The 887,893-nt window shown below is 41.7% G+C and overlaps 257 protein-coding genes and 1 non-coding gene across 258 annotated transcripts; 114 read left to right on the top strand and 144 right to left on the bottom strand.

Moving 5' to 3' along the window:
* BCR41DRAFT_349918 (hypothetical protein) lies at positions 1-2,247 on the bottom strand. The gene is made up of 9 exons (XM_022023566.1): positions 1,895-2,247; positions 1,753-1,821; positions 1,534-1,635; positions 1,417-1,460; positions 904-1,208; positions 435-812; positions 257-353; positions 126-212; positions 1-99 (listed from the first exon to the last, which is right to left on the bottom strand). Exons 1-9 carry the CDS (start codon positions 2,022-2,024, stop codon positions 73-75), a joined length of 1,239 nt encoding a protein of 412 aa, XP_021882966.1. The 5' UTR covers positions 2,025-2,247; the 3' UTR covers positions 1-72.
* Positions 2,248-6,144: 3,897 nt separating this feature from the next.
* Positions 6,145-7,106, bottom strand: BCR41DRAFT_19606 (hypothetical protein). Its single transcript, XM_022019848.1, has 3 exons — positions 7,061-7,106; positions 6,342-6,968; positions 6,145-6,169 (listed from the first exon to the last, which is right to left on the bottom strand). The coding sequence occupies exon 2, from the start codon at positions 6,847-6,849 to the stop codon at positions 6,391-6,393; it is 459 nt and encodes a 152-aa protein (XP_021882967.1). The 5' UTR covers positions 6,850-6,968; positions 7,061-7,106; the 3' UTR covers positions 6,145-6,169; positions 6,342-6,390.
* Positions 7,107-9,203: 2,097 nt separating this feature from the next.
* On the top strand, positions 9,204-9,552 carry BCR41DRAFT_349923 (hypothetical protein). Its single transcript, XM_022023567.1, has one exon. It carries the CDS (start codon positions 9,254-9,256, stop codon positions 9,458-9,460), a length of 207 nt encoding a protein of 68 aa, XP_021882968.1. The 5' UTR covers positions 9,204-9,253; the 3' UTR covers positions 9,461-9,552.
* Positions 9,553-17,108: 7,556 nt separating this feature from the next.
* Positions 17,109-17,975, bottom strand: BCR41DRAFT_420671 (hypothetical protein; the record flags this gene model as incomplete). The annotated part of the gene is made up of 2 exons (XM_022029924.1): positions 17,922-17,975; positions 17,109-17,812 (listed from the first exon to the last, which is right to left on the bottom strand). The coding sequence occupies exon 2, from the start codon at positions 17,799-17,801 to the stop codon at positions 17,109-17,111; it is 693 nt and encodes a 230-aa protein (XP_021882969.1). The 5' UTR covers positions 17,802-17,812; positions 17,922-17,975.
* An 807-nt stretch (positions 17,976-18,782) lies between these two features.
* BCR41DRAFT_394499 (Six-hairpin glycosidase-like protein) lies at positions 18,783-21,610 on the bottom strand (the record flags this gene model as incomplete). Its single annotated transcript, XM_022028649.1, has 6 exons — positions 18,783-19,298; positions 19,453-20,424; positions 20,571-20,768; positions 20,864-20,917; positions 21,012-21,087; positions 21,384-21,610. The coding sequence occupies 6 exons, from the start codon at positions 21,608-21,610 to the stop codon at positions 18,783-18,785; spliced, it is 2,043 nt and encodes a 680-aa protein (XP_021882970.1).
* A 2,071-nt stretch (positions 21,611-23,681) lies between these two features.
* BCR41DRAFT_19742 (hypothetical protein) lies at positions 23,682-26,344 on the top strand. Its single transcript, XM_022019858.1, has 4 exons — positions 23,682-24,554; positions 24,695-24,846; positions 24,943-24,992; positions 25,114-26,344. Exons 1-4 carry the CDS (start codon positions 24,062-24,064, stop codon positions 25,994-25,996), a joined length of 1,578 nt encoding a protein of 525 aa, XP_021882971.1. The 5' UTR covers positions 23,682-24,061; the 3' UTR covers positions 25,997-26,344.
* A 2,044-nt stretch (positions 26,345-28,388) lies between these two features.
* On the top strand, positions 28,389-31,424 carry BCR41DRAFT_349934 (hypothetical protein). Its single transcript, XM_022023568.1, has 3 exons — positions 28,389-28,945; positions 29,297-29,350; positions 29,443-31,424. The coding sequence occupies exons 1-3, from the start codon at positions 28,555-28,557 to the stop codon at positions 31,398-31,400; spliced, it is 2,403 nt and encodes an 800-aa protein (XP_021882972.1). The 5' UTR covers positions 28,389-28,554; the 3' UTR covers positions 31,401-31,424.
* Positions 31,425-33,151: 1,727 nt separating this feature from the next.
* Positions 33,152-34,141, top strand: BCR41DRAFT_377228 (nucleotide-diphospho-sugar transferase; the record flags this gene model as incomplete). The annotated part of the gene is made up of 3 exons (XM_022027091.1): positions 33,152-33,352; positions 33,499-33,669; positions 33,785-34,141. 3 exons carry the CDS (start codon positions 33,152-33,154, stop codon positions 34,139-34,141), a joined length of 729 nt encoding a protein of 242 aa, XP_021882973.1.
* A 205-nt stretch (positions 34,142-34,346) lies between these two features.
* BCR41DRAFT_349939 (pyruvate dehydrogenase E1 component subunit beta mitochondrial precursor) lies at positions 34,347-36,942 on the bottom strand. Its single transcript, XM_022023569.1, has 4 exons — positions 36,659-36,942; positions 35,889-35,996; positions 35,201-35,560; positions 34,347-35,082 (listed from the first exon to the last, which is right to left on the bottom strand). Exons 1-4 carry the CDS (start codon positions 36,788-36,790, stop codon positions 34,552-34,554), a joined length of 1,131 nt encoding a protein of 376 aa, XP_021882974.1. The 5' UTR covers positions 36,791-36,942; the 3' UTR covers positions 34,347-34,551.
* Positions 36,943-37,884: 942 nt separating this feature from the next.
* On the bottom strand, positions 37,885-39,403 carry BCR41DRAFT_349941 (30S ribosomal protein S8e). The gene is made up of 4 exons (XM_022023570.1): positions 39,346-39,403; positions 38,995-39,062; positions 38,740-38,859; positions 37,885-38,594 (listed from the first exon to the last, which is right to left on the bottom strand). The coding sequence occupies exons 1-4, from the start codon at positions 39,346-39,348 to the stop codon at positions 38,003-38,005; spliced, it is 783 nt and encodes a 260-aa protein (XP_021882975.1). The 5' UTR covers positions 39,349-39,403; the 3' UTR covers positions 37,885-38,002.
* A 161-nt stretch (positions 39,404-39,564) lies between these two features.
* BCR41DRAFT_349942 (1-pyrroline-5-carboxylate dehydrogenase) lies at positions 39,565-42,563 on the top strand. The gene is made up of 4 exons (XM_022023571.1): positions 39,565-39,686; positions 39,806-39,913; positions 40,025-40,227; positions 41,194-42,563. The coding sequence occupies exons 1-4, from the start codon at positions 39,624-39,626 to the stop codon at positions 42,467-42,469; spliced, it is 1,650 nt and encodes a 549-aa protein (XP_021882976.1). The 5' UTR covers positions 39,565-39,623; the 3' UTR covers positions 42,470-42,563.
* A 984-nt stretch (positions 42,564-43,547) lies between these two features.
* Positions 43,548-45,151, bottom strand: BCR41DRAFT_420680 (hypothetical protein; the record flags this gene model as incomplete). Its single annotated transcript, XM_022029925.1, has 1 exon — positions 43,548-45,151. Exon 1 carries the CDS (start codon positions 44,949-44,951, stop codon positions 43,548-43,550), a length of 1,404 nt encoding a protein of 467 aa, XP_021882977.1. The 5' UTR covers positions 44,952-45,151.
* Positions 45,152-54,390: 9,239 nt separating this feature from the next.
* Positions 54,391-55,151, top strand: BCR41DRAFT_349947 (mitochondrial ribosomal protein subunit L20-domain-containing protein). The gene has a single exon (XM_022023572.1). It carries the CDS (start codon positions 54,508-54,510, stop codon positions 55,072-55,074), a length of 567 nt encoding a protein of 188 aa, XP_021882978.1. The 5' UTR covers positions 54,391-54,507; the 3' UTR covers positions 55,075-55,151.
* A 116-nt stretch (positions 55,152-55,267) lies between these two features.
* Positions 55,268-55,953, bottom strand: BCR41DRAFT_420682 (Dpy-30 motif-domain-containing protein). Its single transcript, XM_022029926.1, has 3 exons — positions 55,789-55,953; positions 55,531-55,703; positions 55,268-55,435 (listed from the first exon to the last, which is right to left on the bottom strand). Exons 1-3 carry the CDS (start codon positions 55,900-55,902, stop codon positions 55,357-55,359), a joined length of 366 nt encoding a protein of 121 aa, XP_021882979.1. The 5' UTR covers positions 55,903-55,953; the 3' UTR covers positions 55,268-55,356.
* Positions 55,954-56,222: 269 nt separating this feature from the next.
* On the top strand, positions 56,223-59,650 carry BCR41DRAFT_302912 (nuclear condensing complex subunit; the record flags this gene model as incomplete). Its single annotated transcript, XM_022020691.1, has 11 exons — positions 56,223-56,589; positions 56,664-56,838; positions 56,938-57,123; positions 57,244-57,438; positions 57,544-57,725; positions 57,815-58,090; positions 58,201-58,356; positions 58,511-58,698; positions 58,800-59,015; positions 59,112-59,288; positions 59,396-59,650. The coding sequence occupies 11 exons, from the start codon at positions 56,223-56,225 to the stop codon at positions 59,648-59,650; spliced, it is 2,373 nt and encodes a 790-aa protein (XP_021882980.1).
* A 1,228-nt stretch (positions 59,651-60,878) lies between these two features.
* BCR41DRAFT_420684 (hypothetical protein) lies at positions 60,879-64,179 on the bottom strand. Its single transcript, XM_022029927.1, has 7 exons — positions 63,920-64,179; positions 63,736-63,787; positions 63,337-63,565; positions 63,122-63,180; positions 62,689-62,992; positions 61,235-62,575; positions 60,879-61,111 (listed from the first exon to the last, which is right to left on the bottom strand). Exons 1-7 carry the CDS (start codon positions 64,008-64,010, stop codon positions 61,022-61,024), a joined length of 2,166 nt encoding a protein of 721 aa, XP_021882981.1. The 5' UTR covers positions 64,011-64,179; the 3' UTR covers positions 60,879-61,021.
* A 228-nt stretch (positions 64,180-64,407) lies between these two features.
* Positions 64,408-65,298, top strand: BCR41DRAFT_394513 (hypothetical protein; the record flags this gene model as incomplete). The annotated part of the gene is made up of 3 exons (XM_022028650.1): positions 64,408-64,748; positions 64,806-64,953; positions 65,053-65,298. The coding sequence occupies 3 exons, from the start codon at positions 64,408-64,410 to the stop codon at positions 65,296-65,298; spliced, it is 735 nt and encodes a 244-aa protein (XP_021882982.1).
* A 204-nt stretch (positions 65,299-65,502) lies between these two features.
* BCR41DRAFT_334310 (Bestrophin, RFP-TM, chloride channel-domain-containing protein) lies at positions 65,503-67,417 on the bottom strand (the record flags this gene model as incomplete). The annotated part of the gene is made up of 4 exons (XM_022021923.1): positions 66,963-67,417; positions 66,791-66,851; positions 66,356-66,623; positions 65,503-66,229 (listed from the first exon to the last, which is right to left on the bottom strand). The coding sequence occupies exons 1-4, from the start codon at positions 67,134-67,136 to the stop codon at positions 65,503-65,505; spliced, it is 1,230 nt and encodes a 409-aa protein (XP_021882983.1). The 5' UTR covers positions 67,137-67,417.
* A 1,160-nt stretch (positions 67,418-68,577) lies between these two features.
* Positions 68,578-69,616, bottom strand: BCR41DRAFT_385190 (hypothetical protein). The gene is made up of 3 exons (XM_022027648.1): positions 69,543-69,616; positions 69,233-69,412; positions 68,578-69,138 (listed from the first exon to the last, which is right to left on the bottom strand). Exons 1-3 carry the CDS (start codon positions 69,605-69,607, stop codon positions 68,961-68,963), a joined length of 423 nt encoding a protein of 140 aa, XP_021882984.1. The 5' UTR covers positions 69,608-69,616; the 3' UTR covers positions 68,578-68,960.
* A 150-nt stretch (positions 69,617-69,766) lies between these two features.
* Positions 69,767-73,518, top strand: BCR41DRAFT_349956 (hypothetical protein). The gene is made up of 4 exons (XM_022023573.1): positions 69,767-70,695; positions 70,835-70,943; positions 71,049-72,139; positions 72,228-73,518. Exons 1-4 carry the CDS (start codon positions 69,788-69,790, stop codon positions 73,336-73,338), a joined length of 3,219 nt encoding a protein of 1,072 aa, XP_021882985.1. The 5' UTR covers positions 69,767-69,787; the 3' UTR covers positions 73,339-73,518.
* Positions 73,519-73,558: 40 nt separating this feature from the next.
* Positions 73,559-78,116, bottom strand: BCR41DRAFT_385192 (hypothetical protein). The gene is made up of 2 exons (XM_022027649.1): positions 76,896-78,116; positions 73,559-76,764 (listed from the first exon to the last, which is right to left on the bottom strand). Exons 1-2 carry the CDS (start codon positions 77,883-77,885, stop codon positions 73,642-73,644), a joined length of 4,113 nt encoding a protein of 1,370 aa, XP_021882986.1. The 5' UTR covers positions 77,886-78,116; the 3' UTR covers positions 73,559-73,641.
* Positions 78,117-81,239: 3,123 nt separating this feature from the next.
* BCR41DRAFT_385194 (hypothetical protein) lies at positions 81,240-83,416 on the bottom strand (the record flags this gene model as incomplete). Its single annotated transcript, XM_022027650.1, has 2 exons — positions 81,240-82,293; positions 82,371-83,416. 2 exons carry the CDS (start codon positions 83,414-83,416, stop codon positions 81,240-81,242), a joined length of 2,100 nt encoding a protein of 699 aa, XP_021882987.1.
* A 228-nt stretch (positions 83,417-83,644) lies between these two features.
* Positions 83,645-86,979, bottom strand: BCR41DRAFT_394518 (hypothetical protein; the record flags this gene model as incomplete). Its single annotated transcript, XM_022028651.1, has 3 exons — positions 83,645-85,020; positions 85,142-85,641; positions 85,763-86,979. The coding sequence occupies 3 exons, from the start codon at positions 86,977-86,979 to the stop codon at positions 83,645-83,647; spliced, it is 3,093 nt and encodes a 1,030-aa protein (XP_021882988.1).
* Positions 86,980-88,113: 1,134 nt separating this feature from the next.
* On the top strand, positions 88,114-89,826 carry BCR41DRAFT_334315 (PALP-domain-containing protein). The gene is made up of 4 exons (XM_022021924.1): positions 88,114-88,485; positions 88,587-89,073; positions 89,175-89,607; positions 89,709-89,826. Exons 1-4 carry the CDS (start codon positions 88,168-88,170, stop codon positions 89,779-89,781), a joined length of 1,311 nt encoding a protein of 436 aa, XP_021882989.1. The 5' UTR covers positions 88,114-88,167; the 3' UTR covers positions 89,782-89,826.
* On the bottom strand, positions 89,747-91,390 carry BCR41DRAFT_320381 (hypothetical protein). The gene is made up of 3 exons (XM_022021391.1): positions 91,000-91,390; positions 90,107-90,736; positions 89,747-89,984 (listed from the first exon to the last, which is right to left on the bottom strand). Exons 1-3 carry the CDS (start codon positions 91,321-91,323, stop codon positions 89,889-89,891), a joined length of 1,050 nt encoding a protein of 349 aa, XP_021882990.1. The 5' UTR covers positions 91,324-91,390; the 3' UTR covers positions 89,747-89,888.
* A 144-nt stretch (positions 91,391-91,534) lies between these two features.
* Positions 91,535-95,723, top strand: BCR41DRAFT_349964 (BRO1-like domain-domain-containing protein). Its single transcript, XM_022023574.1, has 5 exons — positions 91,535-91,909; positions 92,100-92,532; positions 92,661-93,455; positions 93,553-93,945; positions 94,025-95,723. The coding sequence occupies exons 1-5, from the start codon at positions 91,635-91,637 to the stop codon at positions 95,714-95,716; spliced, it is 3,588 nt and encodes a 1,195-aa protein (XP_021882991.1). The 5' UTR covers positions 91,535-91,634; the 3' UTR covers positions 95,717-95,723.
* A 532-nt stretch (positions 95,724-96,255) lies between these two features.
* Positions 96,256-98,232, top strand: BCR41DRAFT_349965 (geranyltranstransferase). The gene is made up of 7 exons (XM_022023575.1): positions 96,256-96,567; positions 96,693-96,717; positions 96,842-96,957; positions 97,068-97,148; positions 97,250-97,534; positions 97,627-97,839; positions 97,940-98,232. The coding sequence occupies exons 1-7, from the start codon at positions 96,451-96,453 to the stop codon at positions 98,141-98,143; spliced, it is 1,041 nt and encodes a 346-aa protein (XP_021882992.1). The 5' UTR covers positions 96,256-96,450; the 3' UTR covers positions 98,144-98,232.
* Positions 98,233-98,293: 61 nt separating this feature from the next.
* BCR41DRAFT_420693 (hypothetical protein) lies at positions 98,294-101,687 on the bottom strand (the record flags this gene model as incomplete). The annotated part of the gene is made up of 3 exons (XM_022029928.1): positions 101,631-101,687; positions 101,347-101,490; positions 98,294-101,207 (listed from the first exon to the last, which is right to left on the bottom strand). The coding sequence occupies exons 1-3, from the start codon at positions 101,657-101,659 to the stop codon at positions 98,294-98,296; spliced, it is 3,087 nt and encodes a 1,028-aa protein (XP_021882993.1). The 5' UTR covers positions 101,660-101,687.
* A 172-nt stretch (positions 101,688-101,859) lies between these two features.
* Positions 101,860-104,005, bottom strand: BCR41DRAFT_403657 (hypothetical protein; the record flags this gene model as incomplete). Its single annotated transcript, XM_022029354.1, has 2 exons — positions 101,860-103,041; positions 103,169-104,005. 2 exons carry the CDS (start codon positions 104,003-104,005, stop codon positions 101,860-101,862), a joined length of 2,019 nt encoding a protein of 672 aa, XP_021882994.1.
* Positions 104,006-104,335: 330 nt separating this feature from the next.
* On the bottom strand, positions 104,336-105,441 carry BCR41DRAFT_403660 (hypothetical protein; the record flags this gene model as incomplete). Its single annotated transcript, XM_022029355.1, has 3 exons — positions 104,336-104,548; positions 104,720-104,790; positions 105,028-105,441. 3 exons carry the CDS (start codon positions 105,439-105,441, stop codon positions 104,413-104,415), a joined length of 621 nt encoding a protein of 206 aa, XP_021882995.1. The 3' UTR covers positions 104,336-104,412.
* A 546-nt stretch (positions 105,442-105,987) lies between these two features.
* On the bottom strand, positions 105,988-108,009 carry BCR41DRAFT_349968 (hypothetical protein). The gene has a single exon (XM_022023576.1). The coding sequence runs from the start codon at positions 107,994-107,996 to the stop codon at positions 106,080-106,082; it is 1,917 nt and encodes a 638-aa protein (XP_021882996.1). The 5' UTR covers positions 107,997-108,009; the 3' UTR covers positions 105,988-106,079.
* A 1,166-nt stretch (positions 108,010-109,175) lies between these two features.
* On the bottom strand, positions 109,176-110,431 carry BCR41DRAFT_369260 (Rap1-interacting factor 1 N terminal-domain-containing protein; the record flags this gene model as incomplete). The annotated part of the gene is made up of 6 exons (XM_022026440.1): positions 109,176-109,355; positions 109,451-109,541; positions 109,660-109,743; positions 109,875-109,939; positions 110,104-110,201; positions 110,305-110,431. 6 exons carry the CDS (start codon positions 110,429-110,431, stop codon positions 109,176-109,178), a joined length of 645 nt encoding a protein of 214 aa, XP_021882997.1.
* A 6,991-nt stretch (positions 110,432-117,422) lies between these two features.
* BCR41DRAFT_349970 (hypothetical protein) lies at positions 117,423-118,445 on the bottom strand. The gene has a single exon (XM_022023577.1). It carries the CDS (start codon positions 118,304-118,306, stop codon positions 117,434-117,436), a length of 873 nt encoding a protein of 290 aa, XP_021882998.1. The 5' UTR covers positions 118,307-118,445; the 3' UTR covers positions 117,423-117,433.
* Positions 118,446-118,669: 224 nt separating this feature from the next.
* Positions 118,670-120,536, bottom strand: BCR41DRAFT_320393 (Peroxin-3; the record flags this gene model as incomplete). The annotated part of the gene is made up of 4 exons (XM_022021392.1): positions 118,670-119,133; positions 119,233-119,340; positions 119,422-120,252; positions 120,379-120,536. 4 exons carry the CDS (start codon positions 120,534-120,536, stop codon positions 118,671-118,673), a joined length of 1,560 nt encoding a protein of 519 aa, XP_021882999.1.
* A 377-nt stretch (positions 120,537-120,913) lies between these two features.
* On the top strand, positions 120,914-122,122 carry BCR41DRAFT_349972 (OsmC/Ohr family). Its single transcript, XM_022023578.1, has 3 exons — positions 120,914-121,145; positions 121,480-121,553; positions 121,754-122,122. The coding sequence occupies exons 1-3, from the start codon at positions 121,015-121,017 to the stop codon at positions 122,050-122,052; spliced, it is 504 nt and encodes a 167-aa protein (XP_021883000.1). The 5' UTR covers positions 120,914-121,014; the 3' UTR covers positions 122,053-122,122.
* Positions 122,123-122,550: 428 nt separating this feature from the next.
* On the top strand, positions 122,551-123,975 carry BCR41DRAFT_320397 (ribosomal protein S5 domain 2-type protein). Its single transcript, XM_022021393.1, has 3 exons — positions 122,551-122,886; positions 123,008-123,256; positions 123,383-123,975. The coding sequence occupies exons 1-3, from the start codon at positions 122,601-122,603 to the stop codon at positions 123,718-123,720; spliced, it is 873 nt and encodes a 290-aa protein (XP_021883001.1). The 5' UTR covers positions 122,551-122,600; the 3' UTR covers positions 123,721-123,975.
* Positions 123,596-125,440, bottom strand: BCR41DRAFT_334334 (DNA-directed RNA polymerase). The gene is made up of 4 exons (XM_022021925.1): positions 125,293-125,440; positions 125,056-125,127; positions 124,114-124,891; positions 123,596-123,984 (listed from the first exon to the last, which is right to left on the bottom strand). Exons 1-4 carry the CDS (start codon positions 125,374-125,376, stop codon positions 123,863-123,865), a joined length of 1,056 nt encoding a protein of 351 aa, XP_021883002.1. The 5' UTR covers positions 125,377-125,440; the 3' UTR covers positions 123,596-123,862.
* Positions 125,441-125,608: 168 nt separating this feature from the next.
* Positions 125,609-128,486, bottom strand: BCR41DRAFT_349977 (SPX domain-domain-containing protein). The gene is made up of 5 exons (XM_022023579.1): positions 128,033-128,486; positions 126,976-127,861; positions 126,396-126,860; positions 126,114-126,256; positions 125,609-126,029 (listed from the first exon to the last, which is right to left on the bottom strand). The coding sequence occupies exons 1-5, from the start codon at positions 128,238-128,240 to the stop codon at positions 125,734-125,736; spliced, it is 1,998 nt and encodes a 665-aa protein (XP_021883003.1). The 5' UTR covers positions 128,241-128,486; the 3' UTR covers positions 125,609-125,733.
* Positions 128,487-129,765: 1,279 nt separating this feature from the next.
* Positions 129,766-133,618, bottom strand: BCR41DRAFT_320405 (adaptin N terminal region-domain-containing protein). Its single transcript, XM_022021394.1, has 6 exons — positions 133,270-133,618; positions 132,901-133,103; positions 132,561-132,719; positions 132,002-132,435; positions 130,572-131,895; positions 129,766-130,445 (listed from the first exon to the last, which is right to left on the bottom strand). The coding sequence occupies exons 1-6, from the start codon at positions 133,298-133,300 to the stop codon at positions 129,798-129,800; spliced, it is 2,799 nt and encodes a 932-aa protein (XP_021883004.1). The 5' UTR covers positions 133,301-133,618; the 3' UTR covers positions 129,766-129,797.
* Positions 133,619-134,225: 607 nt separating this feature from the next.
* On the top strand, positions 134,226-135,136 carry BCR41DRAFT_349981 (hypothetical protein). Its single transcript, XM_022023580.1, has 5 exons — positions 134,226-134,440; positions 134,547-134,671; positions 134,787-134,814; positions 134,911-134,930; positions 135,049-135,136. Exons 1-5 carry the CDS (start codon positions 134,422-134,424, stop codon positions 135,112-135,114), a joined length of 258 nt encoding a protein of 85 aa, XP_021883005.1. The 5' UTR covers positions 134,226-134,421; the 3' UTR covers positions 135,115-135,136.
* An 86-nt stretch (positions 135,137-135,222) lies between these two features.
* On the bottom strand, positions 135,223-136,219 carry BCR41DRAFT_369268 (Oligomerization domain-domain-containing protein; the record flags this gene model as incomplete). The annotated part of the gene is made up of 2 exons (XM_022026441.1): positions 135,223-135,543; positions 135,686-136,219. 2 exons carry the CDS (start codon positions 136,217-136,219, stop codon positions 135,223-135,225), a joined length of 855 nt encoding a protein of 284 aa, XP_021883006.1.
* Positions 136,220-137,161: 942 nt separating this feature from the next.
* On the bottom strand, positions 137,162-138,176 carry BCR41DRAFT_334343 (thioredoxin-like protein). Its single transcript, XM_022021926.1, has 3 exons — positions 137,775-138,176; positions 137,636-137,654; positions 137,162-137,528 (listed from the first exon to the last, which is right to left on the bottom strand). The coding sequence occupies exons 1-3, from the start codon at positions 137,988-137,990 to the stop codon at positions 137,275-137,277; spliced, it is 489 nt and encodes a 162-aa protein (XP_021883007.1). The 5' UTR covers positions 137,991-138,176; the 3' UTR covers positions 137,162-137,274.
* Positions 138,177-139,990: 1,814 nt separating this feature from the next.
* BCR41DRAFT_369270 (hypothetical protein) lies at positions 139,991-140,473 on the bottom strand (the record flags this gene model as incomplete). The annotated part of the gene is made up of 1 exon (XM_022026442.1): positions 139,991-140,473. The coding sequence occupies one exon, from the start codon at positions 140,471-140,473 to the stop codon at positions 139,991-139,993; it is 483 nt and encodes a 160-aa protein (XP_021883008.1).
* A 1,755-nt stretch (positions 140,474-142,228) lies between these two features.
* On the top strand, positions 142,229-144,046 carry BCR41DRAFT_394537 (hypothetical protein; the record flags this gene model as incomplete). The annotated part of the gene is made up of 6 exons (XM_022028652.1): positions 142,229-142,307; positions 142,383-142,462; positions 142,540-142,682; positions 142,767-143,180; positions 143,268-143,715; positions 143,801-144,046. 6 exons carry the CDS (start codon positions 142,229-142,231, stop codon positions 144,044-144,046), a joined length of 1,410 nt encoding a protein of 469 aa, XP_021883009.1.
* A 283-nt stretch (positions 144,047-144,329) lies between these two features.
* On the bottom strand, positions 144,330-146,041 carry BCR41DRAFT_385211 (hypothetical protein; the record flags this gene model as incomplete). Its single annotated transcript, XM_022027651.1, has 3 exons — positions 144,330-144,724; positions 144,982-145,707; positions 145,939-146,041. The coding sequence occupies 3 exons, from the start codon at positions 146,039-146,041 to the stop codon at positions 144,330-144,332; spliced, it is 1,224 nt and encodes a 407-aa protein (XP_021883010.1).
* A 781-nt stretch (positions 146,042-146,822) lies between these two features.
* On the bottom strand, positions 146,823-147,702 carry BCR41DRAFT_20296 (hypothetical protein). Its single transcript, XM_022019899.1, has one exon. It carries the CDS (start codon positions 147,475-147,477, stop codon positions 147,004-147,006), a length of 474 nt encoding a protein of 157 aa, XP_021883011.1. The 5' UTR covers positions 147,478-147,702; the 3' UTR covers positions 146,823-147,003.
* A 1,565-nt stretch (positions 147,703-149,267) lies between these two features.
* BCR41DRAFT_420706 (pyridoxal phosphate-dependent transferase) lies at positions 149,268-150,771 on the bottom strand. The gene is made up of 2 exons (XM_022029929.1): positions 150,577-150,771; positions 149,268-150,485 (listed from the first exon to the last, which is right to left on the bottom strand). The coding sequence occupies exons 1-2, from the start codon at positions 150,752-150,754 to the stop codon at positions 149,374-149,376; spliced, it is 1,290 nt and encodes a 429-aa protein (XP_021883012.1). The 5' UTR covers positions 150,755-150,771; the 3' UTR covers positions 149,268-149,373.
* A 372-nt stretch (positions 150,772-151,143) lies between these two features.
* On the top strand, positions 151,144-154,186 carry BCR41DRAFT_349992 (hypothetical protein). Its single transcript, XM_022023581.1, has 4 exons — positions 151,144-151,886; positions 152,394-152,600; positions 152,988-153,120; positions 153,229-154,186. The coding sequence occupies exons 1-4, from the start codon at positions 151,515-151,517 to the stop codon at positions 153,960-153,962; spliced, it is 1,446 nt and encodes a 481-aa protein (XP_021883013.1). The 5' UTR covers positions 151,144-151,514; the 3' UTR covers positions 153,963-154,186.
* Positions 154,187-154,619: 433 nt separating this feature from the next.
* Positions 154,620-155,552, bottom strand: BCR41DRAFT_303210 (HotDog domain-containing protein; the record flags this gene model as incomplete). The annotated part of the gene is made up of 3 exons (XM_022020702.1): positions 154,620-154,904; positions 154,995-155,013; positions 155,149-155,552. The coding sequence occupies 3 exons, from the start codon at positions 155,550-155,552 to the stop codon at positions 154,620-154,622; spliced, it is 708 nt and encodes a 235-aa protein (XP_021883014.1).
* Positions 155,553-156,619: 1,067 nt separating this feature from the next.
* BCR41DRAFT_369276 (phosphatase 2C-like domain-containing protein) lies at positions 156,620-158,456 on the bottom strand (the record flags this gene model as incomplete). Its single annotated transcript, XM_022026443.1, has 6 exons — positions 156,620-156,769; positions 156,872-156,996; positions 157,142-157,298; positions 157,429-157,599; positions 158,071-158,187; positions 158,316-158,456. The coding sequence occupies 6 exons, from the start codon at positions 158,454-158,456 to the stop codon at positions 156,620-156,622; spliced, it is 861 nt and encodes a 286-aa protein (XP_021883015.1).
* An 869-nt stretch (positions 158,457-159,325) lies between these two features.
* On the top strand, positions 159,326-164,184 carry BCR41DRAFT_334356 (hypothetical protein). The gene is made up of 6 exons (XM_022021927.1): positions 159,326-159,485; positions 159,605-160,272; positions 160,388-161,126; positions 161,238-162,023; positions 162,155-163,159; positions 163,248-164,184. The coding sequence occupies exons 2-6, from the start codon at positions 159,677-159,679 to the stop codon at positions 164,004-164,006; spliced, it is 3,885 nt and encodes a 1,294-aa protein (XP_021883016.1). The 5' UTR covers positions 159,326-159,485; positions 159,605-159,676; the 3' UTR covers positions 164,007-164,184.
* A 609-nt stretch (positions 164,185-164,793) lies between these two features.
* BCR41DRAFT_302925 (kinase-like domain-containing protein) lies at positions 164,794-165,941 on the top strand (the record flags this gene model as incomplete). Its single annotated transcript, XM_022020692.1, has 3 exons — positions 164,794-165,126; positions 165,252-165,651; positions 165,772-165,941. Coding segments are annotated over 3 exons (903 nt in total), but the record flags the coding sequence as incomplete, so codon positions are not given.
* A 3,186-nt stretch (positions 165,942-169,127) lies between these two features.
* On the bottom strand, positions 169,128-171,150 carry BCR41DRAFT_349998 (hypothetical protein). The gene is made up of 5 exons (XM_022023582.1): positions 170,998-171,150; positions 170,536-170,586; positions 170,332-170,427; positions 169,458-170,175; positions 169,128-169,353 (listed from the first exon to the last, which is right to left on the bottom strand). Exons 1-5 carry the CDS (start codon positions 171,094-171,096, stop codon positions 169,172-169,174), a joined length of 1,146 nt encoding a protein of 381 aa, XP_021883018.1. The 5' UTR covers positions 171,097-171,150; the 3' UTR covers positions 169,128-169,171.
* Positions 171,151-176,313: 5,163 nt separating this feature from the next.
* Positions 176,314-177,351, top strand: BCR41DRAFT_369281 (hypothetical protein; the record flags this gene model as incomplete). The annotated part of the gene is made up of 1 exon (XM_022026444.1): positions 176,314-177,351. The coding sequence occupies one exon, from the start codon at positions 176,314-176,316 to the stop codon at positions 177,349-177,351; it is 1,038 nt and encodes a 345-aa protein (XP_021883019.1).
* Positions 177,352-180,388: 3,037 nt separating this feature from the next.
* Positions 180,389-183,646, top strand: BCR41DRAFT_403691 (hypothetical protein; the record flags this gene model as incomplete). The annotated part of the gene is made up of 2 exons (XM_022029356.1): positions 180,389-180,697; positions 181,970-183,646. The coding sequence occupies exons 1-2, from the start codon at positions 180,572-180,574 to the stop codon at positions 183,644-183,646; spliced, it is 1,803 nt and encodes a 600-aa protein (XP_021883020.1). The 5' UTR covers positions 180,389-180,571.
* A 927-nt stretch (positions 183,647-184,573) lies between these two features.
* BCR41DRAFT_349999 (Sodium/hydrogen exchanger family-domain-containing protein) lies at positions 184,574-187,584 on the bottom strand. The gene is made up of 5 exons (XM_022023583.1): positions 187,110-187,584; positions 186,748-186,958; positions 186,340-186,546; positions 185,791-186,226; positions 184,574-185,702 (listed from the first exon to the last, which is right to left on the bottom strand). The coding sequence occupies exons 1-5, from the start codon at positions 187,285-187,287 to the stop codon at positions 184,662-184,664; spliced, it is 2,073 nt and encodes a 690-aa protein (XP_021883021.1). The 5' UTR covers positions 187,288-187,584; the 3' UTR covers positions 184,574-184,661.
* A 159-nt stretch (positions 187,585-187,743) lies between these two features.
* On the bottom strand, positions 187,744-191,931 carry BCR41DRAFT_350002 (hypothetical protein). The gene is made up of 4 exons (XM_022023584.1): positions 191,406-191,931; positions 190,299-190,470; positions 188,815-190,116; positions 187,744-188,657 (listed from the first exon to the last, which is right to left on the bottom strand). Exons 1-4 carry the CDS (start codon positions 191,841-191,843, stop codon positions 187,789-187,791), a joined length of 2,781 nt encoding a protein of 926 aa, XP_021883022.1. The 5' UTR covers positions 191,844-191,931; the 3' UTR covers positions 187,744-187,788.
* A 248-nt stretch (positions 191,932-192,179) lies between these two features.
* On the top strand, positions 192,180-193,321 carry BCR41DRAFT_320437 (histone-fold-containing protein). Its single transcript, XM_022021395.1, has 5 exons — positions 192,180-192,374; positions 192,497-192,586; positions 192,761-192,855; positions 192,986-193,060; positions 193,166-193,321. The coding sequence occupies exons 1-5, from the start codon at positions 192,326-192,328 to the stop codon at positions 193,283-193,285; spliced, it is 429 nt and encodes a 142-aa protein (XP_021883023.1). The 5' UTR covers positions 192,180-192,325; the 3' UTR covers positions 193,286-193,321.
* Positions 193,322-194,354: 1,033 nt separating this feature from the next.
* On the bottom strand, positions 194,355-196,235 carry BCR41DRAFT_20579 (hypothetical protein). Its single transcript, XM_022019920.1, has 5 exons — positions 196,211-196,235; positions 195,502-195,991; positions 194,783-195,409; positions 194,601-194,699; positions 194,355-194,530 (listed from the first exon to the last, which is right to left on the bottom strand). Exons 2-4 carry the CDS (start codon positions 195,777-195,779, stop codon positions 194,609-194,611), a joined length of 996 nt encoding a protein of 331 aa, XP_021883024.1. The 5' UTR covers positions 195,780-195,991; positions 196,211-196,235; the 3' UTR covers positions 194,355-194,530; positions 194,601-194,608.
* On the bottom strand, positions 195,868-196,898 carry BCR41DRAFT_302960 (hypothetical protein; the record flags this gene model as incomplete). Its single annotated transcript, XM_022020694.1, has 2 exons — positions 195,868-195,991; positions 196,525-196,898. Coding segments are annotated over 2 exons (498 nt in total), but the record flags the coding sequence as incomplete, so codon positions are not given.
* A 1,338-nt stretch (positions 196,899-198,236) lies between these two features.
* BCR41DRAFT_20607 (hypothetical protein) lies at positions 198,237-199,463 on the bottom strand. Its single transcript, XM_022019922.1, has 2 exons — positions 199,112-199,463; positions 198,237-198,478 (listed from the first exon to the last, which is right to left on the bottom strand). Exons 1-2 carry the CDS (start codon positions 199,292-199,294, stop codon positions 198,359-198,361), a joined length of 303 nt encoding a protein of 100 aa, XP_021883026.1. The 5' UTR covers positions 199,295-199,463; the 3' UTR covers positions 198,237-198,358.
* Positions 199,464-203,213: 3,750 nt separating this feature from the next.
* Positions 203,214-203,670, top strand: BCR41DRAFT_350006 (hypothetical protein). Its single transcript, XM_022023585.1, has one exon. The coding sequence runs from the start codon at positions 203,414-203,416 to the stop codon at positions 203,615-203,617; it is 204 nt and encodes a 67-aa protein (XP_021883027.1). The 5' UTR covers positions 203,214-203,413; the 3' UTR covers positions 203,618-203,670.
* Positions 203,671-204,725: 1,055 nt separating this feature from the next.
* On the bottom strand, positions 204,726-205,139 carry BCR41DRAFT_20671 (hypothetical protein). Its single transcript, XM_022019929.1, has one exon. It carries the CDS (start codon positions 205,032-205,034, stop codon positions 204,774-204,776), a length of 261 nt encoding a protein of 86 aa, XP_021883028.1. The 5' UTR covers positions 205,035-205,139; the 3' UTR covers positions 204,726-204,773.
* Positions 205,140-207,638: 2,499 nt separating this feature from the next.
* BCR41DRAFT_20701 (hypothetical protein) lies at positions 207,639-210,823 on the bottom strand. Its single transcript, XM_022019932.1, has 4 exons — positions 209,659-210,823; positions 208,931-209,553; positions 208,562-208,846; positions 207,639-208,427 (listed from the first exon to the last, which is right to left on the bottom strand). The coding sequence occupies exons 1-4, from the start codon at positions 210,499-210,501 to the stop codon at positions 207,752-207,754; spliced, it is 2,427 nt and encodes an 808-aa protein (XP_021883029.1). The 5' UTR covers positions 210,502-210,823; the 3' UTR covers positions 207,639-207,751.
* A 1,109-nt stretch (positions 210,824-211,932) lies between these two features.
* Positions 211,933-214,978, bottom strand: BCR41DRAFT_420718 (hypothetical protein). Its single transcript, XM_022029930.1, has 2 exons — positions 213,635-214,978; positions 211,933-213,488 (listed from the first exon to the last, which is right to left on the bottom strand). The coding sequence occupies exons 1-2, from the start codon at positions 214,874-214,876 to the stop codon at positions 212,043-212,045; spliced, it is 2,688 nt and encodes an 895-aa protein (XP_021883030.1). The 5' UTR covers positions 214,877-214,978; the 3' UTR covers positions 211,933-212,042.
* A 1,751-nt stretch (positions 214,979-216,729) lies between these two features.
* BCR41DRAFT_350010 (hypothetical protein) lies at positions 216,730-217,520 on the top strand. Its single transcript, XM_022023586.1, has 2 exons — positions 216,730-216,801; positions 216,949-217,520. Exon 2 carries the CDS (start codon positions 217,249-217,251, stop codon positions 217,480-217,482), a length of 234 nt encoding a protein of 77 aa, XP_021883031.1. The 5' UTR covers positions 216,730-216,801; positions 216,949-217,248; the 3' UTR covers positions 217,483-217,520.
* Positions 217,521-219,591: 2,071 nt separating this feature from the next.
* BCR41DRAFT_420719 (hypothetical protein) lies at positions 219,592-220,463 on the bottom strand (the record flags this gene model as incomplete). Its single annotated transcript, XM_022029931.1, has 3 exons — positions 219,592-219,748; positions 219,851-219,933; positions 220,093-220,463. 3 exons carry the CDS (start codon positions 220,461-220,463, stop codon positions 219,597-219,599), a joined length of 606 nt encoding a protein of 201 aa, XP_021883032.1. The 3' UTR covers positions 219,592-219,596.
* Positions 220,464-220,537: 74 nt separating this feature from the next.
* On the top strand, positions 220,538-221,584 carry BCR41DRAFT_394554 (hypothetical protein; the record flags this gene model as incomplete). Its single annotated transcript, XM_022028653.1, has 3 exons — positions 220,538-220,812; positions 220,894-221,140; positions 221,399-221,584. The coding sequence occupies 3 exons, from the start codon at positions 220,538-220,540 to the stop codon at positions 221,582-221,584; spliced, it is 708 nt and encodes a 235-aa protein (XP_021883033.1).
* Positions 221,585-222,717: 1,133 nt separating this feature from the next.
* On the bottom strand, positions 222,718-224,248 carry BCR41DRAFT_334376 (HotDog domain-containing protein). The gene is made up of 3 exons (XM_022021928.1): positions 223,353-224,248; positions 223,205-223,224; positions 222,718-223,091 (listed from the first exon to the last, which is right to left on the bottom strand). The coding sequence occupies exons 1-3, from the start codon at positions 224,098-224,100 to the stop codon at positions 222,837-222,839; spliced, it is 1,023 nt and encodes a 340-aa protein (XP_021883034.1). The 5' UTR covers positions 224,101-224,248; the 3' UTR covers positions 222,718-222,836.
* A 111-nt stretch (positions 224,249-224,359) lies between these two features.
* BCR41DRAFT_385226 (elongation factor TS-domain-containing protein) lies at positions 224,360-225,794 on the top strand. Its single transcript, XM_022027652.1, has 2 exons — positions 224,360-224,806; positions 224,932-225,794. Exons 1-2 carry the CDS (start codon positions 224,453-224,455, stop codon positions 225,727-225,729), a joined length of 1,152 nt encoding a protein of 383 aa, XP_021883035.1. The 5' UTR covers positions 224,360-224,452; the 3' UTR covers positions 225,730-225,794.
* Positions 225,795-225,968: 174 nt separating this feature from the next.
* BCR41DRAFT_303117 (hypothetical protein) lies at positions 225,969-227,957 on the bottom strand (the record flags this gene model as incomplete). Its single annotated transcript, XM_022020699.1, has 4 exons — positions 225,969-227,213; positions 227,309-227,503; positions 227,619-227,695; positions 227,786-227,957. 4 exons carry the CDS (start codon positions 227,955-227,957, stop codon positions 225,969-225,971), a joined length of 1,689 nt encoding a protein of 562 aa, XP_021883036.1.
* A 669-nt stretch (positions 227,958-228,626) lies between these two features.
* BCR41DRAFT_385228 (hypothetical protein) lies at positions 228,627-229,724 on the top strand. Its single transcript, XM_022027653.1, has 5 exons — positions 228,627-228,771; positions 228,891-228,987; positions 229,078-229,146; positions 229,262-229,414; positions 229,554-229,724. The coding sequence occupies exons 1-5, from the start codon at positions 228,733-228,735 to the stop codon at positions 229,625-229,627; spliced, it is 432 nt and encodes a 143-aa protein (XP_021883037.1). The 5' UTR covers positions 228,627-228,732; the 3' UTR covers positions 229,628-229,724.
* An 18-nt stretch (positions 229,725-229,742) lies between these two features.
* Positions 229,743-230,799, top strand: BCR41DRAFT_20844 (sister chromatid cohesion protein Dcc1). Its single transcript, XM_022019941.1, has 3 exons — positions 229,743-229,961; positions 230,056-230,380; positions 230,510-230,799. The coding sequence occupies exons 1-3, from the start codon at positions 229,813-229,815 to the stop codon at positions 230,615-230,617; spliced, it is 582 nt and encodes a 193-aa protein (XP_021883038.1). The 5' UTR covers positions 229,743-229,812; the 3' UTR covers positions 230,618-230,799.
* A 926-nt stretch (positions 230,800-231,725) lies between these two features.
* Positions 231,726-236,979, bottom strand: BCR41DRAFT_420725 (hypothetical protein). The gene is made up of 4 exons (XM_022029932.1): positions 236,157-236,979; positions 235,066-236,010; positions 233,643-234,971; positions 231,726-233,547 (listed from the first exon to the last, which is right to left on the bottom strand). Exons 1-4 carry the CDS (start codon positions 236,649-236,651, stop codon positions 231,745-231,747), a joined length of 4,572 nt encoding a protein of 1,523 aa, XP_021883039.1. The 5' UTR covers positions 236,652-236,979; the 3' UTR covers positions 231,726-231,744.
* A 1,409-nt stretch (positions 236,980-238,388) lies between these two features.
* Positions 238,389-240,503, top strand: BCR41DRAFT_350021 (hypothetical protein). Its single transcript, XM_022023587.1, has one exon. It carries the CDS (start codon positions 238,565-238,567, stop codon positions 240,446-240,448), a length of 1,884 nt encoding a protein of 627 aa, XP_021883040.1. The 5' UTR covers positions 238,389-238,564; the 3' UTR covers positions 240,449-240,503.
* An 8-nt stretch (positions 240,504-240,511) lies between these two features.
* BCR41DRAFT_320449 (hypothetical protein) lies at positions 240,512-241,955 on the bottom strand. The gene is made up of 3 exons (XM_022021396.1): positions 241,676-241,955; positions 241,241-241,562; positions 240,512-241,122 (listed from the first exon to the last, which is right to left on the bottom strand). Exons 1-3 carry the CDS (start codon positions 241,842-241,844, stop codon positions 240,579-240,581), a joined length of 1,035 nt encoding a protein of 344 aa, XP_021883041.1. The 5' UTR covers positions 241,845-241,955; the 3' UTR covers positions 240,512-240,578.
* Positions 241,956-244,296: 2,341 nt separating this feature from the next.
* BCR41DRAFT_282659 (hypothetical protein) lies at positions 244,297-245,268 on the bottom strand (the record flags this gene model as incomplete). Its single annotated transcript, XM_022020247.1, has 1 exon — positions 244,297-245,268. A coding segment is annotated over one exon (972 nt), but the record flags the coding sequence as incomplete, so codon positions are not given.
* A 1,803-nt stretch (positions 245,269-247,071) lies between these two features.
* BCR41DRAFT_385232 (hypothetical protein) lies at positions 247,072-247,957 on the bottom strand (the record flags this gene model as incomplete). The annotated part of the gene is made up of 3 exons (XM_022027654.1): positions 247,072-247,179; positions 247,247-247,814; positions 247,896-247,957. The coding sequence occupies 3 exons, from the start codon at positions 247,955-247,957 to the stop codon at positions 247,072-247,074; spliced, it is 738 nt and encodes a 245-aa protein (XP_021883043.1).
* Positions 247,958-251,124: 3,167 nt separating this feature from the next.
* On the top strand, positions 251,125-252,372 carry BCR41DRAFT_20981 (hypothetical protein). The gene is made up of 3 exons (XM_022019951.1): positions 251,125-251,278; positions 251,368-252,045; positions 252,143-252,372. Exons 2-3 carry the CDS (start codon positions 251,398-251,400, stop codon positions 252,194-252,196), a joined length of 702 nt encoding a protein of 233 aa, XP_021883044.1. The 5' UTR covers positions 251,125-251,278; positions 251,368-251,397; the 3' UTR covers positions 252,197-252,372.
* Positions 252,373-259,865: 7,493 nt separating this feature from the next.
* BCR41DRAFT_385233 (hypothetical protein) lies at positions 259,866-261,302 on the bottom strand. The gene is made up of 3 exons (XM_022027655.1): positions 261,023-261,302; positions 260,595-260,916; positions 259,866-260,476 (listed from the first exon to the last, which is right to left on the bottom strand). The coding sequence occupies exons 1-3, from the start codon at positions 261,189-261,191 to the stop codon at positions 259,933-259,935; spliced, it is 1,035 nt and encodes a 344-aa protein (XP_021883045.1). The 5' UTR covers positions 261,192-261,302; the 3' UTR covers positions 259,866-259,932.
* A 516-nt stretch (positions 261,303-261,818) lies between these two features.
* BCR41DRAFT_334398 (mitochondrial ribosomal death-associated protein 3-domain-containing protein) lies at positions 261,819-264,245 on the bottom strand. The gene is made up of 8 exons (XM_022021929.1): positions 264,007-264,245; positions 263,786-263,862; positions 263,597-263,674; positions 263,395-263,496; positions 263,081-263,285; positions 262,712-262,988; positions 262,210-262,580; positions 261,819-262,055 (listed from the first exon to the last, which is right to left on the bottom strand). Exons 1-8 carry the CDS (start codon positions 264,152-264,154, stop codon positions 261,967-261,969), a joined length of 1,347 nt encoding a protein of 448 aa, XP_021883046.1. The 5' UTR covers positions 264,155-264,245; the 3' UTR covers positions 261,819-261,966.
* Positions 264,246-264,435: 190 nt separating this feature from the next.
* On the top strand, positions 264,436-266,222 carry BCR41DRAFT_350042 (hypothetical protein). The gene is made up of 4 exons (XM_022023588.1): positions 264,436-264,526; positions 264,944-264,995; positions 265,137-265,165; positions 265,456-266,222. Exons 1-4 carry the CDS (start codon positions 264,493-264,495, stop codon positions 266,067-266,069), a joined length of 729 nt encoding a protein of 242 aa, XP_021883047.1. The 5' UTR covers positions 264,436-264,492; the 3' UTR covers positions 266,070-266,222.
* BCR41DRAFT_334403 (hypothetical protein) lies at positions 266,185-269,321 on the bottom strand. Its single transcript, XM_022021930.1, has 7 exons — positions 269,168-269,321; positions 268,396-269,076; positions 267,463-268,296; positions 267,109-267,363; positions 266,927-267,022; positions 266,486-266,812; positions 266,185-266,407 (listed from the first exon to the last, which is right to left on the bottom strand). Exons 1-7 carry the CDS (start codon positions 269,294-269,296, stop codon positions 266,291-266,293), a joined length of 2,439 nt encoding a protein of 812 aa, XP_021883048.1. The 5' UTR covers positions 269,297-269,321; the 3' UTR covers positions 266,185-266,290.
* On the top strand, positions 268,951-271,400 carry BCR41DRAFT_420733 (adenosine deaminase/editase; the record flags this gene model as incomplete). Its single annotated transcript, XM_022029933.1, has 6 exons — positions 268,951-269,076; positions 269,168-269,674; positions 269,779-269,877; positions 269,984-270,147; positions 270,251-270,907; positions 271,033-271,400. Exons 2-6 carry the CDS (start codon positions 269,445-269,447, stop codon positions 271,398-271,400), a joined length of 1,518 nt encoding a protein of 505 aa, XP_021883049.1. The 5' UTR covers positions 268,951-269,076; positions 269,168-269,444.
* Positions 271,401-271,528: 128 nt separating this feature from the next.
* Positions 271,529-274,900, bottom strand: BCR41DRAFT_320468 (Dynamin central region-domain-containing protein; the record flags this gene model as incomplete). The annotated part of the gene is made up of 7 exons (XM_022021397.1): positions 274,138-274,900; positions 273,985-273,994; positions 273,752-273,821; positions 273,266-273,608; positions 273,044-273,169; positions 272,589-272,948; positions 271,529-272,473 (listed from the first exon to the last, which is right to left on the bottom strand). Exons 1-7 carry the CDS (start codon positions 274,597-274,599, stop codon positions 271,529-271,531), a joined length of 2,316 nt encoding a protein of 771 aa, XP_021883050.1. The 5' UTR covers positions 274,600-274,900.
* Positions 274,901-275,279: 379 nt separating this feature from the next.
* BCR41DRAFT_394570 (hypothetical protein) lies at positions 275,280-276,733 on the top strand (the record flags this gene model as incomplete). Its single annotated transcript, XM_022028654.1, has 3 exons — positions 275,280-275,610; positions 275,708-275,847; positions 275,903-276,733. 3 exons carry the CDS (start codon positions 275,280-275,282, stop codon positions 276,731-276,733), a joined length of 1,302 nt encoding a protein of 433 aa, XP_021883051.1.
* Positions 276,734-280,148: 3,415 nt separating this feature from the next.
* On the bottom strand, positions 280,149-282,514 carry BCR41DRAFT_385239 (Sas10 C-terminal domain-domain-containing protein). Its single transcript, XM_022027656.1, has 4 exons — positions 282,352-282,514; positions 282,042-282,251; positions 280,540-281,950; positions 280,149-280,424 (listed from the first exon to the last, which is right to left on the bottom strand). The coding sequence occupies exons 1-4, from the start codon at positions 282,470-282,472 to the stop codon at positions 280,169-280,171; spliced, it is 1,998 nt and encodes a 665-aa protein (XP_021883052.1). The 5' UTR covers positions 282,473-282,514; the 3' UTR covers positions 280,149-280,168.
* Positions 282,515-282,565: 51 nt separating this feature from the next.
* On the bottom strand, positions 282,566-283,335 carry BCR41DRAFT_420736 (hypothetical protein). The gene is made up of 3 exons (XM_022029934.1): positions 283,027-283,335; positions 282,840-282,942; positions 282,566-282,750 (listed from the first exon to the last, which is right to left on the bottom strand). Exons 1-3 carry the CDS (start codon positions 283,286-283,288, stop codon positions 282,639-282,641), a joined length of 477 nt encoding a protein of 158 aa, XP_021883053.1. The 5' UTR covers positions 283,289-283,335; the 3' UTR covers positions 282,566-282,638.
* A 68-nt stretch (positions 283,336-283,403) lies between these two features.
* On the top strand, positions 283,404-285,773 carry BCR41DRAFT_350052 (putative glutamyl-tRNA synthetase). Its single transcript, XM_022023589.1, has 8 exons — positions 283,404-283,752; positions 283,837-283,947; positions 284,047-284,265; positions 284,375-284,545; positions 284,643-284,792; positions 284,886-284,990; positions 285,071-285,559; positions 285,658-285,773. The coding sequence occupies exons 1-8, from the start codon at positions 283,432-283,434 to the stop codon at positions 285,748-285,750; spliced, it is 1,659 nt and encodes a 552-aa protein (XP_021883054.1). The 5' UTR covers positions 283,404-283,431; the 3' UTR covers positions 285,751-285,773.
* Positions 285,774-286,248: 475 nt separating this feature from the next.
* BCR41DRAFT_350054 (WD40-repeat-containing domain protein) lies at positions 286,249-288,283 on the top strand. The gene is made up of 5 exons (XM_022023590.1): positions 286,249-286,460; positions 286,573-286,890; positions 287,003-287,286; positions 287,384-287,530; positions 287,652-288,283. The coding sequence occupies exons 1-5, from the start codon at positions 286,307-286,309 to the stop codon at positions 288,039-288,041; spliced, it is 1,293 nt and encodes a 430-aa protein (XP_021883055.1). The 5' UTR covers positions 286,249-286,306; the 3' UTR covers positions 288,042-288,283.
* Positions 288,263-290,228, top strand: BCR41DRAFT_394575 (aspartic peptidase domain-containing protein; the record flags this gene model as incomplete). Its single annotated transcript, XM_022028655.1, has 8 exons — positions 288,263-288,285; positions 288,420-288,628; positions 288,750-289,143; positions 289,237-289,274; positions 289,365-289,517; positions 289,606-289,850; positions 289,932-289,973; positions 290,085-290,228. The coding sequence occupies 8 exons, from the start codon at positions 288,263-288,265 to the stop codon at positions 290,226-290,228; spliced, it is 1,248 nt and encodes a 415-aa protein (XP_021883056.1).
* BCR41DRAFT_350057 (anaphase-promoting complex, subunit 10/DOC domain-containing protein) lies at positions 290,090-291,457 on the bottom strand. Its single transcript, XM_022023591.1, has 4 exons — positions 291,227-291,457; positions 290,911-291,135; positions 290,725-290,829; positions 290,090-290,648 (listed from the first exon to the last, which is right to left on the bottom strand). The coding sequence occupies exons 1-4, from the start codon at positions 291,355-291,357 to the stop codon at positions 290,576-290,578; spliced, it is 534 nt and encodes a 177-aa protein (XP_021883057.1). The 5' UTR covers positions 291,358-291,457; the 3' UTR covers positions 290,090-290,575.
* A 372-nt stretch (positions 291,458-291,829) lies between these two features.
* Positions 291,830-293,157, top strand: BCR41DRAFT_350059 (ribosomal protein L10-domain-containing protein). Its single transcript, XM_022023592.1, has 2 exons — positions 291,830-292,641; positions 292,897-293,157. Exons 1-2 carry the CDS (start codon positions 291,859-291,861, stop codon positions 293,038-293,040), a joined length of 927 nt encoding a protein of 308 aa, XP_021883058.1. The 5' UTR covers positions 291,830-291,858; the 3' UTR covers positions 293,041-293,157.
* A 46-nt stretch (positions 293,158-293,203) lies between these two features.
* On the bottom strand, positions 293,204-295,310 carry BCR41DRAFT_350060 (hypothetical protein). Its single transcript, XM_022023593.1, has one exon. The coding sequence runs from the start codon at positions 295,187-295,189 to the stop codon at positions 293,297-293,299; it is 1,893 nt and encodes a 630-aa protein (XP_021883059.1). The 5' UTR covers positions 295,190-295,310; the 3' UTR covers positions 293,204-293,296.
* Positions 295,311-299,812: 4,502 nt separating this feature from the next.
* BCR41DRAFT_350062 (transcription factor subunit Med10 of mediator complex-domain-containing protein) lies at positions 299,813-300,845 on the top strand. The gene is made up of 4 exons (XM_022023594.1): positions 299,813-300,047; positions 300,138-300,218; positions 300,326-300,428; positions 300,540-300,845. The coding sequence occupies exons 1-4, from the start codon at positions 299,833-299,835 to the stop codon at positions 300,750-300,752; spliced, it is 612 nt and encodes a 203-aa protein (XP_021883060.1). The 5' UTR covers positions 299,813-299,832; the 3' UTR covers positions 300,753-300,845.
* On the bottom strand, positions 300,786-302,765 carry BCR41DRAFT_385246 (hypothetical protein; the record flags this gene model as incomplete). The annotated part of the gene is made up of 2 exons (XM_022027657.1): positions 300,786-300,803; positions 301,269-302,765. The coding sequence occupies 2 exons, from the start codon at positions 302,763-302,765 to the stop codon at positions 300,786-300,788; spliced, it is 1,515 nt and encodes a 504-aa protein (XP_021883061.1).
* A 248-nt stretch (positions 302,766-303,013) lies between these two features.
* Positions 303,014-303,988, bottom strand: BCR41DRAFT_350063 (protein translocase SEC61 complex gamma subunit). Its single transcript, XM_022023595.1, has 3 exons — positions 303,790-303,988; positions 303,305-303,407; positions 303,014-303,160 (listed from the first exon to the last, which is right to left on the bottom strand). Exons 1-3 carry the CDS (start codon positions 303,887-303,889, stop codon positions 303,148-303,150), a joined length of 216 nt encoding a protein of 71 aa, XP_021883062.1. The 5' UTR covers positions 303,890-303,988; the 3' UTR covers positions 303,014-303,147.
* A 198-nt stretch (positions 303,989-304,186) lies between these two features.
* BCR41DRAFT_350064 (mitochondrial import inner membrane translocase subunit tim10) lies at positions 304,187-304,916 on the top strand. The gene is made up of 2 exons (XM_022023596.1): positions 304,187-304,335; positions 304,695-304,916. Exons 1-2 carry the CDS (start codon positions 304,235-304,237, stop codon positions 304,861-304,863), a joined length of 270 nt encoding a protein of 89 aa, XP_021883063.1. The 5' UTR covers positions 304,187-304,234; the 3' UTR covers positions 304,864-304,916.
* Positions 304,917-304,931: 15 nt separating this feature from the next.
* BCR41DRAFT_350066 (hypothetical protein) lies at positions 304,932-306,105 on the bottom strand. Its single transcript, XM_022023597.1, has 2 exons — positions 305,618-306,105; positions 304,932-305,403 (listed from the first exon to the last, which is right to left on the bottom strand). Exons 1-2 carry the CDS (start codon positions 305,940-305,942, stop codon positions 304,967-304,969), a joined length of 762 nt encoding a protein of 253 aa, XP_021883064.1. The 5' UTR covers positions 305,943-306,105; the 3' UTR covers positions 304,932-304,966.
* Positions 306,106-306,365: 260 nt separating this feature from the next.
* Positions 306,366-307,733, bottom strand: BCR41DRAFT_334428 (S-adenosyl-L-methionine-dependent methyltransferase). Its single transcript, XM_022021931.1, has 4 exons — positions 307,578-307,733; positions 307,264-307,483; positions 306,853-307,158; positions 306,366-306,742 (listed from the first exon to the last, which is right to left on the bottom strand). The coding sequence occupies exons 1-4, from the start codon at positions 307,727-307,729 to the stop codon at positions 306,446-306,448; spliced, it is 975 nt and encodes a 324-aa protein (XP_021883065.1). The 5' UTR covers positions 307,730-307,733; the 3' UTR covers positions 306,366-306,445.
* A 13-nt stretch (positions 307,734-307,746) lies between these two features.
* Positions 307,747-308,818, top strand: BCR41DRAFT_320493 (hypothetical protein). The gene is made up of 3 exons (XM_022021398.1): positions 307,747-307,992; positions 308,183-308,404; positions 308,491-308,818. The coding sequence occupies exons 1-3, from the start codon at positions 307,839-307,841 to the stop codon at positions 308,763-308,765; spliced, it is 651 nt and encodes a 216-aa protein (XP_021883066.1). The 5' UTR covers positions 307,747-307,838; the 3' UTR covers positions 308,766-308,818.
* Positions 308,819-309,333: 515 nt separating this feature from the next.
* On the bottom strand, positions 309,334-311,598 carry BCR41DRAFT_334433 (hypothetical protein). Its single transcript, XM_022021932.1, has 3 exons — positions 311,440-311,598; positions 310,132-311,193; positions 309,334-310,003 (listed from the first exon to the last, which is right to left on the bottom strand). Exons 1-3 carry the CDS (start codon positions 311,566-311,568, stop codon positions 309,536-309,538), a joined length of 1,659 nt encoding a protein of 552 aa, XP_021883067.1. The 5' UTR covers positions 311,569-311,598; the 3' UTR covers positions 309,334-309,535.
* A 1,567-nt stretch (positions 311,599-313,165) lies between these two features.
* On the top strand, positions 313,166-314,606 carry BCR41DRAFT_350076 (SPX domain-domain-containing protein). Its single transcript, XM_022023598.1, has 3 exons — positions 313,166-313,935; positions 314,031-314,138; positions 314,258-314,606. The coding sequence occupies exons 1-3, from the start codon at positions 313,233-313,235 to the stop codon at positions 314,374-314,376; spliced, it is 930 nt and encodes a 309-aa protein (XP_021883068.1). The 5' UTR covers positions 313,166-313,232; the 3' UTR covers positions 314,377-314,606.
* Positions 314,607-315,612: 1,006 nt separating this feature from the next.
* Positions 315,613-316,629, top strand: BCR41DRAFT_303122 (EXS family-domain-containing protein; the record flags this gene model as incomplete). Its single annotated transcript, XM_022020700.1, has 3 exons — positions 315,613-315,832; positions 315,924-316,404; positions 316,494-316,629. Coding segments are annotated over 3 exons (837 nt in total), but the record flags the coding sequence as incomplete, so codon positions are not given.
* A 981-nt stretch (positions 316,630-317,610) lies between these two features.
* On the bottom strand, positions 317,611-319,519 carry BCR41DRAFT_350080 (hypothetical protein). Its single transcript, XM_022023599.1, has 3 exons — positions 319,004-319,519; positions 318,811-318,905; positions 317,611-318,645 (listed from the first exon to the last, which is right to left on the bottom strand). Exons 1-3 carry the CDS (start codon positions 319,065-319,067, stop codon positions 317,701-317,703), a joined length of 1,104 nt encoding a protein of 367 aa, XP_021883070.1. The 5' UTR covers positions 319,068-319,519; the 3' UTR covers positions 317,611-317,700.
* Positions 319,520-320,764: 1,245 nt separating this feature from the next.
* On the bottom strand, positions 320,765-323,038 carry BCR41DRAFT_380497 (WD40-repeat-containing domain protein). Its single transcript, XM_022027266.1, has 6 exons — positions 322,843-323,038; positions 322,483-322,664; positions 322,259-322,378; positions 321,966-322,133; positions 321,706-321,859; positions 320,765-321,620 (listed from the first exon to the last, which is right to left on the bottom strand). The coding sequence occupies exons 1-6, from the start codon at positions 323,009-323,011 to the stop codon at positions 320,782-320,784; spliced, it is 1,632 nt and encodes a 543-aa protein (XP_021883071.1). The 5' UTR covers positions 323,012-323,038; the 3' UTR covers positions 320,765-320,781.
* A 634-nt stretch (positions 323,039-323,672) lies between these two features.
* Positions 323,673-326,456, top strand: BCR41DRAFT_350082 (hypothetical protein). The gene is made up of 5 exons (XM_022023600.1): positions 323,673-324,106; positions 324,249-324,706; positions 324,867-325,537; positions 325,633-326,099; positions 326,195-326,456. Exons 1-5 carry the CDS (start codon positions 323,826-323,828, stop codon positions 326,388-326,390), a joined length of 2,073 nt encoding a protein of 690 aa, XP_021883072.1. The 5' UTR covers positions 323,673-323,825; the 3' UTR covers positions 326,391-326,456.
* BCR41DRAFT_420752 (hypothetical protein) lies at positions 326,448-328,649 on the bottom strand (the record flags this gene model as incomplete). The annotated part of the gene is made up of 5 exons (XM_022029935.1): positions 328,543-328,649; positions 327,322-328,390; positions 327,022-327,235; positions 326,754-326,901; positions 326,448-326,656 (listed from the first exon to the last, which is right to left on the bottom strand). Exons 1-5 carry the CDS (start codon positions 328,565-328,567, stop codon positions 326,448-326,450), a joined length of 1,665 nt encoding a protein of 554 aa, XP_021883073.1. The 5' UTR covers positions 328,568-328,649.
* A 139-nt stretch (positions 328,650-328,788) lies between these two features.
* On the top strand, positions 328,789-330,085 carry BCR41DRAFT_380501 (S-adenosyl-L-methionine-dependent methyltransferase; the record flags this gene model as incomplete). The annotated part of the gene is made up of 7 exons (XM_022027267.1): positions 328,789-328,855; positions 328,968-329,052; positions 329,148-329,206; positions 329,301-329,368; positions 329,462-329,659; positions 329,761-329,862; positions 329,979-330,085. 7 exons carry the CDS (start codon positions 328,789-328,791, stop codon positions 330,045-330,047), a joined length of 648 nt encoding a protein of 215 aa, XP_021883074.1. The 3' UTR covers positions 330,048-330,085.
* A 173-nt stretch (positions 330,086-330,258) lies between these two features.
* Positions 330,259-333,130, top strand: BCR41DRAFT_350084 (hypothetical protein). The gene is made up of 8 exons (XM_022023601.1): positions 330,259-330,306; positions 330,456-330,572; positions 330,682-331,266; positions 331,363-331,649; positions 331,759-331,875; positions 331,964-332,263; positions 332,375-332,651; positions 332,735-333,130. Exons 1-8 carry the CDS (start codon positions 330,303-330,305, stop codon positions 332,968-332,970), a joined length of 1,923 nt encoding a protein of 640 aa, XP_021883075.1. The 5' UTR covers positions 330,259-330,302; the 3' UTR covers positions 332,971-333,130.
* Positions 333,131-334,993: 1,863 nt separating this feature from the next.
* On the top strand, positions 334,994-337,360 carry BCR41DRAFT_394592 (hypothetical protein; the record flags this gene model as incomplete). The annotated part of the gene is made up of 4 exons (XM_022028656.1): positions 334,994-335,128; positions 335,946-336,118; positions 336,981-337,076; positions 337,204-337,360. 4 exons carry the CDS (start codon positions 334,994-334,996, stop codon positions 337,358-337,360), a joined length of 561 nt encoding a protein of 186 aa, XP_021883076.1.
* Positions 337,361-337,867: 507 nt separating this feature from the next.
* Positions 337,868-339,850, top strand: BCR41DRAFT_394593 (hypothetical protein; the record flags this gene model as incomplete). The annotated part of the gene is made up of 5 exons (XM_022028657.1): positions 337,868-338,068; positions 338,445-338,926; positions 339,039-339,287; positions 339,430-339,529; positions 339,614-339,850. 5 exons carry the CDS (start codon positions 337,868-337,870, stop codon positions 339,848-339,850), a joined length of 1,269 nt encoding a protein of 422 aa, XP_021883077.1.
* Positions 339,851-340,531: 681 nt separating this feature from the next.
* On the top strand, positions 340,532-345,662 carry BCR41DRAFT_420754 (hypothetical protein). Its single transcript, XM_022029936.1, has 10 exons — positions 340,532-341,213; positions 341,377-341,760; positions 341,971-342,475; positions 342,604-342,794; positions 342,949-343,357; positions 343,455-344,216; positions 344,315-344,449; positions 344,547-344,753; positions 344,840-345,126; positions 345,229-345,662. The coding sequence occupies exons 1-10, from the start codon at positions 340,953-340,955 to the stop codon at positions 345,607-345,609; spliced, it is 3,522 nt and encodes a 1,173-aa protein (XP_021883078.1). The 5' UTR covers positions 340,532-340,952; the 3' UTR covers positions 345,610-345,662.
* A 110-nt stretch (positions 345,663-345,772) lies between these two features.
* Positions 345,773-347,736, top strand: BCR41DRAFT_420755 (TMEM164 family-domain-containing protein). The gene is made up of 5 exons (XM_022029937.1): positions 345,773-346,003; positions 346,251-346,349; positions 346,504-346,758; positions 347,057-347,313; positions 347,481-347,736. Exons 1-5 carry the CDS (start codon positions 345,915-345,917, stop codon positions 347,654-347,656), a joined length of 876 nt encoding a protein of 291 aa, XP_021883079.1. The 5' UTR covers positions 345,773-345,914; the 3' UTR covers positions 347,657-347,736.
* Positions 347,737-347,760: 24 nt separating this feature from the next.
* Positions 347,761-352,780, bottom strand: BCR41DRAFT_350089 (hypothetical protein). The gene is made up of 2 exons (XM_022023602.1): positions 351,381-352,780; positions 347,761-351,195 (listed from the first exon to the last, which is right to left on the bottom strand). The coding sequence occupies exons 1-2, from the start codon at positions 352,292-352,294 to the stop codon at positions 347,925-347,927; spliced, it is 4,185 nt and encodes a 1,394-aa protein (XP_021883080.1). The 5' UTR covers positions 352,295-352,780; the 3' UTR covers positions 347,761-347,924.
* Positions 352,781-354,856: 2,076 nt separating this feature from the next.
* On the bottom strand, positions 354,857-356,761 carry BCR41DRAFT_369324 (hypothetical protein; the record flags this gene model as incomplete). The annotated part of the gene is made up of 1 exon (XM_022026445.1): positions 354,857-356,761. The coding sequence occupies one exon, from the start codon at positions 356,759-356,761 to the stop codon at positions 354,857-354,859; it is 1,905 nt and encodes a 634-aa protein (XP_021883081.1).
* A 613-nt stretch (positions 356,762-357,374) lies between these two features.
* BCR41DRAFT_21711 (hypothetical protein) lies at positions 357,375-358,800 on the bottom strand. The gene has a single exon (XM_022019987.1). The coding sequence runs from the start codon at positions 358,584-358,586 to the stop codon at positions 357,447-357,449; it is 1,140 nt and encodes a 379-aa protein (XP_021883082.1). The 5' UTR covers positions 358,587-358,800; the 3' UTR covers positions 357,375-357,446.
* Positions 358,801-359,657: 857 nt separating this feature from the next.
* Positions 359,658-360,650, top strand: BCR41DRAFT_420758 (hypothetical protein; the record flags this gene model as incomplete). The annotated part of the gene is made up of 2 exons (XM_022029938.1): positions 359,658-359,664; positions 360,018-360,650. The coding sequence occupies 2 exons, from the start codon at positions 359,658-359,660 to the stop codon at positions 360,578-360,580; spliced, it is 570 nt and encodes a 189-aa protein (XP_021883083.1). The 3' UTR covers positions 360,581-360,650.
* Positions 360,651-362,932: 2,282 nt separating this feature from the next.
* On the top strand, positions 362,933-363,871 carry BCR41DRAFT_350098 (hypothetical protein; the record flags this gene model as incomplete). Its single annotated transcript, XM_022023603.1, has 1 exon — positions 362,933-363,871. One exon carries the CDS (start codon positions 362,936-362,938, stop codon positions 363,863-363,865), a length of 930 nt encoding a protein of 309 aa, XP_021883084.1. The 3' UTR covers positions 363,866-363,871.
* Positions 363,872-364,035: 164 nt separating this feature from the next.
* On the bottom strand, positions 364,036-364,776 carry BCR41DRAFT_303229 (hypothetical protein; the record flags this gene model as incomplete). The annotated part of the gene is made up of 2 exons (XM_022020704.1): positions 364,036-364,502; positions 364,593-364,776. 2 exons carry the CDS (start codon positions 364,774-364,776, stop codon positions 364,036-364,038), a joined length of 651 nt encoding a protein of 216 aa, XP_021883085.1.
* Positions 364,615-365,385, bottom strand: BCR41DRAFT_350099 (hypothetical protein). The gene is given in 3 exon segments (XM_022023604.1): positions 364,615-364,963; positions 364,982-365,033; positions 365,129-365,385. 2 exon segments carry the CDS (start codon positions 365,368-365,370, stop codon positions 364,982-364,984), a joined length of 294 nt encoding a protein of 97 aa, XP_021883086.1. The 5' UTR covers positions 365,371-365,385; the 3' UTR covers positions 364,615-364,963.
* A 3,228-nt stretch (positions 365,386-368,613) lies between these two features.
* BCR41DRAFT_350102 (glutamine synthetase type III N terminal-domain-containing protein) lies at positions 368,614-371,590 on the top strand. Its single transcript, XM_022023605.1, has 2 exons — positions 368,614-369,172; positions 369,601-371,590. Exons 1-2 carry the CDS (start codon positions 368,795-368,797, stop codon positions 371,500-371,502), a joined length of 2,280 nt encoding a protein of 759 aa, XP_021883087.1. The 5' UTR covers positions 368,614-368,794; the 3' UTR covers positions 371,503-371,590.
* An 842-nt stretch (positions 371,591-372,432) lies between these two features.
* BCR41DRAFT_289241 (hypothetical protein) lies at positions 372,433-372,684 on the bottom strand (the record flags this gene model as incomplete). The annotated part of the gene is made up of 1 exon (XM_022020325.1): positions 372,433-372,684. A coding segment is annotated over one exon (252 nt), but the record flags the coding sequence as incomplete, so codon positions are not given.
* A 2,077-nt stretch (positions 372,685-374,761) lies between these two features.
* BCR41DRAFT_21784 (hypothetical protein) lies at positions 374,762-378,111 on the bottom strand. The gene is made up of 5 exons (XM_022019989.1): positions 377,781-378,111; positions 376,955-377,187; positions 376,087-376,513; positions 375,740-375,948; positions 374,762-375,638 (listed from the first exon to the last, which is right to left on the bottom strand). Exons 1-5 carry the CDS (start codon positions 377,877-377,879, stop codon positions 374,879-374,881), a joined length of 1,728 nt encoding a protein of 575 aa, XP_021883089.1. The 5' UTR covers positions 377,880-378,111; the 3' UTR covers positions 374,762-374,878.
* Positions 378,112-380,774: 2,663 nt separating this feature from the next.
* BCR41DRAFT_369331 (hypothetical protein) lies at positions 380,775-382,169 on the top strand (the record flags this gene model as incomplete). The annotated part of the gene is made up of 3 exons (XM_022026446.1): positions 380,775-381,579; positions 381,717-381,846; positions 381,956-382,169. 3 exons carry the CDS (start codon positions 380,775-380,777, stop codon positions 382,167-382,169), a joined length of 1,149 nt encoding a protein of 382 aa, XP_021883090.1.
* Positions 382,170-382,267: 98 nt separating this feature from the next.
* BCR41DRAFT_21824 (hypothetical protein) lies at positions 382,268-384,266 on the top strand. Its single transcript, XM_022019993.1, has one exon. The coding sequence runs from the start codon at positions 382,306-382,308 to the stop codon at positions 384,229-384,231; it is 1,926 nt and encodes a 641-aa protein (XP_021883091.1). The 5' UTR covers positions 382,268-382,305; the 3' UTR covers positions 384,232-384,266.
* A 114-nt stretch (positions 384,267-384,380) lies between these two features.
* On the bottom strand, positions 384,381-386,850 carry BCR41DRAFT_21838 (hypothetical protein). Its single transcript, XM_022019994.1, has 2 exons — positions 386,765-386,850; positions 384,381-386,650 (listed from the first exon to the last, which is right to left on the bottom strand). The coding sequence occupies exon 2, from the start codon at positions 386,553-386,555 to the stop codon at positions 384,477-384,479; it is 2,079 nt and encodes a 692-aa protein (XP_021883092.1). The 5' UTR covers positions 386,556-386,650; positions 386,765-386,850; the 3' UTR covers positions 384,381-384,476.
* Positions 386,851-388,272: 1,422 nt separating this feature from the next.
* Positions 388,273-393,064, top strand: BCR41DRAFT_21858 (armadillo-type protein). Its single transcript, XM_022019995.1, has 10 exons — positions 388,273-388,547; positions 388,674-388,761; positions 388,843-389,406; positions 389,527-389,648; positions 389,739-390,935; positions 391,022-391,085; positions 391,177-391,243; positions 391,373-391,556; positions 391,644-392,105; positions 392,190-393,064. The coding sequence occupies exons 1-10, from the start codon at positions 388,494-388,496 to the stop codon at positions 392,778-392,780; spliced, it is 3,393 nt and encodes a 1,130-aa protein (XP_021883093.1). The 5' UTR covers positions 388,273-388,493; the 3' UTR covers positions 392,781-393,064.
* On the bottom strand, positions 393,052-394,490 carry BCR41DRAFT_350106 (electron transfer flavo protein, beta-subunit). Its single transcript, XM_022023606.1, has 3 exons — positions 393,956-394,490; positions 393,490-393,608; positions 393,052-393,387 (listed from the first exon to the last, which is right to left on the bottom strand). The coding sequence occupies exons 1-3, from the start codon at positions 394,385-394,387 to the stop codon at positions 393,174-393,176; spliced, it is 765 nt and encodes a 254-aa protein (XP_021883094.1). The 5' UTR covers positions 394,388-394,490; the 3' UTR covers positions 393,052-393,173.
* Positions 394,491-394,598: 108 nt separating this feature from the next.
* Positions 394,599-403,518, bottom strand: BCR41DRAFT_420766 (Ion transport protein-domain-containing protein). The gene is made up of 19 exons (XM_022029939.1): positions 402,091-403,518; positions 401,876-402,016; positions 401,302-401,782; positions 401,038-401,197; positions 400,592-400,945; positions 399,967-400,490; positions 399,662-399,835; positions 399,430-399,547; positions 399,182-399,320; positions 398,937-399,066; positions 398,570-398,838; positions 397,169-398,481; positions 397,007-397,083; positions 396,831-396,917; positions 396,640-396,737; positions 395,482-396,534; positions 394,974-395,384; positions 394,779-394,891; positions 394,599-394,680 (listed from the first exon to the last, which is right to left on the bottom strand). Exons 1-19 carry the CDS (start codon positions 403,410-403,412, stop codon positions 394,613-394,615), a joined length of 7,032 nt encoding a protein of 2,343 aa, XP_021883095.1. The 5' UTR covers positions 403,413-403,518; the 3' UTR covers positions 394,599-394,612.
* Positions 403,519-403,662: 144 nt separating this feature from the next.
* BCR41DRAFT_385269 (glycoside hydrolase superfamily) lies at positions 403,663-407,717 on the top strand. The gene is made up of 3 exons (XM_022027658.1): positions 403,663-404,471; positions 405,189-405,288; positions 405,384-407,717. Exons 1-3 carry the CDS (start codon positions 403,954-403,956, stop codon positions 407,631-407,633), a joined length of 2,868 nt encoding a protein of 955 aa, XP_021883096.1. The 5' UTR covers positions 403,663-403,953; the 3' UTR covers positions 407,634-407,717.
* A 29-nt stretch (positions 407,718-407,746) lies between these two features.
* On the bottom strand, positions 407,747-409,102 carry BCR41DRAFT_22011 (ETC complex I subunit conserved region-domain-containing protein). The gene is made up of 4 exons (XM_022020006.1): positions 408,867-409,102; positions 408,405-408,534; positions 408,206-408,279; positions 407,747-408,086 (listed from the first exon to the last, which is right to left on the bottom strand). Exons 1-4 carry the CDS (start codon positions 409,054-409,056, stop codon positions 407,977-407,979), a joined length of 504 nt encoding a protein of 167 aa, XP_021883097.1. The 5' UTR covers positions 409,057-409,102; the 3' UTR covers positions 407,747-407,976.
* A 150-nt stretch (positions 409,103-409,252) lies between these two features.
* Positions 409,253-413,088, top strand: BCR41DRAFT_320533 (RNA12 protein-domain-containing protein). The gene is made up of 8 exons (XM_022021399.1): positions 409,253-409,697; positions 409,854-410,038; positions 410,188-410,924; positions 411,050-411,292; positions 411,443-411,904; positions 412,012-412,203; positions 412,307-412,552; positions 412,692-413,088. The coding sequence occupies exons 1-8, from the start codon at positions 409,413-409,415 to the stop codon at positions 413,039-413,041; spliced, it is 2,700 nt and encodes an 899-aa protein (XP_021883098.1). The 5' UTR covers positions 409,253-409,412; the 3' UTR covers positions 413,042-413,088.
* A 1,256-nt stretch (positions 413,089-414,344) lies between these two features.
* Positions 414,345-417,951, bottom strand: BCR41DRAFT_420770 (hypothetical protein). The gene is made up of 5 exons (XM_022029940.1): positions 417,779-417,951; positions 416,820-417,602; positions 416,489-416,717; positions 416,149-416,382; positions 414,345-416,041 (listed from the first exon to the last, which is right to left on the bottom strand). The coding sequence occupies exons 2-5, from the start codon at positions 417,495-417,497 to the stop codon at positions 414,639-414,641; spliced, it is 2,544 nt and encodes an 847-aa protein (XP_021883099.1). The 5' UTR covers positions 417,498-417,602; positions 417,779-417,951; the 3' UTR covers positions 414,345-414,638.
* Positions 417,952-418,075: 124 nt separating this feature from the next.
* BCR41DRAFT_350113 (Mur ligase) lies at positions 418,076-420,727 on the bottom strand. Its single transcript, XM_022023607.1, has 7 exons — positions 420,348-420,727; positions 420,113-420,232; positions 419,905-420,025; positions 419,690-419,814; positions 419,147-419,458; positions 418,701-419,044; positions 418,076-418,582 (listed from the first exon to the last, which is right to left on the bottom strand). Exons 1-7 carry the CDS (start codon positions 420,705-420,707, stop codon positions 418,141-418,143), a joined length of 1,824 nt encoding a protein of 607 aa, XP_021883100.1. The 5' UTR covers positions 420,708-420,727; the 3' UTR covers positions 418,076-418,140.
* A 601-nt stretch (positions 420,728-421,328) lies between these two features.
* Positions 421,329-425,559, bottom strand: BCR41DRAFT_334476 (hypothetical protein). Its single transcript, XM_022021933.1, has 7 exons — positions 425,207-425,559; positions 425,022-425,107; positions 424,468-424,923; positions 424,099-424,376; positions 423,766-423,971; positions 421,904-423,663; positions 421,329-421,807 (listed from the first exon to the last, which is right to left on the bottom strand). Exons 1-7 carry the CDS (start codon positions 425,445-425,447, stop codon positions 421,388-421,390), a joined length of 3,447 nt encoding a protein of 1,148 aa, XP_021883101.1. The 5' UTR covers positions 425,448-425,559; the 3' UTR covers positions 421,329-421,387.
* Positions 425,560-425,784: 225 nt separating this feature from the next.
* Positions 425,785-432,514, bottom strand: BCR41DRAFT_394613 (chitin synthase-domain-containing protein; the record flags this gene model as incomplete). The annotated part of the gene is made up of 3 exons (XM_022028658.1): positions 425,785-430,035; positions 430,161-431,562; positions 432,150-432,514. The coding sequence occupies 3 exons, from the start codon at positions 432,512-432,514 to the stop codon at positions 425,785-425,787; spliced, it is 6,018 nt and encodes a 2,005-aa protein (XP_021883102.1).
* Positions 432,515-443,154: 10,640 nt separating this feature from the next.
* On the top strand, positions 443,155-447,057 carry BCR41DRAFT_420773 (hypothetical protein). Its single transcript, XM_022029941.1, has 3 exons — positions 443,155-443,974; positions 444,817-444,922; positions 445,128-447,057. Exons 1-3 carry the CDS (start codon positions 443,381-443,383, stop codon positions 447,005-447,007), a joined length of 2,580 nt encoding a protein of 859 aa, XP_021883103.1. The 5' UTR covers positions 443,155-443,380; the 3' UTR covers positions 447,008-447,057.
* A 95-nt stretch (positions 447,058-447,152) lies between these two features.
* On the bottom strand, positions 447,153-449,629 carry BCR41DRAFT_403806 (hypothetical protein; the record flags this gene model as incomplete). Its single annotated transcript, XM_022029357.1, has 1 exon — positions 447,153-449,629. Exon 1 carries the CDS (start codon positions 449,487-449,489, stop codon positions 447,153-447,155), a length of 2,337 nt encoding a protein of 778 aa, XP_021883104.1. The 5' UTR covers positions 449,490-449,629.
* A 2,098-nt stretch (positions 449,630-451,727) lies between these two features.
* On the top strand, positions 451,728-453,652 carry BCR41DRAFT_302897 (hypothetical protein; the record flags this gene model as incomplete). The annotated part of the gene is made up of 2 exons (XM_022020690.1): positions 451,728-452,214; positions 452,340-453,652. 2 exons carry the CDS (start codon positions 451,728-451,730, stop codon positions 453,650-453,652), a joined length of 1,800 nt encoding a protein of 599 aa, XP_021883105.1.
* A 403-nt stretch (positions 453,653-454,055) lies between these two features.
* On the top strand, positions 454,056-455,124 carry BCR41DRAFT_420776 (Tim17/Tim22/Tim23/Pmp24 family-domain-containing protein). The gene is made up of 3 exons (XM_022029942.1): positions 454,056-454,325; positions 454,573-454,778; positions 454,943-455,124. The coding sequence occupies exons 1-3, from the start codon at positions 454,190-454,192 to the stop codon at positions 455,099-455,101; spliced, it is 501 nt and encodes a 166-aa protein (XP_021883106.1). The 5' UTR covers positions 454,056-454,189; the 3' UTR covers positions 455,102-455,124.
* Positions 455,125-455,465: 341 nt separating this feature from the next.
* On the bottom strand, positions 455,466-457,789 carry BCR41DRAFT_350127 (aldehyde dehydrogenase). The gene is made up of 7 exons (XM_022023608.1): positions 457,648-457,789; positions 457,443-457,512; positions 457,128-457,335; positions 456,965-456,999; positions 455,965-456,756; positions 455,786-455,845; positions 455,466-455,686 (listed from the first exon to the last, which is right to left on the bottom strand). The coding sequence occupies exons 1-7, from the start codon at positions 457,690-457,692 to the stop codon at positions 455,565-455,567; spliced, it is 1,332 nt and encodes a 443-aa protein (XP_021883107.1). The 5' UTR covers positions 457,693-457,789; the 3' UTR covers positions 455,466-455,564.
* A 2,320-nt stretch (positions 457,790-460,109) lies between these two features.
* Positions 460,110-462,081, top strand: BCR41DRAFT_394621 (beta-lactamase/transpeptidase-like protein; the record flags this gene model as incomplete). The annotated part of the gene is made up of 4 exons (XM_022028659.1): positions 460,110-460,280; positions 460,440-460,622; positions 460,748-461,339; positions 461,480-462,081. 4 exons carry the CDS (start codon positions 460,110-460,112, stop codon positions 462,079-462,081), a joined length of 1,548 nt encoding a protein of 515 aa, XP_021883108.1.
* A 1,175-nt stretch (positions 462,082-463,256) lies between these two features.
* On the top strand, positions 463,257-468,839 carry BCR41DRAFT_350131 (hypothetical protein). Its single transcript, XM_022023609.1, has 6 exons — positions 463,257-463,498; positions 464,330-464,494; positions 464,732-465,495; positions 465,790-466,070; positions 466,196-466,474; positions 466,878-468,839. Exons 1-6 carry the CDS (start codon positions 463,357-463,359, stop codon positions 468,631-468,633), a joined length of 3,387 nt encoding a protein of 1,128 aa, XP_021883109.1. The 5' UTR covers positions 463,257-463,356; the 3' UTR covers positions 468,634-468,839.
* Positions 468,840-469,247: 408 nt separating this feature from the next.
* Positions 469,248-470,759, bottom strand: BCR41DRAFT_22330 (acyl-CoA N-acyltransferase). The gene is made up of 4 exons (XM_022020020.1): positions 470,282-470,759; positions 469,933-469,994; positions 469,467-469,689; positions 469,248-469,414 (listed from the first exon to the last, which is right to left on the bottom strand). Exons 1-4 carry the CDS (start codon positions 470,579-470,581, stop codon positions 469,349-469,351), a joined length of 651 nt encoding a protein of 216 aa, XP_021883110.1. The 5' UTR covers positions 470,582-470,759; the 3' UTR covers positions 469,248-469,348.
* Positions 470,760-473,299: 2,540 nt separating this feature from the next.
* BCR41DRAFT_22357 (hypothetical protein) lies at positions 473,300-474,229 on the top strand. The gene is made up of 3 exons (XM_022020023.1): positions 473,300-473,356; positions 473,559-473,757; positions 473,903-474,229. The coding sequence occupies exons 2-3, from the start codon at positions 473,654-473,656 to the stop codon at positions 474,141-474,143; spliced, it is 345 nt and encodes a 114-aa protein (XP_021883111.1). The 5' UTR covers positions 473,300-473,356; positions 473,559-473,653; the 3' UTR covers positions 474,144-474,229.
* Positions 474,230-474,420: 191 nt separating this feature from the next.
* On the top strand, positions 474,421-476,056 carry BCR41DRAFT_22479 (PRP38 family-domain-containing protein). Its single transcript, XM_022020032.1, has 5 exons — positions 474,421-474,534; positions 474,795-474,909; positions 475,042-475,173; positions 475,295-475,453; positions 475,581-476,056. Exons 2-5 carry the CDS (start codon positions 474,839-474,841, stop codon positions 475,846-475,848), a joined length of 630 nt encoding a protein of 209 aa, XP_021883112.1. The 5' UTR covers positions 474,421-474,534; positions 474,795-474,838; the 3' UTR covers positions 475,849-476,056.
* Positions 476,057-476,449: 393 nt separating this feature from the next.
* BCR41DRAFT_369352 (putative DNA polymerase epsilon catalytic subunit A) lies at positions 476,450-484,497 on the top strand (the record flags this gene model as incomplete). The annotated part of the gene is made up of 10 exons (XM_022026447.1): positions 476,450-476,563; positions 476,719-476,844; positions 477,043-477,138; positions 477,307-477,595; positions 477,743-477,936; positions 478,063-478,173; positions 478,293-478,427; positions 478,570-478,932; positions 479,068-479,340; positions 479,524-484,497. 10 exons carry the CDS (start codon positions 476,450-476,452, stop codon positions 484,495-484,497), a joined length of 6,675 nt encoding a protein of 2,224 aa, XP_021883113.1.
* Positions 484,498-488,493: 3,996 nt separating this feature from the next.
* BCR41DRAFT_403816 (Vps16, C-terminal region-domain-containing protein) lies at positions 488,494-492,382 on the bottom strand (the record flags this gene model as incomplete). Its single annotated transcript, XM_022029358.1, has 13 exons — positions 488,494-488,614; positions 488,822-489,102; positions 489,221-489,504; positions 489,612-489,720; positions 489,836-490,103; positions 490,217-490,344; positions 490,442-490,567; positions 490,653-490,729; positions 490,830-490,924; positions 491,021-491,095; positions 491,173-491,336; positions 491,433-491,626; positions 492,247-492,382. 13 exons carry the CDS (start codon positions 492,380-492,382, stop codon positions 488,494-488,496), a joined length of 2,058 nt encoding a protein of 685 aa, XP_021883114.1.
* Positions 492,383-495,874: 3,492 nt separating this feature from the next.
* On the top strand, positions 495,875-501,395 carry BCR41DRAFT_350142 (Non-repetitive/WGA-negative nucleoporin C-terminal-domain-containing protein). Its single transcript, XM_022023610.1, has 13 exons — positions 495,875-496,134; positions 496,247-496,343; positions 496,446-496,516; positions 496,633-497,030; positions 497,165-497,635; positions 497,734-498,026; positions 498,135-498,220; positions 498,357-498,903; positions 499,015-499,147; positions 499,237-499,578; positions 499,694-500,359; positions 500,442-500,562; positions 500,643-501,395. Exons 1-13 carry the CDS (start codon positions 495,912-495,914, stop codon positions 501,317-501,319), a joined length of 4,125 nt encoding a protein of 1,374 aa, XP_021883115.1. The 5' UTR covers positions 495,875-495,911; the 3' UTR covers positions 501,320-501,395.
* A 2,144-nt stretch (positions 501,396-503,539) lies between these two features.
* On the top strand, positions 503,540-504,687 carry BCR41DRAFT_420787 (hypothetical protein). Its single transcript, XM_022029943.1, has 3 exons — positions 503,540-503,843; positions 503,962-504,162; positions 504,294-504,687. The coding sequence occupies exons 1-3, from the start codon at positions 503,598-503,600 to the stop codon at positions 504,567-504,569; spliced, it is 723 nt and encodes a 240-aa protein (XP_021883116.1). The 5' UTR covers positions 503,540-503,597; the 3' UTR covers positions 504,570-504,687.
* Positions 504,668-507,928, bottom strand: BCR41DRAFT_350147 (endoplasmic reticulum Oxidoreductin 1-domain-containing protein). The gene is made up of 8 exons (XM_022023611.1): positions 507,370-507,928; positions 507,145-507,261; positions 506,941-507,024; positions 506,790-506,855; positions 506,199-506,681; positions 505,925-506,092; positions 505,582-505,823; positions 504,668-505,455 (listed from the first exon to the last, which is right to left on the bottom strand). The coding sequence occupies exons 1-8, from the start codon at positions 507,796-507,798 to the stop codon at positions 504,780-504,782; spliced, it is 2,265 nt and encodes a 754-aa protein (XP_021883117.1). The 5' UTR covers positions 507,799-507,928; the 3' UTR covers positions 504,668-504,779.
* A 732-nt stretch (positions 507,929-508,660) lies between these two features.
* Positions 508,661-510,712, bottom strand: BCR41DRAFT_350150 (beta-lactamase/transpeptidase-like protein). Its single transcript, XM_022023612.1, has 4 exons — positions 510,351-510,712; positions 510,072-510,254; positions 509,389-509,980; positions 508,661-509,287 (listed from the first exon to the last, which is right to left on the bottom strand). Exons 1-4 carry the CDS (start codon positions 510,630-510,632, stop codon positions 508,740-508,742), a joined length of 1,605 nt encoding a protein of 534 aa, XP_021883118.1. The 5' UTR covers positions 510,633-510,712; the 3' UTR covers positions 508,661-508,739.
* Positions 510,713-513,215: 2,503 nt separating this feature from the next.
* On the bottom strand, positions 513,216-515,145 carry BCR41DRAFT_394633 (beta-lactamase/transpeptidase-like protein; the record flags this gene model as incomplete). Its single annotated transcript, XM_022028660.1, has 4 exons — positions 513,216-513,781; positions 513,865-514,456; positions 514,570-514,752; positions 514,882-515,145. 4 exons carry the CDS (start codon positions 515,143-515,145, stop codon positions 513,216-513,218), a joined length of 1,605 nt encoding a protein of 534 aa, XP_021883119.1.
* Positions 515,146-519,552: 4,407 nt separating this feature from the next.
* BCR41DRAFT_385290 (hypothetical protein) lies at positions 519,553-521,316 on the top strand (the record flags this gene model as incomplete). The annotated part of the gene is made up of 1 exon (XM_022027659.1): positions 519,553-521,316. One exon carries the CDS (start codon positions 519,553-519,555, stop codon positions 521,314-521,316), a length of 1,764 nt encoding a protein of 587 aa, XP_021883120.1.
* A 381-nt stretch (positions 521,317-521,697) lies between these two features.
* On the top strand, positions 521,698-522,217 carry BCR41DRAFT_350154 (hypothetical protein). The gene has a single exon (XM_022023613.1). It carries the CDS (start codon positions 521,718-521,720, stop codon positions 522,210-522,212), a length of 495 nt encoding a protein of 164 aa, XP_021883121.1. The 5' UTR covers positions 521,698-521,717; the 3' UTR covers positions 522,213-522,217.
* A 321-nt stretch (positions 522,218-522,538) lies between these two features.
* On the bottom strand, positions 522,539-523,002 carry BCR41DRAFT_350155 (hypothetical protein). The gene has a single exon (XM_022023614.1). The coding sequence runs from the start codon at positions 522,932-522,934 to the stop codon at positions 522,692-522,694; it is 243 nt and encodes an 80-aa protein (XP_021883122.1). The 5' UTR covers positions 522,935-523,002; the 3' UTR covers positions 522,539-522,691.
* Positions 523,003-524,181: 1,179 nt separating this feature from the next.
* Positions 524,182-526,055, top strand: BCR41DRAFT_350158 (Alpha/Beta hydrolase protein). The gene is made up of 7 exons (XM_022023615.1): positions 524,182-524,420; positions 524,532-524,572; positions 524,672-524,823; positions 524,926-525,110; positions 525,201-525,330; positions 525,434-525,596; positions 525,723-526,055. The coding sequence occupies exons 1-7, from the start codon at positions 524,272-524,274 to the stop codon at positions 525,977-525,979; spliced, it is 1,077 nt and encodes a 358-aa protein (XP_021883123.1). The 5' UTR covers positions 524,182-524,271; the 3' UTR covers positions 525,980-526,055.
* A 127-nt stretch (positions 526,056-526,182) lies between these two features.
* On the top strand, positions 526,183-528,178 carry BCR41DRAFT_350160 (Alpha/Beta hydrolase protein). The gene is made up of 8 exons (XM_022023616.1): positions 526,183-526,430; positions 526,527-526,567; positions 526,677-526,828; positions 526,921-527,042; positions 527,159-527,221; positions 527,332-527,461; positions 527,561-527,726; positions 527,823-528,178. The coding sequence occupies exons 1-8, from the start codon at positions 526,240-526,242 to the stop codon at positions 528,080-528,082; spliced, it is 1,125 nt and encodes a 374-aa protein (XP_021883124.1). The 5' UTR covers positions 526,183-526,239; the 3' UTR covers positions 528,083-528,178.
* Positions 528,179-528,575: 397 nt separating this feature from the next.
* Positions 528,576-529,321, bottom strand: BCR41DRAFT_284358 (hypothetical protein; the record flags this gene model as incomplete). The annotated part of the gene is made up of 2 exons (XM_022020259.1): positions 528,576-529,178; positions 529,280-529,321. Coding segments are annotated over 2 exons (645 nt in total), but the record flags the coding sequence as incomplete, so codon positions are not given.
* A 5,668-nt stretch (positions 529,322-534,989) lies between these two features.
* Positions 534,990-535,995, bottom strand: BCR41DRAFT_350162 (ribosomal protein S8e/ribosomal biogenesis NSA2). The gene is made up of 2 exons (XM_022023617.1): positions 535,744-535,995; positions 534,990-535,274 (listed from the first exon to the last, which is right to left on the bottom strand). Exons 1-2 carry the CDS (start codon positions 535,963-535,965, stop codon positions 535,053-535,055), a joined length of 444 nt encoding a protein of 147 aa, XP_021883126.1. The 5' UTR covers positions 535,966-535,995; the 3' UTR covers positions 534,990-535,052.
* A 1,345-nt stretch (positions 535,996-537,340) lies between these two features.
* Positions 537,341-538,203, top strand: BCR41DRAFT_334507 (hypothetical protein). Its single transcript, XM_022021934.1, has 3 exons — positions 537,341-537,689; positions 537,826-537,964; positions 538,103-538,203. Exons 1-3 carry the CDS (start codon positions 537,556-537,558, stop codon positions 538,196-538,198), a joined length of 369 nt encoding a protein of 122 aa, XP_021883127.1. The 5' UTR covers positions 537,341-537,555; the 3' UTR covers positions 538,199-538,203.
* A 106-nt stretch (positions 538,204-538,309) lies between these two features.
* Positions 538,310-540,218, bottom strand: BCR41DRAFT_350166 (choline/ethanolamine kinase). The gene is made up of 4 exons (XM_022023618.1): positions 539,906-540,218; positions 539,723-539,820; positions 539,140-539,371; positions 538,310-539,031 (listed from the first exon to the last, which is right to left on the bottom strand). The coding sequence occupies exons 1-4, from the start codon at positions 540,117-540,119 to the stop codon at positions 538,424-538,426; spliced, it is 1,152 nt and encodes a 383-aa protein (XP_021883128.1). The 5' UTR covers positions 540,120-540,218; the 3' UTR covers positions 538,310-538,423.
* A 785-nt stretch (positions 540,219-541,003) lies between these two features.
* Positions 541,004-543,568, bottom strand: BCR41DRAFT_22837 (hypothetical protein). The gene is made up of 2 exons (XM_022020054.1): positions 541,305-543,568; positions 541,004-541,219 (listed from the first exon to the last, which is right to left on the bottom strand). Exons 1-2 carry the CDS (start codon positions 543,516-543,518, stop codon positions 541,100-541,102), a joined length of 2,334 nt encoding a protein of 777 aa, XP_021883129.1. The 5' UTR covers positions 543,519-543,568; the 3' UTR covers positions 541,004-541,099.
* Positions 543,569-544,301: 733 nt separating this feature from the next.
* Positions 544,302-545,387, bottom strand: BCR41DRAFT_369365 (putative actin-binding protein cofilin; the record flags this gene model as incomplete). The annotated part of the gene is made up of 3 exons (XM_022026448.1): positions 544,302-544,455; positions 544,689-544,942; positions 545,385-545,387. 3 exons carry the CDS (start codon positions 545,385-545,387, stop codon positions 544,302-544,304), a joined length of 411 nt encoding a protein of 136 aa, XP_021883130.1.
* A 1,927-nt stretch (positions 545,388-547,314) lies between these two features.
* On the bottom strand, positions 547,315-547,850 carry BCR41DRAFT_279715 (hypothetical protein; the record flags this gene model as incomplete). The annotated part of the gene is made up of 2 exons (XM_022020219.1): positions 547,315-547,411; positions 547,702-547,850. Coding segments are annotated over 2 exons (246 nt in total), but the record flags the coding sequence as incomplete, so codon positions are not given.
* Positions 547,851-548,250: 400 nt separating this feature from the next.
* Positions 548,251-549,636, bottom strand: BCR41DRAFT_22902 (hypothetical protein). Its single transcript, XM_022020057.1, has 3 exons — positions 549,102-549,636; positions 548,895-548,994; positions 548,251-548,775 (listed from the first exon to the last, which is right to left on the bottom strand). Exons 1-3 carry the CDS (start codon positions 549,313-549,315, stop codon positions 548,469-548,471), a joined length of 621 nt encoding a protein of 206 aa, XP_021883132.1. The 5' UTR covers positions 549,316-549,636; the 3' UTR covers positions 548,251-548,468.
* Positions 549,637-550,915: 1,279 nt separating this feature from the next.
* BCR41DRAFT_350174 (hypothetical protein) lies at positions 550,916-552,291 on the bottom strand. Its single transcript, XM_022023619.1, has 5 exons — positions 552,255-552,291; positions 552,066-552,170; positions 551,428-551,903; positions 551,215-551,327; positions 550,916-551,086 (listed from the first exon to the last, which is right to left on the bottom strand). The coding sequence occupies exons 1-5, from the start codon at positions 552,269-552,271 to the stop codon at positions 550,943-550,945; spliced, it is 855 nt and encodes a 284-aa protein (XP_021883133.1). The 5' UTR covers positions 552,272-552,291; the 3' UTR covers positions 550,916-550,942.
* Positions 552,292-552,404: 113 nt separating this feature from the next.
* BCR41DRAFT_369368 (secretory pathway protein Sec39-domain-containing protein) lies at positions 552,405-558,281 on the bottom strand (the record flags this gene model as incomplete). The annotated part of the gene is made up of 4 exons (XM_022026449.1): positions 552,405-553,566; positions 553,651-553,810; positions 553,914-557,132; positions 557,231-558,281. 4 exons carry the CDS (start codon positions 558,279-558,281, stop codon positions 552,405-552,407), a joined length of 5,592 nt encoding a protein of 1,863 aa, XP_021883134.1.
* Positions 558,282-559,024: 743 nt separating this feature from the next.
* On the top strand, positions 559,025-568,299 carry BCR41DRAFT_320585 (armadillo-type protein). Its single transcript, XM_022021400.1, has 9 exons — positions 559,025-559,395; positions 559,544-559,742; positions 559,842-560,055; positions 560,155-560,379; positions 560,476-560,587; positions 560,677-561,198; positions 561,301-566,887; positions 567,005-567,333; positions 567,455-568,299. Exons 1-9 carry the CDS (start codon positions 559,242-559,244, stop codon positions 568,207-568,209), a joined length of 8,097 nt encoding a protein of 2,698 aa, XP_021883135.1. The 5' UTR covers positions 559,025-559,241; the 3' UTR covers positions 568,210-568,299.
* Positions 568,300-570,380: 2,081 nt separating this feature from the next.
* Positions 570,381-570,827, top strand: BCR41DRAFT_286531 (protein FAM72; the record flags this gene model as incomplete). Its single annotated transcript, XM_022020283.1, has 2 exons — positions 570,381-570,523; positions 570,641-570,827. Coding segments are annotated over 2 exons (330 nt in total), but the record flags the coding sequence as incomplete, so codon positions are not given.
* Positions 570,828-571,592: 765 nt separating this feature from the next.
* BCR41DRAFT_420799 (hypothetical protein) lies at positions 571,593-573,740 on the bottom strand. The gene is made up of 4 exons (XM_022029944.1): positions 573,387-573,740; positions 572,894-573,273; positions 572,356-572,682; positions 571,593-572,240 (listed from the first exon to the last, which is right to left on the bottom strand). The coding sequence occupies exons 1-4, from the start codon at positions 573,591-573,593 to the stop codon at positions 571,763-571,765; spliced, it is 1,392 nt and encodes a 463-aa protein (XP_021883137.1). The 5' UTR covers positions 573,594-573,740; the 3' UTR covers positions 571,593-571,762.
* Positions 573,741-573,818: 78 nt separating this feature from the next.
* Positions 573,819-574,447, bottom strand: BCR41DRAFT_350178 (hypothetical protein). The gene is made up of 2 exons (XM_022023620.1): positions 574,115-574,447; positions 573,819-574,016 (listed from the first exon to the last, which is right to left on the bottom strand). Exons 1-2 carry the CDS (start codon positions 574,413-574,415, stop codon positions 573,859-573,861), a joined length of 459 nt encoding a protein of 152 aa, XP_021883138.1. The 5' UTR covers positions 574,416-574,447; the 3' UTR covers positions 573,819-573,858.
* Positions 574,448-574,754: 307 nt separating this feature from the next.
* Positions 574,755-576,066, bottom strand: BCR41DRAFT_350180 (hypothetical protein). Its single transcript, XM_022023621.1, has one exon. It carries the CDS (start codon positions 575,883-575,885, stop codon positions 574,791-574,793), a length of 1,095 nt encoding a protein of 364 aa, XP_021883139.1. The 5' UTR covers positions 575,886-576,066; the 3' UTR covers positions 574,755-574,790.
* Positions 576,067-584,519: 8,453 nt separating this feature from the next.
* BCR41DRAFT_350182 (DNA mismatch repair protein MSH2) lies at positions 584,520-590,465 on the bottom strand. Its single transcript, XM_022023622.1, has 14 exons — positions 590,123-590,465; positions 589,918-590,009; positions 589,747-589,831; positions 589,484-589,632; positions 588,689-589,385; positions 588,199-588,576; positions 587,952-588,097; positions 587,633-587,868; positions 587,208-587,365; positions 587,046-587,110; positions 586,730-586,897; positions 586,275-586,366; positions 585,712-586,129; positions 584,520-585,009 (listed from the first exon to the last, which is right to left on the bottom strand). Exons 1-14 carry the CDS (start codon positions 590,163-590,165, stop codon positions 584,974-584,976), a joined length of 2,763 nt encoding a protein of 920 aa, XP_021883140.1. The 5' UTR covers positions 590,166-590,465; the 3' UTR covers positions 584,520-584,973.
* Positions 590,173-591,375, top strand: BCR41DRAFT_23148 (hypothetical protein). The gene is made up of 3 exons (XM_022020067.1): positions 590,173-590,472; positions 590,603-590,807; positions 590,940-591,375. Exons 1-3 carry the CDS (start codon positions 590,329-590,331, stop codon positions 591,089-591,091), a joined length of 501 nt encoding a protein of 166 aa, XP_021883141.1. The 5' UTR covers positions 590,173-590,328; the 3' UTR covers positions 591,092-591,375.
* Positions 591,376-593,403: 2,028 nt separating this feature from the next.
* BCR41DRAFT_23229 (hypothetical protein) lies at positions 593,404-596,140 on the top strand. The gene is made up of 3 exons (XM_022020075.1): positions 593,404-593,460; positions 593,567-593,634; positions 593,753-596,140. The coding sequence occupies exons 1-3, from the start codon at positions 593,438-593,440 to the stop codon at positions 595,984-595,986; spliced, it is 2,325 nt and encodes a 774-aa protein (XP_021883142.1). The 5' UTR covers positions 593,404-593,437; the 3' UTR covers positions 595,987-596,140.
* On the bottom strand, positions 596,021-597,440 carry BCR41DRAFT_350187 (triose-phosphate transporter family-domain-containing protein). The gene is made up of 3 exons (XM_022023623.1): positions 597,093-597,440; positions 596,319-596,988; positions 596,021-596,222 (listed from the first exon to the last, which is right to left on the bottom strand). The coding sequence occupies exons 1-3, from the start codon at positions 597,344-597,346 to the stop codon at positions 596,142-596,144; spliced, it is 1,005 nt and encodes a 334-aa protein (XP_021883143.1). The 5' UTR covers positions 597,347-597,440; the 3' UTR covers positions 596,021-596,141.
* BCR41DRAFT_23073 (hypothetical protein) lies at positions 597,397-601,079 on the bottom strand. Its single transcript, XM_022020065.1, has 4 exons — positions 599,351-601,079; positions 599,083-599,262; positions 598,766-598,974; positions 597,397-598,684 (listed from the first exon to the last, which is right to left on the bottom strand). Exons 1-4 carry the CDS (start codon positions 600,955-600,957, stop codon positions 597,441-597,443), a joined length of 3,240 nt encoding a protein of 1,079 aa, XP_021883144.1. The 5' UTR covers positions 600,958-601,079; the 3' UTR covers positions 597,397-597,440.
* A 1,345-nt stretch (positions 601,080-602,424) lies between these two features.
* On the bottom strand, positions 602,425-612,149 carry BCR41DRAFT_350193 (hypothetical protein). Its single transcript, XM_022023624.1, has 10 exons — positions 612,098-612,149; positions 611,463-611,993; positions 611,240-611,371; positions 609,680-611,149; positions 606,335-609,578; positions 605,095-606,206; positions 604,814-604,992; positions 604,178-604,717; positions 603,427-604,025; positions 602,425-603,333 (listed from the first exon to the last, which is right to left on the bottom strand). The coding sequence occupies exons 2-10, from the start codon at positions 611,862-611,864 to the stop codon at positions 602,456-602,458; spliced, it is 8,556 nt and encodes a 2,851-aa protein (XP_021883145.1). The 5' UTR covers positions 611,865-611,993; positions 612,098-612,149; the 3' UTR covers positions 602,425-602,455.
* Positions 612,150-612,266: 117 nt separating this feature from the next.
* On the bottom strand, positions 612,267-613,166 carry BCR41DRAFT_369378 (hypothetical protein; the record flags this gene model as incomplete). Its single annotated transcript, XM_022026450.1, has 4 exons — positions 612,267-612,427; positions 612,508-612,739; positions 612,853-612,952; positions 613,081-613,166. 4 exons carry the CDS (start codon positions 613,164-613,166, stop codon positions 612,267-612,269), a joined length of 579 nt encoding a protein of 192 aa, XP_021883146.1.
* A 1,550-nt stretch (positions 613,167-614,716) lies between these two features.
* Positions 614,717-615,691, top strand: BCR41DRAFT_350196 (proteasome complex subunit Rpn13 ubiquitin receptor-domain-containing protein). The gene is made up of 3 exons (XM_022023625.1): positions 614,717-614,926; positions 615,020-615,095; positions 615,259-615,691. Exons 1-3 carry the CDS (start codon positions 614,832-614,834, stop codon positions 615,484-615,486), a joined length of 399 nt encoding a protein of 132 aa, XP_021883147.1. The 5' UTR covers positions 614,717-614,831; the 3' UTR covers positions 615,487-615,691.
* Positions 615,692-615,720: 29 nt separating this feature from the next.
* Positions 615,721-618,256, bottom strand: BCR41DRAFT_350199 (hypothetical protein; the record flags this gene model as incomplete). The annotated part of the gene is made up of 5 exons (XM_022023626.1): positions 617,503-618,256; positions 617,198-617,407; positions 616,918-617,100; positions 615,986-616,803; positions 615,721-615,855 (listed from the first exon to the last, which is right to left on the bottom strand). Exons 1-5 carry the CDS (start codon positions 618,181-618,183, stop codon positions 615,723-615,725), a joined length of 2,025 nt encoding a protein of 674 aa, XP_021883148.1. The 5' UTR covers positions 618,184-618,256.
* A 312-nt stretch (positions 618,257-618,568) lies between these two features.
* BCR41DRAFT_394656 (hypothetical protein) lies at positions 618,569-620,476 on the top strand (the record flags this gene model as incomplete). Its single annotated transcript, XM_022028661.1, has 5 exons — positions 618,569-619,043; positions 619,151-619,230; positions 619,309-619,764; positions 620,000-620,086; positions 620,246-620,476. The coding sequence occupies 5 exons, from the start codon at positions 618,569-618,571 to the stop codon at positions 620,474-620,476; spliced, it is 1,329 nt and encodes a 442-aa protein (XP_021883149.1).
* Positions 620,477-621,731: 1,255 nt separating this feature from the next.
* Positions 621,732-623,842, top strand: BCR41DRAFT_350202 (hypothetical protein). The gene is made up of 3 exons (XM_022023627.1): positions 621,732-622,563; positions 622,655-622,804; positions 622,963-623,842. Exons 1-3 carry the CDS (start codon positions 621,897-621,899, stop codon positions 623,763-623,765), a joined length of 1,620 nt encoding a protein of 539 aa, XP_021883150.1. The 5' UTR covers positions 621,732-621,896; the 3' UTR covers positions 623,766-623,842.
* A 101-nt stretch (positions 623,843-623,943) lies between these two features.
* On the top strand, positions 623,944-626,307 carry BCR41DRAFT_420811 (hypothetical protein; the record flags this gene model as incomplete). Its single annotated transcript, XM_022029945.1, has 2 exons — positions 623,944-624,456; positions 624,560-626,307. The coding sequence occupies 2 exons, from the start codon at positions 623,944-623,946 to the stop codon at positions 626,126-626,128; spliced, it is 2,082 nt and encodes a 693-aa protein (XP_021883151.1). The 3' UTR covers positions 626,129-626,307.
* Positions 626,308-629,824: 3,517 nt separating this feature from the next.
* On the top strand, positions 629,825-631,389 carry BCR41DRAFT_23555 (hypothetical protein). The gene is made up of 2 exons (XM_022020101.1): positions 629,825-630,821; positions 630,976-631,389. Exons 1-2 carry the CDS (start codon positions 630,029-630,031, stop codon positions 631,221-631,223), a joined length of 1,041 nt encoding a protein of 346 aa, XP_021883152.1. The 5' UTR covers positions 629,825-630,028; the 3' UTR covers positions 631,224-631,389.
* Positions 631,390-631,555: 166 nt separating this feature from the next.
* On the top strand, positions 631,556-634,627 carry BCR41DRAFT_369382 (hypothetical protein; the record flags this gene model as incomplete). Its single annotated transcript, XM_022026451.1, has 2 exons — positions 631,556-634,111; positions 634,199-634,627. 2 exons carry the CDS (start codon positions 631,556-631,558, stop codon positions 634,625-634,627), a joined length of 2,985 nt encoding a protein of 994 aa, XP_021883153.1.
* Positions 634,628-634,819: 192 nt separating this feature from the next.
* BCR41DRAFT_350206 (hypothetical protein) lies at positions 634,820-637,736 on the top strand. Its single transcript, XM_022023628.1, has one exon. The coding sequence runs from the start codon at positions 634,850-634,852 to the stop codon at positions 637,727-637,729; it is 2,880 nt and encodes a 959-aa protein (XP_021883154.1). The 5' UTR covers positions 634,820-634,849; the 3' UTR covers positions 637,730-637,736.
* Positions 637,737-637,898: 162 nt separating this feature from the next.
* Positions 637,899-639,756, top strand: BCR41DRAFT_420814 (hypothetical protein). Its single transcript, XM_022029946.1, has 2 exons — positions 637,899-638,254; positions 638,359-639,756. Exons 1-2 carry the CDS (start codon positions 637,927-637,929, stop codon positions 639,711-639,713), a joined length of 1,683 nt encoding a protein of 560 aa, XP_021883155.1. The 5' UTR covers positions 637,899-637,926; the 3' UTR covers positions 639,714-639,756.
* A 2,907-nt stretch (positions 639,757-642,663) lies between these two features.
* BCR41DRAFT_297614 (peptidase S8/S53 domain-containing protein) lies at positions 642,664-643,284 on the bottom strand (the record flags this gene model as incomplete). Its single annotated transcript, XM_022020459.1, has 3 exons — positions 642,664-642,734; positions 642,828-643,076; positions 643,191-643,284. Coding segments are annotated over 3 exons (414 nt in total), but the record flags the coding sequence as incomplete, so codon positions are not given.
* Positions 643,285-644,522: 1,238 nt separating this feature from the next.
* BCR41DRAFT_420816 (hypothetical protein) lies at positions 644,523-648,605 on the bottom strand. Its single transcript, XM_022029947.1, has 7 exons — positions 647,382-648,605; positions 647,014-647,275; positions 646,808-646,901; positions 646,059-646,714; positions 645,875-645,957; positions 645,635-645,784; positions 644,523-645,543 (listed from the first exon to the last, which is right to left on the bottom strand). Exons 1-7 carry the CDS (start codon positions 648,397-648,399, stop codon positions 644,654-644,656), a joined length of 3,153 nt encoding a protein of 1,050 aa, XP_021883157.1. The 5' UTR covers positions 648,400-648,605; the 3' UTR covers positions 644,523-644,653.
* Positions 648,606-650,266: 1,661 nt separating this feature from the next.
* BCR41DRAFT_350210 (eukaryotic translation initiation factor 4E member 3-like protein) lies at positions 650,267-652,211 on the top strand. The gene is made up of 6 exons (XM_022023629.1): positions 650,267-650,457; positions 650,638-650,819; positions 650,970-651,042; positions 651,183-651,405; positions 651,898-652,053; positions 652,154-652,211. The coding sequence occupies exons 2-6, from the start codon at positions 650,644-650,646 to the stop codon at positions 652,183-652,185; spliced, it is 660 nt and encodes a 219-aa protein (XP_021883158.1). The 5' UTR covers positions 650,267-650,457; positions 650,638-650,643; the 3' UTR covers positions 652,186-652,211.
* Positions 652,212-652,364: 153 nt separating this feature from the next.
* On the bottom strand, positions 652,365-655,167 carry BCR41DRAFT_350213 (hypothetical protein). Its single transcript, XM_022023630.1, has 9 exons — positions 655,035-655,167; positions 654,900-654,936; positions 654,740-654,800; positions 654,315-654,645; positions 654,134-654,227; positions 653,919-654,041; positions 653,359-653,795; positions 652,998-653,274; positions 652,365-652,883 (listed from the first exon to the last, which is right to left on the bottom strand). The coding sequence occupies exons 1-9, from the start codon at positions 655,138-655,140 to the stop codon at positions 652,391-652,393; spliced, it is 1,959 nt and encodes a 652-aa protein (XP_021883159.1). The 5' UTR covers positions 655,141-655,167; the 3' UTR covers positions 652,365-652,390.
* Positions 655,168-658,618: 3,451 nt separating this feature from the next.
* Positions 658,619-666,238, top strand: BCR41DRAFT_23750 (hypothetical protein). Its single transcript, XM_022020110.1, has 3 exons — positions 658,619-659,725; positions 659,853-660,989; positions 661,095-666,238. The coding sequence occupies exons 1-3, from the start codon at positions 658,732-658,734 to the stop codon at positions 666,071-666,073; spliced, it is 7,110 nt and encodes a 2,369-aa protein (XP_021883160.1). The 5' UTR covers positions 658,619-658,731; the 3' UTR covers positions 666,074-666,238.
* Positions 666,239-666,250: 12 nt separating this feature from the next.
* Positions 666,251-668,968, bottom strand: BCR41DRAFT_420820 (WD40-repeat-containing domain protein; the record flags this gene model as incomplete). Its single annotated transcript, XM_022029948.1, has 6 exons — positions 666,251-666,422; positions 666,522-667,350; positions 667,455-667,524; positions 667,639-667,761; positions 667,867-668,457; positions 668,593-668,968. 6 exons carry the CDS (start codon positions 668,966-668,968, stop codon positions 666,291-666,293), a joined length of 2,121 nt encoding a protein of 706 aa, XP_021883161.1. The 3' UTR covers positions 666,251-666,290.
* Positions 668,969-668,984: 16 nt separating this feature from the next.
* Positions 668,985-670,530, bottom strand: BCR41DRAFT_350219 (hypothetical protein). The gene is made up of 2 exons (XM_022023631.1): positions 669,657-670,530; positions 668,985-669,488 (listed from the first exon to the last, which is right to left on the bottom strand). The coding sequence occupies exons 1-2, from the start codon at positions 670,029-670,031 to the stop codon at positions 669,150-669,152; spliced, it is 714 nt and encodes a 237-aa protein (XP_021883162.1). The 5' UTR covers positions 670,032-670,530; the 3' UTR covers positions 668,985-669,149.
* A 262-nt stretch (positions 670,531-670,792) lies between these two features.
* Positions 670,793-672,756, bottom strand: BCR41DRAFT_23754 (hypothetical protein). The gene is made up of 4 exons (XM_022020112.1): positions 672,246-672,756; positions 671,911-672,142; positions 670,998-671,807; positions 670,793-670,891 (listed from the first exon to the last, which is right to left on the bottom strand). The coding sequence occupies exons 1-3, from the start codon at positions 672,562-672,564 to the stop codon at positions 671,183-671,185; spliced, it is 1,176 nt and encodes a 391-aa protein (XP_021883163.1). The 5' UTR covers positions 672,565-672,756; the 3' UTR covers positions 670,793-670,891; positions 670,998-671,182.
* A 649-nt stretch (positions 672,757-673,405) lies between these two features.
* On the top strand, positions 673,406-674,514 carry BCR41DRAFT_369391 (hypothetical protein; the record flags this gene model as incomplete). Its single annotated transcript, XM_022026452.1, has 3 exons — positions 673,406-673,704; positions 673,870-673,984; positions 674,059-674,514. The coding sequence occupies 3 exons, from the start codon at positions 673,406-673,408 to the stop codon at positions 674,512-674,514; spliced, it is 870 nt and encodes a 289-aa protein (XP_021883164.1).
* A 3,589-nt stretch (positions 674,515-678,103) lies between these two features.
* On the bottom strand, positions 678,104-678,883 carry BCR41DRAFT_302989 (hypothetical protein; the record flags this gene model as incomplete). Its single annotated transcript, XM_022020695.1, has 1 exon — positions 678,104-678,883. A coding segment is annotated over one exon (780 nt), but the record flags the coding sequence as incomplete, so codon positions are not given.
* Positions 678,884-678,901: 18 nt separating this feature from the next.
* BCR41DRAFT_302947 (hypothetical protein) lies at positions 678,902-682,540 on the bottom strand (the record flags this gene model as incomplete). Its single annotated transcript, XM_022020693.1, has 5 exons — positions 678,902-679,686; positions 679,800-681,312; positions 681,436-682,083; positions 682,246-682,316; positions 682,480-682,540. Coding segments are annotated over 5 exons (3,078 nt in total), but the record flags the coding sequence as incomplete, so codon positions are not given.
* Positions 682,541-682,564: 24 nt separating this feature from the next.
* On the bottom strand, positions 682,565-682,868 carry BCR41DRAFT_297702 (hypothetical protein; the record flags this gene model as incomplete). Its single annotated transcript, XM_022020461.1, has 2 exons — positions 682,565-682,678; positions 682,794-682,868. Coding segments are annotated over 2 exons (189 nt in total), but the record flags the coding sequence as incomplete, so codon positions are not given.
* Positions 682,869-684,592: 1,724 nt separating this feature from the next.
* BCR41DRAFT_350227 (hypothetical protein) lies at positions 684,593-685,645 on the bottom strand. Its single transcript, XM_022023632.1, has 2 exons — positions 685,102-685,645; positions 684,593-684,958 (listed from the first exon to the last, which is right to left on the bottom strand). The coding sequence occupies exons 1-2, from the start codon at positions 685,610-685,612 to the stop codon at positions 684,861-684,863; spliced, it is 609 nt and encodes a 202-aa protein (XP_021883168.1). The 5' UTR covers positions 685,613-685,645; the 3' UTR covers positions 684,593-684,860.
* Positions 685,646-688,239: 2,594 nt separating this feature from the next.
* BCR41DRAFT_420825 (hypothetical protein) lies at positions 688,240-689,315 on the top strand. The gene is made up of 2 exons (XM_022029949.1): positions 688,240-688,783; positions 688,927-689,315. Exons 1-2 carry the CDS (start codon positions 688,273-688,275, stop codon positions 689,022-689,024), a joined length of 609 nt encoding a protein of 202 aa, XP_021883169.1. The 5' UTR covers positions 688,240-688,272; the 3' UTR covers positions 689,025-689,315.
* A 1,701-nt stretch (positions 689,316-691,016) lies between these two features.
* On the top strand, positions 691,017-691,320 carry BCR41DRAFT_297703 (hypothetical protein; the record flags this gene model as incomplete). The annotated part of the gene is made up of 2 exons (XM_022020462.1): positions 691,017-691,091; positions 691,207-691,320. Coding segments are annotated over 2 exons (189 nt in total), but the record flags the coding sequence as incomplete, so codon positions are not given.
* A 24-nt stretch (positions 691,321-691,344) lies between these two features.
* BCR41DRAFT_303014 (hypothetical protein) lies at positions 691,345-694,982 on the top strand (the record flags this gene model as incomplete). Its single annotated transcript, XM_022020696.1, has 5 exons — positions 691,345-691,405; positions 691,569-691,639; positions 691,803-692,450; positions 692,572-694,084; positions 694,198-694,982. Coding segments are annotated over 5 exons (3,078 nt in total), but the record flags the coding sequence as incomplete, so codon positions are not given.
* Positions 694,983-695,000: 18 nt separating this feature from the next.
* BCR41DRAFT_303222 (hypothetical protein) lies at positions 695,001-695,780 on the top strand (the record flags this gene model as incomplete). The annotated part of the gene is made up of 1 exon (XM_022020703.1): positions 695,001-695,780. A coding segment is annotated over one exon (780 nt), but the record flags the coding sequence as incomplete, so codon positions are not given.
* A 2,279-nt stretch (positions 695,781-698,059) lies between these two features.
* Positions 698,060-701,129, top strand: BCR41DRAFT_350236 (hypothetical protein). The gene is made up of 6 exons (XM_022023633.1): positions 698,060-698,721; positions 698,838-698,962; positions 699,065-699,428; positions 699,547-699,746; positions 699,941-700,195; positions 700,296-701,129. Exons 1-6 carry the CDS (start codon positions 698,097-698,099, stop codon positions 701,097-701,099), a joined length of 2,373 nt encoding a protein of 790 aa, XP_021883173.1. The 5' UTR covers positions 698,060-698,096; the 3' UTR covers positions 701,100-701,129.
* Positions 701,130-701,289: 160 nt separating this feature from the next.
* On the bottom strand, positions 701,290-702,393 carry BCR41DRAFT_334552 (transcription initiation factor IID, 31kD subunit-domain-containing protein). Its single transcript, XM_022021935.1, has 5 exons — positions 702,318-702,393; positions 702,131-702,211; positions 701,897-702,033; positions 701,695-701,820; positions 701,290-701,596 (listed from the first exon to the last, which is right to left on the bottom strand). Exons 1-5 carry the CDS (start codon positions 702,349-702,351, stop codon positions 701,327-701,329), a joined length of 648 nt encoding a protein of 215 aa, XP_021883174.1. The 5' UTR covers positions 702,352-702,393; the 3' UTR covers positions 701,290-701,326.
* A 346-nt stretch (positions 702,394-702,739) lies between these two features.
* Positions 702,740-704,260, bottom strand: BCR41DRAFT_350238 (hypothetical protein; the record flags this gene model as incomplete). The annotated part of the gene is made up of 3 exons (XM_022023634.1): positions 703,318-704,260; positions 703,136-703,274; positions 702,740-703,051 (listed from the first exon to the last, which is right to left on the bottom strand). Exons 1-3 carry the CDS (start codon positions 704,232-704,234, stop codon positions 702,740-702,742), a joined length of 1,368 nt encoding a protein of 455 aa, XP_021883175.1. The 5' UTR covers positions 704,235-704,260.
* Positions 704,261-708,153: 3,893 nt separating this feature from the next.
* BCR41DRAFT_350241 (hypothetical protein) lies at positions 708,154-711,029 on the bottom strand. Its single transcript, XM_022023635.1, has 8 exons — positions 710,707-711,029; positions 710,444-710,574; positions 710,262-710,351; positions 709,988-710,138; positions 709,604-709,885; positions 709,200-709,511; positions 708,554-709,103; positions 708,154-708,453 (listed from the first exon to the last, which is right to left on the bottom strand). The coding sequence occupies exons 1-8, from the start codon at positions 710,974-710,976 to the stop codon at positions 708,230-708,232; spliced, it is 2,010 nt and encodes a 669-aa protein (XP_021883176.1). The 5' UTR covers positions 710,977-711,029; the 3' UTR covers positions 708,154-708,229.
* A 7,712-nt stretch (positions 711,030-718,741) lies between these two features.
* Positions 718,742-719,444, top strand: BCR41DRAFT_303016 (NADH dehydrogenase 1 alpha subcomplex assembly factor 3; the record flags this gene model as incomplete). Its single annotated transcript, XM_022020697.1, has 3 exons — positions 718,742-719,027; positions 719,126-719,226; positions 719,334-719,444. 3 exons carry the CDS (start codon positions 718,742-718,744, stop codon positions 719,442-719,444), a joined length of 498 nt encoding a protein of 165 aa, XP_021883177.1.
* A 275-nt stretch (positions 719,445-719,719) lies between these two features.
* Positions 719,720-721,437, bottom strand: BCR41DRAFT_303061 (dihydrouridine synthase-domain-containing protein; the record flags this gene model as incomplete). The annotated part of the gene is made up of 2 exons (XM_022020698.1): positions 719,720-721,009; positions 721,108-721,437. The coding sequence occupies 2 exons, from the start codon at positions 721,435-721,437 to the stop codon at positions 719,720-719,722; spliced, it is 1,620 nt and encodes a 539-aa protein (XP_021883178.1).
* Positions 721,438-722,720: 1,283 nt separating this feature from the next.
* On the top strand, positions 722,721-723,979 carry BCR41DRAFT_377293 (glycosyl-transferase for dystroglycan-domain-containing protein; the record flags this gene model as incomplete). Its single annotated transcript, XM_022027092.1, has 3 exons — positions 722,721-723,060; positions 723,170-723,543; positions 723,698-723,979. 3 exons carry the CDS (start codon positions 722,721-722,723, stop codon positions 723,977-723,979), a joined length of 996 nt encoding a protein of 331 aa, XP_021883179.1.
* A 204-nt stretch (positions 723,980-724,183) lies between these two features.
* Positions 724,184-726,038, top strand: BCR41DRAFT_350246 (hTAFII28-like protein conserved region-domain-containing protein). The gene is made up of 4 exons (XM_022023636.1): positions 724,184-725,090; positions 725,187-725,274; positions 725,436-725,532; positions 725,828-726,038. Exons 1-4 carry the CDS (start codon positions 724,309-724,311, stop codon positions 725,977-725,979), a joined length of 1,119 nt encoding a protein of 372 aa, XP_021883180.1. The 5' UTR covers positions 724,184-724,308; the 3' UTR covers positions 725,980-726,038.
* Positions 726,039-727,708: 1,670 nt separating this feature from the next.
* Positions 727,709-731,797, bottom strand: BCR41DRAFT_369403 (E2F/DP family winged-helix DNA-binding domain-domain-containing protein; the record flags this gene model as incomplete). The annotated part of the gene is made up of 6 exons (XM_022026454.1): positions 727,709-728,110; positions 728,251-728,368; positions 728,513-728,710; positions 729,530-729,728; positions 730,306-730,429; positions 731,711-731,797. The coding sequence occupies 6 exons, from the start codon at positions 731,795-731,797 to the stop codon at positions 727,709-727,711; spliced, it is 1,128 nt and encodes a 375-aa protein (XP_021883181.1).
* Positions 731,798-735,737: 3,940 nt separating this feature from the next.
* Positions 735,738-737,664, top strand: BCR41DRAFT_385332 (hypothetical protein). The gene is made up of 4 exons (XM_022027660.1): positions 735,738-736,007; positions 736,119-736,257; positions 736,382-736,833; positions 736,930-737,664. Exons 1-4 carry the CDS (start codon positions 735,827-735,829, stop codon positions 737,370-737,372), a joined length of 1,215 nt encoding a protein of 404 aa, XP_021883182.1. The 5' UTR covers positions 735,738-735,826; the 3' UTR covers positions 737,373-737,664.
* Positions 737,652-738,245, top strand: BCR41DRAFT_350252 (hypothetical protein). The gene has a single exon (XM_022023637.1). It carries the CDS (start codon positions 737,737-737,739, stop codon positions 737,947-737,949), a length of 213 nt encoding a protein of 70 aa, XP_021883183.1. The 5' UTR covers positions 737,652-737,736; the 3' UTR covers positions 737,950-738,245.
* Positions 738,246-739,178: 933 nt separating this feature from the next.
* Positions 739,179-740,620, top strand: BCR41DRAFT_350253 (hypothetical protein). The gene has a single exon (XM_022023638.1). It carries the CDS (start codon positions 739,554-739,556, stop codon positions 740,577-740,579), a length of 1,026 nt encoding a protein of 341 aa, XP_021883184.1. The 5' UTR covers positions 739,179-739,553; the 3' UTR covers positions 740,580-740,620.
* A 2,750-nt stretch (positions 740,621-743,370) lies between these two features.
* BCR41DRAFT_350266 (hypothetical protein) lies at positions 743,371-745,615 on the top strand. Its single transcript, XM_022023639.1, has 5 exons — positions 743,371-743,664; positions 743,831-743,879; positions 743,968-743,991; positions 744,195-744,559; positions 744,758-745,615. The coding sequence occupies exons 1-5, from the start codon at positions 743,587-743,589 to the stop codon at positions 745,490-745,492; spliced, it is 1,251 nt and encodes a 416-aa protein (XP_021883185.1). The 5' UTR covers positions 743,371-743,586; the 3' UTR covers positions 745,493-745,615.
* A 629-nt stretch (positions 745,616-746,244) lies between these two features.
* On the top strand, positions 746,245-747,796 carry BCR41DRAFT_350267 (hypothetical protein). The gene has a single exon (XM_022023640.1). The coding sequence runs from the start codon at positions 746,391-746,393 to the stop codon at positions 747,678-747,680; it is 1,290 nt and encodes a 429-aa protein (XP_021883186.1). The 5' UTR covers positions 746,245-746,390; the 3' UTR covers positions 747,681-747,796.
* A 194-nt stretch (positions 747,797-747,990) lies between these two features.
* BCR41DRAFT_394688 (hypothetical protein) lies at positions 747,991-750,990 on the bottom strand (the record flags this gene model as incomplete). Its single annotated transcript, XM_022028662.1, has 2 exons — positions 747,991-750,471; positions 750,598-750,990. The coding sequence occupies 2 exons, from the start codon at positions 750,988-750,990 to the stop codon at positions 747,991-747,993; spliced, it is 2,874 nt and encodes a 957-aa protein (XP_021883187.1).
* A 1,477-nt stretch (positions 750,991-752,467) lies between these two features.
* Positions 752,468-755,431, top strand: BCR41DRAFT_350268 (major facilitator superfamily domain-containing protein). The gene is made up of 5 exons (XM_022023641.1): positions 752,468-752,893; positions 753,045-753,084; positions 753,334-753,376; positions 753,872-754,920; positions 755,032-755,431. Exons 1-5 carry the CDS (start codon positions 752,732-752,734, stop codon positions 755,298-755,300), a joined length of 1,563 nt encoding a protein of 520 aa, XP_021883188.1. The 5' UTR covers positions 752,468-752,731; the 3' UTR covers positions 755,301-755,431.
* A 22-nt stretch (positions 755,432-755,453) lies between these two features.
* BCR41DRAFT_350269 (Vps53-like protein) lies at positions 755,454-760,359 on the bottom strand. The gene is made up of 14 exons (XM_022023642.1): positions 759,886-760,359; positions 759,632-759,783; positions 759,322-759,472; positions 759,106-759,176; positions 758,763-758,977; positions 758,344-758,559; positions 758,073-758,193; positions 757,868-757,974; positions 757,484-757,714; positions 757,299-757,389; positions 757,091-757,173; positions 756,733-756,957; positions 756,378-756,533; positions 755,454-756,303 (listed from the first exon to the last, which is right to left on the bottom strand). Exons 1-14 carry the CDS (start codon positions 760,109-760,111, stop codon positions 755,508-755,510), a joined length of 2,841 nt encoding a protein of 946 aa, XP_021883189.1. The 5' UTR covers positions 760,112-760,359; the 3' UTR covers positions 755,454-755,507.
* Positions 760,360-760,505: 146 nt separating this feature from the next.
* Positions 760,506-761,807, top strand: BCR41DRAFT_334568 (translocation protein Sec62-domain-containing protein). Its single transcript, XM_022021936.1, has 2 exons — positions 760,506-760,807; positions 760,980-761,807. Exons 1-2 carry the CDS (start codon positions 760,678-760,680, stop codon positions 761,648-761,650), a joined length of 801 nt encoding a protein of 266 aa, XP_021883190.1. The 5' UTR covers positions 760,506-760,677; the 3' UTR covers positions 761,651-761,807.
* A 1,819-nt stretch (positions 761,808-763,626) lies between these two features.
* On the top strand, positions 763,627-764,392 carry BCR41DRAFT_350271 (hypothetical protein; the record flags this gene model as incomplete). Its single annotated transcript, XM_022023643.1, has 2 exons — positions 763,627-764,102; positions 764,356-764,392. 2 exons carry the CDS (start codon positions 763,627-763,629, stop codon positions 764,387-764,389), a joined length of 510 nt encoding a protein of 169 aa, XP_021883191.1.
* Positions 764,393-765,694: 1,302 nt separating this feature from the next.
* BCR41DRAFT_278409 (hypothetical protein) lies at positions 765,695-765,919 on the top strand (the record flags this gene model as incomplete). Its single annotated transcript, XM_022020203.1, has 1 exon — positions 765,695-765,919. A coding segment is annotated over one exon (225 nt), but the record flags the coding sequence as incomplete, so codon positions are not given.
* A 3,391-nt stretch (positions 765,920-769,310) lies between these two features.
* BCR41DRAFT_320635 (beta-lactamase/transpeptidase-like protein) lies at positions 769,311-771,377 on the top strand. The gene is made up of 4 exons (XM_022021401.1): positions 769,311-769,624; positions 769,753-769,935; positions 770,081-770,666; positions 770,783-771,377. The coding sequence occupies exons 1-4, from the start codon at positions 769,358-769,360 to the stop codon at positions 771,325-771,327; spliced, it is 1,581 nt and encodes a 526-aa protein (XP_021883193.1). The 5' UTR covers positions 769,311-769,357; the 3' UTR covers positions 771,328-771,377.
* Positions 771,378-775,050: 3,673 nt separating this feature from the next.
* On the top strand, positions 775,051-777,745 carry BCR41DRAFT_350274 (hypothetical protein). The gene has a single exon (XM_022023644.1). The coding sequence runs from the start codon at positions 775,422-775,424 to the stop codon at positions 777,534-777,536; it is 2,115 nt and encodes a 704-aa protein (XP_021883194.1). The 5' UTR covers positions 775,051-775,421; the 3' UTR covers positions 777,537-777,745.
* Positions 777,746-781,269: 3,524 nt separating this feature from the next.
* BCR41DRAFT_394695 (TLC domain-domain-containing protein) lies at positions 781,270-783,898 on the bottom strand (the record flags this gene model as incomplete). Its single annotated transcript, XM_022028663.1, has 4 exons — positions 781,270-781,599; positions 781,730-782,035; positions 782,940-783,247; positions 783,475-783,898. The coding sequence occupies 4 exons, from the start codon at positions 783,896-783,898 to the stop codon at positions 781,270-781,272; spliced, it is 1,368 nt and encodes a 455-aa protein (XP_021883195.1).
* An 898-nt stretch (positions 783,899-784,796) lies between these two features.
* BCR41DRAFT_334574 (GPI mannosyltransferase 1-like protein) lies at positions 784,797-786,798 on the bottom strand. The gene is made up of 3 exons (XM_022021937.1): positions 785,820-786,798; positions 785,357-785,615; positions 784,797-785,226 (listed from the first exon to the last, which is right to left on the bottom strand). The coding sequence occupies exons 1-3, from the start codon at positions 786,644-786,646 to the stop codon at positions 784,927-784,929; spliced, it is 1,386 nt and encodes a 461-aa protein (XP_021883196.1). The 5' UTR covers positions 786,647-786,798; the 3' UTR covers positions 784,797-784,926.
* Positions 786,799-787,871: 1,073 nt separating this feature from the next.
* On the bottom strand, positions 787,872-789,873 carry BCR41DRAFT_377296 (pyridoxal phosphate-dependent transferase; the record flags this gene model as incomplete). Its single annotated transcript, XM_022027093.1, has 3 exons — positions 787,872-788,513; positions 788,697-789,380; positions 789,739-789,873. The coding sequence occupies 3 exons, from the start codon at positions 789,871-789,873 to the stop codon at positions 787,872-787,874; spliced, it is 1,461 nt and encodes a 486-aa protein (XP_021883197.1).
* A 1,247-nt stretch (positions 789,874-791,120) lies between these two features.
* On the bottom strand, positions 791,121-792,473 carry BCR41DRAFT_420848 (hypothetical protein; the record flags this gene model as incomplete). The annotated part of the gene is made up of 5 exons (XM_022029950.1): positions 791,121-791,456; positions 791,566-791,644; positions 791,774-791,849; positions 791,971-792,177; positions 792,345-792,473. 5 exons carry the CDS (start codon positions 792,471-792,473, stop codon positions 791,237-791,239), a joined length of 711 nt encoding a protein of 236 aa, XP_021883198.1. The 3' UTR covers positions 791,121-791,236.
* Positions 792,474-793,263: 790 nt separating this feature from the next.
* Positions 793,264-794,945, bottom strand: BCR41DRAFT_420849 (hypothetical protein). Its single transcript, XM_022029951.1, has 5 exons — positions 794,648-794,945; positions 794,137-794,343; positions 793,893-793,968; positions 793,650-793,728; positions 793,264-793,492 (listed from the first exon to the last, which is right to left on the bottom strand). The coding sequence occupies exons 1-5, from the start codon at positions 794,774-794,776 to the stop codon at positions 793,273-793,275; spliced, it is 711 nt and encodes a 236-aa protein (XP_021883199.1). The 5' UTR covers positions 794,777-794,945; the 3' UTR covers positions 793,264-793,272.
* Positions 794,946-796,288: 1,343 nt separating this feature from the next.
* BCR41DRAFT_334579 (S-formylglutathione hydrolase) lies at positions 796,289-798,277 on the top strand. The gene is made up of 8 exons (XM_022021938.1): positions 796,289-796,633; positions 796,751-796,868; positions 796,979-797,026; positions 797,147-797,256; positions 797,391-797,426; positions 797,529-797,579; positions 797,705-797,884; positions 798,045-798,277. The coding sequence occupies exons 1-8, from the start codon at positions 796,493-796,495 to the stop codon at positions 798,231-798,233; spliced, it is 873 nt and encodes a 290-aa protein (XP_021883200.1). The 5' UTR covers positions 796,289-796,492; the 3' UTR covers positions 798,234-798,277.
* Positions 798,278-798,326: 49 nt separating this feature from the next.
* On the bottom strand, positions 798,327-802,478 carry BCR41DRAFT_350282 (Piwi domain-domain-containing protein). Its single transcript, XM_022023645.1, has 8 exons — positions 802,140-802,478; positions 801,278-801,581; positions 801,067-801,165; positions 800,456-800,929; positions 800,100-800,323; positions 799,566-799,944; positions 798,726-799,460; positions 798,327-798,600 (listed from the first exon to the last, which is right to left on the bottom strand). The coding sequence occupies exons 1-8, from the start codon at positions 802,434-802,436 to the stop codon at positions 798,584-798,586; spliced, it is 2,529 nt and encodes an 842-aa protein (XP_021883201.1). The 5' UTR covers positions 802,437-802,478; the 3' UTR covers positions 798,327-798,583.
* Positions 802,479-803,903: 1,425 nt separating this feature from the next.
* BCR41DRAFT_369420 (hypothetical protein) lies at positions 803,904-805,028 on the bottom strand (the record flags this gene model as incomplete). Its single annotated transcript, XM_022026455.1, has 1 exon — positions 803,904-805,028. One exon carries the CDS (start codon positions 805,026-805,028, stop codon positions 803,904-803,906), a length of 1,125 nt encoding a protein of 374 aa, XP_021883202.1.
* A 3,422-nt stretch (positions 805,029-808,450) lies between these two features.
* On the top strand, positions 808,451-809,051 carry BCR41DRAFT_394703 (late exocytosis, associated with Golgi transport-domain-containing protein; the record flags this gene model as incomplete). Its single annotated transcript, XM_022028664.1, has 2 exons — positions 808,451-808,632; positions 808,916-809,051. 2 exons carry the CDS (start codon positions 808,451-808,453, stop codon positions 809,049-809,051), a joined length of 318 nt encoding a protein of 105 aa, XP_021883203.1.
* Positions 809,052-812,710, top strand: BCR41DRAFT_420854 (hypothetical protein; the record flags this gene model as incomplete). The annotated part of the gene is made up of 3 exons (XM_022029952.1): positions 809,052-809,580; positions 809,785-809,989; positions 810,193-812,710. The coding sequence occupies exons 1-3, from the start codon at positions 809,421-809,423 to the stop codon at positions 812,708-812,710; spliced, it is 2,883 nt and encodes a 960-aa protein (XP_021883204.1). The 5' UTR covers positions 809,052-809,420.
* An 82-nt stretch (positions 812,711-812,792) lies between these two features.
* Positions 812,793-815,865, bottom strand: BCR41DRAFT_24677 (hypothetical protein). Its single transcript, XM_022020162.1, has 2 exons — positions 815,864-815,865; positions 812,793-815,688 (listed from the first exon to the last, which is right to left on the bottom strand). The coding sequence occupies exon 2, from the start codon at positions 815,471-815,473 to the stop codon at positions 813,281-813,283; it is 2,193 nt and encodes a 730-aa protein (XP_021883205.1). The 5' UTR covers positions 815,474-815,688; positions 815,864-815,865; the 3' UTR covers positions 812,793-813,280.
* Positions 815,866-817,100: 1,235 nt separating this feature from the next.
* BCR41DRAFT_420856 (hypothetical protein) lies at positions 817,101-818,743 on the bottom strand. Its single transcript, XM_022029953.1, has 4 exons — positions 818,392-818,743; positions 817,736-818,195; positions 817,411-817,563; positions 817,101-817,267 (listed from the first exon to the last, which is right to left on the bottom strand). The coding sequence occupies exons 1-4, from the start codon at positions 818,589-818,591 to the stop codon at positions 817,232-817,234; spliced, it is 849 nt and encodes a 282-aa protein (XP_021883206.1). The 5' UTR covers positions 818,592-818,743; the 3' UTR covers positions 817,101-817,231.
* Positions 818,744-823,464: 4,721 nt separating this feature from the next.
* BCR41DRAFT_369424 (hypothetical protein) lies at positions 823,465-825,381 on the bottom strand (the record flags this gene model as incomplete). Its single annotated transcript, XM_022026456.1, has 1 exon — positions 823,465-825,381. The coding sequence occupies one exon, from the start codon at positions 825,379-825,381 to the stop codon at positions 823,465-823,467; it is 1,917 nt and encodes a 638-aa protein (XP_021883207.1).
* Positions 825,382-828,309: 2,928 nt separating this feature from the next.
* On the top strand, positions 828,310-830,185 carry BCR41DRAFT_420858 (hypothetical protein; the record flags this gene model as incomplete). The annotated part of the gene is made up of 4 exons (XM_022029954.1): positions 828,310-828,427; positions 828,644-828,786; positions 829,024-829,842; positions 829,976-830,185. The coding sequence occupies 4 exons, from the start codon at positions 828,310-828,312 to the stop codon at positions 830,183-830,185; spliced, it is 1,290 nt and encodes a 429-aa protein (XP_021883208.1).
* Positions 830,186-830,581: 396 nt separating this feature from the next.
* BCR41DRAFT_350291 (hypothetical protein) lies at positions 830,582-831,209 on the top strand. Its single transcript, XM_022023646.1, has one exon. It carries the CDS (start codon positions 830,645-830,647, stop codon positions 831,182-831,184), a length of 540 nt encoding a protein of 179 aa, XP_021883209.1. The 5' UTR covers positions 830,582-830,644; the 3' UTR covers positions 831,185-831,209.
* Positions 831,210-831,805: 596 nt separating this feature from the next.
* BCR41DRAFT_334588 (RNase P subunit p30-domain-containing protein) lies at positions 831,806-833,668 on the bottom strand. Its single transcript, XM_022021939.1, has 7 exons — positions 833,384-833,668; positions 833,222-833,280; positions 832,985-833,083; positions 832,658-832,871; positions 832,372-832,504; positions 832,125-832,204; positions 831,806-832,002 (listed from the first exon to the last, which is right to left on the bottom strand). The coding sequence occupies exons 1-7, from the start codon at positions 833,484-833,486 to the stop codon at positions 831,848-831,850; spliced, it is 843 nt and encodes a 280-aa protein (XP_021883210.1). The 5' UTR covers positions 833,487-833,668; the 3' UTR covers positions 831,806-831,847.
* Positions 833,669-833,857: 189 nt separating this feature from the next.
* BCR41DRAFT_320656 (tubulin folding cofactor D C terminal-domain-containing protein) lies at positions 833,858-839,476 on the top strand. The gene is made up of 13 exons (XM_022021402.1): positions 833,858-834,412; positions 834,562-834,760; positions 834,865-835,046; positions 835,145-835,248; positions 835,385-835,859; positions 836,006-836,491; positions 836,582-836,682; positions 836,785-836,938; positions 837,071-837,202; positions 837,311-837,815; positions 837,924-838,546; positions 838,744-839,261; positions 839,353-839,476. Exons 1-13 carry the CDS (start codon positions 834,191-834,193, stop codon positions 839,444-839,446), a joined length of 3,795 nt encoding a protein of 1,264 aa, XP_021883211.1. The 5' UTR covers positions 833,858-834,190; the 3' UTR covers positions 839,447-839,476.
* Positions 839,477-839,829: 353 nt separating this feature from the next.
* Positions 839,830-843,771, bottom strand: BCR41DRAFT_420862 (hypothetical protein; the record flags this gene model as incomplete). Its single annotated transcript, XM_022029955.1, has 3 exons — positions 843,604-843,771; positions 841,835-843,408; positions 839,830-841,599 (listed from the first exon to the last, which is right to left on the bottom strand). Exons 1-3 carry the CDS (start codon positions 843,668-843,670, stop codon positions 839,830-839,832), a joined length of 3,411 nt encoding a protein of 1,136 aa, XP_021883212.1. The 5' UTR covers positions 843,671-843,771.
* A 3,123-nt stretch (positions 843,772-846,894) lies between these two features.
* On the top strand, positions 846,895-847,780 carry BCR41DRAFT_350298 (Sucrase/ferredoxin-like-domain-containing protein). Its single transcript, XM_022023647.1, has one exon. It carries the CDS (start codon positions 847,083-847,085, stop codon positions 847,770-847,772), a length of 690 nt encoding a protein of 229 aa, XP_021883213.1. The 5' UTR covers positions 846,895-847,082; the 3' UTR covers positions 847,773-847,780.
* Positions 847,781-847,990: 210 nt separating this feature from the next.
* BCR41DRAFT_334595 (GAMM1 protein) lies at positions 847,991-849,492 on the bottom strand (the record flags this gene model as incomplete). The annotated part of the gene is made up of 4 exons (XM_022021940.1): positions 849,391-849,492; positions 849,158-849,245; positions 848,829-849,000; positions 847,991-848,687 (listed from the first exon to the last, which is right to left on the bottom strand). Exons 1-4 carry the CDS (start codon positions 849,478-849,480, stop codon positions 847,991-847,993), a joined length of 1,047 nt encoding a protein of 348 aa, XP_021883214.1. The 5' UTR covers positions 849,481-849,492.
* Positions 849,493-852,348: 2,856 nt separating this feature from the next.
* BCR41DRAFT_303204 (P-loop containing nucleoside triphosphate hydrolase protein) lies at positions 852,349-854,966 on the bottom strand (the record flags this gene model as incomplete). The annotated part of the gene is made up of 5 exons (XM_022020701.1): positions 852,349-853,272; positions 853,369-853,431; positions 853,533-854,130; positions 854,241-854,469; positions 854,585-854,966. Coding segments are annotated over 5 exons (2,196 nt in total), but the record flags the coding sequence as incomplete, so codon positions are not given.
* A 4,684-nt stretch (positions 854,967-859,650) lies between these two features.
* On the bottom strand, positions 859,651-862,664 carry BCR41DRAFT_420865 (VTC domain-domain-containing protein). The gene is made up of 5 exons (XM_022029956.1): positions 862,241-862,664; positions 861,935-862,147; positions 861,170-861,842; positions 860,005-861,066; positions 859,651-859,895 (listed from the first exon to the last, which is right to left on the bottom strand). Exons 1-5 carry the CDS (start codon positions 862,409-862,411, stop codon positions 859,801-859,803), a joined length of 2,214 nt encoding a protein of 737 aa, XP_021883216.1. The 5' UTR covers positions 862,412-862,664; the 3' UTR covers positions 859,651-859,800.
* Positions 862,665-867,878: 5,214 nt separating this feature from the next.
* BCR41DRAFT_t49 lies at positions 867,879-867,959 on the bottom strand. The gene has a single exon. It is a non-coding gene; the product is annotated as a tRNA-Ser (tRNA).
* An 886-nt stretch (positions 867,960-868,845) lies between these two features.
* BCR41DRAFT_25001 (arsenite-resistance protein 2-domain-containing protein) lies at positions 868,846-872,317 on the bottom strand. The gene is made up of 9 exons (XM_022020175.1): positions 872,064-872,317; positions 871,703-871,880; positions 870,974-871,577; positions 870,425-870,862; positions 870,124-870,274; positions 869,928-870,027; positions 869,668-869,821; positions 869,142-869,542; positions 868,846-869,027 (listed from the first exon to the last, which is right to left on the bottom strand). The coding sequence occupies exons 1-9, from the start codon at positions 872,215-872,217 to the stop codon at positions 868,937-868,939; spliced, it is 2,271 nt and encodes a 756-aa protein (XP_021883217.1). The 5' UTR covers positions 872,218-872,317; the 3' UTR covers positions 868,846-868,936.
* A 1,336-nt stretch (positions 872,318-873,653) lies between these two features.
* Positions 873,654-874,387, bottom strand: BCR41DRAFT_25050 (hypothetical protein). Its single transcript, XM_022020178.1, has 2 exons — positions 874,233-874,387; positions 873,654-874,142 (listed from the first exon to the last, which is right to left on the bottom strand). Exon 2 carries the CDS (start codon positions 874,097-874,099, stop codon positions 873,659-873,661), a length of 441 nt encoding a protein of 146 aa, XP_021883218.1. The 5' UTR covers positions 874,100-874,142; positions 874,233-874,387; the 3' UTR covers positions 873,654-873,658.
* A 604-nt stretch (positions 874,388-874,991) lies between these two features.
* Positions 874,992-877,445, bottom strand: BCR41DRAFT_334605 (mRNA capping enzyme, catalytic domain-domain-containing protein). The gene is made up of 10 exons (XM_022021941.1): positions 877,251-877,445; positions 877,118-877,125; positions 876,883-876,937; positions 876,667-876,751; positions 876,317-876,529; positions 876,053-876,135; positions 875,808-875,948; positions 875,520-875,699; positions 875,273-875,444; positions 874,992-875,138 (listed from the first exon to the last, which is right to left on the bottom strand). The coding sequence occupies exons 1-10, from the start codon at positions 877,358-877,360 to the stop codon at positions 875,055-875,057; spliced, it is 1,131 nt and encodes a 376-aa protein (XP_021883219.1). The 5' UTR covers positions 877,361-877,445; the 3' UTR covers positions 874,992-875,054.
* Positions 877,446-878,535: 1,090 nt separating this feature from the next.
* Positions 878,536-881,279, bottom strand: BCR41DRAFT_385363 (Prenylcysteine lyase-domain-containing protein; the record flags this gene model as incomplete). The annotated part of the gene is made up of 5 exons (XM_022027661.1): positions 878,536-878,716; positions 878,841-879,353; positions 879,486-879,950; positions 880,038-880,429; positions 881,147-881,279. 5 exons carry the CDS (start codon positions 881,277-881,279, stop codon positions 878,615-878,617), a joined length of 1,605 nt encoding a protein of 534 aa, XP_021883220.1. The 3' UTR covers positions 878,536-878,614.
* A 452-nt stretch (positions 881,280-881,731) lies between these two features.
* On the bottom strand, positions 881,732-883,319 carry BCR41DRAFT_350316 (hypothetical protein). Its single transcript, XM_022023648.1, has 2 exons — positions 882,849-883,319; positions 881,732-882,683 (listed from the first exon to the last, which is right to left on the bottom strand). The coding sequence occupies exons 1-2, from the start codon at positions 882,940-882,942 to the stop codon at positions 881,995-881,997; spliced, it is 783 nt and encodes a 260-aa protein (XP_021883221.1). The 5' UTR covers positions 882,943-883,319; the 3' UTR covers positions 881,732-881,994.
* Positions 883,320-884,724: 1,405 nt separating this feature from the next.
* Positions 884,725-886,292, top strand: BCR41DRAFT_369438 (hypothetical protein; the record flags this gene model as incomplete). The annotated part of the gene is made up of 6 exons (XM_022026457.1): positions 884,725-884,750; positions 884,964-885,015; positions 885,358-885,572; positions 885,675-885,783; positions 885,950-886,184; positions 886,267-886,292. 6 exons carry the CDS (start codon positions 884,725-884,727, stop codon positions 886,290-886,292), a joined length of 663 nt encoding a protein of 220 aa, XP_021883222.1.
* Between the last annotated feature and the right edge of the window lie 1,601 nt (positions 886,293-887,893).

Consider the following 887,893-nt stretch of genomic DNA (forward strand, 5'->3'; position numbering starts at 1 on the left):
CCCTTAGATCCCCCTAGAACACTACCTTGACTTTTGCACCTACAGACAGAAGAGCCGATATTAGCAATGAAATCAACATAAAGGTACATGAGCACCATCCTACCTTTAAGAAAGAATCCTATGACTGACACAGGACCACTGGGCTCCAGAACGATCATAGTATCAAGAGAGAGCTTCAGTTCCTGTCCCAGCTTGGTAAGGTCGTCCCATATCTGTGACAAGCCTTATTAGCAGCGGTCTTGCCCTCCATATGAACCAAGGAACATGAATGGTCGCGAAGTTGGGTCACAAGAGAAAAGTCTGGGAAGAGGAGGCGCGAATCTTGCCCTCTTGTTTCATCCAGCACAGTTGTCCTTTTAAAATATAAGGAAGAGAGCATTAGGGACTTCTTGAACAAAAGATATTCACAACACAAGGCCTAGAACATTACATACCACTTGCTGCTCGTATGCTTGATCGACCCAAATGTCACATTCAAGCAGGGGTCGATGAGGTATCGAATAAAAGTTGCCTCATTCTCAAGGCCAGAAAATGTCCAGAGCTGTTGCGACGAGATCAGCTGTAGCAGGACCTGGTGGAGAAGAGGGAAAGAGGGAGGGTTGCTTTTCAAAAGCTTTGAATACTCGTCGAAGTTGTTACTTGCTGCCAGTGCTGCCCACTTGTGGCACTCAATGATTATGGTAGACTTGAAGTTATTGATCTTTTTCTTGCCCTCACAGTCCCACATGGACTCCCAAACATGGTCTTGGACTTCTCCCTGCAAGCCCCAAATCTGGTTCTCCGACTCCAGAAGGAAGATAAAGTTGATAACGCTATCAGACAACGCGATCAGTAAGCTTTAGTACAAGATAGAAGAGGAAAGGCGCTGTAAGGCAAAGAATGAAATAATAAAATAAAACGTACAGCATCTCATGGGGCCGCGAGATCCCATAGTTCTCTCGCACTATGCGATCTCGGAATGTCATTAGGTCCTTGCTGATGTCGACACCATTGTACGTCCATGAAGTTTCGAGTATGGAGTCCTCTCGGCCACTCCCTCCAAGAAAGTGGTAGACATACATATCCGACTCTGAGGACGTCTCCGATCCATGGTATGAGTAGAGTGAGCCAGAGGTTGTTGTTGTGGTGGAGACTGTAGAACCGAAGCTAACCCTGCGCCGCTTGCTTAATTCTGCTTCTATCACATCCTCAGATTGTTTTTTGGCATTCTAGCAAGATTGTTAAGAAGCAGTTAGTTTGTGTCCATTATATGGCTTCGCAGACTTCATAAGCACAGTTGGTTCATAAAATAAACAGTCAACCGGTTGACTTATATGATAAAACATGGTATTACACTTCAGGTTGAAAAATGTATTAACATATTCAATGCGCATTTACTACCTTAGTCATCGGGGCAGCTTTCGACGCAATCATTACCTTGTCGAGCTTGGTAGGAGCGGTCGTGGTTCTCGCTGCCGTATCTAATTGACAATTACTATAATTAAAGACCATACTATACTTATTTGCATATAAATATATTTCGCATCATTTTACCTGAAGAAGGAATTTGCTCATCGATCTGCGGACTTGAACCATCTACCTCTGTGTACGTATCGGAATGTCCCACGTATTTATTTTCCTTCAATCCAGTTTCTGCTGTTATTACAGAATATGGGCAAAACCGTCAGTTATAATAATTAATAATGACAATAATTAATAATAACAATATTAATACAAACAGTAATACTTCAGCCAATCCATAAAGGCACTCACCATAGCTCCGTTGTGACTTTGACAGTTTGTTGCTGTTTCTAAAGATTTCCTGTGGACGCTTGCGGCTAACTATTGTCATAAGGAGTTAACAAAAAGAAGAAAAAAATCATATGAAAAAATAGGCACAGTTCCAAAAGCATACCTTGCTCCTCGTCTTGCGCATCCAGTTCATCCCATTTGTTTCTATTAATGGAACCGCTTGCGAATGCCTCCGAACCCTTTACTAACACAGCTGCTGTTCTGATTTGTGAATCTCTTGAACTGCGATCCATCCAGAATTGAGCAGCCTTGTTAATTTTCCATGATCGAAAGCATTACGAAGCTTTTCTAGTTCCTCCTCCGTAAAACCACCTATACCCAGTAAACGGGAGTAACGCTGGTGTTCTTCGTGAGATTTATGAGCGCCTGATCTGAATGTTTTGAAGTATATTTCGGGAGATATCTTGTCTTCATTGCGGATCCATTGTAGTTCCTCTTTAGAAAAGTTCATGTGGGCTTTAGGCATATTGAAAGTACCTAATAATTTTTGCAAAAAATTGATAGTGAATGCAGAGATATTGTGATAAAGTCAGCTTAAAAGAAGACAAGGTAACTAACCAGTTGGGTTCAAGGAACAAGAGAAGTGTGGTCAAGGATGGAGGAAGCAAATTATAGTAAAGATATGATGTGCAATAAAGCCAGACTAGAGGAAGACTAGGTAACTAACCAGGTAGTGTGCAAGGGATCAATAGAAGTATGTGGGCAAGGGATCAAGAGAAGTATGTGGGCAAGGGTGAAGGAAGCAAGTATAGTAAAGATAAGGTGTTTATTGCTACTTGATATGAGATGGTACTTCTAGACTAATGTATATGTCTTGGTTGAGGTGGCAGAGTCTTCCTCGTTTGATGATTGATTACTAGTTGGAGCCTTGGCTTCGGATAGGGTACTCTCCTCTTGTTTGTCTTCCGGAATATCATTGGTCAATTTGGAGTCATGCGGATGAGTCATCTGGTCTTGCTGCGGATTGCGCAGCATCGGTTTGCTTACATTAGCTATTAGATCGCATCAAGATTATCATTAGTTCTTGCCGTAATGACATCATCTTAATCCCAACCTCCCTTGTCCATGTGAGTGACCATTGTTTACACGACTTACACATATTAAATCAGTGGAAAATCTACAAAACGTGCCCTCAGAGATTATCTATCACTGACAGGTATCCTAGTGTTGAACATTAATCAATATGAATAGTAATCAAACGGATTGGATTGTTTCCACAACAAAAGAATTTAAAAGCAATAAGACCAGCGAGCACACAAGAGCCAAGTGCTTTGAGCAGCTTCCTCAAATACACTAATGGCTGGAGTGGTTTTGACATGATCCCACCATGATAAACATCAAGATGAGACGAGGTGCTGTAGTGATAACGAGCGCACAGGAGCCAAGAGTTTGATTTCTACTTCAGAACTACCTCAATTACACTAATTGAGTAGACCAAGGTGGAAACGCGTCAAAAGGCCAAGGTGGTTTAGACATGATGCCCTAATGATAAAACATCAAGAAGGCACGAGGTGTTATCACTAAACAAGACAGCGAGCGCACAACAGCCAAGCGATTAGCTTCAACTTTGAGCAGCTACCTCAATTACACTAATTGAGTAGGCTAAGGAGGAAATGTATCAAATAGCTGGAGTGGTTTCGACATGATGCCTCAACGATAAAACATCGAAGTGGCACGAGGTGCTGCCTTGCAAGAATGAAAACAAAATAATAAGTAAAATAACAAATAAAAAAAAAAATAAAAAAAAACAACCGTGTACTTGTACGATAGTGTGACGATTAAGCGTAGAAGGTGATGAGAGTGCTGAAACAGGTCTAACAATTTGGTTATAGAATCAAGTGAGTTATTTCCAAGGCGTTATAACGTCAAGTAATTTCATTTGAAAGTGCAAAGATGATAAGGATGTTGAGCGAGGAGGTGGCAGTAAAGTAGAACGAACAAGGCGCGCGAGAGAGTAAATACCCAGCAGTGCTCCTATTCGAACTGAAATTTGTCAATTGATATTTATTTTTTTAATCTGAAACATCATAATTGACAAAATTTCAGTTGAAATAGGAGCACTGATACCCAGATGGGTGTGTGATTGAGAAATGGTGTGCGAAGGGTGAGAAAAAATAAATAGACGTAGAGGAAAAGGAAAAAAATAAATTAGTGCGCAAAGAAAACGAGAAGAATTGTGAGGGTGAAAAAAGAAGGAATGCAAAGAGAGCAGTGAATGTAAAAGGCACGTAATGAGGGAGAAAGATAAACGTGTACAGAGTGAGGTAAAAAAAAAAAAAAGTGAGAGAGTGGTGTGCAGAGAGAGCGTAAAAGAGAAGCGGAGTGGCAATGGAAGAAATTTAACGCGAAATCAAGTCTTCAGCCAATAATCAATCAATTAAAGAAGCGAATTAAGATTAATTACCTCAAATAAAGGTGCAGTTGTGTTGCAGGAGAAAAATGTGTAAACAAAGATTGCGAGGGTTAATCAAGTAAAAGAGGGGAAAATGGGACGAAAGAAAGGATGATTAGACACTTTGAGGAAACGAAGAATTCTTTTAAATGTGCGACTTTAAGGGGAATAATGAAAGTGATTCTTATACGTCATTCTTTTTTTTTTTTTTTTTTTTTTTTTCCGTCTTCACGTGTTCGTCAAAAAAAAAATAACACAAATCGTTTGTTCTTGCTCAACTCTCAGATATAAATCAATAACGATATTCCTGATAGAGCGCTGGAAAGCAGATGTCTTTGGGATGGTCGGTAGAAGAGCTTATTGTCTTTCGTTTAAGATAGGTCCTAAGGGGGTCCGTTCAGGATTCATGGAGTAGCACTTGTACAAAGTATTGGAAGTATAAAAAAACCAAAATTATGCCATTTTTGACACACCCAATAGATTATAGCACCCGAACCGTGAGAGGCAGTTCTTGAGTAAATGGCCGTAGAGTATCGAAAATTCACTATTTTCCACCACCTGCCCGCTTTTCCTTTAAAAAAAATTTTTTTTTCTGAAAATGTAACTGGTAGCGATTCTATGGCCGTTGGATTCGTAATTGAAAAATACAAATAACCTGAGGGTTTTGTGAGTTTTGAGTGTCTCTGTGTCGTGCTCTCGTTTTTACCAAGTATTGCAAAACTAATTATGAAATGGTTGCCTAGATTAGTCATATACTCTGTCTTGGTGCACTTATTACTTTACTACGGAAACTGACCTTCGTCAGAAAACGTGAAACCATGGATATCTACATGTCTTTTCGCACACGAATAGGAACCCTCAAAAAATATTTATTATCATGTGAATTATATATAGGAATTAAGTGATTTTAAGTTCAAAGGCGGATGTTTATTTCCTCTGGTTGCAGATCAGCAGCATTCTTCTCTCGATTTAAAATAACCTGATCCAATAACATTTGGGAGAAGAATGTCATTGAGCGATACTTGTGTGACATATTTGCCTATTTAATTAACGTTCAGGCGAATGTATGATCCAGAGGTGTAGATCACTTGGGTGATGGGAGCAATATCGTTGCCATTTTCCAGAAATGACTTTGCGAACGCGCCCATCTGAAAGTATCCCAAGCGCGTTTAGAGATGTTGCTTGCCTGTGAAGGACCTGTTACTTCACCGAAAAAAGCCTCATATCCTCGAAGCTTAATGATGACATCAGGACGGTCAGCTTTGATCCGCCGACGTTTCTGAAGCTTCGATTCAGCGTTAGGACTAAATGAATACAAAATTAAAAGGTTACGTTATATTAGCATGTCATTCTATAAACCAACAGAAGATTGGGACACATGATTTTCAAACGAACAAATGAATATTATTATTAATGGAACCACTTGCAAATGGTTCTGAACCATTCACTAACGCAGTTGAGCCTTATTAATCTTCCATGTTTCGAAAGTACAGCGAAGCTTTCGTAGCTCCTCCTCCGTAAAGCCACCTATATCCAGTAAACGGGAGCAACGTTAGTGTTCTTCGTCTTCATTGCGGATCCAATGTAGTTCATTTGAAAAGTTCAACTGAGATTTAGGCATGTTGAAAGTAATCAAGCAATTAAAGAAGCGAATCAAGAATAATTACCTCGAATGAACGTTAAAGGTGCAGTTGAGGTGGAGGAGAAAATGAGAAAGATGTGAAAACAAATGCGGGAGGAAATCAATCACGATTTAGTTCCTCTATCAGAGTACATTGACTTTATTGATTCACAATTCTACTTTCATTTGGGTTGTCCGTCTGGCTTGCCTTCTTCCTGCATCTCCAGAGCTCATCTTGCAGATCAACCGCCAAAACATGTTGCTTGATATTTTTTAATTCGATTGTCTTGTCGGCGTAGGATCCACACGATCTGCTCCAGTTCTGTAAGTTTGTTTCTTGAACTCCTCGACCATGTCTTGCGGGACTACAAAAATAAATGCAATCTCGTCAGAGGAGCTAATCCACTTTTTATCTTGCAGAGTTTTCAGAAGCTTCTTGAAGTTTTCACTTTTGATGCCATGTTTCTTGTTCGTCGTAATCTGGAGTAGATACATATTTCGGAGCTATTGACATATCCACACAAGAAAAGGTCTTACTCTTTGGCAGCCACAATGATCCTTCCATATCGTCCTTCACATATTCATCCTAAGTATGAAAGAATTTGGTTTTCGGGCCTTCTCCGACTTCAATAGTTATCTCAGTGCCATCATCAATGCTCTTGGCCTTAAAGCTACGACCGCCCAGCCGCAGTATACGCTGCACATAGTTTTGGAACATTACTCCTTTGCCTAGTGGATTACCATCGACGAGCATTCTCAACACCTTGGCACGGGTACTCTCGTCCGATAAAGTATACACCTTTTGCATTACATCATTAGAAGCCTGTCGTAATTCGAATCCTTTATGATCGTTTGTTGGATAACAGTGGAAAATCTGGCTGCTAAACTCCAATGAATCCCGGCCCTGCGTATACTGTATTATTATATTTGATACATCATCCCGGAGGTTGGATAAAGCAAGCTCAACGCGTTCTAATGCTTCCGACTCGGCATCTCCTATTTTCCCATTATTCTCGGTTCCCATGGAGCCATGTGGTACTTCCATATCACCCTCTTCATGATTTCTTGGTACCCATTCGCGCTAGAAAGTAAAGCTCTTGGTGATACCGAGAAGATAGTCCTGGCTTGCGTGAGCTCTGGTGATGGTGCACTGTCGACTGGGAACTAAGTGTTGGGTAGTTGCAGGAAGGGCATGAAATCCTCTATGTCCCCATATCGAACAACATATCGTCCACCGAAAGCATAGCACTTTGAACTTTCCTTTTTCTGGATGATGGTAATAGGCGGATCTTCCTCATTGCTAACGGCAAGCAGCCGGATGGCGAAGTATACGAGAAAGGATGATTTCCCTATACCGGCTGTCCCTGTGACAACAATTTTGGTTGCAGGCTCTCTATCATCTCCATTTATATAAAAATCCTTGACGATCGTGTCGTAGAGTTTTTTGAAAGCTGACCTTACGTACAGATCATTCATGTTGATCACAGGAAGCTTTGTCCCCAAAGGGCTGGATATCACGTCGATTTCTTGAAATGATCCGTTTTGGAGGGAAGTGGTCGTTTGGGGTATTGAATAGTATGGCGCCAATATTTTTAATTATTGAAACCAGTTCTTTACTCATAAGGCTCCGCAGGCGTGGAACACCGTTTATTAAAGCCTTTTGGGCAAGTCCTGCTGCACTAATCGTCTCCAGTAGGCTCATGTTTTCTAGCTTGGTCTTTTTGAGGGAACTCCTATCACTCTCGTCATTCTCTAGCTGATCTCGATCCCTTTCGAAACTGTTTGTTAAAATATAAACAAATAGAATAGTTTCAGAAGGTAGTTTTGAAGCCTTAAATCGAAAACATCAGTCGACCACGAACAAGAACTAAAGACATACCTCGCTTCGGTACTTCAACAATAATGTAAATGAGACTATCTGCTACTCCGCCAGTATGGAGTTTTTCACATACGTTGTCAAGGACCTTGATTGATTGACCCTTTGGACAACTTGCGTATTCCCTCCCTTGTTGCACCACCAGAGATGAGTTTAAGATACTCCACTAGGAAAATAGTCGCTGGTGATTCCTGAGCAAAAAAGTATCGGTGATTCTCCTCATTGATGCCTCCAAGTCCTCTAATTAATTAAATTGAATTCTTAATATAGCGCATACTGCGAAAGAATGAAGAGTAATTCGATGGACATCACTTACGAGATGGAGATGACGTTCGGCTGATTGGAGGAGAAGACGAATGTACTATTATACTTGGTTGATTATACTTGTTGGGGCGACTAATTGGAAAAAAAAAAAAAAAAAAAAAAAAAAGTAATTAGACGCGTCATCATAATCATCAGTGTAATTGAACAAATAAGAACAGCGCTTACCTGCAGATGGACGCTGAACAATGACATGGATGGCTTTCTTTGCTGGTGTGGTGCCAAAGACCTCAGAGATCTCGCTAGTTGGGTCTTCCAGCTCCTCAAGTTTCTTTCTCTCATCAGCAGTTAGATTGTTGAGTGTAATTAGTCTTTTTGGCGCAGAAGAGATCGAAACATGATGGAGAACTAAGTCACTTGCGCGGATGTCGTCAAGCAAAAGGTGATTGTTTTTCTTTAATCGCGTCCTTGAGATCGCCAATAGTATCGTCGAAAGCCAAGCTCAAAGGAAATGCAGTGGGATCCCCATCGAAATACAAAAGAGTTTAATTTTTTGGGTTGTCATTTTGGTATAATTGCGCGCAAAAAAAAAAAAAAAAAAAAAAAAAAAGAAAAATAATGGACACTAAAGATTAAGAAGAGTGTGCTCACTAAAAATAAATTACGTACACAGTGTGGTGCAAAATTTAAGCTTCTTGCCTTGTTTTTTATTCCTGCCGCAGCATAAAAATTAATTAATCATCCATCATCATAAAATTATATACCGTTTAATTGCCTTCCCACTCCGCTTCCTTTTTTTACCACCAGCAAACTTTTTTTTGTTCGCACACTGTCCCTGCACAGCTGGTTTTTTTTTTTTTTACCTCATTTATTTTCTCATTCATTTCGTGCTTTTTATTTTCACCACTCACTTTGCATCCATTCTCTTGGACTTATCATAACTCTGTTTATTTCATTTTAATTTTATTTTTTTTTAGTTATCTCACCACTTACTTTGTAATTGCCCCCACTACGTTGCTTGGGAGCCTGGTTTATAATAATCCTCTCGTTCACTCTGCTCCTCCTGAGGTAAGTGATTGGTATTCTTGAGCATATTCATCAGCAATGAAGTGAAATGGTTTGAGAATCTCTATCCCATGTTACAGACTTAGCAGTGTGATGGACATTGTTGACATTTAATTGATGTCAAAGTCCTATCCCTGTACTCCTCGACTGCCCGAATGGCGGAGGAGATGTCGACCAGGTGCACTGACTGCCCGAATGGCGGGTGCATCAAGGTATAGTATCAAGTCTCGAGGTTCTGACTGCCCGAATGGCGGGAATCGTTTGCGCCTCAACTCATTTCCTTCAGCTGCTGGTGTTTATGCTTTTTCTGTTTGCTTGGGTATCGTTGATGACTTTTGACGAAAACGAATGCACGAATGCTATGGACCCTATTTATTTTATTATTATTATTTTTTCCTTCGCTCACAGATTCCTAATATCTTGGGTTATGTATCAATGCTTGAAGGCGAAATGAAGTCTATTCATCTATCATATTTGACACGATTCTTGCGTACATGTTACTCTCCTTCCCAAAAGCGCCCCATTTGAACCAATTATACTTTAGTTAAAGGTAATCAGTTAGAGCTTAATTCGTTTTACGCGACTATGCATCTTTTTTTTTTTTTTTTTTTTTTTTCTAAAGTCACTGTCTTTTTATTTATTTTATAAACTCACATTCTTTTTACTTTGTACACTTTTATTTTCTTTTTTTTCACCCCACTACCCATCTTTCAGCAAACATCATTACCCTTTCATTCTTTTTTTTTTATTTGTCCTCACTCTGTACACTCTCTTTTATTTTGATACTCTCTCATTTTCTGCATTCCTTTTTTTCATTCTCATCTCTCCCGTCAGCGCTTTATACTCTTTCTTCTATTATTGATCGTATCCACCCGCATTCACATCCCTTGGTTGTCCTGGATAACCTTCTATTTACTTCCTCTTACCATTCAGAGTGCATTTATCCCAACCAGGTAAGTTAATATTGTGAACATTCCCAGAAACACGACCCATTTCTTTGTCTGTGCTTGTAAGCTATACATCAATAACGCTTAGTGAAAACGCCTCCTCGAAAAGCTCTGGATTTTGTACTTTGTCGAAATAATCTTGTGTATTAGCACTCATTGTATTAAGCACGCAGCTCATGGCCACCCTACGCAAGATAAATTAATTTCAAGTTAGAACGAAAGCGCAAGCTGAGTTTCGTTATGCAGATTAGCATACACATACTGTGCATCTTTCAGTAGAGTGACATCATGAGAGAATCGACCGCATGCTCAAAGAGGTGGACGTGCGAAGGGCTCATGTTGGGCAAGGGCGACGGGAAAGTAACGTTGCTTTCGCCGTTGATCTACTTGTAAACAATCAGAATAAATAAATATTACTATGTATGATGCATTCAATAAATAATAAATGACCAAACCAAACGAACTTACAAGTTTGGTCAGCGATAGTACCAATGAATGCCAGGGCTCTTCTGTGATACAGGCCTCTCTCGCTCTCTTCCGTGTACTCTGGGCAGAGACTGATTCCGTTACAGGCGAAGAACTCGAAATCTCCTCAGGAACTATTTAAGCGTTGGGTAATTACGGCCTCTATTAATATCAATTAAAAGTATAGAGCATTCCCACACTTGCAGCTAGGGTAGTACCTGACTCTTGAGTGCTAGCCTTTGTCGTCTCAGGTTCATCTATCGTGCCTAAGAGATTTCCTTACGTCAGCATTGATGAAGTCGACCTTGCCGAAGAAACAAGACGTCCAAAGAACAACACCTACCTCCTCTCGCTATGTCTCAGATGAAACAATGTGTAGTGTTAGAAACAATTTCAACGAGGCCAGGTTGGACAGAGGACAATATCATCAATAAAAATACCTTGTGAAACCTCTACATTGGTGAAGAAGGCGCGTGTTAATTTTTTATCAGATCTACAGAATACAAGAGTCATTGCGATAAGTACACTTACTTTCCGTATGTTGTTGGATTGACGTTCGTATCATCGAAACTGCTGCGTTTGAGCGGTCTAAGGTCCCCAAGACACAAATGTCATCGTATTCCTTTCGGCAGCTTTCCATATCGAGTTGGTACAAAGATGCTGCCCGATCGCCACGCAGGCGCTCCCGACCGACGTAGCTTACAAAGCATGCGTAAAGCTTGTCGAAGTCGGAGTGGTCGTGCCGGTCAGTGATGGCAAATAGCCTAAACGATTTCATTCTAAGAGTTTTGTCTCAAATAGAACATTAATAAATGTCAGTCAGCTGGCATACAGACAAATACTTGAAAAATAAAATGAATAAAGAAATATGAAGGCTCCCCTCCCCGCCGGCATCTATGAGGCATCAGATGAACGACATTGAGCATAACCAGTTGCGGAGGACTACTGGACAGTGGCTGAATGGCGACAATGGCTGAAAGAGCTCATCCGTATGAACGCACAGTTAAGAAATCACGTCCCACCCTCATAGACACGCTAGAAGCAGTAATCGTGAACATGACAAAAGGCTCCCCTCCTCGCCGGCATCAATGAGGCATCAGATGAACGACATTGAGCATAACCAGTTGCGGAGGACTACTGGACAGTGGCTGAATGGCGACAATGGCTGAGAGAGCTCATCCGTATGAACGCGTAGACAAGAAATCTCCACGTCCCACCCTCATAGACACGCTAGGAGCAACTGTGAAACGCAATAAAAGTCCTGCCATATGACCTTGATGACCAAGTAAATGAGATGCAAGTAAAGCAATAAATGCAAGTAAACAGTAAAGCAACAGATGCAATTAACGGAGTCCCCTTAGATACTCAAGTTAGCCAAATATGCGACACCTTAAACAAAAAATAAAAGTTATTTCCATACAAGTCATGTGGGTCATGTGAGGCAAAATATATATGGAAATTCACTCTAACCTGTCTCTAAGTCCATAATCGTATGGGAAAACCAGTTCTCATATATAAAAATCATTCAAATGAACCTCAACCCAAACTGAACTTTGGATAATGTCAAAAGACACTAATATAAAGCGATCTAGGGTAGTAATTGAAGTTTCTGAAGAAATTGAGTATCCGTAGTGACATAAAAACCGACTTTGGAAACCAAGTGTAGCTTGGTAGACACTTGTTTAAAAAAAATGTTTCGTTGAAATTAGTAAAAAAAGCAGAGCTCCATGATAAAACCTTCAAACTTCACCATATTTTCAGGTTAAAAGGACATGTTAATGCTGAATCCAACAGTGGTATTTTTACAGCGACTTAGTTTACAAAAATAACCATCCTTACTGTTTAAAGATGGATGAGAGACTATAAATTCCAGAAATTACTCTATTTAGAGAATTCAATGGCCATTTTCTTGACAACCGCATTGCTAGTTCCTTGTAGTGCATATACATGGCTTATAGATATAGCTTTTGGTACCAGAATCTATATTTTGCAATGTGTATCGCCATTAATGACAGAGTAATATTACTTTTGAACGAAAGAAGATGTACGTAATCTTGATTATTTTCAATGTACAAGTTCTTTGAATAGAGGTATCTTACTGAAGACTTAACCGAATCTTACCAACTTTTTTTTAAATCGTACCAATGGATCTTACCTACAAAATATATGGTTTTCAGTTTTTGTAGATACTCTATATCAACAGAGAATGGATTTCTTTTTTCATCGTTCTGTATAAAAAAAAAAAAGAAATCCTGATTTCTGATTGGCTACTTCAATTGTGCTCTCTTTGATTGAATTGGGTTGAATAGTTTTTTGATCAAATATACACATGTAAATATTTTTTTTTTTATTGGCGCTGCCGTTTTTGGTTCCCAGATGTATTTATCGTTCTTTGAAAAGAACAAAACCGTTCAACTATATCACTTAATTCCCTTGCTGCGTCGGAACTTCTCACAATGCTATCTGAATCATGGAGACTCTTTTTGAGTATCTCCGAAGATTCAGTAACCACATCAGCAATCCTCTCCGCCTCAGCAACCTCCTCTGCTTCAGCATCCTCTACCTCCAACAGAGTATCACTCATGCTGGGGTTAACATCCCCTTCCAGGCCATCTTGAAAACTCTGGATCATAGCATGTCTATCAGGGGCCCTCTCAAGGACATCATGTATGATGTGGAATGGTGGGTCTGGGTTATCCTTATGAACTTGATGCAAAAGATACATATGTCTGCAGGGGCGCTGAGAATACATAAAGTACTGACAGTTACATCTTGAGATAGTTTCATTCGTGCCAAGCACGAAATAATATCCGCCAGATACGGAGAACGAGCGCACACAGTAAACGGTTCGGTCTACCACTTGCTGCTCGTGAACAATGCGCTGTGGAAGGTCTTCTAGACCATCTAGAAATTTTCTTTGGTGAAAGTCATCTCTCTCGCCTTTTAAATGTCACCCATAGGGTCGCACAGTCTGCATTGGCATCATTTGGTAAAACTCATCCACATCATGAGTTAAGATATAAACCAATCTATCTCCCCTGCAGTTTGTATAACCTCGTAAGAAGTGCGACTTAAGGTGGTTATGCCAGGACTCGACGTAATTGTTAGTATCCATCCCGGCATAAAACTTTCCCATACGATAACATTTCATCCACCTTCTCCTTCGGTCTTTACTGAAGTAGCGTTCTCTAAAATAATTCCAGACTTTACCCTCATTATGATCCTGCCATTTCAACTCGAATTCTGAAATAAGAGTCTCAGCTTGCGTATGGTTTGGATTAAACAAAATTCTACGGAGCTCTCCCATCGCTTCCTCCCTCAACTCCTTAGCAGCCTTGTCTTGCGTTGCACGGATATCATTTCGAAGCTTGGTGCTCCAAGCTTTCATAACATGCCATAGACATAAATGAACTGTGACTGAGTCTCCAAACGCCAATCGGATTGCTTTGTATTCTGCTCGAGCATCATCAGTGGTGATGTATTCAGGAGAGCCAATGGTTTCTCTGATATGTTTCAAGCATTTTGCCAACGGTACATGGCTATGATCGTTCGTAAGCAAGAAGGCAACTGGGATAGCACTCAGACTTTGTGGGTTCCGCACAATTATGGTGTAAAGCTCGTGTTTAGAGCGATTTGTTCCATGCGTTGAATATAGCCCAATGTGTTTAAAATTGGATCCATAAACTGATTTCTGGAACGGCGACATAAACCCATATGCAAACCTTGCATGATTCACCCCGTCTATTACGATGTGGTAGTCGAGCATGAATACAGTGAAGCCCTTGTCCTTTAGTTTGTCCATCCAGAGCCTCTTCGAGACTAAGTCATTCTTTTCAAGCTGACTCTGCCCACTTGAATATTTATAATAAATATTGTACACATCTTCATACTTCAGGACATGGTCACGCTGCAAAGACCCTCTTTGGTGTCGCGAGAATGCCTGGCTGCCAGACAGGTTTATCCTTGTCAGAATCTTTCTTGTACAGAGACCTAAACGGACAAGGTTCGAATTCGCGATTTTGTTTCTTCTGTCACTCTGAGATGTTGAAAGTTCTCGAGACTAGCAAGAGTATGCCCAGTGTGCTTGTAGTAATATATCACACGCAGCTGGTTCCTTTCACCTCTACTTGCGAACTCTTCTATATTGGGTTTTACATCATGAACAATTAGCCTGGCTTTACAGCCTACTTTCTTGGTCGGTTTATAAACATTGCGAGTTTCCTTGGCTGGCCTCTCAAGTAGTTGATCTTGGTCAGCAATATTTTTTTTGCGTGGGGCGCCTGCACAGTGGCAGAAATAAAGTTGAAATGAACGCAGTTTGCCTTTGCTATCATTATCGTTGGTGATTTCAGAGTCTTCATTGTCTTCATTTCTACCATTTATCTCAGAGTTGCCTTTATTCCAAATAAAAAAGTAATCGCTGCCATCTCGGTCCTTCCACAGTTCAAAGTCTCTTTTGTCCACATAGAATACGCGCGGCAAATAATCGTAATCCTGTTTCTTAATCCTGAGGCCATCAACAATATCCCTAATCTTAGTCTCTGGGACCATCAACTCAATTCAAGAGTATTCTTGTAGCTGCGTAGACACAATTGTGGAAGCCAGACTGATTGCATGAACCTCCTTATCTTGACTCAACCTCGATATATGTAGTACCAATATCTTCCTGTTATTCTCCTAGATTCTGATCGGCCATAGTCAACATGGTGAGTCGATTGTATACTGCCTATGAAGAGAGAGCAAGAAAGAGATAAAGACTCAGACAGCCTCGGCTTGAGTGCAGCAGAAAATCCTCCCATATGATCCATTTTCATATATGATGGAGTGAAGCTTGCTATTTAATAAATTCATTTTGACCAGAGGTTGATTAGAGGCAAATTTATTGATCTCTCTGATCTTCATTAATGAAAATGTATTTCACGAGCCTGAACACCTTTTATTCTCAGAGCAAGAGTGTAGAGTCTATAAAAAAAAAAGTATTTAAGAGGCCAGTGATTCCGATTCCTTGTTATCATGCAAGCAGTTAAAGATGTCAATACGGGGCCAAGGTCGATTATTAGACTGTCTGATTTAATACGGTAACGCATGGAGAGGCAGTTAGAGCCATATGTTAAAAACAACTCTTTCTCTTACAGCTTCGCTGACTCCTTCTCATCTTTCTTCGCCTTTCATATTTCAGCCTTCGCCCTTTACCAAGGTATAGATTTGTCTTCTGTATCCAGACCAACAGTGTACAAGGGAGAAAGCATTCACTATTTTACATGGGGAATATGTGGGCCTTATCAAACAATCGCCAGATTCAGCTGTTGTGGATTGGATGCACAGGCGTGGAGTATAAAGATAAATGGGTAGGATAAAGAAGTGCTATTTTTTATTATTTTTACTTGAGGAAGCGAGTGCCTCGTTGCCCTAATAAACATAAACTAGAAACGAAAAGGAGATTGCGAGCGCCTCGTTGCTCCAGTAGACATAAGCTTGAAGTGAAAGGAGATTAATTGGAAAAGATCAATGGAGAGAGCGAGATTTATACGATTAATGAATGAATTAGGTGAAAGTAAGGATTAATTAGTGGGCAGAGATGAAAGAACAAGCGACAAGCAAATGCTTGTCACACAACAAGTAAACCTTCCTGTTGCAACAAGATTGGGCTTTATTTGAGACCGGTTCGTCGGGGAAAACAAAAATGTCGTGTTTCTTTCGACAAGCATGAGGCTCTGGTGTCAAGTACATGTCCTCGGCATGTAACTCGGCAACATTGCAACTATGACAAGACATTACACAAAAATCACGGGGCCTTGAATAAATGCGTTTTATGCCCGTCCAAAAACGATCAGACCTCAATGATAGGTTCCTTCAAACGTCGTCCATGGCCCCCATGATATAACCAGGCTTCAATGATGGGTTTCTTCAACCATTGGCACACATGCATGATTAAATTGATTGGACACTTAAAGATGTAGATAGTTCTGTGCCATGAGTGTTAAGAAACATGGCTATTAAGAAATTGAGACATGGTCTGTGCCATGAGGAATGCTTGAATTTCATACGCGTTCCTTTTTTTTTTTTTTTTTTTGGTAGTAGCATTGATGATAAATGATAAAATTGGTGGGCTTCTTCTAAATTATTCAAGAGCCCGATCCGTCTATGCTTTCAAAAGAATAAAAAAAAGAAAGAAAGAAACACAAGCCGGTGGCGCAAAGGTCAACGTCTTTGTACTTCTTTGGGCTTAATCACTTAATTTATCCCTTGAACCGTAAAGCGGGGAGTATTTGCCCAATTAACTTTCATCAACTCATGGACAAATCGAATCTAGTTCTCCGTGCTTCCCGCCAACAGAAAACAACTGTCTATTGCGTGCCAAGGAAGAAAAAAATTAGTAAAAATCAATCGGCTAAAAAATCAGCATATATCAAGCAGTATAATCACAATGTATCATGTCTACCATTCATTTGACTTCACTTCTTTGCACAGTAGTATAAATGGGTGAATTTCTACATGATTTTCCACAAAAAATATCAATAAAAAAAAATAAAAAAAAAATAAAAAAAAAAGAATCTGGGAGACGCCAGCTAATAACCGGTGTTTGTCCCCAGCCTGAGAGGTTTTTTATAAGAGCTAGCAAAGTTTATTCCATTATTTTTGTTGCGATCACTGCTTTTTTTTTTTTTTTTTTTTTTTTTTATACAATATCTAAATCTTGGGTGAATTCAAAAGCTCTGTCGCACCCTGGACATTGATGATCGGAAGCTCCTCGCTTAGTTTCTGTGCATTTTGAATCAAGAAAGGGGCCAATAGCTCGAGCTCGCCGATCTCAAATTTGGCTGACTGTTTCGGGATGTACACCACACCATGACCCTGGTTGTCTTCAAAGATGTCCAAAGTCACTTGAGCATGTTGGATGTAGACCTTGTCGGTGTTGTTGCGCAGAATAAGGAGCGACAAGATCCACTGCCCATTCTTTACGGCTGGGTCTGGGATATAACCCGGGACAAGATCGCGAAGGCTGCGGGCAATTAGCGGTGCGTCGGTCCATCCCTCACCGCTCTGGAGGAACTCGCGAATGGCCTGCTCAAACTGGAAGAGGGAACCATCAAGAGGCAAGGCTTTTGTTTCCTTAAAGTTGGTCTCCTGAAAGGCAGAGTAGGCGATAGCATCCTTAATGAATTCATCGTAGGCAGGAATGATGAGGGAACTTTGATGCTGCTGGTGGCGGCGCGGAGAAAAGCCAGTTTTCTTGGCAAAGTGGGCCAAGATCGAAGAGAGCGCGGTGATATGGTTGGTTGGATTCTTGAACACATCTACTGGCTGAGCATGGGAGTCAGAATTGTCATCTCCAATAAAGATGGCGCCAGATATAAGGGTAGAGGTGGTGTTATTGGTCATCTTGTTCGTAGCTATTGTATAGTTCGTTCGGACGAGAATAGTCGCGTTAATTGTGTTGATCTGAGGCAAGGATGATCTGATTAGTTTACTTGTTCTATTTTGCAAAGATATATAAATTACCTGGGTAAAAACGTGAAAAGATTTTTGATGAGGGGAAGGGGCTAAAAGGAGGCGTTTGGATGTGTAGAGCAAATGAAAGAAATGCCAGGGTTTATATATGCAGGAATCTTCTGAGGGCGAATGCTGTGTTACCAGGTAAAAGCACGCGTAATGGATTCTTTAAAGACATTAATAAGCGAAGACATTAGTAAGCGAAGAGTATCAATAGCGCAATTAACACAGGAGAAGGTACACAAGTCGAACCAAGCTACAATGGACAGCAGAATTGATTGCGAAATGCACAATTTTTGGTATACTCCCTCGTCTTTTCATTGAGGCTGTTGAATGAGATTTTTTTCTTGAGTTGTGTCCTTAAAGAATGAGGACGCTTAAAGATTACTAAAAAAAAAGTCACTGAAACTTAGTTTGTAATATGGTTGCTGGGATGGTTCGAAGAATTATTCCAAGGAAAAGCCCAATTCGTAATCTTATCGTGTTTATCTAGAGATCGATTGCTTCTTCGAGACCATTCCTAGATGCTATCTTGACCGCTATAGTCGCGTACAAGCTTTTCCATTAACAGCAACTAAAACATCCTTGTTCATCACTAGGAAATACTTGACCACTTGCAAATACCCTTTTTTCAGTGTCCAATTTGCGTGATCTGATAAGTAGAGAGCGGGCGTAAACTATTAAAGTAGTATGTTTTCTGAATGAAGATAAGCTCCATCCATTTGCAAAATGCATGTCTAAAGTGACTTGAGTTTGCTGTCTTTTTACTTTCCCTTCCTTTTTTTACTACATGTGGAAATAAATTATGCAAAGAACTATAGTTTGTTCCTAATCTAAGTAATAATAATAATAATAATAGCAATAGCGTTTTTACGAGCGATGCACGTTTTCAAGGAGCACAGGCTCGCCTCTAGCAGGCAGTGGAGGTGGTGGGACAGGCCGATGCTGTTGCTGCTGTTGCTGTTGTTGCTGTTCTTGTTGATTGCTACGTATGGGTGGAGGTGGAGGAACAGCTAAAGAACGGACAGCTTGATCTTGATTGTTGTCATTTGTATTACTAGTGTTAGCGTTACTATTATTATTCCTGTTCACGGTTGGTTTCATCGGGTGTGCAGTTGAATAGTCGTTGGCCTTCTTTTCTTTCTTTGCATTTGCCCAGGCACGAATCTGGTCTCGTTTGCGGTAGCAAACGAAGGCTCCAATTGCAATTACAACAAAGATACATGCAACGATGATCAAAATAATTTGCCAGACCTCCATTCCATTCAAGATTGGAGGAAGGTCTGGTCTACCTGCAGGAATGACCACATATGGCGGTGCAACTTCCGATGTCATGACTTGATATGCCATCAAGCCATTGAAAGGTGCATTATAATCCAAAGCAACCTGCCACGATAAGGAGAAGAAGACAAAGAGGAGAAAAAAGGAAAAAAAAAAAAATCAACAGTTAGAGCCAGTCTATCCTCACTTAGCCCTTCCTTGGGAGCACATAAAACGCTTGCCAAAAAAAAAAAAAAAAAAAAAAAAAAATTGCACGCACCTCGCTTTGCTGCCAGTCACTACGAATATCCGAAAAGCGATCGTTCTTGTCAGGACCACCAACGAGCGCTCCATAGATGGTATACATCATCTTTTCGGGACTGGAATCAATATTGTCTACATCTGTGCCTCCAGACGCGGGTGCGGAGTGGGGGTTAGCAGGGGAATTTGGGTGGACACCCACAACGTATGGGGTCTTTAAAGGGTTATCGCCCAACAGATATTCAACTTGTCCAAGTGCAAAGGATCGGTAGCTATCGATTCTCTCCTGAACGCTTGGATCAATACTCTGGCCTCCCGCAGCAGCAGTCAGCTGACTCGCAAAAATTTGTAGTATAAAGGCTGCATTTGCTGCCACCACTGCCGAATCGTCTCCAGAATCGCCTGTACAATAATACAATCCACCTTTGGTCATTAAACATGGCTTGCTCGCCTTCGTTGTAAAGGAGGCATATTTTTCAGCCATTTGTTGCCATTTTGCACTATTGTCGCCTGTGCCTGCAGTTGCTCCAGCCATCAGAACGTAAACAAATCCTGCTTTGTCATCCCAACTCACGGCTGATATCTTGATATTAGATATATTGAGCCGATCAATATATTGACTAGCCTTTTGAGCATACACAGACTGTCTGGTCAACTTGTACATCCAAGCAGCACCCCAAGCCAAGTCATCCAGGAACGAGCTTGATTTATAACAGCATGCAACAGCTGGAACTGCTGCTTGATATAGTTGCTGTGGTGTGGCTGTTTCCGCAAGTCGGAAGAGTGAATCCGCATGGGTCTGTAATGTGTTGGAGTAGGCTGTGTCATTGAATTTATCCCTATACAACATAGCGCAAGATGCAAATGCTGCTGCTGCATCTGCTGTCACATCGGTTCCTGGATGGGTATTGTTGACTTGGAATGATGGGCGTGGACGAGGAATGTTGGTGTCTGGTCCCCAATAGTTGTTATCAATTTGATCCAAACCAATCTAATATATACCATAAATTCAACAACCAAAGAAAACAGGAAAAAAAGAGAAAAAAGGAATTCAGTACATCAAAGAAGATCAGATAACATAAAATTCCCTCGCATAATAAAAGAGAAGTCATTTAGCAATGGGGCAGTTTATATTACCTGTACAAAGAGCGTGTTGTTATTGGGATGCGCTTTAATTAACCAATCCATGCCCCAGCGTACCATTTGATCAAGATAACGCGTTTGATTAGCCAATTCGTAGCCTTTCCAAAATTCTAGCGCTCCCCAGCAGGTCTCTGTCATGGCGAAGGTAAGAGGAAATGTAAACTTGAGATAGTCTCCAGCATCAAAGTAACCCTAGATATGAGAGAGAATAATTGGCTTATTGGTGTTATTCCTCCCTTGCAATAAGTCTTTGAAAGGATATTATTGACATTGACAAGCTTTTTTACCCCTGACAAGTCCAGGCCAACATCTTTGCCATCGTCCAGAACAGAATCCTTGCGCTATTTTTTTTTTTTTTTTTTTACATAGGAAATGTTAGTAAAATTTTTTAAAAAAAAGGGGGGCGAGGGTAGTATTGAGTACTAGGTTTCATACCCATGTTACGCGTTGATCTGGAGGTAATTTGCCCGATCTCTGGGCTTCGTAGAACCGCAAGGAATAATCGAGCAATCTAATGCGTTAGAATGTGGACAAAGCCAAACGATTTCAGTTTTACATTTTCACAAGGTTGTACAGTGATTGTACAGTCAAAAAAAAATTGTGTCTCTAGTCTCCCTCTCTTCCGGTGCTTTGGTTTGTCCGACAATAGCGTGCAATTAAATCCATGATAATGGCTTATACATTTATTCCACTCCTCCACTTTCCCCTTTTTTCGTGTGTCTGTGGTTGTGGTGTTAGAACACGGACAAAGAATATTACGAAAGGACGGAATGTTCCATTGGCTAACGAAAATTGGCTGTTTCTTACTTGACATATTCAGAGTCTGGAAAAGATGGACTTGTCCGATTGTCTCTGGGTGTATCAGGATAGACTGGGTTATGAGGCAATGGTTGTGAGGAAGGGACTTGTGTGGGTACTACAGCGGCAGTTGATGTTGTACTAGGAGTTGAAGAAGGAACCTGTGCGAGTACACCTGCTGCCAAAAAGACAACTAATCCTCCAATAGCCCATGACGATGACCTTGATGACTTCATGCAAAATAAAATAAATGCAATGCAAATGACAGATGACGAATGAGAAAGGAGGTTTTTTGCGATCAGGACACACAAGCAGTGCTATTGCTCTCCCTTTTTGTAGAGAATTCAGGTAGGTCTAGTGATATCAATGCTGAAAGAAAGAGAATTGAGGAATTGAGAGAGCAATTAAGAAAGGGCAGAAAGAGTAATAGGATGTGAGGATGTGAGAGCGAGTCAAGTCAGATATTTGTTAAAAGAGGCAGAGTGAGCAAACAAAACGATAAAAAGTAAAAAACATCGGTTATTGAGGCGAAAGGATGGAGTAAACTAAAAAGTTACTTCTGAACATCCATCCTTGGATAGAATAATGAGGATGTAAACTAAAGAGCTGCTGAGAAAGAGAAAGAGAAGGAGAAATGACGAACAAAATAGCAGCGATTATTTATTTTTGCAAACACTTTAAAGCCAAGCGAAAAGGCAGCTGTAATGATAAGATAATAAAGAATGAATCATGAAGAGGCAATTGACAAGAAAACATTAATTGACAATCCACTTCCCTTGTTCTCTGCAAAATATGCAAAGAAAGATGTCTAATGCCAGAAATAACTATTTTGTAAATTTTGTCACACCCACATTTTTTTAAAAAAAAACTCCTCCATCCCATCTAACCTTCGTACTCGTTCAAGTTGTCGGAACAAACTATCATCCATTCGCTTAGTCGCTTCGTTTCCTTACTCGAAAAAACAATTATCCGCAGAAGAACATTTTTCATTATTTCAATAAACTAAACTTTGTTTCTGATACAGGGTCCGTCAGATATTTTATTTCAACGATGTGAAATAGTTGCTCCGTCAGTTGTTAACCGTACAAAGCCCATTGAATAAAATATTTTGCCTAATTGATTACAAGGCAGCAAGATGGGATGGAATGAAAGCTTTTTAATTTAGCCACTGGATGGGAGAGTAATGATATGTCCCTCTGAGAATACGCAGATCATTTCTTCCGCTTATTCATATTAGCGCGCTAATTTTTGTATGGTAAACATGTTTCAGGCACATGGGCTTTTGTATTCCAAATTTGTAAAAAACGATGTCATCAGCTCATAAGAAAAAATACACCTCCGAGCGTAGCCAAATAGCTCCGTCCCCATAACGCTTTATTCTTGCAAAATGTTGGAAAGCAAACATTCGGACATGTCATCAGAATCTTCAATGCTGATATCGCATCTCTAAAGAAAAACAAATCTGCTACTCACCTCAGATACTATCATATCAAAAGAATGAGAGGGGGAGATGTTCTTCTCTTCGATGAGTAGAGGAGATGCTAAAACATATATTTATAAAAGGGAGATGTGTACATCCAGCCAGCTTCATTTCTTTTAACAATAATAAAAAAAAAAGTGGAAAAGAAGTTAGGATATTTTGCCAGGAAAGAGAGGATAGATGTTTATAGAGTTGGCACGTTGTGATAGACCTCCGTAATCTGACTATGCTACACAGTGTCTGGGATGTAAAATGGAGAGAAAAAAAAGGGGTGTTGGTCCATGCGACGTTGGAACATGAACAAGAATGTAGAATATTTAAGGATAACGTGACATGAATGGAGTTTATGTGAAGGTACAGGTCTAGTCTACATGGCTAATTATATGTCTAGAGCCGTTGCAGGCACAAATGCAAAGTCGACCACATGCTGCACAAAGTCGTTTTCTTACTTCTAATCCACACTAAAATAAGGTTATTTGCCATCAATTTAAGATTGTGTGCCTGTGTGTCACATAATTTAAACGATTGGCCCACAATTCTCTTCTGGGCTGTTGATGCCAACTCTCCCCATGTCCCCTACAGAGCATGTCCAAAGTGCGACTTGCTCTCAATCACCAGCATATTAACTGGTATCCATCGCTTATGTCGAATGTTAATGTCAATCCCCTTCCAAGCCTGCTGAAAATAAAAGAGCAGGCAAGGATGAAGTTGATGCAGTAGGTGCTTACAGCCTGTGCAGAGAAGAACAGAGTACTCGACTCTTAGTAAACTCTTCTTTCTCTCCTCTAACCCCTCAAACCACGGGTTCTTTTTTTTTTTTTTTTTTTTTTTTTTGTTTGTTTGCTCATTCACACACTCATTGCATTCACCTTCTAGGTTGAAAGCAATTCCATCCTTTCATTTCACTTTCTTCACCTTTCCGTTCCCTTTCACGGCCATACTCCCTCCTGGGTATAATGCCATCCTCTTGAATCAGTTCTAGTTCCTCACATCCTCAACTATAGCTTTTCATATTACTTTCAAAGTCATCCATTTTTACTCATCCTACAGGAATATTGCCCACAACGTTCTCCTCATATCCAACACCTTGAATAACCACAACTTCGACAAAATAAACTATCAACCCTCGCTGTATTCTTCTCTTTTTTATTCTTCCTATCTCAATTTCGCCTTTTCTTTCTTTCTTTTTTTCTTTTTAAACCAAGTCATGGGTGCTCATTGGAAGCGTGAAAAGGTACAGGACCACAAGTTCGACTTTATCAATGTGGAGGACTTTGTGGACAACTCGTGCTGGCGTCAGTTCCAATACATGCTCGTTTTTGCGGCCATCATGCGAGGTATCCTCGTGTACTGTTCTGATATCTTTACAGCCGCAAACTTGCTCACAAACTCGAACCCAAACTCTTTTTTCGGCAAAGATGGAGAGCTTGGGTTGATTGAGGGCTTTACATTACCCTACGATGCGTACAAGTATCTGTTCACAGCCTGCATTGTGCTGTCTTTCTTGTTGCTGGCACTAGAGATCCGGAGAGCTCGGGCAATTATTTATTCACGGGATATCTCCTATGCTTTCACGTCTCAGATTGCGAGCCGATATTACACAGTTCGCTCGTACCCACATTATTGTCTCTTTGCACAGATTAATAATTCGAAAAAGACTGTAGACGAAGTTGCTTTCTTTTGCTTCTTCACCTTCCGAAGTAAGACTCTTCTGTATTTGTATTTGCATTTGCGTTCGTTATCTCGCTAATAAAGAAAAAAAAAAAAAAAAAAAAAAAAAGTTCTCCGAAGAAACCTTTGGTACTAACCCACGTATTTCACATAAACGGTTTGTCTTTAGACTGGAAACGTCTTATTTTGGCAGATGCGCCACGTCAGCTGATCAACGCGTCTATTCTGTATCAAATCTTTCAAAACCATGCAAAATCTTTTGAAGATTTCTTCGACTGGAGCCACATGGGTAAAAATGACGATGCAACCACTTTCAAAAAGATATCCGTTGGTGCTATGATCTTCACGGTCACCATGTTTGCTATATCGCTGATCAAGCTTATCGCAGCTATTGTCCTCTACATCCCGCTTGTGAACCATATCCGCGGCAACCTCAAAGAATTTTGTTGCCATAAGATCGATAAACGGTAGGGTAATATCAACAATAACATTTTTTTGTAAAGGATGCTTTGATTGTTTCATGTTAGATTAGATACATAATACTTCTACTTATCTGTCTATTTTATTATATATATTTTTATGAAAAAGCATTGACGAATTGATTCAGAAGAATACAAAAAACAGAGCCATGAATGCTCAGACGAAGAACGGAAAGAACAGCAAGGATATTGCCATGGACAATCTGCAGCAGCCAACTCTTCCTCAACTAGATCTACTGGAACCTCCTCCACCACCTTCTGCAACAACACCCAAGAACGTATATACTATGCCACGTAGTGGCACCATTAACTATAGTAGTAGCAATAGTCCCCATCAGCAACAGCGGCATCAAGAGTATGGATATAACGCTCAGTATGATAATGGCTATAGTAACATCAACGTGAGTCCACAGCAGCCGGGATATACCGCCAACTACACATCTGAGGACTATTTCCAGGCCAAGCCCCCTACCAGAGCCACGACCTTTGACCCGTACGCAGAGTCTGCATTCACAAGTGAAGCTTTTTATGATGCATACAGTAACAAGCAGGATGAACAAAAACTACAGCAAAAGTCTGGCCGTGACAATTACAACAGCAAGGGCAACAGTAATATTAATGGTTATTCACGAATAAGGCATCATGATGACTATAATATGCATCATCGAGCTGCATCACCACCATCTCAACACGGCTCAGACCTGGATAGCAGCCATAACAGTAATAGCGGGCATATCTATGTTAATAATGGTAATGGCAACTACCATGGAAACAATGGCTACAACAGTAACAGCAATAATGGCTACAACAGTAACAGCAATAATGGCTACAATGGCAGTCGTCAACAAGCTTATGGAAGTGATTATTATACAGCAAATGGCCAGAATGCGTCCAATACCATGTATTCGTCTCAAATGTCGCCACAATCTCCTCAACGTCCCCGGCGACAAGACACGGCGCTTTCACGTAACCGAAGCAATGGAGGATACTAACCAGTCTAAAGCAGCTTGCTGCGTGTTCTTTTCTACTCGAGATTATATTTACTTTCTATCTTAATATGACTACTTATAGCACTAATAATGAACATACAATTGCTACAATCTGTACTTTATACTGTTGTGCTCTGTGGGCTGCCATGATTGACCAGCTCAAAGATGGAATCAATGAAAGAAAAGGGGGATGTGTTCTTGACTAAAAAAAAAACGTGGCTATCTCTGACTGGGCGCCCATACACATACATGTATCTCCAATTTGAAAAACCTTTACAAATACCAAATATTTGTTCAAGACTCTTTTTTTTCCCTCTTTAATGAGTATGGATAATTTACCAGGCTTCCTTGATGGCTACAGATGTATGAAATGCGTAAAATGCATTGTCAGTCAGATCACAGTTGGATCCTCCATGGGATATGCTTATTGGCTAGAAAGGCGACTGTTCGATGCTTGTTGGTTTTCCAAACCCCCTTTGATTTAACCGTATTTAGCGGAATTAGTCAGCATCCCCTGAGTAGCTGCCATCCAGAGGGATTACTTAGAATCGACAGGATTCACTATGTTGTTCAAAACAATACAACTTTACTGAAAGTCTGCTAATCCTCAAACCGTAAGGCAAATAAAGCCTCTGAACGCTTTAATAGGATTGTGAGGTGCTTTTGGGGCGCAGAAAAGACAGTATTGTCTCTTTTGAGCAACAGGATTTGTTCCTTGGGGGCAGACTTTTTGAAGCCACGCTTGTTGCTTGTAAAAACACAAATGGTTCCCGTTTTCCGCATACTTTCAGCCCTTCCACAATCCAAGGGCTGTGATGTAGCCATTAAATGTTACATGTTTGTCGAAGCATTGACATATCCCTTGCAAAAGCTCTGGTGTTGCTAAGAGTATTGTTTAAGGGACGTAGAGTAGTCAATAACATGTGGTAGTGTTCAGGTGTTTATACAGTATCATATGGAGTCCGAACAGTCGCCATATTCGGATGAATTGCAATTAAAGTGAATATTTGGCACTTACATGAATAGGTAAGATGAAAATAAAGTGAACACATGGAATAATATAGAGGAGTTGTAATAAAGCGCTTTATATCTAATAGCTTGCAAAGAGTATATCTGTATGAGCGCTGTTTCTGAGGAATATGTACGCCTTGTTGAGGCTCAGTGGAGGTTCATGCAAGAGGAATGACCAGCTATAAAGAAAGCCAAGTTTCATCGCACAGAGATGAAAGAGATATCTGACGTAACACACGTCAAGTCAATGGTGCTTGACCGTCTAGGATTCATCCCTAATGCCGATGGCCATTATGAAGTCGAAGCTACCTTGAGTCATGAAACTTCTGAGGGGGGAGAGACACTGTACACAGTTAAGTGGAAAGGATATGACGATGAGCACAACTCGCAACTTAGGTACGAAGACTTTGACTCCAAAGCAATGATCAATAAGTACTATAAAAAGCTTAATCAGCAAAACCCTCATATGATTGCCAAAATGGCTAAGAGGAAGCAACCCGCAACAGTTGTAGAGTCAAGGGTTCAGAAAAGACATAAGAACAGAAAGTAGAAGCAAAAACGAATGTAGCTTCACTGAGGTTTTTGTACGCATATCTTAACAAGCATGAACGTTTTCCTCACTATCAAATCAAACTTAAGGTTTATCCTTTTTTATGGTCGCATCTAAAAAGAAATGCAGACGCTGAAGGTTTTATTTATTTTCCTTCAAAGAATTGATTTATTTATTTAATCAAACAAGAAGGTTTTTAGACTTTTCCTTCGATACTAATTATCCTAATAGGAAGGTTTTATATATTTTCCTTCCAAGCTTTATAAGCACTCGCTCTTACCTGGACGCTCGTCTGGGGGAGTTATGTTGCGATTAGCAGTCATTTATATGGGTTTTTACTATAGCTAAGATTTTTACCCAGGATCATAATAAACACATCTTTCTTTCGTTCTCGTTACTTATTATGATCCTGGCATATTTCACCAAGAAAGCACTGATACAAAAAATTATTATTCGCGTTTGAACACTTACAATATCAGTAACAGCTTCTTGTTCTTGAAATGAGGGAGTATTAGACATGTTCATAGTGGGATGAATGTAAGGTGAAGAATGGGTGTGCATACTTTCGATTGTGTGGTGAAAACAAGAGTGTTTGATGTTTATAATTCGTCACATCAAGAAAAAATATTTTCTCACACACAGCACAGCCCAACTTTGAACAAATTTATCAATTGTCGCTCTTTCTTTAACTTGCTTCACTTCCTCTTCCTTTATCCTTTCACTTTTTTCTTATTTCCCTCCGGTTTTGCTCCCGTCAAGTTTGCTCTCCTTCCTTTTTCATTTTGTCCAAGCCTTCATTCATTGCCATTTTTTTTTCCTTTTTTTTTTTTTTTTTTTTTTTTTTCTTTTCCTCCCTCATCTTCATCTCCACAGCTTACATTGTCACAATTTTGAATCATCCTGCTACTGACTTAACATACTTAACATTTTTATCAAACTTTTCCTGTTTTCTGTCCTCCGTCCATTTACGCCCTTGTTTTTAAACAGTTTTGAAATCGCAATGGGAAGCGGAACAACAACACCAAATGGTCCATCTAGACGTGGTTCGATTGAAAGAGAAAGAAAGAATGAGAAAATGCCAACCAAACTGAGGATTTATTGCATTGTTGAGGGAGAAGCAACATCTTTTCCTGTCAGGATTTTCCCCGATTGTTCAGTTGGTGAACTCAAGCAAGCCATCAAGGCAGCGAAGAAGCCAGAACTCGATCATGTTGCCGCAGACAAGCTCACGCTTTGGAGAGCAGTCAACCCCAAGAGAGACAGGGACGATAAAGTAGATTTTGATGGCACCGTTGACAAGACAGAGCTCGATGACGAGATGGCACTTCTTTCTGAGCTGGACGAGCTGACCAGCCGAAGGACATATGTTATTGTCAAGCCGCCGCCGCCAGGTATGTATTTAGCTCTTGATGGACTGATGGCTGTTGATATTTTTAATCGACGAAGCTTATTGTCATTCATGACGTCATTGATTTGACTTGATGTAGTTCAAAACAGCTCTTTATGTTTGAGATGTATCATGGCTAAACTATCTAACCAGGGGCGGCTTTGGATTTCTTTATAAAAAGAATTTGAAAAGTCGCCCCATGGTTCGTGCGTATACTCTGACTCTCACTGTCCTCTCGCGAGTCTTTTTACTTGAGCTTATTTCGGCTCCCCACCGCCCTATCGCATACAAGTACTTTTATCAAGGCCTCCTATCTAACTATCCTCTTGTTGTTTTTTGCGTGGATTTTAAACAGCCCCAAGAAGTCCAAAAAGGAACCTAGAAGACACAGAAGACGGAGGTTTAGAAGGTGAGTTCATCCCACTCATAGTTTTGATGATTCTTGAGAAAGTTTGTTTATTTCATACTCACGTCAGTCTCGCTATTCCTATATGCTCAAAGAGCACCTTGCAAAGCGCTGTCGTTCCTTGAAGCGATATATTGCAGCCGATGGCAAACCCGTAGTTTTACCCCTCCATATACTGGATTTGATCGAAAATAACAAGTACGCACCAGAACCCCGCGCCGAGTTCCAATCGCTTTTGACGGTGAAGGCTGGAGATCGAATTACTTCAATGGATCTTGGTCAGAGCCCAAAATTCTTTGCGAGAGGCTATCAAGGTCGCGAGTTTTTTGTGACCGAACAGATGATGGACCAATGGAATAGATTCGAAAATGACAGTGTGGCGTCTGTCAAGAAATGTTTATCGGGTCCAATGGGCGTCGGCAAATCATACATTTCATGGTTCCTTGCGGCCAAGGCATACGCACATGGTTGGCCAGTGCTTTATATTGCCGATGCTAGTAAACTTAACAACTGTGACACTAAAACTGCCGCAGCAAAGCTAATCTGTCAACTCTTCTTATCCATCAACAAAGATATTTTGACAGCCTCAGAGCTCAAGGAAATGGTCGCAGATGAAACATCGGAGTATCCTTATGGGAATAGCGCCAGCTGTATCTTGAGTACCCTACTCCAGTTAAAAAGTCAAAAAACATTATTTGTCGTGGATGAGCATGGTGCGCTATTTCCAGAAGAAGGTAAGTCTGCGCCCGCAAGGTTCCCAGTTTTATGGCCTCTAAAGACTTTCAACTGTTGGAACAATTCAAATAACGCGAGAGCAGTGTTCGCCAGCACGGCGAATTTTGAGAGGTGTATTCTCACAGACGCACCGGAATATGTTGAGTATGTTGGTCCAATGTCGCCTGATATTTTCAATAAGCTACTGGATGTGATCATAAATAAGGTCCACCCAACAGCCCGCCAACATTTGAATGAGCTACGATGTGAGATTCAAAGAGCCACCGGATGTGTGCCACGGGAGCTTAATAATTTTTTTGACAAAGACCGTGGAGATATTGAGCTCACAGCTAATGGGATCAAGCAACGACTAAAGGGTTATGAGAAGGATCGCAAAAATCAATTCTTCGAGACCTTGAAGAGCTATTACGGCAAAGTTGAACCGATATTCAAAACAGATGTCCGTCGAGCTCTAGCCGATGTGTTTCTGCAAAACAAGGATCATGCAGGAGCAACACTTGGTTGGAGATTCTACGATATTGGAATAATATATCAGTATAAGAACGCGGAAAGGGATTTGATTTTGCAGCAGCCAATTACACCAGCATCTGAGGCGGCACTTTTGGACCTATACAGGCTATGCCCACTCCCCAACGACTACATAAACGCCATAAGGAAGGGTACCTTGAGTCCTGACCAATTTTCCGATGCTATCTTCCAGAAGCTTATCAAGGAAAAAAACATAAAGTTCAACACGACAAATCTCGCTGGGAAGGAGGGACACGTTTTAGAGCTGAGAGTCGATGGCTTTGAACATCTTCAAGATCCACCCAAAAGATTTGAGGACGAGGGCAAGAATATCTTGATAAATGGAGGCGAACTACCTCGATTCGATTTTATACTTGGCTACACTTTTATTCAGGTTTCGATCAGTGATTTTCAAAAACACAACGAGGGCTCTGCAAACATTGATTTGGCATTTACAGATCGGAGATATTCTGAAGGCAGAAATCAAATCGAGTATTTCCTAGACTACACATACGGCGGAACTCACAGAGCAGTAATGGAAACAACAAAGCTGACCAAAAAGACCCAAGGTAAGAATGCTGGCGAAGAAAAATCAGAAACCAGGTATAAAAGAGACTTCAAAGTAACGAGAGATGGTGTGCTGTGTCCGGACTTTAAGATTTTGTATATTCGCAGGAAAAATGACCTTGATGACAAAGGCAACGAAGTACATAGACCGCCCAATGACATCGGTAAAGTCCAGGAGTATCCCCAGATAAGACATGTTTGTTGGGACGAAGTTAAAAAGAGCTTGTTCGGTGATTTACTTTAATTCCAATAAAATTTTTTAGACAAATCCTTTTTAAAAAGATGTCATATTGCAGGCATATTTTGTATATATTGATGGAGTTACCTGATCCTTAGGATGATTGCAAATAGCCAAAGGCCTTCAGCACTCATACCTTGGAGAGCCCGACCGCATATTACATTTGCGATAATTATTTCTCTGCCCAGGTTCATGTACATACTTGAGGAAGCAATGTTCGAGTACCGGGAGGAATCTCTCATATTACTCTGTGATGCACTATGCAGTAGGTTGAGACTCCACTCAATAGAAATTGTATTCACAAAGAGACCATCAACAACCTTATTGCCACTGTTGATCCACTCAAGTCCCCAGTCATTACCTTGTTTCGCCTTTATTTTATTGTTCTTCAAGATGAAGGGCCACACTTCTTGGTGGAATGTTTAGGCGGGGGCGACTTTGGATTTCTTCTTTATAAAAAAGAATTTGAAAAGTCGCCCCCATGGTCCGTGCGCGCCGTACAGATCCTCGCTCACTTGTTAAGGCGACTGTTCGATGCTTGTTGGTTTTCCAAATCTGCTTTGATTTCACCATAATTTAGCGGAATTGATTAGCATCCCCTGAATAGCTGCCATCCAAAGGGACTAACTTCGAATGGACAGGATTTACTGTGTTGTTCCAAACAATAAAACTTGACTGAAAGTCTACTAATCCTCAAACTATGAGGCAAATAATGCCTCTGAACGCTTCAATAGGATTATGGCGAGCTTTTGGGGTGCTTCCACAATCCAAGGACTGTGATGTAGCCATTAAATGTTACATGTTTGTCGAAGCATTGACATATCCCTTGCAAAAGCTCTGGTGTTGCTAAGAGTATTGTTTAAGGGACGTAGAGTAGCCAATGATATGTGGCAGTGTTCAGGTGTATCAAATGGAGTCCGAACAGTGGCCAAACAAACAATTAGATTTATTTTTTTGAGCCCTGTGTCCTTGCCTTGATTCTTTCTTTTCTCTGCACCGATCCTCCTTCCATTCTTTGTCTGCTTTCCCTCTTCCTCTTCACTCGTCCTCTCCTTCTCCCTCTTCTTTCTTCAGCCCTCCTGCTCGTTTTTGCTTACTGTGGAATCCTTGAGCGATAGGATTGCTATCAGACTCAAGCCTCTTTCATCTACACATTGGCTTTCTTTGGTTTTTGTCCAGCTAACCATGTCATGGATGTTCATCTTGTCAAGTGTCGCTATAGGCGGCATTCTTTTTGTAAGTTTCGATGAATGCATGAAACAACGACTTGCTAGAATGGCAAACTATGCGAATGCAAGGACGTATGGATGTTGGAAGTACATGCTAGTTTTTTTTTTTTTTTTTTTTTTTTTTTCATCTGTTGTTTTGTTTTCATCTGTTTTTTTTGTCAGAATAAAAGACTTATTATTTTTTTTATTCAATTGGAATCGCAATAGGCTTTCTCGATACTTTATTTGATGAGCCCTAACCCACGTACTGCAACCGAATCTGAAAAGTGCTATCAAGACTACGATCATCTCTCTGCATTAATGAAAGAAGAAGAAGATTATCAACGGAAAGTCAAAGAAAGATCAGCAGCATCAGCGTCAATATCAACAACTGTCAAGAAGTCAAAAATGAAAATTGCTGGAGGTGCTACACGGTCTGAAAAGTACAGGACCTCATTGCCTCGATTGACACGTACGGACGAAGGAACTGCGACAAAAACCCTTTCACTCGTCGTACCTGCCTACAATGAAACAGAACGTTTACCCATCATGATGAAAGAAACTCTCCATTTCTTGAACGCGCGAGCTCAAAAGGATCTCTCGTTTACATTTGAAATCTTAATTGTCGATGATGGATCTCAGGATCAGACCGTAAAAGCTGCACTTGAAATAGCGCAACAGGAACAGAATAAGGACATTCGGGTGTTGAGTTTTGAGAAGAACCGAGGCAAAGGAGGGGCTGTCATTCAGGTAAACGGAGAGAATCCATACTCTTTTATTTAGGCTCCTCTGTACTTTTTTTTTTTTTTTTTTTTTGACAGTGATCCGATTGGAAAAGTAATAAGCATTTAGGATAGCTAGGATCCTCTAATGACCACTATTTTTTCATATTGTAGGGTATGCAATACACACGTGGAGAATACATTTTGATGGTAGATGCAGATGGCGCAACTCGATTTTCAGACTTGGAGAAGCTGGAAGCTAAATTGAAGGAAGTCGAGCGTAATGGACTCGGTATCGCTGTGGGATCCAGAGCCCATTTGGTCCAAACAGACGCTGTTGTTAAGGTATATCTCTCTCCTCCCTTTTGTCCTTAATGAATCACTATTGTCATATTATTGAGCCGTCCAGCCAATCTTTGAGAGGGTATTAAGCATCCTTCATCCTTTTTAACATTATTAGCGTTCGTTTATCCGCAACTTTTTGATGCACTCATTTCACAAAGTCGTTTATGTGCTCGGTATTCGTGGAATTGATGACACACAGTGTGGATTCAAATTGTTTACACGCAAGGCAGCGAACGCGATTTTTCGAAACATGCACGTGGAGGGTTGGATCTTTGATATTGAAGTTTTAATGATTGCGCAATACCTTCGAATTCCAATCGTGGAGGTCCCCGTTGCTTGGCAGGAAATTGATGGATCCAAGGTCTCACTCATGCGCGACTCTATTCAGATGGCAGTGGATCTCTTGATTATCCGGATGAGCTACATTCTAGGCGTCTGGGCTGTGAAACCCCTGTCCCCCACCAAAGATTAGAGGTCTATACCCACATCAGTACCAACAGCAGAATCCAATTGAGATTGAAATATAAGAGGCTGTGTCAGGAACATGGCTCTATTCATTCTTCCATAGTACATTTTCAGCCACAAGAGCAAAACGACATGTCAGTGGATCATTTGAGAGTGAAGCTGTCGGTCAAAATAGCCCGGCAAGTTCAAAAAAAAAAAAAAAAAAAAAAAAGTGCAATACAAAATTAAACAAATATGAATAACTAAAGTTGTTGGTTAATGATGAATCTATGGAGAAGTTTTAATGAGAACAAGGAAAAAAAATGTCAAGGTGAAAAGAAAAATGGGCAACCCCTATACTGCCACGGCTATTATATAACACCAACTACTACTCAATAATGCTGCTTCTTGATGCTTTGCTATGAATCATCTTTTGATTCAAGCGCCGATCTTTTTGCTAAGTTGACGCTTGACAACACGAGCAATGACATCAGTGTCAGGGAATGCAAAGGCCTCCAAGTTCTGGGCGTATGGGGTTGGAACATCTGCACCGGTGACGCGAACAACAGGAGCATCCAAGTGGTCAAAAGCTTCGCTTTCCATGATCTGAGCACAGATTTCTGATCCAACACCATATTGAGGCCAACCGCCCTCGACAGTAACCAGACGGTTGGTCTTCTTGACTGACTTGATAATGGTGTCAATGTCAAGTGGGCGAATGGAACGTAAATTGATCACTTCAGCCTTGCAGACGCCTTCCTTCTCCAAGGCATGAGCTGCCTCAAGTGCGAATCCAACTGCACGAGAGTGTGCAACAATAGTAATGTCGGATCCCTCCTTCTCAATCTTGGCCTTGCCAATCTCTAACACAAAGTCATTGGACAAAGCAGCCTCGGACATGGGGAATGATACACCATACATGAGTTCGTTTTCCAAGACTACAACGGGGTTAGGGTCACGAATAGCAGCCTACAAGTTAAGAGTAAGATTTATCATTTAGTATATATTTAAAAAATGAAAAAAAAAAAAAAAAAAGAAAAAAAAAAAAAAAAAGAGAAAAAGTTCATCTGATTGAAGATATATTCACCTTCAACAAACCCTTGGCATCCTCCGAGTTCCAGGGCGAGACGACCTTGAGACCAGGGACAGATCCGTACCAGGCAGCAAAGCACTGTGAATGCTGAGCAGCAACGCCAGCAGCAGCACCGTTGGGGCCACGGAAGGTGATAGGACAAGTAACATTACCAGCAGACATGTAATGGGTCTTGGCAGCAGAGTTGACAATCTGATCAATAGCCTGCATAGCAAAGTTCCAAGTCATGAATTCGCAAACGGGTTTCAATCCAGCAAATGCAGATCCGACAGCGAGACCACAGAATCCGGACTCTGTGATAGGGGTGTCAACGACACGCTTAGGCCCAAACTTGTCCAACAGACCTTTTGAGACCTAACAAGCGGAACAGTCATTGGCATGGTTAAAGAAGGTTATTTAGGAAACATGAATCGAAGGAGTTAAAATTGATGATCTGCGTTTGTACAGCTGACTGTTGCACAACTTTGAAATCTTTTGGGGTATTTTTTTTTTTTGCCCGCACTTTTTGCAGGATTCCATTTGGACGTTTGTTTAATTCACTGTTCAGTTATAATCCAGCTCATTCCGCCGAGAATAATAATAATAATAATAATAAAAAGTTGTATCTCTCCTTCATTTGCAAAATTATCATTTCACCGCTTTCTTTATAAATTGACTTTTTTTTTTTTTTTTTTTTTTTTACCTTGTATGCTCCGTTGTATTGACCGACTTCCTCTCCCATCAGGTAGACCCTCTCATCCGCAATCATCTCTTCTTCCAAAGCAGAGTTCAGAGCATCACGGACAGTCATCTATGAACCAGATACATATAATAACAATGACAAAAGAATAAAGGGTTAGCTTATTTTCAATCATCTTTAGATCTTTAAATACTAGATATTGATGATATATATTTTTTTATCATGAACCAATGATCATTCTATCCAAGTGGTTGTCAGTCATTGACTCCAGTTCCAAACGCGCCCTTTTTTTTTTTTTTTTTTTTTTTTTTGTAAATAAATAAAAATAATAATAAAAGGCAAAAGCGAAGATGGTTCATATTCTATTGCAGGGTTGACGTGTTAATTGCGTTTTTTGAGTTGGAGTAGCACACAGAAAGGGACTATATAAAACCTGATAAGTAAGCTAAGTCGGGTTTGCTATGCTGTATCCTTGACGTCAAGTTGAATAATGAAAAAATTTACTTTTTTTTTTTTTTTTTTTTTTTTTTTTGTATTATCGTCCAGAGTCCAACTATTTCCTCACGCTCAATCTCTCTAGCTATCTCTCTCCTTTTCCACGTCTTTTCTCAATGGTGTGTGTTGTTTGTATTCGAGTTGATACGTGTGAAGTTCATGTGTAGTATGAATCCAGCCTTGATCCATGCCATGTGATGTATGCCTTTTCATATATAGAAATATATATATATATGAAGGATAAAAAGAAGAAAGGAGAAAGGTCCCTATAATTGTACCTCTACACCACCCTTGGAGTTGTAGGAACGCTTTGCGAGGAGAGCATTGGCAACAACTGGGTTGGAGCGGAGTAATGCCTGACGGACAGTGGGGATGGAGACCACAGCAGCTTTCTTGAGCATAGAGGACATGATTGGTTGAATGTATGAATGGAATGAAAGAAGGAATGAAAGAAGGAGAAAGAGTGGAGAGGAGTATGAAAGGAAGACTGTGCTGAATGTGGGTGATGCGTGAGAAAGGAAGGAAGGGAAAAACAAAAAAAAGAATTTGATTGAGGTTCTACACAAGTAAGCTGATAAGGAATCCTTGTCGGTCTTCTGTCTCACCTTTTTTTTTTGTGTTCCCATGTCAATGGAAAAAGGCATACTTAAGCCCTCGGGTATCTTCGCTATCAAAGCTTTCCTTTTTCTACTCGGGTGCATTAGGAAACCATCCAATGTTACCATCCCATCGGTGAGAAAGACAACGGAGGATCAATAGAATATATTGTTCGGGTTCATAACGTTGCACGGAAACCATAAAAAAAAAGGATCTCCTCTTCCATTCTCATCCTTCTTCTCTTTCTCCTCCGTTATTCTTCTTGCTGATCTTTAAACATTAAAGCTAATTCTTCATGTTTACTCCATATTTCCATCATCCTCCATTCTGTGCATCCTCTACATCGACTATTTGTAGGAGTATAATATGAAAAATGATTATAAAAAAGGGTTTATCAGCTTTTGTTATTTGCTTGCTCCACATGGACAATGCGAAGCGGAAAACCTTTTTTTTTTTTTTTTTTTTTTTTTTTTTACGTTAAACCATAATCACAGACTGCCCGCCATTTTTTATTTCTTTTTTAATGAGCACAACACGTTATTAATAAAGCACGATTGGCTGTTGTATCTATTGAAAATAACCTCCACGATAACACCCGTATTCCCAATGGGAGATTTGTTTGGACATGAACCGTTATATGTCTGTACAATAACTTTTTCTCCTTTTGCTCCGCATGCAAAGAAAAAAAAAAAAAAAAAAAACGCGTCGACTAGAATGTATGAATCTTTTACTAGGCTTTCCTTAAATTGTAGTACAACTTGTCCAAAACCACCTGAGCATCTCCACATATACTACATAGCTTTAATTGCACCTTTATAATGAATTTATAAGCGCCATCACTGCACAGTCATTAAAATCAATTTGACAAACCTTCGACTTTTTATCTTTTTTTATTTATTTATTTTTTCCTTTTTTTTCTAATTTTAATACGTGATATAAAAAATAAGTGTACAATACAATGAGGCAGGATGAAATGAAGGATGGAGACAAGCTATGCTAAATCGTCTTTTATCCCCTTCTGTTGTTTAGACTAGGAGAAGTGCGTTCACACAGCCATCCAACTCTGGGTTATTGGTGATCTGAGCATATTTACCCCAGACAACCTTGCCTCCTGTTGTGACCAACCCTAATTCTGATACGTTGACTTCAATGACTGTACCCTTAGTCAGAACGCCCAACTGAGTGTATAGAGGGCTCTGAGGGTTCTTCTTGACACCAATGATAGGCAAGCAGAATGTCGCCTTGAGTTCTGGGTGAGTGACATGAGCCTTCTTATAACGAAGAGCTGAAGGACGGATGAAGCGTTCATACTTTGGAGGTTTACGAGTAAAGCCATCACCAACAAAGGTAGCCTTTGTGACCATTCGCTTCCATGACTTGCCCTTGGTCTTTCCAGAACGAAGAACCTTGAACATCTCATCCTCAGCAATACCACGGACCTTTGGCAAAGGTACATTCCATTTACCAGCCTTCTCCTTACGCTTTTGCTTGATCATATTGCTTAGTACCTTGGCACGTTGCTGACCTTCACGATCCAACAGATAACCAGGAACAGCTCCTTCAGGAACAGCTTCTGTATCCTTCTGCTTGGCATTCTTTTCTTCGTGCTGCTTAATACTATTTTTTTTTTTTTAGTTTGTTGAAAAATGGAATAGTCAGCATTGTTATTATTGTTATTTTCTTTCCTGACGCTCCTGACAATTACCGCAGTAATATATTGCCGAGAACATTTTTACAAATATTTTTGCTTGTTTGTACGTACGTCTTCTTCATCTGAATCTTTTCTGAATGCCTCTTCTTGTTATACATCTTGGCTCTTAGACCTGTAACCTTTTGTGCAAACTGAGAGTTCTTGTGGGCCTCACGAGCCTCTCTTTTACGCCTATATTATAGAAAAATAAGCAAATAAATAACTGTATATATTAGTATATGTAACGTTCAGACATTTTATGTGTTGCAAAAAAAAAAAAAAAAAAAAAAAAGTAAAAGTATACAAAATATAAAATAAGAGTCTTACTTGCGCTCAGCATAATCAAGCCTGCGACCATGTCGCTTAATCGACTCTTCGATATATTCGTTCTGAGGCTATTGATGTTAAAACCGAGATGGAAAAAAAAAACAATGAGGACAGGAATTAGTCCTTTAGCCTTTCTTTCCGAGACTTTAACGATGAGATATCCGTTGCTGATGTTCTTGTCATCAACTTGACCAGTAAAGTTGATAACAGAGATACAGAGATATCCTTCAATATGCATGGACGATCTCAGGAAATAAAGGTCGAATGAAAATGCTTTCTAATGTAATGCATGTAGTCTTCTTTTTCTTCATTTTTCTTAGCATTATAAAATCGGGAATCCATATGCTTTACCATAGTTGACTGATGTGTGGTGAGGAGACGAAAGGAGGAATGAAGACTTGATGCAAGCTCTCTTACAAATGCCCTAACAAGGAAAAAAAAAAAAAAAAAAGAGTAAGTGGCTTCTTGAGCAAAACACCTGTCATGTGATATGAGCGCACGTGCCAGTACTAATTAGTAAATTATTAAAAAATATACATATAAATACTTCCTACTTGACGACGTTCTTTTTTTTTTTCTTCTCGTTCTTTAACTCTTCAACTTCACATTTATACCAATAATAATCGATCATGTCCGTCCCTACTGCCAACTTGGCCACTTTCAAGATCCCCGCTGTCACCAATGAGCCCATGGTAAATGGAATGGAATGAACTATATGAATAGCTTTTTTTAAAAAAATTATGTGTGCAACCGCAAATTGTTACTCTCCCACGCTAATTCCTTCCATCACATTATTTCTTTCCCATATTAGAAAACCTACTCTTCTGGCTCTGCTGAGCGCGCTGGTCTTGAAGCTGCATTGAAGGAACTCCGTGGTCAGGTTCCCCTTGACATTCCTTGCATTGTCAATGGAGAAGAGGTATGGAATATTCATGAGAACTACACGAATTGAAATTGACGAAGAGTTTGAACTTTCTTGTAATGGTTGGTTGTTTTGTCCTTCCCCCTTTTTTTTTCCTTTATAAAATAGGTCCGCACCGGAATCATTGAAAAGCAGGTCATGCCCCATGAGCACAAGACCATCGTCTGCAACTATCACAACGCTGACGAGGTCCTTGTTACCAAGGCTATCGATGGTGCTTTGGCTGCCAAGCAGGACTGGGAGAACACTCCCTTTAATGATCGCGCTGCCATCTTCTTGAAGGCGGCTGATCTTATTTCTACCAAGTATAGGTAATCTTCAACCTCTTTTTTTATTTAAAACATTTTTTTATTCTGTTTTTACGGCGTCTATTGTCAGATAGACATTCCACAAATGTTTTTTAAAAGAGGAAAACAGGGGGTCAATGGTAGGGGGTGATAGGAGTGAATGATTTGATGGTGAATTCTTCATAGCATTTAGTGCGCTTTGTCAGCATGGTATGGGTCATCACTTTCACAATTTTGTGTTCTGATTACTGAGCCCTTTGCGTGTGGGAAAAAAAAAAAAGTCTCTTGCCCTAAACTTTGCACTAATGATCAGGAACACAAAAAAAAAAAGGTGGCCCCAAGAGAATTGCCCTTTTGTCTTTGGCTTCAAAACATTTATTTCCTTTGGATTTCTTGTTTTAGTCCAACCCCTCCACCACACCATTTTCTCGAAGACATAAAAAAAGAATGCAACTTTTACTGGTAGTCATCGATTCCTATTTGAAGAGACAATAGATAGAGATGGATCTCTCTCGTTCTTTTCGTTTTTTGCTTCATAATGACAGTGAATGATGAGCTGAAGAGCTGTCACTGAGTTCTCATCAGATCACCTTGGAGCTATTCGGTCGGCCGCCCAAAAATCGTTCAATGAAGCTCAGTAGTGCCTTTTTTTATGTGTATGTGTTTCGTTGGGTTCCTTTTTCTCTTTGAACACATTTTGGCCGTTTATGCCAATGACGCCACTTTGAAATTCCGATTTTCATATCCCGTCGTCTATAGCCTATGACCCATACCCCGACCCCAAACATCGACTACTATTACTATCTTTGTCTTTCTGGCTTTTGTCCACAGCCTTTTAGCTACTAGTGACCTATACTCTTACTTTTACTCACTTTTCTGTGATAACACTATTTGCTATAAGATATACTTCACTATACTTATATTTTTCCTAACTTTAATTTCCTTTTTTGTGTTTCGCTCACGTGTGCGTGTGATGAATAAATAATATAGATACAAGATCATGGCTGCCACCATGTTGGGTCAGGGTAAGAACGCTTGGCAGGCAGAGATTGACTCTGCTGCCGAGACATGCGACTTCTTGCGCTTTGGTGTAAAGTATGCTGAGGAGCTCTATACTGTCCAGCCTCCCCAGAACTCCAATGGTACCTGGAACCGCACAGAGTACCGTCCTTTGGAGGGCTTCGTCTTCGCTGTTTCGCCCTTCAACTTCACTGCTATCGGTGCCAACTTGGTGGGTGCCCCCGTCTTGATGGGCAACGTCTGCGTCTGGAAGCCTGCCCCTGCTGCTACCTACGCTTCATACATTGTCTACCAGATCATGCGTGAGGCAGGTCTTCCCGCTGGTGTCATCCAGTTCATCCCCGGTCCCGCTCCCGAAGTCGTCGGCCAGGTCTTGAAGCACCCCGACTTTGCTGCTTTGCACTTCACCGGTTCCACTCATGTCTTCCGCAAGCTCTGGAAGGACATTGGCAACAATATTGAGAACTACAAATCCTACCCCCGTATCGTTGGTGAGACTGGAGGTAAGAACTTCCACATGGTCCACAAGACAGGCAACGTCAAGTCGGTTGTTCACAACACCATCCGCTCTGCCTTTGAGTACCAGGGCCAGAAGTGCTCTGCATGCTCCCGTGCCTACTTCCCTGACAACCTCTGGCCCGAGATCAAGGCTGGTCTTATTGAGGCTCACAAGCGCCTTCAGGTGGGCAGTGTTGAGGACTTTAAGAACTTTATGGGCCCTGTCATCAACCAGCAGTCGTTCGACAAGATCAAGGGTTACATCGATTGGGCTAAGAGTGATGCCGAGTCTGAGATCATTGCCGGCGGTTCCTACGATGACTCTGTTGGCTACTTTGTCCAGCCCACTATCATTGTTACTACCAACCCCAAGTCTCGCACCATGATGGAGGAGATCTTTGGACCTATTGTTACGATCTATGTGTATAAGGCTGATGAGTACGAGAGCACTTTGGACTTGGTTGCTAATTCTTCTGCCTATGCTTTGACTGGAGCTTTGTTCTCTCAGGATCGCTATGCTACCATCTTGGGAGCCAACAAGCTCCGCCATGCTGCTGGTAACTTTTACATCAATGACAAGTGCACAGGAGCTGTTGTTGGTCAGCAACCTTTCGGAGGTGGACGTGCTTCAGGCACGAACGATAAGGCAGGATCTGCCTCTATCTTGTCCCGCTTTGTCTCCCCACGCTCCATCAAGGAGTCCTTTGTGGACTTGGACGACTTTGTCTATCCTTCCAACTTGGCTTAAAGGAATTCAATTATTATTATTTTTTTTTGTAAAAAAAACATTTTGCATGTAACAAATTACACTCCCACTCACCCATTCAATAGTTTAAAGTTTTTTTTTTTTTTTTTTTTTTTTTTCTTTTGATAATAAAATCAAACCATCAAGAAAAAGGCTTTGACCCATTGTTTACGTTGCTTGATAAAATCAAAAACAAGGTACATGTACATGTACATTTAGTCTAAGCTGTGTTACTGGAGATGCTTTGTGCACTTTGTGCGTACAAAAGAGCTGTGCGTGTGTCTGTGTCTGTGTCCATGTTTTGGATGTGTCAGATCACACAATCAAGCTCTGTCTTTTTTTTTTTTTTGTTTTAGCTTCGTACTACCTAAAAAAAAAAGATGATGTTAAAAGAACACATGGGTGGATGCTGTGTCAATGTTTGGTGGAAAAAGGTAGAAAAAAAAAGACAAAAAAGGTACTGTATATCGATAAATATATACATTCGTCCATTGTCAAACTATTATGAAACGTATATAACTTGCTTATTGTTTCAAATGTTCTACATACCATAAAGGAGCTTTTTTATTTTATTGTTTTTCTTTGTCCGTTTTGTTTGAGATAGTTTCTCCAAGTATTTTTCAAGATTGATTTTTCAAAGCAAAGCAAAAAAAAAAAAAAAAAAAAAAAGAAGAGACTGAGCTTATTTTCGACTTTTTATTTATTACTATTATATAGATGTATTATTAATATGTAGTATGGCTATTATTATTACTATTAGTATTTCTAATTAAAGGTATGGTATTATGGCTATTATTGGTAAGAAGCTATACTATGGAAAGAATAGAGAAAAGCAAAGCAAAAGCAAAAAGAAAGAAAGAAAGAAAGAAAAGGGCAAGCAAAATATGTACAACATATTAAGAGAGCAAAGAAAAGGAGGGCGAAAAAAAAAAAAAAAAAAAAAAAGAGAGAGAGAGACAGAGAGGAAGTAGAAAAGTGGAGCAATATACACCAATAATTAAAAAAGAGGCTATGATACAAAAAGAACGATGTAAAAGCAAGATAAAACGAAGATAAAGTTTTTTTTTTTTTTTTTTTTTTTTTAGACTGCCTGGCTGAGCATGCTCAACACCACAGCAGCTTCCTCAACCTTGCGTCGCAGGCGGAACTTGCGAGCCCAAAGACGCTTACTCTTACGAGTACGTTCCTTACGGTCCTTGTCATCCTTCACGCGACCATCGGGCAGAGAATCCCATTTGCACTTGCGAGGATGCATTGTAGGGGACATATTGTGAACATTCTTCAAATGACGTCTCAAATTGCAGTTTTGGTTCTTGCTTGGCTTGAAGGCTCGGCTGCAAACAGGACACAACAACAATTGTGGGTTGGAGGAGGAGGATGTAGACGACGACGAAGGCAATAAACAAGTTGCCAAAGAATTGGAGGAAGAGTTGTTGCTGGTCAAAGAAGACGACAAGGAGGACATGGAGGTCGAAGCAGACGATGAAACACTCGAGTGACCACGATTAGATGATGTCATGTAATGATGTTGTTCCGAAGCAAAAGCAGGAGACGAAGGCTCTGGAGAAAAGACGGAGCGATCTGAGGAGATCGAGGGGGAACGGGACATCGAAGGCGAGTATTCCTCATCCATCATCATCATCATCATCGCTCGACCGGGAGTTGTAGTAGATCGTGGGCTGTTAAAGGGGCTTGAATGAATCGATCGCGTTGTTGAAACTTGAAGAGGCGTCAATGGTGCAGGCGAAAGAGGATGAACTCTAGAATCCATACTGATTGCTGAGGTTGGGGTCGTTGGTGTAGACAGATGGTGATATGAGGTGGGTCGAGAAGTAAAGTAATCAGTTGGAGGTTGTGCTGATCCATTAAAAGAGGATCGGTCTCCGCGAGCATAGTAATGATCCACATGATCATAGGCATGATCTCGAGAGGGAGAAGTAGAAGAATAGATGAAATCTCTGGGAGAAGGCAAGGCCTGATGATGATGATACTGTCTTGAAACCGTAGAAGGATGTGAACCGGTGTTGTATGAGTGAGTGTTGTTGGATTGAGGAGATGACTGATGATGGTAAGGGAGATGATGATGTTGAAGATGGGACGAGTGGGCGGTGTATCCCTTTGGCTGTGGAAGAACCGATGAGAATGGGATCGGTACTTGATGCTTCAATGGCAGAGACATCAGGGACTTGTGGGGACGTTGATGCGAAAATGAAGGGGAACGACTCATGTTGTCGCAAGGCGTGGATGGTCCAGGCGAGCATGACAGGGATCGGTCAGAGGCGGAGCTGTACTGGCTATAGAGAGACGAACTTGATCCACGCGAGGATAGCGAGGGAGTGGAGTAGGACCGGGTTTGGAAGTTCATGTTGGACGAAGACAATCTCGGAGAAGATGAGCTTGTGTGGTATTGATGGGATGTTGTTGAATATTTAGAAGAGATGTGGGAGAAGTTGGTTTGGATAGAAGGAAGATGACTGGTCGACATAAAACCTTTTATATAAAACAAAGACGGGGAAGAGGAGACAAGAGAGAAGGAGAGGCTCGGATGGACGTGTGGATTTTATATACGATAAACAGTAAAGATGAAGAGAAAGGAGAGAGGGAAAAAAGACAAGTTGGTAGACAATAAGAATGGATCGGGGGTCGTTTTTTCTTATTATTATTGTGTAATGTGGAAAGAACAATCAGCTAAAGGGGAAAAAAAAAAAAAAAAAAAAAAAAAGTCTGGCAAAGCGATGGTTTCGAGATAACGCTATAATGATGGATGTGGATTATGGATGGGTCTATTACAGGACAAAGGACAAATAACGAGAAAGCAAAAAGAAAAGAAAAGAAAAGAGTTAGTTGACCTGCTTATTATATTTCGCCCAACCCAAAGGGTAAACATCAGTACACAGCACTTTGTACGCTGTTCCTCCCTTAATCCACTACTCAATGTGCATTCTGAACACAGGGTGTGAATTCAGACAATGCAGACATTGTACACACAATGCAATGCTCAGGTTCAGTTTGTATTACCATAGAGAGCAAGGAAGGGAAAGAGATTCACAAAATGTGTCAGACAGAGAGATGTTGAAGTACCACGGGTATTTGCGAAGGATAAAAAGAATTAGATGTAGTACGATGTGATTGTGCACAGAGCGATTTGTTGCGGAGAATATTGGGGGGGCGTCACGGAGGAAAAAAAGACAAGATGAGAATTAGAGGAGGAATAGGAGCAAGAACGTGAGACGTAGACAGTCGTTCGAATAGGAGTTGAGAGGAGATAAAATGAAGAAAAGATAAAAAGAAAAAAAAAAAAAAAGGAAAGAAAAGGTAAAAAAGCAAAGGAAATCGGGGCGCTTTATAAAGGAGGAAACAGAGTAGAGAAGTACACGAAGAACTATCTTTTTCCTGCTCAGCTGTGTATGTTTTTATTTTATTATATTTAATTATTTATTTATTATCGCCAATTTTATTTGGTCACGATACCTTATATTTTTAATCTAAAAACGATGATTGAATTGTTCTGGTGGCATCTCACTACGTGACGGACTTGCAACAATACTCGTAACAAGCGAGCTAATTGGCTGCCAATACACTCGAAAGTATTCAAAAAATATAAGGTATCGCGACCAAATGAAACGGGCTATATTGTTTTTTTTTTATCTGTCTCAATGTAATATACTTACAGTAGGGCGGGACAGCGACCAAGGAAGGAAAAGAAAGGAAGGAAGGAGGGAGCAGACAGAGCGAGCAAGAAGGAGAAAAGGAGGAGGAAGAAGATGAGAAGTGCACAAACCCTCTAGCAAGGAAGAGAAGAGGAGACGGAGGGATGGCTCGAGAACGATTCAATAGAAGGAACAAGAAATAAGAGAATAGAGGAAAGGAGAAATAAGAAAGTCGATTGAATTGATTTGAATAGATTTGAATTGTAAATGTCAACATTCAATGATAATTGTAAAAAGAAAACAAATAAATAAAAAAAGGTAAAAAGGCAGATTATATTTAGAGTAAAAAAAGAATAAAAACAAACAAATGCAAGCAAAAAAAAAAAAAAAAAAAAAAAAAAAAGAAGGAGCGCGCACGCGTGCAAGAGCAGCAGTAGGGAGAGTCTAGCTAGTCGACCGGCCGAAAAAAAAAAAAAAAAAAAAAAAAGTAGAGAATGAAAAAGATGAGAGTGAGAAAAAAAAAAAAAAAAAAAAAACTAGACGTTGATGAAAAACAATGATGGAGAACAAACACAGGAGAAAAAAAAAAAAAAAAGAAAAGAAAAAGAGATAAAGAAGAAGAGACGAATAAAAAAGAGCTCTTGAAGCAATGAAAGGAAAAGGAAAGCAAAGCAAAGCAAAGGAAAGGAAAGGAAAGGAAAGAAAAATAAAGGAAAGGGAAAGGAAGGAAAGGAAAAGGAAGTAAGGACAGGCAGAAGGAGGTAGATGGGGGTAAAGGATAATGATGGTGATGATGAAGGGAGGAGTGGGGGTAGTGGGGGTTAATGAGAAGGGAATGAAGGATTGGAAGAGTGGGTGGGTAAGGACGAAGGATTAAGGATGTCAGTCAAAAACCCATTGTTCAGACAATAGTGATATTCTTACTGATATACCAATCTTTATATTTTATAAACATAATATTATCGCAATAATATATCCATGTAAAGTAATTGAGAAGAAAAACCCATTGATCCCCAGCTATATCCATCTATGGTCTATGGTCGATTTCATCCGCATTCAAAGCAAAAAAAAGAATTACACTCATTCATTCTATGATTCCTTCATTCACTCTTACTAAACCCGACTCAATTGTTTAAATAAGTGCAATTGTAAATATATATATTTTTATTCAGAAATAAATAACTAAAAGGTTTGTGCATATTCTACTGAACTAAACTCTACTGGACTGGTAGGATGAGCACGGTACACAACAAAAAAAAAAAAAAAAAAAAAAAAAAGTTGCAAGGGACGAACACAAACACGCACGGGTGGTAGGACAAAATGTCTGGGATGTGTGTTTCCTTCCCTGGGTCCATTGGGAGGGAAGCACTACAGGGACAATTCAAAAAAGGTCCAAGTGACAATCCACCGTTGATTTAAATCCTCTTTCGATTTGCTTTAGGTAACCCTGGTTGGAACAAACAATAGAGAGGATTCTGTTCAGTGGAACACACTAACAGATGCACATGTTTATGCCAATACACACAGACCCCATCCCTAAAACTTCTACCTGTATAAAAATCCCATCAATGCACATAAAAGAATCCAGGGATTACGATAAACAATATTATTTATTTTATTGTATTCAACGACCTCATTTTCAAAAGCAGTAAAACAACTCTGATGAGGAACGAACTATACCATTCCGTTGCAGTAGATCCATTGACGATACTTTTCTTTAATTCGACTATAGATCTACCAAAATCTACTCAGTCTGCAATCTATCTCCATTATCTGGACATCTACAGATTGCTTTTGTTCGAGAATGAGGTGATTCTAAATAAAAAATAAAAAAATAAAAAAATAAAAAAAAGTGATGGATTAAAGACTAAGTAACATCAATGTCATCCATCAGATCCACAGATCAGGATCAGGTTGACCTGCAACATGCGAAAACTCATGATGTGATGACTACAGCTGCCGAAAGAGAAAAGACAAAAGTAAAAACAGAGGCAGAGGCAGAGGCAAAGGCAGAGGCAGAGGCGGGGCTATTTTTTTTTAACTTTTTGACGTGCACAAAAATTTCTGTCTCTCGGAGGGATATTTTATAGATGGATTAAGCGGTAAATGATGACAAAAGAGACAGCATACTGAACACAAGCATGTGCACACACGCGCTTACACAAACACTCATTTTTTCCTTCTGAGTGAATGGTCCCACCAAAAAAAAAAAAAAAAAAAAAAAAAAAAAAGATCAAAGACAATACGAACTAATATAACATTGCTTACACATTCCTTCTGGAATGGCTCTCATGGAAAGAACACACAACTCACAGTAATTCACACACGCACGTAATACACATTATCCGAAATGCCAATAGGTCTTACCTCGCCATGACATGGAAAAAATTGACTTGGCATGGTTGTGTGATGGAATGGACGAAAACTCCTCCAATCCACGCCTTTTTTTTTTTTTTTTACGTGTCTTCATTCTTCTAGGACAGATGTTTTAGGGGAAACATAGACTACCACACCACTTCTTGTCCCCCCTCTCCCCCCTTTTTTTTATTCATTTTATTCATTCATCTTAAAGAATACTTCATTTCATGCAGAATAGCATTAACTATGTTGTATCTCTATCAAAAATGAAAACCGCGTCAGGTAAAAACGTAGGAAAGGAAATGGTGGGATAAAATAAAATAAAAATGTGGTAACTCATTGATGATGCTCTACTGAACTGTAATAGATTCGGGTCATGATCCTTTTTTCCCTGGGAGTTGCTTTTGTGGTAGCCCAGAGTCTATATCTCTGAAATATTTCCAACACATGGGAAGAAAAAGAATAAACCTACATCAGCACGCGAAACAATGTTCCCAGCAATCAGGGACAGGACAGTTCATTCCCAGGCGTCAGATTCAAAAAGAAAGAAACAATGGGGAGGGAACGATAAAAGAGGCGAGAAATTCGAATCTCGAGTCCGATAGGGTTACTAGGCACAAGGGATTCGATTTTTTGTTCTTGTTCGAGTCTGGATGTGACGGAATTCAGTTAGGGTGTGAACATCTGTGGAATGCCACGCTATTGGCGTGCCTCGCCTCGTTTAATCCCACAAATACATCCCATTTGGTACTTTCCTCCTAGAATTTTTTTCCCTTTCTTCCTTTCTATCTTTCTTTTCCTTCACACGTTACTGCTGAAAGAATAAAGCGTTATGACTCGTTGGGGAAAAACATCTAAAAATTGCTACATGTACCCAGCTTTCTGCAGAATAGAACCAAGAAAGAAGAATGGGGGGGGGGGGGTTGTACTTTTGGGAAGAATGAACCAAATACATGTACGTCCAGAATAAATGCATTTTTTTTTTTCTGTAGCTGAGCCCTAAACTGAGGTTGATAGAAAAAAAACTATACATATAGGATTCCTTTTGTTTTTGCCAGTTAAAGGCATAATAACAGGGGATCGTCCCTTCACGTTTCAGGAGAACAACAGTGCATTTATAATTTATACTCTGAATGATTGTAGCGACCTTTTTTTTTATTTTTTTTTATTTTTTTATTTTTTTTTAGTATATGTGAATAACCGTAATTGAACAATTATTCGAATGTACCGTTCATGTACCGCAGTCCATGGCCCAGGCTCACTAAGATTCAGGGGCAAGTAGGGAAATAATGGCTGCAAGAAGTAAAGACTGACTGACTGACAGGCTGTACTTGTAGGCTGAGTGCAAAGGCTTGGGTTGCAGCAGTATGGGCGAGGTAAGGATGTGGGGAGGGGGAGGGGGGGAGAAAGTGAAGGAAAGGGAGAGGAGGGGAAGAAGGGATTGGGGGATGAGCAGAGTGACTGAAAGAGAGCAGGGTACCCAAGAAAGAAAGATGGGGGAGAAAGGGGGGAAGGAGCATCCACGGCTGCATTAACAGGACAACAAACGGAGCATTGGCCAGTTCACCTTCTTGGAAAATGACCCGTTGTTTCTCTTTGAGCTCTCAGCAAGAGGTTGGTGATGGTGATTCCTCCTTTCCCTTCTCTACTCTTTTGACACTGTCATGGATATTGGATGATGATGCTCATTACCGTTGTAGGAAGAGCGCTACCACATTGATTTCTACATTTGACGTTGGATCGGCCAAGTGTGCGATCCAAACAGATTCAACACTGAATAAATGAGATTGGACGTAATTCAAGAACATATTGCTTAATATGACTAGCAATATAGCATTATAACACAGTGGTAAATTGCACATTCTTTGTTCAATGCATCGAATAGTATAAATATATTTGGTCCATTCAGACACGTTAATCAAGGTGGATCATGCAAACTACGATGCATACTTCTTTGATGTCCGTTGGCTAGGGTTGATTGCGCATGTCTGTCTGTTGTCTCTCCCTCTCCGCTTTTTTTTTTTTTTTTTTTTTTTTTTTCTGTTGGATCGGTATGTGTAAACTTATATCCCAGACAAGATCCCGCAACAATGCAACGTTGGAGTTTTTTTGTGATGCATGGATGCGTCTCTTCTTTCACTTCTTCCAATCATTTTTTTGCATGGCTTTCTCCTTGAGTTTATGACCCAGTCCAAATTAGTTATACTATCTCTTTCTTTTGGAGAACAAGCACATAATGCTCGCAAAAATAGAATATGTAGAATATGCCGAGAATCTCTCTCGAATAAAAAAAAAGGTTAAAGTGCTGGATAGTGTCCGTTTGTTGAGAGTTCTTCAGCTGCCTAGAAATCGATAGGGTGTCCACGCATTGAACCAGCTTAGCACTTACGACCCGTAACCATTGCTATAGCGTCGCATGCTGCCTTGCCCCTAGTTCCCACCTGTCTTCCCCTTGATTCAAGGCATACTTCGAGCGAGCATTAAAATGATTATTGCATGTATTATAGTTTGCTATCCTCTATTGGAATACTCTTTTTTCATTCGCTTCTTTGATACTTCAATAACCCCCCTCCCTCCCTCCTTTTTTTTTTTTTTTTTTTTTTTTTTTTTGTTATTACCGACCTTTCTGTTTGGTCTGTGGAACAAATCGAACGAACTAGAGTGTTTCAAAATGTATGGGGCCAGCTTGTAGCTGCAAGTCCTATGCTTACCAGAATGGCAGTATTTTCACGTTTGTACCCCATATCTCTGTCTTCTGCATCACTTCTCTCCCCTCTCCTCCCTCCCCTTTTTTTCGTTTTACGTGGAAGCGAACTGTGCATGGATGAAGACATACTCAAAGCAATAGAGTGACAATTGATGCACAGATGTGATCATTGCGTTTGCCTCGGGTACACAAAGACCAATATTCGACCCTGTTTGCCGAACTTTTTTTTTTTACTAACCCTTGTACAGTTAGTGTAGTACAAATGTACATCAGCACATGTTCAAAATGTTAATCGCCGATATATTTTTGTTGTCTGTGTTGTGTTGCGTAGACTAGGAATCACCCGCCGCAAATAAAATAAAATACTCGCTTATGTTAGGTTTACTCCGCTGCAGTCGCAAAAAAAGAATATGCACGAATGCGCGCGCTTTTTATTTTTTTTTCTCTTGATAGTAAGTGGTTGAAGTGGTTACTTTGTAACAGTGGCTGTTAGTGGCGGTGGGATCTTGATTGGTGATTTCTTGCTCTCTCTTTTCGTTACTGCTCTCAGCCAGAGGGGTATGTTTCTACTGCAAGGTATGCAACATCCATCCACCTTATCCTATCATGCAAACAAACAAACAAGCATAGGAAAAAAAAGAAAAAAAAAGAGCAGAGCATTAAAGAAAGACCAAACAAAATGCACTCTTGAGTTGTAAAAAAAAAAAGAGGTATAGTAAAGAGTAAACTGTGAGCTATATCTGTCCAGTGGTCCTTCAGTTGTACTCCAAATCACAGATTATGCTGATTACTTCAAACACGTCAACTGTAACTGTGTAGTACAACAAGGAAAGAAAAAAAGACTAGAATCTTTTTTTTTTTTGGAGTGAATGTTTAACATTTGACGCGACTTATAGTCTGTACTCTATGCGTTGAAGATCCCAAAGGTTATAAAATATTCATCATATTGTATCAACAACTAAACAACAACAACAGCGACATGTTGCATTAGCAGGGTTATAAAAACATGCGGTACACGCAACAAATACTCTAATTGATATCTTCATGTACAAAAAGACTTTAATCCAATTTGCCCTCTTTTTCTTCCTGTACCTCTTCTACCTTTCATCCCTGAAAGCCGAGTGCCTGGTCTCCGAAGCAGAGAAAAAAATAAACAATATAATCTTTCATACATTTAGAATGAACTCCTCTTTACTTTATTTCTTTGTTCCCCTGCTTTGGAAGGCCCCCTTTAAGGCATACAGTGCTTGACATGATAAAACAGCAACGGTTACAGAAATACCAGTTGCACCAATCGGAACGGCAATAGCAATAATAATAGAAATAACAACAATAAATAAATAAAATATATGCCTATGGTGAAAGTTAGCATATATCGTGCCTAGCTTGCAATGTTGGCGTTACCTCTTGCTCTTTTTAATATCCTTCACCCTTCAAAAAAAAAAAAAAAAAAAAAACCTCACTTTCGTCTGCATGGCACGAACCATGCAATTGGGGCAGCTGGGAAACGTAAGGGGAGAGGAGAAGGAAGAAGTGTGGGGGAAAAAACCGTTGCTCAAATTCATTGATAGCTGCATTTGAGCGTCAATACCTACCTGGTTGTATATGTTTTAATGCGAACTCCTTGTTGGATACGTTGCATGCTAATGGTTTATTTTCAAATCGATGTTTGCTCTTTTTTTTTTTTTTTTTTTTTTTTTTACCTCTAGACAGGTGTCACCCTATCTTTCATTCTCTATGCATGCCTAGATGCCTTTGCTTGGTCATATCATTTTGTTACTGTTGTTATATATTATTGTTGGGGGCCACATATAGGCTGCCTAAACAGACTAAAGTGGATTGAACGTTAAAGACAAGGGCAAAGACAAAAAAAAGGGTGCCGAAGGTTGGTCTGGACCCCAATAGCTCTTGACCGTTACTAACAAATAAATAAAATCTGGAATGCCAACGGTTCGTTCTCTATCGTATCCTGATTTAATTAGGTTCGGTATCAAGGGGAGAGACAATACAATAACGGCAAAAAAAAGAATCATTAATATCACGAGTTGAATAAAAAGCTCATTAGCATAAACAAAAGCGACTTGTTAAGCAACCTAGTCCAACTTGTAATAAGAGGTTATTACGTTAAGCGCTTGAGCGTTCATCTTGTCTTGAGCCCTAAGCTCGACTTTAGATGACTTTGATTTTGAACCATTCCCAAAGAGAATCCCCCCTCCTCTCTCTCGTTGTCCTTCTTTTTTCGCCCATTATTGTTTTTGCCTATTGTTTTCAATCAATGAAAATATGAAACTCAGGGATATGCTAATTCCCAATTTGGTAGTTAATCAACGTGGAATCCCCTTTTGTTGTTATTGTTGTCTTTCCTCCTTCAATCGGATGCTTTTCTCTATAGAGTCTAATCCATTAATCCTTTCATGATAGCGCGACCAAGGCTTCTTTTCTGTATTATATTTATGTCAGAAACACTACTTTGAGCTCGAAAGCCCCCTATCAATCTTCCTTCCATATCTGGTGAAGTTGAAAAAACTCTGCATTGAGAGACTCCTTGTATTGAAAGAAACGTGCATAAATAATAGAAGAGTGTCTATACAGGAACATAAGGCTTTAATATCTGAGTTTGGGCAGCTTAGCAGACCCCTCCTTAACTTACGGAATAGATAATAACAGCAATTTCTTCCGCTTGATTACAGAATTCCCTTCCATATAAAACATTTAGTCTCTATTTCACTGTTGGAAATGTCATTAAACAGTAATAGCATTTGACTATAGGGAGACATCCACAAAGTAGCCAGGAAAGGAAAGGTTTTATATATTATCAAATTCGCAGAGGAGATGCGGAATTCTAGACAGTTTGGCCATCTGTTTGAGTAACCTTTATGTAGATACTTCAAGTCTTTATTTGAGTGAGATTCACAGGTCATTGTCAATAGTTCATTTGTAATAAAAAGCACTATTAGGATTAGAGACAGACTACTGGAGACGATGGAATGGGATAACAGGGGAAGACGAATAACACCAGCGGTACTGCTTATTTCTCACTCAGGGAATATGCCTAAGGCTAATCATCAGGCTTTTTGCTGTATTGCAATATATGCTGCGCAATTTTTCAGCCAATCAAAAGATTTGAGCTGAAAATGTACTTCTCAAAGAGTAAGCCACTCTGTAAACAACCCCAATTCTAGTGCGATCATTCCCTGGCTTGACTCAACCATTAACCTACTCTCAGTTTCCGTAATTTCAGGAAAATCTGACAAACCAGCGGGATTAAATCCACAATATCGTGATTTTGCTGTATTTTCCTAGTAGTCGACATAATACATTAAACAATGTTTAAGCCAACAATTACTCAGTCTGTACCAGCTTTGGCTCGTGGATACGGCACAAATGTCACACGCACACTCTTTCCTCGTCACTACCGTCTTCGTCACAAAGTCAATAGTGAGGCCGATGCAACGCCTCTCAAGGACGGTTCATTGTTTATTCGTCGCCCTACAGCCGGACCTACAACTTCGATTCTCTCTTCTACAAATCCTTCTCCTGCTTCGGTCTCCTCAAGGACACCAGGCTCCGCCACATCAACACCTTTGACACATCCAGACTTGCCACCTGCTTTGAATGCTGATAAGGCTGCAGCTCGTCCTGAATTCGCCACATTAACAGAGGAGCAGATTGCAGAGATGCGTGCACTTCGATTGGAGGACCCCACCAAATATACACGATCATACTTGGCAAAAAAATACAATGTCAGTGATCTGTTTGTCAAATGCTATGTTCCTGCATCAAAAGAAGTTCAGGTTGCAAGGATCAAGGCTCAACAGCGCGCGTTTAGGAACAAAGGGTGGAAGGCACAGGAAATCATTATCCAGAGACAGAAGCGCCGTGAGTTGTGGTAGAATAGGTTCAGAAAAAAAAAAAAGGATAGGGTATTGGAATTTTATAGAGATCAATCGGGGATGCATATGGACCAGTGGAATTTGGGTAAACGATTACAATAAAATAAAGGCATCTATATACTGTAGTTTTTTAGGTGTGAGGTGATCAAGTGCGATATATTTATATGTATATATTTATATATTTATTGATCTAGACAATTAGCTGGTCAAAGAAGATGATGTTAATTGCCAATCAGTATTATTTACATGAGATGGACTAGGGCCAAAGAAATGGAGGGATTATTACGGCCCTGGAGAGCGACCAACAGTATCGCTGTGATTCAAGAGATAATGTCCAAGATACTCTAATGGATTTTGTGGCCTACAAAAAAAAAGAGACTGTTAGTGATATTGACATGTAAATTCGATCTGCATTAGTCCTCTTGAAAACCAAACCATGTTTTTCTCCACTTTTACCGTTCTTTTGCGAGTTGTTTCATTCCTTCCAGTAGCACAGGTAGTACTGTTTGATCCAGGTACGACCTAATAGGCATTTCTACTAGTTCAGCCTTTGATAATCCTGCTAAGGGGTTCGAGATCCCAGTTGCGGAGGAAGCAGTAGATCCTTCACGATCTGCGTTTAAGATCTCCTGTTTAAAAAAAGAAAAATTAGGAGTTGAACTTCTTTTTTTTTGAAATAGGATGGATGATGTAAAAAAGACAAATTCACTTTACACCAATGCTTTTGACAGGGCCGCGTTGCGATTCCACCTTAACGCTCCTCTCTCGTTCCTGCAATGCGGGTGAATGTCTAGCATCGTGTACTGGTGTGGATCGATCCGATTCCATGGTTGACGAAGGATGAAGACGATGCAAAAATAAACGCTCGAGAAGTTTAAATTATGTTGAAGAACACGGTTCAGTGTAACAAAGAATAGCTTTTTTTGGAAGTGGCTTTGCCACCAAAATTGAGACTGCACAGATGCACGCGTTTAAACAGGCGTTCCTGACTTTTTTTTTTTTTTTTTTTTTTTTTTTTTCGGTTGGGACATTCAATCAAACTCAAACATTCCATGGCTCGGCAAAGGAAGCAGACTGCCACCGAGGCAAGCAATGATGACAATAATGATGGCAACGACAACAATAATGTCACTTCTACGGCTCATACAATGACAATAACCACTCCCGCAACTTCAAGCTCAAGCACAAACACAAGCGCAACTACAGTAACAACCACACAAAAAAAATCATTAGCCAAATCCAAAAAGGGAAATGCGATCGAGACTCTGCGTACAGTAGTTCCTTCCATCTTCCAAGAGTCACAAAAGACTTCAGCTAACCATCGCAAGAATGCCGTCATGTTGAGAAAGATTCAGGAGCAATGTGCAGAGATCGCTGCAGAAAAAGGGGAGGAAGCTTTCAACAAAGAATTTATTCGAAATCTGAATGTCGTATTGGCTATTAAAAAAAGAGAGCCTGCAGCTGACCGAGTTATTCAATTTGTGTCATCATTCATTCTGTGCACACGGGAGAAGGGTAAGGCGAAAGCTTAGTTTTTTTTTTTTTTTTTTTTTTTAACTATTGCTTACCGTAATTTATATCTCTACTAGACATGGCAGCGGAGGCAGCAAACGAAGATGAAGAAGGAGCAGAAGGAATCTCGTCACGATTTGTTGAGTATCTGATGCATCATTTGTTGAAAGGAGTCAGAGTTAAGGAAAAGCTAGTACGCCTACGATCATGTCAGTTGATTGCATTAAGTATTAACTCGCTAGGCGCTATTGAGTAAGCAGGAACTTTTTTTCTTTCCCCATGGGTTATTTAATCATACCTCTTCTATAAGCTAACCTTTTTTTTTTTTTTTTTTTTTTTTTTTCTCATTAGTGATGATCTTTATACTCAACTGAAGGAGAGTCTCATGGAGCGAATCAGGGACAAGGAAGCTGCTGTTCGCGTCCAGGCAGTATTTGCATTGTCAAAACTTCAGACGGCTGAAGAAGACACTGAAGGTGGCGACGGAGAAAATGTTGTTCAGAAACTTTTAGACTTGATGCAACATGATCCTAGCGCGTACGTTTTTTTTTTTTTTTTTTTTTTTTTTTTTTTTCACAAACAGGCTTTGCATCCACATTTGGTCATAAACCTATTTCGCACTAAGCCCGGCTTTTCCCCTTGCCATTCCTACAATAGTGAGGTTCGTCGGTCAGCACTCTTCAATGTTGAACATACCAGAGCCACACTGCCCTCTATTCTTGAGAGGGCTAGAGACACAGATGCATATAACAGGAGAGGCTTGTTTACGAAACCAATGGATGAACTTTCGGATTTTCGTGTGTTATCGATTGACGATAGGGAGAGATTGCTTCGCTATGGGCTGTCAGACAGGTGGGTATCCTATTGCAGTGATTTGTAATATACAGCATGCCAAATCAAATCTCAAAATTTAAGCTTTGGCCTTTATTTTTCATTTTTCGCTTTCTATTGAGGCAGAGACGAGAATGTTAGGAAAGCCTGCACCAAAATGTTATCCACCAAATGGATTCAACAGGCTGATAATAACCTTATCGAGTTTCTGGAACGTTTGGATGTGATGAGTAGCGAAATCGCTGATGAAGTATTGAAGGCATTTTTTGATTACCGTGCGGATATTCTCGGGAGTCTGGTATTCAATGGTTAGTAACGAAGCGATGAGGCAGGCCCAAATATAGTTGGTTTAATATTCTTTTGAAGTATGAACCAAAAGCTGATATAATTGCTATAGACGTCTTTTGGTTGAATCTGACAGTTGAAAGTGCGTTCTTGGTGAGAGCATTCGCAGAGTTTTGTCGCAGTAAGGATGATGATATCCAGTTTGAAAGAGCAGTGCCAGAGGTCACTCGACATGCATATTACATTCAGCGATATAGCAATCAAATGCAGAAGGCTGATGAAGATAACCGCCCTGAGGCTGAATTCATCGTAACGCAGCTGCTAATGATCGCCAAACTTTTGGACTATGCAGACGAAAATGGACGCCGTAAAATGTTTAATTTGCTTCGTAAGTTTATGAGGAAGAACACAGATATTAAAAAGATAAAAAGGAAAAAAAAAAAATTGTTCACTGATAGTAAGCGTGCTGAAAGCCTTTTTCATCTTCCTCATTTCTAGGTGAGATGTTGATGTTAGATGATATCCCTGATAATCATTTGGATTGCATTTTGGAGACCATGGGGAAAATTTCATTGAATGAAAAGGATTTTACTCGTATTGTCATTGAAATTATCTCTGACATCAGAGCTGGAATTGATGAACAAGAATATCTTCGTAATCCAGAGAAGTCCGACGTAAGTATCGATTATACGAGACATATAGAAATTGGTGATTTGGTGATTCAGTCGATGTTATGTTCTGATCAAGTCCCTTCATTTTTTTTTTTTTTTTTTTTTTTTGTGCCTTTAGGACGATGAAGATTCGCTAGATGAGCAGACAATGGATTTGACAAATACACCACGTAAACGTAAACGCAGCATTGCAGACAAATCTCCGAGGAGAAGACCCTCAATTGGCACTGAAGAAATTGGTCAAAGCGCAAGTGAGATTGATGCGATGTTGATTAGGATTCGTTGTCTGACTATCACTAAATTTATGCTGACTCGGAGTACTGAGGTAACTGAAGCGGTCTTGTGATACTATTTTTTTAATCTCGGGGAGTACAGCAGTTGACTTGTCTCTTTCTCACTGTTTATTTTTATTTTGTATTAACTTAGGCATTGAAAGAAAACTCGTATATGTATGGTCTCTTGAACGAATTGGTCATTCCAGCACTCGGAAGGCAAGAAGAGGTGATGCAGGAGCTTGGTCTTCATTGCCTAGGATTGATTTGCATGTTGGATCAGAATCTTGCTCAAAGTAATATGGAGTTGTTCTTGACATGCATTTTCGCCGAAAACGCAAGCATCCAACTCCAGATTCTTTCGCTCAAGGTAATACCAGACTGTGAAAACTTGATCGTAAGCGTCAAGCTTTTCTTGTTTAAATTTTATTAAACTGCATGATCATAAATGACCAATATTATATAGATTGTATTTGACTTGATCTTGACATTCGGTATGACTGCTATGTCAAGTCAAATCTCTGAAGAAAGGATTATACAAGACTTGGCCAAAAGTCTTGAAGGCCCCGGAGATGAACTACAAGCTGTAGCAGTAGAAGGGATAGCCAAGCTCATGTTGACCAAGCTATTGAAGAACGCTAAGGTATACATTATAGAATTCTATCATGTACCAGTTTTCCTGACAATTCGATCGTCCGTCTAACTTGCTGTAAAACTTCTATCTCCTTTTTCAACATTGCTCTACTGTAGATCTTGAGACAGTTGATCATTCTGTACTTTGATCCCCAAACAACCAACAATAACCACCTGAGACAATGCCTAAACTACTTTTTACAAGTCTATTTCCATTCGTCGCATGACAACCAAGTGACTCTTAGTCAAATCTTCGTTCCTATCATTATTCAGCTTATTCAGATGCGACAGGATAAGGGTGACATGCCATCACCAACCGTGATGGCACAACAAATTCTTGAATGGTGTGAACCACGTCGAGTACTTGGGTAAAGGCATTTTCCTGTCTAATTTCTCCAATAGCTTTGTCGGGTATAGACCTGACAAACATGGTTTACGACGATTGCTAAATTCTACTTGTTGCGCAACATAACTTTTCTTAGAGCGGACAAGGAAAATGAAGGTGCATTTGCTCAAAGTAATATTGATTTTGGTTTACAGGCTGATATAGCCATCGAAGTAGTTAAGGCTATGTTCACAGAACCGGCAGGTAATCCTTTTTTGTATGATCTCGGTAGCCTTGATAGTTTTGACAAGTACGGGCGGCAAGTTACATTTTGGTACTGACGTTTCTTAATTCCATATCTTTGATAACTTATAGCTGTACGGAAGCACCTACCAGTCATCCTGTACAGGTGTCGACTGGATGGCGACGCAGGTGAGATTCGATTGAAAAAACTGACTCTTCTTATAGGCAACCTCAACGCAGTAAGTGACTCGAAATCGTATGCATGTTCAGTTAATCAGTACACGAAAATGGTGAGAAATACTAAAGAGTTAACGTTAACATGATAAATAACTATAGAAACGTCCCATAAATGAGCGGTTAAGCAAGAAGTACCTAGTTTCAGTTGAGAAAAGCATCTTGAAAATGTTTGAAGATGCCCCGGAATCTCTTAATGATGAGGAACTGAACAAGCTTGTCGAGCTGACAGAAGAAATTTCATTTGTGGATAAATACGTACCCCCAGATGGTAAAGCACTATTTACGAATTTCAGCAATTTAGTAATGAGCTATATCTTTTAATTAATCAATGGCTTATTTTTATCTTTCCGATTCTACAATGATATATATTTAGATGCTGACGATGTGGTTCCACCAACACCCTCAGCTTCCAGATCTTCCAGATCGTCTAGATCTCAGAAGTAAGTCATTATCATTTGTTTTATTGATCATAGAAAAAGCATCAACGATAGCAATGTTACATAGTTCTTAGGACCAATTGTAATTTATTGTTTATTAAAATTATAGATCGAGACCCAAAGCCAGGAGAGTATCTGCAGGAAGTGCTAAACTAGCCAAAATATTGAAGGACATTGATGCCATTCTAGAGTCATCCTCGGAATCAGAAGGAGATGAACCTCCTCAAGAAGATTCAGGTTCTGAGGAAGATGTCAGAGAGGAAGAGGAAGATGAGGAGGATGAAGAGTAGCGGTGATTGAAGTAGCAGTTAGTAGCATATTGTTATAATACAGTTTATTTCAATATTTGTATATTATCCAGCTTTATATATGCAGCAGCTTTCCGTTAAGTTGGAGCTGAATGATCCAATTAGAATACAGATCATTGTTGCCTTTTTTTTCTCGTTTTATTATTATTAAGTGAGAAAAGGTGTGTTCGCATTATGGCTCTATACTTCTTCTTTAGTAACGACCTCGCTTGCGATCATCATCACGTTGTGTTGAAGTTGCACTGCGCTTTCTACTTGCTTCGTCCTCACGATCCCATCGCTCCTACACAATGGGTCCAAAAGACATTAAGCAAAAGTGAGTATATATATATTATTATATATATATATATACACATATTTTTCAAACAAGATATGGCCACCTTCAGCGGCGGGAGAAGTTTATTACCTTATCCTTTTCAGCTTGCGACCTGTCTCTACTACTGCTGCCACTACTTCCACCTCCGCCGCGTCTATCATCTCTGTCCGATCGATCAAACCGGTCAGAACGATCTCGATCTGATCGATGGTCACGATCACGATCTCTCTCACTCCTTGAACTACGCTCTCGACTGCTCGATAGTCGACTGCTGCTGCCACGATCACTGCCTCGATCTCGGTCACGGTCACGGTCGCTGGTACCGCGATCCCGATTATAATCACGGCTATGGTCTCGATCACGATGATCGCGGTCACCACGATTACTGTTCTCTCGAGAATCCCTCTGCTCACGGTCATGGCTACTACCTCGCTGCGGGCTTGCACTGCGCCGGTCACTACGCCGATCATCATGATCGTCTCGATCGCCTGATTTCCCTTGTTGATGGCTACCGCCCCCACCTCCACTCATTGGTGACATCTGTCCTCCTAAGGGTGTATTTTGATGAGGATTGTTCATGCCTTGGTTGAATTGAGACCTCCCGCCTTGGAATCCTGGCCCTCCACCTCCAGGCCCACCGAAATTACCAGGGTTTTCCCATTGATTCATATTAGGTCCGCCTGGCCCAACGCGTTGTGGTTGTGGTCTAAAGCCATCCGGTCCCTGCCCCATGCTCGGACTACCTCGTCCACGCCCAGCTCCACCGCCCATCATACCGCCTCGCATATTGAGTCCGCCAGCTCCACGCCCGCCGCCTCTGAAATTACCCTGAGTAAAGTTGCCAGATCCGTCTCCACCACCAAAAAATGGCGACCCTCCCGCTCCTCCTCCTCCTCCTCCTCCTTGCTGGAATTCGTTCTGGAATTGATTAGGACCATCCCCAAATTGCTGATCATCGCCTCCACTAGCTGAGATGCTACCATTCCTCTGAAATGTCGGGCTTCTATCATTGCGTCCTGTATTGTCATGATCGCCCCCGGGACTACCATCCATAGTATTGCCGCGACCACGCCCTGCGCCTCCAGGACCTCCTCCAACTCCCATTCCTCCTATGGGGCCGTTAGGGCCTCCAGGGCCAACCATAAATCTGACACCGGGACCACCACGTCCTGCACCAGGGACTCCGCCATGTTGGTTCATAGGGTTCATCATAGGCATACCATTCATTCCCATTCCTGGTACAGGCATTCCTCGACCCATCATGTTAGGGATTCCGCCCATACCCATACCCATCCCTGGCATGGGTGGCATTCCTGGTAGTGGTAGTGGCATCATTCCAGGTGGAAGCCTTGGCAAGCCGGCCATTCCAGCCATACCCATTGCAAGTTCAGGTGCCAATTCCATTAATGCTTTTGGATCCACATCAATCCCCTAAAAAATATATGCATAAAAATTTGACCCGAATGAGGAACAAAAAAAAAAAAAAAAGAAAAAAAGAAAAGAAAAAGACAGTTCGAGAAGTCTGCAAGTGTTTTTCTTCTTACAGCGAATGGATTGTCGCGCATCATTTTTTGCTTTTGACAATAAGCTCTCCAGGTGCCCTCATTAAATCCATAGTTGAAGTAATCTGTTAAGTCAGCGCCAGGTTTCCTCCACGGCTTGTCTTCAGCACCATCTAAATCCACATCATACAGTTCGACACCGTCAATGGATCCTACAGCATTAATATCCACACCGCCTGGTTTGGTTGCTCCACCTGATACCGCATCACCAGTTCCATTTGCATTGGTTCCTGTGCTCGCTCCTGATTTTGTTGGCACATTCGTCTTGATATTTACAACAGTTTGTCTAAATAGATAATGAGAGTACAAAAAATGAAAAAAATGAAAAAAATGAAAAAAAAAAAAAAAAAAAAAAAAAAAAAAAAATAGAGGAAAGAAAAGAATAAGATTACTATATTAAAAGAATTTAGTTTACTTTGATGGCCCTGTAGTTTCTCTCCTGCTCTCCTCACTATCCATGACAATCTCGATATCCTAGAAAAAAAAAAAAAATAAAATGAAATAAAACACGATCATATAAGAATACAGAAAGTACATGGGGAAGTGGAAAGGAGTTTTGGTAGTATAGATCACGAAAGACGATCGTGCTGGTTAGTAATTTTTTTTAATTTTTTTATAAAAAAGACTTACTGATTCACTATCTTCTTCAGATTCCTCGTCATCATCCTCTTCTTCAGCATCTTCTTCACCATCTCCAGCTTCGCTTTGATCCTCATTATTGCTCGTTTCTGTTCCTGTTCCTGTTCCCCCAGCTCCAGCTTTCTTATTTGTCGAACTACTGCCGTCTGTTTTTGCTGCTTCTTCTTCTGCTGATTGTGTAGCTGAGGTTGTTCCAGACGTGACTCGAACCTCGGTCGAACTAGATGAAGTAAAAAGATTAAGCGCATTCCCAAGGAAGAAAGGAAAAGGTAAATAAAGGTGATTCCAAGGTTCTGCACGCTCTTCTCATTTTCTTTTCCTTTTGTCTTTTTTTTTTTTTTTTTTTTTTTTTTTTAAAAAAAAAAAAAAAAAAAAAAAAGGAAAACATACTTGGATCCCCCGCCTCCTACACCATAAAGGTCGAAAGATTCTGTATCTTGTGCTAATAAGAAGATGGCGTTAAAATCGGTAAGAGCGATCATATTAGTTTCATTTGATAAAAAAAAAGATTATGGAGAGCTTTGTTTCCCACCTCTCTCCTTTTCGCCATGGAAAAAAAACTCATGTGGCTAACCTTCTATTGTTGGAGTAGGTACATTTGTAGGTTCTGATGAGCCGTACAGAAATTCGTCATCGTCCATGTCATCTGGTATGTTGGAACTCATGGTAGTATGTAAGGTATTTATTTTATTTTTTGAAGCAATCCGTTTATGTGTTCCCGTTAATTTAGCAGAGAAAAATGAGGCTATAACCAAAAAAAAAAGAGATTGAAAAGGTCTTTTTCTTTTCCTGAATCCAGATCCTGCTATGGTTGATGTCGTTCAAAACTTAAAGTGTCTAAGTTGAACAATATCCCTTCTCCCTTCTTGTACTGCACTTGACCCAAGGTCGCGAGCATTCATGCGTTTCACATAAGCCACACAGACTTCTGAAGTGGAAGACAATAGTCACATGATCAAAACTAAAGCAGCCCAAAATTCTAGCTAGGACATACGATTGGCTGAGATTGTTCGCCGGATATCGAGCACACATCACGCTGAAAATACTGAGTCACTACATCAAATGCTCCAGGAAAAAGGTTTCCATGAGATGTGCGTGACCAAGAATACATCGGAAGCTGACAAGCACAATATAGTCAAGAATATCAACAGTCGCATGGCTAACCTTGACTACTTTATCAATACTCCTAGTATCTCGGCGGGTATTGATTACAATGTCAGGGATCATGTAAACTATGTTGTAGGATTCTTCAGCACTCATAGTAAAGTCAATGTGGAGACATGTAGACAGATAATGCAGTATGTCAGGCATGTCAAGTCCTACACGTACCTGGCTCACGTCGATAGAGCCACAAATAATCCACCAACTTCAGTCCTAGGTGTCCGCGATTGGATTATCAACTAGTACAGCATTATGAAATGCGAAAAAAGAGGGTTTTTAGGACTTAAATTACATGCCAGCTATGGAGAAGCCCTCACGCTAGTTGAGGATGACTTCTACAATCAACTGTGTATCCGCATACATATCAAGGAGAACTTATCGTTGAATGGCTTTATACAACGGTTCATACAGCAGATGGCGGATGCTGTTACGTACCGAGGCTTGGGGGTAATAAGATGTATGAGACAGAAGAGTTGTTGAAGCTTAAAGTATTAGACTTGTTGTGGGATCGCAAGCGCATCTGGGATAGTCATTTTTCCTTTCAAGAGACTTCCTCCGGATGAACAGCTTCAACTCCTTTGCGCTACTGTTATAGCATTATCTGCTACTTGGCCCGCGGGAGCAGTGCTGCTGGCTCCAACGGAACAGATGTGTCTGTTTAAGGACGTCAAAAGCCACTGTTTTATCTTCATTCACCAGAAAGAACATCCTTCGGCTCGCCACCAGCCTAAATTCCGTCCTCAGGCTGGTGACGGTTCTAAAATTTATATCGTCCCTGGATTTAGGAAATAAAAAAAGAGGCGGCGTATGCGATTTAAAAAAAATGTTGGCTCACGTAAAATATCGAGTTTGGTCTCAGGCCAAAAAAAAAAAAAAAAAAAAAAAAAAAAAAAAGAGTTCAAGTATATATTTATTTTATGTATTTATTATGAGAAAAAAGGAGGAAATGAAATGAAAAGAAATAATAAAGAGAATGCTATTATAACTATGTAGCTGTTAATCGTTCGAAGTATCTGCACCAACACCTATTGCTGCAACGCTACTTATATTTCCGTCACCGTTATCATTATCCTTGCGCTGGGGCTGAGCAGACTTTTGATGCTTGACCCTTGCCTTTTCCTTCTCCTCTTCCTCTTTGGTGTAACGAGGGTTTTCAGACTGCATTAACGAATGAACTTCATCTAGAGATAAAAGGGACAGATCTCTAGCAGAGAGATGCGACTGGACCAATGGGTAATTGTTCTCCGAGAAAATCCACTCTGCAGGCACAGGGGCCCTCGCTGCCACCATTGAATCAACCTCGGCTTGGATCACCTTGCAGAAATCATCCAGTGGCAAATCATTGTAATCATCATTAAACGGATTTTCGATCTCATAACCTATACCCAGAATACCAAGCAAAGTAAAAGCAGCCAACATCGTGGCTGGAATCATGACAGCACCCATGTTAGATACGAGTTGGAAAGGAAGAGCGAGGAGATAGATCCAAGTGGCATGATGCAGGTGAATTGAATAAGCCAAAGGGATGGGTGTACGGAGAATGCGTTCAAATCCTGTTAGGCAGTCCATCATTGAGACAAGAGCATTGTTCATCACGGTCACGGAGGAAGCGTCAATCTTGCCTTTGTTACTGCAGCTCTTAATATAACTTCCAATGTAGTATGACAATTCCACAGGAATATTGGTGGGTGTCAAGAGGTCGAAGGCGAGCGCTTGCTTAGATCTGACTTCTCGACGAGCAAACATTCTACTGATGAATCCTGATGGTTTTTGTTGCTGTTGTTGTCGTACTTGTACCTGTGTAGGGGAAAGATTCTGCAAATCTTCTGTAGGGATATCGATGCGCCACTCCATAGGTTGAGTGGAGGTAGGGATTGAGTATTTAGGAATATGAGAGAGAAGCTTGATCATGTCATCATAATTGTAGCCGTATTCATCACGCAGGTAATGCTTTGTTGCAAATGCAAAAGCTACAAGGAGGTTAATGGCTGATTTCTTTTCAAGCAAGTCGCGGGTTTCGGTTTCTTGTACGCAGACCCAAATAGTACGAGTCAAATTACGGATACAGAGCGTCATTTGAGACCAAAGACGACGACCTTCCCAGTAACGATCGTAGGCTAATTTGGAAAAGGGAAAATAAAAGTAAAATGAAATAAAATTATTGGCATGAGAATGCCCTATTAATGCATGTGATGGTGGCACAAGCATGCTCTAACCGTCTTTTTATTTCGTATGAAGCCACACGAATCACGAATCAATGTCAATTGAGAGTGTTTTTACTTACCAGTGTTGGTTCTGAAGACCAGTAAGAGGGAGACAACCATGCCCATCACTGAAACGAGACTCTAGATTGTGGGGAAGGAGTTCATTTAGGCGCGAAGCATAGTTTCAGTATATCAATTAGTCAAAAAAACAATATTTACCCTTAAGCAGCGATCAAATTCACAATGACTTACAAGTGAGTATGGCATTTTCCAGCTGCTAAACCTGAAGATGAGATAGACAATAGCTGAGAAGAGGCCGATGAGGAGGAGCTGCCGCCAGATGGCAAGGATGACAGTGCCCTTGAGTCGCAACATCAAAGGCCGCCTACTACTCACATGGACGGTAGTACCATACTTGCGAGGCATATTGGCAATATTTTTAAGAATGAGATGTAAGTGTAAGTGGGTAAAATACAGAGAATGAGACACAGAAAAAAAGATGAAAAGTAAATAAGAAGGAAATAGAGCAAAGTAAAGGTAAAAAGACAAATAGAAAGGGTGAAGAAAGAGGGAGCAAATAAAGAGAAGAAGAGAGGGATACGCGAGAAAAAAGTAGTAAAGTAAAAGTAAAGATGGGAGGACAAGTAGAAATAAAGAAGAAAAGAGAGTAGAAGAGAGTGGAGAAAATGACGTTGGCAAATGGTGAGAGGACGATGTGAAGCGCGGTTTGTCCGTTAGCGATGGAGTGGTTTTTAATTTGAAGGCAGCGAATCGCATTGCGCCCAGAATTAAGCTTGAACAAATCGTATTGAAGCCGTTAAAGAAGAGATGAACAGATTGCTGCCTTTCTTCCTTTCGCCCTGTGTATCACCGATTTTAGCTGCATATCAACATGGGAAATACAATGTTGAGTCTCCGCACTGCCCAAGGGATGCGATAGGCAATGATTTACCTTCTAACCGTTTATAGGTTGTGTGCGCGGGAGTTTATTCTACACATAAACATGAACTACTATTTGTCATTGTAGTTGTTGTTTTTGCCACCCTTGTTTCTCGTTCCTGTCTGTTCAATTGCTATGACCGAAGACATTGAGCCCTCCAAGATAAACAAAGTGGTTTAGACTGTAGGCGTATACGAAATCGACATGTTCATCATAAGGCATGAATGGTCTCTCGCAGTTAAACATTACACAAAGTGTTGCTTGAGGACTAAAAATGATCCATGGATATCGATGCCCTCTTACCCAGCATCGCCTCTTTTGTCTCTTGCTCTCATCCCCATTCTCACTCTCAATGTTTAAGTTTCGTTCCTTTCGTTACTCCGGAAAAGTTGAAAGAACACATATGCTTTTTTTTTTTCCCTTTACAGAACCATCAGCCCACCTATTATTCGCCCATATAAACATCGTCGCAAAAAAAACCTGGGACCTTGACCAATGTGGTCCCAGCCCAATCAGGCGAGGAAAGAAGGTACGGATACTTGAACAAAGACAGGAAAGAAGGATGCTTTTCTTTATTCGACCAAAGAGGGAATGAATGAAAACGGAAAAACTCAGCTGTAGAGACTTTACGAAATTTGAAGAGATCGTTGTCGAGTCTTTTTGGCCGAATTGAAAAACTGCGTTGCCGCAGTTTATAAATTGTTATCCTTGACTGCAAAATAAAAGAAAAATGGAGCCATTCCATTCACAAAGCCAATCGACAGGTCAGAGGATCTAATATAATGTGTGCTATGGCCGTGATTTGATGCTTTCGGACTAGCACACAAGCAATAGTTTTTTTTTTTTTTTTTATTTTTTTTTTTTTTTAAATAAATAATAACCGAAGCGCTCTTTATTAAAAAAAAAAAAAAAAAAAAAGTCAATGATAGGAAGCTAAATAGCTCAGCAGGTGACAATGCGTTCTCTTGCAATGCACTAAGCAATCCTTTTTACCGGCCAGGATCCCATTGTAGACGTCCAACTCGAGGATATCTCTCGCGCTTTTCATTGAGCTTTAAGGCAGCAAGCGTGACACGACCTTGACAAATTGTCAAAAACGTTGTCATCTTCAATAAGGATTGAATCTTAATTTGAATCTGAATCTGGTTCTGATGTTGATAATGATATTGAAGTTGGAACCAAAATCCGGATCGATTTTGATGTATGGAGCGATTGGCGGCGGCTGTGAGGGCTATTGAGTGCTTTCCAAAAGACATAGCAACAGAAACAAAAAGAGCTACGATAATAAAGGCAATGGCAATTTTGGTACTTCAATAAGACATGACGCTCTTAGGTCCCGCATATCGCTCAGATGTCTGCATTGCTGAAGCAACTGTCTTGAATCTGCCTCGAATCCTGTCTAGAAGAGCAATGATGTCGTCATCCAGCGTGTTTTGGCGTGGAAATGAGTTGATCAGATCAAGCAGTGAGCCGATTTTCTTCAATGTTCTTGAAAAAAGAAAAATAAGAAATAGATATAATTAGAGCTTTTAAAACTAATAAAATGAAATGAATAAATAAAAAACAACAACGATGAACTTACTTCTCCGAGATGCGTTCAGGATCTAGCAGAGCGAGACTTTTCCACACTTTAGCACATCCAGCATAGTAGCCGATCTCACGAGAAAATTCAAAACCCTTTTCGCAACCCATGACTCTTCCTTCAATAACTCCGTTTCGCACTCCTGCAATTAGCCCGTCCTCGCGACCATACTCCACAAACCTATGGAATTTAAAAGAAGTTCGGAGTATGAGTTAAGAGAGGTAGCAATAAATTGTAAATAAAGGATTTAAACTGATCAGATGTATTTTAGCATCTTATTCCACTGTATTCTCCATATTCATCGACCTACATATTCTCAAGATGAACTAAGTTGTCAAGATCCAACTCCTTGGGTAATTGTTGTTCAGCATCCATTATGTTTTTTTTTTTTTTTTTTTTTTTTTTTAGTAAACGTGCTTATGCAATTCAGAAATGAAAGAAGGAATACAGAGTTGCTGTGTTGTTTGTAAACTGAAAGCAGTCATGAATGTCAAAAAGATGAATGCTTACTCTTTTTTTCTCCTTCCATCGCCCCTTCACTGGGATGAAAGATCAATGGTCGCGTCTCCGCCCGAGTCTGACTCGCACGAGAATATCGCTACTATTTCATGGGAAGCCTTTGAACCAAATAGAACCGAGTTTTCAATAACTGCTACGCCAGTAGATACAGAGAACAGCAGCTCTTCAACACACATACACAAAGACACAAGCATTGGGACGGGAACAGGAACAAATTTCCATGGTTATCTCTATACGCTCGATATCTCACGCATCCAGCGGCTCTTACGACCTATAAAAGCAAAGCTAGCTGCTCTTCACCTCGAAATTAAAAGCTCACCTTCCTTAGGATTGACACCTCCTTTAACACCAAGTAATGTTACCGACTCGACAATAGAATCGAGTTCCACTTATGAAAGCGATTATGACGGCAATTATAGTATTGACGACAATAGCAATAATTATCAATCTTTCCCTCAAAATCATCAAAAAAACCCCCGTCACCCTATGTCCTTCACTCGATCGTCACGCAATTACTATCTTCAACAAAAGCAACGACAGCAACAACAACAACAGGATCGATGCCATCGTTATGTATCATCATCGCCATCCTCACCACCCTTCTTAAGACTCATATTGTTGGGGGATGAAACGAATCCAAAGGGCTCAAAAAGCGATTTACAAGCTAAGATCAATGGACTTGTCAAACGCTTTCAATCATCTTTTCAAAACCAATTTAAGGATGTAGTCGAAAAAGTATGGTGGCAACCATTCTGTGAAAACCATAACCTCCCATTTACGTCGAATGAAAATGTGTTTTCTGAAGTGGGTTATACACCTTGCAGTACCCTGACACTGGGAGCCATCAGTGCATTTTCAATTGGAAGAATTGTAGCCCGAATCCCTGACAGCAATTCAATTCTAGTGGAGAGATATTACAGCGTCATGCCTGCTTATATGCGCAGGTAAGGGGGGAGGGTTTGTCTCAAATACTTATCAGGCTTCGAAATGTTTATTCAGCAATACTACTACTAATAAAACTTGTTTCAACCAAAAGTCGCCAGTATAAATCATTAATTTTCTTCTTATCTTTTGATGATATAGATTTGCATTGCTTGAGCATCTTGTTGAGTTATGCATCACTCAGATACCGATTGGAAATTTGATTTTGCCACTTGTCAATATCTGCGTCAGATATAGGGCAGATTACCAGGTATTGTTCACAGATGTTATGTACTTATTTCATCAACCAGTCGTGTCCATTATTTCCATTTATTATTAAACATATACTCCTTTTTTTTTTTTTTTTTTTTTTCAGGTGTTGCGGTTACTTGAGTGCTTAGTAGCTATCCAAGACAGAACATTTCATCTGGATTTGTACTGGGCATACAAGGTTACATGCAGTATCGATTGTGGAGAGAGCTGGATCAACATTCTATCGGGTATGGTAACGACGGCAATAGCAGTGGCGGGCACCGCGAATAGTGGCGTCAACGTGAAAGCTAAAGCCGAAACTAGATCCAAAACCAAAGCCACAGAAGCTAAAGCCAACAACAACACCAACAATCTTCCTTTTTTTATAACAGATCGTTTTCAAAGCTTTCTCGATCAGATTTTGCCACATCATCGTGCGATCCTTATCCAAACATTGTTTAATGGGCTTATGGATCAAGCGCCGTCATCAGCACAATCATCATCACTACAAAACCATCATATTGTGCGTATCATCACCGACAGGATGAACAGATTATGGGCTCCTTCATTAATTGAAAATTCATTACAGCTCTTAGAAAATGTCACAGCAGGTGGCTCAGCAATGGTAACAACGGCAATGGCGATGACAAAACAACAGAGTGTAATATTGGAAAAGTACCGCGAGGTGATTGAAAATGTTGCAAAGCCTCTAATAATGAGAACCACTGAGGAGAAGGACCAGGTTGATGATAATGACTGTATAAGGAAGCAATGTAGAGGTGCAGGACTTGCTTTAGCTCTTCATTCATTATACCTTGCAGTTGTGGTGCCTTTACCATCATCATCAGCTGCCAATCATAGTAAATGGAAAAACGATGAGGGCAAAAAAGAACAAGAGTGGGTTGATTTGTTGATGGGAAGCCAATTTTGCTATTCCAGTGAACACCATATTCAATCGGAAGACTTTGATGTGGTGATCCAATCCTACAGAAGTCCCTTGAACCTTAATGGATTGGCAGTTGTCTTGGATGCGGCCGGATTACATATGTTTGCCATAAAGTTGATTGAACGAATCTTAAACAGCTATCCCAGCTTGCGCGGATATTCACGAGATGGCTTTTCTGAATATGAATCCAATGTAACGAGTACAGATCTGAAGTTATTTTTGCAAGAAGTGAAAGGAAGACAGGCTCGAAAAGAATTCGAAGATTTGTGGTAAGATGGGGCTACTGCCCTTCACTTTTTTATTATTATCATTACTACAATCCTCCCTCATTAAGTTTTTTAAAACCTTCATCTCTAGGCAATACGACGAATTACTTGGTGACTGGGTTGAGCGTGTTGATCGTGTTAAGCGTGTTGATCGTGATAGCTCTGTCAATGACGATGACGAATCAAGGACTCTCAGCTTTGGAAGTACGAGTGACAGTGATGATAGTAGCAGCAGACCAAGGGTTACAGGAGCAGAAGTAAAAGCGGCGAAATCAAATACAAAAGCAAACTTGAAATCAAAGGTTGAAACGCAACTCCGGCATCAGCCCTACACCTCACGCCAGCCGTTATCGCCCTTAAAAGGAAAGAAGTCCTATCAGAGCCATCGACCACAAAGAAAAAAACATTTCATCATCTCTTCAGAAACAGAGCCAGAGCCAGAATCAAGACCAGAACAAGATTACTGCGCTAAAAGCAATGGTGAAGGTAGCAATGATAGCGATGACGAAAGCGAGTGTTACGTCAATCATGACTACGATATCAGGGATGATGATAGTAATGATATTGACTACCGTAGCAGCCAGGATTGGCATAGCTCATCATCATCATCATCAGACATCAATAAAGCACAGTTTGTGCGATCAACCAAATCCCTATTCAACTCTCGTTCTCGCTTTCAAACTCGTTCCCGTTTATCATCGTTATCAAGACTAGGGCATAGACCAGGGCATAGACCAGGGCATAGACCAGGGCATAGACCAGGGCATAGACCAGGGCATAGATCAGGGTATAGGCTAGAGTCAGAGTTTGGGTCAGGGCCAGAGTCAGAGTCAGAGTCAGAGTCAGAGTCAGAGTCAGAGTCAGAGTCAGAGTCAGAGTCAGGATCAAACTTTAAGTCAAGCTCAAGCTTGGATTCGCAGCATAGTTGCCCCAATATTTCAAAGAAACGTTCACAGATACGATCTATAAAATTTGAGACAGCATGCAAGAGGCGAAGAACTGTAGACGACGGTGATGACGATACGAATGAGCTTACTGTCGCCAGTACCATGAGTACTATCATTTATGATAGTGTGCTTGAGGCCTCCGAATTTGAGGAGGAGGATGGAGAAGTGGAAGGGGAGGACGACTGGATTCAGACTCAAGAAGAAACCGATGAAGAACCTAGTGTGAAGGACAGCTCTCATTACGAGGAGAATTGAGCTAGGAAAGGCGAAGATGAAGATGAAGATGAAGAGGGAGAGGGAGAGGAAGAAGAGCTGGAAGGCATTAAGACGAATAGAAAGAGGGGCTCGTTTCATGTGAACTCACCCCACTCCATGACAAGGACAAAACCAAACGAGCTTGCTTTCTGGATTTGAGCATCTTTCATTGTGAATGACAATCAAGAAGATTAATTGCATTTTTTTTAATGCAGATTTACTTCGCTACTTTTTATCATATTGTACTCATTACTAATATATTAAGTTGTATTTGTATTACAAAATAAAAATAAAAAAAACATCTTAAACATTCGAATCTTCTTCTCCCCATGTACCGACCGTAGCAGCTGTAGCAGCAGCAACAGCGCAAGAGTAGATGTCTGAAGGAGATGTAGTAGAGAGTGTCAGACCAGGCTCAAACTTTTGTAAAAAATCATCACTCTCATTCACTACATGTTGTACATCAGCAGCTACAACCGCCACATTGGCACTGGTTCGATCATATGATACAACATTTCCATCAGGTCCCATGGGTATATAGTGATGATGACCACTAGGCTGTGACGACGAAGTGGGAGAAGAGAGTTCAATCGGTAGCAGGACATCTGAAAACGATGATGAGAGTAAAGTTGATGCTGTAGAATCCAATGGAGGCGTTCCCGGTCGGGAAGAGTTGGCGACAACATTTTCAGAATCGAGTTGTTTATGGTTCCGATATTGGTGCTGATTCTGGAGCCGAAGCTCTTGCTGAATCCACAAGGAATCACTAGCTGGATCAAATTCGAGATCCAGTCCCAACCCTTCAGTAAGCTCTATGGGCGACGATGACAGTATTGGATCTGACGAGAGCAGCGACAAAGGCTGTTGATCTATCACAGTAACAGCTCCTTCATCTTGTTGGCTAACTGATGTTACCGTCGTTGGGGTTGGAAACCAGCCATACAGATTGGCTGTTATTGCATCATTTGTTAGTAGATCCTGTCCAGCAAGATCAGATTCGGGCGTGCCTAGAGCGGGCTGCTGTGTTCCATATACGTCATAGTCGTCTCCAGCCTCAGAATACAGTAGGCGATCAATCTCAGATTCGTCCAATTCCGTCTCGTCTCCTTGATCCGACTGATCGTCATCGTCGTCATCATCTTCCTCCTGTCCAAGCTCATCATCTGCCCCCAATTCACCTCGGCCGATTTCTTCCAGGACATCGGGCTGCTGACTACTACTACCCATAGGAAATACCATTGTTCCAAAATCAAAGTCTGGCTGCGGTGCTGTGTTAACTGAGAAGCCATTACCGCAAATATCCTCCGTTCCCAGATCCGACATCCACTCATCAAAACAACTCAAGAAATCTGTATTCACCTGCGCAGTGTCCAAAACCTCCGATGTGTCTGTCACAGATACAGATGTAGGCACGGGCATGGGCGTGAGTACAGGTGCCTCCACAGGTAATGATGTTATTGCAGGAGAAGAAGATAGTGTTATGGCTGTAGTAGCAAAGTCAGTTGTGCCTGTATTCACAGACAAGTCTGTAGAGCCTTCTTCTGTCAGACTGGGCAGAGTAGAAATGGCGATAGGATCCGTCTCCGGGGGTTTTGAAGGGGTTATTATAGAAGATATGGTGGTTGGAGGCAGCATATCATCCTTGGGGGCCATAGAGGATGGACGTTGCCTCTTAAATGCTTTGATCAAAGACATCTGATCGGCGATAAAGTCCGCATCCCTATTTATGGAGACTAATTGTTGTCGGCCTAATATTGGAGATGATGGAGGCGATAGTTGGTTTTCCTTGTCATCAAAAGCTGCGTGAGCCCGCTTGTTCCTACTGTTGATGTTGTTGCTAGTATTATAAGGAAGTGGTGTGTTTTTGGCCATTGTTAGGGCAGGGGAAACAGCCGTTAAAAAGGAACGCGTCTTGGTAGGTGTGGAAGATCGTGCCGATGCCAAAATGTTTTCAGTACTTGGAGCCTTCTGAACTGGGTTCAAAGGCTTCTTCTTTTTTGGTGTCATAAGCAAAGAAGGTCCTTTAAATGGAGATAAGGTTGAGAGAAGCGAGTTCTTATTTGTGGCGGTGGTAGTCGCTCGTGATGATGCCGAAAGAAGTTCTCGCTTTCGTTGCTGATTTTGCTGCTGCTGTTGTTGTTGTCGTTGCAATTTCTGTCGGGATGGCGAAGCTTCTAGACGGCGTTGTCTATCCTCCTCTTCTATTTGATGTTGTTGTAGTTGAAGCAACAGTTGTTTACGCTTTTGCTGCTGCAATTGCTGCTGTTCTAACTGCCGTTGCCTTCGAAGTAGTTCCTGCTCTTTTAGCCGATTCTGCTGAAGCTTTTTTTGTTGACGTAGACGATGTTCTTCTAATTCTCTTTGCTGCTGTTGCTGCTGTTGCTGTTGTATCAGCTGCCGGAGCTCATCTTTTAATGCAGATTTGAGTTCGCTATTGGTATCAAACGTATTCCTCCGTTGAATCTCCATCTGTCTTGGTCTGGGTGCTGGATTGATAGTTGAGTTCTCGATATATGTAAATTTGTCTACCACCTTTAACGATGATGGTGATGGTGATGGTGATGGTGATGGTGATGGTGATGGTGATGGTGATGGTGATGGTGATGGTGATATGGGCGGTGATGCTCTACTACTAGTAAGTAGAGCCCTAGGAGCTCCAGGTGATAGCGTAGACCTGCGAGATGTAGTTCTAAGGTAACCTAAGTCATTACCTACTAACGAAGTTTTCTGGTGAGATGATCTTTGGGCGTGAACCCTCTGAAAGGCTAACTGTTGCTCCGTTTGCATCTGTTGTAGTTCCTGAAGCTGCTCAAGTTGTTTCTGTTGAAGCTCTTCTAGCTGAAGCCTCTGATGCTCAAGTAGTTCTTCTTGGGTCATGGTCAGTGTAGGAAGATCGGGGTCTAAAGTTGCCTTAGCTGGTACGCGACGCATAGGCGGCCGAGTCAGTGTAGAAAGGCGAATATCAATCTCATCGCCGTCATCTGAACATGTATCATCATCATCAGATAAAAACTTCAATTGACGCCTAACGCGGTTTTTGACGGGGGTTTTCCATGGTATAGGCAGGGAATGAGACCCAATTAAAATTGGTTGGTCCCGATCATCTGTTTTCTTAGAATGTGGCGTTTTTCCTGTTTCAACAGCCTTGCTCGGGGAAATAGGGATTCCAGGGGATGCTGTACGGCTAGAACGACTCGGCGTGACCAATGTTTGATTCGTATTAGCCGTTGTTACTTTCGATGGAGTAGCACAAGGTTTATTGTTTGTCTTAGACAAACTCCGAGATACTTTTGCATTATCAGCTTCAGAACTATCTTCAAGACTTTCTTCGAAAAGCTCTGCAACCATGTGCAGAGGTTGCTCTTCTAAACCTCTGTTAACTTTGTAATGCGCGTAGGCAAGCCGCGATCGCAATACGCGTAGGTGCTGTTGTCCAAAATTTTTAAGATAGTGACGTATACAATAAGGAGGGACTAAAAAGTCAGAACAATCACAGGTAATATAGCAAGACATAACATATTAAGGAAGGCATAATAAAGGCTTCAAGTATTACAAACCTTAATGATAGCTGTCCTGTTCATGACACGTCGAGTGGCCTCCAAGTCCCGCATCTCATTTTCATCTTTGATTTGAGCAGCCAAGAGTGCAGCCTGCTGTCGCAGGATTGTCTTTTTATACTGTCTTTTCGGTGGTGCTCCAGTCGGTATAGTGCCTTCCGCAGATGTGGCGGCTGCTGCTGTCCCTGAAGACGATGTTACTGTAGATGATGAAGCAGATGTGTTGGCAACAGTCATTGTCGGTGTGGGAGTGGGAAAATTCTGTTTGGTTTTAGCCTTGTAAGGCCCCCGCGGCCGTGTAAGCGACGATTCTGGACCCGCAACTGGGGCCTGAAATGGATTGGGCAACTCTTTTAGCCCATTCGCGATATCATTTGAGTCAATATTGGTTGTCTCGTCCCCATCTCTAGTTTGTTGTTGTTTCTGTGGCTTCATAGTGTCTTGAGTATTGGGCTTATCGACTTTATCCAGCTGTTTTGAATGAGCGTGGCTGTCTAATGCTTGTTTCATATCAGTTTGGGGCCGTTGTTCCTTCAGTTGTTGTTGTTGTTGTTGATGCTGCTTTTGATGTTGTCTTTGAAGACATTGTCGTTGCAAGAGTTGTTGTTTTTGGACATGGCTTTCTAGGAGTGCAGTGAAATCGTTGGACGAAGTGAGTGCGCATAAATCCGATTCATCCAAATCACTATCATCGAAGCTGTATTCGTGTTCACTATTGTCTTCATCCTCATCATAGTCAAGCACAAGTTGGTTGTCATCGGGATGAGACGCAGTCACAAAGGGCGAAGGTAGGTGTGAATGTTGATTATGTGCGAGAGTGTCGCGCCTATTTGGCGGTGATGGTTGTTTCATGCGTCGGATAGGTGTCCTTATTCTTGAGGCAGAGGCATGTGCCTTGGCTGCATTAGCAAGAAGCGCATCAAGAGCTAGGAGTGTGCTTGAGTGCTTTGAGCTTGAGTCTGGGCCTGGTCCCGACCCTGACATAGACATGATGATAGAATGACGGTTAGTGAATAAAAAGATGAATATTCAACCTTAATATGGATGTCAATCGATAAATCAGCGTATGTGTGGGAGCAAGATAAAGTGAAATAAAATGTTTGTGATAGAGAATGAGTAACTGAACAAGTAGTTAAATGGTGGAAGGAAAGGAGTGGAAAAAAAAAGGTCGTAACAAAGTGTTGATTGGATCTCGCGTTGAAGGAGTTTTTTTCGTTTTAGTTTTGCCTTCGTGCTGGGAATGAACTTAGAAACGCGAATTAAACAGGGCAGGAGTGGCTTATAATTTTTACTCATCAAGGCTTGCTCTTTCTCTTCCAAGTTCAATTAAAATGTTGGCGCCGAAGGGTGAGGGTATCGTAAATCTGTCTCAAACATTTGGCTCACCTAGAAAAGCTCCGGGATAAAAAGACGTAAACCCACGGAGGCTACAGGCTCAAATGAGACTCCAGGATGAGCAGTATTTTTTTTTCTGGACCAGCTTTTCCTCACTGAGAGGGTAGGAACTTGAGAAAAGACGGCAAATGCAGCGTTACTAAATAGAGAAAGAAAAAGGAATGAAGAAATAATTTGCCTTGAAAGGCTGCCCACTCGAGAAATGCAGCGGGTCATGGCAATTTTCCCGAACTGCCACTGATAGTAATAAAGATCACTTTCTCTGTTGAAAGTAAAAGTAGTGTTCGTCGTGCTATAGTCATGTAGACTTGGCTAAATAACGTAGACTATCGTATTTATCTAATAGTCAATTTCGCCATGTGCTTCCCTCTTTGGCTCGCTTTAGCAACAAAAACACTGATGAACGTTTGCAGGAGCTTTCCTTCGTGCCCAGGAAAGCCCCCGAAAGGATCTGATACATATTTATTCTTTTTAATATTAGCACTATACGCTCTGGTTTATCTACTGCTTGGAGCCCTATAAAGCAAAAAACATCCTCCTGTATGTTGCTTTCCACCATATCCTTCCCGATAGATGTTATATAGATGGGTCTTTAGGCCAGAATCTGGTTCAGATTCATAACTTAAAGGCACACTTTCAGGGGGAGGGGGATTTAGTAATATGTCGGCATATTGGTCATTGTTTACTTTTAAGCTGAATTTTGGTAGTATTCGCCCCTCTATACACGACCATAAAGTTACCTTGACTCGATACTGTGCGCTCTAATAGTTCAGCACCGTGGTCCTCAACGAGCTCTGGGGAGTATGAATGGAATAAGTAGAAGCATAAAACAGATAATGGTCCTAATCGGCTTCATATTGTACATGGTCTAATACTCTAGGCACACGTGCTATACCAGGACTATCCACCCCAGCGGTCAAGACTGGACTTCGTCATCAGGGGGATTTGCCTTAAAAATTTATCGACTTATCACAACAATCAATTGTGAGAGAGAATCGGGGAGCAATCACTACCTGTCAAGGCCTACAGTCCTGGCCACTCGCTTTGAAGGCTCTACTGATGCTATGGAGGATCTTCAATGTTGTCTCCTGATAATAGTGGATCACTATAGCTACTGTCTTTGTTATAGTTCCCCGTCTCACTCTCCCAAGCATATAGGCGCTTTGCTGATTGATAAATAGAGGGATGGCCGTTTATCCTGAGAAAGGCTACGGTCATGATCTGTTATGATATTGTCCTGCTGCTTGACAGCTTTCTCTTGACTTGTAGCAAGTCGAAACTAGTTCATATATTCACAGACTGAAGAATGGGCACTACAACAACATCGAAAAGTGAAAACAATGATCGTTTTACTTACAAATCCGAGAAATCCAAATCCACTACGGCAGCGAGGGGTTTCCTTAGGAGTCCCAGCGAAGCGGGACAACAATGGTTGGAGACCAACTTCCCGAGGCAACATATGCGCAGGGCAGACGTTTTCGGTACTAGCCGCATCACGATCAAAATACACCTCGCATCTACTACAGTGCCTTGACGTTGATGGGACCAATTCTAGGGAGCTGCTGTGGCTGATATGCTAATGAAATACCCATCAATGCCAACAACTTCTTATCCTAGCGATTTGATCTGACGCTGTCACTGCTAGAGTCAAGGACTTGGCCTACAATCAATTGACTAACAAAAAAAGAATGTGGCTCAAATAACAACTTGCCTCTAGCAAATAAAAGACCAGGAAGAAGTAGAAAGTAAAAGATATAGGCACTTGATGTTTTGTTTATCTATAGGCTGGGAAGGCGATGAGCACAGGAGGAGAGAAAAGTGGTGGGAGTTGGTAAATATACAGAGAAGTGGAGGCAAGTGAGTAACTGTGGTGATAAATGTAGCTTTATATGGTCATTACCGATTTTTACTCATTTTTATTACTTCCTTGGCATGCGCTCATATGCATGATGTGTAAAAAAATGTATCAGGTAGGTTGGAACATTGGCATTACTTCCATGCACCATAGCTATGGCCTCGTATTGGCGACAAAAAGTCAATAGTCGGTTGATCCTACGCTTCCTATGCTAGTAGGAAGCACAGAGAACCGGATCTGGCCTGCCTATGGGTTAATGAAAACTAAATGGCAAATTTGCCCGTTTTACGCCCTAAGAGATAGTGTAAGGAGAGCCAGTTTTGCTCACCACAATTATCAGTGGAAATGAACCTGAGCGACATATTGGGCCACTACCAATAGGTCCAATCTTTCAATTAAAACTAACGGAGGCGAGATAGCTGGGATGATGGAGTAGATTATTAATAAATGAGCTCATTAGAGCAGATGCAATCCAAAAATAGTTTCTTCTATCTCAGGGACATATTATACCAATGACCGTCAAAAACTCCACGAATTGGGGACGCTCTCTAGTCGTTGTTGACATATCAAGTCCCCCAAGGAATTTGAGTTGATAAAAGGCCGATGCGTCCTTTATAGTCCTGAAAGACCAGTATGCTACCATCACCTTTTTAAAGTTTCGATTTATAGACCTCCACATTGTCAAGCTGAAGGCTTTTTGTCCCTGCTCGGGTAACTAGACTGCTCAGGCTGACAACAAACTTCATTCATTGCTTTGCCACAAATATTGACTACTCCAGTATGACAGCTGAAGTTAAAATCCAATTAGTATATAGGAAAAGCCTTCTTTTAATTTGTATGCTGATAGTCATCCCACATTGGTCTTCAAACTCATCATAAAGATCTCTTGTGAGACTTGTCTTTCTATAGTTTACGCTGATACGGATTGTTTGCAAATAAAACAAATCATGGTTTAAATAAAGACGAAGGAAAGCGACATAAAAAAAAAAATACAGATCATTTTCCATTGTCATTGCCATTACTATTCCTATAGCTACTGATACCAGTGTTGCTCTATCTAAGAAGGCGTAAACCAAGGCGTAAAAAATGTTTCTCTAGTCAAGCACCTTCAAACGACTAAACTCCTTGCTCTGGATCGCTTTCTCCATCAACTTCACAGGTGACAGCTCCTGTGCCAGATCCACTCCATTCAAAAAAAGCTTCATCAACGCTCCATTAAAGCCTGATACCATCGCCACTCCAGACTGGGATGATGCCACCGGCTTGTTTCCCTTGTTTGACCCACGTAGGTCCCAAAATACAATTTGAGGCAGCATATATCCAGCCTTTTTGAATTGTCGCTTGACCACTTTATAATTTGTAAACATTTCACCGCTGGTACCTGCCCCTTGTACTGCTGTATCAAACTCCATGTCGGAAAAGATAAACAAAGTCTTGACCATATCTTGCTGATCCACCTTGTTTTGGACAGCAATTTGTAAGATGTGATCAAATGCCTTGGCAAGATCAGTTGTGCAACCCCATTGCATACGTCTTAAATCATTCACTTTTGATTTCAACGATCCTTCTTTCACTCTATGAACTTGAGGTGCCTCAGAGAATGTGAGTACTAGTTGATTGAATGGCGGTCGAGTTAGCTCTGTCAAAAGTAGAGATAACGCGATTGCTACCTCTATCGGCTCTCCTGACATAGATCCCGAGACATCACATATTGCCATCGTCGACTCCATAGAACCAGTTTTCGCCAATCGGTCAACATAAGACCTCCACTGCGCCTCTAAAGTCTTCATACCAAGATCTTCATCGGGGTTACCGCAAAAGCTGAAGGCTTCTCTAACCAGCTGGTGAGGCAGCAGCGCTTGCGCTGCAATGGTTGTCTCGCCCTTGGCAAGTGACTCCAAATATATCTCGAATCTCTCCTTGTCGTGTACCTCAAATAGATGTTTGTTATTCTTCATGGCGATGGCTGGGACGCGGTTATAGGCGATCGTATCCCATCGTTGGGACGACATCAAAGTCTCCAGCACGGGCGTCACTTTACGTAGTGGGACATAAAACTGCTGGCGTAGTAGTTCTCGAACTCGATTCACATATGCAATATGGTCCTCCTGAGGTCTCTTGTCCGGGGAGATAATCTGGGCAATAGTGCTGTTTCCTTGTCATGAAGCTGCTTTAGGCTCGGGCACCATTTTGCCGCTAAAGGTATTGTTTTCCCTTGTTCTAACCGTGACTTGTCGCGGACAAGAGCGTTAGCAAATAGCTGTGCAATCCCCAAATGTAAAGCCCTATAGGCCGTATCATCCATAAACTTCGATCTGGCGCGTTCCAATCGATCTTGATCTCGTGCTAGGCGAGCTTTGCGCGCCTGATCTGAAAATGTTCTCTGTCGCTCCTCCTGATTCGCGGCCCTAGCGCCTTTATCAGTGGCAAAGCGATCTGAATCGGGTAAATCAGCCTCAAGTCGGGTTTTCACGAGCTTTTGATGACTACGCGACTCCATTTTCGTTGCGTTCCGGCCATGACCCTTTTTCGGAATCCGTTCTCTTGTAGACAGGTGGTAATTTATGCGGTTCTGGCGAACCTCGAATACCAGCCAGTTCAACATATCTTTCCAGTAGCCATGGTCAGGGATAAATTTCAGGTTATAGAGCATTGTTTTTGGATGTTCGTCCCTCAAGAACTGCATGCAAACATAGAACCCTCGTCGATCTCCCTTGCCATGTACAATAGAACGGAGTTGGAAAATCAGGCGCAGAGTATCGAGCGGGTTGCTTGGCCAGGATTCACGTGCTAGCTTTAGGATTGTCTCAGATTGAATTCCATGTAGAACCTCGAAAAAGAAATCCAGACGAGGATCACCGCTCGATGCAAATGTTGGCGCTCCATTTTCCGTTACAGTCATTGGCAGACAGGCAACGCCTTCTTGTTCTGCAGCATCTTGCAAGAGCATATCAACGAACGGTGAAGACACAGTTTGAGTGGTAGTGGCAGTAGGTTCAGAGGTTGTTATGTTTATAGGACCCGGAGAATCGACTATCGTATCGACCAAACGTTCTGGTAGCAATGCAGTTACGGTCAAAAGTTCGTGATCATATTCAAGTATATCATACTCATCATCACTATGGCCCGAAAGCTTATTTCGCTCGACTATCACGGTATCATCTTCACATGAAGGAAGGATCTGCGTTTGTTTAGTAGATGTGATGGTCCTGGGGGTTGCTAGCTTTGGCAAAGGAACAATAAAAGGCAGCGAATGATCTTGTTGAGGCATCACAGTGAAGCAAATGGGATACGGAATGAATAGAGCAGAAATGAATAGAGCAGAAATGAAAAAGAAGAGAGGAGACAGTGAAAAGTAAAGAAAGCAAAATTATAAAAATAAATAAAAAGTGAAGTATTGAATATTCTCGGGGGCGGAGCTCAAAGAAAAAAATGCAGAAAAAGCTGCGGAACAAAAAACACCAATAGTTTTTTTATTTTTATTTTTTTATTGTGATTATTATTCAATGCGCGTAGATTTAGACGACAAATCCCACAACGATTCAGTCACTATTGGGTCAAAGGTATGAGTCTTCATTCCATTAGTCCGCGAGTGAGGCTGACCTCCGTCTGCACTGCTCCCGTTCAACGGATTGATTAAACTCAGCCATAAGTTACTATCCGAATCAACTCCTTGACTTGCTGAGGCCCAATATGCATCATGCGTATTGCCTTCAATCGAATCACCAAGAGGATTAAGTTGTTTTGGACGCAAAGGGGGAAGAGGTATTTGGGGAAACTGCTGAGAGAGTAACGAGCTTCCTTGCACCGTCTTCTCCATGTTTACATCTAAATCTACATCTGGATCTGGCTCACGTTCAAGGCTCTCCCACAATTCCATGGCCTGTTCAACAGATTCCATAAGCTGAGCATTCTCCTGTCCTAACATTTGAATCTCATTTTCTAGTTGCTGCGCTTGCAAACTTTTTTTCTGAACTTCCTCTTCCAAAGCTGCGATCCTAAGATTAGCTTCACGAGCCTTCTCCTTACTGGCTTCTGCTGCAACTTTCCATACAACTTGTTGTTGTTCTAATCGCTGCAGTCTCAATTGGAGGGGAGCCACCTCATTTTCGTGCAACTGCGTCGTTTTAGATGCCCAATCAGATTGTTCTGTTTCTAGTCGCTTGATCTCAGTTTGAAGGCGCTGACATTCAGTCTTTAAGGGCATAATTTCCGACTTGGTATTGGCTAAAGTTGATTGAACCTGTTGTTCCAATGTTTGGATGGCCTGCATTGTGTCTTCCAGCTTTGGTTGAGTAGAAAGTGTCGATTGGCGTAGTTCTAATAACTCCTCTTGGAGAGCGGACGCATGGGCGTCTGCCTGCTTGATCGACTCTTGTACAAAGGAGAGTTTTTGTCGGCGCTTTTGATCCTGTATCAGAGCCTTGGATTGCCCTCGACCAATGCCCTCTAACTCCTGCCGTAATAGAGACTCACTTTTGTTCTGATCCCGCCTTAACTTTTTAAGAGCAACTTTAGTAGCGTTTGCAGCATCCACTGATGCCTGAATAGATGCCTGAAGTTGTTCGAAAAGTAATTGGTTGGTGTTTTTTTGTTCTCTTGCTGCAGTGCACTCCACGGGCTGATTAGAAGCCGTCTCAGAGTGAGGATCGCCTGGAAGCATTGTCAAAGGATTTTCTATTACTGAGTTTGATAAAGATGCTGCCGCCACATTCGTCGCTCCTGTTGCCTTGGACCGATTCGTCTCCATTCCCTTCTCTGAAGGATCTTGTTGGCTCTTTTGGTTTTTTTTATTTTTCCGGTTTCTAACTTTGGAGGCAGGCTCAGCCGGTTTTTCTTGCTTTACAGAGCTTCTTACCGGCATGGGCATCCCAGCTAAATTTGAGAGATGGATGTAAACAATGTCAGAACATTTCAGAAATTTTATTATGGCAATACTAAAGTCCATCCAAGGCAATTCACCCTTCACGCCACAGTTACGTATTAATGTACTTACGTGGCGCTGCACGGGTACCAACTCTGCTCACAAAGCTAGAGAATTGATGAACTTTCATCTCAATCTCATAGTCTGTCGATGGAGTGAGGCCGTATACCGTAAAGCTTTGCTCGTCCGGAAAGTGATACTGAACTTGGTGCCAAGGAATGTAATTAACGTGTATCACAATCTCTGAAGTTGAAATAATCTTAGGAGTCGATGTCGTCTTGGATTGTCGTGATGAAGATGAACTACTAGCGGGTCCGATTTTAATAGATGAAAGGTCCACAGTTTCAGGCACAACTTCTAAACCCCCTGCTGCGTTTGTCTCCGGTGTTACTGATGATGAAGTATTTACAGATGAGTTCTGCGCCATCGATTGATCCTGAGATGGCGTTTCTGACAGAGCATTGAGGCAAAATGAAACAGTGAAAGGCGTGATTTCTGTTATGCAGAGCTCAAATCGAAGATTGCTGGAAGGATCTACTGAGCGTGTCGAGGACGTACGCTTGGATGACGATCTAATAAATGAAAATATATAAAAATAAATTGTACCAGCACCAATTTACCCTAATTAATGCCATGCAAATTGAAAAGGAGTTGCTTCTGAATTCAAAATCTAAAAATGCTTGCATGGATTACCTCAAAGACACTGGACCTTCTTTTTGTGTACCTACATAGTTGAGATATCGACCTTGGATAGGATCCGGCTCAGTACTATGTAGCATGACATCCACCAACTCCGACATGAGGATATATAAACCAAATCCGACAGTATGCACTGGAATGACTCTGTAAGCCGTGAGATCGATGATAGAAGCTGAAGAGGGATCCTTGCGATAAATGTCAACGAGCCCAAACAAGAACCAAAGCAGACAAGAGACTGAATCACCAAAGACTAAGCCTCGTGTAAGATTGATCACATAAAAGTATACTAGAATGTTGGCAACCGTTGGCAACAAGCCAAGTCGATCCTGATGCAGAAATAATTGGCCAACGAGGAGGTCGAGCATACCCAAGAATGAAGTTAGGCCAAGCCCATGTTTGATCGATGTCTGAAATGCCCTTCGCAATGCTACAATTGACTGAACACAGAATCCGATCCACTCGAGCCGTGTTGGTAGTGAGGTCATTTGGCCATTGATAGCAAACATGACAACGTAGAACGCAACTAAATCAAATAGTTTATGGTGCATGGAAAAGAACACTTTGAGATGATCCTGACACCGATTTGTGAATCCCAACCGGAAAATAGATCCTGTCTGCTCATCTCCTGCTCTTGCTTCATCAACTTTCAGATCTAGTACATCCTCTGTTCCAGACGAGTCTGCCGATTTGGAGGTGGAGGCCAACTGCGCCCTTACAGTTTGAGTCAAGTTGTCCTGGCTCATCGAGCCATTGCTATAGCCACCACCTGAGGAGCGGGAGCTCTCGCTTCCAGTGTCCGTAGAGAGAACAGAGGAGGCCAAGGTGCTGTTCTTAACAATTGCAACCGGCTTTTGTGGATTTGAACCGCCCGTTGGGCTTGATTTCAGCTGAGCAGATAAGGATGCGCTGCTGAGACTCAATGTAGATGGAGTGTCGTGTGAGGGCTTACTAAACGTCGTATCCCTGTTGCACCCAACGCTGGTCTTTCGAGATGTGCTGTTGTTGCAGTGATAGTTGGCAAAAGTCTCAGTATTCTCAGTGTTACTCTTTCTACCGGTGTTGGAGACAAGAAGTGATGAGGATATAGGTAGCGGTTGCTGTAGATGTTGCTGTTGTCCACGCTGTGTTTGTTGTTTTTGTTGTTGACGTAAAGTAGCAGGTTGTTTCTGTTTTGAATGCTGCTTATGTTGCTGCGGCTGCTGAAGAGCCATCGAGGCCAGAAGCAGACCTAAAAATACTATGATACAAAGGAGAGACCCAATGTTCTCCCTCTGTGACGAGTGGATGATGAAGACAATGATTAAAGTTGAGCTGAGTGAGATCAAATGAAGCAAGATCAGGTAGAAATTAAAAAAATAAAAAAAAAATAAAAAAAAGGATTCTGTCTGTTTGATCTATGTCCTTGACTTGATCTGATCTTTGCCTTGGTCTAGTTCTCAGTCACACCTTTTGTTGCTGTTTGCTTGTGTTCCAAAGTGTGATCTCCACAGATGTATTCGAGAGTGTGAATGTTTGGAGTAAAATGTGTAAATCAGCTTAATAAAAAAAAGGAAAAAAAATCAGGCCGCTTTTAGTTCGGTACGGGACAGGACGAGGGAATCGAAAAAGGGAGAACCGTTGGGCGCGGTTTATGGGGACTGGAAAGAGACTTGATCTTCTCAAGTGCTTTGTGGGAGGAGTGACTCCGTTTGCACCGTGCACGAAGAGAGAATGCGCAACCATTTATTTCGACTGACTCGACCGTGTACTGCAGACAAAGCGAGGCAGTGTATCTGACAAAAACTTTATCAATTTCTAAATGGACGATCCTCAGAAACAGATATGCTTACAAGTCTAAAGGATTCAGGATCATTGCCTACTTGCAAATTCTGATACTATGCAACCGCAGAAATAATATATCGTGAACACAACAACAGATATATAGAAAGAGTTTCTCTTTACTTATTTAGCCTTCATTTTCATCACCACCAGTTTTGACACCAAGAATGTCAGTTTTATCGGATTTGATACTTTAATGTCATCGATACCCAAAATCGACGCAACGGTGGCATTTTAAGCCTTCGGACCGATCAATAAATAGTGATAATTGCCATCTCCATGAAGCTCCTCAACCCTTATTGCGTAGTGTATGACTTCCGTCATACTCGTCTAATTCTTTGGAATATTTTCTGGTTCCGAGTGACAAGAAGCATCTCAGAGTAACAGTTTTAATGCCTTATTGATCACACAAGGTGCAATGTAATTAGTAAATGATCCAAGCAAAGCCCCATGTATCATGTTTCTGATGTGTGGAGAATGTACAGCGTCTGTGAGCAGAGCCACAGAGGATGCACTTAGTTCAATGATGTCAATATATATAATATAGCTTTTTATTCTTTTTTCATTGACAACGAATCAGCATGCTAGAATCAATCTCGGACAAGAATAAACACATCGCCATCGGTGCAGCGCTCGGTGTCTTCTTTACACTCTCAACTACTGCCATCGTCCTTGCCACCCAAGGGACGTCGACGAATGCAACTCGTTATTCACATTCGAAGAGTAGCCGGCGGCGGTCCTCCATAGGTGAAAATCTCAATAGGATGATTGCATTGCCCAAGCCTGAAAAGAATACTATGATATGCGACGGCGTAGCAGGATTGATCGGTAATACACCCATGATGCGTATCAAGTCACTCAGCGAAGAGACAGGGTGTGAAATCCTTGCCAAAGCAGAGGTAAAAAGGAAAATATGGGTGAATGAGTACAAAACAGCCTCTTTAACACCCTCCCAGACCAACTTACCTGCAATATATGATGGAATGACCCTGTCTTCTAGTTCTTGAACCCTGGGGGAAGCACCAAGGATCGTGTGGCACTCAGTATGATTAACACCGCTGAACGAGACCACGTTTTAACACCAGGAAACGGCTCCACCATCTTTGAAGGAACAGTTGGCTCCACGGGCATTTCGCTTGCCATGATTGCCAAAGCTCGTGGATACAATGCATGGATCGTCATGCCTGATGATGTTGCACAAGAGAAATCTCAGCTTCTGGAAAAGTTAGGAGCACATGTTGAAAAAGTACGGCCTGTTAGCATTGTGGACAAGAATCAATTTGTTAATTTGGCCAAAAGGCGGGCTCAAGAGTTTGGACAGGATAATCAAAGCCAAGAGGATGCACCGCAAGGAAGCCAGAAAAAGAAGGGTTTCTTTGCAGATCAATTTGAGAACTTGGCAAACTTTGAGGCACATTTTACCACGACGGGGCCAGAAATTTACAAGCAGACACAAGGGAAAATTGATGCAATCGTGATGGGTGCAGGTAAGAGAGAGATGAGTAATACTGATCTGATATACTTGATTCATTACTGATGAAGACTGACTTCGCGGTTACTGACTTTGAATGAAAAACCTTACATGTAGGTACTGGTGGGACCCTCGCAGGTGTTGCGAAATACTTGAAGGCATTGCTTCCCAACCTAAGAACCTACCTTGCAGATCCTCAAGGTTCAGGGCTCTTTAATAAGGTCAAATACAACATTATGTACTCGTCCACCGAAAAGGAAGGCACGAGAAAGCGCCATCAGGTGGATACTGTAGTCGAGGGTGTAGGAATTAATCGCCTGACACGCAATTTTGCTCAATCAGAGGGGTTTATCGACGATGCTGTCCGGGTGACGGATCAAGAGGCGATAGACATGGCTAGGTTTCTAGTCCATCGAGAAGGGCTGTTCATTGGGTCGTCCTCAGCAATCAACTGCGTGGCTGCTGTCCGGATTGCTCGAGAGCTAGGCCCTGGTCACACTATCGTTACACTTCTTTGTGATTCCGGCCAGCGGCATTTGACCAAGTTCTGGTATGAAACCTCACTATTCTTGTGAAAGATATCATGTCATTGTAATTGATGAAAGATTGGTCTTTTAACATTTTAATTTTATGATGATCATCATTTCATAGGAATGACGAATACTTGGCAAAACATGGTCTGGTAGTCAAAGATGTGGTTGATAACCTGGATTTTATTGTGTAGGCTAGAATACATGTGAAAGACAGAGACATAAATATGTATCATCGTCATCTTTTTGATCCTTATAATGTTTACTATATTATATGAATTATGAATAAGATGGGCAACCCTTATTCAACAGTGATATCCTTGACTGGAACCATTTCGAACTGGAACGCCATAAACACCACAGATGAGTCCGCAGTCTTGAGGATATATGTCAATGGCTGAAAAGCAAAAATAAGGAAAGTAAAGGTGAAAAGAAGAGTGCTGGTTAGTGGTTGACCAAAACGATCTGCTTATATCCTTCAAAGCTTACGAAAAAAAAAAAAAAAAAAAAAAAACCTGCCTGTCCATCCCAGTACTTGGTGATATCGACACTAAATCCCGGAACTTTAAGAGTAAAATGAGCAAAGTCCAAGTAAGGATTGAAGAAATCAAATCCATATACATGGTCGGGGCGATATCTGTGTTTGGTCAGATTAACCTCGCGTGCAAAATACGATCTCCTGGCAGAACTGGTCATATTATGAGGAGTTGACTCTGTCAGTTTGCTTCCAGATCTTGTTTCAACTAGTTCCTCTTTATCTTCGCCGCTATTAGCATCTTCCTGCCTTTGCTGCTCCTCTTGCTCCTTTCTCTTTTGTTGTTCTTCCTCTTGCTTCTTAAGATTGTCCTTTTGGAAAAGGATGTTGGTATCCTCTACAATATGCTCGCCTTCTGGCGAAGGCCATGGAGGGAGTTCATTTTCAAGACGCTCTTTGGCCTTGTCTCCTCCACTTTGCTCAACCCTCTGCTGGGCGGCGGGATCAATGTGCCAGCCCGCAACATTGATTGTATTCATCGTAGCGATCAATGGGCTGAACGCCCAGGGTCGCTCGCAATAGATGTCGGCTTTGAGTCCTGGATCGATGAACTGAACGAACTTGAGGGCAATAGATGAGAAAGGTGGAAGTTTCAAGGGCCTTTCAAATTGGTTCTAGATGTCATAATTGGGTGGAGATTATGTTCAGCACAAGAAAATTAGGTCTTGATGGTAATTGTTGATTGTTCATGAGAATATTGCCATGATACTGGTATGACGCCAAGATTATTGAGGCATTTGGGAAGGAAGAGAAATTGATGACCTTCAGTTTTGTCAGAGTATACAGACAACGGGAGCATTACTGCATCACCGCTCATCCCTCCTTGCCTCCCCTGGGAGCTGTGTATAAATACAAAGATTTATGATTGAGGACTTACTCCAAAGACGATTTGATCGCCAGGCCATTCACGCTTGAATCTACCAGAGATCTGGATGGAACTCAAGTTGTTGTCCCCACCTGGCTTAGTGAACCAAGGACTATCAGACATCGTCTTGAGGCCATCTTCGGCTTGTCCATCTGCATAACCATAAGTTTTATCAAGGCCACGGATGCGCACGACAATCTGGCCGATAAACTCGTCCGATTCAATCAGCAAAGGATTTGCGTCGTCGTTGACCGTAATGAGCTTAAGGTCCTTTGGATCTGCGCTTGGTCCAGCAGAGACGCGCAACCTAAATCGAGTAGGTGTATATGGGGACATTTATAGCTTTGTTTTGTAATGTGAAGGGTGCTATGTATTGAAGAAGAGTGGGTTTGACAAAAAAAAAAGGAAAAAAAAGAGGTGAATTAAGAGCGAATAAAAGAAATTAAGAGAATGATATCATTGTTCAGCAACGGTCACAGTCCCGTGCGATTCAATTGTCTACCTGACACTTGGCACTTGGCACTGTGAGAAACTTCAGTGTGTGCTCCATCCTCCTGTGCTCATTTCTCATTGGCATTCAAATCCCTTCCTTTCATCACCTTACCTACCCTCCACTCAAATAAGAATTATCTTCATTTGTCCGTACCATGTCACAGTCTCCTATGATTGCTGTACCTCTGAAGAGGACAGACGAAGTCGACTGGGTGACACCACTCAAGAGATATATCGCCCTCTCCTATCAAGACGATCCCGAAAAATATGCAGAAGAGTGTGGAACTATTCATCGTCTGCGTCAGGATATGCGTGGCGCAGGAAATGATATCACTGGCAGAGATGTGCTCTATCGCTATTTTGGCCAGCTCGAAATCCTTGACCTGCGCTTTCCTGTCGACGAAGCCCATATCAAAATTGGTTTCATGTGGTACGTATTGAATAGCTATGCTTTGTTCCATATTTCCCTTGATACGAAAGAGGAATGAGCATGAATTTGGTGTCATGCAAGTGTCTGCGTTTATGGTCGCGTCTGTTACGTGTTTATGTCTAGTCGCCATAATGTAGGAAAAAAAAGTCTTGGCAGCACTTTTGTCTGATGTGTGTAATTGTATCTCTAGGTACGATGCGTTTACACAGAGACCAACATCGCAGTTTTCACTCGCCTTTGAGAAAGCTAGCACCATATTCAATATTGCATCCGTATTATCTGCTATTGCGGCCTCACAGACAAGGGTCAATGAGCCAGAAGGTGTCAGAAAAGCTTTTCATTTCTTTCAAGCTGCAGCAGGAATTTACACCTACATCAACGAGAACTTTTTACATGCGCCTTCAATTGACTTGAGTCGGGATACAGTCAAGATGCTCGTGTCTCTAATGCTGGCCCAAGCGCAGGAAGTCTCATGGGAGAAAGCATATGCAGAGAAGAAGAAATCTCTCCTTATCTCTAAACTAGCCGCCCAAGTTGCTTGGAGTTACAACGCTACACTCGAGGCTATGGCTGATGGTGTATCCAAGCAGATTTTCGACAAGAACTGGCAAACTCTTTGTCAGGTATTGTATTATGTTCTTCAGGGTCTTGTCGTTAAACTTGTGATACAATACATGCTTACACTTTTATCTAATATATCATATACTTTTTTTATTTTATTTTATTTTTTATTTTTTTTATGTCATTGTAGATCAAGGCCAAGATGTTTACCGCTATCGCTCAGCACTACCGAGCATTGGCAGCAGAGAATGATTCAAAGTGGGGTGAGATGGTTTCGAGGATTCAAATTGCAGAGACAGCTATCAAAGAAGCAGAGAAACAAGCAAAATCATTTACTTCGGGTTTCACCCAAAGCTCCCATCCAACAGTGACGCTTACACAGGAGGCAGTTAGCTCTATTCATGAAATCACAAAATCACACCTTGCAATCATCTCAGAGAAGAAGACATCTGCTGTCCGTGATAACGACATGATCTATCATGAAGCTGTGCCTAGCGAAGGTTCTCTTGGACAACTCGAAAAACTGAACGCAACAAAGCCATTGCCCATCTCGGAACTCTACTCCCAAAGTGAGATGCAGAAAGTGATTGGTCCAGATACTTTTCAGCGTCTTATCCCATTATCTGTCCATGAATCGTCAAGTCTGTACTCTGAGGAAAAGGCTAAGCTGGTCCGAGCGGAGGCTGAAAGATGTGAAACCGCAAACCAAGAATTAGCAAGCGCGCTCGAGTTTATGAATCTTCCTGCAGGCCTTGAAAAGTTCAAAAATCGAGCCAATGATGGTCAGAATGCTACACTTGACGCTCTAGCTGTCCCACCTAACCCTGTGAAGGAGCTCGCTGATTTTATTCAGAATGAGGAATTGGGTGAATCTATTGCAAATTTGATTGCGTCGCTGGACCGCATCAAATCAGGGACGCGAGATGCATTGGAGAATGCCAATCTGTCGCTGGATGAAGAGCGAAGTCAATGCGAAGCTCTGAGGGTACGGAAGTTGTTATCAGGACCATAAGCTTTGTATATTTTCCTAGTGGGCTTTGCTGCTAATCATAGCTCGATTAATTTCTCATAACCTATTGTAGGCTAAATATACCGATCTTTGGACACAACGGCCCTCGGGACCATTGACACAAGTTTTTCGTACCGACTCGAAGGCATTGTTCGAATCACTTGACAAAGCCGCAGTATCCGACCAGAACCTTTACCGATCTTTTGATCAGATTGCTAATAACGTCATGGTACTACGCGAAGGACGTGATGGTGCAGCTCTAGAACAGCTATTTGCTAGAATTGTAGTTGAAGCTAGCAAGAACAGGAAGAGTTTAGTAAAATCGAACAATAGTCTGTTAGACGTGGAGGATAGCGGCGAGAGTGAAGCCATTCTGAAGACTGTTTCCAAAGTTGAGGATGTGATTGCCAAGCTCAAGAAACTGAGGCAGGAACGTATGGATACCCTTGAAGACCTGAAGATAAAGGTATTGTCAATTTCTAGCAACATCGATGCTTGATAAAGGCGTTAGATGGCTTCTGACGCTGTTTGTTTCTCCAAATTAGACTCAACAAGACGATATCTCAAATCTTCTGATTTTGAACAGGAAAAGTTCAGGCATTGAGCCCCAGTTATTTGCTCAGGAGCTGGAGAAGTTTAGACCCCACCAGACAAGAGTGACGGCGACGATTCATCACCAACAAGCCTTGATGCAGGAGCTCACTATGCACTACAAAGACCTCATGAATGGTCAAGAAGCACGTAGCCTTCAGGAAATTTGGGATATCGCAGAGAAGAAGCGACAAAGTTTGGCGGATCAGTTGCTGAAGACTAGAGGGTCATACACAGACGTCAAAGTTGGATATAAGAAGGGCATTCGTTTCTATGAAGATCTAAATGCGCAGGTGCAGGATCTCGTTAAGGCTGTGGATCAATTCTGTCGTGCTAGAAAGGAGGAGCGCGGCATGCTTGAGCAACAAGTGATGACGACCCAATCTGAGCGCGAATCAAAGGCGTTGAAAGATCAATTGTCTAGATTCGAAAGCGTGTCTTCACCATCGACAAACGCGCTGCCAATAGACGCACTTGCAAATTTGAACCTTGGTGGAGCGTCGCGTGCTCAAATGCCGGCCCCAATGGCCCCAATGGCCCCAATGACCCCAATGAATCCACACGTAGCCGCGGCATCCCAATGGACCCCCACAGCAACGGCTCCTGCTCCTGCTTCTGCAGCTTATACGCCTATGAGTGCTCAGCCGACTGCTCCTTCTTTCGCACCACAATCTCAACAATCAACACCTCAACAGGCACATACAATGGTTATTCCCAACACAGGACCTTTTGCCCTGCCCTCGCCTCAAGTGTCTAGTCAGCCACCTCCTCTACAGCAGCCACTACAGCGCCAGTCAAGTTATTCAATTCCGAACCCACCTTCCCAGCAGCAGCAGCAGCGTCCTTATTCCCTTCAACAACAGTTCTCACAGCCACAGTTGCAGTCTCCAATGCAGCAGCCTCTAGTACAGCAGTCTCCAATGCAGCAGCAACAACAGCAGCCATATCAGACTCAGCCATCTATTCCTAGTACTCCTCAATATCAACCACAGTCTCAGTTCCAACAACAACCCCAATACCAGCAGCAGCAGCAACAGCTCCAGTATCAGCAACAACTTCCCGCAAGCAGCTCTGGCTACCAGCAGCAGCAGCCGACTCCTGTTAATTCTGGCTATCGACAGCCTATGATGGCACAAGGTCAATATCAACAACCCATACAGCATCAATATCAGCAACAGCAGCAACCTATTCAGCAGAATATGCAATTGCCGTACCAGTCTACGTCACAACAGTTCCAGCAGCCAATACAGCAACAGCCATTCCAGCAGCAACCATACCTACAACAGCAGCAACAGTCACAGCAATCATTGTATCAGCAGCAACAACCAATCCAACAGCAGTTACAGTCACCCGGACAGTTCCAGCAACCTGGCTATAATGCGTATTCTGGAACATCATCCCCTTCTCAACAGTACCAACAACAGCAACCAATGCAGCCACTGCAGCCGGTTTATCAGCAACAGCAGCCAGTTCAGCCATTACAACCGCAGCAACCACAACAACAACCATTACAGCCGCAACAGCAGTCGTACCATGGAGGATACCAGCAGGGACCTGTCCATCAACAACAGCAGCAGCAGCAGTTTCCACAAGGAGGCTATGCGCCAATCCAACCCACGACATATCAGAATTCACTCCTTGATTAAAGAAAGATAAAATAAAAATAAATAAAAAAAACGTAAAATAAGACGTAATTTTATACGTGTAGGTGACTGACATTGAGTGGTACCATAAAAAGTGATTTGGTGGCTAAATCACCAGGTTGCTAACCCATTCAAGGATATTCAACTTTAAGAGGTTGACACTAAATGAATGGCGACTATCATATTGTTGGTGGGAGATACGACCTTTAATTGGTTTGTGAAGCTGGTCACTTCCAGTTACAGAGGTAGAGAAATCTTGAACGAATATTAATATATATAATTGTACAACACAAAAGACTGAGTGAGAACATTCAGTTCTCAGATGGCTCTGTTGAACAAAAGAAGGAACAAAGAGCCAGAGGTGGCGATTCCCACGTGACCAGAGTAAGTCTTTAAATTGTATGTTGTCTGATCTTTAGTACAGCCAATCAGAATTGCTTATGCAACAGGGCAATTCGAAGGCAGACAATTTGAAAGTCATGGCTGGGGATTTAACACGGAAAAAATAAGATAGCAGCTGAACAGATCAAGCAAGCAAGGAACAAATGGCTGGCGGGGCATGGCCTGATATCATTATCTAAGAGCGAGAAAAACAATCCCCGCACTTTACTGAAATCAAATAGCATAGCGGCTCTTTCTTTTTTTTCTCTTCTTTTTTCTCTTTTCTCATTTACCTTCTCATTTCCTACATTCAACCCCATCTTCATCTCTTTACATCATTACTTTTGCTCAAAAAGATGGTAGCTGACGCTTACAAGGAATTCATGGACGTCTTCCCCGTCCTTGCTGAGGAGCTTCTCACTCACCTGCGCTCGATTGACATTCCTCAGAATGCTATCGAGTGGTTTGAGAAGGTAATGGGAGACTATTCGATTTTTACACTGATCAAGTCTGTTTACAAAGCTTACGGAACAAGCGATTGACAACAATCATTACTGATGCTAACGTCTAAAACTATACGTGTATAATTCAACAATAGTCCATGCGTTACAACGTCCTTGGTGGTAATTGATGATGATATAACATTTTACATTATAGATCGCGTGGGAAAAACTGGGAATCAATTTTTTTGTTTGTCATGGGATTGATCAAGGATACTGAATATTGTTTGTTACTTTCCAAATCCAGGCAAGATGAATCGTGGTTTGACTGTTGCTGAGACCCTCCGTATCCTCAAGCGTGGCGAAACTCTGACCAAGGAGGAAGCCTTCAAGGCTAACCTTTTGGGCTGGTGCATTGAATGGGTAAAAAAAAAATTTATAGATATAATGACAACTATGAAAGTGTTTGGAACAAGGCCATTGAAATAAATAGAAAGAGAAAGCTGACATCGATGTTCCTGTCAATACAATAGCTCCAAGCCTTTTTCTTGGTCTCGGATGATATCATGGACAACTCAAAGACTCGTCGTGGCCAGCCTTGCTGGTACCGTGTTGTAAGTAAACTCTACTTGACATGATAAAAAAAAAAAAAAAAAAAAAAAAGAGACTATATCATTGACCTATCTATTATGACTATGATTTTTCAATTCAACAGGAGAATGTTGGCATGATTGCCATCAACGATGCTTTCATTCTCGAGGCTGCTATCTATTTCTTTCTGAAGAAACACTTCAGGAAGGATGACTATTACATTGATCTGCTAGAGCTGTTCCATGAGACAGCTTTTCAGACCGAGCTAGGTCAGCTCTGTGACTTGATCACAGCTCCTGAAGACAACGTTGACCTCACAAAGTTTTCAATCGAGAAGCATGCCTTCATTGTCAGATACAAGACTGCTTACTACTCTTTCTACCTCCCTGTTGCTCTCGGTATGCACATGGTATGGTTACATTTATTTTTTTCTGAACGTAGTTTCTCTTTGTCTACAGGGTTTCATAACTCTAATCTAATTCTCCATCCTTTTATTTTTAGGCTGGTGTCAAGGATGAGACTGCATATAAGCAAGCTGAGGACATTTTGCTGCCTTTGGGGGAGTACTTCCAGATCCAGGACGATTACCTTGATTGCTACGGCAACCCCGAGACCATCGGTAAGATCGGTACTGATATCGAGGATAACAAGTGCTCATGGTTGATCAACCAGGCTCTTGCCAAGGCTACCTCTGAGCAGCGCAAGATTCTTGATGTAGGTTTTTATTTTCATTTTTTTTATGGTGTCCCCAACATTTCTATACAAGAGTGTCCTTTATTCTGATCTTTTCCTTTACTTTATTTTATATCCACAGGAGAACTATGGTCGACGTGATGAAGCCAATGTTGCTGCTGTCAAAGAAGTGTTCAAGCAGATCGATGTTGAAGGTCTCTTCAAGGCTTATGAAGAAGAGTCCTATAGCCGTATCAACGCTTTGATTGCCAAGGTTGACCATCCCCTTTTGAGCCAAGATGTCTTCACCACCTTCATGAAGCGCATCTACAAGCGCACCAAGTAAAAGAAAAAAAACCCCCCCTCCCGCTTTTTGTACAACTCACTCATTCCTTCATCCAACCGAGTATAGAAATAAAAGTAAAAAAAACACGTATTTAAATTTTCATTTTTATACAATTTGATTAATAAATTTATTAACATGAATATATATTAATCAAGGTTGATGATCATCTTCATCCGAAAGATTGGATAGCTGGATATATCGACTCATAGTCGTCGGAGTATTTGTGTGAGGTGATTGTGGTGGAAGAGGAATCGGAATCGGAACATTGGTCGCACCGGTCGATAATGCACTGTCATCTACTATCATCGATCTCTTCTTCCTCTTCTTGCTTGGAGTATATAATCCAGGATGATTTTGATGAGGTGCTGTTGTATCCTCAGGAGTAGTTATGGTATCAATAGTGGCAGAGTTACGCCTCGACAATGATCTAACATCATGGCTGCCAAGACCTGAAAAGCTTTCAGAGACTCCGCAATTGCCAGAAGGTCTAGGCTGTTCTTGTTTCTGTTGTTGCTGACGGGATATGTCTGACGTATATGACGTGGAACCAAGTGCAGCCGCAGCAGTCCCAAGATCATCGGTAGGCCGACGTTGCTGCGATGGCCATGATTGCGGTGATTGCTGTGATTGCTGTGGTTGCTGTGATTGCTGTGGCTGTTGGTGTTGTCGATGTTTTGCTGGGCTGGCTGGAATGATATTAATGAGTGGTTGGTTTTCCTTGGAGCGCACTTCTGGCACAGGTCGCCTTGGTGAATCACCGTTAAAAGCTATTGTCCTTAACAGACTTGGCGCCGGTGCCGTCATCGTGTGCTCTCCTTCTTCCTCATTCTCGTTTACCTTCCCTTTCCCCTTCTCCTTCTCCTTCTGCGGACCTGTTCTTGAACTAGTAGAGACTGCTGTATTCGCCTCCTCTTTATACCCATGCCCATTTGAACTGCTCGAGGGTGAAGACAATCCATCCAATAAAGATGAATGGCGTCGCAGTTGTCTTTTTGCCGCAGCCTCCTCCGCCTCGCGTGCCGCATTCCTGGCCAGTGTTTCGTCATCATCTTTCTCCCATGCCTCTAATGATGGATTGAATACAAATGTTCCCTCGGCAACGGCGTTCTTACTTTCATCTCGCTTGATGCCCCAGTAATCTTCCTGCTGGCGTTGCTTTAATTGAGTTTGTCGAAGTTTGATTAATGGTTTAACACCGATGTGGCCGTCTTCATCATCCCTTGCATCGCCATCTTCACCACTAGTAAAGGAAGTTTTTGAATTATATGGATCACCGATACTCTTCATTGATGTACTTCGGAATGTGAATTCTGAAGATGGGAAAGTAATTGCTGAAGAGGGAAAAGGTGGTCGCTTGGATGCTTTTGGTCTGACGGATCTCTGGAATCGACCCCAATTCAGTGGTGGAAAGAGAGGATCTGTTTGAGGTTGATCCCGCAGTGGATCGATATCGCTGCTTTGATTAACTATCACACTTTGTGAACGGCTGTTATCTTCATTTTTAGGTTGAGTTCGATGCGTTGATGGTTGAGGTTGTGAAGTGGATGGAATTGTGTCCTTTGGTTGTGGGTATATTCTATCATTATTGAGGTAGCGGTGAGACTCCAGTGCCTCCTCTCCATTATGCCTCTTCAAACTACCCTTAGGTGTGAGCTGATGGTGTGCTTTCCGCTTACGTGACGCATGGGAACTATATGCTGTTGCTGCTTCGGGATGTTCATTATCACTCGTATTCGTCATCTGATGCGAGAGCCCTGTTGTTGGTGGGCGTTGTCGATGTTGATCTGTACGAGCATTTGCACTCAAGATTTCAGATCGTGTGCTTAATGGTGGGGAGACCAAGGATGGATTTCTTTCCTTGAGCCAATCGTGAACATGCTTCATTCTAGATTCAAGACTAACAGACCCTAGTCCTGTATTTCGCTCCATTCTTTCTTGTTTATTCACTGGAAGTGGTGTTGTCATTGAGCTGTGCTTCCATGATTCCCGACTATCATGTTGTCGTGGAGTTAGAGTTGACGAAGGAGCAACAGATGTTGGTCGCTGGCGTGGATCAATGACTTCTCGACGAGCTTTGGCTGGCGTCTTTGGCATAGCAAGCGGCGTCAGACGTTGTGGTTCAGCAGTGTTGGCACCATCTTGATTTCTTTGATACTTTTTTGTTGTTATGGGCTCTTTGTCTTCAAGTTGTTCAATCTCAACAAAGGATCGATGTCGTTTGTTTTGTCTCAATGGACCTTCCTTGTTAGAATGAAGATTAGGGGAATTTAAATATTTTTGGTCAAGAGACCTGCGTCTTGCCCTCTGGTGCCTGGGTATTGACCTTTTCAACAAAGGTTCCGATGCCATGGCTGATAAAGGCCGTTTCCGACTAGATTGCTCATTCCCGAATTGATAAATAGGATCTGTTTGGTTTCTTCTCAAATGAGGAGGCGAACTTTGTTCAATAAATGATGGCAAAACTGTGCTCACTGCTGAGGTAGGAACCCTTGCTTTCCCTGTCACAGATGCACTCCTCATTGATGTTGATGACAATTGCGGGTTTGAGACTTTGAATGGATTTGGCAGTATAGAAGTCGAATGGGCACCAAGGTCTACATCCTTTGACATATGGGGTAATGGTTGTTGCCGTATTCTGCTGTTCATTGCGGCTGGTGTTAGTGGATCAACGTAATCATCAACAAAAGAAGTTATAGACCTTGACCGTCTCCTTTCCAGATCGCGTTTAAATCTGCCAAAATCCAGATTAGCTGCTGTTGAGGAGGCGGCAGATGTTGATGCTTGCGCTTTTGTCTCGTTTGGTCTTACAGTATTATGTCGTTGAGTATACGCCACAGGCGGCGATTGTCCACTACCAAAAGCCGATAAACTGCGGATATCGCCACGATTGGTGAGTGCACTAGTTTTAGAAGGTCCATGTCGAGAATGATGAGGAACAGAGGAGGATTGTGGCTCCTGCCATGTACTATGGGTTTCAACATAATCTGTTGGTTTTGATAGGTAAAAATGTGCTAGTAATAACCATCCTGCAACTATGACCTTGGAACTTTCGTATAAAGGGATCCTACATGAATTGTTAGGACGATAACAGGTTCATGATATTAAAAAAAAAAAAAAAAAAAAAAAAAAGAAGCGCGTCAGATTTGCTCTATAGTAGACACCTGTAAGTTGTACAGTGGCAAGTATGAAAGCGTAATCTTTACTGTTGACTGAGAACTGAATCAGCGATGGGTTCAATCGAGAGCCCTGCTAGAGTCAAGAGCCAGAGGAAGAGATGTCTCCTTGCCTGGCTTCTATCTGAAGGATCGATCACAGCCTTCCATGTCTTGAATGATGAGATGGTGATGCTTTTTTTTTTTTTTTTTTTTTTTTTTTTTCAAGTGAGAATGTATACCAATACAATTCAGTTGCGTCAGTGTTATTTTACTCATCATCATTTATTGCAGAGTAATAAGATTGAGCAACACATCAGTAAGCGTGCAATTACCAAGCGAGACGCAAGGTGTGATATAGCATTCGGTTATTAGAGAATAAAAAGTTTGGTTTCTGGAGTGTCTGTTTCAAAGTTGTTTTTTCTCCCCTCTTAAGAATAAAATCAAAGAAAAAAATTTTCGCGTTTCTCAGAAACAGCATCTGCGCGTGATTATAGGCTGCTGATGATATTGAAAAACATTTTATTTTCATGTTTCACAGGAATGTCACTCTAACTCGCTAGTTCATAAAGTGAATGGGGCTGAAAGATGAGATTCAAAATCTTGGTCGTTCTCCAAGTCTCCAAAATGCTTCAATAACGAAATACGTAAGCGGTAGGTCTGTTCCTTTGGTGCATCCACCACAGTCAAAGTAGATCCTTCAGCCTTCAATATTTGACCATCCCATCCCATCACCTGGAATGCGTTGCCCTCTATTTGGTCATTCCGAGGTATATACCGAGCAACACCATTCTTGAGGATGCCATAGCTCTTGACTTGGTAAGGATCATCTCCTTCCGCCGCTACTAAATCCAGCACCAAGACCTTGCTTGCAGTAATCATACGGAACACTATCTTCATTGCGTTTTGGATTTGAACTGGGCGGGCTAGTGCATTGGGGTCTTTAGCAGTGTCAGCATTGGGCTCAGAATTGATTCTATGACTGATGGATCCTGCGGCTTCAACTTTTGTAGGACCCGATCCTGAATGGCCATGTTTTTTCGTAGTACTCCTGGCCCGAAGTTGGCGTCCTTGAGGATCAAACAGACGGAGCCCAAAGGTGTGATCGAGAACATTGACTGTCTTGTAGTCACCCTGCATGCCCATATAAGGAACATGTATCGAATGCAAGTCGGCACTGCTAGTTTTGGGTTTGAAGCGGACAAATCCAGAATAAACGACATACTTTAAAGGGTCCGTATCAGGGCCTGTGAACTTGAGGTCGACCGTGACGGAAGAACCAGGTGGGACTGTGACAGATTTCTGCGCAATTTTGGCAGAGGCTTCAGCTCGGATGTGCTGTGGCGACTTTTCGACCATCATATTCTTGTCGAAAGGTAAGAGCCCAGCTGCTGGAAGGATCTCTACTTCGTACTCTAGAGGAGACTTCCCATTGTTGCGGATTGTGATTACTTGATTTGAGTTCATGTTAACTGTGTCATTAAGAGAGATAAAGGACGGTGTGACCTCGACCTGACTCTTGAAAACATTCATCATGTTCAGAAGACCGGCCCCTTGCTGGGTGACTGGGGCATAGCCCTTGAATCCTGTCTGCTGCTGTCGCGGCTGGGCACTATTCTGCAAAGCAGCCTTGATGCTTTCAGCTGATCGTTCTGCATCAGGAAGGCCCTCTAAATACAGAGCAACACATCCTACTACATATGGTGTAGCCATTGAAGTGCCCGAAAGTGAAGCAAATGAGCCAAGCTATTTGTATTATACAAAATATTAAACATACTGGAGTTTCTCAATAAACAGGAAATATAACCAAGACCAAAAAAAAAAAAAAAAAAAAAAAAAAAAAAAGCAAAGCTCATTTCGTTCATTTGATTACCTTGATAGGGAACGTAGACCAGATCTGGCCACCAGGCGCTGCAATATCTGGCTTAGAATTTAATTCTGCATCAGGACCCATAGACGAAAAAGGAGACAGGAACCCACCATTGGGACTGTAAACTTTCTTTGGGCCATTACCAGCTGTCAATTTAATACCCTCAACTTCTTTTTTCTGTTCCTTGATCATCTCCAAAAGATATTCACCATCACTCAAAGTGATTGTGCTGACTGGAATCCTAGCTCCTCCTGTATCAGCCGCAAAACCATCAGATGGTACATTGTCCATGATGATCACTGCACTCGCATTGGCTAAAGCTGCGTTTGCAACCTTTTGTTTAAAGACACAATCCCCACGACGGATCAATGCAATTTTTCCTCTTAGGTCCTTCTTGATGGCTGAACATGCATCAGACTTGACCTTTCCGGATGTTCCAGGTGCAATTTGGACTAGCGTTACATTTTTGAAATCTATGTGGACATCTCCAACATACAGGATTGGACGCGATTCACCATCATTTTGTTCACCTTGTCCACCTTTTTTTGTTTTCCCTTCACCTTTTTTAGCAGGAATAAGGCTAACTGTGAAGTAGTTGCTGCTCCGAAACTCGTTTTCAGTAGAGGCAACTGTAATCACAGAGGCAGCAACGCCTGGTGAGGATGATTCAAACAGCCCCATACGACCTTCATTGCCCATCGCTGCAACAATGATAGTACCGTTTCTAGCTAACATGTCTGCTAGTCGAGCCTCACGATCTTGACTCCAGCCACCAGGCCCCCCAAGAGAGAGATTGATGATCTGCATACCGTCTGCAGCGGCACGAAGGAGCGCCTTCATAATCAAGTCATTGCTTGTGCCTCCTTTACAGCTGAAAACCCTGTACACGCCCAACGTAGCTGTAAGCGAAATTGTCGTTAAAGTTATTAAAGTCAGCATCAAGCAGCAATAACTAAGAGAAAAAAATCAATGGGATGAAGACATTTTTACACACATATATATTACCTTGGGGTGCTACTCCAATAAAATCAGTATGATTGGCAGCGATAATACCGGCAACGTGGGTACCGTGACCGTCACAGTCCGTCATAGGGTCATTATCTGGACTCATCCCGTCATCTCCAACAAAGTCTACGCCATAAGCAACCTTACACCCTGGTCCGAAGCATCCTCCTAGCGCTGGATGCTATTACAATAATGATTATTAATTTCTTGAGACAGTTTTTTTTCCGGGTTTTAAACAATGTTCAAATATTAATCAAGATTAGAATATCAGCCAAACGTACATGATAGTCAACACCAGAGTCGATGATTCCAATCTTGATACCCTTTCCAAACAACTTGAGAGAATCATGGACCGCCTTCACTCCCGTTAAATCATGTCTATAATGTAGTAAAAACATGTAAAAACATGTAAAACCAAGCAAACAAAAAAAAATAAAAATAAAAATAAAAAAAGTTTTCGATAGTAAAATTTGTTCAGAAGGGTGTATTTACTAATAAACTCATATATTATTATGAACAGTGACGTCCCTACGTTTTAACCCAACTTACGCTTCATGCTCTTTAACTTTGCCAAATTCACGAATGGGTGACTTGATGTAATCTGGGCGATCATGAATGATCTATATAGGACCACATTAAATATATTTTATTGGAAAAAAAAAAAAAAAAAAAAAAAAAAAAACGTAGAGTTTTTATTTTTCATATTCATTATTTGTAGTAGTAAATCGACGTTAGTGGCAAAGCATTAGAGAAGACACCGTAAAGCGAGCGTTCCAGATTTTGCTTTCCCTAATAAGAAGCAAGAACAAACAATCAAACAAAAACAAACAAACAAACGAGCAAAAAAGAATGCTTACAACTGGCTCCACAAGTTTGATTCCTGGGATTTGATCCAAAATCTCCTTCAAGACGCTCTCATCCCGGACAGATACGGAGACCGCGTTCAGAGCATCCCAAAACTCATACCTTAAAGTAATTCCTGGATGTTGCTTCACCATTTCGGAAAATTGAGAGTGCTGATCGAATCGATCATGAAAATCAATCCAATAAGCATTCTCAATAGCATTTTCGACCGTACCCGAGGATCGGATGACGGGCTCCTGATACTGTGGATGGTGGTGTTTATAACCCCCGATAGTGCTACCTCTATCAGAAATTATTTTGATGTGGTCAAGGACATTTGAGAATCGTTGAGCAGTGGTGAGCGATGGGAGATAGTAAGGAAGTAAGATTGCTGCTGCTATGGAGAGGATATAATTAGAGGGTTTCATCGCGCATGTGGCGACTGAAAGGACAGGATTAAGGAAAAAAAAAAAAAAAAAAAAAAAAAAAAAAGCGATTTCTACGTTATACAAGAGTCAATAGACGGTTAAGAAGGAGAAAGAAGTGAACAAAAACCCCCTGATAGAGTTGTATGGAACAAGCAATATATAGCCATCCCTTCGTGAGGTAGTGGGTAATACAAGAGAAGGACTCAATTCACCAAACAAGCCCGATAAGAGCCCTGTGATCCCATTCGTTGCCGCTGTTTTTTTGACCGACGTATTTCCAACGGTCACTTGTAAAGGACATTTTTATCGGGATGAACACGAACCCTTCGAATTGAAATGATGGTGAGATTGATGCAAGCGTTCCATATTCTAACCTGTGCTCTTTTCTATTTCTTAACTCTTTTTATTTTTTTTTGTTTTTGTTTTACTTCTTAACCATACTATCCAGTAATAACGACATCGAGTATCACTTCTAGCCTAGTGATAATGGAAACTTCAAGGGGTACTATTTATTTAATTTCAGCAATCGTGTTGTGTAAAGCAGGGTCCACCCTTTTTTTATTTTAACTGTAGGCGGTACGTTATTAGGGTCTTTGGAAGATATAAAGCAATATATCGTGATGTTCTTCTTCCTTCCTTTAAAAATCATATTCCGACATTGGTGGAAACATCAAAGGCACCAGTGTCTTCATGAACACCATGCTTGGTTCATCTACGTCAAAGTCCGAATCTACCAGCACTGCACCTATCAACGCTTCCATTGTATCTGTAAACAACTTTGGAAACTTCATATTTCTCGAGTTCAAGTATACATCGCCTTTGGCCCCGATCAGCTCATTAATACGCGTAATCTCAGAGTCAACAATGGTTCTCTTTGAATCTTTGATAAACTTGTAAAGCTCAAGTCGATAGAATAATCTTCCAGCAATGTTACTTGTGATCATTTCATTTATCTTATTGCTGACCCGTCCCTGATCCTCCTCATCCATACATCGCATCCAATATAGGGTCACGAACAAACTCATCGCCGCGTTGCCTAAATACCCAAAGCGATCGAAACTAATTGACGTGGGTGTGAAGACGTTTTGGAGGATTAACTTGTTTTTAAAGGTATAGCCGATGATAGTCTCGATGTCCTTTATATCCTGATCGTCTAAAGTCATCAATGGCGCCGATAGCTTGAGGGAGTGTGGGAAATGGGACATGGAATTTTTCGCAAAGGCTTTGCTTAAATCCTTCCATTGAATGATCTCTGGAAAAACATCATCTCCAATCAAGTCTTTCGCTATCCACAAGGCAAAATCGAGACCCCCTACAAATAAAGCCTCAGCTAAGGTTTGCGCAAAAAAACGCTCTACTCGAATACCCGAGTTCAAGAATGCTAGGCCAGAGATATCTTTGAACCGATCGACTAAAGCCTCAGACCTGAGATAATTCTCTCGTCGCTTAAGCAATAAACTTCTTTTATTGTCAGGCGTAACAACAAAGCCCTCAACTGCCAGCAAGAACCTTAATGTTGATAACCCACAGACATTACGGGCCCGGGGGGAAACCCTGGCAACAACCGTTTGCCTCAATGACATTCCACGGACTAGGTCAAGTTTCATGCACAGAAGTAGTATGGCGTGACAAATTGCCAAGCCCTGCTCTTTGAATATGTCTGATACAACTTTGACAGAATCTGTTTGCAATCGCATATGCATCTCACATGTAAAGGCGGGTACGTCGCGAACGAGCGATTCCTTGACTTTAAAATAAAATGGATTGGGTGGGAGAGAATGTGAATCCATGAATAAGAGGAGGAAGCTTCTTGCTTGTAGAAACAAAAGAAAAGCATTGACCCCGTGGACATCAATTGTAATTGCCAACAGTCTCATGGTTGCTTCGATCTCCTCTGACATTTCAGAGCCATTGTTCATGATGATACTTTTTGCTGCGTCCCTATGATGTTCCAAGCCAGAACCATCTTTGCCTTTGTGAGGCGTCTGTATATCCATTTTTACAGAAGTTGGTTGCAAGTTATCGTCAAGTGCACCGAGTTCGTACAATCGTTTGCAGACTTTAACTGCAAGAAGAAGTTTGCCCAAGGGCTTAGTACGATGTGGGCCTGACCAAAGGCTCTGAAAAGGTGCTCCAGCAGGAAGATGTACCTGTACTATCCATGCGTTGGCTTCGTCGGGGGCCGGGGAAAAGTTGAAATGAGGCTCGGTGACCGTTGACTGTGGAGCTGAAGTAGGAGTGGTTAAAGAAGCAGAAAGTACAGAAGAATTGGCTAGAAATGAGTAGTATCTCTTCAGGACAGCCAATCCGGTATACAATGTCAAGCGAGCACCAGTGCTGGGAACAACGAATGAATCGTCAATATAATCGGCAGTGGTGGGATTAGCAGAGGCATTATTCAAGGAATAGATTGCAGTGTCTGTTTCATTATTCGACGATGAGGAAGTGGAGCCAGTATTGAAAGTTGCCATGCTTGCTTCAGTAATATCAGTAGCGGCATCGACACTTGTGCGTGTCTTCTTGTAATAATCAGCAAAATGTTGATGTTCAATCATTCTTTTCTGCGACATTACTTCAAGGAAGAACAAGCCCAAACAAAACAACTCTCTGCATAATATTATGAACGCACGTGGACTGGAATAATCTTTTATTTGAATAAACATTTGACACAAAATATTTTTACCCATCTAAAAGTGGAGACGGGCGTTAGACCGACGAGCCCATATAAGATGAAGGAAAGCTGTGTAGCTTGGCGATATCCATGCCACTTATAGGTGATAAAGCAATGTTTTTAATTCTTGCGATAGGAAGTCATTGACTGTGGAGCATTAACTAATGCCTTTAGTTGATAGCTCCATAAAGATTGCCAAGGCTTGATGGGAGGGGTCCTCTAATGCTGTCCCGGTGACTGACTTGCTTGTCGCCTGCCAGCATTTGAGAATGAACTCGAACGGTGATAACGTAGTACCATCTCTTGAGTCCTCAAGTTGAGAAAGTACAACCCCATCGCTTGTTTGTGGCGTCGATTCAGACATAGGATGGGTGGCATCATTGGTACCACCATGAATCTTTTCTCGAACTTGGTATCGAGCAGACACAAGCGACTCGACTGAAAAGATGTCAACAATGCAAGTAAGAAAATAATGTACAATGTCTGCTCGAACAATGTATCCAACTGATTCTTTATCAAGATCCAACAGTGCAGTCTTCTCAGGGTCACAATCCGGCCATTCTCCAGGGATGAGTGTTTCCGGATCGCACTGTGACACTTTTTCAGCAAAAATTAACAATGACAGAGCACAGTCTGTTTCAGGAGCCGTTCTCACATCTAGTATAAGCATTGAGGAGATTATTACTCGTTAGGCTACCTTTCTTGTATCCTCTGGTTATTGGAAAGTCAGATGCTGATCAATCCCTATACAAGACCATACCATTCTCTTGTAGAGTACTATAATGGATAGCTTTCACAATGCTCTCCCAAGCTCTCGTACACCGCTGCGTAATTAGAGGTAGTCCTGTCAGTTCAAGTTCCAACCAGTCTTCATTTGCCGCTTTCTGAATCTTGTGTTGTAGCGCAATGGTTCTGTAAACGCATTCTAAACAGTTATCCAGTAACTCTGTACGCACCCAAGATGCTTCTGTGAAGCCCAGGCCCGAAAACGTGATAGTACCAGGTACTATACTTTGACGTTCCTCCACAAGGTCTATTAAAGAGTGGAATACACTGTTAACCATCAACGAAATAGATAGTTCTTTTGGAGCTTGAATATTACAATGGCAAATGTCAACACCATACATTGACCACCAGAATTGGAGATTAATGCCACAATAAGCTTAAGGGCCAGATCACGGATATTCTCAGAGTCATCCTCGATTGCAAGCCTCAATTGAGGAAAGAGGGCTTGATTTGCGTGCTATACGAAGTACAAAGCAAGGAAAGTCCGTTAGAGATTGAATTTTTTTGACCTCAGGTTAATGATACTGAGATTCTCAAAGCATATCACCATACCTTCGGCAGCTTGGAGCCAAGGGCATAAATAAGCGAAACCCAGGAGCTAGCGCACGTTACTCGGACGCGATTGTTTTTTTCGTTCAAAAAGCTGACATGAGGAGGAGTAATAATGGTGGATATTAGTTTTCAAATAAGCTTTTTTTTTTTTTTTTTTTTTTTTTGAAGCAAAGATGTCAAGTGAGTGAAAAAACTGTGAACAAACTTACCAATCTGTGAGTGGGACGAGTATTAATTTAAGGATCTTCTCATCCCTGATATGCCCATCGATAGCAAAGCTATAGATGAGCCGACTACAAAAAGTCCATAGAATACAAGCATAACATTGCATCAGATGCTTCTGAAGTTAATACAACGCTAACTTGGATAAATAAATAAAAAAATAAAAAATAAAAATAAAAAGAATTCATGAGGTTCATCTTACGTCCATGCTTGGAATGCAGCCACCTTAATATTGGTCTTCGTGGGCGATGTTGAGTTGAAACATTTCTATGAGTGATAAATACGTCGAGATCAAAGAATTGTATTTTTTTTAAAAAAAAAAAAAAAAAAAAAAAAAAAAAAAAAAAAGAAAGAAAGAAAGAAATAAAGAAAGAGTCAGTATCATTCAGCAATGCGCCAATGCGGAGCGCCAGCTCTATTGATTAAATTACCTCTGCCATCTTAAGCATGGAGCTAAGCGCGGAGCTTTTTCTTAGATCCTTTCCTAATAATGTGACCAGGGCTCCCCATACAGTGATAGCATAGACCTCTAGGGTTATAGGAGAAGTACCCAAATGTTATTCAAACAAGATTCATTGAAAAAAAAAAAAATAAAAAAAATAAAAAGATAAAAAAAAGGGCCCTAGTCTTACCATTATTATCATTCAGGAACCGTTCTGCCAAAATCTCAAGGAATTCTGTGCCAAAGTCCTTCATGAACGCTTTAGCTGCCTGTATCCGCTTCGCGTATTCTTTTTCAATCAATTTGGGGATTGCCATCGTCAGCAGCCCCAGCGCCTTTGACCGAATGCAAGGAATGACCGATATTACTTTCATTAGCACGGGGAAGAGCCATGCTTGGACTGTCGCTACAATTTTGTACGGATACTGTGCAAACACAGAACATAGGCCCCCCAAGCACTCGCAGGTGATGCTCGGTGATTCAAAGCGGGGATTCAGGTTGCTCAAGAAAGTTTGAATCATTCGTGGGAGGAAAGGAAGCAATAAGCTTGAGGGGGCCCCGGTGGATGCAAGGGTACAGATAGCCAAACAACAGGTTTGCTCCTCGCTCGTCACGTTGATCAGATGTAAGATCTGTGTAAGCAGGGACTCGGTTTCCCCCTGAGTAAACGTGGCAGCGACCAAGTGGTCGGAAAGGAAATAGTCCATGCACCTGAGTGCTGCCTGGACTAGACTTGGAGGATTGCTCAAATCCATATCCCTCATGAAATGCCTTGCGAATGCTCGCATAGAATCTGCGGCTTCGCTTAGGTACAAAGGGATTTTATTATTCTGATTGGAGTCGGCTCGCAACTTCAGGTAAGCTGACGAGCGTACCTGAGCGTCCCCGGACTCCAACGACACAAGGGCTGCCTCCACGCAGATGCCATCCTCCGAATGGTTGCCGCGCGTTGGAGCTGGCGCTTTGAGGACACCTTTCAATTTGTTGGCCTGCGCTGTTCTTGGGCTCGACAGCTGAGGCTCCTGTTTCTCAAGAGAGAATGTGACGCCTCTCTTGGGAGCGGCTTCTTCAGCTGCAACCTGGGCGTCGTAGGCTGGTCCCGTCGCCACCTCTGTGGAGACTACATCAGCCACCGATAGCCGACGGCTCTTGGAAGAGGATGTCTGCTCTGGCATCGTGCTTTCAAGCTTCCTCTTTCTGCTCGTAGATGGGTCCAGCTGTGTGGATGAATCTGAATCCACTGTCGCTCCTTCATTTTCTCCAGTATTATCAGTCGCCGCTAGCCGCCGGCTCTTGGATGCGGAGGCTTGTTCCAACATCGTGCTCTCCGACTTTCTTTTCATACTTGTGGATGTATTCATGGTATTTGGGGTGTATACGTGTTTGAAGGAAAAGAAAAAATGTGTAAAAGTTGCTTAGAGTTTAAAAGGAAAAAGCTTATGAGAAAGGAATTGAGTGAGAGGAAAGAAAAGAGAAGAAAAGTGCGTTACAGAGACTTTGGACGGTATATTTATACCCAAAAGAAGGAAGAGAGTGAAGCCTATGAAGCCACCGAGTACCTTGGTCTTTGTACGTTCAGTAAAGAGTTTATTTCCTAAACAGTGGCAAAAAAAGTCTAAAATCAACACCCGAGTACCTTGATGCTTTTTGAAAGGAAAGGGATGAGGATTACTGATAAGGGAAAACAGCGTAATGCATCATCCATCCATCTGTGACATATTCAAAAAGAAGAAGAATAAATGTTCACCAGCATGAAGCTTGACCAGCTTCTGATGCACAGCAGGAGAGTAAATCAACCAAAGTTTATGTTGTATCTTCAGAATGACACTTTCAAAACCAAAGACCGTCTGTGTACACTTCTTGCTTTTTCTGGCCATTTTGGGACGGTGATATCATCAATAAAAAGAAAAATATATAACAACTTGATACAATTTTATGTATTAAAATATTATAGTATTAAATAGAATATAATATCTGTTTAATCACTAACGCTTTATCTTTACATTTGTTACCCAATCACTCGCTCGATAAGTGATCCCAAGTTCTTTCTCCAAAGTAGAAATGTAAGCAAAAAAAATAAATAAAGGGAACTCTATACATTAGAATAAGTAAGGATTCAAATCAAGAGATGTCGCCCACTGTCACTTGGGCGACTATGATTGGTGAGTTTGACTCCGCAAATGTGAAACAAACATTAACTGATCTTTCAACGCGTCTGCTTTATTTGAAAGCGACAAGACGTGCCATAATCGACATCAACCACGAGCTGCGAACATGTGACGACCCTGATAATAGCCGCGTAAACGCTTTTTTTTTTTTTTTTTTTTTTTTTTCATTTATTTATTTATTGTTGTTATTTCTTAAAATAAAAGGAATAAATCAAATCCTCGATTCAACGAATGAGGGCGGAAATGGACAACATGCTCTGGCACATATTGAGTATACTCAAGTAATCATTAAGCGCTAATTCTATGTCCACATTTTAAGTATTTAATAGTCTTGGCCTCAATATCATTTATGTCTATGATTTTATTAAAGAGAAAATAGAATAACGTTATACGATCAGACACTATTCAGCACTTGTTTAGTCTGGCGAGAATTATCAAGCAGGTTTACTAAAAAAAAAAAAATAATAATGCAGAAAAGAAAAAAAGAACTGCCCAATCAAAATGCCAATCCTGCAAAGGAATCATGCAAAGAAATTATGCGCTTTGCTGGACCTCACTACCCATCGTCGAGACAAGGTCTGCTGACGAAAGTCTACCGCTTGTGGACTTTTGTATATGGGCCTCATTCACTTTTCTCCACTTTAAATCAGATACAGCACATCCCCTCTACTCACCACTCAAGTATATGGAGACTAAAGCTCTTTTTCTTTTTTCTCTTCCCATGAAATTAAAGAATATGATGATATCACTCTTATTCGAGATTTATTGTTGATGTTTTGCCACCAAACTTTATTTTTTCCTATGGGCCAATAGGAGTTTTCAGACATAAATGACTCCGTTAACGCTTTGATCTCGTATCCTCTCCTCCCCTTTAATTATAAATCTCACCAAACAATAATACAAATCAAAAAAAGCCTATCCCTTATCCTGAAAAAATTAGGGTAAAATTTTACATGTAATTAGTACACAAATTTATTTAAGTTACCTTTTTTTTTTTTTTTTTTTTGGTATGATACTCCTCAAAGCAATTCTGTCTTGCTTTCAAGCAAAGAAAGACTTTGCATGTAACGCAGCTCCATTCTGTCCGAGAAGTAGTTTTCTTGCCTTCTTTTAAACTCTTGAGCCTACAATTGGCGCATGTCATCCTGCCTTTATCACCCCCGTTTTCGCTTCCTTCGGCTCTTACTGGGTAATGAAATCCCAGTAGATGTCGGTGGGGATTTGGAGTAGAATTGTTTTTAGTTATATATTTGCTTTTCGACATCTTGATGGTGATTTCAGGGTATTCCTCAGCTTCTAACTTCCTTTTTGAGTGCCTTTGCTTGATGACAACTTGGGGCCTGGAGAGTGATAAAAGTTGGTTTACAAGATTCAGACGAAATTGGCGATGTCCGTCTCTTCTCGTCGACTTGTTATTGGTACACCACAGTATGTATGAATTGATGATACTCGTGTCTAATAGCTACAAGAAGAGCGGCATCCAAGTACGACTGCACCTCATCTGAACAGTGTAGTATTGACGAAGTTGGTCTGCGATATCAACCCCACCCATATATTTGTTGTAATCATCAATGATGCGAGGGATGGGTAGTTCCTTTGTAAATGAATCACCAAAAACTTTTCGTATCTTGGGAGCATTTACTTTGTTTTCTCGCGGCCTTCTTCTGGTCTTGTTTATTAGCCAACTGTCGTCATGAAGGCTATGAATAGTCGTTAACATCGTCACAGGACCATTGTCAACCCAAAGCACAGCCAATACATCCTTTACTATCGCACCTTCTTTCTCATCCCACTCTAGACGTGCTTCTTTGAGATATTTGAGGGAAGCAGGGAAATATGGTGAGTTGAGACGAACGGTTCCACATGCTCCAATGCCGCGGTTCAACATATTCTTGAAAAGGGGGATGGTTGAGAAATAGTTGTCCATGTAAACATTGAATTTCAAGTTAGGAAACTTTGGAAGCTGTTCTACGAGGTACATAACTTTTCGTCCTGTGGTAGAGAGGGGTTCATCATCTTCACGAGATGGCAAAGGATCCCGTAAGAGTTCGACATTGGACTCTACCCGCGACTCAGGTAAAAAAGCGAATGTATAGCCCGCATCGCATAAAGCCAAAATCTTGTACCCTTCTGGAACCGGCTTTGATCTTAGTCGAAATGTTTGCTTGCTCCGGCCGGAGAAACGAATGACCATCTCGTCAACCGATACATCTCGTCGTGGGACATAATAGTGCTTGGAAGCATATTGCACCTGACGAAGGAGAGGCTGAACTTTGTCATAATAGCTAGCCCGAACGTCGTTGGACAAGACATAATGAGGATTTGAAATGTGCAAGTAGCGTTTTATCTGCTGCACTTCATGAAGAGTCATATATTCGGCTATCGGGTGGTTAGGGGCCATATCGTTATCACGGAGGAAAAAGTCTTCAATCCTTGTCGAAGGATAGACACCTCGGTACACCAGGAATGCAATGAAGCGAAGCAAAGAGTTTCTTGTCATTGGAGCCCACTCGCGAGATCCAACTTCTCCTGCTTGATGAAGCACCGCATAGATATTGGTGTTTTTTGCAATCTCGTCCAAGATATCGTCTGTAAAAAACAACTGAAAGAAGGCGGCTTCGTCTTGTTCAACATCCATTGATCGAGGGAGTCGATGGACGTATGCAGAATGGCCCATATTCGACAGTGGTTTGTATATTGGAGGCAAGGGTAGCTTCGCTTGTTTCTCATTACGGACACCTCTAGATCCTCGACTCCTTGGTTTCTCTGCTCTAAAAGAAATTTCGTCTTCATTGAGAGTGTCTTCGACATTATCCTCCTCCATCTTCAAAATATGAAGGACAAGCACCCTCGAAGTCATCGATTTGAGGCTGATAGTCCTCGTCATGAACAAGATGGTGGAGATCCATTATATGCTGACTAATGATAAAAGAAAAAGAATCGAGGGAAATTGACTGTTGAAAACACTTTTCTCCTTTGCAACTACTCCTGTTAAATAGCTATCATAGTGAAGATCATGCTGATTAATGAAAAAGAGGCTTCTAGATGATATTTATTAGAGACTTGCTAAGAAAGATTTCATTCAAGTAATTCATGCGGAGTCTTCTGAGGTTTCAAATGGAATCATCCCGAATGAATGAAGCTTTCGCACAGCCACAGGCCCTCTAAACCTTAATTGTGACATGGGTAGCCGCAATGGAATGAAAATGTCGAAAGGATCATTCACAATGAAATCTAATTTTCAATACATCTTCAGATTCTAGAGATCAAGCTCTTTCAATTTAGCCTAAGAATAGGGAGCTTTAAGTAAAAAAAGACATTTTTTTTTATAAAATTGCAACCAAAAATGGTCGGAATTCAGGATAAGGGATAGGCCCTCCATGTCTCATGTTAGCTGTTCATGTGAGTGACTTTTTTATTTTTTATTTTCTTTTTCGTTCCTTCGTTATTACGCCAATCATAGCAAGAGTTACTCCATTTCTTGACAGGCATCCGAGTCCCTGGGCCCTCTTTAGGAGCAGCCTTTCCTAAGCCCGGCGAACCATGGTGACCAGCGTCAAAACCATAAAAACAAGAAAACCCAAGAAGACCCGAAAAACGAAAAACTAAACAAAACCAAAAACTCAAAAAACCCAATAATAATTATAAAGATAGTAGACAGGTCAATAACCAATACGTTCAGGAGCCTAGCTGCGTATGGTCCTCGAGATTTTCAAGGTAACTAAGATATCCAAGATATCCAAGATACTCGAGATACCTGTTTATTTAGAAAGTTAGATCGCAGAAAAATAAAAATAAAAATAAAAAAGTAAAATACTTTTTTAACATAAAAAAGCACACCTTGAAGCCAGATAAAAACGCATCTTTTCTGAATGTGCTCTCTGTTTACGAGCAACGGTCTAAGTATCTGAATCTTTGCTAAACAGAAATTTTTAAACATTATAAATGCAGGGATGGAGTAAAATTAAAAGATGTAGTGTTTTGTCGGGTAATGTAATCTATCCAAAGAGTCATGCCAGGAGGACCCGACAATATAGAAGTTAATTTCAAGGAGGAAAGTATTCTGGAGGTCGAAGAGCTGCTGTTGAAGAAGCAGAGGAGAAGTGATGATAGAAACGAAAATTGGACTTTTTTCCGTTCGTCGCTTGGTACTGAGCCCCCTTACTTCCTTTGGCACAGCTCCGCGCTCAGTGGGGCTATCGGCTTTTCCATGATCCCTGGAGTAGGATGCTGTGCAAAATCGAACGTGTATTTATGAATCCTGTGTTGCTGGGAGGGGGTTTCCCTTCCAGAATAATTATGCACTTAACTATAAGCAAATGGAACCAGGGACTAGGGGATATTGAGGAAAGGAAGAAAAGTAGAGCATGATCCTGCATTTGAGGAGAGTGTAAAGGGGCGGATGGGCCTGTGAGTAGGACCGAGGATCTTTCCAGACATTCATAGAATTATCGGCGCCAAACAAAGGTGTTAATAATCAAAAATGGATTTTTTATTTTCCCCGGCTAGTGACGCAGATAGCCATGGTGGAAATATAAAATGATGGGAACGTTTATTTAGATATTAAAGACTCTCGATTGTCAATTACCAATCATCGGTTTATGACATTGGTTTCATTAAAGAATAATTGTACTTTGTAGCTCTTGGGAAAAGAAACACTTATTCATATCTGTATGTGTATACGCTTAAAGCTTACAGAGTTGCTTAGCAACAGTAAACAGTTTATGTAATTTTCTGATTGCTTTCTTTATAAAAGTTGTCCTATCTAAATAATTGGCCATTCCTCTTTGATATCTAACAGAGGTTTCACAACTAGGGTTCCTGGCTCCTTTGAAACATTTGTTTCCACACTCACAGGTTTGTCTAGTTGACATCGCCTCTCATCTGAAAGGCGTGAAAGGCCAATATGTTATTGTAACTCATTCATTTATTTATTTTGGGAGATCTCCCCTTGTCTTTATTTGTTGGTACAGGATGTTAGGTGCGTAATAATTGAGATAAAAATTATAATAATTAATATTTACATTCGCGCCATCAAGCATGATGTTTAACCTCTTCGCTGACAGAAGAGTATGGCTATGATTAGACCAGAAGATGAAATGGTCTCGACGTTCCTTTTTTTTTTTTTTTTTTTTTTGTTCGGCATTTTACTCAGATATCTCCATTTTTTGTCATAGACTTTCCCTGCCCTTGACAGGTCATTATTGTGAAGCCATCATGACCTCTAGTGCTGTTGGCGCTTGGAGTTCTCCTATAAGGTTCCAACCGTCTGGAGGCTCTCGCTGCCTTGTTATTCCTCGGTGATTTGCCATTGTCGCCATTACTGCTATTTCTTTTGCTGCTGCTGCCGTTGTTGTCGCTTTCGTAGTACTTGAGGCTACTGAGGCTATACCTATCTTGGGTAGCATTGAGCCGCTCAGTATACTGGTGAAGTGAATCTTTATATGAATGTAACAATAAAAGTCTTGATGTTTCTTCAGAGAACTTCGAATATGGACCATATAGACGAGCGACCTCGGCAAAGGCTTCGAACCGGGCTTTCAGAAATATGCTTTTTTTGCATGAGGCACTGCCTGATAAAGCGATAGGGCATATGACATCTTTAAGGTCCACTGATGGAGTGGGACGAGAAGGTGAAGGACCGGTAATTGACGATCGCAAGGATGAATGTCTCGAAATATAGCTTCTATAGTTATAAGAAGCATATGGACCCGTTGGTAGAGATCGAGTAGTGGTAGCGGTAGCGGTAGGAGCAGGAGCAGGAGCAGGAGCAGGAGCAGGAGCAGGAACAGTAAAAGCAGTGGTAGAAATGCTCAGCTGGGCTAATGACTGTAGCAGATCGTCCTTATGAGATCTAGGACCAGAACGAGTTATTATGTCATTGAGATGAGAACCATTGAGGGGTATCTGCTCTAGGTTCTTGTCTGGGTTTGCAACGAGCACTTGGCCATGTTCTTCTGATAGATCTGGTAGACATATCCGCATCTGCTCTAACTTTTGCAATATCTCTTGTGGTAAGGCCATTTTAAGACCCGAATTGATCTGTAGAATTTTACTGAAAAGGCTCGAAGCGTTGAACCTTATGAACAATGAACTGAGAATGAGAATGTGAACGCGAATGTAAATGCGAATGCGAATGAGGACTAAAAAAAAAGAAAGAAAGGTGTCTTCATCGAAGAGACGCATAATCGCATAATTTTTTTTGTGTATCTGTGCACCGCACCTTGGTGCCTTTGACGGTACAACACGAGATCACAGAGACGCGATTTTGTTTCTCAATTTCTGGCCAATTGTATACCACAAAACTAAAAAAGTTCACACAGGCCAATATGATGTGTTTTATTAACTGTTTGCCTTGGAAAAAAAAAAAAAAAAAAAAAAAAAATTGCTACTGGTTATTGACAAGCTCCTCATTAAACGAAGAATAGATTATGGCTGAGAACGCTTGTAGCTCCTTGACCATCGAGAGACTTTCGACATACTCGTTTGGAACTCCATTGATGATCAGGTGCACTTGTCTCGTCACTACTGAAAGTAAAGATGCCAGAGGTATAGCATCTCCCTGAGTCTCTGGGATAGGTAAAGGAGCATTCCCAGCACCGGCATCGGCGGGCATTGAGAGGAGAGAAGGATTAAATGTCGGCTGTAGCGCAAAGTTGAAACGTGCAAAAATACTCGCTAATGAGGCTTTGAGGACAGTTGTAAAATCCTGACTGTCAATAAAGTCCCTTGTCTCGTCAAGTAAATTGCGAAGTGTAGAGTCAATGATAAGATCAAACAGATCAACACCCCCTGCTTTTAAAGCTTCACGCTCTTCTCTTGCGTTATCTGGCAGTATATATTCACGCATACTAGATGGATGCAAGCATCAGCCAAAAAAGAAAAAAAAATTAGCCTTTGTCGAATATACTTCAATAACAATAAAAACGATAAGGTCCCCATTTCCTTACTTGACAAATGTACGCATGCCGTTCATGTCTACATATTCAAGTCGAGTGCGAATCTCTTCAAACAGATCAGTGAACTCTTTGGCCGTGAAGGTTTTCTTTAGGGAGATACTACCAAATCGCAGTAAATTCTCAAATCAGTATTGGCAGTCAGAAAGATGACAAAAATAGCTTAGAACTTAGGCCACTCACCCTCCAATAACGTCCTCAACAACTTCACGGACCCTCTCACTCCATCGCCGCCAGCCTTCGTGCAATAGCCAATAGCTGAATGTGAGATATTTCTTTTCTGTTTGAAAATCCAAGAGTCCATTGGTTGAAGTCAAGGAGCCCTTGGTAGATGGGGTCTCGACCCTGTACGACTGATCTGTCGTACCAGAGAGCGCCACTACGGAAGATACATAAGTGAATCTACCCAGGAGGTTGAGCTGAACTTGCGTAAGCAATGTTAGGAATGTGACTGAATATAATGCGGTGATTGTACGTGTGAAGCTCATAACTTTAAGTTCATTCCAGAGTTCTCGCTTCGCACGGCGTTCGATAGCGGCGGAATTGTCGTCTTGTTCACGATCCTGGATATTAATTCCTGGCATAGATTCACTGGCTATGGTGTTCTCCTGTGTAAGGCCATCGCCCGCCTCTGATGGTGTCCTGTTGTCGTCAGGAGTGACCCCGCTAGTTGTTGCTATGTTGCGTGCATCAGTCTCCGCCCTTTCAGCGGCATCGTTTTGTTCTTTGTCTTTAACATCTTGGGAGTTTTGATCGGAACCATCGGCTATAAATGGTCCTGGCATTGCTGTTACGGCTCTAGTATCTTCTTCACTATTATTTGGTGGCCTGGGTAGTAAGGGCATATTATTGGAAGTGGATAAGGGCATCGATCGCTGAGATCTGGATTGTTGTAGCCTGGAAGCAATCAATTCTACATTGAGTTCATGCAAAAGCTGATCACCTAAAATCGGAAGGAGGGAAAGCACGGTGAAGACACAGTCCTGTTGATTTTGTTGGAACCGACGCTTCATGCTACGGTAGATATTAGACATAGTTTGAGCAAAAGATCCATATATTTATCAATTACAATTCCTGGTAAAGAGAACATTTGCCCCAAATACAAATCGCCCGATAAAAGAGTTGCAAGAGGAGGCCTACTTTTCATTAGCAGTTCGTTCTGAAGCACTCTTCTCATGGAATTCGATGAGCTTACTCTTGGCATACTTGCCCATGAGATAGATACCACCAGTGATTCCGGCAGTAATCATCAGACTACGGCGGTTTCTGCTTGCGAAGCCCTGAACAGCAGAAATCATTTAGAAGGAATATTTGATGTATGTTACTAGGTTACGAATGGGTGAATGAAGAAAGAATTGAGGATTGAATGTAAGCAAGAATTAAATGAATGGTGGGAACAATGAAAGAAGAGAAGTAGAGAGGAAGGAAAAGAGGGAGAGAGAATAGAAGGAGACAACAAAAGCAACAAAAGGAGACAAAAGAGACAAAGAGCTGTTTCTTTGGCTCGATTGGTTTTGTGGGCAACATACATGTAAATATTTGCTTTTGTTTTTGTGGAATGTCAGCTGCTTTTCATTAAAAGAAAGTTTCTTCATGAGCGCGACCTGCATTCACGCGTCATTAGATTCAATCATTACGTGACAGCGCGTTTTTCATGCTTGCACCAAGCATTTTACCTTCATTCTTTTTCTTCATTCTTCTTACTTTTTTAACCTTCCTCTCTTTTTCTCTCCACTCTATACACACACATAAAAACAAAGAAAAACACCATCAACCATGTCTCTTCTTCGTCTTGCTGCCCGCCCTGCTGCTCGTCTGCGCCTTGTTGCTGCTCCCCTCTCCACTGGTGTGCGCCACCTCTCCTTCAAACCTATCTACGTAGCTGAGTCCACCGTAAAAGGCGCCAGGTAATGTTTTTCAGACAGAAGCTAGTAGGAAAATAGAAGCAATCCCAAATATCATCACCAATGATCGATCACAACAAATCTCATTCCATTGTGGGAGTTACTCTTTCGGATCTCTCTTTTCCCCCATGCAGATGTGTTATTTATTTTTTTCTCACGATAGCATGTATACGTGAGAGTGATGATTGAGGTTCAATGATGTATCTTTCTCTTACAACTATACTGCCTTAACGCCATAGCCGTTTTGCTCTTATCTGACCCAACTCTCATTTCCATCCTCGCTTTCTTGCTCATTCTTCTCTCTTTCTCTTTTTTCCTCCTCTTCCATAAAATATAGAGATGGACGTCTCACGACCAAGACAGGAAACCTGGACTTGAAGTTAGATTTGCCTAAGGAGTTTGGCACCAAAGGTAATAAATATTCTTCAAACTGATGTCTGCATGCCATATTTTGTCCTAGAGAGTGAGGGGAACGCCACTTCTGTCTTTTTTTTTTTTTATTATTTATTTTAATTATTGCTCATTTTCAGCCCCGGCACTTGGATGACATTTTAATGGGACACAAGGAACTAAATTAGAATCTGACATAATAAAAAATTTTACTTCTCTAGGCGGACCAGGCACTAACCCCGAGGAACTTCTCGGAGGCGCTTATGCTGCTTGCTTTGGCGGTGCTCTTGCTGCAGCTGCCAGGGAGCTCAAGATCAAATTGCCCGCCGATACCACGATCACTTCATTTGTCAGCGTCGGACCGAAGCAGCCAAAGGGGTTCCAGCTCGCTGTGGAACTGAGAGTTGCTAACACTGGACTCGAGGGTGAGCAATTCGAGAAGGCGATTGACGTTGCTCACCAGATCTGCCCCTTCAGCCATGCCCTCAAGAACATTGAAGTCAAGACCGTCAAGGCTTAAAGGAATAGAAGACAAAGATAAATAAATAAACAAACAACAGATGTCTTCTGCTGTCAAGGATGAACATAAAGGATTCTTATCTTTATTGATGAGTTGTTGGGTGCGATATTAGATCAATGTAATGTGTAAAAGAAAGAAGTCAGAAGTTCTTGCCCTCATCAGCTTTTTAATTCCTTTGACACGCTTCATCAAGCTTCGTCCGCTCTAGCCTTGTTTTGAATGATGACATGAACAACCTCAGGAAGATGCTCTCATATCATGTCAGTCATGGGTATTACTGAGGTATAAACAGATCGAATAGGAACCTTTTAAAAACATCATATACGACGCTTCACATAAAAAAGACCTCCCATAAATATATATATAAAGTTCGCTCTGATCCCAGTCGGTCGTAAATCCATATCAGTGTGTGAGATGATGTTTTGAAACTCTGATCAAGTGCTGGTGGCTTTTCAAATAAAAAAAAAAAAAAAAAAAAAAACCTCTCACTAACACCTTTCCACACTCAACCTTAATCCTTTCATTCATAATATTAACACATTCAAAGAATGGCATCAACAACTGACAGTTTGGCAGCCTCACCTGCGTTTACATTCTCTGCTTCCACATTTCAGAAATTACATCCAACAGAATATTTTCGTAAATTTATTTCACAAGGTGTCCGCCCCGATGGACGCTTACTCGACAGCTTTCGTCCAACGACGGTTCATTATGGTGTGATCACTACAGCAAATGGTTCGGCCATGGTCCGTATCGGAGGAACAACCGTTGTCTGTGGTATCAAAGCAGAGGTTGCAGAACCCAAACTGGATAGCCCTGACCAAGGTTATCTCGGTAATAGAATTTTTTTCAAACACTGGCCACTTCCTCAATTCTTCTACTGCAAATGATACAAATATTGATCTTTTTTTATTTATTTTTATTTACTTTTATTTTTTTTGTTGGCTTATTTTAGTACCAAATGTCGATCTGTCCCCAATTTGTTCAAGCGCCTTCAGACCAGGATCTCCTAGTGAACAAGCGCAGGTCGTGTCAGAAGCCATACATCGTGTCTTGAAGGAGAGTAAAGTCTTGGATTTAAAAGATCTCTGTATTGAAGAGGCAAAAGCTGTTTGGGCGTTATGGATTGATGTCGTTTGTGTCAGTTATGATGGAAACATATACGATGCTGCCTTGATCTCTGTTATGGCTGCACTTTTAAATGGTATGTTTTTTTTTTTTTTTTTTTTTTTTTTTTTTGTATGACGCTTATTATTAAGTTTATTATTATTATTTTTTTTTTTAATGTACCATTTTAAATGATATACTTTTTTCTTTTTCTAATATGTAGTCCGCATTCGCAAGCCAACATACGATGAAGGCATAGTCAAAGTACCAGGAGGCGAAGCAATTAATGATGAAAATTCCTTCAAATTGAACTTGACAAGGATACCACTCAGCACATCGTTTGTTCTTTTTGACACCGATTTAACATTGTTAGCCGATCCCAATTTTGCAGAAGAGTCAATTACACAGGGTCAAATTTCAGTAACGATTGATGAGCATGGTCGACTTTGTAGAATTTCTAAAGTCGGTGCCGCTTCAACTTCACAATCATTGTTGAAACAATGTATTGAACGGGCGAAAATACGTAGTCATGAACTTAGATCCATCATGAATCAACAATAACTTGTATAACCATTATAAAGATAGGGGGAAAAAAAAGTGTGTGTATATTATAAACATGCGATCGAGAGGGAAAAAACAAAGATAAGAAGTGGGTGATATAGTGGCATTATGTCGGATGATGCTTATGAGGAGAGAAAAAAGATTAATCAGACTGAAGGGTGGCCTGCAGTGCTCGCTTGACCTGAGCACACTTGTCCATGAGCACCTGCACTGCTTGAACTAACAGATCCTGAGGCTCAATTGATCCAACAGATTCGATAGTAACTAAAATAATGGAAAGCAAGATCATAACATATTTTTTTTAATTAAAATAATCCAGCTTATTACAATACCACAAAAAAAAAAAAAAAAAAAAAAAAAAATCAACGTCATGCAGGCTTTTCATCAACTTACAGATAAAGTGATCCCGGACACGAGTCAGCTTGACCTTGTTTTCAAATTCAGGGTAGCGAAGCACTTCTCTTGAAACAGTATCCTTCCTTGGATTGACAACCTTTGCTTTCTTAACACCATTCTCCTCCACAATGTCAACAACACCTTCAGGGAAACACGACTGGAATTTAACAGCGTCTTCTCCTACGATCTCTCCGTTGATCAAAATCTCTGGAAGCAGACGGTAGGTCGCTGTGGCCACAGGAGACCATTTTGCATGATCCTGTCCTATTCCCTTTTCACAGTGCACTTCTACATCGATCTCCTGACCCGGTCGCAGCTTTGCAATAACAATATCATCATAGACAGGTTTAATAGGGCAGTCCTTGAATTTCTCTGCTTGATCTCCTTTGGGATCCCAGATCAGATCTCCAGAATATACAGTTGAATGAATATATTTCTTCAGAGGATCTGTCTCTGTAGCAGATGCGTTGGGATTACGTTTGCAACGAATGTTCAACCGGAGGACAATAGTGTTGATATCTGTTGATGTCTCTTCCTTGGCTTTAAAATCAAACTTTGTAGGATCTGCCAAGATGGGAATCAATCCCAACCGGTGTGCCAGAACCTCATCCACGACAACTGAAGTGTTGTTCATCACAAAGACTTGAGAGATCGCCATGGTTGGGACTTCCGCAATGAGGATACGTCTGAAAGCATTGGCGATCGCTGCATCAATCCCGACCATATCAAACTCGATTTCATTCTTTGAAAGACGGTTGATTTTGACCTTGAAGTTCTGTTGTTGTAATTTTTGTTTTTTGTTTTTTGGTTGGTATCCGTTTAGAGTTGATAGTGCAGACAAAAAGTTCAAACCGACAAAACTTGTTGGGTCAGTGACTCGAAGCAATTAGCTATTAACACATGACCTCTCCCTCTGGTCATGACCACAACTTTCTTTACCTCTTTGAACTTTTCTAAATCAAACGCCAAATCAAGGCCTGGATAATTATGGGGATAATCTGTCGAAGCAGTCTAAAAGTAAGGAAAAGTTTTTTTTAGCAATATTGGTAAGCGTGCTAGTTTGCGTTGTCTTTGCGTCCCGGATATATATATATTTTTTCCTTTATTTGCAAACCGCTGTATATCCAAGCTGCATGCTTTTATTAGTTTATAAAAAAAAGAAAAAAAAAAACATACACTAGTAACACGGTCTCGCTCTACAATGACACGAGAGCGTAGTGTCTCTATATCATTATGCTTGAAGTCTTTCTGTGTGACCATGGTTGAGAATGTAAAGCTCTTTGCTGTAACTGAAGGAAGTAATGTCAAGTTTGAATGAAAAGAGTGTAAGGAATACTTTTTTTTTTTTTTTTTTTTTTTTTTTGTTTACTAAATCTATGAGGCTTAGCACGACTGCTGGCCCAGCATTTACTCTCACGCTGTGATTTGGATTTGGCTCTGTGTGTTGTTCTGGCTTCTGTGATGGCAAGTAGGACGCTTCCCAACAATTTTACTGTGGTATACGTGTTATTATTTATGATAAATGATTAGATATAGTAATTAGGCGGTATTAACATGAAGAGAAGAAGAAAGAAATACAGTGATGTATACTACTATTACATGTACATTGCTAGATTACTACATGATAAGGCATGACTGATCGGAATCCGTCCAATGGCGGCCTGTAATGGCCTCCATCTCCTCCATAGCTTGTTCACGGCCCGATTCCTTGCGCTTCTCTTTGATCTCTTTCGGGAAATATAGCTCCATAAAGCTCATCAGTGAAGTATCCAAATTACTGGCATCCGCATCTAGCACAGTGTTGGGTCCACGACAAATAGGGCAATGAATCATCTTCTTGCGTTGCGCTTTGATCAAGCAACGGACACAGAACACATGTTGGCATCGAAGACGAATAGGCTTCCATGCCACAGCTTATAAAATAAAAAATAAAAAAATTAAAGCCAATAATTAAATCATCTTTAGAGTTTGTAACAAAACAAAACAAAACTACTTACACATGCAGATGGGACAAGAATAGTCATCCGGTTGAGGAATAATCGAAAGAAGCTGGGTCCCGATGGTGTAGGTCAGCGATTTTGAGATGTTATCACTATAGAAAGGTTCATTCTGCAAATGCTTTGGGAAACCAGAACTCGCGCTAGACAGGCCATTACAAAAAGTGATATTTAAAAAAAGGCCCAAATCCAAACCAATTAGATACAATCATTCAAGGGAGAGAGAAGGAAGAAAAAAAAAAAAAAAAGCAACGGGGATAGAACCAACGCAAGAACACTTACGTCAGGTTTGTCCTTTTATCGTGCTTTTTTAGGATCTTGATCATAGCCATCTGATTCAATTCCCTGAATTGCTTCATCATGATCAGCTCCGAGTTTAGCTGAAAAAATGTGTTGAATGCAACTTTACTCTTCGACTTTTTAAACTTGTGCGTTAATTTACTGCGGTTCATCTCCGCTAGGAACCATTGCAGCTGTTTCTGCGCCTTTTCTGATGATCGTGTCGAGCGATCTGCTTCTTGGTCCCCCACAAAGACCTGGGCATCCAGATAAACCTTAAGGATCTCGCGCCATGTATACATATCCTTGTTCTGAGGAGCCGACACGACCGTGAGGATCTTGCTCAAATCCTCAACCTTGGACTCGAACTCGCGCTTATTCGCCTCTTGTAATTTGCTTAGTTGAGAAATCTCTTCTCCCAGTTGATCAAAAAATGCCGTGTCTGCCGTCAACTCAATGACGAGGACCCTAATTATAAAACAATACCGCGGGGTATTTAGAGTCAGTTTGTATTAGAGAGATAATACAGTGCAAAAAATAAAAAATAAAAATAAAAATAAAATAAAAAATAATAAATGAATACCTTGTTCCATCTTCCTCTGTAGTAATGAAAGTGGATGTATCATGCTGTGGCTGCGGCTGATGTTCGCTCAGGGCACCAGGGGTGATGATGGTCTCTATAGGTTCTACCGTCGAGGATATGGATGTGGATGTAGATGTAAGAGAAGATGATGACCTTTGCCTCTGAAGTGAAGGTTCATCAGCAGAGGATTGTGATGATAGTGGTATGGATGATATCACCTCAGGCACAGACGTTGTGATCTCGGGCTGCTGCTCAGTATATTTCGATTGGATCGAAGGTTGCGACGATGGTAATGAGATTTGTAATTCATCTGCTCCTATAAATTGTGGCGTTGTGCCTGGGGTAGGTCTGTGCGTTCCTTTAGTCGACAAAGTTGATGGGTGATTTAGACTGTCGCAAAGGTGTGATGATGAATCATCCCTTGCAGCTGCGCCGTCACTTGCGGCTGTCGTAATTGGTGCGTCTGCATCTGCAGGAAACAAAAGCGGAGAATTCAACTTTGAGGTCGCGTGCCCCGTCGTGTCACAGTCGTCATCACTGACCACAGAGTTATTCTCGAAGCTTTCTGTGGATGAATCATCTAGAAGATCCAAGAGACTGTTTTTGTTATCCATTTTGCTCTGATCTTCTTCAGGTGTTGTATCTGTCTCAGCAGTAGCAGCAACAGACGTCGGTAAAGATACACTGTCCTGGGATAATTGCTCATGCAGGTCGCTCGAAGAAGAAGATGCTGAATTGCTGACAAAGTGTACTTCATGTTCGAGGAGTTTGGAAAGCTGCTCTTCTAATGCAAGAGGTACGGGGCCAAGAGTCTTTGCGTTCTTTGTCCCAGATTCAAGGTCATCAATGACAACCTTGATGCAGGTCTTTAGATGCTGTTTATCGTCTAAAACGAGAATTGCAACGGCGGTTAGATTTTTTAAAAAAGGGACACAATGATTCGGTCAGCCAGGAACAGGGAAATCTGAGTATTAATTATTGAGAGCAATGTCGGCTACAAAAAAAAAAAAAAAAAAAAAAAAAAGGAAAACAAAAGCGAGCAGGGTAATTTCCTCACCATCAAACGAATACTCGAGTCGATGCATGTTGCCAGATAGAGATTGAGTGAGTAACTTTTTAATGATGGGTGAAGGTAGACCTCGGTCGTCGAGTTCCTTTACGATAGCATTGATCTTCTTTTTCAACGACTTGTAATGGATAACGTATGGACGCCAGTCTTCAGGCATAGCCTCAGTGCCAGTCTCGAGTGTCTTGCCAAACTTCATTGTGAATAAGACAGGGTCAAGTCAACTCGATCAAAGGAATGAGATGAAAAAGAAAAGCTAATGACTGAATGGTGGTAAAAAAAAAAGGTTTAAAAGAAGAGAAAGAAGACGAAGAAAGGGGTTGTAATAAAAACTTGACGATCGAGAAAGAAGGATTGATTGTTGTTGGAAAGTGGGACAATCTAATGAATGGAATTAAAAAAAAATAAAAAATAAAAAATAAAGAATAAAGAGCGGAAGAGAAAGAAATTAATGACTGTTCAGGGAACTAAGAAAATGTTGGCCCAAGCTGTTCTATTTTGCAGTGTGGAGATTGGCCTAGCTGTTTTCAGGTTTGGGGCGTTCCGCTGCACTTGAAATAAAAAGCACCCCACGAGACCTGTTGCCCCATTTGGAAAACCCCTGATGACTTGTCTGACCAATAACTGCTCTTCAAAAGAACATTCCCATCTTCGAACATTCGAGCCATGCCATGGAAGCAGGTTTGTAACTGCAACTGAAAGAGATTATAAGACTTTGACTGTTCGCACTCGCCTGAATGACTTTTCCTGCCGCTTTTTTTATTTTATTTTTTATATTTATTTTTATTTTTTTTATTTTCTTTATTTTGGCCTGATCATAAACTAGAGCCGCCTATTGTGCCCAGCCAATGAATCCGCATCTCAAAGGCCATGTCATAATATAAAGATCAAACTATTCTTTATACAATCTGTCCATGTAAACCAATTAAAAGGAGACGGTAAAGATGCAAACCGAAGCAAACGTGAGAAGAGGGATAAGGACAAGTTGCTGTTCAAACACTGCAAATCACTTGTTGAAAGCTTCGTGACCACATTAGACTTTGCAAGTACATCAGCATTGGCAATAAAGAAGTTGACTGTCTATCGAGCCTGAGGACTGATAACGCCCATTTCAACTTGTTGCTCAATGAGCTGAAAATCGCCAGGCTGATCAATCTTAACACACAGAGTACATAGACTTCATTGCTAATCTTATTTTTTCGAATCAAAGTCTGGTTCGAAAAATCTGCCCTCATGTACAGAATAGGCTTTTTTTATATTCAATAGCACTTTGGAATTGATCACGATGGCAATGGCTGTCTATCTGCCCCATTGTTTCTTGCAGCGATGGTGAGAGTGAGTACTAATAACAAATACCCTTAGTGCATAAAGTAAGTAATGTAAGGCAAGCCACCGTGGATATTCGTTATTCCAAAAAAAAAAAAAAAAAAAAAAAAAAAATCATGCATAATGATATCATGATCGCCACACCGGCAATGATTCATTAAGATTTGTCATGCCAAGCAGTGCTTATGGTATATTCAGGGTTGGTTATTGATTGATCACATCAATTCAGGAACAACATTGAGTGAGCTCACAATGATCTTGTCAAAACTGTTTTTTTATTTAAGTTGATATGAATTATGAAAATGTCGGATGGCTGAAAGAAAGAAAAGAAAAAAAAGAGATATAAAGGATTCCTAGAAAATCATCTGCCGCGTTTCTATGCACTCTACCAAAAACAAGCTGCCTATTTTTTTTTTTTTTTATTTTTTTTTTAGGCAATAGCACCAATCAAAATCTGGCTCACTTCTTCATTTGCAGATCGAATTGCCAACTGAAGAGTCACACCTGTTGCAGAATCAAAAGTCATGCGGCAGCGAGCCAATACACGGATACCTCCAATGAAAATACCCGACAGAATCATGGTATGCACGTTCGATCCTTGAATTGTGCCGGAATTTTCAAGTGCCTGCATGCCCAGTAGTGCAATCAAGTCGCGGCAAGCATCCTGCAATCCAGGTGAGGTCGTCAATGCCAAAGTCTCAACAACTTCGTGTTCACTGCCCAACTCCTCCCATGCCTTATTGAAGCTAGGAATATAAGATGGCAAGACAAAGTCGGCAATCGCCAGCGACACCTCCTCAATCTGGTAATCGCCCTCAAAGCCCTTTTCATCAGGTTCTCCTGTCTGTGGGTCGCAGTCCTTGTCAATGAACTTGAGCTCATTCATAAATGTAAGTTCGGGATACTCTTCCAAAACAGTCCTCTCGAATGCGACATAAGCAACACCAGGAACATCATACACCAACTGAGGTGCTGGAATCAGCACACGTTCAACAAGTGAGGATTCATCATTATCGGGTGTCATCAACACATTGACATCTTCCAAAACCCTATCGTTCAAAGTGTTCTTAATGTTGAACTGGAAGTCGTACGGAGGAAAATATAATAAAACAAAAAAAAGATTGTTAGGAAAAAAAAAAAAAAAAAAAAGATATAAAACTTCTGATCAATGTTATAACAACAAGAATGGATGAGGGCGCTGTACCTGGAAGACAACATGATGAGCAAAAACATGCTTAACACAGGTAACGACGTATTCCGTCTCAGACTCGGTCAGCTCGATAGGCTTAGAAGTAGATTTGAACAAAGGTCCATACGAGGCAAACTCAGGTACTTCGGCCAACTTTTGGGCATAGACAGCTTGCTGATCCAGTGAAGGGGTAGTAGACAGAGCTGGACGAGCGCCCGCTCCGTTGGAAACGCCACCGGAGTGAGGGGGAGAGATGTTGCCACCCAAGGTCTGAATAGCACCAGCCTGTTCCTGAGGACCTCTGGATTCCTGCTCCTCCTGACGTGAGACCTTGGGGACAGCGGAGAGATCAAAAGGCGTGTCCGCCAACTCTGGATTGGAAACATAGTTAAGGAGTTGGCGCTCAAGATAGGCAAGAGCATATGTAGAGTCGTCCTTAACATATCCCCTTTCATCATTGCTCTTCATAATATTCAGATACATGGTGACTCTGTCACGAACCTCGTCATCAGCATCATCCAAGCAACGGTTCAACAGAACCTTCACGCTCTGCTTGACAGATTCGTCTTCGACATTCACACCAAATTTGGCCAAGGCGCTGACAGCAGCACCACGAACCACTGCGTTCTCAAGAATGACGCGATTGTAGATATAACGGATATATTTGGTGGGTTGTGGGCATTTAGGACCCTCCACTCCAAGCAAGTGAAGTATCTTGACTGAGAGTTTTGAATACTCACAATCCTCAATGATCTCACACAAGTGAGAGAGCGCTGCCTCCTTGGACTCTGGAATATACTTGACAAAGTTGAAGATAGCCTCAACAACAGCACGCTTGAAGTCGTATCCACCGTCATCGCGAAGAGCGCCACTGAGGAAACTAAGCATAACATGGTGCTTGGCAGGGAACTTGATACAAAGTGAGCCAACAGCCTCAACAACCAATACCTTGGACTCGTCTGTGATTTCTGACATAAATCCACTGATCTGCTTCATCAGACGTTCCACAGATGCCTCATTTCCAGTCTTTAACAAGGTGGTGATCGCAAATGTTGAGATACTCCTGTTTTGGTCCGTGATCATGTTCTCCATGTCAATATTGCAAGGAGCAACTGCTGCGGGCTGCGTCATGGCCAACTTGTTAAGAGCGCGTATGGCAGCAAACTTGATGCTTGGTTTACCCGATGACAAAAAGTTTTGCAACGTGGTGACAGCAGGGAACAGCTCCTTGACAGTAGCATCCTTCATTTCACAAATAGCTTTAGCAGCCTCCAGGTTGACCATTTCGCTCTTATGACGCAGCCATCCCTCCAATAACTCATACACAGCGCGAGTCGAGCTACAAGAAGGGAATAACCAATGGAGAAACAAAAAAATCAATATATACCCATAAGAGTATGATAACTGGTTAAGAGAAAAATTGTATTACAGTCACGATTCCATACCTTGGATCTTCCTCCATGACCTTGCATGCATAACGGACCAGAAGACATTGAGCAAAGGGGGAACGAAGTATGGAGCCACTAAGTCCGCTCTTGGCAGCATAGTTCTGTACTAACTTGGAGACAGCCATGCGATCTTTTTGACGAATGGCATACAACAGACCAAGGGCATGATACTGAACAATGTTTGAATTGGATACAGCAGAATAGGTTTGAGGCACATTTCCAAAGGATGTTACATAGGATGTAGCAGCGGAAACAGCCGATTGAGGTTTGGCGTTGATGGCTTCCTGAGCTTCGTTGGCCCAGCGTTTCACAACCTCTCGAGCAACGCCATATAAATGGTATGAAGACACTAGAGCAGCTGATGAGACCTTTGCGTTCTTGTCCACAATGGCTGCCTTCAAAAAGCGCTCCAATCCCTGCAACATGGAAGCCTAGATCATGAACGATATATACATTAAGGTGAATTATCAGTACCTGAATTGGAAGAATTCTACATGATCCATGATTAGGATAAAAAACAAAGGAGAAAAATGCTGACTGGCGATAAATGACTTACATCTGTGATTTTGCGAAGGACTCTAATGGCATTGGCGCGGTACATGACCTCAGATGTGGGCTGCATGTCCTTCATCAAGCTGCTAGTGACCATAATAACATCCTCAGCGACAATCGACAACTCCTTGATGACCAAATAGACCATTTGACGCAAAGCCGACTAGTATCAAGTTTACGTAAATAGATAATGTTTAAGAATAACAATAAAAGTATGAGATTAAGATATAGCTTGTCACAGGATGTTTTGCAGAAGCAGGGTTTGAACATTCAATACCAATGAAAAACAGTCAGGTCAATGGAGTGAGAAATGTTCTGAACTATCAGCCTTGTCGGATACTTACATCCTTTGATTGGAACAGCTTTGTAACGCTGAAAAACAGCTCTGTGGCTTCAGTTGTGCCAAAAGTCTCTCCCTGTGAGATTAGGTAGAGAATCTTTGTCAAAAGTGCGCGGCATTTGCGAGCATTGATGGGCGACTCATTGAAAACACGCGCCTCCTGCAGCACAGTAGTCTTGTCAAAGTAATGGTGATAGCCTATCCTGCCTGCTCAAGTATTGTTTGGTGATGCATCAAGGCAAGTTGTTGGCGTCGACAACGGATATTTGTGAATAGGAGAATACAATAAGTATCAAAAACTAATAATGATTATAATCATCATCGACATCGACGGATGAAACAAATTTTTCCAGTCAAGATTATTGCCTCTTACCAGAGTCTTCGTCTCTCTTGGAATAACTCATCGTGTAAGAATAATCACTCTAGGATACTAAATGGGGTGATTTAGCGGTACGTGATGTGATTTAGTGAGTTGATCACTAAAGAGAGAGAGAGATGGCGAAAAAAAAAAGGGGAAAATCGAGACGCGTTGTGGGCAAATGGAAGTGGGAGAGAAGATGCAGGGAGAGAGATGCTTTTGCCCAAAGATGATAAGAAATGGAGAAAAGTGAGAAGTGAATAAATGATGTTATTCAAATAGAGACGTGTTTTCTCACTGATGGACTGATGGACGATGGGACTGGATGATGCGATTGCAAACTGACACGTCGCAGAGGAAATTGGCTTACAAGGAGAGATAGAACAAATCATAAATATAAGTGATGTTTATATAAACGAGCGTAGCAGAAATGATATTCAAAAGATGCCCTCCCTTATCTGACATTACTCGCCTCCCCTCACATTTGCTGAAACTTGTATTTGTTCGTGTACGCCACAGACATGTGTCTCCATGTGTGACCAGCCCGCAACCGAGGCATGCACGCGCTTTTTTTTACTTCTCACTGTTCACAACCTCCACACTTTCCCTCTTCCCCTCTTCTTCGTCCTCGTCCTTTTTCTTGTCCGGTTCCTTTCTTCTACTTGACGTCCATCCATCCTTACTCACAAGGACAAAGCTCTCACTTGCACACTCTCTTTTCTTCTTCCTCCTCCCTCACATTTCCACCATGAGTGACTATACAACCATTGACGATGGTCAGTCATGGAGTTCACATGACGGTCAGTCATGGAGTTCGCATGACGTGCTTTTTTTGGGTTCAACTGAACAGGTAGACTATTCAAGTTTATCATCAACCGAACTATTATGACTAAGAAGCAGATCCTTTAGACGAGAAAAGCAAAATAAAGAGGACAAGCGATCAGAGCAGTGATAGCACAGCTTTTTTTTTTTTTTTTTCTTTTTTTCCACTTGAGGAAGATGACTTTTACAAGGCCTGGCATCATACTTTTATGCAATCTGTCTTATTTATAAACAGCTAAGAAAATACCGCCTTTTCCAGCTACTGCTTTGAATCATGATAAGCCTAATCTGAAGATCCTCTTTTTATTTCTTGATCTATTTTGCTACTGGACCATCTAGGAAAGGATGATCGAACAAGGGGCGGGTAAGTGAATCTATTCTGGAGATGATAGGCTGTCCCTTTCAAATGCATAAACCTTTTCTAGATGGTAATGAAATACCTAAACATAATGGATGATCCTTTTTTTTAGGCTTCACGGTCCTGGTTTTTGTATCGCTCACCCTCCTGTTTTCAATCATTAACACACACAAATCAGGAGCACATCTCATGCTTGGCTTTATTATCACAGGATTCGCATTGTGTCTGGGACATTTGGTAAAAAGAAAAGGACAGATGTTATCCGAACTTATTTTAAGCTCTTAAGCTCTCAGTGCCAATGTCCTAATCCACTTATTCTTGTCTGGCTCTACTACACTTTCTAAACATTTAGCTTAGGGCATGGAGAAATGGCGATCTAGGTAAGAAATTTTATTTTTCCTTTTCTACTAAAACAAGCTCCCTCTTTGATCTATGTACTGTTAGCTAACCTTGTTTTATTTTATTTTTGAAAATAGATCCAAAGTTCAAGTACTTTGTAAGGAAACATGGTTCAAAAAAAAAAAAAAAAAAAAAAAAAAGTTTAATGTTCTGTAGATTATCAACTTACCCCTCTTTGATTTTACCTTTTTTTGTAATTGCAATTTTTTTACTAGATCCTTGCTCAGACTGTCCTCCTCACACTGCTGTGTATCATTGCAAACATTTACTTTTGGCAGTAGACTTTTTCAAAAATAAAATGGATGTAATTGGATTTCATTTGTATGGAGAAAAGGCTCCAGAACTATGTAAAAAATAAAAATCTTGTACACTTTTTTCTTTTTTTTTTTTTACCACTTGACAACCTCTGAAAGTGGAATATCTCTCTCGCCACGACGTCCACGCTTGCCATCCTCTCCTTTCGATCGTCCATGATCTTCTTTCCAACTCTTGGTCATCTTTCCTTTGATGTCATCCCATGATAATTCTTCCGCATCCTTAAGTTTTAATGGATTCTTAACTGCAGCCCATAAACCCTCCAGATCTCGCTCTTTTCTGGCCTCTGGCGTCATGAAATGAATAACAACCGACCCTGCATCGATCACCACCCAATCAGATGTATCACGACCCTCCATCACAGGTGGACTACTCTTGGGGGAACTCCTCTTGAGCTAATTTTTTTTTTTTAAAAAAAAAAAAAAAAAAAAAACAGCAGTAATAAAAAGCGACAAGGACAAGTTAATGAACGTTTAAAACTATAAGCGTAGCATCGACAAAAAAAAAAAAAAAAAATAGAAAGAAAAAAAAGCTTACAGCACTGTAAACTTGATCTGCAACATTCCCAAGATGTCTTTCACTCAGTCCTTCACAAACAACCATCCATTCTGTCCAATCACATTTGTCTCTCATATCAATCACTTTAATATTCTTGGCGCGTTCAGATTCCAACATCTTGAGAAGTGCTGAAATAGAGTCTGCAGAATGTTCATGCTGCTGCTGTTGCTGCTGTTGTTGTTTCAAACTATCCATTTCAGTAGGTGATTTTTGAGTATTCTTTAACCATAATGGCACAAAATCAGAAGAGGAAAATCCTTCTGTTGATGGTGTTGCTGTAGTTGTTGAAGCTGTATCAGGATACGACTCATCTACAAACCAAGAAAACTCTTTCTCTGATCGTTCCTTATCCGTGAGCAACACTGATGTGGATGATGAATCTCTGGATTCAAAATCGCGTTCATCATCGGGATGTGATTCCTGATTCAAGCCTTCAATCTCTTCTTCACCGCCTGGATATAATTCTGGGAAATCATTAGGACTAATCCTTTCAACGCCTTCATTTCCAACCATGAGATCATCCACATCTGAGAGAAGGTCCTTTCTCCTATCAAAGCTACTATTGCTGCTGTCGTTACTGTCTTCGCTATCATCTATTCGCGGTGCTCCTATTCCTGATACTGAGGGTCCAGATTTATTGATATTGACATGATCATGATGTATCTCTATTTTACGAAAAAGCCTTGGTGTGGTGCTGTAATAACAATGACTGCCTCTTTGAGAGGCTTTAACATTCAGCTCACTGACGACGACGCGAGAAGTGTAGGTGTTCTGTGGCGATGATTTTGACAAATATTGATTTTGAGAAAGAACTTTGCGGCGGGCAGCAGCAGTGGTTGTCCAGAACTGTCTGCCTGAACGAGATAATGAAGTGCTAAACATTAGTTTTTCTTTGTGAGTATGTTGAGGTAAAAAAAAAAAAAAAAAAAAAAAAAATATCAAAATATCAATCTCATTTCGTGAGAAAAATCATTATTATTAGGTCATTATGAATTACCCAAGCCACTAGTCAACATTATAAAAGAACCACATCGATTGTAAAAAAAAATAAATCAGTTCCTGTCTCCTTTGATGCTGTACTCTGATCCGTCAATGAATCACTGTCGCTCAGCTGGTAGGGATTTTTTTTTGTAAAAAAAAAGATCTCGCTGGACATTGTGAGACAGGTAGATCAGACCACAAAAGCCAGGCTATGAGTCCGACTCAGTTGCAAATCTTTACAATTGAATCGGAATTTAGCAAATTGGTACATTTATATATTTATATATTTTTTACTTTCTAATTCAAACCAAAAAAAAAGAAAAAAGAAAAAAAAAAAATAGTGCTGATGACATCAATCATGATCATTTTACATGTGTACTAATAATATAAATACTCGTATTCGTCAAAGAGAGAGACCTTGATGTAATCACAAGTCTTGGCTGGTGTTGACATTTGCTTAGAGCCAGGTCATCAGCTGAAGAAGAAAAAAGAAGGGACCTGATTTCAATTCGCTTCTGGCGTAATTAACGAAGTTTTTTTTATTTACAGATTGAATATATTTTGTTTTCCATTATCAATTTTTTTTTTTAAGCAGCAAGCAGCTTCTCAATATCCTTGGCAAGTGACTTTGGATCAGTTGTCGAGGCATAACGCTCATAAACAGTTCCGTCCTTAGCAATCAAGAATTTCTCAAAGTTCCATTTGATACGGCTCATCATCAAGCTCTTCTTCTGAGACTTCAAGTAAGTATACACGGGGTCTTCATTATCTCCATTGACATCGACCTTATCCATCAAAGGGAATGATACACCAAAGTTGAGCTGACAGAAACTTTCAATCTCTGTTTGTCACGAAATAAAAGGCAGAAAATAAAAAATGTAAGCATGTTGTGTACACTGAGAAGATAAAAAGAATATCAATCTTGCATATCGTGTGTGTTTTTTTTACCTTCGTTTGTACCGGGTTCCTATAAAGAGACAGTGAATATCAAATAGTACAAATTCAGGACCAAGTTGTTAGTTCATTTATGACAAACTTTATGTTTCTAGGCGCAGGCTTAAAAGGAAGACAATTTTAAAGTCTTTACCTGACCACCGAACTGGTTGCAAGGGAAGCCAATGACGACAAAGCCCTGGTCCTTGTATTTCTTGTAAAGTTCCTCAAGAGCAGCGTACTGTCTAGTGAAACCACACTTGGAGGCAACATTGACGACAAGGACGACCTTGCCTTCAAAATCCTTCATGGAAACCTCTTGATGCTTCTTGTCTTTGGCGGTCAAAGCGAAAAAGTTGGGAACAGACATGCTGAGTTTTGTTTGCTAAAAGTTTTTGCTGTTGTTGTTGTTCTTTTTTTTAGTTGGTCAATTGAATGAATGAGATTGCTAATGAGCAAGGAATGAAGTGTACAGAGAAAAAGAAAGAGGGGAAAAGCCAATACCTTTTATATTTGAGTTAAAGAAGACAATTAATTTTAATTTGCAATAACCAGGTGACAACAAACAAACAAAAAAAAAAAGCAAAGAACGAGAACATTCGCCCATACGCACATAAGCACATAAGCACATGCACGGTCTTGTCCCGTCGGACTCGATCATATTTGTTGTATTTGTATATTTGGAGTTGTGATACGTGTCGTAAATGATCAACGAATAAAAACCTCTCCCTTTTTCCTTTTTCGCAGTATGATCGACGTTCATCAAAGTGTCCGGGCTTTTGGAGGCCGGCGCAGTCACAATTTCGAATTCTGATGAATGAACTCTAAAATGTGGCCTTTGCTTAATAATACCTGTCGCAGCAGCATGGCCACTCCCAGAGATGCGCTCCTTCTCTATGACTGGCTTTGAAATATTGGGATTGAGTTAGGCTTTACGTAGATGCTGCAGGTTTGTTGAAGAATTTTCCCAGAAAGCTGTGTGTTTTGCTCTCTCTTTTTTCATATGTTCTCTATCATCAATCGAAAGGCTACAATTCATCAACATGAAGAAAGATAGAGAGAGTTTCGATCTGTATAAAGACTATAGATGGCCTTTTTTTTAAAAAAAAAAAAAAAAAAAAAAAAAAAAAAGCATGTTTAAACTGGTCAAAAAGACTCCTTAACTATATGAACCAAGGTACTTGATACTTTCTTGCAAAGAAAATCCTATTGATCGATCGTAGGATGCTGATGATGCTTGAATGAACTATCTTGTGATCATAGTCATCGGACTGAATGCCATCACTAAAATCCATAAGGACATTTCAAGTACAGATTTCTATCTGACCATTGAGGAAGGAATTCTTCAAGGTAAATAATCACATGAGTAGCTTTGTGCTTAGCCCAAAATCCACTGTATCCCTTATCCTGAATTGCGACCAAAAATGGTCGCAATTTTTTGAAAAAACTCAGTTAAACAACATTCTACTAATTGCGACCCCCCCATTCTTAAGCTGAATTAAAAGAACTTGATCTCCGGTATTACGGAGGTACATTAAGAAATGCATTTCATTATGATGATTCATTCAGCATGCACATTCTAATACGACGACCAAACTATGAGCTTATTTTTTCATTCATTCATTCGAGAATGAGAATGGTTAATCTATTTTTATTTCAATTGAAACTATGCCTTCATGTCTTTCAGAGGCATTTGGTGTCATACTGAGAGAGAAAAATAATAAAAGTGTCACTTTTCTACGCTTCCATATCGCTAAGCTTTTATGCTATTTCCCTTCAACTTCTATCACGATGGATCTGCAATACATTGTTAATGATGAAGACTATCAACCCCAACTTGACTTTAAAGATTTGGATCAAAAAGAAAGATGGACATCGCCAATTTCGCTCAAATCTTGTAAACCAACTTTTAACGCTATCTAAGTCTCAAGTTGTCATCGAGCAAAGGAACTCAAAGAGAAATGTAGAAACTAATGAGTCTCTGGAGGCTACTTTCAAGATATCAAAAGGCCCATATATTACTAAACACTCTCTTCTAAGCCTCGTCGACATCTACCAGGGTTTCATTTCCCGATAAGAACCAAAGAAAGTGAAGGAAGAGATGTTAAGAGTAGGATGGCATGTGAAAACTACAGGATTAAGGGTATTAAGGAAGGCAAGAAGTCCACCTCACGGTCAGAATGAATATGCGTTACATGCAGGGTTCCTCTTTGCTTGAAAGCAAAGCAGAGTTGCTTTGAGGAATATCACACCAAATAAAAAGAAAAAATAACCCATAATATTTTGCGTACAGTTTTCCCTCACTAACCCGTTGATTTTCGACGGGTTAGTGAGGGAAGGCCTCTATTCATTTTAATTCAATAAATATATTTAAACTTTATTTTTCTTACATTCATTATTCTGATTCAATTCCTTCATTCCTTCATTCATCTGCTGATTCTCTCTCAATAAATGACGATATTCATTAAATAGCTCCAACTGCTTTTGCACAGCGACCCAGCGCTTCATCAGATGAGGGTTATCGATTTCATGTCGAGCATTCATAAACTCTAAATAGTTTTCCATCGATTCCTCTTCATTTATCTCTTGATAATCATGTATAGTTGGACTTGAAGGAGGGGATTCAAGCACATCCTCGATACATTTTTCAGAGTGCGCGGAGTCTTGGGAACTCGAGTCAGAAAGACTGAGATTATAGTCGACATCATCTTCATCGTCTTTCTCTACCTCATCGCCTTCGTAAATGATATCATCTTCCACGTGGGGAATGAAGCGGTGTCTGTACTTTTCGAGAGCCATTATCTTGTGGACAACATCACTAATCAGCTCAGAAGGCCCTTCACAATAGTTCATGATAAGATAGTTAAGCACATTAATGTCCTTTTGTTTGGTGACCTCCTCTTCGTCTCCACCATATTGATTAACAAGCTTGTCTTGAAGTTTGAAGATATGATCTGCTTTTGACTCAATTCCAACAGTGCTCCTATTCGGTTTAAAATTTTGTCAATTGATATTTATTTTTTTAATCTGAAACATCATAATTGACAAAATTTTAAACCGAATAGGAGCACTGATTCCAAGCCAATGCAAATGACTCCTTTGTTCGAAGGTCAAGATGGGAACCTCAGCAAAGCAGTTGCGGATGCAGCCTGGAGTCACTGATTCCCAAGCTCTAGCGATACATGACCAAAATATCGCGTTGGATGGCAAAGCAATAGCTGATTTTTTCTTTGCCCTTACACGCGCCACGGCCTCAAGCATACTACTACTATAAAGGGCTTTGAACGATCTTATAACGCCTGCATCTAGAGGCTGTGTCATTGCCGTCGTGTTCGGAGGAAGCCGAATGACCGTGATGCTCTTGAGCTCAATTGCCTCACAGTCCTTGTGTGCTGGTGCGCTATCAATTAAGAGAGCAATGCGGCGGCCCTGTTCCTGCATGTCATCATCCAGTTGCCTCAACCACTTAATGAACATTGGTTGTCGCATGTAACCTTTACCAGAAAAGTCTGCGTCAATCGTCTTGAAGATGGCCTTGCCTAGACCCACTGGACGGTGCATGGCAAGCACCAAAGGCTTGCGCTTGTCAGACCCCGTCGAATTACTGCAGAATAGAATTGAGACTCTAGCTGACCGAACGATCTTCTTTCCACGAATAGGCCCGGTCTCATGCGTTCTTTTGGACATAGCTGTGAGAAAGAGACCTGTCTCATCACAATTATAGATATCATCAAGCTTGAAATCGGTAAGTTTGGCTTTTATAGCCTCGATGCGATCCTTCACAACCTCCAGGTCCACTGATCTACTTTCGCCATGCCCAATAAAAGATTTAAGGCCATTCCTATTTTTAAAGCGGTGAAGCCATCCTTTCGAAAAATAGCACTGTTTGGGTGCTTGACCTGGAAGAAAAAAGGGCTTCATCTCAGTCCAAATTGCCACTGCTGTCCCTCGTAGACGGTTATCAGTGACATTGAGATCGAGGTCCCTCTCCGCAGCATACCATTCCAGCAGAGCATCCTCTATAGGCTCCATGTTTCGATTAGTTTTGCGCTTCACTGCTTGACTAGCCAGGAGGGGGAGGGAATTCACATCTTGGACATACTCTTCCCTTCGACGATATATCTCTCGTGCCGTGCTGGGACTCATGCCAAAACCTGCTCCAATAGCGGCAATGGAGGCTTTAAACCCTTTTGCTCGTAATCCATCAACAGCCGCAATGAAATCCGCTTTATCGACTAAGGAAAATGATTTTTGTAACCCGTTATGCTTGAGAGATGGTTTCCTTAAGGATTTTCGCTTCAACAGAGGCAAGCACTTGTCAGCAGCAGTTTGCTTTCTGACTAAATCGTTAAGCTTCGATTGTGAAGATTGCTTTTTAGACATTGTCTTGTTATTTACTCAAGTATGTTGATGAATAGTGGATAAAAAGTGGTGAAGAAAGAGAGAAAGAATGACTGCACTCTTACACAAAAAATTTCGTCAAATAAAGTTTAAATATATTTATTGAATTAAAATGAATAGAGGCCTTCCCTCACTAACCCGTCGAAAATCAACGGGTTAGTGAGGGAAAACTGTACACAAATTGATGAAGCGAGGCGGAGATATATTATGACTGCCTTCATGAAATTCAGAAAAAATGAAGACGAGTTTTGGAGGAGTATAGAGAGGAAACGCAAGCAATCCGAAGGTAATTGATTACCTCATATCAGTAGCAATTGCACTTCGCTCTCCTTTTCTTATTTTGTTTTTGTTTTTCTTTTAGAAGCCATTGATGAGTTAGAGGGCCTAGATGACTTAAAAGAGAACCCGTTCCATTCTCTAATAGAGTACATCTATACGAGGGTGAGTTAAGGTCTGAGTAAGAAATTGAGCTTTTTTCATGTGGTGCTAAGACCTAAGACTTCCATCCCATCCTCTAGGTCCGCGGCTTGCCGGCTGATATACCAGTGGTTCCACCTAGAATTTCCAATAACCATGCTGAGATGTTCGAACGTGCTCGACAGATCCTTTTGGACGACAACACCCCTGAAAAAAAATCTTTTTTGCTGAGCAAGGATGTGTTGTAAGTAGGCCCTTCCCGCTTTTATGTAAAAAATATGCAGATAAAGATTAGTATGATAAACCATTCAACTTCCTCAACTACTAGGGTGCTCGCTTCTGGGATCATTGACACGGTCTCGGACGCTAACCATAATCTGTCACTTAACGCAGAAATTCAAAAATACTCACTGCTGCCAAGTTTCAGCGTGGTAGAAGAGTATGTAAAAGAGCTCATGGACGCAATGCATCGTGCTCTTTGCCCAGGTGACGACCGCAATCCTTTAGCTACCCCAGATTTGAGCAAATTAAAAATGTGGATCTGGGGTCAGCTGGCCGCCTTGGACAAGACACCGCAGGATTTCAGAGAAATGACAGAAAATATCCTGCTGGTCGTCAATCACCTTTGTTCCTGTTTGGAGACCGGCGAACTCGCGCCACCAGTCACTGAACATACAGTTGTATCATTGTGGGCATTCGTTTTAAACAGGCTGATGGGCAGGAAATCAATCAGAGTGATCCCGTAAGTCTCATTTATACTTGTTCGCTCACTGCTGATTATGCGGCTGCTGTACCTAACCATCAGTGTTAATATTTTATGTTCAAAAAGAGGAGAGCTTGCGTCCGCAGCAAGCAAAGATGCAAGGATAAACGCCGAGAAGAACTACGGTTCGACCACGAAGTCCGTCGGGGGCCGTAAGGTGGACTTGTCGCTTCGTTTGGCAACAGACTACCATTGGAATATGGAGATTGCGGTCTTCGAACTCAAGACTGAAAATACTTCTAAGAAGATATGTATCCGTCAGCTAAAGAAGTCTATCCGTCTGAACACTGCTGTGTTGTGTTCTCTGCAAAAAAATGGACTTGACACCACTACCAACTTCCCAGTCATAGCGGAAGGTCATGGATTTGTGCTTAACTTCTATACATTGCGCCGTTACGACGATGTACATGGGGCGGGGAAGACTTCGAAGGACTTTGCATGGCTTCCAAGGGACGTGCTGGCGTTGAAGACGTGGCTTTCGTCGAGTTCACTTCATCTGCTACTTGCTTTCGTGGTAAGATCAAAGTGATAAGATATTGACAATTAATGGCATTCGAGTCGACTTTTAGATTTAACCTCTTTTGTTTCAAATATTACAGAGCCATAATGCGAAGTTTGCCGGCAATGTGAGGGATTCACAACTACGGACGGTAACCAAGTCTCCATCCTCTACACTCCCCCCATCAGTGCTCTTCACGCCTTCCAAGTCTAACAGACAGGTGCACGATTCGAAAGCTGTCTCGAATTTTGACTGCGATATTGACTCCGACCTTGACTTATATGATGACTCTGGAGCAGTGGCACAAGACAAAAAGCGGAAAATTCACATTACAATAAGTAGCTGAGATGTAGTCAACATTAAACGATAGATATTGCACAATGGAGTCAGGCGATAGATACGAATTGATAAATATCGCATTTAGTAGTCATCTGTGGGCTTTTACTCTAATTAAAGAATGTGCAAGCAACATGAAGGCATGTGCAATGCCATGCATGCAATCGAATATGAGTTGACGAGCGTCGGGCCAACTGGAAGTCGCCTTCCTCTGGGTTTTATTGAGCTATAGTTAAGTTTAACGCCGTGGATTTCCAGGGCGCCGCTTTGGGATAGCACCAAAGGGAAATCTGTCATAACCATATGGCAACAAAGTCGAGGATGGAGCTGGGGCTAGCATCCGCTGCCTCGTATTTAGTAGCTGTGGTGATGAAAGTGAGGACGAATGTAACAAAGACGAAGGTGGAGCTGGGGCTAGCATCCACTGTCCCGTATTTAGCGGCTGTGGTGACGAAAGTGAGGACGAATGTGGATGCGGGGCCGGCGACAAAGACGAGGATGGAGCTGAAGCTAACACATGCTGCCTCATATTTAGTGGCTGTGGTGATGAAAATGAAGACGGAGGTGGCGGTGGCGGTGCCAGAAACAAAGATGAAGATGAGACTAGAACCGGAGTCGAGAATGAGGTCATGGCCGAATCTGAGGACGGAGCCGGGAACGAGGTTGAAACTGAAGCATTGCTCGATGCCTGCGTTCGATTTGATGATGGTAACGATGAATTTTGTAGCCATGTGGGGTCTCCCAACAAGCGGATGCTAGGTCCTACATTCGGGTATCTTTCATTGAGCTTTTGCTCTTCCTCTATTAGCTGAAGTGATGCCTGCCATAGATTCACTCTTTCATCTTCATGCAATCGTCGACGATGCTTGAAATAGGCTTCGTTGATGCAGTCCTTGTTCTTATTGATTGTGGAATCATAAACAATCTCTATTCTTTCCCCTTCACCATCATGACCAAGAAGCCTTAGCGCCGCTGCAGCATCCATGAGGATATATGGGTCCTGTAAATCAATGCTAGGATCCAGCACTACAGTATCTTCGGCAACCCAATCATCATCAAGGTCCATTTCTCCAGGAGAGGCTAAGCGATCAGTTCTATAAGAGGCATATTCCTTTCCCCGCGTCTTGAGGACTTTCTTTACCGGTGACAGCTTTTGGCCATTATCATCTTCGATATGGTACTCCGAAGAAGCGCTGGGCTCATAGTCGTCATCATCCATGCTCTCATCTTCAGGAGACTGTCCTGTCTCCATGAAGGCGCTCGCCATATTTGTCTCATCCTCAGGAACAAAGAATTCCATGAACTGGCGCTCTTTTAGCATCGAATCAATATGCTTGCAGACCGAGTGAGACCCATCCAATACCTTTAGTAGTGCCAACACTTCTTCATCCGAGGCAAAGGAGCTCTGAGCCGGATTCAGGCCTGGATCTTGCTCGTCACACAAAGAAGCACTCTCTGCATCAAATTCCTCTGTCTCCTCGGAAGCAGCTCTAGTAAGAAAACTACTTCGTAGGCTATCTATGGCAACAGTCACATCAAAGTCCCTAGCCCGGTCCTGTGATTCCCTCAGGGCATCCCTCTGCTCCTTTTGAAATATGTCGACGTGAGCGAAACAATTCCGGATCGACTTTTCTTTCACTTCACTCCAAGCACTCGCAACAATCCCCCATCCTGTAAAGTTATCAATGTAAGCTTTCTTTGCCAACTCTTTGTTTCGGCTCACTCTTAATACATTCTCGCGCTTGAGAAATGTCTGTTTCAAGCATTGCACCTTGTAGTTCCTTTTGAACACAGCTATGATCCCGGCATCAAGAGGCTGTGTCATGCTTGTCGAATTTTTTGGAAGGAACAAAAGGGCCACATTATGAAGTGCAGCACGCACATCGTCACTCATTATGTGACTTGGAGCATGGTCCAGCAACAAAACGACTTGGCAGTTGGGCTTTTCAGTTGCAATCTTCAGCTGGAATCGAAGCAGCCAAACATCAAAGACAGCGGCTCTCATGTAATCCGGCCTTTTGCCAACCCAGGCCACTGTAAGCTTTTCCTGAAGGCTCTTTGGAAGTCGATCAAACTCTTCTTGCCAACTTTCCCAAAGATCTGCCTCAACCTGTTTGTCCAATCCCTGCCAGGGCAAAACTTCAAATTTTGAGCGAAATGTCTCACCAGTTTTGAAGCCTCGCGGTAAACTCTCACCTATAACAGCGCCGAAGAAATAAAGAACAACTATGTTATTAATATTGATTATGTTAATGTGAAAATAATAATAATAATAATAATAATAATAATAATAATAATAATAATAATAATAATAACAATAATAATAATAATAGTAATAATTTCTCACTCAGTGAAAAATATTTAGACAGTAGTTATCAGAAGCTAAGATAAGTGAGAATAAGATGTGGGTCCACACACCACATCCATGGGGTATTTATTCATTTTCTGGTAGAGAGACTCGTACCAAGTAACTACATATCTATCTAGAAGCGACATGGGATCATTCAGGAACCATGTCGGTGTTTTGTCGCGTCTCTAGTGACGCGTTATTATTATATACTTTTCTTAGCGTATTAATTTTAGGAATTCCCCTAGTGTGTTCCTAGTGCGTTTTTAGTATTTTTCTTAATCTTCTAGCTGGGCCGTTATTATCTTGTATATTGAAATATACAACACTCAGCATAAAGGGTTTGCATCGATCAGTCCCTGTTGCATTTGTGCACAAAAGGATTGAAATCCTGGTACTCCGTCCTTTGGTACCAGAGACTTTGCTATAGTCCAGTGTCCAGTTGGACGTGGACTGAAGAAATAACCCAGTCTCATCGCAGTTGTAGACGTCGTCGAGGCTATATCGACTGAGGGTGCTTTGAATCATTTCTAGTTGCGGACGGAGCTCCTCCATGTTGACTGAAGCAGCTTCTCCTTTAAGATTATATCTGCGGAGGTTATAACGCTGCTTGAAACCTTTTAACCAACCGTTCGAGAATTTAGGTTCTTAAAGGTAAGATTGCCCACACGAGCTTCGAGGAGCGCATATATTGCGCCTCCCAACAGCCGAACACCCAGGTTGTCGATGGGTAGAAGAAGGTCACGTCTGATATGCTCAATGGTATGAGAAAGAGCATCTTCAACAGGATAAAATGACCTGGTGTTGCTTTGAAGGCGATATCGCGCGGAAGATTGACCAGCAGGGACATTCAGGAGCTCTTCTCTTTTGGCCAAGATGTGGTTGAGGATTGTCGGCGTGATGTTGTGACAGTCACAGAACACACTCTTTGGAGGCTCAAACATCGATCCTCCTTTAAGTCCAATGTTGTAGTTAATGACATGTCTATCCCAATTTTTTAAAATATCCACTCTTTGTCCGATGGTTAAGCTTCTGTCGTTGCCGAGGGATGGTGAAGGCTGAATCGATCGATATTTATGAGGACCCACGGACATGATGCTGAAATTATGAATTATGTGAAAGGAAAGAGGGCTAGGCAGGTGAAAAGGAAATATGACAACGAACAGGGTTCGTATTGCATATTGCTATATATTTATATCTTTCATGAGCAAATGCATGAATTACCACGAAAGACCACGCCTCTAGGCCCATGGAACCTGATGTAACTGCATGTACTATGAGAGGCCTTCGTTGCGTTGTTACAATGGATTGGCTTTGGGTAACAATTTCACTCCTCCATCGCTCTCACGGCGCCCTATAGCTCTCACAGCGCCATGATTCCCACAGCAACCTATTGCTCTCACGGTGTCTTCACACAATTCGCATAAAAGGCCCTCATTATCGTATTATTGTATAACACTAGAGCGGGCAGAGATCAATAAAAATTTACGGCCTCAATAAAAGAATCCTACATTTTGGTTGCTGAGCTCCTTAGTTCACCGAATAATGGCAAGGGAGGCACCTGGTTCCACCTTAAATCAAGGTTTCTGTGCATTGCTCACGAAGGAATTGGCCCAGATCATTATGGAGTTCAAAGTATATACATACCATTATCACAGTTGGAAAAAAGTAACCGGTTTCTTGTGTGGCATACCATCGGGTACAAGGAAAAGAAAATTAAGGCATGGTTCCGTCTTAGAGTCGTTCAGCCATAAGTCAACGGATGGCTTCGGGCAATGACCTGATTAGGCAGGCCCAAATTTTAATTCGGATAATTTCGCGATAGTCAAAGCCAGCTTTCCTCCCCAACCACGGATGAGCAGCCTAATCCTTACTGAATTCAGCTTTTGTAGGAAGACCTTACATCAAAGGATCAAAAAGCAAGGTCTTTTCTACTTTTTTTTGTTTTTTTTTAAAAAAAAATAAAACAAAAAAAAAGTTTTCCCCACCTCTGGGGTGGATACTGGGTGAGCTCTCCTTTCGAAGTACAGGAAGATTGAAGTGGTCAGTAAGACATCACTTCCACGGCCTAGTGCGTTGCCACTATGACAATATTTTGGCACCATTGCAAAGGCGCCTGAAAAAGTCCACTATGTTTGTCGGTTTAATGATTTTCACCTGTGAATTCTGTGCCACTATCGTATGTTAGTATATATTATTAGCTTAGTAGCATGATGGAGGATATCTCACCTACATTTAAAGACAGAATGAGGTGACCATTCGTTTTGTTTGATTGCATAGCTGGTCTTCCATGGTGTAGTTGATTGTGGGTCAAATGAGGTGGCTAGAATTTCCTTTTTAGACAAATGTGTCAATTGAGAATGTCAAGAGATTCTTCACGTACGTATGTCGATGATGGTGAAAGATAATAGGAAAGTATAAAAATTTTCAATTGAAATGTGCTCTTAGCCAATCATAGTTTTAGATTTATAGAAAAACTTGCCAAATAACCTTTCCCACTTCGATGAAAGGACATGGAAGAGGGGAAATATAAAAAATGCAAGTCATGTCAACCTGGAAGATGAATGAGGAAGTCAAAAAAAAAAAGTGAAGACAGACATGTGCAAGAACTGCACAAATTTTCCCTCTAAGGCCTTTGGGCACATGAGGCTGCCTTGAGCTCGTTTAAAATCAGTGGAAGAGCAAAAGGATTAAGTCTTACACGCTCTGCAGCCATCCGCTTACTGACGCGTAACTATAGTCACGATCGCACTGCTCACCACTGAAAAGGATTCCTGGTGTATTCATGGACTGTGAAGTTTAGAAGGAACAGGAGAAGGTATCACTAGAGGCTGATGTACCTTGTTGTTGTGCCACTCTTCTGAGTGCCTTGCAAGTATGTGTTACCCTTGCCGGTCAAGCGGTTGAACAGAGTTTGTCACATCCCAAACTTGTTGACCGTTGGCGGGCAAATGCATTCTCGTTTATCTGTACAATTTAGTCTACATAAATTAGTCTACATTGTCTGTTCTAGCTCCACTACCATAAACTGATTGTCTGTCAGCCTGTAGGGAATCAGAAGTTCCTGTCCTCTGAGCGTTTGCGGCTAAATCCCGAACCACCTCCAAAAAATCATCCACAGCCTGCTTAGATATTTGCCAATGCAACACCAGTCGAACTTGTGTTTGGGTCTCAGGAGCATCTTTGTTGCCAATGTTGATCCCCTTTCTTGATTCTAATTGCCTACTCAACTCACTCAACCGGATGCCTGATCCAGCAAGGTCTAAGAAAACCATGTTGGTCTCTACAGGGATGAACACTTTAGCACCGCGGCCTTCTCGCTCTAAACCTATTGCTAACTGCTTTGCCAGCGTGTGAGTCTCCTTCATGGTAGGCCACACGTGATCGACACACCAATGAGCCACAGCCGCAAGACCACCGGCCTGCCTCCAACCTCCACCAAGCATCTTTCGGAAGTGGCGTGCCTTATTGATTAGAGCCTGATTACCAACCAATATGCTACCAATGGGTGCACCAAGACCCTTAGAAAAACACAGAGAGACACTGTCAAATTGCATAGTAAGGTCCTTGAGATTACACCCCAATGCTACTGCTGCATTCCATATTCTAGCTCCATCCAGGTGTAAACGGACATTATTTTCTGTTGCGAACTGACGGATGGCCTGGATTTCTTGTAATGGCATGATGGTCCCATCCAATGTGTTTTCTAAAGAGATAAGGCGTGTAGGAGCCATGTGTATGTCTCCGTCATCCTGAATGAATTCACGTTGTAGATCATGGACTGTCAAGTGATGACCGTTGTTGGATAATGCTTGTGCAGGATAAACTGTCAGGTTTGAGAGGGATGCGAGGCCTCCTACTTCATATCGGTAGACGTGTGATCGAGTGTCGCAAAGAATGGATGCAGGGGGCATGAGGAGTGAAGAACGGAATGCCAGTTGGTTGGTCATTGTTCCAGAGACGCAAAAGAGACCCGCTTCATGTCCTGTCAGTTTGGCAACGTATTCTTCCAGAGATCGAATCGAACTATCCACCTCATACACGTCGTCACTACGTGAGGCCTTCTTCATAATCTCAAACATTTCATCTGTTGGCTGGGTTACTTTATTTGAGAAGAGGAAAGATCTTTTGTTAATAGAAGGGAATACTGAGAAAGAAATAAGTTTATTATTGATGATGTTTCCTTTACTTACAAGTATCGCTGCGGAAATCGGCGATGAGCTTCATTCTTGAAGGAGCATGGGTGGAGAAGGCAAGGACTGGAGATACATTTGAAAATACGATAGGTCTAAGACTGGCAATGGTAGATATGGCAGTAGGGGTTCGCCTGCTGACAGCAGTAGCAGCAGTAATGAAGTGAGAAGCGAACATGCGGAATGAGAATTGACATTAAAGAAACAAAAAGTCCAGGCAGAATGAAACAAAAAGAAGACTCTGATGGATCACATGGCCAATATCAAGAAGTTGTTGGTCCAGTGTGTGGTCCTAGTGTCCAACCCCGATTTTCCAGGGTTATATTATATTAATGTATTTTTACCTTGTAGGATATTTCTGTTAATGGTAAAATGCCATGCGACAGGATCGTTTCAAGGACACGTTTTTTAAAATAATCTTTGCACCTTGGAAACTGTAATACCTCCGTACATTTGTGTAAAAAGAAAAGAATTCAGCCTACAAAAGGAATTGCATGTAATCAATCGAGCACCGCCTTTCCTTCTTCACCTTTTTCTTTTTCTTTTTCTTATTCTCTTTCTCTTTCTCTTCCTCTTTGCTCTTTTATTATTATTATTTTTTTTTTTGACCTTTTGTCTTTTCTTCCGACTTTCCTTTGTACCCCTCTTTTCTTGCCTGCTGACCTACACAGACAACACACACACCAATACAACACACTCTCCCTTCTTTCACTCCCTTCCCTTTTTACTTTTTACTTTCCTTATTTTACGCCTTATCTCATCATTACTCATTATCACTCTTTCTCCTTTCTCTCTCTTTGTTTTGTTTTTTTTTTCTTTTATTACAATCAATCCATCTCCCTTTCATTTCTTTGTTCTCTTTCTCTCCTTCCCTTTCTCTCCCCCTCTCTCTCTCTCCTCCTCTTTTTCTCTCTTTTGGACGTGGGATTGTGCGCAGCATGGGAAACAGTAGCACAAAGGAAAAAGTAGACCATATTGACGGAGGTGCATTGATTCCTCACGGTGTCTACTCTGGTCCTCAGGATTATGACTTCCGGATTGTACAACGGCTCATACAACAACGCAAACTCGCACCTTTTTATAAAGGCTTAGAGGACTGGGATGATAGTGAGGATGCCCAAGAGGAAAAGGTGAAAAAGGCCACAATGGGACAACCCTCTCAGAACAACCACAACACCAACACCCATAACAATAACAACAGCAATCATAACAGCTTTGCAACACGAGGTTCTCATGGTTACATGACAGAATCTGAAAGGGACATGAGACGACTATACCAGGGTGCAATCGAATGTCCCATCTGTTTCTTGGTAAGAATACATTGACCCATTGGTCATTGCATTTGTTGTTTCTGAACTTAGTGCATTGTGCATCCTTGTTCTCCTTCTTTCTGGAGAGATCGCGCATTGAGATTGAGAGCACAGTGACCTCAGCATACACATACAAAAAAGAGAGCAATGACACAATAGACGCAAAGACGCAGAAGCATTGTCCCTTGTCCTGTCAGCCATTTTCTCACTCTCCTCCGGGCGTGCTGAGCTTGTTTGCTCTTGTGAGTTGAAACTCCTTGATCAAATATAGAAAAAAAAAGTTAGTCAGGCAGGAAGCCCATGGTCGTGGTGTGTTCACACAACTGACCACACACTCACAGTCTGCCACAATCCACGGACCGTGAGTCTTTGACTATTGACCACAGACTATAGAGCCCCAAACTTGACCGCTGACTATCCACGACTGACCTCCTTTTGCTTTTTTTTTCTTTTTTTTTTTTTTTTTCTTATGATATTAATTGCTTCTCCTTTTCTTAAATATAATAGTATTATCCTCGAAATATCAACCGCACGCGATGTTGCGACAAACCAATGTGCACTGAATGTTTTGTACAACTCAAGCGCCTGGAGAGCGCACCGACTGAATCACCCGCTTGTCCATATTGTGTTGAACCTCATTTTGGCGTCATTTATTCCTCATCCCTCCTTCCTAGTGGCTTCCAATCCTTACCTGCATCCTCGGCTGGAACGACGGTAAATGAGCTTCTTTATTTATCCTATTATATTATATTATACTTTAATTTTTGCGATGTTGCACTTTTTAAAGACCTCTAATGATTGAGTCATTTGATTCTTACCACAACGTCTTTATAATAATTTAATTGGAATAAGTGGTGAGGATCATTTCATTCAATGTCCTTTTACAATGATCAGCCCCGTTTTACTGTAACAGTATCCTTCCCCTGATTTTCCATCCGTGTATTACTATATATGTATTTTTTTTTCTTTTTTTTCTTTTTTTTTTTTTTTACAGCTACGGCTAATATATATTTTTTTTATCTTAAGATGATTCAACATGTCGTTATGTGTATGTTATGTCATTCTTAATTTTTTTTTTTTTTTTTTTTTGTTTTTTTCTAGACTGTTGGCGGTACATCCATGTCAGTTTCTTTGTCTAACAATTCCGTTGAACGAACCGAGTCCCAAAACCCATCCTCACTCCCTGCTCGCCGCCGAAGCACTAGCCATAAGAGTCCAGAGGTCGTGACTGCAGGTAACTTTTTTTTTAAAAAAAAATTTTCATGAACTTTTAGCTTTCATACCATGTCCGGCTAATATGATGTGATCTTTTTTAAAATTGCACTATAAAACTGCTTGGTAGATGAGATTCGTCCCGACTGGAATCGCAGGATATTAGTGGCATCACAACGTCAGCCAGGATCCAGAAGAGCATCAACATCATCCTCGGTCTCCAATGCAACATTTGCATTGGGCCGTCGATTGGCTGGACAAAGAAATGGATCCAACTCGAGGCGATCCAACTCCTCGGCTGCGGCAGCTGATTACAGCGGATATTTGACTGCGATGCGAAATATGGGCGCGGACCTTGAGGAGTTGATGATCATGGAGGCTATGCGACAAAGTTTACAGGATGAGCATGATCGGCAGGCCAGAGAAGCTGCTGCCGCTAGTTCCAGTAATGGATCCACACCTTCGAGCTCACCAAATGGTTCGAACACTACAGATCCTTCCAGGCGGCCACAGGGGCGAGATACTTTGAGATCAGGTTCAAGTCGAAGATCGCAATCAGGAGCTGTTATGACATCCTCTCCATTATCATCACCACCAGCCCCACCTTCAACAATTTCATCATCATCAACAGTAGCCCGTCCGCGGGCATCCAGCTTGACGAGTGGTCCAAGCGACGAGGACCAAGATGCAGAGAGCGAGACAGATAGCGATCAGGATACACCTGGACTACTGCATAACCGTGCGATCCGATTTGCGACAGTGACGCCTATACCAGCCTCGTCTCTGGAAACAGGCGGTGGCATGCCAAAGCACCGTCCGCAAGAAGAATCTGCAACCGCCACCAGTTCTGCTGGGGCTGTTTAGGAATGACATAATGGACGCCTCTGGATGACGTTCTTTTCTTGCTCCCTCCCCTCCTTCCCCTCCTTTCCCTTTTCCCTCTCCTTTTCTCCCTCTCTCTCTTTCCTTTTTTTGTAAGAAAGCATCCTTCATAAAAAAAAAGTGACATGGAGACGGAGTCTTGGAGTTTTTGAATTAAGCTGGGGATAGCAGAGATGGCGTATGTATATACTTTGACTCCATTTTAGAAAATAATAAAAAAAAAAAAAAAAAAAAAAAAAGATAAGCGGATGAACTACAGTCGTAGCACTTGGTATTATTGGAAGAGACTAATAGGGATATCATTGGAAGATGTTTCTGGTGGTGATGTGCCTCATCACTTCAATAGCTCAATCGATTCATGCTGGTTTTTTTTTTTGACACGTTAGATCATTGCTGTCTCCAGCTTCAAACAAAAAAAAACTGTTGCAGTTCGCTAGATTTCTCACGCCTTCCCAAGGCGCTTTAGCAGACATAAAAACGGATGGCGCAATAGACTAATGTATGTAGTATAGACTCTCTAATGAGTATTTAAATGTATTATTATCTATTTATTAATATGATGACGAAGAGTTTTCTGTATATATAGAAATATATAATATATATGAATGTAAATACAAAGGGAGTTTTTTTTACCCTTTCTTACGCTTGAGCATCAGGTGTATTAGGCTTTGGAGAAGCCCTAGCTTGATTAAGCTGCTCTGTAATCTGAGAAAGAGAAGTTTTGGGAGCAATGAACAACGCTGTAGCATCTGTCAACACCGTGCCATCGAGGGTTTTGAGTGAGGCCTTTACAAAAGCTTTGCGACCCTCAAGCGAGGATAATTCTGAATGGGCAATAATAAATTGATCTGCAATACAAGGATGACGGTAATTGATATTCAAATTGGCTGTAACGCCAGTCTTTCCAGGAAGATTAGGGATAGCCTATCAATAACAATTAAAATTTGTTAGACTAGATCTGGTTTTTTTCCTTTTTTTTTTTTTGACAAATCGTACGAGATCGTTGTTTCTTACGTTCATGGCAGTGATTTCACTGTCAAACCCAATAGGAAGGAAGAAAAAAAAAAAAAAAAAAAAGAAAAAAAGAAACGTTTGATGATTGAGTATTTTTTTTTAATGTGATCCAATGCCAATTCAAACTCATATAAATTAATAAAAAGACACTTACTCAAGGATGGTTGCCAAAAGACCACCGTGTGTGATACTGGGGTGTCCGCAAAGATCCCTGCCGACATGGAGAATCGAGATGACCTGTTTCTGATCTAGGGTCCGGAACATGGCGGGGGAGACGCCCAACTTGTTTGCTCCACGAAGAGTGCCTGCAATGAGATGATGCGAACGATATTCGTCTGACACATTCGAATAAGCTGTAATACGCCTCCAGTTCTCTGAATCAATAACATGAGCTCGGACAATTTCAAGCTCTTCAAGTTCCTTTTGGAGTGGATTTTCTTCCTGTGATTCTGTTCCTGATGCAAATCCCGTAGTAGAGGCAGTAGCAGCAGTAGTAGCCTCATGCGCCTTAACAGGAGTATGGTCATAAGCAGAGTCAGGGGCATACGTTGTAGGCATAGCGACGCTTTCTGTGGTAATTGATGAGATTGGCATGGTGCTTTGAATTTAAATGAATGAATGAACTGGGTGAGATGGAGTGGTTGTTGTTTTATGAGCTATAGGGAGAATAGGAGAAAGAAGAAAAAAAATGAAGAGAGGCCTTTTTTTATTTCTTTATATATATAAATATATCATTATGAATGGTGGTTTCTGTCCCAATGATCAATGGCAATGGTGTCTGACCTAATTCTGGCCATTTTTTTTTCTTTTCTTGGGGGAGCAATGTTTTTTGCCCATTTGTCAAAGTTGGCGCGGAGAGGCAAAATAATTTTCCATTCCTTTTCATTAAGTCTTTACTCTCCAACAGCCAAACATATTTCCGTCCGTCCTCCGATCACTCCTCCGTTCAGACCATGTCACCTTCGTAACTCATCCAGCGATCGACTCTTATATTTTCAGGGACAATTACACTTTTTTTTTTTTTTTTTTTTTTTTTTTTGGACAATTGGGCAATTAGGATGACTCCATGTGCCAAAGATTCTTTATCTATCATAAAGACAAACACTTCCCCAACATTCTTCTTCATATAGGCACCGTAAATCTCGGTAAATGGTCTTCTTTTTATAACTTTAACTCTCCAGCCTTTGAGTCGCATACGTACGTATAATTCGTACATTTATCCTCTCTTCACCATGCATAACACATGCAGGTGAGATAATGGGGAAAAAAATGCACTCTGACTTCAAAGTCACTGTTTGTCATTGTTTGTCATACCATGCCCTGCACAGCATTCAGTTATTCGGGCTCTCTCATTCTTCACAATGTCAATTGGTTTGAGCAAGCAAAAGTAGTTATATTTACAACAAGCAATTAACGGTCATGGCTTTATTAAAGTGATACAACCATCATAAACATGCACAAGAACAAGAGGGGTTGACAAAACAAAAAGAGAAAAGGGTGAGTGAGAGAAATAATAATAATAAAAGACAGCAATAGAAATAGAAAAGCCAGTGTATGTACGCATGTATGTATAAATGAACACATGTAACCAAATGAGCCATTATGAGAGATTTTTAATAAAGCACTTAAACATTTAACCTGATCACCATCACACTGATGTTGTCTGTACTGAACTTTTGGAGAGCATGATCCAGCAGTACCCGACTAGCTTTTGTTGGACAAACTACGTCCTTGATCAGTTCAACCGCCTCTTGATCGGTACAGACATCCCAAAGCTAGTATGGTAAATGATGGACTATCAGCTTATTGCAAAGATTTTTTTTAAAAAAAAAAAAAAAGTTTAAAAAATAACATAATATGATCTTTTATAGGCTTACTCCATCGCATGCAAGAATGAGGTATGGGTTATTAGCTCCAATCTCTGTCCTCGTTGTGTAGGGTGCTCCAATAATAAACTCCTTCATCGAGCTGTCGCCCAATGCACGTGTGACAGCCAGCACTCCTATTAAAAATCAATAGTCGCAAGCTTAATTAATCACCAATTGGAAACATCAGAGTAAGATAGTAAGATGCAGTCATAAACCCCAGCAACAAACTTTTTTTTTTTTATTATTTTTTATTTTTATTTTTTTTTCCTTTTGACATACCATTAACACGGTTGTTCATGACAAATCCGCCTACGTCTAAAATCCTCTGCGCCTCTGTATGATCACTACCTTTGTGGTCGTATGAAAGTCGCACTGCTTTATCTTTATGGCACAATACAGCCCTAGCATCACCGACATTTCCTGTGTAAAGCACACGCTAATAAAGCAATGGATTGAGTAGGAATATAGATCTCTGTGAATTTCAAGTACAGAATTGTATTGTAAGCACTATAAAAGTAATTGATTTTTGTTTTGTATAAAATAAAAATAGAGCTTTGATCGATTACCTTATCGCCTTCTTTCCTGATATACGCCATAATGGCGGTGCATCCACTGGAACGTCCTTGCTGAAGAGCTTCTGCGAGCTGTTGATCCACTGTTAAAAACGTCTCGTTGACTAATTCCTGGAAATCAACATCAGGTTGATCTGCCTTTTCTTCTAAAATACGACCAAAGACCTATGTTGTAATTCATTTATTCAAAAAAAAAAAAAAAAAAAAAAAAAAAAAAACACGAGCAAAATTTTTGTTTAATGCAACATTCCTATTGGTAGTCAATAAAACCTGCACAAGTCGGAATAATCAATAGACCAAATTCCAAGGCGATTCAGTTAAACTTCCCCGGGCCATTGAGCAATCCCTAATCTGATCATGTAAGCAGTCCATTCCAAACTGTCTGCTTTTGGCAATATAAAAATCTCCTTGATCAGATCCAAGGACCATTTCCCATCAAAAACACTACTCCAACGCCCGCTCGGTGTTTGTGAAAATCAGGATGAACAAGCGCGTATTTGTTCGCGTACTTTTTTTTTTTTTTTTTTTTTTTTTGGGTTTGTGTATATTTTGCGTATATATTTTTTTCCAAGTACAGAGCTTCTTTTGTGGTGCGTTGGTCATATGGTATTGTGGAAAGTGATTTTGGATTATTACCTCATGGAAGTGCTGGCCACACCAGTCCGCTGCTGCTTTTCCTGCATGTCCATCAAAGATGGCAAAGAAGCCATGTCCGGTTATACCCTCATAGTTGTAAATAAAAGCATGGGTGTCCTAAGTGTGCGGTCGTTTGATATTTGAAAAAATAGATTAATCAACAGTTGCTCTCCAGAGCGTTTGTGTCCAAGACGCTTTTGCCAAAATAAAAAAAATTGACATAGAATGTGCGCAGACATGTGTACCTCCATTGTTCGTCTGCATCGTCTGTTCCTGTCTTCCGCCACACCAACGACAAATTCATACTCTTCTAGGTCTTTGAGCACACATTGCAGGTCAGAAGCATTGTTGCTTGTAGGGGGAGTCTCTGAATCAGCCAAACCCATGGTGGACCCTTCAATGGAGCTTGTATCGTCTGGACTATCACAGTTTTCAATAACAGTACTGGAGATAGCAGTGGCCAACATGGGGTCATGCTTCTCTGAGGTAGAACCCGGTCGCTGTCGAGTGTTTGCTGGCGAGTTTGATGAACCCTGTTGTTGTTGGCTATGATGGTGATGGTGATGGTGATGGTGATTGTGGTTATGGTTGTGGTGATTATGATTATGATGATTGTGAGGTTGCTGGTTTTGACTTGGACCCTGGTCCTGTAGGTCATGTTGGTTTGAACGCGCGTCTGCTCCTACAAGAGCAGCCGTGGTTCTGTCAATTTCATGGCTACGGCGGGTCATGTCAATTTCTTTTATGGATCAATAAAAAAATGAATTATAGACAGTTTTCGTCAAGGTATGGAAGTTAAAAGTGGAATTAAAGAGAGAAAAAAAATAAGTTGTGATGAATGCGTTAAAAATAGTTGTCTAGGGGCCCAGTTCATTCAATGACACGCGCCCACGACCGCCAGAAGCTTTACAAACGCCGTAGAAAGCTATCCTGCCCTCGTAATACGTAATAAATGTCCATTGCTCACCAATCTTTTACTTATGCACTGACACTTAACATCAAACCGATGTTACGATTGTATCGCATCTGCATGACATGCAAGCTTTGTTGCGCATGTGGCATGTGTGGACAGAGACATGCCAATAATGGACTGTGCTGTACGTGTAAACTGTACGTGTATTTCCAAAAATGGCACTTTCAAAACGCCAGTCACCCTGTACCCTGTTTACAGTGGCTTTGCATAGCGTCGAGTCTTGTTAGACAACTTTTTTTTTTTTTTTTTTTTTTTTTTTTTTTTGGTTCCTCACTATTTTCTCCTTGTTCTTCCTTCGCAGCAATCCCTCTCTTACTTTGCTCTGTCGTCCGGCGCTATTTCCTCTCCTCCTCTTTATTCCTGAATTGACAGTCTTGTGCTGGCACTGACTTTACTTTGCCCATTTCACTCATCTCTTCACAGTGTGAGTGTATACCAGGAGGTAAGACTCTTTATGTGTCACTCCTCTATGCCTTTTTTTTTTATCATTGCTATCCTCTCGCATTGGCTACAGAATAGTGCTGACATGACTGCGGTATTCCTTTGAACATCATGCTTCAGTAGGTCCTCTCTTCTCTTCCTAAACGTATATTTATAAGACATAGGAAGTGTACTTGACAGAAGCTGGCAATAATGTTATCAGTTGCATCCACACTCAGAGGCAACAGAATTACCTTGGCTAGCGCACGCACAAGCTCTTTAAGGACTCAGCTCGCTTTACCTAGAATAGCCAGGAATCATTTACGATATAGACTTCACTCCACTGCAGCAGTTGAGGAGAGCTCACAATCTATCACCCATACCACTGTTCCGATCAGCCAAGCTCGTGCAGAGACGAACCAAAATCTTCATTCATACTCTTCAGCATCAGGAAAACTTGAACCTATCCGTATCATTCGCTTGCCAGAAGCTAAATCTCATGAGCCTCGTGAATCCGGCAAGTTTGGAGATAATCAACTATCTGAACAGATGGCTGTTATGTATGCTTGTATAAACACAGGTGACATGGATCGTGCTCGCCGCATTTTCGTGACGCTTCATAAGAACAATCCTGAAGATATGCTAGTCCTTGGAGATATTAGAATGCACAATAGTTTCATGGAGAGTTACATGAACGCTAGTCCTAGTCCCAGAACTAAGGAGGCCTTGAAATGGTTTGAATCACTTTCAAAGTATAAAGTCAAACCCGACTTGACCAGTTTTGCTATTCTCATCAAGGGATTTATCAAGTAAGGGCATGGCTCATCGACAAAAGAAAAAAAAAAAAAGTAAAATCGGAAGGAAGTTAACTTCTACACTTTTCTAATATAATGCTCCTTGACTTAATTTTTCAATCGATTATAGGATGGACAGCATGCACACAGCCAAAGTCATGATGATGGAAATGCAAAAAGCTGGGTTTACCCTTGACGAATTACGACAGTGCCCCGACTTACAAGCAGAGGATGTGGATAGGATTAACAGTGTAGCGGGTATGCTTAAACCCGCTTCAGCACGCCTGAAGCCGTTGACACCTGTATCATCTGTGGCGCCAACTACCCCTAAATCTGAGTTTAAAGAAGCTATTCCTGTTCAAAACTCAAACAATGAAACTGTTATTGGAGTTCGATTCATGAAGGATACTCTAGAAACCCTTAATCTCAAGGAGCTCACTCCCTTTGAGCGCCAGATGAAGTTAGAAGAGCGGTCCTATCAATCGGCCATCGACAGGATGGAATATGAACGAGAGAGCATTCCAGAGCAACTAAACGTTCGTCCCCTTAGGACTTATTTGTGGCAATGGCACCAAGCACTCAAGGCCGGTATCAGAGCGGAAATAAAGCGTGTAGATGCAGTTTTAGAACGGAGGTCACTTTCGGATGATGCCGCTCTAGACAAGGATCGCATGTTATATGGTCCTTTCTTGAAACTTCTCTCACCTGACAAGTTGTCTATCATCACTATCTTGGAGCTTCTACGACTCAACAACTCTGGTGGCATTATTGAGGGTATGAAGTCTGCCCGTGCTCTGATTGGCATTGGCAAAGCCGTTGAATCAGAGTATAATGCTGAGCAGATGGCGAAAAAGTCTAATAAGGCACTGGTAAGTTATAGATCATGGCGGCTTTATCAAAAACTTGTACATTACAATCGTCGGACTTTCTATCTGATTTTTGTTTATTTATTTATTTATTTTTCCTTCCCTCCCCGTTAGTTTGATCAAAAAGTCAGTGTCCATCAACTTTATGGAAGTGGAAAACTTTTTAATATTGCTGTTCGGAAAGCAGAGACAAAGAGATCTTCAACAATGCACCCTACAGATTGGACACCTGTATGGCCGGAAACTATGAGGGCTAAGGTCGGCTCCGTCTTGACGACTCTTTTGATGGACTGTGCTAAAGTTCAGATCCCAAGTTTTGACCCTGAAACAAAACAGAAGATTGTGGAGGAGATCCCTGCCTTCTATCATTCATATCAATACAACAAAGGCCAGCGCATTGGTGTTATCAAGGTTCACAATCATATTTCTGAAATTTTATCCTCTGAACCCATTGGAAGTTTAATTCATCCAAGCATGCTTCCAATGTTGGTTCATCCTCGACCCTGGCTGGCATACAATGACGGTGGATATCTTACTGCTCAGTCTATAATCATGCGTATCCGCCACTGCCCTCAACAATTGGATTACCTTAAGAAGGCACATGAGGAGGGTCTCTTGTTCCGCGTTTACAATGGCTTGGATGTTCTTGGTAAGACTCGCTGGGCAGTCAATAAGAAGGTCCTTAAGACTGTTTTGGAGGCATGGAACTCTGGAAAGGAGTTTGGAAAGATCCCTGCTGCAGCGGCTCAGGTTGAGGATCTGCCCAAACCAGATGATTATGAGACCAATAGCAAAGCCAAAGCTAGGTGGCTTTTCGAAAATCGCAAGATGAAGATGGAAGCTAAGAACCATCACAGTTTGCGATGCGATGTCAACTATAAGATCGAGATTGCCCGTGCTGTAAGTGTTATGTCCCCACCTGATCCTTTTACTTTTTTACTTTTCCTTTTATTATTATTACTATGACATGGATTTGAATCAGAAACTCACTGTTATTACGATCCAATGGACTCCTCTTTGGAAACGTAAAGTTTGCAGATGAACCCATGTTTTTCCCACATAACCTAGACTTCCGTGGACGTGCTTATCCTATTCCTCCTTTATTCAACCACCTGGGAAACGATCTGTGCCGTGGTCTACTTCTCTTTGATGAAGCTAAGCCCTTAGGCCCTAAAGGATTCACTTGGCTAAAAATTCATTTGGCTAACTTGGCAGGTTACGATAAACACTCACTTTCGGCACGTGCAAAGTTTGCCATGGATCACCTTGACGATATTTTCGACAGTGCTGACAATCCAATGGAAGGTCGCCGTTGGTGGCTCAAGGCAGAAGATCCATGGCAGTGTTTGGCTACTTGCATCGAGGTTGCAGAAGCGGTTCGCAGCGGTGATCCAGAGAGCTATATGAGCAGAATCCCTGTACATCAGGATGGTACTTGTAACGGTTTACAGCATTATGCCGCTCTTGGAGGAGATATCGCAGGTGCTCAGCAAGTCAACCTGGTCCCATCTGATGCGCCTCAGGATGTCTATTCGGGTGTAGCTAAAGCTGTGGAGCGTATTCTTGAGCAACATGCTGCAGAGGGTGTTGAGAATGCAAAGATTCTACTTGGCAAGGTGACCCGCAAAATTGTGAAGCAGACCGTCATGACTAACGTATACGGTGTGACCTTTGTGGGTGCCCGTGCGCAGATCGAAAACAGGCTTAAGGAAACTGAAGGAATCCCCAAAGAAAATGTTCATGCACTGAGCACGTACTTGACTCAACAGGTATTTGCATCTATCGGAGAAATGTTTACAGGAGCCCGTGCCATTCAAGATTGGTTGGCGGAAAGTGCTCGTCGCATTGCAAAGAGCGTGCCCAAGGACGTAGTTGATCCAGAGACCGATGAGATCCAAGAAAGTTTAACCGTCAAGGGACGTAAGAAGAAAACATCCAGAAAGGCCATTGCAGACCAACAAATGACAAGCGTCATTTGGACTACACCACTGAACCTTCCCATTGTTCAACCTTATCGCAAACTGGAGCACAAGCAGGTACGCCGATTTTTAGCCATATCATATATTAATCTACATGTGGCATTGTCTGAAACAATTTATTGACAGGGTAGTTTAATTTCCATAGATTCGAACCAACCTGCAACAGTTGACCATTAAGGATCCCTCACAAGCAAGCCCTGTCAATGTTCAGAAGCAGAGGACTGCATTCCCACCTAACTTTATTCACTCTCTGGATGCTACCCATATGCTTATGTCGGCCGCCGGATGTGTTGAGGCAGGATTAACGTTCGCTTCTGTGCATGATTCTTACTGGACTCACGCATGTGATGTTGAAATCATGAACGAGGTTCTGCGCAAGCAGTTTATATTGCTGCATAGCAACAACATCATGAAAAATCTCGAAAATGAGTTTATGGAGCGTTATAAGGACTACTTGTATCCTGTTACATATATAATTGCTGGCCCTGGCGAGCCTGTCGAAGAAGGCATGATTGCTTGGGACGATGAGCGTGTTCACCGCAAAAATGCCAGGATCGAGAGTAGTATTTCTGGTACAGAGTTTGTGCCTGACCTTGAGGCACCTGCAGATGAGCCTATGACTACAAGCTCTGACCGATCTGCAAAGATCAAGGAAAATAACATGTATCATTTTGACGATGATGAGGATGATGAGCACGACTTGTCGGGTGTGGTTATTGAGGAAGACGCAGCAGAGCTAGAGGCAGAGGCTAAGGCAATGGGCAAAGCACTTCGTAAGCGCGGTGGAAAGAAAACAAGCAAGAAGTTATTCCATTCATGGGAGTCCATCTCGTTCCCACCATTGCCAGACCGTGGTGAGTTTGACGTGGCCAAGGTGGCCGACTCGGACTACTTCTTCTCATAGGACAGCTATAGGTCCATGGCAACGCGCTTTAATTGGCTTCCTTATTCTGCCCTGCATTCATTTTAATATTTTCTGTTATCATTATTTCAACATCAGCATTGCTCAATGTTACCATTTCACTATTGTTAATCCACCCTTTATATCATGTATTTTTATCTCACACAAAAATAAAAGTCATTATCTATTTCATGCGTTCGTGCGACCACGCGTCCTGCAAAGCGCGACATCCAAATATGTTAGAGGCCACATGACAGAAGGCTCATACACAGTCACTAGCTTGTCTCTCCACATCTCTTTCCTTTTTCTTTTTATTTTTTTGAGCCCATTCCTTCACTTTCCTCCATGCCCCTGTTCAACGTATAGACCTATGTACACCTGTATACCATAATCAATTGTCCAGGTTTCTGATGAAACAGCCATTAACGGAAACAAAAAAAAAAAAGAAAGAAATTAAGAAGTAAAGACCAAACCATCATACTGATCAAGTCCCAGTGCTCGCCTACATTAATACGCATATACAGATATACACATCAGTAATCGTCTATATAGGCTATTGCCTTTAGTACTGACCATCAATAACTTTGCTATCAACTCTTCATTGGCGGCGCTCCATATAACACACAACCAACTTTGCCACCAAGTAGATTTGTGAGCACGACGTGAACATTGAGCTGTGAGCTAATATCCATATCCTTTCGAGGCACTAAAACCATTATTCGGCCTCACGAAAACACAAAGAGCAATAACGCCAACTCAAATTTAGTCAACCTAACCTTCGGTCCAAATCATGTACAGCCACCAGCCACAGCCACTGAGCAACCTCTCACGATCCCTGCCACCAACACCAAGCCAGCTGCATTCCCCAGATCTGCCGGACGACAATGAGGCTTCCGATGATTATTTTGTAGACTCTGAGGACGTCCCTTTACCCTTCCCTATTCAAACCATTGTTGCAGACCCGCAGACTGGACTGAGTCTGACGCTTATCTCTGCTCTCGGCGCCGGATCCTATGCCGTAGTCTATCTCGCCAGAGAAGTGGCTTCCGGAACCTTGTATGCCCTCAAGTGTCTTGGAAAGGACAAGCTGACAGACGAGGAAGTAGCGATCCAGCGAAATGAGGTAAGTCACCTGAGCTGGCTGCATCCCCGTTGCCTCCAAATCTTCACGCTCTTCACATCAACATAAGGAATGTTATTGTCGCTCTTTTCCCAAAGACCTGCGCATTAATGTTTCCTTCACCATAGGTTGTCATTCATACGTCGCTGCCCAAGCATCGAAATATTATACATTTATTTAATATGTTTGAGACAAAGGATCATTTATTCCTGCTTCTTGAATACTCTTCTGGAATGGACATGTATCAATGGATCAGTATGCGTTCTGATAAGGCAGACCCCATCACTGGAGAGCTCTACTCTCCCAAGGCGCGCTATGGTGTCATCAAAACAGTGTTTGATCAGGTCATGGAGGGTGTGGGATTAGTTCATGCATGTGGTGTAGCCCATCGAGATCTTAAACCAGAAAACTTTTTGATCGAATTTTCCGATGGCCATTATACTGTTAAGCTTACGGACTTTGGTCTCGCCACGACTGACTCGCAGTGTGACGAATTTGAGTGTGGTAGTAAGCCCTATATGAGTTTTGGTAAGATATTGTTGCTATTTACCTCCAGCCCATGCTATTAACCACTAAGATGAGGATCCCGTTGACTCTGTTTCTGTGGCGTGTATTCATTTATTCATTTGTCATTTATTATCATTTTAGAATGTCGCAATGGCTTAGATGCGACATATGATGTACAGATGGCCGATATTTGGTCACTTGGAATTATTCTTATCAATCTATTGTACCATCGATGTCCTTGGTCTGACCCATGTCCACAAGAGTCATATGCATTTTCGGAATTTTTGAAGAGCAGAGTGGACTTTTTGCAAAGACGATTTGAAGATATGCCAGGATCAGTGGCGAGATGGCTTGGATTGCGCGCATTTGCGTTTGTGGGCAATGCGAAATGTAAGAAGGGGCGTACGCGGCCTAGTATCAATGAGTGGAAGGCTTGGATGGTCGATTTTGTGCCGCGGATGTTAGGTCAGATCAGTTTAGATCAAGAAGAAGATTATGACTATGACGATAAGCAAGAATATCGTGAGTACTTGGAGCTGTTTGAGGATGATATATTAGGACAAGAAGTGGAAGGCGATGAAATCCTCGATAACGACAATGAGGATTATGGCTCAGATAACCAGGTTGTTCCTATCGCAATTCAGTCTTCTTCTGTCAAAGAAAAACAGTATTTACATCCTGAAGCTGAGCGAGCTTATGCATCATATCATGCGAAAACACATAATACGTTCACATCCTCATCTGTGCCTAAATTTGATCCCTCGGCTTTTTACCAGCCTGCGCGGCTTCGACAAGAATCATGGTCTGATGCTATTGACATGGAGGGCACTGAGGATGCGGAAATGGACTTTTCCGCACCAATCCTGTTCGAAGAATCAGAGGAAGATGACAATCAGCAGTCAGATGATGAGGACGACGCTTCTGGACTAGCTGTAGCTCTCCCTGACGATTTCATTGATCCTTTGCCAGGCCCTAGTGTAGCGTCCTCTGGACGCCAAACACCATCAACTCCGACTATGACGCATCTGAACTTCAACTCGGAGAAACGGCAACTCCCGGTGCATCTTCGTTCCGACGTGGACTTGCCTGGTCGTCGGTCCCCTCAAGAATCTACAAAAAGAATCGCTGGCCGTGGATCACCAGGCCCGGACTTGAGTGAGCAGATTAATACGTTGGTTTTTATTGAGCCAGATGTCTCAAGAGTCACTCCTGATCCTCATCAAATCACATCTGGAGCGGGGGGACATGCAATCGCTTCATCTCTGCCTTTGGCTAGTCATATTGAAGCAAACCTTGGCTCCAGCTCATCATTGAACAAAGAACAAGCTTATTTGAAGCAGCAAGTACGGACACCAGCCCGCAATTTACAGGACGTTAAAGCTGTGCCTTTTGTATTCCCACCTCTCAAACCCACTACAACGCTGGGAAATCCTCACACTGATAGTGTGAGTGGACTCGCGCCATCATCGCAACTTAAAGATAAATCGCTGTTGTCTCAGACTAAGACCCCGACAAGTAAAAAGGATGTTAATGGACTGGAGTCTATGAGTTTAAAGAAGATAGTCTCCAGCAAAACCAATCCTCAAGTCACTCCTAAACAATCTCAGCTCGGCTTGTGGGCTAATTCTTCTGCAGTGTCTGGTCCTTCACGACTGTCAGAGCCTAACAGTGCAAGTCATGGTCACAATTTCAAATGGCGAGGTCACCGTCGTGGGGGAAGCTGGACATCTATAGATGATGGCTGGGATAGCCGTAGAGATATTAATTCGTACCGTGGCGGAGATGGATCGAAGGCTGGTTCAGGGACATGGCGCGCGCGTCAAGGTGATAGGGAGGATGGACATGGTCTGCCTCCTCGAGCAGAGAACAAATTTCGGCCGAGATACCGCCAAGGGCGCAGATTTCCTCCCCAGTCCAGCTCATCAACACTGCCGCCAGCTCCACCGATGTCCCATTCAGGATATGGTGCACCTCGCTCACGTCATCAGAGTAGACATGGAGCGGTGTTTGATAGTGGTGCGTCAACGAAAGAGAATGATGTTAACAAGTCTACTTTTAAAGAATTGTCATGTAAAGATTCTTTCCATCAGCAAAGACAGCATCAGGAACAGCAACCTCCAAAATACGAGCATAGTCAGCTTCGAATGCATAAGGTGAGCCATTCAACTGGATCAAAGCTTGCTGGACAACGCAATAAGAGTCTGATCGACTTACGTGCTATTGATGTCACGAGCCAACCATGGCGGCAACCGGAGCAAGGCAGCACGCCGCCTATTACACCCACTATGACCAAGGCACGGTCACAGGCCGGTGCAATTGACTCTGATCAGCGTAAAGGATCAACAGGAGCTGTTCATTTAGATTCGCAAGGGAATTTTGGCGGTCCCTCTATGCGCAACCGTTTGGCCAATCGACAGTCTTTAACCGATTTTAAAACATCTAAAGACAGCGTCTATCACCCGCCTCATTGGCATGAGAGAAATAACTCGAGCCCGTCCGCGGGCTCATTGCAAAGACCATCAAGTGGATATGAATCGGATTTCTCAGGATGGCAGAAACAAGATGGGTCAACGACTCTGACCTTTACATCTAAAAACAAGCCAGCATCAAAAGGTCGCCATGGACATCACTCCAGCTCAAGTATGAGCTCATCAGGAGTGGATCGCAAGCATATAGCACCACGACAAGCAGACACAGTCAACAGCTGGAGGGGTGGTAGTTTTGGCAGTGGCGGAGAACCAATACGTGGAACACAGGATCGCCTGCATGGCCTTGGCAAGAAACCGAGCATGGATTTTAATAGCCTCAGCCTAGGTGCCAACGCGTCACAACTCCTGGCTCCTATGTCACCGCAGATGACACTGACCCCACCGACTCCAAAAGTAGTCAGATCGGAATTCCTTACAGAGACGCCAACGTCAACCCCGGCAACGACCACTAAAGAAGCACCGCCTGAACATGGCCAGGTACCTGAGGGATCTGAAACCAAAAAGATTGTCAAGGCAGGCGCAATGGCAGGACTTGGAAACATGTTACGTGGACTTGTGGCCTACAACAAAAACATCAAGGTTGGAGGAGAAGGAGTGGCAACCTCACAGCCACAGAGGACTGATCAGCCTTCACCGTTTTCTGCGGACGAGCAAGGCGCACCAAACACGTAATTTATTGATCTTCATTTACCTCAACACTAATTTATTTGATTTGATTTCGATTTTTATTTTTTGCTTTCTTTTTTTTCTTTTTTATTTTTTCTTTTCTTTTTTTTTCTTTTTTTTTTTTTTCTTTTTCTTTTTCTTTTATTTTTTTCTTTTTTTTATTGCTTCCGTTGATTCCATCTTTTCTGGACCTTGTATAAATAATTCTAGGCTATGTTAATAAAGCAGCAAAGCAACTGTAGGAAGTTCCAAGGATAGCGCATCAAGCTTAAACTATTTAACATATTCTACAGTTAATCATCATTACCAGTGTAAAATGAATATGCTCTAGCGTTTATTTTAGCTCAGGTAAAACATGACAAGGGCAGGTCTAGGTTACTTTCTTTTTATTTGATCTTGGCGCCAACGACAGAGGGCACAGTGCAATCGCCTAGTTCAGTATGTAGGACATGGACGGCGCCTTCATCAGACTTCCAGGCAGCACGAAGCTCGGCTGTGGTATGGAGACCAGGCTGGATAGTCTCCCAAATTTTCTTCTTGGGGTTCATAACCTCATCGGGCTTTTCATCTAATTTTTTTAAAAGTTACAAAATTTAGTAAGAATGATGAGTGAAAAAAAAAAAAAAAAAAAAAAAAAAAAAAAAAGCTATCATGCATTTTGGTGTAAATTACCTTTCCAGTCACCAAAGTAACACTTGTCTCCTGGTTTGGATCCCTTAGGTGGCTCAACTAGCTCGAGCTTGCCAGCATCATCAGTAGCAGCCAAGACCATAGCAAAAGACTTGACGCCTCTCATGGCAGCAGGCTTCAAGTTGCAGACACAGACCAACCAACGATTCTCCATCTCCTCAATAGGAATATGCTTGACCAATCCACTGACGACTGTTCGAGGTTCAGGCTCACCAACATCAATAGACTCAACATACAATGAGTCTGCATCTGGGTGTTTTTCGACCTTCAAAATCCTTCCGACACGGAGATCAACTTGCCATGGCTGTGGGGTGGTAGGTGCAGCAGGTGCAGCAGGAGCGGCGGGGGCCTTGGGAGCCTTTGCCTTCTTTTCCTTCTTTTGAGCGTCACCTGTATTTGTGGTGGTGGTAGTGCCCTCCTCAGAAGCAGCATTAGCTTCCTTTTTGGCCTTCTTCTCCTCCGTCTTGGCCTCCTTCTTGCTAGCCTTCTTGGCCTTCTTCTCGTCTACTGAGGCGCTAGTAGAACCAGCACTAGCTTTTGCAGATGTAGCCTTCTCCTTGGGAGGGATCTGAAGCTCAGGAGCCTCAAGATCGATAATGATAGGTGCTAAGTGGCCCAACTCGCTAGTTTGTTCCTGAATCAAATCGAACCAGCGAGTCAAATGAGGACGCTTCAACTGACCATCCCTGGACATGGCGCTCTGGTTGGGGGTTTTTTTTAGAGAGAGGAAAAAAAAAAAAAAAAAAAAAAAAAAAAAAAAGGAAATGAATGTTTAGTAGACTATTCAGTGCGTTTGTTTTTCTATTTAGAAAAATGAAAACAAAATAAAAAACAAAGTAAAAGCAAGTCGCCGTACGAATTGTTCATGGATCTTGACAAATGTCCAGAGGTCGGCATTGGTAATAGAGTGTCCGACTATATAAGTCCGAGTCTCGAGATGTTCGTTTAAAGCCTGTCAACAAAAAAATAAAATATATCAGTTGCAGTAAGCTTTTTTTGCATAGTCTTAAAATGATGAGTATAATCTAGCAGAGTTAAATCATTCCAAAAAATTGAGTACCTTGGCAAGAGGAGTAAGATCTTTCTCGAAACGTTCGATCCATTCTTTGATCTAGTGAATTGGATGGGACAGAGAGCAAGATAGAAGTAAAATAAATAAATAAATAAGTAGTAAAATAATCAAATATATTATGGTCTTAAATGGATCACATGAGGCCGTTGCTATCCATTTCCAAGTCATCTTATGTTAACCGATCATCTGTTTATGACAAACAGTGGTAAACTTAAGTCTCAACAGTTTGAGCCTTTTCCTGTAACAGTAACAAACCCTTTTTTTTTTTCCCAGTCTGCTTTCTCCTCATGTCTTGTTATCCAGTTGCTAGTGTTCATTTATAAGTTCCAGTGGCGCGTATTCTGGATAAATCTCTGATCGTTCCATGAATAATTAATACAAAAAGAATGTAGAATGAAATGGAAGCTTTGATTTGTTTTTTTTTTTTTTGTTAAGTTTATTTGGCAGTACCTCCTTGCGATCGCTGTCAGTCTTGCCTTCCAAAAGCTCTGCACCCCCAAGGCGACCTTGGCAAGCATTCAAGAAAGAGGTCGTAACGGTATCAGACATGGCGTATAAAAAATAGGCTTGAATGATTTAAAAAAGAATGCATGTCTTGTAGCACTCTCTGTTGTAATATAAAAAAAAAAAAAAAGGCCAGTCGCATACACGGACATGTAATTGATCGTGGCTTGTTCATTATATGATGATCCAAACCTCCTTAAATGAAAGTACGATTTTAGAATATTGAATTAACCTTTTAAGTTGATTTCCAGCCTAGGGGCTACACCTAAAAAACGCGTAATTATTCAGAGACGCGTACATGTACTCAAAAATTTGTACCGGTAAAAAAAAGGACATCAGATTATCATCTTGGAACGTCTTATACAACTTTGTGCCTTTTTCCGAATTAGATTTGCTTAATTGAGCACTTGTTCAAAAATTTGTAAAGTTATACTTGAGCGAGCTGCTTCATAAAATAAATATGTAAGGAAAAAAGGGGGGACTCTAATGAAATGAAACTTGAGGCTTTTCTAGGTATGCAGACGAAAGGAAAGAGTTGGAAGCTCAAGGTCTTTGCAAGGGTTGACAGAGATGAGACAAGAATGACTATAACTAATATTGCTGCCTTTTATGGCAGCGACATTTTGCTACCCTTATATGCTGGGAGTTTTGCTTCTCTCGGGTTGGAAGCAAACAAACTGGATTCGAGTCGAGAGCATGCTCGGCAGAAGCAAAATGCCGTTTCTATAAAAGGCAACACAATTTGGTCGTACACAAGCTTCTATTTATTTTGTCATCTGTGCTACAGCATTAATATATGCACTAAATCCTTTCTCCTACGCAATGATTACACTGTAATCGGAAGAAATGTAGTATAGAGTAGAATGGGCTATGGGATTTGGGAAGAGGACGGCTAATTAATGGGTATGCAATATAAAGTAGATGCCAAAGAAAGGGATATCAACATCAATATTTCAATCAAGCAAGTAAAAAACCAATATCTTCTTCAATTCGTCAACAAGCGCTTATTTGGTCCTATTTTGCCAGCAACAGTGCATGCACTGCAGCACTGAAGCACTGTAGCACCCAAACTTCCCTCTATGTGTTGCGCATGTGTACTTAAATCGGGCTCTAAAAAAAAAAAAAAAAAGATCGCATCTGTAATTGTGGTTTTTATTGTTTTCTTTGCTAAACACCCAAGGGTCTAGTGGGTGCGAGGAGGGGGCATTACAAACTCCTGTATATTTCCCTAACCGACCTGCGGACGAGAAAAGGGAAAGTAAAAAAGGCTTTATGAGAAAACTAGACCCTAGAAAGCACTCAAGCGCACGAGGAGACTAGACTCTTTTTTTTAAAAAAAAGCTAGATCTGTCACCAATGGCTAATTTGAGAAGTCAAGGGAAGTGGGAACAAAACCTTAAAATGTAAACAGAAGTGTCTAGAATAGAACCAAATCAGACATGCGGTTCAGGACTTACTTTTGTCGCTTTCCTTTCAGAGTCTCACTTCCATTCATCCTTGTTTTTGCGAACTATTATAAAAGCATGTCTCGAACTTTTTTTATCTATTTACCTACATGAAGGAAGAAGACGGAAAATATTATTAGAATTGCGCAAATCAGTCATTTGAATGGAACTCAATCTGCGGCCTCATTTGGAAAACAAAATCGCACTTTTATATCTTTTAATGCATAAATTTTATAGAGTAACAATTCAATTGCCTTACAATATCAATTAGAAATGAATGAGATTGTGAAAAACAGTGTGCATGAACCAACATTCAGCAGGACAACAGTAACTAAAAAAAGACAAGAGTAAAGCGATGTTTATTCCTTGGACATGGTCATCATATATTATCGTGTGATTCCACCAAGGATGAATTTTTTGTTGTGAATGGTTAAACACACCTAACCCATTTGTCAGGATCCACCTCGTGTAACTATTTTCATTTTGAATCGTCAATAATGTCTCGACTAAGAGCATTTTTATTTCGAGTAAAGTAAGGAAGCTCTGTCAAAGAGACTTTTTGCCGCTGATGTTAAGCACCACGGGAAATGAAGGATAAGTATATATCTGATGCAAATGTGTTACATGGTTTCATGGAAAGATTGAAGTGAAGACAATTGAGGCGGTCTGAAAAGGTAAACTAATAAACACCCAAGCACACTCCAATGGACCAAATGAGGCGGAGATTTTAGCTTTGCCTTTTTTTTTCTTTTTTTTTTTTTCCTGCATCCACCGACTCTTTCATCAATTTCCTCAATTACCCTTTTCTGTCTTGCTTTTTAGGCTCTTGTCGCTCTGGCCTTGATCTCTATGTATCTGCACGTATTTATGTATTTGCCCCAAACGCCCTGCCCTCTCATTTAGCCCTATTTATCCCTTTACATTGTTTGTTCCATGTAAGTCAAAAATATGGATCATTCACACTTTACAATCAATTTTCTGTTCCCGTTAAGATCTATGCTACGTCTTTCACTAATCCAGTGGCATTATTCTGTCATTATATTATCCTCATTTTTTTCGAGTGTATAACATTGTTTTAACCGCTTACTCATTTATTACAGTCTTCCTACAACCCTATGGCTTTCGGCTCCAAAAGAGAAAATGCTGAAGTAAACAAACCAAAGTCGGGATTGAGCATGCGGCATGAAATTCATCCTGTAATCAATCTTCTTTTTTTAATCCGCGTGCGAGTCCCAAGTCTTGTACGTCATCTGTACATTTTAAACGAGGAGGACAAAAAAAAGGTCGTCTTTTCATCTTTTCTCTCTAGTTCTCATCCATGTTGGCCCACAAGCAGCTGGACTATGTTGCTACAACAAAGTGCCTTGTATCTGAGCTTACTATCAGTTCTATGCTGTTAATGATGTTGTGCTTTGGCCAATGCTGATCATCATTGTCACACCACACCGGACAATTGAGTGACCCTTTTTATTATTATTATAAATATGTATATATATTTATATATTTATTTATCCCACATTTTTCCAGCCACTGCCCTTGCATCTAAAATGAGCGTCTCCTTACTCCATTGCTCTACGCGTTATTTATATATCCTTTTTTATCCATTTGCATGTAAATGGTCTTATTGGATATGGCCCTACATCCTTGGCATTATGTTTGCATGGCAAACAAAAATATATTGTCCAAGTTCATTGGTTGCACGTCAGAATACCCTTCCCCTCACTCTCATTTTTTTTTCTGCCTTGGCTTCTTTAATCCATATACCATCTTACAATATTCTTGTTTGTTGCGTTTGTATTGTTAAAAAAAAAAAAAAAAAAAAAAAAAAAAAAAAAGAACCAAGCAAACAAGTTTTTTTATTCATTAATGAACCTTGCTGCATAACAATGCAAGCAACTAAGTGTATTCTGGGCATCTATACTTTACCAAGTCCGCACTCATAAAATCGAACTTTGTCATCCTTCCATTTATTTTATTCTTTGAAAAGTATTCAAAAACCGACCTTGTGCGACGACCCCTATACTATCTCTGTCTTTTACATCTTGTACACAGAAGACCTTATGGGCTCGCTGATGGCTGTCCCTGGATTTTTCAATTGGCAACAAAGCGCAAACACCTGCCTACAAGTTATTTGTAGGGTACAATGACCACCTGACCTTGCACCATTTTTTCCATCCCCTTGCTTTCCTCTCTTTCTCTTACAAACCCTTTCTGTTTCTCCTGAATCTGCTCGGGGCCGGGGATCTTTGATTCGCAAATGCACCATTACGCTTTTGAGCATCTGTTTAGTCATTTTGTAGATTTTATAGATATAGTTTATTCCTTTTTTAGACTATGTTGGATCGTCCCGCCTAAAACAAAAAAAAAAAAAAAAAAAAAAAAAAACAACAAGAACAGCGACACCTGTAGCACTACACAACTGTTGTTTGTTTTGACTGACAAATTGCCCCTTTTTTCCGTCCAGTCCTCACTTCTATTGCCTTGCTTTCCTTTCTCTTCCATCTTCTCTTCAAAGGGCTCATTGCTCTTGAGCTCGTTTGAACCTCCTTTTAAACGTATCAGAGACTTGGAGGGGGGAGGACTAAGCTTCAGTTCTCCCTTTAAGGCTTAACTGTTCGCTTACAGCAATCAATAAAAAAAAATAAAAAAAAAAAAAAAAAAAAAGCTTATAGTAGCATCCCTTCGATAAACTGCAAATGTACGCAGGCTACCAATTGCTGCTCTTCACTGTCCAATGGCCTTTGCACCATTTTTTGCTTTTTATTGCCATTGGCTATATTCAGCAAAGACATGTCCAATGAACATCTCAGGTCTCGCGACCGCTTAAATGACGGCAATGCATCCTTAGACTCCAAAAAGGCCTACTTCTGTTCGTAAAAATAGTGATAATTATTGATTTTCTAAGCCCATACTCTTGTTTACTCAAGATTGCTTTCCAGCATTTCTATTTACTTATTGCTTCTTGTACTTTAGCCATTAGCTGAACAAGGAATATTAAAGCAAATAATTGCTAAAAGGGGTTTAACGTACCTACTTTTCACTCGATAGGGTTTCCTCAAGAGCTTATTACCATAGCACTTTAGCTTTTAAACTTTAGTATTCGTAAATCTATACTGTATTAAAAAAAAAAAAAAAAAAAAAAAAAAAAGAAAGAAAGAAAGAAATAGCTCGATGTATTTTTAAAGTATTGGACACTACAACATTCCATGGCGCTTTTGCTCCTTAGCAGAACAGTATGGAAAATATCATGTCATTGTCCAACTTTATACTTTTGCTCGCTTATATTTTTTCAGATCTTCTGAATGTTTATGTTCTACTTGTATCACCACACCAGTCTCCCCCTTGCAGACAGAAACAATAAAAAAAAGGCTTTCACTTCCTTCCGCTCCTCTGGATCAACTCTGTAATGCAATAGCTCTTAGATTTTTACCACATTGGTTATTGAGGCCCATTAAAACATTACTTTTTCTACTTTAAATCTTAGGGCGCAATATGCACTTTATCATCAGATAGCATTGAGTGGATTGTGTATGTGGCGAAATTAGAGTTGTATTCTCCTGTTTGTTTGTTGTTGTCAAGTCTCATGTCCTTGATAGCAATCTTATTGGTTTTCTTAATTATCACACTTGTATTCAATCTCACGTCCACCACTGCAAGTGTCTCCATTTTGTCCGCACACGTAAATCAAGCTATTACCATACCCTTGGCACAACAACTGTAGTGTCGACCCTAACTTAGTTTCGCTCTCTCTTTTCTGCATACACACATTTATTCTACCTGTTGATGTCCCCTATAGCCGTTTTGTATTGACTATATCATGTCTTCCAGTGCCGAAGAAAGTCCTTTGCATAATCAAAACAAAATCGTCTCAGCTACTCAGCCTATCTCTTCGACAGCAATGTCTGTAGGAGTCACCGAGGCTTGGGCTGGTTTAGATACAAGCACCCAGCCTCAGCTTAAAGTTGAACCGATGCCACCGTTCAACGGACCCTCCTTGGCTTTGAATCTCTCTCACTCATTATCACCAAACACTCGAGTAGAACCACTCCATCCTCAATCTCCCCCATATCCTCTTCATTCGACTGCCTCTCGTCTTCATTTTCACTCCTCTGTCCTGTCCATGACTCCGACTACTGCCTCTTCCTCACCTTTAGCTTCTTCAAAAATCATGATGCATACCTCGCAGTTACCTCCGATGCCTCCTTCTTTATCTATGTCGCATCCTTCACACCATCTTCATCACCACAATGCCATTGGGGCTAGTCCTCCCGGACTATCACAGCAAAACTCGTTTGAGCTGGCTCATTTGAACGAGCTTATGACGGGTGAGCTGGTAGTCAGCAAGTCTTCTTCAGCCCTTCAATCGAGCGGTTCCAGTAACAGGCTGCCTCCACCCGCTTCTATGCCATCTTTGCCAAATCATACGATGTTTCATGGCCAAGCATCGTCATTCATCTCGATGCAGCAGCAGGTACAATCCCAGCCGCTGTCCTCAACCTCGCACTCTAACCAAGGTGCGTTTCAGTCCAACCAGCCTACTATGATCTCAGCTTACTCTACTCATCAAGGTCAACAGAAACAGCAGCCATATCATTGTGCTTCAGATTCTACTATGAGCCGTGGGCCGTCCTCCTCATCGAGTTGCTCTACTTCTTCAAGCGCAACGCTTCACCAAGGCCCATATCAGTTGAGCACCGTCAGTAGTGGAGGTGATGATGCTTGTAGTAACACACATTGTGGCATCAACCAAAACAATGCTGCAATGACAGTACTTGGCTCAACTTCTGCAGGAACTCGCTTTAATGATGTGGATTTTAACAAGAACTCTGGGGCCCCTACCACTGAAAAAGTATGATCGCACTGATCTCTGACTTTCACACACCTTTGTTTTTTTATATATTTTTTTTATTTTTTATTTTTTTATTTTTTTGGCTTGCTCCCTTACCCCTCACCTTTCCCTCCCCCCCTTTTTTTTTTTTTTTTTTTTTTTTTTTTTTGTCGTGTTATCGTTATTGTTTGTCATTTGTTGTTTGCTGTTTGGTGTTTGGTGTTTGGTGTTTGTTTAGTGTTTGGTGTTTTTTTTTGTTTGGTACAGTGGTCTTCAGCTTATGTCTTCTTTGCACTACATCCCGAATGAAGGAAGCATTGTGTGGCCCGTGGGTTTTTTTTTTTTTTTTTTTTTTTTTCTGAAAATGGGTCTGGGAAAATTCGAAGATGTAGGAACATATGAGCGTCACTATCCAGTGTAAAAAGGACCATGGCATTTCTTTCAAAGAGAATGGCGGGAAAACAAAAAAAAATTCTTTGTAAAGGATATACTAAAAAGAGGGAGGAATAGTAGACACCCAGAGGGTCTAGAAATCGGCCAGTGTCAAGCGCAAGGGTATAAAATTTCATTATTAGAGCCTAATCTATTGTTTATGATCAACAGTGGTTATCGAGAGTGCCGACTAAGAAATCAAGTTTCAATCTCCTTTAATACGATTATTATGATTACGATTATGATTACTATTATTATTATTGATGCTGCTCTTGTGGTTGGAGACCCCTGAACACCCGGCTTCCGTTGTATTCATGCGAGACATCTGATTCGGTCAGCTATTCATTTCCCTTGCGTTTTTGGGTGAGCGTCCCTATTCTTACAGTATAATATCCAAGCACTGGCAAATGAATGACCAGGTGCATGTTTCCTTCCTCTGTGTTTGTTTGGGGAAGGGGAGACGAAAAGGGAAGAGTAAAATAGACAGCGCGGGAAGAAACAATATTCAGCTCTCTCTTTTTTCTTTTTTTGATTAAGATAATGCAATTCAATGGGAGTTTCTGCAACCATGTCCTGTCTCCTGATCATCTGCAGTGTGTGTACTACAATCTGTCTGGGTACACAATAAAAAAAAGGGAAAAAAAAAAAAAGCGCGCCTGGTGGCTGTTACTCTCACCTTGTACTCCCCTCCTATCCCCCTCTTGGTTTTCCTTTATGGTATTCTTCCCGCGGTTTTCCTTTCACATTTGTCTCTTGGTCATTTCTATTTACCCCCATTCCCACTGGCACTTGAAAAGAAAAGAAAAGAAAAGAAAAAGTCAAATCCTGACATTTATCCTGTTATGCATGCTACAACCTCCATTCAATTTCATAACGGCAATTGCACACATCCTTTTCCCGCCCTTGTTCATGATCATGTACGTTTTTTTTTTTTTTTTTTTTTTTTTTTTTATTCTTTCAATGGCCAACTCCTGCTTTGCCTTTACTGAGAAGGAGCAATGTTCTTTTATGAAAATCAAGGATGAATGGATCGATCGAATGGGCTGTAGAGGAGGAGGGAGAGAAAGAGGGAGAGAGAGCTGATTATAAAATAGCTAATGAAGGTTTTTTTAATCGTCGTACATGCCTGCGCGTGAAGAAGTCATGAATGTGACATGTGTCTCTTGTTTTGTTTGTACATCCTTTACTTCATGGTGTCTCTTCGTGCCTTTTTTTTTTTTTTACAATATGCTCTATTATTCGTGCATGTCGATGTTAGTCCATATTCGCATATGAACATACACAGAATGTGGGAGGAAGAGAGAAGGAGGGGTCCTCCTTTCCTTTTCTCTCCTCTCCTCTCTTCCGATTCTCTTTTTTAGTCCTATGGGACCCTGTCTGCTGTCTGATCCTTGTGATTGCATTTTATCCTTTATAATCACCTTTCTTTACTTCATCTGGTCTTGTATGCATGGTCATATATCATTGTGGTGTCCACTGTGCACCTTTTTTTTTGCATATCGAGCTAACATGTTGTTCTTATTCTATTTTGGGGGGAGTTTTTTCTTTTTTGGGAAAATGTAAGGGGAGTCAGGATTGAGCATTAGTGTGTTGGTGGCAAAATGGCATTTTGAATGATCAAAATGACTTTATACACTGTTCGGGCTGTGAATCGTGGTTGTTCATCAAATTTCTTATCTCTGTCCTGTTGACCAATTTAGCTCAGCTTTTTTTTTTTTTTTTTTTTGCTTCGCCTTTGGTTTCCTACCTAAATTTTCTTTTTCTTTCTTTCTTTTTCTTTTTTTAAAAAAAACAACTTCTCATGATGAATCCTTTCCATTCGTCTTCCATTTTACCTTATGTATTCTCCCGCCTTTGTTTCCGATCCACCTATACGCGTGTCCGGTGTTTCCTCGTTTTCTTTCGTTTTGATTATGCGGTCAAATTGTATGTTTGGCGATGGCAATCTTGACCTCTTTTTTTTTTTTTTTTTTTTTTTTTTTTTTCTCGGCCTTTTTTTTTTCGTTAGTGTGTGGTGGTGTGTGTTTTTCCCTTAATGGCCCATTCCCGTGCTTGCGTTGGCAGTGCTGACGAAGTTTTTTTTTTTTTTTTAATCAACCTTGATGACCGTTACACTGGTATTTCAACTTGAGCTTCCAGACTAAGAATAATTTGTCCGTTTACATCCAGTAGCCAACTTCATTTGGGAAAGGAGAATGAGCGCAGGTGTGGATTTAACAGTTTGTAGTTTGTGTTGCGAGTACAAAAGTGTGCGTCTTGTCTTTGATTGTTTACAGTCTCCCAGTCAAAAGAACATTTTGTGCATGTTCTTGTCTGTCCAGCCTTGGTCACACACACGCACGCACGCACACACCCCTCTCTCTTCTCGCGCGCTTTTATCCTTATGCTCTCTTTCTCTCTCTCTCTCTTTTTTTTAAATATATATATATATATATATGTATATAAACATTTTATTTTATATTATATTATTTTATTATCATTTATATTTATATTTTCGATCTTGTTCTACGCGATATTCAATTTGGTCTTCTTTCTCTCTCTTTCCGTCTCTCTCTCTCTCTCTCTCTCTCTCTCTCTCTCTCTCTCTTTCTCTTCCTCTCTCTCGTTTCTTCATTTCAATTCTCCTATCCTCTCTCATTTCTTTTGTCTCCTTTTCTCCCTTTTCTCCCTTTTCTCCCTTTTCTCCCTTTTCTCCCTTTTCTTCCTTTCTCCCTGTCTGTCTAAACACCCTTTCTTCTATTCTTTTTCTCTCTCGTTTCCTTAAGTGTATCTTACTTTTACTTACCCAAGCTTCCACCTAATTAATATCTGTTAGATGGACGACTTTTATGACAAGCTCCTAGGCATGACCTTTAAGCAATCAAGCGACGCCATCAGTAAATGTCGCGACTTGGCCCGGGAGCATGGCTTCACAGTCAAGCAGGAGACAAGTTCGAATAAGGTAATAAAAAATAAAATAATATTAAAAAAAAAAAAAAAAAAAAAAAAAAAAAGGGTTTTCCCAGTTACACACACCAAAGTTCTGTGCATACCATGCACATATTTTGAGAAACAAGAAAAAAGAAACAAAAAAAAAAAAAAAAAAAGATAGAGAGGGCCATGGATTTATGGGATGATGTATGTGTGAGAGATGTAAGGGAGCGTTTTTAAAAAAGATATGAATGTGTTTATGAATGTGAGTGGACATGATTGGGCAAGCTGGGATGGGACGGACAGGATCGCTCACCTTGTTTTGTGATATTTTTATTGTTATTGTTACACTCTTCCACCAGTCCACTGTCCTGGAAGCTCCTCCCTTCCCTCCTTCATCCTCCCCACCTCAATTTTTCCATCCCATTTTTCTTTCAGTCATTCCGCCCCCATCATTTGTCTCAACTCTATCTTCTCTTCTCTCTTTCTTCTCTTCTCTTCTCTTCTCTTCTCTTCTCTTCTCTTCTCTCTTTTGAATTCTACTTTTATTCTACTCTATTTTATTTCATTTTCCCTTCATTATCTCTGTGTTACGAACAGTAATCCACACTTGTGGGCACGTCAATGTTAAGAAGCTCAAATCATGACTGTAACTTAAAAAGGGCGGGATATTTTATCAAAAGTAAGCATTTGAGTTGCATGCATATTTCGCAGCACATTCTGCAAGCATGACAAAAAGGGACCAAAATGATTTCAACCTCAGACCAAGGGGGGAAGGAGTACAAAAAACAAGGGTTGTACTTTTTTTTTTTTTTTTTTTTTTTTTTTTAAACCACATTAAAGTGTTCTGTTGACGACACCTGCCACAAAATAATCTGTGCTCACAATATCAATTCAGTTCTTTCAAGAATCAATGACGATAACTGCTCTCTTTTTTTTTTTTTTTTTTTTTTTTTTTTTTGGGGGGGGGGGGGAGAGGAGAGGAAGGGGGGAAAGAGAGGGCAAATGAATGAAGAATGAAAGGAAAGCTTGCGGCTTGTCAGCTCTTGTGACTTTTACAATATGATGTAACAGCCAATGCTCGTCCAACGGAGAGGATGCATGCATCTCTAAGATCAAAACGAGTGTCCTTTCCTTTTTCTTGTTCTTTGTGTTTACGTTTTTTTCTGTTGGTGTATCATGTATCATGCATTAACGTGCACAAGAGTGTTCCCAAACAGCATTTTATTATTTGTTGTGACCCACTGTCTCACTAACTAACTATACTCATCTAAATTGGCTGATTTTACTTTTCACTTCCTAGAATGTCTACCTGTACTGTTCACGTGAAGGTGTCCCTGATTCCGTCAAAAACAACAAGGAGATTAAACGTAAACGATTGTCTATGAGATGCGACTGCAAGTGGCGCATTACCCTATTCCAGCAAGAGTCAAAGCATTGGGTCTTCCGCAAAGCCATGAACCCAGCTTCTATGACCCATAATCACCCGTTAATCTCACCAGATGATATTCGGCAACCTTGGCCCCAGGCTGTCTTTGACAGAATCGCGTACTACGCCAGGCAAAGAAACTTGACAACCTCGGATACTCGTGAAAGAATCAAGGAGGATTTTCCAGACTTGATCTGGGATGAGCGACGCTTCTATAATCGATTGACTGAGGAGCGTAAGCAGATTAAACTACGGGATTCAGAAAGTCGAGTCTTTTCCACGATGGAGCTAGCTGCCCGTGTCGCCAGTCTAGCCAGCGCAGACCCAACTCTCTCCTACAAAGTCACATCAAGCCTCGAGAATGTCCTAGTTGAGATTTGTGAGCAGCTGCGGATCGATCCCGCTGGTGCAAACTCGCGCGTTCTGGCTTCGCCGCCTCCCTCTGGAGGAGCAGGAGGGCCTTCAATGAATATGACCTCACCTTCAAACACTAGTCCTGCTTTCAGTCCATCTTCATCCTCAAACTCGCCACTTAGTTCTTCTGATTACCTTGTGACTTATCCAGGATGTGTCATATCTGTCAAGAATACTCCGAGCCAGAAAGGACGCCCTTCCTCTGCTTCATCCCCAGTGGTGGATTCCAGCTACGGTTTGGGCCTTGGAATGCCATCAATCAATGATAGGAAGCGCTCTCTCAGTGAAGAATGCTTTACACGGCATGGTATCGGCGGCGCTTCGACAACAGCTCCTTCATTCAGCTCTGCCATGAGTGCTACCCAGATGATGAGCCATCTGGATATGTCCACAACCTCGTCAGGAACTGTAGGACCATTGCAAGGACCCCTTCCTGGCCTAGACTCCTCTGTCATGTCTGGGGGCCCTAGTTTGCTGATGATGCAAGGCAATAATGGTTATCACCCTCACTCGGGCCCTAATCATGCTCATCAGCAGCAATCACATCATCATCAACAACAACAGCTATACCACCCCCATGATACCCAACCACATCATGGCAATCAATCGTTGTCTTCTGGAATGGCCACAGCATTTCGGCCTCATCAACAGTACCATCCATACCAACAACCGCACCATCAGCAAGCGCACCCGGCTGCTATAAGCCAAGAAGATTTGTCTTCGTCAGAGTTGTCACTAGACCTGGATCCTTCAGATTACACTCGTCAAGAACAAGCTCCGACTATAAAGAGAAACCATTCAGTAGATATCAAGCAAGAATTTCAATCATTCTATCAACCCATAATATCTACTCAACAACAGCAGCAGCCACCACTCCCTCCACAGGTCCAAAGACGAACAGGAGGATCTCCAGGGCCAGGAGGGGCCACCAACAGAGCGTATTCACATCCCAACATTCATCCTAATCATTTCTTAGGTGAACCAGAGGACGTGTTTTCAAACCCTGTGACATTCCAACAGGTGGCTACAACGGGTCAATACCACTACACCACTTCGTCTGGAGCCGGTGGTAGTGGTGGTTATCTTCATACGAGCTATCCAGGCACTGGTCAACAGTCCAACAATAATTCAGGGTGAACAAAACATTTTGCGACAGGTTTAGAGTAAGTAAGTGTGCTTGATACAAGTCCTTTATTTGTAGGAAGATGTAATCTGTTTTTAATATTAACCATTATTTTTTTCTTTTGTTTTTTATTCTTTATAGTGAAGGCCCTTTATTTTTTTTTTTATTTTTTTATTTTTTTTAAATGTTGAACAACGAAAATGGTCCGTCTATTTATTCTATTCCTTCAGCGCCATCTCGTTTATTTTTTATTTTTTTGTGGTTTTTGTTTTTTGTTTTGTTTTGGTTTTTGTTTTATTGTTGTTAACAGTGTAGTTGTTTTCTTTTTTTTTTTTCTTTTTTTTTTTTTTTCCTTTCGTCGTCTTTCCTGCTGTAAATATAATAATATAATATAATCCTTATCATTTTTTTTATTGTCAAAATTTTCCTATTTTTTATTTTATTATTATTTTATTTTATTTTATTTTATTTTTTTTTTTTTCGCATTCTTTATTTCTTCTTCCTTTACTTGGGCCTAGTATAACATATATTTGAAGGCATAATAAGCTCACAGACAACAATAAAAATAATTTTAAAAAAAATAAAAATAAAAAGCAAAGATCTCTATCCTCTATTTGAATGTGAATGGTGTTTATAATTTATTGTGCTTTTTTTTATGATTCATGTTAAATGTGGCTGTATAATTGTGGTTCTAAACGTGATTGAAATCGTAAGATTGAAATTTTTGCTGATATCGACATCAGAGATCCATGTTGAGCAAGTTTTTCTTCAAGTCCTTGCTGCATGGTTGGAGTGGTGGAGAAAGTTGTAAATGATAAAAAAAAAAAAAAAAAAAACGGGAAGAAAGAAGGAAAGAAAAAATTGAAGTAGTCATGTATGCATGTATGTAATTTTTTTTTTTTTTTTTTTTAAACAAAACAAAAAAAAAAAAAAAAAGGCATAGCAAGTAAATCAACAGATCCCTAGCATAGAATTGTAAAAAAGAACAAAGATAGGAAAGAGAGAACACAAAGAATCACCTGAAAGCCTTCAAACATCATGAATACCCGAGTTCTGAGATGAATTCATCGCCATTTGCGCTGCTGCTGCTGCACGACGGTCTAATTCACGTCGGACATGGCTCATTCCCAACTCATCCCCAAACGTCATAGATCCAGTCTCGCCTGAAGATTTGCGACTTCCTGGACTAGTATTGCCATATGCTGTCGCTAAATTGCTATTGCTCCCATGACTCGTGAGGTAACTTCCTACTGTCCGTTGCTCACCATTTGCTGACGCATAACGTGGATGTCGCCCTCCAATTGTACTGTTTGTAGCAGTGGTCATACCAGATGTAATACCGTTTCCGGCAACCGTACGGGCAAAGCGCGCTCGGTTTCTTTGTTGTTGAATGGTGGGACCAGAGAATCGACGCCGACTTCTGTTCCATTGCCTGGAGCGTGAAAACATAGGCTTCAGATATCGCTCATCAAACGACAGGAACCAATGTGTATCATCTGGATGATTGGCTGAAGCAACTGGAAGCGGAAGGATTGTATTGTCGCGATATTGATGATGGCCGTTGGATCCTGTGGACGGACTTGATCCTGATGACCCAACATAATCATCATCCGAAGGCCGTGACTGCAAAGACAACTCTGAATTGGAAAATGAAGACTGTAGATAAAGCGCCTGGCTATCTGATCCACGCCCATAGACATCCTCTGTGAGGTATATTTCCCGTTCGCGATCATAATCTTCGTATTCATTGTCGTCACTTTCGCCTTCAGAATCTACACATCCAATCTTGACTCCCAAAATACCAAGCATCCTGGCAGTAGTCCCTCCAAAGACGATCACCGACAATACCACTACCACTAGGATCGTCGTTTTCAGTGCTGCTGCCTCATTCACTCCGTCCAAACTAGCTGCCAACGCAAACGCAACGGCCCCGCGTAGTCCAGCCCAGAAGAGCATGACCTGATGTGGCCTCGATAGTGTATCCGACCTCTTTAAAACATATACTGAGATCATGTTAATGAATGATGAAAGTGGGAAAACAGCCGAGTATCTTGAAAAACAAATAAAGACCTAAGAAGATGTATTAAAGTAAAAAGAGTATAAGAAGCAAGTTCATATTAAGCCTTTAAATAATAACAATAGTAATAATAAAACTTACAAAAGTAAAGAAAATGAAAAACGGCCTGTAGTCCAGATCCATCTCAGTGAACAAAGTTAGTCCCAGGTAAATAAAGATAAAGTTCTCCGAGAGTTGAGCCAAAACCTGAAACAGAGACTTTGTAGTCCTCTTGGATCTCGAAGACATACTCTCGTAGGCGTAGTGCTTTAGTGTGATACCACAGAACAATAATGAGACAATACCGGAGAGGTGAACACTGTTGGAGAAGAAATAGGACGCATAGGCCATCAAGGCGATTAGGCATGATTCCAATCCTGGGTAAAGATGGATATTTGTCCGTTTCAACGCCAGAGCTGCAATCAATCCAATGATAACGCCAATCATCAGGGAAATAGAGAAAACAAAAAAGAATGTTGATACTCCGTGGAGCACATTGCCCAGATGAAAATCCTCTCCTCTGTATTTTTTCAACGTCCTAATGGAATAGGGATAGTTAGAATGGAGGAGGGGAGTTAAATGTAAATTGAGTGTCGTTAACGCTTTTTTTTTTTTTTGTTACAATATTCCAAATTCTCAAATGTTCCTTACTCAAACATCACAATCGAAACGGCATCGTTGAGAATACTTTCTCCAAAAATGACGGAGTATAACTTTGGATCTACTTTGAGCTGGTTAAAAATAGCAAGGATCGTCACTGGATCCGTGGCAGATAAGACAGATCCAAAGATCATCGAGTCCAGGAAACTGAGCTGAAGCGATTCAAGTCCTGTCAATGACAACAAGTATACGAGTACACTAATGGTTTTTTTTTTTTTTTTTTTTTTTTTGAAAATCGAAAAAAAAAAAAAAAAAAAAAATACACGTGGTTAGTTGATGAGACTTTTCAGTGAGTGGGAAATTCAGAACATGGCGCTTGCTTTGCCCCCACCCCCCCTTTTTTTTTCTCTTCTCATTTCTGCTTTTAACAGATGTTTGTGAACAAACTTTTGGTCTTACCCAACTACGAGTGCAGATATGAATGTGCCTACAAACGCAAAAGTCAAAATACTACCAAGGTTTCGGAAGAAGCGAGCTTGCTTCATCTCATATCCTGAATTAAGAATAATTGGCGGTAGTAGTAGGTTGAAAAAGTAGGTATGTTTAAATGTGACCATATCCTGAACCATGCGTCCTGGCGAGACCCGGATGATGAACCCGACAACCATCCCTATTTTACAAGAGAAGTATATATTTTATTTTATTTTTTTCAGTGAGCTTTTCTTTCTCTCATATTTGCCACAATTGGGATGCCATCGTAACACTGAGAAGCCTCCCCCTCTTTTTTTTTTTTTTTTTTTTAACTGAAGAGCTATACTAACCAGTCATGATGGAGATGACAGTCTCATGGATGGCAGTGATCTTGCGAACCTGAAGGTAATACGAAGTCCACATGGCACCGATCAACAACACTGTGAGAATTAGTAATGCCCAGCTCGAATACAATTCCTCCACATCAGCTGGTGGCGGAATGCCCTCAGCAAAGTCAATTTCGCCCATGGAGTTTAAAATTATACAAGTCTGTCAAGTAGATTGCTTCAATAAAAAAAGAAGGTGCTGAAAACGTTAAGGGCAATGGGAAAGAGGAGGTCTCGTGAGGTCGAGAATGCTGATAATACAAAATAAAAAAGTGAAAAAAGGAAAAAGGAAAAAGGAAAAGAAATAAAGAAAAATAGATAGGTAGATAGATAAATAGATAGATAATGGGATGGAATGGGTAGAGAACAAAGAATTGAATGTGAATGAATGAATGGATGAATGTGAGAGAGAGAATGATATAATTTATTTAATAACGACGTATGACAGAGAAAAAGCCTAATGGACTAAAAAAAAAAAAAAAAGAAGGGCGAAGGGGCCAATTTTGCAGTGCAACAGAACAGTAATCATATTTTCTCGTCCCTCTCCCTGTCGCTCAGGGACCAGTTGCACTGCCCAATCACCACGCATATTTCTTATGACTACTACAATTTTTTTATTTCAACATTGAAAAAAAGCCATTGCTCATTCCCAGCGCGACTTCTTATTCCGTCTATTCTCTTCTTCATGCCCATGCTGTTGCTGTTGCTGTTGCTGTTGCTGTTGCTGTTGCTGATTTACCCCAGGGAAAGAAGCATGGAATGATGAATCTTGACTCTGTCCGAGCTCACGCTTCCCAGGTCCTTGCTCTGCTTGGTCTTGCGAGAATCCTCCATGAGGACGATTTGGAAGTGGATGCAATCGTTGTTCAAAAGTAGATGCATGATCATTAAACCCACGGCCTCCACGACCCATACCTCCACCCACATTACCTCCTCCACGACCCCCACGACCCCCACGACTACCCATACCATCAGCTCCTCCACGTCCACGGCCTTCTGTAAATCCATCACCTCCTCCTCGACCTCCACCTCGACCTCCACGACCCACACCAGCACCAGCACCTCCTCCTCCGCCACCCTTTCTTGGTAATGCTTCACGACCATCCGCCGAGACTGCCTCAATATTTGGCTCCAGAATCGTAACACCTCCACGGATTGGCTCATGTGGTCCAAAACCTCCGATGACACTGTTGCTCAACCATCGACGATCTGTATCCGTCAATCGTTCTAATGGAATAAGACTGGCCCCTGAAGTATAATCAAAGCAATCTCGAGGACCAAATCCACAACCCCATCCAACCTTCATCACCTCTCCCTGTACAGTCGTCCGATCTAGCTCAGCCTTGCATCGTTCTGCATGGGCTCGATCCGCCATCTTGATAAACGCGTTAAATTTCGCATGGTTCACCATCAAGGTCGCAATTTTGCCTTTGGCCGCAAAGATCGCCTCTAATTCAGTCTCCGAAATCGTAGGCACAAATGTGCCACCTACCCATAGAGTTCGACTGATAACTATGTTTTTTTTTTTTTTTAAAAAAAAAAAAAAAAAAAAAAAAAGAAAAGAAAAGAAAAGAAAAGAAAAGAGAGGGAAAATATTAGTTTAGAATGAAAGCTATTTTTTGCTCTCTTTTACTTAAGAAAATTGATGATAAAAGCTTTATGGTTATACCTCGAATTTGATCCGGTCCAACAGATGGGTCCTCCTTAACGACTATGGGAGCTCTAGGTGGATTAGATTGGAATCTGTCTGTTGGATGCTGAGAAGGACCACCATTGGTATCAATAAAAGGCTGTGGCCGATTTGGCAGGCCGGGAAAATTATTGGTACCACTAATGTTATTAATGCCAGGACCACCATGGTATGATTGTAGGTGGCTGACGCGATCCATGGGTCCTTGCGTAGATGATGATGATCCATCATCTTGAAGTCGAGGCAGGGGGAACTGACCCGGTAATGGAAAAGGCGGAAAGGGGGGTAAAGGTAAAGATGTCGTCGAACCTAATGGCAAATGACCTGCCTGTAGAAGTGATGCATTCTTGTTGGCATTCAGAAATGCTAGGTGAGCCATAGCGTTGACATCAAACTCTTGTCCATAGTGATTAGGTATATTGGAGGATGGCGCCGCAGACGACGATGATGATAACGATGATGATGACGACGCCGACGCTGGCGCCGACGACGTCGATGGTACATGGCTAGATAAGCCAAAGTGGGGCATCATAATTGGTGGCTGTGCATTTGGCTGTGGCTGTGCATTTTGCTGTGCATTTTGGTATGCCAAACGAGGGTCAATGCGAGGGTCTCGTACACCCGAAGACGTAGTTGTAATAGCAGCACTAACGCTGCTGTTGCTACTCCCTTCGTTGAAGCTGCCACCCTTTTGTTGAACATCAGTATGCATACTATATGCAGATGGAATAGTGCTTGAAACCATAGTATTATTATTTGAGAGAAAGGTGCCATTCTGATTGCTATTCAATAACACCCCCTGAAGTTGCTGTAGAACCGGTGGGAGCTCGTGGGCCGGCGCTTGGAAAATAGGAGTTTGTGCGACTACGGATGAGGTGGCTGTTGTTGCCGCCGTTGTTAAGGAAGGGTATGTTTGATGTGGAACGGCTCCAGCTTCCGGGATCGATGTTGACGTTCCAGATGCAGATGCAGATGCAGCCTTGACTTGCGAAACTGTCGCCAATAAGGTCTGCAAAGCCAGAGCAGATGAAGGGTCAGAGATGCCGGCAAGTAAGGGGTTTTTGGATGAGGGTGGCTGCTCAGTAGTGGGTAGTATCGCGGGCTGTGTATACGCTGCACCATAACTGATCGGCATGGTTGTCGAGGCAGAAGCATCAGTTGCTGTTGTTGCTAAAGGGACATAGGAAGGCGTGGATGGCTCAGATGATGTAGGAGTCTGGGCCAGGGATGCTGCGAGAGATGAGATGAATGATGCAGTCTTTTCTGTCATATCGCTGCCTGCTAAGTTGTCCAAATTGTTTTTAAGTTGACAAAATAAAATAATAATGAGTGAGCATACGAGCAGACCGATCAGAAAGTAATTGATACATGCTAATAACTATGGCACTGTTTATGTTGCCCTTCAAAAGGCAAAAAAAAAAAAAAAGAAAAGAAAAAAGAAAAAAGAAAGAAAGAAAGCTTACCTGATGGTTGGGATTGTGCAGTGTTAACCACTTGCGATGTGGAAGACGAGCCTGTTTGAGCTGCGTTTGATCCATCTAGAAGCGGGAAATACTTCTTTTTGATACTCTCTATCACTGTCGACGTAAATGTTCCTGAGCGCTCCCAGATTTCCACAACACGTTTTACTTTCTCCTACGGATCGAGAAACAAATTAAAATTCCCCCGGGATACATTTTTTTTTTTTTTTTTTTTTTTTTTTTTGAAAATTGGCAAGGGATTTATAAAATGGAAGAAGGAAGGAAATTTGGGGATTAATAAGAAGGAACATTTAGCCAACAGCATAGAGTATGTGCATCATTACAGAATTCATGAATAGATTGATAGTTCATAGCGGCCTTTATTGGTGTCTGCTGCGGCTGCTGATAATTTTTCTTTTCTTTCAACTTTTTTTTTTTTTTTTTTTTTTTTTCTTATTTTCTTTTTATATGAGCCCTTCTTCATTTTTCATGTCCTGATGTGGTATATGTGGTCTTATTTTTTTTTTTTTTTTTTTTTTTTGATCGAATCCTATATTTGCCCATTGTTGAAAAAATGCCTTCAGCTGAAAATATATTGTTAAATGTCGGATATAGCCGCCAATTGGTAAAGAAAAAAGTCATTCTGCAGAGGATGCGAAAATGATCCATCGTCTGTGCCTTCAAACAACATCGCTAACGTATTTTATATTGATGGTGACTGTTTCCTTGGAGCTTATTGTGAAGATCCATTGGAGAGCGATTCAAGCGTCCTGGAATACTTTCGTGTTGACATTTCCTGCTGATCGCACTCTCAATATGGTTTTCACTGTGCTAGGCTTTTTTTTTTTTTTGCCTTTTTTCTTTCCTTTTAAATAGTGATTATATATATTATCCTTGTATCCTCCGAATCAAATCGTTAAACGAGCAAAATCCATGAATACAAGCTCCTGCTTTAGACGGCGTCCTCGCTCCATTTCTCTTCTCCTGAGAAAATCATTGTAGATGAGAGGGGAAAGGAAAGATAGGTCTATATTTTTGGGGGCTAGATAATAATAATAATGATAATAATAATAATAATAATAATAATAATAATAATAATAATAATAATACCTTTTCTTTATCCTCCTGGACTTTGCAAAATTCCGCAAAGAGCGCCTCGATATTTTTCTCAAATCGTGCTACATATTCAGCACCTGTGAAGGATGATCCTGAAGAAGCAGAACCCGAAGATGATGCTTTTGTCTTGATCGATTGTGAGGCTCGACAGATAGAGTCAAGCACATACAAGCCTGTGAGCTTGTACTCGGGCACACACCGAGTAATAAACTTCTCGAGACAGTAAACAACATTTTTGTAGTATCGGGCCGATTTGATAGCCATCTTTGTCAACCGGTCAATCTTTGACGCAGATGGATTTCGTGAATCAAATAGACCATAGAGCTCCTTTTGGAACTCGACCACTTCTGGAGGGTCCTGTTTCCCGCTACTACTATTGCTGCCGTTGCTGCTGCTGCTGCCGTGATGACTTGACGAGTCTTTGTTCGCCATGTTGGTCCAGAAGCACAAAATAAAAAATAAAAAATAAAAAAAAACAATGAAATAGGCTTATTGTCTGTCCTGAGTTTGTTGATGTACGAGATGAACGATAATGTGATGCTACATTTGAAAGCCTTTTTCATTGTTTGGTGGCTTTGCAGTTAATAAAAAAAAAAAAAAAAAAAAAAAAAAAAAACGTGGACAAAGAAGGTACGGTACCGTTATTTAAATAAAGTCGGCTTTGCTCGCAAAGGCCCAACCCTCTCATTACTTCACATTACACTACACATACAGCTCCTAATAGACTGACGGACGGACACAACGAATAGAATAAAAGTCGATAGGAGGAAAAAAATAAAAAAAAAAAAAAGGAGAAAAAGAAAAGAAACAGGGATAGAAAGACAGATAAAGACAGTTTATAAAGACTTGACACTTCCTAAACGCCAACGACCCGCTGATACCAACCAACCAACTTTTCAAAGAATATAATTACAATGAGTGACAATGAGCGAGGAAACGATGATGAATTGTCTTTGCCAAAAGGCATGTCTTTTTTTTTTTTTTTTTTTTTTTTTTTTTTTTGCAATCCCGTTTCATGCATGAAAAAACAAAAAAAAAAAGCATGAACTAAAGCGGTAATTCTTTTTATTTCTTTTTCCTATTAGCAACGGTACAGAAACTCATCAATGAAATGATGCCCGATGACATTGCATGTGCCAAAGATACACGCGATTTGCTGATCGAATGTTGCGTTGGTAAATGGCTCCACTTTCATTCTGTCTATCGGTCAACCAAAAAAAAAAAAAAAAAAAAAAAAAAGCTCAAAGAATGGACTTGAAGCATGAAGGATGAAATGCGACAGGATTCCCATTAACTTCCTCTCTCTCTCCCTCTCTCTTTTTTTTTTTTTTTTGTTTTTGCGCTTTTAGAATTTATCCACTTGCTTGCATCAGAATCTAATGAAATTTGTGAAAAGGAGACAAAAAAGACTATTGCAGCAGAACATGTCATTGCGGCTCTCAAGGTAAAAAAAAAAAAAAAAAAAAAAGTCAAATAGGCAGTTGTTTAATTGATAAACATTAGAGCAATAAACTGACTAGGAGTTTTTTTTTTTTTTTTTTTTTTTTTTTTTTACTTTAATCTGGATCAAATAGGCACTAGGTTTTGATGGATACCTCCCAGAAGTTGAGGTGGTTCTGCAGGATCATAGAACACAGCAAAAATCTAAAGTATTTTTTTTTTTTTTTTTTTTTTTTCAACCAGCAATGTCGGTACAATTCTTAATATCTTTGCTGATATATTGGATCACTTTGATTTCATACTTTCTGCTCTAGGATAAGGATAAGAAATCGGGAAGGCTAGAGAACTCTGGCAAGACGGAAGAGGAACTGTTATTGGAACAGACTAGATTATTTGCAGAGGCAAAATCTAGGCAATTGACACAGCAACATTAGTTTAGAACAATATCAAATAAACGAAATCAAGAACCTTAAGCAAAGTGTCATTGCATTGCATATCATCAGCTTCATGGGTTGACATGGTTATTCATGAATGTTTTATTATTACGAGGTAGGGGGTAATAGATCAAAAGAGATATATATATATATCTTTTTTTGTGCCATTTCGTATACATACACTGGATACATGTGTCTGCATGGATGTAGATGAGCTTGTGGTGCAAAGCGGATGGGTTTAATTAATTATGTACTATTTTTCGTAGTTCAGCCTCATTTCAGGCTATTTTCATTTATCGTGATGTTACAACCGCTGATGACAGTGACCGCTTTGAAACAGGTGGTGGACCAATAGCGGATGTGGGCGAAGTCAATGGCATGTCAAGCGAGTGCCTTTCGCGGCGTGAAGGATCGTAATGAGCATCGGGATGGCGTTGCTGAGGCGATTCATGAGGTCTCTGATGAGGATGAGGTAAAGGAGCTGAGGTAGGACCTTGAGGATAACCATGGCCGGCGACGCGATACGAGTTAGGCCTGCCCGGCTCGTTGCTCCCAAAGTAACCATTATTTAGGTCTTCACGTGGGAGAGGAGACATCACCAACCTTTCTTCATTCCGGAATGGTCGTCCAGACATTCTCTCGGCCTCTTCCCGGCTGTACGGCTCTGGTCGATCAGCCTGATGGGAGTATCGGACATTTCCTCCTTCATAGGGCCTGCCTTCAGAGCCTAAAAAGCGCCGTGGTGGTCCTGGAGACATGGATCGCCTAGATTCACGTGCCATGACCTTAGGATCACTTGGATATCTCGACTGGTGATGAAATCCCTCCCGATCAGCATCATATTCCGTAGTACTCTGTGATCGGACAGGGTAATCACGACCCACATGATCCTTCATCATTGGCGGCTTTCCACTTTCTCTGTAGAAATCTCTCTCCTGATATGGACCAGACTGAGGGTGTCGCTCTGCTCCGACCACACCACTGTATGTATGTGGTCGTTCTGGGCCTGATGACGTGGCCTCTGGAGCAGGAGCTCGACCGATAGGGACTGGTTCACGGGGATGCTGAGGACTGTGAGGAAGTTGCTCGAATCTTGACCGGTGAGCAGCTCCTGCATCAAGCTCATGGAATGATCTTGAGCGTTGCTCGCTCCAACTATGGGCCGGTCCACGCACGCGATCAATGTCAGTCATCGATCGCAGACGATCATGGTCCAATTCTGGTCGACGGAGAGGCTCTATTGATCGCCCCATCGTTGGAGGCCCTCCTGGGACAGATCGAGCGCCATGACCTCCTGCACCAGGCTCTAATGGATAAGGTGAGCTAGGATAGTCTGTAGGTGGACGTTGTGGGATTCGAACAGGGCCTCTGGGCGAAGTTAGTTCCTCCCGTGACAGTGGAGACGAGGGAGGGCCTCCTCTTGGCCACGAGTCCATGGTTGAGGCTCGAGGTGGTGGGATAGGAGGGTGGGGAGCTTGATCTTGCGGATGTGGTGACGGCATAGGTCCTCTGCTAGGAGGTGCTGATGACCAACCCGCATGGCGATGTCTTACTTCTTGATGGCGTTGTTGGTCCCATCCCCATCGATCTGGGCCTGAAGCATTCCATTCTGATGGAGAGGCGCGCCTTGCCTCGGATGGCGATGGTGGGTAATCTGATGGAGGGTGAGTAAAAGTTCGAGCGCGCTCATACTCTGGCGCTTCTGAACGCGTTATAATAGGTCCTGGAGGAGGTTGTCTCGAGTGTGGTGCTCCATGGTAATACTCTGAAGGCGGTGTACTGGGATCTTGACCTGGTCCAGGCCATGACCCACCATTTCGCCCGTGTGAAGGCGGGCCTCTTCTATCCTGACTAGATATGGCACCAGAGGGTGGTGGGACTGAAGGAAGGGGTGCTGACATTGGTGAAGAGGTTACAGGAGCTGAGGGCTGGCCGTGACTGAAGGAAGAATGAGAGAATGAGCGACCATGCTGGGACAAGAAGGCTGGTGTCTCTTTTGTACTTGGTGGCGTCACGGCCCTCCGCTCTAGGGTCCCACTCCGGTGAACGAAGCTCATGGGCGCATTTCCAGATGCATATCTCGACTGTGGGCCGCCACTATCACGACGTACCATTCCTTGCTCCCTTTCGTCCTGTGACTCAAATCCTGATGGATGGATAGGTTCCGGAGCCGAACTAGGCATTTGAGACATTCGCTGGTCCCGCATGGGTTGCGCTGGGGCAGATACGGACGCTGATACAGAAGCTGATGAAGCGGGCATTGTACGCTCTGATTCCGGTTCCTGTTTTGAGTCAGGACGAAGCGTTGGTACTGCTTGGCCCTTGCCATGAGCTTGCCCTTGCCCAGCAGGTGAAGCGGTCGTTGGAGAGATGGGTGATGTGGACAACATATATGGAGGACCAGCCTTGGCCGTTGCATTACCAACTTCACCCGATTGAGATGCAGAAAAATTATTCGATGGCGTCTCCGTTGGTGAATCTTCCATATGATCATCTCCACTTTCTTCACTCTTGTCCTGGTTGGAGCCAGGAACGGGACCAGGATATCCACTGCATCGGTTGTGACCGAAATCGAGACGAAGATGACGCGTTAGTGCGTCTTGCCTTACAAAATTACGGTGACATTCTGGGCAACTGTATGGTTTGATTCTCCAGTGTGTGCGCATATGTCGGTTACAGTCATGTAGTCTCGAGAAAGCTCTTGCACTATTTGACGGTAATTCCGATTATAAAAAAAAAAAAAAAAAAAAAAAAAGGTAAGCTTACAGTGATAGATTTGCATTCAACATTGTCACCACACTTTCTCCCTCTTCTTCCAGTGGAGACCCTTGTCAGCCTACCAACTTTTCCTCTCTCCTCCCTTTTAGGCTCCAGCCATGGATGTTACCCATTTAACTCCACATATGATAGTCTGGTCCATCTTACAAACAAATCAGAAGTCAGACTTTCATAAAAACTAGCCAAAGATGCGCGCAAAGAAGAAAAGGCAAGAGTCCCTGGTCTTTTATGCGAGCTAGAAAATATTGGAAAACGAACCTCCAACAAGCAAAGATGGTTCTACAGGTAGAACATTCTCCGTGCCCAGTAGACTAATATTTTTCTTATGATCTGACCACTTTTTCACTGCTAGTAGAGTATATTCAGCTTGCAGGTCAATTGAATCTTCCTGCCATCTCTCGCCATCTCTCACCATCTCTCGCCCACATTGCATTATTACAGCTCCATAGACATTAACTTACCAATGGGCAAACGAACAAACAAAAGGCCGCTCTTGTGTATGGGTCCGTTGATGGGATTTAAGATTAAAAGGTCGTGTAAAGTACTTGTCGCACTGTGGGCACTTGTGCTTTGCTGGGGTCGTCCGCTTTTTGCTACTGCCGTTATTAACGCTCGCAGTATTTCCAAAGCTACCTCCGTTTTCCCTATTGGCTGCAGCACCATTACTAGCTTCGGCACCATTGGTTGAATTAACACTATGGTTGTTAGGTTGACTATGATGCTCTCCCCCCTGTGTAAGGCTCTGCTCTGAATTTGGAGGACGCGCCTGAAGGGGCCGGTTATTACGGGGGCCGCCTTGTCGAGGTGACTCAGTAGTGGCGTTCCAGGTAGACATACCGGAATATCTCTGATCATCAGCTGAACCATCATGATTATACCCAGATCCATACCCTGCTCCCGGGCGGGGTAAGATATTGGGTAATGATCGGGAGCCATGGGATGGATGTGGGTGTTGCTGTGGATGGTGTGGAGCGCCAAAGGGCTGTTGCTGTTCTGGGTGTGGATAAAAAGAGCGATTATGTCTATCTGATCCGTTGTCGTCAAGCTCATCTTCGTCCATAAGCTCATCAACATTTTCCTCGTCTGTTTCACCAGTCTGTTTGTTTTCCCTCTCATCCATATCATCATCATCTTCTAGCTCATCCTCTTCGTTTTCCTCGCCTCGGAGTCTATTTCTCTGCTGTGAGATTGTATCATTGTCTTTGAATCTTCTCCCTTCGCGCACGCCCTCATGATTATGGGATAGATTTTCTTGCGAGACTTTTGTCCGCATTGGGCCGTGATTCTCGTTGGCACCCATTGGGCCCATAGCAGCAGAGTAAGATCGCTGATGAAACTCGCTTTCTGAGATAGGCCGTTTATTAGGTAGACGTGGGCCTTCGTTTGTAGGGCTGATGGGGAAGGACGATAGTCCGTTGACTGCCTTTGAGTCCAGTGGTGACCGAACTTTAGAGGAATGGGTATCTAGATCGTAATACATGAAAAACAATATATATATAAATAAAAAAAATAAAAAAAAAAATAAAATAAAATAAAAAGACATGTTACTTGATAGCGGCAATCATGGGAAGCATCGTATGATCCCAGGTAGAGATTGAAAACCAGAGCGGGAACACGGAAAAGGAAAGAGGGAGGAAGGGAAAGGGGAAGAGAGGGGAGGAACAAGTAACTAATAACCAAGATGTGTCTCGGACAGGGAATGGATGAAATGTAAGAGGCAAAAGGATACTTGCTTTGCAAGAGGAGGTAAGGATGTCTCTGCATCGGTTTGGGGATATTGGATGAACAATATTATGCCTTACCTAGGCTAGTTGATCCGGGCTGCATACTATAGTGACTCTTGAAATGACGTTGCTGCTGCCTGTCTCGCCTCTGATGTTCTCACTCTTGCTTGAATGCCGTCTGCCTGAGGGTCTCGTTTCAACGTATACAAATGGTGGGGGCGAGCACTGAACCAGTTCGTTTTAAATCCGAGATTGAGACTGATGTGAAGGGGGCGATAACTAAAGATTCCTGTATGGAGAAGAGGAGAAAGAGACCAATGCTGAAGAAGGACGGCAGTAAAAAATGACAGAAAAGAAGGGCCAAGATATGACTTCTCGCACAACAATAGAGATGGATGTAAACAGGCTGGAGGCAGGGACCCTTGATGAAAAGTGCGTCAGTAGAGAGGGAGGCCGATGATGATGGCGACTGTTATCTCTGTAAATAAGCTGCAGGTCAATACAAAGCCGCAAGACAAAGGCGAGAAAAAAAATATTATGGTGATATATTATGGAGATATAAATAAATATATTAAATGTTAGTGCACAAGACGGCTGCGCTAACGTTGTTGGGAGTAAAATAGTTGTTGGTGGTAACGCAGTGCGGTTCCTGTGAGTATGGGAAGCAGGAGGCTAATACCGACGCAAAAGGCTAACGAGAACGTTGGAGGCCGATATGAGAACGAAGGCAAGAGCAACAATGATCGCTTGTGTCGCGTATTAATATTACTAGGATTTTTCAGCTCTGCAAAGCACAATTAAGAAGAAGAAGAAGAAGAAGAAGAAGAAGAAGAAGAAGAAGAAGAAGAAGAAGAAAAAAGAAAAAAAAAGAAAAAGAAAAAAAAAGATGAAAAAGTATGTTTGAGATTAGAGTCAAGTCATTAGGATTTACAAAAGCAAGATGGACAGATTAGATGGACGTGTTCAAGTGTGAGAATGTGTGTGAAGGTTGTGTGCTGTGTGCCTGAAAGGCGCTACGGCTCTGCTGCAGTATGTCTCTGATTCAATATTCACCGCACCCCTATCCCACCAACGTTCTGTGTAGCGTTATTCGCTCAATTTTTTTTTTTTTTTTTTTTTTTTTGCAGTGTTGCTCAGCATATGAGACCTGATTGAAATATTATTAATAATAATAATAATAAAGATGTAGAGGACGTTTGATGGATGATTGTGTGAAGAAGGATGAATTGGATGAGGGTGAGAAATAAAAGAGATGTATGAATGAATGTGAATGATGTGAATGAATACGAGTTTGTGGATGACTAGAAACTAACTTTGCACTTACAAAGTATCTAGTAATTATAATTGAGACAAGGAAAGAAAAAGAGGAGGGAATATGGTGAGGAAGGAAGAAGAGAGGAGGGATGAAGAGGATGAAGAAAGGGAGACAAAGGGAAAGAGGGAAAAGAGACAGAAGCAGAGAAGCAACAGAGCAGAAGCAGAGGGAGAGAAGAGTGAGATGACACATACGACTTGTTCCTACGTTAAGACAGAACGGTGTCCAAGGAAGAGAGTAATGTAAAGGAACAAAGGGAACCAAAACAAGTGTGGTGACTACACAACATGTTCAGGCAGAGGGCAATGGAGGATGGTCAAAGTGAAGCAAACAAGCCAGAGGACGATTTGAATAAACAAAAAAAAAAAAAAAAATACAATAACGATTCAATCCTGATTCAATGCGCCACTTATTCAACCCTTTTGCCAACCAATACAAATATACTATATACATGTAATATATATATTATATATACAGAATATTATAAATGTACAATATTATATTCGTTTCAATAGAGTGCTGTACATATTGAATTCAATTCAACATTTTAACAAAATAAAGAATAAAAAGGAACAACAATAACAAAAAAAAAAAAAGAGCGATGCGTTTCTCTTGAAGGCGATGCGTGACGAGAAGACATGCTTAATTCACACAAACCCACAACACGAGAATGTCATGACAGCATGAGATGAACAATGAAATACTGAAACATTGTCAATGTGAATGAAACCATGGAAAAAAAAAAAAAAAAAAAAAAAAAAGATCGCTGCCCCAACCCTTCATTTCTCAAGTCATTTTTTTTTTTGTTGTTGTTGTTGTTGTTGTTGTTGTTGATGTTGATGCTGATGTTAATGTTGCTGCTATTCTTATTATTCTTATATACTATTGTTGCTGTAGATTAAACTCGTACCCAATAGTAAAATCTTTTTTAGCTGGGTTAGTTGGCTGAATGAAAAACTTAGTTTGGCAGTGATCCTTTTTTTTCTTTTGGTCGCCACAGAAGGTGTTATTGAATGAAGGGGAGAGATTAGAAATAGGAAAAATGAAAGTGTAGCGAAATGTAGGGGGGGGGGGGGGGCGAGAAAGACTGAGCGTTCAAAGAGGAAGAGGAGAAGAAGGAGAAGGTTATGGATTGATAGAAAAAAAGAAAAAAAAAAAAAAAAAAAAAAAAGTTGAGGTAAGGATAGGCCAGGGGGAAGAGGAAGGGTTGTTGAAATGCAGACAGGAGCGTGTTGTATGCGCGTTTGCAACATCAAACATCAAAGCATATAATGTTTGAATACACCAAGAGAAAAAGAATGAGAGAGTAGACTACAGTATAAATATACATACTTTTGTATAAAATAAAAATATTTATGTCAATGTATACCCACAGTCGAAATTGTGCATGCGGGCAGAGTGCATACGAAAAGCATAGAGCGAAGATGTTGGGAGGCGGGAAGAAATGGCGGAGGAAAGAGGAGAAGGAACAGTAGGGATGAAAAAACGAAATAGAGGAACAGACTCCTTTTTTTTTTTTTTTTTTAACTTCAAAAAAAAAAAAAAAGAAGAGAAAAGAAAAAGAAGAGCGAATGAATTCATTCTAAGGAAGAGAGCAAGGATCAATATTAAACAAATGGCTTACTTTGTCTAATCTCTTTGATGCCAACCCAATGCGACATGATAAAAATCCCATGAGCGCGTGCAATCTTATGATGGAATAGAAACAATAGAAAGAACAAATTTGCATGGCATTCCATCTAGCATGACATGCATCCTGTCCAATGGTTTCATTGATAAAGATTTGATGGCCCATGCTACTGCTCCCTGTATATCTTAAATACCTTGACCTACCCTGTGAATCGAGGGATGATGTAGTTCTACTCGTGATGAGAAGGAAAAAGAAAAGGTCTGAATGGGGCTATGGAATAGGGGTTATAGGGATACTCCATAGGCACAGTGCAAAGAAGGGGGGAAAGGAAGGAAAAAAGAAAAAGAAAAGAAATGGAAATGGAAATGGCTGAGTAATGGTACTGAACTGTTGTGCCTCTACAAGAGAAAAAAAAAATAGAATAGCTTACTCCACGTCTCACTCCATTCAGCCAAGCTTTCTAGCCTGCTTTTTTTATCTTCCTTCATCCCGTTCATCAGACGCCAGGATCAATAGAGCTACTTCACTAAACTCACGAGAGCCACAGCACTGGACGAGCTGCGGGTATTTTTTTTTTATGGTATGTTTAGGTTCGAATATGCATGTTTGTATTCATTGCATAGTCCATTCGCACTCGAAGCTGTTGTAACTTTTTTTTTTTTTTTTTTTTTTTTATTTATTTATCCATTTATTTATTTTATTTTATTTTTTACTTTATTTTTTTTCCAGTTGTCTTTTCCGTCGTTCGAGAGCCTTGTTTCGACATTTATCATATAAATAAATATATTATAACTAGCTATTAGGAGAATTCTCTTTTTTATCACAAACACGGCACCTCAACTCTGGGAAGGGTAAGTAAGGGTTGTGCTCATTATTGTTTTTATGAAGAGAGAAAAAAAAAAAAAAAAAAAAAAAAAAGTTTAAACGTAAACGTGAATGTGGTTGAGGAACTACAAAAAAAAGAAAAGAAGAGAAAAGAAACAAAGAGATCCTTTGGAATAACCGAAGGGGAGAGGGGACGTCTTCAATGTTTCTCCGGTTTATAAAGACCATTGGTTGATTGGAGTGCAGATGTCTGTTAGTACTTGTAAGAGTTCGGCAACTCTGGATCAGCTGCACAATAGATTGACAGTGCATACCCCATTCTTTTTTAAATGACATGACATGTATATCTGTTATACTGTATACAAACGGATTGAAAGAAGAAGAGAGAGGAAGGATGATGGAGGAAAAAAAAAAAAAAAAAAAAAAAAAAAAAGAAAAAGAAATGCCATGTGCTATTCTTGGCAGAGTAACAAGCGCGTACCCTGAGTCATTCATCGAACAAAAACCAAAAAAAGGAAAAGGTATAAACAATCTGCAAGGCATACCGCTGTGCTTCCATTGTGATTTATTCTACAGGATAATTTATATTTACTGTTGTTATGGTCTAATGGTCAACCATGAAAAGGGAAAAAGTATATAAAATAAAATATAAAAAGGGGAGATTGGGGGGAACGTAGGGGGTCTTTTTTTTTTTTTTTTTTTTTTTTTCTTTTTAAAAATGTTGTAGCGTACGTAGTGTAGCGTGTAATGTATAATGTGTAGTGAATAGTCTATAGTGTGTAGTGTGAAGTGTGTAGTGTGTAGTGAGGAAAAAAAAAGTGTGAGACAAATCGGGCAAAAGACAGAATTGACAAGGAGTGGCGAGACGCTTGATGTCGTCGCGCAATGGTGTCTGCGCAGATACCTCTTTCTCTCACACTCTGCGTTGTCTGAGCTCTCTTTCTCTTTTCTCTTTTTCTCTCTTTTGTCTGTCCTCCCCCCCTTTTTTTTTTTTTTTTTTTTTTTTTTTTGATTGTTTGATTGTTTGATTGTTTGATTGTTTGATTGTTTGATTACCCTGCCAAAAGGAAATCAATGCTTTAGGAGGGAAAAAGTAGGAAAAGAGAGAGCGAGTTGGTGGCTGTGAGCATGTGTGTACATTTCAATGTAAATGAAAAAAGCATCTAAAGTATTATACATCTGTATATTATAACATGGGTTGTATGCGTGCATGGAAGTGAGCCATCCGATTTGAAATTCCTTCGCATATGATTTGAAGCGTAAGAGAAAAAAATTACAGGTGTCTTCACCTTACAGCCTAACAGACCAATTGATTGAAACGTACATTTATATTAATACACATTCAAATACTCCAATACATTTGTGTATAACATGGACATGTAGTCTGCATAGCCCTCAACAGAAGCAAACATAGCGAAAAAGATGATTCACGATTGAAAAGGAATGTGTACACTGTACATTTACATTTACAATTACAATTACATTCAAACATATACATGTATATATATACATCGATGAGATTATACATACACATGTAGGACAGAAAGGCAAAAAAGGAGTACAATCGTGGTTTATATTCAACACCGATTTCTTTACTTTTCTTTCTTTTTTTTTTTTTTTTTTTTTTTGTTTCTTTCTCCAAGCAACAAGCAATATGCAATAAAGCACGCACACCCGATACACGATACACGAGCAGCAACACAGGGAAAAGGTAAAAAAAATAGAAATAAAAGACCCAGGGCCTGGGCCTTTTTTAACTCATTTTTTTTATTCCACGGTTATTCCTAAATTCTCTTCTCTTGTTGATTGTGTCTGTGTGTGAAAAGTTTTGACTGAACTTTTGATGATAATTAAAAATGTTATTCCTTCCACATTCATATCTAACCCCAAACTATCTGCATGGCGCATGGTGCGTGGTGCATGGTGAAGCATATATACATTATATATATGTTAATAATATTATATATTATATACACACATATAATCTCCTTTTCATGTGCGGATTCCATGGCTCTCCTCCACTATTGCTCATTTTTAATATTTATTTTGCTATACTCTGATGAACACTGCCTGTGCATGCCTGTGCATCCCCACATACACACACACAAATGCGAAATCAATAAAATCAATAAAAAAGTAATAAATAAAAAATGAAACGGTCTATCAGCAGCGCATGCAATCCCCAATCATCACTCTTCACATTTCAATCCCTTCCCCTCAACTCTCCCCTTTCTCTCTCTCTCTCTCTCTCTCTCTCTCTCTCTCCCCCTATTAGTCTTTTTTTGCTATGGTTTACCGAAAAATAAAAAATAAAATATATATAAAAAAAAAAAAAAGCTTGCTGCATGTTGTCGACATGCTCATATTATTCCTTTTGTTTGTCATGTCATCCATCCTCATCCAATGTTACACGAACCAAAGATGAACCTGTGTGCATGGCAACACGACACTAACGAACTAACGAACAATAACAGCAAATAACTTTTCCTTCACACTCAGATGGTCATCTCCTCCTCCTCCCCCTTGCTTTGACCTCGACGGTCTTCTATGCAGAAAAAGATGTTTTTATAAATATTGTTTGGATTTATAAAACCAAGTGTACATTGACATCAATATGCATTTTGATGGAAATGCTCCGTTTACAACAACAAAAAAGATAAAAAGATCGCCGTAAAGGGATGAACAGAAAGAAACAACATCCTTTTGTATATGTATGTATATATGAAAAGAGTTGCATCTGCGTAGTATATTTGTACGATGTGTATATATACTTTTAAGGAACATTAACCGATTCCTCTATCCACTTTTTTCACTTTCCACTTTGTGTATTGTATATACCTAGACAGAGTCAATATTTAGGGCTGATAAGGCTGTCACTAGGGCTAAAAGTAGTCTAAAAAATAAAAAAAAAGAAATGATCATCGCTCATAGCAATGAAAAAAAATAAAAAAAAAAAATAAAAAAGGACCTAAACTTGAATATAGACATGAGCTTCTTTTTTTTAATATTTGATTTCACGTTCAGTTCGGAGTTGATCGAAACAAACAATCGAAATCGAAATCGAAATCGAAATCTTAATTAGAATAATCACACATTTTTGTACATATAAATATATATACATTAGACTATCATTCTCCGACAGACTCTTAAGCTTTTTTTTTTTTTTTTTTTTTTTCCTCCTTTCTTTTCCTTCCTCTCTCTCTCCTTCTTTATTTGCTATGGACCTTTGTCTACACAGGAACCACTAAATAGACTACACTCAATCAAAAGAAAAAAGTACCCGACCCAAACATCCAGCCATAAGAGAACCTTGATTGAAAATTGTTTTTTGTGTGAATCATTGATCTTTTTAGCCCCAGTCCTAGCCCGAGTCCGAGGAAGGAAAAAAAAAAAAAAAAAAAAAAAAAATGTCGCTGTGCTCTGCTGACGAAATTGCTCCCTTAGTCTACTTACCCTTGTACTCAATATATTTGTCATTTAAACGCCTTTTTCACCCATGCTCATGTGTTAATTGATTAGTCTATTAGTTCTATATTTCCACTACAGTATATATTTATATATTAAACAGCAAGAAACAACAACAACGAAAAAAAAAAAAAAAGAAGGGCTGTGTAATGTGTCATCGTTTTACCGGATTAGTTTCCACGTCGCGCGTCTTGGTTAACAAGATAATGGATTGTCAATTGATTTTTTTTTTTTTTTTTTTTTTTTTTTCCCTGTGGCTCTGTATCTTCATCGTTCATAAATATATACTTTAGATTGACAATTAGAACCTAAAACATCCAAATGCATTAATGTGTACATGTATTTACACTGTAATGGAAGCAAACCCACTATGATAATGCTTAATGAGCATGCTTCTAAAGGAGTACAGATTGCTTAGGAATGATGGATTTTTGATGGATCGATAACACTATCACCTGTTTTTTATTTTATTTTATTATCGCTTCGGCACAGATAAACCTGTGTGGGCGTAAAAAAAAAAAAAAAGAAAGAAAAGAATTGGAACAGCGAATTGTCATGGTGCACAAAAAAGAAAATGATGTTTACCGAATGCAAAAAAAAAAAAAAAAAAAAAAGTCTTCCTGCACCTGGTGAAACTGCATATGCTTGACTTTTTTGTCGTTATTAGACTACACAAATATTTCATACATGCATATATATCATAGTGCAGTTGCATAGTTGCAATGTTTTTTTTTTTTTTTTTTTTTCTCTGAGCCATGCGCCTCCTTCGTCTGCGAGGCGCCTCTGCATGATATAAATATAATTTACAATACAAATTCAGAAGATCACTGTCCCAAAGAAAAAGATTTTCGCAAGTGACTGCGTTCACTTTGTTCAATACGTTAAGCTGTGGCTGTGTGTGGATAGAAGAATTTTTCTGGGCTGCGATTGGTCAAATATATACTTTCCATGCCCACAAATAGAAAACACGTTCCTGAAACGCGTGAAAGATGGATTTTCCCTTTTAAGCTTGAGGATACATCACGCATGAGTGAGTAGTAAAGAGGAATATACCGAGGAAAGCAATACTCATAGAGCCCACTTCGCCCTGAAACGCGTCCCATCCCCCTTCAACTTCTCCAACTTTCTCTCCCTACACTATATTTTTTTTTTTTTTTTTTTTTTTTTTTTTTCGAAAGCTCTTCCTCTCTTCCTCACTTTGGACAATGATCTTTACTGACTTCTCTACTCCCCAATCCCTACGGCTAGATGCTCTTTCCTGTTCCTCCTCATTCTTTTTCCATCCTCCTGGGTGGTTTAAATCTATTTAACATCCCGTACAAGCAATTTGGCTAATAAATCTTAATTTTACGCCTCATTGTTTCCAATGCCTCTTTTATTTTTTTTATTTTTATTTTATTTTTTTTCCTCGGAGTTGTCAATTCTTCTTCTTTTCAGTACTAGTTCCCAATGCCTTCAGCACTTTAATTCATTTATATTCATTGAGTAGCTTCTTTACTTGTTTTTTTAAGCTTCCGTATAATGTCTTTGTACTATATATCTATATATATATATATATTATAGTCATCTCCTTCACTTTGACCACCATCATCGTTATGAACACCACATCATCTTCCCTTTGATTATTTGCTTTGATCTCTCCCTTTACCCCTAGCCTAGATAGCTCCCTGTTCAAGCTATATATTAAGGTCTAACAGCCTACACTAAATTCTCCCCGTTATTTTTCTGCCTAAGCTTTATGTTTGTTATGAAACAGCATAACGGCAGAAAAATAAAAAAAAATAAAAAATAACTAAATAAATAAATTAGCGAGTCTAAATAGACTAATCATCTTTCGTGTTGTTTCATTGGTAAACTTAAGGTCCTCTCCTCGCCCCCCTCCCCCCCCCCCCCCCTTCCCTTGTTCTTAACCACAGACTGAAGAGGTCGCTTTACAGAATTTTCCTCCATTACTCCAGTTCACTCTTAACTTCTTTGCAATGTAATGTCTCAGCAGATATCGCGTTAACCCAAAGTAAGAAGCTTATAGCGTAAGCAATAATGGTTCTCTCGAGCTTCTTTTTCTCAGCCCTCCTTTGTATCCGATCCATTAATACTGGAGAATGAACCCGAATACCTTGAGCTTGATTCTGTCTGCCATAACCTCACTTACTCAAATATACTTGTGATCCCCACTGCCTCCTCCTGCAGCTGTGCAGATGACGATGTAAGCACTGATAAAGGTGGTCTGAAGTGATATTGGCGAGGATGGTAGCATTAGGCTGTCTCCCACGCATATGGGAGCTACTGATAATAAAAAAATAAAAAATAAAAATAAAAATAAAAAAAAAAAGTATAACACAAACAGCTCATTGTGGACAGTTCTGTGGCAGTCTCAACTTGCCTCTGGCACCTATCCTCTCCCACATATAGAAACTAGGATAAAGAAGGAGAGATCAATTGAGTTTTTCAGGAAAAATATCCACCATCCAGATCTTTGTACATGTACACTTTTCTTTTTTTAGAGTCAAAAATAAGAAAAAAAATAAAAAAAGGGACATGGGGTGGCATCAACACAATGATGTAAGAATATGAACAAGGCAGCTTTAGCTTCAAAAAGGTATGTAGTCAAGATATGTGTGCATCGGGGACTTGTTTGCCTCTCCCCTGTTGACATTTAAAGCGAAAAAAGCTTATGGATCATGACGCGAAAACGAATGATGGACTTTATTGTGTTTTAAAGAGCAAATTTAGTCGTTCTTTTTCGATGACAATGCAATTGAAGTAACAGACTCCTTGGTCATCTTTACGGGGGTATCTAATAGAGATCTCATAACAGGGCCTGTCTCGGTCATCTGTACGACCTTCTTCTGACCCTGCTCTTGACCGCGTATGTTTGCCTCTAGACTCTCAAGCAGCTCTTTATCCTCAACATCCCATTGGGACTCTTCTACCTCGTCGTTCTGATCACGAATGCTCTGTTTAACTTTCAGTTCTTCTGAAATCAACAGTTGACTGACTGATCTACTGTTACTGCCTCCAGATCCTTTTCGGTCGTCTATCAATTCGTCCTTTTGGACATTATTATCTTGACGCCTAGTTCGTTGTATCAAACTAGGAGAACGTGTTACTCCTGCAGTGTCCGATGTAGATTCACCCTGCTGGCTCTTTTCCATCTTCTTCTTTTCCTTTTCCGCCAAGCGTTCTCGTCGTCTCTGTTCCTTGGCCTGCTGCTGTTCTAGCTGCTGCAATCGACGCTGTTCTTGCTGCTCTGCAGTCAAACCCCCCTCGTTTTCCTCATCAAGAAGATGCAGACGTTGGTGATGATAATAAATATCATCATGGCTTGGCAAGGGAAGTGCGTCTGCAGCCGTTTGTGCTAACCCTGACACCATGTCCAGTGTTCGTTGTCTAGAAGTCTGAAATCTATAAAGTACAAAGTCAAAAAGAAAAAAACTTTGTCAGCACTCAGTCTAGACGAGATGGCTATTAAAGCGTGAATTCTTTTTTTTTTTTTTTTTTTTTTTTTTTTTTTTTGTTAGAGTCCTTGTAGCGCTCACCTGTCAGACTCCGCAACATCTGAGACCACTGTACGAATACCTCCGATCAAAGAGCCAAAGCCCTTGAAAAGAGCTCGGCCAGTGTTAACTATCACCTCCTCTGCTTCTGGTGGAATAAATAGCCCACTAGATTCTCTCCTTGGTCTTCTCATATCCCGTTGTCCCTTGTGGAGCTGCATCTGATTCGAATCTGGATGCCCAGAACTACTGATACTGCTCTGACTCGAGTGACTAGCCTCAAACGACGTTGGACCATCTCCTCCATTGGACTGGGAAGAGGAGCATGTTGAGAGTGAAGACAAAGACGTCCTGTCGCCCTTCCTAGCCGAAGCAGAGTTCAAGCCGCTTCCGTTATGTCCAACAGGTGATATTGGGCTATTGAGACCATTGAGAGAGGAACAGTTGTTGAGATATGTTGGCAAGGGGCTGGCAGGTCGACTTGAACCTGTAGCGTTTTGGCTCTCGCTTTTTCCTGGATTGCTACTAGTACTGCTCCGGCCACTCATCAATCCCCCAGGACTGTTTGTGGAGGGAGAAGGTAGATGATGATGATGCTGTTGTTGTTGGTGGATTACATTGATGTTATGGAGGCTAATACCACCGCTGACGCCGCTGATACTACTAACACTTCCAACAACCGTGCCCCAAATGCCTGCACCTGTGGATGACAACCGATGTGAGACAGACTGGGAGGTACTATGGCCATTCTGATGCTTTTCCCGTCCCTGGATCGATGCTGTCGCTTCGGCCTGCTGACGATTACGCTCCTCAATCATCATCTGGGACCAGCGTTCCTTGAGCTGAGTCAGTTCAGTCATATTTGTTTCCAAATCCTCACGTAGCTGTGCGATTCTAGCTTCCTTTTGGGCAATCACTGAGAGTAAACTTTCGCTAGTCTGCTGTGGAAATTCACTTTCAGTGGGTGAACTGACCATTGCAAGGTTACTGCTGAGTGCCTGAATATTTCTATTCTCAATAAGCGCAATCGAACTCTATCCACCAAACACGCCACAATAAAATAAATATGTATATCAGTTACCATCATGTGAACATACGACATAAGCAACAACAATCACATCTATTCCTTTTAACCTTACCCGACTCAAACGAGCTGATCGGCCTTTTTCCCGCTCCCGTTCACTCCCGTTGAGACCCGTAGTACCTGAACCGAATGAGGAAATCGATGTAGGTGTTCCAGGTGTTTGGTCCTCGCCCGTTTCTGAAAAATCCTCTCCCTGATCTTCTTGATGCTGTTGCTGCTGGAATCGGTTCTGAAAATCTTGAGAAGCGCTTCGACGCGTTAGCATGACATGCTTCCCAGGACGATGGGTTGAAGATGGTGATGGAGGTACAGTAGAGTCACGGTCTTGTTGTTGTTGCTGTTGTTGCTGTTGTTGTTGTTGTTGTTGTTGTTTAGGGTGCTTCCTTGATAGAGACGAATGACGGCTCAAACTGAGGGAAAGAGAAGAATTTCGTCCTAATGAGCCAGGTCCTGCAGTACCTGCGAAAGATGGAGATTCTTCAGCTACATCTTCTGGAAGAGAGGATGCTGATAAATCACGCTGGAGACTGGTAGTACGACGATGAGTCAATCGTTTTGAGGTCGGGTTAGATGCTGGTGAGGTAGGAGTGATGGGCTCCACCGACGAGGCGACTTCATCTGTCCCGTGCATCGAAGGGGTGGAAGACGGTGCGGGGGCGACACGAGTTGGGATAGTGAGAGACCTGAGATGGTGAGTAGTGTAGGAGTGACTGCGCGTACCGATCGTATAAGAAGGACGAGCTGGGAACGTGATGGGGATATTAGCAGAAGGAAGGGTGGCCGGTTGTGGAGAGGAGGGTTCGGACTGTGCTATGGGGAAACAGGATACGGATGCAAGTGTGGATAAGGAGGGGTTGCCGTTGGAGGAGGGGTTAAAGTCCTCTTGGTCCTGCCACATTGGGTTGCTGGATGATGATGCAGAGTATACACTGGTAAGACAAGTAGATTGTGAAACAAAAAAAAAATAGGGTAATGAAAATGGATAAAGAGAAATGTAGTTGATGTGGATGTGGATGTGATGGGAGGGGTATAGATGTTTAGAAGCGTAGATGTGTAGATGTGGAAAATGTGAAGATGCGTAGATGTGTATAGGTAACTAAATTGTGATGTGAAAGAGAGTGTAATGAAAAAAAAAAAAAAAAAAAAAAAAAAAAACGAGTAAAAAAAAGTGGCAATACATGAACACATGCCATGGGGAAAGTATTCGAAAAAAAAAAAAAGTCTAAATGTTTAGGATGTAAACGTGGGCAGGGTGCACTTGCACCATGCAAAAAATTATTTCACCCTTTGCTATTGGCTACATTACATTTTACACCAAAATTTTGTTCCTCGTCCTATCCTCTCTCTTGGTCTTCCTACCTGCATGTGAGGCGACTGTTCGATGCTTGTTGGTTTTCCAAATCTGCTCTGATTTCACCACAATTTAGCGGAATTGATTAGCATCCCCTGAATAGCTGCCGTCCAGAGGGACTACTTCGAATGGACAGGATTTACTGTGTTGTTCAAAACAATAAAACTTGACTGAAAGCCTGCTAATCCTCAAGCTATGAGGCAAATAATGCCTCTGAACGCTTCAATAGGATTGTGGCGAGCTTTTGGGGGTGCAGAAAAGACAGCATTGTCTCTTTTGAGCAATGAAGGATATAGGATTTGTTCCTTGGGGCAAACTTTTTTGAAACCACGCTTGTTGCTAGTAAAAACACAAATGGTTCCCGTTTTCCGCATACTTTCAGCGCTTCCACAATCCAAGGACTGTGATGTAGCCATTAAATGTTACATGTTTGTCGAAGCATCAATACATCCCTTGCAAAAGTTCAGATATATGCTAAGAATATTGTTTAAGGGACGTAGTGTAGTCAATGACATGTGGTAGTGTTCAGGTGTTTATACAGTATCATATGGAGTCCGAACAGTCGCCTGAGTATATATATTATATATATATATATACACATAGATATTATATATTTATGCCATGAAATCGTGTGTAACGCGTGCATACAACCGTTCAAGCTTTGTAATTCAAGAGAGGGCAAAGCCAAGAAGAGCCGTTGCAGAAAAAAAAAAAAAAAAAAAAAAACTCACTGCTCTCTTCTTTTTTATTTCTTTATTTTATTATTATTATTATTATTATTATTTTTTTACGTGGGTCCCACGACTGTAAGGGTTATTTTTTGATGAATACCTCAATTGGAGTAAACATGAAGACACAACCTTGAGCATAGGAAACTGTTACTGTATTAGCACAAGTACAAGTACAAGATACAAGATAATGCTTTAGTTTTATTACGAATAGATAAATAATATGCAAGGAGAAAAAAAAAAAAAAAAAAAGGTTTATGCAGGACATTAAATAATAAAAAGTCATAAAAGACACTGGTTGTACATGGGATTGCAAGACTATTCCCAAAAAAGCAAACGTTAAAGGAAAGATCAAAAAGATTAACGTGGTGCCAAAGGAGGTAAAGTAGGCAAGCCTTCGTGTAAAGAAACTTGTGAATGAGTATGAGCACCATGACTATGGTGAGGATGAGCATGAGAATGAGAATGAGACGTCTGGTTATAGTTATGGCCATGGCTATGGCTATGGCTATGGTTATGGCTGTGGCTGTGGCTGTGGCTGTGGCTGTGGCTTGGATGCGGGTATTGCTTTCCATACAAGTCATGGCCAACTACGGGAGCTGGGAGAGTCATTGGAGTAGGTGGGGGTAAAGAAGTCCCCTGAAATGGGCCGTGATGGGGCGATGTCATGGGACTCGACGGGTTCGTGACAGTACCAATCGATGGAAGTACGATTCCAGACCCCTGTGGATGGTGGTGAGGAGGATACTGTGCATGCTGATGCTGCTGAGAAGCATACTGTTGTTGAGGATGGCTATGTCCAGCAGGAGCAGGATAGGGCGAGGTATAGGGAGAAGTCGTCGCAGAAGGTGTTCCAGAAGAGGGTGCCGAAGAGATGGATGAGTGCGTCGAATGCGCAGAATGCTTCCGGCTCTTGTCGGATCCAGCCCCAGTGGTAGCGACCATTGGCAGCGCAGGCAACTGCGAGCTATAGTTGCCAGCATGGCCGCTACCACCACTACCGGTTTTTTGATCGCGAGCAGCCAAAGTTTCTGATGGCAAAAGCGATCGGTTGCCGCTACTACCAAAAGACGAACTTGATGCTCCTGTCCCAGAGACTGATACCGTTGCCGCTGCTGCTGCCGCGGCGGCGGCGGCGGCAGCGGCAGCAGCAGCAGCAGCAGCAGAAACTGCGGCTGAATGATGATGACTAGCAGGCACTGTAGGAAGAGCACTTGCTAAAGCATTGGAGTTGACAGATGTCTGTGGGTGAGGAGCCATGGGCGCTAGAGGTGGCGAAGAACAGGGACTGGACATTGGTGATGGCCCGACATGAATGTCATTGAAAGACTTTATGCCAGTGAAAGGATGTGGCAGGAGTCTAGGACGAGGACTCGACGAAGGCGAGACTTTTGATGCCTGACTCTTGGGCAAGATAGGATGAAGATGTCCGCTTGTCGACACTGGTCTCTTGGTCGCAGCACTGCTTGATGATGAATGCTGTTCAGGAGGGCTGTTGGAGACAGAGCCAGGAACAGACGATAACGTGACATTTGAGCCAAATTGTGTGTGTGACTGCGTAGATGAACCCATTGGAGCCAAGCTTGGAATGGTTCCTTGACCAGGTCCTGGGATGATGGGTGGGGTGCTTATTCCGCTAGCAGATGTGGCGCTTCCACGTGCAGCCGGCTGTGGATGCTGCGGATTGGTGTGAGAAGGACCAGAATGTGGGCCATTTGGGCCATTACGACGCATCTGCGAACCCTGGTAGAAGAAACGCAGGGCAGCATTCTCTGATCTCAGTGAATGATTCTCAGTATGAAGTGCCTGAATTAACACCATAAACGTTTTTAATATTAATTAATATTAATAAAAAAAAATAAATAAATAAAAAAAAAAAGGTGTCAGCTGGGGGAGAGTTTCTTGGGCGGTGTGACAAGGATGAAAAATGTGTGACAAGTCAAGATACATACCCGAAGATGCTCCAATGCTAATCGAAGGATTGTACCCTTGTTAAGCTTGGCAGTCGAAGAGCAATTGGGCAAGATCTCGGCGATTTGTAAGATAGTCGAGTTGAGTGTATCACGTCGACGACGTTCAACATGGTTATGGTTTTCTCGTCGACGGCGAATCATTTCGAGGGCGGTACGACTATCGAGACTATTCCTGTTGAGGATGTTGAGGCCGTTAATCTTGTATGCAGACTGACGCGTCTTGCCTGTGGATGTCGTTGCTGTACCAGAGCTAGAGGTGTTGACCGATGTCGAGGATTTGCTGCTAGGCGAGCTGTCCTTGGAGACATTCATGTCAGAGGACTGGGCACCGGAACGAGTGAGACAGATGGGTTGAGGACTCGTGGGTCTTGAGGGTAGTAGAGGTCTAAGGGTAGGCCGTGGTTTAATATTAACTAGCGGGGCTTGCACAGCTGTCGCTGTTTTGTTGTTGGATGAAGATGGAGAGGAAGAGGAGGATGGTGAGGATTGGACTTGCGAATGAGACGTGTGCTGTTGATGCTGATAATGCTGTTGAGACGCTTGGGCTTGTTGAGGTTGTGACGAAAGGTAGTGTGGTTGATATCCCAGAGTTGAAATGTGTGAATGGCGAGAAGTGGAAGGAAGAGAGCAAGAAGAAGAAGATGCAGAAGAGGAAGGTGGATCTATCATGTCCTGATCAGGATTGTCCTCCTTTATTGTCACGCCTTCCATGTTGACGTCCTCGCTCTCACTATTACAGGCGCTGTTGTACGCGGTATTGTAGGCAGAATGATAGGTACTCTGATAGCCAGGATGGTCGTCATCATCGTCATCCTCGATTTCGTCATCTTCATCCTCATCATCGTCATCGAGCATCCGTCTATGGCTTCTGTAGTGCTGATGGTCATAAGGAGAGGGTTGGTAATGGCTAGAGTCCATACTGGAGTCCTTTGACTCTGGTTTGACAGAGATGTGAAAACCTCGAGGAAGCAGAGGCTGATGTTGAGACTGGTGTTGCTGGTGATATGCCGGGTCATTTGAGGACTGTTGATAAGAATGCGATTGATCGTATGGAGAATTGTGCAACGACTGTTGCTTCGGTTGGCTATCATATGGGCGTTGCTCGCTCAAGGCCATGGTTACAGACATTTTCAAATTAGATGTTGTTGAGGACTTTGGATTGGGTAAGGTTGACGCCAGGTCTGATGAAGTAGAGTGATATACTACTGTTGAGCTTGGCATTCAAGTAAAATAGGGGTAATCTTCACGCCAAGGAAGTCCAGGCAGTAAGACAATGGGTAAAGCAAACTCAATTGGCAGACAACACGATACCAAAAAAAAAAAAAAAAAGAGAAGCACAAGGGGGTATAAAAAAAAATAAAAAAAAAGGATAGATGAGGAGATTATATTAAACTGGAGTTTTTTTTTGTATTTGGATAATCAGATGCAAAGCAAGAGAAAATGCAAATGATATCCGAGAAGGGAAAAGAAGTCCACTTGTTTGCTTAGTTGATTATTTTTTAGCTGGGTGGATTTGCTTCCCTTTTGAGGAATTGATTGGGAACACAAGGTCGACGCAGGCAAACAAAACAAAGTTGTATTTGAAGTATGGCAGCAAAGTAGACAAGAAGAGGGGGAGAATTTCTTTTTTCCTTTGTTTGCGCGTGGAATGCAGAACTGTAGAAGCAATGTACTGTGGCTATGATATCAATCACCACTTTTTTCTTTTTCTTTTTCTTTTTTTTTTTTTTTTTTTTTTTTTGTTTGTTGTTTTGTTGTTGTTGTTGTTGTTGTTGTTGTTGTTGATGCAAAAGAACAAGAATATACACAAGCACAGGAGGAGATTGAGTAGTTTTAGAGCAATGAGAACAGGGTTAAACAGGTGTTTACTGATAAAATGAATGTGGGGGAAGGAAAGAAGTGTGGGAGAGGGTGAACAAATGTTACAAGTATAAAATGAACTGAGGTCGAATGAAATGAAATGAAACGAAACGAAACGAAATGAAATGAAATAAGATTGGGAATGAGAGAAAGAAGAGGAAGAAAAAGAAGAAGAAGAAGAAGAAAGGGAGGCAAGTCTAGCAGAGAGAAAATATGTGAAAAATAAACAAATAAGAACGACAACGGCAACGGCAATGGCAACGACGACGAATGGGCAATAAAATAATCTTTATTCTAATGTATTCAATATTGACTCTGCTTCGTAATATTTTAATTGAATAGATTCAATGCTGGAATAAAAAATAGAGAAAAAAAAAAAAAAAAAAAAAAAAAGAACGCACAAGCAACTTTTTCTTTCCCCGACACATCTGTAATGTCTCTCCCTCCACTACCCACACTGCATGCAATACTCTTGGGTAATAAAATAGAATGCCACGCTCTGTCTTCTGTTATGTATTCACTCTGCTGAAAAATCTTCTCACTAATAATAAAACCAAATCAAAAAAAAAACGTGCCTTGCCTTGGCTGCCGTTGAAAAGGCTAGAAAAGGGGAAAAAAAAAAAAAAAAAAAAAAAAATCTCAAGGGGCTTGATTGATAGAGTTGAATCAAATCTACACCCAGACTGTCTGATTGAATACAATAAATATAATATTTATACACATATAATATATCTTATTACAACATCTTTTTAAAAAAGAAAATTATGACATGATATGATGCGACTGGTACAAACACCTGGTGTGCCTCAGATTTCACAATGGTCTATCCAGTCTCAAACAAGCAAATCAAGGGTTGTAGTAGGATCCAAAATATAAAAAAAAAGAACCATTCTCACACGTCCAGATACACTAACACATTGTCTCTGTCAGTCACTTCATCTGATAAATGAGTGAGTGAGTGTGCGTTTTTCCTGAACAACTTGACCCGGTTGGCTGAATCTTAAGCCCATGGTCCAAGTGGCTCTGTACCACGACAGCAATTGTTCGCTCCTCATTGGCTGGGACAGAGGAAGTTGAAGTGACCTGGGCCTTTAACTTACTGAGCCGGCTACCAATTCCGCGCTCTCTTTCTCTCTTTTATATATATATAAAAATATATAATTTTATTGTTCCTCTTGCTGTGTCTTTTTATTTTCCGTCATAGACTATCTATCCTTAATGTCTGATCTCTCATATGCAGCAATGAATCCCAAAACAAAACCTTCTATGGGCGCGTCATGTCCAAGGTATGCTTGCGAATGACTGTAATTGTAGATGATAATCAACGTTTGCGAGTAAGCAAATAAGCATGTGCTTTTAGAAACCAAGCACAGTTATCTCCGTAATAGATAAATTAAAGAAAATGGCAATTAGACACTTATTCCCTTAATAAGACCCCTCTCCCACGATTTGTCTTTCAGATGCCGCTATGCAATCACGTCGAATCGGATAATGCGTTTTTACCCTAGTCGGCGTAAAGAAGATTGGAATATAGATCCCCGACCTCAGAGTTCATGTTGAATGGTCAAAAAAAGATTTAAGGAGAGATGGAGGGTCAAAGACTAGTTGAATATCTCAACCGAAGTCCCTTGCTGCCCCATGCAATAAAAGGAGCCGTAAATATGCGTACTACAGCGAGGTAATGAACGATCCAAGGGTACTTGTGTAGTTTTTAGTATATATTTATTCTCACGATGGTGAGACTTCTTCTCTTCTTCGTCTCCTTCTCCTTCTTCTCAACGTTCCTATTGTGCAGCGTCTGCATGATTACTTTTTTCTTTTCTTTTCTTTTCTTTTCTTTTCTTTTCTTTTCTTTTTTTATTTCTCTTTACAAAAGAAGGTTGCCGAACAGACCAGAAGGCAGCGTTACACCATTTTTTTATACATGTAAAGAAAATAAAAAGCACGCAAGGCAGGACATAAAATGAGAAAGTAAAAAAAAAAAATAATGCATGGAAGAAAGAGGAAAAAGAAATAAAATAGAATAAAATAAAATAAATAAATGATCGCATTAGTTGAAGAGCACCGTGCGAAAGTGATCTGCATGGTCTTTCTCTTGAAAAGGTTGATTAGATAACGATTCTAGATCAAGAGTGACCAAACAAACATTAACGTCCTGAGAACTCTTTCTTCACGCCAAGTCTCTTTTTTATTTTATTTTTTATTTTTTTTATGTTTCTTATTAGTTGAATTCTTTGCACTTGAAATGGTTGCATCCTGCTTATAAACCTTCATGCTCCTATTCTTCCACTAGATGTATATATATGTATATTTATATATTTGATCATCTCATTTTACCACGGCTCTTCTTTTTCAGCATATAAATTTATATATTTGTATGATGGCTAAAACTGCGAGCGCTTTTCTAATAGTGGAATATAATGATACATGGGGGTGAGGAGCATAACAAGTCGGCGATATAAATAAAGACTTTTTTCTTTTCATGTATTGGCTAATATTGATCTGGAAACGATTTTCTTTTTCTTTTTATGAACACCGCCTCGTCAAAGACCGCGAGACAATCAGGACATGTTTCCTCAATGCTGTCGTCTCAACCGTGCTGACTTTTTGTTGTTCACCTCCAGCGCATGATCCGTCGTCCCAGCAGGCAGTTGAACACAGAGTTTTTTTTTTTTTTTTTTTTTTTCTTCCCACGAAGAGCAAATAGAAAAAAGATATTTATATATATATATTATATAAATGTATTCAAGTATATTGATTCAAAAAGAGAAAAAAGCCGTTTTATTTGTTTTTACATTGAAAAATAGATGAGGGACTGTCGTCATTCTCCAAAGTAAACTCTCATTCAAACAGAGTTTTGGGCAATCCAATCTGTGCTCTCTTTACTTTCCCACCCTCCCCATCGTGGAAAAAATAAATGATCCCCAAGAAGTCAGTTGGTTCATTAATCAAACTGTTGTCGTGATCATTAAGTTAATCGATCGACTGGAGCAGAGAGAATCTCTTCGTATACGCGCGCAATTGAGAGGACAAAGCACGCTATTAACAACATCAACAGTGACAATAAAGAAACCATTTCATCTCTTTATTGCGCATTTATATTTGTAAAACGGCTAGAGCCTCAATTTTTTTTTTTTTCCCGCTCTTCAGAACATGGTATATACTGAAATATATATTTATACATACAACATTACTATTTTTCGATATCCGCATCATTGGGGGTACTTACCAAAAAAAAAAAAAAAAAAAAAAAAAAAAAGGTAAGCAAGTGCCTGAGCAGATTGTGAGTTTGATGATGAGCCATGTAAAGAGATGTTGAATATCTACTCTACCCATCCCTTACATACACCTTTTGATAAACATTGTACAAATATATTACACATAATGCAACGAAATGGTTGCATAATTGTCCATGTTTATGTGTTCTGTTTGCTTGGATATCGTTGCATCTTTGTTTTCTTGCTGTGAGCATCGCTCGTGCCACTCAACGTTTATTTGGCCACCTTTCCCCTGAAGAATTTTGCTTTAACCAAATTATAAATTACGAATGTGTCACAAGAAAGCAAGCTTTGTCTATCTATTTTGTTCCTCCCTTAACCACACTTTCTGGATACACTTTTTTTTTTTTTTTTTTTTTTATTTTTTTATTTTTTTTTTTTTTTCAATGCACATGCAAATAAATAAAAAGGGTCTCTGTGCTCTGGAGTCTAGGTTCCCTGCACTTGTTGACACTAAATGTGTAAACATTCTTATCTCTCATTTTGGTACAGTGCTACAGGTTTGGTTTATTGACTTTGCATGTACAGAAAGGACCAGTTCAGGCGCTTGAACACTCTTTTTTTTTTTTTTTTTTGCTATGTATGACCTAGACTGATTTTATTCAAGTTTGCGCACTATATCCTGTAACAGTTTGCCTTTCTCGAAGTGGAAGTCGCATTATGCTCGCATCAATCGCAAAGGAGCCCAATTTTCTTCGTACGTCCATCATCTCGTTATTATTCTGTCTAGACAATTCAGTAACAGCTTCCTTTCGCTCTATTCATTTTCTTTCCTTCTCTTTAGCTCTCGCGACCTAAAATTGTCATAGCAAAGATAATGAGAAGAGGCCTTCGAGGGGCTGTCCAAGGTGGTCATTGATATGGATCGTATCTTGGGCCTGCTCGAGCTGGGTACGTGCAGGTGCAGTATTGCCTTTGACATTGAATCCATTGCGGACTCTCTCTGCAAGGAGCCCTTTGTTTTTTCATGATCAGGACATGTGCAAGATAGAAGAACGGCGTTGTCTATATCTACAGTGACGGAGTACTCTTTCCATGGCGTAAAAAATGATTTGACCATCAAAGCAAGCGTTGTTGCGGCATGGGGTTTCACGAAGTGCGACTCTGTATCTGGATGGGTCATACCGAATTGAAGAACCACTAACAAGGGCTCACAAACACTTTGCGAAAAGGTACAACAACCCTTTCTCACACTGATAGATATTAATATGTATATATCTAAGAAACAAAATATAGCTGACATGACATTTCTCTCCTTGATATTGTAGACCCAACCCCCAAAAGACAAAGGTGTTTTACCTGCTGATGCACCAAGTTGCATTGACTGTAAAATCCCGGCCATTGAAAGAAAGCCTCATCCGTATGGGGAAAACTCTGGGGAATTCACGAAGGTTAGCTCCACTACCATCGTTTGAGGATCCCTCCATATGATTGTCCGAGCTCGACCTAATCCTTATTCTCTGGAAAACAGCGCGTCCAAAGCTGAGCTGACTGTCTGAAGAAGAGCCTAGGTTCTTTATCAGCAAGATAGTTACCGACACTGGAGGCTTTAACGCAGAGCAATACCCAAGGCCCAAAGCATTCAAAGCCAAGACTTTTACGATGTCTCTATCAGAAATGAGAGACCATTTTTCGAGCCATTCAGGATGATAGCTTTGAACCAAGTGCATACACGAAGAATGGCTATGCCTTGTGAGGATCGATTCGAACCGATGCCCTCCTTCTTCAATTGCTGGCATTTAAGATGAGCGAGCCCAATGCAGTGAAGTATCAACGATTACCTGAGAACAAACTATCCCCTCGAATCACCTCTTCAGTTGGAATCAGGAACATAATCAAGACCAGTGATGATGTTCACCGGCTTTGGGGATGTCAACTAGAAACTATCAAGCTTTTGGGCCTCGACCTCGGACAAGTATCTGTGGTTGGTGCCAGTGCTTTGTTGCCAAGTCATGGAAGCTTCATTGGTATAGCCGTACGACCCAAGTTCTACAATCTGGCTATCAAGCAAAAGACGGTGTATCAACCCACATTTAATCATCGAAACTGAAGGGAAAGGAGAGAAGCACCAGTCATTGATGGTTCTACAAAAACCATCAGTCATACTGAGAGCAGTCTACTACCTCTCTGTGGCAATGCTGCAAGCATCAAAGAGTACATCGACAAGCTTGTAGGAGCGGAGACACACCTCAGTTCCTTCTATAAGGGAAGAGCCATCAAAAGGCATCGGTGGAACGCGAAGAGGGCCCGAGATGAAGAATACGTTCAGATCGCCAATCGTTTGCTCAACATGGTGGGTGGATCAGTTGGGGTGAAAAGAAAAGAGAGCGACAAGGTTGTGATTGCTGTAGGTCTGGGGAAGTTTCCTTCCAATGCCAGGCTTTCTTCCTATACATGAGTCGTTCCAATTTTACTTCATTCAAACAGTAAGTTTATTTTATTTTATTTTTTATTTTCTTAACGATAATAATACATCCACACTTCTAGGCCAGATCCTCTTGGATACATTGTTGTCGGTGTGAACGAATATTATACTTTTAAGAAGTACCCAAGCTGCGAAGGATTTGTAGGGCAAGTTGACATCCATCTACTCTATTGTTCCAAGCGCAAGACATTTATGCACAGAGCTGTGATGGCTGGCCACAACATAGCCAACGTCGTCCGCGGTCATCTAATTCACCAACAGCAACCCCTCTACCTTCAGCCGATAGACAAGAAAGAATTGAGCACATCCATGGATGAAAGACAGTTGTTCAGTACGCGCCAAACGTCAAGCACCATTCGAGGCTGAAGAGGGATCAAGAAATTGCAAAAAAACCCACTGATAGTTCTTAGATTAATGTAGTCTAGAAAATATGTATGTTCGCGAACACAGCCACGTCTGAGACGTTTGTGTGCTGTACCATCAACACATTCACACATACACATACACGCATTCTCTGGCTTGTTAATTGGCTGTACTTCTACCGTGGCTGTGAGGGTGGGGTAAACAGCCCTCAACTATTCATCCATCTCATCCATACGGGTGCGGACTTTCGGCCACTGTCCAGAAGTCCTCTGATTCTGGAAATACTCACTGTCGCTCATCTGATGCCTTACAGGTGCAGGAAGAGAAAGAAGTCATTTATCTTTATTACTTTTATTCTGTGCTGAATTGCCTATTTTTTTTTTTTTTTTTTTTTTTTTTTTTTCAAAAGACTAACTGAATATTTTTATTGTCCTTGTCATCTGGCTGGCTCCGATTTTTGAATAATTCTCGGCGGCCAAATTCAGCCACTGATTCAATACTCAAATTCCATTCAATGTGGTGCTTTTTCAGGGACCAATTCAATCAATATATTTTTACAATATGTTCATGACCAAATGACGAAGGGAATTTTTTTTTTTTTTTTTTTTTTTTTTTTTGGAAACAAGTATAAAATTACATACTGTATTTTTACGTTTGTTAGCTGGAATGGTGCATAGATCGATATACGAATCAAGTTGAAATAGGTTAAAGAACGGAAGCATTCCCGAGCGGTTTGTTATTCTATTCTGTCTTTTCCCTAGTCCCGCGAAGCATTCTTTCTTTCTTTCTTTCTTTCTTTTTTTCTTTCTATCAATTATATATACATTTGTATCTGCAATAGCAATTAAACTGTTCAGGTGATTTATTTAGCTTCAATTCCTTTTGTGAATCCCGACCATAGTGTATCCCTTGCCCTTGATGTAACAAGAAACGGTATTTCACTCGTTCCTGTCCAGCACATGATTTGTGTGTCGGCTGCAATTTCGCCGATTGGCTGCAAATCAAAAAAAAAAAAAAAAAAAAAAAAAAAAGTTGACCAACAAAGGTTAAAATAAAAAATAAAACAAGCAACTTTTGTCACAAACCTTGCGGTATTTTTTTTTTTTTTTTTTTTTTTTTTTTTTAATCGATGCTATATTGATGATAATGCATTCATTCATGTCTATATCTATGTTTATGTCCATATCCATGGCCAAGTCTATATTAGTTATATCTATATCTATTGTCTATATGAATATCCGTATCCGAAGGAATCTTAAAGCCCCAAAGAATTCTTTACGTATTTGGCAACCATGATGGCTGGGTTCTTAGGTGAGATATAAAGTGCTGTGCATTCAACCAAAGTGTTGCCATGCAGATCATGAATGCTTGCATTCGTATACGCCTTTCGACCCTCTGTCTTTTCAAATTCAGCTGTAACCATCACAAACTGATCTGCCTTGACAGGTTTGCGATAATTGATGTTCAAATTAGCTGTGAAGGCAATGTGTAAAGGAAGATTTGGTAGTGCCTAATTTTTTTTTTAAAAGAGAGGGGACGGTGAAGCAGCCGATTAGTTGTTGAAATTTTTTTTTTTTTTTTTTGATATTTTTCTCTTTTGATGTTATACTCAGATGAACTTACCACCATACCGGTTGCCTCATCTACAAAGAGTAAAAAAAAAACATTGTTAATTTTTTTTTTTTTTTTTTTTTTTTTTTTAGAATCACAAAGTAACGTTCTGATCAGCCGATGGTGATCGATCGGCAAACGACTGTATGAAGCACATTACCGAGAAGTGTGGCCAAAAGTCCGCCGTGGATTATCTGGTCGTGTCCACAAAGACTGCGCCCTAGATGCATGAAGAGTACAATGGCCTTCTTATCCTTTCTCTCGAATTTTAGAGGATGAACACTCAACATGTTCTCTCCACGAAGAGTCCCAGCTGTCAGATGGTGAGGCTTTGTTGCTTTGGTCAAATACCAATACGGCTCTGCCTCCTTCCATTCACCCAATTTAGCCTTTGATTTATATTCCTTCACAAGGTCCAACTCCTCCATTTGTTGTTCCAACAAAACGGATTTCTTGATCTCCTTTGCCTTTTCAGGACTAGGCTTGCCATTCGAAGGGTAGGCTTCGTCCGGCTCCTCTGTACCCAAGATCGTAGGCTGGATCTTGCCGATAGGCAAGCTACTGAATCCACCCACACTGTTGGGTTCATATTTGGCATAAGCAAGAGCGCCTGCAGCTGCCGAGACTGAAATAAGCGATAGCCGGCGAAACCATGCTGACAGGCCTCCCCCTGCCTGATGTGCTCTGGACTTTGGAGTATCAGCTGATGGAGAAGACTGGGCTGGTGATGGTGATGACGGTGATGTCGGAGCAGTGCTGGTACTACTAGTCGAGTATAAACCGTATCTGTTTTTGGCCCAGCTTTGTGGATGCGGGCTGATCCATTCCCGGCTCAATCTGCCGGGGTGTGTTCGCAAGGATTGTGAGAGAACCCTTTGAAGGGCCCCAGTACGTGGTTGAAACATCATTTGTTATGTTGTTGGCTAGTCCAAATGGTTTCCTTTGTTCAGTTGAACTGAAATAGTGACAATTATTGATTGAAAGGAAAATGAGAAGAATAGGAATGAGAAGGAAAAAGAAGGTAAAGAAGGTAAAGAAGGTAAAAAGGTAAAGGTGATCACAGTTAAAAATTTCGGATGCAGCACCCCAGTTTCCGATTGCCTGCAATATGACAGCATGGTAAACAATTGGGTAGGAAGCCACCCTCCGAGCCCTTTCTTGAAGAGTCATGAATATTGTGGGAAAGTGAAGTTGTTTCCTTCTCCTTCCCGCTTTGGAAACAGAGTCGATTCATTCCTACCCTTCATTCACCGTCAAATCATGTTTCGCTCTCTGCTACGCCCATCAGCTGCTGTCTTCAGGACTATTCCTGCCTCACACAGTGTAATCTTACGCCATGCCACAACGACTGCCACACCCACAATCAAACCCAATATTAAGCTCATTGCAGAGATTCGCAAAACAATTGAGGGTGTTTCCATGATGAAGGCCAAGGAAGCTCTCATTCAATCGGACAACAATCTCGAGAAGGCTCTTGAGTGGGTTCGTGAGGATGAGGCCAAGTCAGGTATTAAGAAAGCTGAGAAGCTTAAGGATCGTCAGGCTCTTGAAGGTCTTATTGGTGTTGTTGTGGGCGAAGTCGGAGAGCACGGAAACCGGGGTGCCATTGTGGAGGTACACACATACAAATATATATATATATATATATATATGGATCATTACCAGATATCTTGAATGCCATTCTTTACATCTTGTTAAATATGAATACTCTGTGGCTGTTTTTTTTTTTTTTTTTTTAGGTCAACTGTGAGACCGATTTCGTCTCAAGGAATGATCTTTTCAAAGGACTGGTGAGCCAGATTGCTTCTACTGCTCTTTTTGTCGTTGATGGATCACCTGCTATTGGATCAGGAACGGGTGATCAGAAGGGGCTCATGCAGGAGGTCCCTGTTTCAGACTTGCTGCAGGCACCCATTCTTCCTGATCCAGCAGCAGCAACGACGAATGCTCAAGCACAACAGCAGGAGCTCATTACCGTCCAGGAATCTATTACAAAAATGATTGCAAAGTTGAGCGAAAACATTTCATTACGTCGTTGTGCAGTCGTCAACATCCCTGAAAATCAGCGCGGATTGGTCTTGACTGGAGGTGCAACACATGGAGGCGAAAACCATCCGATCACTGGAAAGCTGGGAGCCATTTCTGTCTTGACATTAGTCTCAAAGCAAGGTGCTTCCAAGAAAGTCGTCCCCTCGATAGCCGTTACTACTTTATCAAGGCAGTTGACACGTCATTTGATTGCTTCTCCATCACTCACCATCTATCAAGAAGACTGCAAGATCCCATTGGAAATCTCCAACGGGGGACATGCTCCTCCTGAAGAGGTCGATGCATGGTTGGATGAGAGAGTCTTGATGCGTCAGCCATTTGTCTTTGGAGGTGGAAAAGTTGAGCAGGTGATTTCAAAGATTGCCAAAGAGGAGGGTCTGAGGATTAAAGTGGTTGATGCTGTGCGATGGGAAAGAGGTGAAGGTATGGTCAAAGCCGAGGCTGCAGACTTTGCAGAAGAAGTTAGACATCAACTTGAGAAAAAGTAGTCATAAAATAGAAGCATTTTCTTGTGCAACAATATAAAATAATTGGATGACAAAGAGTCTGATTTACATCGATATTTTATTAAGTTGAGGAAGGGATAACAATGAAAGTAACTAAAGTAATCTAAACTAAAAGAAGGAACAAAGAAAGAAAGAAAAAAAAAAAAAAAAAAAACTACAAGGATGGAAGAGAGGAGGAAAAGTATAAAGGGAAGCATGAAAGGAAGAAAGGGAAAATATGCTTACGTGTACGCATACTGGGGTCCGCCGCCGCCCTCTGGAACTGTCCAATCGATGTTTTGGCTAGGATCCTTGATATCACATGTCTTGCAGTGAATGCAGTTCTGAGAGTTGATTTGCAATCTCTTCGAGCCTTCAGGACCATTCTCGTTCTCCACAAACTCATATACACCAGCAGGGCAGAAGCGACCCTCGGGTCCATCAAAAATCTTCAAGTTACGCTGGACGGGAATGTCCTTGTCCTTGAGACGTAAATGCACGGGCTGGTTCTCGGCATGGTTTGTGCCAGTTCTGGAGACTGAGGTGAGCAGATCAAATGAGATGACGCCATCAGGCTTGGGGTATTCGATCTTCTTAGAACCCTTGGCTGTTCTCAGACGCTCATGGTCTGGCGTCGTATTGTGGAATGTCCATGGTGTTCTACCTTTGAGGAGGATTGTGTCTATACCAGAGTAGAGCACACCTCCGATATTTCCGAGGGGGCTATGGAAACTAGGTCTACAGTTGCGAATTTCATTCAATTCCTTCCAGATCCAGCTCTCCTTGACCTTCTTCTCAAAGTCCTCCAAGACGATGGGCTTGTCTGGAGAGTAGTCTTTGGAGGTAATAGCAGCGTAAGCAGACTCAGCAGCCAACATTCCGGATTTCATAGCAGTGTGTGTGCCCTTGATCTTAATCAAATTCAGGAATCCAGCTGTGCATCCGATCAAAGCTCCTCCAGGGAAGTAAAGCTTGGGAATTGACTGAAGTCCACCTTCGTTAAGGGCACGAGCAGCATAGGAGAGACATTCTCCTCCCTCAAGGAGATCTTTAACATATGGGTGATGCTTCCAGCGCTGGAACTCCTTGTAAGGGTGAAGATAGGGATTTTCATAGTCCAGGCCAACAACAAGACCCAAGCTGAGCATGTCATCGCCCATGTGATAAATAAAGGAACCACCATAAGTAGAATTGTCAATGGGCCAACCCAATCCGTGGACAACTGTGCCGGGCTTGGATTTGCTGGGATCGATCTTCCAGACCTCTTTTATGCCGATACCATATGTCTGAGGGTCACATTCATCACGCAGGTTGAACTGACGGAAGAGTTTCTTTGTCAAAGAACCGTGGCATCCTTCGGCAAAAAGCGTTACTTTGGCATGGAACTCCATACCGCGCTCAAAGTTATCCTTTGGTTGAAAATTCTTGTCCAATCCGACGTCGTTGGTTGCAACTCCTTTCACGCTTCCATCCTCGTTGTACAAGATCTACAATTGTAAAAGACAAATATTCATATCAGCATCTTGGATTTTTTTTTTGTACAAGCGTGGGAAAAAGTCGAGTCAAGATGTGTCATATTTACCTCGCTAGCAGCAAATCCAGGAAAAACTTCAACGCCAGCCTCCTCGGCTTGCTCACCTAACCACTTCACATAGTTGCTCAGAGATACAATGTAGTTGCCTTTATTATTCATCTGAGGTGGATGGGGCAAAGGGATAGCATAGTTCTTAGTGAAGAGCTTCATATGGTCACTGAGGGCTGGTTGGTTCAAAGGAGCCTGATTTGAAAATACAAATAAATATCGGACAAATGTTAATGATCGCTGTCTCATGCTCTCATGACCTCACAAGAGACACAGAATGATTAAAACTGTATTTTTAAAGTTAACTTACTCCCTTCTCTTTCCAGTCAGGGATCAATTCATCCAGAGCACGAGGTTCAAGAACAGCTCCAGAGACAGTATGGGCTCCTGTAAAAGAAAATAAAGTTGTTGAGTTTCAGGCGAGTTATGAACAGATCATAGAGAACAAACGATAATAGGCATAGCCGGATCTCTTACCAATCTCGCCAGCCTTCTCCAATAGGACCACACGGATTTCTTGACCTCCAGCACTTGCAAGCTGCTTCAGCTTGATGGCAGCACTGAGACCAGCTGGGCCTCCGCCGACGATGACTACATCGGTCTCATCAGCATAACGTTCAGCTTTAGTTGGATCTTCAGAGTCTTCCATAGTTTCCTCGTCGCTCAACCTTGGGAGGGATTGAGAAAAGGCGCGAATGGCAGTGTTGTTTGCGCGAGCATAATTGAAGGGAACCTTGTGCGTGATAGATGCACCTTGACGGCGTCCAATAGCAGAGGAAATAGTGACAAAAGTGCGTTTAGGAGTAGAGCTGGCCCTTGTGCCTGTCACAGCAGAGCGTGCAAAGGCTGAATTTAGGGCGCGAGAGGATCTACCCAGGGTGACAAGGGACGACATGATGAATGATCCTGGTCCTGATCCTGAGATGACAAGCTACTGAATGAGAGAAAGAGAGGAGGAAGAGAGGGGAGGGAATAGAGGTAAGAAAGGAAAAAAAGAGCGTGCGGAGAAAAAAGAAAGGAAAGGCAAGCTTTCTCCGAAGATTTATTTTTTTGACGTTTGTTCCGTGGGACGAAAATAACCACCAGTGATTTCTTATTGCAAATCCTTTCGTTCATTGGAGGACATGTCGCGAAAACACCGAGAAGTAAAGTTCATCGCGCGAGCTGCACCAGGTTGTTGTCAATTAGACCGCATTTAGGTGTTTTATACAGAATAAGTGCACACGTAAAGCTATCGACCATCTCTGGCATGTGATCCATGTTGTCAGCAGAACCTTAATGGTCAATCTCAATCCTGCATACTACGCGTCATTCTAACCTCATTCTTTTTCACACCACGTTCCCACGAACATTTCTTCTCTTTGTCTCTTTTCCATACAAATATTCTCTACACAAATAAGTTCCTTATTATCTTCTTCTTAACCATGTCTGTTACCAGAGTTGTTGAATCGCGTGTCATAGACGTATGAATACTCTCAAAAGAGGACTTACTTTGCTACGTTACAATATGAAGGAAAAAAAAAAAAAAAAAAAGATTTAACAAATGTGAGCAATTTATCTTCTGATTTTGGTATGTCTTTAGGCACCCATCGATATTGTGTGGCCTTTTGTTCGATCAGTCGAACTGAGTTTCTGGAGAGCTGTCAAGAGTGTTGAAGTAAAGGGGTCCGCCAGTGAAGGTATCTTATCACAATCTGGATATCCATTTCTTGTGAAGTTAATCTCTTGTCTAATCTATTTACTTTATTTTGCCTTCAATTAATTACAAGTGGGAAGCACCCGAAAGATCTCTTTTCATGATGGAGCCGTTCAGGAAGTCAAGATTGTCGAATTGTCTGGTAACTTTCAATAACGATTTCAAACAAAAAAAAAAAGAAAAAAAGAAAAAAAAACAGACATGACAAGAAGACAAATTAAAATATTTCTTCTGGTGTAATAATTTTATTGTTGTAGATCTCACTCACTCTGTGAGCTACGACTTCATCGAGGCTGAACCCGCAGTCGACTTTATGTCAGCTTTACATACTATCAGTCTCCGAAAAGTTACAGCAAATAATGCCACGTTCGTGGAGTGGTCTGCCGAATTTTCATCCGATGCACAACTTGGTAAAAGCCATTAAAGTCTCAATGATTTGACTGGCACTTTAATCATAGCATCACTATTCAAGACTGTGCTCACTAACATTCCTTTTTTTTTTTTTTTTTTTTTTTTTTTTTAAAAAAAAAAAAAAAAACAACGATGTAGCGGTGATTGAGGACAGCCGTTACAAGCGCCTGGAGGGTTTAGAAGACCTCGCCAAGGCTGTTGCAAAAAAATGAAATCGTTGTCCTTTTGATAACACAAGCACTATGCGCTTTTTTTTTTGAAATTTCATACGTACTTTTTGAATAAAAGAAAAACGTGCTATCTCATAATATTGGTGGCAAAGTCACTATTCAAACTGTAAACAAACAAGCATTTCTTTCAAAATGTAGTCCTGCTTGAACTTTCTCCCAAGGACGCCATGGCTAATCCATCAACACAACCGCCAAGCAATGCAACGACTACCAATATCATCTTTGGGCGGGATTTTGTACAATCTTCCTACGCCCTGCTAGAGGTCCCAAAGTCACTTGAAAATTATATTGACGAGCATGAAAGCAGGCTCGTAAGGTACCAAGAGCTATAGAACTCGTTGCATTGAAAAAAAAGCATGCCATCGATTCCCAGACCCCAAGAGTCTAAAAAGTGAATGCCTGCTTTATAGTTTCCAAGTGCGAGGCATAGAAAAGGATACAGCTGTGTTATGTACCCCAACACAAACTTTCAGTCTTCAACGAGCCCATACTTCCAATACGTTGATACCCATTGCACCTGTTATCGGCAGGAAACCTGAAAGCCATAATGATATGGATTTGGACGATCCATATCGTACGGACCGCCCCGATATTGAAGAGTCATCGTATGGCAAGCATGCGGTTCTGGATATGATGAATAGCGTCCTCGATTTGATACCCATTCCACCACGGCTGGATCGGCTAGCAGAGCTATTAGGGGAATGTCTCTTTGAAGGATGGGCACATGAACACGAGGTGAAAGTAATTATTACTTCTTGAATAGATCGATGTCAAAGACAAGAAAATAGAAGGTACATAACGCAAGCTCCAAACACACTGCTGACATACATATATACACTCGCTCTTTTACATTTAACATTACAGGGGCGTCTTTACACATGGAGGGAGTTACAATCGACTGTTCAGGCTAGTGATAAAGAAATTTTGCAATGGCTCAAGGATAAGCATGCTAAAGAAATTAATGGTACCTAGTTTTAAAAACTAAGTGATATGATATGTTTGAAGCAAAGACCTAAAGTAGAGTCGCCTCTAAAACTACAGTGATCATCTAAAATGGTTATTCAGGCTATTGGAGACTCTTCAGGCGACGATTCATGTACGACATCTTAACAGAAATCTTGGTATCCTTGAGCATCGAGGGTATGACACCAGATGCAGTCGATGCAAGAATGATTTGCAAGCAATTCGAGGAAAGTGAGACTGCCAAAGAGACTGGTATTGAGGCGTGGATGGTTGAACATTGTCTCGAAAGCTTTTCGGAAAACGAACAAGAGTCTAATTCTGGTATTTTGATGCAGCAGGAGCGGGGACAGAAGAGACATCTGATAAAATTGATATGCTTTTGAACCTCTTCCATAAAGCTACCGAAACTAATGGCCGGGTCACTTTGTTAATTTGTCTTTTAGGGATATATCGACTTTCAGCGGTGAAATTATGCACATTCATGGGAGTTCACCTACTATCCGCGATCGAAAGGGTAAAAAGAAAGGGATATGAAAGAAGCACTGACATGTCAGCCTAGTGTAAGAAAAACTTTGGTGACAATAACTGAACTGGATTTTTTAATATCATTTCGGACACTGGATAGGGTAAACGATGGAGGCTAGACGAGTTTATGACCATGTGGAAGAAAGCAGTACAGGATCTCTTCGAGCCAGATCTTGCTTATCTCGCTGTAAGTAATAATGTAGATTAAATAGCCTAGTATTGCTCTGAAACCTGATGTTTACTTTGTCGAACTTCTCCTGACATAGGGCGAGTGCTTTGTTGAGAACGAGCGTGGCCTTGAAAAAAAACAAACAATTACTTATATTCGATACTTCCCAAAGAGTCGCCTACCGAGCGATCCAGCAGGTCGATTCATGGCGTTATTTGAAATCAAGGAAAAATGGGGAGGTCAAGAGATTCGTCCATTCCTACGGGACCTTGTATTGGATGAGAAGAAGTTAGATGTGCTATTGCTAAAGCATGCGAGAAGTGTGAAGCAGCCTGGTGGAGGCGTTATCTATAGTAGTCGTGTCATTAAGTAATAAACATAAGCTTAGATAAATACATTAAGTCATCGTATTATTATTTGTTTCATGGTATTTGATTCTACATTATTCTTCTTTCATCTCAACAGCCTTTGCAGTCTCATCAACATTCTTTGGCTTAGTATCCATGGGGTCATCTGCCTCGCGTAATTTCTTTTCTTCCTTCTTCTCTTCGTCTCCCTCTTCCTCCTCCTCCTTTTTCTTCTCCTCTCCCTCTACCTCCCCCTCGTCTTTGCCGTCCTGTTTTTGCTTGGACATAAGCAAATCATCCAGCCTTTGCTGTAGGATTTTGACGGCCTTCATACCCTCTAGTGCAGCAAATTTACTTCCATTACGTGCTTTGGCGACTGTGTCTGTCTTCATCCTTTGGATGTAGTACTTCAAATAGTCAGTATTGGTCGTCTCGAGCATCTGTTCTAGAGTCGCATCGGACCCCAGACGTCCATCGACAGCTGATGAGGGAGTAGAAGATGAGGGTTTGACTGAGAGCTCCCCTTTCTCATTGGTTTCTTCCTCAGCCACTATCGCCAGCGATGTAGAGATGTTGGCGTTGCTAGAGACAGATGATGTGAGTTTGTTGACCTTGTATTTAGAGTACTTGTCAGGTACACTACTGCTCCTGCTTATTACGCTCTTCCTTCTTTGCATCGTATAATCCTCCTCGTCGTCATCATCCTCCATGTCATTAATGTTATTAATTTTACTAGGCGCCTGAATATTAGTAGCGACTGGTTTAGCTGGCGCGGTAGATATCGGGGTTGTTGTTGGTTCAACCTGCCCTGGTGCCTCAGTCTTTACTTTCCTAACTGTTGCTACTACAACTTCCTCTTCGCTACTTTCTTCATCATCTTCTAGGATCTCATCAGTATCTTCATCGCTTGAGGCCATTTCCAGTAAGACTTCCTGCCAGCGTGCTTCAAGAGCTTGAGCACGCTTCAGAGCGATGGCTGCAGATCGCTTGTCGCCTTTGTTCATGCGGCTCGTCGCGTATGTCTTCGCCTGCTGAACGTAAAGCCATAATTCTTCTGCACTTTCCAGCTTGAGTAATTGAGGGAGAGGTGTAGAAATGGGAAGTAGCTTGGGTTTGTTGCTTTTAGCCTTGGCTTTAGGCATTGGAGCAATAGGCACATCATTATCTTTCTGCTCCATTTCCATTTCTTCCACTTCGTCCTGTGTGCCCTTAGCTTCCTGCTTTGGCTTCTGAGTTTCCTGTTCAGCCGTTATCTCTACAATTACTGGAGCTTCAGTGGAGAGTTGTGGAGCTGGGGTTGAAGGTTCAGACAAGATGATGGGCATGGAGAGTATTTGTGTATTCAGTGTTAGATCATCGCTTGACTTGACTTGTTCTTCCGACAATAGTGACGACAAGCGCTGATCTTGCTCTAGGTCAGCCATGGAGAATGTACTGGAGACACGGTATAATGACGAAGTCTCCTTGCGTTTAGGATTCCACCAATGCTTTTTGGCCATCTGAGATGATGGCTCAGAGCCTCCTGATTTCGAAGACTGGAACGAAGCTCGCCGATTGATAGAGACGTCATCCAGAAGGATTGTGCTAGTGCTCAATGGGCGGTTCTCTAAGTTAGTGGTATCGAGGTCCAATACAGTGCTAGTGCGTGCCTTGACGGTATCCGAACGTCCGAGGCTGAAGATGCTTGAGCGGTTGGCCTTGGTGGACCCAAGTGGAGCCAAGACATCTTCTTCCAGTGGTTTCACATCCTTCTTGGCTTTTTTGACCTTCTCCTTCTTCAGACCCTTATTTGAGAGAACCCTCTCAAATGATTCTAACTGGCTCACCCATGAATCCCAGTTCTCGAGTGCTGCTTCTTCGTTTTCCTCCAAAGTATAATCCATGACCTCTTCCACGGGCTAGATGAGACCATCGTAGTAGACAGTTAGTATTGAACATTGATAAATTAATAGTAATTTGCCTTACATAACCTAGCAGACAAAGTAGTACTCACCAACACGAAACCGATAATTTCGCGGTCCTCGCTCACCTCCACTCTCTCCATGAGTGGACCTTCAACCTCTTCTTGGTATTCATAAGGGACGTATTCATCGCTATCTCTCTTCGTGTCCTTAGGTCGAACTGCCAAGGCCGCAGCCATTTCGATAGCTTTGCGATCCGTAACAGAAGCTTTTCGTTCAGTGCTATGAGCGCTTTGGTGAGTGTGTTGGCTGTACATGGATTTCGAGTCTTCATTCGTAAGGGTTTTGGTCAAAGCCCCGTTCGCTTGCTGTGACTCAATATCTTTGTTCTTCTTACTCTTAAAGATACTGAAGTGGCGGGACTTGGATCGCTTAAAAGTCTCTGTTTCAACAGACTTGGCTTCCGTAGCAATGGCTTCTTGTGCATCATGTGAAATGCTTTCGTTTGTTTCATCTTCAGTCTCCTTTAATTTTCCATCGGGTTCTTGGGGTGCAGGGCCCATTCCATCTTCACTCGCCCTATCAACAACCTTTGCTTCTACAGAAACATCTGCCTCCTCTATATGCTCAGTAATTGCATCCACTGTATCCGCTTCCGGAAGCTCATGGATGTGAGACTGAGATACCCCTTGCTTCTCCAAAGCATAAAGAGCTGATTGACCGGATGAAGGGGTACTGTCTTCCCTCAGATCGGAAAGGGGAATCACTTTGTCAAGTGAAGCAACGCTGCTCATAGGATGAAGCTTTCCCTTGCTTGGCTCGCGTGGTGACACGTTACCGAACATGGCTTCGTCCATAAGTTTTGCTACATGCTCGAGGCGGTCCTGATCCCTATCCACATTCTTCTCCTTATCTTTTTCTTTGTCCTTTTTCTTTAAGCCATACCATGTACGTTTTGATTTCGTTTTTTCTAGTGTATGACTGGTTTTTTGCGGTGAGGATACAGGCCTTGCCTCAATCTCACCTATATGCTCAGTAAAGGCGCTTCTAAATGGGGCCACAATATTGACATCAGCCGACTGCCGCTCATAGCCCTGACCTTGTTCAATATCCTCTAGCCCTTCTTCTTGCTGCCGCCCTTCTTCTTGCTCCTGTCCCTGCATCGCGTGTTCATGTTCTCCCTCATGCGCTCCTAGCGCCTCTTCTGTAACGCCTTCTTCGTCAAATGATTGTGGTTGCTGTCCTTCCTTTAAGAATGAAGAGCCTGGGATATTTTGATATATATTCTCGCCATCATCATTGTCTTCATTATTGTCATTAGTATCCTCATGATGTTTTGAAGTGTAGGCTTCGGCCTCTGAAGAATGTGAATTGATGCTTTTTTTCACTTTTTCGGTCGAAGAAATAGCTTCTTCAGTATTCTAGTTACATTGACAAAAACAAGGAACCGTCAGAAAGAATGGATTGCGACAAGTCCATGCGCTCATTCTAGCTCGTGAAAGCTCAGTTACTTACCTGATTCTCAGTAGCTTGTGCACGACCTTTTGTGTCTGCAATGTAGTATGGGTCGATATCTTCGTCATTATCATCAAAATATTGACCTTGCTCGTCATACTCATCATCATAATCTTCGTCTGGTGTGTTCGAAACGTACCAGTCCGCATAATTCCGTTGCGAATATGCATCAGTATGGTCTGCAGGGTCGACAAAGTATTGTGGCGATAGCTGCTGTTGGTGAGGAATGGAGAAGACAGGCTCTGTTTGAACAACATTTGGCTGCATTTTGTAATCCTTAGAAGTTTCGTTATTCGAAAACGATTTTGACTTCTTCTTTCCAAAGGGTCTCCACTTGGACGATTTAGTAGTCTGCTCCTGCTGTGATTGATTAGGTTCTGAAGATTGCTTCTTTTCAATCTGTTGTATAGGAGGGTTGCTCATGAAGATGGGCGAAACAACAACTGATGGAGGACTAGATACCTGTAGCGGAGGGGTGAAGGGTACAGTGTATGAATCAACGACTGCAGTAGTATGGCCATTATTAGAAGCGTATCCATTACTACCTTCATTGAAACTGATATGTTGGGAATTGAAGTCACCCCCATTGATATGTCCAAAGTTCGGAGCATGAGAAGCTGAGGACTGGGTTTTCGAACGCTTCTTTCCGAATAGGCGAAAGCCCTTTTCTTTTTCCACAGGATAGCCTCGTTGCTGTATATCGGCCTGTTGTGGTTGTTGAAGGTGGTATTGTTGATGCTGCTGCAGAGCGTGGGGCTGATATGCCTGCGGTTGGTACTGCTGGTATGGATACTGATGGGAGATTGAATAGTGGTGATCGTAGTCGCCCTCATGGTCCTGGTTTGTGGCGCCAGGATGAGATAAGGAAGCGGGGATAGGTGGTCCGTCAACTTTGTTCAATGCAGCCTCTTCCAATTGTCTGACTCTGTCGAGGTAGATTGCTTGCTATTATGCATTAAAAAAAAAGAAGGCGCAGGGGGTGTTAGAAAAATTTCTAGTGCCTGAATTTGCCAAAATGTTTCACTGCGCTGCATCATTTACATGGACGTGCGATTTTTCAAGGTTAATTCTCTCCACAAAAAAAAACTTACAATTGCAAGCATCGATTGCTTCTTCTTCTCACTGGAGCACATGGGAATGACTCGACCGAGATCATTGGCTGCTTGAGCATATAGATTTGCCGCCAATGCTGTCTCCTGTAACTCGTCTAGCTGAACAGCTTGCTGAGCTTTTACGAGAGCTGCATCAAAAATGCTTTTCCAATTGCCATCAGACCAAGTTTCTTGCTCTCGGACTGAGCGTGGGTGACTCAGAGGGCTTGGTCGAGGTGAGGAGAGTGAAGCTCTAGATGGATCATAAGGCAAAGGTCCACCAGGATAGATCAGTTGGCCTGAAGCGGTGACAGTAGGTTGTCCTGACTGTGACGAAAAGGACGAGTGCGACGAGTGACTAGTATTGCTGTAAGTGTGGGCATGGCCGCTAGTGTTGTTGTAGTAATCCTGTTGTGGAGGAGGGGGTGGAGGTCCTGTTGGCGGATTTGCCAGGGTAGCTGACCTCCTGTTCCTAGAGGAAGGCGCTGGTGTCATGAATTCTGTAATCGTTTGTTTACTTTTGTAATCTTTTGCAATGAGATTAGGCTTGGAGATGTCGAAGTAATGAGTGCTGTGGAAGATGAGGAAAATGTAAGTTGAAGAGTGGGGAGAGGAATTGTGAAAGAATGAAAGGAAAAGATTAGTGCGAAGGATAAAGAACGAGGAATGTTGTGTTGTCTTCACAAGTAAGGGCTTGGTTGAGGTGAGGATAGAAAAAGAAAGAATAAACAGCGATGAAGACACCTCAGCTGTTAACGTTGTTGACGGCGATGACGGCGATCATGGTTTGGCAGTGCAGTGGGATGCAGTGGGATGCCAGAAAAGAGGCCAGTGGAGCGGGTTCTCGCTTCACTTGCGTTCGGCTGCAATACACATGAGAAATAGTTGAGCATGGCTCTCTTTTTCTTTTGATAGTGTGTAATGTATTGTGTACAGGCGTTGTTTGTTTATGCTGGCTCTGATGTTTGCTTCCATTGTTTCTATTTCTCTGGCATTTCGATCCCAAGATGTTATTTGTGGAGACAACCTTATTTCACGAAGAAAGGTGCCCAGTCTGGCTCTCGTAAAGGAGGAGGAACTGCTCTTGATTGATAATTCATTCACAGCATACACATGTATTCACAAGTAATAACTCCATTATCGGGCGCTATTCTTTACAGTTTTGGCTCTTTTTTGTCATCCTTTCATGTGTGATTTAGTCTTGTGTAGAAACAGGTTGCAGGGACAAGTAAATAAATATCGATGGGAATTATCTTTACGCAATATCCTAATATGTCCAAAGTAACAGAAACACTGCTACAAAGAAAAGAACATCCTTGCCACTGTTCACAAGCTAAATAAGCATCAAAGAGTCATAGTTTATCCTATGCGTTGATTGTAGACTGGGCTATTCGTGCCCCATATTAACCACATTCATGTCCTTGAACAATAGTAAATATTTTTGTGGCGCTCAAACTGACTTACTGAATACTGAATACTGAATACAAATTTGGCGCCACCTTCGCTCTTGTTCCTGGGTCTGTGCACATGATCAATTGTCCACAAGCAGGCATTTAGCTCTACTTGCTTACTTGTCACTTTATATCTTGTTTTTATTATGTATAAGTTTTTATGACTTCACTAAACTCACATTATATCAATACCTCATTTTATAGCTTTACGAGCAATGTAATCACCCGAACAGCACTGCTTATCCTCCGAGGATTCATTATCGAGTCTGTTTGTACATTTCGTTTGTTGTGTATAAGAGAAATTAATGAATTCATGCACTGACGCACAAACCATGAACATGAATGAAATCTGTAATGTATTCATGTGGAGTCCTTATAGTCCTTGACGTTTTCTGTACTGTAATTGTCTGTTGTGGTGACTCCTGCAATTATCTGTAAATATATAAGCATCGCGTTATGACCCTTTTATTTTTCATATTCTTTTGCTTCCTAATATCTAGATCTGTATTATGATAGATCTTGCCAAATCGACTAGTAGTTGCAAAGATCACAGTCTGGTTCCCATTATCAATCAATATCATATAAAATGAATACCGCTGTCTTTCTGGAGCTATCAACCGATATCCCCACAGGCCTGTGGATCTTGCCAGCATTGCGGCGGTAGGACCATAGCACTGTCTTCTTTATGACTTTAACCGAATGGCTATAATACCGAAATCAATGAAAGGGCTAGACCAGATATAATCTTCTGCGGATCTTCCATCTCTATGCTTAATTGCATCCCTTTTCTCCTATTGAATAGTACAGTGTCACAAAGTCGAAGCCTCACCTCGCCCTTACTCATGTACCGTCAGCAATGAGGCAATGAGAGCTTCTGCGTGAGGTTTTTTTTATTCACCTCATTCCTTCCTTCCCTCCATTGCCCCATTATTTTTCATTCCAATACTTCTTTCGTCCATGGTCTGGCTAATTCATGTTCTTAAAACGCCACAAAGCAACACCTCTTCTTCCAATGCGACTTTAAAACTAGCAGGTGTCACAACCAAACACAAGCATGTACGCCAACGCTCGTTTCGATTACTCGACATTCCTGAAATCCTTGAAATCATCATAGGTCTTCTCAGTTTTGGGGACCGCCGTGTAATGCGACTCGTGTCTAGGCAATGTTATATCGTTAGTCGCCGCTTCCTGACTATCCGGGCTGTGTGGACGGAGGCTCCTGTCCCTGCAAGCCCACATCACGCACATGTTCTCCGATGGCTCTCCAGTTTGGATGCGCTCAGCTATGTCTCAGAGCAGACAGATGATCACGAATCAACGTTCAGCCATAACGCTTGGTTTCACTTACGCAACCATATCCAGTCGGGGCTTGCCTTCAATCTAGAGGAGCTTATTTTGAAAGGACCCATTGATGTGCAAGGCAGGATACTTCCTCTATTACCATTCATGGCCTCCTTAAGGACAATTCGGCTACAAGGAGTTTATTCTGATTCATACACGATTCCAATGTTCCTCAATGAGTGCCCAAGACTCGAGGAATTGACTATTGAGCCAGATTCTAAGCAGTGGACTGCAGGAGTCACGCCTGTAGTGAAATCATGGACGATGCATAGGCCATACAAACTAAGGGTCTTGTCAGTGCAACAAATATCCATGACACAGCACGCTATCAGGAACGTTATTGAGTGTTGCCCTAACCTTCGTAGTATCTCATTGATCGGTGTCTCCTGTACGTCCCCAACCAGCGGCGGTCATTTACTTGAAGAGGGATTAATTGCACACATTGCGCGGTGGTGCCCAGAGCTCCACCATCTGCAAATTTCCACTACTCAAGATCAGCAAGACAGCATTTCACAGCTCGCACAGTTCAGACATATCACCTCGCTCGGAATGCCTGGCAGACTCATCTGTCCTCACTTTTTTACAGTTGTCAGATCGTATCCAAATGCATTGACGGTTTTAACCATTACTGGGAGTTGTGGATTTTCACCCGAAATAACAGAGGGCCTTCACAGCTACCTCTGTAAAGCACTTCATCTAAAGCATCTAGAAGCTCCTGATATCAAATTCAATGAAATGCTTTTGTTTCATACAGATATCAACAACTCAGAGAGCGTATGGGCATGCCGAGATCTTCGTTCACTTAAGATCTCCTTCCAGCCCAATCATGGAGAACAGTACTTTAACATTGTTCAGCGCTCTAGAATGATCTATGGCTATATTTCTCAGGTGTGTCCTCAACTTCGACACCTAGCGATCACACGAGAATGGATTGATTGTTCGCTTGAGGGTGGCCTATGCTTGCTCACTGGACTGGAAAGCCTGATAAGTCTGGAGGTCACTACTACTACTATGAGTGTTTTGCATGCTTGGGATTTCAGTTGGATGGATAATGATCCTACAGTGCTACATAAAATGATTCATAAGATGTCGTCCAATGAATCGAAGTTACTGAAAAGCCTGAGAGCAAAATATGAGTGGTTAGGATATGGAGATTGCCGCTTTGTGGACCCTCAACGACTGGAGCGACTAGGGCTTTTAGTTCCAGCTTTAGCAACAACCAATGTGTTTCAAGGTCCACAAGGATACAAACTGATGGGGCCTTTGAGAAATCGACGCAAGAGGTCCACTAGTTCAGCCAGCTCAGCCAGCTCAGCCAGTAATGACAGCCGATTGTTCAACACTAGCAAGGCTGAGCCTTCAGGTCACCTTGTTCGTTGGCCATTCCTGAAGCGTTTCATCATCAACCTCTCGGTGGATCGACGCGGTCAGGCCTCAGGCATTCAGGCATTAGTTAGGAAATTACGACCTGATATTGAGTGCAAGATTGGAGAACCCTGATGTCAATTATGGATCACCACCAAAATGTAATAAAAGCATACCCCACTCAATTCGGAGTAAAAGCCGCAGGTTATATTACTTTAAAGAAGTGTTGCTGTTCTACTATATTTAAGCTTGTATGATTCTGTTTCTATGCGTCAGCAACTTGAACATTCACCTTTCCAACAAAGGCTCCATTCAAAAAGTCGACATATGTTTCACCAATTTTGTCGACGCCATGTTTGAGGACAGCGTCTTTGTACTTGACTTCACCGTTGGCCACCAGAGGTGTCAGCTCCTCAAGAAACTTTCCAAATCTCTCATAGTGACTAAAGACAAGGTAGCCTTCATAACGGAGTTCCTTAAAGAGGATGTTGATCAGGTTCTTAGGCGCATAAGGCTCAGTATTCTGATGATATGCCAAGGCTCCGACTGCTAGGACACGACCGCGTGGGTTAAGCAAGTCTAATACGATCTCAGTAGTGTCGTCTCCAACAAGATCGTAATAGATATCCAGTCCAGCTTCACCTACTGCCTCCGTTAAGGCTTTACGTTTGTCCTGGGTCTTGTAGTTGAATGCAGCATCAAAGCCGAGCTCATCCTTGAGGAATGTAACCTTTTCATCCGAGCCAGCAGATCCAATTACGCGAAGGCCTTTTCTCTTGGCCAATTGGCCAGCCAACTGTCCCAGAGTTCTGTGGAAAAAAAAAAAAAAAAAAAAAAAAAAAAAAAAACAGCAATAGTTTAGATGCAATGTTTGAGAGGTTGCAAATCTGTTAATTAAAGGCCCATCATTTCCAATTTAGCTTTTACCCTGCGGCACTAGAGATATAAATGGTCTCTCCAGCCTTGAGGTCACCACGCAAGTTGAGTGAATCCCAAACAGTGAAGCCAGGAATACCCAGGACGCCGGTGTAAGCTGAAAGGGGCACCTTGGAGTCAACCGCATTATCCAAGACATTAAGATCGTTAATGTATTCAGGTTCATAAACATGTGTGTATTCTTCCCAGTGAGAAGGAGAATGAACTAAGGCACCGACAGGAAACTTTGGGTTCTTGGAATCAACCACTTTTGCTATCGCAAATCCAACCACCCTTGATTCCTTCTTGTCATTGCTGAAGTCATGACGGATATCTAGTTTCGATAGCCATACAATGCCAATAAAGAAAAATATAGGGCCTTATTCTTTTTTTTTTTTTTTTTTTTTTTTTTTTTTTAATAAAATAAATAAGTATGGCTCTACTTACAAGGATCCAAGGAAAAGATGAGATTCTTAACAAAGACCTCATTGTCTTTAAGGACAGGTGCAGGCTCAGTGACAGTTACAGAGCGAAAATGGCTTTTATTAGGTGTGACTCCTTCAGGGATCTTTGAGATGAGGATACGATCTTGGGTGATTTCTTTGGAGAAAGTCATCTTTCTTTCTTCTTTGATGTTGATGGTGTTGTTGTTGTTGTTGTTGTTGTTGTTTTTTTGGAGAGAGGGAAGGGAGTTTGGCAGTGATAGTGTTGGGTTGTTTTCGGTTCCTTGAGGTAATGTGGTCTCTTGTTAATTGTAGAATGACCTTTTTATACATTTTTTTTTAAAAGAATATTAATAATCATTATGCGGTGAATCTAGAGTCTGTAGCCTCGGCCAACTGAAAGTCGATCGATCGTTTACACATTCACAGCTTATTTCATACGTTGAGATGGATTTGACGCGACGCGTAATTTCACCATGTATAAATCAAGAGTAGTACAAGCTGATTATAAATCAAAGATGAATGCCAAATCTATTTGTTCTATTTCATTCGTCATTATCGAGGTAGCACCAGTGCTCCGATTCAATCTGAAACTTTATCAATTATAATATTTCAGATTAAAAAAATACGAGCCGGAGACCTTGCCTCGTAAAAAAATTTAATGCTTTATTTTATGAGAACAATACAATAGGTTATCTTTATCGTACAAAATAGAATATAAAGTAAAATATAAAATAAAATACAAAGTAAAATACAAATAAAATACAAAAATAAGTGCTACAGCCAAGAGAAGAACATCTGGCAAAATAATGTCAGATAGAATAACAATGGAGATGAGCTGAAAGTCGACGTGAATGACTTGGAGATGAAGAAGCGACAGAATACCTGAAGGCCAAAGATATTGTGACTACAAAGCACGCTTGAAGACAATGTTTCGGGTGTATATCCCAGACTTACCTTCTTAAGATTGTTTGGGTCAGTACTCAGTACACCGTGATAAAGCAACGTAGAGATGGCCATGGCGAAGGCTGGCTTGATTGAAAAATTGGCGTCTGCATAACATAACTGGAGAAGAGCGGTCATCAATCGTTGTAAGCGGTATGCAGAGAATGAAAACACGCTCTCCTTGATATTGCCCATTGATAATCTCAGTCTGAATTATTCTTGTGCCTAACGCGCGCACAATCGTCCCACAGATGACAACCGGAAGTACCTGTCTGAAGACGCTTCCAAATACAAACACCTTACCACCGAGTGGAATATCCTGTCCCATAATACCTCGAAGTAGCCTGTCTACAGCCTCAACCCAATGCTTATGCTGCAAAGGAGCCTCATCCCAGAAGACGACGTCAGCATCACGTATCCTTACCGCAGTATCTTGCCACATACCAAGATTACAGAGAACGTGGAGTGGGCTGTATGGCCGTTATGAAGAATGAGAGAGGCAATCCCTGATGATGCGACAGCAATCACGCTTAGTTTATGTTGGCCAGTGAGACAACCAATGAGTGTGTTGTATAAAAATGATTTGCCTGTTCCTCCTGGGCCATCAATGAAAAAAAAGTCTCTCATGAACCTCACCTTTGGCTGCCTTAATGATGTGTCCGAAGGCTATCCTTTGGTCCAAGTTCAAGTGTACCACGTTATTGAGAGCCTCTTGTTCAAATTCCCATTGCCTCTACGTGTCATCAATCTGATCTTCCTTCTGTAGGGCATTTTCAATTCCTTGAGGCATCTCTGGAAAGTTGGCCAGGCAGAACCCAATCCTTCATTTAGATTGTAAAGTGCCGAACTCTTAGCTTGTTCCTCTGTAATACCCTCCGCAGTAGCAGTTGCCTCTCCCTGGAGCCCTCTGCATGTATGAAGGAAGTTTTCTGACAGATCCCTTGCAAAGCGAGTCCACAAAGCCAGTGTATCAGAGAGACTGCAGTTGATCATCATAATAGCAAACAGGTGTCGCAGTATCCTCGGTGGCTATATATGGATGCTTCTTCTAAGCAACGACCCCATTATTCATCATCCTCGAGAAAGCCGCGAGCAAGAGCAGCTGAGTAGAATGTATCAAAGGCCTGGTTGACTTCAGGCACTGTGCGGAGCTCAGCAAAATCCTTTGATCCTTTGACATGCATAAGCAGCAGCCGAAGACAGTACCGCTCGTGCTCTTTTGGCTGGACAAAATAGATTCTAGAGAGAAAATTCGTGCTATTGGCCCTGGCTTTCTCTTTCCATCTTCTACTGCGCTTGTCCCAGGTGTAGTGGTAAGGTATATCAGGGTACAAATAGTATCCCGGTACCTTTATATTGCTTGCGGTGTCTGCATCGGCCGCATTTGCGACTTCTGCCCTCGAAATTTCTTTCTCAAAGTCACTATTGAGCTTGAACCATGCCATGAACTGCGAGTCTTGGGCACAGGAGATGATCTGCTCGAGGTTAGCATCAGGGCCAGACCACTTGCTGCTGATCCTCTACATTATTGCGAATGGCTTTGCTTTCCGCGTCTTGGCCACCAAAGAGCTCTAAAAAGCGGTGTGGAATACTCTGCAGATGAGGGACTTAGATTTGACCCCTACTGTAGACAACACACTGACTGCAATCTGCTCCTTTTTCTGAGCTGTAGTTACTCACAAGAGTGAAGATGCTGTAAGGCTGCATTAAGTGACTTGGAGTTAATGGACCCCATGCTCGACAGAGGAGGTATGATTGTAGCTTGACAAATTTGCTTCGAATTTGACGGATTTGCTCTACTTTATTTTCGCGCTCGCTGTACCAAACATCCTTGTCACTTGCAATTTCCATTGCTCGATCGATGGATTCCTGATCAAGGTAAATCCTTGTGTTGAAAGAGCTCCTTTCATCTTCTACCAAGAAAGAGAGAGTTTTGCCGCCTACTGATGGTTTCTCTTTTTGGTCAATGCGGATTGATGATGTGACAAGGGCGTTCATTGTGTGAGTTCCGATTACCAACCTCTCACCATCGTTGGAATGCATTGTTGTTGGATACACGTCCACATATCGGTGCTCGTGGCTTCCTGGAGTTGATGTTTTAGTGGCGATCCCTTTTGAGACCTGGAACGGTTCACAATGAACATAGACATGCTTTTTTCGTCCATACACTTCGATGCAATTTACTAAGATGGCATGGGGATTGCTAGTTGTGGTTTTCACTAGTATGCATCCTGCAAGGATTTTTGCACATGCACATCTCCGTGCCGTATTCTCTAAAGCCCAGTCTTCATTCAGAAATTGACTTACTTTCTTGTCCAGCTCGACGTATTTTCTCTGTTCAAGAATTGAAGCGTATGGTGAACTCTGAAATACTTCTGGTGCTGGAGTAGGTTGGCATTTGGAACATTGTACATCGGCAGAAATATTGTCGAATAATGCTGTTTCGGTGGAAATAGAAAAGGGTCCTTTGAAAGAGAGTCGCTCCAGTTTCTTCACATGTGCAAAAAGAATCTCTTCATCCCCTTGATTGTTTTTTGCAACTATGGGAGCTGCCTCTAATAATTCAACAAAGAGCAATGCTTTTTTCTTTTCAGCTTGCGAGCTATGGCTTTGCTCTGATACTTCCAATGCTAGCTCCCTGAAGGAACGTTTTTTTTGGTCGTTTGTTGCTGTAGACGAGTTCTCCCAATGAGAGCTTGGCAGGCGAAGAAGGTGAAGCTGAACTTAGTGGCTTAGTTGAAGGAGCAGTGAGACTCTTGATTCTTGTTCAAGTTGTGGTTGCCTTTGCTCCTCAATGCCTTCCATTGCTGAACCGTTTGGATGATCATGCAAAGGTGCTGGATCAGGACCATGGTTGATGCCTTCTTTTGCTGTAGCATTGGGGTGATCATGCAAAGGTGTCTGATCAGGAGCGTTGTTGATGATTTCCAATTGGATCAGCTTACAGATGTTTTTGGAAATGTGCTCCTTGATTCCTTTCCTCCTTTTAATTGTAAAAAGGACACGAAAATAGCCCATTCAGACGAGACACCTGCAAGCTTTCGTTGACACCAAAAGAATTGGAAAGTGTAACATTAATACTCTCCTTGTGATAGTCGTCATTGTGTCTCTTTAGTTGTATTCTTTTTTTGAAGACCTTTGGGCAAATTTTACAGCTCCAGGAACGTGAAACGGGTTCGAGTTGCTCCATGTTTCTAAAGCGATTACTCCAACGAAATTAAAGAAAGGAGGATTGGGTGAGTGAAACATTACAGCTGCAAAAAAAAAGGGCGGATTGTGGAAATTAAGCTGCACAAAAAGAAAAATAGGGCGGATAGTGGAATTTCGAAAAACAGGATGGTTGAAAAAAAGAGAGCAGGCGGATCCAAAAAAAAAAACGAGGGAGCAGGTTCTGGAACAAATAAAAAACAGAAAAGAGCGGGTTCGAGAAGAAAAAACATTTTTGGTGCTTATCCCCATCCCGACCAAGACAACGCACAATGTCAACTCTTTTGCGTTCCCAGGGAGATTCAAAGCTTCTCTCGGTGGCAAAAAGGCAAGAAGGGCAAGAAAACTTACAGGAAATGAGCCGCAGCAGCACTGGAAAGCAGGGAGGGAAAATAAGATGAAAGAGTGAGAAAAGAATGAGCTGATGAAAGAAGGTGACGAATGTGAATATGAATGTGAATGAGAGTGCGAATGTGAATATGAATGTAAATGAGAGTGCGAATGTGAATGTGTGTAGAAGAAAAGAAAAACGGTGAGAGCAAACTGAAAAAATATGAAATGAAATGGCCCCTGAAAAATGGTCTGTGCGGGACAAATGTATAAATAACCAACAAAATTAAAATAGAAAGCCTAGCGCCCAGCGCATTTGTTGACACCAATAGCGGGAATATAGAACCCGAGACCAGGGAGTCATGTAAATCAGAGTAACTACATCAATCGAAAGCCCTGACTCCTGATTGGTATAGGTTCCAAGGCGTTAGAACCTGGGACCAGGGTATAATTACGTAAAATTAAATTCTAAAATATAAATGTTGGTCTGTGCTTTGGTAAAATACACTATGATACTGGGGCCGATTTTTATATCACTGGAGAGGGGATCCCGAGCTCTCACAGCTTGTCAAATATCATGATGAAGTACCAAGAACTCGGCTTGCAAAAATAAAAAAAAGTGAAAACCTCTCCAAATTAAAAATTATTTTGGCAAAAGGTTCTAGAAAAGTTATTGGTCACCTTTGTGACGACAGTGGTTTGGCTATGCCAGTCAAGCATTCATCGCAACGTTGCCTTTTGATCCTTTTAAATGTTCTCCCCATCATCCATGTAATAGCAGGATTCTAGCGCCCCAGCATTGTATTAATATATACTTAAGGGTAATATATTCTTTATTCGATATATTTGTTCACTTATTTCATTGCAGTGGTTTGTTATATTCAATGTATTATATCAATGTTTTCACTGAATGGAATCTTACTCGGGGCAAATAATATCTTTTTTGATAAAATTCTGGAGGTTGGCAGAGTCATAAACCTCTGGGTTAATTTCTTCAATTTGTTCTTGAAATTGTTGTAACAATGCCTATAATTTCGAGAAGTTGTGTTAGGATTTATGGTTATGAAACAGAAATAAAAACTTTGTTGATTACATTGTATTCATTACTTTCCTTTGAATGCATGAATATTGATATAATGTTGCTTATTCCTGACATATCTGCTGTGGAGCGAGGAAGGAATCCTTCAGCAGCTTTGTAAAGAATGTAAATTCCCAAATCTGGATCCATTGTCATTGTAAAAATCTCGAGCTGGAATCCAAAGACTTGAATTAATATCACCATCGGTCTGGGGACTCCTTTGATTATCTGTGAATTGATCTCATCCTTGGCCATTCTAACTAATTTCCAGAAATCATGAATTTTGATTATTTTACGACGATCCTTCTCTGGAGGCTTGACTTCACCAAAAAGGCCAACAATTTCTGAATTAGAAATGCTTGACAAAGTTGGGCATGGAATCTCGATGAAAAAATCTGATCTAACGCCATGGTCATGTTCTGATTTCGTTGAATTGCCAGAATCATGTTCAATATTATATGATATAGGAAATCTGCTTCTTTGGCCAAAAAGAAGGTCAAGATAACATTGGAGATGGGTCAAGATAAAACCAGTTTCACCATATTCCTCTTCAGGCTTGAATTTTAATGGAAGAATCGTGGTTCTATCCAAATAATGATATAAAGTTAACGTTGATTAAAATGGTAAACTTTACAATACAATTTAGAATAAGTATGCTACTTACAATCGCTCAAGCATGCGCACTGCTTGCTTCCTCTCCAAGCTTCCTCCATAGAGCTCGTGCATATAATCCAGCATCTGCTCATCTGTTAAACGGCTATTCACCTTCGTCTGAACATTAAAACATAGCAACTGTAGGTCGGAATCCGGTTTGGGTGAATATGTTGAACTCAAATTATCCAGGTACTGCATTTGTTGTGTTTGGACCTTACTCAAAGAAGTATTGTCAGTCCACCAAATGCCATTTAAAGACCTAGAATTGTATTGTAAGCTAGTTATCCTTCTAAATATCTTAATTATCCAATTATATTACAATTGTAGCAAAAATACTTACAAAGCTTCTGGAAGCAATGACGATATATCATGATAAGGAACAACACGTTTGCGCGAAGTAATTTGAAATGTTCTAAAGGCAGTTTTCAAACTTGAAGTTGGAGAAGATGGGGATGGATTGGGTATGTCGAGCCATTCATCATCATCATCAGTAAGAAGCTCCTTATAGATTATCCTAAATGAATTCTTTTTTCGTTTTGTTGATCTTGTGGAGTCTGCTGATCTTGTTGAATGTTCTCGAGTAAGTCTGGATATTTTTGATGTAGATGATTGATTTGATTGACTAGATTCTGTGGATTCTATGGTGCGTGCCAAAACTGATGCAATAATTTGCATTTTTTAACATTCATTCCTCATTCTCCTTTTCCTTTCTAATGATCTTCCCTACCATCACCGCTTCTCATTCTCATTTGTCTCACCTTCGTAGACTGTCATCGCTGTTCTCATCAATGACACAATTAGCGAATAATCGCCATTTGTATAGTCATGTCTCATTGCATCAGTTTTGGTAAAAAGTACATGTCAGGTTTGTCCATCCCTTACTTCTTTCTTATTCTTTATTCTTTCTTTATAGCACCATCACCACTGATACACCAAGCGACACTCTACATATCTGCCATATCTTTATCATAACATGAAATCATTATCCAAATCAACTATCCAAAATGCAACTGCTCTACTTCATCAGGGAAAGTCTTCCAGAGAAGTGTCAAAGAGTTTAGGGATATCTGTTACCTCAGCTCAAAGGATTAGGAAAAGAGGCAAAGAAAGTATTCCAGTGCTGAGAGGGGGCCGACCCTGCAAAGTTACTAAGAAAACGAAACAGCTTTTATCAAGATTTTTTGACATGGGTGTATTGGAGACCCTAAAAGATGGCCAACAACTTGTTCAATTGAGGGAAGGAGTGCAGGTTAGTAAATCGAGCATCAGGAGGTTCCTTATGCAGGATGATATGGGGGCATATGTAAAACAGAAGCAGCCTGATCTGACGAAGAAGCAAATCTATGCTCGATATAATTTTGCAAAGGATCACTTGGACTGGACTCTAGAAGACTGGAAGAACGTCATGTTCTCAGATGAGACCATCTTTAGCAGAGTTGGGTCCTGCGGAAGAAAGTACTACTACAAGCATCGATGGGATAAAACTCTACGAGCACATCATATCAAAAAGACAAGGCAAGGCGGTGGAGGCAAAATGATGTTCTGGGGTTGTATAACTTACTACGGACCAGGCGATGGCTGCTGGCTCCAAGAGAAGGTGGATTCGGTAACATACGTCGACGTTCTCAAGGATTATATCTTTAAGTCCAGGGATTACTACTTGATGGATAAGGACAAATTTATATTTCAGCAGGACAATGCTAGGATTCATACCGGAAGAATAGCAATGCCCTATATCCAAAAGTCTAAGATACCTCTCATGGAATGGCCAGCAAACTCTCCTGACATCAACCCAATAGAAAACATATGGGCATACATGAAGGTGCAGTTGGATCATTATCCAGACAAGGCAAAGAATATGGAGGATCTCTGGGAGAGAGTCCAAGACGTATGGACACATATCCCTCCTGAATTCTTACACAAACTATACTGCGGTATGCCGAAGAGGATGAGGGAGTTATATAAGGCTAAAGGAGGGAACATCGTTAGGGGAAAGGAGAAGTAACAGGAATAAATAAAAACAAGAAGTTGTTAATTGCCATAATAGATGCAATGAGATGCTGAAAGCAAATTGCAATTAAATGCTAATTAGGCCACTGATGGCGATGACGATGAGACTCCATGGAGGTGAGACAAATGAGAATGAGAAACGGTGGTGGCAGGGAAGATCATAAAGAGGAAGAAGGAGAATGAGGAATGAATGTTGAAAAATGCAATTTATTGCATCAGTTTTGGCACGCACTATATAACAACAGAGCCCGTTCCAGTTCCAATGACAGTGGAAGCTGAAGTTCCTAAACCAGGTTCTTGAACCAATAATATTACTATTAACTATCACATAATAAATAACTAAAAGGACTAAACACATTATAATTACCTATACCATCAACACCATCATCACCGGCTGTTGCCCAACAAACAACCATCCTTCTTGTCATCACCAGTGCATTGGCGGCATAATCCCTCCATTCTGAGGAATCACAAAACTTAAGCTGAGCCATATATTCATTCCACTCTCTAGCAACTTCACTGGCATTTTGAAGTGCAAAAGAACTACGAAAGATAACGTATTTCTTTGGATCAGTATTTTCAATAATTTCTTGGGAAAGGAAAAATCTCGAACCTTTTGAATTGGGGTGAAAAATTTCAGATAATCGTTTCATCTAAAAAATAAGTTGTAATGGTTAGTAAACTACTCGAAACAATATGATCCATACTATAAGAACCAACAAGCGAAGACAGCATGACGGTATTGCGAGGTAACATCATGATGGTCATAAGCTATTGTACAAGTATTTCAGGCCACCCTGTAGTGCACGCAACGAACTCAACATACAGCATATTTTCCCCTGAAAAGGCCTATACAGCCTCACTTATTCCATGAATAAGCTCTTTACTTGTCAGACGACATGACATGACCTGTCATATTCATAGATAGATGAATAATTACTACCATTACCTTTATTGCTGGATGCCAACCAATTCAAGTCAAGATTGAATGAATTGTAGAAGCAGATAATGGAAGAGGAGTAGAAAGAGTGAGTGTATATGTGTAAAAGTTAGTAATGATAATAGAGAGAGGTGGGAAAGTGGAGCAGAACTAGAAGACAAGAGAGAGAGAGACAGAAAGGAAAAGCCAAAAAAAAATTAACCATATAATGTTGTGTAAGAAATACGATTAAATTTCCTTCCAAATGACCAAATGACGCACCCCTTATTTTTGCCACCATTTCAACTATAAAAACAACAGCGCCTGACTCACGCCCGAATTTCTTATTCCTGGATCTCCCAACTCCTTCCGCTGACAATATACCCGAACGATTCAAATCAAACGTCATACTTCAGGAGTTGGAAAGGACTGAATCACAAGATGTACCAGTCTTTGGGGTGTCTGTAAGTCATAAGCATGATAGGTCGCAGTAGAGATTGGCTTGTTATTTGTTAATATTCTAATATGTGACTTGATTTATGATTGATTGTAGGGGTGTGGCAAGACTCGATCAGTAGTAGAGATGCTCTGTTTACAGTGGGGTTTCTATTTCAACGCATCGGACAAGGACCTTGGCAGTGACGATCTCTCCTACTTGGCAACCTCGATCCTTGTGAAGACGCGCGATGGACTAGGCCGAAAACACAATACGGATTTCGCAAGAAACATGACGCTCTTGCTCTTTCTCTCCCGTCTGATGATCCTCAATTACTGCTTATCGATACCGGGCTGCGAAAGGACATTTTCTAGTTCCAGATGGGCTATCCTTCAAGTATGCCCAACCATGTTCGAGGATGTGTTTATGTCGCTCTTCAAGATCCTCTTCGGGAGACTGCAAGAGCGTACCATTTCCGAGTTATCTCTAACGGCCGTTGTCAGTGAAGAGCTCTTGTCAGTATGGAGTCACCTCGCTTCCCTTAGCTATCCTAATTTTACAAAAAAGTCCAAGCTACGGCTTGTTGTAGACGAGGCACAGATTCTAGACGATCAAGGCTATAGTTTGTTCGAGTCATCATATTTAGAATCGGAGCTTAGACCGCTACTTTCACCTGTTCTACATGGTTTCAGAAGACCGGGAGATCTATTGCGGCACAGGACTGAGCATCAGAACTCTCCATTGGGCACAGTCTTCAGGCGATGGTGTGAAAGAAGAGGAGTCAATGACATTTCCGTAAGTCCTTATTGAATTTTTTTTGAATCTTTGAACTTTCCAACTTTTCTTTTACTACTTTATTTCTAACATAATTAACGTCATCACCCACATGCAGTTATTTAGAATTCCCTGGGTGGGCCAGTCAAACATCAGTTCAGTCATTTATTGATCGCGTAAAAGATCAACTACCGAATGACGAATCGAAAAATGCGGTGGATGCCTTACTCCCAGCAGTCAGCGTGTTATATCAAAGGCTTGGAGGAAGATTTGGACCCATATGCACGTAAGGCTCTGTATTATTTGTTTTACACACCGCACCAATTTGCATCTCATCTTTGTTTCTAACACAGAGCGTAAGGAACACTGTGATGTGGAGCATTTATTCGTGCAAGGAGGCAATGTTCCTCCATGGGGTGAATTTGTGTACTTAAATCATTATTACAACTCTAAGCCAATGTGCTTGAGATGACTAACTTATCCATGTATTTGTTATAGAGCCACCGAAGGAATAATCAGGACAGGCGACCCAAACAAATGGGAGAGCATTATTGATGATACTGAATCAATGTTAACATCATGGAAGGAAAAAGAACGTCGAGGAAATCTCATTAGGGAACTTTTAAGTACGCGCGAATAGTTTTTTTTTTTTTTTTTTTTTCAAAATATATTAACACTTATTCCACAAATTAGGGGTCCAATCAAAGATCGCTAAACACCAAGAACAATTCAAATCATGCTCAAATATGGAGGAGACGCTTGAACTATTCCTCTTCCATTGGTATCTACTTGGAGAGACTGAGTTTATTCTAGAGGATGATGCGCAGCTAGTCGAAGCTGCATTTGGCCGCATAAGGATTCTTGGAAACAAGGCAATAACTACTTTGGATGAGCCTTTCGTGCTACAGTATGTGCCTTTATTAAAATTGTGGTATTTTTAACTTTTTTATTTTATTTTTTAAAAGTACCCTTACTCACTAATATTGAATATCACTCACCTCTAGCGCAGCCAAAAGCTACTTCATGGAAAAAGACCCTTTATTCATTAAAGCCGCGGAGCGAGTAATGATAACATCGACCAACGCCTCAGTACATGGGACAATGTGGGAGACATGTATGCCGCCAGTTTTCATTGAGACATTCAGAACTATGCCTTTGTCTAAATGGCCATTACCAAGTGGCAACAGTATTCCCGAGGAACTCAGAGGAGATGTGACGATTGTAGGATACAATAAACAGGAACAACTTGCAATCACATACCATGACATCTCGACTCATGGCTTTATGGAAGCACATGTTAATGGCAACTCAATGCGAGGAGACAAGAGTATTCCTCCGTTTTATTTCCCATCCCCTCGCGTGTCAGGCCCGGATATCATTTTCATTGTTAGTGTCAACGGAAAGAAGATTCCAATATTTGTCCAGGTATACAACATGTTTTTTTTTTTTTTTTCTTTCTATAAGATATCTCCACCATCATATTCGTTCGCTTAACTTTTTTATTATGATCTTTTGCCCAACTCTAGTTGAAATTATGCGTACGTCTTCCACTTGTTGATGCACTTGCCACTACCAGTGATGAATATATGCAAGAAAAGATAAATAAGGAACACCAAAAGGAAATATTGGAAGAGATAAATCTACTGCAGACGACTTTTAAGCAACGGTGTACTGTAAGCTGTAGAGTAGCCTTGTTGCTACGATCAGCTGAGGTTAAGCACTTTGTTGCACAGATTTGTTCGAAAGAACAACATCTCTTATTTTTTTTATTTTCTGTAGACTCTACTTAAGGGTTGTAGATAATAAAAAGAGGTCTCATAAACAGTAAAAAAAAAAAAAAAGGTAAGACTAGACAGCGATCAAAAGAAATGAAAATTAATAGCAAAAAAGATGGCTATTAAAAAAGATCTAAAGTAAAAATTATGTCACGTCACCTCTGTCTCACATTAATTTACTCGCCAAATACTGGGGCCTGGGGCCTGAAATTTCAATAGCTTTAAGGGAACACCGAGCTCTCACAGCTAGTAAAATTTGAGGTGATACTACATAGTCGATGTTCGTTCTCCCCATCCTTCCATCCATGTGGAGCAGAATTCTAGTACTAAGCGTTTATTTACGCGTGATTTACACGCTTAAAACCAGTGACTCGTACTGATGTACTTTGCATACGTACTGAAGTTTTTTTTCAGTAAATTTTTACTTATTATTTACTGATTTTTTACTTATTATTTACTTAAACAAAAGTAAAAAAAAAGTAAATTTTGAGTAAATTTTGAGTAAAACAAAAGTATATTTTGAGTAAAACAAAAGTAAGTACTTACTGAAATTTACCGAAAATATACTTTTTACTTACTTTTGTTTTACTGATATTTACTTGAAATATACTTTTGTTTTACTGAAATTTACTGAAAATTTACTTTTGTTTTACTCAAAATTTACTTTTGTTTTACTCAAAATTTACTTTTCTTACTTTTCTTTTACTCAAAATTTACTTTTCTTTCAGGGGGGCCTGCCTTGAATTCCCCGTATATGCACGAGCAAACGAAGTCACCTACTGATGGGTCTCCATATATGCATGTGGATAGGCTGTCATGGACACACGTTGTTCAGAACATGAGATCAACTTCTATCAAGTATTCAGCATGCTACCATGATTAAAAGCGACCACCTTCATTTCATGTTGATAGACATGCTTTTCAGGACTTTTTACTTTTTTTTTTTTTTTTTTTTTTTTTTTTTTTTTGCAGACATAGTATATATATGAAATATATCCTGAGGGTCCTTGTTATCAAAATATATATATATACTATGTCTGCAAAAAAAAAAAAAAAAAAAAAAAAAAAAAGTAAAAAGTCCTGAAAAGCATGTCTATCAACATGAAATGAAGGTGGTCGCTTTTAATCATGGTAGCATGCTGAATACTTGATAGAAGTTGATCTCATGTTCTGAACAACGTGTGTCCATGACAGCCTATCCACATGCATATATGGAGACCCATCAGTAGGTGACTTCGTTTGCTCGTGCATATACGGGGAATTCAAGGCAGGCCCCCCTGAAAGAAAAGTAAATTTTGAGTAAAAGAAAAGTAAGAAAAGTAAATTTTGAGTAAAACAAAAGTAAATTTTGAGTAAAACAAAAGTAAATTTTCAGTAAATTTCAGTAAAACAAAAGTATATTTCAAGTAAATATCAGTAAAACAAAAGTAAGTAAAAAGTATATTTTCGGTAAATTTCAGTAAGTACTTACTTTTGTTTTACTCAAAATATACTTTTGTTTTACTCAAAATTTACTCAAAATTTACTTTTTTTTTACTTTTGTTTAAGTAAATAATAAGTAAAAAATCAGTAAATAATAAGTAAAAATTTACTGAAAAAAAACTTCAGTACGTATGCAAAGTACATCAGTACGAGTCACTGCTTAAAACATTACGAGTTTACATTTATATTTAATACGTTCACCATCTAGAGTTTAAGTTTATAAATAAAAGGGGTTTAATTTGAGATTGGTTTGACAAGGAAGACTGGTTGTTTACACGTTTATTAATGGGATAAATTAAATTTCCGCTCTCCATCTTTATATTTTTACGTGTTTTTGTAAATCTTTTATTTTCTGTTTCAACTTTGTTTTTTCCCACCGATCTACAGCAACACTTTTCCAATCATTTCCGCATGGGCCAATATAATATGGTGTTTGCTCATCAAGGCTGTCAATCTCCCATACATGTCCTTCAAAAGGCAAAATGACGATGATGTGGTTGCCTCGTCCACGATCTTCTTCATATTGATAAACATCTCTCTTTCTTTTGGTTCCTTTGTTTTTTTTCTCTTCTTGAGGCTCGAATGTCTTCACCGTGTGTTTGTCAGAAAAGATTGTGTGGTGAAAATAGAAAAGGTCAGGGCTGTTATTGACAGCCAACTTACAACTTTTCTAAAAGAGGAAAAAAAAAGGAAAAAGGACTTTTATATATATATATATTTTTTTATTTTTTTATTTTTTTATTTTTTTTTTTTTATTTTTTTTTCATTTGGAGATCAATTTGTTGCATGAAATTCCATACCTTATTTTTTACCAGAGTTGGAACAATCTTTCCTTGAGTCTTAAGAGGCTGATCCAAAAGGAAGTTCGCCAAGCAATGTGTTGCACAAGATCCGTTGTCATTCTGTAAAAAAGCTTTAGGTCTTTTAACATCAGACCCAGCGTTTTTAGATTTTTTTTTTTTTCATGTGCTCTTCCTCAGAATACAACTTGCTCATGATCTTCCTTATTTGAAAAGAGTTCCAGTAACATACAAGGTACACTTCATGATTGTGAGGTTTGTAGCTTCGAATATGGACGCCGTCAGCCTTGATGGAACAATGGGAAGGCGCCTCCATCATATAAAACCAAATGTTGATTAATTCTGCACGTGGAAAAAAAGTTTGATTAGTTTGGAAAAGACTAACTCTTAATAGAAATGACATATTTTTCAATAACGTTCTTTTTCTCCTTTTTTTACCTTTGTCATAATATCCATCTTTCCAGCCTTCTGTTTGATACTTCTCCACAGCATCGTTCTTTTGATCTGCTATTGATTTGTCCGCCATTCTCTTATCGACTCCTTTGGAAGAAAGCGACAATACGGCGTCTGAAATGTTGCATTTTCGATCATCCAAAGGATTAAGTTTGTGATTACAGACAAGAAATCCTGCTTCTATAACAGAAGCGTAATCGTCCTGGTGTACAAACTGCCCCATTTCCTTGGCAGCCTTGTCAAATCGCCCTTCTTTCATAAAACTTAATATAGACTCCAATTTCGCCATGTTCCATCTTCGCGGTTGCTCTTCGATCTGTTTTGAGCGAATAAAATAAAAATCTTCAGCTTTTTCGCGCATCATTTTTAAAGCGAGATCTTCCTGCTGTTGTAAGAAAGTTTTTGAATTGGGTTGATGTTGTCTCGAGATGATGATGTCGGCCTGTTTAATCAATTTCGGAACATTTGCTGTTGTTTTTTTATTATATTGATCGTGAAAAAAATTGTATAGATTTTCCACAACGAAAATTCTGGTCGGTGCTTGTTTTTTACACGTTCTTCAAGGAACATCATAGCATTGCAATAAGGACACCAGACCATCTGCTCTAAGCGGTGTCTATGGCACCCGATATTGGGGCTCGAGATTAATTCTGGTCGGAACCTCCTTCTAGCTAAGAGACAGTATCCATACTATTATATTGGAAAATAGAATCACGAATTTTTATAAATATTTTATAAAGCTTTCCGACTTTTTATCACTATATTTTTATACTAAATAATAATAAGGGGAAGTCGGACTTACTCTTTATCGGGACATGTGTTTCGGTTATGTCCTGGGCGGTTGAATATACTGCAATGCCGTTGCACAGACCGACAGGTGGCTGTAGCCTAGAGGGCAATGATAATGATGTTAAGCTAAAAATGTAATACGTAGTAAATTATACATTCAATAAAATGTGAACCAAGAGTAGCTTACCTTCGCCTTCGCTCCGTCTTCCGATTTCACCAGGATCCTCAAGGCTAATGCTCCTGCGAGTCGCCACAGGCTGGGCTCGATTTTGCATGGGATCACTAACGATGCCATTGCAAAAGAAACTGATAATTTAGGATTGAAAAAAATGTATTGCTAAGGATTACAAATTGAAACATCAAATATTGGATTGGAGCTCACCCTTCAATGCTTGCACATGTACTCCGGTTGTGTCCTAAGTGGCCACAAATACTACGTACCTTCGCCTTTGGGGTGCTATCAAGATAACGATGCAGAGTTAAAAATGTAATAAAATAAAAATAAAACCTCCCAAAAAAAAAAAAAAAAAAAAAAAGACTTTATATTGCATACCTTTGCATCTGTATGGGAGTAATGTCCTGTTCAGCGCTTTTAACAGTGCAACGGAGGTAATAAAGACGTTTGTTCGGAATCAGCAAACACCAACTACTATAGTGCCAACAAAAAAAAAAAAAAAAAAAAAAAAAAAAATGAAGCGCAAGGAGATTCAACAAACCTTGTATTTTGAGGGCAGGTACATCTATCATGACTGTTGCTGTTGCACGGAATATGGGTGTAGGTCATGTATTTACAATGCTACAATCAAATTTTGATGCTGAGAGCACCGTTGAAAACGAAAGATATTGTAGAAAAATGAAAGAATGCAAGAGACAGCAGAAAATTCCAACATCTAATTTGAGCATTGCTTATTTTTATTGGTCTTGGGCGAAGTCATTTCCTTCAGGCAACTATTAAAAAAAACGACCTATGAAAGCAAACACGGGGTTATGGCCATTTCAGCCTTTAGGTGGATAAAGAAGAGGGTTCTATTGATAGCCAACGCTTGGCTTTTCAGCCTCTACTACTTATATCTGCAATTCCAAAGAGGATAATTCAAGCCCCACAGACCCACATTCCAGCAGCAACTCTGCCGAACAATTGGGGCAATTGGTATAGAACCTATGTTAGTTATAGCGTGATATTTATGCTCTCCACACCTTTTCCGCGGAGGAGACTGTGGTTCAAGGTAAGCTGGTGGAGGGGTTGGAGTGGCGGGTTTAGCAGCAACTTGAAGGTATAAGCTTGGCGTAGCCGAAGGGACCAATGTTTCCTGCAATTGAGAGAGTTCTAAGTAGTAGTCCTCTTGAGTAGGACAAACACAACTGCTCTGAGAAGAGCAACCTGTGTCCATGCAAACAACACAGCCAAGCTTGGCTGCAAGCTCAGCTCTCGTTACCTCTTCTTTACGTCCTCTTTCCTCCTGTTCTTTTTTTCTCCCTTCTCTCTCTTGTTCAAGGAATTCAAGTAGGGCGCACTCGTCAATGGAGCCGTATGTCATGTCATATAGCTTCTCTTCATCCCGCTTGCTGGCCTGGTAACCCCTCTTTACCTCTACAGGTTGTGCTTGGATGATACCTAGCACAGCCCATCGAGATCGTCGTACACCTGATGTGAAGCTGTCCGACGGAGAAACGGCTTCCGAGTGGTTCGAGTCACCATAAATAGAGCGGGGGCACTTGGTAGGCAACTGACTTCTGGGAGATACAGCCGACGACGAACGTGTAAAACGTTTGGCAGACATTTTTTTTTTTTTTTTTTTAGCAGATAAAATAGACGAAAGCAATGAAAACAAAGGTCTGAGTAAAATTAAAGCAAGGATCCAGAATATAGGCGTGTTGAGGAATTAGAACAGTAAAACAAAGTGAACAAGTTTACTTTTTAAATCTACAGTGCAGCGTGGACGCTGATTTAAAGTTTCAAAATAAGAGCTGTGTCACATGAGAAAAATAAATTAAATTAAGGGACAACGAACTCTAGGTAAAAACAGCCAATATCCAATCACTCTATACTGGATACCCATTCTCCAATTAAATGAGATCCTTGCCACCCAGATTCTTGCTACCCGCAGATGAGTGAATGCTCAAGCTGTTGCTTATTTATGTTTGATTATTTATGGTACCCGAAGGCAGTCACCTAATTTCGCAGTCGCCTATTTTTTTATTTTATTTTTTTTTAATATATAGAATATAGATATATCAATTGACATAGTTTCAGATCGAATAGGAGCACTGGGTAGCACCACTACAAAATGCGTGCCATGCATAACAGCACCTCTCAAACACTAGCAAGACTGAGCCTTCAGGTCACCTTGTTCGTTGGCCATCCCTGAAGCGTTTCATCATCAACCTCTCGGTGGATCGACGCGGTCAGGCCTCAGGCATTCAGGCATTAGTTAGGAAATTACGACCTGATATTGAGTGCAAGATTGGAGAACCCTGATGTCAATTATGGATCACCACCAAAATGTAATAAAAGCATACCCCACTCAATTCGGAGTAAAAGCCGCAGGTTATATTACTTTAAAGAAGTGTTGCTGTTCTACTATATTTAAGCTTGTATGATTCTGTTTCTATGCGTCAGCAACTTGAACATTCACCTTTCCAACAAAGGCTCCATTCAAAAAGTCGACATATGTTTCACCAATTTTGTCGACGCCATGTTTGAGGACAGCGTCTTTGTACTTGACTTCACCGTTGGCCACCAGAGGTGTCAGCTCCTCAAGAAACTTTCCAAATCTCTCATAGTGACTAAAGACAAGGTAGCCTTCATAACGGAGTTCCTTAAAGAGGATGTTGATCAGGTTCTTAGGCGCATAAGGCTCAGTATTCTGATGATATGCCAAGGCTCCGACTGCTAGGACACGACCGCGTGGGTTAAGCAAGTCTAATACGATCTCAGTAGTGTCGTCTCCAACAAGATCGTAATAGATATCCAGTCCAGCTTCACCTACTGCCTCCGTTAAGGCTTTACGTTTGTCCTGGGTCTTGTAGTTGAATGCAGCATCAAAGCCGAGCTCATCCTTGAGGAATGTAACCTTTTCATCCGAGCCAGCAGATCCAATTACGCGAAGGCCTTTTCTCTTGGCCAATTGGCCAGCCAACTGTCCCAGAGTTCTGTGGAAAAAAAAAAAAAAAAAAAAAAAAAAAAAAAAACAGCAATAGTTTAGATGCAATGTTTGAGAGGTTGCAAATCTGTTAATTAAAGGCCCATCATTTCCAATTTAGCTTTTACCCTGCGGCACTAGAGATATAAATGGTCTCTCCAGCCTTGAGGTCACCACGCAAGTTGAGTGAATCCCAAACAGTGAAGCCAGGAATACCCAGGACGCCGGTGTAAGCTGAAAGGGGCACCTTGGAGTCAACCGCATTATCCAAGACATTAAGATCGTTAATGTATTCAGGTTCATAAACATGTGTGTATTCTTCCCAGTGAGAAGGAGAATGAACTAAGGCACCGACAGGAAACTTTGGGTTCTTGGAATCAACCACTTTTGCTATCGCAAATCCAACCACCCTTGATTCCTTCTTGTCATTGCTGAAGTCATGACGGATATCTAGTTTCGATAGCCATACAATGCCAATAAAGAAAAATATAGGGCCTTATTCTTTTTTTTTTTTTTTTTTTTTTTTAATAAAATAAATAAGTATGGCTCTACTTACAAGGATCCAAGGAAAAGATGAGATTCTTAACAAAGACCTCATTGTCTTTAAGGACAGGTGCAGGCTCAGTGACAGTTACAGAGCGAAAATGGCTTTTATTAGGTGTGACTCCTTCAGGGATCTTTGAGATGAGGATACGATCTTGGGTGATTTCTTTGGAGAAAGTCATCTTTCTTTCTTCTTTGATGTTGATGGTGTTGTTGTTGTTGTTGTTGTTGTTGTTTTTTTGGAGAGAGGGAAGGGAGTTTGGCAGTGATAGTGTTGGGTTGTTTTCGGTTCCTTGAGGTAATGTGGTCTCTTGTTAATTGTAGAATGACCTTTTTATACATTTTTTTTTAAAAGAATATTAATAATCATTATGCGGTGAATCTAGAGTCTGTAGCCTCGGCCAACTGAAAGTCGATCGATCGTTTACACATTCACAGCTTATTTCATACGTTGAGATGGATTTGACGCGACGCGTAATTTCACCATGTATAAATCAAGAGTAGTACAAGCTGATTATAAATCAAAGATGAATGCCAAATCTATTTGTTCTATTTCATTCGTCATTATCGAGGTAGCACCACTACAAAATGCATCCTAAGGTTTGGGCGCGCCGCATTTTTGTCCATATTGATCCGTGCCATGCATAACAGCACCTCTCAGTTTCTTATCAAATTTACACTTTTCTTAACAGCTTCAACAAAGAAATTGTTTCAATTGGACTACGTACATTTCCTTGAGCTCGTCATAATTAACCCCAATGCGCAAATATCACTTGTTGGTTCAAGAGCTATACATGTAGGCACATCATGTAACGCTGCCAGTTGGATGATAGATTTTAATTCGCCTTGTAATGATCCACACACTCTATCTCTATGATTATACACCCCACACTCTCACACACTTGATATTCTCATACACGCTAATTCGTAATGCTCATTCCAGCATGTTTAGTATCCTTAAATCTCTTTTGCACATGCAGTGAAGAACTTGCGAGGATTGCCACCTGATGTGATAAACTTGTTAAGAAAAAGGGCTTCTGATGGGGCTTTTTTTTTTTTTTTTTTTTTTTTTTTGTCGTTGTTAATATTGTTGCATAAAATGTATAGTTTTGGGATGTCATTAGTATCCAATGTTGCATAATGTATTTCAATGACCCATAATTTCTTCTTCCACATCAGTGCATGTATAGACACGCTTACCATCATAGATAATGTTGCCTTTTTTGTAGTAATTAAAGACGCCTTTGGCTTCTGGTCTTGTATAATTTGGTACTTCAAATCTAGTGAAGCCTTGAGTCCATGGCAAAATGGTCTGGGACAATTTCTTGTAGGGTGAGACCACTTTGACTCCTAAGCTGACATCGAGGGTCTCACTCTTCCTCGGCCAATGTGTTTCACTCGTAGCAGTGACAATGGCTCCATGACTCAGTGAGTTCTTTCCTGAAATATACCGCAAAAACAAATTGGGGAGTTTCAAATGCTCAGGATTGAGCGCTTTGGCATCCTGATTCAGGTATTCTGTAGGGCGAAAGAAGGTGTTGATTTCGTCCACAGCAATCAATGTGGGGACCCTAATGTGGAGAATAAAAGGCATGAGCATCCTCGACTCAATTACGAGGCAAAAATGATTCCGGGACTGATTTGACTGAGGTAGGCATCACGCTTTTTTTTTTTTTATGATGTTCGTTATTTGATTACATACCCCTTTTGAGCCCCCAATTCCTTCAAGAAGAGTTCCATGACATCCTGCGCAGCGAATTGGTTCTTCACAGCGATTTCAAGGAGAGCAGATAACGTAGTTCCTTTTGCAACCTCCTGATGGCCGATCATGGCATTCTCTGAAACAACAATTCCGTTGAGGGTTGATTTGTTAGCGCCGTGGATCTGCCCAGCAACGTTAGATGCGAGCAAAGGCTGAACAAACGATGTTGAGCCCGGCACCTTGTTGTAGGCGAAAGAGCTATTCATCCAAGTACTTGCTGTTCAAATTGAGTCAGAAAATATATGTCAATTATGATAATAAAATTGATTTGGTGGTCCAAACTTATTATCATATCATGTCATATCGTACCTTTAGGGACGTAGATCACAACCCATCCAGCAGAGAGGCAGTGGCTTACAGCTTGTAGCAATACAGCGCTCTTTCCTGATCCAGACTCCCCTGTAAGTACGATCCTGCTTTGCGCTGAAGGCGTCTTCATAGCCTTATCAACCCTCTCAAGCAAATCGACAGTCGACTCACGGACGACCAATGCAGCAGACTTGACCAAAGCGAACTAGATGATGAGAAATATTGAGGATATCCACAATGAGTATAGGTGTCTCATGTCGAAATTATAGCTAGGTATGAGATATTGTATGGTGATGCGCGACCCTGATCTGTACCTGCTCATTCAAGAATGTTGGGAAGGCAGTTTGGCTCAATGCTGGCGTTACGACCGAAGGTATTCCAAGGACTTTTCCAATGTTATCCTTGGTAGCGGTAGACTATAAATCACCAATGTATCAAAAAAAGAGAGGATTTCTGTTACTCCTAGTAAAAGACCCGAAAACTACATCTCCCGATACAGCTGCTGAAGGCGCTTACAGGAAGGAATTCCTCAACTTTGACAGGGATTGCAGCTTTATAATATTTCTCATTCAAGCGACCGGCTCCTGTTGCGCCCTAAACAAGTTAACAACCATCATATCAAAGCAAGACACCAAGTGTGATCGAGAGTTAAATTAGCTGTGTATCTCAATGTTGTATCCCGAGTCCCATTAAGCTAGGTTGTACCTCATTGCTGTCATCGTCTACTACTCCCTTCTTGCGAAAGGAGTTGGAATGTCCTTTGGCACGGGTAGGAGCTGCACCTATATTGATTGATTGGTGATCAGGAATCGCAAGGGTATAAGAGAGGAAGGATGCGGTATTAATATGTCAAGGCTTGTCCTCAGTACTGATCAGCCACCTCGATGAACTACCAGGAACTAGGATAGGTAGTTGATAAAAGCTACCTTTCTTGGCCTTTACAGCGGCCGAGACGACGGCGGAAGCCGTGACATAGTTGGCGTACTGAACAGGCACAGTAGCTTTGATACGTGCTGCAAGAGTCTGCTGTGTCCTAGGCAGCAGAGAAGTCGAAGTGAGCAGTCGGTGTGCCATGAATGCGAGCGTGCCAAGTACTGAGGCCGATGGAGGTTTTCCGAGTGCTATGGAAGTGTAACAAAGCGAGGAGAAGGAACACTCGTTGTTGTTACCAGGAATAAGGTCTGAGCAGGACTCATGTTTACAGTGACTGTCTTTACTGAAGAACGGATGCATGTAAAATGGATTTAGTGTTAATACTTGCGATTGGAACGAAATCAATGGCGTAGGTTTGTTTGGAGAAGGCTACGGGTCGTGCCGTGGTGTGGCCCTGAATACCACTAGCACAGTGGGGTCAGATTCACATCTCTTTTTCCTCTCCTCATCACTCCACTCATCAGCACTCATCTCTCACCATGGCCCTCCGTCTTTTGACCAAGAGCTCCTCGGGTAATTCATTGCCTCCATTCAATCGCTATCGCCTCCGATCCTTCACCCCCTCTTCATATACGCGTTATCCATTTTTTCACCAGTTAAATCTGTTGTTGAAAAAAAAAAAAAAAAAAAAAAAAAAACGGATTAAATCTGTCCTTGTAGGACCCCAATACTGTCCATTAAAATTGATAATTAGACGATTTCATTCAACAGGCAGACTGTTTGACCTCTTACGCCCACTCTTCTAACAATTGTCAAACATGCACACGTTAATACAATACTCTCACCCTCTGATTTCGCATTTTTCGCCCCTGATCAGGAATCTGCAATCTCCTTCCTCGTCATTCATTTCTTGACTCAGCATTACCTTTAATTTATTGCTTCCATTCCAACTAATATGAGAGCATGTTCCTTTTTTACCATCGCCTTTAGTCGCCGCCGTGCGCCCCATGCTCGCTGCCCAGCGCTCCAGCGCCTCTGCTGCGTATGTATCTTTTTTTTTTTTTTTTTTTGTCTTTTTGTTTTTTGTTTTATATATTTATTTATATCATTTTGCCAACAGATGGTTTGTTCGATCGTGATATATTCTAACATTAATGTCTTTTATTGTATTCTATCGATGCAGCATCCGTCACATGACTACCTCGACTGAAGGTTCGTTACATTGATCTTTTTCTTTTTTCAAATGGACTATTTTTTTTGTGTCGTCACATAGAAACGCTTGGATGTGTACAAAAATCACAATTCATATTTGGACAGTTGCAGCAGATACCAAACAGGACAAAAAAAAAGGAATTGAAGTTGCACAGTACACAGCACAGCTCAATTGGACGCTCGGACCATGCCATTGCTGCCCAGAAAAAGGAAATAGAATGGATAAGTAGTCCTTTCATCTCACATGTCAAAATGGCTTCTTCTATTGTTCAATTTTTTTCCTCCTTCAGAGAAGCAAGTTTCCCCTGAGAACAAGGCTCAGAGCATCATCGACTCGCTTCCCGGCAACTCATTGCTTTCCAAGACCGCCTACGTCACCGCCCTTACTGGTGCTGCCACCTACTTGATTTCCAAGGAGATTTACGTCTTCAACGAGGAATCCTTGGTCCTTTTGGCTTTCGCTGCCACTTTCGGTGGAATTGTGAAGTCTGCTCGTGAGCCCTTCAATGAGTGGGCTGATGGCCACATCAACAAGATCCGCTCTGTTCTTCAGAAGGCCCGTGTTGACCACAAGGCTGCTGTTGAGGAGCGCATCGATCAGGTTGGCCAGATGAAGGACGTTGTTGATGTCACCAAGGCTCTGTATGCTCTCTCCAAGGAGACTGCCAAGCTCGAGGCTGAGGCCTTTGAGCTCAAGCAGAAGACTGCTTTGACTTCTGAGATCAAGTCTGTCCTTGACTCTTGGGTCCGTTATGAGACCTCGGTCCGTGAGCGTGAGCAGAGCAAGCTTGTTGCTTACATGATCGAGAAGATCAAGGCTGATCTTCAGGATCCCAAATTGCAGTCCAAGATCTTGGAAGAGTCTATCAGTCAGGTTGAGAAGATTGCTTCCTCCAAGGCTTAATTAAATACAAAGTTTTGATTTCTTTTCCTTTTACATTTTTCGTGCGTAGTGAAAAAAGAAAGATAAAGAAAAAGAAGGGTGTCCTCTCTTTTTTGTTTTTAATTGTTACGCGCCACTCTTCCCTCCTCCCTTCTCTATCAAATACAGAGCTCCTCTCATTTTATTTTCTTAAAATCATTAAAATTTTGAAAGTGATTACCAAAAAAAAAAGAAAAAATTTTCTATGGTTGGCCTGGCGTTTCTATCACTTCTCCTTCTTCAGTACCGCTAGCTAAGGCAGCCTCTGTCAACGTTGCGGCTTCTACCAAAGGCTCTTGCTCATCAACAGTTTTTTGTTTCTATTGAAGGCGAATTAATCAGTTGGTAAACTTCAGCGTAATAGTTGTAAAAAAAAAAAAAAAAAAAAAATTGAATACCTTGGCTTTGCGATCGGAGTCTTCAGAGGTTTCAGCTTCTCTCACATTAGCGTTGTCTCTATCATTTTTTCCATTGGGTTGTGAATCTTTAGCTGATTCGGATGATGGAGGATGCTCCCGTGTGTTGGTGATGCTCCGTCGGTGATGATCTCCATTTGAGTGGTGATGATGTCCAGTGCTGCTACTGCTGTTACCGTAGTGATGTCTACTGTTGCTCGGTGCAGAACGCTTGCGATCTGACATCGACCGTTTGCCATAATAGTCGGCATCATCTTCCAAAATTGACCCATCTTCATCATCACTATCATAATTCTTAGAAATTCGTTCCTGCAAAACAGTAAAATGACAATAATAACCATTATGACAGAGCACATTAGGGGCCAAATCGTGACAATGCCAGCAGACGTGACTAATGCCTCAATAAACCTCATGCTATCATACCTTGAGTCGTTCTATATATCGATCAAAGACTTCTTTCCTCTTCTCGTCTGTTTCAAGAGCAGCATACTCGGCTGTAGATTCAGCTCTTGCTCTAACCTTGATTGATCGTTAAATGATATAGTTGCATTATTATCACTGCAATAGATACGTGAGCCTGGAAGGAACAATTCTTATAAACTTACGTCATCCCAGGATGATTCGACAGTGACAGCTGGATTCAATGACCTCAGCATTGATCTAAATGACTCTGCCTTCTTGCGCGCCAGTTTTTCTTGACGTCGCTTTTCTTCTTTGGCATGGTGGAGAACTTTGCCTAAAAGTTGCTCGAAAATCAAACGGAGGTCATCTGTTGTTAAATGGCTGACTTTCGCCTGTTTCGAGATTAAATTTTGGAACTCTTCGAATTTCGACTCTGGTAGAATCTCGTAGTTAATATTCTATCGGTGATCAATCAGTTAACTGGAGAGTTAATGACTAATTTTAGAGTACACACTTCCAGTTCATTTGCGTAAAAATATTTCTCTGTGACAACTAACCCTTAATAAGTCTTGGACCATCTTGCGATCTTGGTATAGCTTCTCATCCAGGTCCTCGACTAGATCCCAGAAAAGCTCCATGGGTGTAGAGCCAGGCTGTCCAAGAATATCCTGGTATCGAGGGTCATCTTTGATCAGCGGATGGATCTGCATCCAATAGGTCTTTGCATTCAACTGGCCCTTGCTTTTTAATTCATTCAGGAGATCTTTGAATGCCTCTCGCCTCTTTCTCTCAGCACGCTTTCGAAGTGTGCGTTCCCGAGCACGGTTTTGGTCGTACTTTTCCTCCAAGTGTTTGATATGGTCTTCATAGACCGTCAATCGATTCACTTTGCTTAGACTTTGTATCAGATCTGATTCTTTGAACTCTTTATTTTCCTGCAGCAGATCCTTGGCCTCTGCCCAACGAGTTGTCAAGGTGATCTCGTCCATTGATTGTAAAATTGACAAAAGTGCCGCCATACCGGCTTTCCGTTTCCGCCTTGACTCTTCTTTCTCTTGGCGGATCAATTCGCTGACATAACCGTCAAAGATTCGATAGCGCTGGCGATCGTCTGTGATAGCTTTGAAGGCTGGTTCATCTGCAAGAAGTCTGGAAACAGTAGTGTATCGACTAGCATGTGTTATCTTCTCATTACTCTTAAGTAGGTCCAAAAAGTCCTGCTTCTGCTTTTGTTGGCGGGCTTTGTCTTCTTGCTTTTCTTGAATGCGTCGTTCGTCTACATACTCTTGGAATGCGGCCTTGCGCTCTGCAGTGGTTTTAAGCGCACGATACATTGGGTTTGTTACAACAGCACGCATGGTCTGCTCCCAAGTCCATGTTGACGTGACACCCTAGTGTGAAACATATAGTAGTTGACAGATATTGTTAATACCCTATTATGTATGTAACTGTCTGATACACACTGAATGATTATCATGACAGTCACTCACTGTTTCCTTAAGCATATTTTTGAACGCTTCCTCGGCTTCTTCTTTAGTCGCAAACTCTGGTGTTTCATTAACACTCCTTTCACGTCCCCGATTATTGCTGCTATCGGTTGGAACAAATGATTGTTGAAAGCGAGGCCTAGGTCCGTGCTGATGATGGAATTGTGGCCGTTGTGATGGATTCTGGGTAGGTATGAAAGGTGGGCCATTGCTTCTCATAGGATCCTGTCCAAGCATGGGAAGAGGCGCCCCTTGATGAAGTGGTGGTTGTTGATGTTGTATTTGCTGTAGTGGTTGTGGCTGTGATTGCGTTTGTAGGTGGATTTGCTGCTGCTGCTGCTGCTGAGGTGGGTTAAGTGGAGCTGAAGGTTGCTGTGTTCCTGGGATGATTGTTTGGTGTCTTAGAGGTGAGGGAATTGAAACTACGGACGCGGACGTGGGTGTCAATGGCTTCACATGTGTTTGATGCGGTGGTGTAGCAGCTAAAGGGGTAGTAGTCACTACCGCTGTTACTGCAGGCGCTTTTGCCCCTTCCCTAGTCTTTGTTTCTTCTGCAAGTTCGTCCAGCAGCACCTTATACTCCTCTGGCATGGTCCATACGGTCTCTTTGGAGGTTGCATTATGGTAGTATTTCTTCCCTTCAGGTGTCGTGTACTCCTTCCAAGGACTTTTTTCAAGTGCCAGCTAGTGTTCAAGTATAATAATGAGGTTACCAGATTAAGAGTTTTATTGAGGAACCCACCGTCTCAAAACCAGTTTAGTTCAGACGGCTTACCTCTTTTGGTGTTTTTAGTTCATCAGGCTTCTGCCAAACTGTCTGTCTAGTCGTCTGGTGATAGTAGTACTTTCGTCCGTCCTGATGCGTGTACTCCACCCATAGACTCTTTGATGGTGAATCAGCCATGGCGTCTTTGGCGTTATGTTGAGTTGGTGCCTTTTCAAGAACAGTGGGAGTTGCTTGATCTCGTTTATTCTGTGAGGTGGCTTGTTACCAAAGCCAAAAAGCCTTGACCTTGTTAAGATGCACGACTTTGGACTGGAGAAAGAATTCAATGCCTCGGATCACATCTCAGGAGCTAGTCTCAGGAATCGTGCAGGAATGCCACACTCAGTTCAGTAAACTTCCTAAGCATGGGAAGCCAGCCAAGAAGACCAATGGTCAGACAGAATGGACTATTCTTGCAGGAATTGTCATGGCAATTCCTGTAAACGACACTGAACAGAGTGCTGATAAAAAGGGCGAGGGAGATGAACTATGGGACATAGCATGTATATCACTTGCGTAAGTATTGAAGCATCGTTACTATTATTTCGGTTACCTATCGAGTTTTCATCAAGATGTAGGGCGGGACACTGTTTGACGCAATGTCGTCTTCAACATATTAGAACAGGAAGCAAATGTTTACCTCAAAGCAAACTGAGTCCTCGTGGGGATGTCGTAAACGACTGCCACGCAGAAGTCCTTGCTCGCAGAGGATTTAACAGGTGTGTGAATCGAGGCACCACGTACCGCTTAGTAGCACCAATCACTATTGTTACTAGGAAATCTTACTTTATTATATCTTTTGATCGCTATTTTCAAATCCGACAGATGGTGTCTGGCGCAAATGCAATCGTGCATTGGCAATCCCGACAATCCCAAGAATATATTTCGCTATATAGGAGAGCAAAGTACAGGGCAGGGCGAGAAGTGGCCATTCTTCGAGCTTGTAAGCTCGCGTACTCAGTTCCATCTGTATGTCAGCCAGTCACCTTGTATGTACGACTTATAATAATAGCCCTTTAGATCTTCCGCTCAATCCAAGATGTCGAATGAATTGAGCCTAATATTAGCCATTGGTTATGGTTTATACACTAGGTGGCGATGCCACAACAGCCAGCCTTGCTTTGACTCAAACAGCAGAATCTAAACAAGCTTTCATGAATGGCCAAAAGCTACAGACTAACATGGGAACACGAATATTCGCACCAGCTCTTGAAATCGGAGTCGTGGGATCTAAACGCCAACGCGAAAAGGATATTGAAAGCTTGCCAGTTGCTATAAAATGTCCAAGGCTTGATGAGATGGAAGATATCTCTACCGTTAGTGCGTCGCTAATTAATTGCGATCATGTTCTTGAGCTTCGGCGGGGCCGGGTTGATTATGACTCAGTGGGTGTGCTGCGGACAAAACCTGGTCGAGTTGATTCAGAGCCAACCCTGTCCATGTCTTGTTCAGACAAGATTGCACGATGGAACGTCCTTGGAATCACCTCAGCATTAGTTGCGCCGTTTCTTAAACCTATTTTTTTGCAATCTATTGTGATTTGTGAGCTATTTGACACTACTGCACTTGAGAGAGCGCTTTTTGGCCGAATTAAGTGCTGCAGATGTTCTGATAATTCTTTACAGCCAACGCAACTGCATCCAATTGACATTCATAAGACTACATCCGTGTTCGAGTTCAGTAAAGAATCAATTACAGCAAAGAATGAACAAGAAGGGGTTATGACCCCTCCAGTTGCATGCCCTTCTAGTATGAATGTTAATTAATAGATTTTTCATGCTTATACTTGTTAAGGCATGCCAAGGCCTTACTGAATCATATGCATTTTATCTTTGCTAGCTCACCTATCTAATATTCACTTGCTTTCATTGTAGGTATCTCATGGATCGCATCGGAGTCCTTGACAACGGAGGTCCTTGTGAATGGCTGTAAAGCTGGTGCATCTGCTAGACAACCGCTACAGTCAAAATCAAGAAGTCGGCTCTGTAAACTTAATATGTTCAAAGCAAGTGTTGCTCTTTGGAAAAGTCTTCCCTCATTTAATCTGAAATCTTCAAATCAAGACAATCTTGTGCAGCGTTTGATGAGCGAGGATTCAAGCAATATAATTTATGCAGATTGGAAAGCACAGACTTCAGAGTATAATACTGTGAAGCAGCAGCTCTTTCAAGGCGTGTTCCAAAATTGGGTTAAAAACGATAAAACATTAGAAATGTTTAACGTTGATGGAGAAATAAAGTAAGCATCTTACATGCAGATTATAATTTAATGCAGTTGATGATACATTCCTGTAATATATAAATAGCTTTATGTGTAATAAAAAATCTTCTTTTGATAATGAGGATGAGTACTTTTTTTTTTTTTTTTTTTTTAAGTGGCTTCGTTAATGATTGTAAACGCATTCTTGTAGACATCGAGCATGGCCTTGCACTTTGCACGCTCTGCACAAAGATTATCATCCTCCTGGAGAAGGTCATTAAACAGTTCTTCCTTGTAAAGTGTGGCAACCAAACGATTTTGTACAGCTTCGCGCGAGTAATTCACCAGTAGGTGCATGACAGCCTTCGGAACTAAGTCCTGGATTGATTTGCGTGTAATGTTGAAGTATGAAACAATAAGAGAGCGAATGAGCTGCGTCTCCATATCCTCGCGTTCACTCAGGTTTGTGAGCTCCTCAACGTCCGATGCATGATCTAACTTCTTTTCATAATCGAGAGACTCTCCATCCAAAAGAGTCTTAGGCATGATCATCTCCTTAGCGACATTATGGACGTTCCCCGACTTGTAAGGATTTTCTTGGGGACCAGGGCGATCTATACGCGGCTGTGGACCACCAAAGAAATAATTCAAAAACGTATCCTTACTACCAGTACTTGATCCATGAGGTGATCCGTTCAAAGATGCCATTGACACATTGCCGGATACACTATGCTGGGCCGAATGACTCAATCTTTCGCGATCACCTCTCTCTGCAGCCTGTACAGAGAGATTGTTCAAATGGGCGGTGATTGTCTTCTCACCATTCTCCTCTCTGCTGATAGGGGAATCAGTACCATTACCGCCAGCCAAGGCCATGCTAACGGTGCTCAGCCTTCTCGTCCGGTCAATCTCCTTCTTTTTCTTCTGGGATGCTCTCTCGAGAGCCGACATGGCTCCTCCACCGCCGATAAAATCGGGATGGTTGGTGTTAATATAAGATCGTTGAATACTGATCAAACTCTCGACATACTCCGATGTAGGACCAAGACGCTCTCGCAAGAGGTCAGACACAACTTCAATCAATTTTGCGTGAAATCTAGGGAAGCGAGCAAGATCCTGGAAAAAATTTTGATACTGTAAGAAATCTTGCGTTCAAAGACAAGCTTAAACATACTATATATATATATAAAGGAGGGGGAGAGGGAAGAAGAGAAAAAGAAGGGTTTGTTACCTTTCCACCACAGTTATGACAGATCTTGACCAATTCCTCATAAGCCAACTCAACACATCTCAAACTAGGAGGCTCGAGAAGCTTGATCTGAGGCTTGACCAAAAGATCGAATGCAATCTCTGGCACGAAAAGTGAGGGGCGTGGTCCTTTTGAGTTGCGAATGGCCGTACGGATATCCTGGACGGTCAAATTTTCGCAAGGGTTAACTGAATCCAATGCAGCGCCAAAAACATTGTTGAAGATGTAATAAATCCTGGCGCCACCGCACAGTTCTTTGGTTGAAATATCTGCAGAGGTACCATCAATGGCAGCAACAAAATCGGTAGCGAACTTTGTAAGCAGTTGTAAAATCAATGTACCCTAAAATAATCATATATCAGACGACATAGTCAGTCCCAATTTTTAGACAGAACTAGTAGCGAGGGATCTACATATGTTTAGTTTTTTTTTTTTACCCTGTGAGCCTTGCCAGTGAAGGTAGGATCACCATATGATGTTAATTCCTGTTGAGTCTGTCCTATCAGAGAGTTCAGCTTGGCTTTGATATCTGGCAATTTATCACGGATGTGATTCATCAAGATCTATCCAATTTAAAAGAAGGTAAAAAAAATGTATAAGTTGTAGTTTCAGCGTATTTCGACGCATCAATGCTGATGCATATCACATTCTCTACTTACAGTATTGAGGGTTTTTGCCAAAAAGTTAGTACCACAGCGGTGAGCAATAGCGCGATATGCTGGGTGACTCTGGAAGAATTCGGTTTCACTTTTGAGTGCTTCCGCCATGGGCTTATTATTCTGAATATCAGCCTGACTTCTGTTCACAACTCCGATGAAGCCCAGCTTGAGGGGATAAGCTCTTCCCGCAAGAATATCTAGAGAGTTGGTTCCTGCATCCATCAAATCCAGCTTTGTCAAGACACCAATAGTACGCTTTGCTTCGGGATCAACTTGGCGAGCAAGCTTGAGACTGTCCGAATTTGCAAGATCGACATTTGCAGGAGAGACGGCGAGAATAACACTATGTATTTTAGACAAATAAAGCGTTTTTTAATAAGCATTCATACATATAAACACATTCAGCAAAACTAATTAGCTGAATATATGGGTACGGCTTAAAATGTACGTAACCACTTTGGTCCTCCACCTCATTTTATTGATTACCTGTTAGGTTTGGTAATGTAATCCAGGATCAAAGTACGAGTTTGTTTTTCAATGTCCGTGGGTTGGTCACCTAATTTGGATAATCATTTTCAAATGAAAATATTTTAACAACAGTTGTCAGACATGTGAAAAGATCTTGATCGCCTCCTTTTGACAGTACTAGATGACTCTGCTTTTTTTTTTAAAAAAAAAAATAAAATAAAAAAATAAAAATAAAAAAACTTAATACATACCAACAGGGATCTAAATTGCCAGTGTATTGAAAGAATGAACCAAAGTGATGATTGAGGTCATTTCGCTGTTAGTCATCAATAGCAGTTACACACCGCCATTCAAACAAAAGTACTTTTAGAATCAGCAGAAAAAACGAGGATGAGTAATATTACTTTGGTTACTCCAGGCAAATCGACCAGTGTCAAGTTGAGGACGTTCTTCGAAAAGATCTTGAGGTTAATGGGTGTCCTTGAGATACCCTTGTTCTGACCAGCGACTCGGGCAGTTTCGGCCTCAATTTCTTTACGGACTTCTTCAAAGTCAAAGAATTGTCTGTTGGGTAAGTGCAAGAATTCCGCACGATCAGGAGCATCATTCAATGTAGTATCGGAAGAATTGGATGATGGAGGCATGTTTCCGATATGTGTGTTGACGAGCTGTAAGACCAAGGGACGTCGAGTGACAATTCCGTTTCCTCTAGGTAAGAAGTCCTTTTGTACAATAGTCTCCAGTACTGACGACTTTCCAGACGATTGAGATCCGACGACAACGATCTGAGGTAAGTCGATCTGGTCGCTTCCGATGGTATTGAACACATCCTGAAGCTTATTGACAAGGGGAATTAGGTCATTCATTTTGTTAAATTAGTCCGTAAGCTTAGGTTGCACAAAAAAGGATGTTAAAGAAAGCCAGATGTTCGGAGTCGACGGATTCCTTGTGCCTGTCAATTGAGAACAATAACAATTAAAGAAAAAAGAGAAGAAAAGAGAAGTAAAAGTATGAGTAATATGTAGCAAGGTGGCGAAACGGGAGAGGGGAGATGAGATTCCGTGTAATCGTGCAGTGGTATGACTTGTTTGAATGTCTGTGATCAAAATAAAAATAATAAAAAATATGCGCGTGGCATGGAGCGGCTATGAGCATGGGTGTTTACAGGAACACGACACAAGTGTGCTTACCAAAACAAATAGTAATAAAAAAAAAAATAAGAAAAAAAAACACGGGGTTTTTTCTTCACTTCTGCACATTAAAATGTACACTCCTGTCTCACTCTTTTGCAAAATTTGCAAAAAAGTGGATTTTATATATGTTCTGCAACGCTCATTGGCTGGATTAACTTCAATTCAAAAATACTATTGTAAAAAAAATCAAGCGATTCTATTGGCCTACTGTTTTTTCTCTAAAGGCAGGGAGACTTGCACTTACAGAGCCCTCATTCATGTGACCATTGATGAAGGAGCGTCTCATTTGACAAAATAATCCTGCCCTTCTTTCTCACACAACACCCTCACACAACACCCACACTCAGGAAACTATGACTAATAATCTTTCAATCTTCTGCATCCTCGACGGACACACGGTTTCGTCTTCTTTTTCCGTGGAGGTTGCACTTGGTGCCACTGTCGATAAGCTTAAAGAGTCCATCAAGGCCACAATGAGTGCCGGGCTTGAGGGTGTAGATTCGAACACTCTTACCCTTTGGAAGGTCTCCATACCCGTTACCAAAGAAGACATGAACAAGGTCATTTCTCTGGAAGAACTGACTGACAAAGAGGTTCTACTCCCAACCACTCCACTCAGAGTTGCTTTTGAAGGACTGAAGGAAGGCGAATTTATCCACATATTCGTTCAATGTCCACCGAAAGGTACAACCCTACATTTATGAATTTCACTGCTTTTTATCCACGAGCGTCATATCATATCATACACTTATTTTCTACTCTTTCTCTTATTCAATCATAGGACCTTCTCAACTGATGCTCAAGATCTATTTTCCGGAGAAGAAACAAAAGGTTTCCTGGACCACTAATCATACTACTGTCCTCCTCGAGGAGCTGAAGACCATTGTCATTAATAACCATGACGGCATTGATATCGGAAATGTAAAAATATCAATTCAGCATCGCCGAAGACTTTGCCACGCCTCGTCATTGCCAGAAACACCCGCCACCGACAAAGACCTGCGTAACATCCTCTGCACCTATTCCGAGAGGGGACTCGGAACGCTTTCCGTCCGTGTCCCAGACCATATTCATCGTTCAGGTTCCAGGAGGTCTGCGAGCTTTCAACCCAGAAAAAATTCCTCTTGAAGAAATTTTCCCCGAGGAAGAGTCATCAGATAGAAAATTGGAGGCTCTGGCTGGGCTTTACGAACAATTGGCTACTTATCAAGAGACAAAGCGGCCTCGAGAGTCTGAAGCAGAGGTGTCCATTTGGGTCGGAGCCTTCCTCAGCCATGCTCTAAATGTATACAAGGGTCAATTAATTTTAAGGGTGGAGAAAACATTGGAGGGTCAACGAGGACGCGGTTCCATTGACTTCGCATTCGAATCTCCAGACGACGCATTACTTCTTGGCGTTATTGAAGTAAAGCATGATGATTGGCTACAAGGGTTAGCACAAAACTTGGTCCAGTTAGAATCGTGTGCGGTGGCGCGCTTAGCAAAATACCCCTCTTCAAGCTCGAACATGAAGCGATCAATGTGCTATGGGATCATCACGACCGGCGCCCGCTGGCATTTCGTGAAATGTTATCTCGAGCCTCCGTCTGAAGTACTCAAGTTCCGATACTCCGATGCCCTATATTTTACCCTCGAAAGCGCAGATTGGAAGGATGAAGCAAGGAATATCCTCATGCATCTCCTCAAGATGATCGAGGAAATGCTAATCATCGACAGCGAAAACAACAGAAGAAATCTCACGCCATCCATTCGTTCCAATGATTCTCTAGTCTCATCCATACAAGTCAAAAAAAAGAAAAATTTATAAATCGCCGCATTGGCTTCTTTAAAACCCCCAATAACTTTTTTCAGATGACAGAATGACTATAAAGGAAGGGTCGTCGTTGACAACGTCTTGCCCATTTTCGAATGGAACTAGTAACAATTTTCAAAGTAAAGTTCCATAGTACCAAATTTAATTATTATTTACCCCCAATATTATGGGGCCGAAAGATTACGCCGGGAAATCTGGCCTTAATATGCGCATCAATCCGCTCCTCCTCCTCTCTACGTTCTTGTTCACGCTTCCGAACCCCCGCAACATACTCTCGGCTGGCCTCAAAGACATCGCTGCCAAGATGGGCATCGGCTAACAACTCAAGTTTTTCTTTGATCTCCTTGTACTCTCTTCCCCGCAACACCTGAGCCGCAGCCATGAGCTTGTCGTGCGCTTCGGGCCTATCTCCCTTTCGCCCTTGGTCTCCTCAGAGTCCGAATATGAAGAAATCGTCGTAGAGCTCAGTTGAATAATGACAGAAGGTTCCTCGCCACCTTCCTCCAACTCTGTATCACTAACCGCCACATGAAGGAACCTGCCGTGTTCATCAAATACAAGATCTTTTTCGTCGCTGGAGCCGAGGAAATCATCATCGGAATCAGTTTCAGGATACTCGTAGAGCCCCAAAGAGTAATCTCCCTGCTGCTTGAAGTGCGCCTGGAAGTACTCGTTGCTTTCTTCTTGTTCTTCAATAAACTGGCAAAGAATGGGGGCCCCGTCAAGCAAGCTATGTAATGACGCCATCTCTTCCTCGTGCATCAACTCTACCACAGTTTGAGGCACATGCTGGATACTTATTGAGTTTGACAGGACTGAGGGTTGAGGCATGTCAGATGGCAAAGACCGAAGCTCTGCATCCATGATGTCGTTCAGCTGATAAAGTGATAGAACATCGCTTCGGAAATATTCTAGCGCCTCAGCAATATCAGAGCCATCAGTTTCACTTGCCAAGAGTAGCTCCTTTTGCTTGTCTTCGAATATCGGAACATGGTGGAAACAATGTCGGATACACTCTTGTTTGACCTCATGCCAAGCCTTCACAATATAGCACCAGCCTTGGAGATTGGTGATCTTGTAAGGGCTACCTTCAACAGGATTTAACGCCTTCCGAGCCCTCTCAATCGCTGTTTTACGGAGGACGGAGGCTCGATACTTCCGCTTGAAAACAGCAATCACACCAACGTCAAGCGGCTGCGTAACAGAGGTGGAGTTGGGTGGAAGCGCCAACAACTGAATACTCGGATACAATTGAGGATACCTCGATGCGAGAGTATGCGCTGGGGCATTGTCCATCAGTAGCAGGATGCGACGAGAAGGATCGGCTCTCGTAATTGAATCATGAAAGCATTTGAGCCAATAAAGGAAAAGTACCCCTGTCATGTAGTCGGCACGTTTGTGAAGATCGATTTTTCTGTATCCATCTGGAAGACCATTTAACAATTGATTAAGAACATCTCCCAAGGCTTTGGTAAGTGTCTCTGATGACAAAGGCTGGATGTCAACATCTTGCATTAAAACCTTGTTTTGTTTAAAGTCTTTCGGCAAATGCTGGGCTAAAATACATAAATAAAAGAAAGAAAAAACGCATGATAAGCATGGCAAAGAAGCAAGAGACATCACTAAGATACACTACCTCCTTACCCATGATGAAAGGCTTGCGTTTATCAGTTCCCAGAGCATTGGAGCAGAACAATATGGACACTCTTGAGCTTGCAGGCTTTGTGCCTGCTTTCAGTTCCTCAGCCGGGTCAAAGGTCCATTGCGTAACGGTCTGTAGAAAGAGACCTGTCTCGTCCGCATTGTAAATATCAGCTAACGAAAACTGGGAAGTAATCTTTTTGATATTTGCAATCTGAGGCGCAAGTTTGGCAAGATCGACAGAGCCTGCTTCTCCCTTCAATCAATGATATGAGAAGCCCCAAGCCTTGGTGAAAGATGAGTTTGAAAATTTTGGTCTTGGGAACTTCAATCCACCATTACGCAATGAGAGCATCGTGTAGATTTCATTTGCCATAAATCGCAACAAAGAGTAATCGACAGGTAAACGCATACGCCTCACGGCAAGGACCAGCTCTGTTAGAACCAGCTCTACCGGATAGAATTCACGGATTGATCCTCTGACATTATACCTGGAATCCAGCAAACCTTCGGGCATTGATTTGAGCACAGTTCTTTTAGTAAGAAGGTGCGAAATGAATCGGGAAGGCAGATTCATCTTCTTCTCGAACTGTGATGTACTGGGTTTAATCGGTACCATTGCACACTTCTCGCAGTAGTCATCATATTCCGCCAGAATTTGCAGCTGTTGCCTCAGGGTCATCCTATTGCATTTATTATTTTGTGATAATGCAGGCAGAATAGGCCTTGGCGTTCTTAGTCCTTCCTGGATGGTACCTGCATGAGAAGTTGTGAGGAGCACATTGCTTCTACTTCTCCTTGCACGTTTAGTATCACTTCTGTTTTTGTTTCTACTCTGCCGGCTGATATTAAGACTAGCGCTGTTATCGTCACCCTTACTAGTGTTGTCATTGTAGACTTGGAGAGGTTGGATGGGTTGGAAAGGCCGAATGGCTCGGAAAGGTCTAGATACAATTGGTGGATTAGTACTAAGTGGTGAGATAGAGACGGCAGAACTGTCGTTCCCGCCTCTGCCGACGTTGGATCGGCTTTCACTATTATTGATATAGCCTGATCGTATATTTTGAGGCGTTCCAGACATAGTTAGCCCATTGGACGTGTCATAAACTGGTGTGTGCGAGATGATATTGCCTGACCTGTTGCTGGTCCTGGTACGAGCACTATTGCTGCTGCTGTTGCCGTTGATGTTGATGTTGCTGGCCATTTTAAGGACTAAATCGGATCGTAGTAAAGGTGGATAAGCATTGATTCCTCGGCTACATGGATCAGGTAGCCCTTGCAGCACTCAAAGTTTGCAAAGAAGCACATTACTAACCTGACGTGTGTTTACGATGTCTGTAATTGAGAAAAGATATCATTACAGCCATGGATTACTTTTGTCATATATATATTTTTTTTTGCTGGATACAGGTTTGTAAGCAGGATTTTTATTCTCTGCAAGTTAATGTGGTGCTATGGTGGGGAACTTTATCAAAGGTCACATGAAATGAGTGCTCTGTAACTGCAAGTTTCCCTGCCTTTAGAGAGAAAATAGTAAGCCAATAGAATCACTTGATTTTTTTTTACAATAGTACTTTTGAATTGAAGTTAATCCAGCCAATGAGCGTTGCAGAACATATATAAAATCCACTTTTTTGCAAATTTTGCAAAAGAGTGAGACAGGAGTGTATTGGATGATTGGATTGGCTCTTTTTGTCCATTCAAAAATGGCATATCTGATTCCCTTTTACGTGATACAGCCGTACGTGAATGAAAAAAATTACAAAGTGTGCAAAAAATTTATTAACTTTAAGAAAACTTGACGCTGCGCGCAAGACCAGTCTTGATGCCAGTCTTCTCTCCTCCGTACGCACCCTCCAGTCTCGTGAAAACTCGCTTGACAGACTTGATCTTCTTCTTGGCAGTCTCGTATCTGTTCCTATGCTTGACACGTGGGTTGCGCTGCTCCTTCTTGCGATGAGGTGTAAGACCTTTGTTCTTGAGAATCTGCCACGAGATCGAGCGCTTGTCGTTGGGATCGATACTTGTATCCTCAAAAGAAGTGCTATTATAAAAGAGAAGAAAACAGAAAAAAATTAAAAATAATGCATTTGCTTAGTAAACTAAATCGGTATAAAGTATTATAGCTGAATGTGAAAAAATAAATAAAAAGGCTATACCTCTTCTCCAAATTTTCATTTAAGGCTCGACGGGCAGCTTTCTTAGCCTCCTTGGCAGCAAGAACCTCTTGGTAATAATCCTCGCCCTCTGTATCTTGTTGCACACGATCATTAAGACTCGATCTCCGATCTGCGCTGAAGATATCATCTTGGTTTTCATCTATAGGACGAGCGTCTTCAATATCCTTGGCATCCCATTCAAGATCATCCAGGTCAGTGTTCTCTGGTATAGGTGCGCTCTTAACGGCCTGTCGTTTGAGTTGTTCCTGACGGTCTTTGAACTTCTCACGATAAGGAATATCTGTGTCCCCAGAACCCCGTAAAATTTTAGATCGCTTATTAGCATTTTGATCCAACTTAGCAACATAATCTCGGAGTGATCTCTTCTTCTGTGCCTTGTCCTCCATATCAACGTCTAGTAGCTCGTCCAAATCGCCATAATCGTTCTCTAGTCTACTGCGTTTCTTATCGGCTGCAGATTTCCTATTCTTCACTTTCTTATTGTGCGATACGAATTCTTCTTCAAGTTCAACATTATACTCAAACCCCTTGGGTTTTGCTTTCTCTGCTGTCTGTTTAACAGCGGTCTTCTTTTTCGTTTTCTTATTCTTTTCGAGAGGCGTTTTTGCCTTAGAGTCTTGCTTCGAGTGCTGCTTATCTTCTTCATCCTCGCTTTTGTCAGTATCTTCAGGGTCCTCACCACTCTCCAGAAGTTCCAACAGATCCTCCATACTCTCCCTGATTGTCTTCTTCTTTTCCATTTTCTCCAACTTGATGATTGATTTTTTCAGCTCATACAGTGCATCAATAACAGGATGGTTTGTAAGATCCGTGGTTCCATTATCGGGTGATGTTTTCAGCGTGATGTAGAATGCAATATTTGTGAGGTAATTGATTAGTGTTTGGTATTTCAAGCGCAGGAACGGCATTGGAGCCTTGTCGTCCGGATAAGGTTTGCGTAGTGAGTTTGTAAGCTGGAGTAACTCTGCCATGGCATGCAACATCTCTGTTTTCTCCTTGAACTCCTCCACAAGGTCAAGCAACTCCGGGCTCTGATTCTGTAAAACCTTTAGGATCTCCTGCTTTGATAGTTTGCTAACACCAGCTTTAGCAATCTTTTCAACAACAACTCCTCCTTGTTTGGCCTTTAATAAATCAATTCCTTGAAGTTCTTTCTCAAAGCCTTCCACAAGAGCACGATCGGCATCCTTATCACCTAAGATGCCTCGCCCAGCGACAGTGCCCCAGACAGCTTCTTCCTCCCCAGGAGCAAAATCCTCTTCTGACATCTCTGCAATACGCTTTTTCTGAAGTCTTAGAGCTTCTTCTTCTTCGGCTTTGGCCGTCTCCTCGTCAGACTCAATTTCATCCGCATCATAGTAACTGCGCTTGCTTTTCCCCCATGATGTTTCTGTTTCATGTAAAAAATATTAAATTAGAATGAAGACAAATATCAACTTTGCCATTGAATCGCTATCATACTCTATTCCAAATTAACTTACTGTCGAGATCCAACTGCTCTTCATCATCTTCTCCACGTCCAAGGTCATCTTCAAGATCTTCCAAATCTTCTTCTTCGTCCTCGTCATCTTGCTCGTCTTCGCCATCATCTAAACTGAAGACTTCCTCCTCGCTTCCCTCGTACTCGTCATATTGCCGGCGCTCAAGCTCTCTCTCATGGTCCAAATCAATAGTATTCCGGCTATCATGAACTTGATTTTTTTAAGAGGATTTAATATATGTTAACAGCAAGAATGGGTCAAAAAGATCAAATAAAAAAACCCCTTGTCAACAGTTAACTAGTCAGCTTACACTCATCTTCAGAGTCGCCTTCCATTTCATCCCAAGTATTGACAGCCTTAATACGGCTTCCCCCACCGTCGAACTTCTTCTCGATAGCAGGCCGACTTCCTTTTCTCTTTGCCTTCGCCATTTTATGGAATGTGGATGAAGTATTGTGAATGAGAAAATCGACTTCATTCCCAAGGTTTATTTCTTTTTTTTTTTTTTTTTTTTTTTTTTGAGACTGCCATTTAAAAAAGCCACAGGTGTCAACATTAATAATTAGCTATGCTCTATCGTCTGGTCGTCTGAGCAGTTCACCGCAAGCTGAGACCCATAGACTCGTTCAGAGCGGATATAACTTTGTTATACTCTTTATCAATCTCCTTCTGCGCTTGCCGCATACTTGACTTTTGCATGTGGGTCGGTCTAATATAGCAAGGAAAGATTGAATAGAATTAAATTCTTTTCAGCTTGTAAATAAAAAACGATTGTGGCTACGATAAATGGGCCCATACCCCGAACTGTTCTCTGCTGCTATTCTCGTAATGTTGCTAATCACCGAATGCTCCACCCCGAAGCGAGTGGAGGCAATCTCGAAAAAAAACCTAGTATTATAGGCTTCGAAAGTGTAATGCGCATAAGTAGTAAGCGCCAGTATTCTTGTAAAATATTGAAGAACTGAAACGCAAACAGACAACCAACCTCGCTCCCATTGCTGCCTAATATCAGCATCAATTGTCTTTGGCTTTTGCTGTGCTTCTTCAAAGGCCTCTCTTAACTTTTGCCGGATAACCTTTGTTCCAGGGTTTGTATACATAACGGACAAACTACCTGTACGCCACAGTTGACGATATAATGAACGCGCGTCTGCTTCAGTTGGCCTGAATCCTACAGGAAGCCGCTTTGGAGCAGGCCCAAGCTTACGTGGCAGCGTTGCTAAAACGTTTAGTGGTATCTTTGGCATAAAAGTTACCGGGACGTTTGGAAAAAGGGAGTTATTGGAGATAAAGAAAGCTGTTCATTTGAGCAGTCCCTCATAGTGTTCTTAATAAAAAAATAAAATAAAAATCAACCGTTGCAATCAGTAAACTCTCCGAACTACTCCGGATGAACATGCATTGGCGTCAGACATTCATTCGATCAAGTTTCGCATGTCGCTTTCAAACACAAAACATCCATAAGGATGCGCCTTGGACTTTGTATACTCGACTTCACGCAATTACGAGTTGCCAAAAAAGAGCGTATACCTCTTCAGAAACATTAGTATCAGATATAGGAAAGGTTACTCCTAAAAGTACTCGTGTACGGTTCGCTCCTTCACCAACAGGATATCTTCATCTGGGTGGGCTCCGTACAGCACTTTACAATTATCTCTTCGCTCGGCAGAACGGTGGCAAATGTATACTAAGGATTGAAGACACTGATCAGGTTCGCTTCAAACGGTATTCAATGATGTTCAGCTCAGCTGTCACCTTTCCAAAATTCATACTGACTATTGCTTATCTAAAGTAGAATCGATATGTTTCTGGAGCAACAGAGAGTCTGATCAGGGCAATGGAATGGGCTGGCATCAAGTTCGATGAGGGGCCAGGTATTGGAGGACCTCATGAACCATATTACCAAGTATGTGCTTTTTCAAACTAACAACTAAGAATGTCCTCAACTAGTCGTATAGGGGTTCTCTTTTCATTTAACTTACTAATTCTATGGATATATATATAGTCTCAGAGATCGGAAATCTACAAAAAACATGCAGAAGATCTTATTGAGAAAGGACATGCATATCGATGTTTCTGTTCCTCAGAGCGCCTTTCGCTTGTTCGGCTTGAGGCGCAAAAATTAGGCAAGACAGTATCTTATGACCGGAAGTGTGTTCACCTTAGTAAGGAAGAATCACAAGAACGTGCTGGCAATGGCGAGATGTTCGTGGTGCGGATGAAGGTAACGTTTGAGGAAAACTCCGTTGAACAATGTCTGAAAAAGGATGGCTTTATTAATAGTTATATACTAAATGACATTATTATTACTCTCTACCTCTACTGCGAGCCAGGTTCCTGAAGGGAAGACCATAGTCCAGGACGAGGTACATGGCAGAGTTGAATTTTCGAACAAGGAGGTGGATGATTCGGTCCTACTGAAAAGTGATGGCTTTCCAACGTATCATCTTGCTAATGTAGTCGACGACTATATCATGGGCATCACACATGTCATTCGTGGACAAGTTAGTAAAATTCAAGCTTTAGTTTTATATTGAGCATGGCATTAACGTATAGCTGAAAAAGCGCAAGTGAACCTAATATTTATGTTGCACATTACAGGAGTGGCTGCCTTCAGCACCCAAACATGTCATGCTTTACAGAATGTTTGGTTGGGGTGTTCCAAAGTTCGCACATGTCCCGTTATTGTTAAATCAAGACAAGTCCAAGCTCTCGAAGCGCTCCGGTGATGTCAATGTCGAGGATTATAAGGTTTGGGTCTTTTATCTAGCATGTTACGGCGTCGGTGCGGCTTGATAATAAACACCTTTTTATTGACACTATTTGCATTAATGTGATTATCAGGATAAAGGTTATTTCCCAGAAGCGGTGGCCAATTTTGTTGCTTTATTAGGATGGCATCCAGGCTCAACAGATGAAATCTTTGACATGGACGGGCTAGTAGCAGCTGTAGGTGACAATTCAGTTACATACAAGGCCTTAACCTGCTCATCGTAACTAATCCTGGCATATGTTTATTCCATATATAGTTCTCATTGAAAAATATTCAACAGTCAAATGCTGTTGTGCTACGGGAGAAGTTGGATTGGATCAACAAGATGCATCTTCTTCGCAGAGCAGAGACTTCAAGTGGGTTGCAAGAGATGGCTGCTATTCTTCGCCCTAAACTTGAGGCTGATTTAGGCCCTCTCTCCGAGCAATACTCTGATGATTACATTGCACAGGTCATCGGCACATTGAAGGAAAGGATTAAAAACCTCTATGATATACCTACATTGTGCAGTTATTATTTTCAAACGCCCATTTATACAACGGAAGAATCGGCAGCCTATCGAAATAAAGTCGGAGACGACACACTTCGCACGATACTTCCTATGGCGCTTGAGCGGTTTAGAAATCTAGAGAAAAGATATGACAAAGAGGATGTTAAGGAAATCCTGAAGTACATTGCCGATAGCCATAAAATGAAGCTCTCTACTGTTATGAATGCACTTCGCTATACGGTTTCTGGAGTCAAGGTAATGCCATATTTTTAAAATTCAAAGCTATTTACCTATATGAAATCCTCTTAGCTCTGTCTCATTCATATTGTATTATCATCTTACTTGACTCTTAGATCGGCGCTGGTGTGCCTGAGACAATCGTAACGCTTGGTCGTCCATGTATAGTAGATCGCATTGAACGTGTTTTAACTACTGTTTCTAGTTGAATAAATCACTAAAGTGTTAAGCGATAAAGTAGCCTGATTGATGTCATGACAAATGTATCGGCTTTTATACCTCGTCAGAGTCAATATGTGGGGAATGTCAATTACGAGCAGTAGCTTCAGAACTAATTGATGACCGGAACCATTGTCAACAATGAAGCTTCATTTAGTGGTTACTCAACCTGATAAAGGTCTATAAAGACGGTCATTAAAGGGTGGAGGCGGTGCGTCAGGATCAAAAGAGGTACAAGTTGCAAAAGCGTTCTCTTTAGGGACAATCGAGAGAGGTTTGCTGCGGATACAGAGAGATTGAGACAATATGGCTATTGTTTGGAAAAGATGTAGACCAAATGGCTATGGAAGCTGGTTGAGGACAAAATGATTTTATCGTGGGAAGAAAGATGCACTATTAAAAAAAAAAAAAGAAGAAAAAAAAAAAAGTGACTGCTGAATAGCAGGTAAACAATTTTTTTTTTATTTTTCTCTTTCTAAAACCATGTCCACATTCATTCTCATTCCTTTCTTCTAGACCTGCACTCTGTCATTCCCTTATAATAACATGGACGCACTTGCAGAAGGACCTCAGGTCCAAGTCAAGTTTGTGACTCGCCAGAGACAGTATGCTATCCCTGAAACCCCTATCCAGACACCTGCACGCCTTAGACGATATGGACTCTCACAAATTATCAATCTTGTTCTTCAGAACGAAGGAGGCATGTTTTTAATCTTGGGACTACTTTAATGAAAGATGTTTGTTCAACATATATCAATTAAAAAGCGAATACTTGAATAATTTTTTTTTTTTTTTTTTTTTTTTGTCAACAGAGAAGCAGAAACCTTTCGACTTTTTGATTGATGGCGAGTTCTTAAGAACTTCACTCGTTGAATATCTGGAGGAGAAGAATTTGTCAACTGAAAATCTTCTGACTATTGAGTATGTCGAATCAATGTTACCACCAACACCTCTATCGTCATACGAGCATGACGATTGGGTTAGTGCTGTTCAAGCTCATCAACCTGGTGGCTTTTTGACAGGATCGTACGACAACCATGTTCGCATTTGGAATAAGCAGGCAGAATGCACTCACATTTTGTCAGGACATAGCGGGGCCATCAAGACTGTCCAATGGCTCACATCAAATGGTAAAGGGTGTTTGTCGCAACATCAGTGAGTCACTTTGTGGATCTGCCTAGCATAGACAGAAAGTTGACCATCTTTCATTCAATTTTTTTTCTTTCATTTCTCATACTACAGGAGAGAGTGGCACTTTATTGTCTGGAGCATTGGATCGGTCAATCTTGGCCTGGGAGTATAACCATACTGATAGCAGCAACTCGATTTTGTATGAGTGTAGAGGACACACTGCAGGAGTAGAGAGCATCTCTTTGAACTCCAATGGAGACAGATTTGCTTCAGGATCAGCAGATTCTATGATCAAGATTTGGACCACCACTGTTCCTACGGCCAGTGACCACTTTGATGAAGCAGCGGAAACACGGAAAAAAAGAAAGACGGCCAAAGACGATAGGATCTTTAAGGTGAAGACGAGTGAAGACTACTGTAGTTGATCATGCGCTCATTATAGGTTAAGCTGACTCGATATTGACTTGTTATTGATTTGATTATAAAAAAAAGGCTCCAATCCTTACGCTGGCTGCACATACAGGCCCCGTCTCTTCAGTTGTCTTTAATCCCACATCATCGGATACCCTGTACAGTGCTGGATGGGATCACTCAGTTCGTGTCTGGGATGTTGAGAACCATGTCAATGTCGCCACCAAGGTACCAATTGGAAATCTTGAGAAAATGTTTTAATACCTAGATCTACTAAGATATCACTACTAAGAGAGATATTGAAAAAGACTACTGATGACTTTGGTTTGGGGGTTGATCATTTGAATAGAACTGCGAAAAGACTGTTCATGCCTTGGATTATTCTCAGCTTTCTGGACTTTTAGTTTCTGGCCATGCAGATACTGTCATCCGTCTGTGGGATCCTCGCACCGAGGAATCATCTATCGTGAAGCAGACTCTTAACGGACATCAAAACTGGGTCACATCTGTTTCATGGTCACCATCATCAGCATACATGTTAGCCAGCGGATCTTATGATGGATTTATCAAAGTTTGGGATATCCGTGCTAAAGGGGCCTTGTATACATTGTCTCATGGAAAGGGATCCAAAAAGGTGCTCAGCATTGATTGGAGTAATGATTTCCTGCTGTCGGGAGGAGAAGACAATCAGATGAAGATTCATAAAGCTCAGGACATGACAGAGCGTATAGAAGGATAGGAAGGCTGAAGTAGAAAATCATAGCACATTTATTAAAGCATTTGGGTTTTCAACCCTCCCCCTTTTTTTTACCATTTTCTCCATCACACATGTCCATGTGTTCCCCTCTATTTGTGGAGAAATAAGGGGATGGTCCGTTTTCTTTTTCCTTTTATTTTTTTCTTTCTTCCTTACAATTCAAAATCCACCTCGGTTTGACCAATATACCCATAAAGGCAGACATGTCTGATCAAAGAGCGGTTTCGTAAGATGAATAAAATCTTTTATTGCTTTCAACAGTAAAATTTTATTAACACATGTGTTGGCATGTCCCTTCTCCTGGACCTACTCTTCGTCTTAGACTCTTACCATAAAGCGTTCTCCCATTGCCATTGTTAGACTTCACTTGACCTGCAACCCTAATTATGAGCTTCGGACGCCAGAATCATTAAAGCTTGTAGCTGCAAAACATGCACCTCCAGCCAAAAAGCCCGGATTTCTGCAGCGTTTGGTAGTAGATAAAGCTTTGACAACCAACTCAGTAGCCTCGCCTCCATATGTTGAATCGCTCACCGATGTCGCTCGGGATGTCCAATATTATGCGGAAGGTGAGAAGAAATTAGTTGGGTAGTAAGGTGCAAACTATCATTGTGAAAGATTGAACTGCAAATGAGTTTACACTCAATTCTATCTCTATTCGTATTAAAAAAAAAAAAAAAAAAAAAAAAGTTGAAATTGGTTCAAATGAGCAAAAATTTCGACTGGACTTTGATACAGGAAGCAGTGATTTGTGGGTGCCAGATTCAACATGTAAGACTCGGAGCGTTACCTTCAACAGAACCACATCCACCACATTTAAGCCATTCAAAGGCAAGTTCAAGATATCTTATGGAGATGGATCTACAGTATCGGGAATCTTGGGGCAAGATCGAATCAATGTGGCAGGACTTATCATAGAGGACCAGATTTTTGGTCTTGCGACAAAAGAATCAACCACATTTAGTAATGATGTAGTAGATGGGGTTCTAGGTCTGGCTTATAGTTCTATATGTTCAGTACCTGGAGTCCTTACACCACTGGAGAACATGATCGAGCAGAAGCTGATAACTTCACCTATATTTAGGTGAGTAAATATTGGTCCGGGCTTCTTTTTTTTTAAAAAAAAAAAAAAAAAAAAAATAGATGCTCACTAAACAATTTGGATTACTACAATCAGTGTTTGGTTAGGCCGAAATACTGAAGGAGGAGGCGGAGGTAAGAAGAAAGCGAAGAAATAATTTAATAGAGATATATACCTTTTTTTTTTTTTTTTTTTTTTTTTTTTAACCATTCTGCAAACATCAGAATATCGCTTTGGTGGATATGATAGTGAACGTTTTGAAGGCGAATTGACATGGGTTCCAGTAACAGTCAGGCGCTATTGGCAAGTAAAATGCGATGGACTCTTTTTTGGAGATGTCGATCTCAAACTGAAGAGCGATGTGATAATCGATACGGGTAATGTTACTCAAATGTTTTGTGCTAGAAATAAGAAATTAAAGGTAAAAAAAGTACCAACACCCGGAATGCTGGACATTTCCCATAGGTACCACGCTGGTTATAGTCCCCACATTAGTTGCCGAGGCAATCCATGCTCAAATCCCTGGAGCGATTAACGATAAAAAGCACGGTTGGATCGTTCCGAATACACCGGAAGTGGCTGCTCTGAATGGTGTACAATTCGTATTGAACGGAGTCAAGTTTAACGTGATCATGAAGGATATCATGCGTGAGAGCGTTTGGGGAAAGCGAGGATATGTTTATTCTGGCATTACAAGCAACGATCAGATCGTAAGTTCATGATGCTTTGACGGAAAAGTTTTTCTTTTTTTTCTTTGAATCTAAACTGTTTTGTTCTTTATGCCTTGATAGCCTGTTTGGATTTTAGGCGATGTATTTATCAAGGAGAATTTTGTGAGTAGGCTTTTGTATCAGAAAAAAAAAAATTCAAACACAACAAAGTGAAGTTGCACGTTTCTTACTTTTTATTTTTTTTATTTTTATTTTTATTTTTTATTCAAAAAGTGTGTATTTGATATGGGCAAACACCGTGTTGGAATTGCCAAATGCAAGCCTCCAAACAGGATTCAACCATCTGTGATTCAACAAGTCAAAGACGACTTTGAGGAGTTTCAAAAAAGACAGGCTTCTAAATGTTTAATAATGTAGATTTTACACATATAATTTTGATGTGTTGTGTGACATAAAGGACAAGAGAGTAAACAGACATAATCAGCAACTCGTCTCATCTCCCAGTGCTTTGCGCATTCATGGCACAGCATGTGGGGAATAATGCTTCCTGATGGGATCATGAACTTTAGCCGTTAGCTCTCCACAATCTCCTGTTTATTACATCAGTATGTAACAGCTGCTGCGTGGTAGTGATGCAGGAAGTTTGTGAATCCCAACAATGGGACGAGAGATCAGACTCCTCTGTCATATCGATCTTTAATGACTCGGTGCCCAAGTACTGGCCTTGCCGGGACAGATACGGATCGTACATTTTTTTTCTTATTTCACCGTAACATCGTATGATTCAGAAATACTGGCGATATGAATGGTGACTGATCGTTGTCCGTTCGCAAAGGTCTATTTGCCAGGCATACATACTGGTTAGCCTTCCTATCATTTTAAACATCTAACAACTCTGACAATCACTACTTACTCGCGTGTTGAAAGTAGCTTCAGCTGTCGTATATGGGTATCACGTCCACCAAGTTGGTTAGAGAGTATAGCCATCTGCAATAGAAAAACTTTTGGTGGACGCCCACTGAAACACAAAGCCGTTAGTCAAATCTGGGCCTCTTAGGGCAGCCGCACCTCTTCATCTTATTAAATTTATAAAGCGTACCTGCCAGGACTGTCCTCTAAGCTGATGTTCACCCATCCTGTTTGTTTCTCCAGTTCAACATTTACGAGTTCCTTTAGGTCATGATAAGCTGTTCCACCTCTGATGCTAATTCCCAAAGGTGTATAGCTTTCGTCTTGCTTATAATCATAGTAAAATGATACTTGCTGAACTGGCATCTTCTTCTCGAATTGCATATTGATAAGATGCGGTTGTGGACCATCGGATCTGTCATGATATAACAGCAATATATTCTTAAAATTGGGACAAAACGCTATGATTGATCCTGTAATATGAATAATACAAAGTCAAAACCTACTGCCAATAGGTCTCAAGATCATTGTCCCAAAGTAATTCAATACCGTGGTCTATCTTATCAGAGGATACTGACCAGGTGGCTAACCGGCCTATATCCTTTTTGTCTTCTAAATCGAGTTCGCCGTAGTTCATTCCTTTTAGGCTGTTTCTTTTTTTGAATTCAAGAAAATAAAAGAATAGACAACAAGGAATCAATGCGTGCCTTAATGAATGTTCGAATGGCCCAATATCGGTTTGTTTGAGCAAGGTGGTGCCTGAACTGTGACAAGACTTTCTGGTTGATACGTGGCTTGGTGTCACAGAATAAGAAGAGATCGAAAGTCAGCAAGCAGCTTTTGAATCCTCTCAACTTTGGTATGTGACCTAGCAGGATAATTGAGAAGAAATCTATGAATCCATTGGCTCATCCCGGCACTGCCTATCAATCCATTGAATGCTTAAAGCATCGAATCATCGATCCATCAGAATCTACTACTCAGCAACTATCAGACAGCATTAAACATCTTTATCATTGATAACGATGCGTTGGAGTGGTTATGGGGTCTTCAGTTTGAGAGAGTTCATAGGCTGACTTGATCATCTGCGTATTTTCTTTTTCTTTTAGACCTTTAAATCCCTCGAACAGTAAACATCATGTCGAAGGCAGGCAAAAAGGAAGAATATTTCCAGAAGCTCAAGACTTACTTGGAGGAGTACAACTCCATCTTCATTGTCAACGTTGACAATGTCGGTTCCAACCAGATGCACCAGATCCGTAAGGCTCTTCGTGGTGATGCCAGGATCCTCATGGGTAAGAACACCATGGTCCGCCGTGCCATCCGTATCCTCCAGGCTGAGAACCCCGACTACGAGAAGCTCATGCCCTCGGTCCGTGGCAACGTTGGTTTCGTCTTCACCAACTCTGACTTGAAGACCATCCGTGACAAGATTTTGTCCAACCGTGTCAAGGCCCCCGCTAAGGCTGGTGCTCTTGCCCCCATTGATGTATTCGTCCCTGCTGGTAACACTGGTATGGAACCCGGCAAGACATCTTTCTTCCAGGCTCTGGGTGTCCCCACCAAGATTGCCCGTGGTACCATTGAAATTATCAATGATGTCCATCTTATCAAGGAGGGTTTGCGTGTCGGTGCCTCTGAGGCTGCTCTTCTCAACATGTTGAACATCTCTCCTTTCACTTACGGCTTGACTGTCGTTCAGGTCTACGACAAGGGTACTGTCTTCCACCCCTCTATCTTGGATATTGAGGAGGATACTCTTATTGGTCACTTCGTTGCTGGTATCAAGAACATTGCCGCCATTTCTCTCCAGATCGGTTACCCTACTATTGCTTCAGTTCCTCACTCGATCATCAACGCTTACAAGAACCTGTTGGCCGTTTCCATTGCTACCGAGTACACCTTCCCTGGTTCTGAGAAGGTAAAGCATATTGTGATTTTATTACCTTTACTGCTATATGATTTTTTCATCTTTTGGTCTTTATTTTATTCCTTCATATGTGAGCCGTGTGATGAAAAACTCTTTGTAGCCCTTCAACAAGGCGATGACGAGAAAATCAAAACACTCTAATTTTTTCCTGATGGTCCTCACTTATTTTTTTTTATTCATCTACATTTGGTTATTATTTAACATTGAAATCTAATCCTATGTCTCTTGTCCTAAAAAAAACTACAGGTTAAGGCTTACCTTGCTGATCCATCAGCTTTCGCTGTTGCTGCTCCCGCTGCCTCAGCTGCCGCTCCTGCTGAGAAGGCTGAAGAGAAGGTTGAAGAGAAGGAGGAATCTGATGATGACATGGGCTTCGGTCTTTTCGACTAAATTCTTTTTAATGAGTACTGTTCTATCTCAATAAAATCTGTGGGAAAGGGTAGTTCATAGAAGCACCAAATAGGTGTCATCTAAGGGCTCTTTTGTTGGAACCAAATTAAAAAAAAAAAAAAAAAAAAAAAAAAAAAAAATATTCGCGTCAAGTTTTATTAATGTTGGGTTTTTTGTAAATTCATTTTATATAACATGTATTTTGGATTATTAAGTTATTTTTGATTTCATTTCAATTACAAAGTATATATACAAGCTATTGTGCTAAGACCATGTCCTCAGTCTGAGGAGAGCCCAATGCTAATGCTGCACTAGCAATAAGGTCGAGAGGGTCGGCCTTGGGATTCGAGTCGAATTTAGTCAACGCTGGTGGGGCGGTCTTTTGCTTGTCTTCAGACTCTTCATTTGAAGAATCAGATTTAGCGTGGCTCAGTTCGGGTTCACGGTCTTGCTCAACTTGTTCAGAAGCCTTTGTTGACGACACCTTAGAATCATCACTATTCTGTGTAGCGTCATCTGTCGTGTCAGGGAGAGACTCAATGTCAGATACAGACAGAGTATCGGAATCCATCTCATTCTCATTAGTGTTGTTATTGTTGACCTGATGGACTGAGGAAGGAAGCTCTCGGGCCTTGAACTCGTCAACAAGATCCAAAAGAAGCTGACTCTTCTTGATCAGCTGTTTTCGGCGCTTACGAATCGAAGCATCGCCTTCGCTCAAGACAGAGTCAAGCCTAAGCATGGTTTTGATCAAATTCTCCTCTGTGAGCAAGATTTGTTTTTTGTTCGCAATGGTACCAACGAGTATTTGATCGAGCTCACGAGAAAGGTCATCGAGGGAGGATTCAATCAGGTTAAGCTCAGAATGCTTCTCTTGGATTGGGTCTACTTTCTGGCTCTCTTGCTTGGGTTCTTCCATCTTCTTGTTTTGCTGCTGCTGCTGCTGCTGTGCTTGACGATCCTGACGTTGCTTTAAAATATCAGTTGCACGAAGTTCAGGAGAAGAATGGGTAGAGGAAGGAGTCGCGGGAGCCTTTTTCTCAACAGCTTGCGGCGAAGCTTGAGCCAGAGGAGGCTGTGCTGCTGTCTTGTTTTCAGCAGTCTTTGCTGTCTTATTTTCAATAGTCTTGGTTTTGGGCATAGCAGCTTCTTGCTTATTAGTAGGCGTCTTGATTTTAGCACCAAGGAGAGCTTCAACCATAGCCTTGATTTCAGGGAACGCCAGGAAGTACTCGCCAATTAGATCTTCTTTCTTGGAATCACCGTCTTTAGATTTGGGAGAAGTAGTAGCAGCTGCTGCCTGCTTCTTCTCTTGCTGCTCTTTGGTTTTCTTGGCTTCTTTTTTCTGCTCCTCAATTTGTTTTTCTTTCAGCTCCTCGGCCTTCTTTCGTTCTTCAGCCTTCTTCAACTCTTCAGCCTTCTTCAACTCCTCGGCTTTTTGATCTTCGGTCTTCTGGTCTTCGTCCTTCTTTGCTTCAATTTGCTGTTGGCGGCGCTTGGATGGGTACTGCTGCTCCTGTGACTGATGGCGTTTGAGTTGTGAATGAGGGAAGAAGAGTGCATTCAATAGGTCGTCCAATGCAATACCTTTGGTTCCCTCATCCTCAGTAGCAGCTTGTTCTAGCGCAAGTTGTCTTTGTTTTTTGGCTTCAGCAATGGCTTTAGCAGCGGCAGCTTCATTTCGTTTCTGGTCCTCGATTTGCTGTTGTTGTTGGACATGTTGCCAGAAGTTTTCCCAGGCAATCTGTTGGCGAAGTTGTTCCTTCTCTTGCTGCTTCTTGTACTGACGAATTGCTTCCTGCTCAGCCTCGTATTTAGCCTGAGCAATAGCCTGGGCTCGACGGCGATTGAGCTCTTGTTCGTAAAGCTGTTGCTGGAGGCGTTGTTGGCGTTGTTGCTCGAGTTGACGTTGCTGCTCGAGGAGCTGACGTTGATACTGCTGACGAGCTAATTTTTGTTGACGCTTGCGTTCAAGTGCAGCCAACAGAAGCTGCTCCTCTTCGTCAGGAGAGTCGAGATCCTCATCGAAAGGTTGATAGGCTGTAGCGTAGGGAGAGTAGGGATGGAACATCATTGGAGTCGAATAACTTGATGCGTGTTGTCGACGGGCAGGCATTGTGGATGTAGGGTGTGAGAACAAAGTGTACATGGCGAAAGCTGATGCGTGTGTTGTGTGTTTTTAAGGATAAGAATAAGAATAAGAGTGGAGGAATTGTGTGTTTGTGTGTGGATATGCGTTGTTATTTTTTTGCTATGTTGTTTCGCTGGAATTGTTATTTGATGATTGTTCTTCTCCACAGGGCAAGTGGCGGTCTTTTATAGTGACAAGAACACTCCGATCATTGTGTTTGTGTCATCATGCAGAGAGCTTTCCAGTTATTTCGACAAAGTTCTAATTTTCTATTTCAAATTCCATTACCTTACCGCTGTGATTTGTCATTTCCTTATTTGTAAGAAACGCTCGAAACTTCGAGAACCATCCATCCAATTATATCAAACACAGCTAATTGTTGTTGTATAGGCTCGTTCCCATCCCTCTTCACTTTATAAAGGTGACAGGAAATTCCATTTCCTTTTTGAGTCACCTAAAGTGAAGGGGCTGGGAACGAGCCTAGGAATGAAATTGAGGAAGTCCCCTTAGATACTCAAGTAAGCCAAATATGCGACACCCTTAAACAAAAAATAAAAGTTATTTCCATACAAGTCGTGTGGGTCATGTGGGTCATGTGGGCCAAATTATATATGGAAGTTCACTCTAACCTGTCTCTAAGTCATATGGGAAAACCAGTTCTCATATATAAAAGTCATTTAAATGAACCTCAATCCAAACCAAACTTTGGATAATGTCAAAAGACACTAATATAAAGCGATCTAGGGTAGTAATTGAAGTTTCTGAAGAAATTGAGTATCCGTAGTGACATAAAAACCGACTTTGGAAACCAAGTGTAGCTTGGTAGACACTTGTTTAAAAAATGTTTCGTTGAAATTAGTAAAAAAAGCAGAGCTCTATGATAAAACCTTCAAACTTCACCATATTCTCAGATTTAAAGGACATGTCAATGCTGAATCCAATTGTGGTATTTTTACAGCGACTTAGTTTACAAAAATAACCATCCTTACTGTTTAAAGATGGAGGAGAGACTATAAATTCCAGAAATTACTCTATTTAGAGAGTTCAATGGGCATATTCTTGACAACCGCATTGCTAGTTCCTTGAAGTGCATATACATGACTTATAGATATAGCTTTTGGGTACCAGAATCTATATTTTGCAATGTGTATCGCCATTACTGACAGAGTAATATTACCTTTGAACGAAAGAAGATGTACGTAATCTTGATTATTTTCAATGTACAAGTTCTTTGAATGGAGGTATCTTACTGAAGACTTAACCGATTCTTTTCAACTTTTTTTTAAATCGTACCAATGGATCTTACCTACAAAATATATGGTTTTCAGTCTTGTAGATACTCTATATCAACAGAAAATGGATTTCTTTTTTCATCATTCTGTATAAAAATAAAAAAAAAGAAATCCTGATTTCTGATTGGCTATTTCAATTGTGCTCTCTTTGATTGAATTGGATTGAATAGTTTTTTGATCAAATATATACATGTAAATATTTTTTTTTATTGGCGCTGCCGTTTTTGGTTCCCAGATGTATTTATCGTTCTTTGTAAAGAACAAAACCGTTCAACTATATCACTTAATTCCCTTGCTGCGTCGGAACTTCTCACAATGCTATCTGAATCATGGAGACTCTTTTTGAGTATCACCAAAGATTCAGTAACCGCATCAGCAATCCTCTCCGCCTCAGCAACCTCCTCTGCTTCAGCATCCTCTACCTCCAACAGAGCATCACTCATGCTGGGGTTAACATTCCCTTCCAGGCCATCTTGAAAACTCTGGATCATAGCATGTCTATCAGGGACCCTCTCAAGGACATCATGTATGATGCGGAGTGGTGGGTCTGGGTTATCCTTATGAACTTGATGCAAAAGATACATATGTCTGCATGGGCGCTGAGAATACATAAAGTACTGACAGTTACATCTTGAGATAGTTTCATTCGTGGCAACCACGAAATAATATCCGCCAGATACGGAGAACGAGCGCACACAGTAAACGGCTCGGTCTCCCACTTGCTGCTCGTGAACAATGCGCTGTGGAAGGTCTTCTAGACCATCTAGAAATTTTCTTTGGTGAAAGTCATCTCTCTCGCCTTTTAAATGTTGCCCATAGCGTCGCACAGTCTGCCTTGCCATCATTTGGTAAAACTCATCTACATCATGAGTTAAGATATAAACCAATCTATCTCCCCTGCAGTTTGTATAACCTCGTAAGAAGTGCGACTTAAGGTGGTTGTGCCAGGACTCGACGTAATTGTTAGTATCCATCCCGGCATAAAACTTTCCCATACGATAACATTTCATCCACCTTCTCCTTCGGTCTTCACTGAGGTAGCGTTCTCTAAAATAATTCCAGACTTTGCCCTCATTATGATCCTGCCATTTCAACCCGAATTCTGAAATAAGAGTCTCAGCTCGCGTACGGTTTGGATCAAACAAAATTCTACGGAGCTCTCCCATCGCTTCCTCCCTCAACTCCTTAGCTGCCTTGTCTTGCGTTGCACAGATAACATTTCGAAGCTTGGCGCCCCAAGCTTTCATAACATGCCATAGACATAAATGAACTGTGACTGAGTCTCCAAACGCCAATCGGATTGCTTTGTATTCTGCTCGAGCATCATCAGTGGTGATGTATTCAGGAGAGCCAATGTTTTCTCTGATATGTTTCAACCATTTTGCCAACGGTACATGGCTATGATCGTTCGTAAGCAAGAAGGCAACTGGGATAGCACTCAGACTTTGTGGGTTCCGCACAATTATGGTGTAAAGCTCGTGTTTAGAGCGTTTTGTTCCATGCGTTGAATCTAGCCCAATGTGTTTAAAATTGGATCCATAAACTGATTTCTGGAACGGCGACATAAACCCATATGCAAATCTTGCATGATTCACCCCGTCTATTACGATGTGGTAGTCGAGCCTGAATACAGTGAAGCCCTTGTCCTTTAGTTTGTCCATCCAGAGCCTCATCGAGACTAAGTCATTCTTTTCAAGCTGACTCTGCCCACTTGAATATTTATAATAAATATTGTACACATCCTCATACTTCAGGACATGGCCACGCTGCAAAGACCCTCTTTGGTGTCGCGAGAATGCCTGGCTGCCAGACAGGTTTATCCTTGTCAGAATCTTTCTTGTACAGAGACCTAAACGGACAAGGTTTCGAATTCGCGATTTTGTTTCTTCTGTCACTCTGAGATGTTGAAGGTCCTCGAGACTGGCAAGAGTATGCCCAGTGTGCTTGTAGTAATATATCACACGCAGCTGGTTCCTTTCTCCTCTACTTGCGAACTCTTCCATATTGGGTTTTACGTCATGAACAATTAGTCTGGCTTTACAGCCTACTTTCTTGGTCGGTTTATAAACATTGCGGGTTTTCTTGGCTGGCCTCTCAAGTAGTTGATCTTGGTCAGTAATCTTTTTTTTGCGTGGGGCGCCTGCACAGTGGCAGAAATAAAGTTGAAATGAACGCAGTTTGCCTTTGCTATCATTGTCGTTGGTGACTTCAGAGTCTTCATTGTCTTCATTTCTACCATTTATCTCAGAGTTGCCTTTATTCCAAATAAAAAAGTGATCGCTGCCATCTCGGTCCTTCCACAGTTCAAAGTCTCTTTTGTCCACATAGAATACGTGCGGCAAATAATCGTAGTCCTGTTTCTTAATCCTGAGGCCATCAACAATATCCCTAATCTTAGCCTCTGGGACCATCGACTCAATCCAAGAGTATTCTTGTAGCTGCGCAGACACAATTGTGGAAGCCAGACTGACTGCACGAGCCTCCTTATCTTGACTCAACCTCGATATATCCTCTACTTCTTCTACGTTATTTTCAGATGGCGCCTCAACGAAAGTTTTCTTAAGAGATTCTGTTGCGAGGTCATTCCCGGAGGTGTTGTCTTCACCGGATGGTTCAACTGGCCCCCACACTATTTCTGGCTCGGAATCTGACACATCCGAAGAATAGTCTTCACCATCATCACAGTCGTGCTCTTCAGGATCCGTATCAACGTCGGTAGCTTCATCATGATCGTAGAATTCGAAGCCTGGCTCAAGGACCTCTTCAGTTGCATCCTCATCGTTACTCGAGGCAACTAAGGTATCAGTAGTGAGGACCTATAACTTGCATTAAGAAAAATAATTAATTATAAGCTAATGAACTAATCGAAATAGCTAGCATGTTCGTGATATTTATAAATACCATTGTGGAAAGGACGGCTAATATTATCTATCTCAGAGAGAAGGAAGACAGTTAGAAATGAAGTAGGCTAATTTGAATTTACGCGTTTTTTTTTTTTTTTTTTTTTTTTTTAAAAAAAAGTAAAAAGGTTACCTGGGACAAGAGATGGACTACAGAAACACGAGAAGGGCCTGAATGGAGTCTGCAGGAGAGCTATCCTGACATAAATAAAATGGGTAATGAGCGATGGAAGAGGATTAAATGGCGATGGTGATTCGGAAGTATCAACTGGCAGAAAGGGATGGATTTAGCAAAAAGTCTACTACGTCACCTCATTAAAAGTTATAATTAAAAAATACCCCTACGTAACTTGAGTATCTAAGGATATTCGTTACTTAGCAGCCACCAGCACGTGATCCTATTACCCTCTCACATGGTGGAAGATTCATTATAATTACAGACCCATCAGTTACGGTTAGAAAATATACGATGGCACCTCAACCTACCGGATCCACATCGACAATATCGGGCGGAACGTCATCAGGAACACAAATAAATGTCATGGATTCCACATCTACACACAATGAGCAAACAAGACAAGATTTGGAGTTGAAGCTTCAAGAATTGATTGAGTGTCTGCTAGAACTTAGTATCACAGTCTACGACTTTCAATCTGAGAGCAACGCTCTAGTGCACCAGAAAATGTAAAGGATCCAGGAAGGCAAAGTGATACAGAAATCTGTTTTAATTCCTAGCGACTAAATGCTCGTTTCCTCTTGGGTCATGGTTCATAGTCAAGACCTCATTGCACAACTATCTGATATTGAAGGATTCAAAGATAAACTGGACATGATGGTGCCATGGGAGGTTTTGAGGTGAAGTATCCGACTCCTTTTTTTTTTTTTTTATGGCTGTTATCTTAGTCCGTAATTTTTTAAGGAGCTTGGTATCTGACATCGGACTGGTCATGTCGTGAGTATAGTTATATTGAGGATGGAAAGAATCCTGATCTGTTTTCAAAGAGTTTTGTGGAAGCTGTTGCCGGAGAAAACCAATTTACAAACGGAAAAATCACAGCGTTGAAGGCAAGTAATCGCATATTATAGATGGAATAATGGAAAATGCTAAACAATAATATGCAGGCACAAGCTAATACAAAATACTTTTTTCTTTTTTCCAATTTCCCTGGATAATAGAGTTTTGAGGCAGCATTGATGCAAAATTTAGGGTCAACCTTTCCAGATGAAATGTTAGATTATCAGCAAATCCTTAAAAACGATGAAGCCATGAAATCTGACCCAGTAGTGAATACTATGCTATCTGACGATACTTCATCACCATCTGTGCCTGAGCAGACGGCTGAAGGCTATTCGATGTCAAATAATACCTCTGCTTCACCTCCACTATAAGCATATTAGAGAATACACCTCTCAAATTGTATATTACTTTTCGCTTTCATTCTTGAGTATTTTAATTTTTAGAAATAGTGATAAAGTTGAAAGATTCACGATTGATTAGCTTATCTTTTTTTTTTTTATCTCTATTGAATATCTTGTTTATGTAATTCGTTTCGAAATACGCCGCTTTTTCATTGGATGCGAGTCGTCCCCTTGCTCTTCATGCTGCACCTCATGCTTTCCCAGCTTTGATGGACTCGTCCTCATTGCTACTGAAGGTGTCACCATTGATGGATTCGTCTGCGCGGCCTGTAGCCAGGTCAAGAGCACGGTCAATGACCTTGCTACCCACATCCAGCGAGCAGGTCCCAGGTACAAGATATGGCGCGGTATGGGCAGCGAGGGAACTCCGGTGCTGATCTGCGTAGCTGTTTGTTGGGTTCGATGTTGCTGCTGTTGTTCTGGTTGGTTCCGTAGCACCGACAAAGATGCCCCAGATCCATCTAGCTCCTTCTTTTGCTGATATACCTTGGCTTTCAAAAAGCGATGGATCCTCGCTAAGATAAATTGCCCGTGTTCAATCCAGGCGACTGCATTGTAAATACGTTTAGGCTCTCGAGGTGAGAATTCGTCTGTGGGGACCAAGAATAAGATAACAAGCTCTATTAACAAGATCTCATGTCTGTACTTTGATGGGCGGTGAAGCTGGAATTCGGCAGGGTTAGGGAGTGTGAGCATGTCAAGGCAGAAGTGAATTAAGACAATATAGAGCCGATGGGGTGGAAGGACTACCCCAGAGATAGGGGGCTCGAGGACGACCTGGTCGTTGTATTCTGGGAGGTGCTCTTCTGCAGAGGACTTGAAGCAAAGATCTTGTGCTGCATTCAGTTGAAAATATTGCAGATATGGATGTTGGCTGGTTGTTGAAAGTGCATGAGCGTACTCAAGAAAGGAATGACTTTGTTCCCAAAGGTATCTATCTGTCATCTCGTGCTCCAATTCCTCATCGTCATCGATTTCATTGTAATCGACATTGTGTGCTCTTGAAGGTTGGGTAGGTGCTGGGCAGCGGGAATGAGTGTAATCGCTGTTATACAGTCCTACTGTTGTCTTAAACATGTCAAGGACATTAACATAGGAAGATGAGAATCGCATGCCTCGACATATAGGGCAAGAAATGTTGCCGGCTAAATCCAAAGCTTGCTCACACTTCCAACAAATAAGATGCTGGCACCCAATAATTCTTTTCATTATTGTTCCAGATCTAAAGCATATTGGACAGCTATTTGGGTTGGACTGAGCTTCATCAATGTCACGGTCAACAGACCGAGATGTTGAAATAGGGACTAGGCTCTTCAGATAATTAAGATAGGAGACGTTGCGCCATTGCTCCAGTGCATAAGGCTCAATTGTGGTCTTGAGCCAGGCCCTGATTCGTTGAATCGATGCGTTTTGAAGCAGGTCTTTGATATGGTGATAGACACCAATGGCATTAGAGATTTCGGGGGCAAGGAACATGCATCGACCTCGGCCTCGGAAAGGGAGTAAGGGGAACATTGGGTAATGTTGATGCGCAAACGAAATCGTAGTGTTTTTCGATTTGGTCGACTCAAGAGACATTTCTTGGACATTGTCCACACAGAGTATGTGTTGTGTTGTTGTAGGAGAAGATAAGCAGCTCGTCCATTCCATAGAACTATTGCTTGAATCCGAATTAGAAGGAGGTGCTACCGAAGAGATATCCTGAGAATCAGCCCTCTCAAGCACCACGGCTGGAGAGGATGAGGATCTTAATCCAGGGCAGGTTTCTAACGCCACCTCATTCCGATGACTGTTCAGCCAGATCTGAATATAGTCAACTCGATAGTTCGTCGCTGATTCCTCACTAGATATAGAGTGGGCATAGTCAGAAACCTGAGGACGGTATCGATTCAAGGACGACATAGACGTGGGATATACATCCAAAAATATAGAAGGTTGGTAACCATAGTTGGTGAAAATTGGAGGAAGTTTAGAACAAGACATTGTTGTTGTGAAAAGTTGAAGACAGACAGACGAGTTTGGGATAAGTGAAGAGGAATGGAATGTAAGCAAAGATGCACATTTTTAAAGACGTTAAGGATGTTTTTATCATTTTCTAGTGATTGAAACGCGTCTAAGATCAAGCATTTGGCAGGGTTACAAGCCACTATATCGAAATTGACAGCACTTCACTCTATTGATCGACATTTCTCAACAACTCTCAATATCTGATGAGCGTCTTCATCTTTATAGTCTTAAATGAATACATGTTTCAAGTTTATTACGTCAAAATGGAAGAAAAATGTGTATAATGTAGCAGATGAAGGGTGACACGTGCGTATCAGAAATGGCATAATCGAGCAGAGGATGGCAATGTTCAAAGCATTTAAGCGCCGCCGCTATACATTAGATTATAAAAATAATAGTAAAAAGAGATATTAGAATATTTGATTGAGTCGCTCAAAATGTCCATGATCATCTTCAGATAAAGCAAGATGACCAACACGAGGTCATATCAATGATGGTTTGATCTAGAAACCTACACAAGGATATTGTTAATGGGAATATGGATCAACTTAACGACGAAGCCAATGACGCCCATGACGAAGAAACCCATAGAGACGGCTTGGGTGATTTGCATGAACTCTACACATCGTTGAAAATGAAATAAATAAATTAATAAATGACGCGCGTTAAAAAATTATGACCCTACACCCAAAACAAAAAAAAACGCCAAGGACATGAATGAATGTTATTTCTGCCAGAAAAATGGTATTTGTCAGCGCATTATACAATGTTTTCATGATAGGAGCCGGAATATTGTGTTAATTTCCAGATGAAGTCTCAAAAAACTATTGCAATACAGAGAGTTGGTTTGACATGCTGTTCCCAAAATAGTCCTTCTTTTTTTGAGTCCCTTCCATAGCAGAGCAAGAAGTATCTTTCTATAGGGTCATCGCCGCTGTCTGTTTATATTATTCCATTCGTTCTATTCGTTATCGGCTTGAACAATTGAGGATGAATATACCTTTGCGATCAGGCTTTGTGCAACGGTTGATGAATGCAACACCATCCTTAATAAATTGCTTAGGGCCTTCGATGGCAGTCTGGGCGAGTTCATTATCCATTTGCGAAGATGTGAGTGTTGAAGTGAATTTAACTAAAGAGAGGGAAGGTGAGAGAGGTTTGGCAACAAAAGAAGGAGAGAGAGAGGATGAGAAGATGAAGCCTTGATTTTAGAATATGAGAATGAGAGCAAATTGAGGGCCTTAGGACAACCAATCAAAAGCAGCCAGTGAGTAGCATTGAAAATTTTGGATCCACTATTTCCATGATTCATTTTGTTATTGCCAATCATAGAAACTGTCAAAGACAAGCCACCATAATCCCAAATGAAACAGCTTCTGGCTACAACAACACATCACCTCTTTCAACCATCGACCGCCGTAAGAATCAGCAACACAGTTACAGCCATGTCTTTCTTTATGAACAGTGCAGCCAACCAGACGGTTAATATGCAGAACATGGCCATGGCCGAGCAAGAGCTTGAAATGGTGTCGGACCTGTTTAACCGGTAAATTCACCAATGATTTATCTACTATCATACCGTAAATAAAAAAGGAGTGAGATATGTTCTTGACCAGAAACGGTGTTGCTAGCTGTAGCATGGATTGTGATAATGGGATTATGAATATTGATTGTACCCGCTAACAGCTTTCTTATACTCTGTCTTATCTTATTTCTTATCAACACCTTTGTTTGCCCATTTGTTCTGATCTACGAACTCCGTTTCATCATTGGACTTCAAAACTATGGCTTCACATTTTCTTCTATGGACTAAAATGATGTTTGGTTATTTGAATAAATATTCTGGACTCTTTTCATATCATGGTGAACATCGCTTTGGACAATGCCTTTATTCAACCGTTACAGCATCGTGTCGTCATGCCACCAAAAATGCATCCCCAAGACCTACATCGAAGGCGATTTGAACAAAGGCGAGGCAGTCTGTATCGACCGCTGTGTTTCCAAATTTTTCGAGGTCAACAAGTCTGTAGGCACTAAACTTCAGCAAATGTCTGGAGCTGGTCTTCCCATGTAAAATATGCACCGTAGCCGTTATCCTCAATAAACTGATGGCTTTGTATGAGGTTATTATGTGAATATTTGCTGCTTTATTATGCTACCATGTACGCTTTTGGATTTCATTCGACGCCAATAGCCTCGCCTACTTTCCTGAATGCATATCCAACACACTCACAAGGGACACCAACCAAATCGAGTGTTCTTATTGCTACCTCTTCACACCCAATACGAATGTAAAAGGCCCTGCCTTGAGTGTTAGCCATAAGAGTCCAGATGATAACTCCTTTCCTCATGTTGAGGCGCTCATATGCTTCCTTTAAGGCCCCCAATACCAACTTGCGACCAACACCTCCTCCTTGGACGCCAATCTTGACATAGAGTGTATCAATTTCACAATCAAAGTCATTCTGAGACCAGCCTTCATAAAATCGATGGTTGTAGGCGCGTTTCCAGTATGGTGCCATGGCTTGGGACATACCAATGACTTCATGCTCATTAGTTCTTGGATTTATCCTTTCAGCAACGACATAAACCATCTCTCGCTTCTCAACTGGGTCTGTTAAAAAAAAAAAAAAAAAAAAAAAAAAAAAAGGCACCCAAATAGAATTGAGCAAGAAATCAGTTGAGAATCAGCAAACACATAATAGCAAAGTACTAAAATTATCGGGGACCGCTGTAATTGTGAATGAGGTGCTTCAATGCAATTGTATTGGACAAGCGTTTCCTTCTTCAACACATTCCGACTTATACATAACCATCTCATCACATACGAGCCATTCTCTTTGTATGATAGCCTGTCATTGAAACAGGATCCAAACTATCAAAGAAGCCTTTCGGGAGTATACCTCGATAATGGAGGATGTAGTTTGAGAACTGCATCTCGGTCATTAACGCTGCATCTTCGGCCTTGCCGTGACGAAAGATCACTTTCTCGACAGGCCCATCAGCGAGATTGGTTAACGAAGAGGATGCGCCCGTAGATACATTGGATAGGGCCGCAGAGCGGACAGGCGGTCGGATAGGGACGGTAATTAAGATTGAGGGTGTGCCTGAATTTCCATTACTAGGATCTGCAAGAGTGTTATCGACAGTCATGTCTGCTCGGAAGAGTTGAGGGAAAAACAAAAGAGCATCCCAACAACAACAAATTCTCTTCAAATATTGCCATCAGATGGAAGTGGATGGAGCATCATGGAAATAACCGGTGTTGATTAAACTCGGTAATGATTGTTAGCTCCAGATTGAGTTTGGTAATGAGTCAAAGTAGCTTGTTGAGTCATTTACACCAAACAATTCTTCATTAAGCAAAAGCGCAGCGCTTTTAAGTTGAGGAGAAGAATGCCATTTTGTGGTTTTGTGTAACAGAAAAAGGGTTATGCCAAAGCTCCACTTTTGACATTCAAACAAGGAAACTGCAAGGACTATTCAAAGTATTATGCATTTCTTTCAGAGGTTTGAAGAACAGGTGTTGAGTACCCTGACTATATTCATGACAGAAGATGAGATGTTTTTAATGAGGTCATCATATCTCTAGGCGTATCGACTAAGTTTATGTCTTCATCTGCTTCTTTAATTAAACTCATAGTTATTGCCGAGGGTTAGGCTAGCGTTTGTCCAGGCAAGGGTTTTCTGAATTTACCCTGCAGCCATATTCTATACATCTTGATCTTTCGCAGTCGATTGACGATCAGTCGTCTATCGACAGCATTCTGCTCTATCGTAAATCTGGACCCAAACATCTGGAAAATTTCATCAGAGTCGAAGAAATAAACACGCGTGCCATCGCCGCGAACGTAAAAATTTTCCGAAAGCATGCGGTTCTTCTTGAAACGCAATTGCGCCATATCGTAGCGACCATAATCACGGAACACAATCAATCCTCCTGGTTTTAGCATCTGTATCAGGCAATGAGCAAAGTATACAGTATATCAATAGGATCTTATTTAGCGATTGGATTAAAAAAATTAAAATAAAAATGGAAAGAAAACAAAATGAAATGACATACCTTCTCAAGATTTTTTACAGCTTGGTTCCATTTATCAGGGTGCACAGCAGAGAGTACGAATATCAAGACTAGAATGTCCATTGACTCAGGCTCAATTTCTGGTGGGATATCATCATCTGTCAGATCCCAGACAAACGCTTTCCCTCTGTTGGGATCGTACGCTACATTGTTTTTAACTACTTCTACTGCTGTTGAAGAAAAATCGCAGGCGTATACGAAGAGATTAGGGTTTTTGCTTTCAGTTAACAATGGAAACATAGTGTTGCCTGCACCACACCCTATTTCCAAGACTTTCTTTTCACCAGCCTAAAAAAGACGTTAATCGTAGGTGTCAATCGATCGAAGGGTAAAAGAAATGCTAATAATATACTATTATTATCCAGGTGAAGGCATAAAAGGAAAAAAGCCTACATTTGCTTCAATTATTTGAAAGAGCTCGGGAAATTCAATCCGGAGCCAATGCCGATCCTTAAAGAACTTATGCTCATTCTTGGTGTAGAATTTATTCCAGTACTCTGCTGCATCTGCATGGAACTTTTGCACGAGTTCCTCAGGAACAGGATCTTTACTCTGTCGTGCGATCTGGTTCCGAGCATGCTGCTCTTGTTCCTCGTCCCAGATCGCATGGTCCCTACATCATTTTGGACACAAATTTGTGGTAAGGAATATGAGACTTGAATCACCATAATTGATTGGATTCTATTAAAATAACAATAATAAAATACCATGCGTTTTGCTCAAACACTGCAGATTCGTCCACCAGAACACGGCCCCCAAACGGCGCATTTGCAGGTGCGTTGATGTCTCGTGAGCTAGACTCACGTTTCTTTGGTTGTTCTGCTGTCGACATTGCTGAGAATTTGATCTTTTTTGTCATGAAGTTTCTCTGCTGGCCTTCGCCCTTCTACAGCAGTCACTGTTTTCCTTTTAAAAAAGTGTTCCTTTTTATACACTCACCTCACTCACCATCACAACTGCACTATACAATGGCGACTCCAACACAAGACTGGACAAACGAGCAACTTCTCTCAGATGCTGTCAGCAAGAAGGACATTGTCACCTTTCTCCACCTCAACGCTAGTCATGATTTTTTAGTAGAATACAAACTCACTGGAAAGTTGACTACTGTTGTCAAAAATGGTAGGCTTTTTACACAATATATTTATTTGCACAATTGAATAGGTGAACACTTATTTACTTGTCAACTTTATTGACTGGTCCGTCTTGCAAATGGACCGTAAACCGAGTTCAAAAAAACACATTCTTAGTCTTTTTCTTTTTTTTCTTTTTTTTTTTTTTTTTTTTTTTTTTAAAAAAAAAAAAATAAAAGCTAAGAAGGATTCTCTTGTTGATGCCTACAATTCTCTGTTTACTCGCCAGGCCTTCCGTGGGGCGGACGAACCATCGGAGGAAGAAATTATGGCAGCCAAGAACGCTGCTCCCGTTGTAGAGAAGAAAGAGGAAGTGACTACAGAAGTCGCACCACCAAAATTTACCAAGGTAGTTCTTAAGAAAGGCGATAAGCAAGGATATCCAAGGAAAGGCAGCCAAGGTATTTTTTATTTTTTTTTGATGTTGTGGCATCAGCTGTATATTTAGACGCAAAGAAATTCATATGTTTTTCTCTCTTTTCTCTAGTTGCTGTTTTCTATACTGGGTACTTTGACGATGGCACCGTCTTTGACAGCAATGATAACGCCAGGAAGAAAAATCCTCTGCGCTTCAAGGTTGGAGTTGGTCATGTCATTGCTGGTTGGGACGAAGCCATGTTATCCATGTCTCGTGGTGAAAAGGCAAAAATTACGATCGAACCTGAGCATGCCTATGGCAGGAAAGGTGTCCCTGATGCCAAAGTCCCAATCCCTCCAAATTCACGTCTCACTTTTGATGTTGAGTTGGTTTCTTTTGACTAGTGGTGTAAAGTATCGTCAAAGATAAAGTGTAGATAATAAAATAGAGTATGTAAAAAGAAAGAAAGAAAGAAAGGAAGAATTGCCTGTCCAATAATATTGGACGAGACACTTTCAAAATCACTTGTAGCTCTTCTGGCAGTCCTGGTATAAGAGCTAAAATCTTTTTTTCGAATTTATTCTCACGACTGCAATATTGGCTTCATTGCCACAGTAGCTGAAGATTTCAGGACCGTTAAGCATGAACTCAAGGTGCCTTGTTGCTGTACTTTGATGGTCCTGTTCCAGTTGGGGCCCTTACTGGAGGTAAGATGATGTAGAAACTTAGGTGATGCGATTGTTTATTATCTGTCGATAGAGAGACATGTTACAAGTTGTCCACATAAGCCTTTAGACAAAGGAAATAGCAATCCGTTAAGATGGATTATATTTGTAACCGTTTTAAAAAGCTTTATGCCTGATTGAGACCAAAAAGGATACGCGGGTAGTATCAGAATCAGCGTCGAATCATCTTCATTGGGTAACTGCCAAGAAGTCGCATGTTTTTGAAATTTGTTCGAAAAAGAGCTTCAAGGGATATATTTTATATTTATTTTATCCAGGATAATATAATACATGGGTTAACTAGTGGATTTCGTGACAAGAGGATTATAACTAGGAAAGTGTAAAAGTCAGGAGAGGATCAAGAGTCAATCTAAACGTACGCTTCTTTTCTCCAAAGCGCTGGTGTTAATATGAATGATATAGATGTGTAATTATTGATGCAGCCTGTCCTATTCTTTCCGAGCCTTTTTCGTAGCTGGACCTTCATCAGTGGTATCTTCGCCATTCCCTAAAGAAGACTTTGGTCGCGTTGTGTCTACATCAGGAGATGCACCTGCTGGGCCAGAGTTATTTGATGGAGATGAAGTATTTGGCGTCGACGTGATGCGCAGATTTGATCCCGGTGCAGAAGTATTTTTAGACGTCGAGACAGAAGAGCTCTCTCCAGATGTCTGGCCCTTTGCAAGTGGGCTTGGCTGGTGAACGCGTGACAGTTCTCGCTCCCTAGGGACAGGCCATGGGAAAGCTGAGCTAGGCTGTGCACTTGTAGGCGTCTGTCCAAACACAATTGGGCTCAGCTCCGCTTGTGAAGCATAAAACTCTGGATAAAATGTCGATGGTGATGGAAGTAGGTTCTTAGCGAACTGAGATGGTAGCGTCGAAGACATAGGTGCTGGTTCCAACGGTTTCTTTTGGATCTTTGAGATACAGAAAAAAAAAATATACACATCATAAAAAGGTAGGCATTTGAATAAATAGAATGCAAGAAATAACGCGCATGGGAAACAATTGGAAATAAGGAGTTTCGCAAACTTAATATACATACAGGTGGAAGTTCACTAGACTCTTCCTCTTTGATAATTGTGCCAGCAAGAGTAGCGCTTTCTTTGCTCTCTGTTGGTATCTGGACACGAAGTTTTGGCTTCTTGATACCGCCATTAGTTGGGCTGAGAACAGGCGATATAGCTCCTGATGCTGAGTTAGGAGGATTTGGAGCTGTGATCGAAGACCCATCTGTCATGGGCGAGTCTCCGTTCATTGGTGAATGGCCTGCTTTCATGGCGTTTTGAGTGCTTATAGTTGGCGAAGCTGACTGTGAAAGCGGTTGCTGCTGAACTGGGAGTGTGATAGGGGTTGGCAAAGTTGTTGATATCGATGTGTTTGTCGTCACAGGGAGCTGAATATTCTGTGAGCTCTGAGGCGGAGGCATAACTCGGTTTACGAATGGAGCAGGTTGATGAAATTGTTGTGGTTGATAGGACCGATTTTGAGACTGCATTGGATCTTGATGATACATAGTATCTTGGATTGCCTGTGGCTGCGGTTGTTGCTGGTGTTGCGATTGCTGTTGCTGGTGTTGCTGCTGGCGGGGTGGTTGAGGTGACGAATGCTGTGACGCTGGAAGCTGTTGAAGATGCGGGGGATGCTGGGGTTGTTGTTGCTGATAGTGCTGGGGTTGGTAATGCTGTGACTGCTGCTGCAGAAATAAATGTTGTTGTTGATGTTGCTGGGAATACTGAGGCTGTGCAGGGTACTGCTGTTGTTGGACATAGGCCTGTGAACGATACTGAGGGTCTAGATGCTGTGGTGGCTGTTGGTATTGGATGCCGTCGTACTGCTGAGGATGGATAACCACATTCGGCGGGACCTGGAATGTGCTACGAGGCATGTGGGGTGATATGGATGAGGGTGTATGTTGGAGAACCTGCTGTTGGGGAGGCGTATGCATGTGAACTTGAGCAGGAGTACTGTGTGGCTGCGGTGTTACTGATAGTTTACCCCTGTCATCTCCTGCCACGGATAATACATCATCATCATCGTCCTCCTCTTTGCTTTCTGTTGCATTAAGAAACTCCTTATTGGTGTAAGTCTCGCACGTGTCATTGTACTATATAATAAATAAAAGTGACAGTTATTATTAAAATGCAATTGGATCATCCGACAATCCTCTGTTGAGTGATGTTGTTCCCGAATTAGCTGTCCCATTTGAATTGTTGTTTGATAACAGCCATATTAATGCTCTTTCTCGAATACTATACACAGAGTTCTTGGCCGTATAATCCCACTGTCTTGGCGCATAAAATGTCAGAGAACAATTTAGCATTTATCTTATGTATTAGGTTTTTATCCTTACCTCTGTATATCTGAGAAGAATTTGGTCAATGTCGTGCGAAGAGTACTGAACTAGTTTGTTATTCGAATTAAAAATAATCAGACCAATCTGGCAGTCGCAGAGGACACTCAGCTCCATCGCTTTTTTCATTAGACCAAAGCGTCTCTTCTGGAACGTAACCTACATCAAAAGTCCACCAACAAGAGTGTTATTGCCATGAATGAATTGAACAAGTGGGTTAACAAACTATACTGCTTGATAATTGAAAGCGAAGAAATATGCTCCCGAAGTTTGTGCCAAGGCCCTATTCCGTTCTCCTGGAAATCCAATTGCTATTAATAAAACAAGCTATGCTAGAGAATTCCTTTAGACCAAGATGCAGGACAGGAGAGCCTCGAAAAGAAAGTTGGGCAAAGCCAGTCGGATAAAAGAATGAAGTTTTATCCTTTGTTTCTGATAGTGCTGATTGCTTATTTCTGCAAGTTACACCTTACGTGTTAAGCATTATAGGCAGTGTTTCTGCAACTAATATGTTGAGTGCTATGAAGGAATTATAAATTTCTATGAGGTTTGTACCTGACGGTTACGTTCGTCCATGATGGTTTTAATCTGAATCTTCTTTCGACCCATTTTGATCTTATTAGCAATGTCAAGGAAGTTAGATTGGATCCTTTCTGCAGACAGTAGTTGTGCAGTGTGGGATGTGGATTAACTGGTGTTATTGCCAAAAAGGAATCACTAAAACGAAGAAGGAAAAAAAAATGTGACTGCGCTAGCAGGTCGACAGAAGAGCCTAGAAATTCAATTGGGTCTCCCTCATGCCTCTGGGTCCGAACAACTGGTCTTCGTTTTTTCTCCCCTTTTTTGAACGTGTCTCTCAATGCCTTTCTGTGTTGTGGCCCTTAAAATTTCAATGTGAACATCTCTTTCTCTCAAGTTTGTTATATGGTCTCCACGATACAGATGAAATACTGAGATACACCGTCGTAACTAATGCAAGAAAACAGGGGTGGGTCAGACAAGCGCCAAAAATAATTTCCATACAGCTCATAGCACTCATTTTGTACGGATTCATTTTTATTATAGTAAACGATACACGGAAGTAATGAAAGACACAAAGCGTGTATGGTGCAAAGCTTGCATGTAGAACGACAGATTGTTAAATGTGGTCTGTCAGAAGCTAGTCTTGGTAAAAGAGACGGGTTCCAAGATGCCGACAAAAACAGCAATGACTAGTAAGAAATGAGACTGAGGAAATGAAGAAGGAAACAATAAGTAAAGGGGAGAAGGACGTTTTTTTTATCCGTCTTTACTTATCGATTCCTCTCTCACATATTCACTCAGTAGCTCCCTTCGCCGGATGATCTTCCTGACCACTGATACATCTACCCCTATATGCCATGGTGCTCCACACAAGGAGAGAAGTGGTTTTCTTGTTGTTGTGAGAATGAAGGAACGGACAACGGTGTTTAATAATTTGTTTTACGCCCCTGCATAAGATTGCGTCAATGTACCACTTCACCTGGCCCAACCCCTTCTTTTAGATGCCTTTTTGGTAATGCTCACGCGACACCCTTTCCTTTTTCATCATTTCAAGCACATCTCAGAGACTGCACTAACAACCTCTTCTCTTTCGTCCCCTCACTTTTCCTTTCTTTTCTTTCGAACCATCTCTCTTCATTCAACCTTCTTACTACTTATTAAGACCTTGAACCATACCAGTTCTCTCTTTTTTTTTTTTTTTTTTTTTTTTTTTACTTCATATTATTTCCACTTTCGAGCTGTATATATAATTTAGTCATATCATTATCGTAATGAAGTTTGCAAAATATCTCCAGAATGAGGCCGTTCCTGAATGGAGAAAGGCCTATATCAACTATAAACAAGGGAAAAAGTACCTTAAAGCAATTGAACGCACCCTAGACCAAATAGAAGCAGATGCACAAGCAGAAGCAGAAGTAGAAGAAACAGGAACATATGCTGCAGAAAACAACCGAATCCCTTCCCATATGCTCCAGATCAATGATCTGGAAAGGAAAGTGCTCGCATCAGATCAATTATCACTTCCTTTGCAGTATGATCCATCACCCCCTCTCTCCAGCCTTCCTCTCCTACCACCTGAGAGCTTTCCGACAGGTTTACCCAACACAGGTGCATCAACCCCTATTCTGTCAGGAAAGCACGGTCGCACAAGGAATTATTCTGCTATTGTAATTTCTCCACCACCGACAAAACCTACATTCTCATTATCTGAAGGCACCGGTTTTTCGCAAGACTCTATAGATACCGATAACCGATCGAGGCCAATAGAGCCTACTATGCTTAATGACTCCTCTCAGATGGAAGTTCCTTCTTCTGGACAAAATCTCCGAAGGCTTATCAAATCAGCCTCATCAGGTTCTCGGTTTAGTCATGCAGCCTTATCTCGGGGCTCGCGTTTTTTTAAAAGTATCTCAAGACGCTTTACTATTATTAGCCCACACTTAGATATACCTCTACGGACACGGGCGATTCAGAGTAAGCTATTACTTTACAAAGAGTTTTTCAAGGATTCTAATACAGAAGAGCTGAACATCGCTCACTGTTGCTCCTGTTGCTCCTGTTCTTCATAGTTGACGATGGTGACATCCACAATGTGCTCGAACAACTCTTACCAGAGGAAAGGGCCTTCTTCCAATTTTTGGATTCACAACTTGAGATAGTCAATAACTTTTATCGAGGTAAATTTGCATGTATCGAAAAGTTTTCGCTCACCGCGCTAGAATTATATTTTCACTGCATTGTTGTAACGCTATTTGTTTTCTGCTCATCTTATCGTATTCATTTCCTAAAAAACAAGAGAAGGAGCTTGAAGCGGTAGCAAAACTCAAAGTCATCAAGCAGCAGCTTTATGTTGCCAATGAATGGCAACGTCGATATGACGACAAAATGGTACCAGTCATCATCAATACCACTTAAAAACCTATCAATCTCTACTTAGCTTTTTCTTTCGATTTATCACTCGTGCGGATATTGCTGGAATTCTTTTTATTTTTATTTTTATTATTTATGTTTTTTTGTTTCATTTTGTTTTATTGGCTAGGCAAAAGCTGATGTCGATCAAGGCTGGTATGCTACAGAATGGTCAAAAGTCCGTAAGGGCTTTGATAATCTTATGCGAGCGGATAATCCTGTAACAGAGAACGTGGTCATAGCGCCGTCGAAAAGGTCACTTCAACCAGCTACTACAGCAGTTGGCGGACAACTTGACTTTAACAAGCCCAACGCTCTAGGCTATGACGAAGAACTTGTTTTGCAGGCAGAAGAAAACCGTCGTCAGAGACTAAATCACAAAGTTGCAAGGACCAGAATCAAAGCGGCATTGTATGAATTCTATCGTAGCCTTGAGATGATCAGGAATTACAAGGTGCTAAACCACACAGGCTTTGCAAAGATTCTTAAAAAGTTTGATAAAACAGCAGGTTGGAAAGCTTCAAAGTCATACATGAACTCCAAGCTAAGGTTCGCATATTTTATGACGTCAGGGTCAATTGAACAACTTACCAAGGAAACGGAAGATGTATTTATCGATGCCTTTGAAAAAGGTCACAGACGCAAGGGGATGGCCAAGCTAAGAATACCAGATTCGAAGAATCAGGTAAAACTGCTCTTGAGTATTTCAAAGTTAGTGTTTGTTGAAATGAAATGAAGCATACTGATGTTTATTTTATTACTACCAGACACATCATCTGACGTCGACAAGAGTTGGGCTGTATCTCGGCTTGGCCGTACCCTTAATGGTCCAGGCTCTTCAAGGGGCATTTTCAAGCGAAGCAGCTGAAAGTATTCCATACTGGGATGGCCTCCTGCTCGTCTACGCGGGGTTTTTCTTGACCATATTGTTTGCATGCCTATTCGGAGTCAATATGTACGTCTGGGCAAAAGCACGGATCAATTACAAGTTTATATTTGAGTTCGATCCACGCGACAATCTTGATTTTCATGAGTATTTTGAGGTAAAAGTCGATAGCGCATACTTAAACAGCCTTAACACCTAAAAGCTACTTTGCAAATGTTAATTTTTTTATGGCCTATCATATTGATATCTTTTAGCTCCCCGTATTCCTAATGCTTCTATTGACATTGGCGGTGTATCTTGATTTCGGCTCTAAACTTACTGCTCATGTTGCCACTGCGTATTGGCCTCTGATTTTCATGGCTACAACAGCAGCCATCCTCTTCTGCCCTCTACCTATTACGCATTTTACTTCTCGGCGTTGGTTTATTTCGAGTATCGGCCGAATCCTCGCTAGCGGATACTACCGGGTCGAATTCCGAGACTTTTTCCTTGCAGATGAAATGAATTCTCTTTCATATTCAATTGAGCAATTTGAATTTGCTATTTGTGCCTACTCTCAACAATGGAACGACCTCGGTAGGATTTACTTCCCAAATGATATAAAAACATATTAACAAAGATGAGTTAAGCAGTCTAATATTTTGATACCGGTTGACTATATGTATAGGAAGCACCTGTTCTACTAGCCATATGTGGATCACTCCATTTTTGACTGCTTTACCAGCCTGGTTCCGTTTTCTGCAATGCCTGCGCCGTTATCGTGATACTTTAGAGTGGTTTCCTCACCTGTTAAACGCTGGGAAATATTCTGCTAGCCTCGTCAATTTATTTGTGTATTTTTCCTACCGGCATTTTGGCGGCCCACATCTCAAGATTACTTGGATCTGCTTCTCAATTTTGACAAGTATTTACACATTTACCTGGGATGTTTATATGGATTGGGGCTTGTTTCGATTTGGGAAACACGGCGGGGGAGCATATGGACACCCGTTTTTGAGACAAGAGTTAGTTTATTCAAAAACATGGGTTTACTACATGGCAATTATATTAGATTTTTTAGGAAGATTTTCATGGACTCTTAGATTAATCCCTATGAAAGTAAATGTGATGCTGCTGTCGTTCGGCCTAGCGTTACTAGAGGTTTTACGGTAAGTTGTTTGCTTTACAATAGAGGGCATGTCTCAGTGCAATGCTATAGATTATCATTCCCAATCTGACAAAAATACGTGAATCGTAGACGATGGCAGTGGAATTTTTTTCGATTAGAGAACGAGCATTTGAATAACTGTGGACAGTTCAGGGCTATTAAAGACATCCCCCTTCCGTTCCACATTCGCGTCGCGGGGGATTCTGATGAAGATGAAGAGGAGGAAGAAGTCGAAGAGGAGGAAGAAGTCGAAGAGGAGGAAGAAGTCGAAGAGGAGAGGCTGGGAGCAAATGAACAGAGAGAATATGAAGCTCAACCAAATCACGACCTACAAACATTATATACCGACAGCAATAGAAAGTCTTCAGCTTCGCGGTTTGAGAGTAACCTGCCGAGAAACTCTAGATTAGTCCACTCACCAAGTTCACATAGTGCCTGCGGAAGGGATAGTAATTTAAATCAAGGCTGTGGCCTCTCCAATTCTTATGGTGGATATTGCAAGGCAAGTTCGCGCCGTGGCTCAGTGTACTCTACAAGATCTCGAAGCAGCTTGGAAACCGCACCGAATGCGAATTTACGGACAGAATTGCCTTCAAAATCCCTCAGCTACACTCATATACCCAGAGCCAGCATTGAAGCCAGATCTGGTTTAATTTCTATGTATGGAAGCTCTTCTAGTGCTCGGAGAAGTTTTCCTGGATGTATCAAAGATGACCAATCGGAGAACCCTTTTAAAGTCGCGCGTAGCAATTCGTTTGTTGAAGCTGCGGTTGCTGAGGCTGGTTTTAAAGACTCGCAACTTGAGGCTCTAGAGCGCGAGGCTAACAGCAAGAATAAGTTTTATGATCGACGTGACTTCGATTCTAAGATTATCGACACAGACGCTGACCTTTGGAGCAATAGCGCCACCACAAAGGAATGCAGACCTCCAGTTAGCTCACGCTCATTACATGGCCAGCAATTCCTTAGTCTTGGGTCTGACCAACGGATGGCAATAGGGAATAGTGGGGACATGAGGAGGAGATCGCAGAGATTGCCACGCAGAAGGAATATGAGTATTGGCGTACTTATGAGAAATACGATATTTGGATACCCTAAACGCAGCGATTCAGATGAGGAAGATGAAGATTCAGAATAAAACAATCTTTCATTCTTAGTTCCTAGTTTGACTTGATATATTACTAGCTTTTTTCTATTCCTTTCATGTTTGTTTATAATACACTGTGGTATATTTTAATAGCATTCCCTAGGCTAGATATATCCAGATGTACCCCTTCCCTTCCTTTTGTGATGTTCCCTACTGAGTGCTTTGTACACTGGTTCTAACTGTACTAACATCATCAAATATATCTAATTTCGTGACATCTGATTGACCAACTTCTATAACTTGGCAAATATCTCTATGATTACCCGTGGCCATCTTATGTCCTTCCGTGCGGGCATTCATGACGCTTAATACATGACCAAGCGGCACTAGCATCCCGAAAAGCAGACAGACGAATGAAAATACAAGCATTTGTCTCTTACTACGTTGGTAAAAGAATCTGAAATTCAAGAGAGGGTTTGTATCCCCCTTTGCTGGGGACTTCAAAGTGGAGAGTAAGGAGCTCATTAAAAATTCAAAAGTGTTCTGCGATGGAGGTTCTGTTTCTCTCATGATCTCATTCATGCTTGTCTTTTTGGGCCCTTCGGCGGTCGACATAATGATAGAAGGATGTCTTTGGAGATTTAAAGATGTAGAGTTGCGTTTCGATGAAAGCTCTTTTGAGTTAACGCCTACTGGTGACGTTAGTACCGGACTCGGAAGCGAGTCAAAAGATTGCCTGGAGTCGGTGAATTGGATTGGGTATGAGCCAGGGGATGTCGTTGCAGAGGAGCATGCTGATGAGCTATTGGAGAGTCGTCTTCCAAGTCCATCCATCGATATGTTAAGTCTTGTCGACTCCGTATACTGCCAACGCTCAAACACTTGTTGATTTCGTTGTCGAACAGAGGCTGTGGCACCAAGACTAGCGTTAGCCAGATGCTGTTGGTTATGTAGGCTAGGAGTTGAATGGCCCACATCAAATTGTGCGGAAGATGGAATGTATGCTGCGGCAGCGGATGAAATAGGCGAAGAAGAAGTGACGGATGAAGAGGATAGAGATCCTACATCATCCTCCGGTTCTTGTAGCGAGAGCGCTGACTGAGAAGAACAAGTGATGTAATTTTCGAGAATTCGTTTTGAGTCAAGAGCCTTCCACTGTTCCAAAAAAGCCAGTACAAGGAAATCATTTCAAGCGAGGGAAAGAAGCAAAAAGGTAAAAAAAAAAAAAAAAAGGTTAAAAATGAAAACAAAGAATTACGGATGAAGAGAAGAGCACCCTCACCGCTAGCGTTGGAACCAGGAACAGATTGCCAAACTCACGCTGAGAGGACTGAGCGATAGCGTTTCCTCATTCGTCAATGCAACTGTTTGCAGTAGGAACTTATCTTGAGGACTGACCCATTTATCAGAGCGAACTATGTACGATGTCATACATGTTATTAAAACATCTATTCACATGGGCAAGCGAAAAGAAATAAAATAAAATAAAAGTGGATAAAGGTCATGTACGTACCAAAGATTTTAACGGATTCACCTGGCCTCAATGTGCCGAACACGGGCTTGACTGAGTATTTCATTGGCGCATTCGTCTTAAACTTGTACCCAACAGGTGTTGAGGCTAAGTTTTTTAGCTTAACTTTAGACACTTGGCCAATTGAGACCTTTGAAGCTGACTCGTTTAAGGTACAAAGTATCAAAAGTTAAAACGCGTCTGCTACGAAATTTTTCTAGCCAACCAAATTAAAGCATTTTGCCATGGGGTGTGTTCTTGGTTATGCCTTCATCGAAATCAAGAACGTGGAAGTGTATGTGGCACCCCAATGAATTATTTATCTCCTCACGCTGTAGCCATCTATTGTATCGACATGAACTAAGCCCTCATGTACTAGCTTGAGCGTGATGAACCATATTTTCCTCCTCTGCTCCACTTAGCCAAGATTCTCTTGCCATGTGCTCATTAGCTTTTCCAGAGAAAAGTAACAAAGCAGCAATATCGAACGATAAAACGATTTGACAGAGCAAATTGTGTTGAAATATATTAAAAAAAAAAAAAAAAAAAAAAAGGAGCCACGATTCAACTCAAACACCTTTTCCTTATCGCAAACAGGCTTATGTGAGCCAATTAGCCGTGCACAATAGGAGCAAGCACGCGCATCTGATCACCAAAGCGGCATTGAATTGTGACCTCCTGAACGTGTTGTTTGATCGAACATATCCCGATGAAGGAGCTGTAGTATAAGGGTTGTATAAATGATATATATCTGTATTGCTGAGGATTGGAAGAGTACGACATTTTTTTTTTTTTTTTTTTTTTTTTTTTTTTTTGGCAAATAGTAAAATAGTGAATAAGGATAGAAATGACCATAAAATATTGTCTCAGGGACCTTCAGTTAAGATATCACACCCTGTTTCTTCTTAGCCATTAATGGTTGGGGTGGATCTCCGTCATTGTATTTAAGATGAGTAGTGGTAATGGTTGTTTTTTATCAATATTTATTTATTTTTTTTTTTACCTGTAAAATGGAGTTGCTGCGGAGACACTTGAATAAGCCCAATTGGGGTAGATTCGAAGGAACTCTGGGGATGTATTGAAGACATGTTGCTATTACGAGCTGCTAACGAGATAACAAGTTGCAAGCCATTCAGTGTAAATGGAATATGGGAATAGCTACTGATATGAGATGGATTTATTTAAAGAGAGCGCTGATACAGACGAAAGAAGGAGGGAATGAAATAAACAGACGATGGGTACTTTTTAAGTTTCGATCTCATTGAAGCTCATACGATAATTCAGCTTCGATTCATCACATGACTTTTATTTACTATTTATTTTTCTTATCAAATTTTTTTCTTTTTTCTCCAACCTTCTCCATCATAATCACCTTGCTCATGCCTTCATCTCGATGAAGCGAGTTAAACGATCGGAGAGAGACACAATCAGCCTGCACTCTATCTCTTCTCACATAGCCTTCTTGCTTTGTTCTTATTACTCTTCTCGTCCTCTTCGGAGAGCAGGGAATGTGAAACGGAGCAAAAGCTCGAAGGGTGAGTAGGGAAAGGAGCCTGGCATATCCTTGCTGCAGATCGTTCTGGATTCGGGACTCTGGTGACTCTAACCATGGCACCAGATCAGCCCATTACCTTTTGACGATTTGAAGCGAGTGATACATACTCATTTTTATAATTATAATTTACTATATGGTATCAGGGATCTATTTCTTATTGTGAATGTGGTGTAAAAAAAAAAATCCTTGATGTTGGGGTACATGGATACATAACGTAGATTTGATTTTAATAATCGGCATTTTCAGGTGCCCAAAGTTTGAATGTTCTATCGAATCCACTAGAGCCAAGGAATCGGCCATCACTTGAGATATCTAATCCAGTAACTTTTCCTGTGTGGCCTACTAAACTCTTTTGTAACTTCCAATCATCTGCACTCCATAACTTAACCGTCCCGTCAAAGCTACAACTTCCCAAATAAATACCGCTCTTGCTCGGTCGTACTATTTCTCCGTCGACTTGCATGTTCGAGTCTGTGTTATTATCACCCAAAACAGGGCCTGGATAGAATTTGATGTCGGAGACAAGATTGGTGTGCGCAGGAATAGAATGAATGGACCGTAACGTCCTCAAATCCCAGATGCGGATTGAATTGTCAGCGCTTCCAGTGGCGATCTGGTATCCGTTAGGTGCAAAGTCAATTCCTAAGATATCGGAAACATGGCCCTCCATCGTCAGCGCTGACCGTCCTGTCCTTAAATCCCATACACGCCCGATAGCGTCCAGACCTCCAGTGGCAGCGAGTGATCCGTCACACTGGAATCCGATTGCATACACTTCACGGGAGTGGCCTCGCTGTGTTAAAAGCTCGATTCCAGATTCGATATCCCAGAGCCTCCATGTACCATCAAACGCTGCGCTCCCCAAAAATCGACCCATTGGATGGAAGCCTATACGAGCCACCCTTGCCTCGTGACCTTTCAATGACTGTATAGGAGTCTCACTTTCCAGCGACCACAGATTAACCTTTCCATCTCCACCGCCTGTAGCTAGATTCACGGCCCCACGATCTTGTGAAATGTGTGCTTTTGGGTGCCATCTGAGGCCTCCGATCTTGTCAGTATGCCCTGAATGAAAGCATATGTGTTAGTTTGGCAAAGTCTGATCGATAACAGTGAGGTACTGTTCCAAAAGCATATTAACAATCCATACCACGTAATGTGTGCACTTGTTTCGAGTCGGGGACGCTCCAAATCTTGCATAAACCACTAAATGAACCTGTTGCTAGAAATTTACTATCTGGGGAAAATGCACACTGCGATAATGGCCGGTCATCTCCAATTTGGGATGAATAATTGGTATAAACCTAACAAGTATATATTTACATGTATCAAGAGTTAGGCATCCAGTGCTTTTAACGAGTAAACAATAAGCTAAAAATGATCATTCTCAAATTCAGTCTGGAAAAGTACCCTCAGTTTCTCAAACTCCTCAGACCGCATGCTCTTGTATACTACGACTGATATTTTGCTCTCTTCGTTTTGCCTTGCTACTCTCATGGCAGCTTTTTGTAGAGAGAACCGTGCAATATCTCTTCGAGCCTTTAATAAGTTTTCTGTCCCTGGCGTGTATACTTCCCCCTGAAATTAATTATTTTTCGAATGAATTCTAATCAGCCTTCTATATACGAGTCAATTGTTTTTTTTTTTTTTTTTTTTTTTTTTTTTGTTTTTCCATAAGTAATAATTAACAAACAACAAATTACCTCCTCTTCGTCAGAACTACTTTCTTCCGCCTCATCTCCTGAAGCCATTTTTTCGTCATCCCCTTCCGTGGGTGCGTCTTTTGCCATCAACTCTCTTAAACGTGATCGACGGTCCATATTCTAAGGAAAAAGCAAGTAATTGAGATTGACTTCAGGTTAGAGCATAAAATCCTGTTATGCAAGACCTCCTCATCCCATGCATTTGACTTCCATTGAGCGCTTACATCTTCACCAAACAAGCATTGAGGCTCTCCAAGTTCTCTTAGCTTTTCCCGGACTTTTTTGTCATCGGTTGGGACTGCTATTGTCCTGGCTCTCTTCTTACGTTCAAACATCTCAAGGATTTCAGAGTGCTGATCCCGCGCCCTCTTTGATGATGCGGAGTGCTCGAACTTGTCATCAACCTCTAATAAAGTCGATATATACCACAGAGATTAGAAACGGGATGTAGGTGTTATATATCAATCCATAGCTTTTATGGATTTCACTTTGCACACCACCATACCATCTATATCTCTAATCTTTTTCTTTCTTTTTCTTTTTCTTTTTCTTTTTCTTTTTCTTTTTCTTTTTCTTTTGCTTACTGAGATCTTCTATGGCTGTAGCCCCCTTGAGTGCAGTTGTTGACGTAGAAGGTGAAGAAGTAGCAGGAGCTGCTGCTGCCGCTGCTGCCTGGCGATTCCTTGCCTCAATGGCTTCAAGAGACCCAAAATGAATGCGGCCTCCTGTAGGATTTCCATTTGCGCCTTCCATGATTCGGGCCTTTCTGTAATAAAATTGAATGAGAAGAGTTAAATGAGCAAGAATGTTGTTGAGGTCGCGTTATACTATTGGGCTGGGCGCAGGGCTCAGTGGCTTGAATTGATCTGTTTTATTTTGCCAGTTAAACCTGACTGTAGAGACTTATACCGATGCCATTTTTGGTTAGTCCGATATCAATTACTAAAGTAGTAGGCTTATCCTAGGCTCGTCACCAGCCTGAGAGAGAAGCATCTGCAAGAGCAAGCCACCAGTTGCCTTTTTAGGCACGCTTGCCTTGCAGCACGTGTAAACACACGTGCGCTTCGTCCTCAGGCTGGTGACGAGCCTAGATTGAAACAAGTCGTGCGAGACAGAGGTATACGCCTCAGTTGCTTTTTCCTATGACCTCTTTCAATACAAGTGGGTCTTCTGGTCCCGATTCTGCAATATCCTTTGATGTCATATCCACCATGGATTGTTCTGAGCTTGGCATTGGGCCGGGAGCTTGAACCGATTGTGAGTGTGTATCTTTGGTGGTTCGCCTGTAGAGAAAGAGAGGCCGAAGCGAAGTATAAAGTCTATACAGAGATTTAGAGCCGAAGAGCAATTTGAACGCTTTTTGTGTAAAATAAAAGGAGACATCCTCTGTCCCATTTTTCCTCCTTGCCTTTCCTTTCTTCATTTTCTATCTTTCTATCTGTCCCTTTTGATCAACCCAATAATCTAATAACCCAGTAACTCCGATACTTGAAATAATTCAAAGATCAGGGAGGTTCACTCTTTATCATTCACTTTGAAGACGCTTGATATTCTATAAAGGTTCATTATGGCCATTCCGTCCGACGCAGTAAAGCCTACCCTTACCAGCGACCAAGTCAAGGTCCTGATCGCTATTGTAGACACCTTCATCCCTGAATTAACCGGTCAGGAACTCGAAAATTTTGTTCGGGACTATTCTGATGGGACAAATGAAGAAGCTTTACGTGCCTTTGCCAAAGCAGGGATCGTGAATCAAAACCTCGCTGATACCATCGTTGAAAAGATTCATTCACTTCCACCCGAGAAAATTGAAGAACTCGGCACAGTTTTCAAGCTTCTTTCCACAAAGTAAGCTGTAGTTGTTCACTTTGCATGAAAATCAAATAATTCTGCGGGCAGAGGATACATCAACAGGTTCCATTCTTGGATCTTCATTCTAACAACGAACTTTGTCAATATTGGATTTATTTGATTTATGGATGGACATAAGACTCGGAACGTTGGCTCTAGGAGGCACTTATGGAGATTTTCCGTCTCTTTCAAGAGAGCAGCGCACCCAAATTGTGCTTTCGTGGTCTAACAGCATGATCACCAAGTTCCGTATCCTTTCACGTGCCATGTGTAGCTTGGCTGCCGTCACCTTTTATTCTTCCCCCCTTGAGGCCGTTCACCGTGGTATTGGTTATCCAGGCCCTGACCCTCAGATGCACTCGGAGCGCTACTCAGCAAAGACATTTCCTTCGTACGACTTTATTGAAGTACCACCAGAGGGACTTGAGCTCACATTCGATGTCGTCGTTGTCGGTTCAGGTGCAGGTGGTGGAGTTGCTGCTGCTGAGTTGGCTAAGGCTGGCAAGAGCGTCTTGGTGATTGAGAAAGGCCATTGCTATGCTCAGAGCGAGCTGACTCTTGATCAAGCTGATGCTTTTCAGAAGTTGTATGAGAATGGTAATGCAATCCAGTGACGAAAAAGTTTGTTTCATGCACATGTTTGCTTTAGTGATGTTTGACACAAAGTGAACCCCCACACTTGCAAATAACGTACTTTCCTGCGAAGTTAATGGCAATACTTTATTTGTTTTTTCTTTATCCCACATACTTTGTCTAGGCGGATCATTGGCGAACCACGATGGAGCCATCACAATTCTTGCCGGCAATACATGGGGCGGTGGAACGACCGTCAACTGGTGCGCATCCTTACAGCTCCCATACTATGTCCGTGAAGAATGGGCCAAGCTAGGTCTACCCCACTTTGTATCTCCAGCTTACCAACAATCGATTGATACGATTATCGAACGTCTACACGTCACGGACAAGTTCATTGAGCATAACCGTCCTAACGCTCTTTTATTGGAGGGTTGCCGCCGACTTGGCTATCCTACTGGGAATATTCCTCAAAACACTGGTGGTCATAAGCACTCTTGCGGTTGGTGTGGGTTCGGATGTCGCTTTGGTGAGAAACAAGGAACCTTAATGACCTTTTTGGTTGACGCCAAGAATCATGGAGCACAGTTCATGCAGGATACATTTGTTGAACATGTTCTGATCCAAAAGGGTAAGGCTGTGGGTGTTGTTGCTTACCAAAACGGGCGAAAGATTACAGTCCATGCAGAAAAGGTCGTAGTCTCGGCTGGTTCAATTCACACACCTGCGATTCTGCAACGAAGTGGACTCAAGAATAAGCATATCGGACGTCACTTACATCTCCATCCTGTCAACTATGTCTTTGGCAAGTTTGATGAGAAGATTGAGTGTTACCAAGGTTCAATTATGACTGCTGTAAGTATGCCCCCCACTTTTTTTTTTTTTTTTTTTTTTTTTTTTTTTAACTTCATATTCATTTGCCATTCTATTTCTTTCATTTTATTTTAAAGATTACGACTGTAGCTGAAAACACGGATGGAAAAGGATATGGGTCCAAGATTGAGGTTCCATCAAACCACCCCGCATTAAACTCTGTCTTCCTTAAATGGAGAAATGCCGCTGATCATAAGCGTCGGATGATGGAAATGAACCACATCATGCCTCTCCTTGTACTTTGCCGCGATCGGGAGGGAGGCTTTATTAGTATTGGCTCCGACGGACTACCACGCATTAATTACAGTCTCTCAAAGCACGACGCTGTTTCAATCGAAGAGGGAATTGATCGTTGTCTCCGTATTCTAGTTGCCGCTGGCGCCAAATCCGTCTGGACCACGCATCGTGATCTCGAGCCATTCGATGTTAATCCCGAGTTGGGATATGATGACCCCGCTTTCAAGAAGTATTTAGCGCAGGTCAAGAAGATTGGTGTTAGTGCCCATACCACAAATATTGGCTCAGCACATCAAATGGGAACTTGGTAAGTTTTATTAAAGTATAGCTGAGTATTTGGGCAGACTAAAGTGTCTTTTTCTTTTTTATTGAAAATTAATTCACTCTTCATTATTTTACTAGTCGCATGGGAGGCAGCCCCAGCAAATCGGCTCTTAAGCCTACAGGAGAGACCTGGGAGGTCAAGAATCTGTATGTGGCTGATGCTTCCGCCTTCCCTACAGCCAGTGGTGTTAATCCCATGTTGACAACTTACTCACTGTCGCACTCGATCGCCCAATTCATCAAGAAGTCGTATGAGACCACTTCCAAGCTTTAAACATTATTGATCTTTAGAATAGACATAATATCAGAAAGGTGGCAACATAAAGTATTTTTATTCTATCATGCCAACAATCTCTTCTCCATCGTCTTCATCTTGTACATTTTGTATCACTTCTTCCCCTCCATCGTCGTAATCTTCTTCAGAGGCATTTTCTGCCAACAACTCTTGGTTATCCTCCGCATCTTCAGGCAGCTTGATTGCTTCAAGGTCATCAACTTCAGGAAACTCCCTTTGTACCATTTTCGAGTAATTATCCAAGTCTACACATAAAGAGTAATTGTGCATGTTAATAGGAGCACATTCAAATAGTGATATTATGCGCGAGTATAATATGAATAAGAAACTATAGCTCGTTACCTATAGGTGCCTTCTTATTCATGGCTGCAGCAAGACGGTTATGGTTGAGCCGATCTTCTCGTTTATACTTATTTCTAACCGCGATCCGTGTTTTGCTTGGGAATAATCTACAAATGATGCCAAAATCTGTACCCCATTGCGAAATAGCCTACATAAAGTGAAGATGAAGGAATTAATAGAGAGTAACCCTTTCTTCTTTGATTCTCTGCTTCCCAATCCATACTGATTTTTTTTTTTTTTTTTTTTTTTTTTTAAATCTATGGCTTACTTCATAAAAAAGTTCCGTCTCTGCCTCTGTCCATCTTTCTGAACGAATCTTTTTGCTAAATGATGCGCTGTTGACGAATTTAGTTGCTGACGATTCTTCGACGTATTCTAGAGGTCCTCGATGGCCATTTGCCTCTACTACTGCATGATCAACAGTTAATGAATCCATGTCCAATTCGATTCGACCATCAATCACCCGAACCTGAGGAGCAAGACTGTTTTGTGTGTAATTAGTAACAATACTAACTATAAAAGATAATAAAGACAAGAGTAGCATTACGAGTCGGCTATATTCCTTTACGTTTTATGAGTTTGTGGAGGTTTCGGAGCGATGTTTTCGCTTTTCGCTCGTTTCATCTTTTCGTTTTTAACTTGCTCGTCGGTCGTATTGCCTGTGTTACTTGCATCGTCTGCATCATTTACCTCATCGTCGCTTTCCTGAGGCGGCGATGGCCCACGTCCTTCCATGCGTCGAATATCCCTTATCCGCTGTGCCTTCTTGTCAACCTTTTTCTTGGTCTCCAAAGCCTTCTGGATCTCTGAATATATTTTAGATCGCCTTCCGACGCCGAGATCTCTTGTAAATTCATACATGTACATGTTGGAGTAGTCGGGCATTAATTCCTCGCCGTCCTCTCCTTCGATGCCATCGCCAGTCCCATCGGCATCATCTGCTGTATGGTGACGACTAGCACTGATTACAACAGCAGTGTGACTCCTCGGTCGAGCAATTTGCTTCCCTTTAACCCGCTTCCTAACCGATATATGGCTTGGGACTTCAATGCTGCTATTCCCGTCATAATCATCAAGGTCATGCGCATCTGAATATCGTTTTGCGGTAGGGGCATGTATAATTGAACCCCCTTTGACTGGTTTTTGAGATAATGAAGCGGATGATGCTGGTGCTGCAACTATTGACGAAGATGCTTGTGTTATCGCTGCTGCTGAGGAAGAAGACGGTACGCTATCTGAAGAAGGCGAAGGTGGCGGTGATGGAGATAATGGTTTTGTAGTAGCCTGGGATGTTGATACAGAGATGGTCTGTCCAGAGGATCGATTAGCCTTAGTGGAAGTCAAAGTTGAAATGTTTGATGAGTTAGCCGCTGGGGTTGCAATTGACATTCTCCGGGCAGTTTCTTTTTGAGCTTGCTGTGGACTGAAGAGGGTATTAGAAGAGCGTGGCGTTGCTGCTGTCGGAGTCGTAAGGTTGTTTTCGGTATCAAGCTCTGCCAGCAAGGTGGCTCCGAAGGATCCTGCATCGCTTCCTGTAATAGATGGTGTGGCTGTAGAGGCTCCATCCTCTGATACGACAGTTTTATTACGATTTGGCCGGGTTTTGAGTGTTGGAGCGAATCTTTTTTGACCCTTGTCTAAATGAAAAAAAAAATAAAATAAAAAAAAATAAATAAATAAAAATAAAAAGTACGAATTTAGATGACATGCAAAAAAAAAAAGGGAGACGAGTGAGGAAAGTAAACTCAAAACCATTCCATCGCTCGCGATTAGTCCGGACTCAATTTACCGATGCGAGTGCTGATGCCAGACATGGATGCTGTTTTGTGAAACTATTAAAGTGCGTTTGACGTATGTGCCTGGCTCCGTTCTTTGTGCTGTTGGAAGAAGTGTGGGACAACTGGCGAACGGCCAACTAATGTTGTTCGTGGCTTTTTTTTGGGCGAAACAAGTTGCCACCAAATCTATCACTAAGAAAAAAAAAAAAAAAAAAAACATGGTAAGCACTCACTTTCAGAGTTCATGCCATTCCATCATGTTGCCAACACCAGATCTCTCACATCTCAAACGACAGGATTATGAACACATTTATGAACCTGCAGGTGATTTTCACAGTGGCATTTAAAGGCTCATGGAGGCCCTTCTAGTAAAGGAAGATCTATTAAATTATGACAGCTCTTTTACGTTATTTTATTCTATCTTTCTTTAAAACAGAGGATACATTTTTATTCTTGGACGCTTTCGAGGATGAGGCTCTCTTTCTGAAAGAGCTACAGCCAAAAATTTCTTTAGAAATTGGGTTAGTTACCCCGGGCACACCCTAAATATCCATTATACGCTCAATGTACAATCCATATGTTTATCTTTTTTGCCTGCTTGCATCACTTGGAACAGATCCGGATCGGGTTGCGTCACTGCATTCGTCGCCAAAATTTTGGGTGAATCGAATTGCTGTAAGTTCAGATTGGCTTAATAGATAGTCCCAAAGTCGAGCCCGATGATCCTGGACGAACGCTGATAGATGCTTTAATTTATTTGCAATGTCAGTAAAGTTCTGCACAGATATCAATCCTAGAGCAACAAGAGCCACTAAAAGAACAGCTAAACATAATCAGGCATGCTACTTTAAAAAAGCGTTAACGACTCTATGAATATGAAAACTGATAGTTACTAACACATTCCCGTTTCAATCGACACCTTATTTCAAGGTCTCTGTTGAAATTATTGAGACTCATCTGATTTCTGGTCTACTGCCAAGATTGCAGGGTCAATTTGATTTAATTTACTTCAACCCACCGTATGTTCTCACTCCATCAGAAGAAGTTGGATCAAATTCTGTGGAAGCTGCTTGGGCTGGTGGAATTGATGGTCGTGAAGTAATTGATGAATTGCTACCCTACATTAAGGTAATACAAGCGATACTTTTTCTATTTTTTTTTTTTTTTTTTTTTTTCAATTTTACAGCGAGCCTTTCTCTTACTGATTTACCGTGATTTTGATTTAATAGTGTCTCCTCTCCTCGATAGGTGTCTTTTATATGGTGGTCATTAATGAAAATAAGCCGGATGAAATAAGGAATATTATGCGGCAAGACGGATTTGATTCAAGTGTATGTAGTTAGTAGGGAGTAAAAGTGGCAAACGAAAAAAAAAAAAAAAAAAATGCCAGTGTTTAGCTATTTTTATGAATGATACCTGTATTTATATCATTTTTTGTAACTTTTAGATTGTCAAAACCCGTTTGGCAGGACGAGAAAAACTCTTTATTCTGAAGTTCGTTAGAGCAACACTTTAATATTATTTCCTCATGATAGAAATAAAATAACAGTTAATAAGTCAACAAGTCATTCGATAGTAGCTGAATAAATGTTGGCACTGACCACATCAAGTGATTGGGAAAATCAATTCACTTTTGGTTCTACGGACTTGGCAGCAAATCCTTTTGTTCAAAGCCACCGAATTACCATAGTAACCCACCCGAACAACAAAAAATTGCAGAACATTGGTGCCATTCTTTGCATCCTTCTCATCCTTGAAAGACTCGCCAACCATGGGTAAATGCAACTGTTAACCACATTTAAGAAGCATATTTGAAGTAGCACCATGAGGATAATCCATAATTCCTCTAGTCGATTCACTTTCATAATAACAACAGGATTTGTAAATACTAATCTCAATCCGATGATGGACCACAACTATGTAGAACACTCACATCATATCAAGAGCGAGCCTCTCTCAGGCCGAGCATCAGAATTGGCAAATTCTTTCCTGTCAGAGCTTACCGAAGAGCTTGCTAACCCAATGGGAGCCGGCGTGAAGCGTATGTATTGTTGCATGGTCGAGTTGACTATAATTAAACCCTTCAACACTTCATTTTTTGCTGATGTCATACTTTTCTTTTTTTCTTTTTCTTTCTCTCTTATTTCTAGGCGAATATGATGGGCATGAAGGATCAGATCGTCGAAGTTCTCGCCATAGGGGAGAGGATTCTAAGGATAAAGAGAAGGAGCGGGACCGAGATAGACATCGCTCCTCTAGTTCACGGCATGAGCGCAGTGATCGTGATCGAGAAAGAAGTGACAGAGATAGACATCGCAGTGAGAGAGATAAGTCTGAACGCAGTCGTGACGATCGTGAACGTAGTGAGCGCGACAGGCGTAGTGAGCGGGAAAGAGGTGATCGCAGTGACCGTGACCGTGATCGTGATCGCGAACGTGGTGAGAGAGACCGCAGGGACAGAGACCGTGAGTATGAACGTTATGAGAGAGACCGTAGAGATCGCGACCGCAGCCGTGATAGAAGACCTGGGAGGGAGAGAGACGATAGATATCGCGATAGTAGATACAGCAGCGGTAGAAGATCGAGTAGAAGCAGGAGTCCACCTCGCGAAATGTCACCTTTGCTGGATGAGCACAACATTCTACCCATCAACAAGAGGGTGCGTAAGCTCAAGAACTGGGATGTACCGCCTCCAGGCTATGAAGACAAGACTGTTCAACAGGTCAAGGACTTGGGTATGTGAGCAGAAATTATCGGTTACATGTCGTTGCTTGTTATTTTAAGGGGGGTTTTTTTTTTTGAACATTTGTCAACACTTTCTGCAAACTTAGGGATCTTCCCTCCACCTGGGCAACCAGCAGTGCTGCGATCAGAAATCCTTCAAGGAATGGATCCAGAGCGTGCTGCACAACTTGTTCATGAATTACCGCCTCGTCCTCTTCGCATGAACTTCCCTATGGGCCCACAAGGTGCGATGGGGGTTAATCCTTTTGGTAATATGGGCTTTGGATTCCGTAACAACAACAACGCACCCATGGGCGCAAATGGAGTTGACCATACATTAGCAAGACAGCAGAGGAGGCTTTATTGTGGCAATCTTCCTATGGGCATTAATGAGGTACTTGGGCGTGAAACAGCAACAGTCAATAAGTGCTTATTTGTTTTGCTTGAGTGAAAAAGTGCTAACCGATCATCACATTTTTACTTGGATTGTACTATCGCAACAGGAATCATTGGCTAATTTTTTCAATCAGACTATGATGAGCATGAACCTCACCACTGGGGGAGGTGCACCTGTACTATCCGTTCATATTAACTATGAAAAGAATTATGCTTTTGTCGAGGTATGCATAACATTCATTTTTCTGTTATACTTGGCAACTTTAATTAATTATATTAACAACTTTTTCCTTGCTGTTTTGCACTAACTAGTTTCGTACTCCCGAAGAAGCGACAGCGGCCATGGCATTTGATGGAATTGTATTCCAGGCACAATCACTCAAGATACGCCGACCTAAAGACTACCAGCCTCCGGAGGGTACAAACCAAGAAGTCCCCCAAATCCACGTGCCTGGAGTCATTTCAACGAATGTACCTGATAGTGAGAACAAGATTTTCATCGGAGGGCTTCCACTCTATTTGAATGACGAGCAGGTTATTGAGCTTCTGACTGCATTTGGAGAATTGAAGGCATTTAATTTGGTAAAAGAGAATAATGTTGGAGCATCCAAGGTATGTCATTGATACTGTCCCGACATTCATGCATGTCTTGTTGTATTTTCTTTTCTTTTCTTTTTATGTTAATGCATATTTTGTTTTTTCTCATTTTTCTTTTGTCCATAGGGTTTTGCATTCTGTGAATACCTTGATCCCAACATAACGGATATCGCCTGTCAGGGGCTCAACAATATGATGTTGGGAGAGAAGAAGCTAGTTGTGCAGCGTGCTAGCGTTGGATCATCAAGGAACCAAAACCCGGCTGGTGGCGCTAACGCTATAGCATTGCATCCTAATCTTATGCTTCCAGGTGTCGGTCCTACAGAAGTGGTACCAACTAATGTTTTGCAGTTACTCAATATGGTCACACCAGAAGACCTCGAGGAAGATCAGGATTATGAAGGTATAGTAACAGTAATCTTCAAAGAGATATTGTTAAAGACTAATCTATATAATCTATATTGACTTCCTTTTATTTTATTATAGAAATTGTTGAGGACGTTCGTGACGAATGTGGTAAATTTGGTCAGGTGATTGATATCAAGATCCCTCGTCCTGTTGATGGTCAGCCAGTATCAGGCGTGGGCAAGATTTTTGTCAAGTACAACACAGTAGACGAAGCCGCTATTGCTTCACGCGCGTTGTCTGGACGCAAATTTGCAGAACGTACAGTTCTGACTTCATTCTTTGACGTTGATAAATTCGCATCGAACGAGTTTTAGTATTTTGAAGATACAAGGAATCAATGCTTCATGCTTTTTCAAATGCCTTGTACTTTAGACTGCGCTGCGATCTAATCAAATGTATAACAATATCTAGGAGAAATGCAGTGGAGAATGAAGAATTTTTTTTAAAGAAAAGAAACTTAAAGAAATAATGTGACGAACTATCCTTTGTTTCCATGAGGAAATTTTCACTGAATGAGGTCATGAATGGGAAGCAACGACAACAGACATAGTCCGTCCCATTAAAAAACGGGACTGTCCAAGAATGTTGTAAAAGGAACAAGAAACACATTAGTGCAAAGAATTAAATAAATTAAGACGAAGACCTTTCAGGATCTAGCCATATTTGTAGTAGACTAAATCCTATTGTTGGTGCCGGCTTGATACCTCTCCTCCTCCTGGGCTCAACAAAGGTTCTTTCAGTATTTCGAGTTTGGACCCAGCCTGTCAGTGCATTACACGTAAGCCACAGAGGCTCCCAATGCATCGTAAGGATTCGTGGCTGTGTGCTAAATAAGATTGTGGACCGTGAATAAATACATTTTATGCCCGTTCAGACCGAATGATTGGCCTTTTCAAACGTCGTCCATGGCCTTCATGATATAACCAGGTTTCAATGATGAGTTCCTCTAACCATTAATACACGTACATGATTAAATTGATTGGACATCTTAAGGCGTAGAACATTTTTGTGCCATGAGCGTTGAGAAACAGCTATTAAGAAATTGAAATTTCGTACGCGTCTTTTTTAGTGGCAGGGCTGATATATGATAATCGATGGGTTTCTCGATGCGTTCCAAAAAAAAAAAAAAAAAAAAAAAAATACAAGCCGGTGGCACGAAGGCAAGATCTTGGTTCTTCTATGGGCTTAATCACTTAGTTTATCCCTTGAACCGTAAAACAGAAAATATTTGCCCATCTAGCTTTCATCAATTCATGGACAGAAAAGACCTAGTTCTCCGTGCTTTCAAGGAAGAAAAAAATCAGTAAAAATCAATTGGCAAAAAAAAATCGGCATATATCAAGCTATAATCACTATGTCTATCATTCACTTGCCTCCACTTCTTTGCGCATCTAACAACTTTTGCAGCTTTTTCATTTCTTGTTGTTAGTCATACTGAAGCCTGGATTTAGCATGTGTAGATTGGAGAAGTGTTTTTTTTAAATGTGATCCTTTTGTTTCGAGTTGCATTGCTGCTCAGCCTTTGTTTTGCTCTCTTTCATACACCTAAAAATACACCTCTCTCTTCCTCTCTCTCTCTCTCATTTCACGCTGATACAACGACATTTATCTCTCACCTTTTCATCCTCTCACCTCATACTTTCACACTCTCACAGATTACAACCTTTTGCTTAAAAGTAAACCATGTCTACTCGAACAACCTCAACTTCAATCTTTAGCTGCATAGACTAACATTGCTTACATTCTTTTATAGTATACTTTCTCTAGATGGGTATAAAAGACTTCTGTTCATACCTTTCAAGGAGAGGTCTGCCACCAAAGGAGATTGATGTAACATGAGCTTGCTGCTGAACCCGACTCATCTTTTGAGTTGGATCTGCTTGGCACTTTCCACAGTGATATACACAATATCATCCTAAGGAAACTCAGTCGAAGCTCTTTCACTGCCTATGGCTAATATCATTCTAAAGATCTTTGGTCCTCTTGCCACAGTGACGATACACATTGATGGGCCTCGCTCCAATAAAAAAAGTCCACGCTTATAGAGATCAAGATGCTAAGCGTACAGCAGCTGATACAGAGCTTGATACACACATAGCCAACATGGAAACCAAGTCCACCGAGGGGAATGGGGTCTCGAAGCCACATGATTTCCATTAAAAAGAGTCCTCGATAGCTCTCCACATTCAGTCATAACGAGAAGAAGGAACTCGCAACGCCATTTGGCCGATACAATAACTTTGTATCTGCCATTGTAGCAATGAGGCTGATGTATATATTGCCGCCAAATGTATCTGGAGATTCTGATCTTCTCATATATCCTTCAACTCCTAGTCTATGGCATTATATACGATAACTTACATTTCAAATATCCCAACCTTTGGTCTTGTCACAAACGCTGAGGTTATCTCATCGCTCACTGACACTGATGCCGAAAAGTTGACGGTATCATATGTTCGTGAGGTCCATGCCGTAGCCGTTGAGCTCCTTCAGAGGCCGATTTGACCACTCAACCAGTGTTTTCTTTGGTAGAATTCAAACCCAGATTTCGCAACAACCAACCTCTGGAAGGCTCCTTCATTACCATGACAAAATGAGGGCTACGATATCCGCTAGGTACCAAAACAAAAATAATCAACCTCAACCCAGGTAAACTCCTTTAAATGAACATTTTCCGGGGCATATATAAAAAAAAAGTAATCTAACCCTTGACATTGTTGCTTTGTAATAAGATTCTTTATACCTAAACGCGCAAAGCCGAATCACTAACGACCTGTTTCCCCTACCGAGAAAGGGAACTCTCTCCCAAAAAATATGAGCTGATCAACTGTAAACCACACGACCGTCCCGTCAGCTCCGATCATCAAAGAAAGCCCAAGAAAAAAATGGAAAAGGAAAAGAAAGAGGATGAGAAAGAAGAGGCGACTAAGGAGGAAAAGAAGAAGAAAAAAAAGAACAAAGGGAAGGGCGGCAAGTACATCAGAAAGACTGATAAATCTAGGAAGGTGAAGAAGGCTACTACCGAGGATTGACGGTTGAAGAGAGAGTGGCGCTAAACTGTAGATATTTTTTTACACAACATGGATGTTGTGCGTGGACCCACGTCTGATTTTCTTACAAAAAACAAAAAAAAAAACTGAATAGACGTGATGTGTAGATCCACATTTTATTCTCACTTTCCAATCCATCATCTGTCCTACCAAAGCTCCTCAAGCTGTCCAAAACCCCATCTCTAATTACCTGCCCTGACCCCTTTTTTTCCTTGCCCGATCTATACCATGGTGTGCAGGGTCTGTACCAGTATCTGAAGGAACGTGGGCTTCAAGGTGTTCCTATTGCCCGTTTGACACAACCTGGGGTGCATTTTGGCCTCGATATCTTTGGCACTTATTACCAGTTTATTTTGGCCAGCTTGGCCTCAACCTCTAGTTTCGACCCATATCAAGCGGGCATAAGGCTAACGTACGCCATATCGTCGTCGTTTGACCCGCGTTGTTATACGTTACCTCTCGAGGATGCGCACAGGGAAGAAAAGCTAAAAGCTTACGATGGGCGCCAAAATAGCCGAATACAGGCAAACAAGCAGCTGCAGGAAACCTCACCATGACGCGCTCGGTCAGTTCAGGGAAGATGGAGTTCCAAATCTATTATCCACCGGAATGAAGCTTGCCTGAGGAGAGTCTTCGTTGCCACCACTGAGGCACGAAACAGATTGGCAGATGACCTTGCAACTGTATTCACTATATGCCGCTGCTAAGGAGAATCTGACGCATGCATTGCTGCTTTATGTCGTGGCCAGCCCGGCTTAATAGATCCTTGAGTGTATTTGAAAGCTTTGCTGTGTCGTCGGATAGTAATTTCGTTATCTATCCAAATATCTTCTACGTAGTTAGGACAAGAAGGGTTTGTTTATTGAGGAGGGTCGATGTAATGCAAGCTCTTCGGCTACCGTCCCCTGATCACCTTGCGGCCCTCGGGGTGGTGCCTAAAACCGACTATACAGATAATATCCCACAGTATGGCCTAACAAGGAATCTATACATCATCCGAGACTTGCCTCAAGCTCAATTGGCTCATGTGTTACTGAGATGTTTCCTAGAGTTCGCTAAGTCAAGAAGATCAAAGTTGTTTTTATTATTGGTGCCAGGCGGGAGCCTTTTATTAAGGACCCGCCATGACCGTCACAAATGTTCTAGCCTTATGAATAAAAATGTGAGCCTCGGTACGTAACAGTTACTAGCCTCCCATATCACCACGATGAACCAAAGGCCAATCACGGCTATCACTCTCAACTACTTTGCTCTGGTTGTTAATGCCTTTTTAGATATCAGACCGCTTCTACCAACCAGATGTTCATATCCGGGCTCGCCACCTTCAACCAATTGAAAGCTCTTCGTGCCACTGCGATTGTAGTCCAAAGGTTAGTTCAACACACCTCCTTCTTGCTATCAACACTAGCACACAATTAACTAGTGATTGAGGTAATTTGCAGCTGGCAAACAACTGACTTTTTTATTTGTTTTCTTTTTATGTTGAATGACTGGTAGGCCGAACACATCATATATCTGCGAAGGATCGAATTCTAGTCAGCTCCGGCCGCACTTCGAGAGCAAGAAAGCAAAGCTGCATCCTCAAACAGCGACTTTGGGTGCTGGCACGCGTACTTCTCGTCCAGCACCACCGCGAGATCTATCAGCTCTATAAGGTGAAGAAAATGACCATCGAGAAGAAGGCACTACCAAGGAAAGGTAGTACATCAGAACCAGAAAAGAGGAGAGGCGTCGTTGCTGCCACGAAAAGGGACTGCACCATATAGATAGACATAGCGTATACGATGACTTAGAATACTACACGTGGTACAGATATCATAACATATGAGATCTCGTCTGTCCTGAAAATAAAGACCTCTCTCTTTGTCCTATTGAACTTTAGTTCGTAAGTTTATATTAATCAGGTTAAAACATTGCAGGACCATAGCTTGCATGAGAGATACTTCACCAAGACCTTGACTGTAGGAGGTATCGAGGCGAACACGCTGCGGTGTGGAAACATCCCTAACCCTGCAGCGAAGCTGTTCAATGTCCTGCAGTCCCATGTGTTCTATCTTCATTCGCCGAGGACTATATGCTATGAGATTATTGCCCCGATATCGCCAAGGTTCTCGGGTAGAAATGCAGCCGCACGTTCGTTCTACTGGTAGTTTCTTCCAATATGCCTTTGGCGGCCCAGACACAACTAGGACTCTCGCAGCAAGGTATCCTCCATATCTCCAAGACCCTCGAACAGCAATACAGCCGCTTGTGCTGGCAATCCCCTCCAATACCTCGTCGTCGGCTCGGGCGTAACATGTCCCAGCAAGGTATCACGGATCTTGAAGACATCCTTGAAAACGAGGATTTTTACTTTCATTGGGTACGCTAATTCAAAATGGGTGACTCGGGAGGATGTCCGGATATGAAAGGGCTTTGCATGCTTCAAAGACAACCATAACAACACGTTCAACTCCCATTCGTCACCATCGGCTGCCTCCTCAATAGCCCATCCCCTGCGAGCCTTCGAGCACTACAAAGCTACAACAAATTCCCTAGTTTCGTCGAACGGCCAGGGCATACGACGGCCCACGTCCGCACTACAGCACTAAGATTGACAGCGCTTTCCGCTAAGCATGCTATGCGGATGCGTTTCCTGGGATCACTGATAGGTCACATTTTCATATCCAATATCTAAATATGAGGTGATGCTCCTGCATCATGAAATAACAATTAGGTCTGGGAGGTTTTTTTTCCAGCGTCCAGGAAACGGAAACCCGATTGACTACTTTCTCGAGGAAAATAGTCAGGCAGGAATGTTTGCAGACTTCTCAAAAAGCAAACACAGGTCTATGTACGTCTACCTATCTGAGGAGGGTTTGTTCCACATCTTCCATGGGCACGAGGACACGAGTCGTAGGGTCCTTCATGCATTGGAATCGGTAAATGAAGCGACCGTTGAGGACGCTGTCCAAAAGGTTCTGAGGTGCAAGGGGTTGTTGATCAGTAGCTTGCTCTGTCCTGTTCGAACCCATCGGTGCATAATCGGCTATCAACAAGGTGCCACTATAAATGTTAGAATCCTCGAGTCAGTTCAGAACGAAGGGACCATCTGTACCAATGGACTCGTGCTTTACCTGTTGGCATATGACACCACTAAGGAACATCCGAGGGCTCGAGCGTTCTTATCTAGATCCCGCGATGATGAGAATAATGATATCTTTACCGAGGATGACGATGAGTTCGACCTGGACGAGGCATTCATTGATGACATGGAAGACACTCTTTCGCAACCAGCGGAGCAGGAAGCTGAAAGCTGAAAGCTCATCGTCAAGGGCTCATTTACGTACTAGTGCTAAGCGAAAGTTCAGCACCACCCTGTCTGCGGCTGCGAAACGTGTGCAAGGTGAAGCACCACGTACTTCTGTGCCCTCGGGGGGCCCTAGCTCTGGACCAGCTGCCTCGAACGATGAGTCAGACACTTCAGATACGCAAAGAGCGCATGTCACTAGCGTCAACTGGAAACGAAGCTTTAAGATACTGAAGAATCTCGAGGTTGTTTCGATGGAACGTTCTCAAGTTCCGGTTCGACACCGCTTGTCGTTGGGACGGGTCCTGGAGAGGGAGAAAACTCCGGTCTTTTTTATCTCAGCAAGTGGCACCTACGAAAGACTTGGAACTTGAGAATAGCTCAGAAAGCTGCATACGACTATGGGATTAATTCAATTCTTCGACTTGCTGGAGGGAGCAGCGGGATGAAGATGGATGCCTCCAATCGGCCTTGGTTCTTTCAACACATAAACTGGATTATCCATTCCGAGTTCGAAAAGAGAATCTAACGAGAGTAAGTATCGAAAAAAAGGGCATTTTGGTCACTCCATTCTCTGTTCAATTCGTATTTATTTATTTTATTTTTTTTCTCAAACAGGCCAAATCCCTTGGATACGAAGTTGTTGGTGTTCATGCCTCAACTGCAACGCATTCCTGGAAAGTCATGTCAACAGGTCCAAATATTGTCGAAGCCGTCAGACATATTGTGATCGTGATATGGTCGGGTCCGAGAACCTTACGCGTGTATGCCTTTCCATATGACTACACAAAGGAGGCCCGACAAGTTCAAGCCAACAAGCTCATGGGCGTTAGAAGCGCCTTCCAAAGTTTGTAAGCTTTCATTTATTATGTCAGAAATATAATGCATCTTTCAGAGTTGCCTTTTTTTTTAAAAAAATAAATAAATAGACAATACGTTGTCAAGACTTAATTTTCAAATATTGTCCCACAATCTTACCGCTTTCATTATGTTATACTTCAATGCAGTTCTGTTATTTATTTTAAATAAACATCACTTTGCATGCTCTTAATAAAAAGAAGGCATCATCCTTTGATATTTATCCAGGCGTTCAAAACAATTGAAATTCCAGGATGAGCATGTGGCTATTAGCTGCGAATCACTTCTTAACGTCAACCTCCCTTGGGTGGAGGGTTTTCTTTTTTTTGTCTCTAGTTAAAACTTTATGAGAAACAGGCTAAAATACCAAAAGTGCCTGAAAGTGGGTCGTAAACTAATGAAGTGTTTGCTGTTTGATCCATTTCATGTAGTTTGACCCAAAGACCTTTCGTAACTTTTCATACTTCTGTATCCAACATTCTTTTGCTGTCACTCTGGCCTCATTTTTGGGGAAGCCTTTCAGTGTTCTCCATTCCCTCATCTCACACCCTCTCTCATTCATCGTCACTTTTCCCAAGCCAGGAGCAAAGCATCTCTCACAACCTCACCCTCACTCACACCCTCACTCACACCCTCATGCTCCGTTCTCTTGTAGCCTCGTAGTGCTGTCTTTATTTTTTTTTTTTTTCCTAAATTCAACCCATCTTGTTTGCTTCCGCTCGTCAGCCTGCATTATACGTTCATCATCACTAAACCGTACTTTTACTCTCCTTTTTTCCTTCCTATTCATTTTCATATACCCAAACTCCTTCCATCTTCGTCTGTTTAGCTCACATTTTGCGGCTCTACAGACTACCACTGTACGCTCCATTCATACTATTCTCTTAACCCTGACCTTCTAGCATTCCTCTCTTCTTCTCACCTCCTATTCTCTCACGTCTTGGTCAACTTTTTTTTGTTTGTGCCTTGCTCTCTGTGCCTTAATCGAAATTCATCTTGACAGCTCATTTTCTCTTGAGCCATCAGCGTCGTACACTCACCCCGCAATAAGAAAAGTGAACACGCTGGCACCTGCTCGACCCTTGCCACTTCCTTCGCCATGAGTGAAGCCCAGTCGAGTATGTCACATCCATCGCCACAGGACCCTTCTCAGCAACTTGACAGATCTGGAGACATGGCATCCCATTCTTTTCCGCAACAGACAGACCAAACACGTCTTCAAAGTCAACCCGTCCAAACGACGCCTGTCGTGGAGCTGGCTCCTGCAGTGCAACGGTGCGGAAAATGTAATCTCCAAATGAAAGGCTCGTTTGTGCGTGCGCTGGGCAGTACATATCATCTCGACTGTTTCAAGTGCATGGTAAGACAGCGGCATCTGACTTGGCCTAGACCATCCTCATGAGCGTGTTCTTTTTTTTTTTTTTTTTTTTTTTTCCTATTCAGTGACCCTATTTTTAACTCATCACTCCGATTTTGATGCATTCAAATCTTTCATTACGTTACAAAATGGGTACATCATCAAGGACTGTGGCCAGATTGTTGCCTCCAAGTTTTTCCCCATCACCGAGCCCGATGGAAAGCAGTATCCACTGTGTGAGCGCGACTATTTCCGGCGACTCAACCTTGTGTGCCAGTCTTGTGGAGGAGCTCTTCGTGGCTCCTATATAACAGCACTCGACTACAAATATCATATTGAGCACTTTACATGCTCGGTCTGCCCAACCGTCTTTGGACCTAAAGATTCTTATTACGAACATGATGGCAAAGTTTATTGTCACTATCACTATTCGCTCTGTTATGCTGTCAAGTGTGCAGGATGTAGGACTGCCATCCTTAAGCAGTTTGTCGAAATAAACCGCAACAGCCAGGACGAACATTGGCACCCAGAGTGTTACATGATCCATAAGGTAAATGGAGAACTTTCTTCCTTCTTTTTGTCGATCTCGCTCACCCCCGCTGCATTGTAGTATCTCCACTGTTTATTATATTTGCTTTTCTTTTTCCGGACGTACTCTCTCCTTTGTTCGCAGAGATACCTTTTTATTTAATTGTTGAAACCAAGTAATTGAAGTCTAATTTTTCAATTCCGCTATATTGTATCACATGACACGTATTAGTTCTGGAACGTGAAACTCTCCTCAGTTCCGCAGAAAGAAGATCTATCCCAGGACGAAGCAGATCCAGGGTCACAACCAGAAGGGACAGAGTTTGGAGCAGGCACAGACATAGAGTTTAGATCAGCAGTAGGACCAGGGCCAACACTTGAACGGCGACAAATTGAAATTGACGGTAATGCAGATCCAGCCGTTAGTGACAGAGAGGTTGTAAATACAACTGCATCCCCAGGAGAAGATTCAGCGTCATCTGTCGAGATTAAGACGCCTGAGGAACTTAAACTCGCTCAGCAGCAGATGGAGGAAAAGGTCTACCAAATCTGGACTGTTCTCTCAGCATTTGAAGAGTCCTCAGCGGGCTGTATTTCCGATATGCTGCTCCATGTTTCCAATGGCGCCTACTATGAAGGTGTGCTTATGGCTGGGAGATTTATTCTCCATGTCGATATCCTTTTTAGCGCAATTGATGACCTTGAGGCTCAGATGAAGGAAGTTGGTGATAAAAGTGGTAGGTTAACTGTGCATTCTGTAGATCTTAATTGTGACCTTTTGTTGATATTGTTACGCTGGGGCGCTATCGTCAATTCTATGCTGATATAGCAGTCTTGGATGCTCAATCTCCTTCATAAAACATAGATATGGCGCATGGGAGAGAGGCTAAGATGCTATGTAAAAAAATCGTCAACTTTTTCTCCTTACTCTCACATACTCAAGAGAGCGGCGTTCGACGACTTGGCATGACTCAGGAGTTACTCTCGTTGGTCACTGGATTGGCCCATTATCTCAAGATCCTGATCCGCATTGCACTAACCAGTGCGCTCAAACTGGTAAGTTAGCATTGCTACAGTATGCTAATAGAGCATTAAATGAACAAATTACTAATATTTGAGATGCAAATATGTATATTCTATTTATTTATCGAACAAATGGTGCTTACTATTCTCCTACTTAACGGTCGCTGCTAAATTTATATTCGAGTAGGAACGTCAATATGACTCGCCGGCGGTTATTGCCAGATTTCTCAATAAGCTGGTGGAATTAGCAAACAGGGATAAGTGTACAACTGACTTGCATGGAAAACAACCGATCGATGCAGAGGTTACGTCAGATTTGTGCTTGGCATGTCGTGTAACGATAGAGGATGAATGTTTCACTTTTAATCACAATCATCGCTGGCACCCCAAATGCCTCAATTGCTCAAAGTGCGCCGCCTCTCAAGCGTCCATTTATTATGATGCTTCATTTGACCCAAGCAGCGGTCAGATCCTGTGTTCAGGATGTAAGACAGCAGAATCACAAATAGGGTTCTTGCGCGTGACAAAGTTAGAACAATATACCTTTTTACTTCGTGTGGCGTTGATTCGACTGGAGAACCTTCTTCACCTCAAAGGTAAAACGAATTCAAATACAAAGTTATTGGATGTTGATTATGACGCTGGAATTACAGCTGGCGGATACGAACTAATTCTGAGTCCCTTGTATATTAGGTGACGATCTAACAGGCACGGATCAAAGAAATCATCAACTGGCAACTTCGCCAACATTGACTCCACTTTCGCCACCTGGTTTAATACGCAACGATTCACGGTCAAAATCTTATTCGGCAGATGATAATCGGCAGTACGAACCAATCCATCTTGGGGATATCAAGCGCGTAAAGTCCACTCATCTTGATCGAAAGCTTTCTAATTCCGCACGCATTCCAAGGCGACAGACAGTGATCGAACGTCAGCGACGACAACCAGCCACTAAAGACGCGATTATTAACGAGTTGGCTGTAGATGGAAATGTTGAACAAGATGATTCCGGGGGCACGGATGCGGAGGTGGAGATCATAATTGTTGATGAGCGACCAGGACCGGACGCACTTAATCACGAGGAGGAGGAGGATAGAGAAGGACCTGATCCGAATGCACCAGCGACACTCTCAGATCTGCCAGAACGACTTCGCAATACCACATCGAATACTGCCTCTACTTCTTCGAGCCGAAATCGTCATAGCAATCCTTCTCAAAGCGGACAACAACCAGAAGCATCCAACACTACTCTTCATCCTAAAAGGCAGTACCTGAGTGAGCTTTCTGCTCTAGAATTATTTATTGTCAAGCATCTGGCCGTTTTGACGCTGGCGCCAATCGTTTCAGAATACTTTACGTTGGAAGAACTTTTGGATTTGATTGGACAGCGCAAACAGACATTATGGGGTCGATTTGTAAAGGGACTCAAGACGGACAAGAAAAAGCCCAAAGGTAGAGACTCTATTTTCTACTATTTACTCGTCTTGATGGCAGAATCTTGATGTACACATTTTACTTACTGAACTTATTTCATTATTCCGTAACATTAGTTGAAGGTACATTTGGTGTCCCCTTAGAAGTTTTAGTGGAGAGGAATGGTGTGGATTCAGCACTAGGGGCGGGTCCTGGAAGGATTAGAATCCCTAGCTTTGTAGACGAAAGCATTACTGCCATGCGTAATATGGGTATGTAGATTATGCTCTGAGCCATGATCACAGTTCATAGCGTGTTTGATCATTGTTTTGATACTTTTTTTTTTTTTTGACTTAATTTTTATCTTAGACATGTCGGTGGAAGGAGTTTTTAGGAAGAACGGTAATATCAGACGCCTCAAGGAACTGAGTGAATCCATTGATAAGAATCCTAGTTCGGTTACGTTGAGTGACGATAACCCGGTTCAAGTGGCAGCGCTACTCAAGAAGTTTTTACGCGATCTGCCAGACCCACTTTTAACATTCAAGCTTCATCGCCTTTTTGTTGTTTCTCAAAGTAAGTATCGCAGCTTTTGGGGCAGTTATAATATATATTATATCTAAATCGAATTCTTTTTAAAACTTTTTTGTTTTTTGAAATAGAAATGGAAGATGAATCGATACGAAAGACAATTTTGCATTTGACATGCTGTCTGCTCCCAAAACCTAACCGCGATAGCATGGAAGCTATCTGTATATTCTTGCGTTGGGTAGCATCATTTTCTCATGTAGATGAGGAAACGGGTAGTAAGATGGATCTCCACAATTTAGCAACTGTAATCACACCCAATGTCCTCTATTCAAAATCCAAAGACCCAACAAAAGATGAAAGTTTTCTTGCGATTGAAGCTGTCATGGGTCTATTAGAATACCAAGAAGAATTTTGTGTCGTAAGTCCTTTTTATTATACTGAGGTTTTTATGCAAAAAATCCTTGTTTACATACTCACTCGAAGTACTGGATTAAATCCCATTACTTATTAATAAACATAGGTCCCAATGGATCTTTCATCCATTCTTAGTGATCAGGATCTAGTGGAATCTTCAACAGATCTTTCATCCAAAGACATCTTGAAGCGCTGCGAGAACTTGGTCCGGTCCAAGATTAAGAAGTCCCATTCTTTCGGTGATCTCTATGGAGACTCTAATAATAGTTCACGGGGAGAGGGAGGAGACCTCACAAGTGTAGGCCAAGTCAATTGCGAGAATGCACAACTCAACAGCAGTAATAGCCATGGTCCGTCGACGACAAGTGCGATCCGTATTCCGGAGCGACCGCGGCCCTACCATCATTCGCACTCGTCGCAGGCAATACCACATGAAGGGATAAGTAATGGTGGCCGAGAGCGAGGATCCACGCCCATGTCTCTATAGTGTGCGAGCCTTGGGTTTGATCTCTATTTTAATTGACTTCCAAATAAAGTCGGTATAGTTTGCATGTTAACTTTGTCATGTGATAGAACCAGCAATTATCGCTTTAAGTGTGAGCAGCCCATCAATTCAACTTATTAAGCATACTTTAAAAAAAAGAAAAGAAAAAAAAAAAAGAAAAAAAGAGTAATTCATTATTTTTCATTCTTCATCCCCAACATTATTTGATCAATTCCTCATCATTGACATCTACTGCCTCAACCACCTTCTCCTCTTATTCTTACTGCTGTCTAGATAAGAATTGACTAATGTTCGAAAATATGGGCAATTGGCTCTTGGCTATCGCAGCCGAGATGCCCTTCGAAACTGACTGGGAATCATCCTTGAACGGATCTTGGTGAGTGCTGACATAAACAATTAGCATACACATACAAAATAAAAGATGCTTAACATTCTACAAATACCATTGATTAAAAGTTCAATGTTCAAGTATTGTTTCTCCTCCCTACTCTCTTTCTCCTTCGCTTCGCTTGCTACTCGTATCTGTCTCCACCCAAATATATACTTTTTGTTAAAATGTACTATATTCTTCTTTTTATCTTGGGCCTTCTCCTAAATTGACCTGGATTAATACTTTTATACAGGTACCTATCCCCCCGTCGCCATATGGTTGAGTTTTTTATTTATAACATGGTTTTCCTCTCTACGGCTCACTTTTTTTATCGTCGCGCTCTTTCTCCTGGGTAAGCTTTCAAGGAAGATAAAAAAATCGGACATGAAGTTTTGAGAATGCGTATTCAAGCATTGACATAGTTATTATCGTTAAGTTTTGTTAATAGCACTAAAATGGTTTCAACCTTCTTTTTTTACTATTATTATTTTTTATTGTCTTCATAGATCACCCATTTCTCGACTGTTTTCGTCATATGTTCCGCCGGCTAAAAAGTCAAGGATCGAGATCACAGTACAATTATTATTGACGATCTCTTTGGCGATTACAGTGTATCAAAAATGGACCCGAGGAGGACTGTTGTATTTGTTACAACCCTGCCATATGTCTGCAATGATGTTGATCTCAATTCTTGCTGGACCCAAGGATAGGAAATGGCCACATATCCTATTGAACATTTACTTCCATATCATGTGGGGAACGTATGTGTTGCAATTATTATTGATTATCCAGTATTTGTAACTTTTGGCTTTCTTTTTCACATTCAACGCTTTGACTTTTTGGGTTTGTGATTATGGATATGGACGCAAATGATTCGACGCAAGCTTATTTTTTTTTTTATTTCCCTGTGATTATGTGCTATGCATTGCTGTGTGTAACCCTTATTTATTTTGGGTTCTCCACTGATGTCAAAACAGGCCAACTAGACTAACAAACGCAAATTTTCTTTTTCCCTCTTGCAATTCACAACCACAAAAAAAAAAAAAAAAAAAAAAAAAGAATGTTGGCTCTCTTATCTCCAGATCTTCGCGACTACGACATGTTCTTTGAGGTCGAGAACTTCTATATTGAACATTATCTACTTCTTATTGCGCCTGTATACATGATTTGGTCCAATCGATATGTAATCTGGCCCGCCTCAATGGATGTGGCACTCATGTCCTTCTCTCTGTTTGCATTATATCACTCTATGATCCTAAGCACTGTAGCCTTGGTGCGAGGACAAAATTTGAATTACTTGTTGATGCCACCACCAGGTAAAAAAAAAAAAAAAAAAAAAAAAGGAGGACGCGCTTGCATAGAAAGAGCTTTTTTTTTTTTTTTTTTTTATTTTTTTAACAGTGATGAGCTAATTGATAGGAGGCATCTGTTGACTTGCTCCTTTTTTTTTTTTTTTTTTTTTTTTTTTTTTACACTTTTTTAGGCCCCTTGCAGTTTTTTGGAAAGTGGTACCGCCCTGTTATGTACGCTTTCTGTGTGTTCTTGACAATGTCGCGATATTTCTTGGTTGAGCTTGTTATTCAGTACATGCCTCGCCGGAAAATCCATCCACTGCAGAGTGAAACTAAGGATGGAACGGTCAAGCGAAAGACGCTTTAGAAGATGAGAGACATATTTATAGATATCCAAGTACATACAGTTCATTCTATTTAAAGGGTATAGAGAGAATAATAAAGTAGACTTTATTTTATTTATTTTATTTTCTAGGATATTGGGTTATTAGGATATTGGGTTATTAGGATAATAAAGAGTGAAGCGTTAAAATACTGTTACAAGTACATGGACAGAATTACAGAACAATACTTTTCATATTCATTAAGAAATGCCGCCATTAAATGCATAAAATTAGAGAGAGAAAAAAAGAAGACTAGCATCTGCCAGAGAAAATCTCAGGAGGGGGCGGTGGAGTTGAAGAATAAGGTGTTGGAGAAACAGAGACTCGGATCATGCCATCGCGCTCTCGCCGTCCTTGCACATTGCCCTGACTGCCACCTGCCAGGCGAATCACACTCATCTTCTTTTTCATCACTCTCTTGGATCGCATAGAACGATCACTTCCTGTTCCTACGCCCGCACCTGGCCCGATACCTCCATTATCTGAAGCACCAAGATCAAACGCGATATTACTACGCTGTTGTGGTGCAGCATGATTGCTCTTTGACGGTGTAGTGATTTTCAGGGGTGGAACATCGCCAAATGATGTCCGGAACGATGTGGGCGGAGAGGGGTACGATGGTAATGGCGCTGGTGCAACCGCTGCGGTCTTGCTGAAGTGATCAAAGAATGTTGTTGGTTCTTTTGACCTCGTTTCTGCTGATGTCGAGACTGAAAAGATATCCTTTCGCTGTGTCTTGAGGTCCTCCCATCCTTTCTGTTGTTCTCTTTCCGCGGTGGCCAAGAGATCTTCAAAGTCCATCGCCTTGAGATCTGCAGGTGTCGTTGGCGGAAACTCTTTTCTTGGATCAAATTCTTTAGCGCCAGGAATGCTAAATGAGTCGCTGATGTTGTCAGACTCTAGAGTGGTGGAGTCAAATGACGCGTATTGTTGATGATACTGAGAGTGATGATGGTGTTGACTGGTCAGAGTTTGAGCAGAGTGGGTGGAAGCCGAGCTAAGGTATCGTGAATGCTGCGGAACAAGAGTATCAGCTGAGGCTTGGTGTGGATGCCGTGTCGTAGATGACGATAGTGATGATGACGATGGCTGATATTGATAGCGCCCGAACGGAGAGGTCATATCATTTGATGGCGAAATGGACCCAGGAGACTGTGTGAGAACCACTGAAGAATGAGCAGTGCGAGATGATGGAACTATGGGACGTGTGGAAACTTGTAACGGTTGGGGAGAACCCAACTGACGAGGCTTCCACGAGACAACATCCTCGATTGACACTGGCGAGCGTGCTGACTTTGCATGGGATGAGGATCCGCCATTGCTATTGTTGGTTGCTTCTAAAGACGCTGGAGACGTGGGTGAGGTTAGAATGCTGCGGCTATCTTTTCGTGAAATGACTGGCGTATTTGAAGAGCCCATGCCGCCTGCTGCAAAACGACGAGGTGATCGAGGACTCTCACTACGCCCTTGACCGGAAAATCGATACTGCTGTTGATCATCATCCATGTCGAACGAAGATTCAGACGTTGCTCTAAATGATCTTGAAAAACCGTTATTGCTGTCCGCACCGCTTCGTCCTCCACTGCTCCTGTTAAGATCACGTGTGCGGATTGTAAGCTTAGGGAGTTCTGGGACTGTATCCGAGTCGGCGTCAATACTGGAAATCCTTCGCCTGGTGGCGGCGCTTTGTGCATCATCTGAATTAGCTTTGGATACATTGAAAGCCTTGTAATTGGAAGATGGACCGAGCTGGATCTCATCCATAGAAATGTCTGCATCCCCAGTATAGCCACTGATGGCATCCCCGTCCGAATCGAACCCTTTGAATTCCTGATCTGTATCTAGTTCCATCATATTTGACGAGACAGTCAGTCGCGATGATCGTGTGGCCTTTGATGGGGGTTGCAGTAAATGTTGCTGTTGCTGTTGCTGCTGTTGTTGTTGTTGCTGCTGCTGCAGTGACAGTCGTTTAAAATTGAACAGCCCTGGTACAGCAGAATTATTCACTACATCTTGGGCATACATTTCCGCGAGTTCTAAAGTGAAGCTTGTGAATGTGTGGGTAACAGTCGCGCTTGATGTGTTATCCATATTGAAGAGGTAGCCTGGAGAGCGAGGAAGGGGTGGTGTCTCAGTGTTGCTGACAATGGAACGAGCAGCACTGCTCTGACGACGACGACGCATCGCCATTTCAAGTGTCTCGCGCCGCAAACCCGGTGATCTGGGCTTCGCAACTGCTGTGGCCAAAAGCGCGGGGTGGGTGGCGGAAGTAAATGAAAGGGATCGGGTGGATCGAACACTATGAGATCTGCTAGGACGTGTTACCATCGCTCCATCATTGTCAGGCGTTATAGCATGGGTTGGAGGTTGGGCTTTTGAGGCTTCTGATATCGCTGCGAAGGGAGTAGGTGACTTTGATCGCTTGGAGTCCAATTCTGCCTCGTTATATTTGTGTTTAGGTTTCCCGAGATGAAGTGATTTCAAAAGCGACCGACGCCACTCTAATGATTGAGGCCCTGTCTTTTTACTTGCTAATTTCTCAAGATCAAGAGAAGTCGGAGCTCGTTTCTTATTGTTGATGTTGTCAATATGCAGGCCTTGGTTTCTTTCATTGCCATCACCATCTTGACTTTGCTTTAAGAACCGCTTCACGGCTTCTTTGCCAGCTCTTACAGAGCTAGACCCCTTATTCGATTCCGTATTAGCGAGCGACCGCTCCATCTTTTTCCGCTTTTTGAGGGGCAGCTCAGCAAACTGAGTATAGTCTTCATAGTCAGCGGGCAGGATAATATCGAGTGATTGGTCAGAATCAAGTTCTTCTCCTACTTTAAGGTCTTGGAGTTGTTGGTGCAATGTTGCTACTGAGATATCTGTCTCCGGGTTTGAAACGGGCCCTGATTGTGATGGCTTGAGTGTAGGCCTGAGCCCATCATTTTCCCCAGTATTTGCCTCCACTTCCTTACAAGAACGAGCATCGAAAATGTCTGCCCCCATTGCCATTTGTTGTGGTTTTGAGAGCGCCTGACCGTCAGTCTCAAGACGCACTCTAGGAAAAGTCCAAAAGATCTTTGAGTGGCGCGCCTTTGAGCTATTAATTTCTGCTAGATGGTCCAGTTCCTGTTGCTGTTGCTGTGAGGGGTCCTCAGCAGGTGAAGTGACGAATGCAGACAGCCGGCGCTTATCACTGTTGCCTCTTTGAGACGACTCTGCGGTTTCCTGTGCCTTAGTCTTATCTCGGATATTAGAAGATGACTTCATGGAGGCGAGTGTGCTGTTGACCTTATTCTTGAACTTGACACGGAGTGAGGCATTGCCTTCAAGACAAAGCTCTTCATTATGAGGCGAGTCGACGATATCTCCTATTGACGCCGGTTCGGATGATGTAACGGTAACAAGAGGCATTTGAATAGCTCCTGATTCGTCGGCATAGGTGGAAGGTGTGATATGAGAGGTTCGCTTATTGGTAAAGGGCACTGATGGCTCTTTAGGAGCTGGAAATAAAGAAAGTGGTGGGGCACTTGATCTGTTTTATTGGTATTATGCATATTATAATTAAATGGTGACACGAAGTAAAAGATGAAAATATATCCATTAGTAAGTCTGTTCCCCTCATCCAAAAAAAAAAAAAAAAAAAAAAACTTAATAAAAGAACCCATCCATTGGCTACGCAAAGGTAGAGAGTTAGAGAAGGAATGAACATGTTATTACCTTTTCTGCTGAAGATGCTTGTTTTTAAATTTGTTGAGGGCTTTCAAAAAGCTCGATCTTGTGGCTGGGGTCTGTAAAGCATTGCGATGTTCACTGCCATCAATCGATGACTCATTACTCGTCTGGTGCTCTTGTTGTCGTTGCTGCGGCTGTGAGAAGGATGGTTGCTGGTTGCTTTTTGATAACCTTTTGTCTGTAAAAGTTACCGCCCCTGCCGTGAGTTTTTTAGGGTTGTTATTCACATCTAATGCTTGCTCTGCTTTCCGAGGGGACAGGTTGTGGTAAGAAACAAATTTGTCATTTGTAATGATGGGTGAGGAAGGAGTTTGGGTCATTTGAAGTGTATCTCCTAGCATTTGCTTTTCTGATGAAGAGGACGGTGTTGCCAAGGATGGTATTGAGAGTGGCTGTATACCTGAAGTCCCTGTGTTGACGCCAGGACCAGGACCAAGAGCTACAGATGCCCCTACTCCTGCTCCTCCTCTTCCATTGCTTCGTACTGATGCACCGCCTCGTCCCTTAACCGCCATCTCTCCATTACTCTTGTTCGACTCCTTTGCTCTGGCTAATGTTCGATGATCAATTTTCAGTTCAATATCCCAATCACCAAAGATGGCATTCGAAGTTGTGGCTACGAACTGCTTCGATGGTCGACGTGTATGATGATGGTAACGAGGATGATGTAATGAAGCTCTTCGTGTAATGTTGGAAGTCTTTGCTTTAGTGATGGATCGAGCCCTAGACCGTTCCTGTGATAACGATTGCTCTGTTATCGTTGGCAGCCATGTGTTCGAAGTAATTGGTATCAGACAAGAGGAGGAGGGATATGATGAGGGAAGGGGTCTGCAATGGCTATGATCGAGAGATATTGAGTCTGACGTGGACTGAAGTATGGAGGGGGTCGGGGCCGACATCTAGTCAAGCAAAAAGGTGTAGAATGATGGAGTTGGAAATGGATCGGTGTGAATTAGGGGGAGTGTGCGAAGGGGAAGCGTGAATTTATGGGTGAGTGGCGGATTCTGTTAAGACTGCAGTCCAAGGATTCCAGTTCGATATTAAGGAAGTTCTGTAGGCAAGATTCAAAGGATGCACGCAAGTTGTGGACAGAGGGACCAGTTAGTGATCAAGGGTTCAAAGGTGGTCAAGATTGTTTTTGTTTCAACAAAGAAAAGAAAGAGTTGAAAAGAAACTGCTGTAACAAAGCAGCAAGGAACAATAGCAACAAGGCAAAGGGAGCGTGTGAACGGACCAAGGAAAGAAAATGCAAATATATTTATGAGTGTCTGTTGCTTAATTGCTTGTTTGTTTGTTTGTTTGTTTGTTTTAAGTATTATTATAATATGAAGTATGAATCAGAATGGTGAATGCGTTGAAGGAATGGTCATGAGAAGAGGATGATGAACCATTACCGATGCTGAATAAAGGAGAGTTAACGACTTCTAGTCTAACAAGGTGCTCTATAAAATGACTGCAGCTCATATTCAACGACTTTAGATGTGCTCACACATTGGTGTTTGGATAATAATAACAAAATGAGACACTCTTGTTTATGAACCTTGTGCGACCTTTGCCTCAGTTGGCAGGGTAATTTGCCCAGAAGAATGAAGACATGACATCGCATGAATGGTATCCACAATCATATTGAAGAGGATCTGTGCTGGCAACGAAAAGAGGAACAAGAAAGACGAGAACATCTGCAGTGCCAACAGATACTTTTTCCTTTTCTTTCTTTCTTTTTTTTATTTTTTTTATTTTTCTGCTCACAGGCACAAATCTAGTTTACAACAATCGTAAATGCATTATTTTCATCCAAAATAAAATTTTGTCCTTCAACTTTATTTATTTAAAAAAGGAGCTGCAACGGTCGTCCTTTCATGCCACGCGATTATCACCATCAAGAATTAAACTTTGGAGGGAGATGGTGCCTCTAAATGCATCGGTTTTCGCGCGAAAATTCGGAAATAATAGCCTCTCCAATTGGCAGTGTACCAAAATGCATATCTAAGAGAACCTTACCTCTCTATCACAACCGTTATTACTACTTATGTGCGCTACTGCTACTTTTACTATCGGTATTATCATTATAACTTTAGACTTGGATTCAAGCGTTTGTGAATTGTACGGATGCTTACTAAATTTTAGAGTGATGAGTACTTGCTCAATAATTGTGATTGCTTATAGTACTTGCAAAAGAAAAAGGCCATGAGGCGATATGGAAATGTGCTATCACGAGGACCATTGCTTAGAGTCGTTAGGAGGAATGCTGTTGGGCCCGTCTAGTTGCTAAAGCTGTACTTTTTTTTTTTTTTTTTTTTTTTTTTTGAACCAAAGATCTACTCCAGATCAATATGCACACGTGAAGGGCAAGTCAGCGAAGAAGGTGATAAATGAGTGTAGGCGACTGTTCGGACTCCATCTGATACTGTATAAACACCTGAATACTGCCACATGCTATTGACCACTCTACGTCCCTTAAACAATATTCTTAGCATACATCTGAACTTTTGCAAGGGATGTGTCAACACTTCGACAAACATGTAACATTTAATGGCTACATCACAGCCCTTGGATTGTGGAAGCGCTGAAAGTATGCAGAAAACGGGAACCATTTGTGTTTTTACTAGCAACAAGCGTGGTTTTAAAAAAGTTTGCCTCCAAGGAACAAATCCTATATCCTTCATTGCTCAAAAGAGACAATCTTGTCTTTTCTGCACCCCAAAAGCTCGCCATAATCCTATTGAAGCGTTCAGAGGCATTATTTGCCTCATAGTTTGAGGATTAGCAGACTTTCAGTCAAGTTTTATTGTTTTGAACAACACAGTAAATCCTGTCCATTCGAAGTTAATCCCTTTGGATGGCAGCTATTCAGGGGATGCTAATCAATTCTGCTAAATTATGGTGAAATCAGAGCAGATTTGGAAAACCAACAAGCATCGAACAGTCGCCTTAATAAGTGAGCGAGGATCTCTATGACGCGCATGGACCATGGGGGCGACTTTTCAAATTCTTTTTTATATAAGAAATACAAAGTCGCCCCCGGCTAAACATTCCACCGAGGAGTGTGGCCCTTCGTCTTGAAGAACAATAAATAAAGGCGAAACAAGGTAATGAGTGGAGACTTGAGTAGATCGACAGTGGCAATAAGATGGTTGATGTGAATACAATTTCTACTGAGTGGAGTCTCAACCTATTGCATAGTGCATCATTGAGAGAGATTCCTATGTACTCGAACATTGCTTCCTCAAGTATGTGCATGAACCTGGGCAGAGAAATAATTATCGCAAATATAATATGCAGTCGGGCTCTCCAAGTTATGAGTGTTGAAGACCTTCGGCTATTTGCAACCATCTTAAGGATTCAAAATATGCCTGCAATATGACGTCTTTTTAAAAAGGAATTGCCCAAAAAATATTTTATTTGAAATTAAAGTGAATCACCAAATAAGCTCCTTTTAGCTTCGTCCCAACAAACATGTCTTATCTGGGGATACTCCTGGACTTACCAGTGTGATTGGGTCTATGTACTTCGTTGCCTTTGTCATCAAAGTCATTTTTCCCGCGAATATACAAAATCATAAAGTCCGGACACAGCACACCATCTCTCGTTACTTTGAAGTCCCTTTTATCGATTACTGATTTTCCTTCGCCAGTATTCTTAGCTTGGGTCTTTTTGGTCACCTCTGTTATTTCCATTTCTGCTCTGTGAGTTCCGCCGTATGTGTAGTCTAGGAAATACTCGATTTGGTTTCTGCCATTAGAATATTTCCGATCTGTAAATGCCAAATCAATTGCTGCAGTGCCCTCGTTGTGTTTTTGAAAATTAGAAATCGAAACTTGAATAAAAGTGTAGCCAAGTATAAAATCGAATCGAGGTAGTTCGCCTCCATGTATCAAGATATTCTTGCCCTCATCGCCAAATCTTTTAGGTGGATCTTGAAGATGTTCAAAGCCATCGACTCTCAGCTCTAAAAGTTGTTCCTCCTTCCCAGCGAGGTTAGTCGACTTGAAGATTATGTTGTTTTGCTTGATAAGCTTCTGAAAGAAAACATCGGAAAATTGTGCGGGTTGCAAGATATTCTGCCTTGCGGCACATATGTAGTCGTTGGGGAGTGGACATAGCCTGTATAGTCCCAAAAGTGCCGCCTCAGATGCTGGTGTAATTGGGCGCTTCATAATCATACTCCTGCCCTTGTTCCGATACTCATACATTATTCCAAAATGGTAGAATCGCCAATCAAGTGGCGGTCCTGTATGATCCTTGCTTTGCAGAAACACATCGACTAGAGCTTGACGAGTAGTTGGTTGGAATATCGGTTCAATTTTACTATAACAGTTCTTCAAGATCTCCAAGAATTGTTCTTTGCGATCCTCCTCATAATCCTTTAGTCGTTGCTTGATCCCATTAGCTGTGAGCTCAATGCCTTCAATGTCTTCGCCAAAAAAAATATTGAGTTCCCGTGGCACACATCCGGTGGCTTTTTGAATCTCGCCTCGTAGCTCATTCAAATGTTGGCGGCCTGTTGGGTAGCGATTATCTATGATCACATCCAGTAGCTTATTGAAAATATCAGGCGACATTGGACCAACATACTCGACATAATGTGATGCGTCTCTGAGAATGAGCTTTGCAAATCTTACCGTACTGCTAAACACTACTCTCGCATTATTTGAGTTGTTCCAGGAGTTGAAAGTCTGTAGAGGCCCTAAAAATGGGAACCTTTCGGGCGCAGACTTACTACTTTCTGGAAATAGTGCACCATGCTCATCCACGACAAATAATGCCTTTTGACTTCTTGACTGGAGTAGTTCAGCAAAGATACAGGTGGCGCTATTCACATAAGGATCCTTCGATGTTTCAATTGCGACCATTTCTTTGAGCTCTGAGGCTGTCAAAATATCTTTGTTGATGGATAAGAAGATTTGACAGATCAGCTTTGATGCGGCAGTTTTAGTGTCACAATTGCTAAGCTTACTAGCATCGGCAATATAAAGCACTGGCCAACCATGTGCGTATGCCTTGGCCACAAGGAACCATGAAATGTATGATTTACCGACGCCCATTGGACCCGATAAACACTTCTGGACAGACCACTCACTGTTCTCGAGCTCATTCCATAGCTTCATCATCTGTTCGGTCACAAAAAACTCGCGACCTTGGTAGCCTTTCGCAAAGAATTTTGGGCTCTGACCAAGATCCATTGAAGTAATTCGATCTCCACCCTTCACCGTCAAAAGCGATTGGAACTTGGTGCGGGGTTCTGGTGCGTACTTGTTATTCTCGATCAAATCCAGTATATGGAGGGGTAAATCTACGGGTTCGCCATCGGCTGCAATATGTCGCTTCCAGGAACGACAGCGCTTTGCAAGGTGCTCTTTGAGCATATAAGAATAGCGAGACTGACGTGAGTATGAAATAAACAAACTTCCTCAAGAATCATCAAAACTATGAGTGGGATGAACTCACCTTTTTCGTCTTCTGTGTCTTCTAGGTTCCTTTTTGGACTTCTTGGGGCTGTTTAAAATCCACGCAAAAAACAACAAGAGGATAGTTAGATAGGCCTTGATAAAAGTACCTATATGCGATAGGGGAGCCGAAATAAACTTAGCAAAAAGCCTCACGAGAGGACAGTGAAGGTCAGAGCATACGCACGGGCCATGGGGGCAACTTTTCAAATTCTTTTTATAAAGAAATTCAAAGTCGTCCCTGAAGTGTAAATATAACGTAATAAAGCCTATTTGGCTTCATAAAGCATTTTTTATTTTTATTTTTTTAAACATTGTTCCAATGATGTGTCCAATGCGCCGAGCCTCATCAATACGACGAGAGACAACAACGATGTGACTCTTCCCGAAACTATCAAGGCTATCAAGCGCTCTATGATCGGAAATATTGATAGGTATTTTTAAACAGTCTTTATCCATAATAAATGACTCGGAAACAGAACTTGTAATGTCCCTCCAGACTATGAAGAGCTTAATTCAAACAATGTGATTATGTGGGTTTTATCATGAAGAACTGTTTTATTTGAACAAAATACGTTGGTGTATTTTTCATAATGATCGAGTACTACGATTGAGTTCCTGAGGCACGCCTCTTGTTCGCTGAAGCTGATGCTGAAGCTGATGCTGAAGCTGATGCTGAAGCTGATGCTGAAGATGAACGTGAGACTACAGGGCTATTATAGCTGAATCTGTTTACAATCTCATCTTTCATGCGATCGTACAGAGAAAGAACATAACAAAAGAGAGTTTCTGCATCCTCTCTTAGCGTCTCCTCCTCCTTGAGTCTTAGATCTCTCAAAACCTCCTTGGCTTTGTACGTCAATGAGTCGTCTTCCTCCATCGTGCACTCTACGAAAGTCCATTTGAATGCGTCGGTTACAATGCCGAATGACTTGATGCGTGTGGCGGGCCTCTCTTGTCCATCGTCATCCGCCTCAGTCCGCTTTCGTTTTTTTTGTTGAAGTGCGACGTCGAGCTGTACTATATTTTGAGCCATACCTTTCACATGATCGTCCTTTTTCACCTCCGTGACTCCAAGAACTTGCGACTGGTGGATACGATCCAACACAGCAAAATCCACCGGTCCATGTCCCCGTAGGCCGGTTATCAGTTCTTGTTGCTCAAGATACATATCCACTTTGTAGGACTGCATGGCTCCAACCATGAAAGAGTCGACGATCGAGTTCCTTGTGAACTCGCTAGAGCTAGGACCAAAAATGTAGGCCTCGTTTTTCCGGCTGCATTCTTTGATTATTTCCTCCAACATCAGCTTCTCATCGTCAGTCATCGCCCTTGGTTCAATATCAAACAGTGGGAGAAACTCAGGGCCTTTACCGACGTTGTATTCTTCCATCACTTCTTTCCAAGTGAATTTCGAAAAACTCTTTCCAGGATTGTCCAGGGATATGACAAGGTTTTTCCAGCTACTCTCCTTTGCAATCGCCAAAATAGACCGAAGTTGGGGATCGCTAATGAGCATTGTCGGTATTGAGCTACCCGGCAGATGCAAGAATATCTTGAGGTCCTTGTCCTCAGCAAACTGGTCAAAGTACTTCTCAAGGAAAAGATGAAATTCAGCGAGAGTTGCCGTCTTGGTATCCGTCACGAAGGTGCAAACAATCTTCTTTCCTCCTCTTTTGTCGATGATTCTCAATGCTGCAACGCAATAGAATGCAAAAAATAAAAATAAAAATAAAAAAGACATAAAAAGTGGTTATAATTCCGTCTTTCCAAGCTGTAACGATAAAAAAAATTGCTAATTCATTCTATCCACATCTATCCACACTTACATATGGAGGTATTCTTCGTCAATGCCTCGAGGTCCGACAGCTGTTTACGCAAAGCTGCAATCTCGGGGTGTTGGGTATCTAGGTTGAACAACAGGTAATGGAGCAGGAACTAGTTGATTAATTAAGATACATCCCAAACATAAAGGGTTATCTTTCAGAAGTCAAATCAATGACGTCATGAAAGAAAATAAGCTTCATCAATTTGAAAATATCAGTCCATCAAGAGCTAAATACATACCTTGCGGCGGCAGCTTAACAAAAATATGGATAGTTTTCCTTGGAAGTTCAGAAGTAAATATCTCCCAAAGCTCCATTGACGCGATTGCGAGAGCCTCTTTTGACTCGATTTCTGACTCAAGCACGGTGTTGCCTTCGTCAGGGATGGAAACCTTGTAGAGGGTGAGCTTGTCTGCGGCAACATGATCGAGTTCTGGCTCCTTCGCTGCCTTGATGGCTTGCTTGAGTTCGCCGACCGAACAATTGGAAGGAATCTTTACAGGAAAAGGCGTTGCTTCTCCCTCAACAATGCAAAAAATCTTTAGTTCAGTTCGCTCAGGGATTTTAGGCCCACTGGTGCTTGAACCCTCTTCATACAGACTAGATCGAGGTGATACGTTTCGAGATGATGTTCCGGTCTTTCTCATTGTGATTTCAAACCTTTTTAAAAACAAGGATGAAATGGACAGAAGGCAGAAAATAGGAAAAGTTTGATAAAAATGTTAAAGGATGTTAATTCAGTAGCAGGATGGTTCAAAATTGTGACAATGTAGGCTGTGAAGATGAAGTTGAGGGAGGAAAAAAAAAGTTGTTTGCGTGACGAAGGAAAGGAGTGACAATTGATAAATTTGTTCCTTATAAGCCAGGACTGAGGAATATTTTTTCTTTATAATTGTCGTTCTGGCGACCAGAGCCATGCCGCGGTAGAATGTTTAGCCGGGGGCGACTTTGGATTTCATCTCTATAAAAGAATTTGAAAAGTCGCCCCCATGGTCCGTGCACAGACCATCTGCGCCGCCGTGTCACCACATCTGATAAAGTCCTGCAGATGGGGCGGTGTGGCTTTTTTTTAAATAAAGAGCAAAAGGTCAAAGGGTCATGCGATTTACTTTCCATCCAATGAAATCATGCCATCTCATCTCTTTTCCTTATCACATCACAAAATGTTAAAACACTTTCATCGCCATGAGAAACATCCATTTTATTCCTTTCCTTCCTCCATCCCTTTCCCTTCGCTCCCTGAATTCCTCCACCAGGTCGCTATAAACCAAGACAACCAGTACGTACATGCTTTCTGCGCGCACCAATGAAGCTTGCTCTTAAACTAATACTCTGCAATTCATAAACAGTGCGCGAAGAACCCACTACCATCGAGATACTGCGCAAGCGGCTTGCTGCTATTTCGCTTGAACTCGCAGATGCAAAGGACGATCTTGAAATATCACAGGCACAACTTGAGGGCACCCTATCCTGTCTTTCTGAAACTCAACTTGAGCTGAAGAACACTAAGGATGCTCTTGCCAATAGCGAGCGTGCACGCCTGGAGGCCAACCGCGACCGAGTGTTGAGTCGCCCTTATGGAAAGCAGGAGGTCTTTGCTATTTTGAAGTTCCAGCAGCCTCAGCCATTGCCTATTGGAGGCTATCGTCTCTTTGCGCTGCAGCGCAAGGCTGTCGATCGTACCTTGGACCAGTTCATTGCTGACAATCCTGACCTCGACCCCGTTGAGATTGCAGAGTTGCGATCTGATCGTTCTCCAAGAGGCGAAAACGTTTACCTACAGATGAAAGATGACGTGGCTGCACCAATCGACTTCAGCCGCCGCAACTTCGTTCTCAAGGATAGCAAGACTGAGGAGGAGATGATCGTTTATGTTCAAAAGGTCTTTAACACTCATACTCAGGAAAAATAAGAATCATTCCCATGATAGTCTATTGTTCACTCGATAACAAAATAAAATGAAATTGCTACTCATATACTATAAACTATCAACATATTACCTACTATGTCTGAAAATACAAACCGGACTTACAAAAAATTTGAATCAGTTTACTTTGCTGCTGACAAGAAGCAAACCTTGGGTCCACAAGCAAGGGCTCACGAATGGGCTGATGCGAACAGTAATACTTTCTTTGTGATGTACGAAAGTGGCCTTTCTCCGGATGGCAAGAAGTCGTCTTATGAGTTTGCAAGCTACAAGGATCTACCTACATTTTTGGATATATATAACAAACTCCCGAACCCTTACAGATGCTTTTTCGAGCAAATCCGAGAAGGAAATCCCTGTTGTGAGTACTACGACATTGACTGGAAACTTACTACGACCTCCAAGGGAAACACCGATCCTCCTTCACTCGAAGACGGCGCTAGTCCACTCGTCCCTAGCGAGGGCATCGATGCTATTGCGCAACTTGAAAGACGAGTGTTTGGTGAGTTTCTTGCTGCTCGCAACCAATATGCACCGAAATATCCCATCACCGAGAATCAATGCCGAATCTTGACTTCATCCACTCATAAAAAGATATCATTGCATGTCATGATACCAACGTACACATTCGAGAACAATCACAGACACCTTTGGACATTCCTGCTTGATTTTTTCAAGGATATCAAAGCTGACCAGGATCAGAATGAAGGTAATCTGCTCAAGTACATTGATTCAGGTGTATACTCAAGAAGCAGAAGCATCCGATGTCTCGGAAGCTCGAAACGTAGAGACATAACCAGACGTTTCATCCGTACCCCATGGCATCAGCCATCTATGCATGCATTGGATGCAGAATTTTTCATCACCAATGTTCAGCCCAATAGTATCAAAGTGGAAAAATCTCCAGCTGCCGACAGGTTCTCAAGGCGCCAGCGTAACCAGATACCGTCAACTTCAGCAGCACTTGGAGATGCATCTAGAGATATGACATTACCACACCAGTTGTCCGTATCTGTCGTCTCTGATGCTGTACATAGAATATTTGCACAACACAAGCATGCAAACCTATACAGAATACAGTATGATGGCCAAGGCGGGATCTATAAGCTGCAACGAGTTCAATCTGGTCAATGCGATGTATGCAAGAGAAGACACGACAACGAGAATGGCTATCTTCAAGTGAGTCGAAATGGAAGAGTGACGCTGTATTGCTACAGAGCTATTGCCGAGGGTTTATCCCGCAATATCCTCGTCGGGGAATTGGATTTCGGCGAAAAGATTGTCCTGAGACAACATCTTGCTACGTTGGACACAGATCAGCACTTGCATCCAGGCGAAGTGTATGCGTCACCCTACATCAAATACCACAAATCACCGATGAGTCTCTTGATAAGGAGCGAGACTGGCACTGGAAAAACGACATTCTTGGAGCAGTTTATTCAAATGAACCCAAAGTTGACGTATCTTGCAATATCTCCAAGACAGACACTAGCCTCCAGTCTAGAGAAGAGACTCGGGTTTAAAAGCTATTTGGATTTTCCCTCCACTTATATCAAAGGTCAGAAGATTGTCATACAAGCCGAATCTTTACATAAACTGGATCTTGCATACTACACCATGGATGTTGTTCTGGTTCTGGATGAAGTGTCATCTATCTTTGATCAGATGACAAGTGTCGCCACCATGAGGGGCTTCCACAAGGCCAATAATGATATATTACGAGACTTCATTAAGGTATCCAGGAAGGTGATTGCCTTGGATGCTGATCTAACAGACCGAGACGTTCAGGTCATCAAGGAGCTTCGAGATGATGTCCACATTATCCATAATACATTCAAGCCACAGCAAGGAGATCTCGTCTCTCTTTATGAGAATGAGGCTTCTCTGAAGTTAAAGGTTATTAACTTAGTCAAGTCTGGAAAGAAAGTGTGGATATGTAGCACACAGAAGGCTGAAGATGCTGAAAGTTTACATAGTGAATTGAAGAATATGGGGTTCATTGGGATGTGCATCACTGCGAATTCCCTGGAGTTGGAGAAGAGGGCATTTGCACAGAATATTAATGAAATCGCACCAACTCTCGACTATTTTATTCATACTCCAACCATCACAGTTGGGCTTGATTGTAACATGCAACACTTTGATTATGTTGCAGGATTTTTCATGTCACAAAGTAAAGTCAATGTAGAGACATGTAGGCAAATGCTCAGAAGAGTACGGCACGTCCAGCAAAAAGAATACCTTGTCTATATCAGCAATTCAATAAACAATCTTCCAACAACACACAACGAAATAGTCAAGTATCTTTGCAGCCAAGAGGTTCAAATCAAGGGATGCGCTATGGATACGAATGGCTTTCCGCTTGATCTGAGGGTAGGGCAAGGTCCTGGAGTGAAGCATGATGTTGGCGATATTTACTACACAATATTCATCAATGCACTGATAAAGAAGCATCTATCAATGAATGATTTTCTTCAGCGTTTCATTGCTCAAATGGTTCAGGCTGGCTGCAGAGTTGTTGGGCTATCTAATCAGCCCAAGGACCTTAAGGTTTCTGAATCTCTGAAACAGAGGACAGCCACCCTACTTCAAGCCAAGTATACAGGGATATCGGAGGCCAAGGTAATTGATTACGAAGAATTACTACGACTGGAAACAAGGTCAGACCTTTCTACTGAAGAGTATTACGCAGTACAAAAATTCAGGATTATGGACGCCTACGGCATTGAGGACCCATCTATCCTTACGCCTGAATGGGTGCAGACCTACAGTAACCCAAAAGAGATGAAGGTCTTTCAGAATCTGCGAGCCTTGAAGAACGACCCAGAGTTGAAGATGACAAAGCAGAGCGACTCGTATCCTCTGGGGAAAGATCAAGAAAGGAGGGACACTGGCGCCATACTACATAGACTACATCATTCAAAGTATACCAAACTAAAGTATGCAAAAGACATCCTCTTTGCCTGTGGTTATGACTCCCCATTTGATCCCAAATGTAGAGCATCCACTGCTCTCAAATCAAGCCTGGATGAGCAATGGGAATCGCTATCGTCAAACATGCGGAATATTTGCACACAACTTCTAATCCCGTACCCATCTCATAGCAACTGGAACTTCAGAAACCGGCAGAACTTTGTCAACTCTGTCTTGAATGAGGTTTTTGGTATTCATATAGTTGGAACTAACAAGAAAGCCACAAGCTATCATATAAAATACATGAGGGAAGTAGGGAAGAATTGGGAAGGTTTCTTCAATGATGGAACTAAATGAATACAACGGAGGGCTTGAGCAGATTACGATATTGTATTCTTTTTGAAAAGTCATGGATTAATATTTAACCGGGGGCGACTTTGGATTTCATCTCTATAAAAGAATTTGGAAAGTCGCCCCCATGGTCTGTGCGCGTCATGATGGTTTTTGAAAGTACGTGCAATCGGTCTCTAGAAGCTGATTTTGGTTCTCCAATAGTCTTGGATGCACTGTTTGTAGTTGGAATGCTGTAGAGCCACCCATGTTGCCTCAGAGATATCGAAGCCTTCCCATTGAACCAGAAACTCCATGTCCTCACCTTCCCCGCGATGGTCTAAAATCCTAGCAACCTCGTATCCCTCCTGCGCTGTCTCTGCCATAGTCTCATCTGCAGTGTCTAGTATGTTAGGCTGCGAACTAGCTACAGATAGGAACGCTTCTTGTAGTTCTAAAAGACTTCGACCATGATTTAGTTTGACTTTGATGCTGGGGAGCTTCTCATAAGCAACCTGATACTCATTATTGTCTGGAAAGTCAAACGCATCTTGCATCCAGAATGTGTGGTGCGTCTGAGTGGGGATATTATGGATTGACACGACTCTCTTGATATTCATAAGCAGGCAACAAAGCTTGAATTGGAGATCAAACGTCTTTGCGTCTGAGAAACGGATGGGAGCGTCGTGTGTGAACTTGGAGAAGGTGGATTGCATGTCTCCAAAGCACCCTTCGATGCTTGACCGAAACCCACCAAACGCTTTATTGTAATGTAACTCTTGGTCTGTCATGGCGATCCCCCTAGTCTTGCGCACAGGATAAGAGAAATTTTCGTAGGACAGTGCATTTGATGGTTCGACAATTTGTCTAACGAACCCACTGTAGCCACCGTCAAGAGCAACACAGTCCAGCTTGTGTATATGCGATGCAATGTTCATCTTCACAAGCATAGTCCCATCATTGAAATCTCGACAAGGAGCTGGCTTGGATGCAAACAATATGATATTGTTCATGTCTGAACACACTTGAATACGAAAACCCGACTTCTTGAGTTTATAAGAGTAGAGACTTGGCTTGTCAGCACCGATGTAGCTGACTCTTGTGTCATGTCCGTCTAGATTCAATGTCACATGCTTGAATGGATCAGGGTTGTTCTTGGCAAGTAGCAATCGTAGCTTCAAACTCGAGCACATATCTCTCATCATTGAGGTTATGTCATCATGTAGTTTCACAGGGTCCCGAAGATAAAATTCCCTGTGCAAGTCGTAAAAGGACGTCTTTGGTATGAACCTTGACATTGTAGACAATGAATCTCCTGTGATTAGTGCATACAGGAGCAGAAGACCCTTTTCGACATTACGATATGGGCTACCATAGTCACGCACTCCAAATACTTGTGTCAGAAAAAAGAACGTAGGGATGAATCCTAGACGGTCAAGCACCATTGACTTGACGTGTGTTACGTCAGATATCTCTTTCATCTCTGTGCGATGAAACTTGGCTTTCTTTATAGCTGGCCACTCCTCTTGCATGAACCTCCACTGAGCCTCAACAAGGCGTACATATTCCTCAGAAACAGCGCTCATACAGATATACTCTTTGCAAGCTATTGGATATAAAGCGCTTTATTACAACTCCTCTATATTATTCCATGTGTTCACTTTATTTTCATCCTACCTATTCAAATATTCACTTCAATTTACAATCCATCCGAATATGGCGACTGTTCGGACTCCATCTGATACTGTATAAACACCTGAATACTGCCACATGCTATTGACCACTCTACGTCCCTTAAACAATATTCTTAGCATACATCTGAACTTTTGCAAGGGATGTGTCAACACTTCGACAAACATGTAACATTTAATGGCTACATCACAGCCCTTGGATTGTGGAAGCGCTGAAAGTATGCGGAAAACGGGAACCATTTGTGTTTTTACTAGCAACAAGCGTGGTTTTAAAAAAGTTTGCCTCCAAGGAACAAATCCTATATCCTTCATTGCTCAAAAGAGACAATCTTGTCTTTTCTGCACCCCAAAAGCTCGCCATAATCCTATTGAAGCGTTCAGAGGCATTATTTGCCTCATAGTTTGAGGATTAGCAGACTTTCAGTCAAGTTTTATTGTTTTGAACAACACAGTAAATCCTGGCCATTCGAATTTAATCCCTTTGGATGGCAGCTATTCAGGGGATGCTAATCAATTCTGCTAAACTATGGTGAAATCAGAGCAGATTTGGAAAACCAACAAGCATCGAACAGTCGCCTTATGTTACCCAATATATGGGATATGTACTTTACACATTGATATTAACAGCAATGCCATATCTAACGCGTCTCTGAAAAGAAAAGAAAAAACAAAAACAAAAACAAAAACAAAAGTCCAGTTGAAGTTGATTGCTGTAAGTTAAAGGAGAGGCTCTTGCACGCACACATGCATAAGTTTTTGAATGGTTTACAATGGCTGGCAAATTACAAAGTGAACATTACATAAATTGCACCTATACCGACTACGCGCTACAATCGTCTACTTCCTACACTATCGGTGGTACTGAATACCATGAGAGAAATTGTTTGCTATTAAAAGCTCTAACATGTTGAAGGAGGGGAAATATAGTTTTGTAATTTCGTCCCATGGGAAGGGGATGCACGGTGCATGAGTATCTATTGAACGTAATACAATACGAAAAAAAGTAGATGGCTGTGAAGGAAGTGCCAAAACATTTGTATATACAGTTTTATGTGGTTCCGTAAGCTGAGAGCACGACATCGCCTTGTTGGAGCGATATTGACTAACGCGCAAAAATGAGTGAGAGTTTTAGTTTTTTTTACTTTTACTTTAATGTCTCAATGAGAACTCGTTGCATCACCATGGATATTGGCTGTATGGTATCCTTTGGCCTTGGAAGAACTACCGGTTTAAGAGAATATGGTCTATCATCATCATTGTGATAGTGATAAGAGAAGTATAACTAGTCATTTACTCAGTTTTGAAGGCAAATTTTAGAAAACTCAACCCTTTGCTTTCTATTAGCTCTGGCCCGCTTGCATCAAAGCCCATGCTTCCTATAGACTCGTCACCAGCCTAACTCCCTAAATACTACAATTCGTGTATCATAGAAGCAAGATTTCTTTTTGAGACCGATATGAAAAAAATGTTTGTGTAAAATCATATGGCGTAGAATATATGTCACAGAGCCACATACCTAGACCTCAGATCATCAGCTTTCCGTCTGAAGCCAATAGCAAGCTAAGAGATATAGTTCCTATCTAATATATAGCAAATGAGAGTTCTTTTACAGTGCTTTGGTATTTGGCACTATCGCCTAATGTCATAGTATTCGGTAGCTCGAGGTTTGAGCTATCTTTCTTATCAGAATACTGTTGGTTGGTATGCCAAATGAAAAAGACAATCCAAAAATAATGTTTTCATATCGGTCTCAAAAAGAAATCTTGCTTCTATGATACACGAATTGTAGTATTTAGGGAGTTAGGCTGGTGACGAGTCTATAGGAAGCATGGGCTTTGATGCAAGCGGGCCAGAGCTAATAGAAAGCAAAGGGTTGAGTTTTCTAAAATTTGCCTTCAAAACTGAGTAAATGACTAGTTATACTTCTCTTATCACTATCACAATGATGATGATAGACCATATTCTCTTAAACCGGTAGTTCTTCCAAGGCCAAAGGATACCATACAGCCAATATCCATGGTGATGCAACGAGTTCTCATTGAGACATTAAAGTAAAAGTAAAAAAAACTAAAACTCTCACTCATTTTTGCGCGTTAGTGAACTCTGATGAAAAGAATGAGGGAGGTTCTATCCAAGACACTAGAATAGCCAATTGTTATTAGCAGCAAAAAAAAGTCGATAATGATGGTCGTGCTCAGCTTAAAGCTTGCCATTTATCGTATGTATTTAGATATACAAATGAATATCTTAGAACACGCTTTCATTACCACAGAGTATTACAATACTTGACCAGCATTTTTTTTTACTTAACCTTAACAGCTCAGCAATCGGAAGAATGTTTCTTTATTTGTTTCCTCGTGGGCGCCACACTATTTAGAACAACAAAGCCCTAGATTTTCCGAAATTCTCCATGACCTCCATCTCCCTCATTATAGCTCTGTCGTATACATCTTTAAGTTTAAAAAAATGCTCATGGCTCGATGGGCCCGACTGCACGCGAGCATTGGTATATCTGTGTGGAGAAGAGATAATGTCCAATTAGTGAAAATCGTAATTACCCTATCTTTTCTTTTTTGTTTTATATAGGCTATATATGGTGCGCTTTATCCAGCATGACCCATCTATCAAGGAGTAGATAGGCAGAGCTGATATATGTTGGATACATTTGGATTGAAACAATGAGAAGTTATGACAAAGAGGAGAAATGAATGATAACCAAAACATGTCTCCTTTTACCCATATATTATTTTTGGTTCCCTTGAGGATTACATGTTCTATTTGAGAATTAGGTTTTCTATCTTTGTGATATGCATGTATATCTGTGTGAATGGACTCATTTTCAGTTGAGAGAGAGAGATCAAAGGGGGTATGGCAGTCCAGAGTAACGGCGATCATGTGGGTCAATTTAGTATAAGATTAGAATTTAGTCGTGGAGTACCATGACTCGAAGCGAATGTGATACTAGGCGGGAAAGGAAAGCAAAAAAAAAAAGCAGGCACATACCCATGCATTCATACCCTAACATACCGACATAAAATTGGGAGATCGTTTCGGGTCTGTCTTTTAGTCTGTATACTTTGGAGGCGGAATAAAACGACAATACAAAAAAATTGATCGAGCTGTTATTCTTCTCTTTTTTCTTTTCTTTACTTCTCTTTCCATCAAAGTTTCCATTTTCACATTTGTACATTACTCTCCCACGCCTTTTCCCTCTTTATACATTCTATTCTCATAACTTATACAAAGTATATCAATACAAAAAGCCATGTCTCTTAACAGTGCCCGTGTTGAGTCTTTGAAGGACATCATCACTCGTCCTACTCGCGTCATCTCATATCCAAAGAAGGCTGATGGCAAGCCTCTTTATACATCTGAATTTTTCGGCGAGAATGTCTTCGACCTCCAACAGATCGCCAAGGCCCTTCCCAAGCCTGCCTATGCTTCCTTCTTAAAACAGATGCGTGGTCGCCAGGCTTTGGATCGCGCTACTGCGGATGCAATTGCCCACGCTGTCCGTATCTGGGCCATGGACCGTGGTGCCACTCATTTCACCCACTGGTTCCAGCCTCAGACTGGTACCACTGCTGAGAAGCACGACGCCTTCTTGTCACTCAAGTCTACCTTTACTGCTGCAGGGGAGGAGGTATGCTAATGACTATGAAACAAAACCACTTCAAGCTCAAATCCAGTGAATATGATCAATAGATGTATGAGGGGGCACAGCACTGGAAGAAGGGGAGGCGAAGGAACAGAAAAAATGGAAGGAAGGAAAAATTGAATCGGAATGAATCATAAGATTTTCTTATCTTTTTTTTATTATTGTCTTATCGGTGCACATTTTGGATGCTATTTTATTTGGTGGCGTCACGAAAAAAAACGAGAGCAATCAAAGCGATCAAGGATCGACATTGCAGCGTTACATTCATTTTTTCACTCCACAGCACAGACGTTTGCGCAAACATGTGTTTGGATTATTTTCCCCTGGAGAAGAAAAGTCAAGCGAAAAAGACTATGTTTTAACAATTTTGTTTCCTCTCAATAATGTTCAAAAAAAAAAAAAAAAAAAAAAAGGTCACTGCTATTGATGCGTTCTCTGGCTCGCAGCTGATGCAAGCCGAACCCGATGCTTCTTCATTCCCATCTGGAGGCATGCGCACTACTTTTGAGGCACGTGGATACACCGTCTGGGACACTACCTCACCCATGTTTATCCAGGAAGGCCCTCATGGCACCTCCATCCTATACATTCCTTCCGTCTTTATTTCTTATAACGGTGATGCTTTGGATGAGAAGACAAATCTCCTTCGTTCCACTTCAGCCGTTTCAAAGTCTGCATGCGAACTCCTCAACCTCATTGATCCCGTCCCTGTTGGCGCCCAGCCCAAATTCAGCCATGTCTACACCACTCTTGGCACTGAGCAAGAATATTTCCTGATTGATCGCTCGCTCTACGCTCTTCGCCCCGATCTCAAGACCACCGGACGCACCTTGATCGGCAATCTGCCTCCAAAGCATCAGCAGATGGATGATCATTACTTCGGACATGTCCCCTCTAAGGTTATGGCCACTATGTCCGAGGCTGAGCTCGAACTTTTCCGTCTTGGTGTCCCCGTCAAGACCCGCCATAACGAGGTCGCTCCTAAGCAATTCGAGCTTGCCCCTATTTTCGAGGAAGCTTCCTTGGCTGTTGATCATAATTTGTTGACCATGGATGTCCTCTCCAAGGTCGCTCATAAGAACAAGCTCAAGGTTCTCTTCCACGAGAAGCCTTTCAAGGGCGTCAATGGATCTGGCAAGCACTGTAACTGGTCGATGTCAACGGATCATGGTGAAAACTTGCTGGATCCCACTGTCAAGCCCGAGACCAACTATCGCTTCTTGCTTATCCTTGTTGCCGTCCTTCATGCTGTTCAGCAGCATGGTGCTTTGTTACGTACCTCCATTTCTTCGGCCTCAAACGAGCATCGTCTCGGTGCTTGCGAGGCTCCTCCCTCGATTCTTTCTATCTTCTTGGGTCAACATTTGAATGAGGTCCTCAATTCGATCGAAGAGTCGCGACCCATTAAGAACTTCTCCGTCCCAGAAATCCAGACCATTAAGTTAGGTGGAACTGTTTTGGACGTCAAGGTGGCCACATTACCTAGCATCTCCCGTGACTTAACCGATCGTAACCGCACCTCTCCATTCGCCTTCACCGGCAATAAGTTCGAGTTCCGTGCCGTTGGTTCTAAGCAGTCCCCTGCTTTCCCCGTCACTGTCCTCAACGCCGCTGTCGCCTCAGCTCTCCAGGATGTCACTGAAGCTCTTCGTGAGCAGATGGGTGACAAACCATTCCCCTCAGATGCTGACAAGTTGACTGTCATCAAAAAGTTCATTGCCTCCACCAAGAATATCCGCTTCGAGGGTGATGGCTATTCAGATGCTTGGATTGCTGAGGCCGAGAAGCGTGGTTTACCCAACATTAAGACCTGCCCCGAAGCCTTTGAGCAACTCTTGAAGCCCTCGCACGCCTCCATGCTCACCAAGTTGGGGATCTTTTCCCAATCTGAACTGAACTCGCGCTATTTTATTATGAACGAGCGCTATGCTAAGGATCTCTTGGTTGAGGCCAATACCATGCGCACATTGCTTGCTCAGCAGATCTTGCCTGCTGCGTTTGAATATCGTGGTAGCTTGGCTAAATCTATCCAGATCTTGAATACCATCGAGGGCGAGCAGCAGTCGCCCGAGCTCGAGGCTCTCAAAGGCTTGACCCCTGTTGTCAAGGAACTCCAGGCGGCCATTGCTGGTTTGGATGAGGCCATTGCTAAGCTGCACGCCATCCACGATGATGCTGTTGCAGAGGCCAAGGCTGCCAGCGATTACATCCTCCCAGCAATGCAAGCCGCACGTTCTGCAGCTGACCATCTTGAAACCCTGACTGCTGACAGGTACTATCCCATCCCTCGCTACAGCGAGTTACTCTGGTTCTAGGCTCAAAACCTTATCGAAACGACAATAACCGAAAGATTGAAGCATAGAAATTAAATTCTTTCTCAATAAAAAAAAAAATTGCTTGAGGATTTTCATTTTTTGTCCGCTTTTATTTGTTTTAGTAGTAATATTTTACAAAGTCAATAGAGTAGCTTTTCTTTTGCAGGTACACATGTATTTTCAAGAAACGAACGAAAGCTGTATTGTATCATCCGTCCACTGTTACGAAGATTGGACAATTTCTTCCATAGCCATTTCAGGCAATGGACTCTTCTCTCCCTTTTTGGCAGCATCCAGTGCTACCTGACGTGATTCTTCTTCCTTATCCCCTAACTCTGCCCCATCTTTTATTGTATGCGAAGTAGGCGACGCCTGGGGTACCAGATCATCTTCGTCCATTCCGGCTGGGGATGCAAACCGTCGACCATGGTCACTCCGAGCATTCTCAAGCAAGGATATTGATCTTGAAGTATGATGTTGCTGCGGTTGTTGTTGTTGTAAATATTCATGTGACGATGGCGCTCGAGACAGACTCTCATGATGAAGACTGCCTGTCACGCCCTCCATCCTGCTACCAGAGTTGTTTGAAGAGCGCTCAACCGACACCTTTGTGGATGGATCCCAGTCCGCAGACGAGTGCACGGAAGAAGTGTGGCTGGGTGCTGAGCTACTGATGCTGCTCATGCTGGTACTGCTCTGTATACTGCTTGCAGTGCTGCTTCGGCTCGAAGTCCCGATGCTTGATACACTATTATTGATCTTGTAGTTTAGTTCTTGATCTTTGGCAGATATGGCAGGTGTAGTTGCTACTCCGCTACCCTCCTGCTTTTGCTGATTCGAAGTAGAGGCTGCCGCTGCCGCCGCCGCCGCTGCAGCCGCCGCAGCAGAGGCTTTGTGACCACCACATCCTGCCCCTCCGCCACGACCTAAGTGTCTGCGCAATGCATCAGGTCGAATAAACTGGTGGTGACAGTACTGGCACTCGAAAGGTTTAATACCTGTATGAAGCTTTGCGTGGCGGTTGCGATCATGCAAGCGTGAGAAAGCCAATGCACAAGTGTCGCACTTATAAGGGCGTTCAGCAGTGTGAACACGCATATGGGCCCTCAAATTGAAGGGACGAGTGAAGCTCTTGTTGCAGTTTGGATGTGGACATGTATGGCTCGCTTGGTTAGTTCTTCGAGCAGGCTTATCATTTTCATCTCCTCCTCCAGCCGTTGCAGAAGCTTCCTTAGTGTGATCAATATTAGATGTCTTGCCAGCAGTAGTTTCTTTGTTGTTTACGCCAGTCCGAAGCAAAGATTCTTGATGCTGGTGTGAGCGATTCTTTTCGACAGGTAGGGCGGATGCTTGACTATCGTAGTCATGCCGCTCAATTTCACTACGCGAATCATACAACCTAGCAGCTTTTGATGTTGGGCCATCGTGAGGAGATATTTGATAGGATCCCGAGCGCTTCTGGCCAACTCCAACTTGTCCAGTCATTCCATGCCGATCATTTGTTTCTGCAGTACCGTTGCCTTGACTACTAGGGCTGTGCGCACGGGTCCGCTCTTCTGGATGCGACGCTGATGATGTAGTATAGGGTACTGGAAGATTCAATCCAAATGATGGCAGCATACGGTCCGATCGCCGTTCCTCATGATGGTCATAATGCTGCGGCGACTTCGGATGAGAAGGAGCATGATCGTATGATGATGAGGATGGATACCGACTATGCGTGCTATTCCCATGCTGTTGTTGATGGCGATGCAGAGGCGAGCCTGGTCCGTTCATATTAGTGATAGGTGAGGAAGAGGGTGATGGTGGTGCGCGATGATACGATGAGCTGTGGTAGGACGAAGAACTTTGTTCACGATGGTCTGGCTCCAGCCGAATTGAAGGCAGGGAGCCTGCACGTGTAGGATGAATATCCACTGGATGCAAGTATCTTCTAGTCCCGGATGATGATGATTGCGGATAAGGGCTTGCAAATGACTCCCTCAAAGGCGATGGCGAGCGCGTAGGTGCTCCATGAGAAGTCTGGGAATGTGAATGAGAGTGCATCGACTGCGAGGAAGGTCTCATGCGCATAGACTGCTGCTGCTGAGTTGACGACATTATATGTCTAGACGAGGGTTGAAGCTCGTGTAAACTATGTCCAGGGTCCCGATGGGTCTCTCCAAATGACGATTTCGAGTGGTCAAGAGATGCTGACTTGTGGTACATATTGCCATTGGATGAACGTGCCTTTTTTGCCTGGCTATAGACGGCATGCATGTTATCTTTAAGATTGTCATATGATGAAGATGCAGTCCTGGGTTGGATGTCAACATGCTGTCCTACTTTGGAGTGGTACATTTCAATGAACTCATGTGGAACGCCAGCAGCATCTGCAAACAAGTGGCGTGGAAGTGCTTGATGGCAGTTCATTGTCTCGGTAGAGGCTCCATAGCGTTCTAGTGTCTCAAAAAGTCCCGTATGGCCCAGCCATGCCGCATAATGCAGTGCTATATCCATAATAGTGCACGTAAAAATGAGTAAGGGCCAATGTTTCTACACAAAAAGTTCATCTACTAATGATCAAGGCCAAGAAGGAAGTATTTACCTGTAAAGCCGTTCCAGTCGGCTGCATTAATCTCGATCTTCTCTTTGAGAAGGTAATCAACTAGTTGACTCATTTCAAGAGCAACTGCCAAGTGCAACATTGTGTGGCGCTGATCATTTTGCAGTGAAATATGTTGTAATTCACCCGCATCCATAACAAGGCGTAGGATGGCTGACTCAAGAGATTTGCAAGTCTGAGTTGTGGGAATGATGGACTGTGTGACACTAAGAGACATCATCTCTGCAAGTCTTTCTAACTCCTCGTCATCTTCCAGACTCTGCTCATGTGATAAAGGGCTGTGGCTCGAGCGATGTCGAGGACTCTCTCTCATAGGGGTTAGTCTTGATCGCTGTTGTGAGCTAGAAATGTCAGAAGAGTCGCGACGCATGCTTCCTTTACGAACTACTCTTGTAGCTTTAGAGCGCAGGTCTCCTAATCCTCCCAGGCGCTGCTCAGTTCTGTCACTTGCTTGCTCACTGCCCGTTACATATCCAAGCCTATTTCCAGAGTGATGCAGTTGCTGTGGCTCATCGTCCTCGTGATCGTTGCGCTCCATCACGAGAATTTCAGCAACAAGCTCTGCTAAAACTAGACCTCTCTTGTCAGCATACGAAAATGATGTCTCTGCGGTTATCCTTCCGAATGAAGCGCTGCCAGACGGCTTCGATAGAAACCCGACAGAGACTAAAGCTGGCTGGATTCGTGGCGGTGTCCGACATGTCAGCACATCCGAATGAAAAATTTTGACATTGGTTGCAGGCAAAGAGTCAAAGTAAGGTACTAGTCCGGCTAAAAAAAAGAGAAGGAGAGAGAGACGGTGTTAAAACATGTCAGACATGCGCATGACAAAACAAAAATGTCGCGCTTACCTCTGAATCCAGAGCCGAATATGGTCACTTCAGTGCCTCCAAGCATATCGCCTACGTCAGGAATGATTTTTGTAATCTTGGGAATACTCAGTGTGTCATTCAAAGACCTTGACCTGATAGGTGAAAATCCAGAATGCATGCCTGGCCTGGAATCAACCATCAAGGAAGCATGATTAGCGTTAGAAGGTCCTGTATAACCGGAGCCTGGGCTCTGTACAGACATTGATGAGCGAGTGCTTAGGTTACTGTAAGATTCTTTTTCAATGGTGGGTTGCCGCAGACGTGGTGAGTCAACATTCAAAGGAGACGAAGGCTCATGAATGCGTGGGATATGATCTGAATTGTAGTGTCGTGGACTGCTATAGTTTGTAAAGGAAGAATGGCTTGCTCCATGTTGGGATCGTCCCCCGGAGTAAGGCGATTGGGCATGACCATATTTATCGAACAGTTCGTCGGGTATGGAATCCGGCTCTTCTGAAAAGAACGATTGTCCTGTGACCATCGGTGGCGCTATTCCTGAAGGTCCATCGTCCTCTATGCGCTGAATGCGTGGTTTGTCTTCACTATATGACGCCATGCTTTTGTTCTTGTGGTTCCCTGTAAACAAAATATCCTTTGTCCTACAGGAGCCTACACGGATCTTCTGATCACCAAGATATTGAACCAAACTGAACTTGAAGCTAATCCATGATTTTAGATATAATGATCATGAACATATGTTTATGTGCAAATAGCGAGCAGAAGAGAAATACCAGGCAGTAATGACATTCTTGTTACTTACAAATAGCGGTCGTTGTTCCCCCTCTTATCGTGATGGGTTGAGGAACACAATACCTTGGCCATGACAGTTGAGGTCCCAAGAGTAAAATCCACAACGTGTTCTGATACGCAAAATTGCAGGATCTGGCCAGGATCCACATTATCATTCGTGGCATGAGCTTTTGAGGGTGCACCGGGTCCAGTCGAGGGTTTCCGTACTTTGCCCTCGACCTAAAATTAAGTAGGAACAAAATTCAACAAGAATTTATTAGTCACATCATTATATTTTTTAAAACTGTCTTATCATAAGCTCGAAACATTAAAAAAAAAAAAAAGGATACATTTGCTTTGAAAAACGTCAAAGCTTACTTTATGACAACATTCAGGACACGCCTGGACAATAGCCTCTGAACTTGCCAGATGGACTGTCACCTCTAAATAGAAATGGCTCTCAGGATCTCCTGTCAAGGAAGACGAATTGTCGTGCGGTTGACCTGTTGTGGCTGCTGAATCCGATGTCGAACCCGATTGGTTATCTGCAGAAGTACTGGCTGTGGACGCCAAATTCGTGTCAGCTTGTCTGGCCTTTTGGTGGCCTTGAATCATTCTACGTGGTAGGATCAGCGACATTGGGTTATTCAAGGGTTCGCCCGAAGCTGCCTTCAAATCCAACTTGATCAAAAACTGCTGACCAGTCCTGAAGGAGTTAGTGTCCTGATTCCGCTTATGAAATGTGGCGACTGAAAGATGGTATTGTCCTGAGGTGTGTGTTGGAGCCGAGGACTGTGTTGGGCTCCTGCATTGTCGAGAAGATAAGAACAAATTATCCCGGAGAATCAGGAATGCATAAGGAATTACAAGACAAATATAAAACGGGGATTAGTTATTTTAGCATCGTTTTACCAAAGTATCAAAAGAACTACTGATGTCCATAACGAATGAATAACTCATCAAAGTCCATTATTTTCTAATAGAATCAACAGCGTATCCCAAAAGACGATTTTGGTGTGTTTGCTGTGTGTGGTTGAGGGAAGAGGGAGCGAATAGGGGTTGTTTGCGTCGCTTTTGTGGGGGGCTGAATGTGAGAATTATTTGTCAAAAGTCCATGAAACTTAAAATTCAGCAATAAACATGGGGCCATGCATGCGACTCTCTCTCCTCTGGACTGGGTCATATAAAAGCCAAGAGAAAGAGGACAAAGAGCTAATTCTGATATTATAAAGTATAGGGAATTTACCTGAAGTGTGAACTGCTTCCATTATCTACCCTACTTGGATGGCCATTAGTATATTCAATACTGTCCATGGAGTCAGTCTTGTTTGCTGATGAGGCACCTACGCCTGCTGAGGCTGAGGTTGTTTGATGATGCGACTCGTCTGCAAGAGAGGCCTCACTCATCTGTGGGCTCGTGACCAGAAAGCCCTGCGATTCTTGATGTGTAAGAATGAACCCATGGCTCGGTGCCTCAGACTATAATTGTAGGAATACATGAAAAAGAAAAGTTCAGTCAAGCCCATGTACTACCAACTGCACTAGTCTATCAGGATAATATGAAAATGCATTGGTTTGGGTAGCGAAGAATAGGGAGGATAATCATGATTGATAATCAAGCAGCTGCAGTATCTACATGGTATTGTGTATGAGGCGCGCAATGAGAACATTGTCTGCGGAAGTTGAAGAGGCAGGAGGGCGTGATGCCTTTTGGATTGACACTTGGACTCGAGCTGACGTAAAAAAAAAACAAAAAAACGACAAAAACCCCAAACGCCATATCACCACATCACCACATTCGAGAGTGTGCTGTGTCTGTTAGCAAGCAATTTGCCATGTTTCGTATTCGCTTCATATTGGATTCCGATGTATGACAAGACACACGGCCAAGTTGGCACCATATGATTAAGACCAGTTCCATGTTGTGATAGCACTAATTTTTTTTTTGCGGCTGACATCTCAGTTTAGCTTCGCCACGCATCACTCCAAATGTGGCGCCGTGCACAGAAATACTAGAAGCTGATTGAGGAAGAGGAGAGGAAGAGGGGGATAACAGAATTCAAGGTACATACCGTATTTGTAGGCTGGCTACCAGGAGTGCCTGCCTTTGTGCTGTCAGCATTTTCTTGTTGTAAGTGATGGTCACCCTCTGGATGAGTGTCGGAGGCCATTCAAAAAACGCAAAAATAGAAATATAAAAAAATATAAAAAAGACTATTGTATAATATAAAATGTAGTAGAAGTATAATGAAAATATGACAGATGTGCTCGCTATGGTGCAAAAGGGTGCATCAAATGACAATCAAGTAGGACAATTATGGGAGGAGCTTAATTCAGTGAATTGGCAACAAGAGTATAAAGAACTTGGATCATGCCTTGCATGGGTCTTCAATCCAAAAAAAAAAAAAAAAAAAAAAAAAAAAAGTGAGGCGATGCGATGGCGTGAGTGCAAGAAAGAAGCATAAAAACACACCGAAGGAAATAAAGAAGAAACTATCGGTGTACAAATGTGAGAGAGAGTGAGAGAGAGTGAGAGGAAAGAGAAAGAGAACAGGAGGATGTCTACAGGCCAATGTCTGTGTGCATGAGGGAACAATAAGAAAAAATAATAATAATAAAAAATGAGATCGATGATGAGAAGAAAAAGAGTAATAATAGTAATGGAGGCGTAGACCGATGAGAGATGGTTGTGGATAATAGAGGATAGAAAGATAAAGCGTTAACTCGTAGAACCAGAAGCGGAAGAGAGAAAGGAAAGAGAAAGAGAGAGAATGTGTGAGTATGTGAGCAAAAGAATAATGAAAGTGCTGTTTAGGGCTGAAGGGTGAGAGGGGAGATCTGTGTGAGAAACGGGTGTATTGCTTCATGTGTTCCGCCCCCCCGCAAAAAGTATTTTTGTGGCTGTGATCATTAGCGTGAAATAATAAAAAAAACTTCCCTTCCCACCCTCCCCTCCGGTCCAGATGGCTTGTTTACCATCTGTTGGGAAAGTCGTTGAATCCCGTGCGACGTTATAACGAGAATCATTTTGCAGGGGGCCAGGTTAAAGATCCTCATTTGTATTGTGAATAGACTATTGTGTGTGTTTTGTGTATATATATATATATATATATGTATAATGTATTTGTACGGCCTTGGAGAGCCCATCTGTACGGGGACTATCTGGATTGTATGAGTAGATGTGGGTATAACAAAGAAAACAGAGACTAAAAAAGAGGCAAGGGTATTCATATTTGAATAAACACGTTTGTCTGGTTGTCTCAAGTAGTCGACGTAGACATGGACTCCATTTTCTTTCATCTCCTGGTCTGACTGATGGGGCTGAAATCGCACTGCTGCGGCATTTCTTTCCAAAAAAATTATCGGCTCTCACCGCCACTCCCATAATAAAAGTCAGAACGTGATCTATTTTTTTTTTTTCTTGAGATAAGGGGCGAAACTATGCTCTTCACTTGCTCACTTTATTAGCCTTTGCCCCAGTCGCTGACGTTGTTCAAGGCCAACAGTGCAAATAAAGGAGCGGTATCGGATTGAATTGGGCGAATGAGCGGTGCAGAGATATATACACATAGTTTTCTAATCATTCGATGGAGTGGTTGCAAGGCAACCATGTCATACACACGAAGTATCTCAAATATCACGATCTATAGAGTTCGTAAAATGACTACAAGTCCTTAACCTCAGTCCTCATAATTTTATTATGGTAGACCTTATCACTGCTTACTCTGTTGTAGCATCATTCGGGGGTTTGATGTTCCTTCTGTGGTGTATTCTAGTGCATCACAGTTATTCTGATCAATGACAGACACATATCGATTCATAGACTCTTTTACTCTAAAAACAAGGAACAAGGGTCTCTCTCAATATTAAATGCATTCATGACATTTTATCAAATGATAAGGAGTCCTTGAGGCTCAGATCCTCGAGAGAAGTCTATAGAAACCTTTTTTCTAAAGGGAAGTTTTTCTTTTAATCCCAAAGCTGTTCATATTTCATGCTCATTTACATGGTGAATGTAATAGTGGGATATGTTGGGCACAGCATGTTAATTAAGCTGAAGATCACAGCGTTCTTTTACCATTCAGAAGCAAAAGACTTTTGAATAAACCACATGGACCAAACAAATGCGGAGTTCTGTATGTGCGATCGATCGTTTATGAAGAAAAAAGCATCTAATGGAACCATTGTTGCGCTCGTGATAACCAATATAGTCGTCAAATGTCCACAGCTCGGCATACATGCAAAGAAGCTTTAGGTTTGACTTGTTACAAAAACGGTGACGAGACAAGAAACTTTGACAAACTAAGCATTATTTACATTGTTATGACCATCACACAAACACAAATTTCTTTGTGTCTTTCTTTCCTTTTCTCTTCCTTGTTTCATCTGTAGCCTTTTTGTATTGCATCTCGCTTCTATATCTTTCTTCATACAGGATTACATTCATTCATTCATTCATTTACACACACGTCTTAGTCTACTTCGCTCATACTTGTCTCTACTCATCACACTTGTACACTATCCATCCCTTACATATTAACAATCTGCATGTGTTCCCCTTATTTTGACTGGACAGGACACAGTCATAATCCACTTTCTAATTATTAATTTTAGACAAAACAGGTCCTCAAATCGTTCATAAACATTGCTTTCACAATCGACTTCAATAGCGTTCTTTCTCTGCAATTATATCAGTCTACACAGAGATTAATAAAAGATCACAAAAAAAAAAGCTTGAAAAGTGCTGATGCAACACTAGAGTGGATCTGTTTTCATAAGGTACAAGCAACCAGCCTTTTTATGTGGCAACACAGGGTGCCACAGAAGTTACATAGCTGATGCTCATCAAAGAGTTTCTTTTTTTCTCACAATAGTAACATATTCAAGCTATGCCAGTCACCCCACCTTTGCAATCGCGTCGTGGGAGTTTAAGGACACGTCCTGCCACCAACAATTCTCAATCTAATCAAACATCGCCTCCATCTAAACCAGGTACCATGACACATACTAGAACCCAGCAACAAACACAGCATGATTCACGTTTTCAGTCTATGGGTTTGTCATCAATGCCTGCATCCACGTCGCAATCAATCCCTAATCGTCCTGGTCGACCACGGAAAGATCCTCCTCTTTCGCTTTCAGAAGATATAGACAAACAACGAAAATCTCGAGGAAGGCCACCAAAAGCTCGGGACGCTTCTACTGAGCCCTCAACGCCGCCCGCATCTGAATCCTCAGCAGAACAAGACGTCCATTCACCTCCATCAACACCTTCTACTACGAAGGATATGCAAATGGACGTGGATAAAGAAGATATTTTACAATCAAGCCCACAAACTGCTACGAGAAGATCCAATCTACAACGACAGAACACTCGACGGTCGACAAGCCATTCCAAAGACGACGATCCTTCATTCAGACGTAGTAGTCCAAATAGTGTTAGAAGCGAAAAAAGCGAAACCCCTGAGCAGATTCAGGATCACGTTTCACACACGCAAGTAAACGAGGACCATGGAAATGAAGAGGCTTCTAATGAATCGGATGAGGATGAGGCAGAATCGGATGATGATCATCGGGGACAGGAATCTGTTAAAGGGAAGCAACAAAAGGCTGCAACGCCTTCGAAACGGAGGCTCCGATCCAGTAAACTGATGCCGAGTGTTGTGGCTCATCTGGCTGCGGACAGTGTTGGCTTGACAGTCGATCAAATCATGGATGAATATACGGAAGAGCAACAGCTTTTACGTGCCAATGCCAGCGCAACTGAAGCCTTGGCACGGTTCTTTAGACAAGGGATAGAGGATTCTGAGAGTCTGCACGCGGATATGGTGGACGCTCATGATTATGAATTAATCAGACATACATTTGGAGGTATGATAATCTGTTTTCTCTCTCTCTTTTTTCCGCATAGAAGCAGGGTGCTTCCAATTACAGCAACATTGGTCTAATTATTCTAAAATTCTCGATCACGATACTAGAAATAGAAGATCTTAATTTCAATTTCACAGGGATGTTGATAGCAAAGGATGAGAGTAGTGATGATGATGATAACCTCACAAAAGACTTGAAACGTAAACACCGGAAAGCAAAACAAGATCTGATGAGCGTTTCTGCGGAGTATAAAGAAGCGAAACGAAGGTTTGTCAAAGCGTCTAGAGACTTTATTATATTCATTCTGTTGATCTAAACTCTGCTTTAATCGCTATTACATTTTTGTTTGTGTCAATTCTCTTGTTGTTATCCGTAGTATGACCATTCAAATGAGTGCGCAGTTGGATAAGGAAGAGGCACAAATCAAGGCAGGGACGCACCCTGAGCTATTGGCCGAATTGAAGGCAATTGAAGAGAGGCGACAAATGAGAATCAGGATTGGTCAAGCGCAAAGGACTTATTTGCAACTGATGTGGGACCTCAATTTCCAGGCAGTTTGCAAGGCTGCAAACGACCAATATCACGTATGAGCCATTTTAATCTTATGGACGTCGTTGGCTGTAATGCCATGACATGAGGAGTTGGCAGTTGTGTCATTAAATAACTAACCTAAGATCACTTTAAATATAGGCGGGTCAAATAGCTGCTCGGAAAAGCATCATAGAGATGGTGCAGAATCGAATGAATAGAATCAAGCGGGAGATGGCACAAAGCAAAAGGATGGCAGCGAAATCTGCGCCGCGACGCTTGACTTTCGTCAATCCTGTTGAAGTAACCGGCTACAGCTCATGTGATGATGATTGCTCCAGCTACGATTCATATTCAAGTTCAGGATCAGAGTGTAGCGACTGCGAGATATGTAGGCCACCACGACATCTTCGGATCCCACAACTCAAGCCACCAAAAGGGCTCAATCGGAGAGAGATGGCTCTTGATCTCGCATTCTTATTTCCTCAACCTCAATTCAACAAAGACTACTTCAGAGCTACTACTGAACTAGCAGGCTCTCAAGACCTTATTGGTTATTCACGACAATACAATTCTGAAGGAGAGGAGCCTTTGCGGCCTACAGCGAAGAATCAACAATACATGATTGACCATTTAAATGACGAAAGGCGGAGAAAACGACGTGTCCTAGATCGGGAGCTACAAAATAAGGTAGCATACAAGAAACACCCCGATGACGAAAAAGGATACAGAATTGAAGGACTATCTAGCAATGATATGGATGTAGACCAGGCCCAGGATATTATGTATTTGGAACGAGAAGCTTCTGCAGGGCCATCTACTTTTGAGTCAGGATCTCGTCCTCATTCTCCAATAACGGCTAAGTCTACATTACGATCGAGTTTAAACAGGGATTCCAAAAGCCATCAACCTCGATTTCTACCAGGATTTGGACCAGATGGCATGCAGTCTCCTAGGCGTACTGCAGAGTCTTTGCCTATTCCTCCCCCCCTCCCAAGATATTCAACAGCCGATCGCCATGGACAGTCATTGGACTCCAACCATCTCCGGGCCCAAGAACCATATAGGACTTATGGAAGAGACATTCTACCTTATCCGATGACGGAAAGAGACATACCAAGAGTACACGGCCAATGGTCGGGACAGGAGGCAAGCTGGAATCCTCAAAGTCAAACCTATATCCAGCAGCATTTGCGTCAGCAGGAGGTTCACGACGCAGCTTATCGCTCCCACCAAGATCTTCACCTGTCTGATAATGATTTTTCATATAAAGCGCCACCACCTGAGGATGTGTATCCGTTTGAGAGCGAACGAAGAATTAAATTTAAACACGTTTTCCCGCAGCAGCGACGCCTTCCCCCTTCTCCCCCTCTTCTTCCTCCTCCACCACAAGATCCCAATAGATACCAGCATCCGAGGGTGCGACCTCTCAAGAGTAAGCCCTTGCCATTAGTTGATCTTGCCGATAGTCAAGGGCAAACTTACGATAGAAGTTTGCCTCCACGCGGACGTCCACGTATGGCAACCTCAGTGAGACTTACACATCAAGATGGACTAAACCATAACACGGGCCTGAGGACAGGAGAAGGAATCGAGTCGACTCATGTTAACCTATATAATTCACCCGCTGGAACCTCACGCTTCAAAATGCAAGGACAGCCATACGAGCGGTTTGTAACAAAGCCCTTAACAAGTACCCCACCATCGAGCTCCATGCCTCCACCATCGCGCGCAACTCCGTGGCATCATCCATATACAGGGCCGCCATCTTCTGGACAGCGTCACCCCCATCGCCATCAACCCCGGTCAACAAGTCGTCAACGTTTACAACAGCCTGCACCAAGGTATTCACGGGAACCATCTACTACACCGACTTTTATGGACCTGACCAGCCCCGCGAGCTCACCTAAACAAAGCTCGGCTACATTGCCTTCTCCGAGGATGTCCGTGCCTACCTCCGATGGAAACGCTTTAATGGCCAATGGAGAGCAGCAGAATGGCTTGAGTTTAGGAGCAGATCGGATCGAATCACAGTCCACGTCCACGTCTCCCAGTCATTACATCAAAGAGGATCCATCTGACACTCTATCTAAGCATGACAAAACTACGGTTGAGATTGATTAAATGATTGTTCAATTTTATTTTTTTCTCGGCTGACTTTGTCTCTTTTTTTTTTTTTTTTTTTTTTTTGTAAAAGCTTTTTTTCTTTTTTTTTTTTTTCGAAAAACTTTTTTTTTTTTTTTTTTTTTTTTAAAATTTTATTTGAATTTTTTCTTTCCTTCTTGGTGGCAAAGACCAGATACAATAAAAAAGAGCGTGGGAAGTTGAAAAGATGTTTCGGACCTATTGCAATACATTTGACTTGACCTTTAAGAGTCTATACATCTAAACTGATCTTGAACCATGTATTCAGGACTTAAAGGGGAAACCAAAAGGCTGAGCCAAAGATGCATGCTCAGCATTTGTTGTCCCGTGCTCAAACGATCCATCAATGAAGCACTAGCTGGTCTAGAACGTTGGTAAATGGCGCTACCGCGAGAGCTCCCATGTCCGGGACTAGCTACTAGACGCACACCATCCGGAAAACTCGTTTTTGTGGCTGATAATGGATGCTGAATAAGTGAGTGAGAAGTAGAAACCGGGGATACGTTCATCTTGGTATGATATGAAGTTACACGAGATTGCACTATATTACGTGTGTTATTGTTGTTGTTACTACTGCTATTAGACAATCCGAGCTCGTTGTTTTGGTTGGTTGAAATTGGTGAAGGTATTACTCGTTTCTGCGCAAGAGAGACTGAAGATGCAAAGGAACTAAAGTTGTTGTAGCCACATCCTAGAAAGACTTGAATTCGCTGCCGATCAACCCATTCTTGTACAAGGCGGTCTTCCTGAAGGAGCACCTCTGCAAAGCACGGACGCGCAGCAGCAGCCCATTGTCGAACAATTCGTGGGACTTTGTTTTCAAGTGAGAGAAGTTGTTGCATCAAACGTTTATCCTGACGCACTGGCTTATTTGCACCACCGCCAGTAGCAGTCGAAGAATCAACAGACGACGATGCATGTGTTTTGGATGAAATTATTGTGAAACGCGCTGATGTTGTCAAGTTTTTAGTTGAAATATATTGTGCCATCGGTTTTGCAAAACTAGGAGACTTTACTGTTAATACTGTGCTTCTTCTTCTTGAAGATTTGCTTATATTCTCACTCTCCTCCTTCGCCTGTTCTTCTTCCTCATTTTCTTCAGGGATTGAGGTGGAAGATGGACCGCGTCGCATTGAAGTAGCTTCAGAGAGAGCATTGCCCCCCATGGACGCTGCTTTTTTTGCAGCCATGTGCTGCTGTCTCGCTCGAGCTAGCCGAGCAATTCGCATCTTGTGGGCGTACAGCTCAGGTCGGAAAACAAGTCCTCCAGTAGGCAATTTGGCTGCAGCGATGGCTAGCTTCTCGTCGCTGAGACCGCCCTTATCCTCAAAGGACACGGTACCAGCGACCGGCTCTTGTTGTTGCTGCCTAAGCTGCTTGCGCAGGCGACGAACAGAAGTTACTTTAGTGTTAAGAAAGTCCATTGTCCAGGCAACATGCATGACACGGAGTACCGGCGGCAGGGGTAGGCTGACAGCGCCTAGAAAGCACAGTTCTCTTGGTAAGGGAAGGTCTTTAACACGGTGAAGGCGCTGACTGACCAACTTTGCAAGAACATTGTCCCGAGTGATTAGCATAGAATCAGCATCCATGACGCCATTTGAAGTAAAAAGAGATGCTGCATCCGATGATGAATGAAGATTTGAGGCGCAAATGGCTTCTGTTCTTTCGTGAATAGTGTGGATGGTAGTAGTGGCGGCTGCGCTCATGCTGCCCCCTGTTTCCATGAGGAACGTTGAAGCAACGGGTGTACAGGATACAGAATCGTCATGCTGGAACTTGGGTGGCCGAATGGATTTCCGCCTCAGAGCTTTGAACACCAATGCTGGAAAGAGACCAGCTAATGTTGCAGGGTAGATCCGGGGAGGCAGATTTTGATTACCAGGGCTGACTTTCGCTCCAGTGCTTTCACCGGCTTTGGTTGATTCTAGTATAGATAAATGCATCATTGAGTGAAGTTGCTCTTCGTTATTAGTGCTACTACAGATGTAGCCAATGCCTCCGTCGATGACACCACAGCATTGGTAGTCCCGATGCTTGCGCTCACGGCGACGACCTGTAACAGCGAGAGCGCCCGAATGGACGAGCTCGTAGATAGTGTAGCGGCCCTTGATGACATGGCCGTCGCATGTCACCTCATATCGCCCGATCTCATGGATACTGTTGCCAAGAATAGCACCGAGAAGGGCAAGATCGAGAACGCCCTGGTGACCAAAAGTAGCTACGGCGTGTTTCCTGAGAAGAGCCTCGTCTCGGATTAAAAGCATTTGAGTATGCGAAAGGAAACTCGAAGGTCGGCTCATTTTTTTTTTTCTTTTTTGTGAAGATGACAGGGAAGTGTGTGGGACGTGCTGCGTGTCTTTATTTCGGTGGCTGTGTTGTGAACACAGAACCTTAACTAAAACCAAAAAATGAATACGTTTGACAGATATAAGCTCCAGTTCAATAACGCCCGCATACTACACAAAGAACAAAGAACAAAGGCCAAATTAAAAGCAGTTTGTTTTCTTACCCGCAAAAGGAGCAATAAAGCTGGTGCGTGTTTCTTTGGTTAGTTGATGGTGATTAAAAAGAGGAACTATACGTTCAATACGTACTAGTTTTTTTCTTTTTCTTTTTTATATGATTAAAGAAGAAAGAAGGATGGAGTGTGACCCTATTATATATTTTTGAAGCTGATTAGTGAGTTGTTGAATGAATCGGTGTGTGTGAGAAACTATTTTTGGGCTGTGGAAAAATTGTAATAATTGTAGTACAAAGAAGTTGAACCAATCAACACGTTAATCATAACGGCAATTCAGGTGAAAGTGAATGAAGAAGAGTATGGTGAGGCATGCAGGACTTGGGGATGCAGAAATAGACAAAACAAAAAAACAAAAAAAAAAGAGCTAAGGATCAGGGCAAATGTATGAAGAGAGAAACAAAAATAATAATATACACACACAAATATGTATATAAATATATACAGATCGTTCAATTTGGACTTTAGATTGGACTACTTTGTTCTTTTACCTTCTTTGCAAGTTGTAATGAAGTTTATTTTTTCTCCAAAAAAAAAAAAATTCTTTCACGGCTGATTATTGTCGTGTATGGATCGTTTATAATTAGTAGTTGGACTAAGGAGTAGGTTGAGGTGATGGATGATAAGATGAAGCGAAGTCTTAGTTATGACCAAGTTTCACAACAATGGAGACGATGTAGGATGAAAAGATTGAAAGGGAGAAAGATAAAAGAAAGGAAAAAAAAAAAAAAAAAAAGGACGAAGCAATTGAGAGCTGTAAGGGGAAAAGAATCATTGGAGATATACATGTATGCTGGCATTTTACTCTTTTTATATTATTTTGAGGGTATTTGTCCTTTGATACGAAATGGCGATATGTAAACCTACACCACAATATGTCGCTGGAGCGAATCCTAATTGTCTGTTTGCTTCGGGAAATAGCCACAATTACCACAACCACATCTAGTGGATGAACAGCGATGCTCTCCTGTTCTGAAATATATCCAAAAGATGGCGATTTATGTTCACATTCATACATCACACAGCTGTGTTTGTGAGTGATAATTGTCAACGTGGCGTAACCTTGTTTTATTGTTTAGGATGGATGACAAGAATAGACTTAATTTTGTGAAGATTGAAACGCCTTTTTGTTCATAAAATTATGAGAAATAGCCACTGCAAAAATTATCATTCAGCAAGGGATAGATACTTGGAAAGTTTTCGCTTGGTTCTCCCGTAAAATGAGGGGGAGATGTCAGACTGTTTCATCAAACATGTAATATGATACATTTATATCTTCTCTCCTTCCAAATGATACTTATACATGTATACATGTATATTACGAATACATATATTTATAAATGTATTGATTTTATGCAAATCTTCTTCGTAAATAAATAGAGTACGTCGCGTTTTGTTCTGTATACAATATTTCCGGGAGGAACTACATGTATACATAATGAGGATGATGCAGCAACCGTTAAAATCCTTAATTGCAAGGACAAAAGCAGCCAATTGGCAGGTGGGAAAGGTTGATCACCGATCTAAGGAAATCGTTGTGTTGAAGATTTCTTTTATCAAAGTGGCAGTTATTTGTGGTTTAATTTAGGTTTACATTTGTGGAACCTCTTTTCTATTTCACATGATCAGGTAAGGTGGCTTCGTCAAGAAGTGATCCTAGGCTTCCAACTTAAAACCAAGATCATTTGAACTTGGTTCATTCGGACCATCAAGAGGAACTATGGACTACCCGACAATATTGACCACTATCGAAAAGGCATGCGTCGAAGCGCAGGTATGGTGTTACTGCCATAGGAGTCGCATTCGCTTTGGGAAGGGCATTATAATCTATTACAAAACGTTTTGGACTGCGCCCTGAAATATTCTTCCGCATTTTGTATTGCATTGATATTGATATTAGCACCCAACGACTCGGATACAGGCTGAGAAGGTCCTAATTGACTTTAAGCAGAGTCCGAATATTGTACCTGTTTGCCAGTATATCTTAGGTAAGTCTTTGTCATTATTTCCACAATGGGAAGCTTATATGACAGCAAACTAAACTTGACATTACGTATGTATAAACATAGCCAACTCTAATACACCGGCAGTTCAGTTCCATGCGGCCTCTGGAGTTACTGGAGCTATTGTCAGGGAATATGGGCTGTATCAGAAGCAGGACATTCATCACTTACAGACATACCTCATCCAGTACAATCTTCATCACCCCAGACTTGTCTCTTTTGTCGCCAAGCAGATCTATCAGGCAGTTGCTGTGATTTCGAAGCGCGGATGGCTTGAAGCTTCTCAGGATGAGCAAGATGTTGTCTATAATCAGATTATCCAGCTTCTGTCAATGGGGGAACAGGAGAAGAAGATTGGTCTCTCTCTCGCGCACGCTCTTGTAGACGAATTCTCCAGCCGAGGCAAGGCTAGCAACGTTGGGCTTACATGGGATTTCCACTACAAGACAAAAACATCATTTGAAGAGCGACATCTCCGTTTGATTTTTGAGGCTGCACTTAAAATCCTTCATGAGCAATTGCAGGACTTGATCACCAATATCGGACAGGAAGTCTCAGGATCCAAAAGACCTCTATTAAGCCTCTCAATATTGCTTGTGGAGTCTATTCTTCAATGGGACTTTGCTACCAGTATGTATTTATAGAAACCGCACTATATCCTGCTATGTGGAAAGGAAAGGTTTAAATGATCAAGGAGATGTGCGGCGATTGAATTTAATTGAATGTTCTTTATTGATGTATTTATTTAAGATCAGCCAGTTCTTGCTGGGACTTTTGCCGATGATGAAGATGATTTTACCAGGACTATTATCTACCCAGCGAGTTGGCGCTCGATCTTGGTTAATGCCGATGTCCTTTCCATGTTCTTCACAGTATGTCGATATTCCTGTTCTTCAGCAAACTGCTCAATACTTTGTTTCACAACCATCTAACTAATGTTTAAACCAATCTTCTATGAGCAGCTGTTCCCCCTTGTGCAAGACGACAACATCATGACGCATCGTGTGCGACAGTGTTTGATTCAGCTATGTGGACTTCATGGGACCATCTTTGATAGTGAAGAGGCCATTATTCATCACATTTCGGGAGTCATGACGGGGCTTTTAACTCTTATCAATAATGTTGCTTCGTGCTCTTCTGATGAGTGCCTGCAGGCTGACTACACTGAGAATATGATTGCCATCACGGAAATGATTCGTCAGCTACTCTCATTCCACTCAATCCAGACGATCTGCGCAGTTCCTGAGCGATTTGACTTTTTAAACCAAGTCGCTTTATTGACAGTTCATTGCTTGAACGAATCTGCAAAGGTCCCCGAGGAGTCAGAAAGCCTCATGGGAGCCTTTGATGAATTGTTAGTGACCTGGGTAAGGCTTGTGCAAGATTCACAATCCGCCATCTTGGATCGTAACTCGCCTCAGCTAGTCGCGGATGCTACCAATTTACTTCAGTTCTTCCACAGTATCAGCTATCGTATCGTGGAGAAATACATTGAGGCCAGGCTTGAGCTTGCTAAATTTAATGCTTTAGTGGATGAAGACAATGACGGATTCCCAGATTGGGAGACCTATGGGGATCAGCTGATTTCAATAGCCGCTCTTGCAAGGCTGGATCCTTATAACACACTTCATCGGCTTCAGGGCCTTCTTCATGAACGTATTGAACGCCTTCGGAATTTTCTCAATACTACGCACGATGGCAGTCATCCCGACTTTATCACGTTCTTATATGAACACTTACATTGGCTGATTGTCATAACTGGTTATGTCTTTTCAGACAACAACATTGGAGAAACAGCGCTTGTACCTGAGACTCTGAACGAACTATCAAAAGGGTGTGACCTTTCCCAGGATCAAATTGTGAATATCTTTAGCAATTTGATGAGTCTGCTTGACGCGGTTTCTCTTGATTCTCATTCTGCTCAAGCTATCTCATGCAGTCCTCAGGTTGCCCTCTCTCTATTTTGGTTCCTCGAGCGCTGGGTCAAGACTTATTTATTTGCGAGCCCTGAAAACTACACAACTCTTAGTCCTAATCTCATTAAGTCTTACGGCGAGGCTTCCCGCGGTGGTGAAGGTGGAGCTATTTTGGAGTTTTTAATCGAAAAGCTGCGCATCAACTTTATTATGTGGAATGCCGATCCGGATGTTTTAATCCAGGTATACAAAGCAGTTGATTAGTCTACAGAAGCTTTTAAAAGGGTAACTTTATACTGGAATACTAATATGCCTCTTTAACATTATAGATTATTGCACTTCTCAATACATTTGCGCAAAGGGCTCCTGTAAGAAATGCTCTGTTACAATCTGGTAAGCTACACATTTACACAACGTGAAGGATAGGCTCAAAGAAGTATGAAGAGCTCGGCGAACAAAGTTTACTCAATCATGATCTTGTTAGCCCAATTTCCTCCTCTCGTTAGCTTTTTTATAGATCACCTTTCAGTGCTTCCAGAAGTCATTCACAAGTACGTCTTTGTTGAAAGTCAGTTTTTTTTTTTTTTTTTTTTTTTTTTTTTCTCTCTCTCGAGATATACATGTCTTTTTGTGGGCAGTTGTTTTAATCAAACTATCACTCTACTGTCTCATTTAAATAGCTCTTTAATCCAGGCAATTACAACCATCATCTCGTATGCTCCTTCTGAGCAACTGAATAGCCATTATTTCAACCTGATTTCGACAGCCATTGAAACTCGTTTTACTGCTATTTTGCACGATAAGTCGTTCCAAGCCAACTATCAATCACCTGAAGTCATGAGCCAAATCATGAATGGACTTGAGGTACCTCTACTTATGAACGAAATCGAGGCTTACTTTACAGCCACCTATACCTTAGGCTGACGTTTGAATTGATTTATTCCATGCTAGATGTTTAACGGTCTCGCATTAGCTTTGACTGATGTTAATACCCCCATGATCTACCACTTTTGCTCTCGATATTTCGAGTCATTTGTGGATTTAGTCAGAGTTTACAGTAACTTTCCGGAGATTCAGATCCTGGTTTTGCGTCTATTCACGGATTTGATCAAAAATGTTGAATTCACGACACTTTCGTCCGAACAAGTCAGCTACTTTCACTCCTGCCTCTTGAAACTGCTGCAAACTTTTTCTGCCGCGAACCTTGGCAAGAAACGAGCTACAGCATGGGAAGAAGCCGAAGACGAGCCTTATAGCGATGTCTCGGTTGTGCTTGAGATGTTGCTGAGTCTGTTGGAAGTCCATGGTATTGACCAGATGTTTGTCCATACTCCTAATGCGATTTCTCCCTCAACAGTGGTCTTTTCTGGAATCAATATCTTAATTCCCATGATCAAGGAGACCATGCTTAAGGTAAATATTATTATTACGTTGAAATAATATAGATGCATTCTCGCAGCTCCCCATATAACATGTACTGACTACAATCCTACATAGATCCCCAGGCTTTGCACACTTTATATTCGTTTGATCTCCAGATTGGTTGAATCTTATCCTGGGCGCCTCATTGAACTTCCTAACGATTTGCTCATCAATTTGATGGCGTCACTCAAATTCGGTATCGACCATAACATCCTCGAGGTGTCTCACTTGACGTTCCAGGCCATTACTGCCCTAGCGCTACATGCCTGCAATTCAAGACTTCGAAACTCGTCTGAATATATTGCTGGTTTGAGATCTCATCTGGATGAGTTTCTAAAGCTAATATTTGAACAACTTTTGTTCAAGAAATTGGACGTGGAGCTGGTTGATGTTGCAGGATCATGCGTATTGGCGCTTGTTTGTGCAAGACAGGAGGCATATACAGGTCTGATTCAAGGAATGCTGGCAGCAAGCGAAACACCACTGACACCAGAGTTGCAGCAGCGTTTGTCAGACTCATTCCAGCATTTGTCGCAGGCGTTTCCTACCCAGGATATTGTTGGACAAAGAGAGCTTACGAAGAGAGATGTGGCTATGACTGCTGTTAGGCGTGAGATTTTCATGCGGTTTTTGATGGGCGTCCGCGGTGTTTTACGAGTCAAATAGATTCATAAGAAGCGTAATATGGTGGATCATTGGAGATGATATCATCATTTCTGTGTCTACTCATACGGCATTAACTTTAGAATAAACTTAGAAGAACATTCTTTAGGATGATGATGGCCCTCGTTTTAAGCAACCTGGTCAGGATATCCTTCGAATGACATTTAGTCCGCATCATTAACAGCCGTGTCACTGCTGGCTCTAATTCACTTTGTCTTGGGCGACTCCAACGCGTCTACGTATTCATCGTATTCATCGATCTGTAGAGTGTAGTGAATGAGCGTGCAAAGCTAAAAAGGTTCTTTTAATAACTTGTTTATTTTGGTTCTTTCTATTTTGTTTTTGTTTTTATTTTATTTTATTTTTTTCCTCTTTTTTATCTTATTTTATTTTCTTTTAAAGAACCTTGGCCTCATTCTTAAGCTTATCAACCAAATCATCGACGCTCTCAACAAGCTTTCCGCCTTGTCTCTTTGGTGGCTCAGTAACCTTCAAAGTCTCGAGACGAGGCTTCACATCGACGGCCAAATCAGCAATAGTAAGCTTGGTAAGAGGTTTCTTCTTGGCCTTCATGATATTGGGAAGCGAAGCGTATCTAGGAACATTAAGTCTGAAAATTGTCGCGAAAAAGAGAAAAAAAAAGTTCAGATTCATTGCGACTTGTAAAAAACATCACATTCTTTCAGAAACGATATTCCAGACCAAATTTTACCGAAGATCAGTGGTGAGAATGGCAGGAAGAGGAGTCTTGATCGTCTCAACGCCTCCATCAACCTCACGTGTGACAGTCATAGCCTTTTCAGCGAGCTCAACCTTGGAAGCAAAGGTGGCCTAACATAGGCAATTGAAGGGAAGGATAAAAGAAAGCAAATAAAAAATATTCATGAGTCACCAGTTTTTTCTATTCTTTTTCATGCCATTGGTTAAATAAAGTTCTGAATTGAAATCAATAGCCAGATTCTAATACACAATCATTCATGTCTTTTCTTTCTTTCTTTCTTTTTCTTTTTAAGTATGCCCTTTTGTGCTAAAGAAAGAGCGAAAGGAGGGGTGTGGGAATACACGCAATTTGTATCCTGATAGTAGGCGAAGCAAATAATTCAGGTCATCGTTCCTGAAATATCTGATTTTTCTTTCTTTCTTATTTTCAGACGTCTGAATCACAATTTTTTTTTTACCTGAGGCCAGTTCAAGAGACCAGCAAGCATCTGTCCAGTTTGATTAGAATCATCATCGATAGCCTGCTTGCCCAGAATGACCATGTCGGGTTTCTCCTTCTCGACGACAGCCTTCAACAACTTGGCGACAGCTAGAGGTTGCAATTCCTCAGCACTTTCGACAAAGATGGCTCTGTCAGCACCCATAGCCAATGCTGTCCTGAGGGTCTCTTGAGATTTATCAGATCCACAGGAGACAGCAATGACCTCAACCTTACCCCCAGATTTCTCCTTGATCTGAATGGCCTGCTCAGTGCCGATCTCATCAAAGGGATTCATTGAATGCTTCACATTAGCAGTCTCGACAGCCGTGCCTGCAGCGTTGACGCGGATCTTGACTGCATAGTCAACAACACGTTTGCAAGCAACAAGGATGCGGAGATTGGATGACATGATGGATGAGACCAATGAACGAAAGAAGAAAAAAAAAAAGAAAGAAAGAGAAGAGGAGAAGGGAGAGGAGAGAAAGAGAGCGAATACGAGAAATGAAAGAAAGATGAATTGACGGAACGCAAAAAGGAAAATGATGGAGATCAGTCAGTGCCCCTCGGGTGCATGATTGTTCAATTCAAACACAGTCACGTGAAAATCACTTTTATTTTTTGAATAAAAAAAAGTTTATGGTGAACTCAAATTGTTGTTTGCAAGGGCTTCGTCCTGTTCTTGTATTTGTTCCTGTAACATGTCTAATGGAATTAATGAACAGACAACAGGTTAGACATGAAAAAAAAAAAAAAAAAAAAAAAAAAAAAAAAAAAAAAAGAATTATATTCGTCGTTCATACTAAACCAAGTCGACCCATCCACTGTAAAGGGTGATGACGACAATCCCACGCGCGGCTCTGCCATGAAATCGAAACCATCGGATTGACCTGATAAGCGGCTGAACGAATCTCGCCTATCAAGAGAATAAATAAATAAATAACTCTTCATGTAGTAGAGGGATTGATCTTCATTCAAAGGAAAAAAAAAAAACATACTCGTATAAGTCCCACCCGTTTGAATCATTGGAGTTGGTAGAAAGCATTGTGTTGATAGAGTAACCACTCATCATGATAGGCGAGACATCATCATCGGTATGATGGTGACCTTTTGAAAAATCGACCACGGGTGAGGATAGGAACGAAGATCGTCCGCTGGGCGAAGTTGATGTCAACAGTGGTGACGTGTCTGGACCTTGATCCTGACGGAAGCTACGTTCGTTTCCAATTGAAGTATCAATCACAATCCGTGGGACTTCTGGTCGCAATCTTGCATTTTGTTTTGCCCGACGTTGCTTCAAAAAGCTTCGGCGCGCCACAATTGTCAATAACAGATTGTGAATTGTCTCTCGAGCCACTGCAGACTTGACTACTTTGACGCGCTCATTTCTTTTCAAGAACTCATTCATTCTATCAACAACATCAGGGTTAGTTATAGGTTCCTCCCCTCTTCCAGAATTTACACTATACATTATATACAATGTAGCAAAACGCTTTTCATGTTTACCCAAGAGCATGTTCTGTGTCTACAAGTGTGAACGACAGAATATCCAGAATGCTGTAAAATGATATTCCTCGATCCGTGCAGGTAGCTAAAGCCTCTTTGTAAATGAGGTTAAAGTTTTTTCGACGTCGGAACACATCAATAGTATCGATCTTTGAGAGGATCTGCTGCAACCCTGAAATATCCAATTTTGCATCCATTTTAGTAGGCTTTACGCCTAACTCATCGCTTTCTTCTGGACCTGTGGTAGTGTTAGGGACAGCTTTCGGTAAAGGACTAGCAGCTTGCTGACCGGGGCTGTTTGAAGTCATGTTCGGACTCACGGACAATCGACTCATTCGACGGACGGCTCCAAGACCTCTGACCGATCGATGTGATGCAGATCCATTGTTAATAGATGGAGAGGAAGATACAATGGGGTTTGCATTACCCTCTATAGTTGTAGAGGGACGCGGTACAGAGGCGGTCGGGATGGACACGTACAGTTTGACTAGACTAGGGATGCTGTACTCTGGCTTGGCATAAACTCTAGTGCAGAAACGGCCCTCTAATGACCGTAGGAACTTTGATAGATCATTCACGTCAATATATCCTGTTCCTCTTGGATCAAATCTTGCCCAAGTCATCTTGAAGTTTCTAAGATCCTCGCGAGTGATCAAGGTAGTCACTGAGTCCTGTTGATATGCGAACGAGAAATTGCTGATAATGACGGCAATAAACATGTTGAGCAGGATGTACGTGCAGACAACGTAAAATGAAAGGAACATAAAGAATGCCCAGGGCCGAGAGCCGCAATCACTATCTAGATACGACGTCCGGATCGGGGTGCAATAGGGCGGCTCGACCATCATGTCGTGCATGACAAAATCCCAATTTTCCCCTGTTGTCATACGGATTAACATCAGCATTGTATTCCCAAACGAATCAAAATTGGCAATGCCTGTTGTTGAAGGACCGAGACGTGTCATTCCAAAAAGTTCTCGGAACATGATCGCATAGACAGTGAAGACAACCATGAATACAGCAGTGATATTGAGAATTGAGCCCAGCGCGATTCTTTTTTTTTTTTTTTTTTTTTTTTGAAATCAAAGTCAATTATTGGTTAGATATTATTCATAAACTGCAAAGAATTGTTTCGCTCCATAACAGCTTTCGGCTTACACTAGCGCTCGAAAGAGAACTTGCAGAGAGTCAACTCTCTGAGCGAGACGGAAGGAGATGGTAATCAAAAGGAAATTTTCTAGCCTCAAGGTCCATAGCTATTAAGAGAGAAAAGTGAAGTTGGTGCCATCAATTTACATGTATAAATCGATACATATAAAAAGAGATAAAAGTATGTAGAGTTGGCAAACCTCATGTCCGATAAACCTTGGGGCCAGAGTGATCAGAGCCAAGGCTGTAATAGCAAGGTCATAAAGGTTCCAGCGAGAGAGCCTCCACTAGTATATAGAAATGCGATAAGTACCAAAAAAAAAAAAAAAAAAAAAAAAAAAAGTGGTCCATGAACTAATGCGATGAAAAAACTAACCTTGTGAAAACCATAGCCAAGTAACTTGATAACGATCTCGACGGAATAAAGACCCAAGAAGGCGAAATACGATACATCTATTAGTGCAGCTATGTGTTATTATATTTTTGAAAAGCTCCAACTCTAAATATGAACGGACAAATGCATTGTCGCTTCAAATACCTTGTATGTCTGTCAAAGTCTGAGGCTGTGCGTAGTGTTGCGAGGCAATTAGGCAGACGTTAAGAGCAAGAACTGTCGTCATGATTTTCCAAAGGAAACCCTTTTTCTCATTCACCAAGTCATAGCAGAATGCTCTAATGGGGTTTTGAGGCCTTATAGGCGTAGCGGTGGGCCTGATCATTCGAAGCTGCCTTCGAAGATCAAGCCAACGACGTTGCTCTACCGTCAATAGTGAAATACCATTCCAAGCCTTAAATGTTTCCAATATAACACCGATAAATATCTGCACAAAGACAATAGAGCCGATTAACATGAAAAGCAAAAAGTAAAAAGAGTTGAAGCGGTTGGGTTCATCCGGTTGGATGAAAGGTTGCTGCCCTATGCGATTGGGGGCAGCACGACCGGACTGTAGGACCTGGACCCACCCTTCTTGTGAGGCCATCTCAAACAACGTTAAGACGGCAGCCTGGATCGAGTCAAAACTATAGTCATACGGATTACTCCATATGCGCGGAAGCAAGATTTCGTCGTCGGTATCTTCATTGACCACACTCATGAATTCCCCAACACATTCAGACTTAGTCAGCACACCATGATCATTGCACAAGTAAAAGTATCCTGCGTAAATATTGACGCCATAAATCGCAAACGGCCAAAATAGCAGTGCTGTCATGAGTAGGGCGACAACCATCTTCGGCAATGCCTTGGCAATGGCCTTAAACATTGCAGAGACGCCTTCAAAATACCGTACAATACGCAGCACACGCAGACATGAGGCTGCTCGAACAGTACGCGAGACATTGTACAAGTGATCGATATGTGTGAAAGTCATGAAACAGCTCATGAGAACAATAAATAAATCTGTACAATTCCAAAGGTCGCGTAGATAAGCTGTTGGTGTGAAGAAAAAGCCATCAGCGAGAATCCTGAGGGACTGCTCGACTACAAATATGATAGTGATCACATAATCAATGTCTCCAAGGATGTCTTGTTTCTTCGTATCGCCCGTTGTCATCGCTAGGAGCCTGTCGATAGGGTCGTCTGCAATAATGATCGCGATGCTCGATAGAATGCAAATAAAAATGAACCAATTGAATCGATTCATTCTCGCTAACTTTCGATCAGAGCGCGGGCCAACAACACGGTGACACCACTGTCTGAAGCGATTATTGCTTGGGAATATAAACAGCGATCGATCATACAACGGATGAGCCTCCAGGAACTCTTGTAGTTCTGCGTAGTGGACATCTGCATAAGCTTTCTCCCTATCCTTAGCTTTACGGTATCCCTCTGGCGTGAGTGTCTCCAAAGCCCTAAATATGACAACAGCGCGTTAATGCATGACAAGGACCATCGATAGCTAGACATAAAGTTTAAAAAACTGACAAACAATAACCGTACTGAGGATCTTCGAAAAATCTATCTCTGTCCCAAGTAATTTTCTCGAGGTCAGCATCAAGGCGCTCCAAGTTGGCGTCGATTTCATCCTGTACCTTGCCAAAGCCAGAGATACCACCATTTAGTTGATTCAACTGTGCTTTCTGGCCCTTTGACAACAATTTTCTACCGTTCACCTCTTCAAGCTGAGCTTGAGTAGGAAACCAATAGTCGCGTATTCCCTCCAGCCATAAAATAAGCCTAGGCTTCGATTCAATGATTTCAGTAGTGACCTGAATATATATAAATTATATAATGTGAGTTTAAATAGATAACCTTTTTGCCCATCATGTATTGAACACCAAAAGCAGTCTATAGCAAGGCTACTTACAGGCGCTGTATCGCCCTCAAGAAACTGTCGGAACACGTTCTTCCGAATTGATACGGTTTGGTCCACTGATAAGCCATTAACAGAGAGTGTTTGTGGCCGTGCAGGGAGGTACGCGTAAGGATTAAGATATCTATTAGGCCAAGTGGAATAATCAATACCATATATTTGTATTTGGAGCGAACAACATTCATAACAATAAATATTGCAAAACAAAAGACAGGTAATTGAACTCAAAATATACTTACTGGAAGACGCTTCTCGTGCGATCTATCTTTGCTTTTTGATGTGTTTCAAAATATATCTCTAGTTGCTTCTTGTACTTTTCATCTTCGTCCAGATCAAAGTGCTCCAGCACGATAGCAATGAAAAGGTTCAAAAGGACATCTGAATGAGAACAAAAGAAAATAATCGTAATCAAGGTAATCAGGTCAGCGGGATTTGACTGTAACGCTGATGGCTATAGATAGCTTTGTGCAACTCAATAGTTACTTACAGTGCGAAGCGCAGTAATACACAACGAAGAAGATAACGCCGTAAATCTGCTTGTAAGTTTCTTGATGGGCATCTAATCCTTCATACATGATTTCGACCCAGTTCTCGCCTGTCAAAATCTTTTTCAAGTTCGAAGTTCAAAAACTTGTTATTGACTACCCACTTGGAACCCATACGTTATTTCAAATAATCCAAGCACGATCCGTTGCCTTAATTTTTCCTTTAAAACGTACAATGAACAGCGATATAAAGCTTTGGCCAAGATCATCAAAATTTACTGGCTGCTCCTCGTCTGAAACCATTTCACCTCCAAAGAGCATCATAGGTATGGGAGCGCAAACCAGCAAAAACATGAAGGTAATCAGTAGAAGATTAAGCATCCCTGTTGCGCTTCCGATGACCGAATTCTAAAAGTAATGTTTACGGAGCATTAATAAGGCATAATAACAATGACAGTTTGAGGAGAGGCGTCTAATATGGTAAATATCATTTCGAATTCGCTTGTCTGCCAGGCTCGGTTAGTCATATAGTATTTTACCATCAAGTCACGGACACCTGGGATAGCAGGGATGAGACGATACGCTCTCAGGACTTGGAAAACAGTCAGATATCGGTGCCACTCCCAATTTTGAACCGAAGGTAAGAGGATGATCATCGTTGTGATAGCCAAGAATAAATCAAACTTATTGGATTTGCGCTTCCAAAACTGATGCCATGTGCTATGTCCTGCGACCCGAACACAAATCTCAAGCAAGAAGAGAAATGTGAAGGCAGTCTCTGCATTATTAATCCAATCCAATGCTGCGGGCGAGCTATCATATCGCCGGAAGCACATAACAACTAGATCGAAGAAAACTAATACTGTGCCTGCAATCGGGAACCAAGGGTCATTTACTACCCGGATGAGCCATTGCCGAAATGGAGACCGAACTTCATGGATTTGATCTTCGAATTGCCACCCTTCTTCCGTGTCAAGCAAAGTGCGTGTGCTTCTAATTTTATTTGAGAAAGCCGAGTGCCTCTTCTCTGCCCTGACAGCTCCGAACGAGTACGTGATACCAGCTAATGCATAAAAAGAGATATATCATTTTTCTTGAGCAACTATTTTTTAAAAAAAAAAAAAAAAAAAAAAAAAAGAATTTCAAGTTGTATTATTTCCTTACCAATGAACAGTGGGATTAGAAGAAAGCTCATAAGGAAAATTACTGCGCAAAAAAAAATGGCCGCCCATCTCGAGTCTCCATCCATCACCCAGTATTGCACGTCTGTCCAGCCTTCCATAGAGCTGATTGTAAATACAGTAAGGAGCGAAAAAAAGAAGTTGTCAAAGGAGACAAGGCCTCGACTTGGATTGTAATTGTCGAATTGCACACAAACTTGACCTTCCGGACATATCATCCCCGAAGATCGAGGTGAGGAGTCATCACCATCACCTTGACCTACGTAATTGACAATACCTAAAATAGTCCCGTTGCTCCAATAGCCTCCACAGATTACTTCTGGCAATACGGGTGACCCTGTAATTAATAGAATATAGTCAAGAAGTTCAAAATTCAGCTTTAAACTATTCATTTTTAGAAGTAGATGTATTAGGATATCCAGAACGTACAGCTGGTAGGATCGTCCTCATCTTGAACAGCGCAACGGCGTGATGTAGCCCCTTGGAACACGAGTAAACCGATGAGACTCAAGATCAAGAAGAAAAAGAATATGAATCCTAAGATCGTAAGCAGCAATGGAGCTGACATTGAGAGAGAATCGATGATAGTCTACAATATAGCGATGTATAAGGAAAAGATTCCAGCCTTATTAAGGATAAATGGGCTCAGAATTTGATATTGACGAATAAAGGAAACACCAATAAGTTTCTTACCGATGTTCCTTCTGTAAGTGAAAGCAATCGAAGCGGCCGGAGAGCACTGATAGCCTTAAAAATATATACTTTCTGGACGCCGGTCATCATGAAAGCAAAGTCTATCCAGTAGCTTATTACAACTACGCCATCCAAGCGATTATAATATGATCTAAAAAAGGGTGCATGGGCAGGTTGGGCATCAGTTTCAAAGTTAGAGCCAGATGATTCTATTTTCTCCTCTGCGGTTAGCGCTGCCGTGGCCTGATTAGTTTGAGCTTTTGATTTCTCAAGAGTTGAGGCTTGAGAGAGGACGCTGTTAGTTCTTGCCAGCGAATGTGCATGCTCATGCTTTTCAAGGACTACTGGCTTCGGTTTCATTGACGCCCGCTTTTCCGAGATGAAGAAATGATGTATCCTTTTGGGTACCCAGCGCTTCCACTGAAAGCCATTTCGGTCAAAGATAAAGCCATACACAATGGCTTTAGCCATGATCTCAAGTCTAACAATGAAAATCAGAAGAGGCTAACTTAGCAAATTTGGATGGACTCATTGCCTGAAAAGTATTAGGCACAAATAAAAAAAAACCCCCTACGTGTACAGGATATTCACTGCCAGTAGTCCGTAATGGGTCCAGTATGTGCCAAAGACGTTCTTTGCTTCAAATGTTGTTGGGGTGACCACGAAAAATATCCATTGAGCAAGGATAACTACGAGAATAAACGGATCTGTATATCTGAGACAAAACGAAGTTGTTAAAGTAATTATTTTTGAACTCACAAGTCTTATTTTACCAGAGTCAGCACATACTTTGACATAAGAATCGAAGCCAGCCACAGCCGCACTGGATTCTCTGGAGAAAACAACATAAACGAACGTCCCTCAAGTCGCATTTTGTCCGATCCACGATGTGAAAATCCACCCGGAGTAAATACTGATTCTTCATCTTGAGTAGATTTCCCTAGATGCGATCCAGAACCCGAGCGCGAGTTTCCTGTGGTGTGAAGTGGCCCAAGTTGATCCTGTTGAGAGGAGTGAGCACCGAGGTTTGCGGTGCCTGCTGCTCCATGACTGCTGGAACTTCTTTTGGACGCTGATCGCCTCAAGTTTCTGATAGAGCCATGATCAGAGCCCACGCCATGTATTGATGAGGCTACTGCGACCCAAGGCGGGACGTCTGTACTGGGTTGTACAGCCTCGCTGTGGAAAGACCCACGTTGATTTGACCGTGAATGGTCGGCCAAGTCGCTTTCAATCTGCTCTGGATGCGAGAACGATATTGAGCGCACGAGCTGTTCTTGAGCTCTTGTGTTGACAACTCTTGATGAGACGCTCGCCATGACTTCGGATATACCGCTTATCCATCCACCTGAAGAATGTTCTCCTCCACTTCCTGCACCACTGCTCCCTCCTGATGGGCCTGCTATGGAAGACCGGTTCTGGATCATAGACGATCGTCTGGAACCCACAAGCGATATGTTTGGCGATTCAGGGAAATGTACGACGCGATCTCGCATCGAGGAAGTTGAGCTTCGGGATGCTACTGAACGTGATCTTAGTTTGAGTGTCGCTGATGGATTATCGTCAATCTTGAATGAAGAGCGTCTCCGCCTAGGAAGGAGTCCTTCGTTCTCGCTCAATCTTTCAGCATCATTGAAGGATTCCTGGCTATGGTTTGGGCTGATATTTGAGAAGACGACATGATGCTGGTGATGATGCTGTTGACCAGAGTTATCTAATAAATTAAGGTGAGGCGGCGAGGAGGGTGCTATAGGACCAGGTAAAAGCTCTGGGTTATTATTGCTCCTGCTATTATCGCTGTTGCTACTGTGGTGGTTCAGGCTAGATAGTTGTGAATATTGTCCTGGTGCTTGAAGAAAGAGTCTGCTCTGACGAGGAAGAGGTGTGCTGGTTACAGCATATGACCCTGAAGAAGAATAAAGAGGATCTTTCAGACTGCAGTGCTGCTGCTGCTGTTGCTGTAGTGAGATGGAATGTGGACTTGTAGTGTTAACAATATTGAGTGAAGGGGGCTGGTCCGCCTCTGTGTCAACATTGTTGTCATTATTGTTTGCAGGGTCCGTTGTAGATATGGAAGTAGCAGTAGGGTCGGTTTCATGGTTCATGGACATGCAAAGTTATGGATGCAAAAAAAGTTATGTATAAGTGATGAGGTACAATGGGGTATGTAGTATGCAGTGTGAGGAATGCAATTTGTGAATTAAAAAGTCGGATGGACGCTTCATTACACATTCATGTCCATTAGAAATTTTATTATTCACAATTGCACACTCACGGATATATATTTTTAAGGTTACAGCATCCCTGTTTCTCTGTTTCTTTCGCCTGTGCTTACCTGTGCACATCAGCCTAGGTTTTCTTTTTTTTTTTTGCTCATTCATTTCCTTTCTTTTTTTCTTCCTTTCTTTCCTCCTCTATACTTCTCTTCAGCCAAACACTAAACACAAAAGTCTTGCTTCTCATTTCAACTCTTGCATTTATTCATTGTCTTTAAAAACTTGCTTGCTGCGCTTGTCATCCCCACACATATCCTCTGGCCCAATTTCATCTTTGGCCTTTGTCGGCAGTTATCCTGCTTCTTCTTCGTTGCAATCACCGCTATCATCAATCTTAGTAGGAAGCACTGTTTCTCAGCGCACTAAAGGTTCTATCATGACAAATAATACTCTTCCTCTTTCACAGTCTTCGACAACGTTGACAGATGATGCTCAAAGCCGCAATCAACACCTTCATACCCTTGCTGATTCAGCTTCCAATGCCTCATTGGACACATCAACTACAGCCTCGCCTACTCCCACACAAAAACCATTTACCAATGACAATCTTCAGTCTCCAGAGATCGGGAAGTCGCAACAAAGCATGTTCTCTTCAGAAGGACATCATCCCACCTCGACTGATCCACTCTTCCTGCGTGGTCCATGGTTTAAGGATCACACCGGTCGCACCGTGACCCTTCGTGGTGTTAATCTGTCAGGTGCATCCAAGATGCCTATAGGAGGTTCTTCGCACGAGCTGGAAGGGTTTCTTGATTCAAATGGAACAAAAGTTTCATTCGTCGGTCGGCCTTTTCCTCTTGAAGATGCAGATGAGCACTTGGGCCGACTCAAGCACTGGGGGTTCAATCTTTTACGATTTATTGTTACTTGGGAGGCGATCGAGCATGCTGGACCGTAAGTCAATCCGATTATTAATTTTAGACTGTTGGGAATGATGTTTCTTGCAGTACAGTATCATTTTTTTTGTCATGTAACATCGGTGCAGTGCAGTAGTGCAATGTTCTCGATGAGGGAATGTTTTTAAGTGAAATGAGGCAAATACAATTTTGTTGTCTGTGCCCACTAATCTATTACCAACACGGGATGACCGAAAAGTGAACGCAGCAGTTGTATTTTTCATATTTTTCACTAAAAAATTAGAACATGAACATGACTGAAACCACCACCAAAGCGCATCATTTTGAGACTCAAATTGTCAACTCGACATGCATATCTGTAGTTGTGTACAGATGCATGGGCGTCTTGTACTCCCTTTGTTGATGCAGATCAAGAGTGATAAGTGTCTAATGACTCTCTCCTAAACATGCGCACGTTGCTGTTTGTCCCTTTGAGCTGTGGAGAAAAATCAGGCCACTTTTTTTTTTTTTTTTTTTTTTTTCCTCTTACACTTGTGTTCGTCTTTGAGTCCCTTTTTTGTCTATTACTCGTTTGATCACATCATCGGTCCTTTTTCAAGGATCAGACGATATCAATGGAATATAAAAGTCATAGATGGGGCGCGGGGGTCAGAGAGGATGATATCTAGCGCCAATTTTTTTACCATTCGAGACCTCAAACTCTAATTCTTTTTTGCTGACCATACCCGATATTTTTGTACTTTGCGATTAATAGTGGCAAATATGATTACGACTACTTTGAGTATTTAGTTAAAGTGCTCCGCAAATGCAAACAGTATGGCTTCAAGTGCTTTATTGATCCCCATCAAGATGTGGTAGGCCCTCTTATTCTCTGGTCCAGAATAACGCAATAGCTTATGTTTGCCAATAGTTGGTGGATGAACTAAATTGTCAATCCTTCTCTTGCTAGTGGTCTCGTTTTTCTGGAGGATCCGGGGCACCTTTGTGGACATTATACCTAGCTGGACTTGATCCCAGCTGCTTTAGCCAAACGAATGCGGCCCTTGTCCAGAACTTTTATGAAGATCCTGTAAATTTCCCCAAAATGGTCTGGGCAACAAATTATAACAAGTTGGCCGCCGCGACCATGTTTACACTCTTCTTTGGAGGCTCAACTTTTGCACCAGACTGCATTATCGATCAGATGAATATACAGGATTACCTTCAAACACACTACATCAAGAGCTATATGGCTCTAGCAGAATACATCACATCTCAGCATGGAATCGAGGACGATGTGGTGATTGGATACGATACCTTGAATGAACCTTCTGCTGGATGGATTGGGATAGAAGATGTCACAAAGTTTCCGCATCATCAAGAGCTCAAAAAGGATGCCACACCAACTCCAATACAGGCCATGATGTTAGGACAAGGACTTAAGCAGACAGTTGAGTTTTGGGCTGTTACATTTTTTGGTCCAAAAAAGAAGGGAACCAAAACGATTGACCCCAAAGGAGTAACTGCTTGGCTTAATAAAGAGAAACGTGATGAAAAAGATAGAGCCTTTGGGTGGAAGCGCTCGCCTAACTATCCAAAGGCAGGCGAGTGTATCTGGGCACACCATGGTGTCTGGGATAGGTCGACACAGCAGGTGCTTGATACTGAATACTTTAGTAAAGACCCAGAGACGGGAGAAAAATATAATTTCGATGCGAGGTCCTTCTTGCCATTCTGTCGACGATACGCTCAAGCAATTCGGACGATCCATAAGGCAGCCATCATCTTTTTGGAACCTCCTGTCAACGAGATCCCACCTTCGCTTCCGCCACCACATGATGAGGATGTTGCGCATTTTGACATTACATCCCGTATTGTATATGCTCCACATTGGTATGATGGGTTGACTCTTTTGAACAAGAAGTGGAACTTTTTTAATATCGACTATTTGGGTGTGAAACGCGGTCGGTATCCGAATTATGCATCCGCAATCAAGATTGGGGAGAAGGCTATCAAGGAGTGTTTCCGACATCAGCTTGCCTGTATCAAGGAGGAGGGTCAGTTAGCGATTGGGCCACATCCGACACTGATTGGAGAGATTGGGATCCCATATGATATGAATGACGGCAGATCATACAAACCCAACGGCAATTATAAGGATCAGATCAAGGCAATGGATGCCAATATGTATGCGTTGGAATCCAATCACCTCAATTTCACTCTCTGGAACTACTGCCCTGATAATAGTCACAAGTGGGGGGATCAATGGAATGGTGAAGACCTGTCTCTCTGGAGCAAAAACGACGTTAACAAGGACCCTCGCCGATTGTCCAAGAAGGGTAGTAAAAGAAGTCTTGCTAGCGAATCTTTCAGTCTTCATGATGTTGGATCAGAGAATTATATCGAAGCCCAGGACACTCCTTCGCTTACAAGGCGCCCATCGCTCGATGCTGCTGCAGCTGTTACAGGTGTGGGTAATGATGTCAAGTCAGTGCCCACCCATCCGAGGGTAGCAAAATTGTCATCAGCTCCTGCCTCTTCAGCAAGCTCCTCTAAATCAACCTCCTCAAGTACGTCCTCCAACCAGCCCCTGTTAGATGGCTCAAGCGATGTCTACAAGAGTGACACCAAGGTTGGCAGTGTCAACAGCTCTTTGAGCTTCGACCACGTGTCACCTGATATGGGTGGACGTGCTGTGGCGGCGTTCTGCCGACCCTTTGCTCAAAAAGTGGCCGGTATTCCTTTGGAACTGTCATTTTCACTAAGTACAGTAACATTTAAGTTCTCATTCAAGCCGATGCGTCATGCAGAGACTGAGAGCGCGCTGTCCAATCCTTTAAATTCACCCAAGCCTGGAAAGATTCATGAACCCACAGAGATTTATCTCCCTCGTATCCATTTTCCATGTGCTGATGAGTATTTGAATTCGTTGAGAGACGATGCAAGGTCGGTGGTATTGGACAGAAAAGATGCTGCTTGCTCAGTAACTGTCTCTGGTGGGCGCTGGAAATGGAACGATGGAGAGCAGATATTGCTTTGGTGGATGGATGACGACGACAAAGACGATGGTAGCAAAGATATCAAACCCCATGAACCAAGTAAGGATGATGGTATTTACGAAATCACAGTAGTTGGTAAGAAATGGGCTGGAAATTCCTTGGATAGGCCGAGGAACGGCGGTTTCTGGAACTCGCTCAGCCAATGCTGTAGAATCTCTTAGAGTATATGTCTAGCGCACTGATTTCCTTTTTAGTAACGGGAAAAAAAAGCAATGAAGAAAAAAAAAACGCAACTAGTTCTTCGGTATACCATGTAAAATAACTAAAAAAAAAAATACTACGTCCGTTATAACTAAGATATATTTAAATAAGAGTGGAGTTTTGTGTATTTCATTCATTTAAATGATAGTTCTATAAATTTTTCATCTTCCTAGTCAGCGCATCCTTCTACTATTCTCGCCAGTAAGAGAATTTAGAGAGCGGCATCGATTGTCGTTGATGGTTGTCATGCTTATTTATTCTCTTTTTTTTTTTTTTTTTTTTTTTACTTCTTCGCCGTTTATTTTACTTGGTCTTAACAAAACGAAGTTTGCCTGGTGAGTATTTGAAGTTGTCAGCATAGACTTTCTTCCTGAAAACCCTCTTGTTAGGCTCTTGAACAGTATAATCCCAACCTAAGAAATAAAATATATCCGTGTTAATAGTGTACTCGATAATACTTTCTTAAATCCAATATGCTTCAATGGCATTATAAGATCTCCTGCATTGAATAACAATAATAATAAAAAAATACCTTGCTTGTCGGCAAAGGCAATAGCATCTTCCTTAGTTCTGAATTTCATGGCAAGGGAATGCATATAATCAGAACTATTTTAAGAGAGTGAAAGAATGCAATGGGCGAATGGATTAGTGAATGAAAGAGTAATAAGGTTGTTCGCAAAAAAAATAATAAAAGAAAAGTCAATCCGTACGTTGAAGCCCAGCCAATCAACTCGTTTTCAAAACGTTCAGCTTCAAGCTCAGTGTCAAAGTCAAGTCGCCAATATCCAGTGTTAGCGATTCCGGACTGAGTAGCAGCCTTTGCCTGTTGGTAGATACGGCATGGATGGAAACGAACCTCCTCTAGTTAATATAGGGCCATAGGTAAATTAAGCAGAAAACATTAGCATGGGTATATTTTCACTAATTGCATATATTATTATTTTCTTTAGTCCTTTAGTGATTCTAGTTGCTGTCATGTCCTATTAAAAAACAGAGGCAGAAGAAAAACCCTTCTCCTCCACGTCACTTCATGGTCTGAGCGAGATTGAACTATTTTTCTCCATTATATCCATGCACAACGGAACCATGACATATGACTATCTTTTAACAGATCCTGATACAAAAGCAATTCCTTTTCTTGGATTCATTCCCGCGCTGCATTGGTTATTTCGAAAAGATAAAGAAAAACTCACCAGGAGCACCACTGATGATCTCCGCTTGAAGGGTGGTGGTTGGCTCAACAGCCTCTGTGACGGAAGTTGAGTTTGAGGCTGTTGAAGTTGAGGTTGAGTAGAGCTTGATGGAAGATGAAGCAGCAGGTCTGACGGCAGCAGCAGCAAATGGCACGCGCATAGCCTGCTTGACGAGTAAAGAGGCCGACATTGTGTTAAAGCAAGAAATGATAGTGTGATGCGAATGTGTCGAATGCATGAGGATCTCCGTTTTCGGAGAAGAGTGGTAAGGCATGCGATTAGAAATCTTCCAATCAAAAGATCAAAGCCACACACCTTTGGCGCATCGCCCGACCGTTAAATTTCCATTCAGGAACACCGAGGGGACAAAGCGCAAACACAGGCACAAAGGAACGAGCAGAACAAAAAACTTTCGTTCTTTCTCATTCTCTTCATTCATCATCCCATAGTATTCCAGCAGATTCTTCAGGCTCTAGCTCTTCTTCATCTACATCTCAGGAATAGAAAATAAAAAAAGGGCAAATAAAAAGTAGAAAGTAGCCGACCATGTATCGGGTTACTACCAGATCTAGTAGCGCTTTGTTGGGTATACGGCGACAGCAAACCATTGTTGCTCAGACCACACTAGTCGCACCCTCATGGTCATGGTCAACGACTATGCGCACACTTAAAGCCTCTCCTATTGCAACCACTTCAACAACTGCTGCGACCACCATCAACACACCTCGTGCCTCTCTCTCCACACAAGCAATTCCACTCTTGCGCACCACCAAAGTCAAGACTACGGCTCGTAAATATACATCACAATCCGCAGTTCAAGTTGAAGAAGAGGTATAAAAAAGAAAGCATCCAAGAGGCTTATTTTAATTTTTATTTTTATTTTTCGAAAACATTAATTGAAAACCAATCATGACTCGAGATATTTCCACAATAAATGTTGGGTAAAATAATAACGATGAGGGATTCGGGTTTAAAACGTAATAATAGCTTCCGTTACAATATGGGATGCTATATTTTGATAATGCTTACCCCCTCAAGATGGGGTGGTGGGATATTCGCTATTCATTATTGCGGCCTGGCTGGAAACAACTCGAGCGAAAGGCCAAGACAGAATTAGTACCTCCTGAGAACGCCATGCCTTTTCATTTTAAGATCGGAGGCATTGAGCCAAGGTAAAAAGCATGGGTGACCAATATATTCCTCGATCAATTGTGTGAACAATAGCCATCAATTTCAACTATCCATCTTGTTTTAAGCCCTTTCATCCCTCCTTTTTATATCTCTCTAACTTTTTTTTTTTTTTTTTTTTTTTTTTTGAAAGACTCAAAGACGGCGGAATGTTCGTCCATTTTTCATACGTTCGCCCAAGTTCTTATACCACCCGCGAGGCTCTCAAGGAGATTGAAAGTCGTTGTGAACAGCATTTGATCAGTCATGATCACTACATGTGGTTTAATTTTCAAAAGGTCCGAGCCTTCTTAGTGAAAGGATCACCCTTTTTGGAAGATATGGCTAGTCGATACCCAAACAGCAAAATCAGGATTGAATACACAGGCGAACTAAATGTGGAGGCGATCTACAGTCTATTTAGAAAATATGGCAAGATCGTTGACATTGTCATGATTCCGCCTGTGAAAGACATGCCTGTCAAACAAGCTATTGTCAACTACTCATTCATGCGTGCAGCCACCAGTGCTAAGAGTTGTTTACATGGAGCGGAGATTAATGGCGTCAAAATGAGTGTGACCTATGAACGGACGTTACAAGGGAATGTTATCTGGACCTGGTTGACGAACCATCCTCGATTGAGTGTGCCCTTTGGCGGCGCAATTATTGCAGGTGTATCGCTTTTGATCTTTGATCCGATCCGTGAGTTCAGTATGCATGCCAAGATTACTCAACTATTCAACGTCAATGAATATCCCATCTTGAAGTGGTTGCGAAAAGAGACCATTGGACGTCTTACTCGCGCACCTGTGGACTCTTTGCAGGCTACTGGATGGCGTGAACGAGAACATGATGAAGAAAAGCTCCGCAGTTGGCTACGCGTCCCACCAGGTAATGACAGATGACGTGGTTCACTAAGGTCTCGTTTTCTGTCTTTTTTTTTTTTTTTTTTTTTTTTAGCATAAAACTTCGCTCATATGTTTTTTTTTATATTTGTTCAACATTTTGGATCATAGAATCGTTTGCAATTATTTACGGTCCTCGTGGGGCAGGAAAGACAGAGATGGTGGATTATGTAATTAGGAACAAGAAGAACAAAGTGATCATCCGCTGTGAGGAATTAGCTAATGCTAGGAGTGAAGGCGAGCTCTTGACTAATTTAGCTAAGCAGATCGGATACATCCCTTTATTCCAGTTCATGTCAACGATTAACAACATGCTGGACATGGCTATCACCGCTACAACAGGGCAGAGAGCAGGTAACAAATGAACCACAAGCAAGGAAAAAAAAGTAAAATTTCCACTAGTAAATGATTCTTGTAACTCAAGTTGAACATCATATATCTTTTTTTTTTTTTTTTTTTTTTTTTTTTTTTTCTTTTCTCTTCAAAAACTGATTTGATTTTTAGGACTGTCTGCAACATTTGAAGGCCAGCTCAAGAAGATTCTGGACACATTAACTGCCGCGATTCAAGAGGCATCCCCCACCAGAGACATGTCAAATTTCTCGATCGAGGCGATCATGAAGAAGATTGAGGCAACACTTGAGGAAAAGGCTCGGCGTGAAGAACTAGCCAAAGGAAATTCATGCTCGTCATCTATGCTGACTCAGTCTTTGGAATCTCGTCATAGAGAAACCAAAAAATTAAAGAAAAAGAAAAAAAAGAAGAACCAGGAGGCTGCCATGTGGATTGATCCGGATGAAATCCCAGTCATTGTAATTGATGGATACATGTCTAGAGAAAAAGGACCTCATGCAAAGGAGCTTTGGACTCATCTGGCTGATTGGGCTGCGGTCTTGGTTGAGAATCATATCGCTCATGTTGTTTTTATTAGCAATAATGTCTCTGCATCAAAGCCTTTGGCTAAAGGTAGCGCACAATATCTCACATATTACAGTGTAAAAAACTGTATTTCTAGTATTGATTTCTTATTTGACGATCTTTTTTTTTTTTTTTTTTTTTTTTTTTTTTCTCAGCCTTGCCTAATATGACATTCGAAACGATCATGCTGGCAGATGCAACTTTGGAATCCTCTCTTGAGTTTGTGTATAAGCATTTGGATAGCGAGGAGTACCCAGATCTGATCCAGCCTATTCGGACTATCGGGGGTCGTCTTACCGATCTGGAGTTGTTTGTTCAAAAAATCAAGAGTGGAATCACACCTGAAGGTAAAGATGGAAAGGTAAAAAAAAAAAAGAAGAAGAAAAAGAAAAGACAGAGTCAATAACTAACTGGTGTCTATGCTTTTGTTTTATGTTAATAAATAAATAGATGCGCTCCATGATATTCTGAGTCGTGCTGTGGTTGAGGTCAGGAAAAGTGCATTTGATTTCGACAGTACAGACGGCAGGACTCTAGGCTGGACGCCAATGCAGTTTTGGGTCGTGATGAAACAACTGGTTTCTGGCGAACCTGCCAACTTTAACGAACTCAAGATCCACCCCTTGTTCAAAAACGATGAATCGCCTTTTGGTGCAATGGAACAAGTTGAATTGATATCTATAGTCCATAAAAATGGTAAGAAAAAAGAATCCTAATGAATACGGGGACGACGTTAGTTTGGGAAGAGCGCCATTGACTATAGATGGGTTGAATTTAAAGCGACCTCAACTCCTTTATATTATTGCTATTATTGTGGTTGCTATTGTCTTGTTAGGACGACCTTTTGCACTTCGGCCTGGTAAGCCTATTTATCGTGCTGCATTCCAAGAGATTTTGTCCGACGCAGGATTCAGAGCCGTGATGGATCTTGAGGCAGCTAACTATCTTGAGAAGGAAGAGATGGTCAAAGTGGCCAAATATGAAGCAGAGCTGAAAGATTTATCTAGCCTGTTGCACAAGGATGGATCTTGGATATTTGGAGGTTATAAAGTTCCCAAGGAAGTTGATACCCGAGTCAAGTGGCTAATGAAGAAGTTGGCTGAATCTCATGCCAAGATCGAGAAGTACGAACATGAGGCTTCCGAGGCTAAGAAAGCCGTTGCAAGCTTGAGTTTGACTGTGTAAGCCATAGGAATCTTAATTTCATAGATGACAAAGATAATAAAATAGACATATAGTAATTAATCCTTACTAATATATCCATGCCGTACTTTGGTGGATCGTGCGCTCACGAAGACAATGGAGACAGAAATCCAAGTTGACTCATGCTAATTTAGGTGCCCCAGGAATGCCTCTATCGGCATATGATCAACAGAGCGGCTCTAGACAATTGATTTTCATTATTCTAATCTACTTTGTTTTGACAGCTTGCTTTCCATCTGTCATATTCTCTCCAAACATTACTCTCAACAAAATGCTTTCTCACATCATGTTCAAATATTGTTGCTGTGACTCTGCGGTCTATGGACGTTATCTTTGAAAGAGAGGGAAAAAGGTATACTGCTTCTTTTCTCTAAATTACATGAGAATATAACGGCTGTTAAAGCAACTGATACAGGTCTTTTCCTATGACGCACTTTTTCTTCTTTTGGTTGTCTTTAACGCGTAAATGCAAGGAAGGAGAAACCGAATTTGTGCCAAAATAAAAGGGTATTTCTCAGCACTTCAAGGCTTCTGTACTTGAACGGTTCAGATGAGGTAGCCACCGGCTGGTGCCACCGGCTGGTGCCACCGGCTGGTGCCACAACCACACAGGCTATCGCAGGCTATTTTTCAAACCCACAACTTCTTGCAACTCGTGCTTTGCTATGCAAATGAGTTTGAGAGGCATAGAATGAGAATCTGATCACGGAGACGGTAAGGGGGACAGTCGTGTCTTTTTCATACTTATTCTTCTAATTTTGTTAAACAGTCGTTTCCTTTTTCATAGTTGATACTCTTTAGTTTTCATATCTAGCATGATATGAAAATTCCCTTTTACTTAATAGTATAATCAAAAGATCACCCATAGATTTGTGACCTAATAAAGGCTTGGACTCGATTGCTCCATCTATCATATTTCATATTTAGTAATCTCTCGTGTAGGCAATAATACCGTAAAAGAGCCTTCCTCTTCTCTGTCTTCTATATAGGATGAGAGGTACAAACTCCTTGAGGGCAGGTTAGGGACTACAGGTTTTGCAACAGAATAGGATAAGATAGCAGATAGACACGCCAAAGATACGTGTATGCGCATCACACAGCAATGATTCTATAATTTCATTGACATCTAACAGCGCTTCTTAGGTATATTAGAGGAACTTTGAGAGAACACTATAGAATAGTATATTGAGGTTTGGCATCAAACACGCGGGTTTTGATGATGAAGAGGTTATGGAATAAAAAATAAAAATAAAAAAAAAAAAAAGAATAAGTAAACCTGTATGATCTTTTTTGGAATACTTGAACGCTTGTCAAGTAGATTAACAAATGCAAAAGGAAGGAAAGTGAAGGAATAAAAATAAAAAATAAAAAATAAAAAATAAAAAATAAAAAAGCGCGGTCTATAGGTTACAGGTATCTTAAAAGAAAGAAAGAAATAATATGACATGACATGATGTGAGCGTTTTGATAAAAAAAATAAATAGCTCGAGAACGCGAAATTGAATACATAAAAGAAAAAAGGAAATGGAAAAGGGTGTAATTATTTTGCTAGAGGCGGTAAGAATGAACCGGTACCCCTTCAAGACTGCGAATATGGTTGATTGGATCCGCTTCCATTGACTGATTTGGTTAACATGTCAATGAAGCTGGTGGCCGTACTGATATTCGTGCCAGTGGATAAATCTGGGCTCGGCTCTGAGGAGTCCTTTGGAAGTAGCGAGGAAGATTGATGAGCTAAATCTTGTTGTTTGGGTGACGATAATGATATTGATGTGGAGAATGTAGGTATTGGTGCGGGTGAAGGCGCTTGGATGGGTGTGGATGAAGGTGCAGGTGTGGGTGCGGATGTGGATATAGGTGTGGGCGTGGATGTAGATATAGGTGTGGGCGTGGATGTAGATATAGGTGTGGGCGTGGATGTAGATATCGATGTGGATGTGGATGTGGATGTGGGAGCTACAGCGATAGGTAAGGTCCCTGACTGCGAATAATTTCCGATCAAAGCTTGTAGTTGTTTCATTTTCTCTTGCGATTTGAGCTGCTCCTGTTCCATGGCTGTTTTACATCCCTCAATATTTTGAGATCGGCTCTTAAGCTCATCACATATGATCTGTTCTCTAGTCTCAGCAGCCTTTAGTTGTGCGGCTGCTTGCTCAAGTTCTTCATCCAACTTTGCGATCGCCTTATCAAAAGCACGCCTTTCATCATATATCTTCATGTTCTCGTCTTCCAAACGCACCAAACTCTTCTTGGCTGCTGCCAATGCTCTCTGAATATCGCGGATAGAATTAGCGGACTGTGCACCCATAGGCATATCCAGTTTATGATCTTCCAAGTTAGGGACTTCTGAGGTTGCCATGCTCTCAGATTCTGCTCGATCGTCAGCTTTGGATCCTGATCCAGTGTTCAAGTCAGAGGTAACATTACTATGAGCCCGCATCTTTTTCTTTTGGCTTTGATACGCATCCCACTTCTTCATCTCCCATTCGAGACGCGCTTCAAGTCGTTTCACTTCATCTGTAGATGCAGCTTTGGCAGAGAGGTAGAGCGCTTGTGATTCTCTTAGTCTCTTATCCATTTTCATAGCTAGTGACTTGGTCTCAGCCAGCTGGGTTTGTAGTGAAGAATAGATTTCTTGCGCAGATTTACTCTCTACATCTGGTGAGAGTTTTACTACGCTTGTACTACCATCGCTTTTGATAACTGATGATGACGTCGAAGGTGAACGTGTAATAGATAATTCAGACAGATGCTGTTGCTGAATATGGGATGAAAGTTCCATTAAATTGGGGAAACTTTGCTGACAACCATTCCATTCACATTGAATAGCAGAACTCTGTTGATGTTGGTTACTGGATAACTCCTTTCCCGCATTATAACCATTAATTTCAGGCTTCTGTGGCTCTGTAACCGAAGGGACTAATGGTTGCTGTGATGACATATCATTTGAAACTGAGGTAGAAGGTTCGTAAAGACCAGAGCCTATAACAAGAAAAAACACCAAAACAAAGATTTAGTTGGTTAGTCAGAAATGCAGTATTAAATAACTTTCGCTATTTCTGCACTTGTGGAGACCGCTAAGCAGTTACCATTTATATCACCCTGCATGATAGCTGCTAAGATATGAGGATCCTTTATCACTATGCCTTGTTCTGGATGTGCCAATCTTTGTTGTTCAAGCATATGTTCTGGGATGAAAAGCGCTTTTGCAATCCCGTTTAGAACATCTATTGCCAAGAACAAGCTTCCTGAGGCCCCTGTCTGCTTCTTAATTTCAATAAGCCATGCATCTGAGGTTCTAAGTATAGAGTCTTCATCTAGATCTGATTTTGATAAATATTATATGCCAATTATGCCAATGTCAATATCTTTTCTCTTTCGAGCTGCCCTTATTCTTTTCCATATCATAACAATAAACGGTTTGCGAACCTGGCTTCTTCGGATTCCTTAGGAATTTCAAAAGCTCCGTGCGCATGACAGCATCGCTCACTAGGGTCGATTTTTCGATGACGGATCTAAAAAACGCCTTTTCATTAGAATTGTCCAGACTCAGTAGCCGAAATGTTGCTTGTCCCTGCCCATTGTTGGCAGTGCCCAAAGGCTGTCTCCTGGCATGGTATTTGACAGCTTGATCACGATTATGTGTGTGATCCCCAGCCTATGAATAAAAATTCAAGTCAACAAACGAAACGAGGGAGATTTATGAAAATCAGACTCACAAAAAAATGAGCTTCAACACTCCACTTAGCCTTCATCTCACCTTTGCTCGTTTCGCATCGTCTGTGTTGGTAGCATCCTGATTCGAAGCATTCTGGAGACCAGAGTCAAGCTTGTTTGGATCTGTTATGGCCTTGTGGCCAATGGCTTCAGAGGTAGCTTTTCTTTTGAGAGATTTTGAGGGATCGTATCTGGCATAAGCTGGGCGAACATTAAACGGATATGGTATGGGATGATAATAGCTACCATGCGAAGAAGAGAGGTGACGTGGGAAGGCAGGATATGGTCCTGTATCAAAGAATTGGGACGTATAGGGTCCTGAAGAACTTCCATGAGGAATATATGGGTGAGTAAACCTCGGCTTTGAAAAGCTCGATAAGGATGAATGCCGTAGTGATTGTTTATGTGGCGTTGCCCCTGTTGTGTGGTCCAGACGAGAGCTGAAACCTTTGTGAACATCCTGCCATGTATCTGCACCATTAGATCTATCAATTGACCGCCGACGCTGAGGGCGCCTTTCTTCCTGTCTGCGTTCAAATTCCTCGATAAGTTCTTGACCAAGTATGTTTTGCTCCGGTTCCCAAGAATCCTCATATCCTTTCCCCTGTGCATCTTCTCCTTGCCATCTGATCAAATACTCAACGACCCCAGTCTCCGCATTAGTTCTTTTTTCGAGGATTTTCTCGACCAGGCAGATGTCCTGAGTGAATGTTTCTGACATTTTTCTTTCTTTTCCCTAGCCTCAAATTATCCCCACACTGACAATCCAGGCGACGGGGTGCTTACAAAGAGTCAGAAACAGGATGGCAGATACTAAATATAAAGACTTTGAAAGTTAGAGAAAAGCTTTAGTGTAAAAAGAAATATTGTATTTCAAATTCTTGAAGGAACGCTATCTTGATTTCTTTGTTGATAACTCAACAATACAACCAATTGTCATTTATTGTCACTAAGGTACTGATTTATGTGCGCTTTGTTCATTCTTTAAAAGCTTATTCTTACTATGAAGCAATAAAAGTTCTTGCTGTTCAAAAGGTCGAGTAATACGAGCACAACCCTTGGTATCGTTATTGAGATGAAGAAAGATGATTGGGGGAATTATATAAGTCCAAAAGCGCGATGAACAAAGTAAGGCGTGATCAACAGAGTAAGGATGATGCGATGCCTATTTTTTTATAAGCGCAGTGAAAAACTCTAGGCAGTAACGGTCTTAGAGGAGAAATAAATCAATCAATTTGGGTTCAGTATAATAATAGCCTAATATACGTCACCATGTGACTGCTTCTCAGTTAATTTAAAGCAAGACATATTTTAAAAATGTATTGACGCCTTTTTCGCAAGGAAATATTCGCACAAAAACTACTCTATGCAACTTCGCAACCAAGGACAGACTGCAGACCACCAACAAGGTGAAGACTTCCCGTTACCAATACTTGGACCTGATCTACTCCTTGCTCGACCTGACTCTTGACATAGTCATCAACCCAAATGACAGAGTGTTCTATCGATGGAAGCACCGTCGTATTCACCTGGTCTGCCTGCTGTGTTCCAGATTCCAAGCCAGAAGCTAGTGCAAGCTGTCGGGTCCAACATTCTGCTAAGGTTTTCTGGGTCGTAAGTTCGGGATCGATTGGGGCAGTGTTGTTCACTAGATCCCCTTTATACGTATTAGAAGCAAATGTGATAGTCGGAGTGAAAACTGCTTGATCAAAATGAACCACAGAATGGATCTTGGCCAAAGGCCCTAAAAGCTTGTCACCGTCTCTAGGCCCTGTGCAATTAAAAATGAGGACTCTCTTGACAGTTCTATATCATGAACCGAACGATTAATTTTCAGATTCACGTTAGCTCTAATAGGAAATATTTAGGTTGCCATTATAGACATTGTTATTCTGCCATCACTATCTTTGCGTAATCGCCATACCCGTGGAGATTTGACTGACTGACATCTTTGAACCAAGCTGCGCAAACTGTAGTGCTCTCAGCAGTATGCGCTCCATCAAAGAACCATTTTATTTTGGGCTTATCATCCCTGACCATGATCTGGCCACGGCCTGGCCACCGGGCATTTGTAAGGCCTTTGATAAACGCCTTGGGAATCGATTCATTAGATTCTTCGATTTTATCTCCCAGCACCTTTTCGATCCAAATGCGACAGATGGCGCTAGCTAGAGCGGCATTTGATACTTGATGCTTCCCATTTAAACCAATTGTCACATCACCCAACTCTACATTTGAAAAAGGAGGGATAATCTTGAAAAACTCTGCCTATAGCATGATGACATTCACCAATCAGAAAGAGGAAGTTTAGCAGCCTCGATTTGGTTTTTTGGTAAACTATAGTTCGTTAATTGGATAATTGCTTCCTACCCCGAGTTCCTCAGCTCTACTTTTAAGGACACTGAGACCTTCTTCGGGCTGTTCAGTTGTGATAGCAGGGACGCCCCGTTTAAAAATACCCCCTTTGTTCCATGCGATTTCTCCCAATGTCGATCCCAGTACCGAAACGTGATCAATACCCAATGCTGCTACAGCACAAACCACAGGCTTTATAATAATGTTGGTTGAGTCATATGTACCACCTATACCAACCTCCATAATGGCCGCATCGACCTTTTCTTGTTTGAATACATGAAAAGCCAATGTGGTTAAGTACCGGAAGTAACCAGGCTTTGATTTATCCTATTCCTCAAAAAAAAAAAAAAAAAAAAAAAAAAAAGAGAAGTTAGTCATCAAAAATGGTCTTTCTTGGCAATGATTTTCTACCAGATAACCATAGATGACAGCCATATCGATTATGTGCTGCAAATTATGAATGGCTATCATAATCGTCTGCCAAATACACTTGTCATAATTTTTCCCATACAAGCGAGGAAGGAATGTCACTAACGACACTCTTTTTTTTTTACTTACGCCACTGGATTCGAAACGATCCCAGATCTCAAAAAAGTACTTTGCAAACAACTCCTGACTGAGGGGTACCCCATTAATCCTAATCCTTTCCCTGACTTCCATCAAGTGTGGCGACGTATACAATCCTGTGACAAGGAATGAATAAATTAGATATTGATCAATACACTTTTGGTTAGTCCAGTCCATTCATTTCATGAATAGATCTTGAAACTTACCAGTTTTGATCTTCTTCGAGCCTTCATAATTCCTGAGGATAGACTCGGTTAAGGCACAGGTTGAACCTTTGCCTTTGGTGCCAGTGACATGGATTAAGTTAAGCTCATCAAAATCCTCAGGCTATGAAACAAAAAAATAGCAGTCGTCAGTTGCATTTTGTTTTTATAAGCATTATTACTATAATCATTATTATTAGTGTTTTTTTACTTGGTATCCAGTCCGCGCGACAAAGTCAAGCATCTGTGGTAGCGACGCTTTTGTTGACTTCTTGGAATCATTAAGTGCAGCAAAGTTTGTCTGCAATCCATTGAGCTTGTTAACAGCATCCTGGATACAGGAGATGAAGAAGGAATATTTAAAAAAACAGCATTGTAAGAATAAACCACAGGGGATATCTTAAAATAAGATTTACATCGATATCTCAATAAAAGTAATTATGTACAGCGTAAGACCGAGGCATCGGGGCAGCAAACGTCTTTATACGTTTATTCAACAGAGCGTGGCGATCTTGTTGTAGAAACTCAGTCCGAGTTGAATAATTTTGAAAAATGAATAAATGTGTCGTTGTCGCAATGGATCCAGAGCGTCTAATCAGTCGACAATGGGGAATTGGAATGGTGCGAGTAGAAAAGAGGAGAGGAGAGGAGAAGGACGAAGGGCCTCGATGAAATGTAGAAGCAGAAGCGACACACGTGTTAGAGACACGAAACAAGGGGTGCAGTTGCCGTGAAAGCGGTATTGGGGATGAGATTGGGGAACGGTGGCAGAACAGCGCACGAGTCCTGTGGCGGACAATGAACATGGCGCGTTACAATAGGCAAGGCGTAGAAGACGTAATAGAGATTGGGGTTGTGTATAAATCTGCTTTTCTACAAGGATCAAAGCCACGATAGCCCAATTGATCTTTGATCCAACCGTGCCAATGCATATGGCAGATTATGTAAGCCGTAGTAGACAGGCATAACAACAAATAACAACAAAGACAGTATCTGCAAAGCGCTCTTGTAACCCAGGCTCGTCTTTAACTTTTTTTATTGTTGATGAGCATCTTTGAACTGTATGGATTTGTACATCGAGATAAGGTAATGTCGAGATAGTCATGACGAAAAACATCTTGCAGAAGACATTATATCGACAGCTTTAAGATCACTGATAGTCAGGACAATACTACTCCCTTTGTGGTAGCAGCAGCAATTGATGCTTTGTGGGTATAGGTTTTTTTTAACAAATTAGGAAGAGCACTTTTTTATTTTTGTTAGTGCTTCAGCACTTGGTGCCATTGAGCAGTAGAGACACATCGTATGTCGACTTGTGATTACACATTGTGCCTTCCAGAAATATTGACAAAGCAGCCACTTTCAATCAATTTGCTTGATTTAATAGAGAGAATGCAAAGTGTTTATGATGATTTTAATTTTGATATAAAAAAAAAAAAAGATAGATGGTCTACTTCGTACTCCTTTTCATCTGAATGATATTTATCTAAGGTTGTGTCTTTAATGTCACCTTGATACCCATGGCCATGAGTTCCGTTGCAAGGTATCGGAACACATAGGGCAATGCGATCTGATCGATACCTGATGATGTTTGGCAGGCTCGGCACTCAATCTCACGCACACTAGACAGGGATCCCGAAGCATGCGCAGAGATAGGTGATGTGATACTTCCACACCTTGTGCATACATGGCAAAGTGAATAGTCTGAACAATTCATCAAGCGATCCTGCAATAAAAAGGAAGTTCCGTGTGCAAGCAGCGAATCACGTTCCATCTCTCCGAAACGGATTCCTCCTGCACGCTTACGACCCTTGACAGGCTGCATCGTCAAGTTGTGGACCGGACCTGTCGTACGCACCTGGTACTTATCAGAAACCATGTGACGAAGACGTTGATAGTAAACCACCTACATGAAAAAGCAAAAAAAGTAAAAAAAAGTCAGACAACCATGACTCTGTTTTATCCTGCTGCAATACAATCAGAACTAAGAACGCAAACTTACCCCAAGATAAATATCAACTTTGAACTCTTCTCCTGTGATACCACTGTACATAGGCTCGTTACCATGGTAGTTATATCCGGCAGCCCTGAGTTGCTCTCCAAAATAATCTGCTGCTGTGAATTGCTCATTAAAAGTAAAGGGCGTCGCATCCTGTGCAATTCCATGAAGTGCGCCACTCTTTCCTGCCAAACTTTCCACAAACATTCCGATTGTCATACGTGAAGGGAAAGCATGAGGGTTGATAATGACATCAGGCTGGATACCTGATTCTGAAAAAGGCATATCGACTGCCGGCCATTTTTGTGAACAAACTCCCTTCTGTCCATGACGAGATGAAAATTTGTCTCCAATAATGGGTGAACGTGTGATGCGAAGCTTAATGTGGATCTTCTGGAGCTCAGTGTCACCATTATCTGATCCTAAAAGGCGGACTTCATCAACAATACCTTCCTCCATGCTCTTGTACTTCTTGATCGAAGTCTTGCCCGTGGTATCGTCAATGTAAGCACAGAGAGGATCGCCTTCCCTTAATGTGACTCCAATAAACGGAAGACCATCCTTATCCAGCTTTTCTCTCCAAGCGCGCGGGGCATCTAAGCCTAGGCCAAAGTGGTGAAGAATAGGTTCTCCGCGAATCCTAAAGTCGCTTAAATCCACAATCTCAGACTTGTAGATAGTACCATAACCAAATCCACGCTCATGTGAAGACTTGTTCAAGATCATAGCATCCTCCATATCATAACCAGTATACGAGATGACAGCGACAACAGCATTCATACCGTTGGGGAATCCATCCATACCATAAGTGTCATGAAGTGCGGGGCGGACAACAGGTGTTTGTCCAGTCTGCAGACGGTACATCTTATTATCGGTACGATACTTGATGGCAGTAGAAGGCGTTCCCATTGCCTGTTTACCCATTTGACACTGGTACATATTACGAGGAGACTGGTTAAAGTCTGAGAAGGGCGTCAAGTTGGCCAGAATACTAAGCATGCTTGTGGGGGCGAGCTCCTGATGTGTACTCTCGCCAGGACGAACTTCGTCGTCCATACAGGCGATTTCCATGTAAACTTGCTCAAACGACCCAACCATGTCGGTTTTACCATTGGCCAGGTAGCGTACCGGGCGCATCATACGTGCTGGAGTAGAAAAGATGTAAAGACCAGGATACTGACCGCCTTGCGAGACAGGGACATATCCCAGTTCGAGATCGAGTGGAACGGCTCCTTGGTATGCGCCACTAACTTTATACTGACGAAGAGCATCAGCAACTTCTTTGGCCTTCTGTGATGAGCAATATCCAACAATACGTCCATCCAACTGGATAACTACTGTGTTCTGACCGTTTGCGGGGACCAAGGTCTGAGACACTCCCAATGATGCCAATATTGAGGGCAGACGAGAGACGTTAGCTGGCTGTGTGATAACTTTACAGGTGTGAGACAGGTGATTTAATAAACCACAAGGCGAACCATCGGGAGTGTGAACTGGACACAAGAAACCCCAGGCCTCTGGAAGCAGCTTACGAACAGTGGTAGTCTTGAGTTCGGCAAAGAAAGAACCACGATGGATACAACGGAAGTGAGCCAGAAAACGATAAAAGTTGAGCTTTTCAGCAACGATGGTGTAACCAGTTGCTTGCTGCAAATCCAGACCCGTATTTGATACCAAGTTTCCAGTGGCTAAGAAATAGGACATTTTTTGACCAATATCCTGCAAACCCGAGAGCTTCTGAAGTGTTTTTGTGAAGTAATGGTCTATTGGGTAAGAAATTACGTATTAGCCTATCGCACAGACGCATATCATACAACTGTTACAGACCCTAGTTCTCCTTAGACTAACTACTTGAATAAACTTACTATCCAAAAAGTCGACGCCCGCAAGCTTGCGACGAACATCCTGGTTGATCTGTGCTCTAATGCCGTTCAGCCAATCTTCAATCTTCTCCTTGATAATGGCGCCGTACAAATGTCCGCCCAAGAGCACTTCTTGATGCTGAGGAGAATCTGGATTATCGGGTGCACACTCACCAGCGACAAGAGCATAGACCTTGCGAATCATGAAGCTGGAGAGGAAATATCGCAAAGAAACTATATCAGCACTTTTGATCAAATTGACAATACGCTTTTCCTTTTTTCTTGATTCCATCGATGGCATCATTGAAGCAATCTGCATATATTTCCCTTCCTTACATTAAAAGATTAAATTTGTCCCGGTTATTCTTCAAGTGAACAAGGATGATCTTGCGAAGCAACCCCTCACCAACCTCGACATCAGTGTGATCTTCAGGAAAACCCATGACGACTCTGAATTTATCTCCAAGGTAGGCCAAACACTGCTCGCGCGTATGAAGAGCATATGTTTTGAAGCTGCGAAGCATAAGTTCAACACGGTCTGTTAAGAAGGTGTTGCCCAAGTCACCTAACATAATACTGTCGAAAATCTCCTTATCCGAGGTCTCAATTAATGACTGCCGGAGCATTATAAAAAAGAAAGATTAGCCTGTTTCCTGAATATATGTCATCATCCTAACAACATCGCTTCATAATCACAACCCTAACCTTCAAAATCAACATAGTAGGGACTAGGTATTCCTGCTTTCTCCACGCAAATCTGAGCATGCTACCTCCATCGGTCAAATAGTGGACAGTGTTGGTATGAGAAGTTTGATCAGGTCTCGCACATCGGATGGCTGTACCGTAGCTAGAGTATGTAGGCCCACGGTTGGTGAAACTGGAGCGGATCAAGGCGATGACGTGGTTGCGGCGTGGAACGATCAATAGACGAATTAACTTTTCAATTCCGTTGACTAGAAAGTATCCTCCAAACTCTTCTGATTCTTCATGATGCTTGATAAGCTCCTTTGGGAAAGCGCCATCCAGATTGCATCGGTTGGATCGAATCATGACCGGTACCAGACCCATATCACGATTCTCAACAACAACGGGTCCATCGTTGACACGCCATGCAAGCTTAACTTGCAATTTTCCTTTATAGGTGTTGAGTCTTTCTCTAGCCTATACATGTAAAAAGCTTACTCTGTTCAGTAATCAAAGTCTTAATTTATGCCTTTTTTTTTTATTTTTTTTATCAAGCTTGACAAGTGGGTGGATACCTCGGTGGGATAGATCTGGCGAGTTTTTGAGTAACGTTCTTTTTCAGAGAGCATGGGCTTGCTTAGTGAGATTTCATCCACCCAGTCTATTCCAAGGATTTTTCATCAGAATTGATTGAGTATTAAGTTCCCTCAATTTACAATAAAAAACTGATCAACTGTTGCATTATTCTTTTAAGACATACAAGTCAACTTATTGCCAAGTCCACCGCCATGTTTATCGAACACAGCCTTGGGGCCGATATCCTCGATGGCTAAGTCAAGTAGACCTGTCTTTGAGCCAGCGCCAAACTCTGTTAGGGCATTGAAAGCCTCAATATGGGGTGCCACCAACTCCTGCAGAGCCGGCGTCTGGAAAGACTTGTCAGAAGGGTTCTTGAAAATCCGCTCCCTCTCCAACGTATTGAACTTTGCATTTGGTGGCATGGTGGAAGGATAATATTAGGCGATGAGAAGGGTGAAGCCCGAGCACAATGAAGAGCTGTAGGGCAATGGACGAAGGATAGGTAAACTGGGTGGGGTGGTGCCGAAAAGGATAGGTATCACACATTAAAAAAAAAAAAAAAAAAAAAAAAACAAATTAATATAAGCCACAGCAGCATCGTGATCACGTGGTAGATTTGTCCTTTCGAGTTTACAAGTGCAATGAACATAAGACATCAACGATAACTGGTTGTTTGAACGAAGAAATGATGATATTGTTTATATGACAATAATTACAGTAAAAATAAAACGGCCAACTACTCTACGTTGTATGTATAGCTTAAAATCTGTTTTGGTTTTGGTTCATGGGTGTGTCTGAAGTACTCATACGCGAGCCTGCTGCTCCATTACCGACTTGGCCCCCTACAATTGATCCAGCTGTCCATGAGTTTCGTGGCAAGCTTTGCAGTTGTGTTGGCACCTGAGGTTGCTGCTGAAGTTGATGAGTATTGTAGGCGAATTGAGGTGCTGGTGAAAACGATCGCGTGGGAGTACCAGGGACAGCAGTGTTGATCAATGTGGCATTCGGCATCACAGGTGTTCCCATTGATCCTACAACACCAACAGGGCCACCTCCGAACGCAGGAGACTGTGGACGACTATTGCCACCATACATGCTTCCCATGAATGGTCCTGAGGGTACTGTCATCGGAATGTTCATGCCGCCCATAGTCGACATTGGAATCTCGGCGCCACTGCCATGGATATTGTTAGCACCGCCGTAGGTCGATCCAGCTCTTGATCCTCGCCCGTCATTATAGAATTGCTGTTGTGGTTGTTGAGGATAACCAGCACCGTATGGGATTCTTGATGCCTTTGACTCTAATGAACCCGTTGTCTGGACCTCCCACAATTCCTGTTCATAATCGGACCACTTCTTTTGGGGAATCGTCTTGGGATCGAACAGCTTGCCTTCCAGTTGATCTGCAGAAACAGCCTTGGTTCGCCCCTTCTCACCAACTACCAGACGTGTGTTACCCCATGAGAAGTCATCAAAGTGCCAAAACGAGTACAGAGGTAAATAGAATGAGAATACAGGGATGGCCAAGATGTACACAATCATCCATCCAATGTGCTCCCATTTGCGTCTAAGGATAAAGATGATTGCCTGAAGACCGTAGATAGCACCCATCATAATGATTGCCAATTTAGGGATCGATCCATCATTGGCAACAATGGAATAAATAAGGTATCCAATATAGACCACGGTCACGGGCATAATCAGTGTTGCAAACAAGTCGATCATGACAATGAATCGCATGGAGAAACAGCAGAAACCGCACAGTTGAGGCAAGAATACCAATTCCATCAAATTATGCACAGTGGAGTTGATCCAGCGACGACGTTGTGACAATAAAACTCTCCATTGATCTGGAACGTTGGTTCTGCACTGAGCATCGGGAGTAAACGTCATCTTGTAATTAGGGAAGTGTTTCAACATCAAGGTTGTCAGGTATCGATCTTCTCCCAAATGGAGCAAATTCTTCTTGTGCAGAGTGTCCACCTTATTTTCCGAATAATCCTCAATAATGTTGTTTGAGATGAGTAGTGGAGTCGACTTGGTGGGTGTACGAATGCGATACATACAGAAACATCCAGGCAAACAGGTAACGGATCCAAACAGAGATTCGAAAGCTTTGGACAAATGGTGAGAAATAAAGTACTCATAAACCTGCATCATTGTCACCCAAGAATCCTTCTCGTTTGCAATTTGGGTCTCTCCACACAATCCCATTACTTTCGTGTCGTGCAAGAAGACAGATACCATCCTGTTGAGCGAATCTGGTAAGACCTCTGTATCCGAATCCACCATGAGGACGTACTCATAAAACGATGGGTTCACGCCGATGACATTCTTAATTTGATGATACATTTCCAGCTCCATGGGTGTCATGGGCGAGTTAAAGTGTACTTTGTTTAAGAACCGCATCAAAATCATCTGGGAGTCTCGCTTGCCACGGTTACCCGGTCGCTGACGCTCAGTGGGTGTTCCAACCTTAACAATCACGATATAAGGCACCACATGTCCATTATATTCATACAATCCAGAGTAAACCTTGCCCATGTTATGCTGCTTCTGACCTTCGCCCAAACTCAAGAAGCTTAGAGGCTCAGGATCAATATTGGGATCAACACCAAGGATATCCAAGACAATACGCGGCGTTGGACGATCGTTTCCTGATCCAATAATCATTCCATCTGCAATCACAAACAAAAGCTTGCGCTTATCGTCGTATCGCAAGGCTGCCAAAGAATCGAGCGTCTTTCGAAGCGACTCCTCACCCTCAGTGTAACAGGGTACCTGAAGGATAATAAATTTGTCATGTTCTTCCGGCTCTCGCTTGGACCCTAATTGCAACGCGGCCAAGAACTTGAATCCAATCGTGCAAACAATCAAGATGGAGGGTACTAGAAGCATATAATTGGCAAATTGGCATCGGAAACTTGTACGCTCATCAACACGACCGACAAAGAACAGGTTTCGGAGACAGACCTTCATGACAAACTTCATGTTGCTGTCAAGAGGCAGACCATTGAACTTGCTAGTGATATCTTCTCCTGCATTAACCGAAAACAAGCTCACAACCGAGGGTTCCATGAATGCAGGGTTGACATTGGGCGTCTGTTCCCCAGCTTTGGTCCTGACCACGCCCTGATTACCAGCTTGGATGTAGTTGGTCATATCATAGACATTACCGTCCAAAATGGCCCATCGCTTCTTAATACCGTCTGCTGCAGCCTGTTCCTTAATAAATTTTGGCGTATAGGCCAAGAAACCGACTCGCCACTGCCGCATAAAGACCATTTTCTGATAATACCAATCAGGCCTTGAAACATTAGTAAATTCTCGAAAATCGTGGTAGCGGCTGTTAGGATCAACTGCACCCAATTCAGGCAGCTGAATCGAGGGATCGATTGACGCGGATCCATATCCATTAAGACCATCACAAAGTGCGCTAGGCTGGACTGGGAAGATGGGGGTGGAATCGATACCTGCATACTGTAGTAGTTGGGTATGTGTCACAATACTGGGGTTATGTTGAACCATAAACTTCCTCATATCGAAAATCTCTCCTCGAACCATCGTCAACGGCCTATTGGATTTGGCATGATGATCCGACAGCTCTCCAGGCGAGTAGACATACTGATGAGGGCAGATCAACTCCCCCAGGACAGCAATATACATGATCATGATCAAGGACAAGAAGAAAATAAGGATACAGAGAGCAACCTTCTCGCGCCAAGCCATGCGGATATCAGGGCGTGCCATCCTGCCACACTTGGACAATAAGAAACTAGGAATCCACCACGTAAGCGCATAAGTCAAAAAAACCCAGTTACGACGTGCAGAGGTAACGGGCACATTCTCCTCCTCGTCATCCTCAAGGCCTTCCTTTTTGAGACCATCCTTGCCATCACCTAGGGTGCCTTCACGATCAGGGTCAGTTAAGGCCCCGTCAGCATGCATCATCATGCCACGCTTCTCTGCATCGCCAAATAGACGTGTGTTAGGACGATAAATCTCGGAGCCTCCGTAGACAGACTCGTTCTCGAAGCGGTTAGCACCTACAGCTCCTCGCATATATGGGTCATATTCAGACTGATTATCATCTCCAGAATAAAAGGATCGGTTCTCAAGCCTCTCATTGGCCATAAAGGATGCGTGAGCTGGATGAAGTCCGGAAAAATAACCTGCCTGAGGTGGTTGCGCGAAGTAACCACCTGGCTGCTGTTGCTGAAGCATATCTTGGTGTTGCTGCAAATGTTGCTGCTGCAGTAGGAGCGGCGCTGCCATCGCTGTGTTTGAGTTGATGGACTGGTCATCCTCAGACATGTTGGGGATATCTCCCCTGAAGCTGCCAGGCGTGCCGAGTCCGTTGTTTAATCCTGCAAATGCGCCCTGGAATCCCATTCCATCGACGACCGCAGATGGAGTTGGGGCCAGCCCTGTTCCAGGCGTTAGCATGACGGCTTCATCCTTCTTATCGCCCTTCTTGTCAGAATCTGAACCCTTGAGACGGTGTTCAAGCTCCCTCCATGTCTTTTCAGACAGGAAAATACGGTGCATACCAACGCTTGCATCGTGGATAGTCCATTTCTCTTCCGCATAGACAGTATCCATCCTGCTCTTCAATGGAGCCCCAGCAGGCATGTCTTCCAAAATATTTAAATACAGCGATGTATATCTGTCCAAGAATTCTTGATGAGTGCAACTGATCGTGTACTCGATGGCAAGTCTTTGAGCAGCCTGAGCCAAGCAGAGAGAACGGACCTGGGCCTTGAGAGTGATAGAATCTACATGGTTCGGCATGCCTGTGTCGTTGGATCTGAGACAGATCAAGAACCAAGGAGTCGTTTCCGCTAAAGAATCGCATAGTTCCTGGGTAGCAGATTGGATCTGCGCTGCCATAGAGATCACTTTACCTACAGTGGAACTGCCACTGTCACCAGACTTTTCCGTTTTCGCTGATGTATCTTCAACCTTTTTAGGTCGGCGCATCGAAGGAGCACGCTTAGGCTTATTTGATTGCTATTAAATTTTAGCCATGCAAAAAAAAAAAAAAAAAAAGCCATCAAATGATATCAGCTCCTATCCTTACTATGATTGGTGCAGAAAAAAAAAAAAAAAAAAAAGGGTTTCTTTTCTTCTATTACCTGTGCAGCAACGATAGTATTGTTATTGCGGGGATGCGATTCGGTTGTCAGGGCTTTGTCTGTGAAAAGTCCTTTGACAAATGGATTCATACTAGGCGAAACACCGGGTCCACCTCGGAAAAGTGTTACAAAGTCAGAGCTGAGGTTATCCACATTTTGCTCTAACCATCCCTCGACTGTGTATGTAACGGGTGCCAAGAAGTGCTGGATCGTGAAAGATGGGTGTGTGTTCATATTTCGGGTAATGGTCAAAGAATCATGTCTGGGATATTGTTTCGAAAATGCTTCCAACATTGTGGCATCCGTCTTGCGCCCAATATGGCGGGACTGGTTCGACATGATACCGATCAATCCTTCCTCGGACTCCATACCTAACATCTGTAAACAGGCTGCATTGTCAAAAAAGTGTGTCCTAGGGATGGAAAGGCCCTCAACTTCATAGTCTGAATAGCTAGCCTCAAAGACATGGTTGAGGAAGAACTGATGAAGCCTCTCATTCGCATAGTTGACACAGAACTGATCCAGTCTGTTGACGCTGAATTGTTGGAACCCAAACATATCAACTACTCCAATAAAGTTGGCTGGCGCCTCATGACAGAGCTTGACGTTGAAATACTCGACAATCCATGAGAACAGCAGGGAGTACAGTGCTTGCGCCATTTCGTCTCGTTGCTGCTCTGCACCTTGAGCGTCCAAGAAGACTGAGCAAAGCTCCTTCTTGATCATCTTCGTCTTGTAGGTCAATGTATTCTGAAGGGCGTTCGGATCAACTCCTAAGATGTCGGCCACAAAGATCAGAGTGTCAACATTCCTCACCACACAGGCGTCGTTTGTGTGGGTCGCATCCTCCATAAATGTCAAATTGCCGAGATGTAAAACTGCCGCCACGAGTTGGAAAATCTGAGCGACCTGTGTCTTTTGAAAGCCCATTACTTTGAGCGCCATCCTGAGGTTAGCGAATTCAGTCGCATCGTCCATCCCTGGCAGTGTCCTGTTCCTGTTGAGTGATGCTGGGGATAGGTAATGAAACTGTCCCTCTGTCAATTTCAGAAAAGTCTTCTCTTCTGTGCTTGCACCTGCGAGTAATTGGTAGAAGATATGGAAATTGCGTTCATCTGGTACTGAGGCTGAATGGCTGATACGTTTCTTCTCCAGGAAATAATCCAGCATTTTGGCACCCAACAAACGACCGCGTTCATTAAATTGCAATTCTGTAAAACGTCCAACACGAGAAGCATTGATATTAAGACTGGTCTTGGCATGTCCAAAGGCTTCGATGATGACACTTGCGGCCAAGATCTGATTTTGAACCCGTGCCTCCTTCTTGGGCTGGCTGCTCAGTGCCAATAGTTGGCGGATTACCAAACGAGCGGCCTCTGTTTTTCCACTTCCGCTTTGGCCACTATTGTTCACAAAACAAAAAAAGAAATTAGTGTTACAGATTGAGAGCACTCTGGAAGGAAAAAAAAAAAAAAAAAAAAAAAAAAAGGAGGTTGAAAGAGTTCATGAAACAGGCACAATGGCCTCAAACAAGACTACTGTGCTTCATTATACCAGCGGTAACCCAAGATCACACCCAGTCTTTTCTTTCACACAACCCAGGACAAGATAGGAGATAGGCATGCATGGTCGTTAAAGCATTGACAACAAATTAGCATTTCTATGACGGTAAAGCAGGAGCAATGCCCCAGCTTTAATTTTTGATTTGTTTTGCACCTTCTAGCACAGAAGTATACCCCCGTTGTGCCTGAAATTAAATACATAAAAAAACCCCACTTCGCATGGAAAGATGGGATGAGGACGGGACTTTTTTTTTTTTTTTTTTACATTGATACAGATACATGTCCAAGTATTTGATTAACATTGTGCATTGTACCGGACCATTAAATAAACCGAAGACTGATGAGGATGCAAACAGATTAATGAAGTATGAAAAGGAGAGGAGATGGGAAATAAACTATGACAAAGACTGTGTTTGGGTCGCTTTACCTGGTAATAATGGATTGGTCCTGACCTGTTCTGCGCATATGTAGATATGCACTCGTGGCAAGTTGGATAGCATGTGGGGCCGGTATACTTCCTGTGATGGGTCGTTGTTGTGATGGATCCCTTTTGTTGACTTGATCTGTTGGTACGAGGCGTGCGCCATCTTTGTATGTCAAGACCTGGTCCTGGAGTACTGCCTCTGATATATCAGTTCTACCGGGGATGAAAGGGTTAAGTTGGAGGAGGACGGAAGATGCGATTCGTGTGTAGATCTGACCCTGCTGGAATCGGTTTGCAAGGATCGATGTCAGGTTATCCTCCGTCGGATGAGGCAACTGTGACAGATCAGGCTGTTGTTGCTGATCCATGATGCCAATCCTTTCTTTCAATTGATTTTTTTTATTCCTTTAAACTGTCTTTATGTCAGTCTTTCTTCCGGGAAAAAGTGATAATGATGGATGATGAAGAGAATGATTGGTCCAGTAATATTATAAGGTCCGAGATTGATCAGGAAGGAGCTATGCTATTATTGTATTTAGAAGAGTGCCCCGTAGTTGAGATCTGGAAAAGGAGATATTAGAGAAGATAAAAGTGCAAACGAGACAAGAGGGAGAAAAGGGAGAAAAGAATAAGGAAGAAAAAAAAAGGAAAGAAAAGAAAAGGAAAAGGAGATGCAAAAAAAGATCGGTTAGTGACAAACAGTAAAGATTCATGGATGATATTCGACCTCGCCTCCTAAACTCTTTTTTTTTTTTTTTCTTTTATTTCCACCACGAGGTTCAGCCCTCTCCACACACACACACTCTTGTTGCAGCAGTGGTTTACAGTGTAGTAAAAGCACAGCGTTTGACTATAAGATCGTTGAAACTATCAAGAGCGAATCTAACAAACACTCCGCTCAATATCTTACAAGATACGAAAAGACGGGGAAGGACAATTATGAGAACAGCAAATAAAGCTGATAGGAAGAATAGAATGACAGGAATCAAAAACAGATGAGAATGAGAATGAGAATGAGAATGAGAATGAGAATGAAAATGAAAAGTGCGCGAGTGGAGCGTGAATAACGTGGACAAGAGAAGGAAAAAGGAAGAGAGAACGAGCGAGGGGCCCAAGGGCGTCCAGTCGAAAAAGAAGATAAAAATACACCACACACACCACATTGCAATTTCTAAACACACAACACACTTCATTCAGACTACATTATGTACAGTACATACAAACAACAAGTGACGGCGTTGAAAATGAAGGATTTGAGATCAACGCAAACATAAACACAATTGGTTGCTTTCAGACAAGGGCGAGTAAAACGCAAAAGGTGTTCAAACGAGATCAAGGATGGGAAACAAATTGTTAATAGGCAGGGATGGGGGGAGGGTAGAAGGGGAATGGGCGCTAAATATAAAAATATAAATAGTTCTACTGCTTGTTCTGTCTGTTTCTTCTGTAGCCCTCGAACAGAGAGAAAGAGAACAAAGTTGTTCACTCAAAAAGAACAAAAAGAAAATAAAAATTAAACCCAGCAAATAAACAGCAACAACATTTGGGCAATGAATACATCGCCAAATTTATAAAAAAAAAGGGACATGTCATACAATGAAGATAAAAATAAATGTCAAATCATCCGGCCATGGAAAACCCAAGCATAATCTCAACCACGCTTTTATGCTTTTGCATGTTACTGATCCCGGTAGGACAATGTACACCTCTGTGCCTTTGAGGTGTTTATGTTGATGACAGGGCGCCATGTGCCTAATCAACAGAAAGTCTGTAAATATAGACATGAAAGGGGGGGCTATTAGCCCACCTCACACCTTCTTAAACACCCACATATTCACACCCAAACATAAACATCATCCTAGCCCAAGTCCATATCACAACCATGAGACCCAAGAGGAGGAATGGTGAAGAGAGGGACGTGAGAGGTGTTCACCGTCATGAGATTACTGAACAAATAAAAGCCATTCATTCATTTCATTGGTAAAAATAGATCTAAAGAACAGATCCATATCTCGCATTGCAATTCCTATATTTTAATCGTCGTCTCCACAAGGAAAAACAAGGGCCAATTTGCACTTGTTGCAACAGCTCCTTACCCCTTCCATTACTACAGACTCGGTAATGACCCTTTAGTGATTAAGTAATGACGAAGTAGTCTGAAAGATGAGGGAAGAGCAATCCATCAACCTACGTTATCTCTTAGCAAAGCTGTGCTCAAACTAACACCAACGAAATAATAATAATGGGCCAAGGACAACAGAACGATTGTAATGTGGTAGTTGATGTTAGGTTGAGGTGGTTATAGACAGATGGTGGTCAGGGCAAGGAGATTGTATCTCCTGAAGACAAGGATGGAGGGATTGTATCATGCGACCGGTCTCCGTACATTCAAAATAAAACCATCTATCAGCCATCGAGGGAACATGCTTACTTTATGCAACTGTTCGCGTTGAATGTTAGTTGAATAAAAGTTAAAAGTTTGGAGGTATAGCGGTGAATAAATGATAACGCGTGTGCAAATGAAAACAGAAAAGGAAATCGAATGTGGATGATATTACACGGAGGTCTTTTGGAAACAGGTGTAATGGAAGAAGGATGAGAGCGTATGCAGGATACAAGGAAAAGAATGAGAAGAAGAGGCGTATTTGTTACGGATCAGGAGTGGACACGGTCTCCGACAGCGCGTGTGACGGACAGGAGGCAGTGAGGCTTGACCAAGTAAAATGGGCGAGAGAGAATAATAAATTAGTCAGTTCCCAGAACCATAACCATTATGACACAGAATCAACTTAATGGGATCTCCTTTATTCTATTTTATTTTATCTTTTTTATTTTTTTTGCGGTGTTCAAATGTCAGAGAGAGCTTCACGAAAATTCGAATCAAAGCCTAGATGTGAGGAACAATAGAAGAATATATAAAAAGGATTTGACTACTCAGAGACGCTAACGCCAGATCGTAACGTCAGGTCGTGGACGAAGATATACGAGGAGTGTAGCATGAAATGCTGTGAAAAGAAGGTCGAAAGAAAAGAATAGCCTTCTGTTACTCGATCATTTCCTCTTGTACTAAACAATCTGCTAGCCCGTATCCTTGTGGAGGCACCACAAGGAATGAATGATGTATTGCCGCAAGATTATTAGACAGCAATGTAGTGTACAGAAGACGAACGTAATGTCAGGAACGCTGATAAGAGTCGAGGTGAAGATGAGAATGAAGCTGACTCCATTCTCCTCTTTAGAACAGAAATAAAACACAGAGCGTGCTTGCGTGGAACGGTCGGGTTCTATTTTGATAGGTGTGTGCATGGCATGCGATCAGTATCCATTAAAATTCTTGTATCTTTCCGTGTATCACAAGTGCTTTGTTGACTGCTGTGCCAATTTGTGATTCCTTAAGCAACTTTCGGAGAATGAAAAAAAGGGGATGAAGAGGTAGAGCCATGGCCCCTATGATCATAATCTCTACCCTCGTTCATTCTACATTTTTACATCATTTACAACATGGTATAAATGTGTATGAAGTATTACTGGATTTGTCCTAATTGTGCATCTCATTCCCCAAGACTCAATATATAGCCCGTTTCATTTGGTCACGATACCTTATATTTTTTAAATTGATTGAATAGACTCAAGCGAAAATTGAATTGTATTGAATAGCAACTCTAAATCCGATGTCGTTCGCTACTTGCAAGCTTGGCTCGCTGTCCTCTATTTGCACGCCGAGCGACGGAAGAGGTCAGTGGCTTTGACGTTGAATAACTGTTATGCGTCACTATGTTTTGCTTCCTTACCTTCACTCTAGCTCTCACGCAACACAATCAAACATGATGATCGTCAAATTCACAGAGTTCCATCAAGTAAGTAATAGACTATCTTTTTTTTATCATTTACCTGCGCTTCCTAATTATTTGTGAGTAATCTCTGGTTTCTTACGATGAATAGACGCGGAATCTTTCGATCCAATGAGAACATCGCAGCTTCCTTCTCCCTTTTCTTTTTTTTGACCTTGGAGGTCGTTACAAGGAGACGCCAGATGTTCTGCTGATTCGAACTGGCCACTACCCATAGTGGGGAAACTTTTTGAGCAGGTCTTTGACCTTGTGCAAAAGTTTCAGCCCTCCGGTTTTAAAAAGATTCTGTCAAGCATCTGAGTCTTTTCTTTTTTTTATATTTTCTTTTTCTTTTTCTATGGCTGCTGAGGGATATACGAAGAGACGCCAGACATCTCACTGATTCGTTAACTGCCCACTATTTATAGTGATGGAAACTCTTGGTCTTTGACCCTGGTTTCAGCAACCCAGTCGTATCGAATCACAAGGGTTCTGGCTCTATTTCTTTTTTTTTTCTATTTTTTTTTTCCCCCTCCAAGACATGGTTCCGCCTTGGTTCTTGCTATCTCCTGCCAGCTCGCCAGGTCTGACCACAAGTTGCCGTCTGTTCTCCGTCGCGGAAAATGGATAATATGATTATTTTTTTGCATGGTATTACAAACGCAAGGCCTTTATTCAAACCTACAACATGCAACTCGACATCGAGACCAATTTTAACCATCATATATACTCTGAAGTAATATTAGGCCAACCAAGATTTTACCCATTCGCACACTCGGATTCTTAGCAGCTGTCGGGCCGCGGTTTTTGTCGAGGCGTGGATGAGGATATCGTGGGCAAGACTCTCAACAATGTTTATATTTCGTTGGAATAACAAAAAGCATCAAGCATTAAAGTCGAATAACACAATAAACAATCCTAAATGAAGCAATTTATTCTGATCTCTTGCGCTTTCTATTGATCTGGAGGTAAAAAGATGGCCTCACCCATGTATGTTTCACCTCGTCTGTAACCCTCACGCGCTCCCCGACAGCTTCCTTGGCTTTCAAGTAAGCTGTCTTTGTAGTCTCCAGAATTGGCACTGCTTCCGCAACCACGCTAAGGCTCTTCCTGCCCTTGGGCACTTTGACCTTGCCCAATAATCTGGGGATATAAACGGCTTCGTAATCTAGGGTCATCACGAAGATTTCCATTTGACCATCTAAAGCGTGAATTAGCACCACTGTCTCCGTTTAGGTTTCATGGATCGTAAAAATATACAAGAGTGTAACATACCTTGGACAAGCAGACCCAGGACCGTTGGGTCTTTTACACCCTTGGCGAACAAGAGATCTAGTGCCAGCTTCATTTCAGAAAGTAACTTCCTGAAATCTCTATCAAGGAGCTTTTTAGAGGTTCCTGGGGGCTTCACCTCCACTACGAGTAGAGGCAGGCCGTCGACCATAACCAGGTTATCTGGTCTAAAGCGCTCCGTATAGTATTTCTCCGTTGGGATTCTGCTATCGCTGAAAGCGGAGACGTGTTATACCAAGAGTGAAGAAATAACATGTGAATATCCTGCAGAAATGAATGAAGAACAAAGAACTGACAGATCTACTACTCACCAGTATCCCAAAGTCGATGCGATGGCGCAGATGTAGGGCCTGACGTAGAGCGCGCTGTACGTCGCCTCGTTTTTTTTTATTTTGCCAGGCGACTCCCAAACATCTCGTCCTCGCCAAGTTTGGTGAAAATGCTCTTGAGCATTTCACTTGCTCCTTCCTGACCCTTTTCAAGAAAGGCGCGATACTCGGAAGCAGAGTTCGACGCCTTTGCTTTCTCCACGCAGAATTTGGAAAAATCCAAATCCTGCTCACTCAAGGCTACACTGGTCTCTGTAACCTTGAAAAAGCGCTTGAGTTTACGACGCCCCGCCTTTGAAAAATATTTTTCCATAAACTCTTTTGTGAAAATGAAGTTTATGGAGCTAGAAAACACAGTAAGAACTGTATCAGCGTCACGGCCTTCGGTGTGTTCTCAAGCAATGAAATAAATGGTAGTAAAAAGCACTCACAGAATATCATGTGGAGAGAGGAGCGTTCCCTGGCGCTCTTCCTCAAGTTTAATGAGTTCTTCTCGTACCTCCATGAGGGGAGAAGATACATCGAAACCTCCGTTTAAGACCAACCTATCGGTGACCTGACTACTCCTCTCGCCTTCCCCAGTGAGGTGGTTGATAGGCTCATCCGCGTCAGACTTGTTAGTCTTGTCAGACTCGTCGGGCTAGTTGTTATTATTTTTATTAATATTGGATCATAATGGAAGTAAACATTGGTTCAACGTTAAATTATTCGACACATACTTTCAGGTAATTGTTGATGTTTGTTTTTTTTATGCCTTTTAGTAAGGCACGTAAGTTCTCCTTGTAAATGATGATCAGGACTGAGTCATCTCTTCTTGGTCGCGCCGCCCTCCTGATCTCACTGATAATTTTGCTGAAACTGCTAGCTTCACGATCCACGCCGTATTCCTTGACGGCCCATTCGACGAAATGGAAAAGGGTAAGATCTTTTGGGCTTGGCCATTTGCCAATTGGAAGTTGAGATATCATAGTATCCAAGTCAACCTTGACCTTTTGAGGCTTCTGAAAAATTGTGCTGGTGGCCATTTTTGTTTGGTGAGGTATTTATGAGGTTTGTGAAGAAGTTTTGTGTGAAGCTTTGTGAAGAGTTTTGTGAAGAGGTTTATTAGTATTGCGAAGAAGTTCAGAGACCTCTTTTTATCTGTGAAAGCGACAAAAATATAACTCCTAACTCCTTTGTGCAACATGAGACAATGCCCCGCCTCTGGGAATAAGTGGACCAAGCTTACCAGATGAAATCAGGAACATTTGTAACGACTGTGCTAAATGAATAAGCAACATGGATGGAATCAACAGAGTAGGAAATCAATGCTTTAAGACTGAGGTGGACCACCAGCACATGCTTTTTATTAACTTAGTGGCGGTAAAAACGGGCTGAAGGTGAAGCCGGCATTGAATTATCGTCTTCCTCCAATTCATCAGGAGCCAAGGATCGAGATGTCGGGATAAGATCAACGTCTTCTTCAACTTCATCAACTTCATCACCAATATCACCATCTTCCATGGGCTCAATTAAGACATTGTATCGGCCTCTGGCAGCACCAATCCCAAAAAGCCTGTTGAATGTGGCCTCGGAAAAATCAATCGAATGAAAAATTTGTTCCAACTCTTCCTGCACCTCGGCCGTCTCGAATGTCTGGCCACGAATTTCCTGCATGTATCTGTAGGCAAAACTAAGGGTTTTTTTCCAGGCAGAAACGAAAGTTTTAACTTGAACATTTCGGAAGACTTCCTTCAGCATCTGGATAAGTTGATCGGCAGCCATCGATCCGGATATCATGTAAGCTACGCTGTTTTTTATAACGCCCCAGATTAATTCAATGGGCTGGAGTTCGCAATGATAAGGAGGTGTCCTAATAATCCAGTGGCCCCCATTCTCTAATGCGATGTCCCAGACCGTGTACCGTGGCTGGTAATCAAGGGTCCTTATATAAGCAAGTAGTTCTGACTTGCTTGGCGTTCGATCACCGTTAGAACCGGGTGGAATTCCAAATTGATGAGATATAAGCCATTCCATTATCTCCGATTTCTTATTGGCGGCCGTTGGCTTCCTATCAGGGCAATGGAAATGGTACCTGGCACCATCCATGTGTATTTTACAAGGACCGAGATTCATCTTTACCAGACTTTGGCAAACCGTCGTAAACAGCTCTTCGAACACCTCGTGGTTAAAATGACCATGATAGTCATGATCATTTGCAAGAATCTGACTATTGGGCTGCATATGATCGGCGTTTCCCTGAAGAGATGCCTTGCTGTTCGCCGCCCAGATGTGAACACTGTTCTCAACAAACTTCCCCACCACCTTCTGTTCGTCACGGTCGTAATAGATGACAAATGCAGCGAACATGACGAGAAGTGGTTGCCGAGATGATTCACACACAATGCCTCCGTCCCGTTCTACCCATCGATTTTTTGAGGAATGGTCCAGGTGACAATAGGACTCATCAAGAAATACCTCTGGCATCATAGGGATTAAACCATCGTCAAGCTCCACCAGGTTCTTGAAACGCTCTGTGAGGTATTTCAGTCGGTATTGCACAATGTGAGGTGCATCGTGCATAAAGTTCCTTCGAACCCCCTTTCCCCAGTAAAAGTTACTTGCATGTAGGTATCGATGAACTGTTGACCTTGACGTCCTGATACCATGCTCATTTCTGAGCTCATTCACCACTCGTCCAAGTGTATTCGGGATACCTCCCAGATTAGTTCTCCTGATGATATCCGTGATATGTCCCTGGAGCACTTTATCTTTTGCTTGTGCTTTACGGCCACGTCCCACACCCTTGTTGGGCAACTTCAATACCCCTGTCCTTGAGTAGTTGATAGCTGCTAGACAGGAATGTGCATTTACCCCGGTAAGCTTAGCCATCTGCACACACTCTTTCATGCCAAACGATTGTCTCATCCATTTTTGAAACTCTGGCGGCGCATTGCTGAGCTTTGCGTAGATATGTGCGATTAGGCGGTATTCCTCCTCCGCTACGGTTGTCTTACTAAGTCGTGGCGGTGCATGAAGACCACCTTCATCCATGCTGATGAGGAAGGGATTATCATTCTCATGTTCTTGAGAAAACATGGATTGGTTGGACTCTTCATAAATAAAAGACTCGCTTCTCCGGCTTGCCTGTTCCGCACTAAGTTCTGTGGGGATTAAAGAAAATTGTGCTGAAGACATTGTAAAAATTTTGCTGGAATGTGAAGGAAGATAAAAAGTTGTTTATTATTTGTTGTCAAGAGGGAGCCCTTTATTGAACCCCGCCATAGCCGTCACTAATGTTAGGCCTTCAGTGTATGACCTAGTCTAATGATCGAGATCTACAACAGCAAGAAATTGAATACTTCAGCAGCTTTGTGAAGAAAACGCTATCGATGGCATACAGAAGATATAGCCTTTCTTACCATGATCACGCAGACATGTGTGCCATTAGCTGGCATAATTGCAGTCAAGTTTTGCATAATACATGATATATATAAATAAATATTAAGGGTTTATCGAAAATATGCAGCTTTATTGCCTGATAATTCTTGTTGCGCAATTCGAGTATAATGATTGGTGCTTTTTGTTATTCGACTTTAATGCTTGATGCTTTTTGTTATTCCAACGAAATATAAACATTGTTGAGAGTCTTGCCCACGATATCCTCATCCACGCCTCGACAAAAACCGCGGCCCGACAGCTGCTAAGAATCCGAGTGTGCGAATGGGTAAAATCTTGGTTGGCCTAATATTACTTCAGAGTATATATGATGGTTAAAATTGGTCTCGATGTCGAGTTGCATGTTGTAGGTTTGAATAAAGGCCTTGCGTTTGTAATACCATGCAAAAAAATAATCATATTATCCATTTTCCGCGACGGAGAACAGACGGCAACTTGTGGTCAGACCTGGCGAGCTGGCAGGAGATAGCAAGAACCAAGGCGGAACCATGTCTTGGAGGGGGAAAAAAAAAATAGAAAAAAAAAAGAAATAGAGCCAGAACCCTTGTGATTCGATACGACTGGGTTGCTGAAACCAGGGTCAAAGACCAAGAGTTTCCATCACTATAAATAGTGGGCAGTTAACGAATCAGTGAGATGTCTGGCGTCTCTTCGTATATCCCTCAGCAGCCATAGAAAAAGAAAAAGAAAATATAAAAAAAAGAAAAGACTCAGATGCTTGACAGAATCTTTTTAAAACCGGAGGGCTGAAACTTTTGCACAAGGTCAAAGACCTGCTCAAAAAGTTTCCCCACTATGGGTAGTGGCCAGTTCGAATCAGCAGAGCATCCGGCGTCCCTTCGTATATCCCTCAGCAGCCATAGAAAAAGAAAAAGAAAATATAAAAAAAAGAAAAGACTCAGATGCTTGACAGAATCTTTTTAAAACCGGAGGGCTGAAACTTTTGCACAAGGTCAAAGACCTGCTCAAAAAGTTTCCCCACTATGGGTAGTGGCCAGTTCGAATCAGCAGAACATCTGGCGTCTCCTTGTAACGACCTCCAAGGTCAAAAAAAAGAAAAGGGAGAAGGAAGCTGCGATGTTCTCATTGGATCGAAAGATTCCGCGTCTATTCATCGTAAGAAACCAGAGATTACTCACAAATAATTAGGAAGCGCAGGTAAATGATAAAAAAAAGATAGTCTATTACTTACTTGATGGAACTCTGTGAATTTGACGATCATCATGTTTGATTGTGTTGCGTGAGAGCTAGAGTGAAGGTAAGGAAGCAAAACATAGTGACGCATAACAGTTATTCAACGTCAAAGCCACTGACCTCTTCCGTCGCTCGGCGTGCAAATAGAGGACAGCGAGCCAAGCTTGCAAGTAGCGAACGACATCGGATTTAGAGTTGCTATTCAATACAATTCAATTTTCGCTTGAGTCTATTCAATCAATTTAAAAAATATAAGGTATCGTGACCAAATGAAACGGGCTATACTAGACAACATGACAATATATCGCCAATTTCATTTGGTCATGATACCTTATATTTTTAATGTAAAAACGATGATTGAATTGTTCTGGTGGCATTTCACTACGTGACGGACTTGCAACAATACTCGCAACAAGCGAGCCAATTGGCTGCCAATACACTCGAAAGTATTCAAAAAATATAAGGTATCATGACCAAATGAAACGGGCTATACTTGACCGTGTATCCAAGACGACATTGTCCTTCCATGATTTATATGTACTATGGCAACCAACAATAACAACGGCAGCATCAGTATGTTTTTTTGTGCATGCTCCACTCCACCATCGAGGAACAATATGACACATTCTTTTTTGGTTGGGCTGCCACACATGCTTTAATGTATGTATATAATCTGTTTGCTTTAAGTGAATTAAAGCAATGAGGAGATGTGTACAAAGCAAGGAATCGGAATAGCCTTCAATTTGTAAAGCAGTGAAGCATTTGTTGATATGTACCAATTGTTTGATATTTATATTAATATCGGTGTACAAAGAACCATGTCGTACTTTATGAAGAAAACACGCATGTTCAAAAACAGAGCCAGCAGTTTCATTTTTGTTGAGTGTTGAATATAAAGTCGGTTATTTGCCATGTATTAACCGCTGGACACTCTTCTTTCCTCCTCCTTCTGTCCCATCTTTCCTTCTCTTGTCCTTCACTGTCCCTCAAGTGAACCTTCCCTCGTCCATCCTCACTCCCAAGCCTAAAATCCCAAAAGAGAGATCCACATTCCTCCTTTATTTCCAATTCGTTAGCTCACGTCTTCACCCCCTCAACGACTCTATTTTACCCTTCTCTTTTTATTTGTTGACCTATACCCCTCCCTATCATGACTTCTTCTAAAGAATCTCTTAATGAAAAGGAACTCCCTTACACTGACGCCGAGACCGAATATAAAAGTATCAGTGATGACAACAGCTACAGTAAAGAGCGTAGCAACAATCATGCTATTGATGATTATGCCGTGAACGACCATGAGTCCTTCCAGGATTATGAATACGATTCTCCACAGAAGCCTATCCGCAAACCATTCTATCGCCGTAAAAAAGTTATAGTTTGCTGTACCGTGGGTACAGTCATCTTTTTAGCGGTCTTCATCCCTCTGTTACTTTTTGTGATTCTGCCCAAGATTGCACAATCGTTGTTGAATTCATCCTCAATGGAGATCAAACAGCTAAACATGACCAATCCTGGAGAGACTAGCTTGACAGTCTCGGTGGCAGCTCAAGTCGGAGGGATTCCAAAGATCTTCTCTGCAGAGATGGAGTTTACAGAACAAGTCTTGGTTCATTGGCAAGGCAAGGTCATTGGTTCCATGAGTCTGGATCCTGTCCATGTCAAGGGTGGAAAAGGCGATATTTTGCAGGCGACTGGATTCTCAATCGAAGACAAGGATGCTTTTGAAGCTTTTGTAAAAGATATGGTAAGCGGCGATCGTATAGTGTTTTTTTTTTTTTTTTTTTTTTTTTTGTATTCGCTTATAGGAACAACCTTTGTATTCATGCTGGGATAAAGAAATGCTATGATGGTGTGATGTTGAATGGGATGTGGGTTCAGGATGGATTGGGCGTCTACCTCATATTAAGAAGAGAGGCTTCCCCAATGCTGCCACATTTTAACGTTGTGGCTCTCAAATATTGTACATGTTTGTATTGAAATATTCCCTTGAAGTTATATGTGTGCGTTTGATGCATTTGCCAATCAATTCAAATGCCCTTCTTCCATGTGTCTGGCACATGAAAGAGGCGCGCCACATCTCCTTTCAGTTCTTTTGTCAGCTCTCCTTGTAACTCTTTTACTATGACCGCCCTTTCTTTAAGGTTACGAAACAAATGTTTTGAGACATTCAGAAAAAGCAAGAGAGATTTGGCTCATGGCTCTTAAAATGTCTTCCTTGCTCTCAATGGTATCCATCAGCGCTGTTTGAATTCTATGCCGAAGAAGAAAAGAAGGCGCACTGAACATTGTGGAGAGAGTATGATTGAAAAAAAAAAAAAAAAAAAAAAAATACACTTTAAGCAATGTTTATATTGTATTTTTGTAATATACAAAATCTTAAACTGATAATAGTAGGCAAACCAATGATAATGGGACTATTTTATGATGGCGCATGATGATGTGGAGATGCCAGAGCGGAGAATCTTGGGTGTGGCCCCTGCTTTGTGGAGTAAATTTTTGACTGAAAACAGTTGATCTTCTCGCTTCAAAAGTATTGACAACGCGATGTGATGCGCATTTTTTTTTCTTCCGTATTCATATCATTAGATGGCTTCTGATGGCTTCGCATGGACACTGACCAGCAAGGCTACTCTTAAAACCCTTGGTCGGTCAATCAAAGATCTCGAGGTTAATAAGGTCCTGAATATGAATGGTAATGATGGATGATGCATGCAATGCTGTATTTCATTTGCTTGTACTCTGTATGTTTTTCTATTTCATAATTTACATAATCTGTACACTTGATCGTACTCCGATCATTTGGATAAATGCGATTATCCCAACAAAAAGAACCGAGCTATGCAGCATCAATTCGCACACTTTTAAATTAACTCTATTGCTTTACTCTTTCATTCCAGGTTTGAGCAGTTTCTCCAACATCAAAATCCTCAAATTTGATTTGCCATCTGATGCACCTGAAGGAGCCTTGATCGCCATCTCGGCCTCCATTGCCAATCCTTCACCTATTGGCATGACTTTGGGAACGATCACTCTCGACATGAACTTCAAAAGTGCGTATTTGGGTCGCGTTGTAGCCAAGAATGTCACTTTGATCGGAGGACAGCCTATGATCCTCAACTTGGAGGGAACTCTCTTGAGACAAACAGATCCGGTTCATCTTGAGGAGCTGTCCTTGCTGATGTCCAACTATCTTGGTGGTATTGTTACGCCAGCCACAGCTCAAGGTGTCTCTGTCTTCCCTGATGGAGTGAATGAAGTGACATGGTTGACGTCGGCCATTTTGGCCACAAAGATGACTGTCCCACTTGTGGCTCCAGAGCCATTGAATGTCATTCAGGGTCTGAATATCGAGGATATGGGCTTATTCGTCCGGCCTGAGAACCCCTGGGCGCCTACTGCCAACTCCAACTCTGTTTCGGCTGTCTTTAAATTGCCTTTTAATATCTCTCTCAATATTACGGAGCTCGCAAACGCTACCATGACTTTGATTTACAAGGGAACTCCTTTGGCCGACTTGACGGCCGCTGTTTGGAACCAGACTTCATCCGATATGAAAAACAACAAGATTGTCTTTACGTTGCCCCCATCGCCCTTGGCTGTAAAGGATGATGCCCATGAGGCTTTTCAAGCATTTTTAGTAGATGTAGTGCAGAATACGGATACAGGATTCGACATCAAGGGCAGTGCTGACTCTGTGGCGAGCACGCCTCTGGGTGTTGTTCGTCTCAAGGTCCCTTTCGCTTCTACTGTTGCCTTGAAGGGTATTGGCTTTGCGACTATCCCCCCCACAATTTCCAATGTCACAGTCATTAGTGGATCCACAGAGTATGTTACACTGTTAGCAAATGTAGGTATCGACAATCCCTCCATTTTCACGGTCGATGCTGGACAAGTGAACCTAAAGATCAGCGGAACTGCAGGAGGCCTGAGTGGGCTCATGGGAGATGTCATTATCTCCAACCTCAAGTTCGGACCAGGTCTGAATAACTTGATTTCAGAGGTTCGCTTCCATCCTTCTGATCCAGCTTTCCGCGACATGTTCTTTTCTCATTTTGTGGCGGGTGCGACGTTTGACTGTGTAATTACAGGAGATGCTCAGTCGACCGCCATTACTTCGATGACACCGGTAATGGAGGTTCTTTCCATGAAAACTAAAGTCCCCGGCATAATTCCTGCACCTCGGTTGATCGTCAGTGGCAATGGCGCTCCTTCGCTTGGAAGTGTACTCGGAAACCGTCAGATCCCTCTGACAGTCTCTGTTTTGAACCCTCTGTTGACCTCGCTGTCCCTTAACGACATTAAGGCTCAGGTCTTTTGGCGGGAAAACTTTTTTGGGGCGATTGCATCCAAGGATTCGTTCTCCATCCCTGTAGGGGGTACGCTTCCATCACCTTCACTGATTCTCCAAGCGCCAACTGATTTCGCTTTTGGCATATTCATGGTCACGACGTTCTTGCCTGCTAACCTTGGGGTCTTGTCGGGCGCTATCGTAAATGTGGACATGACTTCGAATATTGGTGTCACTGTTGGAGGGCCAGCCAGTGTAGGATATTCTTCCACAATCAGCTATAACCAGACTGCTGTGCCAGCATTTCTCAAACTCGACTGGAGTTTTGGAAGCAATCTCCGACGTCGCGCTGAAGAGATTGGCACATCTCTCCCATCGGCCGAGCCTTCAGTTGAGAATCAATTAGAATATTTGCAGTGGTTAAAGGATGCATTATTTGCAGCCTATCCTGAGGAGGCCAAGCGCTACATGGAGGAGTTGAACAAGTAGAAATGACAATGCAAAAACCTAATAAAGCACCAGTATAGAGATCAGCATTGACCATTTCCAACCGACTTTGAATTTTTTCTTTATTTGATGTTTGCACGAGTTGCAGCTATTTGCCCTTTTTTTTTTTTTTTTTTTTTTTTTTTTTTCAAGATCCCTCCTCTGAACGCAAACACACTTCCAACTCAGGACGCACGGCCCGATACTTTATCATAATGGAATCGATTTTTGGTCCCAGATCGATAGTAACCTTCTTCAGACGGCTCATTTTGTCTAACCCATCAGTAAATCCAGAGGCAGTCAAGAGGTCATCATCATGTTGACAACCTTCGAGAACGAGCCATTCCAGTTTTGGAAGGCCATTTCCTAAGGTTTTCATGACTCTATCGGACAAGATCCATCGACTCAATAACGATAGCCTCTTTAATTGTGGTGCATAAACAATCTTCTCAAGGTAATCTGCACGAGGTGGAGAATAAGGATGTAGTGTCAAGTACAGTTCCGTCAAGCGGGGACAATATTTTAAGGACTCGAGATCGAACCAGGTCGCTAGCTCACCACGGAGACTCAATACTGTCAACCGATGGAGTGGCCATGACCATCCGAATCGAATGTCTAGGCCTGTAGCCAAAAGACCATCTGCATTCGATGGTGCAGGGACTACGGGTGGAAGTTTGAGTGCGACAGCAGTGAGCTCCTCAAGAGTATCTTGGAAAGCATAGACACAGTCTTCGACCAGCTGTTTAATTGTTGCAGGGTGATTTGATGATAGGCGAAGACATCTCAATTTTGGCAGCAAAGAGAAACCATTGGCCTTATAGCAAGCCGCAGCCCATGCAAATGCTGTGGGGGATTTAACTCCGATCTGAAGTGTTGTGAGGTTTGTGCACTGTTTGATTAGATCAAGTGAAGAATCTTCATGAACATTGATTGACTGTTTTTGAGCACTCATAGGAGATAGTATCGCAGTTCCAGTTCCAGTTCCAGTTCCAGTTCCAGTTCCAGTCATAGCAGATTTTTCTGTACTGCTTGAACTTGTGATAGTGTGAGGCTGTGGTCGTTGCTGCGGTACATAATTCAAGTCAAACAAGAGCTCCTTGAGCCCATCCTTATTTTGGATTTCGAACGTGTCTAGTTCTTTAGCGGCTTCTTTATACCTAGACAGATCAAGGACTCTCGGGTGCTTGATCTCTCGCACGATCCGATGTAGACTGGGCTTATGCATCACCCTCACATCATCAGGCCCTGCCAACTTGATCTCTTGAATGGTCCCATAGCGTTGTGAGTGCTCTTGAAGAAAATCGACCGTGAGGTCCAAGTTGAAATGCCAGGTGATACCATAAAGTTCCAGCCGGACTAGACTTGCAAGTTTGGGACCGATAGCCGCCAAGATCATAAGGCGTTGCACGGGCAAGGATAGGGTACGGATGTGTTCCGGGGAGTGAAGCAAGAAATTGGTCTCGATTACATTACGGGTGAATAAAGTGATAGTCGGGCGAACTTGTGGAAAATTAACGGTGGTGGTAGGCTGTTGGCTTGGTTTATCTGTCGAGGTCGAGAAGGAAGTTGATCGCATTGATGGTAATGATTGTGGTGGTGAATACCTCTGGATGTTTGGAAACAAAATAGGAAAGGTACTGGAGAGATTCATGCGCAGATAATGATGGCGATACGCTGAAAGATAATCCACCAGCGGATGTTTCAGAGACTCATGAAATGCTTCAAATCGAGGACAAATAGGTGGTAGATCGACCCAGAACGAGCTTTTATCCCAATAGCCATGACCACCATTATCATTATTCTCTCTCTGTTGGTTAATGTCGTCATCGTTCTTCCTGATGTAGTAGTTTTTGTTTTTCTCATAGTTTATATCTTTGCTGAATAGGTTGTTGAATCTGTACACGTCGCAACAATTCATTAACAGAAAGAGCAAGGATGCATGTCGCTTTGTCCGTTCTTGAGGGAGCCAACGGAGATTGGATTCTAGCAGGTCAAAGGGGGCTGCATAGAGAAGAGGCATAGCAATCCGAAAGAACGCTTTCGAGACGAGAATTAAGTTGTGGAGTGCCGAGAGGTCATTTGAGAGATATTCAAAGATGCCTTGAATGCACTCTTCTGGAAGTTGAGGACCACATGCTGACTGATGTGAGGTTTGTTCGAGAGGAGAAGATAATGAAGAAGTGGCTGAGGAGGATAAAGGAAGAGAGGATGACAAGTGAGGATGAGGTTGGGAAAGAGGGGAACAGGAAGTAGTTGAAGGCTTTGTTTGTGGGTCGTTAGAGGACAACAAGTTCAATTGCATCCAGATGAAAATAGGAACACTTGAGATTATCAAGTGTGAGAAAAAAAGAAAAAAAACGTAAAGGAAAGGAAAGGAAAGGAGAGGTTTACTCTGGAGATTATGATCAAGAAAAAGGTGAGGATGAAAAAGAAAAAAGAGAGGAAATAGTTGTGGTTGCGTTTTATACATTTTATTACAAGTCATGCATGGACCGCAGTCAATGTGGCTGCACTCTGCGCCCCATTCATTCGAGTTCGAGATTCGAGATTAGATGAAATATCCATAAATGTTTAATGTCTTTAAGGATTCCAGTCAAACGTTGTGGATGGGATTGATCTTGATCAGGTAGGGTAAGAAGGAGTGATATGAGGCTGAGTACCAGTGCAAGGTACATGTACATGAACATGGTATCCAGGAAAGGGATCGATTGATTCGTCAATGGCATCGAGTCCTCAGTGCACAACCCTCCCAGGGATACTAACCATATCCAGGTACCACATGAAAACCTTAAGTGATTGATTTGAATCCTAGAACTCTAGAAACACTTATCGAATGGATTTGATTGCAACTGTGTCGTGTAAATTTCGGAAGAGGGGAAAAAAGTTACATCGTCTCTGTTCTGTCTATGGTCTGTTCTGTTACTCTGTTGCTCTGTTATTGTACAAGAGTGATTGACCATCAACCTCTCATCTTTTTCATCTCAATTCATCAAGCTCTCCATTTCTCCATTTCCTCTTTCTCTTTTCCTCTCCTCTTTTCTCCTTCGCTCCTATTCGTCTCTTTTGTATTTATTAGTTTTATAATTATAACACTCCTTTCCTCCCTTGCGACCGTTTTATTATCTGTTTGCTGATGCTTACACGGCAACCAACAGAACCACATCCTTATCATTGTCAACCTCATCCTCATCAAACTTTGACCATCAACCTCATTGACACCAACATTCTTTTTTTTACCTAAAGAACATTCTGCATCATCTCTATTTTTTTTTTTTTTTTTTTTTTACTTTTTATTTCTTATTTTTTTGTTTTCATTTTTTTTTTTTTTTTTTGTTCCTCTTGCGGATGCCTCCTCCACACTCTGGTCCCACAACCAAGCCTTTTTGGTCACGATCGGCGTGGTACCTTGCTGCACGACTGACTCGCTCAATGTCATCACGACTCATCATCTTTTTTGTCATCATTGTCATTGCTCTCTTCTCCTTCTCATCTGTCCTCTTTTCAGGATCATCATCTAATGATATCTACTATCCAGGTAAACGATGAATGAGCTTCATCAGCATTCAATCTGTATTACACATTACACATTGCCACATTGCTCATCAGCCTTCGTTTGAGCACTTGCAAACATCTTATTCTTTTTTCAAGAAGAACGCCCAACGACTGTTCCACGATTGTTATTATATCGATTGTTGTTATTATATCAATTTCTCCTGCACATGATTGGTTAGATCGCTCATAACCTTTGTTTACCGTTGACATTTTAGATTTATCGACCGAGGCCTCGAATGAGGACCTGGGATTTAATCCTGATCCGCTCGCTCTGCTGGAACAGAGGCGGCCAATGCGACACAGCTACCAAGAACTCTATCGCTTGCCTTCAAAGTTTATGCTCAATGAGGATGGGACCGCTTCAGTCACTGTCGTCATCAATCCTCTAGACTTTGGTGACAATCTTACACAACAGATCCGTGCTTTATTAACCCAAGTAGACCAACCGCAGGCGGTATGGATCGCTGTCGCTGAGGATCAGGATATCACAGCAGTCGAAGAAATCTTGTCAACATTCAATGATGCTGAGTCTAGAGAAACTGAAGACATTGAGGGAGAACATGATGGAAACGAAGAAGAGGAAGAGGAAGAAGAAGAAGAAGAAGAAAGTGAGCGAAATCATCGCGTCAAGATGCGTGTTTATACAAAAAATGATCCTTGGTGGAGTGTCGCACGGCAGGCTTCTTCTGAATTCTTTCTTCTCTTGGAAAACGGCGTCATCCCTGGGACAAATTACCTTGGCACCTTACTCCGCCTAGCCCACACTCCAGAGTATTCGCGTTCACTCCTTGGAAGCCATGGTGCTGTACTGTTGGCGCCGCCTGATGAAACATTGGATGTCGATACAGATATCAGGTGTCTTCCAACAAAGGACAGTCAGGGACGAGTGCGGGCAACAGAAGCGGTGGACGTCCTCACAGACATCTGGTTTGGTAGGACAGAGGCTCTGGAACTTCTTAGTCTTGAGCCATGGGCCTCTTCTGGAAAGGCACCACTCAGCATCTATCTCAGCACCCTTCTTCGATACTATGGATCCATTCAGTCAATTGTAGTCGCTAACGATCCTAGGAACCTGGCGACTTGGGGCGATATGAGAAAAAAGGACCATCCACCTACCTTCTGCACCAATATTAAGCAGCTATATCGTGAGAGCATGGTCTGGCATTCCTGGATGGAGCGTGGCAAGGCCCTTGTTTCTCAGCATGAAAAACTTGCTGTAGTAGTCGTCTTTTTATCCAGTCAGGATGAGGCAAGGTTGCTCAAGGATCTCATCTGTCGCTGGAGCATCTCACCAGACATTTCAATCCATGTAGCTGTGGCAGGATCAGCACGAGGACTTGGACGCAAGGACCTGGCCCGTCTATTGCCTTCACAGGGTTGTCATGTTGGTATTTATGATCTCCGACTTGCCCGTTTATCTTTGAAGCCAACTGCAATAGAATCAGCAAGGTTAGCAGCGGATGCTTCAGTCAATGCTTTCCATCTCATCAACTCGCTTCGGCCTAGGATCATTTTTTATCTTCAGGATCCAGATTCGGTTTTTTCGCAGGGATTACAAATTGCTCAAGCCCGAGCCAAGGTCCCAGCCATTGCTCTGAAACCTGAAGACATTGAACATGTTCACTGGCTGACTGATCTTCCAATCCAGGCCCTTGAGAGTAATATATTTTTGAGATGACTGAATAGCTTTCTTTATTTTAGCTTTTTTGTCCCCCCCTAATTACTAATAACTATTAGCATTTTTTTTTTTTTTTTTTTTTTTTCTCTGTACCCTAACCTATAGACTGGAACACGCCTCAAGTTAAACTAGTGGTCATTACGAATAATCGCCCTGGATCATGCATTCGACTCTTAAGATCACTGTCTCACGCCCACTATCTGAACGACGAAGTGTCTTTGACACTCAACATGGATGCGGAGGCTGACCGTGTGACACTTCAGATGGCTGGATCCTTCCAATGGGAGTTTGGCGAAAAATTCATGAGGCATCGAGTCCGTAGAGGTGGATTGATGTTGGCGGTGGTAGAGGCATGGTACCCACAAGGGAATGATGAGTATGCAGTTTTGTTGGAAGATGATGTGGAAGTGTCGCCGTTGTTCTATGTGTGGATTAAGTACAACATCCTCAAATATCGATATTCACCTGACAGTTCCCTATACCAGCGTATGTTTGGAGTTAGTATGTATTCTCAAAAGTTTGTAGAGACTCATCTTTCAGGACGTGCGCCCTTCAACCCAGAGGACATTTTCATTGAGACCCCAGAGTATGAGTTGAGGACGCCGTTCTTGCTTCAACTTCCATGCAGTTGGGGTGCGGTTTACTTTCCTGAACATTGGAGAGAGTTTCACGAGTATGTGGCGGATCGTCTGTTGGATATTGAATGGAACAAGACTAGTCTTCAATCGGTCCAGATTCCAAACTCGAGGACGAATCGTTGGTCCAACTCTTGGAAAAAACTTTTTATCGAAATGATCTACATGCGCGGCTATGTAATGCTTTATCCCAACTTTTTCAACTTTACATCTTTCTCGACTAACCATCTGGAATGGGGCACTCACACGAAGCAGCAGAGGAACAGCGCAGGAACGTTCTTGGTCCCGCTGATGACGGACAGTGAGAGATTGCTGGACGACCTTCCGAACCGTCGATTACCAGATTGGGACTCGCTACCTGTACTAGATCTTTGGGCCAACTTGGCGACGAGCGCAGAGTTGATTAAGAGAGGCAGAGCATTACAGGAGCAAATCAACCCATGCTTACTGAGGAATAGTAAGAATGAAGTCATTTGGGAAGGTCAGGAGAAAGAACTCAAGTGTGCAAAGACCCTACCATATTATTCCACTCATACGACACCAACGCCCAAAGCTACGGCTGCACCAGCCATTGAAACTCTATCAATCTCTGCAATTGAGAAAGATGGACAACAACAAGACCCATCCGGGGTCTCTAGCGACGAGACAGCATCCGATATACCTGCTTATTCTTCACCTACACCAGTTCCTTCTGTTGACGATCAGAACGATGATGTGGATAGCGTACCCGCACCTAGCCAACGGAACCTGGCTGTTCCTACACCGACTATGCCTCTAATGTAATGCCTTCTAATGACTTTTTTTTTTCCCCTCTATTAAAAAGGGACCACTCCTCTAGTACTCTAAATGAGCTCCCGTCTTCTTTATTTACTTTAGTCCCTTTCCCAATCAGTTTTGATTTCCTCACATTCATCAAAGTTAGACTTTTTTTTTTTTTTTTTTTTTTTTCTTTTTATTTAAAGTATATTTATATTTTTCTGTACATTTAGTAGGAGAATAAATTGACCCGTCATGTGTCAGATCGGGATCAAAAAGCAGTCCTGAGCTTGTTTATTCATAAAACCAAAATGGTTAACTTTTTTTTTTTTTTTTTTTTTTTTGGAACTTTACACTTCATCCACTTTACTTTGTTCTCGCTTCCTCAAATTATACACTTTCGACACTTCAGGGCAAAAGTTGAAGAAAAAAAAAAAAAAAAAAAAGACGTCAATTTCAGGGACGAATTAGTTATAACACTCAGGAGGAAATCCAGTAAAACAAAAACGACAAACTAAACAGACAAAACAGTACCTGGGATCTGAATCCATTTTGTTGGCCACCATGAACATGAACCCAGCGTCACAGATGACCCAGCAAGCAGCCCAGCCTGGCGGTGCAACTTCTCAGCAAGTTGCTCTCTTCAACTCAGTCTTCCGTGAGAACTGCCCCTTCAAGTTTGTCTTTGGTGGTATCACAGGTATGTGTTTTATTTCCTCTCTTCTTATATATCGGTGAAGAAAGACAAAGGGAGCATGTCAACAGGGAGAGGGGCAGGGGTCAGGACTCTTTGGCCATTCAGCTTTACTCCATTGAGGCATTCATAAGGATATGCTAGACTCTCATTCTTTGAAGAGATTTTGAAAATGATTATCTTTAAAAGTATTAATAATAATAATATTATTATTTTTTCCTCCTTTTTCCTTTTAATACTTCAATTGCTGTAGGTTTTGCTTTGGGAGGGGTGTTTGGAATTGTCATGTCGTCGTTTGAATTTTCAGGACCACAACTGACACCTCAGTTACAGGAACTCTCGACCAGGGAGCAAATGAGGATTATGTTGAAGGACATGGGTAATCGATCGTACTCCTCTGCAAAGAACTTTGCTGTCGTTGCTGCGATCTTTTCATCCAGTGAATGTTTCATTGAAGGAGTAAGACAACCTGTCTTATTTGCTTGTTATTTGCTTGCTATTTGCTTGATTGCTTTCTCTTCATGTTTTTATATGTTTGTACTATTTCCGCTTTGTCCAATATTTTCTCATATTGCCCTTTTTTTTTTTTTTTTTTTTTTTTTTCTGTTTTGAAATGTTTTTAGTACCGAGCCAAGAATGATCTATATAATGGAGCAGCAGCAGGATGTTTCACAGGAGGCGTATTGGCTGCAAAGGGTGGTGTCAGGGCTTCTGCGTTCGGATGTGCAGGTTTTGCTGCATTCTCAACGGCGATTGATTACTGGATGAGGCATTCAGAATAAGGAGAAGAGGGTATCCGCAAAGTTCTTTGATTTTTTTTTTTTTTTTTTTTTTTTAATTATATATTACTATTATAGTTTTTTGCATACAGCTCCTCACCTCCGTATTACTCTTTCTTTCTTTCTTTCTTTCATTATTATTTTTTTTATTTTTTTTTTTTTTATCAACAGTTGTATTTTTATGATATTTACATATCAGCTTTTTATTATTATTTCTTTTTTCCTTATAGACTTGTTAAAAAAAAAAAAAAAAAAAAAAAAAAAAAAAAATTAAAGAAATATATGAGAATTTACATCACCCATGCCAACATAAATCAGAAAAGAGATTTTGTATGTCCATCTAGTAGTTTTCAGATGCAGAGAGACAAAGGAGAATAGAGCTGATTTTTTATTTTTTTTATTTATATATTTTTATTTTTTATAACTTTGAGGGAACACAAGTGTGGTCTTGGGTCTCTGTTTTAACTCAGAGACGATGGACGTTACGGAGGAAGACTGAGCGATGATGAGAGAAAGTATCGACTGAGTATTTGCCGTGGTAATTGCCCATGCCTGATTGACCAACTCCACCAAAGGGTAAATTAGGATCTAAGTTGAAGGGAAAAATATATATAAGTTTTGATGATCAATAAAGAGATCTCAAAAGAGATTAGATTATTACAAATGTTGGTGCCAACATTAACTTACTGAAGTATTGGGATCCGAGATCATTGGCAGTCACGGAACCAGAGCGAGTTTCGGTCAAGACTATTTTGCAACGTCGCGTTAAATACATTTAAAATATATACATGTAGTGTCAGTATAAAAAAAAAAAAAAAAGCCAAGGTAAAGAAGAGTTTTTTTTTTTTTTTTTTTTTTTTTTTTACCTCGATCAATCTGTTCTCGCTTGTCTGTGAAGATGTAGAGGGCTAAAGGATGCTCAATAGAGTTGACGATGTCGATGGCAGTGTCCAGGTTCTCACATGTGACGATGGGCAAGATTGGTCCAAAGATCTCGCTCTGCATGATATCGTCCTTTAGCGAGACATTGGTCACAATCGTGGGCTCCACAAACAGGCTGTCCACATCCGAATTGCCTCCAAAGACGATCTTGTTCTGACTCTGAACAGATTGAAGGACTTTCTGCAGGCGTTCATGTTGACGTCTGTTAATGATCCTTGGGTAGGATTCACAGGCCTTGATATCCTTACCAAACATATGGGTCCAGGTGTCGATCACCTGCTTGATGAGTTCCTCTTGAAGATGTTTAGGACAGAGGACATAGTCGGCCGTCAGACAGATCTGTCCACAATTGGCGACCTTCCAGCCAGCAATGGTTTGAGCAGCCTTGGCCAAGTCTGCGTGCTCGGTGATGATGACAGGGCATTTGCCCCCGAGTTCAAGGGTGACAGGGGTGAGGTGTTTGGCAGCAGCTTCCATGACGATCTTGGCTACCTGGGCACCACCGGTATAAAAGATGTGATCAAACCGTTGCTTGAGCATCAAGGAGGACTCTTCCACAGCGCCATTGATGATGTAGACCACCTCTGGATCCATGTATTTCCGCAAAAGCCGGGTCAATACCTTTGCGGTATTTTCAGAAACTTCTGAGGGCTTGATGACGCAGTTGTTTCCGGCAGCAAGGACACCGGCCAAAGGCTGCAATACAAGTCCCACGGCTGATTATTTTTTATTTTTTTATTTTTTTTTTAAAAAAAAAAAAAAAAAGAAAAATCAGTAAAGGATATTGAGGAGGATGGAAAAACAAGGGACAAGAGGTGCGGTAGCAAACAACAGTTGACTTATTCCCCTCTTATCAACCAACTTTTTCTTTTTTTTTTTTTTTTTTTTTTCTTATTTTTATTATTTTGCACTGACAATACTTACGATAGTTCCATGTACCAATCACTAGAATCGTGCCACTGTTAAATAAAAAGTAAAAAAAAAAAAAAAAAAAAAAAATTAGAAAACAAACGTAGCCAAGACAAGACAAGACAAGACAAGACAAGACAAGGTATGGCAAAGCAATAACAGGAAAGGGATGTCTTACAGGGGTGAAAGACGAATAAAGCAATCATCAGACTCCTTAAAGCCCTTTGCCTTTCTGTTTTGGGTCAATTCCTCAAGGTTATTGATGTAGTACTCGCAAGCTTCAATACAGCCTGAAACCTCAGTGTCCTTGGAGCGGTTCAGATCAGCCTTGATGGCATCCACTAATTCACCCTCGTTTTCTTTAAGCAAACGAAGCAATGCACGCACTTGAGGGAAAAAGAAAGTTTTTTTAATATTAATTACTTTTCCTTATTCTTTAATATACCAAGTACAAAAAAAAAAAAAAAAGAAAAAAAAAACTTTGTGCCCTTACATTGCTCCTTGCGAAACTCGAGAGATTGTGTACGATGGTTACGGAAATTCGATCGAGCACTCTCCACAATCTAAACAAGAACAGAACCAGGAAGAAGAAAATCCAGTTAATACCAATGTCATTGATATTACAAAGGGGGGGTTTTTTTTTTCTTTTTTTTTTTTTTACTAGTCCATCAAAAGTAAACTACTGTAATGAAGAATACCTTGGGGATGTCATTGAGAGGGGTATATTCCAAAGTAAGGGTCATGGTGAACGACGTAGGGTAAAGGATAGAAGAAAAAGAAGAAAGCTCTTTATGAGGACTTTAGAGGAATACGAAAGAAGAGAAGAGGGAAAAAAAAAAAAAAAAAAAAAAAAACTGTGGGAAATATTAGAAGAAATCCGCCTTTTTATATATGAACGAGATATATCCATATCATGCCCATGCTCCTGCTCACACATTGTGCAATCAAAGAGGAAATTTGTTACGAGGATTGGATATGCCTTCTTTTAGAATGTCTCCGAGTAAGGGATCTGTGCTCTTCGCTCTTTTTGGCTAGAACCTTTTCAAATTATAAATGAATTGGTTCAGGGTTTGACTGTAATGAGGATTGATCCCTGATCAAGAAGTTGTATTGTGTACAATGTATATCGTATGGATATATCTATATCATGTACATACACATGTACGTCTTGGATCTTGGCTCGTTTCTTCCACACCAACCGAGTCTAGCAACTGGCAAAGGTGTGTGATTGACTTGTTTAAGGCTAAATCGCCAGCACGTCCTCTGCTGTTCACCCTCTTCTGGTTACCCTTTTCAATCAAGAGGACTTTTTATCCACGTCTAGTTCTGACCCAAAAAGAGTGAACAGTAACATCCAACACTCTGCTCCCCCGGCATGTAGTGATGAAATGAAAGTAGATTATACTTCATTATATACACCATCCAGTGAAATCTCGCCCCCCCCACTCCTTGACCTGTAATGTGCTAAGATCTGGACTATAATAGAGTGAAGAGGAGAGGCTAAGCCTTTTTCTTGCGCAATGAATAAAAAAAAAAAAAAAGGGAACGCTTTATTTTTCGGCCCGGAGTTGTTTTTCAATCGACCGAAGCATTCGATCAGGTCTATAATTTTTTTTATTTTTATTTTTTTTTTTTTTTGCTTTTCTTTTCCCAATGAGGATGGAACTAACGTGCTTTGTCATGTTTGATTACTACATGTAGCTCACTTTATTTTTTTTTTTTCTTTTTTTTTCAAAAAAAAAAAAAAAAAAAAAAAAAAAAAGACAACAGATTAACGTAGATAAGATGATGAAATTAGCCGACGTCCGATTGGAAGCCCAATGCAAATAAGATAGAAATGAAAGAAAACGTACAGATTTAAGCATTCGTCCATTGGAACGATCGACATGGGGGGTTAATTTTTTCCAGTATCTGTTGCAACTGTTAATAAATATTTATCCACACATGCTTTTTTTTTATTTTATTTTTTTTTTTCCCTCTTTGCTCTCTTTTTTTACTCTTGGCATTAGGTAGTAGTAGTCGTGGTCGAGTTTAGTGCTCCTTCTTTTATGACGCTCTGTAAGGGGGGGAGGGGAGGAGGAACAGGTCGGAGAGTGAAACGCGAGAAATGAGAGGATAGTAAAGAGAATCTGAAGATAAAAGAGGTTGTCTCAGGAAAATCAATGAAAGAACTTTAAACAAAAAGATCGGCGATTTAATCATCTTGTCACCGTCATCATGATCGATCCACTGGATTCCACTTTTTCATTTTTTTTTTTTTTTATTTTTTTTAGATCAACTTCAAATATGGATGACGCGTGAGAAATAGGAAAGGAAGGAAGGAAGGAAGGAAGGAACAAGGCAAAGATTCTTCTTTTAATAGTGTCAGACTAATGAGGCGCGTTGCAGGAAAAAATGTTTAAATGACCCACTAGTTGTGTAGGAAACATGGGACCCAAACCCAATCTGTGTATAGAACATGTACAAACCGACACAGTCTCAGATAAAGCTCTGCCTCTCACGTTCATGCACGTTACGTGCATGTGCCGATTGACGGCATAGTTTCACAGATATATACGATATACATATATATATTTATACCACTGATAGATATAATACAATGGCTGCTAATGGGAATCTTTGTTTTTTTTTTATAGGTTGACAAGGTTGACTCTCTTAGCTAAGCCCAAACTAAAGCCTCATGACAAGAATAACAGGAATAACAAGGTTTTTTTTTTTTTTTTTTTTCTTAAATCGACTTTTGTGTTTGGTTTGTGGGACGAGGACGACGGCGTGTAAAGAGATTCTGCAGGGCACTCATACTGTACCAACAACAGGGGGAGGGAAACAGGCTATTGTTATTGAACAGAGGATAGAAAGAGAGTCACCTGTATAGGAATGTCAATGGATCACTTGGTTTTATTTTTAATTTTCAATAACAATGCTCAAAGTTCGTGTGAATGCATGGGCTCTTTAAACCGTCATGATTCGGCAGACGGCAGTTTATACAAGTTATACATGTTCATGTGCATGATATTAAAAAAAGAAAGACGGCGTTGTACAATTTCTTTTCTTTCCTCGATTACACTTTTTATCTTTCTCTCTCTCTTTCTCTCTCTCTTTCTCTCTCTCTTTCACTCTCACTCAAAATATATACCAACAAATCTTTCTCTCTCTCGAAATGCAGATGAAACATGACGACAGACTTCAGGACTTGAAACAAGTTCTCGAAAAGGCAAGGGTAGAATGTGGTGTTCCTGGCGTGAGTGTGGCCGTCCAACACAAAGGTCAGCTCATCTTTGCAGAGGGTCTTGGAATCCGAAATGAATCTAAAGAGCCTTTCCTTCCAGAGGTAATAACAATGACAACAATAACAACAATAACAACAAAAAAAGAAATGAAAAGAAATGAAAACGAGCCGTTTCTTTGGACCAATTTATCATGTTGATTAATTTTTCTTTCTTTCTTTCTTTTTTTTTTTTTTTTTTTTTTTTTTTTTTTTCCCTCCTAGACCTTGATGCCGATTGCATCTATTACAAAGGCATTTACTGCTGCGGCGATCGGAGAGTTGGTAGCAGAAGGAAAAATGGATTGGGAAAAGACACCTGTCTCGGCATATCTGCCAGAGTTTCAACTCCAGGACCCAGTCCTCACCTCCGAATTGACTATGACCGACTTGTTATCACACCGCACAGTAAGGAGAGAACATTATCTCTACTGAAGAAGAAAAACAAGAAAAACCTAAAGATACGAGGGATGTGATCGAGTGCTCTAATGTAAAAATGTCTTTGTTGTTTTGCCTCATTGCGAGTTCATCAGAGGATTCCAAATCTTGATATTGCATGGTATAGAACCAAGACACCAAGAAGAGAGTTGATCAAACGATTGAGGCATATCAAAATGAGCCCAAAATTGAACACGAAGATGAACTATAGCAACATCATGTATGCTGTCGCAGGAGAGGCTGCCGCGAACGTGAGTGGGATGACTCTGGAGCAATTGGTGGAAACCAAGGTGCTTCAACCACTTGGGTTGACCAACACTGGGTTTGGACAGCTGGAGATGAAGGCCAAGTCCGATAATTATGCTATGCCTTTCATGGCCGAATCATTTGAGGATGCTCAAAAGGGCAACTTCAAGATGGGATACCTCGATCCAATCTACATGGCGGATGCACCTGCTGGAGACATGTACTCCAATGTTTTGGATCTGCTTCAATGGGGTCGGACAATCCTGGACCAAGGTGAGCTTAAAGGTAAGCAGGTCCTGCACAAGGAGAATGTCAACGAACTGTTGACTGCAAAAACACTGGCCGATACCACCAGACGCTATCCCGAGTTCTCACCCGTATCTGCATACGGTATGGGCTGGTTCATTGATTCATACAAGGGCCATATTGTCTACCGTCATAGTAAGTTGAAAAAAAAGAAAAAAAAAAAAAAAAAAAAAAAAAGATTGCATCATTTATCTCTTGCATGTATTTTTTTTTTTGTTCAAGGGTGCGTCGCCAACATTAAGGAGGTGATATTACCACCCATTATGAAAATCTAGCTGGATCAGCACTTGGGTATGTTTCCAACTTGGTATTGTTTCCTGACGACGAGCTGGTCATTGCAATCTTTGCCAATGTCAACACGACGATGTTCCAGTCGATTGCTCCCTACTATATAGCGGATAAGCTCTTGGACCTGCCCGAGACCAAGGCCTGGCTCACAGATGTGGCTGTTGAACAAACCAAAAAACGTTATGAGTGGCTCGCAGAGGACGTCAGAGGCAAGATTCCAGAACGTCTCAAGAATAGGCCGGGGAGTCATAGGCTGGAGGATTGTATCGGCAAGTACACACATCCGGTGTATGGTGAAGTGTTTATCGAATTAGAGAGTGGTGATCACGTTGTGAGCAATGTCCAGATTGAAGGGGAGGGAACGAAGGTCGGCACAGCAAAGAGTTTGGTTTTCAAGATGAACGAGTTCAATGATAAGTTGGAGCATTACCATTATGACTCTTTCCGCGTCCAGCTTCAAGGGTTTGCATTAAGTTTGGGTTTTTTGGTGACATTTAGCACAGGGGCGGATGGAAAGGTGGATGGGTTCGACATTGTCCTCGCAAAGGAGAAGCAACACTTTTTGAAAGCGGACGAAAAGGCAGCGTAAAGGAACAGGCAAAGGAGTAAAGGAAATAAGCAAAGAAGCAAAGGAAATAAGCAAAGAAGTAGAAGGATGATGGAATACCCCGATTATTGTTGAGAGAAGGAACAGATGTAGAATAGTGAAGAAAGTGAATAAAATAAAATAAAATAAAATAAAATAAAAGGCCCGACATGTGTAGACTACGAGTCATGTAATATTTATTCCCATGCTTCATGCTCATGCCTATGCTCATACCAATGCTCATGCCTATGCTCATGCTACATGTTCCTGTGTGATGATAATGTTCCCGTGATGCAATAGAGACGTGAAATGTCTGCCTCTCAATTGGTCAAGTTTTTGTTCTATTCTTTGAGAACGGAGTCAACGTTTGCCTTGACCATAATAGTATTAGGATAGCTCGTTAGGACAAAGGAAAGAAACACACCAAAAAAGCGAAGAGAAACAAAAACCGTTTTCCCGCCTTTTTTTTTTCTTTTTTATAACTTTCTTAATAGGGAAAAAAAAAGGATAGGATAGATGAATGGGGTGATGATTGACATTGGTGTTTGCCTTGTCCCTGTTGGCTCTTTTCCCTCCTTTTTTTTTGTATGCACAGTTGCGTTGTGTACAACAAGCAACCTGTTCCCTTTTCCTACCCCTATCGACGCACGGAACATTACATTTATTCACATTGCACTTCTGCATCCTCCCCTCTTTCCCTCTTCTCGTGACGCACTTCTCTTTCACCTTGCAAGAAAAAAAAAAAAAAAAAAAAAAAAAAGAACCACAGACTGATCCTGTTTCCTCCTTTTCACTTTCCCACTTTTTTTTTTTTTTTTTTTTTTTTCTTCAATTCCTTCTTTTGATATTATACCATTCCTTCTCTCTCTTTCTCTCTCTCCTTCATTCGACAGGCACAACCTCTTCTACTTTCCTCTCTTACTTTCTTTTTTCTTTTTTCACTTTCGTTAAAATTAAAAACCTCATCTTACTTCCAAACATTTCTCACGCCTTTTCTTCTTCCTCTCCCCCTTTCCCCCTTCCTTTTCTTTTCCCCCTTTCCCCTTCTGACCTTCAACCTTCGTTTAAGTCAACATCATCAAAACACATCCTGTAGTTTATATTTAACCCTGGTAGTACCAGTCAACATCTATAAGAAACAACAGAAATTGTAGCAACGATTCCAACGACCACATAGGAAAAAAAAAAAAAAAAAAAAAAAATCTGTTTCTTTCTTTGTAAAAAAATATAAAGATTTTGAAAGTGCGGTACAGGAGAGGAGAGGAAGTACGCAGGGCGATGAGTAGAATGGCAACAAGACTCTTGGAACGAGTCTTTGTGAAGGCCCAGATCCGCTCTGCATGGAATAAACTGCATACGATGACAGAGCATGGTGAACTTGCCTCTGCGCTTGAATCCCTTATTCATCTCACAGAAACAGGTAGAGTTTTGTTCTTTTTCTTCTTCAAAGGAAATCCATTACAGCATTACACAATATCCATCCTCTGTTGCTTGGCTACACAGACCAATGATTATTACGCAGTTCCCCCCCAATTCCCTTTCTGCATCATTTCTTTTTTCTTTTTTTTTCTTTATTTTATGACATCCACCTCTTTTTTTTTTTTTTTTTTTTTTCCTTCTTTCATGCATCTGAATGACCTGTGCGTCAGAAATGTTGGAGTAATGAAAAACAAAACAAAAAGCACGAAGCACCTCCATTGATCAACTAAATATCAAATACCAAATGCCAAATGTTTAAAAAAAAACAACCATTTCCAAAGCACCGACTCCTTTTCTTTGGCTGTCGGTTCAGGAACGGCGCAACAACAAAAATTGACGACATCACCACTAAGAAAACAGAGTAATTGCGTAGCATTTTTTTTTTTTTTTTTTTTTTTTGTTTACTAGGAATTACTTCACCCAAAATATATATAACGTTGATAATAATAATAATAATAATAGTAATAATAATAATAATAATAATAATAATAATAATAATAATAATAATAATAATAATAATAATAATAATAATAATAATAATAATAATAATAATACATTGCTGATCTCATTTCATCCACACATTTCATCCACCTTCTCTCCTTTTTTCTTTTACATGTTTCTTTTTCTATTTTCCCCTTTCTTCTGCATCTTTTATCTCACAAACAAAATGACGATGATAATGATGATGATGACAATGATAAAAAAAAAAAATAAAAAAAAAAAAGTTCCCATATTAACCCGGTTATTTTTTTATTTTTTATTTTTTAAATAGATTCATCTTACTGTGAGTTGATTGGGGTGATGGTGGATATGATCTCGACAGATAATCTGGGGATTACAGCTCCATTCCTATGCCACATCATCGACATGGCTGCATTACCCTCACAACAAACCACGAGGAAACTATCACAACAACTTTTATCAAAATGTGATCAAGGCATGTTCATCTTCATGTTCATCTTCATGTTTCCGTATTTTTTTTTTTTATTTTTATTTTTTATTTTTTATTTTTTTAAAAAGATTTTTGATGATTGATATGGTTTATGGTTTATGGTTATGTCATAACATTCAATTACCTCTCAGAACATTCACACACAAATACAAACCATAGTCCCTTGGGCTCATCAATGCGATCATTCTTTTGTCGATTTTTTTTTTTTTTTGTTTGATTTAGGTGGTGGAATTGTTCGAATCCGTTCAAAAAAGAAGAACAGATCAGCAGCAGCCTTGATCTGGAGCGTCCTCGCCAATCGACTTGCAGGGGAGAGATGTTCGGTCCTGTTCTCAGATGCGGTTTGTGAATGTCTTTTGAGGAATATCGAGAGTGATCCGGATATGATCTGTAAAGTCTTCTCAATCATTGCCCTGGAGAAATTCAGTCTCACAGGCCCTTGTAAATCTCGGATCATGCGGACCAACATTCGTAAGCTCTTGCAGACGACCGCAGCACTATGTTTGCCTTCAACAGCGAGCAACGGTGGTCTGGTAGATCCAGAGGAGTTGTCCGGCATCTTGCAGGCCAAGTTCTGTGCTGCCTGGTCTCTAAGGAACGTATTCCGGGATATATCAGAGACCAACAAATCCATCGGATCCAACAATCAACACGTTGACACATCCATTCACCCTACTACTACAACTAGTACAACTACTACCACTACTACTACCACTACTACTAATCCAAAAGCAGATTCGGGCCATAACATCAATGTGATGCTCAACACCCTGGACGGTACGAGACACTGGAAGATTTCTGAGGATGGACTGACGATCAGGAACGATGGAACGACTTTTGAATCCATTCGGGCGACAGTGAGTGTTCATCAGGGCAAATGGTTCTATGAGGTCACACTTGTCACAGCTGGGATCATGCAGCTGGGATGGGCGACAATCCACTGTCATTTCTCACCAGAGGAAGGAACAGGCATTGGTGACGACATTGTAAGCGTTATTTTTTTTTTATTTGATTTTCCCCCTCTCCTTTCTCTTTCCTTTCTCTCTCTCCTTGCTCTCTCTCCTTGCTCTCTCTTTTCTCTTTTCTCTCTCTCTCTCTCTCTCTCCTTTCCCTCTCTTTCTCTCATTCTGTAATGTCAATGGATTGGTTGTATTTGGTTGATTGGTTGAAATTGGTTGATATGATTCATTGGTGGGTCGGATGTTTTATTCATTTATTTATTTGTTTTACTGGTAATTTATTTGTTTTTATTTTTGTTTTTATTTTTTGATTCCACTTAGTTTGGCTTTGCATACGATGGATGCAGGAACCTGATTTGGGCAGATGCAAGTTCAGAAACGTATGGCAATTCAGAGCCATGGAAAGCAGGCGATATAGTGGGGGTTTATCTGGATGTGGACAATGCTATCATGGAAGTCTTTTTGAACGGCAAGGCCCTTGGTCCAGTGACCCCATTGGATATAGATCATTTCAATATCCAGGCCAACTCTGGATTCTATCCAGCCTTCTCCTGTACTTCTTTCCAACAGGCGACAGTCAACTTTGGTGCTACACCATTCAAGTAAGTCTGGCCGTTTTTTTTTTTTTTTTTTTTTTTTTTTTTTCTCTCTCTCTCTTTACTTCTTCCTCTCTACTCTGATATGGATGAGCTTTTACTGATTTGTACATTTTTTTTGTTACATACAGATACCCGCCCGCGTTGCCTTGGAGGAATCTGAATGATTATGGCAAAATCTCTCAAGAGACGAGGGAGGCAATTGTGCGGCCCAAGAACGATAGCGTGTACGGACGAATCCAGGTGGATCCTGTGACGGGGATCCGGTTGCCTTCGATGCCGGAGGATGATGTTGAGATTGACTACAGTTTGCTCTGCACCATCTGCTGCGATCATTCTGCAACAGTGACCCTGCAGCCATGTGGCCACGATGGTCTTTGTGTCGAGTGTGCGTATTCATTGGATACATGGTAATACAAACAAACAAACAAAAAACCGAAACGAAACCTGAACAAAAAAAAAAAAAAAGAAAAAGAAAAAAAGTTACGAATGTTTTCCATGCTAAACATGATAAATGCTGATGCAACAAAGGACCATTTGATCCACTCACTTACTCATTCTTTTTTTTTTTTTTTTTTTTTGTTTCTCTTCTCCTTTTTTTCTTTTTCTTTTCTTTCTCTCTTCTTCCTTTCTCTTCTTCTTTTCTTCTTATTCTTACTCTTCTTCCTTTTTTCTCCCTCTCCTTTTTTTTTTTTTTTTTATTTTTTTTTATTTTTTTTTAACCACCCCCTTTTTTTTTTATTATTTGATTTTATTTTATTTATTTATTTATTTATTTTTTTTTCCTTTTGGTCATTCATACGCAAAAACCAGCCCACTTTGTAGATCTCGTATTTTCCAGCGACAAATGTTCTCAAGTACAGATTCAAAGGATGGTCTAGAATCCGCCAACAGTGCTCTTGGAATCTCTGGAGCCTCAGACGATACATCTGCAATTACTGATAGTATTAATAATAACAACAACAACAACAACAATAATAATAATATTAATATTAATAATAATAATAATCGCAACAGTAGCGCCAGCAGCGCCAGCAATAGCAGTATCAGCAGTAATGCTCAAGGGCTTCCCAATTCGAACAGCTCTACCTCAACATGGTCTGCAGAGTACTGTGGACCACCCAATGCGAACGTATCCTCGTCAATAAGCCTTCATCCTACAACACATTCAGATCCTATTACTTCTCGACGCCATCAACTTCATCCAACTTCTGTCTCTGAATCAGCTTCAGCCTCTGCATCTGCATCTACATCTACAACTACAACTACCTCTGTATCCGCTGCTGCAGCGGCTCTTGTGGCCGCGGCTTCGGCAGCCTTGAGTCAAAGCAACCTGTCCTCTGAATCCCTATCCTCTCGACTCAGGAATACATCCCTCGCATCCATCACAGCGGCCAATGCCACAGCCGGCACGGGAACAACCACAGGGCCCTCGTCATCCAGCTCTGCTAGTAGGTTAACAGCGATAGAACAGGATTGTCTGAGCGATCCATTCTCGCCTCCGTCGACGGCCTATTTCACATTCCTGAATCGACCCCCAAGGAATCAACGGAGTCAATTGCAACATCCATTGGATACAGAGCTACCAACAGGAACAGGGACGGGAGCAGGGAGTGTAGATCCATTGGAGCCATCTTCGCTTACTCAACGATCTCTTCTGCAACAGTCGGTGCAGCAGGGAGCTCAGCAACAACGGTCTACCAGTCATCCTCATTCACAGTCTTCGTCACGGCCAACGTCTGCAAACTCTTCAAACTCACGATCGGGTGTGGGTTTAGGATTGGGCATAGGTATAGGCTCAGGATCGAGATTAGGACTAGGACTGGACTTGGACGTGAATGGGAACGTGATTGAGACTACAGAGTCGCCGGTCCTCTATAATAGCGAGAGCAATACCGATCTTTATCTCGGCAATGTTGAGCAAAGGGAGGATGAACAAGGAAGGGGAGAGGAAGAAGTAGAAGGGAACGAAGGCATTAGGCGACAACAACAACAAGAAGAAGAAGAAGAAGAGGAAGAGGAAGAGGAAGAGGAAGAAGAAGACTTGGGGAATGAGATGGATGTGGCATTGGTGGAAGAAGGACGTGAGGCTTCAGTTAGTGAAGTGATGGAGCAGAGTGCGCCTGATTTCTTTTCAGATGGACATCCTATCCATTCCAGAAGAAGTAGTATCCAGATCTTGGCCTCTGTGCCCTCTATGCCCTCGATCATGAGTAATTCGTCCTCAGGACTGGGTCTGGGTCTGGGTTTGGGACTAAATCCGGTTCCAGAGGGAGTAAACTCAAATGCAAGTAGTGGCAACGCATCATTGGACGCTGCAGCGCTGAGTGCTGCGTTGAATGATATCGCGACTGTGAGTGAGACAATCGCAGCAGCAGCAGCAGCAGCAGGAGGAGGAGGAGGAGGGGGAGGAGGAGGGGGTGTTGTTGATGCTCAACATTATCCAGTTTTCCCAACAGCAGGTCCTCCTCCAGGGATAGGAATAGGAATAGGGATAGGGATAGGACCAGCCAACACTCGATTTGGAAATCGACGCGCGTCCATGCCTAGTAACCGTTTGGAGATGTAGAGCAATGACATGGATCCTCCATTACCTTGGCTATCATGGCTATCCTGGCTATCGTGGCTATCATTGCCATCATTGCCATCATTACCATTGTTACCACTATTGTTATTATTATCCTTGCTATTATTACTATTATTATTATTAATATTATTCCTGTAGATTTTGTATTTTTTTTTCTTTTCTTTTCATGTTCATTGTTACTATAGAAGACAAAAAATAAAAATAAAAATAAAAATAAAAATAAAAAAAAAGAAAAGAAAAGAAAAGAAAAGAGATTTTTTTTAAAGATTGACAGCAATGTTGTTTATGTTTATTGACATGTCAAACGAAAAGAGGGAGTTGCAATGATCTATGAATAACAAAACAAATACTAATACTGTTACAGAAAAAAAAGTGGGGACAATGGAGTGGAGAGGTGAGGAGAAATAATAATACTAATAATAAAAGTAGTAGTAGTAATAGGCCTTGAGAAAGGAAATAGGGCTTATTATCATTATCACCATTACTCGTTATCATTATTATTATTATTATTATTATTATTGTTATTATTATTGTTTTTCTTTTCTTTTTTTTTTTTTTTACTTGACATAGACTGATTCCATTGATGCTCTGAGTGACTCGAGAGGAAGACCATGGGTGTTGAGTGACCTTGGGTTGATGTTGGATTCACAATGCTCACTGCAGCTGGTGCTCTCTGATAATTTTGAGTTGGGCGCAGCTACGGGGGTGAATTCACGAGTTGAGGACAATGTAGTGTTTCCAGTCTCGGTAAAGGCAGTCTTTTCTACAGGAACAGGGACAGGGACATGAGCAGGAGCAGGAGCATGAGCGAGAACAGGAACAGGAACAGGAACAGGGATGGGTTGTGAATGTGGCAGTGTCTGTTGTTGTTGTTGTTGTTGTGGTGGTGGTAGTGGATGGTTAATGTATTGAGCCATATGCAGGTCCTTGCGCTCAAATCCAGACTTTTGGTAGAAAGGCTCATTCGTTTCAGAGCAGGTCAGGAGTAGCTTGTAGCATCCAATGGCTGTGCCCAGATATCGTAGCTGATCGATAAGTCTATTGATGCATGCAAAGAAAAAGAACAATAACAACAACAAAAAAAAAAGAGCGAAAGAGAGAGAAACGGTTATTATACATTTATGGCCTAAAGAGTTGCCATGTTTGTTAAACAAGGTTGAATGGAGAGAAGAGAGAGAGAGAGAAGAGTAGCAATTGTAGGAATAACGAGTAGTATGAATGGAATGTGTGTGTATGTGTGTGTAATGTGTGTAAGAGAGAGAGAGAGAGAGAAAGACTTACCGAATACCGAATTTCTTGCCACGCTGAGAGTCGTGCACAACAATGTCCTCAATGTGACCCGCCTATCATAATCAATCGTCATAATTAAGTTTTTGGAATTGAGTTTTTAGCACATAAAATATAATATGTATGAATAGTGTGAATAAAATGAATAATGGTCACAAACAAATTTTTTTTTTTTTTTTTTTTTTTATGGTATAATGCCCACGGATACATTTTTAAACTCTCGTGAAGAGAGCAAGAGGCGATGAAAGAAAGTTGCACACTCTCTTTTGTACTTTTCATTGTACTCCTTTTTTTACTTAAATCATTCAGTTGTAATGGTTTGTTTGCTTGTTTGTTTCTTTACCTTGGCACATCCTCGCAAGAACTTTTGCTCGACGACTAGGGTACCGGTGGCGACGACGCGTGAGGCCTTTTGATCCTCAATGACGACGATATAGTAAACATTCTGGCACCGGAGCATGGACTCGAATGTCTGTTGAAACTGTTCCTCAGAGACGGAGCCTACGACTGTTAGGCCGGCTAAGCAGTCAAAGTAACCCTTGTGGTAATCAGCCATTTCAAGTGGACGGATCAGGTAACCCTCAGGAAGGTGTGCCTGAACAGCAGGGGAGATGAGTGAGGAGGAGAAGAGTTGAGGGCTCATTGTTGTATTGTGGATGAATGTGTGGATGAATGTGTGAATGGATGTGGTTGAGTGTGGATGGGTTGTTAAGGTGTGAGAGGAGAGGAGAGAAAGAGAAAGAGAAAGAGAAAGAGAAAGAGAAAGAGAAGGAGAGTGTAAGAAATGAAAGAAATGAAAAGAAATGAAAGAAAGAAAGAAAGAAAGAAAGAAAGAAAAAAGAGAGTTGATGATTGCTAATTGTCTGGATTGGGTGCCCTTTTATCCTTTTATTGTTTGGTGGATGTAATGAGCGTGGTGTTTGATTGATTGAAAAAGGGCAAAGAAAAAGAGTTTTTAGAAATGAAGTTGGATTGAGAGCAGGTCTTTTTTATTTTATTTTATTTTATTTTATTCTCGGGTAGTGTCCCTTTTGGACTTTTTTTTTCAGATTCAAAAGGGTCATTGCAATCGATCTCAAAGGAAAAGAGAGGAAAAGGACAAAGATGACCCAATGCTTTAATAATAACAATAGTAAAAAATAAAAAATAAAAACAAAAAATTATTTTTCAGTTCTATTCATAGCGTTGTGTGTCTGACCGTCTTTGACCATACCCAGTTACTATTGCTCTAGACAACTATAATAAATTAAACGATCACTCCATCACCTGTAGATGTATAATAACTAACATATTATAACTAATAATTATGGCTATGGCTATGGCTATGGCTATGATTATGACTATGACTATGACTATGACTATGACTATGACTATGACTATGACTATGACTATGACTATGACTATGACTATGACTATGACTATGATGATGACTATAGTTTTGGCTATGGCTATGGCTATGGCTATGACGATGACGATGATTATTATGACTGACTGACAATCTCAAAGAGTACCAGGATGGACCGTGATCAGACCAAGACAAAACTTTTCTTCCTCCTCCCTCTTTCCTCTTGACACATGTCATGTATGCCCTCCTTCTTAGACTTGGACATCTGTTTAAGCTAGGATTGCACATTAGCTTTTTTTTTAAAACCCCCTTTCTCTTTCCCCCCACACACACCTCCGTCAATCTTACCCTTGCAGATGCTTTACAACCATAGAACCCATTCATGTTCATTCCCACATGTTCTGAGCGACAATCATACAATCATCATTCTAAGGAATGGTCATGGAGAGCTTACTATCACTCGAATGGAAATTGCAAAAAGAAAATTACAGTACATGACCTGAATCTGTGGTTTTTTTTTTTTTTTTTTTTTTTTTTTTTTTTTCCCTTTCCTCCTCCTTCCTCTTGTCCTTCTCCTTCCTCCTCCTTTTTTTTTTTTTTTTTTTTTTTTTTTTTTTCGCAAGTCCGATCAAGCTCATTGTCCCCTGGAACGGGTAACCAGCTTGATCTGTCATGTATATGTAATGCAAACACAGATGTAAATGCCCGCTCCTCTACAATGTACAATGTATAAATAAACTTATAAATATTACTGTAAATACTACGTTTTACTTTTTTTACATAAAAAGTAGACCAAGATATGTTGCAAAGTAATCATGTGTCGGTAGGGCAAAATAGACATCCTACCGAGGGTTGCTCATTCAATCCCCATGATGGCAAGAGAGCAGATCAACCCATGGAGCCAAACATCGCACAAGTGGTCCAAAATAAAATTCAAGTTTTACAACTCGTTATTTTAATTAATTGTTATTTTATAAAGTCGCTATTTTATTTTATTAAGTCGTTATTTTTGGCATTTTGCGCTATGCACAAACCCTTGAGGGGCTGAGCGAAACAAACATTTTTATGATTTTATTGCAAGCAATTGCTCCAAAAAAAAAAAAAAAAAAAAAAAAAAAAAATTAATGCAGCCCATTTTACATGTTCACTGCAGAGTATATTTAGCGCATGTACAATATAATGTAAGCCGCTATGGTCATTAACCTTTTTTTTAATTCTTTTCATTCATTTAGCCATGCGATGGGCTTACCCCTATCTCTCTCTCTCTCTCTCTCTTTTTTTTTTTTTTTTTTTTTTTTTTTTCAACACTGGATCGCATCTTTTGTTTTCATGATCTTTCCTCGCCCTGAGATAGATTATACATTAACCCTTTCGGATCCTGATATCTCATCTGATTCTTTGACTTTAACAAGTGCTATATTATCACACACATATATATGTATATCTCATCTTTTTATATATTTCTTTCTTTCTTCTTCTTCTATTCTCCTGAAGGACCTGGATTCTCGTCGTTTATAGTTGAATTGGGTGATGCCCTGATAGAATCATTTGGTTTCTGTACTGACTCTGTTGAGCCTATAGATGTTTGTGCCTTGTCATGAGTTGCATCCTCACCCTCCAGAGGTTCGGCCTCGAAATTACTGTATGGATTAGGCTGAGACTGAGCTTGAAGCAGCGACATGATGTTGGCTCTCAATTTCTCCGCACGCTCTATGTGAAAATTCAGTGGAATCCAATGATTAAAGAAAGGTGTAAAAAAAAAAAAAAAAAAAAAAGGTTGTGGGTTAATATAAATATATATAAAATTCTATACATGTGTATACATAAATGTATTTCTGATGGTCCACTTGAACACCTATTTTGAGAGATGCTTTATGCTTGTTTGCTCCTTCCTCTTCTCTTCTTATTTATGTATATATTTGAAGTTTTTTTTTTTTAAAAAAAGACATACGATCGACAGCATCCAGCGCCAGGTTCGCAGAATCAATATCTTTGAGAATACTCGAAATATCACTTGGGTCAAAGTCAAGGTCGTCTCCAAACTCGGAATTAGTCATCCTGATGTGTATTGAGGTAAAAAAGAGAATGAGTCTAAAAACGTGGCCTTGTCAGGGGGCCCTTTTTTTTTTTTTTTTTTTTTTTTTAAAAAAAAGTGGATCACGGGATCACCGTCATCGTAAAAAAAAAAAAAAAAAAAAAAGAGCAATGCCCAACTTAAAAGGAGAATGTTCTGATCGCATCCATTGCTTCAATTCCTTCTATCTGTTCTACCTAGTAACATTTATACCACTAACGACTTGACAAGACCAGACCAGACGAGACAAGACAAGACAAGACAGGGCACATTTCAAAAGTAGAAAGCAAGCAACAATGAGCAGCAATGTACTCGCAACACACGGGAATCAGAGGACAATGAACCTCAATTCCATCATCTTTCAAAACATTATTGATTCCCCATATCTGAAGACACTGCAGTACGTCTATATATCCAAAGATACTAAACTTTTTTTTTTTTTTTTTTTTTTTTTTTTTTTTTTTTTAAAAAAAAAAGTCAATCAACTAGTCCTTACTGACATTATCGTTTTTCTGTATTATTTCGAATATTTCGCGGATCAATAGGAACCTTTCAAACTTCCAGGAAATTGTCAATGAGGCCCAGCGAAACGGTAAGTTTGGATTGATATACTTTGTAGCTTGTGATAAGAACCGTCAATTGCTGCACAATACTCTATTTCTCTCTTTCTCTCTCTCTCTCTCTTTCTTTCTTTTTTGTTTTGTTTTTGCTTTTTGTTTTATTTTATTTTATTTTATTTTATTTTATCTTTTTTGTTTTCAGTTGGCTTTCCTCCTCTGCCTTTAGGCTTTTGTTGATGCGTGATAGGATACATGGCGCACATGGATAGTGTTTCGAGCATGCTTTTATCGACGCTAAACAATATCTTTGGATTGTTCAGTTTAAGGGTAGTTCTTTAGTATTGAGTATGATTCATGATATAACAAATACTAACTGCCTATGTTCCATGTTCTCAATCTTACTCATAGTGAAGTCCATGGGTAAGCCTTTGGTGTAGAAAAAGCAAAAGCGAGAGGGGAAAAAAATAATAATAATACAAAATAGCCGGATGATATGAACGATAGAAGCCATGGAGTAATATCCATAGTGGACTACGAATTTCTTTAATGGAGCATGCCGTCTGCCCCATGACTTCTGTCCCGCAGACAGAGCGTTCGTGATACTTGCGATATACTCAGTAATGTTCACGAAGTCAATGCTACGCTATTTTTTTTTTTTTTTTTTTTTTTTTTTCTCTTTTCCAATTTTGCTCTGTATTAATTACGAGCAGATCAAACCTTATAATCCAATCATCGATCTATTTATTTTCCTTATTTTTATTAACCTATTTCTTCTTTTTTTCTTTCTTCTACTCTGATGGGCGCTCTCTCTTTCTTTACTTTTTTTTTTTTTTTTTTTTTTTCTTCTATTATACTCGCTTTGCGACTGATTTGATAGAGCCTTTTCTGAAAGGCAGTACACCCTCAACAGCATGGGTAATCATGTACAAGTTTTGGACCTTACCATTGACAGTCCGACAACTGGAAAACTTGATTGATCATCCTCACTCAGTGTAAGGAACCTCCTGCATGTCTTTTATCTCTTATATATCTGGAAAGTTTATGTATTTACTAAAAAGTTAATTGGTCTCCTTAATTCTAATGTCTTTTTTTATTTTTATTTTTGTTTTTTTATTTTTTAAAAGATATCTGCGTGGAATTGCATTTCTCTATTTGAGATTTGTTTGCAAGCCAGATCAATTGTGGGATTGGCTTGGGCCTTACCTGGAAGATGATCAAGAGATTACGCTTCAGGGCGGTGTCAAGCCTATTCACTCGTAAGTTTATTATTACTACTATTATTGTTTTTAATTTTCAATATTGTCTGTTTAGGAGGTCGAATGGCATATACTAAAATTGCCCACTTCATATCAACTTCGGCCATGTTTGTTTATATAGCACGATCGGCAAGATGTGTTATATGTTACTGCATGATCAAAAATTTTTGGGACAGATACTGCCGAGAATCCCATCCTTGGTGATGCGTGAGCTGGAAAAGGAGTTGGAGCCCTATGCTGATGCTGGACGTGCCAAAACGGGCCAGCGTGACCACTTTAAGTATGTCCTTCAATTATGTTGTTGAGTTTGAATACAGTATGAAATATCCTAGGATTAGAAACGAAATATTTGCACTTGAATACTCAAATGTTTTTTTTTTTTTTTTTTTTTTTTTCCCTGTTGTTAGGAGAGACAAGTCCGATCGAGATCGTGGCTCCGGCAGAGGAGGTAGAGATCGTGATAGAGATGACCATAGCCGTCACTCTTCTAGGTATGATCGTGGTCGTTCTCGATCAAGAGACCGTGGAGGCCGTCGCCGGCATGATGATGATGATCACCGGTCTTCGCGTCGCCGTAGCCACAGCAGGAGCCGTAGCCGTGATCGTTACCGCCGGGACGATCGTCGGGATGATTACCGTCATCGCAGCCACAGTCGTAGTCCTTCGAGGCGTTAATCAACAGGACAAGAAAACCTTGGCTTATTTGTAGTAGAAATGGTTCTTTTTAATGATTTTGTCTTGTTTTTAGACGAGCAGTTTTATTGGTCGTGTTAGTCCTAATAAGCGTATATATGTTTTTTATTTGTGTTTTTGTGACTGCGCGTGGTTCATTAAACGACGCGTCGAAAGATTGTTTTTGTTTGATCTGAGCAAATAGACCATAAACAGTCGCGTTTTTTCTGTACCTGTGTTTTTCTACAACCCTTTTTTCGCTGTTGTTTTGACTGTTGCATATTCCTCTCTTCTTTTTCCTCGACAAGCCCATTCTTTTTATCTTTATTTTTATTCTATTTTTTCTTCTTGTAAAAAGTCCGTAGTTCGGATACAAGACCGGAGGAGAAGGGCTTTTAAATAATAGACAAATAAAAAGATGGGATTTAAAAGAACCACACAAAAGACAACGTTCGGACTCTTACCGTCCAACCGTGGAGGTGCAGGCCGAGGTAGGGGAGGTCAAAGTCGAGGGGGAGCAAGAAGAGTCTACAGAGCCCCATCAGCACAGTCAACACAGGCACAGGCGCAGGCGTTTGTGCCAACAGGCGATGAGGGTACATTGATGGAGCAGCGGTTCGATGATGTAGCATTGCAGGATGAGATTGATGAAAAACTTGGATTTTTGAAATTCCAAGAAGGACCTGAAAAACTTGGATGGCTCATTAATCAACATGCAGTAAGAAGAATTGACCTTTTCTTTTCTTTTGAATTCCACCATTAAAAAAAAAAAAGAAAAAGGTAGACCAATGCTGTTTTTTATTGGTGATAACTGATAGTTCTAACTAAGCTATTACCTTTTATTTATTTATTTTTTTTTTATTGAAACGGTAGACTATTGTAAAAGATGATGACTGGCCAACAGGAAGAGCAGCTATTGACTATTACTTTATTCAAGATGACGGAGAGATGTTTAAAGTCACTGTCAAGTACAGTCCATACTTTTACATTGCTTCAAAGGTAACAACAAAAAGATCCATCTCTATTTCCGAAAGCATATATACGTTTGGTGATCAACTATGATAACAGCAACAAGGATGTTGATCTCTCTCTCTCTTTCTTCCTTTCTTTCTTTTCTTTCTTTTCTTTTTTTTTTTTTTTTTTTTTTTTTTTTTATTCTTTATTGCTATTTAATGTCTAACTGTCATCAATGTCAAGGTCGGAATGGAATCAGAAGTCGAGGAATACATTAGAAGGAAATTTGAAAGCGTCGTGGAAAAAATGGTTCGAGTTCAAAAGGAAGATTTGGACATGGTATGTTACAGCCCCCAAAAAAAAAAAAAAAAAAAAAAAAAAAAAGTAAAGGATGTGTTTCATTTTGCAGGAATTATAGGGTCTTGATGTCTAACCCGATCGATTCTACACACACAAACACAAACTTCCTCCCCCCCCCCACCTCCATATCCTATTATGACTTATTAGCCAAATCATCTTTGCGGGAACACTCGTACATTCATCAAACTTGTATTCAGGAATGTTCGTGATCTGTTGTCAGTGCGCAAGGTTTTGCTCCCGGCTGCCAAAGAAAATCAGTCAAAGATGTCAGTGCTGGATACATATGCTGAGGTCGTGAGCGCGACGATGGATATGGGACTGGATATGGATGAACCTATAACGGCTTCGAAAGCAGGAGGAGGCGATGGATTGGAACATATTGTTGATATTCGAGAGTATGATGTTCCATATACCATTCGAGTGGCCATTGACAAAGGTATGCTTTTAAAAAAGAAAAAAGAAAAAAAAAAAAAAAAAATAGGTTGAAGATCAACTTGATTTAACACTACCCTATCCTTGTTGCAAAAAATAAAAAAAATAAAAAAAAACAACTATCTAAATCTTTTTTTTTTTTTTTTTTTAGATATCCGTATTGGTCTTTGGTACAACGTACGAGTTACACCCACAGATGTAGAGATCAAACGACAATTGGACAGAGTGGCACGTGCGGAACCTGTTGTAATGGCGTTCGATATCGAGACTACAAAACTACCGCTCAAATTCCCCGACGCTACTATTGACTCTGTGATGATGATTTCGTATATGATTGATGGTCAGGTATGGAGGAGTATATTGCCAAATCATGTTTCTTTCTTTCGATAAAGGGAAAAAAAAGTTACAAGTCAACTAAATATCAATTGTTTTTTTTTTTTTTTTTTTTTTTTTTTCTTAAAAAAAAAAAAGGGTTTCTTGATCACCAACCGTGAGATTGTTTCCAAGGACATTGATGATTTTGAATATACCCCCAAGCCAGAATATGAAGGCTTGTTTACAATCTTCAATGAACCCAATGAGGTACTCAATATGTTTAATCTGCACAACGGATAGGGGCGACATGCACAGGGAATTGACGAAACGAATGACCTCTGACTATAAGATTCTATTACCTTAATTATATATATTCAAATTAACAGGAGGAATGTCTACGTCGATTTTTCCATCATTTACAAGAAGCAAAGCCTACGGTGGTCGTCACCTATAACGGAGACTTTTTCGATTGGCCATTCGTAGAAGCAAGAGCAAAAGTTCATGGAATTGATATGTTCCATGTAAGTCAGGTCACTTTTCGGGTTTAAGGAAAAAAAAAAAAAAAAAAAAAAAAAAAAAAAAAACTGATATCTGAGAGCTCAATTGCTTTGAGAATGCTCGATTAACACATATACATGATCGATTCGACCATAACCATAACAGGAAGTTGGCTTCAAAAAAGACTCGGAGGATGAATACAAATCCAATACTGCCGTACACATGGACGCACTTCGTTGGGTGAAGCGTGATTCATATTTGCCGATGGGAAGTCAAGGTCTTAAGGCTGTCACGAAGGCAAAGCTTGGATATAATCCTATGGAGCTCGATCCGGAAGATATGACACGGTTTGCGAACGAACGACCTCAGACACTCGCACAGTATTCAGTCTCCGATGCTGTCGCCACATATTATCTTTATATGAAATATGTTCATCCTTTTATTTTCTCGCTTTGCAACATCATTCCTATGAATCCAGATGAGGTTCTTAGAAAGGGTTCTGGAACTCTTTGTGAAACACTGTTGATGGTGAGTTTTTTTTTTTTTTTTTAAAAAAAAAAAAAAAAAAAAAAAAAAAAAAAAAAAAAACTAAAATCTAGTCGTAGGATGATGAATGATGATTTTTTTTTTTTTTAACCTTTTGAAAATGGATATTCTGAATAGGTCGAAGCTTACCAAGGCAATATTATTATACCGAACAAACATGTGGATCCATTCATTAAAATGTATGATGGTCATTTGTTGGAGAGCGAGACATATGTCGGAGGGCACGTAGAGGCTTTAAAGGCAGGCGTTTATAGGAGCGATATCCCAAATCAATTCAGTATTGTTCCAGAGACGGCCCAGCAACTGATTGACGATCTGGACGCAGCCCTAAAGTTCAGTATCGAAGTCGAAGGTCATCTCAAGATGGAAGATATCCTAAACTATGAAGAGGTATTCTATATATTCTTTACACAAATCGGTTTTTGCACGGATAGCTTTTTATCATATCATCATCATCATCATCATCATTTTATTCTTATTCTTATTCTTATTTTAATCTGAAAGTGTGCTTTCTAATAATTTCTCTTCTTCTGTTTCCTTTCCCTTTATCCTACATATATTTATCTCCTATAGGTAAAGGCTGCCATTGCAGGACCTCTAATGGATCTGCGGGATCGTCCAAACCGGACAGAGAATCCGAGTATCTATCATTTGGATGTCGCTGCTATGTATCCCAATATTATTCTCACTAATCGACTACAACCAGATTCGATCATCGAAGAATCTACATGTGCCTCATGCGACTTCAACAGAGTTGGAAAGAACTGTGACCGACGGATGACATGGTCATGGCGCGGAGAATATTTTCCGGCCAAGAAAAGCGAATACAACATGATCAGGAATCAACTGGAATCAGAGCGGTTTCCTGGAATAAAACCCTGGGATGAACCACGCGCTTTTCACAGTTTACCAGGAGCAGAACAAGCGGCACTCATCACTAAACGTATCACAGAGTACTCAAGAAAAGTTTATCGCAAGACACATGAGACCAAAGTGATGGAGCGAGAGGCTATCGTGTGTCAGAGAGAGAATCCATTCTATGTCGACACTGTCAAGGCGTTCCGTGATCGTCGCTATGAATACAAGGGCTTGCACAAAACCTGGAAAGGGAACGTAGATAAGGCTCAAGCCTCTGGAGATCTTGTCGAGATTGAGAATGCGAAAAAGATGGTCGTCCTGTACGACTCGCTTCAACTGGCTCACAAGTGTATTCTCAACTCCTTTTATGGATATGTCATGCGTAAGGGAGCACGATGGTACTCGATGGAGATGGCCGGTATTGTCTGTTTGACTGGCGCAAGGATCATTCAACTGGCACGCAAACTCGTGGAGCAGATGGGTCAGCCCCTGGAATTGGATACGGATGGTATCTGGTGTATCTTCCCACAGACCTTTCCCGAGAACTTTACCTTCAAACTTAAAAATGGAAAGAAATTTCCTATTTCTTATCCATGTACCATGCTGAATCATCTAGTTCATGACAAGTTCACGAACCATCAGTACCAGATCCTAAAAAACCCTGATGAGCACGAGTACGAGACAATTGAGGAGAACAGCATCTTCTTTGAAGTTGATGGACCCTACCATGCCATGATTCTACCATCTTCCAAGGAGGAGGACAAGCTTTTAAAGAAGCGTTATGCTGTATTCAACCATGATGGCTCCATTGCCGAACTTAAGGGATTTGAGGTGAAGCGTCGTGGTGAGCTCAAAATGATCAAGGATTTCCAGTCGCAACTCTTCAGGGTCTTTTTGGAGGGCTCCAATCTTGAGGAATGTTATGCAGCTGTAGCCAGAGTCGCCAATCAGTGGCTGGACGTACTTTATAGTAAAGCTGTTGATCTGGAAGAGAATGAACTTTTCGACCTCATTTCAGAGAACAGAAATATGTCAAAGTCACTGGAAGACTATGGTGCTCAGAAATCAACCGCCATCAGTACTGCAAGGCGTCTCGGCGAGTTCTTGGGAGATCAGATGGTCAAGGATAAGGGATTGAACTGTAAATTCATCATTGCAGCCCAGCCAGCGGGTAGTCCCGTCACCGAGAGAGCCATTCCAGTCGCCATTTTTTCTGCGGAACCGGCGGTCATGAAGTTCTACCTACGAAAATGGCTTCGCGATAATAGTTTACAGGACTTTGATATTCGATCCATTCTTGATTGGCAATATTACCTGGAGCGATTCGGAGGCGTTATCCAGAAGCTGATCACCATTCCTGCAGCAATGCAAAAGATCCCGAATCCAGTCCCTCGAGTTCGACATCCTGACTGGCTCTTCAAGCGTGTCATGGCGTTGGACGACAAGTTTAAGCAGCATCGCATCACAGATGCCTTCAAGCCTGCGGAGAAAAGACCGTTTGCAGGCGATAATGTCACAGATATGGAGGACCTAATATCATCTGGTCGTCTATCTGGAGCACCTACAACGCCAGTGGTTCACAAAATGAATGGAAAAGCTGGAAAGGGTAAAGAGAAAAAGACACAACAACAATTACAACATCAAAATACGGAAAAGACGATCGAAGAAAAAATACTCGAGCTCGAATTACCCAAGGAGATGCCCGACATGATGACAGATTACCATGGATTTTTGGCATACCAAAAGATTAAATGGAAGCGGCAGAGGCTTGAAAGAGCTCAACGCAAGGCCCTTGGTCAATCTCGGGCAAAGGGCGATGGCTTCCTTTCAGGATTCATTAATCAACAGTCGACCAACATTTTAACAAAGATGTGGCAAATTATTCAGATTGTCGAAACCGATATCCCAGGCGAGTTCAGGCTCTGGGTATTGATCGATAAAAATCTACACTCTATCAGACTTTCTATTCCTCGTATCTTTTATGTCAACAGCCGAGTAGAGGACAGCAATAGTGAAGCGAGAATGTTCCCGAAGCAGAAGCTGGTCCGGACATTACCAAGAGCTCACCCTTGTTTACATTTGTATCAGTTTACAATGCCAGAAAGTTTGTATCAACGAGAATCCAAGAATTTGTCAAGTTTCTTTAGTCATCCGGATGTGGAAGGCGTGTACGAGACTCAGCTTCCGCTCCTCTACCGTGCCATTATCAATTTAAGCTGTGTTTGTTCGGTTGGCGGCCGATCAGTGCGAGCGCTAGACGAAGGGTTTGAGTTGGCAGATCTCAAGCCAGAAAATATGGACAAGATGCCATATCTACAGGACGATCAGGCGCTCAACTATCTGTATTTGTATCATGCAACAACGGACACACGACATTTGTTTGCGCTCTTTGCGTCTACTCACAGTAAGGTCTATGTCTTTGTGGTGGATGCACCAGGTCAGCGTGGACAAATGCCCAACATGGCGAGAACCTATGAAGCTGTCAAAGCGGAGATTGACCGTATGCCAGCTGAGACTCGGAGGACTAACAAAGTATGGCAGTACTTTCAAGAGCTTCAGTTTGATATCAATTATGTCACGAATGAAAAGGAGGCATTCCGAGAAGTGGCAAAGTGTTTGAGCAAGTACCAGGATGAACGTCGTGGAGCAACAGCCGTGATCTTGCATTCACCCAGGGCGAAACAAAAACTGATTGATAATATGAGTATCCTCAGAGACTTCCCTCTGATTTCGATGCCGTGCTCCAAAAGTACAAAGCCTTTCCAGGCCCTGGCATGGCAGAGCAATGCAACTAAGCGAATGCTGGCACAATTCTTGACAGTTGGAGGGTGGATGACAGAGCAGATTGCACTGGCGCGTTATGCAGATGTACCTGTATGTAACATTGAGCAGGATTCGCCAATCTTTGTGACGGATGTGTTACTGGCACGTCAGCTGGTGCGTCATGATATGCTACTGTGGTGGTCTCCTTCCAGTAAACCTGACCTTGGAGGGCGTGAGGATGACGAGAATGTGTCCGGTACAGAGGATTTGCAAGATCCAAACATTAATGTGCCAGGCCACTACGAGACTGTCTGCTTGGAGATGGATATGCTGCATTTGGCAGTCAATACATTGTTGCAATCAAGTCAAATCAATGAACTCGAAGGTGGAACCGATACTACGCTCGACGCATCACATACCTTGGATGATTATAGCGCAGGCAAGGTTTCGAATGTGATTTCATTTGGCACAGGAACTGCATCATCACAAGCATTTGCGATTATCAGGCACATGGTTCGAGGCTGGGCAGTCGATCTGGCAGAAACACGTAATATGTTTTCAGAGAGTATGGTGGGACATTTTCATCGATGGCTGACCAGCCCTAGTTCCAAGTTGTATGATCCTTGTATGTATGCGCTTGTTCATGGTCTGATGAAGAAGGTGTTCTTCCAGGTTGTGGCGGAATTTAAGAGACTTGGATCAAGGGTGATCTTGGGCAACTTTAACAAGTTGATCATTGTGACGACCAAGGCCTCGGTTGGAAATGCATATGCATATTGCAGCTGGATTGTTCGGCATATTCAATCCAAACCGTTGTTTATGACCATTGACTTGATTCCAGTCACATATTGGGAACAATTACTCTGGATGGATTCTGCCAACTTTGGAGGGATTGTTTGTCCTAATCCGCATGAAGTTCAAGAACAAGACCAGCCTACGTTGTTGACACAAGTCAGTCGCGATATTGATATGCAATGGAATATCCAGCAATATCTGCCCATAGCTTTACATCCAGAGTTTATTGCAACCGTAGGAGAGTTTATAGATCAGGTGTACAAGTTCCGACATCAAAAGCAGCTTGCGAAGCCTAAGCTTACCAATGGAAATACGGAGAATGACGATGGAGATTATGAGGAAAATACTACAGCAGTCCTCACTTCTGCAGCAGCGACCAAAGCTGACAAGAAGAATGTTGAAGTGGTAGCATTTAAAAAGAAGTTGGTCTCACAACACTTAACGCGTCGACTCCTCAAGGTGTTCCCCGAGATTTTGATGAAGAAGAGAGAATCACTCAAGGATCCTCAATTGGCATTTACCTTTGCGTTCCCTCGTCAACCTGGATCCTATTTAGAGATGACGAATGCTCCCTTGGAGTTGATCAAATCTATGACAGCGGTTCTGGGAATCGATACATCGATTGAACGTGAGGTCCGGGTGTTACGTAAGAACTTGTTGGATTTGATCGAGATCCGCGAATTCTCACCCGAGTCCATTTTCCAGAATCCCTGTGAAAGCTTTGTGTTACGGGGCGTGATTTGTTCGTATTGTAGTTACTGTCAAGATTTGGACTTTTGTCGTGATCCTCGACTCTTACCACGGATTAAGAAGGATACAGGAGAGGTAGTGCTGAGTGCATGGAAGTGTCGAGAGTGTAAGGAAGAATATGATCGGGATGCGATTGAAGAATCGATGGTGGTGATTGTGGAACGGATGACGGCTCAATATCAAGCACAGGATCTGAAGTGTCTGAAATGTCGTCGAGTGAAGGTGGATTTCTTGAGCGAATGGTGTGAATGCTCAGGCGAGTTTGTGACAGCGATGAGCCGTGCAGAGTATTTGCGAAAGATGAAGGTGTTTGACAACATTGCAGAGTTTTATGGTCTTCCTTTGTTAAGGGAGGTCATCTCTTGGACACTTTCTAAATAACATATCATACATACATATCCCCACATATTCCATCTCCATCCCATCCCATCGACAAGATATACGACATGGCGACATAGTATATATTTTCTTACTTATCAGTTAATTAATGTTATTTTTTATATTTTTATTTTCACGAATACTCTCGCTCATTCATATTCACCCATTCTGGTTCACTTACTCCATATCATTTAATAAATCGCAATATTTGTAAAATGCTTTCAACTGCCTGATACATCTGATATCCCTTAGGAATCCGAATCAGAATGATTGGAGAGACTGTATTCAAGATTATCTTCATCATCATCGTCGCCTACCTCATCATTCTCATAAACAATATTATCTTCCGTGTAAGGGATGAAGCGATGCTTGCACTTCTCAAAAGTCATTATCATCCTAATAGCGTCGAAGATCGACTCTGTAGATCCCCCTTCGCAGCAGTCCATAGTGAGATAATTGAGGATTCTGACATCCTTTTGCTTGCTAGTCCCTTCTTCGTCCCTACCGTATTCCTTGATAAGTTCATCTTGAAACTAAAAGGCTTTGTCTTCTCTTGACTCTATTCCAAGATCGAGCAAACGATCCCTTTGCTCAAAGGTCAAGATAGGGAAACCTAGCAATGCAGCTGCGGACCTAGGCTGGAGTCATAGATCCTCAAACATGAGTGCTCTGCATTGGGTCGCAAACCAGCAGCTGATTCATTTCTTATCCTTATATGCGCCACGAATTCGAACATGACATTGCCATAAAGTGTCTTGAACGGCCTTATGACACCCGCATCCAAAGGCTGTCTCACTGAGGTTGCTTTTGGAAGGAGTTGAATAATCTCGATATTCTCCAGTTCAAAGGTCTCATGATCCCTGTGTGTGTGCTGGCGCATTGCCGATTAGAAGCACGATATGACGATCCTGCTTCTGCATGTCGCCATCTAACTGCCATAGCCGTTGAGCGAGAACAGGTAGTCCCCCGTACCTTTCTTTGGCAGGAAATCTACGTCGATGGACCTGAGGATATCCTTGGCCAAGTCCAATGGACGATGCATGCCCAGATATTAACGTTAATGATTGGACTAACAGACCCCTTTGAAGTGAAGTGAAGGATAAGCTGGATGGACAGATTAAGAGATTAAATTCCATACCCAGTACTAAGGGCTTACGCATAACAGGTCCTGTTGCATTGCTGCAGAACAAGGCTAAGGCTCGGACCGACCGAATAATATTCTTTCCACAAACAGGCGCGGCCTTAGATACCTTGTAGGACATTGCTGTGAGGAAAAGACCTGTCTCATCAACAGTTATAGATGTCATCAAGCTTAGAAATTGATAAGCTTGGCTTTGATCGCCTCGATATGGTCATTCACAACTTCCAAGTCCACAGGCTCGCTTTCAATCCTATCCACAGATCCACTTTCAACTGTATCCAGTTAAAGATTTTAGGCCCTTTCTTTTCTTGAAGTTGCTAAGCCATCCTTTAGAAAAATAACATAGTTTGAGTGCTTGACCTGAAAGGAAGAAAGGTGTCATTTCAGTTCAAATTGTTACAGCTGTCCCTCGTATGGGATTATCGGCTACATTGAGATCCATCAAAACACATTAGGTTATAATGGGGGGGTTTTTTTTTCTTTTTTCCTTTTTATTTTTCCTTGTATTGGTAGAGGGAGATATTGACAGCTTATCGAGGATGCTGTTTTTCTTTTGGATATTGCCATTCGCCCGTTTTTGCCATAGGCGTCGCTTCTCATTAGATAGATACACATGGTGTATGCCAGACCTCGTAACACCAAGATCTACTTGATGGCTAATACCATTTTATGTCAATAAGGTAGAAAGAAAAAGTGCTAAAGAAAGAGGAAGCTGCTATCCTTACGCGGCAGCCCTTATAAGAAGTTTGTTTTTAAAGAATTATTCGTTATTTATTTATTTCATATGAAGCCTGTGCAGTAGTTTTGGCTTTGTTTGTACGACCATGGTTGGGATTCTAGGAATGGCCTTGCGAGCTATGCCTAAAGTTAAAATAGGAATACTTAAATCAAGATGTGAGAGACCTTTCCCTTGGTTTCAATAGACATATATATAATGTTTTGTAATGTTGGCGTCATTGTTACCATTCATATTATCGGCCATCGTTAACCAACGGAAGCTCCTGCGAGAAAGCGAGAGTGGAGAAGACATTCTTGAGGCAGTAGACGCGTATTTTAGCGTCGTGCTTTTAGATTTCCTCTCTCTGCCTGTGGGCTGTGGGAGAGCCCATTGCCATGAATGAATTTAAGGTTGTGGATGAATTCATTATCGATTTTTTTTTTTTTTTTTTTCATTGTAGTCGTGTCAACACTGTTAGCAACCACTAAGTGGTGGCGCTTGAAAAGAAACACCTATTCTAGCATCGTGTTTTCAGGCTTTTTCCTCCGCTTCCTCGCTCCCTACACTATATCTACGAGCAAGAAGAGAAAGGCTGAAAACGCGATGCTAGATCAGGCATCCTCTTTCCAAGAGCCACCAGTTAACGGCAACTGATAATATCAATGGTAGTGACAATGATCACTGTGGAGAATGATAATGAATTCATTCATGAGCAAGAGAGACGCGCTCAAGAAAATAAAATAAAAAAAGGGATTGTGGAGAAGAAGAATAGCAGACTTTTTTTTTTTTTTATGTCCGTTCTCAAAAGTGCTCGTGAGATGATATTCGGGAGGGAGGAAGGTGATTTTTGATGGGAAGGGTAAGTGATGATCAGGGAGTGAAACTCGGTACACGGTGTCACTTGACCTCCGTACGCTCCAAAGTAAAAATAAATCAATCCATATGCCTCAATCAATGCCTTGCCAAGCGTGAAAAAAAAAAAAAAAAAAAAAAAAAGGATGTTAACCTATCAATTCAAAAATGGTGGCAAAAGTGCCAGCGAGAAAAGAAAACATGCCGCAAGTCCTTGACAAACATTTTTAGCGTTCCTTGTGTACTTCTTGACAAGGTTCTTAATGGTTCATTAGGACAAGTGGAAGTGGCGCATAGCAAGGGTAAGGAATTAATGCGCGCTTCATTCACTGCTTAACATGTTTCATAAATCAAATATATATATGGGACTGGTGTTAGAAGCTCGAAAGACAAGACAGTGCTATCCTAGGGTCCGGCGGACAAACCAAATAAGGCATGCAATACCCAGATTACCTTCGCGTGGTACGCTCTGGCCTGCCCGCTCATATCTGAGGAGGGCATAATATATATATTTTTCGCTCTTAATGCTTTGCCACAGCTTAGGACATGTATGCCAAGCAAAGTAGATGAAATTTTGTGGAACGTGATCTAGTTTTTAAGAGCAGTCAACACCAAAACAAAGAAAATTTTTTAAGGACACTAGAAAAAAAAAAAAAGCAAGGCTCCTTCCTTTCTATTCTTTCTTTCTTTGTTCTCCACTTGATCCTTCCACACTCTCCTTCACCTTCATTTTACTCCCTCCTTTCTATTTGTCTTTTCTTCCTTCTTTTTTTTTTTTCTTTTTCGTTTTTGTAGTTATTCATTGGTTCTTTTCAAGGTAAATATCATGTTTACAACAGTTAATAAAACCTTCACGTCCACCGTATACCTTTTTTTTTTTTTTTTTTTTTTTTTTACCAATCTGATGATTCCAAAGACAATTTGCACGTCAGTCATACTGCCTACGGGCAATGATGAGCAATATATCTATACCCAAATTTCTGATAAAAAAAAAAATAATTATATTTCCTGATTTCGTTGTTGGACGCGAATTAATAGACGAATTCTAACAGAATTTTACTTTCTCTTTATGGCAGGTTCGATTACATTTCGATTAGTCCATATTCCAGATTATTGAATGCTCTTAATAAAAAGAAAGACATATTCATGTTATGTTCCTTTCTAGACTATGAAGGCTTTTCATTCATATATATATACTACTAGTCTTTTTAGTTTTAACCATTGATTTATTTTTATTTTTATTTTTTTGTATTGCGTGGTGTCTATATTGGCTTTTTTCACTTGTTCACTATCTGGATGAAGTCAATTCAGCCATGTATCTCTCAATCTGGCCTTGAATAACTCCATCAGGGCATTTATCACGGATCTCACTATTATACACATTCCAAGAAAATAATGAAACGTTAAGGCTGTCATTAAAATAATGAATAAGAAATAAAAAAAAAAAAAAAAGGTACATGTTTCCTTACCGTAATGTATCCAAATCCTTTTGCGAATAGGCTTGCTGTACTGCTTCTTGATATGCTTCAATCTTCAGGAAGAGTCCTGCGCGGACATGCGCATCGCACTTTAGAATGTACTTGGAGGCCTCCTTGAATTGCATGGCCTTCACGCACTCCTCAACAAAAGGTTCATAGCCAATGGGCGACTTTTTGGACTTTGCTAATGTTGCTACTCCATCCCAGTCTCTGATCTCAACTAATGCTCGCAGCTTAATCCACCAGAAACGTTTTACCGGCATTTTAAATTCACTTTGGACCTTTGTTGCGCGGTTGCCTTGGTTGATTGTGATCAGTTTATAGACAGTGCTGCTCATGGAAAGACCGATAAATGGCTGAGAATAATCCTTTTCCAATTGAACTTGCGTCCGAAGAAGGCTGATGCTATCATCGATAGCCTACCAGTATATGAAATGATTAGTAGTCTGTAGAATAATGAGGCGAGGCGCGATTTGCGATAATTTTTTACCCTTGTTGTGTCTAAAGCCTTTTTTTTTTTTTTTTTTTTTTTTGTACCTTTGCCTCAAAGACGTGTTCTTTATCGTCCTGATATAATTTAAGAGCTTCCTTTAGCTTGTTGATCCGCCCTACGGTATCTTTCTGCTGGAAACTCTCCATCAATAACAAATTGGCGTTATCAACTCTCTGATCGTTTTGGTAATAAAAGTTCTTTAAGAGCTCCGTATCCTGTTGTTTGCAGTATGATTCCAAAAGGCTGCATGCAAGCGGCTTTTTGTTGATGACCTTGAAGAACTCTGCTAAATGAAGTTTGCGCTTCAGATGCAGTAGTACATGATAAACTGGGAAGATAGAGCAATTGATTTAGTTTGTGAAATAACTTGAAGCAATAACTTTTTTTTTTTTTTTTTTTTTTTTTTTTTCTCAAGTAGCCTAGGAAAAAACTCACCAAGATCAGTGTCACCACTCTCGATAGCTTTCACCAGTGCAAGCTCATCCTGTTGCATGCTCATCAACAGTGGCACTTGATCGCCAGCCCTTGGCTCGTAATCAAGAAGCTGTTCGTATTTAGTCATAAGAGAATAATAGCAATTAGGTCTTTTAAGCTAATCTTCAGTTGCAGGCTACTCTACACTTTAGCGGCTGCACTCCTGATAATGACGACAACTCTACCATCGTAGCCAACTTGGATTGACCGGCTTTGTGTGCTGTCATGGCGATCTCTGAATAAGAGAGTCCGGGTTTATTAGCCAGCTTCTCAACAACCATACGACAGATTGTATCCTCATCATCATTCGATTTTTTGATCTTTGAACAAGCCCAATGAATAAGAATCCTGTCTGTTCGCATTTTGAGATACTCACAAATCCTGATCGCAAGAAGATATTGATGACGGCTAATCAGACGATCAATCAAGGCCTCTGGTGTAAGCCTCTGGTATCTGATAGAATAGAGACATAATGGGTGTAAGATGTTAGGTCCAAATATGTAGCAGCACAGTAGCATGAGACATGCTGATTATAATGACAAATAAAATTGTTGAAGGACACTTACTGAGCGTAAGTGAGTGGGATACCGATCTCATAGTATCGAACAGCATTCAGGACTCTCAGGACCTTACACATCTCAACAAATGAGTCAGCATTGTGAATTTCCAAAAAGCACTTTCCAAAAGAAGCAGCCTAAGGCGCCAAAGGAATGAGTTGCATGTGAATGAGTACAGAATTTCTGGGCTATCAAAATAATCATGAACATACTTTTTCAATCTGATATGGATACCTTAAGGAGTGTTCGTTGATATTGATGTGATATTTCGTGTCCAGCAGCCTCAATGCATGCCTCCACAGCTTCTGAAAGCTCTAATCTGATGCTTCGTATATTTTCGTCCGCCTTAGGGCTTTTCTTCTATAAAATATGATATCGCAGTCAGAATCAGGTATCTATTTAAGAGATTTCACCTGACAGATATTGCTGGTTGTGCGGCATATACCTCAAAGTGATCCAGAGCATCATAGAGCATGGCTGCAGGTGCTGTCGATCCAATATTGAAAATACTCTCCGTGACATCTGAGTTGATATTTAGCGTAAAATATACTTATTGTTAATGTGGTGTCCACTGATCAAGAATCTGATGGCAATCCACGTTCCTTTGAGCTCTGCTTCTTACCAGGTACTTTTTGTAGGAACTCGCATTTTTCACTGCTGATAATTCTGACGCCATCAATTTCTGGAATCAAAAAAATAGCATCGTCGTAGGAATATCTAGCATGGATTTAAAGAGGATCAGTATGATAGTTGAGCATACCTTCAAAAAAAAAAAAACTGATTTCCTTATCAACATTATGCCAAATCCCTTACTTGATCCAATCACCATACGGTCCAACCATTAGAACAATTTTGTCCCAGTACAAGACAACAGAGTCCGTTCCACACCTTTGAAAAAATAAATGCATAAGATAATGGGATGAACTTTTCAACTTGACCAACAGCATCTCTCTTTGATAGCTTACCAGACTAACTGCTGCGGTGGAACTTGTGATTTAGTTGGAAACTCTGATAGATTCTTTTGAAAGTCCGTGGACACAACCCAAAGCTTCCCATCAGATGTGAACAGCGCCAGATACTTTCCGTCCGGAGAGATCGACATCTTCGTAAATGGTCCTTGTTGTAGGCGCTACGTGAAATCGATAATATATATTGATTAGGAGTGTTTTTCTTTTCTTTTTTTTTAACACCACGTTGCTGTCATGTACTTTTTCCGTCAATATACTTCATCTCTAGCTTCTGTTGCATCTACGACGAGGATAGTTGAGTTGAATGCAAGTAAGACTTCCACATGACGACTGAGAGTAAATTTTGGAGGGATCACTGTCCAACTGTGAGGTGGTTCATTGATGCCAGGGTCTGCTAGGAGCAAGGGCCGAGGTTCATCGAAGTTCGCAATACTAATCAACTGAAAACTTCCTGTCAGTGCTACCAACCCTGTGCCCCAAATCTGAACATCAATGACACGGTTATCCTTGGCTTCCTATTTGCAGCCAATAAGGAAGTCAGACAATGACATTAATGCCGGCTACTGAGTGAACATAACAGGCTATCTCTCAGAGGTGCAAAAACAGTCCATCCTGAAGTTAAGATGGTACCTTGCCGAGCGAAAACTGAGTGTATTCTCCTAGAATATTATACATGCGGACGGTGCCATCTTCCAAAACACAGAGTAGATGTTCTGTCTCTGTCCAGCCCATTCCTACGATTCGTCCCTTGTCCCACTAAACATTTCACAGGAAAGTTTTTGGATATTGATAGCAATCATGTATTAGCCTCGAGCTTTCTAAAAGAAATAGACTGAATATTTTGCACTCTCCTTTTATACTTGCCTGAATGGGCTCCATTAGTTTTCCTGATGATGTATAAAGGTAAATGCTGGGCTTGACGGGCTGCTGTTTCTGCACAAGAAGAACCTTGCGATCATCACGAACAAGTGCTAAACGTAAATATGCGAAGCACCATTACAACATGTTTCAGAGCCGGTTTTATTCAGGATGAACCAAAGTTGAACAAAAGGAAGAAATTAGATTCTGTACCTAGCGGTCCACCAAACGGTGCTGCTGCAACCATGTACTTTGACAAATCGACCTGCTTCCAGAGCATGGAGTAAATCTCTTGTTTTCTGTAGTGCAAAAGGGAGTAAAATTGGACAAAATTTGTATAAAAGTGCATGAAAAATATGCAAGTCGCTTGAGTTGGTTCTTTGCCTAGCAATTAAATCGCTCTGTCGAGACTCGAGACTATTTTCCTCCTTGCCTTACCTATAGTAACGGTCATGTAACTGAATCCAGTCTGCGATTGGAGGTGACATGTTTGTAGTTGATGGATGATGTCCTTCACTTGTAATGGTCCTACTATCTGCTTCCAATTGTCCTATCTGTGTTTACAAGCCTGTTTGCCCCTGAAGTAGATTTCTCTTTCCTCTGAAATGTAAGTTGTGGCAATGAGACAGAGAAGGAAGGCTGTCTTCATCTTTTACCCCTAGTAATCATGTGACAGTATCGCGTGACGTAATCGTCGCGCTTGGGAGTCATAAAATCAGATTAATTAGTGCCGGCTATGGCGGGGCCTAATAAAAAGCCCCCACCTAGCAACCAAATAAAAAACTCTCGATCTCCTTGACATACCAGCCTTCAGAAAAAAACCCAGCTTGTGGTTGTATCGTCAGCCTTACCACTAGCGGTTTTATATATATATATTTTCTTCTGAGGATATAGCGAAGATGAAATAGCATGTGATATCTTTTCAGCCCCTTCCGAACGAGTCGATACAAAGGAATGAAGGGATGAGACAGAAGCGTATTCCCATAGAAGAAACTGATATTTGCTGGTTATTTTGCGCCGTTCTGTAATTTTAGCATGTTTACCACAATATCTGGAGTGGTGTGGAAAAACCGGCCGAAACAAAAGACAGAAGCTTAAACACGGCGGCATACGGAAATGTCTGTATGTAACGAGAGGAGACCATTGGTCAAAAAGTTCGGATGTTCATACAGTAGAAGATTCCTGTTACCTTTGCAGTAGAGAGGATTGGGTACAAGCCTACTTGACTCTAATACCTCTTTGAAAAAAAAAAAGAAAAAAAAGGAACCTGCCTCTGTTCACACACATCCATTGTATGCAGTTCAACCCAAGGGTACCCACACCAGAAAAAAAAATATATATATCCCGTATGATTGGCGCCATGCCTGAAACAATGGATACATGCCATGCATGAAAGATAGAGTCCTAACCTTGACACAATGACTGTTGCTATGTGGACTCTTGCTATGTGGACTCTCCAGAATTACTCTATGATCACAGAGATGTGGGTCTATCGATCATGCTGTGTTGCCAAGAACTTGAAAAGGTATATAAACCCTTTTTCCTTACATTTTTCCAACACAGTCTATCACGGTCTACATCCACAACACTTGAATCACACACAGTCTTTTCACCACTCACTCCAACATATCACCATGAGTGTGATATGTTGAAGTGGTTCCCGATGGGTTTAATAGAGCCAATAAAAACTAGTCCCCCGACTTTTAGCAATGTTTACCAACCCGGATTTATCAAGAGAAGGCAGCAAGATGAGGAAGCAACAGATGTAATAAACTAAGGATAGCAACCAACGGAGCCCATTTCAAGCCTATACAGCAACAACTATTATCACTATTACATACACCAGTCAAATACTGGAATAAGAATCAAGCTCTCAACATCATCAAATGATGTCATGGGACTCTCAAGCGAATGCTGGGATCATGTGTAAGTCTTCATTATTAATTTTTTCTTTTTCTTTTGCTAAACACAGGACACAGGAGACAAAGTTCTCCTAGGCCAGATTGGTTCCATGATAGTCACTTCAAAATAACAGTCAGTTTTTTTTTTTTTTTTTTTTTTTTTTTTTTTTGCTAACCTATTTTCCTGTTGTTTTATGTATATATAAGATTTCTTTCTCTGACTCGATCTATCTTTGTAGGCGCGCTCACTTTTGTCAATGGGTTTATACGCCCAAGAAGTGCCCACCCATCCTGTAAAGACTTTGTTGGACAGGTCCCTTGTATTGTGTCAGACGTATTTGCATCGCAATGTAATAGTAGCGCATAATTATTCATAGCCATCCGAAGAGACTACAACGTTCTCATTACCTTCAGCCTGTAGATGCAGATGAACAGTCCCCTTGGATACATTAAAGAGCGATAGCGGCGACAGGCACAAGCACAAGAACAGGTGCAGGCAAAAAATGTAGGCACAGGTATAGTGTCGAGCCTTGGTCAGAGCACAGCTTCGGGCCGTGGCCAGAGCAGCAAGCGGCATCTTTGTATCATAGCAAAAGGCGATCAAAGAGGGGTGTAAGAAGTTTTAATAGTTGATTAAATAGTTAGATAGTCATATGTGTGTTCGCTCCCTCGGTGACGTAATAGCACTCCCGCGCTTGAAGGTCGCCCACTTCTTTAGTTAAATTCTCATTACAAGAGCCTTAATTCAGCCCAACAGCTTTGGCTTAGCTGTCCACCTTATCAAAAGTGTTCAAGTCTTAGCATGAGCATCCTGTACGTCGAGGGGTGCAGATCTATCGCCTTCAAAAAGTATTGTGCTGTCTACAATTTAGCTTTCAAGACATATCTCGATTGCTATGTCTTTACCCGAGCACCACAAGTTTACTTGAACAAACCGCATTATAATTCAAAGCGGCGGGCTCCTTTATATTTGCATGACCCCAGAAAGCCTTCAGAACGTTGCAGTTTTTATCAGCCATTTTCACATAATGTCTACTGTATACACAGGCTTTTTTTTTTTTTTTTTTTTTTTTCATTTGAATTATCAGGAATACAGATGGAATGATGAAGCAATCATATCTCCCACCTCGTCAACCATTTGGCCCAAAAAATGTTCACATGCCGCGCTTCCATACCGATGATAGCCCATTCAAACCTTTGACCATGTCTATAAAGAAGTATCTGAGGGGCCATCTGTTTGCTACATGTTCTATTTGGCAACTAACAAGTGTTTCTGCCAATACTTTGATTAAGAACCTAGCGATGAGAGGACGACATCGAAAGTATGTGAGATGATACTTTTTAAGGGTTATGCTTTCGGAGTCGTAACGGAGGGTCTGGTGCAAGAAGGCCCAAAAATATAATGATATGTATGGCCATCATTATATCACTACCCGTATCGCCCACAATGTACTTGAGTATAGCCTAAGTGATACATGATTCCTACGACTCAAACAACTCCATGAGTATAAATACTATCTCTTTTTTTCCTCATATGTCGGCTTCAAATATCCGAATAATTTTGTTTGGAACCGTTGTCCTAGTGTGGTACAACTTTTCTTGTACGCGTAGTAAAAATTACGTGCCAATACTTCGGTGACGTACGTGCCGCATTGTGATACAGGTTGATATTTTTGTGTTGTGCATTCCGCCCATTAATCCTCCCATTGCTAACGCCAGCATCGGGGGACATTTTCAGCCTTTCAACATTTTGTATCATTGCCCATAGTCCATTCACAGGAGCGCGGAAACACATCTTAACCTTTATTGAAAGCGCTTTCTCGTGGATTGTACGGGCCAAACTCCTTCCTTCCACAAAATTCAGCGCGTGATCAGGACCAGAGATCTGTTTAGAGGAAGCTCTATTTAATTCATTTGCACATCAAACTTTTTTTTTTTTTTTTTTTTTTGAGCTCTCCTTTCAAAACAAAGAATCCCATGACACACCGACCCATCGATGCAGAAGCTACTGAGGCTCTGCTTAAGCTTGCATCCAAAACCGTTGACGATCAGTTAGGACGTGAACAAAAGTATCCAGAACTGAGCGACTTCTTCAACACAGATTATTCCGCCAATTATGTGGCGCCCGATCCACGGCAACAGATACTTCGTCACAAACGAGCCATTAGCTTGCCTGATACACTTTTTGAACAATATAACCGTAAGGGATAAAAAAAATTTTTTTTTTAATCGCTACCTTCCCTTTTAATGTTTTTGATTTCCTTGGAACCTTATATTTTTCTGACGCGCTGTATTTTTATTCTTGTTTCTAGTTCTCGAGTGTCGTTGTTTCATGGGCTTGTTCCCCGAAATTGGTCGAGTCTGGATCACAATTGATCATCGTCTCTTTCTCTGGAATTATGCAGACGGGTATGTTGCCTTTAAGGATCATTCAAAGGACAACATATTTGGCCGCCTTGTTTCATTATTATGACTATTTATTTATATTTTCTCTCTTAAAAAAAAAAATAGCGGAAACTATGAATCATATGAGGAGCTAGATCAGATTATTGTGAATGTTGCTCTTGTTAAGCCAAAGCCAGGTAAATCACAGGATTGGATCACCACAAGACGGAGCTTAGGATGGGAATTCAAACAACGTGTTGCAGAAGCCACGAGTTGCACGATTGACTTACTTATTTCAATATTCCCTATCTAGATACATTTGATGATAAAGTAGAATATCTCTTAGTTATTGCTACTCCAATTGAAGTGCACTTGCTGGGAATGTCGGTTGGATTTGGGTCAACGCCGCACACACTCTATATCACCAACATGAGTGTACCAACCGATAATGTGGCGATTAAAAGCATCGTGGGTACAGCTGATGGACGTATCTTCATGAATGGAAATGACGGAAGGCTATGGGAAGTTGATTACCAGGCGGAAGAGGGCTGGTTCAGCAAAAAGTGTACTAAACGGGAAGTGATCGGGAGTCCACTTTCATTCTTTATCCCAACTTTCCTCAGCAAAATCAGAGTCGATCCAATTGTCAAGATCGTTTTCGATGAATCTAGGCAGACCATTTATGCTTTGACAGAGAATTCTAATATCGAGGTACGTCTCTACAAAAGAATGGCGAGGACATCGGATGCATAGAATTAAGTTCAAGCGGGAGATTCCATTGGGAATAATGGGATGATGAGATTAAGGATTGAACCCATGTGTCAATCATCGTTTTCCTATCATAGGTGATCGGATTGTCTGGTACTACACATGCCAGATCAACAGTCAAAGCAAGTTACATTCTTCAGGAGGGCAAACGGAAGAGTAATCACAACAGGGCCATGGACGAAGGTCTATTCAAGATTATGGACATTCATGTTATCCCACTGACAGAATCAAAGGATGTCAGCCTTTTGGCTGTTACTGTGACAGGCTGCCGCCTCTATCTTGGGCAGAAAGCAGCCCTTGACTACAATAGCCAACGCTATATTGATCAGTCGAGCTCGGGACCATATCTATTACATGTCCGGATACCTCCAATGTTCGAGAGCGCTCCGGAGGCAGTAATGGGGGTTCAGGGTCAATATCGTGTACATCAGTCTCTTTATAACAATGGTGTGTTCTTGGCCGCACATTCGCTTCATGATGCCGCGGATGCACTTATCGCTTCTTCGCCAGATTCTGGGCCCATCAACAAAGCGTCAACAGCAACCAAGGTAGAACATATGCAGTTGATAGATTCAGAATATTTGGTTCATGTTTTTTCTGGATCAATCTATTGGCCCGTATGACTTATTTTATTTCATATCATTAGACTGTTGGCAGTTCATATATTCCAAAGCTCGCAGAGCTTGCCATGATTGCAGGATTGGATGGAAAGATCTGGGGCATGTCCGAGATTCCAGGCGTGGAGTATGCAGGAGCTATCGACTCTTCCATTGCAAGGAATGAGCTTGCTGTTCAACTTTCCAGGTCTGCACGAGAGTACCTTGTACTCACAAACTCGGGAGTTCAGGTCTTTGCTAAACGTCGACCTATTGATACCCTACAACAGTTGCTGCTAGACGGTCGTGGCGCAGAAAGCGAGCTGGCTTCTTTTTTCACTCAGTATGTAGTTCATTGGAGTAATTCTTCATGGCATAGTTCAATGCTATTTCTACTTCAAAGTCTATTTAACTGATGCGTTTGATCTCTCGTTAATATAATATTTATTAGATATGGACGTGTTGAGTCATGCGCAATGTGTATCGCGGTCCTCTGTGGCCATCCTAGCCTCTCAGCAGCACCGGTAGGATCTCAATGTAAGCGATTTGGGGTTCTAGGCAGTTGATATGAAATGGACCATTCTACACTGTTATGTTTTTTTTTTTTTTTTTATTTTTTTTTTTATTTTTTTTATATCTCGACTAAATCAATGTCTTTTATTCTTTCTCGTAGTCATGTCACCACATTCGACCGCTGGACCGATTGCTGCAACAGCTGAAAGACTACTATTGGAGTGGGGCGGCAAACGCAATTTGTCGGAGAAGCTGGCGAGCGAACGCGCAGCGTCTGCAAACTTGGCAGGATCAGAACTTGGACGGCCTGTTTCTCAAAGTAGTTCAGGACAGTATACTTATCGACACACTGCACTTAGCCTTTACCTAGCGCGATTGCTGAGACCACTCTGGAAGCGTAAGGTCATCAAAGTCATCAACACACTTCGAGGACTTGTTGATTCTGAAATCTCTGACCTTGTGTTGACAGCTGTACAAAAGGATTTGTTCTCCCTTCGGGCGGTATTGAACAACAACATTGAACTTTTTACGCCACGTCCAATCGTGACGTCCAATCCTCCGGGCGAGAAAGATCAAATTGAGATTGAGAATGCAAATGTCGAGACCAAATCCTTGAAGGCATTACTACTCCTCATCACACAGTGCATTGAAGGTATTGCTTTTGTACTCTTTTTGATTGACTCCAAAATGTCGGAAACTGTCTCAAAGTAAGTTATCCTAGTGATCTTAAATCATTTATCCCTGTCTTTCCAGCGGAGACAATCTTGTGTACTCATTCAAACAACCGTTCCTTTCCTTTTGTTTCTGTCATACTGCAGTATTCCTGCAGAATCACAGCAAGTACTTTTAAATATTACCTACGAGAACTTGTTGACAACTTCAAAGGGTCATGATCTCTGTCGCGAATTAGTCACGGCTGTTATCAACAAACAGATGGGCCACCATATGAGCGTAAGAGGATGTCAATCATGACAGAACAGACTATAACTGGAAACATTTGTGCAAGTACTCAATACAGGTATTTTTTACTATGGCTTTAGGTGGATGCTGTTAGCGACACATTACAGAGGATTTGTGGGTCATTCTGCAGTCCAGGGGATGTGATATTTTACAAGGCAACTGAGCACCTACGCCAATCAATTTCCTCTAAAGACCCTGCAGATATTGAAGATCATGCAAGGGAATCTTTGAGGCTCTTCAAGAAAGTTCCTTTCCTGCTAGTTGATGAAACACATGGACCTAATAAGCTTCAAGGAATTTGCAAAGACTACATGCAGTTGAAATTTTTCCCAGGTGCTGTTGAGCTCGCCCTCTCTTGTGCTCAGGGCGTTGATCCAAGTAACAAAGCAGCAGCATATGTCAAGGATGGCATTAGCTCAAAAGTAACGACAACATATATTGACAGGAGAATTCTGCATAGGATCTGTTCAACATCTTGAATCTTTGATTTTTTTTTTCTAACTATCCTCGAATGATTTGAATATAAACCCCGTATAGGACATCCGGGCAGAACAATATGCACAAAGGATGATCTGCTATGAAAACACGGTTGCTGTCTTGAAGGAGTTAGGATTGGACTCTGCACAGGGACCATTGTCTAGTTTTGCATTCCATACTCTGGAAACGGCTCTTCAGTTTGATGATTCACTCTTTCACACATTCCTTTATGATTGGTTATTGTCGCACAACCGTGCAGATTATCTTCTCGAGATCTCTTCACCCTATATTGAAGAGTACCTCAAGCAGTGCACTCTACTAGAATCAACACGGGATCTGTTGTGGCGCTATTATATCAAAGTGGATGAATTTGGTCATGCAGCGCAGGAGTTGGGACGTATTGCAGACTCGACACGCTATCAACTCACATTTGAATCAAGACTTCAGTACTTGTCGCTTGCAGTCAGTAATGCCAAGAGCTATCCAGCAGGATCAGACCCCAAATCTGATAATGGTCGACTGTTGATTGACCTGGAAGAGAAATTAGAAGTAGGGAACATTCAGCTGGACATCATATTGAATTTGAAGGCCATGGTGGATGAACAGAAACATGTTTCTGAAAACCCTGCTTTTGACGCAGCTACGAGACTGCAAGCTGGTCATGACGCTCGAGAGTTGGAGAGCCTTTTGCAAAGCTGTCGATCTCAGCTCCTAGATGCCAATGGTGTATGTTATCTTGTTTTTGTCAGAGCTCTTGTTGTTGTTGTTGACTTCGTCTACTAAATAATGCGCTCTTCAATCGAACCAGTTATATCACTCATATGTAGAGCCTCTCAAGATGTACGATTCAATGCTTGCCATCTATCACACTTCAGATTTTGACGACGAGTACCATATACGGACTGCTTGGGAGGGCTTTATTGCAAAAGGTACAAACGCTGAATTTGTTGTTTGTAACAAAATACTCTGAGACTATATACTTATGGATGTATTTTTTTTTTATCGATAGTTTTTGTTGAGGCTGTCGACAGTGGACGTTCTCCATTGACGGATATCGAGGTGCGTGTCAAGGATCTAGGACGACGCTTTTATCCGTCAGCCAAAGTTGTACCGATTGCAATGATGGTTCAGATTCTAGAACGCTATCCATATCTGAAGCAAACTGCAAGTTATGGAGTTCCAGCAGGATGGGCTGTGCGTATCTTGCGAGAAATCGGATTTCCGTATGAGGCGCTATTTGATAGTTTCCATGCCTTGATTGAGACCAAGAAGAATGAATGGATTGGACCAAGAGCGTCATTGGTATTGATTCAAGACATTGAATATTTGCTACGAGCATGGCTTGCAGAAAGCCATGGATCTGGTATTATCGCAGAGTTGAACGATGCACTGGGGATCTCTGAGGATGGGTGGCACCAGTACACCAATGGAACTACTGTGAATGGCGGGACAGTTGCCACATTAGGACTCACCGGAACAGGTTCATTGGATCGATTCAGGGCAAGAAAAGTGGAGGAGGCGATCGAGATGTACATTCGTGTCCTCGAATCTGCGTCATGGACACCTGCACCTGTGTCTAGCGCATTCGATGAGAACATTGGAGGATCTGGAAATGAGGTGGTAGCCAAGGCAGGTAGGCTGGTACAACGTCTTCAAGTTCTTCGTGCAAGGATCCAACGTCTTTAAAAAAATATAATTGATAAAAGGGCAGAAAGTTGAAGACAAAGTTTGTATTTGAAGGATTGATAAGCATGAATAGAGATTTATTAAAAAAAAAAAAAAAAAAAAAAAAAAAAAAAAAACAATAGCCACATCTAGAAAGCCAGAAAGCATTTGTTTATTTTTATTTTATTTTTTTTGATACAGCCAACTGCAATTAAGCTTTGTCCGAATGACCTAGGGGATGTTATGGCACAAGATGTTAAATTTGAAAAAGCAGTGCATACCGGATTCACGGGTGCACTCAAATGCAATGCTCAAAGGTATAGTAAGAAGCAGATTGGATAACCAATTCCCTTCCTCCGTGCGTCTAGGAGAATATAAATTTGTAATAAGACTACATCCGATAAGCAAAGGTGGAGGGAAAGAGATGTTTTTATTTGGATATTGTATTGAGGGGCAATATAGCTATGCTTCTGTTTCGGGTCCGGATTCATTGAATGTGACTTCCGATGCAGAGTGGCGAGATAAAATGCAATGAAAGCAATCGAGAGACTGATCTCTATTGTGCGGGAAGCCATATTGTGATGCTAACATTCCCTGCTGAAGCGCAGTGGATCGTGATGGAAGGTGTTATGATTTTATCGTGCTGCTTTGCTATATTTGTGATGCATGAAAACTCTGGAAAAAAAAGCAGTTTTTTCAACTTGATAATAGTCTGTCTCTTTATTTTCGCGCCTATTTATTCGGGGTTCAATTTCATAGGTCTTTTTGTGCTACTTCTCTTGATTTTTGTTGCTTTCCTTTTAATCCTTGTTCTCATTTTATTAGGCATGAGTTTCATATATGTCCCAAAGCGTGAACAACCATTCTCCGAGGACTCCACCAGCAACGGCAGCATTGCATTTGCGGCATTATCAGCCTTAGGATCCAACAGGACTCTCGGAGTCATCGACACAATCACAATTGAAGCAGATCAAACGGGAGCTGACATTTTTGTATCTTCTAAGGCATAAAATGACTTTTCTAATCACTTCATTTCTTTATTTTATAAAATCAAAAAAAAAAAAAAAAAAAAAAAAAAAAAGTACAAGCACAGCTTTCACAATTCATTTTTTTTTTTCTATCACTTTTATCCTGCGAGCACCTAATGTCATCTCTTTTTCACTTCTTACTCAGTCTACTATTTTTTCCGCTTACCATTTTCCTCTTACTTTTTTTTTTTTTTTTAGCTCCTAGCCTTACTTAAAAAAAAAAAAGTGCTTTGCCACTTCAATTAATTTTGTCTAACTCACCTCCCGTCAAATCCTTCGTACTTTCTATTCTCAGCATCTCCCCTCTTTTCACTGACTCAACACTTCTCAACATCTGCACCTTTGGGCCGACAAATATCAAGTATCGCATCATAGGATACCCAAATACTCCTCGATACTGCACTCGTTTCTACTCCCATACCTTCTTCTTCCTCTTCTTCTTCTTCTTCCTCTTCTTCTTCTTCTTCTTCTTCTTCTTCTTCAAAAAAGTAATATAAAAAGCCTCCAGTTACTTTTACCATCGATTAGGCTTTTTGCATTTTATAATCTTAAGCCTTGGAACCGTTGCCACGCTTCATACCATAATGGCGCCTCTACATGCTTTAGAGTGTTGTATAAGTTAGCGAGCGCCATCATGAGGAAGTGAATGGCAATCAGGAGTGGAGCAACAACATAAGGTGCTGTATAAGAAATATGTATGATAGGAAACATGAGGGTAATCATAGAAGCGAACACGCCATAGCAAGTGGGGATATGGATGCGGGGCTAAGAATGGAAAAGAATCAGAACACCCTAACATTCAATGGTTACAATGAATTTTTCCTTGTAGAGCCTTGGTCTAAGTAAGCTCTAAAATATGGTTGACCAGAGGAGTGGGCGCCTACTTCCCATGGAGGGACGAGACATTGTTTGTAGTATGTTTGTTTAATGAGGAACATACTTGCATCTAATGAGCATGAGTAGTGCATTCTTATAGGCCACTTTTTTAACGATGGCAGCACAATGCTTGCTTAAGCATCCATTCCATCCAAAAAGAGCAATTGGTGACGCCATAAGGTTTATCGCGGCTGGATCTAAGGTGATCAAGGATTGAGCTTCGTCTGGTCTGCATTGAATCTATTAGAGTGCAATTGATTAACAGTGCAGGGGCCATGCTTCTCGCAAGCTCATTGGCCAAAGGGATTCCATACAATGGAATGGCCTGTCAACAGTCACCACAAACAGAAAAAAAAAAGTTGAACTGTTCAACAATAACCGCTACATACTAAACGATGGCACCACCACCACCCAGGACACGTACACGAGGCAGAAAGCTTCCTCCAAGAGCAGGTGCTACCAAGAGAGCTGCTGCTGCTGCTGCTGCTGCTGCAAAGCAAGTCAACCATTCCGATGCAGTTGAAAAGGACCCGCATGTACTTGATCCAGACAATGAGTCGGGTGATGCAGTCAGCATGGAAGTAGAACAGGAAACTGCTGATGGCAAGACTTGGATTCAAACAAATGTGGATCAAGAAGTGGTAATTTTAGCTGTCTCGTCTTTGAGAAGAAAAAAAAAAAAAAGGGGTTTTTTTTTCTAAGAAAGAATTCATTATTAATACTTTGGATTTTTCCTTTATAATTCACGTTCACACAAAGGCAAGGATAAGAGCAACTGGAACGAGCATTGAGCCATTGACAGTCAAAAACTTTGGGGTCGTTGTGGATTTATCACGCAAGAAGCCGACTGCCATCAATCGGATCGAGATCAATTCTAGCTTTGACTTTAAGAAAGTACAACAGATCATGGTTTCTCCTGGTATCCCATATCCATACAAAGAGAATTTTGATTATGTTAATGTAAGTTTTTTTTTTTTTTTTTTTTTTTTTATAAAAAAAGAAAAAAGAAAAAGAGCATTAAGAAAATGAGGTATGAGTATATTGCTTAATTAACCCCTATCTCTTTCCATATGTTTTTCCTTTATTCATAGGTATTATTGCTCGTTGACAAAGCTCAGACACCCATGTTAGTCCCATATCTTTATGATACAAAGTTCAAGACGCAGGAGCCTGTTGAAGAAGATCCAGATAAACCATCATCACTCTCAACAGCATCATCATCACCATCATCATCAACTCTATCATCAACAGCAACTGCAGACCAACGTCCTTGGATTCATGTCAAAAACAACCTTACAGAATGGCTCTTAGTCAATACTCAACACATGCGTGCCAGACATCATATCGATGAATTTCATGATATTTAAATTTAAATATTTGACATTTCAGCATTCGATAGAATTATATATATATATATATATATATATAAAATTTGATATTACCAGCATTTTTGTTTTTAACCATCACCATCATTTTTTATTTTTGCCATCTCATAATAAAATCGTTTTTAAAAATTCTATAAATACACTTGTTTTAATATTTTGTAAAAGACAAATTGTGAATATATTTTCATGGCTCTATATGTCACCTTCTTGGACTACTGAGGAGGAAGATGATACTGAGTTCTTGGCTGGCATATTGATATTACTCCGGGCACTTCTTTGCTCGCCATAAAATAACAACATTGGGTGTTCATACATCTCCAGAATCAGGCTGCGGAATCCGGCGCCCTTGATCTGCATCCATTCCTGTGTACCTTTTAGATACATTCCAAGGCGTGATAAAAACGATCGATTCGTGCTCATTGACAGATAGGGCGATGATGAATCGCGCTGACCATTTGAAGATGAACGATGATTAGCTGTTATTGATTCTCTATGTGCAGGCTGTGAAAATGATCTACGGCTTTCCAGTACAGATGTGAAGTATGGCTTGACTCCGGAAAACGTTGGATGATTTTTACTATCCACCTCATTTTTTGTTTGTGTTGATTCTAGTACTGGCATAGGCTCAGAGCGCTGTTGTTGTTGCCGCTGCTGTTGTTGCTTCTGGCGTTCTGAGTTGACAGGACTGATTGCTGAAGTATCGACATCGATGGCTGCTGCTGCGGTTGGTATCTTATTAGAACCATATTGCTGCATATACATCTCTCTAAATTTGGTAATTGATTCTACACTCTCGGAAAGCCGGTTGAAGGTATTGAAAAGAGCGACAATTTCGGTCCTCTGCAGCAGATTTGGGTTATTGACAGGGCTTGAAATAAAAAAAAAAATTAACAAAAACATCATGAGTATAGGTTGAAGGCTTTTTATATTACAAACATTCTAAACAAAGCAAAGTATCAGAGTCTGCATTTTGTCTTATTGATGAAATACTTACTTCAAATGCTCATCATTATAGGAAAAGAGGACTTTCAGAGCTGTACCCAAACCTGAGGTCTGGACTTTACCCCAAAGCCTACATTTTTCACATCCGACACAATCCATGATCTTGGTAATGTTTCTAAAATGGTCTCGGAACTGAAGCTTAAGTGCTTGCGCTTCAGGTCCAACAAACATGGCTTTTTCGTCAAAGATTGCGGGCGATTTCATCGATGTCTCAATCAAACGGTCCACCATGGCCTACAAGATGCATTCAAAAAAAAAAAAAAAAAAAAAAAAAAAGTTAGATAAAATCCATGAACAATTGCTGAATAATAGAAAAAAGTAAGTCAAAATGTTACCTTAACCTGAGCGTCCTCCTCTGGGTGACCAGTACAGAACTCGTAATTCTTCAAATAACCCGAAAGCTTGGTCACAGCGCGGACCAAAATTGCATAGTCAAAAAAGATGTTTTCAAGGCGATCTGGGTGAGCACCAACCCTTGACACAAAACATTCAAGATTGGGGCCCTAGTAAAGAGAGAAGACTTGTTAGTTTTTTTTTTTTTTTTTTTTTTTTTTTTTTTTTGAAGAATACGATAAATTTGGGAATCTGGGTTATTCGTTGCATCCTTACCCAGACTCCTGACGTTTGATTAAAGTGTTCATCGCAGATATGGATAGAAATAGATGCGTGCAGCCCAGAGATCATTCTGTAAAAGACCCGCTTTTCCAGACAGAGCTCCTCGTCCTGGTGAGTACCAGCTGTCAAAGGGTTGAATGGTTCTGACAAGCTTGATGCAACAGTCAATGGGTTCCTGGCCATAGAAACACCAGCTGTAGCAGCAGACTTTAGTTTGTCTGCCAACATTTCCTCGTTTGCCTGACGATCCAATGAGCATTGTTCACAATCCGTTTCGAGTTGCATCCTTTTTGCAATATTGAAGCAGTTCTCGTTATAGATTGCATCCCAGACTTTAGCTGCTGATGGGCCGGAATAGCCCGTAAACCTTTCAGGATTTTGCATTAGATCCACATATACACCTTCGGAAACTGCCTCATCATCCACCTGACAAAAGTCCTGGTCCTTGAGTTGACAGCTCTTGAATGGTTGAAAATTCTGTTCGAGACCATATAGAGAATAAAAATCACGAGTATGAATGGTTGAATATTAGACAATGGCTCTTGAGACGACTTTGGAAAGATATTGCAAAGAATACAAACTTACAAAGCCGTTCTTGGGAGAAGAGATAGCACCGAGGGCTGCGCTCCTCCATTCTTCAGGAATAGCGCTCTAAGATCCACAGTAAATGTATTGTCAGCTAAAATTATGAAAGCAACTCATTGGTGTACACAAAGTGACTGAAACTAGTCTGTACCTCATCGATAACAGCGACGCCGCAATCTTTGTTCATGCAAAGATGATTTTCCGTCCAAAAGGGACATGATTCGTACAAATTGACCTAAATAAACATCAGCAGTAGAATATCATCAGGAATGATCAGGAACAAAGAGCATTCACATCAGCGTAGCAATCAAGGTAACTAGGACATTTGTGAACATCATTATCGTTTTTTGTTTACTTTATAAAACTTGAAAAACTTTTGTCGGACAAGGACCTCGAGCTGCTTTCTCATTTCACGGTTGATAGTCTCAACTGCATCGTAATCACAGAGTGAGTTTTCAATTTGCATCGATTGCTATTACAAGAAGTATTAAAAAGGAGTGAGAAACAAATGAAAAAATCCCTTTTTAATTTCCAAGGTGCTCTGACTTCTTTTTTGAGAGCCATTCTTTCAGGTACTCACTCGACATTGTTCTGACTTGTGAAGACTATGGTCATGTTTTTCTTGGTCATGATGATTATTGTGGTGGCTGTGGTGAGAATGAGAGTGTGGTGAATGGTGATGATGATTGTGCTGCTGCTTGCTGTTACTGTTATTGTTCTGCTTTGAAATCAGGTGCTGAACAAAGTAAGGCACATTGACCATGCGCCCTTTCCGTGCAGTGGCAGCATTCATTTGTCCCGAAGTGCCAACATCACCCAGACTAGGAGGTGGGCCAAACAGGCCATGGAAAGGGTCATGTCGAGGTGCGGATTTGGAAGCAGGTTTAGGAATAGGGGATGGGACTACAGCTGCAGCATGTGATGGAAAAGAAAGGATGGAGAGAGCATCGACCAGAAAGAGAAGTAAGAAAGGCAGAGCGATCTGCGGCTGTTTTAGAGTAGGCCGCATTGCTTAAAAATGAATGTATATGTTGTAATTAGGGATGATGTTGTTGTAGACGAGCTGAAATGAAGAATGAATGAATGAATGAAGTGAATGTATGCTGTGAAATGCAAGAAAGATAAAAAGTAAAAGAAGGGTAAAGAACAGAATAGCTTAAAAAAGGACAAACAGTCCTGAAACGGTCGAACTAATTTTAAACAAATTGTTTCTGGTTCAGTTACCGTGCGTGGCAAAGCATGATTGATTAATTGATATTGAATGGTCAATTGTTGTTAACCATCTTTAGACCACCCACTCCATCCCTCCTCTCTTTTTTACCTAACCTTCGTTCCATCGCGATACCATATAAGGTGAATTACAAACATGTTTCAAGGAAAACTTGTAAACATCCGGATCCTTAAAAATCATTCATGTTTGGATGTAGCCGATGTTTTGTTTAATTGCACCACACTTTCAAACCAATTAACTTTGAACGTTGCACACAATCAATATTCGCCCTCTCTATCAGCACAACATCCAAGACTTTGATTAATACAAATATATCTTTAAAACATAAACTCTCCCCATTTTCATTCTTCTCTTTTGCTCTCAATCTGCTTCTAGAATTTTGTCAGCTTGCAATAGGTCGCCAAAGAATTCGACAGTGTTTCTCAAAAAGTCGTCGATAATCTTTCATTTCGAGTCGCTCCAACTAATTTTTGCTTTGTGTTACTCCCACAAGATGTAAACAGAACAATTGCAGCATAGGATCAACAACTAAAAAATCGCATATTCTAAGTTTTGATTATGTTACATCACGGAAAACTAAAGCACTGAATATCAATCCGAATACCTACGCAAGGTACTGCGCATCATATCATAAATGCTACGAGTCTAGAATGCTATTTTATTGATACTAGGTCTATAAGATAAGCTAAAGCTGTGGGTGGGAATAATGTAAAGCACTCTTATTTGGTTTTGGTGAACTGCTTCCAACCTTCAGGCATCTTGGCTTGGAATCCAGAAACACCGCCATCGCTTCCTTGTTCAAAGGTCAAGAACACTCCAGTCGCGGCCCCATCGTCAACAAAGGCCATCTTGAAAGAATCATAATGGTAATGCTCCATCTTGGACTCAAGCTTGTTGAAAGTAATGAAGAGTGCATCCTCTTTTCCATCAACAGGCCTGAGTTCGACAGTCATCTCACCATAGATCGGGTGGGTATATTTGCCAGTGAAGTCTGAGAGGGGACGAGTCGTGGGCTTGGACTTGACCAAAGGCGGTAAATCACCGCCATTCAGTTGATATGCTATGTAGTCGTAAAAACCTTTGCTCTGTGCAACAGAGAGTGCCAACCAATCTTCCGTCTTTGGCAACCCAAACAACTCATCTGCAATAAGGAATGGTAAGTACCCGACAAGTCCCGACGCCTGTAAGCCATTGGACTGTGTAGCAACCACCAAGTCGTCATTAGGAAAGAACTGCAAGTTTGAAATGAAACTGGAGATACTGCCATCTAAAACATGACAGCAGACAGAGAGATCAATTAATGTGACATCGGGTTAGAAAATACAATCTGCGCACCAACTTGGCCTGAACTGATAACTTCAGACTTACCATGACTCAAAAAAGTTTTTCCTTTGTAGCTGTCTATCAACCAACCCATGCCATAGGCTTGGGTCGGAGCGAAATCAGCTGTCAGCCTTTGATTCGAGAAGAAAGTGTGTCCACTGCAGACTTCACGGATACTGTCCTTATTCAAAACCTGCTTATCCTTTGATTTGCCGCCATTCATGATCACCTGGCCATATCGAGTAAGGTCAAGGACATTCGAGTACATGTCCCCTGCGGGCGCAACTGACAAATAAATAGGGCTCAGTTCTCCATATTCAAACTTGCCTTTGACTGCATCTTCAAATGACCATGCAAAACTAGGGATAGCATGGTTGCTGGATCTTTTCTTCATAGCCATTGGCCCGAATCCAGTATTCTTGAGACCAAGTGGCTTAACAACCTTGTTTTCGACCAATTTCTCCCAGGAGGTCCCAGCAACTCTGGCAGAGGCTTCACCAATAGCTGCGTACATGATGTTGTTGTACACAGCCTTGGTTTTGAGCTTTCGGTCCAATTTGTCGTACTTGATACGCTTGATCAGATCCAATCTAGTGATATTGGCCTTCAGCCACGCTGCATCGTGTCTGAGCATGCCCTGTAAAAACAGGTGATGACGTGTTAGTTTTAATGTTTTATTAACTTTTTTTTTTTTTTTTTTTTTTTTTTTGGAAGATAAATAAACTTACTGTTCGATGAGACAACAAGTCCACTGCGGTGAGTTCGGAAGTTAGAACAGGATCATCAACTTCAAACTCGGGAAGATATTTAGAAACAGGAGTCTGGTCCCAGTCCATCTTTCCTTCTGCCACCAATTCTCCAATAGCTGCAGCAGTGAAGGATTTGGTGATGGATCCCATCGGCATTAAAGTCTAGAAAATTAGTAAAAAAAAAAATACATTTGAGCTTTATGTGATCATTAGGAAAAAAATACATGTAAAATGAATACTTTATAAAAAGACAACTACCTCTGGTTCGAAGGGGTCTTTGGCATTGCGTTTACCAAATCCTTCAGCAAAAACCAATTTGCCCTTGTAAAGAACCGCGACGCTCATGCCAGGGATACCGCTTTCGACTCTGGCCTTCTCAATCACAGAACGCAGGTTCGACAGCGAAGCGGGGGCCGAAACCCTATTGTCCCCTAGGTCTTCATCTTGGGCAGTAACAGCAGAAGGGCTCAAGAGCACCAAAATGGTCGGGATGGCGACCGAGAGGAAACTTCTCAGTCTCTTGGGTGAGAAAGCTACCATGATCTTTGGGAAATCAGTTTTTTCTTTTTTTTTTACAGTTGAATTCAAGTTGTAATGATTGCTAGTGAAGTAGATTGTTTTAATGAAGAACAAAAGATGGAACTCCCCTAGACAAGGTATTTATATTATGAGGTTAGCGAGTAAAAGTAGGCTGTTGACAATGACCGCTTCTTCTATTTCGCGAACTAGACTGTTCCTGGCTCGATAGCTCTCATGTGAGTAGTTCAGATTTTTTTCTCCTAGGGAAGAAAGACTTGGCGTTTTCAAAATGAGAAAGCCCGTAGTGCAGAGTTTTTAAGATTTTGGCGTATTGGGCTTTTGCTAATTTCATGCTGCGAGCGAAATTCGACTTTAGAAGATCTCGAGTCTTATTTTTTTTTATTCCGCCAAGAACAGATTCGCTTTTTTTTTTTTTTTTTTTTTTTTCCTTCGTTATTTTTCCACTCTAGGTCCCCCTATGATATATCGTTCATGATCATGAAAAATATGTGGGAAGTGTGCTTCCATTCTCAACAACCAAAACTCTTGGTGAAGAAGAAAAGCTTTATCTTAAAAACAGACATCCAGATAGTCAGAAAGCTTATGAAACGGATTATAAATGTAGCCCATGCTTTCCCAGCACATATTACATTTATACTTACAAAGACCCTTTCTTTTTTGCCTGGCTTTTATCTGTCTCATCAGAAATAATAGGAATCTTCAACTGACAATCCAAAAAAAAAAAAAAAAAAAAAAAAAATTATGTGACGAAATGACTTGCCATGTACATGTATGCCGATCAAAAAAATAAAGTTCGGCTCTAGTTGTGTCATATTTGAAGATCAAAAGAAGGCTGTCGAGCTCTGTCATTCATATATTTGTATCTATTGAAATGAACCTTCGCCTGTATTAAGGATCTAATTAAGTCTAGCATGTAATGCTTCGTGACGGATGCTTCGCTATTAGCATTATATATTGATCATAATATCCCTGGGCTCCAGAATCCCCAGGTCTCTCATCATATCAATAGGAATTTATATTTGGTGCAATAATTTTATTTTTTTCAAGTCATACATCATTAAAAAGATATACATGTACACTCCTCTCTAGGTTACGACAAGACTGCGCAGCCTTGCTTTGCATGTATACATTCGTTACGTGCTTAAGACATTGGGACGAGGTGAGATTATACTGTAGCAATCTCATTTTGATTTGCGAATTGTGCTGCTGCATACATCTCCCCTGCGTACTTCCTCACTGGACATGTCCACTTTCTCACCTTTTATCACATTCAGCCTCGATAAACTCTTTTACATAGGATGTGGTTTAGTGTTGATCCCTCATTCAGACAATTAGACTCTCGCTTTGCTTGGCAGCTCGATCTCCACCATCAGTCAAACGTGGAAAGTTTTGTATGGCAACCCAACAATCTATTTTTATTTCTTGTACACTATCACATATTTTTGTCCAAATGGTCGGAGTATGTAAAACCCACGTTTTCATCGACCAATTCCATACTCCAGAATCGGGTTTCTTAGATCGAAAAGCATAATAAAAAAATATTTTTCTTACTCTTGTAAATGCTTGCAAATGATGTTGAGCGAAATCAATTCCTAGGTTACCTCATCAAGGAAAAACAGGCCGTTAACTCTTGATGTTAAGGTTCCCGTGGAAACAAAGCTTTATCTTTAACACAGTGCAATAATAAGACCGCGCTAAGAAAAATCCTATGCTGGGACAACATGTTCGTCATAACTTATATCTATCATTTTATATACCTTGGCCTCTTTTTTTGTTTTCGAAAATGCTTTTTGAGAAGTAGCTGTTAATTTCGTTGCAGCTTTTGTTGCGCCACCATTATGCCCGTGCTCATAGTGGATCACTACAAAAGCAAATCGAGACAACGTCAACGACAGAATACACACTTATATACTACTACTGTAAAACTTAAAACATCCGTGTAAACAGACGGATTCTTCACAAGCAAACGAGAATTATTACCATATGATTTATTGACTTCGAATCGAGAACCATTCATCACCTTGGTGTTTAACTACCTGTATCTCGACTGACGAAAAGAGCAAATTCATAAATTGGATGCCCCAGGATCAGTCCTCATGATAATTTTTTATTTATTTACTGTTGAACATTAAGTCTTCAATAAAATTTTACTGTTTCTCGCTTTTGAGATCTTCGAAAGAAAAAAAAAAAAAAAAAAAAAAGAGGCATGGTAATCTTCGTACGCGCTATGAGCTGAACAAGAAGGGCATCCAGAATCTAATATGCTCCAAGATATGTGAACATGTACAACATTTTGCGGATGGCCAGGGCTGTTGCCCCAATAAGGTTTTACAGGCACGATTATGGTTGCTCTAACTGCTGATTAAGCTTAAAGACCACAGACCCACGGACATGACATAGGCTGAGGGCTCCTGTTATGCATCCTTGGAGCCAATCTCTATTCAATAAGACCTATCTTCTACACCTTTTTTTTTTTTTTTTTTTTTTTTGATGATAGGAGTCAAGTTCGCCTGGGATGAGGAACGTTCTGATTCGCAACTTTATTCCATTCCGTGAGAGAGGAAAAAATGAAGACGATGCTTTTCAGGGCTGATTAACAACTTTCACAAAGGATTGGGGGCCATCCGGAAGCTCAACTATGAAACTAATAATACTACCGTCAGCCTCTTGTTGAAACGTGATAAGAAATACAGAGATCAAATCACTGTTTTTGATAACACCCTTGAAAGTGTCATAATGATAGTGCTCTAGCTTGTCATCCAGCTGATTGAATCGGAAAAAGAGCGATGATCCGGTCGACGCGGACTTGGGCTCGGACCTGAGCTCAATAATGAAGGTGCCGTACAAAGGATGAATGTACTGGCCCGCAAACTCAATTAAAGGGCGAGATGTAGGTTTACCCTTAATTTTTGGAGGTAAGAAATCGCCATTAAATACCTTGGAAGCAGTCTCGTAGGATGCCTTGATATCCTGAGTCAACCTGAACAACCAGTCTTCAGTCTTGGGTAATGCAAGGATCTCATCCGCGATGAAATAGGGGAGGAATTTGGTCATCGCAGAAGAGTACCTCATGTTGGACTGCACAGCAATAACCAAATCGTCATCAGGGAACATAAACAGGCTTGAAGCGAAAGAGGAAGCTACACCACCTATCATCCGTCATCACGATAAACGATTTGTTAAAAAAAACTCCCTAAGATCTTTGATATGTCATCGCATATTAATCCCTTACCATGATAAACGAGGTATCTTCCTTTGTAACTGTCTATCAACCATCCGAAACCGTATGTCAATGTTGGTGCAAAGTCTGGTGAACGCCTTGCACTCTTGTCCAACGTATGCCCGCTGAGGATTTCTTTAATGCTTTCCTTGTTTAGTACTTGCGTTCCGTTGACTTGCCCAGAGCTCAGTATTGCCTGGCCATACTGAACTAGATCTAGGACGTTGGAATACATGTCTCCTGCTGGTGCAGCAGCCGGATAAACAAGGTCCAGATCCCCCAATTGATACTTTCCATCTAAAGCATCGGCAAATGACGCCGCAGAAACTGGGATCGCATGGTCTGTGGATCGTTTCTTCATCGCCATCTGCCCAAACCCTGTGCTTTTTAGACCAAGGGGATTGACAACTCTTCCTTCAACTAAGTTTTCCCAGGAAGTGCCGGCAGCCCTGGCAGAAGCTTCCCCGACAACTGCGTACATAATACTGTTGTATTGAGTCTTTGCTTTAAGTTTACGGTTCAGTTTGACGCTCTTGAGGCGCTTAATCAGTTCAATTCTAGTGATATTTGCCTTATACCAAGCTAAATCGTGTCTAGGCATACCCTGATTTTATGGCAAGGGGGAGGAAAGTGATAATTATAATATTAGTAAGTCACCAGAGATAATTATGGATAAAAACAGCACTACTCAAGGAAGTAAGTCGAGGATACGCTTACAGTTCGATGAGACAATAAATCCGCGACGGTGAGTTGGAGCGTCAAATCAGGGTCCTCTAATTCGAACTCAGGAAGGTATTTGGAAACTGGAGTGATGTCCCAATCCATCTTCCCTACTGCAACTAGCTCCCCAATGGCAGCAGCTGTGAATGACTTTGTAATTGACCCTATTGGCGCCAATGTCTAATTCCCATGAATATGAGAAAAAAGAGTCGTAAAAAAGATCGGGCTTCCGTTCTTTAATTCTTTTCTTTTCTTTTCTTTTCATTTCTTTTTTTTTTTTTTTTTTTTTTTTTCTCTTTTTCTCTTTACCTCAGGTCGATAAGGATCTTTGCCGTTTCGTGCGCCAAACCCCTCAGCAAAAATAATTTTACCTTTATGAAGGACTGCTACAGCCAACCCTGAGATACCGCTGTTAATGCGAGCCTTTTCGATTTGGGAGTGCAAATTTGACAGTTTTGTTTGGTCGATAGCATCTTGGTGTTGTGCATTTGTCGAATTCAGTAGTAGTAAGAAAAGTAAGATGGCGATGAGGGGAGCGTCTGCAAGCTTATTGAGTAATAAAAGAGTGCCCATGCTATTGTGGCCATAAGCGTGTGAGAGATAGTAAGGTGTTACAAGTGTTGAGAGAGATTAATTCTATGCTGCTGAGTCTCCTATAAATCAAACAAACAAAAACAAAGAATTTATACGCTTCCGTGTTGGAGAGGGGGTATCGTGATGACGAAGGATACTGACACAAGTGTGTTACCCTCAGGAAAACTGCTTATTTCTATTTTTATACTTTTCACTGCTGACTTTTGCTTCCCGATGGGCGAAAACCTTTATCTATGACATCCACAAGCAAGCAGGAGTGGCTAGGCACTATGCTCGCACGGATTAAATAGTTTGTTTTTCACTTTCCTGAAACTAGAATCATTGACGTCCAATCGTTGGTACGACGCGTTTAATTATAGTTAATTCGCACCGTCACATCACTCTTGCTCTGAACATTTGACCTAATGAACGATCTGAGACCTCGGGTTTCTACCAAGAACCCTAAAACATCTTCCTTCCCACGCTGAACAAATTCTAGAAGCGAAAACAAGGTTCGATCGTCATTGGCGACAGCTTGAAAATTATGTTATTGACTTGGCTTAGTTAGATGAACACTGAGAACAATAGCCCTCTATAGGACGAGGGCACAATCTGACGGCAATTTGTTTTGATTTAGTGAGTTGGGCCCCTTTTTTGATTCAAACGCCACACATTCATTAACCTCTTGGTGTCCTTGCCATCTAATCTGTTGTCGGGCTAACCAAAGGTCTAATTGGTTCGCTTACGAAGTAGAAGGGAGGTTGCGAATTGATTTACTCTTTACTTTGAGTCCACGTGCACCAAGGTGCATCCTTCTAACGTTGAATAGAATGACATGAGCTTGTTCGAAGAGGATGGAATGGTTGGCTATTATTTAAGCAGGGAACTGGCATTACGCAGCCTCCGCTTTTATTAATGAGATTCACTTCGCACTTTATAGAGGGATATTAATATGATATTAATAAGTATAAGGTAAAGGAGCAAGCTAACTGAGTTGATCCTGTTTAACATTAGTTTCTATTTGTGTGATCCATAGAGATCCTTTTGCCTTGTTCAAGCTTGCTTTGTTGGGCCCTCAATCTTGCTGAACAAAACAACACCAAACTCGGGGCCCAAATCGAACTGCGCACTGGACACGCCGCCATCGGGGCCTTGCTGGAAAGTTACGTATGCTCCCTGGTTATACCCATGTTCAATGAGCTGGAACCTGAACGAGTCATAATGGTAGTGCTCCAGCTTGCTATTGAACGTATTTAGCTTGAAATGGAGAGCACCTGTTTCCAATTGGATTGTGCTATTATCATAAGCTGGATGAGCATAGATGCCAACGAAATCTTGCAAGCTACGGAGGCTTGTCCTTGATCTGTGGAGGAGGGTTTCCAGCTGCTATTGGCGCCAAGGTTGAACACAGTATTTGAGGATTCTGGACCACTTCACCCAACCAATCTCTGGCCTTTGGCAACCCAGAGCAAGGAACCAATATGTTGGTAAGTAGCGCTGCAATCCGCTTCAAACCTTTAGTGGGCTACTACTCGCTCTTTGTTCTGTTCTTTTATATCGATCTATTATCGATATTCGATATTCCAGAATTAAATTCGTAAAAAAGAAAAAAGTGTATGCTCCCTAAGGCGAGCAAATGAAGGAAGTGAGGTGGGTGTGGTGGTTTGTTGGCTCGAATAATAGACGTAAAACTATTTCCTCTCGCCATAGCATTCCATAGTCAGCCCTAAGCTAATATTGGCGAACTCTGACTTTACTGGGCTTGGTATGCGATAATTCTTTCGAACATTATCTTGGGCTTTAGATGCTTGATCTTTTCTCTCTCTTCGATCGAGCCAGCAACCTTGCTTTTTGTTTTGGAACCTCGAGGCTTCTGCGAAAGTTGATAGAGTCTTCCACGTGACTGTATAGTCCAAATTACATAAATTCCATATTCTAAGACATCATTTGAGCGGACATTATGCCTACTCTGTAGACACTAACAATAAAAAAAAGAAAAAACTCCTCTTTTGATCCCTTAGAAAAAAGAATCACACAAAACTGCCTTTTCGCATTAAAGGACATGTGCCGAGGAAAAAGCAAAGAAACAGAGATCTGCGATCTGGTTTCGAGATGGTGATGGCTACTCAATGAAGACCTCAACTGAGAGTTGTCAGCGCTAGACTCCCTTTTCCGAAATGCTTGAAAGCAAACGTGGTTAATCTTTTAAGGCGGCAAGTTATTTAAACGATCGCTCCCTTCAAAAGGAGAAGTCGGCTTGCTGTCTGGATCAACCCAATTTTTGGTACACCCTTTTTACAAGGGTGTCTTTATTATATTATCTATATCGTCGAAGGAAGGGGTTTTCGGTTGGGGGATACCGTTGTGGTAGTTGTGGCTTGTAGACAAGCATGGTCTGTGCTTTTATGTTTCTGTCTAAGGAAGACATGCACCATATTTCTTTACAAGAGAACAGTAGCTTTGACATGAAAAAAGATGCGAATAAATATCATGCTTAAGGACATATTGTCATAAGCAAACATAATAAAAGTAATGACATCTCATATTCCTAATCGTGCTAGCGCTTGGCTTGCCTTTTGTTGAGAAACAATCCATGTAGAGGAACGAAGCTCGCTCAAACGTTGCAACTGCATGCATGTCTTCTATTTTTCTTTGTCATTTTCAATCCCCCCCTCTTTCCCTTACTTTTCTCCTTTTATGTTACCCTCTTTTTTGTTTGCCATATCATCAAGCATTATATACCAATAGATCTTTTTTCGTAACCTCCCTACATCCTTCCAGATTGTTCATCATAGCAAGTGTATTTCCTTTTTTTGAATACAACCTCTTACATCTCAACAAACGATCAAAAGATGCTTCGATCTTCGCCAAGCCTCACTCCATCGATATCTCCGAATATAAATCAATGTCAAGGACAGCTACGGTGCTTGTCACCCAAACCGAATCGCCAACTTCTGTTGGCTCTATCGCCAAATAACCTAAAAGAAGATAATGACTATGGTCATAGCAACGTCAGTGGCAATGCAACAGCTGCAAGTGCAAGTCCCATTCGAACTCCAGGTTACAAAAGCCCCTATCGCCAAAAATGGTCTCCTTTAGTCCACACTATCGCGGTATGGTTCATTTTTTACTATAGCGGTAACTGACCAACAACATCGAAAATTAGAATGCTTACATTACCATAATTATTTGATACACCTAGGAGGCCAGGGAGTCATTTTCAGGGACTGTATTGTAAGCTATAGTTTTTAATAAATGGGGCGTTAGAGGACAAGGCCCGATATGCTTATACAGTAACAACCATTTCTTTCTTTTATTGTTTAGTCCCACAAAGCTGTTTGATGACGGGGAAGATGAGGTAAGATTTTTCATCATAAAAAAAAGTGCGCTGCCTCTATCAACTCTATTTCTTTCATAGAAGATGGTTTGCCACACTATAAAACAGTTGTATGACCACATTATTTAAAAAGAAAAAATGTCCTTCATTTCGTCTTCACCTCCTTCTTTCTGTTTTTCCATCATGATATAAATAGCAATCAGTTGCTCAGAGGGCAGCTAACAATAACAGTGGTCCTTTGGCGCCATCACTGGAGGTGAATAGCATTATTATGCATCGCGTCTTAACTATTTATTCTTTTTCTCATCGGTCTTCTGTGTAATGTAACCCTGATGTGATTTCTACCCTTCAACCGTGCTAGCCCAAAGTCTCGGCTCGTCGCGACGAGAAGGAAGATGAGCAAGTCATCTCCATGGAGGTTCTCCTCTTCGCAATCAAACAACTCACGGTTCATGAGTTTGACGGTCCCTGGAAATCGATTTCATACCCAATAGTCCTTGAGGCATGATATATCTATTTGACTGTAGATGCATCAGCTCACTTTATTCCACACTTACTGATCAAAACAATTTTTTTTATTGCTATTATTTATTATTTTTTGTCGACAATAGCCACTGTATCAGAGACTCCGTGACTACCACGTCTGCCTTAAAAGTGCAAAAAAGAGAACGGGTGGTCAAGCGTCACGATCCAAGTCTTTCATTGCGCCGCCAACGGCAATGCCGACACCAATTAGAAAAAGCAACACTGCTTCAACCGGGCCTGATTACAACGCAATGAATCCACATTGTGACGTAAATGACAGCAATGGCAATATCAATAACAACCATCATTATCGTGAAGTTCAAGGGTTGCGAGAAAAAATTAAAGATTTGGAAGCGCAGCTAACGCAATCTCGAAGAGCTCATCATGGTCTCCTTAAAGACCATATTCTGAATATTGCAGCTGCAACTACAGCAAGCTCTTCTTCATCAAATACCAAGACTGGTCCAACCATAGCATCTATCATGACGGTTACAGGTATTGGAATATCAACGTTAGCATCAACTTCAACAGCACCATCGACATCGATGTCCAATACTACAACTTTATCATTAATAGATGCTTTGGCCATCCAGAACATTCTTGCGGCTGTACCTAATGCCGCTCTTCTGCCTCCTGCTGATGGAAATGATGCAGAAGCACTACAGATGGCACAGCAAAAAGTCTTGACAAAATCACAACTATGTTTGCAAGACGCTTTGAGAGCATCAAAGAAGAGCCTTCAAGCCCGCCATACCAACATTCAAGGGTCATCTGAGTCTTCGTTACACTCAGATGAGGAGAAGGATGTAGTCACAACAAAGATGGCGAAGGCGACTCATTCCTTTAGCTCAAATTCAATCAATTCCTTGGCTCCACTTAAAGAGCAACAACTTGACCTCTTCAACAACGCTACATCCCGTCTACTTCGTGCAGAAACAGAGCTTGCACTGCTTAAACTAATCATGGCCCAGAGTCAACGAGAAATATCGGGACTAGAAGAAGAAATTTTTAGAAAACAAGCCGAGTTGGCTCATCATCGCACAGTTTTTGATTACATCCTTGAGCTAGAACGGTTGGGATTCGAAATCCAGATTCACGAGGGTCAAATCCAGATCAAAGAATTGGAGAGCCTTGTCCAAAAGACAGTGCAAGGAAAGGAGGAAGCAGTTGCGGAGGCTGTCAAGGCCTTAGAAGGCGAAATAAGATCCCTTCAGCAACAACTGACAGAGAAACGAGAGGCATTTGAGAAGGTACAGGAGCCTCAAATGACAGATCGTCAACAGGATTTGGAAACGATCATAATTCAGCTTCGAGACGAATTGGTATTGCAAACTCGGCGAGCCAGAGAAGCTGAGGCGGTTTCAAAAGGTGATCAAGAAGAATTGGAAAGAACAAGGGTTAAGCTTCAGAGGGCTTTGTTAGATGGAGATGGGGACGCGGAAGGAGTCATGGTGGAGCATCTTGAAAAGGAATATAAAAAGAAGACAGTAGCCCTTCGAACCAGCCTGGCGCAGGTATATAGAGTAAACAGACGACTAGGCAGGGAGATGTCGGCCCTAGCGCGTAAGGTCGTCCGTGTGGAATCTATTAATGAAGAATTGGTAGAACAAGCTAAACAAGATCGGGCAGAAATCAAGAGCCTGAAGTGTCAGGCAGAGTTCCTACAAGAGCAGCTTATTACTGCTTCAGGAAAGCCTTCCGATGATGTAGGCACGGCATCAGCGGCAGATGAGTGCCTGGTCGCTTCTTTGCAGGAGCAAATCACGGCGCTAGATATCCAAATCGATGGGTTGTCTTCATCATTGCGCCTTAAGGAGCAAGAACTGGAAGAAGCACATGGAGAGGCTGAGCAGCTTTTGCTTAAGCTCGAGTCAGAGTTGGCACAGCAAAAGGAAGCTCATGCAAAAGAGATGAAAGAATTTGCAGAGGAGAAGAAGCTGCAAGCCCAAAGAGAACGAGCCTGTCAAAACGCATCTGTGACGTTATTCCAGAATATGGTCACCAAATTACAGACAGAACTGTCAGAGACGCAAGAAAAGTTACGGGACACCACGATTTGTTGGGGAAACACAAAGGAACAACTTCAGAAGTGCGAGCAGGCATATCGAAGACGTAAAAGAGATTTAGAAGTGACCACGAAGCACTTACACGAGGTAGAAGAGACAGTCCTCAAGTTAGGAGATGCGATTACAATGCTAGAGATGGAGAAGGAGACCAATATGGTGTTGGTCAGATCTTTGGAGGAACGAGACCGTGAGCTGAGGGACATGGAGTATCGCCTTAGAGTCTTGGAGGAGGAGCACGAGTGATTAAAGTGTAAATAGTAATAAACACTTAGTCCTCTCGGGCTTAACATTCTTGGCACTGCCATCGGACAGACAAAAACAGAATAATAACAAACGTTAGAAAGTGTTAGCCAGGAGCTTTTAGGCATGTCTAGTTACCCTTGAATGAATGTTTGGTCGGGAAAAATACATTAGTAGAGGAAAAATGCTGCATACTGCGCAAGAATCGCAGTTAAATGCAATAAGATGTGGCGATACTGATGTTTGGTCCTTTGAAATTCTCACGGGAATGCTATAGTCATCCCCATATTCATTTAAAAGCAATGGACGTCGTTCTTCTTTGCCCCTCCTGTTAACCAAAAAAGAAATAAAGTATTATCATGTCCTTTAGTAAGCCTACTGTACTCTCAACTACGTCTACGCCTATGCCCTCCTCGACTTCCTCCGCTCCGAGAACTGGAGCTGCAATAAGGCTAGCAAGGCTCATAATCCCCTCCAACTACCGCTCTTCACGTTGGCCAGGCCGTTTCCTGCTCTGGACAGGCCATCTCCATAATGCTGTGGGTCTGATGATCTCTGAGCTTCGTGATCCCCTCCTGAGCGCATTAAAAGCTGGCTACTTTAATGCATTTGATTCTTCTATCTACCGCTGCAACGCGTTCTGGTTCTTCTTGGCAGGATTTCAAATGGTCATAGGTGGAAGGATGATGAACTTGCATTTATTCTCAAGCTCGAATGATGGAAAACAAGAAGGAGAACAGTTCCAGCATAAGTATTCTCAAAGCCTTAGTCAGAGAAAGCTCCCTCGAGAGGTGGGATGGTGGCTTCTGGCCATAGGGATGGGTGGTGCAATCGCCATGCCAGCAAGTGGGTTCTATTTAGTGGGACTGCAAGGCCTTGCCATTCTTTTTGCACTGTAAATAGAGTGATATGACAAATCATCTCACAACTTGTATACATGTGGCAGATAGTTTAGCAATGAAATAGATAGACCAATAAATACGTTGACTGTCCCAATTGCTCATGACCTAAATGACAGAAAGAGAGTATCCGAGAAATAACCACTCCAGATAATTCATAATTTATTATTTCAATGGTCACTTACATGCAGAGCTGCGCTTTGATCTGCGATCGTGGGTTTCTCAGTAAGAAGCCTGCCGATCATACCGGAAAAAAAAAAAAAAAAAAAAAAAAAAAAAAACATTTACTTAAGCAAGCCTTCAGTGACCTTACTATTCTCAATATTCTCAACTGTCAACATTTAGGCAACCATTACAGGAAAAAAAAAATGCCTGTTCCATCCTCGTTTAGTACCGCTGATACAACTGTTCCCTATCGTTCTTCTCATTGGCCTGCTCGCCTTTTGATCTGGACTGGCATTGGACATAATATAGCTGGTCTACTGGCCGATAAGTATCGCGTTCCATTGGTCGATGCTCTGAAAGATGGCTACCTCGATGCATTTGCCCTGGAAGCCGATCGTCGATCTGCTCTTTAGTTCTTCATGGCGAGATTTAACTTCATCGTCATGGGCAAGGTAGTTGGCTGACTCCTGTTCTCTAGCGAGAACAAAAGCAACCTCTCTATGGATAAAGGGAAGGTAGACAACCAAAAGCAACAACACATTCAGAAACAACAACATCGAGATCGATCAGATCGAGTGATACCTCGTGCTCTGGGATGGTGGTTCCTGGGTATTTCCGTAGCTGGCGGAACGGCTATTTCCAAGAGTGGATTCTTCTTGTTAGGCTTGCAAGGTCTAGCTATCCTCTTTGCAAAGTTTATTAAGTGATATAAAAAAATAAAAATAAAAATAAAAAAAAGGACAAGAGATGTGTCTTGGACGAATTCGCATTCATGTCTTGAATTTGCAATTCCTTCCATTTGGGACAATTGTAATTTAGGTAAATCATTCTCGACAGGGAATGTACGCGGCAAAGAAACTTTTGGCATCTCTGGTCAGTTGCGACTATGACTGAATTATCAATTTGCATTGTTCTGATGAGAAATAAGCTTTGTCCGATAAAAGCCAACATTTTATCCTAAAAGTTATCTCAAATAGCTACCCTTTTCAGCTATTATTTTTTTTACTTGAACAATGTAAAAAGAGAACAGATAAAAGCTTACTTTAAGCCAGATAAAACAATTAAAAGCGCTGTATAATTAAGTACACACTGACCCTTGCATCAGTTCTTTTTTTTTTTAACTCATCACTGGCTGTTGTCAAATATCATATCTCATCACGTTTGACTATCTGCATTAGAGTTTGCGTCAACATCAGATCATCCCAAAGGAAGGGACAAATGATTTCAGTTACACGGCGCGCTAGATGGAGGATACCCGATATTTGAGTATGAGGGCAAATTCTTTGGTAACTCATAACTAAAGGCGTTTCTAAAATATCAAGTCAATTCATGCTTCGTATCGACTGACTAAACGAAAACGAACACTGATGGGCTTACAGGGATCTTTGTATGCATATCAACTGACCGCTGACGAGGCCAGGCCATATAAATCTAATTGAAAAAAAAAAAAAAAAAAAAAAAGAAGTACAACAAATTGTGAGTCGTGAGAAAGTAATATCTTGCATGGTCAAAGCATGAATAAAAAGAATAAAAATAATGCAATCATGCGCTCAATGCATAGTCATGCATTGTCAGTAAAGCGTGCTTGTATATTAACCTGCTTTTGCCCACCCCGATTTTATTCTGCTGACGGAGCAAGGAACCAAGCATGTGCGGTCTCTCCGTTGAAGAGCAAACTCAACGATATTCATACGTGAGCAGCAGGGCGAAGGGAGAGCCCAGACATCACACTGAGAGTCTTTTAATTGATTGCACAAAGAGGCGTTGTCCCTCTAAAATCCTTTCGTGATTTATCATCATCCAACTTTTCTTTCTTTCTTTCCCTTTTTCTTCGTCTCTTCCGATAAACCTTCCTCACCCACTCTCATTCTTATCGATTTGTTAACAAACAACAATGACCGAGACATCTAATACAGATTTTAAGGTTAGCGCAACCGCTAGTCTCTACAATGTGCTGAAGAAGGTTATCGCAGATTTGCCCCAGATTGAAGCATACCATACCGCTAATTCCAAACCAACCCCTCCCGATCACGAAGTTTCGAGGTAAAATATAAAATATATTCGATGGATGTGAAAAAACAAAATGTGCTTGAAACGCCTTGTAACTAAGCGGAATTAGTATACCGAGTGTAACAATATAATCTATTCTCCAAGTTTTAATCATAAGCATGCGACCGTTCGTGGCTACGTGTATCGTAAGTACATCAATCAACCGAAAGCTTGTAGAAAGAAGTACTCATATCCCTGACGAGTTTTTTTTTTTTTTTTTTTTTTTTTTTTGACTATGCAAACAGATTACGTCGAGGAGGGGGACCCTAAGGGCATTCCAATAGTTCTAATCCATGGCTTCCCAGAACTCTGGTATGGATGGCGTAACCAGATCCGTCACTTGGAAAAGGAAGGCTACCGTGTTATAGCAATCGATAATCTTGGCTTTGGAGGCAGTGTAAATATGATTTTAACGCCCTTCCAAAACTTTTATCTATTCTTCATTTTTAATTTTCGCAAACTAAGAGTAATCATTTCTGCTGGGTCTCAAAATCTATAGGACCACCCAAGATGTGAAGCTGGGGATTTAGATCCTTATAGAGCCAAGAACCTGGCTGCAAACGTGGTCGAACTTTTAACACAATTGAATATCGATAAAGCTGTAATCATAGGCCATGACTGGGGCGCCTCTATTGCCTGGAAAACCGGTCTACACTTTCCTGAACGCTGTCATGCTATCATCGGGTAATAAGAGGGATAGGTTTGTGTTGTTTGCGAAAGTAGTATATTAGGTTAACCACTTTACATTTACATCTTGCTATGGCCTTATTTTAGTCTCGGCATTCCACATTTTCAACCTGCGCGAGAGTACAACGATCCTGAGACGATTGCCAAGATGATCCCTGAGCTCGGTCATTTTGCTACCTTCCAAAGCAAAGATGTTGAGCACTGGTTCAATAGCGATGTAATTCACAAAAAAGAAAGCCTTTAGCCAAGTAGCAGCAATGTCAGCCTCGAAACTGACTTTTTTTTTTTTTTTTTTTTTTTTTTTTCTTGTAAAATACTAGCCGCATACTCAAGCTGTAGCTTATTATAACGCAATGTTCGCTATAGCACCCGGGACAAATGTCGAGCAAAAGCAGTACTACATTGACCAATTCACTCGGACTACGTTTCATGGCGGTTATAATCTCTATCGTGCTGGCCGCCTCAATTACGAGGATGAACTGCGTAAGTATAAAAAGAAGTCTCCAATGCCTCTCGATACCCGATGCTTTGGAGTGATGTCTTTATTATAGCAGTTATATTTGAGTTGTGATACTTGAAATTAAAAAAGACGCATCTTTAAAACCATAGCATATGTCGACAAGCCATACACAGTGCCTTCGCTTCTAATTGTGATTGATCAAGATCATATGGTGCCACGGACCTTTGTAGAATCACAAAATACAGATACTTTCGTTAGTCTAGAAATAGACCATGTTGATGGAGACCACGGAGTTCATTCTACCAATCCAGAAAGCGTCAATCAAGTGTTCTCAAAGTTCCTGACGAACTTCTTTCATCGTAAAGATAAATCTGTTCAACATGATGAGAAGAAGGCACGGGAGTAAATATATACTTTAAGCTTAAGAGAAAGAAAAGATTAGTAAAAAAAATCTTCAACATGGTTTCTGTTGTTGCATGCATGATTATTTCTGCTGTGTTCAAAACTTCGAATTGTTCCCACCAATGACAGTTAAGTACACAATGCGTCACATTAAGCATCACATCAAAAAGACCATCCATCTCTTTTAATCATATCTTTGCCATTTTATTTCCCTTCCTTTCTCTCCTTTCCTACCCTTCTTTTGTCGACAGCTTATCGCCGTTGATGTCATTTATCCAGCAAAAAAATAAAATAAAAAAAATGACTGAGACCTCTTCAACATCCGTTTCAAATACCTCGGCTGAAGCGCCTAGTCTCCACGATTCACTGAAGCAAGTGATCGCAGCCTTACCTCAAATTGAAGCGGTTCATGCCTCCAAGTCCAGGCCTACTGATCCCGAATATAAGGTGTCAAGGTATAGCATAAAATGGCCGATGGGTCTTGATGGCTATTTACCAGATTCACTGGATGATCCCCTAACATTACCCTATTCTTGTTTATTGATTATAAGCTTCAATCACAAGTATGCAACTCTCTGCGGCTATAAATATCGTAAGGACCAAGCTCGCTGAATATCCCATTTTTCATGAGATGAGTACATTTCATTGTTTTGAAAGGCATCTAAAACTTTTTATCATTATTATTTTTATTCATGGAACAGATTATGTAGAGGAAGGAAATCCAGATGGCATCCCGTTGATTCTCCTCCATGGATTCCCGGATTTGTGGTACGGATGGCGCTATCAGATCCGACACCTGGCCAAGGAAGGTTATCGTGTCATTGCAGTTGATAATCTTGGGTTTGGCGAATCTGTATGCCCTTTCTTCTCCGTGAGAAAATAAAAGAAAATTCGCAAATTAAGCATAATGCACTGACCGCTTCCCTTCATTTTATTAATCGACAGGACCACCCGACATGTGACATCGACAATCTGGACACTTACCGTGCGAAAAATCTGGCCAGTAACCTGATCGAGCTCTTGGATCAGAAAAAGATTGACAAGGCTGTTTTTATCGGGCATGACTGGTATCTCTTTTTTTCTTTCTTTCTTTGTTTTTCTATCTGATGACAGAGTCGATATTCTTTAGAAAGATCTGAATGATTTCTTTTCTTTTCTTTTATATATATTTTCAATATGATAGGGGCGCATCGGTTGCTTGGCGACTTGGCATGCACTTTCCTTGGCGCTGTCATGCTATCATCAGGTTTGTTTATTGTTTTTTTTTGGTTTCCTCATTGTATGTCCTTGATTTCTTTGATGAATCAACTTGATCTCTCATTTCCTGTTTAACCCTTAATGCCCATATTTTCTTAGTATCGGATTTCCACATCAGACGCCATCGACTGAATATGTTCCTCCTGAAGCGACGGTCCAAGCCCACCCACAACTCCGTCATTTCACTGCATTCCAAAGCAGAGAACCAGAAACGTGGTTTGAAGGCAATGTATGACCTTTCATACGTTATCTGTTAAATTCCTTTGTAAACTTTTAGGAGCAAAGCGCGATAAAAAGGTATTACTTATTTTTTTTATTTTTTCGTCAGCCACATACATTAGCAGTTGCGTTTTTCAATGCCATCTATGGAGATGGCGAAAAGAATACAAATACAGAGGAGAAACAGTATTATATTGACCAGTATACGCGCTCAACATTCCACGGCGGTTTGAATCTATATCGAGCCACCACTTTGAACTTTCAGGACGATTTGCGTAAGCTATATATATATCTGTATATGTGTATGTAGTAATGCAATATAACTTTTGTTTATATCCTGACGTGTACATATTTTAATCTCGATTTGACAGCATTCGCAGGAAAGCTATATACTGTGCCTTCATTATTGGCGATCATTGACCAAGACCCACTCGTAACTCCAGAGTATGTGGCAATGTTCAGTAAAGATATCTTTGTAGAGCTTGAACAGACCCATATTACGGAGGGGGGTCACAATGTCCTTGTTGAAAACCCAGTGGCTGTCAACAAGATTCTCTCGGAATATCTTGCCAAGTTCTTCGACAGAACTAAATCTGTTCAGGCAAGAAGGCTATCGTACCCCATCGAATAATGAAATAAAAGGAAAACGCAAGAAGGGTGATAAATTAAAACATTACTCAAGGCCGGGTCATGTTATGACGGATTTTTCCCTCCTCTTCTACTGTCGTATAAAAATAAATAAAATTTATTAAGAGAGAATCCCCGTTTATGAAAATAATCTGAAAGTTCCCATCAAGGCTAGGGAAAGCATTAAAAAAATACTAATTGCTACTATTAAGCTTTGTCAACCTCCTTTATGCCCCACTTCTCCCTTCAATATTTTACAAGGCCATGGCTGCCATGATGACAGCAATCAGCAAGCCAGAGAGTGTGCTGCCACTGCCAATAATCGAAGCTCCAGACTTTTTCTTATCGGCGGGTTCAGGCTTATCACCAACCTTGGTGGGCAATTTTCCGGGGACAGCCTTTCCATTTTGCATCGCCACTGGTGATTGGCCATGGACATACTTGGAAGCACCAAATGAGAAATCATCACCCTCAAACCCGTTGTTTGCTGACGGTGATTTCTTGTAAGGTTGTTTATCGTTTGTGCATCCATCCAGGCGGACCATATCATACTCGTTACGGATCACAGTTGAGATGATCTCGGGTAATGCAGCCGCAGCTCCAGAGGCAGGGATATCATAGCCGACTACGACATAGGATGCTTTCCTACCATAAGCATCAGCCTGTTTCTTGAACGTGGACTCATAGATAGCAGCAATCTGAGATGCTTGTTCACGAGTATTGAACTTGTAATCAGCCTCATCCAAGTTGAACCCCACGAGTGTATAACCCATATCACGGAGTGTTGACTCCAGCTTTCGGTCCTTCGCTCCAGTTTCGTGTAGGCGGACATACTTGGGGTACTTGCCAATGAGTTCATGAATCTTGGTCGCGTGTTTAGCAATGTCAGCTCGGAGCTCGGCATCCGTCATGTCCTTGGAGGAATCGTTGGGGACACGATAGGTCATACCGATGAGGTGGCCGTCATTGTAGGCACGGCGGGCCACCCCGGCGTATTGCATGTAGTCGAGCCATGTAGCATTAGTAAAGAAAGTGACACGGGCCTTGGCTTCTTTGAGGATTTCGAGCATCTGAGTCGTAGCCTCACTAGGACCTTCGGACTAAAAATTAAACAAATAATAAAAGAGTAAGTGAAATTGATTGGCATTACATTATGAAAGGCGCATGTCTTCATTCTTTCTCAAGTAGGCAGAGGTCTTACAAAGGTAAGTGCAATTTGGCCAGGAGTCTCGCACTTTGTCACAAATTCACTCATTTGCTGAGCAGGGGCATTGGGCTTGACAGTAGTTGGAGGAACAGCGTTGATTGGCGGTTTATCTGTGATTGGCTTGGCATTATCTTCATTGTTATCTTTGCTGTTGTCCTTATTACCGTCCTTATTACCGTCCTTACTATCTCCCTTATTGCTGCCCTTATTGTTACCTTTGTTGTTTTCCTTATTGTCTTTATTTTCCTTGTTGTCCTTGTCATCCTGGTTGCCTTGGTTATCTTTGCTACTATTGCCATCATCGTCCTTCTGGTCATCCTTCTTTTGGCCACCCTTCTTATGGTCGTCCTTCTTATGGTCACCCTTCTTACGGTCATCCTCTTTATGACCACCATCCTTATGATCATCGTCCTTATGATCGTCTTTCTTATGGCCGCCTTTCTTATGGTCATCCTTCTTATGGTCATCCTTCCCCTGACCATCCTTCCCCTGACCATCCTTCTCCTGGCTGCCCTTCTCCTGATCCCCTTCCTTATGGCCACCCTTCTGACCCTCCTTGCCATCCTTCTGACCCTCCTTGCCATCTTTCTGACCCTCCTTGCCACCCTTCTGGTCCTCCTTGCCACCCTTCTGGCCCTCCTTGCCATCCTTAGAGCCCTGTTTTTTATCATCAGCGTTGTCGTTACCCTTGTTCATGTCCTTCTTGTTACCTTCACCTTTCTTCTCTCCATTCTCGGCCTTCTTCTCGCCATTATCCTCCTTGTCCTCGTCCTTATTACCAACCTTCTTGTCTCCATTTCGCTCCTCCCCTCTAGTTTCATCTCTAGTTTCATCTCTACCTTCATCCATGTCTTTACCGATGTCATCACCATCTGCACCCGTGTTGTAACGGTCATGCTCTCTTTCCTCTGCATTCTTATACTCCTTACTCTTGCGGCTAATCTCAATCTGTCCCGCAGCATTACTGTCCAGAGGGACCATAGTTGTTAGATCTCCCGGCTGTTGCTCGACTTCCCCAACTAATTGGCGCTTCTGAACGTTTTTAGTTCTTGCTTCATTTGGCTGCCGCTGACCCTTCTGTTTCTGTTGTTGCTTCTTAGCCTGTTTCCGATGAAGGTGATAGTGCCCATGTGCTCGGAGCTGCCACATTTCAGGCTCAAAGGCTTCAATATCCGTGTCACCTGAATATAAATCTTCGACCTGTGTCTGGGCTAAATTTCGATTCATCACAATATCAGCTGCACGCTTTGCGATTTTTCCGTTTTTGTGGTAGTTTTCCTGGTGATATTTTTTATTGGCTTTCTGGTAGTCCTTGACGAGATGGTTGTGGCCATGCGCACGCAACTGCCATGGAAACAGAGCTGGATCCTCATTCGTAATCTCGAGGCCATTGGCATTTTGCTTCTGAGCATCAGCTATTTTTTTTTTTTTTTTTTTTTTTGAGTGAGGAAGAGAGCAATATGAGTAGGTTGTTGGTAATTTCTGTGGTATCAATATGTAGGACTTCCAACGTGAATATAAAACAATAATGCTTATGCTTACCGAAACCAGAGATGGTCAGTGGCAATGCTGTGAGTAAAAATTAGCAGGCATTGAAAGAAGGGGAAAAAAAAAGTCAACGTCACATTTTAGTCGCTTTTTTTTTTTTTTTTTTTTTTTTTACAAATATAATAGAAGCTTGAGCAAGCATATAATATGGGGCCATGGCTCGGAAGAAAAGCAAGTAATTGTTTACCCAAAACCGAAAGGATAAGCGGAAACCGCTTTGAGCAACGCATCGTTGGCGGATCAAAAGGAGAAAAGACTAGAGTAAGTTGTAAGGTACTTTCAAAGATTATTGGAGAGTAGGTGTAGAGTCTTGGAAGAGTATCAGTAAAGAAATTAAAAGAATAAAATAAAAAAAAATAAAATAAAATAAAAAAAAAAAAATAAAAAAAAAAGGAAAGGAAAAGAAAAAAGATAAGAAGGAATAAAGAAGTATCCAAGGACAAATATCAATAGATTAAAAGAAGAGGAATATAATCCAAATATAATTAAGTGTTATGTATCCCAATATCCTTTACGCGTGTAGAACATAGATCTCATATGCAAGACATTGGAGGCTCTAGAATCTCCTCTTCCAATCCCTACCATGCATCTCTAATCGGACCAATCTTTTTTTAAATTACATTTACCCTACCTTCTTAAGATGATTGAGCTTCTTCAACCCCGTCATTCTCTAGTATTTATTTTGCTCTTGAAAAAGATGATATGAGACATATGTTGTATCTCGAAAAAAAAAAAAAAAAAAAAAAAAAAAAATTGAATTATTAACGTCGTATTTAGAATATGCAAGTTGAAATATTCATGGTCGTCCAATTTTTTGATTGGTCCACTGTTCGCGTCCTATTTGATACAAATCTTTTTTTGGTGTAAGAGCCATGAATTCTGTAGCCACGAACTACTTCATTACTTCAGACTTGAAGTTACTTTTATTCTGCAGGCGAGAAAGCCGAGAAAGGTGCTACAATAACATTAGAAGAGATCAATAAAGATAATCTTTGGAGCTCTGTACATACACATCGCATTCTCTATCTCGTTTTCTGAAGTATTGATCCACAAATCATTGGATGGATCCGATGTGAATCCATCTTTGCCTCTCAAGCCTAGGTAGAGTCCTTTACCCCCATATTCCATGGCCCTTTACATGTTTCCACCCATCCCAAGTAGTGCGAGTGTAATCAGCCATTCATACGTTATGACTAAGAATTCGTTAACTCGATTGAAGAGCTCAGCTTACTATTTGGATACAAATAATGACAACATTCCGATTCATTCAATCTTCGTCTCGGTTCAGGCTATAATAGCTAAGGGGACATTAGAATGTGCGACCGCTGAATTCGGTTAAGAAAAAAAGGCTGTGCATGATAAGAATGCTGCTTCAGGGGAAAGAGCAAAGGTTTGTCTCCTTGGAAGACGACCGTTGTTTGATTACAGCTGAATATTTAATATGGATTAAAAAAAAAAAAAAAAAAAAAAAAAAAAAAGAGGGACTCGTTATGATTCGAGACGCGTTAGGAAAGGAGAGACAAAAAAAAGGGCATTACGTGATAGACAATTCAACCAAACAAGGTTTGGAATCCTTCAATGTCTCTCTTCATTACATAGTTCTTCATAGCCGTACCTCCGGACCTCCTAGTAAATGATATGTAAAATGGTTTTAGCACCTCTGCTAAATGAGCCATGCCCATAAACCGTAGAAGCCCTTCAATTCTCGCATGTCTAAATGTAAATTCACCAACGTTCAATGCACAGAAGGGGAAGGCTGTGGCTCCACCCAGAAATTAGACGTTAGTAAACTATTAGAGCTGAGATAATAATGCGACTCTTTTCCCAATGGTATAAAGAGCTTCACAAACCAATGGAGCAACCGATATTAAACAACATTAGTTTCGCCACCGTTGGTTATCTCCTTCATATCTTCCGGCCTAATATCACGTCCCTGTGTGAGTAGACGTCTGTTTCGCTGATCATAGACCAAGACTCTACTAAGGATAAATAAATTACAATTGTTGCAAATTAAAGTATCTTGATTCTTTATTGTTAATTCTCATGCTCATTCCTCGAATCATTTTGTTCTCATAGTGATTATAGGCCATTCAGAACTTCATATTATCCCGCTTCTGGCTTAAATATCATTTTAGACTATATAAAAGACAACATTGTGGTATAAAACCCAATAGTGATCTTAAGACTCGAACCCACAAACGCGACAAGAATAATTGATACCGAAAGTTTATTATTGTTATCGCTATAGTTATCAAAAGAGGAGTATGATGCGGATGAGTGACACAAGATTAATTAGCATGGCATGGTGAAGTGCTTTTTTTTTTTTTTTTAAAAAAAAAAAAAAAAAAAAAAAAACATATTAATTTCGCTCTACAGCGATCAATCAGGGTGTCTACACATCTTACTTCCTTGTGTACGAGCAACGAAAGTACGCTTGTGCAAAAATGTCAGATGGTCACCCACAGCAACGAATGAGATATCCCTAAGAGAAGAGTGTAAATATATTATTATCGCCACAATATAATACATCCATGCATATCCATATGATTGAGCTGATTGATATGACTCGGAGATCAAGCTGGGCTTGAAGGTTACCTTCTACTTGGCTGCCAATAATTAGTTTGTCTTGCATTCGCATGTCGTGAATTTATCTCCAATTGAGGAAGTATGGTCGTCGTGAGATCTTTCATCACGTCAATCGTGGCGTGACACGTACACATGTTGGGTTATATTATATGAACAAGTCAGTAAATTACGAAATGATACCTCGTTACTATCCATGTTTGCACGCTTAAATCAAACTTATCAATACTTACTGAGTTATGGCTGCGCTATTCCAGTATAAGCATAGGTGTATATCGCGTTTTTTGTTAATGGCAGGGCGTAGATACCTTAAGTAGAACGTAGAGTCTCATTGCATATCCATTAACTTCCTTCAAGGACGATACTTTTGGTAGACATACTTGTTCTGTAAAAGGCAAGTTAATGCTTCGAGTAGGTTGGGTCTTTATACACTTATCTTGGATTGTTGCTGAGGTAAGGTTGCTGACAGTGATTTAGCGACGAGCGCTTAGTATAAATATAAATTGTCGGTTTTTGTGCATAAAAAAAAGAATGGATAGTCAAAAAGGGCAGTGAGTAGGTGAATGGGCGGAGAGAAGGAGTCGAATACATGCTGAAAGTAAGAAGTGGAAATACAAAGAAAAGACAAAGTGAAAGGAGAAGAGCTTGAAATGTTTTAGAAAGTAGGCGAGTTATAGAACTACCAAGGAGTGAAAAACTAACAGGTGGACTGTAGAAGAAATGGCTCGGCACCTTTGAGGTAAAAAAAAACAAAAAAAAAAGACAGACTATTTCCAAACATGGAGGCAAAGCATAGCAAAACCGATCTCTCTTTCAGAGAGGTCTTTGTCAATTATAAGCCTACTACTTAATAAATCTTTTGTAATTGGTAACGGACTAACCAAAAGTGGTATCGGTATGAGTCTCTGCTTATTTAGATGAATTCTGACTAAGAATCTTGGTCCAGTAATGTCGGCCAGATATATTTTTCGATGAGCTCAAAGCCTTTGATACAGTCTTTTGTAGTTCTTTAAATGTGACAACTACACTTTATGCATCCCCATGAAGTTCAATCTGTAATAGGAATTTGGGTCTGAATAAAAAAAAAATGTAGCGATAAAATACGTATATCACAGCATGATCCTGAGTCTGACGAGATCACTTACCAGCAACTTCTCTTTTTTTAAATACATTCATGCTATGCCTTTTTACGTGGAGTATCTCGCGACTGTCTTTCTTAATAGTGTAGAAAGAATGAATGAATTTCCGAGGGAGCAGAAGAGAGGACGATCAAAGAGAGGATAATTGACATATACCCAAATGATGATAAGCAACATGACTGGCTATGCTAACTAAATGAGACTCTTCAATATTCTTGCCATCCGTATCGGAACCATTTGAGTTTATCATTCCAGTAACTTGTGGAGAAGTTCCACAGGTGCCATACGTAAAGTGAGAAATGCTTTTGCTTTCTTCGCTTTTTTGTTTTTCAAGAAACCCTCAAATTATGGAAACAAAAGCACATTGTGCACTGTACCTCAGAAAAGACAGGAGACAATTGATTGCTCAATGTAGTATGCATTACTTTTTTTTTTTTTTTTAGTCTTTTTTATTTCGCTTATCCCTTCAGCTTTATTTCTGTCTTTTTATTTTTACTTTACTTCTTAAGCTTACGGATGTAGAAGGCCAACTCCTGTCCCTCAAGAATGTAACCGTCAGCACGGCCGGACTGACCGGGGCGGGAAGAGATGCAGGCATAAAGACGGCCGGCAGCGAACTGGTGGTCAAGGGCAGGGTCGACCTTGGACTCGGCCTTGCGAGACTCAATCTTGCGCTGGACATGGTTCGAGCGGGCCTTGGAGACCTCCTCGGATTCAGCCTGAATAAAAAAAAAATTACAAGAACCAATTGTCAATTGATTTTATCCTTTTTTTCCTCAACGGAATGGTCAACAACCTGCATTTTATGCGGCTTTGTTTATTCGTCAGGTGAATTCCCAAGGCGAAATGATATGCTGGAATTCCGGAGAACAGAGATTTAATCCTCCATGATTGATGTATAGTATCCTCAAATATGTTATTCCAACATCCTGTCAGTGCGTTACTCAAAACGCACGTTTCATTTCCCAGCTCTTTCTTGATAGGCGCTCATGGTCGTAAAACTGCAAGAAAAAAAAAGTTGCTTGCGCTTCCAACGCATCCTCTATCTGAACAATATCCATAATTCGCCTGACGACATTGGTATAAATGGTACACTCTAATATCCAGATTTCATTGTATGTGGTATCGCCCATTTTTTGTTAAATGGCTCTGTAATGGTGTGTTTTATCTTTGATCCTTTTTTCTTACCTTCACAACACCCTTACCCTTGCGGGCACCGATAGGGACGGCGTAGTGTGACTCATACCATTGACGGAAGGGGGTGGCATCGACCTGAACAATGGCGTTCTTGACCAAGGTACCGGTACGGACCAACTCGTTGTTGGAAGCGTTGTAGACAACAGCAACGATACGAGTCTTGCGGGAGATGGCCTCTGAGCCCCACGAGAAGTTGCCGGAATCCAAACGCATGGCACGGAACTTGCGGTTACCTCCACGGGTGCGAACCTCATGGATGCGCTTAGCTCCGAGCTTGGTGTTGGCAGCCTGACGACCCAACTCGAATTTTCTCTTCTTGCGGTATTGGGCGCGCTTGGCTCCAGAAGCGGAGCGCTTGTGGCGGGAGTCTCTGCTGATACCTGTTTATTTTGAAAAAATAAAATAAAATAAAATAATCGTGTCAGAGTAAGCTATTATAGACCATACTAAGTCCCTTGTACCAAGGAAAGGGAGGAACAAGATGCTAAATTCATCGCAGTGGGTGATTGTGAATTTTCCTCGTCCATGCTGAAATACAGACGTAGGCAGATCCTGCTACTTGTAGCGGCTGAGCTTCAAGTAAATCCCCTCCAGGTTTACCGTTTGATGAGAAATAGAAAAGTGAAGATCCCGACATCTGAGTAGTTCAACACTTTGAACCGAAATACATTTAGAATTTCAGGATAAATCAGCCTCGCTTTCCTTCGCATGAACCTCCTTCTGATAAAAGTTGAGCAAATCATATGTTCCAAACATTCCTCGAGGTAGTGCAGGTACACAAAGCCAGTTACTCTTTTTTTTTTTTCCTGCTGCTTGTACAATTCTTGTCTCGATTTTTCCGCCTTTTCAGTGTCTCCCTGATGTTATAAAATAGAGATCAGATTGACTACGCTCCATCAGATCCTCTAGCCAAGTCTGATCCTGAAAATTGCCCTTTCTAAAAAGAATGAATACTGTGTTTTTCATGATACATGTTCAATGCTGATAAGCTGATATAGAGGTTGATTGTGTTGGATGTATGGAATGGATTGAAAAATCGACTCTGGATGGATTGACATATCCTCTCCTTTGGATGTTCACGTTAAAAAATTTCCTTTTAGTTGTCAGTCATACCCATTATGAAAAGTCAAAAGAAGGAACTTGTGATTTTCGCGCTACTGTTCTGAATTATCATTTTTCAAACGTGATCTCTTTCCAATGGGTTAAGGGCTTCGCTTCGTTACTAAGCCACCGTGCCCCAAATTGATTTGTCCCTGTACTCCAGGAATGCTGTTTCCGGCTTCTGGGGCCAATGCATCGAGCTGGAACTCCGTCATTATTATTAATATAACCAGCCTATCAAGCTGTGGTAGAATATATACTCTTTCAAGTCTTACTTTCTTCCTACTGGTCTTTATCTTATTACCTACTCGTTTTCTAAAGACAACTTCATGTTTCGCCTCTCGAAACCATTCTGGATGTCTTAGTGAGTCCTCCATGATTGTACTTGTAACAAACCAGCAGTCATCCCTCCAAGTCTCTAAGCCTCCCAAAGTCTCTTCAATTTCAGCAAGGGATGTTTGAAGGAAGGGAAAGCAAGAGATTCCCCACTCTCTGTTGCCCGCATTTTATTCTCGGAAAAAAATAAAGTAAAAATACGGGGTGGCTCCCTGCGGGTCATAAGACGTTCGAGCATTTAGAAACCGATACTCTCCCTCTTCCTTTCTTCCTTCCTTCTTTCTTCGCTTCATTCTGTCTCCTTCCTCCTCTCCTTCCTTCTCTCCTTTCATCAACGCTTTCTCTTGCTTATTTTTTTGTTATTTCATGGCAGGACATCGTAGCCCTATTACTTGCCATGTGCTGGACTCGTCTTGCGGCAGACCTGGTCGCAACGTGCCCGTGAAGCTCGAGATTCTCAACACCGCTGCCAATAACTCTTGGGCCTCCGTTGCCTATGGGTAAGCCAACAGAATATACAAAAAAGGAGAAAGTAAAAACTAGAGGATATGACAGGAGAGGCGAAGACAAATGCAGGGCAGGGGCATCGGAAGGAGACATCTCACTTTATTATTATTGTTCTTTAATGAACTGAAGTTTGACAGATTCCGATGGTCGAGTGGGAACACTATTGGATCCTTCACATCAACTTGTGGCCGGCATTTACCGTATGACATTCCAAACTGCTGAGTACTGGGCTTCCCAAGGCATCTCTGGTTTTTATCCTTACGTTCAGGTAAAAAAAAAAAAAATCATTGTCTTTCAGACAGAGAGTAGACGCGGTATCGAATGCTTGCGAAGCCAATGGCAATTGAGAATTCCTTGTGTGTTAACCCTCTCTATATGATCAACTGCTCTGCAACTGTCTGCATAGATCGTCTTCGAAGTCACTACTGGCGCAGAGGCACAGCATTATCACATTCCACTTCTACTCAGCCCATATTCATACACAACCTATCGTGGATCATAGACAACCTGTGGTTTACATTCATAAAGAAATATTTAAATAAATAAAAGAGAAAAATAACACTCGGTACATCTGTGCAACAATGGAAAAAGAGACACAAAAAATTTCTCTTCTCTCGCGCATAACTAAAAGAAAGCTTTATTGTATTGCAGTTGCTATTATGTTGAAGGTATATGTTTAATCTATTAATATTTCCTATCCCTATTGCTTTTTCTTGGTATATACATTTTAAAGCGCCAAAAATTCATCTCTGCGCTTAAAATACTCGTTAAAGCGCAGGACAGCATAGGGCATGTAATCGAAATCAATGTCTGACAATTGCGCTTGTACCAAGGCCCAAATACCCCAATAAAAGTGTGACGCCAGTGCAAACTTGTTGACTTCTCTGTACAGTTGTCCCAGCTCTTGATTGCTGACTTCCCCTTGCTCGCTCGATTTGGAACTGTTACCGCCATCATCACTGCCATTGCTGCTCATGATGCTGCTCTCCACCGTTCGACCAGTTTCCAGGTAACTTCTGAGCCACTTGAACTGAACATCCTTGCTGGGGTAATTTTCATACTCGCACTCAAACCCACACCATTCATTAAAGTGATTGGCAATATCAAAGGCTCTGTATGAGTACGAGCCATATTCATAATCAATAAAGAATACGTCATCCTTAGCATCGTTATAAATTACATTGCCATACAACAGATCGTTATGACAGAATACCACGGGCGAATCCAGTTTTACTAAATGTTCCTCCAACATCGTAAGCTCACTGTGAAGGCGTTGCATGTCAAAGTTCTTGGCAAAAACTTCTTGAACTTTAGGTCGATTGTAGACTTCAGGAACTGATAGAAATAGGTGACATTGTATACAGGGCGAATAAAATATATTAATCAACAATGCCGATCATTAAAAAGAATATCCGTGTTCTATTGTAATAAATATGTGCTTACCTTCTTTGATCCACTTATGAATCGTCTTGAACAGCTTTGAGCTTCGTTCCCCAGGAATTTTGACAACACCATGCCAGATCGCCAATTTTCGAGCCACAAGCTCCATCTTGTGGGGATCTCTCATGTCTGCAACCTTAAACACCTTCCCAGGAACGCACCCATACGCAAGCCCATTCCTGAATTTACCAAACAATGGTGGGCACAATCCAAGTTCCGAGAGGATAACCATATTCTAAAACAAGTAAACAAGAAAAATTATCTGTGAGAATAAAAATCAAATGAATCATGAAGGGACCGATGATGCGATTTGCTCTAACGGAAGAAACTAAGATCTCCTGAGGAGCAATCAATGTGTTCATGTCGGTTTGTTGTATACAAAAGTGCCGAAAAGATACACCATGTACCACCATCACATGGTGTAAACGAAAAAAAGGGGCTGTTTCTTATAGGCTATTCCATAATCACATAAAAAAGCTAAAAATGCGAGCCAATCCAACCAATCAACCAATCAACTCCTTGCTTCAAGGGCAAGATGAACTCGAGCCGTTCCTCTGTCTGTTCTTTTGCCATCTTATTAGCTTACCATAATCTCCTGTCGACGGTCTATGATCACCTCACTCTTTTTACCATATGCCCGAACTAGGACCTGAGTACCTGTAGGAGCATGTGTACAGCAAATCACTAAAAAAAAAGATGATAAGTAACATTATAATGTCTTTTTTTTTTTTTTTTTATTTTTTTTTTTATTGAAAGTCTTAAGACTTACACTTGTTAGTGATCCCATCTTTGAATTGAATGTATGAGATATCGCTCTTATCCCACTCAGGGAACAACGAGGTCATAACAGTGGCTGCACCGTTGAAAAGGTCATCATGGTGTACTGTCAGGTCCAAAGTTGCGACAGCCTCATGAATATACTTGTCCATCTCTGCCTCGGTCGTAGACGTTGAAGTGGGTGCCTTTAGTTGAGTGATCAACATTCTGTAAATTATTCAATGAAATACAAATTGAAGATGTAAATGAGGTGAGGGCGTGGATTTGAGTCTAGAAGAAAATAGCTGGAAAGGAGTGGAGAGTTTGAAGATGTGAAATGTGTGAAATGTGAGTTTAAACTCAAGTTTTAACAAATTCAACCACACGTGAGCTGGAGCAAAAGATACACATGAATGAAGCGGACAATCAAGTTTTTTTTTTTATTTGTTATTTTGAAACTAAGAATGTCCTAATAGGCTATCATCCTCATCTTGATCAAGAACCCACCGTCTCTTTTTGCGTACTGCAAACCAGAGCCTCTTGATGCCGGCATTCAAAAACGTCGTTCTGCGTTTACAATCGCATTTCTCGCCTAGCGAGAACCCACAAGGTGACTCTGCACACGACAAAAATACCATTGGTACTACAGGCTCTGATGATGACTCATGCGAAAGCGGAGGCCGATCTCCAACGCTGCCGTTATTATTATTGTTGCCGTTATGATTATGGTATCGTTCTCTAAAAAAATGTTGCTGCAATTGTGCTTGAATCTCTTCATGGTATAACTGCTTCGTGTCCATGACGTCCCTTCTATAATCGCATCCTGTAAAGACCAAAATTACATTGTCCCAAAAGTCTGGGAAATCCTTCATGATATCGTTAAATGTCGATAGGATCGTCAGAATCATGTCCACGCTAGAGATAGCGTTAAAAAAACAGGTCAATAGATGCTCAGGAAAAAAAAAAAAAAAAAAAAAAACTTGAGACTTGGAGCACTTAAAACTTATGTTTGGCGATGCTTACCCAGAATCAATCTTAAATACCAAGAGAAATGCAGTGACACCTAGACGCGTGCCTACGGATCGGATATATTCCTTTAAAATGGGTATATTCTTTTCATCATCTCCTTCCGTATCTGCCAAGCCTGTTTAACCATGAAGAAAATATAAGAATTTAAATTATTTAGAGGGATTTCTTAGCACTTTTTCTATAAAATTGAAGGTAAGGTTGTTACGTTACCTGGGGTATCTGCCAAGGTCACAAGGACACGCCTACTGTCCTCAAACCGCCCCCAACCTGTGCGCTCCGCGATACCTTTGGTCACAGCCTATAACAGTGAAGAGAGACGTTGTTAGCTATTATTCTCATTCTTGTTCTTGTTCTTATTTAAAAAAGATAAAGGAAAAACTTACTCGTACGGAAGCACTAGCCTTCAGTTCACTAGTGCCCATGATCTTATTCAATAACGATGATTTTCCCTGGCCTGTCTTTCCTATCGCTATTAATACGACGGGCCCGGATCCTTCGATAATATGCGATTCGCCTGTTATCTGACGAACATCATGTGTAATCAAATGTGATGTTGTCATTGCAGTACTAGATCTTGTCACTGGCTGTGGAAAGAAACTTGATCCATCACCACCGACTAGACTACCAGCACTAAATCCAACTTGACCATGGTCATGGTTTTGTACCTGCATTTGCACATGTGCCTGAGCCCCATCTGTAACAATTGTACCATTCTCAGATGTCGAAATACCTCCATGGCGAACAAACGAATCCAGAGCTTTTCGCTGCTGCTGGTATCCTGGCGACATGATAGAGAGATTTTGATTTTCCTCCGCAGATAACAAGCGATCGCGGAGACGCTGCTGGAGCAGATCATCGTCGTCTTGTTGTATTAAAGAAGTCTGTGTGGCTGCAGAATTAATCACAGTTGGAACTGAGGCTGGAACTGAAGCTAGTGATGAAGACTCCGCAGAAGAGCTTGTGTTAGAAGAAAAGGACGTAGTTACTAAAGGAATTTTTCCCGAATAGGAGGAAGGCAGCGGGGAGGATGGGTTCTGCTGGTGTATCTGTGGATGCGGCTGTGGTTGTGACTGATGTTGTAGAACATTGTTAGTAATATCCTGTAGAAAACCATCCGAAGAGGTTGAGCTATTGATTCTGTTCAAGTCTTCCTGAAACTGCGCCAGTTGCTGTCGCTGATACTCCTGCTGCTGTAACAGGGTGTTATCCCGGACAGCCACATGATGGTGATCTGTTGCAGAATTAGATTGTTGTAGATCATCTTCCGTTGTAGCCTCTGACATTGCTGTAATTATACTGGATACGCCTTCACTACTGCTAATAGCTGGTATGTACAAATGTTGAAACACGTCTTGGGAATAAGGTGAGTGTTTTTGGCGTTGTTGTCCATGCTGCTGACTTGAGGGCTGAAGAGACGACAACAGATTGGTAGGAGGCTGAAGGCTAATCGGCGAACTTACTAACCCCATTGTCGATAATATCGTATCCTCCTCGCCCTCTAAAGCCTGTAGTGATGATGGCATTGTCTCACGGATGACAGGAGGCTGCTGCTGCTGATACTGGCCCCCAACCGGCGCTGACGCCGCTACTGTAGGCAAAATATTTGATGATGGGGTTATGGTATGCTGCTGAGATTGATGGTCGAAAATATGCGGTTGCGGCTGTGTGTGTGTGTCATGGGGCACAGTGGCATTATGAACTAGGCGTGGGGTCATCGGTGGCGTGGCTGAGACAGGGGTAAATGACTCTGCTGATGATACACCAGTCGCCCCAACACCATCACCTCGGTTTGACGTACTAGAGCTACGAGAGGGAGTTGCTGACGAGTTGGAAGAAGCGATAGGCACGATAGAGCGCTCACTGAGGTCAGGAGGGATGATGCTTGAGCCGGTGGCAACAGAAAAGGCTCCAACGACAGGCTTAGTAGCTGCATTGATCTTTGGACCCTGGGAACTGCTCCGCCAGCTGCTGCATGTGTTGTCATCTCCTATCCCTTCGCTCCCTGTCATAGAAGGTGCGGAAGTTGAAGAGGCCATGGTCGCATTATTGTTGGTATTATTAATACTGTTGTTACCGACACCAAGGCCATTATTGCCAACGTTGTGAGGAAGGGTGATGTTGCTATTGGCGTTGTTGACACTGTTGATGAAGGAATTATGACTTCCGTAGGCGCCAAAAGTGTTGCTCCGTACTCTGTCTACTATACCTTCATTGGATATAGAGATTGGCACTTTGATTTTCTCGGGTGTATCCTCTAATGGGACTTTATAGTTAATCTCTGTAGTAGTATTTGAATTGACATTACTCAGCATAGGACTATCATAGAGACTATAGTGTGTGTTTGGTGTGCTGTAGCGACTGTTGGTTGAATTATTATTAAGACTGGTGAGGCTGGCTTTCAAGTGGAGCGAAGTATGTCGTGCGGAGGAACCATCGCTGCCATTGCTACCATTGCTGTCACTACGACCCAGTGCGTCTGAAGAAGTAGAGGAAGGTGGTGGAAGAGAAGAGACCGATTCTAGTGTTGGACTTGCTTCAGCTTTTGGCCCAGGCTGAACTGGGTCTGTTTTTTTTTTAAACTTGAGTCGTTCAAACATGAAAGGCAAGCTAATCTAAGGAAGAGGAGAAGACGAGGAAAAAAAAAAAAAAAAAAAAAAAAAAAAAAAAATTGCTTTGTCAGGGGTAAATTAATTGTGGGAGGACAATCAGATGAATGCTGCTGATGAGCAAGGTAAGTTTGATGGAATGTGAAAAAGGATGCGAAAATCAGAGCAGAAAGAAAGAGTAAGTGAGAGAAACAGAGATGGCGAGGACTACGGGTCATGAGAGCAATTGAATTAGAAAGCCAGAAAGTAAAAAAGTAAGGGAACAAAGAAAGAGAGAGAGGAAGAAAAAATATCAATACATACACTCAGTTGACAAAGAAAAGCTACCCCTGTAACTGTCCATGAATATGATGAACGCGTTTGGAATGATATGCAAATTGCTCGGCGATCGAGGGGAATTGTGTCTGTCTAAAAAATATAATTCACTCCATACACGACGATTTAGAGAAACAGACCCATCTAACTGGCCTACCCATTTCATTGTAATTCTATGGAAAAAGACAGATAGTCAATGCCTCAGTATTCATCGCCACCAATGCGTTGGCTGTGCTCGATTCTCTAATTTTTTTATTGCATTATATATTTGGTAATAGTTATTTTATTTTATTTTCTCCTTGCTCATTTGTTAGGTCTTTTTTTTTTTTTTTTTTTTTTTTTTTTTGCTCAATCTATACTCTTCTGAGGATGTTTCAAACCAACCGAGGGAGTGCGAAAAGCATGCACAAGACCAGGAAAATGAACCGGGAAAGAGTTCACTTTGAAGAATTCCTGCTTTTAACGAGTAACCTTCTCAAGAACAGTTTCATAGGCAACCTCGCTATAATCAGTACCCTGAATCTCGGTTGCAATACCATTTAAGGATCTGCGGAGGGCGTCCTTGCTGGAAGCGTACAACATCTTGGGCTTGACCGAGGCATTATCAGGAGACCTATCGAGTACAAAACAAAAAAAAAAAAAAAAAAAAAAAAGAATGATGAGATGAGTATTTTGTCACCAACATAGCCTTTGTAATGGTATCGATTGCAGTATTTAAATAAACAAAAACATTTAGCATCCTGAGATGTATAATCTTGCAACAAAAGAGAAATCAATAAGCTAAGCCAGACCAAACTAGACGACGATATAGGGTACATCATTTTCAGGCGGGTCACTTATGCTTACCAGCTAAAGAAGATAATCTTGCTACGATCGCCGCCCTCACTGGTCTTGTAGTCAAAATCATAAACGGCCCAAAGGCAGTCGTTTTGGGGAAGTTGTTCCAGGAACTGGTCGTATGTGGCGGTTTCAGCCTTATCAGCAACAGTAATCTCGTCGCCTGTAAGCTTGTAGATAATGTACTTGTACTTCTTGCCGATCTTCAACTCCTGAAAAGCACTGAGACACTCGGCATTGGGTCTAACTCCACTGGAAGAGGACTAGAAAATCAAACAAGTGATAGGCAATGAGTATGTGAATATACAGCTTGAAAAACTTGATGTTTTCTTGTAGCGCGTATCAAAACAGGAGAATATGATGGATTCTCCATTCTGTTATCAGAAATGAAACTCAATCACATAGAAAAAATCCTTTTCTGGAAACATCAGTGATATCCACTTTTATTATGAGGATACTCATTCATTTTCCTGGTCGCTTCATTCCATTGTTGCGCGGTGAAAGATGAGGGAAATATATTTAAAAATAAATAAATAAAATAAAATAAAATAAAAGAATAGCCTGGTCGTTGATGTTGAAGGAGTTGAAAGCGCGTTTCCATTGTCTGGCATGATGCAAGAGACCCACGCAATGAACATGTCCTGCCCAAAGCAAAGAGACAAATATGAAAGAAAGAAGCTCAAAGTAGGAACCTGTATACGTTACCATGGTTGTTTAAAAGTATAGTAGTAGTACCGGTAGGTGAGGAAAAAATGGATAGAGATGAGATGAAAAAAGATGATGAGGTTCCTCTAGAGCTTATATACACTTTTGGCCCAATTTTTTTACTAGCCTAGTCTGCTCTGTATTTGGACTCATCATAATCACACCCGCTATTGTGGGCCTGTATTCAAAACTACGTCACGTTCTAGGTTGTTGTGACGTTTTGGTTGAGTAAAAATAAGTAGGCTCATACATTGGTGTCGTTTTGGTCCTACGTGCCCCTGTTGGAACCTTGTTACACGATATTTTAATAAATGATGAAAGGATCCTCTCCTTTATGTTGTATTATCAATCATCTCATGTGCCCATTACTTGCTTTTTTTTTCTCTGTTTTTTTGAATAGATTTATGTGGTTTATCATAGTGCAGTGAGAAAAATAATATATCGAAAGAAAACTATGTACAAACATGAAAAGAATAGCTTTTTTTTGTTTTTGACTTTGTAGGAAAGAATGGATGCGGCATGATACAATGGATAGGAACAGTGAATGATAGAAAAAAGCAAAAAGAAAAGACATTGTAAACTAATCGAGATCCATAGCTGTGTCAACTGCAAACATGGAATCACTTCTGATACGTGGTAATCGGCGGCCTGTATCAAGCCCTGGCACCACCTGCCCAACTTCATCTTTAAAATCCTGAATCATGGGCTCTGCTTTCATAGCAACTGATATCGTTGTATAGGGTTGTGCCTGTGGCGGTCGAGACATCGACAGCTGTTGAGTTGATAATGTAGGCAGGGATGCGGCATCATCTATTGCAACATCACGGCCTTGCGACCACAGTTCGCTGAATGCCTCCAGCGCGTGTATTTCATCTTCCGACACATCTACACCTTCAAAAAGTGCCTGCTCCGACTGAATGGAATGGTCCACTACCTTCTTAGTTTCATAAATAGGCGTTTCTAGATCCGCAAGTGACAAGCGACGGACCTTGGAGCTGTCATTAGTTGAAAGCTCCTCATCCGAGCGATTTCCCAGACTAGCACTCCGGGACCGATATCCAAAGGTTGGTGAGGAAATCGGAGGTAGTCGCAAAGATTCACAAGCCGATGACATATTTTCTCGAAGAGGTGGGAGAGTTAAATGCTGGCTTGTAGTTGAGTCTACCATACTCCCCCAAGGATGATGTTGCCAATATTGATGGTGCACTGCCCGATTAATGTAATCCAGTTCACTATTCACATTAATACCATCATCATCAACTTCTTCTTCATCAGAATGCAATGACCGGTCAGGCGAAAGTGGGTGTCTTGCTTGATGATGGGTTGGCTGGCAGTCCATCTGATATTCGTACTGACTAAGATTTAGTGGTGGGAGGTGTGCGTCTAGATTCCCATGAGTACGCCCATACTGGCTGTAGGTGTAGCCGCCAAGAGCTCCAACGTCGACGCTTGACCTATGGTGTAGCTTAGATGCATACCAGGATAATGCCGTTGAGGAGGATGTGGACGATGTACTAGTGATCGACTCAAGTGAGCCTCTTCGGAGAGATTTAGACGCTGGTATTGTCTGACTTTTCTCGCGAAGCTTACTCTTATCCTTGAGTGAGATTTTTGCTGAGGTACTGGCGAACTCTAGCCCGGTCGATGACCCTTTTTTAGGTACAATACGTTCATGGTCACGGTCTCCGCTTACATCAGTAGGCAAAGCGATACTGAGTCCTGGTAAGGAGTTGACACGACTCCTGCGCCCTCCTATAAGAGTTTGTGAGTCCCTTCCTGAGGTGGAAGAAACAGAGTTTCGCTTGGACCTGGGTACTTTGCTAGCTCCACGAGTCTGTGAGCCTAAGAGTCCGGCCTCGCTCTTGCGGCGGCTTTCAATGGCGATCTTGGACGCAATCCCTGCAACAGACTCGCGACGAGACCCTTTTGTGTGTGTCTGTGTGTGTTGGACCATATTATCAAATCGGCTAAACATTCTCGTGCACCCATCCACTACACATTGGAATGGTTTCTCACCCGTATGTTTTCTATCTCATATAAAAAAAGGAAAAATCAGTACAGCTTGACATTATGCTTTGGATGGATGTGTATATTTTGAAGCAAACACAAATGAACAACATTTCCATGTTACACTCAGGCACCATGTCCAGTATGGATAATATGGAATTGAATAGCATGAATGTCATGGTAGACATGATGTTTCATTATTGCAAGACATGGCGAAGGTATGAGAATTCTTCCGAGCACAAAAATACTGCCCTGGGCTTTTTTTCGTTTTTTTTTTTAGTGAATAGGGAGAGAGAAACAAAGATCTTACCGCGCATGACGAGCAAGGTGTTCACTACGAGTAAATACCATCCGGCAGTCACCAAAGCCTGTGCATTGGAAAAGCTTTCCTTTGGATCCTGTTGTGGAAGTAGACTTTGTGAGTGCAGGTGATCCGCGATTGGATGATTGGGTGGGCATAATTGAGGGTGCTGGACTACTTTGCTTGCTGCTGCTCCTGCTGGTACACTTGCTTGGGCTGATTGTGGAGCTGTAATCGGTATCGTGGTAAGTTCTAGTTGTGTTTGTGCCTGTGCCTGTGGCTTTAGGATGTTGCGACTGAAGCTGTTGATCCACCTGATAACCGGATGGTACAACTGGCATCCTTGACGGCGTGATGGTAATAGTAGTAGAGAGACTATTTACGTCGTAGTAATGATCTATTTGACTTTTTGTTTTGAGTGACTGATAATTCAAAAAATACTAAGTATAAGGGCCTTTGAGGAATGTGTTCCTGAAAAAAGGGAATAAAAAAAGTCGTTGATAATGGATATACAAGGGCCAAGCCAGAAGTAATCAAATGGAGAGTGCAGTGTAATCACAGCAAACAAAGGTGTCCATTAAAGAATGTGAGTGTGCAAACACAAATGTGGGTTTGTGCATAAAGGAAAAGGGCAGGGGAGAGAGAAAAAGGTAAAAGAAGGCAAGAAGGAAGAAAGAGAGGAAGGAAAAAGAAAAAAAGGTTAACAACCTGGAACAATCTATTAAAATTAGAGGAGCAACGACCAAGGAAGGGCGCTTTGACTCTGATACTGTCAATCACTGTTTGTCCGTCTTTTGCCTCCCATGCTCATGCATATTGTTCATATTACAAAGTGTGGAGGAAATCCTTTTCCTTCCATACACAACACACTGCCCGATACAGATTTCCCCACAAGAACAGATCTTTGTTGGGCAAAGCCATAAAAATAAAAAATAAAAATGAAAAATGAAAAATGAAAATCCAGCTGCGGCGGCAGGATACAGAAATGGAAAGGAAAAGAACAATAGAGGGTTACTCACATAGGATGCGCTCAGGCACAAGAGATGATGAATTGTATACTTATTACCCACAGAAGAAGGTGATCTGGAACAAAAAAAAATTGGAGGTACGTGGACGAGTAAGAAAGAAGAGAAGAAGAGAAATGAAGAGAAGTGAAGAGAAGTGAAAAAAAGAAGAATAAACAAGACAAATAAAAATCGTACTTTTTAGTTGAATTGAAGGAGACATCGACATGTGTGCGTGTTGTGCTAGGACAACAGAGAAGGCACCAGCACCAAATGATAATAAAAAAAAAAATGGTGCCTGAAAAAAAGGGACAATGGGACAATGTGTAAAACGCAATGAATATCAGGCATGTCTCAATCTTCAATGCACATACAAATACCCACGCACGCACATATTTTACTTACTGATCCAAGAGAGAGAGAAAGAGAATAAATGAAGAAAGAAAAATACAAGAACAATACAAGCCAGTGCAGTAATGTTGGCACACACGAGAATAGAAAGACGACGACGACGACGAACGTTTGTTTCTGACCTTGTCTGATTCTTGTAAAGGAGGGGAGAAGGAAGAGGAGGAACGAGGGCTTGCATAACCATCACATCAACATGCATGCAATGCATGCCCCCCAGTTTACTTCACTCGTTGTCCAAATTCCCTCGCTCTCTTTTAAAGATAGGGCTAGTGGAAAGGAACAAAGAACCATCCATCCACTTTGACTCTACGATTAATTAAATGTTCCCAGCCCAGGCACTGAATAGCTTCGTCTGATGGAATATCCCTTTACCACATCCTACCGACATGACCTTTTTTTTTTTTTTTTTTTTTTTTTTAATCTGCCAATCAATAAAAAAATGACCAAGAGGAGAAGGCAATAACAAAAAACTACCACGATCAAACTACAACACCAAAAAAAAGGGGGATTGACACTTCTTTCAGCCCGAGACTCCAATTATCAAACCTCACGAAAAAAATAAACAAGCCGTTATAAAGGATTGTACATCTGTGTGTGTGCCTGTGCCCACCCTTCCTGCTGTATCCCTTCTACCTGCCCCATTCTCAGTGTGTATTGTGAACAGAATTCGAGCTGCAAACCATTGGTGCTCGTGGATTCTTGTTTCTCTTATCCCATAACTGCAACGGGTGCAGTGGACAAAAAGGATTATTGGACTAAGAGCCGAACAAGTTTCATGATGTGGAGTACTGTTTCTGCCGTTCTATTGTGAACTTACCTGAAACGTGATCTACTTGATCAGTCCAGTCAGATCAAATATAAAAAAAAAAAAAAAAGAAATAAAAAACACTCCCTCGTTGATGTCGCTCGACAAGCCCAACAAGATAAAGTAATATTGCGCTGTCGTGGTGTGAGTTTGAAGTTTGAAGGGTACTTCTGTTCTTTTTGTTACAAAAGGAATAAAAAATGAGTGTTCCTTTAGCTTTAGAGTTGTGTGACGGAAGTATGAAGCGAGCAGGGCGTAACGATTGTTTAGTTGCAAACGCAATGTCCAAAGTAGGAAATAGCGAGGATAACGAATAAAATCTGGCCTCAGACAAATAATGGAGGAAGTGGGAAGAGGTGAAATGCAGAAGTAAGGTGCCTGCAGGGTACAAAAAATAACAGCAAAAGATAAAGAGGAAAAAAATTAAAAAAAGGGAAAGGAAAAAAAAAAAAAAAAAAAGCGGAGGTTCAACTGACAAAGAGAAAAGGGTGTAAGGCCAAATAAAAACGAAACAGTGGAACAAAAAAAAAGTTGGATAGTGGTTTAGTTCAAGCAACGATGTTGAGAGGTTCTCGCGTCTTTCTATTCATGCAAACGCACCTGAAAGTTCCTGCATGTGAGTGTAGATGTTCCTTGCTACAGTCAGTAACTGTTGCTTTGTGTTGCTTTGTAAAATAGTTTGTCTTTATATTGCTTCATTGCTGTCATTGACATATCAAACTGTTGCGTAGTTTGCTTCTTCCTTCCTTCCCTCCTTTTTCATGATCATCTTTTTTTAAAAAAAAAAATCATGACTTGGCCTAGTTTGATACGAAATTTGTGAAATCAAGATGCGGTCACAACTTTACTATTGGATTTTGCTGCGCGACAAGTGTCTCTGTTTCTGGATTGGTTTTTTTTTGTGCCTGTCTGCCGCAAGGAATATCGCAACTCTTGACAGGGGACCGAACAGAAAGCGCGGGAAAACAAAATAGCAAGAAGGCATTTTGTCCTCGTTCTTCCATGGCAGTTTACTTTTTCTTTATTACAATTACTTTGGAATTAACACAATAACATCATCCTGTCCTCGGAACATGTCTCCAGTCTTACGTGCATATTGCTTCATGTTCACAGGGATCATCTTGGATCCATTATAGCGTGCTATATTAAATTCTGTAGGTACATCATCAATCTCCTATGGGTTATGGATGTTGTAAAATAAAGAATTTGGAACAGTTAAAATAAAAAATAGGGTTTCTTTGTTATAAAAAATGATCATAAATGAAAGACGATCGACCGCAGATCTATTTTTTTTTCTACTACCTCGTGGATCAATTGAACTGTTTTCTCAATAGTATCATCCACATTGGCGAAAATGGCACCAAGTAGATGATCATCTGTAACAGATCGACTGTAGACTAGAATCTCTTTTGCTACTGCATTAAAGAAATTAACAGGACAAGGAAATCAAGACTTAGCCATGGCGATAAAAAAAAAAAAAAAAAAAAAAAAAAAAAAGACATCATTGTCACGTACCAAGGGCATCGCTTGACGCACCATCTACGCTAGTACTAGCATAAGCTGCTGCATATGCAGCTGCTGTAGCATCAGTGACAGCATTAATATTTGCCATAGTCGACGTATTTGTAGAAATTTCATTTGCTGTTATAGGCAACGCTTCCAATGCAAGTTTGGGGTTTGAGAGAGCAAATGCCTCCTGATTCAATTTAGGATTGTCTGTCGATCCATCAGGGAGAGACCAGAGTTTTGAAAGATCCAAATTTGTAAGATATGATGGGACAAATGTAAAGTTCTTGGTCCCATCATCATTTTTCCCCTCAGTTTCTTCTTCCACGACTTCTTTGCCGTAAAGCTCACAGATCTCTGGTTTTTTCGCCAGATCAACAGGTGTCTCTCCCTTCTTGTTCTTCACATCCTTGCGTGCTCCTCGTAGCAGCAATGCACGAACAATTGGTTCGTGCCCACGATGTGTTGCCCAATGCAATGCTGTCCTTTTTTTTTTTTTTTTTTTTTTTTTTTAAAAAAAAAAAAAGAAATGATTTCATGATATGCGCATGTCAATTAGGGGTTCTAAAGTTCCTGCTTGTCGACGTTTCTTTGGCGTCATAAAACAATGTCAATGTCAACTTTACTATGACTATATAAAAATATACCATCCGTTCATGGTGTTCTGACCGTTGACATCGACTCCGCTTTGACAGTAATGTAATACTGCCTTCAGGTTGCCGATTGCTGCCATCTCGTGCAAGTCATTGATCCTAAAAAAAAGTTACTTCTCAATATGATGTTCGCTTTTTTCTTTCTTAGTATTGTAGCCTAGCGATATAAATGTGTGTTGTTACCTTGCGTCCATCTCCATGATCTGTTAGATTGTTACTGTAATGATTCTGGAATATTGGTATCGTTTAGGGGATTTTATCGTGATTGCAAATCAAGTTCAAGCCACGGCAAATATTTTTAATATGAAGCTGAAGACCTCAATGATCACTAAATTACTGTGCCCATATTGAGCTCACAAGCGACTTGAGCTTGTCTCGTTTGCGTCCTATTTCCATGGATTGTTGCTTTTGTTGATGATGTATCGAATCCGTTCTACTCGAACTCACTCGCCCCATAATTTCTGCTAATGGTCCACTGTGACCTATGCTTGGTATTACTGTGCTTGTCGTATCATGCACGGTTGCGTTGCCTGGATTGTAGCCTGCTCCATATCCTAATGACGCCGCAGTAGATCCATCTCCTCCATCTCTACTTGCAATAGATAATCCACTAGATACAGATCCCGCTCTATCCATTACAGTCGACATAAAACCTGTCATAATGCCCTTACGAGGGTCCACTTCGGGTACGGGAGCATGAACAGACTCCATCTCAAGGGACCTCCAGAGTTCTAATATACTTTCAATCTTCTCCGGAGGACAGCATGCCATGGCGTATCCTAGTACTGCTAAGCGTTTGTAGTATTCACGTCCTACAGACTCATTCGCTACCTGAACAAACGTTTCCCAAGGTGCTTTTGCATCAGGGTCAAGATAACCAGACTGCAGTGGCTTCTGTGTTATGGTACCTGTACCTGCTCTGGAACTTGGTTGTGAAGATGGACTTCCACTGGTGGAATACGATGGCGAGACAGGCCTCGAAGTTGTAGATAGCGATCCAGATGCGCCACTATGACCAATGTTAATGTCCTCATGACCAGAGTTAAAACTGCTCGCACTATTGCTCTTGAGGACACGTCTCACTCTAGGTGATCCATCAGGGTTCAAGTCCACAGAGCCCGATATTTTGAGCAACTCCATGAGCCGATCGGATTGTTGTAATGCAAACACATGGTTGTGTTCCTTGAGTGCCGCCTCAATCAACATTCCTACTACTTGAATCTCAATTTGCTGGCGATGCGATTTCTTTTGACCCGCGCCTGTGACCTTGATGGCCAATTCTAACATGGCTTCATGGTCATGGTAAGCATTTTCCTGAGTCATGATCAGCCTTCGGACTAAAGATAGTCGATGCTCTGTGGCACGAATTTGGAATGGGAGTATAACTGAACTAGATCCAGGTGCTGTAAGGCTGTATGTCGATGTCATAAAGTTGGTTGCCTCAATTAAATCCATTTCTCGGCGAATATTTGTCGTTTCTGGAAGAACCTTCAGGCTATGAAATATGAAGCCAAAGTGCAAACATTAGTCACTAGTGATTTTTTTTTTTTTTTTTTTGTAATATTTCACATCTTCTTACCAGTCATATGCCATCTTCATAAGCCCTTGATGTCTATTCCCTGACGTTGCGTTGTTATACATTTCATTCGAACAATCAATGACCAGCTTTTCTGCAACTGCTAAGCGCACTGGAGGGAGCAGGCCGGGTGGGAACAAGATAGCCTTGGCGAGTTCAAACTCTGTAATAGAAATATACGAACGACACATATCCAATATTTAAATAAGAATTACAAAGAAGCCCAGGATTTAATACAGGGAATAGATTCGCATGAAACCACTTACTTCCACAACTCAGAACACCGGCCAAGTATTCTTTGTAAATGTCCTGCTCTGACACCAAGCCTAAGACCCCATCCCCTTTTTCGCCTCCACGAAGACGGATCAAATCTTCAAGAAGCAACATCCACTCATCATCACTTTCAAATCGCTCGCCCATCTTTTCAGGCCCACCGCTAGCTAATCGTGCCATCTTGATGACCATATGTAGTTGATTTGCCTCAGAATCAGAGTTTTCGAGGAACCAAGAAAGCTGTACAGGTAGGTCATACCGAGCGAGCACCTCTGCAGCAGTCAGATGTTTCTCGAGTGTATCAAGAGCGTGCTGCATCAAGCCTTGTGTGGGTGCATATTTGACGAACGCTGGGTACATATTGAGAGGATCAACTTGCTGAGCTATCCGTGGACGACTAGGAGTAAGGGCAAGAGCAGGTAGTGAGGTACTGTTGTTATTGTCGTTGCTGTTGTTATTTTGAATATAACCATCATCGCCCCGTGCAGGAAGAAAAATGTCCTTGCGTAGCTCTGCACGTCTTACTTTATCCACTACTTCATCCACGTCCTCAGTCTGCTCAAATATGGGCAGACATACAATCATGTCACTCATCACTTTCCAATCGGATACAGTCCTGCAACCATACATGCATGACATAGTCAGCCAAGCGAGCTCCATGTCATTACTGATGATACGCTCCTCCGGTTCATAAACAGGTTTAGATTCTTGTATAACTGCGCCAACCCACGGCAGATGATTGGGACTCTGAGTTAGTAGATATGTGTACAAATACGACATGGGGTTGCGAGAATCCTGGCCTTCAGGTAGTCCTTGTTCAGGAGCGTGCAGGGGACCATTCCGCTGCCACCGTCTTGGAAGTACAACAGTGAGGAAAGGCAGGACCAAACGTCGAATATCCTGCACAATCGTAAACTCATCGGTCATACTTAAACACAGCTTTACAACCTCCATAGGATTCATCAACGAAAACTTCTCTAACGACATATCCAAAACGATATCACTCCACTTGGCCTTGGCCTCAGGGCTGCGATTGTCGGGCTTTATCTCGTAGATTAGTTTGCATAGGATCTCGAGGTCCTCATTTATTGACTCTAGACCAGGGATGTGGTGATCAATTCCGTACCGAATCAGTCGGCGCTCTTCGAGGATCTGGCCTGCTGTCCTGTCAATCTCCAGAACACGATCAATATACCAGTGCGAGAGGGTTTCGTTTGAGGCAAAAGAGGACTGTGGTGACGGTAGGATCTCTTCGGCCTCTTTCTTGATGAGAGCCATATCAAGCGACGCTGCCTCGTCACCTCCATGCGCTGCCCTACGTTCCTCCAGGACTAACGCCTGCTGCTCAAGGTACGCATCCATCTCATGGTCTGATGATCCGAACACCAATGTCCTAAACTCCGGCACTTCAACCCAATCAAGATCTTTCCAAGGGCGATCCGGAGTCCAAGGCTTTTCTGAAGCTGCTTTAGCATCGATTTGTGGCAGAAGGTCGAGGTAGAGCCCCACTGGGTATGTCGCTGGAATGCGGTTTAAAATAGCTAGTCGCCATGGCCACGTTTCGCGGTTGTGGCGTGTGAAGAGGATCCTGACACCTTCAATAAACTCTGACTCCGCATACATCTGCGCTTGCCCCGCTAGATCCACATCTTTGAATGAATTAAATTGACCAGTAAGGAGTGGCAAGGGCGGTGGCTTTGAGTCATTGGGACCATCGCAGAGACCAAATGGATCAAGCGGAGCATGTGTTTGAGACTTCTGCCGCTGCAACTTTGATATCCTTTCTTCTTCTTGCGCCCTATTCTCTTTTTCTGCAGTGGTGAGTTCCACGAATGTTGAGAGTCTGCTCATATATTTCAGGAAATACCAGCGATACTTGCACCAAAGAACCTCCTTTTCTGTTAATTGAATTGCCAATAAAGCCTCCTTGGCCTTTATATCCATGGCCTCTCCAGAGGCTGCTGCTCGAATCCAGTCGATTTTGACCTCCTTAGATAGCTCACACCTATGGATAATGTCGTCCATAAGGGTTTCTGTCAAATTTAAGCCATACTCGAGAAGTGTCCTAATACTCTCTTGATCCTCAGTGGGGCTGTCGATACAATGGGCAAGGACCCATTGCTTGTCAGTAATCTTGTCAAGTAAAGTCGACACGACCTCCACATTAAATAAGCTCAGCTGCCTCAATTGGTGCTGATAAATGACGTCTGTATTCAACTCGTATGTTGTAGCGATGGCTAATGCAGAACTGTAATCCTTCATATCCAATTTACGATAGAGCAACTCTTCTGGTGGGACTCGAAGTATTCTGTATAGACTCAGCGTTCGTTTAGGGACCAATATCAATTTTTGACGCTTCAATCGATGCTCACCTACATCTTTGGATTCGAAATATTTCATCAGCTGGGCAACCCATTTGAATAGCAGTCTCTCGTTTCCCATCATCTGCGCAATCTCCTCCTCAGTAGGCTCTCCCAAAGCCTTGTCTTCTTGATCTGTCATCATAATCCAACGGTCCCCGATGACTCTTGCGCGAATCATTCGTGTGATCTCCTCGACCACAAATACCTGCTCGTCATGCATCTTGAGTCCAGAGTTAGTGAACTCAAGGCAGGAGGCGAACACCCGAGGTTCTTGGCCCAAAATGTTAATCAGCTCTGGAATTTGCAGGACAATCATAGCACCGCTCTCATATCCCAATAGAATTGCATCCTTGGTCCAATATCGCATCGAGACACACCTACCGTTAACAACACCGATGAGATGGGATGAAGTTCCATTTGAGTGGTACTCCTGAACAAGTTTTTGAAATTCATCAAAAGACAAAGCAGCGTGCTCATTCGCGCGTGCATAGTAGTTTAAGTGATCCTTGTCCCATGTCATCTTTACGCATCCACCCTGCTCCTTAGATACTAGCCAGCTGGTAAGTGACCCCGTGCAATCCAATGAAAGGGATCCATATATTTCATGGTGGATAATGGTGTGGACGGAATTCCTACAAAGGTTGGTATCACGTTCAAATAATCTTTGCACAATAAGACCTGCGGCAACAAGGCCAGTTGATGGCTTCCTCATATTGGGAGATTGGTTTGTCCTGCTCAAGGTTGTGACTAGTGAGTCGTCGAGCTGCTCATCCGATTTGTACTTTCTATAATAAGGTGATTCGGCTTTCATAATGCAAAATATGACCCCTGAAGTCACTTCGATGTCATCTACCGCGAATTAGCCATCAATAACAGTTAGGCAATTGAAGCTTTTTTTTTTTTTTTTTTTTTAGGAGGCTGGAACACGGTGCAATAATGAAGATTACCTGGAGACTTTTTACTTTTGTGCGGCGCCCCTCCAATAATAATGATACCGTTATTCTCATCCACACTCGCACACATCGTAGTTCTGAACCAGGGGCTGAAAGTAAACTTGTGATAAAAGCAAAAATAGCCTGGATCTGAGAAGCCCTCTCTTGGCCAAGTAGTCCGCCTCGGTGACAATAGGGAATGTGTCGCAAGGGTTGATCGACGATGCTGAAGATTATTTCTTATCGGTTCATCTTCGGAAGGTGAAACCATGGATGCGTCCAACTCGTCGAATGCTTCGGGTGCATTGAAGAGATAGCTTCGGAGGACACCATCATATGTGATTGTGATGAGTTCATACGCATACTCATTGCCATTGAATTTGACTGTTGGGTTATCACTCGAAACTGTTTTCCGTACATTGGTGAAGCCGATATAACTAAGGGGCTCAACAAACAGTTGGTTCGATCCACTGTTGGTCGTCAGCTCCTCTCCAGTTGAGGCGTCTTGTTGGTCGTTGGGTAAAATGGTTCCAATAAGTCGTCCCTTGATGTCCACAATTTCAATCATCCCATCACTGTAGCTCCTGGCCACAAGGCGTGAGTCAGCACTCCAAGCAATCTTCCTCCATTTGGGATAGAAGTCCTGATGTCGTTTTGCGGTAGCACCCCAGGCGGCATGAACGATCTGATAGCTAGAATTGAGGGTTCTAAATTCGATTTTGTCCTCGTGATTAACAGCAAGGAATTGACAGTCAGGACTAAGGGAAATCTGCCAAGCCGATTTAAGTGGTGTAAGAGTTGAAGCGATACCGGATGGGACTGTAGTGGTAAGAAAGAGTGGTGAGATGTTTGCGGCGATGCGTCTCAGAAACCATTGTTTCCAACGGTCTAGCACAACAAGCTGCTGAGAGAGTGAGGATGAGAGCTGCGTACTTTGTTGCTCTTGCTGCTGTTGCTGGTAGAATTGGTCTTTTGTGGAAAGCAATAGTGACAAGTCCGCTGTATTATCATTGGGTGTCCATGTGGCGACGACATCGATATCGTAAAGCTGCCTTTGTTTCTCCATTTTGTAATAGAATGAGTTGATGACAATCCAAGAACAGCTTTTCAAGGTGAGCTATTATGGCTAGTTTTATTGCTCACTCGTCTAAGGAGAATGAGACCCTCCTATGGATGACAACTTTAGGATGAATTTGTTCTCGAGCATTGACGGCATTAATTGTGACGTGTTTTTTCACTCTAGTAATCGAGATCGCACCTCTTGTTGTGCAACATAGCGTTAGGAAATGCGTGTGCCACGCAGTTGGCTAGTTGGTGATTGCCACACGGCCATTCTCCCTATGAGCTCGCCCTTGCTGGTTGCAGAAGCGGATTTATAACCCAGTCCTCGTCAAGGTTGTGGATACAAAGTGACTCTCTCAACTTCTTCAATACTGTCTATTGACTCCATCAAGGACATACGAGTAACAGCAATACAGTTTGCCAGCATGCACTTTTAAAGATACCCTTGAACTTGTAAGTTGTAACTTGCTGCCAGAATTGTCACGTCTTCAAGCAACATCCCCAGCAAATCGAGCTCGAATTTGAGGCCATTTGGCTTCTAAGATAAGCTCACTCTTACTTTGTCAAGCCACTTGTCGCTACGTGTGTGAAATGATACTTCTCCAATCGATACAATACCAATAAAAGCTAATACAGCAAAGCTTTCCCGCCCGTGGCTGAGTGCTGTGAAGACATGCCCGTTGGAGCAATTGGAGGCAAAAAAAAAAATTTAGTCCGATGTCTGAATCAAAATACGCCTGCGCCAGGCTAAAAGATAAAAAAGATCGATCAATCAGTCAATTGTGTCCATTTTACACACCTTTGCTTTCTTGTCATCGCATCCCTCTTTCCTTCTTTCCCTCTCTCTTCCTATTTCCTTTATAGATCGCAAAGGTGTCGAGGCTTGTTCTCTCTTTCGCGTATAATAATCTTTTCCTACTCCTTTGACGAATCACTTCAAAACGGAATTGACACTTTGTTATTAATGCAGTCTACTGTCTCAACAGGATCTCATGATCCCTCTGAAAACCCTTGGTCAGAGTACATCAAGGAAACCCTGCTACCTTCCATTACCACAGCCTCGGTGAATGAGCGTACTCAACTGCTTCACCTGTTGCTCGTTCGCATCAAACGCAAAGGTAATGACCCTTGCCTATCTCATTTGAAGGATCAATATGCTGCTTTTGTTGTGAAAGACGCAATAGCCGATGAATCTTGAGCTCAATGATAAAAGGAAGCTTACTCAACAGCCCTTGCCTTCTTGCCAAACTCTTGATTTAATGTTAGATTTACCAATCGAGCTGTTACCTGCACTGGTCCACATCCTCTTCATTTCATACCCACGCTATCATGATAGACATTCGCGACTGACTGTCCTCGACATCCTGATTGAACTTAACAACTGGAATTCGGATGAATTCCTGAAGGTCATTGTCCCTGCAGTGCAAAGGGAGGCTGAGAGACTCTCGGCCAAGAGCATGGACGGGTAAGGATCAATAGTAATAAGTTACCAGCATGAATCAAGAGGAGTCGCGCTTATAAAAATTCGTCACCAAATATGACTGACATCTTTGGCTGTTTGTAGTGTCTACATCACTGCAGCCGTTCACCGATTTGTGATCTTAAATTGGATCAATGTGCTGCTTAATTGCGTATTGGCGACGACGTCGGCAGGATCGTCGTCCTATTTCAAGCCATTGATTAGCTCGCAGGCTGTGCTTATTGACGGGCTTGTAGATTCTGACAAGAAAAGCGTCGCTAACGGAGCGATCGCAGATGTCCGCCGCTGTATTCGCAAGGTTAGCTGCGAGGCTCTGCTACTTTCTTGAATTTGAATACGGATTAATGCACTTGCAATACTCACCGATATTAGACGTTGAACTTTGATCTGTTAATAGAATGCTGCATCGATTCCCTTGTTTTTGGAGTATTTGACTTCAACAACAACCACACCAGCATATCTCAACTCTGTATTACTAGGCACAGTGATCGATGTTGCTTTGCGCTTGAAACATAAAGCTGACGCTGCAAAAGAACAAGTTTCTTCTAGGAAAGATGCCATCATCAAATTCTATTTAACTAACCTCATCTCGTCGAAGCAGGCTGTCCCTGTACGATGTGCTGTAAGTGGAGGTTTTGAATTAAGCTTAAATTAAACTTGTTGACTCCTCTCGATTTAGAGTAATTTTTTAAAAAAAATTGACTGATATCACCTTTAGGTGGCATTCAATGACTTTATTCATCACTACGTGACATTGGAACTCTTCAGAGCCGATTTGCTTCCAACTATTGAACGTCTGGTTCTCCGTGCGCCAGAGATCGTATTTGCATGTAATACTTCGCATCCGACTATGTTCTTGATCAAGTTGCCATATGATAATTATCAGCTCACAGGATTTTAAACATTCGGTGCTTATTAGTGCTTATTCATCTTGTCAAGTCCGTTTCTTTTGATCCCTCGCCTATTTTCGGTTCTTCGCTTCAGGACCCTCTTCTGAATGGATTGCGTTCAACTTCAGAACCAACAAGGATATCTGCCATTGCTTTGTTTAAACAATTTGCTGTCCTCAGCAAGGAGGAGGAATATGTCTTGAAAGTTGTATCAGAGATGACTAAACAACTTACCACAGGGAAGATCTCCTCACCAGACCATCGTGGCATTTTCTATGATTGCGTTGGAAAGACAGCTTCAGTGAAGTCGGAATTAGTCTCGGTAAAAGCTTTACAGGGATTGACCACCATGATCAGCAAGGAATCGAATGAGACAGCTGTTACATTTGGGATTGATGCCGCCATCCTGCACTTGCAAGTTTTATTAACTACCGGAAAAGAAACACCTGAATTGACAGCGGTCATTAAGGCTGGAGTAACTGCCTTAGGTAGTCCTCGTGCTTCTCTGCGAAAGACATGGGCCCGTGGCATGGGTTCATTGATCTGGAATGGTGAGTTTCTGTTTGTAGGATGACGCAGTATAGCCAAGGCTTGAATCTACTGAATCATAAGAATTTAAACTTATTTCCTTTGCCCTGCTTATTTGCTCATAGCCGACTATCACAAAGATTCGACCAAGAGTGTTTCACTGTTTTTAGCACCATTGACTGCTACCTACAATAACATTCAGAAGGCACCGTTGACTTATAAGGATGGACCATTAGAAGGATATGTCGCCGTAAGTGTAGCATATCGGATTGCACAGTACGGCGATGCCACTGCGCGTCAACTCATTAAATCGGCCTTGACTATATCACCAAAACCCTCCATCATCCTGTATGATAAGGTATACACCAAATTGACTACAGCAGAAGAAAGCATTTGGTTCGTGCATGCCCTTGAAGCTTTAGTAGCTGAGGAGGTCATTGATCACGAGGCAAAAATGGCGATTGGCACAGGATTTATCTATGTTGCTGCTGCATCACCTTTTGCGGATGCACGTAAGGAGGCATTCCACGCTCTTCAGCGTTCAGCAAAAAGTGACCTCAAGAAGATTGGCACAATCATTAAGGAAGCGCTCATTCGATGGGTCTCGACTCTTGAAAATCCTGTCAAGGACTCTACAGTAGCCCTTGCTGCGACCACTATTCCAACTGATCGCCATATCTCGACATACCGTCTCTCGGAGATTTTATCTGCCATCACTACATTTAACGAAGACGCAGATCAGACGGCTATGGCCGAAGTTGCAACAGAATTAATTGTGCTCTCTCATCATGAGGCTATTGCCTCACCCACCAAGAAGTACGACTGGATGAGTGTGGTGCAACGCGCACGGTTGGATCCAGGTCGTCTAGTCGCAGATTATCAGGACCGCATTGAGCAACTCATTATGGAAGCAGCTTCGCTTGAATCAACTTCCCCTCAAATGTACAAAGCAGCCATGTCCACTATCTCAAGCCTTGTTTTCATTGCTCCTTCGATCATGATTCCAATTTTTATGGGTCATATTGAAGAGGATCTCGATGCAAAGTTATTGGACAATATTGGTGAGCAGGAAATTGCTATATGGAAACACCCTGAAGGCGAATTGTATATTGATGTGTTGAAGGGCGCGAAGAAGCAGGGAGGGACTGAACGTGGCCGTATCGCTTTTGATGAACAAAAGTTTAATCGTGAGGTGAAAAAGGCGCTATCTTCCACGGCTCAAAAGAAGGCTTTGACCAACAGCTCAGCGCCTGCTCCTCCCAAATTGACCAAGGACGAGCAGGCTTCTGTCGATGCGCAGCTTGCAAAGGAATCTAAGATCCGCAAGTCGGTTCAGAACACCCATAGTCATCTGATTCGTGGCCTGGCCACAATTAGTGCATTAGTTGATGGAAATCCAGAGGAGCTTACTGCCAAGCTGGTTGAACTTGTGCGAGTTTTGTTGAACGGTGTTGTCAAGCGTAGTGGTCCATTAGTTGGCACTACTGCCGTCGATACATATCTCTTACTGGGTCGCTGTGTCTCTGATCGCCTCGACACTATTCGAGTCCCATTGGCCCTCGCTACCCTTCGGAGCTTGGGTGTCAAGGAGATTCCTGAAAATTATTTGGAAGAGCCTCTAGAAGAATTAGTTTCACGCGTCCTTTACCGTCTCCGTTATGTCACTGGGAAGCAGCCGTTGCTGCCACCAAGCTTCGCTTACTGCTTCCCATTGATTCACAATATTCTTCAGAATGGTGGCATTGTCAATCCAAATAAATCTGCCACCGATGCTAAGGAAACATCTCAGGAGCAAGTTCAGATTGCCGTCGATATTGTCTCATTCCATGCCTTATCTGGAGCTTCGGATTCGCTTCCTCGTAAGGAAATGATTGCTTCATTGATTTCCATTATCAAAGAGTATCCTCAGCTAGCCAAGACTGCCAAGGACTCGTTGAGCGATTTAACACACTCCATGGGTAACAACGCTACTCTGGACGAAATCAACACACTTCTGGAAGGTCTGCTATACAACGAGGTTTCGGTTCGTCAAGCAGTCCTTGCCGCCCTCGAGCCCTTAGAATTGACTATTATTGACTTTTCACGTGAGTTATGGACTGCCTGTTATGACGAGGATGCTATGAATGCTAAGCTTGCCTTTGAGCTTTGGGAAGATAATGGAATGGAGGTAGAGCCTACATATGCTGAAGCTTTGCTGCCTTATGTTGTCCACCAGAATGGTTTTGTTCGACAGGCGGCTGCTAAGGCTATTGCCGGCGCAATCAAGCTCTATCCCGATACTGTTTCTGCAACATTGAATGCCATCTATCTTCTTTACCATGAGAAGGCGCAGCCTATTGTCCCCCAGTACAACGAGTTTGGTCTTGTCATCCAGGAGTCCTTGAATAGACAAGATCCCTCTGACCAGCGTCTTGGACTGTCTATGGCACTTAAAAACATTGCACCTTTGATGACTGCGGCAGACCTCCAGCCTTTTGCGGAATTCTTGATCCGCCAGGATGCATTAGGTGATCGCAATGCAGATGTTCGTCAAGGTATGCTGGATGCTGGTTTGGCTATGATCACTGCACACGGCGCGGAAAATGTCCACACTCTTATCCCTGTATTTGAGAACTATCTTTCTGAACCTGCGCGTAACTCGGAGGCCCATGATCGTATTCGTGAATCCGCAGTCATTCTTTTTGGTGCCCTTGCTCGTCACTTGGATCCCTCCTCGCCAAAGATCCCTTCAGCTGTCCAAAAATTAATCGAGACCCTCGACACTCCTTCAGAGGCTGTCCAAGTCGCTGTGGCCAATTGTTTGCCTGGTTTAGTCAAGTGTATTCCTGACCAGGTCCCTGATCTGCTTAACTCGCTTATGGATAAGACATTTCATTCCAAGAAATATTCACAGCGTCGTGGTGCCGCCTACGGTCTTGCTGGTGTCATCAAAGGCTGTGGTATCTCTGCTCTCAAAGAGTTTTCTATTATGGCTTCGCTCAAGGCTGCTGTTGATGACAAGAAGGATCCTCATGCCCGTGAAGGTGCTATGATTGCCTTTGAGACCCTGTCGCAAACCCTTGGTCGTCTCTTTGAACCATATGTCATTCAGATCTTACCCTTATTGTTAGTTTGCTTCGGTGATTCTGTGATGGATGTCCGTCAAGCTACTTCTGATACTGCTCGCGCAATCATGGGCAAGCTCTCTGGACACTGTGTCAAGCTTATTATGCCTCACCTCCTCGCTGGTCTTGACGATCGCCAATGGCGTACTAAAAAGGGATCAGTCGAACTACTAGGATCTATGGCCTACTGCGCCCCTAAACAATTGTCAATCTCCCTTCCCACCATTATTCCTCGACTTTCCGATGTTCTGACAGACTCCCATACTGCAGTCCAAGAAGCAGCTCGTCTTGCCTTGACTCAATTTGGTGAGGTCATCTCTAATCCTGAAATCCAGGATCTTGTCCCTATTATGATGGCTGCGCTTTGCGACCCCAACACGAAAACCCATCCTGCTTTAACTGCTCTTCTCGGGACCTCGTTCGTGCATTATATCGACTCACCTTCTCTTGCTCTCGTGATGCCCATCCTGGAGCGCGGTCTCCGTGAGCGTGCCACCGATATTAAGAAAAAAGCCTCACAGATCGTTGGAAACATGGCCTCATTGACTGATCAGAAGGACCTGATCCCATATCTCCCTCGCCTTCTGCCAGGCGTCAAGGAAGTTCTGATTGATCCTGTGCCAGAGGCACGTGCCACAGCCGCCAAGGCCCTAGGTACATTGGTTGAAAAGCTCGGCGAATCTAACTTCCCCGATCTTGTTCATGAGCTTCTTGATACTCTCAAATCTGATACATCTGGGGTTGATCGCCAAGGAGCTGCCCAAGGTCTTTCTGAGGTTTTGGCTGGACTTGGTTTGGAGCGCTTAGAAGGTCTTCTTCCTGAGATCATAATCAACACGGATTCTCCGAAATCATATGTCCGCGAAGGTTTCATCTCATTGCTTGTGTATCTTCCTGCAACTTTTGGTCAGCGCTTCCAACCTTATCTTGGCCGCATTATCCCGCCTATTCTAATGGGTCTTGCGGACGAGTCCGAATATGTCAGAGAGGCTTCCTTGAAGGCAGGTCAGATGATCATCAATAACTATGCCACCAAGGCTGTCGATCTACTCTTGCCTGAATTGGAACGTGGTCTCTTTGATGATAACTGGCGTATTCGCCAATCATCCGTGCAACTTATGGGTGATCTTCTGTTCCGCATCACTGGCACCAGTAAACAGACTGGTGTTGATGATGAAAACGAGGAAGATGCACCTGAAGAATTTGGTCGCTCTGATAACATTCGTAAGAAGCTCATTGAGGTCCTTGGCCGTGACCGTAGAGATCGTGTCTTGTCGTCATTGTACATTGTTCGTGCAGATAACTCGGCTATTGTCCGTCAAGCTTCGCTTACCGTCTGGAAGTCTTTGGTCACCAATACTCCACGTACCTTGAGAGAGATCTTGCCAACGATCATGTCGATGATTATTCGTAACCTGGCCTCGAGCTCGTACGACCGTCGTATGGTTGCAGCCCGCACTCTTGGAGATTTAGTTCGCAAGCTTGGCGAAGCTGTGTTGTCCGAGATCATCCCTATCCTTGAAGCTGGACTCGAGAGTCCCGAGAGCGATACACGTCAGGGTGTTTGCATTGGTCTGTCGGAGATCATGGCGACTGCTGGAAAAGTTCATGTTCAAGACTATGTCGACTCGATCATCCCTGCTGTGCGCAAGGCACTTTTGGACGAGTCGCCCGACGTACGCGAGGCTGCTGCACAGGCATTTGATACTCTGCATCAGTGCGTTGGCCCTAAGGCTATCGACGAAATTCTTCCTTCACTTTTGGCCAACCTTCACACTGGCGATAAATCCGAATATGCTTTGGAGGGTCTCAAGGAGATTATGGCCGTCCGCTCTAACGTTGTGTTCCCAGTCCTGATCCCCAACTTGATTGCTCAGCCCATTACAGCTTTCAATGCCCGTGCTCTTGGGTCTCTTGTCTCAGTTGCTGGAACGGCTTTGAACCGTCGCTTGACCAACATTTTGGCTGCACTGATTCAGTCACAAGTCAGCGAGACGGATGAAGATACTCTTCAAGCTCTAGAGTCCACCACATGCGCACTTCTACAGTCTATTGATAATGCAGATGGAACTAATACACTTATGATGATGTTGTTTGAGCTTGTCAAGTCTGAGGATTCTTCGAAGCGCTCCTCTGGATGCAACATCCTCGCCACGTTCTGCACCGAGTCGACTCAAGATATCTCGCGCTATGTTTCTGACTGGATCCGCGTCTTGATTAGCTTGCTTGATGATCGTACGCATTATGTCGTCGTCAGCGCCTTGGCTGCATTGAATGCCGTTACTCGCACTGTCCGTAAGGAGGAGCTTGAAGGATTAGTGCAGTGTGTTCGTCGGGCTGTTCGTGCTGTCGGCACTCCTGGTATGGATTTGCCAGGTTTCTGTTTGCCTAAGGGTATTGCTCCATTGCTTCCCATCTTCTTACAAGGTCTTATGAATGGGTCTAATGCTATCCGCGAAGCCTCTGCATTGGGTGTTGGCGATTTGATTCAACGTACCTCGCCAGATGCGCTCAAGCCCTTTGTTACCCAAATTACGGGCCCCTTAATTCGTATTGTTGGCGATCGTCACCCAGGAGAGGTCAAGAGCGCTATTTTGAGCACTCTGAGGTATGTTTACTGCTTTTATTTGGCTGTTTGGACTTAGAATCTTTATATCTATTTTCACATACAGCAGTTTTAACATTCAATTTTCATTCCAAATAAATTACTACTATGTCTATTTAGTTTGCTTCTTCAGAAGGTTCCGGCCCACCTCAAGCCCTTCTTGCCTCAGTTGCAGCGTACGTTCATCAAGTCTTTGACGGATCCCACGTCCGCCACTGTTCGCGTCCGTGCAGCCACTGCGCTGTCGATCTTAATTTCTCTTCAAACAAGAGTTGATCCTCTGGTCACCGAGTTGATTGCTGGTATTAAGGCTAGCGAATCTGGTGTCAAGGAAACCGTCATGAGTGCATTGGAGACCGCAGTCAGTAAGATTGGCGCCGGCATGAGCGACGCCGCTAAACGATCTGTCATCAGTGTCGTCATGGAAGGCATGGAAACTGGCAACTCTGGTATGCGAACGCAGAAGTTCAAAAAAAAAAAAAAAAAAAAAAAAACTGCTATCTCAAACAAAATACTGAAAATAACAAAAAGGTCATTGAAACTAATATATATTATTTCTCATTATTTTAGAATCAATGTGGTTGGCTTCCGCCAAGTTGTTGGGCGCTTTTTGTAAGCATCAGAGTACTGATGAGGCGGCTTATTTGGTCCAGACACAGATTTTAGGCGAAAACATTCCTTTGAGTGCATCGATGCTGGCTATTAACTCTGTTCTTGTAGAATCGCCTCAGCTGTTCATTGAGACGGGTCATGTCCAGGAAGTTGCCAATGCGGCATTGGCAGCAATCCCCAATCCTGTGGAGGGCAGTTCAACAGCTGCCGTATTAGCTATCGGCAAGATGCTCATCAATGAGGCATACCAAGTCGATCAAGAGTTGATAGGCGAATTGCTCAAGAAGTTGACATTGCACCTGTCCCTAGAAATCAATATCGAGTCGAAGCGATTGATCCTAGTCTCTGTTCGCGCTGTAGCGAGACAATCTCCATGGTTGGTTGAGCCACACCTGAAAGAGATTGTACCTCTGATGATGACATCTGTCAGAGAGCGTGTGATCCCTATTAAGTTGGCAGCCGAGCGCGCATTGTTGTTTGCATTACAGCTTCAGAAGGATGACTCGATTTATCAAAAATATTTAGGCACGATCGATACAGCCGCTAGCAAGGCCCTCACAGACTACCACCGTCGCATCCTATCGAAATTGGCAGTTAATGAGAGAGCTAGATTGGAGCAACTTCATGGCCAGGAAGATGCGGAGGCTGCAGAAGAAGATGCGGAAGTATATTCTGTGGGAGGGCTGAATTTAGGCACCAATGATGATGAGTAGAAAGGAAGAGAGGAAAGAAATTTTCCTGCTTTTTTTTTTGTAGATGATTTTATAAACATGGTATAATAAAAAAAGTGTTTTTTGAGTGGCACTTCACGTCTTTTTCATAGTTGTTCTATCTGCCAATCTATTCTACCTAAGAGACGCAGCATTACTGGCCATATGGGTTGGTTTGATTGATGGCATTTGAATACTTTCTGTTAGGGTTATTGATTATATTACTGGTAGAGCTCTGAGAACCGAGATCAAGGTTTTTCGCGAATGGCGCATAGCGATGCAAGCAACCGAATGATAAGGTCTCAACTTCAAGCAAAAGATTCGATAGTAATAGGATATTTAACAACTGATGAATAATTTTGTATTCAGGATTGCAGCGACAAGTGAGGGTCAGCTTGAGACGTCGCGTAGAATAGTTTCCTGTAGCACAAGCTCTACTAGAAACACGTGGCACAATTGGTTAGAGAGTCATAGAAGGTTTGCCGCCAACGATCTTTTTTAAATCATCTACAAGTGACCACGCGAGGGAGGCTTTCGCCCCTTTCTTTTGACCTTGTTCTTATCCTCACTAGCCCTCTTGAGGCCCCAAATTCCACACCTGTAAACATGTATGGATGTGGATGAAGATTCGATAACCACTTATTTCTTCAGTACATTCCATATTCTGTCTTTCGGTCGATTCAAAATCTAGTTTACATCCCTCATTTTGTCTGTATTTCCCTCTTTCTTCTATTAGTCTTCCTTTATATCTTCTCTGTATATGCTTTTGTTTGAATAAGCGGACCATATCTTCTAGCAGTCATGATTCTTTTTGGAATGATTAAAACGAAATATCTGCTATGCAGATCAAAATGCCTTGTATTTAGTCTGTGCTACAATTTTTTGCAATGAGCTCTAAAAATGATGTCAATACAGCGATCTTCAACGGCTTTTTATTTTTTAGTGTGTTTACTTTTGATGCAGTCCAGGTCTGATTGGTCCTGGCCACTTGTTTCTATCGCGACTGCATCTTTTGCCTTTGAGCTCATTTGGCCTGAGCAACCATAGTCTTCACAATGATAAAAAGACATCTTTTAACAATTAGCCCTCCCATTTTAATCTGTTAGCGGTTTATAATGATCTCAAAACCATTTCATTTTCCGTTCGCTTACTTAATCTCCCTATCTTTTGCTCTATCCTCTAACTCATTCCTACACTCGCTCTTTCTTCTTTCATTCCTTACTATTTAACTCAGGCCTTCAGATACATTTCATCAATTAACAAGACATAATAGATAAATAATATTTACCTTTTTTTTATTGCCTACGTGTCAATAAAAGATAAAGGAAATGCCAGCACTTCGCTATTCAAATTCACCTTCACCCATCACCTACTACACCTCCAACAGTCATCCCGTATCCTCTCAGCCTTCAGAGCCTTCTTCACACCATCATGGCGCTGTAATGGACACTACACGCTCTACGGTGCTGAACTCTCCACCCTCCTCCCCCTATATGTCTCATTTGCGCAGGCGCCATTCACATGATGTTCGATATCAGTATTCGCATCAAGTCTCATCCCAGCAGCATCAGGACCATCACCAACAACAGACTTTAGCACGAAGTACGATTGAAACATATTCACTCCCACAATCGATAGTAGAGAATGAAAGTCAACTGGGCAGAGTACCTCCTCTGAACAACCGCCCATATCAACAACAGCATTATTCTGAAGGGAACGGTGACTTTAATAGCCGTCAAGGATTCGAACAGGCGTCCTCGTCTAGATATGGGTACGGAAATGGGTATGGTCAACAGCAACGCGTTCAATATCTTCGCCCCTCCTCCTTTGCTTCCTCTAGCGCTGCCGCCGAAGAAGCATCTTTCCAGCATCTGGTTGCATCACGCCAACAGGCGCAATTGCAACAGCAGCAACATCAACATCAACATCAACATTATCAGTACCACCTGAACCGATACCAACGACAGCTGCATTTGCGTCCTATTGTGCCTGCACCGTCTGGACCAGACTCTACCAGCTCTACATCACTACAGCAACATCATCACCAGCAATATCATCATCAAACAATTCAGAGTAATCGTAGCAACAGTGTTGACCATAACAGCATTAGCGGTGGTCATAACAGCAGCCTTAGCAATAATACCCATGCAAGTCAACTTAATATATCACCTTCATTACATCCACAGTTCCGTGCTAAGGCGGTTTGTCGTCTGACATGCAAGAGTTGTCGTACAGATGTGTGTATGCGTGGCATGAAGGCCATTTTGCTTGCTGATTCAAGGATTGAACTATATTCGACAGATCGCCCACCCAAAGGGTAAGCTGAAAAAAAAAAAAAAAAAAAAAAAAAATATTTTGCTCTTCCACCCGACGATTCGCTTTAGTAAAAAAAAAAAAAAAAAAAAAATGACCATCCTGCATACACTTTTGTTAGAGTTCAGCTGGTGTATGATGACTACAGGACACGGAACTGCAAGTGTCGGATTCGTGACATAGCCTGTCTAGGTTGTGGCAATACTTTAGGCTATCATGTTACTCAACCCTGCGAATCCTGTCTTGAGGCTTGCAACAATGGTCATTTCTGGATGTTCCACTCTGATGCTGTCACCTGTACGGAGCGATATCTTCCCAAGGCATCATCACCAACAAGATACAGGAAAATAGACGGTAGTAGAAATTCAGGAAGTCGAGACGAAAGCAACCTGCATTCTTCTTCATCGTCATCATCACCGATAACAATAATAGCTTCAACACCAACATCACTCTCATCTTCTTTTGCTCAAGAGCCCGATCCTTCATTAAGGCGACATACCAGCATCCACGATATGGAGTACTACAATGCCGTCAATGCTGGAATATATTCAAACCAGCGCTCCTACTGTAGCGATTATTCAGTAAATGAGGATGATGAAAGCGAAACTGAAGAGAAACCACAGGTAATGCTTTGGGCTGCCTTGCATGCACAAGAGGAACGATATCTTCAACAAATGCAGCAACAATTACTGATTCAACAACAATATCAACTACAGATGCAGCAACGCATGCTTCAATATCAACAACCACAGAGGGAACAAGAAGAACAGGGAGATCGACAGCAATTGGAAGACCAACAACAACAACAGTCAAATTCAGTCCCAATTTCATTTACGTCGATCATCAGCCCCCCAACAGTCGGTAGCAGGTATCATAGTATGATCAGCACAACCATCAGTAACGCCAGCATGATGCTTTGGGACGAGGGCAAATACATGAATCAGTATGAACAGATCTGCCGCTGAAGAAGCTGCGAAACCCCCCCCCCCCGCAGGATAATAAATCTCTTGATCTCCATCTGATATGAAAAGCGATTAATCAAAATGCTCACGATGTATTCAAGAACAAGTATAGTCCTTTTATTCTTCAAACAAGGCATGTTCTTTTGTCAACAAAGACTTTAAATGTAGTATAGTGTCTGTGATAATGGCACATACAAAAAATGTGTTCTATGCAATTACTCTCCCTTCTGTTGTTGTCACATAAATATTCATATGGTTGATTAAGTGTAGAGCACCTTATTTTACATGCCTCGCTCGGCGGCTGCGGCATTTGCAACAGCTGGATCAATTTCGGGTGGAGGCGCCGGTACCAGCGATGTAATAAAAGTCAGCAACCCATGCTCTATGCTTCGCCAAGTAGACACAGGCGGTTGTTGTGCTCGGCGTTGTTGATCTACTTCTACTGTCTGAACTTGCGCCTCTAATACTTCATTCGAGACAGTGGTCGCCGATGATGGTGAAGATATGGCTTGGGTATCATTACCACCAACATTGCTGTGGGGTTCATTTCCTGACGTAGAATTGGGAGCTTGCTGTAAATTATTCAAGACATTGTTGTTATCAAGTGAAGTTGTTGATGTTGTAGAGGTATTCTGGTGAGCCTGAGTAGCTGTGGTTGTGGGTATGGGTGCTGCCCCGGGCTGCGCTGCAGGAGGTTGTTGTACATCTGCTGGTGGATGAACGATCCTCCGAACAATCCTGAGTCGTCCTGTCTGATGTCTAATAATCACAAACGACACATTAATGAGAATGAATATTTTTAGCATTGAAAAAATATAAAATAAAATAAAATTAAATAAAAAATAAAAGGAATAGCATCACTATCAATACATACAGAAAGATGATAAGGGCAGCGATATGCAATAGAACAATACGCTCGATACTCCCGTTTTGACTGAAGATATACACGCCAAACGCAAGCTTCATTAAAAGCCATAACGATGCAGCTCTTCGTTGATGATCCCTCGCAACGTTAACTTGTCTATTTACATTGGGTTCTACTTGTCCTGCTACCGCCTGTTGATCCTGAGCAGACTGAGTATGGGACGATTCCTCGCTATTAAACATGAAGGAGCTGCCATAGTATGCTTGAGCTTGCTGTATGCAGTGTTGGTGATGGAGAATCGGCAAGTACGCAGCAGGAACTAGGTATGGCATACCACTGGTTGTCAATGAGAGCATCCAGAGAGAGTGCAGATAATGTTGATTTGTTAATTTAATGTTGTAGTCAAGAAAGGCTGGCTATTGCTAATGAAATGAGTTTGTAATACGTGCTCAAATTCTATTTGTCCTCCTTGCAGTGCCCTTTATGCAATAGCAGCATAGCTAGTGCGAAGAGAGGCCTGAATTGATTTAACAGCGAAGATACTTACTTGATAATGACATGCTGCATAGATTGTTGTGCAGGAGACGGAACAAATCCAGCAAAACCAGAAAACCCATAAGCAGGTGGGAGCAACGGGTCAATGAATACGCTGAAGGTCGGCACAGAAGTGACAGTGCTGTGAGTCACCATACCACCTTCGGCTTGGCTCCATGGCATTGTTGTTGACACTTCTGCTGTTGAAGTAAATGGAGTTAATGAGGGGGTGGCATTGATTACTGATGAATTGCTAGAATTGTGTGATGCTAATGGCGTTGCAGCGGTCGACATAGTGTTCTCTCTGAACCGAAGAGATGAACCTGGTGAACTAATGTGTTGTCGCTGTGATACCACCAAATGGATAGTGGGTGAAATATCAGAACAGTCGACCTTTGTTGTTTTTAATATCAAGACAAAAGAAGAGATAATTATGGGTCAACAAGAAAGGCCTGATTTACCTAATCATCAATGATAAGCTTCGCTAAATACTACAATATTATTACCTTTTCAAATACTCGATCAAGTGAATCTTTGTCGTTAAGAATACGCCCGCCATAGATAAGTCGTTGATCAGTGATAACAGGTTTCGAATCCAATCGAGTAGCAATGATTTCTTTGAGCTCCAGTATAGTGCACTGTCGAGTAACTGATAGTGTAAACTTGTGAGGAGTGTGCGCAGGTGAGCTGATAATCACTGACAGCGTATCCATGGCTAGAGACTATCTTTTTTTCTATTCTTTATATTTAACCTCAGTATGGTTGCTTTGGGGTTAAGCAAAGAAAAGCAATTTGAAGAGAGAATTTTGCAAGGGAGTCAAATTCAAGAGAATGGAGGAAAAAGTGTGTTCATGTTTGGGAAGAATGAGAGATGAAATTTTAGTTGGTCACAGGACCAATTTCATTTCATTTGGACTTTTGCGCCATGGGAGGCTGAAGTGGCCTGAAAAAGAATAATTTATTGGATTGTCTCCTATCTTATTGAACACTCTCTCCTTCCTTATTCTGCTCTGCTCGTAGACGCTCCAGGCGTTGAGCATTTCTTTTCAATAGAATCCTGCGAACGTTCGCTTTTTCAATTTCAGCCATTTCATGCCAGTTATCTATCCTAGACATAGTTCCGTCTTCATTAACGACTATTAAGAAACATAGCAATAGGAGTAAATAGCTATGAGTTTATATAATTAAGTAACACTCGATAAATATTTTTCTTTTGAAGACTAAATTGACTTACCAACAGGCCCTAGAATATCCAGCTTGAGGTCTTGGCCATTGACCTCCAACTGGTTAGCGCCATTGTCAGCCTTTCCTGGCGCAGGTAGAGCTAGTACAGTCTTGTTGCCATCCTGATTTTCATTATTACTGTTGTTTTGCGAATGAGATTCCTTAACAGATTGCTCATGTATATGCTGTGTTGATGAAGGCGAAGTTGACGACGACATTCTGTAGAATGTGATGTGTTTCGGGGCAGTAGCAGTGACAGTAGAGGATGGGAAAATGGTTCTTGAGAAGAGTGTAATGCTACGAAGAAGCATTTGTTTTGGGAAACAATAGAAGGAAAAGGAATGCAAAGTTGATCACAAAAAAAAAAAAAAAAAAAAAGCTGTCAAAATAACTGAGTATTTCAGTGTCTGTGCGGTGGACATTTCCACGCGATTCTGGAGATTTCTTTCACTGTCCTAACAGAGCATCATCTCACAACTTGGTAAGAGCTCACATACACACTGCAACAAGGATTTTTTTTTTTTTAAATTTTATTATTGCTCATGTGCACAGACAAGATTATGGTACAGTATGCTGAGATCTAGCGGATACGCGCGAAAATAAAAAAATCTGGAAAAAGTGCGAAAGAAAAAAAAAAATACAAGTGGTGCAGGAAAACTAAAGTACAGATGGCTGGCTTTTTTTTTTTAAGAGCGATGAGCATACATGCCTGACATGGGGTTCGGATGTGGCAAGCGTGCATATGGGTGGTGATGTGACTGACCATGCTGTCGCTGGTAATGATATGGGTTTTCACCATGAGAACCATGTCCTAAGCTAAAGTTACTCAATCCATCATAGGTCAATCCCAGACCAGTAGAATGTGGGCCATAGGGCATGTGGGTTGGATGCTGACCCCTGCCCCCCAAAGAAACAAACGGAGACGAGTATGAAGATGGTCCCCCAATATGAGCACTCAAGTTAAGGGCTCCATCCATGCTTGGATTCTTGATTCGCTTTCTGGACAAATCCACCAAGTGGACTGTCTTTTCGTGTGTCCTCAGATTGTGCAATTGTGTATAGGCTTTGGTGCATCCCCCTTGTGTACATTTGAAGGGCTTGAACTTGAAGTCTGCATGAGCGGTCTTGATATGCAGAGCCAAGGACTTGCGCTGTGAAAAGGCCTTGCAGCAGCCTTCAACGATACAATGAAATGGTTTAAGCTTGATCACAGGCGTGTGTCCTGTCCTCTCATGAGACTTCAAATTGTGAAGTTGTGTATATGCCTTTGCGCATCCGGGAACAGAGCACTCAAACACTCTTGCTGCAATGGCTTTGCGCGGGATCGCATTTGTGCGTGGTCTCATCAGGATAGTCGTTGGCGAGTCTGAGTCCTCTTCTTCGCTCTGCATCTGCGGAGGAGCCGTAAGAGCAGCATCAACAACTGTTCCAAATGAAGCGGAATCAAGTGCTGTAGTCAACGACAGAACTCCGCTGGATGCGACGGAAGAGGAGGTTGAGTTTACAGAGTTGGTGCGAGTTCTGTAACCAACACCGCGCTGGAATTCCAAGGATGGAGTGCGACTCTTCTTAAAGTTGACACGGATAGGACCATAACGAGAATCAGTGTTGGTGCTCCCATTAGCACTCGTAGGCGCCATGGAGGGTCCAACTCGACTATAATCAACGTGGGACATGATCGTAGGAGTCTCATGCATATCCATAGAGTAGGACGAGGGCTGGTACTCAGACTGGAGCATGCTTGTGGGTGATAAAAGAGGAATACCTCCCATGGACGGCATACTGGATTGCTGTGAGGCTACCGAGGGCTCACTACCATGTCCGTGTCCGTTAGTATACGAACCAATGGCCGAATTTCTGTTAGATTGAGGATAAGAGCGTTGGTGATAATGGCGATCTTGTTCTAAAGGTTTGGTAGGATGATGAAAAATAAAGGCATGTGAGAAGTTAGTTGAAATGAAAGGAAGAAAGAAAGGAAGAAAGAAAGAAGAAAAGAAAATAAGAAAGAAGGAAGGAGGCTTGAATTCAACTTTAAAGTTTGAGTGAACAAACAAACACACACATCTCATCATCAACGGAATTAGAGTGCCTTTTTTGGGAGTGAAAACAATAATTATGCATTTGAAAAGAGATGCAAGATGAAGATCCAGATCCATAAGCATAGATGCAACTGGCAATGGAAGACAAACAGAGATAGAGAGGAAAGATGTAGAAAAGATAGAGATGTTGGCGTAGTATTGATGACCGTGGGATAATTTAGCAAAAAAGGCAACTGAACATAGCCCTTGTGGTCACTTAAAGTACGTGGGTGGTGTGCGTATATGGCTTATTCTGTGCTGGCACTTTTCAGCTCGTACAACTCATAACGCCCGCAGATCAGCGGAGCCCAAAAAAAACCTACCAAGTATCTCTTGCTGCATATGCAAGTTATCTGCCGACATGCTAGCCACCCAGACCTGAGGCTGCTGATGATTATCACTAATGATTTGAGGAAACAAAAATATATCATGTCAGAGAACATTTAGCGTCTGGGATGGAGCTCAACGTTTAAGGATTATTTTGAATCCCTTTTTTTTTTTTTTTTTTTTTTTAGCGTGTCCTTTATTTTGTTTACCTGCATGGATAGTGGGATGATGCCGATCGGTTGTGTTTTGGCGACGACTCATCATTAAATGGAGTATAATCAGGCGTCGATGGAGACAGAGATGACTGCGATGACAATTCATCCACAGAAGGAGCTATTACAAGACACAATATTAAAGAGAGAATGCTTTAGTAAGTCTATGTATTCTTCTTGTGTGGTTGGATGTATGTTTTTTTGACTTTGAGGACTAGGTCATGCTGTCATGAAAACACTGTGCTGGGTCCATTTATAGCTGAGAGCCCTTTGTTTTTTTTTGTTTTTTTGTTTTTTTGTTTTGACAGGTATTGTAAAAGAACGAGGCAGGGGAAAGGATTTAACAATGAACAGAGGGGGTAACAGCGGAGCGGACAAAAAAAGAGAGCAAATGCGGGAGTAAAAAAGAGCACGAAAAAGACAGTGACGAAAAGAGCAATGGAGATGATATGGCCAAATGGACAAAAAAGGCGAATACGGATATAAAATATAAAGTGCATGCAATATGACAAAAAGTCCAGAGGAATGATAGTAATATTAAAAAATAACAATGAACAACAATAATAATAAAAATTACGTACCATTGCTCGCTGTCCAGGTGGAAATGGCTGGGATCATCCCAACTGCATGGGTGCTCAATGGCGAAGGCAGCTGTGAACTAACCGTTAACTGATCAGGCGATGCTGGAGCATGGAATGTGGACGAAGATGTTGCTGTTGATAATGCAGGTGAAGCAACTCCGTTGCTGCTGTCGTTATTACTGACATTACCGTTATTCGAGTAATCATGATTTTCTGACGATGTGGCTGTATTGGATGAGAGCGATGGCGTTGATGTGGACGATGTCGTGGATAATGTTGATGTTAGTGTAGGAGTAGGTGTCGAAGCATTCGATCTCTGCTGTTGCTGCCTCGCATTATAATGGTAGGAGTTATGCTGGTGATAGTCATAGGAAGCATGATAATTACTCGCATATTGGTTGTTCAACTGCCGGTTCATCATGGGATTCATCAAGTCAGAATCTAGGGTTTGGTGCGGCTGCTGGTAAATGTCAACTTGATGTTGAGTAGGAATGGCCTTTTGCAAGTCTGAATGATAGCTATGGTTGTCATTTGAGCCGTGGCTGTGCTGGGGAGAATTGCTATATGCTTGCGATTGCTGTTCGTCATGGTAACCAGATTGGGACGAGTTATAATGGTGCTGTGAAGACTGTTGACTAAATTGATTGGAAAGAGGGCCGTTGCTTCCTCCATTGCTTAGACTGCTGCCCATGGCAACAGATCCGAGTGAATAGTAGGCCGCAGGGATCTGGACCTGGACTTGAGTATTATTGGAATGCATATTCGAGAATACTATAATAGGAATATATAAGGAGGAATGGCGGCAATGTTTATCTAACTTGGTGAGTGTGGTGTGATTGTAAATGCCGTCAATGTTGGCAATTGGTATGAGATCGGATCAAATCAGATCGATGGTAGGACAAGCCAGATCAGGGTCTGTCTATTGAATAAGCAAGCACTCAGTCGCGCAAGTTTAGAAAGTGATAGCGCTCCACAAAGTGAATTTGTTCGAAGATGAGGGTGAAAAAAGCGAGAACGAAGAAACCAGGGTATAATTTCAGAGACGATAAGACAGTGAAAGAAAAAATAAATCAGGGAATGGGAGATGCAAAAAAAAAAAAAAAAAAAAAAAAAGGAAAAGGGAGAAAAGGCGAGACAAAATGGAGAGTAAAGAGGGCCTTAACAAAGCGGGAATAAATGATCTTTGGAAACAACGAATTGAATCAACCCGTTATTTCAAGAAAATGTTCAGAGATCGGAAAAGTCAGAAAAGGGGGAGGGTAAAAGGAAGAGCAACAACAGAATCGCAGAGAGTAAACTTTTTTTTTTTTTTTTTTTTTTTTTTAGTTTTAGTTTGGGCAAAAAGACAACGTCTTTTTTTCACATTGCACACTTCCCATTCAGTGCTGCAAACGCAGGTTGGCTAGTCCAATAGTTTAAGGTCCCAAATCCTCCTCTTACGGAGGCTGGAGCCGTGTCCCACCCAGAGCATTGAATAGGAATGAGTTAATATTCTTATAGTTACCTTTCGGTTTTCTTTTGAAGAGACTATGACTTGGCGGTATACGAGTGCAGGTGTAAAGGGGCGTGTTCCAAAGAGACTGGCAAATAACAGAATAGGTTTTAGAAAAAAAAAATGGCTAACAGGGAATAGGGTGATGATGACACGAATGACGCAGAGTCGGGCTATTGAATTGGTCGTTAAAAAAAATGGGACAATACGAAGTGTGTGCGATGAAATTGTGTGGGTGAAGAGCGTGGGAGGAGTTGAAGAGGTAGATGGTGGGGAACCCAGTGAAATGGAGTGAAGTGGAGTGAATAGGCGAAATCCTTTTTAATTTTATTTTTTTCCTTGTGTTTCCTTTCTCAGATGTCTGGGGAGAGGATTCATCAATCCTTTTATACAAAAATGAGAAGGATATTCCTGATTTTTTTTCTTACTCTTTTCGTCTTGGTTTCCTTGAGCATTCGATGCTGCAACAAGATGAGTGCTTTGATTCATTTCTTTATTTTCTCTTCTTCATATTTTGCTCTCTATGAAATGTCGTTGGTTTATTCAATCGTTGGTTTTAATTCTCTCATATAAAAGACAAGTATAATATAATAGGAATATATAAAATATATTAAATTCTTACACATTAAATAGATGTATTATATATATTCAGATTGATTTTAAGGTTTTACTTATGATGTGTACATCTTTGTTTTGTTTGTTTATAATGCAACCTTATTTTCTTCGTTTCAAAAAAGGAATGTCTCTATTTTTTGCGCTGATATCCTCTTCAATACCACCCTCTCTCTTCTGCCTAGAACTGGAAAGACCATATCCCATATCCCATATTCTATGCACTTCGCAGATTATAGTGGATGAATATATATCAAATGGTGCACGTAGAAATATAGAAGGGCATTTTATGCGTATGCGTAGAGATCATGTTTGGGATGCCGTTCTTCTCGCAATACCATATTTTGGAATGGTATGTAGCTTTTGCACTTAGCCGTTAGCAGTACATAACACATATAGCAATTCGAACCTTCCGTTGACTCCCTTGTCCAATGGAGCTTGAGTGCCTTTTTTTATTGTGAGGCCAAGAACACGGTAATCAAATAAGCTAGGAAATATACTCTTATTATTTTAGCCACGTCAAGAGTTTCTTTCTTGTCGTCATCCTTAAAGGCCGCTCTTCGGTCGCATGCTAATTCGCGATAATGGGGAAGAAAGCCCTGTGTATATCGTCCTTATTTTCATACCCCAGTTGCCAGTTGCTACTCCTCAACTTTTTATGTAGTTTCCATGGCATAAACAAAGATTTTGAGATTTACACTTAGTAAAGGAAATTGTTTACAAATCCCCATTGAATTTCTAAAGCGAGTAAGTAAGGGTATGCATGTCTGGAATTATCAGGAATTTATTTTTTATTCCTATATAGCCAATGTAGCTTGGTAGCAGAGGTTTTAGAAAGACGGGTTTTTGGACTTGGTCAAAAGCAATCTTAAAGATGAAGAGTTATTAAAAATTTTATCCATTTTTCTTACGCCTGGGAATCAAGCGACAAAAAGAAAGAAGAAATACTTCAATCACTTCTCCGTAAAGTAATTGGCGAAGTCCTAGGTGCCTGTATCGAGCAAATGAAGAGTGCTGTGGTTTTTTTTACGCGTCTTCAAGGAACATCTGCTGGATTGAAGATAAAATTAAAAGATAAAAATAAAATTAAGAAATAAGTAAAATAGGCACGTTTCGGATAGTACATGAACATTGGACTTGCTTCTCCTTTTTCATCGTTTTCAGCAACAAGTACATGTAATGGACTTCCCGCCTATACCTCAGTCTTCATACTCCATGCACCATAACCATTATTTACTATTTAACTTTGACTCCTCGTTTCTGCGAAACGTGTATCAGTCCTATAATGATGAATATAAAAAAGCAATGTATATAATATATATATATATATATATATATATATTATGTATTTAGTAAAAGCTAAAATATGCTCTCATATTTTTCTTACAACATGGTTTGTTGAAATTCTGTGAATAAAAAATTGTCCGGTCCACGGTGCTGCATACATACTGCTCTGTGCCAAAAAGAGATACGACGGAGAAAATATTGTGGAGCAGGAACAAGGAGAATTTGTTGAAGAAAGAGCACATCATTAAGATTTGCATTGATGTAATAAAGCATGGAACATCGGTGTTGGGCGAGAGCAGACTATATGGTCGATTAAGGGTCATAGTGTGAGTGGTGTCTCTATCCTTTCAATACGTTGCCACTATGCAATGCACTCAAAAGACTGACATTGAATATAGCATGGCTATTTTACAACACCACAACATTGTTCTCGCTCTTGTATAATTCATCCGTCCCAATAGAGATAAGCAACGGCGAAGCGGCTCTTTCAATGCCCTCCAATGTCAATCCAAAACGAACAACTTCTACAAGAAAAAAATTAACCAATTAAGAAAGGATTGGACAACCACAGATCATGGGGAACATACACTTAAAATTATCCATTCGCGGTTTTACTTTCTTTTCGTGTTTTATATTTAAATCAATGAAATCATTATGAAAAAAGCAGGGGAATGAGGAAAGTAGGGTTGAGATCATGCAATGTGAATCATTGAGTATAGGTGGATAAAAGAGAGCTGGTTCTCCAAAAACGTGCTTAGATATTTTCGTGTTACAAGCATACACCATGGAAACATCCATCTGTTTCGAGAAAAAAGGACACTTTTACGCTGCAACATTGAATCATTCTCAACGCCATCGCTCTCGCTTCGTTATTTCTATCCCTAGAGCATTTATTGTTCTTTAACATTTTCATTGGCACATCTCTCTTCCGTGCCATTATGAAAAATAGGTGAAAGTTTTACAGAGTTATAGAGATGAACTACAAATCAGCTATTCTAGGCGCATCTCCGACCTTTTTTAAAACGCTAGGTTTATTTTCTCCTTTATTCACCTCAATTACTAATTGAGTATTGGGGGCAAACGTTTCGTCTTGGCCTTTACAGTATCTACGTACTTTATATTTTTATTTTTAGCGAATAGGTTTAAATAAACATAAGGCAAAAAAAAGTCTTTTCTAGCTATATTAACAAAGTCATAGGAGAACTGTATTGAGATGTACATATGTTATATATATAATATATTAACGAGACAGATGAGGCACCGAGTGATATGAATATGTGGAGAAAGAAAAAGTAAGGTTCGTATTGGGCTTCGCAGTATCCGTTTATTAAATGCGTACCTGTATCTGACCTGTCAAAAGAAACTTTACAATGAAATGACCAAGAGGAAGAACGGCGATGATCGAAACAATAAAAAAACTTTAGGATCATCAAATGGACGCGTTCAGCACAAAAAGTAAATCTTCCGACGCTTACAAAGAAATGATCCAAGCATCAAAAGCTTTCCAAGGTTTTCTTAATTATGAGCCATTTTTCAGTTGATTTCAGCTATTGGTCCTACCACGATCTCCCCAAACTCTATTAATTGAGTCCGCGCAACTGTATTAGTATCAAGAAGCTTTTTTTTTTTTTTTTTTTTTTTTTTTTTGCTAAACTCTCCGTTTCAATAAAGATACTTTTAGTGATATATACAGAAGTACTTAAAATGAGGGCTACATGCTCTGAAATGCTTTGTATATTTCAGCCCCCGTTTTTTGTCACAGGCTTGCTATTATTAAGCCATATAAAAAACTTTTTTTTTTTTTTTTTTTTTTTGGTTGCAATCACTATTTCCGTTATGATCTTGCCCCACATTGTCCTATAAAAAAGATGATAATGCAACAGTGACAGCAAATTGCAATAAGACGAATAGCTGTAATTAGACGAACTGCTGTGATACAAAAAAAGGAAAACCGGTTTTTTGTAACTCAAGCAATTAATGCAATGTCGCACGGTCGTAAGAATTAGAGAGATGCTTTTTTACTGGGAGATCATTCGTCAGTCCATAAAAATTAATGCGCCCGCTCTTGCATGTATGAACTATGGCCTAAAAAGGAATCAAAAAAAGGGTTCTTGGCTACATGTTTACCAAATAAGCAAAAAAAAAAAAAAAAAGAGAGCTTTTGGACCACGAGGCCTCGAACCTTTTTTTTTATTAATTGGGTACCATGGACTAGCCTATCTAAGCCACAAGATTTACAGGAGAAAGCATAAATGTTCCAAGTGTTTCAAGATATTATTGGGAGCCAGAATGGATTATTAGTTGGAGCCAGAATGGATTATTAGTTGGCGCCAAAATTGATATTACACAAACGGACTGCGGAAAAGAAAGAGAAGCCTACCTGAGAGATACATGAAGCTGTCATGTTGTTTTTGTTTTGTTATGACCATTCTGCTTTTTACGCCATCCGGTATTGAACTTTACAGGTCAAGCAATGTGGCTTTCGAAGAGCCGTCTAATTTAATAAAGAGGAACTATTGAGATCAGGTCATTCTTATCCAAAGTGCTCAGGTCTTCAGAAGTCATTCATATTATTTTTTAGTGTATATTAATATCATTTGTCTTCATAGTCCTCTGACACATATCATCGGATGCAACATGAACTGTACGCATCGCATAATTTCGCCGCACTCGAGGAAATTTTTTCAATAAGGTTAATAGCAATGATATGTACGAGTAAATGAAAGACACCTAAACAGTGATTTGCTGACTACGTGATTTGTGTAATGTCTGCATTAGTCTTTGATACTCCTTCGATAAAATGCGAAAAAAACTTCCTCCTTATCGTAAGAAGCCTAGGTAAATCTGACAATAATATGTATAAAATTAAATGATATTCTTTTGTGTGCACATGATAGTTATAGTAATGAAATAATTGTATGGATGAAGGCGTAGTGTGGAGATTACGAGACCTTTAAATAGCAGACTAACATACCAAATAAAAAGAAATAAAAAAGCGAAGCATTAAGTAGACAGGTAATGGTTGATTCTTGGACCCCTGTATTCCAAAAAGTTCCCTCTTCCGGTTTATTCAGCTTCAACATTACCGTGCTCTCTCATGCCCTCCTTCTTTACAGGCTATTGTAATTTACAGTTCGTGAAGAGAAGCAATAACACATAATTTTGAGTGCGTGGTTGCTCTTTTCCACGCTTTGATGTTCCACGACATGACGCGCCATTTCCTTCTAAGGAATACTTATTTTAAAGACTGAAGTAGCGTCCAATGAAAAACAATTGATCTTGGAAAAGAGAGAGTATGCCCTAGCTGTTTTAATTGTCCTAAAATCATGGGAGTTTGGTGTAGTTATCCTATACATCAATCCTTACTTTCTATTATGAAGAAATTCGTGCAAAGAGCTATATATTTCTTTATTTCTTTATTCATTAAAAAAAAAAAAAAAAAAAAAAGAATAGTAGTTGACGCTTTGGCAAGTTAATGTAGCTTCATGAAGTCATGATTCTAAGTCCAGAATTCCTAGCCAAGACTTGAGTGACAAGGCACAAAAGAATCACTGAAAGACGAGTGTGGCTGGGACGATAGACTTAGAAAGCTGAATATGAAAATTTTACTCAGAGAAACGATACTTCTAATATGGCTACAAAGGTTGTAATTCAAGTATTTATAATTGACCACTCATTTTATTTTATTTTATTTTTTTTATTTTTATTTTTATAAACCACTGATCGGATGATACTTTTGTCCTATCGTTCGTTATGTTGTTCAGTCCCAGTAGACGCCAGCCAGCTGCTCTTGTAACCATGGATTATTCTTAATTTGGTCGTGGTATTGGTCACGAACCTGTTCGATCCTTTGGAGCATCGCCGTACGATCTTGAACAAGAGGTTCGATGTTGCCTTGAGTGATGGCCTGGATCATTTCTTCAATCAAAGCCATACCAGCCTAAACATATCAAAACAAAAAAAGATAGCAAATGAATAATGTGCAGAATGCTGATGACGACATTATGCTTGAGCTCGGGTTCATTCAAAGCTTCCTCTCTGATGCTTGAGGGGGCAAGGACAAAGAAAAAGTGCAAAAAATAGCGCGATGTGAACTTAAAATGCTGCGGTAGAATAGTGGACTTTCAAGTCCCCTGAACTATCCTGCTTATTTTTAGGCAACTAATCACTCAACGCGATTAAGCTGGTCCTAGTCCATGGCTTTTTCACCCTCGAAAGGCTGGGAAGATTTTTGTGAAAGAAAATAGGAAAAACACCCCTGCTTTGGTTCAAGATCAAGGTTAAGGTTTGAGATGGGTATAAGACGATAGTGCAAGCTATTGTGCGCTGGTGTTAGTTGTTTGCATGTAATCTTTTTTTGTCCATGCACGAACACACATTCTAACCTAATCAGCGAATGGACAAAAATAACTCGCTGCCAATCGAATAAAAAAAAACTCCTCATCAACAACAAAAAAATTGACTAAAGTATGCTGTATCAGTATTAAACGTTATTTTTTTTTTTTTTTTTTTTTTTTTTTTTTTTGATAGTAACCATTTTAAGCCATTCTGATGGAGAAAGGCTGATTTGTGGAGACATTGACTAGTTGTCCCTTGCCATACATGACCAGTTCACGGAATACAAGAGGCTACACCTGTCAGCCTGTTTTCATCTCATTTCCCTATTTTTCTCAACTTAATCGTTGGTGTCTCTACTGCCATACTCTCTTATATCACAATCCTTTTAATCCTTAATAGCAATGACAGAGGATGTATCAATTTCAAAAGAGAATGAAGTTCCATGTCCTCTACAGTGAAGGAATGAACACTCCAGACCACGAAATAATCATGATCCCTAACGTAGAGTCTAATTTCCCACATACGTGCCTGAAAAAAATATAAAATATAATAAAAATAAAATAAAAAGATGCGCTCTGCCTTGTAGTAAATGCATATTCTGGTGCCATTAACCCTTATCGAGAGAAGAAGGTAAAGAAAAAAAAATGCGGTTGGAGGATGCCTAGTGTATCTTGTCTTACCTCGACATCTTCAACTTTAGCTCTTTTATGCAAAGCAGCTGCTTGTCCGCTTTTTAAACTTGCTTCTACTGCCACCGCCGTCGGTGACAGTGAAGACGATGCAGGTGTAACAGTTGAATGATGGGTAGAAAAGTCTTCAAGTTCCATGGCTTTGCGTTTGGCCAGTTGGACAACCGAGTCTGGAAATTGAGCCAGCTCTGCTACATGGATTCCAAAACTCTGGTCGCATACACCTTCTACTACCTTATACAACAAGGTGATTTCGCGGCTCTTGTTGTCACCATTGTTTTCAGTGCCGTCACCGACATGCGCGGTGACATGAAGGTTACCTACATAGGGCGCTGTCTCTCCCAAAGATGTCAGTTCATGAAAGTGTGTGGCAAACAGACAAAAGCACTTGATTTCTGTCGCAAGATGCCTGTCATTTTTATAGAAAAAGGTAATGAAGTGTTGGTATTAGTTAAGTTTGGGGCGACCATCATATAGAATTATGTATTGAAACATAAAAGGAGCGAGGTATTCGAGATAAGTGACATGCAAAAATAAAAGGTTTATTGACTTACTCAGATATTGCCCAGGCCAAACCAAAGCCGTCATATGTACTGGTTCCTCGACCAAGTTCATCAATAACAATAAGCGAGTTCTTGGTTGCAGACTAATGTGTTTTGAATAAAAAAAGTTAGAAAAGTCCGTGCCTTTCTCCCCAGGTGAGATGGAATTCTTAATCCTCGAGAGCCATTTATTCGCATATGCCATACGGAAAAACTGAGATGTAGCCCCATAGAGGTAGAGCAAATTAAGGCTCAAGTATGTGCGTGGCAGACTATTCTTCCAGCTCAACGACTTTGCTGCAATTCATGGGAAGAAACAAATAAAATTGAACCTTCCTGGCATGGTGCTCATATTTTACAATGAAAGAAGCGCTGTTCTGGTGCTGATTATGGCCATTACTGCATCGAATATTAACAGGTCATGAATGTGAGCAATTGGATAGTAATACGTTATTTTTTTTTGTTACCTTGAGAATGCTAGCTGTCTCCAACATTTCTGCCATGAAAGTAGATACACCCTTCATTTGGCTGTCACCAGCACCAACTCTTGCTAGAATGCAGTCAAACACGCAGAGTGTAGCTTCAGAACATGGTACAAAGCAACCGGTCTGAGCCATCAGAGCAATGACTCCGATCTAGGACAATAGCGACAAAATGAAATTAATGCAGGTGCAATTACCATGTTCAAAAAGGGGAAGCGTGTACCATGTGAATAAAGCACTAGGTATATGCCTGGTTGTTATTACTGTTGTAGTTGTGCATATGTAGAATAAGTATCATTACCTGGCGAATATAGGTTGATTTACCACCCATGTTAGGACCTGTGATAATGAGAAACTCAGTTTGGCCTAATATTTCTCACGTTTTCAGAGGGGAAAACAAAGGTGTCAGCTCCGTTTGATTCCAGAACTGAGATTATCATTGACAGCTGCATATGTACCATACCTCGAATTAGGCTGACATCATTAGGAATGAAAGCGACATCGTCTTGGGCCTCAAGACAAGGATGCCTTGACTCTTTCAGAATGACATCTCCAGTTCCCATAGCGGACATGCGAGGTTTGACAAACGGTAGAGGCGCGTGAACTGAAACATGTGCAAAACTATTATGATGTAGGAATCAAGGAAAACAAAGTGATTGATATAGTTAAGATTTTATCGCGCTTCATATTCTTGACGCCTATATTTTGATAAAAGGAAAAAAAAAAAAAAAAGCAAACCCGCTCTCAGTCAAAGGACGCTGCCAGCCTATTGGGCAACATGCCCATAATAGGTAAGAATAGAAGAGGTTTTGCAGGAAAATGAAGAAAATGTTCGTTTGCATGTAGTAAAATTGAAAGGCGCGAATATACGATCCAGGGATGCATTACCTTACAAGAACATCCAGTTGTGCAACCAGAGTGTTTAGCTTCTCTAAGACAGGGCAATATGTGGAAACGATTCCGATAACCTCTTTTGCTAATGAACTCTGTGTTTGCTCGTACTCCTGTGAAGCCTCTCTGAATGATTGTGAGGCAGTGCGCATTTTTGTTGTCGTGAACAAAACACCATTCTTTTGAGTGGCCAACTCAATATAGCTGCTCTTGTTTCGTAGACACGATGAGTCCTATTATCGATAGTAAATACATGGTTCTGATTTTAGTTCATCAGCTATTTTACAGGAAGAAAGTGTATTGGAGGATTACATACGTTACGAGAAAGACGAAAACTCCATCCGTGGACTTGATGGTCCTCCATTTTCAGCTTCTTGTCCATTTCCATGTTCAAGTCATCTGAGACACGCATTTGCTCTTTCTCCATGTTATCCTTAACTGTCTCCATTTTAGCTCGAAGCGCTTTTCATACAGTAAAAGAAGAGCCGTGTTTTTCTCATATCAGCAAACAAATCTGGATTATTTATGTCAGGAATTAGGGTGAAATTTGGGCGGCCAATCACCTTTCAGGCTTTGATCAAATTCGGCCTTGATCAAATATTCATGCCTGTCAACAGCATCCAGATCAATTGTGGTCTCGACTAAGTCCTGCAGCCTCTGTAAATTGTTAGAATACTCTTGGAAGTATGCAGTAAATTCACTCTCCAGAATCTCCTTATGTTCAAGCGACCCAGTTTCGCAAGACGCTAAGGCGCTGACCAGTCCAGGAAGACGAACAACAACCTGATAGACTCTGACAACATCTTGTAATGATGCAACACCACGTTGAAACCGTTTTGCCAGGCGATGTAAGTCAGGGATCATTTTTAAATGAGTCTCTTGAAGGCTCTGCCTCAACTCCGCATCTAAAGCAAACGCCTCCACCATCGTCTGTCTCCGTTCTGTTTAAAAATGCAATAAAGTATCGAAAGGCGAAAACAGTGGTTAGCAGACCACAGAGAGTTCCTCTCTACCTCATTCATTTGCATTCGAATATGGTAAATTCTATTTTACCGATTGTAGCAACATCTAACAGCGGTTGCTTGAGCCATTGTCCAAGCATACGTCCACCTTGGGCAGTTTTGCATTTATTGAGTAGCCCATAGAGGCTCATCGACTTGTTAGCTCCATCTTGTGGCCCAGGCATAAGGTTGAGCGCTCGAACAGCTGATGCATCCAGCTTCATATATTGCGACAAATCATGGCTCCGTAGTGTGTACTGTCCAAAGTTTGTTTCATCTGTCAACAATGCCAAATACTTGATGACACAGGCAGAAGCAGCCATTGCGTTTTTAAGTTCAAACTCTGGCAACGCGGCAATTGAAATCTCCTCTTCTAGCAGGCGGTTAAAATCCTGCTCCACATCCTTGACAGAAAACTCAGACTTTTTACGTTCTGTTATAACAACGTCGCAGTGCTGGAGGATGGCACGCAGTTTCGCAAGCTCATAATCTTTTTGGCCTTCATCAGCCTGAATTAAGCATTCTTTTACTCCAAGCTGAATCACAAGTGATTCGAAGTTAGAATAAAGGTCGTTGTCAATGAACTCTGCAATGCCAAGTTCCCGTACAGTAGCATCAGCGAAGCATACACCCACAGTTCTATGATCGCCTCCAATATGTGCTTTCACGGCCATGACAATCGGAGATGCAGCCATATCTGTGTGTACAAACAAAAGATCTTCCATGTCTTGCATATTCCCGGGCGAGGCCTACGGTGCAGATCAAACATTAATGGGAATTTTGACTTTAGATTTATGATTTAATATCCACGCTTCAGCTTTAAGATGCAAGACGCACGCATTATTACCCTTTTGATGATGCCCCAAACATTCTGTTTGCGGGGTTCTGCAGCCCAAATCTCAACTCTCATTTGTTGATTCAGTAATGCATCTCTCAAGAATGTTTCGCAGGTCGTCCTCGACAAAGTGCAACTAGGCACGCCAGTTGTAACATCGCCTGAATATGAATCCAATTGTCCAATAGAGTATAGAAGTATAGATTAAAGACTGATGATCAATTACTGTATAATTTCGCGTATTATATCTACGAAGCACCGTAATGAATTATTACCTCCAAGGTATTTAATAACTGAAGTTGTCTTGTAAACATGTTGAGCAACAAAATAGGCGTCCTCTCCGTGCACGCTATAAAAATCCTGTGAAGCAGAAGTTGGAAAGGACATTAGAGCATATGGTTGGAGCACATTCTTATTTTCAACACTGACGTATGACAATAACATACTCCTGAGCTTCTCTCAAAAAGGCGGATACAGTTTTCCTGACGGTCAGGAAGACTTCTCAGAAAAGAACAATACTTTTGTTCTCCCTGGTTATCTATCATTTCACAAAATTGAAGAGCCGACAAGGATTTTAGGCCAAATATTCTTTTTTTGTAGCAATGTGATGAGTGGTGTGTCCCTAGAAGTCATCCTGATGTTATTCTTTACCCAAGTCGAACTCAGGCCTATCCTTGAGTGCTGACTCTGACATTGTCTATTTTAGACTATGTTGCCTTGGAGATTGGAATACCTGAAAGAGTTGAGTTTGTTTTGTAGCAGAAGGAGAAGAGGACAAAAACTTCATGTCAATGGTCATTGATGTTTAAATTATTGTTTGTTTGCATCATGACGTTAGTGACTGCGACTGCAAGTTCATGGCCAAGGGCCGACTTTTCATTTTCCTCGGAGGTGATCATCTTCCTGAAACTATATGCACCAAGCTCCAAAAAAAGATGGCTTCAGACTCAAATATCGACACTCTCGAGGTGCTGCTACACCCAGGACTTATCAAAACTAAGGTAACGTTAAAGACCTACTCACAAAATGGCCTTCATGTTTGTCACAAAAAAAAAAGAGCAGGCTAAATTCGTTATCCTAATGTTCAAGCAATTAGTTCTAATAAAACTTGAAATCCATTAATATCAATAGCTGTCAGCTCTTCCTCGATTGACAGCACATAAAGAAGGCCGACGGTTATTGAAAGATCTCCTCTCGATCACGCGATTTGGGACGCCTGCTATAGTTCCTATAGACACACCCAGCATAAATAACAGTAGTGGGGGTAACAAAGGGGACGACGACGTGGCAGCCCAGCCGATCCAGCAGCAAACAATGACACTTACGGAGCGTCAGGGTAACTAGTTGACTGATCGGCGGAGGGTTGCATTCTTTTTATCCTTGCACTTATTTAAATTAGTGCAGACGCTTGAACCCAATTTCCCTGAAAATAGCTTTTAATTCCTCTAATGGTTTCGTGGATGGATAGATATGCTCCTGGAGCAAGCATATAAGACCTATCGCTTCGCATCACTATCACTAGAGGATATTTTGGAAGTAGTGCCTCAACCAAATCAACTTTGCCTCATCACTACGATGATGCTTTCAACGCAGTACGTGCGCACACTGATGAATATATAAGAATTTTTTACATGGAGAGAGACATGAGCTATAAAGAGGTTTTACGATTGTGGTGAGAATGTTTTGTAATTTCATTCACTCTATTATCTTTTTTTTATCGATCTTTCAGAAATACTACTATTCCAGAGATGGAAATCCTTTCTGAACCATGGGACGCTCTCACACTGTTCCAACGATGGATCCTTCGGTGTCGTATCAATGGCCTCGAAGAGTCAGGACTTGACTTTGGGGATTCAAAGGTCCATGCAGAGGCGTTAGAAACGAAACTCAAAGCCCTTGAGAAGGTACCGTGACCTTATAGATATTTAGGAATCAGCTCTAAAGAAGCAATCAAGCTATCAATTGGTCCTGCTACTTACGTAATATTTCTGTAATATCCTTATATAGGTTTCTTCGACTAAAAGAGAACAGATCCTTCAATGCCAGCTTTCATCCGAACTTGGTCAATATTACTGTTGGAGCGGTCAGCATGCAAAGGCGATTGAGTTTTTGGACGCATGCCAGATTGTACATCATGAACACTCCATAGAATCAGCAGCTGAGACTCATTTACAATGGTATAATGCTGGCATCCATGGACCGCTGTATATAACCCGCAACGACGAGCGAAATCTAAATATTATAGATGTATGGTTTTTGTATTTTAAATTTTCAACTTTAGTTACTTGGACATGGGTAGGATGATTGCACTTTTAAATCTATCAAGGTTGGCCACAGGGGAAGGTTTGAAAAGCCAAAAGGAGAGCCTATCGACTTTGAAGACATTAGAACAAAGTAAAGAGTATGTCAAGCTCGCAGATGAATTCTTGAAGGACAATAGCATGCGTGAACTTCCTTTTATATGGCGTCAGACGGTGCTTTACACGGCGTTAGAATGCCAGGAGCTTGAAGGGGCAACCTTTATTAGTGTTGCTAATGCGCTTTATAACCCAAGCGACCCATGTAAGCTTTCTTCAAGGGACTTAAACCGTCGTAAATGTGTCGCTTGTTGGAATAGTACAGCGGACATAATTCTTAGTTTAAGTCTTTTCCACTCACGTCAGCATTGGCTTTTTATGCTGATATTTACAGGTACAATGATGCTCGAGATCCCTTCAATAGTTCTTCAATTTTTGCGGTCGATTACGTTTCAGAGCGGACATGAGCCTGAAGCATATCTCTTGCCTTCAATATTCCAAGAGCTGATGGAGTTCATTAAAAAGGCACATGAGTCATATCATGACAATAAAATTCAGGATAAGATCAAGCATTTCACGCATAAACTGTGCATCAGTGTGAGGCATGTTCTTTGTTACAATTCTGCTTGGGAAACAGGTAAGGCAAAAGAGCTTCATGAAAATATAGTTGTATCAGCTCAATAACGTCAACATTAATATACATACACATGCTTATTATTATGTTAGGGCTATTGGATCCTTCGGCAGAGGATTGGTCACAAGTTTGGGATATGTATAGCTTTATTTTGGTAAGCTTGAAAACAACGCAGCGCTGCCCAGTCTTTCCCCCCTTCTTCTCTACTGCACTGACGCCTTTTTTTCATACAAGTCGCAAGATATACCTACAGACATCCATCTATTAGATGAAGCATTACAAACACCACTTACAGTTGAGGCCGGAATTAAAGGGCTTATTCTTGAACGTATGGACGCCGAAGGTCTGGAACATTACATTCGACAGGTAGAGCACCTATTGTCTTATAAATTACTGCAAAGGAGTCTTATTCCCGCCCTCTGACCAACGTCTATTTATTACCATTGTCTTGAAAATAGCAATCTCTACCCCCACTATCATCGGCTCTAGTTTTACTTGCTTTTGGTGCCTTTGCTTGCAGTCAATCCCGCTATTATGAAGGTGATCGATATTTCCAAGCAGCCACAAGGTTCATGATCCAAGAACAAGACCATTCCTCAGTAGTTTTTGGACAAGTTGAGTTCCAGACTCGTAAACATGCTGCATGGGCGCAGCTCGGTATTTTAGCTTTAGAATTCGAGAAAAGAAGGGATCAGCGAATTCACACCAGATTACAACAAAGGGTAGCAGCTAGGCTGCAGTCAGATCCTATGGCTAACTCCAATGGAGGCAGCACTAAAAGATCGTCAAAAACAGTGGCTAATTCGAATGCAGCAGTATCATCAGCATTGTATGGGAGTGCTATGGATGTTGATGGTTCAGCCGCTATGGACGCCGAAAGCCAAGAGCGTATTAAAAGAGAGACGCAGGCTAAGGAGGATGAGGCGCGCACAATGGATATCTGTCAACTCATGTCACTCTATACTCGAACCTATGGTATTCTTGAGTTTAACTTGCAAGTAAGTGCAAGAATTGCGTCTCTAGTCTTAATGCAGTATGACAGGACGTTTAGATGAAGGGTACGATTATATTGAAAGACTGACACTGATAAGGAACCTTTTTCATTCCATTTAATCGAATCACTGACCTGAAGCTGCGTTGCCTTGCAATCGGTATCAATGGTAGACAATGGGATTTCTTGTCTGGCTATGGACGTGCAGCAGCAGAAGCTCTTGACAAAAGCATACATGGAGGTACTTTGTTTACTTTTCTACTAGAATCAAATATATTATTCAAGTATGTTCAGAGCGTCGCCCTTAGATGTTTATATGATAGTGCTCATCATCTTCATGGCTTCATTATTTCACTTAGAGCTTTGCCAAGTCTATAGTGTTTTGGTGCCATTATGTGCAGTATTAGGAAGGGCCCAGGCTTTAGGTGTTGATCTGAAGGATGTCACATCATTGAACTGTCTTGATGCATTGTTCTCATCCGATCTTGATCCTATTCAGATCACGCGGATGGCAGCACTGGATATGGTACAGGGTTTATTGCCGTCTGTAGTAGGCAGAATTGCCGGCGGGAGCCGCGGGATACATTGCAGTCGATCTCAACATCAACCGATCTCTATAAACGCTAATAGCAACACCAATAATTACAAACAGCAGCCGCAACAACTACAGCCACAACAACAACAACGCGGGGTTGCTGCATCTTACGTGGCAATGGTTGATGAGGACGCAGGACATAGTGCAATTTTGAAACTCTTTAGCTGGGTACGTCTGCGTGGCGTTATTGATGTTTTTGGTGCCTTACTGGTTGGTGCTATTACATCAATCCTGCCTGAAAATGCAAAGCTTACTTTGAGCGAGTTTGGCTACTATGCATTGTTTACCACTTCAATGGATAGTTTGGGATCCTGGACTGACCCACGGGTCAAAATCATCGCAATGCTCAGCAATGGTGATGCTGGGAAGGCTCTGGAGGCAGTCCCTGGGGCGCATCAGCGATTCTTAAAGCTACTAATTCAGGTGTTTGAAGACCAGCTGGCGTTTGAATCGAATGCATTGAGTAAAAAAATTGTAGCGGAGGCTGCATTACTAGCGGAGGAGAGGTTTGATTCGCAGCGTGGCCTGACCAGGTCGATAGCAACATCTGCACTTTATGCAAGTTCACCCAAAACATGTGCGAGTATCACACGTTATGCTCTATGCCTTACAGATCTATATTACTTAGATGGAAAGCATCAGGATACATTGGCATCATTTCTTTATGGGTGCATGGTGGCCTCTCGTTGTTTTATAGATTTGGATCGGCTCGATCGTCGGGTCTGGTCTGCATATACCCATACCCCATCAATAATTGCTCCACCATCTTCATTTTCGCCAGCACTATCGCAGGCCATCGTACCCTCACAAGGAGGGGTTCCTCTTTCAGGTTCGTTCGGCTCTCTGAATGAAACGGTATATCCAACTCTGACTTCATTGTCCGCCATGAATGGTGGCAGCGTTGGGCCCCCTATTGGACTTGGTCTTACATCTAATTCAGCGCCAGCACCAGAGACAAATGGGATGAATCTTATGTCTCTAGGTCCAGAGCAACTCCCTGGACCCCACGGCGCGCCAGGGCCCATGTTTTCTTCGCTAGGCTTACCAGGATCATCAGGATCACCAGGACCAGCCCTAACAGGGCCTTCTTCTCTACCACCGCCGCCACCGCCAGGCCTGCCCATAGTCACTGGAGGAATGCCTATTGCTGGTGGTCATCATCAACAATTGCCCGTACCTTCTGCGTTTGCTTTGAGAGCCATCGATAGTTGTATGCAACTGCAGGAGCCGCTGGCAAGCGCAGCATTGCAGCAATTCCTTCCACGAGTAGATTATAATCAAGCCTTTGCTGCTATTCGGCTTGCACATGAGCACGGAGCGCTTACATTTTCTGGAAGAGGAACTTTAGCAATGGCTCCTTCTAATATACCAAGCATGCCCTCCTCCACACCCACTGTAGGGCTGAATCCAGGGATGGCGATCCCTACACCATTTGGGAGCTCAGGATCTTTTGGTAATAATGGTGCTGGAGGGTCTGGACCCGGAGCTGGAGTAGGACGAGGTGCAGGAAATCAACAAGGAGTAACAGCCGCACTAGGGCAATTCTTTGGTACTCCGACCTTGTCATCGGCATCGAACATATCCCCAAGAGTGCAGTCGTCTGGAACCGTGTTTAGACCGAAGCTTGACGCCAATGGGACGCCAATTGTCAAAAGGGGATCCGTGGGTGCTGGTGGTCCTTTCATTCTGAATGGAGGAGGTAGTGGGGCTGGCAAGAGCCAAGTGGTACATAGTCCACATAGGGTAGGCGGTAGTGGTAGTAGTGTCCTTTCTCCCCAATTATTTTTAGATCTGGTGTTTGATGTATCATTTTTGGAGTTAGTCAGTCATTTGTGCAAGGAGAGCAAGGATCAGCAGGGTTTGTTGAGAGTGCAGGCACGAATTAACTGCAACCGAATGGCGCTTGATGTTAGACAGCCCTTCCGGGATCAAGTGCATCACTTGGCCCAACAAGATCTTCTTACAAGACTGTGGTCAAAGTACGTCAGGATCGGGTAGTGATAATACGAGCTTATTTATAGACACATATTTTTTAAATGCAAACGCTGTTCTGCCATATTGTTTATTTAATACTCCTGCCACATAAAAGAGAACAACGGATATGAATTACTTTTGCATCTCAGAAAAAATGGGTAAATTATAACGCAAGGCCGTTATTTGCGTTGCATTTCTGTGTAGCGCACCCAAGAGTACAATCCTGAGCCGAATAAACTCAAGAAAATGCCGAACCCATTCTACAAATATCAATAGAAGTAAGAATTAGTTCTTAGTAAACTTCCAAGGATAGGGTATTATGTGATACAAGCTCAAAAAAAACCCCCCCCCCATACCATTGCAGAAATAGGGTTCTGGTAGAATACCATGGCTAACAATGTCTGGACACAGGATTTAGCAGTTCCAGAGATCGTATTGGTCAACGCGGTTGTATACTTAATCTGTAGGAACATGGCTGTATTAATCAAAAACCCTGCTACGCCAGTAAGAGTCATCAAAAACCAGAATCCTAAATCACCCAAAAAGTAAACTTCAGCCCAAATCTCACTCAGTTCGCCCGAAAATAGGACAAGTGGCAACAACAACAAGATGGAAATCGAGGTGTTGTAATGTAGCAGTTTCCACTGATTGTTATCTACAAGTGCCAGAGTCTTCTTTACATAGATGCCATACAATGCCACAAAAATACTGGATCCAACACCCGCCAACAATCCTGGCCACGAGAAATTGGTTTCTCCATAGGATCCTACAAAAAAGCCTAAAACCACAATTGCGCAGGAAAACACTGCCGCTGGCGAAGTCGTCTGACGGAGCATCGTAAATGTGAAGAGGATATTGAAAAAGATGGAAAGTGAACGAGCCACTTGATAGAATGTCACCTCCACCAGTTGGAGACACAAGTTATTAAGTGTCAACATTAACACATAGACGACCGAAAGAGGTGCAATTTTTCGGGCTACTTCTGGATCAAATTCAAATGGAGGGACCATAGAGAAAGTCCGATTACTGTCAGGAATAAATATGAATAAATAAATAAATAAAGCTATATATTTAGCTTACAGAAGACGAGTAACTTCAGTTGTAAAGCAAACGTATTAAAAGATACATACCGCTTGCCAAGATGCCCAGAGACAACTAGTAATATCAACGCAACAACTAGCTGGAAGAGGGTAACGAAGAGCGGGAATGGGAACTTAAATTCTGATCCAGACAGGATAGTCTTATTCAAGAATACAACTGATAGAGATGCAATCCAGTAGAATGCAATGGCTGAGACAATCTTGGATAACGCATGCTGTTGTGGCGTCCGATGCACCGCCGGTGATGGCAAGAATTTATCCTCCCGATCTGTAGATGATGACATGGTGTAATGGAATAAGGAAATGCAAAAATTAATGGATCTCCTTGGTGGCACAGGAATTTGTAACTGGGCTTCAGTTTATTACATCACTATTTTTTTACTTATAACGGATTTCAGTCAATAACGGACTTGCAAGTCTTGTCGTTTGAGTTCTGCTCCTCGAACTGTCTGTTTCGCCACTCAATTCCATCCTCACAATCGCATCCAAATCTGCGATGCCTGTACGCGCCTGTGCTCGACAAAGCGCATCTTCGTCCACTTCTTCAACATATCGCAGCGTCCTGTAGGCGCGTTTAAGTTGATCACTCTCTATCTTATAAAGCGAATGGGTACCTAGTGCTCTAACCAGCAAAACCATTACTAATGATGCTCCTCTACGAACTTCTACTTGTCGATCCAGATCAAGAATCGAGAGTACCCAGTCAATCAGAAACCGCATCTCAGGTAGCAATGCTGTAGGACATGTTTCTGCTGCTGTAGCTAGAATTGTCAGGGCACTTGAGCGTAAAAGTGAAGCTACATCCACAACCGGATCACTTTGTTCATCATTGTCCTCATGGGTTCCTTGGCTATTTTGCATTTTCCTATTTTCTTGTTCAGTTCTCCATTTTTGCTGCCGTTCCTCTGGCGTCAGCAATGCCTCAGATGCCTTCTGCAATTTCAACTTTTCTATGGCTTTTTTTTTCTCTTGCTCCCTCGCCTCTACAACACTCTTGTCTATTGTAGTGTTCATAACTTTGTAAAGGCCAGGTAGAAGTGCATTCAAATAACCACCTAATGCATCCCCACACCGTTGTACCGTTTGTACAAGGGCCTCCCCAACCCTCAACCTCGTATCTAATGTCTGTCTGCCATCCTCATTTGAATAGATCTTCATCAGCTTCTTCAAGATTTCAGGTCCATGGGCGTCTGTCAAAGCTGCCAAACATTTGACGGCGTTCAAGTATATGAAGGAATCTGGTTCCTGGATGTGTTGGACAAAAATGTCCAGAGTATGGTCTAATTCTCTTTCTGCTTCATCTCCACCAAATGAACGTGTAAGGAGGATCGATTTGGAAAGAATCATTTCACGAAGGATATGAAGTCCATGAGCCCGAACAGGGAGCAAGCTATCTTGAAGCGCAGCTAGTGCTGAGGCATATTTTTCCATCTCAATTTCCATTTCTGTCTTATGCGGAGCATCCTTCATGTTAAAGCTGTTATCCAGACGAGTAGGGATCAACGTCCGCAAATCATGTGCAACTCTCCGGATCTCAATCAGAGGATGGTCAGAAAGCCTCTTCAATTGAGTCAGTATCAACGACAGAAGATGTCGATCTTGTTCTGAAAAATGTTCATTCTCTGAGTAATCGAAATATAGATAAGTATTAATGATCATGGCACAGCGAGAGCGATACACTAAAATATTTATACAGCTTTTACCTGTCAAGATAGCAGAGAGTAGGGTCAATACCAGACCCACGATTTCTATACTGGTCTCGGCATCTTCACTATCAGACAATTCAGTTGGATCGGCCATTTGATGCTCCAAAATATTGCTTGCCAGCCCAATGATCTGGGTTACTTTGCTCATGATGCTTGGGCCCAACTTTTGTGTCATACTTAGGATAAGCTGAAGCATTGTAAGCATCCTATATCGAGTATATTTGATGTGTTTGTGAGTTCTATAAACTCAGGACTATTACAGATGCTAATACTAAAACTAATGCTAATAAGTTTTTGCCGTTATAAGGGCTTACCTCCTTGGTGATACTGAATTAGTTCCACGAGCCTTACTTGCATGATATTCGTCTAATAGATACACATAGAGATCTCCTGAAATGTCTCCTTGATGATCCCCAGCCTCGAGTTCACTTAAAAAGTCTAAAAACACATCAACATCTAACTCAAGCTGAGTTGCGGCACTATGGCCTTGAGTTCTATTGCAAAATGGAGGATTGCGTTCCATACCTACTGTAAGTATTTCAAGCTGAACAGAACATGACAAAGGACATAACCCTAGCTCACCTCCTACAACGCAGAACGGCACCGCCAGTTGGACCAGGAGCAAAGTAGCTCTCGCCAATAGTGCCCATCTCGACAAGGTCTGCGATCTTACGTCCAGTATACGACACTAAAGCTTGCCAAGGCTTTGACGGGGGCACAGGCATACGCCTACGCATTACAATTGCTTTAAGGACCTCAACAGTTTCTCTTGGGTCTAAGATCCTTAAATATGATATCAATAATTCCCGGACCTTCTCACGCAGAACAGATCGCACTTGAGACAGAAATTCATACAGCCTATAGAGACTTTGTGCAGCTTGCCCTAGAAATGCTTGAAAAAGAGCAGGTGAAGGTTCATTGCCGACAAGGAGCGAGTGCAAGAACATTGTGGCTTTTGAAATTTCGAATTCGGAGGCTACTAGTGGGTCCAACTCAAGGTCATCGCCGTCTCCTTCCTCACCAACTGGCATGGAGGCGGTGTCTGACATGACTGGTATTTTCTGGTTAGCCTGAGTACCCCATTTCCATAGTGGTTCAATTTCTTTTGCAACAATTTCCACCTGACAAATGGCTGGGTTTTTCATCATCAACTTGTTGATAACAAATGTCGTAGTTTGAACCAACTGCGGGCTTGGAAGAATATGCTGTTTCTTTGCCTCATTAGTTTGGTCTGGATCGTCTAGTTTTAAATCCAGCTCTATTATCTCAAGAAGCTCAGGGCAGATGGTGCGATAGTATTCGTGGACCGATGACATCTGATCAGGAACGCAAGTTACCAACCGCGCGATCCTCTCCAGTTGATCCAACTTTATAATCTCCGAGCTGCCCTGCATGTACTCCAGTACGACTCGGACACCACCAGGACGAAGTAGGATTTGAGATAAGAATCGCCCACTAACAGCCTTAAGCCATGTGGGAGTCAGATGCTTTGGCGATGATGAGGATAGAAGGATAGTCAGCGATTCTAAGGACTTAGCTGCCTCTGTGCTCCAGAACAAGTCATGAAACAATTTGGCGCTTTCCTCTTTTTGCTGAAGCTGGCGCGCTTTTTCGATCCCAAGTCCGCTACCTTGAGTTACCTCCGTTTGCCATTTTGAGTCTGCTGCATCTTTTGATAGGTTTACTGCCTCAGCAGAGAGCGGCTTTACTGTTCTAGACATCAGGTTCGCCGGAGTCCGCTTCGTCTGAATTGAGGTCGTCACTGATGGTGTTAGTGGGTCTACCCCTGCTTCTCTAATAGGCTTTGGGAGCGGGTGATACGCCAATTGTAATAAAGCCGCATACAAATCAGGTACATGTCGACTGGCCAGGATACTTCCTAAAGTTGTAAATCGTGTCACTTTTGGAGAGTATGCCACGGTAATTTTCGCCAAAGGCTCGATGATGGACCATAAAAGGTTTGTAAGTTTATACTGGGTAACAAGATTCTCGGCGACATCAGAGGTATCGGTGCTATTGTTAGTGCTGGCTGTGATTCCTGTCCCTGATTCAGTGGCGAAAAGCTCCTTTTGCATAGTGTTGGATCGAACTCGGCAGTGGAGAGGCATACCGACTCCAGGCAATAAACATGGATAAATCCCCCAGCAGACAATAATCTCGAGCATCGTATGAATCATGCGTTGGTCCATTAGTCCTAGAAGCTCCTTGTCGTTTGATGGATCATGTATTTCTATAGAAGTATCATGTCAAGGATATGTCCTCTCAGGGCATTCTGTATCTGTAGAAAAGCACAGAGTTAATATCAAGACCGATTACCTCGATCCCGCACAAGTGTCAATAGAATTTCCTCAAGTCTCTTAAGCAGTTGAATAGATTCCATCACAAAGTCTGTTCGCACATCTTGACATCCATCGGTCAAACGACTTTCATCATGATTATGACATGGATCTCTGGTATTTTGGAGACTCAGTCTTGACGTTGGTTCGCCCTCTATAGTCTCTGATCCTGACTGCAATGAAACACTATGCTGATTTGCCAATTCTGCACGTAAGGTCGTAAGTGCATCTAATCGCTCCTGAAGGACCTGATCAACTATTAAAGAATGACGGTATCATAGTTAGAAGATAACAAAGCTTTTATGAATAAAGCTCCCTTGGCCTCTCCTTCTCGCCTATCATTACATCTAATAAACTTACTATTTCGAATATCAACCCGAGTCCCCACTAACACATGAATCATTCGCAAATGTAATTTCATTTCCTTCTCCAAAGAACTTGCTTGTGAATACTCATTTGTAATGTCAGCAAGCATTCCCGCTTTATTCGTCATGTCCTTAATCTCATTAATGATATTGATATCTTGCTTTTTTTCGTCTACAAACGGTTGCATGTCGGAGCGATGTCTAGGAGGCAAGGCAGAAATGTGGTGCCAACCGTTGTCATTTTCGGACGTATATAGGCATATTCACGTGATATATGAACCTTGATATTGTTGCAAAATTTAGGGGCAGATGTGGTAGGAGATTTAGGTCGTTTTGGTGGATTATGAAGCCGGTCACTTCCAGCTGCAGATAGATAAATAATTCTAACACAATAAAAGAACACACACACTACTCAAAGACTGGACGAGAACAGTCAGTACTCAAATGGCTCTTGTGTAAAAATAAGGAACAAGGAGCCAGATTTTCCTGAGCTGTTGCTCGTTAAATAGTTGGTGGCGAACCCTCTACACGTGACTAAAACTAAAACCAACAATATGCGATGGAATTCCCCGTATACCTGGGCCGAGCTCTTCAAGCGTCTTCCTAAGAACCAGATCCGAGTCGAGTGCCTCCGTTAACGTACCTTTAAGTAAAACGATGCCCTCGCCTAAGAGTACGGACGTACCATAAATTGCTCGGCAATCAATTGGATTGTGTCTTCAGATATACCGTCTTTGAATAGCTTTAAGAGCCTTATTTAGCCCCTTGGGATTAGCGCTGTTGTGTCTGTGATTAAAGAAGTTAGTCGTACGTCGCATCAAGCCTCTATAGACAGGCGTCTACCAATCAGCAATCAACCCATCCAGTTGCAGGACCCACTTTGCGCGAACCAATTGAAGTATCAATCCTGTACTTTGCTAATGAGAAAGGCCTGTACGGCATTTTATAAAAGTCACAGCATTTTAATATTTTTATTCTAGCTAATCTTAAAAGAGCCACGGTGCTGGTTCTGGATCCGAAGCAAAAACAAAATTAGATTGCTCTGGGTATTCCATTAAGGCTAACCTCCACTCTTTAGCCATGCACCATTGAAGGATATTCCATGATGAAGTTTGGGTCTTGCCATCCGAGAATGGGTCTACACTATGGTCTAGCAAATGTCGCCAAACGGAGTGGTTTTGTGGGACAGATCCCAAAACAATGCTTGGGTTCACTGCATCGGGATCTTTTAGCAATAAATGGAAGCCTCGTTGAACCTGTCGTTGGAACCTTGGGCTGATTGCTGATGCTGATCTACAAAAATCAAGAAATGAGCTTAAAAAGCTCCACAAGACCCAGTCCTGCTTCTTCAATAAGCACCACTTCTGCTCTCGTGAAGCTGTATTTTTTGTGTCTCGTAAAATTGAGTGTAATTTTTGCTGTTGCTGGTGTGATTGTTGATTTATATTACTGGAAGGCTCATCATGCGCTTTTGCCGCTTCAGAATTCCATGACAAGACATCGCTTCGCCAGCACTCCAAGGACGAAATTTTATGAAGCTCAACATGTACCCTTCTTTCAAGAGGCGCAAGTTTAGTTAGTTGTTCCAAAAAATCTGGCAGTCGAGCTTCTGCCGAAGACAAATTCCATGTCCCTGAAATCTGATCAGCTTTGATAGTATAATCTGACATGCGCTTAGTCATGAAATTCTCAAACCATAGGCTCGAACCATGTCCTTCATTCAAGTAAATACTTTCATCTGATGATCGCTCGTCTGGAGTTGCTCCTCCGAGATATTGCATCAAGAATAACCCACGATCAAGTGCACATTGAGCTAGAACTAGAACGGCGTTTTGCCATGCACCATTACGTTTGTCGATGACATCTATGAATACCATTAAATAGATAAAGATTATTAACGCGACGATCTACAATTATAATAAAAATGCTATGATCCATTTTTTAGAACCGAACGTACAAAAGTCAGGATACTGAGCCTGTACTTTGATCAAGACAGGAAGGATTGTCCGAATGATCTGAAGGACCTGCCCAAACAGATGTATTGCCCGTAACGTGTCTTTAGAATTCTCCATAAACGGATTTTGTGCCTCAATTACAGGTCTTAGGTCGCCAAGACGCTCTCTGACAATCTGAAGCCACTCAATATTGATTAGATCGAGACAGCCTACCAAGCATTGTAACAATGAAGGGAACAACATGGCCGTCTCATATTGGAAACTCTGTATGGCCATCAGAGCAGTATTCATGCAATATCGTTGACCTGCAAGCTCAGCTGACATCTGCGCTTGCGGCTCCTTACGCAGCTGATGGATCATTGCGTCTACACTACCAGCCAGTCCTTCAATTACTGAGATGGTCCAACGGCAAGCGGCTGCTGCGATAATAATTAAATCAAGCCGTCGAGGCAGCCTTAATGCAGTGCTAATGATTCCACCTTCCCCCTGTAAGAACGCTGGCCGGATGCTCCGGTAACCCTCAGAGCCCAAAAAAGCCGTCAATAGAGGGCGTGTAATAGAAACGAATACCATTACACGGAAAGAGCTCGTGATCGCGTTCCTGTGCATATATAAGAAAAAGGCAAGCATGAGGCAAGCAAAAATAGCACCAGAATCAGACACAGTCAAATCAAAAACGATAAGGCAGATGTCAAAGCACATCATAATTCTAATAGTCAATTTAAAATAACTAACTATTGGCAAATGTCTTACCATTGTCTCCAGTTCTCACCAAATACACCAGAATTATCCAATGACGCTGTTAAAGCCCATAATGCTTCCTGTGTCTCTTCATATGGGCTTAACTGATCCTCTGCACGACTTGAGAGTAGAGCTTGAATAATAACTCGCCATGGCTGACCAACTAAATGTCGTAAGGATGTCATCCCGGTATTACGTCTTCTCAATGGAGCTTTGTTATTTATAGGTAAAGCTGTCGCGTTCTCGTTCTGGATACCAAGCTCAGATCCCATCGGAAATGCAGATAAGAACTGAACTTCACTTCCATTAGGAGTTAAAGTCACATCACACGAATTGCCGCGATCTGAGATCCTCATCGTCACTACGTTGGCTACAAGGGCACCTCCAGCAGACGGTTCCCTCTCTGGCCAATCGAACCGCATACTATTTTTCCCATGAACGAGCTTTAACTGCGACAGGATCATTTCTAAAACATCTTGGAAAAAGTGGTCTTCCCCATCGTTGTAAAGCATGGCATAGCCACGAATTCTGGTAACAATTTGGATGCAGTCGCTAAATTACAAATGAAGTGAAAGAGTATAGCAATATTGTCGTTATTTGACAGCCATGACAATTAATTTTTTAACATAATTCTAATCATCAACTTACACTGGGGGTTGAGGAAAATGCTGAGAAGATGTCAAAAAGTTAAGGATGGAGTCATCGGTCCTAAGAAGTCCAGAGTCTTTGATGATCACGCCGCAATGCTGCATGATGTACCCTATCACTAGGTGCGAGAAATCAGCAAGTTGCATAGTCTCTAATGCCAGTCGCTTCGACTCTAACCTCTATGTAGATACAATGAATTGATACATTCAAAATTAACGGCTCGAACATTCTCAAAGGCCTACGATCCTTGCACCAATGTCTACTTTTTAAATAAGACGAACCTCCGCGTCAGCCTTGATACGAATTAGCAACATATTCAGATAACCTTGACATCGACCCTTGACCGCAGCTGCTCGATAAGGTGAGATATCATCACGTACAGAACGACAATGCTCTCCCATATTAGAAAGCACTCGTTCAATCAGCTTTGGCCTGTCTCTCATTAGCTTCTGGTGCCACCATGCTTTCTCCTTCACACTCTTTGACCATTGGTCTGTAGCAGACTTATTTCCATGTAAATGCCCAAGATCCAGGGGTGCGCTCGGTAGGTTTTTGAATAATTCCTTACAAAGACCTGAATTTTGACCTGAAAGGCTTTGGCTTCCCACCCTGACAATATCGGCAATAGCTTTCGTGAATCGGTGTTGTAGTGTAAGCTCGTGAGCTGGAAGTCCAATTGTGGCGAACCACAATCTCAAAAAAAGATCTTCATGTTCCATTAGCACCTCTGGCCAGGACTCCGCTACACGTGTCGCCCACACAAGCTGGTTCTGTAACACCTTAAATTGCATCCATGGCGTGTATGATGGCTTTTGCCCAAAAATGCCTGTAATATCATGCATTTTCAAATGATGTTGTTTGAGAAGAATTACTCCACAGTCTGCCAATATTCCCAGGGCTATCCATGTGCCCTGCTTTGATAAATACTCTACAGCCAATGAAGTAGGATTTTGTATTGGTTGATGCGGGTCTGCGGCATTGATGAGGGTTTGCTGGTGGATTTTGACGAGCTCTAGTAGAGAAGGATATACCCATGACCAGAGCACATGGCCAAAATCATTATTCTCGGGAAGATCCATTGGGGTACATGAAGGGTTTGTAGCTGTGTTGATAGAAGTAAGAGTTGCTTTTGGTATAGAGTCTAATGGTGAGTTGCCAGGTGGTGCTACAAAGTCCTCCAGGTCATTCTCATCAAATACAAGTCGTTCGTCATCGAGCCATGAGAATTCATCCTCTACCACATTAGTGGTTCCCTGCCCTTTCCTCACTATCGATCCTTGATGCTGTATCATATACATTCTTCTTAATGTCAAAAACCGAACGATCACATCTAGGACCTGCTCTCGTAGCTTTGGAGGATACGGGACCTCAGGGTTAAAGATGCGACTTAGTCCTAGATAATAAGGACAATATTTAATGTTCGTGTTTTTAAAATAATTAAAAAAATAAAATAAAAATAAAAATAAAAATAAAAAAAAATAAAAAAAAGCAGATGATTATATAAATGGCATATCAACTTACGCTGATCTAAGAATGCAATGTTTGGAAACGATAAACGTCTTGGGAAGAAAAATCTCTCCTGATGTAGTAAACGAGAAAGCTGACTCACGACGATGCCAATCATGCCCGTCTGTTGCTGCTGCTGATTCGCAAGGGAAGTCGAGGTTGCGCTTCCATCGCTTATGGCTACCCATTCGTTTTCAAATATGTCACACAAAAATGCGAGTCGACTAAAAATATTTTCCAGAATCTTCGTCAATTGTCGCCCACTCTCTCGGCCTTCAAACTTGTGTTCACGCTGACGTTGCCATATGGTACCAAGATAGTAAACAGATTCGAGTGATATGGTCCGCGAAGCATTATCACTCTCTTCAAACTGGAGAATACTCCTAATCTGGCCAACAGAGGAAGGTCGCAGAACGTCCGGAACCAAAAGGTCAATTATGAGAGCAAGATTACAGAGATTGCAGACAGAAGAGTAAGTATATCCCTCCGAGGAAGGCATCGTCAGACTAACAGGCACGGAAATAGCAGCTAACATCCGCTTGCACACTTTGATCTTATTTGCCCTGTCTAATGCTTCATAGATAGCTCCTTGATATGAAAGTGAATCTGTTGAACGATCCCACTGATCGACAATAGTTTTTTGTGCTCTTTGTGTGCCATCAGGTTCACCCTGATCCAGATCAATATGGTACAGTTGCCACCAGATAGTCATTGCTAGGACCTTGAGATAAACCTCAAAACATCTGTCATGTTCCTCTACACTCGTCACTAGCGACATATTCACATTCAGTCCTGTCAGCTTGTCGTTTGTGATTTGCTCTCCAGCATGTGTATGTCGCCGTGGAAGCCGCGTAATCATCCTCTTTAGAAATTCTGGTAATCGATAGCCTGGCTCTGTAGGCATGTCTCGAAATCCTTGCTTCGAAAAATGTCGATACACACCCACAACGACATCGACACTTGGAAACCAATCCCAGATATGGATCCTTGAATGACAAAACACAAGAAACCTTCGGACATGATACTCTGCGTCTGCACTTTCTGAAGGAACACGTCCTAGCCAATCTTGGTCCAGCATCCACCGAACTAATCCCCAGTTGTCTTTTACCTTGATTGAGGCGTTTGAACTCCCATTTGCCTCAAATTGGTGTAGCCTGCAGAGCTGCTGTAGCAAGTCCATGAAGTGGTTGGCTTGAATCTGCCACTCCAAATACTGTGAGCGATCCCCAGTGACATCCAAGCTCTGGTTGATACCTTCCCACCTATGTTGCAGCTGACGATTAAGTGATCTCCAAAAATCAGACGAGCCAGTCCGCACTTCCGAATATCTATTGAGTAAATGAATTGAACAGATCCAGATTTCGATTACATCCTCGCCTCCTATTAATCCACCATACTGAGGATCCAAGGAAGTTGAAAGCCGGGCTAAAAACCCAGCATCGCTAACGTCAAGAAGCTGTCCCATAAGAGCTCGAATTGCGCTGTCAGCGTGGCTATACTCTGTTAGCAAAACGCAGTCTGCAATAACAGCCCAAGCCATTAAAGACCAGCGTGTCCAAAGTACGAGAATTGCATCCAAAGACCGCTTTCGTTCAATCCTCTCGGATTCAATCAGACGTGCTAAAGGTCCAACCACGGCCGATTTGAATACTCGCCAAAATGAAGTGTGCTCAGTCCTTTCCATGGCAGAAAATCGCTCGATCAGAAGATTTCCGAAAGTAGCTAGAGCATCCAAGACCGATATAAACTCTGTACTGACATCAGAACCATTTCTCAAATGAGTCTCACGAGCAATTGACCACTCCTGTATGAGCTGAAACCTTCTTTTCCAATCCAGCACAACAACCCCGAGATCATGCTCTACGCTAGTCATGTCTTTCCAATTCGGTATGAAGGGCCGGCCGAAAAAGGCTAGGTCTAATATAGTTGGTTGCGCCATAGCCTCTTTATCGTTCGCATGGGCTGATATCGAAGACAAGAGGCGGGTGAGGGAACCACGACCGATGTAGGTGTCGCGAGAGAAGTATAGTCCATTAGCAATAGTCCCTTCGGATGCAATATCATTTTTGTTTCGCTTAAAAGCAGCTCGTGAACGTGGTATGGCCGTAGGACATTCCGTACTCTGAGGTTGAAAATTTAAAATAGGAGTTGACGCCGATTCCTCATATGATCTACTCTGCTCTGGCTCACAGCAATTGCCAACTTTTTCAGGGGTTTTTTGCCTCCTTTTCTCAAGTCGACCAAAGTTAGGTTGTTGTACAGGAACTTGAGCTCGTTGCATCGTCGGTATTGTCCTTGAAATAGATTGAAAGACTGGTTTATCGATGTACTGTGCTGGTCCGCCTGGTTGAAAACGTGCTGTCCAAGGCAAATAAGAAACCTTTGGACGTGATTCTTTAGTCTTTACTGGCCGTTGAAGATCTTCAACAACAGAGTATAGCATGCCACGAGAGGTATGAGGAGTAGCATTTTTTTGCTTTCCCTGTTTTTGTGGCTGCTTCGACCGGTTGACTCTTGTCCTTCTCTGAATGAATGCAGACCGCGAATTATTAATATGACGGGGCTTTACCATGGAGTTGTTATTAGTTACAATTTGGATGCCAAGTAAGGGACCCACAGGCTTTGGAGATGCAGTTCTGAAGGAATCATATCTAGGGAGAGCATAGTGGGGACTGTGGGTACCCCTTTGCGACTTAAACATTTGCGTCAGACGAAGCTGCCCACCAACAATGTCATCATCTGTATCGTCGCTTTCGCTCACTTGCATATGGCGATATGTGAGATCATAGTTCCCAAACAAATCCCCCCCAGCACGCTTCCTAGGCGCTGTATCAAAATCCTGATCCCGAAACTCAGTCCAAGCCTCGGATTGAGAATCTGAGGCTTCACCATTTACTTCCGCTCTCAAGGAATGGGTTGAGCGTTTGTGTGGACGCGAATAGGGTCTTGAGCTGTTTATACGATGGATGTCCCTGAATGAATGATCCCCACCCATGCGACGCCTCTTCCTTGAAATAGTAGCAGATGATGGTCTCCTGGAGGTTGAAGTTGCATGGCGTTGTCGAACAATCATGCGGTCGATCAAGTCCTCTGTTTTGCGATGAGAAGCCTGATGCATGGCTTTTACGGACGGGAAATATGATGGTAATGTAGAATCTAATACTCTTCTTTTCCTTTCATTATCATTGAGACTAAAGTCTTCTTCGTCGGACGAAATTGTCTGTTGCGATAGAGAGGCTCGGTAGTTTTGAGTATTTCGCTACGAATGCCAAATATTCGATCAATAGATTAGCCTTGGATTATACTAAGCATTGAACTCAAGCATTAAATGTAACACGATATTGAAAGCATGAGACGTACTCTAGTCCAGGACAATCCACCTCGAGTGGCCACGGTGTCATCCAATGTAGGATGTGAGCTCCAATCTTCGTCTCTAAATAGATTATGTTCAAGGACGTCTTCGCGGTCTTCGGGACTAGCATGTTGTGAGACTACGGCCGTATGGTCAGCTTCATCCTCGCTTTCCTCTTGCTCTTGACCTAACCTTGCAAAAAAATCTTTCAATCCATCGTCGCCCTGTTTCATTGAGGGAATCCTTCGTTTAGCAACATGTGGCGGTAAGAGGTGATCTGGCTTAGATGTAGTCCGACGTCCCGGCGGTTTTGTGCGTGACCATTTTGAACGCATCGTTTTCAATTCTATAGGGTCCTGTGGGAGATTGTGTTGTTTGAAAAATGATCGCGGAAGTACATGCTGCCATGATTTCTTACTTCTCTTGGTGGGTCGTATGTCGTGCTCATTTTCAGGCCTCGGTGACCCTACCTTGTTTGCATTGGTGTCAATGTCAGCTAGATCTTCACTATGCGCCATTGGAGGGGGGCTTAAGGATAGTTGTCGTGATGATGACCCAATGCGATTGGAGCTAGAATATGCTTTCGTAACATTAGAGGCTCGAGTGTTGGAGTTGCTCTTTGGGCCTTCATCTAAATTATCTAAAGACTCTAGCCGTTGATGCACAAGTCTCTTAAGACGCCTTTTCATATTGCTTGGAGATGAAACATCATCGGAAGAGAATTGTTCTAAATCTTCAGCAGTTGGTGAAAACGAGCCTGCGCTCTGTAGCGCCATAAATTGGTGCCGTAGTTCATCAATTGATGGAAGGCCATCATTATCCAAGTCCTGAATGAGAGAATCTAGTGCTGACTCATTTTTTCCACGTAGCGTCCGAATAAATCGACGCCTTGACGGAATGATTAGCTCGGGCTCCTTCAAAGCGTTTCTTTCAGTTCGGTTCTCTTCATAATCCGAGTCTTCTTCGTCGTCCTGATGATTCTGAGACAAAATACCTTCATTAGAAGTAATACGCGTCAAAGAAGGCTGCTCAATATTGTTGGTTCGTTTTTTGTAAAAATAGGCATGCTGTTGCTTGTCAACAGTGTACGGTTGGCGCTGTTGAATGGTACGTTCACGAAGAGGATATGACCGAAATATTGGCTGAGAGTGATGGATTTGTTGCGTTGGGGGTGAGGCGGGGGTGTCTGATACAAGGCAGTCATACATTGTATTATGGGTATCAAGTTCTGAACTGAGTGCAGTTATCAGCGAGCCCACTGGCTCAAAGGATTCTGAATTCCTGAACAGGCTTTGAGGACCCCCTGACATAGTATCATTATCATTTGGATCATTAATTCCGGCCATGGGAAGAGTCCCATTAGTCACAGATGCGGAAGCGGTATCGTCGACTAATGCAATATCCATCGAAGTAGCTATCGGCGATGACATAGAGAAGTCGTTGCTCCCTCCGTTGGTTACATTAAATCCATCATGTATCTAGAGTCAAAAACGTAAATGTCCAAAATGAGGTACCGTTATTTGTCAAAAGCAATAGATAGTTTTTAGTCCTTTGCGCCAGCAACTTACCTCTCGTGTTGACTCTGTAGTGACTTTATCTACAACATCCATAACCCCGTTATAATTGACGACAGCTTTACTTTTGTTCTTTTGGTCCGCGTTGTCCTCGTCTTCTTCTTCGCTTTCAGAAGCAGATACCACCTAAAGATTTAGAATTAGGGTTAGGGGTCGACATGTAAATATACATGCAGATAGGCTTTGGAGATACCGACCGAAGATTCTTTACACTCACAAAAGGTGAATCAATAACAGACGCCTGTCCTGATTGACTAGCCTTGCAGGAATACAATATATCATTGGTATCTGGACTGACACAGCTTAGTGTGAGTAAGCTTTCTTCTCCAAGTCCAACTCTACTTTTTCGCGCAATAGTTGCAAAGGGAATGGGGTTTGCTTCGCTCATGGTCATCAAAGCAGCGGCACGAACCAGATACGCAGTTGCTACATGACGCGAACTGGATACTGTTTCTTTTTCTAGATGATCGATCACCTCCAAGTTTTTCAAGTTATCATGCTGCTTCACTTCCTCGGATCCACGTGTGTGTTCTTTATTTGAATCATGAGTATTTGTTGCGATGAAAGGAACCTTCGCTACAGCAGTTGGCCGCTTTTTGCTGGCACCACGGTTTTTCATTGGGCGATAGCCTCGGGCGAAAATGCATTCGTCTTGTGTCTGGCGGAGAGTGCCTGAGCAAAGCTTCTCAGTAGCGACCGCAAGGTAAAAGTAATTGATGACGGGAAGAGGAGGAGGAAAAAAGAAGTGCTTTACGAACGGTTACTAATAGAAATATATATCGATTCTTTATTACAATTATCACTGTCACTATTTTGGTGGCGTTTGTTTATAGTAACTAACGCCTGGTGTACCTTGATTCTCTCGCAGCAAAATAATAAAATAACAAATGAGAACACGAACTTGAATGTAAAGATTCTTATTTCAAGAATTAAACATGTCCTATGAACCTATGAATTTGTTGGTGTGATAAACAGGTTTTTTCAGGGACATCTTTTATAGGCACGTCACAATCCTCATTCATTAGACATGATCTGCAACAATTGGCTTGCCAGCAGCCCAGTCACGGATAACATTCTGAATTCGAATCCAGTATTGCAACTCAATCGCAAGAGCCTTTGCTGCCTCTAGATTCTGTTCTCTGAATGCCTTTGAGAGCCCATCGACAGCCTGTTGAATACGACCTAGGATGAACAAAGAAATCGCATTATCAATTTTAAATCCATCTAATTTTTTAACTGCATGAATTCTTTACGAATTTTACCATTGTTGATTTCTTTCAGCCCTTCAACTTCTTCTTCTGTCTGGGCATCCTCCAGAAGTTCCCTGGCTTCCATGACTTCCATTAGTAGCTCTGGTTCGTTCAGTGACTCCGTCTCATGAATAGGCACTCCAAGGAGCTCCAGTATATAATTTGCACGGCTGAGTGGCTCCTTCAATGTGGCATAAGCCTTGTTCACCAACGATGACTGCTGTTGTGCATAAAGCTGATCGCCCTGTTGCAGCCAAAATATTTTACCATGGTTTTAACATCAAAGAAACTTTAATTGAGAAACAGTAGTACTTCCAAACGAGCTCTTTTTTTCATAATATATAATTGTTAACTCACATTTATGTTCTGAGAATAAGAGTCTGGATGTACTTGCTGCTGAATCCTAAGGAATTTATTTCGTAAATCCTTGGCTTCTAGATCAAATTTTGGCTCTGAACTAAAAGTAGTAAAAGGTTTGAAGCACTAATGTGTCATTGCGTGGCCTGTAAAAGGAAGGAATGCGCTAGACAAAAAACCGTGGAACAACTGCGCAGTATGGCTGTCCCTTAACCAAGTCCTCCTTACCTTAATCCAAGGATCTCAAAATAGTTGGCTCCAGGCGTTAAAGCTTGAACAACCTTGCAGTTTGGATTCATGCACACCACTGTCATGTATGGTACAGGCGTAGAACATTTCCAGCAAGGACGTGTCTCTGGCCTCTTAATGGATTCATTTTTCAAATTATCATTTTCTCTCTCAGTTGATGTAGATGTGTGGAATTCAGTGATCATTAATGCTCTTCCAGGAGTGGTTTTTGGAAAAGTGCAATGTCGAGAAAAGGCTGAAACTGAAGTAGGGCTCCCAATACAGGTTCGGAAAGGGTGAGTAGTAATTGAAGTAATAGTGTGATATGAGTGGAGTATAATTCCATGCCCAGGATCTATCCTTGCTCTTGTAGCCGCCTTTTTCTGATGTAGTGGCGAAATTATGGTAGTGCGCCTGAAGATGCTGAGGAGCGATGACTTTGCTGTGCTTGACATTTGTATAAATTGGTTGAATGTAAGAGAAGGAGACAGATCAGCATTTTATGTGGCACAGCATTCTGTTGTGACAGCTGAACGCGAAGCCATTTTTATATTTTTGTAGGTCATTCAGTGAACAGAAGCCTTTGATGATGACCAGTCTCTATTTTCATGCAATGGGCTATATTGTCATTATGCAGGCTTTGTTTGCTGAAGGAGCTCCATCGCCTGCACTAGAGGGGGAGGACCAAGTAGTGGTCTTCAGTCGAGCTCTATACTGGAATCAGGCGAGATCCCTCTCAAACCCATGTCAGCGTGAGAATGTCCAATGATAGATTGCAAGCTTGCAGGAAGCGAAGCGCTAAAGAATGCGTTTCCCCACGTACCAATTTATTATTACTATTTATATGTGGCTCAAGCTTGGGAACCCATTTTGGAATAAGCGTATTCTACAGTTACATTTAAATTTGCTCCTTAGTTCTCGATTTAACGATTACACTGCCTCTGTGTCCGAACCTACAAAAGCTACATAAACTAGGATCGGATGGGATGCTTAGTTCTAACTGACAGGTATCCCAATGTCTTAAAGCAAAATAAAAAGAAAAAAGGTTATTAAGCATATAGCTTACTGTAGAGAGGAAACGAGATGGGTATATTATGCTCGGCATGTAGGAAGGTCCTATTTTTGACAGCATGTCAAATAACGTGTATATGGGCAAAGCACTAAGGTTCTCTTGGACAAGGTGCCACTGAGGCTGTCATTTGATTACGATCAATTGAGTCATGATGTAATTTTAGGTAAGCAGCTTAATCTTTGTGCCGACTATTAAATACGTATTTTGCAAGGGGGCGTCGATAGATATTTCAGAGTTGAATTGTAAGCATGATCAGAGGGGGAAGTAGATGCATTTGAGAAATTATTAAAGAGAAATCTAACGAGAACAGTGTCAGACGCAATCCTCCAAAACAACAACCATTGTTAATTAAAATCTTTATTGAGATACGGACAGAGGTATTCTTATTTCCTGTTTTGTCTTGGTTATAGAAAGAATCCAGGTAGTTTGTAAGGGTTTTTATCAAAGAAAGAAGTTATCAGGACTCCAAGCTTGAGTATGTGGGAAGTTCCTAAGCAATGTCTTTTTCAACCAAATTTTTAATGTCACATGTGACGTAAGTGCACATGTGGTACGCGTTTATTCATCGATTCTACTCAGCAATCTACTTCATTCCTTTCACTATAGGACTACACAAAGCAAGGATACAAGCTCAGCATAACTTACCTCATCACTCGCTCCAACTCACATTTTCAATATCATGACTTCAGGACGCAACGCATTGCTTCAGTTCAAGGCAGGACGATGCTTCCGGGATGGAACTACAAATACAGTCATGCCAGATTCAACTAAAGGGTAAACAACACAACGCTAGAATATAATTCCACTACTTAGGAGAGCCACCGCTTGCTGGAAGACTAACATTTAGTACCATAATTCTGTGCTTAGGTTGGTCTACATGGAGGAAGACGAAGGACTGATGCATTTTTGCTGGAAGAATAGGACGACAAATACTGTGGAGGATGTAAACTATCTCATTTTGTTTCCCTTTACATGCACAGATAAATACCAAACTCTATCGTCTTCCATCAACACCAGTGTCTTTACTCTGTTAGGCTATGTGTGTTGATTGCCTCTTCCATTATGTAACTTACAAAACTTTTCCTCTCAAAATTTTCTTACTGTAGGATTTGATTCTCTTCGCTGGTGATGCAGAGCTTAAGAAAGTCCCTGAATGCACTACTGGTCGTGTGCTGATGCTGCAATTCAAGTCCTCCTCACAAAAGCTGTTCTTCTGGCTTCAAGAGGCTAACTCCGACCGGGATCAGATCATTCTTCAACAGGCAAATGCACTCATCAATCAAGGACAGGATGGTGAAACTGGAAATTTTGAAGAGGATATCACCATGGAATGATTTTAGAGCCCTTAAAATATAAAGATAGAAACAAATGCCAGGGACGATTCAATTTTAGTACCAAAGTTCAGGGGCGCACCGTAAATCGTAGGCGATCTATCATATAGTTATAATTCTGGGTCATAGGATCTGAATTAGGATAAAGCGAGTATTCGGGCAACATTTGTGGCCAAATATTCAAATAAAGGCAACCGGGATTATTTTGGATACTAAAGATGTATTTACTGTCTATGACTCTAGATGAGGCCATAGCGTTTTCCAAAGCATATGGCCACAATACAATATAAGCCCATGAACCCGCAAAGTGCCCACCACCAATGTAGCGGTTCATCTTCTGCTCCTGGTTCACCTGGCACATGAACATTCATTCTATCAAACAATGGTTTTCAAAAAAAAAAAAAAAAAAAAAAAAAAGCATTTCGATGAGCATTTCTCTTGTAAGCCATAAATCTAAAGATGCATTATAAACCATAAAGCGAATAAACCAATAATGATTTACCCCCAGAGGCCAGCCACAAATGTCATAGGAACAATTAAACTTGCAAAGAATGTCAGTGTTCCGACGACGTTATTGGTTTTGTTAGAGAGTTGATTGATCTCGAGCGAGATCTGTGCCAGATAATTGGAGTGTGATCGCGCTAGGATTTTTTCATAGCTGTAAAGGGATTGAAGCATCGTTAAGACGTGGTCTAAGACGTCACCTAGATAAAGCAGGATTTCGCCATCGCGATACGGCTGCAGAACCTGTTGTTGCTGCATCTGTTGTTGAGCAGTGTTTGAAGAAGAAGTCGCGCTCGCTCCAGTTTGAATTGAGCGATCCTGTTGTAGTCCTGTTGAGGCCGTAGGACCCTGCTCGGCTGTAGTACCCCCAATGATAGGGTCCCTTACAGCCTCCCTTGGTCCAGAACTTATCACGGTTGGCATTCCAGCACTTGATCCTGCTGCTGCTGCAGCGCCTGCCCCTGCGTTGCTCCAAGCTCCTCCTGCTGCAATTGTGTAACGTTCATCAAAGCGCTTCATAAGTCCACGGATCACATCTGCTTTATTTGTCAGCAATCTAGAAATTGTCATTACATTCTTTCGACAAGATCCAATGCGACGTAACATATCGGATGTCTCATTCTCTCGTAATAGCAACACTAATTCATCGATAGAATCGACTTCATACTCGATTGTCTGAATAGGAGATGCGAAGCTGTCGGTGATATCATCTAAAAGGGCATAGTTAATCCAGTCAGGTGTCAAAGTGATATGTGAATGGAATTGCTCTAAACGCCGAAGTACATTCAAGTGGTGCTGTGTGGGTCGGAAATGGAACTAATAAATCCGACGAAAAGACGGAAGCTGTCAGCTCATGTTCAATAACATCCTATTATATCGATCATAGGCTATAAAAGATTGGAGACTTCTCACAAAAATACAAGGTATTACCGTAATAATCCCATCTCTAAGAACAACGGAATACATGCTTGCGGGCTGAAGATATGATCCTGAGTTATAATCCTGATCAAAGGTTCGGAAGCACACAAAGTAGTAATTTTTAAATACTTCATACTTTTCACGAATTTCTTCTGTAGAAATGTCCTCGATTGTTAAAGGATGCACATGGAAATGCTATAGTATAATGGCGCATAAAAATATAGTGATTGAGCAAGACATTGCGATGTTTAACAATAGACAAGATCAGTTTTCTTGAATAAATATTACTAACCTTCGAAACAACCAACATATCAAAGTCAGTAGGGTCAAGGATATCAATCCAAAAGCAACCATCTTTTAGCAAGTCTGAGAACACTCTAGGGGCCTCTACTGAACCTTCCTGTAGCGATGTCTGTGCTAGGATCTTTGACAGGGACGGAGCTTGGATTATTCCTGTAGTCCTTGAAAAGAATGTGTATCGTTGTTGCTCTTGTATCGGTGGCTAAAATGACATGAACAGTTCGGAAACTATACATTAAGAAGCATATTCTGCATCACTCACCTTATTTTTTTCTTCAACAATAAAAATTCATTTACCCGAGGTGCACGTTCACCATAATAACTTGCCATGCGAGCAGACCGTTTCCGGAGTATAGAACCATCTTTGGATTTCGTAGACACTGACCCAGTGGAGAAAGCTCGTGCTATATCTCTCCCGAAGGGTTCTTCAGCCTTGCCAGATAAAACAGTATCATTTCTACCGTTTCCCAACTCCTGGATCTCATTGTCTGTCATTGAAGCCTCATTAACACAGGCATCTAACCCCTCGTAATCAATAACCATGACATCGATTCCGGACGGATCATGCTCGTGCTCATGATGGTGATGATGATGTCGAAAATGATGTGAATGTTGATGTTCCTCTATTCCGCCACGATAGTTTCCGCTGTAATGTGGAAATTCGCTTTGAACAGTAATGTTGGACATGTATGGTTTAGCTGTTGATTGCTGCTGTTGCCCAAACAAGAGTCGCTCCGAGCGTAATGTCGGTGAGTACCCTGCAGAGGAAGGGCTGGGGCTATGTGGTTGAGAAAAGGTGGAGAGGAAAGGCTCTCGCTGCTGGATGAACGGTTGAGGCCGAGATGGCTGTTGTTGATTCTGTGAGGTTCCTTGGTCAGTGCTGCAATTGATATGAGTACGGCCAGGACTATCAAAGCTGTTCGTCTGTTCGATCGACGAGCAATCTGTATGATCCCCACTGTTGCGTGTACTGGACATTAAAGCAGGAAACGTAGTATCAGAGAGAGAATGAGTAATGGTGATGAGCAGGATTGGATGGAAAGGAGATAAAGAATTAAGCAAACAAAGGAACAAGTATTTTTACTAGATGAGAAACCTCCTCTCGGGAAAGACGTCCTTTTTCATCATTGTCTGTTGTCAATATGGCACAAACGCTAAAATGGGCGAAGCTGTTTAAATGAAGTCCAGTTTCCATTAGACCTCACTTATTCACTTCTGCATGGATCAAATCTCTTGAAATAATAGAAAAAACTAATTATGAACGAAACAAATTCATCCATAGCTCACTTTATTCTCTTCTTCCTTTCTTTTTTACACCAACAACTGCAACCATTACCATCACCAACTGGGGATCGCCAAAACCATGCTAGATTGGCCATTCTCTGATGTTTGCTCTACAGTGTCGTGCTGGGCACTCTTGTTCTCTGTGATCCTTCCCTCCATGCAGGGCTTAGGAACGGAGGTCACTGCCAGGACTTTATTCGCATCGCACCTCTCTTCTTCTCTCCTCCACGTCAATACTCAGCAACCACAGGGGCAACACCATCATATTCAACAACAGCATCTTCATTATCATTCTCAACATCATCAAGACTATTCATCGCTACAATCACAGCAGATGTTTTCTCTGACTTTCTACCTTCGAACAAACTCCAATGAGATGATTTCTCTCTCACTCCTTGCCAATCTCTTTGTGCCATTATTATCGACCCGAGAACGCTGGCTGTTGCATAGTGCCATTATTGAGGATCAAGCAGCATCATACATTGATCATCAGCAGAGGCAGGACAAGCAGACGAAACAGAAGCAACAGAAACAGAAGCCAGAAAAAAGAGGCAGTCTAAACAAACAGGAAGAACAGGAATCAATTTTAAAACACAGTTGACACACAGGAACAGGTGGCCCACTTCGTCCCTACATATACAGCCAAGCAAGAATGTCATAGTGAGCGGAGGCGCTTATGAACCTATTAGTAAGGACGTTAAGAAGCTCGTATTAGAATTTGAAACTACAGCAGGACAACGAGTAACTGGAGGATATGGCTATGGTTATCGACAACTGTAGTACCATTGCTTTGCATTCGAGTCAATCTACCTACTGTAGGTGGAATCCCCAAAAACAATCGACCTTCATGATCCAACATTTGTTCCATATCATAAAGAGCAGGCACCAATTGTGGTGGAAAATACACATGTGGAGGAAGAGAGAGTTCGATTTAACGCTTCAATGAGTCATGTGGACGCCGATGACGACCCGTTTGCTCATGAGGCAATACAGCTAATACCTACAGTGAATGAAAAGGGCAAAGATCCATGGCAAACGGAGAGCCTGTTTAGGCTGCTGTCACCATCACTTTCATCCCTATTATCGCTGTCGCTAATAGCGTTGATTAAAGATAATAAAAAAGAATTGGTAACGATTATTCAAAAGTATTGGGGTGAACTCAATGTACTTTACAGGATTCAAATGCAGTCGGAAGAGCAATTGAGTGATAAAATTATTGGTCATGGTTATCTGGAGCAGAAAATTCAAACAGGTGCTGTAGAAGGTGTTCGAAAAGTATCTTCTTTACGACAGTAGCATTAGCAACAATATGTCTCTGGCGCCTTCATGGCTGGACCAAAGCATTTCGGTAAGCAGTCGACACATTTATTTATCAGTTACATACCTAAGTCATACCACATCATTCTGAATAGGTCTGGGAAGACAACTCTACTAGTTTTGACAGATAGTTGGAGAGTAACGACAGCGGGGAGTAGAAACATGGAAGGGAGATCTCGTCATTTTCTATTAGGGGCGCATCACAATATACAAGAGACACAAAAACAGCAACGGCGAGGCATCAACATCTATTGAGTACAACCATGGTGACAGTGATCTAGTGTACCCTTCATAAAGAAAACATGGATGTGGCAACAAATCAGCTTCAATGCATTTTTTATTTCTTTCCCGCTTTCCTTATTCTGAGCTCTTATCTGCATTTGAGACTGTTCCGACAAAAGGGTTTGAAAAGCACCTAACCTTCTTCTCTTTCTAACAGCAACCTCTAGTGCGATTCCATCTGCCTACGTCTATGCCTACAATGTCTCGCCAATGGATTGCATTGACGCCTTGCGCGCCCAGAAAGACTTTTGATCATACAGTTCTTCATTTGGCTGCCTCTGCTATCCTCTTCTATCCAACTTTGGGAGTCAGTTGCAAGGATGAACCGATCGCTTCTCAAGACCATTCCGCTTCGCTTTTTACCTTGGATCATGATGCAGCTGAGTAACTTATCATGCTGCTTGATAACCAAATCTACGGAGCTCAAGCCATGGTGACATTCACAGGGCTGGCAACAATTCAGGCGTCAGCTTTAGCAAAGTCCGAAATGACAACCATTAATGGTGCTCGAGATCGCCTCTTGCACCAGGACTTCGACATGTCACATGCTCAACAGCTGCACGGACAACAAAGTCCAATGATCACCATCAAGCGGCCTTGTGCTAGAAGTAAATTGCTACTAAACATCGCATTCACAATGGAATTTAGAGCCGTGGTGCAGCTGAAATATATCTTCATCAACCTTAGACTAACCACCCTTCAGGATGAGCCGCAAAAGGATAAAGAGACGCTAGAGGGAGCCATTAGCTTGGAGGATGTTGTGCCTTTAATAACTTATCGCTATACTCCGAGGTCAACAGCATAATCCAAACAGAATTGGATCCACCGGATGTTTTGTGAAGCAGATCTCTGTGGCCATGTTGAAAAGGACAGCGACAACAGTTTGAGTATGATGACAACCAGCTTGAACCTGCAGTTGCGGCAAGAAGAATTGCTTGCAGCAGCTTATGAAATCGCTTCTGCTACTGAAAGCCCCGCGATTGTGGATCGGAACACTCCCAACACTAGGGTACGTCCTAACCGTCCGGTATATTCCCATCTAACTCTTCCTTCTCAGGCATTAGAGAAGGTTAAGCCATTTAGTCTCCAAAATAAGCATTCGTATTGCTCCAGCGGTTTAAGCAGTTTATGGCGTGTTAGCTGCAATCAATTCTACAATTTTAGTAACAGCATCAGCAACAATAACAATGGAGCTACCAGTATCTCTGGGAAAATAGCCATGATTCCAATGAGCACCATTTGCGGCGTAGGTGTGAGTATGTTCGTGGCATTGCTGTTTGTCATTTGCGAAATTGAGCGCTCAGACAATATGTGCGATCTGCATAACAGAATATGAAATTGGGGACCATGTGCGTATATTGCCATGTTCGATCAATATCATACTGGATGCATCGACCCTTGGCTGCTGCATGTAGCTTCGTTGTGTCCGATCTGCAAACGGGATCATTGGCCAGCGTCGATTATAAAAGACTGATGACGGAAGGCTTCTGTTGGCGATTCTTAGTCTATATTTTACTATGGTGTTTTGTCAAGAAAGATGTTGCACAGATCTCAATAGACTAAAAAAAGTTTCGTAATAACACAAATTTTCATTATTACTGAACCATGTGGTAAAGCATAGAATCCATAAGCTTTTATTATGTTGCACCGCAACAAAAGAATCATCTTGCGGCCTTTTTTGATTCATCGCCCTTTTACTCTTTCATCCTCATTCTCATTTTCATTTTCATTTTCATTTTCATTTTCATTTTCATTTTCTCATTCGAAATCAAGGATCAGCTACTGCTTTCTTTCTCTCTCTGATACTCATGACACAGCACAACCTTCTTCGTCCTACCAATGTTTTGCCCTTTTCAGAAATGCCCGTAATCCCTCCTCGATTGCAGCTACAGGAGCAACAGCGGACGCTAGAGAAACATCGACGACAACAGCTGCGTCATAAGCAATCCCAACCCATCCTGCGCACACAGCGTTCGTTTCAACACGACCACCAACAAGCACGCCATAGCAGAAGTTATAGCAATGGTAGTAATACTCTAACAAAACCAAGATTATTCGAATGCACAGCAACTTCTCCCACCTCACCCACTGCTCACTCAGGACATTCCAACTACAATGTCAGCAATAATAGCATTGACAATATTAGCAAAAATCATAGTAAAAACGACTATGGTCACAATCATAACCATGATCATACCTGTGTCGATAACAATGGCAGTAGCAATAGCAATAGAAATCTCGGCATGGCTAAAGGTAGGATGCGTTCAGGATCCAACCCTGCCCCTAGCAGTAACAGCAGACATTATAGGAATAATTCAAATGCGAACAATCTTCAAGAAGACTGGGCTTCGAGTTTATCCACTCGATCCAACACCACAGGATCATCCTTTCAGGATCGATTAAGAGAACGTGATCGAGAGAGGCAACAGAAGGAGAGAGAAGAACGTGAGATGGCTGTAAAAGCGCTCCGTGAGGGTAATGGAGGGGCAACTTTTGAATGATACGCATAGCAAGCTGAACTTCAGATGCTCAATTCAACTCCCATTTTAACATCTGTATTAAATAGATACCAATCAAAGTGCGTTCAACACAACATCAGATCTTTTCGCTGCAACTACACCAGCTGTACAAAGCACAGGAACAACGCTCTTGAATAAACTACGAGCAACTAAAGACGTTATCAATGACGCTATCGCAGGTGAGGAGCGCTGGCCAGGTATGTTACAAATAACGCAAACAAATCTACACAAACAACAATGAGTGTCATGTTAATAATGTAATTTATTTGGTTGGCTCTCATATTTCATCGATTTTATTAAACACGTGCATATTTATAAAACTGAATATACTTTTAATAATTTCATTTGTCTACAGATTCTGATGACTCGGAATATGGAGGCGAATCTCATGTTCGTCGTGTGCTCCGAGAATATGCAGATAAGAAAGAAACTACACAAGCGGCTGCCAAGATTGCAGAACTTGAGGCGATCCCAATTATACCCACAAAGTCCGGATCAAGGTCTCAAAACACTAGGCGTATGGTTCGAAAGGAGAACATCATCAATAACGTTCGCGCTATCAACACAACGAACATAATCAATTACTCTATCTCGCCACAGGCCTCGCCCTCAGCAACATCTGGTCTCCCCACACCGCCCTCCCCTCTAGATATGAATTCTTATTCACAACACCAGAGAGCAAGAGGCGGTAATAATGTGTCATCACGACCAGAAGATAGCACAAAAGGACGCGAAAATAGCGACAGGAGTTTGATCAATGATCACCAAAATAACCCCATCAATAGCAACACCACGCTGCATCCGCCAGTGCGGATAAACAGATTCCGTACTAGTAGTGATGCTAGTCTGAGTGAAGCCCTAGGTCGACTGGAAGGTAAACGGAATCAGGATGCATTGATAGCACAAGTCAGTCATTTGGGAAGCACAAGAGCTAGATCTCCTCATCGTAGTAACCGCACATTCAAAGAAAACATCGACACCTCGCCTCCTCCGCCATTACCTACACCCAAGAATAACTTCCGTCAACATCAGCAGACGACACCACGGTCGTTATCCCCGCCATCTTCTGCTACAACACCGTCGCCGCTGACGTCGTCCTCTTCTCAACGACTGAATAACCTTGGTGCATATGGCCAATGGAAACAACAGCAGGAATAGCAATAGCTTTGTGTGATCATTAAAAATGTGCGGTGTCATGTGTGTATGTATCCAACCAAATGTGAATTGTTTCATCTACGCGTTTCATTTTGTAAGCTACTAGAAAAAAATTTCGCTATTTTGCTCTACATCCTTTACCTCTTTCTTCATTATCTCCTAAAAAAAAAAAAAAAAAGATATGCAACGAAGCAACGAACAAAACAAACACGGTGCCCGCAATATTGCCAATCAGTATGATGCCAATCATCATAATACCAATATTGATCAGTCTGCACGAGATCTCAACGCCACTTCTTCCAACAATTCTGACAGGCAGCAATCCGGTGCCACCGCCATGAATGCCCAGCTTCACAATCCTCAGCATAGATCTGAGTACGAAGTCGCTGGCCCTCATATTGGGGGTACACCTCAGCCCTATGACAGCGTCAAGATCGAACATGCCAAGGATCATCTCGTCGAGTCAATGAACAAGTTGGCCATGGACTCCAAAGACAACACCAATACCGCCGGTTCTGTTAGCACTACTGGGGCCCAAACAGACCAATTTGTCAAAAACTCTACTCAGGATGTAGCTGGTATTGGCAGCGTTCATTCTAACTCTACAACTACTCCCAAGACATCAACGTCGCCTACAAATATGCACTCAGTGCACCAGCCACAGACAACCTCGCACATCGACCATAGCAGCCAGGTAAGAGCTAGTTCACAATACCTAAATGTAGCCCCTCATTACGTATTCCATAACCCTGTGATAATTTATCGGACTCGGATCTGTTTCGATTGTACAAGCATAGTCTGCCCACATCAGCCCTTCAAGCAAAACCAATGGTGCTTCAAGAGTTAATGCAGCTGATAGGAGGACAGGTGACGTCATGCCGACCACTTCAGTTACGCCATTGGCCCCTAGTCACTCATCGTCTACCAGTGACAATAACCAATACCATCAGCGTCATCATGGCCAGACTCAACAGCAACACCTTGACCATAACCAGCAGCAACACCCACCTGTGTCGATGAAACATAATCAGGTTCCTACAGCTGCTGTCATGGGTGCTGCTTCTGCCATATCCTCTGCCCCACCTTTGAACGACAACGTGACCTCAACCACCGATACTCCTGTGACTCCAGGACAGGCAGCAGATCGTAATTTATCTTTGGAGGCTTCACCTCACCATAACTCAGGTCAGTACCACTCAACCCATCCAGGTGGTATGAAATCGGAGCGTACGGCTGAGAATAAGTACAGAATGAACGATCCTAATGCGAGCCATCATCAGCAGGAACAGCGTCATCAAAGCATCACTGATAAGGTCAAAAGCCTTTTTCACCATCACGACTCGGCCACAACATCCGAAAATGAGCTCGCTGCTAATGATCGCAGCAACGTGCATTCAGGTGGCAACGTAGCCGATGCTCCTACAGCTAATGCAAGAACCGCAGAAACAGCTGCAGCTGCCAAGCTAGCGTATATGGATAAGGCTTCAACCCCTGGCCATCATTCGCTCACCCACAGTACTTTCAAGTCAGATCACCATGGCACTTCTGACAACAAGGCCGATGCACAGTTGTTAAGGACCAAGCATGAAGGGCATCAAAGCCCCAATAATACCTCTACTTCTGCCACTACTTTCTCTTCTAACGCCAAGGATTCGAGCTCTTTAGGCAGAAATCCAATGACTTCCCGGGCTGATGGCTCTGAAGTAAGAACAGCGGCTGGAGCAGCGGGCTCCTACCTTGGCAACAAGAATACTCTTGCCACAGATGCGCCCAAAGATCCCCATCTCCACAACGATAAGCTTGACAAAATGAAAATCTCGTCCCATTCGCCCGTAGTGAACACGCATGTGAATGCTAACACTGGTGCGGACATGGACTCCTCTGCTACGACGTACACACCCTCGGCCAATAGTGCTCATATGCCTACGCCTGGAAGCAACCCTGCTACAATGGCAAAGATGACTGCCACCGAGAGGACCTCTGTTTCTGCGGGACATCATGCGAATGATAATATCAAATCCCCCACTGACGCTGCTGCCGCTGGCGGCGCTACTTCTGCTCATACAAGCCATAAACCAGCAACAGCAGCAAGTAAGGACTCGGTCTACATGAAGGCCACTCCTCATTCAGCGAATACCGCCAGCAGAACAAACATCTCATCTTCGGGCAACAATGCCGGTTATTCAATGGGCAGTCATGTTCCGCCAACCAATGACAGAGCGATACCGACGATGCCGGGGGCTTATAAAAGTGCTGCTCCACAGGTTGGACCTGGAGAAGAAGTTGTTTGGGTGAAGACTACGACAATCACAGACCCCGAAGGAAACGTGGTGGAGTCTCGCCAGAACATCATTGACCCACGTTAGCAAAACACTGTCAAAAAAGAAGCTACGCTGTGAGCTAACAAGGAGAGAATACTCTATCCAGATGCATGTCACTTGTAAATATCATTGCAGTCTTTAGCTTAATGCTGACTATGTCACTTGAAAACATCAAGGACGCTATTTCAACGATTAAGGTCCAATAATAAATTGATTGAATTAACTGAGCTAATCATTTAATCATGGACATTGCGATGCGCTCCGTCAAGAAGTTCGAAAGAGCGTCGTTGACGGCCTCAGGGTTCCCTGTAATGACATTGTATCCGCTCTAATAAAAATTGTCCCCTGCGCCAACTCCGTAAACAAAGCTGTTGGGTACGATGTAACTAATGCTGGGATAATAGCGATGTCATTTTTGTCTAATAACTGTAATGAAGGAGCCATTTATAGCTTGTTGATAATGGCTAAAAAAAAAAAAGATCGTGTGAGCTTGGGATATGAACATATTTTATTTCTTTGATGTGTATGAGCGCATGAGTGCGCCTGTTATATTTGAACTGAACTGATGTCGCTCATTCGATAATTGAGTGACTCAACTTGATAGTAGTTTTAGCCTCCGTGAAAAGTAGCGTGAGAGAAGGTATCATAGTAGTATTGTTTCCCTTCAACGTCAATACCATTTCAGACACCATTGGGTGTGTTGAAGTAAGTTAAGACTTGTTCGTGGGCCTGATACACCCACATGAAGCAAAAGACATGTCCGTTAGCCTTCATGTCCGCATGCATCATTATTCTACAAGAAAATATAAATATACATAGGTGGGTCTCGTTACATTGCCATTGAAGCGATTAGTCTCTTGGATATCCCTCTTATAGGCTACATGTTACCTGAGATACGGATAATAACTAAGGATCATTTCAACGGACAGTGATAAGCTCCTCTTATGGTTACGTATATGGAATATCAACACTGAAAAGGATAGTATATACATTTGCGTTTTTTCCCCTCTTCTTTGCTCTTCTAGGTCCTGTGATTGAAACAATATCGGAAATAGACATCATATTTAAGCTATTATGATGCATGACGAGGGACTCTGGATGATCAATTTTCTATTATTATTAAAAGGTTGTTTTTCTTTTTTCATAATGAAAAGAATGATCTTTACTTAGACACTTCAAAACCTGAGGCATTTAGCTCAGAATGAACGGTATAGTATCTCTCAACCAGGTATAATTTGCTGCGAACCTTCTGGAGGGGTTCATACAAGCATAGGTTCTTGTCACCAATGATTTCTTGGCGAACGTCAGCTGTGGTACCAAGGTGAATAAGAAGAGTAGTAGGGAAGGAGAGTTGGGGAACCAAGCTGAGCTTTTTCTCCAAAACGGACTCAGATATGGAAAAAGATATGCATAGCAAGACCCATTCACTTTGTTCTAATGGCTGTCAGTCAGCAAACTGAACGCCATTGCCACCTTGCGTCTCAGTTTTAGTCTGATCTGCAAGGACCTATCAATAGGGAGGTTTCTTTCTAGTTAGCGAAAGGATAGGCGCCCATAAGATGATTGTTTGGACGGCATTCAGAATAACTTTTAATTTTTGCTATAGGCAACACTCGTCATTCTTCATATAATTTCTCTGTGGCATCCGTAAATTGGCACTAAACTGTAAAGCCTGTCATGAATATTAAATAACGCCTTTCTTTACTTGAGATGAAAAACTATTGCTGAGGCCAGAGCGCTGAAGGTTTTTATAAGGCTGAAAGCAGAAGGTCAACGTCGGACGCAAATAGTGGGTGGCTCCACCGACTTTAGGCTCGCTAATTATTGCGAAATTATGTACTTTACTTGTAGATAGCATCCTATTTCTCAATTGCTTGGTACTCACTGTTTACTTTTGTGAGCTGTTCATCTACACGAAACTAGATAAACTGTGGCTCATAGAGTCTTGCGAGGTGTTTTGCTCTGGGCGCAATGGGGTCTTGGGCTACTTGATCTAATTAACAGTCAACTCTTCACTAAACTTTATCATGCTCTGCCGAACCCTAATTGTTTTTGTGCTACAATTAATCTTAACCCTTCACGAGTGTATGGATCAAAGGAATTAAAGAGGCGTCCCTTTGTCGTCTTTAACCACTTCGAACGGGAGGCAGGATAGACAAGAAGTAGCGAGTATAATTGAAAAACCATGATGCGTGAAGGAGATGCAAAATGAATCATGCGCTGACTGAACAGACATGGTCATAGGAGCGAATACCTATTCACTAAGAGGAAATGGGGCTAGGCCCAAGACAAGAAGGCTATAGCCGATATAAGAAAGCTCGTTGCATTGCTTAACATCTTCGCTTTGGTTACTCTATTGGTCCAGTTATCAAAGTAGGTTTATTCCATCTCCTCTTTGTGCAACAGTGTTGCTTTGTTGCTTACATTTACGATATTTTCATTCTTGTTCTATATCTTATTCCCTACACTGGCCTGGCACTTTTTTTGGTTTTATATTCCATGAATCAGTTGACCGCCATGTATCTTTTGAAAGTGCGTTAAACTTTTTGATCATAAGCTAATACATGCATTTATAACATGCGTCTTTGCCTTACATACCGTGTGCGATTTACCTTATTCGTACTTGCAATTGGATCTTTTTTATTACTACTATTATGGTTGTATTGATTAAAATAAAAACATTTGGAAACAAGAAACCAAGCATCTAGAAGAGTCTGACTTCCTCCTTTGTTTCTAGACAGAACTATATAAAACTTTATACAATTCTGCAGCCTATGGATGAGAATGATGGAGCAGTTCTTTTGTGAGCTTACGACGCAACAGGCAGAGGTACCCTCGATGATACGTTGACGCGTAGCACCTACAAGGAGGATGAATGGTCATACTGACGAGAAAATACATTGCTGAAGAAGAGGTTGATCGAAGCTTCTGCATGTTCGTACCCTCGCTCATCCTCTTCTATTTGTGAGGAAACAATCAGCTAATGTGGTTTGGAAGGAATCTATTCCCTATTCTACCCTTCTTTCGATTCTTTGATCTCTCCTCCTTAAAACGCTCACTCCAAGACTTATTATTCAGGGAATTTGAGAGCAAAGTAAAAAAAAAAAAAAGCCGTAAGTGGACTGTTTTAACCATATCCTAAAGAAGGATGGGAGTACCAACCTTAACCTTCCAGAGAGACGCACAATGGTGCGCGTGTTGTGCACGTTGCGGTGATCTCACGTGCTGATTGGCCAGAGTATCTCCAACATTCACCAGTCATTCGTTGCGTGTTGAGATGGAGATCAAGATAGAGAAAGGGAAACGATCATCCCGATTTCAAACAAAAAAAAAAGCTGCACTAGACTCTGTTTACTCTTTATTGCCACTTTTTTTAACGGTTGTTCTAATTTCAATTTTATTAGAAGTAGCTCAAATATCATAATCCGTAACAGGAGTGAAGGAAAGAGGCCATTTGGTATGGAAGTCCAGTCTCTTGAACTCAGTAAAAACTTGAATGGAAAGGAAGGAATTTCTGATATTTTTGAACTACAATGAACGTACGATCAGAGTGTACACGGACAGACATTTAGACCATTCATTGAAAAAAGATCGCGACGCCACAAAGCCAAACAATTGACTCCGATACCGTTCTTTTCGTCCCTTTCTTCTTTCCCTTCCTTTTCTGCTTCTTGATCACTGAACTCTCTTTTTCAACCCTTATTCTCGTCCTTGCACACACTTTAATATCCAACTATTACTTTTGCATTCGCTCTTTTTCGTCCACCTTGTTACACCCTTTCATATACTCCTCCGCCTTCACTTGGAATAACTAAGAAATTTTTTCTTTTTATTCTCTGCGAAACCTATGCACATATTCAAATCGATCCGTCAGTTAACACTCTGTACACTTCCAGCTCAACTGCGCTGATCTCTTCATATACAAACATATACACATTTAATAAAATGTCATCAACAGGTCCTCGTTCGCCTCACGCTTTCAGGAGTGGTGGAAGCAATCAGAGCTCAGATGAGATCGCGACCAACAATGGGGTTCCTCAGCGACCTCCTCGCCAGAATAGACAGAGGTCAGGGTCGTCTTCATCCCCAGTCATGAATGGTACACAATACTATCAGCACTTTCAGCAGCATCAATATCAACAAGATCCGTATTACACACCATCGCTTCACTCTAATCAATCTCCTCGACCTTCGCCTCGAACTACACCGAATACATACAGTGCAAACTACCAATCTGTGCCAGCTTCTCCCATGACGTTCCAACTTCCTCCTTCTACCATATCGACTCGTGATGATTCATTGAGATCTGGATCTATCCCACTCCACTCACACCAGCAACATCAGCAACACCAACAATATCCACAGTCATCATCATCTTCTTATCGATCACCGCACATGTCACCTGGATACCCTAGTAATGGACAGTTGCCAAACATGCTACCACCGCCTTTGTCACTACCGGATTCTTTTTTAGAAGATCAATCAGATTATGCTGGGTACTACTCGTCTGATGTTGGGATCTTTTCCAGCCCTCCACTTCCAGGGACTCCACAGATACAGATTCCCTCAAGCAACAGCTCTCTTCACCCGCGACCTTATTATGGACATAGTCCAGATCTTCCGCCTAGCCCATCCAGGCCAGGAGCCAGAAGTGGAGGCAGTGGGTTTTTGCCATCGCCACACATGACACCAGCAACTTCTCCTCTCCAAATCGATTTTCCATCGCTATCCCTTAATGGTTAGTAAAAAGGATTCTTCTGGGAAAAGGAGTGGTTTAAAATTATATATTTTGGTTTACTCCCTAAAATTGCTGCATGTGTTTGTTCTCTGGAATGGTGTGAGAAAAGCTTTTATTTGTTTACTTTTACTTTTATGGTTGATTCGACGTTTAGACACCGACAATCGAAACAGAGGTGAAAAAGAGAGTGCGAGGGAAAAAATGGAATGCAAGAGTAAATTGAGAGCCATGTTTTTCACTACTATCCTGTCAAATGGACAGTTACAGCAACGTGGGTCAGGCGATTTGCAGTCACACAACCAAAAAAACTATCATGGCCCTCAGAGTAGCACCCTGATAGCCATGTTGGGTGCCATGTGTTTCATGCTCACATCAATATTTATTTACTACTCTAATAATTAAGATGGTAAAAAGATAATTCATGACATGGTCTGGCCTCAATCCGAGAATATCAGAAAAAATAGATAAAATAGATCTTTGCACATAATAGATGAATTATGTATGTGGAGGATGGATACAGGGGTCATGGTGCTTTACAACAGTATGATCTATGCTCCTCAAATGTATTCGTAATAAAGCTGACTTGACTACCATTCAAACTCAATCTAGATGCTTGTCGTCCTAGTCATGCTAACTCTGGGCCATCCTCAAGCACAGGAGGGCGCGATCGTTCCTATTCAACTTCGCTCTCAACTGTGTCGACAGATGAGTCGGTTGCGAGCCGTAACTCGCTCATGCCTCGAGCTAATGGTGATTCGTCTACTCAGCCTGAAGGGTTCTATCGAGGCCATCCTATAGTGCCAACAGAATCTTTCGTGATACCCACACATGATCAGTACCCTCCTGACTCGCTTATTCTGTTTGGTGGAACGGCGACACATTCAGAGGGAGGACTCTTCCGAAAGGATGCAAAAGAGTACTTGATGCTTACCAACTCAAGCTTGCTCAAGTACAAGACAATGGAGAAGGCTTCCAAGGTCTTTGGTAACCACTCTGTCTGGTCTTCCTCTTCGGGACACCAAATCTTAACCCCTCAACAGATCAGCCAGATCACGAAAGACCATCGTATCTTATCGCTTAACTCCATTGTCGGTGTTTACGCTCACCAGTCACCAGGCAATGACGTTCAAATCATTATCGAGTACTTAGTTTCAATCTCAGCCCAACCAGCAACAATGCATTTTACTCCATCTCCAGAGCAGGCCGAGCCATGGCTCAGGGAGCTGCGTCAAGGATGCAATTATTATGCATCTCAGGCAGGATTAGTCTCCAAAGGCACTCGTCAGCGGCAATGGGTGGTAGAAAAGATGCAGGATGACTTTATCGCTCTTCCCACTAGCGTTGCAGAGAATCATCCCACAGCGTTGGCAGCTGGAGGTATGTGGCGAGCCTACTTCAGAAGCCAGAATATCAAAGGCGTACCTGTACAGGAAAGCGGCACCACACCAGATACTAAAGTTGCATTAGAGGGCAAAGTAGTGGTGGTTGCCGTTGGAAACTCTTATATCCACATAATGCCTCACAATCTCGGGAACGGGAGCACAAAAGATGATATGAAAGATGAGCGCACGATCCTACAATACCCACTGCTGACCGTCAGATCCATCCATTACAAAGAAAAAGACGACACTTTCACAATCTGCTTTGGAACAACTCTTCGTCAACGGACAGTTGTTATCACGTTTGCTTCAGCTAGAGCACGTGAAATCATTATTGCCATCCGCGCTAGAATTGAAAGTCTTCGATGGCTGTATCCCTTGCAGAGAAAAGGCGTTGACTTGTCCATGTCTGAAGAACTCTCTCGACCCATTCCTGTACCCTCAAAAGAATATATGGTTGATCTCGGATTCGATGATCTATTGAGAGCCGAATGTTACGCCATGGGTGTCGATCGGAAGGTTTTTAATAACGTAAAGGTAGATGGCTTTATCCTCACAGTGGGCAAGGCTGGTGATACATCAGAGACCAAGCGCGATTACAGCGTGGATGAAATGAAGTGTCTCTTTAGAGCTCTTCGATTCAACACTACATTCAAGGAGATTAGTTTCCGTGATATTTCCTTTGCAGCACTCCACAAATCCAAAGTCCTACGAGATGGCACTACCCGATATGGACTTCGCCTTGATCAAGAGTTTTACGAATTAATCATGGGAAATCCCCATATCCGTGCATTGGACCTACACAACTGCCACTTAGATACCAATACAATCGGTAGCATTGGGCGTGCCATCCGAGATGGGTACACTGCTGGCTTGCGTTTGGAGCTCTTGGACCTCAACGGCAATATTGCTTCAGATGGTGCTGATGTCATGACTCTTGCCAAAGGGATCGTCAAACACGCTGGCACACTTCAATGTCTCGATGTTGGTAACTGTCAGGTTACAGGCGATGGTATCAATCAAATCATGCATGCATTCGTTGCTAACCCAGATGTAGCGTCACATCTGCTGGAGACATTTAGCATCCATAATAATGCAGAGAGCAAAGTTAATTCCTTCATCTTGGATATGTTCTTGAAACATTCGATGCGCCTTGAGTCACTGAACCTTTCGGACTTGACCTCTTGGAGTAAGTCCCCAATTTTAATGGCTGAGACTCTGACTAGCTGTGGTGGTAGTCTCAAGTCCTTGGATTTAAGTGGCATGGCATTGCACCCTTCTACACTGGATCAGGTCCTTACTTGGCTCTCAAGCAGCGGTTGCAAGTCTCTGGAGCAGATCAAAGTCGAAGGATGCGGATTGGATGGCAACCAGCTTGCCAGTATCCTAGAGGCGATTGGTCAAAGCGGGAACCGTAAAATTGAGGTCCTCGCTGGACGGAACTTGCTTTCAGATGGACAAGATTTGCCCGACAACTTACTTGGTATCTTGGCTACTGGAGAGACAGCGACCTCTTTGGGCCTTCGAAGGACCTGCTGGAGTGAGTCGGCATTGCGCCAGCTGTTCGTTAGCTTGAGCCAGAGTTACACGCTCAAGAAGCTAGACTTGAGCGCTGTTTCGTTGGCGTCGAGCCGCGATCCTGATGTGGAAACATGTAAACTTTTAGGCCAAATGCTTGCTTCATCCGCAGGTCGCTTAGAGGAATTGTATATTCAGGGCGAGGAGACTCCAGAGTTGACATCTCGCATGGGCAGAAACTTATGGAGATCATTTGAGGGGCTAGGCCATAGTCGATACTTGGCTAGGCTCGATGTACGACGTAATCGATTCAAGGACGAAGGAGCCATGGCTCTTGCGGAAGCCCTTCGTGTCAACCAGAGCTTGGTTTGGTTGGATATGGATGAGAATGATGTAAGTCTTCAGTTTGAATCCACATTAGACATCAAGGTGCAATAGCTTGGAAGGAAACTCATTGTTTATCTTCAATGCATCTTATAGGTGACAACGGACGGATTTAACGCAATCTTGTCTGCATTCTACCAGGGCGGTACTGAGCAGGTACCCACCAGCAGTCGGTATTACAACAGCACATTGTGCTACTTTGAGCCTCCGGTGAGGGATGTAAATAAACAGACTCAGATGCTCAAGGATGCCATGTTGGAGACTTACAAGACCGAACAAGAAACACGGTTCTTGTTGAGCAACTCTACAGGTAAAGATGCGCGCGAGTGGAAGGAGCGTTTAGCACAAATCATTCGACAGCGCAGCCAGAGTTCTGAAGCGATCGCACGTCTTGAACGTGCAATTCAGGGTATTACAGCTATTGTGGACCGTAACAAGGCAGCCATGGATGCTGTGATTCGTGATCGAGAGCGCCGACGTGAACGAGATCACGGCTACGATCAGACCAATGATCATCGGCACTAAGTACTAGAAAAAATAGAGAGCAAAGGAGATCAATCCAGGCAAAGAAACGAACAAGCTATTATTACTATGACTATTTATGTTCACGTTTATACCCACGCATTCTCACGCCATTGCAAATATGATTTTTAGATTACATATATCACATGCATTTTAAATTAGTAAATATATCTCCTTAATAAATAATTTAATTCTGTTAATGTCTATTATTTGTTTGTTTTCCACATGCACAGACATGGCTGCCAGTTCATCGCACTTGCGAACCACAGTCGTAAATTCCTCACTTGTGCATCTGCTGAATACATTATTCTCAGAACACGAACACGGATCAGTCTAGTTGGATCAAGGGCTCAATTCAGCACAAGGGTGTCACTACGACTGTTTCAAGATCAAAGCACAGTAGCTATCACCGATTCTCATTCTTCAACAACAACCGCAGCAATAGCAGTGAAAGCCGCTGGTTTGACTTATAGGCCTGCTCTTGCTTCAAAGAGCAAATTTGTTATCAAACCATTGGCTACTGTCCGTACTCCACATCAACAAACAGAGCATCCATGGACATCACAGGAGGATGACCTATTATTTGATCTTCGACAGCAAGGCAAAACATGGAGAGCTGTTAGTACTCAGCTCCAACGACCGATAGGATCGTGCTATTCTCGCTACTATCGCTTTCTGGACCCATTTCTAGCAGATGCAATCGAAGAGGATGATATGGACGAAGGTAGAGAACCAGATTATCAAGAATTTATGAAGAGCGCTATCGAAGCTAGTCAACGAAATCTGGAAGCCAATGTCCCTCCAGCACGGTTAAGAAGAGCTAAGAAAGAAAAGTCGAGTGAGGCACCATTGCCATTGCCGTATTCAGTTCAAGGCCCATGGACGACTAAAGATCGAGAACGACTCGAGATGTTGGTCGTAGCTAAAACACCTTGGTCAGTCATTGCTCGGGATCTTGAACGAAACCAAGAGAGCTGCAAGGAGAAATGGCTCCGGATCCAAAAGACTCGTTTGGAGGAGAGGCGTATATCGAGACGAATTAGGGGCGATCGGTGGATGCAACTTTACAAGGAAGGATTTACACCTTATCATCGGGATCAACTTGTTCAGGCGGTTGAGAAACAACTAAACGCCAAAAGAATTAATATAGAAGTAGGAAGAGGAGGAGGAGGCCGTTTCGACGATTATTATCCGTTATCCAGCTTACATGATCAGCAAAACAATGGCGAACCTTTTGCTATAGCGACACCGAACCAGATAGCACATTCCGGCGATTTTAATACCGGTACTTGTAACGGCCAAGTAATAACAGGAGGAGGGGGTGGGATGATAATAATCAATTGGGAAGCGGTTGCGTCTTCTCTGCACAACAAGTTTCCAGCAGATCGTCTGCAATCTATCTATCACGAGCTTGCTGCTGCAAAGCTGATATGGACTCCTGAAGAGGATGAACGACTTATGCGAGCTGTTATTCGATTAGGGCCTCCCGAATTCCAGCCAAAAATTTGGACTATGATCAAAGATGCATTCGGAGATGTGGTCAGAACCTCTGAGGATTACAAGGCTCGATGGAGAATCCTTGATCAGCCTCCGTTGGAGCGCGAGTGGGATGATTCTGAAAAGGTAAAATTTTGGCGACGATGGATGGAGTTACAACGCGGAGAAGAATCCTTATTGGCCACAGCGCCCTTCTCGAATACGAGCAGAAATCCTTCACTTCTTTCTCAGGCTGAGGCAATCGAAACTAAAACAGGCGAACAAAGTGAAGGAGCAGTGGTGGGGACTCCGTGGAAAGACTGGGCAATTTTGAAGGAGTCCATGTGGGACATCATTGCCGAAGGGCTAGAGTACAGACATGGGCGAGACTGTGAGCTTTATTTTAAGCAGACCACTCTTAGGTTTCCAAAAGACCCAGAGCTGTTTCGATATTTGACACATGAAGTCGCTAAAGTTTATTTAGAACCACGCAAAGTTCATTGGACGCCTGAGACGTCTAGGTTGCTAGTAGCTACGGTGAATACGTATCGGCAGGCCAATAAGACCATTAACTGGCGATCAGTGGCACAAATCCTTGGTGACAGATTCACCATGAAGCAATGTGAATATCGATGGGATTATTGGTCACAAAAGCAAAAACAAGTAATTGATCAACAGAACTCAGCAACACTGGACTCAAATGGGACTGAAGGAGCAACAGAAACAGCTATGTTGAGTGCTAAGCAAGATGGTATTGATATTCAGCCCAATGAAAGCCATAATACATTAGCTGTCATAGAGGATATTGAACGGGCTAAACCTCGTTTATGGACAGATCGGGAATTGGAGCTGCTGAATCAAGGTGTGCAAGAATATGGGCACAGTTGGGCGCAGATTCGGAATACTCTCTTACCACATCGGACGACTAAAGCGCTTTATGAACGTTACTGGCGTAGTCAAGCTAAAAAGCATGGCCGGTTTACAGAACGGGAAAGAAGCCTACTGGAGACTGCAATCCAAACACTGGGAGAAGACGCAGATTGGGCTTTGATTGCAAGCCAAGTTCCAGGCAGAACCGCCAGTCAATGTCGAAAAAATTGGAAATATAGTCGGACACACCATGTTGCAAAATTGGGTGAACCTTGGACTGACCAGGATGTCGCAAGGCTTAAAGAGGCAGTACATCGGTTTGGAACTAAGAAATGGACATTGGTTTCTGAATATGTCGTAGGCAAGACGGTGAGTCAGTGTCGATATTATTGGCGCGACAAATTGGATCCGAGCGTTAACCGCAAGCCATGGTCTGGAATGGAGCTAGATAAGCTGATGGAGCGGGTTGAAAAGATTATGGCGCGTAAGGACGAGGAGGAAAGGCTTCGGAACCAGGAATATCAGACGCGGGAGATGGAGAAGACCGATGGTAGTCTTGGTTCAAAAGATGTGAAACAGATAAACAAAAAGAAAGCGAACGAACTAGTTCATTTGGACCTTACACCGCGGTTTAAGGGCAAAAGAAAAATTGACTGGAAAGAAGTAGCTGAAGGAATGGATGGTCGCACGCCTGAACAATGCAGAGCACGCTTCAAAGCCAACCGTGAACTCTATCGTATTCAAGAGGAAGACTATTAAAAGTATCAATAACAAATAAAAAAAAAAAAAAAAAAAAAAAAGTGACTTTACTGTGGCTTTTGTATTTTTTTTTTTTTTTTTTTTTCCATGCTTGGTCAAAAAGTATTACTTCCAACAATCGCATTCTCCATCCCACCATCCTCTTTTTTTTTTTTTTTTTTTTTTTATATATATATATCAACAAAAATATAGAGACGATGCCAGCCGCCAAAAAAATTGTAAATCCAGAAAAGGAGCTTCGAGGAAAGAAGCCCTATAACCGTCATGGATATGGTGGACAAAAGAAGACATACCAAGCAAAGCCCAAAAAATTGGATGAGGGCGAAGTATTTGAGAGTGCAGCGGCTTTGAAGAAAAAGCTTCGCGACACTTTGAGACTATTGAGTAAAAACCCTAAGATGCCCGCAGATATCCGACAGGAGCATGAGCGACGTGTTGAAGCCTTGAAACTGCAGATTGCAGAGAAACAAGTCAATCAAACGGAACAAAAGATGGCTACTAAGTACCGCATGCTAAAATTTTTTGGTAAGTTTAATAACAATATATATATGACTATAAAAGACAGATATTCAATGTTAATTTCTTTCTTCTATTTTTTTTTTTTTTTTTTTTTTTTTTTTGTCTTGCAGAGTCCAAGAAAGCAGACCGCAAGATCAAGGTGTTTATGCGGCAACATCCCAACTGGGAGTCAAATGAAGATGAGAAAAAGGAATTGGAATCGTTGAAACTGGATTTGGCTTATATTCAGCATTTTCCGAAAACACAGAAATATATCTCACTTTATCCTCATGAGAATGCGGACGATCCAAAAGTGGCTAGAACCCGAGATGAGATTCGAGAGAAGATTCGCGTCGGTTTAGAATCAGGTCATATCCAACAGTTTATAAAGGAGGCGAGGGACGAAGCTAAGGCCAAAATCATTAACACCAAAAAAGATATGAAGATGACAACCGAAGAAGCCATTCGATTAACGGCTGAAAAGATTAACAGCAGCAAGCAGAAGAAGCTTAGATATGATGATCATGATAGCCAGGACCCGCTTGCTGCTCGTGCGAAGGCAACTGCCGAGCGTGATGCTGCCAAATCAAAGCCACAACAACAGCAAGCCGTAGAGACGGAAGAAGAGACATTCTTTGAGACTGTACCACTCAAAGTTGTTCCTGCAGCAGAAGTGAAGACCGTAGGAACACCAACAACACCCAAAAGCAATAAGCAGCAACAGGATAATAACAATGAGCCTGCCAAGAAGAAGGCCAAGGTAGAAAAGAAGGCCAGCGCTCCAGCACATCCAAGCCAAGAGCTGTCAAGGAATGGGCAGCAATCCACGGTGAAGCACCTCGGAAAGGAGCAGCAGCAGCAGCAGAAACAGAAAGAGCAGGCTGGAAAGGAGCAACTTAAAGCGGACACAAAGAAAGAGGCTGCTGCAGGAGTTACTGCTAGTGGAGACTCACAGCCTGCTGGAGACAGTGAAGTCAAAAAATTGGGCAAGTGGGCAAGGAAAGCCATGCGTGCTCATTCTGCAGCTGCAGCAAAGGAAATTAATTCTGCTGCTGTCGAGACAACGACTACAGGACTAGAGCCTACGTTAGATGACAAAAATGTGCCCGAGAAGAAAGAGATATCTGATACAGGAAAGGCTACAGTTACAAAGGAAAGCTCATCCGAGGAGAACATGAAGCCTACTGAGAAGAGCAAGGACAAGGAGAAGCATTTGGAGTCAGAAAAGATGACCAAAGTGAAACAAATGATGGAGGAGAAGAAAGGTAAAGAGCCAAACAATGCTGACACACCCAAGATCACAACATTGAAGATCGACCCTACTGATGACAGGGACAATGATCTATCAGAAGACAGTAGCAGTGATAATGAACAACCTATAGCACCAATTCGGAAAGTTGTCAAGGTGGATGAGTCGTTGTTAAAGGAGTTACCTGAGGTCCCTAAACGACGTGGTGGTCGCAATTTGAACAAATTTAAAAAGTAGGATATCACAAATCTAGCATATCACCTGAATTATAATAAAGACCTTTCGAAAATATAAAAATAAAAGGCCTTACTTACTATAAGCAAAAAGTTTCCGGTTTATTATTAAGAATAATGTTGCAAGGAGAAAAAAGATAGAAAATAAATCATGGCTGTTTCCCCCGTTTGATAGTTATAATGGGGCTAGACCAACGTTCAACGTTATTAGGTCGGCCGCGGACACCCCATGGCTTAAGCGCTTTGATCACAAGACGGTATCGACCATTAGGCAAGGCTCTAGTCACATCGTTTTTCTTTTTCTTCTTGTGCTTCTTATGTCCTTTTCTTTCGCCCTTTCCTTTGCCTTTGTCTGCAATCCCATCACTTCCATGACCACTATTCTCTCTATTCTCTCTAGCAACAGCATCATGATTTTGTAAAAGTAAGTCACCCATCCATGAGAACATCTGGATGGCGTCCTCTGAAGAGCCACTTCGTGTGACCCATGGATTGAAGCCATTAGGAATTAGTCCCAGTATTCTGGGTAAACATCGTGGCCGCCGTCGTAGGCCCTTCCCACCATCAGCACCACGCCTTCTATCCACAACCGGTCGTGCAGAGTTAGCTTGTTCCTTTTTATTGACCTTGTATCGCCTTCGCCTGCTTTTGTATTTGTTCCTCTGCGTCTTCTCCCGGTTAAGACGCATCACCTTCTCGACAGCAGAAGGTTGTAGCATTACACGTGAGTAGCCTTCATAAGGCATGTACAGACCACTCGGCATAAATGCCAGCTCTTGTGATCGAGCCAAGCGTTCTTTCATCAGCGCCAGCCTTATTGGATCTAAATCCAGATCAAAATTCACACTTTTATCTGAACCCCCTTTCTCTCTTGTCACATTCTTCACTCCTCCAGCATCCTTACCCAGTTTTGATATTCGACTCTTAGCTAAGACTTGGGCTTGTGCCTGAGCTACCACCTGCTCAGCTTCTCGGAGTCTCTCATCAGTCTCGATTTGGAAGGAGCCCTGTTCAGAGCCTCCAATTTCCAGTCGAATCCTGTCACCTCCACCACCAGGACCATGATCATCATCACAAACTGACTCAGCTTCGATGGTTAAGAGGGCTGTAGGGAAATTGATGGAGATTAAGATCTGGACCCAGTCTTGATTATGCTTCCCCACGACTACGCGTTCAAAGCTGTCGCGATAAAGATCTTTGATGGTATCCTTCTTAATTTTACCTTTCCCCTTGTGCTTCCCTCCAACTCCCTTTCCAAGTGGTGCAAAAGCTGCTTGATCATATCCTGACCTAAACTCAAATATGGGACCAGTTTGGCTCACAAGACTTTGAGGCTTGGTGAGGGCATGTGAGAATGTATATCGATCGAGCTTCAACGCAGGATATTTTAGTCCAGGATTTAAAATGGGGATTCCAGCCAGATAGCCATGCATTCCACCATATGAGACCATACTTGAGCCACAGATCTCACCCTTGTCTGTCCAGCATTTAAATTCTAGGAACCCACTGTAAAGCCATCGCTCCTGAATATCAAGATCATTGGGTGGTTGAATGTGGACACGGATCTTCCCGTTTGTGCCTGGGTGGAGAACAAGCTCTTTTGGTGACATGCTCACTCCACTTGAACTGATCTCTGAGGTCCGAAGGCGTGATTGGTTCACAGGGATGTAGTTATTGCCGTCCCTTTCAAAGCCATTGATTGAAAGTGCAGGGCGATGGACCAATCGCCAAATCCTAGTTGAACTGGATAAAGCTGGGTTGGTAAATGTGATTTCATGGTCCAATTTTTGGAATTGGGTGTCATTCAGGTACAATGCAGTAGGTGTGACAATCGTTGGGGGGTCGGTTGCAAAGAGCTTTTTTAGCGACACTAGTCCTCCGCCTTGCTGGTAGACCGAAGCTAGGCCAATTGCAGAACTGGGCCGGGCTGTTGGAACGGCAGTAGACTGAAGGAGATTCAATAGGGTCAATGCATCTGTTTTACCAAATTTAGACAGGTATAGTGCTTGAATGCCTGCCATATAGGGTGACGCCATGGAAGTGCCTTGCAACGTTGCAAGTCCACCTTTGGCAAGAGGGAATGTCGAATGGATCATGCCTCCTGGGGCTACGATATCTGGTTTATATCTCAATCGTGCATCAGGTCCCCATGATGAGAAATCTGAGACTTTGCCGCCACTAGCCAACTGTAAAATCTGATCCGTACCCGAAAAATTTACTGTAAGCTTTTTGCCCTGGCTTTTATACTTTGAACATCTCGGAGATGTCATTGCATCAAGGATTATGGTGGCATCTTCAAATGACAATCCCGCGGCAGAGACGTTATTGCTATTCACAGTCATACTCAATGGTTGCTGCTGAGGAACAGTGTCATATACGAGCATTCCCCCTAACTTAGCTGCAACTACTAGCTTCGCTTTTTCATCAAAAGTGCAATCGCCACGGCGCAGAAGTACTACGATATGTGACATGGGTGTTTGGAGGCTTTTGGAAATCAGTGTTGGATCATAGGCATGACAGCCTTTTAGATTAGACATTGGGATATAGACCATATAGTCGATATCATTCCTGAAAGAAGTCACAGGGATATCCAAATCATTGGCAGCCATGATTATAGCAATCCTTCCCACAGAACTGCTCTCCTTGTGAGCTGAGTCTTCCGATAGCCCTGTTGTTCCATAGCCTTGTTGATTCGTTGTTTTCCAGTAGAGATCGCCTGCGATTCCAAGGAACTGTGTATTATCGACACTTCCTACCGCAATAGCGCCCACAGCCGTGGCTGGTGCAGCGTCTTCGAAGAGCCCTAGTTCTCCATCATTACCATTTGCAATAGCTATATGTAGCCCCTTGTCAATATATGCGCTACATGCAATTGCAAAAGGTTCATCGGGCCACCCTGATGATCCACCCAGCGATAAATTCACGACGTCCATACCATCCCTATAAGCTGCCTTGAGCGCTGCAAGCAGAACATCATCGCTTACGTCTCCACCGCACCCGAAAACCCGGTATGCGCCAAGTGTAACTAAATTATTAAAAAAAAAAAATTTACTTCATGCCCTATTTTAAACTTTTTCACAATATGCAGTGCATTTTTTTTTTTTTTTTTTTTAATTACCATCTGGTGCAACGCCTACAAAACCTTGCGGCCCCAATGTGTCAGGGCCCTCATTTCGAGCAGCGACGATCCCAGCTACATGAGTCCCATGCCCTCCACAGTCCATTGGATCGTTATCAGGTTTGGGTATATCCTTTTCGGGATTACCACTATCATAGTCATCTCCTACGAAATCGTGTCCGTACGCAACTTTGCATCCTGGACCAAAACATCCTCCTAGAGCTGGGTGTGTGTAGTCGATACCTGTATCTATGGTATTAAAGGTGCGAAGTAAGGAAGAAATGAGTTTTTTTTTTTTTTTTTTTTTTTTTTTCGTATGTGTATTCAAAGCACGCTATAGTATAAACTTAATTGTTATTATACCAATAATCCCAACTTTGATGCCTTTTCCTGTCAGGTTCAATTTTTGATGAACTGCGGTTACCCCTGTCAAAATATGGGCTGATTGCAGATGGGGCCTAACCGCCTTGAGTGGGCCTAATGGCAGTTCTCTGGGCCTCTTTCGTGTTCTCTGATAAGGAGTGCATATAAAACAAACACCAATAAAACAACGACATAGATTGAAACGGATCAATTAAAGTGTGAATGCTTAAATGTAACGGCAATAAGAGGAGGTTTAGGCTGCTGGTGATTTACTTACCACAGGATAGATTCCAATTACTCCATCTAGCGCTGCAACATCCTCCAGCTTATCAGCCCCTCCTTCCAATCTAAACGAGATCACGTTCAACACATCATCTTCATCAATGCCAAACTCGTGCCGGATGACTACTCGGCCAGGAAGGGTTTCAAGTGCATTTAGTACTGCCGCATGCTGTGCTTTAGCTTCCTTTGTTCCTGGTGGCGCTGAAAGTCGCGCATAGTAGGTCTGGGCCGATCGTTGTTCCGATAGTGTTGCAATGTGGCTATCGTCACCTTGCTCTGGACTGAGCTCAGATGATGGCGGTGATGGTGTAGAAAGAGAGGGAGGGGAAGGATATGGTGTGAAGGCTAGAGAAGCCTTTTGCCTACTTTGCCGCTGTTCCTTCTTATCATAGCCATATGCCGCCTCACAGTTTTTATTATTCCTATTGCAGCCATTGGTGCCAATATAGGCGCCGCTTTTGTAATCTTCAAAATCATCCCCAGCAGACATGCTTTCAAGAAACGAAGGCTTGGGATTATCAGAAGACAATGCGAGAGAATTTTGTCGATGGATTTGCTGTTGGCGCTGTCCTAATGTTTCAGTCATGGAGCTATATGGTGGCACATGGTTGGAATGTAAAGATGCCAATCCTTCTACTGATGGGTTTGCTCCTTGCTCTTTGGCTTCCAAGGCGCAGACTGATGCGATTGAAGTGCTCTTGAATGTGTGCCAGGGTGGGACGCTGATAGTGCCTAGAATAAACATTAATGCTATATGGATACAGACTGACACAATTACGCGTCTCATCTTGACCTTCTTGAAAATAAAAAAATAAAACTGTTTGTGTTATTACGATGGAAAAGGGAAATGAAAGAGTAAGCTGGAAAAAATAAGAGAACGAGAGATAAGAGTCAGTGATCCGTCTGAAAGGAGCAGTATGGGTTAATTTAGCAAACAGGAAACACGTGGGGAGAAAGGAATAAAGGAGCCTTGAGAGATATGGGAATGGAAGGGGTCAAAGAATGAACGACTGAACATGTCTATCGCATTACTTAAGGATATGGTAGGATAAATAACGCGCATTAGAGTGGCCCATACGGTCATACAATGCAAAGTATATTAAAGTATATTGTACATGTATAAAATCTGACAAAAGCTACAAAACAATAGTGTATAGTACACCTTTCAGCACTAATAATCTTCACTCTTTTTTTTTCTCTGCCAAAAAGGGATGCTTTAGCGCGTTTGCGGCTGTGATCCTCCGTCTTGGATCAAGCGTCAACATCTGCTCCAGGAGATCTACTGCCAGAATAAGATCCTCTTGTGAATCAGTTCCAATAACGGGGGGTTTCTTAGATCGTGCTTTCCTCCGGAATTCTTCTGTTGCATTTTTGCCTACACTCTTGCTTTCAGTTGCAGTACATTCTGCAGCTGCAGCAAACTCATCAATATCGACGTGGCGATCATCTTTTTCATTCTCATAGTCATCCCCATCCCCATGCTTCATATTTTGTAGTAATGCTGACGTTGAACTGCCATTATCCGCTTTCTTGTTTTTATCGCTAGCATCATTATTAGCTACATGTGGGTGAGCCATGGACGGGTTGTAGGGAGGCTGAATGGTGCTAGCGGAGCCTGTTTTAGTTCCGCGCGTAATCGTTGTAGAATGAGTGGTGCGGTTTTTAAGTCCATCATTCGGATTTAACTTGCCATTTGACACTATGCTCGATGGTTGTTGTGAATGAGCTGTATGAGTGAGTTGTCTATCATCCTTAGTGTAAGATACAGTAGGCGCCTGTTGGTGCTTTAATCCTCTAGGATCATTTGAGGTGAACATAGGGCGCTGTTGACTCTGCTGCACAAGGCTTGTTTGTGACGCTGTTATACCACTCAGAGATAGCTGTTGTGCTCTAGCAGCTCTAAGAGCTCTAGCAGCTCTAGCGGCTGATATAGCTGCAATTTTCCGATGCGAAAATTGGGTGACATACCCCGGAGGCGGATTGAATCGAGTTGGATTCAAAACCCGGCATATTTTAAGAAGGCAAATAGGTTCATCTTTAACAGTGGGCACATTGGTAACGAAAGATCGGTCTAAAATAGGAGACCAGATAGAAGACATACTTAGCGAGATGTCTAAAGCCTCATAAAAGGTGGCCATTAAGATCACAAATGAAAAGCATACCAAATGTCGCTGCGGCTTTTTCCATTTCATGTCTTCCAAAAAGAATGGCGATTTCGAGCACAGCTTCAACATCGTCGATTGAATTGAAAAATGGGAACCTTCCTGTCAAGAAGGCTATCAGAATACATCCCACCGACCATATATCCAACGCTGTCAATAGAAACAGAAGGTTAGCTTTCGGACATTGTCCAACGGATCTGACCTAATGTATAATATCAAATAACCCTTGCATTAATTTACCAATTGTCTGATGTAAATGTCTAAATAGCACCTCAGGTGCACGGAACCCTCTTGTCCCGGCTCGATTGACCCTTACTACTGGCCTAGAAGGAAAGTCAATGACATAAACCTTGTCTAAGTCAAGCCTTGCTTGATATGAGTTTTCATGCAGTCAGGATGGTTTGAGAGCAAAAAAATCCAGTACCTTGGGTCTTTTCGAAGTACTCCAGGCTCACGGTTCGTAGCAAGGATTGAATTCTGTGAGTTGATTGGCCCTGGCATGGGAACAGAGGTTGGTATTTTTTGCTTTGTACTGTTGATAGATGTTAACGTTTGGAATGCTGATGACGGTGCAGAGACTGAGACATTAGACAACTCAGTGCCGGATACTTGATTGCCTGATTGGTTTGCTGGATTACTAGTAGCAACAGATGTATTTTTGACGCCTGAACCCGTTCGAATTGCTGTATCTTCAGTTTTAACATTGGAGGTTGCTAGAGAATGAGCCACATTAGTTTTCTCAGCATTGACGTCTGAGGTCCCTGTCATAATGTTTCTTGCAACGGCTACCTGTGGTTGGATATTCGTATTTATTCTATTGTCAACTGAAACTCGGCTATCCCTGGCCGCCTTAGACTCAGGGGTAGTAGATGTATCGTTTTCCCTGGTGGGTGGATCTTCCTGCCGATGAGCCAACCCAAAATCCACGATTAAACCCGTCCTTGCCTCTGTGTCGTAAAGGAAGTTGCTTGGCTTAATATCTCTATGAATGATCCCAAATGAATGTACATGCTCAAGTCCTCTCAAGAGGGCTCGAAAATAGCAGCGAATATCATCCATTGGCAAAGTCTTGTAGTAGTCCTGGGTTTGAAGCGAGGCAAATAAAAGATGAATTTGCTGTGCATCCAAAAATGACGATATAGCCATGAATACAGAGACGAGTATTAGACATACCCGAAAATCGCGGTGTTCAAAGTAAGGTAATACTACAATGACTTGGTCCATGGAACGGAAGGCTGTGATGAGTGGTACTACATTCTTATGGCCGCTATTATCATGGAACACATAGACATTTTTTTTTAAATAAAAAAAAAAAAAAAAAAAAAAAAAGCCCTCTCCTGGCCGTTGAAAATACAAAGTCTCAGAATTGCAGGCAATACCTGAGCTGGCGCAAAATAGATATTTCATTTTCAATCCTCCGCGGACTACTTGTGACATAGATACGCTTAATTGCAACAACTTTGCCTTCTTTGGCATTATTCGATTTTACAGCGACCTCTGGTATATCTTTGGTTTCTTCTTTCTGCTCCTCGGCCTCACCAGAGCTCCTTTGGGGATGTCTATCTAGACCATAATCCCATCCCGAGTTGTCGTACTGATCATACTCCAAGTCAATTGCTTTGTACACAGAACTGAATGTGCCTATAAGGATAAATGATAAATTGAATTAAGCTTAAAACTAGCACCTCAAAGGGAATAAAGAATGCAGTAAAAGTTTCAGCTTTTCTGATATGCATGGTTGACCTACCCTCTCCTATCTTGTTCAGAAGTTTGAATTTTCCTTGTAAACCATTGAAGCCTCTCTCAAACTCCTCCATTTCTTTCCGAGCAAAGTCCGAAATTGCTGGACGACCATGGCCTTCCTCACCATCTGATTCAATATCATGCACATCACCCTGATCATCCTCAGAATGGGGTCTAGCATCTTCTGAATAATGAAGCTCCGTCTCCTGATATGTGGTTCCTCCTTTTCTTTCTAGCTGAACTCCATCTATTTTCGCCCGTTGTTCAGCGTCTGTCTCAGTACCGTCCAATTTCGTCCACCCTACCTTGCTTTGCAAGGCATCACTAATATTTGTTGTACTCGCACTAGCATGGTTCCATGGAGGATTTCGCGTCTTATTTGGTCGCTCAGATGTGCCTGATCCTATTGGGTCCTCAAGGACTGACTTTGGTCGCTTCTCGACTAATGGCTTCTGGAAATGAAGGTTTCTCTCCATAGAGACTCGGACGGATGGGCTACCCATGATCGGATCTCTGTTTGAATTATTGGCTTGAGCACATTCATATCGTCGCTGTTTTTGACTAGTATCATTGGAGTGTATAGAGTTGTTGGCATGCGGTCGCTTTTTGCTGCTGAGAGGTATTGTTACAAGTAGCCGAGGTTGGGTGTGCAATCCGTTTTCTGCACCGGATGATAAACGAGTTTCCAGCTCTACATCACCCTCCTCAAGGATCCCAACGCCGTTTGCTGCGCTCGCATGACTGGGACTTTGCGATTGAGGATCAGATAGATCCCCCATGATAGCTCGTGCAAGCGGGGGTAAATTTGATGTACTTCGCCTAACACGTCTCATATTCATAGGTGTTGGGGAGGTCGGGTCTTGCCAGGCAGGCATTATTTTAGGGGTCCTTGGCGCTCCTGGAGCGTTTATCTGATCATCTCTTCCTGCTCTGCTTCCTCGATAAGCACCCAAAGGCCTGGACGGCGGCGTTCGAGGTGCAGGAGGGGTTCGAGGTGTCAGTGGTGGTGGTTCTCCAGTCATATACCTGAATTATTGATGAATAGTCTTTTCTGTAGTCAGTCGTATGCCTTTTTTGAAGTGAATGAATAAATGAAATAAATCAATAAATGAACGAACAGAAATGCTAAGCAATAGCGTAGAATGGCACGTTGCACCTGCTAGAGCAGACAATGGCCTTAATTCCTGTTGTCGCGATGATGTTGTTGATGCAATGAATGAAGAATGAATGAAGCACATTTGACTCTCTGTGTGACCTTGTGTTCTTGTTGTAGTGCATGAATATTTATGACCTACCAGCCTAAAATGGACAGAGCAAGCCACTTCAGAGCTTGCCATGATTGTGCTGCTTAGAATGTTGGAGCTTTTTGAGGGCCACATGGCTGTAAATATGATATTGTACAATTTAATTCTTCTTGATCATTCTTTCCAGACTTGGATACTCATGTTGTTATAATAAGGATGAGTATTGAGAAGAGGCACGGTTCATTGTTGGATAAGAAAAGATGTAAATAAATTCGTTTTGTATATATACTCTTTAGCAGCTGCTAATATCGCTAATGTATGCGAATGAAAACGATCTACTGGGCGTCTTGTCCAGAGGCGTTACTCGGCGAATAGAGCTGATAAGCAACTGACTCAATTGTCTATAAGCACAAGGCATTATATCGACCTAATTATATGGACCACCTAAGAAACGATTTTCATCAAGCTCGCGATCTGAGATTATAGTTGCCATTGCAGTTGATATATTAATCACGAAGAAAGCTTACTTTCTCAAATCATACCTGGCTGGCTTTAAATTCATGCGACGATGATGCACTGTTTAGACCGAAAGTGATCTGCATATCTCGGTTACTTTCCCAAAATGTTCGCAATCTCTTCACTATTGTTAACAATGTTATTCCTGTCTACGATCCTTAACGCATCAGAGACATGTAATAATTGTTGATCCAAATACCAACATGCCGTTATTAGATGCAGCTGCTATCGACTTCGCTTGATCCAGTACTAGCTCTTTGTCAACGCCCCTAACGCTCCAAACCCCTTGTAGTGATACTTTGATTCTGCAGCTATCCGTGTTTATTCGCGCATGAGATATACTTATGCGAAAACAGAACATCTAAAATCATCTGTCTACCTTCGATTCGAAGCAATTCTTACTAATGCACTTGACAAAAAGGGTCAGTCATTATTGCCTAGCCATGGTCGCTTTCTCAAAACGTATTTTGGCTGAGAGCAAAGGATACAGGAAAATAGTAATCACTCACGGCACTGACGTATATTATGTTGAAACTAATGGTTTTCTGGCGCCATTGCAGTTAATTTTCAAAGTAAATCACCATGTGGCCTTGAGGCGGAGAACTACATGATTTTCTCCAAGAATTTTACGATGTAGGGATCAGAAACTGGATATTTTGATGAATGCTTGATCTGCTGACATCAATTGTATGGCCAAGGCGGATATGAAAAATATAGATCGTCTCCTTAATTGATATCTTGTCCGTCATCCTCTTTTTTTCCGCCTCTTGATACTCTTCTTCGTTTTGTTCTTCCGATGGGAAGACTGAACCGCTGTGCTAGGCTGATAGCTGCTACGATCTTTAGTATCCTTCACAGCAGCTTTCCTTCCATGCGAACTTAAGGACATGTCAGTTATAACCTGATGGTAAAGGAAAAGTCGGACGAAACTGGCTCGCAGTGTTCGATTGGTTCATGACATGATGTTGAGCGTATATGGAGAGGGTCGCTGTTACTGAAGGGATAAATTTGGGTTTCCTTGAAACATCATTGATTTGAAGCTTACAAAGTATTCTTCGGACGATTAGTACAAATGAGTGTCTGCAACTAAGAAAAATCTGGCCATGTGGAATGCTATGCTTGTCAAAGGCAAAGATAGACGACCTATCCGTCCTCTTTTTTTCTCTTTTTCTTTCTCTTCCTTCTTTCCTGTCCTTGGCACTTGTCCGCATTCCTCTCCTCTTCTTCCCTTCCCTCTTTCTTCTTCCTCTTCTCCACGGACCATCTTCTCTCTCTTTTTCTCTTCTCTTTCTCTCCTCACCCTATTGCAAAACAGACCAGGTGTGATTTTTTTTTTTTTTTTTTTTTTTTCCTTCTTTCTCTCTCACACACTCTCATTACTGTCTGTTCAACAAGAGATCAATAGTCTTCAGATGGTCACATCGATTATCAGCTCAAATTCACTAATTCATTCATCATCTTTTTTTTTTTTTTTTTTTTTTTTCTGTACTCCATGTTTAGGAAATAATGCCTTCATCATCCATGCTCTTTCAGCAGGGCGGCGTCGGAGCCATGGCCCCTGCTTCACCTCGAGGAGGAGCTGACAATGGAGAGGCCAAGAGCCCTGCAGTAGACAGCAACATTGTTGCAGCCGCTGCCACTCCCATTCCCTTAAGACATGAATGGGTCTTCTGGCATGACAAGTATGTATCTCTCTATTAGCAACTGCGCTGAAAGAAGGAAAAATATAAATACAAATACAAATACAAATACACACTTTAGCACCTCGTCATATTTGACTTAATAGGTTTTTTTCCCTCTGCTTTTTGTGCCTTCCTTTTATGGCACTTTAGGTTTGTTGCCAATGCAACTCCTGCAGAGTACACAGAGAACCTTCGAGAGATCGCTGATGTCAACACTGTTCAGGTACAAAGAGTGGACACATGTTCACAGCATAGTTTTCTGTCCTACATCTCTTGGTTATGACAAAAAAATACATTGAAAAACCTCGTTTTGCCCCACTCATACTTGCATGGACCCTGCGTCTTTATTCCTGACTTTCATAGACTTTCTGGTCAGTATACAACAATATCACAGGTCCCGAGCGTCTAACGATGAGATGCTCACTGCATTTCATTCACAAGGGTATCAAGCCATTGTGGGAAGATCCCAAGAACGAGCACGGAGGCGCATGGAACTTTAGGACAGCCAAGGCCGACACCGCCTTTGTGTGGCGTGAATTGCTAATGGCCTTGATTGGAGAGCAATTCGAGGATACTATTGCAAAGGGTAAGGTGTTGGCAGAATAAGAGAAAAAATATATATATATATAAAAGAAATTGGCAGGATGTTGTCCTCTAGCTATTGCGAGATTCTCGACGATGCTTCGTCCATTACATTCATGGCTTGCAATCAGAGAAGCCTAGAATTGGGCTGTATACTTTACAGTGGCAGGATGAAAAAATAGCTCAAGTCATGGCGAAAGCGCAAATATCCCTTACTTTCATTAGCGCGCAATGCCTCAATATCTGAGCCTTCATTCCAGGAACAAGGCTCTTCACCCCTTGAGTATTTTGATCCTTGATTTTCAGTCGATGTCATCAATTCCGTTGTCATATTCCAAATTTATGCAAGAAGGGCAACAACAACAAATACGCAATCAATCAACTTCAAAGGGCAACGATATAAGAAAACCATAAAACACAATGCTGATCGATTTTTTATCATTGTTATTACTACCATTGTCGTTGCATTTTTCTGGCTTACGACTGACTTCTCTAGGTGATCAGATCTTTGGACTGTCCGTGTCAGCGCGTTGGAACTCAGACATCTTCCAAATCTGGAATATGGATTCCTCGTTGAAGGATAATGCTACAGTTATGGATAAGGTAGCTGAAATCCTCAAAGACATTCAGATTCAATCGCCATTTTACAAAGGTAAGGACTATCCACTTGCTTATACATTATCTATAATTATATTTAATGGTACACTTACATACATCGTCTTCATCATTTCTCTCATTCTTCACGACTGTAGCGCACAAGGACCATGATCATTTCAAGATGTAAAGCAAACCAAATTGCTGTCACTTGTGCTTTTTTTTTTTTTTTTTTTTTTTTTTTTTGTCGAAGCAACTGGCCTTTTGTAGATCTTACGCCCCGTAGTTTCAATTTCCTTCTTCACTTATACTCCTACAAGTGCTTGGAAGTAAAGCGCGTGACATCGTCTTGATTTCTGTTTTAGTTATTTATTATTTATAAAAGACTAAAAGCGTCAAAGCTGCCATTCCCCATCATCGCCCAGCCTCATTACGGGCACTTTACCCAAAAAATTTCGTGTTTTGAGACCCCTTGGAAGGTACTCTTGATCAATCTTCACACCTTCAGGATAATTAGGCGGATACTTATAATCGTGGCCATATCCTAAATCTTTCATTAGACTTGTAGGAGCATTTCGAAGATGAATCGGTACAGGATAAGCAAACTCTTCTGCGATTGTTTGCTTGACAAGGCCATAGGCGTGGTAGACATCTACAGATTTCTTGGCGTTGGCCATATGGACTACACAATGCGCCAGGTTCACATCACATTCTGGCATGCCAATCATCTGACAGGCTTGATAAGTCGCTATTGCCAAAGGCAGAGCGGAAGAATCTGCTACTCCAATATCCTCTGATGCCAATCGAATCAACCGACGCGCAATATAAAGAGGCTCCTCTCCAGCAACTAACATTCGACCTAGCCAGTACAGTGCTGCGTTCGCATCCCTATATAATTGATAGAGAATGCCTCAATGAACATGATACAGCAGGATCAAAATGGTAAAAACACGCATGTAGAACGGAAAGGAAGGTGAGGGACAAGAGCAAGAAAGCACATACCCTCCTCGGATCGATTTATGTAGAGCACTGATTAAGTTGTAATGCTCATCACCTTGCCGGTCGTATTGAAGGTGCGTCTTCTGGAATGCTGCTCTAACCATATCAGCTGTCAACCTTGTTAACATCAGCTTTTCAAGAACACCTGAAACAGTACTAAGTGGACTTGTGTTGTTTGATGTAAATGGGTCTTTTGTTCGAGGAACAGTATCATCTGCTGAAAGAATAAGAGTCGACTGTGCCTGAATCGCTATCTCGAGTGTGTTGATGGCAGCTCGACCTTATATCAAAGCAAGATACACTAGTGTTAATACAGGAAACAGAAGTATAGCATGGTAAAAAGACAAAGTAATGTTTATCTCACCATCTCCATCACTCAAGTCAATAAGCCATTTGACAGCGTCTTCTTCAATGGCTCCATCAATCCATTCATTCATCGAACACTCATCCTTGCCTATCGTAGCTTGATACTGCTCCAATTCAGTTTGCGACATTTGTTCCTGAGCCATGTCCAAAATATCATGCCATTTTATCCGCGCGGCGCGCCGGATCATCCGATCCATTCCATCGCTCAATGACAGTTTCTCAAGTGTCAGAACACGACACCTTGACAGTAGTGCATTGTTGATCCGAAAACTAGGGTTTTCAGTTGTTGCCCCGATTAATGTGATGGTCCCTTTTTCAACAAACGGGAGAAATATATCCTGTTGGGCCTTGGTGAAGCGATGTATTTCATCCAAGAAAATAATGGTTCGTTGGCGGGTAAGCTGAAAAAGATTTTTGGCGTCCTCGAACGCTTTCCTGTTGCGAAGGGCCGAGAGGTTGATCATAAGTACGAGATCTTCATGAATAGTTCCTTTATCGTTTTTTTTTTTTTTTTTTTTTTTTTTTTTTTTTTCATATATAAGCACCATATTACATTACCTAAGATCTCCAACCCCATGTGCTGTGGCGCTCATTTCTTTAAATTGCGCCTTCGTAGTATTGGCAATGATTCTAGCCAGAGTGGTCTTGCCGACTCCACATGGCCCCCACAAAATGATTGATCTGCCAAAAAAAAAAAAAACAAAAAAAAAACCGATATTAAAATTTCTGCATCGGATAGAGCTCTTTCTTGGCTTAAAGCATGAAAACTTTACGGAACGGTATCTTGAAGGACTAGGGCTCTCAGTATCCCTCCTGGACCGATCAGCTCTTTTTGACCAATGTAATCATCAAGGGTAGTTGGTCTTGCTATAATTAGTTGAATATACAAAACGTGCGACTTAGAACTCTCCTTGACTTCAATCCTATCCTTGTTTTCTCTGTTCATAGATATACCTCGTTCTGCAAGTGGTTTAGACCGTTGTATTGCCACATTGGCCTTTTGCCTTTCGTTTCGACTGTTAGAGGAGAATGATTGGTGCTGTTGAAGCTGAGCTGGATTTTGCTGCAATTTCTGCAGCCATTGCCGCTGCCGTTGCTGCTGTTGCTGTTGATGCATTTTTTGCAAATCCCGCAATTCATGCTCTGGATCTGGGGATTGTGAAACGGATGGTTGCTCTTTATCCTTATCATCTGTCTCTGACATATCTCGAAAAATAGCCTCGTCAATGTCATCAAAGTCTTCCATTTCGCTTAACCTCCGTTTTGTACTTGAGCTCTGTTTTGTCTAAAAAAATAAAATAAAAATGTAGCATTCATTATATTTTCTGTCTAGAATCCTTCCCGATTACTTGTTTCTCCTTCATCTTCCCTTCACTTACCAAAGACTCGACAACACTATCCATACCCTTGCAGTCATTGTCAAGGTGGTTGTTTATGAACCTAAGCGGATCACATTAAAAATGAATGCCAGCGACTATTAGTGACTATATCACGATGGCTGAATACCTTATAGATACTGCATCATCATGGCTACCGTACCATTCCGGTATCGATTTCTGGCAAATGGGACATGGAACTAAGCCGAGATAATGATCAAGGTCGAAGAAAGTGTTAACCAAAAAAGGTTATTGACAGGAGTGTCAACGAACATGTTTAAGAGAGTTTCTGTTCTACCTAGACTCGATGCAGCAGAGAAAACGGATGGACTTTGTTGTAGTGCTGATGGCGATGAGGATGTTGATGTGAACTTTTTAGATTTCGGTGTATTGAATGGGTTCATGTTGAGATAGCAATAACAACAAACGACAACAAACCAAGAAAAAATTAAATGCTAAGATTAGTTCTGCGCTACACAACTGAAGATCTTATTCAAATTACCTTGGAGAAATACCATACTTTATGCTCTCCTCTTTTGATAGTCCATCATCGCCTGCCCCTCTAGTTTTGCCGTTGATTATGAGGTCTTAGGCTAAGGACAAAGGAAACTCAGCTCTTACAGCTATAAACATCGCATCGGTCCCCGATGCAATTCTGGCCTGCAATCGAAGAAGGGCAGTAAGAATGGTAATAATCCGTCAATGTTGGATTTCGGCAACAGCGCCTTGACTGTCGGTCAGTACATCAAAAGTGGCGAGAGTTTTGCTGACGATCGCTCTTCTATCAGTTCCTCCTCAACATTTGCCTTACGGAACCTGTGCCTCCTCTCACAGTCTCAACATGCCAGATTTTTACTTCGAGTCAGCAAGATGCATAATCTGTAGGTTCTTTCATTCACGTTTCCAAATACAAATGCAGACCTTGGACTTCAACTTAAATAGCATGTGTTAATCCATACCTAACGCCACCACCGTACTGGTGGCGAGAACTCTGCTATGCGTTTCCTACACAGCAAAGCAACATCCTATTCCGAAAGTAATATTTTTGAATATCTTTTCACAAATCAATCAGAATGAGACCCATAGTTCTTTCTAAAGTCTCTTGTGATGTGGCCACCCTCGTTTGGGGCATCCACCTACAGTTGGACCTTTGTCTGACTTGATGGGAGTTTTGATGTACTAAGCTTCCTACACTCAACCAACACTAATTTTCAGTTCTATTAATTGTTTAAGCATTGCTCCAGATGTAGTGATGAAGCATACATGCACAGCAGTATAAAATATAGACATGGGCGCTCGTGTGGCGCCTTATTGAGTATGGACATCGTAAGTATATATTTATACAACTATCATGTGCAACACAAACAAAATAACCAGGCTCCGTATCATTTACAGAAACCATATTCATCCTTACTCCCAAAACAAATATGAACCTGATCTTGTATACAGGCTTATCAATTAATCTAAACTCATGTATCCAGTGGAAACTGTATAAGCTAGCGTTAATGGCATTCATATGCAGATTCAACTGTGTATACATGGTCCCTAGACTTTGTCGATGTGTTTTTTATTAGAGAGGTAGCAAAAGAGAGGATCAATTGTGGAGAAAGAAAGGAGTTGCCTCTAGACGACATGTAAGATCGGCGGTCTACAAATTCGGCTCAGTCAAAAACTCCGCCACTATAGTGCTTCTCTTTACTCCCATTAATCTTCTACTCATTGCATAAAATGATCTGAGAGGACAAAAGTAAATATCTGCGAGCCGAAGTGTAATAGGCGCGTGAGAGACGTGAAGTCTCTAGTTCGTAATAGAAGACAGTAACATTGATACAGCAGGCAACTCTTCATGATGGATTGAAGGAGCAGTTTGATGATTCGTGATACCAACACGCCTAAAGGGATTTTCCCATGTGTTGACAAGGATCTTCCAACAATCAAAAAGTCTGCTTCATTTATTAATAATAAGTGCTGTTTATCAAGATTTTTTTTCACACGCCTCTGTCAGACAAGTTGGCAATTGGCCTGATCCGAACTTGGACCACCGAACTCAAAAAAAACAAAAAGGAGGGTAGACATTTGACATTTGGCATATCACGAACAACATCAGTGCGTAAATGAATGTATAATTTTATTGTGTATGAACTTTTAGCTAATTGCCAAAGGCTTGTTTTCACCAATCAACGCCTCAATGTCCAAACAAAAATGGCCGAAAAAATAAATGTCCTCTTTTATTCATCTGCATTGTTGCTGCTGTCAGCAAATGCCTCCAATATCGAACAAAGAAGGGGTCAAGTTCATATCCTCATTTTACATACTACGGCACAACCTCATCGATTCGTAGGATACATATTATGAAGTGATCGAGTCATACAATAAGTGGATCAAAAATGCCTTCGCATGCAACCAACCATGTTCGCTTTTTTTTTTTTTTTTTTTTTTCTGCTCCTGTGTTCCTGCTAAAGTGATTGTCTCGGTGGATGATTACGAAGAGTTCACAGAAAGTACTTCTGCTCTCAAAAAAAAAAACCTTGTTTTATTGCTCTCATTCACATTGCCATTCTACAGCAGGATTTCACATCACATCATTCTGGTTTAGTATACATCAGCTTAGTTTTTGGAGCTGAATGGGGATAAAAAAAGAGCCTGCAATAAGCGCCAGGATATTCAGTATGCTGGTCTTTACGCAGCACTCCTGCACTCACAAGATAGCCACTGGCTCATGCTTCCTGGTAAGTGAGAGTGTGCGTTGCATGTGCTTTGCTTTGCTATTACTTTTGCTCATATTCTTCTGGTTTCTTGCTTTCCTTTCTTTTCTTTGTCCTTTCTTCTCCGACCATCATCTTTTCATTTTCTCCTCCTTCTTCTCGCCCTACCCTTCCCTCCTTTAACAGGCGCACCATAGTTCTTCTCCCATCGCTTTGTCACTCCTCTGATTTTAATCAAAGGCAAGTAACGCTCGCCTTCACATCGTTCGATAACTCCTCACCTCCACATCCTTTGACAATTACTCTATTCCTTGCAAAGCCGCGCTGTACTGTTGCATCCTTACAAACATCTTTGCAACCTTCCCTCTTGTCGTATATTTTTTTATGTTCTTTCATCACCAGAGTGGTTTCTCCTCGAATTATCGTATTGCCATTAGCATGTTACATGACACTAGCATCCCCGTTCATTAATTCATTAATACCCCTTTTATTCCATCAGCATACACACTTGCATTTTTTGTTTATAATCCTTGTTGCACTGTACCTGAAAATCAGCCCATTTCTTGATCACATGTCCAACGGGCAAGGATTCAATTTGTTTCCTAATAATCCCAATTAATACCTTAAATTGTTCAACTTAATTAATGTGTTCATTGTTGGGAAAGTGCTTTCATTTTCTGCTTCTCAGTACCATGTGAGGGTTTCAGCTGGGTGTTTGGTATGGGGTTGTATGCATGATGAATGTGCATAAAATAACCCTTTTACTCATTCATACACTTGGTTTTCGCTGCCTCTAATTTCAATTTTTGGTGGCATATCATATGAAAGCATGCAGGTAGACGCGCGAATATGGGGATATGAGCACTCAGTAACCAGATTTGACTCCGCTACACCCACATTTGTCGTTCACCTTTCGTTCACATACTGTACACTTTTTTTGAACATTCTCCGGTATCGAGCGGACTTGAAATATTCCCCACGTCTTCTCCACCCGAATGCTCATACCTCTTTTGTGGGTTGAAAATTTAGTAAGGTGTCCATTGGCACATATTCAAACAGTCTCTAATTTTTTTTTTTTTCGTATTAATATATCAATTCGGTCACTTAGGATTTACAAGGACGTCCCAGCTAGGAGCTTAGGACTTCAAGCACATATTATCTGAAAAAAAAAGAAAGAAAAGAGCGAGATCGCCGTTAGTCTAATCCCAGGAGAAAGACTTTCAGGCTTGATCAATAGAATTATTTCCTCTTACCCCAATTACACGCCTTCCCCCCGTCTATCATTTATACATGTCATCATCATCTCAGAGTAAGGTCGCCAAGATGGGCTCCTTCTTAGCTGTTGCTGGTATTGCAAGCTTGGCTGCCTTTGGCACCTCAATGGCGCCTTCTGCAGACGCTGCAGTCACGTTTGGTGCTAATAGTTCGCCTGGATCGATCATTCAAGGAGGACTTGCCTCCATGGTACCTAAACCCGTCAGTATGATGGATAAATACCTTGTTCCTGGTCTCCTCAACATGACATACATTGGTGTGGCCATCACCAAACCCACCCAGATTGTTGTCAGTGCTAATGCATCGCTTATGAACCCCTTTGGTTCTATGGCATTGCCTTTGGGTGTAGTCGGTTTAAATGTCCTCCTTGACGATGTAACTTTAGCGACTGTAACAACTACACCCTTGACCATCGCTGCTGGTATTGGCCCACTCTCCGTGAATGCCACTGTCGACGTTGCAGACGGCGAGACTAACCCTGCTTTGAAGAACTCGATCAAGAATTTGGTAACTGGATTCTTCGGTGGTGTCACACCTAATGGTCCTCCTCCCAAGCTCGTTATCAGTGGTATTAACCTAGCTGGTACACCCTTGGGATTGGATCCTATCGTTATCCCCACCCAGATTAAACCATCTGGCCCCATCAAGCCTACAGATGTAACCGCAGGAGCGGGAAAGCCTCCAGTCATTGGCCTGGCTGGTCTGATCAACCCTGCTATTAATTTTACTATGCCGACGCTTAACAAGGTCACACTCAAAGCCGTTACTGGTGCTCAGCTGACAGGGGGTGTTGGCTTCTCTTGGAACAACCCTCTGAACGTTGGTTTGGACATCCCTTATGTAACAATTGATGTTGCTTTAAATGGCACGCGTCTATTGACTGTAGGAGTCGATAGCCTGCACCTCGCTCCCGGTAACATGACTGCTGAGACATTTGTCGATCTCAAGTTCAATAACGACCCCGCAGCTTCTGCTCAGTTGGCTGCTCTTGTGAATGATTTCCTTGCAGGTATGAAGCATTCTTTTTATTTTTTTATTTTTATTTTTATTTTTTTTTAATTACTATTACTATTTACTATTTTATAGTATTTGGTTAACATTCAATCGCGTTTTTTTTTTTTCTCTGTATAAAAAAGGCAATGTAAATCACATATTGAGTATTGGCAACTTTACTTTTGGAACAAAGGATAACACCACTGCCACAGGCGTGCTCCTTAACACATTGTTCAGCGGAATTGAGATCAACTTGCCACTGCTGAATATCAACACCATTGCTATTCAGCAAATGATTGCTAGTTATCTCCAACCCTATATTCCTATCGATATCAGCAAACTCGGTTCGGGCACTGGTCCTTCATTGACGACCTACCTTCAAGCTTTGGCTATCTCCACTGCCCCAGGACACACTCTGTTGATCGAGCCCAAGATTCAGCTACCTTTGCCATTCGAATTGGACTTGAATATCCCTTACTTCGCCTTGGACATCAACCTCGACAACTCAATGCTTGGTCAGTTCTTTTTGGCTAACCTAGTTGGTACAGGCTCTGGACAGGTCGGCATCTCAGTCGGGATTGGTTTGGTCTTCAGAGAACCCGCTCCAGAGATCCCACCTACTGTTGCCAAGTTGGTGACTGGATTGACGACAGGTTCAAGTCTTGACATCTTGGCTGGAGTCTCCAACATTGCTATTGGTATCTCACCTGCAGATGCTGTAAATACTTTAAATAATCTGAATATTGCTGTACCTATCTCAAGTCTTATCACCGGCTCCATCAGTACTGGCAATTTACTTCAAGATATCATGGCTCAAACCAATGTTACTATTGCTCCCAACGCTGTCAATATCAAGGTTGGCTCCCTGGCTCAGTTCACGATCCATGAGGCTTCAATTGCCGTGTTGCCTAGTAACATGGTCACTGCTGGTATCAACCTGGACATGTTCCTTGGTCTGCCTGTAATTGCAAACATTGGCTACTTTGGCCTTCAGGTTTCCCTGGATGATGCCAACCTTGCTGGCGTTGGCTTAACTACAGGCCTCAATTATGGTGGCGGCATGGTCCAAATGAATGCTGGCGTGGCCATTTCTGTTGGCACTGGTCCAGAGATCAGTGGCAAGGTTGCCAGCCTTGTTAATGCCATTATTGCTCATCAACCTGTCTCGAGCTCTGTTGGTGTCGGTGGTATTGTCATTGGCCAGAGTGCCGACGATTTGATAAATGCTCTCTCGCAGGTCAAGGTCTCTATTCCTCTCGGCGGTTTCTTGGGTGGCAATGGTAAGCTAAGCGCGCATTACTGTTGATAGTAAAGTATTCTGGTGCATTTTTGCCTTTTCTTTTTAAACTTAGTAATATTTAATCATATTCCTTTAATGGTTATAGCACCTGCTCTTTCGTCAGGTTTCCTGGACAGCATTCTAGCTCAGCTTGGTTTATCTCTCACTGACTTGTCGTTGTCTACAATCCCTAATGCTGGACTCCAAGTCGGCGCAAAGGCTTCTTTCTCCAACCCTATCCCTATTTCGGTGTCAGTTCCCTTCATTGGAATTAGTGGAGGTCTTGATCGTATTGATGTCGTCGATGTGGGGCTCAACAATTTGGCTTTGTCGCCTGGACCCAACGCTCTTCAGGCCCAGGTTGCGCTCAACTTCAATAATGCTGCAGAGGCTCAGAGCAAAGTTGCTACCTTTGTTGGAGAGATTCTGGGTGGTCAGCTCGGTAATACTCCTGAAGCTCTGACCGTCCACAACTTGCGCATTGGTGCTTCCCCTTCGGACTACTTCGATCTTCTCTCACAAATTGATATCTCGATTCCATCCAAGGACATTCTTAATAAGCCTAACATGGATCTTCTGCTGGCTCACCTTGGCTTGAATCCCGCTGACATGACCAACAATCTCTTGAACAACTTGCAGATCGGTGCCATCTCTGCCAACTTGAACAGGGCCCCTGTGATGGAGCTCGGTACTTCACTCACTGTCAGCAACGTTTCCTTAAATGCCGCCGTCAACATTGGGTACTTCGGTATCGATCTTGCTTTGGACACCCATGCTTTGGCTCGAGTGGATGTACCTTCGATTACTATTTCGACTGCTAATAACCAACTTACTCTTGCTATCAAGGCCTCAGTCACTATCCAAGACACTCCTGAAATCCAGACTGATATTGCCAACTTGGTTGACTTCTTCATGGCCAACAGCACTACGTCTCCTGTCAACAGTCTGGTTATCTCCAGACCTCTGCTTGGTGTTTCAGCCTCAGATAGCATTCAAACTTTTGCTCTCATCAAGGTTCCAGTTGGCTTGTCTGACTTGCTTCTGAAGGCTAGGGTCTATGTCAGCCAGCTGCTTGCCGGTCTTGGTGGACTGAACACGGACAATTTGGCCATATCTGGACTTGCCCTTGACTTGAACAGCCCTTCAGTCATTGGTATTCAGGGTGGTGTTCAAGTCAAAAACTTGACGTTACCGATTGATGTCAGCATCAGCTATGTTGGTGTCTCTTTGGGGTTGGATTCGACTCCATTAGCTGATGTTACTGTTCCTTCATTCACCTTGAGCTCAGCCAACAATGCTCTCAGCGTCAACTTCCAAGCCTTAGTTGATGTTAAGCAGGGTCAAGAGCTGAGCGGTCAGATCGCTAAGTTGGTTGGGTCTCTCTTATATCCTGGTCAAGTTACCCCACCTACCAATGTTGTCATCTATGATCCCGTCTTTGGTGGTGATAAGGATCATTTGTTCCATATACTATCTAAGATCAGAATTAATATTGCCCTTGCTCCTTACTTGCAAAAAATCGGTGCCATTATCAATGGAGGCTTGGCTGGCGGCAGCAACTTGTTGGCTGGTCTCGACATTGGCTCTTTGATTATTGATCTCAACTCTCCTCAGACCATTGGCATTGATGCAGATATCTCACTAAAGAATATCACTATCCCTGCTGAGATCAAGCTGAACTATGTGGGTGTCAACGTTGCGATTGATACTGTCGGTCTGGCTCAGATCGCCGTCCCCTCATTCTCACTCAAGCCCTCAAATGGTGCCCTCGCGATTTCCGCTCATGTTGATATCGAAATTCTGCCCAGTGACCAATTGACTGCTGCGATCACAAATCTGATCAGTGGTGTCCTTAAGAATCAGACCACGCCTGCCACTAACCTTGTCATTTCTGGTGCTGTCTTTGGTGGTTCGCCCACTAACGTCTTCACGATCCTTCAGAGCATTGCCATTCCCATCAATGTTGCTCCATTCATCAATCAGATCCCCGCTCTGATTGCTGGCCAGGGCTCGCTCTTGGACCGCGTCGCCATTGGTGAACTCATCGTTGACCTGAACTCACCCCAGACCATTGGCGTTGATACCTCGGTCTCAATCAAGAATGTCAATCTTCCTGCTCAGATCAAGTTGAATTATGTCGGTGCTAATATTGGAATAGGAGAGGTCCCTTTGGTTAAACTTGGTATCCCGAAATTCGCCATGAACCCTAACAATGGCAACTTGGATATCTCGCTCCATCTCGACTTGGCTCTCCAGGAGAGCCAGGCTTTGACTCAAACGATTAACGGCCTCGCTCAAGTGATTCTCGCTGGCAAGCCTATCCCTACCACCACCTTGTTGATCTCAGGGGCTGCTTTCGGAGGCTCACCTTCCGATGTCTTCACATTCCTTCAGGGCGTCAAGATCCCACTAGATATCACTGCTTACTTGAACCAGGCTCTCACTTCGATCAACAGTCCTGGAGCTCCTTCATTATTGGGTAGAATTGGTATCTCAGATTTGGTTGTCGATCTGAACTCCCCTCAGGTTATTGGTATTGATGCCTCAGTCCTTGTCAAGAATATTACCCTGCCAGCTCAGATCAAACTCAACTACGTTGGTGCCAACGTTGCCATTAACTCAATCCCATTAGCTCAGGTTTCTGTACCTCAATTTTCGTTGGCGCCTCAAAATGGTGACTTGCTCTTAAAGGTCCATGTCAATCTGGCACTTCTAAGCAGCCCCGAGTTGTCCAAGACTATCTCTGGAATGGTTGGTGCTATCCTTGGTAATCAGACATTGCCTCAGACTGATTTGATCATCTCTGGAGCTACGTTCGGCGCCTCGCCCACCAACTATTTCACGATTATCCAAGGCGTTATTATCCCCATTGATATCTCACCATACATTGCCAAGATCGGTGGCATGCTTGGCGGCGCTGGTTCATCGCTCAACGGTCTGAGCCTCTCGGGCTTAACAGTCAACTTGAACCAGGCTCCTACAATCGGAATTGATGTCAATGTCGTCATTCGCAATCTTGTTCTGCCTGCTAAGCTCAATGTGGGTTACGTTGGCTTTGACATTGGTATCAACAGTGTTCCATTGGTTGAGGTCGCTATCCCCAAAATCGAGCTTGGCTCCAGTGGCACTGATCTTACAATTTCTACTCATATTGATCTTACCTTGTCTGAAACGGATGCTTCTCAATCCCTTGTGGCCGCGCTCGTGAATGCCATTGTAGCTGGTCAACTTCCTCAAGGCACAATTATGATTTCTGATATTGCTTTTGGTCCTAGCAAAAATAATGTTTACACAATCTTGCAAGGGGTTCAAATCCCTATCCCGATCTCGAAAATCCTCTCGTTCGTCCCTGCTCTTCCTGGTACCACTCCCGGTTCAATTCTCGACAAGCTGTCACTTCAGAGCGCAGATATTAACATGAAGAACCCACCTAGGATTGGTGCAGATGTGGACATTGCTCTCCTTGGCTTCCAGTTCGATGCCAAGCTCTTGCTCAATTATGTAAGCATCAGTGCCTTCTTAGATCAGACTCCCTTGGCAACCGTCTCTGTTCCTGGCATCTCATTGGCTTCCGGCAACAACCAAGTTGAGCTCAAGATCCGCTCGCTTGTCGACTTAGCTAGTGGTGGTGAGATCCAATCCAAGATTGCTGCCATTGCTGCTCAGTTGATGGGTAATGGCGGTGCTCAAAATGTGAACTTGGTAGTCTCGAAGATTGCATTTGGAAGCAGCGCTGGTAACGTTTTCCATATCTTGGATAAGGTCCAGGTCTCAGTTCCGCTTGCTCCTTACCTTCAACAGCTGGCTGGTATCATTGGTGGTGTTGCTGGTGGCAACGGTGCAGTTCCTCCATTCAACATCAACAAGCTGGATATCAGCGCTCCCGGTGCCAACGATCTCTCTATTGCAGTTGGTGCTTCCATTGGTGGCATTGGTTCTAAGATCTCCGTCCAGATGCCCTACGTTGGTCTTAAGGTATCCGCCGGTGGAGCTGGATTTGTATATCCAGCCATCAACAACTTCCAACTTTCGAATGGTAATATTGCACTCACCCTTGATTTGCCGTTCCAGCCTGCAGCTCGTCAGATCGTTGCTTCGCTCTCGACTCCTGTTTCGCAACTGCTATTCTCAACTGTGGGTCAGGTCCCTGGCTCTGTAGTTGTGAACAGCATTGAGTTTGGTGCCTCTCCAAGCCAGGCTTTTGATATTGCTGCCAAGATTGGGCTTGAAATTCAACTAAACTCTATTTTCCAGAAGGCTCAGGCCTATATTAATGCCCACAACCCACTTCACGTAAACGTAATGAACACAGTCCTGACGACCACCGGCATCCAGGCTACGATCACTGTCCCCGGTGCTCCTCTATCAGTGCCACTCAAGATGAATTTCCCTATCTCACTCTCCGCTTACTACAAGGGTGGTAGCCCTTTTATCGGTATCCAGGCTACATCTATATCCTTGGATCAGTCTCCATGGTCTCTCGGTGCTAACATCCAGACCATCCAACCTGCTTTTAGTCAAGCCATGGACGGTATCCTTCCCAATGCTCTCCAGTGGAAGAATGCTCTTCAGGATGTAACCATTGGAGGCTTGTCCTTGGGCGAATTTACCGCATTAGGTGAATTGAGGATTACTCCTCCTGCAGTCACGCTCTGGTCACCAATCACTATACCATTGGATCGATTGAAACTCCATCTAGTTCCTCTGGGCATGGACTTTTCGGCCGTATTTGACAATCTCGGCCCACTACTAGTGGATTTAGGCACGATTAACGTTTTGATCAAGGATCGTTTCAACTCTGATGTAATCGAGATTCAGAACTTGGGCGGACCTATCCGTCTCACCAATGGCAGAAATGATCTCGCTCTCAATGGATCACTCAAGTTCAATATCCTGCAGTTGCCTGGGATCATTATCTCACTTCTGAACCCATCCGGCTTCAAGTTTATCTTCAATATGAGAACTTCGAGTGGCCAGCCCATGCCCTGGTTACAGGATGCACTCAATGGTGTCCCTGCCACTATCTTCAACAACCTGTTACCTATCCTCGCCAAGGCCTTGAGTAACATCAGGTTTACCATTTAAATAGTAAAAGCATACGGAGTATAAGATAGAAATGGATGATCTCTTGGACAACACTATAGTTGCGAAAAGAAAAAAAAAGTCAAGTAATATCAAACGCATTTCTAGCTAAAGTCCAACTTATACATAGTACTAAATATCTTGATGCACACATTATTAAATTCCATTCTAATGAGAGAAGTAAATATTATTGCTATTATGTTTGTTGTCATTGTAATTATTATGATGCGGTTGTTTCTTGATATTTCCATACAAGGACGCGATTGGACCAATCGACTGTAACAATTGTGCTCAGATCTTGTGACACTGCTGTATCTCGAAACAATTCGTTGGAATCAGGATGGGAGAGTGTCTACGTTTGTTGATAAAAATAAAAAAAAAGTTACTGAATCAGATCTTTCATATTATCATAATATAGCTTTGAGCGTCTAGGCCCATAAGTTAGACTTACACCGGATGGCTTCTCTGCAATAATATTGCCATCACGAGCGCGTTTAGGCTTACGGGCCAAATCGTACACTAGAACTTTCCCATCTGTGGAGCCTGCCACAAGAATGTTTTGCCTCATCTCTGTGAGGTTGTTGCTTTTCGCTCTCTTTTTTTTGGATGATGTTGTTGCTACTGTTGATGGCACCGCAATCATATTCTCTGCCAATGTGAACTTTGTCCAGCTCTCGGTGATAGACCACTCAAGAATTGTCTTGAGCTCTGCATCTGTTGCTGTACTCTTTGTAGCCTCCCAAATAAGGATCTCGCCTTGCGAATTCTCCCTCGATGCAAACACGAATTCTCCATCATTTTCATCTTGTTCAGATTCATCCTGAGTCTTATCTTTCTCATCGTTTTTGCCTTCAATTCCTTCGTTACCGCTAGGTTTTGTGCGGCCTTGATTACGGATACGTCCTCGGGCACGACCTTGTCCATGTGAACTGCTACTTCCATTGTGCGATTTCTTATTTGCCATTGCGCTCTTATTATTGATTTCTATAGCGCCTAAGTCTGCTTTGAGGGCATATGACTCTGAGGAGAAATGTGGGATGTAGATGATTTCATCCACGGACGACTCATGCCACTCCTGCGATGGTGGGTATATCTTTTGAGGCGTGGCATTATACAGCGATTTTTTCCCTGACTCCAAATTCTTGTTGACTTCTTTTGCAAGTTTGAAAAGATTGTACTGGGCCATAAGTCCCTTCTCAGTTCCAAAAATCAGATACTTTTCTGAGACCCCAATCGCTGTCACTGATGAGCCGTCCATTCCATCAAACTTTGCAAGACAGCTAAAGTAAGCGTAAGTGGAAGTAACAAAGGTAGACCAGGCAAATTTGTTAGATTGGTTCATTATGATTCTCTGCTATCTTGGTAGTTGTTGACAAACACATACCGGGCTTCCTTCTCAAAGTTATGAGGCGACCCAATGTCCCAAAGTCGTGCAGTTCCATCCACGGAAGCACCTCCAAAAAAAAAAAAAAAAAAAAAAAAAAGGTAGGATACAGGAGACATGGTGAGAGGGCGCGATACGACCATTAAAGTTGTTGTCGTTCACAAAGTAATATAGTGCACCTTACTGAAAAGCCAACGCGGGTTGGTGAGCGAAAATTTTAGTCGAAGAATTGATGCTGTGTGTCCATGTAAGTACTTGTAGCAAATCCCCTGTAATGGATTAATCAGTTTGATACTACCCATGCGGCCTAATCCAAAATAGACAAAGAGATATTAGAGGAAGGGAAGAGGGATAGACATATGATGGTATTGGGATGGCCCAAAGCACCAAAGTATGCTGTTCTCCTTCTTACCTGCCACTGCCAGAATATTGGTTACATCATGGCGATCCGACAATCCTGACCTATACTCTTGCGTAAAAGTGCTCCAGTCTAAACCACCTTCACCTCCGCCCTCATCAAATGAGGATGCTAAAGTCGTCCATGCTAAACACATAAATTCTTCTTCCTCCAAATGGCTATACTTGGCTATGATCCTTCCAAGGCTACAATCAATTAAGCAAACAGTGTTACCGCCGCAAGTTGCAACCAAGCTACTGCTCTTTTTCAGGTAACTGGCTCCGTCCTTTGAGATATGTTGTTTCTGCTCCAGTTTCCTCCTTCTCTGGATGCCTCCATCGTCATGCTTATACTCATCCTCGGCTCCTTTATTACACTCCTTTTGCCCTTTCCCAGCACTACGTTCAACTTGGTTCAGATCCTGCACGTGAGTTCGAATACTTGATAACGTTGGTTCAAATGCCACTGCCCAAATATCAACGCTATCATCTTCGTGCCCATCGTGGGTGCTTCTGGAATGCGCTCTAAGCATGTGCTTTAAAACGTACTCATTTGAGGATTCGGTATGAGTGCCTTTCAATTTACCCTTTTTGGAACTCAATACATCTAAAGGCAATGAAAATCATAATCAGTCCTGACTTATTAAAGAAAGCCAACAAATAAAAAAAGAAGGTACAGCGTATTCTTTTACCATGATCTTACCCAGGAGGTTGGGATAAGCCCACAGCGAATATCTGTTACCTTCGCTCTGGCCTTGGTTTTGATCCTCATCCTTAGTTTCAGTAATTTCCCTGGGTTCGCTTCGATATTGATCGATACTTTCAGTAAATCTATTTGAGGTTGCTTTCTTATCTTTTAAATTAGATGATTTGGAGTTTCCTTTCGAGTTATGTTTCGGCTGCTTAGCAACAGAGTTTGCTGTAACATCCTTCGCATTGCTGAGCTTAGGGATTTTCTTAGCACGTCGCGGTGTTGCTGTCAATGTTTCTGAGCTATCGAAACGTTCCACAAGGCCGAGTCGCTTTATTGACGCTTGGGAAGTCCCATCCTGAATGCTTCTGGAGGATCTCTGGACAGAAGATCCCATCTTTGACACGGCAGATCTTTTGGGCGGCATTCTTAAAAGATCATTAATTTAATCGTGTTCTGAAAATCGTTTTAAAGAGTACAGCACAATCTTGGCCCTATTACATCACTGAAAACAGTCACGTAAATGGTCCTCGACGCCTGCACTCCGAACTAGACTAGCGTGTTTGCTGACACGCAGATATTGTCTATACTATGTAAAACTATGTGAGCTACATATGCTCAATGTGAATTCTCTTGCTACCTCTAGGCTCCTCTCCTTGCTCGGTCGGCGTCTGTCGCTTGATCGCTCTCTTTTCTCCACTCTCCATGGAAATATTCTTATTTTTGTTTGGCACAAGGTAGGATGGTCGTTCTTGATAAAGAAGATGACCTTGGACAATGTTGGCTATGTTATGCCCTGCCATGATGTCTCTGTGCATAAATGCCTTGCAGCTGCTGCAATACAGTCGACAGATCTCAACCTGACCAACAAATTCTTGACAGATAGGACATTTTTTTGAGGTGTAGTATTCGTTTACGCCAACAACGATGTACCCAAGAGATCGGGCCTAATGAGGTAGGAGAGCAAGATAAGTTACATTGTGACAACAACGGCAATATAAAGCAATGACCAACAGTTTTCCCATGGCTAGCTTGGCCGGCCACTGTTTCAACTACTACTTGAAACAGTATAGCCACCGGCCAAGTTTATTTTGTAATATTGAGCGAGTCCTTACCTTATTCACAAAATACGATTGGAATGATTCGTGTAACGAAGACAGCCTGGTATTAGACGAAAACTTGCCAAGACCCACTCCGATCACCACCTTATCTCCTTCATTTACCTTCGTTCCAATTGACCCGCCAACCATCTTGAGCAGACTGTTGGCAATCTTCTTGTATTCTTCAACCCGGGCCCTTTTCGCATCCCACCTATGTTTCTTGATGACATTGTTGCTGCTATAGAAGGAATCTAGGTCTTTCTCCACGTCTCTAAGCTTCTCAATGTAGTTTTTTATGCTTGAATCATTTCCACGAAGAGAAGGTAGGCTACCCCCAATGTCACTAATGGACTGTGAACCGTAGACCGCTGCTGCCTTCCGCCGCTCCATCCAATGTCGGTATTTGAGAGTGGGCTAGTACGCTGCCTTCTGCTTGACGGCCAAGTTGTAAAATCTGGATGTCTGGGTCGCCGTGTTGGTGAGCTCAGTACTTGGTAACAACGCGCTTGCTTCGACGATGAAAGACTGCCCTAAATCTAGACCTAAAATCTTGATTTCTTCTAGCTTGCAGCCCCAAAGGTCGGTGATATCTTGCTTAGTACTCACTACATTCCTTATCTCGGTCAAGAAATAGTCTGTGCCGCCAAGAGTGGAATTGATTCTACAAGGTAATCTTTCCTCGGGAAGTCGCCGATATTTTACCGCATTGAGTTCGTTCAATTTGAATGCTAGCAATTGGAGACGAAACCCATCAGTTCGAATTGACCCTCGTAAAATATAACCGCGCTTGTCGTAAGTCTGAGGCCCGGGCACGAAGTCATCCTCTCGAATGTATCGAATGTGCTCTCTCATCATGCTGAGTGGCATTATGGAAGTTGTAGCCTTAAATCCCTTGTATTTCTTGCGCTCTTCCTCTTCAAAGCCACCAATGTCAGTTAGCAGACTTGTAATGAGATACCCAGGGTCCCTGCCCGAGAGCCACACTCTAAGGTCGGCTTTCGAGGGTGTGCAAGTGAAGTCACCTCTGGCATAACCTTGAAGTTCAGCTTTGAGCTCATTGTCTTGCCAAAAGATCTCAATCAGTTCTAACTCTGAGAGATTTATAAAGCCATCTTCAAAAGTGGACAACGGAGCAAGTTTTCGACTGTTATTGCAGATTTTGTTCAGGCGAACAAAGTTCTCTACTGCGGATATGCTAGGGTGCTTGTTATGTCTACAGGTAGCAGACCCTTGTTCTTGAGAGCTTCGATCTGTTATAAAAGGAATGAAGATATTAGAATATCATTCGCCGTTATCTTACTCAATGATAAAATTTGAGTGGGGATGATAGCACTCATTAGAGCTAGGCGCGCATACCTTTTCACAAAGTGCTTGTGCGCCCTCCTTGTAATGCTTCCTTAACTCAGCCTTGAGTTGCGTGGCAGTTGATCTCAGGATAACTGACCCTGGATAACGCATTCTTGTATTGATCGAGCCAGCATCTGCCATAGCTGGCAAAAAGTCCTTGGCCTTATGGATGAAGTTGAGCACATGAGGATCCTTTACGTTGCCAGTTGGGGGCCTCTTGTTATAGATACACACGAGAAGTGATAGCAGGAAGGTCGTGTTGGCATCATTCGTTTCGTTCTCATCATTCTCATCATTATCCTTCTCAGCTCCATTGGGGCCTTCATTGCCGGCCACGCTCTTGCTAAATATACGTGGGCAGATAAGATCGAGCAGTTTTCTGTCTGTGTTGCTGACATCGGTAGCTGAAGCTGCTCAATGTACTGGCCAATAGCTCTCTGGCAAGTGCGTTTGGTCTTCGAAGCATGGCGAACGACTTCTTGGAGGCAGGCTTTAATCTTGGATCTCAATTGGGGCTTATCAGTCAATATTCTATTTAGGTTGCCGTTGACCGTCCCAATGTCAAGAGTCCTAGTTGGGTGTTCATACTGCATAGCCCTAACTAAGTCTGTTTTATCCATTTCGTCCACCGCTTTTTGTGGCTTTTTCGACTTTTCCTTCTCTTTCTTTTTCTTCTGCTTGTTAGAGTCAAGGGCATTCGTATTGGGATTGTCTTTGTATTTTCTCCCTGAAGAGTGAGAAGGAGGCCATTGGGCAGGAGCTCGGTCAACAGAGCGAAAGATATTGAATGTATCTGAGTGATTGTTCGACTGGGATGAACTATTGACGGAACCAATGTCCATGTGAAGGTTGTAAAGGCGGATTAGTTCGATGAAAATGTAGGGAAAAGGGATAAAAAGTAAGGCTAATGTCAGTGCATTACCTCTTGTCTATTCTCCCATTCACTTTTAATTGCTCGCGGATTGGCGCCAGTCTCTGTAGTAGGCTTTCATGAGTCGCGGGAACATGTATGGAAGTCTGAAATGCAACAGGAAGAGATTTTCTCTGTTGCAGATCCACGAAAACCCTTATAGAGTCTTCAAAATATCCGTCAGCTACCTCCTTTCCCCTCACCTCATTGTGTCTCAAGTAATCCTGGATCATGTTCCTGGGATCTTTTTTTTTTAAAAAAAAAAAAAAAAAAAAAAAAAAAGAAAGAGAGAGTTTGATGTGAAATTCAGTCTTTTAGAAGCGTGCAATCCTGTGGTATACCATTACCTTCTCCAACCTGCTCCTTGACAATTCTGTAGTTGGTGACACTTCCAAGCCGGGAAATGTTGCTTGTGTAGTCGTTCTTGCTCACGATACACAGCACCGTCAATTGCGATCGTGTAATGTTTAGGGTGGTGAGTACGTCTGCAAGCTTGTACACTAAAATGCGATCTCTTGAGATAGGGCGCCAAACCGTTGAGATATTCTTGTATGCGAGCATGTCACTGTCTCGGGAGACAACTACATCCTCGAGCTGGCAATCAGTCGCAATAGCAACGTCTGCCTCGAATTGACATTCTTGAACAAGCCAGCTCTTGTTCCGCATGTATTTCGCGAATGATTCTCGTGCTTCTTTTGACCAATGAAAGGCCTTATCCAACGCCTTTATTACGGCAACGAACTGTTTCTTTCGGACTCGACTCTTGCTTTGCACGCGTTAGTATAGTTCATCGAGCCCTTGTTGGGCGTCCATCAATGCCTTGGCTCGTACTTCCTCTCGATATATATGAGTATGTTTTTTTTCCTCACAGGCGTCACCGTCAAGATACAGGATAAGGTTTTCTGGTGTTCCATACTTCCCCAGCTCTCTTTCCATGATCTTGTGGGCTGTATCGAGGGAATGATTGGAATATGCGTTTTGAATTATGGGATGTAAGGTTCCTAGGACATCGAACCTTATGTAGGCGTTGCAATTGAAGGGATTGAAAGGATTAGAGGTGGCGCAGATTAACGAATGGTAGTGGAGAGTTGCCTCGTAGCCTGTCTTTAGAAGAAAAGACCAGAGGCCCTCGATTCCCATTGCTAAGAAGTGATATCAATATGGATATGGGAATATCGATGGAGCTGTTAGAGAGAAAGAGGTGTTGAAAAAAAATCGTGTGAATTTTTGCATGGTGTTTCACGTGGCATCTTTCCAAAAAAAAAAAAAATTGACTGGTGTGAACGGGCATGGTGTTTTTTAACATAAAAATTGGCAAATACACTAGCGAGTCAGTGAAGCATCACACAAGGAACCGTCGGCGGCACTTGATGGCATTATCATTGTCAATATGAATATATATAGATATATATATATGCCTAGCGCGCTGCCGCACCGAAGCAAAACTTACCAGTGCTTGCTGCGTGTTCTTCTCTGCTCTGTTTGAAATCTTGATCATAACCTAGGCATGGACCCCTTGACGATAAAATACATCTTACCATACTCGCTAAATTTTAATCCACATCAGTCGGTAGCCCCCTATCCCATTCCTAAGGAGATACCCGACCCTTTTACTACGGCTTTCACATTCAACGCGTTCCGTGAATTTTGGAGCCAAGAAAGACTTGCGTACCAATGGGCAGAGTGTTCGGAAAAGAACTCTCGATTCATTCTTGCCCACAAAGAGAATCTGGATAAACCACTTCCTACGCACAGTAAGGCATATCCTGGCCGCGGTCGTCCACGTGAATTCGATTGGACAATCAAGTACGTCTGTTGGCGCCAAGGTCCGAAAGAAGAGTTGACCATTCACCGGGAATCAGTTGGTAATAAATGTCCGGTCTATATCAGGATTTAAAAACCTGTTGAGCAAGACCAGGTCATGGTGGAGTATTATAGACATCACAACCATGAAACTTCAACAAAGTCTAGGGTCGCTCTTCCTCTGAGCCCTAACGAGCGCAACTGGATGAAGCCAATGGTCTCCAGCAGCCATGACTGGAAATATATCAAGAATGAATTGAGGCCAAGTGAAGAAGCTCTTCAGGTAATGGTCGTCCAAGCATGTATTAAATATTTTTGCATTTACTTAGGCAATGACTAATATCCCATGACTTACAGGTTGAGGCAGAGACGAAAAGTGTCCCTCCAAGCTTCCTTATCACTTACAACGATGCACGCGCAACGATTTATCGTAAACAGATAAAGGAATTTACAAGAGGTGATAGCATTGTTACCAGTGTTGAGGGATGGATGAAGGAAATTCAAGCAAACGGGGGTAAAGGATGGTTTGCTAATGAAATTGGTGTCAACGACCCACAAAGCTATTTGATTGCCTGGTGTACGAAGTTCCAATTGGAGGTAAGGATTGCTCAGATCCGATATGATCCAACTGGCGTTAACGTTACTTACCGTCCTCGTTTCTGTCTTCAACAGGTCGCAAAGGACAATAGCTTGATAGCCTGCATGGACTCTACACGGAGAGTCGCTATGTCTCTGAGAGAAGATAAGGATAAAAAGAGCAATAAGGGAAAGGGCAAAAAGGTAGGCTCGTTCCCATCCCTCTTCACTTTATAAAGGTGACAGGAAATTCCATTTCCTTTTTGAGTCACCTAAAGTGAAGGGGCTGGGAACGAGCCTAGCAAAAAGGATAGAAGTTCTTCAGCCTGCCTGTTTACGATCCTTGTCAAGGATCGAGTTTTGAGAAAATGCGTTCCAGTTGCCCATATGCTATGCAGCTCAGAGTCATCGTATGTTTGAGCATAGTCTAGCAACGATGTGAAGATGGTGCTTATCAAACTGAGACCATTGTATTATGTTCAACAACAGGTTCCTCATAAAGAGATGGTTATCATGGCTCAGAACCGAGTGCGGTTTCAAGATGTCAAAGTTCATGGTAGACTGTTCTGTGACACAGAGTGAGGCCATTCAAGAGGTATTCCCTTCCGCATCAGTTTACTTCTGCCACTTTCATGTGTAGAAGTTATGGGAAGACCGCATGAGGGATGTGTTCAAGGTAAGATATATCATGTTAATGCTCAATCAAGATACCTTTGGCGATAATAACATTTTAATGCGACTCCATACTCTTTAGGAGCGATACTGGGTTTGCTTAAAGAAATGCGCATTACAGGGTCTGACGAAAAGTTAATGACATCTGGAAAGGTATCAAGGACCAATTTTATGATCCGAGCAATGACAAAACAAGCCTCTTCTTTAACTATATGGAAAAGAACTGGATCGCGAAAGAGAAGAGACCAAGATGGGTGCTTTTCGTGAGAGAGGTAAGATAAAGCACCAGTAAACGGCGGTATTAAATGACTTCTTCGACGAATTTCAATATCCGACATCCTAATACACCTAATAGGACTACCAGCACGTAAATACAAACAACCTTCTGGAGTCTTGGTTCAACGCTTTGGAGACACATGCACTGGAAGGGAAGCGCGGTTTACGAATTGATTTACTCATATATAAATTGCAGGGACCCATTGACCAGGACTTCAGGACACAGTATTTCAAGGTCAAAAATGGAATACAACTCGCAACGCTTTCACAGTACGACCAAGAAAGACTGGCGAGAGCAATGGCAGTAAGTACCGTGGAGGCAAGGGCCATGGTATGCGAGAAGTTAGTCGAGAAAGAAGTATGTGTCGAAAATCGATAATATCAAAAGTTTGATTGTATATGGATAGGCTCTAATCTCTTTCGTTCTTCAAAGTTCGCGGTAAAGTCGTCCGAAGAATCTGGAGTAGAGTATTCCGTTGCCGCGGATGTAGAGAGGGGCCTCCTTCAGTCATGTTCAAGCCCCGACTATGTCCGACAGAAGATCCCTTGCAAACACATGTGTTTAGTGTCAAGGATTTACGACGGCTTCGATGTTCAATATGCCGCTGCTCCTTCGCACTTTGAACATCAGAACAGGCACTTAGAGTTCGACTTAGGGCCTCCTCTCGAGAGCTTTATCTCACCAGTTTTACTGCGTGAAGAAAAGAAGAGAAAAAGAGAAGAAGTCACCACCCAAGCGTTTGAAGAGTGTGAAGAAGAGCTTATGGTCCAGTGGAAGGAGCTGGGCCGTATAGTATATAATAGGCAGAAAAGAAAGTGCACATTGAAGGATATGCAAGACTCAATAGCAGAGCTGAGGAATGTAATCCGTACAATGACAGCGGGTGTTCAAGCACCTGAACAAATTGACGATCCCTTTGTTTTGGGCCAAGATTGCGCTACACCCGTTTTAAAGAGTGACGTCACGTGAACCGCGATCAAAGTCCTCAGCAAACTTGACAGCCGGCCCACATCCAATCATTCTGGCTTTCTTTCCCCTTACTGACAACTGATTTTATGTCCATAAGAGGCGGGAGCAGGATCCCTATTAGACAAATTGAAGAAAAGTGGCTGAACTTTGTGATGTAGTCATGTATTACTACCCACTACGCCCAGTTGGTTCAAACACTGTGGATCTATATTATCTTGCCACCAATTTGGTTTATCAATCAAACATCTTTATATGCTCAATGCGATCCAGGAACAACCGTCCTCAACTTCAACTTCGGGTGCTTAATTACTTCACACAGCACATTCATTTCATTTCTTGGCTACTGAAGATTTTTTTAAACTCCTATTTATTTCTTTAATGTATTTCCTTTTACTAACATACTTTACAAAACTAATCAAGACCGTACACAAACATCTTTTCCCTCCGAGTTCTTTGCTTGCAGAATCAGATTTACTCTTCATCATCAGAGTACTTGGCATTTGAGGATTTACCTTGGCCAGAAGAACTAGAGCTGTTGCTGCCTCCCACAGGGTTGTATCCAGGTCGTCCTGGTGTCGCTGAACCACTGCCTTGTCCACCAGATGAGTAATCCATCGGCGAGAATGACGTCGCGCTAGGAGAGTAACTTGGAGAATAACTTGGACTCGCTGGTGAATAGCTCGGGCTCGTAGGTGAGTAGCTAGGACTTGTTGGCGAATACGAAGGCGACGTTGGGGAATAGCTCGGGCTCGTGGGCGAGTAGCTTGGTGACGTGGGTGAATACGAAGGTGATGTAGGAGAATACGAAGGCGACGTAGGAGAATACGAGGGCGAAGTAGGAGAATACGAAGGCGATGTAGGAGAATACGAAGGTGATGTAGGAGAGTATGAAGGTGATGTGGGTGAATACGATGGCGACGTAGGCGAATATGATGGCGATGTAGGTGAGTACGATGGCGATGTTGGAGAGTATGAAGGTGATGTAGGAGAGTAAGCCGGCGATGTCGCTCCATAGCCGTGGCTCGTAGGGGAGTAGCTCGGGCTCGTAGGCGAATAGCTTGGAGATGTGGGTGAGTAACTTGGTGATGTTGGCGAATAAGACGGCGATGTAGGTGAGTAAGATGGCGACGTAGGAGAATATGAGGGTGATGTCGGCGAGTAAGAAGGCGAGGTAGGTGAGTACGATGGGGACGTAGGGGAATATGATGGGGATGTAGGGGAATAGTTGGGTGATGTAGGGCTATAGCTGGGTGATGTGGGGCTATACCCAGGACTTGTTGCATACATTGGCGAACTGGGTGAATAGCCAGGCGAAGCTGGGGAGTATCCAGGACTGGTCGCGCCAAACGGGCTTGCTGCATCCCATGTACCTGCTCCCATCGGAGAACTTGCTCCAGAATTGCCCATTGGCGAGAACACCGCATCCATTGGCGATCCTGGGTGTGAAAAGTCCACATACTGCGGTGACCGTCCATCGTATGGTGTCATCTGTGATGCTAAATTATCACTGTTCATACCCATGCCCATATTCACACCCATCATGCCTGGACGTGGTCCTTCAACAACAGTACTGAGCATCTTCTCATCCAGCATTAGATCAAATTCACCCGTGCCCAAAGGTGCCAACTGACCTAACATGATATTTTCAGCAACACCACGGCAGTCATCCAGCTCTCCTACTGCTGCAGCCTCCATCAAAATTTCAACAGTCTCCTCAAAAGAACAGCGCATCAGTGCACCCGTCTCAGCACGATTGATACCATGACGTGTGATGGCCATCAAGTGGCCACGGTGCGTCATCACATCACACAGCAACGACAAGTGGCGATAGTTGACATAAGAACCATCAAACTCGATAACTCCGCGCAACTCTTTCAACAATGCCTGACGTGCCGCCTCGATACCTAGTACGGCCATCACTTCTCCACAGTTGTTCGAGTATGTACGTGTGGCATCGACGTCCTCCTCGCACATGACCGCCTTCAGATTCGATCCACTTGTTTCTAGGTACCATTCCTTCTGAGAGTCGAACGTTCCATCTGATTTGATGTATGTCTTCTTCTTCTCCACCATGTAAACGCGTGCAATATTCTTGATGCCACGCAGGCTGATTGAACTAAGCAAACTGTTCTCAATCTTCTTTAAAAACACATCTTCCTCGTCTTGTACGTCGGGCTGCTTGTCCGCTGCTTCCTCATTGATAATACGGCAGCGAATGATCAACCTCTCAGCGTTGTCATCTGAACAAATACACATCAAATCACGTTGAAAGTCCTCTGATATCTTGTTCGAGACATCCGCCATTGTCAGCTTCTTATCAAGCATCATCTTACGGTCCAACTCAATACGAAGCAACCAAGGTGATGTCCTGGATAAATTCAGATCCTCATCGGGCATCGCATAGTATGCAGATACAAAGTCCTGATCCTCTTCAATATTAGTGTTCTCGGGATCAGGATCATAATGAATCTCAGTCGCCGACGTAACTTTCTTCAAGTTAGTGTACTCCAAAGCAACCTGCACCTGCTTAGCACGCTCCATGTTACGAGCACATTCTGGTGTCAGATAGACGTTCAGCGAAGGCGTCTTGATGTTCGTCGCCACATTGATAATCTCTTTCAAACGAGGAACACCAAGTGTCACATTCTTCGACGACACTCCAGCATAATGGAACGTGTTGAGCGTCATCTGCGTTGCAGGCTCTCCAATCGATTGTGCTGCAACCGTTCCAACCATCTCACCAGGATTGACAATTGCATGTGCAAAACGCGAACCAATCTCACCTACAACCCAATCAAATGCTTCACGAGTCAAATGGAACTCTTCAATCACCCTACGCACCGCCAATGTCGATCGGATCAACATACGGAACAACAATGTTGCGTTATCTTGAGCCTCTACACTGATACGGTCCGTGCCGCGTACCACTATAAGCTGCTTCTCCAAATTCTTAACACTCTCCAAAATGTGGCGGGGATCAAGGTCACTTGGTCGCTTATGATCTACGTGAAACATTTGTTTCGAGTTCCAAATGTATCGCTTGATGTTAGTGGGAAGGGGCCACGAGTCATCGCCTTCGGTGAAGATGTAGTTGCGCAGAAGATGGCGGTCGGCCTCAAGCTGCCTGAATTCCTGCTCCAATAGTGTCTGCATGTCAGGTTCACCACGCTTCACTGACTCTATATCTGCCTCCTCCATTGCCTTGATCACAGAGTAATCTAAAGCACCCGGCTTGAAGCCTTTAGCTTTATCTGTAAGATCAATCTGAAACTTCTTCTCAAACTGTGCGTTCGACATCTTCACGGTGTCAATGCGCTGCTTCTCAACGTGGCAAGCATCCATACCGTCCTCGCCGTAACAGAATTGAACCACGTGCCCGAGAGAGTTTCTCACAGTGCCATCATACTTGACCATCACATCCTCCAAAGCTTTGACGAGACGACGCTGGATATAGCCAGTCTCGGCAGTCTTAACAGCGGTATCAATTAAACCTTTAAATTGCAAGAGAAATAAAGCAATCGAAATGTATCATAACGTTGATTATTACGCTCACTAACATTAGTACCGTTTATATAATATATGTGATCCGGTCTTTGATCCTTACCTTCACGACCTCCCATGGCATGGAAAAAGAATTCCTGAGGAGTAAGACCTCGGAGATATGAATTCTCGACAAATCCACGGCTCTCAGGTGAGTGGTCGTCTTTTGTAAAATGAGGTAATGTGCGGTACTTGAAACCGAAAGGAATACGCTTTCCTTCCACGTTTTGTTGACCCACACAGGCTGTCATTTGCGAAACGTTGATGAACGAACCCTTCGATCCTGAGATAACCATCTGTTTGACATTGTTATCCTCGCGCAAACTCTGTTGCGCCATCTTACCAGCATCATCACGGGCTGTGTTCAATGCTCTGTTGACATTTGACTCGAATGTCTCACGCAGTGTCATACCAGGTTTGCACTCTAGCTTATCCTGTTGTGCTTGAATAATCAAATCACTCACATTCGTAGTTGCATTGTTGATAATTGAAGTAATTGTCATGACAGTGTTACGATCAGCGACTGTATCTCCAATACCAATGCTGAATCCGTGATGAAGAAGCCAGTAATTTACAACTGTTTGGCATCCATTGAAAAATGTTTTCGCAATTTCAGGCCCATGCTGATTCATAATAACATGGATCAGTCCACCTCCAGATGTACCAACGGTCTTCTTGCAAATAATACCACAGATCAGCTCGCCATTCTCGACAATTACTTTGGTATCCCCAGGTGAAATATCGCTTTCCTCATTATCAGGGTGGGTCGAATGAAATGTAATACAATTGATACCCTTAGGGATAATCATGCTCACTAATTGTTTTCCAGTCCATAGCGGCTTAGGTTTCAGGATAGCAGGCGTCGGCAAAAAGCCCTCCCAGCCAGGAACCCACATCACCAGATTCATCACCATCTCCTTGGTCAGAAAACAATCGCGCTTTGTAAACTTGCGGATACCGCACAAAGTATCTTGTACGATACCCATGACTGGTTTGTTGGATTGTGGTGATACAATTTGGCGAGGGACCATGCAAATCTCTGTGATCTCAGCTCGAGTCTCTACTGACTGGGGCACATGCAAATTCATCTCGTCTCCGTCGAAATCGGCATTATATGGAGATGTAACAGACAAATTCAAGCGAAATGTCGAGTAAGGCATAACACGAATCCTGTGGCCCATCATAGACATTTTGTGCAACGAAGGCTGTCGGTTGAAAATGACCACATCGCCGTCATTGATATGGCGCTCAACCTTCCATCCAAGCTGGAGAGGTACTTCGCGCTTGTTCCACCGCAAATCAATACGTTGCCCATCGTCGCGAATCACATATACTGCGCCAGGATGTTCCGTCGGACCATTTCTCACCAACTCCTGCAATTTGTCAATGTTGTAAGGCGTGACCAGCTCTGGAAATGTGAGCGTTCGGGCAATACTGCGCGGAACACCAACCTCATCAATCGATAGGTTAGGATCTCCTGTAATGACCGTACGTGCCGAGAAATCCACACGTTTACCCATCAAATTCCCACGCAAACGACCTTCTTTGCCCTTCAGACGTGCACGGATTGATTTCAACTATGTATAATCAACCAGAAGAAGAGAAAAAAAAAAAAAAAAAAAAAAAAAGATGTCAGTTATGGATATGCCCGCAATATTCGGACTTAATAATCTTGAGATAACGTCATAAGTTATCCTTACAGGTCGTCCATTTTTATGCGCGGCTGCTGGCTGGCCAGCAATATCATTGTCCATGTATGTTGCCACATGATATTGAAGCAGTTGTTCGTGCTGCTGAATCAAATGAGCCGGTGTTCCATCTTGCGCACATCGATAAACATCAGCATTAGTCTTAATAATGGCGAACAGTTTGTGAGTCAGATCATCCTCTCCTGTACTTGATCCATCCATCTGAATACTAGGACGAACTGCTAGAGGAGGAATGGGCAGGACCGTCATGATCATCCACTCTGGCCGAGCAAATTCTGGTGACAATCCCATCGCCTCAATATCCTCGTCAGAGATACGTTTGAGAATATGATAAGCATCGCTGGGTGATAATGTGCGCTTGCCTTCGGGTTGTGAGTCATCGTTGGCATTGGCCTTAAAATTAACGCTCAGTCCCAGACCTTCTTTGCGGAAGATGGGCTGACGATGCCCACATCCTCCATGTGACTTTTTCTTTGGCTGTGGGTTTCCATGCTCATCAATTTCCATTTCGTTGCCCATCTCACCGTCAATTTCATCGCCGCCCTCGCAGACCATTTTTGTTTTAGCCAACTCCCACACAGCTTTCAATCGGACCTTAGGATCTCTGATTCGACGTGCGCGAACAAACTTGCTATTGTTCTATAAAGATGATGCAATTATCCAGTAGATGCGATTGGCACTTTGTCATTGAGTGTCTTTTTTTTTTTTTTTTTTTTTTTTTTGTTTTTGTTTTTCTCTGTAGAGAGTTTATGTGGAAAAAAAAAAAAAAAAAAAAAAAATACTAAACGACCAAATCCTTACATCGTCCACTTTGAGTTTTGAGCAGGAGTAGCATACACACTCAAGGATCTTTTTGACTTTTGTGAGGAAGCCTAGAAAGTTTAAACAGATATAGATCAGATTATAGATAATAAATGGATAATAAAGATTAACAATAGTAATTAAAAATAATAAATAATAAATTACAGTAACAAATAGTAAATAAATAAATGATAATAGTAGAAATGCTGTTTGATTAGAGCCAATTAAGTGTACCGTTGAGATAGACAGGCTTAGCAAGCTCAATGTGCCCAAAGTGGCCAGGACACTCAGCCATGCCTTCAGAGCAAGTTTGGCACTTGAAGTTTCGGTTAATAGTTCCCATTCTAGGGTCATGCAGGCCACCAATCTTAGGTCTCTTAGTGGCTTCGTCGATCAGTTCTGCATGCTCAATCTTGGCCACTGACATATTTTTCTATATTAAAAGAAAAAAAGAAATGTGAGAAACCGATAAGCATTTATTAATATTGCTTTACTTTACGGGAAGCAGCGATAATACATCTTGTTTCTCTTTTCATCATGAAACGTACAATTTCCTCAGGTGAAAGGATGCCAAACTGTACGCAGTCCACACGCCGCAGCGGTGCTGATGAATATGCGAAACGTGTATTACTCATGATAGAGAAGGACAGATGACAGATGACAGAGCAAAGAGAGAATCAGATGGGAAAACTCCTGTCTTTATAGCTATTCTCCACTTTCTGCTGCGCATACGTAAAAATAAATCTTGGTGACGTACGTAGCTGCGTGTCTAGAGCTTGAGCGCTAGCTAACACCTCAGCTAACACTTTTTTTTTGTTAAATGCACCTCAGCTAATACTTTTTTTTTTTTTTAACACTTTGTACCCTCACTCACGTTTCCAGCAGACGCCTAACGTTCTCACCCAATGCACCTCTTTTCCTCATTTTCCGATTACATGTCTAACGACCTAATTCAATTCTATTGAAGTCCTCTCTTTTTTCTAGTCATTAAACCTTACAGCAGTAGACAAGTTTGTGAGTGATCCTTTCCCAAGCTTGTATTCATCACTAGGCTCAGAACCTTAAGAGGCTTCACCACCTTTACACGCATTACATGAGTCCTACATTGTCATAAAAAATTTACATTATATAACACATAAAAAATAATAAATAATTAAAGGATCTTTATTTTTCAGTGGGTGTCCATGAATTTGTACCTTGACCGCCCTTCAAACCTAGTCTTTAGGCAATTTGGCTGACTTAGTAGGATAGGTAGTTGATTTTCTGCTGCACTCAAGCCGAGGCTGTCTGAGTCTTTATCTCTTTCTTGCTCTCTCTTCATAGGCAGTATACAATCGACTCACCATGTTGACTATGGCCGATCAGAATCTAGGAGAATAACAGGAAGATATTGGTACTAATATTTATTGACTCTCCTTGCTGCAATAGACATTTCATTTTATCTCGCACATTTGAACTTCTTTTCACTCTGTCGTTGCTATCGTCCATAATTTCACCTGCTTTGTGCCTCCTTTCCCCTTCACGGCGGCCTTCCTCTGCCTCCTCCTCTCCTGCTTCGCTCTCTTCTCATTCTCTTCTTCTCTCTTTTTCTCCACTTCTTCCTTCCTAGCCAATATTTATCTTAAATGATCAAAATCATTTGATATGTAAACGGATTATTCAGTAGGCGGCGGTCGTGTCCATTTTCTATAGTTTAGTTCCTTATGAAACTTGTAAGACTTCACTTCATTTATCCCTGGCCTTTCTGATTCCACGCACCTTCCTGATTCCGGATTCGGGGAGCCGTCGCTAACAAGAGACCATCACTTTCTAAAAAGTAGGAAAGCATATTAAACTTAGATTTATGTATAACTCCCATAAATTCTGAATGATAGGGACGATGATACTCCACTTACTTAGAGTAGACGTGCCCAATTCATGTACCAGTGTTATCTAATACAAAAATAACATAAACCTAGGACCGTAATCTACCCAGAAAGAGAGTTGATGTCATGTCCAAGCCATCCAGAATCTGAGTTTCAAGAGGAGCAGTACCTCGAGTCCAAATATGGCACTCTTGGAGGCAACATCAAAGTTGGGGCATACTTTAAGGTCTTGACTTTTAATGAATTCACAAGACTAATTTGAGTGCTAGAGTCAAAGGGAACGAAGCAGACAACTTAAGGCAAGCTACGAAGAGAAATGAAGCGTAGCTTACAGCAGATACGCCAAAACAACCCATGCAGGGCCAAACAAAAGAAAGTTGGCTCCGAACCGCTTGTTTGGCAAACTCTGTTGCGATTAGCAGTCATTTACATGGGTTTTTACTATAGCTAAGATTTTTACCCTTTTTATTTAACGAAGATCCCTGGATCATAATAAACACATCTTTCTTTCGTTCTCGTTACTTATTATGATCCTGGCATATTTCAAACTCCAAAACAAGCTCTGATATTAAGTAACCGTTATCTTAAATATACGACAAGACCTGGATCGTACATATTATAAGGGAAGAATCCATGGCCAGTGCCTGTATCCCATGAAAATGGCAAACATGAGAGAAGTCCATGTCCGCGAAACACAGATTTTTTTAATAAAAAAAAGAAAACTAATGAATCAGTCAAACTCTCCTGAAATCATCCATGTTTGGCCTCAGGCGCGTTCATTTTTTTTAGTTCGCTTAATATGGTGCTTTGCATTTTGTCCATTTTGTCCAAGGTGCTCTTCAGCTCGGCTGTGGTGCAGATCACAAGTAGACATGGCAAAGCATATTAGGCAAAAAATAACATTAAAAAAATAAAAAATAAAAAGTACAGATATCAGAAAGCCTGTTGTCTGTTGTTCTCAACTGAATTGAATTGATATCAACTAACTTACAGACATTCTCTTCTAGAGATCTTAGACGAGATGCTATAGTACCACCATCAGCTTCACTACCATACTTGCCGGGATCTGGTGAAGGAGAAAATGCCTTGCTGGGATCTGGTGGAGAGAAGAATTCTGCGGATATGACGACCGGGGTCGGGTCGAGATAATGGTGGTGCCTGCTGCGGTTGTCAGGCAGTGCCACAATCGTGGCGTTTTTTGGACATTTTTTTTTCTCCGTAAATATATCTAAAATCATCGTCTGGCACGCATGGCATCTGTGGACATGCCGAGGAAACCTTACATGTCCAACTTCACTACATTCTTCCCCGGGCGGTTTGAACGTGCCAGTTTTTGTCGGTGTAGTAGTGTAGGCGATGCACAGCTTGTTGGGAATAAGTGGTTTGATGTAAACGATGGCACTTGTAGGTGTAGGGGAAGAAAGGCTTTCTTTATCATCGTAAGGAGGAGGGAGGGTATTAAGCGTGACAGCCTTGAATTTTTTTGTTATAGCTTTAGGCATTACAAAAAAAAAAAGGAACTTGATGACAGGAGGAGAAGGTGTGAATTTCTTTTCATGTTGGCTGCCTTTTAAGTTGCGAGTACCCCAACTTTTTTACACGACTTACTGCGTCGATATTATTTGAGCAGCATGCTTACATTTTACAGTCGATATTGATTTTTATAGGCGTTTTCTTAAGAAAAACGTCTACAAATTTGATTAAATTGACCTCCCTAAATGTTTTATTCTAAAATGACGTTTGGAAAGTCACACATATATATTTCTCACATGACATGTGATGAGAAACAAAAATTTTTATTTTTTTTACTCATTGCTGCTTATAACAAAAAAAAAAAACTACCCATTGCTGCTTCTCGACGTGTCAGTATCCACTTCATCCCTGCAGCTTGCACAAGTACGCACCAAGTCCTTCACTATCTTTCGGATCTCCCGTTTCTTTGCCGAGCCTTGGCTAGTCTTCTGTCTGATGTGTTTAAGGCCTTCATGACTGAGTACTTCGTGATCTCCTGCTAAACGCTTCAATATTTGAAGGTCACATCCATATCCATATCGGCAAGCGGTGAGCTTTCAGCTTCAGCAGGGCTGGAAGTAGCACTACTAGGTTCTGCTACGTATTCGCTGCTTGTCCTATCTCCCATGGCCCTCTCCTGTTGCAGGGCTTCTTCAACTAGCTCTTGCTCATCCTTTTTCTGTACTACTTCGAAATGCCAGCCTTTGATCATAGAGACCTCAGCGATCAACTGCTGGAAGTATGCTCTCTCTTGATTTTTGTATCGGTTATGTCGAATAAGCAGCCGCATTTCTTCATCGACTGCCGGCCTTTGACAACGGAGACGCTCACGCATTTCAGTCGGAAGGATTGGCGTTTTGGCAAAACAGTTTCGAAGCGTATGTGGCTTGATGTAACTCCATGCCTCAGGGATTAGTGCCCATGCTTCGCCGTTAGAAATAGATTTTTTGTTGCCAAAATTCTGAACGAGATACGTTTCGGAAGTAAGTAATTCCAAGAACGCCCGCTTGAAAACGCTTATCACCCCAGCATCGAGAGGCTGAGTTACTGGAGTGGTAGTCGCTGTATTCGGATATGCCTCCAAGGGATCCCTTCCTCTGGAACGCGCATGTCGATGTCGTTGTGCGCTGTCGCGGAGTCAAGGAGAAGAAGTGTGGGTTGCCAAAGCTCATCATCAAACTTTTGCAACTACTTGATGAATATACATCGATTCATCCATCCTGAATCCGCTTTCTCTATAGTCATTTTCAATGCCTTATCTTGTTCGACTTGTCTCGCGAAGTGTTTGGCTAACGAATATCAAACAAATGCAATTGTCACGAAAAGAAATAAGAAAAAATAACAGCCAACATAGACTATTACATTCAATGTATTACCGATGACTAATGGCTTCAATGAAGTCATTGTATTGGCCATAGAGAGAGAAGTGCCAGAGGCATTGATGCAAAATAAGATAGACACCTTGCATTCTCTGAGAGCTTTGGCACCAGTTTTGGAGGTTGGTATCGTATAGGATTTGGAATCCAGCTCTTTCAAATAGAACCCTGTTTCATTGCAATTAAATATATTATCGGGGGTGTACTCAGCGCAGATCTGGCGAATTTTTTTGAACTCAGGTTCAATTGCGTCCAAGAGCTGCCTCTCCATGAAGTTGACAATATGAAATACGATGGCGCTTCTTAAAAGTATCGAACCAATAAGCCGAAAATGATGGCTGTGCTTCAGATAGTGTATTTCCTGATTCATCTTGAAGATCACAGAGAACCGTGTATGTTACATTGGCTGCGTGTTTGAGCATCCTGCCGTTGATATACCGACTTTTCTTTCGTTGTCGCTGTATCCAGTAGTAGAGGACTTCCTCGAGAACCACGTTTTTTCGCTCAACGATATAATGTGAGCCCGGGGGGTATACCTCGGCTGCAGCTCGAATTTTGTTTTCATTACGAAGTATTCGCTGAAAGCTACTTTTTGGAACGTATAACTCCTATTAAGCATCCGAAAGATTTAGGAGAAAGCTTGACTGGGAGGCAGTCTTTCCGCTGTTCAAGGTAATGATAAATATCCAATAGCTCAACTTGTTTTTCAAGGGAGTATGAGAACCTAGACATCGGGATCTCAAACTGTTTGGGGTTTGGGAGCAAAATAACAGCGGACATGTCATTTTTTCGGGCACTCTTTAAAAGCTCACTATACCTCTGTTCATGAGTGCGGTCGAGCTCTTCCAGCTCGCACTTTGTATATTTTTTATCATACTTAGTGGGGAGGAGAAGGAGTTTTTTATTGTTTGGCATCGTTTTAATTGAACTGTGGTGATGACTGTAAAAAGATGTAGACTTTTTTTGATTGTAAAGGGATGTAAAAGCTAACAAAAAAAGTGTGTCATGTGAGAAATATATATGTGTGACTTTCTAAACGTCATTTTAGAATAAAACATTTAGGGAGGTCAATTTAATCAAATTTGTAGACGTTTTTCTTAAGAAAACGCCTATAAAAATCAATATCGACTGTAAAATGTAAGCATGCTGCTCAAATAATATCGACGCAGTAAGTCGTGTAAAAAAGTTGGGGTACTCGCAACTTAAAAGGCAGCCAACATGAAAAGAAATTCACACCTTCTCCTCCTGTCATCAAGTTCCTTTTTTTTTTTGTAATGCCTAAAGCTATAACAAAAAAATTCAAGGCTGTCACGCTTAATACCCTCCCTCCTCCTTACGATGATAAAGAAAGCCTTTCTTCCCCTACACCTACAAGTGCCATCGTTTACATCAAACCACTTATTCCCAACAAGCTGTGCATCGCCTACACTACTACACCGACAAAAACTGGCACGTTCAAACCGCCCGGGGAAGAATGTAGTGAAGTTGGACATGTAAGGTTTCCTCGGCATGTCCACAGATGCCATGCGTGCCAGACGATGATTTTAGATATATTTACGGAGAAAAAAAAATGTCCAAAAAACGCCACGATTGTGGCACTGCCTGACAACCGCAGCAGGCACCACCATTATCTCGACCCGACCCCGGTCGTCATATCCGCAGAATTCTTCTCTCCACCAGATCCCAGCAAGGCATTTTCTCCTTCACCAGATCCCGGCAAGTATGGTAGTGAAGCTGATGGTGGTACTATAGCATCTCGTCTAAGATCTCTAGAAGAGAATGTCTGTAAGTTAGTTGATATCAATTCAATTCAGTTGAGAACAACAGACAACAGGCTTTCTGATATCTGTACTTTTTATTTTTTATTTTTTTAATGTTATTTTTTGCCTAATATGCTTTGCCATGTCTACTTGTGATCTGCACCACAGCCGAGCTGAAGAGCACCTTGGACAAAATGGACAAAATGCAAAGCACCATATTAAGCGAACTAAAAAAAATGAACGCGCCTGAGGCCAAACATGGATGATTTCAGGAGAGTTTGACTGATTCATTAGTTTTCTTTTTTTTATTAAAAAAATCTGTGTTTCGCGGACATGGACTTCTCTCATGTTTGCCATTTTCATGGGATACAGGCACTGGCCATGGATTCTTCCCTTATAATATGTACGATCCAGGTCTTGTCGTATATTTAAGATAACGGTTACTTAATATCAGAGCTTGTTTTGGAGTTTGAAATATGCCAGGATCATAATAAGTAACGAGAACGAAAGAAAGATGTGTTTATTATGATCCAGGGATCTTCGTTAAATAAAAAGGGTAAAAATCTTAGCTATAGTAAAAACCCATGTAAATGACTGCTAATCGCAACAGAGTTTGCCAAACAAGCGGTTCGGAGCCAACTTTCTTTTGTTTGGCCCTGCATGGGTTGTTTTGGCGTATCTGCTGTAAGCTACGCTTCATTTCTCTTCGTAGCTTGCCTTAAGTTGTCTGCTTCGTTCCCTTTGACTCTAGCACTCAAATTAGTCTTGTGAATTCATTAAAAGTCAAGACCTTAAAGTATGCCCCAACTTTGATGTTGCCTCCAAGAGTGCCATATTTGGACTCGAGGTACTGCTCCTCTTGAAACTCAGATTCTGGATGGCTTGGACATGACATCAACTCTCTTTCTGGGTAGATTACGGTCCTAGGTTTATGTTATTTTTGTATTAGATAACACTGGTACATGAATTGGGCACGTCTACTCTAAGTAAGTGGAGTATCATCGTCCCTATCATTCAGAATTTATGGGAGTTATACATAAATCTAAGTTTAATATGCTTTCCTACTTTTTAGAAAGTGATGGTCTCTTGTTAGCGACGGCTCCCCGAATCCGGAATCAGGAAGGTGCGTGGAATCAGAAAGGCCAGGGATAAATGAAGTGAAGTCTTACAAGTTTCATAAGGAACTAAACTATAGAAAATGGACACGACCGCCGCCTACTGAATAATCCGTTTACATATCAAATGATTTTGATCATTTAAGATAAATATTGGCTAGGAAGGAAGAAGTGGAGAAAAAGAGAGAAGAAGAGAATGAGAAGAGAGCGAAGCAGGAGAGGAGGAGGCAGAGGAAGGCCGCCGTGAAGGGGAAAGGAGGCACAAAGCAGGTGAAATTATGGACGATAGCAACGACAGAGTGAAAAGAAGTTCAAATGTGCGAGATAAAATGAAATGTCTATTGCAGCAAGGAGAGTCAATAAATATTAGTACCAATATCTTCCTGTTATTCTCCTAGATTCTGATCGGCCATAGTCAACATGGTGAGTCGATTGTATACTGCCTATGAAGAGAGAGCAAGAAAGAGATAAAGACTCAGACAGCCTCGGCTTGAGTGCAGCAGAAAATCAACTACCTATCCTACTAAGTCAGCCAAATTGCCTAAAGACTAGGTTTGAAGGGCGGTCAAGGTACAAATTCATGGACACCCACTGAAAAATAAAGATCCTTTAATTATTTATTATTTTTTATGTGTTATATAATGTAAATTTTTATGACAATGTAGGACTCATGTAATGCGTGTAAAGGTGGTGAAGCCTCTTAAGGTTCTGAGCCTAGTGATGAATACAAGCTTGGGAAAGGATCACTCACAAACTTGTCTACTGCTGTAAGGTTTAATGACTAGAAAAAAGAGAGGACTTCAATAGAATTGAATTAGGTCGTTAGACATGTAATCGGAAAATGAGGAAAAGAGGTGCATTGGGTGAGAACGTTAGGCGTCTGCTGGAAACGTGAGTGAGGGTACAAAGTGTTAAAAAAAAAAAAAAGTATTAGCTGAGGTGCATTTAACAAAAAAAAAAGTGTTAGCTGAGGTGTTAGCTAGCGCTCAAGCTCTAGACACGCAGCTACGTACGTCACCAAGATTTATTTTTACGTATGCGCAGCAGAAAGTGGAGAATAGCTATAAAGACAGGAGTTTTCCCATCTGATTCTCTCTTTGCTCTGTCATCTGTCATCTGTCCTTCTCTATCATGAGTAATACACGTTTCGCATATTCATCAGCACCGCTGCGGCGTGTGGACTGCGTACAGTTTGGCATCCTTTCACCTGAGGAAATTGTACGTTTCATGATGAAAAGAGAAACAAGATGTATTATCGCTGCTTCCCGTAAAGTAAAGCAATATTAATAAATGCTTATCGGTTTCTCACATTTCTTTTTTTCTTTTAATATAGAAAAATATGTCAGTGGCCAAGATTGAGCATGCAGAACTGATCGACGAAGCCACTAAGAGACCTAAGATTGGTGGCCTGCATGACCCTAGAATGGGAACTATTAACCGAAACTTCAAGTGCCAAACTTGCTCTGAAGGCATGGCTGAGTGTCCTGGCCACTTTGGGCACATTGAGCTTGCTAAGCCTGTCTATCTCAACGGTACACTTAATTGGCTCTAATCAAACAGCATTTCTACTATTATCATTTATTTATTTACTATTTGTTACTGTAATTTATTATTTATTATTTTTAATTACTATTGTTAATCTTTATTATCCATTTATTATCTATAATCTGATCTATATCTGTTTAAACTTTCTAGGCTTCCTCACAAAAGTCAAAAAGATCCTTGAGTGTGTATGCTACTCCTGCTCAAAACTCAAAGTGGACGATGTAAGGATTTGGTCGTTTAGTATTTTTTTTTTTTTTTTTTTTTTTTCCACATAAACTCTCTACAGAGAAAAACAAAAACAAAAAAAAAAAAAAAAAAAAAAAAAAAGACACTCAATGACAAAGTGCCAATCGCATCTACTGGATAATTGCATCATCTTTATAGAACAATAGCAAGTTTGTTCGCGCACGTCGAATCAGAGATCCTAAGGTCCGATTGAAAGCTGTGTGGGAGTTGGCTAAAACAAAAATGGTCTGCGAGGGCGGCGATGAAATTGACGGTGAGATGGGCAACGAAATGGAAATTGATGAGCATGGAAACCCACAGCCAAAGAAAAAGTCACATGGAGGATGTGGGCATCGTCAGCCCATCTTCCGCAAAGAAGGTCTGGGACTGAGCGTTAATTTTAAGGCCAATGCCAACGATGACTCACAACCCGAAGGCAAGCGCACATTATCACCCAGCGATGCTTATCATATTCTCAAACGTATCTCTGACGAGGATATTGAGGCGATGGGATTGTCACCAGAATTTGCTCGGCCAGAGTGGATGATCATGACGGTCCTGCCCATTCCTCCTCTAGCAGTTCGTCCTAGTATTCAGATGGATGGATCAAGTACAGGAGAGGATGATCTGACTCACAAACTGTTCGCCATTATTAAGACTAATGCTGATGTTTATCGATGTGCGCAAGATGGAACACCGGCTCATTTGATTCAGCAGCACGAACAACTGCTTCAATATCATGTGGCAACATACATGGACAATGATATTGCTGGCCAGCCAGCAGCCGCGCATAAAAATGGACGACCTGTAAGGATAACTTATGACGTTATCTCAAGATTATTAAGTCCGAATATTGCGGGCATATCCATAACTGACATCTTTTTTTTTTTTTTTTTTTTTTTCTCTTCTTCTGGTTGATTATACATAGTTGAAATCAATCCGTGCACGTCTGAAGGGCAAAGAAGGTCGTTTGCGTGGGAATTTGATGGGTAAACGTGTGGATTTCTCGGCACGTACGGTCATTACAGGAGATCCTAACCTATCGATTGATGAGGTTGGTGTTCCGCGCAGTATTGCCCGAACGCTCACATTTCCAGAGCTGGTCACGCCTTACAACATTGACAAATTGCAGGAGTTGGTGAGAAATGGTCCGACGGAACATCCTGGCGCAGTATATGTGATTCGCGACGATGGGCAACGTATTGATTTGCGGTGGAACAAGCGCGAAGTACCTCTCCAGCTTGGATGGAAGGTTGAGCGCCATATCAATGACGGCGATGTGGTCATTTTCAACCGACAGCCTTCGTTGCACAAAATGTCTATGATGGGCCACAGGATTCGTGTTATGCCTTACTCGACATTTCGCTTGAATTTGTCTGTTACATCTCCATATAATGCCGATTTCGACGGAGACGAGATGAATTTGCATGTGCCCCAGTCAGTAGAGACTCGAGCTGAGATCACAGAGATTTGCATGGTCCCTCGCCAAATTGTATCACCACAATCCAACAAACCAGTCATGGGTATCGTACAAGATACTTTGTGCGGTATCCGCAAGTTTACAAAGCGCGATTGTTTTCTGACCAAGGAGATGGTGATGAATCTGGTGATGTGGGTTCCTGGCTGGGAGGGCTTTTTGCCGACGCCTGCTATCCTGAAACCTAAGCCGCTATGGACTGGAAAACAATTAGTGAGCATGATTATCCCTAAGGGTATCAATTGTATTACATTTCATTCGACCCACCCTGATAATGAGGAAAGCGATATTTCACCTGGGGATACCAAAGTAATTGTCGAGAATGGCGAGCTGATCTGTGGTATTATTTGCAAGAAGACCGTTGGTACATCTGGAGGTGGACTGATCCATGTTATTATGAATCAGCATGGGCCTGAAATTGCGAAAACATTTTTCAATGGATGCCAAACAGTTGTAAATTACTGGCTTCTTCATCACGGATTCAGCATTGGTATTGGAGATACAGTCGCTGATCGTAACACTGTCATGACAATTACTTCAATTATCAACAATGCAACTACGAATGTGAGTGATTTGATTATTCAAGCACAACAGGATAAGCTAGAGTGCAAACCTGGTATGACACTGCGTGAGACATTCGAGTCAAATGTCAACAGAGCATTGAACACAGCCCGTGATGATGCTGGTAAGATGGCGCAACAGAGTTTGCGCGAGGATAACAATGTCAAACAGATGGTTATCTCAGGATCGAAGGGTTCGTTCATCAACGTTTCGCAAATGACAGCCTGTGTGGGTCAACAAAACGTGGAAGGAAAGCGTATTCCTTTCGGTTTCAAGTACCGCACATTACCTCATTTTACAAAAGACGACCACTCACCTGAGAGCCGTGGATTTGTCGAGAATTCATATCTCCGAGGTCTTACTCCTCAGGAATTCTTTTTCCATGCCATGGGAGGTCGTGAAGGTAAGGATCAAAGACCGGATCACATATATTATATAAACGGTACTAATGTTAGTGAGCGTAATAATCAACGTTATGATACATTTCGATTGCTTTATTTCTCTTGCAATTTAAAGGTTTAATTGATACCGCTGTTAAGACTGCCGAGACTGGCTATATCCAGCGTCGTCTCGTCAAAGCTTTGGAGGATGTGATGGTCAAGTATGATGGCACTGTGAGAAACTCTCTCGGGCACGTGGTTCAATTCTGTTACGGCGAGGACGGTATGGATGCTTGCCACGTTGAGAAGCAGCGCATTGACACCGTGAAGATGTCGAACGCACAGTTTGAGAAGAAGTTTCAGATTGATCTTACAGATAAAGCTAAAGGCTTCAAGCCGGGTGCTTTAGATTACTCTGTGATCAAGGCAATGGAGGAGGCAGATATAGAGTCAGTGAAGCGTGGTGAACCTGACATGCAGACACTATTGGAGCAGGAATTCAGGCAGCTTGAGGCCGACCGCCATCTTCTGCGCAACTACATCTTCACCGAAGGCGATGACTCGTGGCCCCTTCCCACTAACATCAAGCGATACATTTGGAACTCGAAACAAATGTTTCACGTAGATCATAAGCGACCAAGTGACCTTGATCCCCGCCACATTTTGGAGAGTGTTAAGAATTTGGAGAAGCAGCTTATAGTGGTACGCGGCACGGACCGTATCAGTGTAGAGGCTCAAGATAACGCAACATTGTTGTTCCGTATGTTGATCCGATCGACATTGGCGGTGCGTAGGGTGATTGAAGAGTTCCATTTGACTCGTGAAGCATTTGATTGGGTTGTAGGTGAGATTGGTTCGCGTTTTGCACATGCAATTGTCAATCCTGGTGAGATGGTTGGAACGGTTGCAGCACAATCGATTGGAGAGCCTGCAACGCAGATGACGCTCAACACGTTCCATTATGCTGGAGTGTCGTCGAAGAATGTGACACTTGGTGTTCCTCGTTTGAAAGAGATTATCAATGTGGCGACGAACATCAAGACGCCTTCGCTGAACGTCTATCTGACACCAGAATGTGCTCGTAACATGGAGCGTGCTAAGCAGGTGCAGGTTGCTTTGGAGTACACTAACTTGAAGAAAGTTACGTCGGCGACTGAGATTCATTATGATCCTGATCCCGAGAACACTAATATTGAAGAGGATCAGGACTTTGTATCTGCATACTATGCGATGCCCGATGAGGATCTGAATTTATCCAGGACATCACCTTGGTTGCTTCGTATTGAGTTGGACCGTAAGATGATGCTTGATAAGAAGCTGACAATGGCGGATGTCTCGAACAAGATATCAGAGGACTTTCAACGTGATTTGATGTGTATTTGTTCAGATGACAACGCTGAGAGGTTGATCATTCGCTGCCGTATTATCAATGAGGAAGCAGCGGACAAGCAGCCCGACGTACAAGACGAGGAAGATGTGTTTTTAAAGAAGATTGAGAACAGTTTGCTTAGTTCAATCAGCCTGCGTGGCATCAAGAATATTGCACGCGTTTACATGGTGGAGAAGAAGAAGACATACATCAAATCAGATGGAACGTTCGACTCTCAGAAGGAATGGTACCTAGAAACAAGTGGATCGAATCTGAAGGCGGTCATGTGCGAGGAGGACGTCGATGCCACACGTACATACTCGAACAACTGTGGAGAAGTGATGGCCGTACTAGGTATCGAGGCGGCACGTCAGGCATTGTTGAAAGAGTTGCGCGGAGTTATCGAGTTTGATGGTTCTTATGTCAACTATCGCCACTTGTCGTTGCTGTGTGATGTGATGACGCACCGTGGCCACTTGATGGCCATCACACGTCATGGTATCAATCGTGCTGAGACGGGTGCACTGATGCGCTGTTCTTTTGAGGAGACTGTTGAAATTTTGATGGAGGCTGCAGCAGTAGGAGAGCTGGATGACTGCCGTGGTGTTGCTGAAAATATCATGTTAGGTCAGTTGGCACCTTTGGGCACGGGTGAATTTGATCTAATGCTGGATGAGAAGATGCTCAGTACTGTTGTTGAAGGACCACGTCCAGGCATGATGGGTGTGAATATGGGCATGGGTATGAACAGTGATAATTTAGCATCACAGATGACACCATACGATGGACGGTCACCGCAGTATGTGGACTTTTCACACCCAGGATCGCCAATGGATGCGGTGTTCTCGCCAATGGGCAATTCTGGAGCAAGTTCTCCGATGGGAGCAGGTACATGGGATGCAGCAAGCCCGTTTGGCGCGACCAGTCCTGGATACTCCCCAGCTTCGCCTGGCTATTCACCCAGTTCGCCAATGTATGCAACAAGTCCTGGGTATAGCCCCACATCACCCAGCTATAGCCCTACATCACCCAACTATTCCCCTACATCCCCATCATATTCCCCTACGTCCCCATCGTACTCACCTACCTCGCCTTCTTACTCGCCGACATCACCCTCATATTCTCCTACGTCGCCATCTTACTCACCTACATCGCCGTCTTATTCGCCAACATCACCAAGTTACTCACCCACATCTCCAAGCTATTCGCCTACGAGCCCGAGCTACTCCCCTACGAGCCACGGCTATGGAGCGACATCGCCGGCTTACTCTCCTACATCACCTTCATACTCTCCAACATCGCCATCGTACTCACCTACATCGCCATCATATTCGCCTACGTCGCCATCGTATTCACCCACATCACCTTCATACTCTCCTACATCACCTTCGTATTCTCCTACATCGCCTTCGTATTCTCCTACTTCGCCCTCGTATTCTCCTACGTCGCCTTCGTATTCTCCTACATCACCTTCGTATTCACCCACGTCACCAAGCTACTCGCCCACGAGCCCGAGCTATTCCCCAACGTCGCCTTCGTATTCGCCAACAAGTCCTAGCTACTCACCTACGAGCCCGAGCTATTCACCAGCGAGTCCAAGTTATTCTCCAAGTTACTCTCCTAGCGCGACGTCATTCTCGCCGATGGATTACTCATCTGGTGGACAAGGCAGTGGTTCAGCGACACCAGGACGACCTGGATACAACCCTGTGGGAGGCAGCAACAGCTCTAGTTCTTCTGGCCAAGGTAAATCCTCAAATGCCAAGTACTCTGATGATGAAGAGTAAATCTGATTCTGCAAGCAAAGAACTCGGAGGGAAAAGATGTTTGTGTACGGTCTTGATTAGTTTTGTAAAGTATGTTAGTAAAAGGAAATACATTAAAGAAATAAATAGGAGTTTAAAAAAATCTTCAGTAGCCAAGAAATGAAATGAATGTGCTGTGTGAAGTAATTAAGCACCCGAAGTTGAAGTTGAGGACGGTTGTTCCTGGATCGCATTGAGCATATAAAGATGTTTGATTGATAAACCAAATTGGTGACAAGATAATATAGATCCACAGTGTTTGAACCATGAACTTTTTATTGTATTCTTGCGCTTTCATTTGTCCCCTCCTTCGGCAGAACATTGGCTCTATACGATTCCTCTCGTTTACCGCAGTGCTTTCAAATTATAATATGCGTATTTGTCCATGTCATTATGAAATAAAACCTCTTAACATTCACAGCTTTGATAGTGAAATTGGCTTTATCTACGGGATTGCAGGAGCTTTTCAAAAATTCTGTCATTTGCACGTCCAATAATGACCATCCTCTTCTGTACTCCCATCATGTACTGCCCTCGGGAGGTATGCATCTCTGACTTCCAGATGAGTTATCTATACTCTCCGTCATGTTCTCTACTAAGGCCTGTGTGATGTAAACGGCCAGGGATTCACTTTTGGTAACTACTGGACTGTCTTTTGGCCACACTTGGCACTCTTTTCGGTGGCAATTGTTGTCCGTGATCATTGTGTATACCAATATGAGGTGCGCCACTAAAATAAAAGCAAGATATTTGACCGTCACCTGTAAACAATTTTTTTTTTTTTTTTTTTGTGCTCTGGTTTTTGGTTTCGTCTCTTTCTCATTCACAAACTCACAAACAGGACACGCATTCAGTAGAGCAATGGGGATTGACAAGAAAAGAAAGCGCTCCAAAGAAGAGGAGCCAACGATTACCTCTGGAGGAAGTAGAGCGAAACGTGTGGAGGTGATTGAAGAAACTTCTAGAAAGATGGCCGAAGTTATCAGTGCCAGCACCGGTAGTAACATGAGGAATAGCAAGGAAAGCAAGGAAGACAAAAAGGAAATAAAAGACAAAAAGAATAAGAAGGAAAAGAAAGAAAAGAAGAAGAGAGGGAAAGAAAAAAAAGAGAAGAAACGTATCGTTTCTGAATTGCCTCTATCATCACTTCACAGCGAAGCTGATTCTGATACTACAACAAGCCTCGGCATGGATATGGATGTAGATTTAACCCCTACAGCCACTACAGAGGAACAGAGAATTATGAAAGCGCTTACTGAGGTCAAAGAGACTTCTGATCAAGGGAGAGATTCCAAGAAAGCCAAGGACATGATACTGGTCAAGTCAGTGAAATTTAATTCAAAGGATGCGCCTCCGACACTTGTCATGAACACTTCAAACATCACGGCTGACCATAATATTAGCAGTAGCGATGACTCGGGTGATTCAAGAAAGGACAATGAGAGCGGAAAGGATGGAGACAAGAAAAAGACTAATCAACTCAAATGTACAGGCTCATTTCGTGCTCTTCTTTTGCACCATGGCTAGGTTAGAATAAACCAGTCTTCAAATGGTGGACTAATATAGACTTGTCCTTGTATCTTATTACTTCCTATTACATAGTGGATGGTTTGACAAAGAAGGAACGGAAACTTCTAAAGATCAAAGAGAGACAATTTAACAGGAAAAGCGAAGGAGATGGTGAACCTGCTTTTATACTTAAAGATGGTCACGATCTAACTTTGGGGGTATGAGTTCAGGCAATGCGCTTAGTTATCATATATAACCCGGGTAATGCGTTTACTGGATTTATCAATTCAAAATTTTTTTAATTCTTGCTGCTACTGTAGGAGTTACGTGACCTTGTTGTTTTTATCCTGACAGAGACCCCATCATTGCCATGGATCCAAGTTCTCAACAAATTCAAAATTGAAAAGGTTTTATTACTTTACATCTCAGGCCTTGACCCAAAACTGTTTCATATGAATGCAAGATCCTCAGATGCGCACAAGTCCATCGCATGGGCCCAGCGTGCAGACACCCATATGGGCCCCGTTGAAGAATTTGAACATCTAAGAGAGTATTTTGACCGGGCTAATGTTGTCAAAGCAGCTGGAGACAAATTCAGAATCTTTTCGCCAACAAATACACTGTTGAATGTACCACTGAGTAACTCGGAGAAAGTCAAACGAGAAAAGGAAAAGGAAAGAAAAGGTATCTCCATAGAGCGTTATGGGTTCTTCTCAACATTGATTATATACTTAAATTTCTATCTACTCTTTTGTTTATATTGCCTTACAATTTATACTTTCAATTATTGTTTCCAATCTAGAAAAAAGCGCAGGGAGGAAAACAAAACCAGAAAACTATATGATGTCGTTGGAAGAGCTGCAGGAAAATAAGTTTCCTCTGCCACGATACCTTCTTGAAGAGGCATCGAATCTGGGTGAAGGTTGGATTGAGACACCAAAGCTCAAAAAGACCACATTAACACCTCCTCCCAAGACAATGATTGCCATAGACTGTGAAATGGTTAGTATCATTACTACCATTCTTTTGTTTTCTTCCTATCAGTCATGTTGCGCTATCTATCGCCACCGAATGTTGCCTAGAGTGGTTTATCTTTACTCATTCTTGCATTTATTCATTATTATTATTATTATTATTATTATTATTATTATTATTATTTTTTTTTTTTTTTTTTTTTTTTTTTTTTTTAATATCAGTGTAAAACAACAGCTGGTACGGAGTTGACGCGTGTGACTTTGATAAATCATGAAGGCAAAGTCATCTTAGATGAACTAGTGAGACCAGAAAACCCTGTATTGGATTATCTTACTCAATACTCAGGCATGACCGCTGCGAAGCTTGAAGGTGTCACCACAAGGCTAGTAGATGTTCAGAAGAAACTGAAAAAAATCATCAACTACAACACTATTCTTGTGGGCCACTCTCTTGAGAATGATATGACTGTGTTAAAGGTACAAATACAAAAAAATGGCCTAAAACCTGGTGTATTAGGCTTGCTGAAACTAATCGTTGACCCTAATGGTTACCGTTGGTCCTTTTTTTTCCCCCAAGCTCGCTCATCCATTCATTATCGATACTAGTTTAATCTTCCACCATACTCGTGGACCCCCATATCGCCCTGGATTAAAATGGTTAGCACAAAAATGGCTGCAACGTCATATTCAAGATAATGTAGAGCGAGGACATGATTCTGCAGAGGATGCGCTTGCATGTATGGATCTTGTTAAGCTCAAGTTGTTAAAACCTAAAGGGTTCGGCGAATATGAACAAGATCAAGAGTCACTGTTCTCAAGATTGCATCGGTTCAACACCCTGAGGACCTCCGCTTTAGTCGATTCAGACGCTTTTGCGGGACAGTCCGCAACGACTACCATCCGGACTGCAAGTGATGAAGAGGTTGTGAAGGCTATTCCTGAGGTTATTCAGAAACACAATTTTGTGTGGGCACGTCTAAGAGACATTGAGATTAATCATGGAAAGGTTCCTGAACAAACTCCAGTAGAAAGGCAAGAAGTAGACAAAGGGCGGGGTGCGAAAATTAGCAGTGCGGACAAGATCCAAGCTTCAGAGGAAGAGATTCGTGCAGGTATTCGATCTATTGACAAGAGCGTGAAGGCGATTATGGACTCACTGCCATCACGTACTGCTGTGATTATTACGAGTGGACAAGGTGATCACCGCGAAGTGTCGAGGTTGCAAGCAAGGCAAAAGGTGTTTCAAGAACTGCTTAAGCAGAAAGGTTCAATCAATGAAGTTCCACAGCAAAACCGCTTTCTGGAAGAGGATATGCGCAAGCTGGAAATAGCTGTAGAAGATGCAAAGGGTGGTATTTGTCTTTTAACAGTAAAGAAGTAGCGAGAAGAATAAAATTGCACCAGAAGAATGTCAAGGAAATGAAGTCGATATTTAGTCACGTTTCAGACATCAAGAAACTCCATGAACTTAATAAAATATGTCGATCAATTAGACCATATTGGCCCGAAAAAGAAAAAAAAAAAAAAAAAGAAAAAAGAAAAAAAAAAACACTACGCAGGTATTAAATATTGTACAAAATGCAGTTTATCCATAGTAATATCTCTTAGCTATTCTTCATCGTAATTGTCTTCATCCTCAGCCCGTTTGCGTTTCCAAAGATCATGGTTTAGCAGATTCTGCTGATTCTGTGTCAACGACTGCTCCACAACAGCATCTTTCATTTCCTCATCTTCGTCCTCGTCTTCACTCTTAACTTTGAATAGTGATGGTGGTTCTGCTGATAACGGTGACGCCAATGGCGCTTCTCCTACTCCTCTTCCTCCTATTGACGTGCTTATAGCATCTGATGAAAGACGCTGAACACCCGATGGCGGTAGCTATTAAGCAATGAGTCATAGGACATTAAAAAAAAAACTGTTTAGTACAAAGACGTAGTTGGATTAAAGACCATATCCAAGGGGTATATCGCTCTTACCTCTGGAATAAGTTGAAAATTGACTGCTGTAAGACAATGTCGTTCATGAGGCAATCGGATACCGTATTTTTCTGGGATTAAAGGAAGAGGGACCTTATTCTTTTCTTCTGCAAGCTCGAGCAAGAACTTAGGAAAAATAAAAATAGTAATGGTCAGCATGTGCACAGAGGTACACTATTTTCACCATATTTCAATCAATTACCTCTTTGAGCGGCGGTGATGTGAAGGAATGGTTAACACGGCCCTGGATAGCTAACTTCACATCCTCTAGTCCGACTTCGGTCCTGCCTGCATGTTCAGAGTAGAGAAGTGCATCCTGAAAAACATCCGTGGTATATCCTAAAGACACATTATATGTATAAAAATAATATTGCTACGCGCTATGAGTATTAAGCATAAACCATAGCACATGCTGAACAAGAGAAATAAGACATACTATGCGCGAACTCGAGTAATTGATGAATGACTTTTTGCTCAGTATCCTCCACTGAGAGTGACTGAAGGATCAGCGAGATGACTAATTGAAAGTTGAGCAAAACAGTATTGAAGAATAAAAAAGTCAGAATGTCTGCGCTATTTTTGGCCCATGAGCGGCTCCATTGAATGCAATCCTCTGCGTGTACCTTTTGCATCCCTAGGCTGAGTTGTCTGTGCCATTTCTGACGTCTTTAATGGATGTTTCTCAGATTATGCCCTCTCTGTTCTTTTCTGATTAAGAATAATTAAGAATAATATTTATAATGATTGTTGAATATCACCTGACTAATACCCGATATGATCTGTGCAAACCAATCAAAATGGACTTTACAACCTTTACAAGGGCCTAATGACCGTTCTATTCAAGTGGGGACTACCCACCAAGCAGAAACAAACCACCAGTAGCGGAAAAAGCTGCAATCAAAATGATATCGCATCTAGTACAGCATTGGCCCACCAGCTAATGAGCATGGATAGATATGACGAGACCCTTACAGTTACTATCTGTTGATCTGTACGGTTTTTGCAAAAGATTAGAGAGGATACAGGAGACGAAAATAAACAGAACTTACAAATTTTTTGTGGGTGTGCCGGCACCCAAATACTTGTGTCTAGCGTCGTGCGCGCTTTGCAGCCGGAGCAGGGACTCTTCCGTGGGCTTGTACTTTGCAGGCCTCTCTTGCCTCTCAATTTGAGCAAGACCGATTCTTGCGATGTTTTCCGCCCCTACTGCGTCACGGTCGAAGAATACCTTACATGTCCAGCAATATTTAGAGCGAGGGTACACCGTCTCTAAAAAGCTATCGCAGAGAGGTCGGGGACAGCGGGCGCTGGTGTAAAATTCGTGCGCCCCTACAGTGAAGTGTCCTCGTGCTTTGACCTAAGCGTTTCAAATGGCAGTCGTTTATTAACAAGGGCTCTATGGCTTTCCAGCTTTTCTTACTTTTTTTAAAAAAAGCCATACCTGTGTGACAAGGTGTCTCGTTATAGCAGTGTGCTTGCTGGGAACTCCTTTACTACTTTCAACGGACCCTAGGCCGACGAAAAGCACCCCTTTTCCCCGAGCATCTTCAACACTCGCTGCACCGCGTAGTCGAACGTAGCTCGTTGAGCCTTTCGTAGGTCCCATTTTTTTTTCAGGTCCACCTGGACTCGTAGAATTCTTGAAGCACATCCAAATTCTTTGATCCTATCTGTGTCTGGGACTCCTCGTTCATCCATTGAAAGTACTCATTGTACGTATCCCTTCCAAACACAGGGATGGCGCTCTCAACCTCAATCATTCCTTTTTCACGCTTCCTTTTGTTCAACAGGTGATTGAAGCGGAGGACGGGGAGGTACAAGAACCTGCTTCTCACCTTTACCTTTTGCCGCAAGTTAGGGTTGTGAGGATCCAGGGAGGAAAACGTAAGGGCGTTAACAATACCAGTATCACATCCGACGATAGTTGTGGTGTTTACGGATGGGCATCGCCCTGGTTTGTTGAATGTGAGCTCAACGTTTTCAAGCAGTTTGGAGCTCCTCTTCCAGTTTATGTTTGCGTAGTCTTCATCTGTTAGGTCTTCACCGGCCGCCTCTGAACACGTCGTGTTGAGAAATCCCTGAGAAAGCTCCAGTTCTTGGCTGGGGTCTTCTTCATCTACGTCAGACTGCTGCTGTCTCTTCTTCGTCTGGGTTGTGTCATAGGCAAGTAGATTCAGAACTAGACCGTTGGTAGAAACTGTTCCTTTGAGTTTGAACCGAGTTAGATCCTTGTCCTGTGACTGCAGGGATACTTTGTCTCGATATCCAAGAACCATGCGATCGCCTCCAATGTCACAAAAGAGAGCCTGAATCAAAACCCCTTTTGTTCCCTGTACACACTCAAACATTGCAGTCTTGGAAGGATTGTCGAGAGGCAGAATACGCTCCAGCAGCTGCTTGGTATCTTCGTTCGCCCAGAGGGTGTCAACTAGGGCGTGTTCAGACAGATACACATACCCGGGTGACCAGGGGGACGTAGGAAAGTCTGAGTATTTTTTCACTTTTTTGTTCTCCCGCAAAAAAAACTCAATGTCGCTCATATCTTCGTTTGTTTTCTCGACATCAAACTAGGAAAAAAAAAATAAAAATAAAAAATAAAAGTCTGAATAAAGAGCATTTGATTGCAGAATATACATGAAAATACCTTACACAAGGTTATACCATTGCGTTCCTGTACTGCCGCGTTCCCTCCCAACATCTCACTAGCTTCCCTTAGGTAATCTCGAAGCATTTTATTGTAGTTCTCGTTCCACGCAACCTTTCGAATTAATCGAAGATTATTAATCGGGCCAACGTCTCGAGGTTCCTTGAGTAATCATTGCCTGCGATGGCACAGAATAACACCAGATGTTCATGTGATGACGGGCTTAGTGCTTGGATAACGTTGTCTACATCGTAAACCCCAAACTTCCGTCTACGGTGTGGAAGGGGTCGCGCTAGGAAGCAGACTCGTTCGCACGCAAAAAAATCAGAGTCTTGGGATATCACGATTCTATCATTCTCCTCATTATGGCACCCTATGCATGGGTCCGCTTCATATGTACACAGACAGACATCGAAGACAGAGCTAAGGCCTGTTGCCAGCTGATCCTTTTCCTGGACGCTAAGGGTGTGGACTTCTCGAAGACCCTTCTGGATGCGCCTCATGACTTGAGGACGAGTCCATACCCCACTCCGAGAATTTCTCTCGAAGGTGCTCATATCGTTCTCCAAAGCATCCATATTTTTTTCTCTTATGGCTTGCCGTTCTGTCCTTGCTTTTTCTTTCTCAGTACAAGGTTCCCCATCAATATGTATAGTCAGATTGTCCTTTATCACGAGAGCCAGGGACCTTCCTACATCAATGATGGATTCGCTTTTCATCTTGGCATGGACGACTCTGCGGAGGGTGTCGTAATAGAACGTACCGAGGAGATCTACATGAACAGAATGGTCAGGGTTTGCCGCCAAGAAATTGCCCACGTCAGTTTCCGAAGGTAAAACCCCGCGATCCGCAACCAGTTTGAAGAAGGACTTCAGCCCCATGGTCAATATCTAAGCGAAAGAGAAAGAAAAAGGAAAAATGGTGGTGATGAAAAGAAATGAAAAAGAAAAAAAAAAAAAAAAAAAAAAAAAAAAAGAGCGACAAAGGTATAAAAGGATGAGATTTTTTATGGTTTAAAGATCCAAAGTGAATAGATAAAGAATATTGAGGGAAAGATACAGGAACAAGTGGCAGTGGTAAAAGGGATGGGACTTTGAAGGAGGAAGGCAATGGTCCCTTTTTATATCCTGGATTGATCATGAATTTTAACATTGTCTCATATAGTTTTGATATCGATCCTTTGCTTCACAGGCCACATCAATCTTTATTCAGTTTCTTTGTTTGGATTGGGGTTTGTTCAAGTCAATAGCAGAGATTGACAAATAAATACAAGCTCTCGCATGAACGGCAGATTGGAAACAATAGCATTGAGATACCAAAGTGAGCATTCGAAAATCATCTCCATATACAGCATACAGTGTCGATGTCGATCCTTTGTTACACAATTTTTTTTTTTTTTTTTCAGTTTCTTTTGTTTGTACTGGCCCTTGCTTTGTGCTTTGTGAGGAATTTAATGAATAAAAGAAGATTTATAATTTTGAACAGGGGTAATAAATGCATTGACAGATATGACTCGGTGATTATAGGTAACAACTAAAGAAAAAAAGTCTTTTTTTATCAGAGAATGGCTTCAAATGATGCTCTTTGCTCCAACAGCCCCAGTACTATTGCGTTAAAGCAGAGATATTCGTTGACTCTCAGATTCCGGCATCAATGGCGGAGATAGGAGTGATGTAGTTGCATGCGCTTATTGCTTGGAGTTAAAGCTATCTAAGCACCCTTTCTTACTGGACGATGCCTTGTTAATGGTGATATTGCGCAGCGCCTTGTGGATGGAGGGAGAGCAGAAGCGAGAGTGGTGGTTTTTGGCGGTCGTTTGGTGTGTGTATGTGTGAATTTGATAGTTGATACCAATCGCCAAAACATATGCATCTAGAAATACAGAAGCGAGATTGATACCGACGCGTTTGATCCTTTCCTAGGGATTGTTATAACCATGGGATGATTGTGGAGTGGCCACCAAAATAAAGTTTGTTTGGAGGCACCAATGGAAAACGCTTGTGTTTTGAACAAAAAAAGACGCCGCGATGTAAAATGTGTTTATACATGTACAGAAACCAAAGAGATGCTTCAGCTGCTTATTCGTGCACACAGTGATTGACGAACAAAAAAGGAAAAAAAAGCCCGCGATGAAAGAAGGCATGTGCAGACAACAAATAAACACAGCAACTGTTTGCTCACATACATTTTTTTCACCGTTGTCTGTATCTCTTCTAAGCTTTCTGTCTGGCCGTCTAACACAAGGAACCCTCAGAAAGAGAAATACCTCGCATGATTGGTGCCAGGTCTGAAAACAACAATAATGCAATGCTGTACGTGGAAGATAGGGTCTAGAAACTATACCATTGATCACAACTGCTACTCATGCCCTCTTGCCAAGGACTTGAACATGCATACCAACCCCTTCTTCCTTGCTCTCATAACCGCTCACATCCTTTCGATGCATTCTTCCGCCGTTTATGTCCACTACATCTGAACCACACACAGTTCACCACTCACTCCAACAGAGATATTTGTATCACCTTGGGTATGATATGTTGTTGTGGTTCCCTCTGGTTTCAACAGGCCCAACAAACTCTATTAGCAGTGTTTACCAACCCAGATACATCAAGGGAACGCAAGAAGACGAGCAAGTAAATGATGTGACAAATCAAGTCTTGCCGAGCTTTACAGGGTGCGGTAGAATGAATCAACTCAGATTGCCCTCCTTTCAAGTCGAGACTACGGCGGCGAATATTATCACTGCTATATTACACCTGTCAATAAATAAACGATACAATGGACTCCCAAGAGGATGCTAGGGTCATGCGAAAGTCTTCATGAGTTTTTTATTTGCACAAATAAAGAAGCCAGGATAGCTCCATGACAATTTAGTTTTCGGTCATTTATTTCGACATCGAAATGAATTTTCAAGACAATGCCCATGGATTGCTGGATTTTAAGCCCATTTATAATGGCAAATTTGCCCTTGTTACGGACGAAGGGATAAGGCACCTTTGGGTCAACTACTTTGATAATGACCAGTCAATATGTAAAGTGGATAAGTTGCATTTCCGAATGAAGGGAAGTTTCGAGGAAGAACAACATAGATAACCTCTGTTTCAAGCGATTTTCGCTTTTACCTCAAAGTTTTTCATTTTTTTTCATTTGAAAAGTATACAATTAGCCGCCGTGTAAGAAGGCGTTGATGTGATTATTCTCAAGAGTTTACACTAAAGTGCTTTTGGTCACGCAGTCATTTGAATCTGAAGTTTACTTGATACAGGGTTTACGACAGATCAGACATGATGGCAGCAGCATTCAAATCATATTCAGTCTCTCAAGGCTCCCACAGGACTGTATTGGCAACCTTTATGGTGAAGGTGTTCACAGAGTACAGATATAAACGCAGAGACAAGCGTTAATGAGCTTCTTAATGAGAACACAGCATAGATCAAGCAAACTCCTACATGATACGTGTCTCACTGCAGACGTTCAATAGTGGCAACGTCTATCGTGACAATACAACAGCGATGCTACTTCCAAGTGGAGGAGAAATTATTCAAGAGCTCACCAAGATTATCCCATGAAGCACACTCATATTAATAATCTCAATGGTCTATCCGATATAGTTCTACTCTTTAGCGGGTTGAGTCTGGACACCTTGAAGCGCCTCTCCAATTGGGAGCAAAGGCCCCTTAGTTCAAAGCAGATCCTACATTGATTGCAGCATGAATTTATGCAAGCCTCATGTGTCCACGCAGAATTCAATAAGTATTTTATCATTCCATAACCCCGTAATCCCACGAAAAGTCATCTTTAATGAATACTTTTATCGAGCTATACTAGACATTTTTGAATTTTTATTTTACTTTTTTTTTTAAAAAAAAAGAAAAGAAAAATCAATCGTCTTCATCCTTCAACGGAAGTAGAGTTGGCCTTGTGTTTAGGATCAAAGCGGAATGCCTCAGGAGCTGGCCCTAAAATCATTTCACTCAGCTTAATCCAGTCCTTGACATCAGGAGAAGCCATCAGTGTCTCAAGGTCATTACGTCCAAAGAAAAGAGGCGGCCGATCATTCATCTTTTGCGGAAGGACCTCAAGCAGGCCAACTGGGACATAGCGATGCAAAAAGCCTATGTAGGGTATAGCAATAATAACAGGACGATAACAACAGGTCAACTGAATAAATCGATTCAATGACCGCTTCCAAAACTTTTATCAATGGATACATACTTTGCCACTCTAACAAAAAACGACGGGTTTGGTTAACGCCTTGAGTATCGGAACCCCAGTGTTCTAGCCCATAATTACAAAATCTCTTCATCATATCGAAGCGCTCGCCAGAAGAAATGTCCCAGTCGCGGTTTGACTTTATCTCCTCAAAGATCCAGGGCTTCATCAATGCACCACGTGCAATCATGCATCCGTCCACATTGTGCTCCTTCATATGACGATAGTAATCTGAGGGTCCGAGGATATCTCCATTGCCAAAGAGTGGCATATAATCATCTGCACCTAGAGATCCACGATTGATTTTAGTACATTGGCTAATATAGTCCCAATCAGCTAACTTGGTGTACCGTTGTTGTCGTGAGCGGCCATGAAGAGTACCAAGAGCCGCTCCAAAATCATAGAAAAGAGATGTCATAGTTTCGCCAATTGGCTTCTTGTCATGTACAGCCATCCTAAATTTGACTGTGACAGGAACATCCAGTACTGTCTTCATTCCCTTGATCATTCTCTTGATCTTATTGGGAGAGTTTAGTAGTCCACTTCCAGAGCCCTAGCAATGCAAAAAGAATAACGTTCATCAACTTTCGAGATCTAACTAGGGCAAATACACAATGTATAGTTATGTTCTAGCCACTGGATTTTTTACATTGTTGTAAACAAGGTCGATCGGGCACCCCATGTTCAAATCAACAAAGTCTACATTAGCCACCTGGTTGATCATATCACAGGCTCTAACAACAACATCGACCTTGTTACCAGTCAACTGCACGCCAAAAATGTCTTCGCTTTTGTGTCTTCTCAAAAGAGCCAGCTCTCCCTTTTGTCCCTGTACTAGATTTGAAGCCATGGCCATCTCGCCACACGTGATGTCAACACCATATTCTTTGCAAATGCGTCGAAAAGGTAGGTTTCCAACCGTAGTGAGAGGTGCCAAGTATGTCTTGCCCCTAAAATCGATCTATGAATGATAGGACATTTAAGTTAAATATATTAGGTAAAAAACGATACGTCTGCTTGATATATGCTCATGCCGTATTGAGCATCACCTACCTTCTTCTTCTCGCATGGGCGTAATGGAACATCAGGCGTGTCGGCAAGTGTAGGACCATCTATAGCAGTTGATGTTGTAATACTCTTGATATTTCTGCCTTCCAAATCTAAATCCTGATCCGATATAATCGTCTCTGTTTCTTTAGTAGCTGTGTTGGACGGGGACAGCGTCTCATTGCTACTAATTTTATCTACTATTTGCTCTTCAGACTTATTTGGCGCATTTTGTGCAATCTCCTCTGCCATTTTCTTGACATATGCCTCTGATCGTGAAAAATCGAACTAAATATAAAATATTATAATAACAATTAATAATTGCGAACATCTCTTGAAGAGTATGTCAATATCAGTTCAGCCATTTGTAGCGGATGGCATTTTACATACGTTGAAAGATCGGAGCTTAAGAGTAAGATCATGAGTGAAGACATTGAGAGACTGGGGTTCATATTTAGCGATTTTTTCTTTATCCTTAATAAGTTTCCCGTCTGCGTCTAGATGAGCGCTCAAATATCTGCATTTATATCCGTAGTGACAGCTAATCCACAATGTAAGGACGAAGCCTTGTGTTAAAAAAGGGAAAAGGATTAACTTGATAAAACATATTATGCGCTAAATGGGACATTAAAATGACCTATTATAGCAAATCAATAAGACGTACTCTCCAGTCAGTTCATAGTTAGGGCAACGGTCACCTAGATCCTTCCCTTTTGCTTCCAGATACTTTTGAACATTATGATTAAACTTGCAGCTATAGTGTAAAATCATCCACGGAGCAGAGTACCAGTTAGAAAATATACACCTGGTATCATTTCATTTGCAACACTAATGTATGGGCAATACCTATCGCCTTTATCGCATTCCTCGCCTCTTGCAACTTTAAAGCAGATCTGAACCTCATCTTCGATGCGACGTGTAACAACTCGATCCTGAGTTTGCCCTCCACGCTTCTTCTTATTATTCTTGACATGCTTCTAAAATATTCGATGAAGAGAAAATATAGTGTTAACACATTGATCAATGAAAGAAGCCATACCTTTCGGTGGCCTTTTAGGCAAAATAAAATGAAATGAAAATAAATAATAATAATAGATAACAATAATTACATCTTTACGGCTTCGCTTGTTATTATCATTCTTAGTATCCTCGTCTTCTTTTAAGCTATTATTGTCACCCTCTCCAGTTCGTCCCTCATCGCCTTCTTTCTCGACCGTTTCACTTAAGGAAGCTATGGTTTCCTCCTGCTGAACTGCCGCTGCTTTGGGGCGAATATACTGGGGTTTTATGGGTGAAATTCCCTTTTGATAGGTTGTACTTGAGGAAGATTCATCTTCATTCAACATGGTTGCTGTCGGTGCAGGGTTTTCAGAAGACATGTCTGTTGCCTGTCTGTCGTGAAGAATTATAATGGTACATCAGACAGTTGAAAAGCCCGACGTTATCCTCAAATAAGCAGTCATTTCTGTTGATCCGCGAAAAAAAAAAAAAAAAAAAAAAAAAAGCAGCACATGCGATGCTAGTCTACCTTCTTTTATTTCACAGCATATTAAGCTTTTTTTTTTTCTGCGAGCTTTTGCTAATGAAGCTTCCTCCCTGAGTTAATCAGAGAAATGGTTGGTGACGTGAAAGAACAGAGCCAAAGATGCATCAAACGGGCTCTACTCTCTTTTCCGAGATGAACTTGGCTAGAGCTTTGTTAGCTTTTTTTTACATCTATTTTTCTCTGTTGCATCGCATTCAATATACCTCTCAGAAAGCTTTTATTGAACGAGCCATTGACATACTTTATAGCGGTATGTAACCCCTACAAACGCATTTATCCCATCTAAAGGAAGACTGCTTTCTAATAATGCCATTCAAAATACTAATTCTTTGAAAATTGATAGTCTTGACCTATACAAGAAAAAAGGAAGGCAGTATCCAATGTTTGGTTCTACGTTGACTTCATCACGAGGCGTCCTCTTGCCATCAAAGGCTCTTAAGCTCTTCAATCTTTACATGGAGGATACTCGGAGAATAGACAATGACCATGCCATCCTCATGGAGCTGTGTCTCGATGCAGACTTTGCGCTGTCTCGAATTGGGCGATCGGAGAGAAAGAATCTGGCCTCTTCAGGTTCCATTGAAGACAAGATGCTTTATCAAAGTATCGGCTCGGCCCATTATGAAGTTGCTCGCTTATTCGAACGTTTGGGTCGCTCAAATGATGCCAAGAAGAGCGACATAAAAGCAGAGAAATGGGGATATGTCCCAGGAAGCAGCAATATATGTCAACAACCATCACGATTCGGTAGCTTTACTAACAATAACAACAACAACAATAATATCAATGCTAAGCAGGAGAGCGGCGGCAACAGCATCAGCAAATTGAAGGAGATGAATAAAGCAACAAAATTTGAAACGACACACAGCATCGCAGTTATTCCCTCAGATATTTTTGACCGCGACGTAACTCAAGCGACCTTCAAGTGTAACCTGCCAGATCCAGATACTCCATTAAATAATACCCAGCAGCTAGCCTACTGTCTCACTTTGCTTTCGACTGCACAACAACCACTAAAGGATCTTACAGCTCAGGAGCAAGAGTGGTCTTCGGCCACATCGAAAGATCAAGATGAGAACGCTAGACTTTATAACTTGGCTTCAGATGTAATTGCAGTGTTCATCGAGGATGATATCAAGACTGAGGCTGCTGTTGCTGAGGTCGTGATGCTGGCTCCAGTTCTCAAGCATGAACAATATAGGAAAGTGCTCATGACCTTGGTCAATGGAATCAGCCAGAATATCATGCTGGCGACTTACTTGCTTGAAGGGTTGGCTCAGCTGATTCAGCATGCTTCTCCTGGATACCTCGACTCTGATGATCTGGTCAATATCCTCAACACTCTCAATTCTCGCTTACAGGGAACGCACATGGAGTCCAGCAGCCATATCTATCGGCTTTGTGTTACAGTCTCACATGTGCTTGATGCCATGATAAACAATCAGGTTAAGGGTCTAAAACGGGAACAGCTCCATGAGCCATTAGCAGCCTACTTGAAAGAACTAAAAGGCAGCTCAGATCCTCATCTGGTATACCATGCAGCCTATGCTTTCCAAGCTCTGCTATATATCCCAAATGATGAGTCATCAATGCAGGCCATGCTTCGACGTACATCAGCAGTGGCTCGAGGAGTATTTGGACTAGTGAGTGCAGTCAAAGAATTAAATCTAAATGACTTTATGGATGAACTAGCCAATATTCAGAATGAGCTTCATTATGTAACAGACATTGTTGATAAGAGTCTGGATGTGTACAAAGGCGCGGTTTCACTATACGAGAGTGGAGCGGCATTCAAACAGGATATGGAAGAAGGGCTCAGCTTTAACCGCAAGACTGCATGGTATCCAGCGCTCCGCGGAGCTGATGCACTCCTCCAGACTGGCGAGTTCACCAAGTTCAAGACTCTTGTGTGTGAAACATCCTGTCGAAATGATACAGCATTCCAATGGGGACTATGCCAGCGGTTAGGACAGATTGCAGCCAATCCACAATGGGACCTGAAGGTTCGACAAGATGCCATCGCATTCCTTGGAGAGATGTACAAGAATGACAAGGATTGGGGCCAACATGTGAAGATCAAACAATGGATTGTAACTATACTGAAGGGATTGACCTCGTTACCAATCGATGGTCTACAAGGTATGTAGATATGATATGGTGTCTCCGTCATCATTGAGTCGGTTATGAGAAGCGAAGATACTGATGCTGATGGTATATTATCTATATACATTTCATTGTAGTTGTAGAGTCACTCCTGCATGATCTTGCTACGGATGGAGATACCAACAAGCAACAGCTCTTCAGCAATTGCTCTCAAGAGGCAATAAGACAATACCCTTTTATTGTCGCTCTGCCTCCGCCTGCATCTCCATCATTGATTAATCGTGCACAGAATAGGCCCGATGTGGAAAAGAGTCTGCGTCTACTCATGCGACAGCGGATGGCGAACAGAGATGATAAATACTTTTACATTCAACAATATGCCAAAGCCAGTCCACAAGCGAATGACGACGACTCGTTCTTGCTGATGGACAAGGTGAATGAGTTCCTGGACAGCGATCAGAAAGTTCTACTTATCCAAGGTGATTCAGGGGCAGGCAAGTCGACATTCAACCACGCTCTAGAGCACACTCTGTGGGAAGCATATCAAAAGAACCATGATCGAATCCCACTATTCATCAATCTACCAGCCATCGATGACCCATCCAAGGATGTGGTCACAAAACAGCTGCGAATGTATGATTTCACCAAGGAGGAGATCAAGGAACTGAAGATGACCCGGTCATTCATCTTGATTTGTGATGGGTATGATGAGGCTATGCAGACTAATAATCTGTATTTCACCAACCACCTCAATCAGCCTGGTGGGTGGAAGTGTCAGATGGTGATCAGTTGTCGTAGTGAATATCTTGGAAATGATTATCGAAGCCGCTTCCAGCCTATGAACCGCAATTACCAAGTAAACGCAGAGTTGTTCCAAGAGGCTGTGATTGTACCATTCTCTGAGGCTCAGATCGATGACTATATCAAGCAATATGTCGCAACAATGGACATACTGTGGGGTGCAGAAGACTATCTGCGTGCACTTAAGATGGTCCCTAGTCTACGAGAACTTGTGAAGAATCCATTCATACTATTGATGACGCTAGAAGTATTGCCACGAATGGTAGATCCGGATCAAGATATCTCCAAAACGCAAATCAAGCGCGTCACGCTGTATGACCAATTCGTTGAGCTGTGGTTTGAGCGAGGCAAGAAGCGATTAGGCGAGATATCGATGCCAGAGGATAGGAAAATGTTCAGAATACTATGCGATGAAGGGTTCGCACAAAATGGGATCTTGTACTTGAAAGAGCTTGCTGTGGCAGTCTACAAGAATCAAGATGGCAATCCAGTGGTGGATTACTCCCCATCCAAGGATAGGAGTACATGGAAAGAGGAGTACTTTAGCAGAGATAGCAGGAATAATCTCCTGCGAGAAGCATCACCTATGAGCCGCACAGGTGGCCAGTACCGGTTTGTGCATCGGTCTATTCTGGAATACTGTGTGGTACGAGCGATGTTTGAACCACAGAAAGTGACAAAAATGAACGCTATTGATACAGAAGCAACAGCGATACCGAATTCCCGCCGAAGGAGCATCAGCTCTGTATTCAGTTTTGAGGCGGAAGAGAGCCAAGCAGTTGAGCAGGCAGCAGATCCAGCCGAAGCGAATGAGACCTCGCCTTTGGTGTGGAGAAGCTTTGTGAATGAGCCATCGATTCTTGAGTTCCTGAAAGACCGAGTTGGAATGGAAGCAAAGTTCAAACGGCAGCTATATGAGTATGTTGAACTGTCGAAGAGCGACAAGCAATGGCGGACAGCAGCAGCAAACGCAATGACGATCTTAGTCCGAGCAGGAGAGTCGTTTATTGAAGCAGACTTGCGAGGCATCCAGATCCCAGGAGCCGACCTTAGCCATGGAATATTCGATGGAGTTCAACTACAAGGAGCAGATTTGAGGAATGTCAACCTTCGTAGCTGTTGGCTTCATAACGCAGACTTGAATGGAGCAAAGATGGCAGGTGTACAGTTTGGAGAATGGCCACTTCTTCATGCAGGAGGGAAGATACTCCAGGTATCATATTCGCCTGATGGTCAGACATTAGCTGCAGCTGTGTACGATTATGATACCGATGAGTATTATGTCAGGATCTATAATACGTTGACATGGGAGAGGTGTATGAATTTGGGGACGGAAGAATACGGCCAGAACTTTATCTACTCCCCAGACAGTCGACACATTGCCATATGGCATAAGGAGAAGAGTGCGGTTCTTGTGTTCGATGCAACATTAGGCACAGTAGTTCATAGGTTCGAGGGTCATACAGATGTTATCTGCTCAGTAGCATACTCTCCAAATGGTGATTATCTCGCCTCAGCTAGCAAGGATGGATCAGTGCATGTGTGGGATGCCAGGTCTGGAATGACCCAATACATAATAGAGGCTCATGCTAGTAAGGTAGCAAGCCTGGTGTATTCACCTGATGGAAAGCAGATTGCAACTGGAGGTGAAGACAAGGCGGTACGGTTATGGGATGCTGCATCAGGGAAGCTGATGCTAATGCTTCAAGTCTATAGTTCGCAAGTTTTGCAAATCGTATATTCACCTAATGGTCAGGAAATCATCACTCGCTATGAGGCCCGTAAATCATTGGATGTATGGGATGCTAGATCTGGTCAGAAGAAATGGGCCCTAGAGCATAAGGGCGATGTTGACGGCGTTCAATATCCTCCTGATGGAAAATACGTCGCTTCATTCTCCAAGAATACAGCATTTCAGTGGGATATGCAAACAAGGGAAATCATTCATACTCTTACTGGTACTTCCAGTACCATTAATGGCTTGAAATATTCGCCAAATGGAGAACAGATTGCCACTTACGGCAAAACAGTGCGACTTTGGGATGCTCGATCAGGACAGCTGGTCAACACATTTTGTGCCCATTTTATTAATGTAAGGGGTATGGCATACCCACCAAACGGCTCTCAGGCTGCATCATTCGGTGAAGATGGGACGATACGGCTGTGGGACACACAATCACAGCAATCCAACCACGATCAATATGGCCATACAGATATCATTAGACAAGTGAGGTTCTCACCGAATGGTCAGCATATGGCCTCATTCAGCAGGGACGGTACAGTGCGTATGTGGAATGTTCGAACAGGACAGTGTATCCATGTCTTACAAAGCCGAGCAAAGGACATTAAGTATTCGCCTAGCGGCCAGCTGCTCGTATCTATCGATCCCTTAGTTGATCCCATTTACTATTGGGACACTGAATCAAGCCAGATTATTCAAGTCTTACGCTCGCAACACCAAAGCGGAGGCATCAATGCCTTTGATATTTCACTCATTGGCCAACAAATTGCTTGTGGCCATGGAAAGGGGAACGTGACTGTATGGGACGCGCGAACAGGACAGCTCATACATACTCTGCAAGGGGGTAGATATCTTGTGCGTTCTGTGCTATTCTCGCCTAATGGTCATCAGATTGCTTCTTATGATAACAACAGTAGGATCAGAGTCTGGATGGTGCACTCAGGAGAGCTCCGGTATGAATTAGAAGCCATGGGACTGGATAAGCCTTATTTGGTTTACTCGCCTGACAGTCAGAAGATAGCATTTGTTCAAGACTACAAAAAGCTACAAGTACGGAATGCGGAAACAGGCGAGCTCTGCCACGAAACAATCTTCGATGGTATTCCACCACAGATAGCATTTTCGCCATCCGGTCGACTGGTAGTTGTTGGAAGTGCAAAAGGGCCAATTAATATGATGGATACTGAGACAGGGACTGTGCTACATACGCTCGAAGGGCATACCAACTGCACAGTCAGCATATCTTATTCTTGCGATGGCCAGTACATTGCCTCAAGCAGTGAAGACGCGACTGTACGACTGTGGGATACAGAGTCAAGCCGGTGCTTGGCTACTATCCCAATCGCAGCTGGATATGTTCATACCCTTGGATGGAGTATTTCCGAGGAGGATTACTTTCTGGCGACAGGACATGGTGATGGCTGTATTCGGATGTGGCAAATTGTCAAGAGTAAGGATGGCCAATGTCATACCCGCTTGAAGTGGAGCACAAAGCAAACAGTTCTATGCGCTACAGGAGCAAGCATTCGAGATGTAGCGGGCTTGAGTCAAGCTAATAGAAAGCTTTTGGAACAACTTGAGGCTGTTGGTGATCCAACACAGTGTCCGACTTCCCAAGCATCAAATCATGAGACAAAAGCAGTGCCATCTACGCCATCTGAGCTGGGAAGCGACGTTTTGAGTACGATATCAAAGAGGAGCAATTCTAGAGCAGGGCTATTAATCGCTAAAAGTGAAGGAATCAAAGAATATCAATTTATTTGCAGCAAATGTAATGAATGCAACGAGTGCGATGTTGCGCATTTTATCTTATGTGGCTCATACGACAGTATCGATAGCACTGATCTGCACAAGGTGAAGAGCGCACATATCGATCTAATAGAGTGAAAATACCCTACTCTTCCATTGCTCTTTCTTTATTTCACTTGAAATAAAAGCCGCATAATCTACTTGCCGAGTTGAAACTCCTTGGCGTCTTGTCTTTTCTAACGACATGAGTGATATAAATAGCCTGTGACAAGTTCTGTTATTTCTAGCATAGATGCAGTAATTGAAAGGTAATCTAAGACGAGGGTAGACTAAGCATTCGTTTGGGTTCGTAGGTGGGTGATTGGTTATTGATCATGAATTGTGAAGGGATGGTGTCTCCCACCTAGTCATACATTGGGGAGGAAGCGAATGTTCTCGCTGACTATCACATGTATCATCAAGAGTGGTCTTCTCTTTTCAAGTTTCATTTACTGGATTTTTAATTTTTTTATTCTGGTACTGTGATTTGAACATCCATTGAAACCAACGCATTTAGTATCGTCCCTTGCAGTTCATTTTTTACACCCCAGAACATCTCGGTGAAACCCAGTTCGCGGTGGACTTTAGGAGCCATATCAGCTGTACTCTAAAATACATGAAGCGCAACATCCATTTCTACCATGGGAATGGCCGTCTGCCCCGAAGCTCGTACGGAACATTAAAACATCAAGTTGTTACGGAGAAGTGAATCAAGGACTTTGTTCCACCTGATCCTCACTGTGATGCGCACTTTAAGATGAGCCATGAAATGAATGGTGATTGAAATGTGCTTTGACACTTTATAAACAATGTGACTGTTACCGAAATAAGTTCTTTATCTGTTGCAAGCGCACTCATTCAACTTCCAAAAGGACCCGTCATGCTTGCATCAGTTCTAAGAAGAGCAACAGTGAGACACTTATCAGGAACGGCAGCAGCGCTCCCAAATGTATCTTCACGAATGCGTGTGGCTACTACGAGGCTGTCTGTCGCTTTGGTCCATTCACGAAATATCACGTCAAATAGTACTAGTTCTCAGCAACAGCAACAGCAACAACCACAGTCTGCAGCGGCACGCCAGTTTATTGAAGGTCTTCGTCAAAAGAATATCCCATCTCCAGGATCAAATGAAGACGCAGCTGGCGCTATATCAGGTTTCATGAATATGTTCAATGATAAGGAGTCTAAGACTGTTACGATCACTGCCTGTACAAAGCATGGTTTCGTCACCACAGAAGCCATTACTCTACAAGGGCCTGTACTTTGTATTGGCGGACAAGTTTTCCTATGGGATATCTTCAAAGAATCCGGAGCAATAGCACAGTCACTGGAAAAGAGCTCCGATTCTGCACAAAAATTAAATTCCTCCCAGCGATCCATCTTTGAAACCATAGATGAAAAAACTGCACAGGAGATCTTTAAAATATTTGAGTTAATGAATCCTCGGCCAGGTAATACAGACTGATATACCCCTAGAAAGGCAATATACGTAAGATTAGTATATGGTGGAAGAAGACGACTAATTCTTTTTATTCTTCACTTCTTATAGAGATCTTAGTCATTGGGACTGGAAAGGCTTTCGCGCCATTAAGCCCAGCTATTCGGTCTGTGATCCGTAATTTAGGAATACAAGTTGATATGATGAGCACAGTAAGTCTGAGGCTAAGGGCCATTGGGTATATGCCTAAAGGTAAACATGATTAAAAGTTAATACAGTGCTCTGACCATCTGCTTACTCCCTTCCTATTTGGTTTTAGGCCAATGCGGCGGCGACTTACAATATGCTGGCAGAAGAGGGTCGTGACGTTGCTGCTGCTCTCTTACCATTGGAACCTTCAACAGTTCAAATTGTCCATGGTAGTCAATAATCTATTTATTTATTATTTTTTTTTTTTTTCAAAAATAAATAAATAAATAAATAAATAAATAAATAATAATAATAATAATAATAATAATAATAATAATAATAATAATAATAATAATAATAATAATAATAATAATAATAATAATAATAATAATAATAATATATACTCGTTCCGCTATTTGGATCTTTGTATCATGACCATTCTATCTTTTATACAGTTAAGGCGTGTCTATGTCTACAAGTACATGCATGTGTTTAATATTTCTGAATTATCTTCTCTCAAGTCCTTTTGCTCTCTGAATCAACAGTTGGCTCATGGTTGGGCATATTCTCAAGCAATATAACGCTGGCTCTCTCTTGTGAATCTGCTACCTCACCAAATGGACCCTGTTGAAGCTTGAGGCTCCGAATTTGATGTTGTTCACAGTCAAAAGTGCCTATGGCTCTCATATGGTCCCGACAGCAGTGTTTACATCGTTGATGCACACATTTTAATGAGTAAGAATGATGACAGGCGCCACTCAGGCAAAGGTTGTACACGGGCTTTATCTTCTTAACCCTTTTGTTTGATATGATTGAATTAATATCCTGTGCTTGATCTGACTCTGTTGCAGCGGTAATAATACTGAGCTCATCCTTGTGCTGTTCCGTAGTCATTATGTCTACCTTGCCACTAGCTATCATCGTTGTGCCTAGTACCTCCTGTTCGTTGTTGCTCTTGCATTTCTGTTGCTGCTGCTGTTGTTGCTGCTCAGGCCTAATATACGGCTGGACGAACCAGTGGGGCAGAGTTGGGAAACCTTGGTTATCAGCTTGGTCTTTAGAGTCTCCTCTAGTCGAACGTGATGCCTCTGCATCCGCCATAAGCCTTGCTTTCAATTTCTTCGTAACTGCCCACATTTGCTCGTTGCTCTCTGCCAGTCCGAGCTCCGATCTGAGATCTGTATGAACTAATAGACTGGTTCTGAAGATCTTGAACAAATGCCCACGAATATGTGCTAGTTTGGTTTCAACTTGATCACAGATAGTCAGGTACTCTTCAGCAAGCTTCCAAGCTTCTAAATGTCCTGGCTGAAATATACCAGGATTGTATAGGTTTCCTTCTGCTGTCATGACTCCAGCACATCCTGTTTTCTCAAGGCACTTAGCAAGGTCTTCATGATAGAGGATGTTACCGTTGGCAATGACAGGCACTAAATCCCCAACGGCCTCTTGAACGAGTCGAATCTTTTCCCAATCTGCTATTCCAGTCAAATGGCCTTTCATCTCACGCAAACGACCATGGACAACGAGCATCTGTGCACCTGATTCTACAACCATCTTTGCGTACTCGATAGTCTTTTCTACCTCAGGGAAGACTCGAATCTTTGCTGTGACAGGAATGGGAAGGTGCCTGTGAAGTGTTGAGATGAGAGATGATATCAGGGGCCAATCTTCCATAAGAAACGAGCCGTAATGTCCACGTCTGGCGATGTGCTGTGGACATCCTAGATTAAGATCAACAGCATCACAATATGGTGCCACCATCAGTGCAGCTTGAAGTAAACATTCTGGATCGTTTGCACAAAACTAAAATTCAGGAACAAAAAAAAAATTTTTTTTCAAGATCAATGAAATGTAATCAAACTGTATACATGAAGCATAAACATTTTTTTTTTTTCCTTTACCTGTGCAATCAACGGTCTATCATTAAGTCCTCCACCTTCAAGACCTTCTTCGAGCCCAGTCCATTGCTCATCTCTGTAACGTTTATTTTCAATAAACAGTTTGGCGTTGAACATGGGTGTATAACACAGATCAGCATTGTATCTACGACTGAGGATCCGCCACGCTAGTTCTGACTGATCGACCATTGGTGCAACTATGTATTTGGGTGATCCGATGGATCTGTAGAATTCCCATCCGGATAGTTTCGGAGGGAAGGAATGCTCGGCTCTACATTTGGCTGCTGCTGCTAGGTTACGCTGTTCAGCCTGGTTCTTTATGGGGTTGATCATCAAATCGGTGTAATACTGAAGATGAGGAAACTTCTTGAACATTTTTTGTCGATGGCCATCAAGGTGTGTAGAAGTGAGAGGCTTTGGATAAGACCGATGTGATGTTACTGGTGTTGCCGGTATTGATTCTGATGGAGACGAAGAGGCAGGGGTATATGAGGGAGTGAAGAAGGACGAGAGGATGGCTGCATTATGAGAGGCAGAAGTGGAGATGTATTTCGGAGTTGAGAGGACAGAAGAGAACGTTCTGCCAGACAGCAGAGTAGCAAGTCGCATTATAAAAAAAAAACACAAAGTGAAAGGGGGGAAGAGAAATGAGAAAGAAAGGAAAAAAAAAAAAAAAAAAAAAAAAAAAAAAAACTAAAAAAATAAAGGGTGACTGTGGCCATTATGAAAGAAAGCACAGACAGAACTTACCCCTGGGCGAGTGACATGCCCCCAATTATAGGTCACAATTGCATTGCTCTCTGTCTCTTTCATTCATCTATTCATCCTCTTCATCCTCTTCATCTGATCTGTGTTCAACCGCATCAAACCATCACCCAAAATATAAACTGCTCATCAACTAATGAAGAAGACTTGGCACATATTTGTCAAGCTGTAAACACTCTATCAGTCCAAGTGCGCGTTTATAATAGTAGACTGTTGCTCTTTCCTTCTTACAACTCAAAGCATAAGGTAAAATGGAGCGCCATGTTTTTGCAGACAACACAAGCCAATCCAAGTGCAGGTGAAAGCTTCATACTTGTATGGATCAGATACTGCAGATACTGTCTTCCTTAGTTGATACTGACCAAGAGTAAATTGACCATTTGGTTTTTTTTTTTGAATTCTGTCTGGCTGTTAGATTGAAATTAACGGAGCAATTGATTGTACGTTATGGGATTACCGCAACCTATAGCAAAGCTGCTGCGATACGGCGTGCTGGCATACCTCGCAGGCTCAGTTGTATTTACGCTACACACCCATTTCAACCAGATCCAGGATTCTGAAGTTATACAGGACCTCAAACCTAGAGCTTTGCTGGAGCCGGGACAAGCAATATTCGATGTCGAGAGCATAGTTTACTCGAACCAGCTCATAGAATGGAAGTGTATGTTCAACAGCGGGGCTTTAAGTTCATTAACACACGTAGTCAACATTGGCTTTAAAATACAACAAAAGCCCAATAGAGTTTTTTTTTTACTCACATATTGAATTGTTGAACTCTTTTAGCGCCCAGCGATTTTCCCACCCACCAGACCAAAGAAGACGCTGTGATTCATAAGATTTTTGCAAACACCATGCAACCGTCAAAAGTCTTGCCGTACTACTTCAAGGCAGGGAGGAAATTTGATCCAGAGGCAGTGACCATTACAACTTTAATTACTTTCGATCGATACCCTATTTTCAGTAAATTAGTCACCAACTACCAGGGCCCTATCTCAGTCAGTATCCATGTCAACGACGACGAGAACCGGGACGAGAACCTGTCAAAGTTGCATGACATGTACAATTCCAACCCATTTATGAAAGAATTCGTAGATGTGCATGTCGTCGTTGATAAATTTGACCGTCAATTCAACATGTGGCGCAATGTTGCCAGGTTCTTTGCTAGAACAAATTACTTTATGATGCTCGATGGTAAAAACTCAATGGAAGTATAGACCATGTTATTGTAACTCTATTCTAATCGACTTGCTGACATATATCTTCATTCATGGTCTACATTTGCTTTGTATTCCTTGCCTAGTTGACTTTCATATCTGCACAAATTTAAAGCATCATTTATCATTGGACCCCGAGGCTCAGAAGCTTATGCGGTCAGGAGCAGCAGTGTTATTACCCGCATTCGAATATGTTAATCAGGATGATGGAATCGACTCGGCGACATTCCCAAAGGACAAGGAGTCGGCAATCCGCCTGGTGCAGGAAAAGAAGTTGACAGTATTTCATGACTTTTTTCTCAAGGGCCATGGCGCGACAAACTACGAGCGTTGGTACAAAACTGATTCTGTCTACAAAGTGACGGAGTATCAGCACTCGTATGAACCATACGTGATCCTCAAAAAGGAAGGAACACCATGGTGTGACGAGCGATTTGTTGGCTACGGAGCTAATAAAGCAGTACGTTCCGGTTTCTTTCACGACTTGGCTTTTTTTTTTTTTTTTTTTTTTTCCGCAATGATTGAGAAAAGAGGAAAGAAAGAAAACGATTACTTACTCTCACCCTTCTATTTACTATTTTTTTTTTTTTTTTTTTTTTTCAACATCTGCTCAGGCATGCCTATTTGAGATTTATATCTCTGGAATTGACTACTATGTACTGCCTCACGACTTTTTGATCCACCAATCTCATCCATACAAAGAGGAAACTCGGAAACAAGAACGCAAGTACAATCGAAAGCTTTATCAAAACTTCCAAGAGGAGGTCTGTTTCCGATACGCTATGAGGTTCGTACACGCCAATCTCTGGGATTCTCCGAAGGCTAATAATCTAAAGGAACAGTGTAACAAAATTCGAGGCTTCAAGCAGGCTATGACACAGTTCAGTCAGCTCTGAACAGGAAAATAAGACTGATCTTACGATATAGAAATGCATAGAGTATAAATAATAAAAAAGAAGAGTAAAGATGTGTAATCAGCTGGGGAGATTTCCTTCCAAGGATCACTTAATAAATACGTGAATCTGCTCAGCCTTCAAAATTATTTGCTTTTATTAAGAAGATTGGCAACATCGATTCTACAAAACAAGAGCATTGGCATAAAAAAAAAAAAAAAAAAGAACTTGTATAAACAAATTCACCTCTAGGATCACCTCATTGTCCTGTTCAATCCGATACAACAGCAACAGCTACAGTAGCAGCTACATTTCTCTCTTCTCAAACAATAATGACATCAGGATCATCATCCACTAGTTCCGCAGCTCCTTCGCCCACAGCATTTCCTGGACCTTCTGCTGCTTCCACTCCAACTCCATCGACACCCACTACAGTAGCAGGCGTTACTGCACCTGCACCACGGAAACGAAAGAATGCAGCTGTGATGCCTTCATTACCCAAACCCAAAAAACAAAAGCTACATCGAAACCTTGATAATATTGTTGCAAGAAAGCAATTACCTGATGTTCCCACTGGCGCGAATGCGGGTGGTAACAAGACAGGACAACGTATGGTCAAGGGGCCTTACAAGAAACGAGAAAAGAAAGCGGATAATAAGGACGGCAAGAAGGGCGCTGGAGGAGATACAGCTCCTTCGACACCTGGAGGAGGAATAGGAGCATCGTCTTCTAAAAAAGGTAAAGGAGGAAAAGGAAATATGGGTAATACTGCTTCAGCTGCGGGGTCTATAGCATCAGGAATGGCAGCATCAACAGCAGCAGCACATTCCTTAGGAGGGATTGGAGGAGTAGATGCGGATGGAACTAATGGATTTGGACAAGGTGGGTATCAACTGGGCATCAAGAACGAGGATGATGATGAGACAGAAAGCCGTGCAGGACCGAGTCAAGCTATTGATGGAGATGGAAATCCCATTACCGGAGAGGCTGGAGGTGACGCTGGAGGTGAAGGCAAAGAGGATGAGGATGATGAACATGAAGAGGAACCAGAGTATACTGATTATGAATGGAGTCAGGAGGCCAATGCTAGGGGACGAAGTAAAGAGGAACTCAAGTAAGCCTACAATGCAGCTGAAAAAAAAAAAAAAAAAAAAAAAAAAGGCTGAACTGTATGATTATTTGTAGTAACCATGTATCCTTCTCTGGGTAGAGCGCTACTCGACTGCTTCTCTGAGGAACAACTACAACGCTATGAAGTGTACCGTCGATCTGTACTTAGTAAATCAACTATTAAGAAGGTAAAAAAAAAAAAAAAAGGAATTTTTTATTTTTTATTCTATCCTTTTAATTTTATTTTGATTCCAATTAAATCTTGATTTAAAACTAATCTCATTTTTATTCTCACTTTTATTTATTTTGATTTTCTATCTCCTAACTCTTGATTTATTAAAAAAAAAAGTTGGTAGGAACCATCTTGAATCAGCAAGTCACCCAAACAATGGCATTTGTTGTAGCAGGCTTTTGTAAGGTCTTTGTGGGCGAGATGGTTGAAAAGGGTAAGTAAAACCTAACTTTCATTCACTTGCTCTACTTTGTTATATGACACTTTTTTTTTTTTTTTTTTTTTTTTTTCACTTGACTTGACTTGACTTGGCTTGGCACTGACTTTACATTGCTCGTCTCTTTTAACTTCTTAATTTTCTATTCATTTTACTTGCTTTGGTTTGGTTAATGTTATTAATATCACTATTATTTTTGTTTACCATTATTATTATTGATATTGATATTGATGTTGTTATTGTTATTGCTATTGTTATTGATATTGTTATTATTAATATTGTTTACTATAAGCTCGGGAAGTAATGGAAGACTGGGGTGAGACAGGCCCAATTCGACCTGAACACCTTCGAGAAGCTCAGAGGCGGCACAAGAAAAAGGAGCTTCAACGAGGACAAGGTGTCAGGACTCCCTATGGATACAAACGACGCATGTTTTGTAGATAAAAATATTGAAAGTTAGAAAAATCAATTTGTCAATAAATTGTCCGCCCTGCCCTCTTCTTCCGATCATCCCCATTCACGTTCATGACATATGAATACACATGTGTGCATCTTTGCTTGGCTTGGTTTATAACCCATCTTGTTCCTCACATCTCTCGCCCTCTTTCATATTCTTTCTCTCCTTCTCCCAACTTTTCTCTCTCTATCTCTATCTCTCTCTCGCACATGTATATACAATAAAAGAAAACAGGGGTAGTGGAGAAAAGAAGAGAGAGAGAGCGGGGGGGAGGGGTAAGAGGGGGATGTGTATAACAAGTGTGAGAGAGACAAATCTTTGGCGGGATCAAGTTGAGCCAAATCACATGTAACATTTTTCCGTAGAAGATGTAGACGATTTCGTAGGACAAATTTTGGCGGGATGGCGGGAAGAAAAAGAGAGGGAGTAAAAAAAAAAAAAAAAAAAAAATGTATGGTCTAGAATAATAAAATAGCGCACAAAGAGTTGTGTGAATGTGCGTAATTTGTTTTGGTGCCTTGCTTGTCGCATGCATATTACGTATCCGATGGCATGTTCTCTCTTCTCTCTCTTTTTCTCTCTCTCTTCTTTCTCCTAATTATATTTATATATTCATATTTTATATAAATATATAATGTATTTGTCTATTTGTATATATTTGTATTTGTATTAAATTAACGAAATAAACAAATGAATACAAAAAGTAAAAATACACTTTGGTTTACTATTGTCCCCCCCTTTTTATATATGTATTAACATTAATTATGTGTTTTTCTCTGTTCCTTGATGACTCCATTCACCGTTGGAAGAAATGTTGTAGGGTCAATGTATTTATAAAAGATTGTGGATATTCGGAATATGTAAAACAGAAGGTGACAAATAGCATTGTCGATTCATTAATAACGTTGAAAGTGTAAATTAAAAAGAATAAAAAAAAAGGGGCGATAGATAGTTTGATTGTATATACTTTTTTTTTTTTGATTTGACTCCAACTCTTTTTATTTTTCCCTTCTTTTTTTTTTTTTTTTGTTTTACAACGTCTTTGTCTCTTTTTTTCCATTCCTCTTATGTTTCTTATGATTCACTTGATCAACAATGGCCATGCCAACAATCCAGTATTGTCTACCTTTTTTGGTACTTTTTGGTCGTATGGCCCTTTTCTTCTCTTTTTTACTTTCAACCGTTGTTACTCAATAACCCAATTCAATAAAAAAAATAAAAAAACTTTTTTTTAAATTTTTTTTTATTAAGTCTTTTTACGATACTGATTACTACATAATTGGCTTGGATATACAACAAAATCAAAAAGAAAAATGTAATTGGAATTGCATGCTTAAATAGACCTGATCTGACTCAGGCCCATTTCACGCGTCTTGCCAACAAGAAACCAAAAATAAAAAAAAAATAAAGTAAATAAAAATAAAGAGAGCACAAATCGGAAATGCAAAAAATAAAAAAGAAAAGAAAAAATAAATAAATGCAGACTGAAAAAGGTATCAAAAAGTAAAACTAAACCTATCTTTAAAAAAGAAATATTATAGTACAACAAAAAAAAAAAAGAAAAGATAAAATAAAATAAAATAAAATAAAATAAAGGGTAACCAAGTGCTAGACTGCAATCAAGTGATGCAATCTGGTCACAAGAATGGGTAACAAAAAGGTGACATACGAGACTACACACGAGCTAAATAAGCAGCAGATCATCAAATCAACCGTTTACTCGCTCATGCACTCATTCTCGCTCTCCTCTGCCTCCTCAAGGGCAGCACGGTGAATGATGTCGACCTCCTGTTGAGGAACACTCGAGAGGATCATGTTCTTGCCAACCATCGTCTTGTACAACGGTGTCGTTGGCAAATCCTCATCGTCCGAAGATGAATAATCAGATGATTCGTCGCTGTAATCATCCGATGAAGACGAGTAATCTGAATCATCTGTAGACTCATCATCCTGTGAAGAGTAATCATCCAAGGACGAATAATCGGTCGATCCCTCCGTAGACGAATCAGACGACTGCGAAGCTGACTCGTTGCAACGAGGAGGAACAACAAATGAGCTCAGCTTGACATCGCCAGATTGTGTCTTGTGTTCCAAATTCATAACAAATGGCTTTGTGAGCTAATTTCATCAAAAATCAGAGCACAGAATAAAATAATAATAATAATAATAATAACAAAAAAAAAAAAAAAAAAAAAAGTTAAAAATCATAAAGTCATTTTAAAATTGAAGAACAAAGAGACAATAGAGTACCAACTTACATCTGCGGAACCATCATCGACTTGCATATAAGTCTCATAGGGAGTATTCACAGCCAGAACCAGGGAATCTTGCAAAGAGTCAACCTTTTTGATATCATCCATGGTAACATAGGCATATCTATAGATTTGTCAAAAATAACTTGCGTCAGTTTCAAAAAAAGTTTAAAAGTGTCCAAGCGTGCAACATTCCAAGGTCTAAAGAAGATTATACACAATATGAAAAAGAAAAAGAAAAAAAAAAAAAAAGCTACTGAATACATACCGAGCAGTGTTTTCATTGGTAAGAGTATCTCTGATGGCACCATCCACCTGGGACCTCATCTGCATCAAACGTGCATGTTCCTGCTCCAGACGAGCCTTCTCTTGCAATAGCTCCTCTTTACGCTGGCGGATGAGAGAGGGCGAGGCCGTTTTGCAACCCGCCGTTGATTTGTTGACTTTGCTCGTGGCGGAGACACCCCTAATGCACAAAATTAAAATTGCGGGAAAAAATAAATAAATAAATAAATAAGCGTCGGGTCAGTAAGGGGAGATGAGCAAAGATTCAATGATAAACATGAAATAGACCCCTCTCCTTCAATTGTGTTGCATTCCTCTGTCCTCGCCTCTTCTCCCCTCCCCCTGGTCAGAAGTGATATTTAGTTGTCATCGACCTGCTGACCAGTCTGAGCGGAGCTACTCTGTGTTCGATCGCAAACCAAATGGTAACACAATAAACAATACCAAATATGCCAGTGCCACTATTGTCCGGGACAGACATGGTGCGCGCGCGGCTGTTCTGTCATTCGCTATTCTGTTTCCCTTTCTCGCCCTCACCCCTCACCCTTGTCACTTCTCTCCCCCCGTATTTTGTTCCATCTTGCTGTGCATGTCATCCAAGTCTGCCTTGTACCTTCTTGTTGAAGTTGTTGTAGTCTTTTTTTTTTTTTTTTTTTTTTTTTTAATAATGTTCGATCAAACATCCCTTTTTCGTTCTGCTCTGTATGTGTAAATCCCCATAGCCAACCTTACACAAAGACAACACGCATCACCAATGCTGTATCCCTCTTTGTCCTCAAGCACAATTCTTTTCTTTTTTTTCTTTTTTTTTTTTTTGGTGTGCCATTTCATTTGTCCCATGACCGCAAGGGCAGTAAGATGCACAAGAAATTCCCGCATTATCAATGCTCCATGACTGATGGTCGAGACTCAAAATATACGCTTGACGTTTTGATATCCTGATCTGAGGATGGTGATGAGGATGATAGCAGTGTATAGGATTAAATAAAAGAACACTTACTTCCAGCGGACGTTATTCTTCTTGAACTTCTCAATAAGGTCAATTCCTTCCAAAACGTTCGTGATGTCATAGATTCGGCGCTTCTGCACATGGAGTCTCTCCGCAGTTTTGTTGAGATCCAATGTGCCACTCTCGTCCTTAAGAAGCTGAATGAACTGCCTGGTCAGCATCCCGAGAGAGCGTTCCGAGCGGCTAGAATCTAGTATGCCGTAGGATGAATGACAGACATAGAATAAAGTTAAGTAAGAGAGAAATAAGGATAGAAATAAACAATCAGGAGCGTGGATCAAAGAGCATTTTTTTGTTGAATATTGATTTCCATCAAAACGGGACGGGAGATTTTTGGATCGCGCAAAAACACACGAATTAGTTGTTTGTATGCTGTACGAGTATGTATCTCTGTCTCTCCTTTGGCACTGCTTCTTCGTCCACCTATCCTCTGTCCTGCCGTTTCCTTTTTTTTTTTTTTTTTTTTTTTTTTTGTTGTTGTTGTGGTCGCAAATACTGGGCTTTGTACGGAGCAAATAGATATAGAGGAGAGGACGAAGGGTAGATGAGCAACCTACTCACTTCAGGAGTTGCTTCATCCTGCATCCAGTCGTCCAGTCACCCTCTTCAAAAGGTAAAAAAAATGTCCGGAATTTTTTGCTTAATGTGTCCATCATCCTGTCTCTGATCCGATAAATATATGGCGTGTCCATGAAACTATCTCCTTGAGTTGAGCCAAATGATCCGAAGAAGAAAAAATAAATAAATAAAAGTCTTTAATATTTTACCTTTAGGAGCAGCAGATCCCTTTGGCTTGGCATTGTTTGCGGGGGAGTTATTGCCCTTGCGGCCACGCTTGCCAGTTGCCTTGACCAACGAAGGTACGGGCTCGTGAGCAACATTCGATCGGTTCTAATAGTATGCGTGTGAAAATAATAAGAAATTTGAAGGTGTGAAAGAGCAATAGGGAGAGTTGAGAGCGAGAGAGAGGAAAGAATAAAGAAGTAAAGAGAGAGGTGAGCAACATGTTCATCAATCAAGGGTGCAACCACACTTCAACTATGATAAAATGCAATAAGACAGAAAAAGAGACGGATGAAGTGGGCGGCAGACGAAGAAAAGGGAAAGTAATAAAAATTGATTGAATGGGCAATTGGGTTGGAATATAGACTCAGGATATGGCGGACTATAGTAAACCGTAGGAAACACTTTGCTTCCAAAAGGCGGGAAAATTTTAAAAAAAAAAATGCTTATCAATTGAAATCAATAGGAGTGAATACTCCATCCATAAAAAGGGCAGCTCCACCCGTAACTCGCTCAAAGAAGTACAAGAGTCACAACAACAAAAAAAAAAAAGACATTACGCTCATGTCATAAAGAGCGTGCACAGAGTTTAGAATGAATAAAGTAAAACAATACGAAATAAATAAATAGCCCGACAGTTACATCGAAACAAGCGCCCATAATCAAGTGGTGGTGTGAACAAAAATAAAACCTGATTTCAATGAAGCGTGCAATGAAGCCAGAATGAGTGCAGTGTTTTTTTTTTTTTTGTCTGTGTCCTTCTTGTGCTGCTCTGTTCGTTTGAAACTTCCATTGCGCAAACGAGATCTCAATTGACCCGCCTCCGATGAGGAGAACATAATGAAATAATAAAATATGGTGGAACGGTGTATACTGTATGAAGTATATTGTGTGTCTCCATATTGTCAGTGCCAGCCGCCATTCAGACTCCTGCCTGGCTCATCCCAAAAGAATCTTTTTTTTTTTTTTTTACAGGTGCTAATCCCGAGAGGCGCAGAGTGTGTGCTGTGTTGTTGTGTTTTCTGGTCACCTTTTTTTTCCCTCTCGTCTTTATCCTGGTTGACAGTGTCGAACTGTTTTGCTGTGTCTGCTTGTTTTCCAGTTGCGGTTTTGAAGGAATGGCGACAATTGAGCTCCATTCCTGTGATCACCCCATTGTGGACCCGAAATGCACTCATTCATCGAACAGAGGAGGGGAAGGAAAAGGAGAAAAAAGAGAAAACCAAAAAAGAACAGAAGAACATGGCTCCTTCAACTCTTGCCACACGAGACACAGCGCAATAATAACCATAATAATGATAATTATAAAAAATAAAAGAAAAAAGCTTCCTCTTCCATCCCATACAAAATAAAAACCTTTTGTTCGTTCTTTTTTCTTTTTTTGCTTACCTCTCTTTCGACCCAGGCGTGGTCCGGGTACGAGGACATGGTGGGCATGGTTGGCATCGCGGCCATGACATGAGCGGCTGAGGACATGGTTATTGTGAACTGTGAGTGTTGAGAAAGAAGTTTATGAAAAAAAAGGCCTCGGAGGAAACCAGCGAGAATAGTGGGTTGAGGTGGTTGTGTGTGTGGATCGAGGTCTACAGGTGCTTGCTTGAGTGTCAAAGGCAGGTCCGAAAGGATTCTGTCCTTGTCTTGATAGAGAAACTTGTTTTTTTTTCTGGACGAGTGTCTTGACGGATAGATAATCGACAGACGAATTCTGTTTTGGAGCGCGGTGTTCGATTCGATCTTGGGGTTACGAGCAAGGTCTTGTTTTTTCGAGAAGAGAATGCGATCGCTTGATTTTTTCCTTTTTACGATGGCTCTTGGTTCGTCTTGAGCTTGAACTTGAACTTGGCTAGACTTGAACAAACGACGATGAGAGTACTTGTAGAATGAGAGTGGAAGTGGGAAGAGCGAGGGAGTGAGTTTGAGTGTGTGGTAGTGTAGAAGGTGGAAGGAAGTTGTAGTGTTGGAAAGTGGAAGAGGAGTGGATGAGTGAAGAAGAAAGAAAAAAGAGAAAGCAGAGTTGAGAAGAATTGAACGCTTTTTATACCTGTCAGAAAAGCGAAAAAGTCGATGAAGGCGACGATGACAAGCTCAAGAAAGAGCCGGATGGTCCTTGGACTGTTTTGTCTCTCTTTGGGGAAGGAGTGTCCTTTGGCTTGGACGGGTCCTTTGGGATGGAGGCAATCCCAGCGACTGCTGAGCAGAGCAAAAAGTCAAAAAAAAGTGGGTGGAGTTCCCTCACTTTTTTTATTTTTTGGTTTTAGCACGCACGCAGAAAAAAAATTTCTTGCAGCAAAAAAAAAAAAAAAAAAAAAAGAAAATGCTGCCCTGAGCCTTTTGGTGGTGATTGAGATGTATTTATTATATTACAGTTGCTAGACTCGTATAAACTTCCTTGACTCTGTCTTTTCTTCGTGCTTCACAAGGATATCAAGTATAAGGATAACGATATGGTGGACTGCACTGTATTAGATACTATGCGGAGGAAACAGTAGGCTGACTTATGTGATTCTTAAACAGATGTATGATATGTGATGTATGGTGTGCGTTGTGTAATGTATGTTGTGGATAAATGAAGGATGTTCTCGGTTTACGTTACTTTGCTTAGCGTTTGAATACCAATGTCTATTACCGGAAAGCCATAGTTCAGTACCAACGTAATATTAGATGAACAGAAGTGTAGCATCTATCGCCTTGATCTAAGAACGTGTGCTAGAAACATTACCTCTTATGCTTTCTCTGCTTGAATGTTCACTTACATCTTTCCTTGCTTCGCGTGACGATGTAGATGTTGTGAACACGATTGAATTGTCATTTTGTTATATCTGAACATATAAAGAGAAAGCAATGAATTCCAGCATGCCTAAACCAACGAAGGATAGGAATGGCGCGTCTAAGGAAAAAGGTGGCGGTCATTGAGACCAAAAAAGTATAAAAGGCTAGTCATGGAAGCATTCAAAAAGTTTATGAATATGATACATATTTGCGATGTTGCTGCAAGGTCCAACTCAAAAGGGAAGAGAGGGGGGGAAGGGGGGAAGGGGAAGGGAAAAAAGGAAGGAGAAAAGAATGGAAAGGTAAAGGTGAGAGTGCAATATCACCAAGACAGATAATATTGCTGTGTTTCTGCAGTCATGATAATGATGATGATGACGATGCTTATCGTTAGTTTACAATGATTCATAGCTACATTGGATACAAAAGAAACCAAAGCAATTGTTCTGGATCTGCAAACAACTTGAACTGTTGCTTGTTACTCGAGCTTTTGGCTTTAGAAATGAATAAAATGATTTCGGATACATGCACATGTCCAGACAAAGTGACAATCATTAGCAATACCAGCTTACACTGCAAACCAACTGTCGCTGCAAATTGTAAATAGAAATACAGCTACAGCTACAACTACAATATCAGTCTCGATAACAATGATTACAACAAAATTGAGAACCGGTGCGAGAGGATGTCATTATGATCTGTTGTCATTTACAGATCGCAAGTTACACTCAGTACCCCTGTCTGTTCTTGTCTTTCTTTCCAACCAACAAACTAAGAACGGGGATTTTTTATATTTTTTTACTTTTTATTTTATTAGTAAAACAGATATTGTTATTGTTTCTCAGATTATAGTAGCAGGAAAAAAAAAAAAAAAAAGAGTAATAAGGGGTAGGATTATGAGGATGAGATGAGAGGATGAAAGGATGTGAAAGTTGGTTCAAACAGGATACATACAGCAAGCACACAGCAACTTTCTCTTTTTGTTTTTGTTTTTTTTTTTTTTTTTTTTCTCCTGATGCTCTCTTCTTTGTCCTACCACTGGTCCATGTGCCAGTGCCAAACGTGCGTCTGCTTCCTGCTCTGTTCAGTTTGTTCTGTTTTTGCTCTATTGCCTTTGCTTGCGCTCATACTTGGAACCTATCGGGGCATGGACATGGACATTAAACATGTCCTAAATAAATTTGGAATGGTGTGGTGAATGGTATGAAAATCCAAGTCTATGCAGTAGTTGGTTTTGAAAGTCAACTTTCTTTTTTATTCGATTAACGCCTTTTTATTTCAATCAATCAATCATTCAAGGACACTAACTATGGCTCGCTTGCAATATACACATGTTCACCAAATACTCTGACTAGAACCACTTCACGTATCTGTACTTATCCTGCAATTGTTGTTCTCTTGTGTGTGTACACACCAAAAAGGAAGTTCAACTTGCGCCAATTGTCATCATCATGACCAAAAAGAAATTTAAAAGGACTCATCTCTTTTGCTTCTTCATTTTAACATCTTCACTCACTTGACACACTCACTTTTTATCGTGTTATCTCTTCTACAAGATTATGTTTTTATTTTTTATTTTTTATTTTTATTTGTCTAAAAGAGTCAGGGGATCATGGATAGAAGCAATGAGGTTTTGAGGCTTTAGATGTTGTATGCATATCGGGATGATTTCTACTTTTTGGAATAAAGCGTCTGTGAAAATGGATGGTGTGAATGTGGAGATGTGTTTGTGTAAATAATGTTTGTTGGTGATAGATTGCCACCAATAGCAACAACATCACGATCAGTGAAATAAGGGCATACCGCGGAATCTTCCCGCCCTTTTTCCTACGGTAGATTTTTCTTTTCTTATCCCTCCTAGACAAACCCAGCTGCAAGCATAAACAAATTGGGACAGCCTACAGATACATATGAAACAGATTTAAACAAGGTAAACAGGAAAAAAAAAGGCGTAGACTCCATTCTAAATCTGGTTACATGTATACCATCCATATATTATTTATACTACACACACTCACACACTCACACACTCACACTCACACTCACTCACCATGCACTCACACTCATCCATGCACTCACACTCATCCATGGACCCATACTCACACCTACATTCACACCTACACTTGTGTGAAGACTATTGTTCAATAGAGAGAAAAAGAGCGACAGTGAGAGAGACAAAGAAAGAAGTTATAAAATGTGGCACCCCTAGTTGACTAACATTCCACATTGGTATGAAGCCATGAAGGTAATGGGGTGTAACATAGTCTTGAACGACGCCATGTGCTGTGTAGAGTTTGGGTTTTTGAGAAGTTTTGATCCCACGGCTGGTTTTCAGTCGTTCGTTTAAAAAATATGTATGATGGAATCATAACTTTTTCGGACCGGATCATCAAATGGCTTTGTGACTGGCCACATTTTTCAACTCGTTGTCTTGTCCTTGGTGTTTACTCAAGGGGACAAGAATCCGCCCTTCAACAAAACAACCCTCCAATTGGATAAATTTGGGGACTGTTCAAAAAGCTCCTATCATATACCGGCTCGGATGTTGACTGAACGGTTCATCTCATGCATGTCAGTAACATTGCAACACTATTCATCTTTTATCTCTCTTCTTTCTCTTCTTCTCTGCTTTCTACGCTCCCCTTTTCTTGTGCTCTTACTCTCACTTATCCCTTGGGCTTCTCCAAAAACATCCTTTTTCCCGGCTCTCTTTTTCAAAAAAAAAAAAAAGAAAAAATGTGTCAAGGTGCTGTGCCTGAATATTTCAAGTTTAAAGAGGCTCCTCCAGAGCTACCCCCAGGTTGGCTAGGGTCTCGGTTCCTACACGAATTAGATGTTATCGATCCTCATACACAGACGAAGGAGTACGTGGTGTCCAAAACAGCTCCATGTCCTATCATTGATGCCCATGTTCATGGTAAATAATAATAAAAAAAAAAACACGATTTGTGATTAACATTGAACGAGATAACTTCAATTGGAGACTTTTCCCTCTTATTTAATGCATACTCGTGGGTTTCATTGTTAGTTTTCCCTCAGAAACTCATGGATGCTGTGTGGACGTTCTTTGACAACTTTTATTGGCCTGTTCGTTATAAGGGAACATATCTTGAAAGTAGAGCTGATTTCTTGATCGAGCATGGTGTCACTCATGTTGTGCTTCTGGTGTAAGTCTACCACACTAAAAAAGACGGATGAGCCAAGAAGCAGAGCACGAAAAGTAACAAAGTTTCTTTCACTCTACCTATTTTTTTTTTTTTCATTTTTTATTTTCATTATTATTATTACAAGATATGCACACAAGAACGGTATTGCGCGCGATTTAAACAAATATCTCGCTCAAGTCGTCAACGACATGAATACACGCTATAATAAAAAGTTCTCAAAGGAAGAGGCATCCGGCCAGATTCAGAAACAAAAGAGAAGAAGAGTGGCTACGGGTCTTGCAACGGTCATGCCTGGAGAACCTGGAGCTAAAGACATCCTAGCAGAAGCATTTACAACATTGGGATTATCAGGAATTAAAATGCATTCACATGTTCAGTCTGTTCCAGCGAATCATCCAAGCATGGATGAGGTCTATGAGACCTGTATCCGTTTCAACAAGCCTGTACTCATCCATGCAGGCAAAGCCCCCAATAGCTCTGCCTACAAGGTCGATGCAGGCAAGATTTGTGATGCTAGCATTGTGGAGGATGTACTCAAACGTTATCCTCGCCTACGCATGTGTGTTCCTCATCTCGGTATGACTCCTTGGCCCATCTCTCTCTTTTTGGTCTAATCGGATACTGTGACTTGGCTTATTAACTACTGTTTCGTATTCTCTTTTATACGTCTAGGCATGAACCAATATGAAGAGTTCTTTGATTTATTGGATCGATACCCTAATTTCTATCTGGATACGACCATGACATTCGGCTCATTCTTTCAGACGTTTGAAGAAAACAAGCCTCTAGCAGAACTGCTTCGGACAATGTTTCTTAAGCACAGTGATCGGATCCTCTACGGGTCAGATTGGCCTAATATTCCATATTCATGGAGTCGTGAGATAGCTAACTTGGTTAGTTTGATGGATGGTGATGGTGATGTTATTTCTTCGGCTGTAGCAGGAGGAGGAAATCAAAAAGGTATACACCGTACAGCGGAAGGCGATACGGTATTAGAAAAGATCCTGTGGCGTAATGCAAGCCGATTCTATGGCATCTCTGAAGAGGACTTGGGATTGTCCGACATTAACTCTAGTGGCAGTCAAAATTCCACGCCATTCCCATCAAATCTGTAGTTTAACATGGCGCTTTTTATATTCCAAAATGTGTTTAAATGCTGTGCAAGTTATGGAGGGACATTGATGTAAAGATATTTTTAGTGTAGCCCGTTCCATTTGGTCGCGATCCCTTATATTTTTTGAATACTCTTAAATGTATTGGCAGCCAATTGACTCGCTTGTTATTGCAAGTGGTGTGACTGGTCAACTGGTCATTAAAATTAATTTCAGTTTATCTTGTATCCACTAATCTGTCGAACCAGCTTAAAGGAATCTTTGCGCAAAGCCTTTGTAGTCATAGGCGGGTCCGCCTCACCTAGAAACTACCGAGTATAAAAGCCAAAGAAACTTCCTTCTTAATAAAGTCTTCAGTTTTCCCCACATGTCTTATTCTTCATCCGCAGTTCATCTTGCCATTTATCTTTTTCCCCTTTTCACAACAAGCATTTGTCTTCCGGTAACTCATTTTGTGAGCTCACCTATAAAGCTCCCATCTTTTCTTTTGACATTCTATGGCGCTGTTTGTAGTCAAGGTTATTTGACTCTATTTTCTCTTGTCAATCTTGTTGACACTCTTTGTCCTGCCTTTTCCTGATTGTGTCTATCTTTCTGTCCCTTAAGCAAAGATATTTTTTACAACAATGCCACCAAACCAATTTATTATGATTAAGATATGTGGGGTCTATATGTTGTCTAAATAGTCCTCCTTATAAAAAAACACCATCTAGACCAAGCATAGAAATAAAGAGATTAGTCAAGAAAGCACTGTCGAGCTAATACTTACAACTTTTTCAAGACGAAGGCCTTTCCCGACCTAGTCATGTTTGTAGTATCTCATGAAAAATTTTAGACAGACAAATAGTAACCAGGGAGCAGAAGTGAGAATAGGATGTGGGTTCACACATCACATCCATGGGGCATTTATCCAAATTTGTATCAAAATAAAACTGCAAGTTTGTCTCGGGCACCACACCATGGGGCATAGAGCTGTTAGTATGTCTGTATTATAAATTTTCATGTAACACGTGTACTGTGAAATATGCAACTGATCATATCCTATTGTTGTTGCCGGCTTGGTGTCTTTCCTCCCCATGGATTCAACGAAGGCTATTTTGGTATCTCGAGTTTGGACTCAACCTGTCAGTGAGCATTGGTGCAACGCATATAAGGCACACAGGCTGTTGACGAGCCTACTTCTCACCTTCACCGTTTGACGCAGGTCAGGGTTGTGACGGTCTAGCGAAGAAAACGTAAGGGCATTAACAATACCAGGATCGGATTAGACGGTAGTTGTGGTATTTGCAAATGAGCATCGCCCTGGCTCATGGAATATGAGTCCAACGTTTTCAAGAAGTTTGGGGCCCCTCTTCCAGCTTATGTTTGCGTAGTCTTCATCTATCAGGCCTTCACCGGCTGCCTTTAAAACACGCCGTGTTAAGGAATCCTTGAGAAAGTTTCAATTCCTGGCTGAGATCTTCTTCATCTACGTCAGACTGCTGCTGTCTCTTCGTCTGGACTGTGTCATAGGCAAGTGGATTCAGAACAAGGCCATTGGTAAAGTCGTTCCTTTGAGTTTGAACCGAGTTATACCTTTGTCTTGTGCCTGTAGGGGTACCTTGTCTCGATAGCCATGAAACATGCGATCTCCTTCAATGTCACAAAGAGAGCCTGTATCTAGACTTCTTTTGTTCCCTGTACACATTCAAACACTGCAGCCTTGGAAGGATTGTCGAGAGGATGTCAGTTAGGACGTGTTCAGACAGATACACATACCGAGGGGGGACGTAAGGAAGTCTATTTTTTTTATTTCTTGTTGATTGTCATGGCGAAGGCTTGATTTGGTAAATGTAGATGATTGGAGAAGAGCTGTAAACAATACTCGAAATCCAAAAAGTTAAAACCTGTCGCTGAGAATCTTATTGTTTCGAGTTGTTCCAAATTCATCAGCCTTTTGTTTCGTTCTCTTTCATACACCTATAAATACGTCCTGCCTCCTTCTCTTTTTCCCTCTCTCTCTCTCTCATTTACAACGACATTGCTTTCGCGCTCTCACCCGTACTCTTACACCCTCATCCCCTCACAGACCATAACTTTTTGCTTTCTTAAAGGTAAACTATCTCTACTCTAACAACTTCAGCTTCAATCTTTAGCCGCTTAAACCAACATTGCTTGCACTGTTTTACACTATACTTTCTCTAGATGGGTATTAAAGGACTCTATTCATACCTTTCAAGGAGAGACCTGCCACCAAAGGAGATTGATGTACATGAGCTTGCTGCTGAACCCCATTCATCTTTTGAGCTGGATCTGCTTGGCACTTTCCACAGCGATATACATAATATCATCCTAAGGAGATTCAGCCGGCAGAGTTCTTTCACTGCCTGCGGCCATGCTATGGCTAGTATCATTCGAAAGATCTTTGGTCCTCTTGCCACAGTGACGATACACATTGATGGGCCTCGCTGCGAAGAAAAAACGCGTGCCTATAGGGACCGAGATGCTAAGCGTACAGCAGCGGATGCAAAACTCGATACGCTCATAGCCAACATGGAAACCAAGTCCAATGAAGGCAAATGGGAATCTCGAAGCCATATGATTGCCATTAAAAAGAATCTTCGACAGCTCTTCACATTCAGTCATAACGAGAAGAGGGAGCTCGTGGCGCCATTCGGTCGATACAATAACTTTGTGATTTGCCATTGTAGAAATGAGGCTGATGTGTGTATTGCCGCCAAATGTACACCAACCAGTATCGCTGTGTCTGGGGACTCTGACCTTCTCATCTATCCTTCTATAAAAAGAGTTCTTCGTCCAATCCCTCGTCGCCATCACATGTTTGCACTCTATGAGAAACAAGAGGTCCTGCAAGCCCTTGGGTTTTCAAGGAACAGTCAACTCCTGGTCTATGGCATTATATCCGATAACGATTACACCCCAAATATCCCAACCTTTGGTCTTGCTACAAATGCTGAGATTATCTCCGCGCTCACTGACACTGATGCCGAAAAGTTGACGGTATCATATGTTCGTGAGGTCCATGCCCGTAGCCGTCGAACTCCTGCAGAAGGCCAGTTTGACCATTCAATTAATGTTTTCTTTGGTGGGATCCAAACCCAGGCCTCGCAGCAACCAACCGCTGAAAGATTCCTTCATTACCATGATAGAATGAGGACTGCGATATCTGCTAGGTACCAGAATAAAAATAATCAACCTCAACCCAGGTAAGCTCCTTCAAATGAACATTTTCCAAAGCATATACAAAAAAAAAAAAAAAAAAAAAAAAAAAGTCATCTAACCCTTGACATTGTTGTTCCTAATTAGATTCTATATCCCTAAACGCGCAAAGCCGAATCGCTATCGGCCTGTTTTCCCTACCCAGAAAAAGGAACTTTCCCCTAAGAAATATGACCTGACCAACTGCAAACAACACGACCGTCCCGTCAGCTCCAGCCGTCAAAGAAAGTCCCCCAAAAAAAAAGGAAAAGGAAAAAAAAGAGGATGACAAAGAAGAGGAGGTTAAGGAGGAAAAGAAGAAAAAAAAGAAGAACAAAGGGAAGGCCAAGTATATCAGAAAGACTGATAAGACCAGGAAAGTGAAGGAGGCTACTGCCGAGGACCGACGGTTGAAGAGGGCCCACCCCACTGTTGCATTAACTCTGGGCACGTTAAAGACATGTGTAGTTGCCAAGCTGGACTCTACTTCCGATCCCAATCTCAATCCCGAGCAACTTGCTGCAACAATTCAAGGGCTCAATCAATCATTTATTAAAATGTTGAATGAGGCACGGATTCGAGCTTTCTGGGCCTGCGCCTTGTGGATCGATAACCTGCTTACCACTGGGCCATCCAATCCAGCTGATCTCCCACAACTCCTAGATGAAGTTCTTGATAGCAGGGACTTTATTTACGGCCTTGCTGCGTTGTTGTATCACGGAGTGATGAGTCCATTATCTAGGTATAGCAGGGAAGTGAAGAAAAAAGGCGAAGGGAACGTAGCCAAGCCGTCCCAGCTCAAAGCATACGAAAACTTCTATGCAAAGACAGGGCTTGGTCCTTTAAACCAGATCTATCCCGATTTGGTGATCAGCAAGTCGTCTCGGATGGTCATGGTCCCTGTTCGAGCAGCGCTAAGGTCTCACTATCGGAATGCGCAGGTAAATATAATATTATAATATTTTGAGGTTATCTTATAATATGTTTATAGAAATGTTCCTAATCATTTCTTCAATATAATGTCTAGTTTGACATAGATATTCCAGGCGATGGAAGAAGTTCCATCCAATTCTTTTTTGAGCAAAATGCAACTGCCAAAAAATATCTGGATTTCCCTACGTCTGCTTTCCCGCCTCGGTCTCTCTGCCTAACGGAAGCCTGCCTCCTGGATATATTATGGTCTAACCCAACAGTTCGAGAGGAAATAGTCCAATTGTTGGAACTAAACATGAGTACCAAGGGGGCTGCGGAGGACAAGATCCTTAACCACAAGGGGATATTGTTGCAGGAGCTGTTTTCCTTGAAAGGATACAAGGACGTTGGACTGCAATCTGATGATGGCCCTAGAAGGAAACTACGGACATCGTTCTTTACAAACGGCCTTACCCTAACACTTCTTGCCTATGACACATCGAAGCAAAAAAGAGGTAGAGGTTCGCAAGCTGCCCAACCTTCGGATACTCAAAGATCTCAAGCAGTCCAGGCTTCTTCAAGTGCTCAGCAGGGATCCTCGTCTTCAGGCCATGGTGCAGGTGATGGTGGTGATGATGGAGACGACGACGGAAATGAAGATGACGATATCTTGCTGGGTATCAGCGATATTGACTTGCTGGAAGTTGATGAACCATTCTTAGATGGCGACGAGGGAGAAGAAGCAGCTGAAGAAGGTACATCGAGCACAAATCCACTGTCCCCGGTGAGTCCCAGTCCCCGGCGTGAGATCAACTGGAAGCAGAGATCCCGTCTCCTCGAGAATGTAGAAGTTAAATATGACACCCAGGCAGCATGCCCTCCCCCCGAAAGTACCATTATCATTGGGATCGATCCAGGCGAGAGGTACTCGATGACAATTGCAAAGTTGGATCCAAGGAAACCTAACGAACGTGAGATCCTCCGGATTTCTAGAGCGTACCTTTACAAACCATCCAAGAAGTTTCAGGGCGAGCTAGAGAGGCGAAAGCTTAGAAGAGGAATTACAGAGATTGAAAGCCATTGTAGGTTATCATGAATACTACACATCTGCCAAGTGTCCACGACCTCACTGTGACAGTATATTGGAGAATGTTCCTTTTCGATCCAAGTACTGTCGAAATTGTAAAACATACTTTGATCGAGATGCTGTTGGTGCTGAGAACATCGCAAGGGTCTGTGAGTCGCAGATAAGAGAGCAAAAACGACCTGCAAAATATATGCCACCGGACGGAGGAACTCAAGGCCAAGCTTCTAGCGGTAGTGGCGACGGTGGAGGTAGTGGTGGCAGTGGTGGCAGTGGTGGTGGTAGTAGCAGATCCACAAAAAGGGAATTTTCAGATGAAGGAGGAGGAGGAGTAGAGGGATCAAGACCACCGAAAGGACCTTTGCTGGGTCCAGGAGGAGGGGGAGAGACAAGCCGGCAACAACAGTAGGACACAATCTACTACAAACATGACTAGGTCCAGAAAGGCCTTCGTCTTAAAAAAATTGTAAGTATTGGCTTGATAGTACTTTTTTTTCTTGGTTAATTTATTTATTTATTTATTTCTGTGTTCTAATACATTTCTTCTTTTTACAATTGATGGAATGTCTCGTTTTTTAATGGGACGGACTACACATGGGATAGACACAGCCCAAACGCCTCGAGGCGTCGTGGCTTTCTTCTGATGACATGAATCCCATGCCTGTGTTCCGTTGGGCAAAAAAGAGAAGCCAACACAGCATGCGGCGAAATCGTGGCTCTGTATGCGGGAAAAAAGAATCGCGGGACGTACTATTTGCATGTAATTCACTCACTGAAAAAAAAGTTTTCTTTCTTTCTCACACAGTTGTTCTCTTTCTTTTTTTCTTTCTTCCTTTCTGATTGTTCATTTTGCATAATTATTAATTTCATTTTATTTCGCTCCACTTCATTTCATCGCAACTGTTGCTTTTTATACAAATCTACTCATTATAAAAAATAAAAAGACATTCCAAACACTCAATCTCCTGTTTAATCTTTCTCTGATCCACAACAAAAATATCAGCAAAAAGAGAAAAAAAAAAAATGTCACGACAAAGACAGCATTGTTGTTGGTGCATTCCTCTACGATTAGCCACTTTCATCGGTGGGTTTCTTCTCGCTGTAAGTACACACCAAGCTACAAAACTATTGCCTTCAAAGTAAACTTCACCTTCTCTTTTTTCAACCCCTATTTCTATTTTTTTTTTTATCTACATTGCCTGTAAAGCGTGATCATCTTCAACCCAATGAACAATCCTAATGCTATTCTTGAATACTATCAATTTAGGCTCTCGGCGGTGTAGGAACCTGGCTTTACTTCACAAACCCCGATCTGCGTAAGTCTTGTTTCAGCAACGCTTTCACTTTTGTTCCTGATATCCCTTTCTAACTCAATCTTTTATTTTATTTTTCTCGCTCGCTTAGCTAAGCGCACTTTCTCTGTATCAGGTACATCCCAAAACCAGAACAATACCAACGATGAACAATAAAAAAAAAAAAAAGAGCAGATCCAGGTTGAATAGGATCTTGGATAGGGGCAATAGCAGAACAGGGATGACATTTTTTTTATCTCCAAGGACCAAGGTTGCTATTATCATGTGTTGACTTTTTTTTTTTTTTTTTTTTTTTTTTTACACCCTTTCACTTAATAGGCGTCACGTTATCCCCCTTAGAATCAGGACAGATACTTTGGTATTATTTTGCAGGTGTCAGTGTTCTGGCAGCAGCTGTAGGATTGTTTGGGATGTTTTCAGCTCTTGCAGCCAACAGGAAGGCTGTAAAAGCATTCGAGGCGTTGTACTTTTTGGCATTGATGACACAGGTGGCTTTTGTGATCTGGGCCATGACTTGGTGCAGGAAGAACAAGAGTAACTTCCTTACAGTCTGCAATGCTTCTAAAGATGGTCTGTTTGACCTCCCAGCCCCTGGATTTGTCTCGGGATGGTCCTGTGATAACATGTTCTTGGCTCTGATGCTCTCCCTTGGCTTTGGTAATGCAATTTGGCTCATTTTCCATGTAAGTATATTATTGATTTGACATAAAAAAAAGACCGCTTGGGCTATTTACTATTTTAGTGGCGCATAGCCACAATGGAAAATTGGATTAGAAACAACACAAATTACATAGAGCGCAATTTATTGAGCTTGGATTGACCAATCGTACCTCTCTTCCGTATTTGAAAATAACCACTAATCCATTTAAACAATAATTCAGATTTACATGACCAATCGTGTGATCCACTACGCTCGCGAGCTCTTTGCTGAGAAGGCGAACCGTTACAAGGTTCTGGGTGAGGCTGCAGTTAAGGAGCTGGATCGAGAGCAACAGATTCCTCTCAACTACACTAATATTGGAGGTTCTTCAAACGACCGCGAGCCTCCTCAACCTTCATACAGTGATGAGATTGAGTACAAAAATCCTCGCTCAGATGATTATCACCAGCAATCCAGAGCTGCAGCTGCAGGTTTTGGTTCTTATGGACATGACCTGCCTTCTCATCAGCAGCAGTTCCACCAGGGTTACCAGCCTTATACTCACCAACCTGCTGCTCCTGGATTCAGCCATCGCGACTCTACTCAAGGACTGGATCTTGTGAATCCATACTATGATGATGGAACCATCCCTGCACCTCCGCCTCCACCTGTCGCTTCGTCTGCTCCTTTCGTGACTGTGCCAGGAGTTGGTCAATCGTTTGTTCATGGGTCCACCAATAAGATTCCCTCGCCATTTGATGATGATGTACCTGTTACTACACCTCCAGCACCAGCAACAGCACAGTCACCTAGCCAGGATATCAAAGTGCCAATGCCTCCATCACCACGCGACGAAGATGTTAAATCACCATCTTATCCTCCTGTGGATCTGCTTTCGCCTACTCTTGCTACACAACAAGCTAGTGGGAGTGGCAGCAACAACAATGGAAAGAGTGGTGAACCTTATCAATTTTAAAGAAAGGGATTTAAGAGAGCATTATTTTTTCATATCCATCAATCTTTTCGTTCTAAATACCAAATACCAAATACCAAGCAAATATACGGTGTGTTCATCATATGTAAATAAACTACAATAACATTTCATATTAAAAAAAAAAAAAAAAAAAAAAAAAAAACGTCATAAAAGCAATGTTCTCTGGTAAAGATGGATCTGCTATTATGTTGTGTGTCTGGCTTTGTTTAATAGAGATAGATCTGCAAGCCATTTTAGACCAATTTTTTTAAAAAAAAAAGACTTGTCAGCAAACTAAAAAACCTTTTTTTTTTTTTTTTTTTTAAAAAAAAAAACGTAATATCTTTTCCCGGATAATTTGTCGCTTGTTTATCCCTTTTGAACAATGAAAAAAAAAAAAAAAAAAAAAAAAAAAAAAAAAAAAAAAAAAGGTTAGAAACCGATAAAAGCAAACTCTTGGCTTTGGATGGGCTGTATACTGTGTGTGGCGTTGCCAATGAGAAAGGTCCTAAACGGCGGAAAAACATAATTGTTTATTTGCTCATGCAGTTCTGAGCAGATGATTCTGGAAAAGGAAGAAAGGAAGCATCGATTTCAACATTGTGTCACACAGAGATGGAGGGGGCTGCGCAGCGGCGTGTTTTTTTTATGCTTCAAAAATGGATTCTTGGCAAACATTCGCCTTGGCCAACAATGATCACATCTACGCTAATAAGCAAGTAGCTTTCATTTCAACTATAAAAAAAGGCCCCTCCCACCTTTTTCATTCCTGTCTTCAATTCACGTTTCTTTATCATTCAACATTTCAAGTCTACAGTAACTCAAAAGACTTTTCTTTCTTTCTTTCTTATAATTACTTTTACAATTTAAAAACAGCCTTAAAAAAGCAAATCAAACAATAATGGTACACCCACTTTCAGAGATGGATCTCAAATACAAGCAACAACAAGAGCAAGAGCAACAGCAACAGTTGCTTCAGCCGCCACAGCCACAGCCACAGCCACAAGACTTTAACAGAGCAGGCTCAATACAAACATCCATGCCAGGATCCTTCCCTTCTCATCCTGTCGTTTGCTCTAATGAAGTTTCAACAACGTCTTCAGGCACGGTCCGGCGTCCGTGCCATTCCCTTTCCTCTTCTTCATCTTGGTCATCTTGTTCATCTGCATCCTCTGCGTCCCGTGCTGCGTACAAGGCGCTGAAGAAGAGTATCAAAGCTGAAGCCAGAGCTGTCAAGAATGAAGCTCGCGCACTCAAGAAGGAATCTAAATATCAATCCAAGGAAGCTAAACGTGAAGCCAAAATCCAGGCTAAGTTACTTGACAAGGAGACTCATCAACAGACCAAAGAAGCTTTGAAACTTGCAAAGAAGGAGATCCACCAGCAGACCAAAGACGCTTTGAAAGTTGCAAAGAAGTCATGGAAAGCCTATAAAAAAGAATATATGGAGAGTTGTCACAAGAACAATAGTGACAGCAATAATCGCAACAACAGTAATAATTACAACTCTAGCGACTATGGAAGACGTCGGTGCAACTATAATTACAGTTATAGCTATGGTCACGGTCACGGTCAAGGTCGTCAGGATTACTGCAGACGTCGACAGTACTCTACACCAACAACTCCCTTCAGCCTCGCTCGCATTGGTTCACAGATAGTTTCCAAAGCTGTAGAACGAAGCATAAACATTATTGAAGGAGCGAACTCAAACCATCATCGCAACTCTCAGCAATATCCTCATCGTCATGAACTCTCTTCGCCACAGGTAGTGATTGTCTCGCCGCCACCATTGACTAGTGCGGCTCAGGTGCAAATACAAGCTCCAGTGACCACTCCTGCAGCTATTACAAATAGTACACTATCCTCATTTTACAACAAGCCGATCGCTCCTCAGGATCCCCTCATTTGTGCCATGGCAAATCTATCTGTTCACCATCCTACTCCTTCTGTGCCATGTTACCCTCCTTCCTCATCGCCATCGTCTGCATTACGATCCTCATCCACAACAACAGCAGCAATGATGACAAGTCCTATGAGACTGCCTTCATCATCATCACCTACTGCACCTATCGTCCCTATGGCGACCCCACGGCCTGACCTTGAAGCATTCCAAAGCCAAGATGACGATTTAGAAGACAGATCCATTCCTCCACCTCCATACGAAGCCTCTATTGCAGCTGCAAGGCGTTGAAGGGGATATACATAGTTGCTTTTATCTGCCTAATTCTCTACATGTATATTTCTCAAAAACGTATAATATTTATGATTTAACGTGTGTATTTGAAAATAATAAAAAACAAGTTATTAATAATAGTCAATTAATGTGCCTTGCTATGTATGCTATATTATATTACAGTTTTTTTTTATGCTTGTTCGCTTGTTCGTTTGTTTGCTTGCTTCGCCGCTTATTTGAGTTTCGGAGTAAGGAGTATCAGGACTGCATTTTTTAGCATCTAATATCAATATTACCGGCATAAGAGATAAAGGCACAAACAGTGATGTTATTGTTTGACAGCCTTGGGTCTTGGTAAAGCATCTAATGAAAGACGTGGTCGTGTATGATCGTCTACGAACGAGGCCTTGGGCACGGTTTGTCGATTATTACGCTTAACAACATTCTGCGAGGGGTATTGCCCATTACCATGACCATACGCTAAGCTCGTAGATGCGATCTCATTAGACTGGTTCTCAAAATCATACCGATAAGAGTCTGTACTCCTTCGAGGGGACGAAAAGGAAAGACGATCATTAGCATCACTCGAGAATGAGGAGCGTGGGACTACTGGCGATACGCTTGCTGTGATAGCGTTAGTGTTGCCTGTGGTAGTCATTGCCGTATTCCCTGTCAATGAAATGATCGCTGGGGTAGAGTCAAGGATTGCAGCAGTGGACGTATAACCAGGGGCAGGAGAGGATAATGAAGGTCGCGAGGCATCCATACTCCGCCTCAGAGCAGTGGCAAGTCCACCTTCCCTCACTGCTGAGGTGGAAAATGAGGCTCTAGCGGTGTCAACTGTGGGCAATTGTCGGCTAGAGGACGAGCGAGGGAGGTCTTTACTGTCTCTGCTATGTTGCCCATTGCTTAAATGAAAAAGATCACTCCCATTGCGGTTTCTAGCAGCAATAGGGGTTCCATCATCTGTAGAACGTGAATAATGATGGTGTTGGTGCTGCCGCTGTTGCACCCTTGAATCAAATGAAGTATCAGTAGTATTTATTTCAGGTTGTTGCTTTGCTTCTCCAAAAGGCGATGGAGCAACAATGTCCCAGTTAGGAGTAGGGCTAGTCGTCGTAGCAGCAGTGACGGTAGCAACATTTGGCTCTGGCTGCGATCCTGACAGATACGTTGTATCACTTAGATCTCGCTGCAGCAATCGGTTGAGATGATGATGTGTAGTATCCTCACGCTGGATCAAATCTCTTTGAGGCTCATTACTCTGTCGGTGTTGTTGCTGATTGAATACCTCATCATAGCCGTATGAAATAGGTGTTAAGTTCCTATTCTTCCCCTCTGGAGCATGACCATATTTTTCTTCAGAGATGTCAATTTGTATATGATCATCATTAAACCTAGTGCTCGCCGCTGGCTTCCAACTACCATGCTCGTACCCATGCCCTTCTTCATGCTCTTGTTCATACCCACCTCGTGCTGTGTGAATGTTATTATCCCCCATGTTACATTTCTCCTTGGGCATTGCTGTTATTGCTCTATCCTGAAAGCCATGATGGCGGTAGCCGTTTGAATTACTACTACTGCCAGCTCCGTCGCCACTGTCGGTGCTATCCCTCCCATCAGTATGCGAATAAAGCGCTGCTGATCCATGTTCGCCGGAGGAGTCAGCTTTGCTCTTTCCAGCGTTACGACGGCGAAGCACCAATGGTCGAACAACATACATTAAAATCAGGCCACAAACCGTTGCTGAGAGGATACCGACAATAGCTCCAAAGACAGGCTTGGACAAGGCCAAGTGCTTTGACCCTGAAGGAGGAGATGCATCTCCAATTGAAGGCGAAATACTGACCATGAAATCAGTAATCACATTACTACCTCCTTGTTGACCCGCTTTGCCCGTAGCTGTAGTGCTATGAACTGCTGTTTCTTTGAGATGTTTGAGGGCCTCTGGGGGATGCATAAGAGAAGCAGGGCCAAGAAGCATTTGGAATAAATATTCGGCTGTTCCTTGATCTGCCATCGCTACCGTAGATGGGAATCGAAGCGTTGCTTGGGAATCATCAGCATTAACAGTAGCAACAGTAGTCCCTAGGCTTTGCTGCCTTCCAAGCATGCCTCTATTAATCTTTTCTTGAGAGTAAGTTTCTCCACGTCGGTTAAGGAGGCGAGCTGAGCCGACAATGACGGGATGGAGCAACTTGTAAAGGAGAGGTTCATAATCATCATTCTCGTTTATATTACTGTTGCTGCCAATATCGCTTCTACGGTGAATGCTAGCGCCTTCGCTGCCATCTCCTCCTTTATCGCCTTCACCACCGCTTCCACTACCGCCGTTAGAGTCACTATTACCACCACCTTCTTTACCCCCATTATTATTACCATTGCCGGGGGGTTGTGTTGAGGTTGCAACAGGAGAACCCTGTGTGGTGGTAGTTGTGACCGCGGGTGCAGCAACTGCTGTTGATGAGGAAGAAAATGAAATTGGTGCTCCTGTGGTTGCGACCGTGGCTGTGACGGTGGCGGCAGTTGTTGTCGTTACTATCACTGTTGCTGTTGCTGTTGCCGTTGTTGTTGTTGCTAATGTTGTTGCTGCTATTGGAACTGATGTAGAGATGGAGTGAGGTAGCGGGCTAGGGAAGATACAGGATGTCTGGTTGTAGATTAGGACCGCTTGAGGATTAGAGCCTTCAAGATTAGCAAGCTTAGTTGTGAGTGAGCACCCAGCACAGTCCAGAAATGCGACCCATGCACGATCAATCCTGTCTGTGACCTTCTCATTACACAACTTTCCGACGTCGTACAAGCGACCCTGTTTAAGATTATAAAGAGCTCCTTTGTTAATAATGTGTTTTGTGTAAAAAAAAAAAAAAAATAAGAAAAACAAAATAGATCTCTTGGTTGAGTAAATCTTTATGTCATCCATAGGCTAGTTTACCCGTATGCCGGTTGCTCCAGGACGAGGTGTTCCATCGACAATCTTGATATTGCTAAAGAGCTTTGATTCTGGTGGAGAACAAACTGGAACACTCAATGCACTTGGTCCACTTCCTTTTCCATTTGCGGACGTAGTATCGGATCTTGTGCCTGCTACTACTCCTGCTGCTGCTGAAGATGCTGTGGTAGTGGCGGCGCCCATGGGATGATTTTCTTCAGCTGTACAAGAGATCAAGTTGGTCTGGAGCTCAAAATTGGTCGTTGAAGCTTTGTTTGCACTGATAACCGAAGCAGCGACTCGATGATGTATATCATTTTTGGCGGGCCATGACCATATCGAGACAAGCAGGACCACTGTACGGATGCTGATGATGGATTTCGGGATGCACTTCATGTTTATTATTTATTTGTGTATTTTTTTCTTATAAAAAAAAAAAAGTATAATATTATTGCTATTGAGGAAGAGGTACGTTTGAAAGGTTGGTTATTAAGACTGGGTAGAGGATAGGAGAACTACGACTTGGGGCACCCAGGCCAAGAAGATAGAGCTGCGGAAATGAAGAAGAGAGAGAGTAGGCAAAGTGATGTGGTATGTGGCAAATCTCCCTTCCCACGACGGGATGAACGGAAACGAACAAAAACTATTCGATAGGTAGAAAATGTCTGGTAAGGATAAATTGAATTGTGGTTCCAGACTTTAGAATTTGGGACGACAATAAAGACAAAAGCAATTGAGTAAAAGAGATAGGTGGGGATGGAAGGGAGCAGCATAACTGTCGCGACAGACAATTTTTTTTTTTTTTCCCGATGTTACACAAACGGTCTATATCGCGAGATTCTGATGGAGAACAGGTCTGATGCGATTCTTAACCTTGCAAGTGTGCAAAGTCAACACAAGAGAAAGCTTGCTTTGCTTTGTTTAGTATGATTAGGCATGTTCAATAACGTAATTTAAAAGGACAGACCAGGTTTAACACAGCACAATATTCCAATGTTTTGGGATTAATATAAAACACGAACAGAATAAAAGCTCATTGCAAAAAATATAGAGATGTATGCATGTATATCATGTATATTTATACTATGCACACAATGGTGCAATCTCACCACACTTGTCCGATATTTTGTTCAGATGGGATCGGATCTATAGCCTGCGCCATGATCGCACGCCATCTACGCAGATTGACAGCTAATACATTTTTTTATCTAGTTTCTTACATGTACATGCAGAGTGGCTATTGTGTTCCCACTTACCCGCATACACTCATCTTATGTATGCTTTGAGGCATTTTTTATTCAACTCCAAAAAATAAACACCACCACCTTTTCGCTGTGGTGCAATCTGTCCTGTAAAAAAGAAGAGAGACAAATTAAAGACAATGATAAGCCTACGTCTATGAGCATTATCAAGAGATGATATAAAACCATGACACGCATTTACACCGAATAGCCCCGGGCGAGAATGATGATGGGTCAATGAGGATCAAAGGAAGAGAGAGTGAAAGCTATCAAATAATAGGGGACATGTTGTGTTATGTCATTAGCATGAGAGGGGTAAATAATTATGCGCGGTGTCTTATCGTAATTAGTATCTCAAGTGTCTTCTCTTGACTAAAGGAGATATTAGTGAAGCACAAGGGTCCATGTGGGGTCAAGCAAGGGCTTACATTCACACATCTAAACACATGGCCAGTGCGCCATTTTTTTTTTTTTTTTTTTTTTTTTAATCCTCTGTCGAAGAAAAGGGTGTGATAGCTTGCCCGCATTTGCGTTACACACAGCACATGCACAAGGGCAAAACTTTTTTTTTTATTTTTATTTTTTTATTGGATAAATAGCCCATTCATTGCCATTGCCACAAATATCCCTTCATTGCCTCTTTGTTCATCCTCATTCTCATTTACTTTCCTTCATCCTCATTCAACAACAAAAACAAAAGTCATGGCAACAGTTATTCTCATTCTTTCTTAGCTCATCCATTACTCCGCTCGGAATAAAAAAATATTTCGTTTCCTTTTTTTTTATATCAGGGTCCAAGCATTCCATCATATCCTCTCTATTCTCTTATTCTCTTCTGACTTGAGTTTTACCTAACTGAGGACTAACCTTGAGAAACATAAAGGAAACTCCCTAACATGCAATTGACATACCCGGCTAACAAAGTCTCGACGTCTGCTCGTGCTGCGTCCTTCCTGGCTGCTTGTGCGGTTGCTCTTGTCTCTGGAACGCCCTACCTCTACTCCACCTACGCTAATCAACTTACCTCCAAGCTCTCGCTGAATGCAATCCAATCCAATGTAATGAAAACCCCACAACAAACCCTGTTTGTTTTTCTGTGTTCCCATGTCAAAAGGGGCTCATTCTTTCACTCTATTTTATTATTGATCTGCTTCATTGACCCAACATTCTGATTCTTCTTCCTCAATCACATTTATAAAAAAAAAAAAGATTGTAGGAGCCGGTGTTCACTATGGGCTTTTCCTCTCAGGTAAGAAAAAAAAGAAAAAGAAAAAGAAGATGAAATGATGAGCCAAGCATCTTTTCATAAATGATTTCTCCTTTCTCTTTTCCCACTCCGTTGAATTGATGGGATATTGTAGGACAGACGAGAAAGAAAACAACAACAACTACAGTAGGGGGTTTGGTAAAGAAATTGATCGGCAAAATCGCTTACGCTGAATGGTTCTTTTTTTATTTTTATTTTATTATTTTATTTTACGCTCCTGTGCGTTCATAGGTCCGCTCTTTGGGCGCTTGGTTGATATCCGTGGACCAAGAGCGTAAGTCACTCTGGTTTTCTTTTTTTGAGTTTTTTTATATAATCCACGTACACACACATATACCTGCATTCTATACTTTCGGCATGGGACATGATTACATCTTGCATAGTTCATAGTTTAAACTAATCAACAGACAGATAAAAAGTATGGCGTCAATGCCATCTTTTGGTTGAGGAATACAGATCTTCCATTTCTGTAAAATATCGCATCAGACCGTGAGAGGATGAGCATAACAAAAAAAAAAAAAAGAGATGGTTCAACATTCTTTCCTCCCCCCATCAGCTTTATTCCACTTTCGCTTCCCGCACAGACAATTTGCCTACAAACATGAGCATAGAAAAAAAAGAAAAAAACTTGTCCCGCTGTGCATATCTCTTGTCGATCATATCCATTGAATTTCTTGTCCCGTAGATTTTATTTTCTGCTTTCTAACTTTATCTCTTCTGTCCCACCTTTTTCTATTTGTAAACATGATGGCATTCTTCAAAATCAAAGTGCTGGAATCTTTGCAGCAGGACTGTTGGTCGCAGGATATTCAGGTCTCGCTCTCACGTACTCGGGCCTGTTTAATTCATTCGGCTTTTTCACCGCCTTCTTTTTCCTGATATTCGTGGGAATGGGAAGTCAAGCAGGCTACATGACAGCTGTAAGCACAAATGCTCACAATTTCCATTCTGCTCGAGGAATCGCAATGGGGGTTCCCATTGCATGCTTTGGTCTATCGGCCCTCTTGTTTGCTCAGATCAACAATCAGTGGTTCAAGCATGATACTCAGGGCTTTTTGTTATTGGTGGCCAAGTTGATCGGAAGCGTCATCTTGTGCTCGATTCTGTTCCTGAGAATCTTTCCTGGTGAAAGTGATGATGATATCGATCCAGAAGCTGTCGCTGCCGCTACACATCAACACCACCATTATCTTAACAATGGTCATTCTCATCGCGACGAGGATGAGGATGACGAGGCAGCAGAACGTCGCAGGAGAATCCAGGAGCAACAGAGACTTTTACCACCTAATTCTCCTCGCCAATCGAATTGCAGCTCTCACTCTAGCGAATCAACTGTGGCAGTGGGGCAGCCACAGCACGTACCTCCATCGCCAACACAGTCGGCTTTGAGTGGTTTCAAATTGTTCACTACAGCTCATGTCGCAAAGCTATTATTCTTGAGTATTTTGTTCCTTTCAGGACCAGGTTTGATGTATGTGACGAATGCTGGCAACATTATCCGATCGATCTATAGAGATCGTGTGGAGGATCCTACAGTTCCTCCTACTGAAGAAGAACTACTCAAGTTGCAACAGCTACAGAACTATCATGTCTCTTTGATCAGTCTTTGTTCTTGTTTGGGTCGGATTTCTGTTGGTTTGATGTCGGATGTGGGCAAGCGAGGCAACGGTCGATGGTGGGGGATTAACCGGATTGGATTCTTGCTTTATGCGGGTGTCTGTGTCTGGTTGGGCCAGACCTTTGGAGCTGCTGTGACCGAGATTGAGGATCTGGCCAAGGTCTCGATCCTTGTTGGCTTAGGTTATGGCAGCGTTTTTGGTGAGTCATATATCTGTATAGCATCTAGAAAAGGGGTCTATAAGGTTTAATTTATTAATGCCATATCTTTTTCTAATTTTTTTTTTTTTTTCTTCCCTTCCTTCTAACCAGGTGTTGCACCGACGATTGTTAGTGAGTGGTTTGGGGTCGGAAACTTTGGAACTAATTGGGGGTGGATTTCTGTTGGCAACGCAATCGGAGGTCAATTCTTCAATCTACTTTTTGGAACGTTGTATGATCTAGAGGCACAGCATGAACAAACGCTCCAATGTTTCGGAATTGAGTGTTTTCACACATCGTTTGTGTTGGGAACATGCTCAACATTTTTAGGCGTAGCTGTACTTGCTTATCTGACCTACATTACTCGGCGAACATATTGAAATCAAACAACTGCTTAAAACCCATCTTTATCCCTATCTTTCTCATTCTATTATTTCCAAAGACTACTACTAAATAGAAAAAAAAGAAAAAAAAAAGTTGTACATGTAAAGTAATGTTAAAATAAAAAAAAATGGACAATCTTGCATTCAATCCCCTCATTTCTTTTTCTCTATTATTTTTATTCTTTCTATCAAGTAACCAGGCTCTTAGTTGCCCGACGGCTCCACAGAACCAGAGTCTTGGTCTTTCTTGGCCCTCATGCCCGCCACAAACTTGCGGAAATTGACGTTTATCTTGGCACTTGCTGCAAATGATCCTCCTCCGCTTCCTGATTGAGGGCTCGTGACTGCTGAGCCCCCGGCACCTGCAACCCCAGAGCCTGCACCAACGTTAGAGTCCCTGTCCTGGCCTAATCCAAACAATCCACCACTACTATTACCTATAGATTGTTCACCACTAGTCCTTGCGCTCCCAGGAGAATTTGAGTGTTGAGCCGCCAATGCTGCGAACGGGCTATGGCTAAGAATACTAGAGGTAACAATGTTTCCAAGCTGATATGGGCTGTTATCCCGACCGCTATTATTTCCACTAGCTCCACTAGGTGTCATCAACCCTACTGGACTACCACTCGATGATGATGAAGAGCCTCCGACCCCACCAAGCACAATGCCCGTCATATTTCCTACTAGCCCTGCGGAAGGCCCTACAACGCCTTGATTTGAGATATGAGCCGGCATGCTCTGTAGTAACGACATGACTGCAGAGTTATCCGAAAGGCTCTCCATCCCGACCTGTTTCTTTTGAAACAGGTCAACCATCTGTTGTTGTTCTGATCGCTTGAGACCCTTGAGCTCAAGGATGCGTTGAAAGTTCGCCAGATTCCGATCACCGATCAAGAGGAAGTAGTGATCAATGAACATATCCACGGGTTCATGTGGACTCATCGCTGTCTTGAGCACAGTCTCAATCTTGCCTAAGCCTCGGGTCACAAATTTGATAAATCTTGAATTCAAAAGTCAACACCTGTAGATTGTAAGAGTATAACAAAAAAAAAAAAAGTAAACCTTGATACTTACGATGCTGGCACAGGTACAGATGATTCTGACCCGAGATTGGGGATCTCCAACAAGAGAGATTTGACGGCTTGTGTGTCAAGGAGCATCTGCTCCGCTCCAATTTCTGAAATTGGCTTGCACTTTGTGAGATTAATCGCGAACCTTGCAACAAACGACCTAACGTGTATCCAGACACATATACACAAAAAAAAAAAAAAAAGAAAAAAAAAAAAAAAAAAAGAAAAAAGAAAAGGAAAAGTAAAAGAAAAAGGCAAAAAAGATGATGGAGGGATCGTTGGCATTGTGTTTCTCTTGAGCTAAATTGACATATTCATCTCCACAATGCAGTCTATTATATATGTGTGGCCAGACTTACTCAATGAACTTGTCACAGAATGTTCTAAAATATCTCTTGTTGGTGATCAGTTCCTGAATAGCGCCTACACATGTCTTGAGCGTTGCCTGGATCATAGAGACGTATCCAGACTGGTCACCAACATTTTCGATGGTTGCCCAAGGAAGTTTTGCCATCGACTGCAGTGCTGGTTCGTAATGGTTCTCTACAGCTCGAACCAATGCCTTTGTGCAGGCAGAGATGATGCTGAAATAATAATAATAATAATAATAATAATAATAATAAAAACGATATGAGCGATCTCATCGTTTGGAAATGATATTTATACACTATCAAACAAAATAAACGTATTATTCACATTATCTCGTTTTTTACTTACTGCAGAAAGGCCTGTCGTTCTGGTTCCATGTTGATTTGATCCACGAACCCAGGATCGATATTAGCCCATAGCCTTTCCTCAAGCTGTGTGTGTGTGAGGGAGACGAATTCCAAAGCGGGTCAAAAAGGAAGAAATGGGGTTAATAAATCATACTGTACCCTACTATCCATAAATTGAATGATATTAAGGTGGGTCAATTGTAACCTGCCTGGCTGGTGGTCGCGAGTGAATAATCGGCAGTGTTAAGAATGATACATATTGAGCGGAGGTACTCTCTGTTGATAGGTCTCTTGTCTCCTCTATCCCAAGTCAAAAAAAATAAAAATAAAATAAAATAATCAACATTGTCGCTATAAGCTTATAGTAAATGGAAATAAAAAAAATTAAGCTTACTGTTTAGGAAGCTTGCTTAGGAGGACATCATTCGCATATACACGCAGCCATTTTCCAAATACTGAGCTCAAATCCAAAAACGGTTTCTTTCGTGAGAGTTTTGCGCAATTAGTCAAAGCCGATCTGTAGAACAAAAAGATATCTGTACTCGAGGCCAAAACTGTAACAGATATATCATCCTCTGGTACTGGCTCCTGAAGTTTGAAGCTCTTGATCTTTTCTTCCAAAGCTCTTTTTTTTTTTTTTTTTTTTTTTTTTTTAAATAAAAAAAAAAAAAGAAAAAAAGAAAAAGAAAAAGAAAATAAAATGCATAGTTAGCTAGTCTAGTTAATAACATTTGTAGGACCTTGCAGATACAAAGTAAAGTGAGAGTTATAAACATACCTATCTTCTGCATCGATGTAAAGACTCAAGTATGGCTCAAAACATGATGATATGCTTTCAGCAAAGCCTGCAGTGTCTGATTCTTCGTTCAGGGCATAGTTCACATCCTGCATAAAAAAGTAGGACTTTCCGGATGAGTATTTGCACAGCGGAGCAAAACATATTCGACAAAAAAAAAAAAAAAAAAAAAAAGTCGATATCTTACCCTGCTTATGAAGCGGTTTTCCAGTTGTGTTTCGAATTCCAAGGTAATCTGCAGCACCTGTAAGAGTAGTGACACTTCCACAGTTGAGGCTGACTTGGCTAAAATGTCGGACAGATCATCCCTATTTGTTTCCGATGTTATCCGCAATAGGCAGTCAATAAGAATAAGGTATCAGTTCCCGGCTCTTTTTTTTTTTTTTTTTTTTTTTTTAAAAAAAAAAAAATTGAATGATCAGACAGCTAATACATTTATCTAGAGTCTACAATTTTACCTAGTAATTTGACAGAATTGTAAGCATAGGACGCGTGACACGTCCCAAGCCGCTGGGAAGACGTGAGAGTGTTCCTCGTCATGGATTTTGAGCAGTCGCTTAAGCCATGCATAGCGTCTTGAAGTATTGTCAAGAGCGGAGACCTCCTCGCCCGGTTTAAACACCGATCTATAAGCACGCAACTGAAGCTTGCAGTACCACTCCACCAGGTTTTGTCTGGATCAAACCCATCCACCGTAACAAATAAAGCAGGCATTAACATTTAGTGTATGAAAGAGTTATTGAGTTGTCCTTGTATCCGGAAAAAAAAGCCTTTCTTTCCTTCAGAAGGATTCATTCTTGAATAAAGAAAACTCGTATGTGGCCTGTTAAAGCTTTGTATGCAGATGTACAATATATGTATATGTTTATATACATACCTAACATCTTCACCCAAGATATCAATAACGAGACATGCGCTAGATAGCTGGCCAATGTTCCCTATCAATATTCCCTCCTTTGTGAATCCATGCTCAAAATCCTTGACAATGTCGCGTTCTAAGTCCACTTGCAATTTAGCCACAGATTCTGTGAGCTCAGCAATCTGTCTGACGTTTTGAAATGTGCGGAAGTACTGAATAAGCTGCAGCACAGCCTATATAGAAAAAGCGATGTAATTTTATCATTAGCAAGGATGTTCGCATTAATACAGAGAATGTGATTACAATTATGAAAATAGGCTTTTTTTTTTTTTTTTTTTTTTTTTTTCCTTTTCTGCTGTACCTCCAGCAATTGTGCAGTCTCCCTGTATTGCTTACGTTGAGCCATCGCTTTTAATTGATCCACAGCCGTAACTAAGTAAAATCGAGATCTCAGGACTTGTTAGCTCTTTTTTTTTTTTTTTTTTTTTTGTTTATTCCTTCATCGCAATAGTTGAAAATTCAAGGATTTCCTTTCGACGTCGAAAAAAAAAAAATAAGAAAAAAATAAAGAATTTACCCAGCATTTGCAAGCGTTTGAGCGTAGTGATAGAGGTTGTGAGGTGACGCTTAGCATAATCAAGGCTTTTGATGTCTTGAGTGATCTCCTGTACCATTTGTTCTGACTGAGTTGCTTTTTCTTTGATTTCCTTGATTTTAAAGAATAACATCTGTTGGTTAACAAAAAAAAAAAGAAAGAAAGAAAGAAAGGGAATATATGAGAAAATATGGCTATATGGTTTAGCAACGAGTTGATTACAGAACGGCATGAATTTTTTTTTTTTTTTTTTTTTTTTTATTAAAGAAAGGTTACCAGGATATCATTGTACCTCGATGCCTTTCTTGGCAGCTTCCACCTCTTCCTGTCCCTTTTGACCGCCATCTGTTTGGGCTCGTGTTAATTCACGAAGCTCTTCCTGAACTTGCTGAGCCTTTGCCTGAAGTTTCAATAGCACCTGATCGACTGTTGCAAGCGAGTGTTCTAAAGAGATGTATTTTCGATGCATGCGGATGTTAAAATATGCAACTTTCTTTAGTTCCCGGCACAATCTTTGTTCAGCTGCTAGTGAATATGTCTTTTTACCATTAGGGAATATTTTGTTGATGTATTCTACCGCACTGAATTCCTGCGCGTCCAGAGGGTCTTTTGAACGGAGGATATGAGTGATGGACGAATTAAGCTCTGGTGCTAACTGAATAGCTTCCGTTGTTGGCACATAAGATGATGATGCCTCTTGTGTATTCTGCGGCGTAATGGGGCCCAGCGAGCTTTGTGGGCGCATTGTGCTGTCAGTCATGGTAGCTGCCATGAAGGAGTTGTAAAAAAAAACTTTGAAACGCTACTTGAATGAGATGGGAACGCTTCAAAGCTGGCTCCCTTTAGTGCGCTCCCCGTTTCAATCACTGGTAGTCCTTAAGCTTTTCTTTTTCTTTCCTGCTTCTATTTTTATTCGGCCCTATCCTGTTTCTGACTTGGCTCATCCAGGTTAGTGATGAGTGCAAATGAATGAAATAGCAGAAAAAAGGGTCAAGATGATAAAAAAGGAGCAAAAGCTTAATAGCCAGTAAAGAGATTTTCCATATCTTTGTCTCTCTAATTGATTATTACAACGCGTAAAATAGCCTCCAATAAGGTTTTGTGCTTGTTTACTCAGTTAGTCAGTGGCGTACGCCTATTGGCTGGCAAACATCCTTTCTCTTTTTCTCTTTTTATATTCTCATTCCATCTCCTCTTTCTCTACTCCCTCTCTTTCTCTTCATCACTCCACATCGATACTACCATCAGTCTCACATCTCGCGGAATTAAGCATTACGACGACAACATCGAAATCGGACCTGACCTAATTTAATCTAATACTTTATCAGCTACTTTGCCATGGAATCAAACGCACCACCACAGCGCCCAAAAAACTTGTGTCAGGTTGCAGATTACTTGCTGTCACCTCAATCAGGTGTTAAGAAAAGAGAGGGCGTCTTTAACGAATCCAGAGTTACTTACTTTCGAGGTAATAATAATAATAAAATATGACATCCAACAAGTAGTCATTACTACTGTTTAGTACTTTTGTGCAACAGCCTTTTATTGCCCTTATTCATTCTCTTGCGACTCATGAAGAGATGTCTAACGATTATTTTAATATTTTTTTTATTTTGTCATTTCATCACATCGCATCGTAGGAAAGGGAGCTGTCAATGCCTTATTGAAACCTGAGTTCCGTCAAACGGCAGTAGGCAAGGAATTGGGCGAACTGACAAGGGAATCAGCAGGGGAGCTTCTCATGTCTATGATCCCTCACCAGTTCTTCCTCAGAGTCGCACGCCCCAGTGATCCAGATATGCCTAAGAATATGCTTACAATCGTTCAATACCAGTCATTTAGTGAGGATGGCTTGTACCTCTGGAGGTATGAGGGCTCACAGCTTCGAAACCAACTGATGGCCGCTGGTCTTCTTCTCATTGTCCTTGCTGCAGTCATGTTCCCACTTTGGCCAGTTACGTTGCGTCTGGGAGTGTGGTACCTATCTGTGGGCGTTCTCATTCTTCTTGGCCTCTTCTTTGCAATGGCTATCGTTCGTCTCATTTTGTTCATGATCACCTGGGTGGTGCTTAAGCCTGGTATTTGGCTCTTCCCCAATTTGTTTGAGGATGTAGGTTTTGTCGATTCATTCATTCCACTCTGGGGTTGGCATGTACCTGAGCCACCAAAGGAGGTTAAAAAGAAGGGTGCTGTTGCTGGTGGTGAGGAGCCTGAGCAAGTGGTCCACACTGAGGTCGTAAGCGATGAAACAGCTGCAAAGATCGCTAAGCGTAGACCTATGGTTGAGGATGCAGTGGACGAAGATGCATGATCGTTTTAATTGTCCATTTATAAACACGAACAAGAATGTCCCATAAGCTTTTACCAACTCGAATTCCCCTTTGCATGTATCCTCACGAAAATCCTTTTTTTTTGTTTTTTTATCTTTATATTCATCAATAAATTCTCATAAATGTTCTCAGCTTGAGTGGTTGCGTTTTTTATAGTAAATTCGTGCCGTGCGACAATGCAAATGTAAACAATACGAAGAGTATTTTTATCTTTTTATTTTGTGCTCTAGGGTTAACTATAGACGCGTCCAAAAAAAAAAAAAAAAAAAAAAAAAAAAAAAAAAAAGGAAAAAAAGCAAAAAAGCAAGGACCATTGACGAAATGTCACTCCAGGGTGTATAATTTGGATAAAATGCCCCTATTTGTACAACACTAACATTGACAATGCATCAAAGGGCCAGAAAGCTTGTGCCTATTTGCCTCTTCTCTCTTATGACCCATCATATTTCTACTACCTCTACTGCCTGTTCCCCTTTTTTTTTATTTTTTATTTTTTTTATTTTTTTTTTCAAAAATACATGTGAATAGCTTAGCCAACTGTTGCATTATCCGTGCCTCGTTTTGATCATCCTGTCCCCAACTTTACCTTCTTACTCATGAATTCTTTTTGTAGTAGGCCAGAATGTGTTTTATTCATGTTGAAACCACTTCTGTGTGTATACGAACCACATCGCTGAAATCTTGGTAATTAACAGCTTTTTTAGCACATCTTTTTGCTCCATTCCCCGGACCACAATGCATTGAATTATCTGCAGAGCATGCCGAGCTTGCGCATTGGCAATAGCAGACGTCCGAGGCAAGAAAAAAGAAAAAGAAAAAATAGGCAATACAGGTCGATTGCCGTTCACAATGCACGGAATGGATGCACACGATTCAGTGCCATTTATACAAGTAAACTGGCGAGCATGCAACGGCCTGAACAGAGGAGAGAAAAGGGAAAAAGAAAGGAAAGGGGAAGAAAAAGGGTCGATCGAGAGGTGAACATGCAAGCGACAACAATAAGCCAAAGGGGGATGGACCCTGGCCATTCATTCGCATTCATTTACTTTTTCTTTTTGTCGGCACTACATAGCCCTGCTCCTATCTCATTCCGCTTTTGTATTCCTTATGAACGAGTGCATCTCTTCCTTTCTTCCTTATCTTAATCATTTTCAACATAATTTTTTTGTTTGTTTGTTTTTCCCACCTCAACCTCATTATCTCACCTTGTCCACGTCTCCTTTTTCTCTATTGCTTATGCCTCTATTCAACCCAGTCCGTCTCCTTTCATCCAATCTTCATTTCTGCTCCCCCTCTGCCTGTTCTATATCACGAATGATGGCTATCGAGCCCTAGTATATACTAGTGGTATTTCTTTTCTTTACAATAGTACCAATCCGGTTGACCTCTTCCTTTCCTTCTTTTCCATCGAGGCCCTCATCATCGACCCTCCTTCCTCGTCACCTCTCTCCACTCTTTTTTTATTTTTCATTTTTCATTTTTCATTTTTCATTTTTTATTTTCTTTTAATTAACCTAACCTTGTTGTGCCAAGTTGGAACCCAATTATATATCCATTCCTCACATTGAAATCAAAGCGTCGGCAAACATCATCACCTTTCTTCAAGTGAATCGTCAGGTTCAATTTTTTCCTTCTTTTTCGATTATGGATATAAGGATTGGACCCTCACAGCCCCAAAACCAAATGCATCCGAGTGGATGTTATGAAGAGCAGCAATTTCAGGCTTTGAATAAAAATAAAAACAATGCGGATCAGATGCTTGATGAGAGTATTTTATCACAAATGACAAGATCATCAATTTCAACAAAACGCGCAGATGAACCTAGAATGGAGTTAAGAAAAATCTACAAGAGTGATCGGCATTCGTACGACCATGTCCTCCTTAAGCCAAAGCAACAAACGGATCACTGCACGCAGCAGCAGCAACAGCAGCAAGGGACACCTCCAAGAGAGTTTGATGCATTTAGCCACCACAATCATACAGACAATGGCGGTCGATATCAATTTTTTCAACATCAGCAACACATGCATCGTAATCAACTCCAAAACGATAACCACTGCAACCACAGCTACCAAGAACAGTCAAATCAAGTTCATGCACACATGTCTTCCTCTAACAAGGTCAATATCTCGTCAGAGCACTCTCCTTCTCGAGCAAAGACAGGCAGTCATTATGGTGATGGCGATGGTAGTGACGAACATTCTAGTCAACCACATAAGATCCAAAATCATTATTATTCACAACAATCTGGTCATCAGTATCAGCACTTTCCCACCCTTTCGTCACCCTATTCTCGTCAGTACAGTAACAGTAGAAATAAGCTTGAAGCGAATCGCGATAGCATCCAGGTTACGTCCACGTTCCGCCGATCACAAACAAGTGTCAAAAAACGGTTTCAAAGGGATAGGCTGTCCAAAGGTGATCGAGAAGAGGTATAAATATTTCTTTCGTTCTTTCCTTTCTCCGTATTGTTTTGAGAAGAAAAAAGGACGTACGGGACAATTGCTTCCCCTCTTTTCCTGATGACAGTAAAGGAATCAATCCCACATTTTTGTTATAAACAAAAAGGAAGGCCGACCACCTTAGTTTATTCATGCATTTCAATCATGGTCAATTTCGCTGGCACACCACCATTTTTAATGCTTTTTTCTCATGCCTCTTTCTTTTATTTTTATTTTGCATAAGGTCTGGCCACCAGATGTTGAAAAAGCTTTTATGAAAGGTATTTTATTTAGCTAAATATTGATGACTATACCATACGCCCTGAATCTTCATATCTTTGTACTCTGGAAAAAAAAAAAAAAAAAAAAAAAAAAACGTTTCTTTCACTTTGACTAACTGAATGCTCTCCGTTATCACTTCCATGCCCTTCAGCACTGGTGTCCTTGCCAAAGCTTGGCAGGCGCAAAGTCTCAGTTAACGGGAAGCCATGTGGTCGAAACGAGTTGATCGCCGACTTCATCTTCCAGGAAACTCAAAAAGTTCGAGATCGAAAACAGGTTTCATCCCACATTCAAGTCCTAAAGAACACGCGCAAGCATGATCCTGCATGTAAAAAAAATACTCTGTCTCCGTTATTATTACTACTATTGTAATAAAAATACACGCTTGCCTTCTCTCTCTTCCTTCTTTCCGTTTTTACTGACACTATAGCTTGTAATTCTCTTTTTTGCTCTCTCTATATCTAGTTTTGAGATTGTTGGTGGATGGAGGAGATGATGATGGCGAGCTCGAGGCGGGCAGTACAACTGGGTATACCTCAAAGTCACATAGCCCTATGGCGCCATCCCCTCATCTGCAGTACGACCATACACTACAGCTCGCTCATTATGAGCAGTGGAAGGTACCGCAGGCTACTGTGGCCACTCCTACAGGTTCTGTTGCAGCGACTTCAACAAGGAATACATCTACGTACGGTAGCCTTAGCCCACCTTTATCACCCCACCATAGATACTCCACTGGGCTATCCTCCTACCAGCAACACAGCCACAATCAACATTCTCAATACTCGCATGCCAAACCCTTTCCGGCATCAAGAGCAATCTTGGATAATACTACTTGCACATATAGTGACGACCATACGAGTCGAAGTGATAGCGCTCATTTGCTGTACCGCCAATCAGCAACTACACCCGATTCAGCCATTTCTCTTTTTTCAGATCCAGAATTGAAGGATTCGTCATTCGCTCCATCTCCATGTTCACTCCTGCCAACAAGCTTTGGACTGTTCATCCATTATCCTTCTACAGACACTGTAAACGACACCAGTGATAATGATGGCGGTCAGTCAACATTGTATGTTCATGAATTGGTAGCAATACATGATTTGAGCCAACAGTCTTTCGGCAGTATCAGTATCCACCAACTGCACCCAGAAAAGTTTCCGAGCCTTTATGATCTCTATGAGAGGGGCTCAAGCCCATTTATCTTCCTTAGGCTTGGCATCAACTTGAACTTGGAGCAGAGAGATGGGGTGCTCGAGAACACATCCTTGTTTGGCTCGTATTCTTTGAATCAACGGTCAGTTCGATGTCTGACTACGGTTTATTCATTTGGAACTAAAGTATTCGAGTCAGTAGAAGCGAAGTCGGCAACAGCTTATAGGGATGGCAAGCATGTACATAGCTTTGGATTTGTAAACCAGTTTTTTAATTCATTCCTGAATGGAGTCCGGTTGCTTGGTACGAAAGAGGAGGTAGAAGTGGCGTTGTGTAACTTGTCAGTTGTCCAAATCTATGAAGACCTTGATTCAATGAGGGCCTTCGCGGAGCAGCAGCAAGGGAGCCGCTTACCTTTATCCCAATCCTCATCATCATTGCCATTGCCATTGTCATCCTCACCAGCGCCATCATCACCGTTGTTGGTGATGGTGTATGAATTCGAAGACGGTCGAGGCACATTGACGCCATATCATATCGTCAATAAAGTAGATATGCGCTAGGCCTTGGGTTGATGGTTCCAAGGAAAAAAATAGACCGAACTGGTAGAATACCTTTATTTTCTACATGCCAAGTTGATTTAATAGCACGCGCGCTTATGTATAGTTGAATGATTGAGCTAGCTGTTCTTGATAGGGGCTTCATCTATGCTATATACCGCTCTTCCACTAGAATAGTAATAATAAAAAAGTATGAAAGCATAATGTGAAGCAAGTGTTTGAATGTACAGTGCGGCTAGTTAACATAGTATAGCAAAGGAATTCAACAGCCTCAAAGCGATTCAGGTTAGATCATGTGGATGTCCCCACAGTGAGCAGGTATTAATAAATACCAGAATATGTGTACCATGCTAAACCACATTATTTGAAGTACTTGGAGTATGACTAGGAGCAGCCAACAGCCAACAAAGAAAAAAAGAACCCTTTTTTACCATTCAGACGTCTTTACTAGCTATAAAGAATAATGTATCGAGGCTGAAAACGCTAGGCAAGGGAAAAGAATGTTCACCGCATTTTGCCTTCCTAACTTGTATAACTAAATGTTGACCTTGCTGGAGGCCGTCCAGTCTTAAAAATTGGCTGTGGGGTAACGATCTTTGATTATTTGCTAAAACTATCACCTTTATTTCTTTCTGCTGAGTGAAATTAATTGAGAATTAACTACCCTGCTTTAATATGCAATGTTGATTCAATGACGATAAGAGCCCTCCGTAGCCCTTCTAATCCCTTCATTTATTCTGTGTAGCAATATGGCGTTCCATAGGTCTATAAAGCTTTTTTTTTTTTTTTTTTTTTTAACACCAAACAATATCGCTACTAATAAAAGAAAAAAAATGGTTGCATTTCCTTTCCTTCCTCAAAAGAGAAGCTTATTAGCGCATTCTTACCGCTTGCCCCGGTGGTCCTGTTCTTATTACTATCCTCATTTTCTTGTCCTGTTGATGCACACATTCAAAATATCACGGCTAAAAAAGAAATGCCGCTCGCGAACCTGCATCTCACTATCGAAAAGGTTGGAGCCAAAAGTGCTATTCCTGGCTTAAGCATAGCTGTTCTTCACAAAGGCGGAATCATTTTTGCAGAGGGCTTTGGAAAGCGGAACAAAAAGGTTCCTTCCCAGCCTGAGGTATATCTTGAAGGAAAAAAAAAAAAAAAAAAAAAAAAAAAAAGCTGATGCTGTTAAGATTGAATGAAGAAAAAAAAAAAAAAAAAAAGCATTAACTCTTATTGAAATCCTTGACATTATGATAAACAGGGTCTGCCTGAACACGGCACTAGTTGGATCCAAACAAATGTCACGAGACGGGAGCTAATCAAGGACCTTAAATACGCTCAGCTGAACCGCAAGCTCGGGCAGATAGTGGTACAGTAATGTTATGTATTCTGTCGTGGGTGAGGCATCTGCGAACGTGAGTGGGGCCACTTGGGGCCAGCTGGTTGATAGCAAGGTAGTCAAGTTCTTAGGTCTCAAGAACACCGGTTTGGGCCCATGACCATGAAACAATATTCTAATAACCATGCAATTCCGCATTCCCAGCATCATAAGGTGCGATTCATGATTGATACAGAACTGGGTAATTGGATCCTGTCTGTATGGTTCTCGCTCCTGACGGGGATATGTATGCAAATATGTTGAACTTGGTTCAATTGGGCCAAGTTATCCTTCAGATTGGTCAAAAGGATGGAAAACAAATCTTGAGTAAGGAAGGAATTCGACAGTCTGTCATTGCCCATACTTTCTCGACTAGAACTAAACGGGCTTCTGAGTTCGCTCCAACAGCAGCCTATGGGCTAGAGTGGTTTATTATAAAGGTAGGATGCATTATGAGCATAGTAAGTATTAATAGTAAATATATTTTCTTGATCTCGTTTTTTTTTCTCTTTTTTGTAAATGATGTTGTGATACTAAGTGCTTTTCTTTTTTTTCTTTTTTTTTTTTTTTTTTTTTTTTTTTTTTTGGATTTATCAGGTGCGGCTGTATTTCAAATTTTGCTTCAAATTTGTATACATTCCCGGATGATCTTGTCATTGCTGCTCAAGCTAACGGGCAGTTTGCTTTTTGGCCCAATGTCCTGCGTATTACATTGTGAATGAGCTCTTTGACCTCCCTAAGTCACAAGGCTGGATTGCCCTTTCAATCACAGAAACTAAAGCAATGCTCCAACAGTTGGAGAAGAATTTTGATGCAGTGTTCCCGCCTCAAATCAAGGATAAGTCTTATTTACGCGCACTGAAGGATTTTGTCAGAAAACATGGTCTCCACTTCATGGTCTTATCGAGGTTCAATTATTGGATTCTGAGTGAGCACTATATTCCCAGACAGGCGGAGAAGTTACAAAATGGAACACCATCACTATGATTCATTTAAATTCAGCTCTGTGGGCGATGGTGTACCAAATGGAGCTCTATTGACTTTCTATTAGCATGGTGATGGTTCTGTGTGAAGGCTCGAGCGCAAGCTCCTTACTTACAATATTGAATTGACTAGAGTCAAAGCTAGAAGAGAATTAGATCATAAGCTATACAAGAGTAAAAGAATAATTCATTATTAATTCGTCCTTGCGTTGCACTACGTTTAAATAGCAGAGAGCGGTTTATTCGAAGGACTAAGGCTTGCAATAGGTTTTTTGAAGCACTATTTAGTGATAGCTGATTAGAATCTATAAACAGGACCCATAGCCTGTGTAACAACAGCAAGAATGTAACAGCAGGAAATCCGCAGAAGCACGTGTACATAACAAAGTCCGTGTAATATTCCCACAGCTCAAAGCTAAAGTTGCAATCGCAAACAAAGCGGGATTTACAACGTTGGTGTTTTTTTCAAGCCGATCGTGCAGGAATAGAGCAATCTTTATCGCCAAGCTTTGGCCTAGTAAACAACAAAATTTGCCAAGGACCAAGGTTGTAACACCCAACAGCCCGCAGAATCATTCAGAGCCCTGTTTCTAACACTTCGCCCTAACACTTCGCCCTAACACTTCGCCCTAACACTTCGCCCGAAGGATGTGCGAAGCAGTGTGCTCTCACAGACTTTTACATTTTGCCGCCCGCAAGATGCTCGCAAACTACTTTAATTGGCTGAAAATCCATTCGAACGAGACGAGCTATACCGCAGATTACCACTATGCTCATAACAATGGATACACTTCGTAAGGAGTATAAAAGGAGCGCTTTGCTTATGCTAAATAATATCGCCCCTTACCCTTCCTTTGCTCTCTAACAAAGCCTGTTTAGTCACCACTGGCAACCATGGTTGTACTTTCGTCTCCAAGGGCACTAGCAAGCCTCTTACTTCTCACAGCCATCCCAGTGACTGTGTTGTTCCTGCCCTTCACAAACGCTCAAAATGCGACCGACACCATCAGCAAAGATCCATTAGGAGTGCGCGCTTTCATTGAAAAAGCAATGGCTGCCAACGGTGTTCCAGGGATGAGCGTAGCGATCTTTCACAAGGACCGTATAATTTTTTCTGAAGGGTTCGGGAAACGAAATAATAAAGATCCATTTCAAGTCGACGTAAAGAATATCTTTCTTTCCTGTCTCTCTCTCTCTTTTTTTTTTTTAAAAAAAAATTTCATTTAACTCACTGCAAAAAAAATTGTTTTTTTTTTTTTTTTTTTTTTTTTTTTCCCTTGCCATATTAGACTTTGGCACCGATTGGCTCCATCACAAAGTCCTTCACAGCAGCATCAGTTGGGGAGTTGGTAGCCGAAGGCAAGATGGATTGGGATACTACTCCAATTTCCAAATACCTCCCTGAATTTCAGGCGCAGGATCCGGTAGTCGATTCGCAACTCACAGCAATCGAAATGCTATCACATCGAACAGTATGCAAAAAAAAAAAGAAAAAAAAAAAAAAAAGAAAAAAAAAAAACTCGCCTCAATGCTCGAATGTGTTGTCATGTCAATAGTCCTTTTATCAATAACTTTTTCTCAATTGTTAAAAAAAAAAAAAAAAAAAAAAAAAAAAAGAATTATCTGTCATATGACTTAAGTTGGATTAGGACGAATACTACGAGACGCGAGCTAATCAAACGCTTAAAAAATGCTGTGGTTGACCGCAAAATGCGCACAAGATTGCAGTACAACAATGTGATCTATTCCGTCATAGGCGAGGCTGCTGCTAACGTTGCTAAAACCAGTTGGGAGAAACTAGTCGACAGCAAGGTGGTCAAGCCTCTGGGGCTTAAAAATACTGGTTACGGACAAATGGGGATGAGGAGACAGTCTAACAATCACGCTCTCGCACACTTTGCATACTCGTTTGACGACTTGATCAATGGTAAAATAGAGATCAAGGACCTAGATCCTATATATATGGCTCGTGCGCCTGCTGGCGACATGTTCTCTAATGTTTTGGATCTGATTCGTTGGGGCCAAGTGATCATGAACTCTGGACAGTTAAACGGCAAGCAAGTACTGAGCAAGGAGAGTATTGAAAGGATGGTCACTGGACACACATACGCTCCTAACCCTGACCCTGATTTTGCTCCTACACGTGCGTATGGTTTGGGCATGGGGATCTCCAGCTACAAAGGCAAAACGTTTTTTTCACATAGTAAGTCAATACCGAGCTCATTCATCTGCTTTGTAATGAGCTTGGTATGGTTCAATGGAACTCTAAAAACCTTTTTTTTTTTTTTTTTAACCATAAATTTCTGGCCGTTCTTCAAGGCGGAGGGGTTTCGGGCTTCCAGGCGAATCTTCTCATCTTTCCGAACGATAAGGTGATCATAGCTTCGTTATCAAACATCCTCCCTTCGACCCCTGCCACGTACCTCCCATATTACATTGCCGATCATCTCTTTGGATTGCCTACAACAAAGGATTGGTTGGCCGAATCGGTCCGAGAGAACAAATTATACTATGAATTCGTGCAAGATGAGCTGAAGGGTGCTTCTCTCCCACCCCAAATCAGAGACAAGCCGCCAACTCGGCCCTTGATCGATTTTGCCGGGACATATGAGAACCCTATTCATGGCTCCATCACGATTCGGTTAGAGTCTGAAGGAGGAAAGGGGGAATCACTGTTTTTCAATATTAACCAATTCGACAGCAAGATGGACCATTACCACTACGACTCCTTCAAGTTTATCCTCAATGACGATGGAATCGTAATTTCAACGCTCTTGACTTTTCAGACTAACGCTGATGGCAATATATCATTCCAAGTCAACTTCCCTGAGGGCCTGTGCCAATTTGAAAAGGCCAACTTATAGGCTCGGACATGAGTGAGGATGTAGTAACAATGAAGACACATGATCTAAACGACATAATAAAGTGTCTGCTATTTTTTTATTGAGGCGATCTCCCTTTTGCACGAATACATTTTCAATGGTTCTGCAAGTCAAGCTTGGTACATTTTAGAATAGTCCTAACAACTTTTTTTTTTTTTTTTTTTTTTTTTTCAGTTAAACATGTATCTACATGGGGCTGTACCAAGTAATTCTAACAAGGCGTTGAGCATGCGTGAGCAACAGAGGCGATATTGTTTTGCTTGAACCAAAATGTAAAAGCTAATAATAAAACAAAGAGTTACAAGGTTCTTCGCCTGCCAGCTGATGAGTAGGCAGCCCAGAGCGCACCGCGAGGAGACGCCCTGGCGATTGCGCACGTCGCCTGAGGGTTCCCTTCATATTCTAGAAGAAGTTCATCAGGACCAGTCTCACCATCGAACTTCAACACCGCCCTGTACAATACAGGAACGTGTTGACCAATCTCATAGTAGCACCAAAGTAATCAAGAAGAGAGGAAAAAGAGGTCCTACTTACATTTTTCAAGGGCTTGACTTTTTTCTCTTTCTTCTTTTCTTTTCTTTTTTTTGCCACTAATTTAGGACATTATTTTGACGTGATGGAATATATCACTATGGCGCTGTCTGCAATCTTGATATTCCTAACAATTCTGACAATTCTGACAGCAGGACAACGTCTCTCTCAGGAAGGTTGTTTGTTTAAGGTTGCCACCATGTACATTTCTGTGTCTTATTTGGACATGTAATAGAGCACTTACTCCGCTTTGTTGTCTTTCAGCCTTACCAAAACAAACAAACAAACTCTGTTGGTACAAGAGCACAGACCACCCAGCAAAGAGCTGCAACTAAAATTAAAAAGAACAGCGATCTTCTTGATTGTCAAGAGAGGAACAAAAGCAGGCAGGATTATAGTCACATAGGTGCTTATTCGATATCGCACAGTATGAAGAGAAATTTAAGTACATTTCCATTCAATAACATTACAGGGAAAAGGGACTTTAGCACGTAGAGAGTGCTAGCCTCTGTCCCAACGTGCTTCATCTTCAGCCTGCAGAACGCTGTAGGTTGGATGGTGGGTTGGGCCCGAAGATGGTGCGTGCCGATAGACTGCTCTAGGGTTTCTGGACTGGGGGGCGCGCAGCCAGGCTATCTCCACGTGGTGTGCCCTGGGCTGTCTGCTTCGCGGCAGACAGGCGAAGAGTCTGGTGCCTTTTTATTATTTATTTATTCACATTATTTATATTCTGTTCATAACTACTCATCAACACTATACTATTCATTGTGGGAATCAAAATGACCTTTCTAGGCCACCTTGGTTATATCTTTCATAACGAGAAAGGCACAGCTTTTATTGTTCTTCCTCTTGGTCTCGAGTCTTTGTCGCAAGGCCAGTATACTGTGGTGTGGTTGCCTGAGGACCTTCTTTTCTCTCCACTCTCGTTGAGCTGTTGAGTTGTGCAGCAAGTCCTTGTTTTGGAATGTACGCCCCCAAATTAAAACATTTGCATTCAAACCACACCATCAAAGTCATAGCCTCGTGCAGGATGAATGAGCTCCTCCTTTTCGTCAATTCCATCGCAACATGTATCATCCAACTTCATTCATTCAACATTTCAGGAATTGTTGAAACCAAGAGTAACTTTCTCGAGAAAATAAAAAAGAAATAAAAAATCTTGAGTAGCCAGGAATTTGCCCGCTGCCTTACTCAAGCGTGCTGATAATTATTTCACTCCTTCGATTAAATTCTAAGGCAAAAGCATGTATGGGAGAGTGTTGATCCCAGATGTGATCAGGAAGGGGGGTCAATAAGCCTCTCAATAAGGGTGCGCTCCAGGGCGAAGCATGTCAAAGGTTCACCTTTAGAAAGTCTTATCTCGACAATCTTGATGAACACCTGTCATAGCTAGGATGCGGCTGTCTTCAAATCATACAAATCATAGTGTCGACAAATGTGTTCACCTTTTTGTTTCGTTCCGACTTACTCTCATAGGTAAGATCCGCAATTCAACAACACAAGAAGTCGGAGTCCTTTAAAGGTAAATGTCCGTATTTACTCTCGAAACTAGAGTTTTGAAGGACACTTTCAGAGCGTCCCAATATTAATGTCTTGCGTATCACAAACATGGCGGTCTAGGACAATGGGTTCAATATGTTCTTTCCAGGTTTGAATAAAATTCTAAACATTGGCTTGAGCAACATAGGCGTCCTCATTATATTATGGACATTACCCGAGACTTTATACTTTCACGAATATCCAAGCAAGTGTATCTCCTAATTCATAGCCAACAGCGCACTATCGGGGAACAACAGTTCAAAAGTGGAAGACCAGCAGAGGAAAAGACAATAATGGCATTATTTGGAGAATGAACTTCTTTCAACCTCCAAAGCGGTGTCTTACTAGGCGGCGAAGTAATCGTCACTCTTAAGCAGATTTGAGTCAGCATCCCTGTGATCCCAAGATCCTCTTTTAGAAGGCTTTCTCTCCAAGCACCACTAGCAGGCAAGGGAAGAGAAGCAACTGGCTCTAGTAATGAAGGATAGATGGCAGGGACAGGTTTCCTGATGAAATTAAAGGGATAATCATTGATATGTAAAGCGTATAACCGGAGAGTAATATGTCGTATTGTACGGTTCTGCCTAACTGAAGGGTCCGTATGCACCAAAATCACAGTGACAGGATTCGTGAATGGCGCAAATCGTGTTTATTCTACAATAACTAAGCTCGAACTCCAATAGTCGTAAATGTGAATCAGGAATCTGCAGAAGAAGGCTTGGTGAAATAGCAGATGGTGCTTGGGCGACTAGGGAAGTTGGTTAAACTGGACATCCTCAACTTGCCTAGATGAACTAGCAAATTTGAAAGACCTTGGATCATTCATTAATTTTCTGCCATGATCCGCCGTCAAGCCATAGGACGTAAAGTAGCGATATGGATTGTAGAATTGAGCCTAGAGTCAAGAAGTTATTTGGTAATGTGAATCAGGGTCCATAATTTAGAACCAAATGAATGCTATGTCGTTGAAGCTTTCGTTTGCTCCGGACCTATAGCTCTTGCCATGAAGGCCAAGTATCCCATCACTTTGTTTTTAGATCGAAAGAATTTATAATGATATAACTCTTACACCCGCTTTTACCATTTGACAAATGCTTTTATTCTTTTTCACAATGTCAAGAGGATCTGTAGTTATAGGAACTTGGGGCCAGCTTCAAGTTCCACGCTGGTATAATTATCATCGTATACTTTACACCTTTTTGCTCCTCTGGACTCAGAAGTCAAGCATCACTCTTGTCACACCAAGTGGTGAAGTTGAGAAAAAAGGGGGATTGATGCAAAAGAGAAATTAGGAAACCCTTCATCCTGTCTTCATCCATCAAGTTATTGTAGTTATTACCGAAATGACGGAACATCAGTACCAACAATTCCGAAAGGCTGACATCATTGAAAAAGTTTGTGTCAGAATTGCTTCCACCTTTGCAAGCAATGGCAGTTCGTCATGCCATGTGAGTTTGCAAGACATTCAAGATGTTTTTCCGGATGCACAACAATTCAAGTTGGATGAACTTCCTATCCCGTTCCTTATAGATCCTAATGGCAACAGGTATATTACTGATTATGATGGGCCTTATCAATCGTGTCTGGGAAGTACTGGGAAATTGAATCTGGCATACACGTATCTTTTTATTAGAATAGAGCCTCCATGCATTGCATTCTATCCTCATAAGGTCCTGGATGTCATTACAGAAAGGTCCCAGTTCGACAACAGCAACAACAGCAACAACAGCAACAACAGTAGCAACCGCAACACCTGCAATTGCAACTGCAGCTGCAACAACAGTAACAGCAGTAGCAACAACCACAGCGATGCCGCCATCCATTTGGCTATATCGAGAAGGTCGACAAATCTGGCCTCTCAGGATCCTCTTTTACCACTAGACAATCTGATTCAATCTTTCAATTCATTTCTTACTAGTCGCAACAATACACAAATTGAGGCGATCAACTCTAACCTTGAGAAGCTTGCGGAGTTACTCTTGGGGGCCAAAGAGAAGGACGACAAGATGATTAATATGCTGGAGACCAAAGAGACGATGACTAACCTATTGGAAACCAAGGAGGAAATGATTAATTTGCTGTTGGAAACCGAAGAGAAGAACAATGAGATGATTAAGCTGCAAGACAAGATGCTTAAGATGCAATTGGAGGCTAGGGAGGAGAAGGATGATAAAATACAACATCAAGCCCTCGACAAATTTACTATTCTTCAAAAGCATGCCCATGCTATCCTCACTCAGGGCCTTGAACCTCACGAATGCCCAATTCCTCGACTATTTATCATTTTACCTGTCGACCATACCAAATGGGACTCAATGAATGTTTTGAAGAACAAGTTCCGTCTTCATTTCCTATGTGAATGTGGAAATCACACTGCAATGGCAAGCAAGAGTACCGAAAGTCAAATTCATATTACCAAACATAAGGGATATGAAATCCGAGACTGCAAGGGATTCTTTCACAAGTATGGAAAATACATGTTCATCCTCTTACAATGGCTCAAGCTGGGGATGCTCTCGTCTGCTCCTCTCAATTGCTCAATCGACTACATGGAAACGTTCTCCAAGAAGTACCCAGCCTTAAATAACATCACTACAATCGATGACTATGAGGGACTCGAAGAAGCTGATCTTCAACAGCTGGGGGCCTTTCTTCGAGTCGATGATGAAGGTGACCAATTTGGCAACTTGTACAGAATCACGACCGAATCAGGCCATGTTAAATGGGTTTGCTTCCAACATTATCGTTCGGCGTATAAAGAAAAGGAGCAGAAAGCGTTTGAAAATGCAGTGAAGGTAAATGGCGCTAAATACGATCCGCATCTCGGCAAAGTGATTGCTACATTGAAATCTAGAGACAAAGTTATAGGATTCTTCGATGCCCTAACTAATGCAAGACGTGTTTACGAGTTGGATATCACATTTGATTGCGATTGGGCCGAGCCTGACCTTGTGGTACTTGAGAAAGCTCTAGCGGCATTAAATGTATCGACTCTTCGACTTGGGCTTGAACGGGCTAGCGGGAAAGCGGATTCAACACCTTTACGATATCAAACACTTGTTCGAATCATAGAACTCAGCAATATAAAAGCGATTCATATTGCTCTATCTCCAGATCTTATAAAACTCCCCAGTTTACGACCTGGAAGATCGTCGCACCTTCATAAGCTATCTTTTGAGATGAAAGTTCACCAGCTTGAAGCCGATGAATTATTGGTGGTTGTAAATTATCTCAAAACCAACACGGCTTTGACTGCTTTGAACTTGGATCTCAGCCGAATTAAAAAGAAAGAAGTTCTGGCACTGGCAGAGGCACTCAAGGCCAACACAACTCTGACTACTTTGGGTTTGGAGAGCAACCTGATTGGGGATGAAGAAACTCTGGCACTGGCAGAGGCACTCAAGGCCAACATAACTCTGAGTACTTTGACTTTGGCGGGCGACTCAATTGGGAATAAAGGAGCTTTGGCACTGGCAGAGGTACTCAAGGCCAACACAACTCTGACTACTTTGACTTTGGCGGGCGACTCAATTGGGAATAAAGGAGCTCTAGCACTTTTAGAGGCGCTCAAAGGCAATACAAGCTTAATCAGTTTATGCTTAGAGTGTGACTCAATAGGGGAGGAAGGAGCCCTGGCACTGTCAGAAGCACTTGAAGCCAACACAACTTTGACCTATTTAGGCTTGTGGAGCAACCTATTTGGGAAGGAAGAAGCCTTGCTACTGTCAGAAGTGCTCAAGGCTAACACTACTTTGACCGGCCTAAACTTGCACGGCAATTCACTTAGGGATGAAGGAGCTCTGGCTCTGTCAGAAGCGCTCAAGGTTAATGTGACTTTGGTCTCTTTGGAATTGGAAAGAACCCTAATTGGGAATGAAGGAGCTCGGGCACTGGCAGAGGCACTCAAGGTTAATGCGACTTTGGTCTCTTTAGGTTTGGAAGAAAACCTAATTGGGAATGAAGGAGCTCGGGCACTGGCAGAGGCACTCAAGTCTAACATGACTTTGACCACTGTGAAATTGGGGCGAAACTTTGTTGGAGCAAAAGAAACTTTAGCGCTGTCAAAGCTACTCAAGACCAACATTATTTTGACCACATTGGACTTGGAGAGCTGCTGGTGACTCGGACAGTGTCAGGGGCACTCCAGGTCAATGCAGCTCTGACTCTTCATAAACAAGCGCACCTTAATCGATGAACGAGGGCCCCGATACTGTTAGAGACGTTCAATTCTGTCTGATCGACTTTTGTTTCGTTTTTTTATTTTTTTATTATTATTATTATTATTATTGTTTTGTTTTATTTTATTTTATTTTTTTAATTTAAGTTGTACAGGAAATAGTTAAGTTTAAATAAAAAGCTGGCTTGCGGCTGCCAAGTCGCCATAGCGATGGTGTTTTTTAATCCTTCGATGATGCTTCTCTGCAGAACACATATAAGCTATCCTGTTTTGCTTGTCCCCACATACTCACGTCCCCTTAAAGGGACTAGACAATGGGTGAAGTGTCAAAGGTGAAGATACTATCACTTCAATTTTGTGACCCCAAAACGCGAAAAACTTGGCCCAATTGAGTATTTTGAAGATAATCGCTTAAATCTCCGCAACGGCTGTAAGAGGCAAGTAGCTGGCTATCAAGCACATCCTCAATGACTTCTCTTAAACATGGATACATTGCCCTGTAAGGCTATCCCAGGCGGGCACTGTACCGTACAGGCAGCATGTAGTTATGTGTTGTCCATTCAGTGAGTATCTGAGATGGATAATTAGTTTTGTGTTACCATATAAACTGGAGTTAGACTGTTATGGATCTGTGTCCCACAGACACATCACCCCATCTTTGCTGAATGGCGTATTCTAATGGCCGTTGAGCGAGGATGCCGCACACCGTATAAAGCAATAGCGGCCAAAGAAGCGTGCTGGCCAGCTATCCTAATCGAGTATGCAAACTGTTTTGTCGTCACCACAAGTAGCCATCTACTCCCCATCGAGCAAATATTTAAGGCCTTGGTGAGTTGGGGTAACCTATAAGCGTATGTCATTTCCTTTGTTCGCACATTTCAGTAGAATGCTCCACTATCGGAAAGCAAAGCTGCACATCTTCTGTCAGGAGAATATTGTACACTGTCGAGAGGTAACATGTGCTTTGAGATCTTCTTCTTATGACCAGACCTAGCAGCTCACACGCGCATTGGTTGTCCCCACTAGGCGAGATGAAATGATTATGGCTTGACGAGTATATCGCACCATTGAAAATATCTCTACAGTCAAGTTGAGAACCATTTCGCCTAGTATTATATCGGATACGTGAAACTTATCCTCGTAATAGTGGATAGTAATATGTCGGCTCTCTGGAGAGCAGTTGAAGCTGTAGCAGTATATGTTGGCCTCCAAAAGCGTACGCTTTTCCATGTCATTATACTCTATATAGGCAAATATGTGTCGTAGACAGCTGCAGATAGTCCCTTTCCATCAGGTGAATATCATCCCCTATACAGCTTCTTTCCTTTGCCAAGGAGAGCTCACCCTCCAATTTGTACCGCTGCCATCTTTGCTTTAGCAAGCTCTGCCCCCTGAAAGCGACAGCTGCGAAAGTTGAGGTTCCTCAAATTGGTTTCTGGGGTCTAGATGCCTTGAAAGCCTGCTTCATCAAACGATTGCCTTGCTCGGACCAAGGCAGTTGTCTGCATTGGCTGATGTCTGTTATTAAGCATTTTTTTACCATAATCCATGACCTCAACATTATTATTAAGTGAGTAATAGATATGTTTTGCCTGTTAGCCATGCCTACACTTAACTTTTGATCTCGCTAATATATTTAAGCTGGTAATGAATCATAGTCTGGAATGAGCTTTTTTAAATACACATCATAGTGCTTTAATATCGTTGAATCGAGTGGAGGCAACTCATGGTTTTTCCTTTTTTTTTTTTTTTTTTTTTTTTTGACCAATTAAAGTTATTCCTGAAAATTTGAATGAAGTTGGATGATACATGTTGCGATGGAATTGACGAAAAGGAGGAGCTCATTCATCCTGCACGAGGCTATGACTTTGATGGTGTGGTTTGAATGCAAATGTTTTAATTTGGGGGCGTACATTCCAAAACAAGGACTTGCTGCACAACTCAACAGCTCAACGAGAGTGGAGAGAAAAGAAGGTCCTCAGGCAACCACACCACAGTATACTGGCCTTGCGACAAAGACTCGAGACCAAGAGGAAGAACAATAAAAGCTGTGCCTTTCTCGTTATGAAAGATATAACCAAGGTGGCCTAGAAAGGTCATTTTGATTCCCACAATGAATAGTATAGTGTTGATGAGTAGTTATGAACAGAATATAAATAATGTGAATAAATAAATAATAAAAAGGCACCAGACTCTTCGCCTGTCTGCCGCGAAGCAGACAGCCCAGGGCACACCACGTGGAGATAGCCTGGCTGCGCGCCCCCCAGTCCAGAAACCCTAGAGCAGTCTATCGGCACGCACCATCTTCGGGCCCAACCCACCATCCAACCTACAGCGTTCTGCAGGCTGAAGATGAAGCACGTTGGGACAGAGGCTAGCACTCTCTACGTGCTAAAGTCCCTTTTCCCTGTAATGTTATTGAATGGAAATGTACTTAAATTTCTCTTCATACTGTGCGATATCGAATAAGCACCTATGTGACTATAATCCTGCCTGCTTTTGTTCCTCTCTTGACAATCAAGAAGATCGCTGTTCTTTTTAATTTTAGTTGCAGCTCTTTGCTGGGTGGTCTGTGCTCTTGTACCAACAGAGTTTGTTTGTTTGTTTTGGTAAGGCTGAAAGACAACAAAGCGGAGTAAGTGCTCTATTACATGTCCAAATAAGACACAGAAATGTACATGGTGGCAGCCTTAAACAAACAACCTTCCTGAGAGGGACGTTGTCTTGCTGTCTTGCTGTCTTGCTGTCAGGATTGTCAGGATTATTAGACAGCACCATAGTGATATTGATGTGTATTAAGTTTTCGATTCCACAACCTCTGAAATAAAAGAGGGTCAGGATATGTAAGTGAGACAACAAATCACCAAACTCTGTTCCTCATACATGTTTGATGAATGGGCCCTTGGCCAAAAAATCTTACATAATAGCTCATCTCAAATACGAAACCGTTTATACACATACACATATACATATACATATATAAATCCCATTGCCGTCCCAATTTTGTGAATCGAAAAAAAAAAAAAAAAAAAAAGACTACGAGTAAAGAGACTCTCCTTGGGATTTTTTTTTTTTTTTTTTTTTTTCAGGAGAAGGTAGGAAGGAGATTGACCTCTTACCTCTAGAAAGAATTAAACATTTATAAAAAGGAGAAATGCGTTGTGTTTTCATGACACAGCCAATTAGATGAAACGGGTTTGCGTTCAACTTTGCCACCATCAATTGCTTACTTGATTTGGTAAGAGTACAAATAGATGATTTATCTGTCCGTCTGTCTGTCTGTCTGTCTGTCTGTCTGTCTGTCTGTCTGTCTGTCTGTCTGTCTGTCTGTCTGTCTGGATGCTGTTTTGTTCTTTGTTATAGATCATTTAATCCTTTTATTATTACTATTAATATTATTATTACAATTCTTTTTTTTCTTTATTACATTTATTTATTTTTTTTTTTTTTTGCTTCCTTTTATTTAATTCCATTTGACTGTGGTTCTTTTTTTAAAATCATAAATGTCGGTTACTTGCTAAAGTATCTACTTTTCATCTCGAGCAGTTTCTCTTTTTTTTTTTTTTTTTTTTAAAAAAAAAAAAAAAAAAAAAAAGGTTATTCATGTGCTTGAAAAAGACAAAAATAAAATAAAAAAAAAATAAAAAAAAAAAAAAAAAAAAAAAAAAAAAAGAAACTTACTGTTCATCTTCACTACGATCATCCTCTGCATTATGGCCCTTGAGGATCTTGAACAATATCCGGAGAATGAGTGCAAACCAATACACCATCAAGATCTGGAGCAAGGCCAGCCCCAAGACAGGTAACCATGCCAGTTCGCGGCAATACCATTTTCCTTGGGAGATATCGAGCTCGAATGGAATCATCTCGTACGCTGTGAACATGAATGCATGCAAGATGTATGCATACATGAAGTGTCGGGTATACAACCATGCTACCATGAAGCATGCAAAAAATCCATCACAAATCCTGTTGGGCACTCCCAAGTATTTCATTGATTTAGAAAACTATAGTCATTAGGAAAAAAAAAAAAAAAAAAAAAAAAAAAATTCAGATATAGTCCTTTTTCTTTTCTTTTCTTCCAATATCAATATCACAATGCGATGTTCAACTTTTGTATGTTGAGCGATCACTTACAGCAAGGATAATGTCCGCAAGATCCATGACGACAAAGACAGCGTTTCCAGCGAGCCAAAAGTTGGAGAGAGCACTACCACTGATCAAGAGCAAGGTCACAGTATGGTGGGTCATTAATGCCCAAAAGTCCTTCCTGGGAACTTCGATGTGCAGCACAAAGACTTGCTGCAGCCAGAATGCTAACTGGACATAGTAGTACCAGATTGTGATATGGGGTAGTTGTGTGTGTGGGTAACCCTGAAAGAAGGCCTCGGGTTTGAACCAAAAGTACCAGCTGTTCCAGACAGGGGAGTTGCGGAGGACATACTTTAGCCAACAGATGCAAATGACGATAATAGTAATAATAATAAAAATTAAAAGAGCAGGGTTAGAAAGAGAGGGATGACAAAATCGTTATGTAGATCCGTTGAGTAATGGATGCAGGTTTTTTTTCGAGTAGTGTGAGAGCGGAACTTCTTTTTGCCGCCGCTCTGTACCTGAAAGAAAAAAAAAAAAAAAAAAAAAAAAATTGTATGCCCGCAACATGGAAAAAAAAAAAAAAAAATAAAAATTTCGCAGTAATCTTTTTCCGCAAAAGTGCAATTTCGGTCTTTTGGTCGTTCATCCCTGACATCCACGTTTTATTTATACACACAACTTTTGGAAAGTACCGGTTTGTTGATCACAAAGAAAAAAAAAAAAAAAAGCCTTGTACTAGATGAAAAACTTGACCTCATTGGACATGCCACAGACATTGCTCTTTTTTTTTTTTTCCTTATTTTCTTTCTTTCTTTAGCATTCCTGATGAATACCTCTGAAGGGAAGATAAAATATGGTATAGAGGAAAACAAAAAGGTGGGGGAAGGAAGGAGGAGAGGACCACAAGTTCCATTCTTTTTTCCATTGTTTGTTGATCTGTTTGATATACAATGGGACACACAGCACTCCCGCTATATTCCTTTGTCTGGCTGGATCACGATTTCCTGGCAAAACCCAATAAAGTCCAGAATGATATCATTGAATGGGCTGTATCTTTGTAAACACCCTTTTTTTTCCCCCTCTGTAATATACCATTATGCTTATGCATGGATAGATATATGCATGTCGATGTAAAGCTACGTATATGTGGTTGAACTTGCTGCGTGTGCAACCTGCGCAAACAAGCACAAAAAGAAATAAAGAAAAAAAAGAGAGAGCAAGCAATATCGAAAAAAAAAAAAAAAAGACTCACCATGCCAAGGGTCCAGCTAGCGGTGTAATAAAGACAAACCCAGCCCTCTTCCTGGAAACGAGTACGTTGATGTTCCCTCTTGATCTTGCATCGGACTGCAATAGGCTTTAAGATGTAGGTCATTACAAAAGCCCTCATGAGTGTGAACACTACGATCCAGAAGAAGATGAAGTTGAAATCTGTCCATGCTTTGGAGTAGAGTCCATTGATGGGGTCCTTGTTCTGAAGATAAAGAAATGTCTCTGCATAGGGCATCCTGAAACCAAAGTGGCTCATTAGCACTGTCGAGATAAAAATTGCAGGTACATCTAGGAAAACAATAAAGTAAACAAACAAGCAAAGCAATGGAATTCAGCATCATTAAAAAAAAAAATTAAAAAAAAAAAAAGGGTAGAGGAGCAGTAAAAGTCGATCTGGAACATAATGACGCAGAGTGAGCGAAGGAACAGGCATCTACCGATGTCCCCTCATGTTTGAACAGAATCAAATATATATATATATATATATATATTTTTCGTTGATAAAAGGAACTTACCGAGCTGATGCTTATACATGAATGACAATGCACTCTTGCCACCATTCCCTTCGATAATCCGACGTTGATTCTTTTTAGCATTTTGATGGATCGCACGTCGTTTTTCACTCCCGAAGGACAATGATTTTGAATTTGCTGTTGCTGTTACTGTTGCTGTTGCTACTGCTGCTGCTGTTGTATTAGTCGTTGTAGTTGTTGTAGTTGTTGTAGTCATTGTAGAGATTGACGTAGTTCTGGGAGTAATTGTCGAGGCTACAGAATCTGTTGCTGTTGCTGTTGTTGTTGATGATGTATTCGTTTTAATTGACTTTGAGTTTTTGTTATCCAAGGCAGTGTCCGATGCTCCTTTATCCTGATGAAGAAGGGCGATGTTCGTAAATGGCGAGACCGACAGAATGGGTTGTCTTGCGTCTGCAACAACCATCCTTGACTTTCTAAAGACAAAGGTATTACAGGGGAATAATAAGAATCTTTTTGAAAAGACGAGAAAGAGAGAAAGAAAAAAAAAAAAAGAGGAAGGGAAGAAAAAGAAAGAAAAGAGGAAAAAAGAAAAGGCGGTTTACAAAAAAAAAAAAAAAAAAAAAAAAAAAAAGATGGAAAATATCTTTTATCCTGATCAGATCCAGGACTTTCATAGACCGACTAAAGCTCCTCTCTCCTTCACTTCCCTACCGTCATACCCGTATCGCATGCAAAAGCAATTATTTTACTGCTAAAAAAAAAAAAAAAAAAAAAAAAAACCTGCTTGATTACCATTGTCTTTTCTAACAAACTTTGTTAATGTTGAGAGCACAGATGCACATACGCACTTGCACACGTTCACACACTCCACACAGTCGGATCATTGGTGACGAGGAAAATGGGGTGAGGTTCAAGAGTCAGGGTCAGAGCAAAGAAAAATAAAAAAATAAAAAAAAGATCATTACAGGGGTCACCATGAAAAAGGAATTTCGGGGGTCCTGTCCACATCCACACACAACCAAGGTTTGGATCAATGGGGTATAATGGTATATGTATATTGATATATACAAATCATGGTAATGGCATAGCAAGGGCAATGGCATCGTCATGGACATTAAAAAAAAAAAAAAAAAAAAATTGTATATATAGATATACATCTCCGTCGTTTTTTTTTTTTTTTTTTTCAGAGTCGAGCAAATCGTACTCCGGCGGAGTATCATTCTGGGTTTATCCCTGTACTTTGCCCAGGAATGAAAGTGTCTTTTTCTTTTTCTTTATCCTGCTTGTTTCAACAACGTCAACAAGCATCATTCCATGGCATGGACTCGTTTTTTTATTTTTTTTATTTATTTATTTTGACAAACCTCTGACGTTTGACCATGTAAACCCGTGCGTTGTCTCAATCCCTTGAAGATCATGTCTGGGGTTAGACAAACATTGTGCTACCATCCTCTCAGCCCGATCAAGGATGAATCTCCCCAAAGTTGATTTTTATGTCCACACTTGTCTAATCATTCCACGTTCACCAAAGATCGGCTCATAGGCTGCACCGCTGATAAGCTCAACCAAGATCCAAACGTTGGCTGCATACATCATTCCTGAAGCCAAAAAGAGGTTCCAAAACGTGTTCAGGCCCAAGAATTCAAGGTTATAGGCCTGTGAGAGCCAAAGGCCCTGTGTTGCCACCCATGCGATAAGCATGTTTCGACCTTGCGATCTCAAACTCATCCGAGGATTGGAGGTCAAGCATGGAATCAATAATGGCAAAAAAACAATGTACCACATAAAGTACTAAACATTAACAACAACAACAACAACAATAACAACAGTAACAAAAAATATCATTTTTTAGTCACTTCGAACGTGGAATGAAGGAAAGAAATCGCTTTTTTTTTTTTTTTTTTTTTTTTTTTTCCCTCACCTGAGCAGTGCAGACTTTATTCCAGGCTACAAACGCAAAGGTCTGCAAAAAGGCACAAAGGAAGATATCCTTTCCAAAACAACATCCAATCGCCAGAACAAGTGCCAGCTGAGGTACAAAGGTCAAGACTCCCACAAGTGTCCCCGTTGGAGATGTGAACGTCAGATAAATATTGTAGAACCAGAATGAAAAATTATGTCGGTGGTCCTTGCGCGTAATATGATATAAATATGTCTCGAACAAAAAATCATATCCATAGCTTGAATTAGAAAATTGGGGAAGAAGAAGAAAAAAAAAAAAAAAAAAAAAAAAGAAAGAAAGAATAAGTTCCTTTCTATACCTTATTATGATCTCCAACTCCTTGACTTGATCATATCTCTCTTTCAGATTTTTTTTTTTTTTTTTTTCTTTTCATTTAGATGACAAAAAAAAAAAAAAAAAAAAAAAAATTCCCTCGACTTACAAGTAATACATCAGCCCTGTAATGAGGAAGAACCATCCGCCACTCAACAGCCCAAATTGTACACGACGCCAAGTAATAAAGCCAACAAGACCTTTGACTGTCCTCACAACAATGTTTTCATCCTTGTGTTGCTTTTGTTGTTGTTGTTGTTGTTGTTGTTGTTGTTGTTGTTGTTGTTGTTTTTCCCGTTGCTTCTCAATAGCTTGAGCCCCCGATCCTAATGGCCCTCCTGATCTGTTGAATCCTGAAGCAAAATAGTCATCATCCATCATGACCAACAGAGCAATCGAATAAATAATAGGATACGTCTTGAAATGAACACTCAGCCCATACAAGAATGCGCCCCATCCGATCCGTTTCTTCATGATCAGATAAAATGATCCCAGAACCATGGCCCCAATCACACTCTCTGCGTTGCCTCGAGTCGAAATATTCGCCACCATCGGATTCAATAACCACAAGGCATTGAACTTGACCGCCCTTGACTCGGACATGCCTCGAAGTCGGAGGATCTTTTGAATCAGCACTCCAATCAACAGATTCGCCCCTGTAAAGATCCATTTCCCAAATGATTCATGAACATATATATTGGGTGTCAACAGATGGGCCAATAAAGGTGTGTATCTGTACGTGGCTCTCGTATAGGGAGATCGACCCTGAGTCAAATAGCGCGACGCGTCTGTGAAGACTACATAGTCAATATCGGTGTATTTGACGACCAGATGAGTGTCCTGCCAATGACCATAGACAAGCAAGATCCCATGCAACACTATACTGGCCACCATGACCTGTCGAAATGTCAGGTCGACCTTTGACAGACTGATCATTTTTTCCTTGCAAGTTCTTTTCTCCTGACCCCTGTTGTTTCCGTTTCTCTGCTGGACCAGTCGAACCGTTGGAGAGACAATGCTCCTTTTGAATTGATGTAGGAATAAAATTAGCAGAAAATAACAATGGTTGATGCTGATGCTCAAAAAAAAAAAAAAAAAAAAAAAAAAAAGAGGATGAACCACAATGGAATGCGTACGGACCAATTTTACCCAGGCCAACCAAGGTCTATCTATCATGAACCATGTAGCAGGACGATCAGTGTGGCTTATTTCACGTCCAAACGTCCCTGGACCACTCTTCTGGATCTTTTATCCCTCTCGCATTCCCCTACTTCTTTAATGGTGAAAGGAAGAAGAAACAAAACGTTTATCCAAGATATTATGGTCTTTCTCGGGGGGGTTTTTTTTTTATTATTCTCCAAGGATAGGAGCAAAAGTGTCAACTTGATAGGGAAACAATAGACTTTACAATAATCGGTTAGAAGGACAGGAAGAAGTCACTCTGCTCCTTTGAAAAGATTTCCCAAATTCATGGTCCTCCAACAGATCGATATAGTCCCCACACTTGTGCAACAGGGACATGACTCTATAAAATATCCTTCCCAGCCCAAACCCCAGTCACGGGCCCTAATAAAGCCAACTGTCCCATACGAAGAGTCTTTTTTTTTTTCTTTGTGCGGCATTTACGTCTCGGATCACCGTGTTGCTCACCTCGCGTGATTGGGATTTGTCTCCCACTCTATCGCTTTGTTCGAGCGTCAATTCGCAGTCAAGAGCAAAGACCTTGCCAGGTTTTGCAATTTCTTAGTGCCCATTCTTAGTGCTTCCCTCTGCCTTCTCACAGAGTCGAGTGGGGGATCCTGCACTAGGAGGGCCGGCAATTGCTATATTATTACTTTTTACATCTATTCATTATGCCACACTTTGCCAACACTATCCTCTCTTCTTTTTAACCTTTTAACCATTTCATATCCAACATTCATATATACATGTACAGAACGTGTTTTAGACACATGGATCATCCATTGTTTGCTTAGATGCTTTAGCAACGTTACGTTTATGCAAATTGTATTACGATGAATAGTTTATATATATATTATTAGTAAAAGGATGAACTAGTTTAAAGAAAAAGAAAAAAGCTTTTTTTTTTTTTTTTTTTCCCCCCCTTCCTTGCTTTATACATTTATACATATATATGTATAACCTGCACAAGGGGTTGCTTCTAAACCTCCATACCCATCTCCAATGCCCTACGGCTGCTCATCTTGAGTCCAAGGATATCTCCGACTTCAGAGACAACACGCAAAACAAAGTCCAAGTCCTCTTTCGTGTGTGAGGCAGAGACACAGAAACGAGCACGGGATGCAACAATGGATGTAGCAGGGAAACCAACCACAACCACTGCCAAGTCTCTCTTTCGGCACTCACGTGAGAACGCAGGAATCTTTGCAGGATTGAACAGCAGCAATGGAATCACCGGAGAGTCACGGTCACCGTAAATGATGAATCCCAACTTGCGCAAGTTACTTCCAAGATAACGAGCATTCCATGCCAATCGGCTCAAGCGCTCCTGACCAGCTGTGGTGCCATCACGACCCATGATCGACCACATACTAGTGTAAATCTGCTGAAGGATAATGGGTGACATGGATTCTCCATAGACCGAAGAGTGGTTCACGAGACGCAAGTGATCAATCACATCTTTGGAAGCACAGATATATCCTCCAGCGGCACCAAAAGACTTTGTAAAAGTACCCATCAGGATATCAACCTCCTTAGGATCAACTCCATAGTAATCACAAACACCACGTCCACGAGGTCCAAGAGCACCAACCGAATGGGCCTCATCCACATACAAATGGAACTGTCAGAGGAAGTAATAAAAAAAAAAGCAAGATATAAAGATATCAGAAACATTTGATCAACTAAATTACTCTGGGAACCATAACCATTCTAACTTTTTTTGTTTTTTTTTTTTTTTTTTTTGCTTTTTGCTTTTTGTTTTTTGTTTTTTTGTTTTTTGTTTTTGAAATATTGTAATAAATACCTTGTATTTCTTCTTGAGCTCAATGATCTCTGGCAGCTTAACAATGGAACCCTCCATGGAGTAAAGACCCTCGACGATCAACAAAATATTCTTCCAAGGACGATGAGTTCTGGGCTGACCCTGAGAGATTGCATCACGGAGGACGGCTTCCAAATCCTCCACATCATTGTGCTTGAACACGCGGATGAAGGCACCGGAGAGACGGGAACCAAAGACCAATGAATTGTGGTTGAGCTCATCCGAGATGATCAAAGAACCCTTGGAGGCCAAGCCTGCAATTGTCGTACTGTTTGTAGCATATCCCATCGAGACAAGGAGAGCTGCCTCCTTACCCATAAACTCTGCAACCAACTCCTCAGTCTTTGTGTGCAAATCGAGTGAGCCACATTCCAAACGAGCTCCACATGAAGATACTCCATAGGTATTAACGATTTCCTCAACAGCATCGGCGCAGGGACCGGTTGACTGTGCAAAGCCAAGATAGTTATAGGATGACAGGTTGACAGCCTCCTTGAGACGTCCAGTGAACTGGAAGGAACGACAGTAATCGTTGGTGACGCGCTCCAACATATTGATGGTCCTACCGGGGACCAAAGTAGTAGGCACGGAGAAGCAATCCTCAATGCGCATCTTCAAGTTTCTTGTCCAGAATGAGTCCCAATCCGAGGTCAGGGCCGCATATCCCTACAAGATGAAATGTCAAGTAGAAAGGGGCAAATATAAAAAAGAAAAGATCAATTATTAATAAATGCTGGGTTTTCTTTTTGGCACAGACATGCCATTGCCAGACAATGAAGAGAAAAAAAAAAAAACACAAGAGCCACAGCGCAGCAAAACTAATGTAGGCCAAATCGTAATTCAGCAATAATAAAAATAAAAATAAAAATAAATCATCTCAACGGAATTGGACAGGGGTGAATGATAAATAACAACAACAAAAAAAAAAAAAAAAAAAAAAAAAAAAAATATGCAAAGTAGAAAAAATAAAATAAAATAAAATAAGAAACTGCTCAGATGATGATGAGAATGGAGGATCCCTTACGTTCGATGGCATCAGATGAGCATAAGCCTTCTTGTTCCAACGGAATCCATAAAAGTCGCGGACATGACCAAAGAAAGAGAGGATGATGTAGGAGAGGTAGGTGGTGATGAGGTAGAAATAAGGAGGTTCCTCCATCTCATCATCATACGAAGTCTTGAACAAGGCCCTGTTCTTGGATGAAGAAGAGAAGCCCTTCCAGTAAAGCTTTTCTTTGGGCTCCTTGACGCTCAGTCCCTCTTGGAACTTTGCATGGTGTTGTGAGGAGAGTGGGGTGGCCTTGAGGCTGATAGGAGATGAGGCCAGCGCAGAGCGGGATCCTTTGCCCATTATGAAGGGTTATGAATCAGAAAAAAAAAAAAAAAAAAAAAAAAAAGAATGAAGGATGGGAACAGAGAGAAACCTAAAAGGCCCAAGTCTGCACAAGGAGAAGGAGGAGGAGAGGAAAGTTAAAGAGAGAGAGAAGAGAAGAGAAGAGTAGAGAGAGGAATTGACTGATGGCGGAGAGGATGAAGAGAGGTGAAGAAGAAGAAGAAGAGTAGCAATCAAGGTAAAAAAGACTTTGACTACAGGCAAAACAGTCAAGCCGGAGCATGGATCAACACTCCATCAATGTAAACAAAAAACCATCCAATCAGATAAACCTCTGTCCTTGGTTTAAATCCCTCAATGGCAACGGTATATTATGTAGCAACAAGCAACAAGCAACAGCAACAAGCAACAAGCAATAGCAACAGCAAGAGCAATTGTAACAGCAATGGTATCCTTTTTCGCAAATATAAATCTTTTTTACCTTTTTACCTTTTTTACCTTTTTTACCTTTTTTACCTCTTTACCTGACAAGCAATGGGATATCCATACATGTTCCATGCCATGTTGAAGGAATCATATACGCACATCACATACACATGCATTTACATGTACACGTTGTCATTCTGACCCTGAAAGATGCAAAGACTGCTAATCCATGGATGTACACCTTTTTTTAGCTTTTAGTTTTTAGTTTTTTTTAATAGATCAGATCCGTACGTGAATGGGGCGGGAAATACCTCAGTCTGACTTGGATTCATTTTTTTGATTTTCAGACTCTGATTGGCCCTAATCTCTTTAAGTGTCGCGCTCCGATCGTTTCTCTTTCCCCCACCAGGGGCAGTATCGCATATTATATACATCAATGGAGACCATCAAAGGAGACTATCAACAGAGACCATCAACAGAGACCATCAATAGAAGAGACATGCTGTATATATATATATATATATATATACATATACGTGTATACATGATGTGATAAGCAAATCTTCAAGTCAAACTCATACATAGTCTATGCTTGTATCAATTTGATCACTTTACTCTGACCATGAGCGGCATCATCTTGCAAATTCCTTTTTCTTATTTATTCTATACATCTTGTTTATATACACTATTATCTATATATATATATTTTTTTCTTTCTTTCTCTCTTTCTTTCTTTTAGCTACTGCAGTACGGCTGTTCTATTTTACTTCCATAGACCATTCAGATTGGCCTTGACCTCGTCCTTATTCGGTCCCTTGCCCATGTTCCGGCCTGCTCCATCTCCAGGCGCTCTGACGCCCTGTTTGTGCCCGGGGATGTTCACAAGCTCAAGCCCCTTCGATGGCAACTTTCCGTTAGCTACGCCTGTAATACTCACATCCACGCAATTTTGGTAATATTGAGGAATAGAACTTGATATCCATCTAAATGTGCATGAATGTGGTTTTAATTAGTAAAAAAAAAAAAAAAAAAAAAAAACTATGTAAGAACAGATCAACCTTGGCTAATATATATATTTTTTTAAAGACTTACGACCAAACAAAAAGACATTGACCCTTCTTATTGCATGATGGGACATTATTCGGGATCTTGACTGGCCATTCGTAATATGCTGAAAAGGGAGTGCAAGGAGTCATAAATGATTGAAACAAAGTTAATGTCGTGGACAGGGATGGATTGCATAGTCCTCTCCTATTGAACGTGGAATGTAAACTATTTTTTTTTTTTTTTTTTTTTTTACCATCTGGACATGATTTTGTATATCGTCCGATCAGATGAAATGTCTTGCCATTATCATACGACAATGAAAACTCGCACTAACAGAACAATAGTAATGACAATAATAGCAATCAGAAAAGGTATTCATTAAACTAACAAGAACAAGGGAGAAATAACCGAAAAGGATGAAGGAGAATAAAAGAGATAAGGATGACTTACAGTACCGCCACCATGGCGAGCTTGTTTGAATCCACGTTTGCTGTTTGTAGGTTTTGGTTGGGTCTTGATGTCCTTCTTTGACATGGATGATGCTAAGAAGCGTACAGGAATGACCTGCCCAGCCTTGAGTTCTGTCACAGGTCCGGGGGCGAAACCTCCACAGGGGAAACGTGTTTTCCACACACCGTCTTTGTATCCGATAGGGGTCTTTTTTTTTTTTTTTTTTTTTTTTTTTTTATAAAAAGCACACATGTACCACAAAAAGGATGATGAAGACAGGTGAATAGGTTAGTAAGTGTATAGATATAATGTGTAGATGTGGTGTACTACATGAACAACCGTATCACAACCTGAGGCTTTGGGTTGAAACTTACATCGCCACGAGCGTTATATTCTTTAGTACCATAGCCACCACGAGGTACAGGATAAAGCATGGCTATGTGTGCCGCGGCTGAGCCTACTAACGACATCAGCATAAACAATGTTGCAGCTGTGGTCTTCATTTTTTTTTTTTTTTTTTTTTTTTTTTTTTTTAGATCGGATCAAAGGGAGACGAATAAAGAATTCTTTTTTTTTTTTTTTTTGAGGTGGTGTCTTTGTCAGGAACGAATGCAGCAATTATTTAATATTAAAAAAGAAAAAAAGAAAAAAAAACTGTCTGGATTTCCTCCGTGGTATTTATACAATCATCATGAAGACCAGGTTGCTTTCCCCTCATGAAACATGTGTAGTTCATAGAGATAAGAATGAATGAAGTCATGGAATTACAAGCCTGTTGTTCTCCTGTTTTTTTTTTTGCTTTTTTGCTTTTTACTTTTATTCCCATTGCTTCATTTTCTCTGGTTCAACTTAAAAGTTAATATAAAAGGAGGGGGTTCGGACGGGAGGCTGATTTTGATTACTTCATTTCTCCTTTTATTGCAATAATCGTGTTTGGAACCATCTCTCTCCCCCCCCCCCTCTTTCGTTCGACGAATTCACGTTGCTCCTCATTTCTTTGCATTGGTTGGCTGGTTGTTGCCACCTGAAAAGAACAGAAAAAGAAAAACGCGAAAAAAGCAATCTCTTTCCAAAAGTCCCGATAAATAACCACATCGAGCTATTTACTAAAAAAAAGTGTAGATGTATACACATTTCCATGTTGAAAGAAAAAAAAGTCTTTATGGATGTTGCAATTATATTATATATATTACATTATTGATGATGATTATCTTTTTTGTAACTACTTGTTAGTGAATGATATATGTGTATCTATATTTTTCCTTTTTCTTTTCCTTTTTCTTTTTCTTTTTCCCTTCTTCTTTAATCCCATGGATTATTCAGATTAGCATTAATCTCGTGCTTATTTGGCCCTTTGCCCATGTTCTCGCCTGCTCCATCTCCAGGTGCTTTGACGCCTTGTTTGTGTCCTGGAAAGTCTACAATCTCAATACCCTTCGATGGCAACTTTCCGTTAGCTACGCCTTTGATGATCACATCCGCGCAATTCTGATAATACTGAGGAAGAATATTCGCTGTCCATCTAAGTTGTGTAATCGATGCAATATTGATTAGTTTTTTTTTTTTTTTTTTTTTTTTAAAAAAAACAAAAAAAAAAAAAAAAGCAGATCAAGCTACTTCAAACAAAATAAATTAAAAAAATAAAATAAAATAAATAAATAAATGTAAAAAGGACTTACGACCAGACAAAAAGACATTGGTTCTTCTTATTGCATGATGGGACATTGCTCGGGATCTTGACTGGCCACTCATAATATGCTGAAAAAAAAGAGAGTAATTATATATATATATATATATATAAACAAGTTTTTTTTTTTCAGGGCAAGGAGGTAATGAAATAAAGTTAATGTTGTGAACAGGGACAGATGCATAAAGTTCCCCTTCTCCTATTGAACGTGGAAAATGAGCTTTTTCTTTTTTACCATCCGGACATGACTTTGTATATCGTCCGATCAGATGAAATGTCCGACCACCATTATACGACAGTGAAAACTCGCACTAAACGGAGGATAATAATGATAATAATAATAATAATAATAATAATAATAATAATATATAATCATTATTAGCATATACAAATGTTAAAAACATAAATATATCTTTTTTTTTTTCTTTTCTCGGTTTCAGGGCTTTTAACACGAGAAAAGGAAGGATGAAATGACTTACAGTACCCCCGCCATGGCGGGCTTGTTTGAACCGATGTTTGCTGTTTGTAGGCCTTGGTTGGGTCTTGATATCTTTCTTTTTCATCGAGGATGCTAAGAAGCGCACAGGAACGACCTCCCCAGCCTTGAGCTCTGTCACGGGTCCGGGAGCAAAGCCTCCACATGGGAAACGCGCCTTCCATGTGTCGTCTTCATAACCAATAAAAGTCTGTAAAAATAGTATTGGTTAAAAAAAAAAAAAAAAAAAAAAAAAAAGAAAAAGAAAAGGCAAAGTTAATAAATATAGGAAGTATAAGATGATTCTTAGAGAATAGACGAATATGCACCAAGTTGTGTGTACAACGTAGCACGAAATAGTTTTTTTTTTTTTTTTTTTTTTTTTTTGCTTTGCTTTTGGTGTAACGGAACGTAACGGAACAAAAAAAAAAAAAAAAAAAAAAAAAACGTAGTAATAATTGCCACCAACTCAAGATTTTATACTTTTGCAAGGAGGTTGAGATAAAAATACTTACATGGACATGACCGTTATATTCATTAGTACCATAGCCACCACGAGGTGTAGGGTAGAGCATGGCCATGTGTGCCGTGGCTGAGCCTACTAACGACATCAGCATAAACAATGTTGTGGCTGTGGTCTTCATTTTTTTTATATATATTTATATATATATATATATAATGCTAGTATTGAGATCGAATCGATTGAGATATGTAAGAAGAGTTCTTTTTAACGGTATCTACGCTGGAACGAATGTGGCTTTATTGACCGAAGCTGATAGAGAGGAATGAGAAGAGAGATGAAACGGAGTAGAGAAGTAATCGAGAATTAAGAGGGGAAAAAAAAAATTCTTGTTATTATCCGGTGTATTTATACATTCACCATGGACGCGAGAGAAGAAGAGAAAAAAGGAAAAGGAAAAGGAAAAAAGGAAAAGGGAAAAAAATAGATGCTCTCTTTCATTTCATTTTCCTTGTTTAGAGTTCCCCCATGCATAAAAATAAACTTGAATGCCATCCCCATTGTAAATACATGTACGGTTGCAGTTCAGTTCCAAAAGACAAAAAAACCAATTAGAAACAAGTAGCAGGATACAGGCCTTTGTTCTCCCGTTTTTTTTTTTTTTTTTTTTTTTTTTTTTTTCATACATATCCTTTTCCTTTCAGCAGAGGTAATAAAGGGTAAGAAAGGAAGGGGCGAGACTGTCCTACTATCTATGATTTATACTTCGTTGCTCCTTTTTATTATTGCAATATTCATGTTTGGAGCCCTTCCCTTTCCTTGAGCGAATACGCGTGCACCCAATGTGGGATCGGCAACTCCGTTTTTCGTGTAATGAATGCAGCCCCCCTATAAGTCAAACAATCTAATGAGGAAGAAGAGGAAGAAGAGGAAGGAGAAGACGAAGAAGAAAAAAAAAAAATACGAAAACGAACGACGTTGGTGCTGTTCCCAAAAGAGTGGATATAGTTCAGAGATATAAAAATCTCTTCTCACTTCTTTCCTATGCTTTTTACTCTTGAGAAGAATCACAACAAAGGTCAAAACAAGCAAGCTGAGGATTGAAAGGATAAGCCAGCTCCTGTAAGGTGTAACAGTATTAGAAGTTGAAAAGGACGTTGTATATATGTATGTAGATATATATATATATATATATATTATTACATTTCTATTATTGGGTTTTCTTTTTTGCATTAAGGAATTTTTTTTTTTTTTTTTGCTGTGCCCGCATCGTCACGAGGCCAAAGGAATTCTTCAACATTCCTCGAACCAAAAAAGAGTGACTTCACTTTTTTAAAGCTGTGGGAAATAAAGTCCATCCGAGGGAAAAAGGATGACGCTTCTTTTCTAAGCAAAGTGGAAGGTAGTAAAAAAAAAAAAGTATTACGTTTCCAAACATTAGGAATCATCTCTAAAATTGTCACATTGTCCTTCAACCAAGTATTCAAATAGGCGTAGCAGTAATAGCAAAATAAATAAGTAAAAAAAAAAAAAGAAAGAAAAGAAAAGAAAACGACGCGTCTTCGCAGGTTCAAAAAAAAAAAAAAAAAAAAAAAAAAAAGACGCGCAAAGGACATGCGTCGCGGGTTTTGCGACAAGACGCCACTTTTGAATTGATCTGCAAGTTGATCGTCACTGTTATTACTGGTTTTGCTGACAAAGACTCTTGGAGAACTCGGGTCTACGTTACTACGTTACTGTTTATTACTGCTATTCCAAACTTGTATAAATACGAACAAAGTTCATTTCCAACCTTTTCTTTTTCCATTCATTTCCTTTCCTCCATTTACTTCATTGCCTTCCCTTCTCTCTTTACTGCCTTTCATCTCTTTTCTTCAAGCATTCGATTCAAAAACACACCATGAGCCTCACTACTGTCCAACAGGTCAAGCACTTTGGTGGCACGCTCACCAAGTATTCGCACGAGTCCAGTACGACTCAATGTACTATGCGCTTCAACCTCTTCTTGCCCAGGGCCGTTGAACAACATGCCAAGGTTCCTGTATGTCAAACCCCACCTCCCTTGTTTACGTTTCTTTCTCTCGGGTTGGTTGTGAATGTCGCTAATACCTTTTTTTTTTTTTTTTTTTTTTTTTTTTTTTCCTTCTTGGACATCAAGTTGCTTTACTGTCTTGGAGGATTGACTGCGACCGAGGATAATTTCCCCCAAAAGTCAGGATTTGGCGCCAAGGCTGCTGAGCATGGAATAGCTTTGGTCTTCCCTGACACTTCGCCTCGTAATGTCTATATTCTTTTGATTTGCCTCTGTTGCTTCTGCTGTTGTTGTCTAAAATATATATAGTTTAACTCTTTTCTCATTTTCATGTCTCTTTCCATTTGCATTTAGGCAACGTTGGAGTTGCTGAAGCTGAAGACGATAATTGCGTTGGATACAGTATGTGAAAGAGTAAAAATGTTTTTTTTTTTTTTTTTTTTTTTTTTTTCTCACGCTTCTAATTCTAATTTTTTTTTTCTTAAAAAAAAAAAAAAAAAAAAAAAAAAAAAAAAAAAAAAGGCGCTGGATTCTACTTGAATGCTACTCAGGCTCCCTGGGAGAAGAACTGGAGGATGTATGATTACATTGTCAAGGAACTTCCTCAACTCCTTGAAAATAACTTTCCAATTGTAAAGAAGACTCTCTTTTAAGCAACTTGCATTTATTCAGCTATGACAAGAAGAAAAAAAAAAAAAAAAAAAAAAAAAACTAATGAAATGGTATATGTCGATTCCCTTTTATATATATATATATATATAAATAGGATCCTTCGCGCACTTCGATCATGGGTCATTCAATGGTATATCGATATTCCTTTTTTTATTTTTCTCTTGTTAATTACTTCTTATGGCTGCGCTTAACACATCGTCAAAATTTCATCCGCATGGTGTTGTTACTTTAGGGAGGACATGGTGCTTTGACTATTTTCTTGAAGAATCAAGATCGTTACAAGGTAAATAATAATAATAATAATAATAATAATAATAATAATAATAATAATAATCTGCACTTTGGTAGGGTTTAGAAAGGGATATTTTTCTTACTGATCTTCATTTTTATTTTTATTTTTATTCTCAGTCTGTCTCGGCCTTTGCTCCTATTACGAATCTTTCAAGGTCTCCTTGGGGTCTCCATGCCTTGTCTCGTTACCTGGGTGAAGATCGCTCCACCTGGGCCGAATATGACGCAGTCGAATTGTTGAAACACCTTGCAGGCGAGAAAAAGTTACGAAACGATGTCAATTTTTTGATTGATCAGGTCAGTTCACCCCCTCCCCTCCTTTATCTTTATCCCTTTCCCTTTTTTCTTTCTCCTTCTTTTTCTCTGATTTTTCCACTGCGGAGCAAACTAAACAAAAGGTCAATTTTTTTTTTTTTTTTTTTATTTTATTTTTTATTTTTCTTTCCTTCCTTTATAGGGTACTGGAGACGAATATCTGAACCCAGATCACCTTCACACCTATGACTTGGTTGAAACAGTCAAGAAGCTCGGATTGACAAGTCAGTTTGACATCCGTTTCCACGACGGTTACAGCCACGGATACTATACTATCAGCACATTTATTAATGACCATATTGAACATCATGCCAAAGCTCTTGGTGTTTAGATCAAAATTCAAATAATTCAGTTCCAGATTAATTTGGAGAAAACAAAACAAAAAAAAAAAAAAACGATAAAGCTTTTTTTTTTTTTTTTTTTTTTTTTTTTCTTTTATTGCGATGGAATTCATTGATCTCAAAACATTGGTATAACCTCGTATAACCTTCTTTGACTTTTTGCCGAGGCTTTAAATCCAAGACAAAGTGTTGTGAGAAAGAAGTACAGTAGAAAGAAAGAATTGATAAAAGAACCAAGAGAAAAGGTAAGAAAGAGAGAGAAAGAGAGAAAGAGAGAAAGAGAGTTCCATATTGTAAAATCCTTCTGAACATGTCAGATTGACAAGAGCGAAGGTTTCTTTTACATAAAGTACATGACTATACATTGGAACGAGACAGGAGGACGAAATAACAGAGAGGAATGAAGTTAGAAATTGAAAAAGTCAAAAAAGTAAAAAGGCAAAACAAAGCTTTTTTTTTTTTTTTTTAAAAAAAAATCTTACCTCGCAAGAGCTCTGGCTTGACCGCAAGATAAGAGCTTTCATCAACAGCACGTTCACTCACCTCCGACCCCTCAGTGTCAGACCAATGCTCACCCCTGGAGTGGAATCGAGCACGGATTGCGACCAAGTGTGCATAGTATGCTGGAGGTACCACCGAGACTGATCGGGTGCATCGAGCATACAAATGACAGAGCTTGTAGGTGAAATCCTGCAGCACATTGGCTGAGAATTCATTCTCATCCAGCAACACATGGTAATGCGTTGGACGAGACGTGCCTTGAAGACCTGCATGGCTCTGTAGATAAAAGTCAAATTCGGTTGGATGCACAATTCCCTTATCCACAACCGTTCCTGGCATGCAGTTTCCAACACGATCTCCTTCTTCGCGTCGCATGGGGAAAAACCGGGCATGGTGGCGTTTTTGGACGACCACAAAGGTGATTGTAGGATTATAGTTGGCATCCAAGTTCCTGCACGCAGCTCGGACGGATGAGACCTCGGATCGCAGCACCTCTGCGAACTGACCTTCCGAAACTCCGTCACGATAGAACAAAATACGCTCTGGTTTCTGACCACAGGTTTGGTAGAAGGTTCGGAGAAGTTCTACAACCATGCCTCCGAGATCCGCAATAGTCTCTGTCTTTGCGGTCTGAACACGGACCGTTGCTGCGTACCGGGCAGCCTTTGAATCCATCGAGCCCACCAAGGAGGCAATCGAAGGGCGAGTTGTATCACCTATAGGTGCACAAGTTTAATAGAAATCGTTCATCCGTTCCGTTAATTGTGTATCTCATGCCCATCACTATTTTTTTTTTTTTTTTTTTTTTTTGCAAATTTTACCAGGGCGAGGATGGCTGACATCAGCTCCAAACAAGATGGTTGGTTTCTGCGCCAAGAATGGTGTCTGTTGTGGCGACAAGAAAGAGTTCATCCCTCCTAGTTTGACATTCATCTTCAAGCAGACATTGGCACAATATTGCTTCTTGGGCACTCGAGTATGACTCATCTGGATACACTGCGTAGGGATACCAATCACAGTATCACTCACACGCTTGATTTCCGCATATAAGGGTACGCCCTTGTTGGGCAAAATGCAGAGCAATAATTGAGGCTGTGACTTGACAGCATTACCAGCACGAAGCCACATTGTCTTGAGACTACCCTCAATATCGCCTTCAGGGTTGGCGTACATGAGGGGAGGACGTTTGTTCACAATGTTCTATTGTAAGAGAGAGAGAGAGAGAGAGAGAGAGAGAGAGAGAGAGAGAGAAAGAGGCATGTGAATGAGCCTATCAATATCAAGCTATGTAAGGTACGATGGTTTTTTAATATATAGGACAAGAGATCATATAGAGAGGGTGTCATTGGACTAACCATGCCAGTATCGATACAGGTAACAATCAACTCGCGAATGAAACCCTCCACCTGAGGAGGAGGAACTTCACGTTCCTGTGCAAAGATGAGAACGCCCCACGAGCCAAGTGTAGCACCGGTGGCAACCTTCTTGTCCCTGAGATTCCAGGCACCGTCCACAGGAGTGAAGTTGGCCTGACGCGACGAAGGATGATAGGAAATGTTGGGCGGGGGCAATATTCGCGCTTTTTAAAACAAAAATAAAATTAATAATCAGGATTGACTCTCTCTAGAAAGGCTCAGGAACGAACATGATGGTGCTCCTCTCTTTAGCCACAAAAAAAAAAAAAAAAAAAAAAAAAAAACATTAATTTTACCTTGAATCTCAATCATCTCCGTGGAAACTCTCAAGCCAAAATCTCTCATGTACTCATTATCCTGGAAACTCAGGAGCTTGAGACCATCTTTGATCTTGTTGGCACGGATATGAGGGGGTTGGCACGTGAATTTAATCATGTCTGCTGTTTGTTTCTCGTTCAACTTTTTGATATTGCGTTGACCTTCGATCACGCTACAGATCTCCATGGGCAGATAAACCTCACGTCCAGTGACCACGCAGGGCATGAATGGGAATGACAATCGACGGCCGTAAACTTCGTTAAAGTACGTCGCAACATCGGTCTTGACATCATCTCTCATAAAGGTTGTTCGACTAGCAGGAGTAACTGTCAGCTTGGAAATTTTGAACTTTCGCTTGACATCACCGCGGTGAATGACTCTGATCAACAGTCCACGGAGAAACTTTTCGAGTCTATCGCGATCACGATCTGTAAATCCTTGACGGAAATCATCTATAGAATAGAATAGAAGAAAGACTCGTGTCAGTGTATTGCTTCAAGCCTAGAAAAAAAATAAAAAATAAAAAAAATAAAAAAAATAAAAAAAAAAGAAGGCGAGGAAGCCCAGGAGAAAACAAATACTTGCTTACCAATGCTGCGTTTATTTAAAAACTTGACAGCCAGTTCCAACAAAGATCCAGATTGGTAGTACGTGGTTGCAGCAACATCCAAGTTGATCAACATTTTTCCTGCGTAGTTTCATATCCATTGTAAAAAAATAAAAAAAAAAAATTCAGTTTTTAGTCACATGAACCGTAGTATTAAAAAAAAAAAAAAAAAAAAAAAAATTAATATAATTACCAACAGCTGGACGCGCAGATTGATAGAATCCATTCCAGACCTGAATGCCACCACTCAACGGTGACGCGCCATCCGGAGTGAAGAAAGACCGATTGACGGTAGAATAGAGCAAAGCGGGTTTATGTCGAATTAGGACATCCAATGCCATGATGGCCGTCAAACAATTGGCGGTCAAGGATGACTGTCCGTTTAAGAAGCGATGAAGCTCTTCCAGATTAATCTCTGCAGCCTTCTTGATCTTGACTTTGAACACATCGGGTTGTCGACCAGCTCCGCCTCTGGGTTGCTCATCAGGCAAAGAAATCTGTTTAAGAAAGAATAAGAATAAGAATAAGAATAAAGATAGAACCTTCAACACAAATACAGGACGGAAAAAAAAAAAAAAAAAAAAAAAAAAAAAAAGGAGGACGGACGACGGGAAGCGGATGTGTCGGAGCGCATTGGATGGCAAAAGAATTGCGTCAGGGGACCATGTGCAGAAGAAAAAAAAATTTTTTTTATTCTCTCCTGTGTTGTAGTTCCTTTCTTCCCGCTGGATGCATGCATCGAAAGGATTTTTTTTTTTTCTCGCACAAAGCAATGAATATGGTCGAGTCGCATGCGGGAATGTTTCTGGGGAGGATGGGAAAAGATGGAATATATGTAGACCAGCCGACCAGCCTATTGTCATGACTCTTCAGTGTTTTTTGAGAGAAAAACAAAGAACCTTTTTACCAACACTAAAGACAAGTTTCATCATAGACATCTCCCCTCCAGCCCCTGCATCTACACTCTTCCCCCTTGACAATTATCAAAAACATAAAAAAAAAAAAACAATAGAAAAGCATAGAAGAAAAAGAAAAATGAATAGAAAAAAGCTTACTTCAAAAGTCTTGCTCTCAAAAGGCAATGCTCTAGCAGCAAACATGTTCTTACGACCATCAAAGACAGGCTTAGTTCCTTCAAAATCAGACCTGCCAAAGAGATTCAACATCTGGGTAAAGATTCGTCTGTTGACCACTGGAGGAACATCCTTTGTAATAGTTACATCGTAGTGGTACACGTTAATGTCCGGTAAACGTGTAATCTCGAAAAAGTTTGCTCGAATTCTAATCGGACGACCTGCATCTCCTAGTGCCGAGGGTCGAACCGCAAACTCTGTACGCTCAAGTGTTGACATTGTCGTTTTTTCTTTTTTTTTTTTTTTTTTTTTTTTTTTTTTTCTTCCTATTTCTTTTTCTTTTTCTTTTTTTTCTTTTTCTTTCTTTTCTTGTTTTCCTTTTTATGTTGGATGTTGGAAAAGAAATAGTTTTTATAGTTGGACGGGAATGGGTGTGAAAAGGTTGTGGTATTAAGGACGGCAGATGTGGTACTGGAGAATGAAACAATGCTTTTTTCTTTCCGCTTTTTTTATAACCAAGGATCCACAAGTTGATGAATGGCCCTTTTGTTCTTTTAAGCTTTAGTAACCTTATCCTGTGTGTGATAATTGTCTTTTTTTTTCTCTTAATGGAAAAAATAAAAATAAAAAAATAAAAAGAGATCTAGAAGATTGTGAAAAATTAGTTCAAGAAAGACGTTTTTTTTTTTTAGTGTCCAGTACGTGCCAATGGTCAATGGTCAATGGTTAGGTTTTCCTTGTGCAGTATCATTCCCATTCCCATTGGGATAATGTGAAATCTGCTAAAAACTTTTTTTTTTTTTTCTTATTTTTTAACTTAAAAAAGGCAATAATATAAAGAATCAAGTTGATCTGATCTTTTTTTAAAGAAATGCTTACTCTTTTTTTTTTTTTTTTTTTTTTTTTGTCTGAAAACAGTTGATTCCGAAAACTCCCTGTGATTTTCGTCTTGTACTAGATCTTCAATGGGACAATATCAACCAACGAGAGACTGAATGTAGGCGTGGATGCAATGTAATGGAATGAACAAAGTCCAAAACCAACAACAGTGACGGCGACGGTGACTTTAGGGCAGCGACGACGGCAGTAATAGCAAGAGCAGCAGCAGCAACAACAACAGCAACAGCAACAACAGCAACAACAACAACAACAGCAGCAGCAACAGCAATAGCAACGACAACTATATCAATAGCAGCAGTGTAGCTATTGCAATTGACAATTGACAATGATAATAGTAAAAACAATGACAGTAATAAAAAAAATAAAAAAAAACGACTACGACTTCGACTACGACCACGAGTAAAATAGAGAAAGGAAAAAAGAGAAACTACTTAAACCATGCGTGTATGTGGAAATAAGGAATAAAAAAAGTAAAAAAAGGATTCTGTGTGGTTTGTGTTCAATGGAACTTTTTTTTTTCATGGACAGATAATTTGCTTATCGGACTGTCCTTTTTTTTCTTCTTCGCCCCTTTTGTTTGCCAAGCCATCCTTATTCCTGTGTATCCCATGCCATCATGCCATGGCAACGACTGATTTGCTTTCGCTTTTTTTTATTTGTTCTTTTGTGATACTAGAATGGTAAATAGTCGCTTCAAGAACAAAACTGCATACACTCCATCCAGACAGACAGAGAGGCAGGAGAAGGAAGAAACAAAATTCGAAACTGATGAGGATAAAGTAGATGTACAAATAAAACAAAAGAAATAAAATAAAATAAAGATAAAAGCAATTGGTCTGTTGGATATTAACGGAACGTGGATAAGGTAGAACCTGACAATGGCTGACTCCTTCCGCTGAAGAACTCGCTCATCTGCTGTGCTGGTAATGCACCCTCGACCTTGGATCGGTTGATCTGCTTCCGTGCAGAATCGCCGACTATGGGCATGGTCGCATACGACTTCTGCAAGTACCACAACAGACGTAGCTTATGAGCTCGTCTTGGGTTCAAAAAGTCAAGGTGACACTCAAATGAAATAGGCTCAATCCAGCGTTCTCCATCAATCTTCTTGCCCTTACGCGTAAATGAAGAGACCTTGTAGATGAATGCCCAAGGGCATCCCTTATCAGATCCTAATAAGGTCCTTGTCCCAGGCTTGACAATCGTCATATGGGCCTCCTTATCCAAATAGTCGTACTTGTCCACATCACCTACAGAAATGATACGGATCATAGGCTTGGTTATACCAAACGTCTTGCTGTAGACTTGACCGCGAAGCTCAGGTTTGTGTGTAGGCTTTGGCAGCCATCGAATCCGGTTCGTGGCCTCATCAAACGAATCAAACAAAAACTCTGGACGGAATGTCCGATGACCTTCCTGATCAATCCAAAGGACCACATGGCTCATCATAAATTTGTCCAAAAGTGCCCGAGTTGTCAGCTGGCGCCAACGATCCGATAATTTGTGCAGATCAAACAATTCAAGGATAGTTAAGGTCTCAAGGATCAGGGCAACCACATCAATCGGCAAATTCTCCATCTCAGCTGTCGACGGAATGTTGACAGGGATACGGCTGTTTGTTACTGTCGCATTGCCATTAATGCCTGTGGTGACAGCGGTTGTAGTAGTAGAGGTGGTGGTGCTAGTCGTAGTCCCATTGTTATTGGACGCAGCTGCATGGGTTCCTAGAATCGAGGCGAGATCATAGGTCGGAGGCAATGTGTTGGGCCCACTATCCGTGTCAATTGAGCCTAATGAGATGTTGTCAGCAATATCCTCTTCGTCCTCAAATGAGCCAGAGTCGGACACGTGGCGCGGTGCAGCATTGGTATCGTGCTCATCAAGGCTTAGGTCAATGAGCTGACCTTCCAACACGGTCGTTGTGTTGTCCCCTGTCCTTGCTCCCTCAGTAACAGTACTAGTGTTAACCATGTTTATGGTTTTTTTTTTATTATTCTTTTTCTTTGTTATACGAATGGCAATGAACCCTGCTTCAGAGTCAGTGTTGGACTGTCATGGTTAGATTAGACAAAGATATAAAGTAAGGAAAAAAAAAAAGGTTAGACCCGAATTATGTTTCCGCGTCAACCAACAATCCCTCACTGTGTCTTTTCCCATGCCCCATCTGTCCTAATGTCATTGAGATACAGGCACTCAAGTGTATCAGGAGAGAGCAATCACCACCAAAAAGCGCATTGTTCGTTTTTTTTTTTTTTTTTTTTCTTTTCCAGCGCAGAAACATGAAATCCTGGGGTGTAACATGAAAACATGGTAGACACGGAAGAAACTGTTTTATCCGCGAAGCCTCAAACGTCCTGGACGTGTAGAAACTGTACTCACTACAAAAGCAAACACAGAAACAAGTTTGTACTTTTTCTCCACACTTCATGTTTATTCAAGGTTATAGCATAATCAGCAGTCATAGTCATCGTTGAGGAAGAGTCGTTCATTCATCTACAGTTTCATGAGCAGAGACACATGGCTTCATTCCTCAAGAAGCATTGCTAATGTAGTTGTTCTCTTTCCCATGAACATACTGCAGATATTGTCTGGATAGACAATTCATTTCTTTCTTTCTTTACTTTTCAATTCCTCAGCAAGTAAGTAAGAGTATGCTGTCATAGTAAGTTTGAGTAATGCAGAAAAACACAGAAACCAATGGGCAAAAAAAAAAAAACTTGAGGAGGCTTCTGTATCCGTTGAATGAACGAGGGAGAGAAGGAGAAGGAAGAGGAAAAGGATGGATACACTTGAAGTGTTTAGTACCTTTGACAAGAGTTTGCTGTTTGGACAGGTGGAGTATGAAGGATGAAAAGTAAAGAAGCGTGTCAAAAACAGAAGACAAAATGCGGAACAATAAAGGATGGTGTTATCAGTGATGTTGTTGAAATTGTTGATATTGGAGGTATGAATGCGAGAAGAGAAAGAAAAGAAAAAGAAAGGAAAAAAAAAAAAAAAGGAAAAAGGGCTTTTCTCTACTGTATATACTTCTGTTGGTTGGCTAAAACAAAATAACCTGCATATACAAAACATGCAAAGGATTGGCTGTAGGCTGTGATAAGTTTGAATGAATGAATTAGAGCGATCTATGAACAGCCAATGTTGATGTATAAACACGCATGGGATCAGTTATCTTCTGGAACATGTATTTCTTACCATCCGTTCAACTACAATGCTCCTTTCAAGAATTAAAAAAAAAAAAAAAAAAAAAAAAAAAAAAAAGCCCTCGCCTTGTGCTTTTGTTAAAGTCGATCGTGTAAAAATACGATAAACAGGTTTTTGTTCATGATGCGAGTATGTTTTAAGCAATGCTTGTGTTTTATTATACCCAATCCCTTTGTCTATTCCCTCTACTCTTCTACTCTTCTACTCTTCTACTCTTCTCCATTGCTCCACTGGTCAGGGTATGTCCCCGTCCAATTTCCGCGGAAGTGCTTCCAGAGATGGCAAAAGGAGGAGAGAGGGGAGAGAGAGATCAACAAGAATTCGGATCACAAACCGAAGCTATCACACGCTCTTCAAAGATAGCCTATAATTGATTGGACAAGAGCAAATGACCATCAGACCACCAGATGTCGCTTTGGTCTTTCTTTTTTAATGCTTTCGTTCATTGCCTGTTGCTTCGTCCTTTCATTACAACTATGATTTGCTTTGGGTTCGTAAAGCCCCATATATACTTTGTAGTACAAATGAACAGAAAGTTGCCTCTTCTATAATCGAATCAACTGAATGAATGAAATGAAATACATTAGGTTTTGACCCGTACAACAGTAACCCGTGGGAAGCTCAGGGAGAGGTCCTTGCCTTCTGATTTGATGATGGTAATGTCGGTATGTATTGACAAACATAATCATGCATCGCATCCAGTCACTCCTTGTCTTTCTCTCTCTGCATTGACCAGATTTTGACGCTTGACACGATGGGACACATGTGTACACATATTTATACAACCAATGCGTTCGCTCCAGTCATCATTGCTCAACACAGCCCTGTTCTTCTGAATTGTCTTTTTTTAAGATTTCGGACATGCTCCCGGTGTTTGTGTATCTATTCATTCTTTTTTTTAAAAAAAAAAAAACTATCCATCTTTGCTTACTATTCTCGATTGTGATCAGTAACAGAAGTTTTTTAACTCTAAAGAAAAATAGAAAGAAAAGATTCCAATAATACATTATATAATATATACTTCTTCAAAGGTCCAGAACATCTGTCCTCCTTCCATACAACAAAATAAGATCGCTTATGCTTAATCTGCTACTGAATCCTTTCACTTGGGAAAGAAGGCAATCAATCCACATGATCCACATGGCAATAGTATTCAAGCCACAGCCGCCATTTAAGACGAGCAAAAAATAAAAGTACCCCATTATCATTGGTCCTACTTTATCTTTAAGTATATCTGGCACCCGTTTTTATCAATGAGAGGAGTAGCGTCTTTTGGATATGGCGTGTCAGATAACCATAGAGTTAGCAGAGAAAGAAGTGTGCTCAGCTCGGCTTTTACTGCCTTATCAGCATTTATGTACAAACGTGTACATGTGTGTAGTGTGTACTGAAAAAGTGATGCACTGGATCAGCCAATCAACGAATCGAGGAAAATGAAGGACTAACAGCTTTTTTTTTTTCCTCCTGGGAATCTGGGGGTTTAACTTTTTTAGGGATGTTTCTTCTGTCTGTTGCTTCTGACTTGCTTCTGTTTGTTCTATACTTCTGTCTGTTATTGCTACAACCACAAGGGAAGGTTGATCAACTGAGCACTACTCACATGTATATACAAGTGGATGTATATCAGGGCTACAATGCAGTGCTCTTGTGCGATGTTTTAGCGTAATGCTGAAACATGATGAAGTATTGGGATTAATAGATTTGATCAGGAAGATACTCATAATCATAATAAAATGGTGCAAGGTGTAGCTGCAGTTGATGCAATTGTTCAATTACAAGAACTTTTTTTTTTTTTTTCCTCTTTCCTTTACTCATTCTCCACTTCTCTCCTTGTCTCATGGGTCAATGAACAATTCGCAATTCCATTTGCCTTGTGTTTTTTCTCTCTCATTGACTCTCACCTCCTCTTTTTCTTCTTTACGCTCCCTTTCACATTTTTATTCCATCTGTTTGAGTCCTGTATTTCTATTGTATTTCTATTCTATTGTTGTTTGACCTGTATCTCTATCCTCTTTCAGTACACGTTCATTCTTCTCTCCACACCCTCTTGAGGGCTCAGCAATCTCTCTTTGATCTGATCTCGAAAGTGTCCAACATCATTCATTGACATTAGCATATCCCATATAACACAATCAAAAACCAAAAACCAAGAAAAAAAAAAAAAAAAAAAAAAAAAAAAGTAGAAAAGCATGGCCCCTTCTTTTATACCAGAAGACAACATTCAATTGTCATCAGATGTATCAGTGAAGGCCTTTACCTCATCCTTAGCCTTCAACTCTGGAATTGGTATCGCCATCTTTGTTGCTTTCTGTATTGTCAGGCACTGGAGCAAGAAAATCTATCAACCTCGAACATATCTTGTTAACAAAGAGTAAGGAAAATAATTTCATTACATATCCCTCCAAGCCAAGAAAGAATAGTTTCAACTTATTCCTCCGTACGATCTGATCAGCTCTTTACAACTTTTGTGCTCAAAAAAAAAAAAAAAAAAAAAAAAAAAGAGAGAAAAGGGAGTTAAAGTTGTTCCTTTTGTGCTACTGCAGTTGAACGTCATGGATTACAAAAAAAAAAGAGCCCTTTACTATATCCTGTAGATGCTGATCCCCCATTTAAATATTCCGTACTCATGCTGTCTTATTCTTTTGCTTATTTAGTCTTCGGCCGCCTGAACTGCCGCCTGGTATCTTCACCTTTGTTACAGCCTCGTTCAAGGTCAAGGATACAGAACTGTTGGACAAAGTGGGTTTGGACGCCTATATGTTTCTGAGGTTTCTCCGCATGAGCGCGTAAGTAAAAGCTGCTGTTCTACTGTTCCAGTACAAGGTCAACTATGATGTAAAAAGAAAAAAAGGAAAAAGGAAAAAGGAAAAAAAAGAGCTTGTTACGCAAGAAGTAAAAAGATAATCCGAAAACAGGTCTAATACCCAGGATTGTCGATTGTCGCAGTCAGTAATGTTATGATGTCACTCGTGATGAATGTTGGAGATACAGATGTATATTGACAAGTCGAACAATCTCATGACTAGAGACAAAAAGGATAATTATGTCCATTGGACAGCTAAATCGGGACATCTTGCATCTAGAGTGGAAAAAAAAACAACAACAACAGCAAGTGAATGTTGGAACTAACTTTGAAACAATTGCTTAATCTCAACTAGGATGTTTTTTGCTGGATGCACCCTTCTATCTATTCCTATTCTCATCCCAATCAACATGAAAGGCGGTATCAACGGAAAAGGTCTTCAACTTTTTAATATCGGTAACGTCAACACGCAATGGCGTCTCTGGTTCCATCTGACCTTGACGTATATCTTTACTGGTAAGTTTATTTTATTTTATTTTTATTTTTAATAAATAATTCTTGATCTGAAATATTAGAAGGCCACATATCTTTTGAAAAAGGAAAAAACTTAAAAAAAAATAGTCAAAGGGCATCCCTGTTCAAAACTAGTCTAGTTGGCCTAACTCATTACCTTTGTTTTTTTTTTTTTTTTTTTTTTTTTTTTTTCTCATCCTGGGGTAGCTAGTGCAATTGGTTTGTTATGGCGAGAGATGCATGAGTACACTCGCCGTCGCCATGCCTTTCTTTTGAGTGAAAAGCATGGCAAGACACCCCAAGCGACCACTATTCTTGTCACTGCCATCCCCAAGGGACTCAATTCTGAGATAGCCCTTTACAACATTTTCAATCGATTCCCTGGTGGAGTGGCAAAAATCTGGATAAACAGGTAAGAAACAGTATTTTTTTTTTTTTTAATAATCGATGATTAGAATTTATTTTTTCATGGATCAATCCAAAACTATTATTGTTTATGTATAACATACTTTCTTAACGGCAAAAAGTAAAAAAAAAAAAAAAAAAAAAAAAAAAAAAAAATGCATAAAATAACAATCATTCTCACTGAAAAAAAAAAAAAAAAAAAAAAAAAAGGCATACCAAGAACTTGATGAACCTTTGCAAGGAACGGAATAATGTTGTTAAGGAACTGGAGATGGCAGAGTACAAATACATTCGGTCCGCTTACAAAAAACGATCCAAAAACGATCCACCAATCAAGGAGCCTCAGCGACCCATCGGAAAAACCTCCCGTATTCCCTGCAGGGGTGAAAGAGTGGACTTGGTGGAGTACAACATTGTGCGGTTGTGCCGACTTAACCAGCAAATCGAGGAGGCTCAGCGTACCGGATCACTAGAGTCGCTCAATTCGGCATTTATCCAATTTCGTAGCCAGTTTGCAGCGCACAGTGCTGTCCAAACAGTTGTCCACCCCAAACCGTTCATGATGGCACCTATATACGCAGAAATCTCTCCATTAAATGTTGTGTGGGACAATATGAGTCTGGATAGTTTGGCCAGGAAGGGACGCTACACCACGATCCTCGTCGCGTCCACTGCCATGATCTTGTTATGGACGATCCCCACCATCTTCATCTCTTCACTTGCAACCATCTCGGATATCGTTTCAAAGGTTTCGTTCCTGGCCTTCCTGGAAAAACTCCCTACAGGGATACTGGGTATTATCCAGGGTATCTTGCCTCCATTGCTGCTTGCAGGACTGATGGCGTTACTTCCCGTTCTGTTGACTATGATGGCGACTTATGAGGGTCATGTCCGCTACAGTGATATTTCCCTCTCTGTCATGTCCAAATACTTTTTCTTTCTTGTGACTAATGTCTTGCTTATCTCTACTCTTTCTGGTGGGATCATCAAGACATGGGAAAAGCTCACGGAAGACAGCTTCAGATTCGACACCATCATCAGACGGTTTTCAGAGAACCTTCCTAATGCTTCCACCTTCTTTATCACCTACGTCCTACTTCGCGCTTTAACAGGACCAGCGCTGGAACTTTTGCAGATCATACCCCTGTTGCTCAACTTATTCTTCACTCGTATATTGGCCAAGAGTCCTCGCCAGATCTGGAGTGTCCAAGGCCGCTTGGAATCGGTCAACTATGGCATTCTCTTCCCACCCCAAACGCTCATGTTCTGTATCGGCATCGTATACGCTACCATGGCACCTCTAATCCTGCCTTTTGTGACTTTATATTTCACATTGCATTACTTTGTTTTCCGTCATCAGTTCCTTTACGTCTACCTCCAACCTTTCGAAACTGGTGGTCTAGCCTTCCCTAAAGCGGTCAAGCAAGTGTTTACGGGGATTTTTATTTCACAAATTACGCTATTTGGTATCTTTTTGATGAAACAAGCCGATGCCAATTTCGGGCCGGCTGTTCCACAGTTGGTCCTACTGGGGATTTTATTTGTCTGCACAGCGTTGGCGCTTAGTAATATGAACGAGGCATTTAATCCGCTGGTGGAATTCTTACCTGTAGCGTTATTTTCGGATGACCTTCATGTGGATCAGGATGGAGTTGTAACGGATAGTACTGAGAGAGCAACCAAGGCATCTCGACATCTCCACGATGAGGAGGCTGTTAGACCCAATGATGACAATAATGGGGCAATCATGCGTCTGGATAATCTTTCGAGAGACAACCTTACTTCAGAACGATTTCCTCTCCCTGAAGACAATGCTCAGCCTCGAATCCAGACGAATAAACAGGAACAGGATGATAACAATGAGCTTGAAGACGGCTACTCTATGAGACCAGTTATACATGAAGATACAATGCTTGACTATTCAACACAATCTTTCAGACATCGTCATCCATACACGAATCATTTAACAACGCTTTCTACCGATCATGAGCGGCGACGTTCGCTGTACAAGTCAATGAGTGCACCTGACGATGGATTCAAGCACTCTTTGCATCCGTCCAGTCCTGAGACGTCCAAGCTTTCGTTGTCTCAATCAGCACATCAGTTATCACCACAGCTGAAATACATGCCTATGCCGATGCCAACGCAACAGGAGGATTCGAAGAGACCAAGTTTACGATCTCATTACTTCAATGACGGCAGCCCAAGGTCACTGGCCCGACCAATGTCGTTCCTAGATCGACCTCCATCCTTTATGATGCACCGTAGGAGGCAGGGATCTTTTGTCGATAGACCTGGATCCATTTGGGTCGATGGTTCATCACCACCATCACAATCACGATACCGCTTCCCACCTCAAGAGCAACAATACCAACAACAACAATGCCAAGAACAACAACAGCGCCAAGAACAACAACAGCAACAGCAACAACAACAGCAATCAGTGGATGGTGTGCCTATAGCTCGCGGTCCAGAAGATATTGAGTTGGAACGCCTACAAGATCAAGCCTACTGTCATCCTGCCATTTACAACGTACAAAAGCCAGTATGGTTACCCATGGATCAGAGAGGGATTGTACAGGGAGAAATTGACAGATTGACGAGTCTGGGGATCGTTGTTGCGACGGATGGCGCTATACTAAACGGAGCCACTGCTAAAGCACAAGTTGGAGGAATCATTTATGCACCAGGCGAAGAGATTCAGTATCGATTAGAGCGCGGTGAATAAATGAATAAAAGAAAGAAAGAAAAATCTTGGTTTTTTCAACTGAATTTGTAATTTTTTTTTTTTTTTTTTTTTTTTTTCACCATTTTCAAATAAAAACAAAGCGTGGCTGTGTGCTGAAAGAAGTAAGCAACAATGATGATAATTAATTTTTATTTATTAAGCAACAATATGTTGAATACTTTTCGGTTTTCTTTTGTACAATCAAATAGACACAGAGTACATGTACATGATATTAGGAGGGGGAGGGGTATACATTCACCCAGTGAGTGACTTTTTCCAAGATCGTTGGAATGAATAAATGTACATTGTACATAGTCCAACCGAACTGAAAAAAGTCAAGTATAAGATATACATGTGAAAAGTGTTACATGTATTGGTTGTTATACAAATGAAGAAGACAGAAAAAAAAAATAAAAAAAAAAAAAAAAAAATTACAAACACTAGAACTACAGATACGTGTGAAGTCAAAGACCAATCAGGCAATATGCCAGAAAGAAAGGGAGAAAGGAAAAAAGGAAAAAGAGAAAGAAAAAGAAGAGATAATAAGAAGAAAAAAAAAAAAAAGATTTCTCATAGACGTCGCGATTGAGATGTGAGAGGAGAGTTCAAGAGTCGCCGTTCTCTGAAATCATAACGATCCTTAAGTCGAGCTTGTCGATCTGCAGCTCGATGACTCGGACTTGGTGGAAGCTGTGCTTCTTCCTCCTCCTCTTGCCCCCCATCATGTTGGTCCGGCGTTGGATCGGATTCTGGGCAACCCCCACTGAGGGACTCACGGTGGATCCGAGCTCTTTTTGAAGATGGACCACTAAGCTGACGTTCTGTCAACTTACCCTTGCCTTTGTAAGGAACGGGCGCAGATGCAACGCTAAAGCTGTCTGATAGAGGAAAGGCATGACTGGCACTGGCACTGCTTCCTTCACCAAAATTTGTGGGTGAATTTGGCGATTCTGGGTCCTGATAGACCTCAAACTTCCACTCTCCTGGCCATTGCTGCCTGTCCTGTTCACTAAGCAGTTGAGTGCTTCCGTGCTTCCAATAAGAAATCCGTCCTGCTAATCGTTGTGCACGCCGGTTAAATGCCACCGAGTTGGGTTGAATCACCGTCTCAGTCACTTTTGCAACAAAGGCTGCTGAAGGTCCACTCCTGCGCTCTGCAGATTCCATAGAGTTAGGATGGTCAGCTGGGAGCTTTTTAGATTCAGTTGCAGTCGTAGAAGAGTTGGGCGCTGTATTCGTGCTCCTGCCAGGGAGTAAAGGCCCAAATAATGTTGATGATGAAGGTATGGAGCTAGAGGCGACGGTTTCTCGGTTTTTAGCATTAGAAGATGATGAGCCGGGTCCAGAAGATGATGAAGCACCGGATAGATCGTTGGGAATCATGACAGAGGCACCACCTTTTTGCTGCGATATAGACTCTACCCATTCAGACATTCCTTTACAACCTGCGACATCTCCAAGTCCCTTGGATCCTTTGACTTGAAGTAAAGATGCAAGGACCGCTGGGTCCGCAAACGTATTCCATCGCCATGGTGAGATGGACCCCAAGGCAAGTCGTTTGGAACGAGTAATTGTCCCTGAACTTGCTGTTAAAGGTCCAGTAGGTGTCGTGCACCCATCCGTTTTGGAATATGAGGAGCGTGTTTGGCGTCGAGAAGGCCCAACATAAAAGGGGTTTGTAGAATCATCGGACATCTTTGGTGTAATGTTTTCCTTCTCCAAGTCAACAGAGCCTTGGATAGACTCGGTTTCAACTGGTTCCTCCTCTGTGAAATCTAGACCAATATGGGATATAGTGCCGTCATCCTGCCAGAAGGTAATAGCGGCATCAGAGTTGGCACTGACACAGTCTTCGAATTCAGGTGCTACAGCAGATGTAGCTGCGCTAGTGCTCGTTGAAGAGCTAGCCGCTGTTATCGCTCCTGCAGTGGATGGACTAGCATTGGCTTGACCTTGCAGGCGACGTGGTGTTCGGATGGCTCGTGGTGACTGTGTCAAAAATAAATTGTTGGCCTCATCGGTCATAAACTGATTTTGCTGCGAACGTGTCTGGCTCCGAGGTGGACTGAGCAAGGTCGAGCGCTGTGAATTAGGTGGTGTTGCCAATTTATTCTTGAAGGATGATCGAGCCTTGACAGGCGTAGTCTGAATCTTATTCGAGCCACCATTTGATGATGGTAGTAGCTGTAATGGCGATGATTGTTGTTGAGTGGATGTCCGAGCAGCGTACCCGTGGGCAGACTCTGAGACAGCTGAGATGGCATCCTCATCTCTGAGATTACTGTTGCTCTTGACGGGGGTTGTTTTGCGCGGAGACAACAAAGTACGGGGAGACTGACGTATCTGCTCGAAGGGCAGACTAAGGCTCATGTGTTCAATTCCTTGATCTGATAGCTTAGCAGAAGGTGTTGATAAATCACGCGCGCCGACACCGCTATCTCTACGGCTACTACTACTGCTACCATTATTAGGGCCAATAATATGGTGTAAAGCCAAGGTATGCATGTCCAAGGATAACATTTCAGACGGTGTTGGGTTGGCGTTAGGTAGGCTTGCCAGTCTATGTGTGTCGGTAAAGTCGGCGTCGATATCGATGTCATCATCATGGCTACGCTTTAACGCTGTCCGTGTGGATAACGTTGGTGAAAGCAAACGGGAACGATGGAGATGTGGCGAGCGAGGTGTACGAGGTGTGAGTGGTGTTTCTGGTACTTCTTTGCTGGCTCTATAGGCCGTGATTGAGTTGGCGCGCTGACGTACCATGACAAGGGAAGGTGTTACAGATAGAAACGTAGAAATAGGATATCGAAATAGAGCAGTGTATAAGGAGCTGTGTGGTTGTTTTGTGTTGACTGGATTGAAAGATATTAGGTGTGCTGTGGTCCAAAAGGGTGCTGCAACAAATAAAAAGGTAAGAGGCTCCAACAAGTAAATGAGGCGATACAACTCGGACTTTGCCAAGTTTATATGTTGGGGTTCTAAATTCAGCAAATAAACAGTTCACAGTTAGCAGCACAATATATCAGTCGTATCTGTGGATGAGAGCTAAAGTTGTTGAGAGGGAGATGCATGCCCCCATGGGGTAAATGATGCTCTTTTGTGATGTCACACTTTTTTTTTCTTGTCACAGGACTTTGTGTCAAATGAACTCACCTCTAAAGTCAGATGTAGTTCACTGACTTGTCTTTTCTCCTTTTTTTGTATTTTTTTTTTTTATTTTTTAATTTTTTCAGGGACAAAATCGGTTATGTTTCTGCCTTCATGTGAATGAGGCGATCGTGGTGACAGAACGACAATGATGAAGGGATGTTTGATCAACAAGATTAAGATGAGCGGGATGATGGAGCCCTTACTTTTTTCGTCTCTGCCGCGTCAATTTTGGCCAAGGACATCGCACGTGATGTTTACATGCCTGTAATTCGACATTAAGAAATACTCCAGAGTTCCCTTCCTTAGTAGAATATATCTGCATAATGATTTGCTAGTGTGAATTAAGGTAGATGGGAAATAGACAGAGGGTCAAGCTTGTCGCTCTTTTTGGTTAGTCCTTTTCAATTATAAGAGTTTTGTTAAGTAAACCATTTATATTTGAAAAGGGGCTAATCCAAAAAGAGCGACAAGGGGAAATAGAGACATAATAGTCACATGATTTGTAAGGACGCGGAGCAGTTTGGTCATATCATAAAGCATACGAGTCCCTTTACTAAGACTATTCCACAGAAATGTAGCCCTCTCTTGACTCCATACCGGCCGAAACTCCTGAAAGATATTTTTACAAGGATTGGGCGTGCTGAGTCGTTTTGAAGTGAACCACGACCTGAGTGACACTTTTCGTGAAATAATGTAAAGCTTTGATGGCAAGGCTGCATGATATCGCAAAAAAAAAAAAAAAGAGGCGGAAAAGCCTAAAGAACGAGAAAAAAAAAGTAGAGAAGGGTCTGAAAAGACGACTCTAATCCTAGAGTTTTAACTGTATATAAACTCGTCCACAAATAATATCGGCTTACGAAAACATTCTACTCCCATAATTAATAAAAGACAATGCAACGATATTTATGCAAAGAGTAAAGCAGATATTGTAAATACAACATTAATGGGCATTCAGTATATAAACTAGATGGGCTTTAAGTGAGCGTTGCTAAACAATGATGAAAGTGCGAATACTTACCACCACATATCATAGTCCAAGCTTCCTAATTCAGTTCAGTCATGCTTCCCATGGTTACAACAATCGTGAATATCATGAGCAGGGCTTTACGAAAGAGAAAGTTACAAATAGGAAGACAGGTTGGTCGATAGACTTCTTTCTATAGATATTGTCATCCTTCTTTCGTTTTAAAAAAACAGCAGACTTCAACATTTGCGATTTAGCACCCATTTTATGTGCTTTCATTTCACACCAGCAATCGTTTTCTTTATATGATATGTCATAGCTATCCTTTATAGACTAATAGGTTTGCATGGTTTCCGATTGTTTTTATTGCTAGTTCAGTGTGTTACTGAGGATGGAGCATTCCTCAATTAGACCTTCTGCTTCTTGGACGAGTCATCTGCGGCCTGTAAATAATATACAAAGTACCAAAAAAAAAAAAAAAAAAAAAAAAAAAGTCAAGAATAAATAACATTAAAAACAAATATTATATCTACGCCAATCATGCCAATCAAGTTAGAAAGACTCCGATCTACTGTGTCCAACTTACTGGTGTAAGACCAAACTTCAATGCACGCTTGCGCTTCTTTTCCTCTTCGGCAGCATCCACGCCAGCGATCACTTTCTTGCCTGTTGCAGAGGCACTGGGAGAAGCCTGGATTCCAAAACGCTCCCGCCGTTTGTTCAACACATCCTCGGGAATCTACGCAATGACATTTTTTTAAGCAATGAATATATTAAAAAATGAGATTATGAACCATAAACGCGTTTTTCTTTCTTCTTATGACTCATTATATTAAAATGTACGAGTGCACAAGATATGACATATTGATTGTTGAAAAAATGAATAAAGTCCTTGAGCAGGCTTTCCTCACCTGAACAGAAACAGCTCCTGGTTTGTTAGGGAGCCCTTTTGAGCCAGGTGTCGCAGCTTTGGTGGAAGTACCAGCGGCTTTGGCCAATGAAGCGGTGGCTGCGGCTGTAACGGGTACACCAAAACGGGCAGCTCTCTCAATAGCTTTATCCTGCTCTGTCAATGGGATGCCGAAGCGAGCTGCCCTGTTCTTGCGTTTCTCCCATTCTGCTTTCAAAGCCTCTTTGTCACCAACATTGCCCTGAAATTCGACTGATTCAGTGGTCGATGGTTTTGAGGCTGAATTAGTGGATGATGGTGCTGGTGTAGTAGCAGCCTTTGTGTTGGCTGAAGTTGATTTATTTGATTCGCTGCTGGGTGAAGCAGCAGGTTTCGTTGAGGGCGCAGGCGCTACAGCTGCTGTGTTTGTTGAGGGCGCTGCTTTGGTTGAGGATACTGGATCTGCGGGAGGAGCCAGATCACTAAATGATACGGATCAGAGAGAGAGAAAAAAAAAAAAAAAAACGATTAATTTGTTGAGCAAGCAACCTATTCTGATATAAGTTCCAGATTGGCGTACAATACGCTGTATTGGAAGGATTCAGCAGGATTGCCTAAATATTTTTGTGGTTGCAAGATCTTTCAAGTTGATTGACTGCCATGTAAATCTAAACATACTCAACATCAAACTTGTTTTCATCCCATTCAAAGCTTTCTCCTGATCCTGTAGGTGGGCCTACTGCTGAAACAACGTCCTCGTCAGCCTTTTGATGCTCTAGAAGACGAGCCACGAGTTCTTCTTTCTTTCCGTTGACGGATAAACCAGCAAGCTGGAGTTGTTCCTTCAGCTCATTAACTTTGAGTTTGCGGGGATCCATTTAATAAAAAATTGGGTTCTTCCTTGATGTACTGTTGCACTATGATGTGCTTTCGAATATGAGCTGATGCAATGTGAAATGTGAGTCAAATATTGTAAATGAACGACTACGGAAAAAAGCAATAAGTGAAATATAAGAAAATTAATTGTGGATCAAGTCTGGATGATCAATCTACTTTGTCTGTAACAGGCATTACACGTCCAAATTTAGTGGCGCAGCTCTTTGATCTTTTTTGGTGTGCCTCTTTGATCCAACATGAAAACCATGTGCTTCTCTAGAAAATGGCATGTAGAGAAGAAATGGCCTGAAAGCATTCGGTCGGCTAAAGAAGACTGGTTCCGACATTCCTACCGGCTTTTTGCTGTACTCCACGTCCAACTTTTGTCCAAGAGACGCCTTGGTATCATATTGGATAAGTAGCAGGCAATTTTCGAATTTTTTTTTTTTTTTTTTTTTTGCTCATACTTTCAAGCAATTGAGCTAATTCAGAAATGTTCAATAGTTGAATATGCATGTTGCGATGGATTTGTCGGAATGGAGGCACTCATTCAGTGACTTTGGGATAAAAAAACATTGAACAAGACTGAAGATGCTATTGAGTGTACATGTTTCAATCTGGTGGCGCACCTGCCAAGGCAAGACTCGAGCTCAAGAGCAAGAACAATAAAAGCTCTGTCTTCTCATTATGAAAGATATAACCATGGTAGTCCCAGAAAGGTTTATTTTGATTCCCAAGATGAACGATATGGTGTTGATGAGTAGTTGTGATAATATAATGAGTAAATAATAAAAAGGCACCAGACTCTTCGCCTGTCTGCCGCGAAGCAGACAGCCCAAGGCGCACCACGTGGAGGTGGGCTAGTTGCGCGCCCCCTGGCCCAGGAACCTAGGGCAGTCTATCAACACGCACCATCGTCGGGTCCAACCCGCCATTCTCAGCCCGCAGCGTCCTGCAGGCCGACGATGGAACTCGTTGGACAAAGGGTAGCACTCTCTACCGTGCTAACACACCGCTTTAGAGACCGTTAGAGAGGGGAAAGAGAGGTCTTTCTATACGTTATCAGGACCTAGTGGCTTCATTTGTCATCAATCTTTGACATCGATTGTGGGATCTTTTTTTTCCGTACGAAAAGCGCTTCGCAATTTGGAGGTTTTTTCATCTTTTCTTTCAAGAAGATGCAGCCCCCTTTCCCTGTAATGCTATTGAATGAAAATGCATTAAATTTCTCTTCATACTGTGAGATATCGAATAAGCATCCATATGGCTATAATCCTGTCTGCTTTTGTTCCTCTCTTGACAATCAAGAAGATCGCCATTCTTTTTAATTTTATTTTATTTGCAGCTAGCTTGGTAAGGCTGAAAGACAATAAAGCGAAGTGCATTTTTGCATTTTCAGGATAGTAGGATTGGCGTTATAAATTTTATTAGATGTTCCACACCATTAAGGCACAGTCGACAGCAATCTGAATGAAAAAAGCAAACCACTGACCTACTTTTCGCTCAGCGCTGGTGGCAAAAAGGACAAAGGCAAAAAGAAGGCAAGGCTCTAAGCTCAGACTGACGTACATAAGCACCTCTTTCTTCTCCTTTTCTCGAGTTCCTCGCCGCATTTTTTACAGGATGGTATTAGTACGAACTAGCTGCTTCTGGTGGTCTGTTCATGATGTTGTTCATGATGTTCCTATGTTATATGGGATGATGCTAAAGCTCAATAGTGCAACCAGTCCTGATGGACTTGCTCTACACCATGGGGTGCCCCAGATCACTTCCACATGGCACGTCCTGAGCTGTCTGCTTAGCTGCAGGCGGGCGAAGGGTCTGGTAGCTCTTTATTGGTATGGTTTATATTCTGTTTTTCATAAAACAATATCATCTCTTCTATTTATGGTTGCTCAATACATTTGTAAGGTATGGTGTCATTATCTACCGTAACTCAATGGAACAAAAGGAATGAAAAGCATGCTCATTACAATTTTTTTTAGTAGATCATCCGCCACCTTATATAAACATTGAGTGAAGAGCACAGTATGCACCATATAGACTCATACATATCACTCTTAGTGTGCTTGTATGTCTATTAAGTTTTCTGTCTGGTTGTATAACACTAGGGACCCCCTACGCCGGAAAAAATACCTCGCATGGTTGGTGCCAGGTCTGAAAACAATAATAATGCACATACCATGCATGAAAGATAGGGTCTTTAATACTATGACTATTGTTATGTTCAACTCATGCGGACTCTCCGGAATCAACTTGCGATCACAACTGCCACTCATGCTCTGTTGCCAAGGTCTTGAAAAGGGATACAAACCCCTTCTTCCTTACTCTCATAATCGCTCACATCCTTTCAATACTTTCTTTCGCCGTAAATGTCCATTACATCTAAATCACGCACAGGCATTTCACCATTCACTTCAACATAGATATATGTATCACCTTGGGTATGATATGTTGGTGTAGTTCCCTCTGGTTTCCACAGGGCCAACAAACTCTATTAGCGGTGGTTACCAACCCAGATATATCAAGGGAACGCAAGAAGACGAGGAAGCAAACGATGTGACAAACCAAGTCTTGCCGAGCTGTACAAGAAAAGATCAAGTTAGTCAAGCTCCATGGCGCGGTAGAATGAATCAACTCAGATTGCCCTCCTTTCAAGTCGAGGCTACGGCGGCGAATATTATCACTGCTATTAGACCAGTCAATAAATAGACAATACAATGGGCTCCCAAGAGGATGCTAGGGTCACGCGAAAGTCTTCATGAGTTTTTTATTTGCACAAATAAAGAAGCCAGGATAGCTCCATGACAGTTTAGTTTTCGGTCATTTATTTCGACATTAAAATGAAATTTCAAGACAATGCCCATGGATTGCTGGATTTTAGCCCATTTATAATGAAGGGAAACTATTAATCAGCTGATGTGCCCGTATTTAGCCTTTGCCATGGTATGCTAATTTCTAGGACATGGTTGACCAATAGGAACGAGCATGTGGAGTATGTATTGATGGGCAATGCGCGTCTTTCTTTAGAAGCATAATGAAATTTTTTTGAGAACTTGGCCATAAAAGATAAACCTGTTATCGTACACCAGATTTATATCGCTTCCAGCACAGGGCCTCCCCTTGCCTCTGGCACTACTGCGCTTGGTTTGTACACTATCGTCCTTACAAATGGGTCTCATTACCGGACGAGACTATTGATCTAACAGCTGTAGACTTGTTCATAAACTTACCATCAGTTGAGGCCATATACTTGTCATCATATACAGTAGAAACACTTATCAATATCCCCTATATGGCTATCATATGTAGCCACTCGCTCATTATCGTCCTTAATCACAATGGCCTCTTTTTACATCTTGGGTTTATTATGCCCCAATTTCACATCCAAAACCTCATCGAATCCCGTCACCGCCATTCGCATCCCTGCATCAAAAAAGAAAAAGTGGAGGAGTAATTGGGCTCACCGTACTGTACCAACCGGGTCTTGCAAAGGCGGATTTAAGCCCTCAAGGAGGTCAGGACTTGGTCATTTGTCACGGAACTTTCCACCTTTGCGAGAAGCTCGGCCTCCCACATGGCACCTCGTTGGCACACGGACCATCCACTAGTGATATCACCTTGAGCTACAAAAACTTTGCAGGGGGGTTTGATTTAGCTCATCAGACCGTGGAGCACTTGACTGGGTAGGAAGGTTTCCTAGGGACTCACCAATGGAAAGGCTTATCCGTAGCTTTAAAAGGAAACCATTGTCTACGGCCCCCTATTGTACACTACAACCTGCACCGCAAAGCTGCGGAGGGAAAAAAAAAAAAAAAAAAAAAAAAAAAAAGATCTATGTTATGTCTATTGACTTCTCTAGGATGGTAATTTCAATAAGAAAGACGTAGATTTGTTGTGCTTCCCATAGGACTTGAGGTTTGCCATAAAGCCGACTTACTGTGGTTACAAGCCTTGGAAGTATTCTGTTCTGTTTGCACCCTAATATCATTTTTCTATCCGGACATAACAGAAAGTGACTAGCCACAAGAGTTTTTTTTTTTTTTTTTTTTTTTTTTTTTCGTGCCTGCTTTAATCAGTGGATCCCAAGTGCGATTGTGCAAATTATAAGAAGTAAGTCGTATTAATCGCACTTGGCCATCTATACCGACTATTTCCAGCCTTCCTTTGTCCAATATAGGCGGGTTTCAGTGAAGTGGCACCTCGCAGTGGATAATCTCCCTCGTAATGCTCTGCTTTAGCTGGAGGACAGACTTCTTGAAGCCATCGATACCAACTTTTCTTGATAATTGGAGTAGAGATGTATGCCTTCTCCGTCGGCCCCACAAGCTGATGGCCAGTATTTAGAGTTGCGGGTTTCTCGGGCCCAAAGTGGCAGGTAAAATGCAGCTTTATTCCTCTAGAGATCATCACGAATCAACCCCGTCTTTGGTAGTGAAACACCTCAATCCATTCCCTGGGCCCTCGACTGACCTAATTGAAGTCTCTGTCCTAAGGGAGAACAACTACCGTCTTTGCATTTTGCAATTATGCTTTACGTAGCTTAGAATTGCAGAAAGCTGTGTACGAATCTTTACCAAACTGATATTGATGCCCCGTCTTATTAAAAATAATGAGCTTTCACCAACACTGGCATGCGAAAAGTGCCTTGCAAGGAGAGGAGGAGCTGGCATCGAATGATTAAAAACCGGCACTGTCATGGCCGCTTGGCTGTTACAAGCAAGCTTTTTATTTAAACCGAGCTATTTCTTTTTTACCTACTCCAGAGCTATTTCAACCATCAAATCAGTCAAGCATCCCAAAAAACGATACAAAATTGGTCAATCAGTCCTGAGTGTGTCTAACGCCCTTATTTAGCGCTTAAGGTACTTTTATTTATTGAGTTATAACCGCGTTTTCCTTGAGTGCTTCTAAAATTGCCAAAGCTGTTTCATCCCCAACTGAGTTGGATCCCAAGTCCAAATTCGTTAAAGTTGCATTGGTCTTGAGCGCTTCTGACAATGCCAGAGCTCCTTCTTTTCCAATTGAGTTGTCCCACAAGTCCAAATTCGTTAAAGTTGCATTAGTCTTGAGCGCTTCTGACAATGCCAGAGCTCCTTCTTTTCCAATTGAATTGTCCCGCAAGTTCAAAGTTGTTAAAGTTGCATTGGTCTTGAGCGCTTCTGACAATGCCAGAGCTCCTTCTTTTCCAATTGAGTTGCGCCCCAAGTTCAAAGTTGTTAAAGTTACATTGGTCTTGAGCGCTTCTGACAATGCCAGAGCTCCTTCTTCTCCAATTGAGTTGTCCCACAAGTCCAAATTCGTTAAAGTTGCATTGGCCTTGAGCGCTTCTGACAATGCCAGAGCTCCTTCTTCTCCAATTGAGTTGCCCCACAAGTTCAAAGTCGTTAAAGTTGCATTGGTCTTGAGCGCTTCCGACAATGCCTGAGCTCCTTCTTTTTCAATTGAGTTGCTCCCCAAGTTCAAATTCGTTAAAGTTGCATTGGTTTTGAGTGCTTCTAACAATGCCAGAGCTGCCAGAGCTCCTTCTTTTCCAATTGAGTTCCACTCCAAGTTCAAAGCCGTCAATGCCGTGCTAGCCTTGAGTGAATTTACGAGTCCTTGTAATCCAATGGCTCCAGCCGATTTAGCGTTCACCTCATAGGTTAGCTTATGAAGGTGTGATGATCTTCTGGGCTGTAAACTGAGAAGCTTTATGAGATCCAGAGATAGAGTAATATGGATTGTTTTCATATTACCGAGCTCTATGATGCGAATAAGTCTTTCATATCGCGCGGATGTTAAAGGTACTTTTATGTCGGTGTTTCCTTGAGTCCGTATAAGCCCAAGTCGAAGATTCGATACATTCGACATCGCCAAAGCATTCTCAAATACTTCAAGATCGATCTCTGTCCAATCCCAACCGAATGTGATATCCAAGTCGTAAATACATCTTGCAGTGGTTAGGGCATCGAAAAACCCTCTAGCTCTGTCTCTGGATGCCAATGTGATAACCACTTTACCAAGATGCGCGTTATATTTACCACTATTCATCTCCACTGCATTTACAAATGCTTTTTGTTCTTTTTCCTCATATATTGAACGACAGTGGGCGAGACAAACCCATTTGGCACGGCCTGTTTCGGTCATGATCCTGTACAAATCCCCAAATTGCTTGTCTTCATCATTAGTTCGAAGGTATGTGCCAACGTTTTGAAAATCAGATCCTTCCAGTCCATCAGAGTCGTCGATTGTAGTAATATTGCTCAAGGTTGAGTCCTCCTTAGAGAGTGCTTCCATATAGTCGATTGAACAATCAATGTCGGCATCTATCAAATCTGGGGATGGTGCCAGAGATGCAGACGAGGACATTCCTAGCTTGAGCCACTGTAAAAGGATGAACATGTGCTTTCCATACTTGCAGAAGAATTCTGTGCCGCTTGGGATCTCATACCCACCATGTTTGATGATATGGAATGGGCTCTGACTATTCTTGCTTATCATTTCAGTGTGGTCTCCACATTCACATAGAAAATGAAGACGGAACTTGTTCTTCAAGACATTCATTTGGTCCCACTTGGTGTGATCGACAGGTATAATGATAAATAGTCGGGGAGTTGAATATCCGTGAAGCTCGATATTCTGGGTGAGAATACCATCAACATGCTGTTGAAGCAAGGCAAGTTTGTCGAGGCTTTGATGCTGCACTTTGTCATCCTTCTCCTTAGCTTCCAATTGCATCCTAGCCATATTATATTGCAGTTTAAGCATCTCAATGTCTTTCTCTTTAGCCTCCAATGTCAGGTTAAGCATTTTATCTTTCAGTTTAAGCAGCTCGCTGTCCTTTTCTTTGGTTTCCAGTAGTAGATTAATCATCTTATCGTCCTTCTCTTTGGCCTCCAAGAGTAAATCCGCAACTTTCTCAAGGTTAGAGTTGACCACCTCGATTTGTGCATTGCCATGGGTAATAAGGAATGAATTGAAAGATTGAATCAAGTCTGATAATGGTAAAAGAGTATCCTGAGAGGCCTGCTTTGCCGACTTTCTCAATGTAGGCAAGTGGATGACGGTGTTATGATTGCTGTTGCTATTGCGGCTGCAGTTGGTATTGATGCTGCTGATATTGCTGGTATTGCTGGTGTTGTTGGTGCTGATGTTGTCGCTGTTGCCTAACTGCGGCGCTTCTGTAATGACATCCAGGATCTTGTAAGGATAGAATGCAATGCATGGAGGCTCTACCCTAATAAAGTAAATCGCGTCAGATTGAATTTTTTTCGTTCGCTTTCCAAAGATAACTGATAGAGCGCACCATAATCAGTTACATACCTGTTCCCATTAGGGTCTATGAGGAATGGGATGGGAAGTTCCTCCAGCTCGAATCGCTGTGCATCTGGAAACATGTCTCGAATGTCTTGCAGACTCACATGGCAGGATGAGTCGGCATTGCTTGCGAAGGTAGAAGCAATCCTGACACAAACTTTTTTAATAATGCCAGCCCTTCGGAATTGTTGGTATTGATGCTCCGTCATGTCGGTAGAAATTCGATGGATGAGGACAGAATGAAAGGTTTCATTTCTCTTTTGTGCACCCTTTTTCTTAAAGCCCTACTGTTACTTTCTAACCACAACAATAAATGACGTGTTCCTTCTCTGGGCAAAATTGGTGAGCCACCTCCTTGTGTGCATTTTGTGGATATCACACCTTTTCCCATTCAGTTGTCGCTTTATCCCTTCGTCCGTAACAAGGGCAAATTTGCCATTATAAATGGGCTTAAAATTCAGCAATCCATTGGCATTGTCTTGAAATTTCATTTTAATGTCGAAATAAATGACCGAAAACTAAATTGTCATGGAGCTATCCTGGCTTCTTTATTTGTGCAAATAAAAAACTCATGAAAACTTTCGCGTGACCCTAGCATCCTCTTGGGAGCCCATTGTATTGTCTATTTATTGACTGGTCTAATAGCAGTGATAATATTCGCCGCCGTAGCCTCGACTTGAAAGGAGGGCAATCTGAGTTGATTCATTCTACCGCGCCATGGAGCTTGACTAACTTGATCTTTTCTTGTACAGCTCGGCAAGACTTGGTTTGTCACATCGTTTGCTTCCTCGTCTTCTTGCGTTCCCTTGATATATCTGGGTTGGTAACCACCGCTAATAGAGTTTGTTGGCCCTGTGGAAACCAGAGGGAACTACACCAACATATCATACCCAAGGTGATACATATATCTATGTTGAAGTGAATGGTGAAATGCCTGTGCGTGATTTAGATGTAATGGACATTTACGGCGAAAGAAAGTATTGAAAGGATGTGAGCGATTATGAGAGTAAGGAAGAAGGGGTTTGTATCCCTTTTCAAGACCTTGGCAACAGAGCATGAGTGGCAGTTGTGATCGCAAGTTGATTCCGGAGAGTCCGCATGAGTTGAACATAACAATAGTCATAGTATTAAAGACCCTATCTTTCATGCATGGTATGTGCATTATTATTGTTTTCAGACCTGGCACCAACCATGCGAGGTATTTTTTCCGGCGTAGGGGGTCCCTAGTGTTATACAACCAGACAGAAAACTTAATAGACATACAAGCACACTAAGAGTGACAAATAATTTTTTTTTTCTACGTGAGTAAACTGGAGGATACTGATCAAACAATCAAACAGCTGACGTGCTTCTTTTTTGTCTGCACATGCCTTCTTGCATCGCGAGTTTTTTTTATTGTTTCGAGAATATTTGGCGGTACATGCATGGAATGGGGCGTGGATTCCTTTTTTGTTCATCAATCACTATCAGTTGTGTGTACACGAACATGCACCAGGCTATTGAATAAATAGCTGAAGCAACTCTTTGGTTTCTGCACACGTAGAATGCATTTTGCATCGCGGCGTTTTTTTTCGTCTTCTAGGCTATTTCATTTTACTCCAAGCAATAAGCGCATGCAACTACATCACTCCTATCTCCGCCATTGATGCCGGGACCTGAGAGCCAACGAATATCTCTGCTATAATGCAATAGTACTTAAGCTGTTGGAGCAAAGAGCGACATCTGAACCCATTCTCTCATACAAAAGACTTTTTTTTTCTTTTGTTGTTAGTTTTGACAAGGGTGTAATCACCTGTTTCAAAACCAGCTCCTACACACCGAGTCAAATCTGTCAATGTATTGTATTATTCATTACCCCTGTTCAAAATTATAAATCTTCTTTTATTCATTAAATTCCTCACAAAGCACAAAGCAAGGGCCAGTGCAAACAAAAGAAACTGAAAAAAAAAAAAAAAAAAAAAAAAAAAAAATTGTGTAACAAAGGATCGACATCGACACTGTATGCTGTATCTGGAGATGATTTTCGAATGCTCACTTTGGTATCTCAATGCTATTGTTTCTGCTATTGACTGGGACAAAACCCCAATCCAAACAAAGGAACTGAATAAAGATTGATGTGGCCTGTGAAGCAAAGGATCGACATCACAACTATATGAGACAATGTTAAAATTCATCATCAATCCAGGATATAAAAAGGGATCATTGTCTTCCTCCTTTCCCGCTCGCTCACTCCAAAGTCCCATTCCTTTTACCACTGCCACTTGTTCCTGTATCTTCTCCTCAATATCCTTTATCTATTCACTTTGGATCTTTAAGCCATAAAAAAGCTCATCCACTTATACATTTGCCGCTCTTTTTTTTATTTTTCATCTCTTTCATCATTTTTTCCTTTTTTCTTTCTCTTTCGCTTAGATATTGACCATGGGGCTGAAGTCCTTCTTCAAACTGGTTGCGGATCGCGGGGTTTTACCTTCGGAAACTGACGTGGGCGGTTTCTTGGCGGCAAATCCTGACCATCCTGCCCATGTAGATCTCTTCGGTACGTTCTATTACGACATTCATCGTAGAGTCGTCCATGCAAATATGAAAAAAAAAATCCATCATTGATGTAGGAATGTCCCTGGCTATCGAGATAAAGGATCTTTTCAAAACGGACAATCTGGCTATACATATTGATGGGAGACCTTGTACTGAGATAGAAAAAGCAAGAGCAGAACGGCAAGCCATAAGACAAAAAAATATGGACGCTTTGGAGAACGATATGAGCACCTTCGAGAGAAATTCCCGGAGTGGGGTATGGACTTGTCCTCAAGTCATGAGGCGCATCCAGAAGGGTCTTTGAGAGTGTCCAGGGAAAGAATCAGCTGTCAACAGACCTTGGCTCTGTCTTCGATGGCTGTCTGTGTGCATATGAAGCGGACCCATGCATAGAGTGCCCTAATGAGAAGAATGATAGGATCGTAATATCCCAAAATTCTGATTTTTTTGCGTACGAACGAGTCTGCATCCTAGTGCGACTCCTTCCACATCGTAGACGGAAGTTTGGGGTTTACGATGTAGACAACATTATCCAAGCACTAAGCCTGTCATCACATGTTTGAGTGTGTACAGGGAACAAAAGGGGTTTTGATACAGGCTCTCTTTTGTGACATTGGAAGTGATCGCATGGTTCATGGATATCGAGACAAAGTATCCTTGCAGTCACAAGGCAAAGATATAACTCAGTTGAAACTCAAAGGAACGATTTCTACCAAAAATCTTGTTCTGAATCTACTTGCCTATGATACAACCCAGACGAAGAGACAGCAGCAGTCTGACGTAGATGAAGAAGACGCCAGCCAAGAACTGGAGCTTTCTCAGGGATTTCTCAACACGACGTGTTCAGAGGCGGCCGGTGAAGACCTAACAGATGAAGACTACGCAAACATAAACTGGAAGAGGAGCTCCAAACTGCTTGAAAACGTTGAGCTCACATTCAACGAACCAGGGCGATGCCCATCCGCAAACACCACAACTATTGTCGGATGTGATCCTGGTATTGTTAACGCCCTTACGTTTTCCTCACTGGACCCTCACAACCCTAACTTGCGGCAAACGGTGAAGGTGAGAAGCAGGTTCTTGTACCTTCCCGTCCTCTGGTTCAATCACCTGTTGAATAAAAGGAAGCGTGAAAAAGGAATGATTGAGGTTGAGAGCGCCATCCCTGTGTTTGGAAGGGATACAGACAGGATCAACGAATTTGGATGTGCTTCAAGAGTTCTACGAATCCAGATGGCATCTGAAAAAAAAATGGGACCTACGAAAGGCTCAACGAGCTACGTTCGACTACGTGGTACAGCGAGTGTTGAAGATGCTTGGGATAAAGGAGTACTTGTCGTCGGCCTAGGGTCCTTTGAAAGTAGTAAAGGAGTTCCCAGCAAGCACACTGCTATAACGAGACATCTTGTCACACAGGTATGGCTTTTTTTAAAAAAGTAAGCAAAGCTGGAAAGCCATAGAATCCTTGCTAATAAACGACTGCCATTTGAAACGCTTAGGTCAAAGCACGAGGACACTTCGCTGTAGGGGCGCACGAATTTTACACCAGCGCCCGACTCTTTGCGATAGCTTTTTAGAGACGGTGTACCCTCGCTCTAAATATTGCCGGGCATGTAAGGTATTCTTCGACCGTGACGCAGTAGGGGCGGAAAACATCGCAAGAATCGGTCTTGCTCAAATTGAGAGGCAAGAGAGGCCTGCAAAGTACAAGCCCACGGAAGAGTCGCCTGCTCCGGCTGCAAAGCGCGCACGACGCTAGACACAAGTATTTGGGTGCCGGCACACCCACAAAAAACTTGTAAGTTCTGTTTATTTTCGTCTCCTGTATCCTCTCTACCTAATTTTTTGCCCCTGAATTTCTGGACTAACTTTAAAAACCGTACAGATCAACAGATAATTGAGTCCAATCTTTGTTGAGACGCGTTTCTAGACTATGTGGCTGAGGCCGAGTTCAAATTCCGATGGCAACTTTAAAAAGGGACGTGTCGATGCTGACTGGTTCGCTTGATATTGGTGAATTGGGTTACTGTACCACTCTGTTTGCTTTCATCATCTCATTTCACCTCCATCTTCATCTGCTCTACTCTTCATCTCTTTCTTTCTTTCTTTCTTTCTTTCTTTCTTTCTTTCTTTCTTTCTCTTTTTTTTTTTTTTTTTTTTTTTTTCTTTCTTTCTTTGCCCATCTTTTCTTGCTGTTTCGTACAACCTCATCTCAGCCATGCCTCGTTCAACTTTTGTCAACCACGACTTTGTCCTCACTGTGCTTGCTATTTACGGTGCAACAGTCGCTTTCACTCGTTGGTTCCCTGAAGCTGACCTTGTTGCAGTCGAGGCCCATCCTTCGACCTATGTCAAGACTTTTGAGGCTGCGTCTCAGTCCCAATTGACACTTTATGCCGCCCATCTTGCTATCGATATCATCCGTGTCTTATCTCTTGCTGTCCTCGAGTCTGCCGCCTTTTCGTTTGCGTTCATCGATGATGTCTTTGAGCCCTTCTCGTATGCGTTCATCCTCTTCTCTATGGTCATAGTAACTAAGGATATCTTGATGCTTGGATGCCTCCACGCCTTCCCTGCATCCAACGACCTTGCCGCTGCCAAAGTTGCAGAGTTGATGCCTCTCTCTGCGACGGTGGAGTACGGTCTTTTGCTTTGCGGAGCCTTGTCCTTGGCCAAGGGACTTTACCAGTGGACTTATGCCATTGGACGTGACAAGCGTCAGGTCATTGACAAGGAGGAAATCAAGAAGACTCAGTAAAAAAAAAAAAAAAAAAAAAAGAAAACAGTTATCACGGGCAAAGGCGATCGGATGGAGTATATAACGACAACCAAAAGATACTAAAGAGAGGAGATCTACCAACTGACAGAAGGCAGATGGAATTGATCCCTGTTCCTGCATGTTTATTCTATTGACTTTTTTTTTTTTCCGTTCTTTCCTTGTTTTTTGATTTTTGATTTTTTTGTTTAGATTTTTCTGTTTTTGTCACCCCTAAAAGAGATCGAAGCCACCATCATCTATTACTCACCTTAGTTCCCAGTTGGGATTGCAATGCACCGCACTCTTTTTTTTTTTTTTTTTTTTTTTGTCTTACTTTTGTCTTACCTGTGTTGATCGACCCATGTAGTTTCTTAATCCTTTTTTAGCAAACTGCACTTTTACACACTGTACATCATTAAAGTCCATATCCACACGAAAATTACAAAAAAAAATTTAGAATGTGTATAAATAATGTATAATGTTTGTAATATATATAAATATTTATTGATGTTTTGTGAAACAACGCCCCATCCTCAAGAGACATGCATTTCAAACCACGAGGAACACAAGGAACACAAGCACTATACTTTTTTTTTTTTTTTTTTTTTTTTTTTTTTTTTCCCTTCCTTTAGTTGATTAATGCTTTATTTCCCAATATGAACCTCAGGAGGAAGAGGATTCTTTACTTTTTTTCTTTTGAGCCGTGTCTTTAGAGACTTGGATTTTGCGCTTATTTCCCAACTTCCACGTCTCAGTCTCTGTCAACGAGGACACTGGGGCTACAGAGATGACAGCGCGCGTAGTATTCCGACGCGTTTCTATACCAGTATAAAAAAGGTTAGCACTCTAACGTTGGACAAAGGATAGCCGCTAATATAAAACAAAAAAAAAAAAAAAAAAAAAAAAAAAACACTCCGGCGATACGATGACATGTGCTTACCTGCATGCATTGCAACTGCGCGGCAATGTGAACTCAGACAGTCTTTTGCTGTAGCTTGGTTTAGACCCAGTAATGTACCACTGGTATTTGAAAATCAATAAACATTGCAAAAAAAAAAAAAAAAAAAAAAAAAAAAAAGAGAGAGAGAGAGAGAAGAGGGCCTTCAGCGTTAATGAAAACGAATGATCAGACTTTTGACTGAGAGATGAATTCTCGTTATGCATAGAGGAAAACCCTGGCTCCTTACAAATTCACGATATCGTATGGTCCACGCAATTCCATAGCTCTCATTGCTTGCGAGCTTAATATGATATTTTTGCCTCTTGTTACTCGAATCAAACTTTGTGCATTGCTGATTAAATTCCTTCTCGCGCTTGCATCTAACCGTTAAAAAAAAAAAAAAAAAAAAAAAAAAAGTGTTTGTCAATGTTGGACTACAGATAGAGCAAAAAAAAAAAAAAAAAAAAAAAAGAAAGAAAGAAAAAGAAAATTGGAACATATTCACTTTTTGTTCCTTTAGTATTATTATTTACCTCTGATGGCAGCGCTATAACAGAGCTCGAAATAGATACCTCGTTCGATAGCCAATCCAACTGTAGAATGCTTAAGATAAAAGGGCAACCTTGCAGACATATCCAACGAGATAATATCGACTTCAAATGTCCCACACGCTGCCTGAAAAAGCTTTTCATTAGTGGGCTGCACTGCAATGATGTCGTATGATGATATAGTGGGGTTACCGGTATTCTAGTGGTCATTCAGTAATAAGACGTGTCCAAGATGAGAAAAGCTTTCATTTTCTTTATTTTTTCTTTTCTTTTTTTTTTTTTGAGCTAAAATATCTTTAAAGATACTCTTACCAGACCATAATTTTGTGAGACATCGTCAACTACCAATGTCAGCCTCGAATATTGCTTAAGATTGATTCCTGGAAGGTTGAGTTTTGTAATTGGGTTGATCTACAAAAGACCAGTTATTATCGTTTTCAGATAAGAAAGAGAGGGTAAGAACAAGTCAAACAACCCCATTCGACTTTCTTTATACGAGCCCATATACTAGAGTTTGCTGATTGCACAAAATGCGTTGATCATACGTACATGATTGTTGCCTATTTTGCCTGTGACTTCGTGATTATAAGCTACGGCTTGATATCCTACTGTCGGGAGAGAGCTGTTCGTGAGCCATTGTGAGATTATAATGTACTTCTGGTATTCCAGCTCCTCATGGATTCTGTCCTAGATAAACTAATCGACACCTACAATGATTCAATAGCTCCACTCTCTTCCTTGTTTCGAGCTGTTCCTGTGCAGCTTGGGCTGATCCGGGTGTGGCAGAGACCGGTAAATTGAGATCATAAAACATTGTAATTATTAAATTCCTCCTTTCTGATGTTATTGGTCCTTCTGTACAATACTTGATACTATTGAGTTATAGTGTGAGCCCTCTTTTGTCTTTTCTTTTTTTGTTGTTGTTGTTGTTGTTGCTCCTATGCAGGTTTGATAGTTTGTTTGAAGTAAGCACATGCAGCCATGTATTAACCCTCCATTGCAATCTGCTACGCATTTATTTATTTTCGCTTTGGGCTTTATGGGACTGTGAACTTGGACATGCCTTAAAATGGACACATGAGAAAGTTGCTCCGTCGTAAAGTGCTGCGTACATTTTTCGCGTGCTCTCAAAGAAAATCAGACGCGCTTATTTGCAAGCATTCACATCATTTTTTTTTGTGTTCCCATCATCTCAATTGTAGTAGGCATTCATCCGACTTAACACCTTTCATCCACTACTTTTCTAGACTTGCTTTTCGTCTGTATAAAAGGCTTACAGCTCTTCCTCTTTTTTTCTTCAGTTTTCTTTTCGGGTCGTCCCTTTTATCAACTCTTACTCTTTCCTCGACCCTTCTTACCCATACACCTCTATACTTCACATTCCTCAGACAAAAATATACACAAAACAAACAACAATCTGTAGTCGGCGGCTATCATCCAGTTTGCTTTATACTACTTTTCACTGCAAGGTCAATCTTCATCTCTCTTTCTTTCGAACCCTCTTTCGTTACTCCAGCCATGTCAGAAGAACAACCCTTTGATATTGAGGCAATCCCTGATCAGGCTCAGGAAGAGGACCTCTACAATGTCTATAACCCGATCGAGAAGACTGCTTCACACTTCCTCCATGCGCCTCAGGTCCTGTCTGATCTTAGGACCATGGCCTCATTCCCCTTTGTGGGGCCATGTGAGCTAGACCTCCGCCAGCGTTGGACACTCAAGCTGAATCTCTCAACCTTGGTAATGATATGCTCTAATTCTATTGGTCCCCACCTTCTGTTGCTGTTTTCTCACGATCCTTTCAACTTGACTGACTTGATTGATCCAATATCTATACTCACAAAAAAAAAACCATCAATTCTCACCCTCTCATTCTGGATTTTTGATAGATTGGTAAATACCAATACCAATCTTATCTCCTTGATCCATGTCTTGAGGAGATGGTTTCGATCCTTATTACACCAATTCGCAAGGTAGTGCAAGACATCACCATTGGGGACCTTAAGGGCCAGCCAATTAACGAACATGGCCTTGATGCCTTTTACATGCTATACTTTATCAGCAAGACAAGAGGATACAAGACTGTCGGTAAATAATTCTGTCCAGAATCCTTTAAAGAAAAAGCGGAGGGCAATGTAAAAAAAAAAAAACGCTAATTGTATTTATTTAATACTTCTGTCATATTGCTACAGTAAAATTCCTTCCTCATGAAGTGGCTGATATCGAGCCTGCATTCGAGTTTCTGAAAACGTTGGAAAATAGCCGGGTTCCATGGGAAACAGGCTATGTGCTCCTTATCTGGCTATCGCTTATGTGTATGATCCCCTTTGACCTAAAGACCATTGATAGCCAAGTCGAAAAAACAAGCGAAAGAGTAAGACCGACTAAATAGTCTTTTGAAATTTACTCTATTACGTTGAATAATGGTAACAATAATAACCACTGTAAATATATGCGTGTGTGTGTTTATAGATTCCCCTTGTGGACCAAATGATTGAAACTGCAAAATCGTTTTTGAATAAAGCTGGCAAAGACAGAGATGGCGCATCTCTTTTCTTGGCTCGTCTTTTGACAAGGTACGAACCATTTCTTTAATTAAATTAATCAACGTAAAAAAAAAAGATCCCTGGTGGTAATAATTTTAGCACCCTTTTTTCCATGCTCTCTCTTTCAAACTGGCTGCCCTTTATAAACGTTTCCCTCAAATTCTAGGAAGGACACATGCGGTGTATATCTTCCTGAATTTGTAGAATGGTCGAAAACCACTCTTGGATCAAACCCTGTCGTTTTTCAGGCCATTGGAATCATGGGAACACTCTGCTGGATCTTCAAACTGGGCCAACGTGAAGTTCTTTTGCCCATCGCAGAGGGCTTAGAGGCCCTGTTAACCTACATTGAGTCTCGAGACGCGTTCATGTCCAACTCCATGTTGAAAAAGCTAGTCGTGAAGCTATCCCAGAGAGTGGGACTCTGCCTATTAAAACCCCGTGTCGCTGCTTGGAGGTACCAACGCGGCAGCCGCTCCTTGGCGAGCAATTTGATGATAAACTCGAATTCAAGTGAAGGCATCAATGCAAACAAGATTTCAACCGCTATTGCGGAGGAAACGGAAGATGATGAGGACTTTGATGTCCCTGAAGCAATTGAGAATGTTGTCGAGCGTCTGATGAACGGTCTCCGTGACAGAGTAAGTGCTTTTTTTTTTTTTTTTTTTTTTTTTTTTAAAAAAAAAAAAAAAAAAAAGCTTAAGCATGCTGTACATTACTCCTAACTGTAATTGGGACACCTTATCTTTAACAAAAAAAACAAAAAAAAAAAAAAAAAAAAAAAAAGGACACGATCGTGCGCTGGTCAGCTGCCAAGGGTATGGGAAGGATCAGCAATAGATTACCCAAGGACATGGCAGATGATGTAGTTGGCAGTATCCTTGAACTCTTTTCAGAGGACGTCTTTCAACTTCCCAATGGTGAGCCAGATGTTTCCTCAGTCTCGGAGCACACATGGCATGGTGCTTGTCTCGCTGTCGCAGAGCTCTCACGTCGTGGACTCTTGTTACCTCATCGTCTGAAGGAGCTCATTCCTTGGATCATTCTGGCACTCAAGTTCGATGTCAAGCGTGGAGCTCACTCGGTTGGAGGCAATGTCCGTGATTCGGCCTGCTATGTCTGTTGGTCCTTCGCACGTGCTTACACGCCTGAGATCCTTGAGGAACACGTCAGGAAATTGTCCAATACCTTAATTGCAGTGTCTGTCTTTGATCGCGATATTAACATTCGACGAGCCAGTAGTGCGGCATTCCAGGAGAATGTTGGTCGTATGGTATGCTTTTTTTTTTTTTTTTTTTTCTTTTGAAAGAAAACAATCCTTTACATCCAAGCATTCATTCGTTTTTCTTTTATACGTATGTAGGGTATTTTCCCACATGGAATTGAGATTGTCACAATTGCTGATTATTTCTCTCTCGGCAATATCACTAATTCGTTTTTGAACATTGCGCCCACCATTGCTGAGTAAGCCCATTCTCCTTATAGTGGATTGTTCCTTTGAGAGGATTCCCACTGACCAAGCTAAACTAACTGCTATCGATTTTATTTTTTAAAAATAATAAATAGATTTGTCGAGTATCGACGCTACCTCTCTCAACATCTGCTGGAGTTTGTCATCCCACATTGGGACATTGCTGTCCGAGAAATAGCAGCAGATGCCATGGCCAAGATTGCTGTCCTTGATTTGGATTATGCATGCAGTGATATTATCCCCACTCTTGTAAGTCTAATATGCATTCATCATAAATTGGATATAAACTACAAAGGGGGGTTTTTTTTTTTTTATTTCATCCCTTTCAACTTTGTATTTTATAAACAATATTTTACTCATTTTTTTTTCCTTCATTTACAGACAAAAATGACTTCCAGTCTGGATCCTGCTATTCGACACGGTAGCTTGATCACTCTTGGTAAGACATGCAAGGCTGTCAAAGAGAAATGTGGGCAGGAATTTGAACAAAAAGTCTCCAAAGAGACTTTGGAGGTAATAATATGTCATTACACATACACTCTCCTTTGTTTCTATTATTTTCAGACTCTTGACAAGCATTGTAAAGCTCAGTCTGTTGAATGTTATTTATTTTCATTTTAGAGTATCTCCAAGGTGGTACCAACTGTCCCCGAGTTCGCACTCACAGGCTTTGGAAGCGAACACGTCCGTCAGGCATTATGTATTCACATCACCTGCCTTTCAGAGGCAGGTTGGCCTATCTCAGATAATGCTGTACTCGAGTCATGGAAGAATATCATCTACACAACTCTGGAACGAACTGAAGAACCTCTTCAGAGAATGGCTGCAGACACATTCAGGGCTGCGGTTGCTCAATATGGGATCACCAACTCTGAATTATTTGATCAGTACGTCCCCAAGGTCCTTCCAGGGCTTGCTAGCGATCGCTTTGCTCAAAGCGGCTTTGCGTTGGCCTTGGGCGAAATCGATTATGCACAAAAGGATTATTCCCCTTGGATCGCCAAGATCATTGATGTCTTGGCAAAGACTGCAGTCGCTACCAATGTGACCACTGCAGAGGCCCGCCGCAATTCTATCAATTCTGTGACAAATATCATCAAAGTCCTAGATAGAAAATACCGTCAAGGTAAAATAGGATCGATAACAGTCAAAAAAAAAAAAAAAAAAAAAAAGAATTACATGACCTAACCTTTCTTTTTTATTCTTCCTTTCATTTCCTCCTTTTTGCGCTTAGTGGTATCGGCGGAGCTCTCGAGGACCATCTTGAATTTGTATTTTGAAGTTTTCAATGATTACAGTATTGACCATCGTGGAGACGTTGGATCCTGGATCCGAGAGGCTAGTATGCAAGGGCTCAAGGTCATGTTCCCTTTGGTAGCTCGTCTGGACTATGAGGCAACTCATGCTCAAAATGCTCAGGACACTCAGCGGTATCTATCGGATGAGGACCACGCAGTGATTTTGGCAAAGTTGCTACAACAATGTGTTGAGAAAATTGATCGAATCCGTGCCAGTGCTGCAGATGCGATGGTGGCAATACTTTATGCAGAGACTGAGTGGCCCACAGTGACGGACACAACAACCACAACAACTTCTGAAGAGACAGCTACTGCTGCCGCTACTGTCACTACCACTGACACCACTAAGACAGACAAGATGGAAAAGGATCCTGTTTATCTTCTTCGAGCATCCCATCGTCCTCAATTGACAGAAGTGATTCGAAAGAATGATGATATGAACTGGTTACAGGCTTCCGAAGTCTATCCACGTGTTGTTCAGCTCCTGAACTTGCCAGAGTATCGGCTAGATCTTTTGACCGGGTTTGTCATCAGTGCTGGAGGTCTTACAGAATCCTTGGTAAGAATTTATTATTATTATTATTATTATTATTATTATTATTATTATTATTATTATTATTATTATTATTGGAAATGTAAAAATGTTTTTTTTTTTTTTTTTTTTTTTTTTTTTTTCATTCCAAAGTTTTATCCGCGATATGAAACAGACCTAATAGCTCATTTCTAAATGTACCCTACTATTAACGTCTAATTTAGGTTCGCCATTCGAGTGCATGTTTGATAGAGTTTATCTCCAACGTTCCAATTACCAAAAAGGATTTGGAAGCAGAAGGGGGAGATGATGACAATCCAAGGCTGACATTAGTAGAGTTTGGAGAGGAGATTATGAACATTGTTGCAAAGTATGAGGGACAGGATCGAGTGATCGTTCCCCTGTTGGAAGTCTTGGATATGCTGTTCGAATCAGGATGTATGTTGATGATGGAAGGCGAATATGATTTTGCACCCATGGTTCGTTTTGTCCGCCGACAGACGATCAAATGCAAAGACACCCGAAAGCTATCGGCCTGTATTCGAACCTATTGTGGATTATGTGCACTCGGCGGCAAGATCAAGAATGCTATCCTGTTGGAGCTTCTTCGTCTTTTGGTCCATCCGTTCCCAAAGATCAGAAGAGCTACAGCTGATTCGATGTATCTGATGTTGAATAGCTCTGTCGAGGATCCTACCCCCGAAAGTGAGAAAGTCGCTGAAATCTTGGTGAATTCGGATTGGTAAGCTTTTTTTTTTTTTTTTTTGTTTTTTCTTTGGATTCTTTCCGCGTTAGATTAACAATGGACATTTTATCCCATTCTTTAAAAATAGGAATCAATCTGTTGCACAGTTGACACCATTGAGAGATCAACTCTACCCACTTCTCAACTTGGAAAAGCCAAAGCCAACCCCTGCCGCAAAATAAATACATAAATAAATAACAAATATACAGAAGTAAAAAATAAAAATAAAAAAAAAAAGCTTACATCCTAGTTTTTTTTTTTTTTTTTTTTTTTTTTTTTGGTTTTGCTCTGTATTGGCTCCTTTCGTCAAAAAACCTTTACTTTCAAAACACAATGTTCTGATTTGACAAAAAAAGAGAAGTGCGTATTAATAAAACTAGAAAAAAAAAAGGGGGGGGGGGGTCCTCCTTTCCCTCTCTCTGTTGGTATATAATAAAAAGATTCCATAGCGGAATTGTCATGGTATTTTTTTCCTCTCTTTGTTTCAACCTGTCTGCAACAGATTTTTCATTGAACAGAGCCTTAAAAAAGAAGGAGGGCTTTCTTTTTTTTTTTTTTTTTTTTTTTAAGACTCATAATAATAGCATTGAGTCTTTTCCAGAATGGCCTCTCGGATCTCGCCCCAACGTTCCCATGGCTTGCGCGTAGTTTCCCAATTTGACCCTGCATACATAATAATCGTCTGGAACTGTCGCTCGCTCAACAGTCCCTCATGATCCAAAAACCGTAGGATCATCTCTTTGATCTCCCATGGCAGTCCCGCAAGAGTCCCTCGAGGGCTTGGACTATTGATCTCCAAAGGGTACTGAAGCAGCAATTGGGACGGTTCTACTGTCTCAGCCTTGTCTATTGTGCTCATTTTTTCTTCTTGGTTACCTTCTACTCCTGACCCATTGTTCAAAGGATCCTGCAACTCATGTTCTGTGTCCAGGGTTGCAGGGGGGGTGGGCAATCCTGTTTGGATAGGTATCATTGCTGAAGATGATTCTTGATGAAGGGTCTCACTATCTTCAGTGTCAGTCAGGGTGCAAGTACTCGTAGCAGCAGTAGGGATCATGTAATCACCAGCATCTTTGGCAAACATCAGGATCCTGGCCTTCACTAGTATTTCAAAACATAATCTGTGAAGCCGGCTCGCTCGCTTGAAATTGAGACGAACATAGGTCTTGAGTGTTTTCAACGCCACTTTCATTTGAGCTCGTTCTTCCTCAATATCCCGTGCATTTCTGCCATTGCCTACTTCTGCTTGCCCTGCCCCTCCCCCTCCTAGTCCCTGCGCAAAAAAGCCTTGAGGCTGAGGATGCAAATAGCTCTGCAAAACTGGCATAGGAATGACTGGCGAAAACAATGGCTGATGTGCAGGAAAGATTGAGGAAGCATGTGTCGATCCCAATACTTCACCGACCTGTGCCTCTGTCGGGACCATGAATTCCAAGGGGTTGATATTAGCCAATGTCTCGGCTGTATTTTCGATGATATTGGATGACCCCTGAATCTGGTCTGGGAAATAGCCCTGAGCCTGAGGCTGAAGGTGCTGTTGCTGCTGATATTGACGTGAAGGAGGTGGTGACAGGTACTGCTGATGGTGGGTATCAGCTTCACTTGATTGAAAGAGCTCAGGATACAGTCCTCCACCTCCGCTGTGACTTGAAAGACCTGCATTCGGGTTGCCGTCCACATCTAGTCTCAAGACCAGTAATGTGGTATTCGTCCGCATGGCAGAAATCAAGGCTTCTAGTCCTGCACGGCTCAGTGCAACGTCGTTCTCGCTCAAATCAAGCTCTTCCAGGTGGTTGTTGAGACACAGACCCTGGCTAAGGGCCAAGATCCCCATATCACCAATGCAGTTACAGCCAAGATTCAAAACGCGCAAAGATACGTTGACACTCAGCTTGATGGCGAGTTTCAGAATACCTCCATCTGTCAGCTGACAGTCATAAAGATTGAGTGAAACAACAGGGCATTGATGTGACTTGAGAGCCTCTGCCAAGTACGGAACACCTACATCAGTGACTTTGGCGCCTCGAAGGTCTAGATGAGTGATCCTAGATTGAGGCAGGACCAAAATCTTACAAATATCAACACCTCCCGCAAACGACAAAGGATTGGCTTCCATGTTGATGTCTTTGAGAGGCAGATCACTTGACTCGAAAGCGGCCAAAATCGTGGAGGCTCCCCAATCCGAGATCTTGTTGAAGGATAAGTTGATATGAGTGATCTTTGTACTATGAATGATTTTCGCAATGGAAATACAGCCGACATCGTTGATATCGTTATTGCATAGATCGAGCCGCCGAATATTGCAAGGTTTGTCCTTCTCGAGCCTAACCATGATCTATATGGGTTTAAGAGACCGGAATCATAACCAAAAAAAAAAAAAAAAAAAAAAAAAGAGAGAGGGCAATTAATACATAAGAAAAACAACTGAGGCTAAAGAAACAGGATGACATTCAAAATCCTGCGCCGACACGATGAGTTATACAAATGCATATGCGTATATGTGTGTGTATGTCCATGTGTCTGTACGGGTATATCTAGCCATAGCCTCTCCATCGCACAAATTTTCTTACCTGCTGTAAAGAGTGGACAGCCTTGGGCCCGAGATGATTCTCGCTTAGATCCAACTCCACTAAAGACTGATTTTTATACAGTCCCGAAAGTTGAACAATCCCCTCAAAACCAAGCCGATTTCGGCCCAGATTTAGATACTGGATTCGACAGGCTCTATCTGCCATCAAGCCACCTACAGCCTGTGCACCCCATGTGCCCAGGTTAGTATCCCACAAATTCAGGTACACAATCCTGGAATAATAACGACTAAAGAAGATGTCATGAATACTAATGGGCGAAACCATGTTTCCAGCCAGATTCAGCGAAATATCCTCTCCATTTGGATGAGTAGATCGTCCCAGTAATGGATCATCCGCCTCAAAATTCCCCAATAGATTGCCCGTGCTCGTAGGTGGCGATAGGAACTGCTCTTCCTGTGTCTGTGCTTGATCTACCATGTTCTCATAATCCAGCTGTGATCCCATGTCGTTATGGTTGTTGTTATTCTTGTTAAAAGTCAACTCATCCTCATTGCTGATATTGTTTTTGGTATATTTGTTCATTTGGTTTCTAAAAAGTATAGTGCCTTTGCTGTCCATTTCAAGCCTCATTGCCTCCAATGCACTCGCATCGTTATCTCCATCAAACATGCTATCTCCCTCCTCTCGATTGTGCGTATGAGCACTCATTATGGTCGGCGTTGAGGAATGGACACTATAAATAGGACAATCCCCGTTGTGATCATGATGGGAAGTGCCTCGACAGCGTTTGGGGTTGTTGCTGTCGCAGAGAGGATCGTCCATGGTAATAGCTACATCCACTAGGTCTCCATATAGACTACCGTTGAGGATAATGAGAGCATCTGAGATACTAATGGGTGAGACATGATCGTCATACAGAATATATTTGGTCTCACTCGGAGGGAGGCACTCTTCGTCGTCGTCATCCATTTCGTCCTGCAAGGCATGTAGAGCCTCTTCATGTCCGTGTAGATCTAGGCCATCTTGCTCCAGTGTCAGCGAAATAGGTTGAGGAGCGGTCGCTGCTGCTGCCAGCGCAGTCGATTCAAGTGACAACATTTGTTCTTGAAAATACTGTGAAAACTGTGTAGAGTTCTCAATCGGGTTCGCCTCCATATTAGATGATGGGGTTGAATAGTCATGTAGTGGGTTTAATTCATCAGGGGGTTGTAGTGTTGCTGCAAGGACTGCCTCGATTTGTACTTCAGCTTCAGTGTCGACCTCCCCAAGGTCCTCGAGGTATAGCTGGAGCTGTAATTGTGTATGAAGTGCAAGGTCTTCATTGTATTGCCCAACCGAATTCTCGTCACATGATGGTATGATAGTAGCATCCTCCATCATATATTGCTGATGTTGCTGTTGTTGTGGTTGTGGTTGTGGTTGTGGTTGTGGTTGTGGTTGTGGTTGTGGTTGTGGCCCTAAGTTATAGTCTGGTTGTGATGATGAGGATGTAGCGGATGGCCAAAGGGGTAGGGTAAGCGTGGGCTTTGTTCCTGAGGTATTGCTGTTGAGAGTCGAGGATAGATTAGAATCATTACTATTGGATATGCTGGCTGTGTCTGTTACTGGTTCTGCTACCAAGGGTGAGGAGATATGCATCGTGATGATTGTAAGATAGTACGGGAAGAAGACCGAAAAGAAAAGAAAATGTGTGAGAAAAAATTACTAACCACTCAGGGATTGACAAAGACGCCGAGAAGAGCACTAAGGCGTCTTTATCTCTAACCAAATATGTCTTTGAAAAAGGGTTTAATATTTTATATATTTACCTCGCAAAGGGTCCTTTTCAGGCCCTAGTTCTGAAAGTGGGGAAGCGGCAATGTCAAGTGGCTCCATTGTGACATTCCCATCAACAGAATAACTTTTTAGTGAGATTCAAATGAGAAAAAGGAAGGTGAATGCTTTTTTTCTTTTTTTTTTTTCTATATATTTTTTACTTTTATTTATTGGTAGGATAAGCAAATGTTTATGAAGCTGAAGAGTAGAGGAGGAAAGAGGAAAAAATGGAGTGTGTTTGGTTTTGGTGAACGGTGCAGAAATGCTCCAGTAAATATGTGAGAAGAGAGGAATACATGTACTATACCGAAGAGAAACGTTGCAATGGAATATAGGAAAAAAAAAAAAGAAAAGAAAAGAAAAAAAAAAAGGGTTGCATCGACAATACAACGAATGCAGTTCTTGAGCCTTGAGCCCGTGTTTGTTTGTTTGTTTGTCTGACAGGTTGAGGTTGGCGTGTCTGGATATGAAAAGAGAAGATGGAAGATGGCACAGGGACAGAAGGGACAGAAGGGACAGAAGGGACAGAAATGAAATCGAGACACAAGCGGGACAAGACTGGGAAAGAGACCAAATAGAGGAAGTGAATGAGCCATTTTTGGACCCGTCTCGAATTGTCTTTTTCTCATCCTGCAATCTCGGTATAATTTTATGCGTGGGTCCCCAAATCAATCACATCATGTCCATGAGACCAATGACCCAATGACCCAAATGAGCCGAATGACAAATGGACTTTATTTTTATTTGTCTAGGCGCAGACAGATACTACATAGGGGGATGAGCATTGGAGAGATAGCGAGATAGCGATATAGGGTAAGGAAGTCAGAAAAGCAGGGGGTGAGGTGGTTAGCTTAGTCTAACAAAAAGGAAAAACACCAAGAAGAACAGAACAGAGCATGGAGGTCAAAGGAGTAAAAAAGAGTAAGGAGAAGTAGATAAGGAAGTAAAAGGTGTCAAGAGAAGTATATAAACGCGTCGATCAAGACGTTTGACATGCAAAAATTGAACATCACTTTTATACATTTCACAAATAAAGAGATTGCGAGGTGTATCAGGAGGACTAAAAAACGACTTTTGGACTTGGCCATTACAAACATCCAGTCGATCGGGTAAATAAATGCAGAGAATCAATCCCTCAGGGTTGAGCATACATACACCTGTACACGCGAAGGTGTGAGCACTGTCCCTATCTAAAAAAAACACGCACACACAGGGTGCAGGTCTTGCATTGGGGGCATCGACACACGTGGCGAAAATGGTCTAGTCCTAACAGGTTTATATTTATACATATTACAAATGAAGCGCACATTGGTGGCACCAGAATGCCGGTATTGTGGATTAGTGTGAGGCTTGTGTTTGTGGCTTGGAACAAAAACCGTTGCTAGTGAAAACCGTTACTAATTGCACATGGGTAAACCTGCCAGGGGAAAAACTAAAAAAAAAAAAAAAAAAAAAAAATTGGGCGTAGAGTGTTGTATTATGCATGATGACAGGGATAAAAACACTTGGCAACTTTTTTAGAAGGGAATGCGTAGTAGGAGCTAAAAAAAAAGGTGAACGAGGATCGATGAGAGGACGAGAGAATGATAGATACACCATAGCATTCGTGATTGACGTGAAGGTCAAATAACCTTGCAGAGATATTAAGAAATGAATGGGCTATGATCAAGGGAATAAAAAAAATGTGTAGTACTATGTAAAGAGGGGGAAAAGAATATGAAAGTGAGCTGAAAGGAATGTAAGAAGTTGAAAAGATAAAAAAAAGAGAGAGAGAAAGAAAAAAAAAGGTTACCAAATGGGGAATCCATTTTGCTGTGTTAAAAAAAAAAAAAAAAAAAAAAAGAACCATAGGTATGGGATATAGGAACATGGGGCATGGGGACATGGGGCATTGATGAGGGGGGAAACAATTATACACTGTGCATTTGTGCAAATGCAGGACTTGTGTGTGATCCAAATTGCGTAAAAAATGTTATCAGATTTTGTCTTTCTCTTCTTTTACCTTATCAGATGGGCATACATTCATTTATACGGGAAAGAGATTGTGAGAGATGGGCAGTAAAAAAGATAAAGATACTATACCCAGTTGGTACATGTTTACTATGAAAACAACAACAACAATAACAACCGCCAATTTCTTTTTAATACCAAGCTGGTCTAGCATATTGCCATGATCATGATCATGATCATGATAACAGGAAAAACTTCGTTTTGTGCTCAATTGACCTTCCATAACAAAGAGCACTTTTTTTTTTACTGTGGGAAATAAAAAGGATTGCCCAATGATGACACCTTTTTTCTAACCCATAAAATGAAAGCATCGTGGGATTATTTTTTTCCCTTTCACTTCTCTCCACCATTTCATTCCTTTCTCTGTATTCTCTCTGTTCTCTCCTTCAAACCTCGGCTTCCTTTCTTCTCATTGCCATTCCTTTTTATTCCATTCGTCTTTGCAAGCACATCTGTTCTCTTGGTAAAGAACCCCAACAACATAAAGTCACTGACCATCTCTTGGTTGCACAAACAGCTGTTTGACTGCACACAAGACCGAGAATAGGGAGGGCAGAAGAATGTTGTTCTTCTTCTCAAAAGGATATACAAGCAAAACAGCCATACTAACCTTTTTTTTTTTTTCCTTCATTTCAGGAATTGAGAAAGAATGATCATCACCGCTGCCATTGCCTTGAATATTGTCAAGGGCCTCGTCTTAAGACAATCGCCTGTCGTTGTAATACCTACGAACCTGGCCACACCAACTTCCGATCAACAGCAACAGCAACAGCAATCACAGCAGCCATCATCAGCAATATTATCAACACCGCCAGCACCAGCGCCACCATCACCACCACCACCACCACCACAAGAGTATGACCCCAACACACCATACATTACTCTCTCAGATTGTCATGCATGTCCAACTCCCTGCCCAGACCAGGATCACCTTCATTATCCTCCTTATCTCAAGATCGATCAAGAACTCCCCCTACTCAACTCTACGAAACCCTACAGCCGACATGTCCTCATCTCTACTGGCAAAGATGATTGGGAAGCCAGTATTGACGACGATAAGGATTCCCTTGCCCCTTATATGCAACAGGCTATCAATGAGGGACAACAACGTTTGAAAGAGGCCAATGGAGATCAAGACCTTCCTCGAATCGTCCTCACAAACTCCTCAAGAGTGTGTGAAGATTGGGAGGGACCGGGCTGGCAAGTCATTGTCTTGCCGGATCAGATCGTCGTCAACAATGTCACCCAAGATCAATGTCATGACTTTTTTGAGGCCTTCTTGAAGCCTCCAGTCGGATCTGTGGCTCTCAGTCGCCCACAACAGCAGCAACATCTGCATCAGAATGGCAGTGGCAATGGCAATGGCAATGGCAATAGCTCAAATGTTGTAGTCGATAAGGACTATGGTATAAATCGAGTCAGCAGTCTCAATGGGGTCAAAGGCGCCAATGGTGCTTATGCTATGAATGGTAACGATTATCAGAATGGAGGGGACAAGTCATCTTCTACCACTAAGACCGAACAGCGCAAAGAAGGATCACGTATAATCACAACCACTACGACCATCACCAAAACTTCATCCTCGACTGAGAACGGTCATGGTCATCAGAACATCAATGGTAACGGTAATGGTTATACGAATGGCAATAGCTATAGTAATGGTAATGCTCATCACTACCGTCACCAGAATGGCAATGGTCATCATCACTTCCATCACCACGCAGAAGAGACTGAAGAAGATAGGCGGGAAGTCACTGCGGGTAAGACGACATTCATCGCTCACAAATGGAAACCTAAAGCCGCATTGATGATTTGTTCACACCGTAAACGAGACAAGCGCTGTGGCGTTACTGCCCAGATCCTCAAGAAGGAGTTCACCCGTATCTTGAGATCTAGGGATATCTATGGCGATTGCGAAGATGATGTGGAGATCTGGCTCATCAGTCATATTGGAGGACACAAGTTCGCAGGCAATGTGATTGTGCATCGACGTGAAGGGGGGGGCATGGCTGTCTGGTACGGCCGTGTGGAGCCATGCCATGCTGAAGCCATTGTTGAAAGGACAATCATCAATGGCGAAGTTATCAAGGAGCTCCATCGTGGAAGCATGATTGGAAGCTTCAATTCATCTTGTAAAAAAATGGCTTGGTGAAGTAAAAGCAAAAAAAAAAAAAAAAAAAAAAAGCGCAGGGCGCACTCACGAAATTTTATCTTTTTTCGTCTTTCAACCTTCCTCCCATCATTATTTCTCATCCATGTAAAAGGGATCTCATAACCAAATAGTAGCATCAGTAATAATATCAATAATATAATCAAAAACAAATATTCATTTTATTGAATTTTAATATGCTTTTCTTTTTTTTTTTTTTTTTATGCTTCCAATGCTTTGACGGCCATCTCCAAGGCACCTTCTTTCGTCCTATTACCTCCAATGAAACCTCCCATGTGAACAAAGACAGAGTTTGGAATACCACTACGCTCACTCAATTCCTCATCCCTAAAACCTCTCCATTCTTGAGGCAATGCCTTACGGCATTCAAAGCTTTCGGGTGCAGTTGGCACACACTGAACGCGCCATTGACCATTATCGTCCGGATAAAGCACATACAGGGCCTTTTCCTCAATACAAAGTTCTTGTTCCAATAAGAACAAATGTTCTTTCCATGGACAAGGTTGTTCAAACACCAAGATCTTGCCCGAGGGATGAATATCCATCCGAGTGTCCAAAGCCTTCACTACCAGATCCCGAGCCGGTAACCAGGACAGACCCAAATAGCGAACTGCATCCGTAAAGTCTTGACCTGTCATCGCCACTGCCTTCATAAATTGTCCATCCTGATCCACATCCTTCTGATTCCACCAAGGATTCAGTCCTGCAACCCGTTGAGGTAAAGCTGTACCGACTCGATATTTGGGCTTGATCTCCTCTGGGTATTGCGAAATCCCATTATCACCTGCATCCAATGCTTCAATAAAGTTCTCATAGACTTTATTATATAACAGCTCTACTCTCGAGTCTGGCTCTTCAAGATTCAACAACGAGGCGATGATCTCTTTTCCAAAATGCCTTGATGCAACAACAGTAACGATGATGAAGTTGATAACAAAGGCAAACATGTGTTAGTCAATTGCAACGTTCCAGTCTGTTTGCTATTGGTACTGGTATTATTATTCATATTACTACTATTATTCATTATATATAACTCACTTGTATACGAGACCAGCACTGCTGAGCTTGGTATTAAATTTGCCGCCAAAGACCTCAGTGAATCCACGTTGATGATGATCGTATCGGTGTGTGCTAGGGTCATACACTCCACCTACATCCACAACAATATCGCAGGTGGCAAGCTTCGCTGGATCACGCGTGCGGATGAGTTCTAAAAAAAATAAAATAAAGTAAAATAAAATACAAAGAGAAAGAAAGCGGTGAAAATAAAAAGGAGGACATTAATTCCATATCTCTTGAAAGTTCATACGGGTGTTTTGAAGGAGAATGCTGAAAAAAAAAAAAAAAAAAAAAAAAAAGTCTAGTACCAGCTCCTCTAAATTGCTTAGTCTTCTGAAGCATATGAACAGCAAGCGCTTCATCGCAGTGAAAGTGTCCATTGTGAGTTCCAATAATCTGACGAAAAGATATTTAGGTGTGGATTCATGAATGGAGAAAATGATAATTAATAAATGGAACCTTTGGACCTAGACTCAGCAACACTTGAATACCTTGGTCTTTTTAGTCTTCACTGTTTTAAATCAATACAACGACACACTACCTTAGCCATTATGCCGGGGCGTTTGTACCTGAAGATGAAATGAGTTTTTAGAATGGATGAACGAAAAGAATGCTGAAAAAACGCAAGCATAGGAAAGTTTTTCTGTTGTCTAAGCACCGAACCACCAACATTAAAAAAAAAAAAAATCCGAGTTGTCCAAATTAAAAGCAGTCCTTTTTATTATTTTTTTTTTTTTTCAACTTGAATTTTTTAAGGCATGATGCTCGTTAATACGCAGCTCTGTCGCTAGTGCCTCGGGTCCCATAGTCTCCTCCAGTGGTTCAGTGAACGGACTCATCTTGCTTGTATCATCCATACGCACTGGGTGATACTTTACTTTCAATCCCGCACTTCCATATCCCCCTCCACTCTCTGTATTTGCCACCTTCACGTTGGGTGTGCCAGCTGCAGTTACCATACCTCCTTGGGCGTACAATGGAGATGTTTCTCTTCCTTGTCCCTGCCGGGCCTGATTTGGCTGTTCACTGGTATTTAAACTGCCTCTATTCATCCTTGGACTTGTTCCAGGAGAAACCATAGCTGATTGCCCATGCTCAACCTCCCCATTCTGTATCTGCCCTTGATGTCCTTGGTCACGCGTTGAATATTGACTTGACTCAGGCGTAGGTGAAGACATCACGAGGTCTGACATTCCTTCAGATTGCGACTGTGCTCCATGTCGATCACTCATGTATTGTTGCTGACTGATCGCCCGATTATCATCCCGTGGCGACATGGAGACTGTTCTCGGCTGAGATGACGTGTGGAGCCCAGACTGCGATACTTGCTGATGTTGTTGCTGGTGATGCTGTTGTGGTGATATTGGTAGTTGGTTATAGCGATAATGTTGAGAAGAATGGCTTGGGTGCTCTTGATGGCTTTGTGAACCATGACTTTGAGAGCCCTGACTCTGATGTTGAGAAATGCGATCATGACTTGACCTACTCGATGCCATAGAATTGTACGAGTTCTATATGTAAATCCAAGATGCAAAAACCCAGTAGAACGAATAGATTTATTAGAATGTCCGTACACAATACAACAGATGATAGAAAAGAAGATACTAAATGTTGTATTCCATTAACCTTGGCTTACATTATCTGCCCGCGAAAAATCTTGTTGGCCTCGAGACAAATCTTCTGCGCGTCCTTCATGATGAAGGTATGCTCGCTCTCGTTCTACATGTACTTCATGCCTTGGCCCATCCATCCGTCCATAACTTGAACGCTCATGATCTCGCTCACGGCCATAATGAGCGTCGCTGGTATGCGGCTCCATACCATAGTCCTGGCCGCCACGACTGCCAGTGCCTGTGTGGCTCGAGGAAGGCGTAAATCCACCACCACGTGTAGGAGCAACAGCCGGGCCATCGTCCCCTCTATAGCTGGGTTTGCGGGGCTGATAATTGCTGCTCTCTCGTGCACCGCTTGTCATCTGTCCTGAGGGTCCATGTTGCTGAGGCGCTCCCCGAGGATGATACCCCGCACCACCATAATCACGCTGTCTCTGGTTGTCTGGACGCCCGCCCGCTGGTCCTGAGCTAGCCATTGACCCAAGTTGTTGCTCCTTGGGCCTAGAGCTCATAAATTGTGGAGGAATCTGCGTTGTATATGCCTGGTGCTGATTATGACTATGGAGACTGTGGCCCGGCCGCCCGGAGCCTGCGTGCTTAGATGAAGCGTTTAGCTGTCCACTACCAGCCTGTACGTTAGTGTGGGCTGCAATTGGTCCCGGGGGGGCTCGCAGCGGCATATGAGTAGAAGACGATGTTGCAGGTCCGGGTGCAGCGTTCGCAGATGCTCCCCAGTGACTGTGGCGCCGTGAACTAGGCATGGCAGTAGCAGGCGGAGGATTCGTTCTCGGTGACTCTTTGGATATCAATGTTTTAATTGTTGAAACATACTCCTGCTTCTTCGCATCAGAGATGGTGGGGTCAAGTGTGATGGACCGACACCGTTCCTGCATGAACTGAACATTTCTTGACTCATGGCATTTGAAAGGTAAGTGATATGGCATCTGATTGCAAACAATGCATGCTCCAGGTGTAATGGTAGGAACAAACGCTTTACCAATGGACATGGAGCGAAGACTCTCTTGATACGCTGCACTACCAAGCCGTGCTGCTGCTGCGGTAAGGCTCTTTGCCGCCTTACCCTTGGGTAACTCTGAAGGTGTGATCTGTTTGTCGAGTAGAAACCTATCCAAAGTCGCCAGTGCAAGAGCCTTATAATTATCTGGATAGTTGCTGGTAGCGATTTGTTGTCTACGTTCCAACACTAGGGGTATATCTTGGCTCTCTGGACACCGGTCTCGATGGCTTCGATGGCACACCAAGCATGGCTGAGGCTTCCGTCCTGTCTTCTTATTGCTAGCGTCCAATGCAGAGATAGTTCGTGTTCCGGGCATTCCACCTACTCCAGAGTTCATCTGATAGGGTGACGAAGCTTGCATGCGCACTTTTTTAATCTTTCCGATTTGACTGGAAGCAGGACTGCCATCATGAGGACCAAAACCCTCTCGCCTGCCATCTTCATCCACGACTTCCATATCTCCAGGCTGCATAGGTGACTGACTCACGTCAACGGCTGCTTTACTTTTCTTGGCTCGTTTGGTCAGATCCAGTTCTCCCATAATGACAGTAGGATCCTCTTCAACCTCGGATTCAGCAGATTCCAAGTCAGTTCCGTCCATCTGTTGGTCAACATAATCCTCCTCCTCCTTAGATGGGATCTCCTTCCCTGCTTTGCGCTTCTTATTGGGCGGGCTCTCGTTGTTATTGCCGTTCTCGGCGTAGGACAGAACGGTTTTCCTTCGCGCTCCACGACCCAATAGCTCTTCTTCTTGAGCATAGGCCATAGCAAGGCGATCACGCAGTAAAGTCGACCAGAAGCCTTCCTCTTCATTCTCCGGTGGAGCATCAATGGGTATTTCTTCGTCCACAAGACCCTTGGTTTCCGTCCATACTTTTGCAAAGCCGAATCCGCTCACCTTAGTATCGCCATTGTCGTTCTCATTATGACTATGCTCAATCTTACTGCGGTCAAGCAATGCATCAAGAGCAGCGTCATCATACTTGACATCCTCGTTAGTCGAAGAATCCTCCTCAAAAAGCGCCTTAGCGCCAAATTTGAGAATACTCTCTACATCAACCGGGTCTAAATTGTCGTCTTCCATTCGCTCCACAATTAAATGATCCAGGATCATTTTTTTCTTCCCGATCTGCACAATTCGCTCTTCGGCAGAGTTGCGGGTCATGAACTTTAGGACCAAAACCTTATTCTTTTGCCCAATACGATGAGCGCGACTGAGAGCTTGCATATCTGCCTTAGGATTGAAATCAACGTCGTATATAATGATAGTATCGGCCGTTGCCAGGTTCACCCCCACACCTCCTGCACGAGTAGACAACAAAAAGACAAACACGTCCGATCCTGGAGCGTTAAATTTATCAATTCGTGCCTGACGATCAGCGCTACTTGTCCCTCCATCCAATCTGACAAAGTTGTAGTGTTCTCCATTGAGATAGTCTTCCAAGATGTCTAAAAGCCTTGTCATAGTTGAGAAAATTAGGACACGATGGCCATTCTGCTTCAATTTAGGCAGCATATTGTGAAGAAGCTCCAGCTTGCCTCCCGCTTCAATCAAACTCTTATGGACCAGCTCCGCAGTATCGAGATATCTTGGTTCAACGCCTTCAATCAGATATGGGTGATTTAAGCACTTGCGTAGCTCCATCAGGATGTTGTGCAATGATGCTTTGCGATTGCTAGCTGTTCCGCCTCGATTAGTGATGGACTGGAGTAATTTGTGGTTGCGCGCCAAGATCCCTTTGTAAATCTCCTTTTGAAGGGCAGACATACCCACAGGCACAATAACTTCACTCTAAATATTGAGTCAAACATAAGCGGAAAACCCCGATTAGAAAAGAGGTGTAGTAGTGTTAACGATAAAGATAAAATCTGCAGCCGAAAGAGGTACCTTTGGAGGAAGATCTTTAAGGACTTCATCTTTGGTACGGCGCAGGAAGAAGGGTTTCAATAGCTAGCGAGAGTAATAATACCAAATAAAGAAAAAGGTTATTCATTTGATATATTATGTACTGTTAGTCTCATCACAATCGATCAAAAAAGAGATTAACTTACACCATGCAGTTCTTCTACAGCGTTTTTGTCCAAGTTTTCATATTTCTTCTCCAGCTCGGTAACATCAGAGAATTTGACTGGGTCCAAGAAATTCATCAAACTGAACAACTCGCGGATATTGTTCTGCAAAGGCGTTCCTGTCAACAAAACTCGATTCTCAACAACTAGTTCATTGAGCTTGATAAACAGCATGCTGTTTTCATTCTTTAGACGCTGTCCCTCATCCACCACAAGACACTCCCAAGAGTTCTTCCGAAACCATATGCTATCAACGGGGTTCACAATCATCTCATATGTGGTGACCACCACATGGCACTTGAGATCGTGCGTTCCTCGGTGAAAGAGCTCGTATTCACGGACAACTGTACGAGAGGTCTGTGGGCCATAATAGGCAACCACACGCAGATCTGGCGACCATTTTGCAAACTCTCGCACCCAGTTGGTCAATGTCGAATTGGGAACTACGATCAAACATGGAAACGCTCGAAGTTCGTGAAATAGCGTTGTCACAAATGCCACCATTTGAATGGTTTTACCCAAACCCATTTCATCAGCCAGGATACTATTAACATTTTTCCAGTGATTGTAACGCAACCAGCTAGAGACATCATTTGAGACATTAAAAAAAAAAAAAAAAAAAAAAAAAAGTAAGTGATGGTTCGTCAATAAAAGATCATACTGCAAAATAGAGTTTGCTATAAAGCTTACTTGAGTCCATCCATTTGATAGTCCTTCAATGTGCCACCACTGATGTAAGCAGGCTGCTCCTTCAATTCTTCAAATGGTGCTTGATTTGATGGCCTAGGCTGAGGGCCTGAACGTCCCTTCTTCGCACGTGCAGGGATATCAATCTTCTGAGCTGCAACCCATTCCTTGAAAGCTTGCTTGAAAGTAGCATAGTGCGGACTATCTGGTTCATCTGGTTCATCCCAAGTAGCTATGGAAGATATTTAATAGTTTAAATAATAATAATAATAATAAAATTAGTATTGACTGATCAGGATCATTTTCTTACCATCGTCTTTCTAGCTCACTATCAAGTTATACCTCACCTTGATCATAATCCAATCCCCTCCATTTTACAAATACACTTTGAATATGATCAAGTGCATCCATATTATCGCCTCTACCATTATAGTCAGCGTCAAATACTACGTCCAGAACCTTTTCTACTTGTGTCCATTCTGGCTGTACTACATCTGAGATCTCTGATGGACCCTGAACCTTTTTCCAAAAAGACTTCATCTTCGCCGGTGCTACAACTTGACTGACCCAGTAGCTTGGAACCCAAGCTACTTTTCGATAAGACATGTTTTTCCATTTGACGAGAAGTTCACGTGTCGTGTTCGGCGGTTGGGGGAAAATGTTTCCATCCTTTGTGCTGATTTCAGTCGTTGTTGTGGTCTCAGGTTTGGTGGAACTAGCTGAAGCCATCTCTGCGTCACTACCTTGAGTTGTTGAGTCTGCTCTGCGAATCGGAACGTCCCTAAAGGCAAGAATCAAGTCTAGCTCTCTATCCCATTCAATACATTGGTGACACTTCCATTCTTTCCTGTAATACTTCACAATTTGTGCTCGGTCCGTGCTACTGGACATGGCTGACGGCACCCGAAGACATTTTTCATGTGCAGTATATGTGCATCGAAAACATCTAAATAGGATAGAATCCGTTACTGGAGCTGTGTCTGTAGAATCATCTGCTTTTGACGTTGAGCCATCAACTGTCGTGCCCGCCTCAGCGGCCTTTTCCTTTGTAGCGTCAGAATTTGAGATAATGATAGTGCTCTCTCTGGTATCTTTAGGCTCACTGGATGTATCCACTGTTGTCGTTGTCAACTCTGTACTAAGTGGTAAATTCTCTGTATCAGGTTTTAATTGGGTAGGCTCTCCCGGCTCTGTTACCTTTACGGGAGAAGGCGTTCGTCCAACCCACCCATGGCATTCTAAACACTCTGCACCCTTATTCTTGATACATGCCTCACATCGGAAGCCAGTCCCAATCAAGCTATCTGTATAAGACTTTCTCAAACAGAGCCGATGGTAGCCTGCAGAGCAACATTCACAAAGTAGAAGTGACCCTAATGGTTCGTCATCATCCTCATCATCGCTCTTCTTTTTGGATTTGCGCTTGGTGATCTCGCCACGCTGGCCACATCGAGTGCAGAATGGATGGTGTGCCAGAACAAAGTTGGACTCTGTGGAAGTGGGCACTAAAACCTTTTTTTGCTTTGGAACCGCCAATGTCTTTCTTTCGACTTTAGCTTTTAAAGGAGTCACTTCATCTGAAGAGCCATCAGAAGAATCCAAGACAGGCTGAGGCTTGATGGTCGCCTGGGCCCTCCGTGGGTAGCCTCGTGCTGAAAGCGTTGTTGCAGGAGGTGTATCTTGTTCCTGTTCCACACCATCATCACCGCTTGAGTTAACTTTTTTTGATCTACCAGCGCTCTTTTTGCTCCGGGATCCTGAATACTCTGTACCTTCATCAGAATCCTCTCCTTCATAATATTGCACATTGGTTCTAGCCTTTGTTCTCGTAGGACGAGGTGTCGCTGAAGGTCTCCGCTTTGAAGCATCGATGTCATTTTTGATAGCGGATTGCTGAGATTTACGTGATGGTGGTGGCGATGGGGTATGAGACTTGATATCCGATTTCGAAAATTGACTATGCTCATATTCTTGTACGAGGTCATCCCATTTGCCTAACGCTTCGACAGATTCCTGTTGAACAAAAGTCAAAATTTTAGATCAGTAATGCGAGCAAGCGACGTGTCCCAGAAAAATGATCTCCAAAGAGAGATTGAAACAAAGCAAAAGCTTATTCATAGGAGAAGTAACAAACTTGTCCATACAAATCAGCAAATCGCTTAGTAGAACTGTTCTAATATGCTTTTTTTTTTTTTTTTTTTTTTTTTTTTTGGTCAGTTGTTGCACAGTTAGATCGATCCTTCTCCACTTCCCCTTTTCCTAGTTCTCCACCTCCCTTGATGTTCTTTGCGTTGTACGGCTGGTTTCCTCCCCTTTCATTCCTATCTGGGCTATTTTTTCTCTATCCAGTCCTTTTTCAATTAACACCATACTCTCCACTCCTTTTTTTTTTTTATAGATGTAAAAATTGTCAATTTCTTTCTCCTATTTTTGCTCTTATGCTTTAGTATGCTCAATGCATATAGCACACGATTCTCTCCTTGATATCGTGGCCTCGTAGAATTACTGTAAGCATTGTTCCTGACCACGTTACTTCAACTACAAATCTGCTAATTGATATATTGGAGCTGCATGGGTTGAATATAGATCTCTCTTTCTTAAAGTAAGAGCAATCATCCACATACAGCCATGTAGGATGATCCCGACCGGCTATGTGAAAACAGAGGCGTATCGAATATGAAAACATTTTTGCGTCGTTGATTTATCAACTGTCTTACCTCAGTGGTTTCACCATTCGTCCATAACACTGTATACTTAACAGCACCGCCTTCCTGGATGGTCTGATCAAGAATCTTACGAACTTCCCCCTTTGATGACACGGTAGGGTCCGTCATTGTAGTGTCAATAGCATCCGTTTCCATTTGACTGTTACTGCTCATTGACAGATCATTTTGTTGTTCCTGAGGATCAATGTCCATCGTCGCAAGAAATGAAAATCAAATAAATGCTCTGAAGGCGATGAACGCGTTACAAGTGCTTAAGAATGAGTGGCTATGCCTTGATATTGCGTCAATGTTGGAAGATAATGATGGTACCGAAGGCCGCGTTGGACAGCTCTATTGTTGAAACCAAACGGTGATGAACAAAGCAAAAACCAGGTCAGACAACAAACAGTAGTCAGAATGAGTACTGCATGGAGCGATGCGTTAACAGCTAAGTTTGTTGTTCTGTGCCTGTATTTGTGTATAAACTAATATATATCAGTGTATTTGAACACATGCAAAAAGTCCTCCCAGGAACAGAGAAATGTATAATGCGATTGAACCCCACAGCGCACGGTTCAGCTGAAAGATAGACGCGTCTTTTTTGTTGTTTTTGTTTTAACGCTTTTTATGAATGCTTTCTCTTCTTTTTTTAAAGTTGTAAAGTGGTGATTGCCATGACGAGTCCAAGATGAAGGAAAAAAAAAAAAAAAAAAAAATCTGGAAAGGTGAAATGCCGCGAAAGATAGACAAACAAAATTAAAGCTGGGGAGGAGAAAGAGGGGGCACGCTGACGTCTTCCAGTACCCGGAATGATGCTGGCTAGTTGGAACAGTGAAAAATATGTGGTGTTGTAATCGTTGATGGAAGCGCTGAACAGGAGTTCAAGCGTTGGCTATTTACTAACCTATAGCAAAAGTGTAGGAGTAACAAAAAGATACCCATGGCTACAACTAGCACACAGAAAACAGATGCCAGAAGGGACTCGATCTGATTATTAAATAAAGAAAAAAAAAATAGCTGGTCTACAAAATTTCCGTCACCCGTCTATTCCCATGCCAAATGATATGGAACAAGGACCCCTGCCAGCAGCTAGTTGATCACGGACATGGTGATAATAATTAAAAGCTGTCAAAATAACCAAGGCTCGTGGAGCACTGAAATGACCTTGAACCCAGTAGGGGCCAACACCGCAATCAGGGGAACGAAGACCTGTATATGTGCTCTATCCATCTACATACTACCGTAACACCCGAATGCGTTGAAACTAGTTGCAGTGCAATGACAGACACCAATTGGCGCTACAGTTTGAAATGGATGGATGTGTTCCAAAGAATAAAAAAATGAAGTTGGTGGCAAAGGGCTTCCATACGCTATGTAATATGATTATTGCACTTTGTCGAAAAGTAATATGACGTGCAAACGAGCCAGGGATGAATTGACAAGAATAGAGGGACAAGAGCACAAAAGAGGGGAGTAAAGGTATTCAATAAAGAAGAATTCGAATATCATGTTTGAACGCTGCGGAAAGATGATGGGATTTATGAAAGAGCACAAAAGGAAAGAAAGGCGAGTATGTCTTTCGTCAGTCTTTTTTTTTTTTTTTTTTTTTTTGACCCTTACCTCGGGTTTAATTCGGTTTTAAAGACAAACAATAAGCTGATCTCTAGTGACAGGTTTCCAAATGAGAAGGAAATGCACAAAGGAACAATAGAAGGAGAGAGGAAGAAAGAGAGAAAGAGAGAGGTATGTCGAATGAAGTAAAATGACAAGAGAGACCAAGTTGCTGGTTGGAATGAATTGACCCGTGTGCACTGGCGAGGTAATGTTTGTATGTCTGTGTGTTCGTATGAGTGAGTGTTCTGGCGTCCAAGAGGGAGAGCAATAGGATGGAGGGCTGGTGGAAATAATAATAAAAAAAAGTGATGGCGATTAACCAAGTGGTGATGGTGGGAGAGAGGGGAAGGGAAGAAAAGAGAGGGAGGGGGTGTCAGAGGGAGAAAAAGAAAGGGAAAAGAGGGAAAAGAAGGGGCGAGTGAGTCTGTTTGACTGCGAACGAGTAAGAGTGAGAGCAAAAAGACGGGATCCCATCTCGCATTTTCCCTCTTAGATATGATGATGATGATGATTACTTTTTGCAGTGCACACGCATCACATTTATTCACATACAATTCAACATATTAAAATGGACTTGTATCACATAAACTCTTATGCTCAATCCCTATTTTTTGGTGTGTTCTTATTAATTCAAACACTTCATTGTCTCGTTTCCCTCCTACAACTAATCCTATCACACAATATACAATACATTCTTAAAAAAAAATCATTAATAGATCAATTGATCCATATACCCATCTACGTGGACTCGTCTCGAAAATCCTTCAGGTACCTATCACTATCGCATATGGAACGACAAGGAAAAAAAAAAGCATTTTCAACCCATGCTGTCATTATCTGGTCTCCTCTTTATTAGAAACAGTCGGATATGGGCTCGGACCATCTGTATATGCATTGAGAGGATCACTCTGCACTGAGTAGAGTAAATGTTCAAGCTGCAGACCAAGCTAGACCAGACTAGACCAGATGGTTCCCGCCTTGACAGTAGCGCAACAAATATGAGAAACAACTTTCGAATAAGGAACCTTTGTCTCGCCTCTCGTCCAATGCATATTCCTCCGAAAAAAAAAAAAAAAAAAAAAAAAAAAAAGCCAGCCAATTTAAGCTCAACGGTGCCACTTAAAATGAAAAAGGGCGCTCATTATCACATGATTTATTTGTTAAATAAGTAGTAAAATAGTAAAAATGCAATGCAATGAAAGTTAGGTGTATCAATTGCTACTTGAAAAAGACTAATGCCTACTTCATGGCTTCGACTTGACGCTCGACTTGAGGTAAAAGTTCAGCGAGATAGCTGTTAAAATACATACACACATCAACGTGGGCATCACAGGCTCATCTAAAGGAGAACAAAGCGCCAAACCCGTAAACAGTGCAAAAATCATGAGTAACAAAATCGTTTACCCCGTTTTTTTTCAGTATTAAAACTATTTTTCATCTCAACTTACCATAAGGACCTGGGTCCTTATTACGTAGCATTGTTAGACGCCTCTCATACAACCAGATCGAGTACACTAGCGTTAGCAGTGCAGTGATGGACAACAGTATACCAGCGAATCGTCCAATGTTATCACCAGCATTGTAAAGACTGACCCCAAGAGTGCCGATAAGAATAGCGATATGCATCCACTTGAGGAAAGTACGTTCATTAGCAAAGAAAACCTTTGCCTCGACCTTAAGAGGACCCACAACCTTCTTCGGTTTGGGTGGAATGATCTTGATCTGAGGGACAAGATCTTGTTGGCTATCATTAGGACCAAGCAGTGGACTGGTCTCGTGTGCATCTTTGCCTTTACCAGACTTCTTGAAGACACCCCCGAGACCCTTAAAACCAAAAGGCCTCTTGTTAATGCTGGAAGGTCTGGAGGAGGCCCTTGAGGATGAACCATATTGCCCGTTCCCGTTCTGGCCGTATTGTGAGTCGACCACAATATCCATTGACTTGTTCTTTCCTTTGGAAAGAGATCGTGTGCTGGCTCCATTTTCAGATTCCGATCTGGACACAACGGAGGACCGACGGCTGTTGATACTATGAATTTCTGCCATGGATCCTGACCTGCTAATCGGAAATGTATCTGTTGCCAACTGACCACGCATGGACTCTGAAGTGCGAACGGACTCCTTTTCAAGTTGGGCGAGCCAGAATGGTAAGAGAGCCACGTGGCTTTCGAGTAGCACAGCAACACCGTGAACATACTTTGAAAATGACTCGGCTGACTCAACTAAATGACTGTTCATAAGTTCATCGACCCACCCTGGCGTAGATTTGCCAATAGGCAGCTCCAATTTGACTTCCAGGATAGCATAATTGAAGCGAGTGATATCATTCTCATAGGCCGTCTTGGTTCCTAAAGGATAATCAATATCCATTCGACGCCAGTGATTGCCGGAACGCGTGGTGTTGTCCAGGTTATCCTCACGAATCATGCAAAGATCAGTGTCCAGAGATAGACGAACACGCTTGTCTCCAGGGATCTGAAATGCGGTTCTGTTATAAACAGTTCTCAAAACTGGTACAGCACAAAGTCAAAAAAAAAAAAAAAAAAAAAAAAAAAAGATTAGTTCTTTAGTTTGAATGCGTAGTTGATCCTATCTTCTCTGTATTTAGCTTACCTGGCTTGAGTTTCATATCAACAATAGTCTTTTGAACATCCTTGACCATTTCCTCAAACTTCTCAATTTCTGTAGGAGATTTGGCTCCTTGGTCCCTCAGTTTAGCAATCTGTCGGTCCATGGTGTACTCTCCCTTCAAGAAAGCATCGACGTACTTTTCTTTAATAGTGAAGCGGTCATGATATTCGCCGAACTTATTGATCTCATGGTGGATCTTGCGCTCAACATAGATTTCATTGTTGGAGGGACTGCCATACCAGCGCAAACGAATGGCTTGTGCGCCTTCCTTGCGCTCCAGTTTATTGTTGTAGAGATCAAATGCAGAGTTATCCAGATAGACAGATGAAAGCGAGGGATCCAAAGACTCTGCTGTATTAGGCCCACGAGGAGTATAAAGAACTACAGGCAGGTGTTTGAGTACGGTGGTTTTGACCTCCATCACATTGTCAGGGTGCACCCAGAACTTGAATGACTTGCGATCCAGTCCTTCGATGTTAGCCCTTCCTGTGAAAGTAGAGGGTGTGATAGGTGTTCCGAATGCAAAGGAGTCTGCGCCAAGAGTATGATAAAGCTTCGAGAGACGCACGACAAGCGAGTCAAAGTTGACGTTGTAGAAAGTGCGCGACTTCAACTGAACCATGAAGACGGGTCTTAATTTATAAGGCACATTTTTCTATATCACCATCCAAACATCAGAATAGTAGAAAATAAGCTTTACTGAACATGTCTCAAGATGGTCCAGCAAGCATAAAAAAAAAAACTTACGTCGTGCTTCTTAACGATCTTGAGAAAACCAGCATAATTGGTTCTACAATATTTTGAGAGCTGATTAACTTCATCTGTGATCTCAGTGATGGTTGATGTCAACGACTCCAATTCCTTTTGGTTATAAGACTGCTGGAAGGTGGCAACACGCAATTCGGCTTTAGAGGTCCTCTCCTGGAGCTCCTCAAACTTTTCGGTAACGAAATTAAAGACCTAAAAGGAAGGAAGAGTTTTTATTAAGTTGGGGATTCAATGATATGTCAGATTGACCCACAGCTATTAAGAAGCTTGCCAACCAAAGCATACCTTTGTCAAGTCACCATCAATGGTCTCACCAAAGATGCCCTCGTCACGCTCTGTCCAGCCTGCAGGCTTGGACAGGCCCTGTTCGAGTTGCTCCTTGAGTTCATTATATTGGACATAATTGTCCTTCCATGGAGGGTAAATGGAATCTTGCAAATTATCGCCAAACTTCATTGTGGATAAAGCACGAATTAAGTGTTACTGTGGCAATGAGAGAGGATTATGAATTGTGAGAAATATTCAATAATGAGCACATACACGAGTTAAAACTAAAAGGAATATAAGAGAATGAGAGGAGTGGAAAGGAAGGAAGGGAAAGAAGAAATAAAAAGGGAAGGAGAGAGTAGAGAAGCAGAGAGAATGAGAGTGAATGCAAATGAAAGAAATAATAATGAAAAACAATGAAATAAAGAAAGAAAGGAAAGAGTGAGAGAGGTGAGAAAATTAGATCATATTTTTTTATTTATTTGATCTTGCAGTCCAGAGGATTGACTATGAAAACCTTTTAGACCAAGAAACTGTGAATAATCGAATTGCTTACTGATGGTATCCGACGTACTGTAGTCCATCGTTCATTTCTTTCCAATCATTGTCATCCTCACTTGTTTTCTGATAATATCGCATACACACAATAATACAGCTTCGAAGCATGTAAGCTTATACGAGCTGTCTAGGCTTGATGGATTACATTTTTCATTTTTATGTTCGTGAAAATATCTGGGAAACGGTGACCTTTCTTTCGTACTCAGTATCAAACTTGCTTATAGTTTATTTTTTTGTACAAAACCAGGTCGGTTTATCTAAATTCTCTATTAGAACCAAGCAATTCAAGCACTTCAGCAATTTCGCTCCATAGATTCAAGCTCCTCTCAAATGACTTGTCTGTGTGTCCAAATCTTTGTTGTCATATTGAACTTACATTGAGCGCGTCGCGCAGAGAGGGAAGTGAGTGGATGATGATCAAGCCTCGCATCAGCTCCATTCAACCTATCATTTTCGAAAATCTCTGATTTGAAAAATATTTCGGCCAGTCCCAATGCACAATTAAGCAACGTGCTCAGCGTGCTCAATTAGAGCAAAAGATCCGATGCTGCTACGTTTTTTTTTTTTTTTTTTTTTTTTTTTTTTTTTTTCAAACGCCCAACTACGATATGTGCCACCTATATTCATCTCTCACTAAAGGATTCTGTTGGTGCAATTATGACTGTACCAGATGGATCTATTACTTCACTCTTCTTTAGGCAAATTGTCAGCAATTTCCGTCAAAAATTAATGTCTACTTTTGCTCACGGACCATTATCAACTGAACATTTTCTATCTTTCTTATTGAACGTAGTGACTTTTAGCATTTTTCTTTGGCCAAAGGCAGCAAACCGAAACTAGAAAAAAGAAAAAAGATCTCCTTTTTAGTGGAGGAGATCATCTTGCAGGCCCTTTGTCTCTTTTTTAATTTCCCAGGTTGCTGATCTAATGCAGCACAATAATAGATCATCAATAATCAAAATCTTTTTTGTTTATCCTCAGCCTTTGGTTTTTGCAATCATAGCCACTATTATTCTATTTTATTTGTATACTAACCAGTGTAGTGCACATGACCTTTACAGAAATTACAAATGAATAAATTTATTTGGTATCACGTGCACTGGCCATCGATTATATTGCACTACCACTTACGTATCATGCATTCAGCGTCCCAAAAAATGCACTGTATACCTAGGCTATTTTTATGAAGTTTTCTAGGTACTCAGGCACCTTTTTTTTCACCTTTAATGCTGATTGGCGCAAATGAGATCACGCCATGCAAGAAAAGGTTGATTTGTAATGTCAGGAATGAATGAGGATGAAGCTGACAAAAGGAAAGGTGAGAACAATAAATTGAAGTCCATTTTGCTTCTCATTCTTTCATTCCTCTTTAACTAATCTATCTCACAAAACCACGTCATTATATCTATCTACCCGCTTTCATATTACTTAAATTATGTCTTCCTCTAACAACACTGCTTCCTCTTCCACCAGCCAAGTTGCTGGCAAAAAACGCGCTCGTGAGGAATTGGAAAACGACAAGAGCGCAAGTCGCCAGACCTCACCTTCCCTAGAAGGTCCACCTGCTGCCCTAGCGTTCCACTATGTGCCATGGGAACGTCCCACCAAAAATATACACGAAATCCAGAAGCTCTTTCTTGAGGGTCCATTCTGTACTTTTAGGGAGCGGGAAGACAGTGAGCTTTATCAGGATGGCGATGAAGGGAGTCCTCGCAAGATCCTCTTTCTAGAGGGAGTGCTAAAACGCGATTTGTCCAGCAAACCCGTGACGCGTGGCAAATTTGAGATTTTCGGGCTTCATGAACCATCGCTGATCAAGCAGCTGAAGCGTCGTGACCTCAGGCTGATCAAAAACACGGAATTGCAACGGTTAGAAGCGTTAGCTAGGGCCTCGCAACGTGCACCGGCTGCTGTCGTTTCAGTTGCAACAGAGACTGACCGTCCAGAGTCGACGCTAGAGATGTCAGAACGACAGCTCCGAACGGTTCTCACTGAACTGGAATCAGTTAATGTGGACTCGCCTCGTAACAAGCTTTTGCAAGAAAAAGCAGCACTGTTGTTAGATGTGTATAGAACCTTTAAACCAGTTGCGGAATAAAGTGTTGTTTTCAAAAATATATATTATCATGAGTATAAAAAATTCGTACGGCGGTGCACTTTGGAGAGTACATCAAAACCATAGCTTTTTATTTGCCCTTCTTCTTTTGGATAGACTTAAAGTACGCGTTTGAGGACCCAGCTTGCCTGATTGCAGTATCCATTGTCGTTTTTGCCTTTATAACTCTGTCGTTCAGTGTTGGTCCTTCAGTCTTCAGGACCTCAGCCAGAGTAGCAAAGATAATTCTTCGCTTGAGCATATACTGGTTCCTAAGATTAGGATTCCAGCCTTTGCGCCAGTCCTTTTGGAACCTATTCAAACTCCAAATCGATGGCTTTGCCCCCTGGGCCGTAAACCATTCATCCCAAAGAGGAAAAAGAGGGGTGACCCTTGACAACATAGAGAAATTTGGGGCTGCAGCTCTGACCTGGTCAATTGGGAGCTGCAAGTAAGTCTCTGCAATCTTATCCGCTAAACATTCCAACTTCATTGTTTCCATGGCTTCATTTATCCCTCCATCTTCCTCTTGTTCCTGCACCTCGGGGTCTACTTGGTCTAGTTGCTCATTTTGGCCTGGTTGCTCGTCTTGGCCTGGTCGCTCATCCTGCTCTGGTTGCTGCTCCAAAGCATCCATCCCCCTTTGTTCAAATCCCCGCGGCTGCTCCTGGAGATGCTGCCTTGGAGGTATATGATGTATAAGGTCATTCAACTGTTGTTCTTGCTCTTTCGCTTGACGCTGCTCTTGTTGCGTCAGAATGCGATGCTCGTTCTCCATATCACTAGCTAAATGCCCAAAAGACCTGGCGGTTGTCTTCGTAAGGTTCGACATTACAGTTTGAAGCCCTTGTACGATGGTTATCATCTCACGATGCATATGACTGCATGTTCTAGACCAGCCAGCATTACTATTCTCCGCTGTAGCTTGGAGTGCGCCCATAAAATCATCACGTACGTAATGATCCAAAGATGACACGCTCGATTTGATGGCTTGAAGCTCTTGATGGATGACTGGAGCATTGAAACGGAGACTGTCGTTTGTTGGTGATTGTGTCTTCTGCATGGCATCGTGAAGTCGCAAAGAAAACTCTTGGAACAGTTGCGACGAAAACACAGGGTTACTAGTGAAAACGTGGTGCTGGCTGTAGATACACAATGGATCGCCATTGCACGCCATCAGAGCAACTGCATCTTGTAAAATAACCTTGCGCAAGTGGGCTAGGATAAGCATGATTCGCATGGCTGGAATGTACTCAGCTGGATAAGGTACTGACTCATTGTCAGGACGATTCAGATCTTCGGGACGATCCATCATAACGTTCTCCATCCATCTGGCCCAATCGACATTGTCTGGAAACAGCTCCTCAATGAATGGAAAGATTTGCTTCTGTAATTCAACAGGCGGTATAACGGTGTTCCGCGGAAGCCAGAAATCCTCATTCTCGTGGAGAAATCCGGCCATTTTAAATGGTACAGTCTGCGCTACCGGACTAAGGTAATGCGTTACCAAGCGGCGATGGTTCCAATTACCATGTTGGGCAATATCTTCGATGCTAGCCCCATTGGCTTGCGCATGTTGCGCCCCAGCCTTACGGCCACTATGAGTAACCTTGGATGATGTGTAATGCGCTAGCTTCATCACCTCGCTTAGAGATCTGAGTATGGCTATGCTATTGGTTAGGAAACAGAGTACAAAAACTTCATGTAATGGCGTATTTGCATTTCTGATAATTTCACTTGCCTGTAGAGAGTCGCAGCATCCATCGCTTTGTATTTGTCAGAGGCATGTACAAGGTACTGGGATTTCCAGTCATGCATGCGGAAATTTGGAGTAGATTCTTTCGTCTGTTGTGTAAGGTAAAGGGGTATTTTAATCATGGATGAATATTAATAGACAGCTTATATGCTGAGTTAATCTTCAACAGCAACCCATAGAAGCAGCCAATACGTACCATCCACTGCTCGAATAGATAAAAAGCGAGGCATCCAACAGGGCAAATCTCTACGTCCTTGTTACGAATAAATACAGAATGGAGCGTATGATCATTGTTCATTTTTCCTTGAGGGATTGCTATTACAATCCCAAGTGCGAACTGGTGTCCATTTCCAGCAGTCGCAAAGTGGTGGGGAAATAAGTGGCTCACTAAGGCATCTCGTATACTTTGTCCCCGAGTGATCATAAAATGATTAAATGCAAAACACAGACGATTACGCGCGCCAACTAGCTTCTGTGTCCTGGAGACAGCACTCAGATGCTTATAGCTCCTGCTCCACGAGATCTTCATAAATTTCTTGAACATAGATAGAGGATATCCCGCACCAACTGTCAGTTGCAGAACGTCCTGGGACGACGTTCTTTTGTTCTGGTTCAAAAGTAACGTTCATAATCTGTTTCTAGCTCTGCTGATATAAAAAAAAAAAATAAATAAATAAAGAAAGAAGGCGTGAGACTGAGGCCATAGAGGGTCGGCGTACGGCTCTAAGCAAATGGGATACATAATGGGTCCTTTGCTCAGAAGCACTCCTACTCTCTTAGAGGGTGTTGGTATTGCGTTTTATTGAATCCATCTTTTTTTTTTTTCTAAAGGGGTTACGGGGACAAGAGACAGGAACGCCGAGAAAGTAAATGAGTGAGTGGGAAGGAGAGCTTACTCGGTTTAGAAGGGTTTGGAAAGGTGTTGGGTGTAGCAATGAAGAAGGAAGAAAAGGAATGCATGAATGCATGAGACATTTTTTTTTTTTTTTTTTTTTCCCAGTATAGCCTGGGAGGTATTTGCAGAGGTTACAAGCAGGATTACAATTGGTGCGAAAACACAGTCACATATATACTTATTGAATACAAATTTTGTAATTTAAATTGTTAAGATTTCATTTTGTAATCCGATTACAGCAAACTACCGTTTCAGTAATAAAAAGATTTGCTGATTTAGATCATTTAAGCTTTGACACGGAAAAAATACACATTCCCTTGTGTCAGGGAGACACATAAAACAAGAAGAATCGCGACAACAGCAGGATTTGAACCTGCGCGGGAGAACCCATGAGATTTCTAGTCTCACGCCTTAACCGCTCGGCCATGTTGTCTCAGTTATAAATGTGTCGTAGAGCATCTACTAGTGATCTCTGAAAACTAGTAGGTAATGATGAAAAATGAAGAATTGGGCAAGAGCCTCGTGGTTTTGGGATACGATAGTGATCCTAAGTAATGCTTTGAATGATTTTGAGGATGCTGCAAAAGGGCATCGATAATAAGAAGAGAGATGCCGTTTTTGCAGTGAAGGAAAAAGCTACTTAAATACTATTTAAAAATGGTAGAAAATAGGATGATAGGAAATAAATAAATTGAAAGGAAATACATATTTAGGTAAATGAATAGGCGTCATTTACGACATAAAGAGTGGTCTCTTAATAATATATATATAGAAAAAATATGATAGCCACACATCAAGGATTACAAGTTTATAAGCCACTGACCTTTGTTATTTGAAAAAATAATAATAAAAGAATAAAATAAAAGTGTCGTGTCTAATTTAGAGACTCATACCAGCGATATCTCTTTTAGAGAGGTTACATGACCTCGTGTTATCAAAAAAATCTCTTTTAGAGAGGTTTTGTCAATTATAAGCTCATCTATCAAATAAACCATTTGTAATTGATAACGGACAAACCAAAAATGACATCGGTATAAGTCTCACTAGATTCTTTATGCATTTATGGAACTAACATCCAAATAAACATGGTTCCCGTTATCAAAAAAATAAATAAATAAATAAATAAAAGTGTCACCAAGTTCTTTAAAACAATCTTTTGCAAGCACGACCCAAGGGAGCTCAATGCACTCTATGTCTTCAATGAAGACGAGAAATTAAAACAACCTTAGGACTTCAATAATGTTGGTATGAAAATAAAGCCTGTAACACTTGACACTTTTATTTGCCATTTTCATTAGTAGTGTGGCTATCATTACGTCAATGATCTTGGGTCGAGCATCAAGGAAGGGCTTCCGCAAAGTATATCTGATAGGAACATTCCCCACATTGGACGAAGTGTTCGCTGTCCTCTTACCACAGGTTGTACTTTGAGTCTAAATCGCCCTCAGCTGGGGCATCCAGATCCACATATGATTTAACCTTGCGAGGATCAGACATCCTACTGTGTAAGCATTGTTGATCAAATGGGTAGATACGTTCATCAGTCATGCGAACTGATATGAACCATTTTCACTATTATACAATGCCATATGCTTGAATGTATGCATGTCCTTACCTTCTGGGGTCGAGCATCATTGATGGTGGACGGGCGGGGATAAGATCCGGCCCTCTAAGCTTTGATTTGTCGCCTGCATCATCCTTCGAGCCGCCACGCTTGGGTAAGTCAAAGCCAATGCGAGGAATCTGATCCATAGGCGACCCTGCCATTGCTCCAGCAGTTGCAAAAGAGGGTGGCATGAAGCCGGGAGGGAATCCTGGCATAGGTGATACTCCTGGGTTCATGAAGGGCATGCCCATAGGATGACCACCCGACATGAAGCCCATTTGCATAGGCGGTCCACCATACATGGGACCTGGCATATTGAATCCGAATCCAGCTGATGGTTGGGGCTGTTGTTGTTGTGCAGATGGGTTGATATGATTGGGGTCCAATATGTAGTTGTTGAAAAGTTGAATCTATAGAATCAAAGTAATATGATAATATAAGAATGCCCATTCAGCTCAGTGCTTTTGAATCAATACACCAGAGATAGACAACGAATCCAACTATGCTATTTGACTATTTTCATCACTCAACATACGTTGTTTTCAACCGATTTGATTTCCTCTGGATGTTTAGTGCGAATGTGCTTGTGTACAAATTCTTCACCACGGAACGGCTTCGTGCAAATTTTGCAGCGCCATTTTGTGGGTTCATCCTGCTGTGTCTTGCCCTGCAAAAACTTCAGAACACCCCTGCACAAATTCAAATGAAGGAGTAAAAAACATTAGAGCCATGTCATTAAGCCTATATTCATAACAGCTTTTTTAAACTTTTGTTGCTTCGAAACCAAAGTCATACTTCTCGAGTGATTTTCCTCCAAGTTTAACAATCTCCTCATCCGTGGGAGGTTTAAGCTTCAGGTTAAGCTTCTGCTCAAGATTCTTAACCCAGATAGCACCTAGAACAACATAAGGTATACGGGTTAATATAATTTTAAAAACCACGGTCTATAGTACGAGTTACGAATGAAGTGATCAGGAAATGAAATGCCTACCTTTGGAATTGGTAATTTTAGTCTCTGGATTGCGGTAATGCTTGCTGCATTTGCGCGTAAATTCCTCTGCATTGTCACTATCACCTCCGCAATAGTAACAAAAGAAATGAACCTGACGCAAGTACTCAATAAACAAATCAAGGGAGCGGCGCTATTTTTTTTTTTTTTTTTTTTTTTTTTAGAAAAAAAAAAAAAAAAAAAAAAAAAAAAAGAAAAAAAAGAGACGGTCAGCACGGTTACTTGCAAGTTTCAACAGTCTTTTTAATAATTGTTGATTGTTCATAAGATTTATCAGGCATACCTCATTTGCGCGATTAATCGCTGTCTGTGCGCTATCTTCTTCTCCTTCCTCCATAGGAACATCAGATGATTCTAATATCATATCCTTGAGGCGTGCCTGTAATAAAGATACGCCGTCATAGACGGCCACACCAGAGTCCGCTTCCGCAGACTCCATCAAGTTTCTGTCACAGACCTTTGCAATTTCCAGTGCCAGTTCATAATCTGCATGAATCCTAGCCTCAGTGTTGGCAATTTCATGCGTGTATCTGGCACGAGTAGGTCGGTGAGCTGTCGTGGATACCTGAAAGTCTTCTGTCGCAGGCTCGCTTATGGTGGTCAAAGCTTCTTGAACATCTGTTCCTGGCTTGAATTTGATCCAACCAATCCTCTGCAACTCCTTCAAGGGATGAGGTTCGGACAACGAAAGCATCACAAAACCTTCAATTTTTTCGCAGCGCTATTTGATTCATATAAAGTATAAAAACATCGCCATTGTTATTAAATCTAAGGTACATTGAACCTATTTTATCACATAATGCGTAGTAGTAGCCTGTAAGAATAGCCTTACCTCCAAAATTGAAGATCGAGTGACATTTGGTAGAATTGCTCTCAGATATAGCCAAGGTTCTTCACTGTCCTCGCTTGCAAGTTTGACGTCGCCATCCTTGTCCACTGACTCAGAAGCCTCACCATCTGTTTCAGATTTTTCTGTCTTCGCCTCTGCTGATGCCGCATTCGCTTTCTTGGCAGCAGCCTCATCACATGTAGTGTTGTCGTATTTTCCTGCTGCTAGGTCTTCAACAAATTTATTGTAGCGTGCTCTTCGCAGAGTTTGAGCCTCTTCTGCTCGCGACTTTGACAAGTCTGGATGATACTTCTCTTGGAACCAAGCTTCTGTTTTGTGAACATCAAAGAATGCTGCATATTGTTTAGCTGTAAACTCTTCCTTGTAAGTCCCGTACCGAGATTGAAGCTCTTCATCTGAATAGCGCTTGTATCGATGAGAAGCACGATCAAGATTTCTGAGATATTCACAATACTGCTTAAACGAAATCAGATGATCAAGCTTCATGGGATCGTCAATCCTGTCGGCATTTCCCCAGTTCGGAGGCATTTCCCCATAGGGCATGGGATCCGGTCCATCTATATCTCCATAGCCATCATCACGACGCCTGACTCAGTAAAGCAATAAAGATTGGGAAATGAGAATGGTTGAATACGAAGGTCCTGGTCATGTCATATTTCCTAAGAAAAATAATTCCAATTCAATGATGGTGTCCAGATCGTTGCTGTTTACCTTGGTCCACGATAGTCGCCATATCCTCCAGGGCTGTCATAGCGACTGTTAAAGTGATCAGGTCGACTGTAACGAGGAGCTGGATTATAGCCATCTCTTTCATAATTAGGAATATAGCGATCACCCGGATCACCTTCGACATCTTTGGAAGAAGAACGGTTTCTCCTAGGACGCCTCTCTGTGATTTGCGGTTTTTTTTTTTTTTTTTTTTTTTTTTTTTTTTTTTAATAATAAAAATATATTGTGTAATAGGCCACATGTTGGAGCTTAGCCGAGTTATAAAGCCGAAAGATAAAGCAATACAGATCATGATGTGATATGAATAAGATAGAAGTGGGTAAAGTTCTGGTAGATCCCATACCTCTGTCGTCAGGAGAAGCCGAGGTCTTTCTTCTTCGCTTATCTCGGCCAAAGTCATCCTTCTCAGGGCTTCGTTCGCGTCTGAATTTGTCGCGACCACGAGAACTAGACTCATCGTCCGAGTAATCTCCTCGACCGTAATAATCCTTTGGCATCGTAATCAATTGGATTTAAAAAAAAATATGTGACACCTTCTATTGTAGGCAGAAAAATAATATGGTCAGGTTAGGGCCGTTGAGAGGGAGGCTGATATACACTTGAGGGGGGAGGGTTCCGAGGAGGAACGTGCTACAGATAATGTTTATAAAACAATAAAGGGAGGAGAGCTTCATGTGTATGTCTCGAAAATACGTTTTTATTCCATACGATGAAGTGTAAGCGATTGCCATCTGATAGTACTCAATGCCAGATGAAGGGGAATATTCCTGCTCCATGAGGCGATCGGATCAATGATGTGAAGAATGAAGAATGAGGAGTATCAGAATGCATCGAATCAGATGTGATGAGCAGAACATATTGATCAAATAAGTGTATTGATTTATGGTGCAGAAAAATTGAAAGGATAAGGAGGTTGAGATAAGCGAGAAAACACACTCTTCGACAAGGGAGAAGCAAGTCAAAAAAAAACGAAATAAAATAAAGCGAGCAAGACTTTAAGATTGGCCTTACCCTCGTGGTGAAAAGAAATAAAAAAAAATAATAAAAAAAAAAAAAGGTAGTAATACAAAAAAAAGAGAGAGAGATGAAAGCAAAGTATTAAAACAAAAGAAAATGATGCTTTTGCGAGGGTGTGTAAAGATGTATGAGGGTAGAGAGAAAGTGGGTGAAAGGGAGGGGAGGAGGAAGAATGGGAGTGGATCCAGGAGATTTGATTTTTGTTGTGCGTCTTGGAGTGTCACAATATTACAGGGTGAAGGAAGGAGGTCCATCCAAAAAGGCAGGGTTGTAGAAGGACTATGGAGGAAGGCTAGACATGCATTGAAGGCTCATTCAGAGACGTCAGATTATTTTTTTTGTAACCCCTGGCTGTTTCACGATCCTAGTGTTTAATTGTCGCTCCACAGGATTTATGTGCTACAGCTGTTGTGCCATAGGTGGAGCAGGTCTCTTTCTGGAATATTCATGACAAAGTCTGGGTTTGTGTTTGTTCAATGGGAAAGAAACCAAAGAAAAAAAAAAGATATCCTAGGAGGGCCAGTTGCCTGCTGTTGTACATAGCAGCATTGCCCATGTTTCTCCAGGAACTTCTCTCTTCTCTTAGCCATATTGTGCTGAATGTAACAAGCATCTGTGACACTCCAAGAAAATATGTATTATAGAGCAAATAGTACGAGGCAAGGCCAATTTAATGGTAGTTGATAGTAGTAATAATAATAATAATAAAATAATAATACATTAATCAAAATGCTCTTTTTGAAATCAATGATGAAAAAGATGCAAGAGAACAATCAACAAAAAAAAAAAAACTATTCGTAAAAGATAAAACCTTAAAAATAGAAAGTGACTGTCTTGGGTTGATGAGCTTTTTTTATTTTATTTTTCAAATAGTGGATTTCTACGTAGTTTCAAAAAAAAAACTATGGTAGGGGGTTTTTTTTAGTCCTTCTTCGGCTTCAGCCTGAATGAGGGTGAGTCATTGAAGCCACCACGAGGCTCAGCAGAGAATGAAACTCGGACACGGAATGGGACAGTCTTCTGCGTCTCAATCAAATATGCCTTCTTGACTTTGAACCTGAAGCCGCTGTGGTAGAGCTCGCGAGCGGATATCTCGCCAACCCGCTCGTTCAGATTTGGATAGCGGATGTTCTTCTGGATAGTAATCCGCATCGAGGGGTTTTTCTGGTAGAGGTAACCTTCAGTACCATTGACAATCGAGATGGCGACAGGTACATACTGACCAACTCTGTATACAGATTCATACTCGGGCGAAGTCACTGAGAAAATATCTCGGGAAGGTTTCGGAGGAGGGGAAGCCAAAACAGTGCCAAGAGTGCACAATGCGAGGAGCACAATAGTGATGAAGGGGCGCGCGTACATAATATTGTTTGTGTACTAATTGAGTAAAATGTTGAATGGAGAACTAAAATACGAGATGTTGTTTGGTATTTATATGTTCAAAAAAAAAAAAAAAAAAAAAAATGAAGAAGAAAAAAAAGGGGATCACACTCACTTCAAAGACGGCGCATCCGCATCAGACTCAAGCATTTTCATGTTCAACCAAGTTTGGGCGCGCACCATTCGCCTCTATATTTAGAGAAGGAATCGAAAACATACGCCACGCCGTGTATTGGAAGGCATTTTTAGTCTTTTTCAGAAGGTGTAAGACACTATTTTATTGACCGATACTAAAGGGGAGCGAGAAAAGATGGTGTTGACGGGACAATTTTTTTTTTTTAGCAGATGTCCTTCTCCTTTTAGCAAGTGATCATCTTTGCACAAAGATTTGTATAGCAGCATGAAAAATACGCGTCAGGCATTGACCAAACAAATTTCATGCAGTAAATAATAATAGAAATAAAATAATCATATCAAGTCCAAACCACACCAAAGATGCCCTGAAGATATGTAATCAACCATGAACTTTTCGGAGCGATTCCGCGTTGATGGTCCAAGTCCTGTGCCAGTGTTGTTTATGGCAAATAGAAAAATAAAAAGGAAGCTGGATCATATTTAGAAAAAAAAAAAAAAAAAAAATAACCTTCATTTTACGCCGGTTCCTAAAAAAGAAAAATGCGCATTGCGTAACTTTTGTCATTTGTGGTTAGTTGCTGTTTGTTGCCACACACACGCCTCTGCAATAGGGCGCACGTCCAACCGTTTCTTCCTCACTTAGTACTTGGATTCAAACATGACTTCAGAATCGCTCGCAGAGCTCTCTCTTAAAAATTACAACTGATTAGTCTGGAAGTAAAAGAAGGGCAGACAAGGTCTCTAATACGATGGCCATACTTTATACAACTGTAAATGTTTTTTTTTCTTATGCTTTATTCTACTAACGCTGCTGACGGCGCTTCTCTTCCTCCGCGGCCTCACGCTGCTTCCATGCAGCCTTAATAGAGCCTTGTGCGTGTAGCAGCTGTAACATGACAATAAAAAAATAGGTGCGTTTTTAAGTAGGCAGTAATGTGATCTTTGTCCAATCACCATTCGTAACATATTCATCTGTAATACACCCTGCGAGCATTTTTTTTTTTTTTTTTTTTTTTTTACCTCGTCAGCTTCAACACCGTCTCGGATACTTTCAACCACTTTCCTCACAACTGAGGAATGATTACCGTGTTCTTTATCGTCCCTGAAGCGGAAAAATCGCCAGCTTTGGTCATTGGGAGAATAAGTCACTTCAACGACCCTGTTCTGCAGCTGTGTCGAAGTCGATTTCCATCTAATATAAAATAATGAGTAAATCAGCAATGTACACAACATGGTGCACAGAAACACACACAAAAAAAAAACTTACTGTTCCCAAAGTGCATCATCCACAACCATTTGTCCAAAGGGTGTGTATTGCTGTCCACCTTGCCATTCAAGAAGGATAAACTGTGGTTTCTGTTTATAATCAGGGACCCCATTTAAAATCGGTGCTTGAAGCGCCAGCTTAAAATCGACAGTATTCTCGCTTGGTGGCTTCCATTTTAACCTATTTATAACAAGGCAATCAACCACATACAAACAAAATGACATTGTCATGAAATGATATCTTCTCGTCCGTCATCTCATTGTCCTTTTCTTTTCTTTTTTTGCATACATTTTCGTGTTTGTAGAGAGGACGTATGGCGCCACAGAGGACGTGAAAATAAGCCCATCGTTCCCATGCTTCAATTTTGGAATAATTTCCCGAAACATCATTTCAATTCCATAGGATTTTGTCATCTCCTTCATAGTTACTCTAACAATAATAAAGGTTAGTATGGGTTTAGCTGCAGTTGCCCTGAATCTTTTATTTTTTTTTTTTTTTTTTTTTTTGTTTATCATGCACGGATGTCCACATACATGAATGGTTGTGATTTAATAAACTCGGGATTGGCAACCTTGAGCATTTCATTATAAGGATTAACAAACTCGGTTTGCAACCTCTAATAATATAGTAAAAGAACGAAAAAAGAAAAAAAGCAACAGAATGTTTGTGAAAGTTGTTTTATTTTATTTTTCTCCACAAAAGATATTTACAAAGTCTTTTCTTTGTATTTTTCACTTATTTCATATTCGTTAAAAAATAAAAATATAAATAAAAAAGAAAGAAAGAAAGACACTTACGCCAAAACGACTCGTGAGTGGCTTCGAAATAACGTTAATGCCGTTGTATGCCAAAAGATCGAAAGCCAGATATCGCATCACTAATCGACCATCAGGTTCTCGATCCATAACCAACTCACCATCGACAATGGTTTGGTGATGAAAAACATTACGCTCGTTGGCCACCGGGAACCGCAATTGCGGAACATATTTGAATTTGTTCTTGCGATCCACCTTAGTCATAATCCCGAGATAGAAAAGGGACAATTATTGAAGGTTTCAGTAATAGATTCTTCCAAAATAGAGTAAGGAAAAATCTCTCTTTTTTTTTTTTTTTTTTTTTTTTTTTTTCCCTGTAGCCTATCATTTACCAAAAACACTTGCTGCTGACCGTTTTCGTGTCGCAGGCAGTATAATAGAACGCGAACACCATCTGATTTTTCTGCAACAAAATAGCTAACAAGTTATCATCATAAGAGTTTGATCATTAGCTCAATAGCTTGTTAGAAGGAAACATTTGTTGATGTGAATTTACATTCCGTGAGATATAAAAAAAAAGAAGAAAAAGGTCCTCCGTTGTCACTTACTTTTCTACATGAAGTTCCTGTAAGGCATTGCGAGTAAAACTGACGGGTTGAGCGCCTTAAATGTCATGGAGGAGTAGTGTAGATAAAGGAGAGAGATATTTGATGTCAACCCTTCCAAGCATATGTCATATAGCTCAAACAAAACTGTTTTTTTTTTTCTTAATCCTGTCCTGAATGTTATCAATGAAGTTATTGCTTAAAGTCGCTGTAAATCAAATTGGTTGATAGGCCTTACCAATGAATCTAGCAAAAGCGATAACGAGAGTAAATAAAAGAACTCTGAATCAGCATTTCAACATCTTTATACATTTCATGTTTGGCGCATTTGAAGCTTTTTTATTTATTTTTTTCTTCTTCTTCTTAAGCACCTAGTGCCATGGACTCCGACAACTTGGCAGATGCTTTCACGAAGCATGTTCTCCATCCTAGGATCCACAGGTACTCCTGGAATGTCGGGGATCACTGAATCAGCCGGCATCCTGGTATATAAAATCGAAGCGACAATTATAAAGACAAGACGAAGTACAACAATAAAAACGCATATGGCCTTGACAATTATAGCGTCTGGAATGTGCGCAAATAGCCTTACAGAAATAGACACCCTATCACCCCCTTGGAGACCGAAGCCACTCTTTTATTTTTTATTTTTTATTTTATTGGCTATCATAAAGTCAAACAGCGATCCTCTCTTTCCCCTGCGATCATCTCGCTTCCCTTTCTCAAGAGATACAAGGAAAAAATTATACTTATGGTGTTCATCAAAATTCATCCTATTTTTTCCTTTATGCGTATTTCACTCTTTTTTTTTTATTTTCTAATAGTACAAAAAATATGCAGTTGATTTATCGACTCATTCAATAATAATTCCTCTCCTTGTGTAAAATAGTCATTAGTCTAGTTCCATGTTCTCCACTTCTTCTTCGCTAATTCGCTAATAGTTCAAGCTGTGTACATTGTTATAGGATGAATGAACAAAAAATATATTGTTAAAAGAAAAGAAAAGAGCACTTCTGATATCATATCATAATCAGCCTTCACAGATTTATTATAGTTAATTACCAGAAGGAGCACCCAAAGTAGTTCCAGGGCCTGATGGGATAGCCTTCTTGACCGCGACAGCCTCTTTCTGGATAGGAACATCTTTTTTTTTTAAAAAATAAAAAAGAAAACCAAAAAAAAAAAAAAAAAAAAAAGAGAGTAAGTCAACGGGAATACATTCACAAAATGAATTTTCAGATAATAATAATAACAATCGTCCAAGTCCTAGCAAAAGCTTCTCTATTATTATATTCTTTTCTGAGTTACCCTTCATAATAGCCTCCTTGACACCTCCGGCCTTTACAAGGGCAGAATCCATGATATGTTGAAGTTGCTTCTCCTTCTGCTGTGCCTTCTTTTTAGAAATACGACGAACATGCTGAATGTTGGTTGAGGTCACTGATTTGTACGACGTTGGATTACATTTCAAGGCCTGCTTGCGAACACGACCTAGCTTTTGAAGGTTAAACTTCGGCCTGTGAATGTTGTTGCGGGTGACCATGGTAAAGTTTTTAGAGATGTGGAATGTAAATAGGCCAAGTCAAAGAATGAGCTTTGTTTTTTTTTTTTTTTTTTTTTTTTTTGTATACTAGCACTACAAGTCATTTCAAGAGTGCCAGTCACTAGGATAACCACGTGATGTATATTGCAGTATGGCAAGAATATTTACAAACTAACTATGCATTTTTTGTCTTTACATTCTCTTGGTTATCTTTTCGACGGGACAGTACCCGAGAATACGATCTCGTACAAGTCTAGCAACGTTCTCTCCGGCGATAGTCTCTGTCTCCATAGTCTGCCATAACATAGTTATACATTAAAAAGCAAGGAAGAGTTTGTCATAGTGTTAATTAGGTGTCAACTAATTTTTTTTTTTCTTGTATTTGCAAATGTGAATGTGAATGTGAATGTACTCTTACCGAAATGAGAGGCTCGAGCGCATTAACATAAAATACACCCGGAACAATCTCGATCTGGCCCCATGAAGCTCTTGCCTTCTCTTCTTCCCGCTTCTTAAGGATCACTTGTTCGTTGTTTGTATTGATCTCAGAGAAAGGATCCACTGATGTCTTTTTATCCTTGTCTTCATTATCCAAATCAAGCGGGTGGAGTTTTGGATATGCCTTCCAAATCTTGCTCTTGACCCATGTTCGATTCAAATATAGTCGATCCAAGTGTTCTTCTTGAATTGGCTTGGGCGAGAAAATCTTGGTGACAGTCTCACCATTACTCATTTTAGCTTGAATGCTTATGGACGTGACCTCAACGTCTTCTGAATTGGTGCTGAGGATATGGGCTGGAAGCTTTTTAGTCGGTGGAACTTTAAAGTACGCAGGATTGACATGGCCGCGGACAAATGTTGCATAGATTGTTCGGTACTCCACTTCGGGTAGGGGAGGCAAGTCCAGGTCAAAATCAATATTGGTTGATTGCTAAAACCATATATGAATAAAGGGAATGAATAATTAGTGTAAGATGACATCTACTTATCTTCGATGGCCTTTTACACTACAGCAGAAAGAAAAGGAACATAGTAAAAGAAATACGTAGCCTCAAAGACATACAATAGGTGCAGCAATAACAACTATATCAAAGACTTGCTTTTGTCCTGAAGCGGTAATGACTTCGAATTTAGTATCAGCGCCTTCGTACTCTGGTTTGGTCCGTCGAACGCGTGCAATTTTAGTGCTCAGCCGAACATGGGCCTTACTATGACCCACCATGCCTTCAAATATTTGGAAGTTGCCACCTTGGACTCGAAGTGCATCGTTGGCCGCCATAGAGACCATGGCGCCTAGGGTGTGGATCTCGTGAAGATTAGATCCATAGTTGACTCGAGTTGCGACCTCAATTACCTCAGTTGCATACTGCTTGCTAATGCCGCTTGATTCAAGAAACTGTTCAGACATTATAGACGCGAGCTTATCCAGCTTGAACCGTCGAGCGAACTCAGAAATGGAGTCAAAAGTCTCAGGAGATACATAGAATTCTAATAGGTCATTCACGGTATTTAATATGATTACTCGAAGCTAAAAAAAAAAAAAAAAAAAAAAAAAAAAGTAAGAATTTTGTGGTGCCTATTTTTTATTTTTTTATTTTTTTGAACATTTGTTTACCTTAAAGGGCGAAAACCCCCATCGCCTGAAACCCTTGAAAACGGACCAGTACTTCCACCGACTTTCTTCGAAAAGGATTGTTTTTCCATCCCAAATTGCCATCATTTCATCTGCTAAAGGCTCAGTCTTGAGTCCAAATTGCTTAGCAGCATCTACTAAATTGTAGTTGGCTTTGACAAAGATACTTGCGCCAACTTCAATGTATTTGTCCTTTTGCACTGTACCGTTGCGGTCTGGATGATAATCACTGACACGGAAGACTGTGCAGCGGCCTCCGATCTTGTCATCTTGATCAAAGATGGTGATACTGTGGTCATGTTTACGATTAATTTGAGGAGGTTGCAGGAACTTGTTTAGGAAGTAAGCAGTTGAAGAGCCCCCTGCGCCCGCACCTACACATCGAATAGAGGAATGATAGGTATCCAATTGTCAATCCATATTGTTTGAACGCGTAGCTTGATACAGCGACTGAATGAAAAAAAATAAAACAAAATAAAATAAAAATAAAAAATAAAAAGAAAAATAAAAAAGAAAAATAAAAAAGAAAAATAAAAAAGAAAAATAAAAAAGAAAAATAAAAAAGAAAAATAAAAAAGAAAAATAAAAAAGAAAAATAAAAAGAAAAATAAAAAAGAAAAATAAAAAAGAAAAATAAAAAAGAAAAATAAAAAAGAAAAATAAAAAAGAAAAATAAAAAAGAAAAATAAAAAAGAAAAATAAAAAAGAAAAATAAAAAAGAAAAATAAAAAAGAAAAATAAAAAAGAAAAATAAAAAAGAAAAATAAAAAAGAAAAATAAAAAAGAAAAATAAAAAAGAAAAATAAAAAGAAAAATAAAAAAGAAAAATAAAAAAGAAAAATAAAAAAGAAAAATAAAAAAGAAAAATAAAAAAGAAAAATAAAAAAGAAAAATAAAAAAGAAAAATAAAAAAGAAAAATAAAAAAGAAAAATAAAAAAGAAAAATAAAAAAGAAAAATAAAAAAGAAAAATAAAAAAGAAAAATAAAAAAGAAAAATAAAAAAGAAAAATAAAAAAGAAAAATAAAAAAGAAAAATAAAAAAGAAAAATAAAAAGAAAAAAAATCTTTGAAATAGAGCAACATGATATACTACCAATTATAGCGACAGTCTTGATAGGGACGAGTTCCTTTGGGGAAGCTTCTCCACTTGAAAGACGGAAGGAAGATGGTGAGAGGAAGGCCAAGACTGTAGCACTGACCTTAGACAGGTAGTCGGTTCGCATGACGCGTGAGAGTTACAGAAGTTAGAAAACAGAGAATGGAATGACTGAATAAATAAACAGAATGTCAAGAAGAGATGAACAAGGATGGAGATGCGAGAATACGGGAACGAAACAAAGTAGATTAAAAAGGGAATGAGAAAAAGGAAAAGAAATAAGGACATTCGTTCTTCCCAGAGATACTTTGTCGCACGCAAGTCAAGCAACCGAGGGCTTTGACCAGACCAAGGTGATATCGTTGCAAATTATGCTGGGACTATTGACCAACTTTGGATTCTGTAGCGACAGTACAGCGATGACACTGAGTCAATCATTAGAAACACCGTTATTTGTGCCCTTAGCAATAGAGCAGGCCATTTATAGAGTCCAGTCCTAATGGTTCCCAGTTAGTAGCAACAACAACAAAAAAAAAAAAAAAAAAAAGCATTCTTGACGCGTTTTTTTTTCCTATTTTTATTCAAGGAAAGGAATATCTGTCTATATTGGTGGCGTTCATGTTCATTCCCCTGTACATTTTTCTTCCCGTCAATTTAAGACAGGCAAGATAGCCAGAAGTCATCTCATTCACAAAGGAATCAAGCCATGGGAATCTAAGCTATAGCTGTGATAACGATGACAACGATCTTGGTAAGAAATTAAATAGAGAGATAAAGCTTTGATGTTTACTCTGGACATGTCATCCTTTCCATTTTCTTTCCAATGTTTCAGTATTTCAGTGCTAGTTTGGTGGTCCATGCATCACTATTTTAGGAACTTCCAAGTTGTTGCTATGGCCATGTTCATGGCGGAAGTGAACACTGTTATTTCCTTGACTATGGTCCTGGCCATTTCCATGATCCCGTTCAGACTCCCTTGGCTCTTGTGCTAACAATGACAGTCCCGCTATCCCTTGTTCCGTCAATCCTTGACGCTCTTCTTCCTCGAGACCCTGCATGTTCACACATGAACTTGAATTGAGATTACTCCTGCCGTAGATTTTGATTAAATCATCCCTTCGCTGACTCCACTTTGAGAGCTCTTCTCCTCGTGCTGCTACCACAGAGCTGGCCGTGGACCAGGTAGAGATTGGTCTACCCTTGGGATCATGTCCAACCACTGCAACAGGGGCTCGTGACCGATTGGCATCATAGTAAGAAGTACTCCTACGTCTAGCTAAAAGCGCTTCCTGCTCCCTATCATCGCCATTAAAATTCATGCTGTCATCTTGATAATGGCTGCTGTTGATGTCTGATCGGGATGAATAATATGATTTCCAGGAATTAGAAGACGTTGAAGAGGAGATGCGCATATCTTTAAAACGTCTATGGAGACATCTTGCCAATAGACCCGTTATGGCCAGAATAAGCAGAAAGAGAGCAGTGATAGCGATGGGTAAAAAGAGCGTTATTGATTCTGTCTTCCTTGTGGCTGTAACAAGGTGTCCAAAAGAACATAAAAAAGGTTAGCGTGTTGTAGAGGCGCGTTGAAGTGTAAAAGTCTAATTTGTCTGACAAACTTTTATGGAATGTCATGTCACCTGCTCGATCACTCGACACGGTTGAAAAAAAAGATGCCCCTTGCTCTGCAACTTACTCGATTGTGCTGAAGACCTTGCCCGAACAGTAGCGGAGAGGACTGACATATCTTCTGCTCCTGGTATGAAGTGAGGCGACACTGGGATGGGCATAGTTTAGTATGTGTTATTTACCAGTGTCGTTCTGTGTCAGCTTTTGTTGACGACCAAAGTATCAGCCAGCGCTTTACGCGAACAAAGAGGTAAAATAGTGGCGTTCAATGTCAAGCAAAGGGTGGGTCAAGCAAATTCAATCTGCTTGTCGGCTGTAAGAAAGATGGCAAGATTATCAAAAGTAATATGTGTCTGTGTGTTTCTCTTGCTCACTCGATGAAAGGACGGTATAATGCAATGGAAATGAGCAAGTAGAATAAGAGAGAGCAAAGAAGTGAGGAAAAGAATGAGAGAGCGGTTGTCTGAGAAAGAGGGAAAGAGAGGAAATGGGTCAGAGATAACGAGGGGGGAGAGGTGACTGTGAGGGCGAATTGGACAAGAAACCCTGAAAAAAAAAAAAAAAAAAAAAAAAAAAAAAGACGCATCGTTTCCCGCTGCGTGAGTTTGTGTTCAATTTCAGAACCTCCATTGGTTTCACTCATTCATTCAACTTCCTGGAGCAAATCTCTACCATGGATGAGACATGGTCCTGGAAGACACTCGGGGACTTGCATCTGCAATCACCCTCGATCACACCAAAGCTACTTTGTCGACAAGTCAATTCTGCTGGAGACAACCCGTCTGTTCGGTCGTCTGATAGCAATTGTGTCCTACTGATACATAGTCAGCCTCGTCTATTGTATGAAGTCGTAGACGATGTGTTACTGGTGAGTGGTTGATAGAGTTAGCATTTAGCAAAGTAAATTAATAACTGTAGCAAGCAATGGATTAAAGAAAATCAAATATCGGATCTGTCACATCTAAAATGCTGTCTTGTGTTTACACAAAAAGCACACTTGGTCATTTCCGCAAGATATCGTGTCATTCTGTTGGAATGACACTGGACCTGATGAGATCAGGACAAACAAGGAGTTATTGCAATCACAACATCAATATTACCCAAGTGTACTAGTTGCAACTTCGGAGGGAAATGTTTGGAATATCCATCTTCTTTGTCCAGAGCCATCAGGACCAGAGTCAGCATCAACATTAGTACCAAGGCGCGGATCCCAATCGGGATTAAAGCCAAGAATCGAATTTGGATCAAGGCCCAGAACAACCACAAAGGTCGTGGTAGACACAAACCAAAACATATTTAATGAACCGATCCAAATAGACGACAGTGACGAGGAAGTTGAGTTGTGGAATGATGAAGACGGATTAGTAGATAATATTGAAAAACTGGAGTCTCCAACATCTACATTTGTGTCCCCTGTAACTAAGAGACAGCGAACTATATCCCCAGCATCTTTTCAACCCGTAACATCAAGCGGGCATGTAAAATCTCGGTCAAGCCCTGTTATTCAAGTTGAGCACGCGAAACACTTTGTTGGGTTTGAGGTATTATTCATTTTTTCGAGGCTCGCTGCTTGATTTTAGCTTGCTATGCGGTCATTGCATAAAGTCCACTGCATTGCTCATACATCTTCTTTACACGTGTTTAGGAAGGCACGACGAAATTGGTCCTCCTTGGGTCGACCAAACTGTTGATTATTCGACAAAAAGACACAGACCCGATCCTCTGGACATCCCAGACTCAATTTAGTGTAGGCATGATGATCGAGAAACAGGTGGTACCTCTGGGAGAAGCACAGATCGACAGAATAATCATGAGCCACGCCCTGGAGTGTAAGGGCAAAGACGACCTCAGCAACGATGTATTATTTGGTGCAACCCAATTTGGTGCAATCTACCGGGTCCAAGGAGCACTTCAGTCGGGGCTCCATAACGTGACGCAGCGGCATGTTCAAAGATTATTCTCGTTGCAGGTAAAAAAAAAAAAAAAAAAAAAAAAAAATCCGATAACAGGAACAATCAATTTAACCTATCCTTTCAACAGAAGCAACAGTAATAACAGCAACACAGCAACGACGGCATCAACAGTAATAATAGTGCCGAAATATAGTCCATGGAGATATTAAGTCGATCAATTCAGCTGACTTTATGTATTACATTGGCATAGGAACCTATTATTCTTTTAGCCATTGCTCTAAACGACCATGGGACTCACAAAAGGTCATTGGTGGTTGTAGGGTAAGAATCCTATGTTTCCTCTTCTCACTAAAAAAAAAAAAAAAAAAAAAAGAGAGAGAGGCAAAGGCGTAAAAATAACGGAGCATTTTTTTATTGATACACATGGGTGGTAGGACAATCGGCGACATAGCTGTGGTGGATCTTGATTCAACAAATGCTTTGTCGTCTTTGGTTGCTTGCGACCAAGTATCATTGAACATGCGTATCCAAGATGCGTGTCTTGCTGGGGTAATGAGCCTTCTTGAACAACAGTGGCCAATGGCGTAAAAGAAAGATGCGAGAGCTTGCTGTCTAATAAGCATTCTGTTCTTATGATATGTATACATTTACCACATAATATAGCCATACATCTATTTTTTGACAGATGAACACAGAGTATTGCGGACACCTTTGTCCTGCCTCAGATCAGATAGAATATTGAACAATCTGGAGCGGTTGGAGCTGCCTCGCTTGAATGCATTGGCGCCCATCTCACGCCACCACTACACTGATTTTTGTGGGCTCTATGGTCTTAATTGTGACGATCAGGTCCTTCGGTTTGGTCCAGACCTTAGCAGGTAAGTTGTTTCTCCGCTTATCTACACACACAAAAGAGAGCTGAACACGGACAAAGAAGCTTTTTTAAATTTTGTGTTACATTTTTCCTTTTTGCATCCTAGATGGGCACAACCACAAGAGACTTCGCAGGCCCGAGATAAGATCACAGAATCTCTTAATGAGCTCGAGAAGCTATCCGACCAAGCAAACCAGCTTCAGACAAGGTGTCAGGTAAAGCAAAAAAAAAAAAAAAAAAAAAAAAAAAAATAAGTGCCCAGCAAGGTTTATTTTATACGTATTATATCCGAAACTGTCGAGGTCATTTTTAGCTCTATTCCTCAACCTTCTTATTCTCTCTCTTTACCGCTATTTTACTTTGTTCCTCTTATACCTGTAGCTTGAAAATCAACGGATAGTCTCGTTGAATGAGCTAATCTTTGAATTGCAGCAGTATGCCTTATCACAGCGTGACGATAAAGAGGACTCATTGTTGGACAGCTCTCCAGCAAAGTTATCTCTTACAGCGTTTTCACAACCCATGATCACTGCTAGTAATAGTGAGATTATGCGCTATTTTATTCGCTTGAAAATGGAGTCAGCTCTGAATATTGATTGGAATAATGGCTGGTCAGGTATCTTCTTTTTTTTTTTTTTTTTTTTTTTTTTTTTTAAAAAAAATAATGTCCATTTTACTTCATGGTCTATGTTAAAAAGAAAATATTCCTAAAATGTTATTGTAATTTTCTCCGCATGCAAACTCAAATCTAAATAAATAATAATAATTAGCCGTTGTTACAATCACCTCACGAGCCTTCACGCTTTGTGGACACCAACAAAATGAAAATCAAAATCAAAATCAAAGATGGCATCGACAACGACAATACGAATTCTTCTCTAAACTGACTGGTTTTTCACCTCGAGCCCCATGGACGATTGATATGGATGTGGATCTACAAAGTCTAGATCTGCCGCTTACTATCACACTTGGGCTTCAATTTAGCGAGCAAAAGCAACAGCAGCAACAGGGCTACCGATCTGCAAAAATAAATAATAGTGGCAATAACAACAACAACATCAGTAGCAGCAGCAGCAGAGCAGCAGCCTATTTTGTGGTCGAAAGCCTTATTCTGGATGTGATCCATTTTGCAGAGCCTATTAGGGACATCTCTAAGCATTCATCCACTTTTCTTGCTCAAACCCTTATGCACGCCCGTCACAAAGACATTACTGCTGCCACCGCTACGAATACTGCTTCTATTACTACTCCTAATAATACTTTCACAACCACAACTCCCATAAGTGAATCTAATGGAGCAGACAAAAAAAGAGAAAATGATGGCTTCAATTCTAGAAGCCGTTTGTTTTTTCCTGACTTTGTTTCTAGTTCAGCCGTTAATGGCGAAGATGATATTGGAGGTGGGGATGATGAGGGCTGTAAGCGATGTGTTGAGGACTTCCGTAACTACAACAGAGGCAACAATAACAACGATAACAGCAATACCACTGTCCAGCCTCAGTTACAGATACACTTGCCGAGGTATTCATCCCGGTTTCGTATAGACATAAACGAGATTCAGATCACTCAATGCCTACCAGCACTGTTGGGGGATAGTATTCCGCAAGATAGGACTATGGCATTTGTTGCACAAAATGCTTTTCGTGCAGTTTTGTATATACCGGAAGGGTTGATCCCTCGCAACTGTCGAAGACGAGGTTTATCCCTCTCCATGCCATCGATCTCTGTATCAACTTTATCCCAATCTGATCCAGAAGGCCTGGTATGGTTGATACTGGAGGAAATACAAGAAGCTAGTAAACCATCAACGACGTCAATGACCACAGGAACAGCAACAGGTCCAATTGTTCAAATGTCCATAGAAGTCAAGGGACAGGATCCTAGAAGGACAATGCTAGTCCATCAAGCTATTACCAGAAGGATAGCGGAGCTATTTGACTAAAATAAAAAGCGTCTTCTTTTTTATTTTTTATTTTATTTTTTTTTATTGAGGATCTGTACAGGTTAAAGTGATACAATAATACTAATCAAAAACAATAAAGCAAAAACAGAAAACAAAAACTAAAATAAACGAAGAAAAGGATAAAAAAGAAAAACTATATGCGGGTCAAAAAAAAAAAAAATCATGCTACTTTTTTTTTGTTCGTACATCACAGAGGTATCAACCGAAGGGAGAGGAAGAAAAAAAAAAAAAAAAAAAAAAAAAAGGGAATTATATGCAAGTGTGCGTTTGATGGGTATGAACAAGGGAGAGGTATCGTATCTTATCTAGCATAAAAGAAAAAAAGAAAATGCCAAGGCTGGGAAAAAAAAATCCCTTAAAGT

The sequence above is a fragment of the Lobosporangium transversale genome (genome assembly GCF_002105155.1).
Source record: "Lobosporangium transversale strain NRRL 3116 chromosome Unknown BCR41scaffold_11, whole genome shotgun sequence".
Taxonomy (NCBI): domain Eukaryota; kingdom Fungi; phylum Mortierellomycota; class Mortierellomycetes; order Mortierellales; family Mortierellaceae; genus Lobosporangium; species Lobosporangium transversale.

Bases quoted from the DNA above. Each gene is read 5' to 3' on its own strand.
- BCR41DRAFT_349918 (XM_022023566.1), bottom strand. From the start codon at position 2,024: ATGGATCGCAGTTCAAGAGATTCACAAATCAGAACAGCAGCTGTGTTA. The intron at 813-903 runs GTACGTTTTATT...GTTGTCTGATAG, and splicing joins TCGCGGCCCCATGAGATGCT to CGTTATCAACTTTATCTTCC. The intron at 354-434 runs GTATGTAATGTT...ATATTTTAAAAG, and splicing joins AAGCATACGAGCAGCAAGTG to GACAACTGTGCTGGATGAAA.
- BCR41DRAFT_19606 (XM_022019848.1), bottom strand. From the start codon at position 6,849: ATGGAAGTACCACATGGCTCCATGGGAACCGAGAATAATGGGAAAATA.
- BCR41DRAFT_349923 (XM_022023567.1), top strand. From the start codon at position 9,254: ATGGCGGGAATCGTTTGCGCCTCAACTCATTTCCTTCAGCTGCTGGTG.
- BCR41DRAFT_19742 (XM_022019858.1), top strand. From the start codon at position 24,062: ATGGGTGCTCATTGGAAGCGTGAAAAGGTACAGGACCACAAGTTCGAC. The intron at 24,555-24,694 runs GTAAGACTCTTC...GTTTGTCTTTAG, and splicing joins TTGCTTCTTCACCTTCCGAA to ACTGGAAACGTCTTATTTTG. The intron at 24,993-25,113 runs GTAGGGTAATAT...TTTATGAAAAAG, and splicing joins TGCCATAAGATCGATAAACG to CATTGACGAATTGATTCAGA.
- BCR41DRAFT_349934 (XM_022023568.1), top strand. From the start codon at position 28,555: ATGGGAAGCGGAACAACAACACCAAATGGTCCATCTAGACGTGGTTCG. The intron at 28,946-29,296 runs GTATGTATTTAG...GATTTTAAACAG, and splicing joins TGTCAAGCCGCCGCCGCCAG to CCCCAAGAAGTCCAAAAAGG. The intron at 29,351-29,442 runs GTGAGTTCATCC...ATATGCTCAAAG, and splicing joins AGAAGACGGAGGTTTAGAAG to AGCACCTTGCAAAGCGCTGT.
- BCR41DRAFT_349939 (XM_022023569.1), bottom strand. From the start codon at position 36,790: ATGTCCTCTATGCTCAAGAAAGCTGCTGTGGTCTCCATCCCCACTGTC. The intron at 35,561-35,888 runs GTAAAAAAAAAA...TCCGCTTGTTAG, and splicing joins AATACAACGGAGCATACAAG to GTCTCAAAAGGTCTGTTGGA. The intron at 35,083-35,200 runs GTGAATATATCT...CTTAACTTGTAG, and splicing joins ATGCCAAGGGTTTGTTGAAG to GCTGCTATTCGTGACCCTAA.
- BCR41DRAFT_349941 (XM_022023570.1), bottom strand. The intron at 38,860-38,994 runs GTAAGACTCTTA...TCTATAATATAG, and splicing joins CTTGATTATGCTGAGCGCAA to GCGTAAAAGAGAGGCTCGTG. The intron at 38,595-38,739 runs GTACGTACAAAC...AAAAAAAAATAG, and splicing joins AAGATTCAGATGAAGAAGAC to TATTAAGCAGCACGAAGAAA.
- BCR41DRAFT_349942 (XM_022023571.1), top strand. From the start codon at position 39,624: ATGTCCGTCCCTACTGCCAACTTGGCCACTTTCAAGATCCCCGCTGTC. The intron at 39,687-39,805 runs GTAAATGGAATG...TTCCCATATTAG, and splicing joins CTGTCACCAATGAGCCCATG to AAAACCTACTCTTCTGGCTC. The intron at 39,914-40,024 runs GTATGGAATATT...TTTATAAAATAG, and splicing joins GCATTGTCAATGGAGAAGAG to GTCCGCACCGGAATCATTGA.
- BCR41DRAFT_349947 (XM_022023572.1), top strand. From the start codon at position 54,508: ATGTTTAAGCCAACAATTACTCAGTCTGTACCAGCTTTGGCTCGTGGA.
- BCR41DRAFT_420682 (XM_022029926.1), bottom strand. From the start codon at position 55,902: ATGGAATCGGATCGATCCACACCAGTACACGATGCTAGACATTCACCC. The intron at 55,704-55,788 runs GTAAAGTGAATT...TTTTTTAAACAG, and splicing joins GCCCTGTCAAAAGCATTGGT to GAGATCTTAAACGCAGATCG. The intron at 55,436-55,530 runs GTAAAAGTGGAG...TTTTTTTTGTAG, and splicing joins AAACAACTCGCAAAAGAACG to GCCACAAAATCCATTAGAGT.
- BCR41DRAFT_420684 (XM_022029927.1), bottom strand. From the start codon at position 64,010: ATGAGTTCCAACATACCAGATGACATGGACGATGACGAATTTCTGTAC. The intron at 63,788-63,919 runs GTTAGCCACATG...TCTTCTTATTAG, and splicing joins ACCTACTCCAACAATAGAAG to CACAAGATACAGAATCTTTC. The intron at 63,566-63,735 runs GTATGTTTTCCT...TACTTCATCTAG, and splicing joins GTAGGAGGCGGGGGATCCAA to TTCGACCGAGGTTCGAGTCA.
- BCR41DRAFT_385190 (XM_022027648.1), bottom strand. From the start codon at position 69,607: ATGGATGCTGAACAACAATTACCCAAGGAGTTGGATCTTGACAACTTA. The intron at 69,413-69,542 runs GTAGGTCGATGA...TAAATTCCATAG, and splicing joins TTAGTTCATCTTGAGAATAT to GTTTGTGGAGTATGGTCGCG. The intron at 69,139-69,232 runs GTAAGTTCATCG...TCTTTTTTCAAG, and splicing joins CCTGAACGCATCTCGGAGAA to AACATTGAAGAAAATCGGCT.
- BCR41DRAFT_349956 (XM_022023573.1), top strand. From the start codon at position 69,788: ATGGTCGCGTCTCCGCCCGAGTCTGACTCGCACGAGAATATCGCTACT. The intron at 70,696-70,834 runs GTAAGGGGGGAG...TTGATGATATAG, and splicing joins ATGCCTGCTTATATGCGCAG to ATTTGCATTGCTTGAGCATC. The intron at 70,944-71,048 runs GTATTGTTCACA...TTTTTTTTTCAG, and splicing joins GATATAGGGCAGATTACCAG to GTGTTGCGGTTACTTGAGTG.
- BCR41DRAFT_385192 (XM_022027649.1), bottom strand. From the start codon at position 77,885: ATGTCTATGTCAGGGTCGGGACCAGGCCCAGACTCAAGCTCAAAGCAC. The intron at 76,765-76,895 runs GTTTGTAATACT...TTTGGACAACAG, and splicing joins ACAGGACAGCTATCATTAAG to CACCTACGCGTATTGCGATC.
- BCR41DRAFT_334315 (XM_022021924.1), top strand. From the start codon at position 88,168: ATGCTAGAATCAATCTCGGACAAGAATAAACACATCGCCATCGGTGCA. The intron at 88,486-88,586 runs GTAAAAAGGAAA...CCTGTCTTCTAG, and splicing joins AAATCCTTGCCAAAGCAGAG to TTCTTGAACCCTGGGGGAAG. The intron at 89,074-89,174 runs GTAAGAGAGAGA...CCTTACATGTAG, and splicing joins TGCAATCGTGATGGGTGCAG to GTACTGGTGGGACCCTCGCA.
- BCR41DRAFT_320381 (XM_022021391.1), bottom strand. From the start codon at position 91,323: ATGTCCCCATATACACCTACTCGATTTAGGTTGCGCGTCTCTGCTGGA. The intron at 90,737-90,999 runs GTAAGTCCTCAA...TATGACATCTAG, and splicing joins GCGATCAAATCGTCTTTGGA to AACCAATTTGAAAGGCCCTT. The intron at 89,985-90,106 runs GCAGGTTTTTTT...TTTGCTTTTCAG, and splicing joins CCAAGTACTGGGATGGACAG to CCATTGACATATATCCTCAA.
- BCR41DRAFT_349964 (XM_022023574.1), top strand. From the start codon at position 91,635: ATGTCACAGTCTCCTATGATTGCTGTACCTCTGAAGAGGACAGACGAA. The intron at 91,910-92,099 runs GTACGTATTGAA...TTGTATCTCTAG, and splicing joins ATCAAAATTGGTTTCATGTG to GTACGATGCGTTTACACAGA. The intron at 92,533-92,660 runs GTATTGTATTAT...ATGTCATTGTAG, and splicing joins ACTGGCAAACTCTTTGTCAG to ATCAAGGCCAAGATGTTTAC.
- BCR41DRAFT_349965 (XM_022023575.1), top strand. From the start codon at position 96,451: ATGGTAGCTGACGCTTACAAGGAATTCATGGACGTCTTCCCCGTCCTT. The intron at 97,535-97,626 runs GTATGGTTACAT...TTTTATTTTTAG, and splicing joins TTGCTCTCGGTATGCACATG to GCTGGTGTCAAGGATGAGAC. The intron at 97,840-97,939 runs GTAGGTTTTTAT...TTATATCCACAG, and splicing joins AGCAGCGCAAGATTCTTGAT to GAGAACTATGGTCGACGTGA.
- BCR41DRAFT_349968 (XM_022023576.1), bottom strand. From the start codon at position 107,996: ATGATTGAACATCAACATTTTGCTGATTATTACAAGAAGACACGCACA.
- BCR41DRAFT_349970 (XM_022023577.1), bottom strand. From the start codon at position 118,306: ATGGCCTTACCACAAGAGATATTGCAAAAGTTAGAGCAGATGCGGATA.
- BCR41DRAFT_349972 (XM_022023578.1), top strand. From the start codon at position 121,015: ATGTCTCTTCTTCGTCTTGCTGCCCGCCCTGCTGCTCGTCTGCGCCTT. The intron at 121,146-121,479 runs GTAATGTTTTTC...CATAAAATATAG, and splicing joins TCCACCGTAAAAGGCGCCAG to AGATGGACGTCTCACGACCA. The intron at 121,554-121,753 runs GTAATAAATATT...TTACTTCTCTAG, and splicing joins TAAGGAGTTTGGCACCAAAG to GCGGACCAGGCACTAACCCC.
- BCR41DRAFT_320397 (XM_022021393.1), top strand. From the start codon at position 122,601: ATGGCATCAACAACTGACAGTTTGGCAGCCTCACCTGCGTTTACATTC. The intron at 122,887-123,007 runs GTAATAGAATTT...GGCTTATTTTAG, and splicing joins CCCTGACCAAGGTTATCTCG to TACCAAATGTCGATCTGTCC. The intron at 123,257-123,382 runs GTATGTTTTTTT...TCTAATATGTAG, and splicing joins TATGGCTGCACTTTTAAATG to TCCGCATTCGCAAGCCAACA.
- BCR41DRAFT_334334 (XM_022021925.1), bottom strand. From the start codon at position 125,376: ATGGTCACACAGAAAGACTTCAAGCATAATGATATAGAGACACTACGC. The intron at 125,128-125,292 runs GTATGTTTTTTT...CCTTACTTTTAG, and splicing joins AGCGAGACCGTGTTACTAGT to ACTGCTTCGACAGATTATCC. The intron at 123,985-124,113 runs GTAAGTTGATGA...CCATTATTTTAG, and splicing joins TGTCCGGGATCACTTTATCT to TTACTATCGAATCTGTTGGA.
- BCR41DRAFT_349977 (XM_022023579.1), bottom strand. From the start codon at position 128,240: ATGAAGTTTGGCAAGACACTCGAGACTGGCACTGAGGCTATGCCTGAA. The intron at 127,862-128,032 runs GTGAGGAAATTA...TTCTCGTTTTAG, and splicing joins ACTCGAGTATTCGTTTGATG to ACGATAAACAGCATCTAAAG. The intron at 126,861-126,975 runs GTATTCATTTAT...TTTTATAATTAG, and splicing joins ACAGAGGAAGATGGAACAAG to GGTCCTCGTCATTGAGTTGA.
- BCR41DRAFT_320405 (XM_022021394.1), bottom strand. From the start codon at position 133,300: ATGAGTTATTCCAAGAGAGACGAAGACTCTG. The intron at 132,720-132,900 runs GTAAGTATCCGA...ACTTGATACTAG, and splicing joins AGCTGTTCCAATCAAAGGAT to TCGGCTTTGCGTCAAATGGT. The intron at 131,896-132,001 runs GTATGGAATCGT...CCCTTCTTGTAG, and splicing joins GTCATGGAGGAAGATCCAAG to CTCGACTCGCGCTGTGTATG.
- BCR41DRAFT_349981 (XM_022023580.1), top strand. The intron at 134,815-134,910 runs GTAAGAAATTTT...TTTTGAAAATAG, and splicing joins ATGGAGAAATGGCGATCTAG to ATCCAAAGTTCAAGTACTTT. The intron at 134,931-135,048 runs GTAAGGAAACAT...TTTTTTTACTAG, and splicing joins ATCCAAAGTTCAAGTACTTT to ATCCTTGCTCAGACTGTCCT.
- BCR41DRAFT_334343 (XM_022021926.1), bottom strand. From the start codon at position 137,990: ATGTCTGTTCCCAACTTTTTCGCTTTGACCGCCAAAGACAAGAAGCAT.
- BCR41DRAFT_20296 (XM_022019899.1), bottom strand. From the start codon at position 147,477: ATGTCCGTGGGTCCTCATAAATATCGATCGATTCAGCCTTCACCATCC.
- BCR41DRAFT_420706 (XM_022029929.1), bottom strand. From the start codon at position 150,754: ATGTTCGCTTCTCACTTCATTACTGCTGCTACTGCTGTCAGCAGGCGA. The intron at 150,486-150,576 runs GTAAGTAAAGGA...TCTCAAATAAAG, and splicing joins CGATTTCCGCAGCGATACTT to TAACCCAGCCAACAGATGAA.
- BCR41DRAFT_349992 (XM_022023581.1), top strand. From the start codon at position 151,515: ATGGGAAACAGTAGCACAAAGGAAAAAGTAGACCATATTGACGGAGGT. The intron at 152,601-152,987 runs GTAAATGAGCTT...GTTTTTTTCTAG, and splicing joins CATCCTCGGCTGGAACGACG to ACTGTTGGCGGTACATCCAT. The intron at 153,121-153,228 runs GTAACTTTTTTT...ACTGCTTGGTAG, and splicing joins TCCAGAGGTCGTGACTGCAG to ATGAGATTCGTCCCGACTGG.
- BCR41DRAFT_334356 (XM_022021927.1), top strand. From the start codon at position 159,677: ATGTTATCAGTTGCATCCACACTCAGAGGCAACAGAATTACCTTGGCT. The intron at 160,273-160,387 runs GTAAGGGCATGG...AATCGATTATAG, and splicing joins CTCATCAAGGGATTTATCAA to GATGGACAGCATGCACACAG. The intron at 162,024-162,154 runs GTAAGTGTTATG...GGAAACGTAAAG, and splicing joins AGATCGAGATTGCCCGTGCT to TTTGCAGATGAACCCATGTT.
- BCR41DRAFT_349998 (XM_022023582.1), bottom strand. From the start codon at position 171,096: ATGTCTGATACCGTTACGACCTCTTTCTTGAATGCTTGCCAAGGTCGC. The intron at 170,587-170,997 runs GTACTGCCAAAT...CCAATTCACTAG, and splicing joins CTGACAGCGATCGCAAGGAG to ATCAAAGAATGGATCGAACG. The intron at 170,176-170,331 runs GTACGGCGACTT...ACCCCCAACCAG, and splicing joins TCAAGATCCATGAACAATTC to AGCGCCATGTCCAGGGATGG.
- BCR41DRAFT_349999 (XM_022023583.1), bottom strand. From the start codon at position 187,287: ATGGGCGAAATTGACTTTGCTGAGGGCATTCCGCCACCAGCTGATGTG. The intron at 186,959-187,109 runs GTTAGTATAGCT...CTTGTAAAATAG, and splicing joins TGTCATCTCCATCATGACTG to GGATGGTTGTCGGGTTCATC. The intron at 186,547-186,747 runs GTAAGACCAAAA...AAAAACCATTAG, and splicing joins ATATCTGCACTCGTAGTTGG to TGTACTCGTATACTTGTTGT.
- BCR41DRAFT_350002 (XM_022023584.1), bottom strand. From the start codon at position 191,843: ATGGCGAACAAAGACTCGTCAAGTCATCACGGCAGCAGCAGCAGCAAC. The intron at 190,471-191,405 runs GTATTATTATTA...CTCGATCCGTAG, and splicing joins TCCAGGAGGATAAAGAAAAG to GAGAAAGTAAAACGTGTTGT. The intron at 190,117-190,298 runs GTAAGCTTTCTT...TGGACAACTTAG, and splicing joins TGCACAATCCCAACCATCAG to CAGGCAGCGATATGACAGAA.
- BCR41DRAFT_320437 (XM_022021395.1), top strand. From the start codon at position 192,326: ATGAGTGACAATGAGCGAGGAAACGATGATGAATTGTCTTTGCCAAAA. The intron at 192,587-192,760 runs GTAAATGGCTCC...TTGCGCTTTTAG, and splicing joins GCTGATCGAATGTTGCGTTG to AATTTATCCACTTGCTTGCA. The intron at 193,061-193,165 runs GTATTTTTTTTT...TTTCTGCTCTAG, and splicing joins GAACACAGCAAAAATCTAAA to GATAAGGATAAGAAATCGGG.
- BCR41DRAFT_20579 (XM_022019920.1), bottom strand. From the start codon at position 195,779: ATGATCATATGGAAGATTCACCAACGGAGACGCCATCGAATAATTTTT. The intron at 195,410-195,501 runs GCGCAACCCATG...ACAGGACGAAAG, and splicing joins CAGCGTCCGTATCTGCCCCA to GGAGCAAGGAATGGTACGTC. The intron at 194,700-194,782 runs GTCACCACATCC...GGCCAAGAGGAG, and splicing joins CCTAGCAGAGGACCTATGCC to GCCCTCCCTCGTCTCCACTG.
- BCR41DRAFT_20607 (XM_022019922.1), bottom strand. From the start codon at position 199,294: ATGTGTCATCTCACTCTTCTCTCCCTCTGCTTCTGCTCTGTTGCTTCT. The intron at 198,479-199,111 runs GTAAGTGCAAAG...CGTTCTCGTTAG, and splicing joins TTATAATTACTAGATACTTT to CCTTTTGCGTCGGTATTAGC.
- BCR41DRAFT_350006 (XM_022023585.1), top strand. From the start codon at position 203,414: ATGTTATTCCTTCCACATTCATATCTAACCCCAAACTATCTGCATGGC.
- BCR41DRAFT_20671 (XM_022019929.1), bottom strand. From the start codon at position 205,034: ATGACAAATATATTGAGTACAAGGGTAAGTAGACTAAGGGAGCAATTT.
- BCR41DRAFT_20701 (XM_022019932.1), bottom strand. From the start codon at position 210,501: ATGTGGCAGGACCAAGAGGACTTTAACCCCTCCTCCAACGGCAACCCC. The intron at 209,554-209,658 runs GTAAGGTTAAAA...TTTGGTGGATAG, and splicing joins GATCAGCTCGTTTGAGTCGG to AGTTCGATTGCGCTTATTGA. The intron at 208,847-208,930 runs ATCACCTGTTGG...TTCACTCTCAAC, and splicing joins AATGGTCTCAATAGCCCAAT to ATGCTCCTCTTCCCAGTCCA.
- BCR41DRAFT_420718 (XM_022029930.1), bottom strand. From the start codon at position 214,876: ATGCCAAGCTCAACAGTAGTATATCACTCTACTTCATCAGACCTGGCG. The intron at 213,489-213,634 runs GTATGTATCTTG...GTGTTAATTCAG, and splicing joins TAGCATTGGAGCATCTTCGG to GCACTTCATACTGAGAATCA.
- BCR41DRAFT_350010 (XM_022023586.1), top strand. From the start codon at position 217,249: ATGGTGAGACTTCTTCTCTTCTTCGTCTCCTTCTCCTTCTTCTCAACG.
- BCR41DRAFT_334376 (XM_022021928.1), bottom strand. From the start codon at position 224,100: ATGATGTTTCAACCACGTACTGGGGCCCTTCAAAGGGTTCTCTCACAA. The intron at 223,225-223,352 runs GTAATGTGCTTC...TACTCTTTGTAG, and splicing joins ACTTTTGGCCACACTTCTCG to ATGAGGCAACCGGTATGGTG. The intron at 223,092-223,204 runs GTAAGTTCATCT...AAAAAAAATTAG, and splicing joins ATGAGGCAACCGGTATGGTG to GCACTACCAAATCTTCCTTT.
- BCR41DRAFT_385226 (XM_022027652.1), top strand. From the start codon at position 224,453: ATGTTTCGCTCTCTGCTACGCCCATCAGCTGCTGTCTTCAGGACTATT. The intron at 224,807-224,931 runs GTACACACATAC...TTTTTTTTTTAG, and splicing joins ACCGGGGTGCCATTGTGGAG to GTCAACTGTGAGACCGATTT.
- BCR41DRAFT_385228 (XM_022027653.1), top strand. From the start codon at position 228,733: ATGTCTGTTACCAGAGTTGTTGAATCGCGTGTCATAGAC. The intron at 228,772-228,890 runs GTATGAATACTC...GTATGTCTTTAG, and splicing joins TTGAATCGCGTGTCATAGAC to GCACCCATCGATATTGTGTG. The intron at 228,988-229,077 runs GTATCTTATCAC...ATTAATTACAAG, and splicing joins AAAGGGGTCCGCCAGTGAAG to TGGGAAGCACCCGAAAGATC.
- BCR41DRAFT_20844 (XM_022019941.1), top strand. From the start codon at position 229,813: ATGGCTAATCCATCAACACAACCGCCAAGCAATGCAACGACTACCAAT. The intron at 229,962-230,055 runs GTACCAAGAGCT...CCTGCTTTATAG, and splicing joins CATGAAAGCAGGCTCGTAAG to TTTCCAAGTGCGAGGCATAG. The intron at 230,381-230,509 runs GTGAAAGTAATT...TTAACATTACAG, and splicing joins GATGGGCACATGAACACGAG to GGGCGTCTTTACACATGGAG.
- BCR41DRAFT_420725 (XM_022029932.1), bottom strand. From the start codon at position 236,651: ATGACACCAGCGCCTTCCTCTAGGAACAGGAGGTCAGCTACCCTGGCA. The intron at 236,011-236,156 runs GTAAGTTTTTTT...AATGCATAATAG, and splicing joins AGCAATCGATGCTTGCAATT to CAAGCAATCTACCTCGACAG. The intron at 234,972-235,065 runs GTAAGTAACTGA...CAATGTAACTAG, and splicing joins CACAAGCTACTGAGAATCAG to AATACTGAAGAAGCTATTTC.
- BCR41DRAFT_350021 (XM_022023587.1), top strand. From the start codon at position 238,565: ATGGTCTGGCTAATTCATGTTCTTAAAACGCCACAAAGCAACACCTCT.
- BCR41DRAFT_320449 (XM_022021396.1), bottom strand. From the start codon at position 241,844: ATGACTTTCTCCAAAGAAATCACCCAAGATCGTATCCTCATCTCAAAG. The intron at 241,563-241,675 runs GTAAGTAGAGCC...TATCGAAACTAG, and splicing joins CATCTTTTCCTTGGATCCTT to ATATCCGTCATGACTTCAGC. The intron at 241,123-241,240 runs GTAAAAGCTAAA...TTTTTTCCACAG, and splicing joins TATATCTCTAGTGCCGCAGG to AACTCTGGGACAGTTGGCTG.
- BCR41DRAFT_20981 (XM_022019951.1), top strand. From the start codon at position 251,398: ATGCTCTGTTTACAGTGGGGTTTCTATTTCAACGCATCGGACAAGGAC. The intron at 252,046-252,142 runs GTAAGTCCTTAT...ACCCACATGCAG, and splicing joins GAGGAGTCAATGACATTTCC to TTATTTAGAATTCCCTGGGT.
- BCR41DRAFT_385233 (XM_022027655.1), bottom strand. From the start codon at position 261,191: ATGACTTTCTCCAAAGAAATCACCCAAGATCGTATCCTCATCTCAAAG. The intron at 260,917-261,022 runs GTAAGTAGAGCC...TATCGAAACTAG, and splicing joins CATCTTTTCCTTGGATCCTT to ATATCCGTCATGACTTCAGC. The intron at 260,477-260,594 runs GTAAAAGCTAAA...TTTTTTCCACAG, and splicing joins TATATCTCTAGTGCCGCAGG to AACTCTGGGACAGTTGGCTG.
- BCR41DRAFT_334398 (XM_022021929.1), bottom strand. From the start codon at position 264,154: ATGGCACACCGACTGCTCACTTCGACTTCTCTGCTGCCTAGGACACAG. The intron at 263,863-264,006 runs GTAGCTTTTATC...CAATCAATATAG, and splicing joins CGCTGTAAAGGCCAAGAAAG to GTGCAGCTCCTACCCGTGCC. The intron at 263,286-263,394 runs GTACAGATCAGG...CTCATCATCTAG, and splicing joins CAACATTCTTGAATGAGCAG to TTCGCTTTGGTCAAGTCTGC.
- BCR41DRAFT_350042 (XM_022023588.1), top strand. From the start codon at position 264,493: ATGGCCCTCCGTCTTTTGACCAAGAGCTCCTCGG. The intron at 264,527-264,943 runs GTAATTCATTGC...CATCGCCTTTAG, and splicing joins TTTGACCAAGAGCTCCTCGG to TCGCCGCCGTGCGCCCCATG. The intron at 264,996-265,136 runs GTATGTATCTTT...CTATCGATGCAG, and splicing joins CGCTCCAGCGCCTCTGCTGC to CATCCGTCACATGACTACCT.
- BCR41DRAFT_334403 (XM_022021930.1), bottom strand. From the start codon at position 269,296: ATGGCTGATTCACCATCAAAGAGTCTATGGGTGGAGTACACGCATCAG. The intron at 267,364-267,462 runs GTTAGTTGTCAC...GATCACCGATAG, and splicing joins TGGTCCAAGACTTATTAAGG to AATATTAACTACGAGATTCT. The intron at 266,408-266,485 runs GTATTCAATTTT...CGCCTTCAATAG, and splicing joins ACTCCGATCGCAAAGCCAAG to AAACAAAAAACTGTTGATGA.
- BCR41DRAFT_385239 (XM_022027656.1), bottom strand. From the start codon at position 282,472: ATGGCGAAGGCAAAGAGAAAAGGAAGTCGGCCTGCTATCGAGAAGAAG. The intron at 281,951-282,041 runs GTAAGTTAATTT...TACATGAAACAG, and splicing joins AGAGCAGTTGGATCTCGACA to AAACATCATGGGGGAAAAGC. The intron at 280,425-280,539 runs GTATAGCCTTTT...CTTTTATAATAG, and splicing joins AATGAAAATTTGGAGAAGAG to CACTTCTTTTGAGGATACAA.
- BCR41DRAFT_420736 (XM_022029934.1), bottom strand. From the start codon at position 283,288: ATGCCAAAGATACCACTAAACGTTTTAGCAACGCTGCCACGTAAGCTT. The intron at 282,943-283,026 runs GTTGGTTGTCTG...ACACTTTCGAAG, and splicing joins TAGGCAGCAATGGGAGCGAG to CCTATAATACTAGGTTTTTT. The intron at 282,751-282,839 runs GTATGGGCCCAT...TTGCTATATTAG, and splicing joins GCAGCAGAGAACAGTTCGGG to ACCGACCCACATGCAAAAGT.
- BCR41DRAFT_350052 (XM_022023589.1), top strand. From the start codon at position 283,432: ATGAACATGCATTGGCGTCAGACATTCATTCGATCAAGTTTCGCATGT. The intron at 283,753-283,836 runs GTTCGCTTCAAA...TATCTAAAGTAG, and splicing joins GGATTGAAGACACTGATCAG to AATCGATATGTTTCTGGAGC. The intron at 284,266-284,374 runs GTAACGTTTGAG...ACTGCGAGCCAG, and splicing joins TGTTCGTGGTGCGGATGAAG to GTTCCTGAAGGGAAGACCAT.
- BCR41DRAFT_350054 (XM_022023590.1), top strand. From the start codon at position 286,307: ATGGACGCACTTGCAGAAGGACCTCAGGTCCAAGTCAAGTTTGTGACT. The intron at 286,891-287,002 runs GTAAAGGGTGTT...CTCATACTACAG, and splicing joins CCAATGGCTCACATCAAATG to GAGAGAGTGGCACTTTATTG. The intron at 287,287-287,383 runs GTGAAGACGAGT...TATAAAAAAAAG, and splicing joins AAGACGATAGGATCTTTAAG to GCTCCAATCCTTACGCTGGC.
- BCR41DRAFT_350057 (XM_022023591.1), bottom strand. From the start codon at position 291,357: ATGAACTACGGCGAACTCGATTTAGAAGACAAAAAGGATATAGGCCGG. The intron at 291,136-291,226 runs GTAGGTTTTGAC...ATATCATGACAG, and splicing joins GATCTTGAGACCTATTGGCA to ATCCGATGGTCCACAACCGC. The intron at 290,830-290,910 runs GTACGCTTTATA...TTTGTGTTTCAG, and splicing joins TTAGAGGACAGTCCTGGCAG to TGGGCGTCCACCAAAAGTTT.
- BCR41DRAFT_350059 (XM_022023592.1), top strand. From the start codon at position 291,859: ATGTCGAAGGCAGGCAAAAAGGAAGAATATTTCCAGAAGCTCAAGACT. The intron at 292,642-292,896 runs GTAAAGCATATT...AAAAAACTACAG, and splicing joins CCTTCCCTGGTTCTGAGAAG to GTTAAGGCTTACCTTGCTGA.
- BCR41DRAFT_350060 (XM_022023593.1), bottom strand. From the start codon at position 295,189: ATGTACACTTTGTTCTCACACCCTACATCCACAATGCCTGCCCGTCGA.
- BCR41DRAFT_350062 (XM_022023594.1), top strand. From the start codon at position 299,833: ATGGCACCTCAACCTACCGGATCCACATCGACAATATCGGGCGGAACG. The intron at 300,048-300,137 runs GTAAAGGATCCA...CATGGTTCATAG, and splicing joins GCTCTAGTGCACCAGAAAAT to TCAAGACCTCATTGCACAAC. The intron at 300,429-300,539 runs GCAAGTAATCGC...CCTGGATAATAG, and splicing joins GAAAAATCACAGCGTTGAAG to AGTTTTGAGGCAGCATTGAT.
- BCR41DRAFT_350063 (XM_022023595.1), bottom strand. From the start codon at position 303,889: ATGGATAATGAACTCGCCCAGACTGCCATCGAAGGCCCTAAGCAATTT. The intron at 303,408-303,789 runs GTATATTCATCC...AACGATGTGTAG, and splicing joins CACAAAGCCTGATCGCAAAG to AGTTCATGCAAATCACCCAA.
- BCR41DRAFT_350064 (XM_022023596.1), top strand. From the start codon at position 304,235: ATGTCTTTCTTTATGAACAGTGCAGCCAACCAGACGGTTAATATGCAG. The intron at 304,336-304,694 runs GTAAATTCACCA...CAACCGTTACAG, and splicing joins GTGTCGGACCTGTTTAACCG to CATCGTGTCGTCATGCCACC.
- BCR41DRAFT_350066 (XM_022023597.1), bottom strand. From the start codon at position 305,942: ATGACTGTCGATAACACTCTTGCAGATCCTAGTAATGGAAATTCAGGC. The intron at 305,404-305,617 runs GTATGTGATGAG...TTTTTTTAACAG, and splicing joins TCATACAAAGAGAATGGCTC to ACCCAGTTGAGAAGCGAGAG.
- BCR41DRAFT_334428 (XM_022021931.1), bottom strand. From the start codon at position 307,729: ATGACAAAAAAGATCAAATTCTCAGCAATGTCGACAGCAGAACAACCA. The intron at 307,159-307,263 runs GTAGGCTTTTTT...CGTCTTTTTTAG, and splicing joins TTCAAATAATTGAAGCAAAT to GCTGGTGAAAAGAAAGTCTT. The intron at 306,743-306,852 runs GTATGTCATTTC...TGCCTGATACAG, and splicing joins CTGTAAAAAATCTTGAGAAG to ATGCTAAAACCAGGAGGATT.
- BCR41DRAFT_320493 (XM_022021398.1), top strand. From the start codon at position 307,839: ATGGCGACTCCAACACAAGACTGGACAAACGAGCAACTTCTCTCAGAT. The intron at 307,993-308,182 runs GTAGGCTTTTTA...AAAAAATAAAAG, and splicing joins GACTACTGTTGTCAAAAATG to CTAAGAAGGATTCTCTTGTT. The intron at 308,405-308,490 runs GTATTTTTTATT...TCTTTTCTCTAG, and splicing joins TCCAAGGAAAGGCAGCCAAG to TTGCTGTTTTCTATACTGGG.
- BCR41DRAFT_334433 (XM_022021932.1), bottom strand. From the start codon at position 311,568: ATGAAAAAAGCGATGGAGCTGAGTGTCCTCTGCGACTGCCAGATTGGT. The intron at 311,194-311,439 runs GTAAGGATAAAA...TTTATTATATAG, and splicing joins TTCTTCTCAGATATACAGAG to TACAATGACACGTGCGAGAC. The intron at 310,004-310,131 runs GTATGTATATTA...TGTATCTCAAAG, and splicing joins AGTCTAGTGAACTTCCACCT to ATCCAAAAGAAACCGTTGGA.
- BCR41DRAFT_350076 (XM_022023598.1), top strand. From the start codon at position 313,233: ATGAAGTTTGCAAAATATCTCCAGAATGAGGCCGTTCCTGAATGGAGA. The intron at 313,936-314,030 runs GTAAGCTATTAC...TGTTCTTCATAG, and splicing joins ACGGACACGGGCGATTCAGA to TTGACGATGGTGACATCCAC. The intron at 314,139-314,257 runs GTAAATTTGCAT...CTAAAAAACAAG, and splicing joins AGTCAATAACTTTTATCGAG to AGAAGGAGCTTGAAGCGGTA.
- BCR41DRAFT_350080 (XM_022023599.1), bottom strand. From the start codon at position 319,067: ATGAAATACTCAGTCAAGCCCGTGTTCGGCACATTGAGGCCAGGTGAA. The intron at 318,906-319,003 runs GTACGTACATGA...CATCGTACATAG, and splicing joins TGAATCCGTTAAAATCTTTG to TTCGCTCTGATAAATGGGTC. The intron at 318,646-318,810 runs GTGAGTTTGGCA...TTTTTGGAACAG, and splicing joins TATCGCTCAGTCCTCTCAGC to TGGAAGGCTCTTGACTCAAA.
- BCR41DRAFT_380497 (XM_022027266.1), bottom strand. From the start codon at position 323,011: ATGGAAGGCGCAAATGGAAATCCTACAGGAGGCCGCATTCATTTTGGG. The intron at 322,134-322,258 runs GTAATTTGTTGT...AATTAATTTCAG, and splicing joins GTAGTTCTGACGAAGAGGAG to GGGGAAGTATACACGCCAGG. The intron at 321,860-321,965 runs GTACTTTTCCAG...TATACTTGTTAG, and splicing joins AGGAGTTTGAGAAACTGAGG to GTTTATACCAATTATTCATC.
- BCR41DRAFT_350082 (XM_022023600.1), top strand. From the start codon at position 323,826: ATGGCCATTCCGTCCGACGCAGTAAAGCCTACCCTTACCAGCGACCAA. The intron at 325,538-325,632 runs GTAAGTATGCCC...TTTATTTTAAAG, and splicing joins AAGGTTCAATTATGACTGCT to ATTACGACTGTAGCTGAAAA. The intron at 326,100-326,194 runs GTAAGTTTTATT...TTATTTTACTAG, and splicing joins GCACATCAAATGGGAACTTG to TCGCATGGGAGGCAGCCCCA.
- BCR41DRAFT_350084 (XM_022023601.1), top strand. The intron at 331,650-331,758 runs GTACTTGGGCGT...CTATCGCAACAG, and splicing joins TTCCTATGGGCATTAATGAG to GAATCATTGGCTAATTTTTT. The intron at 331,876-331,963 runs GTATGCATAACA...TGCACTAACTAG, and splicing joins AGAATTATGCTTTTGTCGAG to TTTCGTACTCCCGAAGAAGC.
- BCR41DRAFT_420754 (XM_022029936.1), top strand. From the start codon at position 340,953: ATGAGTGAAGCCCAGTCGAGTATGTCACATCCATCGCCACAGGACCCT. The intron at 343,358-343,454 runs GTAAAACGAATT...CTTGTATATTAG, and splicing joins GAACCTTCTTCACCTCAAAG to GTGACGATCTAACAGGCACG. The intron at 345,127-345,228 runs GTAAGTCCTTTT...TAATAAACATAG, and splicing joins ACCAAGAAGAATTTTGTGTC to GTCCCAATGGATCTTTCATC.
- BCR41DRAFT_420755 (XM_022029937.1), top strand. From the start codon at position 345,915: ATGTTCGAAAATATGGGCAATTGGCTCTTGGCTATCGCAGCCGAGATG. The intron at 346,350-346,503 runs GTAAGCTTTCAA...TTGTCTTCATAG, and splicing joins CGTCGCGCTCTTTCTCCTGG to ATCACCCATTTCTCGACTGT. The intron at 346,759-347,056 runs GTATGTGTTGCA...AAAAAAAAAAAG, and splicing joins TTCCATATCATGTGGGGAAC to AATGTTGGCTCTCTTATCTC.
- BCR41DRAFT_350089 (XM_022023602.1), bottom strand. From the start codon at position 352,294: ATGTCGGCCCCGACCCCCTCCATACTTCAGTCCACGTCAGACTCAATA. The intron at 351,196-351,380 runs GTAATAACATGT...CCAATAAAACAG, and splicing joins AAGCATCTTCAGCAGAAAAG to ATCAAGTGCCCCACCACTTT.
- BCR41DRAFT_21711 (XM_022019987.1), bottom strand. From the start codon at position 358,586: ATGTCTTTTTTATTTTTATTTTTATTTTTTGCATTCTATTGCGTTGCA.
- BCR41DRAFT_350099 (XM_022023604.1), bottom strand. From the start codon at position 365,370: ATGCAAGAGGAGTGGCCAGCTATAAAGAAAGCCAAGTTTCATCGCACA. The intron at 365,034-365,128 runs GTTCATACCAAA...CAATGATGAGAG, and splicing joins TCATTGTCTACAATGTCAAG to ATATGTGCTCGAGTTTGAAG.
- BCR41DRAFT_350102 (XM_022023605.1), top strand. From the start codon at position 368,795: ATGTCTCTTAACAGTGCCCGTGTTGAGTCTTTGAAGGACATCATCACT. The intron at 369,173-369,600 runs GTATGCTAATGA...AAAAAAAAAAAG, and splicing joins TTACTGCTGCAGGGGAGGAG to GTCACTGCTATTGATGCGTT.
- BCR41DRAFT_21784 (XM_022019989.1), bottom strand. From the start codon at position 377,879: ATGGCCTCCGACACTCATCCAGAGGGTGACCATCACTTACAACAAGAA. The intron at 377,188-377,780 runs GTATGTACCTTG...CTACAATTATAG, and splicing joins GTAGCCAGCCTACAAATACG to TCTGAGGCACCGAGCCATGG. The intron at 375,949-376,086 runs GTAAGCTTTGAC...ACTTAATTTTAG, and splicing joins GTCCTGAATGTTGTCATAAA to GTCGAGGGCAAAGTACGGAA.
- BCR41DRAFT_21824 (XM_022019993.1), top strand. From the start codon at position 382,306: ATGGTGCAGAATCGAATGAATAGAATCAAGCGGGAGATGGCACAAAGC.
- BCR41DRAFT_21838 (XM_022019994.1), bottom strand. From the start codon at position 386,555: ATGAGCCGACCTTCGAGTTTCCTTTCGCATACTCAAATGCTTTTAATC.
- BCR41DRAFT_21858 (XM_022019995.1), top strand. From the start codon at position 388,494: ATGGACTACCCGACAATATTGACCACTATCGAAAAGGCATGCGTCGAA. The intron at 389,649-389,738 runs GTATGTCGATAT...TTCTATGAGCAG, and splicing joins TCCTTTCCATGTTCTTCACA to CTGTTCCCCCTTGTGCAAGA. The intron at 391,244-391,372 runs GTACGTCTTTGT...TCATTTAAATAG, and splicing joins CTTCCAGAAGTCATTCACAA to CTCTTTAATCCAGGCAATTA.
- BCR41DRAFT_350106 (XM_022023606.1), bottom strand. From the start codon at position 394,387: ATGTCATCCAATCTCCGCATCCTTGTTGCTTGCAAACGTGTTGTTGAC. The intron at 393,609-393,955 runs GTAAAAAAAAAA...TGCCTATGTTAG, and splicing joins GTCTCTTGAACTGGCCTCAG to GCCACCTTTGCTTCCAAGGT. The intron at 393,388-393,489 runs GTAAAATTTGGT...GACAATTTTCAG, and splicing joins ATTCTCACCACTGATCTTCG to ACTTAATGTTCCTAGATACG.
- BCR41DRAFT_420766 (XM_022029939.1), bottom strand. From the start codon at position 403,412: ATGTCCATGAACCATGAAACCGACCCTACTGCTACTTCCATATCTACA. The intron at 399,548-399,661 runs GTACGTTTTAAA...AACTTGAAAAAG, and splicing joins GCTTTATATCGCTGTTCATT to ATTTTGACAGGCGAGAACTG. The intron at 396,535-396,639 runs GTAAGCCGAAAG...AAAAAAAAAAAG, and splicing joins GTTCTCTTTCGAGCGCTAGT to AATCGCGCTGGGCTCAATTC.
- BCR41DRAFT_385269 (XM_022027658.1), top strand. From the start codon at position 403,954: ATGACAAATAATACTCTTCCTCTTTCACAGTCTTCGACAACGTTGACA. The intron at 404,472-405,188 runs GTAAGTCAATCC...TGCGATTAATAG, and splicing joins GCGATCGAGCATGCTGGACC to TGGCAAATATGATTACGACT. The intron at 405,289-405,383 runs GTAGGCCCTCTT...TTCTCTTGCTAG, and splicing joins TTGATCCCCATCAAGATGTG to TGGTCTCGTTTTTCTGGAGG.
- BCR41DRAFT_22011 (XM_022020006.1), bottom strand. From the start codon at position 409,056: ATGTCGGCCTCTTTACTCGTCAAGCAGGCTATGCGCGTGCCATTTGCT. The intron at 408,535-408,866 runs GTGAGTTTTTCT...TATATTAACTAG, and splicing joins GATCATCAGTGGTGCTCCTG to AGGAGGTTCGTTTCCATCCA. The intron at 408,087-408,205 runs GTATTTTTTTAT...TTTATTTCTTAG, and splicing joins TGCCTTTGCCGACAAGCAAG to GTTGGGATTATACTGTTCAA.
- BCR41DRAFT_320533 (XM_022021399.1), top strand. From the start codon at position 409,413: ATGTATCGGGTTACTACCAGATCTAGTAGCGCTTTGTTGGGTATACGG. The intron at 410,039-410,187 runs GTAAAAAGCATG...TTTTTTTGAAAG, and splicing joins ATCGGAGGCATTGAGCCAAG to ACTCAAAGACGGCGGAATGT. The intron at 410,925-411,049 runs GTAATGACAGAT...TTTGGATCATAG, and splicing joins TTGGCTACGCGTCCCACCAG to AATCGTTTGCAATTATTTAC.
- BCR41DRAFT_420770 (XM_022029940.1), bottom strand. From the start codon at position 417,497: ATGTCAGAAACATTCACTCAGGACATCTGCCTGGTCGAGAAAATCCTC. The intron at 416,718-416,819 runs GTGAGATGAAGG...TTTTATTCATAG, and splicing joins ACGATGCGAAACGAGCAAAG to GCTGGGGATCACACACATAA. The intron at 416,042-416,148 runs GTAACTGCTTAG...TTCTTGTTATAG, and splicing joins CATGCAGGGTGATATAAATG to GCTCTGGTCTTTACGAACCT.
- BCR41DRAFT_350113 (XM_022023607.1), bottom strand. From the start codon at position 420,707: ATGTTCATTGTCCGCCACAGGACTCGTGCGCTGTTCTGCCACCGTTCC. The intron at 420,233-420,347 runs GTACATAATTAC...TCCTGTATCCAG, and splicing joins CGATGCCTCGGTCTTACGCT to GATGCTGTTAACAAGCTCAA. The intron at 420,026-420,112 runs GTAAAAAAACAC...TTTGTTTCATAG, and splicing joins TCGCGCGGACTGGATACCAA to CCTGAGGATTTTGATGAGCT.
- BCR41DRAFT_334476 (XM_022021933.1), bottom strand. From the start codon at position 425,447: ATGCCACCAAATGCAAAGTTCAATACGTTGGAGAGGGAGCGGATTTTC. The intron at 424,924-425,021 runs GTATCCACCCAC...TTACATGTATAG, and splicing joins GCCAGATCTATCCCACCGAG to GCTAGAGAAAGACTCAACAC. The intron at 424,377-424,467 runs GTTAGGGTTGTG...ATGCTCCGGCAG, and splicing joins CTACTATGTTGATTTTGAAG to TCATTAATTGAGACCTCGGA.
- BCR41DRAFT_420773 (XM_022029941.1), top strand. From the start codon at position 443,381: ATGACTTCTTCTAAAGAATCTCTTAATGAAAAGGAACTCCCTTACACT. The intron at 443,975-444,816 runs GTAAGCGGCGAT...TCATATCATTAG, and splicing joins AAGCTTTTGTAAAAGATATG to ATGGCTTCTGATGGCTTCGC. The intron at 444,923-445,127 runs GTAATGATGGAT...CTTTCATTCCAG, and splicing joins TAAGGTCCTGAATATGAATG to GTTTGAGCAGTTTCTCCAAC.
- BCR41DRAFT_420776 (XM_022029942.1), top strand. From the start codon at position 454,190: ATGAACATGAACCCAGCGTCACAGATGACCCAGCAAGCAGCCCAGCCT. The intron at 454,326-454,572 runs GTATGTGTTTTA...CAATTGCTGTAG, and splicing joins TGTCTTTGGTGGTATCACAG to GTTTTGCTTTGGGAGGGGTG. The intron at 454,779-454,942 runs GTAAGACAACCT...AAATGTTTTTAG, and splicing joins GTGAATGTTTCATTGAAGGA to TACCGAGCCAAGAATGATCT.
- BCR41DRAFT_350127 (XM_022023608.1), bottom strand. From the start codon at position 457,692: ATGACCCTTACTTTGGAATATACCCCTCTCAATGACATCCCCAAG. The intron at 457,336-457,442 runs GTAAGGGCACAA...TTTTCCCTCAAG, and splicing joins CGAGTTTCGCAAGGAGCAAT to TGCGTGCATTGCTTCGTTTG. The intron at 456,757-456,964 runs GTAAGTATTGTC...AAAAATAATCAG, and splicing joins GATTGGTACATGGAACTATC to CCGTGGGACTTGTATTGCAG.
- BCR41DRAFT_350131 (XM_022023609.1), top strand. From the start codon at position 463,357: ATGAGTAGAATGGCAACAAGACTCTTGGAACGAGTCTTTGTGAAGGCC. The intron at 465,496-465,789 runs GTAAGCGTTATT...GATTCCACTTAG, and splicing joins CAGGCATTGGTGACGACATT to TTTGGCTTTGCATACGATGG. The intron at 466,475-466,877 runs GTAATACAAACA...CGCAAAAACCAG, and splicing joins GCGTATTCATTGGATACATG to CCCACTTTGTAGATCTCGTA.
- BCR41DRAFT_22330 (XM_022020020.1), bottom strand. From the start codon at position 470,581: ATGAGCCCTCAACTCTTCTCCTCCTCACTCATCTCCCCTGCTGTTCAG. The intron at 469,995-470,281 runs GTAAAGAAACAA...TGATTATGATAG, and splicing joins TCTTGCGAGGATGTGCCAAG to GCGGGTCACATTGAGGACAT. The intron at 469,415-469,466 runs GTTCTCGCTCAT...CTGTTCCTGTAG, and splicing joins CTGTTCCTGTTCCTGTTCCT to AAAAGACTGCCTTTACCGAG.
- BCR41DRAFT_22357 (XM_022020023.1), top strand. From the start codon at position 473,654: ATGAGCAGCAATGTACTCGCAACACACGGGAATCAGAGGACAATGAAC. The intron at 473,758-473,902 runs GTACGTCTATAT...GCGGATCAATAG, and splicing joins CCATATCTGAAGACACTGCA to GAACCTTTCAAACTTCCAGG.
- BCR41DRAFT_22479 (XM_022020032.1), top strand. From the start codon at position 474,839: ATGTACAAGTTTTGGACCTTACCATTGACAGTCCGACAACTGGAAAAC. The intron at 474,910-475,041 runs GTAAGGAACCTC...ATTTTTTAAAAG, and splicing joins ATTGATCATCCTCACTCAGT to ATATCTGCGTGGAATTGCAT. The intron at 475,454-475,580 runs GTATGTCCTTCA...CCCTGTTGTTAG, and splicing joins GGCCAGCGTGACCACTTTAA to GAGAGACAAGTCCGATCGAG.
- BCR41DRAFT_350142 (XM_022023610.1), top strand. From the start codon at position 495,912: ATGACACACCGACCCATCGATGCAGAAGCTACTGAGGCTCTGCTTAAG. The intron at 498,221-498,356 runs GTAAGCGATTTG...TCTTTCTCGTAG, and splicing joins AGCACCGGTAGGATCTCAAT to TCATGTCACCACATTCGACC. The intron at 498,904-499,014 runs GTAAGTTATCCT...GTCATACTGCAG, and splicing joins ATGTCGGAAACTGTCTCAAA to TATTCCTGCAGAATCACAGC.
- BCR41DRAFT_420787 (XM_022029943.1), top strand. From the start codon at position 503,598: ATGGCACCACCACCACCCAGGACACGTACACGAGGCAGAAAGCTTCCT. The intron at 503,844-503,961 runs GTAATTTTAGCT...GTTCACACAAAG, and splicing joins CAAATGTGGATCAAGAAGTG to GCAAGGATAAGAGCAACTGG. The intron at 504,163-504,293 runs GTAAGTTTTTTT...CTTTATTCATAG, and splicing joins AGAATTTTGATTATGTTAAT to GTATTATTGCTCGTTGACAA.
- BCR41DRAFT_350147 (XM_022023611.1), bottom strand. From the start codon at position 507,798: ATGCGGCCTACTCTAAAACAGCCGCAGATCGCTCTGCCTTTCTTACTT. The intron at 507,262-507,369 runs GTGAGTACCTGA...TTCTTGTAATAG, and splicing joins ACAAGTCAGAACAATGTCGA to CAATCGATGCAAATTGAAAA. The intron at 505,456-505,581 runs GTAAGTATTTCA...TTTTATTTCAAG, and splicing joins TATAATGATGAGCATTTGAA to CCCTGTCAATAACCCAAATC.
- BCR41DRAFT_350150 (XM_022023612.1), bottom strand. From the start codon at position 510,632: ATGGTAGCTTTCTCACCCAAGAGACTGAGAAGTTTCCTCTCGGTCGCC. The intron at 509,981-510,071 runs GTAAGTTTATTT...CTGTTTTTACAG, and splicing joins ACTTGTTGTCTCATCGAACA to GGCATGCTCAGACACGATGC. The intron at 509,288-509,388 runs GTAAGTCTGAAG...GTCATGTTTTAG, and splicing joins AAAAACTTTTTTGAGTCATG to ATGGCAGTATCTCCAGTTTC.
- BCR41DRAFT_350154 (XM_022023613.1), top strand. From the start codon at position 521,718: ATGCCCTCCTCGACTTCCTCCGCTCCGAGAACTGGAGCTGCAATAAGG.
- BCR41DRAFT_350155 (XM_022023614.1), bottom strand. From the start codon at position 522,934: ATGTTGTTGTTTCTGAATGTGTTGTTGCTTTTGGTTGTCTACCTTCCC.
- BCR41DRAFT_350158 (XM_022023615.1), top strand. From the start codon at position 524,272: ATGACCGAGACATCTAATACAGATTTTAAGGTTAGCGCAACCGCTAGT. The intron at 524,573-524,671 runs GTAAGTACATCA...CTATGCAAACAG, and splicing joins CGTTCGTGGCTACGTGTATC to ATTACGTCGAGGAGGGGGAC. The intron at 525,597-525,722 runs GTAAGTATAAAA...TTAAAACCATAG, and splicing joins CAATTACGAGGATGAACTGC to CATATGTCGACAAGCCATAC.
- BCR41DRAFT_350160 (XM_022023616.1), top strand. From the start codon at position 526,240: ATGTCATTTATCCAGCAAAAAAATAAAATAAAAAAAATGACTGAGACC. The intron at 527,043-527,158 runs GTATCTCTTTTT...TCAATATGATAG, and splicing joins GTTTTTATCGGGCATGACTG to GGGCGCATCGGTTGCTTGGC. The intron at 527,462-527,560 runs GTATGACCTTTC...TTTTTTCGTCAG, and splicing joins AAACGTGGTTTGAAGGCAAT to CCACATACATTAGCAGTTGC.
- BCR41DRAFT_350162 (XM_022023617.1), bottom strand. From the start codon at position 535,965: ATGCGTTTGGATTCCGGCAACTTCTCGTGGGGCTCAGAGGCCATCTCC. The intron at 535,275-535,743 runs GTAAGAAAAAAG...TTTTTTATTCAG, and splicing joins AGGGTAAGGGTGTTGTGAAG to GCTGAATCCGAGGAGGTCTC.
- BCR41DRAFT_334507 (XM_022021934.1), top strand. From the start codon at position 537,556: ATGGCAGGACATCGTAGCCCTATTACTTGCCATGTGCTGGACTCGTCT. The intron at 537,690-537,825 runs GTAAGCCAACAG...AATGAACTGAAG, and splicing joins TGGGCCTCCGTTGCCTATGG to TTTGACAGATTCCGATGGTC. The intron at 537,965-538,102 runs GTAAAAAAAAAA...CTGTCTGCATAG, and splicing joins GTTTTTATCCTTACGTTCAG to ATCGTCTTCGAAGTCACTAC.
- BCR41DRAFT_350166 (XM_022023618.1), bottom strand. From the start codon at position 540,119: ATGTTGATCACTCAACTAAAGGCACCCACTTCAACGTCTACGACCGAG. The intron at 539,821-539,905 runs GTAAGTCTTAAG...CTTTTTTTTTAG, and splicing joins AGATGGGATCACTAACAAGT to TGATTTGCTGTACACATGCT. The intron at 539,372-539,722 runs GTAAGCTAATAA...TACTTGTTTTAG, and splicing joins ACCGTCGACAGGAGATTATG to AATATGGTTATCCTCTCGGA.
- BCR41DRAFT_22837 (XM_022020054.1), bottom strand. From the start codon at position 543,518: ATGTTTGAACGACTCAAGTTTAAAAAAAAAACAGACCCAGTTCAGCCT. The intron at 541,220-541,304 runs GTAAGTTTTTCC...TCACTGTTATAG, and splicing joins AGGCTAGTGCTTCCGTACGA to GCTGTGACCAAAGGTATCGC.
- BCR41DRAFT_22902 (XM_022020057.1), bottom strand. From the start codon at position 549,315: ATGCATTGCATGCATGTTGATGTGATGGTTATGCAAGCCCTCGTTCCT. The intron at 548,995-549,101 runs GTAAGTAAAATA...CCTTTTTTTCAG, and splicing joins TTTCTCTCTCTCTTGGATCA to GCACCATTTTTTTTTTTATT. The intron at 548,776-548,894 runs GTACGATTTTTA...TTTTTGTTCCAG, and splicing joins TCCTTCAATTCAACTAAAAA to ATCACCTTCTTCTGTGGGTA.
- BCR41DRAFT_350174 (XM_022023619.1), bottom strand. The intron at 551,904-552,065 runs GTATATTTTTAT...AAAAAAAAAAAG, and splicing joins CAGAACACCATGAACGGATG to GACAGCATTGCATTGGGCAA. The intron at 551,087-551,214 runs GTAGTAGAAAAA...CATAACCCATAG, and splicing joins CAGTTCAATTGATCCACGAG to GAGATTGATGATGTACCTAC.
- BCR41DRAFT_320585 (XM_022021400.1), top strand. From the start codon at position 559,242: ATGCAGTCTACTGTCTCAACAGGATCTCATGATCCCTCTGAAAACCCT. The intron at 560,380-560,475 runs GTAAGTGGAGGT...TATCACCTTTAG, and splicing joins CTGTCCCTGTACGATGTGCT to GTGGCATTCAATGACTTTAT. The intron at 560,588-560,676 runs GTAATACTTCGC...GGTGCTTATTAG, and splicing joins GCCAGAGATCGTATTTGCAT to TGCTTATTCATCTTGTCAAG.
- BCR41DRAFT_420799 (XM_022029944.1), bottom strand. From the start codon at position 573,593: ATGGATACGCTGTCAGTGATTATCAGCTCACCTGCGCACACTCCTCAC. The intron at 573,274-573,386 runs GTAATAATATTG...AAAACAACAAAG, and splicing joins TTGATCGAGTATTTGAAAAG to GTCGACTGTTCTGATATTTC. The intron at 572,241-572,355 runs GTATGTATTGAT...TGTGATTATTAG, and splicing joins GCTGCCCTTATCATCTTTCT to ACATCAGACAGGACGACTCA.
- BCR41DRAFT_350178 (XM_022023620.1), bottom strand. From the start codon at position 574,415: ATGCTTCTTCGTAGCATTACACTCTTCTCAAGAACCATTTTCCCATCC. The intron at 574,017-574,114 runs GTAAGTCAATTT...GTTTCTTAATAG, and splicing joins GGATATTCTAGGGCCTGTTG to TCGTTAATGAAGACGGAACT.
- BCR41DRAFT_350180 (XM_022023621.1), bottom strand. From the start codon at position 575,885: ATGCCGTCCATGGGAGGTATTCCTCTTTTATCACCCACAAGCATGCTC.
- BCR41DRAFT_350182 (XM_022023622.1), bottom strand. From the start codon at position 590,165: ATGTCAGAGTCAGCACTCAAGGATAGGCCTGAGTTCGACTTGG. The intron at 587,366-587,632 runs GTAATGCATCCC...ACATCATAATAG, and splicing joins CAACTGGATGTTCTTGTAAG to TTTTGCACATGTTTCAGTTC. The intron at 586,130-586,274 runs GTAAGTCAATAA...TAAAAATGACAG, and splicing joins TTGGCCTGGGCAATATCTGA to GCATCTTGCGACAGAAATCA.
- BCR41DRAFT_23148 (XM_022020067.1), top strand. From the start codon at position 590,329: ATGGCCAAGGGCCGACTTTTCATTTTCCTCGGAGGTGATCATCTTCCT. The intron at 590,473-590,602 runs GTAACGTTAAAG...TAATATCAATAG, and splicing joins CAGGACTTATCAAAACTAAG to CTGTCAGCTCTTCCTCGATT. The intron at 590,808-590,939 runs GTAACTAGTTGA...GTGGATGGATAG, and splicing joins GACACTTACGGAGCGTCAGG to ATATGCTCCTGGAGCAAGCA.
- BCR41DRAFT_23229 (XM_022020075.1), top strand. From the start codon at position 593,438: ATGACAGGACGTTTAGATGAAGG. The intron at 593,461-593,566 runs GTACGATTATAT...TATCAATGGTAG, and splicing joins ACAGGACGTTTAGATGAAGG to ACAATGGGATTTCTTGTCTG. The intron at 593,635-593,752 runs GTACTTTGTTTA...TATTTCACTTAG, and splicing joins TGACAAAAGCATACATGGAG to AGCTTTGCCAAGTCTATAGT.
- BCR41DRAFT_350187 (XM_022023623.1), bottom strand. From the start codon at position 597,346: ATGTCATCATCTACAGATCGGGAGGATAAATTCTTGCCATCACCGGCG. The intron at 596,989-597,092 runs GTATGTATCTTT...TATTCCTGACAG, and splicing joins TCTGGGCATCTTGGCAAGCG to TAATCGGACTTTCTCTATGG. The intron at 596,223-596,318 runs GTATGGGGGGGG...TGATATTTGTAG, and splicing joins AGAACCCTATTTCTGCAATG to AATGGGTTCGGCATTTTCTT.
- BCR41DRAFT_23073 (XM_022020065.1), bottom strand. From the start codon at position 600,957: ATGGACCAACGCATGATTCATACGATGCTCGAGATTATTGTCTGCTGG. The intron at 599,263-599,350 runs GTGAGCTAGGGT...ATTTTGCAATAG, and splicing joins GCCGTTCTGCGTTGTAGGAG to AACTCAAGGCCATAGTGCCG. The intron at 598,685-598,765 runs GTAAAAGCTGTA...TCGATTACTCAG, and splicing joins ACTCTCTGCTATCTTGACAG to AGAATGAACATTTTTCAGAA.
- BCR41DRAFT_350193 (XM_022023624.1), bottom strand. From the start codon at position 611,864: ATGAAAAACCGTGGTGCCAGCAAAAAGCGGCCAACTGCTGTAGCGAAG. The intron at 604,718-604,813 runs GTAAGTTGATGA...TTTGTAATTTAG, and splicing joins CATTTTCCTCAACCCCCAGT to CGACTGCATCCAAATTGTTA. The intron at 603,334-603,426 runs GTACGTTCGGTT...TGGTATTCATAG, and splicing joins GGCTCAGTATCCTGACTTTT to ATGTCATCGACAAACGTAAT.
- BCR41DRAFT_350196 (XM_022023625.1), top strand. From the start codon at position 614,832: ATGACTTCAGGACGCAACGCATTGCTTCAGTTCAAGGCAGGACGATGC. The intron at 614,927-615,019 runs GTAAACAACACA...TTCTGTGCTTAG, and splicing joins ATGCCAGATTCAACTAAAGG to GTTGGTCTACATGGAGGAAG. The intron at 615,096-615,258 runs GTAAACTATCTC...TTCTTACTGTAG, and splicing joins CGACAAATACTGTGGAGGAT to GATTTGATTCTCTTCGCTGG.
- BCR41DRAFT_350202 (XM_022023627.1), top strand. From the start codon at position 621,897: ATGACACAGCACAACCTTCTTCGTCCTACCAATGTTTTGCCCTTTTCA. The intron at 622,564-622,654 runs GTAATGGAGGGG...TGTATTAAATAG, and splicing joins TGTAAAAGCGCTCCGTGAGG to ATACCAATCAAAGTGCGTTC. The intron at 622,805-622,962 runs GTATGTTACAAA...ATTTGTCTACAG, and splicing joins AGGTGAGGAGCGCTGGCCAG to ATTCTGATGACTCGGAATAT.
- BCR41DRAFT_23555 (XM_022020101.1), top strand. From the start codon at position 630,029: ATGTCATCAACAGGTCCTCGTTCGCCTCACGCTTTCAGGAGTGGTGGA. The intron at 630,822-630,975 runs GTTAGTAAAAAG...TTCGACGTTTAG, and splicing joins TCCATCGCTATCCCTTAATG to ACACCGACAATCGAAACAGA.
- BCR41DRAFT_350206 (XM_022023628.1), top strand. From the start codon at position 634,850: ATGCACAGACATGGCTGCCAGTTCATCGCACTTGCGAACCACAGTCGT.
- BCR41DRAFT_420814 (XM_022029946.1), top strand. From the start codon at position 637,927: ATGCCAGCCGCCAAAAAAATTGTAAATCCAGAAAAGGAGCTTCGAGGA. The intron at 638,255-638,358 runs GTAAGTTTAATA...TTTGTCTTGCAG, and splicing joins CCGCATGCTAAAATTTTTTG to AGTCCAAGAAAGCAGACCGC.
- BCR41DRAFT_420816 (XM_022029947.1), bottom strand. From the start codon at position 648,399: ATGACTGGAGAACCACCACCACTGACACCTCGAACCCCTCCTGCACCT. The intron at 647,276-647,381 runs GTAGGTCAACCA...TTATCCTTATAG, and splicing joins TCTGAACAAGATAGGAGAGG to GCACATTCAGTTCTGTGTAC. The intron at 645,544-645,634 runs GTATGCTTTTCA...CTCCTATTTTAG, and splicing joins AAAAGCCGCAGCGACATTTG to ACCGATCTTTCGTTACCAAT.
- BCR41DRAFT_350210 (XM_022023629.1), top strand. From the start codon at position 650,644: ATGCCTTCATCATCCATGCTCTTTCAGCAGGGCGGCGTCGGAGCCATG. The intron at 651,043-651,182 runs GTACAAAGAGTG...TGACTTTCATAG, and splicing joins CTGATGTCAACACTGTTCAG to ACTTTCTGGTCAGTATACAA. The intron at 651,406-651,897 runs GTAAGGTGTTGG...TGACTTCTCTAG, and splicing joins CGAGGATACTATTGCAAAGG to GTGATCAGATCTTTGGACTG.
- BCR41DRAFT_350213 (XM_022023630.1), bottom strand. From the start codon at position 655,140: ATGAACCCATTCAATACACCGAAATCTAAAAAGTTCACATCAACATCC. The intron at 654,801-654,899 runs GTACGGTAGCCA...TGATCCGCTTAG, and splicing joins CAGAAATCGATACCGGAATG to GTTCATAAACAACCACCTTG. The intron at 654,042-654,133 runs GTAAAGTTTTCA...TTTTTTTGGCAG, and splicing joins GTCCTTCAAGATACCGTTCC to ATCAATCATTTTGTGGGGGC.
- BCR41DRAFT_23750 (XM_022020110.1), top strand. From the start codon at position 658,732: ATGTCATCATCATCTCAGAGTAAGGTCGCCAAGATGGGCTCCTTCTTA. The intron at 659,726-659,852 runs GTATGAAGCATT...TGTATAAAAAAG, and splicing joins TGTGAATGATTTCCTTGCAG to GCAATGTAAATCACATATTG. The intron at 660,990-661,094 runs GTAAGCTAAGCG...TAATGGTTATAG, and splicing joins CGGTTTCTTGGGTGGCAATG to CACCTGCTCTTTCGTCAGGT.
- BCR41DRAFT_350219 (XM_022023631.1), bottom strand. From the start codon at position 670,031: ATGGAGCGGCGGAAGGCAGCAGCGGTCTACGGTTCACAGTCCATTAGT. The intron at 669,489-669,656 runs GTAAGGACTCGC...CTACCTCATTAG, and splicing joins AATCGTATTTTGTGAATAAG to GCCCGATCTCTTGGGTACAT.
- BCR41DRAFT_23754 (XM_022020112.1), bottom strand. From the start codon at position 672,564: ATGCGGAACAAGAGCTGGCTTGTTCAAGAATGTCAATTCGAGGCAGAC. The intron at 672,143-672,245 runs GTAATGGTATAC...TAAAAAAAAAAG, and splicing joins CAAGGAGCAGGTTGGAGAAG to ATCCCAGGAACATGATCCAG. The intron at 671,808-671,910 runs GTAATGCACTGA...TTCCGTCAATAG, and splicing joins AATGGGAGAATAGACAAGAG to TTCATCCCAGTCGAACAATC.
- BCR41DRAFT_350227 (XM_022023632.1), bottom strand. From the start codon at position 685,612: ATGCCTAAAGCTATAACAAAAAAATTCAAGGCTGTCACGCTTAATACC. The intron at 684,959-685,101 runs GTAAGTTAGTTG...TCTGCACCACAG, and splicing joins ATCTCTAGAAGAGAATGTCT to CCGAGCTGAAGAGCACCTTG.
- BCR41DRAFT_420825 (XM_022029949.1), top strand. From the start codon at position 688,273: ATGCCTAAAGCTATAACAAAAAAATTCAAGGCTGTCACGCTTAATACC. The intron at 688,784-688,926 runs GTAAGTTAGTTG...TCTGCACCACAG, and splicing joins ATCTCTAGAAGAGAATGTCT to CCGAGCTGAAGAGCACCTTG.
- BCR41DRAFT_350236 (XM_022023633.1), top strand. From the start codon at position 698,097: ATGGGGATTGACAAGAAAAGAAAGCGCTCCAAAGAAGAGGAGCCAACG. The intron at 698,963-699,064 runs GTATGAGTTCAG...CTGCTACTGTAG, and splicing joins GTCACGATCTAACTTTGGGG to GAGTTACGTGACCTTGTTGT. The intron at 700,196-700,295 runs GTACAAATACAA...TTTTCCCCCAAG, and splicing joins ATGATATGACTGTGTTAAAG to CTCGCTCATCCATTCATTAT.
- BCR41DRAFT_334552 (XM_022021935.1), bottom strand. From the start codon at position 702,351: ATGGCACAGACAACTCAGCCTAGGGATGCAAAAG. The intron at 702,212-702,317 runs GTACACGCAGAG...ACTTTCAATTAG, and splicing joins TCAGCCTAGGGATGCAAAAG to TCATCTCGCTGATCCTTCAG. The intron at 702,034-702,130 runs GTATGTCTTATT...ATGTGTCTTTAG, and splicing joins ATTACTCGAGTTCGCGCATA to GATATACCACGGATGTTTTT.
- BCR41DRAFT_350241 (XM_022023635.1), bottom strand. From the start codon at position 710,976: ATGTCTTCTGAAAACCCTGCACCGACAGCAACCATGTTGAATGAAGAT. The intron at 709,886-709,987 runs GTATGTAAAATG...TTTTATATTTAG, and splicing joins TTAAGCTCCGATCTTTCAAC to TTCGATTTTTCACGATCAGA. The intron at 708,454-708,553 runs GTATGTATCCAT...TACCCTACATAG, and splicing joins TTTTTTGTTAGAGTGGCAAA to GCTTTTTGCATCGCTATGTC.
- BCR41DRAFT_350246 (XM_022023636.1), top strand. From the start codon at position 724,309: ATGACATCAGGATCATCATCCACTAGTTCCGCAGCTCCTTCGCCCACA. The intron at 725,091-725,186 runs GTAAGCCTACAA...TTCTCTGGGTAG, and splicing joins CGAAGTAAAGAGGAACTCAA to AGCGCTACTCGACTGCTTCT. The intron at 725,533-725,827 runs GTAAGTAAAACC...GTTTACTATAAG, and splicing joins GGGCGAGATGGTTGAAAAGG to CTCGGGAAGTAATGGAAGAC.
- BCR41DRAFT_385332 (XM_022027660.1), top strand. From the start codon at position 735,827: ATGTGTCAAGGTGCTGTGCCTGAATATTTCAAGTTTAAAGAGGCTCCT. The intron at 736,258-736,381 runs GTAAGTCTACCA...TATTATTACAAG, and splicing joins ACTCATGTTGTGCTTCTGGT to ATATGCACACAAGAACGGTA. The intron at 736,834-736,929 runs GTATGACTCCTT...TTATACGTCTAG, and splicing joins CATGTGTGTTCCTCATCTCG to GCATGAACCAATATGAAGAG.
- BCR41DRAFT_350252 (XM_022023637.1), top strand. From the start codon at position 737,737: ATGTCTTATTCTTCATCCGCAGTTCATCTTGCCATTTATCTTTTTCCC.
- BCR41DRAFT_350253 (XM_022023638.1), top strand. From the start codon at position 739,554: ATGGGTATTAAAGGACTCTATTCATACCTTTCAAGGAGAGACCTGCCA.
- BCR41DRAFT_350266 (XM_022023639.1), top strand. From the start codon at position 743,587: ATGTCACGACAAAGACAGCATTGTTGTTGGTGCATTCCTCTACGATTA. The intron at 743,665-743,830 runs GTAAGTACACAC...CTATCAATTTAG, and splicing joins TCGGTGGGTTTCTTCTCGCT to GCTCTCGGCGGTGTAGGAAC. The intron at 743,880-743,967 runs GTAAGTCTTGTT...TCGCTCGCTTAG, and splicing joins CTTCACAAACCCCGATCTGC to CTAAGCGCACTTTCTCTGTA.
- BCR41DRAFT_350267 (XM_022023640.1), top strand. From the start codon at position 746,391: ATGGTACACCCACTTTCAGAGATGGATCTCAAATACAAGCAACAACAA.
- BCR41DRAFT_350268 (XM_022023641.1), top strand. From the start codon at position 752,732: ATGCAATTGACATACCCGGCTAACAAAGTCTCGACGTCTGCTCGTGCT. The intron at 752,894-753,044 runs GTAATGAAAACC...AAAAAAAAAAAG, and splicing joins TGAATGCAATCCAATCCAAT to ATTGTAGGAGCCGGTGTTCA. The intron at 753,085-753,333 runs GTAAGAAAAAAA...GTGCGTTCATAG, and splicing joins CTATGGGCTTTTCCTCTCAG to GTCCGCTCTTTGGGCGCTTG.
- BCR41DRAFT_350269 (XM_022023642.1), bottom strand. From the start codon at position 760,111: ATGGCAGCTACCATGACTGACAGCACAATGCGCCCACAAAGCTCGCTG. The intron at 756,958-757,090 runs GTAAGTAAAAAA...TTATTATTTCAG, and splicing joins GAACGACAGGCCTTTCTGCA to CATCATCTCTGCCTGCACAA. The intron at 756,304-756,377 runs GTAAGTATCAAG...TTTGAATTCAAG, and splicing joins TCTGTACCTGTGCCAGCATC to ATTTATCAAATTTGTGACCC.
- BCR41DRAFT_334568 (XM_022021936.1), top strand. From the start codon at position 760,678: ATGGAATCAAACGCACCACCACAGCGCCCAAAAAACTTGTGTCAGGTT. The intron at 760,808-760,979 runs GTAATAATAATA...ATCGCATCGTAG, and splicing joins CAGAGTTACTTACTTTCGAG to GAAAGGGAGCTGTCAATGCC.
- BCR41DRAFT_320635 (XM_022021401.1), top strand. From the start codon at position 769,358: ATGGTTGTACTTTCGTCTCCAAGGGCACTAGCAAGCCTCTTACTTCTC. The intron at 769,625-769,752 runs GTAAAGAATATC...TTGCCATATTAG, and splicing joins AAGATCCATTTCAAGTCGAC to ACTTTGGCACCGATTGGCTC. The intron at 770,667-770,782 runs GTAAGTCAATAC...CCGTTCTTCAAG, and splicing joins CAAAACGTTTTTTTCACATA to GCGGAGGGGTTTCGGGCTTC.
- BCR41DRAFT_350274 (XM_022023644.1), top strand. From the start codon at position 775,422: ATGATTAATATGCTGGAGACCAAAGAGACGATGACTAACCTATTGGAA.
- BCR41DRAFT_334574 (XM_022021937.1), bottom strand. From the start codon at position 786,646: ATGATCAGTCTGTCAAAGGTCGACCTGACATTTCGACAGGTCATGGTG. The intron at 785,616-785,819 runs GTAAGTCGAGGG...TTCTAATTCAAG, and splicing joins ACAGGGCTGATGTATTACTT to CTATGGATATGATTTTTTGT. The intron at 785,227-785,356 runs GTGAGGGAAAAA...GTTAATGTTTAG, and splicing joins ATAAAGTCTGCACTGCTCAG to TACTTTATGTGGTACATTGT.
- BCR41DRAFT_420849 (XM_022029951.1), bottom strand. From the start codon at position 794,776: ATGAAGACCACAGCCACAACATTGTTTATGCTGATGTCGTTAGTAGGC. The intron at 794,344-794,647 runs GTAAGTATTTTT...CTATTTTTACAG, and splicing joins AATATAACGGTCATGTCCAT to ACTTTTATTGGTTATGAAGA. The intron at 793,493-793,649 runs GTAAGTCCTTTT...TACACAACTTAG, and splicing joins CAATGTCTTTTTGTCTGGTC to ATGGACAGCGAATATTCTTC.
- BCR41DRAFT_334579 (XM_022021938.1), top strand. From the start codon at position 796,493: ATGAGCCTCACTACTGTCCAACAGGTCAAGCACTTTGGTGGCACGCTC. The intron at 797,027-797,146 runs GTATGTGAAAGA...AAAAAAAAAAAG, and splicing joins CGATAATTGCGTTGGATACA to GCGCTGGATTCTACTTGAAT. The intron at 797,580-797,704 runs GTAAATAATAAT...TTTTATTCTCAG, and splicing joins AGAATCAAGATCGTTACAAG to TCTGTCTCGGCCTTTGCTCC.
- BCR41DRAFT_350282 (XM_022023645.1), bottom strand. From the start codon at position 802,436: ATGTCAACACTTGAGCGTACAGAGTTTGCGGTTCGACCCTCGGCACTA. The intron at 801,582-802,139 runs GTAAGCTTTTTT...TTTCTTAAACAG, and splicing joins TTGAGAGCAAGACTTTTGAA to ATTTCTTTGCCTGATGAGCA. The intron at 799,945-800,099 runs GTTAGTCCAATG...CTCTTACAATAG, and splicing joins CCTGTATCGATACTGGCATG to AACATTGTGAACAAACGTCC.
- BCR41DRAFT_24677 (XM_022020162.1), bottom strand. From the start codon at position 815,473: ATGGTACGTCAGCGCGCCAACTCAATCACGGCCTATAGAGCCAGCAAA.
- BCR41DRAFT_420856 (XM_022029953.1), bottom strand. From the start codon at position 818,591: ATGGATCCCCGCAAACTCAAAGTTAATGAGCTGAAGGAACAACTCCAG. The intron at 817,564-817,735 runs GTGAGGAAAGCC...GTCATTGCGTAG, and splicing joins CAGGAGCTGTTTCTGTTCAG to ATTCCCGAGGATGTGTTGAA. The intron at 817,268-817,410 runs GTAAGTTGGACA...TATTATTTACAG, and splicing joins TGAAGTTTGGTCTTACACCA to GCCGCAGATGACTCGTCCAA.
- BCR41DRAFT_350291 (XM_022023646.1), top strand. From the start codon at position 830,645: ATGCCTCGTTCAACTTTTGTCAACCACGACTTTGTCCTCACTGTGCTT.
- BCR41DRAFT_334588 (XM_022021939.1), bottom strand. From the start codon at position 833,486: ATGTTTTATGATCTCAATTTACCGGTCTCTGCCACACCCGGATCAGCC. The intron at 833,084-833,221 runs GTACGTATGATC...GGTCTTTTGTAG, and splicing joins GCAAAATAGGCAACAATCAT to ATCAACCCAATTACAAAACT. The intron at 832,003-832,124 runs GTAAGCACATGT...ATACTGGTATAG, and splicing joins CGCAGTTGCAATGCATGCAG to AAACGCGTCGGAATACTACG.
- BCR41DRAFT_320656 (XM_022021402.1), top strand. From the start codon at position 834,191: ATGTCAGAAGAACAACCCTTTGATATTGAGGCAATCCCTGATCAGGCT. The intron at 835,249-835,384 runs GTACGAACCATT...CTCAAATTCTAG, and splicing joins TTGGCTCGTCTTTTGACAAG to GAAGGACACATGCGGTGTAT. The intron at 835,860-836,005 runs GTAAGTGCTTTT...AAAAAAAAAAAG, and splicing joins TGAACGGTCTCCGTGACAGA to GACACGATCGTGCGCTGGTC.
- BCR41DRAFT_350298 (XM_022023647.1), top strand. From the start codon at position 847,083: ATGAATGGTAACGATTATCAGAATGGAGGGGACAAGTCATCTTCTACC.
- BCR41DRAFT_420865 (XM_022029956.1), bottom strand. From the start codon at position 862,411: ATGAAGTTTGGCGATAATTTGCAAGATTCCATTTACCCTCCATGGAAG. The intron at 861,843-861,934 runs GTAAGTTTTTTT...ATGGTGATATAG, and splicing joins AGATCGTTAAGAAGCACGAC to AAAAATGTGCCTTATAAATT. The intron at 859,896-860,004 runs GTAAGTTGAGAT...GTTCTCCTTTAG, and splicing joins TAAGGACCCAGGTCCTTATG to ATGAGCCTGTGATGCCCACG.
- BCR41DRAFT_25001 (XM_022020175.1), bottom strand. From the start codon at position 872,217: ATGCCAAAGGATTATTACGGTCGAGGAGATTACTCGGACGATGAGTCT. The intron at 871,881-872,063 runs GTATGGGATCTA...CGCAAATCACAG, and splicing joins GGCTTCTCCTGACGACAGAG to AGAGGCGTCCTAGGAGAAAC. The intron at 870,275-870,424 runs GTATGCCTGATA...AAAAAAAAATAG, and splicing joins CGATTAATCGCGCAAATGAG to CGCCGCTCCCTTGATTTGTT.
- BCR41DRAFT_25050 (XM_022020178.1), bottom strand. From the start codon at position 874,099: ATGTACGCGCGCCCCTTCATCACTATTGTGCTCCTCGCATTGTGCACT.
- BCR41DRAFT_334605 (XM_022021941.1), bottom strand. From the start codon at position 877,360: ATGCCGGCTGATTCAGTGATCCCCGACATTCCAGGAGTACCTGTGGAT. The intron at 876,136-876,316 runs GTAAGTGTCTTT...CTATATTATTAG, and splicing joins CACTCACGAGTCGTTTTGGC to AGGTTGCAAACCGAGTTTGT. The intron at 875,949-876,052 runs GTATGTGGACAT...TATTATTGTTAG, and splicing joins ATTAAATCACAACCATTCAT to AGTAACTATGAAGGAGATGA.
- BCR41DRAFT_350316 (XM_022023648.1), bottom strand. From the start codon at position 882,942: ATGCCCATCCCAGTGTCGCCTCACTTCATACCAGGAGCAGAAGATATG. The intron at 882,684-882,848 runs GTAAGTTGCAGA...ACCTTGTTACAG, and splicing joins AAGGTCTTCAGCACAATCGA to CCACAAGGAAGACAGAATCA.